This window comes from Triturus cristatus, chromosome 8, assembly GCF_964204655.1.
Source record: "Triturus cristatus chromosome 8, aTriCri1.1, whole genome shotgun sequence".
Classification (NCBI taxonomy): Eukaryota; Metazoa; Chordata; class Amphibia; order Caudata; family Salamandridae; genus Triturus; species Triturus cristatus.
In genome coordinates this window covers 946,116,722-947,270,154 of record NC_140591.1, presented here as the reverse complement: position 1 = coordinate 947,270,154, position 1,153,433 = coordinate 946,116,722, and the positions used below count along the sequence as shown (strand labels likewise).

Below are 1,153,433 nucleotides of genomic sequence, written 5' to 3'. Positions count from 1 at the left end.
TGGAGCCGGCGGGCAATCGTCTGTTCCACAGGAGCCCCTGTGCTGGGCTTTGACCAAGAAGCCAGAAGATCGTCCGTGAGGGCTCTGTTGAAGGGCAAGAGGGGTTCTGAGGAGGTTGCTGCAGGTTGAAGCACCTCTGTCAGGAGATTAGTCCTGACTGCCACTGTAGGGAGCTTCAGTCCCAAGGCCATGGCTGCCCTACGCACCACCACAGCATAGAACACTCTTTCCTCCGTAGCCACGGTAGGGGGAGAAAGCATGCCAAGGTCTGGGGAAGTGTCCAGACTACTGGCGGCACCCAATTCCTCTCTCCAGTCATGTTCTTCCAGCTGGTCTGCCAAAGGGTCCAGCGACGCCTCCCAGTCCTCATCACCACCTTCAGGAGGATAGGGAACACCTGGGATGAACAAGGGAACAAGAGTACCCTCCGGCGTCGGATCTGACGTCAGTCCGGCTCCATCTTGGTGTTGAGGATGGGGACGGCGTTGGCCGAGGGGCACAGCCGATGCCGCGGGCGTCGTCACCAGGATCGGCTCCGGAGAAGGTCGAGTAAGGTCAACCAGCGTCGATCCGGATCCAGGCCTGGATCCACATGGGCCTACCGGGGCTGGAGCTTTCAGGACCGCTTCCTTAAAGACTTCGGATACATGGCCCGGCAGTCAGAGCACAACTTCGGGTCGTGGTCACCCTCCAGACACCAAAGATACACAAGGTGCGGGTCCGTCACAGACATCAATTTGGAAGTATCACCGGTTTCAGGGTGAGCTTGCACGTTAGCGCCTGCCTCTTACATTTAGTTTGTAGTTGGAATATCCATTTGTATTTGTACATAGGCGTTTGGTTGGAATAGACCGCCTTCCTTTCATTTCAGGTCTAAATATCAACTTGCCTTGTTACAGGTAGGCTGTTACACACCTTTACAGTGAAGTGTGGGGTAGAATCCGGATATCACTGCACCTCACTTATGTATGCGTTATACTCAGACTTGGGTGACACGTCACAACCTTGCAATTACTTATGATCTAGCACTCAAAAATTTAGAATTTCCCTTACCCCTGACTAGGTTTTCCTTTATCCACTTGCACTATTAGGACCATTCACGATGTCACCACGAGGGCTTTTGAGTTTCACGTTTGGCGCTTTTCTAAACTCTTTGACAAACTAAACTTTGAACTTTGGTGCTTCTCTCCACCGCCATGAACACCTTTGAATGTAATTACCATTGAAGGGTTTATTGTACTGCTTTCTATCCAAGAAAAATATTTGTGACACAGATTGTTCTCTGTGTTGTTCCCAGCCCTGAAGAAGTCAAGCGTTTAACACCCTATTGATGAAACACGTGTTGGCTGGCTTGCTAAGAAAAGCAACATTAAAAGTGAACATCCCAGAAGGACACCATTGTCTTCATTCTTGACCAACATTAATTGTGTTGTACTGTTGTTTACTCATATGCGTGAGAATAGGACTTGTTGTGTATACTTTGTAGGACCTCCAGGTCCCCATTTTGAGGATTTAGGGGTTTTTCCCTCACCTGTGGCATCGCATTCAGCTGTTTTCTCTTGTGTAAATTCACGCTATTTGATAAAGCGCAGTTTGCAAACCTGTGAGGATTAATACCCCCTTTTGGTTGTAGACATCAATTTGTAACAGACCTCGCAGGGCTTGAAGCCGGTCCGACGATGGGACATCCCTTGCGCACCAGGAGTCGAAGACTCAAAAAAAGAATCAGACAAAAGCCGAAAAAAGCTTAGTCAAAAGTAAATGAAATATGCCAAATAAGCCAACGTCAGTTGTAAGCGAATTGTACCATGTAGTAGGGAGCAAGCGCAATTCAGGAGGGATATAGGAAAACAGTTTCAGGGAAGACCAAACCAAGGATGTAAGGTCTACCAGGGGGTGCAGGAAGAAAGGAGTAGCAGGGCAATTCTAGATTCTTGAGTAGTGGTTTTGAGGGTCTGTCCAGAGGTATTTAATCTACTCAGGTTGGCTATGTAGGTTTTGCACTAGAATGCTCTGGATATGTTTGCACTGCACAGCACACTTTATGTGATATGTACTTTAGAGTCAGGTGCAGTCATAGTACCAACTTGTATGGGATCCAATATAGCACTTCATGCACTTCATAGGTACACAGTGCCCTGTGGGTTTGCATATAGGAGCGCTTAGGATGGGGCTTATTAGTAGCATTCTGCATACAATATCAGGACAACTGTGATGGTGCAGTGCATTATAAGGGCCTTTTGGAGAAGTCTGCACTATTCCTTTATTAATTAAATGAAATGCTGACTATGTTTTCATTAAACATCAATGGTCTAAACAATGGGAAAGAAAATAAGCAATAGAGGCCTGGGTTAAGGGGCACAATTCAACAGTTGTGTTTTTTTTGTACACGAATCACATACTGCCTCTAATAATTTATAAAACTTCACCAAGTTTAAAACATGGGTTGGATTTAAATGTTTTTCCTTGGGAAATACAACACATAGAGGGGTAGCTTCCTCCATTACTGAAAATGTAAAGGCTGAGATCCACTTTTGCCAGACTGATGGGGAAGTGCAGTGGCACTGCGTGTATTGTACGATTAATTATAAACGGCTACCGTTAGTTAATGTTTGTGCTCAATGATCCAGGCCAATTCATTAAATTATTTCAATCACTTGATACGATACCTGGGTAAATCATCATTGGAGATAAAAAAAATGTGCAATATCCAGGTATTGATTGATTCCACAATATGTAATAAGAGGCAGCAGATAACTAAGATTCTGAAGACTCGTAGGGTTGCTTCCTTCATAAGGAGTTCACAGTGGTCAGTTTTGAAACAGCTACATACTTACTACTTTTGGGTCTCATTAAGTTTGAGCGATTGAAAATGTTGCTGAACAAATTTTCCAATCACTCAGCGCTTGAACTTCATATAATAGGAAGGGACAGAGCGCCTACAAACAGGAGATAGGATTTCATTAAAATGTACTTGAAAGGCAAGTATTTGGTTGATGGGTGTAGAGTGAAGATCCACAACTTTTCTGACAGAAAAAAGGGCACAGCATCTGTGATTATGATTTGGGACACAATTAAGGTGTCCCTTTGAGCCCAAATATTCTCCAGAGATATAGCCGTAACCAAGGCCTCAAAGAAAGAGAAGTTTAATTTAGAGAATCAAATTATAAGTGATTCTAATGGATTTTGAGTTTATAACTCAGCTGGGAATAGAAAGGCGATGAAAAGCACAAAAGCTGCTTTAAAGGAGTATGACTATGGTAAAAATAATTTTGAAAAATTCTATTTGCAAAAGATATACGAGGAAAGTGAGGTTCATGGCGGGGAGGTTCATGGTGTGGCAAGTCCGGGAGTGGATTTAAAATAGCACTATCAGCACCTTCAAATGTCCAAGGACAGTGGCTTGCTGCATTTCAGAGGAGGAAATGAATTATTTTATTTAGATCACTTTAATCAAATATATATAACCACTTCCCTAGCATTGATATAAATGAATTCAAGAGTTTGTTTAGCACAAATCACAATCGCAGTAATTTCGGAAGGGGATAGTAAGTTTATGGTCACTACCTTCACTTTACAGAAGCTTGTGGATGTCTTGCACAATTTACTGAGGAATAAAAAGTGTGGACCAGATGGTTTTGGCAGATCTCTTAAATCTTCACATACTGGAGGTAGCCAATTCTACTTAAAAGGAGGTATATCCCCCCGTACTTTGTTACAGAAAATGTGGTACGTTTATTTAAAAAAAGGGCAAGGATCCAGAGGACAAAAATTCCAATAACCATATTACACTTTTAAATTCAGACCATAAAATTATTATGAAGTTATTAGTGAACAGGTTCAATAAAGCGGGCTCGAAAAAAATTCATACAGATCAAAATACTTTAAAGGCAGACTGTCGGTGGTGCAGAAACATAAATTATTCAATAGAGGCCCTAAATGTATTTGCTAGTAATCAACTTCCAGCTGCAATTATTCTACTAGAAGCTGAGAAGGCACTTGACTTTGTGGTCTGGGAAACAATTGTATGTATCTTAGAGAAATCTGGATTTTCCACTCAGATTACGGGGTTTATCAAGAATATGTACTAGAAAGTAGAGGCCAAATTGATATAAAATTCATCAGAAATTGGGGTGCTTAAGGCTCAGCGAGGGACAAGGCAAGGCTGTTCACTTTCCCCTTTGCTCTTTTATTTTTCTACTGAACCATTAGCCCTAGCCATCTGTAATCCAGGTCCCTATCACCCAAATGGCTAGGAATAAGTTATATGCTGACCATAATATGTTGATTCTGAGCCCAAAGAAGAAAGTTAAGGAGAGCATTAGAAATCTTCTCTCTATTCCAGACTCTAAGTGGGTGTCAAACTAATAAAGCCAAGACAGAAATTATTTTAAGTAATTGTCGTTGATAGAGCTTGCTACCAGAAATACTTTGCTGCATGCATAGTCACACTAAAAGGTCCCTGGGGCTTAATACACAGAATATATAGGGGAACTTTATGATTTGACGCATAACCTTCTTCACACTAAAGTTAAGGGGCTACTGACAAAATGCACACCGCTCTCACTTACTCTTTGGGTAGCCTTCCTAAAAATGGCAGTTCACCGTTTAATTTTCTGTGTTCGACCGTACCCTGTATATTGTATTCAATATTTTTTAATCATGTTGAATCAATGATTTTGTGCTTTTTATGGCCTGATTCCAACTTGAGACTAGCACTCAGTACTTTACAGACACGAAAGAGAGAGGTTAGCTCTCCCCAGCTTGAAATAGTATCACACGCATTTTGCGCAAAATGTATTTACGTTTAGGAAAACGTGTATACTGCCCAGCTATCTACAAAACAAGTTGATGGACATGATGTTAATGGACATGATGTTAAGAGAAAATTACATTAGAGATACTTTCGGATTAACCAATTCCCCCAAAAAGTTGCAATATAAAACGCTACGTTTTTTTTTTTTTTTAAAGGTAAAGGAAAGCACAATTTTTAAAATACTATTCCATTCACTATATCAATTCAGAATCTTAATTAGATCAGGTAAAAGGGGAAAATAGAGGTTTAATGGATCCAGCAATAGTAATTAGGTGGAAGGCTAATGGCTTTACGAAGCTAGCAGACTTTTTGTTAAATGATAAATGGAAGACTTGGACCCAAACGGAATCCCTGATGAATGTTGAAAAGATTTGATGACTGTGGCCCTATAAGGCTCTTTATGCGATGTTTGAACATATGAATCCTAAAATCCTATCAGACAGAAATAAACTGGTGTTCAATTTAATTAACACCTCTTATGAGGACTTTGGAACAGATATTTGCTGTCTATGGAAAAACTTGAGATTGTCATAGAATTTCAAATAAATAGGCGAAAGAGGAAAATATTGAATTGACCAGAGATATATAGTGAAAAGTTGACAAGTTCAATTTTACGACTTTGAGAGGGGCTAAATTTTGCAAGATGCTATTTTATTCCAAATCGTTGATATATATGACCCCTCAGCTTTTAAACACAATAAAAGCAGTGTCCTATCCATTGTTTTAGGTGTGATGCTTTAGATAGATGAGATTGGTTTCATATAATTTTAAACAGAGGAAAACTGGCTAAGTTCTGGAAACCTATCTTTAAATATTTAGATGAACAATTGCAGACCTGAATTCCCCAAAGTTCTAATTTCATCCTGTTTGGTATTGTCCTATGCCTGGAACTCCATTGAGATGCCAAAAACTGATATTTGTTTCAGTGTTGGTGGCTTGACAACTCCTTTTGCAGAGATGGAGGTCAAGGCTAATCAATTTTTTAGAATGGCTTAAGAAAATGAAGAGGGTTAAAGAGAAATAATCTTTGAGCTGTTCATTCAATCAACAGGAAAACACTTTATTAATTATGGGCCTCTTTTTTGGTGGACTCAGTATGAACCAGCATTTGTAAATGTGATCTGAGGGCATGTTGGTCATTTTAGGGTTGAAGTGTTGATGCAGTTTGTTTTTTGAACTTGCTGAAGTATTTGAGAAGCATTTTGCATATTTTTTTTGCATCATGTACAGCTGGTGTGTCTTTATTAAGATATATGCATTTGACCATTTTTGATATTGATGAACTCATAATGATGGCAACTGCTCTTAATTTGAACTGTACCTCCAAATAATTATTTTTAAAGAAGTTCCATAAGTTCCAAAACTAATGTACATTTTTGTTTTCTCTTGAGCTTACTTTGTTTTTGTCCCCTTACCTGCCACCTTAATAAAAGCCTGCCTCATTAAATCAGGCCAGGCTACCCAGAGAAGCGGTAATTTAGAGCAACTTGTGAATTTCACTTTATTATTAGCCATGTTTTAACAGCCTGGAATGCAACCTGTTTACGTTCGCACACTAACGGTACTAACTGAAAGATTAATTCATCTTAAACACACAGTAAGAGTAAGGACAACTAATGTGCCCATGATGACATTCTCAAATTTGGCAGCAAGAAAAAAAACATTGAATTTAAGGCATCTAATTCTAGAAATGAGTTAGAAGGCTTGGACATCTGAATATCAAGCTGTGGCCACAAAACAGATTGAACTTTTCCACCTAGAGATCCAGTCAACTGAGTCAGGTGTGTTTTTTAGCAGATATTTTCAAAGTCCAGCAAACATCTTGAAAAAAGATTTACGATAGCCTGACAAATGCAGTAGCATGTAACATCATGAATGTTGAAAAAGGCATTGCAGATGCACGTAGATTGAAATGTCATAAAATACTACTAAAATAATGAAGAAAAATATGCTAACTCAATGCAATATATTTTGACTCTCAACATTCTGAAAGACATTGATGCTACATGTTAGACCTGTTATCCTTTAGGGCGGTCTTCCTTCAAACTTTATGCCTGCTTCCCTCCATTTTTGCTGAAGAGTTTTTTGTTGGCCATAGGACTCTGCACATTACATCTGCTAACCACTGCTAAATTGCTTGTGCTAACTCCCCTATATATGGTAAAATTGGCTTACACCTAATAGGCATGTTTAATTTACTTATACGTTCCTTGTGATGCCATATACCCATTACTTATAAATTAAATGATACTAGTGGGCCTGCAGCACGCATTGTGCCACCCACTTAAATAGCCCCTTAAAACATGTCACAGGTCTGCTACTGCTGCCTAATTGTAGCTTTAAACTGGCCAATTGATTTGTCAAAATAATCCTCTTGCAAAGCCTTGCACTCCCCATTTATTGCATACAGGTCACTCCTAAGGTAGGGCCTAAGTAGCCAATAGAGCTGGGTGCATTGTAACTAAAAGGTTGGACAGGTACTTTCAAGTTTTATGTATCCTGGTAGTGAAAAATTCTTAATTCATTTTTTGCTACAGTGAGCCCTACCTGTCCCATAGGATAACATTGGGCTGCCTTATTACATTTAATACGTGCTAACTTTTGATTGGGGAAGATGGGCATTCCAGGTTTGGTATCTATGGAATTGTAAATAAAAATCCTCTTTAATGGTAAAGTCAATTTTTAAATTACAATTTTGGTAATGTCACTTTTAGAAAGTTGGCCTTTTCCTGCACTTCGACGTTTGGTGCCTGTGTTAGGTCACATGACTGGGTGTAACTGGCAGTTAGACTTAGTGAATTCCTCTCAGGCTGTAACACAATAGAGGGACTAGGTGTGCCTGAATGGGCCATCTCCTGGCAGAATAGGGGGAGGAGAGCTGGGCACAGTCCCACTTGCAACTGAATAGGTTGTGCTCTGCCTTCACACAAAGGGCTTGTCACCCCTGCATTGTTCCTGCAGTCAGCTTAGAACCAGGGCAGGGGAGTCAGGACATTTCAAGCACTTCTAAGAGAATCCTCTAGAGACTTCAAAAACGGCACCAGGTATAAAAGTAGGGCCCCCAGACCCACTCTTAGTTCACTTCCTAGACCTGCGGAAGGGCTCTCAGAGGGCTGCCTGCTGCTGTGGCTTGCTGTGTACTTCACAAGACTTCTTCGCTAAACCTGGACAGAGTTTGCTGCCTGGAACCTGCCTTGAACCCTGAAAGGCCTGCCCTGCTATTTGAGCCCTGCTTTTTCACCTGAACCCATAACTACCAGAGTGACTCCAAGGGTTAGTTTGCAGGCCTTCTCTTTAGAGCCACAGGGACATTACAGGCTGCCAGCATATTGAACCCACATGTGGACCCAGCCTAAGTAAGTCCTAACTGCCCAAGTGGTGCCCCTTTCGTCCTGGACCCTTGGTGGTGGTAAAGGTGCCCAGATAGCTAAAATGCTAAACTTGAAACGTTGAAAATGTTTGGATAAAAATTGCCCTAAGAACTGAGGGAAGACCAGGACCAACCTTTTGTGGATCTGCCCAAAGTGCTTTGCTGGTCGACCTGACTTTGCGGCTGCTCTCACTACATTCTTCTCACCAGCAGCAAATCCTGTTCAGAGGTCCTTCGCCAAAGGGGTATCTGGCCTCCTGGAACTCTTGCAAGCTACAGCCTCCTGCCTTGTCCTGCCAGAGATTTTCAACTTCCAAAAAAGTGACTAAGCCCGCAACTTCGCCCAGCGGTTCTCCAACGAAGATGCTTCTTCCTCGGACACCGCCTGCAGCCTTACCCCATTTTTACCTTCTCAGAACGGTTTCATCCAAATTTCTTTGAAGTCCGAAGGTAAGCACTGGCTGGATTAATCCACTACTTGTATCCGATCCGCGCTCCATCATGGTTGGACTTAATTTTTGACTCATCAGGTCTTGTGTGACTAGATACCTGTGGTTGGCGTTTAGATCTTTTAGGTGCTAGATTTAACTTAAACTTTAAAAATTCGCAATGCCGGTTCTACTGATTGGATTTTCGTTGTTTTGGTGTCAAATTCTTTATCAAAATTTACTCTATTTTTCTAAATTGGTGTGGGAACTCTCTTGTGTTGTGTTTTCACTTTATTACTGTTTGAGCAATGCATAAATAATTTACACATATTCTGCACCTGGCTTGCAAGAATGGGAACTTTTTTATTTGGTGGTGGACTTATAGACTAACACAGTTTATATTTCACTGGAAGTTCAGCAGCTAGGACTTCAGACCCTAATTTGTGCAGTGTTGCACCAAAAGGAAGAGAAAACTGAATCAGATGGCAAGACCCTAAATACCATTTATTGTGTTATTTACAGTGTCATACTGTGTCTGCGATTTTAATCCCTATTTTCACCAAGAGTAAGCCCCAACGGCTTAACTTCAATACCTCAGGAGAGTTGTTCTTAAAGGGGGTAACTTGACTATGAACTTGGAGTACAACCAGATTGGTTGTTCTAGGACACAAGGTAAATGACAGTACCCACAGAGAATACTAGCCAGGATACAAACCTAATTACAATAAGTGAACAGAAAGAAAAGGCCTAACAGCTGTCTCTCTGACATAGGAAAGGAGCCTAGCAGTTGATACAGTTGTGAGTATTCAAAGTAAAAGAAAAAATGAATAGTTGCAAGTCAAGTGGGAAGATTCAAAAAAAGCAAACACATTCACAATAAGAACTGAACCCCAATATATTGGATGTGCCCCATTAGAATCTCACTAAACACACTCAGAAGAGCAAAAAGGCCAACACAGTAGTTTATGACCTAACATTTTATAATGGCAAATTACAATATGTCCAGGGGCAAGCTGAAAATAAATATTTGAAACTAAGACTTAAAAAACATTATTTTGAAATGGGTTAGTTGACATGGAATTACATTAAGGACCTCAATGAGAAGTCTTCTTTATCTTTGCCACTTTGACTGCTCCCTCAATTTTACCAATATTTGGGGTACTGGCACCTTGCGAGAAAGGCGGGACAGTTAATAGGGATTGCAAGCAGGAACTTGTGATTTGCCATTGAAATGAAGAATTACCAGATAAAGCAGTAATTTGTGTCTCAATTTCCTGGCATTTCCTCTCTTTCCTTGGTATTTTACCCAGTAACGCCACCTGTTTTTAGCACGTTGAGTCTCTAAGTGAAACACTACATATCTGCAGAGTTGCAGTGGATTTCGTAATTCATATGGGGCCTGTAAGTATTGTTACCAGCTCACTTTCATTTAAAGGGAACCTCTAAATGAGGCTCTTTGTAGATTAGCTGTTATGTGAATTATTACAATCTTAACTGTGGCATACACTGAGATATTTAACAACACATTTTTTTTTACCTGAGAAGCGAGGAATAATAATGATCCAATTTCAACGGGCCTCTGAAACATTATATCGTCCACAGCTACTACAAAAGGTCTGGAACCTCTGAAATAAGAAGAAGGTTGATTCAATCATGCTCCTTTTAGTATTTATGTAAGGGTCATTCATGGAATAAACAACGCTAATAAGCCAAGGAACTCTCTACAATCATGAGACCTTGAACTGATACAGAGACAAACTGTTATCAATATCCTCCATTTAGTTAGAAAGCATACTGAAGCTTTTTATTATGATCTGTTTATTCAGCAGCTGATATGTTAGTTAATACCCTAACAGTGGTTGCCAAATTCTGGTCCGCGGATCCTCAGGGTTCCTTGAAAAATTCAGAGGTCCGTAGGTAGCAGTTTTAAAAGCACTGCAAAGTTCCGTGCATAATCAGCAGTTTTCAGGCAACAAGAAAAGTGTCAAGATAACTCTGGTGAATAATTAACCTACTGGAGAAAGATGGGAGTTCTGTCCAGTGGCAGCTTTGACTCATCGATGATAGCGCATAGGGTTAATATGCCTACTGCAAAGACTTTGTATCATGCATTTAAAAAACAGTATTTAATGAGCATAGCTTAGTGGGTTACCGCTTTTGTCTCAGAGATGTTTTTGTGACTGCATTTCATGAGTTACAATCGTAATCTAGCACAGTGAGCTATGAACTGCTATCAAAGAGCTACATGCAAACTACATGTTACAAATCAGTAAGTTACATTTTTCCCAGTCTTTCATTATCCTGCTGCTGCTAAAAAAAAGGTTTGTTTGGGTAGAAATAAATTCATACTGTTAAAGTCAAAGCTAACCACAGTGTTATGTTCAGAATCCTGAGTTTGTGTTTTCCAGACAAAGCACTTTTGAAACAATGCCTACCATTATGGATGACATGTGAATCCTACACCTTGTAGTCCCCTTTGCCTGATGTAACATTTTCTATGCACTGATTTACACACGTATGATTCATTATCTCTGTATGTGTGTGTGTTGTAAAGTGCTCTGACACCATACACTGGTATGAGAGGTGATATAAAACAAATTAAATACATGTGACAGAGTGGCTATGGATAGATGAGAGGCACTGTTGGAGAGTGATAGTGAGGGAATCACTGAAGAGCCCCAACAAAGATTGTCGCACCCTGGTACACAGTAAAATCATCATTTACTATGCTTTAAAACCTAATACAATTCAATATATAATGGCAAATGAGTTGTAGAATGCACCATTTTTTCCCCAAAATTTTCTTTGGGGGAGAGCCCCCCAAAGCCCCCTTTGTAGTGGTCAGGCTCACTGGCTACACTTGGTGTGCACCGTACGGGGACTGATCTGAAGAACAAGTTGCTTACCTTCTGTAACGCATTATCTGATAGAGACAATATCTAGCTGCAGATTCCTTACAGACCTACCCACGCCTCCTTGCTCTGGGGACATATTGGTTAAGGCTAGGGCTGTACAGGGCCCTAGGGTTCTGGCGTGAAAAAGTGAAAAGGTGCCGACGGCGTGCCTGGGTAGCATCTATATAGGTGACCGTGACGTTATAACAGATGCCAACTACGCCACGCAAAGGCAAATGTAGCTACCCGTCGGCTCGCTCAAGGGGTATTGCTCACGCAAAAGTTTCCAGACCCAGCCTGACGCCTGAGGAATTCAAAGATAAGGAATCTGCAGCTAGAAGTCTCTATCAGATACACTTGCTAGGGCTGCTTTGGGTTCCCAGTTTGGCCTTGGCAGGAGCCTCGAGCCGCAAAATAAAACCAAACATTGAAATGTTAGTCGCCAAGATGAAGCACAACTTTGAAATTACATTTTTTTTGATTTTTGCAAATTATTTCAATACAAAATAATAAAATCTTTAGTAATTTGAGTATTTGTTTGGTCTGCACTTTTTTGTATTTTTAGAGAATTACTGTTTTAGTGTGTGAAATTTAAATCGTACAAATTGCTTGGTTGTCCACAGCTTCCAGTAGTGACTCAATGGGGGTCCTCAGGAGTCAAAAGGTCAGAAACCACTGTCCTAGATCGCCCCCAGAATCTATTTTTTTAAACTTCAATCCCCCTTCATTTTTTATTTTTTTTTAGGGGTGGGCGAAAAATTCATCTCAACCAGTGGAGTTTGCAAAGGTTTGTCCACGCTGCATTCCGTTTTGAGACAGTAGTTCTGGCAAAACACGACCAACCGCTGCATGATGGAGTTTTTTCCTCACGCTCGGCTGACAAACCGTTCATGTTGAGAAATCTGCTGCTCGAGTAGAAAATCAACTTGAGCGACAGAAATAAACAGCGCCCTCTGGCAGGCTGCATGGTGACGTTCATGCTGATTTCACAGTGCAGAGCAAACTCCTGCTGACATGCTGAATTCCTCCCACTTACTAAATTCCGTGGAGTCAAACTCTGCAATTTCTGCTCACCTGAAATCTTTCCTAATTACATCTATTCACATTCTAGGAAATAAAGATGTTTTGCTTTGTACAAGCCATCTGTTAAATACTTCCAAATCAGCCACACCTAGTATCACAGCCTCAGCCGGTAGAATCTCAAGGGATACTTTGTGATAGTGGTGGTAAACATTTGGACTTCTGGTCAGTGGATCTGAAGGCATTTCTCATGTGCTGTGGACCCTCCTCTTTTCACAAGTGTCTTTCCCTCCTTTCACACAAACCTTCATCTTACCCCCTTCTTCCATGCTTTTAATTTATCTTCTTATTTGTGCATTTATTCGGATGAACAAATAAACTGGCAATAAAAAAGCAAACATCAGGAACAGAAATATCAGTTTGCAAAGAGATAAAATTCCATACTATTTTATGTGACAATAAAGCGGTTGGCACCACTGCATACACTTAATCATATACTTTTTGTATACATTCATAAAAAAAGCCTACTCCATTACAAAAACAACTACTGCCATATACCATAAATAGATTTAATAATTTCAGGTTTCCTGTTCTTTCACAGAGTTCTGAGTTGTAAAAACACTCCCCACAGCACTAAGGAGATACATTTTAACTACAGTATCCATTAAGACCTTGGCCTTTTGGTTTAGGCAGCCATGTCTGATGTCTCAATGTTGTGCTCAAAGGCTCCAAGATATTTGGATATTCCAACGATTACATTATTATCAGATTCCTGATAACATTGTAGCATTCCTATTCTTTCTCGCACATCAGTTGTTTTAACACAGAAGTTCAGGCGGCTGCGCAGAAATCCCATTCCGCCATGATACCTTTTTGCGTTGCATCCACCATTGCTCTAATGCATGAACAATCGAGTTCATGGATTTCAAGATGCTCCATTACCTGCTGGATATTGGGAGCGATTGTTGGGATGTTGGCAAGGCATACATCCATTCACCAGTCGAATGGGCAAGTTTTGCAATAGAAAGATGGTTGCACGCAGATTGCATATGTGTAAATTAATGTCATGTTGTAGCTGGCTCCGATAATAGATAGAGGCAGGCAGCCGAAAAGTTGTTCCATTTTTTCACGGTATTGATGTAGCTTCACGTAGAGGCGTATTCTGTTGGTGATGCATTTTTTACAAGCAAAAATAGAAGTAGGATGGCCGAAAAGAGAGCGAGAATTTTGGGCACTGTTCCTGTTATTCCAGAGATGATCGAATGAATGAAGTGTGGTATTATACCAGAACAGTTTGAGAGGCTGTGAGAAGGCCGGAGGAGACCGTATTAAAAAAGTGTGGCAGACCAGGAGTATGAGATGTGTTGAAAATTGGGTAACAATTCACAAAGTGTAATGGGACGTTCAAATTTAAAAGGGACTGTATTTTACTGGAAGTCGTGCTATCTGCAGGCGATAAATGTCTTTTGCAGAAGTGAGGGACACTTCTGTTGTGAAGAAAAGCGCTTTAGTTTGGTTAGTTTAATGAAATCTGTTTGCAAAGTAGGGATTCAAGGCCAAGTTGAAGTTTGGGAGTTAGTTTGTGTGGGTGGGAATAGACATTGCTACAGGAAGTTACTCGGTTTGAAACAGTAAGGACATACGGTATGCCACCTCATATTCCGTAGGAGTGCATGTTATTGAGAAGCAGATAACTGCAGTTAGAAAGCTGTGTGAATGTTGGTGTGATTGTGGGAGTTGGCATGCTTTCAAGAAAGCAGGCAAGATTGGGGGCTGTAAGCTTAGAAGTGTCGTGCAGTTGGAAATTCTTGCATAATAATAAATGACTGCCATTGTGGTCAAAGTTTGCACCTGTGAGAAAAACCTCTGTATGCTCTTTAAGACAGCGATATGTAAATGGGAAAAATCACTGCACGCTAATAAACGCGCTACCTTATATAATCGCATGCAACATGACAAACAACATGTACACCTATCAGACACGACACTACATACTGTGGGAACCGTGACTAGCCATGTAGACAAAGCAAACATGGCATAGCACCTCTGTTACACAATGCAGAATGTGAGGAGAGTTGGGAGCAAAGTATGTGCGAAGGTGGCAAGTGATTCTCGATTATAAAAGTTTACAATGCAAAGTGTTGAGGGGATGTGCCGGACAGACTTGAGTATGCAGAGCACACACATGTACATGTGAACATACACTGATGGTCTACTGAGTGAAGTAGATAGTGGACAGAACCATAATAGTACTGTCAGTAGGGAAGATTTCGAAAACATAGTGCCCCCCATTCTCCTCCAAATCTTTAGCGTAGTGGGCTGGCTTGGCGTACGCAAGGCTAACGTAGGGGTATGAATAAAAGGCATGTTTCTCTGGGTGTGGTTCTCTTCCGGAATGGCGAACGTGTCGGCCAGGTCTGCGCAGCTTACACCACTACGAGGTTGACCTCGTGAGTGAAGGTGGCTGCATGAATGATACTCTCAGCCTGCTAGTACTCTGAAACCGTCGTGGCCGCTGCGATGCACATATGCCCCACAGTTCACCTTTCGCTACCGCATTATGTGAAAGAGGGCCCACCACGTGCCGGCGGAAGCTCCTGGGGCGAGGTCTGCGAGATCGGAAGGTTCCTCAGATCCACGCTGGCTACCGCGACACAGGCACACAGCGTTCAGTTTGAGGCCCAGCAGCGTGGAGTGCTCTGTATACTACTAACACAGTAGTCGAACAGGTACCAACAGTGGAACGGTGTCTTGATCCTACAATGGACGATGTTAGAACTGCATCTGAGACTGGAGATGAAGGTACTCTCTTGGAGCAGGTGCAACCAACTCTAGGTCACAATAGTGGAACGGTGTATTGATTCCAGAATGGACGATGTCCGATATTACTTGCTAGTGGGTTTTCACAGAACTCCTTCTGTTTACGTGCATCAGACTCTGTGCTTCCGTACGAAATTGCTGCACATGATTATTGGGCTTGGCTGACTGCAGTGGCTGGAGTACACCACGCTATAGCAGGTCCGAACAGTGAAACAGGATCTTGATCCCACAAAGGACGATGTTAGAACTGCGTCTGAGAGTGGAGATAAAGGTACTCCCTTCGAGCAGGTGCTACCAACTCTAGGTCCCAACAGTGGAACAGTATCTTGATCCCACAATGGACTATGTTAGAACTGCATCTGAGAGTGTAGATGAAGGTCCTCCCTTCGACCAGGTGTAACCAACTCTAGGTCCCAACAGTGGAACGGTGTCTTGATCCCACAATGGACGGTGTTAGAACTGGATCTAAGAGTGGAGATGAAGGTACTCCCTTTGACGAGGTGCAAGCAACTCTAGGTCCCAACAGTGGAACGGTGTCTTGATCCCACAATGGACTATGTTAGAACTGCATCTCAGAGTGGAGATGAAGGTCCTCCCTTCGACCAGGTGTAACCAACTCTAGGTCCCAACAGTGGAACGGTGTCTTGATCCCACAATGGACGGTGTTAGAACTGGATCTAAGAGTGGAGATGAAGGTACTCCCTTTGACGAGGTGCAAGCCACTCTAGGTCCCAACAGTGGAACGGTGTCTTGATCCCACAATGGACTATGTTAGAACTGCATCTCAGAGTGGAGATGAGAGTACTCCCTTCCACCAGGTGCAACCAACTCTATGTCCCAACAGTGGAACGGTGTCTTGATCCGCGACCCCATAAGTACATGACGTAATGCGCAGCTTGGTATTGGGTACCCATTGCATACCATAGTAGCAGCTGGCGCGACCTCATACGTCGGATACGAAATGCGCATCATTTCAATATGGCGGATGGGATTCGTGTGCTGATGGAGCTTGGTAGACTACTGGTACGGGACTCTAGTTTTCTCAGAAAAAAAAAATTATACAGATTCTTTTTTTGAAGATATAAAACATTACATAATTTTTAAGTTAAAAAAAGGTTTATAGAGTTCGAAAATATTCGATATTTTTTTTGAAAAAATATAGTTTTTATAAACATTGAAATATGAAATTAACATTTAAAAAACCTTCGAAATTCACTGAAAAAACCATAGGTTTTACAAACGTTATAGTTAGGAATTACCATTTAAAAAACCTTAGAAAGCAGCATCAGCAGTGCATTGCGGAGGCATGAGTTATAGTTAGCTCAACTAACTATAACGGCGGAATTTCTATGGTTGTGTTAGAGTGAAATGTGCAACTAACTATAACGTCCCTGACACCTATGGTTTTTTCAGTGAATTTCAAAGGTTTTTAAATGCTAATTTGTAACTATAACATCCCTGAAACCTGTTTTTTTTCAGTGAATTTCAAAGGTTTTAAAAATGATAATTGGTAACTATAACGTCCTGGAAACCTATGGTTTTTTAGTGAATTGCAAAGGTTTTTTAAATGCTAATTTCTAATTATGATGTTCGTTAAACCTATGTTTTTTTTCAGTGATTTTAAATTATCATTCCATTCTCAAACTGGTGAAAACAGCCGATATCACCAGTTTTCCAGCAATAGCTTCCGCAAAAATAATATCGCCGCAAATGAGAGTAACAACTAACGCTAATAATAATAATAAAACAGGCGATAAGCTGCGTTAGCAGTAGGAATGTAACATCTGCCTTTTACTGGTGTAAAGTAGGACGTCTACCTACAGTGTGAAAGGGAGCCCAGCCCAGAATCACATCTGACGAGCAACTCATGTCATAGAGCTACTGATCATGCACCTCCCACACCCAAAAAGGCCACAAATCCCACTGCCACCACCCTCAGGACCTCCCCTCGGACCCCCCCCACTACCACCGAGGCAGCACACAACAGGACAGCGAACCTTCCAAAAACGGCATGGCCCCTCAGCCACACAATAGCTGAATGTTGCGAGATCTGACAACCAAACATGTGTGAAGGACGCAAGTCACTCACCAATAATAATGCACACAATACCAAGTGTAGCGGTCATGTGCTGGACAGACCTCACTATGCAGAGCACAAACCTCTCCATGTGTACATATACTGCTGGTGCTTGTAGTGTTGTGGACAGTGGACGCAACCATGTTACCTCAGGCAATGGGGAAGATCTCGGTCATGTACCTGTGTCGTCGTCCTCTGTAAGCGGAAGTGCAGTGGGCTGGTCCAATGTATGCCATTCCAGTGTAGGAGTGTGAATAAATAGGCCGAGGCTCTGGGAGTGGTTCACTTGTGTGAAGGCCAACGCGTCTACCAGAGTGGCGGCCCTCACCCTGCCACGTGTCTGCCGCCATGACCGCGGGCCTCCTCGACACAGGCCCCCTGCGAACACAGCGGCACAGCACCGCAGAGTTACGTCTGTACACACTACTGCCTTCGATCTACACTGCGGACAGCAGCGCTCACAATTCAGATGGAGTCGCGATTGCAGATGACGCAGTCCAGTAGGCAAGACACATTGCTCCCAATGCGGCCCGCCTGGACCACGCATCATCGCAGGCTGCGTACACACTGAGCGCCAGAGGAACCACTAACTCAGTGCACCACAAGTCAACGCCACGTGGCCTTATTAAGGCAGAAATCATTAGACGCAAGACATTGCTACCAGTGCAGCCCGCCTGGACCACACATCATCGCAGGGTGCGCACACGCTGAGTGCTTTAGGTGCCACTAACTCAGTGCACCACAAATCATCGCCACGTAGCCTTAAGGCAGAATTCATTAGACAAAAGACATTGCTACCAGTGCGGCCCGCCCGGACCACGCATCATCGCAGGGTGCGCACACGCTGGTTGCTTCAGGTGCCACTAACTCACTGCACCACAAGTCATCGCCATGTAGCCTTTTTAAGGTAGAATTCATTAGACAAAAGACATTGCTACCAGCGCAGCCCGCCCAGACCACGCATCATTGCAGGCTCCGCACACGCTGAATGCTTCTGAAGCCACTAACTGTGCAACTCAACTCAACGCCACGTGGCTGTGGGCCCTTGCTGACTGCTGCCTCTGGCACACTGCGGTCAGCACGGCTCACAATTAAAATTGAGTCTGGATTCATTAATTACAGAGTCCAGTAGGCAACTAACTACAACGTCTTCGAAACCTACACAATATCCTTTTAGTATCCTTGCTTCAAGAACTTTTTTGATATCAATTATAGCTTTCGTACAATGACCAAATTCATCTTGCAAGTCCGAAGGAACACTGAATGGCAGTCTACACAGCGGCCAGCAAAACTCACAGTTCGAATTCAGTCTTGATTATTTCATTTCAGAGTCCAGTAGGCAGCTAACTATAACGTCCCCGAAACCTACACATTTCGACAATGTATTCCATACATCTTTTGTTACCTACACTGCAGTCAGCAGAGCTCACAATTTACATTGAGACATGATTTATCAATTTCAGACAGAATTGTACTCTATGTCCTAGGATTTTGTCAAGAGGAAGTGACCAAAAGCATTCCTCGATGTCTGTGCCGACTACTGCCTTCCATCTACATTGCGGACTGCGGGGCTCACAATTCAGATCGAGTCGCAATTGCAGATGACTCAGTACAGTAGGCAAGAGACATTGCTCCCAGTGCAGCCCGCCCGGACCACGCATCATCGCTGGCTGCGCACACACTGAATGCTTCTAATGCCCCTATCTCAATGCAGCACAACTCATGGACCCTTTATGATACAATATTTTGTGTATAATTTAACATCTGGTGCCCCTACCTCAGTGTACCACAAGTCATGGACCCTTTATGATAGAAATTTTTTGTGTATTATTTCACATCTGGTGCTCCTACCGTAGTGCAGCACGAATCATTGACCCTTTATGATTGAATCTCTGTGTCTGATCCAATGATTACTGTTGTACTTGTTGCTAGCATCAACCATTCCCGGAGGGCTGGCTTACACTCACCCCACACACATCCAGCACAGAAGTCACTGGACATGTGACCCTGGTAATAAAAAGGAGTCGAGCGCACGTGCCCGTACCCAGTTCCACTATCTATCTGTGTCTGTGTGTTCATTATGTATGCAACATGCTGCCCCTGGGCCCTACCACATTACATTGTGCTCTGGACAGCGTATGCAACCAACTTACCTTTGACAGTGGGAGAAAACTTTGGTTATGTAACTTTGTCTCGGTCATTGTACAAGTACGTACGTAGAGACTGGATGATTAGTACTGCAAGGAGAGTGTATAGTGAATTTATAAGTGCGTGGGGATTGGCAGAGTGATTGTATAAGTACATATGTTGGCGCAGCCTAACTCCGACAACGAGCTTGTCTCTAATTGGCTGCCCTCCATGTCCCAAAAACTGAAATTTGGGCTTTGCATGGCCCTGTGTTGCTACAGCTGCAATACTGTACTGAATATGCAATAAACATTCACATCCACACAGATGTGTCATGTCCACCATCTTTCTTGTGTGGAACTATGGATGGATGTAGGATCAGTGATTCCCCGTACCTTCCATGTTGGCCATGTTGTGGGACTTGGCTCACAGAGTGACACACTGACGCTTGCGACCCGGGTAACGTTAGCACTACAACAAGAACACCCGCATGCCAGTGTTGCCAGATTTTTTAAGCATTCTCTAGCCCAAAGCCAACCAATAAGTAGCCCAATATTGCTACTTTAAGGAAGGAGGGGCAGGGACATCGTCAAGCAGGCGGTGAATGCACTGGAATTGATGTTGCAGCAGGCTGCCAAGTAAATATTTGTCTAATAAAGCGCTTTAACATACTACTTTGCTGGAGCGCTGTATATATATTTATAATCTGGCAACTAGCACAAACCAAAATTTTACCGAACAACCGGGAAAAATATAGTCCAATTGTGGGTGATCTAGCCCAATATGGCAACAGTGCCGCATCAGCTGATTCCTCATACAGCTCATGATGGAACCACGCCAATAGCTCCAGAGTCATTCTTCACAGCCTCACGCAGGACTGGCATACGCCAGGCCAGTCCACTCTACTTACACTTACAGGGAAGGACATCAACGCTACATGGCCCAGATTTTCATTGAAGTGATCTGCTGGTCACACCCTAGTTGTCAGTACGCCACAGCCACTTCCTCACGGCTAGTATACACCCACACCACACCCATCCAGCACAGGCGTCACAGGACACGTGACTCTCCCAATAAAAAAGACCGGGCGCACGTGCTCGATGCCATTTCAGAGTTGCTCGCACCGGATTCACTGCGGCCAGCACAGGCACACCGGCACGGGACGGTGACTTTCGGTCCACTGAGGTACGGGTACCGTAACTGCTGAGCGGGTGTGTAGCCTGCGGTGATGGCCTGTCCCAGCGGTCTGGACAGCTCAGGTTTTGTGTGCCCTGCTGGACCGCAGTGCAGGCCTCAGCCATCAGACAGCGCAGGCCTAACGCCACATGGCATCGCCTCGCTGGTCACTGACTTAGTGGCACCGAAAGGGCTAAGCGGGTGTGCAACATGCGATGATGATGGGTGCACTGGTATGTCCTCTGCCATGGCAAAATCAAGACGCAGCACCAAATGTGAGACCTGGTGGCCTGCGGAGTGGGGCTGCATGATATGCAGGGTGCTCTGTCTGCGAAAAGGTGAGCAGTGAGGCCTGGGTGTGCAGGGGCGGGCAGACACCTCTGGGCGGCGGGAGTGGATGATGTCCAGCAGCCTGGATGCACAAATGCAGAAAAGCGATTTAGGCGTGCGCAGTCGTATATACTCTGCCATTACTAATTCTTTACTATGTTTCAGATGTGGGAGCTTGAGGGCTCCACTAGGTCCCGGCACGTGGTTGGAGACACAGCGGTGGCATAAAGGTGAGCTGTGAGGGTTTTGTCCACAGTATGGGCACTCACTGTCCCTCTTCATCTCTTCCTTTCTCTCCTTCACACTCTTTCTCTCTCGCTTCCTCTCGCACTGTTTCTCTCTTTCTCTATCTTCCTCTCTCTCACTGTTTCTCTCTCTCTTCGTCCCTCTCACTCTTTCTGTCTTCCTCTCACTCTTTCTTTCTTTTTCTCTCTTCCTCTCACTGTTTCTCTCTTTTTCTGTCTTCCTCTCACTCTTTCTTTCTTTTTCTCTGTATCTTTCTCTCACTCTTTCTTTCTCTCTCTGTGTCTTCCTCTCACTCTTTCTTTCTCTCTCTATCTCCTTTGATGGACGCATGATGCACAATCTTATCTTGCTTTTTATCTAACAGGCTGTGATTCACGAATCGAGGCCCCCCCAACACGGAACTCCCGCCACTCAGTGCCACCACAGCTGAACTCGTGTGGAACCTGCGATGATGCGAGGCCATCCTGACAATCAACACCCACTTTGAATTGTGCGCTCTGATTTACTGCGAGTACGCAACACCTGAGAAGGTTGCTTCGGCATGTGGTGAACCCTCTTACACACATGCCGGTAGCAGAAGGTGAGCAGAGAGGCTTCTTTCCGCAGCAGCGGGCAGTCACCTCTGGGCGGTGGGAGTGGATAGTATGCAGCAGCCTGGGCGCATAAGAGCGCACAGACACCTCCGACGAGTGGATGGGGTGCAGCAGCCTGAGTGTGCAGCGGCGAAACAGAGATATACGCGTGAGCAGTTGTATGTACTCTGCAATTACTAATTCTATACTATCTTTTAGATGACTAAACTTGAGGGTGCACTATGTCCCGGTATGTGGTTGAAGACACATATGGTGGTTGAAGGTGAGCTGCGAAGATTTTCTCCAGTGTCAACACTCCCTCTCAATCTCTTCCTTTCTCTCTCTCACACTTTCTTTCTTTCTCTGTCTCTTCCTCTCTCTCTCATTCTTTCTTCCTCTCTCTCTTTCTCTCTTCCTTTATTACACGGTTTCTCTCTTTCTCTCTTCCTTGTATCTCACTCCCTTTCTGTCTTCCTCTCTCTCTTTCTCCCTCACTCTTTCTCTCACTCTCTCTTCCTCTCTCTCTTCCTCTCTCACTCTTTCTCTCTCTCTTCCTCTCTCTCTCTTTCCCTCTCTCTTTGCCTCTCTCTTTGTCTCGCTCACTCTTTCTCTGTCTTCCTCTCACTCTTTCTTTTTCTCTCTTCCTCTCACTCTTTCTTTCTTTTCCTCTCTGTCTTCCTCTCACTCTTTCTTTCCCTCTCCTTTGATGGAACGCATGACGCACAATCTTATCTTGCTTTTTATCAAACAGGCTGTGATTCACGAATCGACGCCCCCCCCCCCCCAACACCACCAGAGCTGAACGCGTGTAGAACCTGCGATGATGCGTGACCATCCTGACAATGCCTGAGAAAGTTGCTACGGCACGTGTTGGACCCTCTTACACACACACCAGTGGCGGAAGGTGAGCAGAGAGGCTTCTTCCCGCAGCAGCAGGCAGTCACCTCTGGGTGGTGGGAGTGGATAGTGTGCAGTAGCCTGGGCGCACAAGAGCGCACAGACACCTCCGAGCAGTGGGAGTGGATGGGCTGTAGCAGCCTGAGTGCGCACTGGCGAAACAGAGAATTAGGCGTGTGCAGTTGCATGTACTCTGCCATTACTAATTCTATATTATCTTTCAGATGACTACACTTGAGGGTGCACTATGTTCTGGAACGTGGTTGGAGACACACCGGTGGCACAACGGTGAGCTGCGAAGATTTTCTCCAGTGTCAACACTCCCTCTCCATCTTTCATTCTCTCTCTCACACTTTCTCTCTTTCTCTCCCTCTCTTCCTCTCTCTCACTCTCTCTCTCACTGTTTCTCTCTCTCTCTCTTTTCCTTTTATCTTACTCTCTCTCTTTCTCTCTCTCACTCACTTCCTTTCTCTGTCTTTCTCTCTCTCTCTCTCTCTCACTCACTCTTGCTGTCTTCCTCTCACTCTCTCCTCCTCTCTCTCACTCTTTCTGTCTCTCTTCCTCTCTCTCACACGGTTTCTCTTTCTCTCTTCCTTGCATCTCACTCTTTCTCTCTTTCTCTCTCTCTCTTTCTCTTTCTTTGTCTTCCTCTCTCTCTCTCACTCTTTCTTTGTTTCTCTCTCTCTCCCTCGATCTCACTCTTTCCCGCTTTCTTTTTCCCCTTTGCTGGACGCATGACGCACCATCTTATCTTTCTTTTTGTCTTGCAGGCTGTTATTCAAAAATGGTCCAGCGATGACACGACATGGCTGTACTTAGTTTTATTTGTTGTTGTTTTGTTTTAATAAAATCTTTTATATGTAAATCCATACATGACTAAGATTCTTATTTGTCCAACCTCACAAGCATCTTCTTATTAATAATTAAACAACATTACCCAATTTTTTACGTTCCAGATTTCCTAACGTGACTGTCACATTTGTTTGTGGGGGGTGGGGGTGAGGGGGGATGGCGGACAAGGCGCTCCTGCTGGGGGATGTCGGAGCAGTGTTGGGTGTCCGCCCTGCATGATCGTTGCCTCCATTGCATCTGTTCTCGGAGACTTACGAACCGGCGGGCTGGCTCGTAGATGAAGAGCTGCGAGCCGACTGACAGGCTCATAGAGGGAGAACCGCGGCCCATCAGTTCGCAGAGGGAGAGATGCGGGCCAGCTCGCAGAGGAACACCTGCGGGCCGATTGGTATAGGGAAAGGTGCGGCCATGGTCTTCCAAAGGGATAGCTGTGGAACAGTGACGTGGGGAGAGGGACCGTGAAGAGTATCTCGCAGAGAGACACCTGCGATATGTTTCCAGTCTTGGCTTCACAGATACAACTGCGGCCCCGAGAACTCGTACCCGAAGAGCTGTGAGCCGACAAGTGGTACGCAGAGGGAGACTTGCGGGCCCAAGAATGTTGTTGAAGGTATTCTGTTGATGGGGGAAAAAGGTGCGTTATCTGCTGATGTAGGGAGACGCAGTGTGAAAGGGGTATCTCGCACAGACAGAGCTCCAGTATATTAAATTGCCTCCGGGACCTTTCTTTTATATTTTCACTTGATGCGAGGCACAAGATGGCTGCTAACATTTCCTGGTTTGAAGTGTTAGCAACCAATCAGAGAACACTTCCTGGTTTGAAGCAGTCAGAGGCAAGCTCGTGCATGAGAGTTAGGCACCGTCCAGAGATAGATAGATAGATAGATAGATAGATAGATAGATAGATAGATAGATAGATAGATAGATAGATAGATAGATAGATAGATAGATAGATAGATAGATAGATAGATAGATAGATAGATAGATAGATAGATAGATAGATAGAGATATATATATATATATTCACTGAAAAAACCATGGGTTTCACACACGTTATAGTTAGGAATTAGCATTTAAAAAACCTTAGAAATTCACTGAAAAAACCATAGGTTTCACACACGTTATAGTTAGGAATTAGCATTTAAAAAACCTTAGAAATTTAGTGAAAAAAACATAGGTTTCACACATGTTATAGTTAGCTGGACATTTTACTCGTAAAAAACCAATGAAATTGCCCCGTTATAGTTAGTTCAGCTAACTATAACTCGCGCGCCCGCAATGCACTGCTGATGACGTCACATATTACATCACTCATGACATGGTCAGTGACATCACTCATGACATCACTGATGACATCTCAAATGACATCACTGATGACCTCACTGATGACATCATCCTTGTGATAGAGTGGCAGACCTCCTCTCACCTTAATATAAGCTTTGATACACACATTCAAAAATAGAGACTAAAAATTTCAAAACAATGGACATACCAATACCAGTTACAACAACCTCTTCAGTAATTCTAAGATCCACATACACATCCACTCATTCACCAACAGTCCTATACAGTCACTCATACATGTACTCACTCATCATATGTACTCATACATCTATACATCCTGTTACACAATGCCACTCATCCATAGAGTTACTCACACACATAGTCACTCATGCTAATAAAGAATCAAACATACATTTACTTGCATATACAGTTATACACACACCACCACACTTACTTCTACGGAAACTTACACATACTTAGTCTTTTAAACAATCACTTATAGAAACACATACTTATTCATACAGGAACTCTTTCAATCTCTCACTTTCACATATACTCACATATATACACCAATAGTCACATATACTAGTTTAAAACGTATGTAGTTACTCCTGAAGACACTATTGAGACAGTCATTCACTCACTAACACACCCATACACACACTCATCCACCCATACAGTCCTGCACACATGCTGTGTTCAACACATACAAACAGTGAGTCACTCATTCATGCACCGATGCACTACGTAATACCCCCCACCGAACCATGCAGACACTCAGACTGATACTCAAAAAAACAACTAATAACCTAAATAGGCACCCATGTAGCTACTCACCAACCCATGCAGCCACTTATACACAAAGTGAGAGACTGATACAGATATTTACATATTTAAACATTACTCACTAAGCCATGTATTCACTATGATACACTTAATCAGTCAGTTACACAATCAATTTTTCAAAAACAAATCATCCATTTAGACACTTATATACCCATTTATTCTTCCATCGACCATGAGATATACATATATAAAACATATTTAATTTTCAGAATAACACACATTCACTGGATGATGTCATCAGTGATGTCATCAGTGATGTCATTTGAGATGTCATCAGTGATGTCATGAGTGATGTCACTGACCATGTCATGAGTGATGTAATATGTGACGTCATCAGCAGTGCATTGCGGGCGCGCGAGTTATAGTTAGCTGAACTAACTATAACGGGGCAATTTCATTGGTTTTTTACGAGTAAAATGTCCAGCTAACTATAACATGTGTGAAACCTATGGTTTTTTCACTAAATTTCTAAGGTTTTTTAAATGCTAATTCCTAACTATAACGTGTGTGAAACCTATGGTTTTTTCAGTGAATTTCTAAGGTTTTTTAAATGCTAATTCCTAACTATAACGTGTGTGAAACCCATGGTTTTTTCAGTGAATTTGCAAGGTTTTTTAAATGCTAATTCCTAACTATAACGTGTGTGAAACCCATGGTTTTTTCAGTGAATTTGCAAGGTTTTTTAAATGCTATTTTTTTTTTATATTCTTCATTTTTTTCAAACATATTTTTATTTTAATTTTCTTATCTTTTATAAAGACTATGCTTTAATTTTTAAAATCCTTAAATATTTTTTTTATATATATTTTTTAAAATAAACATGTAAAATTTATTTCCAGATTTTTTTTTTTTTTTTTTTTTTTTTTATAGTACGCGTACCGTAAGCTCACGGTAAGCGTACGGTTTACGCAACGTCCGTAATCTATCTACGCTGCTTGCGTATAGTTACGCACTTTGCGTAGCCGCGCGTACTGCGCGTGGGACGCGTGCGCGCTTACGCAACACGCGCACGTTACGCGGAAGTGCCGGGAAATGACTGTTATGCGCATGTGCGCAAGCGCGTGTCTTTTTTACGCGCACGCGTACTTTTTGCCGTAAGCGCACCGTGCCTTCATGCAAATCCAACACCCTGACCTCATAATAGTGCACTGTGGTGGCAATGACCTAGGCACTTTGACTGGGGTAGGTCTGGAAATGCTTATGAAGGACACCTTTGCACAACTGTTTACACTTTTCCCTAAAACTGCCTTTGTGTTTTCCAACATATGCCAAAGGCAAAAATGGAACTGGTCCAATCATTTCTGTCCACAGATTGACAAAGCAAGAAAGCACGTCAACAAATCTGTTTCTGCTTTCCTCCGTGACTATGGTATGGGTGCCATTTACCACAACAACTTGCGTTACGACATGCAAGACATTTATAGAGGAGATGGTGTGCACTTCAATGATGAAGGGAACAGAGTCTTCCGCTTGAACCTTAGACTCTGCATCGGTACTTACTTGTAGGTACCACTAAAAAAATGACTCCATAAACACAACAGCTCTTTTTAGAGCTCCCTAATTTCTAAACTCTTAAATCTGATTTTCATTTATTTATTTTTATTTTTTTTACCGTACGCTTACCGTGAGCTTACCGTACGCGTACCCCGTGATTTTTTTTAAAATCAATAAATGTTTTTTTTGTACTTTTCTGTCCTTCTTTGACCCCCTTACAATTGTTAGGGGGTCTGTAACTCTCCTCATTGCCCCCTTTCCTTGTTTTCACTCTTTTTTTTCAGAGTGAAATACACAAAATGGCGGCCGCCGCTTCCTGGTTTCGGCCGATTCGAATGTTTACTAAGATCTAAGAGCCAATCAGAATCGCGCTCGCGCACGCCACCGTACGCTTACCGTAAGCGTACGGTAAGCGTACCGTAAGCTGGCTCAGATATATATATTGATTTAAAGGCTATTTTCTCAAAATCAACTGAACTGATTTACACCAAACCTACAAAAGGCACTTCCTTGACCTACGGACTACCTCTCTGCCAAATTTCTAGTAATTCTGTTCAGCCGTTCGGGCTGTAGCTCGTTCTAAAGGTCCTATGGAAAAATGCATGGGAAAAACGCGTTTTGGGACCCCCCTTTTATCTCAGCCCCCGCTTGACGGATCCCCCCGAGACTTTCAGGGTAGGAGCGGAGCGTAGCGCCCCACCTATTTTGAGAAATTCGCGAGGATTCGTCGACCGGCGCCAAAGTTATTCAAAATAGAATGTTGAGGTTTTCCTATGGAAACGTGGTCCTAACTATAACTACCTACTGGCGACCGCCAGTAGGTAATATATATATATATATATATATATATATATATATATTACCTACTGGCGGTCGCCAGTAGGTAGTTATAGTTAGGACCACGTTTCCATAGGAAATCCGCAACATTCTATTTTGAATAACTTTTGCGCCGGTCGACGAATCCTTGCGAATTTTTTAAAATAGGTGGGGCGCTACGCTCCGCTCCTACCCTGAAAGTCTCGGGGGGATTCGTCAAGCGGGGGCTGAGATAAAAGGGGGGTCCCAAAACGCGTTTTTCCCATGCATTTTTCCATAGGACCTTTAGACACAGCTACAGCCCGAACGGCTGAACAGAATTACTTGAAATTTGGCAGAGAGGTAGTCCTCAGGTCAAGGAAGTGCCTTTTGTAGGTTTGGTGTAAATCTGTTCAGTAGATTCTGAGAAAATAGCCTTTAAATCAATATATATATCTGAGCCAGCTTACGGTGCGCTTACGGTGCGCTTACCGTACGCGTACGGTGGCGTGCGCGAGCGTGATTCTGATTGGCCCTTAGATCTTAGTAAACATTCGAATCGGTCGAAACCAGGAAGCGGCGGCCGCCATTTTCTCTCTCGCACTCTGAGGGGGGAGCTGATAAACAAATGCCAAAAACATATAAAGGGGCTGTTTAGACAGCGCCCATGCACATAACCATGTTAGTTGAGTCTTCAAAGATCCCCCAAGGCAAAAAACGGTAATTTTTTATTTTTCGAAAATTTCGCCGATTACGCTTACCGTACGCTTACCGTACGCTTACCGTACGCGTACGGTAAAATTTTTTTTTTTTTAAAAATCCACACTTTCTCCACCCCGTGTGCAAATGGTGGCCGAAGGCCACCATTAGTGCATGGCATATAAGAGCACAGCATTTCCCAAACAAATTTCAAGAGATTACCTATCACATGGAAGCGCATAATATGTCCTCCATGTGCGCACGGTGCGCGAAGCGCATCGTGAGTACATGGCCCATCTAGCATAACGTGGGCATGCCCACCGTGTGTGCACGGCACTAACTGCGTAAAGTGGGCGCGCGGTGCGCGAAGCGCACCGCGTGTTCACTGTCCGCGCACGGTGCGCGAAGCGCACCGTGCGCGCACGGAACGAACTGCGTTAAGTGGGCGCGCACGCCACGAATGGCGTAAAGTAACTTAGCATTTAAAAAAACATACAAATTCACTGAAAAAACCATAGGTTTCACACACGTTATAGTTAGGAATTAGCATTTAAAAAACCTTGCAAATTCACTGAAAAAACCATAGGTTTCACACATGTTATAGTTAGCGGAAATTTTACTGATAAAAAACCAATGAAATTCCCCCGTTATAGTTAGTGCAGGAAACTATAACTCACGCGACCGCAATCTTCTGCTGATGACATATGTGTCTTTATGAAAAAAAAATATTTGTAATATATGTATAGCTAAAAATTTATGGAAGAAGACATGGGCAAATAAGTGTCAAAATACAGTATTAGCATCAGCAGAGGATTGCGGTCGCGTGAGTTATAGTTTCCTGCACTAACTATAACGGGGGAATTTCATTGGTTTTTTATCAGTAAAATTTCCGCTAACTATAACATGTGTGAAACCTATGGTTTTTTCAGTGAATATATATATATATATATATATATATATATTTTTTTTTTTTCCTTTAATATCTCAAAAACTACTGAACGGATTTACACCATTTCAACACAAGCGTGCTTTCTGGACCAATACCTTTCCCCCGTTCAGCAGTTTGACCTATAGCCTTGTCTAAAGTTTCCTATGGAAAATGCATTGAGAAAACACTTTTTCGGACCCCCTTTTTTCTCAGCCCCCCCTTGACCAATCACCCTGTAATAGGTCTTCGCAGCTGGATGGCTTCGGTCATGGGTGCAAATATCTCGCAATAAACTTGCTTTCAATCAACAACCAACCTTGTACGTCCTCAATACACCCCTAAACTTTCAAGATAGGAGCTGTTCAAAAAAGAGAAACTTTTTGGAAAATGTTGTAAAGATTCGTCAAACAACAACGCCAAAGTTATAACGACATGGAGGACTTCAGTAAGGGCGCCGCACAAACCCCCTCCCAACATGAGTGAAGCCCCGGGTCTGCGGGGACCCCGGCGGGCCCCTGCACCCCCAGCGAGGCCCCGCTGTTATTTTTTAAGAAATGCCCCCGGGACCTAGCCCACCCCGGGATCTCATTAAAATAAAACCCGGGAACCCGCGACCCCAGCACGAATTGCGCCGATATATATATATTTTTTAAATAATGCTTTCTTTGCCTCTGGGGGTCCTTCTGGAACCCCCTGAGCAGGCCTAGGGGTCAGGGTGTTTCTACCCTGCCCCCTTCTCTTGTTTTATACCTTTGTTTCTCTGTTTTCTGGTGACTCGCTTCTACCGAGTCACAAGATGGCTGTCAACACTTTCTGGTTTGGAGTGTTGACAGCCAATCACAGTGAAGCTCGTGCACGGGACTTGGGCTCCGCCCAGATATCGGAACTTTTATTTTTCTACTTTCTCAGCAACTAATGAACGGATTTACACCATTTAAAAAAATGGTCGCTTTCTGATCCAAGCACTACCTTTTTGCCAAATTTGGGGTAATTCTGTTCAGCAGTTTCAGCTCTAGCCTTGCACAAAGTTTCCTATGGGAAATTGATTTTTTGACTATTATTCTTTGAATTTCTCAAAAACTACTGATCGGATTTACACCATTTAAAAAAAAGGTTGCTTTCCGAACCAAGCTCTACCTTTCTGCCAAATTTGGGTTAATTCCGTTCTGTAGTTCGGGCTGTAGCTCGTCGCAAAATTTCCTATGGAAATTAACATGGAGAAAACGTGTTTTGGGACCCCCCTTTTTTCTCAGCCCCCGCTTGATAAATCCCCCCCAAACTTACAGGATAGGAGCTGGCCTGGATAGACTTTTCTTTTGGAGAATTTCGTGAAGATTCGTCAAACGACACCAAAGTTATTAGCAAATCAAAGAATGCTTTTCTTATGGAAACTAGGTTGTAACTATAACTACCTACTGGCAACCGCCAATAGGAGATATATATATATATATATATATATATTATATTCAAGCATATGTAAAACATGTGCAAACACTTGGATATACCATGTATACACAATAAACGGAACTGAAAAACCAGCCCCACAACAGCATACGATATATCTTCATAAAGAGTATCGCATCATCAATAAAACACCACAGGTGACTTGCATAAAGATAATGCTGTCTGACAAAAAAATCTTTAAAAGACGATACTTTCTTTGAAGAACACATACAAATTAACCCTTGCTAGCAGTAAGCACTTACGATCACACTTGCTCCTTCAAGAAGCAACAGACCATATGCTTGCAACATGATGTCTTAAGGACTGAAAAGTACAGAGAATAACAGAAGCATACTAGAGAAGTAACAAATATTCTCAAGGAGACAGGCAACATCTAACCTCCAGACAGAATATGCTAAGAACATTGCAGGAAAATAAAGAAGAAGAGCAGCTTTTAAGAAAGCCTAAAATGTTCCTACTATGTAAGACATGGCCGAAAACAGCCTGAAGGTAAAGTCTTTTCAGACGGTGCCTCCTAATTAACTTTAGAGACAGAGTTCCCATAACCACCATGTTTCAAAACTGAACACAGGAATTACATATACCCTCCAATAAAGAAGGAAACCAAGAATGTGAGTATTCAAAAGAATACAAAACATAGACTCTGATCTTACCAGCGCAATGCTTCAAAAAGTGAAGCACCCATAATGAACAAGCAGTCCGCTTAAGTAGCGAAAAAGGTCTGTGCGGATTATCCTGACAAGGAAAATCAGAGTATATGCAAAAATATTGCCTATGTGCAAATTCAGTTTACCGAACTGTTTAAAAGAAACATATAAACAGATAAGCTTCCCAACCGGAAGACACTTCTCTTTCAATAAACCTCTTGAGCGTAAAGCTCATCTCAGAGGTAAAAGAAACAAGCGTTGGCATAGCCAATAGATCTCGCCTTTGGGGCCCTATAAGTGTTTAGCCAGGCAGCACATTTTCAGACTACCCAATGCATCATAAAAACTAAAATAATTAAATGAAAACGGTAAATAGCGTATTTTTGAAATAATGACATGAAAGCTTAACCTTTCCTTGTAAAATGTAATTGCCGTATTTAACTAGTTTATAACTTAGTGTAAGGTGTTATTAATTTCATACTAGTCTAGTCTAATGGAATATTGACAAAAGTATCTTTCTAAGCTGGCGATGTATGGAACCCCAAAAGTGGAGCCGAATTATTATTTGCTGATTCTATTGCTTCGAAACCAGCCGTGTGTTTTTGTCACACTTTGTACGCTCAAGGACCGCCCCAAGCAAAATATTAGCACACTTGTTTATTATTAGGAAATACTTAACATCAAACAAGCAAGGGGAAGCGGGATAGTTAAACTTTTCAATGAATGAAACGGAAATTCAGCAACACTCTAACCTAGAGCACCCCTCGGACATGGAGTCGCAGCTGAAAGAAGCACTGAGCACATCTGCACTGAAAGTAACGTCAGCCGGGGTCAGTGCTACGACAGGTGCACTTCAGCCACAAGCCCGAGGTACAGCGACTGATAACCCTAACTTCAGACAACGTACTTGTGGCGAAACATACTTCTACATCGACTACATTCGGGCAAAAAAGACACAATGGCCAGAAAACCCAGCACTCACGCATTGGCGTGATGGCGTTCACCCTCATTGCATGGCTCCTGTAATGCAGCGGAGGCCGAAGCTGTTCCTGCGCAGTTACCGCCTGTCCATAATTCACGTACAAGCTGAGAGGAAGCTCTTCCAGCTTGCCGGAGTTTGTTTAAGCCTTTCAAAGTGCAGCACTCCAGCCCTTCCACCACCAGCTGATTCCAAGGAAGGAAGATGAGCATGATTAACAAATCAGGGCTCCGAGCCATTGCTGGCATGATAATATCAAGTTTATGACAAGCGCCAGTGAAAGAAACGAGACGGCTTCGTCATGACGCTTATGACGCCATCTTAAATTGGGGCAATATACACCAAAGATGGGACGAGAGGAGAGAGGCCATCACACGCTGCTCTCTGAGTAAAATAGCCGGAAAGAGAGCTAAACACATGAAGGAGGGACCTTTAGAGAAATGCACCAATATGAAACCAGCATTTTTGAATGATGCAGCTAACAGCCAATAGCAATGGGTGGGTTTGCCAAAGTCACACAGAGAGATACAACAGGTCATCGCTGATGCTCGACCTAAAAAGGGGCACAACCACCTGTAATTAATGGTAGGTTCACTGATGCTAGGATTTATGTTGCTGAGAGGGGTGATAATTTGTTGAGCTGGAGTCATCAAGCTCGTTTGGGTGTCATTCTCAATCCTAATGCACATCCATCTGTTCAGGTACAATCTATTGAGGGTGACGAAAACAAGTTTGTGAGAGCGTTTGGTGAATTGTTCAGTGACACCTTGGGGTGTTTAAAGGGGTACAATCACCATATTAAGTTGAAACAGGGTGCAGTACCAGTTGTGGCAAAAGTTAGACGCATTCCCATTTGTATCCAAGATGCTGTACAAAAAGAGATAGATAAATTGTCCACTGGTGTTATATAGCCTGTAGAGGCAACGGAGTGGTTAGCTCCCATTGTTGTGGCACGTAAACCAAATAATGAAATCCGTTTATGTGTGGATCTTCGTGCCTTAAATAAAGAAGTAGTGATTGACAAGTTCCCACTTCCCAATATTGAGGAATTAGTATCATCGTTGGATGGTGCTGGTTATTTTACCACTCTGGATATGGCATCAGCATACCATCAGGTTCCGTTGAGTAAAGAGTGTCAAGAATTAACAGCTTTCATTACGCCAATGGGGGCCTTCAAGTTTTTGCGTATGCCGTTTGGGCTTGTTTCTGCGGCCTCTGTATTCCAGAGGATTATGGAAGATCTTTTTAAAGGCATTTCAGGCGTAAAGTGCTACCAGGATGATGTATTAATATGTGGGAGAGACGTGAGAGAACATGATGAGAGGGTACATGCTGTGCTTAAAAGGATGCTTGATGCTGGGTTATCTCTTAGGCGAAGCAAATGTAAATTTGGAGTCACTGAACTGGACTATTTGGGTCATCATATTTCACGGCAGGGGGTAAGTCCAAAAGATTTGGTGGACACTATTGAAATGTTAAAAGAACCGTGTACAAAAGATGAGATTTCTTCATTCTTAGGTATTGCAGAATTTTATAACAAATTTATACGAAATTTTGCAGATAAGACAGTAAATCTAAGGAAGTTGATGTGTAAGAATGCAGAGTTTGTTAGGACGGAAGAGTGTGGTGCTGAGTTTAAACAAGTAAAAAATGATCTCAGGAATGCACCAAACTTACAAGCTTTTGTACCTGGGAATCCCACTTTCATTGTTACTGATGCGAGTATAAAGGGGCTGGGTGCTCTTCTCTTTCAGATCAGGAAGGGCCAAGAGGTGCTAATAGCTTGTGCTTCAAGATGTTTGCAAGGTGCGGAGATAGGTTATTCTGTTATAGAGAAGGAAGCGTTGGCAATTTTCTGGGCCATAAACAAGTTCAGAAAGTTCGTGTGGGGATCTTCTTTCGTTGTCAGGTCTGATCATAAACCCCTGAAAGAAATTTTTGAGAAGAAGGGTTTGGACTCAATTTCCTCGAGGATCAGGAGATGGGTCATTTCCTTATAGGAGTATAACTTCATGTTTGAATACATTCCAGGAAAGGCAAATGTAACGGCAGACTGTCTGTCGAGATTGGTGGAGGTGGTAGAGAATGATAAATCTCAGGATGAAAATGATCAGTGTGATGCTGTGTGTGGCATAAGAGTTTGTGACGTTACGCTGGGGGCTGTAAAGGAAGATGAATGGAGGGATGAGTTGCAAAAGGATAGTGAATTGTGTTCTGTGATGTCTCTTTTGGAACAGCATAAGTCTCGAAGTCTGGTTAAACCTTGGTCCTTAGTTGCGAATGAGTTAGCTGTTGTTGATGGGGTTCTAATGAGGGGCACAAGAATGATTCCCCCATTGAGTTTGAGAGAAGTCATCGTGAACATGGCTCATGAAGGGCATATGGGCATTTCTAAAACCAAAGAGCGCATCCAACAGGATTTCTGGTGGCCTGGATTAGATTTGATGGTGGAACGTACTGTTAGGGAGTGTACACCTTGTCAAGCTAGTGATAAGGTGCTCAAACCAAGATATTCACCTATGGTTTGTAGAAGTTTACCAAAAAGTCCATGGGATGAATTAGCTATCGATATTGTGGGACCATTGCATGGAGAACATCAGACTCCTTAACTGTTGGTGTTGCTGGATTTGTATTCACGATGGGTGGAGGTGAGTTTGGTGAGAGAGATCACTTCTCTTTCTGTGATCAGTTTTTTAGAATCTGTGTTCAAACGCGAGAGTTTTCCTAACTCTATTCTTTCTGACAATGGTCCGCAGTTCTGTTCTGCTCAGATGGAGGAGTATTTTGTAAAATGTGGAATTGAACATAAAAAAATTGCATTATATCATCCAGAGGCGAATGGTGCTTTGGAGAGATTTAACAGGACTTTAAAGGAGAGTATACAATTAGCAAAGGTAAACTGTTTAGATTGGAGAAAAGAACTGCAGTGTCGTATAACAGCCTACAGGTACACTCCTCATGCATCAACGGGGAAGACTCCTTTTGAACTGCTCAGGGGAAGGTCTCCAAATACTTGTTTGTGTCCTGGCTGGATGGTTGCTGGGAAGGGTTTGAAAATGAATATGCTACTTACCAGTATGCATCTGTTCTTGGCACGTAGGGCTGCTGACATTCATATCTGTGCATAGATCGCCGCCTAGTGTTGGGTCCGGATGTTTGCACGTTGTTGTCCTGGAAGAGTCTTCGAAGTATCCTTGGATAGGTGACTCCTCCCCTGGACTACAGTGCGCATGGGCATCCCCTCCATCCTCAGATTGTTTTTCGCCATTGTGGCAGTGATGGAGTAGATACAGAAAGTGATGACCATGCTTTACAGTAATTCTGAGAGCTGCAGCTGCGACAGGCGCCAGGGAGGAGGGAGGGCGATATGAATGTCAGCAGCCCTACATGCCAAGAACAGATGCATACTGGTAAGTAGCATATTCAGTTCGAGGCATGTGGGCTGCTGAATTCATATCTGTGCATAGAATGTATAGCAGTGCCCTCTATTAGCGGCGGCTACCCGTGCCAGCTGCAGCGGTCTGAAAAAGAGTTTTTAGAACAGCCTGTCCTACAGCTGCCTGCTGTTTTGACTGCACATCTACACAATAGTGTTTAGTAAAAGTGTGTGTAGTGGACCATGTGGCTGCTCTGCATATATCATGCAGGGGAATATTTCCTAGAAAAGCCATGGAAGCCCCTAACTTACGTGTTGAGTGGGCTCGTGGTGGAATAGTTAATGTGCGTTTTGCCTTTTGATAACAGATTTGAATACACTTAACTATCCATCTGGCTATCCCTGCTTTGGAGATGGCGTTACCTTTGTGGTGCGGGGCAAAGGCAACGAACAGTTGTTTTGTCTTCCTGAAGGGTTTAGTCCTGTCGATGTAGTACATGAGGGCCCTTCGTACATCTAGTGTGTGGAGTGCCCTTTCTGCGACAGTTTGCGGGTTTTGGAAGAAAACGGGCAGTTCGATAGTCTGATTCATGTGGAACTGCGATATTACTTTGGGCATGAATTTTGGGTTGGTACGTAGTACGACCCTGTTGGCATGAACCTGTATAAATGGCTCTTGAACGGTTAGTGCCTGGAGTTCACTAACTCTTCTTAAGGAAGTGATCGCTACCAGGAAAGCTACTTTCCAGGTGAGGAACTGAATCTCGCATGAGTGTAGAGGTTCAAAGGGTGGACCCATTAGGCGTGTGAGGACCAGGTTGAGGTTCCACATCGGAGCCGGTGGGTGACTAGGTGGAATGACTCGTTTGAGTCCTTCCAAGAATGCTTTGATGGCAGGCACTCTGAATAGAGAGAGGTGCTGCCTGGTTTGCAGATAGGCTGATATTGCAGTCAAATGGACACGTATAGAGGTGTACGCCAGATTGCATCGGTATAGGTGTAATAGGTAGCAGATGATGTTTTGGATGGATGCGTCCAGCGGGTTAATGTCATTATTACTGCAATAAATGACGAACCTTTTCCATTTGGCTGCATAGCAAGCTCTTGTAGTGGGTCTTCTGGCCTCCTTGATGATGTCCATACAGTCAGGTGGCAGGTTGAGATAGCCAAACTCTAGGACTTCAGGAGCCAGATTGCCAGGTTCAGCTGTTGCGGATCTGGGTGCTGAATCTCTCCATGGTTCTGCGTCAAATGAGCGGGTTTGATCCGCAGCCTTTGATGCGGCACCACGGAAAGTTCGAGGAAGGTGGTGTACCATGGCTGGCGTGCCCATGTAGGAGCAACTAGGACGAGTGTCAGGGAGTGTTGTCTGAGTTTGCGAGCCACCAGCGGTATCAGTGGCGCTGGGGGAAAAGCAAATCTGCCGGACCAGTTCATCCAGATCGCATTGCCCTGCAACTGCGGATGTGGGAACCTGGCGGCAAAGCTTTGGCATTTTGCGTTTTCGCTTGTGGCGAACAGGTCTATCTCCGGATGACCCCACTGCTGGAAGTACGGCTGGAGTACTGATGGGTGTAACTCCCACTCGTGCATCTGGTGGCTGTGTCTGCTGAGCAGATCCGCCATCTGGTTGTCCTTGCCGGGGAGGTGTTCCGCCATGAGGAACATGTTCCTCTGAATGGCCCACTTCCACATGCTCTGAGCCAGATGAGACAACTGTGGAGAGTGCGTTCCTCCCTGCTTCTGTATGTAGTACATTGCGGTCATGTTGTCCGTCCGGATCAACACGACCTTGTTGCACAGATGTACTTTGAATGCCTTCATGGCTAGGAAGATTGCCATCAGTTCCAGAAGGTTGATGTGCATCCTCTTCTGTTGTGTCGTCCATAGTCCCTGCACTGTGTAGTGGAGTACATGAGCTCCCCATCCCTGGAGAGACGCGTCCGCTGTCAGTACTATTTGTGGAACAGGCTCTTGGAACGGTCGGCCCTTGCAAAGGTTTTGTGGAGTCCACCAATGCAGAGAGTTGTATGCCCGACCGCTCACCAACACTAGGTCTTTTAGCTGTCCTTGAGCCTGATTCCACTGACGTGCTAGGCACTCCTGAAGCGGGCGCATATGTAATCTCGCGTGTGGGACTATGAAGATGCAGGAGGCCATCATGCCTATCAACTGCATGAACACTCGCGCTTGAAGTGAGTGTTTGGGTTTGAATTTGGAGATCAGCAGTTGCAGGCTGTTGATCCTCACTAAATTTGGCTGAGCTGTGGCCGCCAGAGTGTCTATAGTCGCACCTAGGTACTGTTGTACGTGTGCGGGCTGGAGATGGGACTTTGGGTAATTTAGTGAGAATCCCAGACTGTGAAGAAGGTGAATGGTGCGGGACATGTGGCTGGCACATTGCTGGGCTGACTTCGCTTGAACGAGCCAGTCGTCCAGGTAGGGGTAGACGTGTATGTGCTGCCTCCGTAGATGTGCTGCCACCGTAGCTAGGCACTTCGTGAAAACCCTGGGCGCTGTTGTCACGCCGAAGGGGAGGACTTTGAACTGGTAATGCTGACCCTGAACAGTAAACCTGAGGTATTTTTTGTGTGAGGGGTGAATGGGGATGTGGAAATACGCATCCTTGAGGTCCAGCGTGGCTAGGAAGTCTCCCTGCTTGAGAAGCGGAAGGACCTGCTGGAGAGTGAGCATGTGAAAGTGCTCTGAAAGAATGTACCGGTTCAGGGGTCTTAGGTCTAATATAGGTCTGAGTGACCCGTCCTTTTTTGGTATCAAGAAGTAGAGGGAGTACACTCCCGTGCCCTGCTCGTGGACGGGTACGACCTCTATAGCGCCTTTTAAAAGCATACTTTGCACCTCCTGCTGTAAGAGCGTTAAGTGCTCTGAGGACATAGGACGGTTTCTTGGCGGTATTATGGGTGGAGTGGAGGTTAACTCTAGACAGTAACCGTATTTGACAATATCTTTGACCCACCTGTCCGTGGTGATGGAGTTCCACGTGGACAGGAACCTTTGTAGCCTTCCCCCGACAGGTGTTATGTGGTCGGGAGGAAGGGAGAGGGCGTCACTGCTTGTTTTTGGGGGAGGACCTGGTGTTGCCGTAGCCGCGTCCTCTGCCCTTTGTACTGGAGCCACGATATCCACCTCGGGTGTTTTTATCGTAGGTGGTCTGTGTATTGCCTTTGTTATACGTTTGTTGTGACCCCTGTCCTCTACCTGCTCCCTTGTTTCCGGGGCGACGAAAGGAGCCGCTCCGAAAGGACTGAGCCTGGAGGGCGCCCATGGACTTTGCAGTGTCCGTGTCCTTTTTGATCTTTTCAAGGGTGGTGTCAACCTCCGGGCCGAATAAATAGTCGGGGTTGACAGGCTGGTTGAGTATATTATTTTGTACCTCAGGCTTGAATCCAGAGATTCGTAACCAGGCATGGCGTCGCAGCATGACGCTTGTGTTTATGGCCCTGGCAGCTGTGTCAGCGGCATCTAGTGCACACTTGATGGAAGCATTTGTGAGTAGCTGTCCCTCTCTGATGAGAATTTCTGCGCCTTCCTTGAACTGGTCAGGGAGATGTTGGAATAGTTGCTCCAGTGTGTCATAGTGCGCTCTATCATAGCGAGCAAGGAGCACTTGAGTGTTGGCTATGCGCCATATGTTGGCAGCTTGGGCGGCAACTCGCTTGCCAGAGGTCTCTAACACCTTGGACTCTTTGTCCGGGGGAGGAGCGTCACCTGTCGTTTGCGAGTGTGCCCTCTTGCGAGCATTCGCTACGACAATGGAGTCTAGTGGTAATTGGCCTCTGATGTAAGTAGGGTCCCCAGGTGCTGATCGGTATTTCTTATCAATCCTGGGGTTTATCACTCGTGCCCTGGTGGGTTCCTTGAAAATGTCCTTGGCTGGTTTGAGGACTCCTTTCAACATGGGCAGAGTCTTTACATGCCGTTCGGAGGATGCGAAAGTGTCCATAAGAAAGTCATCTTCGATGGTGTCAGAGTGAAGCTGCACCCCATGGTTATTGGCAGCACGTTCGATAAGAGCGTTGAAGGCTGCAGTATCCTCTGTGGGAGATGTTTTTGCCCCATAGAGTTGCGGGTCCTGTGCATCGAGAGGTGCACCTGGGTCCACTGGGTCGCCCCAAGTGTGATCAGGGTCCTGCTGGTCATCAGGGTCCATGTCTCCACGGTAGGGGATTTGGTCCTCCATGTAGTCCTCCAACGCATCCGTGTCGGAGTGTGTGGGAGAGAATAACTGTGGTTCCTGGTAGGATGAGTGGAAAGGTTCATAAAGGGCAGGTTCTGATTCTACAGGCAGCTTCCTTTTTAGTGGGATCCTGAAAGGGTCCAACGGTGGTTCCGAAGTTATTCTCCGCTCGTGGAGAATCATTCTGCCAGTGTTGGCGTCGATGACACGTGCCGGAGACGTCTCGGTAGGTGTACTCGTGGACTGGGCGACCCGTGTCCTGAGTTGGAATATTTTCGGGATTGTGGACGGAGGCAAGCCAAAGGTAATGTTGGCTGGCACCGAAGAGGCTGCCGGAGCGTTGATCGGTCCGGAACCCGACGGGTCCTGGAGGGCAGTCTTGGTTTTGCTGCTTTGTGCCGCAAAGGGTCGCGTTTGGAGCGCCTTTGAGGCTTTTGCACCAACCAGGTTCGTAGAGGCAGCCGTGGACTTTTTCGGCGCCGGTGGTTCATCGAGTCGAGGTGAGGAAATGACCGTCGACGTTTTCGATGCGTGAGGCTTTGGTGTTGTCGAGGGAGCGATGCGAGACGTAGCAGGCAGTGCGGTCCTCGGTGTCGGTGGCGTCGGCGCCGGGAGTTGAGCAGGTTTGTTGGCGCCGAAGGCCTTTTTCCGTACGTCGACTCCGACGTCGCCCGCTTCAAGTTCGGCACCGAAGTCTCTCTTGGGGCGCTCGGTGCTGACGCGTTTCACTGGCGTCGAAGGCGTGGGAGGCCTCGATCCGACTAGCGCCACTTTCGGTTTCGGTTTCGTTTGAACCGGTACTGCTTTCGGTTTCGTAGAAGTGAAACCAGCCGGTTTAGGCAGTAATGGCTGCCGCTTAATGTCCGAGGCCGGGCCCGAGGGCGGGGCCGAAGAACTGCGGGATGGGTCTCGGGTAAGGCCCGAATGCGATCCCTCGACCGGAGCCATAGACTGTGGCACTGGGCTTTCTTCGGTCTGAACAGGTAGGCCTTGTTCATCATTGGAGCTACTCTCTTCGGCCCCTAAGGCCTCCTCGTCGTCTCCTACCTCGGTGTCGTCTTCACCTCTGTGGAAGAGTGATTCGTCGACTTCGTCCGATCCGGAGTCGTGCTCGGAAACGGGACTGGAGGGTAGGACTTCCAATTCTTCGACATCTTCGGCCTCGTTGAAGATGTCCGCTGGTGCCGGTGCCGCGTGCTGCGCTTCGAGCCTCGCCGCTCGTCGATTCCGTAGAGTCTTTTTGGAACGGAACCGGGCACAGGCCATGCATGTCGATTCGTCGTGGTCCGGCGAAAGGCATTTGTTGCACACCGGATGGACGTCGATGTGGGGGTACTTCGCATTGCACACCGGACACCTCTTGAATGGCGTCCTCGATTCCATCGTCGAAGTAGTCGATGGGCAGGTAAATGCGAAAAAAGTCGGTCCTGAAAGTTAGTAAACTAACAAGGTGGTATCGAAAACCGATCGATAAACAGTACCGACGCGAACTAAAGGCCTTTTGGCCTCGACAAAATTTTTTCCTAACTTGAGCTAAGATAGCACATCCGAACCCAATGGCGGAAAAAAACAATCTGAGGATGGAGGGGATGCCCATGCGCACTGTAGTCTAGGGGAGGAGTCACCTATCCAAGGATACTTCGAAGACTCTTCCAGGACAACAACGTGCAAACATCCGGACCCAACACTAGGCGGCGATCTATGCACAGATATGAATTCAGCAGCCAACATGCCTCGAACACAATGGTATTGGGGAATGGAGAGACAAAGAAGTGTCTCTGCAAAACAAAAGGAAGATTTATGTTGATAGAAGGAATAATGCGAAAGTTACAAATTTTGAGGTTGGAGATAAAGTAAAGGTCAAAGCTCCTGTTGGGTGTCAAAATTGGTCAAAATTTACCTCTCCAAAAACTATCATTAAGCTGTTTAAAAATGCTGTCAAGACGGATGATGGTCGCATCTGGAATCATAGTCGTGTAGCACATTTTCGGGGGTGTGGTGTGGCCGACAGGAGGGATGATACTTCTTATCGTTTTCCCTCAGGCATTGATGTAAGGTCTGGTAGTACTTGTAGGGGTGTCAGAACACGCAGGTTTCCTTTGCATTTACGTGATTTTGTTTAGTTCTTTCTACCTTCTTTTTCTTGTTGTTCAAATGTGTTTGTTGTTCTCATGTTACTTTTGTTCTAATGTAAAGAGGAAGAAGTGTAATGATGTAACATGGCTCCATGCCAGAACACTAGGCATGGAACCAGCTTGTTCTGAGGTTCTGTCATGTGAGGGTTCTATGATGACAGTTGATATGCTGGCTGTTGGTTGAGGCTGTAATAAATACCTCTTACCACATATCTTCATCTGGTGTGGATTTACTTTATTACACCACCCTTTACTCATCCCCAATAAAGATGGTATTGAAACAAAAACATCTACTTCTCACAGGTACACCATCTGGTGCACCAAAAGCGGACATGACAATGTCCTAACAAATCTTAACCCTTGATAAAGGAAGAGCTTGCGTCCTAGTATAGGCCAAATAGCATATAAACAGAGAATAAGGAATTACGACTCTGTATTCCTTCGCCTATCACACAGGAGTCTTAATGCCGCATCGGCCTGAGCTCCAAAGAGATGGGCACCATCAAATGGCATGTCAATCTAAGTCCACTGTACAGCCTCAGAAAAATCTGAAGCAGCCAAACAAACACAATGACGTAGCGCCACTGCAGATGCCTTGGCTCGACCTACAGAATCCGTAGTGTCCATGCCACCCCTAATTGAAAGCTTAGCTGCCTGATGACCATCTCTTATCAAGCCACCAAACTCAGAACGGAGGTTATCCAAAGGGAATGCAACATATTCTGCAAAGAATCCCACAAAGCATGGGAAAGACGCCCCAGTACACAAGACACACAAGACGTGTTGGTGGATCTCAGGCCAGAGTTGGCAGAAGCAAATATATGTTTGCCACATGCATCTTTACTTCTAGAATCCTTATTTACTGGAGTCTTAGGTGCACAATCCACATCATGGAAGGATGTCTATCGAGGCAAACTGGGTCCCCAGGTGCATGCACATGTCTGCGAGCGATATCCCGATCCACTGAGAGCCCAAATATCAAACAGGGCCTCACTGTACAGAAGAACAGGCTCTTCCCCTGTCTCTCCTTGGCAAAGGACCTCAATCAGAGGGTCGGTAGACCTCTGCACCATAGGTAGCAACAAGTCCAAAACTGTAGCCATTCTCCTTAGCAAATCTGCTTAGGAATAACTCACCTCAGTAGCAAGACTAGGGGGAGGATGTAACCCAGAAGCTGGTAAAGAATTTAGCCCACTAGCCTTTCAAAGAGCAGATATCTAGCTCGCCTCCACTTGAGATGTAAAAGAATCAGAAATGGGCTGAAAAAGCTCTGTCACAGCTGACACAAGGTGACTCTCAGACGTCACCCCTGAAAAAGAACCAACAACAGCACATTAACCTCAGTCTTTACTGTTGACTCTGCATTCGATGCCGTATGACATCGGAAGGAGGAGGAGAGATCATTTCAACCGGCACCGCCGACGTCAGTGTCGGAGTCGGCTTTTCAAAAACAGGTGCCATGGGTGCAGATACTGAAGAACTTTATGCCTGCGCCAAAGCAGCGTCGGCCGACGCAAATCAGCACTGACCCAATAACTCTGGTGGCCTAACTATCACTCAGGTCAAACCCTCAGACAGCAACACACTCACTTCCTTGGGGCCCAAAAGCACTCCAGAAAGAAACGGTTTTCCAAAGATGAGGTGTAAAAAGTTATAATACTCTCTCATCTGAGATAGCGATGCCCCGGCTCCCAGATAGACAGGGAAACGGGGCGTGGAAGCTTATAAGGCCTTCGTGTAGAATGAGCCGTTGGAGATGGAGTCTCCACGCGGTGAACCCGGGGGATGCCCCGACTTCAACTGCTTTCAACCTTTTGACTTCTCTCGAGAACAACATCCTCTGAACCGGCTCCGACTTCTAGACTAACCCCGCGAACAGACTTCTTTCTGGGACGACGAAGACCAGGGCATCTCTGAAGATCGCGAGATACGCACAGCCAGGAACTTCATACGGTGCTCTTTAAGTGCCTCTTCCTTCAGCATTTGGCAGGAGTCGCAATCCTCGGTGTTGTGGTGTTCCCCTAAACACCACATACAAACTTGAAGTGGGTCTGTAACTGACATTTGCTGATTAAATGACTCACAAAGTTTAAAACCTGAAGACATGGAGGACAAAGGGCATACTGTTCCCAACAACAAAAACCTGTCGATATAGGCCAAAAATGGCCTGAGGAACATCTTCTCCGGATCAGAGTTGCAGCGCAGAAAAGAACAAACTGAAGTCTGCACGCCGGAGGAGAATTATATGGTTCCACCGATGTCATGACTGGAGTCAACATCATTGAGGAGCCATACGGTGCCATCCCCGGGCATGCAGAGGTACTGCTGAAACATTTCAGGATCCAGTCTAAACCTGGGGAAAATTCTAAGTTAAGGAATCTGCGTCTAGATGCCCCGATCACATATGAGCATATATGTGGGTTGATAATTTTGTGGTTCATGACTTTATAAAAAAAAATTGCAACTGTGTCACTGGACTGTTGAAAAGGGGAGAAAACGCTTATTACTTTATCATTCAATCAATCAGGATTTATAAAACATAACTATTCACCCGATAGGGTATACAGGCATTTGAAAAGGTGATTGTGTGTGCTGGAGGGGGCGGTGGACAGATGGGGCTATTGCCAACAACTCATAAAGGTAGCCACCTTTATTGGAGCTCCAAGAGGAACTCCAAGATAATCTTGTAAAAGTATTAAAGACGCTTTGAGTGCGGCCAGTACTTGACAGAATCCCCTATGTCTTTATGAATATGTAGGTTTGTTCATCTAGTGGAATGGGGAGATAAGAACAAGGTAATAGTGAGTAGAAAGACAACAAACAGATTGCTTCTGCTGCAGACACAGAACACGCACATGCTGCTACCATAACCAGAGTAGGTATGCACTACTAGTACTGCAGCCAGGGTGTGTGTGCGCACACAAAAAGCCAATACTGCCAATAGGCCTGCAGTTAGTGTGCACACACAGCACTACAGGACACCGCAACACAATATTGCACCCAGATTACATAGACACAGTGTTTGTATAGAAGCCAGAGTAGACATACAATGGAACTGCAACCACAACCGACCCCTACCCTACTGCAGCCATGGTCACTACTATAAGGGCGGCAACCTTCCTGCTGACAACCAAAGGCACCGCTAGCACTAAAGACAGGGTAAACACACAATAACAGGCACATGCTGATAAAATACAGTGCACTCCAGCTGACAGTCATTTGTCAGGCTCTAGAGTGCATTTGCCTTTAGCGCCTGCACCGTCATTCCAAAGCACAGAACTGCCCACGTTCCCTTCTCACTGGCAGCGTGGGGTGCTGGGGAATGAGGGCCACTGCGGGCTGCGGGCTCCTGAACACAACCCTTTGGTAAAAGAACGACTGTACCTGTAGCCTGATCCAACCTTTTTCATATTCCGGGGTTGCAGCGTTGGCAGGAAACACCGGATTGGAACTCCATGAGTGGCGCTCAGGCGATGCGAGGAAAGAGCGGAGAGGGAAGTGGGTGAGAATGGAGGAGGGGTGGTGAGATAGGAGGCTGGGAGAGGAGGGAGAGTCGAGGAGAAGCAACAGTGAACAATGGGAGGAGGGAGATAGAGGGGCGAAGTTGTTGCAGGGACTGAGTCGAGGCTTATACATTCTCTGCACACCTAACCATGTGGATGTCTGTGGCATGAAGAAATAGATGTTTCTTGACACAGGACACCCAGGCAGTCTACCTGTCCATCCAGAGTCAGCCACACTGTCCTGGAGTCCAGTTTAAAGAGTCCCGAACCTCGGGGGAGACTTGAGGGCTGAAGCCGTAGACCACCTGTCCGTTCATTCCTTTATCAGGGTCGGCTGCACTCAGGGCCAGCAGCAGCGACCACACAGGGGCATCTTCCAGCAGCTGCATGGTGACCAGGGGGTGCTCAAAGACCGGGCTGTGGTCTTTGAAGTCCAGCACATGGATGGTGACCAAGGCAGTGCCAGACAGGGCCAGGCTCCTCCCATCCTTTACCACCAACTCAAAAGTGAAGGCGTCCTGACTCTCCCTGTCCAGCTCCTTCACCAGCACCAGGTCTGCATACTTCACCCCATCTGCCCAGGTCTGCACCTCCAGACTAAAGTGTCTGTTCACAGACCTGGTAACTCTGGACTGAGTTTGTCCCCAAATCCTCATCGATGGAGATATCCTGGGAAAAGCGGCTGCCCAGGGCGGCACTTTTTGACACCCCCAGCTGGATCTCGGTTCTGGGTAAGCGTGGGCCGTTGTCATTGATGTCCCGGATCTCCAACTCCATGTGCACGAGCCGGAACTGATCCTTGAAGAAGCTGACCATGTCCAGGGACAGAGTGCAGTATGGGGCCTATCCACAGACCTGCTTCCGGTCTATGTGCTTCGCAACCGAGAGCTGCCCGTTGCTCTCCTGCATGCGTATCAGGGATATGTTGAACTGCTTTATGAGGCAGAAGCTGCTGTCTGGTCTGTCGGCAGAGTGAAAGAGCAGATCCCTGGACCCGGCAGGTCCTCCTCGTAGATGAAATACCTTGAAGTGTCTGCCAGAGACATGGGGGGCAGACAGAGAAAGGATCAGCAGCCTAAAGTGCAGAGCAGCTACCAGAGGGAGCTCTGTGCAAGCACCATGTCTGTCTAACCGAAGCCATCGCCTCTGGCCCTCGGGACAAGCAAAGTGTGACTGGGCCTTGCGAATGTTTGGCTGAAGGTAGAGCTGCGCTTACTGGCTGAACATCCGGCAAAGGCAGCTCAAAGTTCAGTGACTGCAACTTGAGTACGTCATGACCGAGGAACGCCTTGTTATTACCTGCACGGAAGCCACAGTTGTGTGTGAGAGTGTATCGGGTTGAGCCAGCAGGCAGCCATTTGCAAGTCATTTCAGCAAGAGTCGTTGGAAAAGGCGCCGGTCTCTAGGAAACCCCTCAGCACATAGGTTTCCCAACAAAAGAGGCGTGCTGAAGTGGATGCCTGCTTGTGCCCTGAGGAGGGGGGGGACCGTAGAGTGCGAACTAATTTAGGAGCACTCTAGTCGTCCCTGCTTGTTCCCCAGGGGCACTGTAAAGGGCAAGATACATGAAAGAGGAGGAATGCCGAAGAGACACATCACGCTGGAAATTGAAAGGCAGGGGGAACAGACGTGCATAAGGACTGCATGCACGTTGCTGCTTGTTCCTACAGCAATACTCCAGGGGAGTCAACTTTTTAAAATAGGTGGGACTTGCACTAACCATTAGCCATTCGGGGGCTAGGATTTTTAAATGATGTGGAAGGAGTCAGACCCCTCAAAGAACAGACAACAGATTGCCTAACAGCGCAAGCGCTGCATAGGCTTGACCTAAAAAATAAGGGCAATCCCTAGCCTCGGACTAAGTGTATCAACAAATTTCTCTGACCTTGCACAAAATAGATGCTACCTTATTGATAGATGTTTTATCTCATCACCTCTAGAAACGGACTAGATTTTAAGAGGGGTACTCACCAAAGGTAAGTGATATACATTTCTTACAATAAGATTACTTCACAATTAGTAGAGTTTTCCATATTGAAAGAATCTAGCGCTGTTCTTTTTTTCTCTGACCCCATTTAAATTTCAAGTGACAAAATTATGTCTAAGCCCTGTGTGGCTTATCACCAATTTTCATAGTGTTTATAAAGTAAACACCCGTGTATCCTATGCCAGAAGAACTAATATTCTTTTTCCTACAAAAAGTTCTCACTCTTTGCTCCCCATAGCCCCACCATAAAGAACTGAATGTGCCGTTGTGAGCTCACCTAACCTGTCCACCATCCTTCCAGTCTATACTGAGTGTGTGTCAATGTCTCTTTTAACTCCTTAGAATAACTCAGCAATCGCTTCAACCAGACTCAGATTGTGCATCTTGTTCTACACATAATCAGGGCATCTATGGAAATTTTAATTGATGATTGCACCCAGAGATTTTGTTTCTTCTGTCCGTTGGCCCAATTCCAACTACTGGTCCACTGTAAGCTGACTGATCAAATCAGAAATATAAATCTTGTGTCTGAAGAGACTTTACTTTAAGGTCCTTTGTTAAAAACAGTTATTTTGCTGTTGAGGACAAATTGAGTAAACATTTGCTCAGCATTTCCTTGTTTGGATTTAATGTAAAAGAGTCTCTCTGAACCGGATGGATTTCCTTCTCCAGATCCGGACGTTATGTAATATCTTAACAACAAAAACCTATATATTTGCAACTTCTGATAGTTCTCGGCCATTTAAAATTCTTAAATTGATTTTCTGCACTGATTCTTGAGCCTTTCCAAATGACCCATCATGCACCTATCCAGGGTACCAAATTCGTCAAAGACTTTAGTATTTTCCAAAATATTAGACTTGGTCTGCTCCATTGGCTCTTCATGTGTGTTTTTTTCCTTTCTGCTAGGTTGTTTAACTTGATGTCTAGTGAGTAACACGTCCACTGTATTCTTTTTTGATTAAACTCCAAAATCTCACATCAACCTTGCATGTCTCTTCTAAAAACGAATCGCATTTTTCTAAATTAATCAGCAATGAGTCCCCTGCTTAGATGTCACATTCTTGCTTTTAGCTAGACTGACAAATCATTAGTGGGTTCAGCTGCAGTCCAAGTCAAATCACTAGACATTTGAGGGAATACCTCTCCTTTCCTTCAGAATATAGACTCATCTTGCAAATCTTGCACAGATAACTCTGAGAACTTGTTTAAAGTTTAAAGTTGAGACTCCAATATCCACACCATTAGCCCTTGACTGCACAATACCTTTCTGTGGTAGAGACGTTGTCTCGTGTAATTGGGCTACTCTATGATTTAATACCCTTTTTAATAAATATATTAGATAGGTTGTTTTCCATGGGCTTCACATTTGCATTATTTGAACTGACTTTACTCAGTCTGTGGAAATTCCGACGCGAGAGGTGATGCGGTCTGTGACTCGTTGGGCAGTACCTTTATAACAGTGCTAGGTATACAGGGTACTATGGCAGTTTGAAAATCATAGCTTTTTCAGACTCCAAACTATTATCATCATTCTAAGATAAAGTCACCATATTTAACGACAACATTAACTATGATCTAGCTGATGGTACAACTTTAGGAGGCTTTGTAGTGAAAACTTAGGTAAAGTATTACCCCCCCCCCCACCACCACCACCACCACCAGCACGGCTACAAAATAATTGTCCACAACCAGGTTTTGCTTCAGTTTTACTCATACTATCGTTTTTTTTTTTAATTAAATAGGCTATAGTCTGTATTATAAACTGGATTCTTATGCACTATTCCAGACACAATGGGAATTTTTGGGTTCAATTCAGCAAGGACTTTCCTCCTACTTAAACAGCCTGGGCCTTGTCAATGAGCCTTGTCATATGCACTTACTAAAATATGATCTGCTTTAAATATTTTTATTGTCCCCTGCCACTCACAAGAATTGGGGGTTTTATCTACTTCAAGCCTGTCTAGTAAACCTGTCTGGTTTGCATATGGCTGGGTCCGAACTGGGGTGGCATAGTGAGAAAAAGAACTATGGATTTAACCCGGATATCTTGACTGGGGGGTGAGTGTTTGAAAGGTTTCAGCACTCTGTCCATCATCTTGTTGTGTTTACAAAAAAAGGACATAAAATTGTACAGGGCTGATTGAAGCTCGGTGGCCAGATAAAACAAAGATTCATTTTGAGAATTAATGCAGCCTAACTACGACGCTATTAACAGCCCAGCTCAAAGAGAGCTTGTCTAAGCAGCATAACTGATAAATGGAGACTGGCCAGGATGCAACTCTCAACTGGCATGTCAGTTGGCCACCAAGTTCCATCCACTGAGTAAGGCTGATTATGTCTGATTTTTCTACAGAAGATTCCAGATAGTGGATTATAGCTAAATTAAAGTGTACTACTTACATACTATCGCCTCCTGCTGTGGCCCTGATATAGATTAATCTGATTCTCTCTCAAAATGTATTGTTAATTGATTAGACTCTTTGTAATAGGAGAGGATTTTAATGCACTGGTCAACAACTTTTTGGATCGATCTATGTTGTGCCAAACTACTAATACTACTAATAATAAATCAAAGGTAATCCATTTTCTTCTCTGATGAATTACCCAGGTTTAATCTTAGTCAAACCACAAGCCTATAGGGGGGAAGCTTAACAAAGACAGCTAGCTTTACATACAGGGTGAGATCACCGCTAAGTGTGCACAAAGCAGCACATTGATGCAGACACACATTTTGCAGTCTAAATGATCAGGAAGCACTATTGGCTGAACTCTCCTCTCAGTGCCCCTATGGTTTAAATATGGTGCATGCATCATAACATGTAGAGTGGAATAGGTCAATAGGCGCAGTCGCAGACAACGATCCCTAGATTAATTAAATCTTTGGGGATTTGTCCGAATAATTTGTGCACTCTTTGCCAAATTACCTTTTAATCTTGCTGATAATGTTTGACTCCACATAGTTGCCTCCTCTCCTTCCCCTATAGGGCAAATTAAGCTCATTTTGTGAGCAAGACAGGAAGACCTTCCATGGCACTTTATTGTGCAATGTTTTTGGTGCACAGAGTGCGGGTGCAGTGATTTCACCACTGGATGAATGTTTAAATGGATAAATAATGAGAATATAATAATAACGTATTTGGTACCGATTCCTGTTTCAGATACAGCCTTTATCTGTTGATTTCAAGCAGTAACAGTGAGTACTCTACTGTTTACCTGTGTGTTATGCTACACTACCCCCCATGTAACACATTAGGCAGGGAGGGTGGACACTTTGGATGCAAATCTTGAGGAATGCCACAGTCCTGTTAGAGCTTTATGGTTTGCCTGAAACAGCTCAACTTTCAATTAGATACAGGGATAATAATTAGTCCTGGGCATTTCTTATTCTGGATTTGATTTTATCTGGGGCACCATCAAGAGCCCTTAGTTCTGGTGACCCACTAAATAATGTTATACTTCATATTCTGGACCCCACTCCCTCTGTTATATTAGAGTTCCCAAGAGTGCCGAGCCCACTGAAGCAAGAAAATGTCTTGAATACAATACAATACAATACACTTCTAGAGCGCACAGCTACCTCATAAGGGCGTATCGTCATTAACGGAAAAGATCGCCCACAACATCCTAAAGAGAAAACCATGGTTAGGGAATGATTATAGCCGAGTCAAAAATAAGCGTTTTTAATTCTTTTCTAAAGGACATTTCTGATGGGCTGCTACTGAAAGCAAGTGGATGTGCATTCCACAGCCTGGCTGCTAGGTAGGCGAAGGACTGTCTTCTTTTCTGGACTTATATATATGGGAGTTTAGAACAGTTTAAGATTGTTAGAGCGCAATGAGTGGATCTGAGAAGACAAATTGAAGCGGTGCCTGAGATAAAGAGGTCCCTTTTGACTGAATATCCTGAAGGCAAGAGTAAAGACCTTGAACTGGATCCTTCTGATAATCAGAAGCCAATGAAGCCGGAGCAGATGACTTGATATCGAGACACAAGGAGAGATCTTAAAGATCAGTTGAGCAGCAGCGTTCTGAATAATTTGGAGACACTGAATGAGAAGGGCCGGGAGCCCTTGATACAAACTGTTGGAAAAGTCCAGTTTTAAAATGATCTAAGCATGAGCAATTATTATTATTTTCCATTTATGTTAATGAGAACTCGGTGAGGGTCCCAGTAAAAATACTATTTACCATAACAGGGAACAAACAAATCTGTTATTCTCTCTTTTTCATAAGGTTATATCCCTTATGCTGGTGATATATGGATGGTATAGCCCTTCTTCCGCTTCCTCTCCCTAGTTTGGATATACTACAACCAAAAATATCTGGCAGATTGCAAGACAACACTTTGATGGATGGGGACAGGCAGATATTGACTAAATTAGAAGTGGCAAACAGAAGGATATGATGGACGGAACACTAACTTTTCAGACACTCATCCCCAGTCACAGATCTGGGTTGAATTCATCATCGTTCTTTAGCACACATCGCCACCCCAGTTCAGACACAGCCATATGCAAATCAGTCTTGATCCTGTCCCTCATGGGAACAGTCCAGCCCAAACTGCCAAGCCAGGTCTTCCCTGTACCGGAAACAAGCATCCTGGGACCGGTTTCGAGGTAACACCTCTCATCAGCTAAGCTAGCTTGAATCCAGTGGCAAAGTGAGCAAGGGACCTACATCTGGGCACACCCTGCCAACTTAGGGCGAACAAAGAAAACACAAGGAGATGATGGACAGAGCACTGAAACTTTTCAGAGTCTGAATAGTTTCAGTGCTCCATCCATCATCTCTGTGTGTTTGCTTGGCTTGGCAGTTCAGGCTGGACTGTTCCCATGAGGAACTGGGTCAAGACTGATTTGCATATGACGGGGTCTGAACTGGGGTGGCAAAGTAAGCTAAAGAACGATGATGGCTTCAACCTAGATCTGTGACTGGAGGAGAGTGTGAAAAGTTTCAGCAAGCCGTCCATCATCTTCTTGTGTTTGCTAAATTAGAGATGGTGCATTTGGATTATAAATGCAGATTAGTTAGCCAGCATTGAGCACGATGGGAAGTGAGTCGCACCCAATATTTCAAATATGGGCAAGCTCGTGCTACTCTGTTGCATGGAAAGTAAGATCAGACAGAAGAAGGAACTATATTAAGAAATTAATGAATACATCTGGAGACTCCTTAATATCTGACGTCCATGATATTGAGAAGGAAATTTGTGATTTATTTAAACATTTATAAAAAAAATCTATTTCATATACTCTATTGAATAAATGTTTAGCTTAATTACATTTACCAATAATTACACCTGGTATGCAAGCAATATTACCTCACCCTTTTCTTCCAGAAGAGACTAAGGAGGATATTTTGTGTCTTCAATCAGGTAGATCTGCAGGTCATGATCGTATCCACCGTTAACATTTCTAAAAAGTCTGCTGGACATAATCCTCCGCCTAGTCACAGAATTCTTTGATGACATATTAGTAGGGGTGAAAACTGATCTTTCGCTTGGAATAAGGCAGTCATATATTTCACGTAAAAACCGGATGCAGACACAATATGTTATCTCTGATCAACTGTGATTATAAGATCTTTGCCAGTATATTGTCAAAAAGCCCGCCAAAATGAGTAGGAAGTATTATTGCGGAAGATCAGAAAGGCGTCATTCCGGGGAGACACCTGCATGATTTAACAGATTAAATTGTGGTCTTAACTGGAGTTTTAGAGGCTGAGAAATTTGCCTTGGCAATATTCACCTTGGCTGCAGTAAATTTGAAATACTTGTGGTAGCATTTTTATCTCAGAAAGAACTTATGAAGTTAACCCACAGCTAAAACCTTGGTGAATGACAATTAAACATTTATTATATCAACAGCGAGAGGGACGAGGCTAGGATATCCCTCATCTCCCATACTTTTTAAACTGTTTAAAGAACCCCTGGCACAGCTTCTTAAACAAAATTTGAGAATATATCTTTCAATGCAGAGATTATATTTGTAAAATCACTCTCTAGCCAGACTATCTAGTCATATATTCGGCATACTTCAATTTCCAGTAAAAATGAAATAGTTCAGATTTTTGGTTCTCTCTCAGGATACATGGTCAATAGATATAGATCAGAATGATGGTCTGGATTGTTGAATAAAAGTCTGAACTAATTTGCTCATATATCAGGCATGTGGGTATTATTGTAACATGGTTTGAACAGCATTGTTTGTTCTAGGAATATGCAAAAGGTTATGAAGCCACTACAGAAGCTTCTCAGGTCCTGGCAGAACCGCCATCTAATTATTTAAGTGAAAGTTAACCTTTTGAAAATGTAAATTCTGCCAAAATATTTATTTCAATTTGATTCAATTCCTTTATGCTTTGACAGTAAGGAAATAGCTAGTTTGCAGGGTAAGTTGAGCACCTTTGTCTGAGATACTAGGAGAAAAGGCTCTCCTGGAAAAAAGTTGATTTGCTTTACCAGGAAAGGAGTCCCTTTGCTTCCAAATTTTTAATTTTATTGCTGGGCTTTCCACTGAAGAATATTACGTGTTTGATAGATTAGCCATCAGAAACTGGTTTACCTCCTAGGGCAATGTTTAGTCGTTTATGTAAAGGCAACTTTCTATAAGGGCACATTTAATGTCTTAGAATCAGACACTGGAATATTAGACGGGCTCTAGGGATCTCCTAATACACAAGATTAGATTAGCACCGGTATGGGGCCTATTGGAAACTCCTGTCAAGGCTAGCAACTATGGTTCTAATGGCACGGGAGCAGAATGACGCTAGTTTCCAATGCCCCTCTCGGAACCTCCCTACTAGTATCTCAATAAACCATTGCAGGTAAGTACCAAGGGGGGATAGGGAAATGGGACAGAGAAGAGACAGCTTCCAACACTCTGCTTGTTCTGCCAATCCTCTTTTCTTCTTCGTAGTGTTCTTGTAGTGCTCAAACACATATGTAATGTAACTTTACTTTTCCATTTATCTAATTATAACTTACTTTCCTTAACATTTAGTATTGCTTGTCTTACCAGGATAAGATTGGGAGCCTATTTATCTTTTTGTAGGAGAGTAGGATCTGCTTCACATGGGAACCCCCACTTTTTGCTCGTGTTTCACTGTTTTTCGAACTTAGTCTGGCTGTGGCCCGGCTAATCAGGACCACAGCCTAGCTGCTTCCTCTCTAAAATGGTTTCCATGTACATTAGGTACATATCTAATTGGATTCTGGAGTGCCTTATAAGCCCCTAGTATATGGTATACTATGTACCTAGGGCATAGGTACCTCAGAGACCTACCAGGGGCTGCAGCATGTATTATGCCACCCCTAGGAAGCACTCCAAAATGACACCACAGGTGTGCTACTGCAGCCTGGGTAAGGGTGTGCTTGCACCCCTTACTATGGTATAGGCTACCTATATCACTACTTTATACAGACACATATAAACCTATAAGCCACTCCTATGGCAGGCCTTGACAATCCTGAAGGCAGAGTGCTTGGTTTTATGTGAGAGGGTGCCCAAGCATGAGCTGAGCCCCTCGGCAGCATTCGGAAAAACTTCCTCATGGCTGTTCTGTGATACAGCCATACCATATACTCTTAAGTGCATTATAACCTCGCGGTAAATGCTACCTTTAGGATGGATGCATCAAAACATGTCGTGTTTGGTGTCAAACGCTTTGGAATACTACCCCCCCCCCCCCCCGCCAGTTCCGGCAGCGGGAGTGGCATTCTACCCTTCTAGAGGGAGAGATGTTCACACTGGCAAAACCCGGTTAAACCTTTCCAAAGCCCTGGCATCACAAAATGGATTCCACTGCCACAGACACGGGTCTGGCCTCCTGCTGCTGGGGGAAACTCTGTCTGGGGAGGCTTGGACAACAGGTTTCCTGTCACAGGGAGGTGTAACCACCTCCCCAGACAGGCTGATGTGTATTGGAGCAGGGTGGGTTTTGAGTCACTACCTGGGGCACACAAGGTGTCCCTGTGCATAGCCCAGTTCAAACCGGTTGCAGGGGCACTCAGCCCCTGCTCTGGCGTGAAACTGGACAAAGGGGAAGGGGTGTAACCACCCCCACCCCAGGCCCACACATAGGTGGGACCTTATATTTAGTCTGTCCCCTAAACTTGGTATAAGTATAGGAATCAGTCCCTAGGACTTTAGATTACCCTGGATGAACCTCTGAAACATATATCCTGGACCTTCGACTTTCTATCACGACTAGAAGACGGAAAAAATCTCCCTTGGGGTCAAGGAGTGACTCCCCTGCTTGGCAGGCACCAAAGAAGCAACTGACCGGTCTGCATTTCTGAAGCTCCCGCCGGACGCCGAAGTCTTTGCATCACCAGAGGTGGATTTCCAGACTTCCCCGAGGCTACCCTGAGTCCACAGCAAAGCTGAGGTCCGTGGCTGTCGTGGGTAACGCGGAACCGTGACCTCTGGACACCATGAACTTTTGCAGCAACAACACCTTCCTGGTCATCCTCGAAGTTGTGCTTTGGGCTCCGGGTAGCCCCAGCCTTGAGCACCTCCTGCACCGAAGATTGTTGGCCTCCACTCCACGAGTGACCCGTGGGCCAGCTCCAAGTGCGACCGTTCGAGGCTCCTTCTCGATTACTAGCCCGTTGGCTAGCAGGTCCCCATGAAGGCAACTCCACTTCTGTTTGGGCGTTTCTGGTTGCTCCAGTCTTGCTCTTACTTACCCTCGCTGGGAGAGTTCATCAGACCTTGCTGGTCTGCACCGCAGGCCTTTCTCTGATTTCCTGAGATTTGCAGCTGCCAAGGCTTGTTGGGTCCTTTCTGGTCGCCGACACTGCAGCACTCGACAGACTTCGTGGGACAGCTCGAATCCGGCTCGTGGACTTCGTCGACGCCTCCTGGACCTCGTGGCTGAAGAGTCAAGGCACCTGTCAACTCACCTGAAGCACCCGACACCTGTGGGCATTGGTCCCATCCTGCCCTAGGTCACTGGAAAGTGACCCAGACTCTGTCCCCTCTGCTTTCAGGTTCCTTACATCCTAGATCCAGGCTTGGATCTCTCCGGACACTTCTCCTCTTCACGGCAGCAGCAGTTCTTTGCAGGCTTCCACTGGAATCGACAACGCGACCCGACACCAAAAGACACCTATGCATCCTGCTTCCCTGGGTGAGGTAACTCGAGTACTCCAGTACTCTCGTGGGTGCTAACCCTAGAACTGTCTAAGTCCAAAAGGGTTTGGTCCCAGCTTGATTAGAAGTGTCCCTAATCTTTAAAATTCCAACTGCGACATTCCCCATAGAACATAATATGAACCCGCGGTTGTGTTTTCACACTGCATACGGCTCCCGTGGGTTCCCTTTGCCACTACCGTGGCTGCTTCCTTGTGGTCCTAGCGATTCTAGAGGCAATAGGCCTAGTGCCTATTACAGTCGGGGTTCTTATACCACTTTTTTAGTATATGATTTGATACGCCCCTAGGGCCCAAACGTGTATTTGTGCTTTTACTGATGCTTAAACACTTGTTCGAACTTCAGTCTCATAAAGAGACCAGAGGGGTGTGTCTTATCTTAAATACATATATTTTGAATATATACCTGGTGTGGTTGTCTTTTCATTTCATCATTCAAGAGATTATAGACTGGTAAAACAAGATGCTTTACATTCCTTCAAGACTTAGCCTGAAGGCTGCTCTCCATAGCTACCACTAGGATAGCTTTCATATAAGGTTGTCTTTAACCTATTAGAACTAGTGGACAGCATATAGAAGGCCACCTTCTCACATTGGTGTGCAGCGTGTGGGATTCCAGCTTGCTATTGTTTTACCAGATAATCTCAATTGAATTGATCAACTGAAAGCCACTAAAGGTACCTGAGGTACATATAATATCAAGTTTAGCTAAAGTAAGTTCTACTGAACTTAGAGTTGTGTGTTAAGGGATAGCACACCCTTTCTACAACTCAAGAGCGTTTAGTAGGCCACACTAGTGTAGGTAGTGCAATACACCACACCACATTAGTAATGTCTAACCAGCCAGGAATCACTGAGTCCCTACCTGGAACCAGTGAGCTCCTTCCCTACAAGTATGATGATTTCTCCTTTGCTAGACTTAAGGCCTTATGCACCATTAGGAAGCTGAAGACAGGCAAAAGTCCATCCACACAGCATCTTATACAGATACTGAAACTGGATGATATCACAAGTCCTAGTGGGCCTGTGGATGGAGACAGTGTGGGTGGGGCAGCACCTGAGAGACTGGTGACAATTACCACACTCTCGGGTTGACACAGACCATCAGGATGAGGACAACAATGCCACTTCCTACATTCCTCCTGGTAGGCCTGAAAACAGGGCTAGAAGGGATAGATATCTGTCAAGGGGATCTATTCAGTCTAACTCCTCTATTGGAACCTCTGTTTCTTCTCACAGAGGGAGGGAAACCTCCAAGGAGAGGCGAGAGAGGCTGAAGTATGAGCAAGACAAGTTCAACCTCAGAAAACAGCAGATGGCCTTAGATAGGGAAGCCATGGAGCTCTACAGAGCTAGTAAAAAGGAGGGACTAGAGTCCCTTGGTGGCAGCAATTTCCCTAGAGATAGGGAGAGGTCTTGTGACCATAGAAACCTAAGTAAGAGTGTCCCTCCCTACCAGAGTGGGGATGACATCCACACATGGATAACTGCCTTGGAGAGGGCCTGTAAAGTACAGAAGGTCCCTCAAGGTCAGTGGGCAGCAATCTTATGGCTCTCCTTTGCCGACAAAGATAGAGACAAGCTCCTCACTGTAAGAGAAGGGGATGCTGATGATTACAAAGTCTTGAAAAGTGCTCTGATAGATGGGTTTGGCCTAACCACTGAACAATACAGGTTAAAGTTCAGAGATACCCAAAAGGCACAGAATCAGGACTGGGTTGACTTTGTTGACTGTGCTGCTAAGGCTCTGGAAGGTTGGTTGTTAGGCAGTAAAGTGTGTGACTTCAAAGGATTGTACAACCTGATAATGAGGGAGCAGATTATTAACAACTGTCAAAATCAGCTATTGCACCAGTACCTGGTAGACTCTGATCTGACCTCTCCCCAAGAATTGGGAAAGAAGGCAGACAAATGGGTCAGAACCAGGGTGAGGCAGAAAGTACAGAACCAAGGTGGTGACCCCAAGAAGCAAGATTCTAAAAACTCTGATAAGGGTGGGGACAAGGGTAAAGACCAGAAGTCTTCACAAGGGCCCCAAAAATCTTCTTCAGGGGGGGATTCCCAGTCAGGAAAGGGAAAAGGCCAAAAGAAGCCCTGGTGCAAAATCTGTAAGCAGAAAACTCACTGGACTAGTGACTGCACCAAGGCTAAAGAAAATGCTCCAAGCACCACCAATGCCCCTAAGGCACCGTTTCCCCTAGTACAGTTACAATTGGTGGTGGGAATACATAGAATAAGGGTGTAGTAGGGTTGACCCTGGTTTCTGAGATGGACTCTGGCCTAGTCAGAGTACCAACTCAGGCTGTGCTGGTCAGTGGGTGCTAACCCTAGAACTGTCTAAGTCCAAAAGAGTTTGGTCCTAGCTCGATTAGAAGTGTCCCAAATCTTTAAAATTCTAACCGCAACATTCCCCAATGAAGATAATAGGAACCAGCGGTTGTGTTTTCACACTGCATACGGCTCCCGTGGGACCCTGTGTCACTACCGTGGGTTGTTCCTTGGGGTCCCAGCGATTCTAGAGGCAATAGGCCTAGTGCCTATTACAGTCGTGGTTCTTATACCACTTTTTTAGTATATGGTTTGGTACGCCCCTAGGGCCCAAACGTGTATTTGTGCTTTTACTGATGCTTAAACACTTGTAACTAAAGTACTTCGAACTCCAGTCTCATAAAGAGACTAGAGGGGTGTGTGTTATCTTAAATACATATATTTTGAATATATACCTGGTGTGGTTGTCTTTTCATTTCATCATTCAAGAGATTATAGACTGGTAAAACAAGCTGCTTTACATTCCTTCAAGACTTAGCCTGAAGGCTGCTCTCCATAGCTACCACTAGGATAGCTTTCATATAAGGTTGTCTTTAACCTATCACCATAAGGGGTTGTTTGGACTGATACAAGGTGCCCACTAGAACTAGTGGACTGCATATATCAGGCCACCTTCTCACACTTCTTATTCTCTTTTTGTTTTCTTCTTTATTTATAAAGAGAAGTGCAGTTCAGTAATCTTCTTTCTTCTTTTTCAAGGACGACAGCGCCGATCCTGCTTCAGCTTCCTTCACAGGAAATGATACAGGCACGTCTAAGTTTTATTTATTTAATTCAGTAATGGTGTGCCTCTAATTTTTAATAGTGTACTTACAGTGATTTGAACTGAACTGGCTGTATTAAATGGGGTTCTGGGAATTCATTTCTCTGCCTTTCTTTCTTGTAACACAGTTTTAGTAAAGGCTTTTTAGCTTCCTAGTATAAATTTGCAGTAAAGTGTTTTTGTTTTATTTATTTTCCCTAAAGCTCTTACTGTGCTTGGAAAGTGTCTGGAGCTCTAATTATTACACACAAATATCTCTGACTCTGGTAGGGAGTTATTTGTTTAAGGGATATCATTTTTATGTTAGTTTTAATTAGCTCTACATGTCCTTGAAAAGAGCCTTGATTTATGGTGTGCTAATCGTCACACTCGAATAACTCTCGAATAACTCAGGTATTTGGTTTAAAGAATATTCCCTTTTTATTTAGCGGAGAGGAAACTCTGTGTGTTAAAAGAGAAGCCTGGGTTAACGATATTTTGCCTCAGCTGACTGAACACAGCTGAAATTGGATGCTTGCATTTCTCACTGTTAAACACTGTGTGTTGAAAGGTTCACCGAAAGGTTTAGAGGGGAACGGAGGAAGCAGTTTTAAATACTTTTATTAAACCTCTAGCCTCCTGGTGATATTTAGAATCTAGGCTATTAGCTTTTCACAAGCATTTCTTTTTTACATGACAAGAACTAAACAGTTCACTGACCTTGACTCTGGAAATGTTACCAACCGTCGAATCTAACCCCGGTGTGCACACAAACTACCCTGACTGACTTCCACGACGCCCATGTAAATTCGTTGCTCTTCCTTGAGGTACTTAGGTGAAGTGCACACTGGAATCTTGGAGAATGCTTCACCAGAGTGTGATTAATCTAAATGACTAGACTGCTACACAGCGATATGCTGCAGCAGTGTTGGAATGTTGGCGGCCATGTTGGAATTTCTACGATGCCAACTTGCTCTCCAACTCTAGGGATCGAATGCTTTTTGATGGTTTTGTGAGGGGGAAATGGTGGCCAGAGTTAAATAAGGAAGAAACCTACCGTGAGTCCTGACAACTCCAGAATGCTTAAAGGATGTGCTTAGTCTTCCACCTCAGGCTAAGATTAGCCGTTGGGGAGATTTGATGGACTTCGAGAAGTTCAGACCATGAGATTCCATGTGTGACATGCCCGGCGGAACCGTATCTAGGTTTAAGTATTTCCAGCTTCTTTCTTGGATATCAGCAAATTTCGCTATAGGGAAAAGTCCCTAGGGAACACAAAAGAGCAAGTACAAGAAATGCTACAAAGACATAAGTTGTAAGATGGTGTAGAGGACTATCCAAGGAAGCAGAAGAGACGACGTCAACCGGTGAGGAACTGTGGTACGAATATTTGCCAACACTCAAAATCAGAAACTTAGGTCAAGTATTTACAAACACATATGTCACTGTAAAATCTGTTGCCTGGCCTGTAGATTTGATTCACTGGACCCCGAAAGTATGACAAAGTTTGGGCAAAGAGCAGTTCCATCCCCGAAGTATGAACAACTAAACGTAAATGGCTTGCATAAGTCTTTGAATTACCTTAATTTGAGCCCCTACTGGTGTAACATGAAAAACAGAACTGCCAGTTGTACATTATGTGTATTGCCCCATATTCCGTCTGAATGTACTCCCTTTGTTAACATCCTGTAGGATGTTCTTAAGATAGCGCATCCGCAGGAGAGGAACATCTGGCTCTTAAGAAAAAAGTAGTTTACTGGCAAGAAAAAAAAAAGAATTCAGGGTGGCCACAGAATCTCCACGCAAAATTTCTTCAGGTTTAAAAAGGTCCCATGGGATGGCAAGGAAACAAAGGGCTCAAATCGGGATTGTGTGATAATAAATCGCAACGGCCCCCCAAACGACCTGAGCGCTACTGCAGCAGCTCCATTCATTCACTTTTTAACCAGGTGCCATCAAAGCCCAGCCGCTAGAATACTTTTAAAGTCCTATTGGTGCACGTTCCGGTTTTCAGTCTGCCAGTGCTACACTCAGAGACCCCAAATCCACCTCTACTTTTAAAGTAGAAAGGAGGAATCTGTGTGTGCTCTTACTTCAACTGAGCATGTGGAGTGACTGGGAACCAACAATGTCTTAAGCACCAAGTAGACCCACAAATGCAACTGAGTGCAGATATTAACCCACACATTTTAGTTACTAGGCACTGGCCACGTTATCCAACTCTGATTCTGCTCCATATAATGGTACCAGAGTTACTTCGTGTAATGCAGAAGGTTATCATTCTAACTTGTCTAACCCCTGACTTGATGCACTTTGTAAATGACTATGAAGTAACCTGTTGTCAGGAGACATGGGACACAGATCACTCCTGCGCAAATTGTTATTATCCATTTGGCATTCCAGCTATAAAATCACCGCAAAGCAGGGCGGACTGTCAACCCTGGTATCAGGGAAGTTCACCAAGTCAGTTGTTAAGAAACTTCATTGTTCTCATTTTTATCAAACATTATTTAAGAGTTCTGAATAGTTTTTCATATTATTAATCAATTCTTTTCATAATGTTTTTGATGCTTCAAATTCACAAGTAGTGGATGACCTAGATGCACACTGGACAGATTTTCACATTGAGTATAAAAAATAAGTCTTAATTTTGTGGGCAGGTGATTTCAATAAACGTGTGTGCAATATAAGTAATGCAGCAATATCTGGCTATTTGGACCTGGAGGGGAAGGACCTGACAGACTGTAGGCACGCCCCATACGACAATGCACTAAATAGGAAGATACTGTCTAAAAAGCTAGTGTTTGCCCATGAATAAACAAGCATTGGCATAGCCAATAGGTCTCGCTTTTGGGACCTTATAAGTATTTAGTTATGCAACACAATATCCTTGGTGTACAACATCAACTGTTGCATGGCTAAACACTTATAAGATCCCGAAGGCGAGACCTATTGGCTATGCCACGCTTGTTTTTGAATGTCGTGAATCTGTTTTATATCACTCATGAAGCCTATATTTCCTGACGCAGAAACGCTTACCCTCTCAACACACATCACACTTAAGGCTACAACATCCTGCGTGATTATGTCCTCAATATGTAAAAAAAAAAAGCCTAAATAATAAACAAAAAACAATCATTATAAACCAGTCAGTGAGGGGGCCGACCGCAGCCTACCGGCACCTCTGTGCTGGTTATTTACACGGAGTTTAGAGCTTGTGTGTGAATTCCGCATAAGGTTGTGCACACGCACACTTCTTGGAGGCCAGGAACTTTGAATGGCAGTGACTGACCCTGCCTCCAAGCACTGCTGTGCTGTTTATAGGCACGTATACCAACCCCAGGAAAGCACCATCCGAAAACTATTTTAGGGACATAGCTGGAAAAACAGGGCTGGTTAGGTTTCAAGGACAGGTGACAACCCCTATTAGCACATGCACACACGCACCCGTGTTTTTCGAGAGGGCACCTCAAGCCCGATTCCTGTCAGGAGAGGGGGCAGATCACACGTTGCAAGGTCATTTTCTCTGGGGACACAAACTGCCTTTCTGCAACATGAGCTGGGCGGATCTGAACATAGCACATCGTAGGGGCGAGCTATCCACAGGGCACGAGGTCCCTATAGTAAAACGATGTTTGTAAGAGCTTTAAATATCCCCAGCGTGAACATGCTGTTATTTCTGAACTGCAGACAATAACGTTGTAACATACCATAATATTGCTGATATCACAAACACTACAAATGACAGGAGCATTAAACAGGCATTTTGAATTTACTCCAATATTGGGGAGCTAACCGTATCCCCGCTCACAAAAGTTATTGTTTTTTTTCAAGAATGCAGAAAAGCTGTTCTCTGTAAGTACATTTTCAGCTCGTTAAATTGTGATTAAATCAGGTTTTACAATAAATTTGACGCAAAGGTACTGAATAGATGGCCCCGTCCGGCCTCCCTAGGTAATATTAGGTTAAGTTTCACCAAATATGGAGCCGTAATAATAATTATTTTTTTAAACCTCAATGTTCTCCCAAATAGATCCCTTTGGTCTGATCTAGAGACTCCTAAATCCATCCTGTCTTGTTCATATGATGAAATACTGACCTACTGAAATGGACTCGCGAATTTAGAGTGCTCATCCCACTATTTGAGACTTTAAGAAGAGGAAGAAAAAAAAACAATATTCACACAGGAAGCGCTCGATACCGAATGTATCTTGTTTACATGGACATGAAGAAGTTCCAACGTGGTAAACGTCCCAGTTATTCAAACAAAGGAAAACATGGCAAATTGGGCCTTGGATTTGTGAGAATTGTTATACATTTCCACAGGGCAGTGAGGAGCCAAGATAGTTCTATGAAGATACAGGGGAGGTCATACAAAGCGTAAAGGTGGAGGCTTCACAGCCCGTAGTACACCCAGAAGAGCCCGATGACCTGCTGATCACAGCGCAGGAAATAAGCCAGGCTAATAGGGGAATTGTTTTTAATAAAGCCCCCGGGCTACATAAAATCCCTGGCGATTTGTACCTGAGCAAGATAGGTATCTAGAGCTCATATTTTTCTGTAATTTTTACGGCCATAAGAAGTGCCTATCCCACCAACATGGGCAGGGGCCGAATCACCCCATCTTCAACCAGCACAAGCGCACGCCTCGCATGGCAGGAGGGGGCTTACGTGATTGCCTTGCGGGAGCGAGCAGCAAGGCATGATGATTGCGAACATATGGCGCCAACATATGGCGCCGCTCGCTCCCGCAAGGGAATCTCCAGATGTGCATGCGTTGCCTTTGGAAGCAATGTAACACATGCACGTTTTTGCCCTCATAGCTGTGCGGACGGCTAAAGGTCTTTCCTATGCAGCGCATGCGCGCTGCGTAGGTGAGACCTAAAAATGCCACCCTCATTCTTAACCCCTACCTTTGAGGGACCTGGCAAAAGTAGCAACATTAATTTTATGTTATATTCACTGGAATTTACCCCATTTCTGACACAGTTTAAAGTGGTTGTCAACTGCATCAGTTACCACAATCCACTCATTATATACTTAAATCTTGACTTTGTTGAGTCCAAAACTCTAGTTGTAAATGAAGAAATGTAATATACCCAGAACAAAGGGGTCAAATTCAAGTGGGAGAATGTCATCAAAGAACAATTTATGAACGCTGTAGTAGGAGGCAATCAGAATGCAATTGCTGTGGGCCCAGACGCAGAGAAAATCCTCAGGCTATTGATGTCTTTAAGTCTCTGTGTCATTCTGTGTCCTCTGTTAGTCGCCCACAAAGCCTATGTTAGTCGCCCACAAAGCCCCTTAGAGCAAATTGCTGCATGGATGGTTCAACCATGCCTGTATTGCTGCTCATAAACACCTTACATTAGCTTTAAATAAACAAACACAGCCCATGGTAGAAACAGCTACAGCCAGAAGGGCCTATAAGGAAATAAGTTACTAGAAAAGCCAGGATTAGAGCGAAAGCATAGAAGGACCTGGAAGTTGTGAAGCATTTAAAAGACTGTGCAGCCTTTTGGAAAATTGTTAATCTCCCTTTCTTTACAAATTATGAAAGCCCACAGATGGAGTCCCTTATTACAGCACCAACTTGGCTAGAACATTTTACCAAGATCTTTTATCCACTTTGCACTGACCTCGAGCAAGCTGAAACTTAAGAGCTAAAATATGATGTAGACACTGCTCGCTGTTTGAAGGATTCCATTGACTTCAAGGACTTTATTTGCACAATTAACAAGAGTCCTTCTGGAAAAGCATCTGGACCGGACGGAGTCTCTATGGACATATTCAAGGAAAATATAGCACTCTGGGCCCATCTAATTACAAACTTCATTAGAGCTGCAAATAGTAGGCCCATTTCCTTCATAATGGAGGGAGGCTATTGTTGTCCTCAGGGAACAGGAGCCTCCCAAGTTCATATCGCCCAACGTTACACTGGATAGTACCATTAAAATGTTATCATACTGCTAAGGGTTAAGGCAGTGACAAAGTAAAATAAGATTCTATCTGATGTTCAGTTTAGATTTTGCGAGCAATACCTACATTTATTTCTCATCATTGGAAAATATGTTAAGGCCAGGAGACTGGCTGTTCACATGACCATTATGGTCATTTTCACTGCCTTTGACACAGTACATTGCTCCAAACTGTGGGATACAATGGAGGGACTGGGCACTGAAAACACTCTGATTGACCTACTCTGCCGGATGCACTGGCATACTTTGGCCAAGATGTACTATGGTGCAAATTGCAAACTCGTTCTTAAATTGAATCCACTCTAGCAGTTCGCCAGGGCTGCGTCATGGCTCTTTTCCTATTTCTTATTTAAATCAATGGCCTAGCTAATACCTTGTGTGTGCCAGGGAAAGATATGCCTCAGCTGGATTATTGCTCATTGCTTATAAGTGCACAATGCAGTCTTTATTCCAAAAATGGCCAACGGTCTAGAAACCCTTTTAGGTTCCTTTCGCACCGCATGAATGATCTGTCGAAAGAAAAATCGGACGAAATCTTTTGTCATTAAATGCGAGCCTAAGCACACTAAAACGAAGGCATTCCACACTGCAGGGGTAGAGGTGGCCAAACGCAAGCCTTTACATAGATTCGCTTTGCACCCAGACTGGGCCATAAACCAGTGAGGGAGCTGATGCAAACTTATAGGAGCAAATGTGTTGTGATAGGGGCTTATGGGGTTGGGTTTGGGGATATGCAAACATGGAATGGTTGCAAAGTTTGGAAAACAGATTTTTTTTTTTTTTAACAAAGGCTCCTGTCTATTTCACAATCTTCCTCCACCTTTAGATGTAACACAGAGGTAAATCTTGGTATGTAGAGGACCTTACTAAATCAAGTCTCTTGTTTTTATGGTTGAGGGTTTGGAGGAATCCTGAAGCAGAGTTTACAAGATAAATAATTGTCGACTGTGTGGCTTTGGAAAATATGTCTGCAATTTCATGGCTATTTTTCATTAAACAAGCATTCACTATACAAGGGGTCCCTGAATTGTTTGCCAAAGCAGAGTGCATCGGAAATAACTCCCAGGATCTCCAGAAGCCTGTTTGCCTCTCTTCTGCTCCTACGCTGTATTTGTCATCACCAACATCCAGCACAGAATCCTCCCTGCCCGATTACATTTTAACACCATTCATTTTCTGTTGGAATTTCCGACAAAACAATCTTGATTTTTATTACTTCACAGGTGTCACTGTGATATTGTGTCGATACAAAGCACTGCTCATAGTAAAAAATTGCAAGTCCCAAAGCAAACATCAGACAATATAAAGAAGCTTTTGCTCAATGGCAGCAGTTAGACTGCGCTACGGCGTGCTCAGTTATACAAAATACTCAATGAACATGCAAAAGGGATAGGGAGTATCTGTTTGAACGCAAACGTTTTTCGATGCTGCAAGCAGGTTATTTTACTGCTTTTATATAAATGAAAGAGAGATTCTATCCCACTTTTAAAAAACGAGGATACATTTTAATTTTATCAACCTTTGTTTCTAATACTGTATTTATTAGTGAATTTGTACATCTTGACATTGTTGGATGTTGGACTGGATGTTTGGACTGACTGACATGAGTATAATTATGTAACTTTAATATTACGACAAGACGTAGATGTAAGACCCACTTTGGTATCCTTTGAAATTGTGGGTGTGCATGGTACGATTTTGGAAAAGGCACGTCTACTTTTTTTATTTTATGCTGCTAGCAAGGAACCACACTTGTAAAAAGGGGATATCTGTGGACATCAGAGTGGTTACATTCTGTTAAGACAGTTCATATATTGGATTTATCAAGACAAAAAAAAAAGTTTTTTGGTCCATTTTCGAGAGATTATTGGCTAATCCGTGCTGAGAAAGTTCAATGATTATTCCTTCCCTATGATTAGCGATTGAAGAGTATAGATAAACCACTTACGAGAAAGTCAAAGTTAGAGGTTCAATGGTTACACTGGAGGGCCTCGGTGTACGCTTTGAAATAAATAATTGAAGGCGATATGAGGAAAACAAAATATTTCACCTGAGCAAAAATCACCAATGAACTTTAAAAATGCCATTTCCTCTGCTGCAAATATCCACCACTGTCAGCCTTAGTTGATGTCCTAGTCCCATAGCATGGCCAAATATAGGGAGCTGTTCTAGAGCTAGCAGGCAACTTAACCTGGAGCTCAGTTGGCTCGTCCAGTAACGCTATGTAAGTGGAAGAACTAATATTACTCTATGCTTAAAAATAGAGTGGACACACACATAATCCCTTCAGTTTTACTCCTTTCATTGCTGATGTTTGATGTAATCAGATAAAGGTGGAGGATTATTTTATGACTGGTGGTTTAGTTTAATAAAATTAAGCAATCCGTTAAAAAGAAATTAGAAAGAACAAGGGGATTGAGTCACTCATCAAAAAGGTCGGATATGCTAAACAAGACATTGAGGTATACTCAGAAAAACATTAAAAAAATAATTACCACATGATCACAACAATATGGTATTTGTAATTTGCACAGAAAATACACTTACGAATATGTAAAGGCAGTAGTCCATCCAAGTTCAAATGCTTTTCTCATTAGAAATCCACCAAAAATTCTGTTAAATATGTTGCGTTCCTATAATTAAAATAAAAAAGTAGGTTTCTTAATATTAATTTATAATTATTTTTTTATTTGGATATCACAAGAAGCAAATAAGTTACTGAGCGGGTAAGGGCTGTTAAAACGTCATCTCACATCAACTGGTTATTTGCTTCAAGCTGTTTCATAAATATGCAATGGATCCATTCATGAAAATTACCTAATCTTTAACCTAGTTATTTACAAATCGCAGTTATTTTCTTAACCTGTTTGACAATTTCAATATCGACTAGGTTTATTAACCTCTATGCACAAGAGATAGAGTGATTTGGAGAATCATCTCTATCTAAAAACAAGCAGACCTTCAGCACCTCTGTACCCTGATGAATAATGCCCACAATTAACAGAACACAACAACTAGGATAACTCACCAAGTAAAGTTATGGGAGCCATCTTGGACTGAATCCTATATTATAACATAGGAGTGTGAAGTGCAGACAAATGGGTGTATACGATAGCCTCCCATTCAAAAGATCACAATAATACAACCCCTAAAAGTATGTGTCAAAATGAGATCCATTGGAAGCCGCGCCTCCCCTTACCGAGGTATCCAAAGACTAGGGTGGGAGGAGCACAGGCAGCGGGCAGCATATGTGTTTAATAGGGGGAAGGCCTCAACCTCAAAAGGTAAGTAGAACCTTATATCTGAGGCAAAGACAATCTGATGGTGCAGGGTCAGATTGGAATCACCCCTTTCATGGATCACCATCTGTTTAGTCTCGCTGGAATCTTGAAGGTTATTTTTTGTTATAGTTTTGCGTAGTGTGAACTAGGCCCAAAGTCACTGGAGCAATGTAAATGAGCACCAGTTACATTAGACAAGATCAAATTTATTTTTTAATTTGGGTATAGAGATTTAGTGATTTCCCCAGAACCACAGGATGTTGAGTTGACGCTGGGACTCGAACCTAGTTTCAAGGTCTGCAACTCTGACCACAGTGCAATTTTATGCAACCCTCTCCTCTCCCCCCACAAACCCTAATAGACACTGGGGATGAGGTCACAACACCTATGTGCTACGGAGGCCATTTCTCTAATTCAACCCCTCCCCAGCCCATTAGAGACTCAGGGCATTTACCTGGCATGGGAGGTGTCAAAAGCACATTGCTGCTGCTCAAGGGGAGGTGGAGGGGTAGGTGAGAATGTCCAATTAAACCTGCCCCCCTGAGAGACCCTTGCATACAACCCACCCTCCCTGCACCCGCCATGGCCTAAAAGTGATGGCCCGGCGGGGGATAACACTGCTTCTGGAAGGGCATGAGAAGCAGGGCACCAAGGTGAGAATGTCCCAAAAGCTAAAGCAACACCGGGCCCCCAGCCTCGATTTAAAGCACAGCAGGGGAGTGACCAAGATACTGGTACCCAATTAAAGTGGCGGGGACTGGGAAAGAAAGTCCATCTTGTGTGCCGGTTTACAGAGGCCTACAGAAAAAGGCCCACAGGTGACCCTGGGGTAAAGGCCCATCGACCAATGCCCGATTGTCCTCCTTCTCAATCCGAACCTGTGATGGTTACAGTGTGAGGTGGATCTGGTCAGTGAGAACATGCACACAACAAAATTGGTGCCATTTTCCGAGCAGGAGCAAAGGCAAACTAGCATGACAGATATGGAGGATTTCTGGAGCACTTTGAATAACATTTTAATGGAGGTGATAACTGACTTGGTATTGCAGCTCTGGGACAAATTGAACAAAATTTTAACTGACACCAAGGATATACTTAACAAAGTGGAGTGTTTGCTGAAAACTGTCTCCAAAACACCCCCTCCCCCAATCAAAAAACCTCCGGCAGCCTATAATATCTCTGAAAGGACACACAAGAAGTTGCCTGTAGAGAAAGGGTTACAGAATCAAGTGACCATCCCTAGTAAGATACCCCATGGTAACTCTATTCCCCATATGGGTAGCGTAGTTGGGGGAGCTGGAGGAAGGGGGGAGCAACATACCAAAGCAGGTTAGCCAGAGCATGCCGGGGCCAATCTTAACATTACAAACAGTGTAGGTCTGGCGATAATTGATTTACTGCCGGAGTGTTGCCCCTACACTGTGGTCTTGGTGGGGGTTAAAGGTCTGGGTACACACAATACGGAAACTACAGAAAATCTGATTAACAAGGTAGTGCATTGGCTAGGGACACACAGTAGGTTTAATCTTTCACATCACACTAACATTCTGATGGCAAGAAGGGTCGACTGGATCTGCCGTTCGAAAAAAACTTTCAGGGGTGATGCCGTGATTGTCTCTTTCAGATTTCCAGCATTGGTGCATAACATCTTGAGACACTGCTGAATTCCCTTTTTATGCCTCAGAGATCAATCCCCTACCTTTAGTTTTTTTCTATAGACCTACACCAGTCTTCTTAGCAAAGAATCCTGCCTATAGTCGAGAGGTGGGGGGGGGGGATCCTGTATTTGAGGGTCTAGTAACAACACCGAATGTTTATGCCCCTTTGTCAGATTTATACAATTTGGATTGACTTGATGAGGACACAACACAAAGTACAATGCAGATAATCCATATTGAACTGCAAAATCAAGACTTGATATCCAAGGAACACCATATGAATGATATTTTAGCTCAATGTGCGGATAGTATCATCCTTCCCTGCCAGATAGACACCCGGGGAGGAGAGACAGCTTCTGCCACTTTATATAATGATCATTGTGGGGGAAATATTAGCTTGATATCTTGGAATGTAGCAGGCCTAGCTTCCGAATTTGGAGATGAGAGATGGATTCATTTTATAACCTCATATAAGATCATACGCTTGCACAGATTTTAGCAGGTATGCAAAAGAGCCTATTCACTATCAACGCTAAAATTGACTTTTTGGCCTACAGAATGGACAGGATGTCAGAGCGTATTGACAAGCATGAAGAGCGAATATAAATGACAGAGAGGGAGTTGCGGACGTCGAAGAGGGGCAAACGGAAGCTGACACAGCACAGAAACAGATGGGGAAGATATTAACAACGCGCAACACTGCAGGACAAAGCGGTAGATTTAGAAGCTAGATCGAGACGCAGCAATATACGCGTAGTTAGGCTGCCAGAGACCACGTCGATTGGAAACATGGAGGTCTTCATAGAAAAGTTGCTTGTCACTCTGCTTGGCCGGGATACATTTTCGGATATGTTTATTGTAGAACGCGCTCATCGCTCTCTGGGGCCTAGACCACCACGGGGGCTTCACCTCGCCCGGTGATTGCGAAACTATTGAACTAGAGGGATAGAGACGCTGCCCTGAAGAAGGCCAGAGAGATGAAAGATCTGCAGTATGAGGGCTCATCCCCATCACTATTCCCTGATTTTACTATTAAAGTCCAGGAGGCAAGGAAGCAGTTTGTCCCAATTAAGCAGAAATTGAGAAAACTGGCATTAGACTACGCTATGCTCTACCCGGCCAGGCTTAGGATCACAATGAATGGCACCTCAAAAATATTTGTTGACCCGAAGTCACTACAAAAGGCTCCTAACGACTGTACTAAATTGGCATGACAAGATAACTTGAGTCAAGAACAACAGGATGCAGCAAGTGGTGATGTGGAAGAGTGAAGGCGCTGGGTTGGTGAGATTGACAGCGTGTGAATCATAGTAATGAGTATGTTCTTATTCTGTGGGATGGATACCGTGCAGTTACCCTGGTGTAATCCAGCATGCTGGAACTTGAACTATAATGGTGCCTGCACCCTGAGAAATTGAAAGTGACTCTATATATGTTTGGATCTACTGTACAAGGAATGGGAGCTGTGTTTTGATTATGTTACTTCATATGCTACAGTACGGCCTGCCCGGAAGGAATTTATTGCTCTTAATGGGTTGGGGACTGCATAGTAGATGTGGATGGCGAGTTTTCATTTCACAAAAGGTTTTAAGTATATGTTTGTATGATATCGGTAACATCCGCCCCTGAGTGTTATCCACTACCTGTTTTGTTTTTGTACACAATTTCTTATATGCTTTTCTACTTGTTATGGAATCGCTATGCAATATGGTGTGGGGAAGCTGGACTCGATCATGCCCTGTTGGGGTGGGCATGACGTGGGTGGGGGGGTTCTTGTTCGGTGATACAGTGCAGGAGGCAGATTATGTGCAAAATATGCTCTATGGATGAGGAAGCACCAGGGACGAAATTTGTGTTACTCTGGTTATAAGATGGTCCCTGAAGTGATCTTTACGCTAACCGTCAATGGAAAGTAGAAGTGACTACGTTGGACTACTCACCTGGAACATAAATAAGGAGGGTTGAATGACTACAGGAAGCTACGTAGGGTGATGGCGTACCTTACGAGGCATGGGATAGACATTGCACTGTTGCAGGTGGGTTGCAATATGTTAAAGAGTCGGTTTCTAAGTGGTCTCATACACTCGGCGAGCTTCACAACACATGCCAGGGGTGTCAGGGTGAACCCCAAGTTGGGTATCAAAATACAATTCCTTGAAACGGACGAAGCCGGCAGATATACAATTTCCAGGTGTACGGGAAAGGGGATCGACTGGCTGTTAGTTAATATCTATGGGCCTAATTATGACTGCCCACTGTTTTATCAGAACTTGCTGGGGCACATGAAGACTGGGGGGGCTTCGCCCATTCTATGGGGAGGGGATTTCAATTGCGTGATGGATCCTGCTCTGGACCACTCAGGCGGGCCCGCAAGGCACCCTTCTGCTGCAGTGAGGGTGGTTTGCGATATAGCCTTGCAGCTAGACTTATTGGATGTATGGTGGGAGAGATCTCCTAGGGCGGGGGGTTTCACCCGTTATTCCGCACCATACCAATTACACACTAGAATAGATTATTGGTTTGTATCAAGAAACCTAATGCAGCGAGTCCAGGACTGTAAGGTGCTCCCTCGCTCTCTCTAAGATCACTCTCCGATCCTGCTAAACAATTCACGTGGCGCTTCCCGCCGTTCTCACTAATGGATAGTGTTTTCCGTGCTGAGCTCGCTGAGGTAATTGAATCCTTATTTGATACTAACAAAGGATCTGTCCAGAGGTTTGCTACTGTTTGGGAAACATAGCTATGTCAAAGCATTCTGGGGTGTTACGCTATATCCGTCAACGCCTGAAGAATCTAGAGGAAAAGCTGGCTAAGCAGGAAACAGAAATAGTGGTGAATGATTGCCCTTCTGCAGCGGAAAGACTGAAAGATATGCTAATTGAATATCATGAGACTGTAGACAACGAAGTTAAGCATATGTGGAAATATGCAGTTGCATGCATGTATGGTGAACGTGACTGCCCAGGTGCTGTGCTGGCTACCCTGCTGTGAGGTAGAAGTGAGGCAGCAAGTGTGAATGAGATGCGAGCTGCGGACGGGGGCTTGCTGACTGACACCACTGAGGTTGCTAACAGGTTTAGCAAAAAAGTCTCCTCTGATGATGTGGCCATTATTGTCTATCTAGAACAGATTAAGATGGTCTGGCTGTGGAAATATGGATTTTTCTGGTCAGTTATGTCCCCTATCTTGGACCCCAACGGTTCTATGTACATGTTACAAGTACATGTATGTTCCCTCCAGTTCCAGCTATGAAGACGCAAATACATGTGCGTCCACCGTTAACATGTCCTCTTTAAGATCCGCCATGGATGGGCCGGATATTCCATTCCTAAGTACGAAAGGCCACCGCCTTTATATGGTTCACTTATGACATTTTACAGTCCAGGCAAGTAGGCCCTGATTCTGTCATCAAGCTTTTCTTGCTTTCTGTCTCTGAAGCTCCAGTCCGAGCCTGCATCTGTGACCATGAACTTTGTCTCATCCTCTGCGCGGCTCACGATGCCTGACATCAGCTTGCTGTCTGCCAAGAACTGTATTTCACCTTCGGAAATTATCTGCTCCGCTCCCTGCCCAATGCATTCCTGTCTAGTAGCTTAAGTAAACATTCTGCCAGCTACCGAGCAAAGGCCCGGCTTCTCTGTCTTCATGCAAGTAATTCATAGCCCTGTTACTATGGAAGACTCCTGCCCTCGCATCTAGTGTAGACACTTAGACGCTTGTACACGCACTAACATTCAGTATAGTCAGTATAGAATAAGATTCTACTCTGAGAGACCTCTCTTCTGGATAACACAGTTCTTTAAACATAGGATGTTAGATATGATTTGGGATTAGGTTGACTTGACCCTCCAGACTTCTGTCGCCACATGTCGAGCTAAATGTCAAGTCCCCTTCACCCCCTAGTTGCACGTCAATCACACGTCATGCTGCTGCGCGCGCATTTCTGTCAAGTATTTCTGCTGACATTGCGAAATTCTTTCATGTAACCACCCTCTTATGACATCACATCTGATGACGTTCTTTAAACACACCCAGTTACGCCTATCTTTGCCACGTATGAATATATTATCTCCACTATCAATTGTTACGCCTCTTGTATTTGCTTCACTGTAATGCTTATTGTATAAAAGTAATTGATTGTCAATAACGTATGTACTTCACTTCCTGAACCTTCGTGGTGATGGAACTTGGAGCAACCGATTATAATCGACCATTGGAATAAAGCCCATTCCGAACCTCTAATACCACGGATTCTGCCTCTTATTTACTGAGCTATTTTTATTATGTTTCTGTATCAAATTAAGTCCCGGTAATTAAATTATTTACCACATAAATGGCGCCCGAACAGGGACACTTTCTCATCTCACGCGCCGGCGGTGCGTTGCAGGCCCGGTCTCCTGCCACAGCTGGACGGACAACAACGCGTACCAGCAGGATTTCCTGTATCTCCCTCCGGTCAAGCGGGGGCGACTGAGGCTGCGATCAACACCCAGACGAGGCGGTGAGAAGTGCGAAGTATCCCGACCAGAGCCTAGCTGAGAGAGCAAGATCCGAGGTATACAGAGGCCCACCAGTTTCCGAAGTCCCAAGTCGAGTCCGGTTTCCGAAGCGTTCAAGTCGAGTCCAGTCCGGTTCAAGTTCAGTTCAGTTTCCGAGGCCTTCCGTTTCCGAGCTACCCGGTGAGTACCATTACTGGGGAGGCGTTCTGACGAGCACATAGGTTGTGCCGGTCAAGACGGATTTGGGTACACAAATCCGGTCTGCACTGTTTCAGCAGTGTAACTGTACTGTTTAGCAGTATATCTAGTATATCAAGTATATGAATTCAGAATAATTCAGTTAAAGTCGAGTATTATGTTTAGTGATTAAATTTTTCTTAAATCGTCATCATCATTGTTGCCTAGTTAAATGTTAAATGTTAAATGTTTTAAATACGTTCTGTATATTGTGGTATGAATGACTGTTCATTATTGTGATTACTGTATTAAGTTTGTTCAAGATCAAGTATCAGATCAGTTCTCAATATGCCGCTCTTTTCGAAACTAAGACAGATCACAACTAGAAAAGGGGTACTCGAAGAAGCTGTTCCCATTCCTCCTAGGGACACTCCAGGGTACTTTATGTATCATAAGCATGGCCTAGACGCTATATTATTTCTTGATTTATGGGTAGACTACACTAAGGAATTACCAGAAAGTCAGAGGTGGCCCGCAGCTGGGACCTGGGATGCAGAGTGCATCGTGAAAGTAGAGGAAGAATTATGGAAAAGGAAAGCTAGACAATCACAGAAGGACGCCATTGAATTATGGCGTAAAGAATCGTATAGACGTACAGAAAAAGCACGTAGACAGGAAGAGAAGAGTAAAGAGAATTCAAATGAAGTCCGAGAAAATCTATTAATTGAAGAAGGTGCACGAGTGAAATCAGAACAAGTAGACAGACAAAGACATGCCCTTATGAAGGGTATGTATCCCCTTCTGGCCGAGGGATTACCTAAGGCTACTGCGGGGATACCAAAAGACTTGCCACCCCCATTATTTCCAATAAAAGTACATCCTAAGGGGCATCCTAGAACCGCAGAAGATGTTTTTCTTTCCTCATATTTAGATGACGCAGCTCCCGAGTATGCTAATCCCGCCCCACATAGACCGCCTGCCAGGGAGGTTCAACGCCAAGATCCAGTACCCATATCTTTACAGCAACAAGTTCTGACACAAGTTCCGGCAAGCACATCTGTTTCCACATCTGTTCCTACAGCTACTTCTATAGCCGTGTCCACACCTATAGTTGCTGTATCACGTTCTACGAATCCTTTCACGCCCGATACTCCAGACGGGGCTACCGGAGGTGCTACCAATATTTTTTCTACGCCACCCAGAATAAATAAACTTACCTTTCAAGAGTCAGCACATTCACGTACCCCCAAACTCATAAATGCCCGTACGCTTAAGGAACTTCTTGTAGATTGTAGATATGACCCTGTGCCCGGCAAAGAGGACGAAATGATCATGGCATCATTACGTATCAGACGAGCCGCGGTGTATTTAGGGAAGTTACCAGGAATGACTGTGCATCTAGATAATATATACCATTTTGTCCAAACAGGGCGAGATTCTGAATGTATTAACAGAGCTATGGAATACCAGAAAGTGGAGATACAGGGGGAACTGTTACGTTTCCTCATAAATTGCGTAATCAGAAATCAAGACCGACCGGGGGTAGACCCGGAAGCAATGCAGATTCTTACCAGATGGAGCCAGAATATATCAGAAGGGAGACATGATAAGCAAAACTGTATAATAGCCATGTGCCGAAAGATCCGTAAAGAAATAGAACGCCTACACGAAGAGAGATTAGCGGTAGACCAGTTTGAACAAAATGAGGAAGAAGGATCAGGACTGCCCATAGGACAGTCAGACACCATAGCCTATGTAGGTAGAGGAAGATCTTGTAATAGTACCAGATGTTTTACTGACCCGATACGTCCGATATGTCCAGATAATAACAGGAATTTCCAAACACCTATAATAAATATAAGGTCCCCCGAGCATTCGTTCCAAGCCGCTGACAAATTACTCCGAGAACGAAGGGGTTATCATTTTCTCGATTCTATGGATGAACAAGAATTAGCCAGGTCAGCCTTTCATTGGGTTGACAGTCCCGGAAAATATGGTGATGATACAGTAGCACACACATTTTTGAACCTCACCCCAGATGAACAGCGTTTAGCTGGGATTTATATGATTCAACAACTTCTTATACTAGATAAAAGCCAACATTCAGATCCTGGTCCCTTACCAGATATATTGACTGAATTACTCACGAATAGATGGAAAGGTTCAGGTACTAAGTTAATTAAGGAAATACTAGAATCTAGAAGGCAGTACATTCTTTTTGTATGTCCAGAACATGTTTCATTGCCCATCAAGGAAAGACCGATGTATTACATGGACAGACAGAATCCCTTACGAGAAGTACACCCAATAAAAGGCGAGGACAATGAGTTTAAACGTGTATATGTATATACGCCCATATCAAAAATAGAATTGTTAGAAATGAAAAAAGTGGTACCCAGTCATGACAAAGACCCAGCGGGTTTCCACCGAGAAATTAAAGACATGTTACTCATGGGAGAGTATACCTATCCCGACATTATGACAATATTGAAGGTATTAATGCCTGCTGGCATTTATGAAAAACTCAAGGAAAAAGAGTGGGAGGTAGGAGACCAAAAGATAGATTGGACAGCATTAGAAGCAGAAGAAAAGGTCCGAGGTCCAGGTTCGGGGCTTGGGGACAAAACTAAAGCACTGCCAGGTTTATTAGTGCAGGTACTGCCGCGTTTATTAACTACGAAAAAGGAAGACTGGGGTGCAATTTCAGCCTGTAAACAAAAGCAAGATGAAGACACTAGTGATTTCTATGCCCGATTCGAAAAATGTTTTGGTATAAATAGTGGTATAAAAGCAAGTAGCGAGTCATACCCACATCTGTTTGTGACAAAATTAGTTGAAAATTCTTTGCCCCAAGTGAAGAATAGAGTATTAAAATTCAAGAGTACATGGCAAGGTAATACCCCATCACAAATGTTACAAATGTTACAGTATCATTACAATAGAATTAGAGAAGAACAAGAACATGAACAAAGACGCATGAAAGACACGAAAATGAAAATGCTAGTCTCTCAGACAGTTCCAGCTGAAGGACATAAAAAGGGTACGACACATTCCGGTGATTCAACAGGACCTGTAAAAGGGACATGCAATTACTGTAAAAGGCCAGGTCATTACGTATACGATTGTCCAGTTTTAAAACATAATATCGCCATAGGTAATACAAAAGAAAGACCACGGCCACCCAGACAGGATCAGAATGAACAAGGAGCTCCGCAACATGCACAAGCCATGCCAGCGCCACCACAGTCTATACAGTTTGTGCCAGCTGCACCAGCGCTGCCTGTTGCTGCCACACAAACCACGACACGACAACTGTACCAGACCGCACAGTATGATTATCCTGATTATCAACGATACGCATGAACCAGCCTGGAGAGGGAAGTTGACTTACCCCTTATTGAGGTCCCTGTAGATCAAGAAGGACCTTATGTACATAGTGAATTATTAGGCCAAGATAGAAAATTTTTACTCGATACAGGGGCAAGTCTAACAACCATAAAACGTAGTGAAGTTCCAGGGGCACCCCTCTCAGGCTCACAGAATATTTCCCTTGGTTTTTCGGGAAAACCTATTGTTAATGAAGTGTCACAGCCTCTTCCACTTACGATAGGACCTTTGACCCGAACTACAGATTTATTGCTTACTAAATCATGTCCAGAAAACTTGTTAGGAATCAAAACACTGAAAGCTCTAGGAGCTATAATATGTTGTTCTCCGGAAGGAGTAAGATTGTTTTTACGTGATTTTAAAGGTCATTATGTGTCTCGAGACATGGATTCCCGACTGCAGACTTTACCCACACATTTATGGGCACAAGGCCCTACAGATGTTGGTTGCATGAACATTACACCATATCGAGTCACACTAAAGGCAGGAGTGGTACTACCACGAATGCGACAATACAAGTTACCACCAGATGCTGTAGTGGCTTTACTGCAAATCATTGACGAACTTATCGGCCAAGGAGTGGTTGTGGAGACCGACTCCAATGTATGTAATTCACCGATAATTACGATTCTTAAACGAACAGATCCGAAGGCCCCGCCAGTATATCGATTGGTTATTGATCTGCGCGAATTAAATAAATGTATTGTACCACAATACCCCGTAGTTCCAGACATCTCTTCATTACTGACAGCTATTGATTCCGAAGCAACATTCTTTACTGTAATTGATCTCAAAAATGCCTTTTTCAGCGTCCCAATAGATCCGGAAAGCCAATATTTGTTCGGATTTAGTTTAAATGGACGTAGCTTTAAATTCACACGCGCACCCCAAGGATTTACAGAAAGCCCCAGCATCTATAGCCAAGCACTGAAACGAGAACTCGACAGTATCCACATGCCAGTTAACACTGCTTTGCTTCAATATGTCGATGATCTGCTGATCACCGCCCGAAGCGAACCTGAATGTGAAAAAGCGTCACTGACGGTTTTACAATTTCTAGCCGAAAAAGGGCACAAGGTGTCTCCTTCTAAGCTGCAATTCTGTGTCCAGCGAGTAATTTACCTTGGTCACTCGCTGTCCAAGGAGGGAAGGCAGCTTACACCCGACCGCATTCAGTTAATAGCTAACATGCCAATACCCAAGACACAAAAGGAGGTGCGGGCTTTCATAGGCCTCACTTCATATTGTAGACAGTGGATCCCTCAGTATGCATTTCTAGCAAAACCACTCATTCAGTTGACAACACAGGAGGCAGCCACATCGACTGTTCTCCCTTGGACTCAGGAACATACACAAGCTTTTGAAAGCTTAAAGAAGGCTCTATGCCAAGCACCTGTTTTAGCAACACCATGTTACAGAAAACATTTTACACTCTTTGTTACAGAACGAGAAGGTACTGCCTTGTCAGTACTCACACAGGAACAAGCAGGATCACACAAACCGTGTGCTTATTTTTCTAGTACATTAGATCCCGTAGCTCAGGCTCTGCCTGCATGCCTGAAATCAGTGGCAGCGACAGCCTTAGCAATCAGACAAAGCGATGCTATAGTGTTAGGACATCCATTGACAGTACAAGTACCACACGCAGTAGAGGTTCTTGTGAATCGAACGCAAACACAACACTTGACTATAGCGCGACTTACAGGTTACGAACTAACATTGTTTCAGCCACATATAGAAATCAGACGTTGTAACACATTGAATCCTGCCACACTTTTACCTGTAATCGGAACAGACCCACTAGCCCATGACTGTATTGATGTTATTACAATCACGACGAAACCCAGACAAGACTTGACAGATGTCCCATTGTCAGACCCAGATCTGACGTTGTATGTAGATGGTTCATGTATGAGAGCAGGTACAGGAGAGTTAGTGGCCGCTTACGCAGTCACAACAGACACTGAAATTATTGAAACAAATTGCATAAATACCTTGTCCGCTCAAGCAGCAGAGCTCGTCGCTCTGACACAAGCCTGTATTCAAGCCACAAATAAAAAAGTCAACATATACACTGATTCACGTTATGCATTCGGAGTTGTACATGACTTCGGCGTGCTGTGGCGAGAGAGAGGTTATTTAACTTCTCACGGTGCCCACGTTCAGCACGGACCCCTCATTCATGCCTTATTAGATGCAATACATTTGCCCATTGCGATATCGATTATGAAATGTAAAGCTCATACGAAAATTACTGATATCATTTCTCAAGGCAATGATTTAGCTGACAGAACAGCTAAACAGACTGCTCAAACTCAAACATCCGACATGACAAAGACAATAGTCCCGACGCCAACACATTGCATGACGATTAAAGATCCTACTCTTGACGTAATTGATATACAGACACATGCTACACCAGACGAAATAAAGAAATGGACTGAATTAGGAGGGATCCAAACAGATCAAGGATGGATGACGAAGGAAAAATCTGTGTGGTTCCTTCCTGATTCAATGGTCCAAGTCATTATTAACACTGTCCATAGTCCAGCGCATCTAGGAGAGAAAGCTATGCTAGACAGCATTCAACATATTTGGTTCAACAAGCATTTACGAGCAGCAGCGAAACAAAAAGTTCGTACCTGTATGATCTGTTGTCAGTTCAACCCAGGAAAAAGCATTCCCGTAGAGCAGGGTGGATTTCAGCCTCCTGATCACCCTTTTGAAGTCCTCCAGATGGATTATATCCAGATGGAACGATGTCGAGGATTCAAATATGTTCTCGTAGTTGTTTGTGCTCTTTCCCGTTGGACGGAGGCATACCCGGTTTCAGATTACACTGCCCCGACTACTGCCAAACAGTTGGTTCGAGAATTCTTCCCACGATACGGTTTACCACGTGTTGTTCACTCAGATAACGGCCAGCCGTTCTCCTCCGAATTAATGAAACACGTTTCACTTTTGCTAGGATATCAGTGGAAGTTTCATTGTGTCCGACACCCCGAGGCAGCAGGTCTCGTGGAACGACATAATCAAACTTTGAAAATCAGATTGTCCAAAATATGCAGGGAGAAAGGTGTCGACTGGGTAGTAGCATTACCAGTTGCGCTCTTTTACATGAGAATGGTAGCAAACTCTCGAACAGGGCTATCTCCGTATGAGGTGATCTTTGGCAGACCACCAAATATGTGGGGGACGCCTATACCACGTAAAATAACTGATATTGACTGTAATATGCTGACAGATTATTTGGCTTCCTTGATGTCTGCACTACAATCTTGTCGTTCACAGGTAGCTGCAGCTTTTCCTGACAACACTGAAGTGAAACCCCATGACGTAATTCCGGGGGATCTCGTTTTTGTGAGGAATTTTGACCGAAAGACTCAGCTGGACCCTAGGTGGAGGTCGCCTCAGCTCGTGTTATTAATGACGAGGACAGCCGTGAAGATCGAGGGCAGAAAGGGCTGGATTCATTCAAGTCATATCAAGAAATTTCATGGACTACAATCAGATGTGAATACCACACCTCGTGTGTCTTCACCCATTGACTCAAAACTTCCTTTTGTTGAAAAAAGTAATGCCGAACATTATAAACTAAAGCTCAGGTCCAATCAGTCGAGCAATTTGATTGTTTAAGTCCTCTCCAAGGTGAAGCGGTTGAATTGTCTCTGACATGTATCCCTTGGACCTGAATAGAGAAAACACCCGAAAAATGTTGAAACGACAGGCGTACTGTAAATCACTGCGTAGTTATTGCATAGTGACATTAATAATTTTGTTTTTCTTAAATCTTTTTTTAATTACTACAAGTATATTGTTGCACATATATTATCCTATTTCTAGACATGTTTACAATGTTACTGCTGAACATTCTTTTAGTGAATTACCTCCGCATGAATTGTCATACAGATTTGCGCTGCGCAATAACACTTTTATTAGTATGTTACATCATTCCCATCAGGTTAGCAATGCTACAAATTGTTGGATATGTGGCCGACTCCCTCCCTATCAGAACTATAAAGGAATTCTACCTCTTTTTCCTTACCCGTTCACACACAATGGCTCCTGTGGAGCATGGTTTAGTCTAATTAATTCCCTAGATTCGAATTCTGCACTTTATCAAGACAACTGGGTATGGGGAAATTTGAACTTAGTTTTGCTTAAGGTCTGCTATCCTAACAAGGAGGGACTTCCCAAAAGAACAGGAACTGATCTAGAAAATGAAGTATATGGATTAGGTAATTTTACGCTTAATCTTATGATCCTAAATGTCGAATCCGAAGCTACTCCAATTTTGCCCGCTATGTCAATATTTCCAGTAAAAGGTGAATTATGTGTGAGAAAGAATGGTTCCATACATATGGGCCATAGTAGATGCACCACTGTAGTAGAATTTAGTGATCAAGGCAAGTCGACATTTAGAGCTTCCCGCCATTCCTATTTCATATGTGGTCAGACGGCATATGTACGTTTGCCTCTAGATTGGGATGGTACCTGCTACATTGGATTCCTTTTGCCACCTGTTTTCCTAGCTCCTCCTGATTATCACAGAAATACTCATTTAGTACACAATAGAGAAAGGAGAGATCTCCCAATAGTCGACTACACTGAAACGGCATGGGAAAAATACACAGATTTCAATAAAGGTCTCTTTCCCTATATAGGTACCGTTACTAATAGTAAGCTGATACGTAGATTAACCAGAACCCTTGAAGCAGTAGTGAACGAAACTATTTCCGCCTTAGGCAATTTAACAGAAGAGCAGTCTGCTATGCGGATTGTTGTGCTTCAAAATCGTCTTGTCCTTGACGTCATCCTGGCCGATAGGGGCGGAGCTTGTAGGGTCATCGGATCAAGCTGTTGCATTTTCATACCAGAAAATTCACCATCTGTATATAAAGCTATAACACACCTTCATAAGATTGTAAGCCAGATACACCAGAATCCAGGCACCTGGACTTGGTCCGGTTGGTTTTGGAGCGTGTTATCAGCCTGGGGATGGAGAGTTCTATCCTTCCTAGGTATTGGCCTTCTCATACTATTCAGTTGCTGCTTATGCCTGCAATGTGGACCAGCGATTTGTGGTCTGTGTGCCACATCGTGCATTCCACATCAAGATTTTCATTCAAGATCCCGGAAGAAGAAAGAAGAACAAATGATGCTATATGAACAGATCAATGGATTAATGAAGATTGATATCTCTTGACGGGCAAGTAGGGGACAAGGAGGGAATGTGGAAATATGGATTTTTCTGGTCAGTTATGTCCCCTATCTTGGACCCCAACGGTTCTATGTACATGTTACAAGTACATGTATGTTCCCTCCAGTTCCAGCTATGAAGACGCAAATACATGTGCGTCCACCGTTAACATGTCCTCTTTAAGATCCGCCATGGATGGGCCGGATATTCCATTCCTAAGTACGAAAGGCCACCGCCTTTATATGGTTCACTTATGACATTTTACAGTCCAGGCAAGTAGGCCCTGATTCTGTCATCAAGCTTTTCTTGCTTTCTGTCTCTGAAGCTCCAGTCCGAGCCTGCATCTGTGACCATGAACTTTGTCTCATCCTCTGCGCGGCTCACGATGCCTGACATCAGCTTGCTGTCTGCCAAGAACTGTATTTCACCTTCGGAAATTATCTGCTCCGCTCCCTGCCCAATGCATTCCTGTCTAGTAGCTTAAGTAAACATTCTGCCAGCTACCGAGCAAAGGCCCGGCTTCTCTGTCTTCATGCAAGTAATTCATAGCCCTGTTACTATGGAAGACTCCTGCCCTCGCATCTAGTGTAGACACTTAGACGCTTGTACACGCACTAACATTCAGTATAGTCAGTATAGAATAAGATTCTACTCTGAGAGACCTCTCTTCTGGATAACACAGTTCTTTAAACATAGGATGTTAGATATGATTTGGGATTAGGGTGACTTGACCCTCCAGACTTCTGTCGCCACATGTCGAGCTAAATGTCAAGTCCCCTTCACCCCCTAGTTGCACGTCAATCACACGTCATGCTGCTGCGCGCGCATTTCTGTCAAGTATTTCTGCTGACATTGCGAAATTCTTTCATGTAACCACCCTCTTATGACATCACATCTGATGACGTTCTTTAAACACACCCAGTTACGCCTATCTTTGCCACGTATGAATATATTATCTCCACTATCAATTGTTACGCCTCTTGTATTTGCTTCACTGTAATGCTTATTGTATAAAAGTAATTGATTGTCAATAACGTATGTACTTCACTTCCTGAACCTTCGTGGTGATGGAACTTGGAGCAACCGATTATAATCGACCATTGGAATAAAGCCCATTCCGAACCTCTAATACCACGGATTCTGCCTCTTATTTACTGAGCTATTTTTATTATGTTTCTGTATCAAATTAAGTCCCGGTAATTAAATTATTTACCACAGGCTTTCAGATGAGCACAGGGAGTACTTGATGAGACCTTTGGAATCCTATGAGATATCAGTGGCTTGGAGCTCGATGAGATCAGGGGGAGCGCCTGGGGTGGATGGTCTTACCGTGGCATTCTACAAAGAATTTAAAGACTTACTTATCCCACACCTGTGCATTCTTTTTGAAGAGATGGAAGAGGAGGGAATGATGCCTCCTTCCATGAGAGATGTGCTACACAAATAAATGATGGACGGAATGCTGAATAAATCATACATTCATCCCCAGTCAAGAGATCTGGGTTAAATCCATCGTTCTTTTGCTCACCATACCACCCCAGTTTAGACCCAGCCATGTGCATCTCAGTCTTGACCCTGTGCCTCATGGGAACAGTCCAGACCGAACTGCCAAGCCAGGTTCTCCCTGGACTGGAAACAAGCATCCTGGGACCGGTCTCTGGGTATTACCCTTCATCAGCCAGGCTAGCTTGAATCCTGTGGCACAGTGAGCAAGGGACCCATGTCTGGGCATACCCGTCCCACTTAGGGTGAAAAGTGCTACGCAAACAAATGATGGACGGAATGCTGAATAAATCATACATTCACCCCCAGTCAAGAGGTCTGGGTTAAATCCATCGTTCTTTTGCTCACCATTCCACCCCAGTTTAGACCCAGCCATATGCAAATCAGTCTTGACCCTGTGCTTCATGGGAACAGTCCAGACCGAACTGCCAAGCCAGGTGGCTGGGTCTAAACTGGGGTGGCATGGTGAGCAAAAGAACAACGGATTGAACCCAGATCTCTTGACGGGGTGAATGTATGATTTATTCAGCATTCCGTCCATCATTTGTTTGATTAGCACACACTGCTTCCATGAGAGAGTCACTTATAGTAACTATCCTGAAGCCTGGGAAACCGGTGGATGGATGCAAGTCATTTCTTCCAATATCGCTGTTTAATGTCGACACAAAGTTATTTGCGAAAGTCCTAGCCAATCGCATGGTTCCGCTGGTTCCCCTGTAGGTAGGGTCAGAGCAGGCTGTGTTTGTTTCAGAACGTAACCTTTCTTACAATCTTAGAACGGTATTCGGGGCAATGCAGCAAATTAGACCTGAGATTAAGGTGGCCACAGTCTTCGTAGACGCAGAGAAGTCTTTTGACTCTGTGGAATGGCCTTTCATGTACGCAGTCTTGAGTCGAATAGGAGTGGGTGGTATTTCTTGCGTTTGGTCTTAAACAGTTTCCCATCTGCTCGAATTCGTGTAGGAGACATTGTTACATCCTCTATAAAAATATCCAGAGGTACGCGACAGGGATGTCCCCTATCCCCGCTGTTATATGCCCTAGTAGCAGAACCGCTTGCTTGTGCCCTCCGGGAATACCACAGCCATAGGAGTATCAGATTCCCTGGGTATAATCTTATTGTGTCCTCATATGTGGATGATACGTTGCTGTGTGTAAAAGACCCAGAGGTGAATCTCAACCCGATTCTTGATGACGTGGTAAAATATGGTGACAAGTCGGGCTTGAAAATTAATTGGGCAAAGTCAACAATTTTTCCCTCGACTCCTGCCATGAAACCGACATAGTTGGGATATCCGCTACAGTGGTCAGCGGAGGCTATTAGATATCTTGATGTCCGAGTACACACAGACTCGCCTCTGGTGATCAAGGAGAATTATGGTAGACTGATTTCTAGACTAGAGGAGGATATTGAAAAATGGATCCGTCTACCTTTGTCACTCTTGGGAAGTATATCCCTAATAAAGATGGCAGTCCTGCCCAGGTGTCTATTTTTTCCCCTAAACATACCTATGGTTCTGCCCTTGCATATCTTTAAAATTATTCGCTAACTTCTCATAAGACTTGTCTGGGCTGGAAAACAACCAAGAGTAAGCTAGAATATAATAACACTTCCATATTCATTGGGGGGCTTGGGTGCCCCAGACCTCGAGCTCTACTACAGAGCAGCCCAAGGCTCCCACGCTTACCACTGTCTGCGAGAAGACAGGGGCCCTCCACATTTATTTATAGAAAAGTTTGCAGTTGCTCCAGAGCAGCTGCCAATACGACTGTTCTGGGTGACAATAAGAAGAACAGGGGTCTTGGATTCTATTAACTCTGTAGTGCATGCTTGGCATAACCTGCTGAAACGTCAAGCGGGAGCCATTCTTTATTCCCCTTTGTCTCCCAATAAGTGGTGTGATTGGATGCCTTGAAGTCGTGAGAGGGGGGTAATTCAAGCGCTTGATAAAATAGGAGTCTCTAAGATGGAGGATATGTTTGTGGACGGCAGAGGTCGTGGCTGGAACGAGCTGCTGGTAGGGGACGTTCCCCCCCTGCTGGGTCGCTTCCAATTTTATAGAGTTAGACACAAATTAAGTGAGCTGTTGGGCTCGGAGATGCTGGAGCCCCTGGAGTTGAAAGCTCTTTCTCACCTGTTAGGTTGTAAGACCCCTCGTAAATTGGTCTCTATAATATATTCTATAACTCAAGACAATAGACGGCATCGTAACACCAAAGCCAGACTAGAATGGCAAACTGACCTGGGAGCTGCACTGGACGACAAGGTGTGGAGCTACTGTTGCGAAGTCACTAAACATGTGTCGCTAAATGGTAGACAAAGGCTAATTCCTTTTAAATTCCTCCAAAGGGTCCATTACACTCCAGAGCGGCTGTTTAGATATGGTCTACGAAACTGCTACCTGCAAGAAATGTGGGATAAACCTAGCTGGGTTTCTGCATCTTGCCTGGACGTGCCTCAGTATAGCTAACTATTGAGAACAAATCTTCAAATTGCTGAGCAAAATTTGTGGTCTCAAACTCAAATAGAATCTATTGATGGCATTGATGGGGTATGCGCAGCAGTTGCCCAAAGACGTTCGCAAATTATTTGACATGGGATTAATGCTTGCCAAACGTAGGGTCGCTATCAGGTGGGCACGTGGCCCGGTTCCTACAACTTCCGATTGGTCTAGGGACATAATATACTGCAATACCCAATCCGAGCTGTACAGTGAGCTACTTCCACCACTGAATCGCCCTAAGAACTTCTGGGGCCTTTTCAAACAATACCTGGTGGGAAAAGAAACAGGGGAGGCGCAGGGAGAAAAGGCGCAAGATAAGGAGTTAATGACTTGAACATGCTCTCAGAAACGGAGCAGTTATGTTAGATAAGACAATGGGAAATGTGACAATAATCCCTTCACTATAACTGTGAATATTGTTTGCTCTTAGTAGTAATGCATTACTTGTGTAATGACTGTTTATCTGTGAAGAATGCCTTTTATTGCTCTCTTTGTCAAAGATGCACACTGTAACTTGTTGTTTCTCTTCACTGTATGTACCTTTGCATATTGTTGACTAAAACCTATTAATAAAATAAATAAAATAAAAAAGATCGTATGCTTGCAGGAGACTTGGGAAGTAAAAAGTAAATTTTTCTTAGAAGGTTATAAGACATTTTTTCTCCCAGCAGAAGGATCGCCCTCTGGACGTGCAAAAGGGGGTCTAATTATTTTTTATAGCACTTCACATCAGTGCATTTATGGAACAGTTGAAGTGGAACTCTAGAGTGGCACAGGAAGTTAAGATAGTGGTGGGGAGAACACTTTGGTTCATACTGGTAAGTTTGTATAATGCAAAAAATAAGACTCATGGCCCATTAAGTTTGATGGAGTTATCTGGGCTCTTGAAATCGTCACTGGGTGATGATTTCTCACAGGACACTCTTGTGTTGTTTGGTGACTTTAATTGTCATCTGTGCCCTGATATTGGTCAAAGCTCGAGTGATACCCCCATTTGCCAGGCTTCAGCGGAATGGCACATGGAGCATTTCCCAGATGGCCGAGAGTTAAATGCCCTTTTAAACACTTATGATTTAATGTTTACACTGCAAAATGTATTCAGGAACCCTAATAGTATTCAACCATCTTCTTATAAAGGAAGGGGCCATGCCACAATTATTGATTTTATTTTTGTATCATCATCCATGGGTCATATTTAAAGTCCCCCAGGATTTTGGAGAATCCATTTAAAGTGATCATAACCCTGTGATTATGGGGCTAGTTGCCCAGGACTGGAGTGCAGCACAAGTCAATGGGAGGATGGGGCATTAACCTCAACTGATCAGGGGAGGCGATTTTGGCGGTCGCAGGGGGACACCAACGCTCTCATTAACTCCCTATACAAACTAAGGCAAAAAGAGATTATGAAGTGCCTTGAATCAGCCCCCTCAGACGAGGATGTACTTAGTTCCTTTGTCGCTATCGCACAGGCAGTGGATGGCTTGGTAACTGTGCCAGCAGTCCCGCCCTGCTCAGATAACCCAAGATAGTTTGACAGTGGGTGTTCTAAGGAAGTTAAAAGCAGCCCTGAAAGAGATCCTGTGTAATAAAGATAGGATAGCTACTTCCTCTAAAAATTATAAATGAGCGCTAAAAGAGCGGTGGTCATCATTGTAGAACCAGGCCTGGGAAGAGCTGGTTCAAGCTAGCGAATTAAAGGACAGTACTCTTTTTTGGAAGGTCATCAATTGACCTTGTTTGTCTGAACCTGATAAACCGAGTATGGCAGATCATATAACCCAGGATCAATGGAAGGTACATTTCCAAAGGGTCTATAATAATGGTGACGGAGAACAAGATATTGATGACCTGGTGCCACGCCCAGGCGTTGTGGAGATTAACTTCCTCTTGGATGAGGTCAAAAGTGCCATTGAGGTACTGTCACGGAACAAGGCCCCAGGACCTGATGGGATCCCCCCGGACCTGTTTCGGAACAATACAGACGTCTGGGCTCCGATTTTGACCAGGGGACTTAATGCAGCAGCATTCACATCAATGCCTAAGTCATGGTCCTTCGCTATCATTGTCCCCATCTTTAAGAAAGATGACAGGGACTACCCACAGTATTACCGACCCCATATCCCTGATAGTTTGCACTGTTAAGGTTTTTGGTAGGGTTCTATTAAATAGGCTATCAGAATGGGCAGACAGTAACAATATTGTTTCAGATTCTCAATATGGCTTCAGAACAGGCAAATCAACAGTAGGCCAATGCCTGAACCTCTATCTGTTGACATTAAAATAAACAATCGCCAATGCAGGTTCTATTTACTTGGGTGTGAGAAGTTGGCCTGGCATATGCTGTTCCTAGTTATAGGGACACCTTGCACCAGTCCAATTCGACTCCTATTGATGATAGGTTTAAGACAACCTTTAAAGGAAGCTATCCTAGTGGTAGCTGTGGAGAGCAGCCTTCAGGCTAAGTCTTGAAGGAGTGTTAAGCTTATTGTTTTACCATAATAACCTCTTGAATAACCAAATGAAAGAGTAGCCCACACAGGTATATATATAAAATATATGTATTTATTCTAGACAGAATCCCACAGTCACTTTATGTGGCTAGTGGCAAAGTTACACTTCAAACAAGCATTTATAAACACAATAAATAGCACAGAAATCAATGGGCCCCAGGGGGGGACCAAACCATATACTAAAATAGTGGTATAAGAACCACGACAATTCTACAGGCAATGCCTAGGGCATTCAGGATCGCTGGCCCCTTAAGAATCCACCCACAGTTAAGAGGAAGGGGACCCACGGGAGGCGTGTGCAGTGCGAGAAGTTGCTATCGGGATCGCAATGTTAGCCTATGGAGAATGTCGCGGTTGAATAATTAAGGTTTAAGGACACTTCTAACAACAGTACAAAGTTAAGGCTTGAGACTTAAGGCTTTGGAGAGCCCACCACCACGGGAGTACCGAAGTACCACTGTTACCTGCCCCAGGGAAGCCGGGTGCATAGGTCGATTCTGGTGTCGGGTCGCGGGCTGATTTTCTATGGAAAAGGAGTCCAAACTGCTGCTAGCTGGAAGTGTCGTTGAAGTCGTGAAGATTAAAGTTGAAGAAAAGACAAAGATGAACCTGAAAGCAGAGGGGACAGAGTCTGGGTCACAACACAGTGACCAGGGAGCTCACAGGAGGGAGCTCGTGGATGTCGGGTGCTTCAGGTGTGGAAGGTACAGCTGGGCTCTGCAGTCACGGGCTCCGGGAGGCTTCAAGGAAGGCCAGCTTCTGGAGGGCGACTGTCCCACGTCGGCTGAGGGTCGCTGCGGTGTCAGTGTCCCGATTGGATCCACTAAGCATTGGCAACCGCAACCCACGCAAGATGAACAAAGCAGCTGCTGGTGCAGACCCACGAGGTCTGAGGGTGCTCTCCTTTGCAGGGAGCGTAGAGCAGGCCTGGAGCAACCAGGGGAACTCTTAGAAAAGAAGATTGTCCTCCGTCAGGGCCCACAAGTCGAGAGACAAGGGACCGCGGAAGGCAGCAAAATGGAGTGCGTAAAAGGGCTCCCACGGGCCACCGGAGCGGGCCAGGGAGCTGAGGGTCGGCACAATTGCTGCTTGAAGGTTGGCTCAAGAATGGGCCAAAGCACAACTTCCCCACTGGTCGGGGTCCTGGGCTGGACAAGAGGTGGCCGGTGTCTCGGGGTATGCGGGGATCTCGGCACCCACGTGGTCCAGGGTGCTCAGACTTGCTGGGCACACTCACAGGACGCTGGGATGCACTGGAGACCCACCTCGAGGTTGCTGGAAGGCGTCGAAGGTCGTGAGAGCAACGAAGTTCCAACCGGGTATCTTGTAGTCTTTTAGGTGCCTGCCAAGCAGGGGGATAACTCCTTTATCCCAAGGGAGATTTCTTCAGTCAGCTGGGCAGCAGCTCGTCGAAGGTCAGTTCTGTGAAGTCCTGTACGAATCTAAGGCTCTAGGGCAAAGTTATTCCCATATATCCCCAAGATTAGGGGATGGTCCAAAATAGAGCCTACCAATCAGAGTAGAGGCGGGAAAGGGTGGCTACACCCACTCCCCTTTGTGTGTTTCCCGCCTGGGCGAGGGGCAGGACGCCCCTGAACCGGTTCCAGGCGGTGTATGCAGAATTGGGGCTCTGCAGCTGCCTACGTGCAACTCTGAAAGGACATTTGGTACACCCACCCTGTTCCAATCCACATATCCTGTCTGGGGAGGTGCTGGCACCTCCCTGCCACAGGAGCCCTATTGTCCAGATGGCGAGGCTGGGGTTTTCCCCAGCAACAGCCAGCCAGAGTCATGTAGGTGGCGAACAGTAGCCATTTTGTGGTACATGTGCACTTTTAAATTGGTGTCTAAATTCTACCGCTTTTCCCATATCACCCTCCTAGCAAGGGGGAATCGTGCCCCCATGCCCATGGCTGGACTGGGGGTATGATTCCTTCATGTTTGACACCAAACACGATATGGTTCTGTGTAGCCATTCCTAAGTTACAGCGATGACGCAATAACTTATAATGCGGTTAAGAGTATATGGTATGGCTACACTACAAACAACCCAGTAACGATTTTACGAAGGTTGCAGAGAGGTCCTACTCACGTAGGGGTCCCCCCTCACACATACCTCAGCACCCAGCCCTGTAGGATTATCAGGGCCTGCCATAGGGGTGACCTATGAGAGTATATGTGTTGTAAAGGTATGGGACATAGGGTACCTACATCCCTGTAAGGGGTGCTAGCACCACCTTACCCAGGCTACAGTAGTGGCCTGGTGGTGTTAGTTTGGGTGGCTGTCCCAGGGTGGCACAATAAGTGCTGCAGCCCTGGTAGGCCTACTGGGGGACCCATGCCCTGGGTACCTAGGGTACCATCTACAAGGGACTGGTAGGGCACGCCCAGCATCCAATTATGTTTGTACCTAGAGTACTCACAACAGTTTTAGGGAGAAAGCAGATAGGCTGGGGTCCTGGATAGCAGGATCCCAGCCAGACTAGTCAAAAACCACTTAAATACCAGGCAAAAAGTTGGGGGCAACCATTAGTCAGATTCCACTCTCCTACATAACCCCCCCCCCAAACGAAAGGAGATAAGGCAAACCTTGTCCAGATAAGCCTTTATTTCCTGAGTGGCCATATAAGGAAGAACCTGTACTAACATGGTTGCTCCCTAGGTCATGGTCCACTTGGGAAATCCTACCCCAAGGGGTTCTAGAGTTTCTCCAAAGTCTAGGAAAATTACCTGTATTGGTTTTTGGGTCAGAGGTGGGCTGGTGGGGTGTCTGAGTCTGGAAGTGAGACCCTACTCGGGTTGGTCTCAACCTCCTCAGATCACTGGCCACTATGGAAGCCTTTCTGCCCACGGCTGTGTCATATCTGGCCCTAAGGGTCATCCTCTGGCTGCCTACAGCTGGGGGTTGGATCCCTTTGGCTGGAATAGTGGAGGGCACTGGAAGGTTTGGGGCAGCTAGGCCCCAGGTTTCCCTGTGTTCAACAACATCCATTTGAGGGGTGCCTATACCTAGGGGTAAGGGAGATCCCTCAGTTTGTAGAGGAATATTCACCTGGCTGAAACTACTCTGCTGGGTGTCCCTAATCTGTTGATGAGGGGGTTCCTCTGGGCAGGGGCCCAATAAGGGTCCACTGACCTCCCTGACCTCTGCAGCCCTGGGCTGACTGAGGCAGGGTAGAGAGGGGCAGGATACCTGCTCCAGACTGGGTACCACCTTGGAGGGATCCCCTGCCATCAGAGAGGTGGGCAGGTCAGGCCTGTCCACTTCTGGGGCAGTTACTTCCCAAGGGCCAGGATCAGTTCCCTGAGAAACTTGACCCTTACCTGTAGTCTGGTGGGGGGAGGACTGTTCCTCTTCCCCTATGCTCTCTGTTTGGGTAGAGTGATCCATAGTTTCAGGCTTCACTCTTTCTATTTTCTCCTGGGGTGGAGGTGAGGCCCCCAGGGTCTCATCCACTCTCTCAGGGATTCCTACCATTTTCAAATGGGCCTTGTGGTCAACCTCAGCCCAGGCTGAGATTTCTAGATCATTCCCCAGTAGACAATCTACAGGCAAGTTTGGGGACACTGCCACTCTCTTGGGGCCAGTGACCCCTCCCCAGCTGAGATTTATCACTGCCATGGGATGATCTGTCCTGATTCCATCTATGTTGGTCACCTGGTAGCTAAACCCAGGTAAAAGCTGATCTAGGGGCACTAGCCTCTTGGTCACCATGGTGACACTGGCCCCTGTGTCCTTATAGGCCACAGCCTTCTGACCATTGATTATTGGTTCTTGTCTGTACCTGCCCAGAATACTGGGACTCATGGTAAAGTTGGCAAACCCCATGCCACCATCACAGACCATAGTTGCTAATGCAGGGGACCTGCTTAGGCCAGAGTCCACTGGTGTCCCCAAAGAGAACCCAACTAAGTTTTTGGGCGCACTCCCACCACCTGGGGGATTACTACTAGTAGCAACAGGAGGTGTTGGAGCTGGTGTTGGAGGGACATTCTCTTTATTGCCATTCTTTGGACAGCTGGAGTCAGTTTTCCAGTGGCCAGGTTTCTTACACACATGGCAATATGGTTTCTTGTTATTAGAGGAAGTATTTTGGGACCCACCCCCAGCACTGGGTTGTTGGGGCCCTTCAGAGGACTTTTCTTGTTTATCATCCCCACCTTTCTCTTTGGGCTTAGTGGAATCCTTCTTCTGGTCACCAACTTGGTTCTTAGGCCTAATCCTGGTTCTGACCCATTTGTCTGCCTTCTTTCCCAATTCTTGGGGAGAGGTCAGATCAGAGTCCACCAGATGCTGGTGTAAAAGTTGGTTCTGACAATTATTAAGAATCTGCTCCCTCATTATGAGATTATACAATCCTTGATAATCATTAACTTTACTGCCATTTAACCAACCTTCCAGTGCCTTGGTTGCACAATCCACAAAGTCTACCCAATCCTGATTCTGTGCTTTCTGGGTGTCTCTGAACTTAAGTCTGTATTGATCAGTGGTTAAGCCAAACCCATCTATTAAAGCAGCTTTCAGGATATAATAATCATCAGCATCCTCTTCTCTTACAGAGAGGAGCTTGTCTCTACCTTTATCTGAAAAGGAGAGCCACAGGATTGCTGCCCACTGCTCTACAGGGACCCTCTGTACTCTACAGGCCCTTTCAAGAGCAGATATCCATTTGTGGATATCATCCCCATTCTGATAGGGGGGCACAATCTTGTGGAGGTTCCTATTGTCAGGGACTCTCTCTCTAACTCTAGGGGTTTCATCACTGCCACCAGGGATCTCTAGACCCCACTTCTTTGAAGCTTTCTGAAGCTCCAGGGTTTCCCTGTCCAATGCTAACTGTTCTCTTTTAAGCTCAAGCTTAGCCTGCTCAAATTTGATCAGTCTGCATTTCCTCTCATGAGAGGATTCTCTTCTCTGAGAAGAGGCAGAGGACCCTTTGGATCTCCTAGAATGGTTGGATCCCACTGAGGGGGATCTGTTCCTTCTTGGATCCACCACTCTCCTTTTAAGGGTGGAGGGAGTGCCTCTTGAGCCATCACCTCCATGCTGTGAGTGGTCTGTTTCTTCCAGGTCAGGATTTTCATCCTCTTCCTGTTCATCATCAGAGTCCACTCTGGGAGTGTCCTCTTCTGATGGGTGCCCACCCACTCTGTCCGTCTCTCTGTACCCTATGGACTCCATAAAGTCTGCTATGAGCAGGATTTCCCTGAGACGTTTTGTGTTGGCACCTTTGTTTGTCTTCAGTTTTCTAAGGGTGCACATTTCCCTGAGCTCTGCAAAGGTGAAATTATCATACTTATCTATTGGGACCCTCTGGGGTCCTTCCATAGCCTTAGTGCCACCTGAAGACATGTTTAGTGTAGTGATGTATCTACCTACACTAAGTGTGGCCTACTGAACCCTCTCTTGAGTTGTAGTCAAGGTGGGCTAAACCCTCTACACACAACTCCAAGTTCAGTAGAACTTATTGTATTCTAGCTTGAATTTATATGTACCTTTGGTACCTTGTGGCTTTCACTTTAGAAATTCAATTTGTTATCTGGTAAAACAATGGCAAGCTTGAATCCAAACGCTGCACACCAATGTGAGAAGTTGGCCTGGCATATGCTGTTCCTAGTTATAGGGACACCTTGCACCAGTCCAATTCGACTCCTATTGATGATAGGTTTAAGACAACCTTTAAAGGAAGCTATCCTAGTGGTAGCTGTGGAGAGCAGCCTTCAGGCTAAGTCTTGAAGGAGTGTTAAGCTTATTGTTTTACCATAATAACCTCTTGAATAACCAAATGAAAGAGTAGCCCACACAGGTATATATATAAAATATATGTATTTATTCTAGACAGAATCCCACAGTCACTTTATGTGGCTAGTGGCAAAGTTACACTTCAAACAAGCATTTATAAACACAATAAATAGCACAGAAATCAATGGGCCCCAGGGGGGGACCAAACCATATACTAAAATAGTGGTATAAGAACCACGACAATTCTACAGGCAATGCCTAGGGCATTCAGGATCGCTGGCCCCTTAAGAATCCACCCACAGTTAAGAGGAAGGGGACCCACGGGAGGCGTGTGCAGTGCGAGAAGTTGCTATCGGGATCGCAATGTTAGCCTATGGAGAATGTCGCGGTTGAATAATTAAGGTTTAAGGACACTTCTAACAACAGTACAAAGTTAAGGCTTGAGACTTAAGGCTTTGGAGAGCCCACCACCACGGGAGTACCGAAGTACCACTGTTACCTGCCCCAGGGAAGCCGGGTGCACAGGTCGATTCTGGTGTCGGGTCGCGGGCTGATTTTCTATGGAAAAGGAGTCCAAACTGCTGCTAGCTGGAAGTGCCGTTGAAGTCGTGAAGATTAAAGTTGAAGAAAAGACAAAGATGAACCTGAAAGCAGAGGGGACAGAGTCTGGGTCACAGCACAGTGACCAGGGAGCTCACAGGAGGGAGCTCGTGGATGTCGGGTGCTTCAGGTGTGGAAGGTACAGCTGGGCTCTGCAGTCACGGGCTCCGGGAGGCTTCAAGGAAGGCCAGCTTCTGGAGGGCGACTGTCCCACGTCGGCTGAGGGTCGCTGCGGTGTCAGTGTCCCGATTGGATCCACTAAGCATTGGCAACCGCAACCCACGCAAGATGAACAAAGCAGCTGCTGGTGCAGACCCACGAGGTCTGAGGGTGCTCTCCTTTGCAGGGAGCGTAGAGCAGGCCTGGAGCAACCAGGGGAACTCTTAGAAAAGAAGATTGTCCTCCGTCAGGGCCCACAAGTCGAGAGACAAGGGACCGCGGAAGGCAGCAAAATGGAGTGCGTAAAAGGGCTCCCACGGGCCACCGGAGCGGGCCAGGGAGCTGAGGGTCGGCACAATTGCTGCTTGAAGGTTGGCTCAAGAATGGGCCAAAGCACAACTTCCCCACTGGTCGGGGTCCTGGGCTGGACAAGAGGTGGCCGGTGTCTCGGGGTATGCGGGGATCTCGGCACCCACGTGGTCCAGGGTGCTCAGACTTGCTGGGCACACTCACAGGACGCTGGGATGCACTGGAGACCCACCTCGAGGTTGCTGGAAGGCGTCGAAGGTCGTGAGAGCAACGAAGTTCCAACCGGGTATCTTGTAGTCTTTTAGGTGCCTGCCAAGCAGGGGGATAACTCCTTTATCCCAAGGGAGATTTCTTCAGTCAGCTGGGCAGCAGCTCGTCGAAGGTCAGTTCTGTGAAGTCCTGTACGAATCTAAGGCTCTAGGGCAAAGTTATTCCCATATATCCCCAAGATTAGGGGATGGTCCAAAATAGAGCCTACCAATCAGAGTAGAGGCGGGAAAGGGTGGCTACACCCACTCCCCTTTGTGTGTTTCCCGCCTGGGCGAGGGGCAGGACGCCCCTGAACCGGTTCCAGGCGGTGTATGCAGAATTGGGGCTCTGCAGCTGCCTACGTGCAACTCTGAAAGGACATTTGGTGCACCCACCCTGTTCCAATCCACATATCCTGTCTGGGGAGGTGCTGGCACCTCCCTGCCACAGGAGCCCTATTGTCCAGATGGCGAGGCTGGGGTTTTCCCCAGCAACAGCCAGCCAGAGTCATGTAGGTGGCGAACAGTAGCCATTTTGTGGTACATGTGCACTTTTAAATTGGTGTCTAAATTCTACCGCTTTTCCCATATCACCCTCCTAGCAAGGGGGAATCGTGCCCCCATGCCCATGGCTGGACTGGGGGTATGATTCCTTCATGTTTGACACCAAACACGATATGGTTCTGTGTAGCCATTCCTAAGTTACAGCGATGACGCAATAACTTATAATGCGGTTAAGAGTATATGGTATGGCTACACTACAAACAACCCAGTAACGATTTTACGAAGGTTGCAGAGAGGTCCTACTCACGTAGGGGTCCCCCCTCACACATACCTCAGCACCCAGCCCTGTAGGATTATCAGGGCCTGCCATAGGGGTGACCTATGAGAGTATATGTGTTGTAAAGGTATGGGACATAGGGTACCTACATCCCTGTAAGGGGTGCTAGCACCACCTTACCCAGGCTACAGTAGTGGCCTGGTGGTGTCAGTTTGGGTGGCTGTCCCAGGGTGGCACAATAAGTGCTGCAGCCCTGGTAGGCCTACTGGGGGACCCATGCCCTGGGTACCTAGGGTACCATCTACAAGGGACTGGTAGGGCACGCCCAGCATCCAATTATGTTTGTACCTAGAGTACTCACAACAGTTTTAGGGAGAAAGCAGATAGGCTGGGGTCCTGGATAGCAGGATCCCAGCCAGACTAGTCAAAAACCACTTAAATACCAGGCAAAAAGTTGGGGGCAACCATTAGTCAGATTCCACTCTCCTACATAACCCCCCCCCCAAACGAAAGGAGATAAGGCAAACCTTGTCCAGATAAGCCTTTATTTCCTGAGTGGCCATATAAGGAAGAACCTGTACTAACATGGTTGCTCCCTAGGTCATGGTCCACTTGGGAAATCCTACCCCAAGGGGTTCTAGAGTTTCTCCAAAGTCTAGGAAAATTACCTGTATTGGTTTTTGGGTCAGAGGTGGGCTGGTGGGGTGTCTGAGTCTGGAAGTGAGACCCTACTCGGGTTGGTCTCAACCTCCTCAGATCACTGGCCACTATGGAAGCCTTTCTGCCCACGGCTGTGTCATATCTGGCCCTAAGGGTCATCCTCTGGCTGCCTACAGCTGGGGGTTGGATCCCTTTGGCTGGAATAGTGGAGGGCACTGGAAGGTTTGGGGCAGCTAGGCCCCAGGTTTCCCTGTGTTCAACAACATCCATTTGAGGGGTGCCTATACCTAGGGGTAAGGGAGATCCCTCAGTTTGTAGAGGAATATTCACCTGGCTGAAACTACTCTGCTGGGTGTCCCTAATCTGTTGATGAGGGGGTTCCTCTGGGCAGGGGCCCAATAAGGGTCCACTGACCTCCCTGACCTCTGCAGCCCTGGGCTGACTGAGGCAGGGTAGAGAGGGGCAGGATACCTGCTCCAGACTGGGTACCACCTTGGAGGGATCCCCTGCCATCAGAGAGGTGGGCAGGTCAGGCCTGTCCACTTCTGGGGCAGTTACTTCCCAAGGGCCAGGATCAGTTCCCTGAGAAACTTGACCCTTACCTGTAGTCTGGTGGGGGGAGGACTGTTCCTCTTCCCCTATGCTCTCTGTTTGGGTAGAGTGATCCATAGTTTCAGGCTTCACTCTTTCTATTTTCTCCTGGGGTGGAGGTGAGGCCCCCAGGGTCTCATCCACTCTCTCAGGGATTCCTACCATTTTCAAATGGGCCTTGTGGTCAACCTCAGCCCAGGCTGAGATTTCTAGATCATTCCCCAGTAGACAATCTACAGGCAAGTTTGGGGACACTGCCACTCTCTTGGGGCCAGTGACCCCTCCCCAGCTGAGATTTATCACTGCCATGGGATGATCTGTCCTGATTCCATCTATGTTGGTCACCTGGTAGCTAAACCCAGGTAAAAGCTGATCTAGGGGCACTAGCCTCTTGGTCACCATGGTGACACTGGCCCCTGTGTCCTTATAGGCCACAGCCTTCTGACCATTGATTATTGGTTCTTGTCTGTACCTGCCCAGAATACTGGGACTCATGGTAAAGTTGGCAAACCCCATGCCACCATCACAGACCATAGTTGCTAATGCAGGGGACCTGCTTAGGCCAGAGTCCACTGGTGTCCCCAAAGAGAACCCAACTAAGTTTTTGGGCGCACTCCCACCACCTGGGGGATTACTACTAGTAGCAACAGGAGGTGTTGGAGCTGGTGTTGGAGGGACATTCTCTTTATTGCCATTCTTTGGACAGCTGGAGTCAGTTTTCCAGTGGCCAGGTTTCTTACACACATGGCAATATGGTTTCTTGTTATTAGAGGAAGTATTTTGGGACCCACCCCCAGCACTGGGTTGTTGGGGCCCTTCAGAGGACTTTTCTTGTTTATCATCCCCACCTTTCTCTTTGGGCTTAGTGGAATCCTTCTTCTGGTCACCAACTTGGTTCTTAGGCCTAATCCTGGTTCTGACCCATTTGTCTGCCTTCTTTCCCAATTCTTGGGGAGAGGTCAGATCAGAGTCCACCAGATGCTGGTGTAAAAGTTGGTTCTGACAATTATTAAGAATCTGCTCCCTCATTATGAGATTATACAATCCTTGATAATCATTAACTTTACTGCCATTTAACCAACCTTCCAGTGCCTTGGTTGCACAATCCACAAAGTCTACCCAATCCTGATTCTGTGCTTTCTGGGTGTCTCTGAACTTAAGTCTGTATTGATCAGTGGTTAAGCCAAACCCATCTATTAAAGCAGCTTTCAGGATATAATAATCATCAGCATCCTCTTCTCTTACAGAGAGGAGCTTGTCTCTACCTTTATCTGAAAAGGAGAGCCACAGGATTGCTGCCCACTGCTCTACAGGGACCCTCTGTACTCTACAGGCCCTTTCAAGAGCAGATATCCATTTGTGGATATCATCCCCATTCTGATAGGGGGGCACAATCTTGTGGAGGTTCCTATTGTCAGGGACTCTCTCTCTAACTCTAGGGGTTTCATCACTGCCACCAGGGATCTCTAGACCCCACTTCTTTGAAGCTTTCTGAAGCTCCAGGGTTTCCCTGTCCAATGCTAACTGTTCTCTTTTAAGCTCAAGCTTAGCCTGCTCAAATTTGATCAGTCTGCATTTCCTCTCATGAGAGGATTCTCTTCTCTGAGAAGAGGCAGAGGACCCTTTGGATCTCCTAGAATGGTTGGATCCCACTGAGGGGGATCTGTTCCTTCTTGGATCCACCACTCTCCTTTTAAGGGTGGAGGGAGTGCCTCTTGAGCCATCACCTCCATGCTGTGAGTGGTCTGTTTCTTCCAGGTCAGGATTTTCATCCTCTTCCTGTTCATCATCAGAGTCCACTCTGGGAGTGTCCTCTTCTGATGGGTGCCCACCCACTCTGTCCGTCTCTCTGTACCCTATGGACTCCATAAAGTCTGCTATGAGCAGGATTTCCCTGAGACGTTTTGTGTTGGCACCTTTGTTTGTCTTCAGTTTTCTAAGGGTGCACATTTCCCTGAGCTCTGCAAAGGTGAAATTATCATACTTATCTATTGGGACCCTCTGGGGTCCTTCCATAGCCTTAGTGCCACCTGAAGACATGTTTAGTGTAGTGATGTATCTACCTACACTAAGTGTGGCCTACTGAACCCTCTCTTGAGTTGTAGTCAAGGTGGGCTAAACCCTCTACACACAACTCCAAGTTCAGTAGAACTTATTGTATTCTAGCTTGAATTTATATGTACCTTTGGTACCTTGTGGCTTTCACTTTAGAAATTCAATTTGTTATCTGGTAAAACAATGGCAAGCTTGAATCCAAACGCTGCACACCAATGTGAGAAGTTGGCCTGGCATATGCTGTTCCTAGTTATAGGGACACCTTGCACCAGTCCAATTCGACTCCTATTGATGATAGGTTTAAGACAACCTTTAAAGGAAGCTATCCTAGTGGTAGCTGTGGAGAGCAGCCTTCAGGCTAAGTCTTGAAGGAGTGTTAAGCTTATTGTTTTACCATAATAACCTCTTGAATAACCAAATGAAAGAGTAGCCCACACAGGTATATATATAAAATATATGTATTTATTCTAGACAGAATCCCACAGTCACTTTATGTGGCTAGTGGCAAAGTTACACTTCAAACAAGCATTTATAAACACAATAAATAGCACAGAAATCAATGGGCCCCAGGGGGGGACCAAACCATATACTAAAATAGTGGTATAAGAACCACGACAATTCTACAGGCAATGCCTAGGGCATTCAGGATCGCTGGCCCCTTAAGAATCCACCCACAGTTAAGAGGAAGGGGACCCACGGGAGGCGTGTGCAGTGCGAGAAGTTGCTATCGGGATCGCAATGTTAGCCTATGGAGAATGTCGCGGTTGAATAATTAAGGTTTAAGGACACTTCTAACAACAGTACAAAGTTAAGGCTTGAGACTTAAGGCTTTGGAGAGCCCACCACCACGGGAGTACCGAAGTACCACTGTTACCTGCCCCAGGGAAGCCGGGTGCACAGGTCGATTCTGGTGTCGGGTCGCGGGCTGATTTTCTATGGAAAAGGAGTCCAAACTGCTGCTAGCTGGAAGTGCCGTTGAAGTCGTGAAGATTAAAGTTGAAGAAAAGACAAAGATGAACCTGAAAGCAGAGGGGACAGAGTCTGGGTCACAGCACAGTGACCAGGGAGCTCACAGGAGGGAGCTCGTGGATGTCGGGTGCTTCAGGTGTGGAAGGTACAGCTGGGCTCTGCAGTCACGGGCTCCGGGAGGCTTCAAGGAAGGCCAGCTTCTGGAGGGCGACTGTCCCACGTCGGCTGAGGGTCGCTGCGGTGTCAGTGTCCCGATTGGATCCACTAAGCATTGGCAACCGCAACCCACGCAAGATGAACAAAGCAGCTGCTGGTGCAGACCCACGAGGTCTGAGGGTGCTCTCCTTTGCAGGGAGCGTAGAGCAGGCCTGGAGCAACCAGGGGAACTCTTAGAAAAGAAGATTGTCCTCCGTCAGGGCCCACAAGTCGAGAGACAAGGGACCGCGGAAGGCAGCAAAATGGAGTGCGTAAAAGGGCTCCCACGGGCCACCGGAGCGGGCCAGGGAGCTGAGGGTCGGCACAATTGCTGCTTGAAGGTTGGCTCAAGAATGGGCCAAAGCACAACTTCCCCACTGGTCGGGGTCCTGGGCTGGACAAGAGGTGGCCGGTGTCTCGGGGTATGCGGGGATCTCGGCACCCACGTGGTCCAGGGTGCTCAGACTTGCTGGGCACACTCACAGGACGCTGGGATGCACTGGAGACCCACCTCGAGGTTGCTGGAAGGCGTCGAAGGTCGTGAGAGCAACGAAGTTCCAACCGGGTATCTTGTAGTCTTTTAGGTGCCTGCCAAGCAGGGGGATAACTCCTTTATCCCAAGGGAGATTTCTTCAGTCAGCTGGGCAGCAGCTCGTCGAAGGTCAGTTCTGTGAAGTCCTGTACGAATCTAAGGCTCTAGGGCAAAGTTATTCCCATATATCCCCAAGATTAGGGGATGGTCCAAAATAGAGCCTACCAATCAGAGTAGAGGCGGGAAAGGGTGGCTACACCCACTCCCCTTTGTGTGTTTCCCGCCTGGGCGAGGGGCAGGACGCCCCTGAACCGGTTCCAGGCGGTGTATGCAGAATTGGGGCTCTGCAGCTGCCTACGTGCAACTCTGAAAGGACATTTGGTGCACCCACCCTGTTCCAATCCACATATCCTGTCTGGGGAGGTGCTGGCACCTCCCTGCCACAGGAGCCCTATTGTCCAGATGGCGAGGCTGGGGTTTTCCCCAGCAACAGCCAGCCAGAGTCATGTAGGTGGCGAACAGTAGCCATTTTGTGGTACATGTGCACTTTTAAATTGGTGTCTAAATTCTACCGCTTTTCCCATATCACCCTCCTAGCAAGGGGGAATCGTGCCCCCATGCCCATGGCTGGACTGGGGGTATGATTCCTTCATGTTTGACACCAAACACGATATGGTTCTGTGTAGCCATTCCTAAGTTACAGCGATGACGCAATAACTTATAATGCGGTTAAGAGTATATGGTATGGCTACACTACAAACAACCCAGTAACGATTTTACGAAGGTTGCAGAGAGGTCCTACTCACGTAGGGGTCCCCCCTCACACATACCTCAGCACCCAGCCCTGTAGGATTATCAGGGCCTGCCATAGGGGTGACCTATGAGAGTATATGTGTTGTAAAGGTATGGGACATAGGGTACCTACATCCCTGTAAGGGGTGCTAGCACCACCTTACCCAGGCTACAGTAGTGGCCTGGTGGTGTCAGTTTGGGTGGCTGTCCCAGGGTGGCACAATAAGTGCTGCAGCCCTGGTAGGCCTACTGGGGGACCCATGCCCTGGGTACCTAGGGTACCATCTACAAGGGACTGGTAGGGCACGCCCAGCATCCAATTATGTTTGTACCTAGAGTACTCACAACAGTTTTAGGGAGAAAGCAGATAGGCTGGGGTCCTGGATAGCAGGATCCCAGCCAGACTAGTCAAAAACCACTTAAATACCAGGCAAAAAGTTGGGGGCAACCATTAGTCAGATTCCACTCTCCTACATTGGGTTTTTTGGACCTTACTGCGGCGTTCGAAAGAATGAACCGTAGCAAATTGTGGGCTCTGGACACTGAGATAGGTGTTGAGATGGCAATAATACATTTAATGTCTTTATATGGTAACACAACAGCTGTAGTTCATTTTACACAGGAGGGTGGACCCACTGACAATTTTAGATGCTCAAGAGGAGTGCGTCAAGGGTGCATTCTTGCCCCTTTTTTATTTACAATGTATATCAATGGGCTAGAATCCCACCTGATTTCACTGTGCACCGATACCCCGAGAATAAGTACTAGACCAGTTCCAGTACTGTTATATGCGGACAACGCGGTGCTTATGGCATGAGCTCCTAGAGCTTTACAAGTGTTAATTGACGGGTTTGTCAAGTCAAGTCAAACTTTATTCGATTGCTATTTGGGACAATCATAAAAGCACATAAAACACACAGTTCATTACACAACAAAAATTTAAAAATGATCAAATGTGCAATTAATGATACAATTCATTCCATTAAATCAGTATCCCTTAACTCATTGTAAACTACATGATTATATTACAATGCATTTCCTATGTCTAAGTACTTTCTTTAAAAACATGGCTACCCTCCAGACTTTGGTGTTCATTTTCCAAAAACTGTAGTACAGTAAACACAGGGCGACATTGTCTGATCCCCAAAGATTTAAAAATTGTAACAATCCACGTTTTCCTTAATTCAATTATAAAATCTACAAAATAAAACAACGTGTATGGTGGATTGTTCTGAGTGGTTATCACAGGGACACAGTTGCATTTCTCATGCCCAGTCATTCATTTTTGGGAAACTTACAAGTTTATGGAAGATCCCAAGTCTGAATCTGGTCAATAAAAACCTGTCATAGCCACCAGGTACCATTATCAAATAAGGTTGTATACTAAAAGTTGTTAAATTCATTTGATTGTACCGCACTGTGGGCTTTATGATCTCTGCCGATATTCTGAGTGAATCTGGTAGCAAGAGGCACTCTTTCTTTAGCTCTTTTCTCGTGATCATCAACATAGTACTAGGGTCGGTAAAATATTCTAAATGGCCTAGATCACACAAAGTCTTGGACATACCTTAGACAAGGGATAGTTAAAGCCCCTTTCAGTTTTAAACTGTCCTGTAAAATGTCCTGGTTAAGTATAGTTTTTGTCGATGTCCAGATCCTATGCCATAAAAGAATAGGCTCCATTTTTATGAGGTCAGCAATGCATAGTAAACCCAACTCGGAATGGCAGCCATACGATAATGTACTACTTGGTACTACTAAGATATATCGTAAAAACACATTTTCAACTATTTGTAAGGGGTACACATCCACAAAACCCCAGACCCCTGCCCCATACATGGCTGTTGAGGTGCATTTTACCTTATAGATCTGAATGAGCTCTACCGGCGGCCTCCTACCCAACTTTCTTGAGAAATTGCAAGAGCGCCGGTCGTCTTTAAAAACGCCAAATTTGTTGCCAGTACTGCTTGGGCCCATAGGTCATTCTGATCGAAAAGTATACCAAGATATGAAAATCTCTTAGTGAACGCTATCTTCTGCTCATCTATATACATATCCCTGCATTTCTGATGGCCATGACCACACCTCATGATAAAGGTTTTCGAGGTGTTCACCCTAAGGCCAAGATGGCGCATAAAAGCTGAGAAGCTGTTTAAAACATTTTGCAGTCCTACTTGAGTGCATGACTTTGGAACTGCATCATCCGCATATAGAAGAGCAGGTATTGGGCATCCAGCTATTTTAGAGAGGTCTTGGCAGTCTTTAGTCAGTGCATCGCCCAGGCCATTAATGTAAAGGTTAAAAAGAAAGGGGGCAAGCACACAACCTTGTCTAACCCCCCTCCCTATAGGAAACGGGGCAGAGCACTCACAGTTAATACTATACCGCATGCTCGCCTTTGCATCACTGTATATCCGTCTAAGAAAATGGATAATTTGCATTTCTACTCCCATGCCCTCGAGGATCTCCCAGAGCTTGCTGTGCCTGACGCAGTTAAAAGCTGCTGTGAGATCTACGAAAGCTAAAAACAGCTTACCCTTCTTCACCCATGTATACTTCCCTATAATAATAGTTACATTTAAGCTCTGTTTGACAGTCCCTAGGCCCTCACGGAAACCGTATTGGATGTCAGATAAAACCTTGTTGTCCTCCGCCCATTCTTGTAGATGTTCTAGGATAATTCGCCGAACCACTTTTATCAAAAGAGTCTAATAATGAATTGGCCTATAACAGTCTGGGTCCTGGCGATTCCCCCTTTTTAAATATTTGCACTATGGTTGATTCCACCCAAGTTGTTAAGAAAGGTGAAACACAGCTTGCAGTGATTACCTGGGTTATAAGCGGTCGCCATAGTGTCACATTTGACTTGTATCAGTCTACAGGGACCCCATCCGGCCCAGGAGCCTTACCACCTAAGCTTGCGGAGATAGCCCGATTTACTTCATCCAGCGTGAACTGGAGATCGGTGTAGTGGATCATAGGTACCAAAGCAGCATCCCCGTGGTGTTGGGTATCTGGCGCATCATCTCCCCCATTCGCCATTATACACCGTGGAGAAATGCTCGATCCATTGTTCTTCTGTTATTGCTATTTCAATTGGTGGGCCGCCTCCAGGGGTCAAATAGGGGGCTTTCACTGCTTTCCAAAAAGCCGAACTATCTTTCGATAAGGAGGCCTCATGCAGGGATATCCATGCTTCATTTCTCAGGGGTGCTTTTCGTTCCTTAAGTGCTAGCCTATACGCCCCTCTAGCCTGTCTTGACATCGCTGGGGTGTCTTGGGATCTTGTGCAGTTCATACTTTAAGTTGGCATATGCTCGTGTGCACTTCGAATCAAACCACCCGTGTCATTTCCCTTTCTTACGGTTCTTTACGAATAGTGCCTCCCTTACAGCTCCCAATATTTTTTTAAATGCAGATAGAACACTATTGGGTGTAGCTCTTTCACTCAGACAGACATCAATCGCTAATTTACACTTAGTTACCACTTGTCTAGTGATTTCTAGGGGGTCGACCAGCGCAAAGAGTAACCATTTGTCCTATTAATTGTTAAGTTTTATAAGACCTGATCTGTTTCATCCCATTTGCCAGATGGTCTTTTTAGCAGTAGAACAGAAATGCTCAATGGAAAGTGGTCACTCAGGGAGTTGTCGTGTAGGCAAATTGATTGAAGTCTACTTGCATGACTATTTCACAGCAGTATGTAGTCTAAGGTGATATGGGAACCTTTACCATTTAAAGTATGACTCACGGTGCAGGCGTAAAACCTAACTCATTTGCAAACCCCAAGTCAAGGCCAAACAACACTTCGTTATACAATTCCCCTAATTTTGAGTGTCGAAAATTTGTATTACTAGTCCCATCTTCGTTTCTGAATCCACATAGGTTACCATCAGCATTTGGACATAAAGCACAGTTAAAATCCCCTCCCAGAATTAAAAATATATCTATGACAGTGTCGTTGTACAATAACTTCAAATCATTACCCAGTTTTTTCACAACTATCTCAATGTGGTCAGGAGGAATGTTATTGTAAAAATTTGTCAACGCAATACAGTGCTTCCTATCAGCGGCAATAGCGGTGGCCCGGAGGAGGTGGCTTAGTCTCCTAGGAGCCTCCCTGTCCAAGCTATGCACTCAGTCAAGCGTCATTGGTTGGGGTGCCGCAGCACCTCACCTGTGTCTCCCTGGGGCCTGCCGCCTTGTGGTTCCTGAGTCACGCAGGTGGCCAGAGGCAAAGAGTTCGCACCCTCGGATATACAAAGGAGGCTCTGGGCACAGTCAAGGATGCTTGAAGGCGTGGCAGACCAGCATGGAGACCAGTTAACTTCTGAAGCCTCTATGCACCTTTAGGGGGTGTTGGTGCAGGTGGAAGCTTTCTCTGGCGCCGCCAGCAACGATGATTACGGTTGTGCCGGAGCAGGATGGTTTGGAGCTCAGAATGGACCCTCCACCATCTTGGCCCACTGGACCACACTCCCGGTAGATGTATATTGTTGCCAGAATAATTAAAGAATGTCAGAGAAAATAGTCACAAGTCTGTACACCCAGAACAGCTCAAGGACAATTTCTAGTGCAATTTCTACAATCGCTGTAAGAGTTTGCAAAGCGAATATATTTAAAGTGGATTGCCAACTGCAAGGTAATTTCTAAAATGCTAAAATCTTTGTTTACTGGCACGGCACCAACTGAAAATTGGAGGTGTCTACATGAACGAGAATGGTATTTCACTTTCTTTCCTTTCTTTTTTTTACACAAGCTAAACTAGAATAGATTATACCCCTGGCTCTTCCCTCATACAGCAGATAAATCTGGCTAATGTCTGCAGCACTGCAGTATCTGATTGTGTCCCAAACGTTCCAGGGAAAACAATTTTGGCCGCAGCTCAGTTACTTCAAGACACACTACACTAAGTGGACTTGAGGGGACAGATTAGAAAGTTTGCTGAGCACAAGGGTGAAGTATCGTGGCAGCCGAGACATGTTTAAATCAGTGCCAAGAGAGAGATATGTGCCCAAGCACAGACAAAGGTTGGAGGACAAGGAGTTACACAATAAGCTCTTGCAGTTGGAGAGCAACATCAAAAAGAAAGGTCACTTAAAGTACTTCATCTGATTAACATCATAAGAAGGCACATCAATGCAACGTCATAAATACAAATATGGCTGAATAGCAGACCTCAGGCAGTCCCTTTATTAAAGGGAAAATAAAGTCTCTAGAATTGTAAAGTGGCGAGATAATAAATAGGGAACTAGTTCTTAAACAATAAAGCTACAAGTTTTTCAGATACTCTAAGGGTATGTCTACAAGCACTGAAGGAGAATACTGAGGAACAATATTTCTTAGACTAGTGTACAAACAGGAGGATTTCCTAGGTACACCAATAAATAAGGGGGAGGTCCTGCAGGCAATCTAATGATTGAAGTCAAACAAATTACCAGGTCCAAATGGCATGACATCCTGCTTGTAGAAAGCAACAAAGAATTCCATTTGGAAAGAAGACATAATTGTGTACTCAGTGAAAGAGCAGAAATTAATACAAAAAGAGCAGAAAGACTACAAAGATTTAAGTCTTTCAGAGAGATTGTTCTTTTCTATTTAGATGCAAGGATTTTTTTAAATATTGTAAGCTCCGCACAGGCGAACTACTCGCACAGTTCACTGTACGAGACCAGTCAACGTTTCTAAAGAATCAGCAGGCACATGTATCATTAGAAGGATCATTCACCCTATGGAATAAGTAAAATTGAAAAAAGCTGCAGCAATATTTGGTCCATGGACGACTGAAAAATGATCCAACAAGAAGAGCTGGTCCACAATTACCTTTCCATTTGCGAATGCGTAACCACTACATGTTTGTAGTCTGTAAAGTATTAATGTTTTGCAACCACAATTCTGTACCAAAACATTCATACATACCATTCCAATTCGGTATTTGAAAGGGACGCCCTAAACATGCCCCTTACAAAGATCGAATTGGTATTCGGTCGCCAACCTAAATTGAAAATCAGTAAGGTGTTACTGAATTGTAGTTTGGGTTTCATGCAACCCAAAATGCTACTTAGCAGTTGCAAACGGGCCAATTCTGCTGGTTTGTATACCCAAAAAACCTTAGTTCATCTGGCTCCTTGCTTTCTAAATTTCTTTTATTGGTACTTCTAATATCAGACAGGCTTTGAGCCTCATTATTCTTTCTGATCTTGTTGTGTGCAGTTTGTGCTTTAAGTGAGATGGTAAATTGGAGTGCAGAACTTGGTTTTTTGCAAGCCATTTTAAAGAAAATTCTTGCCTGAATGTTTTTGGGGATAACAGTAATACAGACTGACTTTGCAGCATCAATGAGCAGTTGTGATGTGGCATGAAGGACAGATTTGAGAAAAGCAGTTGTAGATTTGGGAAGGCAAGGAAATGTTGCACTTCTTCCTTCGAATTCTGAGAGTATCTAGACCTGTGCTGCTCTTCTGAAATCAGGAGGGAAGCAGGGTTTGAGTTTCCGCGGAAATGGAGAAATTATGAAGAACCAATTTTCATCTAGAGAGAGGGAATCATTGGAGAAAAAGTGTAGCAATTCAGCTTTGGTTAGGTTCAGTTTTAAGGTAGGATGAGTTCTTCCATTTTGTTACCTTTTCAAGTACATTTTCTAGGTTTATGTTAGAAGGGTTAGAGACTCTGAGGCAAAGAGTGTTCTCTCACAATATTGATGTAAGATTATGTCCTTATCGTGACTAATTGCGCCAATAATTCCTATGTTTAAGTTAGAAAGGTGCGAACATTGAGCCTTTTGGAATACTGCAATTTTGGCTGCTTTTTTACCAAGTAAAGCTTTGTCAATCACTTGAACTCCCTTCCTGGAGGAGACAATGTTTTAATAGGTATTTATGGGCAAATGTTTCCAAAGCCACCAAAACATTAAGCAGGATTAGTTACTGGGCTTCTGCCTCATCCAGAATCCTTGGGGTTCCATTTTTTGTTCCACATCTGGAGCAAAACTCAGAATGAATGCCATTCACAACATTATTGTTAGAGATGTGTGCAAGCAGCTGTGATGAGACCTACTTCTCAATGGGTTTTCATAAGAGGGAAAGCTTAAAGATAGACTGAACTCCTGAGGCGGAAAGCCGGGAGCAACGAACGAGCATGCATAACTCTAATATCTGCACCCTGAGCCCCAGACATTAGTTACCTGTACTCATCCACCACTCTGCACACATCCCTGGCACGCTGGCGCAGACTTCTGATCCAGTGAGATGTCCTCTGTTACATGAGTAGATCTCACCTGTTTGTCTATTACTGATCACTACTGTTGTCTTGCCATTGTGAGCGGCATCCTTGAGCGCATCTCAGACCGAACTCCTGAGGCGGAAAGCCGGGAGCAACGAACGAGCACGCAGTAATCTGTATTTTATGGTGTATTATTTGTGTACTTTTAAAAATTAAATCTTTGGCAACACTCTCGCTACTTCCCCTCCCCCGCACAGCCGATCTGAACGCTGTTGCGGGCCGCCATTCACTGCCACGTCATTCTGGGGAAGCCTGGTCAGGCCACGCCCCCTTCATCACGGGCCACGCCCCTTCCTGCTCTTCACTTACATAAACCATGTGCCTCCCACGGCCGCGCAGCGGACGGGCGCAGCGGGCGCGCCGGTGGCGCGCCAGTGGCGCGCCAAAGGAAAGCCCGTCTGCGCCCGTCCGCGCCAGGACGGGCCTGAGGGCATGCCATCCCGCTTTGCCTATTACATATTCCCCCCAAGCACTCAGGGACTTTCAGCACACTGCAATTTCACCACCTCCTATGGTTTTACATCGCATTATGTCGGCGGGCCTCATGCGCCCCAACCAACCCCTCCTCAAAGGCTGCACACCCCGAGCATTGGCACCAGCGAGAACCACATTCCTCAAGGTATCTTACCTTAACACCCGCTCACTGGTGAAGCACTCTGAGGATATTTTTATCCTGTTAACTAGCTCGAAACTCGATATGCTTTTACTCACAGAAACATGGCTCACATCAGAGTCCATGCCGGACATCCTGGCAGCCCTCCCCCCCGACTACTACATTCTCTGCGCAGACCACCCTGGCGACCGGCCTGGTGGTGGGGTGGCGGCCATTATTTCTAAGCGCCTTAAATCCATATCTTCATACTCCCTTCCTCTACCTGAGGTGGAGAACCTAATTATTAACGTGCAGACGGATGTTGATCCCCCCACTCTTCTTTTACTATATCGGCCCCCATATCCCATGCCATCTTTTTCCGCCACTCTTAGTGAACAACTATCCTCCCTTCTTATATCGCATTCCCATCTCGCCATTTTCGGCGACCTGAATTACTGGTTCGGCGACAGCCACGCCGGCTCTCATGCCACTGAGCTTTTTGAGACGCTTAAAAGCCTGAACCTTGTCCAACACGTCTCCCAACCTACTCATATCAAGGGACACGTCTTGGACCAGATCTGGACCTGCAACCTGGAGCTGTCCCCACCAGACATACGTCCGTGTACCTGGTCCGACCATCATTTGGTAGACACTATCATCACGGTTGCTGCTCAGACCCCCGCTCCCTTGATGGCCGGCGGCCATGCCCGTAAATGGAGCTCATATGACTCCCAGGGATTTCTAACTGCCCTGGCTGACTCCTCCCCGGTGATTTCTGACTCCACCGACATGGACATGGACGGGCTGGAACAAAAAGTGGCCACCTGGCTCGAGTCGCCCAGCGATTTGTTTGCCCCTCTGGTCAAATTTCCCTGTACCAAACACAGGAACTCTCACAGGTGGTTCTCCGACGACCTCAAAGCCCGGAAACTTAAAACAAGCCAGCTGGAACGCATCTGGAGACACGATTATTCTGACCTAGCCAAACAATCTTATCTGACCGCTCGCAAAGAATTTAAAATAGCTATTCATTTAGCTAAAACCGAACACTTCGCCAGTAGGATATCTCAGGCAGCTAATAAATCTAAGGAGGTGTTCAGAGTTATGAACAAGTTAACCACAGATGATAGGACCCTACCAGCCCAGACTCCCACGCAGGAGGCCTGTGACACCTTGAACTCGTACTTTCTAGAAAAAATTTCCACATTCAAAAAATCCATTTCCTCACTCCACCAACTGCCACTACTGGATAACTCCCTCAATAATCCCCTGTCCTTCACTTCTTTCCCGGTTCTAGACTCCTCTTCTTTGGCGGAACTGGCCACTCGCGTAAAATCTGGCTCCCCAAATGACTGCTGCCCGCCGTCCGTTCTGCGGAACATATGTCTTAATCTACCTGACAGTATTCTACATCTACTTAATAGCTCCCTCAGCAGCGGCATTTGCCCCACTTCCCTCAAGGAAGCTATCCTTGTACCCTTACTAAAAAAACCTGGCGCCGACATGACGGAGCCATCGAACTACCGCCCCATCTCTCTTCTCCCCTATTTTTCTAAACTCATGGAGGCCCATGTCACTCGCTGCCTGTCCGGGTTTATTGAATCCTCCGGCTATCTTGTACCTACCCAGGCCGGCTTCAGACCCGCCCATTCTACAGAAGCTGTTATTCTGGCAGTCCTTGACACACTCAGAGGCAACGCGGACGCGGGAAACCCCCAAGCCCTCGTCTTACTGGACTTGTTGGCTGCGTTCGACACGGTGGACCATGACATCCTTCTCCACCGTGTCGGACAGGCGGGCATCCAGGGCATTGCCCTCGAGTGGGTCAGGTCTTTCCTCACAGGGAGAACACAGGCGGTTCGCCTTGGTCCTTACAGGTTGCTCCTGTCCTGACCTACGGGGCGCTGCTATTCTCGCCGCTGGCCTTACCTGGTGCACCCTGTGTTTGGTGCGCTTCACCCTGCAGATTTTTCCGTCCCCCGCCGCCGCCCTTTACAACAGCGGCCGCTGTGTGGGGACGCTACCACCTGCACTGCACTACAACTCCCAGCAGCCCGAGAGGGGGAGAGTCCAGCCATCAGCGTTTCCCGCGCCAGGAGGCGCTTAAAGAACCGGCACCTCCTCGACAGAGCGGGTTGCTCCTGTCCTGACCTACGGGGCGCTGCTATTCTCACCGCTGGCCTTACCTGGTGCACCCTGTGTTTGGTGCGCTTCACCCTGCAGATTTTTCCGTCCCCCGCCGCCGCCCTTTACAACAGCGGCCGCTGTGTGGGGACGCTACCACCTGCACTGCACTACAACTCCCAGCAGCCCGAGAGGGGGAGAGTCCAGCCATCAGCGTTTCCCGCGCCAGGAGGCGCTTAAAGAACCGGCACCTCCTCGACAGAGCGGGTTGCTCCTGTCCTGACCTACGGGGCGCAGCTATTCTCGCCGCTGGCCTTACCTGGTGCACCCTGTGTTTGGTGCGCTTCACCCTGCAGATTTTTCCGTCCCCCGCCGCCGCCCTTTACAACAGCGGTCGCTGTGTGGGGACGCTACCACCTGCACTGCACTACAACTCCCAGCAGCCCGAGAGGGGGAGAGTCCAGCCATCAGCGTTTCCCGCGCCAGGAGGCGCTTAAAGAACCGGCACCTCCTCCGCGTCGCGGGACGCACGCGGGCGGCGCCGGGCTAAGCCCGGGCAAAGGGCGGGCCGTCTGTGGCCGTCCGGGGCTGGACAGGGCTGAGCTGGGCCACCCCCCTTAACCAACTCCTATTGCACTCGAGGACTATCTGTTGTTGCCGCCGTACAAAGCCTGTTGTAAGGTTTGGTTAACAATCGTTTGATATGTTGTGTTAGCTGTGGTCACAACCGCCCCAGGAGTTTTGGCTTAGTACTAGCTATGGCAAATAACCGCAGTAAGGGCACAACTGTAGCGGGAGCAGGGACATTAGACGCCTTCTTAAAAAGAGCCGAACATGCGGTCTCTAAAGAAATTGAGATCGTTGAGAAAAGGTTGTCATTAGAGCCTCTTACCCAGCTTCTGATATCTGCGCCCTCCCAGGCACCTCATTCTATCTCTGCCGGGACTGTTTTAGAGTTTGGTCATTCTAGCGATCAACCTTTGTTGAATGTATCTAGTCCGTCAGTGTCCCCTCCTGCCTTGCGTTCGAGGCATTCAAAGCCCCCCTCTGCTGTCCCCGTTAAAATACCCAAGGGCAAGAGAAAAGCTATTCGTCCCCCTACTGGAAACTGCCAAAATGCCAAGCAACCCAGAAATAAAGATCCTGGTGAGGGGTTGACTGATCCGACAGGTAGTTCGACGGTGGAGGCTACTAATCATTTAGGAAACGGGTTTATTGAGCCCATTGCTCAAGGGAGCACTGCCACCATGAAAGACATGTCAGTTGACTTGATTAAACGATTGGATGAGAGTTTGAGTAAGTTCATTTTGCCAGTCTTGGATAGACTTAGCGAGATTGACAATAGACTCACTCTTATTGAACGTCACATTGCTGGTCAACGTGCTCAGGAGTCAAGGCCCATCCCCCCTGATTTATCTCCCCTGGGTGAAGTTACCGCTAGAGTGTCGGATATGGTCAATTGTATGGCAAGTTCTGTGGCAGGCCCTATAATCCCCTCACCACCTGCACGGAGCACTAGCGGTGTTAGACCAGGGCTGAGGGACATTACTGATAGTTGCCCAGCACAGGGACAGTTGACACACAAGGAACGGCCACTAAACTTGCCACCAGAGGCATGCCCATATACGATCATTTTGGCTAATGTCCCGAAGACTTGTGACGGCAAGGAAGAGCACTGGTCCTCCCTGAAAAATAAAACTCTTCACTTTTTGACGGGGAAAACAGTGCTGGGGAGTCATCTCTTTGATAGCTTTAAAATGGTGAGAAGGGTTCCATGGGTGGGGAAAACTAACAAGACTCTGAGGGGTGATTGCGTTGTTGTGAATTTTAGTTCCCCTGACATAGTTGATCACATTTTAAGACAAGCAGGGTCTTTGAGAATTCAACAGAATCACATCAACGTTCTTCCATTGGGCTTTTTTTACCCCCCACCTTTTTTAGGTCAGGTTACACAGAGTGAGCGCCCTTTTCTGCAAGTTCCTGTAAGTAACCCATTGGTCTTAAAAAACAGATTTGAAGCCCTTAGTACCTTAGATACAAATGATTGACTTAGGGTTAACGATGTCTACTCATACAACGAGATTTTAGGTACACCCCCCTTTAACCCTTTTGGGCCTTTATCTGATAGGTTATCTGCAGTGGACTACAACGTTATTTTCACCGCCCCGACAGTTATTAACTTACCTTCACAGACAGAGGTTGCCACTGATGTTATACAAAGAGGTCCCGAGGTAGTCTCCGCAGTAAAGAGAGGCACAATTCCCACTCTTAGTTTTGAAAACTTGGGTGTCGAATTGCCTTCTCACGGAGTAGAGGTTGTGTCATTACCCCCTTCATGTGAATCGGCCAATTGTTTAGTTAGTGAACAAGCGGGTGTAGTGGAATTTCCAGCAACCGATTCATTTTCCGTTTTATCTTGGAATATTGCTGGCCTTCGCTCTAAACGTGGTGATCAAAACTGGAGGGCTTTCCTCTCTACTCATCATGTAATTGCCTTACAAGAAACATGGGAGGCCACTGATCCTTATTACCTGGATGGGTACCATTCCTTCATCAAATACGCCATGCCCTCTGTCATGGGGAGACCACGAGGGGGTCTTTTGTTATTATTTAGCTTAAAGTTGTTATATAGCACTGAGCTGATAGTAACCAATTCTCCTAATATTTTAGCGGTGAAAATGGAATGTGTTAACTTAGCATCATTTTTGGTGGTTAACTTTTATAACTCATTTACAAGGTCGGACGAGTTAGAGCATCTCAAAGCACTGTTCAGTTTTCTGGAGGAGTATGATGCAATTAATGTCAAACCTTATTTTCTTTTACTTTTTGGCGATTTTAACATCCATGTATGTAATCTTAACTGTTTTGTAAATAATTATCATGACCCATGCTTACAAGAGGCTATCCATTTTGAACATTCCAAGGGTGGGAATTTCTTAGAGAACATGGTATCGTCTTTTTACCTTCACATGCCAGTGCAAGATCTGTTGGTCCCGGTTCCCACGTTTTCAGGTCAAGGTCATTGTAGTACAATTGACTATATTTTTGTACCACGTATTATGGTGAACCTATTGGGTACCCTTCGAGTCACGCATAATGTCTTAAGTGACCACAACCCACTCACGCTGGAGATTAAAGTCAAGGCATTGAGGAAAGACATTCTCCTGCCTTCGATTTCGAACACAAATCTTGAGTCTACCAGTCAGGGAAGACGACTGAGATGGGAAGTTATTAACCCAGCCGACTTCCTTGTTAAGTTATATGAACGTAAAAAAGAGCACTTTAGCTTGTGTTTTTCGCCATCGGCTCAAGCGTTGGCTATTCTGGGCGCTTTTGACAGAATTACTAAATATGTCACGGGGAATCTTATAACTCATGGGAAACCCAAGCCTAAGAAATTTAAAAACTGGTTTGACCAGGCCTGTGTTAGTGCTCACTCTGCCCTTTTATCGGCTCTTAAAGAACGCGGTAACATCCCAAGTAAGTTAACTGAGGCCAGAAGAAACTACAAAAAAGCGATTAAGGCCAGGAAAAGTGAGCTAAAAAACAAGGCATGGGACGAGTTATCAGACGCAAGTACTCAGAAAAACAGCAGCCAGTTTTGGAAAGTGATAAATAGCCCCCTTTTTAATGAGCAGGAGAACACTATTAAAGAATGTTTTATTCCGCCTGATAAATGGGTGGCCCACTTTAGCGGTCTATATTCGGAGATACAGGACGACAACCCAATAAATTACGCAGATCATACATTAGCCTCAAGTATCCTTTTTAAGGAGGAGGAAGTCCTAGAGGCCATAGAGGCAATGGCATTAGGCAAAGCCCCCGGTCCGGACGGTGTGCCTGCGGACCTTTATAAGGCTGACCCAGGGTTTTGGCCGAAAGTTTTAACTCGCGTTTTTAACGCTGCCTCAGAGGCCGGAGCTCCAAGATCATGGGGCAAAGCTGTTATTGTCCCTCTTTTTAAAAAGGGTTCAAGAGAAGACCCGGCTTGCTACCGGCCTATTTCTCTCCTGGACTCCGCCGTGAAAGTTATGGGTAAAGTTGTTCTTGCCCGCTTAACATCGTGGTTGGAGGAGCACTCTATAATTTCTGACCTACAATATGGGTTCAGACAAGGGAGGGGAACAGTTGGCCAATGCCTTAACTTGCATTTGATCATAGGAAAGTACACGGTCGCTAAGCAGGGGGACCTGCATCTAGCCTTTATGGATTTGTCCACCGCTTTCGACCTTGTTAATCGACAAAAACTATGGGCCTTACTAGCCACCCTGGGGCTTGACACAGTTCTGATTTCTTTCCTGGCTGTTATCCATGAGGACACCACTGCAGTCGTTCGTTACAGTGAAGACGGAAGTCAGACTGATGCCTGGCAGGTAAAGCGTGGTGTAAGACAGGGGTGTATTCTTGCACCCCTACTCTTCTCGCTTTACATCAATAATTTGGGTCCGGTTTTAATTGCAACTAGTAAAGACATTCCGAAAGCCGGCTCAAAAATGATTCCCGCATTGCTATACGCGGATGACACAGTTTTATTGGCCAGAACCGCGAGAGGACTACAAGCGCTTTTAAATGGTTTTTATGATTTTATGGTCTCTTTAGACTTATTAATTAATTTTAAAAAATCCCACTCTATGTCGATTGGCTCGGGGAGAGCAAAAAGGGTGAAATTCTTCTGCAATGGGCAGGAATTAACCAAAGTTCAGTCCTTCCCTTATTTGGGGATTGCATTCGACGACAGATCATCTTGGGTTATACAACGCGCTCAGAAAAAGAACAATTTAGCCAGAGCTACTGGCGCATTGCTGGGCTTTGCAAAACGCATAGGGTGTAAACCGCTTCCTGCTCTATTAAAAATTTATAGCGCAAAGTGTTTGCCCATGGCACTTTATGGAAGCGAGGTCTGGGGTTACAAGGCTGCTCCTAGCATTCAAGTAGTCGAAAATAATTTCTTTCGGAAATTGTTGTCTCTCCCTCCGTCTGCTCCTATTTTTAACATTCATGAGGACTTGGGGATGGGATATGTTGCCGACCAAATAGCTGTTGCACCGCTATTAGGTTGGTTGAGGGTTTGGGCACAACAGCCACCAAACCTAAACCAACTAATTATCGAAGATTGTCTGTCCTTGGAAAAAGCCCTGTCTATCCCGTGGCTACTTTATATTAAAAACAATTTGAAATCAATCGGCTGTCTGGACTTGTTCACCAGCCCTTGTGTTTTAAGTAAAGAACAAATTAAGGCCATTAAGCACCAATTTTTGTCCAGAGCAATGTTGTCAAGGGAAGGTGAGGAACTGGGGAAACCGTTAGTTAGGAGGTTTGTTATGTTAAGTTCAGGGAGTGGGATTCAGTCCTATTTAACCTTCATTAACAAACCTTTCCACATGTTTTTGTTGATAAGATTTAAGTATGGTTTGCTCCCTTGGCTCTTGGCTTACCCAAAAGGATTTTTTAAGGAGGGAACTTTGGGGCCCTGTCCTTGTGACAACATTTCTGAACAAAACTTGTTGCACATGTTATTTTTTTGTAAATTTTACTATTCTCAGCGCAAAATATTTATTCTGCCGATCTTGAAGAATTGTCAATTTAAGCAAGCAAGGCCTGCACTGATTTATTTACAAATGTTGGACTCTCCTTTGACTTGTTTCGGGGTTGCTTGTTTCATTGTGGGTGCTTTAAGAGCTAGAAACAGGGCCCTGCTTATATAGTTATCTTCTAATGAGCATTGCTCCAAATATGTTGTTATGGACAGAGCCTTCTCAGAAGACATGATTTTTTTTTTAGAATGATTATTATCGAATGAATGAATTAATTGTAAAACATACTTTTATTGTATATTGCGCCAAACAGTATTGTATTTAATTTTTGTGTTAATTATTTTTTGTAATTGCATTTGTCTGTTTCATGAATTTCTGTCCTGTGCTTTGATGGTTTTAATATTTTAACCGAATAAAGCAAATTTTGACTTTGACTTTGACTGCAAAAAAAACTCTCACATCCTGTGGTGTCCCCCAAGGCTCTTCCCTCTCCCCGCTCCTCTTTAATCTTTACCTCCGGCCACTCATTCAATCGCTTCTGAAATGGGACATCGTCACCTATAACTATGCTGACGATCTCCAAATCATTTTCCCCCTTAATTCACCTAATGCCATCACAACTTTTCATGGAGCCATGACCCATATCCAACTCTGGATGAACCAGAACCAATTAAAGTTGAACCCCGGTAAAACTGAGCTCCTACTTCCCGGACTCAGTGCCACCTACTGGGGTCCACAGTTCTGGCCTCCAGAGTTTGGCTCCCCCCCCGTCCCAGCAAAATCAGTAAAAAGTCTGGGTGTCATTATCGACACCGAGCTTTCTCTTAGTGCTCAGGTGGGAGCGGTGGTTTCCTCCTGTATGTTCCAACTTCGGAGGATCCGCAAAATCCGCCACCTTCTCCCCCCGGCAGCACTCACCCAAACTGTCATTTCGCTGGTACTCTCCCGTTTGGATTTTTCCAATGCCATCTACCACGGTTTGCCACAATACCTGACTCAACGCCTTCAAATCGTTCAGAACCAGGCTGCCCGCCTGATCCATGGAACACCCAGCTGGCAATCAGCTAAACCTTTGCTTACGAACCTGCATTGGCTCCCGGTTGAGCGAAGGGCTGCCTTTAAGGTGGCTTGTCTCACCTTTAAGGCACTTCATTGCCCTTCCCCTGCTTTCCTAAAATCTACCATCCGCCCTTACTGCCCCACACGTAATCTTCGATCCGCCCACCGCGACTTGCTGATCACCCCCAGGAGCAAAACTAAGAGATTCGGCGGACGCCGGTTCTCTCACCTAGCCCCCGGGCTCTGGAACCTCCTCCCTTCCTCTATTAAATCTTGCTCCTCTTTTCTCAAATTTAGGAAAATGCTAAAAACTTACTTCTTTCCCACCCCCACGTAGACTCTGTTCCTCTACCTCCCCCTCACTTTGTTCTGTCTACCAGCGCCAGGAAGCTTCGGTGTCAGTGCGCTCTATAAGCAACACTTAACATAACACTTAACATAACATAACATAAAAACTAGCCTGAAGTTTTTGGGTGCACTCTTGAGTCAAGTTTACTTGAAGATGGGGGTGCTGTCTTCATCCAAGGGAAATACATTCCTTTTTATTTTTACTTTCATGCTTCTTGCTTCGGTAACTATTTTCCCATGATTTGGTGCAATAATTTGTTTTGATTTTACATAGCATTGTCATGAAATCAAAAACCACTGTCATATCCATCCATGACAACTGTAGCACAAAGTAACAATTAAAAAGTAGTCTAAAGGAAATTAGCTAAGCTTAATAAAATTGAGTAAGGAGGAGAAGGGTACACAATTTAAAGGGCCAGGTTGTGAGAGTGAAAGGGAAGGCAGAAGTGAGTGATCACAGTTGAGGCACACAATATAGCTAATTAAGTGGGATGAAGAAGTTAAAGAACATTCAATTATACAAATCTTGTAGGAGAAATTTTATAGGTAACTTTTTAAGTATTTACACCAATTTTATGATAACTTAACTGCTCTTTACCAATAAACTTGTAACAAATAATTTCCAGATAAGTGGTCATTCAGCCAGTTATAATTTGATAATTTGTAAATAATTTGCATTGTGATATACAGATTATGTTCGGGGGAATCTTAAAGATCCCTTCTTTCTTTCTCCAGGAAGACATTGGCTATATTGTTGCCAAAAGCAGTAATGTTGAGGATAGTGGTTTATAGTATACAATTATGGGATACGATTTGCACAATGCCTTCTGGTTTGGATGAGAGAGCTCAACGAGTTTGCTGCTTTTTTGAACTCGTAATAAAAAGACTTTGCTTTAGTGAGCACAGCTAAGCCTTTATGATTGTGTTTTTTTTTCAAAGACCAAAAAACCCACACAAAATTGGTCTGCCCCAGGACATCCATTTGAACTCCAAATACACAGGGTATCACTGCAATTAATAACGTAATCAAATATAAAGTTAGCAAGTTCCATTTAAAAGAGCTTAGTTGAATATTTTGTGGAGCAAGTGCAGTATAAACATCTAACAAATGTATGCGTTGTGACACATCTTGCACACTTCAGTAAAACCCACAATATTGTTTCCATAGGTCCCAAACCTTTTTAAGTTTCTTGGGGCACAGTCTCCCAATAGAGATCGCTCTCTCAGATGCCATCCACAAATGTATATCAAAACACCAGGTTTTACTTAGGGGACGTCAAGACACCTCACAATATGGCAATAGCCTTTCTCACCGCTGCCAGGCCAACGTTCAACAGTAGATTATTGTATTTTGGTGGTGCACAAAATGTCCCACACCCGTAACTGCATCACCCTGAGATACAGAGGGGAAGGACTTTGGTGACACTATTTACAATGCCCAGAAAATCTGAAGTGCATATCCATATTGTAGGAAAGTGCCTCTTTTTGCATAGTTCGCCCACACTTTTTGCCAGATGCCGGATGTGATTTTAAACTGTAAGTGCACTGGATCCTTGCTAACCAGGTTCCCAGTGCCAGGTCTTGTTCCCAAAACACTGTAGCACAATTGGCACAACTTCAGCTACCCCTTTAAGTGGTACTCTGGTACCTAGGGCACGGGTACTGAAGAGGTACCTCTGGGATTACAGCACTGGTTGTGCCACCCCAGGGCCACCTCAACAAGGCTATACACTCTGCCATTGTAGTCTGCGTGTCTTGGTGCAAGAAAATTCGAAGAGCCGACATGACACACAGCCCTGTGTGCCATGCCCCCTATGCACTGCATAAAAATAGGCAAGTGACCCCTATTTGGGAGGTCAGACCATTACTACAGCATGGCAGTAAGAGAAGAATAGAGATGTCCATGCTTTTGTATGTATACTAAAGAGAGAACTGCAGCAGCTACATGTACCCAGGGAGGCACATGTGAATCTACAGCTGTACATGCCAAGCACAGATGTTTACTGGGTAAGTAACATTATCCGTTCGAGGCATGTGAGTTGTAGATCACATGTTTTGCATAGACTGTACAGCAGTATTCACCCAAAGCGGTAGCTAACCTTTAGCTAACGACTGTATTGAGGCCAAAGAGGCCCTCAAAACGGCTCAAAAATCCTATTACACTGCTATTGTGCAGGCTAAACGCTTGCAATATACTGAACGTATTGGCAACAATGCGAAGGAGCTTTTTAATGATACAAAGCTATATGACACCTAATGCCATGACCAATGCCCATGTTCCATCACTTTCATGGTGTGAAGAGTTTTCTAATTTTTTTTATTAATAAGGTGAGAGTACTCAATCTCACTTCTGCAATGTGGATACCCAATCCATTCCGACCCCTCCTCCTCTTCAAAACACACCTTCTTCCGAGGCCACTCTATCCACTTTTGATGTAATTCCTCTGGCAGATTTCATGGCCGCTTTGACCACTCTCAAATCAGGCTCCCCCAGTGATCCATGCCCTGTCAAACTTTTGGCGAGCGCTGCCACTGTGATCAACCCTTTCTTGAATCTGTTGATTAACACTTACTTGGTAACAGGCTCTTGTGGTAGGCCTTCTGGCGTCCCTGATGATGTTCATGCAGTCTGGTGGAAGGTTCAAATAACCAAATTTTATGACTTCAGGAGCCAGAGCACAAGGTTCTGTTGTTTGGGATCTGGGTGTCTGATTTCTCCATGGCTCTGTGTGAGGAGACTGGATGTTAGGTGCAGCTTTTGATGCGGGACCATAGACAGGTCCAACAGAGTTGTGATCCATGGTTGACGGGCCAATATGGGAGCAACTAGGATCATTGTGAGGGATATTTGCCTGAGCTGCCGAACCACGAATGGAATGAGTGGGAGAGGCGGAAAAGCATAGGAAAATATCCCTGACCAGTTCAATCATAGTGCATTGCCCTTGGAGAGCGGGTGTGGGTACCTGGAGGCGAAGGTTTGGCAGTTTGCGTTTTGTTGTGAGGGAAACAGATCTATCTGAGGGACTTCCCAACTTTGGAGGTATGGGAGGAGAACGTGAGGGTGAAGTTCCCATTTGTGTATTTGGTGCCTCTGTCTGCTGAGGTCTGCAATCTGGTTGTTCACTCATGTGAGGTGTTCCAATAGGAGATAGATTTTGTGGTGAATGGCCCACCTCCAGATTTCTTGGGCTAAGTGGGACAGTTGGAGAGAGTGGGTCTCCCCCCCACCCCCAGTTTTTGTATGTAATACATGGCTGTCATGTTGCCGGTACGAACTAAAACAGCTTTGCCAACCAGGTGAGTTTGAAATGTCTTGAGAGCTAGAAAGATTGCAGGCATTTCTAGATGGTTGACGTGGAGCAACATTTGCTGGTGGCTCCATAGGCCACGCAATGAGTGGTGCTGAAGATGAGCTCCCTAGCCAGTGAGAGACGCGTCCGCTGTTAGTACTGTCTGCGGAACTGGGTCTATGAAGGGCCGTCGTTTTGATACATTTTGTGTGTTTAACCACTGCAGAGAGCGATGAGCTAGATTGGTTAACAGACGCTGATTTGTTCCACTGACTCGCTAAACATTCCTGAAGGGGACGCATGTGCAGCCTGGCATGGGGAACGATCATGATACAAGATGCCATCATTTCCAGTAGTTGCATATACACCCAAGCTGGAAGCGAGTGATTGGATTGAAACTGGAGAACTACAGCCTGAATGTTGCGAATTCTGGCTGCGTTGGGAAAAGTCAGAGCCTTTTGAGTATTTAAGTTGGCTCCTGGGTAGTTTTGAGTATTGGCAGGCTGGAGATGTGATTTTAGCACATTGACTGTGAACCCCAGTTGATGTAGTAACTGAAATGTTCTGCGAATGTGCTGGAGACATTTTAAATACTTACTGTCTTTGATGAGTCAGTTGTCCGAGTAGAGGAAGACATGGATGTGTTGTCTTCTCAGGTGAGCAGCGACTACCGCCAGACACTTTGTGAAGCCTCTGGGGGAAGTGGTGACTCCGAACGGGAGTACCTTGTACTGGTAATGTTGGCCCGCTATCACAAATCTCAGAAATTTGTGATGAGGGTGATGGATTGGAATATGGAAATAGACATCCTTTAAGTCTAGAGTAGACAGAAAGTGCCCATTTTGCAGAAGTGGTATTACTTGTTGAAGTGGTACCATGTGAAAATGCAAAACCAAACGGGATGATGGACGGAGTGTTGAACATTGCAAGCACTCACCCCCAGTCAACTGATCTGGGTTTAATCCATCATCATTCTTTAGCTCACTCCGCCACCCCAGTTCAGAAATGGCCAAATGCTAATCAGTCTGACCCTGTGCCTCATGGGAACAGTCCAGCCCGAACAGCCAAGCCATGTCTTCCCTGGACCGGAAACAAGCAACCTGGAACCGGTTTCTGGCTAATCAGCGGTCATCAGTCAGGCTAGCTTGAATCCAGTGGCAAAGTGAGCAAGGGACCCATGTCTGGGCATACCTTGCCAACTTAGGGCGAACAAAGCAAAACCAAAGGGGATGATGGACGGAGTGTTGAACATTGCAAGCACTCACCCCCAGTTAACTGATCTGGGTTTAATCCATCATCATTCTTTAGCTCACTCCGCAACCCCAGTTCAGACATGACCATATGCAAATCAGTCTGACCCTGTGCCTCATGGGAACATTCCAGCCCAAACTGCCAAGCCATGTCTTCCCTGGACCGGAAACAAGCATCCTGGGAGCGGTTTCTGGCTAATCAGCCGTCATCAGCCAGGCTAGCTTGAATCCAGTGGCAAAGTGAGCAAGGGACCTAGGATGCTTGTTTACAGTCCAGGGAGGACCTGGCCTGGCAGTTCGGGCTGGACTGTTCCCATTGGGCACAGGGTCAAGACTGCTTTGCATATGGCTGGGTCCAAACTGGAATGGCATGGTGAGCAAACAACGATGGATTTAGGCCCAGATCTCTGTACTGGGGTGAATGTATGACATTGTTCTGCATTCTGTCCATCAATAGTTCTTTTTGCATTTGTCACCCCGAGTGGGACGGGTATGCCCAGAAGTGAGTCCCGTGCTCTCCATGCCACTGGAATCAAGCTATCCTGGCTGAAGAGGGGTGAAACCCCGAAACCAGTCCTAGGATGCTTGTTTCCAGTCCAGGGAGGACCTGGCCTGGCAGTGCGGGCTGGACTGTTCCCATTTTGCACAGGGTCAAGACTGCTTTGCATGTGGCTGGGTCCAAACTGGAAAGGCATGGTGAGCAAAAAAACAATGGATTTAGGCCCAGATCTCTGTACTGGGGTGAATGTATGACATTGTTCTGAATTCCGTCCATCAATAGTTCTTTTTGCATTTGTCACACCATGTGAAAGTGGTCTGACTGTATGTAAAGATTTAGTTCTCTGAGGTCCAAGATTGGTCTGAGAGGACCACCCCATGGTTGTGTAGTGGTACGGGCTCTATAGCCCCTTTTAGAAGTAGAGACTGAATCTTTTGTCTGAGGAGATGTAGGTGATACGGTGAGAGTTTGTGTGACCTTGGGGGAATGTGTGGAGGCTTGTTGGTGAACTCCAGGCAGTAACCAGAATTGATAATTTCCAGTACCCACTTGTCTGTTGTTATGGACTGCCAGACGGGTAGGAAATCTGAAAGTCGCTCCCGACAGGTGTTAAATGGTCGGGGGAGTGTAGGGAAGTCACTGCTCTGTGTTGGAGGGGGTGGTGCATGTATGTGAGCCTCTATCTCTACCTTTGCCATTGTTGCCTTTGTAACCCCCTCTGAAGTAACCCTTGGAGGCAGAGAGTTTGTTGTTGCCCTTGTGCACGGTGGTGGTCTTTGAGGAGGTATTTTAAGACCCTCGGCGGTAGAAGGAGCGTCAAAAGGAAGCATGTGCTTCTGTTAGCTGAAGGGCTCCCATGGATATGGTCACTTCAGTGTCTTTCTTCATTTTTTCCAGTGAGGAATCTACCACCGGGCGAAAGAGGTGTTCTTTGTCAAAGGGTGTGTTTAGTATGAAAGTCTGCACCTTAGGTTTGAAACCTGAGAATCGTTGCCAGGCATGCCTTCTTAAAAGGACACTGGTGTTTACAGATCTAGCAGCAGTGTCTGCAGCATCTAAGGAGCACATGATTGCATTATTTGAGATGAGATGTCCCTCCCTCACTAGGTCTTGTGCTTTAGATTTATGTTAATCAGGCAGAAATTGGAGCAACTGCTCCATCTCGTCCTTATGTGCCCTGTCATACCTTTCGACCAGCGCTTGCGTGTTAGAGATGCACCAGAAGTTTGCTGCCTGAGAGGCTACCCTTTTCATGAAGCATCAAAAAGCTTATATTCTTTATCTGGGGGAGGAGCATATCCTGTAGTTTGGGAGTTGCCCCTTTTAAGTGCATTGGACACCACTTGTGAGTCCAATGGTAATTGTCCTTTTACGTAAGCTGGGTCAGAGGGTGCTGGCTTGTACTTTTCATCTACCCTAGGGATACGGATACGGGCCCTGACAGGATAAAATATGTCATCAACGTGCCTGATCATACCCTTGAGCATGGCGAGTGTGTGCAATGACTTTTGAGTGCTGCTAAGAGTTTCAAAAAGGAAATCCTCTTCAAGGGATTCTTTTTGCAGCTGTTTAACATGGAAGTTGGCGGCTCTACCCAGCAGTTCTATGTAACCTGTTCTGTCGTCCGGTGGGGAGGGCTTGGTATGGTACAGGTCAGGATCATATCCTGTGGGAGAGTTGGTATTATAATCCGCCCATGGTCTGGAAGTAATGGTACATTGTCCCTAGCTCATCCCTATCCAAATCCTCATCATCCTCATCTTGAAGTGTATGTAGTGGCGAGTGCTCAGATGAAATCATTAAAGATTGAGACAGAGAAGAAGAAGGAGAAGGAAGGGGAGGAGGAGAAGAATTAGTCCCGACATTTTTCCTTTTTTGAGGAATGTGGTAGGTCTCCTCTGTCTCTTTCCTTTTAAGGGTCACTTTTTTGGTGATATGTCCAGCAGTCGGATAGATGTACAACTGTCTCTTTTTCGGATGCGGTTTGGTAGGCTGAGCATCGAAATGTTGTTCTTGAGATGGAATCGGCACATCTGGTTGTTTCGGTGCTGAAAGTTTTGGGACCAATGGTTTTGTTGCCGAGGTTTTGGATTCTGATGATTTTGGATTTGAAAGTGTTTTCGGTGTCGAAGGGGGATGGCCGGAGCCTGGCTTCGACTTCGATCCTGAAGGTTTCAGATCGGAGCCTGTTTTCGGGTGGGTCGGCTTGGAGACAGAAGGATTTTGGGTGTGTTTTGGTGCAGAGCCAGATGGCGGGGCGTCGGAAACATGCTCTCGGTGCTGACCGTGGCCCGGAGGCGGGGGTTCGACCGGAGCCTTCTTCTTGGACTCAGGTGAACTTTGGGGCAAGGGAGGATCTGTACTTACGGTACACTGCCCTTGCGGGATTTCGTTGTCCCCCGCAGAGCCGTAGATGGAGATGGGATTCTGTTCTTCTTCGGCTCCCATGGAGTCTCCAGCTTCTTATTCCGAATCCTCTACGAAGAAGTCCGAAATGCAACTTGCTTGTTGGCTCTGCATGTTGCGACGACGAGCCAGACGGTCACAAAGTGTCTTCTTGGAGCGGATAGCCTTGCACTCGCCGCAGTCCTGTTCTCTGGAGACAAGCACAGGTTGCACACTTCGTGTGAGTCGGTGCGTGGAAACTTCGCATGGTACTTAGGGCAGAATTTGAATGGAGTACGGTCCATCAACTGCGAGGCGGACCGACGTGGGTAGGCCCGACGGCCTTCCACGAGTTTCCCGATCAAAAGAGGGTTTTTTTTAGAAGTAAATATGATGCGCGGAGAATGGGATACGTGAAACGAAACAATGCAGTTGAGGGCGAGTATCTTGCGCACCGAGGGAAACCGAAGAAACGGTGTCAAACTGGAGCGCGGCAAATCACGTCCGAACCTGATGGCGGAAAAAAAAATCTAGCAATGGAGTTACCTACCTTGTGACTGGAAAAGACTTCTTCGAAGAACAACCTGCAAACATCCTGACCCAACACTAGATGGCAGGATTATGCAAAGCATGTGATCTACAGCTCACATGTCTCGAACATATTTTATCAGGTGTAGGGGGCTCCCAAAAATTCCTTAAAAAATTATCTGAAATCGATTTACGAAAAACTGGACAACTCATGGTCTTGTCAGCTTAATGAGGTGATTCTGTTGTTCAAGATCGTGGAGTCCGCTCTGGGGGACGGTGCCATCCCATACCGGGCATGGAAGACCGCTATTAACAAGCAAATGAAAGAGTCTTCCTGGGAACACGATTAACGGTCCGTTGAGCGTCGAGGATGGGCTCAGACGCTAACGGATTTCTATCATGTTTGGAAGCCGAAAAATATTTTTCGGATCTTATTAACTCAAATACTCTGGACAAAATACTTTGTATGAGAGTGCTTGCGTTACCAATAAGAGATTTCAAACCGCGTTGGGCTGGCGGAGGGGTTGACTTCAAGTGAAGGCTAAGCAACAATTATCGGGAATCAATGTTTCATCTGCTTTGCTGTTGCCCTGCCCTAGATCAACAAAGGAGACTACTGTTAAAACCTACTTTTTTGGCAGAGGGAATTCGTTCTTGTGCAGAGGCATCAGACTTGTGCTTTAGCAGCAGCTCACCCAGTGGGCTGGGGAAAAGTGCTAAATTTGTGAATATTTTAAATAAATTACTGTTGAACACCTGGGCGATAGCGTTTCCTCCTAAATAATGACAGTAATTAATCTACCTGTTATGTAGGAGTGTAAGTAAGAGTCTAACTAGGGACAGTGGATCACCTAGGACGGATGGGGTCCGGTGGTGAGGTATAATCCTTTTTAGATGGAACTCCTGGGATTTTATGGCTCCTAAAAGAAGAACTGGTAGTGCATCGTGGTGGGTACCTTGTACCCACTGGTGGGGAGCCACCTACAGGGTAAGGCAGAGGTAAAAAGTGGGATATTCTCTGTAGGTTTTAAGCTCAAATCAGTACTCCGGAGGCTCTAAATTAGGCAAGACTAGAATGCAATAAGCACTTTGTCCTTCCAGATTGAATTGCCCCACTGGTCCCCAAGTAAAGGAGGTAGGCATTATTTAATTTGGCTCTTGTTATTATAAATTAGATCTGTGTATATACTCAGTGTTAGAAAAACACACTCCCACACCGGAAGGGTGGTGGTGATGTTCTCCCAGACACACTGTGGTAGCTTGGCTCAATGTCGACTTCGGGCGGCTCCGGTTCGATGACATCGGGCGGCCTTGGCTCGATATCGACTTCCGGCGGCTCCGGAGTGCGATCTCCACTCCCGACCTCCGGTGCTCCTTCCCTCAGGTTCTGGCGACTCCGGAGTGCGACCTCCACTCCCGACCTCCGGCACGATTCTCTTCAGGTTCCGGCGACTCCGGAGTGCGATCTCCACTCCCGACCTCCGGCACGCTTCACCTCGGTCTCCGGCGACTCCGGAGGGCGGACTTCACTCCCCCGTCGACGCCGCTCACTCGACCTCAGGTGTCTTCCTCCACGACCTCTGGTACTCTCCACGACCTCCGTCGGCACCCCCTCTCGACCTCTGGCGGCTCCGGGTACGACGTCTGCTTCCCAGTCAGCGCCGCTTCTCCACCTCGGGCTCCAGGTCTCTAGGCTTCTCGACGTCGGACTTCAGGTAGTTACCAGTAACCAGGTCAGGTACTTGCTGTTCTTTACTTTTAAGGCCTGTTCCTGCTGTCCAGGTCCTTAAGATGGTTTTTCTTGCTTTCTCCCACACAGGGCTCCAGGCTGGGCTCAGTCAGTAGGGACTAGTATCAAGGGTGGGTTTATGGACCCCACTCCAGGCACAAGTTTCCACCCCTGCTGCCTCACTCCTTTCTCCTTCAGGTTTCTGCTGCTCTCTCTTCACCAGTCAGGTGCCAACTGCCAGCTCCAACCGTCAACTCTGGCTTAGCTTCCCAACATTCCAAACCGCCTCCAACTGTCACAGGGTTCCTGAATGTTGCAGAAGGTTCTAGTAGGTTCCAGTGATGTCACAGGTGACAATGGGTGGCCACCATTTTGTGCTCCAGGCCCTCAGACAGAAGTTCCAGGGGTAGATAAAATGGCTCCCTGAATCTGCATCAATACTAAAAAGTCTGGTGGTTCCCAAAAAGGAAAAATACTAACAGGGTTTGAGGCAAAAGTGGGACAAAATAAATAATGATGAGGAGGGACCACCCAAAGGGCTGACAGGTCTAACACTCAGGACTTTGATTTAGGAATATTTAATATTGTATATCAATGAGATGATGTATTACTTTGATGATGGCAATGACCCCTTCGGATTGGGTTGATACGAGGCACTAGGTATTTTAATAAGGGTATTGCATAGGTTATTTGAAGAATGGACTAGTCTCTGAAGATGAAGTGTTTCATGTTGACTGATTTTAATGATCTTATGTCTATATCTTATTGTTTTAATTAACTATACAATAAAAATGCTAACTAACTAACTATTGAAGGTATTAGACGAAAGATGCATGTATGGCCAAATAAGTAAAAATTCAAATGGCTGATTTGCAGAAGAATTCACTTTCCAAGAAAGTTGCATCCAGGTTTAGAAATTGGGGAGTTTTGACAATTCAGCCACTTTTCTTTGGTGTTAATATAAATAAGGTGGTGTGGGTTAAGCCAATGTTACAGAGGGTTGATAAAAACAAAAAATACATTCAGAAAGCCTGTAGCAATGTCCTGTATGTAGGAGACAGGAAGAAGGATAAAGGGATGGGTTGCTTAGTCTTGAAGCAATTGAAGGTCGTGAACACCTTTCGTTAATACAAAGGGGCTTGCACGTCATCCATGAGAACTTGCATTCCACGTCTTGCAGCAAGTTATGTTTGAGACTTATTGCCTTTGATGGAAGGGCGAAAGGCCAATTTAGCATTAGGCTAGGCTGCTCCAAGACTCAGACAATGGGCACTGTAGTGTGAGATTAAGAGAGCAGAGTCATTGGTAGAGGAAAGGGAGGAGGACCACAGTACAGATCACACTTTCTAGAAAAGAAAGGTTGCCGCCAGGGCCAGAAACAGGAAACAGACACCACAGAGGTGGAGCTCTGACAATAAAGGGGCCCATCGCAGATGTGCAAAAGTGGATCGGAAACCCTGCTGAAGGCAGGTGGACCCATACAGACAAGCACCAGGACAAACGACCCCAACAAAAAGAGAGGGATGGCTTGATAAAGCTTCCTCTGAGCTCCTGTTGGATAAGGTCCAACCGATGCAGAGAATCAGCATAGGGCGCCAGACAGATCCAAATGCAGCTCCATCACAAAGCAGCATAGCTATTGCTATTGAAAGAAGTCTCACTGAGGGCAGCATAACTGCCATCCACAGGTCAGGCTGTGACCTCTGTGACGGTTTAGTGGGAATAGCCTAAGTGGTGCAGTGAATAGTCAAGAAGCTCCTACAGATTCAGTCCAAGGAAGGAACTCAGAGCTTTCAAGGTTGTAGACTGATGATAGATGTGATACTAAGCTTCGAAGCTGCCACTTGCTTTCATTAAGAGGTGTTCGTTAGCGAGTTGCACTACATAGCTATTTTTGAAAAAGGTCAGGTTTGAAAAGAAGTGGTGTGTATATTTGGCAGGGTACATGGTATTGACTGAATTAACAGAAAGATGGAATTTAATGTAGGCACATCAGTAGGCAGCTGTGATGAAGGCACGCTTCTGGGAGATGCGGCGGCACACTTCGGCGATGCGATGATTACAGCTGCGGCGGCGACACACTTTTTCTCGTTGTGTCGCGCTTCCAGCTCCCAGCGACATGCAGGCTTCTGCAGATAGAATTCTCAGCAAGGAGATTCTGAGGGGAGCTGGTGGTGAAGTCTGTTGTTCCTGAGACTTCAGCAGGAGGCAAGCACAAGTTCAAGTCCTTGGAGAAATATTCTTCAAGATGATGAAAGTTCTGTAAAAGTTCCTTCTCCTCTCCTTGGCAATGAAGACATCACTGCAGGCCAACCCAACAACACAGCACACTGGCAGGGAGGCAGTCCAACTCCTACAGCTTCCTTTGGTTCTTCTCCTTGGCAGAGGTTTCTTCTTCTTGTTCCAGAAGTGATCTAAAATCTTGGGGTTTGGGTCCCCATATTTATACTACTTTTCTCTTTGTTCTCTGAAGGCAGAGAGGCCTTTGCCTATTCCAAACCAGTTCTGGTCAGTCCTGAAGTACTTTGTTTACCCGACTCCTCCTTTCCTTTTAGAGTGCAGGGCAGAGACATCAGACGCACCACAGGGGGTGGAGCCAGCATTGTGGAGGGAAGGCACAGCCCTATTCAGGTCCCAGGTGCAACTCCTCCCACCCATCTAAAAGCAGATCTTCCTATTCAGCCCTGTGCTGACTCACCCTCTCTCCTGGAATCCCCCAGCCCTTGTCACTCACAAAACCACACACACAATACACAACCTAGCAGAGGCAGACTTGGACAGTTAAGCACGAAAATACCTACTTTCTAAAAGTGGTATTTTCAAACACAGAATGTTAAAACCAACTTTACTAAAAGATGTATTTTATCTTTCTGAGTTCAGGCATACTAAATTCGAATTTCTACCATGTTCCCTGAGTAAGTTAGGATTATAAAATGTAATAATCCTGGCCTATGGAAGCCTTGCAATAGTGAAAAACGAAAATGGCTGTAATTCACTATTGGGATATGCCACAAACACCAGGGCATGTCCTACGTTATACTTACAATGCGCCCTGCCCTTTGGCCTGCCATAGGGGTGTCTGATATGAAGATAAGGGAAGGTTTAGGGACTGGGAAGTGGGTGCACTTGGTCAGTCAACATGGCAGTACCAGACTGCACATAGGCTCTGCAATGGCAGACCTGAGACACACTTTACAAGCTGCTTCTGTGGGTGGCACAACCAGTGCTGCAAGCCCACCAGCAGCGTTTGATTTATTTATAAGCCCTGGGCACACATGGTACACTGTACTAGGGTCTGACAAGTAAATCAAATAACCCAATCATGGAGTCACTAATCAGTACATCAATTTAACATAGGGAGCACTTGCAATGTGGCACTGAATGGCTGTGGCACAGTGCCCAAAGCATCTAAACCAGCAAAACGTATCAAAAACGGAGGAGGCAATAAAAAAAAATGGTAGGGAGACTCACGCCAATGGTACCAGGTCTAACAAGTATGTTACCCAAGCATATGATTTTTGAATTCATGAAAATAAGGAAAAAAAGGTTTCTATAATAAAACAAAATCACTGCAACATTTAAACTGCTTTAGTGTTATGCCCACTTCTCTTGGAGTGGAAAGAAGTTCCCCTTAGATGATTTACATTTCAAAACCCACTTTCACGCCCATGCAACCCAGTGTGATTTGAGGACAAACCTTTAGCATAACTGATAAGGTACTGGAAAATGATCAAAGTCAACAATATAAGATAAGAAGCCAATTTCAACTTTCACTTGAGATTTTATTGATTACCCATTGATTAGGTACTACCAGAGTCAGTTTCTGCATCATACATTGACTAATGCAAACAAATAAATAGTGAGATAAAAACTCCAAGCATTTCCCCACCCAGTCAACACAATTACTTCCCTTCTTTGTAAGGGCTTAGGACAGCCATTGTTACTCAAAGCATTTATTGTGACACATTTCTTTTAGTACTGCACTATACATACTAAATGTAAGTATGTTTCCTAAAGTTCCAAAGATTTTGCACATGACGTGCATCATACTAATTTTGATATATTTTTGAATCTACAAAAACTTGGTGTAATGATGATACGTACTGCAGGTTCCTTTACATACGTTTATTTCAGCAGCAATAACTCCAGTTCTTCCTTCTTTGTCTTTTTACATTGACCAAATTACCAAAAGACAATGTCACTTCTTTTACAGCGTGTTTCTGATCATAGTATTTTTCACATTGTTCCGGGGCTCTGTCTTAGCACATTCCATCGCTTCCCTGAGCATTGGAATGTGATGACAGGGGCACACACACACAATCCAACAATTAGCATCACAAATCTCAAAGATCACTAATGCAAAGCATTTGCAATACGCATTACAATTCTTTATTAACTTAAATTATTTTAGGAAAATTAAATAATACCTGAGGATGGCATATCTGCAAGCCCTTCAGTTTTGCTTCTTCCATCCACACCGAATTGGGTGGCAAAACACGGCTCCGAAAACTTACAGTTCTGTACGAATGAAGTAGTTTAATTAGTATGACTATCAAAATCCTTAATTTGGACTGAATGAAATTATAAATAAGATGTCAATAAAAGTTATTACAAAAAGTTCAAAGTTGCTGTAGAATGTCAGTGAATTATCCTGCTACCAATCATTAACACCCTGACAAGTTAGTTTCATATCAAGACGTATGACATTAACATTATTAAAATGACAATGAAAATGATTAGCTTACCATTCAACTGTAGGTCACATTCACAAGTCCGAAAAAATATATTTTAATAAAGGGCATAATAATTATTCATTATACAAAGTAGTATATGTTGAGCAACATTTTCAACAACCGTCATCTTCGGTGAGCCTTTTCTTTTTGACCTATAAAGAAAACCTATATATATTCTCTCCAGTAGTGTTTGCTGTATCAGTCTCAATTTAAAATGTACATCAACATTTAGTAGTGGAGTACAATGGCCTTTCCTGGATTCAGATTATACTTTTGAACAGCTTTCTGTACCATCTTTCCGTACCATTTAATAATAAATCATTCAAACTGCCTCAGTAATGTTTCTTAGAAGAGTGGTTGTAAATCTACTGAGAAATATGAAGAATTATAGAGGTAGAGCAGCAGCACTGAAACAGAAAGAACAAGGTGAGGGAGTAGTTGATAAGGCCTTTACTTTGAAGAGGAAGCTTTTCATTTTGATTGTAAATAAAATGAAGACTCTTGACAAAATGGTGTTGTACAGGAGGAGACAAATCCATAAGAAAAATGTAGTGAACAGATGTTAACTTTTGTACAGACTTTAGTGGAGAATGGATACATTCTTCAACTATAGAGCCTTCCTTTAATGAAGAAAGCTATCTCCAGGATAACACATTAGTTCACGCTATTGATAAAAGATGATGTTATGAAATAAAAAATGGCACACCTATAGCAAAAGAGGAGATGTATCTAGATATGTAGAACACGTTATTGCAGAAGAGGTACAGGGAAGGCATAGTTAGGGCATGTATACAAATGGAATTATGGCAGTGTTTGTAGTATTCAACAGCAATCCATTGATATACTAACAATATTCCTATATATCTTTCCTAGTCGAAGTTTAAACCACAAAATAAGGACTTCACAAGGATTGGATCCTTCCAAGGTTAGAAAGCATACAAATTTGGAGGAGCACTCACTACCATGTTTATCAAAGAAAGTGTGCCGAAGCACCTTTCATCATTTGAGGATGTAAGCTGTACAGCTCCCAACAATGCAAACTTTAGTTATTAGGCTGTACTATGTGAAAACTCCTGCTTTATGTGTAGGAGAAATGAATTGAGCACTTTTGCATGGTATTGTGTCAGAGGTAGAAAAAGGTTGTGATGATGCAAAGTTTCATTTCTTTGGTCCAGGACAGGACTCTACGGGAAAATGAAGAGTTGATAACAAGAGGAGTTGCAGGACAGGACACAGGTATTATAGGTGACAGCTTTGAAGAAGAGATTACAAAATGTAACACAGTGTGCTCTTAAAAATCCACAGTATGTTTGTATATGTTGTCAACACATTCACTACAAGATTGAAACACGGACTGTTGACTTGTGTTAAAAATAAAATAATGATAACTAAGAAGAGTTTGCAGTGTACTTATCTGTAGAGGAACGCTTTGTCTTGTCCATACAGCAAGTTATATGTAAGCAGTGTTACAATAAATCAGAGGATAATAAAATGCGTACAAGAGCTGTGCATAACAAGTTAGTACTGGTTCCCATTCCAGAACCACTTCAAGGTTTTAATTTTTTTGAGTCAATTCATATCCAAAGTATACTTTGATTTCTGGCCATAGTCCGTATGGAGCCAATGACAGGAAATATACCACCAACAGAGCTGAAGAATTGTCTAAAAGGTAGAGTAGTGTGTACTGGATTACTAGTGTGTTCTCAAAATGTTCTGCAGGATGCTCAAGAGTTTTTAATGGTAATGCTAGAACTATTAGAGGAAGAGGATGTTAATATCAATCAATTTTTTGGTTCAACTTATAAATGGAACCATAACTGTGAACATTGTGAATTCACCTCTAATAATGAAATCAATAAGGAACAATTACTCCACTTGACATTACCAGATTGTAAAGCTGTGGCCTTTGAAAATGTAACTAAAAACGCCCATCAAGATATGACCTGTCCAAACTATAGATCAGAACTTAGGTCTACATTGTTACTACAAAGGTATGGAAATATGTCATAGTAATGCTACAACGATGCAGAGTGGATGGTACTAAATTAGAAACTGAAATTACAAACTTTATAGCTGGAAAAATTTCCATTTCACAACTATAGCAATCATATTTCATGAAGGAGTTAATATAACCTCTACACAATATATTTAGGATGTGAAAGATTATGGACAGAGTGCAATGACATAGTAATGTCATTCAAATTTGGACTGCATAAAAAGTTACCAAACTTATATCTGCTATTTCAGGAACTGACGTTCTAAGGACAAATTAGGATAACAAAATGCGGTATTGTGTTGACATGTATATAAATTATGAGTTTATGAGGCACTATTCGGCATATTAGGGGTATTCTCTAAAGCAAGTTGTTAGAAATGAAAGACAATGTTTAACTGGAGGTAAGGAATTGATAAAACATCACAGTATTACATTTTGTTAAAACAGATAAAAACTAAATGGAGCTACTATAATACCAGCAGCTTTAAGTTGCATCTAAGAAGTCTCTTCTCAACTTCACCATTGTATCTTATTTTGCTTGCGTAATATTCAAAATGAAATCCTATTACATTTTTGTTTGTTTCTATTTTTTCACAGTGCTTGAACTGCTGCAATAAAAAAATGGAAAAAAATAACAAGCACTGTTACAATAGTGTTATTGTCCATACAGAAGGTAGCAAAACGCTTTAGTTTTGGTGACATTTCACTGCATCTTCTCTCCACATAAGCTGGAACTTTGTGGTCAGGAGCAGAGGCTGGAGGTCTGGAAAATGATGATCCCTATCCTTTTTTTTTTCTTTTCTCTGTGCAATTTTAAGTTGCTTCTTCTGGTATGTTTTCAAGTGGTACAAAATGCCTGTTGTACCACGTGATTTTTTTTTCCTGTGATCTGACATAATCTCTTCTCGTATATGCTGCACCTCATCAATTTAGTTGTGGTCTACGATTTACCAGAAATAATAGAGAAAAAATGTAAAGATATGGTTTGTTTTTTCATTGCTGGTTTTTCTTCAGAAGACTGTTCATGTGCAGCTGAGTCCTCCTGGTGTTCAAGAACTTCAACCAGTTGTAGGTCTTCCTCTGGTTCTTGTAATGTGATTTTACTTTTGTAGAAATGGCCTAAAAAAATTTAATAAACAGCACAATTTTCAAAATCAATTTGGGTGGCAATGGGTAGTTTGATGGGTGTTTGGTAGTTATGTTCTATTCGTGAGTTTAGTTGTTGAAAGTTATTTTTTGAAACTGTTGTTTTTAAAACAATGTGCCGTTAAAATAAAGTTAAACCAATGTTACTAAACAGCTAGACTCAAACTTTATGTAAAATATGTCTATATATCTGTTTTACACTTTGTCATTTGTATTCGTGACTAGTGACGTTATTGCGACCTTCGGTGTTGTTGTGAAGAAGAACAATACATTTTTTATGTCATTTTTTGACAAATGAAAACAAAGTGAATACTTTAATTAGTATCTTACTACACAGCTACACTGAAACTTCATCTAAAATATGGATATATACGTGTTTTACACTTTCTCAAAAACACGCTATATTTGGTATGTCCTAGGCAATCCTGACATCACTGTGAAAATCTAAAATATCTTGAAACAAGATGATTAATGTACATTTTAAATAAATGGATGACAAATTCAACAATAGGTGGTGAACCATGCAGATGCAATGTTCAATATCTAATTATAGAAAAAAAATACAGGGATATTATAGTTATGAAATAGAATTTTAAAAAATTGAAGTTCACAGAAAAAAAACAAAGGTTAAAGGGACTTTATAGTTAGGCTAACTTTGCACTCGTACCAAACCAAAGAAATTCAGCAGTTATACTTAGCTGACCTAACAATTACTCGCAGCCCTGCAATGCACTGCTTATGACCTCACATTACATCGTCAGTGACATCACTGATGACATCTCAAATGACATCACTGATGACATCTCAAATGACATCACGGATGACATCATCCAGCGACCTTCATTACATCCCCATAAAACATGCAAATATTGAAGCAGACACCATGCTGGTATTTTGGAGGAGCAAACGTACTCCAAATATTGACACTTGATAAGCAGATGTTTTTTTGGTTTGTTTTTTTATATTTTTTATTGAGAGTTCGTGCAAATTACACAGCTACATGACTGTTGGATACAGATACATGATGGAAAAATTATCAGAATACTCACAGATACATTATTTAATACAGAGATAAATACCTTCAAAAGTTCAAAGTGCTAAGTGCTAAATACTTAAGAATGAACATATCTCATCGGTCTCTCAAAGCACCCAGTTACATAAGAGAAGTACTATCTAAAAGATGCGACATGCTGGACAATTAGGTATAAGCCTATGACAGATAAAGAAAACATGTAAAATAATTTACTACATTCTTTAATACAGAGATAAATACCTTCAATCCTAGGAGATGAGCATGACCCAGCGTTCAGAGACTGACCCTGTCTATACTCTAAGTCCCTAATAGACACCAGCATTTTTCATACTTTTTGATGGAACCTGATCTTATTGCATATTTTTTTTCCAGTTCTCTGATTTTGGTTAACTTCGCTCTCCACACGTGGAAAGAGGGTACCTTATCTGATCACCAACATTGTAATATTAAAGATCTTGCTACCAATGCTGCAATGTACAGGCATTCTTCTTGTGCTGTAATATTAGGCGAGCATCCCAGAACTGCATTATCTACATCTAGGGAGATTGAAGAGTCCAGAATAGTTCTGAGGTAAGTTTCTATTCCTTCCCAAAAACTACAAAGCTTCGGACATTCCCAAACAATATGTAGCCAGGTGCCACCACCCTCTTTCGCACAGCGGAAACACTTGTCCTCAATCTGTGGCTATATCTTATGAAGAAAGGAAGGGGTTCTATAGATAAGCCATTTTGAATAGAACTGCATGTGTTTGAAGTTTGAACCTCTGAGTGTTGATGCATTCAGTTTATTTATTCTATCCCAGGTTAATTTTGAGACTTGCATCCCTTCCCTTCTCCACCATCTATCCCGAATTTTTTCATATATCAAGGGATGGTTATTTTCATCAATAATTTTAACCCAGGCACTGATCTTCCGTTGAATCGGGGAATCGAAAGCTTTACTTAATCTTACACTAACGGATGCATTTTTAGTGTCAAATTTTTGTAGCAAGGGTTTTATTCTGATGAATGACCACTTCAAAATTGTTTTAGAGTGTAAAAGCCCCGTTTCGATCTCTGGCCATGACTTCCAGGAGTTTCCTGTAGTGAAATCCCGAATCTGCAGGTATCTGTTTTCTTCCCACATCTTTAAAATATCAGGCTCTAAGAAATACCTTTCCCCCTTAAATAATAGGACAATCTATTTGAATTGTTAAATATCGGCATATTATAAAATGTTAAAAATTGGGTTTTTTGTTTCAGTGTCCATTGTAGGGTCTTATAGCGTACTTTTTTAGGGTACTTATTTATTATAGTAGGATCATTAATATTATATTCCTTTAAGATATTTTTCTAACAAAAATTGTCTGCCTCCTGGGGGTCCAATGTAGAAAATCTAAAACTGTGATGTGCAAAAGTCGCGTGATAATAATTCCTAATATTTGGAAGGGACAGTCCTCCTTCTGCAACAGGGTACCTTTAAAGTGCTAAGTGCCAATCTCAGTATCTTATTGGACCATAAAAAAGAAGACATCTTTGAACATGTTCATAATTGTATACTTTCCATTTATCATTTGTGAGCAACTTCTAAAATATTTCAATTTTAACTAAAAAGAAACAGTTCATTGTTCCTATTTCTTACATTCATTATTGTAAGGCAAGTGTCTGTTGGTTACTGGCTGCCTCATTTTTTTGCTTTTCTCGAGGAAAGCATTCAGCCTTTGATACAGTGTGCAAAACCTGCTAAAGTGCTTCTGATAATCTAAAGTGATGTGTGCTAATAAAGTGCTTAAGTTTCATTACAGTGCAACCCTGGATTGTCACCTTTACCATTCTTTGCACTGGATCAGGGCCTTGGTAGATGACTATTCTTTTTGGTCCCTCATCATTTCCTGCCCTTTGCTCCATAATTTGTTTCGATTTGTAATCTTTAATTTCCCAATGCTTAGCAGTCTTTAGGTAAAATGTTACGATAACTTGACTAATGCGTGAAATTAAAAAATATAATGTGAAATTACTTGTGCTTTTGCTGTCCTTTCCTTACTTACACTGTTCTGCTCTATGACAAATGCGCTTAAAGAGATGTGGAAGTTCTTAAAGACAGGTAAACAATTCCTCTTCCATGTTAAATCCATTGGGTTCTTTGCTGTCTAACTCGAAAGTATAAAGTATGTTTCTAGTTTTCCAAATTCTGTCTCCACCTCTCCTCTTCATTTGCAACTGCGCTATACAGCTATATCTCATCAGTGTTTGGCCGCTAAGATGATCTTTATCGAAATGTCTAGCCACTGGGTGGCTACGATCTTTGTTAACTATAGGTCTCCTGTGCTGCAGAATCCTCTTATGCACTGGTAGGGTGGTACTCCCAACATAAACCTTATCACATGGAGATCTTAAAATATACACAACATAACTTGATTTGCATGTTAAAAACTCTTTTACCTTCACAGTTTTATTAAAAACTGTTTTCAAAGCTGTAATGTTCTCTCCATGCTTACAAGCCTTGCACTTCAAACATTTCCTAAAGCCTTCTTTTTGTTGAAGCCAAGTATGTTGTCACTTCGCACTAGATAATCCCTTAGTGATTTTGATTTCCTGTATGTGATTTGTGGGGTTTTAGAGGCCTGTTGTCCTATTACCAGATCCTGTTTATTAAAGTGCCAGTGCCTTTGTAAAATTTGTCAGATTTCTGTACATTCCCTGTTATATGTTGTGATGAATCTTTGAGTGTTGTTTGTTCCTTTGTTCAATTTTTTTTTATAACAGTTTGGGACGGTTCAAATAGAACGTTTTCTCTAATCATTTTTCTAGCTTTTTTTTAGGTTGTTTCCAACACTGTAGGCGGGTAACCTCTTTGGATAAAACAAATTTTCATCTCCCTCTCCACCTTATCATATTCCTCTGATGAACTGCAAGCCCTTCTAGACCTATACAATTCTCCTGAGGGGATGCTCCTTATGAGATGGGCCGGGTGTGAACTATTGGCGTTTAGGATTGTATTTCCCGCTGTCGGATTTCTGAATACTGTTGTTTCCAATTTACCATCTTCCACCAACATTCGTATATCTAAACAATCTACAGTTGTTTTACTCTCATGTCCCACAAAATTCAAATTCAAATCATTCACATTCAAATCGTTAATAAACTGATCCACTTCTGCCTCTGTGCCCGGCCACTGCACGAAGACATCATCAATAAATCTTAGCCGTAAAAGGATCTTAACTGCCCATTGTTGAAATCCTGGTCCATCAAGCACCTGCTCCTCCCACCAGCCTAGATGTAAGTTGGCATAACAGGGGGCGAAACAGGTGCCCATGTCAGTCCCTTGCTCCTGTTGGAACAATTCATTTTCAAACAGAAAAATGTTCCCTGGAAGGCACTATTCCATCATGTCTAATAGCATTAAGTTGTGATTGACAAATTTCATTGGTTTCACCCTTAAAAAATGTTCTGCTGCTTTTAGCTCATCACAATGTCTTATGCTTGTGTATAATGTGGAAACATTCAATGTTACAAGGACCATATTCTGTTCCCATTTAACGACGTGGATGTGCTTCAAAAAGTCAGCTGAGTCCCTCAGATATGATGGCAAAGATTTTACTATGGGATTCAAAACGAAATCAATGTACTTAGAGACATTCAAAAAGAAACTATTTTGAGCCGAGATTATTGGTCACCCTGGTGGATTTATTGCATCCTTATGAACTTTAGGGATCATATAAAAGACTGGAAGAATCAGGTGTTCCTGTTTTAAGAAACAATATTTGTCCCAGCTTAAAAGATCTTGCTCTTTCCACATGATCAATTTGTCATAAAATTTCTCTTTTACACTTTCATATTCATTCAATGTATTTTCTCAGTATTATTGAGCTGTTTCAGTGCTTCATTTATGCGAAGATCCTTTCCTTAAAGCACAACATTTCTCCCTTTGTCCGATGGTTAAAATATTATATCAGATCTTTTCTTGATTCTTTTGATAGTTTGAAATACTCTCCATTCTTTTGGGTCATGATACTTATTCTCATCCCCTAGTTTCTGATACAGGTGCCTCAAATCTTTTATGACATTTTCAGAGAATGCATCCAAATGTTCTTGACTTGTTTGGGGTATATACCTGGATCTGGGTCAAAAGGGGGTGTTTTCTCTTGCTCCTGTTGGTAAATGTAAAAGGTTAGTGATAGCCCTACTTGTTAGTCTCATTTACTCTTTTTGATCCTCACTGTCAATCTCATTTTGCAGAGACCACATGTCTTCCAGAATTAATAAATCCGAGACCGTCAGATTTGAGGAATAGCTGACACAGTTGTCTGTTCTTGTCTTTGATTCTCCTTGATGATATTTTCATGTAGCTTCTTCAGTTTCAACTTCCTTACGAATCTAAATATATCCATCCTGCAATTTGCATAATTTAATTCATTGCTGTGGCAGCAAGACAGACCCAGTTCTAAAGTCGCCATATCTTCAGTGGACAGATCCATTTGACTCAAGTTGCTTACTGTATTGCTTTCTTTTGTTACTTGGCCTTCTGCTTCGAATTGGATCTCAAAGATCTCCCTATTCTTCCTTCTTGTATATCTTCTACGTCCTTCACCCCCTCTCCTCTGTTTCCTCTGTCTCTTGGTCTTCCTTGCCCCCTGATGGATCGATTGTCCACTCTTTGTTCTAGTTGTAAAAAAAATGCAACTTGTCAGTTACAGTGAGTCTTGTGGGTGGTGTTCTTCTTCTCATCGATTCTTCCTGTTCCGAATTTTGTTCACTTTGACCGTTTTCGTACTCCAGGCGATCTTGCAGAAATTTGGTTGCCTTCCTATCTTTTATTCTTTTTTCATATTTTTCTAGTCGATTTTTAAGGTCACTCTTAAATTTATTTATTATGCTTTCATCTGCTTCTCTGTCAAGGATCACTGTTATTTCCTTGATCTTTATGATAACTTCATTTCTTTCGATCTCCGCGTATTTTAGTAGAATTCTAATCATATTATCTACTGGCGGTCGCCAGTAGATAGTTATAGTTAGGACCGTGTTTCCATAGGAAATCTCAAAAATCTATTTTGAATAACTTTGGCGCCGGTTAACGAATCCTCGCGAAATTTTCAAAACTAATGGGGCGCTCCGCTCAGCTCCTACCCTGAAAGTCTCGGGGGGATTCGTCAAGCGGGGGCCGAGAAAAAAAGGGGGGGGTCCCAAAACGCGTTTTCCCCATGCATTTTCCCATAGGACCTTTAGTCGAAGGTACAGCCCAAACGGCTTAACAGAATTACTTGAAATTTGGCAAAGAGGTAGTCCTCAGGTCAGGGATGTGCCTTTTGCATATATGGAGTCAATCTGTTCAGTAGTTCCTGAGAAAATTGTAGTTAAAGTACATAAATATCTATAGCCGCGCACCGTGCGCGCACCGTGCGCGCACCCTAACGTGCGCGAGCGTAATTCTGATTGGTGGTTACATGTCAGTCAACGTACGAATCGGTCGAAATCAGGAAGTGTCGGCCGCCATTTTGTTTGTTTTGAGTGCGAAAGTGAAAAAGGAAGGTGGCGAACGTGAAAAGGGGGCATGGTAGAGAGTTCCTGACCCCCTAGCCTTTGTCAGAGGGTCCCTGAAGGACCACGAAGGCAGAAAAAAACCTTTTTTTTTGTATAAATCGCGGGGTGCGCGCACCGTGCGTGCACGGTAAAAAACCATTAAAAAATAAAATAAAAATTAATACGTAGTTTATTGTAAAATAAATATATAAAAAATATAATAATAAATACATAACTTGGCATTTAAAAAAACGTACAAATTCACTGAAAAAAACATAGGTTTCACACACGTTATAGTTAGGAATTAGCATTTAAAAAACCTTGCAAATTCACTTAAAAAACCATAGGTTTCACAAATGTTATAGTTAGGTGGACATTTCACTCGTAAAAAACCAATGAAGAGGGAGGAGCCTAGCGCGCAACCAAGATGGCCGCGTAGGTGCGAGGCTCCCGAGGACCTCCGCAACCTCCTACGTTTATCCTGCCTTCATCCTGAATCGGTTGAGGGGACTGTGTCGGTGAGCCTGAGCCGAGGTGGTACCCGTTTTCCGTTTTTGAATCGGACCCCGGGTGCCGGGGTGAGCACCGACCGAAGTTTGCGGCCTACTTCCCTCCTGACCCCGGATTCGAGTTTGGGGGTAACCCAGTGGCGAAGTGAACAACAACGGCGGGCTGGGCCTGGCGAGTCGCGTACCCCGCACTTTCACTTTCGCTTTTGACTCCCCCTGCCCTCATCGCAAGTGGGATTACGGCGCTTCTTTGTGTTGGGGTGGCCTCGCTGGGAGACCCTGCCTGCCTGCCTGCGGTGGCCCGCTCTGCCGTCCTGGGGTGACCCCCGGGGCTCTCGGCCTTGATTGCTTGCTCTTCACTGCGTAGCTGGTGAGGGCGCGAGCCACACGACGATGGCCACGAAGCAGGATGGGGATCGGTTGAAGGCCAAGTCTACCCGGCGTGGCACCGCGCATCAGGCCAACATTATGGACCGCTACACCCTCCCGAAGGGGTCTCCCGGCGGATCGCACAAGTCCTCCGAGTGCCCCTCGGATGCCCCGGATTTGCCTGCGGATCTGACTTTGCAGGATGTTATGGGCGCCATTGCTGAGATGAAGACCTCAGTGGGCCAGCAATTCGACACCTTGGCACATAAACTCGACGCGGTCCTCATCGATGTCAACCTTGTTAGAGCCAATCTCTCTAAGACCAATAACCGGGTCGACTCTTTGGCCCACACCGCGTCGGGCCTCACGACTGAGGTAGCGGCCCTTCAGACGGAGGTGCATCGGCTCCGTCAGGCAAGTGTGCTCCTGGATCGGCGCCTGGAGGACTCCGAGAGCAGGGCCCGGAGGAATAATATCCGCATTATCGGAGTGCCCGAGGGACGGGAGGAGTCGGCGGCGGATCTCTTTGTGGAGGACCTGGTCTCTACCCATCTCCAGCCTAAGGGGCTGAGCAAATTCTTTGCGGTGGAGAGGGCCCTTAGAGTTCCCGGAGGCAGGCCGAAGGTCGGAGCCCCTCCGCGGCCTCTTATTGCCCGTATTTTTAACTTTCGGGACAGGGATGCGATTCTGCAAGCTTCCAGACTGCAAGGGCCGATTAAGCTGGAAAACATGGAGGTGAACTTTTATCCTGACTTCACGCAGGCGGTCCAGAAGCAGAGACTGAGTTTCCTGGGTGTCAAGCGGCGGCTTCGGGACATGAACCTAAAATATGCCATGCTCTTCCCAGCCAGGCTGCGGGTGGAGGCGGATGGTCGCACTCACTTTTTTGACTGTCCTGACATGGCCGGGGACTGGTTGGACACTTTGACTGGGGGACATGGTCGGGATGGAGGGGGGGCGACGGGAGGTGAGCGCTCACCGGACCGGGTCTGAGGTACTGACACCGTGGCTCACCCCGGATGATGCCACTTTTGGCCATGCTTAGGGTCTTCTGCCTATTGTGCCTTGTTTGCCCTCCATGGGAGGTTGTGCTGGGTCTCGAGGGGGTTCTCGCTCCTCCTCTAGGGGGTCTTAGTAGTTTCATTTACATAGGGGCGACAGGCACACTGCAAGTTGGGGGGGCTGTTTGGGCTCATGCAGGGGTGCAGGGAGGGGGGAGTTTTGTTGGGGCTGTTGGGTTGGGGTTGGGTATTGTTTATTTGTACCACAAGGCAGATGTATTGTTGTGCTACTTCTACAGTGCTCCCTGGGGGGAGATGGCTCGACTTCGGCTATGATGGGGGGTAGGGGACTGAGTCTTTTGTCCTGGAATGTTAATGGACTGGGGGACAGGATAAAACGGGGTGTGGTCCTGCATTTTTTAAAACGTATTTCTCCCAATATAGTATTTCTGCAGGAAACACACCTCATTGGAAACTCCTTTCGTGCTATGAATAGACGGGGCTATCGCCTTGTAGCCCACTCGGGCTTCACCTCTGGTTCGAGGGGCGTGGGAATCATGGTTAAAACTTCGCTCCCGTTGGAAATGGATGAGGTGTTCCACGATGACAGGGGACGATACACGGCTCTGGTGGGTAGATTGGAGGGTAGAGTGATTGTTTTAGTTTCGGTTTATGTCCCGCCAGGGTTGCAAACAACCACTTTCGCTGATCTGGGACGCCTCCTCCTTGGCCTTCCGGAGGGGATTCTAGTGGTTGGAGGAGATTTTAACGCTGTAGTCTCCGGTACTGAGGATCGTCACCCTCCTAGGGATCTCCCCTGTGCCAAAGCGTGGTTGTCCGGCCTCTTGGATACATTGGGGCTGGTGGATTGTTGGCGGCTGAAACACCCTACGCAGATACAGTACACCTTTCATTCCGGGGCTCATGGCAGTCTTTCAAGGCTTGATTATGTTCTGATGCCAGCGGCACAGGCGGGGAGGGTTGGGGAGGTACGACATTTGGCGCGGGGTATTTCGGACCACTCTCCGCTCCTGCTGCACTTCGACATTGTCCCGAGGGGGGAGGGGAGGGTGGTCCCGGTCAATCCCTGGTACCTGCGTGACCCCACAATTCGCGCAGATTTGGTTAAATCTCTTGAGCGGTATTTTGAAGATAATGTGGGATCTGTATCGTCTGCGGTCTCTCTGTGGGAGGCGTTTAAGACGGTAATCCGGGGGGAGGCCCTGTCCCTTATTTCCCATTCCCGGTGGCGCGGGCGGGAGGAGGTGACCCGTATTGAAACTGAGATAACTGAGTTGGAGGGTGATCTGGAATGTGGGGTGACGGACGACAAATTACATGCTCTCCGACTCAAGCAGGCGGACTATAAGGCCCTCGTCACGGAGGCAGCCAGGGGCCTCAGTAGAGAGCAGCATGGGAGACTGTATGATGTGGGTGATAAGGCTGGTAAATTGATTGCGTGGCTGGATAAACAGGAGAGAGCGAGTCGAGTTGTCCCGTCGATTGAGAAATTGGATGGTGTGTGTGTCACTGATCCGGGTGAAATTGTTGATTGCTTCGCAGAATATTTCCGTGGGGTGTATTCCCCGGTATCTTCCCGCTCGGAAGAGGATTCCCATGCTCTGCTCAGGGACATTGCGCTGCCTTCCCTTTCGGAAGAGGATAGGGTGTCGTTGGACGCCGCCCCTACATCTGAGGAGATTGCCCTCGCCATACGTTCGGTCGCTTCCGGCAAGGCCATGGGTCCTAATGGCCTTCCCATCGAATTGTACAAGCTGCGACCGGATACGCTGGCGCCACATCTCCGTGCTATGTTCCTCGCGGCCCGTTCGGCGGGTTCCCTCCCGCTGGAACAGCGTCTGGCCACTATCATGGTTATTCATAAGGAGGGGAGGCCGCGGGATCGGGTCACGTCTTACAGGCCCATTTCTCTGTTGAATGCGGAGCCCAAAATTCTCGCCAAGGTGCTGGCTAATCGGCTGGTTGGCGTGGTGTGCGATCTGATTCACCAGGACCAGTCCGGCTTTATCCCTCATCGCAACACCGCGCTTAATCTGCGGCGTTTGCATGGGGTGCTCGCGCGGGTCCCGTTCATACGAGAGCCGGACATTTTGGCGTCCTTGGACGCCACTATGGCATTCGACACGCTTGAGTGGCCATATATTTGGGCGATGCTGGCGAAGTTTGGTTTTGGCCCGGGATTCATTGGTTGGGTGAAACTGTTATACTCCGGACCTCTGGCGCAGGTGGTGGTGAACGGTAGAGTGTCGGCTCCGTTTGAGCTGGGCAGAGGTACGCGGCAGGGCTGCCCGCTGTCGCCGCTCCTCTTCGCGCTTGCCTTGGAGCCCCTGGCGGAGTGGCTGCGGTGGGATCCTTCCATTCGTGGTCTCCGTTGGACCCCTGAGTATGAGGATCGCGTATCCCTTTACGCAGATGATATCCTTTTATACCTTGCTTCCCCGCGTAAATCGCTGATTGTAGTAGTGGATGTTTTGCATTCCTTTGACCGCAATTCTGGCCTAGTCATCAACTGGGCTAACTCCTGTGTGTATGTCCTCTCCAGGGAGACTCCTATCCTAACGCGGGGCTGCCCTATCCAGGTCGCTCCGCAGGGATTTAAGTACCTGGGTATCTTTATCACCCTGGACGCTGAGGCCCGATATAAACAAAATTTGCTCCCCCCCCTCCAGCGCCTGAAGGAGGACGTTGCGCGTTGGAGGCGCTTGCCGCTCTCATCGCTTGGCCGTGCGGCATTGTTTAAGATGATGTCGCTGCCACGTTTCCTATATGCTTTACAGAACACGATGGACGTTGTCCCGGCGCGCTACTTTCGCGAGGTGGAGAGTCTGCAGCGCCACCTATTCTGGGATGGGAGGCCGCGTATCGCCCTTGCGAAGCTGACACTCCCGTGGTATGACGGGGGGGTCGCCCTCCCAGACATCAAACGGTACTACTGGGCCTCCCAGCTGGCCGCGATAAACCACGGCCTTTACGGGCCCGCTCTAAACCCGGCCTTTGAGATGGATAAACTATTACTGCCGGGTGGTGACTATAATCGGGCGCTTTATTCTCGATCGCTCGACGTGCGTCTGACGGGCCCTACGCGGGTCATGGTACGGGTGTGGCACGCAGCAAACTTGGCGATGGGGTGGAAGGATCGATTGACCCAGCCGAGGCCACTGTATGCCTCTGAGCGGCTGGGCTCCCTGTGGACCTCGAAGGGCTTTGAGAAGTGGGACATGATAGGCATCAGCAGGGTGGGCGATCTCTGGACGAGGGGGGGATTCAAAACGTTCGATGTGCTGCAGGCGGAATTCCAGTTGCAGGACAGGGAGTACTTTCGATATCTACAGGTCCGTCACGCGCTGGTCTCCGTATTCCCGGATGTTGCCTCCATCCCGGAGTACTCCCCTCTGGAAGATAGAGTGCTAGATGGGCATGTGCCGGACCGCACGATTTCCTTGATTTACAAAAAGCTCATCAACGATCGCTCGGGACTGTTGACTAGCCTTCGTGAGGCGTGGGTCGCCGATGGATTGGAGCTGGCCGATGGATTGGAGCTGGACGACGAGGACTGGGTGTCTGCGGTGGCCTCCCCGAAAGAGGTGGCCATACCGGCCCGCCTTCGCTTCGTCCAGCTCAAAATACTCCATAGGGTCTATGTTACGGGGCCGGGTCTGATGCGTATGGGATATTCCGTGGATGGGTTGTGTAAGCGTGGGTGTGGTTCCTTAGGGACCTTCGTCCATATTTTGTGGGAATGTCCGGAGGTGGCGCGATTCTGGCGTGGTGTGCATGCGGTGTTGCAGGCGGTCACACATGTGCCGCTGCTTCCTGAGGCGAGGAGGTGTCTGCTAAATGTGTGGGAGCCGACTGATTACTCAGTGCCGCAGACGTGGTGGGTGACTCTGGGCTATATGGTGGCCAAGCGTGACATAGCGCAATTGTGGGGCTCCCAGAGGTCGCCAACGATCTCGGCATGGAAGGACAACATGGATTGGTGTATGTTTCGGGAAAAAGTGGTGTATGTCGCGAGAGGTAAGCCTGGGAAATGGGTGAAAGTATGGGGCCCCTGGAACTCCTACCGTGGCGAACTTTGTACCCCGAAGAAACGACAAGAAAAGGTACTAAGTCAAAGCTACAGAAGCTAGTCGGAAGCTATAAACAAAGTGAAAGGACCTCTCAAATGAATACATCAATGTGTCAGAGGCAAAGAGTCCATCAGCCCACCCTTATTGGCGGAGCATCGTCATTTGCGACTCTACGGGGTCAAAAGTCTGGGCCTACAATGTCGAACCAGCCGGCTCTACTGAGTGCCCGACCAAATGATCCCCGGTAGTGAAAACTCCTGACACAATGTGTAGACTCAAGAGAAAAGGTGCAGTGCTAAACAAATGATGGTGTACTAAAAATGACTACGTGGGCAAAAATATTCTTTAATAGAGATTGACCAGGTGTCATGTCTAAAAAAGACCAACTAGTCTTGAAAAAATAGACTATAACTCAATTTGGTCTCCAAGGGTCAACATGTTTCAGCCGAGGTGGTCACCTGACCCGGCTTTCTTCAGGACCTATATCAGTGAAACTAAAACTACTGCAAAAAGTGATATGTCAAAATGAGACAATGTGAAAAACAGGAAGACATAAGGTTTGTGGCAACAGCCACCCTACCGGGCAAGTAATTTTATGCTCGGGTATAGGAACTTGGTCCTCTTTCCTGAAACACACAAAAGAAAGGTACAACACACAAGAAAAACAACTCCCATAACCAGCTTCCACAGCGACTATTGGACACTGTCAAACTCTTGAAACCCAAAACATGGTTAATTTTTACAAAAGGGAGAATTGTAAAAAAAAAATTATTTTGCAACTCACCCAACTTTCTGTGGGAGGACAGCCTCACCTCACCCGGCTGACTGCTCGGAGAAGGAGGCACCGCTCTATTGACAGGTAGGAGAAGACACAACAAGTTGCATATAGATACTTGTCTCTCTACTTCCCCTACTCTCCGTTCAACATCACAACCCCATTTAAAATAATAACTCTAAAAGAACCACCCTAAAAAGTCAAAAATAGGCCTGGTGTCTGAGAAACTGGCAATGTGTCGCCTTCTACCCAAACAGCTGTCTTTCTCCCGGTGTGCCTATATATTAAGATGTATGTCATGTAGTTAAAGGGCACCCTTCCTATGCTGCCAGAACCACAGCTTCATTCTGTGAATCCTAAAACACGGGACCCGACAGAGTTCTGGCCTTCCATAGTTAAGTTATTAAACAGAAGTGGTACCATGACATTAACCATTCCCCAAGTCCAAATGTCAAAAACTAGGGTCATGAAACAGAGTCTACTCGTTACGAGGTCAGACAATTCCCTCTCCTTACCTATCCGTCGATTCCTCGAGCCGGACTCCGCGCAGTCTGGGAGGTGACTGCAGGCAAGTGAGGCTTCTATAAATACACCCTCTGATACGGACGATCCTTCACAGGTGTAGGCAATCATCTCGTGTCTATTGACGAGTGTCATAAGAGCGCATGAGCCGAAAGTGAAATGCTAATCTCAGGCGCATGCGCAGTATAATATACGCGCGAGTGTGTACAGCATTTCCCTTGAGCCTGCGCTGTAGAAACTCAAAGAATGCATGACTCTTGCCATGAATGGGACACTAGTCTACCACTCATGCGCGGTCTTCAGCACTGCAGGAAGATGAAAACCATCGCTCGAGGGTAAATTGAACATTACAAAGGTGAATTTCACTCCCTGCGATCAAACAGAGGGGCGCCAGAGTATAGTAAAAGAAAGCATAAAACGATAGTGTTTTCACTCGTACTAACCAGCACCAAATAGTTAAAAAAACTCATAACACTGGATCACCTGGCGATATCCACACTCTCTCGATATCCCGAGGTGGAAACAATAGTATTTTAGGTGGTTCAGCCTCTCAATCAATTAGCCATCATTAAGACGGCAGGGCGAGTAAATATACTTGGACAGCCTATATAGCACAAATAGTGCTTGATCAGTCAACAGAGTCTCCAGAGTCTCAGTCAGCCAAATCAAGTAGCGACTCACACAAAAAGCATGGAACATCTCCTTCATGGGATACACCCCTCAGGTTCCAATGCACGACACCAACACCAGTGAAGTCTACCTGGATATTGTATATGCTCGGTGTCAGGGAAGAAGGGAGGGCCAATTTATATACCCACTTTCTACAGCCACTCGGTGGCAAACTGCTCTGAGAGTTACACGCAGCCTGGGAGTAATGGTATAATCAATCGAGTATCCTTGTAAAAACGTCAGAAAATATTACAAGACATATCTACAACGATCTCTCATTCGTAGGTATATACTAATACAGCCAGTGGAACCATGCATTCTTTGATGATTTCTGATTCAGGACAGTCAACGGCCATCATGCAATCTCCACTGTATTGTATGGGTCTAAAAAGTACCCAAACTCCAGTTGAGCAGACACACGGTTCAAACCAATGTCCATGGAATTTTGTCATTTAAGCCATGTGTGTCGGTGCCCATCCTGAAAATCATCCTCTGCTCTCTCAGAAACAAGAAACGTGTGATGTCAGTAACATGCTGGGGAATCAGAGGTCGTTCCAGCACGACCCACCTCAGCTCATCGGCTCTATGTTGTTTAGCCAGGAAGTGATCCGTGAGGCAGGTGGACTGTTTCTTGCACCGGATCGTGCTTTGTACCCCGCCGCTGACGCCTGATCTGGCACTGGCCCCGTCTCCCTAGTCTCCTTGGTTCTGGGTACTGAGTCCACTTTGTTTCCGCTCCGGCCTGTCCCCCCCCGCTCTTCCTGTGTATCGGTAGGGTCCTCCCCAGGGGAGCTCATACTGCTGCTTCGACTTCTTGCTGCCTTGTGGATTTGTTTGTTATTTCTTACATAAAAATGGAACCGCCATCTGGGGGGTCCGGACGGTGTGGCCGCCAACGTTTTTTCTTTCCAACTCCTGTGATCTCTCTCACGCTGCAGCGTGTGTTTCCCACTTGTATTCTATGCTCTTATTGTTTGCTAGCGGCCGGCCCGAAGGTTGTAGGCCCATTTTTGTATCTCTTTTGACTTCTGCAATAAAGGTTTAAAAAAAAAAAAACAACAATGAAATTCCCCCTTTATAGTTAGTTCAGATAACTATAACTCGCGCGACCGCCATTCTATCAAAAGGATGATGTCATGAGTGATGTCATGAGTGATGCCACTGACCATGTCATGAGTGATGTAATATGTGACGTCATGAGCAGTGGATTGCGGGCGCACGAGTTATAGTTATCTGAACTAACTATAACGGGGGAATTTCATTGTTTTTTTACGAGTGAAATGTCCACCTAACTATAACGTGTGAAACCTATGTTTTTTTAAGTGAATTTGCAAGGTTTTTTTAAATGCTAATTCCTAACTATAACGTGTGTGAAACCTATGGTTTTTTCAGTAAATATATATATATATATATATATATATATAAAACCAAAGACCTCCCTCGAAGAAAGGATCCAAGCACACACAGGCGTGGACAGACTGGCAGCTTTATTGGATAAGCATGACACGTTTCGTCGAAGTGACTTCCTCAGATGCTAATGAACAACCAGGGTTGCCATTGTCCAGTTTTTAAAGGCGCTAGCTTTGCTGCGATTGGCAGAGACCCAAGATTGGGCGTGGCAGAAACCCCGATCCCTGCACTCCGGGTTCGTGGGTGCGAGCGTCTCAGGTAAGTACCTTCTGTCCCATGTGGGTGGCGCTCCTCTTCTCCTCGCATGCACCGTTGGCCCAAGCACCCTGCTGCCAGTCTATGACACCCAACATCCTGCCGCTTTTCAGCCTCGAGGAAATCCCGGACTGGAGTCAGTCCAACAAGTGTTGTCAAAATGCTCTTACACGGGCTGCGGCGGTGCGGCAGTACTCCAAATCATTGAAGAAACACCAGAATGCCACAACTGCCTGCCGCACTACTTATAGGACGGGCGCTCAAGGTGCTCTGTGGCCAAGCACCGAAATACAAAACCAAAGACCTCCCTCGAAGAAAGGATCCAAGCACACACAGGCGTGGACAGACTGGCAGCTTTATTGGATAAGCAAGACGCGTTTCGTCAAAGTGACTTCCTCAGATGCTAATTAACAACCAGTGTTGCCATTGTCCAAGTTTTTAAAGGAGCTAGCTTTGCTGCGATTGGCAGAGACCCAAGGGTGGGCGTGGCAGAAACCCCGATCCCTGCACTCCGGGTTCGTGGGTGCGAGCGTCTCAGGTAAGTACCTTCTGTCCCATGTGGGTGGCGCTCCTCTTCTCCTCGCATGCACCGTTGGCCCAAGCACCCTGCTGCCAGTCTATGACACCCAACATCCTGCCGCTTTTCAGCCTCGAGGAAATCCCGGACTGGAGTCAGTCCAACAAGTGTTGTCAAAATGCTCTTACACGGGCTGCGGCGGTGCGGCAGTACTCCAAATCATTGAAGAAACACCAGAATGCCACAACTGCCTGCCGCACTACTTATAGGATGGGCGCTCACGGTGCTCTGTGGCAGAGCACCGAAATACAAAACCAAAGACCTCCCTCGAAGAAAGGATCCAAGCACACACAGGCGTGGACAGACTGGCAGCTTTATTGGATAAGCAAGACACGTTTCGTCAAAGTGACTTCCTCAGATGCTAATGAACAACCAGTGTTGCCATTGTCCAAGTTTTTAAAGGCGCTAGCTTTGCTGCGATTGGCAGAGACCCAAGGGTGGGCGTGGCAGAAACCCCGATCCCTGCACTCCGGGTTCGTGGGTGCGAGCGTCTCAGGTAAGTACCTTCTGTCCCATGTGGGTGGCGCTCCTCTTCTCCTCGCATGCACCGTTGGCCCAAGCACCCTGCTGCCAGTCTATGACACCCAACATCCTGCCGCTTTTCAGCCTCGAGGAAATCCCGGACTGGAGTCAGTCCAACAAGTGTTGTCAAAAGGCTCTTACACGGGCTGCGGCGGTGCGGCAGTACTCCAAATCATTGAAGAAACACCAGAATGCCACAACTGCCTGCCGCACTACCTATAGGATGGGCGCTCAAGGTGCTCTGTGGCCAAGCACCGAAATACAAAACCAAAGACCTCCCTCGAAGAAAGGATCCAAGCACACACAGGCGTGGACAGACTGGCAGCTTTATTGGAGAAGCATGACGCGTTTCGTCGAAGTGACTTCCTCAGATGCTAATGAACAACCAGTGTGGTAGAGAGTTCCTGACCCCCTAGCCTTTGTCAGAGGGTCCCTGAAGGACGTGCACGGTAAAAAACCATTAAAAAAACAAAATAAAATGAATACGTAGTTTATTGTAAAATAAATATATAAAAAATATAATAATAAATACATAACTTAGCATTTAAAAAAACGTACAAATTCACTGAAAAAAACATAGGTTTCACACACGTTATAGTTAGGAATTAGCATTTAAAAAACCTTGCAAATTCACTTAAAAAACCATAGGTTTCACACATGTTATAGTTAGGTGGACATTTCACTCGTAAAAAACCAATGAAATTCCCCCGTTATAGTTAGTTCAGATAACTATAACTGGCGCGACCGCCACTCTATCAAAAGGATGATGTCATCAGTGATGTCATGAGTGATGTCATGAGTGATGCCACTGACCATGTCATGAGTGATGTAATATGTGACGTCATGAGCAGTGGATTGCGGGCGCGCGAGTTATAGTTATCTGAACTAACTATAACGGGGGAATTTCATTGGTTTTTTACGAGTGAAATGTCCACCTAACTGTAACGTGTGAAACCTATGTTTTTTTAAGTGAATTTGCAAGGTTTTTTTAAATGCTAATTCCTAACTATAACGTGTGTGAAACCTATGGTTTTTTCAGTAAATATATATATATATATAAATTCACTGAAAAAACCATAGGTTTCAGGGGTGTTATAGTTAGCTGGTCTTTTCACTTGTCCAAAACCATTGAAATTCCCCCGTTATAGTTAGTTCAGCTAACTATAACTCGCGCGCCCGCAATGCACTGCTGATGACGTCACATATTACATCACTCATGACATGGTCAGTGACATCACTCATGACATCACTGATGACATCTCAAATGACATCACTGATGACATCATCCAGTGAATGTGTGTTTTTCTGAAAATTAAATATGTTTTATATATGTATATCTCAAGGTCGATGGAAGAATAAATGGGTATATAAGTGTCTAAATGGATTATTTGTTTTTGAAAAATTGGTTGTGTAACTGACTGATTAAATGTATCATAGTGAATACATGGCTTAGTGAGTAATGTTTAAATATGTAAATATCTGTATCAGTCTCTCACTTTGTGTATAAGTGGCTGCATGGGTTGGTGAGTAGCTACATGGGTGTCTATATAGGTTATTAGTTGGTTTTTTGAGTATCAGTCGGAGTGTCTGCATGGTTCGGTGGGGGGTATTACGTAGTGCATGGGTGCATGAATGAGTGACTCACTGTTTGTATGTGTTGAAGACAGCATGTGTGCAGGACTGTATGGGTGGATGAGTGTGTGTATGGGTGTGTTAGTGAGTGAATGGCTGTCTCAATAGTGTCTTTATGAGTAACTACATATGTTTTAAACTAGTATATGTGACTATTGGTGTATATAAGTGAGTATATGTGAGAGTGAGAGATTGAAAGAGTTCCTGTATGAATAAGTATGTGTTTCTATAAGTGATTGTTTAAAAGACTAAGTATGTGTAAGTTTCCGTAGAAGTAAGTGTGGTGGTGTGTGTATAACTGTATATGCAAGTAAATGTATGTTTGATTCTTTATTAGCATGAGTGACTATGTGTGTGAGTAATTCTATGGATGAGTGGCATTGTGTAACAGGATATATAGGTGTATGAGTACATATGATGAGTGAGTACATGTATGAGTGACTGTATAGGACTGTTGGTGAATGAGTGGATGTGTATGTGGATCTTAGAATTACTGAAGAGGTTGTTGTAACTGGTATTGGTATGTCCATTGTTTTGAAAATTTTAATCTCTATTTTTGAATGTGTGTATCAAAGGTTATATTAGGGTGAGAGGAGGTCTGCCACTCTATCACAAGGATGATGTCATCAGTGATGTCATCAGTGATGTCATTTGAGATGTCATCAGTGATGTCATCAGTGATGTCACTGACCATGTCATGAGTGATGTAATATGTGACGTCATCAGCAGTGCATTGCGGGCGCGCGAGTTATAGTTAGCTGAACTAACTATAACGGGGGAATTTCAATGGTTTTGGACAAGTGAAAAGACCAGCTAACTATAACACCCCTGAAACCTATGGTTTTTTCAGTGAATTTCTGAGGTTTTTGAAATGCTAATTCCTAACTATAACGTGCCTGAAACCTATGGTTTTTTCTGTGATTTTCAAAGGTTTTTTAAATGCTAATTTCTAACTATGCCTACAGAGATAGGACATGTGAAGAAAGAAGACAAAATGCACAGAAAGAAAAAAAAGAAGTGCAGAAAGAAGCAACAGAAGTCCTCAAAGACGAAGAAAAGTGCAGGAAGAAGGATAATGTGCAGAAAGAACAAAAAGAAGAGCAGAAAGAAGCCTTGTTGCAAAATCATCCTGTACCCTCAACTTTTTCAGACGGATACTGGTGCTAACTGAGTCTGACTAACCAGTCCTAGAGCCAGTGCTATGTTAAAAGACACTTAGAATACAGTGAAAACACCTACATACACTAGGGAACATTATGCGTTGGGGTCCCCCTGTGATTAGCATGACCTCCTCTGTAAGCCCCTAGTATATAATAGGGCAGGGGGATTAAAACTACCTCTTAAAACAGGCCACAGGGTGTTTTTGCACACGTTAACTCAGGCCCCGTCCCCTCCCTTCACCACTGTGTAAACACGCCCTGTGTCCGTTTTTAGTTGGGAGATTAAGTTAATTTGAATCCTGAGGGTCCCTAGGGTCCAACTAGCCCACCAGGTACCTCTAGTAAGTGCCACAGAGCTGCGTTGCGGAGAGGTGTAAAAAGTGGCACGGCCTGGACCACCTCTCTGCAATGCAGCTCAGTGGCGCTTACTGGAAGCACTTGGTGGGCTAGTTAGCCCCCAGGGGCCCTCAGTATTGAAGGGAAATTATATCCCCAATTTAAAACGTGCCATAGTGCGTGTTTGCAATCATCACCTCAGGCCCCATCCCCTCCCTTCACCACTGTGTAAACGCGCCCTGTGGCTGTTCTAAGTTGAGAGATTAAGTCCCCTTGAATCCTAAGGGTCCCTAGGGTCAAACTAGACCACTAGGTACCTCCAGTAAGCGCCACAGAGCTGCGTTGCAGAGAGGTGTAAAAAGGGGCCTCAGAACACCTGTCTGCAGCGCAGCTCCCTGGCGCATACTGGAGATGCCTGTTGGGCTAGTTGGCCCTCAGGGACCCTCAGTATTGAAGAGGAGTTAATTCCCCAACTTACAACTCGCCAGGGGGCGCGTTTGCAGAGTGCTGCAAGGAGGAGGCGTGGCCTCCAGCACGATGCCAGTCTTTTATTTATTTTAAATTTTTTAAGAAGGGGGGCCGTGTGGTTCCCCTTCTTATTCTAATTTATTGGCCCTGATGACCCCATCCCCCAGGGCCTGTCTCCTAATTATATTTTTTTGACCCCATCCCCAGGGCCGGCCACTGTTTTTTATTATTTTTAAAATATATATATTTATAGACACACCTAGGACATGCTGGACAAACCGTACGTACCTATCACCATGACGATTTGCGTTATATTCATTAAAAGGCGACTATGCATACAATGAATCCACGTGGAATGTATTTACACCACTAGTGAAGCTCTGACATGTCTGATGCCCTACCGTGCCTAATCCCGGTAGACACCCTTGTCGTTTATTTATACAAACATGGGTAGCTATTGACGGGCACATTTAATACACATGCACACCAAGCCATTCAAAGGGGATTTGACAAAAATTCGACCAAAACTATGCAAGAAACCCCCCTCACGGTTAATAAAACACACATCCACTGCCGGATGTGTAATACTTTTTATTTTACTCTCTGGAAAGGGGACCAATATCACTTGAGAGTCACAGCGCGCTCCTGGCAGAGCCCAATGCTGTGTTACACCCACCATTGCCTGCTGAGTGCCACACACCTCTGTGTTGTATTCCACTAGCTAGTGCATATGCTATGACACTCTCTAGCCCATGTGCACTGTAACACCACCCCATGAATATGTCATGCCACACTTGTCTTCGCACGGGTTATATTGCCCCATCTAACGTGCCTTCCTCGATACCTATGTTATAACGCACAGTGCTATGCCATACATATTACAATCTGGGATCCATATCTTTGTCACAGTGCATATGCAATGTTACACTCCCCAGCACATATTTTATATTACAACTTTAGAGACTAGTTAGGTTACACAACACTGCCCTGTGCATATTACACTCCAAGGCGCATATCGCATAGCACGCGCTAGTGCCTGTGCTATCTCGCGCTCTCCAATGAATCTGTCATTGCGCACAATGTATTGCATATTATATTTCACGCCCGGTTCATCTTATATCACACTTTTTGGTGCATAGTTTATACCATACACTATATCTAGTTTTCATTTTCAATCGTGCTCTCAGGACTATGTTCTATATAACACTGTGTTCACCTACCCTTTTCACAGGCATTACATTTTGCGATAGGGGGTGGAGGGTCAGGGGGTGTTTCTGCCAAGTGAGCCCGGAGTCACAGTCACAAACGTCCTCTTCTTCCTGAATAAAAGTGAGATTATGCTGCATACTTGTTCATATTTTAAGTAGTTCGCACAGACACACGTTTTAAAAACAATAAAGTTCCTAATACCCGCCTTCTCTGAACAGTTAGCTTGCTGCCCCATCCCCCTCCTCTCTATCCTCTGTTGTGTGAATCCATGGACTAGCCTCCTCCCTCCTGCCATGCATGGTCTGATGTGCTGCCACTGCCCTCAATTTAGTATGATGTACCAGTCCACTCCTCCTGCTCTCCATTGCACAATTATATGCCCCATCATTGACCTCCTGCTTAAACTCTGTGCATAGCTTGCTGCCCCTATTCTCCTTCCCCCTGCCCTCCGATGTCTTTGTGCATGCCCCTGCTCCATCCTTTTTGCCCACCATGTTCCATTGACCTGCCACTCCTATCTACTCTGAGTGTTCTGTTGAGCTGCCACTCCCCTCCCACCTGCCTAGCATTGTCAGATGACTGTAACCTGTCCCTGCCACCTCCACCCTGCCTATCCACATGCCATGCCCCTATCCTCTTCCTCCTGTCCTACATGGTCCATTGTACTGCCACACCCTTCTGCCCTCCCTGGTCTGTTGTGCTGCAACTGCTTCTCCTGCCTGCCCCGTGCGGTCTGTTGTGAGGTCCCTTCCCCTGAACTTTCTTGTCTGTGCACAGGTCCTGACCCTCCCTTCTATCCTCCATCGTCCTTTGTGCATGCCCCTGCACCCTCCTTCTTGCCCATCATAGCCATTGTGCTGCCACTAACCCTCCCACTTGCCATGCATGGTCTTCTGTGCTGCCATGGCCCCTCCCACCTTCCCTGTGTGGTCAGTTAGCTGCCCCTGACCCCCTCCCACCTTCCCTCCATGGTCTGTGTGTATGCCATCACAGTCTCACTGTTGCTCTTCATGGTGTGTCTTGCTTCTAGTGCCCATCCTGCCTGACCTCCATGGCTATCTTGCTGCTCCTGCCCTGCCCCCTTGCCCCCAGCCCTCTGTTTACATGTGCAGACCCCTACTCCCTCCCTCCTGGCTTGTCTGTTCCATTGTAATGCCCCTGATCCATCCCTCCTGCCCTTTATGGTCTGTTATGCTGCAGCTTTCTCTCCTGTCTGTCCATTATGGTCAGCTAGCTACCATTGCCTCTTGCCCCTCTGTTCTCTGTTGTCCATGTGCATGGTCCTGTCCCCTCCCTCTTGCTTTCTATGGATTGTTGTGCTGCACTCCCGTCCCGCATGCCCTGTGTGGTGTATTGTGCTGCTGCAAACCCTGATGCCTGCCCTGCAGGGTCAGTTTGGTGCACCTCTCCATGTCCCTCCTGTCCTCTGTTATCCAAGTCCATGTCCCTACCCCATTTCCTTCCATTATCCAATGTACCATACTTGCGAACATTTTGAACTTGGTAAGAGGGAGATTTAGAAAAAAAACTGGGGTATTGATTTTCCCCTTTGAGTTACATTGAAAAAGAGGAGATTGTAGACAGGAGACAGATCAAATAAAGCCCATTTGAGCTTAAAAACATTGGACGTTTCCTGGCTGAATCGGGTCTGTTGGCATGTATGGTTGTACTACCATTGCCTCTTCCTTCTGCCCACAATGGTCTATTACATTGCCACAGCCTCTCTTGCAAGTCCTGTATTGTTGGTTTGTTGCCCCTGCCCCCCTTTCCACTGCCCTCTGTTGTGCTGCCACGGCCCTTCCTGCCTGCTCAGTGTGGTTAAATTGTTGCCTTTGCACCCTCCTACCTGCCTTCAATTTTCAGAGTCCGTGCCCCTGGCCTCTGCCTCTCAACAGTATCCTAATGAACAACTAGATTGCTAACATTCTATATTTATTACAAAAGTGTGGAACGCCTGACGTCATCTTGATGTAATCAAAACTGTAATACCTAGAGCATTTCCTTTAGAAATTACATATATGAGAGGTTCTTATTGGCATCAAAATTATGGTTAGTGCTCTAAAAGACTAAAATAAGGACATATTTTCTGAGTTTTCAAATAGCGACAAAGCACTTTTAAATTATTTGTTATCTTTATGTTTTTTTATCTAGTTGACCACTTGATTAAATGTTGCACTTAGGGGAGAGGATGTGGTGTTACTTCCAGAACTGCAGACTTTGCAACTGGGGAACCAGGTTGGAGTTTCTGCTTCAGCTCGACATTCTGTGATTCTGGTCAAATCACTTAGTCTCTCCATGTCTACAACCAAAATGAATTTGTTCTTGTGTGATGTAACCAATGCTCATGTAAAGCACTCCAATACCTGACAAGTCTGCACTATATAACACTGCAAAAACACAAAATAATAAGTGTTTTGCACACTTCTGTCATTGGGCTATATTTGGGCTACATCTGGGTGATATTTGGGCTACATTTGGGCTCTTTTGTCTCTGGTGGCCATCTTGGGAGACTTATTTGTTATGAAGTTTCCTAATTTCCTCATTTACTGCAGTCTCCTCAGTAGGAAATACTTTCAGTTTTTTACTTTGATTCCATCAAGAAGGCATTCGGATGTGTCACACATTTGCCATAAATTCAGAATGTTCGCACTCTTTTTGCTCATTAGATCACTGTAGTAAAGCTACTGCTCACCAGGGAAAACTGCTGCTGGTATTGAAAGTGCATGTTTCAGTCTGCATGTCAGAATGTTTTAATGAAATAGAAGAGGATTTGAGAAGTCACCCAAAACGTGCCCTAATTTTTCTTTCTGCAGCACTAATCATACTTTTTATAGAAAAATGAACCCCCTCATTTTGTTCCTTTTTAAATTAAATGTTTTAAGAGTTACCACTTTAATCCAAGCAAGATGGCATCAGGTGTGCCATACGTTTATCATAAGTAGGACTGTTAGCGCTCTAGTTGTTCTTTGGAATACTCTGGGAAGCTGCAGTAGAACACAAAGGAATCAACTGACAGTCTCTGCCCTTGTTGGATGTACATGTTTTACTGAGAATGTCAGACTTCATTCTCACATGACTGAGAAAGATAATGTGAATTTACAGAAAATAAGCTCTCAGCTTAGCTTATAGATCACCTTCCAAACCTCTGTGGGAAAAGCATGAGAAAATATTTTTCTCTCAATCATGATATCCCAGCAGAAGGCTTTTTCACATGGCGAAATCACCTTAGAACATACCACAATTCCTAAAATGAGTATGGTACCATCAACAAATGATTTATAATGTAACTAAAGTCTTAAAACCTTCTATTAACTGCAATGCTTTTTAATGAAGTGCTATCATGTATATTGGTCCCAAGATGGCTGCCAACACTTCTTGGATGAAGTGCTGACAGCCAATCAGATCTCAGGATGAGATGTGTGGTTAGGCTCCGCCCACATATATATTTGATTTTAGTTTTGATTTTCTCAGGAACTACTGAACAGATTGACACCAGACCTGCAAAAGGCACTTCCCTGACCTGAGGACTACCTCTCTGCCAAATTTCAAGTAATTCTGTTCAGCCGTTCGGGCTGTACCTTTGACTAAAGGTCCTATGGAAAAATGCATGGGGAAAACGCGTTTTGGGACCCCCCTTTTTTCTCAGCCCCCGCTTGACGAATCACCCCAAGACTTTCAGGGTAGGAGCTGAGCGGAGCACCCCATTAGTTTTGAAAATTTCACGCAGATAAGTCAACCGGCGCCAAAGTTATTCAAAATAGAATTTTCAGATTTCCTATGGAAACTCGGTCCTAACTATAACTATCTACTGGCGACCGCCAGTAGATAATATATATATATATATGAATGCAAAACGCCACTGCCAGTGCTTCGCTCGAACACAGAGACGAGAAGCAGACCCAAACGATTAGTGCCAATCAAAAGTGCTTTATTGGTTGCCCAGCCTGTCCGCCATAACGCGTTTCGACCCCCACTCGGGTCTTGATCACATGACACATTGCTGACGGTGCGAGTGGTATTTAAAGTGGTAAACAGGAAATGAGTTTCAGGTGTCATTGCAGCCTGTTTGACATAGAAGAAATACTACAACATGTCGACGTATATACACAGTAAGATCAATCATTGTATAAATACATAGAAATAAATACATACAAAAATATATAAATCTTTAAAACCTGAATATATCTAAAAACAGATTTTCCTATGTTACTGTGTACTTGTTGTTGAGATTATTTACAATTTTCACAAAGTCCTTATTCGCGACATTTATTTAGGGTGTCAGATAGACCTCCCTGAGTTGTTTGTATTACTTTTCTAAAATTCTTGGTCAATATATAGCTGATATTTCCCTCAGTAACCGGCTATCCTTTTATATTCAGTAAAGTGAATGAATAAATTAATACCGCCCAAGTGGGCCGTTGTTATTTAGCCAATAATTCCATTGTTGCAACCACAATTTAGATAACCCACTCAAAAAGTTTGTGCAAAATAGTGCAAAAAATAGTGCAAAAGGATAAAATCCTTCCTCTAAAAAATATATATGCGCAAACCAGTTAGTTTCCTTAATTTAAAAAAACAGTTTAAAGAAGATGTATGGGATCTAAATTCATATATAATATTACCAACTCCTGGTAATAGGTGTTTCATTTTCATTCCCTCAGATTTCAGATATCCCTATCTTTGAACTGTTAGTTACTTGAAGTTGTCACTCCCCACACACAAGTCATAAATATACCCATTAATTGAGTGATTAACTGGTCCTACAAGCAGGTAAAAAAGTCCTCACTAGCATTCAATCCAGCCGGATTTTTTGTGTTGAGCTCTAAGATGTATCGTGTCTCCAAGAGGCGTAGTTTGCCCTCTCGGTTACCCCCTCGCTTCATTGGTGGAACCATGTCAATAACATAGTAATGGAGAAACTTGGGGTTACACTCGTGTAACAGCTCAAAATGTCTAGCGACAGGATATGCCTGATCCTTCCCTGTAATTGCCCTGATGTGCTGGAGTATCCTTTTGTGGACCGGTAACCTAGTGCTACCCACATATTTCAGTCCACAAGGACACTCCAGCACATACACAGCATATTCTGTCTTGCATGTGGTTCTCTTCTTTATAAGGGTGGGTTCAGACTTAAAAGGACTGCTGTAATGGGTTTTATTCTGTCCAAATTTGCAAGCTTTGCAAGTGGAACACTTTTTAAAACCCTTGATTTGTGCCATCCAGGTTGTCGGAGTGCTCAGTTCAGGACAGTTGCTAACCAACTTGTTACTCATCGAAACTGATCTCCTAAAGGTTAGAACTGGTTTTTTGGCTACTAAATCGCCAATGACGGGATCCCCCTGTACCAAGTTCCAATTACGGGAGTAAATTTTCCTTAATTCCTGATGTTGTCGATTAAAAGTTAATATAATCCTGGATTGCACATTTAAAGTATCCTCACTAGCACTAACTTGTTTCTGTTTGGGGACCAAAGTATCACATCTAGATATGTCTCTTGTTTTCTTGATCGCGCTATCAATGATTTTGCCTGAATAACCCCTTTCCAAGAAGCGAAGTTTACTGGCATCTTGGGCACGGATGCAGTCCGTATCAGAGCTGCAAATCCGTCGTATACGCAGCATCTCGCCATACGGGATGCTACGTATTAAATGCTGGGGATGATGGCTAGAGGCATGAAGAATTGTGTTGCCCGCAGTGGGCTTTCTAAAATGCTTGGTGACCAATTTGCTGTCCTGCACATATAGCTCCACATCAAGGAAAAATGCAGAATTCTCACTTATAGCTGATGTGAATTGTAAATTCAGGCAATTCATATTCAATTTATCCACAAATGCCTGTGCACTCTGTTTCGATCCTTTCCAAATAAAAAACAAATCATCAATGAACCTTAGGTACAACACAACATGATTAACCACAACATCCTTGACCTCGCCCATCAGGACCTGCTCCTCCCACAGTCCCATGTGTAAGCATGAGTAACTGGGGGAGAAGCAGGCCCCCATGGCCACGCCCCGGATTTGTTGGTAGACCTGGTTATTGAAAAGGAAAAAATTCTGCTCAAGGCATGCAGTTATCATATGTAGCAACATTTTGTTATGGGACACACAACTTATTGGTCTCAAGTTTAAAAAATGCTCCACCGCCTTCAGGCCATCACAATGTCTTATCGACGTATACAGGGAGGTTACATCAAGAGTCATAAATAACATGTCTGCCTCCCATGGTATATGTTCAACTTTGCGCAAAAAATCAGATGTGTCTTGTACATACGAGTTGAGCCCCCTTACACACTCTTGAAGAAAAAAATCCACATATTTGGAAGTGTTTTCCAAGGCATTATTGATGGCTGAAATTATTGGCCTGCCTGGTGGTTTGGCAATGTTTCTTATGCACCTTGGGAATCAAGTAGAATGTGGGGATAACAGGATGTTCCTTTTTCAGAAAACGATATTCCTCGTTGGTCAACAGGCCCCCACTTCTCCAAGCCATGAGTTTGCGATAGTGGTCTTCCCACGCCGCTTTGACAGAATGGATGTTGCTCTTTTTATAGCATGCTAAGTCAGACAATTGAAGTTCAGCTTCCTCCATGTAAAGCTGCCGTGGCCATAAGACTACGTTGCCGCCTTTGTCCGCCTGCCGCACAATTATGTCGGTGTTTTCCTCGAATTTCTTCATGAGTTGATGGTAACATAAATTCTGTTTATTTATACTGTGGCGGACTTTATTGGTAGCACTATATAGTTTCTTCAAGTCTTGCACAACAAGTTCATGATAGACATCCAAATTGTCACGAAGCATGATTGGTTGAAAGGTGGATTTAGGCTTAAATGGTGTTACAAATGCTCTATTTGTGTTATGCTGTGAAAAGCCCCTGGTACTGGCTGCCCCTCCTTGATCGTTCTGCAGATCCCATGCTGTTTGAAAAAGATCCACATCACCAGCTGTTAGTAATGGTGGACTTTCCAGATTCTCTGATGTTTGCAGACTATTTTTCTTATTAGGATGTAAAATATGAAATTTGCTCAATTTTAGTTTGCGTATAAATCTGAATGTGTCCATTCTTGTGTCAGCATAATTAAAATTACAAGGGGGGCAGTATGATAAGCCTAATCCCAGGACTGTCATTTCCGCTGGTGTTAAGGGCAAAGTAGTGAGGTTAATTACTGATTTGGAACTTATATTGGCTTCTGACCCCTGCTCTGGAATCGATTCCATCTTCCCCTCGTTGTCTTTTTGCCCATATTCTTGTTTCCTTTTGCGGCATTTTCGTCTCTGGTTTCGCTTGCAGTTGAGCTTTTGTTTGTTGCTCCAGGTAACACTCGTGGCCTCAGAGTGTCGCGTCTGTCTTGGCACATATATATATATATATGCACAAAAAATAAAAGAAGAAGCAGAGAACTCTGGGTAGTTTTCAAGTTTAGGTGGATAGCAGCTCCTGTACAGAGCACCCTTAACACCAGAAACATTCTAAATTTGCTCAACTCAAATGTCTGCTTTTCTATCAAAGTCTTTAAGTGTAGGATTAGCACAGTGCCATCCATGCCGAGATGGAAAGGGAGAATGTCTTTTGCCATTTCTACAGCAAAGTTTTTAAGGAAAGGACTAGCACAATGCTATCCATGCCGAGCTGTAAAATGACAAACTGCTCGGCCAGTACCGGGTGTGGTTGGGGGTGTGGTTAACTGGATATAGCCCCGGGGAGGTGTCGGGGGCTGTGTGCAGGCCCTGTGGGTCTGCGCGCATTCATAATAAAAATTTGCTAGGGGAGTCGGAGGTCCCTAGAGCTTTGAATAGTCCGAGGAGGGGGCCCCGTGAGCACCCCTGCTATATTTATTATATGCCCCTGAACCTAGCCCACCCAGGGGCTATTTAAAAGCAAGCGTGGGAACCCACACTTGCTTTGTTTTGCCACAAATTCGTAACTATCACGATTTTGAGGCAACATTTTATTTTTTAAATGCTTTTATGCCGTGGCAGGGTCCTTGAAGACTCCAAGACCATGGCTTTGGGGGTCAGGATATTCCTACTCTGCCCCCTTTTCTTTATTTTCACTGTTTTGGGGGGACTCAGTGAAACTGAGTCCCAAGACGCTTGCCAACATTTCCTGGTTGAAGTGCTGGCAGCCAATCAGGCCAATGCATTTCCCTGCATGAGCTCATCTTTTTTCGCACAGGCTTTGCGACCAGAGTTTTCACTATAATTTTCAACTTAAATTTCTTAACATCTACTGAAGAGACTTACACCATAGAACAAAAAGCACAATCTGCGTAACAACATCTACCTTTCTGCCAAATTTGTTGTATTTCCGTCCAGAGGTTCGAGCTGTAGGTACCACAACGTGTTCCTATGGGAATTAACATTATAAATGCACCCTTTTTTCGCTCCCCCATTTCTTGGTCCCCACTGCACGGATCACCCCCAAAATGTCCATGACAAAACCTACTTTGACACTTTTAGGGGAAAGTTTCATGAAGATTGGTCAAACGACGCCAAATATATATATATATATTGCTGTCCCTGTAGCCATGGGAAGAGTTGCTCAATGTATTGTTGTTACAAAAAAAAAAGTTTAAAAAAGTACGTCATAGATAGTGAGAAATACTGCTGGGATGAGGAGAATACCAAGAGAGAATCACCAGATAAAAGTACATTCATCTGCAGATGGTTAATGGACTCTGATGTAAGAGATACTGTACTATGATGCATTTTTCATAGTCAGTTAATTGGTCAAAATCCGGTAAAGAAATAGTAAAACCAAAAAAACTACGGAACCATTCACCTATGCACACCGTTACAAGCAACTTGCACACAGCCAATGCATCCATCAATCAATTAAAACAGACAGGTAGTTTCATGTTGAAGCAGTGACCTAACACTAGAACTTTACAAGCCTGCAAGGAGAACTTCAGGAGGCTCGTGAAAAGTAAGCTACTGAAATTAATCTGACTGAAGAATGAAGGATGGGGGATCCGGGGGGTGGGGATTACCTCCTGCGTCATGCTGGATTGTAACTTTGGCCAATGATTTTCTCTCCTGAAGGCAATGTGTCACACTGCACAAAAATGTGAAATAAATAAATAACACACAGCACGACTCAAGTATTTACCACTTACTTTTTGTCCAAAGTATCAAGAAACATGTCATGTATAATATTCTTTTCGTCTGCAGCTGGTGCCGTTTTAAGCAGTGAGGCAGTGCTGAAGGCAACTCTTCTCTTTCTGTTCACTAAAAAAGATAGGTTTGCATTAACTTAGCAGATTCACAAAAATAATATATGCATATATTTATTTGTGGACATCAGTTTTAGACAATCCAACAAATGTACTTGACATTTCATAATAATATGATACTTGTCGTATAATTTTACTTAAACTATTTGAATTAGTAGACATCCCTAAAATATTAAAGATGCCTTTTTCATGAATCAGCTAGTTACAAAGACTTTTTCGTCTATGGGAACTAATTGTTGTAATAAAGTACTCAATAAACCTTTATACATGGGAGACAACACAAAGCGTCGCCTCAGCAACTCTACAGTTTTCATTTAAAACAAAGGTGTGTATTTGAAAAACCTATTATTATGAATTTTTGGATTATTTGAAGCAGACCACCTGCAAATTTAGGAAACTATTTATTTCTACTACACGCACTTGCAAATTTTAATTTGAATACCTGAGTTTTGAAGTTAATTTGATTTCAAACTATTATGTGTCCTCCAGAGAAATTCAGATGGTAGTATATTCTTTAAGAATGAAATTGAAAGGTAGTGGGGGGTTTGGAGATGTATTGTCTTGGGCCAGGGCGAAATCTCTGCAGGAATCCTCAGGAGATGCCCTTCAGCATACATTGTAATGAAAAAGGAGATTAGCCATCCTAAAGATCAGTGAGTTATCACATAAAACAAAAAGTTACGTACGTTCTCCTTGCTTGAACAGGTTTTCCTCTTCAGGGCCTTCCGGAACCAGTGGATTAACAAAGGCTGACCTACAGACAGAAATGTGATTATTATTGCTCCGAAGCACAATATTTTTCAAATATTTCATTGTCTTTCAGTGATACATTTAACACATCTAAACCACCCTGCACATAATACGGACTTTCTTATTGTTGCGTAAAATGGTGATAAAAATATTCAACAAATAGATCGTAGTACCAAGAAAGCTATCTTGTTTAATCAAAAGGGGTACAATGTTTTATATGTCCGATTGTAAATATATGCTCTTCTTCAAAATGTGTTTGCTGTCAGTCTATTAAGTATAGCTGACCTAAGGAACATACTTTTAAGCAGCTATTCAAATGGTAAGTTCTAATATCGTTAAATATTTAGTTATTTTTATTAAAGCTTTCACTGCACTGTTGCAGGGATTCTGCACATACACAGAATTATGCGCGGGAAAATGGGACCTCTGTGTATGGGGGCTAAGCCTGCCCACCACCTTAGTGCCCACAAACCCAGGACCGACTAGCTACAGTGTCTCACTCACTCTCCTACACACTCATGAAGAAGCAAATGATTAGACACCCCAGAACACAAAACTACCGGATCTCTTAGGAATCGTGGTAACAAGATACACCTTTTCGCTCCCCTTCTTGTTAATGTCCACAATAAGAACTGACCAAAACACAAATATAGTTTTATATGTTTATTTCAACTATTGTGTTCTAAAACGCAGTATACGAGCCACAACCAGCAGCAAAATGAATAATATCAATACAGTTAGCATTGCAGCAAGGCCATCTATCATAAAGGGAGAGGTCATCATATAAAGATAGTGAAGAAAGGACTATAAGGCCTAACTACCCTCCCCTTGGCAAGAAGTATGATTATTATATTATAGAAGATCTCTGGGTTTTGTCAGCAGACCCCGTACCTTAGTGCCTAGATGGTATATCTACATCATAGGAACCGCATTGCTCTTCTCCTTGGAAAGCTCCCTCTCCAAGTGTGTGTTACCTAAACATGCATCCCCATAATATCAAAGCACGTGTTTCCAGTAGCAACTGTGTTAGCATGTTTTGTCGAGGTGCTAGGGACTGACCAGAACAGAGTACCAAGGGGCATTGTTTATCGACATTGCTCACAGTGTTTAGACTAGACTCCAGGAACAGGCAGAGAATGAACAAAGCAGACGGTTCTCATGTGAAAGGCATAAACAGAGTCTTGCAAAAATGGTTGGGGGGCTCAAGCTAACTTAGCGATGTCGACAATATTCCTATCGCCCACGTGACACCCTCCCTTTGGCCAGATCGTAGCATATAGAAAAAGAGAGTGCAAAGGTTAGCAGAGTCCAAAAAAGTGCTTATAAAAGAGCCAAATTGAGAAAATGTAAAAAATGGAGTTTAAAATGTTCTCAAGGCGAGTCCGGAAAATTCATCAGATTACGTGAACCGAGGAATGCAATTTGTTCCAAAAGGTCATCCCTGTCGTTCATAGCAAAGAGGGACGCCATCCAGTTGAGCAGTTCGAAAGAACACATGTGCTCCTCATAATCAGAGGTTTCTAGGAGCATATCTGGGCAACTTGCCTGATACTCGATGAAACTCAGATGCAAGAGGAGCTGTGCAGCCTCACAAGTATTCCAGTCTGCCAACACTCCAAGTGCAGCCACACGCATTGAATGGCCACCCCCAGAACAGGCCTGGTCATGAGCCAGTAATGGACCCATTAACAGATCATGTGCCGGACGCATCGGAGAGGCATATATCCAAGGCCCAATAAAAAGGGCACCGTTGGCAATAGAACACAGGTTGCACACAAGTGAAGTAGGCAAAGCGAAAAGTTAGTCCATAACTAACACCAAGCGTCGCCAATGGCAAACATGCAAACATATGTTGCATTTGGCCATGGTAGGGTTGAAATTGTCCGCATCTGTGCAGTACCACAAGATAAGCAGCCATTGCGTACCAGCACGCCGCACACCAGCAAGAGGATCCATGGAAATTCTCCGAACTTGCTGGAAAAAATAGAAAGAATAAAGGCTAGTATTATTCCAAAAATTGTCTGAAAAAAGGACAAGGCCAGATTGCACAAGTTAAAAAAAATTTGCAAAGCCTTCAGTATCAGACGCATTAAATATTTGGTGTATTAATTCTCCAACGTGGAGTGGGAGATTAGTGTTTAGTAGTGAGTGTATCTCCTTTGCTGTTCTCGCCACCTGCAATTCAAAGGTCTCTCGAGCTGATGTGAGAGCCACTTCTTGCTGAAACAATAGCGCTTTGAGTCTGCTTAGTTTATTGAAATCTGTTTTCAAAGTTGGAATGGAAGGCCAAAGCATACTATCTACAATCCCATGCGGGAGTGGAAAAAGGACATTGCTGCAAAAAGTAACGAGTTGCGAAACCGTTACTATATACAGGATGCTGGCCCGTAAGCCACAGCAGTCAAGGTTATTTAAAATAAGAGAACTTTCGTTTGAAAGCAAAATGAGCACTGGAATAATAGCTGGGACTGGAGCTCCTTTCAAAAACACAAGCCAGATTAGGTGCCAACATGTTACAAGGGCCGTGCAACTCAATCTGTTTACAAACAAGGGAATGTCCTACAGTGGAATCACAATCCTCCCCACTTAGGAAACCCTCCTTATCCGCGCGCTGACATCTGAATGTGAAAGGAAAGGACCACAATTCATGAATAAAAGCACTGCCCAGGGGTTCAAGGCGGCCAACCGGGAAGTGTTTCACGCAAGAAGTGAACTGAAATAGTGAGAAGGGTAGTGAAACAACACCATTTATTAACCACACTGCCGAATCAGTCTCTGCTACAGAAAAAGAAAACTGTTCTAATCGTTCAATATGTAAAGTTGTAAGTTGCGTCTTTCATGGTCATAAATCTCTGTTTATCAGTTAAATTAAATGGCAAAAACAGTACAGAAGCATTAAAATAATCCCATGAAACTTTTCCCATTTTGAGCGTTTGTAACGTCTATGTAAATCGCATTACAGAGCGCAACTGATTTTGTCCATGATACAACACAGAAACAGCATTTTGTACAATACGAATAACAGAGGAAACAATATTATCCAAGGTGTAAATACAGGAAGATAATGTATTAATACTGTTATCTACAACTGCAATGACTTTTTCCAAATTAGCCTGGTCAATTTGGCTCAGACGTACCGCAGCTTCCATCTGCGATAATTTCCATAATTCATTATATGCCTCATAAATAAATTGCTTTGATCTGGGTGATTTAGGACCTAAAATAAAATCAGCCAAATTAATGTCACTCGACAAAGGGGACAGGTGGTGTTTCACTGACAACAGTGTGGAGTGTCCCAACCATTGCTGACACAATTTACCCACCGAGTACGTGAATACTAAATGAGTGTGTGGGAAACGTGGAACAGGTCTAGCTTGTGTCAAACCGGTCGTTGCATTAAGAAAATGCAGTTGACATGCATTGGAACTTGTTGGCCACAACAACCATCCCAAGGGGTCGATATCAGAAACATTTTATTCATTTTATTTATGTATGATTGGTGTGAGTACGCCACGTATTGTACTCAGCCAATGAAGGAATGGAAGGAACATTAACATTTTTGGCTGTAGACAAACCAAAACAAATAGTATGCCGCACTGTGTCATTTAACCCCTTCTATGCTCCTGCCGGAGCCGTTCCGTTATGAGCCACGGTGGGCGTGTGCTTATGACAGAACAGTTCCGTCATGGCACCCACCCATGGGGGAAGCGCTGGCGCTCCCCCCTATTGGCAGCCCATCTAGCCCCCACAAAGGAGAATGGCAGCGGAAGAGTTTTCGCTGCCATCCCCGTCATCCCCCGGGCAATCCCATGACGTCAGCACACGCCAACGTCATCAGGAGCAGCCGGATGTGCTGGAAGCCATTTGCTTCCAGGCGTCAAGCAGGAAACAGGTAAGTTTCCATGCTCTGGTGGGGCGGTGGGGGCAGATCCTGATGCATTGAGGCATAGGGGGAGAGGAAAGAGTTTTTCCTCTCCCCTGATGTCTCTTTGTAGGGCATTCCTGCTGCACGATTGCGCATGGCATCACGATCATGCAGCAGGAATGCCCCCACTAGGCACGAGGGATTTCTATTTCTGTAAATAGAAGCGACCCCTTGGGCAAGGTTCACTTCGTAAAGGGGCACAATATTTTTTAGACTTTTCTGCCTCCCCCCGGGACCGATCGGCCAGGTTTTTTGGCCCCCTAGAGCAAGATATTTATTAATATTAGGATTGGGGGCAACCCCTTGGGCAAGGATCGCAACCCATTTGTTTTGGGCACTAGTGGCTGTTTTCTGCTTCCCCTGGGTGCAGTTTGGCCCGTATTTTAGGTCAATCTGCCCCCAGGGGAGCAGAAAACAGCAACAATCACTGAATCCAGTAATTGTTATTTTAATGGAAGCGACCCCTTGGGCAAGGGTCGCTTCCAAGGGGGTGTAACATTTGTCAATATAATTTCTGCCCCCCAGGGACAGATCAGCCCTTTTTTTGGCCTTTCTGTCCCTGGGGGGTGAGTGTAGGGCAGAAAATCCCACTAAGGCCAGGAATTTGTTTTTAAAGGGCATGGAGGCGAACCCCTAGGGAAGGACTGCCCCCTAATTTTCTTTTTTACTTGTGGCCACTTTCTGCCTCCCCACCACCACCCGGAGCGGGTCAGCCCTATTCGAAGACCCATTTGCCATGGGGGGGGGGGGGGGGGGGGGGGCGTTGAGAAGAGTAAAATCCCACTTGGACCAGGGATGTGTATATATTTATGTTTTGGCGAGGCCCCTTGGGCAAGAGTTGCGCCAACGGGATGGGGCATTAGTTATTATTTACTTTGGGCTGTTTTTCTATCCCCCTTAGTGGTAGATTGGCCATTTGAGTAGTGACATAGCTTTTTATATTGTTAATTTTTTATTTCTTGTGAATTGAGATTGTAATGTTTTACTTGTCCTTTTTATTTTAGTTCAAGGCTTTTGACTGATGTTCCAGGTTGCGGTTTCGTCACTGGTGTTTCTGCAGTTTGTGTAGTTGCATGTGTTTGGTAAGAAAATGTTTTTTTACTATTTATTCTAAATGAGTTTCATTTCCCTGCATGAATGTCTTTTTGTAAATGGTGTAATAATAACTGAATGTTTTATTGAGAGTGAAAAACGTTTTGCATATGTGCTTGATGTGTAATTTGTTGTCTTGTGAGTAATTGGTTTTGTTTTTTTCTTTCTAGTGGGATATCATTTGTTTTTGCTGTGTCTCTGCAGAGTAGGTGCTGTTGAGTGTAGTTGTCTATTGCAAGTGAATCGTATAGTGTTTGAGTATATAGATCTTTGTGATGAAGGCACACATTTTTTTTACTTACTTATTTTGCACAGTGTTGGTTGTTGTTGACTTGTTTGTGCAGTCCTTAGTAAGGATTATGGTTAGCTGCAGGATTACTGCTCAGCAGGTTGTTGGTATGCTTTTTTAGTCTTCCTCTGACCTTGGTTCAGAGACTGACTCTGCATCTGAGGCAGAGGAGGGACTGGAAGATTCAGGCAGTGAGTTCTAACCGTAAAGGTTTCCCAAAAGAACTTGTTTGTCAAAAGCTTGTACGGTGACAGTGCAGTGTGTTGTGTAGCGAGGAACTTCTAGCTGTGATATTTTCAGACAGGAGAGATGTCTAAATGCTGACTAACATACATGATGAAAGCACTTCACCTGTGAGTGTTTGCGGTCAGGTTGCTGGAGAGCGCAAACCTGTGTGTATTTTAGACTATAATAGGCACATGGGTCGTGTTGACAAAGTAGATCAGCAGTTGGAGCCTTACACTGCTCTTTGTAAGGCTTACATTTGGTAAAAGAAGTTGGCTATCCATCTTTTCCACATGGCAGCCTTTAATGCTTTTGTTGTATTTAAGGATTGTTTTCTTGAGTCAAAGATGACTTTTGCTAAGTTTCAGGAGACTGTAATAGGCAGCCTTGTTGTAGTGGAACAGGCAAGTGTTCCTAGAGTTGGAGTGGTGGAAAATGTGGCTAGATTAAAAGATCGCCTCTGTCCTGATCACATTCCTCCCACGCCCTCAAAAGACATTCCCAGTAGGAGATGAAGAGTCTGTTGGCGAAAAGGTACGCGAAAGAAGACTCATATGTACTACTCCGAATGTCCTTCTAACCGTGCACTGTGTGTGCCTCCTTGTTTTAGAATGTACCACAAGCATAAACAAATTTGTTTGTGTTTTCTTTTTTGTATAATGGGGTAATGGCCTATGACTGGGAAGAGCCAAAAACATAGGGATTAGGCTAGAGCACCGAGAATTTTAAGCACCACATTTAAAAATAAAAATGTTTTTAGCCAATTCTGCATTGGACACCCACTCAAGTAAGGTACTATTTTACTCGGATGACTGCGGGGAACGCTGTGGGTTAGGACATTTGTGCAGACATGGTGATTCCACACAAAAATATATGGAAAATGTGTTTTTTTCAGCTAATTTTGAGGTTTGAAGGGGATTCTGGGTAGGAAAACGTTGGAGGATCCACATAAGCTATACCTCGCTAGACTCCCCCGGGTGTCTAGTTTTGAGAAATGTGTGGGTTTGGTAGTTTCTTAAGATGGCTGCCGAGCCCGGGGCCAATACCCAGGTGACCACCCCTTGCAAAACCAGGTTGTTTTTTGATCGGCAATTATGATGTCTCCTCAATACGTTTTGGGCCCTTGCCTGTCACGGGTACTTAACCCACCCATGCGAGTGAGGTACCCTTTTTATCAGGAGACCTGGGGGAACGCTGGGTGGTAGGAAATGTATGGATCCATGCGGATTCCTGAACTTTCCCACGCAGAAATCTGAGAAAAAAGTGATTTCTTTTAGATAAATTTGAGGTTTGCAGGGGATTCTGGGTAGGAAAACGTTGGGGGTCCACACAAGCCATACCTCACGGGACTCCCCCGGGTGCCTAGTTTTCAGGAATGTGTGGGTTTAGTAGGTTTCCCAAAATGACCGCCGAGCCTGGGGCCAAAAACTCATGGGACCCCCCCTTGCAAAACCAGGTTGTTTTTGTGATCGGTAATTTTGATGTCTCCTCAATACATTTTGGGCCCTTGCCTGTTGCAGGTACTTGACCCACCCACACAAGTGAGGTACCATTTTTCTCAGAAGACTTTGGGGAATGCGGGGGGTGAATTTTGTGGATCCATGCAGATTCCAGAACTTTCCACCACAGAAATGTGAAGAAAATCTTTTTTTGTCCTTTTTTTTTTTTTTAAATACAAAGTTTGAGATTTGCAAGGGATTCTGGGTAACAGAGCCTGGTGAGAGCCAGACAAGTTGCCCCATCCTGGATTCCCCTGGGTGTCTAGTTTTAAAAAATGTATAGGTTTGCTAGTTTTCTATAGGTACCGGCAGAGCTAGGGTTCAAAATCTACAGCTAGGCACTTTGCAAAAAAAAGGGTTAGTTTTCACTGCGAAAATGTGGTGTGTCCACGTTGCGTTTTGGGCCGTTTCCTGTCGCAGGCACTAGGCCTACCCACACAAGTGAGGTACCATTTTTCTTGGGAGACTTTGGGAAATGTGGGGTGGGTGGAATTTTGTGGTCCACGCAGATTCCAGAACTTTCCACCACAGAAATGTGAGAACAATGTGTTTGTTTGGACACATTTGGAGGTTTGCAAGGGATTCTGGGTAACAGAACCTAGAGAGAGCCAGACAAGTCACCCCATCCTGCATTCCCCTGGGGATCTAGTTTTCTAAAATGTATGGGTTTTCTAGGTTTGTCTAGGTGCCGGCAGAGCTAGGGTTCAAAATCTACAGCTAGGCACTTTGCAAAAAAAGGGTTCGTTTTCACTGTAAAAATGTGGTGTGTGTTCACATTGTGTTTTGGGCCGTTTCCTGTTGCGGGCACTAGGCCTACCCACACAAATGAGGTACCAATTTTCCCGGAAGACTTTGGGGAATGCGGGGCGGGTGGAATTTTGTGCACTCACGCAGATTTCAGAACTTTCCACCACAGAAATTTGAGGAAAATGGTTTTTTTTTTTTTTTTACAAATGTTGAGATTTGCAAGGGATTCTGTGTAACATAACCTGGTGAGAGCCAGACAAGTCATCCCATCCCGGATTCCCCTGGGTGTCTAGCTTTCAAAAATTTATGGGTTTGCTAGGTTTCCCTGGGTGTCAGCAGAGCTAGGGTTTTAAATCTAAAGCTAGGCACTTTGCTAAAAAAGGGTAAGTTTTCACTGTGAAAAGGTGGTGTGTCCATGTTGCATTTTGGCCCGTTTCTTGTTGTGGGCACTAGGCCTACCCACACAAGTGAGGTACCATTGTTTTCAGAAGACTTTGGGGAATGCGGGGTGGGTGGAATTTTGTGGATCCACGCAGATTCCAGAACTTTCCACCACAGAAATGTTAGGAAAATGTGTTTTTTGGGCCAAATTTTGAGGTTTGCATGGGATTCTGGGTAACAGAATCTAGTGAGAGTCAGACAAGTCACCCCATCCTGGATTCCCCTGGGTGTCTAGTTTAAAAAATGCATAGGTTTGCTAGGTGTCCCTAGGTGCCGGCAGAGCTAGGGTTCAAAATCTACAGCTAGGCACTTTGCATTAAAAGGGTGTGTTGTCACTGTGAAAATGTGTTGTGTCCACGTTGTGTTTTGGACCGTTTCCTGCCGTGGGAACTAGGCTTACCCACACAAGTGAGGTACCATTTTTATCGGGAGACATAGGGTACCACAGAATTGTAGAGCAACTATTATTACCTATTGACTTTTAATGCATTTCTGCCTTCCAAATGAAAGACAATATGTGCTAAATGTCCTATTATTCTCATGCTAATACCAGTACTCACAATTTCAGAAATGTGCAAATAACTACTGTTTCTAAACTCTATATTTTGTTCCAATTTAAGAAATACATAGGTGTCTTTTATCCCGATTATTCACTGTATATACTTTCCCAAATGAATTGCTATATACCTGGTGCATAATAAAAAAACATTTTAAGATGCTGCTCAGTTATTGGTTCTGGGTTCGTCGGGTTCTTGGTGAACCTACAAGTCCTATATATCCCCACAACCAGAAAGGGCCAGTGGATGTAACGGTATATTGCTTTCAAACATCTGTCATATTTAGAAGTTACAGGTGAAAACATTGGCACAAATGGCTGTTTTTTTAAACTCATTTTCAATTTTTCCTATTTTCAACTGTTAGTTTCTATAAAGAAACCTAGAAGGATGTTAGTTTCTATAAAGACACCTAGAAGGATCTATACAAATGACCCCTTGCTGAATTCAGAATTTGGTCTACTTTTCTAAAATGAATAGCTTTCCAGTATCCATTATTGCTTTCATACCCATGGTGATTTCAGCCCCACAAACCCTTTGTTGATACCATTTGCAGGGAAAGAAACAGACGCTTTCATTTGCAGCAATTTTTTCCCCATTTTTCCAATAAAAAACAACATTTTGCTGTATTTTGGCTAAATTCTCGTTCGCCTCCAGGGGCATCCACAAACCCTGGGCACCTTTAGAATCCCAGTGATGTTGGAAGAAAATGACACAAATTTGGCATGGATACCTTATGTGGTCAAAACGTTACAGGGGCCTAAGCTCGAATTACCCCAAATAGCCCAAAAAGGCTTAGCACTATATGGGAGGGGAGGGGGGAGTTCTAGCAGCGAAGGGGTTAAAAACTAAATTTGAGTTGGAATTAGACACGCATGATGCAGAGCTTCAACACCTTGATCTTTAGTGTCTCAAATGGATTTCAAATCAACGGTCTCTTTTCAATGTTCGTAACCATGTAAGGCCAAATCAGTTCTAAAGTTTGTTCCATCTGCAGGCGTATACCGTCTTAGTGGAGGAACGCATGGCTGCAAGATAACATCACAGACTTCGGGAGGAAGGCTGAAGGCTGTCAACTTCCGCCGCTCAATCTCCACGCAAGGAGGTGGAGGCTGGACAGGTTCGGGTGGAGGACCGTCCCCTGTTGCTGCGACAGAAGATCCTCCCAACGAGGAAGTCTGATCGGAGGATCGATGGCCATGCGTAACAGCTCGGGATACCAGACTCTTTGTGCCCAATCCGGAGCCACAAGAATGACTTGGGCCCGCTGCGCTTGATCTTCTTCAGCACTCTGGGCAGAAGTGGTATAGGCGGAAAGGCATACAGAAGACCACAACTCCACTCGCGACGAAAAGCGTTGCCTAGTGAGTGCCGCCTTGGTAATTCCAATGCGCAGATTTGGTTCTTTTAAAAAAATATATATATTTTTATTGAGATTTTATACCATGTAATACAAACATGTCAAGCGATATCAATATTGTATTATAGAGGATGTAACAACTACGCTTGAGTCAAAAAATATGGAAAGAAAGAAACAAAAACCAAAAAAGAAAAACATGAAAGAACTACTTCAGTGACCTTGACATCGTATCTCGAACACATCGGTAAATTGTACCTACAATAGATCTTATCTATGGCAACATGCATAAGTGGCATCATATAGCAGTGTCTTGTTCATGGGGCGCTGATACAACTTCAGGAAATCCAGTTACAATCTCTATTAGGAGTCACCTAGGGTCGAGTAGTGCAATACAATGGGCTGAAACCGATGTACTCGTATGGGACAAACAATACAGTTGTAAGAGAATCATATATATTTCAATATACAATGGCTTGGTGACCGGCCCACATCTTATTTCTACCATCAAGTTTCTCTGACACAAAGTTCAAGTTTGTACCAATGATCTATTCAGGGGTATTGGATACTTTTCCTGCTAAATAATGTTGATAGAGACCCCAGAAATTTTTGGGGCGACTCTGGGGAGGAAGTATTTCGCTGTATAACTCTGTTTGTGTGTTGCAATAGAGCATGTCTCTGGCCCATTTCGCAAGGGTAGGAGACGGGCCACGCCCCCAACAGATTGCAATTCTAAAATGTGCACTCAACAACCCCATCTCTACCATGCAAAGGATGTCTTTATTTATTTCGAGTAGCCCTGTAGGGCTAGTAGAGGGACCAGTGCTATTGATGTTTCTACAATTCGACTCAATTCTTGGAAAATCAGGCCCCAAAATTCTGCTATCCTCGGGCATAGCCAGGCTGCATGCAAAAAATCTGCCGGGGAGGCTCTACATCTGTCGCACTCCGCCGATTCTCGCAGTCCATATCTATGCAAACGAGCAGGAGTATAGTACACTCTGTGCAAGTATTTAAAGTGGACAAGCCTATGTCTCCCGTTCACAGACATTCCCCTCATTGCCTCACAGCAATAGTTCCACTTATCATCATCAATAGTTATATCTAAGTCCGTCACAGTATACCAGGTCCAGTAATAATTTTCTTTCAAAAGTCCAAGACTTTGGTTGTTTCTTAGAGCTAACTGGTAATTCTATAATTAACGGGTCATGATCAGAAATAACCCTAGGTGCAATCTCTATCTTAGCTTTCTCAGCTTTTTCTACAGAAACAAAAAAAAAATCAAGGCGCACACATAAGATTGTACTCTCTCACAAAAAAGCATGTACCATAATAAGAAAACAACACCTTACTCCACCAGTGCCATCCCCGCTCCACCCCCACCCCACCCCAACTAAACCCTCCCTCCCACATGAGGCATAAGGACCATGGTCCTCTGTGATGGGCAGCGGATAATAGACCATTCCCTCGGACCCTCCCTCCTTTGAAGTAAACAGAACAATAGTGCATTCACCAACAACAACAAAAAAGAGAAAAAATAGCATTTCAAACTAGAAAAAAAACAGCACAGACATCAAGCAAAAATAGATGCAAAGCACCTTATCCATCTCAAATTGTACTCATAAAGTCCTTAGCTAAAGTTTCAGACACAAAAAATTGTGTCTGACCCCGTGTATGATTTTCAATTTGGCTGGATTGTGTAAGAATGCCTGAGCCCCCTTCACCTGAAATAGAGGGATCATTTGACTAAGGTGCCACCTCTTCTGGACTGTGACCTGACAGAAATCATGGCAGACAAAAAATTCACATCCCTTGCCCGCTCTCTTCCTGTCTGGTCGTGCCAAATCAAATATTGCTTCCTGAAGCAAAAAATTGTTGAGACATATCAAAATTGCTCTTGGCCTTTCAGTTGATCCCCCCATTTTCCTTGATTGATTAAATGGGAACCGATGAGCTCTCTGTAACTCAACTTTCCAGTCCCAATGCTGCAGCTCTGTAAGGGCCTCTGTAAAAAGTTCAACTACGAACTTACGGACATCATTTCTCTCCAGTCCTTCGGGTACTCCTAAAATCCGCAAATTGTTCCTTCTAGAATGATTTTCCAATTCGGTCAGCTTCCAAGCTGTGTCATCTTTCTGAGCCTTTATTGATTCAGTAATGACCTTCTGCTGTGCCAGTTCGTCTTCCAATGCTGATAATCTAGTTTCGGCTTCCCCGATTCTAATTGCAAAGTCTGAGCAGGTCTTAGCACCTCTGCACACGGCATTCTGCAATTTGGGCACCTCCCCCTGCGTCCAGAGCCCTTCCACCCTGGTCTCCTCTCGATGGGCCATTAAGCTTTGATAAATGGTATCGAGGGTAATTTCCGATGGCATACCTGACCCGGCAGTATCTTTAGGGGTTTCTCCTTGCCCCACTTCATCAACAATTTGTGTAGAGAACGAGTAGTCCCAGCTTAAAGAGCTTGCCTTTGCCAAAGAGTCACGCACCCCCTTTTGCTTCCAGACAGTCCCATTATTTACAGATACCTCCTCACTCAGCTCCTCTTCCTCCAGCCGTAGGCTGCTTATATCACTTCCATCATCTGCCCAGTCTTTCCCCAGGCTCTCATCCCGGGAAGAGTAAGAGGGGTCTGATATAGAGTAAAATTTGTCACCCGAGGCTACTTCTTTAGTGCCGACTGTGGTCAGTTGGATCGGATTCTGCAAGCCCTGAATACATTCTTCTCCCTTTTTCAGACGACTACCGTTCAAATTATGGCTGCTGGCCTCCTGCACCTGACCGGTCACCAACCAGTTATCACTAGGGTTTGCTGCATAGACAGGAACCTTAAGATCATTTTCAGATGCTGCATTTCTAAAAATCTAATTTTCTGCCGGTCCCAGCTCATCCTTTGATGAGAAAATAACCGCTTGATTGTCTCCTTCCTTTATAACCCCCATACACTGCACAGCACTTCTCGAGCCCTCCAAACATCCCTGGACTGCCCCTTCTGTCACCGTTTACCTAAACCGAAGTCTACCCTGAAATGGATTCAATACCTTGTACTGTATTGAGTGTCAGTCCCGCGGCAACATTGTTTCCAGAACTCTTTGCGTTATTGCTGCCACCATCCACCGGCGAGTCAGCAACTTCCACCGATATCTTACCTTTACCCAACTGTTTTTTAAACAAACTTGGAACCGTTTGCCGGTTCCGACTTGACATACCGTCCTTTGCCGCCTGAAATTGGCGGGGAGCCGTTTACGTGTCGACGTGCACCATCTCCTCTTTTCCCGAGACTGACCTTCATTGGACTCCCTAAGGCTGGAGCTGTGCCTGCCGGAGGCACCCGGGTCTTAGCCCCCTTGACCATACTTTTCAGAGGCATCGTAACAGGTATACCAAATAGCGCTGTGCGCCGTCCAAGCAGAGAGCCGGTAAAAACGTGCTTGAAGCGTTGAAGAAAAGTCAGACGCCAGGACACATACTGCCACAGCATACCAGTTTTTGCACAAATTCACTTTCTCTTTACTTTCTCCAGTATATCCTTTGTTTTGCTAGGATCGAAGAAAACAACAGGGCGAGGGGTTATTCCGGGAGAGTGCTGATATCCAGCTTACTTGGCCGAGCAAGGGGCCACCATCTTGCCTCCAAGCTGCCAGTAGATGCCGCCAATGACAAAGATATGAAGCTCAAAATGTTATCAAAATCAGAAAGTGCAACAGACATAAACATTACAGCGTTCAATAGCTCACTTATCCATATAGTTAAAATTCCACTCTCAGCATTTACATATTTACAATATGCCTATGTGTCTACAGCTTTTTGACCCAGACATTAGGTCATGTTGCATCATCTGTATGAGGACGGGTTATCTGAGCAAAGAAAGCATCTATGACACTTAGAGACTTCAGATAAGGGTAACCAATATGAATAAAAACAAGGTCAATAACTTGGTAAAACTAAAAAAACGGTCCACAACTTTGCGAAGGAATGAAACGTTCAAAGACCCAAACAGTGGATATTGCCACACAAAGGAGAGAGAAGTATACACCAAATATAAAATTCACTTTGCTAAAACAATTCATGAGTAAGGAAATCATGCTGGGCAGCTAGGAGACAGCACACTGAAGAATACACAGAGTGTTCGAAGAGACCGTACCAAAGGATCCAGGAAATCAATTCCAAAACAAGAGAGAATAAACCACCTAAACCGTGCACTGGCACAGGTTCGGTGCCACGCCCAAGTGGATCATACTGGCCAAAAGGTGCAAAGAACTACATTGGATACAAACAAAAGACCCAGTTCTGTTTTTTGAGCTATAGTGCAAAGACCTCCAAGAATGGTCATTGGCCGAGGAGATTCGAATGTCCTTGGTATGTACAGATGCTAAACTGAGGAACTAGAAAGCTGGAGAGTAATGTGTCATGAATTACAGGCTGAAGATGAACATGTGCACTCTGACTAAACATATTATAATTCCTAAATGTTCGGCCATGTGATAACAATATACAGTGATGTGATTCTTCCTCTAATATGCTGGCCTTCCTAGTAATGTATGCACCCCTCCCCTAACAGGCCTTCATTTCTGAAACTTCACTACTATTTTGAGAGGAAATAAACTTGTGAAAAATGATGAGTTATCTGAAAGACTGGAATTCTGGAAGCTTTTTAGTTTTTCTGGACAATTTTAATTTCTTAGTATTAATTCAGAACATGTAAACGTACCTCGTATTTTCTGGGTCCCTGGCCACCATAACAAAAGTTGCATCTAATATAGGACTGTAGACACCGTCAAGGAGCTAAAATACAAATAAGGCATAAAGTTATACTGTTCACTTTAATCTCTTTCTGCTGAGAATGCAGCACTGTTACCCTGCATCGCTGTCTATGGCTCCTATTCATAATTCCGTCATGAGCGACAGATAGTTTGTTCTCTATTTATGAGTTGATGGGAAAAGTAGGACATTGAAATATGTAAAAGACTCCTTATAGTATGCTTTGTCTGTGTAATCTCCATAAAATAAATAAAGTTTCCACAAAAAAAGGCATCTTTATGGTAGCTTCAATGTTGTTTACAAATGGCTTCTTATTACCAACCTGAAGGTACATAGTATTGTGACAAGAAACAAATTCTGAAAGCTGCTTAATTCAGAGCTTTGCGCAGGCGGTACTACATATGTATCATTGCCTTTAATTAGCCACTCCCTTCAACTCAGACCCTCCCCCGCTCCCCCACCCGTTCTATCTTCGGGAATGTTGCCTATTCAAGTGATGGTTAAGGCCAATGGCAGAGTCTTCCACAAAAGGATTTAGTGAACAGGAGTGAACTCAAGCAATAAGGTAAAAGATCTATAATAAAGGTAAGTTTATTTTTTACCCAGATACCCCAGGTTTCTCCTATTCTGAACCTGTGCGTAGCCACAGTAAGATAAAAAATAAACCGAGGTGGAAAAGCACCATCGGGCATCAGTCTATGCAAAACAAATTCCAAAATGAACTTTGGCAAAAATGTGCATAATATCTGCATGCGCATCAAGAGCATAGTGGTGCAGGCCCTGGCAGGATATACCTTATCAACTACTTCCTGTAAAGAAAGGGGATGATCCTCGACCCTGGGGAGGAGAAGTCATTAGCAGGACCAAACAAAGGAACATGTGTATTTAATACCAACTTCCTTAACCTCATACTGTATGTCACAATTACCTTTACTCAGTAAATACGCCAGCTGGTTCTTGAGAAGGCTAGCCATAATAGTTCTGCAGAGTGCTGGTGTATGCCAGATGATTAGTCCGCAGATACAGCACACAGTAACTATGTAAATCGGTCCTAAAGCGTGGAACGACCTTCCGCACTACATTAGAGCCTCCACAGTTCTTCTTGAATTCTGCAAGAATCTGAAGACCTGGCTTTTCAGTAAGTCATCTCAAAGCTATCTTCACTCAACTGCAAGCACTAGAATACTGTCACGGGTTATTAAGATAACATAATATAAAAATAACATCAGTTGCAGCTTTCTGTTTGTTTGTAGCACCTTGTGATTGCCTTGAAATAAAAACATTGCTGTTTAGGGTGGCTGAGATCACATTCAAAGGAAACCAATTCCAGAGGGTGTAGGCCTGCCTGAGGGAAGAGAGTGAGAGCTCATTTACGCCATGACACATGAGCAGCACAAACTGTATAAAGCTCTGACAAACACCCTTATCGTGAGCAGTTTACTGTCTACCACTAAGTAGTAGGGCAGCCACAGATAAAACCCAGGCTGCAAGACCATAAATGTTTATCAATATGTCTCCAAATGTCCTAGCATTCCTTTAGTACTCAAAGCTTAAACACATAATATATCAAGCAAATTATTTCTCCACACATTTGTGAGTCTATCACGTTTTATCCATAGGCTCACACACCAGACTTGTATACACATTCCTGTAATGCATTAACAAAAATAAGTGGTTTGGGGCATGATCAAGCCCAAAGAGGAGTTTGCTAGTATCTAGGTAACCTTTGGGCGGATAGCAGTTAGCTATCTGCCCCAGTATTACTCTGATTGTTGTTCTCATTTGTTCTTTAATGCCCCTGGACTAAGTGTGAGGTCATTCTTCTGAGCCCGGCATTACAACACAAAGATGCAATCACTTTCTATATGGGGGAGAACAGGTGTGTGTGTGGGAGCTGTGATGTCTTGGGGTCATTGATTTATTTCTCATCAGTTACATGACGCATTTATGAGGATCTACCATAATCACATGGAATATTAGGATAACGCACAGCCCAGCAAAGCGGTATAAAGTCCATTCATTCCTTAAATGGAAAAAAGTCTTCAAGAGTCCTACATAAAACTAGCAGAGAGGGAGAAACTCTAAAAGAGCTGGTGTGACCAAATATTTACAACTAATTTCTCTGCTTATTCTGGAGGAGCCTTAATCTGGTTTAAGTCTGGCATTCCATTTACTGCAAATACAGGAATGGCAGAGCGAGAGTGCAGATTTGTCTGAATTGAATGAAAAATGGATTGTGGCCGGATAATCATTGGCAGCATCTCTGCTCTATGTACGGAACTAAAGCCATTTCTGCACTCATTGACTTATCACCTGACAACATGGGCACATATTCCATGGGTGCTGGGAGATTATTTTATTAGTGTTTTAGATGTCCCTCCCCTCACACCCCCAGACGATCACAAATGTCAAGGGCCTATGGCAATTGTTGCCAATAGATGCCTGGCACCTCCATAATCCTATCCTTCAGCTTGATTTGCTTTACTTTCCCATATACAGTTTGTATGTGCGGCTTGACAGAATAGTTTGTTCTGCAACCCTCAGGCCACCAATATCATACCTTGATTATCGGGGTAGACACACATCGTATTCTAATCCTCAGCTGCACCGCTAGGGATGGGCAGGGTCCCGCCTCCTATTCGAACATGGAGGCTCAAAACATCCATGCTGGAGGATCCATCTCCATATGACAGACTTACGGGACAGATTTAAGACTACCTTACCAATAATGATGATAAAGCAACCTCCCTCATATAGGAATGGGAGGCCCTCAAGGTGGTTGTCCAAGGCCAGTGGTGGCCAAGACCAGCGAGTGCACCATTCCACGACCCTGCTTGAGTCTCTCCAGAGCCAAGTCAGACTTTTCACAGAAATGGTGATAGCCAATGAAGGACCTATCCATGAGATTTCCTTAGACGGTCCCAGACAACCCAATGGAGCGTATCCAGGCATGTCTGTCTCTAGCTACCCACTTATCTTTTGTGAGAACTTTCAGACTTTAACACTATGGTTCCTAAACTAGAGTAGTAGCTTTCTCACATTATTTTTCTTTTTCAAACCCTAGTGAGCAACGCTGCTTTGTCGATGAACGATAAAGTACTACACCTGGATATCAGTTAGCCACTCATAAGTAACACTTAGTTGAGGAACTAGAATAACCTGCATAGTAAAATATGCAAACTAATCAGTAGCAGGAATGCAGTTTCAGAAACAGGATTATCACTGCAGTCCCACAACTGGCAAACTCTAGAACACACAGAACAATGTTTGTTTGGCAGTCTTCCATTTAATTTATTTGAACACAAGAGCCTATGCAGGTAGGCTGAATCAGATTACCTGTGCTAATTTATATAACCATCATAAATTCTATTTTTATAAATGGGGTCCACTAGCAGAAGAAAATTGAGAACATGGATACCTGGAGCACGTGCATTTTGACTTCCATGGAGCTCTTCCCAACCCAGGTGACGTTCCCAGTGAATTTTATATCACAGTCAGGATAGATAATCTTTTTACACTTATCTAAGAGAGATTAGAAACAGATTAAATGCAACAAACATATTTAGATTTTTGCACACATAAAATCACCACCCTAAATTTTGAAATATTGTAATAACATCTGAATAAAATACTGTCAATAAAGATTTAACAACGAATTTCCATACTTCATTAAATGTCTTCAAACTAAACTGCAAAGGTATACCATTATTTCTGTAAGTTGCATCTTGTAATGGGCATTGATTTCTTGTGGTTCCTTATGTCTCTGAGTTCCTAACCACCTGTTGAGAGTCACAAACCTCTAGAAACAATCTTTACGTGTAGTGATCTCGAAACTAGAGGGAAAGGGGTGTTAAAAGAATATTTAAGGGTAGTGTTGGGACAGATTTATGTGGAAAATAAAATGGGCAATTGAACGGGAAGGTTAGGGTGATAATAGAACCTAATTCATTCCTAGAAAATGTCTAGAGACCTGTGAAAATCCACTGGTAACCTTGAACAAGGGGTGTTCTAAATTCTTTAGTAAAAGAGAAGCAAGAAATAATAAGCTGTTTAATCTGAATTCCAGCTCATTTTATATCACTTGTGAGGTATTCAAGTGTAGTTATACTTAACGAGTAAGACCTAGTCGCTTAATAGCGAGAGAGAGCTATAGAATGTTCTTGAGCAATGGGCAAATATGGCTGATACTTTAAAAAGTAAAGATGACAAAGCTGTTGTGACAAGAGAGAGATCAGTACCCATCAAGAATCCAGTACTTCCAAGTGACTGGTTAAATCGTTTTGCCAGAGTATTCTTTGATCAGCAAGTAAAATAAGGCCCTGGACACATGAGAGGAAGAAAACCATTAAGAGGACCAGCAGGTCTACAGTTTACAAAGACAATCCAAGAACTAAGTAAAGGCAAAACGTCAGCTTGACTTGACGGGCAAGTGAGGAATATACTATACAGCTGATTAAAGTAGTATGCACATAAGCTAGAGAATTGAATTTACACAGATACCTTGCAAAAGACTGGGCGACATCTTAAAGTATCTCCAAGCTCACCGTTTATGGAGGATTTAAGTATCCCTATGAAAGAGAGCTACAAGTGAAAATGGTGTGCTCAGGAGACCTAAGGAAACAAGTTTGCTGAATATGCTTTAAAATGCTCTACTACTAGCTCTATGTACATGTAAAGGGGATAAATAGAAGGTAATAACAGACACAGGTAACTGCACATTAGGGGTTTTGGGAAATATCAAACATTCCCTCTTGCATGGTATACATTCAGATTTTTTAGGCCCCAAAAATTAAAAAAGAAAAAAGGGTGCTGAGAGCAATATGTGAGACACTGGATTATTTATTTAGAAAATCAAGCCTTGAGATCTGTAAAATATTGGAACATTTGTAATGCACGTGACTACGGTTACAGAATGTAATTTTAAGCCAGGGATCAAAGTACTGAGATGATGGGATTCTCAGCCAGTCAGGGAAGTATGCTTTAGCACAGAGGGGTCGACTTTTATGAAATGTGGAACATATTTTTTTACTGTAATATTTTTGCTTTGTCCTTTTAATAGATTTGTATTTAATGTATTATGGGAATTTATAGGTGATTCAAATGAATGGCATATGAGTTTTGGATCATAAGTGGTAAAGGGCTTCGGTCACATTGCCTGATTTGAAATGACACCATCTTTATGCTCACGTTTCTTAAGTAGCATTCTTTCAGCAACACAGTGACTTTTGACATACATTTGTGTAGCTGTCAGTGCAGGATAGGTTTCCCAGAACCTGCAATTGCTTATATTTCAACTTCGTAGGCACACTATCATGAAACCTTGAACATTTAGCCAGATGCATAGAGTTCACTGCACAAATGCCAGGGCTTATTGTTGCCCAGCAAGCGATGATACTATCTAGCTAATATAAACAATTGTAGCCTGACAAAGACCTCAACATGCCAACATGGGCACTGTTTTATTATATATATGAGTTCACTTCTTGGTTAAAACCAGAGGAGCACTCTGCTGACACTTTGAGGTCACGACCCACTGGAATTACAGCTCAGCTGACTCCTATCCTCTCACGAGGGGTGTCCTGCTCAACACCAAGACAGAGAGCCTGATGACACTTGCCCACAGGTAATGGGGGAGTTAGATCACCAGGCAGGTATTCTTGGAAGATCACCGACTCTAGGCCAAAGTAGTTAGGGAGAGTTACGAAGGAGCACACTACATTATACAAAATTGCACTACATATATGCTAGCATATATTCATTGTTTTAGCACCATGGTGGAATTATTCTTTCTCACCACTGTTCTTGTATTGCTAATTATGGTAATATGTTTCATTCCATTATTAATTGCAGCGCATGTATGTTACTAAAGAATCTCACTGCTTTAATATATATTAAAACTGCAGGTTGTGCATTTCTTCCGTATTTCCTTTGGGTATGCATCAGAGTCTAAACGAAAATGTTCTAGATCTGTTACCATGATTTCCTTAGGGGATCAAAGTTTTCATGTTCTGGAGGTTGCACACACATTAGTTACCCTGTATGGTTAGGGGTTCGGATGGAGCACTGTGAGATAGCAGGACTATAGACAAACATCTCCTGAGGGGGTGCAGGAAATCAGACTCGCACCATCCCAACATTTATGTTGTCTGACAAACGCCCAGTTTTACCGAGGAAGGTACAAGCCGTACGACATGGCGCCGCCAACGTTAGAGTTTGGACTCTTATTTAATGGATCACCTTAGTAGTTTTCTTTTGTATCCCTAAGGAACCCTATTCACCTACCAAATAGAGATGTCAGAGGTGTTAGCAAAAATCCTCCTCAGCTAAGTAGGGATCTCCTATGTATTGGCTTAGGTTGTTCAGCTTGAACTTTTCAAATGATTGTCCTATCTGATTTTCACTCTGATGGCTGGAACAGAATGAGTAAATATAGCTGAAAACTGCAGACATGCAGTTACTCAGATGCTGCAACAGAATTGTGGGGAAGTTACCGTTGTGGCTGAGGCTCATGAAGCATTTAGGACAAAGGTCTTCTATTCATGGGTTAAAATCCCAGCAGCTGATGATCACTTAAGATTGTTTCAGAAATACACTGCGACTGACATTTCACGTAACTACACAGCTTACGAGGATCTAGAAATACCACTAACATGCCAATACCACCAAAATTGGTATAATGGTGACCTACCACACACAATGGAAGAAGTTAGACCTGTTGAAGTCTTAGGCTACACACCACATCCAAATACTGCTAATTTAACAGCAGCACAGGTATGAACACTATAGCACAAGTTACTTACCTTCGGTAACGATATATCTGTAAGAGACATTAGTTAGGGATGGATTCCTTACCTTAGAATTACCCCCAGGCGTCAGACCGGATCCGGAAAGTTTTGTCAGCAGCACCCCTGTGCATCAGAAGGTGGTGTTGTGCGGCTCCGTGTCCGTCGTAGGTGTCATGATCGCTGGGATGACATCGCGGCAGCTACTTAGACGCCACCCTTGCGCGCTAATGTCAGTTCTGTACTCGACTTTCCACGCCAGGAACGCAGTGCCATGCAAGATACTGACCACTGGAGCATTGAAACTAGGGCCCTGAAAGGAATGACCTTAACCCTAGAAATCAGTTCGCAGAACGGGGAGGATGGGTGGGGCGGTAAGGAATCTATCACTAACTAATATCTCTTACAGATATATCGTTACCGAAGGTAAGTAACTTGTGCATCTGAAAGTGACACATTAGTGATAGATTCCTTAACTTAGAATAGATACCCCAGCAATACCAACCCCGGTGGTGGGTCTGCGAACCAAGATCACATCAGAAAGTCACAGAGAACAGAACGGCCAAAGAAGCCATCTCTCCGGACTTGACTGTCAAGGCAATAATGCTTAGTAAAAGTGTGCAGTGAGGCCCACGTGACTGTCTGACAGATGTCTTGCAGGGGGACACCACGTCCCAATGCAGTCGTAGCTGCTGTCGCCCTGGTAGAATGGACGCACAACCCCACCGGAGGTTCCTTTTTAGTTAGAGAATAACAGGCTTTGATACACAAGACGACCCACCTGGAGATAGTCCTCTTGTGTACAGCCCGGCCTTTCTCGGCACCTACGTAGCCAACAAAGAGCTGGTCATCCACTCAAATCTGTTGTGTGCGATTCACCACTGAATAAGTACCACCCTCCTCCAAAGCCACGGTAGAAGGAGACAGTGTGCCAGGTTCTGGAGAAAAATCCAGTCCACCTGCGTCCTCCAAATCCTCTTCCCAGTCTGGGTTTAACTTGCATTGGGCTGTGAGAGGGTCTTCAGACCCCTTCCAGTCCTCCCCATCCTCCGTAACCTGCTGGGCAGGCGGAAAAGAAGGAGGCGGATGGAGAAAGGGCTAGAAATTCCCCATTGGCGTCGGATTCGGCATCGATCAACCGGTCAACCGATCTGGCACCGTCTCCATGTTGGGGTGGAAGCCAGGGACGGCATCGGCCGGGGAGCCGGCAGGCGGCGATGCCGTCGATGTCGGTGGAGGTCGTACGAAGCCAACCGACATCGGCTGGGATCCATGCATGGATCCATGGGGGTCTCGTGGCGCGGAGGCCAGAGCCGTCTATGACGTCGGGGTCGGGGCCGGAGCCGGTGACAAAGAAGGGCAAGGACCCCCAGTCGGACCCGCGGGGCCCTAAGGCGCCCCAGTAGGGCCCGACGGGCCAAAGAGGCATGCCATGGCTGACAGAAATTCCTGCAGCTGGGCCGGAGTCGCCGACGGACCCGGGAAGGGCGGGTAGGCCATCAGCAACTGCATAGGCTCTGCCGGAGCCGCGGGGATGGCACCCTCAGCCGTGTCGCGCGACAGGCTAGGGGATGACGAAGAGCAACGTCGCTTCTTCTACTTCTTGTGCTTCGCCTTACCTGACCCCGAGTGCGAAGACTTTGTCGAACGATGGTGGCGGCTCTGCGACCGGTCCCTCGACCTCCCAACGGACCTGGACCTTGAACGGCGCGGTGCCGACTCCCAGGCCTCAAGCAACTTTCGGGACCACTCCCGCAAAGATTTTGGAGCCATGGCCCGGCAGTCGGGGAACGACGCGGGGTTGTGGTCACGCCCCAGGCAGTAGAGACACTCACGGTGCGGGTCCGTCACCGACATTGTGCAGGGACAGGCCTCGCAAGACTTGAAATCAGGCATCCCTATACACCAGGAGTCAAAGGCTCAAAAGAAAAGAGACAAAAAGTCCCCTAAAAAAAACTTAGTAAAAAATTGACTGGGAGTACCGCTCTCACCGGAACTGCGCTTGCTGGCGCTGAATAAGAAAGAACTGACGTCAGCGCGCGAGGGCGGTGCATAAGTGGCTGCCGCGACGTCATCCCGGTGATCATGACACCTATGACGGACGCGGAGCCACACGACGCCACTTTCCGACGCGCAGGGGTACTGATGATGCCTCGGGGTAATTCTAAGGTAAGGAATCTATCACTAATGTGTCTCTTTTAAATTAATAGTTTAGTCAGACTATATCAGGGATTTCCAACGTTTTCTGTAATAAGAACTACTTACATTTTGTGAGAACCATCAAGGGCTGCTAATATCATTTGTGTTGAAATAGTGATCAAATCAGATAAGATTGCATAAGCATGTTTATTACCAGCAGTGATCACCTCAGTGCATCAGGCATGGTTGCCAGCAGTAATGTGAAATATGCATAAAAAATGTGGAATGCCTCTACCTGGATCATACATAACAGCCATAACTGCAATGCCCGGGTACCAAGTTACTATTAGTAATAATTCTTTACACCATATGATCTTTCACACAAATACCAAATTTGAGAAATTCAACCATTTATCTCCAGACATCAGATTACGAGTTCTGAAAATACACACATTTTTGTCTCAAATACACACTTTTCAATTTTGGTATGCATATAGTCATTCAAACAAGCAAAAACTTCTAATTTAGCAGGCTGGGCTACACAGAGGAGAGCTACTTTCAAACAGGTGGGGAGCTACCAGTAGCTCACGAGCTACTCGTTGGAGAAGCCTGGACTATATAGAGGCCTGACACAGTTTGTTACGTGATCAAAGACTGTAAACTATATGAGGGCTGTTTAAGCTCCACAACCACAATTGGCTACACCGGGTATTAGCCTATAGACAATTAATGCAGTCATGGGTAAAGTTCCCATCAGGCAGGAGGAAATTCTGCTCTGGGCTGCACAGAAAACAAATCACCATGAAGCAGCGTTTCCCCACATACATTGGTAACAATTATGAAATCTTAAACTTTAGTTCATATTTTCTTCACAGAGAAACTACATTTAAAGACGTCTTTATAATAACAATCACCATTAGAATCAATAACACACCACAAATTATTTTTTGAGAGTCTACGTAGTACAAGGACAAGATTTATTTGATCAAATTCACCAAAACAATGCATTCCAATCATATACAATATGTTTGTGTCTGAATAAGCATATATCACTTACCAATTTTGTCCACCAGAGCTGTGACTATTGATAAAGGAGATGTCCCAGTATGTTCTACTTTGGTGTGAGTGTAACAAATAAGTACTGTAAATAAATAAGTACAATTATTAACTGCAGCATACATTTGCTACTTTTTCATTAAAGTAGCGTGAAATTAAAATATAAAAGAGACTGTGCAAGAACTAAATGTACGAGAACACAATGCTCTATCCAGAACTGCATGTGCACTTTTTTAAAGCCAAATATTTACAATATAAATTGTTTCTCCTGACAAATATGTGGGACCTCAAATCTACAAGGCTATTCCCTACCACACAAATTTGTCAATTACCTCATTGACACCCCCCAAAACCACCCTCAAACAAAAAGTGAAACAAGTCTTGCACCTCCTCACATTCATGGACGATTGTGGTATAGGGGCAGGAAATTTGAAATATAATTGCAAAAACATCCAACATAAACTAGGTGCTTACACCATCAAAGAGCTTTCAGCAATGATCTACAGTTACGGACACACTTTTGGAATTGATCAAAATGTCTCATTATCATGTTCACGTTGTCCTTTGTTATTCCTAAATTAGTAAGTAAATTACTGCTGCCATGTTTTCAATACTTGTCAAATATTTAACTTCTTATTGAATGCATGAACAATTTGTATGAATAAAATGCAATTTGGGCTTCAGAGCACGCATTTCAAACACACCTTAACACAGTCCACTGAATTTTGCATATTAACACAGACTATAGAAATAGATTTCACTAGTGACATAATACCAGGGAGCCTGAATTCTTCGTGTAAAAGCCTGTCTCTAATTTAATTATTTCAGTTGAGTTGTCACATCGCTAGTCACCTGTAATAAGGAAATGACGTAGCTGCTTAAGTGGAAAAACATAGTACTGTTGAGTTGTGATGATATAATGCCTGCTGCCAGAGAGAGCAGCCAAGGTAAAAGGTAGGACACGGAGCATAATTACTGCTGCAGTTTAAAAAAGAAAAATGAGAACTGGCTTTTCCTTCTTCTGATCTACCTAACCTGAACAGTAATCAGCAGAAATGATGTATCTGTTCCAAAGCTATTATATTTTCCATGTGATTAATCATTACAGGACAGTCAGAATTTTGCATATTCCTAAACATTCTGAGCTACAGTAAAGAGCAAAATCTCCATATCAACTAACTGGCGCTACTGGTGGGCTCCTTAGTAATAAAGTGATGGACTACGGAGAGGGCTCAGTGCTGCGTCCTCTTGAAGAAGAACAATATCTATGCAGTGAGTGCATACACCACCACAGAGGTACTGTAGGAAGGTGGAATCTGACTATATGGTTGTCCCCAACTTTTTGCCTGGTATTTGGATGGTTTTTGACTAGTCTGGCTGGGATCCTGCTATCCAGGACCCCAGCCTGTCTGCTTCCTCCCTAAAACTGATGTGGGTACCCTAGGTACAACCCAATTGGATACTGAGGATCCCCTGTAGATGGTACCCTAGGTACCCAGGGCATGGGTCCCTCAGAGGCCTACCAGGGCTGCGGCACTTATTGTGCCACCCTGGGACAGCAATACCAAATGACACCACCAGACCACTACTGTAGTCTGGGTAAGGTGGTGCTTGCACCCCCTTACAGGGATACAGGTACCCTGTATCCCACCTATGTACAACACATGTATTCTCATTGGTCACCCCTCAAGCAGGCCTTGCTAATCCTACAAGGCAGGGTGCTGAGATATGTGTGAGGGGGGACCCCTACCTAAGTAGGGCCCCTCTGCAACCCTTGTAAAAATCATTGCTGGGTTGTTTGTAGTGTAGCCATACCATATACTCTTAACCGCATTATAAGTATATTGCGATAGAGTGATAACTTGAGAATGGCTACACAGAACCATATCGTGTTTGGTGTCAAACATGTAGGAATCATACCCCCAGTCCAGCCATGGGCATGATTCCCCCCTGCTAGAGGGGCGATATGGGAAAAGCGGCAGAATTTAGACACCAATTTAAAAGTGCACACGTATCTCAAAATGGATGCTACTCGCCACCCACACGACTCTGGCTGCCTGTTGCTGGGCAAAACCCCAGCCTCGGCAGCTGGACAATAGGGATCCTGTTGCAGGGAGGTGCAAGCACCTTCCCAGACAGGCTATGTGGATTGGAACTGGGTGGGTGCACCATAGGATGCCTTTCAGAGTTGCACGTAGACTGCTACAGCGCCTACATTCTGCATACAACGCCTGGAACCGGTTCAGGGGCATCCTGCCCCTCGCCCAGGCGGGAAACACACAAAGGGGAGAGGGTGTAGCCACCATTTCCCACCTCAACTCTCATTGGTGGACACTGATCTGGACACTCCCCTAATCTTGTGGATAAAGGTGAATAACGTGTCCCCAGAGAATCAGATTAATCTTGGACTTCACAGATTTGACCTTCGACGAGCTGCTGCCCAGCTGACTGAAGAAATCTCCCTTGGGGTAAAGGTGTTACCCCCCTGCTTGGCAGGCACCTGAAACACTGCAAGTGACCCGGTTGGAACGTCACTGCTCCTTCGGACATCGACGACTCCTCTCAACCTTGAGGTGGGTTTCCTAGCATCCCAGAGGCCAGTGAGCGTGCCCAGCAAGTCTGAGCACCGTGGACCGCGTGGGTACCGAGATCCCCAATACCCCAAGACACCGGCCACCTCTTGCGTAGCACACGACCCTGACCAGTGGGGAAGTTGTGCTTTGGCCCAATATTGTGCCAACCTCTCAGCAGCAACTGTGCCAAAGATCAGCGCCCTAGCTCACTCCGGTGGCCCGTGGGCACCCTTTTACGCACTCCAAATTGCTGCCTTCCGCGGTCCCTTGTCTCTCGACTTGTGGGCCCTAGGGGAGGTCAAGCTTTACTTTTAAGAGTTCCCCTGGTTGCTCCAGGCCTGCCCTACAGTCTCCTCGAAGGAGACCTCGCTCAGACCTCGTGGGTCTGCACCAGTAGCTGATTTGTTCATCTTGCGTGGTTGCCAAGGCTTAGTAGAACCAATCCGGACACTAACACCGCAGTGACCCTCATCCTTCATTGGACAGTCGCCATCCAGAAGCTGGCCTTCCTTGAAGCCTCCCGGAGCCCGTGGCTGCAGATCCAAGCTACACCTTTTCCACTTGAAGCACCCGACATTGAAGGGCTCTTTTCCTTGAGCTCCCTGGTCACTGTGCCGTGACCCAGACACTGTCCCCTCTGCTTTCAGGTTCTCCTCTACAAGATCTACAACTTCATTCTTCACGGCATCATTGACGCTTTTGGCTAGCAGCGGTTTTGTACATTTTCCCATTGAAAATCAGCCCGCGGCCCGACATCAAAAACGACCTATGCACCCGGCTTCCCTGGGGCAGGTAACAGTGGTACCTCGGTACTACCGTGGTAGTGGGCTCCTCAAAAGCGTAATTCTACGTTTTTAACTTTGAACTCCTGCTAGAAGTGTTGTTAATCTGTTTAAATCAAACAGCGACATTCTCCATAGGCTTTAATAGAGATCCCGATAGCAGCTATGTCCACTGCACGCGCCTCCCGTGGGTCCCCTTCCTCATCACCTGGGGTGGATTCTCAAGGGGCCAGCGATCCTAAATGCCCTAGGCATTGTCTGTAGAATTGTCGTGGTTCCTATACCACTTTTTTAATATATGGTTTGGTCCCCCCCTGGGGCCCTGTGATTCCAGTGCTATTTATTGTATCTATAAATGCTTGTTTGAATTGTATCTTTACCACTAGCCTCATAGAGACTTGTGGGATTCTGTTTAGAATAAATACATATATTTTATATATATACCTGTGTGGACTACTCTTTCATTTGGTCATTCAAGAGGTTATCTATGGTAAAACAATAAGCTTAACACTCCTTCAAGACTTAGCCTGAAGGCTGCTCTCCACAGCTACCACTAGGATAGCTTTCTTTAAAAGTTGTCTTTTAAAACTATCACCTTAAGACTCGAATTGGACTGGTGCAAGGTGGCCACTATAACTAGTGACCAGCATATGCCAGGCCAACTTCTCACAGGTACACAATCACAGATTCAGACAGAAATCAACAAAGATTTCTTTCAATTCTGTCTCCAGAATCAAAGGACAGTGACAGAAGAATACCTCCCAGGTCGGGCAACATAGTGGCGGATTGGAATTTGAGGTATCTGCAAGACTTAAGCACCTGGCAATTGGACACCACTGTGTTCAATGCACTAATTGAGCAATGGGGTCCCTTCCTGGTAGATCTCTTTGCCTCCTGCCGAGACAGGCAGATTCCCGTGTTCTTCGACAAGAGACCGGACCAGAAGTATCAGCAACAGACGCCTTCCTGCAGGATTGGCAGCGGGAGCAGGGATATGCCTTCCCTCCATTTCTCATGATCAGAAGAACTTCAGGGCAGATAAAGACGACAGGAGGCAGAGGTGGTGATCATCACCCCAATTTGTAAGTCGCAAGTATGGTTTCTAGTTCTTCTGGAACTTTCTTGGGATTCTCTAATCCATCTACCCGATCATCCTCACAATGTCACGAATCTGCAAGATCTCGTCCATAACTTCGTACAAAAGCCAGCCTTCATCTGAACGCATAGAGGATTACATGAGACGCTGGACAATCCCAGGATTAACTGAACACGCTCAAGGAACCATCCAAAAAACCTGGGTTCAGACCACAACTAAGAGATATGGACCTGTTTGGAAGAGATGGATTGGCTGGTGTGTTGAATGAGACTTGGATCCTGTGGTGTCAGACGTAGTTAACATACTGAATTTCTTTGTGGACCTGTCTCTCCGGGGTATGGCTTACAGTCGGTAAACCCCTTTCATGCTATTATTTCAGCATGGCATCTGTCAGTTGTCAGAATACAAATGGGCCAGCATCCATAAGTGTGCAAATTCCTCAGCCGCATGAGGCTATCCCTTTCTCCAGAACCAAGATATTCTGAATTGTGGGATGTCAATAGTGTTTTAAATTTGTTACTTTATTTAACAGAAAAGAGATGTTTGGCAAACTTGCAATTTTGCTGTGCTTGGTTTCTTGCAGGTGAGTGTCAGATGTCAGGGCTCTTGAAATCACAGGAAGGATATATACCCCGGAGAGGGTTACCCTAACAGGTTGTAGGACTACCAGATCTAGGGGTGGATGGAAGACGCAAAATTTCACTCTGCGAAATTCTATGGAGTTCGACCAAAAGGCAGAAAATATGCAGGTCACGCTGCAAGTTAGTGACAGTAGCACAAGCAGCACTGAAAAATCAGCACATACTTGCGTCCGCACTTCCTGGAAATTCAAGCTACGGGATGCCAAATCTCCCTTACAGTTCTGAAGCCTAGTGGGGAAAAACATTATGCCCCGACCTTTTCCCATAATTTGACCTGAACTTTGTATTACCAGCGCAACGCAGAGATGCCACATTCCGCGGGCGGAATGAAACATTCCACTCACCACTAACCAAAATCCACATACAAGTGATTTCCTATCCAGCAGTTAAGTAATCACTTAAGCTGTATATGGTAAATGTTTGAAAGAGTATGAGAGAGCCTCCTTGGAGAGGAGACCACCTGGGAAACGACAGCTCCTCATTTCTCTCAGGAAACCGTTCAAAGGAGTGATGTCCCCAATCATCACTAGATTGCTTCCCTGGAATATGCAAGAGGCAGGTATCAACGTATGTTTTTTTTGGCCCATTCAGCAAGGAAATACTGAAATGAATTGAGCCAAAGTATATTTGAAAGCACGATTTTCATAACAATTTGCTTAAATGCTTAACGTTCTGACAGACAGGCAGGCACAGGTGCTTCTATGCACTGCGTGGGACAGCTGGTAGGTTCCCTGACTCGGACTTCGATAGTTAAGAACTTAGTTGTAATTCCAAATTGGTATAATAATGCCCGTAAAGGTGAGTCGCTACTGTATAAACGTGAAGGTGGAAGCAAAGTGATTCTGATGAGCATTAGAAATTAAGTTAAATGCAATGAAACGAAAGTGCAGTTTCCATTTAATGAAAGACACAGAAACCAGACTACAGGTGGATAAGTAGGCTTGTTGAGGACAGGCAGTGAGAAGGCTGAAAATAACAAATTATTTATCGCTACCTAACTGCAGTTTCCTGATTTTGCAAATTTTCCCTAGGCGTTAGACTGGAATGAAAACCCTTAGAGCACTTCTCTTGTACACATATAGGTGGGTTTGTGAGGCTCTGTGCAGATGTTTTTCAGCTCCAGAAATAATGATTGGAGCCGCATACAAGTTCCTACCATGTTTGCCGATAAACATAGCTTTCTAGGCTGTCTGCACTCTTGGACTAAGAGCCCATCCGCAAACAGGTATTACCAGTGTTAATGTCTAGATTTGTACCCTTTAAAATGGAAAAAAAAAGGAGTCCAGTTCACAGAATTGAGAGGTTGGCTGTTCGGTGGGGAATATGCAGTTAGATAGAATATCCACCAGAAAGTTTGATGCAGATGCAAAGGAACTTATTTTCTGATTAAATCTTCTAACCGCAGATTCCTAACCTTGAGAACAGATAACATAGCAGTAGCTCTCAAGGTGGTGGGTTTGTGAATAGGCTCAGGTCAAATAGTCCTGCAGGACTGAGCAAACAAAATGCCCTTCTCAACAGGCCTGTCTGCCAAGAGAGTACTGCTTCGCGGATGTGTGCCCTAAAACCCACATAGCAGCATGACAGATGTCAAGGACAGGCGCTCTGCCCGATAACGCGGTGTTAGCAGCGTTGGCCCTGCTGGAATGAGGCCATAAACCACCAGGGTGCTGCTCTTTGCCAAGGTTCAGCAGATTTGTATGCAGGCAACAATCAATATAGAGATGGTCAGTGTTTGGGCTACTATACCTTTCACTGCTCTTGACAAACCTACAAAGGGCTGATCATCAACTCGATGTTCCTTGGTACGGAAACTCCATTATCTTTTAAGATCCAAACAATGGAGTCTCTCTTCCTCCTTAGAGGAATTATGTGACGCAAAGAATGCCAGAATGCTGGTAACCTGACTGACATGAAGAGGAGTGATTACCTTAGGTAGAAAAGAAGCCCAGGACCTCAAATTCTGCTCGTAAGGAAAGAAGGTGCAATAAGGTGGATTGACACAGAGTGCCTGAATTTCACTCACACGCCTTGCCGATGTTAAGGAAATTAGAAAGACTATGGTTTAGGTCAGAAGTCTCAAGGAAAGAATAAAGGGACATTTGTGGATCATCTCAAAGGGAACGCACATCATAAATGTGAGGACTAAGTTCAAGTCCCACTGTGGCACCACAAAGTGGGTTTTGATGGAAACACATTTTTCAAACCTGTCCAACATCTCATCGCAATGGGTAATTTGAATAACAAAGGCTGAAATGGCAAGCACAAAAAAATTAAAAGAACCCCAAAGTAGACCTCAAGAGCGTCCAAAGCAAATCCTTGCTGAGCTAGGGACAGAACTAACAATAAAACTTCTTACAACCTCGCCTATAAAGTGTTGATTTGGCAGATGCCGTACCAATCCACAAATCTATCTGAATGGCTGGCATAAAAGGATTTTTGTGGAGGGACTCCTTGCTGCCAAGATGACATAAACAACCTCAAGGTGCACACTGAAGAAAGCTAACTAAAGCCACTCAATCTCCAAGCATGGAGATGCAAAGAGTGCAGGCCTGGGTGACACACCTGCCCTGCTGCTGCAACAGAAGATCCCTGGAACGGCAGGTAGATCAGAAGGTAGGTGCCCATGCCCACGAGTTCCACATACCATACTCCCATTGCCAAATCTGGTGCCACTAGGATGACTTTTGGCCTTTAGTTCCTGATGATCTTCAGCACTAGGAGCTGGAGAGGCAGTGGGGGTAGGCACACAGGAGTTCTGCGTGCAACTCTAGATGAACACTCGGTGAGCTAGGGTTCTCCACACTGCTAGAAGACTTTCTGTGCGACCTCTAGGTGCAACTATCACCATCATTAAGAACTTTATTTTGGATACCATCACCATAATGTACACCATAAAAAAACAAAATATTAGCAGCTCGTAAAGAACAAATAAATACAACTGTATAATTACTAAATCAGTGAAACATTTTTGTTGTGCTAAATTAATCAACATGAGACATAAGAAAAAGTGCTAGACAAATATGCTAAACAAATTTAACTAGTCTGCAGATACCTCAAAAAGGTTGCTTATAAGCCTCAAAAGGGATCTACTATGCTCTCCAATATTTATTGAAAAGCCTGCTGAGCTAGCTATAGAAATACATTCATTTAATATACTTAGCTCATAACAATTAGCTAGTAACTGTTTCAGCCCTAAAAATGTATTCAGATAGTAGTATCTAAAGTGCTCTTCTGCTTTAATAATATGTCTGAGAGTCATTATATAACTTCTTTCTTTAATCTTATGTGCCAAATTGACTGCATATATCTTGAAATCGAAAAGATAATAAAGCTTGTATTATTCGACTAACATATTCTGAGTGCAATGTGTTTGTCTAAGACAGCGACATGGCTTATAATAAACAATAGCCTTATAAGGAGCTTCCGCCTTAAAGCTTCCGAGAAGTGGCACAAACTGTTTTTGATAAAAAAAATTAACTTTTGTTATGTTCTGCAGTAAAACACATGCCAAAGTTAGATCTTGCGGTCAACAGTTCCTCATTAAAGGTGTAAAAAAAGGCTACTTACTGACCCATTCGTTGACCACCTCTTACAGTGTGCTTCACGACTTGAGGTGCTCCTATCTAGCCATTTTATGTAATATTTTCTTTATAAGGTTATACAGCTTCACTGTACTTTGATATTCAATTTCTCTCTCTTTCTTTGAATTGCTGTGATTTTAAACTTGTCAAGATTGCATGTTTTTACTCTTGATCACTGAAGTATCTTTGACATCTAATACCTGCTAGATTGTGTGGTGTTATTATTGATTAACGATGTGCCTTTGACACTTATTGTTCATGTGTTTAAATAAACAGTGTCACTCCTGACTCGATTCCTTCATTTTCAGATGTGTGTCTCGTTATTTCAGATAGCACATTCCCGTGCCAGATTTTGTGGTAAAAACCACCCTTCAACAGACCACAGGCACCACAAACAAAATTAGCAATGGTCTGTCATAGACATCTGTTTCCAACAGCACTGCATGGCTTGAACCCTGTTTTAGGGGGTGAAATTTCCCTTGCACACTGGATACATTTTGACAAAAAGTCTGTTCAAAGACCATAGAAAAGCTCCAGACTTGCAACTGAAGGGTCAGGAAAAAAGAGGTTACATCCTTAGCATTGGTGGCGCTTATATGTGGCTCTGCTGCTCACTTCTGGAGTGGAACGACAGCCTCACCGAGGCATACGACGACACCTAGTGGAACGCAGGAAAACTGCTCTAAGGGTTTATGGATTCAGTCTTATCCCAGGGGATTATTCACAAGGTGAGGAATCTGCAGTTAGAAGTATCGATAGTAACAAATTGTTCCTGTATTGTAGAGAAAAGGGGAAGCTGAGAAAGCAGAATGTGGCTGGAAGGAAGGGAAGGACCAGCAATGAGTTTTTTTAGAATACAGAGAATCAACTTTACATTTTTAACATGGTCCATAGATGTCAGGTGTGAGGTGGCAGTTAGATAGAGAGGTTAAACAGAGTGTAAAATTCTCGCATGCCCCTGCATGCGATAACCACCTAACATACCTAGCTATTTTACTTAGTTGTGCATGTTTAAATGTATGTTCTGATTCCATGTGAGAACTTAGAACGATGTATAAACCCAAGTGATAGTTTACTTAGGACCGCTTGGAGATGAGTCGTGTTGCTGTGCTGCTCAATAAAACTACTTGGAAAACTACCACTGAGAACCGTGAATTTACTTTTAACAATTGGCAACGAGGAGAGGAACACACCTGCCAACCATCTCAGGCAGCACAGGAGCAGAGTGTTCCTGGACCCCAGAAGTGGATATTGTTTATTGTAGAGATGACGGAAAAAGAATCGTGAAGCTACAGTGCGGTAAGCAATGAAGTGAGGCATTCTTGGTACCAGTTTCGGGTACTGTGAAGTATTTTCAACATTTTGGAGGACATTGCTAATGGAGGGAAAGGTAAGCGCAGAGCGAGCGTGCTGACAGTTTCAAAAGTAAATACCTGCGAGCCCAAGCTGCTGTGTGCCAACGTTCTGAGGACAGAGAACACCATATTCACCGGTATTCAAAAGGAAAAATGTGGCTCGCAATGTTTTGATGTGGATGTCACGCAACACAGTGACGTCAGACGTGATGTGGCGGCCATTTTAGTTCCCTCATCATAGTTTATTGTTTCTATAGCAACGTGGTGCACAGAAGACCGTAAAACCTAATAAGGAACATTTACGGAAGGAAACTGTTGAAATAACCGGCACAGTTAGTCTTGCCTCACAAGTAAGTCATACTTATTTGGAATACTGCTATTTGATGACATTTTATGTACTTTCAACCGGTACAATTCAATTTTGGGACTTGTTAGTTAAATTTCAATGGAAAGAGTTATTTGATGACATTTAGTGCACGATTTGCACATGATGTATTAAAGTAGAGATTGTCTGCAAAAGTAAAAATCCAACCTAGAGACTCATTGCTAGTTACTGCAGGGAATTTGTTTTATTAATAAAATGCAATTTGAGCCACCTACAAAATGTTTACACAACAAAAGAGAACCTTCAGTTCCTTGGATATGGTGGAAGGAAGAATTTCTCACTTACATGAGAGCCATTGATGGAGAACACATGGGAGCAGATAGAAAAAAAAGTATATTACTACATTATTTGGGATCAGAAGGACAATTTATTTTTACAGCCCTACCACAAATTACAAATGCGGATGGTGTAGTGGACAATAATGTATACAAAGAAACCCTATTAAGGATGGAGCAAAGATTCAAACGAACCACAAATATTGCTCTCAACAGATTCAAATTTTATGCCAGAGCGCAAAACGAAAATGAATCCTTTGATGATTTTTTAACTGCACTAAGATCTCTAAGCATGCAGTGCAATTTTGGTAACATGTGTGGTCAGATGATAAGGGATCAAATTATTGTTCATGTGAAAAAAAAAAAAAACAGGAAGAGTTATGGGTGATCCTAAACTTCCAGAAGCTATAGCTACTGCAAAGGCTTTGGAACAGTCTGAGAAGTCGATGCACACCGTAAGAAATGTGAACAATAAAACTGAAAAACGGGAAGAAGTGTGCGCAATAAAACGTGTGGAAGAGCAACGCACTGAATATTCCAAATCAGGGCCCAACTTATCTCGTAGGAGTAACAATGGTAGTTTAAGAGAATTTGATAGAGCGGATAAAAGCGGAGCATGTTATAGATGTGGTAGCAGGATGCACATGACATCTTATGGGGGATGTCCAGCGTTAAATAGAGAATGTAGGAAATGTGGCAGAATGGGACATTTTGCAAATGTATGCAAGGATCAAAGAAGAGGTACAATACAAACACGTGAAAAAGTATCATGCATATCAGAAAGATGTGACAATATACATAGGTGTGAATATGATGCTGGGGGTGAGAATAACAAAGGTTTTGCTGTGTCAATTATAGAAAAAGTATCAAATATAAGTGGCACAGAAGAAGAGTTTAGCAAGGGGACGACCATGTGCAGAGTGGAAGTTGCTGGTGTGGAATAGGATCTCATGGCGGATTCAGGGTCTCCTTGGACTATAATTTCTAGTCTATATTATAAAGAAAAAATTAGTGAGACATGCAAACATAGGGATATGTTACCACCCAACATTACAGCTGAAAGTTTTAATGGTTCTATCATTCATATGGAAGGGTTCTTCAAAGTTTCCTTGCAGTTCAAAAGCAGAGTTGCACAAATTAAACTCTATGTTGCTGTGAAACGGGTAAATGTCTTGGGATGGAGAGACCAATGGAATTTGGGAATCATTCTCAATCTCCGTTCCAAAGAACCGGTGTTATTGGATGAGGGGAGGTGGGTCAAAAATGTAGCAGTCACAGGGTCTGGTGACAAGGAGTCATTCATCAAGGAAAAGTTTAAGGAAGTTTTCTCTGAGTAACTAGTCAAATTGAAAAATTACATAAGATCAAACTAAAAAAACATTATTCTGGTCAAGCAGAAATTAAGAGGGCTGCCGAATAAGCCAGTGAGGGCACCATAGAGCCAATCGAGTCAGCTGAATGGATTTCTCCCATTGATTTGGTTTGTAAACCGGACCAAAAATTTAGTGTGTGTGTGGACCTTACAGCCCTTAATGCTGGTATTGTGGTTGATTGTCATCCTTTACCAAACAGAAATGAAGTAGTGTCGATGTTGGAAGAAGCTAAAATATTTTCCACACTTGATTTAAGATCAGCTTATCACCATTTTGTGTTATCTGAAGAGTCTAAAATGTTAAGGGCTTTTATCACATCACAAGGTTTGTAGCAATACACCAGAATGCCGTTTGGATAAGCCTCGGCTGCCTCGGTGTTCAAAAGGGTAATGTTTAATATTTTCAGAGATGTTGACATGTTTGTAAAATGTTTTTAAGACGACATATTAATCTTTTCTCCAAATGAGGAAGAACACATGAAGCACATGGTAGTAGTTTGTGATAGATTAAGGAAAAATAGTTTGACACTTAAGTCTCATAAATGTAAATTGTTCAAAGATACGGTGGAATATTTAGGACAAACCTCGTCAGGTAATGGAGTTGTTCCTAAAAAATCAAATGTAGATGACATTGTCAACGCCCCAGCTCCCATCAACAAAGAACAATTGTTGTCGTTTGCTGGAATGTGCGAATACTACAGTTAAGTTTGTGGAAAATTTTGCAAACAAAATGGAACCGTTGAGGAAGTTGTTGAGACAAAAGGCAGTGTTTGAGTGGAGAGATGAACAGCAAAAAGCTTTTGATTCAAAGATGATATTATCAAGGCACCCACTCTTAAACCTTTTTGCATGAATAAGGAATGTGTGATTACTGTTGATGCCAGTTTGTATGGCATTGGTGGTGTTATTTCACAGAGATGTGGAAGGAGGAGTGGAATGTAGCATTTGCCTCCTGCACTTTAAACAAGTGTGAACGCAGGTATGCAGTGATTGAAAAGGGGTTGTTAGTTTGTATCTGGGCGATAGAACACTATCATAATTATTTGTGGGGAAGCATATTCATTCTTAAAACAGACCACAAACTATTAGTAAATATTCTATCCCCAGGTGGAGGGTGGAAGGCCACAGCGCGCATTGCAAGGTTAATATCCAGATTACAAGAGTACTGCTTTAAAACAGAGTTTGTGCCTGGTAGGAACAATGTTATGGCTGATTTTATGTCATGCCATCCTTGTCAAGATGAGTGTGAAATTTTGGATGAGACTGATGTGGTTACATGTATAAAAGATATTGTTTCTGGTGATTTCGGTGAGATTTCAGAGGCAAATTGAGTTTATGTGACAAAGAGGATTTGTTATGGCCAACAATCAGACAGTACATTATGAATGGGTGGCCCAAGAAAAAGGATTAAAGTGCTGAAGTTATGTCCATGTTTAAAGATGCAGATGAATTGGAAATGGATGGAGAACTTATGTACTAAAGTGGAACATGTGTACCGCCCACTGGAGTGCAATAATTAATCTTGAGGCTTGCACACAAATCTCACCCGAGTATGTCTTCCATGAAACGCTTGGTAAGGAATTTCTTTTGGTGGCCGGGTATTGACCGCATGGTTGATCGCACAGTCAGAGAATGTGATGTTGAAGGTTAATACTCCTCCCTTGAAAAGTACTGAATGGCCCAATGAACCATGGACAAAATTGGCATTTGACATTTCAGATCCATTCATATGTTTGCCTTATGATTCGAGGTATGCTTTGGTTCTTGTGGACTACCACTCTAAGTGGCTGGAGGATAAATTTGTGCCACACACAACAACTAATATAGTGATGGAATTTTTCAAAGAAATCTTTGCTAAAGACGGTTGTCCGTCCACCCTAATTACTGATAATGGTGTGCAGCTTACTTTAACTGAGATGGAAGAGTTTCCTAAACATTATAATATTAAATATGTTACCACGTCATTGTATGAACCGCATGAAAATGGCCAGGTTGAGCGCTTTAATCAGGTGTTAAAGGGATTTGTTTCTGATGTTATCAAGTTGGGAGGTGATTGGAAAAACCTTTCAAGAGAAAGGCTGTTGTTGTACCGCATCACACCACACACTATTACTGAGGTTAGTCCTTTCCAGCTCCTTTAAGGGAGAGACCCTGCATCTGTATTGTGTCCTTGGTGGTTCAAGGAGAAGAGCAGATTGAGTAATGGAAATGAGAGGGTGGTGGATGATGCAGCAGAGAGAGGAAGAACCAAACAGGTCAAGAACAAGGTCTGGTATGACAACAAGTGGAGAACTAAAACACATGATTTTTAAAGTGGGTGACTGGGTAAGAATCAAAAAAACAGGTTTGCTAAATAAGTGTTCTGAAAGATTTAAAGCTATCAAAATTACTAAAGCATTCACCAACAGTGTTATTACACAAGATGGTAGATTGTGTAATGTTAAACGAGTTGCAAGATGTCCTATTAGGAACTGCCCTTCTAATGTGGATGATGAGTCGACAAGAAATGTATTGTTAAGGTTTAGAGATTTTCCTCACAGGTATGATCAGAATGTGGTCATAGGTGCACGTTCAGAAGCTAACAGTTGTAGTGAAGGTACTGTTGCTTCTAGAGTTAGAGATTCATGTTGTACAAGACAGCCTCCCAGAATGTTGTCAGATTTTGTAAGATAGCTTTGTGGTATTTCTTTGTTTATCTCTATTTCATTTCCTCAGTTTTTTTTTATTTATATAAGGGAGGTATGCAAAATGCTCGCATGCCCCTGCATGCGATAACCACCTAACATTCCTTGCACTTTTACTTGGTTGTGCATGTTTCAATTTATGTTCTGATTCCATGTGAGAACTTAGAATGTTGTATAAACCCAAGTGAGAGTTTTCTTAGGACCGCTTGGAGAGGAGTCGTGTTGCTGCGCTGCTCAATAAAATTACTTGGAAAACTACCACTGAGAACCGTGAATTTACTTTTAACACATACCAGTACTTTACCAATGAGATAAAAATATTTCATTTTCTGTGCACTTTATAAATCAAACAATGCACATGATGAATTGATCAATTTTAACCTGACATAAGTATAGTGAAAGAAGTAGTATAGCTGAATGAAATTGGAGTACAGTGGACAGTAACCGGTCAGATGTGGAGCACTAATACCTTACTAAGAAACTCACCACTTCATTAGAGAAGTTTTGGAAAGCACAATGTGGTTAAATAAAGATAATACAATTAAAAGAAAATCTGTGTATTGGCAATAATTGATACTGAAGGATATTTTCTTAGTTCAATGTCTTTTGAACAGTTTTCACAAGTTCTCCTCAGGTGTCATTACTAGCAGCATTGCAAGTGACTGTGGAGGTAACTTTATGCCGTTTTCAGTAGCAAAAAAAAAAAATCTACATTTTGAAATACATGTTTTATTTTGTGAAAATAGCTTACTAATCCCGGCCACCTGATATAACTCCTTTAAAAAAATTGTTGTCCAGAGATTTTTATTTTTGATCTGTGTTTCTGGATTGTTCGAGAAAAAATTTACCTTGGGTAGACATAGCTGATCCAGACAAACAAGTTACTTACCTTCGATATCGATTTTTCTGGTGGATACAATATCTGCAAGTGGATTCCTCACTTTTTGAATTACCCCCATGTGCAGCATGCCAATGAAAGTTTTCTCCTCCTCTCTCGCACATCGATGAGGATGTCACAATATAACAACTCCGCACGCGACTGCATGTCGTCATCAGAGCATAATAAGACCTCGTCGGTGTACTGATGTTAGTTCCACCCATTTTTTTCCGTGCCTTAGATGCGAACGAACACATTTTCACAAGTATACACAGTATACAAACACAGCCAAAGAATTACCCCCATGTGCAGCATGCCAATGAAAGTTTTCTCCTCCTCTCTCGCACATCGATGAGGATGTCACAATATAACAACTACGCACGCGACTCTGCATGTCGTCATCACAGCATAATAAGACCTCGTCGGTGTACTGATGTCACTTCCACCCATTTTTTTCCGTGCCTTCGATGCGAATGAACACATTTTCACAAGTATACACAGTATACAAACACAGCCAAAACTGTACATTTCTCATCACAGACGACATTTCCTAGTACCAAGCATCACAACTTGGGCATCCGTTAGAACCTCCGAAAAATGTGCCTGAGCTTCCTCCGGTAGTTTTGGGAGCACCTCCCTTGCCAAGCCCATATGTGCATCGATGTAGCGACCCAAGAGGAATGTAGCATTTGTCGATTTGAGAGATCTACTGCCTGACGAGAATACCTTATTTGCAGATTGCTCCATGCGTTTCGACTCCCTATCTGCAGGTGTAGATGGGAATAAAAAAAAGAACGATTGATGGACAGAATGCAGAATAATGACATACATTCACTCCAGTACAGACATCTGAGCCTAAATCCATAGTTTTTTTTGCTCACCATGCCATTTCAGTTTGTACCCAGCCATATGCAAATCAGTCTTGACCCTGCACCCAATGGGAACAATCCAGCCTGAACTGCCAGGCCAGTTCCTCCCTGGACTGGAAACAAACATCCTAGGACCGGTTTCGGGGTTTCACCCCTCATCAGCCAGGGTAGCTTGACTTCAGTGGCATGGAGAGCACGGGACCCACGTCTGGGCATACCCGTCCCACTCGGGATGACAAATGCAAAAAGAACGATTGATGGACAGAATGGAGAACAATGTCAAACATTCACCCCAGTACAGAGATCTGGGCCTAAATCCATTGTTTTTTTGCTCACCATGCCATTCCAGTTTGTGCCCAGCCATATGCAAATCAGTATTGACCCTGCACCCAATGGGAACAGTCCAGCCCGAACTGCCAGGCCAGGTCCTCCCTGGACGAGAAACAAGCATCTTAGGACCGGTTTCAGGGTTTCACCCCTCATCAGCAAGGATATCTTGATGAGAATGACCCTGCAGATTGGAGATGGATGAGTGGACAGGATAGAAGGCTCCCCCGGAGCCACTTTATTCCTCCTTGCCAGACTACTGGGCACCGCTGGAGCATTCATCAGCTTCTGCAAAACTTCAAGGAAGGGCTCAGTCAAAGCCTTGTTAAAAGGGTGTAAAGTCTCTGAGATAGAGGAAGGGGAATGGAGCACCCCTGTCAAAATGTTAGATTTTAATTCTGCTGTGGGAAAAGGTAACTCCAGCAGATCTGCTGCCTTTCTGATCACAGCGTGATAAGAATTTACTTCCTGCATTAGAAGACCTTTCGGAGATGTGAGCTCCCATTCAGGAGAGGTATCCAGGCCACTTGCCTCCTGCAGACCTTCAAAATCCTGATCAGGATCCACAACCTCCCCTACCTTAGCCTCTTCATGCTGTTCTTGCTTGGTATTCTTCCTCTTCCATTAATCTCTGTGCCTCTCTCATAGACCTCATCCTTGGAACAGGCGTCCAAGGGAGACCTACTGGAACAGCAGTCAATGCCGGTCGAGTTAGCGCCAGTTCAGAACCAGGCGGGGCATGGGAAGATCCATCCAGTGGCACTCCACTCGCCCCTCCAGAGATTGTATCAGCGTCGAAAATCTCAGCGTCAGAAGGGGCCAACTCCCTGGAGTCATGAGCATTAAATACATAAGAGGTGCCTGAGGGAAATGAGGTGGCAAACCTCCCAGGGAGTATGCCAGTGAACCCATGGGGCCAACATCGTATTTAAAAAATGTGATGGATTCGTACCTGGAGTCGGGAAGGCAGATATACCAGATCCGGCACTGCAGGCTCTGTAGCCGCTTGAGGAGGCAGCACATTTGGCTGCGGCCCAGGAGACCCTGGAGCCAGAGGTAGAGTGGTCGGATTCCACAACAGTGGAGGCGTTGCTTCTCTTGGAGCCGGTGGAGTCACCGCTCTCGCAGAGTATCGGCAGTCTGTGGTGTGACCAGTGATGAGGTCACTGAGTCCACTCGCTATATCAACCCTTCACTGCCTTCTTCTTTGGGAGAAAAGATGTGTGGGCCTCTATCCATGTCTGCTGTAGGTGAGGAGGGTCCGAGCTCCGCTGTGGCCTGATTTGTTCCAGGTCTGGTGAGTCCATGGATTGGGCGTTCCTGTCTTAGTCAGTTCTCCTGCTTTTTCGTTTCGGCCGGCGCCTGTTGGTGCACTGTGTCTTTGGGTGCCTTACAAACTTAACATTCACACTGGGGTGTTTATGGCACTTTTGGTCTGCCAAGCCATGGGCTTCCTCTGCGCCCGTGAAGAAAATTGTGGTTCCTTTGTGCATAATTTTGAGGCAAGCTGGAAACAGCAAGTAGTATTGTATTCCCTCTAGTCGAAGTCAGCGTTTTACTTCGAGAAACAGGGACCATTGGGGTTGCCCTGCTCTGAAGTATTTTTTTTTGTTCTCGACTTTGATGGGGCCATGCTGCCTGAATGAGTTACGGTCCCTGAAGTGTAAAAATGTTGCCAACATCGGGCAAGGTGGGGCTCCCGGTGGGGGTCTTCCAGCCGGTACTCTGTGAGCCCTTTCGATGGAGAAGAATGCTGTGTGCTCTGTGGCCAGGGTGAATGACTTGGTCCATGCCTCCATATACGCAATTGGGTTGGTGCCTCCGGAAGTCCCAAAACTCGAATGTTGCAGAGCCTCGAGCGCCCCACAAGATCGTCAATATGCTCCTCTCGGGTTGTCATTCGGCCTAGCAGGGTCTCGGTGAATTTTGATTGAGGGTTGCATGGTGGCAATGACTTTCTCTCCGTCCGACACCTTGTCCACCAGATAGTCGGCCCTGAGCAGGCTGGTGCAAGCCTCTCATCCAATGATACTCTGGAGTGTTCGATGGCTGCTAGTGCTTTGTTCATCTTTTCTGAGAGGGTCAGCTCTAATAGGACTGTTGCATCATTGTGTGATGGTTTAGCGCCTGTGGAGCTGTCTTGTGTTGTCCCTGATGTCGCCGAGCTTCAATGGACGCATTGATTTCCCATGATGCCGGTCTAGAGTTTGTGTGGTCTTTTGGAAAGGATCGTGCCCTGTCTCAGGATATGAGGTTGCTACCTGGTGCGACTCTGGTCTGGATGGTGTTCCGTCGATTGGCCAGGCAGTTACGTGGGGATTGTGGGTGCCCCCTCTATTGGGATGTGCGTTGGCAGGCGGCTCGTCCTTGGCGCCGTTACATAGCCGCTCCTCGACACCCGTGGGGGTGAGCGCCAGTTCTGAGGGCCATCCGTGTCTGTTGCCCGTTCCCGTACCTTCAGGCGTGGTTGGGTTTCACGCTCGTAATGGCACCCACCTGCACCAGCGTGGTAGGGGAGGCTCCTACTGTTCGCCAGGTAGTGGCACGAGTTTCTCATGCCCTGTGGAGCGTGGTCGTTCACTCGTCCTTGCTCTCCGTCTTCCGGTGCAGGTGGGGGGCCTGCACAGCGGGTCTCCGTGGGGGTCATGTTGGTCTCCCCCTCCGTGTATTTTCGGCCCTCTTTGTTTGACTTGCTGTTGCATGCTCGTGTGGCTGGGGTGTTGCTGCTGGGGTGTTGCTGCTGGGGCACCTCCCACCATTGGTAAGGGTGCGCTCCAACCTCCAGTTTCGTCAGTGCCATTTATCGGCCACCGTCTTGACTCCAGGCATGCCTGACCTCGGTGTTTAAGGTGTTACCCCGGCTGCTCCTTTCTGTCAGGAGTCTCCCGCTGCTCACCAGGGTAACGGTGTGGGCTCCTCATGTCTCGCCACGTTTCCTTGGGTATGCGTGGCCAATCACTCTCCTGAGCCCTCTGATTTCTAATGTGGGGGGAGGGGACAAAGCAAGAAGCATGCTCTGGTGTGTGTCTGTTCCCCAATTCACTGCATTTTCCTGGCTCCCAGCGGTTCCGCCGCTATTTCTCAGTGGTTGTTGCTCGATGCGGTCGTGACTGTGGGGTCCGGTGGCGTAAGTCGAGCGCCAGCTTCAAGATCCAGCGGCTGCCATCTTGTCATCGGGCCGCTGCGGCTCAGGACTCATTTTAACCTTGAGTCACTGTGTTGTCGTGTTGAGGAGCCCAGCGTCGGTCTCCGGTGGCATTCTGGCAGTTGTGGGCTCGTTTTTTAGCCAGCTAGGCATGATGTGGCTGGCGAGATTCGTGCCAGATGTCGGATCCTCAGCTCGGCACATCCACCTTCGTAGCCTGTTTGGCCACGCCCCCGATATTAAACAACGATGTAAAATATGTTAAAATATCTGGATTCTTGTTGAGTCGCATGATTTGCGGAGCGCTGGGGCATCACAAAATTTGTCATTAAGTCCAAACTCTAAATCTTTCAGGACATTTCTTAAAATGGTTACTTCTGATTTTACAGCATCCTGTGATCTCATTTTGGCAGAAACAACTTCAGCAGTCAAATCAGCTGAGAACACCATAAGTGGCTCATTCTTCTTGATAGACTGGCAAAAATGAATTCTGTCATTGTACATTCTCCCCCCAAAAAAATGTATTTCATTATTATGGATCAATACAGTTTTATCAATGTAGACCATTATTTCTCTGATCTCACGGAGTGTGAACCCGTAGCTAGCACTCAAGAGTGGCTTTAAAACTTCATCTCCTTTTTCAAAGAGAGCAAACTTAACTGAAGGCTGGTTAACAACCAGGTGTTGCTGCTTGGAGCTCACTGTACATTCAAATTATCTAATGAATGTACGCATGCAGTTCAGGTTGCCGTACAAATCCACTGTAAACACATTAACCTTGCTGTTTAGATCAGCTATTCGGCTGAAAACTTCATCTTGGAAGAAAGTAGCTGCAGATAAAGACATGTTTGCCATTTGCGGCTCACATACTCTGTCAATCCCTTTGGCCCTTGTTCTGGCTAAACCACAGAAAAACCCCATTGAAGATACTCTGCTTTCTTATCAGTTGTTGGAGGTAGACGAGGGCTAGCCATCAATCTTCTAAATGGATGGGCACTGGGTTTGGTTGTTGTCACTTTCTCAGAAGACTCTGATTCTTATTGTAATTCACTGGTTTCTGCTATTTTTTGCCCATTTTTTCCAGGCTTTTTTCTATTGTATGCAACTTTTAGCACTTGTTACAATGATATAATATTTGACTCTCTTCATCCATCAGTTTCAATCTTTTGGGAACTTCGTCTTGTCGTATTTCTGTCATATATCAAACTCTCTACTGCCCAGCCGCAGTTTATTCGCGCTTTTCTTTCGGATCAGTTTGGCATATGACAGATTTTTCTTTGTTGAAGGGGACCTCATATTTTGTAGCTAGCAACACTCTGTCAGGAGGAAAAGATTTTCTGCTACCACCTGCTTCACTCATGTTCGTGAATTTGAATCAACGGAAAACCTGAAACAAAACCAATATTAAAATAAATTACCAATATGATGGATAAAAACACATCATTAGAGAGCCGCAATTTAGGAAAGTGGCGGAAGGGTTGCTCTGAGGAGTTATTTTCTGTCTCTATAAAACTATTTGACCCCCAAAACCTATGTTTTGACACCAAAATGAAGTATATAGGTCTCATAGTTCCTGAAATATAGCATTACCACAGCCACACATCCACCATTTTAAAAAATGTAATCCTGAAATATTTGGCCCTGAATAGCAATGTCTACCCAAGCTAAATTACTTCTCTACTTATACAATAAACCAAATCAAAAATGAGAATCGCTGGAAAACAATTTTTTTGTGGAGGTATGTGAAGGCACTAGGACTCTATGTTGAACATTTGAGCACATTTACAGTGTACACATGTATCGAATAACTGAACTAAAGAGAGATTTCATAATATTAATTTTACTGGTTACCTAAAGAACAAATTATTTACCTTCGGTAACGATATATCTGTAAGAAACATTAGTTAGTTATAGGTTCCTTACCTTAGAATTACCCCCAAGCGTCAGACTGGCTCCGCAACGTTTTTCGGCAGCAGTACCTCTGCGCATCGGAAGGTGGCGTCGGTCTGCTCCGCGCCCGTCGTTAGCGTCGTGTCGCTGGGATGACGTCACAGTAGCTACTTAGACGCCACCCTCGGGCGCGGACGTCAGTTCTGTACACGACTTTCCACACCAGAAACGCAGAGCCATGCAAGACACAGACCACTGGTGCACAAAACTAAGGCCCTGAAAAGATATCCTTAACCCTAAAAAATCAGTTCACAGAACGGGGAGGATGGGTGGGGCGGTAAGGAATCTATAACTAACTAATGTATCTTACAGATATATCGTTACCGAAGGTAAGTAGCTTGTTCATCTGAAAGAAACAAGTTAGTTATAGATTCCTTACCTTAGAATAGATACCCCAGCAATACCAACCCCGGTGGTGGGTCTGCGAACCAATATTACACCAGAAAGTCATGGAGAACAGAACGGCCAAAGAAGCCATCTCTCCGGACTTGACTGTCCAGGCAGTAGTGTTTCGTAAAGGTGTGCAACAATGCCATCGTAGCTGCCTGAAAGATATCGTTCAAAGGAACTCCTCGCCCTAAAGCAGTAGTGGCTGCCGTCGCCCTGGTGGAATGGGCGCAGAACCCTACTGGAATCTCCTTTTTTGCCAGAGAATAACAGGCCTTGATACACAAAACGACCCACCGAGAAATAGTCTGTTTGTGTACGGCCCGACCTTTTTTGGCGCCCATGTAACCAACAAAGAGCTGATCATCCACCCAGAACTGTTTTGTGCGGTCCAGATAAAAAAGACAGAGACGTTTTGGGTCCAGACGGTGTAGCCTCTCTTCCTCTTTGGAAGGATGCGGAGGCGGAAAGAAGGTGGGCAAAGTGATGGTCTGCCCAATATGAAAGGCAGTGACAACCTTTGGCAGAAACGATGGACGGGTTCCGAGGACAACTTTGTCCGGATGCATAGATAGAAAAGGAGGCTTTGAAGAAAGAGCCTGGCAGAGGTGATGGCCACCAGGAAACCAGTTTTGTGAGTTGAAAGTCGCAAGGGAAAGTTGTGAAGCGGCTCAAAGGGAGTGCACATTAAATAAGTTAAAACCAGATTCAAGTCCCACTGAGTCATAACAAAAGGAATAGGAGGAAATAGATGACTTATGCCTTTCAAGAATCGATTAACAACCGGGGACTTGAAAAGAGAAGGCTGATCTGGAAGCCGAAGGGAGGCAGAAATGGCCCAGAGATGACCCTGAATAGTGCCCAGAGCAGAACCCTGCTGGCACAAATAAAGGAGGAACAAGAGAACATCAGAAAGAGGGGCAAAGAGAGGATCCACAGCCTTTGCTAGGCACCATGCCACAAATTTGTTCCACTGACAGGCTTATACCATCTTAGTGGAGGGACGCCTGGCTGCCAAGATTACATCACAGACTTCAGGAGGCAGGTCGAAAGACATCAACTGCCGCCGCTCAATCTCCACACAAGGCGGTGGAGACTGGACAGGTTCGTGTGGAGGACCGTCCCCTGCTGCTGCGACAGAAGATCATCCCGAAGAGGCAGTCTGATAGGAGGATCGATGGCCATGTTGAGCAGTTCGGGATACCAGACTCTTCGTGCCGAATCCGGAGCCACAAGAATGACTCTGGCCCGGTCATGCCTGATCTTCTTCAGCACTCTGGGCAGAAGTGGAATAGACGGAAATGCGTACAATAGACCGCAACTCCACTCACGAAGAAAAGCGTCGCCTACAGAGTGCCGCCTTGGAAATTCCAACATGCAGAATTGCTGACATTGGGCATTCTTTTTGGTGGCGAGACATTGCACAGAACCCCAGCAAATGCAGGAGGTTGGCCGTAGTCTGGAGGTGGGAGACGACTGCCTGGAACGAACCCGTCTTCAGCAGCCAGTCGTCGAGATAGGGGAAGACTGAAACCCCTGATCTGCGCAGATGAGCTGCGACCACCGCCATCACTTTCGTGAACACACCTGAGGGGCGCTGGTAAAGCCAAAGGGGAGCACGGTAAATTGAAACTGCTCGTGGCCTACCGTGAACCGTAGGTAACGCCGGTGGGCTGGCAGGACGAGGATGTGAATATAAGCGTCCTGCAAGTCCAACGTCCAGGTCGAGGGCAGACAAGACCTGAGCAAGCATCAACATTTTGAACTTCTCCTTCTGGAGGAAGCGGTTGACGTCCCTGAGATCTAAGAAAGGACGCAGGCCCTTGTCCTTCTTGGGGACCAGAAAGTAGTGGGAGTAACAACCACAACCTACTTCTGGGACAGGAACGCGCTCGATGGCTCCCTTGGCCAAGAGAGCCGTAACTTCCTGCTGGAGAAGGGCCAGATGATCCTCCGACATGCAGTGGTATTTTGGTAGCATGGCTGGAGGGGTAGTCTCGAAAGGGCTTCGGACTATTTGCAATACCCACCTGGCCATGGTGATGGTGCGCCAGTGGGGGAGGTGTAGGCGAATCCTGGGCCTGAAAGGTCAGACTACGAGGGTTTGGAGGCTGCTGCAGAGAGGGGGTTGGTGGACTGGCTCGCCCGCTGGACCCCGGAACCACGACGGTTGTTTCCACGTCCCCGGCCGCGCGAAGGTTGGGTAACTTGCTGCGGCCTGTGGCTCTGGGCGGGACGTAGCAAGGCACCCCTTCCGTAGCCATTAAAGGGGTGAAAAGCAGACTGCGCAGGGCGCGTGGGGAGGCCCAAGGACTTGGCCGTAGCCCGTGAGTCCTTGCAACGCTCTAGAGCGTTGTCTGCTTTGACGCCAAAAAGGCGACAGCCATCAAAGGGCATGTCCATCAAGGTGTTCTGGACATCCCCTGAACAGCGCTACCGACGTTGAAATTGTTCTGCCCAGAGAGTCGGCTGTGTCCAGCCCACAACATATCACAAACCTGCGCCACCGTATCCCACACAGAGTGGGAATAACGGCCAAAGAGACATGCAGTGTTTACGGACCGCAGTCCTAAGCTGGCGGAAGAAAAAATGTTCTTTCCAAGGAGGTCCAGCTTCTTGGATTCCCTTTCCGGTGGAGCTTTAGGGAAGGCGCTTTTGGAAGTGGCGGCTTGGACCACCGAGCACTCCGGGGTGAGTTGTTGGGAAAATAAAGTAGGGTCGCCCAGAGCCGGGCGGTGGCGTTGGGCAATCATCCTGTCCACGGGAGCCCCCGTGTTGGGTTTGGACCATGTGCCCAAAAGGATGCCGGTGAGGGCCTCAATAAACATTAGCATGTGCTCCGAAGAGCTCGCAGCCGGTTGAAGCACCTGTCAGAAGGTTAGTCCTGACCGCCACCGTAGGAAGCTCGAGGTTGAAAGCCCTACGCAACACCACTGCGTACGACACTCCCTCCTCCGTAGCCACGGTAGGGGTAGACAACAATCCAAGGTCAGGGGAGGTGTCCAAACCACTGGCATCACCCAGTTCCTCTCTCCAGTCCTGTTCACTGTCAACCTGGTCATTTAAAGGGTCACTTGACCCCTCCCAGTGCTCCTCCTCATTATCTGGGTGCCATTCTGGTAGAAAATGGGCCCCAGTAGTGAACAGGGGCATAAAACCCCCTCTCGCCGATGGATCCGGATCCAGGCATGGTTCCAAGAGGGCCCTGTGGGGCCTGAGCCGCCAGCGGAGAAGGCCGAGACCCCCTAACCGAGTCTGCGGGGCCTGAAGTTCGGCTGGTTCGGGCCGCCCAAAGATGGTGGGCATTGCCTCGTAGAACATACAAAGCTGGGCGGGAGTCGCTTCGGGTCCCGGAAAGGGAGGGAAACACAGAGTCCACTCTTCGGGCTCCGCGTCTGGAGCCCTGGGATGGGCACCACCCGCGTTCCTAGTCGGGTCGGCCGACCGACGAGAAGTCGAAGAGCGACGACGCTTCTTCGACTTCTTCTTATGCTTCGACTTACCCGACCCAGAGTGCGAAGACTTCGAAGAATGGGAACCCAAATGATGGTGGCTCCACGACCGGTCCCTCGACCTCCCTCATGACCGGGATCTCAAACGGCACGGAGCCTACTGCCAGTGCTCAAGCAGCTTTCGAGACCGCTCCTGCAAAGCATTCGGCGCCATCAACCGGCAGTCAGAGCACAACTTGAGGTCGTGGTTATGCTCCAGACAAAAAAGAAACACGGGGTGCGGATCCGTCACCGACATCATCCGATGACAGGAACTGCATGGCTTGAAGCCGGGCATCCCTCGTGCACCTTAGGAGTCGAAGACTCGGAAAAAAAGTCGTCAAAAGTTGAAAAAAGAGTCAGTCAAAAAATGACTGGAGGTACTGTTCTTCCCGGATCTGCGCTGGCTGGCGCGGAAAAAGAAAGAACGGACGTCAGAGCGTGAGGGCGGCATCTAAGTAGCTACTGCAATGTCATCCCAGCGACACGTCGCCAACGAAAGACGCGGAGAAGACCGACGCCATCTTCCGACGCGCAGAGGTACTGCTGAGGAAAAACTTTCCGGATCCAGTCTGGGGGTAATTTTAAGGTAAGGAATCGATAACTAACATTTTTCTTTCAGATAATATGTATACTAGAATCACTTGAGAATACAAAATGACATAAGCATAAACAGGGGTATAAACAAACGACTGCCTGCCATTTGTTCCAATTTTCAAGTTATTAAATTTCAGAATGGTTTTGCAAAAGTCACTATATTTTCTGTAACTTTCTTGAACAAGCTCTGACAATATAATATAATTCCCTCCATCAATATATCTATTTTTGGCCACCAGGTCTCCTTTCCAAAGTTATACGTCCCACACCTGCAAATATTTTGCATCGCTCTGCAAGAGGTTAACTATATTTCGAGCATGGGAAGAGCTGGTTCTTAATGCTCTACAGAATTCAACATTTTTGTGAATTAATCTGATTCTACCAGGGAAGAAGTGTTACTTCTTTGCCATTGTAACTAAAAAGGTATATCCACTTGTGTGGGGTTTTCAGACTGCACGGTGATTGAAGTCAATCTACATAAAAGGCCTCATAATGTAACAACCACAAGTAGCTTTTTTGTGTGTTCTAATTGGAGTGGTACTCTTTTAGCGGACCAACAGATGAAAAAAGCACTGGTGCAACCCAATAGTCTCTGGCTATCTTTGAAATACATTTTCATCTCTAAACGTTTCTGTTGACTTAATGACTTCAGTCACATATGGCCACAAGCTGTTCACAACCAGTCTGTGGACCATACTTTGGTATGTTACCATATCGATGACCGCTTAGTTGTTCTGAATTGCAGCACATGGAAAATATTTGACACTCTTCGACAATTAGAGCTACACTATATGCAACCATTCTACCCACAGGAAATGTATCGCAGTGTGCAATAACAAGACACAAAAAATTGACTAGTGTTAATGATTTAATTTAAAAAATGGGGTGACTCAGAACTACGTTCCTATTTGATTACCATTGTACCACTCAGTTGTGAAGAAATGCTAGAACTTAATTGATACACCTAGCATATCTCCTCTCAGGCAAGAGTCTCCCAAACCTTTTAAGAAATATTGGGTAATTTCTTTCTATAAACTACTTATTCAGATTTCACAATAAACACGACACAAGTACCATTATATCCAAAGTAAGTAGAATGGCAGTAAAGAAGAAAGGGCATAACAGAACCTTTGAATAGCAGCTGGTCTTCCGCCATTCTTTTGTCTAAGCCCATAGTTCCCTCCAATTTTGCAATGACTTAAGATAAGTGAATAAGAGATCAACAATTGGGGCAAGTCACTTATATCAGGATATTAATCTGAGCAAAACGGATTAAGAGATAGTGTTCATAAATGGAAAAATACCCCTTCTATCACCTCCTGGTGCATCATAAAAAATTGACTCTGGCACCTCATGTTTAGGTAGCTAGGAGACAGCGACCACTGCCATTCATTCAGCATCCCTAACATTGGGGGGGAGGGGGAGAGGAGAGAGGAGAGAGAGAGAGAGAGAGAGCGAGAGAGAGCGAGAGAGAGCGAGAGAGAGCGAGAGAGAGCGAGAGAGAGCGAGAGAGAGAGACAGAGAGAGAGAGACAGAGACATTTTCTGGCGTTCTAAGCCATGGAGAAAACTGCTGAAGAATAAAGAAAAGGGCACACTGCTGTAAGTTTCCCAGAACTCCTTATTGTCAAGAGAACAACAGAAGCTTGTAAAACGAAGACAAACACCTCCCCTTACCATGCCAAACCAGCTGCAGACCAGGAGAAGCCCATATGCTGATATGCAGCCTTGGCCATGCCTGTAAAACCATCGTTGGTTGGAAAACCCAAACACGATGGTCTTACCAGTTTGTTTGACACAAAGGTTTGGCAAAGCAGTTCAGATACCCCAAGCCCAAAGAGAAGGGGGAAAAATAATAGAGAGCTTAGTCATACAGTCTAACACAATCAAAACAAATTAAACCAAAGAGGGGAAGGCAAAGTGAGGAAACGGCTAATATCCAATATCAATTAAGAAAGCAGTTGTCATTCTAAGGGAACGTTGAGATCAATCTGGCACGTTGTCTCTCTTCTTTCCCACAGGCAACTGACTGGGAATAGAGTGGCTCTTCTCTAGGAAAGTAGAAACCAGGGGATGAACTGGTGAAAGTAGAGGCCTATGGGATTGTAAAGACCAGATTGAACAACTGCCTAAGTGGAAGACACCCCTAGAATTCCCAGCTTTAGATTATGCCAAAGAATGCGAAAAATATTTTTAATTTACTGGCAAGATGTGTCGCATAACTAGATTTTTATGCGTGCATGATTCAGTCAACCCTGAGGCATAAAGATGTTCAGCATAACTGCATAATTCAAGTGCCAATTTATAATCTGAAACCATTAAATTATCTGTCTTCTATTAGTGCTTCAACATTCTTGCCCAAATGCAAATACTAACTGCTGCCTTTGAACAATGGAGCACCTTTGAACTCTTTATCCAATGTACAGGTACTATGAATTGTCTAAACATAGTTTTAATCCAAAAAATAAGAGGTGATATGAGCACAAATAAAATATTTTAGGAAGTCATAATTGTTGATATATTCTGCAACAACAAGGGAACCCAAGAGAAGTCGACCAGGGACCCTAGGAGACAATTGTTTTCAACAACAGTGGTCCCCAGAAAGTGAAATGGAAACCAAAGGAATGAATATAGACTCAATCGTAGCTATATTTAGTGGACTTGTCCAGCCGGACAGAGGTCTGATATTTACTTGTAGGTTTAGGATATAATCATACAAAACAATACATAAAATGGGACACAATCCTGTGTCCTACTTAGCAAGTAGAGTACATAAACAAGGGAAAAAACGAAGTACAGGGGGCTCAGGCAAAGCTTTTCCGGTTTGTTACACAAGGAGGATATACAGTGTTACAAGAACAAATCATTACAAAACACCTTTACAGCGGAATGAACTAAAGGTTTTTTGCGTATAAGGTGTATTAGGGTGTTGACGGCATTTCGATCCGTTTGAAGGATGAGCGGATCATCATCAGGACTTAAATAACATGCGTGTTAAATAGAGCCTCATTAACCGCAATTCCAGAATGGGGGAACTTGGGCGAGGAGACAAGGGCTGCTATAATGGCGGCTCCAGATATGATGAATTTCAGCTTGGATACAGGGGGAGTCGCCTTCGCGTACTCTAACAGCTCAGTCGCCAGTATGTTGCAGGGAAGTTGCTGAATAGCAGGATTCTTCTGGGTGTGATTCATCGTGCAGTCTGAAAAGCTTTGCCTGAGCCCCCTGTTGTTCGTTTTTTCCCTTGTTTATGTACTCTACTGGCTAAGTAGGACACAGGATTGTGTCCCATTTTATGTATTGTTTTGTATGATTATATCCTAAACCTACAAGTAAATATCAGACCTCTGTCTGGCTGGACAAGTCCACTAAATATAGCTATGATTGAGTCTATATTCATTCCTTTGGTTTCCATTTCACTTTCTGGGGACCACTGTTGTTGAAAACAGTCATAATTGTTGAAACGCAGGCAAGTGGTTACTAAGTCATTGATGAAAGAACTGAAGCAGTAGATAAACAACTTTTCAAAATAAAGACACTCTTAGAACATGATGTATGACACTGTTATTTTGTTTAAGTGGCTAAAACACGATCTCTGGTGTGATGAGAGGGGTTGATGTAAATGCCATACCTCCTAAACTGTCCAGATCTTCAAGAAGCCTCCCAAACCTGTTGAAAGAAAAAAATAGTCTAAAAAGGGTTTTCACCTAAAACATATTGCAAAAGACAATAGTGCCCTGAATGGAATAAAGAAAGCAATGACAAAGAATGATGTGAAAAAACATGAATGACAAAGGAGAAGGCTTTACATAAGTGAGAATTGAGAGGCCTTGCGGTCAAGCACCATGATGCATAAACAATTACTTGAACAGAATAATGTGTTACTTTTTGCTCATATACATTTTCATACCACCAACCTATGAAGACTCATACAAGGGAAGAGAGACGGAGCACTGTGCAATAAATCTTAAAAGGAAGAAGATGCAACACACATTCCTCATGGAACAGGCATCCCATACTACTCCACACCTACAAAAAGTTCCTCCACCCACCATTCCCAAATCTAAGAACTGTGACTCCCCTGCAAACCTGTGCTAACCCTTTCAATCAAATCTGGGAGCAGATGGAGCTGAGTCAGGAGGAAGGGTGGAGAGAGCAATGCTAAACAACGTAATTGCTAGGAATAAAATCATCTTAAAGGTGCCATAAGGGTTAAATAGAAGCTAATGTAACATTGAGTTCCAGAAATCAACCTGGCAAAACCAGGTTTAAATAGAGCATGAGTCAGATTAACTTATTATCCCTGTATCCAAGCCTAATTATTTATTGTCTGTGTTGACCCATACGAAAAGGCTGCCACACACAGCTAAGAATCTGCATGCATACAGTGCAGACCAATCCAGCCCTCACACACTGACACTTCGGTTTGCTGTAATCTAGTTGTGGGCAATTGGGTCATCCATGCGGACCTAGGAAAGGTAAAAAAAAAAGAGGAGTCAACCCAGAATCCCTGTGTTTGCAAACAAGCTCCCCAGGAGCACAGGGAAAACAATTCTCCAACCATTTGATGGGTAGCTCTATGTTAATGGTAATTCCCTTTTGTTCTTATCCAGATTACAATTAGGGAAGTGATTCTTACAAAGGAGACACTACACCTAGGAGGAAGAAAAACCAGGGTGCATACGCAGAGTATGCCAAGAGGTCCCTCATTTCTTTACAGCTTCCTGAGTTATATTCTCTTGCCCATTGGAGGAATTCCCAAGTTCTCCCCTGGAGATCCAACTTCTGGATTTTTGCTCTCTTACAGTAACATTAGTCTAAGGTTGGTGCTGCAGTCTCTGTGGAGATTTAGTAGCGTACCTTTTTAAATACTGAAAGCATTTTCCAGAGCGTAAACCCGGTCACTACTAACTTACGCAGTTAATCCAAAAGCATTGTTCAACTGGGTACAAACCTTCAGCATTGTAATTTTCCTTCATTTCTTCACCTTTTTCTGTAACATAACTGAGTTGCAAGGCACTTTAGGGCCCGCTAGTCTCGACACAAAACCAAAAATATCAACATAAATAAATAATTCTTATATTGAAGTGATAGGCACTGTTAATATGTTTTATTCCTCTGTCTGTCTTCTTTAATTTCTCAATTTGAAGAATAATTGCTAAGAAAAACAAATCTAAAGTTGAGACGGTGGATGACGAGCTCAGACTTCAAGGAAATTAACCATAAAAAGCATCTGTTGTCTTCCAAACAAGGTACTCAAAGTCACCCACCTGGTTGCTTCTCCAGAAGATGCATGGTTTACTCTCATCAATCTGAAGAAATATTTTTTGATCCAAAAAGGTGGGTTCCCACATACCAGTAGCTGCGAGGCAGATTTTGTGGGGAAAAGTTCTTGATAAAAGGGTCTACAAAAGGGGTGTAGCAATATCCAACTGAGAAAAATGATAACCCACTCAAAGGAGGAGGAACTACTGTCTAAATTCAGCAATTTGTGTAAACGTACCTTTTTGCAGAACAGGTTTGTGCATGCTGTAGAAGATGCTCATGATTGTCAAGTGTCAGGGAATGACTTGAATGCCCAACATGAAATTCAAAACCTTTATTTAGGCCACTATTTGTATCATGTTAATTTTGCAAAACACATTTAAACTAATGTCCATGTATTTGAACTGAAATAAGGTCTGTGGCATCATCTACACTTTCATGACTAACCAACTTGGGAGAACATACTAACCTTCCCAAGATCTAAATATTTACCTTACACCATTATGCACATTTAGGTATTTTTCACGTAGCTCAGGCTGGCTTCCTAGAGGCAGTATCACCTCTATGTAGCTGTCCTTCATTCTCCGAGCAGGCAAGTCTTCCTGTCGCTTAGGCAGCAAACTTTGTAATGATTTGCGCGCATTCATGGCTTCTACGTGGTCCCTAGAATTGATATAACAAGGAAAAATAAAAGCAAAATATATGAAATTGAGTTTTTGGATAGCCTGATTTTCCAACCTTTGAAAACCCCTATTAGACAAAAAGAACTCCATTTCAGAAAAGTTCCTGAATGGTAAAGTAAAAGAGAAATTTAGAAAAGTGCTCTATAAAAGAAACCAAATTTGAAGAAACTGCTTTAAACCTAAGCAAATTAAAAAAGGCAAATTTAAACTTCAAAAGAACAAATTGTTGCTTGACTAAATTTGTTATTTCTTTAAAAGCAACCACTAGTAAATGACAGACGATATATGAACCTAATCTTACAGATATCACAAATCAGTACACATTCACCATATACTCAAATAATTGTTTTTACTTCAATCAAAAAAGATTCAAAACATTTTGTTGGGGAAGATTTTGTACACCCTTGTCTCTACCGAGGATGCAAATGGGTGGAGTCAGCTGTTGACACTAAAAAATCAAATCTGAATCCAAGGTTCCCAAGGTAGGACTGGAAAGGATGGATACACACCTGATTTTCAGAGTAACTGCTGATTATGCATCAGAATGTGAACTGGGTGTTTTTGCAGATTGGCTATCACGTCCACCAGGACGCATAAAAAAGCATCCCCTGCCCAAATTCTATAAATCAAGCCCCCTTCCGCTAACACGGATCTATAGCAATAAAAGCCCCTTCTGCCAGTGAGAGACGTGCAATTAGACTAAAACACACAAGCTCAAATATTTTAACACTGATGTACTTTCAAAATAGCGTAATGCAAGTGCTAAAATATGTAAAGCATGGGCGCAGGCATGCACGTGTGAGCCTGCAGATGTGCTCATTCGTAATGAAAACAAGACCCGTGACAAAGTCTAGGGGCTTTCCCCAAAGATCCCCTGACAGTGAAGTTGAATCCAACAAGCAGCAAATATGTCATAAAATGTCATCTGTAGCTTGTGCACACGGTGAGAAACTGCAGAAAAAAATCATAAATGATTCTTAAAAATCAGTGGGAGGAGTGAGAGAGCCAGGGAGTCACGCTCTCAGCACCATTGTCAAAATCACCACACTAGAATATTATAATAAAACCGCTAAACATTATCAATGCAGTGTTAAAGGTCCTTGATGGTTAGAGTGTTTTTAAAACAAAAGGGCATGCACATTTCGTGCAACATGTGACCCTAAAGAGCTCTGTGGAACCACAAGAAGTACTCAAAATACCAAGAGACAGAGCAGGACAGAGGATGTGGCATAATGGCCAGAACTGCTGACCTTGGAGCTGGGGAGCGATGTCGAGTCTCGCAGTCGGCTCAAAATCCTGTGATTTTCTGCCTACAAAAAACTAGGTTAGCTTGTGTTATAACAGGATTAAAGTACGTTCAGCAGCCTTATTGCCCTGTTTAAGCGTACTTGATGTTTCCACTGGCCTTTGATCGCTCTTGCATGTTGCTGCAGAGGAATACTGAGTGTGCCTTACTGGTGAGGCGGGCAGGGAAACGGGAGGTGGCTCAAAATGATCATCACTATTAGAGGAACCATTCTGGGAAAGAAGGAAAAAGTCACAGAGCAGAGAGTGCAAAGAAAGCGGGAGTGCAAATCGAGTGCTTTCTCGTATTTAAAATAACAAAAGAAGTTCAACACGGATGAAAAGTAGTACTTAGGCCATGAGTTACTGATAAGAATAACAAATGGAGGAAAAGTAAGTGGCAAACGCTCGAACGAATGAAAAGAAAGGGCGGGATATAAGCCCCTTTTAAGATTTATATTAAATGCAATAGATTTAACAAGCACAGCACAAGCGCTGTGATGGCGAAACCTAAAAAATGAGTATTAATATACAAACAAAGTGAAATATGGCATATAATACACACATCTCCAGACATCAGTACTCAAGTGTTAGATAAGGAAGTCCTTGAGTTCTACTTACCTTTCTATTCATAGTGGTTATTCCCCATTCATGATAAGCGACATTAACGTTAGGCCACACTCTCAGTCAGAGTCTTAGGAGTCCCACTACGACTCTTCCAAAGTCAAGAAAGTTCCAGAGCCTATAGCGCTAGTAGGCACAACACATTCCCCTGGGCCCTTCAATTGGTCATACCGTCTCCTGCTGGAGTTGCTTTAACGGAGTATCTGGGAGCATTCACACTCGAATGTTACGGAGATCTGCAGAAGCTGCCGGCCATGAGTAGCACTACCGGCTTTTGAGGGACTGCAGGCTGTCTGGAGTGTTCCCTCCATTGTCACAGCAAGTTCCTCTGATCCCTTACGTAAGTAAGGGGAGATCATACGGGTTCCAAAGCATCAGTCGATGCGCTGGCACTCACAGGTCATCACAGCGGCCTTCCATCTCTGCACCAGAGAAACTAGGTCATGATGCTTGCTCTACGCCGTGCCCCCCCTCTGGCTTATGGGATCAAGGACTTAACCACGCAGACAGGCTACAGCTCGACCGATAACACAATAATGCACTCTTCATGGGGGCCCCCTCTGGCAAACAGGGTCTCCGACTTTTACCTGCAAATGGGCGACTGCAGCTCATTAAAGCCATGGCTAACTTCATGGCTGCCCCCTCTGGCATATAGGGTGACCGACTTGAATCTGCACATGGAAGTGGGCCCGATGGGTACAGCAGCCGCATCTTCACACTTTGCTACAGGGATCTACTCGCCAGGATTCCCCCACTGGACCCTTGCTCCTTCCAAGCACTCTCCTCTATTCACAGAGCACACTGGGCTTGGCAAGCATGCAGGCAGGCACTGGTGCCTCAAGGTACCAGGGCCAATGGTGTTTAATTTCCGTGGGTGATGTCCCAACTGGGAGACTGGCAGACCTTAGCCCACAGTCCTTGCCACATGTAGAACTGTTGTTGAGCTTCTCCTTCTTGACATACAGCTCGACTGCCTGCTTGTCCATTGACAATTTTGGGAGCCTCAAGCTCCCCTCCTTAAGTCGGTTATCAGATACCAAATGTGAATTAGGGTCTGAGTCCTTGAGGTGTTTGATGGGGGCGGGGGGGGGGGGGGGGGGGGGGGGGGGATCAGCTTTCTTTTGAAGTGCCAACTTTTCTACTCCAGAAAGCCATCTGTCACTGCAGGAGTGACTCCAAATCTGATAGCCTCACAACACAGGCCATGGGAGTGACTAAAGGTTCACAACTGGATGTCACCCATAAGTATAGCGCATCAAAGGCTTACCCCAGGGCCCGTTACCCTGGTCCCTACTCTTTATGATTCTCTTATCAGCCCAATCTCCTTCTTAAGATGTGCCCAGGACCCTTTCTAGTGGTATCTCTCAAAATCAAAGAGCTTCCTTTTAAGTGTACAGAAGAGCCTGGCTCTTCCTTCCTCCACTGTGTGACCCACCCTGCTCTCAGGAATGCAGCAATCCATAATTCTGTCTTTGGGTGAGGGCCCGGAGGGTTGCAGGGGGAATCCTCTGCATCCGCATGTCCCTCCAAAAATGGAACCCAGAGAATTGTACCACTCACAGGCACACATACACACAGCCAACCACATGTGCCCTGCACAGCACTACATACTACCCTGATGTAGGCAAAGGGTGAGTTAAGCACACAGCAGCTTACCTTTACCTGAGCGGGCCTGTAGGCCTCACCCGAGAGACGGGTAGAAAGGCCTGTATACTCCAACTGATCACTACACAGTATACTGCCACCAGCGCTTTCATGCTACATAACCCCTTAAAGGCAGTTGCCTTTCACCACTATGAGGGTAGCTCAATGGACGCCCCTACTGGTCCAACAAGACCAAAATCAATGAGACTGGCCTATGTCATGGCCAATGTTCCCTCTAATTTCTTTCCTCTGTGTGAGGCAGTGTAGGGTCTCTGTGCGCTGCAGCCATGGCTATGTGCGCCAGGAACCAGACCGCGTGTGTGTGCAGCGCCAAATATCACTCCAAACTTTTGCTAAAAAAAACTGAGAAGACGGTGCATTTCCACACATACAGCGCCACGTTAAGGGTCTTAAGGCAGATTTGCAATCTGGATACACACACCATGACTTGAATTGGTTACAAAGGCAAGTACACTTCAGGTTTACAAAAGCACAAGACTCCAACGGTGGTACCATCATAAGATTGTACTAAGGATTCTTAACTGGAGCACTGTTCATTGGGTGAGGAAATGTTGAGAGCCTATACAATATTACATATACACAATTATTTGTGGATTGGAATCTTCTTGCTGTGGTCTGCAGCATTCATCTTCATTTGGCAATCTCAACTATTGCCAAATACTGCGAGAAACAGTGCTTAATTTGTAAAACAATAAGTGCCAGGGCTCAAAGCTTAACTCAGAAGATGCGCATTGTTTTCTGTCTGTCGCCCTAGATGAAAGTTTGTCGAGGAAAAATATGCAATGGTCCCCAGGGTGCAGTAATAATGGCATCCGCAAAGGTTCAGTGGACTCTGGTGCCCCAAAGTAGTCTCTTAGAAGGTCTGGAAGGAGAGCTATCCCACCTGCTTACGTAGGGGAGTATTTAAGATCGATATACTCTTTACATATTTAGAAACATGCAACATGAAACCTTTTTCACATTTATCTTTTCCCATGTATGTATGTGTATATATATATATATATATATATATATATATATATTCACTGAAAAAACCTTAGGTTTCACACACGGTATAGTTAGGAAGTAGCATTTAAAAAACCTTACAAATTCACTGAAAAAAACATAGGTTTCACACATGTTATAGTTAGCTGGACATTTTACTCGTAAAAAACCAATGAAATTCCCCCGTTATAGTTAGTTCAGCTAACTATAACTCGCGCGCCCGCAATCCACTGCTGATGACGTCACATATTACATCACTCATGACATGCTCAGTGACATCACTCATGACATCACTGATGACATCTCAAATGACATCACTCATGACATCATCCATTGAGTATGTGTTTCTGAACAATTTTAATATGTTTAATATATATAGGGAAAGGCCTGTTGAAGAATGAGTGGGTGTACAAGTGTGTAAATGGATGATTTTCTGTGGTGCGTAACTGACTCTATAAGTGAGTCATTAAATGTATCTTACTGCAGACTAGTGACTAAACTGTGTAAATGTTTGTATGTGTCTGTATGTTGGTGTATAAGTGGCTGCATGGTTTTGTAAATACCTATAGAAGTGTGTATATGAGTTATTGATTGCTTGTCTTAGTATCTGTATGGGTTCCTGAGTGTCTGTGTGTGTGTGGGTAGAGTGTGTGTGACTCTATGCATAAATGTGTGAGTGGGCGAATCTATGGGTGCATGGTTTTAAGAGTGCATCTGTGATGGACTGTATGGTTGAGTGAGTGTATGTATGGGTGTGTTAGGGATTGAATGTATATCTCAGTGGTACATTTGTGACTAACTACATATGTGAAAGGCAGTATATATGCATGTAAGAGTATATAAGTCGGTAGATGTGAGAGTGTGTGATTGTGAGAGTGACTGTATGGATGAGTGTGTGCTTGTATGAATGATTCTATAAGAGCGTAAGAATGTGGTACTATTTTTATGACTAAGTGAACTTGAGTGTGTATAACCGCATAGGTGAGTAAATGGGAGTGTGATTATTTGCATGACTGTCTAGGTGTGAGAGTACCTCTATGGATGATTGGTGGTGTGTGAGTGTCTATATAGGTGTATAAATGCATATGATAGTTTTGTATGGAGTGACTGTAAGTATGAGTGACTGTACAGCTGAATGATTGGAGGTGTATGTAGACCTAAGAGTTAATAAGTGGGTATGTAGTTATTTGTATTGCAGTATGTATAGTTTTGAGAATGGAACTCTTAAATTTTGAGTTGGTGTATCAAAGGTTATATTAGGGTGTGAGAAGATGCGCTAATTTATCACATGGATGACATCATCAGTGATGTCATCAGTGATGTCACTGACCATGTCATGAGTGATGTAATATGTGACGTCATCAGCAGTGGATTGCGGGCGCGCGAGTTATAGTTAGCTGAACTAACTATAACGGGGGAATTTCATTGGTTTTTTACGAATAAAATGTCCAGCTAACTATAACGTGTGAAACCTATGGTATTTTCAGTGAATTTGTAAGGTTTTTTAAATGCTATTTCCTAACTATAACGTGTGTGAAACCTATGGTTTTTTCAGTGAATTTGCAAGGTTTTTTAAATGCTAATTCTTAACTATAACGTGTGTGAATCCTATGGTTTTTTCAGTGAATTCCAAAGGTTTTTTAAATGCTAATTTTAGAATGTTTTAATATATTTTTTATATATTTCTTTTACAAAAATTTCCCTATGTATACATTTATAAATTATCTGTATCCTTTAATTTGGTGTGGCTCATTTTTTTTTTTTACTTTGAATTTGGATAAAGTTGAACAGCATAGTTAATATCTTCTATTAACTTATGTCCACTTTATTTCTTTTTTTTCTATAAATTTTCAGGGTGCGCGCACATAGCGCGCACCTAGTAGGTTTGCGTAAGTTTTTCATGTATGCATGCGTACGTTATCTACGTACGCATACATACGTTTTAGTGCGCGCTCGCAGCGCACACCTAGTACGCATGTGCACGTTTGTATACGCATGCGTACGTTATATACGTACGCATACGTACGTTTTAGTACGCGTTCGCAGCGCGCACCCAGTACACATGCGTACGTACGCTTGCTTGCGTCATACGTGCTCCGCGCGCTACACTCGCGCATACGCGCTGAGTATGCGCGCTGACGTTCGCGTATGCGCGTTACGTACGCGCATAATACTTATGCACATGCGCGCGTACATGTTTGCGCATGCGTAATTGCACCGTGCGCGCTCTGAACTTGCTCCGTGCGCGCACCTCGGGTTATGTGATTAATAAAACAACACTTTTAATTGGTTTTCATTACTTTCAGTTTCAGATTGTTTCAACACCACACCCAATCCCCTCATGGCAAGTCATGTGATCAAGAAACATCACTTTTCATTGGTTCAAATTACTTTCATTTCCAGATTCTTCTAAAACCACACCCACTCCCCTCATTGTTAGTTCTGATTCCCTTGGAGAAGGAGCTACTCTGTTTTTGTGAGACAATGGCAGAGCACCAGCCATCTTCTGAGAGTGAACAGGACACTCTTGAGAGACAGAGGCAGAGGAAGCAGAAAGACTCCTTTATATGGCAGTTTTTCACTTTTCCTGAGGGACAAAAGAAGGTGAATGCACCAAAAGTCACCTGCATACTTTGTCACCGCACCTTATCACGTGGGAATGCTAATAAGAAGTACTCTTTTAGTATTCACACAATGTTGAGGCACGTTGAGAAAATGCATCCTGTGACTTTTCGTCAAGCTTCTGGAGCAAACCCTCCACCTGCTCAGCCGATGACATCTGCAGCAGCTCAGCCGAGCACATCTTTGGCAGCTCAGCCGAGCACTCAGTGAACCTTCAGGGACTCCCTGACAAAGAGGGGGGAGTGGCAAAGTAATTAAAAAAGAGATGGTGTACATTTCACAGATGAAGGGAAGAGAGTCTTCCTATTAAACTTTAAACTCTGCATCAGTACTTACGTATAGGTACCCTAAACCTATCAAAAGAGATAATAGCTTATTTTAGTGCTGCGTTTGAATTGGTTGTATTTAAAAGGAGACAAAAAGACACACAGAGTGGCTTATCCTCTCCTTGTAAATATGGAGGAGCACCCTGCGCCACTAGTACGTCAAGAAAAGTGACGTAGTGGTGGTGTAGGTGGCTTGTAAATCTGCCCCAGAGATGTTAAGGAAGTTAAGGGTAAAACAGACAAACAGAGACTGACAGATACAGAGACAGAAAGCAAACAACTGAGAAGGAGTAAGGCAGTTAAAAAGACTAAGACATATGGATACAGAGAAAGAAACATGGATGAAAAATTAGTGATGGAGGTAGTAAAGGTAGGAGAGTAGTAGAGAAGGAGTGAGGGAGTTACAAAAGAGTAGTAAAGCAGGAAGAGAGAGTGAGAAGAGAAATGAGAAAAGCAGAGTAAGGAGAGGTGAAGAAAAGGAAGCATGAAACGAAAGCAGTGACACATACAGATATTTTAAACTTACCTGACCATCAAAGTAACTTATTTAGAAATAAATGTTTTTATTTAATTGCAAGGAAACTGAATTACATTTTCTAAATTTTCTTTCTAGTTCTAAAAAAAAGAAAAAAAGTATTAATATTCAACAATACATTTTATTAAGCAGTACATGTTTTTTTATATTTAGCAAAGCAATTTTTTGCCCTTTTTTTGCTGTTTTCAGAATGTTTTGGTTTTCACTGAAAATAGTGAAATCGATTGTATTCATCATTTAACAGCGGGCAAAAAAAAAAACTATCAGAAAGATTGTTTAAAAAAGCCCCAAATGTATCCTCACTAAAACATACCTTAATAGAAATGTCAAAAATACCTTTTAAGTACAATAACAATTTTCAAGAAATAACGTCTGTAAACCTTGTTGCAAAAGAACATTTTCCAAAATAATATCTGTCAAAGAAGTCCACAATTGTTTGTTTTACCTTTCCTTGAGGCCAAATGGTAAGTTTAAAATCCTTTTTGAGTGAAATATTCATTTTTAATCCTTTAAAATTTAAATAATGCTTTCTTCAGATGCTGAATTTAGTATTTAAAATTTGGGTTTCAGAAAAATTAAGTAACAATTGGGTAAATCATAAGGCAAACGTTGCTTGAAAATCAATTGAGAATCATTACACAGTGTCCGTCCTTTTTCACATTTAAGATAAACTGTGTAATGACTAGAAGTTATAGAAGGACCGTCGTGAAAAATTATTGCAACTGCTACAAAAGTTTTTCCAGATATAGATAATTGATTACCAACAAACTTCTTTAGTAAAGTTTCCAATTTTATTCCATCAGTTCTACAACGTTGTACCATTAAAATTACATACTGTCCATATTTCTTTAAAAATAACGTTGACAACATTTCAGATTTACATTCAGAACATTCCATGTTGTGATTAGCATCTTTAACTAATTTACTAAAAGTCACTGTTTTACTTTCTGGTAATGGTAAATATATGAACCTTTCAGAATCAACATTAGTACTGCTTGTGTTCATACAGTTATCACAACAATGTTCCCATTTATAAGAGACACCAAATACATTTTCTACTTCTACCCCTTCATCTTCCAGTACCATCAGGATATACATCAAGAATTCCTGTGCATCTTGCTGGACATTTTGTGTAAACTGTGTACATCCAGAACATACATCTAAAAGATTTCTAACATCAGAAGCACTTTCTATTTTATTTTTATCATTACTCAGCTTCTCATGAAGGAGACTCAGCAAAGAACAGAATCTTTTTTCATGATTTAGTATTATCTGCTCTTGCAAACTTTCAAGATAAAATACAACATTCAGCACTACATTTGCGTAGCAGTTGACACCAGAGCTATTTTCAAAATGACAACCAACAACCTCTTCCACACTGTCCTTTTTCTTTTTGCTTGCAGTCACATCACTGTCTTTTTGCTTTCTCTTCTGTACATCCTCATTACAGATATTTTCAAATCTCCTTTTCCGACAAACAACACGTTTTTCAAACACAGGATACTGACCTACATGAGGAGCATAGCTCCTTCTTAATCTAGTATACACCTTTACACAGTTTGCATCAGCACTTACTTTTGAGTCATCAAAGTCTATCATGAATAAACCAGAAAAATTTTCCACGCGTGACAAGGCAACATATGCCATACCTTCTTTAAACACAGTAGATCCAATGTTTACAAAAGCACTATCAACAGTAAATCCTTGAGACTTGTGAATAGTTACAGCATATGCTAGAGAAATCGGAAACTGCTTCCTACGTACATATAAGTCTTTCACTAGCAAAAAACGAACTGAACAACGACTAATGACTTTAACCTCTTCAATCTGATCAAATTTTATTTTTAAGAATTCAATTCCATCTTTTTTCTGGTACTTTACAAAACCCACAACTTTACCCATAGCTCCATTCACTAAACCTTTTTCTACATCCAAATTACGTCTTAAAATTACTCTACAGTTCATACACACATAAAGATTCTTTTCCAAACCAGCTGTTTTTGAAATGTTTTTCTCCAGAGAATCCAATTTAGTAGCCAATTTGCCTGTCAATATAATAGTTATTCATTGAATTTTATCCACAGCTTCCAGTTTTATGATCTCTTCATTTTCCAATTTCAAAAGTTCTTGATTGAATACAGAGCATTCATGTAGTGTTGGCATTAAGCAGATTACAGTATTTTTTTCAGCAATTTTCTTGTATATTTTCTCTGGAACTATTTCTTCTGTTGTAAACAAATTACTCAGCAATCGACTCTGTAATACTTTTCTGCCATGTTCTGTGAGTAGTCCAATTCTTATATCTTTCAGAATACTTGCATAGTCCTCATCATTGGCTTGCCTCATATTGGTAATGAGTTCCTTATACTCAAAATATGTCCAAATATTTACATTGCCTATACTTCCTAACGACTTTTTCGTGTCTTCATGTGTAAGTGTATGGAATACCGGTTGTCCTTTAACTGGAGTAAGTTGCAAAAGATCCCCAAAAACTATGACGTGTTTTCCTCCAAATAACACGTCATAGTCTGTCTTCAGAATTTGCTGCATTCTTAAATGCACAAAGGCAAGCATTAAGTTTGATACCATGCTTACCTCATCAATAAAGAGTACTTTCAATTTCTTCAATACTCTTGAAACTTCCAAGCATGCTTCTCCTGCTAGTTTGTGGTACTGTATTTTGTTCTCATGCTCTACTGGTAACATTAGCAAACGATGTAAGGTAACTCCTTTTATGTTATACGCTGCTAACCCAGTTGGAGCAGTAACAACACAAGACAAAATGGAATCCATTTTCTTCTGTAGGTAGCTTCTAATTACATTAATTAAGAAACTTTTTCCAGTTCCTGCTTGTCCACTTACATACATTCTCATTGGTTCAAAAGATGTGCATGAGCACTCTTTATTTTCATGTAGTAATCCGTGATCAATTTTTTTCCTGACTTCTTCATAAATTTGTTTTTGTTCTTCATTCAGTTGCTGCTCCAAATATGTTAAGTCTACTAAATCTTCCTGAGCTTGACTCATAGCTGTTTCCACTTCATTCATGGCTATTGCTGCTTCATTTTCTACAATTGGTTGTCCTAGAGGATCTTGACTGAATGTCCCAGAACTTTGACTGTCTTGAGAACTGTCTCTAGCTACTTCAGCTGCAATTGTTGCTTCTTGTTCAATTTCTTCATTTAACATTTGAACATAAGTTGTGAAAGTACTGCATTCTATGCTGTCTTTGCTAGCATTGAAGGAATCTTCATAACTCTGGAATTCTCCAAGTAGTTCGTCCTCTGAACGCCATGGTTTAAACTGCTGCAAAAGTGCCAAGTAGTAAAATTCCTTTTTGTCAGGAGTGTCGCAACTCAGCTTCCGGTGATTTATCAAACTTCCTTTTGTTTGCTTCACCAAACATCCTTCCTCACCACTGACTTTTTATTTTCCATTGTTGATATCTTCTGTGGCATTCAGTTTAAAAATGAAGTTCTGCAGCACTTCATAGAGACACATGTTCTCAAGGTGATGACTTCTTTGTGGGTAATATGTGTCCAACATGTTTGTTCTTAAAATGTCTGTACTTTCTGGTTTGAACTCTGCTAAATATTCAATTTCTCGAATAGATTTCAGTACCTGATTTCGCATTCCTGCAAGGCCTAAACTTACCCAAATTATTCTTCTGGATTTCGAGTACAGGCTTGCAGATGATAACCTATCTGAGCATTCGTAGGATCCAATTTCTCGATGCGATAACATCTTTAAACTGAAACTGAATAGCTCCTTACTGACAGTCTTCTCGTAAGAAAACTCTTCCCACATTTCCTTCAATTCCATTTTCTCAGATTTAGTGATGTAAGATGTGACATACCGAGCAACAGCAATAGAATTGTCAGCCACATACTGTATATCCATGTTAGCATTCCACATCGATAAAATGACTGGGTTGTAGTCATTTATATATTTTGACTCTTCTTTTCTTCTTAGGTTGTAGGTATTTTTAGGCGATTTTCTTGTAATAGTATGTGTAGAATTTATCTTGTACTTTCGTCGACAGTATTTTCCACACCGATGACTTTGGAAACGTAAAACTTTCTCTTTTAAGTGTTTCTCTTCTGTGCTTTTAGGTATAGCACACGTTGCATATCCTTCGATGAAACTTAAAACTGCATCATCAGAATCTGTTCCAAATTTTGGGGCATCCTTGATCCACAACAGCATATGAATGTGAGGAGCACCTCTTGCTTGGTACTCTTTTCTCCAAAAGAAATCCACAACTTCTCCAAGAGGTGGATTTTTTTTATTGCAGATGAAGGACATCATAGCCTCAAATCTATGATTAAAGTATCTGCAAACATTAACCGGATCCAATGAGCACAATTCTCCTGCTGTCTTGTATTGTATGTTTTTACTGTTTGAATTTGCCTCTCGAAGAAAATCCAGAAGATCATCCAAAGCGTACTCAGCACAGCTTAGGGTAAGGAACCATGTAGGAGTTCCTAAATTCCGTAACATACATTTCCCAATTCTCCATGGCGTCGGTATCAATATTCATTAGTCCCACGCTGACAAGCCATCAAATTGATCAATTGAGATTCCAAATGATCATCTCGCTGTTGCACTTTGTTGATAAAGTCCTTTGCTGACACATTATGTAGATGTACTCCAGTTTTCAATATGTGATTTACTGCATAAGATAGTGCAGACAAGTCACTTTCAAATGAAGGATGGAACAAATAAGGAATACTTTGACAAAATCTGGGATCTTCTGCATATAATCTTGTAGTCCGATACTTCGAAGCAGGAATCTGTACTGGACGTTCATCATGTCGTCCACCTTCTCCTGTAGGAAACAGTTGGGGAAAACAACGAGCTTCCAAGCTCTCCTCCCATACACTCACAGGAGTTCCTTTTGCTTTCTTCATCTGAAACAGATCAATAGTGTTTCCCATAACTTCTTTAGAATGAAGAGGATGTATGCTGAAATGTTCATAAATTTCTTCTTCTTTTGACTTATCCACTTTTTCAATTTGCCCAGTTGGTATTCCTGTGTCTTCTAGTATTTCTTCTTCATCTTCATCCATATAAATGGCTTCATACCATTTATAATTTTTTTTCAAATACAAATTTGCTCTTTGTACTTTTGCGTACATCCACCAGCTCCTGCCAAATTTTCTTATTCTTTGTAGGTACACCATTAACCAGAATAACTAATGGTTCAGTTTCCAAAGTATCTGCATCAATTTTTCCATATTTGTTTTCAAATCCAATGGCAAATAGACAACTCTTCCTTTTAAACCTCTTTGTAAATCCGAAGGAGGTAATTTACCTGTTTTTGGCTCCATACGCACTATGGTCTGAAACGGATGGACACATTGAATGAGTATAGACTCATACGTATTTAAATTAGAAAGTTCTGGAGGAATATCAACCAATTCTAATTTATTATGTACAGCTCTTGCTGGCATTCTATTTTCTTCAAACTTGTTATAACAGTATTTACAAATACGCTGATCATCACCCAATTCAAAACAATTTTCCAGAAATATATATGTTGCAAAATCTTTCCACTTATAATTATCTTCATTTTCACTTTTTTTATACAGATCAACATTCCTTGTTTGAATTTTATAATGGCTTCTCCGGCAACAAATACAAGTAATAATTGGTCTTTCATTAGAGATGATAGTAAATTTTGTCATTTCATCTTCAAAATTTTTACTAACAGTAAGTTCTCCATTCTCTTCCACATTTTCATCAATAACTGTGTCATTTTCTGCACTTTCTTGTTCTGGACCAAAGCAACAAAACTGAATCTCATCAGTAACCTTCACTACATCTGATACAGATCCACAGAACAGAGCATTATTCAACTCATTTAACTTTAGTGCTGGACTTTTAGCAAAATACAATGTTCTCACAAACTTTCTCATTTCTGTATGATGAACAGCCAGCATCCTAAAATGGTGAAAACCACTTTGACACACTTTCCTAGATAGACAAGCCAGAGAATGTCCTTGCAAACCAGTATTCTCTCTCACTCTGCATGGATCTAGTCTTTGAAGCACCTTAATCTTCTGTTTAACACTCTTTTTACTATATTCTCTTAGAAAGTCACGTAATTTATCAATAGATTCCTGACGCACAGTACAAATACTACAACAATTCCAAGTGTACACTGGGGCTTTAGGACGTCTCCCCATAACCTCATCAGCCATTACTTCTTCCTCTTTTCTTGGAACCATTTTCTCCTTTTCCATTACACAACCATCCTTAACTTCATATGCTCTACCATTGGTGTCAACTGCATGCAACAAACTATTACTTTGAAGATAACTCTTCATTAAAAAATGGTTCAGTACTTGAACTATGCTTCCATTCTCCTAAGAACACTTTACAAAAGGTCTTTTTTTTCACTTCTCTTTTCCTTTTGCTTTGTGACTTCATTGCATTGACTAATTTATCTAATCTACGCATCCTGTTCAAAATTAAAATGAATAGGTTTTTTTTTTATTTCTAAAGCCTTCGTAACAATACTTTCAATAAATGTCTTTTTCTTATAAAATTTGGTTTTCTTCTTATATTTTTTCACATCCTTTAGCAAATTTAACATCACTCTTCTCTGAAACATTTTTCTACGAATGTTTTTAAAATCTATTTTTCGTGTTAAGTCACTCTTTCTTACTTCTGAGTCTACATTAGCATTTTGTTTTTGCTGTCGACTCTGTTGTTGTTTTGTACTTGAAACACTGTTTGAATTTATCTTTCGATCATTTTTTTTTTTGAAGATATTTTTTAAAAATTCTTTAGTCTGCTTACCAGAAGACTTTTTCTGTTTTCCAACACGAGCTTCTCCTCCTATTTTTTATTCACCAGTTGTCTTCAAATATAGTTGTTGTTGCTTTTCTTTTCTCTTTTTTGACTTTATAGGCATCTTTAAATGTTTTCACTGTTGCTCAGCAATACCTGCAAGAAACTAAAAAAAAATACCTTTATGTAATTTTAATTCATTACAATTTTTTTTGGAGCTTTTCAAATCCTATCACATGAGCTGACCCTTTCCTACGAGTCCAAGTCTTACAAAACAAAAGAAACATGAATTAAATCTCTGACAATAATTCCTGTGTGCACACAGACTCATGGTGTGATTCTAGGCAGAAAATGATATTTGATTGGCAATTCGAAAGCACATTTACTACTGTGGAGGAGCAAGTGATAATTACTGTGACAGCCTGACACATTTTTCTTATATTTTAGAGAAGCAGAAAAGAGCACATGTCCTTACAGCTATTTGAGACCATGACCATGTGTTACAGGGTGAGTGATTAGACTACAGCAAAGGAAATGTGCCTTGATGACGTTGAATGTGTTTGCGTTACACACAGCTATCTGAAACACAACACAGAGCTGAGTATTATGCATGGGAGTGTAGGAGAAGCTGCTGCATGTGTGCAAAGAGTGTGTTTCTGGAGACTGTGTATTGTCAGTTGCAAGAGAGATCTGCATGGAGACTTGCACAACTGCATGAACACTGCAGATATGTGTGTAAGAGTACATGTGTGGTAAAGGTTAATTGGAGTTTTCAACATGTAGGAACTACCTCACCCATTAAAAGATTGGAAGGAAAATCTACCTTGTTGATTTGAAATGTGTTAGCATTTGCCTCTCATTTTTGAGATAGTGATTTCTGCTGAGTGCTAACCAACACATTTGAAGAAAACAAGCTGGCCCTTTCCTGAAAGTGCAAGTTTTACAGAACAACAGCAACACAAATTAAATCTCTGACAACAATTCCTGTGTGCACACAGACTCATGGTGTGATTCTAGGCAGAAAGCGATATTTCCTTTGGCAATTTGAAAGCACATTTAGTACTGTGGATGGAGCAAGTGATAATTACTGTTACAGCCTGACACATTTCCCTTATATTTTAGACAAGCCAAAAAGAGCACATGTCCTAACAGCTCCTTGAGACCATGACCATGTGTTACAGGGTGAGTGATTAGACTACAGCAAAGGAAATGTGCCTTGATGACGTTGAATGTGTTTGCATTATACACTGCTATCTGAAACACAACACAGAGCTGAGTATTACGCATGGGAGTGTAGGAGAAGCAGCTGCCTGTGTGCTAAGAGTGTGTTTCTGGAGACTGTGTATTGTCAGTTGCAAGAGAGATCTGCATGGAGACTTTTACAACTGCATGAAGACTGCAGATATGTGTGTAAGAGTACATGTTTGGTAAAGGTTAATTGGAGTTGTGTACATGTAGGAACTACCTCACCCATTACAAGATTGGAAGGAAAATCTTCCCTGTTGATTTCAAATGTGGTAGCATTTGCCTCTCATTTGTGAGATCATGATTTCTGCTGAATGCTAACCATCACAGTTCAAGAAAACAAGCTGCCCTTTTCCTGCTTGTGCAAGTTTTACAGAACAACAGCTTAAATCTCTGACAACAATTCCTGTGTGCACACTGTCTCATGGTGTGATTCTAGGCACAAAACAGTATTCCTGGGTGATACCAGGCCCTTTCCTGAAAGTGCAAGTTTTACAGAACAACAGCAACACTAATTAAATCTCTGACAACAATTCCTGTGTGCACACTGTCTCATGGTGTGATTCTAGGCAGAAAACAGTATTCCTGGGTCATACCAGTACACCTTAACTTATGGTGAAGACATACTCCATAATATCTTTCAAGTTCAAGGCACTTAAATATCTTCCTTAACATAAAATGTAAAACACAACTTTTAAAGTGGTACGAAAATGTACCATGCTATTTTCAAATGTGTTTGCATTTGCCTCTCATTTTTGAGATAGTGATTTCTGCTGAATGCTAACCATCACACTTTAAGAAAACAAACTGCCCCTTTCCTGCGAGTGCAAGGCTAACAGAACAAGAGCAACACAAATTAAATCTCTGACAACAAATCCTGTGTGCAGACAGACTCGTGATGTGATTCTAGGCACAAAACAGTATTCCTCAGTGATACCACTACACCTTAACTTACAGTGAAGACATACTCCATAATATCTTACAAGTTCAAGACAGTTAAATATCTCCTAAAACACAAAATGTAAAACACAACTTTAAAAGAAGAATGACAATTCTAATATTTATATCAAAAATCACCACATACATCCCCTCTCAAACTCATAACTCACCTTTAAAATTAGTTAGTTGAGAAAGAAATGTGGCACTCAAACAGCAGATTATCAGAGTCAGAATCTCAGAGCTGCACACCTCTCTCCACAACCAGTAAATGGCAATGTTTCCCTCTCTTTTTTCACACATATACATGTTAATGTAAAATCACACTCCTTCCCACATTTTTTCAAATGGAATCACACATTTCTATTGGTTGCAACTTTCAACCCCTTTCCAAATCATCCCTTCCCCCAACCTGACTTCTGCCTGCTACCATAGCAACAGGTCATGGAACACTGATGTGAGCAGAGAGGTCAGAAGTTCAGCACACAATGTTTCAAATCCAAAGAGTGCTTGACTTTTCAAACTTAACAGCAAATCAAAAGTAATGTTCAGTGGGAACACATTTTTCTGTACCAATCCAAAACATGCTTTTAAAAATGTAAACATACAGCCTAGTTTTAACTGTAAAATGGTTTGAATCAGCCAATGAGTTCTTTTTATTAAAAAAAAGTATGTATGCCTCCATTTTTCAACTGTCTTTCTTTTCATATTGCCATTCTACTGAAAGACACCTTCTGAGTGCATCCAGATCTCCTTGAAAGATGTTCACAGTGTGGATTGTAGGTCATAGCTATGTCTTCTGGAGTGAAAAATTTGCAGAAAAAAGAGGTATTGTAAAAGACCTTGCTTTGCCAAATGTAGACATTAAATGGATTGGTCAGAGAGGATTAAAGTGGCACCAATTAATGCCTTTGGTGAAAACCTTTCTACATCTCCCACAGCCTAACCTTATTATTGTGCACTTTGGTGGAAATGACCTAGGCACTTTAACTGGGGTAGGTCTGGAAATGCTTATTAAGGACACCTTTGTGCAATTGATGTCACTCTTTCCACAAACTTCCTTTGTATATTCTAATATATGCCAAAGGCAAAAGTGGAACTGGTCCAACCAATTTTGTCTGCAGATTGACAAAGCAAGAAAGCACGTCAATAAGTCTGTTTCTGCTTTCCTCAGAGACTATGGTATGGGTTCTATATACCACAACAACTTGCGTTACAATATGCACGACATTTATAGAGGAGACGGTGTACATTTCAATGATGAAGGGAACAGAGTCTTCCTCATGAACTTTAGACTCTGCATCGGTACTTTCTTGTAGGTACAAAAAACACTCCATGAACACAACGGCTCTTTTTAGAGCCAACCAACATCCAAACATTTCATTTTGATTTTTAATTCAATTTTTTTTTTCCCGCCGTACGCACGCGTACCCCGCGATTTAAAAAAAAAAAAAATGTATTTTTCACACTTCTGAGTCCTTTTTGGTCCCCCTGACAAAGGCTAGGGGGTCTGCAACTCTCTACCTTGCCGTACCGAAAAACACTCAATAAACACAAGGGCTCTTTTTAGAGCCACCTAATATCTAAACACTTAAACTTGATTTTTATTGATTTTTATTTCTTTTTTTTTTATGTTTTTTTTTCGGGTGTGCGCACCGCGCGATGTTTTTTAAAAAAATGTAAATCTTTTTTTTTGCCCTTCGTGGTCCTACTGTGACCCCCTGACAATGCTAGGGGGTCAAGAACTCCCTACTCTGCCCCCTATTCATGTTCTCCACCTTTCCTTTTCAGTGCGACAGACAAAATGGCGGCCAACACTTCCTGATTTCGACCGATTCGAATGTTTACTGACATCTAACAACCAATCACAATTACGCTCACGCACGGTAGGGTGCGCGCACAGGACTTGCACAGTGCACGCACCCTGCGCGCGTATAGATATTGATATGCTTTTAAATGCTATTTTCTCAGGAAATACTGAACAGATTTACACCAGACCTGCGAAAGGCACTTCCTTGACCTTATGGCTACCTCTCTGCCAAATTTCACGTAATTCTGTTCAGCCGTTCGGGCTGTAGCTGCGACTAAAGGTCCTATGGAAAAATGCATGGGGAAAACGCGTTTTGGGACCCCCCCTTTTTCTCGGCCCCCGCTTGACGAATCACCCCGAGACTTTCAGGGTACGAGCTGAGCGGAGCGCCCCATTAGTTTTGAAAATTTCGCGAGGATTCGTCAACCGGCGCCAAAGTTATTCAAAATAGAATTTTGAGATTTCCTATGGAAACTCGGTCCTAACTATAACTATCTACTGGCGACCGCCAGTAGATAATATATATATATATATATATATATTTATTTGTATTATAAGTTGTGTTGTGGTTAAAGTTATCACGGAAGGTGGGTGTGTGGCATTTTAGATGCTTATGTTTGTTTAAATCTGCTTAGTAAAGGTAACCATGGTTTTGGAATGAGGCTATGTCATCTAGAATGCCTAGGGGGTTGTGACTCAACCAAGGGATACTGAACATATTATAACAAGTCTGAACCCATCAGGTTCCACATGCATGTCTTCCTTGCAGAACTGATCAAGAAGAATACTGCCCGAAGATATTACCCATCTGATTAATGTCTTTTTACAATGTGGATCCTATTCTCTGATCTCTTCCCCATACTATTCAATGTGTATAGGGTTCCTCTTGCACCCTGTCACAGTCCATAGCTCTTAGTAGGTCAAGTAAATGTATACGTCTGCAGTAATGCCCTGATACACAGAAAGTAGGCATTGTATAACCATGAACCATCTGTCTTAATACCAGTAAGATCTAAACATTATTTTCACTCTTGAAGCAAAGCAGTGTGAATGTTTGTCCAGTTGAATTCGATGATATACCTCCACCTTATGAAACACTTAAACCGTTGGAAGTTTTAGGTGATGCATCCTTGTTAATTGACAAGAATATCTCCACACTTTTTCAAAAGTCATCTCCTCGGTGAGGACATCTCATTTACTCTTGTTAATATATACAGTATTTTTTCTAGCTTGCTGTATTACTCTGATGGAGCGGGTAGTACAAAATGTTGTATACCTCCCCTATTCTGCATGAAAATACTAATTATATAATCTATTAACTATAATATTAATTAAATGAGTTTGCATGTTTATTAACCAACATTATTAATATTCGAATTACACATTATGACTAAAATCCGTACGCATACTAACAGTAGTATATGTAGTAAATAGAATACTGCATGATATATGTTGCTATTGTAATGTTTTGTAATGTTGCTCGAGAAGAGGACCGAAAGGGTGAATATAATTGCTTAAATTTTGCTATATGCTAGATAAATACAAGCACATAGAGGGATTAGTAAGGGGTTAACATCAGATTTATTATTTCTATGTATTAATTACTCTTTTGTGTTTGTTTCGCTTAAGTTGGCGTTTGGGCCTAAATCAAAGATGGCCGCTGACGCCACACGACAAAGTGGCCACTGTCCCATGAGGCGCGGAGTGAGCTGCGCTTGCGCAAGAAATCTCCTAAACCTTGTCATGACCTAAGTTCACCATGTACCCGAACAAGGACACAGTGGGAAATCAGCCAAGACCAAGAACAATCGACCTCACAATAAACCGGAACGAGCTGACTTCTGAACGAACTTATGACCTCACCCCTCGAACTGAACTGAAAACTTAAAAACTGACATCGAACAATCTCAACCAGCCAATCACGACTGTCCTAAAATATCAAATTGTATCATCTTTGCTTAATTTTATTATGAAAATGCGTAGTAGAATAGAGAGGGCGCGCTTCGTTTTTCCTGAATCTTAGAGGGTCCGGATGCCGCTCGATTATCTGATGACTGCGAACCTTTCTTAAGTCTATGGACAATGATAGATGCTTGCACGTCTTTGGTCCTTTGCCAATCTTTGGGACTGTAGCGTGCTGAGCAAAGAACTTTGAGATTTGGCCTGCTTTTGGACGATTGACTGCAAATTTGATTATGCAGAGCCAATGAATTAGAGGACCCTAAATAGCCAGATTAGGCAAATATGGCGTTCTGTGTTTTACTACAAATTTGATAAACTTTCCGATACTTTGATGAGACAAATGCGAATTCAATCATTATGAAATTTAGATAAACAATTATTGATTAACGAGAATTCATAAGTTGTGAGTTTTCATTTAAGGGACAGATTCTGGAGTCTTAAATGTGTTTTAGCTGGTTCTAAATCACCATCAACCAATCCAACTAATTTGGTCCATTTGACCGAAGTGGGAGGAATGCCTTGATGTTTAGGATTAAGGATCTGTAGGTGAAAGGGCGTTAATGTATATTTTGTAAATGACTTCTCCTTCCCAATAGGTTATAAGGTGTTCCCCTCACATGTCCAGCGCTTGAATCATTCATTCCTGCTGATTGGTGCAGACCGGTGTGGAAGTAACGTGTGAGTGTTGGTGTTATGGGCCCCACCAATGACTGCATGTGTGAATGAATAGTGTGATGTTGGGTCTGTGACGCAGGGAGGATACCGGTACGGGTTGTTTCCCCGTTGCCTGGGTCTTTGAGCTGCATTAACTCCACTGTCTGTTTACATGTCATGAAACTCAGTCTGAATAAGCCGCAAACTATTCAAATCGAGCTCTGAAACGAGTGCGACGTTTTAAGAAATCTGACCATCTATCAGTGTCCCATAGGTCTTTTGAACGGTTTCCTCATTGACAGATTGTTTCCACTATCCAAAACGGAGGACAGAACTTTCTTCCATTTTTTAATTTGAAGTTGGCTCCTATCCCAACTGGTGATAGTATGTTAACTCCAGATGGAGTCGCATTATGCAGTAATTCACCTGAAAAATATCAATGGGTCTAGACTCATTACTGCGGTGATTTTGCAGGTATGCTGCTTGTTCATTTTTTTTTATACTGCAATTTTCTTTATTTGATTCATCTTTTATTGCTTGCCCTTATTGTTCTGTGTGCTCTTAAAAGATTGTTTCTCTGGCAGATGTGTGCTACAAAAATCAAATAAATACAACGATAAAACTTATTAATATTGCTGGTGAATTCCTCCAGTGTTTTTCAGCACTTTTCTAATGTCCGGCAAACTCAGTCCTACATGCCTAATTTCTCAGTATTCTAAAGTAGTGGGTTCCAAGCTCCACCCCAAAACTACACCATTAGGAGCTTCATGATCAAAGAAAAAAACACGCCTGCTGTGCACCCACATGCTACCCCTCCTGTGCAATGAGATGCTTTGCGGTCTATGGGAGCCTCTTCCTAAACAAGGATCCACTTGGGCAGTTCTCATTTGCCACAAGTTGTGAATACAAATTGCTGGATGTATCTTTTTGTGGGCTGGTGTTTGACGCATGCCCCTTTCACTCAGAGCAGATTCCCAAACAGTGGGCAAGGATGACATGTCAGTTTTTATATTCCTGGTGCTTTTATCATTGACCACCTCTCTTGGCTTATATTTTTATGGAGGAAGGGGACTGGCGTTCAGAAAGCAGATAGTTATTGGGAGAGGTCCAGCTCTGTGGACTGTTTACACCCCTTCACACCTTTGACTGCTTGAAGAGGTGTGAGAATAAGTAGTTAAGGCTGAAGCAAAAATATGTTTTACTTTGGTTTCTAAAAAAATGTAAGATTTCAGCTTTTTTTTAAACGTAATTTTAATGACAAACAAAGATCTCTTTGTATATTGATTTATTTTTCACAAGTACTCTTTATGCCATGCAAATGTTTTTTCTACCTCCTTCTAAAACAAAGCTTAAAAAGTAGGCTTTAAACACTGCAGGCTTTACCATAGTGAGCAGCTACTGCAGCCTGAAATAATAACATTACAGCAAACAAATAATCGACGGAATGCTGAACCAATCATATATTCACCCCCTCGGGGGAGGAGCCAAGATGGCGACCGGGACGGCAGCGTAGACTCCCGGCTCCGTGAACCTCCGTATCCCGCACGGATATCCTGCATTAGATCCTCAGCCTGCGCTATGCGCCCGTGTTTGTGAATGAGAGCGGCAACCGATCGAGTGACTCCGAAGTTTCTGGCGGCTGTACCGCCGGAGAAACGGGTATTTGCAATTTGCGGCCTGTGCGGCCCTGGAGCCGGGACCTCGAGTGGACACCTTGGCCGGGTGGCAGTTTAACAACAGCGGCCTTTGGTGGCTGGGTGGAGTCGGACTGCCGGATCGGTGCGACTATCGGCCTACATTTCGCCGTGGTCGCTTCCTACCACTAAGCGGAGCGGAACAAGTGCATGCCCGGGGTGGCAGTTCCTCGACTCTCCGGTGATTGCCTCTGCCTTCGACGGTGAGCTGCCCGAACGCCGCCCGTAACTCGCCCTGATTCCTGCGGGCTGCTCCCGGATTTTCGCGGGCGCTGGTCCGTGGTGGGGACGACGGTTGCCTGTGACTACATAACGGATACATTCTTGGTCTGCCTCCGGAACCCTGTTTGCCAGCGACATGGACCTTGATGTGCTTGCCCCTGGGTCCCGGTCCCAATACGGGTTGGACCTACCCGGCGGCCATCTTGTCACGATGAAGTCTACCATCCTGTCCACCAGGTCACAGCAGGAGCGGGAGTGTGCGACTCTGGGGAGCGTAGCGGAGCGATCGCAGAGAGCTGTGCTGGGGTACTGTGACCTTCTCGAGGCTCTCGGTGCCCTTCATTCCACCTTGCTTCATGGCGTTTGGGTATTGGGGAGTAGGCTTGATGGTGTGGCATCAGCGTTGGGACAGTTGCGGCCTGCCTGTCCTCAGATACACAGGGACTTCCTGCACTGCACTCAGGACGACAATGTCGGGGCCACCCCTGTGACTAGTGACCAGCTGGAAACTCCGGACAGTCTACTATTGTGTGATCGGCTGGCTGTGGGTCTGATCTGTCCCGGAGGTATTGGACCTGAGTGGGGGGGGGTGGCCTTGTCCGGTGCGCGGCCTCCGGCGACCCCGGGAAAACTCAAGCAACGGTCGTCTACTCTGGCTGATTCCGCCTTCCTGGACCTTGTGTGCAGTGCAGATCCTGGGGCAGCACTGGGAAAGACGTTCCTCCACAATGCTGACTGGGTTGGTACTCAGAGACTTCCACCCCACCGGGGTGCATCGCTTCCTGGTCGTTTTTGGACGCTCCTTTACCGTGTAGCATTGGACATGGCGCCGGGTCGAGGGGTATGCATGGGCGGATTTGCCAAGAGTGGCCAAGGATAAGAATGATCTATCAGAGGTGGTCGGCTAATAGGCGGGCGGGCTCGGGGTTGCGTGCTCTCATGGTATAACTGTCGGTATAGTAGGTGCAAAATGCTCCCCATCTTTCTTTGACATGGTCGATTTTGTGTTGCTTACTGTTTGCTTTGGGGGAAACATAATGTGCGGGAGGGAGACGCCGGGGGCATGTTTTGAAGGCCCTCCTCCAGTTTATTAATACTCTCTCTACCCCCCCTTCTGGTGGGGGTCTTTTCTTACTCCTTTTTCCCTGTTTCTTCTATATTTCGGGTCTGGTTCCAGGGCGACAGGCACACTGCTGGGGGGGGGGGGCCGTACTCATCTGCAGAGGTGCAGGGTGGGGGGTTGGTGGGGGGGGATTCTTTAGTCTTTAATCTCTTTTTTCCATGGCCTCCTTTTTCTTCTCTGATTCTTCTTGTTTTCTCTTTTCTGGGATCAGCGTGGCACACCTCCTTTGTTGTGAATCGTTGCCTTTTCATGTGTGCCACAATTTCCGGGGTGTTCTCTGGGCTTTAGGGCAGGGGACTGCAGGCGCAGCTGGGCATGATATTCTTCTTCATTCTGAATTTCCTGTGTCTGCGCCATTGATCCAATAGATTGCTGTTTATTGCTTACGTTTATCATTCTGCCTGCCTCTTGTCGCTGTTGGGAAATTGTTCGGCACCTGATCCTTCTGTCTTTTTACATTATAAAATGAAAACCCTTTTTATCCTGGTGTCCTACCTGCGCTGTTCACTGGCCAGACTATATTAGCATGAAGATTCTGCTCCCCGAGGTGCTACCTGTGTTAACATTTGATCTTTGTTGCTCTGATTGCTTAGCGGCCGGCCCCGGGGGGTTGTAGGCCCATACTAGTTATTGATTGAAATGTCAATAAAGGTTTTTAAAAAAAAAAAAATAAAAATAAAAAAATATTCACCCCCACTCACAGATCTGGGTTAAATTCATCATTTTTTTGCTCGCCATTCCAATTTAGACCCAGCCATATGCAAATCAGTGTTGACCCTTCTCCACATTGGAACAGACCAGTTCGAACTGCCAGGCTAGGTCCTCCTTGGACCAGAAAACAAGCATCCTGGGACTCTTTTCAGAGAATTACCCCTCATAACTTGAATCCAGTGGTATAGTGAGCATGGGACCCACATCTGGGCATACCCTTCCCACTTATGGTAGCAAAGCAAAAAACAAGACTGATTTGCATATGGCTGGGTCCAAACTGGGCTGATGTGGTGAGCAAAATAACGATGGATTAACCCAGATCTGTAAATGGAGGTGATAGTTTGATAAGTTTCAACACTCCGTCCATCATTTTTTTTTGGTGATGTTTCTATAGCGCCCTAAGTGGATAAGGGTATGCCCAGTCATGGGGCCCTTGCTTGCTGCACCACTGAATTCAGTCAAGCCTGGCTGATGAGGGGTGATACCCCAAAACCGGTCCCAGGGTGCTTGTTTCCGATCTAGGGAGGACCTGGCCTGGAAGTCTGCGCTGGACTGTTCCCATGGGGAGCAGGGTCAAGACTGATTTGCATATGGCTGGGTCCAAACTGGGGTGACGTAGCAAGCAAAAAAACGATGGATTAAATCCAGATCTGTGACAGGGGGCGAGTGTTTGAAAAGTTTCAACGCAAAACAAGCTTTGAAAATAAAAGTCTAGCCACAGTTCTACAGTAAAAATAAATGACTTATAAAAAAAAATACTGAATCATGTACAAAGAAATTTAAACAATTCTGCATTTGAAGGCTAGCTGATTAAAGTTTATTAGAATACAACAAAGACCTATTCTGTTATAAAAAAATAAATTTTAACAATTGGATGTATGTAGGAGTTCATTGTGGAGTGGATGGTTGCGAATGAGAGTATGAGGTACGTCATTTTACGCATTTCTAGTATGCTTGCACTAGAACCTATATGAAAAACGTGTATTAAAAGCAATGACAATGTATTGTTCAGTTAAAAAATAACAATTGTTTACCAAAGAAAGATGTTATCTATTCTAAAGGAATAGATTGTGGTACACCCAAATAAAGAATTGAATTAAGTATTAAAATCCTGGTTTTTCAGGGGGGCGTGGCCTGCAGACAAGCAAGATGGCCGCAGCCTAGTTGGGCTCCGGGGGAACGATCGACTCCCCCCCTCATCCGTAACATATCCGGGCAGCGATCCGATCCCTAAGGTCTGGAATCGTGCAGCGGACACACAGCGTTGCACCCCGGTCCAACTCCGGGGTCCCTCGGACGCCCACGACGGAATCGGCGAGACCTGGACCTCTGCGGCCTGCCTCAGCGTGTGCGACCGGGGCCTCGAGTGACGGGGCGGCCCTGGGCGAGGCGTGCCCGAACAGATCTACACTGCGGCGGTGGCGGAGGCTGGACGCCTGCGGCAAACACTGGCGACGGCGACACCTGAGGTGGCTGAGGCGGGAGTGAGGCGAGCGTTGGACGACCCCCATCGGCCCGGGACGAGGGGCCTGCGAGAGGCGCAAGGATCCGCTGTCCATCCGGTGGGCCTGCCCGCGCTCAAGCGAGCTGCTGCCGGCCCCTGGGCCTGCGCTGCACAGGAGACTACGCTCCGGACCTGCATCGGGCCCCGCCGAGACGTGAGGCCCTGCCGATCCGTGCCGACCCCCCCCCTCCCCTCTCGGGGACGACCAGAGACGGGGATCGCTCCCTAAGCTGCCTGAAGGGCCTGGGGGGCCCCTGGTGCATCGCTCCCCCGTTGCTCTGCGGGAGTGACATTTAGGAGGTATCGCTAACGCCATGAGCGGGAAAGGAACCAAGGGGCACCACCAAGGCAAGCTTGCTAAGTTCGCCTACACCAGGGACTCCGAGGTGTCGGACCGCGGCGGCCCCACCGGGAAGATGGCGACGACCACCGACTCGCCGAAGGTGACGCTGGAGGACATCATGATGGCCTTAACGCAGGTACAATCCACAGTGGGGTCAATCTCTACGGACGTATCCCTGCTCCGCGCAGACTTCCAGAAGATGTCCGCCAGGGTAGCAGAGGTGGAGCAGGCAACGGAGACTTTGGCGAAGGACTCCAAAGGCCTCCTACAGAGAGTGTCGCAATTGGAGTCGGAGAACAAACGCATGGCGGCCAGGCTGGACGACCAAGAAGGGCGCTCTCGCCGCAACAACGTGCGCATTATTGGGATTCCCGAAAGTGAGGGGCACCCGGCCATGGACCTCTATGTGGAAGAATTGATTAAGTCCAAGTTGCAACCCCGGGGCCTCTCGACATTCTTTTCAGTGGAGCGCGCACATAGGGTACCGGGAGGGCGCCCGAAGGTTGGGGCGCCTCCGAGGCCTGTCCTGGCCCGCCTGTTTAATTTTAGAGACAGGGATGCCATTCTACAGGCGGCGCGGGTGGCACCGCCGATTCGGCTTCAGAACTCCACAGTGTCCTTCTTTCCGGACTATACGGCTGCAGTGGCGGCGCAGCGGCGGAGCTTTGTGGAGGTCAAGAAGAAACTACGGGCTCGCGAACTTCCATATGCAATGCTCTTCCCGGCGCGTCTCCGGGTGGCGGCGGAGGGCAAAACTTTCTTCTTCGACACACCAGAGGAGGCTCATGACTGGTTGGAGGGGTGGCGCCGTGCTGGTGGCGCAGGGCGTTCGAGCCGAGGGACAAGGCGTCCCGGGAGTGAGATCGATCCTACTGGACATGAACAGCGCCTTGAGGAGGTTGAGGAGGAACCCACGGGTTGATGCGGCGGCTCGCATCCTGACCGAACTGCAGTTCAAGACTACCCGCTGGGAACTGATGCTGATGTAGTGTCCGCATACTGATTTGGGGACATGAACGATGAGACCTGGGGACGGGGGATGTCCGGGTCCCCCTCGGACTCCACGCTCCCTAAAAAGCGCAAGTACTGTTCGGGGTTCAAGGGACTGAGCACTCTTCTAAGTTGGGGTGGCGGGCAGTTCTGAGTCCGTGTGGCAGGGAGGCAGGGAGGGGGGTGGGGGGACGGGGTATGTTTCTTGGTTTTGTTTCTTTGTTTTGGTTTGATAGGACACAGCTCTTTGACTTACATCATACACATGTTCTGCACACAACCTGGGCCACACTATGCTCTACCCGCTTATGGCTTTGTCTCCTCTCCCACCCGCCGTGAAGTCAGACTTGGCTACTCCAATAGCCTCGGACACTGACTTGACCCCGGTGCAGCCCCTCTCCTTACTGACCTGGAATGTACGGGGTTTAGGAGACAAAATCAAACGAGGTCTGGTCCTGCATAGTATTAAACGGTGCGCCCCGGCGCTGGTCTTGCTTCAGGAGACCCATCTCACCGGCACGGCTACTAAAGCGCTGGACAGATGGGGATATAAGATGGTGGTCCACTCTGAGTTTACTTCTGGGTCCCGAGGGGTTGGCATCTGGCTGCGCAAACAGTCCCAATTAATAGTGCTTGATGTACACACGGACGGAGCCGGGCGGTTTGCCGCGGCTCACATACAATGGGAAGGGCATCTTTATAATGTAGTGTCGGTCTATATCCCTCCTGGGTTGCATGCCACGGCGTTCCCGGCACTTAGTGAATTTCTCCTTACCCTACCGGAGGGAGAGGTGCTGCTTGGGGGTGACTTTAATGCGGTGATGAACGATCACATTGACCGGTCTCCGCCTCGGGCACAGGGTAGCGGCGCAACGCGACTAGCAGGCTTTGTGGCGGCGCTAGGGTTCACAGATCTTTGGCGCTGGCACCACCCAGAGACACGCTCCTATACATTCCATTCCGGGGTGCACAACAGTCTAACCCGCATTGATCACTTTCTGGGCTCCCCCGGATGCCTCCATAACGTCGAAAGTATTGACATTAGACCCAGAGGCATCTCTGACCATTCCCCGATCCTTCTGCACTACCACAGTTCCCACCTGATGCGCCGCCGCGTTTACCCGATACGCCCCAGCTATCTGCGTCTCCCGAAGATTAGTAAATCCATCACACAGGGGTCGAAACTCTACTTCCACGAGAACGCCGCTTCGGTTGACTCTCCCACAATTCTTTGGGAAGCGTACAAAACGGTGCTGCGAGGCCAGGCGATGGCGGCCATCACAGGACATAAGCGCATGCAAACGTCTGAGTTGCAGACGCTGGACCTTGAGCTCCGGGCTGCGGAGGCTCGTCAGGCCGAAACCCCCTCCCGTGAAACCTCCCATGACCTACGAGTGGCTCAAGTTAAACACAGGGAGCACCTGGCAGACCGTGTTAAACAGCGACTTGAGGCCTCACGGCATACGGTCTACGATGTCGGCGATAAAACCGGCAGGCTACTGGCGTGGTTGGACAGGCGAGACAGCGGAGCCCGATGGATCGCGCAGTTGGCTACGGCCGAGGGGTCGACAACGTCAGACCCACGAGAAATAGTGCGCACCCTGGCGGGGCATTTTCGTGGTGTGTATTCCTCCAACTCCTCCATGTCGGAGAAGGTGGCGCTGACATACATTAGTGACCTGCAGATGCCTAAGCTCTCCCCTGAAGCCAGGGAGTCCCTGGAGGCCGATCTTACGGTCGAGGAGCTGCAGGTGGCTATTGCGGCATTACAACCTGGCAAGGCACTGGGTCCTAATGGCATCCCGATTGAGCTGTATCAAAGGCTGCCCGAGATGCTGACCCCACACTTGCTGAATATGTACAAACATGGCCTGGAGATGGGGGAGCTCCCCGCGGACCAACGGACGGCCACCATCGTGGTACTGCCAAAGCCGGGTAAGCCGGCGGACCAATGCGCCTCCTATCGCCCCATCTCTCTGCTTAATGCAGAGGCCAAGATCCTTGCGAAACTGTTGGCCCTCCGACTCACGCCACACTTGACTGACATAGTGCACCCGGACCAGTCGGGCTTTATGCCCGGGAGGAGTACCTCCCACAATCTGAGGCGCTTACATAGCGTGCTGGCCCGAGTGGACCGAATTCAAGAACCCGCTGTTATTCTCTCCCTTGATGCCCGTATGGCATTCGATATGGTGGAGTGGCCCTTTCTCTTCGCAGTACTGTCTCATCTGGGGTTTGGGCCGAAATTCTGTGCCTGGATCCGACTCCTGTATACCAAACCACTGGCCCATGTCGCGGCCAACGGGCACATGTCGGAGGATTTCCCCCTGGGGCGAGGTACGCGACAGGGCTGCCCGCTCTCGCCGCTGCTTTTCGCCCTAGTACTCGAGCCCCTCGCGACATGGATACGGTGGGAACCTATGATGAGAGGCCTTCGATGGTCGGCGAACTGGGAAGACCGCGTCTCCCTATACGCGGATGACATACTGCTTTACTTGTCATCTCCGAGGCGATCCATCCTTACATTACTTAATATTTGCGAGGTGTTTGGCCGGGCATCCGGCTATACGATCAATTGGTCAAAGTCGGTCCTCATGGTGCTGAGGGGCCCCCCCCCTCGACTGTCGGAGGGCTGCCAGATACAGGTGGCGAAGGGGTCGTTCAAATACCTGGGGATACATGTTGCCTTGGATCAGATGGAATTTTTCAGGTGTAACTTAAGCCCTCAACTGGACCGCCTCAAGCAGGATGTGCGGCACTGGGGAACGTTGCCCTTGACCCTGGTGGGGAGGGCGGCGCTCTTTAAAATGATGGCCCTGCCGAGGTTTCTCTATGTGTTGGAAAATACTCCTTATCCGGTGCCACCGGCTTATTTCCGAGCGGTTGCAGCGCAAGTCTCTAATTTACTCTGGGGCAACAAACCAGCACGCATTGCACAGGCGAAACTGGTCTGTGGGTGGTACGATGGGGGAATTGCTCTCCCAGATATCCAGTTGTATTATTGGGCGGCGCAGCTCAAGGTGATCAACCAGTGGCTCCATGCGCCGCAGTCAGATCCAGCGTATAAGGCAGATAGGGATATACTGGGCGAAAGGGGTATGCTTGCCCCATTGTATGATGCCCGGCTGGCCCCGCAGCTGATTGGCCCTCTGCGACAGACTGTGTCTCTCTGGCACGTGGCACAGGCCAGGCTGGGGTGGCGCGGAGTCCTGACGCAGCTTACGCCTCTCTGGGACACGAAGCGACTGGGACGGCTCAGGGGCAGCAAGGGCTTTGCCGCTTGGGACGCTATCGGGATCTCGGCGATAGGCGACGTGTGGCACAAAGGGGAGGTTGTTCAATTCGCTCGTTTGCAACAACAGTATGAGCTGGCTCCCTCAGAATGGTTCCGATACCTGCAGATGAAACACGCCCTAACGACACAATTAACCCCAGGTGTGCAGGTTCCAGAGGCATCTCCACTGGAAGACAGGCTGCTGACCGAATACATGCCTAAGCGGGCCACATCTTTCACATACCGCAAACTGATCAACAATTTGCCGGACCCTATGGGGGTCTTGCGGGAGAAATGGGCTGACGAGGTCGGCGATTTCGATGACCCAGATTGGCGGGAGGCGCTGGCGTCACCGCGCGAGGCGGGTATACCCTCACGGCTGCGTCTTGTGCAACTTCGTATTCTACATCGCTCATATTTCACCAGAAGCCTATTGCACAAACTGGGCAGAGCACCACATCCCTTCTGCCTGCGGGGTTGCGGGGAGGAGGGGACCTTCTATCACCTGCTCTGGGACTGTCCGGTTCTTCAACTCTTCTGGAGGCGAGTGCTGCGAACGATGTCGCAGGTGTGCGGGGTATCACTGCTGCCAGAACCCAGACGCTGTCTGTTGAATGTGTGGGAGCCCACAGATCTTAATCGCCAGGCGCAGGGCTGGGTGACGGTAGGGAACATGATGGCTAAACGGATCATAGCCCAAAAATGGGGAGCGATGGAGACACCGCTACTGTCGATGTGGAAAAAGGACATGGATGGGGCTATGTTTGCTGAACGTTTTGTATTTATCAGGCGGGGTTGTCCTCGAAAATGGGTCAGAGTGTGGGGAGCATGGAACAAATATAGGGGCAACATATGTGATCCACCACCTCTTTCTGATGAGGAGTCTTCTGACTCAGATGACTAGAGAAACTGTAGGAAAGAAGGGGAGGGTGGCTGATAATGATGACCTCAGGGGGCCCGATCTAGGTCTACTTGGAGAAATGATGATTATGTATGGTGTTCTGTCTACTTTAATGTGTATACGGTCTGATTTCGTGTCCTTTGTTATAACTTTTGTGAAAACAATAAAAATTTCTTTAAAAAAAAAAAAAAAAAATAAAAAGTATTAAAATCCTCTGAGCCGTACATTTTTTTGTATATTTGTGAGAAGTTTCCAAAAGAATTGAAACTGAAAGGTTGACCGTGTGCGTCTAGTTTCTATTGAGAAAATTTTTTCCTGCTCCAGTAACCTCATTGAAGCGGGGGATCCCTTGTTTTTAAAGATATATTTCTACCCTCCTCAGTAATTGCCTAGCATGTGCCAGAAATGCGCTTGCTACCTAAGAGCAATATATAACCAGTAAAAGTAGTCTCCCAACTCTTACATGTCATGTCAAAAAAACAGAGTTTTCAAACAATTATGTTCCTTAAGACACCCCTTACTTGGGGGAGCCACGTGTTGGGAATCGCCGTTGCTATTTTTCATCCTGTGCCCAAATGCAAAGTGTGTCTTAAAACGCTCAGGTCATGCTATGGTCGATGTGATATCAGAGTCGGAAGTGGAGCGATTAGCTGCCTGACTAGTATAAAACACCTGAATTGTATGGACTTCGTGAAGATGGTTTGCAAGGGAATTTGGGCATCTTAACAGACTCTTGGGAGGCTTTTTGTTATTGTTAATAATTTTGAGTTGCATTTCTTGAAATTGAAATGTATTTTACTTATTTTTGTAAAATAAAATCACATTTCAAATAATTATACATATCTGTTCTGGATCCTTAATCCATATTTGCTCTTCCGATTTCAAGTTGGCTCAATAGCGTTTGAGCACTTTCATGCCTCAAGTTAACTCGCTGTCTCTTTGGGGGTTTGTGTTTTGATACAATTTAATGAAAGCTTGGATTCTCAATTTGGCATGGCATTATTGTAACCGACGAGGCGCCTGTACATAGAATTATTGGTATCATCCTTTTAAGAAAATATGTCTTCAGCAGAAAATGTTAAACATGTTCATAGATCATAACAGTTACTTAATTCTGTGCAGAGCACTTGTTGCTAATATTTGGTGTAAATGTCCTAAACACGTTTGTGTGATATTGAATTCGGTCATTGAAATTGTAAATGTGCCTATGTGATGCTGTAACCTATTGAGTTGATGATTTTGCAGCCTGTGTGCACAGCCATTCACAGGAATACTATCTCAAAGGGTCACAATCAGCCCCGCAGCTCTGCACAATTAAGAAAAGAAAAGCAGTGTGTCAAACATGGCGTGTGCTAAAGCACACGTCGTGTTTGAGACTGTTTTTCTTTCCTTAACAGTGCACAACTGCAGAGCTAATTGTGGTACTTTGAGTTAGTATTCATGTTCATTGCAGCAGCCATGTGCGCTGCAATTAACATGAATACTAACTCAAAGGCCCACAACCAGCCCCGCAGATGTGCACTGTAAGAAAAAGAATACATCAAGTGCAAGGGTCGCTCCCTCGTGTTCTTGTCGTCTACTGCAACGAGGAAATGACCGTTTTTCGAGCCGCTCGCGTTTTAAAAGCGGCGCCGCAAACGGTCTCGCGGGATATGCTGTGTGTGCGCGCTAAATACAGCACACTCTGCACTTGGGGTGACTTTGGTGCGCGCGGGCAGCTTATTAGGAACAGTGGTCATAGCACACATGCATGATCCATGTTCGCCCATGACATTGAAAATCAGTACCAGGGATCCAGATATTATTGCAGCTGGGGGACTCCGAGCAGGAGTGCACGCCCATCAACATGCTAGGGAATTTCAAGTCCCAAGAAAAGGAATTAAAGAGCAAACTATTAGATACATCAAAAACTGTTGGGACAGTTAACTAGACTGATAAAAAGATCCACAATTTTAGGCATGATTTTGGCCTGTGGGTTATGAAGCCAGCCAGATGGAAGGGTGTCTGCAGTAAAATCAGTTTAAAATGGTCACATACTAAGAGGTTATCACACAGTGTTTCTATTTTGATTAAGGGACTGTAGAATTCAGATCTGCACAAGTCTTAGCAATGCATTTAGTCCAAGAGCACACCAGAAGCAAATAATTAAACTTCATTTCAGCCCTCTTTCTTAAAATGATCTAACTTGGATGTCACCGAAAGCTATGTAATATATCAGATTGCGAGGGGAAATGGAGCACCCTTATTGAGAATCAATCCCAAGTACAAAAAATTTCTCTTATAGTTCCATTTAGAAGTACACTGGAAGCTGGACCTGAAATCATTGCTCCATACACCTTCAAAATGTTTGCCTTAGTTTCAAATTCCGTCAGCACTAAATTTAAAGCAAGGTATTAACAATGAAAAAGAAAACCTTGAGGTTCCCTTATTGGATACATAATTACTACCAGCGAGTAACAATATGCACACAGATTTACGCAACTAGAAAAAATATTGTTTGCAACATTCCAATTGCCATTCTTGACAACTTAAAGAAAATGTTCTTTCCAGCATACGCTGAGAATAATTTTTAATAAAAAGCTGGTCCCTATGGGGGAAGTAAAGCCCTTGACTTCCACGGCAGTGTCAAGAAGGGGATACAAACACCTCTAACACAAATAACTTAGCATTATATATTTATCTTTTTATTTGAGCAACTTTTTCTTTGATTGTTGACTGTGAGAAGTAAAACTTATATTTGCTGTATCGAACAAGGTGCTCCAAAAAAAGAAAAAGCGAGGTGACAGCGCAGTGGAAGGGACTATAAGTGCATAAAGTGCATATGTACTGTGTACAGAAATATATACATGTGGCTGATATGGATAATAGAGTGTTAGGGATCAACCCCCGTTAAGCGAGTGTTGATAGCCACCATCAGTGTCTTGAAAAACAGTCCACATATAATGTTTTTGTTGACGTTTCAACCCCTGGACTTAGATTATTTAAAATGGGGTCATCATCAGGACGCAGAAATATATAGGAGACACCAACTGATTGGGGCAATTAGTCCACCAATCAAGAGAATCTTTAAACATAAGTCCTCAAAATTTTCAAAATAGGTACTCATACATGTGTGACTGGAGGTGTTGAACTTTGGAAAGGAGGCCTTTCATCATAAAAATTAAATCTGTTTTCAAGTACGCTTTTATCTTGCACTGCAATTTCTGTTTTTTAACTCTCGAAACTCAGGCATCTCTTCTGGGCCATTTTAAAGGCCTCCTTTCCAAACTTCAGCAACTCTGGGCACACATGTATGAATACCTGTTTTGAAAACTTCGAAGACTGATGTTTAAAGAATCTCCTGATTGGTGGACTAATTGCCACAATCAGTTGTTGTCTCCTATATATTTCTACGTCCTGATGATAACCTTGTTTTAAATAATCTAAGTCCAGGGGTCGAATTTTCAATAAAAACATTATATGTGGACTGTTTTTCAAGAAACTGATGGTGGCTATCAACATTCGCTTAGTGGGGGTTGATCTCTAACACTCTATTATCCATATCAGCCACATGTAAATATTTCTGTATGTAGCACGTATGCACTTTATGCACCTATAGTCACTTTCACTGCTCTGTCACCCCCCCCCCCTTTTTTTTTGAGCACCTTGTGTTAGATAGAGCAAATATCAGTTTTACTTTTCACTGTCAACAATCGAAGAAAAAGTTGCTAAAATAAAATAAAAAGATGAATATTTAATGCTAAGTTATTTGTGTTAAGAGGTGTTTATATCCCCTTCTTGACACTTTGTCGTGGACGTCAAGGGCTACACTTTCCCAATAGGGACTACCTTTTTATTAAAAAAATTCCGTCCCAGGTCCCTGGTTTGCCCCTTTTGTTTCAGAGATACGGCTGAGAATCAGGCAGATCCATGGACTAATAATTAATCACTGATGAATTTATTCATATACATATTAATGCACCTATACCAAGAACGTTGGTTTGTTCGAATTTGGGAATTTTTGGTATCTGAGCTCCCGCTGCCTCAATGAAAATCACGACTTTTCGTACTTACATATTACACTAATACTGATTAGTTGTTAAAAAAATGAAGAAACAGCACCATGGAATGAAATCAGTTACACATTAAACAGGAAAAGGGGTGCTGCTCTTGGTTACGGTCTGTGTTTATTCGCGGATAGGAAGGACATGGCATCTAAAGATTTCCAAACCTTCAACTGATGCACTATTGGCAACATCTTCTTAATAGAATACAGAATCTACTTTGGACTAATTTAATGGTGTTTGGCTAGTGGTGCATTTACTACGCCGGCAAATACATTTTGGTTTACTATTTCAATATTTAAGTTTACTAGGTTTTCAAGAGCACACTCACCTAAAGAAAGGGCATATCAATAGTCCGGAAATACTTAAAATGACAATACATCTACATAAAGAACACAACGTATATGAACATTGATTTAAAAAAAATACATTTATTAAATCGATGAATTCAAAACCAATGTTTATTCCTTTGAATGTGTGCTCCCAAGATAAGGGGAGGACTAGCCAGAGGCAGTTTCAGATAGTCAATGTTCCATGGTGGTTTGGATACTTGGAGGTGCACCATGAAAGTGCAAGCTATGACGTTTGTGCAAGGGTGGTCACACACGCTTCAACAGTTGTGATAATTATCACATCAGAATTATATAGGGATAGATCTCTCAGACTACGTGAAGAGATTCTCCTAGGTTGAAACCACTTCATATCGGATAAACAAAAACACACATTTGTCTCTTTGGCTTAAGGTGCTTCGACTGGATACAATAGGGTTAAACCTACAAAAACAGTACCTCCAGTTTGTAGATGCTCCTACTATAGCCCTCAATCTACTGCGCACTGAAACAAAAGAAGAAATAAGTTAATACTATCTCTGAACAAGATGAGTACAAAACATAGAAATAAATAAAGAACAGGCCCACTCAGTCCTATGCTGAAAAGATGCACTATATGAGCTATCCCAAGATGTCTCAGGCCAGGGTTAAGTACCGTAGATCATTCATTTCTATTTTGTTTAATTTGGTTTTTTTCTTTGCACTTTGGTACGTGCAGGTTTGCACTTTCCATCATAAATGCGGGGTTAAAAGTGTCAGAATGACCAGATAAGAAATGGTACTTCAAGTGCGTTTCATACCTGACATAAAACAACTTGAGAAGTAAGTAACCAGCCTAAGCAAACCCGTTACACAAGGGCTCATGCAAGTTACAATTTTGAAAAATAGCATGCATAAGTTAAGAAGTTAGACAAGGCGGTGGCAAAACTGGGAAAATAAAATGTACATGCATGTAGGAAGAACTGGCTTTTTAAATCTATCAAACTCCCGCACTAAGAAACTTTGGCTAACAGAATAAAATATTATATATAACATTTGCATAGACAACTACAGTTGGGCTATTAATGCTACCTCGAAGAAAACCTTAGAAAGAAAAACTCCACAGGTGTTTTCATGTGATTGACATATGTACAAAAATCCAACCAAGGAACAAAGGAAGAACGTATGTAGTCTTCTCCTTGGTAAATAAGAAAATAAATAAACAATGCAAGTGGCTCCACAAATAAAATCTTATTCTAGCCTGTCACCAGAAAGGATTTTTTACTGCACATCACCTAGAACCTGTAGACTGATTTTTAATGCTGAACCAATGCTATCCGGATTTTGCCACCTCTAACTATATTTAATACTTAAAGGAGTTCTAAACCAACAAACGGCTTTCAACATGAAGTTCAAAACTAGATTAGTCTCAGTTAACATGAATTCTTTTATTTTACCGGTACTTAATAGCATACAGTACTTAACTATCTAGCATACTTGATTATATGGAAAGGCACCTCTGTTATAGATAAATACTCTTTGAAATCTGCCTTACTGGCTGCAAAATAATGTAAAAGCAGTTCTGGGCACCAAGTCTCCCGAATGTCGCCCCTGATATTTTTTTTTATTCACTGAGCTTATTATTGTGCAAACTAATAGAGCAAAGATCATACCTGACAACTTTCAAAAACCAAACTGAAAGTGATATTGTACAACACAGTAAACACCTTCGGCTGGTGGGGTGCAAAAGCAACAATAAAAAGCATTGGCATAGCCAATAGGTCTCGCCTTTGGGACCTTATAAGTGTTTAGCCATGCAACAGTTAATGTTGTTGCAGTAAGGATATTGTGCTGCATAACTAAATACTTATAAGGTCCTAAAGGCGAGACCTATTGGCTATGCCAATGCTTTTTCAAGTACTCAAGGTCTTGCAGATAGTGCTTGCGCGCTGGCTCACACTCGACCTAAAAAAGGCTGTGCGTGGACTACATCAAGTACCATCTGCACCTATCCAGACACCCCAACACCTTACCACCCTCCCCCTGTGAAGCAGAAAAGGAGCAGTACCGGGCCAATAGGACAGCAAGAGCAATGTAGGTTGTTGAAGGAAGGTGTAACACATTTGCCATAAATTTAACTAAGGGCTGTGGATTGCAGGAAGAGTAGAAGTGGTGGGAGAAAAGATGGACGGCAGACTATATGATGGTGCTGGAGAAATGTGGCACATGTATGAAGATGCAGAGAATGGTTGGTTGTAAAGAAGGGGGAATTAAAGGAGGTGTGGCCACAGTTACAAGATGTCCCCTAAACTGAAAATGATATCAGTTAAAACCAACAAATGTAACCTAAATAAAACAGAACAAAATGATGACACGGACTAGATTTTTGAGAGTGATGTTAATACGATCAAATTTAATACTACCGCATAAATCAGCACATAAAATAAGGATAGAACCTTTCTGATCCACCTCGCCTGTACCTTATTGCATGAGAAAAATGGTTTGATCCTTTCATAGTTTGTATATCAAAAACACATGTTTTGCAGCAAACACAAAATTCTGAAAGAAGCTTAAAATTATTGGTAATTCCATTCACAAATTCGAACACTAATTGAAAGCCACTTTTAAATCTGTGTCTCTTTACTAATTAAATCTCACACACAGCAGCGTTCCTATCTGAGATATTTCCAAGACAGGCGCAAGTTTTGGGGGATATTAGAGCTATAAGTTCTTCTTTCTAGAACTTGAATATGGGCTGCTTAGGCACAGTCCAATTCCCGACTCGTGAGAATCTGGAACCGCCTTTGACCTCTTTGGAATCGAATGTCTAAATGTCTCAGACATCAGAATAAAGTAGTACTTTCTATGCCGAGGGGGAAGGAGGGCCTCTCTGAAGAGAAGGACACAACACAGGAAGAAGCATCCGATCGCACAAAGTTTTGAGAAGTCTAATAGACTACAGCGATTTTACACAGATCAATCAATCAGTACTTATAGAGCGCTGCTAACCAACCCGGGGGGTATCCAGGGGCTGGTGGGTGGCGTTTGTCGAAGAGCCAGGCTACAACCACACGCCGGTTTTACACACTGAGTAAAGAGGACAGGATATCAAGGAAGACACAGCCCTTGAAGGATTTTGTGATCACCATGGAGTAATCGGTTAGGCTCTTGGAGGAAGAAGGCACCCTGTACTGAGAGGCAACTGGCCCTGCCAGCTGATGTTTTGTCACCCCCTAGATGCTGGCAGCACTCATGGGAAGTCTGGGGTTCCGGTTCGTATTGCTGGCGCTGGATCCCAGAAGGAAGACTCCTGTACACCAAAATACCCCAGGGACCCCTAAAGTATGTCTGGTACTCAGTCCTTCTGGTCTCTGTTGGCACTATTGCAATTTGGCTCCACTGTGTCCTGTGATAGCAAACCTATATTCCCGATACAACAATTAATGGAAAGGATTTCTCAAGGCATCAGTTCAAACTCAGCTCTTCATTTTACAACTGAGACCTTGGAGCATTAGCTGCGGTAAAGAGGTCATAAAAGAAAACATAAACCTAAATGTGTGCGGCTTAAGGGGCAGAATGGAATACAAATACACTCCAAAGAAAATTTTGGCCCGCCGATCAATCAGGGAACTGAGGTAGTTCGATGTGCTGAACAGGTAGGTATAAGCTAACTCACGCCTGGTAGTATTGCGCGCCCATCCGTTTTTAACATCTTAATAAGCAATTACTATTCTAGCCACACGGTGGCAGCCGGCACCCAGAAATGGGGACAGAGAGACTGTGCTGAAGACATTTCAGCATTAGTGTTGTTACAACTCTTGTCTTAGACTTAAAGCACAAGAGAAAGGATACTTTTTTTTTTAGCTTGCACGAGTTATACAAACTAGACCATCGGGCCACAAAGTCCTTTGTCAGCTGGAATCAACAGATGGCAAACGGTGTAAAAAACATGAGAACGAATGCCATGAGACCGATGCAAGTTTCTGTTTAGCAGTAGTTGAACTGTATAGGGAAGAAAAACAATAATTTCACTACTGTAGGTCTACCGAAGGCTGCGTTATAAAAGAAACAATGTTTTTTCTTGGCTTAGGGGATGTAAAAGCCTTACAACCTCCGTCTGTTTTTAGATCGAGGTTTTTAATGGTGCTCTAAGGAACGAGGAGGAATTCGTACAGGAAGAAGACAACAAGCGCGCGCGCCTCGCGCTGCAAGTTAAACAAAAAAAAAAAAAAAGAAGGCACGTCTGGCGAGTGGTGTTCGATGTGCGCGCACCATGATGAGAGAGGAAAGCCAGATGGCTCCTCTGCTCGTCATTGTGCGCGTAACCGCACGTTCGAAGCCAGCAAAAGCGTCTGGTAGGACTTTTAAAAGCCCAGTTACTAAATGTCTCGCCGGAGCAGCGCATGCGCTGGCTCAGACAAGGCCTAAAAATGGCCCGAACGATGTATGATTTTTAGACACCCTTACTGGGGTGGACAGTGTTGAGTATTAAAGTTCACTTGACCCCTTGTGTTGGCCAAAAAGTAGATGTAGTTCAAATAATGACTTTAAGGGATTGGGGGAGTTTCAGGTTCATTCCCCTGGAAGGATCTGCACCGTATGTGAACACTGAGCCTTCAAGAGCATTCGAGGCAAGTAAGAATAGCCAGAACTCAATATCTAAAGGTTACTTTAAAAAGAGTTCAGAGACTCATTGAGATAAGCGACTTGCAATGAAGGAAGTTTTAGAGAGAATTCTACACGTATCAAGGAAGAAGTCAATTAAAAGTAGGCGACATTGGAAGGAGGGCTGTGGGGAAAAAAGGAATGCTGAATTCCAGTTAGAACCAGAATGACAGGTGAGCAAAACCCCTAAAACGCCAGATTAAACCTTTCCCACCGTTTACATAAGAATAAGCACCACTGCAACAAATACACCAAACAAAGATCTATTGACTAAGGATTCACTCAAATAGGGAACACACTGTCTCTAGCCACCTCCTGTGAGGGTGTAGGAGGGAGTGAGAGATAAGATAATGGCTAAAAGAACCTATTCCAAACCAGGATACTGATTAATCAATATATTTCTCCAGGTAATCTCACAAATCTCAGCAGGGTTGATAGTCAGAAAATCACATGAAATGAAAATGGTAATGTCCAAGCCCATGCCATAAACTTTAAATCACTTGCCTGACTAATGTAAAGGAATGGAAGTAAATAAAACAATACATCAAGTATTAGGAATAAAAGCAGGATATCACCCTACAGATAACATTGTAGTTGACAGTAACAAATAAAAGTATCCAGACTCTTCCAGCTGTTATTGTGGGCAATAATTGCAGGAAATTACTTCAGATTATCTGTAATACAGGGAGCTCATCTTGCAGTTTGTAAGGGAGATTAAGTTCTGAGTAGAGTTTATTAATGAGTGTCCTTAAAGGCCAGATATCCCACCCCTGTCTGTTGGCCCCTAGTAATTATATAAATAAGTGGTAAATACTGTAACACATATAGGCCCATATGTACGAAGGAATTTTGCATTCCTTAATGGTGGGACTCGCTAATTTTAGCCGTTGGAAAATTCAAAATGCCATTTATGCATGTAATGCATTCGCGGTGGTGCAAAATGCAATCTCTACCTTGTAGAAATTGAATTTTGGAAATCACAAAGTAGGATATCACAAATAACGATTTCCTAAATGCGAATCGCTAATCGATAACGGATTTCCTAATTGCAACTAGTCGCAAAATTACCATTTATGAAATTCAATTACCACTGACTTGGATCAGGTTTAACCAGGTGTAAACTATTTAAAATAAGGCACCCAAAATGCATCAGGCTCTTCCAGAATGGCAGCCTTGTTTGTTTTGGCAAGGAGGATGAGGATTTTGGCAGTGAGGCAGAGAAGGAGGAAGAGACAGGAGAGAATATTTAGGGTGAGGGACAGCCTGTTTGGACTGACAGAAGAGGAGATCCATGAGAGCTACAGACTCAGTAGTCGGATGATACTTAATTTAATTGCTGAGCTAACCCTCAGCCACAGGCCTCAACACTCAGAAGCAAAGCAATCCCATCACATGTGCAGGTAATGTGTTGCCTATACCTATTAGCCACTGGCAGTTACCGGGGGGTCATAGCAGTGGCAGGAGGTTGTCACAAAGTCGTTGTTCATGTTCCTACACAGGGTACTGGACATCATAGTGAGCAAAGTCAACCAATATATATATATCATTCCCCAATATCCCCCAATCATTGCAACAATCCAAACTGATCTTCTACAGAGTAGCGCAGCTTCAAAAAGGCACTGGCTGTGTTGATGGCACACATATTGCCATATGTCTCCCCTCCGCAAAAGAGTACATTTATAGTAACAGAAAAAGCTCACACTCACTCAATGTTCAAGTAGTGTGTGAAACCTCCTATTTCATAACATACCTTGTGGCCAGATTCCCAGGCAGCACCCACAACTCATTCATGTTTCACCACAGTGGACTACATACCTGACTGGCATAGGGTGAATTCGGCAGTGGCTTCCTCCTAGGTAAGAGGATCGCAGACTCAATGCAAACAGTGGGCACGACGTGTGTGTAATGTGAACTAATGGTTTACCTTCTTATGCCCTTAAAGCGACAGTGCATATGCCCTACCTCACTGGATCCTCACACCATACTGAAATCCACGAAAAAGAAGTGAAAGACAGAACAACAGGGCACACAGGACAACACGCTTCATCATAGAAAGGACCTTTGGGATCCTGAAGTCCTGCTTTCCGTGCCTCCACAAGACCGGCGGGGAACTACTGTATAGACTGGATACATGCTGCAGGATAATAGCCACATGTGCCATACTGCACAACATCGCAATGAGGAAGGTTCTGCACGACATCCCAATAGAGACTGAGTCTGACTCTGATAATGACGACTTACCGCCACTGCAGGTGCAACAGGAGGATACACGTGCAGCATAGGGACGCGCACAACGCAGAGAGATAACTATTTCTGAGGTAAGAGATTTTAAAATCTGGTAAGAGAGAGACCTCACACATGATGGTAGTGCTTGGTGCACAACTGAATGACCACCTTTTATTCAAGTGGCTACAACATTATTACAAGCAAGGATTAACTGTATCCTGTGGATGATACATTGTTAACATAAGAACAACAAAGCAAATAAGATGAGAAAAATAACAAAGGCAACTCATCCCACTGAGTAGCTAGAGAGTCACTTCTTACGGCCCTTTGGGTTTGGTGCTTTGTCACCTGCACTGGGTCGTGGGACAAACGACAAGTCATTGCCAGACGTATGGCGGCATAAATGTCTGGTACAGCATGGCTCAAGAACGGATATACCACTGAGGCTAGGGCCCTCCTCGCTCTCAGGTGGCGTCAGGATGTTGGTGATGCAGAGGTGTGGGTCTGGATGCCAGTATGGTGCTGACTTGCACTAGCCCATGAATGATGTCCTGGCATCAGTGTGCTATGACCGTCTCGATATTGACAGTGCGCCTTGCCAGCGTTAATATTGCAGCTGCCAGCTGATTGATGGATTGGGTAAATGTGTCAAACCCCTCTGCTGATGACGCTGCACACAGCGATCCCTCTCTATTGGTGCTAGCCACCGTTCCTGCACTTTCTCCATGTTCTGCAGCGACTTGGACATGCATTGCAGTTGCCTACTGATGGTGCTTATTTGCTTTGTCTGCAGGCGCTGTCTTGAGATGATTGACTTCTCCAGGCCACCATACACAGGATGTGCATCGGACATGTCGACTGACACAGGTCTGGACAGACTGCTGAGGTATGGCCTCTGCGCCTTCTCTGTGTCTGGGTCTTGGAGGATCAGGAGTCCCTACTTTGCAACCATCCCTCATCTCTGCCCTCAAACTCTGACAGTGGGGAGATGGTGGTTCTCCTGCCAGTTGGAGCTGTGGTGATGGGCTGAGGCAATGGTGGTGTCAAGACCTCAAGGATCACCTCAATGGCAGTGGACCCTTCGGCTAGCATAGGTCCCGACACATTCAGACTGTGATCTGTAGAAATGCATGTACATAGTTAGTGTAAATAAATGATTGGCCACAATATTGATGTGACTCTGCTGCATGTGTTTGTGTTGTACAGATATACTTGGTGTGATCATCAGCACTCAGTACGCACTGCAATGATGTGTACTACAACTCACATGATGCATTGCCTGGGTTGGCCAAACACTTCAATGGAGTAATTCATGCTGTTACGTATAATATGTTGATTTGTTAACATTATGTAATGTATGGTATATTAAGGGAAGATGACCCTGGCTGGTGCCTGCTGGACTAGAGGTGTCTCCTACTCCTACTACACACTCTGGTTCCAGGGTCCCGTTTAGGAGCCTCTCCATGGGAGTCGGAGGAGGGTGTTGTGAGGGTCCTCCGCCAGTACCACGTCCTTCTGCCATCCTGCTGGCCACATTCTCCTTTGTACAGGACCTCAGATCGTACTACCTCTTACAGATCTCAGGGATCATCCTTTGGGTGACTCCTAGGGAGTTGACCTTCTCCAGGATGGTGGTCCAGATCCATGTTTTTTGTGCCCCATGTACTGCAAGGAGGCCTTTCCGAAAAATTGTCCATGTGGTGGAGACATTCGTCAGTCAGGACCTCAAGCTCAATCTCAGAGAATTTCACCTTCTCTTCCTGCTCCCTGAGTCCTAGTTCTCCTCTTCAGCAGCCAAGGTCTTATCTAGAGATGTGTGAACTGGAAGCAGTGACGCAGGGGCACTCCTTGCTTCCAGTAGCTACCTAAGCCTCTGGCCACACCCTCTAATTATAGACTTCCTGGTCCGACATAATCATTCCGCATCTAGAAATCTCAGATTCTTAGTTTGCCTTTTCCTATTTTGTAATCGCAATTTTACAAATCTCTAATTTGCAATATCCTATTTGTGAATGTGAATCTGTAGGAATCAGGATTTGTGGAATTTGGAAATTGCATATCCCATATTTTGTACATATGGGCCTAGGTTAGTCCACAACGCACATTCCACGCAACGTGCCAGCTAGACTTTGAGCCAGAGCTGTTTTTCTTTGTGTTTGAATTATACCTGTGGGCCATCAAAAGACCCAAGTCGGTCATCAACTGTCATGTCTTACATATTTTATTGATTCTGAATGTCAATGTTAGCCGAGGCCTGCCAAACATGCTTTGAACTCCTATATGTAGGCCAGTGTTGTTTCAGAAGGGTGCACCTAAACGTATCAACCATTGGAGTTCAATTTTCAGTGTCTATAGGTCCAGGCCAATGCCACAGAGTGGAAGACTGGATTCAGCTATACTTGCGAAATATTTTGCATTCTGACAACTTTGTAATATGCTTTGTTCCTATTTAATATACTTTGCTTCAACTGGAGCCAAATCACCTGTGCTTCTATAGATGCTGACCTGTACTTCATTGCAACGTTTGGACACTTTCCTATGTTAAACCGGATGAAAAGGATGTGGTACTTTCTAAGACCTACTCCCAAAACACTATGTTGGACATAGAACTGTCAAGTTAGTCCCAACTACTAATAAGAGGCATGAGTTAAAATACAAACTAACAGAGACACAAATGAGAGTTAAAAGGGTCCAGTTAAGAGATTTGATTTGATTGAGGCTGAGCTTTAACTGTGTTGCAGAGGAAAGTTAAGGACATTGTTTCATCAGCTTTAAGATTAGACTGGGATTGCGGGAAACCATATGAAAGATAAAGAGGATAGCATGGATGCTGTGTTCCCTAGTTGCGTGATTGACTCACTCAAGTGTACAATAGGGCCATTCACATTTTCATTTACCAACCATTCACATTCAATCACAATTTTCCACCCCCCAGGTCTGGTAGTGGGAATGGGCCTGGGTGCCCTCTTCTACCATTCCCTCTCTCCTTAGTTCATCTTTTCACCACTCTCTATTATCCCCGGCCCACCTTATTGTTACAGCCCTATTCCAAGATTGCAGCCTGGTGAGTCCTCTGTATGGAGCATACATGCACCTAACTTATGTGAAGGGGAAGAGGGTCAAATATGGCTAACACCCCTCCTTTGATTCCATCACGGTGGACTGAGGACCAGTGCACTTTACTGTCTTAATCGTAAGGAGTGTTAAAGCTATAGTGTTGAAGCACTTATGTTGAATACACCTGTACTGCACTGCCTACTGTCTAGATGTTCCGTAGGAAAGTGGGGCACAGACTCAGAACTGCCCCTTTCAAATAGGTTTTGTTGTACATTATAACTTGTAAAATAAAGATAAAGTTATAAAAAAGAAGATATATATTGTGGTCTTGTGAAACAAAACCATATATAAGCTTGACATGGTTCTGAAGATCTCTTAATGCTTAGTTTAGATGATTCAGCAGGTGAAGGACTGCAACTTCGGGATCTTCCTCCACATTTTATCTGGATTTGGTTTGGCAGAAGTAGAAAGGATTAGTGAGCATGCAATTTCTCAAGGGTCAGTAGTTTATAGACATATTTTGCCAATAAAGAAGGCTATTTTATTTTGCCAATAAAGAAGGCTATTTTCTTGGATGGCCTTGCCAATCACACACAGTGCTTTTAACAAGATCCATTATTTTAATGGAAGCCAATGATGGAGCTTAAGTGCAGTATCGGCAGGTGGGTGCTTTCTGAGGTTAAGCTACATTCTAACTGATTGACTCTGGCCAATTCCTAATTTTGGATTTGTGGTCTCTGTAGGACAGCATGCACAATACTGCAATAATCCAGTCTCAATAGGACAAACACTTCTGACAGTTCAATGACGGTGGGATGCTGATGGAGTATTGCAGTACTGATTCAGGTATCGAACGGGGGATACCAGTACCAGTATTGCAAGAGCCTGCTAGATTTGGAATAGGACTATAAAATGGCTGATTGATGGGATGCCATATATTTATTTATTTATATAGTGCAACTCATACCCTAAGGCATCTAGGCGCTTGGTATCAAACCACATGATAGCACTGGGATTTCACTGAAAGGCTCGATATCTGGAATAAGAAAAGCTATAAGGTAAATAACCAAGTCATTATACCTTTCCTAAAAGAGAGCACGTCTGGTGAGTTTTTAAGCTTAATAGGCAGACGATGCCACAGTCTGGCCAAGATGTTTACAAAGCTTTTACCGCCCCAGTTTGAGAGTCGGGGTTTGGAAACCTCAACAAGCTTGTGTGATGAGGACTGAAATATAATGGATGGAGTGTCCCAGCAGAATCGGTTAATCAGATAATCTGGGCCATGTTTATGCAGGGCCTTGAAGGCAATGCTTAGGGCCTTGAGATTGATCCGTTTTACCATGGGTAGCCAATGTAGGGCATTAAGGGCCTGCTTGGCTGAGGAGTATGTAGGAATGCCAAAGAGCAGAAGGCGCGCAGAGTTTTGAAGAACCTATAGTTTGACAAGGAGTACCTTATTTATACTGACCAGAAGGGCAGAAGTCCTACTTGGACAAAACAAGTGCCAAGACCACCGTTGTTTGTAGTTCTGGAGGTATAAAAGGAAAACATTTTCTCAAGATGTTCAATGTGGAAAATGTAGATGAAGTAAGTGCCTTCAAGTGATGGAAAAAAGACAGGCTTGTGTCAAAGATGACTCCCAAGTTTTTTGCCTTAGTCGCTGGAGTGGGAGTGGGAAGGGACCCAGTTCCAAAGGCCACCAGTCAGTGTACCAGAAGGACGGAATCTCTGCCAAAAAGTAAAACTTCCATTTTATTAGAGTTTAACTTGAGGCAGTTCTCTGACATTGATCTACTCACATGTTGCATACAGGCTTGAAAGTTCTGGGCTGTGTCCTGAATATTGTTTGAAATGGAGACAATGATCTGAGTATCATCCGCATATGATACCATAGCAAAACTGTAGGATTTAATCAATCTGGCTAGCAGGGTAACATACACGTTAAAAAACGGTTGGGCTCATAGAAGAGCCCTGTGGAATCCCGGATGGGAGCTTGAAGCTATGCGACCTAAAGCCGCTCACTTCCACTACTTGTTCTCGACCCGTCAGAAAAGATTTGAAAAGTGAGAGGGCTGCGCCTGCTATACCTATTTCTTGGAGGCAATTTATCAGGAGGCTTTGATCTACTGTATCGAACGCCAGCGAGGGATCCGGTAGAAACAAAGCGGCCGTGCCTCCATTATCTACTGAATGTCTAATTTCTTCTGACGCAGTGATCAGTGCAAGCTCTGTACCGTGCTCACTCCGGAAGCCGTACTGCGTTGGGTCCAGGATGTGGTTAGTGCTAATGAAAGTAGTTAATTATTGGTTCATATGCTTTTCAAGAAGCTTTGCTGGTAAGGACAGGTGGGAGATTGGACGATAGTTTCTAGGATATATTTTATCTGAGTAGGATTTTTTTAAGAGTGGTAAAATGGAGGTCTTTTTCCAGATTTTTGGGAATATTCCAGTTTTGAGGGCTAGATTGAATATGTCTGTGAGTTGACGTGCAACTGTCTCCGCTACTGTTTGCACTATCTTAGGAGGAGACGGATACATTAGCGATCGGTTTTAGTGGCCGAGAGAAGTTTACCGACCTACTCATTAGAAACAGGTGGAAAGTCTGAAAATTGAGTAAAATCGGCCCAACGATATATGGAAACTATTGATATTAGCTCATGGAACAAGAAAATCAATGCTGAATAAGACATACAACCCCAGATGAAGTTCAATTGATTTTGAACGGAACGCAATTGGCTGTATGCTTTGGTTGATGGACTCCATGTTTCAAAGTGGAATTAAATAAAGGAAGTACTTTTTCTATAAACAGACTTGAAGATATGTCAACCTTTCTGAATTGGGTATTTAACCACAGAATACTTTGTGGTAACGAAAGACATTTATTTATCAAAAGGATTCCAGGATTAGTTTTCTTTTTTAATTTAATTTTGGCTTGTCTTCAAACGGAAAACAATGTGAAAGTTAAGGACGGGTTAGTGTCAGAATCACTTCTAAACACAAGAATCTGTTTTGTCTCATTCAGTGGAAGCTTTCCTTCATTTGACAAAAATTTATATGGCCCAGGCATTTGGTGATGCTGCTTTAGTTTGCCCATCTCTCCAACCAGAGAAGGATCTGGATGTTGTCGGCATACTTCTGCAAATGAACATGACACAAGTCGATGACACAGGCAAGAGGGACTATGTATACATTGAATAGGAGCGAGGCTAGCGATAAACCTTGTGGACTCCACACAGGGCTGTTTCTTGGTTGGATTTAGATCTATTAACACTAATCTTTTGTCTCCAGTACAATAGAAAGAAGCCTACCCAGAACAAGTCTGTGTATGACACTTATATCTACTCCTTCACCCAATGGAATGGAGACAAGTGATGTACCCTATCATATGTAACACATATGATGAATACGATAGAAGGACACACCTAAAGCTTAGATTACATCATAGAAATCAAAATAATATACTAGTTGTTGATTTGTGGAGTCATGGTCAGCTGAAATGGCTTCAAAGCTGATTGAGATCAATTAACGGGGCAATGCTTAACATAAGGGTGTGGCAGTAAAACTGGAGCTTGACATACAATTGGGCAAACTGTGCTAGTAGGTACTTTTATGCAGATTTCAGAAATGCACTGGAAGGAAAAATAACACTAATACTAGGAAGGCAAATGGCTCTTAAGCATTCATAGCTGTAGTGGTACGGCAAATGAATTGACTGAATGAAATTAATGGATGGATGAATTTAAAGCTGGAGTTGCATGGTTTTAAATTAACAGAGAGAGAAAGAAAACCAAGAGAAAACATATTTAAATACTTTGAGCTGAGGCAGGCTCAACAAGCACAAACTGTGTTGAGGTACTTTAATGTACGTATGTATGTGAGTGATGTATAGGGCAAATGCTGCTAAAAAGCAATGGAAGAGGGTGCAGGAGAGGCCTTGACATAGGTTAGAAGTCAAAGCGAGCAGGGGTCGGGAGGAAGAGAAGGGTTAGGAGGAACATAGATCTGGAAAGGTTTGGGGTTTTACAGTAGGGTTGGAACAGATAAGGGAGAGGTGGAAAAAGAAAATATTTAAAAGGGGGCATTAAAGGCTTCTCAAAATACTGCTTGAAGAGAGGACTTAGCTCCATCCGGATTCGGAGAAGGGATGGATCCTGTCTGAGCTTAATTGGGATGCCATTTTAGATTTTCGGTGTATAGCAGGAGAAGGCTTGTTTTTGTGTAAGATCCTTATAGTAGATTTTGTTTTATATTGTGTAGCTGTTCCTGTTGCGGGCATTGCAAAAACTGCGAGAGATGTTTTTGCAGGCTGCTAGAAGCAGTGGGGTGCTACGTTGAGCAGCCTGTACATGATGCAGAGGCTATTTAATTGGGGTGGAGTTCATTACAAGCAAAGTGGTCCACTACACAGAGCACACTCTTCAGAGGGTGAGTGAAATGGGTGCATCACAGGAATTCTGGCCACCAGGTTGTTTCCTCCCAGACACAGAAAATGACCCATTTTTGGGCAAGAATTTTGAAGTCCAGTTCTGGAACCAAATCCTTCATTGTTCTAAGCAGTGACAGTTGGTACCAGGCTCTTTAGTTTTGTGAGATGTTGGTTCTGAAATTGTGGTTGGTGTGTTTTTAGAAACCCAGGCCTTTGGTGATCTTCAAGAGCCACTAAGATATTTCTTACTGACAGCCATCCTTTATTTTGTTGCTATTGTTTGTGATGAGAATACATTTCTTCTTGGTAGGGATATGCTTGAGGTATGCCTTTGAAATTCATGCTTGTATTTTTAAAAGGCACTCCTTCAGGTGATCCTTGTTGTGCACACAAGAGAAGTTAATTCATGTTATCTCCATAACAGTAGGTTAATAGGTCCTTTTTGGTCAGGACTCCATGTAGGGGTTGAAAATTATCAGTTACAGGATGGAGGCCTTGGGATTAGAGGGGAATGCCAAAAAACACAGAAATGGGCATGTAAACGGAAGAATTAATTTGGAAAAACTGAGGCCAGCACCTTCTTATGTAGCTGGATGATCACAGCCTTCTCAATGATCGCCTTCGAGAGTGGAAAGTGGGTGATTTGCACACAATTTGTGAGACATTTAGGGTCTAGGCTGATTATTTTTTTCAGGAAGCAAAAGATCAGTCCAGTTTTCATAGAGGCTAGAAACACTTCTTGGGTGATGAAGCAATGAAAATGTTTAACACTGGTGTAAGAATTCACTAGTGCTATCCTTCAGTATTGATGCTGAAACATGTCATTTTTTAGGAGGCAGCTTTCAGTAAGCAGAAATGATTTATCAGCTGTTTAGTGTTGAAAGTAGTCCATTTAGGTACAATGCCTGGAAGCATAGTCATGTTGATGTGAGGTGGCACTTTGTCATTGTGTAGGTCCTCTGTGAAACTGTCAGATAACACCAACTAGATTCAAGAATAAAAGGATACATTTACTGAAGGACATAATTAGTTTTCCACTGGGGCTATAATAATAAATATTGTGGTTTATTGTTCCTGATAGCAGCCCTCAACCTATTTCTATTTTAGTTCGCTTCATCCATGCAAGTCTCTGCTTTCAATTCATGTTACCTTGGGAAAGGAGCTGGCCAATAGGAAAATCAGGCTTGCCAATGTATTCCCTATGTATTGCAATCGAGAAATGTTGTGTGTTTTCATCAAGTACTTACTCTATGACTTTGTAATTTTTCGTGCTTAGCCATCAGCCGGATTTCTGGCTCTCTGCTCTTTCTTGCCTTTAGGCCGCATTCACCTTTTTTGGAACAGTAGAGGCGACTATTTGACCAGTTTCCAGAAACTGTGTTTCAGCACTTTTTATTTGCTCTATTTATTTGAGTATTTAAGTATTTATAAAGACTTAGCCTTAGTGGCCAAATTAACAATGTACCTGGAAACATAATACATAACGCATATAAAGGACAACATGTAGTCATTCTTACAAAGAATTTCATACCATCATAAATGAAACAAGTGCAACAAAATCTCAGGGGGTCAGCAAAGGGATAATCAAGGAGGGTAGAAAGCTCGTGAAGTGGGGGCACGAGAACCCAGCTCAGGAAGACTACATCTCCCAGCTGGCCCTGCTTTGTTTGACACTGTGGCGGCATCTGGCGCTACAAAGCAAACAGAGGACTCCCGCTGCGCTTGACGTGTGCAGAACGCACCCAGGCAAAGAACTAGTCCATGTGTGCCTGGAAGAACCTGGATTGGGCTACCTCTGATGCGCTTAGTTGGATCCAATCGCTGTCATATGCTTAAAACATGGGTAAGAGGAAAATGATAGGTAATGTCAACGCTCCCCCACAGCCCAAAAGCACCTCTACTGATAGCATCCTAGAATGAGCAGTAGACGTTATCACATAGGAGGCTGCACTAACTGGAAGGAGGCTTTCTTTTAAGAGACTAAGTATAGGTATCCAGCACTTCAGCACAGATGAAAGTTCTCACGGTTCTGGTAAAGTTACATCAAATGCCTAGAATCTGGCACAGATTCTACATTTCTGGGATTCCCCCTACCCCACTGTACCAGTATCTAAATGCATAAAAAGGGCTACATGGGTGGCAGACCCTGTTAACGATATCTAAAGTACACCCAAGTTTTTACAGTCTTGCACCAGCACTGACTTTGCATTACTGGAACAATACTGTGTCAGGTTCAGTGTGCTTTTGAGCACCCAATTGCAACCTATCTGTGTGGATAGTGTACTGAGTTGCAGTTACCTACTGCTGTACTGTGTTCTGGAATATCAACATTCACCTCCCTTAGATGCTCAGATTGTTTTTCCCTCAGGCGCGCTGAATAATGGTGATCTGGCCCAACTAAGCTGTCCTTTATCACCACTTTCTTCTGTTTCACTAGGGACTAAGGCAGTCCCTGCAGGCACACAGCCTAGCAAACACTCTGGTGGCACTGCAGCCTTTTCTGTTCCATAAATATGTCATGAGAATTTTGGAAGGATGAATAGCCAACAACTTGTACCATGGTGCTTTCCTGGAAGAAATGATTGTCGACAAAATAAATATTTCGACTGTACCTCTGTCTGCATGCTCTTATGACTTAGTTCTAGCTGCTGTTCCTAGGCTTAGGCACAATCAGCTGGAATCGGGCTAGCAAATTATTCATAAAATATTGTACTGGCTTACTCAGAACCTGGACTTTAAGGAGCATAATTGCAATCAGATTCTTACAGCAAAATGGGTGGAGTGAGTTGCTCCTTCTAGGACAAATCTGTATGGGGAACAAGTGTATTTTTGTCAACTTTCACAATCCTATTTATAGGCATAAAGTGCTCGTATAATCTGGCCTGTTGGCCATGAAAGAGTAGCATATTCCACTTCCTTTAGTATACTTTTACAAACTGTCTCCTCTAGAAGTACGCACAGTGCACAGCCCAAATCGATCCTCACCGCGTTGCCTAGCTAGCAGCAGCTTGTGGTGTGTAACGAGTTGCTGCTACATAACAAGTATGTGGCCCTCAATTACCTTGTGATCAATGACTAACTCACCCCAGTGTCGGTTAATAGCCCACCAATTGAGGACTCAACATCAGAGACTGTGCGCCTGAACACCGAATCTTGCCCTTGCAATGAATAGTCCTCTTCCCCAATTAACCTCCTGAGCTGAACATTCCTGGGATACATTTCAAATTATCTCTGCCAGACCGGGTCTCTGTTAATCAGTAGGTATGATCTAGTACGCTTTCAAGAAACTGGCCCATTTCATCTTTAATTTGTGATGGATAGGTATGTTATTCTGGGCGGCTAAAGGTGGACACTCAATTTGGGTCACGCTCTCCCTCAAAGTTTCGATAACTGTGGTGGAGTTCAATAGTTCGGTGGGCCAGATAATTCTAATGAAGGTCACGCATTATTTCCAATTCTAGCATCAATTTCTATAACAACGACTTGGTAAATCCTGTTAACCGCAATTTTAATTTGTTATTTTGCTTATAGATCATTTAAAACGTGAGCACAAATCGCCTACACAGGATTTACACAGATACTCTCCTGAGATTTTTATGTAAAATTTCATGCATTATCGGGGGCGGAACTTGAAAAGACCCAAGACGGCCGCGGAGTAAAAGAGCTCCGACGACCGCTCAATTAATTCAAAAGGAATCCGCTTAATTTCCAGTTCAAAACTGTTTAAACCGCAACCTAAGAGATCCCGATGATTGCGTGATTCTAAAAAGGAGTTGCTACCCGAGATCGAGCTAGGGGAAGACCTGTAAACGTCCTGTTGGTGTTTGCGGCCTGGAGTCAGTCCGGGGTGTGGCCTGCAGAAGAGCTGCGCTGTGAGGCCAGGGGATCATGACCACGGCGCCGGAGGTGGCGAAGTAGAGCGACTGTTCCATACGCCTGTCCACATCAGAGTAAGCCCTCCCCGCGGCGGTGGGGGTCACAGCGCGACACAGAAAGCTTTGCGGAGTACAGAAATCCACCTTCCCAAGATCAGGAGGGCATGGGCCGTGTAGCCGATTCATGAGGCACGGGGCAAAGAAGCTGGTGAGAGGTGCTGACTAGCGTGGGCCCCTCCCTGATACTATTTGCCAGAGGGAATCCTCAGTAGAAGTAACGCCGAGTGAGGTCCGCAGAGCGCATGTGGTGGACCGCGCTGAAGCGGTGCGCCATTAGAAACATTGGGCGCTCCTTCACTGGCCTGTTGTAGAAAGCGCGAGAGACCAGATAGCTGCGGTGCAGATCCTGGCGGCACGGAGAGACAAGGCACAGTCCAAAAGCGGTGTAATTAAAGAGTGCTTGGAGTATGGAGTGCGAGAAGCGACCCATCACAGCACTCAGAGGCTAAAGGAGAGACACAACCTGAGGTGCATTGAGGGATCCCAGACAATGTAGGCTCCATGATCTACCAGATCAAGCACTGGGACAGCACGAGGGAAGGAGCCCCAGAACGGAGCACATTGACCCTGAGAGACAAGGTGCTGGCCTGCCTCAATAGAAAAACGCCTAAAACACTTGGGAGAGAACGTACCGGTGCCGTGTTATGGAATGGTAAGTGCTGCACAGATCCTGCTGTGGCAACGGCGTGGCACCCCTCTTTGGCATATAAGGCCTAACATACAAAGGTTGCAGTCAGCGTCGCGAAGTGCGTACGATGCCCTATCACCGAGGAGATGAAGGGCGAGAGGGGTATAGGTAGAGCGCAGCCCAGAAGTTCCACCAGAGAGATAACGGCAGAAAGAACCTAATCTCATAAGATGGGGAAAACGGATAGAGCACAACCCAAATTAAACTTCGAAAAGCGGAAAACAACAGGTATGCGAGAAGATGATACGGACCCTACCGGAGCAGATCAAGAGAACGCAGACACTGAATCAGGTGAGGACCTTCAGAAAATACTGGCAGCTATGCAACAAAGTCTGACCTTCATAGATGGGAAAATAGATGCTCTGGTGTACCGGATGGACCGCATGTCAGAGAGAGTGGATAAGCATGCTGAGAGATTGGATATGGTGGAGCACAGAGTGTCAGAAGCGGAGGACCTGCAAACGAAAGTTGAGATTACACAGACCCAGATGGGGAAGGCGATCACAGCGCTGAGGGATAAGGCCGAAGACTTAGAAGCACGCTCCAGGCGCAATAATGTACGAATTTTGGGCCTGCCTGAAACGACAGTGACCGGGAACATGGAGCTGTTCGTAGAACAGTTGCTAGTGACTATGTTGGGCCGCAAAACATTCTCAACAGTATTTGGGGATGGAGCGCGCGCCTCGTTCCTTGGCTCCCAGCCAGGCCCCTGGAGTCCCACTGAGACCAATAGTGGCAAGGCTGTTGAACTACCGAGACAGAGATGCTGCTCTCCGGGAGGCAAGGGAGCAGCGTGTCCTGATTTATGAAGGCTCTGAACTAGCCTTGTTCCCTGACTTTACGCCACTGGTCGAGAAGGCAGTTCGCGCCCATGAAAATGAAACTCAGAGAACTGAACATAGAATATTCCATGTTATACCCCACCAGGCTGCGAGTCACAGCGGATGGTAAGGCTAAAATATTTAATGACCCGCAGATACTACAGCAGGATATTAAAAAGCGTGGTAAAGAGCAGCTAAAAAAAAAAAGGCGCAGAGGACGGCGGAAAAAAAGCAGGAACGCAAGGGGACTCAGAATAGATGGGCGGTAAGAACGTCAAGCCTCAGGAATAGACTTTGCCGAATTGCAAAAGACTATCCTACAAGTAGGAGGGCAGCTAGAAAATGATACGCTTTACTGAACAGTAATAAATCAAATATGAAATGGGTGGTATGCCACTGTAGAAGGCAGGAGATGATAGATCCAGAAGAAACACATGTAGTGGTGGTTGTTATGCGCCTGTACAAAGTTGTTGAAGTAACTGGAATATGTGTCTAGATGGACGAGATAGGTCATATGGAGACGTCTGGTTGACGGCAACCACTGCCCTTGAGCGTAATTCACAATTGAAGTTACATTTGGAATTCGGAGGTAAAAAGTTTGTCAGAAAACAAAATCTGTAGTGTTTGTGCGTGTGAATGCAGTCCGGAAGGAAAGACACACAAAGCGAACATCAAGCATAGTGGCAGAAAAGTAGATTACGGCAGGCCCTAAAAGTACCTATCCCAATAAACAGATTAAGTTCCTAACATGGAATGTTAGAGGACTTAACGACCACAGAAGAATTTGTAAAATAGTTGCATATTTAGAGCGGCATAGCATAGAAGTGGCTATACTACAGGAGACGCATCTCCCATAGGGCACCAATGTGTTAACCTCTAGAAGGATGAGAGAGACGTGCATAGCATCTGGGTTCACGACGCACGCTAGAGGGGTGTTGGTGTGGGCAGGTAGGAACTCTGGACTGAAGTTGCAAGACATTGAAATCGATAAGGGTGGTAGATTTGTTATAGCTAGATGCTATAAAGAGAATTTCAAAATACTCCTGGTAGGAGTATACGGACCGAATCACGATGACCACAGTTTTACCACACTCTGCACGATAAAATAGCACCATACTCGCAAATGCATCAATTATGGGGGGGGGGGGGGGGGGGGGGGGGAGGAGGGGGGAAGGTTCAATTGCACACAAGATCTAGATTTAGGCAGATCCAAGGGGCCCTTTAGATGGCCATCTAAAGCAGCCAGAACAATAGCGGCAGTAGCGGAAGCAGAATATGTAGTTGATGTCTTGAGAACCAAAGCACCCACGGGCAGGGATTATACTCACTACTCCTCAGTGCACACAAGATACATATTTAGACAGATCCAAGGGGCCCTTTAGACGGCCCTCTAAAGCAGCCAGAACAATAGTGGCAATAGCAGAAGCAGAAAATTGAGTTGATGTCTTGAGAACCAAAGCACCATCGGGCAGGATTATGCTCACTACTCCTCAGTGCACGACACCCACACCAGAATAGATTAATGTTTTGCATCGCGTGTGGTTATTGCTAGCGTTATCAATTGCTCACATTTAGCACGTACTTTCTCAGACCACTCGCCAGTCATGCTTTGCATGGCCATTGACAACTTACAGAGGAGAGAAAGATCCTGGCGATTTCCACAATACTCCCTACTAGACCCAGTGTATCGCAAGAAGTTGGGAGATGCAATAGAGGAATTTTTTGTCACAAATCTGGGAAGTGTTCCCAAGATGTGCACCATCTGGGAGACATTCAAAGTATATATCAGGGGCATGACCATAGCCGAGCACGCCGGAGTCCTTAAGGCAATATGAGCAGAATTGCGTAAGGTAGAAAGGACTTTGCAGGAGCTGGATAAGAAGCTACAAGAGGCAGGCGGCCCCAATATATTGGCGCAAACACGAGAGCAGATCACTGAGCATAATGAGCTAGCGGCTGAGGAGGTCAAGCACCTCGGAAAATACGCCACAGCATGAATATACGCAGAGAGTAAAGGCCCAGTGCGACCCTGGCTAAACTCAAATGACCTCCCAGAGGGGAAAATGAGATTACACATATACGTACAGAGGAAGGTGACCTTGAGGGAGGGACGTCCCAGATAGTGGAGGTGTTTGGGGATTATCACAGAACGCTATACTCCACACAAGAATCTGATGTAGAAGAGCCAGATGAGGAATATCTTGCCCATATCCTGATGAAATGGCTTGAAAATGTAGACAGGAGAGATTAATGGAGCCGCTACGCCCGACTGAAATTATAGCTGCATTAAAAGACATGCCAAATGATAAAGCACCAGGATCAGATGGCCTGACGATGGCCTTTTATAAAGCTTGCCATGACAGACTTATCCCGCATATGATTAACCTGTTTGAGGAAATGGCAAAGGATGGCAGTATGCCACCGACTATGAGAGAACTATATTAATTACAATCCTTAAACCTGGGAAACAGCCAGACCATTGTGCCTCCTACAGGCCTCTGCCACACAGACGCTAAATTGTATGCGAAGATGATAGCGAACAGACTAGCCGCACTGCAACCAAAACTGATTGGACCTGAGCAGATAGGGTTTGTCCCCGGCCGCTCTCTAACATGCAATTTTAGAACCTTCTTCAATTCCATAGCTCATATAGAAAAAAAGATAAAAGCAGCAGCACTATTTATAGACATAGAAAAGGCATTCGACTCGGTGGAGTGGCGTTTTCTCGATGCAGTCCTAAACAGAATAGGGATGGGAGAGTTATTTCTCACACTAATACAGGTATTATATGCTAACCCTATAGCGCAATTTCGGATAAACAGGGTTTTTTCTTCCAAAATAGAAATGACAAGAGGCATTAGGCAGGGCTGCCCGCTTTCACCATTGCTGTACGCCCTTGTGGCGGAACCATTGATGTTTCCCATGAGAGAATACCATGCCCATAGAGGGATTAGATCCCCACAATACAACTTAGTCATTGCCGCTTATGCGGATGACACACTGTTATATAGACAAAACCCAGAACAAAACTTACATCCTCTATTAAAGGAAGTGACGTTATTTGGACAACATTCTGGTCTAAGAATTGGCATAAATCAATCATGTTCCCTCTCACCCCGTCAACAGCACAGGTTTGCACAGACTACCCCTTTGAATGGACTATGGAAGCTGTGAGATATTTGTGGATACAGGTGCATACAGACCCCAACATAATAATTAGAGAAAACTACGGCCGGGTAACTCAGAAACTTAAAGAATCTATTGACAAATGGCTAAGGCTACCATTATCCCTGTTGGGATGCATAGCTATAATGAAAATGATCGTACTTCCTCGCTTTTTATTCCTGTTTGCTAATATTCCCATCATATTATCAAAAACCTTTTTTCAAGATATTAGAACTCAAGTGATACGATTGGCCTGGGCAGGGAAAAACCGGAGTCAAATGGGACACACTCACCAAACCATACGCAGAGGGGGGGCTAAACGCACCAGATCTAGAAAGATATTATAGGGCAGCCCAGGTGTTACACGCCCACTATTGGATACACGGACCCCGGGAACTGCCACAATTAAATAAAGAAACGCTGTCTCACCTAACCCGCTGCCGAAAAAGTTAACGGAGGGGCAAGGGGTACTCCGAACATAATAGACCCGACTGCATGCACAAGGACTCAATTTCAAAATGTGGCCAGGTCCCAGAGAACAGAGCTCATGTACACACCTAAATGGCTTATAGAATGGTGTGGTTGGTTACCCATGGGAGAGGAAAATGCGGTACAGCAATCACTTTGTAACTTAAAAATAGAACAAGCTGGGGATCTATTTCACGAGGGGGTGATGAAGAAGTGGGAACAAGTACGCATTCAGGTTCCGCAGGCCAACATCTTAGATACATATAATTATCATAGATTGCGGCAGGCGATGCGTGGGTTGATTGGAAAACACTCACATATCTTATGCAGGCTGCTTCCCCGCAGCAAGGGGTTACAGCGTTATATGCGCTAAATAAAGTCACACAGGTAGCCCCCTTATCCAAAACGCAGATGGATTGGCACGCAGACTTAACTATGAAACTTACGGAAGCCCAATGGGTAAGGTGTTATTCCAATACTAAAACTATATCATAAAACGGGAGACATAAACTGATACATTATAAGTACCTACAGAGGGTATATTATACACCTGTCAGACTACATAAATATGGCTTACTAGACTATGATAGGTGAAAGAGGTGCAAGATGGCAAATGCAGGATTCATACACCTGGCTTGGGAATGCCCGGGAATACGGGATTTCTGGAAAGAGATATAAATGATGTACTAACGCAGATGCTCGCAATCGCTTTTCCAGAGACACCGCTGGTAGCACTGCCGGGATATGACAAACACATACCAAAAGCGGGATGTAGGTTGGCAACTATCTGCCGACTGTTGGCAAAACTTAGAATTGCTATGCGATGGTTGCGAGGCCCGCTCCCGAAGGTCACTGACTGGCTCTTCGACTTAGCACACTGCTACACACACACACAGATCATTATAATGCCCTCATCCCAGAAAGAAGTAGGCCAAAGGACATATGGGGCCCATGCAGGGAATATAAGATTAAGAAGGCTGCGGAAGAAGAGGATGCAGTAGGAATGGGGGCAGTAAGATTAAACAATGTAGAAGAGACTACGACTAATGTACCTGTGAGTGGAGAAAGAATTTAAATGTATTGTTATAATGTGGGGGGGGTGGGAAGCAACTGGATAAAGGTTATAAGATCGGGACACAGAAGACAGCGTGGTGGGTTGTAATTGGGAACAGATTGAATAACTCTGTCCACAGTGCATGAACTACTACGTGTGTGCTTCTGAACTGTAGTAACATGTTTAACGAATATTGTACTACTTTTCTGACTGTTACATTTTTTTTATTTTTTTTTAAATCATGCATTATCAATAGGGCCATTCATATAATTGCTCCTCTGACCTCGGTCAAGATTGTAGTGCTATATTTCATCATATGACCTAATCAGCATTGTTATGACCAAGCATAAGGTGTGCCTTCAGTGTTCCTTCTTATTATGAGAAAGACTATGCATCAGTCATAAACTTCCCCTGACTCTGAGGGCCAACTGTGATCCGCACCTGTTCAGAAAGTCCCTGAAGACATTGCTGTTTTGATGGATATCTGTGGCCTGGCCGCCTTTTCTGTTGTTAGCGCCGGGACACTTCTGAGTAGCTGTGCGCTTAATAAATTAAAATAACATAACATAACATAAACTACATTTTTTTGCGACAGAGTCTTACTAGGCTTCTTGTTATGGGGCAAAATCTCAACGTTAATTTCAAAGGTCACAATGCTGTGACAGCTCTTTCACTCCTATTGGCGACCACTGCTGAGACCCTAGCATGCCTTGGGGCACAACCAATGGAGTGGCCTTAGTTTGGCTTGGCCTAGTGAGGTTTTAGCCTTCTTAATTTAAAACTGATCTTTATTTATGAATTTTCTATCTGAAGAGGCCTCTGGAAACCAAAATATTTCAGCATTTAAAGACTTACGTCCAAATATCGGAACCGCTTTACTTAAGGCCATGCACAAGTCCACAGACCCTCTGCCTTATTGGTTCAATGCATCTTTTCATCAGCTACTAGACACTTCCGTAATGAGCTCTCTGCTAGACTTAAAGATGCTGTGGAGGTCTCTGCCTCTCGTTCTTTTTTATAAATTAGCATTTAAAAAAGGAAAACAGACTTATTTAAGGATAAATGGGAGTGTCTGGTATCTGCTGAGAAATTCAAGAACCCCAAGTTGTTCTGGATGACAGTAAATTCCATTAGAGCTAATAATAGCCCAGTCGTCGAGCTAAGCAGCCATATTACTGGTGTGGAGTGGGTCACATGTTTTATAGGTATTTAATAACACCCCCCCCCCCCCAAGCTATTCCTACCCATAGATTTCTTTTTCTAGCTCACCTGATGTAAGGGTTAAGCTTACTTTAATCTGGGTGAAGTCACTGAAGCTATATAGCATAGCCAATCTTGTATCGTGCTTCATCTGGACGGGGTGATTGATTTAATTAAATGTTATATGGACCTATGGGCCCTCGTCTGAGCAATAGCTTTAACAACTTCGATAGCGTATTGTCAACTTCTGTCATAGTCCCAATATTTAAAAAGGGCAACAGATCCGAACCGGGATGTTATAGGCCATATTACTGTTCAAATCATAGGTAGAGTAATTTACAGCAGAATTTGTGACTGGATTAATGATAATAATTTACTCTGCTCTTGCCAGTATGGATTTAGAGAGCGGCTGGGTACATTAGAGCAGTGCCTAAATCAACACCTAAATAGAGCCAAAATATACAATTGCCAAACAATTCCCATTATACCTAGTCTTCATGGACCGATCACCCGCCTTTGATAATGTTCTATATTAAACTCAATCCTTATCAAATTAATGCTTGTTTGGATCTATCTATCATAGATGATATCCCTACCCCTGCCCTTTACGCAGATGATGCGGTTTTAATGGGTTGCACTCTGAAGGCCCTAGAAAGTTTAGGTATTGCCTTTACAAAGTTTATGACCAACCTAGACTTAGTTACAAAGGTTGAGTGTGTGAGCCCCCTGACATTAATAATAACCGGCTAGAATGGGTCTACAAATTCCTTTATTTAAGGTTTTTGTTTATTCATCTGGGACATGAGCCAGTAACATATCTGACCCCTGCCTGAAGTTAAGCCAAGTTGCGGGGGCCATTTTTAATCTTTCACATTCACTAGACGTAAAACCTATTATTCCTTTCCTCAATGTCTGTAAAAGCCAGCGTGTAGCCCTGGCAATATCTGGGTCAGGAACTTTCGGGCTATTCGTATTGCTAACCCCTGCTAGTTGAAGAGAACTGCTTCTGCAGGTGCCCCCTTTCTGTGCCCCCTTCACCACCGCACTACATTTGACGTAAGGAGTTAGGTATAACCTTTGTAGAAGATCTTGTCAAGCTTGGACCAATATGTTTATGGCTTTCTATTTTGATTAAGCATCACGTAATTCTTAACCAACGTATTATCAGAGACTGCTTGTTATGCAAGAGAAGGCATAGAATTCTGTGGCTCGTTTATGTCAAACACAGTCTAGCCAGTCACAACAGGTCCTCTCTTTTTGATGATCCTGCTAGTGTTTACTTTGAAGATAAAACTCAAGATTAAACACCTTTTCTTAGACAAAAGGAGTCTATTGAGGGATGTGGATGAATTAGATAAACCCATTGTGAGGTTATATGCAGGACTGAAAATCTGTATTGGCATGGAGCAATATTTGCCTTTTTTTCAGGCCACTGGGAGATGGTCCTATTACTAAAATTTAAGCAGGCACGATCAGGCACCTGCTTTGCTTTGGGGCAGTACAGCAGCAAACGTGTTTGTTTGTGTCCCTGTGATGGTGTCTCGGACCAGTCTCTCCTGCATTTTATTTTCTTTTGTACATTTTATACAGCCCTCATTAAACCAATTTTGTTACCTTTACTGAGAAAATACAAGTTTATTAACTGTAGGGCTGCACTATTTTTATTTTACTTGTTTATAAAGTTTTGTAAAGCACGAACAAGACCCCAAAGGGTATCTGAGCGCTGAACAAAGAACAAAGTAAAGGGGAAATTGCAGCGGGGATAACAGAGAATAACAAAGTGAACTAATAACAATGTACCAGGATGAGAACAAACATTACTTAATAGGGTATGACACACAACCCTGAGCATTACAGTTGTTAGGCCAAAAAAAGAGTGTAATCAGAGGTCATTTAGAAAGCAGACGAACCATGGCCTTTTAAGGCAAGAACTTGTTCATTAGGATTAATTTTTACTTCATGTATGAAGGCAGCAGTGTATGGGATTCTGCAGATTTCCGGTGGAAGAGAGTTCCAGATCTTCGGTGCTGAGCCAGAGAAAGCTCCGAGCTTCGTTTTCTTTTTGCAAAAGATCTGAGGCTTCAATAGGAGAGAATTTGCACTTTTTGATGGTCTACCCCCTCCTGGTAGTTCTATTTTTTGAGCACGGTAACCAGGGGTTTCGAAATGGAGGGCTTTGTGAGAGTCAAACAAGCAATCTTTAGTTGTATTCTTGCTCCAATTTAGAAATCTTAGGGCTGGGGATATGTGTTCATATCTTTTTGTATCAGCGATCGGTCTGGCAGCGGCATTCAAAGAAGCCCTTAGCGAGGCCAAGATATATTTGGGGAGGCCACAGAGCATTGCGCTACCATAGTCTAGCCTCGGCAGGACAAGAGCTTGAACCACCTGTTGAAGTCCTCTTGAGGAAGGAATGGTTTTAGATTTCTAAGACTCCTCATTTGGTGGTTAGCACCCTTACACATCTTACTAATATGATTCTTCATATTCAAGTGCGAGTCTAGGGTGATTCTGGGAGATTTAGCCGAGTCAATGATATGAGGGGAGCAGCAGAAGGCAGTGAAATGTTTCATCCAGAGGTCTATCTTGGGGGTGTGATTAGGAGGAGATATGAGAAGGAATTCTATTCTGGTGGTGTTGAGCAAGAGGTGGTTCTCAGTTAGCCAGTTTTGGGTAATCGTCAGGGTGGAGTTGAATGTAGTGAGGTCTTCAGAGGAGGTTATTTTCAGGTAAAGTTGCGTGTCATCCGCATACATATGAAAATGAATGTTCAGGGATTTTAGAGCATTTGCTAGTGGTTCCAGGAAAATATTAAAGAGTATGGGAGAAAGGGCAGACCCTTGAGGGACCCCCATGGAGGCTGTAGAAGGCTGGGATAGGAATTGATTCACCTTGACGTTTTGGGATCTATTGTGAACGAAGGATGAAAACCATTGCAATACCAGACCAGAAAGGCCCATCCTGTGTTCCAGAATGGCTAAGAGGTTATCGTGATTAACCGTGTCAAATGCTGAGGAAAAGTCAAGGAGGATTAGCAGGCAGGATTCATTATGGTCTAACATTTTTAAGATGTCATCCATAATGTGAGTGAGTGCTGATTTAATGTTATGACCGCTCCGAAAACCAGACTGATTTTGATCCAAGAGATTGAAATTCTCAATGTGCGTGCAGAGTTGCGATTGCATGCATTTTTCTAGGAGCTTAGCCAGAGTGGAGAAGTTGGAATTGGGACAAAAGTTGTTGAGATCAGTTCGGTCTGCTTCACTTTTTTTTTTAGTATGTGTGAAACCTGAGCTGCTTTTAGACATTCGGGGATCTTGCCTTGAGATAAAGAAGCGTTGACAATCTTTGACCAAAGGGGGATGAAGGCAACCTTGATTTCTTTGAAGACAGATTGTGGAAACGTGTCGCTGAAGTGATTAGAAGGGTTGATGCTAAGAAGGGTTTTGTAGATGTCGATTTTACTGAGGGGAGTGAAGGAGCCACAAGTGGCCTTGTTCTTGGTGCTAATACTAAGAGGCTTTAGTCTCTCAGAGGGCAGAAAGAGTTGTACTCTCAAATGATGTAAGAAGGGCCTTCTTAGACTCGAGGTCAATACTGATGAGTTTAGTTTTCTTCATAAAGAAGACAGCCAGATTGTTGCATGAAGGAGAATTGTCTCCTGAGTCAAGGTGGTTGGGTCCTTTCTTTGATTGCTGATTGACAAGTTCAAAAAGTTTCTTAGGGCAATTTCAGGCTTGAATAAGTTGGGCTCTGAAGTAATCAGCCTTAGTAGTCTTGATTTTTTTTATTGTAGGCACTCCTAACTGATCTAAGGACTTTCAGATGATCCACGGAAGGTTTTGATCTCCATAGATGTTCAGCTGCCCTTAGGTTGCGGCGTTCAGAGTTTAGGTTGTCGTTGAACCAGGGTTAGGAGATTTTGGATAAGGCATTTTTTTGTTGTAGAGGTGCTATTGAATACATGATACCAGAGATAGTGGAATTATAGAAGTCAATGAGATCATGTACATCAGTAATGTCATCTAGGGAAGACAATGCATTTTTACATCTGAAAGCATAGACGCTATTATGTCCCTGATGGAAGTACATATAGTTATTTTAGACACCATCTTTAATCATTCCGTGGAGCAACAGTTTCTCACAACCAATAAAGTTCCTCCCAATAATGAGGAAAGAAATGCACATGCAGCCTGCATCTACTCTACTCCAAAGCGAAAATCTCAAACTTATTCCGCTCATGTAATCCTGTAGGCTCTGTTCTAATGGAACTTGAATTTCATACCTTTTAGGCCGGTACTTCGAGAACTCCATTTTTTAAACCCTTATGGCATCCATGTAAAATTTCAGTGTGCAAAACCTACATTCACCTATGACTGTTGCTGATTCACAGAACTGTGTGTGTGCAATCTATCACATAGCAATGTGTTCGGTAGTCAAAAGTGTGGGGGGTATAGGTGTTTATATGCAATGCCCGATTAAAATTGATGAAAAGACAGGGAAATGGTCAATCCTTTTCCCACTTTTGTAAACAACTGCCGACTGTACATAGGTGTAAGGAGTGGAATAAGCCTACGAAAGTGCACCAAACACCCCGAATTCTCAAAGATATTTTATGAGGGGTCTTCCAATATCAGAAAATGTTTTCAATGTGACAAAAAAGGGGTGAAGGAGGGTGAATGCACATTTCCACTATCTTGATGCCTCTGCCTAACACATATCTTTTCTAAGCTATTCTTTCTCGGTGTGGACTTTCTGATAGTTAACTGTTGTTGTTCTATCTGTAACAGGCAAGGAATTTGTTGTGATAGTTGGGTACTCAGATGGGAACGTACAGACTCATAAAATAAACAGACCACTGATGGTTCTGAGGAATTTGGGAGTTATGGATCAAGCTATCGCTATATGTTAACAGTGGTTTTGGGGAAAATTGTGTTCCACACAGATTCTTATATGTCTTCTATAACATCCATGTTTATCGTCTGCCTCGATTTTTTTATATGGACCTATGCATGGCCCTCGAAAGGTTGGTTTGCGGTAATGGAAGAAACATGAAGCACTGGTGAAACTGAAACAACCACACAAGAACATAGGCCTGGGACTTGCAGCTGTGAGACAAGAAACAATGTAACACAGCTGCAGATGAGTGAAGTTGCTTCCAATGGAATGAGAGTAGGCTAGGTGTTGTCAGCAGTTAGACAGGCCTGGATTCAGACAAGCAAGAATCCAGGCACAGGTTGCCCACACAAAAGATACTCTACTTTGGGTTCACAGTCAATTTACAGCAGCAGGAAAGGGAATTATTACAGCACTGTGAAAATGGCAGGTATGTGACAAAATATTAAGAACTCTGAGATTATTAAAGAATATGATGTACCAGGTGCTCAAGCTATGCAATAGATTAGACTGGTGCATGCATTGAGGGGGCAGCTAAAGCTTGTAACTAGTGAAACCCAAGGAAAAACTAAACTTAGAATAATAGAAATGTTGGTAAGCCTATAACTATACAATACAGAGGACTACTAGACATAACATACTAGATGTGCTTAAACTTTAGGAAATCTGGGCATGCAACTTTACAACGGATATCTTGGATCAAGTATAGTGCACAATATATATGAATGTACACAAAGGAGGTATCCAGGAAGCCTTTGTTTAGTGCATTAAACTCATCTAGCAAAAATTTGATATTTCAGATGCAGGTAAGGTTGAACAAAATGAGCTCTGAAATACCAGAGGCATCCGCCTGTGACAGAGTGCCCTACACACAAATGTTATAGGAATGTGAATTAGTGTGATAATGGCAAGGATGATCAGAATAATAGTTGGGAGCTTGGAGGTTGGTAGGCTTGGTTGGAGAAGTCCCTAGGTAAAATAAAATTGATAAAAATTAAGGAAGTTCACAATCCTACCATTTGTTTTTGCCTAGAATAACAGAGATGGCCTCAAAGTCCCTATTCAGTTCACAATCTTCACTGTGGAGGTATGATTTGTTAAACAAGCGACACGGTTGGTGGTTCGGTAGGGTAATGGCGCTCCTAGGTAATACACAAAAAGTATTCAGCTATAACGTAATATGAGTACGGTGCAAAGGGGTAGGGAGAACCACCTCTCTCCCTGAACCGTGGCAAACCACTGACAGAACAACACAACAATCCCCTGCACACGCTTAAAATATTTTAAACAAGTTAAAGACAATGTAAGAAAATTCTTGGTCCGTTGCTTGCTCAGATAACTCAATTTATTGTTTGTCTCGTAGGCAAATGTAATCAAAGACGTAGCCGACACGTATTTCGTCGCTTTCTACTGCTGTAAGTATCGACTTCTTCAGGGCAAAAATCCCTTGGTTAGAAACCTTAGTTTCGGTTGTAATTTCATCCCAAAAGGGATCCAAAATTCACAAGTTCTGGGACACACAAGCCCATTTGTAAGGTTCTTAGTGCCTGGTAAGTATCACTCCTTGGTCAGATATAAATGCACCCTGCAATTTATTGTCATTGATTGGTATCCAGAATACCAGGCGTACCCGCCGAGGGAAATTGGCTGGTGGTATATTGTGATATCTGTAAATACAAACAGAAGGGTTGCTGACTTGCTTCAACCCATTTTATTATTTGGGAATTCCTAAAGACATTGTGAATGTATTAAGAAACTAATCAATGACAATAAATTGAAGGGTGCATTTATATCTGACCAAGGAGTGATACTTACCAGGCACTAAGAACCTTACGAACACGTGTTGGCTAAGACTTTGATTACGTTTGCCCATGAGAGAACAAATAAACTCAGTTATCTGATCAAGCAACGGACCAAGAATTTTCTTACATTGTCTTTAACTTGTTTAAAATACTTTAAGCGTGTGCAGGGGATTGTTGTGTTGAGGTATGATTTTTGGGGAACGGGATGCCAAAGAGTTAACGGTTTTGAATAAAATGAGGAAAACAAGAACATCTGAAATGAAGGTGAGAAAATGTAGGAGGAGATTTAATGCTTCCACCCTAACAAAATGCAAGAAGCATTTCATGCTGTGCAAAAGTCACACTGTTTTATTGCTCTGGGAAATGTCAATTAATAAGACACAAAATGTATGTTTTACAGGATGTAGTCCGATGATTTGCTCTTCAACTGAGTGAGATGAAAGCAATGATCTCTAGTTCATCTATGAATTGTCTCTGATGGGATGTATATTGTGCCATGCTTGATTTGCAATTGCTTCTTAATAAAAATCTGATAAAATAAATATAATTCAGTGTATTTTTATATACTTTATTAAAATCTGGCTGAAGTAAAATGTAATAATCTAATTTATGTTTAGAGAACTCTGGCCCTCCATCAGGGTCAGATTGGGATCACAATTAGGCCATTTGGTTAGTCCTGTTGGACTAATTTTTAATGAAATGTTTTTTTACATTAAACATTGTAAAGCTTACAGAGCCAGCAATATTTGTGAAAACTACAAGCACTACAGTTTAGCCAGGTGAGTGAGGTGAAATAAAGTGACCCAAGGACCACAACAGCTGATCTTGCTAGGTTTGTCACCTGGCTGTTTATTTACCAGATTGACCGGCATTTTAATGTCCTGGCTGGCACGAAAATGTGTACTAAACCGTCCGGAATGAGCAGTTTATTAGACAGACGCAGAAAAGTCAAATTTAAATGAATATATATGGATCCTTATAGGATTGTGCTCTTCAATTATCATGTCTGGGCCTTTGCCGAATCTAGCCGGATATTTTGTGTTTATGTAGTTTTATACAGTGTGATCTTGGCCCAAAGGCATTTGAATGATTTACATGTGGGCCAGTTACATTATACAGGATTTTTTTTTTCGGCCTTAGGAGGTTAAGTGAACTGCCCAGAATCACAGAATGCTGAGCCTACGCTGGAAATCTGTCATTTACGTCCTCTCTATTTTTAGATCTCACCTAGGCAGCACTTGCGCTGTGTCTTCGAGACATGCTGTATTCAATATTTGGCATGAAGCTCCGCCCACTATTCGCCCATCTTTTTAATTGACTCCTGTTACTGTTCTTTGTAAATGGTGGCCTTTCATTGGTCAATAGGCTTAGTAGTCCCTCCTTAGTACTGCCTTTTCTCATGTTGTAACCTCCCATGAGGACTGCCTCTCTTACATGTGTTGTTACACTTTATGTTTTATTTACAATTTGTGAGCACTATTTTCTTATAAGACTTTCTCTGACCTGCTGTTGCAGGCATGAAATGCTCTCCCGCAACTTAACATGCTTTAAGAATAGCATCCGCGTGCCTTGCTTTTGTTTGGGGTAAGCAGGGGGTATGACCGGTCTCTCGCCACAGATTAAGTAGGATTCCTCAAAACACACACTAGGACGCTGACACTGCTTCACAGCCTCGCTAGCGCCGCAACTTTTTGCATTGCGTCATCATACACACTCCCCTGCCATACCCCCAGGTCCAGCGGAATGTTTGTCTTGCCAAAAGCCTGCATCTGGACTGGGTCTGCCTATTCAATTAAAAGATAGGAAAGCGCATCCTCTCCCACCCCCCCCTGTTTTATTACCAATGGTGGCCAAGTGTGATATATACAAAATGAGCGGCTCGCCCGACTTCTTTGACTTCTTTGATTAAACCTACCAGTCTGTTTTGCGCTCCACTTTGAAACAAGCATTTGCAATGCAATTGGTCTCACCTTTGGGATCTTATATGTATTTAGCTATGCAGTACATTAGCCTGGGTGCTGAAACATCTACTGTTCTTTAACATGAAGGGAAAGTAAGCACCAAACTGTGTGACAAACCAGGTATGGGAACACATGGAGAGAAATATTGCCTTTCAGCGGGAAATGATATAGTCCAAAGCTCTGTTTGTATATAAAATCAGGGCCTTCGGTGGTCATATCACTGAAAATACAAGAGTTGAAAAAAATATTATTGTCTTCGGGTGCTCGTGGAAGACAATTTCTATGGACTAGAATCTAGAGAATGCTAAAGTGATTCTGGTATTTTTCTTACCTCTGCAAGTCATTTTCTATCAAGAAAGTTAAACGGAGGCAGTTACCAGAAATTTTTTAAAAAGAAAGTCCATCAGCAGAAAGCAAATCTGGTATTTTACTGACCTCTACTGGTTGTTTTCTATCAAGACAGTTAAATAGAGACAGTAAAACAGAAAAAGAGGAAGCAGACAAGTCATAGGGCTGATCTTCAGAGCCCACAAAGTACATACACATATAAGTATATAATAAAGTATATAAGTATATACTACAGTATATACAATAGGTCTTGAATGCGTGTCCTAAAAAGCCCCTGCAGAGTTAGTTGTTGTGTATGAACGCTACAGAGATGTGCGACAAGTGCTCTGGCATTTTTTCTATGGTCTCCTCTCTCCATTGCACTTTCAGCCTTTCACCTTTTCTCGTACTCAGACACAATTAAAAGTAAAATATCCTGAAACATCTGGAGGCCAAGTTATAAACAGATTGCCCAACTAATGTTTACCTATTTTTTTGGTAGCGCAGCACGCTTTAACAATAGCAGCTGCGCGCCTTTCTTTTCATCAGAGTAAAGCAAGTAGACGCAGGGGCTTGAAATACTAGCTGTGTGATTAAATGTTTGAATTCCAGCAGAGGTGTCTGCCATTTTTTATTATGTAAATAGCGTTTTCATTTTGAGATTATTTGTTCCTCATTCTCCGCGTTTGGAAGCACATTGTGCTACAATTGTGGAATTTAAAAAAAAGTTTTATTTTTGGGCGAGGCACAGCAGCTCCAGACATGCTGCTATTAGCAGCTTGTTTCAGTTCTTTAAAACACTCTTCTTTGTTCCTAGATAGCAGGCAGTAGCTTCTCTTTACATACATGGTGTTATTCCAACTTCCTTATAGCAAGCTAGCAGTAGCTATAGTGCAGCGGATATTCCTTGCCGGAAAATATCTGGGTGGCGGGGCTCTCGGGTGGGGGGAGGGAGTTTAAATCATACCAGAGGAGTTTAAATCACATCAGAGGAGTTTCACATAGGTGACCTATGTTTTTTTTTGTTTTTTTTTTAAAACACCTTTCATTCAACAATCATTTTGTTTCTTGGGAAAACTGCGCTCTGCTTTGGAAAGCACCTTGGAAACAAACACTTCAAAACTATGATGAGAACTCATAGACCCTCATCTCCTCCATGTTTTGTGGATGAACCAAGATCCACTGGTTCCCCTTCCAGTGGTCGTTAATCTGTGGGTGTTGCAGAATCCCATAGCTGCCTTTTAACCAGGGGCTTTAGGTGGCCAATCTGCATAGCTCTGAAATATAAGGGCTGGTACCTGACTGCATCAGAGTCTAAACGTAAAACATTCATATATCTATAAACGTGCAGACCAAACCTGACAGACATGACCCGATCATGAACATTTGCCCACACGCATGGTACAGCTGGGCTTCTATTTTTATGCAATTGCACGTTCCAAAGTGCAGACAGTACTTCTTCCATGTCATAATTATCATAGAACATTTCTGTAGCACTTACGAGATGTGGGCATGCATTCGAACTCTCTGAAGCAGATTCATGTTTCGGTCTGGCTCAGAGATATCTTTAGGTGTCCCAACAGACGTCAGTAATAAAAAGAATTCTAAATAAGCATTTGTAATGCAGTACGACTGCCATTTCAGTTTGAGCTATTGGCGTTGCAAAGAATAATGCAATTTCAATTGCTCAAACTTTCAATTTTGCGAGACCTATCGCATTGCAAATGCTTGTTCTCTCTAGAATAAGTAATGTCACTGCGAGGCCTGAGCAAAGGCACAGCCCCTCCACCAAGGCCTAAAGGACACTGGGGCAGAAATGACAATAACTGGCCCCCAACGAGGCCCATATATACTTCTTTCTCCCCCACTCTATGTGGCCTGAATGTGGTGGCCTGGAAGGAAGGGGTCAGGGGGAAAACACTGCTGTTGGGCCAGTCCAACACATGGGGGGCCGAGGTGTAAATGGCCCAAGGGCCAGAGCAACACCTTGACCCCAGCCTGGATCAGGTGGGGGAGGGTGTGACTGAGGTGAAAATGGCCCAAAGGGCAACTCATCTGAAAACCACCACCCCCGTGCCCCACCCCCCGACGCTGTACCCTCTCCATCCCCATGCCTTAGTTTTACAGCAGGGGAGTAGGACAGCACAGAAGGTTCAGTGAGCCAGTTGATTGAGGCCTTACAAAAACGGCTGCAGAGGTGACCCTGAGGCACCAGCCTATCGCCCAAAGCCCATCTGCCCACCTTCCCAATCCGACCCTGCCTTCCAATCACATGGCAAAGAATGATAGTATTAATGGCCTTGTTCTAAACCAGCTTCTACACCCTTGCAACTCTCTTTGGTTCAGTATGTCAAGTCTTCCCTTTATTAAATGAGCCAATTTCAAGCTTGGAACAAGATATGATTTTCCAAAGTTAAAATCTGTTGAGAACTGCAAGATACTGTTTCCGCATGCATTACTCAAACAAGACACAATGGATTCCTGTCTGAACCAACAAAAACATATGTCCATGCTATTCCTGTCAACACCTCCCAAATGTTTCTATGCTTAGTTATTTGCTTGGAATAACCGGGAACATGAACGAGTCCAATTTAAGAATAAGGAAATTAAACAATACATTTACTTGACTGCTCCTTAAACAGTCTCTTTCCAAATCTATTTAGCGTAACCCCATATAGAATTCCCCCATGAACCTGCATGTGGAAGGGGTAGTATTTAGGGGGCAGAGAGATGAAAGTAGGCTACTTGATTAAGATTTCAAAAACGATACAAACACATCTCTTCTGAACTTTTTATTAAGCTGCACAGGCAAAAGGCAGGTCAGGTCTCCTGGCAAGACATATTTCAATATACCTACCTAAGCCTTTGCACTACAGGCCCATTATAAGAGCCCTGGTTATCCTTCTGATAACCACGCCTCTCTTACTCTTCCCGGAGTTACAGATACCAATACTATCTAAAAACCCTAGGAAGGTATAGTTACAAGGGAAGTTCAAGTTAGAATCCCCCCCAAACAAAGTGGAATTACAGGGAGAATCTGTGATTTGGGGTTGAATTCCCCAAGTAACTCCTTATTTTGCCCCATAATTTCTCCGAGAGATTTTGGCTATTTTAGCTGCTGAAATCTATTTGTAAAGGATATAAATCTTCATTGTTAAAGCAGATATAAATGGCAAAGACCTGCATTCAACACATTCCAACTGGAATGAAACCTAGTAATTCACATTACCAAGATCAAAGCTGACAAAAAGTGTTGAATAAAAAATAAAAGATGATCAAATAAATCAAATAATAGAGCTAAACCATAATCATTACAGCACTTTTTTGTCTGTGCCTTCTACCTATATAGCCAAAATATTTTTATGATTATTAATTTGGCTGTCAAAATCCATCACATGCACCAATTAGAAAAATCTGGGGTCCTGTTATGCTTAAGTTTACAACATATCCTGATAAAATAAATCTGTAGCAATTGCATAGATCTCGAAACTGCTGTTCCTGGCTACACAGTGGATAGAATTTGTATTCTTATGTAAAATAGTGAGGCATGCAGTTCCATTCGCATAGCGATCCGTACTGCAGTAAAAGCAAGGCGAGTGGGCTTTTTTAGACCCTCTACACCACAAAGCACAGAAGCATAAGAAAAGTGAAACATTTAAAGTTAATAGTTAAAAAACATGCATATTACTACCACACACCATCGTTTACATGAATTGGAACATGACCTGTGGAAGGAAGGCAGGGAATGTGGTGAGGGATTAAAGGAAAACACATTTTTCTTAATAGAAAGTAAACAAAAATGCAATGTAAGTACCTTATATGTACACTGTGCAAAACATATGTTTGAAGCAGCAATGGGATAGCAATTCTCAGAGGAAGCATTATAAGACAATCCAGTACCCAACACATATGGAAACACTGTTCCTAGTGATCTACTTCAGCAATCTAGGAGACCCCATATCATGAATACTTTAAAAAATACAATAAGTGTGTTGAGAAGGGCTTTGGGCCAGCTCCCTTTGGTCACATGGTTTTCATTTGTGTTTTTCAAGAGTTGCCATTGCTTGGATGCACTTACAATCAAGCCGAAGACATGTTTTGCAATGTTACACTGTCCTATTAGGTTTTAGTGATGGACTTCAAGTCCAACACACCTAATTGTGCTCACTCTCAGTCTTTGCTCCTCCCCAACCTCCCATCTCCCTTACTCTTCTGTCTTAAAATGTTGACCCCTTCCTTATTTCCTATCTCTGTCATCTCTGCCCCCTTCCTATACTGCCTTACTTCAGACACTACTCCCAGACACTGATCTCACTCTTCCTTACCCCGTGCTCCCTCTGTCCTCACAAGATCACTCCTGTGTCTTTCCTCAACTGCTTCCTTTGATTTCCTGTGTTTATGCGATTTTATCAAATATTCAAGATAAAGCACCTATATGATCGGGGACAATGGTGAACCTCAAGCATGTATGAGGCAATGCGTCCCTAAATCAAAACCACTAAATAGCTACTATAAAAGTAGAATGGAGGTCATTACATACAAGTGACTGGTCGTGCCTACTAGGATTACTTTTTCCTAAAAATACAGAAGTAGAACTCACAGATTTAATAAGGACTATCCTTACCACAACCCAGCACTAGCTCATTGATTTAGGACATAGAAGCCAATCAAAAATAATTAGACTTGCGAAAGTGAACATGCATATTTATATGTTGAAGCCATGCCTTCTCTTTGCTGAAAAAATAGCAGTCTAGTGTCTTTTTTGGTGCTATTGTTCGTTTCCATCTCCAATTAAAGGAGACATTTAAGGGCCTTTACTGTGGTCATAATTCTCATGTTTGAGAAGGCTGTGGTATATGCCTGTGAATTCTCTATTAACACTCTTAGGTACTGCAGACAGCTACAAAATCTAAGTCTCTGACTCAAGGGACCTCCAGTAATGGCCTAATTTACTGCAGCATACATCCATCGGCAAAGTTGTTATTCGAGCTTTCCAAAACTCCAAAGGCATGATAATACATTTGGCAAAAAATTATTTGGTATGTATTTTCTGTTTAACTGAACATTGCGACTATGGCAGAAAAACGGTCATTAGTGGGACTAAGCATTGGCGAAACTGATAGGTCTAGCAAGCATTTGCAGTCAGAAGTCAGACCTGTATAGCTTGCATATTCGGATACAAGCTTCAACAATGCTCGTTTAAAAATGAAAACAATACCGATTGGCCTTGCCAATGTTTATTACAGAAAGGCGATATGTGAACTTAAATTTAAACTAAGAATGTATTAAATGTGCTGCTTTCTTACCACGTATGCTTTCTATTGTCAAGCTAAAACTGCGCACCACACTCTCTGGACTCGTCATAAGAGGAAGTTTTCATTTGACACATGAAACTAAGACACAACAGACTCTTCAAGCGTTATTTTTCTTCGTGGCTTTGCTACGAAGATGAAAAGCTTGATTGAAATGTTAACGAAAACCTTGCTGTGCCAACGCTTAGGTTTAAAATCCTAGAGGGATCTAAAGTCATGTTTATTACAAACATACGGGTGTTTCGTTTCACCCACCATTCTCTTCCTTATCTTTGGTCTTAGCCTAACCAAACTTAGGGTCACCTAGCACTGACACTGCGGCTGTTCCAGAATAAACCCACTGCCAAATATTTGCTTCAAAAAGGAAGAAAGGCGAATAAATGGTAAGGTACATGTATGCTTCACTACAATCTGAATAATTTTGCTACCATTTTGCTAGTCCTTAAAAGAGTTCCATCATCTCTTTCTACCAGAATAAGCTTTCATTGTTACAATGAATTAACCTTAAATTAATTTGCTGATTAATGCAAAACCAGCGGTTATTAAGAAAGTGAACTAACTTACATAGTTGGATAACACACGATTGTTTTTAAACCTTGGCTCGAGGTATTTAACACATTTGATAATCACAAGAGTCTAATTATTGTGTTATGTAAAAATGTGTTTATTGGGTGACCCATACTGGGAAATGGTCTCTTTCGCATGGATTGTGGATTGATTTTTGTTTTTGTTAATAAGAGAAACAGATGCATAGAGTAAGGGAACGGATGTGAGCAGATGCTACAAATTGATTGTATGATAAGTGGTTTTCTGACATGCAAATCTAATAAAATCTACCCACATAGGAATGGAATGTGGACTCTAGAGCAGAGATGCCTTAGAAAGGAGGTGAATACCCACAAAACTGTAAGTTTGTATGAATTCACATTTACACATCACAGTCCCTTTCATGATACAATGCATTTGCAGGTTTACGCCTGTAAATGCAGAAGTAATCTAATGCCGAGGGTGGAGACATGGAGAGATTGTCCTTAAAATATGCGATGGTATAGAGCAGGGTGTTTTTCGATGTGTAAAAATAGGCTCCCGTTAGGTTTATTTTAATGCAAGTGCAGATTTGAAGAATGTATACAAGCATAAATGTGTATTTGTTACATTTACTTGTATGGAAATGATTTAATGCGTGAGAGGCTTGGATTTCACCAATGAAACGTTCTCCTGAGAAAATGCAAATGTTGCAGCTTCCCAGAAGTACTCCTGGAATCCTCTATAAATTCCCCAAACGTCTGAAAGTTACTTTAAACACAAGCCTATGGCTACAGGAGCAAATAGCAGATACTTTTCTGACCTTCAGACCCACAGTGAGTATAGGACAGGGTGTCAAAGCGTTTCTGAACACAACATAATTCTATATGTGCAGAGCTAAATTTATGCAAGGCATTCAATCGTAAATCCCCTATAACTTGTAAAGTATGATCTCACTCCTTATATAGCTGTCAGCCAGTCCTCTTCACCCATTCATAGGTTGTTCTGTCAGTCACATTTTTCTTCATCTCACCACAGCACACTGTATGGTGTACAGGGTCTGCCTACATCAGTCATTGACTTTAATTGCTGTGAGTGATACTAGTCTGCCCTTGCACAAAGTGTGCAGAAAAAAGTAGCACTCTTCGGTCCGGTTTACAACTGGCCTCCATGTTATTTTTATTATTACTTTTAAGTAGTCATTGATATATTCCTGATCTGGAGCTGCAGGCTCCTCAGCCACAGCAGCTGAAGACCCTTCAGCTGATCAAAACATGTCTCCTGCAGCAGCTTCTTTCCCAGCAGACTTAAAGGAAGGCATGGAAATGTAGTGGCCATCTTGAAATGTAAACGTTTACTTCCTCTTAAAATTATGACATTTCAACTTAAATTGAGTACTTTACATTAGTAACAAAAGCAGACCTGAGAGAAAATAGTGAAACTGGCTTTCATCTGAACCAAAACGTTCATATTCAGAAACATTATCTGCCAATTTGTTTTATATGGAAACAATCAATTTTCAAAGTATTAATAATTTCGTCACGGTTAAGAAACATTTCCTCCATTTGTGCAATTCTAACTGGAGCGCATGCAGTGAGCTAACTAAATGGTCTTTCGTCTATGTCTGCAACTGCCTTTTCCGTGTGTACACATGGAATACACGTGATTAAAAACAAATCCTTTTAAGTTTTTTTTTTTGCATCTTTTATATAGCGCGAACTCGACCCGAAGGTATTGGAGCGCTGTACATGAACACCGTATTTACATTACATATTCAGGCATGGGGAGATTAAGTGATTTGCCCAGAATCACAGGATGTGGACGCGACCCCGAGGCTCGAACCCTGGTTTCCAGCACCAAAGTTGGCAGTCTAGCCGACGTACCACATCCTCTATTAGTGATTGCAGCTCAACACAACAGGCACTTGGAAGCAAGAATAAAACAGTAACTGCTTTTATAGTCTCTACTATTGAACAAATAATTTTGAAGTGATTTCAGAAATTATGTTGTAAAGAAGTATGTACCAAAACTTTAAATGAGTTATTAGCTGAAATGGATTACTTGAATGACTAAGTACAAACCAATATTTAAATTATCTCCCAGGCACTATAAATGTATTTTCTTTCAAAAGCTCCACTGTGTTACCTTGCAGAAGTATCACACATTTAAAAGGACAAGGAGTCTTAGTGGGTATATTGTACACTTCTTTGCTCAGCTACGAACCAACCTCAGTTCATTCTACTATCCAAACTGAATGCCCCTATCAATATTCAATTTCCAGCAGACTTTTAAACCTTTTATGACTCATGGAAAAATGTCATCTGCTTCACTACCATTTTAAGTTACAGACTGTAAGACTGCAATCAAGACTAGCGGCCAGCATGTGACCACAGAGAAAGAAACACTAATCAAGTGGACACGCAAACAGTAAAAGAGTTTGTTTTCACAAGACCAATCTGTATGGCAAGAGGGCCATGGACCGTAATGCACATTAGAGGAAAATGCCCCCTTCCTACCTTTTGGTTGGGTAGTACAAGACTGCTATGAAAGAGGTACAGTGATCCTATTAGACCACTGAGCCCTGGAGTCCCTGTACCTGCTACACCATTGCTGGGTACACCTACACGATTGCGGCATCTGCTCGTATCTTACTTTTTGTAAAGTGCATTGTACTAAATAAGTTTTGGATTAGCAAAACCTCTGACATGCATCAAAGGGGCTTTTAAGTATGTTGCTATCTTGGATCCTAAAAGGTAGCAATCCACAAACTTTGTATTGTAGTAACACTTTTTCACTAAAAGCAGTTTTGAAATGCAACAGATTGGCATTCACCATAAATAATACTTAATTGACTGAGCTAGTATTGGGTTTGAGATGTTTGGAAGGCCTTATTGTTTGGTGCTCTTTTGTTAACAATGGAATGCATTGTTCAGCTTCATTAGTGTTGCTTCAGATATACTACGGAATATTTACTAAATACAAGGTTCAACATATAGCACAAAGAGTCAAAACGAACTAAGTATTTACTCCAAAACATAGATATGTTTTACACATTTATGTCTCTAGGGCCTTAGGGCTTCTTTTCCTTCTAATATCATATTTTGTTCTATTCTGTCTGGTATGTTACGTACAATTGTGCTATGTTGTGATAGTATGTTATGTTATGTTTTCTTTAATGTTATTTTATGTAGTTAATTTGTGTTGTAACATATTCTATGGTTTGTTTTATCTTCTATATGGTGATGTTCTGTGGTTTGGGTTGTGGCTTGTTAGGCTGTGGTGTGATTACTGTTATTGTCACAACATGTTGTAGCAGTTGCATGGCCATCCTGATTATACAATGGCACACCTTGTTTGCCGTTATGGAAAGGGAACCACTCCATCTCCTGTTCTAGGCCTTGCAGGTCAACCACGTTTAAGAACTCCCAAGAGTCACTAGCATTAGCCATTTGGCACTTTCTTATTTCCTCTATGCCAACAGTAAGTACAGAGGTAACTGCTGCCTTGTAAGCAGTTTCCAACTTTCCTTTCAAGAAAAATGCTAGATGATCAAACTCTATACCCCTTAACACTTTATCAGTTATGCATAAATTGGGTGACTGTGTTTATGCAGTTGACATTCATGTCATAAGTTCCAAATATGCATTGACTTGTTCACACTGATTTAGTTCTGGTAAATTCAAATATAAACTACATAAGGAATCCTTATGCTACTCCGTATCCCTCTGTACAATATAGACTATCTAAATATGTAAGTATTTAGTTATTGCTGAGTTTGTGCTTATGGGTGGAAGAGTGGAAGATTGAGCGTATGCATTCATGAATGTATGGAGGAGTGAGCTCATGGATGGCTAAATGGATGACTCAATTTATCACCAACACGAATAACATCGCAAAAAATGGCAAATCCGTGCACCACCACTAAATAAAACCTATTTCTTGTTACTAATGTGTATGAAATCAAGATGTGAAGGCACTCCATTAGCACTTGCCTTTTGGATTTTCAATTAGCATGAGATGGTTTCCACTTGTTACCATGCCATGTCAATGTGCCCCTGAATAGTTTGCAACTTTAGCTTGTCGCATGGCTTTAGGCACCATGCAGACTTAAAACTTATTGGCATTTCCAAAGCTTGTTTTATTTATGTTTTTTAAGGGGCTAGTAGCTCCCCAGACACTGCGACTGAGCTATTGCCATAGCATGGTACATCAGCGCATCCTCATGGGTTATAACAAAGTATAACAAAAACAATCGTAAGATGGCCATGTGTCTGTCCAATAACATGCTCATGTGCAGGCGAACACCTTGAATAGTTTTTGCTATACTTTTCCTAAAGGAAGTGAGAATTGACAAGGTCAGTAGCTCGGCAAGTAATGCCAGACCTATAGGCTTTGTCAATGCTCGTTATTTGATGGGATTGATAAAAATCCTCTTCAATTATTAGATGTGGAGCACTGATATACTCAAAGCGCTTCTTGGTGCTAGAGAAACCACTGGTTACAAGCGAAGTAAGACCGACGAACAAGTATGATTAACAAAACAGATTTTTATGGCTCGCTTGAATGATGCAAATGTTCATTAGAAGAGCATTCCAACATAAGGGGCTTAGTGAGTGCCCTAAAGATTAGGACGGTTTGATCAGAGGAAACTGTCGCATAAGGCGAGAGTTAGAAGAAGAATATTTGGAGTCAAGCACCCAACAAATCTATCATTAATGGTCAGTATACCTTGAATAACATGCAAAAACACCTTTAGCCAAATGTTTTTCTTTATGGGTGTTTGTGCAACTATCTCTCAGCAGTGGAGATATAATCAAACTTTCTTTAGGCTAGACATCTCTGGATAGTGACATTTTCTACGGCTACAACGTGAGAAAGCAGCTAAAATTACACAAATAGACTATTCCAACAGTCTCCGCTTGATAGTATATCTGAGCGGGGCTCCGTGAGCGGAGGAGTATGGTAGAAAAATGCTCTTTGCGGTGATTGCAGTGCAAATGCTTGTCCGCACTGTACAATCATTGCGAACAGCACCATGCACAGCACAAGCTTACCTTTTTTGCCGCTCGAGTAGATTTTTACTCGAGCAGCAGCTTTCTCAGCGTGGACGGGCAGTTTCTCAATGCGAGAGGTCGCGAGCATACGCAGGGCTCGAAAAATCCACTCGCCCGCTCGCATTTGTGAGCCAGATTAAATTAAGGCGAGCTATGTTTAGGTCCTACTCGGTCTTTTTGGCGAGTAGGAAAATAAACTGACTTTTGATCTCGGTCTCTGAAAGCAGAGGAAATGTGACAAGAGACCAAGATTGAAAGGCATCTTTATTGCTCACAAAGTAAATGAGCAATAAAATTGCCTTTAAATCTCATTAACTTGTCACATTTGCTTGCTTTCACAGACGGAGGTCAAGTGCATTTCAGTTAGGTTGAGTAGATTTTGTAGGTTACTAGACCTGCAGGTCTAGTAAACATTAAATGATTTTTTGAGCCTTGATACGCGACCACTCGCAATGAGAAACCTGACCCCTTGGGTTGAGAAATCTCGCCTGGAGGTTTATTTCCACACTTGTGCTCGCCAATTTGATGTTGGCGATCATGAACGAGGAACAATCTCGCCGGGAGGTGGATTTTCCTCGCTCGCGCTCACCAACTTGACGTTGATGAACGCGAGCAAGGAAAAAAACTACGCTGCGCGAAGCAGAGTTTTTCGGATCTCCACGAGCTCCGCGTAACTCAGAGTGCGGGAAACTGCGCGAGCGGAGCAGAGTTCACTGCCCAGGCTTATTTGATAGCACAGACTGAAACCACCTTGGCATGACATTCTTTCGGCAGATATGGAATGATCCTCCCATTCGAATGCATCATATGGAAAAAAGATGAAATACATTTGATCAGTGCAGTGAAAGAAAGTTAATTCTCAAATAACAAGCCAAAGGATTTAATCTCTTCTGCTGGAACGGGAGGGGCATCATGTTGTGGTAACCAGAAAGATTCATGTCAACAACTTTTGTTCCTACCACCAGCAATATTTCAGTTTTCGAGCCGTTCACTTTAAGAAAGATCGCACACATCTATTTCTGGAGAACCTAATAATGATGCAATTTATGGCTGGGCAAAAACACTGGGTGAATATAAATACAGTGTGTATTAAAAGTACTATTAAGGACCTATAATGAATCTGGAAATTGAACTTTCTTCAACACACTTTACAGCACTCCTTCATAACTCCTCCAACAGTACCCTACGAATTTGTGGACGAAATAATCAAACTATTATAACATTTAGTTTGTACATACTAAGAAATTAAATGTGCTTTCCATAGGCAAACACCTGACATTACCTTCATTCATGTCTGGAACAGTGTTTTTCGATCGACAGCCACCAGTTTCGGATGTTAGTAATCTCCCCATTATCAATGGGAAGCGATATGTGGCACGCAGTCTGGAAAAAGAAGAAAATTGTCTTTGTACTCAAAATAATAGAACAAAAATACCCAATATTGCACAAAGAAATCTAAGTGTTGTATTTTATTACTACTACATACAATGATCAGACAGGCAAACTAACTGTAATCTTCGCTTTTCTCTTTCACATCACACAAATTGATCACAAGATACGCACCATGTATTGCAGAAGTTTGTTTTGTTAATTTTAGAATTACACAGCTTTTGTTGGCAAATAGAGGTAAGCCTCAACGCATTCACTTTGCAGCGAACCCCCCCCCCTTCACTAATAAAAACACAATAAGTTATCATTGCATTGAAAATGGAGGGTGTGTTTCTGAAGCAAAAAGCTACACAATCTTCTAAAGAATATAGCTTTATCAGTATTTAAGATCTGTTTTGTAGTGAAACCTAACAACCAAAATCTGTTCAGCACTTCTGTTAGGTGAGCATATTTTGGGTTATCAGTTTTGAAAAACACATTATAAACCTTATTTTACAGAAATGTATACCGTGCCCTATTACCATTAGTATGGACTTGCAATGTTGCCATGGTTTGGGTACCTTTACCAAAGACCTTGAACATTCTGTCACATATAAGGGGGTGTTTTCGGATGGTGTTGGATCATGAGTACTGTTAGTATAATTATTAAGCCGTATTCTAAGTGTTTTGTAATGGTTATTGTTGTTTGGTATGGGGAGCTGAAAGTTCAATTTAGGTATCTGCCACCTGGAAGGACTGGTATATGCTCTGCCCGAGTTGAAGTATGTTCCCAAAATAACACAGTATGTGTCTTGTTAGGATCCACAGCATTATTTTATGACAGGCTAGCTGCGGGGTGCTGGATACGATAGTAATGGGTTGTTATGAGCCCTATCTCGGACTAGTCTCGATTCATTTTCACCGCTGGCTGCTGACAAGATTTCGTTTTAATTTAATACATTTTAACTTAGGTAATTTCCAAGGTTGGTGTAAACCAGAAGATGCTGCTTTGTGTAATTGTGATGACAGTTCAATTCAGGATACTACGCACTTTATCCTATTCTGTAACCATTACTCAGTAATTATAACAAAGTACATTTTACCTTTGTTACAAGGGAGAGGCTTTTATCAAGTAAAACCAGCACTGATGTACCTCCAATTACTTGACTCCCCATGGATAATTTTTAATATTGCTAATTTCTTAGTAACTGCGGTAAGGAAAAGGAAAAAACGTGATGCTGAGTCTGTATATTGTTGTTAGGGGCATATTTATTGGCCTGGTCGACCACTATGTGAACTATTTTTTAATCTGTATTTTGTATAGTTTTTTTTATGTGTATGAATTATTGTGATGTACTTTTATGATTTTAATTAATCGATTAAAGTGGTTCTGTCTGTCTGTCTGTCTGGGTTGTTATGGAGTGACACATTGTTTACAAAGAGTGGACTGCTGTTGTGAGCTCTGTCGGGTTTAAATATATGGTGCCTCTCAACTGTGTTGGAAGTATTTGCTCTTTTCTGACTAATGTGTCCTGTTGGGTAATATGACTATATTTATTATGATAGCCAACTACCCTGGTTTCAGGGTAGGCCGCTCCCCACGCCGCACAGCACCACCTGTGTGTTTGTGCCCTTGCTCGCTGCTACGGTGAGCTCGACGCTGCGGTCCACTGGTTCGCCTCTATATTGCTCTCTCCTGTATTCACTGTCTTCTGCTCTTCTCTCATTATCTTTGCCTCGTATTACTTATTTTGCACTGTTGCCCTGTATTGCTCTTCTCTCATTGTCTTTGCCTCTTATTACTGTTTTGCACTGTTTGCCCTGTATTGCTATCTCACTGTAATCGCTGCGATTATTGCCCCGTTGTGAGCATTTTCTCCCATTCGTTTTTCCCGCCGTTAACCCACCGCTGCTACCCCTGCGGTCCCTCCCCCCTGTGTGCCCATTCGCCACCCCGCTCCCACCTCCCAGCGGCTCCTCCCTCCCACCCCCCCCTTATATGGCGGCCACTGCGCGGGCGTGTCAATGGCAAGCCCGTCTGCGCCCGTCCGCGCCTGGTCCGCGCCCAGTGCCAGAACCCCTGGTCCCCGCGATCGCCACGACGCCCGTCTCCGCTACGATGCCAACTTCCTCCTCGCACTCAACACCAGACAAGCGCACACCTGCTTCCGAACAGCCCCAAATCGCACCCAAGGACCCTTCACCTGCCGGACCTGCAGCTTCACCAGCATCCGGCCCGCCAACCCACCGACCAGGAAAGAACCCAACTACCTCAGATGCATCCTTCTCAACACCCGCTCTGCCTGAAAACACGCCGTTGAACTCTGGGACCTACTCGACTCAACCACCCCAGACGTCGCCTTCCTGACGGAGACCTGGCTGAACCCCTCCTCGGTACCCGACATCGCCATAGCCATCCTGGAAGACTACAAGATCAGCCGCAGGGACCGCACCAACGGAGTAGGAATCGCCATCGTCCACAGGAACACTCTCAGAATCTCGACGAACACCGACGACACCCTCAACACCGCTGAACACCTGCACTTCCAGATCCACACCGATCCCAACCCCACCCTCAGAGGAACCCTCATCTACAGACCCCCCGGACCCCGACCACAGTTCAGCGACTCCATCGCCGACTTCGTCAGCACACACGCCCTTGCCTCCACAGACTACATCCTCCTCGGGGACCTGAACTTCCACCTCGAGAACAACAACGACACCAACTCCATCACCCTGATCGACAACCTCGGACTCAGACAACTCGTCACAACACCCACCCACTCTGCCGGCCAAACGCTTGACCCCATCTCCTCCGCAAGCCCCCAAGTCTCCTTCAATCACACCACCGAACTCCACTGGACCGACCATCGCTGCATCTACTTCACCTTCCGGAAACCCACCACGCACCAGCGCACCCAACAGTTTCCTCGCCGCTGCTGGAGCAAAGTCACCGAAGACCAGCTGACCACCACCCTCGTCCAGAGCCCACCCACCGACCCAGACACCGCCCCACTGACCCCGACACTGCCGCCCGCAACCTCAGACAGTGGATCGACAACTGCTCCAACTCCCTCACCCCGTACAAGAAACCCTTCAACAGCCACACCAACAAGAAAGCCAGCTGGTCAACTGAAGACCTCCAGGCCTCCAAGCAAACCTGCCGAAAGCTAGAGAAGAACTGGCTCCGTGAACGAACACCGGACAGCTACGCAGCCCACAAGAACGCCACCCGCAGACACCACCACCTTATCAGATCCGCCAAAAGGGCCTCCTTCAAAGACCGCCTAGACAACAACACACACAACAGTAAAGAGCTCCTCAACATCGTGAAGGAACTCTCCAACCCCAGCTCCAACACCAACGACATCCCACCTTCGCGAGACCTGTGCGACTCGTTGGCCACCTTCTTCCATCGCAAGATCACAGACATCCATGAAAGCTTCAATGCCACGACCACCTCGACAACCACGGAGACCTCCGCCCCCAAGACCACCATCCGCACGCTCTCCTGGACCAACATAAACAACGACGACACCATCAAGATCATGAACACCATCTACTCCGGATCTCCGTCAGACCCATGCCCACACTACATCTTCAACAAAGCCATCAACATTTCCTTCGAGACAGCAACCTTCCCAGAAATCTGGAAGCACGCCGAGATCAACGCCTTACTCAAGACACCCAAGGCGGGTTGCTGCAGAACCCGGACTGGGACGGGTCCAGGATGCTGTTCTCCTCGAGGTAGCGGGTCAGTTGTTTGTTGACGGTCTTCTCGATGACCTTCGCCGGGAACGGGAGTTGTTAGTGCTTGGAAGGGATGCTGTTGGGAGCAGACTGATATCGAACTTTGTGGATTATCTCCACCATAATATACATGTGTGTGATTTTTTGTCTAATGTTTCCTACTGTATTGGGAATCTGAAAGTCACCATTTTCTGACCAACCAAGTTTCTCCAGTTTCAAGACTGTTCCATTAGATAACAAGCACTGCAATGCCAACAGGTAAAGTGTATGAATGTAATGTTAAGCCAGACCCAAAACTCCATGTTTGTGAATGGCTGCTCTCCTCCTGGCTGCACTGCTGCCAGAGAGAAACGCCATAAATTATGTAGCTATCTAACCACTTTAATAGCATTGCAATGGTGTCTGTGCACTAAAAGTTCATACTCAAGTAGCTGGATAAATATTCAAACTGGTCATAGCTGTGTGGACAGCAAGCACTTTTTAGTGGAAAAATACAACTTCTTCCAAATCAAAATATGTACTCCTGGATCCCAACATGAGGGTGTAGTGAAAGCCTCTTTCCTGGTGATAGTCACATAACTGTCTGGCGACAGCTGCCCGGTCAAGCCAGAGCATGAAACAGGCACGACAGACCCAACAGCAGTCACTTAGCCAGACCAAACATAGCAACAAACACAGAGCGACCAAATGTACAACCAGAGGGCTCCTCTCCACCAATAATGGTGCACTTAAGCTAGAAAAAGGAAACCAGCATGCAAGACAAATGTGGCTACTTACTCCACTCATCATCCTCAATGTGCCATTGCCTGTGATGGAGCAAGGTTTCACATAAAAAGAAACTTGCTCGTATGCAATCCTCTCGAATAACCTGTAAAACTATAATCAATTTGTCCGTGAGTACTAACAGTGCACCACATTCCACATATTGTATCTAGGGGACGCTTTTCTATGTGCCTTACTGATGAATAACCAGAGTGTCCTAAAAATGGCCGCCGAAAACGCGGGAACTCTTCTGCGCATGCATCTACTACATTTACGTAGTATGACGTTTTCTGTCGCTTAGGGGAATCTTTGCAGCTGCGCAATAGCTTTTAATATGGCCGCTTTAAAGTAACGCATTAACGCACATGCCATGCTGAAACTAACCTATGCAAGTTCTACTAAGCTATTAATGCAAAAGATTTATTAAGTAAATGGGGTTAGAGTAGAAGTTAGTGGTATACAGTGAATTCATTTAAGTTTGTATTCTAACGTGTTTTTCTTTGACTTTATTAATAGTTCACATTTGGGCCTCAGAGGGTGACCGGGTCTCTGTTTACTTGTGGCTTCTAAACGCTCAAACATCTGCTTATTCTGAACAAGTGAAGTAAATTGACTGGCTGCCAAACCCAAGCCCAGCAAGGACATGGGAATCCAACTTTTGCCCCTACGAGAGGAAAAGAGAAGCAACATTGTAAAATAGACTTATCGATCCACATATGAAATATCTGTGGGAATAAAGCTTGTGAGTATTAAAATTAAGGGGCGGAGATGTCCTCACCCCACTGCTTGGCCCAATCAAAATTGCCGGTGAACATGGAATTGAAACATTTGGGGGTGGATCATACATTTGAATTGGTATAACAGAGGTAAGTTCTAGATAGTTAGACACACTTGATGCTGAGATGCTGATGCTATCCTGAGATGCTGCCCGATTTTGCTGCAATCTGACTGAAGAATCCAAATCTAGGGAAATTTACGGAACAACCGAGGAGGCACATCTAGGAAGGGGTCCGGACGAGCCCAAGCCGGAGAGAGTAGCACCAGAGAGGGGTGTAACGCTGGCGTTACACTAGAAGAGGTCACCTTTTCCCTGTCCTGAATCCTTAACTCTCTGATGTCGGGGTCCTCACACTATTCTAGGTAAATATAACTGTAGGGTTAATGCTCCGTACTTGCTGTCTGTTCTTTCTCTCCTCAGGTACTGTCATTGCAAGAATTTAATTGATAAACTGACTATAGGCTAACTGTACTATTTTTCCTGATGGAGAATTTTGGCATATCCATGTGTATTCTAATTTGACTCACAAAATTATTAATTCAGATAAACTTTTAAAACTTCTTCTGAGTCTGTGGTTCTTTAAAATAAAAGTTAAATGCATTATCGTATTTCCTCCCTATTCTAATCTACTACTAGATCTTATCGAATTGTTCATTTACTCAGGAGACAGGAATGGTAAGAATACTGGTGTAAAGGTTTCCTAGGGTAAAATAAAATTGATGACCAGTGGATATTTGCCATATCATTGCGTGTATGAATGTATATGGGCCCAAATGAGTGTTGTGTGTATGAATGTGTAGAGCTGGTAAACTCCGCTGCATCACCTGCACAGGTGGCCCAGTCAGATTTGCCACTCTTCCTCCTCACAAATGTGCAGTATTGCAGTGCAGTTTTGTCCATGAGTCGTCATTTCCCTTTCCTCACCGAAGGTGTTTAACTGTTTACCTTAAGTGATAATCTATATGCATCGTATGTCAGAGCAACCAAAATCTGGGCTCTCTCCCTCATGCCATCAAACTCTTGAATATGATTAAAGCTTTCCCAGACCTACAGATCTACTTCCCTTATGATCCTAGGGTATTCACCCAACCGAAACACCTCTGTCACAAAGACCAAGATACTACTGGGCATCATGACATCACGTAAATACCAGATCCCTTAATTATCATAACTGGCTGTCTAAGAAAGGGCACCAAACCATTTAAGTCTCCACTGCCCACATTATTCTATTGGTGGCGTCCCGTAAAATATAATAAATCAACACCTTTCCATATTGTACGACCGGTCAAAGAGTCTTAGACCCCCCACCAACTTACCCCACACCACTTCACCCAGGTGCCAGGTAGGTGAGGACTACTAAGAAGTTGGTGAATAGTAAGCAAGAGTGAATATTAATGTCAACTTAATTGAGTGTCCTATTATTAACAGTTTCTCCTGGTGCTACAATAAATCAGAGTTCATGAGCTAAATTATCCCAGGTGTTAAGAGCACAGTCTGATGTTTAGGGATTTTTTATAAATTGCATATAGGGTGAAATAGTTCTTAGATCATTCAACAGTGTGTCAACATAATGAAGGGGCCAATCCAGAGAATGCATGGTCAACAAAGCAAGATTTGCAAAATCTAGGAATGTACAAAAGATTACGGTAAGGCATCTACGCAACCTGCCAAAGGGTGACCACTGAACAAACCAGCACTTTTAAAGCTATTTGAACCTGAAGGGAGAGCTTATGTAGCACTTCAAATGTGGTGTGGCCTGGCTGAACCCCAGTGCTGCCATGAACATCTGTGCCTCTTGCTTTTAACAGACTGTAGATAGCGGATGCCCAAATATAGTCTGTTGAAATAAACGTGTTGAGATCCAGTGGCGGCAGCAACAGTTGCAGGTCTACGTTCCTAAAAGAAAACTGAATGCACAGGTTGGTGTGTACTCAATATAGAAAGAGCATGAGGAAACAGAAGTTATTACCAGGAATTCAATTTGAAGTGTTCAATTAAGTTTTACTCCCACACTTTTCACCATACTTGTAGGTTTGGAGCATGGATCAAAATCCAAGGGCCAGACAACAAGAGAGTAGAGTTCCATAGGCTATGGCTCCCCTCCTGTGATCACGATGTCAGTTGTATCTGTATTAAGTCTGATCCAGTGGATTCCAATTATTTCTTTGAGTAGAATGTATGTTCTCTAATGCCAAATCATTTCAAAAGAGCTGATTGGACTGCCGAAAAGAAGTCAAGGGCCATCTGCATAAGTGGATAGGCTAAGATCATGAGGGGAGGTGACAGTAGCGAGTGGTCTCACATACTGGTTGAATAAATAGGACCAAAGAGTAGATTAGAGGTACCCTATAGGCAGCCCTTAGCTCGAGAAAGTGACTGAGTGATACCTGTTGCTTTGTTCTTGAGAAGATGAAAGAGAACCATTTTAACACAATACCATCAATGGGCACTTCCTTAAATTGTTTCATAAGGATCTTATGGTTGACCTTTGTCAAAAGCAGCAGAGATTTAGTAGGCACAGCACCCTCACACTATCTACATCTACAGCCATGTGGAGATCATCCAACACAGCCAACTTAGGGATTTCACTGCTCCACTTATGTTGAAAGCCTGCTTGGGCATTATGCAGATTTCCAGGAGGGTGTATGAATATTATAGTACAAACGATTAAAGCAGTTTTCCTGCTGATGGAACCAGAGCAATAGGAATCTTTAAGCAATCTTTCACTACAGAGGTTCTAATTTGTTTAATTTTAGAATAGAAAAAATATGCAAGTTCGAAGCTAAACTACTTATAATGAGTTAACCCCTTAGTAATGTCAGCTCACTGGTAATCTTAAAAGTTTTTTGGGGTAAAGATTCTATCGGTAAAGATTCTATCTGAAAATTGAAGCTTGAACTGTTTGATGGTAGATTTAGATTTAGAATCTAGTTTCAAAACATGGCTTTAGGGATACCGCAAATTTTGTTGAGCACAGTTCGATTCCTCTCATGCTGTGTAAGAAATAATTTGCGTTAATAACATTAACAAAGAACCAGCTAACTCAGGCGTGATCTTCCTCCAGTTTTGGAGGTTATCCAGGATGGCCTGTGTTTTTATATAATGGGTAGGATATATTTGTAGTATGATAATTACATTCAGATGGTGTCTAGCCTGAATAGACAGACAGTTGCATAGTAGTAAAACGAGCAGAACTTGGATCAGCAGGATTGTCTACATGCAAATTAAAATCTTCCAAAATGATTGAACAAGATTGGGAGGTACTTAACTTAAAATAAGTCTCTGAAAAACTATTTTAGAAATTGAATGGTTTTCCGATACGTGATACACCAATATGTAAGAAAATGTTAAATAAAGATTAAGGGCCTCATGTAGGTAGCGAAATACCGGTCGGTAACGGCCGATTTTCGGTAAATATGCCGTTACCGACCGGTATTCAGACAAGTGAGATGTAGGAGTCCAAAAACCACTTTTCGGTAAATATGAGGCGGTAAATACCGATTCATATTCACCGAATACATAATTAACGAATCGGTAAACATGAAGTGGTAAATATGAAGTGGTAAAAAGTTAAAATGACATGTAGGAGCACTCGGTAATTAAGAAATCCAAGAAAATCGGTAAATAAGAGTCGGTAATTAACACGGATTGAAAGCAGGTGGTAACCAACAACAGTGCAGCTAAGCAATCCCAAAATGCAACAGCGTGGACACCCTGGCAGCTATGTACGTCATTGCAATGCGCCTACGTCTACAGGCAGCAGGACTGAGGGTTTGGCGACGGAAGGAACGCATCCACAGACAGCGCATCACACTATTCTAGCTGACTGATGCAGAGATACATGAGAGGTACAGGCTACACCCCGAAACCATCATGGACTCAATCAGGGACCCGCACCCACTCCTGGACCAGCCAATGAGAAGGGCGCACGCCATACCCCCACATGTGCAGGTGCTCTGCAGCCCACATCTGCTGGCATCCGGCATTTCTCAGGTGGTGACAGCTGCGGTGGGTGGTGTATCCCAGAGTTGCCTGTCCCGTTCCTTCAGGAATTACTTCCCCCATTATATTGGCTGCATTGATGGGACACACATCCCACTCTGTCCACCAGCTGACACAGAGCACATCTACAGGATCAGGAAGTCCACCCACTCCATCAATGTGCATACCGAATGGAATGATATTGTGAATGGTCCCGTGGATGGCAGAACCAAAAGGTGCGCGTATGCTATTTACAACGAGGTCTGCAAGTTGTCGCACAGTGAGGCGGCTTCCAGACTGAGAGCTATTGACCAAGCAAACATGGAGAAGGCCTAAGCCGATATAGATATTAGCTCTAGCACTCTCACTTCTAGGATTCATACATGAGACAATAGGCACATGCAAGTACACGGCGCATGCAATGTACAAGCCCCGATTTTGGCGTGCGTCCTACGAGGTATCCCAGTGCCTGTGATTACACCTTCTTTCACTGTGCTTGCAAACGGTATTCATTTAATAATGATTGATGAAGTTTGCTGCGGGATGTGAGTGGTAATCCCGTACATAACTGTCTCGCATGAAGTTGTCTGCTGCAATACTGTTCTTTTTCCACCCCCGCATGGGCGGCGGGATGTTTCCATCTGGCCTTCGATTCCAACCTTGAAAGCAGAGTCCAACAAGTTGAGCAGAATAGAGCGCCATTGTCCCACAAAGAGGTGCCTTTGACTTCCTCTCGTTAAAATATTTGTCCTTCACGTTGCTACTACGCGCACTGAGGAACAGGCGCCTCTGAATACTGACCTCCCCCTGCATTTCGGCTCTTTGATCCAAAGTATTATCAATGCCTCGACCACGACCGGCCTGGCTCAATTTTTTCTAACATGTGGGGCTCGGGTCTCGTGACCTCTTTCCACACAATTTGTGGTGTAATTCCGGCATTTGTTCATTCACTGTTCTCGAGCATCTTTGGAGGTGTTCCGCTGCTTCTGGCGCTGGTGGCAGGTGTGCTGCTTTTACTTTTCATACTACGGAATGGCTGCTCCTTCTGTGCCACACGAGCACCTGTCCCGTCTGCATCTTCTTCGTGATAGGATGCTTGACTTCTATGGTACTTTGCCATTGGCGACTTTGAGCCTGGCTTATGGATTATCCTTCAGGTATTCCTACTTCACCTGCGTACAACCTGTATTGCACTGCCTGGATTGTCCCTTTGAATGGCCTGTGGATTTGTGCTTGACCAACATGGTGTCTCCGGTGCCGGATTTCGATCGACTGATGAGGCCCTTAGTGTCTCACGAGTTGTCCTGTTCTGGTGTCCGGATCATGGCGTGTGGAGCGGCGCATGGTATCCTGGGTAATTGGGACATCTCAGCGGCAGCCTACGACTTCTTGTCCATGAGCTATTTGGAGGAACATTCCGGGTGCCCTCTGATTGTGCTAGAGGCTCCGTTGGTTGGAGAACACGTATGTTCCTTTTCTTTACTCAATTGGATGGCTGAGACTTTTAGTGGCCCTGAAAACGATTGCTTGTTGGAAGCCGTGGCCACATATGCTGCCTATACATTCATGGATTAACTGGATTGTCGTCCATTGCGCCTGTGCTACTGGACAGCACCCTGGCGCAACATTTATTTCTTTTAGTTCTCGTTTTTCTCTTCCTGATGGTCTGCTTGAGTTTTTTACTATACTTGCATTGTGTTTTTGGAATTGTATGCTGCAATTAATTGGACTGTAGGACTTTGGCGCTGCATTGGTTACGCCCTGTTCTGCTCTGACGAAACTGAACTCTGCGTTCTCTCTTTTCTTGCCTATTGCATATTGCTTCGCTCAAGGGGGCGTGTAGTGAGTTCTCCCTGAATACGTACATGCATTGTTCAGTTGGCATTACCACGTTGAATGTTGTGTAGCCATGTTTGTGTCTTTGCACACGACACTGCGTTTACATGTTCTTTCTTGAATAAACTGCTGACTCGAGACTTCCTTCAGACGAGTGCATTCTGTTGTTCCCATCCCAAGCTCTGCGCAGCGACCTTGGTCTGTACATGCTGTGACACACAGTCTGGAATTTTACACAATGCATGTTTTCCACTCTAGGTTGTTCGACCCACGATTTAGCCATGGCACACGCGCAGCTGCACATACCTGACAGTTGGTGCTTTTCATATCTCAGACGTCATGTTTATTATTCAGACCGAAGACGAGCCTTCCTGCGAGGAGACTCCTGATGCTCCTGTGATGTGATTTCACTAAGCTGATCTTTGAGGTATGGGGTCCCCTATTCAAGCCTGAGAGACCTTCTATGATGACATGATTGTGATATTGGCTACTTAGTTAAGGGAAGGTGGTAGTGTCCTCGGTATTTTCCGATTCGCTAAATACCACCTCGGTATTTTCCGATTAGCTAAATACCACCTCGGTATTTACCGATTCGGTGGATACCACCTCGGTATTTACCGATTCGGTGACTTCCGATTCGTATTTACCGAATGTTACCGAATCGGTAACTGTTACCGAATTTTTACCTACATATAACTTACCGGTTCTAATTTACCAATTCGGTACGGCTCGGTATTTATGAACCGGTAAAATTTATTTACCTACATGAGGCCCTAAGTGTTATATTTAATGTTAACAACTCCGAATCAAGTAGTAAGTGTTAGGGTAGTTGAAAATAAGATAAAGTTGTGTTACCAAGAACAGTGACTCCGTCACCACCCCACCTGTCTTGTCCGACCGGCAGATCCTATTAGGGGATACAGCGTCTACCAGTTCCAACAAAGATTTAAGCCAAGTTTCTGTCAAAGTCTTTGTCTATTAACATGTCACAAATTTAAATGCCAATGTGGCACCCTAACTAAAAGTCAGGTAATGAGTTACGCCCCCTCCACTAAAATCATAGCTGTGACCAACCTGAAATGTCTGTGGTAAGTAACGCTACAACAACATCGCATACAAACAACACATATACCCTACAAACCCCAGGTACCCATGGTCCATCAGCGAAAATGGGTGGCTACACTAAATATAATAATATGAGGAGTGACATCAATTGCTTTTGAGGTGGTGACCCCAAGAAGGTGGCCATATTAAGATATGTAGTGAATTCAAATGTCTCTCGCATTACAAAACCGTTGTATGTTTTTTGCTGACAAAGAAGAGAATACAAATGGTGTAAATGTTTTATTATCAGCCAGCTGTGCTCTAATATGCATGAATTTTCTCTGCAAAAAAACACATCAATAAATTTGAAGAAAAAAACTGATCATGAATTTCAAACATGTTTAGAGATGAAAAAAGAATTAATTGTTCTTTAGGGAGAAAGTTTCAAGACTCACATAATGTGTTAAAAATGCCCCGATTGCGGATGGAGTTTATGAATGTTTTGTAAAGTTATAAGGACAGCATGTTGATGGGCAATAGTAAAAAAATAACGCCTGAGCAACCAGAGTTCTTTAATCAAACACCTTTAGTGGCGAGCTGGTGCAGTGGCCGAAAGTGCAGCCTTATTGTGGAAAGTATATCAAGCAGCCTCCCTGTCCTCTTGGCAAGGCCGGGTGCGAATGTGCTGGTCTTGGGCATGTCATTTGGCAAGTTTCCTTCTTGGCCATGGATGCATTTGAACACCTAAGGGAGTTTCTGCATATGTTTGGGCAGGTCAGAAAATTAGACATATATTTAAATCAATGTAAAGGGAGATAGAAGAAGCTGTGATCCATTCGGCTTCCAGCTAGTCATTAATAATCCTTTCTCTGATCGCTACTGTAAAATCCAGTGGTTCCCTCCGGGCGGAGGAAGCATGAGAGAAAACCCAATGATGATGCTGTCACGTAGTTAAAATCAAGGCGGAGAATCAAGATATACCACCCCTGAACCGCTTTACGTGAATGAGGGTTTTTTACCAAATATCGGAAACAACCACCCGAACCCTGGTGACAGGTACAAGTGATCCATTCCCCTTGATTATTAACAGAAAATTTGACAGCCAAGGGCAACCCCTGTGCAAGGAACCCCAAGAACTTCCACAGGAGGAGAGGTGGAAGATCGGGGCACCAATGGAAACAAGAACAAGCCAGGTATGAAATAAAATAATGGGGAATAAAAGCAAGACTAATTTTGAGGCCGGCAAGCAAAAAACAAGTATTTTCCATTCTCCACCAGTACTTATCAAGAATTAAGTTAAAAACAATAAGCATTAAAGGGTGCAGTACAGTAAGGTCTAAGAGGAAGACAGGCTGTCAATAAAAACTGTGGATGAGTAACACTTTAATGATTAGTGAAAGAGCATGCATTTTTATATACCTATATCAGACACTGGATATGCTCTGGCAGGTCAGAAAACTAGACTGCCAAGTGCAGCTCCATGCAGATATACCCAATAAGGCAATGCAGAAGGAAAGGCGGAAGAACCGGCTATCAGGACACCAATGCAAGAAAGAACAATCCAGGGTCTTTTGAGCATCAGAATGTGTGTGAGTAAGAGTGACATGTAGCAACAGTTGCCTGCTGGGACATGAGAGTGTGTTGGTAGTGACTGCTCCAACATGGTTTTTTATGAGATAGATTTGGCCATTGGATATAGCAGGTCCACCTCTGGACATTGTGAGGCCTGGGACTGAAGTTTCTGAAGGAAGGGATGCTATAAATATCTGAGGCTTGTCCATAACTATGAGCGGGGCAGGGGCCCTCAGAAAAATAGTGAAACCCATCCACTCCTGGTACTACAATTTGCACCCTGGCCCTGACATTCTCCCTTCCAACATTTTAGATGCAGGGCTAAAAGTCCCAGATCACAAAGAAAACAGGACCAAAAAATGTCCCCATGTGTGATGTGTAATGATTTTGGATCTGCTTCATTTTCTTTGTTCCATTTCTGAATGATATGACAAAGGCAATGTACACAACCTTTGAAAAGCTGGTCTGTTTGTCTTTTAATTATAAGTAAACAAAAGGAGATGCTTGACGGAGCGCTGAAACTTTTCAGACACTCACCCCCAGTCACAACAGATCTGGGTTGAATCCATCAATGTTCTTTTAACTCACTTTGCCACCCCAATTCAGTTCCAGCCATGTGCAAATCAGTTTCGACCCTATGCCCCAAGGGAACAGTCCGGCCTGAACTGTCAAGTCAGGTCTTCAGTGGACCGGAAACAAGCATCCTGGGACTAGTTTTGGGGTAACACCCCATATCACCCAGGCAAGTTTGAATCCAGTGGCAAAGTGAGCAAGGGACCCGTGTCTGGGCATACCCTGCCAACTTAGGGAGAACAAAGAAAACACAAGGAGATGATGGACGGAGCGCTGAAACTTTTTAAACACAGCCAAGTCACAGATCTGGGCTGAATCCATCAATGTTCTTTAGCTCACATCGCCACCCCAGTTCAGAACCAGCCATATGCAAATCAGTCTTGACCCTGTTCCCCATGGAACAGTCCAGCCCGAACTGCTAGGCCAGGTCTTCCTTGGACCAGAAACAAGCATCTTGGGACCAGTTTCCGGGTAACACCGCTCATGAGCCTGGCTATCTTGAATATGGTAGTGTAGTGAGCAAGGGACCCACGTCTAGGCATACCCTTCCCACTTAGGGCAACAAATGCAAAAAAAACAGATGATAGATGGAATGCTGAATTAATCAAACATTCACCACCAGTCACAGATCTGGGTTAAAGCCATTGTTTTTGGCACGCCACGCAATTCAAGTTTAGACCCAGCATATGCAAATCAGTCTTGACCCAGTTCCCCATGAAAACAGTCCACTCCGAACTGCCAGGGAAGGTCTTCTGTGGACCAGAAACAAGCATCCTGGAACAGGTTTCGGGGTAACACCCCTCGTCAGCCAGACTAGCTTGAATCTGGTGGCGTAACGAGCACGGGACCCACGTCTGGGCATACCCTTCCCACTTAGGGCAACAAATGCAAAAAGAACAGATGATAGATGGAATGCTGAATTAATCAAACATTCACCCCCAGTCACAGATCTGGGTTGAATCCATCAGTTTTTTTGCACTCCAAACCATTCCAGTTTAGACACAGCCATATTCAAAGCAGTCTCCACCCTGGGGACAGACCAGCCCAAACTGGCAGACAAGCTCTTCCCTGCACCAGAAACAAGCATCCTGGGACCGGTTTCGGGGTAACATCCCTCATCAGCCAGGCTAGCATAAATCTGGTGTTGTAGCGAACACAGGACCCTCGTCTGGGCATACTCTTCCCAGTTAGGGCGACAAATGCAAAAAAAACAGATGGAGGGAATGCTGAATTATTCAAACATTCACTCCCAATTCGGATTGAAGCCCCATTGGTGTTCGAGATTAGTAGGGTGTCATCCACGAATATCAGGATCGGGATGGGCACTCCTGTATTTTAGGGGCATCATGTCTACTTCAATCAGTATACACATACACATACAGCAAAACGTGATTTGTTGGCAGACAAAACCATTAAATAAGATGCTGAGGTATGCAAAATACTGTAGTGATGATCAAGATGTGAAGTAGAAAAGACTGAAGGAGAAATTTATGCTTGCATAGACAAAGTTGGCACAGAAACGATTTCAGAATCAGTCATCGGAGGAAATGTTAGTGGAATGCAAGGTGTTTGATTTCAAGGTGGAGTTAAGGTTGCCCAAGGATTATTTGACGTTTCACAGGGGAGAGGTGCTCCAATTGATCCAAATTCTGTGACAGACACTGAAACATTGAAGAAGTCAACTTCTTGTCATTATTGCAACACAATTGGGCATTGGGAGAGGGAGTGTAGACAGAATCCTAATAAAGTGAGTGGTGATTGGCAAATGTAGGGAGCAATTCAAGCTCAGATTCAGATGCCTGCACAAAGAATGCCAATGCCAGTACAGTCATATGTTCATATCCTGCCAGTCCGCAAGTCCGAATGGTCCCACAAAACATGGGAAATCCTAGATTTAATGTAAATCAGGTTCCAAGAGCAAATCCAAATCCATTTCAAAACCAGAACCCATTCTCTGTCAGCATTCCATCTATCATCTGTTCTTTTTGCATTTGTCGCCCTAAGTGGGAAGGGTATGCGGTCCATAACGTACTTTCGCTGCTAAGTTACTATACATGTGCGCTAAAGGTATAATTATATCTTTAGGGCCCCCTAAAGTATTTGCTGTATTTCCATAACTTATGGTTTACTGTGTCAAATGCACAACTTAAATCCATAAAACACATGTATAAATTACCTGCTTTGGTTTAAATTGAGACATTAGTCCACAGTCCCCATTCCTCTTCTGAAACCATATTGCGCACCAGGCAGTATGTTATCCTCTGCCCATTGCTCAAGTCTTTCAAGAAAGGCCTTTCCTTATATATTAGCTGAAGAGTCCAGCAGAAAAATAGGTCTATACAATTTTGGGTCACTTTTGGAGCCCTTCTTAAAGATTGAGATTATTAGAGATTCAAACCAAGTGGGTGGAATCTTGTCCACCCGACTGCATTGCAAACCTTAGTGAGCAGAGGTGCCCAAAGGTCAGGAAGATATTTATAGATCTGCACAGGGACACTTTCGGGATTGGGTGCTTTACCCTGTGGGCATCTAGCTAATGCTCTATTAACCTCAGACGGGGGATTGGAGCACACTGCTTTAACCTCCCAGCACAGTTCACCCCTTAGCATTATGATAAATGCAGTTCACTTTAAACGGAGATTCTCTGAAGATGAGGATTGGAAATCACATAGAGAAATAAACGCTGTTAGCATGCTAAAGACTAATGAGGGTTTTTTTTAGATGCGCCACTAAACTTGGAACCAAACCTATTAAAGGAATCCTAACTCTCTATAACGCTGAAAGGAATCAAAACCCTAATTTAGATTTAGGACCTAATTATTCAGTTTTACCCGTCACTTGCCCACAAACTATGAAATATTATGTAAAGGCAGAAAAACGGTATAATGCTGTTTAAACGTGCAGGTTAAAGTTGCACAATTGTATCTGGATATAACCTACAGCCTGCTTTCAAAAAAGGTCTAAATGCGGTCTGGTTTAAGCGTTTTTTTCCTATTCATTGTATTCGGGCTCAGAACGTTCTGCCTAGAATATTTAACAGGAAATTCAGAGCAGCAAGAATGTTTCCACTGTAGTCTGTAAATTTGGCATGAGAAGTCACGAACACAGGAAAGAGCTGTTCTTGAAATAAATGTATGTAATCTGGAAGCAGGAAGCTTTTTCTATTGTCAACAATGTATTAAATATGGATCTAGGCCAAAATTAGTATTATAAGAGTAGACTTAAAGTGTATGTAAGTTGAGACTGACTTGTGCTTCTCTCATAGCACATCACTCTCCCAGCTGAACTAGCCTGGCATGTACAATAAACCTTTTTGTACTCCCTTTTGTTGCAGATGTGGTAATTAAATGATTTGCACTGCTTAAAGGATTTTTTCCCCCGACAACGCCAAAACAATTAGTGCAACAACTTAAGGCGCAGGAGTAGGTGGGTGGGAGACAAAGCTTTACAGAGACAAGAGAATACATTTCTCAGAAGGTTATTGGCAGTTCTCCACTCAAGCCCTGAAACCACTATGCATATGGAGCTGGGTCTCCACCCCATTATGAAGATTATAAAATCCAATCCATCGCTACTATAGTATTCAGTCTGGTCCAAATCTGGGACTCATTTTACCCAAACAATACTCCAAGACTGTCCAGCTATGGACAGACCAAAAAAATACCATGGTTAGCGTTCATTAGGAACAGGGTAAAAGCCTTAAATAATGAGGACAGGAGACTGGGAGACGCCAGAAAACATTGACCTGCTTTAAAAAATGGCTCTAAACCAGCACACCCAGCATAAGAGCGCCCAGAAAAGCGAAATGAGACCAAATGTACCGTGAAGACTTGTACATCACACTTCAGACATTCCGGGATTACAGTATTACATTAGGTTTTTCCCCAGTGTCCAGCATAGATTTCTCCTAACCAGATTTCAATTTTTAACAATCCAAAGATTAGAATGACATTTGGGTTTCAGCTGATGGGAGACCTGTGTCACCAGATAGTTTGTTGTTTCCTATGACACACCATTTTCATGGTCCTGAACACATCGGAAGAGATGCATTGTTTAGATTGTTTAGGCAGAATTGATTTAATCCCCTATTCAGAATTCTAGCAGAAGAGGTGTGCCACAGATGTGCAACATGTCAACAGATGAATGCAGGCAGAACACACATAACCATGAGTCATGTAGGAAGATCAGGTGGACCGTTCAGTAGGATGTAGCTGGACTTAATCAAGATTCCCGTCTGTAACAGGCTGATATACGTGCTGGTTATTGTGTGCATTTTCTCTCAATGGGTGGATGCCTACTCAACAAGGAAAAATGACAGTCTCACTGTACCTAAACTGCTTTTGTGTGAACTGATATCCAGGTATGGATTTCCGGTTTCTCTAGAGTCAGCCCAGGGGCTCATTTTAATAATGAGGTCCTTAGAATGCTGTGTGTGGCTCTTCAAGTGGAACAGAGATTACAAAGTAGCCATCATCCTAAGGCTTCAGGAAGAGTGGGGCAACTAAACGGAACCTTGAAGTCCTGATTGGCTAAAGTTTGTGCCTCCACTTCTTTGAAATGGCCAGATGCATTACCACTGGTTCTCATGAGACTTTCAAAGTACTCCTGACAGGAGAACAGAAGATGCTCAAAACCTGGCTCTTCCGATACTCACCCTAAGGTCCCCTGCCCAGTAGGGAGAGCAGCAGACATGTTTTGAGGTTTTCCAGCACCGGGATACTATTCCTCAGTAGCTGTGTGCTTTATAAATACTCTTTCATTTATTCATTATCGCCTCATGAAATCCTTATGGGGCGTGCAATGAGACTGCCTGCTGTTCCTGCAAATGCACTTGTGAACATCACAGATGACATGATACTCGATCACTGCAAAGAACTGGCTGACATGGTGCATTCTGTTTCTCACCAGGCTGGAGTTGCCACTGCCAAGTCCAGTGACTTTTTTGTGAAGGAGTACATGTGGAAGTCCTGTTTGGAGCCCAGGTGGAAAGAACCCTACCAAGTTATTCTGATCACAAACACTGCTGTCAAATATGATAGGACACCTAACTAGGTGCATGCATTACACACTCCAAGAATAAGTTGTCCACATGAATAAGTAGTGCTCTTTGAACCAGATGCGTGAGCACCAGCGACAGCACATTCAGAAGAACAAGAAAGGAGTGAAGAACAGCAAGATTTCACACCATTGAAAATTCCTGAAATATTGCTAAGTGGTGTGGAAGTACACTATGAAGAAACTGTTGGGAGTTTCACAAAGACAGTTGAATGACCGAGACGAAGGAACAAATGTGAAACAAAAAGGACAGATCTGGAGATTTGAATGGCCAAGTGGTAAGAGACAATTGACATAAGGTGTGTCAATGGAACAAATGCCGTCTAAAATCATCTAGAACCTAGCAGTATAACTGACGGAAAAGGATCAGCATACACTAAGGGGATCCAAAAGAGCAAGACTACCTTGTTAAAGGTATTCAGTACCTGAGTGGACTTACTACTCAAGAAATGTGCAAAGTGGATCAAACAAAGTCCAGATGAACTAAGTTCTTAGTTGTTTAAGCCTTTTTTATATGCACAACTGACAAACAGCAATGATTTAAACAAGTAATTTGCAACAATCATTCCAATTGAGAACGTGACGAACATTATTTGAACTTAAGACTGAAAACAAGTTCAACTAGTGATTAACTGTGTTAAAATCAAGAAGTAAAAGAGACTGAAATAATAAAAAGAACTAAATAAAACAAATTAAAAGCATTAAGAAGAATTCCCAAGGTCCAAAGCTGCAGTAGAAGAGTGGGGATAACACATTTAGAAGACGACAAGTAGGATTAGGGATCACTCACGAAGATTATTGTATATAACTGAATGAAATAACTGCAAGTTAACTGTCGAAAGAAAGAAAAGGTTCTGCCTTTGCACAAGTAGAAGTTAAGGCAGAGAATTTAATCTGCTTGTTGCTATATTCTACTCAAACGTCTGACTGTAGAAAAACAAGTGTTTACTTACCAAAGCTAGATGTAGGAACATTTTAGGTGTCACATTGACACCTGTACTAATAGTAATCATTACACTGTTAGTGGAATTCAATTTTACACCAGCGATAGAGATGTCTGTATCTATACCTGAAACAGAAACATATTCACACACAATAGATTAAACTAAATGGAAAGCTTCATTTATACATTATTTGAAAGAAGATTTTCCGACTGTTTATTCTAGATTAGTTCAAGAATATACACAAGCTTTAGATGCCAAAGACTGCTATGTCTCCACTCATTTGCTGCCTTCAGCCGCAGACGAGGGGACTTATCACATTCCGCTGTCATATGCAATTACATGTAGCATACTGCTTAGCATATCTTATAAACAGGAATCCTCTGAACATTACTTTTCAAACTACAACATGATTCTTTCAAGTGCACAACCTCAGAAAAGCATGAATTTACACTCACAGGCAAAAGGTGTAGCCACTGCATGATATTTCTTTAGATCACCCACCATTATAGACACTGTTAAGGCATATGAAAACAATTTGCTCTGTCTGATGAGACAGAGAAGACAAATGTTGGCATTAGAAAAAAGGAGAGTTCCTATCTTTCATAGTAAAGACAAAGATGACATTTATAAGAATGTTTGGAAGGAAGAAGATGAATATAAAAAGAAAATGGTATATCCAAAATGAAAATTAGACAGACGACAAAAAGGAAAATGACTTGTTTACAAAAAAAGAAATCAATTTAGAAAAAGGCACATTGGAATTAGTACTTGTGAACATACATTTGAAGTTGTTCAAGCAGGGGAAGAAACTGTTATTTCATGGGTTTCTTTCTTTGTGGACAGAAAGCTCATTTCCAGTTACCAATTGACTGGAAGAGTATTTCCTATTTAGCTTCATTGTTTCCTAAAATGTATAGTGTAAACAGTTTTGATGCTTTAACCATGACACCATCTCACAGACATGAACGCAGTGTTTATGATGCGACACAGTTAGTAGGAGACATTTATGGAGCAATCACAACACCTGTAGTAGATTGAAATGACAAAGAAATTAGAAAGAGGTCAACGGTAGTGGGTAAATGAGAAACTAGTGCATCTTGTGCTTTGCTGGCTGTTAAACAACAAATTAGCAGCTATTCGATAACCAGTTTTCCAAGTTTTATGAGCTTCAGACATTTTATTGGCAGAGAAAGGAGGAGTTTGCAAGATGCTCAAGTGCTTGGCAGTGCTGCTGTTCATACATAGCTGGTAAGAGTAAAAAGATCGAATTCTCAAAGAACATTTCTGATTTAAACCCTGAACAAGAACTATTAGAAACTGCTGGTATACTAGAACATTTTGGCAAAGGAGCTTCTGCTATTGGTAATTTTGTTTGCAATAGTAGGAGAAGTTTTTAGAGTAGTTTTTGAACCTTCTCTTATTATAGGTGTTGTCTAATAACTTTTATATGTGGTATATCAAATATATGTCTATACAGAAGAACAAATAGAGAAACAGAATTCAGGAGAGAAAAAGAATAGGGAACACAATAAACAGAGAACTTGGAAAACGAAAAGAAAAAAGAAAACTCACGAGTGTATTTTAACAATTCATTTGTTAAGAAATTGTGACGGTTTGTCAACCTTCAGAAGGGAGAAGATGCGAACACAAATGTAACTATTTCTCAAATGCTTTATTAAAACTACAAATGTGCAGAATTTATGTTTAAAAATGAAGTATGTTTAATGCAAAATTTGTAGTATGTAACCATACTTAAAACCTAGAGGCCCGTAAACTAGTAATGAGGCCTGGTTTTTAACGTGACATGTAATGACACCATGTTTTTAACGTGAAGGCCCAGTAATAGTGAAATAATTGTTCTTTCACTTTAAACGACTGTAGGAGAGTAGGGTCTGCTATCCTATGGTCACCCCAAATTTTTGCTTTTTGCTTCACTGGTTTTTGACATATTGAGGCTGTGGGCCTGCTAATCAGACCCCCAGCCTGCTGTTCTCCCTACTAAATTGACACTATGCACTTTAGGTGCATAACCAATTGGAATTGGATCGCCCTGTGAGCCCCTGTACCAGTGTGCACTAGGTACCCAGGGCATTGGTGTATCTAAGGCCTACCAAGGGCTGAAGCATGTATTGTGCCACCCCTGGCCTGGCCTAACAATTTGACACAACTGGCTGGTCACTCAGCTGGGGTAAGTTGGTGTAACCACCTCTTACTTAGGTGTAGTATACCTATACCTAACCTTAAATGGGACACATACTAACCTATAAGTCACTGCTATGGCAGGCCTTAACAATCCTGAAGGCAGAGTGCTTGGTTTCATGTGAGATGGTGCTCTGGCATGAGCTGAGTCTGTCTGCAGTGGTCGGAACAACTTCCTTCTACCGTTTCCAGATATCGCCATACCATATACTTTTAAGTGCATTATGAACCTCGCGGTTAAATGCTAACTTTGGTTTGGCTTTATCAAAACATGTCGAGTAAGGTGTCATACGAATTGGAATACTAACCCCTCGCCAATTCTGGCGACGGGGTTTGCATTCCACCCTTCTAGAGGGACACGACATGTACAGTACCTGAAACCCGGGTAAAATCAGAAATAGCCTCAGCTCCACAAATTGGACGCTGCCACCACAGACACAAGTCTGCCCTCCTGCTGCTGGGAGTCCTTCCAGCTTGGGAGACGTGGACTAAGGGTTTCCTGCCAGGGGAGGTGCGAGCACCACCCCAGACAGGATTTTGTGTATTGGTCAGGTAGGGCTTGATTAGAATCAGACATGCCTGAGGCTCACAAGGAGCCTCGGTGCATATGCCAGTTCAAACCGGTCCTGGGGCACACCAGCCCGGACCAGGGGCGAGCTGGACAAAGGATTGGGGGTGTAACCACTCCCCTTCCTGGTCCCACCCTTAGGGAGGGACCTAGCAGGTAGTCCGGCCCCTAGAATCCGCTTAAAGGTAGGAACTGTGTCCCAAGACTTCAGACATCCTGGAATCAACTTAACACTAAGAAGAAGACGGGAACTTCGACGCTCTGCTGCACAGAGGACTGAAGGAATTCTCCCCTATGGTCAGGGAGTGACCATCTTGCTAACGCAAGCACCAACCAGCGAATCGACGTCTGCTTTGCCGCCGCCTCCCGCCAGGGCCCGAGCCCAGAGACCGACAAGAACTGGACCTCCAGACCTCTCACAGCCCGATCCACAGTCCCTGCAAAGAAGGAACCCGTGGAGGCACCGAGACACGTGGAGCCAGCCATCTTGGAAGACACTCGACAAGCTGCAAGCGCGACAACAGAGGCTCCCTCCAAGTTGTGCTTTGGGTCCTGAGAAGCCCAACATCCGAGCAGCATCTGCACCAAAGGTGAGCCCTCCAGCATCTCCACGATCTGCGTGGGGCCCTTCTGCACTTTGCAACTCGACGCGCCTAACCGGACCCTGGCCCGTTGGCTAGTGGCTATCTTGGCGACCATCTTTGAAAAATACGACACTGGTCTGGTTGCTCCAGACTGGCCCCTGCTTCCCTCCAAAGGAGCAGCCCCTCTGACCTTGCTGGTCAGAGCTAACAGCTTTCTTCGATTCCTGCGACTTCTGCTTTTGCCAAGGCTTGTTTGCTTCTTCTGAGTCGCCGACACCGCCGACGGCGAGAGCCTGCGTGGGACAGCTCGTGAACCGACTCCTGGACGTCGTCGACCTTCAGGGACCACGTGGCTGCAGAGACAAGCTACACCTCTTCACCTGTTTGCACCCGACATCGCCTGGTACCTACCTGGTGCCACGCTAGTCACTGGCTAGTGACTGTGAACACTGTCCCCTCTGCTTACAGGTCTTCTACAACTCCGATCCACCCTTGGATCCATCGCATCTCTTCTGGACCGGCCGCCTGCAGCATCTTTGTCACCAGGCTCCATTGAACAGATAGACGAAACCCGACGCACTTCGAGACCTATGCACCCGCTTCCTGTGGGTGAGGTAAAGCTGGCACTCCGGTGCACAAGTGTAGAGTGACATCTCTAAAGTTTAGATCTGAAGTCTTGGTTTCGTAGTTCAACCAGAAGACCCTTTTAGCAGTAACTTTTGAACTTTTACGCACCCATTGAAAACCTATGGGAGCCCGCGTGTAACTTTCCTCACTGCACGCGCGACCCGTGGACCTCCTGGTCACTAACTGAAGTTAGCTCCTTGTAGGCCCAGCGATTCTAGAGGCCCTAGGCCTTTTCCCTTTCCTAGTCGTGGTACTTATACCACTATTTTAGTATATGGTTTGAGCGGCCACCAGGGCCTATCCATATAAAGTGCAACTTCTGTATATTGTAATACTTTCTTGTTTAACGATTTGTGATCCTGTGCTCATAAAGAGTCTAGGGGATACTTTGAGTAATAAATACATATATATTTTGAATATATATCTGTGTGGTGTCCTTTCATTGGTATAAAGGGGGTTACCTATGGTAAAACAGCCTGCTTAACACACTTTAACGAGTTTAGCCTCAAAGACTGCTTAGCCTACGGTACCACTAGGGCAGCTAGTCCGAAAAGGTTGACTTACAACCACACCATAAGGGTTGCTTGGCATGGTACAAGGTGGTCACTTTAACTAGTGAACATCATATACCAGGCCAACTTCTCACAACGACAATAATGCAAGATGTTTTGGTCTTTGCTGCAGACGTTGCAATTTCAAAAGCTACTGCTTTTTAGTTAATTAATAGAAATGTGTTGTATTAGACGACTGATAGTAAGGTTCACACCACAGAACGTGTAGACGACAGGGAAGACAATATAGCAAACAAAAAAAATGTGCCCGCAACATTCAAGGGCACATGGTTGAGAGATGACTGTACTATGGTGAGAAGATGGGGAGTAGATCTGTTCCCAGGTGTGTGCTCAAATCGTATTTGTCAACCGAAGAACATTAATGCTGAAGCATAGAAAACCTGTGTTTATATTGATGCGTGTTCCTAGCTTAGTGTCAAGACTTCTTTTCACAGAGCACATTAGATATATCCCCTATCCCGACTCTCTGAGAGGTTACTCTATATTGAATTTCTCTGACATTTCTTTATGTGGTCTTAGGGCCTTATTACGACTATAGTGGCTGTCCGCGGAATACCAGGCTGGCAGTCACCCACCATTTTCTGACTATGGCGGTCAGACTGCCACAGAACCACTGCTGCCACCTGGTTATCTTGCAGTGGTGTGAGGCTGGTAATATGCTGGCGGTGCTGCTGCGACACTACAAAGTACATTACTAGTCTCTTCACTGCCAAAGTATTCATGGCAGAGAGCACACCGCGAAAAGTGTGGCAGTGGGAAAACAAAGGGGCCCCTAAAGGGCCCCCTGTTGCCTCTGAGGCATGGGGTGCTTGCAGGGGGTCACATGAGCCCCCCTGTATGTGTGCCCCTGCGCTCCTGCACAGCATGGAATTAACAGTCCACACCCTGCAGGGACTACCTTTGATGCTCCCATTGCGGTGCCTATTTCAAAGGCACCGCCGTTGAACCACCAAAGATCTACTTGTCAGAGACCTTAAAGGTCGTACTCCAGCGGGGGTTCTGCTTTGGCGGTCTCGGAGAAGGGCGGAAACGTGGCTGCCCTGCTCCGAGATCTCCAAAGTCAAAATAAGGCCCATGGTTATTTTTCATCTGCTGTTACTAAAGCCGAGAATACTTTCCAGCTTATTCTGGAAAAGCTTCATGCTTATTCTTCATTCTCTCATTAGAACTCTTCATAGGTTTCTGAACTGACACCTTTAACCCTTTTTCATACTTGTATTGACCTAGCTCCGACTAGCAATGTTTCTTAATGGAACAGGTTACATTTATTGTATTATGTTACTTCAAATTACTGAATTGATTCATATTACTAAATATTGATTGGGAAACCTTCACTGATTACTTTTGGAGAATACTATAATAAATAAGAATGAATAACAAAAAGGTTTAAATAAAAACCTTAACTCTCTTTATTGGCTGAACTTAAGTAATGATAATTGGTAATGATTTATGTTAACATTTAACTTTGACGTCTCAGCTGACAACAAAGTTCCATCGACCCGAGATGTACATAGGGTTCTTGGTGAGAAGTGACGAGCGGAACCTCATGTTTCAGCACATGCACAAGAAGAGAAGTGCCCTATTGTGGGAGGCTGGCTTAGTATATGGTGCACACTTATTAAAGTGAAGCACCTTGCACTAATCCAGGCAAACCTTACATTGGTTTTAATGGTTTATGATAACCTTTGAAAGCTCTCAAAGTGGTAGCTGTGGAGAGCAGCCGTAAGGCTTATTTTGAAGGAGTGTTATGGTCTAATCATGTAGTGTAGGTTAAATGAAAAACAACCACACAGTGTATATATATAAAAATATGTCTACTTATAAGACAACACTCACTAACACATTGGCATATCTACTACTCGGAGATACAGACACAAATACACAGCAATATTTCAATTGTAAACAGGCAATAAGCACAAAATACAGTGGTTTCCACGGGGAGACCAAATCATATACTAAGAAAGTGAATGCGAACTGCTATTGAAGTTGGGACTTGGACCAGGAGACTCCCAGAAGCTTGAGACCCAAGGAACCACCCAGGTAAGTACCCAGGAACCACACAGAGACTGTGTGCAGTGTGCAAACACAGCCTTGTAGCCAATAGAAGTCACAGGAAAGTCGTGGTTGCAGTTTTGGAGAAGGACCCTTCTCAGACGACCGTGAAGAAACCCTGTGGAAGACAGAAAGTTGGAGAGTCATCCCCCACTCGTGGATACCCCAGGAACTAGGATACTTACACCAGGGAAGCCTGGTGCATAGGTGTAAATTGATGTCGGAAACCGCAGTTGACGGCAATAGAGGACTCCAGTAAAAATGCCACTGGCGAAGTGGGTAAAAGAGTCCGGTGGAATCCAAGGGTTGATTCTGGAAGAGGAGAACCTGTAATCAGACGAGACAATGTCTATGCCACTCGGAGGTGACCAGGAGACATGGAAGAGCAATGCCCAGCGATGACGGATGTTGCAGAAGAGTTGACGGTGACCTTGCTGCTGCAGCTGTGAGGACCAGGCAACGCTGAGGAAGACCAGGAGCCATGCACGAGCTGTCCCACGTCAGAAGTCGCGAACCAGGGGGTCTGAGTCCGGTGGGAGCACCAACAAGCCTTGGCAGCTGCAATAGGCATGGAAAGTGAAGAAAAGCAACGTTGGGCCCAGCAAGGTACAAGGGCCTCACAACAAGCATGGGTGTCAGAGCAGACCCCAAGCAAGCAGCGGAGCCCACAGGGAGCTGAAGAAGGTCCTCAGGAGGACCCACAGGTAGGAGGCACAGGAGCCGCAAGAGGACCTCGAGCAGCTCACCAAAGATGAAGGCCCACGGTGCAGAAGATACAGTGAGGACGCAGATCTTGGCAGTAAGAGATGCTGGAGGATGGAGCTTTTTGTAGCCTGAAGATCTCTGGAGTGCAGAGCCATGGGCTCCCTGAATTGGGTCAAACCAGAGAATGCAAGGAGGGCACCAAATGTGTCCTTCAAAGCGGTCTGGTGGCACTTGCAAGGTCCCCCACCCCAGCCCAATACACTAAGTCCTGTCTGGAAGGTGGTCACACCTTCCTGTGACAGGAAACCTAGTGTCCTACCTTACACTGCTCGAGCTCAGCTCAGCAGCAGGAGGGCAGCATCGTGTCTGGGGTCGGCAGCAACATAGCTTGCTGGCAGACCCTGAATGGATGTTACCGGAAGCTTACCGGAGGAGCCCCCCCAGTGCATGGAATCATACCTCCAACACCAGTAACAGTGTTGGGGTATGATTCCAACATGTTTGATGCCAAAGGTTGGGAACAGCCACGACATAGTTAGCCATTGCGTAATTACAGATGGTCACTATATGTATCAAAATGGCTGGCCGCACTTACAAACCCTGGAGATTCGAACCTGGGTTATGTAGGGGTGTCCCCTCATGCAGGGGCACCCTCACTGATAACCAAGCACCCTGCCTTCAGGACTGAAAGGCCTGCCATAGGGTGACATAGTTTTTAAGTGTAGTGACCTCAGATATAAGAAAAGGGATATCTGTTGTGAGAGGAGCAAGCACCAGGTCACACAAGCTGTAATGGCACGCATGTAGTCACACTTTAAGCGGTCTCTCATGGGCCGCATAATACATGCTGTAGCCCTTGGGAGACCCCTGGTGTACCTATGCCCTGGGTACCATAGTACCATATGCTAGTGACTAACAAAAGTACACCAGTAGCCAATTGTGGATGAACATAAGTACTTACCATAGTCAATTTAGGCAGGAAGTACAGTGACTGGAGTCCTGATCAGCAAAATCCCAGTCAGATTAGTCAAAAAACATACTGACACTAGCTAAAAGTGGGGGTAACCAGGAAAGCAGATGCTACTTCCCACACATTTCCTGTGCAGGTTAGCACTACTGAGACCCACAGACAGAGGCAGGCTGTTGAAGACAGAAAATAGTGGTTGAGTGAGGAAACCTGGACTGACCATTGACATGTTATCACGGACTATCAAAGAGTCAAAAGAACAGATAAATGTGAATAAGTGAAGTAGTTGCTCAGGGCACTATTTTTTGTTCAGATTGTGGGACACCAAAAACAAAAAAAGCAGAGAACCCTTTAAATCACTATAGCAAAATCAAGTGCAATTTTTAACATAATAAAGAATAAACGTATTCATTTCAGTGTACATCCATTCCCCCATGTTCAGAGACAGATGCAACATGAACGTGGTCCGGGTCATCGTAACATGTCCCGACAGTCCTGGGCAACTGCATTGTAGGATATGTAACATTTCTTTCCACATTATATTAGTTAAAAAATCCATGATGTCACATGCTGCAGGAAAAAAAGAAACACAGGACTGGCAGAAGATCTCATATAATATAGGTTCTTTTGCAGTGATGCAAGTATGAGCTGAATCATTTGTGTGCCAGTTAGATGTCCATGTAAATAAGTGCATGTACAAAAAAGTTCCTTAACATAGGATATAATTCAGCATATAGCAAACTGCCCATTTAAGAAGAAAAAACTGCAATAAGAAGAAACGCTGAAACCATCCTCATTGTTCAAAATACCAGGGATCAGTAGCTTACACAATCCATTTGTAGTTTCTTTGTAGTGAGGTACTTGTTAGTCTCCGTTTACAATGAGAAAACACTGTAGGTCCCACAATATAAAGAAAAGTCTGGGATGAATGAGTTACCAAATGAGACCTCCTGGTAATGCGCCCACCATTGCACAGATGTTTTCCCCATAGCACACTACTGCCATTGCATTGTGCAGAAAGCTGTGAAATGAAATGTATATCACCCAATGTTCACTTGATCCACAACAGTCCTCAGCTCATGTACCACACCCATTACTCCCATATAGCATATTCACCGGTGCTCCACGGAGACCATTAGTGATGTATCCCTCATACAGCACTTCATACTGTAATTATGAACTGCGCATGTAGAGCAGGCAGCAAAGAAGGTGCCCTGTACAATGCACTTCCAGGAACAAATTCAAAATTAGAGATGCTCATACCGAGGAATGTCAATACTTGTAGTGAAGCACCCCGAAATAAAAAGCGGAATAGCCCCACCGCCTGTAATGCGATTTGCTGATCCAGTACTAGCCATTTTTAGGTCAAGCCTAGGCAGCGCATGCGCCGTCTCTCTACATGCTGTATTCAGTCAGCACACTTACAGCCCACATCCAGCTTCTGACTGGCATTTTGTTAGTGTCCTTAAACGTCGTTTCTAATTTGTTAATGGTTCCTGCTTGTCCCACCTTTTTTCTCAATTGTTGACTGTTAGACCTGGCACCTTGGCGTGGGTCTCCCTTCCTTTTTTGCTGTTGCCTCATGTGTTTTTGCTGGTGTTAGATGCTTTGGGCACTGTGCCACTGCTGTCCAGTGCCACGGTGCAAGTGCTCCCTATTGTAAATTGATGTATGAATTTGTGATTCCATGATTGGTTGTTTTGGTTTACCTGTCAGACCCTAGTACAGTGCACCGGGAGTGCTCAGGGCTTGTAAATCCAAATGCTGCTGGTGGGCTTGCAGCACTGGTTGTGCCACCCACAGAAGCAGCCTGTAAAAGTGTGTCTAAGACCTGCCATTGCAGAGCCTGCATGCAGTCTGGTACTGTCATGCTGACTGGGCAAGTGCACCCACTTGCCAGTCCCTAAACCTTCCCTTTTCTTCATATCAGACACCCCTATGGTAGGCCCAAATGCAGGGTGCATTGTAAGTACAAGGTAGAACATGCCCTGGTGTGTGTGGCATGTTCTAATAGTGAATTACAACCATTTTAGTTTTTCACTATTGCAAGGCTACCTGTTTCCATAGGCCAGAATGGGCAGTTTGATTATTACATCTTATAATCCTAACTGACTCAGGGAACATGGTAGAAATTCGAATTTAGTATGCCTGAACTCAGAATGATAAAATAGATATTTTAGTAAATTTGGTTTTAACATTCTGTGTTTGAAAATACCACTTTTAGAAAGTAGGTATTTTCTTGGCTAACCATTCAAATCTGCCTCTGCTAGGCTGTGTATTCCTTGTCTGGAGTTTGAGTGACAGGGCTGGGGAATTCCAGGAGACAGGGTGAGGTAGCCCAGTGATGAATAGAGAGATCTGCATCCAGATGGGAGGGAGAAGTTTCACCTGGGACCTGAATAGGGCTGTGCCTTCCCTCCACAATGCTGGCTCCACCTCCTATGGTGCGTCTGATGTCTCTGCCCTGCACTCTGAAAAGAAAGAAGGAGTCATGTAAACAAAGTGCTCCAGGACTGCCCAGAACTGGTTTGGACTAGGCAAAGGCATCTCTGTCTTCAGAGAACAAAGGAAAACTTAGTATAAATATTGGGACCCCAACCAAAGAATTTTAGATCACTTTGAGAAACAAGAAGAAACCTTTGCTGAGGAGTGGAACCAGAAGAAACTGAGGAGAGACTATCCCTAAGCTGAAGTGCTGCTTGGGGGATTGGCCTGCAGTGGTTGCCTGACTGCCAAAAAAAGGAGAAAGTACTTTGTGTGCATTTTCATTCAACTTGTGTAAGGATCTCCAAGGGCTTGGAAAAGAGCTTGCCTCCTGCTGAAGTCTCAGGGACAACAGACTTCAACCACCAGCTCCCCAGAGTTCTTTGGAAGTGCCTGCTGCTGTTTTGGGCCTTCTGAGGGACTGCGTGTCGCAAGGAGCTGGAAACACGACTCACGGAGAAGAAACGTGTTGCCGTCGCAGCCGCTGCCGTCGCATCCCGAAACAAGGGTGACGCCGCTGTAGCTGACGCATTGCACCGCATCACGAGAAGCGTCCCGCAACACCGAAGAAGCGTGTTGCCATCGCAGCCGCTACCGTCGCATCTTGGATGTCGCCGCTGTAACTGTCGCAGTGCACCGCATCAAGAAAAGTGCCTCGCATCCACGGAGAAGCGTGCCGCCGTCGGAGCTGCTGCCGTCCGCTGCAGCTGACACATCGAGTCGAGTCTTCTCGCAACCTCGGAGAAGCGTGCCGCATCAGGAAGATCTTCACATCTTTATTTCTTTGCACCAAACTTTCATCGCATCATCATCATTGCAACACTTTCGTTGCCCTGCGTGTCGCATCCAAAGGTACATTGAACTAAAAGTGTTGCATTTAAGAACTAAAGAGAACTAAGCTAAAACTACCACTTTAAGTAACAGTATTGTGGATTTTTGGCATTTATAGTCTTGTGTTAAATCTATATAAAGAATACTTATTTTTTATATAAAACCTGTGTGGTGTCCATCTGTAGTGTCACTGGATTACTGTATGTGTTCACAAATGCTTTACACACTGCCTCTGAGATAAGCCTGTCTGCTTGTGCCAAGCTACCAAGGGGGTGAGCAGGGGTTATTTTAGGAGTGTACCCCCTTACCCTGACTAGAGGCAAGGGTCCCTATTTGTCACAAGTACCTACCTGTGCCAACTAGAGACCCCCAAATCTAACATTGACCATCAGGGATCGCCCGAAGGACTTGTTCCCTTCCACTTGATGTCCTGTTTTTTTTTTTTTTACATTGACACAGAGCCCTTCCCGGGTGGCACTTGACTCATGGGCGTTGTGCTTCAGTGTAATCAAGCACTGCTCTGTAGTTTGTTGTGGGACACGTAATTCGTGCAATGTTCTTTTAATATGCTTATGCTTTTTTTTGGAGCACTTAGCGAGACACCAGATTTAGTGTTATCAAGCACCTTTTAGCCCCAGCCCCTCCTTTAACCTTGTGCTCATTTTATGTTATGAGCACGACACTCCACATGAAATTAAGATCAGGGAATCGAAAAGAAGATCATGAGTTGATAACTATTTGCCTGATTCTAACATGGCCACTTGTCAGGACATATGCCCTGTGTTGAAAGCCAGGAAAGTGCAACAGACATTACATTATGAGTGTAGATCAGAAACAGCCACCACGCAGCAACGCACTACTTAAATATATGGAAAGGGAACCAGGTTTACTCATAGCTTTCACAAGATTTAAAGACACAATCTGCATGTCTGTGTCTTTAAAAGTGATGTCAAACTAGTTTGAGTCCTTCCTTTATGTCTATAACTTTATCCATGTCCCTTCCTGTAAATTCCTAGCAAGAGAAGGGCTTTAGTAGTACCCTGCATGGCTCCAGTGAAGCGATCCCAGTATCCCAGTCTGACAGGGGGCAGTAGTATGAAGAGGCATCGCAGGGGCAGTTCCGAGAGGAGAGCTGTGCACAGCCCTGTGATTAGTTTGACCAGCATGTGGGTAAGAGCTAACCAGGAGACGAGTAGAGGTGGGCGACGGACTCCACTTTGCCAGCAGAGTACTCTGCTCCACCTGCGGAGTATGCAGTTTTGCCTGCTTCACGTAGAGCGCAGAGTTTTGAAAAAGTCCACCGAGAAACGTGGAGTTTTTCCTCTCATACGGCTCACTAAGGTTAAGTTGGCAAGCAAGGAAAATCATTCTCTAGACCACCTCCTGTTGAGATTTCTCAATGCAGGCATTCACGGCAGGTAACTTCCACTCACATTGCCGAAGCTGCCGCTTGAGCAGAACATTCACTTGAGCGGCAGAAAGAAGCAGCATCCTCTTGTGCGTGGTGCTGTTGGCACTGATTTTACAGCATGGGACAAACTCCTGCGCTACAAAATAGCGCAAGCAGCAAAACTTACCACAGTTAGCTGCTTGCAGAACTCCACGGAGTGTGGTGGAGTATATTGGGCACTTTGCGGAGTTCCACATAACAGAACTCCGCGAACTCCACCCAGGCCTAGAGACAAGATCTCCTAATATTTGGCATGGTAATTACACAAGCACATGATGTGAAAAACATGAAAGACTTATGATTAAAAACATGACGCGCCTTGCTTGGCGCTCGCAGGTATGATTTTGTCCTGTTATTTCTAGCCTCAATGAGACTAACAGGGGGATTGTGATGTGCTGGCATGAGTAAAAGCGGAAGATCCTCCATTCCTCCCAACAAGCATGCATTGAGTCAATAATCTGCGACACCAAAAAAACATGGCATGCTCCGAAACCAATCGTAAACGGTCCTTGTGACAGCAGCCCCTTGTTGGATGTTTGTATTTATTCCAAAGTGGCCCGGAATCTTGGTGTTGGTTTTACTAGCCACAAAACAGCAGCCTCTCTCACGTCTCTTTTGAAGCAGTTCGAAGTACAATTTGTTTAAATTTCACTACAGTGTATGTACACTGGCATATGCAGGCACTTAACAGAGTTGTTAGTTAAACAGATTCCTAAATTACATGCTTACATCTACATCTCTACTGAAGCACCTAGGATTAATACAGTCCTATGACGCTGCACAGAAAATGTGCTTGTGTGAAGTTTGTAGGAGAACATTTTTAAATTCAACTTAGGTTTGTACTTCATAGCAAGTGGACGGTTTAAAGTGTTGTATTTTTCAGACATCAGAGTCCTTGGCGAAGGATGATCGTTGCAGACAAGGAGTGTGTGGTAACAACTAATAGGTAAGCACCTTCAGGAGATCAAGTCTACTGTGTGCTAGATTTCAACAAGCCAACTACTACTGCTTTAATTGTTTTTCTCAGTGCTGTAGGATAACAAAAATTAATATTATAGCACAGGCACTCACAAAATTGTATCGAGACGCTGATAGCAAGTGTTGAAGTTGTTCAGATCAACAGCAGTTATTGCAATCACTGCATTTCCATCCTGTGATCGTCAACACACAGATTTGAATAGGAGTAGCCCAATCCCCTGGTTATCTCATTGTCAGTGAAATTGCTCTCCCACCCTCGCAGTGCCACCATTAAGTTAGGCCTGCCCATGCACTCTCGAGTGTTGTTGGTGTTCGAGGCCCTCCTCCACCTGCAGGCTCACCTGCGCCTCATCCCTGGTGGTCCTGTGGAGCTCTGTCTCCTCCCTCTCGCTCCGCTTTCCTCTCCGTTTTTCACTCGTTTTTCTACCTCTTTTTACTCTGTTTCTGCACGTTCTATGCACTTTTCTGCCTTTTTGCCTCATTCCTCTCTTATTTCCTATAGCTCTCCTTTAATTTTCCTTTCCCCTCTCCGTTTTTCACTTGTTTTCTCCCTCTTTCTTCTCTGTTCTGCACTCTATTTGACCTTTTTTCTGCCTTTTAGCCTTATTCCTCTCTTATTTCCTTTAGCCCACCTTCAATTTTCTTTCCCGCCTGTTTTTCCCTGTCGCTGCTGCCCCCGTGGTCCCTCCCCTCGCGTGACTGGCCCAAGTTAGTTAGTTAGTTAGTTAGTTAGTTAGTTAGTTAGTTAGTTAGTTAGTTAGTTAGTTCCTTCCTCCCTCCCTCCCTCCCTCCCTCCCTCCCTTCCTCCCTCCCTTCCTCCCTTCCTCCCTCCCTTCCTTCCTCCCTCCCTCCCTCCCTCCCTCCCTTCCTTCCTTCCTTCCTTCCTTCCTTCCTCCCTTCCTTCCTCCCTTCCTTCCTTCCTTCCTTCCTCCCTTCCTTCCTTCCTTCCTTCCTCCCTTCCTTCCTTCCTCCCTCCCTTCCTCCCCTCCTTCCCTCCTTCCCTCCTTCCCTCCTTCCCCCCCCTCCCCCCTCCCCCCCTCCCCCCCTCCCCCCCTCCCCCTCCCCCCCTCCCTCCCCCCTCCACACCGCCAACGCTACAACCCAGCGGCACTCCACAAACTAAACCCAGGCCGCAACAACAACTGCAAGCTAGCTTCACCAGCAGACACCCACGGATACTTCAACTGTCACCGCTGCCGACAAACCTAAAGCACCGCCAGGAACACGGACCTAGCACAACCCGACCGCAAGAACACACCCGAACCAAAGACCGTGCAATGCATCCTCCTCCACATCCGATCCCTCCACAAACACGCTACCAAAATCTGGGACCTCGTCAACAGCACCACCCCGGACATAGCGTTGCTCACCGAAACATGGACCAACACCACCTCGGGACCGAACATCGCCATTCCCCAAGGACACAAATCTCCAGGAAGAACCGCCAGACCTGCCTGGGAGGAGGAATCGCCATTGTCCACAAATCCACCCTCCGCCTGAGAACACTCCTTGACGAGCCCACAGATATGATGGAACACCTACACTTCAAGATACTGACTACTGGCTAGCCGTACCACCACCCTCCGAGGAACCCTCATCTACCGACCCCCTGGACCCCATGGACCGTTCACCAACTCCATCACGGACATCATCTCCCAGCATGCCATCGCATCCACCAACTACACCCTGCTGGGAGACCTCAACTTCCATCTCGACCCCAACACCACATCCCTCCTGGACAACCTCCACAACATCGGACTCTGCCAAATCGTGACAAACCCACGCACTCAGCAGGACATACCCTCGACCCCCTCTTCACAACAGGAAACTCCATCACCTTCAGCCACACGACCAAACTCCCATGGACCGACCACCAATGCGTCCACTTCACCTTCAGAACACCCACCATCCACAGCAGACATCAGCACCTGCTCCCACGAAGAAACTGGACCAGAATCACCGATGACCAGATCACCTCCTCACTCAGCAACTCCACCCCAACCATCACGGCAAACGACAACCCCAACACCGCAGCCCGAACCCTGCACTGGTGGATCTCCGACAGCGTCAACACCATAGCACCCCTCAAGAAAAACAACAACACCCACGCCAAGAAAACCAGATGGTTTACCAATGAACTTCGAGAGGCCAGATGCACTTGCCGCCGCCTCGAAAAGGCTTGGGGGAACACCAAACCCACATATGCACGCACACAGCAACTTCGGAGCCGCTACCAACGCCCACCACCAACTCATCAGAAAAACAAGGAAAAAAGCGATTGAAGACAGAATCTCCACGCACGCACACAACAGCAAAGAACTCTTCAACATCATCAAGGAGTTTGCCCAACCCACCAGCGAGTAGACTGACATCCCTCCCTCAGAAGACCTCTGCAACAAACTCAGCACCTTCTTTCACCACAAAAATCAAGAGCATCTACGACAACTTCGACTAAGACAACCAACACACAGAACCCCCACCAACCACCGCCGACAACCGGAAGCCAGCAATTGACAACTGGACAGCCCTCACCACCGAAGACACACTGAAGACGATGATGTCAATCCACTCCAGGCCCCCTACTGACCCCTGCCCCACCACATCTTCAACAGAGCCACCGACGTTATCGCACCCATGCTCTGCCACACCAGCAACTGCTCCCTAGCGACCGCCACGTTCCCCGATGACTGGAAACACGCCGAGGTCAATCCTTGGCGGACCCCACCAACCTCAAAAACTACAGGCCCATCTCCCTGCTCCCGTTCCCCGTGAAAGTCATCGAGAAAGCCATCAACAGCCATATTCTTCGAGGAGCACAACATCCTCAACTCCTCCCAATCCAGCTTCAGAAAAAAACACAGCACGGAAACCGCCCTCCTCTCTGCAACAGACGACATCCGCACCCTACTGGACAAAGGAGAAACAGTAGCCTTCATCCTCCTTGACCTCTCGGTGGCGTTCAACACAGTCTCACACCGCACCCTTATACGCAGACTCCACGACGCAGGGATCCAGGACAAGGCCCTCGACTGGATCCGCCCCTTCCTCTCTGGCAGAACGCAGCGGGTCAGATTCCCCCCTTTCATCTCGGAACCTACACCAACCACCTGCGTACTCCCTCAGGAGTCCTCCCTCAGCCCTACACTCTTCAACATGGCTCCGCTCGCCCCCATCGTCGGAACCTATGGACTCAACAGTGTGTCATACGCACACGACACCCAACTCATCCTCTCCCTATCCAACACCGCCAGACACAACTTTCAAGAAGGCATGGAAGCAGTCAACAAATGGATGAAAACCAGCTGCCTACAACTAAACACCAACAAGACGGAAGTACTCATCATGGGCCCAAACCCCGACACCTGTTGGCCCCCCGCCCTCGGAAACCCGCCCACCCCCATGGACCACGCATGCAACCTTGGAATCATCCTGGACTCCGAGCTCAAAATGGACCGCCATATCAACTCCGTCTCGTCCTCCTGCTTCCACGCCCTCTGTCTCCTACATAAGACCTTCAAATTGATCCCCCTTGAACTCAGAAAGACCGTGACTCACGCCCTGGTCACCAGCAGACTCGACTACGGCAACACACTCTACGCCAGAATAAACAAAAACCTCACACGCAAGCTACAGAACATCCAGAACGCCGCCGCAAGACTGGTCCTCAACCTGCCAAGACACTGCCACATCTCCCAGCACCTGCGCACACTCTACTAGCTCCCCATCGAGGCAAGAGTCATGTTCAAGATGCTCACCCACGCACACAAGGTCCTCCACGACACCGGACCAGCATACCTGAACAGCCGACTCAAATTCCACGCACCCCAAAGGACACTATGTTCAGCCCAGCTCTCCTACGCCATGGTCTCTCACACTAGAAGAACCAGATCGGGAGGCCGCTCCTTTTCCTTCATCGTGGCCAAAGCCTGGAACGCCCTTCCGCTCCACCTCAGGCAGACAACATCGCTTCCCATCTACGCAAGAAACCTCAAAACCTGGCTCATCGAAGAACCCCTCCTTGATGGAATATAACCTGCAGCCCCCCACCCACCACCTTGAGACTCTTACGGGTGAGTAGTCGTGCTTAACAAGCGCCTGATTGATTAGATATTACATTTTCGTTTTTCCGTCAGGTCTTCCCAGAGCTGTGCAACATCAAAGCAGCTGAATATGATGCCGTCAACTACAGATAGCCTGGTGAATCTTGAACTTGGGGCAAATTACGATGGGAGAGGGCTAGTAAAATGTTGCTTCACTTAAGGTGTCAGAAATTTTAGCACAGACTTTTTAGCCATCTGTGTAGCTGGCTGAACAATAATCCCTGCGGACATTGAAACCTCCATCACCGATTCCATATTTAGCTGCAGCAGGTGCTTTAACCTCCTGAACTTTATATACAGGACACAGAGGGACGCAGACATTTTCATATACACACTAAGAGACAGATGGACATATACAGGTACATGGTGCCTTTACACACACAGATATACATAGGCGTGCACAGACCAACAGATATATACAGACACAACCATACAGAGATTTGCAGAAATACACATAAGCACACACAAACATACACAGAGATATGCAGGCAGAGGAATATACAAACACAATCAAAACAACCACATGGTTGCACGCACCTCGCACATGGATAGACACACATACAGATTCAACTCAGAATAGACATACTCGCTCAAAGACACACACACACACACCAACACATACAGATGGATACAGACACAGGCATACAAATATATATACACATGAACACAGATACAGGAACACAATTGAACACCTGTAGGTACACAAAGAGGCAACTGCTATACAAATGCTACAATACAGTTGAACACATCCACACACAGAAATGTACACTCTGATTCATACATAGAGGCCAATGCACAGACTCAAAGACACATACACTTAAACACATGTACAGTCTGGGTATTAATACATTCTATATTTTGGAAGCACCATTTTATCTTAAAAATGATTGTGCTTTTAGCATAAGTCTATATTACATATACAGTTTGTGATGCAAAAATAAATAACTCATTACCACAGGCTCTGAGCTCGTAGCACTAAAACTACACGAGTCACTATTCTCCACTGCACCAAACAGTATTAATTTCTGTTTCCTAAGGCAGACATGCATTCCTGAATCAGACAACATAACCCAGTGTGTAGTAATTGTATAGCTCTTCAATCCCGGAATAAGGTCCAAAAAGTGAGATCTATTGTCTATGCCAATGCTTGTTTAGTTAATGGTGAGGATGCCCCTGATTCATGCACATCAACTGTTGTGTACGCTGTACAGCATCCGGTTTACTGTTAATGCACTGTCCCCTGTACCGGTTGCTGCATAATGCAATGTATGACTTTTGTTGGACTGTGTGCATCAACACCTGTACTGTAACAAACTGCAGCATTTTTACAGTGCAGCCCACCCGGACAGGGCAGTAAAGAGCTCCTATTTCCTTTGCACTGCCGGCCCCCTTTCAGAGTATAAGATTGAACAGTTTGAAAGACGTGCTTAAGACAGATTCTAAGAATTAGGTGTTGCAGAAGAACGGTAACAGAGCAACAGTATGTTTGCTGGTCTGCACGGACGGGTACCTGAATGATCAAACCTGTATCTATTTTTCAAATGGAGGTCTGTAGGTGTGTATGCTCGATGTGCACCTTATGATGTGCGAACCTCCGTCCATGCGCTATTTGAAAGCAATACATAATGGATTTGTTAATTTTTGTTTTTACTAGTGACAACACAAATTACCTATAAATATGCAGAATTATTTGAACTTTGGTCAAACGTTAGTGAAATGTGTGTACCTTTACATATCGGTTATATCTACCTGCATTAGTCCCAAAAACTGAGTTTAGCAAACCGTAACAGAAAACACGCAGAAAATTAGAAGAGTATTAAAATGTGGGTGCGTCCATCTGTATTGGAACAAGTTGTCATCCTAGCGGGTGAGTAGCGCAGCACTCTGTGCCTACCCTTGCACCCCAAATAACAATACATAGAAACCACTTAAATATTATCACGTACCTAGGGTGAAGAAACATGTTTTCTTAAAGACGGGGAGGGGCAGAGAAAGAGTTACATACAGAACTAGTCTAGGTATTCTGGGAAGCTGCAAGGTCCCTCTCTGAGACTCTGACTCAGACTCAACCTCCCACCGATACAGACCACGCCTCACAATTACATAGAAAGAGGACAGGAAGCAGAAGTTGAGTATTTCGGCTCCAGTGAGACTTGGCATAGCGGTCGGCCATCTTGGAGGTCTAGTGTAAGTGAATGGCCTCGTACATATTACATTTAAAAATGCTCTCCTTTTCGACCAAGAGACAGGATTGGGCAGCCACGAAGCTCACAGTTAGTGCCGCTATGTGTCTTCTCACTGTTAATCAGAACATGGATGCATTTAACACGTTATCCCAAAGTCCCCACGAATACCACAATAATTATTTCTGCATGCTATTGATAAAAGGTGAAAATCAAAATCTATTTTCCAATTACTCAAGAAAATGCGTTTGTTAAGTAAGGCACAATCACATAGCCTCACGTCCTTTGTTTTCGACATTTTGCACTGTTCTATGTAACACATGAAGAAAGAACACTCTGCAAGTTGCCCATACATGTAGGTTTTTAGGTCGAGCCTAGCAGTCTCGCTGGCGTGATTTAATGATTTAGGGTCAGTGTCAGTATTGGGCGTTAAGCCCCGCCCCTCTTTCCCATTGGCTGGCGTCACCGTTAATGCTAAACGGCGGTCAGCCATTGGGAAAGAGCATGTGGTGTCGGGCCTTAGGCCCGCATGACAGGAAATGATAGACACCGACACCGGGATATCTAGTGCAGTAACTAGCCACGAGCACATGCGCTCGGGCCCTTTTATTGACGGGGCCACTTAACTCGTGGCACCCGTGATGAATGGGTGTGGGGGTGCAGTGTGTCCAGCCCTCGAGGGAGTGGCTGGTATGACAGCTTCCTGGGGGACACTAGAACGTGTCTCGCAGGACACTACATTCCTCCCCAACTTTATTGAAGGACAAACAAAGTGTCAGTCCAACCTGTGGGGAAGAAACAAACAGTTAACTAAATACCACAGGGTCCATCAGTCTCTCGAGTCAGGTGGCAGGACGACATCCGACATGGGCTGGTGAACTTGGCTAGCAGCAGGACCTTCTCGGCGGACACCTGTAATTTAACCCGAAGGACTCAGGACACGACTGCAGGCTTGGAGACGTCCGCTGCATACCGTCAGTTCGCTGACAATGCCAGGTCTTGCTGTCTTGCATGGCTTCCTCTTGGCTGACGTCGGTGATGGTCTGTGGTGAGTTCTAACAGTTCTTTTTAGCTTGCTGCGTCGTGACCATGGATGGAGTCTCAAGTGAGAATTCACAGAGGTGTTGCTAGACCGACTGTCCCTGTTGAACCGCTTGGCTGCGACCGGTACCATGTCGGTGGGGCAATGTCTCTCCTCGCTCTCCCGCCTGGGGAGGCCCATCGTCGGGGTTGCTGCGGGACTGTAGGAAGGCTGCGCTGGAGCCGCTGCTTGTGTGCCGTCTGGGGGCAGCTGCAGGACCGCCGAGGAGCCGTTGCTTGGTCGCACGCACAACCCTCACGGGTGGATGAGTCTTGGTCAAGACTTGCACTCGCTGCCGCGGTTCCAGTGTAGGCCAGGTTCACAGGTGGTTTCTGGTTCCATTTAGTCAGCTGGTGTGGCAACGGTTTCAGACTCCGGTCCATCGGTACTCGGGGAGTGGTCTTTGACGCATGTGCTGATGGCTGGCGTGGTGATGGTTGCCAGCCATGTGGTGAGTCTGAATGACAGGTGGTGGTGACTTGCTGGGAGAGTTCGGATGTCAGGATAGACCTGGGCAGCCACGTGGCTCCGCCTTGCTGATGTTGAGTGTCTGTGGCGGCTTAACACGTAGAGTGTGTTGATCCTCTCTTGCCTGGCTTGGGGCCACTGCCGACTCTGTCTTGAGGCGGTGTGAGGACGGACACTCAGTGCTAATCTTCACCCGTGGCATCCGTGGCATCTGCAGGAGCAGGGATGCCACTTGACTTAGACTGCCGACGCTTGGGGATGGACGGTCGCCTGGGGAAGCGTAGGGATGAGACGCGGTTTGCGCTTGCTGCGGCTTATGTTCGGTTCACCTGTGGAGCTGTATCTAGGGATGTCGGTCTGCCTTGGTGACTGCCTGGTATGTCAGGGTGTGCTCTTGGCTTGCTGTGAGTCCTCGGTCTTCTCCTTTTTCGGGTCTGTTCAGCCCACCTGTGTTTATCCGGTTTTCAGGGTGACAGGGCTGTCACTCTCCTTTCATCGAGGGCGTTGCTCTGAGACCTCGAGGCGGCGCTGTCATGGCGCCGGCTTCTGCCTTCGCTCCGGCGCGCTCCTTCTTGCTGGGCGACGTGAGGTCCATTCGCGTGTCGCTGGCATTGGAGCGCCTGTTGATGTGGCGGCCTGCCACGTGGTGTGTGCGACTCCTCACTTGCCTGTCGTGGGTCACCGGCGACTCCGTCTTGAGGCAGTGTTGAGGAGGACACTGTGTTGCTTTCGGGCCGCTGCGAGTGCGACTCCTCTCTTGCCTGTCGTGGGTCACCGCCGACTCCATCTTGAGGCAGAGTTGAGGAGGACACTGTTGCTTTCGGCCCACTGCGGGGCTTCGCTGTGGCGGTGGAGATGTGGGTGCTCTCCTACCTGCGTTCAGCAGTGCTTCTTTGCGGAGATGTCTCTATCTCCCGGGTGCCTGCCCGTGCTGTTGGATTCACTGGTGTGGTCTTCTGCGCGCTTCGGACCACGTGCGCTCCGTCTTCGCCTTCGGCGTTCTCTTCTGGCAACTTGCGTGCCTGTGTTGTAGCTTGCGGTTGTGCCTGTTCACCAGTAGGAGTGGGTGATGCAACCTCTTCACTGGTGGTGGCGTTGGGAAGCCACGTGCGGTGCGTGCTCTGCACCAGTCGTTCTTGCGCTATTGCTGGAGGCAGCTCCCTTGAGACGTTGCTGTCTTGGCTGGTCGTCCACTCTTGCTCGTGTGGCTTGTGTCGCAGAGTATTTGGTGTTGCTGCTTGAGCTTGATCGGCGCTTGCCTGGGCTGGAGAAAATTACGGGCTTCCAAGGAGTACTCAGTGTTGTGTAACAGTCTTTTTCTTGTCAAAGTCTAAACAGCCTGTTAGGGTGTCCCGCTACGCACCCCACCGCCGTATGCTTCTCTTGGGGTTTGCTGTCTCACTGGGCTTCGCTGCCCTGTGCGTCTCGGCACGTTCTCGTGCTGTCGTAGTCCTGGGCCTCTGGTTGTATCTCGGTCATGCGGTGACTGCATGTGCTGGCAAATCTTAGCAGATGTCTTGCCACTTCTTCATTGATGTGCAATTGATGGAGCAGGTAGTACAAAATTTTGTATACCCCCCCATTCTGCATGTTTATATTAATCCGAATAAACAATTAATTAATATTATTAATCAGTTTGAAGTGATAACTCACCAACTATATTAACAAGAGAATTACACGTGGGAATTGCACTTTGCATGGCCATATTAATTGTGAATTAACTAGTGTATGCATATTAATAGTAGAAGATTAGAATATTATATGTTATATGTTGCTTTAAGTGATGTATTTGTGATTTGTGCTTTATTCAGTGAGTATAAACCGCTCTGAGTGTTGCTTCTGCTAGATAAATACACACACATATGGGTATTAGCAAGGGTGTGGAAATCAAAACCTTCTCAGGGGTTTCACTGATACACCTGGTCCTTTTAAAACAACAAAGAAGAGATTGGCACAGAAGCTGTAATATAAAAGACATCTTTTTATTTAACCTCAGAAGAGGGAAAAATGCGTCATACAGTATTCTCAAATCACTGTAGGAGACATTTCTAAGGAGTACAGAGAACAGGGGCCTTATATACCCACACAGGGGCTGAAAAGAAGGCGGTACAAGTACACATGAGAAGAATTATACACATAGATGGTCATACAGAAACTTCACAGTCAACAAGTAGGAGGAGTAATAAGTTGCTGACATCAGTTAGAACAGCCTGACAGTTCTATACTAGGAACAGGTGCATTCTACTAGCTAGGCACTTCTGAGCATGTGCAAGACTCTGGGAGAGGGAAACAGCAAATGGCCAGCACATAGCTAACTAAAATGGCTGCCAAGTACAAAATGGCTTTCAGCTCATGCTAAGAGATTAATGCAATCTTTCAGAAGGGGATAACATTTTATTAGCCATTTCTATGTTTTAATTACGTTTTTGTGTTTCTTTTGCTTGAGTTGACCATTTCGGCCTAAACAAGATGGCTGAACGAGACGTTAAACGTGACTGCCCTGACAACACGAGGTTCTGGGTGAAGTGCGCATGCGTCACCGCCAGCAACAGTGGCCTGGACCTGACCCTGGGAGAACATGTACCCTCCAAGGTCGTTCCGGGAACCCATCCAAAAGAAAGGACAATGCTTGATTTTTAAGCCAGAATAAGCAAGTTGGATGACTTCATTGGCCGACACCCTGAGAACTGTACCCCGCAAGTCAAAGTTGACCAATAAGAACTCTCTAAACCCCGATCTTGATACTTTTTGACATTATTTTCATTATAAAAGTAGGTAGGGAATTGAACTGAGAGAGCCCGCTCTTCTTTGACGAACTCGATTTCCTGACTTTATGCTGACGTAGAGGACGGTGACACTGCTGGACAGCTGTTATCCTGAATCTATGAGAGACTGAATTGCGGCCTAAACTTTGCTGAATACATTCTCTTTGACTGACTGACTTAGAGGACGACTTTAGCCAGAATAGGTAAATATGATGCTCTGAAATGCTAATGATGATTTCTAACATTTCTTTCAATATTTCTTAGATAAAGAATAATTGATTAATTGACAAATGTGTTGTGTCGATTATTTGAAGAAAAAGATTAAAGGAAAAGTAATAGAGCAAAGGTAGACGAGTTAATCATCAATTACCAGTTCAACTAAATGGTCTATCTCCGTATGGGAGGGATATCTTAGGCTTAATGTCAATGTGTTTAGGGTAAAAGTAAAGGTATTCCTCTCATGGCAGCGTTGAGAAACGTATTTTCCCTCAGAAAACAGGTCAACCGAGTGTAAGTACATTGGTGTTATGGGCCCCACCAATGAATGTATGTGAGTAAATTGGATGCCGAGGTAGTTGGTCTTTGCCAAAAAGGGGGAATTTGACGTTACGCGCTGCATCAGTTTTCTGGTAGCAGAGGATGGTTTTTATTGTTTTGGTTTGGTGAATATTGCTTGTAAATAGCTTATTGATTATTGGTTATTGATATTGGTTTATGTACTAACACTCTATGGTGAGTCGTGTCGAGTTTTATGTTGTTTGCACGGCTTCTGGGATATAGGAAGTCGGAAGTTTGTAACGGTTCCGTAGTAGAGTAGAGGTAAGCGCTGTTCTCGGGAAAGACGGAATTGTTGTTATCCTGTAGGTACACTGGAGAAAACGTGTGACGATTGAAGTTGCACGACGCATTGTCTGGGTTCGATTCGGTGACATCACCGTGTGTTGCCATTAGAGACATTTTTCTGTGTGAGAGAAGTGTGTATGATAGCGAAGGTTATCTGTGAAATTCTGGTCTTAGGTACCAGGTATCCAAATGGCATTCCGATAACACTTATCACTGGAAAGGTAATAGGTATTCTCTGAGCTTGCTAGAAGGACAAAGGAGAGGGAAGCGCTGCTTTGTTAACTTATATCATAATTCTGTAGTAGGACAGACTGTTCGCTGTTCTCGGGAAAGACAGGATTCTGCGTGAATGTACTACATTTTCTAGTGTGAAAGTGCGTGAACGAAATAGCATTTGGGTTAATTGCGAAACTCTGGGTTTATTTCTCAGGAGCATTGGGTCTCCAACTATGTGTCTTAAATACTAGAGAAACACTTAGCTAATGCTTGTTAGAAGGGTGAAGTAGAGGGATGTGCTACTTTATCAACGGAAGTAACGATTCCGTAGTAGAGCAGAGGTAAGCGCTGCTCTCCGGAAAGATGGAATTCTCGTGAGAAAGGTCTATTGCTTTTCTTTGGTTAGCGAAGCGGACAATGGAGACGTTTTTATGTTGTTACTAACACAAGTGTAGAAATTGAAACAAAACTTACTGAGCAGATTTGTAAAGGAGGGGTAGACAGAAGCAGGAGCTGCCGCAGCGGCTGCTGACGTCAGAACGACCGCGCTGGGATTGGACAGTCGGTCAGAACTGCAAAACGCTCCGGATTGGTGCGTTAGTCTGCCCACGCTAGGAGTGGAGAAATACAGGGTGACGTAAAACGCTCCCTATTGGTGCGTTAGTGTGAGTCGCGCTGGGATTTGAGGATTGCGACAGTGACGTATTAATGATGACAATAACTGATGACATGGTATTGGAATACTGTAAAAGCCTGGCTGACGCACTTCATTCTGTGTTTCATCAGGTTGGAGCGGATGCCACCACTCTTGAAAAGAAGCCAGCTCATGATCTAAGCCCAGGGGACTGGGTAAGGATAAAAGTACACAGAAGAAGAAACTGTTTGGTTCCCAGGTGGGGAAAACCAAGGCAAGTCATCTTGACTACAACAACAGCTGTGAAGTGTGCTGGACTGAAGAACTGGATCCATGCAAGTCATACTTTGAGAATTCCAAATCCAGTGGATTGTAAAGAGAAAGAGTATTTTGATGAATCAGAATCCAGTACTGAGTCAGATGACGGAGAGCCAAAGGATAAAGAAGGAGAAAACTCTGAAAGGGGGAGACAGAGCCAAGGTTAACTTTGGTCCCCAGAAGTAACTCCCTAAGGAAAAGATTGCAGATTTCTGAATCCAGTTCGGACTCAGAGACAGAACAAAGAGCCCATTCATCCAGGAAAGAACAAAGGAAGAACAAAGAAAAGGACAGTGGAGAGACAATAAAGGAAATCTGTGAGAAGGAAGTACCAGATGAAAGATTGAGAGAAATTCCACCTGAAACAACACCTTTAGATGGACAGGTGCCAGATACAGAGAGAGAGGGAAAGATTATTGCGGAAGACCCCCGAGGAGGTGTAGGGAACTCCAACATCCAGTTAGAAGCAGGGACAAGTAGTCAGCAGGAAGATTGCGTGATGGAGATTCGAGGAGGGACAGAAGTAGGGAAAACAAAAGAGGTAGAAAAAGAACTTGTTGAAGGTAAAAAGCAAGTTGAAACAGAATCTGAGGAAAGCGAAGATGAAATACAAGAAGGCCGAGTTCTGAGAAAGAGAGCTTGGAGAACTGAAAAGAATGATAAAGGGAGTAAATTGAAAAGAGCGGCCAAAGACGAGGTGTGGCCAAACAAAATAAAGAGACTGAGATATCGGCTGACTCGTGTAAATTTGCCAAGAGCTGAACAGGTGAATGAAGTAACAAGTCAGGAAAAATCGAAAGAAGAAGAACAGACAGTAGTCAAAGAAAGCAAAAGAACAAGAAAACCTGACCAGAAGTATACATCACCGGAATGGACATATGTGGCCCTGCCTGAAGTGAAGGAAGAGGCGGATAGCCAAGGAAATCCAGCGGTGGGTGTACCGGAAGTGGTTGAGGAAGACGAAGAATCGGAAATCCTGAGAGTTATCTTGTCCGATATTGGAGAAGAAGCAGATGTTCAGGACAATCTGTATGTTGAAAACGAAGGAAAGGTGAAAGATGATGAGATGCCAAACTGAATGAGACAAGAAAATTACTGATGGAAAAACAATAAAATACTGGAAAAGACAAAAATTGGTAGAACCACGTAGGTGCTTAGAAGCCTAGGGTTAGAAACTAGTTGTGAAATAGAAGAGGCTAAGTCAAAAGACACGGCTCATTTTAGAAAGATGGCAAACATAGAGAGTAGCAAAAGTAGATGTACCTTTCTTAGAAGATGGTGCAAAATGTGTTGTTGTACAGGATTATTAATGCTTCTTTGGAGTATTCTTGCTCTATTAATTCATTTAAAGTTACTGTAGATACATTAGAAGGACATAGTGATAACATAACTAATATAGGGAAAGTTAAAAAGGTAGTTCCAACTAGAATAGATAAAAACTATTTTCATAAAGACAGGTCAATAACAGATTTTTCTAACAATGTGTTTTCAAAATTGTTGTATGAATATGTAAAAACTATGGACGTAAGGGATTGCTACGTATGTATGCAATTACCTGCATCTGAAGGAGTGACTTATCATCACCTTCCTGTAACATATGGAATAACATGTAGTGTAATCGCTAGTTTATTTTATCAAACAGGTAAATAAGAGTATTATTTCTCAGATGTAGATACTATATTTTCACAAGTACCGTCAATTAACAAGCTAAACAAAGTAAAACCTGCAAAGGTATTAGGTGAATTTTTCTTAGAGACAAATGAACTAACATTAGAATATATATTTAGAAATAACTTGACTTGTAGTTTAGAGAAAGAGGAGAAGACATTTTTGGATATGGTTGAAGAAAGGAGAGTGAAAATGCAAAGAAAGGTTTCAGAAGGGAAAGTGGAGAAAACGGTTTGGGATGTAGAAACGGAGAAACATTTAAGAGGAGAAACGAGTCCAACTATGTCTTTAGATTGGCCTCAGAAAGGGAAATTGTGTATAAGAAGGAATGAGACGGCGTATGACAATTATTTTCTAGGGAATAGTGAGTGCCGTGATACATACTGAATCATGGGAGGATGGGGATTTAAAGGTGGGAGAGATCCAGTCTTTCCAGGACTGTATTTCATTTGTGGGAACAGGGCATATTATCGTTTGCCAGACCATTGGTATGGCACATGTTATGTTGGCCTGGTTTTTCCAAAGATTTTTCACATGGATAGAGGAGAAGAAGGTGTACATAGTTTAGGTAGTTATTTAGCACGTAGTAAGAGAGAATCTTGGGCTGAAATTGTAGGTGACATTTTTGGAGCACTGATACCTGCAGTGGGAATATCTCTGAATGCGAACATAATTAGAAAACTTTCAACAGTAGTGGATCGCTTGTCAACAAGCACTGCTGGAGGATTCTTATTGGTAAATACTGAAATGGTTGCCATGCGTGCTATGGTAATGCAAAATCAACTTGCCCTTGATATTTTATTGGCAAAAGAGGGTGGAGTCTGTGGAATGCTGATAGTTCAACATTGTTGTACTTACATTCCTGACGAAAGTAAAGATTTGAAAATTTATATTAAGAATATTACAGAATTGCATGATGAAATTGTACCACTGGAGGTTGAAGGTGTTTGGGAGAAGATTGGTAAGAAAATATCAGCTATTAAAGACTTTGTAGTAAAACTAGGTAGTACATTTATAGGTACGATATTATTTCCATTAACTTGTGTGATTTCCTTAGTACTAATAATTAGACTAGTTTGTATTTGTTGTAGAAAGAATAAAAATCAGAAAAGAATAAAAAGAGAAAACTTAAGGAGAAGGGATAAGAAACAAGAAAGAGAATTTGAAGAAATAGAACTGGAAGAGTTAAAGGATAGCATGTATAAAACAGAAAAAGAGAAGAAACGGGGGAAACTGAAATATGAATGAATCAAGAAATCAATTCAAAATTTCCATAAAAGGGTTAAAAAAAATTATATTAGTGTGGTGATATAATCACCAAAGGGGGGATTGATGGAGCAGGTAGTACAAAATTTTGTATAACCCCCCATTCTGCATGTTTATATTAATCCGAATAAACAATTAATTAATATTATTAATCGGTTTGAAGTGATAACTCACCAACTATATTAACAAGAGAATTACACGTGGGAATTGCACTTTGCATGGCCATATTAATTGTGAATTAACTAGTGTACGCATATTAATAGTAGAAAATTAGAATATTATATGTTATATGTTGCTTTAAGTGATGTATTTGTGATTTGTGCTTTATTCAGTGAGTATAAACCGCTCTGAGTGTTGCTTCTGCTAGATAAATACACACACATATGGGTATTAGCAAGGGGATAACATTTTATTAGCCATTTCTATGTTTTAATTACGTTTTTGTGTTTCTTTCGCTTAAGTTGACCATTTCGGCCTAAACAAGATGGCTGAATGAGACGTTAAACGTGACTGCCCTGACAACACGAGGTTCTGGGTGAAGTGCGCATGCGTCACCGCCAGCAACAGTGGCCTGGACCTGACCCTGGGAGAACATGTACCCTCCAAGGTCGTTCCGGGAACCCATCGAAAAGAAAGGACAATGCTTGATTTTTAAGCCAGAATAAGCAAGTTGGATGACTTAATTGGCCGACACCCTGAGAACTGTACCCCGCAAGTCAAAGTTGACCAATAAGAACTCTCTAAACCCCGATCTTGATACTTTTTGACATTATTTTCATTTTAAAAGTAGGTAGGGAATTGAACTGAGAGAGCCCACTCTTCTTTGACGAACTCGATTTTCTGATGTTATGCTGACGGAGAGGACGGTGACACTGCTGGACAGCTGTTATCCTGAATCTATGAGAGACTGAATTGCGGCCTAAACTTTGCTGAATAAATTCTCTTTGACTGACTGACTTAGAGGATGACTTTAGCCAGAATAGGTAAATATGATGCTCTGAAATGCTAATGATGATTTCTAACATTTCTTTCAATATTTCTTAGATAAAGAATAATTGATTAATTGACAAATGTGTTGTGTCTATTATTTGAAGAAAAAGATTAAAGGAAAAGTGATAGAGCAAAGGTAGACGAGTTATGATCAATTACCAATTCAACTAAAAGATCTATCTCCGTATGGGAGGGATATCTTAGGTTTAATGTCAATGTGTTTAGGGTAAAAGTAAGGGTATTCCTCTCATGGTAGTGTTGAGAAACGTATTTTCCCTCAGAAAACAGGTCAACCGATTTTAAGTACATTGGTGTTATGGGCCCCACCAATGAATGTATGTGAGTAAATTGGATGCCGAGGTAAAAGGAGGAATTTGACGTTCCGCGCTGCATCACAGTGAGCGGCTGACGTGTGTTGAGGCTTGGTGCTTCTGTGAAGGGGCAGCACGTCCTTCTTCAGTCCTGTCTGCGGGGAGGCGTGGTCACTGCAGGAGACCCCGGTCAGTCCTTCTTGCGGTTGCGGGCTGAGGTGTGTCTTGGCTTTTGTCTTACTGGAGCGGTGGGAGCTATACGCTTCCTCAACTGGCTTCTCTTCCTTCCTCAGCAACCTCAGCTGTGTCAGCCTGGCGAAGGAAACATGTTGGCGTCCTACAGCCCACTAATTTTCTGTGCGATGTGGCCAGACGATCGCTAGGGCGTGCTGTGGGCACTCCCTGTGAGACAGAGGGAGACAGGGTGTAGGGGTACGGTTCCCTTTCTGCAGTACTGCACACCATCACTAGGGGGTACTGCCCTTGTCTGCAAAGGCTGTGGCAGTCGATGCTTGCTGGCCTGTGTGCTTGGAGAGGCATATGAGGCACCCCTCTTTCGTGGTACTGGCTTCTTGGGACCCAGGGTAACTGTCTCCGGGCAGAGCTCCTCATAGGAGCAGCAGAGGTGCTGGCTTCTGGGCGCTGGGGCTCCTCCCCTATATCCTGCGTCAAATTGCTGCCTTGGTTCCCCGGGTGCGGTGCAGGCATGCGACCGCTAGGTGGCGCTGGCTTCGATGCTGCCGACCGCTGCTGTTTCCTCTGGAGCGCGGGCCTCGCGCTGTGGGCGTCGCGTGTGTTGTCCCTTCCGCAGCCGCATCTACGCAGTGACCCTGATGCAGCGGATCCTCGCGCCTACAAGGGAATCCCTGGAGCAGCTGCAGAAGCGCGCGAGGGCTTGGGGCTTGGCAAAGGCAGCCACCTGCTCCTCACATGCATACGAGTAAGTGTCCGTCTTGCAGCTGTAGAGTCAGGCGTTCAGGGTGGGGGCAGCCTGTTCTCGTCTCCGTACTACTTGTTGCATGGCTCTGGTGAACGCTACCAACACTTAGGTGCTAGACAGGTCTCACCGCCGGGATAGCGGGAGCGCGGCGCTTTTAAGGTCTTATTGCTAGCCCCGAGGGGGTACAAATGCGCTCCGTCGCTTGCCTTTCTTTTCAGGGCAACGAGTAGTCATGCAGGCTAGCGCGTGTTGGTGCAGGTAGCCAGCTCATGCAATCTGGGTGGAGGCGTGCGCCGGGGGCAGCGAGGCAAGGTCGCTCCAGACTCCTGTCACCTGCAGGAGAGCACCAACTTCTCTTTACACGCAGGTGGTGCTGGCGCGGGCAGCGTCTCCTCATAGGGGTGCATCCGAAGCAGGCAAGTTAGGTGCGGGGTGGGCTCCCGAACACCTCCTTAGATTTCCCTGTGACACCGATCCAGGCACACAGTGTTTTCCTCCCTCTGCAGCAAAAGGCTGCTGCCGGTGTGCTGGCAATGGAGCGTGTGTGCGTGTCACTGTGCAGGCGGCGCCGATCCTCTTGGGGCCAGGAGGCCTGCCTGGGTGACACAAGGGGCCCACTCTCCGCTTCCGTCACGGGTGGTGTGAAAGAGCTCGCCAGGGGTGCTGCTTGCCAGGCTTCTCTCCTCCCCTACGCGAAGCGATGAAGGACAGGCCAGCAGCCATGCGGTGTTAGCAACCCGCCTCGTCGCCAGTGTGGTGTCGGGCCTCAGACCCTCATGACGGGAAATGATAGACACCGATACCGGGATATCTAGTGCAGTAACTAGCCACGAGCACGTGTGCTCTGGCCCTTTTATTGACGGGGCCACGTCACTCGTGGCACCCGTGATGGATGGGTGTGGGGGTGCAGTGTGTCCGGCCCTCGAGGGAGTGGCTGGTATGACAGCTTCCTGCGGGACATTAGAACGTGTCTCGCAGGACACTACAGAACACTTGCTGACGTACAGTTTTCTCTATTTGAGCCATCCCAAAAGCTTACTGTCGTCGCAAAAGCTTTGTTATCTTTATGGGGCCATGTGTTTCAAACACATGGCCCCATAAAGATAACAAACCTTTCACATAGGAGGAAAGTGAAAGCGGAACGTGCTTGGATAAGCTCGTGCCGTGGCTGTGAGTGACAAGTCAATCCAATGGCTGCGCTTCGAGTCGCGCTTCTCCGTTGAAATGGATGTGTTGCCTCATAACGTGCGTTTTTGGAAAGAAAACTCTTATCTGCTGACTCCTGCTGTTGCAGTGTCTCGTGTCAGAGGTCTGCCCCCCGCCCTTGCCACTCTGTCTCCGGTGCACAACTCGAGGCCAGCCACACAGCGCCTGCTCATAGACCGTCCGCTTCCAGGTGAGGTTCTCACGCAAATGTGCCGGGAAGCTGTGCGGGGAAAAGAGAGCAGGAAATCAGGGCCTCTGTTTAACCTCAATACACTGGCAGGGCTACTTTTAAATGGCAGTCAGGAGCGGTGTGAGGTCTGGGTGTGAATAATTATGATTATTTCATATGTTTTCTTTCACATGCGTGGGTCTTCGTTTGCATGACTGAAACAGAGGTTCGGCAAAAGTACGGTAAGGTGAACCATAGCTCTTGCACCTAGTACTGACCGCCCCCCCCCCCCCCCTCCGCCGTGCTGGGATCCAAAATAGCCCTAGCTCAAATGCTCAAACCAGCCACACTCTCCTCTCCTCTTCACTCAGTCTCTCTCCATCCACTCAGAATCTGTCTCTCTCTCTCTCCTTCTCTCGCCCCATTCTCCATGTTGGATTGCTTTCTCTCATCTCTCTGTTTTGTTACCTTTGTTCCGTGCATTCTAGCTACATTTTTTCACTCTGTTTTGTGCCATTCCCTCTTTTGAGAACTTTACTATCTGCCCCGTTTTTTGCTGTTTTGCTCCTTTCTGTCCCGATTGTGACCCTTGTTTATTATTATTGTTCTTTAATCGCACGTTAGCACAATTCAGCTTCCTGCTTAAAAATGTTGCTTGGGAGATGAGCATGTGTGAGGCGCACATGGTTAACGTTTCTGCCTCCGCATAATCAAGAGGCATTTAAAGTGAGCTACGGCAGAGCGGAGACTTGCTCGTCTTATAATGTTACCTTGTGCCCAGGGCCACAAGGCTGCAAGATCCCACATAACCACTCGTGCAAATAGCACCATATATAGGGCCATATGTAGGTGGGCTAATACCGGTCGGTAACAGCTGAAAATCGGTAAATTTCCCGTTACCGACTGGTATTTAGCCCTTTGCGATGTAGGAGGCTGGATTTAAGGATTCGGTATTTTACTGATTCGTTATTTTAAGGAATCGGTAAATTACCGAATCCTTAAATCCTATGTAGGGAGCACTCAAGTGAGTGCATTTTTGGTTTAAGGATTTATTTACCACCAACTACAGGTTGGTGGTAAATACCGAATACCTTTTAAAAAGCAATTTTGTACTTTTTAGGTCTCGCCTGGCTATCGCGTAAGCGATCGCTCAGCGAGACTTATGTAGGGGCTTCTGAAAATGCTCCCAAAGGCTTCCCAGGCGGATTGGGTGGCGGTTACGTGCACAACCACACGCATTCCATTTGCCACCAGCTACTTCCTGCGCGTGCGACGCCTCACGCATTCAGAGAGATTTAGTAAGGGGTACAAGACCTTAGGAATGCGGTTTATGGCCAGTGCATGTGAGGCATTCAAGCGCGAAGCTGGCATCTGGCATCTGACATTGGACTGGAAAGCAGCAGACTGCTTTCGCCAGCCCGTGCTCGGCCTCACTTCCTGCATCCCCTCTTACAGCAATTAACTTTCGTTATAACTCACACCCCATATGCTCGTTCCCTCCCACCCTTCCTTTGATATCCGCTTTTCTTGTTGTTTACAAACCACGCCACACACTGCTGCATGCCACACACCACTGCACGCCACACACTGCTGCACGCCGCACACTGCTGCACGCCGCACACTACCGCACGCCACACACTGCTGCGCACACTGCTGCATTACACACTGCTGCATTACACACTGCTGCACGCCGCACACTGCTGCATGCCGCACACTGCTGCACGCCGCACACTGCTACACGAAACACTGCTGCACGCCACACACTGCTGCACGCCACACACTGCTGCACGCCACACACTGCTGCACGCTGCACAATACTTCACAAAACACTGCTGCACGCCACACACTGCTGCACACCACACACTGCTGCACACTGCGGCATTACTCACTGCTGCATGCTGCACGACACTGCTGCATGCAGCACACTGCTGCACGCCACACACTGCTGCATGCCGCACACTGCTGCACACCGCTGCACGCCACACACTGCTGCACGCTGCACACTGCTGCACTCCGCACACTACCGCATGCCACACCATTCCCAGAAACATTCTCACTTCTCTTTGGGTCATTGGTTGACTCATTCTTTTTATGATCCTGATTCTCTCTATGGTTATTTTGCTGTGTCCTTTCTCAATGCTGTGTCCCAAATATTGGACTTCTCTTTTACAAAATTGTAATTTTGATGGTGACACTTTTAGCCCTCCATCTGCCAAATGATTTAACAAAGCTACCGTGTCTACCTCACAAGCTTCACGAGTTTTCGATGCCACAAGTAGGTCATCGATATACTGGACTAGTACTGAATTTTCAGGCATCTCCAGACTCTCCAAAGACTTCTTCAATAGCTGATTGAATATCGAGGGACTTTCTGTATACCCCTGTGGAATTCGGCACCACGCCAAAATACGCTTGCCGAAACGAAATGCTAAATTTGCTGACTGTCATGGTGCAATGGGATGGAAAAGAAAGCATGGCACAAATCAATCACTGTGTACCATTCTGCGTCATGAGGAATCTGATATAAAATCACAGATGGATTCGGTTCAATGGGACAACATGGAACAACAATTTTGTTTATCTTTCTCAGATCTTGCACTATTCTGAACTTCCCACTAGGCTTTTTCAGCCCCATTATTGGTGAATTACATGGGCTACTCATTATTTCTCTCAATCTTCCTTGCCTTATCATTTTCTCAATCACAGGAGTAACTCCTTCAATTATTTCAGGAGTCAATTTATATTGTGGGACATTTGGATAACTTACTCGTTCTTTTACAGTTATCTTTAGTGGATCTATATTCCTCATTAATCCAACATCTTCTCCTGTAAAATCCCAAACTTCTGCTTTTACTGATTGTTTCAATTCTTTTGGTAGTTCGTCAGGGTTGAATACAGCATATGTTATACTTTGGATAATTTCACAAATCTGTCTACCTGTCTATACCACTCGACGGGCTTTTCACGCAGTCGAGGGAAGTCATTCATAAATGACAAAATATCCTGTCTAGTCCATGGGACGTGGACATATCCTCCTCCTGGAATCTCTCTCATAGGGTATTCTGTCACAACCTATTTTAATTCTCTCATCGGATAGGCTGAAAATGTTTTTTCTGAAACTTCGTCTCGCTTACGATACCATCTGCTCTTCCATTTGTCCACGTCTCCCCATTTTCTCAACAAAATAATTATATCCTTAATCTGACCTATTCGTCCTGTAGTATTCATGTTTTCAATGTCTTTTTCAGTGAAATCTACTCGATAGGGTTTCTGTAAGGCTTTTACCTTTTCAATATCAATGCCCATTTCATTTGCAACTTCTTCTAATCTTTCATGAAGATTTTTCGCTCTCCATGTTACGCTTTTACATAGAAATAACAATTCCTCATCTTGGTACGTTTTTAACTTCTCTGTCGGGATAGTACCTACTATTAATTCTTCCAGTACCATTCGTAATTTAGCTACATCTATCGACTGAGATTCCTTGACTTTCTTTTGCAAGCTTCTCAACCATTCACTCAACTCCTCTGTAGATGGTCCTACTGGCTTCTCTTCATTTCCTTGTCCAAAATCTTTTTGTGTTTCTGTCATGGTCTCTATCATTGTCATACGCTTCTCTGCACAGTTCTGACCTACAAACGGGTTGTTTAAAAAATTCGGTTCAATCATACTCATAGTCGGTCTCCATGGATTCTCACTCTGACTCACTCTTGGTTGTTCAACTGGTTTATTGCTCTTATAAGGGACTCTCAAACAATGCCCACTGTCCTTTTGCTTGTCAAAAATAGGCATTACTGGACCTATCGTTACTGGTACGGTTACTGCTTCCAGATTCTTAGTTAATTCTCTTATTTTCTCCGTTAGTTCTAGGGTTGTTTTGGCTAATTCTGCAGAATTTTCTCCATCCAGTTTTCCTCCAGACTTCTTTTCTACCTCTCTATTAGGATTATTTCTTTCCAAATCTTGGAACTCTGGTTCCGATTTTATAATTCGTACTGTTTCTTTCATTGGGGCACTTGGAGTTAATTTTTTTGGTTCTGGTCGGTATGGTGGTGGATTTTTATAGAACATACCATCAAGAACATCATCCTCAGATTCATTCACTCCATACCCTCTTGATTCCACATTATGCCTCTTTTCTACACACTTTCGTCCTTCATGCCCTCCTGCAGTTCTTACGGGAAACAAACCCTCAGTCATACTTGCATTCCGCCACCTTCTCATTCGATCCTCATGTGTCTCATGTCCGTACGATCTGCCAAACAAATACCTATATCCTCTACCGTTTCTCTGTCTTTCTCGGTCATGCATTTCGTCTTCCCATTCTGTCAAAGCTTCAAATTGAGTCGGTCTAGGTCTCGGTTCGAAATTCATCATTTTCTCTCTCAAATTTCTCAAAACGGCCAAATTAAATTAACCATGTTCTGGAAAAGCTAATACTCCGTCCTCTTTTGTATACTTGACCCAGTTGTCTAACCAAATACAGGTGTGATATCCATGTTTCGCAATAATTAAAGATGCAGGGGTTTTCGGCGGAGGAAGTAACTGTCCTTCCCTCATTTTGACCTGCTTGTCTTTCTTAAACCACTTCTTAATTTTCCCGAACCATGACTTTTGCTCTTTTTCTGGTGGACCGTAATACATTTTCCCTTCTTTTCGTATCTCACTAGTTTCTCCTTGCAACTGTACCGCTATTCTATCCAATCACAGCGCGGCTCACACTAACGCACCAATCCGGAACATCTATGTCACTGTCACAATCCTCCAATCCCAGCGCGACTCACACTAACGCACCAATCCGGAGCGTCTACGTCACCCTGTATTTTTTTCCAATCGCAGCACGGTGCACACTTAACGCACCAATCCAGAGCGTTTTATGTTTCTGACCGATTGTCCAATCCCAGCACGGTCATTCTGACGTCAGCAGCCGCTGCGGCAGTATCTGCTCCTGTCTACCCCTCCTTTACAAATCTGCTCAGTAAGTTTTTGTTTAAATTTCTACAATTCTGTTAGTAACAACATGAAAATGTCTCCATTGTCCGCTTTGCTAACCAAAGAATAGAAATAGACCTTTCCCACAAGAATTCCGTCTTTCCCGAAAGCAGAGCTTACCTCTGCCCTACTACAGAATCGTTACTTCCGTTGATAAAGTAGCACATCCTTCTACCTTACCCTTCTAGCAAGCATCAACCAACCGCTTCTCTAGAATTAAGACACCTAATTGGAGACCCAATGCTCCTGAGAAATAAAACTAGAGTTTCGCAATTAATTGAAATGCCTTTTCATACACACACTGTCATACGGAAAAATGTAGTACATTCACACAGAATCCTGTCTTTCCCGAGAACAGCGAACAGTCTGTTCTACTACAGAATTATGACATACGTTAACAAAGCAGCGCTTACCTCTCCTTTGTCCTTCTAACAAGCTCAGAGAGTACCTATTACCTTTCCAGTGATAAGCGTTATCGGAATGCCAGTTGGATCCCTGGTACCTAAGAGCAGAATTTCACAGGTAACCTTCGCTATCATACACACTTCTCTCACACAGAAAATGTCTCTAATGGCAACACACGGCGATGTCACTGAATCGAACCCAGACAATGCATCGTGCAACTTCAATCGTCACACGTTTCATTCTGTGTACCTACAGGATAACAACAATTCCGTCTTTCCCGAGAACAGCGCTTACCTCTGCTCTACTACGGAACCGTTACAAACTTCCGACTTCCTACATCCCAGAAGCCGTGCAAACAACATAAAACTCAACACGACTCACCATAGAGTGTTAGTACATAAACCAATATCAATAACCAATTATCTATAAGCTATTTACAAGCAATAATCACCAAACCAAAACAATAAAAACCATCGTCTTGCTACCAGAAAACTGATGCAGCGCAGAACGTCAAATTCCCCCTTCGGCACAGGCCAACTACCTCGGCATCCAAATCACTCACATATATTCATTGGTGGGGCCCGTACCACAAAATATACTTACACTCGGTTGACCTGTTTTCTGAGGGAAAATACGTTTCACAACGCTGACATGAGAGGAATACCTTCGCCCTACCCTAAATACACTGACATTAAAACCCAAGATATCCCTCCCATAAGGAGATGAATCATTTAGTTGTTTTACTTGGTTTTAATGAATAATGCTCGTCTATCTATTCATTACTTTCTTACCACATTTATTTTATTCAAATAACTGACACAACACATTTGTCAATTAATCAAATACTCTGGGCCCGATTCACAGAACTAACTTAAGAAAAAATCCTAAACTTACTACCATTTTCGTATTCACAGAAGGCACTTACTCATTTTGGTATTCACAGAAGACACTTACTCACTTCGGTATTCACAGAAGTTAGGAGTCCTAACTTTAGGACTCCTAAATGCCTTCTGTGAATACCGTAAGTCTTAAAATTAGGATTTTTCTCAGTTTAGGAGTCCTAAAGTTAGGATTCCTAACTTTACTACTACTAAGCTGAGAAAAATCCTAATTTTAAGGCTTTCGGTTTTCACAGAAGGCATTTAGGAGTCCTAAAGTTAGGAGTCCTAACTTTACTACTACTAAATTGAGAAAAATCCTAATTTTAAGACTTTCGGTATTCACAGAAGGCATTTAGGAGTCCTAAAGTTAGGAGTCCTAACTATATTACTACTAAACTGAGAAAAATCCTAATTTTAAGGCTTTCGGTATTCACAGCAAGCATTTAGGAGTCCTAAAGTTAGGAGTCCTAACTTTACTACTACTAAATTGAGAAAAATCCTAATTTTAAGACTTTCGGTATTCACAGAAGGCATTTAGGAGTCCTAAAGTTAGGAGTCCTAACTATACTACTACTAAACTGAGCAAAATCCTAATTTTAAGACTTTCGGTATTCACAGAAGGCATTTAGGAGTCCTAAAGTTAGGACTCCTAACTTCTGTGAATACCGAAATGAGTAAGTGCTTTCTGTGAATACCAAAATGAGTAAGTGCCTTCTGTGAATACCAAAATGGTAGTAAGTTTAGAATTTTGTCTTAAGTTAGTTCTGTGAATCGGGCCCTCTTTATCTAAATTATTTTGCAAGGAAATTTAGTAATCATCGACATCAACATTTCAGAGAATTATATTTACCTATTCTTGCTAAAGTTGTCCTTTAAGTCAATCAGTCAAAGAAGAATTTGTTCATAGTTTGGCCGCAATTCAGTCTCTCAGAGATTCAGGACAACAGCTGTCCAGCAGTGTCACCGTCCTCTCCGTCAGCATAACGTCAGGAAATCGAGTTCATCAAAGATGAGCGAGCCGGTCGTAGCAAAAAAAAACCCTAATTCCCTACCTACTTTTATAATGAAAATACTAACAAATATGTATCAAGATTGGATTTAGAGAGTTCTCATTGGTCAATTTCAACTGGAGATGAGCGGTTCTCAGGGTGTCGTAGCTGGATTCATCGAACTTGCTTTTAAATTGGGCATTGTCTCTTAGTCTTGGATGAGTTCCCGGAATGACCTTTGAGGGTACATGTTCACCCGGGGTCAGGTCCAGGCCACTGTTGCTGGCGGTGACGCATGCGCACTTCACCCAGAACCTCGTGTTGTCAAGGCAGTCACGTTTACCGTCCTGTTCAGCCATCTTGTATAGGCCGAAATGGTCAACTTAAGCAAAAGAAACACAAAAACGTAATTAAAACAGAAATGACAAATAAAATGTTATCCCCTTGCTAATATCCATATGTGTGTGTATTTATCTAGCAGAAGCAACACTCAGAGCGGTTTATACTCACTGAATAAAGCACAAATCACAAATACATCACTTATAGCAACATATAACATATAATATTCTAATTTTCTACTATTAGCATGCGTACACTAGTTAATTCACAATTAATATAGCCATGCAAAGTGCAATTCCCACGTGTAATTCTCTTGTTAATATAGTTGGTGAATTACCACTTCAAACAAATTAATAATATTACAATTAATAGATTATTCGGATTAATATAAACATGCAGAATGGGGGGGTATACAAAATTTTGTACTACCCGCTCCAGCACCAAGCGTTCTGAAGCTCCTGGCTGGCCTCAAGGTTTTTGCTGGCCTTCTTCATGTACTCAGCCATACGTGAACTCAGGCCAAGGGATAAGGAAGAACAGTGAAAGGTATTGTCCCAACACTTGGTGGCAGTCTCTCTGTTGACCAGGAGTTAGAGTGTTGGAAAGAATTACTCCTGCCATAGGCCCATCCTTCTCTTTGGAGTCCAAGAGGTCAGGGAGAAGTTTACTCTGCTCTTTCTCTTGTTTATCAGTCACCGACAGCAGGATGAGCTTCGACCTCTCAAAGTGTGTTTTGAGGTGATTTACAAGCAGCGCCCTGTATGGTTGCCTAGGGTGTTGAGGTTCAACAGGTAAGTGGCCTCACCCTTTATTTCATTCACCTCGTATGGTCCATTCCAGCAGTCCTGGAGGGCCTTGGGCTCTACCAGCTCCATCACCCCACTTGCTGTCCAGGTTGAAACTCCACAGTGGTAGAATTTGTGTCATACCACTCCTTAATGACTTCCTGGCTGGCTTCAAGGTTACTGGAAGCTTGCTTCAATAAATTCGCCATCAGGCATCTGAAGGCCAGCATGTAACTGACTACAACCTGTGGTACCTTCCTGGGAGCTTGCTCCCACCCTTCTTTCATCAGACTCAGAGGTCCTCTGAGCGGGTATCCATACAACAGTTCAAAGGGGCTTAAACCCATTCCTCTCTTATGGCACCTCTTGGTAAGCAAACAGTAGGCATGGTAAGAGGATATTCCACTTTTACCTCAAGGCCTCAGGCAGGCCTCTGATCATGCCTTTCAGGGTCGTGTTGAACCTTTCAACATGCCCATTGGTTTGTGGATGGTAAGGGGTGGAGAACTTGCATGTTACCCCACACTCCTTCCACACTGACTGCATATACGCCGACATGAAGTTTGTGCTTCTGTCAAACACATCTTCCTTGTGGAAACCCACTCGGGTAAAAATTCCCATCAGGTCCTTTGCCACTGCGTTGCAGTATTAGTCCTCAGAGGAACTACCTCTGGGTACTTAGTGGCATGATCCACCAGAACCAGGATAAACCTGTTGCCTGATGTAGTCTGGGGATCCATATGCCCTATAATGTTGATGCCCACCCTCTAAAAGGGGTGCTAACGACGGCCAGGGGCTTCATGGGGGCTTAAAGCCTCCGCCCTGACTTCCCACAGGCCAGGCAGGTCACACAAGTCCTTCAGAACGCATCTGAGGAATTCTTGATCCTAGGCCAATAGAAATGGGGGACAAGCATGGCAAAGTTTTTGTCTTGGCCTAGGTGTCCTGCCAGTAGAAGTTCATGAGCCAGCTTCTGTAGGAAGCCTCTGTAGCATTTGGGGACCACCAGGGCACTAGATGTCCCATGCCCAGGAGCCTTAGGCTCACTATACAAGAGGTTGTCCTCCCAGTAGTGGTGTCTACCAGAGGCATCACTGCTGCTTGGGCTTTAGCCTGTTTCCTCATGCCCACAAGAGTTGGGCACTCCCATTGTGCCCTACAGAACTCCTCCCTGGTGGGTCCTCCTTCAACATGCCATCCAGCAAGCTCAGGCATGTCACCATGAGAAGCAATGTCCTACTCAGTGGACTCGGGGGTGGCCACCGCATCCATCTTATCTCACTGGAGGTACATTCAGGAACTGGTTTCCCACGCCCTCTAACTCTCCCCTTCTTAACAGTGGGCTGGGCCATTGTTCCAGGCTGGCTCCAGCCTCACCCTAGGTAGCCATGGACTGTGTCGTAGCACAGATCCAGTTGGATGTCCTTAACATCTCCACATGAGCCTTGAACCCCGCTTTCATCCAGGTAGTGTGCTCTAGGTCATTACCTAAAAACATACCACAGGCATGGCAGGGCCCACTGCAACTTTCAGAAGACTTGACCCACGCCCCACACAAATGGAAAAAGGGCCACAGGATAGTGACCCTCTCTGCTGTCAGCCACCACAACCTGTAGCCACCACAACCTGGTGGAATGCATGGGGCATTACCTGGTCTGGGGAAACCATCTGACTCCGTATCATAGTCATACTAGCTTCTGTATCCCTCACAGCCTCAACCCCTCGCCCATTGATGGTGACCCGTTGCCTATACTTTGGAGTATTTGAGGGCACATGGATCTTAGGAACCATCTCACTGTCACCCAGGGACACTAGGGTAACCCCACTACCCCCCAATTTACTGGGACAAACGTCTCCCCAGGACTATATTAGCCACCCCTGGAATCTTTCCGCCAGTGGGAGGTTGTGCTCCTTTTCAACACTTGGGATTTCCCTTATAGTGTCCATACTCACCGCTCTCCTAGCACTTGGGAATTATGGGCTGTTGTCTCCTGTCAGGGTAGTTTTCTTTATTGTGGCTAGATTGTGACTGTGAACCAGACCCTTCCCTCTGTGAGCTGTTTTGGGGGCCTACAGAGAACTCCTTCTTTTTCTCTCCCTTCTCCTTCTTCTGGTGGAAACTCTGACCACCCTTTTGGGAGTCCCCCAGATACCTTTCTGGACACTCTGGTGCTTTTCCAGAGGTCTGCCTCATCAGTAATCTTCCTAGCATCAGTAAGCTTGCTGTCAACCAGGTGTTGGCACAGCTCTGGAAAACAAGTGTCAAGAATGTGCTCCTTCAAAAACAACCCATCATAGTTATTAACTTTGCTGCCCCTCACCCAGCCCTTCAGTGCCTTACCAGCATAGTCAAAGAAATCCACCCATGTTTGTATAGAGTGTTTGTGACTGGCCCTGAACCCCACCTTTATGTACATTGTCTTGTAGATAACCAACACCCCTATGTAATGTACGTAAGTCCTTTGCTTCATAGCTAGGTTTGTACTAAAATGGCATGGTCTCTCTGTGAGCCTCTCGTTCCGAGGTTGCGGAAGAAATATTCACAAATGCTACGGCTTACTGTGCTTGGGCGATGCTGAGGTCAGCAGCTAGTCTGAATGTGAGGGATCAGAGTGCCACTATGATACCCCACTTTGAGGGTTTGTTTCTCCAATAACAAAAAATATTGTGCAGCCACCATGCCACAGGAACCACATGGCATTTTAGATTTGCCAAAGGTTCTTCAGCCAGACAAGTGGATGTACTTTTGGCAAAATAAAAATTCTCACTAATACGGTGTGGGTTTCTTAATTAGGTGGACAGCCTGCTGCTGTGGGGTAACAGAGGCAGGTTTTCGCCTGCTCAGCATACCCTTTGGGCCGCCTGCACCCACAAATCTATATAAGGCCTCATATGTTTTCAAAATTTAAACTTTAGAATACAAGTGAAAAACTAAGTACTTTTCAAGCTAGATTTTTCAAACTATTCCCTAATATCTTCGATAAATATTTCCCCAATATGATTCTGGCAATTTGGCATGTCACCAGAGAACGTTTGACATAACATATGCAAAAATACTGAGAATACTGTACATAAGAATAAGAAGTAGCTCATATAGACAATAATGACATTCTGTTCGGTTTTTCAACATGGACAACAAGCAAACTAATAATCTGAAGTTAAACTTACTTCTGTAAATTGTTCTCATAAATATTAATTGTGAATGTCCTGAAAACTTCACTGTATATGTCCTTACAATGCAACAGTGAGTCTTGCCCCAAGTGAAATTCAGTAATGTAAAGGGGGATCAATAATTTCCACTGAATAATATTTATAAGTGCCTTTAGGAATAGTTTAAATGGAAAATATGTTAAGAGGGAGCACTATGTGATACTACAAGGCAGGGGATTTTTCATCCTTAAATACTGAGATGTCAATATCTTTACCAGCTTCTGAATTACAAAGGTAGCTAAAACACATACAAGAATTCAAAGTCACACAGAATCTCCCTGTGCAGGAAAAAAAGCTTGCTGAGCGGATCTCCATATCTCATCAACAAAAGAGCTAATATCTGAGATTCTAGCAGTGATGTATTAAGGCCAGGTGACCTGCTTGCTGAATTGATTCTAGGCTTCTCAACTTGCAATGAAATTGAAACAGGATATGTCCCCATTAAGCAAATCTTTGCATGGGACACATCTAGGATTTCTATACACCTTGGTCATAAAGGAACGTTTTCTCCTTGCCCTGAGAAATCACTGTGATACAGAGCTATCAAACCAAGACACAACACTTCCCGATCTTATGTGTTCTACTCAGTTTTTTACACTTGCTAAATTGGTATAAAAAGATTCCATGAGCCTTAAGCAGCTCCCAGAACTATTTCCCACCTGAACATAGGTAAATACTGCAATCATCTAGGTTTTTACATCTTACTTCTGTGCCATTATTTTAGAAGTTGTTGGCTTCAGCACATTGAATAGTTTCTTCTTCTATGTGCACAATGAGAGCATACTTCAATACAGTTTATGTGCAGAATCCCATCTATTTAAAACTACCATTATTGCCCTCACACTGAATTTGTTTGGACTCCTTTGACTATTAGAAGGCAGAGATCTCCTGTGGTTCAAGAGGAGGCACATAGTAAGGAGAAACTTTGTGGTCTACATGCTGAACTGATGCACATGTTCCCTAAGGAAGCTGGCTCATCATCAACCTTGGTCCAGTTGAGGATAAACACAACATGGTGCCGAGGATCTATCAGCACTTATTTTGAAGGTGTGTATATGGTCCATCCCAGTCTAGAAGAGGTGTGTGCTGAGGAGGTAAATGGAACTTAAGCCAATAAATGTGATATCAAATGTCAGTGGGTAATAACATCGTCTTACCGTGAAGCCAAACAGCAACTTTAATGACTAATCCACCTGACAATGACTGTATGTGATATCATATTCTTGGATGTATGACGTTACAACGCATGCTTTTACACCGCATGCCGTTACAACGCATTTTTTACACCGCAAGATCTGTTACAACGCCAGCCTTTACAACGCATGCTTTTACAACGACGTACACTAGATGGAGTGCTGACATTAGAAATGTATAATTTACTATTCTAACTCCAGTCCACGTTGCAGTAGGGAAGGTGTTTGGATAGTAAAACTACACTATTTCTAATGTTAGCACGCCATCTAGTGCATTTCGTTGTAATAGCATGCGTTGTAATGGCATGCGTTGTAACAGATTTCGCGTTGTAATAGTTTCGTTGTAATGGTAGTGCGGTGTAAAAGTTGCGTTGTAAAGGTTGTTCACCCATATTCTTTATTCTTAGCTTGACTATCAGTTGTAATCATTCACACTTTGTAAGAATAACGCATGTTATATAAATTAATTTTACTCTACTCCAAAATGTTCTACCTCTACCTTCGGTGACTTTTTAAAATTTTGTTTTTATAAACAACGTTTTATTAATTTTAGAAGGGTCGCAACCGACACAGTACACAGCTTATTTGCCTACAACCATGTAGGCCGGCAGCCAATAGACTCAATCTCGAGTATTAATGTCCGCCACTACTAATTTAAAAAATGGTAAAAGAAAAGCGACCAAGGGTCCAAATGGAACGCGTCAAAAAGTAAAACAATCTAGGACTGTAAAGCCTGTTACTGAGTTAGTTCCACAGGATTCTACATTGGCCCCTTTGGCTCAGGGGAATAAGACGCTTGGGGCAGGTGCGAACGTTGCTCAGGTTTCTGTTGTTTCTGCTGGTTTTAACTTGATTGAAATTTTAAAACTTATGGATGAGCAATTGAAGGTTTCTCTGTCCCCGGTTTTGAATAGACTTGATAAAATTGAGAACAGACTTACTTCGATTGAGCGCCACATAGCTGGTCAGGAAACAATCTTAGCAAATCGTAATTTACTGGAGAGACCCACCTTAGCCGGAGCTATTTCCAGAGTATCCGACCTAGCTGATTCCATGATACTTACCACTGTAGGTGCTAATAACCAATCTGCAGTGGCAGCCGAACCACCTGGGGGTGTTAACTTGAGTTCTCGGGATGTCCCAAGGAGAGTAAGCTTGCCCCCCACACAGGTAATTAAAGAATACCCTTTGCATTTGCCACCGGAGGCTTGTCCGTATACTGTCATTCTGGCAAATGTCCCTCCATCTACTGATGGAAAGGAAGAAAATTGGTCCTCTTTGAGGAACAAAGCTTTACATTTTTTAGCTGAAAAGACAGTTTTGGGGAGCCACCTTTTTGAGTGTTTTAAAATGGTAAGAAGGGTTCCCTGGGTGGGGAAGTTAAATAAGACACTTAAGGGCGACTGTGTAGTCGTGAGTTTTAGCTCCCCGGATTTGGTAGCTAACATTTTTAGGCAGGCAGGAACGTCTAGATTACATGATGAATATGTGAACATCCTTCCATTGGGGTTCTTCTATCCACCTCACTTACAGAGACGGGGCGGGAATAGTGGATACAACGCCCAACCTGTTCCTGCGATCAGAACACTGGCCTTGAGTAACAGATACGAGGTCCTTAGTTCTCTGGACACAAATGACTGACTTCATGTAGCGCATAGCCAGTCTTTGGACATTGAAGCCAGCGGGGGGTGTATGGAAGATGAGGGAAGTGTGATGCCTGTCAATGATAATACCGTTTCTTATGGTTCGGGTGTCAGTCCCGCTACCCGAATGATTTATCGGGTTAATGGTATCAATCGGCCAAAAATTAAGTTCACTCAAGATGACCGGGTTAATGCTCCCGTTGGCACGCTTAATTATGTGCCTGTAAGGGCTTTTGCTAGGGAGGAGGTAGCGGACTCCTCCTCCCAACCTTCGGTTATGGGTAATAGTGTGGCTAACGTATTAGCAAATAGGGTTACTGCCTTGTCATGGAATATAGCTGGGTTGAGAGCAAAAAGAGAGGATACATGTTGGAAGTCATTTCTCTCTTCCTTCCATATAATTGCTTTACAAGAGACGTGGGAGGCCAGAGATTCCTTTTATTTGGATGGGTTCCAGTCTTTTATTAAATATGCTGTGCCTTCATCCTCGGGGAGACCCAGGGGTGGTCTCTTGTTATTATTTAGTCTTAAGCTATTGTATAGCACAGAACTTGTTAAGACTAGTTCACCCAATATATTGGCGGTTAAAGTTGTAGGTGTCAACCTTCCATCAATGTTAGTTGTGAACTTTTATAATTCATTTACGAGGATGGACGAATTGGAGCACTTAAAGGTCTTATTCACCTTTTTAGAGGATTTCGATGCAAATAATGTTACCCCTTATTATTTGTTATTGTTTGGCGATTTTAATATTCATTTAAGACAATCCAATTGTTTTGGAAATTTTAAGCAGGCTTATTGCCCGCAGGAGGAAGCCCACTTTGAACTTTCAAAAGGTGGGATGTTTCTAGACAGTATTGTATCTGCTTTTAATTTATTTGTGCCAATGCAGAACCTAGTATCTCCTGTTCCTACATTCACTGGTCAGGGTCACAACACTATTATTGATCATATACTAATTTCCTGTACTATGAAGGGACTGATAGGACCATTTTGTGTTACTGCAAACGTCCTTAGTGATCACAATCCATTATCCTTGGAATTAAATATTAATGATGTCTTTAGGCCTAATCATATGTCTACAATCTCTAATTCAAACATAGTCCCTATTAAACAGGGAACTCGTTTGAGATGGGAGGTTATTACTCCTAGTGATTTTCTTGAGAAACTGTATCACAGTAAGTTGGAGGATTTTAATATCTGCCTAGCGATAGAATCTAAACCAGGGGATATTCTTGGTGCCTTTGAGCGAATAACCAGTCAGATTATGGATAATCTAACCCTCGTAGGGAAACCAAGACCTAAGAAGCACAAAAACTGGTTTGATCAGGCATGTAGTAGCGCGCACTCTATTCTCTTACTGGCTTTAAAAGATGGCGCTAAAGATAACAGCAGGATTGTGGAGGCAAGAAGATCCTTTAAGAAAACACTTAAGGCAAGGAAAACTTGTCTGAAAAACTTGGCGTGGGAAGAATTGTCAGACGCTAGTGTCTTAAAAAGTAGTTCCCAATTTTGGAAAGTAATTAACAGCCCACTTTTTAATGAAATGGAAAATACTACTAATGATTGTCTTATTGCCCCAGATAAATGGGTGTCTCATTTTAGTGGGCTCTATTCTGAGATTCCCGACCAGAATCCTGTAAATTTTGGGGATACTAATCTGTCATCGAAAATTAATTTTACCGAGGCTGAAGTTCAGGACGCCATTGAATCAATGGCCAAGGGCAAAGCACCCGGCCCCGATGGTGTCCCCGCGGATTTGTACAAGGCAGATTCAAATTACTGGGCGAAACTTCTAACCTTAGTTTTTAATGCGGCAGCAAAGGAGGGTGTTCCCCGTTCTTGGGGTAAGGCCGTGATAGTACCAATATTTAAAAAAGGTGCTAGAGAGGATCCGGCATGCTATCGGCCGATTTCTCTTCTCGATTCTGCGACGAAAATAATGGGTAAAGTTGTCCTAGCACGGTTAACATCATGGCTGGAGGACAACTCCATTATTTCGGACCTTCAGTATGGTTTCAGAAAGGGAAGGAGCACGGTAGGTCAATGCCTTAATCTGCATCTCATCATTGGGAAGTATACGATTGCGAAGCAGGGGGTCCTACACTTAGCATTCATGGACCTATCTACTGCTTTTGATTTGGTTAATCGTCAAAAACTATGGGCATCCCTGGCAACTATGGGTCTTGACCCTGTGCTGATTTCCTTTTTAGCACTTATACATGAAGACACTACTGCGGCGGTCCGTTATAATAAGGACGGGAATCTAACTGATGCCTGGCAGGTGAAGCGTGGGGTAAGACAGGGGTGCATTCTTGCCCCCCTGCTTTTCTCACTTTATATTAATAACCTGGGGGAAGTTTTGTCCCTATCTTGTAAAGACATCCCAAGAGTAGGTACTAAGTTGATTCCCGCTTTATTGTATGCGGATGACACGGTCTTATTGGCTAGAACTGCAAGAGGCCTTCAAGCCCTTTTAAATGGTTTTAACGATTTTATGGTCTCCTTGGACTTAGTAATAAATTTTAAAAAATCCCACTCAATGACAATAGGAGATGGAGCTGCGAAAAAGGTTAAATTCTTCTGCAATAAGCAGGAGCTAACAAAAGTCCAGACCTTTCCATATTTGGGGGTCACCTTTGATGACCGAGGATCATGGGTCGCGCAACGCGCACAGAAACAGAATATTCTCGCTAGGGCAACAGGAGCATTGTTAGGTTTTGCAAAACGGCTGGGATGCAAGCCCTTGCCCGCGATTTTGAAGATATATAACGCTAAGTGCGTGCCTATGGCCCTGTATGGTAGTGAGGTCTGGGGCTATGCGTCGGCAGTGGAGATTCAATTAATTGAGAATGCCTTTTTTCGGAAACTTTTGTCATTGCCTGTTTCTACTTCAATTTTTAATATCCATGAAGATTTGGGGGCTGAGTATTTAGTGGATCAGATTTCAGTTGCCCCATTAATGGGTTGGCTAAGGGTTTGGGTGCAGCAACCACCAACCCTAAACCAGCTCATTATACAAGATTGCCTGGCCCTTGACAAAGCCATGTGTATTCCTTGGCTACGATATATTAAATCTAAGATGGAGACTCTTGGCTGCTTAGAATTATTTGAGAGACCATGTGAGCTGTCTAAATTGGAAATAAAAGACTTAAAGTCTCAGTTCATGTGCAGGGCAAAGTTGCAGAGAGAAGGCGAGGAAGTGTGTAAACCGTCTGTTAGGAGATTTGTCATGTTAAGTATGGGTAATGAGATTCAGCCATACTTGACTTATATAAATAACCCTTTTCATCTGTTTTTATTGATTAGGTTTAAACATGACATGTTACCTTGGCTCCTAGCACACCCGAAGGGCTTTTTTAAAGAGGGGACTTTGGGCCCCTGTCCCTGTGATAACGCCTCCGAACAAAATACGCTGCATATGATTTTTTACTGTAAATTTTACACTCTGTTACGTAAGAAATTTATTTGCCCCATTTTTAAGAACTGTCACTTTGACCAAGTAAGGCCCGCCTTGGTATTTCTGCAAATGCTGGGCTCTCCTTTTGTCTGTTTTGGAGTTGCCAGCTATCTTTCGGGGGCAATTAGAAGTAGAAATCGAATGTAGTTTAATACATTTTAGCTCTATCTTTTAGCATGTTTGACAGTCCGAGACCGGGCCTTTTTATCTTTTTCTTTTGAAATCATGAAATAGTTTTATAAATTTTGGCCTGCCTTACTTTTTAATGTCCACATTCGCCAATTATCTGTTTAAACATATTTTTATGTATATTTGTGCACTGTGTATTGTTTGAAATTCCTTTGTTAATTATTTTTATATGTAACTATTTGCAAATGAAATTTGGTGTATGCTTTGATGGTTTTAATTATTAACCGAATAAAGCTATTGTTGACTGACTGACTGACTGACTCAAATATCAAAGGGCAAAAGCTCAGGGAATCAGAGGTGCATGTCATATCCCAAGTCTTCGGTGACTTTTAACAGGAGACAACAACCTGATATCACTGTAAGAATATTGTCCTGCTTGGCCACTATAAAAGCTAATATACTCTACCTATATTTATCGAAGTGGAGTACATCCCTGACATTACCTCAAAATTGCTTTTAATTTGACCTTAAATGTCCTTAATTTTATATAAAAATGTGCCTAGTCTTCTCCAAAATTATGTTAAAATTCTTTGAAAAATGTCCTTCACTTGCCCACAAACCATCTTTCGTTTGAATCAGAAATAATGTTCTTCATTCATAAAATGTTTGATCACTGAAAAGTATTACTACAAATGGTTTTCTGTCCTAAAATATCAAATGGCTGCTTTCAAAATATCCCTCTTCACTTAGTAAATTCAGATCCCTAACAAACCTACCTAAATATACTACTCCTGTCACCCAAGAGGTGGTCAGAAAAAGCACAATACTGCTCAATTAATTGAATACGGCTTTCCTTTCCCTGACTCTGTTGCTGCATTTAGGCAAGTAGGAGAAAGGTAGTACGTGTTAATGAGATGCTTTGGTTGCACTTGGACATCAGGCTCTCCCGTGCAGATGCAGGAATGCAAAGGGGCGGTAAAAAGTAAATTGTGATTGCAAGCTGGCATAAAAGATGCTTTGGTCTCTGACTGCTTCCAATATTCTTCTTGACTTTCCTCATTTTGGCAAGGAAAAACAAAAATGTGAAAGAAAAGATGAGCTGCCTATCACTTAAGTGTGACAGGAGCCGGAAGACCCCATAATTCAAGGCTAACACATTAGTGTATCCTAATTCCAATTTTCAGTAAATGACAAAGAACAAATAAACTTCATCATTTCTTAAAAGTTATATGAGTGTGGTTGAAGTGGGACAATGTTACTTCTCTCTCTAACTCCACCTACTCCTTTGATGATGGCATCACAATGCGGTAGTTTCAAAAGATTCTCATTTACTGATAATAACAGAGGCAAAGCACAAACTTTACATGAAGATGATCATTTTATAAATGGAAATATAAATACTGACCCTTTATTAACACGTAAACAGTGATATATTACTATCATGTGTACAGTCCCTTTGATAAATCATGATCAAATAAAGAAACACAGTACAGTAAAAGGTCTATTGCACATGTTCAAATAAGACAAAGGCTTCAACATATAGATATAAAAGTATAGAAATTCCATTTTTATAACAGTAATTTTGGCAAAATCACATCGACGAACGTGAGGTACTAATCATCATGACTGAAGAGAAGGCACACTGGTGAAACGATCCAAGCTCCAGGCAATGATGCTACATTTCTTCCTCTGATTCATGATCCTGTTCTGATGTTTTTAACCTCTTAAATTCCATTGGCTGCTCCTCCTTTAATCGGTGTTGCACTACCCTGAAAAATATGAAGACCCAGGTATTTGAAATATAGCAGAAATAGTTTATTTCCTTGTATACCATATATAGATAGCTTTTCGGGTACTGTTTCTAAAACGCATTATGGGTGCATGATTATTCCACTCAGCAGCACCACGCTACCCCATTTGCACATTGGTCTAAAACATTTAAAATGTGCTCAGCAGACAGGGTTTCAAAGAGATGGCATTCTAAGAAGCCATTAACATGTCTCTTCATGAAACACGTTAGTTGTGCCACCAAAATGTGAAATTATTGCAGTAAATTCCCACCTGAAAATCCCCATTTCCGATATAAAAATACTACCTTGCCCTCCGAGAAATGGCCTTCAGTACCAAGCACATGTGCAATTATTGAATCTCCCAGCACACGCTAATGTCAAAACATAATCATATTCATATAAAGCATATAAGTGACATGATCACATCAAATCTTGTTTTTCTTGTATTCTTTAGTTTATTCTTGAAGTTCTGGTCTTTAGCTTCTTTAGCCAACACGTGCTTTGTCGCCAAAGGTAATTAACCGCAACGTCCTCAGGGCTAAAAAAATATTTACATAAGCATCGCTCGGACTAATTCTTTTCTTACATAGCTTATAGAATCAAAATTATGTGACTCTTGTGCCTCTATTAGCCGTATTTTAAGTTTTGGTGAAATCATAATGCCAACCCAAGCCCAGTATTTAGATCATATTGTTAGCATTGGTCATCGCAAAGGATTCAATTCTGAGTTATTAGAATTATTTACATAATATTATTCGGTTAAGGTTTTGATTTTCATAAACATTGAAATATGCGATGTTCCATCGCATGCGCTTCATCACATGCGATTACAACGCAGTCGTTACAACGACCGAATTGTTACAACGCAAACCATTACAACGCAAGTCATCATCATCAACTATCTTTATTTTCAATTGAAAACCATAAAAGACACAACCATACAAGTCATGTTTGTTGCAAGCTGGATAGAGAGACAACATACAAAGGGATATTAAAAACAAGGTACAATTAAAAGATGGCTGGGATTGACATAGTAAAAACAGCGTACAAAACACAGTAAGTAAAACATTTAACAAATATTTCATAATAAAAATGGCTCCAGCAAATATTGACAAGCACTAAAACCCCATAGTTAAAATGCAAAGCCTTCAGAAAATTTTGTGAGAGAGAGCCCCTATAAATGAAACAACTCTTTGTTGGCTCTCGGGGGCTGAGTAATAGCTGCATACAAAGCGAAATATATACAACAATTGACAATGCACGTAATGACTTACAGCAAGTCGTAGAAAAGACCTGCGATGTTATGCTTTGCGTTGTAACAACGTGGTCGTTGTAACGACCACGTTGTAATCGCATGCGATGTAAACGCTGTTTCCAAAACAGTGCAGTGGGCTGTGAAAAACACTAATATACACTTCATAAGTAATAATTTATATTTATTACATTCTAATATTGACTTGCAAACATGCATCCCAGTGTTATAACGTGTTATTCTGACTTTCTTATGTACCCACCCAAAATCGTGATAATACCCTAATATGACTTCTTGTGACCTCCTGAACAATAAGGTACCTGTAGCTTTGAGTAAGTTGTATACATCTGCAAACATACCATAAATAAGGTTTTGTCAGTCAGATGTTCCATTATTACATTTCAAAGTCATTACGTGCAGATAATCAGGTTTTACATGTAAACAAGGTCAGAATGACCCTACCTTAAGGCCAGTTTACTTCCGTACTGGTATCCCGGAGTCTGCAGATGTTATACCTTAATATCCTACAAGCTTAGCACATGCGGGTATATCTTACTGCAGTCAGTTAAGCACATGTGCTTTTTTACGCTAGATAAGGTAAACTTTGTAGAAGGTCTAAGGTGCTCTAATATACGTACATGTAGATATTGTTATTCCCAGTTTTTAACCGGTGATATGAGGTAGGGAGGTCACCCACTCCCCAGTTAGATGACCACAGGTCAAACACATTTTGCAAATATTGAATCCCCAGCACACGCTAATTTCAAAACATATTCAAAGTCATATCAAGCATATAAATGACATGATCACATCAATTCTTGTTTTTCTTGTATTCTTTAGTTTATTCTTGAAGTTCTGGTCTTTAGCCTCTTTAGCCAACACATGTTTTGTCGCCAAAGGTAATTAACCGCAACTTCCTCTGGGCTAAAAAAATATAGACATAAGCGTCGCTCGGATCCATTATTTTCTTACATTGCTTATAGAATCAAAATTGTGTGACTCTTGTGCCTCTATTAGCCGTATTTTAAGTTTTGGTGAAATCATAGTGGCAACCCATGCACAGTATTTGGATCATATTGTTAGCGTTGGTCATCGCAAAGAATTAAATTCTGAGTTAAGCAGAATTATTTACATAATATTGTTCGTTTAAGGTTTTGATTATCATAAACATTTCAGTGGACTGTGAAAAGCACTAATATACACTTCATAAGTAATAATCTATATTTATTACATTCTAATATTCACTTGCAAACATGCATCCCAGTGTTATGATGTGTTATTCTGACTGTCTTATGTATCCACCCAAAATTGTGATAATACCCTAATATGACTTCTTGTGACCTCCCGAACAATAAGGTACCTGTAGCTTTGAGTAAATTGTATCTATCTGCAAATATATCATAAATAAGGTTTTGTCAGTCAGATTTTCTATTATTACATTTCAAAGTCATTACATGCAGATAATCAGGTTTTGCATGTAAACAAGGTCTGAAAGACCCTACCTCAAGGCCGGCTTTACTTCCGTACCAGTATACCATTAATTTCTTATGTCAGAGTATGTTTCCAAAGTTCAGTCAACTCCAAATCTGTTGTCTCTATTCGTCACTATGTCTGTATTCTGGACTCTGAAATACCCAACGTAAACAATTTACCGCGTCTTGTCTCACACGTGGCCACATTTAGTTGCTGATCCTCTTCCTATTGAAAACGTAATTTTAAGAACCGTCATGGTCTCGTACCCCAGTATTGGTTTCATGGCATCAAGGAGTAGCTGTACGCGACGGACAGACATGGACCCGAACCTACGTGTCATCCCGGCCCTCATAGCAGTCGACCTCCTCCACAGGTTACGACGCAGACGCCGCAGAAGGTCAGAACAACAAAGGGAGGGGGGAAGGGGGGGGCAGGACCAGGGGCAGGCCACAAAACCCCCACCAAAGTCACACAGCACACATGCCCTGGACATACCTGACCCCCAGGCCCTGGCCACTACGAGGGGGTGGGGGCGTGTCCAGCAAAGCCAGCGTCCGCCACAACGGAAGTGCTTGACGACGCGAACCGGCAACACACCAATACAGGTACGTCCTGTACCCACGCCTTAAGAGCGTGGGTAGAAGTCGTACCACGCCCACACCTACGTCATCCCAACAATGGCGGGACGGCTGTACCCACGTGGCAAAGCCCTGGGTACGGCCCTCACAAGCATCACATAGCGTGGGGACGCATATGTACAGACCGTACCCCCACCCCCGTATGCATGGAGCGTACCCCCAACCGCAACAGTGTAAGTATGACCCGTACCCCCACCCCAACAGTGTATGTATGACCCGTACCCTCACCTGCGTACGTATGGAGCGTACCCCCACCCCAACAGTGTATGTATGACCCGTACCCTCACCCGCGTACGTATGGAGCGTACCCCCACCCCAACAGTGTAAGTACGACCCGTACCCTCACCCGCGGATGTATGGAGCGTACCCCCACCCCAACAGTGTATGTACGGCCCATACCCCCACCCCAACCATGTATGTACGGCCCGTACCCACACCCGCGTATGTATGGTGCGTACCCCCACCCCAACAGTGTAAGTACGACCCGTACCCTCACCCGCGTACGTATGGAGCGTACCCCAACCCCAACAGTGTAAGTACGACCCGTACCCTCACCCGCGTACGTATGGAGCGTACCCCCACCCCAACAATGTAAGTACGACCCGTACCCTCACCCGCGGACGTATGGAGCGTACCCCCACCCCAACAGTGTAAGTACGGACCCTACCCCCACCCCAACCATGTATATACGGCCCGTACCCACACCCGCGTATGTATGGAGCGTACCCCCACCCCAACAGTGTAAGTACGACCCGTACCCTCACCCGCGTACGTATGGAGCGTACCCCCACCCCAACAGTGTATGTACGACCCGTACCCTCACCTGCGTACGTATGGAGCGTACCCCCACCCCAACAGTGTATGTATGACCCGTACCCTCACCCGCGGACGTATGGAGCATACCCCCACCCCAACAGTGTAAGTACGACCCGTACCCTCACCCGCGGACATATGGAGCGTACCCCCACCCCAACAGTGTAAGTACGACCCGTACCCTCACCCGCGTACGTATGGAGCGTACCCCCACCCCAACAGTGTAAGTACGACCCGTACCCTCACCCGCGGATGTATGGAGCGTACCCCCACCCCAACAGTGTAAGTACGGACCCTACCCCCACCCCAACCGTGTATGTACGGCCCGTACCCACACCCGCATATGTATGGAGCGTACCCCCACCCCAACAGTGTAAGTACGACCTGTACCCTCACCCGCGTACGTATGGAGCGTACCCCCACCCCAACAGTGTAAGTACGACCCTTACCCTCACCCGTGTACGTATGGAGCGTACCCCCACCCCAACAGTGTAAGTACGACCCGTACCCTCACCCGCGGACGTATGGAGCATACCCCCACCCCAACAGTGTATGTACGGACCCTACCCCCACCTCGTATGCATGGAGCAAACCCACACCTGTGTATGTTCTAAGCGTACATATCCTGAAATAGGAGGGGTGGGTGCAGAGTCCTCCCAGCAGTGCCCAGAGACAGGAGGGGTGGGTGCAGAGTCCTCCCAGCAGTGCCCAGACACAGGAGGGGTGTGTGCAGAGTCCTCCCAGCAGTGCCCAGACACAGGAGGGGTGGGTGCAGAGTCCTCCCAGCAGTGCCCAGACACAGGAGGGGTGTGTGCCTATCACTCCCAGCAGTGCCCAGAGACAGGAGGGGTGGGTGCAGAGTCCTCCCAGCAGTGCCCAGACACAGGAGGGGTGTGTGCAGAGTCCTCCCAGCAGTGCCCAGAGACAGGAGGGGTGGGTGCAGAGTCCTCCCAGCAGTGCCCAGACACAGGAGGGGTGTGTGCAGAGTCCTCCCAGCAGTGCCCAGAGACAGGAGGGGTGGGTGCAGAGTCCTCCCAGCAGTGCCCAGACACAGGAGGGGTGTGTGCAGAGTCCTCCCAGCAGTGCCCAGACACAGGAGGGGCGTGTGCAGAGTCCTCCCAGCAGTGCCCAGACACAGGAGGGGTGGGTGCAGAGTCCTCCCAGCAGTGCCCAGACACAGGAGGGGTGTGTACAGAGTCCTCCCAGCAGTGCCCAGACACAGGAGGGGTGGGTGCAGAGCCCTCCCAGCAGTGCCCAGACACAGGAGGGGTGTGTGCCTATCACTCCCAGCAGTGCCCAGACACAGGAGGGGTGTGTGCCTATCACTCCCAGCAGTGCCCAGACACAGGAGGGGTGTGTGCCTATCACTCCCAGCAGTGCCCAGAGACAGGAGGGGTGGGTGCAGAGTCCTCCCAGCAGTGCCCAGACACAGGAGGGGTGTGTGCCTATCACTCCCAGCAGTGCCCAGAGACAGGAGGGGTGGGTGCAGAGTCCTCCCAGCAGTGCCCAGACACAGGAGGGGTGTGTGCAGAATCCTCCCAGCAGTGCCCAGAGACAGTAGGGGTGGGTGCAGAGTCCTCCCAGCAGTGCCCAGACACAGGAGGGGTGTGTGCAGAGTCCTCCCAGCAGTGCCCAGACACAGGAGGGGTGTGTGCAGAGTCCTCCCAGCAGTGCCCAGACACAGGAGGGGTGGGTGCAGAGGCCCCCAGCAGTGCCCATGGAAAAAAAGGGTGGAGTACCCACAGATCCAATTGCCACAATTGTCAGTCAGGTGTATGTACGACCCGTACCCTCACCCGTGGACGTATGGAGCGTACCCCCACCCCAACAGTGTAAGTACGACCCGTACCCTCACCCGCAGATGTATGGAGCGTACCCCCACCCCAACAGTGTATGTACGGCCCATACCCCCACCCCCACAACAACCATGTATGTACGGCCCGTACCCACACCCGCGTATGTATGGAGCGTACCCCCACCCCAACAGTGTAAGTACGACCCGTACCCTCACCCGCGTACGTATGGAGCGTACCCCAACCCCAACAGTGTAAGTACGACCCGTACCCTCACCCGCGTACGTATGGAGCGTACCCCCACCCCAACAGTGTAAGTACGACCCGTACCCTCACCCACGGACGTATGGAGCGTACCCCCACCCCAACAGTGTAAGTACGGACCCTACCCCCACCCCAACCGTGTATGTACGGCCCGTACCCACACCCGCGTATGTATGGAGCGTACCCCCACCCCAACAGTGTAAGTACGACCTGTACCCTCACCCGCGTACGTATGGAGCGTACCCCCACCCTAACAGTGTATGTACGACCCGTACCCTCACCTGTGTACGTATGGAGTGTACCCCCACCCCAACAGTGTATGTACGACCCGTACCCTCACCCGCGGACGTATGGAGCATACCCCCACCCCAACAGTGTAAGTACGACCCGTACCCTCACCCGCGGACATATGGAGCGTACCCCCACCCCAACAGTGTAAGTACGACCTGTACCCTCACCCGCGTACGTATGGAGTGTACCCCCACCCCAACAGTGTAAGTACGGACCCTACCCCCACCCCAACCGTGTATGTACGGCCCGTACCCACACCCGCGTATGTATGGAGCGTACCCCCACCCCAACAGTGTAAGTACGACCTGTACCCTCACCCGCGTACGTATGGAGCGTACCCCCACCCCAACAGTGTAAGTACGACCCGTACCCTCGCCCGCGTACGTATGGAGCGTACCCCCACCCCAACAGTGTAAGTACGACCCGTACCCTCACCCGCGTACGTATGGAGCGTACCCCCAACCCAACAGTGTAAGTACGACCCGTACCCTCACCCGCGGACGTATGGAGCATACCCCCACCCCAACAGTGTATGTACGGACCCTACCCCCACCTCGCATGCATGGAGCGAACCCACACCGTGTATGTTCTAAGCGTACATATCCTGAAATAGGAGGGGTGGGTGCAGAGTCCTCCCAGCAGTGCCCAGAGACAGGAGGGGTGGGTGCAGAGTCCTCCCAGCAGTGCCCAGACACAGGAGGGGTGTGTGCAGAGTCCTCCCAGCAGTGCCCAGACACAGGAGGGGTAGGTGCAGAGTCCTCCCAGCAGTGCCCAGACACAGGAGGGGTGTGTGCCTATCACTCCCAGCAGTGCCCAGAGACAGGAGGGGTGGGTGCAGAGTCCTCCCAGCAGTGCCCAGAGACAGGAGGGGTGGGTGCAGAGTCCTCCCAGCAGTGCCCAGAGACAGGAGGGGTGGGTGCAGAGTCCTCCCAGCAGTGCCGAGACACAGGAGGGGTGTGTGTAGAGTCCTCCCAGCAGTGCCCAGACACAGGAGGGGTGGGTGCAGAGTCCTCCCAGCAGTGCCCAGAGACAGGAGGGGTGGGTGCAGAGTCCTCCCAGCAGTGCCCAGACACAGGAGGGGTGTGTGCAGAGTCCTCCCAGCAGTGCCCAGACACAGGAGGGGCGTGTGCAGAGTCCTCCCAGCAGTGCCCAGACACAGGTGGGGTGTGTGCAGAGTCCTCCCAGCAGTGCCCAGAGACAGGAGGGGTGGGTGCAGAGTCCTCCCAGCAGTGCCCAGACACAGGAGGGGTGTGTGCAGAGTCCTCCCAGCAGTGCCCAGAGACAGGAGGGGTGGGTGCAGAGTCCTCCCAGCAGTGCCCAGACACAGGAGGGGTGTGTGCAGAGTCCTCCCAGCAGTGCCCAGACACAGGAGGGGCATGTGCAGAGTCCTCCCAGCAGTGCCCAGACACAGGAGGGGTGGGTGCAGGATCCTCCCAGCAGTGCCCAGACACAGGAGGGGTGTGTGCAGAGTCCTCCCAGCAGTGCCCAGACACAGGAGGGGTGGGTGCAGAGTCCTCCCAGCAGTGCCCAGACACAGGAGGGGTGTGTGCCTATCACTCCCAGCAGTGCCCAGACACAGGAGGGGTGTGTGCCTATCACTCCCAGCAGTGCCCAGAGACAGGAGGGGTGGGTGCAGAGTCCTCCCAGCAGTGCCCAGAGACAGGAGGGGTGGGTGCAGAGTCCTCCCAGCAGTGCCCAGACACAGGAGGGGTGTGTGCAGAATCCTCCCAGCAGTGCCCAGAGACAGGAGGGGTGGGTGCAGAGTCCTCCCAGCAGTGCCCAGACACAGGAGGGGTGTGTGCAGAGTCCTCCCAGCAGTGCCCACACACAGGAGGGGTGGGTGCAGAGGCCCCCAGCAGTGCCCATGGAAAAAAAGGGTGGAGTACCCACAAATCCAATTGCCACAATTGTCAGTCAGGTGCACAAAGACCCTGCAGTACATGTAACACATGTGTGCGAGGCTGGGAGTACACACATGCCTACAGCCTAAAAGGGAACATGTCCACATGAAGTTATGTCAACAGACTACGTACACAAGTACAGTGATCACCAAGGATGCCACGAATGATGCAGGTGGAGACATCGCTCTGCATGCATGGCCAAAGTTGAAGGGGTCCGTCACACACCCAGCTAATGTAGACACAGCTCAGCGCTAAATATTGGGAACACCCTGCAGGGAAGCTGTCAGGGTACACATCACCATGCAGGAACTGCTTACATGAACAGAGAAACTTAGCTAACACCTTGTGATGGCACACAGATACCAGGGTACCCCCTATGACCAGCACACTACTACATTTCCCACACACCCAACACATGATCACCACCCAAAATCATGTAGCAGCCCCACCAACAGCAATACCACAAAAGCAGTAGTGTTCTAAGGAAAAAAAGGCTTTATTCAGCATTTCCAAATAAAGTGTGTGTGGATAAAGTTCAATATTTACAAAGCCCATAGGGCAGTCCATGAGTCACAGCTGGATGGGGGACACAGTGGGACGCGTGTCCCCTAGCTTGCCTGCACAGTCAGACCCCTTCGTCTTCCACAGCGGGGAGGGCATCATGTGGGGGGGAAGGACCAGGCACCGCAGGGACATGAGGGCGAAGGGTAGGCGTCGTGGGTGCAGGGATGGAGGCCTCCACCACAGGGGGTGGGGCAGGGCCAAAGGCGGAGGCCAGGATGTCGCTGCACACCTTAGCAAGGTCCTCCAGCATCTCCCCTGCACCCGAAGGAACCACAGGCCCCAAGGAGGGGGGGGTCAGAGGGATGGGTCGCAGCGCCACTGGGGGAGGGTGTGGACAGGGGGGGGACTCAACCACCCTGACCGGGAACTCCCTTGACCGCTTGCGGGGTGGTGTCACAGTGGGGCTCAGGGACAGAGCGGCCATGAAGGAGTCCTTGCCGGATATGTGGCCAGGAGAGCTGAGGGGAGGGGATTTGGAGGGAGTGGATTTGGTGGAATGCGGACTCCCACTCTGTCTGCGTGACTTACGTTTGCCCCCCGACCCAGTGGGTGTGCCTACTTCACCCTGTGTGTGCGTGCCAGGAGGTGTGCCTATGACCTTCCCTGCTGGTGTGGTGTCTGTGTCTGTCCCCCGACGATGCTGTGGGCAAGGTGAAGAGACAGCAATTAATCACACACCTGTATACATATGTCACATGAGTCCAATCTACATAGGTTACAGTGCATAGCCTGAAAAGGAAGATCAGTAACATCTACAAAACAAGGTACAGATGTAGGGCATGCAACACACCGTTGGTTGACCCACCATGCCACCATTTGACACAATAGCAAATGACATGAAATGGAGTTTGACATAGGAGCCAGGCCCTGGGAACAATCCAGCACTGCATCTGCACCACACAGCGTTCCCGAAAATAGGGATGAGCAGGGACCATATCCATGAACTTGAGGCACATGCTGCATAGGTAATACTGAAAACATGCCCACCATGACTGGCTCACTGCACCTTGAGTGTATGTCCAGACAAACATCACACACTGGCCAGACCTAGAAAGGAGAATTCTGGTTTTGACATGTAGGCTTTGCCCGCACCAACCACCCCTACATGAGACAATTTGTTGAGACACAGGTGGCACTTACATCTCTTAGTCTGGGTGAAATACACAGGGGCTGCATAAATGCAAGATTGGACGCCAAATACCCAAGGTGCGCCTGTCCAAATAATCATGTACAAATGGCCATCATCAGATGATTATAACAAGACACACAGGCACTGGCCACCGTGAGTATGAACAAGGAAAATCAGGTCAGGCTGTACAGTGGACACTTGTACTACATTTTACGTCAATATACATGGTGCCAGGGGACAATGGCACAGAGCACAACCTATGCTGTAGACACTAAGAGTGTCCACGTTTTGTGATGACACACATGACACCTATGAAAATATGCCCCAGGGGACAGTAGTGGCCACACAACTCCATGGTCCTGAATGGGAATGACTGCAACACACGCCACCATCCCTGCACTATGCGTATCGCACACTCATGCACATCATGTCACAGGCCACAACATAGGACATGCGTGCTGTGAGGCATGACACTTGAGAGACTAACTCCCATGTCTGGACTCAGCATAAGTGCCAACTGACATGGAACCCACATGTACTGAACTGGACAGGGCACAGGCAAGGTCCCAAAACCTGTTACACACCACCCCCACACATGATGCTACAGGCATAGTTCACGTGGAGAAAGCGCCAGCCTACATTACCTTGTGAAGGAGTGACTACACACAGACCAGGGAACACATTGCAAGGAGGGGAAGGGAGGCAGGAGAGCACCGCTATACTGTAGGTAACTGGATCTGCACAGCACCTTTAAACCCTGGCAGTGTATCCATGCAACTGTGCACTTACAAATGCTGGTGACACACAACAAACACACATGTACCTACCCCCTTCCTGCTGCTGCTTCTCCTGTAAGTGCCTGTCCAAGTCTGGAAACACCACCGCCAGCACACGCTTGTGGATGTGGGTCAGACGGCGGCGCCCGCGGTTCTTATGGGTCTCAGGTGAGTCCCCCAGCAGGACCCGTGCAATCCTCCGCGTCCAGCACCGGATATCCTGCCAGCGTTTCCTCACCTGGGCCAGGCGCCGCTTGCGACCATCCGCACTCCTCACGGCACTGACGGCGGTCAACCATATCTGCTTCTTGGCAGAGGCGCCTACCTGTGAGGATGAACAAGTGACACTACATCAATACACCAGGCACATGTCACAGAGAGACATATTAGAACAAATTTGCTGTTTACAACAAGGCATAGAATGCATCCAACGCATTGCACCTTTGTCATAGGGACATGATCCTCTGGGGAAGGGCAAAAGCAGTACGTGCCATCGAAAGTACACAGGTGGAATGAGGGCAACGACACAATCAATGATCCAGGCTCACACTGTGCATCAGAAGGTACACCAGGATAATGTGCAGCACCTCTAAGCAGTCACATGCCACAGGCCACTGACGCTACCGCAGCAGAGTACACAGACACACACAGGCATAGGACATTCACCTGCCATTGCCAAATGCAGCGACAAACCTCACTCTGCACATGTGCCACTAGACGGGGGCTCACAGGTGTGGGGCTGGCCCTGCACATCAGACACACAGCACTGCTCCCTGCTCACATCACATGGGCAGGGTATATCCATCCCTCATGCAGCCCGGGTGCCACACTCCACATATGCACCCACCCACATGACAGGGGACTTACACACACACCGATGTCCAGGGTACGAACACATCATGTGGACACTCTCAGCACAGGTACACAGAACTAACACACATCTGTGGGTACAGTCACCTGTCACACTGGGCTGACCACATAATAAAATGAGGACTGTAGAGGCTACATTCCCAGGAGGACAAGACAGGCAGAATGTGGCATGCACCATGCAGTGATTGTCACAGTAAACACAATGCAAGTGAGGACGGCAGACATGCACCACAGCATGCACTGGCTGGGAGACATCAGGCATTCCGCCCCCGGGACCCCCCCTACAGTACATAGCATGTGTGCCACACCTGGACACAATGCCAGAAGTCACAGTCACAAACAAGGGACACAGTCTGTGCTAGTAGCCTCTGCACTCACCTGATACCCTGGTCGGCCATACAGCAGGGGGTACTGTGGGAGGATCACATCCAGCAAAGCCAGGTTCTCGTCCAGGGTGAAAGGCTGTGACCTCTCCACAGACCTTGACATGGTTCCAGGGAATCAGTAGCAGCAGCTGGGTCGTCGAATACAAAGATGTGCAGGCAAGTGCTCCCTCATGGGACCTGGCTGCCTTATATCTGCCTTGCTGGCCTGTTTCATGCACAAGAGTACAGAGTGATTGGTCACTCACATTTGCATCCTATGTTTCCTCCAATCCCTTCAAACCTAGCACAGTCAGTGGGTTCTTATTGTGTTTTTTTCTTGAGCATGATGTCAACTCCAGAACCACATTGCAACAAAGTAGATTCATTCAAACTGACTACTGCTGTGCACCTGCAGAAAAAAATTCAAACTTTAAACTTGGTCTCCATGACAACCAGCATGCATGTAGGCCTTTATACTTGTCCCTCATGTGTCCCCTATGTAATTTGGAGTTTCACACACAGGTACGGTGCGTACCGGGGCCCTAGGGCACCACAAATGCATAGCAACGGCCCGTACAGGCGTGTGTACGGTCCGTACCACTATGAGTACGCATACGCGAGAACACCCATAGTGATAGTGAGCGTACAGGCGTGTGTACGGTCCGTCTCACTATGGGTGTTCTCGCGTATGCGTACTCATAGTGATAGTGAGCGTACAGGCATGTGTACGGTCCGTCTCACTATGGGTGTTCTCGCGTATGCGTACTCATAGTGATAGTGAGCGTACAGGCGTGTGTACGGTCCGTCTCACTATGGGTGTTCTCGCGTATGCGTACTCATAGTGGTACGGACCGTACACACGCCTGTACGCTCACTATCACTATGAGTAGGCATACGCGAGAACACCCATAGTGATAGTGAGCGTACAGGCGTGTGTACGGTCTGTACCACTATGAGTACGCATACGCGAGAACACCCATAGTGGTACGGACCGTACACACGCCTGTACGCTCACTATCACTATGGGTGTTCTCGCGTATGCGTACTCATAGTGGTACGGACCGTACACACGCCTGTACGCTCACTATCACTATGGGTGTTCTCGCGTATGCGTACTCATAGTGGTACGGACCATACACACGCCTGTACGCTCACCATCACTATGGGTACACATACGGCAGCACTCCCATAGTGATAGGGAACGTACACAGGCCCTCTGAGCGAAAGTACGGTGCCTTTCACACATCACAGTGGTGACAGGCAGCACACAGGAAGGAATAGCGCTGACATACTTGTCCATGGATGGACATCGAGGCATTGTCTGGGCAGTACTACATGTGTGGGGCACAGGTGTGAAAGGCTGTGATGTGGCACATTACTCCTGAGTGGAGAAGGCACCAGATGTATGATGAGATGTGTACAGATGTTATGTGTGACGGTGCAATGTGTGCCAGGCATGCCCTTAACTCCTTTGACATGTGTGCATGTCGTACTGCACACTTGGGATGAGCGTCACTGGCATGGCACAGTCAACAACACACGCAAGTGTCCCCTGATGCCCGCTACTGGGGTTACCACACCAGAAATGTGACTACCCACGGTGCACGATGTGACTATGTCATGTATGTGTGGGGGGTGGCCATTTGCTTGATGTTGGAGCTCCCTCAAAAGCATCAGCTGTTGCAGCAACCAACATGTGTCTGTGTGTAGATGGACATGGCACACTGTTACACACACCAGGCCACATGTGGTATCGGATGTGAGGTGCGTATGTATGCATGGGACACGGAGTAGCGTAACAAGGACATGTCTGCATCCTCTCTATGAATGTGTGGTGAGTCATTACATGTACACCTTATTGGCAAGGTGTGTGGGCTGTCCTAGTGTAATGTCATGTGACCTGTGGCTCCAGTGTTCCGCTACCAGTCTCTGCAATCGACATCCTACTTCTGCTGATGTGTTGATGTATGTCACTCCTGTGTTGCGTCTGGCTGTTCACTTACACTGGGACACAGCTAATCCCAAGCCATGGCATGTGGAGGTTCACAATCTCCGTGTGTAGCTGGGTCTTGGTAGGAGTGTCACCTGGCAGCCATACGTGTCCAGGGCATGTGGCACATACCTCACTTAGTATGTCGCATATGTGTATTGACAGATTAACATGTGCTCAGCACCCAAAGATTGTTGTAGTAGTGCACTCACTCTTCCTTGTCACTTCCAATTTACTGCAGAGCGCCGCCTCTTCCCCGAGCAATTCCGGACTTGGCTGACATGCGGGAGAATGACTGTATCCGGTGCTACCACTTCCCCCAACCGTTGATTCTGGAGTTGACGGCGAGGCTGGCACCACACCTGCAACCGCTGCACAGGTATCCTACGGCACTGACACCCAAGCTGAAGGTAATGGCAGCCCTACATTTTCTTGCCACGGGTACCTTTCAAAATACCATTGCTCATGTTGGTGGCATGTCCCAGAGCATGTTCTGCCGTGTGCTGCATGATTTCTTAGAGGCCATGTTGCTTCACCTGGATGAGTTCATCCATTTCCCAACCCCTGAAATGTTGACTGGTGTCAAGCGTAGATTCTATGCCCTGGGAGGGATGCCCCATGTCATTGGGTCCATAGATGGGACACATGTGGCTTTGGTACCACCACAGGCACAGGAGGTAGCGTACAGGAATCGCAAACACTACCACTCCATCAATGCCCTTGTGGTGTGTCTGTCCAACATGGTGATTTCACATGTCTGTGCTCGTTTTCCAGGATCAGCACACGATGCCTACATCATGAGGCGTAGCAGGGTGCCTGAAATGATGACGCAGCTGCGCAACGAACGAGCATGTGTTGTTGGTGGGTACACTCTGTCTGTCCTGTATTTTGCGTAGACTTCCAGCACGACCGCTTCTCCTGTCCTACTTATGTCCATGTGCTTTCCATGTAGGGGACGCTGGCTATCCCAACATGCCATGGCTGATCACACCTCTCCGCAACCCCATCACGCCGGCCCAGCTCCGCTACAACACCGCCCATGGCCGGACAAGGCGAATGATAGAGAGGACATTTGGCCTCCTGAAGAGCCGATTCTGATGCCTCCACAAGACCGGCGGCGCCCTCCCATATGCCCCGGTGAAGGTCTGCAAAATCTTCATGGTCTGCTTCATGCTGCACAACATGGCAGTTGAGAAAGCTTTGCCACTCATCCTGGATCAAGATGATCAGGACCATCCACCCGTGGAGGACGAAGGTCTTGGCAATGGGGCTAGTGATGTGGAGGATGTGGTTCCGCAAGAGGACATCTGGACTCGGCTCATACGCGACTTCTTTGCTTAGTGGTGAGTACCAGTGTCTGTGTGTGCACCCACTGGTCCCCGTGTGGCATGTGTTGCGATGTGTGTGTCCATCTGCATGTATGGCACGTGAGTCAAAAGTGTGTGTGGATGTGTCACTGGAATGATGGTGCCAGTGTTGTGTATTTCCCCAGTCATAATTGTGACCTAGCATGTTGTCATCCTTACATGTGTCGAGTACATGCACATGCAAGTGGCTGTGCTTTTTGTGGCTGACTTTTTGTGTGTCTCTCTTCCCCAGGTACTTGCGCATGCCGTCTGCTGCTTGCATTGTTGTGGCACTGCTATTCCTCATGGACACGTCATCGTGTGCTGACTCAGCGTTACACGCACGGACAAGTTTGGAAGTCTCCTTAGGGTAAGGGATGCATCATGGGTGTATTGGGTGTGGCAGTTGTTTACGATGTATGCACACTACCCCTGTCGATGTTTGGTTCCTCTGCAGACATGTCGCATCACCATGGTACACATGACATGCAGCTGGGTACACCTGAATAGATGGTCAGACTTGTTGACAGTCATCAGTGATGGGATTGTGGAATGTGATGATGGCATCAATGTGTGTTACACTGCCCTCGGACACATACGGTTTGCATTGGCTTGACATGGTGTGGGACTTCCACATCAGCGGATCAATGGTGTATGGCAGTCTCTCCGTGAGCAGCAGGGGGTGTTTAGCTGTTAGCCGACACTTGTGTGCCAGTTCCATGGCTAACACGCATTTGTGCTGCAGAAGGGGGGTTCCAGTGTTGGACCCACATGTTACTCCACATGACCCGTTCATGTGTACTCCGAGTTGCCTCTGCAATCCCAAATACATGACTAATAAAGGTGTCCCTATGCCTCCAAGGTGCCTCTTCTCAGTCAATGCTGGTGTGTTGCCACGGTGCATCCGGCATGTCTGGCATGGTTTTCCGTGATAGTGGCTATGTGTCAATGTGTAGAGTAGCAAGATGCAAGCTGTTTGTGTGGGATTAGACTGTGTATTGTCCATGATGTCCATGACTGTGTGGTTATTGTGACATGTGCCATCCCCATGCATCCAACGTTGGCTAGGCCACCATTCTCTGCATCCACCTGACTTAAGCTTGCAGGACATGGTTCTGCCACCTGTCCACACATACCTGGGTGCCCCACAGGACACTCCACATGATCCCTGACCTCTGTGCATGGCTGTCGCTGTACTCAAAATGTCTGTCGGCACGGTTGTGCGGCCACCCCCTCAGCTGGTTGGGCCCATCACGGGTGTGTATGGTGCTCCATGTCTGTCTTGCCTAATACAATGTGACCCATGTGTGTCCTGTGCCAGACTCAGGCCCCAGGGTGTGGATGGTTGAAGTCAAATGAGAACTCAGGCATGGTTAGACTTTACAAGACACATGTAAGGTAATAATGCAATAAGGAGGCATCTTCTCTTTATGGTGTGTCTTTTTATTTTGGTTGGGGTAGGGGGGGGGTTTGACATGAGAGCTTTCCGGGTGTGTGGAATCCAAAGTTCACTAGGGGAGTTGGTGTCCTTGCCATTTGAAATCCTCAGAGTCCATGCCACAGTCTTTGTCAACATTGGTCAGACACTGACCAGCAAGTCCATGTGGCAGAGAATGTCTTTTGCTGCTGTGCTGCTGTTGCTCCAGTGGGCCAGGTGCCAGGCCAGGTGTCCTGGGAGATGGTGCTGTTGCGCTGACCCTCACGGTCTTTTCCGTGGACGCCCCGCCCTCCTGCGGGGACCCTCAGAAGCAGGCCGTGACGATGTTTGGGATGCTCCGTCGGATGTCTCCTCCTCCTCCTCCTGATCCCTCCCTGTGGGTGGTGATATTCTACGCCTGATGGCACAGGGAGGGTTGCCCATGTTGTCGGCTATCCGACGGAGTGTACTGTGAATTCCCGTGAACACCGTCACGAGCTCAGCCTGTCTGTCCTCCATTCGCCCTTGGTGTCGCAGTAGACAGGCATGTTGCTCCGCATGTTGCTGGGCCTGCTGGGTCTTTATCTCATCGAGGGTCCCCTTCATCTCGTTGAGGGTGGACACAACCTGGGCCATGCCCGTGGTGTCCTGCCGGTATGTGTCCAGGATGTTTCGGACATGGGAATATACCGGTTCCGCAGCCAACTGGTCAGGCTCGCGCCTCCGCCGTCCTCCACCCCCACCACCCCTGCCCACTTGCACCTGGCCTGCCCTTGTGGGCACATCGGGTCTCCGGGACCCCTGAGGGGTGGCATTGGCGTTGTCGCCTGCCTCCTCCTGGGTGCCCGGTACACCGTGTCCCTCCTGGCCAGCCTGGCTGCATTGTGGTGGTGGGGCAGGGATCCTGGGTGTCTCCTGGGATGTGGCAGGAGTGGGGGTGGTGGTTGGCCCAGTTGTACCTGACGCAGGTGCTGCAGGTCGTTGGACACCAGAGGGGCCAGGTTGGTCAGGGTAGGGTTCGTCCACAGAGTGGTGAGAGTCGTCGCTGCCGGTGGCTCCGTCATCCCGCCGAGCCGGGTCCTGTGAGTCTTCACCCCCAGTGTTGGGGGGTGATCCACGACGTTGACCTGTATGTGAGAGAGACAATGTTAATTTTGTTCCATGCAACATCCATGTTTCATTGGTTTCTAAGTTGGCACATTTCCTCTGGGAATTTGGATATGTCTTGCATTCCACTCACAGTGCACTTGTGCATGGGTATGTCCCTTGGCCACAGCTTTGGCGACTTTACCTATGTGTGGCACAGTCTTATTTGCTGCGTCAATTGTGACTGCAGTCAGCAGTGGAGTGGGCAGGTGTGGCGAGCCATGCATTGGCGCCTTCCGTGTTGCACTGTACGTGGGCACATGGAGTGGTTCCACACACTTAGATAATGCAGGTAGCTGTCGTTGTGCTCGTGCACAGGTTGTGACATGGCCCTGTGTTTTGCCATGTAGAAGAGGGGGGGGTTCTGGCACTGGCCACCCTTGTCTACATTCACGCAGTCCACCTGCTGACGAGCAGACATTCCCACACCCCACAAGGCTGATTTGCTCTCCCTGTGTGTCCCTTTCTCGCTCCCTCTCTGTCCTCCTCTCCCTCCCTCTGTGTGTCAGCCTCCTCCCTCTGTCCGTCTCCCTGTGTCTCCCTCCCTCTCTGTCCCCCTCTCCCTCCCTCTGTGTGTCACCCTCTGTCACCTCATCCCAGCTTCCTGGGCACACACTGTTAGCAGATCTTTGAATGGCCCTTGGATTGTTGATGTGAGTTTGTTTCTGATCTGCAGGCACCCATTGGGTGTAGTGTCTGTGTGTGCGCTGCTGCTGTGGTGGTGTGTGCTGCCACTCTTTCACAGTGTTGGCTGTTCATTAGCTGCTGTCATGTGCAAGAACGTGCCGTCACCCCCATGTGTTAATGCAAGGCGTCCGACATTTGCTGGCAAGTCTTTCCTGTGTGGGGACACACTGTTTGTCTGGCTGTGACCTAGGCCATATGGGCAGGGGGCATTGTTGTCTGCTTCTGAGTTGCACTATGTGATTTTTGGGGCCCACACTCCCGCCATCCGGCTTACCGTGTCTTGTGTTGGTGTTTTCTGTGGACTGTGACTTGGCATTGTCCAGCTGGGTGCATGGGGCATGGTGGCACCAGTGGCATGTGCGTGTTCATGGAGTGTGGTTGAGTCATGCGATAGCTTGGGGTGGTTGCGTGCCTGTTTGTGAGTTTGGTTGTGGATGACGTTCCCCCCATGTGAGGTGAGTTGTTTGTGTACTCACCCGGGTCTCGGAGTCCTTCTAATCCGTCCACTGCCACCACCGGCAGTAAGGCCATCACCCTCTCCTCCCAGGGATGGTATTCTACGCGTCTGCGGGGCGGCCCTCCTCCAGTGACGTTGGCCTGGTTGTGTTCGTCGTTCATTTTGGCTCGGACCCTCCTCCTCAGATCGTACCACCTGGCTTGGCATTCATGCCTGGTCCTTCTGGTGTCCGCAACAGCATTCACAGCATCGACAATCGTCTGCCACATGGCTGTTTTTTCTGAAATGCAGGTCTGTCTGACCAATGTTCCAAAGAGGTGTGGCTCGACTCTGAGGATTTCATTGACAAGGACCTCCAACTCTCGGCTAGTGGACTTTGGATTCTTGTTAGTGGGCATGGTGAGGGGTGTGGGTGTGGATGGTGGGGGGTGTGTGTGTGGATGGTTGTGGGTGTGTGGGTGTGGTTGTGCAGGTGTGTGTGTGAATGTGATGAGGGTGTGTTTGTGAAGGTGTGTGTGTGAAGGTGTGCAAGTGTAAGGTGTAGTAAAGGTTCTATTATGGTGCTGTAGGTTGTCTGTGGGGTCTGGCAGCAGTGAGTCTGTTGCAAAGGCTCATGGTTTGTGTGTGTGGGCCCTTTTTATTGGTCCATTGGTGGGTGTGGCTGTGTTTGAAGTTTGGGTGGGTGTGTTATAAGGAGTGGTTGTGTTTTGGGCCTCTGTTTGGGATTTTGGCAGTTGCAGGTCAGTGAATGTGTTGTTTTTGTGCTTGTTGGACATGTTTAGTGGCTTTGTGCCATTCGAATGGTGTATTCTTGTGTTGTTTTGCTTTGTCCTGGTTGTGTACGTGCGTTTTTAACGTGTGTACGGTGTGCACTTCGGGCATTTTGTTGTACAGTGCTGTCCTTGTGTCTGGCTTGGTACGACTCGTACATGCGCGATGTTGTGTGAAGGTGCTGGTGTTGGGGCCTGGGGTGCGCTCCGTACTTAGAATGTTGGGGTGGGGGTACGCTCCATGCATACGCGGGTGGGGGTACGGGTTGTACATACACGGTTGGGGTGGGGGTGCGCTCCATGCATACGCGGGTGGGGGTACGCGTCATACAGACATGGTTGGGGTGAGGGTACGGGTCGTACATACACGGTTGGGGTGGGGGTACGCTCCATACGTACGCGGGTGAGGGTACGGGTCGTACATACACAGTTGGGGTGGGGGTACGGTCCATACGTACGCGGGTGCGGGTACGGGTCGTACATACACGGTTGGGGTGGGGGTATGGGTCGTACATACACTGTTGGGGTGGGGGTACGCTCCATACGTACGCGGGTGAGGGTACGGATCGTACATACACGGTTGGGGTGGGGGGACCGGTCGTACATACACGGTTGGGGTACGCTCCATGCATACGCGGGTGAGGGTACGGGTCGTACATACACGGTTGGGGTGGGGGTACGCTCCATGCATACGCGGGTGAGGGTACGGGTCGTACATACACGTTTGGGGTGGGGGTACGCTCCATACGTACGCGGGTGCGGGTACGGGTCGTACATACACGGTTGGGGTGGGGGTACGGGTCGTACATACACGTTTGGGGTGGGGGTACGCTCCATACATACGCGGGTGAGGGTACGGATCGTACATACATGGTTGGGGTGGGGGGACCGGTCGTACATACACGGTTGGGGTGGGGGTACGCTCCATGCATACGCGGGTGAGGGTACGGGTCGTACATACACGGTTGGGGTGGGGGTACGCTCCATACATACGCGGGTGCAGGTACGGGTCGTACATACACGGTTGGGGTGGGGGTACGGGTCGTACATACATGGTTGGGGTGGGGGTACGCTCCATGCGTACGCGGGTGAGGGTACGGGTCGTACATACACGGTTGGGGTGGGGGTACGCTCCATACGTACGCGGGTGAGGGTACGGGTCATACATACACAGTTGTGGTGGGGGTACGGGTCGTACATACACAGGTGGGGATTCGACTCGTACATAGGAGGGCTGGGGGGTGTTGGGCGCGTATGCGGGCACATGTCTCCATGGTTGCTATGGGAGTTCGGTGCGGACGGTGTTTTTTCCATACGGTTGTAACATCGGACGCACGGGATGGATCGTGATTCCGCGGTCGGACTTCACTTTTCAAATTTGTACGGTAAATCGTCCGAGGACGTGTCGGACACATTTTCCGACCCGAGGACGTGTGGGGAATAATTCCCAATACGGTTCGTTTGGACTTTTTACCATGCGAATCGTGATTGGCAGTTTGTACGGCACTTGTACGATTCGTACGGTAAAAAGACCGGATACGAGTCGTACGGGGAATTTTTTTCCGGATCGTGATCGGCACCAGAGTCATTTAACTGTAAGAGTATATCCTGTTCATAGTCAATGGTGTTCATTAAAACTATGAACCCCCTTTGCCAGCTTCTCGAATGGTGATACTGTCATCCTCCTTTAGTAGTTTTAATGTATTACGTTCTCATTTCGTAAGGTTGTCCGGACTACAGAGCGTACTCGCTTATATCACTAGATGCCATGAGACCAAAACACTGCTAAGAGATCATGACGGTTCTTAAAATTACGTTTTCAGTAGGAAGAGGGGCAGTAACTAAATGTGGCCACGTGTGAGACAAGACGCAGTAAATTGTTTACGTTGGGTTTTTCAGGGTCCAGAATACGGATGTAGTGACAAATAGAGACAACAGATTTGGAGTTGTCTGAACTTTGGAAAAATCCTCTGACATAGGAAATTAATGGGATACCCGGACAGAGTTAAAACCGGCCTTAAGGTAGGGTGTTTCAGACCTTTTTTACACGTGAAACCTAATTATCTGCACGTTATGACTTTGAAATGCAATAATGGAACATCTGACTGACAAAACCTTATTTATGGTATATTTGCAGATAGATACAACTTACTCAAAGCTACAGGTACTTTATTGTTCAGGAGGTCACAAGGAGTCATATTAGCCTATTATCATGATTTTGGGTGGATACATAAGAAAGTCAGAATAACTCGTTATAACACTGGGATGCATGTTTGCAAGTGAATATTAGAATGTAATAAACATAAATTAGCACTTATGAAGTGTATATTAGTGCTTTTCACAGTCCACTGCAAAGTTTATGCTAATCAAAACCTTAAACGAACAATATTATGTAAATAATTCTGCATAACTCAGAATTTAATCCTTTGCGATGACCAACGCTAACAATATGATCCAAATACTGTGCATGGGTTGTCACTATGATTTCACCAAAACTTAAAATACGGCTAATAGGGCACGAGAGTCACATAATTTTGATTCTATAAGCGATGTAAGAAAAGAATGGATCCGAGCGATATTTATGTGTATATTTTATTAGCCCGGAGGAAGTCGCGGTTAATTACCTTTGGCGACGAAACATGTGTTGGCCAAAGCGGCTAAAGACCAGAACTTCAAGAATAAACCAAATAATACAAGAACAACAAGAATTGATGTGATAATGGCATTTATATGCTTTATATGAATATGAATATGTTTTGAAATTAGCGTGTGCTGGGGGATTCAATAATTGCAAAATTTGTTTGACCTGTGGTCATCTAACTGGGGAGTGGGTGACCTCCCTACCTCATAGCACCGCTTAAAAACAGGTAATAACAATATCTATGTGTACGTTTATTAGAGCGCCCTAGACCTTCTACAGAGTTCACCTTATCTAGCGTAAAAAAGCACATGTGCTTAACTGACTGCAGTAAGATATACCCTCATGTGCTAAGCTTGTAGGGTATTAAAGTATAACAGCTGCAGATTCAATCTTAAAAAGCTAAATGCATGCTCTCATTTCCTTAAACACATAGGGGCCTATTTATGAGGAAGTCATGCAATGTAGCACGTTATCTTGCTGCGGTGAACTGCGTGACAGGGAAAGGACACAAATGCGCTGTGTTTAAAGCAATAAGGCGCATTCCTGCTCTTTCCCCTGCACTGGCGCCCTTTTGGCTGCCTAGCGCCAACACAGGCAGCCTTACACCAAAGTGCCTGCATTGCATACAGGATTGTTTTTGTGCAGGAGTGGACATCTTCCTGCACACAATCAATCATGGGAGGCCTATTCCTCTTTCTATGTGTGCTGCAAATGCAGCACTCATAGAAAGTGGAAGAAATGAGGACAAATAGAGATATTTCTTCTCGTTATGCCTCTCCTGGGAAGGTGTAAGATTTTGGCTCATTCCCAGGTTTACAAGTTCTTGTAGATCTGGGAATGCGTCATGGAAAACCATGGGATTTGCATGGGAACGCCCAGTAAAGCCCATGGAATGCCTTGCAAAGGCAGAGTAACGCTACGCAGCGATTTGCGCTGTGTTGCTTTACTCCAGATTTTTGGAGACACTCAGGGCGACGCAAAGTGACTTTGCGTGGCTTCAAATATATGTCTTACGGTTTGTGTCACTCTTGCACCATGTTGCATCGTGCAAGAGTGAAGCAAACTGCCTCATAAATAGGCCCCATAGCATCAATTAATTAATGAACATAGAACAGGTGCACTACAACAGACATAATTACTGTATAGCTCTCGCCAACATACTTTGAGGACACTGAATGGTTATGAACCATACTTAAAAATGAAAAGCAACGTCATGGTATATACATTTTTAAATGACTATATAATATGTGGATTCCTTTTATGGAATTAGAGATGACAGATCGGGATCATATGCACACATATCACTAGAAGGTGCATTAGCCCTGGAGCCTAATGTGGACAACTGCATTAGTCAAACATGGCTGCATGAGTTAAGAACCGAAATAGATATCCTTATCTGTATGAATTGCCAGACTAATAAGTAAGCATTCATTCTCACAGTCAATGAGAAGTAATATATACACCAGGAAAATGTATATGTGAACTCGAGGAGCTCAAGGTACTATGCTTACGGTGGGAGTACACGATGCCAGGTTCAAATTTGTGTGAATATTCACTAAACATACCCTAATAACCTATGTGTTTGAGATATACACTACCCTTCACTTTACAGAGATGAATGCAAAGGACAGTGTTCCTTATGAAATTCCTCTGGCTGTAAGTAGAGGCATCAACATCTGTAATTATGCAGCAAGACATTCATTCTACCACTGTATTTCCGATTAGGAAATTTTGAAGAGAAGAATTAATGTTACAGATCTTGATTCTGTTTGGCTATCGAAAGTGTGACAGAAAGACATTAACAGTGATAGGGAAAACGTAAATAAGAGATTAGGAACAAGCAAAATCAGAGTAAAGCATGGCTTGCTGACAAAATGAGTTTGCCATATTCGTGGGGAATATAGTTAAACTCAGAAAAACAGGATTGGTCAGAAAAGGTTAGTCTGTTTTTACTAGAGCAGCACAAAAAGATGATGTACAGAAGGCTAAACATTGTTAAATATTCACCCCCAGTCACAGATCTGGGCCAAATACATTGTTTCTTTACTCACCATGCCACCCCAGTTTGGACCCAACCATATGAAAATCAGTCTTGACCCTGCTCCCCATGGGAACAGCCCAGCACGAACTGCCAAGCCTGGTCCTCCCTGGACCGGAAATAAGCATCCATAGAGCGGTTTTGGGGTATCACCCCTCATCAGCCAGGCTAGCTTGAATCCAGTTGCACAGTGAGCACAGTACCCATGTCTGGGCATACCCTTCCCACCCAGGGCAACAATTGCAATACAAAAAGATGATGTACAGAATGCTGAACATTGTCGAACATTCCTCCCCAGTAATAGATCCGGGCCAAATGCATTATTTTTTTGCTCACCATGCCACCCCAATTTGTACCCAGCATATGCAAATCAGTCTTGACCCTGCTCCCCATGGGCACAGTCCAGCCTGAACTGCCAAGGCAGGTCAGGTTGTGGAGTGGCTCTGTTTTTAATAAGCCATTCTGTGTTTGTGCTGCCAGATCCTCATGGAAGCTTGAGACAAGCACTTGATGGAGGTTTGAGATGTGTTGTTAAGAGTGGCGAAGGGTGTGAAATTAATGTTAGAGTACTCCTTCGACAATTATGAAGGCACCAGTGAGCTAAAGGCATCTATGACCATAAGGACCTGAATTCTGCTGCTATATTTTCAGATGTAGTCTCTCTTGGGTATTTGGTATGGTATTAATCCTAAATTGACTTTAGGTGAGGTCTATGTCAGTAACAGGCTAACGTGTATGCCTATCAATGAGTGTCATTTGACAAGACAGGTGTCAGCATTTCTCTAAAGTCTCTGTTTCTTCCCTGAATAGCTCAATAAGTCCATGGATGTTTATTTGCATTTTGGGATTTGTGGTCCTCCTTATCATTTATAATTCATACCTACAAGCCCCAGACAGCAAAGAAAAAAATGGGCCTGGGCGAGCAACTCATGCATGGAACTCAGGCTGAAAATATTTGATGATTTCGCTAATCCCTGCTTTAGGTTCGATGTGTATGGTACTTGCTCAATTCATGGCAAACGTATTCTTTTATATTCTTGCTTTAAGGGGCTTTGGGTCAAGCTGTGGGCCCTAGGGCCACATGCTAAGTAACAGACCATGCAGACACATGCTTATGGTGGGTATAACTGGCACAAGCCACGTGCGCACGGCCCCTTTTATCTGTCGATGGGGCAGTGTCAAGTCCATTTCTCACGCTTGTGGAGGCCCCTTGGTTGGGTTGCCACAGGACTGTTTGAAGGCTGCGCTGGGGCCGCCGAGGAGCAATTGCCTAGTCCCTTGTGCAACTGGGGTACATGGGTCTTGGTCAAGACTTGCTTTTGCCATCGGGATCAGGATGAAGGCAGGGTGAGCAGGTAGTCACTAGTTCTTCATAGCGTCACTGGTGCTTCTTGTCTGTTGGTATAGCAATGGTGTAGGACTCCAGTCTGGTTATTTGATGCACCATGGGTGGTAGTGATGATGCACTAGAAGGTGGCTGGCATGATGGAGTTGCCAGCCGTGTGATGAACCTGGACGACAGGTGGTGATGACTTACCTTGATAGTTGCAGGCCTTGGTTCATCGACAACTGGGAGTGATGGTGGCCAGGTGTTTCCATTCTTCCTTTGTGGAGGCATCTGCATCCTTTTGCCTAGACGTTTTGGGTTGCTCATTCTGGACGGATACGCTGGGAAGCATGGGGCAGAGACTTGGTTTGCGCATGCTTTGCGCCTTACTCTCAGTTCTCCTGCTGTGCTGTCACCAGGCTGTCCCCATTTCACCTCAGTGGCTTGCCGCTTGTAGGTCTAGATACACTATGTCAGCAACCTTAGATGTATCTCTCCTGTGAAGGCCAATAACCTCAGGTGTCTTTCTGATAAACAAGCCCCTGTCCTCTGCTTGCACATCTTACTGTTCATCGAGAGGATGTAGCAATAGCAGGATGCATCTGCCATCTAGAAGAATAAGATGGGCTAAGAGTAGGAGTGGGGCCAACCGGGACTTTCCGCAGCTTCTCACCTGATGTTTTGCTAGCTTTGGAAACTAAGACAGCTAATTGGCTTAAAATAAACAATAAAACTTTGATGAACTATGTACCTTAATAGGAGCTTCCGCTTTAAAGCTTCTCAGAAGTGACACAAATTGTTTTCAATAAAATGTATAGCTTTTATGTTCTGGGGTCAAACACCTGCTAAAGTTAGACTTTGCGGTCAATGGTTCCTCTTTAAAAATGTATAAAAGGACTGCTCACTGACCAGCTAGTTGAGCACCTCATATAGCATAATCACGAAGAGGTGCTTCCAGCTAGTTGTTTAGTTTATTGATTGATTGATTGAACATTTAACAAGGTTGTACTGCCCTATTGTGCTTTAATATTCAATCTCTCTCTCTCTCTCTCTCTCTCTCTCTTTCAATTTCTGTGATTTTAAACTTGCCAAGACTGCATGTTTTTACTCTTGATCATTGATGTGTCTTTGACACTTTTTCCTTGCTAGATTGTATGGTGTTATTCTTGATTAATGATGTGTCTTCGACACTTATTGTTTGTTTTACATAAATAGTGCCACTCCTGACTCGATTCCTGCATTTTCGACGTGTGTCTTGTTATTTCAGATAACACATTTCAGTGTCAGTTTTGTGGTGAAACAGCCACCCTCTAACAGTTGGTGGGGAGTGGCATGGTGTGCACCTTCTGTCCTGGTCTTGCTTTGTTTGGACCTTGGGCTGTATCTATCTGGCAGTCAATGAGATGCCCCAGGGGTTCTCGGTCTCTTTAGTGGGTGGCACTCGGGTGGACTGCATCTCATTCTCTAGATGTCCTCCTGTGATGCCTCCTACCTTTGTCACATGGGGCCAAGGTAGGAGCACTCTCCTCCATTTTGCTGCTCAGCTCATCTACTCCCTTTTGCTTTTGGGAACTTTTCATCCTCTATTGTGCCTCACCTCCAGTATTTTTATGTCTAATGCTGCAGTTCCTGTTTAGCCAGCATTTTATTGTAAGCACGTTGCAATGGTGACCTTGCAAAACGCACCTTTACATCACCGTTGTGTGGATGATCCTGGTGCATTTGCTGGCTTTGCCTCAGTCCCAAGTGCAGTGCCTAGTTGTGTTTCTCTCCCCCTCTGTTTGCCTAGGTATAGACCTGGGTGTCTGTCTTAAGGTTTCCTTTTTCATTTGGCTTGCTGGCCCTTTTCCAGGTGTGTAGTGCAGATAGTGTGCTAGACCATCTTATTGTAATGATAGCTTCTGACAGTCCCAGTATTAGGATGTGGCAGAGCTTGATGTTTATTGTGTGTTTTTCTTTATTTTTATTGTCTATATATCAGCGCCCACTAGTTACGTTTTGCCAGCATTGTTTGTTTTTCTTTTGAAATATCTTTTCCAGCTTGTGGCGGAGCTGCTATTTATTAGGTATCGCCGAGGCAGCTCATGCACTGCTTCTTTGAGACATGCTGTTATCTATTCTCTGGGCTTTTGGCATGCCCAATCATTTCATTTGTTCTTTTGTGTGCTTGTCGACTTTCCTTTGTTTTATTTGGTGAATCCTTCTCAATTGTCTTTCCTTTTGCTGTTTTGTTGACGCCCTGGAGACTGCCCCTGTTACATGTATTATTGCTTCTTTGCCTATTTGGTTTGTTTCGTCTCACTCTTTTTCTTTTTTTTGTCCCTAAACTAACAACAGCCAAATTTCGATAACTTTTCTCCCACCCTGGGGTCTGTTTTTCAAATCACCAGCTCTCCCAGGCTCTTCCTCCTCCACCTCCTCCTCCTCTCCTCACTCCCTTACTCCTAAGCTCCTGCTGCATCCTTTCCGGGCTCATACTCAAGCTCTCTCGCACATAACTTTTCTCCCACCCCAGGTCTGTTTTTTTCAACACCAGCCCTCCCAGTTTCTTCTTCCCCCTACCCCCTACACCCCCTCCTAAGGTCCTAATGCTTCCTTCCCGGGCTCAAACTCAAGGTCTACAGGCGGATTAACGCTTTCAGGTGGACACTTTTTCACCACCAACTCATTCTCTGCTTTATTAGACGCTGTTTCCTCTATGTGCAGTAATCTAATGGAGTACGCTTTGACATTTTCTTAATTAAATCTATGAATTTGTTTTTGCAGTCACTATTGCTTGTACTTTTAGTTTTCTTGATTTTCCCTGCGGCTACAGACGCCAGCCACATCATAGTTCAGAAGTGCACCTTACAGAACATCATAACACCGCGTTGAACACTGTAGCACATCACAATACTTTACAGCACATCATACAACACCACCATACAACTCAGCAACTTACAGTACAGCGTGCACAGAGTATACAATAGGAGCAGAGCCCATTAAATCACACAATATGACACCACACAACAGCATTCCACAAGACGTCACATTATACTGGAGCAAACACCAGAGCAGAACATCACTTCTGAAGATGGCACATCAAATGTAACTAAAATGGGGCTCATGTAAAGCACTCTGATACCTGATATTTTCGGGTCTAGTTTGTGCTATATAAAACTAAAAATGTTGTTTTTTAAATCAGGGTGAGAGGGCACCACGTACAACAGGTCACACCAGAGCATGTCACATCACAACAAAGCAGAGAACCGGACAGCGCATTCCAGTGAACCACAAACACCCTGTGACCTCACAGCATGTCACAGTGCATATCAACAAAGCCTGTCATGGCACAGCACATCTCTGCGCCCCATGTGGGATCAAAGGGCATCATATGACATCGTATCGTCGAAGTCATGCACAACAGACCACATGACAATGCAAGAGCACACCACATGACACAGCACCACAGAGTATAACGTGACAAGGCAACATATAACAGAACATCACAACATGGCACATTACAAAACAGCACAGAACATCACAATACCAAAGCACATCTTATCACAGGGAACAAACTGCTGCAAAAGCCTAATGTGAGGCCTCCAGTAGCCAGGCTACCCTATGTAAACTGTGTCCCGGACTGACCTGCCCAGGGGGGGAGGCGGAGCCCCAGAGCAGGATTAGACAGGGGTGGTTGCACTGGTGAAGGAGTGTGTACACCAAATAGTGCCAGTCATACACACAAAGCTCCTCAGGAGTAGTAAGCGCTATATAAATACAATTACAATACAATTCATATATAACACAGGGGCCCTTGAATAATCACCAATATGCTCTCTCTGGGATTACTTCTACATTTAAAGAGCTTTGGAAAATCTAGAACACTGTAGTGAATTTCTTAACATGTATGTGTGCAGATTTTATTGTAGGTGTAAATTTCCATGGTGCATGTCACAAAAGGATTTAGCAGTAAGGGAATTAGTGCTACCGGAGTTTACGTACTTATAAATCCCTTTTTGTCTTCCCTGGAGGCTGTCGTGGGGCAGCAGTGCAGCCTGTGCTGCACTTGCTCACGCAGGACACTTCACAGAGATAGTGTAAGCAGTCACCTAAATCTTTATTTTTGAGTGTCAAGTTTAAACACATCTAACTCTTGCTGCTTGCATTGTTCTGGAAAGGACACCCACCGCAGGATTTCTAAGGACTATTAATGAAGCCGATTAAATATGAAGGGCATCCCTGCCCTCTCTCCAACTGGGCTGTTTAACCCTTCATTGCCTACAAAAAAAAACCATAAGAAAGCCAGGAACTAACATTTATTTTGCATTTCACAACCCCATTCTTTGGTAGTTGGACAGAGGATACCTTCATCTATTTTAGTTTTCTTCAACCATGCGCTCACTTCATTGTGGGCCTTGTAGTTTGGTTTTAACTGTTTTATCATGGGCTCAAAAATAAATTCGTCTTTCTTGAATTTCTTAGCATCCAGGATAATATGCTGCATAGCTAAAAACGTAATAGGTCCCAAAGGCAAAGCCAATTGCATTGCAAATGCTTGTCTTTTTTATCTTGCATGTAGCTCGGAGGCTAAAATCTCCCAGTTGGGCCCAATGTCTTACTTGACAGCACTGCACTGCATGCACTTGATGCAGTCTTTACAAGTGTCCCAGGGTCGAGTCAAGCTTTTCCGAGCCCAATGGAGAGCAGGTCTTCCTGCTTCTCGCCAGCTGCTAGCACCCTGGTTTCAGACAGTGTGACCTATTTGATTGGTCCTGTCCAATGCTAGCCTTTCATGTTGCACTGATGATGTAGTATTGTGTAGCATTGCGTCTTCTTCTTGCCTGCAGCCGCTATTTCTGGTGTCAATCGGTCCTGCCCTGGAACTCTGGCCAGATATGGGTTCTCCCCTGTGCCTGCGGGGATGTCAGAAGATTTTCAAATTCTCTGTCCCATGGTCCAGTGCCAATCTGCTGGTACTTCACACAGGGCGCCCTCTGGTGGGCAGCTTCGATCTGGGTCATCACTTCATGTAGGCTTGGAAGGGGTAACTCCCCTGTGAGGACTCCCTCTTTTCCTTCTTTTCGGGCAAAGTATTCAGGGTGCAAAGCAGGGTCGCTGTGGGAGGCGAGGTTCTCCTTTTACTGGCGGTAGCAGCAGATTGCCAGTAGGGAACATGCAACTTTTCCCACGCCCATAATGGATCAATGGGCGTGGCCCTGGTCACTGTGAGAGAAGCAGGTGCTGCATCCACTAGATCCTTGGCCTCATTCAAGATCGGATGGGCCAATTTTTTGTTATGGATTACTCCTTGTTGCGATGATCCTCATTCCTATGATGGGCTTTGGCTGTGTTGGAAATTATCAAGGAGGCCCCAGCTGTGGAGAATGGGCTGCAGCAGCTCCACAGCCTTCTCCCAAGCTGGGTGTCCTCTGAGCTGTGGTGGCGCTCCCAGTCTGCGCTGCTGAGGCCGTGGTGGTGACCGTCGGTCTTTGGCACCTCCTCTGTTGGAGGCATTGGTTCTGCTGGGTGTGGATGGGGAGGAGGCGCAGGGGTCCTCTTCTTGCCGGTGACAGTAGGCCGCTGCTCTTTCGCCGCCGAGTGAGCCATTCCTTCCTCACGCCAGTGACTGTCTAGTGTTTAGCGCAGCAGGGAGGCTCATGCAGACAACAGCCTTGTCAAACGGAGCAGCGATGTTCTGACTGGCGGGTGGTTGCAGGGAGCTCCATAGGGTCTTTATGTGTTGAGGCTGTGCAGCAGCAAGCTTCTTACCCCCAGTAGGGGAACAATCTGGAGCTGAATCTGTGCCACTCCTAGGCCCACCTCGACTTAGATCCTACGTACATGGGGCTTTACTTGCTGCAATGCCTCTCCCTCCCATGCAGGAGAAGAGCCTTGCCAGCGTCGCTAATAGGTGGAGCCTGAAGTGGCAGGCAGAGTCTGCCTGCCTCATTGTCATTGTAAAGTTGTGGGCCCTAGGCCCAAATGCTACATAACAGACCACACAGACACATGCCCATTTTATTAGCAGGGTACCTGACTGGTGATGCTTCTGCTGGATCGGCGAGGTGTGGGTATTAGCACAGCCCCTAGGGAGGGGCTGCTGCATGAGGGGCTGCTACACGACATGTCCTGTAGGGCACTACAAGCCAGTGATGGAGGAGCGTTGCCCAACTGCTGATAGTCAGCTGATGAAAAATAAAATAAAACAATTGTATTATCATATTATTTTTCACAGACTGATCTGAGTGTGGGCCAAGTCTATGGCGGGACGGGTCCATCCTCTATGGACAGCAGCATGGAAGAGGAGAGGCTGGCACTGCAAGTGCATAGGTCAGTTTGGCCGGCTGTATTGGGAAGTCTAAACTAAAATGTGCACTTGGATTTCTCCAACCCGAGCTGTGTTGCACAGACGGGTGGAGAAGAGGCACAGGCTCCCTTTCCCTGAACGAGCAGCAAACCTGCCCACTGAGACCAATCCTGGTGCTTCTCTCATGCTGGGTAATAGGTTTACCCGCATGAGAGCAGCGTCTGGATTGGGTGGGGAGTATGGGAGCCTGTGCAGTATGCTCCATGGAGTGCTGGGAGCTGAGGATCACCGAGGTGGTGGCCGCCAAGTACTTTATTCTTATAAATTATTTTCTTTCCCCTACGCTGCCTCACCATTTTTTATTAGTATCAGCTGCCACTGCTACATGCATCCTCCAACAACGCACTTTGTTTGCTCTGAAATGCCTGTCAATTGGCTTCAGGCATTGTCAGTCAAATCTTGACTCACACACAGGAGCAATATAATATCACAGTGTTTCTGTTGGCTGGTTGGAGGTGTCCTACTATATCCAGCAGAACGCATGCAGGACTATTTTACATTTTTACATCTGAACTCAATCGGAGAGCAGTCTGGTAGGATGGGGGAGTGAGCTACGGCAAAAGCATCTGAAAAATAGATGCTACAGAAAAGAAAGCTACCCTATTTCTATAGCATCCACTTTTCAGATATGTTTGTCTGCACTTGCTCCCAAGTGCTGTCAGGCAAACAAGCATTAGAAAAGTCAATAGATTTGATGTGTGCATACGCAATCCACACGCCCCATAAAGGTCAAATACAGGGCACAAGTCGAGGGTACATGCAGGTGGACGGCGTCCACCCTGCCAAGAAGTTGGGCTCCACTGAATAATGTGCTGAACTCATCCCGGTGTAATTTTCAAACACCAGAACACATTCAGAAGAGCCTGCACGTTGGCTGCTTTCGATATGCAACAACGTGCAGGCAGGGACGGGATGGGGCTTTCTTATTTCAGACTCCTACAGGGCCCATAACAAAGGCCGAATTTGAGGGGTCCTCAGGCCTCTTTTTGTTCGTGTCTCCTGGCTGGGAGCAGTCAGGTGCCTCAGATGCAAATGCTAAAGAACGGTGATGGATGAAACCCAGATCTGTTGACTGGGTGTGAGTGTTTGATTGGTTCTGATGCTCCGTTCATCACCACCCCCTTTTGTATCAGATGCAAATGCAGCAGACAGGAATACAGATGCTCACACCTTGTTAGCACTTCACACATACTTAAAAGAGGCAGCTTTTCACTTTATTCAGGCTCTGTTTAGGAGATATGCATGCACTGTAAGAATGTCAGATGTGTTGGTCTTTCCCAGTATTTACACAAAATTAATTTAATTTATATAGCGCTTACTACCCTTGAGGAGGAGTTGAAAAAATGTAAGTACCACAATTGTTTCTTGTATAGCGCTACTTATCTCAATGCAGGGTGTCAGAGTGCTTTACATCACACGTATATATTACATATAGTATAAATCATATGCATTTGTAAATCATTTTACAGGATATGTTACATAAACAGTGGGGGATTACAAGGTGTAGAAGTCACATATCATCTCCCATAGCTCACTGTGCTATATTAGAAGGTTTACAATGCAACTGCAAGTAACATAAGGATCTCTGTGTTCAAAGCAGTAACCCACTTTAATATCTCCATAAAATAAATTCTGTCATTTGCATGTTAAATGATATGATTTGCATTAACCCTCTATGCTGCTTGGAGTCAAAACTGAGGCTAGACAAACCACAGATCTTTCCAGCAAGTGCATTAATCTCCAGAGTTATCTTACAATTATTATTTACTCAGATGTACTGGGAACACACAGATCTCTGCAGCAGGTGCCATAACCCCTTAAGATATTTTAAAATACAGTCTTGCAACCAATTAACCGGAACATATTTACTGTAAGTTTTTTCTTGTTGCCATTTTCTTTGTGGCAGAGTTTAAATAAAAATAAATGTATAAATTGAGGCCCAGATTTTGCGTCAGGGTTAAGTCACTTCTCTGGCACAACCCTGGAGTAAACTCTATTTTTGGATGTACAGTACCACACATTGCCCTGCCTTGCCTTGCATTACCTTACGCCAGGTCGGCATCCCTGTGCATCCATCGATGTATTTTTACGCAAAACCATATTTTCAAAGACTTGTAAACATAGTTTTACACCAGACTGGTGAGTCTACCTGTGGCTGGTGTAGCAAGAAGAAATATATCCATTTCTCCTCGGTATTTCCTCTTTGCATGTATGCTGCATTCTGCAGCACATGTACAAAGAGAAAATAGCCTCATAGGATAGTTTTTGCATGGCTTTGGGAAAAAAAATAAGCAAACTTTTTCTTAGGGTCATTAGGTTCCTATTGCTGAATGCCAAGGTTGCAATAACCTTCTTCTTTCACTACCCTAAAATCGCTTATTCTTGCAGGCTCTTTTTTCAGCCCCTTTTAAGCATTCATTATCGTTTTCTTCTCTCTCTCTTTTATCTTCCCTTTCTGTCTTTCTCTCTTGCTTTAGGTCATGATCTGTTGGTGAAAAATGAGCTCCAATCTCCTAAAATGAGTGCAGGTGGGTAAGGCTGAGTAAGAATACATCACTTAGGAGAGTGATCTCACTTCTGGAGAGCGCAGGCAGCTAAGTTAATCACATCTACATGGATATGTGCTGCATATGGAATATTATACCTGGTTGAGTAGGCTGGCGAAGGTGTTAGTTTGTTCCAATCCTTGGGTAAAGGAAGCTTTACACTAACAAAAGGCAACATTGTTTTATGCGTAGCTTACAAAAGTGTGAATCTTTTGCCTAAATCAGGAGGGTTTGCTTGTATACTCTAATTGCGCTCATGTGTACTCATGATAGACCTGCTAATCATATATGTGAGGTCTTGAGATCTGATTTCACTTCTTGTGATGCCACTCCTGTAAAGTCGTGGCTTGTGATGCCACTTCCTATGATGTTAATTCCTGTGATGCCATTTGTGATGTCATGTTCTGTGATGTCATGCACCGTGATGTCACGCGATGTGATGTCACGCGCCGCAATGTCATGCACTGTGATGTCATGTGCCGTGATGTCATGCACCACAGTGTCACTTGTATACTGCCTAACTAGGTTAGCCACCACACTTTTTTTTTTAGGTCTTGTGCCCTGGTCAAATCTATTGGATCTGCCAATGCTATTTCCTTTTTGTTTTCCATTATAGTGGGAAAAATGTGCAGTAACTTAGGTTATTCTTCTCTACATGTATCTTAGCACTATTTTAGAGTTAATATTCAATTAAATTGCCCCTTCATCGTCACAGTTTTGTCAGCATAAGACACTGTTTCACCTCTGCCTTGTGGTTGCAAACTTGCAGTCGCTTGTAAAATAATTCTCCTTTATTGTCCAGAAGGTGGCAGTCCTCCCACGTTTTAGGAATGGAAGACTCTGGCTATAAGCAAACCCAGTTTTATTTAGTTTTTTCAACCAATGTTTGTGCAGAGATAATTGCCTGTTTGAGATTATATGTATTACGGAGTTTAGCATCTAGAGTGCCTGTAACGGTTGCTTTCCTTCCTGCGTTGACACCTTCCATGGGGGGTGGGATGGTCTTGTGGGACGATGTGCGCTTCTATTTTTCCATGTTTGCAACTTCTGCTTTGTACTTGGTAGGTTTTCCTCTGGTGCTGCCCCATATTTGGGCGATTTTGGGGCTGGCTCGGGTGGCGGTGGCTGGCACTAGCTGCCCTCCCTGTCATGGTAGTCTCCCTCCTCTGCTGGGCTCGGGAGCTGGGTTTCGGCCCTCTGGGCTTCTGTTGTAGGATTTTGCTTCGGGTATCCCCAAAGCGGAGGCTGGTTTCCGCTTGGTTCTTCTTTTCTCTGCTGATCTGGTGGATGACGGTGGGTACCTCCTCTTCTCTGTTTTTGGGCGGGTCTGCCTAGTTTTTTGGTTTCGGGTTAGCCCTTTGCTTTGACCAGCCTGCCCCCTCGGTGTGTCGGGGGTCCTGGCTTTGTGGGGGGCCCTGCATTTTCTGATTTTTCCGCCAGTCATGTTGCAGGCTAGGGTTGCTGCTCTTGCTGTTGGGGTGGGGCTCCAGCCCCCTCTGTTCCACTGGTTTCAGGTTTGGCGGATGCTTTCTTGGCTGGTGTCTATGAGTTCCTCTGGCTCACTTTTTGGTCCATTTTGGTCTTTTTCAGTGTCCTGTACATATGCCCGTACATACAGGGGAGTAGAAGACACCAAATTTCTGGGGGGACAAGGTCAACCTTTTGGACTTTCCAGTGACCCTGTACAAATTGCCCATTGTCTGAGAGCCATACGCTCTGTTAAGAGAATACAATCATATTGTTTTGTAGTGAAACATTGATAAAGGCTGGCATGTAGTCACAGTTTGCAATTATGCATTAATTGTTATTTACATTCACAAAGTAATTAGACCAAATGTGAAAAAACATGTTTTTGAATCTTACATCTTCATGCACCAAGCAAACTAAGGTGGGATGAAAAAAAGGAAGAATCAACTGAATGCTCTTCGTGACATCCCTAAACCTCAAAATGCAATTGGACTAATATTGGAGTGTGTTGGAGACAAACTACAGGCACACAGAGCTGTAAGAGCAGAGAAATGTCCACTTTGTAAAAGTGGCATGTCTAAAATAGTAATATGAAATCCAACCTTACCAGTAAAGAGGATTTATCATTGCCATTCCAAAGATGTAAAACATGGTACAGCTATCCCTTTCTAACCAGGAATTACAGCTTAAAAGAATGTATTGATAAATTCCAAACGTTAAACTATGAGAGGAACTGGCCTCACTGTAGTGAAAATTGAATGTAGGTGTTTTTCACTACAAGGACCTGCAAAACTTAAAAGTACATGTCCTATCTTTTAGTAACATAACACCCTGCCCTATGGGCTACCTGGGGTCTACCTTAGAGGTGACTTATGTTTAATAAAAGAGAAGTTTAAGGGGTTTTTAAAACCAAGTCAACATGGCAGTAAAACTACACACACAGGCTCTGCAGTGGCAGGCATGAGACATGATTAAAGGGCTACTTGTGTGGGTGGCACAATCAGAGCTGCAGGCCCACTAGTAGCATTTAATTTACAGCCCGTGGGTATATGGTATACCACTGTACAAAATACTTCCAAGAAATTAAATATGCCAATTGTGCATACACCAATGCTTTTATCAAACAAATAAGGAGGGAGGGTAGGACAATGGAGCCACACTTAGACCTCCTGGTACATAATAAAAAAACAACAAAAGAGTGGAATCATAAAGAATGAAAAATAGGCAGAGAGAGTCACTCTATAGTGTAAAAAGAGCCCTCACTCACCAACCTAGTTGGTGACATGCTCCATCATTGGGTTTCCACCAGAGAGGCCGAATGCCTTTCTGGTGTGCTGCAACACTTGATTACAGCGGAGCAGGTTTCTTGTGAAAGTGACAGTGCAAGATGTGAACCAAGTGATAAGTAATTAATTAATTTTCTATAATAACCTTTATTGCTTGGTTAAAAAGAAACCTTTGCAATCCACTACATTATGAAATGACATATGTCCAAGTAGATAAGCAGCACATTTTGTGTAAAAGAAAGATTTGATTGAATACATTAAAAATGTTACGATATTACCATAAGACTGCACAGGGTCTAAAATGTGGCATTCAAAGATCAATCAGTAAAGTGCGTTGAGTAACTTAAAAAAGTACAGCCTATCAGGTTTGGAGTCCATTCTCCATTCAATATTACTAAAACAAATGCAAGTATCTATAAAATTGCTTTTGAAAAGTCTTGGTATGGGCTGATTTCGAGTTCAATTAACCTCACCACTCAGGGGCAGCATCCCAACTAGGTCTCTGATCCAGATTACAATTTTTTGTCTCTTTCGTTATTCTTTTCCCGGCCTGATCCATGAACCTTACTAAGGCATAATTTAGATCGGGATTATGTGAGTTGAAACTTGCTAAAACTGCGACTCTGCAGGATCTAATTTCCATTTTGTTCCAAATTTTCCTTAGGAGGGACCTTCTTTCCTGCATCAGGCTTGTACATAGACAGAGAATAGGGATTATGTCTTCCCTGTATTTTCCACAAAGGCGGCATTGTTGCTGAGTTTGGTCTCTTTTCCACTTCGGCAAGTGACAAAGCAGGTTGGACACTCCGAGTCTTAATTTTAAAAAACAGAGTTTGGTATGTGCAGAGAATGGTAAAGTTAGGTACCCCTGGGGAAACAGTTTGGAGTACGTGTTGAGAGTTAGCCAACCGTGTGACCTTTTTGCGAGGCATGATTTGTCCTCTACTACAGAGAGTTTTTTCATACTTATTTTTGCTAGTCTTTTAAATTCGCCTTGGCTAATTTGCAAATCCCATGCTTCTTTTAAGTTCAAAGTTGCCAGGCCTTTAGCCCAGTATGCGTGCCCCGAATGCCATTGGTTTGTAGATATATTAGACCAAAGATATTGTGCCAGGCTTCCAACTTTTGATGACCTTAGTTTGTGGCAGTTTGTTAAAAAACTAATTAATCGCGCCAGGGATTGATTACTAATGCCCAATTCAAGCCTGATCTGTGCTGATGACGTGTTTTTTGGAAGCTTAAACACTGTTCTAAAGATTTTTGCAATAATTGTATTTAAGTTGCCGCTTTCCCGCCCTTTTAGAACCTCGCTTCCGTATGATAGAGTGGGAATAACTTTTGCCTGGGCTGTCTGCAGAATAGGGGTAAACGTTGGTCCGAACAGTTTCTTATAGATGGAGCTGAGAGCAAAAGAGAGTGCTACTCCCTTCTTTTTTTGCTCTTCTAACTGAGTTTTGTAGCCGCCGTTGTTATTAAAAAAGACACCTAAATATTTTTGACAAGGTGCTTCTTCAATTCTCTCCATGTTTAAAAACCAAACCGTCTTCCGGGACCTACCAGGACGCACCGCCAAGATTTTTGTTTTTTTGTTATTTATCTGAAGCTCGTTCCGTATAGAATACTCAGCAGTTGCATCCATTAATCTTTGCAGATCTATTTTTGTGTTGCTTAAAAGGACCACATCGTCTGCATATAAGAGGCTTGACAGCCGGAAACTGGCAAGTTTAGAGCATGGGAATTTATTTTATTAAGGGCCTCAGGAAGATCTGATAGAAAAAGATTAAAAAGGGTTGGGGCCAAGACACATCCTTGTTTTAGACCTCTAGATGTTGTTATTCGACTTGATAGTCTCGAGCCGTCCCCAATTTTAATCCTGACCCAGGTGTCTTGGTGCAACATCTGTATGGCTCTTAATAGGTCGTGTGGTATGCCCACACTGTGGAGTTTCTGCCAGAGCTTTGCCCTGTTGACGTTGTCGAATGCGGCTTTATAGTCAATAAATCCCATATAGAGAGATCCTTTACTTGATTCAGCCTGATCTATCAGACAGGACAGTGACATGAGGTTGACTGATGTACCTGTGTTTCTCATAAAGCCAGTTTGATTTGGCGGAATTACTAGGTTTTCCTCCGCCCAAGCCCGTAGTGAGTTCAGCAATATCCCGGCGAAATACTTAGCTTCATTATCAATGAGTGCAACCAGTCTGTAGTTCTCAGGGGCTTGCTTATTTCCTCCTTTAAAAATTGGCACCAGGATAGATCCATTCCATAAGGGCGGAATAATGTTCTTTTGTAAGATGAAAGAGAACAAGGGAGCTAGCTTTGAGGCCAAAAAACTGAGTCCTCCTTGTACAAAGCCGGGGGAATGCCTCCTGGGCCGGGAGCACCGTCTTGCCTGCCCTTTTTAATCAATTTTTCTATGTCCTCCGCCTGGATTGTTAGTGTATCAGTGCTGGTTAAATGGCTAAGTCTAGATGTTGTCATGTTGGTTGTTTGAGCGGGATATGGATCGGTAAGAGGAGCGACTGTAATGTTGTTATTAGCCCGCCCAAGGGACAAGAGTACTTCCTTTCTAGATGCGCCCACCACATTTCCTCGTCGCTGGTCCATAGGGACTGCTGGTTGGGCACAAAAATGAATATGCAGAAAAGAGCTTGGTATAATTTGGCCCAGAACAAATTCCTGTTGTCCCTTTGAAGTTCTTTTTTGATTTTCTTCAGATGGTTATGTGCTGTTCTCAAATGTATTAATGTTTCTGAGTCCATTGGCCTTTTTTTGAGTTTCCTCCATAATTGGTTCACAGTTTTCTTTACTGATCGAAATGCTGTACTAGAGGATATTAAATTTTCCTTTTCGTGTGATTTTCTTTGCCTGGTTTGTTTAGCATACTTGGCTGTCAGTGCTGTTACAAACGTCGCCCAGTTTGCTATTTGATCCTTTGAGTCCCTGCATACGTGCTCATACGCTTGTTTGGCTTCGGTGGAGACCTCCTGTAGGTTTTGGACCGTGCACTTTATACATTTTAAATTGACTGTATGGCTCTCATTAGCTTGTGCCCTTTCTTCTTCGTGTTGTTGTAAGCTAGTATTAATCAGTATTCCTTGGGGTCTGTGATCGCTCCCCAAGATGTTACTAAATCCAAAGGTTGATATTTGTTGTAAGAGACAGAGGTTAACAAAAGTGTAATCAATCAAAGATGCCCCAGTTTTTTATAAGTATGAAGGACTTGGTGGTTTGTCGGGAAAAAATCGCCCATTTAGAGCCCTTAATCCAAGATTTTCCAAGTTGGTTTGTAAGGTGCGACCCTTTGGATCCTCTTTTTGCCATGTAGGAGGGGCTTGTGATGGAATGAACCACCCGTTTTCTTGAGATAGGGTTACCTCATTGTCCTGTAAATCTGACATGAGCCACATATTAAAGTCACCCGATAAGATAATGTCCGTGTTCACCAGGCTCGATTTTATTCTCGCTAAGGTCTCGATCAGTTCATCTGAAAAGGCTTGTCTAGCAGCCGAGTTCGGTCGAACATAGACATTTATTAGGGTTAGTGCCCTAGACTGCCCTTTGTTTGTTCTATATGTAATTCCTACCAGCTGAAAAGAGTGAGCATCATTTGCAAGGTCCCATGATGTAATTGCATTTTTGATTGATATGAATATTGCTAATCCACCACTGCCTCTTCCAGAGGATTTCGTTTTCTGGGCTGGGATATGATGGATTTTGTAACCTTCTATTTCCTGCGGATCCAATAGCCATGTTTCCTGAAGGAAAATGATTTCAAAAGTTTGTAAGTAAGCAAATATAGCTGAGTCCTCCAGTTTCCTTGCTAGCCCGTTTATGTTCCACGAACAGATCCTCAACGGCCTGGAATCTTTTCCCCACTGGCAATTGTCATGTCAGCGAAGTAGCCTGGTGGAGTTCAAAGCACCCGCAAGCCAAGACCATGAATCAGCATCGCTCGAATCCCATTTAAGTTTGGTTTCTCCCCCTTTGTTCTTTGTATTGTTTGCATCGGGCGGAGGAGTTTGGTTGCGGGCGCCCCTCAGGACAGAGTAGACCGCACTTTTTCCAATGTTTGGGTTCCCAAGGCCGTGTTGTTTCCACAAGGGATGTGGATAGTCTGGATCCCTACCGGGTTGGATAAGAATGCTCCATAATTTGAAGGCATCCGATTGTCGCAGGATTTTGTCCGCTATCTCTTGCGTTCTCCAAGTGACCTTTGTATTTTCATTCAATTGGCCTGAGCTAGGTGCGATAAATTCTATGGAAATTATGTCCTGCGACGTTAATGGATTTAACGGATCTAGACCTTCCAGCAATCGAATAATATTCCCTCGATTTAATATGTCCCAGCTACCCTTTGATTTGTACTCCGGATAGAGGAACGTGACTGTGGTGTCGCTGTAAGCAAAACCTACTTGGCTTTCTGCTTGTCTCCCCTGACCGACAGTCGCGTAGTGCGGGGCAGCTCCTATTGGTTTTTGTAATGGGCAACCCATTATTTCTTTCTGAGCCGGCAAAAGAGGTAGACTAGTTTGTGTGCTGGGGCTTCGTAAGTTCTTTTCACTGGTTTTTGAAAGCTCTTCGTTCTTGCAAGGCCCCTCCAACTGGGAAAGGCCTAGATGGCCTTTACTTGAATTGGTTTGAGGAGCCTGATTATCAAAGGTCTTTATACAAGGCAGGTCTTTAGGGACGCTGAGACTTGGGGCTATTGCCCTTTTTTTTTCCTTTGAATTTAGAGGAAACGAGCCTTTCAAAGTGGTTGAGTCCTTTTGCTTTTTTCCCTCTATTTGGCCTGTGTTGACCTCATCGATCGTGACTAGCTCCTTGCTATCAGCTCCACCCCATGAGTCCGATTTGTTTTGTTGTTGGTCACTTCCTGAGATGAATGATTGGACCTCTTGTTTATCGCCGGGATTAGCGCTTCCCAATCGGTCGTTAAGGTCTGTGATTGCTGGCCGTCTACAGTTGTTAAACAGTGGATAGAGGCTCGGGCCCTTTCTCGCCCTGCTGATCTTGTTTCGGCCCTTCCGCTTCCTTTGTCTTTTCCCTTTACCAGGTTGATCTTCCATGGCCTGTTGTTGATAGGAAGGAGAGGTGTTAGAAACGTTATCCTCCACTAGACATTGGTGTTGTTTATTCTTTGAGCTCGCAATCGCTACGGTAACCTTAGGTGAGAGTGGCCTATTTGTCGCATCCTTACTCCCTCCTTGGCTATCGATTACCATTTCTTTAATTCCTTGAGACAAGTCTTGTCTTTTGCCGCTCGGAGATGGTGCCTTAAGGTATGCGATTCCTTTTAGGTCTGCCAGTAAGTTCCCCATCGTTTCCGGAAGGGATCCCAGTTTCTCTATTATTGGTGAGCAGCCACAGCCTTTTTGTTGGTACTCCCCACCTTCCTGTGCCCGTTTGATCAAGTTGTTCAAATTCTAGATTCTCTCATCAATTTTGACTATATACGTAGCAAGTGTATCCAGAAGGCTGATTTGTATATCCATTTTGTCGGCTTGATAATTCATTGCATCCGCTGATCTTTGCAAGATTTCCAAAGCTGTTGCCCATGCGTTCTCTTGCCCGGGAACCTCTTTTAACTCCTCTCTAGGAGGTGACGGTGGTTGAGAATGAATAGGAAATTCCCTTGTGTATGAAGATAATAGGTTATCCCATTCATTTGTGTTGATAAAAGAAAGATAACGCTCCACCGCACTTGCTCTCTCCATCACTTGGCTGCTATGCAAGGAAGTTTGCCCACTTACGTTTTGAGGAGAGCTTTTGTCTGAAATGATTTTTCCTTCCATCTCCAAAGCAACTAGTGCTTGTGATGCTGGTGATGTTGGAGTAAGGATGTTTGTAAGTTTGCTCCCCTCCAACCTACCACCTGGTGTAGGACTTAAGACTAATTCTGATGCTGGTTCAGAATAGTTGCAGCCTAAAGAAGGCTTGGAGTAGGAAGGGGTTTTATTTAATGAATTAGTTCTTGAGGAGGAGCCTTTTGTACTGCTGACAAGAGCGTCGGTGTACTTCTTCCTAAGCTCTGACTGAGCTGGTTGTGCTGATTGTGCTGCTGATGGAACTGTGGACTTAGGAAAAACTTTTCCCTGGATTGGACCAGCAAGTGCCTCCAAATTTTCCAGTGAGGGATGGATAAAGCCTCCCTCTTCTAATGAGGGCAATGCTAGAGTGTTGGTGAATGATCCTTGAGTTAATTGCATTTTTAAAGTTTCGCCCCCGTCGTTACATCCTCCTGTGGGTCCGTTTATGATAGACACTATCGGGCTTAGCGGAGCAGGGAGCCCTTTAAGTTTCATATTGCTTGAGAAGACAGCTGACCCTGCGTCCTTCAAAAAGGCAAATTTAGACGTTATTTTAGGTTGTGAATTTTTTGGAAAAGCTGCATCTAGTCCTTCGTCGCCCAGGGCCGCCATACCTGGGTTTCTGCAAAGAGCACTTGGCGGTGAAATTAGAGAACTTGTTGATTCCTGACTCGCTGACTCCAAGTTTTCTCTCCGTTTCCTTTTCTTTTGCGGAACTAAAGATCTCTGTCTGCCTGATCTCATCGTTTACTTCTGACCAGCGGTCCTACGGCCAGTTACCACGTTCCTGTTATTTTGTGCTATAGCCTAAAGTCCAGACCGGAGAGGTTGTATAACTGAGAGTCAGTAGCTGTTTTGGTCGTAAGCTGAGGGCTCCGGCCCCCCAACCTTTTCCCCAACCTGTCTCCGTATCCTTGGCTCCCTACCGTTGCACAGAGATCTTTTACTTCTAGTGGACGTGAAGGTGAAGATGATAGAGGTGGCGGTGGCAGCGTAGGGGTTTTATTTTGAGATGGGAAATGAGACAGTCTTTTGAGTGCCCCTCTATTGGGTTCAGTATTGCCCAGCAGCCTGCAGCATGCAATCGGACCAACAACCGGCTTTAACGGAATTGAACCGAGTTCACCGCTTGCCTCTTGCCTCTCTCACCTTCCCCCAGGCTGCTCCTCTACTCTCTGCTCGTCGTCGTTGCCGTCGTACCAGTGCTCGCAGATCCCGCAGCTCCCGGCAGCTCCCGGCACTTGAAAATACTCGCAGCTCCGCTTAATCCGCTTAATCCGCTTAATCCGCTTAATCCCCAAGAAGTTCCGCTGTGATAAGTAAAAATTGTCTTTACCAAACCACAATAATTATTTAATGGTGGAATGGTAAGGCAAGGTTAAAACGTGAATGATGCTAGACTGGATAAATTGGCCAGTCACATCACTTATGTGGAATAAATGTGGTCAACATGTTGCAGCCTCATCGATGCCATTTAGCGAGGCTTTCTTCAGGACCTAATGCCAAGGCGGTATGTACACTCTAAGGTACACCCTAACCTGTGGCGACAAAAAGTGACTGCATAACTTATGGTTTACTGGAACACCTCAGTATTTTTGGAAGTGTTTATACTATATAGCGTGGGAGTACTTCACGCTTTGGACCCAGGGGGGAGCGAGGATTTATAGTCACACATACTCCAAAGTCCAGCACTCGCAAAACACCTATGTTTACCCGGCAGCAGGGGAGAAGTGCATGCACTTTAGCACTGGTCAGCAATGGTAAAGTGCCTAAGTCCTAAGGCCAAGAAAAAGAATCAGCAAAATGAGGAGGTAAGTAGGCAAAAAGTTTGGGGGAAGTCCACCCTAAGGCTGGTATGGTATAGGATTCTGTGTGTCTGTTTGAGTATTGAAGTCAGGATGATCTCTTTTGGAAACCCCTGATTTAGCTGGGCACAAGAAGGAGAGCTAGAATAGTTTCTCAAACATGGTAAGTTTATCGCCTGCATTCCCCTTAATGCATCACAAAATATACAACACAATACAGAAACTTTTGTTGTCCAATCTATGAGAAGCGTTATTGTAGATGGAGGACATGAGTGTAGAGTGCAGTCAATGTGCATTTTCTTGCACAAAAATATATGAAGCCCAATGAGATAAATTAGCAATAAGAATTAGCCTTGTGTGGGATGCTCACTAAAATGAGATGTACAGTTTTTGCATGGAAGAGAGATGCTTACCAATGTATAAGAGCCTGCTGTGAGAGACACATATGAATGATGCTCGCTGGAGACAGGTATAGTGAGATATGCAGAACGAGGTGTGTGGAAAAGCTCAGATATGAGGTGTGAGTGATGAACACCAGAAACATAGTGATTGTGTGTGAAGCTTACAAATTAAAACAGTGGGTGGAAGGTCACAAATGAGTGGTGCGTGGGATGCACTAAAGCACAAAAACGTTTTCATATGGGAGACTCACAAAAACTATCAAATGAAATCTAGCAAATAGGCCTCGGGCTAGGAATATCTGAGCCAAAATATTGAGCATTTAATTGAAACAATAATTGAAGGTATGGAGGCCTTGTTCAAGACTATGATGATTTATTTAAAAGTGACATTTGGAAAGTTGTGTATTTACAATGAAGTAATCTTTGGGGAATAGTTATTGCTACTAAGAACAAGCATTGGCTTAGCCAATAGGTCTTGCCTATGGGACCTTATAAGTGTTTAGCCATGCAACAGTTGATGTTGTTGCACCAAGGATATTGTGCTGCATAACTAAACACTTACAAGGTCCCAAAGGCGAGACCTATTGGCTATGCCAATGCTTGTTTCAGATATACCAGAGATCGTATTTGCCAACGCATGGTCTTTTTTTTTACAAGAAAATGGGCTGTTACTCAAGCATAGGTGGCAAATAGCACTAGACCGTGTGGCACTAGTTCATTATTTTACAAAATGACGTTTTGCATTCTGAAACTTGTATTCTCATTTTAACATTATTAGTACGCGCCAAAAATCACAGCAAGCAAAGTCTTGTAAACCAATTTAAATAGAGCTGATATAAGATATGATTCCTAACATGGAGCCACTTGGCTTGTATGATGAGGAGAATACCATCATTTTACGTGTACTGTTGCACACAAAACAAGCATTGGCAAAGGTCGCTTAAAGTATTGCTTTATTTTCTTTGCCAATGCTTGTTTGCTTCTGTAGTTGAAGCACGCACACACATTACACACTGACGGACATACAGACACATGCTAAGACATGCACAGACAGACAAACAAGCGAGGCACACATGCATTGATTTACACATATAGGTATAGATATACACTCGCAAACATACACTGTCACACAAAGAAACAGGGGCGCGCACACACACGGGGAAGAGTATGTAACATTTACTGCGCCTGACCCCGAGCCCTTCAATTATTAATTATTTGGGGCCTTCATTTCTGGTCTTTAATGTACCCCACTCACCCCTGCCAGACCTGAGCACCCCGCACTAGGAGTGGGGGATAGGGAAGGGATGAAAATAAAAAAGGACCCCCTCCTCCCCCGAGCTAAGACAAAAAATAATAAAAGCTGTAGTCGGTGATGAAACTAAACGCTCCCGGAATAAAACATGTCCTGAAATATATACGATAAAACTGTCTGTTTACCACCGCAGGCAGGCGGGCGTGGAAGGGGGGGTTGCTCAGCTTCATGGGGCCCCCGCCCTCAGGCCCTCCTCTTGCTGGTGGTGCTGGGGGCAGCAGGAGTCATTAATTGAATTTGAATTAAGTCTAAAAAGAGCTCTAACGGGAAGAGACCGTCCTGTTTAATAGACAGGTGGAGAAATGTCGGTCTCGGTGAGACAGAGTTTGTACAGGCCTGGAAGAGAGGGGTGGAGGTAGAGAGAGAAAAGCGGAGGAGGAGGAGGAAGAGACAGACAGACACGGCAAAGAGCAACATTGAACCCACATAGGGGCAGCGGGAGGAAGAGGCTGGCGTCGAAAGATGTTGACTCTAGGACAGGAAATTTGGAAGATAGGACAAAAGTAGAGAGGGAGAGAAAAGGAAAAGACCGAAAAAAGAAGGAAGAAAAAGACATGCAGATGAGACAGAGAAATACACTGTCGCAGATAAACCGAGGAAAGAGACAGCAAAGAGAGATTCTGAAAAAGGGACCAATATAGTGATGAATTCAGTCGATAAGAGGGAGACAAGAGTTGGGGAAGATGAGGGCAGAGAGGCAGAGATAAGGGCCAGAGAGAAACAAGCATTGGCCGCGCGACGCGGGAAGCTTGTAGTAGTGTATAAAAATGTAAAAAAACATGCTAGTGATGCACGCGCGAGCGCGCAGCAGCACGAAAAAGTGAAAGTGATCGCGTTGGCGGCTGTGCGCGTGCATGCTCGCGTGAACGCAAGCGCTAGGCCACTGGCAGCACTTTGAAAACCCCGATACAAAATGTCTCAGAGCAGCGCATGCGCTGGCTCAGTGAGACCTAAAAAAGGTCAGATGGGCAGGTTAACTTGGATATGGGTAGTGATGCTCCAGAAGAAGAGCAAGGGGTGTCCAACACCCATGACTCTGCTTCTTAGCATGCCCAGGAGTCTGAAGACTCCTTACTGGAGAACCATAGTCTCCAATGGAATAGTTCTAGTGACACAGAGGGATGTCCTAGAGTTAGGACCCCATTTATTCCTCCCGGGAGGGTACAAAGGGTTCAGGGGTGGTCTAGTTTCTCCTCAGTTAATTCTACCTTCCCGCCCACTTCAATAGGGACCTCCATCTCTAGCAAGATGGAGGATTCTTTAGAAAGGGAATACCACCTGCTAAAACATGAGAGAGCCAAGCTCAGAATAAAGAAGGAACAGTTGGTCCTAGATAAGGAAACCCTAGAAGTCCAGAGGTCTAGGAAGAATTTGGGATTAAAATCCCATAGTGGTAGCACTAGTGATCCTAAAGTTAGGGAACACTCCTAGGACACTAGGAACAGCAGGATAGTAACTCTCACTAGGAGGGTAATGGCATCCGTAAGTGGATTACTGCTTTAGAGAGGGCCTGTAAAGTTCAGAAGTTCCCTCAAGGGCAGTGGGCACCTATCCTGTAGCTCTCCTTGGCTAACAAAGGTAGAGACAAACTCTTGACTGTAAAGGAAGAAGATGCAGACAATTACAAAGTCTTGAAGAGTGCACTCATAGATGCGTTTGGGTTAACCACTGAGCAATACAGGGTACATTTTGGGGCACAACAGAAGGCACACACTGAAGACTGGGTAGATTTTGTAGATAGTTAAGGCTCTGGAAGGCTGGCTTCATGGAAATAATGTGCTTGATTATGAAGGACTGTACAATTTACTTGTGAGGGAGCACATCCTTAATAACTGTCAAATCAGCAACTGCACCAGTACCTGGTGGATTCGTATCTGACCTCTCCCCAAGAAGGCAGACAAATTGGTCCGCACCAGGGTGAAACAAAAGTCTCATGGTGGTGGTGACCAGAAGAATCAAGATTGTTCTAAAGCCCAAGAGAAAGGTGCGGGAAAATCTAAAGAAAAGAGAAGGTCATCTGAAGGTCCCCAAAAAACTTCCTCTAAGGGTAGGGCCCAATCCTCTTCCTTCTCTAACAAGAAACCTTGGTGCTATTTGTGTAAGAAAAAAGGCCATAGGTCAAAGGATGCCAATTGCTCTAAGTCTAGCAACAATACTGCTACTACTACTCCTAAACCTCCTAATGCCCCTAGCAATAGCGCTGATAGTAGTAGTGCCCCGAGAGTCTTCTTGCGACTCCTGTGCCTTCGGTCTGTGGGTCCTCTCAATGGTCCTCCTTAAGTGGGCTCCCCTGCTTGCTCTGGGCCTGCTCTGACTCTCTGCACTTGGTGAGTCCCTTGGACCGTGTTGGTCCCAATGATTGCATCTTTTCGCTTTCCACGCCAGTTGCAGCTACCAAGGCTTGTTGGTGCTCCCGCCAGACACCAACCACCTGAACACCAACACCTGATATGGGACAGCTCATGCACGGCTCCTGGTCTCTCTCAGGGGAAACAGCATTTACAACACTGTCATCACATCGCAGTGCTATTACAACGCGGTCGTTACAACAACCGTGTTGTTAGTACGCAATACCTTTACATCGCAAGTCATCAGAACGACTTGCTGTAGGGGGCTCTAAGGCATTGGAAATTAATTCCAACACCTTCCCTACTGTTGCGCAAACTTGAGTAGGAATAGTAAATAATACTATTCCTAAGTCCAGCGCGCCCCCTAGAGCAAGTCGTTCTAATGACTTGTGATGTAAAGGTATCGCGTACTAACAATGCGATAGGTGTAACGACCGCATTGTAAAAGCACGCGATGTAATAGCATGCGTTGTGACATGGTATATTCCTTTCTCAGCATTGCCTGGTCCTCACAGCTGCAGCGAAAAGGTCCCCATCTTCACACTTGAACCTCCCGGCATCAGTGGGCATTGTGCTTCTGTGCCTCCAGGTCACTCCCAAGTGGCATAGACTCTGTCCCCTCTGCTTGCAGGTTCTCTTTTACTAGAACACACTCTTGGATTCCACTGGACTCCTTCACAAGCTTCTTCAGAGGCATCTTCTTCGAAGTTCTCCATTGTTGTCTACAGCAAGTTCAGACGTCACTTCACCCCTATGCACCCAGCTTCCCCGGTGAAGGTAACCTGGTACCTGTAGCACCCACGGGTGGTGTGGCTATCCAACGTCCCATCTTCCAAAGGGTTTCTTCAGGGTCTGATGGGAAGGGTCCTTCTTCTTTAAAACTGCAACCACAACTTCTCCATTGACTTCCATTGGGCACAGAGGCTCTTTTTCCACTCTGCACACAGCATCCGTGAGGTTCCTGCGTACTTACCTTGGGTGGTTCCTTGTGTCCCCAGCTTCGCTGAGTCTTCTGGTCCAAGTCCCGTTCTCCTTTGCAGTTCGTATTCCACTTTCTTAGTATATGGTCTGGTCTCCCCCTGGAGACCGGTGCATATTTGTGCTTCTTACCTGAATATTTTGAAGTATTCCTATGTGTAATGTTGATATCTTCGGGTAAGCGATATTTATTATGCAACACAATCACTAACTTTGATGTTAGTGATTGTGTTGCATAATAAATACACTTATTTTTACAAACACTGTGTGGTTCTTTTTCATCTAATCTACACTGTCAATTAAATGTGGTAAAATAAGCTGCTTTACACTCCTTCAAGATAAGCCTGAAGGCTGCTCTCCATGGCTACCACTTTGAGAGCTTTCTATGGTTATCAAACACCACTAAAATCACCATAAGGTTTGTCTGGATTAGTGCAAGGTGCATCACTCCTTAGAGTGTGCACCATATTCTAAGCCAGCCTCCTACAACCACCCACACCAGTTTTCCATTATACTTCTCCCACCAGGGCACAAGTCCTAAAAAAAGAAGTGGAGCACTGACCAAGTTAGTCAGTATGTAAGTGATATCACAGCACGTAACATCGCACGTGACCTCACATGAAGTTATATCACAAAAAATGACATCAGATTCTAAGACCTCACAGATGTTAAGCAGGTCTATCATGAGTACATTTGACCGCATTACAATATTTAACAAATTAGATTTTGTGTCGGAGTTGTGCCAAAAAAGTGATGCATCCTCGGCACAAGATCTAGGCCTCCACTTATATACAGTTATTCATAAAAACTCTGCCAGAAAGTAATTGGCAACTAGGAGAAACGTGGCAGTATATCTTCTGGTTAATTGGTTGCAAAGTCTGCATTTTAAAATATCTTATGGGGTTAAGGAATCTGCTGCATAGATCTTTATGTCCCCAGTAAATCTCAGGAAATAATAATAATGGTAAGATAATTCTGGAGGTTAATTCACTTGCTGGAAAGAGAGGTTTATTGTCTAGTACCAGTTTTGAATCCAAGTAGCATAGAGGGTTAAAATGTCTCCCTCAAAGCACATAATGTGACACCCAGATGCCAGATGTTGATTTTATGTAGCTGGGTAAGTGGGTTATTGCATTTAATACAGAGATCCTTTAGTTACTTGATGTTCATAAATTGTATTCCTTCTAATATAGTACAGTGAACTATGAAGCAAAGGGCATGTGACTCCTACACCTTGAAACCCTCACTATCTTATGTATCACATACTGTAAATTGATCTACACACACAATTTATTGTCAATGTATAATGTGTATGTGTGATGTAAAGCGCTCCGACACCCTGGATTGGATTGAGTAGCGCTATAAAAGAAACAAGACATAATAGTGGTATTTAAATTGTTATTTGTGTAAAGTTTAAGACAGACCAACACATCTCACACAATGTACCATGTAAGATGTGTGCTTAGACTATGTCTGAGCTAATTGTTCTCACTTTCAAGGGTGAAGTTCACCTGCTCACAATTAATAATTTAACAAAATATTAGGCTTTGAGTGGCTGAAATGCACAGTGTGAAACAGTCAAATAAGGTAGGGTCAGGGCTCTTAAATAAAGTAAGAGAAGTATTTAAAAACTGATCAGCGTTGTCTGTGAGAACAAAAACCACCAATATTAAAAAAAATATGTATATTCCCGGCACATTTTTGCATCTAAATTTGGATATAGAGATATAGGAAGGTTGAGTGCTGTGTGGAATGTTGTAAAAATAGTTTTCTACTTAAAAATATATTTTGACAATTATTGAGATTGATTAATCGCTGTGAAATTATTTTATTGTGGAATACTATGGCAAACAAACATGTACCCATTAAGGGCATTGTCACTAAAGCACAGATAAAAGCAGTCAACTAAGTGCAAAGCCTGGTCTGTGTGTACAATGCAAAAAACATGTCTTAACCTTTCTTTCTGAATATATCCGCTAACAGTGCAATATGGTCCAACACTATCACCTATCAATATGAGAAAGAGGAAGACATCAGAATATCGTAAAACAGAGATACTATTGTACTTTCATAATATTATCCACCGGTAGATATGAACCACAATGCTCAGGAAGTGGTATGGGGAACCACTAGATCTCACGCTTGCTGCTGATAACTTTGCAATGTAAGTAACACATGCACACACTTTTCCCATGTGCAGGAGTGTACATCATGTATTCTCCTGATGCAGTATCGGGTGTGTGGGTGTGTGTGCGCGCGCTCTGCTAAGGAATAATAGTGATAAACAATAGGGTGCAATATTCCCTCAGCATATTGATATTAAGGCACAACTCACAGATAAAGCACCCATGACGAATATCTACGTTTCTCTTCATGTAGTGAAAAGGAATGGATGAGTTAATTCTAAGTCTCCCCATGGCATGTTTATTTTTCATGACCATCTGGATACTTGCTTTAAGTCTGAGTCATTCGCTTGTCATAATCAATTTTCTATTGATGTAGTCTTCCTTCTCTTCCCTTTGTATGATCTGGAGTGAAGGATATGGAGACCATTTGGAGCTGGCGGGCATTGCAAGCAGTACATACGCTAGTAAGCACCCAGTTCAGACACGAGGTGGTGTATAGAACATCTAAATAATCCAGATAAGGCCATGTACTAGCTTTGGAAGTGGTGCTCTACAATTTCCAGCACCTTAATTAGAGTTTACATAAAGCACCCAGCCTCAGTCAATGACCAGCACATGGTATTTTTCAATGTCTGATAACCAACCACTTCAGTTGTCCCTGAAATTCTGTCACTGAAAGGAAATACCCTTGTAAGTCATCATGATGGGTTCCATTAGTCATTATGTGACTAGTACATTTTCAAGGTTAAAAACCACAGTGCCTGTTGTCACGGTGTACTCTGTAAACCAGATAACTAACTACAAAGTTCAAAACATAATAGGAAACCATAAAGACAGGGACAGCTGTTAAAGCTAAGAAGCACTCCTGCATCACAATAATGCTGGTTTATTAGAGTGAGCCAAAATGTTATTATCAAGACGGTAGGCCCCTTTTGTGCATTTCTCTTCTTGCTTTCATATGAAAGCAGCCATTATAGCATAAAGGCTACATATCCCATGAAAACAAGGGACACAGAAACTACATATGAAGGTAGGTTCACAGCTGAGGAGGGGCTGGTTGCAGTCAGCAATCAACAAACGACCTCTCTCCCTTTGTCCTGGAAGTGCAGACTGCAGGCAGCGGTGGCGTTGCGGCGAGGAGTTGTCACGAAATTCCTGGAGCTTTGCAGCACAACCAAAGAGGGGAGGTCAAAGGTCAAGTACAGGGCTATTGGAACGTCAAAGAGTGCTTTGACGTGGCAATGGGGAGGGGAAATTCTTTTGTCCCCTCGTCCTTTGGGCTGGCGTCCACGCCCTGGGTGTTTTCTGCTCCTTGGCTTATTTTGGGGGTGTTTTGCTTCTGTGGAGTTCATCTCTCCCTACTCTGGCTGGCTGTTTGCCTCTCGTTTCTTCTTTCTGGGCCCAGTTGCTAGTCCCTTTGCCTGTGCTGTTGCTGGTTTTGGCTTGTTGCTCAGCTAGATGTGGCTCCTTGGTCCTTCTGTGCCTGGTTCCCCTCATCTTCGCGCCCCGATGCAGGTTGTTCTTGGGGTTGGTCTTTGGGTCCAGGGAGCGTTATATTTGTCTCTGTCTCTTTGGTCGTCCCTCCTTCTCCACCCCTTGGCTCCTTCTGGGCCATGGCGCCCCTGTCTGGGGGTGTTGTCCTCTATGATGAGCTTTCTCACTAGAGGGGGGGGGGGCTGCACCTGTCTCCCCTTGTTCACAGTCTCTTTGTTACCATTGTTTCTGAAGTACATGCCTCTTCCCTGGCTGATTCTTATTCCAGATGCTAGTAGCATGGGTTGGGGGCCACTCTGGGGGCAGTGGTGCCAGATGGAGGCGCTTGGTTGTTACTTGCACATGGCGTTGTGTGTCTGCCTGGTGGCATACTTGCCAGTTCCTTCATTGGGGCGGTTGTGCCCCTCTCGGATTCTCTTTCCTGGTGGTTTTGCCTCTGGGCCATTTCCCTTGTCCTCGATCTCTGCCTTCCCAGGCACCCCCTAAGCCACGGGATTAGTGGAACGCTACGCATCTCTCCCGCAATGTATAGCGTCAGACCTTTTCAGGACATATGCCTGATCAGAGCCAATATGACCACTGCCCCCCCCCCCACCCCAACACGTGGTCCACAAAATGAATCTTGCCAGTACCTCAGATGTTCATGGTATCTGGGGAAGCAACAAACATTTGGCAGGAGTTGGACTACGAGGTTACATCTCTATTTTGGAACTTTGTGGAACAGCACAAATCACCCAAACTCTGCCTCTTGAGGCTCCTGCCAACGTAAATAAAATATTTGCTCTCACATTGGATTTTTGGTGGTGGGACTGCATTTGGTCAAATTCTCTATAGCCACAATCTGCAAGGGCACTGTGACTACTCTATGGACCCTTCAATAAAAACATTCTGGTGATGCATTGATATGTTAGATGAGACCAACCTAGTGTGTGATATATCAATATGTGAAAGCAGTGAGTGAAGGCTCATGTGCTCTTTTAGAGTTTGGCGGATGAGGTTGATTGCCCAAAACAGCTGGTGCCTTGATCCTCAAATTTGCCGTTCATCCATTTAATTTCTAGATGGCGGAACTTCAGAGTTTCCCACAGTGTAGCCTCAGCTGGCTCCTTCACCAAAAGCCCTTGACCTGACAGCACATGCACTACACGGCTGCCAAGTCACAGTGACAGGGGCCCAACCTATCTAGTATGTGGCACGTTTGTTGTAGGTGTCTGCCCGGGACACAACATGGCGGCAGGGGTGTGACTTCTAGGGGGATGTTTGGGGTGTTACATCCCCTAATAAATGTATTCTGTAGAAAATAGTAGGGATCCGGTGCCCGAATATGGTCTACAAGCTGTTCTGAATTATCCTCTGCCTTTGTGTTGGTTATCTTCTCTGCTGCTCCAACCATCCTAGCAGTTGCGGCTGGTCTCGCAAATCAGTGGGGGGGGGAGCTGTGAGGGCGGGGGGGCGAGGGGGTAAGATGTGGATACATTTATTTTTTTAATCGCGAGCATGTCGGCTGACTGGCTGGCTAGCCGCCACCTCTCTTCCTGGCTTCTGCTGGAACAGGAAGCAGGATAGGCTCCCCATAGTTAATCACAAAGCTGCAATGCAGCATTGTGATTAGTAAGCACCCAGGCTCGCCTAAACAAATCACAACGCTGCAATGCAGCGTTGTCATTGGTCTGAGCGCCGTGGCCGTAATGCAGCCTGGGTGGAGAACATGCTAAGTGCGCATGAATGTTTGGCCGGCCCCAGAGGGCAGACCAAACATTTATGTGCACTTAGGTGGGTGTCACCACTCCTCCCCCCTGCGCAGCCCAACCCCGCCCCACAAAACTGCCCCAGCACAGAAAAATAAAATATTAACATCGCCGTATTATAATTTTCCTTTTTATCGTCGTGCTGAAAGGCAGTGGGGCGACGCTCGTCCTCCTTAGCAGAGGAGCCGCCCCTGCATCTGAGTCAGAAGACCAGTCGTCTTTGTGTAATACTCTATGCAGTGCAGGGATATACACCCAAGTGTGATCACACCACTTTATTAATGCAAGGCATACGGTAAATGAGATGAGATGGGTGGTGGTAGAACAATTTACTGGCACCATCCTGAAAGAAAAGATCTCAGATAATTTTTGAAATAGAACAGAGATGAGTGTGCAGACAACAGACACACATAAGTGGCTCAAACAATAACATTTTCGGGATAGCATTCGATAAGAGATAAACTGTCATGAACAAGCCTTCATTGTGAATACTTATAGAGACTTCCAGGGTCCCCCTTTTGACCGCCCTACCAGCATTTTATCTCACCAGACCATAAGAATATAAGTGAACCATTTATTTCATGTGCCCCCATGCACCCCTCTTTCTTGCTAATCTATCAACACTGTTCCTCTTGCGGACAAAACTCTATTTAAACCTTTTTAATAAAACAATGTGGATTAAACATATACAGGCATCTTCTTTACTTTATTAAGATTCAATATTGTTCCTCTCTCGAACAATATTTAAATGAAGCCTTTTTTTTTTCACCAAAACGATGTTGATTAAATGAGGATGTTCGTGCACCGTCGAGCACACAGTGTGATTCAACGTAACCGTGATGGGTCATGTGATACACTGAAGCCTTTGAGCATTTTAATAGGGAATCCAGTATACCACATTCAGATACAGGGGCACGGATGATGATATAGGTGAATTCCACTGACTCGAACTCGAAATCTTGACGTCAGTAAGGCACAACCCTTCATCTTTTTTTACTCCATTCTCTGTTGGCTTTTGTCTCACAGGACTGTTGTGTTTCCAGAGCCCATATGCTGCGGGGCGGGGACATGCAGCTGGGCCTTGCGTGGTGTAGCGGTGCACAAAACAGGACATGCACACATAGTTGGACTCTAGCATGGAATTGCCCTAGCGCAGTCCTGCCCATTTATATCGGTGGTCATCTGACAGCTGGCGCAACGTAATGGGCCCTGCCCGGCTGGGGTGTCAACCAGGAACACCACTGCATGTCCGCCCCCATTACATTCCACCTTTATTATTAAAAAATAGACACAAATGGCTAACGGTCTGAATGGTGATGTTCACCTCAGTATTTAGTGCGGACAGGACACCAACAAACAGGGTCGCCCTATACAAGGGCTAAGTATTTAGATACACCGAACATTACAGGCACTGAGTGTAAGTCAAACAGGATACAGAAGGTTCGGTTCTCTGCTCACACTGGCCGACTGCCACCTCTCAATCAGTTCATCATGAATTCCTGGAACCGTTGAGACAGTGCCGGGTATTGCAGGAGGTAGTACCTGGGGAGAATCCGCTCTGGTCCAGGCAACTCAGTCCCGGTGGGGGCTCTCTCTGTGCTGGGGGATGTGGAGCTGACTGGGCACGTTCTTCCTCCATTCGGGAGGACGAGGAAACAGAATGTCTCTCAGGGAGATGTGCAGGAGATGGTAGGTCAGCTCCCTCATGATCAACTTGCGATTCCAACATGTCCTGATCCCCCAGCACAGGTGGGGCTCCTGGGTTTCCTCTGAACAGTTTGAAGTAGGATGCATTTCGTGTGACTGTCTCTCGCCCTTGAGAGGCGGTTATCATGGTCCTGCTGACTTTCGATATCTTCCACAGGTTTAGTTCAAAAGGGAGCCGAAAATTGCTCCCCGGGTGTTGGTCTTTCACAAGCACCCAGTCTCAGAAGGAAAACTTGGAGGTTCTCACTCTTCTGCACTGTGACATTTGGCGGTTTTGTTCCTTGCGGCATTTGGTCATGGTTCTGTGGCTCCAGGGCTTGCTCCCACAGATGTGATGGGGATGATGTCAGTGACCTTCCTTCCAAAGCAGAGAGTGCTTGGGGCTACTCTAGTGGTTGTGTGTGGTGTCAGATGGTAGTCTTTCAAAAAAGGTGTAGATGGCTTTCTAGACGCACTGCTGCTCGGCTTGTGCGATGCGGATAGTCTTCGTGATGGTTTGCATGAACCGTTCCACTTCACCATTGGCTTGTGGCCAACGGGGGGGTAATTGGCAATATTTCGTCACTCTGGATTGAAAGTTGGGCCATTGATGGTGCATAGTTCTCGGATGAGGCCGTGGGTTGGCATCACTTTTTCTAGTTTTGGATGGTTTCCTCGGCTAAGGTGGCCCGGAAAATCTCCATCACTAGGTAACGAGAGTAGCCGTCCATGACAACGAGGAGATGGTTGTCATCAGGCAGGCTGACGAAGTCAGCACTGGTGTGATGCCAGGTGCGTTCGGGAGATGTTTGGTGATGATGGGCGGATGAGGGTCACCTCCCCAGGGGCTTGGCAGAGGCTGCATGTTGGACTGTACTTTCGACCTTCTCATCAAGGCGAGAAAACCACACCTTGTTTCTTAGCCTGCTCTTGATCTTGACGACCCCTTGGTGTGACCCGTGTGCAATGTCTACCATCCATTGGGTCAGTTTGCCCGGCACCACCAAGCAAGGTCCGCGGAGCAGACATCCGTCAGCTGAGATGGTGAGCTCCTCCTTCACTTGACGCCGTGATTTGTGCGTGTTCTGGGCCTCTGCCATCGTCTGGGCCAGTGTCCCAGTGATCATGTCCCACAGACCTGACTAGGGGGTTGTGATAGCTTGTTGGAGGCAGTCATCAGCTTGGGTTGCTTTGATGATCTTGGCCAGCAAGATGACAAGTGGGTGTGATCTCTCCACCACGACCCTCACATACTCCTTGGCTTCTTCGGCCTCTTGCTCGTCTCGTGGGGTAGAGGGCCGGGCATGGCTTGATAGGTAGTCTGCTGGGTTATGAGATCTGGGTCAGTATTGCACAGAGAAGTGAGACTCTTGGAGTTGTAGGATCAACTTCTTGATCCTCAGTGGAGGCTTGGACGCTGACCCTTTGAAGAGTGGTAAAACAGGCTTGTGGTCGGTGTTGACCACGAAGAGGTGCCCGTAGAGGGAGATATGGAAATGTCTTCAGCCCCAAAGGATATTGATCGCCTCTTTCTCAATGTTGGAGTACCTTTGCTCAGTGGAGTCAGGGCACGGCTGAAGTAAGCAATGGGAGCCAACTCCACACGGCTGCTTCTAGGAGATTTTAATCTTCATTATGAAAGACCTACAAATCCAGGTGTTGGACACCTTAATAATTATATGACTATATTGCAATTGTCTCAAATGATTTCTGAACCAACCCATGTGGCCGGCCATACACTTGATCTTTTATTCTCTAACATAGAATCACTAAGTATCCAGGAAATTAAATCCTTAACATGGACGGATCATTCTCTAATCTCTTTCTCTTTTGGCTTATTTAAATATACCTTAAAAGCCGAGATGTCGGGTCAATTAAGATCTAGGGCCTGGAACCAAATTACGGAGGAATCATTTAATGCCTCTCTTTCTAGTTCTCTAAAGCCTCTACAACAAATCTCTACAAATACAATGACTACACAGCTTCAGTTTGCTATTGAAGAAGCACTTGATCGGTGTGCTCCTAGAATGACTCGGACATCAGCCATAAAAAAATCCGAAAAATGGTATACTTCGAACTTAAAACTTATGAAAAGAGACTGTAGATCTAAAGAACATAAATGGAGACTTTCAACATTTAGCACAGATAAACTTATCTATATAGCCAAACAAAAAACTTACTATGGAGCTCTAAAAAAGGCCAAAACTGAGTATTACTCTAAAAGAATTGAAGAAACCGGAGGCTCATCTAAAGAACTTTATAAAATAATTTGAGAACTCCGTAAGCCCTCTCTGCTCTCACAAGCTATGGCACCTTCGCCTGAGAATTGTAAACTCCTTAATAATTATTTCATTAACAAAGTGACAAAAATCTATACTACTTTTGCATCCTCAGATTTGGATGACTACAAGGATTGGGGAAAATTAGCTCCTCATCCTGCAGCCAACAGTCATCTCGATAGGCTGACCCCTTTCTCTGAGGAGCAAGTGGCCAAAGTTATGACTGAAATTAAGGCAGGCTCACCATTGGACCCCTGCCCACATTTTATCTTCTCACGGCTGGTTCTAACACTCTGTCCTTACGTTACTAATGCCCTCAATCAATCATTAGAAGACGCTGCTTTTCCAGATATTTGGAAAAAGACAGTTGTCTTCCCACTCTTAAAAAAGCCCGATCTCGAAATCTATGACCCAGCCCATTACAGACCGGTTTCGCAATTACCATACCTATCAAAGGTTTTGGAGAAACTGGTCAATAGACAACTTAGGGCCTTTATCGAATCCAACATTTTACTTGACCCCTTACAAACTGGATTCAGGGCTAATAACAGTACTGAGACCACTTTGTTAGCCGTATCAGATAATATCAGATCCTTAGTTGATCAGGGAAAAATGGTGGCACTGATCCTTTTGGATCTCACAGCAGCATTTGACACCGTATCTCATAACAAATTATTGCGAATTTTACACGAAAAAAGAATATGTCGAAATGCGTTAGCGTGGTTCGCGTCATTTCTTAAACACAGAACTCAGATAATTCAGATGGGATCTTATTCCTCTACGGCTAAGAACATTGACTATGGAGTTCCACAGGGTGCCACCCTGAGCCCTACCCTTTTTAATTTATACGTATCTTCCATGGAAAATATCAGTAAGAAATGGGGCTTTGATCTATGCTTCTATGCAGACGACACTCAATTGATAGTCCCTCTGTCTGATAGGCTGCATAAAGGGGACTCTAAGGACAACCTTATCAATTGCCTTACTGAAATAGCAAACTGGATGTCAGGACATTGTCTAAAACGTAATGCCGGAAAATCAGAGATTCTACTCTTTGGAGGAGCCCAGACAATTTGGGATAATAGCTGGTGGCCCCAGGCTTTGGGAACTGCTCCAGAACCTAGGCAGGCCGCCAAGAATCTGGGCGTTATTTTTGATAATGCCCTGTCTATGCAGAACCAGGTTCGGTCGCTATGTGGAAAAAGCTTTGCTATATTAAAACTCCTCAGAAGGCTTTTCCCTTGGATTCCCTTGAACTATAGAAAAACTGTGACACAGGCATTACTGATGAGCAACTTGGATTACGGTAATGCATTATATGTTGGTATGGCTCATTTTTTGTTTACTAGACTGCAAGTAGTCCAAAATGCTGCTGCTAAACTAGTATGTAATAAAAGCAGATACAGTTCTGCCTCTCTCTGCATGAGGGAACTACACTGGCTCCCTGTACGTCAAAGAGCCAATTTTAAGCTCTTGTCTTTTGCACATAAAACTTTATACAAAACTGCCCCTCAAATTCTGCATGGAAGATTAAAATTCCATGCACCTTTGTGTAATTTGCGATCACGCCTTCTGGCATTGGCCTCAGTCAAACGCACATCCAAGGCAAAGATGGGTGACAGATCTTTTTCTAAAGTAGCAGCTATAAATTGGAACGTACTTCCTTTGCAACTATGTTTGACTGAAGAATACTCAATGTTCAAGAAAAAATTAAAAACATATCTTTTCCCAATCTATTAATCTGTCTCAGAGCTGCTCTTCCCTCCCCTCTCACTTCTGGTTAGTGTTTTGTTCTCTAGCGCCGTGATGTCCCTTGGGATGAATGCCGCGCTTTATAAATACACAAATACAAATACAGGACCACCCCCAGATATGTGGGGCTTGCTTCTACTCGGGGTCTTTGCAGGGGTCAAAACAAATGAGGGTAGTGGCAGCGCACAGAGCTTGTTTTTTATCCTGGAATTACTTTTCTTGTTCCGGATCCCAATGCCATGGAATCAATGTCTTGGTAAATTCTCGCAGAGGTTTGGTTAGCTGAGTTAGGTTCTGCATAAAAAGGCCACAATATGTGACCATTCCCAAGAAACCTCTTACTCCTGTAATGGTGGAGGGGGCTGGTGCGTTTTGGGTGTTGCGGACTTTGGCTGGGTCTGGCATGATTCCTTTTACGGAGAACTGGTATCCAAAGAAGCATATCTCCTGCTTCAGAAACTCACACTTCTCTTTGTGCAGAGTGAGGCCGCAGCTTTGGAGACAATGGAACACGGACCTCAGTTGCTGGAGATGTTCTTCCAAAGTGGGGGCACGTACCAAGATGTAGTCACTGACATTCAGGACACCAGTCAGGCCCACCAATACCCCTCTGATAATATCCTGGAATACCTCTGCTGCTTTGGAGATGCTGAAATTGAGGCGCTTTTATCGGCGTAGTCCCATATGAGTGGAGAAAATGGTCACGTGTCGTGACTCTGGTGCGAGGAGGATCTGGTGGTATCCTGAATGTAGGTCCATCTTGGAAAACCATCGGGAGCCTGCCAGCTCCCCCATGATGTCATCCACTGTGGCTGTTATGTGGTGTTCTCTCTTGATCACGGTGTTTGGAATTCTCATGTCAACGCATGTTTGCACTTCCCCCGGCTGCTTGGGCTTGCGCGTGATGACGATGGACATCACCCATGGTGTCGGTCCCTCCACCTTCTCAATGATGTCGACCCTCTCCAACTTGAGTAGTTCTGCTTCCACTTTGGGGTTGTAGGTGGAATGCCACTCGCCGGTGGAGCAGCGCAACTGGTTGCCAGGTCTGGTCGAGATAGAGGCGATCCAACCAGTCTTTTAGGCATCCGATGCCTTGGAATAATTGTTTGAACTCACCCAGCAAAGAGTCCAGGGCGCTGATGTGGACCAAAAATGTAAAATGGACTAGCTGTGTAATCTGCGGTATGGCAGCTGAGCAACATGTCCACCCCTCCTTTCGTGACATAGACTTTTGTTTGGGTGGCTTTTCCCTGGTGGGGGATGGTTTCGCTAAAGGCTCCTGCTAGCGGGATGCACTTAGCAGGGCACAGGGCTTTGGTTCCTGTGGCTCCGACGAGGGATACTGGCCTCAAACTCGGTGAGAGGACAAGGCAGGCCTTGAGGGATGTGAAGAACCACCATCTGTGTTGCTGAGCCTTTCAAAGTCCGTGGGAGCCCAGGATCAGCAGACCGGTCAGCTTAGTTGCTGTGCCTGCAGATGCAGGGAAGTGACTCCTTCCCTTCAAGGGAGATTCCTTCAGGTGTCTTAGATGCCCACACGCCTTGGAAGGTTCCTGTATTGAGCACAGGCACTGACTTTGCAGCAGATGAGCAGAGTGATGAGATCAGGAGCAGCAGGAATCTTTCCAGTTGCAGCCTTGATGCCCAGAGCGAAGCCTAGTGAAGTCCAGAGTGCCCAGACGGTTAAAGATAAAGTGGTGTCTTGAAATGAAAAACACAGCATTATATCCTATGGCATTTATATTTCAGCGGACAGGATATCCGTCACTGTTGTGATGGTGTAACCCATCCGCCAAGATTTAACTCAGGCCCTTAATCTTTGGACCTTACCTTGCTTGACTAATAATTGCGACTGGGAGATGGTAAGGCTCCTCAGTACTATCTCCTTTTACCCTCTTTGACTCAAGTGTGTTGCTCAGAGCTGCTAGAGTTGGTTCGAAATGCTCACTAATGAGTTGAGGCCCTTACCTAATTGTTTGTTGTGAGCAACACGTATTGCATATTTGCACATTCTATGCTTGCATCACTAAACTCATTAAAGTAATTGAAAATTTAGCAGTATGTTTTTTGAAAAATAATCCATACTTACCAAGCCACAATGGTATAATTTATCGCAACGATGAAAAGAGCAAAAGCGTAATGCCAGCAATAGCACATTGTAACAAACATCACATTATTGTGGTCCATCGGGTCCCATTCAGGGCCTCCGCCAGGGGGATACAATACAAAGCCAATCTATAAAAAATGAGAAGGACAATTAAAAAATATATATAGGTATAGCAATTTTTTTAAGAAAATTGTAAAACAGTCCATTGGCACATTAGCCTTTCAACACTAATGTCTTGTGAATACACAGTTATAAATGAACTAAAGACAACTAGCAGGTTATGTTTATGACACATTTAGCTGCTACTGATCATCTTGCATGACAGAAAGCTCAGTAAAGTGCATTTATTTCTTAACCTTTTTACAGCTACTTGTTGTAATAAATCTCCCTGAACGTCGATTATCTAAGCGGCTTTATTCACCATCTCATTTCAGTCATAGATAGAATGTTGGTAACTGACAGGTAAGGAGCAGGAATATTCCTTATTCACAGCTGAGGGGGGGAAAGAAAGGGAGATGCCAAATAGGGAGAGGTAAACAGGTTACAACAAACCTCCTTGCTTAGAAAGGAAAAGTAAATGTTATACATCACATGTGTGAAAAGTAAAAACATAGCTTTACTAGAGAGTATGAAACTATTATCATCTTAAATTCTGCAACAATATATGTTATACATAACAAATTTACTACGTGCATTGCAGATTGATGACAAAGAGAGTAAGACAGAACAAATGCTCCTAAGAATTACTTCATAATGAATTCTGTATGCCACTTTGGTTCCAAACGTTTACTCTTGGAATGTTGGTTGTAGTTTTCCTCTACCCTCTCTGGGATAGGTTCTTTTTGTGACTACACATGACAATCTTGTCCATTCCCCACACTTGTCTGTTTTCTAGAGTTACAACGTTTTTACCCTTATGGTCAATTTTCACAGAGGTTGAGAATTTGCTCCCACTCACCCATCTCCCTTTTGGCATGTTAACACAAACCCAATTTCTTTTACGGAAGTTAGGTTCTTACACACTTCATCCTGTCATATCTGTTCTTGTACTTGTTCTGATGAGAAAATATTCTTTCTGCAACATCAGATCTGTTCACACTTACTGACTTGGTTCTGTTTACCAATGAGGCCGTGATATAAGTATGCAGAATCCAACTCTTCAGAGATACAAACGAGAAACTCCTGTTATGCTGTTAGCTGTAGTATAATACATCCAAAGGGTTTCTTGAAAAACTCTATTTGCCAGCACACTCAACATTTCAGCTCTTTGCAAACACTCTTTTACCATATGGTTCATCCTTTCCACTAATCCATTCGCACATGGGCAATAAAGAGCGGTTTTGAAATGTTTGATAGACCACTCCTCCAGAAACTCCTTTGTAGGAAGCTGGCTCTTTATACGATATACCAATAATTGATTATCTTGTGTAAAGAGTCCAGAGATTCGCCTAGAGGTGTACCAGGCTTCTATTCAAACTCCAAGTGCTCTACTTGTGGTAGTGTGGTAGAGCAGCCTTAGGCCTAACACAGAGGAGTGTAAGACATCTGTTATGCACAGCAGTGATTAATAAATGACACACAACTCAAAAAAGGAGATCTACACCAATTCTAGAAAAATACGCTTCTCTCTAGGTATATTGTAAGACCAAGATTTACGTTAAAAGGTAAGCATGTTTTTCAAGTAAAGTGCTTTTCACTTTAGAAAGTGGATACGGGGGAGGGCGTGGCTTGGACAGCCGACATGGCGGACGCAACCTAACGAGGCTCCGCTCATCCACGCCAGTAATTCAGCAAAATCCGCCTCAATCTTTGATTGCACAGAGCACATCGGCCATCCCGGAGGCCGGAAAGAACAGGCGCCTCGTCCAGAGCAAAAAAATGCCAGTGCCCAGCTGGCGGATCGTGGGATGTGGCCGACAGGAGTGCAGCGCGAATCCGGGTCTGCTTGGGGCTGGTGCCCGTCCGGCATCCACATCCCTGATCTGGCAGAAGGCCCAGAGGACAAGGGGGAGGCTAATCGAGCCCCCGAAGGTGAGGTGAGGCCGCGAAAGATTGGCTCTGCAGGGGATGCTCCATAATTCCAAACTTTATTCGACGTATGGCGGGCCCGTAGTCGGAGTGAGCCTGTCCCGTTGAAGGCGTGGTCATACCCGGGAGTCCTAGGGTGCACACTCTCGGCGGTGCGGCTCTCTTGTCTGGACTGAGCCGTCCCACACCATGCAGCGCCCAGGGTGCGGGGGCCCAATTGATGCAACAATCTCTTTGGCAGGGTCGGGGCTAGGGCAGGGAGAGAATCACGGTGTTGCGGCGCCTGGCCCTGCACGGCCCAGCTGTGACTCCCATACACCTGCCAAAATCCGTTTGCCCCAAGGTGCGGGGCCCGTGCCGGGCGAGAGTGTGCCCCGGGCAGCAATATATCCAGGAGAGGGGAAATTGAACGACCTACCTGCAAACCCACAGTCGATTAAGAGTGAGACCAGGCCCCACGGGTTGGACAGGGTGCCTTCCGGACCCACCATCAAGCTGCAACTCTTCATTCAGGGGCCCAGGCAGAGATCCGCAGAAGAGGCGCAGTAGGGCCAATACAGCGACAGACCGGGCGTATCGATCTTTGTGGGAGAGCCCTGCCTCACGCAGCCCTGTGGGGAGGTGATACCCCTGTGGCACCCCAGCAACAACTACATATCTGAGACGCAAGGACCCTCTGGGGCGGGCTGGGGTATGGCGAGTCTGGTCCCATTAGGGGGCCTACTTGGCTGGCCACCTTGGGCTGTGAAGGCGGCCAGGCTAGGCTCTGTGCGTCTTGTGGTCCGGGGCGGGTTGGAATCCGTGAGGCCCGGCCTGGGGTACCGTTCCCCAACGAGAATGAGGGGGGACGCTCATGGTGACATTCTACGGCTCTGACCAGATAAGCCGCAACACCCCCTGGACATGAGATCCCCGCTGCCCAGAGAATGGGAAGCCCTCCTTCCAACCAATATGGGCAAAGACACGCAGGGGGGTGCAGGCTCCACTGGGGGGATACCAATGGCTCGATACCTGACAACGCAGCGCTCCTGGTGGCAATTACGGAGGCAAGGAATGCCCTCGATGCAATGATTGGCGCTGTGGCGACCCAGGTCTCCTTTCTACGACAGGACCGCCAGAAGGCTGTAGACGGCATCACTGAGGCAGAAACATGCATCTCAACGGTTGAAGATCACTTAACGACCCTGCAGAAGAAGGTGAACAAACTCGCGGTGGTGGCGCAGGCGCTGGCTTCTCGGGTGGAAGATGCGGAGGGCCGCTCCAGATGTACAAATCTGCGCTTTGTTGGCTTTCCGGAGGGCTGCAAGGGTTCCTCCATGGACCGCTTCATTACCCAATGGCTGAAAACCCTCCGGCCTGAGGACACATTAGCTACCTGCTTTGTCATGGAAAGGGTGCATCGGGCACTAACAAAGAAGCCCCCCTAGCAAAAACCCAAGACCAGTGATTGCCAGGTTGCTGAATTATGCTGACCGGGATGCCATATTGCAGTTTGCTAGAACGCACAAAGACAAACTACTGTTTGATTTGCGCCCTATTATGATTTTCCCAGATTACACTCGGCTGGTGCAACAGCAATGCTAGTTCTTCATGGCGGCTAAGCGCAGGCTTTGAGACCTCAACATACAATATATGCTACTGTACCCGGCCTGAATGCGCATCACCTACAACTCTAAATCCTACTTCTATGACACACCAGATGCGGTCTTTGCCTGGACAGATGAGAGAACTCGGCTTAGACCACACACTCCGCCACATTTAGAATCTGACTCCTCTCAGAGCTCACAGAGGAATAAGCTGAAGAGGAACAATTCCAAAAGAAGGCACAAATCTGGATCCAACTGGCGCTACTCGCCCCCTGAGGAAGCATCCTAACATGGGCCATGGATACCACCTCTCCGGCTCTGGCCGAAAATAGTTTGTTATCCTGCTAATATATCCTGCTCCATTCGAACACTATGCTGGCGTGGATGCTCAGCCACAGGATCATCACACCCCTAGACATTCATGTTAATGTTCCATGGGAGGTTGGGGTACAATTGGAGGAGGTTCCCCAGGTCCCCCAGTTGGGGCTTGGGGGTTCCTTTACCGCGAAAGATGCTCATCCTTTGTGGCAGTATCGGGGGGGGGGCGGGATATTCCTGAGGTTTCACTTGATCACTGTTATAGTTATTACACGCACACAGATGCTACGCCATGACCTCACAACATCAGCCAATATGATTGCTCACATAGACAGTAGATGACCACACAGACACGCTCTCCCCTACTCGGGGAATTGACTGTAGTATCCTGGAATGTCAGAGGGCTGCTAACAAAATTAAGAGGGGTGTTGTCCTTCCCCAAGCCAAGCGATATGAAGCCGACATCCTTCTCCTTCAGGATACCCACCTGCTGGGTAATAAAGCTCCCTACCTTGCCAGATTCGAATACCGTACAATACACCACTCCGGGTTCACTAGGGGATGCCAGGGCACCACCATCTTTATACACTGCCGCATCCCTTTCATCCACACTAAGCACTGGCTGGATCCCGGGGCCGATACATCATTATATCGGGCACACTGCAAGTGGAACAAGTCAACATAGACAGAATATATCCCCCCCCCCCCACTGGGAAGTACTTTTATCGACAACATCACACAACTGTGATTAGAACTCTCCAAGGGCCTGTCACTGCAGGGTGGGGACTGGAATAATGTAATGACGCTCATGGACAGGCGGTGCAAACCCGGATGGGAGCCCCAGACAGGTAGAACCAAATTACACCTCCTGGACACTACACTGGGATGATCCGACACATGGCGCGAGTATCATCCCTCTGAGCTGGGATACACATATATGTCCGCCGTCCACAGGTCACTGTCCTGACTAGACTACGTATTCACACCATGCAGATTCATCCATCGGATCTCCCATATCTCTCACCTACCCAGGGGGCTATCCGACCATTCTCCGGTCCTATTCAAACTCCGTTTCAGCTCTCAGAAACCCCCGTTCAGGTGGCAGATTTCCCCAAGGCACCTTCACTACCCAGATTATCAGGAGGCTCTGGCCCAGGCGGTGTCGGACTATCTCGCGTCTAACACGGTCTCTGCCCCATCTAAGATTATTCTGTGGGAGGTAAAATATAAGTTTCCGTGCAGGGGAAAAGCGCAAACGCATAGCACAATTGGTCGAGATGGAAAGTCACCAGAAGAACTTAGAAGCTCAGCTCATCACTAACTTTAGCTTATCCCTCCAGCGCAATCTACTCCTGGTGCAACAGAGCATACAGCAATACCTTACCAAGGAAGTGAAGGAAATCTGGCTAGCATCACAACACTGGATCTACCAATTGGGGGACATATCCAATAAAATGCTCCACAGACTGTGCCAGGTTATGGAGTATCCCGCGAATGTGCAAACACTTCAATGGGTAGACGAAACCTTGTGCTCGTCTCCCGAGGCGGTCTCCAGGGAGTTCGCACACTACTTCTCTTTACTCTACACACAACAGGAACAGCTATAGAGGCCCTGATCACTGAATTTTTTAGAGACATTCCCCTGCGTGCGCTCACAGAACATATGCGGATCAGCTTGATGCCCCCATTACAGTAGACGAGCTCAGTGCTGCACTGGCCAATATACGCCCTGGCCGGGCCCGTGGACCTAACAGCTTCCCCACTGAATTCCTCAGGCCACACATGAGCACATTAGGCCCACACTTACTGGCGGTGATACATTACGCCCTCAACCAACACATATTGCCCCAGGACTGGAGACATGCAGAGATTGTTCTGTTTCTGAAGACCCGCCGTCCACCAGAAGAACCATTGTCGTATCGACCCATCTCCCTTATCAACTTTAAGCCTAAACTGCTGGGCAAAGTCCTTGCAGACTGTCTCCATGCCTGCATCCAAGATCTGATCCACCCGGATCAATCTGGCTTCATGCCACACTGCTCCACTCGACACAGCATCCGACGGGTCCACAATGCTATGGCGGAGGCCCCGGAGCTGGGTCACCCCTCGGCTACCTTGTTAGCTGATATAGATAAGGCGTTCGACTACCTCAGTTGGACGTACCTGTTCCAACTCCTTGAAACCAATAACTTTGGCCCGCCCTTCCTAGCCTACGTACATCTACTCTATATGGACCTAACAGCTTCAGTACGGATCACGGGACACAGGTGAGCCCCCTTCCCTATCAGCCCCGGCACGAGACAGGGCTGGCCCCTATCTCCGCTACTGTTTACCCTGGCCGTGAAGCCCTTGGTGGCCTGGGTGCAAGGAGACCCTCTAATCCGAGGCTTCCAGTGGTAACATTCCCAATCCGACAACATTGCGCTTCACGTGGAAGATGTGTTGTTTTTCATGACTGACCTGTGGTTCTCGGGACCCCAAATCCTGCAGATCCTCAGAGTGTTCGGACAGACCTCCAGACTCAATACCAATCCCTCAAAAATGGTACTCTTATCAGTGTGCTGAGATCAGGGGCACAGCGCCTGGGCGGCACAGCTGTTGCACGCGACCGCAGGTTTTAAATACTTGGGCATCTTCATTTTGCTCTGTCCGAAGACCTCGTGGGAACACAACTTTAATACACTCATTACCAGCCTACAAGACGAGACAGCAATATGGTCTCACCTTCCACTCTCGCTATAAGGGCACTCAGTGATTTTTAAAATGGTCTCTCTACCCCGAATTCTGTATTTCTTGCCATACAATATACAATGTATGTGGTTTGCGCAAGTTTATGATATACACAATAAGTTTCTGTGGAACGGAGGGGTGGTCCGGGTGGTGCTGAGTACATGCACGCAGTCTATGTACTGTGGAGGTATTGCAGCAGCGGATGTATATGCCTACTATGTAGCATCCCATCTATTGATCATTAACGAATGGTGACATAACTCGCCCACAGACCCTGCTTTCGCACTCGTTCATATAGCAATGGAGGCTACCACCCTTTTACAGTTCCTATACAATCACAGGAATCTGCATTTCCTACCCCCAGCCAGCAGAACCGTGGTTCGGCTCTGGAGGTATACAGTCAGACATATGGGGTGGCAGGGCCGCCTGACACATGCGATTCCACTGTGGCATGGCACTTATCTACATCCTGTCACGGCTCTATCAGGATTCCGTAAGTGGGATTTGTTGGGTGTTTCTACTCTGGGAGATGTTAAGCAGGGCACTACCTTCAAATCTTTCCAACAACTGCAGACGGATTTCAAGTTGCACAGGATGGAATTTTATAAATACCTCCAGCTGAGGCATGCACTTGCTCCCCTAATTCACTCACTCGACACCCTGCCTGAATATCATCCCCTTGAGGGCTGCCTGCTGATGGGTGACTTAGGAGCACATAAGATCCGTCAGGTCTACCAGACATTGACCACCCAGACCCGTACCACACTACATTAAACTAAAGGAGCCTGGCTAGAGGACCTACCCGTCCTGACCGACGATGACTGGACAGAAGCCCTGGCCAGCCCCCCGGGGCGCAGCGGTGTCTACACTTTACCACCTCATTCAATTTAAATATATGCACCGTATATATTTCACACGATCCCGCCTATGGAAAATGGGTGCCATCCAGTCCCCCATGTGCCTTAGATGCGAGAGGGAGGAGGGGACCTTCCTGCACACAGTCTGGAGCTGTAGTGCATTACAGCCATTCTGGCGTAAGATTACGTTCTGCCTAGTCTGAGTCCTATCGTGGGATCTGCCATTTGACCCGAGGTTGTTCCTACTCCATAGTACTGATGGGATTGGCGGGAATCGGTATAAGAAACACTAGCTCTTCCTATCCCTTACTCTCGGCAAACGAGACATAACCCAATTGTGGAAAGGAACATACCCTCAAACAATAGGCGGGTGGAAGAAGGCCCTAGACAGATGCATGGAAGCAGAGATTGCGGTCTTCCAGGCCCAGGGCTGTCCCCAAAATATCGAAGTATAAAATATAGATGTTTAAAATATTGAGAGAAAAAATTAGAATGCAAAAATATCGACTCCCTATACGAAAAATATCGAAATTAAAAATATAGATGTAAAAAATATTGATTTAAAAAAATATATAAAATAAAATAAAACATATTGAATATATAAAATATTAATATTATCTATAACAAAATAAATTACATTTAATATACATTTTAACTAAATATAAAAATAAACAATTTAAAAAATATAAACACACAAACATTATAATTTATACATATAAATATATTTACTTTAAAATAATTTATTGACTTCATCTTTATTTAATTTTTAAACTTATAAATTATATAAAAATAAAATATATACATATGTCAATAATATAAAATTTTAGAAATAATTCTATCATTAATTAAAACATTAATTTATAAAAAAATATTTTACATACATTTCGCAATACAGTAAATACAACAGTAGGGAAAATGTTGGATAGCGGAATAATTACATTTACTATTCCAACTCCAGTGAATACAAGAGTAGGTAAAGTGTTGGATAGCAGAGGGGTAAAAATAACTATTCCGACTCCAAAGAGTGGAACAGTAGGGAAAGTGTTGGATAGCAGAGGGGTAAAATATACTATTCCCACTCCAGTGAGTGCAAAAGTAGGGTAAATGTTGGATAGCGGAAGAATTAAGTGCACTATTCCAACTCCAATGAGTGCACCAGTAGGTAAAATGTTGGATAGCGGAGGGGTAAAAATTACTATTCCAACTCCAGTGAGTGCAACAGTAGAGAAAGTGTTGGATAGCGGAGGGGCAAAAATTGCTATTCCCACTCCAGTGATTGCAACAGTAGGGAAAGTGCTGGATGGCAAAGGAGTAAAAATTGCTATTCCCACAACAGTGAGTGCAACAGTAGGGAAGGTGCTGGATAGCGGAGGGGTAAATATGACTATTCCCACTCCAAAGTGTGCAACAGTCGGGAAAGTGTTGGATAGCGAAGGGGTGAAAATTACTATTCCCACTCCAGTGAGTGCAACTGTAGGGAAACTTTTGGATAGCGGAGGGGTAAAAATGACTATTCCCACTCCAGTGAGTGCAATAGTAGGGAAAGTATTGGATAGCGGAGGGGAAAAAGGACTATTCCCACTTCAGTGAGTGCAACAGTAGAGAAAGTATTGGATAGCGTAGGGGTAAAAATGACTTCCCACTTCTGTAAGTGCAACAATAGGGAATGTGCTGCATAGCGGATGGGTAAAAATTACTATTCCGACTCCAATGAATGCAACAGTAGGGAAAGTGCTGGATAGCGGAGAAACAAAAATTACTAATAACATTTAAACAATTGAAACAATTTAATAATCCTTTAAATAATTAAACAATATTTTAAAAATATACGATTAAATATATTAAACATATAAAAAGAACACATATTACAATATTTATTACAAATAACAAAAAGGTACAAATATATAAAATAAATTAAGAAATACATTTATAATCAATATTTATTTAAAAGGAGCAAATATTAACAAACAAACAAATTATTTAAAACATAAATGTATCTATGTTATTTCTTACCCTATAACACCACACCAATAATAAAAGACTTCAACATTTTTCTTTAAATTTATTTCCATAAATAACATAATTAATAATGAATTAAAAATTATTATTAATAAAAAAAACATTCATTGAGTACACATTCTTTAACACTACAATATCCACAACACACACATAAAATTAATCACACAATTACCATAATTAATTACTAATTAAAATTAGATAACAACGAATTATTAATTCATCAATTACAAATAAATTATTTCCCACCATTTTCACCTATAAACACCACAACACACACCTAAAATTAATTACACAATTACCATAATCAAGTGCCAATTAATGCATTAAAATCAATTAACAACTAAATATAAAATCATTAATAATAAAGTAAGTTACACATTTAACACTATAACATCTCAATTAAACAAATATTAATAAATACAAATTATTCAATAAATGTAATATAATTAAATTACTTCCCACCCTATTCCCCTATAAACCCGCTACCGAACTAAAAACACAAAATTCACATAAAAAAATAATAACTACTAAAAATAATGAATAAATTGTATATAATTAAATCACTTCCCACCCTATTCCCCTATAAACCCACAACCCACTACAGAACTAAAAACGCAAAATCCAAATTAAAAAAACTTAATAACTGCTAACATTTTAACACATATAATAAACATACAAACAATTCTTATACAAAAAAACATACATCACACACATATAAAATATATACTAAAATGCATAACATTATTACAAAATCGATATTTTTAACAACTATATTTTTGCACACGATATTGAACACTTCGATATTTTTTAAATCGATATTACTTACCTAAAATCGATATTCTTGACCATGAGAATATTTCTGTCGATATTCCTGACCCACGATATTTTTGACACAATATTTGTGCAATTCAATATTTTTTACTCGATATTCTGTCTCTGCACCCCCTCATAAGACTGCTATTTTATTTACGATTGCCCACCGAGCAACCCAGACAATGTAATGCTGCCGTCCGAACTTACAAACATTCAACTTCAGTGATCCTTGAGGGGTAAAGGACTACTTGTGCCATGTTCTTGTTGTTCTGCTTGCGGGTCCTGCAGGTGTCAACGTTTCATGTATTTACCGGTACTCCTGATATATTATGCCGTCAAAATGTATACAGCGGGACAAGGCCCATTATGTACCATGAAACTTCATTAAAATATGTTTTAAAAAAATAGAAGTGGATACAGTGCAATTTTTCAGTTCAGCAATATTAACTTATGGGAGGAAAACAGGAATGCAGTTTTGCAGGTAAGTATATGACTTACAGTCTTAGTTTTCAGGATATAGAATCAACACCAGGGAAATTTCAGGTAGGTAACAACTCCAGCAGCACAGGGGCGGGTCAGTGCAGGTTCAAATTCGGAATCCGGCGCAAACGTTATCCAAAGGAGAAAGGGGGTAATCGAAGAAATGCTGCTTACAGGTAGGTAACACGGTTTAGTAATCCGGTCTCTGAGGGTTAAGATAAGCACAGGGGGAGCCATAAGACAGCACCAAACTTACACCCTCAGAAGCACAGGGGCTGGCAAGCGTGTGCCGAGTGCCAAAACAAAACAGAAATAGACGATAAAACAAACATTGGGAATCACACCTAGAATGAAAATAATGAATAAAGTATATAACAACAGTCTCAGCACAAAACTCAATAGTCGAAGAAAGAATTAAAGGCCCAAACGCATTTCAGACGTTCAATGTCCTTTGCTCCTCTAGTCTTAAAAATAGCTGATTACAGTTCAAAGATCTGACAGAATAAGGCGAACCACTCAGATGATGTGGGAGCTTTGAGTTAATCCAAGATCTTGCAATACATAGTCAGGCAGTAATAATGGTGAATAATAAGACAGCGGTATATCTAGAACCACAGTCCATTTTACAAGCAAACATGATCTCTTTAGTAGACAACACAAGGTCAAACACCATGGGGCCGATTCCGATTTCGGCCGCAAAACAAACCGACCTACACGGACCCGGACCGAATACCGACCGACACGGACCAGCGCCGTACGACCCGTGCAGTACGATGCAACGCGAGTGAATTACAACCGACACGCATGGAATACAAGCCGTTCGACCGAGCCGTAGGGAAAACCGACGTGATTTTCACCTACCGACATGAACCCGGAATGAACCCGACCGACCCGTACCCGCGATGTCCGATCCGCGCAGTACGTTGAAATGCGTGTAAAACCAGACCGACTCGCACGGAGACCAAGCCGCATGACCGACACGCACAGACAACCGGGCACACAAGCAATAGAGACCGCCGCGACCGACGAGTATCAAACACAGAAGATAGGCAGCGTGAACGAGGCGGAGAAGCCCGCACGAGACAACAGCAGCGTCCGTTTCCGTCACATGAACGTCTCCTTCATGCCTACAAATCCCAAAGGAAAAAAGACAAAAAAAACACCAAACAATCAATGACAAAGCCAATAAATAGCAAATAAAAAAATGGGACAAAGACACACCCACAACTCCAACTATATAAAGGACTACAATCACTACCATCATCCCTTGCAAACAGGAGACACAGCCAGTAGCAAACTCCATCACACAGCAACCACAGACACACTCACAACTCACACATCACACAACCCACACACCATCAGCACCTCATCCTAAAGCACACACACATACGCCCAGCAAAACCAACACCAACCCCCCTCACTTGCACCCTCACACACACATCCCTCACCACCACCACCCATCACCATGCCCCCAAAGAAGAATCTAAAGTTCACAGATAGTGAGTTAGAAGTGCTGGTAGACGAGATCATCAGAGTAGAGCCACATTTGTTTGGTATATTGGTCCAAAGGACCCCCATGTCACAGAAAACCAAGATGTGGGTGAGGATTGTGGACAAGGTGAACGCTCAAGCACCAGCAAGGCGCACAAAGGACGAAATCCAGAACAGGTGGTATGACGTGCGCAGGAGGGTCAAGCAACTCATCGAAAAAGATCACGCCCTGAGTCAGTGCACCAGTGGTGGCCTTCCTGCCAAACCAGTCTACTTCAGGACCTGGGAGGAGAAGGTGAGGGACATCCTACCACCAGAGAGCGTCCATGGCCTAACAGACATCCCAGAGCCTGGTGAGTACACAAAAAACATACCCAAGATTGTGCGGCAAGGGGACAGAGAACCATGCACCGCAAGCAAAGCTACAGTAACCAATAGATAATCATCCCAAGATGTGTATGCCAGTCAGACAAACACAATACCTGCCCTCTCATAGTGACTTGGAACTGTGTCATGACATGCACCAACTTACAAACAAATAGAGCAGGCCAGTGACACAAAGCTAAATAGACACTGCCAGACAGTTTGCCACCACTAACACACTTCCTCACAGTGCAGCTGATTGACAGGAAGGAATAGTGGGGATGCAGGTGAAGTGAGTGTATCCAAAAGCATGATGGGCCCTGTAGTCACAGATAATGCTCCCCCTCCTGATTGGCCCATCAAGACCTCTCTGAAACATGCCCACATCACAGGGAGTGGAAAATGACTGACAAGATGGCTGACACTGGGTCCTGCTGTGAGAAGCACAAGGCCCTGCTAGGGGTTGTGTGCAAATCAGAAGCAGGACACCACTGACTGACATCCTGAAAGACAACTTGCACGCCCTACAATGGAAGCACGTTTCATGATGGGAACGAGGACTGACAGCCCTGACCATACTTACCAGCATGTGGAGACACCCCCCCAACACAAACTCCACGCAACTCACCGGGTACAATGCATTGACACACACCTCATTGAAATATCAGCAAAAGATACCCCGTACTGGGTGCTGCTGTGTGAAGCACAGGGGCTCTCTTTGGACTTGTAGCCAAACAAACACCAGGATTTCACAGTCAGCCATCTTGCCATTGCTGTCACACATCCTCACAGGGAAGCAGAGTCAAGAGGAAGGAAGTATGGGCATGCTGGGAAGGGGGGTGTAGCCAAGAGTATGATGGGAGTCGCAGTCACAGACAATCTACACCCACCCACATGGCCCAGCAAGCTCACACTGAACCATACTCGCCTCACAGGGAGTGGGAAGGGACTGACAAGATGTCTGACACTGGGCTCTGTTGTGGGGAGCACAAGGCCATGCTGGGAAATGGGCAACAACAAACACCAGGACTTCACAGTCAGCCATCTTGCCATTGCTGTCACACCCCCTCACAGGGAAGCAGAGTCAAGAGGGAGGAAGTATGGGCATGCTGGGAAGGGGGGTGTAGCCGAAAGTATGATGGGAGTCGCAGTCACAGACAATCTACACCCACCCACATGGCCCAGAAAACTCACACTGAACCATACTCGCCTCACAGGGAGTGGGAGGGGACTGACAAGATGTCTGACACTGGGCTCTGTTGTGGGGAGCACAAGGCTATGCTGGGAAATGGCCAACAACAATATCAAACTCTGTCCGTGACAAGCTGGGAATAAGCAGTGTACAGGCAGGCATTTGTTAGAAAAGTAGAAAATGTCATGTTTGTGAACCATCGTTGCATGTAGAAACATAACTCACATTGTGTGTCTCTTCCAAACACAGGTGGTGCTGGGCACCTAGCACCAAATGATGAGGATTCCCAGTCCCAGACTCTGGAGGACACTGAGCTCTCTGGTCTGACTCTCTCTCTGTCATCTTCGGATGACGACGACCAACCTGGCCCCTCTGGTGTGAGCCATAATGCAGCACTAGCAGCATCAACATCTGCACCCCCTGTACCCACGCCTCCAGCATCTGGACACCGACAGGGCACCCCTGCCTACACAGACAGACCAAGGCCAATCAACACCCACAGCACAGGGACACAGGACCCCCCGGAAGCTACAGCAAACACCACCAGCAACACCACCCAAGGGGTCTCAGTGTTACCTGTGCGTCCCGCCACTGGTCCTGCCCGTGTGGATAGCGGTGCTGGGAGGGGTGGGAGGCAGAGGGCGCACCTTGCAGAGGGGTCTGGACTGCATGATGACCCCCACCTGGCATGCATCATAGATGCGTACCAGGATAGCACCGGAGGATTTGGCCAGGTAGTGGGGATCCTCAAGGACATGCAACACGAGCAGGTCGCCCACCATGCCTGCATGGAGGCCAAGTGGGATGCCATTACTGTGGTGCATCAGGACATACTCCAATGCCTCCGGCAGATCAACACCAACCTGTCCACACCTCCCTGTGTGGCCACAACATCTGTCGCAACACCATCTGCCAGCGCCACAGGGAGGGAGGAGGACTCTGGCGGAGAGTCCCCTGCACCGCAGAGGCCTGCACCTGAGGATCACCCCCCCCCCGGAAGAAGAGGGGTTATCCGAAGAAGCACATGTGAGAGGCAGATGTCCCAGCACATCCCACAGGGCCTTTAAACCTGTTCTGGACAATGTTCTTTGTGCGCAACCCGTTCACCTTGTCCAATCGCACACAACTCGCCCACATGACATGGAGGGTTCATGTTGGGCCAATGTAGCAGATGACTGTGGACTTTACTCTGGACATTTCATCTACCAGCACATCCAACTCTAATGTGAACTTTGGATTCCCAAACCAATGTACAGCACCCACCATCCTGTGAACTTCCCTCACACATGTTCGAAAATAAATTCACCAGTACACCATACTTGCCTCTGTTGTGATTTCAACTTGTCATGTTCAGGGAGATGTCGATCTGCTACACAACACAGTGCTGGCCAAATACTGCAACAATGTGACCAACGTAAGGTGAGTCATGGTGATGTGACACATGTGAGGGAGACACACCACTATGGCACCACAACACATACTCACCATGGCCATGTTACTCCTCCCACACAATGATGTTGACCTGAAACACATTGGCATGCACAGACACAACCCCAACCCCAGTCAGTGGTAACAAGTCCACAGGTGAGGTAAGCAGATGTCACTCAGATGTGGGAGGACAGACAACGCACATAATAAAGCGTAGAACAGGTTTATTACACATCAGCAACATGTTTATTCCACAATAGTTGCACAGTAATTCTACCCTAACAGTGGACACACGCTCACAAAGTGTTTGAGAATTGAAGTCCAGGGATGTGTGGTACATCAGTTGATGGGAATTGACAACTTCCACACTGGTGTTGGCTTCTGGGTGTTGGGGGTCAGTGTTTGACCAAACAACAGGCAAAGTACCCTGGGAAGGACAGACACAAGACACAGTCAAAAGCACAGAAAAACAGGAGAGAAATGCAATACACATGCACAAAACATGTCGCAAGAAACCTACACAAGTACAAGTTAGCAGTACTACCCTATTGTGGAGTACACACCACCTCAATGGACACATCACTGCACGCATCCAGTCAAGTGGCACACAGACACACTCATACAGCAACAGAGCTGCCACAACACTTTGCAGGCTACCTCCTTACATTCACATAACAACCCTTGAAACTCACATTCAGGTGAAGAAGTTGTTGATGAGCTGTGAGCGGACGTCACCCTCATACTCATCATCTCTGGCATCTTGGCCCAGGCCGGGATCCTCCACAGGTGCCGGAGGTTGGTCATCGTCATCCTGGATGAGAGGCATCTCCTTCCGCACTGCCATGTTGTGTAGCATGCAGCATACAAGGATTATTTTTCACACCTTTGCAGGCTCATATGGGAGGGCCCCTCCGGTCTTGTCCAGGCAGCGAAAGCGGCTTTTCAGGACGCCGAATGTCCGGTCAATCACCCTCTGGCTCCGACCATGTGCCTCATTGTAGCGCAGCTCGGCTGGTGTCACAGGGTTCCTGAGCAGCAACCACGGCATGTTGGGGTATCCGGAGTCACCTACACACACAAAAATGAACAAGTAGCTGAGTTTTGTAGGAGTGCGGAATACAACATTGACAAACACACACAATGAGAAACAGTCAGTACACACCGACAAGCCAGGCATGCTGAGCTGGCATCTGTGACATCAGCGTTGCAATGCGACTACTCCTCATAATGTATGCATCGTGCGCAGAACCAGGGAACCGGGCAAACACATGTGTGATAGACATGTCAGCAAGACATACCACCTAAGCATTGATGGAGTGGTAGTGCTTCCTATTCCGGTATGCCTGCTCATGTGCCTGTGGTGGTATCAGGGCCACATGTGTCCCATCAATAGATCGGATGATGTTCGGCATCCTCCCCAGTGTATAAAAGGCATCCTTTATTTCAGGGAGTTCAGCTGGGCTAGGGAACTTGATGTACAGGTCTAGGAAATGCAACATCCCCTCCAAGACATCGCGTAGCACCCGACTAAACATAGTTTGCGACATACCACCAGCAGTAGCCACAGTGTACTGGAAGGTACCAGTAGGAAAGAAGTGCAGAGCTGCCATCACCTTCACCTCTGGGGTCAGTGCTGTAGGGTATGTCCGGCCAGGTAGCAGATGTGGCGCCAACTGCTCCGTCAACTCCTCAATCAGTGGCCTGGTGAAGCGGTACCATCTGATGTAGTCGCGTTCCTGCATGGTTGCAAGGTCTGGGAACGGTCGATGGACAGCTGGTGCCCTGCAGTACAGAGATGCACAAAGGAAGATTGTCAGTTCATCCACCCATGTGGCCATTACCAGGCTCAATATCACATGCTAGATCATGACATTACACAATGTACTGAGGTGTGTGCTGTTGGGCATGGACACATATGTCACCTACATGACCACCACCTCACATCTCAATTCCACATGTCCACATGAGTCCCATGTAGTGCAATGGCCAATCATCTGGCTGTGTCACCCAACCTATGTACTGCTGCAATGTTCAAAACACACACCACAGTGACAAGTGAGGCCTGATGTCTCCCAGGCATCACAGATCTTTGCCATGCAGAAACCCAGGGTCCCTGTATTGCCACATCGACACAGCAATGGACATAGCGTAGCAGGTACACACCACAAGGCAAGTCCCACAGGTAGTGGCCACTGTTGTTCCTGCTGGCCCTACATGTACGTCTCTTAGACACACACCCCCAGGACTCAGGGTGTATGTGACATGTCCTAAACATATCCAACCTGAAACTGTGTCCGTGACTCATGCCCATTACTGTACAATTGCACATCACAGTGGTAATGTGCACAACACACAAAGGATTCTGCCCCCATGAACATGTGCACAGCCTGGGAGTGGCTGCACAAAAGTGCCACCCAATAAACCATGTGTGGCCCCACCAAACACCCAGGGAATGCAGCCTTACATGCCATGGAACTCTGTGTGGCCAATGCTGTAGTGTGGTAGGTGTGCGCAGGTGTCCCTGACCAGTAAATGTGTGTTGCATTCGTAGAATTGTCACACCAATGAGGTCCGACGCGGGTGACAATGCGTACGCATTGCACGGTTCATGACTGAGCCGTGCGTACGCTTTTCAATTGCCTGCAATGAGGTCTGACGCGGGTGACAATGCGTACGCATTGCACGATTCATGACCGAGCCATGCGTACGCTTTGCCATTGCCTGCAATGAGGTCCGACGCGGGTGACAATGCGAACGCATTGCACGGTTTATGACCGAGCCGTGCATATGCTTTACTATTGCCTGCAATGAGGTCCGACGTGGGTGACTATCATGCATACGCGGCGGGCAGGTATGGTCCAAGACAGACGTACGCCTTGGCCATTGAATCGTATGGAGACGGGTGCATTTGTATTTTCAAAATACGCGTTGTACAGTCAGTTGAACGAGCCGGGCGCACCTATTAGCTCTGGACTGTCATGGAGACGGATGCGGATTCAAAACTTGTACGAGTTGTGCACTGGAAATTCAGTTGGATGCCTACAACAATGTTGCAATTTCAAGTGTTCCCTGAAGGTGAAGATTTGAACGATGCGGAAGGCGTGTACGAGTCGTACATTTAAATGGATTAGCCAGATTCATAGAATGCAACCGTGTTGGACCTATCACTTGGGACACATTGCACAGATTCTGCCTCTGCAGTACATATATAAGGCTGGCTGGCCCCCAGAGAGTTCACTTGCCTGCACTACATGCTACTGGACCACATCCCTGCTACCACTGCTGCTGTCTCTGCATTCTCTGGCTCCTGCTATGGCACGTACTCTGGAGAGGGCCCCAGCCTTCACTTAGGAGAAGAACCAGGCCCTGCTGGACGGGGCTCCTTCCACAGTACAGCAAGCTCTATGAGAAACCAGGGGAGCAGGTGAGTGTGCAGTCCACTGCCTTCCTAATTATGCATGTTGTCTGACTAGCAGTACTAGCAGTGTGTACATCAGTGGCAAGCATTCTCACTGACTACTTTCATCCCCCAAAGTGTGTAGGTACATGTAATGAACATGTGTCCTGCTGCTAAAGTGCATTAGTGCAAGCTTAAACTATCCAGGCATTGTTAACATATCCTTCACCATGGTTGCACTACCTGTGTAACTCATTTCCCTTTGTGATGATTACATGTCTATCCAAATGTGTGCAGCACAAATATGGGGCATGTGTGTTAATGTACTTTTCACTTTGTCCTCCTCACAGGTTGATGCCTACCAGAAGCAGGAGATATGGCTGACCATCGCCCGGGCTGTTCGTTCGGTGGGGGTCTACAAGCGCCGGATCCGCAATTGCCTGAAGAGGTGGCAGGACCTTCGGGGCTGGACCCGGAGGATAGCTAGAGTCCAGCTGAAGCTGTCACCTCCATGCAGGGGGGTGGACACCGGACCCTGACTCCCCACATGCTCCGGATACTGGCGGTGGTCTTCCTGGACCTGGATAGGCAGCTGAAGGCCAGACAGCAGCAGGAAGGCGGTAAGTCAATGCCTAATCTGTGTACTATGTCTGACATGCTAATTGCAGTTTTTTGGCCTGGTCACACTTCCACATTACGTAGGTCTTGTAGTCCAATACTCAGGTCCCTCAATTGTGTGATGCACTCTCCTCATCTGTTCCACAGGGGTGGCCCCTACAGTCTGTTGCTTGTGTCACTAGGGCACTGTGTCCCTGCAGTCAGCTATGCTTCAGCTACGGGACAGCATCTGTTCCCCTGACTCTGTTGTGTGTTTCATGGGTGGGTCAATTGTTTACACAATGCCTTAGATCTGACATGTGATCTGTGTGTGCCCTTGAGATGTGTTCCAATTGCTGGTCTGACTCGCCACATGTGGCTGGGGTATTTCAAACAATCCCATGCAGCAGGGGACTCCACTTTTGGGGCCTCAGGAGTATGTATATCAAGTATGTCACACTTGCTTAGCCACCAGACTACTGTCCAGGGCCAAACACTGTTTCATGTAGTCCTGGCCAGTCATGCCTCCTCAAGGGCATTTAGAAACACTCCGTAATCCCACCCCTGTGTATGAAATTACAGGTTGTGCTTAGTGACATGTGTCCTCAGGTGTCTGCCTCTGTGTCATTAGGGTGTGGCTTGTTGTTACGTACAACTGGGGTGTCCATGATTCAGAGGGTCAGCATGACATCTGAGATGTGACTGTGAAAGACAAGACCTGTGTGACATATAGGTGTGCGATCATCTGACAGCGCACAATGGTGAATGCAACTGTGTCCTTCATGCAGCTGGGTTACATTCATGGCAGACTGTGATGTGTTAATGTACAGGGAGTTGTGTTTGCAGAAACTCATATGTCTGATTTGCACGATGTGGGGGTCTTCTGTATATGTTGTTTGTAGGGGATGGGCAAGTGCTCCGGTCATCTGCAGAGTTAGCTTTACCCCTGAGCTAGGATTGGAGTCAGTGCATATTGTTGTTGTCTGGATGCCCTGCCCCTGTGACAGGAGACAGTGTTGACCGACTTTCATGGCATCCCACTGCCATGGCATTTAACTTGCTATGAGTGATCCTGCATTGTGTTCAAGTGTGCACCATGCACCCCATTGTGTCATTGCCCATCAGGACATGAGAACATCATAGTGTGTGTTGCTGGCATGCATCACAAGCATGTGAAATGAGTCTCTGCCCATCCCTTCATCCGGACACCTGTACTGAGTCTGTAGCAAGAGATGTGCTGTGTGTATAGTGACATACTCCTACATGTTCACTTGCATGTCGAACTAATGTGTGGGTGGTGCATGTCGTCACATTGGGGTGTTAGCATCCAACATGCAACAGACATATGTGTGAAAGTCAAGGAGGGATATGTGTGCCATGGTTGATGTTGAGAATGACAATTGGCTTATTCTAAACAGTGTTGGCACTTTGAGCTGTGTTCAGCTGATGATGCCAGGGCTTGCCCTGTGATGTGATGTACTCACTGTGGTGTGTGCAGTCGGTGCAGGTGACTGATGCTGTTCTCTTACTTCCTATTCCTATCCAGATACATCCACGGCCACAGGAGGGGACAGCTCCACGGACCAGGAGGAGCCACAGAGCCTGACAGGGACAGAAGGAGAGGAGTCGGGGGGGACCCAGTGGCACGGAGGGTGAGTGGAGCCACACAGAGGAGTCGTCAGCACCATCCCCCCAGCTGAGGGCCACAGCAGCTCTGAGGATGACTCCCTTGTGGAGACGGGTGTCAGCAGCCACCAAACCCCAGCTAGTGAGGCTGTCACCGCCACTGCCACCACCGCCACCCTCCCATTGGCTCCCATCCCAGAGGTCCCTGTAGGCTCCCGTGTTCGTGAGCATGTCTCCTTTGTGCCAGGCACAGCACCCCCTGCCCCTGTGTCCCCTGTTGCCCTGAGTGAGGAGTCTGTGGACTTACTTAGACAGATCCATGTAGGGCAGACGTCGATGCTGAAGGTCCTCCATGCACACACAAGTCTGTTGACACAACTGGTGTCGTTCATGGAGGGCATGTCCTCGGGCATGTCTGCCCTACAGAGGACCAATCAGTCCATGGCTCCCTCCCTGATGGCAACAGGTCCCTCCTCCAACAGTCCCGCACCCCTCCTACCCCGCACCGCCCACGGTTCCTAGCAGCCTACCTGTCCCAAGCACACAAACACCCAAACCAAGGTCTAGACGTGCACACAAGTAAGCGCAGGGGACTGATACCACACTCACAGGGGCTGGTTTGCAGACACACACATAGTCATCCACAACCACTCCGCAGTCCTCCGAGACCTCTCCCTCCTAGCCCCCTTCCCTTGCATCACCTGCAACCCCATCTCCCCAGAAGCTCTTCCTCTGTGACCTTGGCCTCTTCCCCACTGACCCATCAGATCCTGATTACAAGGGGAAGAGGAAGTCCCCACACACAGAGGGGAGTGCCCCTCACACCCGGACACCCTCCCCCAGGCCCAGTCAGACTGAGACCCCACCCGCAAGTGTCCCCGGAGCCGGAAGAGCAAGACCCCCCCACCACCACGCAGCTCCAAGGCAAAGTCTCCGTCCTCCATCCCCCAGGCCACCACTTCAGAGGTTTCCCAGCCACTCCCTGCCCCCGGTTCCCCCACCCACAGATACACCATCCCCCAAATGCTAAGGCCATCCCCCCCTACCACTTGCTCCTCTACACCTGGTCAGATGGTTATGATGAATACAGGCCCCAGCTAGGCCCGCAGAATACAAGGGTTCACTCTCCTGTAACGGAAACTAGAAGGAAGTTGGCACGGAAACTGCAAGGTACAAAGACAGAGTTTATTAACCCTTAAGGGTGGTCCTACAACCTATACAACACTCTTCAGTATTGCATAGAGTAGCACACAGAACTTGCGTACACGGTCCCCTTTTATACACAACAGAGGGGCTCATAAGTGGGCGGATACAACATGAAGCAAGGAATGTTGCCTTTTATGGACATTTTCGATACAGAATCAATATGTGGGTGGAGTTAACACACTCCTTAAGCCCGCGAAAACATGGTCAAGCAAGGACTAACTGATAACATATGTGGTCAAGTCTGGGCATGCGCCAGATGGACAAAGGAGCTATTTATAGACTGTTACTGAGCAGATTATGAGAGCAACTGATACGGAGATAGGACTCTTCTCGTGCTGAGCACGTGGAGACACGACAATGCAAAATGGAGTCCAAACATTAGTCAACATAAGGGAAGAAACTTGGTCCCTAAGGGGAATTCATGTCTTTAGTGAATGCTTAATCACATCGCTGTTTCAATTTTCAACAGACGACCCTTTCAGCATTTACTGAAGACATTCGGTTTATTAGAATAATCATCATATGTGTCAATTTTCATCATTTCTTCTACTTCTTTAGTTAAATGTTTCTGATAGGTGACATTGGCAATAGCTTTCTTATCAGGAATACAGAATGACATACATAGGGAACAGAGTAAAGGACCACATTGGACACAAATGCAACAAGAAAACACAATTGCTACGATAATACAGAGACCAGTCAAAACCTTCCACCCCCATATGGTGATCAATGCCCAAAACCATCCAGAAAAGGTCCAAGTGCCATTTTCTGTATGGATTTCAGCTGCAATTTTATGCAATTTATTGATAGCATTATAAACTGATGGCGTGTGGTCAGGAATAAACACACAACAACTACTTCCGATAATTTTACATGCTCCACCTCGGTCAGCTATGCGCTGATGGAGCTTGATACACTACCGGTACGGGACTTCAGTTTCCCACCCCCAAAAAAAATATATACATATTTTTTTTTGAAGATATAAAACATTACATCTTTTTTAAAGTTAAAAAAAAGGATAATAGAAAAATATAGGTTTTATAAATATTAAAATATGAAATTAACATTTAAAAAACATTCAAAATTCACTGAAAAAAGCATAGGTTTTACAGATGTTATAGTTAGACATATTATATAGTTAGATATGTTATATATATTAACTGAAAAAAACCATAGGTTTCAGAAACGTTATAGTTAGTTGGACATTTCGCTTGTACAAAACCATAGAAATTCCGACGTTATAGTTAGATCAGCTAACTATAACTCGCGCCCCGCAATGCACTGCTGATGATGTCACATATTACATCACTGATGAAATCTCAAATGACATCACTGATGACATCATCCAGTGACTGAGTGTTTCTGTAAAGTTTCATTTTATTTTATGTATATGCCAAGCTGTTTCGAGGAATGAGTGGGCGTATAAGTGTCTGTATGGAGGATTTAGTAGGTACGTGACCGACTTTATAAGTGAGTGATTAAATGTGTCTTACTGAATGCATGGGTTAGTGACTAAATTGTGTGAAAGTCTGTATCAGTCTGTCTGTTGTTGTGTAAGCTGCTGCATGGGTTGGTGAGTAGCTGCATGAGTGTCTATGTGAGTTATTGATTGCTTGCCTGAGTATTTGTATGGCTGCCTGAGTGTGTGTGGGTGGGTGGGAGGTGTGTGACTCTGTGCATAGATGTGTGAGTGGTTAAATCACTGGGTGTATGGGTTCAAGAGTGCATGTGGATACAGCTGTATGGGTGGGTGAGTGTGTGTATGGGTGTGTTGGTGAGTGAATGGATGTCTCAGTGATACATGTGCAAGTAACTACATATGTAAAAGGCAGTATATATGAGTGATGGTGTATATAAATAACTATATGTGAGAGTCAGTAATTGTGAGATTGGCTGCATGGATGAGTGTGTATTTGTATCAGTGATTCTATAAGAGAGTAATTATGTGTTAGTATCTGCATGAATAAGTGGGGCTGTGTCTGTATACCTGCATAGGTGAGTAAATGGAAGTATGATTGATTCTTTGCATGACTGACTAAGTGTGTGAGTAACTCTGGATATGTGTCAGTGTGTGAGTGTCTGTATAGGTGTATGAGTGCATATGATAGTGTTGTGTTGATGAGTGACTGCATGTAGGAGTGACTGTATGGCTGAATGACTGGGTGTGTGTGTAGACCTAGGAATCAGTCAGTGCGTATTTAGTAACTGGTATTGATGTGTCTATTTTGTCGAAAATGGTAGTCTGTGTTTTAGAGTGGGTGTACCAAAGGTTATATTCAGGTGTGAGGAGGTGCATCAGATTTTCACGTGGATCATGTCATCAGTGATGTCATTTGAGATGTCATCAGTGATGCCACTGACCATGTCATAAATGATGTAATATGTGACGTCATCAGCAGTGCATTACGGGGGCGCAAGTTATAGTTAGCTGAACTAACTATAACGCCGGAATTTCTATGGTTTTGTACGAGTGAAATGTCCAACTAACTATAACGTTCTTGAAACCTATGGTTTTTTCAGTTAATTTCTATGGTTTTTTAAATGCTAATTTCTAACTATAACATACCTGAAACCTATGGTTTTTTCAGTGAATTTCTATGGTTTTTTAAATGCTAATTTCTAACTATAATGTGCCTGAAACCAATGGTTTTTCCAGTGAATTTCAAAGGATTTTTAAATGAAAATTTTTAAGTCTAATGTACCTCAATCCTATGTTTTTTTATTTTCAATATATATATATTAAAAAAATTGTGAATAATTTTTAGTAAGGAAAACTATATTCATTTTTTTTTTTAATATTATACAGAAGTCGCGCACCCTTCACGCACCCTACACGATGGCTGCATGCATTCCGGTAGCCATTTTGAAAAAGTCGCGCTGGGGTCGCGACTTCGGCATAATTTGTAAAGTATGAAATATCTTTACATTAATTATAAACAAAAGTTTTCCTTTAAGTGTTTGTCTAAATTTATTAATAAAAGTATTTTTAAAGTATTATTTTCAATATAAACGGTTGTTTATTATTTTCAATATAATTTCGACTAAAAATTATTTGATTATTATTGGATTCGGAGGTTAGGAGGAATGGCCATTTTGCTCTATCTGTTTTGCAAGATTTTTGTTGTCTAGTCAAGTGGACACCCTCCTCTGGGTGAGGTACGGCTTGAGGATTCTATTCAAAAGGTGAGGAATCAACAGGCAGAAGTATCCATCAGAAGAGCAAGTTACTTACCTTCGGTAACGTTCCTCACTGTCCCACCCGCCTCCCCGTTGGTCACCTGTTTCTACCAAAAAGATGCTTTTACTGTTTGGCATGAATGTTTTTAATATGTCTTAATCATGTTTATGTTTTAATAGTGAGAAATGCTTGAGCTGCTGCTATTTCTTTATGCCTTGATTGGTTATGCATTTGTGTATATATATATATATATATATATATATATATATATATATATATATATATATATATATATATTTTAAAGAAGCCAAAAGCGTTCCCCTGTTACCGGAGCTCCTGGCCCTTCAGGGCGGCCTCACAGATGGGCACGGGGCAGCCCATTACATTCTCTCAACAAGACACACAAGATGAGGCCCAATACAATTGAAAATGATTTATTTCCAAATTTTCAAGCGCCTGCTTCCATTAGTCCAACGTTTCGGCGTGGAATTACTTTGCCAAACAGTCAGGTGAATATATCATTGCCGCTGCTCTCATAATTATTTAAAATTTGAAAAGTCACCTTCAAACTGCACGATCTTGACAGCATGTTGCTCTGCCAGAATCCCTTCCACGCACCAAATTTTAAATAATTATGAGAGCAGCGGCAATGATATATTCACCTGACTGTTTGGCAAAGTAATTCCACTACAATATCGTGCTTGTTCAAAGAGATTATTATCACCACCAAGGATTAGTATTTGCGTGATTTTCACCGTACATGCAACAACACGCACAAAGCACTATGGGATTGGTAGTTTGATGTTTACAGTCACGTGGTGCACTAATTGAAAAGCAGGCTCAAGCGCACCTGGGCGCTTGTAATCCAGTCCGTGAACAAGGCAACACGCCGAAACGTTGGACTAATGGAAGCAGGCGCTTGAAAATTTGGAAATAAATCATTTTCAACTGTATTGGGCCTCACCTTGTGTATCATATATATATATATATATATATATATATATATATATATATATATATATATATATATATATATTATCTACTGGCGGTCGCCAGTAGATAGTTATAGTTAGGACCGTGTTTCCATAGGAAATCTGAAAATTCTATTTTGAATAACTTTGGCGCCGGTTGATGAATCCTCGCGAAATTTTCAAAACTAATGGGACGCTCCGCTCAGCTCCTACCCTGAAAGTCTCGGGGTGATTCGTCAAGCAGGGGCCGAGAAAAAAGGGGGGTCCCAAAACGCGTTTTCCCCATGTTATTTTCCATAGGACCTTTAGTCGAAGGTACAGCCCGAACGGCTGAACAGAGTTACTTTAAATTTGGCAGAGATGTAGTCCTCAGGTCAGGCATGTACCTTTTGCATATATGGAGTCAATCTGTACAGTAGTTCCTGACAAAATTGCAGTTAAAAGTACATATATATCTATATGCGCACACCATGCGCGCACCGTGCGCGCACCGTGCGCGCACGATGCCGTGCGCCAGCGTAATTCTGATTGGTGGTTACATGTCAGTCAACATTCGAATCGGTCGAAATCAGGAAGTGTTGTCCGCCATTTTGTTTGTTTTGGGTGCGACACTGAAAAAGAGAGGTGGCGAACGTGAAAAGGGGGCAGGGTAGAGAGTTTCTGACCCCCTAGCCTTTGTCAGGGGGTCCCTGAAGGACCCCGAAGGGTGAAAAAAAAATTTTTTTTTTTTTTAAATCGCGGGGTGCGCGCACGGTGCGCGTACGGTGCGCGCACGGTGAAAAACCTTAAAAAAATATATATAATAATACATACATAACTTAGCATTTAAAAAACCGTACAAATTCACTTAAAAAACCATAGGTTTCACACACGTTATAGTTAGGAATTAGCATTTAAAAAACCTTGCAAATTCACTTTAAAAACCATAGGTTTCACACATGTTATAGTTAGGTGGACATTTCACTCGTAAAAAACCAATGAAATTCCCCCGTTATAGTTAGTTCAGATAACTATAACTCGCGCGACCGCCACTCTATCACAAGGATGATGTCATCAGTGATGTCATGAGTGATGCCACTGACCATGTCATGAGTGATGTAATATGTGACGTCATGAGCAGTGGATTGCGGGCGCGCGAGTTATAGTTATCTGAACTAACTATAACGGGGGAATTTCATTGGTTTTTTACGAGTGAAATGTCCACCTAACTATAACATGTGTGAAACCTATGGTTTTTAAAGTGAATATATATAAATATATATATATATCCACAAAGATGCTCCTTCCGGATTGCGAGGGACCCATGAAGGTTGGAGTACATCCCGGCGGAGCGCGCCGGGCAATCAATATCCAAAGTCAAGCCAAAGCAAGTATAGCGTACGCTCTCAGTAGATGAAAGACGGATACCAAGCAGAGTGGGTAGTCGAGTGTTTATTTCACACAACGTGTTTCGGCGAAGAGCCTTGATCACGTGTGATTGTAATTCAACAACGGCAGTCATAGATATACATTCGGCCATTTCTACAACAAACGAAATCAACAAAGGGTTCGGTTTAGCTGTATGCAGTGTAAATCAACCAGTGGCGGGCATCTTAGCCTATACAAACGTTAAGTAAAACAATAAGGTCATCATGTTATTTGCAATGATACACATTATCGTAAAGCTCCGGCACAATACAGTTTATAATTCCAAATAGAAAGAAACTTGATTTAAATGATCAATTAAATAAATGTTTGCATGTCCGCCATGTGTAAAGATCGATAAGAGGTGGCCATGTTGGATCGGTAAGACTCTAACGAAATTTTACGAGTAATGCCGAATAATCTAACCTCCCCATAGTAAGTACCATGATCATCACACTGCAGAGGATAGTGTTGTATACTTAGTGCCACCGAATAGGGGGTGAGTTAGAGGTGTGTATTTGTGTATTTGTGTAAGCGAGGAGTCTATGTGTAAGCCACGTGTAGCTAAATAGATGTAACCTCAGTTGTGTAACCAGGGGAGTGGGTCTTATGTAGAAGAAATCAACTCCAGGAAGCACCCATAAGATCAGAGCCAGTGCTCCTACTATTACAGATAAAATGGTGCATCCCTTATTAATGGCGCAAGGCATCAAATTCATGAATTACATCGAGGCAGTGCTCCGAATATTGGCATGAGTGTGGTTCATTATATCCCACATTCCGATGTATCGTAATTGTCAAAGTGACAGCTACATCTCTGAATAATATGTGGTTAATCTATTACAACCCACATCGCATACTGGATATTCCCTTCATTGTGTACCCACGGAGGTGTATCCTAAATACAAGATTACAGAGCCAATGCTCTTCATAACGGTGTTCAACAGGTGCATTCTACTAAGGGAAACAAAGGACGTCAAATGTATATCTTCATCAAATTCATACGTTCATTGTACCGAAGATTAGTATACATTTCTCAGATACAAAAGTAGAGCTAGTGCTCAATATGTTGCTTCTAGTCAGACCATTCTGTGTAGTTAGGTATGCACCAAAAAACACATTCAAATAATCAAGAAAAAATTGATAACAAATACACCTGAGGCTGGTCTATCCTTCATTAACTGCTGATCTGAATTACAAAACTGAAGACTTGTGAGGAAGTGCTGAACAAAACGGAGAGGAACGGAGAAAAGGGGTAGGATGCCCGTGCAGGTGCAGACATGTGAAGGGGCCCCTTCCTTCTCTCCTGTAAAGTAATATAAAACATAAAAATTAGATTAAAACCGTCAAATATTTCATCCAAAATCACAGTACATATTAAAAGTACATATGACAAAAGAGAGGTTCATTTAATCTGAAAACGGCAACAACTTAACCATATAGTACAAAACATCAAAACTGTATACTGCAGCAAACTAAAAGGCAGTATTATATTAAAATCAGGTTTTAAGGTGAATTGACAGTTCTACATCGATATTGAGGCTTCCCGGGAGTTTGGTCTGAAAATCTATGATGTGCTTAGATTCTTTTTGTCTCAAAACTAAAACTCTATCACCTCCCCTCGGATTTTTAGTGATCTGTTCTATAATCAGGTAACTCATGTCAGCGACATTAGAACAGTGACGTTCATGAAAGTGTCGGGCAACAGGGTATTTGGGGTCGTTGTTAATGATAGCTCTGAGGTGTTCTAAGACCCTCTTTTTAGCTGGACATGTGGTGCTCCCTATGTACCAAAGGTTGCAGGTGCATATGATGGCGTATATTACAAAGTTGGTACTACATGTCAAAAATTGTTTAATTCCTCTTGTCACACCATTATATTCAAGAAAACCTTTGTATTTGCTGTACTTGCAGGCTTTACAATGGCCGCATGGAAAAAATCCCATGAGGCCATGATTGGCTGGATTAGGATAGTGGGTGATATCATTTTTTACAACCAAATCTCGAATATTTTTGTCCCTCCTGTATGTTACAGTAGGTCTGTCAGGAATAGAACCTCCCAGTGTGGTATCTGCCTTGAGAATGTTCCAGTGTCTTGACACTATCTGTTGGATTTTTTGTGCATCAGTATTGTATGTGAGAATTAGGCGAGTGCCCGCATCTCCTTGGTCTTCTTGTACCACCATTTTGTCTTTTAAGGTCTCCAAACGTTCTACCCCTTCAGCACGGTCTTTGGCTTTGTTGAGGACCCACTTGGGGTAGCCTCTAGCGAGAAACCTAGCAATGATGTTGTCTCTTTCGTCCCCATAAGACTCAGGACTATTACAGTTCCTTTTTGCCCTCAGCAGCTCCCCATAAGGTATACTCCACTTGAGTACATCTGGGGGGCTGCTGAGGGCATGCAGGACACTGTTGCCTGCAGTTGCTTTACGAAAGAGAGTGGTATGCACTTTACCTTGCCGAACTTGTAAACTCAAATCCAGAAACTCAACCTTATGGGCGTCTATGCTGCTTGACAGAATGATGTTATATCTGTTGATGTTCAATTTGGCAATGAAGTTGTCAGCTTCCTCTTTCTGACCATTCCAGATGATGAATAAGTCGTCTATCTAGCGTCGCCACTTGACAACTTTCTGTAAGTCTTCCTGAAAGGTGTTATTAGTGAAGATCTCCTGCTCCCAGTAGCCCATAAACAGATTAGCAAAACTGGGAGCAAAGCAGGAACCCATAGCAGTACCGTTTACCTGCCTGTAGAGGGCGCCATTGAATGAAAAAATGTTATTTTGTAAACAGTATCTGATCATCTCGATAATCATTTTACTATGATCTCGAAATCTGAGGGGTCTCTGTTTGAGGAAGAATTCACATGCTTCCACTCCCTGGACATGGTCTATTATGGTATAAAGAGACTGTACATCTAAAACCATAAAAAGGTAACTCGGTTGCCATAATAGATCATTGATTTTGCAGAGAAAATCTTTTGTATCTCTAAGATAACTGGGTAGTAATACCACAAATTCTCTTAGAAAATGGTTCACATATTTGGAGATGTGTTCGCTGGCACATCCAATGGATGAAACAATAGGGCGTCCTGGAGGTTTGATGTTATCTTTATGTAGTTTTGGCAAAAGATAAAGGATGGGAAGTCGAGGATGATCGTTTTTTAAATAGCAAAATTCTTCCCACTCTAGTAGCCCCTTATCCCTCCAGGTGATCAGTTTGTCCCAGATCTCCACTATACTTTGATTGTAAATGTCCCAAGTCACATGTGCATAGAAGTTGGTGTCATCAAGTTGGCGTAAAGCCTCATTGATATAGTCCTCTCTATTCAAAATGACAACATTTCCTCCCTTGTCAGCAGGGTGAATAATTATCTCTGTATCTTTAGAGAGGGCCTCTAATGCCTGTCTTTGTGTCCAAGAGAGATTATTACATTTTTTGGTCTGATGTTTTTTGTTCTTATGGAATCTAAGCTCGATGAGTGATTTAACAATACAGTCCTGGAATGTATCTATATTGTCATGGGGTAAAGGAGGTACAAAAGTAGACTTATTTTTTAAATGTGTCTTGGGCACTGCTCCTGTGTTCAATTCCATCTGGTTAAGGACCTGTGTTGTACTGGTCTCCCTTAGTGTATTCTCATCATCCTGTGCTAGTTCAACCAACGTGATTAAGGTGTCAATATCACCTATTGCCAGGTTTTCATTACTTTGATCCCATGAAAGAACGTTTGGGGAGACATGAAGAGGAGATCAAAGCAAGAAAATTAAGAAAGATGAATAGAGACTACGCCGATTACGAGAGTGGAAGAATCCTGACTTTTAGCAAAAAATATGACCATTTGTACAAAGTGCAGGATACCATTTTGGCATCCACCTCATCTGCTAAAACAAACCTAACCAACGACCATACCATCATAAGTGATACCGAATCTGATGTCTCTGGAGGCAATACATCTGGGAAAGAACGTAACCAGAGACAAGTGAATTTTTTAGAGGAGTTTCGGGTCCTACAGAAGGATCGACAAACAACACGGGAGAACCCACCTCCAAGAACACGGGGACGGGGACGAGGAAGAGGCATGGGAAATGCCGGAACAGAAAAAAGAGGCTTGCACAACGGTGGTACAACAGACAGAGGAAGGGGCAACATGGGAAACCGGAGAGCACGCTCCAACAAAAATTATTGATGGATATGAACACGGTAAATCAGACTGTGGTTAATTTATCCAAAAGACCTATGAATGACATTGAAAAAAGAACTCTATGTCTAGGATTTTCGTTTTGTCCCTCTTCGTCTTTTAACTATACTGAAACCAGAATAGACCTGTATAATTATGTGAGAAAACTAAAACTAAAAAAATGGCACATACTTAAAAGACAAAATCGGTACCTTACAAACATATCTAGTCAAGCTCAAAGTAATGAAAACCTGGCAATAAGTGATATTGACACCTTAATCACGTTGGTTGAACTAGCACAGGATGATGAGAATACACTAAGGGAGACCAGTACAACACAGGTCCTTAACCAGATGGAATTGAACACAGGAGCAGTGCCCAAGACACATTTAAAAAATAAGTCTACTTTTGTACCTCCTTTACCCCATGACAATATAGATACATTCCAGGACTGTATTGTTAAATCACTCATCGAGCTTAGATTCAGTAAGAACAAAAACATCAGACCAAAAAATGTAATAATCTCTCTTGGACACAAAGACAGGCATTAGAAGGCCTCTCTAAAGATACAGAGATAATTATTCGCCCTGCTGACAAGGGAGGAAATGTTGTCATTTTGAATAGAGAGGACTATATCAATGAGGCTTTATGCCAACTTGATGACACCAACTTCTATGCACATCTGACTTGGGACATTTACAATCAAAGTATAGTGGAGATCTGGGACAAACTGATCACCTGGAGGGATAAGGGGCTACTAGAGTGGGAAGAATTTTGCTATTTAAAAAACGATCATCCTCGACTTCCCATCCTTTATCTTTTGCCAAAACTACATAAAGATAACATCAAACCTCCAGGACGCCCTATTGTTTCATCCATTGGATGTGCCAGCGAACACATCTCCAAATATGTCAACCATTTTCTAAGAGAATTTGTGGTATTACTACCCAGTTATCTTAGAGATACAAAAGATTTTCTCTGCAAAATCAATGATCTATTATGGCAACCGAGTTACCTCTTTATGGTTTTAGATGTACAGTCTCTTTATACCATAATAGACCATGTCCAGGGAGTGGAAGCATGTGAATTCTTCCTCAAACAGAGACCCCTCAGATATCGAGATCATAGTCAAATGATTATCGAGATGATCAGATACTGTTTACAAAATAACATTTTTTCATTCAATGGCGCCCTCTACAGGCAGGTAAACGGTACTGCTATGGGTTCCTGCTTTGCTCCCAGTTTTGCTAATCTGTTTATGGGCTACTGGGAGCAGGAGATCTTCACTAATAACACCTTTCAGGAAGACTTACAGAAAGTTGTCAAGTGGCGACGCTAGATAGACGACTTATTCATCATCTGGAATGGTCAGAAAGAGGAAGCTGACAACTTCATTGCCAAATTGAACATCAACAGATATAACATCATTCTTTCAGGCAGCATAGACGCCCATAAGGTTGAGTTTCTGGATGTGAGTTTACAGGTTCGACAAGGTAAAGTGCATACCACTCTCTTTCGTAAAGCAACTGCAGGCAACAGTGTCCTGCATGCCCTCAGCAGCCACCCAGATGTACTCAAGTGGAGTATACCTTATGGGGAGCTGCTGAGGGCAAAAAGGAACTGTAATAGTCCTGAGTCTTATGGGGACGAAAGAGACAACATCATTGCTAGGTTTCTCGCTAGAGGCTACCCCAAGTGGGTCCTCAACAAAGCCAAAGACCGTGCTGAAGGGGTAGAACGTTTGGAGACCTTAAAAGACAAAATGGTGGTACAAGAAGACCAAGGAGATGCGGGCACTCGCCTAATTCTCACATACAATACTGATGCACAAAAAATCCAACAGATAGTGTCAAGACACTGGAACATTCTCAAGGCAGATACCACACTGGGAGGTTCTATTCCTGACAGACCTACTGTAACATACAGGAGGGACAAAAATATTCGAGATTTGGTTGTAAAAAATGATATCACCCACTATCCTAGTCCAGCCAATCATTGCCTCATTGGATTTTTTCCATGCGGCCATTGTAAAGCCTGCAAGTACAGCAAATACAAAGGTTTTCTTGAATATAATGGTGTGACAAGAGGAAATAAACAATTTTTGACATGTAGTACCAACTTTGTAATACACGCCATCATATGCACCTGCAACCTTTGGTACATAGGGAGCACCACATGTCCAGCTAAAAAGAGGGTCTTAGAACACCTCAGAGCTATCATTAACAACGACCCCAAATACCCTGTTGCCCGACACTTTTATGAACGTCACTGTTCTAAAGTCGCTGACATGAGTTACCTGATTATAGAACAGATCTCTAAAAATCCGAGGGGAGGTGATAGAGTTTTAGTTTTGAGACAAAAAGAATCTAAGCACATCATAGATTTTCAGACCAAACTCCCGGGAGGCCTCAATATCGATGAAGAACTGTCAATTCACCTTAAAATCTGATTTTAATATAATGCTGCCTTTTAGTTTGCTGCAGTATACAGTTTTGATGTTTTGTACTATATGGTTAAGTTGTTGCCGTTTTCAGACTGCATGAACCTCTCTTTTGTCATATGTACTTTTAATATGTACTGTGATTTTGGATGAAATATTTCACGGTTTTAATCTCATTTTTATGTTTTATATTACTTTACAGGAGAGAAGGAAGGGGCCCCTTCACATGTCTGCACCTGCACGGGCATCCTACCCTTTTTCTCCGTTCCTCTCCGTTTTGTTCAGCACTTCCTCACAAGTCTTCAGTTTTGTAATTCAGATCAGCAGTTAATGAAGGATAGACCAGCCTCAGGTGTATTTGTTATCAATTTTTTCTTGATTATTTGAATGTGTGTTTTGGTGCATACCTAACTACACAGAATGGTCTGACTAGAAGCAACATATTGAGCACTAGCTCTACTTTTGTATCTGAGAAATGTATACTAATCTTCGGTACAATGAACGTATGAATTTGATGAAGATGATGTCATAGACTTTTATGTTACCACTTGGACATCAGTATACATTTGACGTCCTTTGTTTCCCTTAGTAAAATGCACCTGTTGAACACCGTTATGAAGAGCATTGGCTCTGTAATCTTGTATTTAGGATACACCTCCGTGGGTACACAATGAAGGGAATATCCAGTATGCGATGTGGGTTGTAATAGATTAACCACATATTATTCAGAGATGTAGCTGTCACTTTGACAATTACGATACATCGGAATGTGGGATATAATGAACCACACTCATTCCAATATTCGGAGCACTGCCTCGATGTAATTCATGAATTTGATGCCTTGCGCCATTAATAAGGGATGCACCATTTTATCTGTAATAGTAGGAGCACTGGCTCTTATCTAATGGGTGCTTCCTGGGGTTGATTTCTTGTACATAAGACCCACTCCCCTGGTTACACAACTGAGGTTACATCTATTTAGCTACACGTGGCTTACACATAGACTCCTCGCATACACAAATACACACCTCTAACTCACCCCCTATTCGGTGGCAGTAAGTGTACAACACTATCCTCTGCAGTGTGATGATCATGGTACTTACTATGGGGAGCTTAGATTATTCGGCATTACTCGTAAAATTTCGTTAGAGTCTTACCGATCCAACATGGCCACCTCTTATCGATCTTTACACATGGCGGACATGCAAACATTTATTTAATTGATCATTTAAATCAAGTTTCTTTCTATTTGGAATTATAAACTGTATTGTGCCGGAGCTTTACGATAATGTGTATCATTGCAAACAACATGATGACCTTATTGTTTTACTTAACGTTTGCATAGGCTAAGATGGCCGCCACTGGTTGATTTACACTGCATACAGCTAAACCGAACCCTTTGTTGATTTCGTTTGTTGTAGAAATGGCCGAATGTATATCTATGACTGCCGTTGTTGAATTACAATCACACGTGATTAAGGCTCTTCGCCGAAATGCGTTGTGTGAAATAAACACTCGACTACCCACTCTGCTTGGTATCCGTCTTTCATCTACTGAGAGCGTACGCTATACTTGCTTTGGCTTGACTTTGGATATATATAGGGGTATAAGGTGCAACTTGTACTGAAAGGACGCTTTGCAGACACCCACTGGGGTTTTAAACATTTCTTATTTTTTGGCACAACGCAAAGCAGCTCACTGGAGTTTAACTTGAGGCACTACACGGACCATAAGGCTCAGCGCGAGCCGACGCCCACTGTGGCAGGTGATCGAAGAGATAAGTACTGCCTCCTATGCTGTGTGTGCTAATGGAATGCCTCTGAAGAAATGCTCGCAGAGCATGAAACGCGTCAGGCAGTTAAGTTCTTTGTAAAGATTGACCTTCGACATGCTGCAGCCTTTGAAATTAAACGCAATTCTAACCTACCTGTATGTGGCTCTCCTGAATTGGCAAATTTTGGATTTTGATGTTTAAACGGCCGGCCCGGTCGTGGGAGGAGCCCTGCCATGTTGTGATGGACCAGGCTGGAGCTACTTGGCAACCAGTTGTTGGACAGGAGGCCGTTTTTCAAGGGGTATAAGGTGCAACTTGTACTGAAAGGACGCTTTGCAGACACCCACTGGGGTTTTAAAAATTTCTTATTTTTTGGCACAACGCAAAGCAGCTCACTGGAGTTAAACTTGAGGCACTACACGGACCATCAGGCTCAGCGCGAGCCGACGCCCACTGTGGCAGGTGATCGAAGAGATAAGTACTGCCTCCTATGCTGTGTGTGCTAATGGAATACCTCTGAAGAAATGCTCGCAGAGCATGAAACGCGTCAGGCAGTTAAGTTCTTTGTAAAGATTGACCTTCGACATGCTGCAGCCTTTGAAATTAAACGCAATTTTAACCTACCTGTATGTGGCTCTCCTGAATTGGCAAATTTTGGATTTTGATATATATATATATATATATATATATATATATATATATATATATATACTCCACACTGTCCCCTTAAAGCCAAGGAAACACTCGGACACTCCGTAGAAAGCAAATTCTTTAATCCAGCAAGCAGAACGACGCGTTTCACCTTTACGGCTTTGTCACGCTCGTAAAGTCAACATTACACCATGTTTAAATACACCATGAAAGTAAGTTAACCATGAAAATTGAAAACGGACTTCTCGTACACAAGTGGCTAAATCCAAGTGCTAATGCAGCGGCCATTTTACAATGTAGTATAGCCTGAAAATAACAGTACGATAATCCCCAAATCCATTCATAACAAGAAAGTTGATGGTAGTTACTATGAATTCATAAATATAGAATACAAAAAATACAAATAAATCAATATGCCTTCTAAATCAAGCCATATCTTTACATAAACGGAATGATGTAAAAAATCGCGTTACCGAATGTAAGCTGAAAAAGATGGAAAAGGGGAAAACCACCACATAATCTTCGTCCGAGTGGACAGTGAGGTATTGGTACATGTCGCATGTTGAGCGTAGCAAGCAATGGCCACATTAGCTGCATGTAAGGGTTACAAATCAAAATGTGTCAATCCAACTCAAGAAAAACACTTATTCAGCTCAAATAGGAGACAGGAGAACATATTCTCAGATTATTCTGTCAACATTGTACATATGCAAAAGATACAAAAAATACAAAAAATGACACGTGCCTCTAACAGATTACGCCCAAGTGGGCTACTGTGTTGACCAGAACATAATGACAAGAGTCCACATACAAATAGATTTTAGATGTTCTTCAACTAAATAGTCCACATGTGAGAGAAGTATCTGAAAATAAACAAAATAAGGTTAAAAACCTGAAAACCTCTTTACAGCAGACAATACATATTCACTTCAATTGTGCAAATGTACTGCCAGTTCTTCACTTAAATTCAACCCCATAGGGGCCAGACTGCCCAAATCAATGATGTACCGAGATTCCAACTTTCTAAGTGACAATTCTCTATTGCCACCTCTTACACCCAGATCAACAGTGTCAATAACCACCATTCGAACCAGTGTGTTATCTTGCATGTGTTTGTCAAAGAAATGTCGTGCCAAAGAATATTGTTTGTTATTGTTTCGTATAGCACGAAGATGTTCCAAGACTCTTTTTTTCGCCTCATGTTTCGTGCTCCCAATGTACCACATGTTGCAGGGACAGATCAGAACATAGACACAGTACGTGGTGTTACAGGTAAGTTTCTTCTTGATTACAAACTCTCTATTGGAGTTAGGTACCAGTAATGTGTTGCAATCACTGCTATTTTTGCATGCTTTGCATTTACGACAGCACCTAAAACCTGGTGTCCCCTTAGAGGAAATACTCTCACGTTCAGTGATGTGATTGTGACTTAATAAATCTCGCAATGAACGTCCTCTCTTAAAAGTAATTTGGGGGTTACTAGCCAGGTCCTTTTTAAGATGATCGTCAGTGAGCAACACATGCCAATGTTTTTTGAGGATCTGACGTACTTCAGTGGCCTGGCCTGAAAATGTGGTGATAAATCTGAGACTTTCTTCTTGTTCATTCTTGCATTGGGGATACAAAAGATCGTTCCTAGATTTTAGTTCAACTCTAGAAATTGCTTCCTGGATAACTTTATTCGTGTATCCCCGTTCTCTGAATCTCTGGCACATAATTTTCTTTTCGTGCATATATGCCTCACTAGAACTACAGTTTCTTTTAGCTCTTAGTAGCTCTCCGTAAGGGATGCTGTATATCAGATTGCGTGGATGACTGCTGTTAGCACTCAGTATACTGTTCCCCGATGTTTTCTTACGAAAAAGTTTGGTACATAGTTGGTTGTCTACTACCTCCAAAAATACATCCAGAAATTCCAATGATTTTTCACTGACATGTTCAGTGAACTGAAGATTAAGTTCATTATCATTCAGTTTGTCAATAAAATTTCTGACTGATTTTTCATCACCACACCATATAAAAAAATATGTCATCAATGTAGCGCAGCCACAGGGCCACATTGATGAATTCCGCATTGATGAATTTAGCAGTTTGTACACCAGTATCCAACATGACCTGGGTGTGCGGGCTGTGAATCATTTCTTCAAATCAAGATCCATTTCACTGACTCACCATTCACAGATGATTTTGAAGATGATTGAGATCTGTCTCAAAAATAATTTTTTTATTTTTGATGACATCATATACAGGCAGTCACAGGGCACAGCCATGGGAACCTGCTTCGCCCCCAGCTATGCTAATTTGTTCATGGGCTGGTGGGAGGAGCAGGTTGTCATGGAAATGGCGGAATTCATCAATGTGGCCCTGTGGCTGCGCTACATTGATGACATATTTTTTATATGGTGTGGTGATGAAAAATCAGTCAGAAATTTTATTGACAAACTGAATGATAATGAACTTAATCTTCAGTTCACTGAACATGTCAGTGAAAAATCATTGGAATTTCTGGATGTATTTTTGGAGGTAGTAGACAACCAACTATGTACCAAACTTTTTCGTAAGAAAACATCGGGGAACAGTATACTGAGTGCTAACAGCAGTCATCCACGCAATCTGATATACAGCATCCCTTACGGAGAGCTACTAAGAGCTAAAAGAAACTGTAGTTCTAGTGAGGCATATATGCACGAAAAGAAAATTATGTGCCAGAGATTCAGAGAACGGGGATACACGAATAAAGTTATCCAGGAAGCAATTTCTAGAGTTGAACTAAAATCTAGGAACGATCTTTTGTATCCCCAATGCAAGAATGAACAAGAAGAAAGTCTCAGATTTATCACCACATTTTCAGGCCAGGCCACTGAAGTACGTCAGATCCTCAAAAAACATTGGCATGTGTTGCTCACTGACGATCATCTTAAAAAGGACCTGGCTAGTAACCCCCAAATTACTTTTAAGAGAGGACGTTCATTGCGAGATTTATTAAGTCACAATCACATCACTGAACGTGAGAGTATTTCTTCTAAGGGGACACCAGGTTTTAGGTGCTGTCGTAAATGCAAAGCATGCAAAAATAGCAGTGATTGCAACACATTACTGGTACCTAACTCCAATAGAGAGTTTGTAATCAAGAAGAAACTTACCTGTAACACCACGTACTGTGTCTATGTTCTGATCTCTCCCTGCAACATGTGGTACATTGGGAGCACGAAACATGAGGCGAAAAAAAGAGTCTTGGAACATCTTCGTGCTATACGAAACAATAACAAACAATATTCTTTGGCACGACATTTCTTTGACAAACACATGCAAGATAACACACTGGTTCGAATGGTGGTTATTGACACTGTTGATCTGGGTGTAAGAGGTGGCAATAGAGAATTGTCACTTAGAAAGTTGGAATCTCGGTACATCATTGATTTGGGCAGTCTGGCCCCTATGGGGTTGAATTTAAGTGAAGAACTGGCAGTACATTTGCACAATTGAAGTGAATATGTATTGTCTGCTGTAAAGAGGTTTTCAGGTTTTTAACCTTATTTTGTTTATTTTCAGATACTTCTCTCACATGTGGACTATTTAGTTGAAGAACATCTAAAATCTATTTGTATGTGGACTCTTGTCATTATGTTCTGGTCAACACAGTAGCCCACTTGGGCGTAATCTGTTAGAGGCACGTGTCATTTTTTGTATTTTTTGTATCTTTTGCATATGTACAATGTTGACAGAATAATCTGAGAATATGTTCTCCTGTCTTCTATTTGAGCTGAATAAGTGTTTTTCTTGAGTTGGATTGACACATTTTGATTTGTAACCCTTACATGCAGCTAATGTGGCCATTGCTTGCTACGCTCAACATGCGACATGTACCAATACCTCACTGTCCACTCGGACGAAGATTATGTGGTGGTTTTCCCCTTTTCCATCTTTTTCAGCTTACATTCGGTAACGCGATTTTTTACATCATTCCGTTTATGTAAAGATATGGCTTGATTTAGAAGGCATATTGATTTATTTGTATTTTTTGTATTCTATATTTATGAATTCATAGTAACTACCATCAACTTTCTTGTTATGAATGGATTTGGGGATTATCGTACTGTTATTTTCAGGCTATACTACATTGTAAAATGGCCGCTGCATTAGCACTTGGATTTAGCCACTTGTGTACGAGAAGTCCGTTTTCTATTTTCATGGTTAACTTACTTTCATGGTGTATTTAAACATGGTGTAATGTTGACTTTACGAGCGTGACAAAGCCGTAAAGGTGAAACGCGTCGTTCTGCTTGCTGGATTAAAGAATTTGCTTTCTACGGAGTGTCCGAGTGTTTCCTTGGCTTTAAGGGGACAGTGTGGAGTTTATATGAGGAGTTCCGGTATCCTGACTCGGACCGCCCGCGACAGCCCTTGGTTCGTTACCGGAGTTGGTGGAGCATATATATATATATATATATATATATATATATATATATATATATATATATATATATATATATATATATATATATATTATCTACTGGCGGGCGCCAGTAGATAGTTATAGTTACAACCTAGTTTCCATAGGAAATCTCAAAATTCTATTTTGAATAACTTTGGCGCCGGTTGACGAATCCTCGCGAAATTTTCAACACTAATGGGGCGCTCCGCTCAGCTCCTACCCTGAAAGTCTCGGACCGACACATTTTCACATGTATACATAGTATACTAAATATATATCTATATCTATATTCACTGAAAAAACCATAGGTTTCACACACGTTATAGTTACGAATTAGCATTTAAAAAACCTTGCAAATTCACTTAAAAAACCATAGGTTTCACACATGTTATAGTTAGCTGGACATTTCACTCGTAAAAAACCAATGAAATTCCCCCATTATAGTTAGTGCTGGCAACTATAACTCACGCGACCGCAATCCTCTGCTGATGACGTCAGATATTACTTCACTGATGACATATGTGTCTTTATGAAAAATAAATATTTGTAATATATGTATAGCTAAAGATTAATGGAAGAAGACATGGGTAAATAAGTGTCTAAATACAGTGATGTAATATCTGACGTCATCAGCAGAGGATTGCGGTCGCGTGAGTTATAGTTGCCTGCACTAACTATAACGGGGGAAATTCATTGGTTTTTTACGAGTGAAATGTCCAGCTAACTATAACATGTGTGAAATCTATGGTTTTTTAAGTGAATTTGCAAGGTTTTTTAAATGCTAATTCGTAACTATAACGTGTGTGAAACCTATGGTTTTTTCAGTGAATATAGATATAGATATATATTTAGGATACTATGTATACATGTGAAAATGTGTCGGTCCATCTGTTTACCTCGGTGGCACTGAAAAAAGGGGTGGAACTGACGTCAGCACGCCGACGAGGTCCTTTTATGGCTCCTATGACATCATACGGTGTCGCGAGCGGAGCCGTGCTATTATGACATTGTCGTCGACGTGGGAGAGCTAGGAAAGAGTGTCCGCGGAATGCTGGTGCAGGGGATATTCACCTAAGTGTTCAGGCTAGGCCTTTGGGAGCAACTGTTTATGTTACCACTCCAGAAACTGAAACCAGTGATTCGAGGGCAGAGGCCCTGCAGATGGCACACGAGGTGGGGAGCCCAGTCGTGTGCACTGGCGGGGCAGCAGAGTGACAAGCACCACTACCCACAGAAAATTTAACGAGGGCACTGAATAACACAGGATCTTCTCTTTGTATCTGGCATGAACAACAAGGTTAAAATGCCCACGTTCCAAAATGTAGAATTAGTGCTACAACGGTCTTCAAGAGGACCTGCGATGGATGCCGCTTCTACCTTCCGTACACTGGAGGCGGCATATGGGTCACGCGGTACGGTCATACTGCGGTGGGATGCACACTCGTTGACCTCTCATGGCACTGCTCCACACTTCGGGGACAACGCTTTCCATTAGCTGTGTTTTCTGATGACGTGTCGCGCCGGCCCCGTCCAACAGCAGAACCCCTTTAGGTCTAAACAGACTCTTCCACTCTCTCACCGGAAGTGAAACCAGGCCACGTGGACACTTTCACAATACAACAGCCGGGAATGCACTTTTCGGTAAAAAACAACACATTCCTTCCTCCTAATATATCATAAAAACGACTCACTGAAGAACAGGGGCCAGCTTCGATTGGTAAACAGCCGTTACAACAACGTTGTACATCGCAAAGTCTTTACTATGCATTTTTTTAGAATTCTTGGTCATTTACCACACATTAGTTTACAACGAATTTTGTTGTAAAGGTATGTATGGAAAATGACCATGAGTTCTAAAAAAATGTAGACGATCCACGTTGTTGTAAGGAAACAGAGGCTGTTCCCTTTCCTCACAACGACGTGCAACGCCCCTCAGAGACGACATGAAGCAGGAACCATGAGGAGAGAGGAACCACAAGGAGTGAGAGGTAAGGGGGATTGGGCATGGGGTGGTGGTTACTTTTCTAGGGTTTAGGGTAGTGCAGTGGTGTTTCAGTAGTGTAGGGGGTCATGCTGAGGGTAGTGTTTTAGGGTTTAGGGTAGTGCAGTGGTGTCTGTGTAGAGTAGGGGGTCGTGCTGGGGTAGTGTTTTAGGGTTTAGGGTAGTGCAGTGGTATTTGTGTAGTGTAGGGGGTCGTGCTGGTGGTAGTGTTTTAGAGATTAGGGTAGTGCAGTGATGTTTCTGTAGTGTAGGGGGTCATGCTTGGGGTAGATTTAGGGTTTAGGGTTGTGCAGTGGTGTTTGTGTAGTGTAGGGGGTCGTGCTGGAGGTAGTGTTTTAGGGTTTAGGGCAGTGCAGTGGTGTTTGTGTAGTGTAGGGGGTCATGCTGGGGGTAGTGTTTTAGGGTTTAGGGTAGTGCAATGGTGTTTGGGTAGTGTAGGGGGTCGTGCTGGGGTAATGTTTTAGGGTTTAGGATAGTGCAGTGGTGTTTGGGTAGTGTAGGGGGTCATGCTGGGGGTAGATTTAGGGTTTAGGGTAGTGCAGTGGTGTTTGGGTAGTATAGGGGTCATGCTGGGGGTGTGTTTTAGGGTTTAGGGCAGTGCAGTGGTGTTCAGGCAGTGTAGGTGGTCATGCTGGGGTGGTGTTTTAGGGTTTAGGGCAGTGCTGTGGTGTTCGGGAAGTGTAGGGGGTCGTGCAGGGGTGGTGTTTCAGGGTTTAGGGCAGTGCAGTGGTGTTCGGGCAGTGTAGGGGGTCATGCAGGGTTGGTGTTTCAGGGTTTAGGGCAGTGCAGTGTGGTCGGGCAGTGTAGGGGGTCTTGCTGGGGGTGGTGTTTCGAGGTTTAGGGCAGTACAGTGGTGGTCTGGCAATGTAGGAGGTCTTGCTGGGGGTGGTGTTTCAGGGTTTAAGGCAGTGCAGTGGTGTTCGGGCAGTGTAGGGGGTCTTGCTGAGGGGTGGTGTTTCAGGGTTTAGGGCAGTGCAGTGGTGTTCGAGCAGTGTAGGGGGTTGTGCAGGGGGTGGTGTTTCAGGGTTTAGGGCAGTGCAGTGGTGGTCGGGCAGTGTAGTGGGTCATGCTGTGGGTTGATTTAGGGTTTAGGGTAGTGCAGTGGTGTTTGGATAGTGTAGGGGTTGTGCTGGGGGTGGTGTTTTAGGGTTCAGGGCAGTGCAGTGGTGTTCGGGCAGTGTAGGGGGTCGTGCAGGGGGTGGTGTTTCAGGGTTTAGGACAGTGCAGTGGTGTTCGGGCAGTGTAGGGGGTCGTGCAGGGGTGGTGTTTCAGGGTTTAGGGCAGTAGAGTGGTGGTCGGGCAGTGTAGGGGGTCTTACTGGGGGTGGTGTTTCAGGGTTTAGAGCAGTGCAGTGGTGGTCGGGCAGTGTAGGGGATATTGCTGGGGGTGGTGTTTCAGGGTTTAGGGCAGTGCAGTGGCGTTCGGGCAGTGTAGGGGGTCGTGCTGGGGCTGGTGTTTCAGGGTTTAGGGCAGTGCAGTGGTGTTCGGGCAGTGTAAGGGGTTGTGCTGGCTGGTGTTTCAGGGTTCAGGGCAGTGCAGTGGTGTTCGGGCAGTGTAGGGGGTTGTGCTGGGGCTGGTGTTTCAGGGTTTAGTGCAGTGCAGTGCAGTGGTGTTCGGACAGTGTAGGGGGTCGTGCTGGGGCTGGCGTTTCAGGGTTTTGGGCAGAGCAGTGGTGTTCGGGCAGTGTAGGGGGTCATGCTGGATGTGGTGTTTCAGGGTTTAGGGCAGTGCAGTGGTGTTCGGGCAGTGTAGGGGGTCTTTCTGGAGGTGATGTTTCAGGGGTTAGGGCAGTTCAGTAGTGTTCGGACAGTGTAGGGGGTCTTGCTGGGGCTTGTGTTTCAGGGTTTAGGGCAGTGCAGTGGTGTTCAGGCAGTGTAGGGGGTTGTGCTGGGGGTGGTGTTTTAGGGTTTAGGGCAGTGCTGTGGTGTTCGGGCAGTGTAGGGGGTCGTGCAGGGGTGGTGTTTCAGGGTTTAGGGCAGTGCAGTGGTGGTCGGGCAGTGTAGGGGGTCATGCAGGGTTGGTGTTTCAGGGTTTAGGGCAGTGCAGTGTGGTCGGGCAGTGTAGGGGGTCTTGCTGGGGGTGGTGTTTCAGGGTTTAGGGCAGTGCAGTGGTGGTCTGGCAATGTAGGAGGTCTTGCTGGGGGTGGTGTTTCAGGGTTTAGGGCAGTGCAGTGGTGTTCGGGCAGTGTAGGGGGTCTTGCTGAGGGGTGGTGTTTCAGGGTTTAGGGCAGTGCAGTGGTGTTCGGGCAGTGTAGGGGGTTGTGCAGGGGGTGGTGTTTCAGGGTTTAGGGCAGTGCAGTGGTGGTCGGGCAGTGTAGTGGGTCATGCTGGGGGTAGATTTAAGGTTTAGGGTAGTGCAGTGGTGTTTGGATAGTGTAGGGGTTGTGCTGGGGTGGTGTTTTAGGGTTCAGGGCAGTGCAGTGGTGTTCGGGCAGTGTAGGGGGTCGTGCAGGGGGTGGTGTTTCAGGGTTTAGGACAGTGCAGTGGTGTTTGGGCAGTGTAGGGGGTCGTGCAGGGGTGGTGTTTCAGGGTTTAGGGCAGTAGTGTGGTGGTCGGGCAGTGTAGGGGTCTTACTGGGGGTGGTGTTTCAGGGTTTAGGGCAGTGCAGTGGTGGTCGGGCAGTGTAGGGGATATTGCTGGGGTGGTGTTTCAGGGTTTAGGGCAGTGCAGTGGTGTTCAGGCAGTGTAGGGGGTCGTGCTGGGGCTGGTGTTTCAGGGTTTAGGGCAGTGCAGTGGTGTTCGGGCAGTGTAAGGGGTTGTGCTGGCTGGTGTTTCAGGGTTCAGGGCAGTGCAGTGGTGTTCGGGCAGTGTAGGGGGTCGTGCTGGGGCTGGTGTTTCAGGGTTTAGTGCAGTGCAGTGGTGTTTGGACAGTGTAGGGGGTCGTGCTGGGGCTGGTGTTTCAGGGTTTTGGGCAGAGCAGTGGTGTTCGGGCAGTGTAGGGGGTCGTGCTGGATGTGGTGTTTCAGGGTTTAGGGCAGTGCAGTGGTGTTCGGGCAGTGTAGGGGGTCTTTCTGGGGGTATTGTTTCAGGGTTTAGGGCAGTGGTGTTCCGGCAGTGTAGGGGGTCTTGCTGGAGGTGATGTTTCAGGGGTTAGGGAAGTTCAGTAGTGTTCGGACAGTGTAGGGGGTCTTGCTGGGGCTTGTGTTTCAGGGTTTAGGGCAGTGCAGTGGTGTTCAGGCAGTGTAGGGGGTTGTGCTGGGGGTGATGTTTCAGGGTTTAGGGCAGTGCAGTGGTGTTCGGGCAGTGTAGGGAGTCATGCTGGGGGTGGTGTTTCAGGGTTTGGGACAGTGCAATGGTGTTCGGGCAGTGTAGGGGGTCATGCTGGGGGTAGTGTTTCAGGTTTTAGGGCAGTGCAGTGGTGTTCGGGCAGTGTAGGGGGTCGTGCTGGGGTGGTGTTTCAGGGTGTACGGCAGTGCAGTGGTGTTCGGGCAGTGTAGGGGGTCATGCTGGGGGTAGTGTTTCAGGGTTTAGGGCAGTGCAGTGGTGTTCGGGCAGTGTAGGGAGTCGTGCTGGGGTAGTGTTTCAGGGTTTAGGGCAGTGCAGTGGTGTTCGTGCAGTGTAGGGGCCCGTGCTGGGGTAGTGTTTTAGTGTTTAGGGCAGTGCAGTTGTGTTTGTGTAATGAACAGCGCATGCACTGCATCGCTAGGCGAGACCTAAAAATCATTACACCAAGATGGCTGCCAACACTTCCTGGATTGAAGTGTTGGCAGCCAATTGGAGCCAAGCTCGTGCTTTTGTAGTTAGGTCCCGCCCAGATATGTAAAGATTTTTTTCCTTTAATATCTCGAAAACTACTGAACGGATTTACGCCATTTTAAAAAAAAGGTCGCTTTATGAACCAAGCACTAACTTTTTGCCAAATTTGGTGTAATTCCGTTCAGCAGTTTCAGCTGTAACCGTGTCTAAAGTTTCCTATGGGAAATTGATTTATTGAATTTCTCAGGAACTACTGAACGAATTTACACCATTTAAAACAAGCATTGGCATAGCCAATAGGTCTCGCCTTTGGGGCCTTATAAGTGTTTAGGCAGAGCTATAGACTTTGCCAATGTGTTTAAGCTGCGCTGTAAAGAAGTGTGGCTGCCCTGCAGCATGCTGAAAAGTTGTAATAAAAAAGTGCCAGAAGCATTTTTGTTACCTTATATATGACCAAGAAGGCATTATGTCCAACAGAACGACAATATTAAAAAAAATTATGTACAATAAAAAATTTCCTCATTTTTCTTTTGTTCTTGCAATGCTTGTTAACGGGCATAAACAATTGGAGGTTGAGGGTTGTGTCTTGCAAAACAAGGAGAGGGGCTCAATAAAGTCCAAAGGTTGAAGGTTGTGAACTAGTACCTGTATTATAACACTAGCAGCAGCCAGACGCTAGGGTAGCATCAACAGATGGCAGATTCCGAGAGCAGGCTGAGGTGGTGTTGAGTGATGTTGAGGTGGTAGTGGTGGTGACTGGTGCTGAGACGATGCTGAGGTGATGCTGAATGATACCTAGGTCTTACTGGGTGATGATGATGTGGTGGTGTACTATTGAAAAGGCGGTGCTGAGTGATACTGATGTGGTGCCGAGTGATGTTGTGGTGGGGCCGTGAGTGATGTTGTGGTGGGGCCGTCAGTGATGTTGTGGTGGGGCCATGAGTGATGCTGTGATGGGGCCGTGAGTGATGCTGTGGTGGGGCCGTGAGTGATGCTGTGGTGGGACCGTGAGTGATGCTGTGGTGTTGCTCAGTGATGCTGTGGTGTTGCTCAGAGATGCTGTGGTGTTGCTCAGAGATGCTGTGGTGTTGCTCAGTGGTGCTGTGGTGGCGCTGAGTCAGTGCGAGAGACAGTCAGTGAGAGAGAGGGAGTCAGTCAGTTAGAGAGAGGGAGTCAGTCAGTGAGAGAGGGAGTAAGTCAGTGAGAGAGAGGGAGTAAGTCAGTGAGAGAGAGGGAGTCAGTCAGTGAGAGAGAGAGAGTCAGTCAGTGAGAGAGAGGGAGTCAGTCAGTGAGAGAGAGGGGAGAGGGAGTCAGTCAGTGAGAGAGAGAGGGAGTCAGTCAGTGAGAGAGAGAGGGAGTCAGTCAGTGAGAGAGAGGGAGTCAGTCAGAGAGAGAGCGAGGGAGTCAGTCAGAGAGAGAGAGGGAGTCAGTCAGAGAGCGCTGGGTCAGGCGAGACCTGAATAAAAGGTGGATGGGAGATGTTGAGGAAGCAGCAACAAAATGGCAAAAAGAGTGGCCGAATCAGTGGCAGTCCACAGATGCCAGGACCATGCTTAAAAAAACAATAATAATAATAAAATAAAATAAAGGTGGGGAGGACAAGGAAGCATGCAAGGAACATGATGTACACCATAATGTAGGTAAACGCAAGTCGAAATATAGGCCATTCATATTGGCAATGGAAGGATACAATTAGTCCTATCAGAAAAAATGGAAAGCATCAATGCTCTAAAGTGAGAAAAACAAGAAGAAAGCCAGGGAATAAGGAGCAGGGACAGGACAAGAACGACATGTGATCAAGAGCAAGGGGCTGGCTCAAATACCATTCCAGGTATACCATATTATAGAAAAACTGGTCTTCAGCAATATACTATATGTTAATAACTAAAACGTCATAACACTTACTGGTCAGCCACAGCCTGACTGACACTATTCAAAGTCAGACACAATCAGACGCTCTGGTAATCAACAAACGCCAGTCACATCTCCAATACCTTGAAAGAATGGCATTAGCTCCCCAGCAGAATCCACTTTGTTTGCATTATGATCTATAAGGCACTCTATTTGAGTGAACACGACAATCTTGTCTCTAAACAGGGTGGGTGGCACTACTAGGATGCCCCCTGACCACTCTAAATCCAAAGCACTTGAAGTTAACCAAGTAGACTTTGTATGCATATTGACCAAGACTCAGGAACTACATCCCTTTGTACTTTAGACTGGCTCCTTAGATGGTGCATTTCAGGAAGGATCTCCAACCCCACCGCATCACAATGTTTCTACCAATCGGGACAGAACCTTTTACCTATTCCACTTTACCCCACTTTTATGTTGTGCATCTAATACACTGAGTTTTCATTTTAAAGGCACCTGCATGCATCTAACATCATGGAGCAACATGCATGCATCTAACCTCATGGAGCAACATACATTGTTATATGTGTAGCACTTTGTTGCCCACTGGATCATGCTTCATATACGCAAATACAATAAATGCATTAAAGAAAGTACTTCACACGAAAACTCCCTGGAGTGGAGCCTGTGGGTTGTGAAGATTTCTATAGGGAAAAGAAGTAGAGAATCCCATAGGATTCAGTGTGGGAAGAAAGTAGCTAGACCCTACTGAGGGGATAAGGCTAGCACGTGTTCGCTCTGTGAGTCTGTGAATGGGATTTTAACTGGTAAAAAATAACTCTTTGGAGACCGGATTAGTGAGATTTAACAGAGAAAAGAAGCAATATTGTAACTGGGAAAACATTGTGTACTACAAGAACTGTGGAAGTGAAAAGAGGGTTGGGGGCAAAAGAGTTGCTCTAGGCATGATAATAGACAAGAGCATGAATGACTCTGAAAGGGGTGCGGTCACGTCAGGAAATTATCTCTCAAGAGAGACAGGGATGGTAAAAGCCAGTCGAAGGTGGTGAAATGACGAAACATCTAATAAAATGAACTTTTGGGAACCTCAGAGGTGAAAGGTAAAAACATGGCAACTTTATAGACAAGAAAGCGTCGCGTGGGACTCTCGGGCTAAAAAGGCTGGCTACTGGGTTGAAAGGGAGGGCAATGCGTGAGAACCTACGAGATGAGAGGATGATGTAGGACAGATAGCCTTTGGGGGGGAAATACCTGAGATAAGGCAAGCATATCGTTCACAGATGTTCTTAAAGCGGCTACTTTTAATTTCTTATTCGAATGCATTTGGGGCTAGCTTGAAATGCCATAGAGAATGTTAGTTATTTTTTTTGTAAAGAAAACTTAAAAGGAAACAGATAGCAAACAATTTACCTCAGAGTTAGCCACATATATGGCCTCTACAAAAAAAAAAAGAGGTAAGTGAAGTTTCCGGGGTTGCAAGTAAAGCTACTCTGGAGGCACATGTACACTATAATGAGCGTGTGCAAGTGTACAAACATTCCGTGTAACTGACGCCGAGCTACCTTTACCAACTGAGGATTGAAGAAAAGCACTCTCCCCTACCTCGTTGCAGTTCGCTGCTACATTCAGTACACTGTCCACTGCTTGAAAGGTCTGTACTTACAAATCAGTTTTGCCAGATTTCTCCCAGTTCTTAATTCAATTGGCAGGAAGCACCACCACTGCCATCTTCCCATCTCTCTAGCTGTCGCTCCAGCCTATGCAGAGAGCCCGGATGTTTGGTTGCAGGTCACTTAGGGCCAGAGGGGAAAATGTGTCATGCGCAGACTGCCGGGACAGGTAGGTTTCCGTCTCTAGGGCGCACGGCGCATGTCGGGTATAAAACTCTCTCTCAAAAAGACTAGCGAGGCTCAGTTGTGTTTGATCATTCTGCTCTTTTATCCGTAGCTTCCTAAGGCGTTTGACTGCATAATTGTAAAATTGGAGCTGCGTTTTTTTTGTTTGCCTTGTGCAAGTCTTATTAAAGTCATTACGAACGATCTAAATTCTTTACTACTTGAGCCTCATATCTATGGTTACGTGGAGATTACGTCTTTTACCCAGATAAAAATACCATCCATATGTTCACGTTATAACATTCAGCAGAGGATGTGGTTTAACAGTTAGAGCGCCCGACTAGAGGATGTGGCTTAACGGTTAGAGCGCCCAACCAACATTTAAGCTGGGGAACCGGGTTCGAGTCTGTGATCAAATCACTTAATCTCCCGAGTGTTTGTAATGTAACTAGTGTTCATGTAAAGCGCCCGGATACCTTCGGGTCGGGTGCGCTATATAAAACTGCAAAAAATAAAGCGCTAACACGGTTTGACTGCCGATCGGCACCGCCGGAGTGACCAAATTCCAAAGAACTAGCTCACTGAGAACATCAAAGCGGCCGTGTGGCAGCTAAAGTGAAAGTGATCGCAATCGTGATCAAACATCAAAGCGGCCCTGCGACCGCGAAAGTGAGGTGCGCGCGCCTGCGCACATGCACTGTACCTCTAGGCTGGCCATGGTAGCACTTTTTTGAGCCCTCACAAAAAGTCTCGCCTGACCCATGCGCTGGGTCAGGCGAGACCTAAAAAAGCATTCAGCCGGGCTGGCGGGAAAGATGCGGATGGCGCGTGGCGTCCCTCTATTCGTTTCAAAAGCGACCAGCACAGCCTGTTCAATAACTCTAAAACAAGCCAAGCCACCCGTGATGCTGGTCCATGAAGAGCCGAAAAACACCCCCGCTTTATTACAAGCGTGCTGAGCTACAAATCCGAGCCGCCAAGGAAGGGGGTGGCAAATGGTGAGCACTTTTGCGGCCGCTTTGATGTTGTCAGTGGCCGCGCGGGTCACTGAGAACATCAAAGCAGCCGCGAAAGTGATCAGGCAGGCTGACAAATGGTGCGCGCACCCGGTGCACATGCACTGTATTTGGAGGCCTGAAAAGCACTAGTCTGCACTTCCAAATCCCCCGTTTACTAAAGCTCTCGCCAGAGCAGCGCTAAAGTGCTGGCTCAGGCGAGACCTAAAAAGGCCTCTTTCTCAACCAAGGGCTACCTTGGTGCTAAATTTGGTGTAATTCTGTTCAGCAGTTCCGGCTACAGTCGTGTCTAAAGTTTCCTATGGGAAATAACATGGAGAAAACACGTTTTGGGCCCCCGCTTGGCGAGTCACCCCGAAACTTTCAGGATAGGAGCTGACAGGAGCGGGACCAACGTTTTGAAAATTTCGCGAAGATTCGTCAACCGGCGCCAAAGTTATTGGGACAAGAAAAAATGCTTTTTGAATAGAAACAAGGTCCTAACTATAACTACCTACTGGCGACCGACAGTAGGTAATATATATATATATATATACATATTCAACAACCTCGATGACGCTGCACCTCCAACTTGGCGAACAGAGACACCACGAATCCCAGGAATAAGGCAAGATGTTATTTATTAATCGAAAATGCACGAAATATATATATATATACATATATATATATATCTCTTCCAAGTGCTCCGGTATGCCTGCCACCTCCTAAGCAGAGGGCGCGTCGACAGACGGACCGCCAAAGCCCGGCCCGAAAATATCAGAAAACAATTCCTTTTGAAAAAAGGAAAGCCGACGACGACTTGTCTGTTGCGCTCAGTTTTTTATTGTCAGCACAAACGTTAGACGCGTTTCCCCTGTGAAACAGGCTTGTTCACTAACGGTTCACATAAAGTTTTCTGCCATTTTTAAACACAACAGTGATAACGTGACACGTGATAAACTACACCACCATGAATAGTGAAAACAGACTAGTAGTTTTTTACGAAAATTTCTCGCGCGTCAGTTCTCATGAAAATATTACAACAATGAGTATACTATCCAGATTAGTACGTGTCTCAGAACCAATTTTAAATTAAATGAGGTTATAAATAACAATTTTAAAATTAAAACAGACACTTTAAATTTTTAAATAAAATTTGCTAGTATATCCGGATATGAACAATGGTCAAGTATATCAACAATCTTGTTCAGGACAGCCCCTGTGGGCTAACCTATTGCCATAATAGACTAATTGGTATACATAGTTTTTTGATTAAACCATGGTTATAAACAGTCTAGCCCAAGTGGGCAACCCTGACATTGCGCTAAAAACATGAGCAAGTTCATCAAAACCACCTTTAATTCACATTGATCTGTGTAAAGTGCATGTGCTAAATAAATATTAAAGGTTCACCAAATTTAATCTTTAAAAAGTTTCTTTACAGGTAATAGGGCTGGCGAGGAAGCGGAATCGTACTTATAGGTGAGTATGGAAGTCTTCTTCCATATTAAGACCCTCAGGTATCTTAGTATTCAGACGAATAATGTAGCTCGACTCTAGTTTTCTCAGTTTTTTCAATCGATCACCTCCCCTAACGCTCATAGGGACTGCGTCAATCACACAATATTCGAAGCCCACAGTACTTCTATTATGGTATTGGTCAAAATGTCTGGCCACGGGATAGGTCTTGTCTCCGTTCTTAATGGCCCTTAAATGTTGCAGGATACGCTTATGCACAGGCAAGATCGTACTGCCTACGTACTGAAGGCCACATGGGCACCGCAGCACATAGACAGCAAAATCCGTCCCGCACGAATATTGACCTCTAATCTTACTTACATGGGGTAGTAAACCACCCGAGAAAGTAGAAGTATTTCTGCCATGGATACAGGCTTTACATTTTGCGCATTTTACAAAGCCATCTTTTCTTTTGAGCCATGTTGTGGGTGCCTGAACCTGTGTTGTTGGTAGCATGTTAGAGACCAGTGATTGTTTCAGGGATCTTGCCTTTCTAAATGTTATTAGGGGTTTGCGTCCCACTTGCTTCTTGAGTATGGGATCATTTGCAATGATGTGCCAATGTTTTTGCAGGATCTTACACAGACTGCCCTCTTGTGTATTGTAGTTAGTGATTAGTCTACACTGGTCATCCTTAGCAGTTGCTCGACTATCTGACTGTTGCTCCCGGCTAAACAGTATTTGTTCCCTTGATTTATTTTGGCCTTTCTTGATTGCTGTTTCGACCCACGCCCGGGGATAACCCCTCGCTGAGAAGCGTTCCCTCAAACATCCTAGCTCTATGTTCAAGTCATGGGCATTGCTACAGTTCCTCATAGCCCTAAGGCATTCACCATAGGGAATGCTTCTCACCAAGTTCTTCGGGTGGAAGCTAGAGGCATGCAGCAGGGTATTGCCATCTGTGGCTTTGCGATAGAGTTTTGTCTCTAACTTGTTATTTGCAATAAAAACAGTTACGTCCAGAAAATTGACACTAACCTCACTGATATCGTATGTTAATTTTAGATTCAACTCGTTGGCCTGTAGTCCATTAACGAAATTGCTGGCACTGTCTCGGCATCCCTTCCAAATGACAAATAAGTCGTCAATGTAACGACACCAAAAAATCACATTGTCTTGCCATTCCCTGGAGAACCGCGACTGGACCACCTGCTCCTCCCACCAGCCCATATGCAGATTCGCATAGCTGGGGGCGAAGCAGGTGCCCATCGCAGTCCCGCAAGTCTGGTGAAACAGTTCTCCATTAAAAAGAAAATAGTTGTTATTTAGGAAAGTAGAGATCATTGTTAACAACATCTGGGTATGGTGCCATAACTGTAATGGCCCATCCCCCAGATAGTATTTCACGGCATTAAGGCCATCTACATGCCTAATGCTCGTGTACAAGGTTGTAGCATCGATTGTCATCAAAAGGTAGTCTGGTTCCCATGGTATATCGTAGATTTTGCGCAAAAAATCACCTGTATCCTGAATAAAAGACGGGAGCTTCTTTACAATGGGGGCTAAAAAGAAATCAACATACTTAGAGGTGTTTTCAAAGGCACTTGCAATGGCCGAAATAATCGGCCTACCAGGGGGGTTTTTTATGTCCTTGTGCACTTTGGGTATTAGATACATTACCGGTGTTGTTGGGTTATTGATTTTAAGAAATAGCATTTCACCATTGCTAATCAAACCACATTTGAACCAATCCAATAAACGATCATTGTATTTCTCATGACTGGCCTTCATCGTACTGCTACAAACTTTCGCATAGTTGGATTTATTATTTAGTTGTTTATACGCTTCTTTAAGGTATTGATCTTTTCCCCACAGAACCACATTGCCCCCTTTGTCTGCATCCCGGACAATACATGCGTTATTATTAGCTAATTTCTTTACTAAAGCATGATACTCTTTGTCACGTTTATTGAATGCTCGTTTTTTAGCTTTTGCTGTGCAACATAGATTTTTTACATCATTAACCACTAAGTCATTGTACACATCTACTGAATCCCTACCAGTCATTGGGGTAAATTTCGATTTTAATTTGAAGCTAGTCGGTGCCCTTTGCTCAATCTCTAGATTCTCATTATGTGCTAGATTGAGTGCCTGCTGCAATGTACTCGGTGTTTCCCCAGTACTAGGCATATTCTGGCTAGTGTCATTATTCAAACTTGCTATTTCTAACATCAAGTTCATATCATCCACGGCTAATACGACAGGACTATCGTCCGGTAGTCCATCCTTTTGCCCAGCCGGGCGCTTAGATGTTCCAGCAATTTTTTTTTAAAGTTTTAGCGTTCTTGTAAACTTAAAAATGTCCACTCTGGTCTGCACATAATCAATATCAGCTCTAGGACAATAGGATAAACCCAATTTCAGAATCTCTTGTTCCTTACTAGATAGTACAATGTCTGTGAGGTTAACAACTGTTGCGACCTGGTTCAGTTCTATTTGTTGGTTATCGTTGATTTCTTGCTGCCACTGTTTGGATTGTTTTGCGCCTTTGCGCCGTCGCTGCCTCTGCCTCTTCCTCTTCCTCTTCCCCTTCCCCTTGGGGGTCTTGCAGATGGCATTGGCCGCGGGCGTAGATTGAACTGCCTTTCTTCTCTTAAAAAATCAAATTCATCAATGACTGAGGGGATTTGTGCTCCACAGCTCGGCCCTTCTTCCAGGTCAGTGTCCAATTCTGAACTTTGCAAACTGCTCACATCAGATTGTTGGTTCTTATTCCCACTGGCAGCGCTGAATTTTTGTTTGCGCAGATTGTCAAACTTCCTTGCAAAGGTATAGATCTGCCCACGATCATAATCTATTTTGTCATGCCGAAATTTCAGCGCCTTTCGTTCTTTGATAGTATTTTCCAATTTGGACAGGCGATCTTTCATTCCCACCATAAATTTAGTGATCGCATCCTGATCTGATTCCTTGTCCAAAATTGACAAAATCTGGCTGATCTCTTCCAATATTTTTACGCGATCAATCTCTGCGTATTTGACAAGGATGGCTAGCATTCTGCTGGAAGCTTCTTGATTGTTGTTCGCCCACTCCCTTAACATGTCAGGGTTGGGGTCCTCGTAGGTGGGTGCCACCAGAATTCTAAGACCTCTCGGAATCCTCTTCACTTCAAGATACCGCTGTAGTGATTTGGCTTCCCACCACTTAGACAATTCTGTACGTTTCAGCTTCTCCAATCTTCTCAAGCGCACAGTTACATCAGATACTGCAGCATCCCAATTTTATCCCTTGGAAATACAATGTCAGCACTAGAAGTTCAAGAAAGGGAGGAAGCGGCGCTTTCGATATTTGCTGATGCAAGTTCTGTCGCCCATATGAGTTCTGCTCCACTAGGCAATGCTGCAGTATCTGATGTAACTGTGCGCTTGAGAAGATTGGAGAAGCTGAAACGTACAGAATTGTCTAAGTGGTGGGAAGCCAAATCACTACAGCGGTATCTTGAAGTGAAGAGGATTCCGAGAGGTCTTAGAATTCTGGTGGCACCCACCTACGAGGACCCCAACCCTGACATGTTAAGGGAGTGGGCGAACAACAATCAAGAAGCTTCCAGCAGAATGCTAGCCATCCTTGTCAAATACGCAGAGATTGATCGCGTAAAAATGTTGGAAGAGATCAGCCAGATTTTGTCAATTTTGGACAAGGAATCAGATCAGGATGCGATCACTAAATTTATGGTGGGAATGAAAGATCGCCTGTCCAAATTGGAAAATACTATCAAAGAACGAAAGGCGCTGAAATTTCGGCGTGACAAAATAGATTATGATCGTGGGCAGATCTATACCTTTGCAAGGAAGTTTGACAATCTGCGCAAACAAAAATTCAGCGCTGCCAGTGGGAATAAGAACCAACAATCTGATGTGAGCAGTTTGCAAAGTTCAGAATTGGACACTGACCTGGAAGAAGGGCCGAGCTGTGGAGCACAAATCCCCTCAGTCATTGATGAATTTGATTTTTTAAGAGAAGAAAGGCAGTTCAATCTACGCCCGCGGCCAATGCCATCTGCAAGACCCCCAAGGGGAAGGGGAAGAGGAAGAGGCAGAGGCAGCGACGGCGCAAAGGCGCAAAACAATCCAAACAGTGGCAGCAAGACATCAACGATAACCAACAAATAGAACTGAACCAGGTCGCAACAGTTGTTAACCTCACAGACATTGTACTATCTAGTAAGGAACAAGAGATTCTGAAATTGGGTTTATCCTATTGTCCTAGAGCTGATATTGATTATGTGCAGACCAGAGTGGACATTTTTAAGTTTACAAGAACGCTAAAACTTTAAAAAAAAATTGCTGGAACATCTATGCGCCCGGCTGGGCAAAAGGATGGACTACCGGACGATAGTCCTGTCGTATTAGCCGTGGATGATATGAACTTGATGTTAGAAATAGCAAGTTTAAATAATGACACTAGCCAGGATATGCCTAGTACTGGGGAAACACCGAGTACATTGCAGCAGGCACTCAATCTAGCACATAATGAGAATCTAGAGATTGAGCAAAGGGCATCGACTAGCTTCAAATTAAAATCGAAATTTACCCCAATGACTGGTAGGAATTCAGTAGATGTGTACAATGACTTGGTGGTTAATGATGTAAAAAATCTATGTTGCACAGCAAAAGCTAAAAAACGAGCATTCAATAAACGTGACAAAGAGTATCATGCTTTAGTAACGAAATTAGCTAATAATAACGCATGTATTGTCCGGGATGCAGACAAAGGGGGCAATGTGGTTCTGTGGGGAAAAGATCAATACCTTAAAGAAGCGTATAAACAACTAAATAATAAATCCAACTATGCGAAAGTTATCAGTGATGTCATCAGTGATGTCATTTGAGATGTCATCAGTGATGTCACTGACCATGTCATGAATTATGTAATATGTGACATCATCAGCAGTGGATTGCGGGCGCACGAGATGTAGTTAGTACAACTAACTATATCGGAGGAATTTCAATGGTTTTGTTCGAGCGAAATGTCCAGCTAACTATAACACCCCTAAAACCTATGGTTATTCCAGTGAATTTCTAAGGTTTTTTAAATGCTAATTCCTAACTATATCAGGCCTGAAACCTATGGTTTTTTCTGTGAATTTCAAAGGTTTTTTAAATGCTAATTCCTAACTATATCAAGCCTGAAACCTATGGCTTTTTCAGTGAATTTCAAGGGTTTTTTAAATGCTAATTCCTAACTATATCAGGCCTGAAACCTATGTTTTTTTCAGTGAATTTCAAAGGTTTTGTAAATGACAATTTTTAATGTCTCAATTGTTATACTGATTTTTTTATACTGATTTATTACATTTTTTAAACTATTTATTTTTAGATATTTTATTTTTTCCATTACATTATAATTACATTATACATTACAATACAAAATATACTTTCTCAGAATGAATTACTTTAGTTTAAATACTCTGCAAATAGGCAATAGAATTTTAAGTACAGTAGTTACAGTTGTTGCAATGGGCAACACAATTTCAAACACAATGCAACATTAAGCTCAATGTGAATTTCTAGTCAAATGCAATTAGTTACTTTATGGATTACTTTTCTAACCAAAGGACTGGATCCTAGATTCAGTCCTTGGACATCTCCTGTTAACAGTTAAGTAAAAGCGTTTTAGTTACAGTAGTAATTTTTAAGGAATATTATTGTATTTTAAAAGTTGACACAGAAAGTTTTTTACATAGAATCACCAATGTTATCCTATGCCAGAAAATTCACTTAGCAGGTAAGTAGTGTTATCGTTAGTTTTTCTCACTCAGTGGTGGATCCTGGATCCAGCACTGGTGCATCTCCTGTAAACAGTTCAAAGAATGTGTTTAAGTCATACAGACGATTTTTTAAGAATATTTTTAGTTTGTGAAAATAGACACTTGGAAACTTTTCTGCTGAAAACCACACAATGGATTCCTATGGAAGGAAATACAAGTTACTGGTAAGGACGCTTAGAATTACTTTTCATGGTCAGTGCTGGGCTAAAAGATGCAGCACTGGGTTCTCTCCTGATAACAGGTGAGTAAATCGGAATTCGTAGTTTGGCTTATTTTAGAGGAATATTTGTACGTTTCAAAAATCAACACTTAGAAACTTTTCTGCTGAAAACCACACAATGGATTCCTATGGAAGGAAATACAAGTTACTGGTAAGTACGCTTAAAATTACTTTTAAGGGTCACTGCTGGGCTAAAAGATGCAGTACTGGGTTCTCGCCTGATAACAGGTGAGTAAATCGGAATTAGTAGTTCGGCTGATTTTAGATGAATATTTGTACAATGGTGAAGGAAGGGGGCGGCGCCTGAGGTGACATGTGCAAACACGCCCTGTGGCGCGTTTTAAGTTGGGGAATTAATTCCTCTTCAATCCTGAGGTCCCCTGGGGGCCAACTAGCCCACCAGGTACCTCCAGTATGCGCCAGGGAGCTGCGTTGCAGAGAGGTGTTCAGAGGCCACGCCCCTTTTTACAACACTCTGCAATGCAGCTCCGTGGCGCTAACTGGAGGTACCTGGTGGGCTAGTTGGCCCATAGGGGACCTCTGGATTGAAGAGGAATTAATTCCCCAACTTAAAACGTGCCACAGGGCATGTTTGCACACATATCATCTCAGGCCCCTCCCCCTACCTTCTCCACTGTGCAAACGCACCCTGTGGTGTGATTTAAGTTGGGGGATTAAGTCCCCTTGAATCCTGAGGTCACCTGACGGCCAACTAACCCACCAGGTACCTAAAGTATGCACCAGGGAGCTGCGTTGCAGAGAGGTGTTCAGAGGCCACGCCCCTTGTACAACACTCTGCAACGCAGCTCCGTGGCGCTTAGTGGAGGTACCTGGTGGGCTAGTTGGCCCCTAGGGGACCTCTGGATTGAAGAGGAATGAATTCCCCAACTTAAAACACGCCACAGGGCGTGTTTGCACGCATATCACCTCAGGCCCCGCCCCCTACCTTCACCACTGTGCAAACGCGCCCCGTGGTGCATTTTAAGTTGGGGGATTACGTCCCCTTGAATCCTGAGGTCCCCTGGCGGCCAACTAGCCCACCAGGTACCTCCAGTAAGCGTTGCACAGAGGTGTAAAAAGGGGCATGGCCTCATTACACCTCTCTGCAATGCAGCCCCCTGGCGCATACTGGAGGTTCCTGGTGGGCTAGTTGGCCCCCAGGGACCCCCAGTATTCAAGGGGAATTAGTTCCCCCTCTGCAAATGCGCCAGGGGGCGCGTTTGCAGAGTGGTGCAAGTAGGGGGTGTGGCCTCCAGCCCGATCCCGTTTTTTTTTTATTAAGAAGGGGGGCTGTGTAGCCCCCCTTCTTTTTCTAATTTATTGGCCCTGGGGACCCCATCCCCCAGGGCCTGCCCTCAATTTTTTTTAAATATATAAATCGGAAAGGGGGCCGCGTGGCCCCCCTCCCGAGGCCATAATTTGCCCCGGGGACCCCATCCCCCAGGGCATGGCCCTTTTTTTTGTAGGGGGGCTACCTTGTCCCCCTCCTGTGGCCACTTATGGCCCTGGTGACCCCATACCCGGGGCCATTTCTTTTTTTGGGGGGGGGTGTTGAGGAGGGGGGCCATGTGGCCCCCCTCCCGGGCCACTATTAGCCCCGGGGACCCCATCACCCGGGGCTGGCCCTCTTCGTTGGGGGCCGTGGGGGTTCCCCAATCCCCCAACGGTCCCAGCCGGCTCCCCGCGTCCGGCGGGAGCCGGCATTGCTTTTCCACATGGGGAGCAGCTAACATGCTGCTCCCCCTGTGGAAAAGCAATCCGCTATTTGGAAGAGAGAGCAGGTTTCCTGACATCCTGACACCACCTATAAAAGATCAAAATCATTGAAAGATCTAGTTGTAAAGAGTGAATATCAGGAGGTGAAAAGACAAGCTCCTACCTGGCTACACCAAAAAACCGGGTTTTAAAAAATGCCCAAAGTGCAAAGCGTGCCAAAATGGCGTAAATTGCACTGTTCTAAAAACATTTTTTAATAAAACAATCACTATCAAGAGTTTTTTGACCTGTAAGTCTAGCTTTGTTGTTTATTTGTTACGATGCCCTTGCCCAAAAATATATATAGGGAGTACAACTCTCCCTGTATTCAAACGTATTTTACAGCATAGGAGGGCGATCGTAAACCAAGACAGAACATATCCCATAGCACGTCATTTTGAGACCCACCACCAAAGTAACCCGATATTTTTACAATACTCCTGTATAGCTGAAGTCCCGAGGAGAAAGAGGGGAGGAGATAGGGAGAAGGAATTGAGAAGATTGGAAACATACTTTATTCTAGAATTCAATTGTAAAGAGCCACAGGGGTTAAATGTGGATGAGGATCTCTACACCTGTCTGTCTTGAGAAACCTGAAGAAGAATAGGGAACAGAAAACTGCACACATGATTAACCATTAAGGATATGGTTTTTCTTTTTGCCCTTTTTTGTTTTTAATGGTAAAATTTGTCAATATAGCGGTGATTTTGACACAAAACGACTGCTCTGCAAAAGAATGTTTGTTTATTTCTCGCTGGTCCAAATATTCGCAAATATGTATGAATATGTAACAATGTTTTATGTAAGTGTATTGAATTGAAGGGAACAAATATGCACTTTATCCAAATAATTGCCTAAGTTTACATAAGCACTTGCACTTTAATTATGATATAATTTTTATCAGGATAAATTATACCGATTAATCAATTCTTGTATGGAATGTATATAAGAAAATGATGTTGACTTTGCACTAATAGTAGATATCTAATAACTAGTTACATACATTAATTATTTGTTTTTACTACAATATGGACCTATGGCGTAATTTGCACAGTAAGCACTAGCACTTTAAACGATAACGTATTAAGGCACTTGCCAAATACGACTGTTAGTTTGCATTTGCACTTTATTTTCCCCTCATTCCCTGCACAATATTTAGAGAAATAATATTCTCGAATATGACTTCCGAGGGAATAGCAAGGGATAATAAGATAATGGATAAGCTGTGCAACACAAAAACATAGTTAAAGAAATGTACATGTTAAGAAATGGCGGCCGAAGTGTACCGAGCAAAGACTGTGATATAATGTGTCAAGTCCCTCGTTGATGTTGCTTACCAAATGTTGGGTACTTTATTGACAAAAAAATGGCGCACAAACATCGTGAACAAGGCAGCGTGAGTCTGCTGAAACGCGTTGATGTTTTTCCTCGTTCATGGAGAATAAAAGACCGAGTGCCAAAACTTTAACTCTGGAGTGCAGGATGTTTATTTCGAAAACGAAGTATACCTATAATTGGATATATATATATATATATATACCTCCAATCCCGCTTTTGCAGAAAAACCGGGTCTGACACATGCTGGGCTGGTTTAACACAACTTTATTGCCTCCAGGAGGCACAGAAAGAATCAACGCGATATCCACGCCATCAGCTCCTGCCAGACGCGTTTCGGCGGATGCCTTTCTCAATGCCGGGCGTCTGGCTGAAAGTTCAAAAGGTAGGTTTTCGCGGGGCTTTATTAAAGGATCTTTCCGAGTATTCTCATTGGCTGAAGATTGTAGCAATAGAAAGAGGACAGGGAAAGTTCCACCTAGTCAGTACTAGCCTCTTTCCAAACCAAGGATCCTCGTGCATTGTGCATGGCCTCCCACTGAAAGAAAGAAAGACAGTTCATAATTCAAAGCGCGGTACAGTGACCCGCTTTCGTATATGATAATACGTTTGGTGCCGCCAACTTCTTGTAAGATTAAGGGAAACGTCCTGGCAGACTCCATTGTTATTAATCAGCCCACTAGCAGTCCATCTGCTCCCTCTCCCCAATACCTTTACCAAATCCAGGTCGGGGGAGCGCCGCGTTGTGCAGTCCATGCAGGCAAATCCAAAAATTTGCCGGCTTACGCGGAGCTCCAGACCGAGGGGTGTGCCAGATCAGCAGAGCCGACCTCCACTGTACTTATACCTCCAATCCCGCTTTTGCAGAAAAACCGGGTCTGACACATGCTGGGCTGGTTTAACACAACTTTATTGCCTCCAGGATGCACAGAAAGAATCAACGCGATAGCCACGCCATCAGCTCCTGGCAGACGCGTTTCGGCGGATGCCTTTCTCAATGCCGGGCGTCTGGCTGAAAGTTCAAAAGGTAGGTAGTTATAGTTAGGACCTATTTTCCATAGGAAATCTGCAACATTCTATTCCCAATAAGTCTGGCGCCGGTTGACGAATCTTCGCGAAATTTTCCAAACTTTTGGCCAGCTCCGGTCCGCTCCTATCCTGAAAGTTTCGTGGTGATTCGTCAAGCGGGGGCTGAGAAAAAAGGGGGTCCCAAAACGCGTTTTCCCCATGCAGTTTTCCCATAGGACCTGTTGACGCAGCTACAGCCTGAACTGCTGAACGGAATTACACCAAATTTGGCAGAAAGGTAGACCTTGGTTCAGAGTCGTGCCTTTAAATGGTGTAAATCCGTTCAGTAGTTCCTAAGAAAATCAAAAGTAAAATCACATATATATCTGGGCGGAGCCTAACCACACATCTCATTGTGAGATCTGATCGGCTGTCAGCACTTCATCTAAGAAGTGTTGGCAGCCATCTTGGGACCAATATACATGATAGCACCTCATTAAAAAGCATTGCAGTTAATAGAAGGTTTTAAGACTTTAGTTACATTATAAATCATTTGTTGATGGTACCATACTCATTTTAGGAATTGTGGTATGTTCTAAGGTGATTTTACCATGTGAAAAAGCCTTCTGCTGGGATATCATGAATCATGTTTGAGAGAAAACTATTTTCACATGCTTTTCCCACAGAGGTTTGGAAGGTGATCTATAAGCTAAACTGAGAGCATATTTTCTGGAAATTCACATTATCTTTCTTAGTCATGTGAGAATGAAGTCTGACATTCTCAGTAAAACATGTACATCGAGCAAGGGCAGAGACTGACAGTTGATTCCTTTGTGTTCTACTGCAGCTTCCCAGAGTGTTCCAAAGAACAACTAGAGCACTAACACTCCTACTTATGATAAACGTATGGCACACCTGAAGCCATCTTGATTGGAATAAAGAGGTAACTCTTAAAACATTTAATTTAAAAAGGAACAAAATGAGGGGGTTCATTTTGCCATAGAATGTATGATTAGTGCTGCAGAAAGAAACATTAGGGCACATTTTGAGTGACATCTCAAATCCTCTTCTATTTCATTAAAGAATTCTGACATGCAGACTGAAACATGCACTTTCAATACCAGCAGCAGACTTCCCTGGTGAGCAGTAGCTTTACTACAGTGATCTAATGAGCAACTATAGTGCTACCATTCTGAATTTATAGCAAATGTGTGACACATCTGAATGCCTTCTTCATTGAATCAAAGTAAAAAACTGACAGTATGCCTACTGAGGAGACTGTAGTAAATGAGGAAATTAGGAAACTTCATAACAAGTCTCCCAAGATGGCCACCAGAGACAAAGGAGCCCAAATGTAGCACAAATATCACCGAGATGTAGCCCAAGTATAGCCCAATGACAGAAATCCCAGAGTGTTTTAAAGAACAACTAGAGCGCTAACAGTCTTACTTATGACAAAAGTATGGCACACCTGAAGCCATCTTGATTGGAATAAAGTGGTAACACTTAAAACATTTAATTTGCAAAGGAACAAAATGAGGGGGTTCAGTTTGCCATAGAAATTATGATTAGTGCTGCAGAAAGAAAAATTAGGGCACATTTTGACTTCTCAAATCCTCTTCTATTTCATTAAAAAGTTCTGACATGCAGACTGAAACATGCACTTTGAATACCAGCAGCAGACTTCCCTGGTGAGCAGTAGCTTTACTACAGTGATCTAATGAGGAACTAGGGTGCTACCATTCAGAATTTATGGCAAATGTGTCACATCTGAATGCCTTCTTGATGGAACCAAAGTAAACAAGCATTGAAAATGCAATAGGTCTCACCCTCGTTTAAGTTAAAGCAATTCTGTTTGTAATTAGGTGGCTTTTTAGCTTTGCTTTTATTAGTGTTTTTCAAAATTTCATGTACATAACATGCATATATGTATATATATGCATGCATTTATATTTGTATTTATATAGATATGCAGATTATATATATGTTTATATATGTATGTATATATATATATACATACACATACATATATATAAATGCATATGCATATATGTGCATATGTGTGCTTGTAGAGAGAGGTAGAGGTGTAGAGGTGTAGAGGTAGAGACGTAGAGATAGAGAGGTAGAGGTGGAGAGGTAGAGAGTAGTAGAGAGAGAGGTAGAGAGAGGTAGAGAGGTAGAGAGTAGAGGATGAGTAATAGAGAGTAGAGAGTAGTAGAGAGAGTAGCAGAGAGTGAGTAGGAGAGAGTAGTAGAGTGAGTAGTAGAGAGTGAGTTGTAGAGAGTAGTAGAGAGTGAGAAGTAGAGAGTAGTAGAGAGTAGTAAAGAGTGAGTAGTAGAGTGAGTAGTAGAGAGTAGTAGAGAGTGAGTAGTAGAGAGTAGTAGAGAGTGAGTATTGGAGAGTGAGTAGTAGAGAGTGAGTAGTGGAGACTGAGTAGCAGAGAGAGAGTAGTAGAGAATGAGTAGTAGAGAATGAGTAGTAGAGTGAGTAGTAGAGAGTAGTAGAGAGAGAGTAGTAGAGAGTGAGTAGTAGATAGTAGTAGAGAGTGAGTAGTAGAGAGTAGTAGAGAGTCGCAGAGAGAGAGTAATAGAGAGTCAGTAGTAGAGAGTGAGTAGTAGAGAGTAGTAGAGAGTGAGTAGTAGAGAGGGAGTAGTAGAGAGTAGTACAGAGTGAGTAGTAGAGAGTGATTAGTAGAGAGTAGTGGAGTAGTAGAGAGTGAGTAGTAGAGAGTAGTAGAGAGTGAGTAGTAGAGTGAGTAGTAGGCAATAGTAGAGAGTGAGTAGTAGAGTGAGTAGTAGAGAGCAAGTAGTAGAGAGTGTGTAGCAGAGAGAGAGTAGTAGAGAGTAGTAGCGAGTGAGTAGTAGAGAGTGAGTAGTAGAGAGTGAGTAGTAGAGAGAGCAGTAGAGAGTAGTAAAGTAGTAGAGAGTGAGTAGCTGAGAGTGAGTAGTAGAGAGTAGTATAGAGTGAGTAGCAGAGAGAGTAGTAGAGAGTAGTAGAGTAGTAGAGAGTGAGTAGTAGAGTGAGTAGTAGAGGGTAGTAGAGAGCAAGTAGTAGAGAGTGAATAGTGGAGAGTGAGTAGTAGAGTAGTAGAGAGTGAGTAGTAGAGTAGTAGAGAGTGAGTAGTAGAGAGTGAGTAGTAGCGAGAGAGTAGTAGAGAGTGTAAGTAGTAGAGAGTGAGTAGTAGAGAGAGAGTAGTAGAGAGTGAGTAGTAGAGTAGTGGAGAGTGAGTGGTAGAGAGTAGTAGAGAGTAGTAGAGTGAGTAGTAGAAAGGAGTAGAGAGTGATTAGTAGAGAGAGTAGTAGAGAGTGAGTAGTTGAGAGTGAGTAGTAGAGAGTGAGTAGTAGAGAGTAGTAGAGAGTAGTAGAGTAGTAGAGAGTGAGTAGTAGAGAGTGAGTAGTAGAGAGTGAGTAGTAGAGAGCAGTAGAGTGAGTAGTAGAGAGGGAGTAGTAGAGAGAGAGTAGTAGAGAGTAGTAGAGAGTGAGTAGTAGAGTAGTAGAGAGTGAGTGGTAGAGAGTAGTAGAGAGCAGTAGAGTGAGTAGTAGAGAGTAGTAGAGAGTGAGTAGTTGAGAGTGAGTAGTAGAGAGTAGCAGTAGAGAGTAGTAGAGAGTAGTAGAGAGAGAGTAGAAGAGAGTGAGTAGTAGAAAGTAGTAGCGAGTGAGTAGTAGAGAGTGAGTAGTTCAATTTAAAAGGAACACAATGAGGAGGTTCATTTTGCCATAGAAATTATGATTAGTGCAGAAAAAAGAAAATGAGGGCACATTTTGAGTGACTTCTCAAATCCTCTTCTATTTCATTAAAAAATTCTGACATCCAGACTGAAACATTCACTTTCAATACCAGCAGCAGACTTCCCTGGTGAGCAGTAGCTTTACTACAGTGATCTCATAAGCAACTAGAGTGCTAACATTCCGAATTTATGGCAAATGTGCGACACATCTGAATGCCTTCTTGATGGAATGAAAGTAAAAAACCTGAAAGTATTTCCTACTGAGGAGACTGTTGTAAATGAGGAAATTAGGAAACTTCAAAACAAATAAGTCTCCCAAGATGGCCACCAGAGACAAAAGAGCCCAAATGTAGCAAAAATATCACCGAGATGTAGCCCAAGTATAGACCAATGACAGAATGTCCCAGAGTGTTTTAAAGAACAACTAGAGCCTAAAAGTCTTACTTATGACAAAAGTATGGCACACCTGATTCCATCTTGATTGGAATAAAGTGGTAACACTTAATACATTTAATTTGCAAAGGAACAAAATGAGGGGGTTCATTTTGCCATAGAAATTATGATTAGTGCTGCAGAAAGAAAGATTAGGGCACATTTTGACTTCTCAAATCCTCTTCCATTTCAAAATTCTGAATTGCAGACTGAAACATTCACTTTGAATACCAGCAGCAGACTTCCCTGGTGAGCAGTAGCTTTACTACAGTGATCTAATGAGCAACTAGAGTGCTACCATTCAGAATTTATGGAAAATGTGTGACACATCTGAATGCCTTCTTGATGGAATCAAAGTAAACAAGCATTGAAAATGCAATAGGTCTCGCCCTCGTTTAAGTTAAAGCAATTCTGTTTGTAATTAGGTGGCTTTTTAGCTTTGCTTGTATTAGAGTTTTTTAAACTTTCATGTACATACCATGCATATGTATGCATATTTGTATATGTATATGTTTGCATGCATTTATATTTATATAGATATGCAGATTATATTTATATGTTTATATATATATACACATACATATATATAAATGCATATGCATATATATGCATATATATATGTGCATATGTGTGCATGTACAGAGAGGTAGAGAGGTAGAGGTGTAGAGGTAGAGGTAGAGAGGTAGAGAGGTAGAGAGGTAGAGGTAGAGAGGTAGAGAGTAGTAGAGAGAGAGGTAGAGAGAGGTAGAGAGGTAGAGAGTAGAGAGTGAGTAATAGAGAGTAGAGAGTGAGTAGTAGATAGTAGAGAGTAGTAGAGAAAGTATCCGAGAGTGAGTAGTAGAGAGTAGTAGAGTGAGTTGTAGAGAGTGAGTAGTAGAGAGTGAGTATTAGAGAGTGAGTAGTAGAGAGTAGTAGAGAGTGAGTAGCAGAGTGAGTAGTAGAGAGTAGTAGAGAGTAGTAGTGAGTGAGAAGTAGAGAGTGAGTAGTAGAGAGTGAGTAGTAGAGAGTAGTAGAGAGTGAGTAGCAGAGTGAGTAGTAGAGAGTAGTAGAGAGAGAGTAGTAGAGAGTGAGTAGTAGAGAGTAGTAGAGAGTGAGTAGTAGAGAGTAGTAGAGAGAGAGTAGTAGAGAGTGAGTAGTAGAGAGTGAGTAGTAGAGAGTAGTAGAGAGTGAGTAGTAGTGAGTAGTAGAGAGAGAGTATTAGAGATTAGTAGAGTAGTAGAGAGAGAGTAGTAGAGAGTGAGTAGTAGAGAGTAGTGGAGTAGTAGAGAGTGAGTAGTAGAGAGTAGTAGAGAGTGAGTAGTAGAGTGAGTACTAGAGAGTAGTAGAGAGCGAGTAGCAGAGAGCAAGTAGTAGAGAGTGTGTAGTAGAGAGTGAGTAGTAGAGAGTAGTAGAGAGTGAGTAGTAGAGAGAGAGTAGTAGAGAGTGAGAAGTAGAGAGAGTAGTAGAGAGTGAGTAGTAGAGAGTGGTAGAGTGAGCAGTAGAGAGTGAGTAGTAGAGAGAGAGTAGTAGAGAGTGAGTAGTATAGTAGTAGAGAGTGAGTGGTAGAGAGTAGGAGAGAGTAGTAGAGTGAGTAGTAGAGAATAGTAGAGTAGTAGAGAGTGAGTAGTAGAGAGTGAGTAGCAGAGAGAGTAGTAGAGAGTAGTAGAGAGTGAGTAGTAGAGAGTGAGTAGTAGAGAGTAGTAGAGAGCGAGTAGTAGAGAGTGAGTAGTGGAGAGTGAGTAGTAGAGAGTGAGTAGTAGAGAGTGAGTAGAAGAGAGTGAGTAGTAGAGAGTGAGTAGTAGTGAGTAGTAGAGAGCGAGTAGTGGAGAGTGAGTAGTAGAGTGCGAGTAGTAGAGAGTGAGTAGTAGAGAGTGAATAGTAGAGAGTGAGTAGTAGAGAGAGTAGTAGAGAGTGAGTAGTAGAGAGTAGTAGAGTGAGTAGTAGATAGTGAGTAGTAGAGAGTAGTAGAGAGAGAGTAGTAGAGAGTGAGTAGTAGAGAGAGAGTGGTAGAGTAGTAGAGAGTGAGTGGTAGAGAGCAGTAGAGAGTAGTAGAGTGAGTAGTAGAGAGTAGTAGAGAGTGAGTAGTAGAGAGTGAATAGTAGAGAGTAGTAGTAGAGAGTAGTAGAGAGAGAGAGAGTAGTAGTTTGGGGGTGTTTGAATAAGTTCTGGGAATTATCCCTCTGCTATGTGTTTTGTGTATTGTTACATTATGTAGATTTGTATGGTGCAGTTTATCACCCTTGAGGGTGTCCAAGTGCTGGATCAGAAACGTAGGCCCGGCGTTGCTCCAGCAGTGCTCCCAATTGAACAGCGAGCTCTTCAATTTCTTGTGGAAGTTGAGCAGTGAAGTGACAGTTCTGATGTGCAGAGTGAATTCATTCCACTTTTTGGCAGCACTGAAGGAGAAAGAATGCCCTCCTGTCTTCCTCTTGTGGATGCAGGCATTTTGCGCGAGGGAGAGAGAGGTGGAGCTTAGCTTTCTGGAAATGTTTCTGGATGGGTAGCCAGTGTAGTTCATTGAGGTAGGGATTTATGTGGGCGCTTCTTGGGATGTCTAGGATGAGTCCGGAGGCTAGGTTTTGGATGGTCTGGAGCAGCCGCGGTCGGTAGTAGGAGTAGCTGCAGGGCGGTGACGTGGGGAGGGGGAGGGGCAGGGTGGGGGGTAGTAAACTATGGATTACGGAGGTTTACAGGTAAGTTAACATATAAATTAATAAATTTAATTTCGTTGCATGCACTGCATCCCCAAATGCGATGCAGTGCACGCAACAAAATTCGTTTTATTAATGTAGATGTTAACTTACCTGTAAACCTCCGTAATCCATAGTTTACTACCCCCCACCCTGCCCCTCCCCACGTCACCGCCCTGCAGCTACTCCTACTACCGACCGCGGCTGCTCTGGAGGCTTTGTGTTAGTTGTTTCGAGATGATGATTTAGATTTAGAGTGTGTTGCCATAGCTGAGTCTGCTGGTGATGAGGGCCTGGATGACCGTGCGTCTTGTGTGCGCTGGAAGCCATTTGCAGGTTTTCTGAAGCATTCTAAGGATGTGGCAGCAGGATGCGATCACTGTGCTGACCTGTTTGTTCATCATGAGTTTGTCATCATGGATAATGCCAAGGTTTCTGGTGTGGTCTTTGGGGATGGGCATGGGCATGGGATGCAGGTCAGGTGACCACCAGGAGGAGTCCCAAAGGGAGCTCTTACTACAGAAGATCAGGATCTCTGTTTTGTCCTAGTTGACTTTGAGACAGTTCTCTAACATCCAGTTGAAAAAAACAGATGGTGAAGTTGGACTGGTGGTGTTTCTTGGGTCCATAAGGGAGTGGATGAGCAGAGTGTCATCGGCGAATGAGACAATGTTGATGCTGTGGGTTCTAATAATGGTGACGAGAGGTGCCATGTACACATTGAACAGGGTTGGGTTGAGGGAGGAGTCCTAAGGGACTCCGCAGACAAGCTTCTTGTGTTCAGAGGTGAAAGTAAAGAGTTTGGCTTGTTGTGTCCTGTTGGAGAGGAAGAAGGTGATCCAGCTAAGAGCAGGCCCTTGCATACCGGAGTCTGGCCATGAGGGTTCCATGGGAGATCGTGTCAAACGCCACTGAGAGGTCGAGCAGGATGACAGTGTCTATAATGCCGAGAAACTACAGGTCTGTGGTGATCTCTGTCCAGCGGGACAGAAACCCTTGCAGTCTTCCCCCACAGGTGATAAGTAGTTAGGGGGAGGGAGGAGGGGTGTACCCTATGCTCTGGGATTTTGTCCTCTTTCTGGTCATATGAACCATCAAGGAATCAGTTGGCAATTGTCTCCTCCATGATGCAGGGTGGGTCAGAGGGTGAAGCTTTGAACTTTTTGCCCACCCGAGGCATGATGACTCTCCTCTTGACTGACTCTTTGAAGACATCATGTGCTGGTTTAAGCACTCCTCTTAACATTGGTAAATATTGCATGGATCTCTGGGAGGTAAATAGTGTTTCAGTGAGGAAGTCATCCTCCTCTGCCTATTTATGCATGTTCACCTTGTGGACAACAGCTGCTCTCTGCAGTACCTCATGGTAAACATTAGTGTAATCTGATAGGGAGACTTTAGCTGGATAAAGGGTTCGAGTCGGTGTCACCCGAGGCTCCATGTCATAATCGTCCAATGGGTGTTCATGTGGTTGTATGTCATAGGATGTATCAAACCCATAGTGAGACCCTGGACTATTTCCACAAAGTCTAAAGCAGGGGAACTCTGAGGTGACTATGGGGGAGGTTCCACTGGTTGTAGTGGAGAGAGTGGACATGGAGGTGGTGTGGGAGAAAGCAAATATGGAGGAGATGAAGTGCGTGGAGGAGGAAGCTGTGGCAAAGGAGGTGGTGGAGAGGTGACCTTGTCATGGTGCCAAAGTTTTTTGGGTGCAGTCCAGGATGATGGATTTAAGACCTCATCAAAAGTCAATTTGGAGGAATAGGGTCTTGTCTGGTGAGCCAGTTTGGCCAAAACACATCCAGTCCCAGGCTGGATATTATTCCTATGTTGTCTGGCATCAATCTGCTCTTCAAGGCGTCAGAGAATTGGTTGTCCCCGATTCTCTGAAGCAGTCGAGGATATTGCCCTGTATGTCGGTTTACTCTGCACTGAGGATGGGCTTTGTCCTGCCATCGCCGATCTGGTTTTTGGCTTTGATGTCTTCGACTCAGAGCTTAGCTTCGAGGGTGCCTTTGGTGCCGGAGCTGATGAGGCACCCGATGTTGAAGTGTGTGGTTTGGAGGAAGATTTTGCCTCCCGAATCTTATGCATGCATTTGATCCGAAACAAATTCTTGGTGCTGACCATAGCTGGATGGCAATGGGGACCAGAGGCCTCGTGGCTGGCCTGTGAGCTCGATACTCAACCCTCTTGAGGGAGATGCTTGGCTTTCAGATGGTCTCAGCGCTTGGGAGGTGGGATGAGAGTACTCACTGCAACCTTTGTTGTTGATGGACACTGTACAGGTGGAGGCTCATCCGCTTTAATGTTGGAGCGGGACGTCTCCAATTCTTGAGCCTGTGCGCAGAAAGCCTCCATATGTGGTTCCCCCTTGGTCCCCTCTTCAAATAGATAAGGGGTATGTTCTGATTGGTGTTGCTCCATCGAGGATGATGTGATGATCCAGATGGTTTGGAAGAGATTTCCTGGTCCTGAATGCAAGGTATGCAGAATAGGAGGCCTTCTGGTGATCCGGGGACAGACCAAGGTTGTGCACCTAATGGAGGCCTGTCCTGGGGCACTTTGTTTGCCATTTTGGGTAGTATACAAATGGAGTTCTTTCCAAAATGTGTACATTTTCTGGAATTGAGGAATAGAGTGAAACCTGGAGAGGGTAGGCCTGTCCGGGGCGTCAAAGTTGTTTGAATGCAGAACCAAGACAGAGGCAACCGCATGTTTGGAACCAACGCTACCATTCAGTATTTCTTCGTTGTTGAGTAAGCAAGGATCCAACTGGCACAGCAAGAACACCATGTAGCATCAAATTGAAGCTCAAAGGAACATGTCTAAACCAGACGGCAGAGATAAACAATGGAGCCGATGTCCATACGCTTTACCAGTAATGGATGGAGTCTCTATATGTCGTGACTTAAAAGACTTCTTTAAAGAAAAATAACTTAAACACATTCAAACCCAACAGTAGAAGTCAATAGTATATTCAGCATCTGTATCTACAGCTACACATACCATGAACATAATATGCCCTTGGGTATCTTTATATTTCTGAAAGGGGAAAAAGCACCAGAATTCTGACAAACTCGCAATCAAGGCCATACTCTCTCCACCAAAATAAGTACTTCCAAGCTTGTTTTGATTTAATTCATGAAATGTTTCATATAAACACTTAAAGTGAATTCAGTGGATTCTAAATTTTAAATGTCAAGGAAGAAACAAGTGGGTTGGAACTCAAGTTGAGGAAGGATTTATCTTGTTTTATTATATTGTACACTGGCTTTTTACCCTATTTCTTCTGCTTGCAATTGTGTGGGTTGCTGTGTCTCCTTATTTTCCCTGGAGGCATTTCCTAAATATTCTTGCACTTATACCCCAAAAAAGTGTTTTTTAGTTGCTGTGCTTCGTAAAGGAAAGGAGAAGTACCTCTGACATTTAGGGTTGTGAATCTGTCATATATTTCAGAGAGTCAGCCAATCAACCAAATACTTGTCACCGATACAGCATGTCTGATGCTTCCTTTTATTTCCCCTTTCTTAACAACTATGTTTCCCTCATCTGTGCTTTCATGACCTTCCTGCCTTCTAGTTTTGTGATATTTCTTTCCAATCCAGTAGTTTATATCATAAGTCCTTTCTTATCCCCCTTGTTGCTTTGTTGCAAATTCCGTTCCCATATTAGAACATCCTAAATCACTCAGTTATCTTATACTGAGCATTGATTATTGTCAAAGTAAGCCTGTAGAGGAGTGTAGCATAGTCTTCTCCATTACTATATTTACCAATAACTCTGTCTTCAGTCTCCAGAGGGATATTCCTGATCTTGTTTTCGCTAACAGTCATAGGCACGGCAGGGGTGAGTGAACTGTTATTAGACATACCCGATATCCTCATTGGCGAAACATGTTTGTGTTCTTTCCAAGTTGTCTACCAATCAATGGGGGCATGCGTACCATGCACTGGCAAGTACTTTGGTTTTCCCTCATTCTGGGCTATGGACCTCCAAATTTCAAGTTGTTTAAACCTCTTATTTACTTTGCCCAAAGACCATGAAGCTCTGGTTACGGTCAGTAGTGGCACACGATCTGTCAATCTCAGCATTTGCAATGCCATTGAAATCTCCTCTCCAAATATTTGTCTGGCTGTCCTGAATAGCACTATTACTAACCACCATCCCTACCGACTAGCGAAGTGTAGACATCGATCAGGCATATCTTAGAGTTTGCCTCTCATTACTATCTTTCATTTAGGCCCTCTCTCCTATTGTACTAAACTAAAGTGGTACCATTTATTTACCAGATTGCTCCTCCTCTTTTATAAGTGGAGAATGATGCTGCATATAAATGCTCCTTATCGTCTATTTACCAATTTCTTCTACTTCATTCATTCAAAGTGGGTATCTTGGAGCATGGCTATCTGCATGTTGTGATGTCCGACATAGGACTGAATCTGGTGCCACTTGATGAGAGTGATAATAATGACCCTCACATTCCTACTTTTCTACATCCCTCTGGGGCATCCTAATTGTAGCGGGTGCACCATTCTTGGGTAATATGCCCCATCCATGATGGTGGGTTCCCTTCTCTGCAAGGGCCAGTGAGTTTTTACTCATCTTGATCATACCCCAATCCCCAGATCACACACACACCCCCAAAATGTTGCAGACTGGGTCATCCATAAGCTTGCATCCAGAAACCTAACTTCACTTGCTCCACCCCTTATAAATAATGGATCTTACTACTTCACCACTTATCTTACTTTATAACTACAGGATCTTTTCCCCTGAAGTAATGACTGTAACATGTGCATTAAGACTTGTCAGCTTTTCCTGTACAACAATACCATTGCCTGCTAATCATTGTCTCTCTGTCTTGTACTAGCCATCTGATCTTACTAATAGGTCCCTACGTTTGAATCTGTACCTATAATGTAATTAGTCGTTTTTGATGTATGAAACCATTAAGAACAAGAGAACACATCCATAATTCCAACTTCTACACCTGAAGTTATTTCCATTTTAATCAACTTGCATTTTTTCAACATAGCTCATAACTGCAGATATATCATACCAACAGTATTAGTTTCATCTTTCCATGCAATGAGGTTAGTTCAGTCCTCTCGCATTATGAATAGGATCTTCTGCTTTAACATCTGATTCCTGATATGTTGCCATCGCAAGGAAGGCCATTTATTTCTTTCATGGTTCCATCATCTGGTATTATTACTCTGGGGATATCTACTTTCCCTAATTAGCCTTTCATCTACTTGTCAGCTCTGCTAGTGCATCGGTTTTCTCTATTCATCCAGCAATTTACAGACCTAGTAAAAAATCAAGACTTGCTGTTGGCCATTACCTTCCTATGTTCACGGGAGTTCTGCATGTATTTAATGTTAAGTGTATACATCCGTCATTTGATTATTAGGATTTCCTCAACCACTGCACTGTGTGTGCAGTTCTTAAGGTTTAGCAGTCATGCTTCAATGCTTGGCAGATCTCAAAGTTGTGGTATTGAGACTGTCACCCATGGTGCCCTTTCAATGCCCTGAATATGATATACCTTTCTGAGTTACATTTTCCAGCAGCCAATGTTATAGGAACAATTGTACACTGGATCCCTCCACTTTCTCCCTCAATCTCACCACTATGAGGCTATTGTGATTTGACCTTGCCTCCAGATCATCTACTTGATCTTTCAGGGCCTCCGCACTGTCAAAATGTACCTGTACCTACACCTGCAAGCTGGAAACATTAGTCTCCATTGTTTTAAATTTGTTTCAGTTTCTTTTTCCTTTTTGTATTACACTGAACCTGGCTACAGTCATTGTGCCAATCTTAAGCTCCAAAGGAGTGAGAAATGTGCATGGCCTGAAGCCATGCACATTTCACATGGCCCTTTACTCTTGTTGCAAAGTAATGTGTGTTATAAAGAAACATACTAATGTTTCTAAAAACTGAAGTTGAATGGACATGATTGCTATTATCCAAAACCTAGAAACCACTGATATCTGCACGTTATGGTGGGCTCCGCAATCATTATGCCTTGCTAAGCACTGCTTATTACCTGTGCAGATATCAGTTTATGTTTTTTCCACAAGCGGAGTTCTCCATAGAGGGATCATTTCAAGTATGTCTGCAGTGGGTGGGTGGCTTCGGGGGTGTGATTTATCCATATGCGGTATTGTGTAGAGTGAGGGGGTCTTCCGACTGTCCAATCAAAAATGTCTTTATGTAAAGCGTGGAGTAGGTTGAGTCTGTGTGGTTGCTTGAATTAAGGGTAAATCCATGTCAATCATTGTATCCTTGATGCTAAGTTGGTCCTGACGGACCTGTTGCAGGGGGCACAGGTGTTGTCTTCCTCTAGTGACAATGTGTTGGTAGAATGAGAGGCCATGCTAGAGCTGTTTGGTGCGGACTTATAGCCTGGCATGGTGAGTTCCTGACATCGAATAGCACTTGTTACAATGCATGCGTTTACAACGCATGCTATTACACCGCAAGTCGTTGCAACAACGCGTTGTTACATCGCATGCCATTACAACGCAAGTCGTTACAACGACTTGCTGTAGGGGGGGCGCTGGAGTTTGGAATAGTATAATTTACGATTCCAACTCCAGTGTGTGCAACAGTAGGGAAGGTGTGGATTGAAAATCCAACAAATCCAACACCTTCTTCCCCCTACAGCAAGTCGTTGTAATGACTTGCGTTGTAATGGCATGCGTTGTTAACAATGCGTTGTATACGTTGTTTACCATTCAGATTTGGGTCTATGCAAGTCAAATTATCAACAAGAAAAACACTATGACCACTTCGGTGAATCAACCAGTATGTAATTCTCCAATATCATCTGTAAGGTCATTTGGTCAGGAGTAGTCCTGTAGGGAGGCTTTGTGGCTGTGTAGTATGCCATAATTGTGCAATTTGTATTGTTTTTAGGATTTGGGGTATAACCATAATAACCTTTAACTGTAGTTGTTCAGTAAAAATATGAATGGATTCATTATCCGGAAATATCAAACACTGAAGGACATAACAGGAAGACAAGATTACCCTACTAAACAAGTGAGAAGGTTCACATACCTGCCAGAACCAGCTTCCTTGAAGAATACAGAGACTTGACCGGAAGAGCTCGAGTACAATATTACCACGGAAGAATACTTCAAGGAACAGGCAAAGTGCTCCACCAAACACAGCTACGAGTAGCAAAACATGAACATGGACATCCAGCATTGCTCTTCCATGGACATGGTAATAAAAGAGGAAACCTGGTGGAAAAACCGATGATCAGTTTTTAAAAACGCTAAAACAACCCAATTTCTCACTATTAAAGATGGACACTATGGCCTCCATTACGAGTGGCTGGGGTGGTACCCCGGCGAGGATACTAGGCTGGACAGTTCCAAATGTCCTGATGTTACCAGACCCTAAATCTGTACATCTAGAAAGAGACTCAGTTTTCTGTGCATGAGGCACAGTCCTACACTGCCCGCAACCATCAGCACTATGGGGGAGCAGGCAATGCACCCAAAGAGGTCACAGCATCTCCACCCGAACGTATCCAACCCCATGCAACACCCACTTACCCAACAGGGCCCACACATATTTACCATCTGCACAAAGTAGGTGGTAAATATCAGCATTCAAATCCCCAGAATCAAGGAAAACCTGCACAACGGTACCCAGTAAATACAAGTTTGGCAGGGTATTCCCCATTTTGGGAAGTTTAACATGCAATCCCTTTAACATATGCCAGCCAGATTCATGAATTCCAGCCCTAGTTACTCCCTTTGGAGTTAACAGAGAACTCATAACAGGGGCCTGTACCTTTCTGCAGATTCCTCACCTTGTGAATATCCCAGGTGAAAGGCAGGATAAGGAAACTTCCAAAGCACTAACTCTCCAGCATCACCAGATGGTGTCATGCGAAAGATCCTGCTTTCTCAGAGGGTGACCCTATTGAGTATGTATTATTCACCTAATGTGATGTTTCAAGTCAGGTGGTGTTCTGGAGGTCTAAGTACAGACATGTATCAGAGCACTGTGCCAGCAGAAGATAGTTGGTTTCTGAGTCCTCATTCTCTGTAAAGGTACTCACCCTGTAGCATCTCCAGTGCACTAGAGTCACAAATGGAGCCACAAGCAAAGGGAGTTCAGGCAGATTTCGGTCCCTCAGCACGGACTGCAGAGGACGCTGAACAGGTCTGGGTGACACCAGAGCTGTTGTTGCCCGTGAAGCCACAGCCAAAGGTTCCAACAACACCTTAGAGGGTGGAATCATAGCAGAGTTGTCAGAGCGCAATTAAACAATTAAAACATGGCATGTTGGAAAGCGTGCACTTGTGTCTCATCAACTGCCTTGTGAAGAAACGCGGATGGAGTTTGTCAAGCACTGGGCATTAGGGAAATACAATGCCGACTCCTGGAACAGTCCCGGGATCATGAATGTTTCCCACAGGAAGAAGATGTGGTGCTGCTTAGGCTTCCTAGGGACTTCATCTGGAGGGAGAGAGTGAGTAACAGGGGCGCACCACCAGGCCCTGGCCCCTAACAACGTGGCCTCACTCTTTCCCTTGGCTTTGGCGCATGAGTGTGCACTTACAACCCCCGCCAGCCCTAGGTAGTGATTGAATCCCAATCACCACAGTCAGATGCTGTCCAGGTCCAACAACACCATCTCCTTGCAACAACTCAAACAGTGCTTCAAGGCGGACTCCTCAGGAGGCAACATTTAATGTAGGTACACCCCAAGCTGGCAAAATAGCAATGCGGGATCTCTGGATTCATACTACAAGGCAGGAAAATAAAGAATTGGAGCCACTGCACAAAGTTATGCCTTATATAGGATCATGACATCTCTTCTGGAGGTTTGCAGAGCCACAGGCTGAGCCTCATATGGTACTCTGTTGGTGCTGGGGAGCTAATGCTTTGCAAATGTCTGGACCCAGTTTGCCACCCAGGATATTCACAATGTGAGGAATTTATGGGGGAAAAGTATCCATCAGAAACATTATTTTCTTATAATGAGACATATCGTGTTGTAATATACATTTAGCTCTGTCACATGCTGCTCTAAATCTGTACATTTGAGGAAAAATACAATATTCTTGCATGGCTCTGTGTTTGGGGACTAGCAGTTAGGCCAGTGGATGGAGTGTTGATGCCCATTCTGGTACAGCATTCTCCTGAACTGCATGCAATTGTTGTCTTCAATAGCATAGTGTAATCTTTTGTACCGGGACATGTCCCAATTACTGCATTACTAGCGACGATCTTCAATACGTGAGCTGTGTGTGTCTGGGAGTGTGCCTGAAAAACGTACAAGACTGATTTATGATCAGAAATTTCAAGACAGATTAAGCTAAACCGAAACCCTCCCAGTCTCCTTTACACTTGCAGCCTCCAGGTCAACCTAAGGTGTCTTGCGAGAGGAGAAGAGGAGAAGCCTGCTGAATGAGGGCACTGGTCACTGGGCGTGAAGAAGAACTTGCCTGTTGCCAGAAACCCTGCGTGTGCTGATCTATTGCTACCTTTTGAAAAGTTGTAAAGATCTGTAACTTGCAAAGATTTCTCAATGTTCTTTCTGACTTTGTCACCAGTGACATTTATGCACATTGCAAGGTACATATTTAAAATGTAGTTTGCCATTAGAATCAGGGGATTCACGAACTGTCCAGTAACAGTATTTACTGGTCAAAACGGAATTACCAATGGTCTAAAAACCTCAATTCCTTTGGTTATTCCACGTTTCTGAGTTTCAAATTTGCAATAGCATCGTAATAACGCACTTTCAAATGACTGCAATCCATTTGTACTGCATTTAAATGTACAAGTGCAGTTTTACAACATCGGAAGTCTCACACCTCTTGTAATTAGGCCCTAAATCTGTTGCACTGCAAGCTCATAAGTAAAAAGTGCTGTCACTTTGTTAAGGCAGGTCAATGTATATTGTCTGAAACTACTGTCTACCTTTTGTGTTAGGAGATATATCAAATCATTTACTAGAAGTCAGAGAGACTCTTTATTACTTAGATCCTCATACTGAGTTTGGGTATTTCACTCTGAGCACTGGGTGAAATACCACAACTCGTACAAGTCTCTCTACAGCCCGGGGAATTATCAGGTCCCCAAACTCTGGAACAGATTATTCTGGGACCAGAGACACTTGTCACGACTTTGCTGCTGGATGAGCAGGGACCGTGGCCTGCAACACAACCCGACCCATGCCTGACCCCTGCCGAAGCACAAGGGAGCAGACAATGCTCCCTCTGAGCAGACAGTAGCTTGCCCACACCACGAGACCCCACACTCCACACCCATCCATGACCCTCCCGCTGACATCTCGTGTCTTCTCAGATCCGGCAGAATATGTCAGTGTTTTTTTTTTTCCAGAATCAGGATAAACTGCCCGGTCAAGCAGCCTGTTTTGTGTACCCAAACAGTTAGTCCCATTTCTAAGTGAAAAAAAACTTTTATTGCTGGAATCTGTTGCAGGGATACAGGCTAAAACCAAACATTCCACTCCCCCTTATCCCTGAACTAAATTCTGAAGAACTTGTAATAAGGGCCTTAGAGGATAGGAATCTAGCTAATCATGGATTACCGTTGAGCAAGATTTGCTATAATATCACAGATGACATCTCCGCAAAATATTAATCAAAGAATAAAACTGACCTTCAATAAAGCCCGCTATTGAAAGCATCATCCTATCAAATGCGACTGGAACAGCATTAGTTGTATGGACCACAATATCAACCAATCCAGACAGACCATAGAACAGATACATTGTAGTGTGCTGCCAGTTCATGATATGGTCCCACTGATGTTCTTCACGATTGTATAACTTGAGGTGGGGTCCACCGGGAACAAACTGCTCTGCTAACATACCTGCAGAACAAAAATAAAAACAGCTTAATGGTACAAAAAAAAGAAAACAGGATAGTGCTTTACAAATAACCCAACAGTTTTACAACTCATGGTTAGTCATCTAACATTTGCAGAATTTGGGCTTTGCAATTTTGCCAAATGTATCACACTTCTGAGATATCAGTAGTCACCCTCAATTTATACTGAGGTAGACATATATTTCTATTCAATTGCTTAACATTTGTCTACAACAAACACTTTCTTAAAATGTCCTGATGCACAGGACAGCAGTGGCAGGATATAAGGTATGCAATGGAAGTCAGGAGAAAACGTTCTATGTAATCTGTGTTTTTTTGTGGTTTTGTCTTCTGTTCGTTATTTTAGTATTTGTCGAAAGTGCCATTAAATATAGGCTCTGTCGTTCAGGGTAGTGATGGCCCTCTAAGGCTCTCTCCCTATTTTATGGGCAGAAGACTGATTGTTTGAGTCCTCTTTTGAAATGTTTTACTTTCAACCATTCTTGGATTTTGGCTCTTTAGTCGTAAGCTTTGAACAAGCATATTTCTTACCACCGCCCTTGCCTTTGAGTGTAGAATTTACTTGTTATTGTGAAGGAATTCATAATTCTACCTAGGGCAACATGGAGTCAAGGAATATCCACCCTGAATTAACACTTTTGAGTTTAGTTTCTCACATCCTTGTTTATTTAGGTATTTATAAGCTAAAACATGTGAATTGTGTACATGAATATTCTTGAATATGTTATAGATAACTTTAGGGACGCCTTACAGATAGTGTCAAGTTCTCAACTTACAATATTATGTTTACAGGAACATACGGGAAACAGAAATAATGTGGAAGTGTGAAGACAAGAGTATTGTGAGATGATGTGTGGGGCGCAGTATCTCAAAGAAAGAAGATTCAGGGATGGTGCCACAGGTTTTTCAAAGACTTCATGACCTGTTATTGTCTGTTACTATGACCGTGTGTTTTGTAGTTCTTTTACCACGGATTTATGGGTACTGTAGTTTGTTGTCTTCTTAAAGGCTGCTACTGACAACTAGTAACTAAAGTAAAGCATAATCACTTCCAGCACGAGCTTAATAGAATCGTAACTTTCCTTCACAATGGCTTGGAGTATTTCGTTAGGAACAAAATGCAATCCTGTAAACACTCAACAAAACACAAATTATAATATATGATGGTCTTTCGTCAGAACATTTTGTAATCTACTTACGTGAAATATTGTATATGATGTAAGTGTTTTTGAAGAGCAAGTTAAAATTACGAACACTGAGACGATATCTTCCTTTAAGCACACAATTCTTTTACATTATTGAAAAGCTATATTGCTCAGTGGTATGTATGCCTTTGTCTACCCTCCTGACTCCAATATACAATTTACATTACCAGTGTTTTGAATCAGAGCTTTACTTACCAATAAGTGCAAACGTTGCTTTTGTTATCCCCTCTATAACTTCCAGACGCTGAAATCCTGCTTTACTTCCAAGGTAACAGGCTTTCTTGTTCTTTCGACATATATAATTTAATGGGTACTTCACAGACCACCACAGACCAAAAAGAAGGAAGAAGCTTCCAGGAAGGGCATGGCCTATAAAAGTTGCCATGATAGGTTACAAATGAAAACCTAAAAAATAGAAAATAAAAGCATTTTTATTAAAGCTGGATAGTTAAATCCATTTAAGTTTAATGTGAGTATTTGAACAATTGTAAGCATACCATCTATGTGCTAGCCAGGCTATGAAAAAGCAGTATAATTCGTCTTCTTAGTACTATAAATCTAGTTCATTTTTGTGTTCTGTCTGGCTATGTATTGGTGTTACTGGAATGGTTTCCGTGGGCATAAGGGGTCAGAAGGGATCAAGCTTTGTAAATGTCATGCATAAAAAGAAAAAGATTGCTTCAATCTCTTAACGTTTGATGTTTGGGCCTAAACCCTAGACATGACATTTGAAGATACAGTGGGATGCTTGCAACCGGAGAAGAATATGGGGCTATCTCAATTAACGTACGTTTTTTGGTATTGTATCGTGACTCACACTCTTTTGTGACCATGGAGATGTTTATTTCATTATAACACAAAAACACTAACAAAATATAATCCAGGGAAATTATTATTTTTTGCGAAATTAGAAGCTGTTCAAGTACAAATACTGGATCATTTGCCACCTCCATAAGGGCATAATTGTATGAGCCAGGTTTGTTGTCAACATCTTTCGGCTCTTCATAATATCAAGAAGGAAAACCAAAAAAAAAAGGACCTCGTAAATTTCATGTTCCATTACAGCTTTTAGTGCTTATATGTGCTGAAGGTACGAATTTGTATTATTGAAAGAACATTCCTTTAAAAATGTAAGTTGTGTAATGGAACAAGAAACAACAAGGCACAGACTGAGCTAATTCACTCTACAGAAAAAGCAAACAAGCCAAACCAAATACTGCATAGGCAGTGCACACTATTACAGTAATGTTGATTTTTATAGCCTTAGTGAATAAAGAATTGTGTTTTTATTAAAGACAAGGAGTCTATCATTATGCATTCATTTTATTTACTACCTCCAAGCAGCACACACTAAAAAGATCCAAAGTACAATAATACTTGACTCATAATATAACTCTAGAACACGTAGTCCATAAAGCACAGCATAATTCCATCTTTGCCCTCTTTTGGCGCTGCTGTAATCTAAACAATGTCCCTTCGCATCCATAGATACAAAAATTGCTCCTCATGCTTCTGAAACAAAACAAAACAAAACAATAAAGAAACAGTAACTTATCTTACATCTTTTCTACACAAAAATATATCTCCTTAATACAACTCTATTATCAATAATGTTTTGCATATCTTTACATATTTAATCATTCCTTATTTATGCACAAATATATACTTTGTTTGCCTAAACAATCCACTTTCTCCCTTTTCTTTTTTTGAGTAGGGATAATGCTAGCCTCCTTGTCTTTAATAAAATCATGATTCTCTATTCACTAAAGCTATGAGAATGGTGATTCTCCAGTTAACATACAGAGCGAATCTTGATTTCATTAAAGACAACAGAGGATAACAATGTGCATAACCCTTTTATTGCTTTCCCAACAAGCAGCCCTTTAACCCCTTCAGTGCCCGCCCCTTTCCCCGCCCAGTGCCGGCCGTTGCATTAGTGGGCGGGGTCTATGACGAGCTGGACTCGTCATGGGCACAGCGCCACCGCGGCCCATGACGAGTCCAGCTCGTCATGGGCACTGAAGGGGTTAAAGAACATTAAATACATCATAAGCAAACATTCCAAGTTGGAATCTTCAACAGAATATATAAGTCCATGTCATATAGGTACATTCCTCTTTAGGCTGTGACAAAGCATAAGATGCTCCTCAGTCTTGACAGGTAAATAGTCTTACTGCAAAGAATTATTTGAAAGAGAAAAATTAAAGTGAAACATATGTCCTATTAAAAAACTATTTCAATCTGTAAAGTACACACATCAATAATATAGAAAACAAGCCAATCCAATCCAAATAGAAGCATTAACCGTATGCAGTCATATAAAAAATACAAGAATATATATATATATATATATATATATATATATATATATATATATATATATATATATGTACAACAAGATCCTCCTTACGTATCCTCAATCTATTGTGGGGTGGCGCGAGACCGGCGGAGCAAAACCGGCACTTCAATATTTTAACAAAAACGGAATCCCACTCGCGCTCTCGGATGGCAATTGGCAAAAAGACAACGAACTTCAATCCAAACAAAAGGGAGTTTATTTACTTCATAAACTCGCCGTGACGCGTTTCGCCACTGTCGTGGCTTGTTCACACAGCGATACACCGTAAGAAACACCATTACATACTTTTGCCTTTCATAACCAAAGAAAGAGGACTGTAACCTCGCAAACTCGCTGAAAAACTCCTGAACAAAACGGTCGCCATTTTAGCAAGTGTAAAATCTAATGTTACAAATACAGTATAAACGTTATATGGCACCATTGTTAACGTAGCAAGGGGCATTTCCATAAAATATTTGTCATAAATTCTATGGTTATTCTAGAATACAAAATTGATTAGTACATAGAAAATTTATGTCACACAGTTGGTAGTGATTCGTTCGTAAATACGAACAATCTTCACTTAATGAAATTTGCCTAGAATTCTGATCACTTAGGAACGTTCCTATATCGTAATTCTATAGATTAGTCATTAGACCTCATTGACATAGCCCCTTGTGCTACATGAAATTACATAGTTTTTTGCTCACATGGTTTCTCAGTCACATTGCAATTCAACCCTTGTTAGTGGGTGTTTTGATGTATTAAGGCTTTCTATGCATGGTGTCGTCTTCCCTTATATCACCCATATATTAAAATTTAGAACCAATTGGTCTTATCTCACACAAAGAGAACCGTCGGATGATCTGAGGAGAATGAGCAGAGATCTCAAACTGGACCAGCCATATCACCCTTTCTTCCTTCCTGTCAAGAAGATACAGATATGATTAAGTCATAGGAAAAGTTATAATCTCACATTAAAACAATATACACACTCATTCATTTTGAAGATGTATTGCCATTTCTTCATCAAGATTATGGCCATTCGGAAAAAGGGTACACATCCCTATTATATGTTTCGACTCCCGTTGTCTGAGTCTTAGAACCCCATTACCCCCTCTGACTTTGGGTGTGATCTGCTCAATAGCATAGTATGTTAGTTTAGTAGGGTCTGAGAAATGGTGGTTTGCGAAATGTCGGGCAATGGGATATTGTCTATCATGGTTGGTAATCGCACGCATATGTTCAAGCACTCGTTTTTTTGCCATATGCGTGGTACTACCCACATATCGTAGCTTACAGGGGCACTCCAACACATAGATAACAAAAGTGCTGGTGCATGTCAAGAATTGTGAGATATTCATCATTGTTCCCGTGCTAGTGTAAAAATATGTTTTAACCATTTTACTATTGCCACAGGCCTTACAATGGCCACACGGGTAAAAACCTGGTAGGTCAATGCCTCTGTTCTCACAATTAGATTTAAGATCACTGTGGACTAGTGCATCCCTGAAGCTACGTCCTCTTCTGTACGTGATCATTGGATATGTTGGTAAAGTTTTGCCTATGATGGAATCACTTTTTAAAATTTCCCAATGTCGTTGTACAATCTTGCGGACTTGGGTAGAATGTCCATTAAATGTCATGATCAGCCTAGCTGTTCCCTCCTCTTCCTTTTGTGTTGTAATCATTTCTGGAGGTGCTAAGGTACTGGATCTTTCAACAGATTCTACTCTTTCTGTTGCTTTTTTGAGAACCCATGATGGATACCCTCTTGCTTTGAATCTTTCGATCATTATTTTTTCTTCATTTTGGTAGTCTGATGTTAGGCTGCAGTTCCTTTTGGCTCTGAGTAGTTCCCCATAAGGGATACTCCACTTCAAGCTGTCAGGATGACTACTCAAAGCATGTAGCAGGGTATTCCCAGCTGTGCATTTACGATATAAAACCGTATGTACACTGTTGTTCTTCACTTGGACACATGTATCAAGATATTCCACTTTTTCTCTGCTAATCGTGCTGGTAAGGACAATGTTCTTGTTATTGTGGTTTAGTTTATTGACAAAAAGTACAGCTTCTTTCTCCTCTCCTTGCCATACAAAAAATATATCGTCGATATATCTAAGCCACAATACGACCCTGGTGAACTCCTGTTGAAGATCTACCCTGGCCTTGATCTCTTTCTCCCATGCCCCCATGAATAGATTCGCGTAACTAGGCGCGAAACACGTACCCATCGCGGTCCCGTGTTCTTGTTTATAGATCCTGCCATTGAACATAAAAAAATTATTCATAAGACAGAATCTAATCATGTCTAGGATCATGCCCGTGTGTTCCAATAAATCCAGACTCCTACGTTTCAAGAATTCTGCACATGATTGAATCCCTTGTTCATGGTCAATTATCGTGTACAGTGAGTTTACATCCAAAGTTATAAGGATGTAATCTTCCTGCCATACAAGATTTGAGATTCTATTTAAAAAATCTTTTGTGTCTTTGACGTAGGAGGGGAGAGTGAAAACAAATTCTCGTAAGAAGTGGTCTACATATCGTGAGATATTTTCAAGGGCACTCCCTCTTGATGAAATGATTGGTCTGCCTGGTGGATTGTTTCTATTCTTGTGAACCTTCGGGAGTAGGTACATAACCGGTAAAATCGGACAATCTTTTTTCAAGAAACAAAATTCCTCCCACTCTATCAGGCCTTTATCTTTCCAATCATTCAGCAGTTCCCACCCTTTGTTAACACTCTCATTATATTCAGCCCGTGTTACATTTGTATAGGTTTTGTCATCATTCAATTGTCTTAAGGCCTCATTGATGTACATGTCTTTAGGTAAAATCACAATGTTTCCGCCTTTATCGGCAGGTCTGATTATAATATTATCATCAGAGGCTAGATCTTCAATTGCTTTCTTCTGGGTTGCCGTGAGGTTGTGTTTGAAAGTTTTCATTTTTTTCGTCCAATTATTCATTCTGAATTTCAGCATGTCTGCACTCACTAGCTCTTGAAAAGTGTCGATATTATCATGGCCCATTCTGGGGACAAAGGTTGATTGGGGTTTGAAGTTGCTACAGGCTAGTTTATCATGTTGTACTTCCAATTCATTGAGGATAGTTAGAGAATCTGAGCTCATCCCTGTCCCATCTGGATTGTTCTGGAGCTCATGTAAAGTTATCATGGTATCTATGTCACCAATGGTTAACACCTCTTCCTGTGTACTACACAGTGTTGGAACTATCTCTTTACTTTTTGTGGGTTTCAGTTTGTGCCACTTTTTTAATTTCATTTTCCTACAGAATTTAAACACATCAATTTTACTTTCAGTGTAATTCATAGGAGCTGAAGGACAGAAGGATAATCCTAAACACAAGGTTCGTTTAACTTTGTCACTGATGGTTCTAGCACTGAGGTTAACTATAGTCTGATTTACCATTAGATCATCCATCATTAATTCTTCTTGGAGCGAGTTTGTCTTTTTCCCATGTACTCCGTAGTTCTCTCTTCTCTTCCTTCTTTGCCTTGTCCTCTTCCTCCTCTTCCTCTGGTACCCCTTCCTCTTCCTCTGCCCCTTCCTCTCGGTTTCGGTGAATTCTCCATTTGGTTCGTTGCTGATCTTGTTGTATGCCGGTTCTCCTTCATCAACCGGTACTCGTCTAAAAAAGTGGGTTTTGGGTAGGTTGTTCTTTCTGTGTCCGAGGTCGAGCTTTCTGATGTTCTTACAAGTGATTCTTCTGTATTGGTATCGCTGACTTCAGCAGTATCATCTACTTGTACGCTCTGTTGTTGATTGATGTTCACATTGGTTTCAACTGTATTCCTCTTCTCATACAAATAGTCATACTTGCGACTGTATGTAAGAAGTCTACCAGATTCATAGTCCCCACAGTCTCTGTGCAATTTTCGTTGCTTCCGCATCTTGATATCTTCCTCCATTATTTTTAGGCGTTTTTTCATTTCTTCCAGGAATTTGCTAATAGTGTCTTGGTCATCATGGCTGTCTAACTTTTTCTTGATTTCTTCCATTTCTTGTTTGATCTTATCCCTGTCTGACCAGGCATATTTGACCAATATTGTTAGCATATTCCTCGAGCTGCAGGCTGAGTTTGCTGACCACTCTTCCAGCATTTTAGAGTCAGGAGAATCATACGAGGGGGTTATATATATTCGTAATCCCCTGGGTATCATGGATTTGTCAATGTAATCCTGAAGTGATGTCGCCTCCCACCACTTAGAGATTTCCTGTTTGCTAAGTTTTTCAAATCTTTTCAGTATGCTGCTGATCGTGTCCTCATTTGTTGCCTTAGTCTGAACAGTTCTCGCAACACCAGGTGCCCTCGCAAAGAGTGCTTGGGCTGCATCTCTGCGTTCTTTTTCCTCATCCATCCGACCTCTCCAAGGTGAGAATAATGTTCACGAATTCGCGATTTTGGAAAGAACCATTCGCTGTCTATGCCAATGCCGTTCCCTTTGTGATACAAAGTTCCCCAGGTCTAAGGGAATATGTGAGTCTTCAAAATGGTAATACACACTGCCAGAGGATGTCATATATCAGATATCAGATAGATTCCATGATGAAACAGCCAGTATATACCAAAAATATTCGTAAATTACTTTCGCATATAATCACTGCACTTTTTCACGCATCAATGACATGAACGTATACAACTCTTACCTGCACGGTGTATCCCGGTCCTCGTGGGATAGCGTGCGGTCTCTCTCGTTCACAGCAGCGTGATCGTGAAGTCCTTCCTCATGGCAAAATATTCCTCTCAGCCGATCCAAAGGATACTGCATTCAATGTACAACAAGATCCTCCTTACGTATCCTCAATCTATTGTGGGGTGGCGCGAGACCGGCGGAGCAAAACCGGCACTTCAATATTTTAACAAAAACGGAATCCCACTCGCGCTCTCGGATGGCAATTGGCAAAAAGACAACGAACTTCAATCCAAACAAAAGGGAGTTTATTTACTTCATAAACTCGCCGTGACGCGTTTCGCCACTGTCGTGGCTTGTTCACACAGCGATACACCGTAAGAAACACCATTACATACTTTTGCCTTTCATAACCAAAGAAAGAGGACTGTAACCTCGCAAACTCTTTGCGAGGGCACCTGGTGTTGCGAGAACTGTTCAGACTAAGGCAACAAATGAGGACACGATCAGCAGCATACTGAAAAGATTTGAAAAACTTAGCAAACAGGAAATCTCTAAGTGGTGGGAGGCGACATCACTTCAGGATTACATTGACAAATCCATGATACCCAGGGGATTACGAATATATATAACCCCCTCGTATGATTCTCCTGACTCTAAAATGCTGGAAGAGTGGTCAGCAAACTCAGCCTGCAGCTCGAGGAATATGCTAACAATATTGGTCAAATATGCCTGGTCAGACAGGGATAAGATCAAACAAGAAATGGAAGAAATCAAGAAAAAGTTAGACAGCCATGATGACCAAGACACTATTAGCAAATTCCTGGAAGAAATGAAAAAACGCCTAAAAATAATGGAGGAAGATATCAAGATGCGGAAGCAACGAAAATTGCACAGAGACTGTGGGGACTATGAATCTGGTAGACTTCTTACATACAGTCGCAAGTATGACTATTTGTATGAGAAGAGGAATACAGTTGAAACCAATGTGAACATCAATCAACAACAGAGCGTACAAGTAGATGATACTGCTGAAGTCAGCGATACCAATACAGAAGAATCACTTGTAAGAACATCAGAAAGCTCGACCTCGGACACAGAAAGAACAACCTACCCAAAACCCACTTTTTTAGACGAGTACCGGTTGATGAAGGAGAACCGGCATACAACAAGATCAGCAACGAACCAAATGGAGAATTCACCGAAACCGAGAGGAAGGGGCAGAGGAAGAGGAAGGGGTACCAGAGGAAGAGGAGGAAGAGGACAAGGCAAAGAAGGAAGAGAAGAGAGAACTACGGAGTACATGGGAAAAAGACAAACTCGCTCCAAGAAGAATTAATGATGGATGATCTAATGGTAAATCAGACTATAGTTAACCTCAGTGCTAGAACCATCAGTGACAAAGTTAAACGAACCTTGTGTTTAGGATTATCCTTCTGTCCTTCAGCTCCTATGAATTACACTGAAAGTAAAATTGATGTGTTTAAATTCTGTAGGAAAATGAAATTAAAAAAGTGGCACAAACTGAAACCCACAAAAAGTAAAGAGATAGTTCCAACACTGTGTAGTACACAGGAAGAGGTGTTAACCATTGGTGACATAGATACCATGATAACTTTACATGAGCTCCAGAACAATCCAGATGGGACAGGGATGAGCTCAGATTCTCTAACTATCCTCAATGAATTGGAAGTACAACATGATAAACTAGCCTGTAGCAACTTCAAACCCCAATCAACCTTTGTCCCCAGAATGGGCCATGATAATATCGACACTTTTCAAGAGCTAGTGAGTGCAGACATGCTGAAATTCAGAATGAATAATTGGACGAAAAAAATGAAAACTTTCAAACACAACCTCACGGCAACCCAGAAGAAAGCAATTGAAGATCTAGCCTCTGATGATAATATTATAATCAGACCTGCCGATAAAGGCGGAAACATTGTGATTTTACCTAAAGACATGTACATCAATGAGGCCTTAAGACAATTGAATGATGACAAAACCTATACAAATGTAACACGGGCTGAATATAATGAGAGTGTTAACAAAGGGTGGGAACTGCTGAATGATTGGAAAGATAAAGGCCTGATAGAGTGGGAGGAATTTTGTTTCTTGAAAAAAGATTGTCCGATTTTACCGGTTATGTACCTACTCCCGAAGGTTCACAAGAATAGAAACAATCCACCAGGCAGACCAATCATTTCATCAAGAGGGAGTGCCCTTGAAAATATCTCACGATATGTAGACCACTTCTTACGAGAATTTGTTTTCACTCTCCCCTCCTACGTCAAAGACACAAAAGATTTTTTAAATAGAATCTCAAATCTTGTATGGCAGGAAGATTACATCCTTATAACTTTGGATGTAAACTCACTGTACACGATAATTGACCATGAACAAGGGATTCAATCATGTGCAGAATTCTTGAAACGTAGGAGTCTGGATTTATTGGAACACACGGGCATGATCCTAGACATGATTAGATTCTGTCTTATGAATAATTTTTTTATGTTCAATGGCAGGATCTATAAACAAGAACACGGGACCGCGATGGGTACGTGTTTCGCGCCTAGTTACGCGAATCTATTCATGGGGGCATGGGAGAAAGAGATCAAGGCCAGGGTAGATCTTCAACAGGAGTTCACCAGGGTCGTATTGTGGCTTAGATATATCGACGATATATTTTTTGTATGGCAAGGAGAGGAGAAAGAAGCTGTACTTTTTGTCAATAAACTAAACCACAATAACAAGAACATTGTCCTTACCAGCACGATTAGCAGAGAAAAAGTGGAATATCTTGATACATGTGTCCAAGTGAAGAACAACAGTGTACATACGGTTTTATATCGTAAATGCACAGCTGGGAATACCCTGCTACATGCTTTGAGTAGTCATCCTGACAGCTTGAAGTGGAGTATCCCTTATGGGGAACTACTCAGAGCCAAAAGGAACTGCAGCCTAACATCAGACTACCAAAATGAAGAAAAAATAATGATCGAAAGATTCAAAGCAAGAGGGTATCCATCATGGGTTCTCAAAAAAGCAACAGAAAGAGTAGAATCTGTTGAAAGATCCAGTACCTTAGCACCTCCAGAAATGATTACAACACAAAAGGAAGAGGAGGGAACAGCTAGGCTGATCATGACATTTAATGGACATTCTACCCAAGTCCGCAAGATTGTACAACGACATTGGGAAATTTTAAAAAGTGATTCCATCATAGGCAAAACTTTACCAACATATCCAATGATCACGTACAGAAGAGGACGTAGCTTCAGGGATGCACTAGTCCACAGTGATCTTAAATCTAATTGTGAGAACAGAGGCATTGACCTACCAGGTTTTTACCCGTGTGGCCATTGTAAGGCCTGTGGCAATAGTAAAATGGTTAAAACATATTTTTACACTAGCACGGGAACAATGATGAATATCTCACAATTCTTGACATGCACCAGCACTTTTGTTATCTATGTGTTGGAGTGCCCCTGTAAGCTACGATATGTGGGTAGTACCACGCATATGGCAAAAAAACGAGTGCTTGAACATATGCGTGCGATTACCAACCATGATAGACAATATCCCATTGCCCGACATTTCGCAAACCACCATTTCTCAGACCCTACTAAACTAACATACTATGCTATTGAGCAGATCACACCCAAAGTCAGAGGGGGTAATAGGGTTCTAAGACTCAGACAACGGGAGTCGAAACATATAATAGGGATGTGTACCCTTTTTCCGAATGGCCATAATCTTGATGAAGAAATGGCAATACATCTTCAAAATGAATGAGTGTGTATATTGTTTTAATGTGAGATTATAACTTTTCCTATGACTTAATCATATCTGTATCTTCTTGACAGGAAGGAAGAAAGGGTGATATGGCTGATCCAGTTTGAGATCTCTGCTCATTCTCCTCAGATCATCCGACGGTTCTCTTTGTGTGAGATAAGACCAATTGGTTCTAAATTTTAATATATGGGTGATATAAGGGAAGACGACACCATGCATAGAAAGCCTTAATACATCAAAACACCCACTAACAAGGGTTGAATTGCAATGTGACTGAGAAACCATGTGAGCAAAAAACTATGTAATTTCATGTAGCACAAGGGGCTATGTCAATGAGGTCTAATGACTAATCTATAGAATTACGATATAGGAACGTTCCTAAGTGATCAGAATTCTAGGCAAATTTCATTAAGTGAAGATTGTTCGTATTTACGAACGAATCACTACCAACTGTGTGACATATATATATTCACTGAAAAAACCATAGGTTTCACACATGGACATTTTACTGATAAAAAACCAATGAAATTCCCCCGTTATAGTTACTGCAGGCAACTATAACTCACGCGACCGCAATCCTCTGCTGATGCTAATACTGTATTTAGACACTTATTTGCCCATGTCTTCTTCCATTAAATTTTAGCTATACATATATTACAAATATTTTTTTTTCATAAAGACACATATGTCATCAGCAGAGGATTGCGGTCGCGTGAGTTATAGTTGCCTGCAGTAACTATAACGGGGGAATTTCATTGGTTTTTTATCAGTAAAATGTCCAGCTAACTATAACATGTGTGAAACCTATGGTTTTTTCAGTGAATTTGCAAGGTTTTTTAAATGCTAATTCCTAACTATAACGTGTGTGAAACCTATGGTTTTTTCAGTGAATTTGTACGGTTTTTTAAGTTACTTTACGCCATTCGTGGCGTGCGCGCCCACTTAACGCAGTTCGTTCCGTGTGCGCACAGTGCGCTTCGCACACCGTGCGTGCTCCGCGCGCCCACTTTACGCAGTTAGTGCCGTGGATGGGCCATGTACGCTCGATGCGCTTCGCGCCCCGTGCGCACGTGGAGGACATATTATGCGCTTCGTTGTGAAAGATATACATTTATATCCATTTACATTGATTTTCATATATGCCATGAACAAATCGTGCCCTTCGGGCACCATTTGCACAAGGGGTGGGGAGAGTGTGGATATATTTTTTTTTTTTAAACTTTTTTTACCGTACGCGTACGGTGAGCGTAATCGGCGAATTTTTGTAAAAAATTAAAAATGGATTTTGGGCCTTGGGGTGTCTTTGGGGACACATTTAGCAAGCCTAGGTGGTTGGGAGCTGTCTAAACAGTCCCTTTACATGTTTATTCTCTTTGTTTTTCATCCCCCCCTCAGAGTCCGAGAGAGAAAATGGCGGCCGCCGCTTCCTGGTTTCGACCGATTCGAATGTTTACTAAGATCTAACAGCCAATCAGAATCGCGCTCGCGCACGTCACCGTACGCGTACGGTAAGCGCACCGTAAGCGCACCGTAAGCTGGCTCAGATATATATATTGATTTAAAGGCTATTTTCTCAGAATCTATTGAACAGATTTACACCAAACCTACAAAAGGCACTTCCTTGACCTGTAGACTACCTCTCTGCCAAATTTCAAGGAACTCTGTTCAGCCATTCGGGCCGTAGCTGTGTCTAAAGGTCCTATGGAAAAATGCATGGGAAAAACGCGTTTTGGGACCCCCCTTTTATCTCAGCCCCCGCTTGACGAATCCCCCCGAGACTTTCAGGGTAGGAGCGTAGCGTAGCGCCCCACCTATTTTGAAAATTTCGCGAGGATTCGTCGACCGGCGCCAAAGTTATTCAAAATAGAATGTTGCGGTTTTCCTATGGTAAGAGGGTCCTAACTATAACTACCTACTGGCGACCGCCAGTAGGTAATATATATATATATATATATATATATATATATATATATATATATATATATATATATATATATATATATATATATATATATATATTACATCGGTCACCAGTAGGTAGTTATAGTTAGGACCTACTTTCCATAGAAAAAGCATTTTTGGATTTGCCAATATCTTTGGCGCCGTTTGATGAATCTTCGTGAAATTTCTTAAAAACCAGGGTTGGACCGTTCAGTTTGTGTGTTGAAAGTTTCGGGGTGATTCGTCAAGAGGGGGCCGAGAAAAAAGGGGGGTCCTAAAGCAAATTTTCTCCATGTTAATTTCCATAGGAACTATATTACAGGCTACAGCCCGAACTGCTGAACGGAATTACACCAAATTTGGCAAAAAGGTTGGTCTTGGTTTAGACTGTGCCCTTTTTGTCAAATGGTGTAAATCCGTTCAGTAGTTCCTGAGAAATTAAAAAAAAAAATATATCGATATCTGAGCACCGAGGAGGGTTCACGATCCATCCCAGGCACGAGCTTCACTCTGATTGGCTGTCAACACTCCAAACCATGAACTGTTGGCAGCCATCTCGTGACTCGGTAACCGAGTCACAAGAAAAAGGGTGAAACAAAGATAAAAAACATGAAAAGAGGACAGGGTACAAACACCCTGACCCCCTAGGTCTGCTCAGGGGGTCCCACAAGGACCCCCTGGGCCAAAAAATTCATTTTTTTTTTAATGTCATCAGTGATGTCACTGACCATGTCATGAATGATGTAATAGGTGACGTCATCAGCAGTGCATTGCGGGGGTGCGAGTTATAGTTAGCTGAACTAACTATAACAGCCGAATTTCACTGGTTTTGTACGAGTGAAATGTCCAACTAACTATAACGTCCATGAAACCTCTGTTTTTTTCAGTGAATATATATATATATATATATATATATATAGATAGATAGATAGATAGATAGATAGATAGATAGATAGATAGATAGATAGATAGATAGATAGATAGATAGATAGATAGATAGATAGATAGATAGATAGATAGATAGATAGATAGATAGATAGATAGATAGATAGATAGATAGATAGATGGATGGATGGATAGATAGATAGATTCAATGGGTGAGGTGGGTGGAATAATGTTAGTCACCAATGGTGAAGAGCTATGTAGTCAATAAAACATCAAACTGACTACACTGGAGCGAGTGCTGCGTTTTTCTTCAATTGCTTTTGGAATTTTCAACGAGGACGGGTCCTTTCCTCGACGCCGGCACCAGCACAAGTTGTTCCCTTCCTAAGGATAGTATTGTTCGTTATCTTTGGAAAAAATAGGAGGGAGAACCCAGCGCTAATGGAGCCGCAGTGATTAATGGGCGAAATGACAGATTCTCCTCGCATATAAGGTGCCAGTAAAGATCCATTTGAGCACATCCAGGAAAATCGTATGACTTTTCAGTAACGCAGAGAACTGTTAAATTGCATTTTCACACGGCTTGCAGTGATCGGACATCGGAACAACGGGAAGTACCGGGTAGAGCGCCAACGGGAGGCATCGGAGGATACCGCCACGCTTGGGAGTCTCCCCGGTGAGTGATATCATCTACTTCCTTTTTGTTTGAAGGCCTTTCAGTATAGCGCTGCAGCGAGTGTAACCGCCCTGATGAATTACCTAATTTAAGGGCTGTTTGAAAACGAAAATAGTTTCACACTGCTCCAGTAACAGAACAGATTAATTCCACTGACTGTGGAGAACGGGTGTAATCGTTCACAGTCCGACACCATCAGCCTTTCTCCGTATCAGAATTACAAGCATTTACCAAGACGGTTAGTTTTTTCTAACCAGCATTGAACTGATTTGAATTTTTTGCATCATCATTTACTCACCCTGCCTGCCTGAAATATGGAACAGAGAGCAGCTAAACGTGCGCAAAAGGCAGAAAAAATGTTTACTAAAAATGTACCCAATACATCAGATAAGACTGGCAATAATACCACGACCTCAGCAAAGCCAACAACAACTACTGCTAAACAATTATTCTCCCAATTAGAAAGATTACTGTGAAAAGAAATCTCACGCAGCTGGGAGATAATAACTTTAGAGAAGTATGTAGAATTTGAACGAGTCCCACGCGGCCTTCGCATATTCACGTTACCTAATCATCCTGATACCAGTCCAGATATGCTTGAAGAGTGGGGGAGAAACATTATGGAATGCTCCCGCACAATGATGTTAATCATCGTTAAATATGCCAAAAAGAGTGTAGATGATTTACATATTCAAATAGATGGAATTGAACAACTTATCAAAGCATCAGGAGAGGATGAAGAAAATATAAATAAATTCCGTTTGATAATGGAGAAAAATCTGGATAAACATGAAAATGAAGTTCAAGAAAGAAAGCAACGCAAATTCAAACGCGGCGAGTCAGATTATGAAAATGGGACCATCTTGACATTTGCAAAAAGATTTGACAATCTGAAACAACAATTTGAAAAGACAGTAACTTCACAAGAATCGCCAGAAACCATACCAAGTGAAACGGAATCAGATATAAGTGACAATGAATATCAAGGTATGGCCACAAAGAAGTTCTCTTTTTTAGAGGAGATGAAAATCCTCTATCAAGATCAACAAATTCCACAGACAAGAGGAAGAGGACGGGGGAGAGGACGAAGCAGAGGACGAGGTCGAGCCCAATACACCTACCGAGAAACCACCGGAAAACCAGAAGAAGCAGAAAAACAAAGATATCAGCTTCGCAATTGGACAATAACAACAAAAAAATGAAGATCATGACTAACAACATCAAGGCACCAAATCTAATAATTAACTTGTCTCACCATAAATTGTCACCAGCCGAACGCAGTGTACTTAACAAAGGGTTAACCTTCTGTGCAGAAAAACATCAAGACATAGTTGAAACTAAGATAGATGTATACAAATATGTTCGGAAATTAAAACTAAAGAAATTCTTCGAGAAAACAACTTGCAATTCAGGCCAAAGTGCAACAGTTGAAGACATTAATGTGACTCCAAACATGCAAGATTACACCATAGCTGATACTAATGGTCTAATAACGGCTTATGAACTGGCTCATGAAGTTGACCAAGGTGATCTTACAAACATACAAGTATTAGAAGAATTGGGAATCCAAACAGACAATCATCCAAGGACTAACTTCAAGATGAAATCAACATTTTGTCCAATACTCCATCCGGGTAACCGGATAGAGACTTTCCATGACCTGGTTGTGGCAGAACTGGAGATCATGGAAAATACTAAACATGGCAATAGAAAAGAAAACCTATCAATACAAGAACGTCAAGCCTTAATGAAAATAAAAAACAATCATCAAATTGAAATCAAGCCAGCGGACAAAGGGGGCAACATTGTCATCCTCAACAAACAGGATTATATTGATGAAGCCATACGCCAACTTAATGATCAGACCAATTACACCAGATTGAGGTATAACCCTATTCCAAAAATGATCATAGAAATACAAGAACGACTAATGCAATGGCACAAAAAGGGGCTATTAAGTTTTGACGAAATGACCTTCTTAACCACAAACAATCCTGTAACACCAACCATATACTTTTTGCCTAAAGTGCACAAAACACGAAATAAACCTCCAGCACGCCCAATAATATCCAGTTGTGGATCCCTATATGAAAACATGGCATCCTATGTGGACCATTTTTTGGCACCCATAGTTCCAACCTTATGTTCCTACATTAAAGACACAGGGGACTTCTTGAGGATTTTGATGGAAACAGATTGGCACCCCGAATATTTGCTGGTAACTATTGATGTTGTGTCTTTGTACACTTCTATCAATCACAATATTGGGTTAGCTGCCATTGCCTACTTTCTGAAACAGAGACCAATTGGGGACCTTCAGCATTCTACTATGCTGCTAGAAATGATCGAACTATGTATATATATATAGATAGATAAATAGATAGATAGATAGATAGATAGATAGATAGATAGATAGATAGATAGATAGATAGATAGATAGATAGATAGATAGATAGATAGATAGATAGATAGATAGATAGATAGATAGATTCAATGGGTAAGGTGGGTGGAATAATGTTAGTCACCAATGTCTTTAATGAAATAAAGATTCTCTCTGTATGTTAATTGGAGAATCGCTGTTTCATTACAAGACCAGAGGCTTCCATTATGCATGTTTAAAACTCTACGGGGCCAGACTGCTCATATTCTCTACCGGTTTTAGATAAAGTGCTAGCACTTGACCAGTCTGTCGCCTTCAGAATGTCAGCAAGTGTACCACCTGCCCATAACACCTTACTAGCCATCGCACCTCTAGATGAGTGAGCTCCAAATTTGGATAAGTCAATTCCAGCCTCAGTCATCACTGCTCTTACCCACCGTGAAATTGTAGCTGTTGATACTGCCTTACAGGGTTTCACCTAGAAAATGTATAATTGATCTTCTTCCATCTGCTCTGAATTTCAACATTCTTTGCTTATAAGCTCTCATGCAGGTCACAACACACAATTTCTTGCAATAAATTTCATTTGGGGGAGTGAAATCTATTGCAAACCTCTAGAGCCTTAACGTCCGAAACTCTTCCAAAAGATTAGACAGAGCAAGGTTGCTAATTTCAACGATATTTGATTCAATGAAAGATAAAAAGTATCTGGCCAGGAAACCAAAAGATGAAAAACCAAATTAACATTCAATAAAGAATCATAGCAAGCTCTATGTGGTCGTTTAAGCCTTATTCCCATCAGCACAATACAGACCAAAGGATACTACTCATAGCATAATTATTCACTGAGGCTAGTCCAGCTGAGATACCTGATCTGTAACAATTGACTGTTCTATAAGACAGACCTGAATTAAAGAGCTCAGCGAAGTAGTTTGCTGCTTCTACTACAGGAGCCTCCAAGGGATCCAAATTCCTTTCCAAGCACCAACCACACAATGTTCTCCAAACTCCTCTTTGCCTGGTACTTTGTGCCCATGATTCATCCAATAAGTTCTTAGCCTCTCCCGAAAGGCCACAGTATCTGCATGTTTCCCTGAAACTTTCCAAACATGAAGGTTCGTGTTCCCCTCTAGCACTAAAGGGTGTTCCTCTTCTTCTTGTCCTATTAAAAGGCTTAGATTCACTGGTATCCAATGAGGTATGTTCACTGCCTCTTCCATTACCCCAGGGAACCAAACTTGAGAGGTCCAAACTGTATTACTAGAACAATCCTGGATCTTTCTCATCGAACTTCCCAAATTTCAACAAACGAGTACACTGCAAATGTTTTGAGATCCGGGCTTCAGCTGTAATACCTGTTTCCCTGAAAGGTCAATCTGATCACAAAAAGATCTACATAAAAAGGACCCCACAAGTCCTGAATTTACTTGAAAACCACTGGATTCAGCTTCCAATCCCTGGAATCCTTCAAGTTCCTTGAGTTCCAATCTGCACTCAGGTTCCGTTGGCATAGGATAAATTCTGCTTTTAAAAGTTATTTGTCTTTTCAACAAAAATTCCAAATCTCCCAGGCTACATCTGCTAACTGTTTTGATCTTGATACCCCTGGTCGATTGATATATGGTACTGCTGTGAAATTGTCCATTCGAATCAACACCACGCTGTTTGCTAGGATTGTATTGAAACTCATCAAAGCATTCAACCCCGCTAGCATCTCCAAAAAATGTATGTGTAATGTTTGTTCCTTCCTGGACCTTCTCCCTCCAGTTTCTATATCCTTCAAATGTGCCCCCAACCAAGGTTGCTAGGATCTGATTGTACAATAAATTCTGGAATATTTCCGAATATTGTGTTTCAGTTTTACCTCTCTAGATGGTTCAGCCACCACCCTAGATCATCTTGAGCTTCTTGGGACAGGGGTGTCACATCTGCATGCCACAGCATTTTTCTGAGGTCAGCATCCGAGTGACTCAGACGCCGACGCGCACGCCCAACTACAAAGGGGGCTGATGACGTGATCGGCTGAGGAGCTGTTTACTGAACACAGGAGGTGTCCAGTTGAGATTGCTGTTATATCGAACTAGAACTGTTAAACTGTTTGTAAAATTGATTGTATACTTGGGGGGCTTTTAAATTTTGTGATTGCACATTGCACTTTCTTACCTCACAATCGCGGGAGCTGTGGTATAGTTCCGAGGGTCGCCATTTATTTTTAGTAAAAGCATTTTTCTGAGGTCAGCATTCAAGTGACTCACACGCTGACGCCGACACCCACGCCCAACTTCAGAAGGGGCTGATAACGCGACCACGCAGCGGACACGCAGGTTGTGCGCCAAAGGCGCGCCTAAGGCAAGCCCGTCTGCGCCCGTCCGGGCCTGACCGGTCCCAGGTGCCAGAACCCCTGCCGGTTGTGCGAGGGCACCGCCCTTTTATACGGCTGATCAGCTCCGTCAGTATAGAGGGATGGTAAGCTGTACTTGTACCCATCTTATGTGCCCTGATGGTAAGGTATTCCAATGCCCCGCTATTAAAGAGAATATAACCTCTACCCCACCATTGGTTTTTAACATGCTTTTACTTAACTGTCGCTCTATTCCCAGGCATGCTTTTGAAATTAGATTATTGTTAGAGGAAGAGAGTCCAGATGTTCTGTTTTTAACAGAAACATGGTTAACAAGTGAGTCAGACCCGATCCTCACTCAAGCTCTCCCCCCTGCGTATATTATTCAAAGACATGACAGAGAACATAACAGAGGAGGTGGCATAACCATTGTTTATAAAATTGGATTTAACTGCCGCATGTCAGTGAACCCAATACCTGACTGCGAGAGTCTGCTCTTCTCCATTGGTTTTTCTCACACTTGTACCTTTTCTGGGATTTTAATTTATCTTCCCCCGTGGACATTGGGCCAATTTTGCAAGGATCTCCCCGAGATCACAGCCAACTTAGCTAGCCCCCTGCCCAACTTTTCCCTTTTGGGAGACTTTAATATGCACTTCGATGATCACTTTTTACCAGCCACACGTGACCTATTGGATAGTATGGAAGCCCTCCAATTTAACCAAAAAGTGAGAGGCCACACCCACTCCAAGGGTCACCTGCTTGACCCCATTTTTTCTAACGCTACTTATCTTCAGGTTGGAAACCATATTTCATTGCCCTGGACAGATCACTGCCTTATTCCTTTTTCCTGGGCCCATCAAGTCAGTAGCAGGTCATCGGTAACATCTACCAAACTGTCCCGCTTATGGTCACAACTCCCAGTAGAACGCTGGGTATCAATACTCAATGACACCAGACCGGTACCAGAATCCAATCCGGTTATTGCAGGTCACAACTTTGAAAAATGGTTGGTTTCCTCCGTAGACATGGTGCTCCCAAAAAAGTGAATTAAGGATAAAAGTGGAGCAAATAGAACAGCTTGGTACATCCCCAAACTGCGTAAACTTAAGCAGGCTTGTAAACGGTCCGAAAGAAAATGGAGAAAAGACTTCTCCATTACTAATAAAATGATCTATAGGGAGGACATAAAAAGGTATAAGGAAGAAATTAAGTGTACACAGTCCCTTTATTATGAAAGTCCAATTCTTTCAGCTTCCAACTCTTCTCACGAAATATTTCGCATTGTGAAATCTCCTATTAAACCCCCCCTACTTCTTGCGATGATACATCATCTCGTTGTAACCAACTAGCAACTTTCTTCTTCAATAAAATTCAAGATATTTATACCTCTTTTCCTCAGGTTACAGCTCAATTTAATGGCCACTTAACCAACATCAAAGGATGCACTAACAATTGCACTCTAGGAGAAATTCCTCTCTTGGATCAGCCCTCCCTGCAAGGTATCCTTGGCCAGCAGAAGTCAGGTTCCCCCAGCGATACAGTTCCGCCCGCATTTTAAATCAAATCTTTGATACAGTCTCCACTGTTATCCTGGATATGATTAAAATCTACATTCCGGACAGGCCTGGTTCCCCCTTCCTGGAAGCAAGCAATGATTAAAGCTCTGTTAAAAAAGCCGTACCTGGATCCTGAGATGTTAGGGAAAGCAATAACCGTTTTCATTTGTCTCAAACCGGGTTTAGACCCCAACAGGGCACAGAAACTGCCCTTTTAGCAGTGGTTGAGGCAACTAGGAAAATCTTAGACAACGGGGGCTGCGCTGCCATTGTACTTTTGGATCTTAGCGCAGCCTTCGATACAGTCAATCACCAGCTGCTCATCCAGAGACTTAGAGATGTAAGAGTGACTGATCCGGCCCTTAAATGGATCCACTCCTTTCTGGAGGACAGGTCATTTTAGGTGGTCTATGAAGACTGTATTTCTGACCCTCTGCGACTCCGATGTGGGGTTCCTCAGGGATCGTCCTTGTCCCCCACTCTTTTTAATGTCTATATGAGCCCCTTGGCAGGTGTTGTGGAGCCATTCGGCATTCAGATCATCACATGACACGCAGCTGATTGTTTCTTTCAATCAGCACAACAACACTGGCCCTGATTTGCCATGTGTCTTGATAAAGTCTCAGCATGGATGGAGGGCTCATTTTTTAAACTTAACAGATCTAAAATGGAGATGATGTTTCTGGGTAAACCTTCTATACCCAATATAAGTCTATCCTGGCCAAGTTGCTTTGGCTCTCCCCCTTCCCCCAAAGATCATATCAAGAGTTTGGGGGTTTGGTTGGATTGTAACCTTGATTTTGGGGAGCAAGCAAGGAAGGTTGCAGGTAGCTGCTTTGGGCTGATGAGGATGACACGGAAAATTACTCCCCTCCTCCCCTTCTCTGCAAGGAAAGTGGTGGTCCAGGCCCTTATACTTTCCAGGCTCGACTATGCCAATACCCTATACTTAGGAGCACCATGCACCACTGTTAAGAAACTGCAAACTGTACAGAACTGTGCAGCACGACAGCTCTTGAATATTCCCAACCGGCAGTCAACAAGGGCTGCCCTGGCCTCGCTTCATTGGCTGCCCATTCAACAGAGAGTACAGTTTAAGGTACTCTACATCTCACATAAGGTACTGTCAGGTTCTGGCCCATCCATTATGCGCTCCATCATCTCCTTTTACCATCCTAAGAGAGCCCTGCGATGAGGCAATAAACAGATGGCAGCTGTACCAAGAATTAGGAAAGCACGTACAGGGGGTCGCCTTTTTTCATATAACGCAGCAAGGTTGTGGAACTCCCTCCCCCTTGACATTCGATGTGAAACCAATCATTTGGTCTTCCGGAAATGCATAAAAACCTTTCTGTTTCCATAAATTGGTGCTTAGTTCATGAACATTGGCCTCTAGCGCTGGGATGCCTTTGGTAACCATGCGCTTTATAAATGTTTTTACAATTACAATTACAATTACAGACCCGTCCTCGATCTAAGGGCTTTTAGTCCCTGAAGAGCCCCGTAGTGAAGTGGACCCAGGGAAACGGCCTGAATGGAGGATGATAAAAGCCCAACCACCCTTGCCAGATCCCGCAAAGTCACTACTTCTTTTGCTAAAACATGACCTACTTCATTATTTTCTTTTGTCAATTTCTTCTGAGGGAAACATAACTAGGCCAAAATTGTGTTGTCCACTTCATGTGTTTCAACAATTCCTCTTGATCCTGAGACATCACTAGTATATCATCTAGAGAGGTTATTAAATGTGCTCCTCTTTCTCTCAAGAAAGCTACAACAGGGTGCAGTACCTTTGTGAAACACCGAGGAGCTGACGATAGACCAAAGGGAACACAGAAAAACTGGTACACAATACCTCTCCATCTGAACCATAAGTATTTCTGTGAACTTACATCCATAGGGGTCATGAAGTAATCATCTTTCAGGTGTAACTTCACTAGCCAATCCTTCTCCTATAAAACATCTTGTAAAAGATGGATTGCCTCCTCTTGAAATGCCTGCACACTAAAACCTTCTTCAACTCCTTCAGGTTTATTACGGGACCCCAGCTTTCGTCCTTTTTCTTCACCAGAAAAGCAGACTTAACAAAACCCCTTCCTAAGTCTGCAACCTTGGTATTTGCACCTTTGTGTATCATCTGCATAATCTATCAAAACGATCTGATCTTTGTCTAAAGATAACTCCCTGTAAGGTTTTGCAGGAAATAGCACTCACAGACTTGATAGAGTGAGTTTGAGGATGGTTTATTCCGAGTTTGATACAAAAAATGATTCAGGAAAGTCCTTCTTTTATCCTTTTCTGAGGGACTGATATTGGGGTTCACCAAAGAGGCCAGCAGCTCCTCTCCTCAGAATATGTGAAGCAGGGAAAAAAAAAAGGTACAGGTAAGCATTTTTTTCACAAAAGACTGTCAGGGGAGTGTGGGAGGAACACCGCTTCAACTATAAAGCAAAGAAGAAAAAATAGAGGGGATAGTTCCCTCGCCTGGTGTAGGCAAAAGATTCTCTAATGTGGCCTTATAAGGAAGAGAAACAGTGCATTTGTCGGGACGAGTACGCCCTATAGCGAGTACTCATTATTTACGGTGATGAGTGTTTCCCCCCTCTAGGGACGTTCTGTCTCTCCTATCCACCTCCCACCTCCACCCCAGAGCTGGGCACGTACCTGTGCAGGCCACATTCCTCCTGGAACGTGGTTGGGCGACAGGTGAGAACTTTGGCCTCCTGGTTTTTCCTCAGTCCTTGCTGGTCCTTCGTCCTCATCTCCGGAGTCCTGCTTTAATTTCTCCACTACGGTGAATAGTTCCTTTGGGAGTCTCTTCGTCGGGATCAGGCGCTCTTCTTCATAGGCGTCCTTCCTTTTCACTAAGTACTTGGCTTGCTTGGGGTCTGTTGTTCCTTCCAGTATGGGACTCTCAGTTCGAGTCTCTAGTCTCTAGTTCGGTCCCTGTAGGCAGGGGGGCGGGGCTGACGCTTGCATCATAGGTCACATGACCCGGAAACAGTGCAGAGTTAAAGGGGCCATAGCTCTTGTAATCGTCGTATTTCAGGTTACCATAAGATGAATACTGTTCCACCATTTGAGTATTCCTGAAGGTAGGCTGTAAATAAAGAAGAGGTTCATGCAGATAAGGAATAGACCATTCCTCATTCATGTCATCTGGGGCTCTTTCTGTTGGTTGTGACTCATGACACACTCATGGTTGTATCCTTTGATAGAGGGTTTTCTAAGACTCTATTCTGAAACCTCTCACAGTTTGTAAATCCCATGAACTGTTTTATTATGATTCACCAGTTTCTGAGGATAAAGCTTAACCTTCCCCCAACCTTTGTTTGGGAAGAACTAGTCAAAAGACTTATGCTTACCTTGATCTCCTCAGCCTTGTGATCTAACTTTGGAAACGAGGGGTTCCTCCTCTCTGCGGGAAGAAGCCCATGTTGGAACAGAAGTTCCTTCCATAACCCTGCGGTTCTTGATAGTAGAACTGGGACCTTTGCGAGTCCCCTCCTGTCAGTCCTTCCAAAAATTCTTGTGTGAAAAATGCGTCGCATATTTGACTGAGCTCTGCTAAAGTCAGTAAACATGGACATGTACTTGCCCAGGATTTCACAAAACCTATTCCAAAAAGGAACCCATTCAGAACACCTGGGTGTTCTTTGTTGGCTAGATCACCCAATTTATGGATCATCCTCATGAGGATGGCCTTCCTCCTTTCCGCTATAAGCCCAGCATTAGCATTTCCAAGCAAGCAGATACTTCTTTGGCTCCAACCTCTCAAAGGGCCCGATTCACAGAACTAACTTGAGACAAAATCCTAAACTTACTACTTTTGGTATTCACAGAAGGCATTTAGTAGTAGTAAAGTTAGGATTCTGTCTTAAGTCTGTCTTAAGTCTGTCTTAAGTCTGTCCTAAGTCTGTCTTAAGTCTGTCTTAAGTCTGTCTTAAGTCTGTCCTAAGTTTGTCTTAAGTTTGTCTTAAGACTGTCTTAAGTCTGTCTTAAGTCAAACTTAAGACAAAATCCTAACTTTACTACTACTAAATGCCTTCTGTCAATACCAAAAGTAGTAAGTTTAAGATTTTGGCTTAAGTTAGTTCTGTGAATCGGGCCCAAAAGGTCTACGTCTACGGGCAAATCTTTAATTTGCCTCTTCTGCCATATCTAAAATCCTGGCTAAAGTAACCAAAACGTCAAATAACTTGTCCTGGCACTGCTTAAGGAAACGCTCCAGGACTTGGATCCTCTTTTATTAATTCAGGATCCAAGTTGGGAGAAATTCCAAATGTATTATCCAGGAAAGGTCTTGAACATTCAGCCCTCATACAATTGCGAGTCTCCGTAATGAGAGACTTTCACAGACAATATTTAATAAAGGTAGTAACGTGGTGCATTGGCCACCAGTCTGAGCCTAGAGGGTGCGTAAAGAGATTGGGATTGAACATATCCGCGCCCAGTGGGTCTTTAATTACCTTTGAGGTTGAAGACTGTTTTAGGTCATCATCAAGACAGTCAGTCTCTGGGGTCTCTTGTGGATCGAATACATATTCATCCATTTGGTCTAAATCATCCTCAAAAATATTATCTTGTTCGTATTGCGGGAGTTCTTTCCATCTATTGTGCCATTAAGGCTACTCTTTCTATTTGTGCCGTGACAGAGAGCCATCCTAATTGTGCCAACATGGTCGCTCCTGCTTCTTTTGTGCCTCTAAGCTTACCAAGGTCTGTTGTAGCACTAAGGCTACCATGTCTCAAGTTTCTTTCGACTATGGACTCCCCCCTTACACGGTGTTTTGACTTTTTTGACACCTTACCACCCTTTTAAGAAATACAGGGGAATCCTCTTCTGATGCTGAGAAATAGTCCTCCTTTGAAGGAGTATCTCTTATCTGTTTTGCAAAAACGTCTTCTACTGCATCCTTAAGAGAAGATTCAAGTTCCCTGTCAAAAAAACTTTTAAATATGTCCTTACTAAGGCCGGAGAAAGGGGGGGCACTGAGAGAACAAATCATCTGCCATGGGTACAGAAATATCTCCATTTAAAAAATGTTTTTATATCCTGTAAACAAGTGGTTCATGAAGATGCAGTTTCAGCTGGTATCACGTTCAGCATTTATCTGGCAACTGTAAAATGCCCGGTCATCATGGCGATGCTAAGCTTGGGCCAAGTCAGCAGTCAGAAAAAAACCCAGTTAATCAAGCCTGACGAGCCACATGAAGTCCAAGCTCAATTAATTAACATTGCTGTACGCACTTCTCTGAAATCAAGAAAAAAGAAGAAAAACAGGAAACCTGACCATAAATTGAAGGGGCAAGATTAGAATAAACACCTACTAAGTAATTAAATGGTGATAAAAATAGAGAAAAGTAAACATAAATGAAAGAACGTTAGTACATATCTTTGTCAGGAGCAGCCAATAAAAGAGGAATATGCTTATGGGACATGGACATATATATTCTGTTGAAGATTCCAACTTGGAATTTTGGTTTAAGCATTCCACCACACAAAATGTCAGAAGAGTCTCAGATTTTTTATAACATTTTTTATCTGACAGTCTTTGTCCTTCTCCATACTTTAAAAACGACTCCATCTGGTTGGTAAAATCTACTTGTGACTTCCAAAGCTTGAACATCAGACACTGTCCTAAAATAAATTAAACAAACTAAAGCTGATAACTACCATGCTAGTTCCTTTATTTCTAAATATTCATTCAATGCCCAAGGTCAAACATCCTTAAAACTACGTTAACATCCCAAACACTTTTATAACCCCAATAGAGGAACTATGCACCAGCAAATGACCTGATGCAACCGATGACCTGTAACAATTTACAGTCTGTATGAAAAACCTTTAGAAAATGATCCTGTCAAAAAATGAGCTACCTCAACCTCATCAGCCTCCATGAGATCCAAATCCCTTTCCATCCACCAACGTACTCATACACTCCATGCCCTTTCATACTTCCTCTTTGTTCCTGGGGCACATGATTCATTGAGCAATTGCGAAGCTTTGCCAGAAAGACTTTGGAACCTTCCTTTTCCCCTGATATCTTTCAGACTAGAACGTTGAGCAAACCTGGCTCTAACAGAGAATGATCCTCTCCATCGGAACCTATCAACATTCCTTTGTGTGACTGACTCAAGAGAGGTTCTTCTTCAACCAACTCCAAGACTGATGGAAACCAAACTTGCTTTACCAAAAATTAGTTATCAATTCAATCTGACACTTCTGGCTCTAGATTCTCAGTGAATGCATCCACTGCCATTGCCCTGGAGTCTGGGTGCCAGCTGAAATAGTACTCCTTTTGAATTGTCAAACGGCATACAAATAAATCCTCCTCTATTTGTCCTAAATTTGATTCTATCCTTTGAAAAATTTCTCTCTGCAACATCCAAACGCTGGAATCTCTCAAATTGCGAGAATACCAATCCGCCACTGCATTCTCCTACCCTGGCAAAAGTAAGGAAGTGAACGAAGATGCTGGACCCAAGGTATAGTGGAAGAAACATTTATTTAGCGAGGTGCATGTCATTTCATATAAGTCCAGTCTTCTTCTGCCAGGAACTGCCCCCGCCAACCATATAAGTGCAAACGTAGTGGTTCAAAAGATGCCGCAAAACACAAGCAAAACCACTGCCCAAAACCCTACGTGTCCGCATCATATGAAATAGACACAAGCGCAACACAGCATGTCTGCTCATGTCTACTTCTTAAAACAACAGCACACAAGCGCAAAAGCTTGACGTGCTCGTGTATACAACACACCTACCCCTTTACATTTTTTTGTATGTTAAGACAAAATCCTAGAACAATGGAGTTAAACATGACCTAACACTTCTAGAGGCAGTCCTGACTACCTCTGTCCTACTCCAACCAGAGGAAGCACTAATTCCTGTGTTCTTGGCTCATTCCTTTTCAGACACATCCAAAAACACATTGTTCCAGGGGATGTATGACGTTACAACGCATACATTTACATCGCGGTACATTACATCGCGGTTTTTACAACGCAAGTCGTTACAACGACTTGCGTTGGAGGGCGCTGGACTTAGGAGTAGTATAATTTACTATTCCAACTCCAGTCTACGTACAGTAGGGAAGGTGTTGGATAGTAAATTATACTATTCCTTGTCCTAGAGCGCCATCCAGCGCAAGTCGTTGTAACGACTTGCGTAGTAAAAACCGCAATGTAATCGCATTGCGATGTAATCCCCGCGTTGTAAACAATGTTTCCCTGTTCCAGGAGTTGTCATGGTACAAACTGCCACCCTTGAAAAGTGACACCCTGTTCAGTTTCCTGACACCACCACCATCCACACGTAACGCACTCCTGAACACTTCAATGACATAAACAGTATCTGACCAACTGGCAAACCCCTTCCCTACCATGGCCCCCTTCTTAAGACAAACGATGTCGCCAACCAAAACAGCTTGACTGCTGACTGCACCCTTCCTTTTCCTTAGATTCTCTTTCCATTCTAGCTTTGTAGTCCTCCGCCCTACTCCTGATCCCTTTAAGATCCACTTCTGCTGTCTCACCTTCTGACTTTACTTTGTTCCTTAAACACCACAGTTCCAACCTGGTGCTGGGCTTGCGTCCCCTCAACAATTCAAATGGGCTCACAGAAGTCACCAAATTGGGCAAAGTCTGATATGCTAATAGCATGGATTGCAATGCATTTCTCCAAATCAACCCACCTTTGCAGAGAGCTGGATGGCCTCCTTAACCACTTGGTTAAATCTCTCGACCTGACCGTTCGCTTCGGGGTGGAACACTGCAATTCTCCTGTGCTCCACACCACACCACACCACACTTCTCTAAATAACTTTCCATATACCTGCTGAAAATTGGGGCCAGTTGTCAGTTACAATTGCTTGGGGAATGCCCTCCCTGCAAAAAACTTCATCCAGAAATTCCACAACAAACTCTGAAATAACATCTCGCACCATTTTGATTTTGTGCCACTTAGAATAGTAATCAACCAAAACAATACCAAAAGGCTCCTGCCTTGGCAAAACTGCAAAAGGACGAATGATATCGAGACCCAGCTTATGACAAGGTGCTACAGGAAGGTCCACTAATGGTGGGTCAGTAGACAAAGCCTTAGCCAATTTGTCACTAGATGCAAATGTTTTACACATTCTTACCTGGTATCAATTCCCGGCCACCAAAAATTCACTTTAACAGGCCTCCTTGTCCCTGATATACCAAGATGACCACCATGGGCAATGTACACAATAGTTTTCCTTAAATTAAAAGGAGGAATTAACTTGTCTCCACGCACCTAAATGTCATTCTCAACAGCCAGTTCCTCTCGTACCTTGAAATACCCCATCAATTAAACCTGGCACCTTCCTTTCATCAGGCCATCGTCCTAAGAGACACTGTAACATTCTGTTCAGCTCGCCATCTTTCTCCATTTCCTCTTTCCACTTAGCTTTTTGGACAATAGGAAAACTCAGATCTACCAGACTAACATCCTGCATCGTAAAAGCTACCTCACATTCGTCTGTGTCACCTTCGTACAAACACAACCAGGTAAAGGCAACCTAAACATGCAATCAAAATGTACATTAACTTTACTTGGCACATTATCTAACTGGTACCGACAATTCTGCAAATGGGAAGCTAACCTTGCCAATCTCGCAGACATTTTATTCCTCCCACCCGGTGCCATCATGTGCACCAAAGGTCTATGATCAAGTTTGATAATTGATTTAGTCCCCCACAAAAAGATTCTAAAATGTTCCGCTCCCCATACTCAGGCCAAAAGCTCCCTCTCAATAAACAAATAGTTTATCTCAGCATCCCGCAAAACCCTGGTTGCATATGCTACAGTCCATTCTTTACCCGGGTCCTTTTGCATCAGCACACCTCCCAATCCACAATTGCTGGTATCCACCGTTACAACACATTGTTTCCCAACAATGAAGGGTCTGAGATAAGGAGCATTTATAATCAACCCCTTCAACACTTCAAACACCACTGACGTTATCAGTGCATTCAACCTTGGTATTTTTCTTTAATAAACACCTGAATAGATCCACGTTAGATGCATAGTCGGGGATAAACATCGTGTAATGCTCAGACAAACCAAGAAGGGCCACCAATTGCTCCTTATAATTTGGAACTGGTGCTTTGGAAATGTTTTGCACATTGTTGCTCTTGGGCTTAATCCCTGCACTGAAAATGCTAAGCCCTAGGTACTCCACTTTGTTTTTTTAAGCTAGTATTTCTCCGAACGCAGTGTAAGACCTTTTAAAGATAATGCTGCCAACACCTTCTTAACATTACAGTCGTGCTCATCAACATTTTTGCCAAATTCCAATATGTCGTCCTTAAACACAACAGTGCCACTTAAACCATCCAAAGTCTCTTTCATTAGTCTTTGAAAAACAGCAGATGCACAAGCTAAACCAAATGGCATGCAACAAAATCTAAACAATCCTGGAGTAATAAATGCTGTGAGGTTTTAGGATTCCTCAACCAAAGACAGCTGATGGTAGGCACTAGCCAGATCTAAACAAGAGAACACCTGCGTTCCTGCCAAGGTGGTAACCATTTCATGGAGATTAGAAAGAGGAAGACCATCCACTCAGAGGACATTATTCATCCACTCAGAGGGCATTATTAAGAGCGCGTACATTGACACAGTTCCTCAATTCACCAGAAGATTTAACTGCAATCACCACTGGAGAACCCATGGTGAAGATTCTACAGGTTCAATAATTTGTATTTACATAAATCCTGTCTTTAGGTTTGCCTCTGTATGACAATGGTACGTTTCTTACTCTGTGGCGTGAATGCCTTGATACTCCCATAACTTGCTACTGAAAATATCAGGAAATTGTTAGTTCAAACCTTACATGAAATTTGAACATCACTCCTACACGATGAATACCCAGACATGACATTGGTAGTAGGTCAAACAGTGTATACGGGAGGATCAGGTCTTGGGTCTAATCGGATGCCAATTTCCTCTTGATGTGGTCACTCTAACAAGGTCTGGCCTTTTTTTGCCACATAATTTCCCCCAAAGGTACAGCATCCGCCAAATTCAATGTTGGGCCAAAAATAGACAACTAAATCAATTTTATGGCTTGTGTAACCACCTGGAGTAACATCTGGAGGCAAACAAATTTTGTTAGGCCATATCTTCATGACCAAATAATGGGAAATTATGGTATGCCAAGCACCCAAGTCCACTAAAACCAGAATACTCACACCATCTACTGTAATGTCACATGATGGAAATTTAGTGGCACATGTGCCTCCATTATTATTCAGAAGAATGTTGCTATCCTGATCACTATAGTCATAGAGGGAATCATAATCATCATAACTTTGGACAACCTTTACTTTCCTAGGCACAGATCTGCATACTCAACCAAAACGTCCCTTCGTATTGCACCTGGAACATGCCTTATCTATTACAGGACAAAACTTAAAATTGCGTAAAAATGCCTATTACTACCACACCTATAACATCCCTCTTCTCCCTTCTGACCTTTGCCAGTTATTTTTTACCTCAGGTTTATGCAAAAGCTAATTTTTAGGCACAGGAAATTTCTTAGATTTATTCTCATCTTTTGATACTATATGGACTTCACTCTTGTCATTTCCTCTTATTTCCTGTACAAATGTATCTGAATGCTCTATCGCTTTAGCAATTTCTGTGACTGCATTAAGTGACATGTCCGAAGTGGTCCATAACCATTCTTGAATCTTCTTATTGTTAGTTCGCATTACAATTTGATCCCTTAATACCTATTCATATGTAAAATGTTAAAAATCACAAGTCACAGCAAGAGACCTAAGAGTGGAAATGTAATCCTCAACTCATTCCTCAGATTGTTGCTTCCTAGAGTAAAAAAATAATCTTTCCATTACCACGTTGGTCTTTTTTGCATAGCGTAAGGATAATTGCTTTGTTGTATATTGGTACACATTAATATTATCAGGATTGATCACAGTTGGCAGATTCTTAAACTCCTTTAATCCAATCCCTCCGAAACAGTGTTCAAGAAGGGCTAACTTCCTTTCAGCTGCACACTCATCCCCCTCTAATACCTTCACATAGGCTAAAAACACATCCTCCCACGTCTCCCAATCCATGGGAAGCTCACCAGGAGCTGAGAGAAACTAAGGTGGTGGGACAATTCCTGAAATGATAGTATGGGATGCTAATAAAATATACCACTTGCTTTTGCCCTAACTAATATATGAATATTATATTTGAACTCATGCCAATAAGTAGTACATAAACACTCAATTTGCACACAAAAAATGAGTGTTATTAAAAAAATAATAAAAGTAGTAAGCACTGTCAGCCAAGGATGGTGTGTGTATCACCTTGAGCAACACGCAAATAATCTCACCCATATGGTGTGCACATCACCGTTGGTACACACTTGTGGCATAAAACAAGCTTGGACAAGTAATTCCTGCGCAATTACTGGTGTGCGCATCACCGTTAAGACAAGCTGGGGTAAATTGAAGACTTCCTGTACAAACAAATTGGCAGCAGCTCACCGTTAGTATGCTCAAACTACCTTTGGGAACTGCTGGTGTGCGGGTCACCATACAAAGCACGCTGGAATGGGAATGGAAACGGAACACCAGGGTGGCACCAATTAGCCCGCACCACCTTTGATAAGAAAGAACTGCAAGAAGGCGCAACAGGAAACAATATGCCAGCAGCAAAATGTGTGAACCAATCACAGTTCAAAGCAATGACCAATAAGGGCGGAAACTGGTATGATAAAGATGAATCCAGCTGAAGGGAAAAGAACCAAACAGCTGATGCCCTCAGTGCTCACTCAATTGGAGGAATACCAACAAATGGGGTTGCAGTTAAAGTGTGCTTATCCAACCACAAAACCCTCCAAACATGCGGAAAGGGTACAAATCAACACACATAGCTTCTTCCACGATCGATGCCAGTGTAAAGAAGCGAACGAAGATGCTGGATCCAAGGTATAGTGGAAGAAACATTTATTTAGCAAGATACATGTCATCTCATACAAGTACAGTCTTCTTCTGCCAGTAACTGCCCCTGCCCACCATATATAAGTGCAAACCCTGTGGTTCAAAAGATGCCACAATACCCAAGCAAAACCAATGCCCAAAGCCTCATGTGCCCACATCATATGAAATAGACACAAGTGCAACACAGCATGTCTACTTCATAAAACCAAAATGCACGAGCACGACAATCATGACACGCTCATGTATACAACAGCAAGCACTGAGCTAACAAATGTATTTTGTTCTTGAGACAGAATTTCCATAACTCCTTCACAATGTCTGACAATTTCTTTAACCTGCTCCCTCCCAACTTGTTTATATAAGTTGCTGCAGCTACATTGTCCATCTTCAATAAAAAACTGAATTTTCCAGATTTTTTTCCTAGAAACTGCATAGAGCAAACAGACCTGCTGTCAATTTCCTTCCCAATCAACTTCCCTCCAATTTCCTGACCTAGACACAATGCTCCCCATTGAAGTTGCTCGCATCTGATTCCACCACAGAATCGTGACCTGTCCCAATAACTGCTCAACCATTCCAAGCATCTGGGTTTTCAAAACACCAAGACAATTCCAAATTCACTTCCGCCGTCATCCTTATCTTGTCTGCATACCACAAACCTATTGCTAACCCATTAGCTTTTAAGCGCTGCAACACCCTGTAATATAATGGACCTGGAAAAACTGCCTCAATTGACAAAGACAAAAGTCTGAGTACACAAGCACGGTCTTCTAAAGTCACTTCCTCCCTTCTCAATAACTGACATACCTCCTTCTTTATCATACCCATCTTTCTCCCTGGCAACTGTAATTGAACTTTCACTGTATCTATTACAAACTCTAAAAACTCCATAGTTTGAGCTGGTAGAAGAATCGATTTCTCCTGGTTGACCAAAAAACCCAATCTCTCCAGTAAACCTTTCACCATAGACAAATGAACTTGCAACATCTCCAAACTCTGATTCTTGAGAAAAATATCATCCAAGTACATAATCGACCTCAAGCCCTGTTCTTGTAAAAAAATCTACCATAGGTTTCAGAATCTTTGTGAAGCACAATGATGCCGGCAACAGCCCAAACCAAAGACACTGGAACTGGTACAAATGACCTTCTCACCTGAACTGCAGAGAACGTTGAATCTCCTTGCCTATGGGAACCGTAAGTTAAAGATCTAGCTTCCCCATTCAGTCCAGCTCCTGTAGAATGTCTCAGCATGTGTACTCCCTCCATTTTGAAAAGTCTGTACGTTACATAGTAATATAGATCTCTTAAATTTATCACAGTCTCCAGCCCTTGTCTTTCTTCTCTACCAAGAAAAGGGTATTTACAAACCTTTTTTCATTTTCCATTATTTTCACAATAGCTTCTTTGTCTAATAAAATACCTATTTATTTTGCTACAACTTGTTTTTGAGTTTGAATGAACAGCAATTCCCTTGGTTCTCTTCCCTGAAAAGGTCCCTTGTCAAACTCTATCACATATCCTTGTATTGCAGCAATAACCAAAGGATCTTGTGTGAGTAAGTTCCACTCCTATGAGAAGTGTTGTATCCTTCCTCCCACCTTTCGTGGATAAAACCAGTAATGATTCTCACACTCAACTTGCATACTTGTAGATTGTGGACCTCTTCCCCTTGAGGTTTTTGTTCTTTCTCTTCTACGCCTTTGAGGGTAGAAACCTCCTCCTGACTGACTTCCTCTGTACAGACCCCTTCCTTGATTATATTGGGCTTTGTAATTTCTATGGCTATGTGCCCTTTCCTTCCAGCCATACCATATAAATTTCCTCCCCTAAAAACTTTTCTTATTGACATTTGTGCTTTGTCCAACGCTTTAAAAGTGGATACATATTTGGCCAGGGATTTTTACCATGCCTTCACCAAATACCAAACTTTTTGTCTACTGAGAGAACTCCTTTCATGCTAATTCTCCCAACTTTAGGCTGATGTTCATCCAAATCACTTTTCTTCTTTTCAGAATTAAGCCTGATTTTGCATTCCCAACGAAACAGATCATGTTCTTACTCCAACCCTTTAGTAGTTCTCTATTTGTGTCACTTCCGTTGACATACGCGTCCTCTATCAAATCAAATATACGCACCAATGGGCCCAAAATGTCTAATAACTTATCCTCTCATTGTTCCAATGCACATTCTAGACCTTTTCTTGGATCTCTTCCAAGCTTAAACAGATATGTTATTAATTCTGGGTCTAGATGAGGAGTCATGGTTTCCTCTTCTCAAATTACAGGCCTCGAGCATTCCGCTGGCATTACATTTCTCTTTTCTTTTTCAAGTGACCTCCTGATTTTATACTTTATATAGTCTGCCACTTTTCATTGGCCACCAATTCAAACTTCTCGGATGTCTTACCTCTCTAGTGTGAAATAATTTCTGCCCTAAAGGGTCCTTTACTGTTGTTTTTGAGTAACTCTTAACCATCCAAATCTCCAAATGTATTACCCGATCAATTATTGGTCTCAAATCACAAATATACTCATCCCACTCTCTGTTACTTCCATTGTGTTGGTATGTTCCAACACCCCATAATTTGAAAGGAAGTCCTGTCTTCTTGACATGCCGCTAAGGACACCCTTCCTTTGTGAGTCGTGTTGGACTCCTTTCCCTGAACTCTCAGCCTCCATCTTTCACTGCCAAGTGTTATTTCTTTGACACTTATATCCAGGACCCATATTCACAAATTCCTCTGAAAAAAAGAAAAATTCTTCCTCATCATTTCCTATATTTCTCCTTTTTCTACTCCTTAAAATGCATTTGTTTCCTCCATTGAATCTTCTGCTACTCCTAGCTCATATATGGCACACCTTACAACTCTCACCATTTTCTTCTCAAAAACGGGCTTCTGAATTCTTCAAATCTACTGCTTAATGATCACTTGATTGTGTTTCTGAAGCTTAATGGTCTTTCCTCTAACACACAAGTGTTACATGGCCTAATTTCTTTAGAAATAGGACTTAAAGCAGTTTGTGCCCACTTCAATGATGGCCGCCTGCTTTAAATCCCATAGGAAGTAATTTCCTGGCTACTTGACCTCAATTGGCAGATGTGCCTTTCAAATCTAGCCGCATCTGAATTGCGCTAACCTTCCGATAGTCACTATACGACTCAAAACCAAGGTATTCAATTTGAATAATAAATATTACTCTCTGAATATTTTTGAGAAAAAACACTTTTTGGTGATGCCAACATCTACTGTTTTTAATTTAAAAAAAAATATCCTTACTTACCTCAAATCTCTACTTAATCTAAAAAAGTACCCCAAAATTCTTTAACAAAATCCATACATTGGATTTACACCCTTCACAAACTTTAAATAATATCATAATTCCTTAAGACAAGTACAAATGAATATACTTATCTGCTCAGAAGCAGCAAACAAAAAAAGGAGAAGAGATGGAATGTTGCTGTAGTTTATGGACTATGTGTTCTAGAGTTTTATTGTGACTCGAGTATTGTTCTACTTTGCATCTTTGAAGTATTTTCTGCTTGGAGGTAGTAAATAAAAGTTAATGCATAATGCTAGCCTCCTGTCTTGCCATAAAGTCAGCGGTATTGCTGCCCAGGCAGTCAAGAGTAGTGAAATTATAGTTACTCATTAAAATAATCACCTGTAGAAGTTGAAAACATATATGAGGAGAGAGAGAGACCTTGACACAGCAAACAACAACACGGACAAGGGAGTATTTAGAATCACATGTTACAAATGCCCGTAGTAAAGTAACTCAAATCTAATACTTAATCAGTGACACAACATGTTTTTATCTCAAGCATGGCAACATTATAGCTTTATAGCACGCTGTAGCAGGCTATACTGGCTATTAAAGGCCAGCACCAGCATTAAAGGACTGAGCCAATGGCGAGGGCCTTTAACAAGGGAGTGTGACTGACCATCAGTACTATGTCTAAAAAAGGCATTGAGGATGTATTCACAGAAGTGACCTTCAACAAGAAAAAGGTTTCTGTACATTACGTGTTTTGATCCTGTTACCACTTCCCTCAATGCTTAACGCAGAGGTGTTTCTGTACATTACGTGTTTTTGTTTTTTTAAAACAGATTTTATTTGCCAAAGTACATTACGTGTTTTGATCCTGTTACCATCTCTATCAATGCTTAACGTTTCAAGCAAGTTGTGGGAGATATTGCTCACAGTAGTTCTTGTGTTGTCTTGTATGGACACTGGCCAGATTCAGCAAAACATTTTTGTTGATCTAATGTTTGTAGAGTAATTTTCTATTTACTGCTATGCTGTGTGATGTCATCATTTTAGGTTTTTTTCGTACATTTTGTCATTCTCAAAAGTATGCTCAGGTTACAGTGACGTTTTGAGTGCTAATTTCTGGTATATCCTGTCGTTCTTACGGGGGTCCAAGGATTGCACTCTGGGGTATTATTTGTGTATTTCTGCTGCGTGCCTTTATTAACATTTTTGTTGTGCTTGCTGGGGTGACATTTTAGTTCTGGTCTGTCAAATTTCGTGCTGAAGCATGCAGTCCTGAGAGTTGGCACTTGTTGTTATGTTGGTGGTAATTAGGCATTGTTTTTCTCATTCTACACTACTTTGGTATGTTACATGCACGCTACGTCTCTACGTTGAACTTTACATATCCCTTACACGTGGTATTCCATTATGGGCTTTATTTGCCCATTTTCTTGTGTTGCTTTTGTACCCTTACGCTAGGGACATTGAAATGTTTTAGTGTGTGGTTTACACCTATTTCTTGGTTTTATGTTACACACCCTTACATTGGAGGATTGTGAAGGACTGGGTTATTCTAAGACCCAGCGGTGCCAGGGAACAACACCTGAAACCTTCGTGGGTTACCTGTTCTGGCGTACAAAACACAGAGACACGGGACACTTCCAGCAACGTCAGAGATCAGCGTTTATTTACTGCAGGGATACAGAGGTCACAAGAAGTACACAACGTGTAGGTTCTCGGAGACTGCTTCGAATTGAAAAAGTGGATCGCTCTTTTTATACACGTTTTTGCCATAGCACAGTATGGCAAACAAAGGTTACAACCCAGTTCCCACAATAAACATCAAAAGAGTCGTGTTCATGTTTCAGGAGGCCGGAACATAATTACAACAGTATTGCCGGTTCCCAACTGTAAAAACATATCTTCTCTGTAATAAAACACATTCCATCCTGACCGTAAACACATTAGGAGAAGGGACAGAAACAGATGCAAAGAAAGGACAAGGATGTGCAACAGATTAGAAAAGAGTGTTGGGAGTAATAAAGGAAACTTGATAACGGGATCAAAGACCTCGTGTCCAATGTATGCATGACTGAAACAATAGACCGGCACGGCAAGATGAGCCTCGAGCGGGGCCATCTGCCTTCGCCGTGTCATTTCCCTCGTCGTAAAAGTCACCCTCAAAGAAACACGTGTCCCTCGTGTAAGCTTGGGAGTCCCAGGGTCACGAAGCGGACAAGGTCCGTTCGCTGGCTACTTGAGGGCAAGAAACAAAATGGATGCTGTATCTCAAATGGAACCCGAGGGTTCGGATGAACAAACCCAAAAATAAGACGAACCATACGTGGCTGCATAGCGAAACCGCGTACATCCACTATACTCGTCATTTGCGGTTCGTAGACACCAAACTCATCCATATTCGTCACCACTCAAAAGTGTCGTTCCGTCCCACACGGAACCTCAGACGCTCCTTTTGCCCTCATGTAGGCAAGCACTAGTCAAGATCGGAATCTATCTCAATATTCATCAGATCGTTCAGCTGCTGCTGGAACATCATTCTATTCATCAACGTCTCTTTGGTAACAGATGGCCGTCTTATACACGTTGTAGCACAGAAGCCACATAAGGCAGGACCACACTGTACACAAAGACAACACGTGAACAGAAACGTTACAACAACCCCTATGATCATCAGAATCTTCCAACCCCAAGTTGACATCAGGCCCCAAAACCATCCTAGAAGCGTCCAATTACCTTCGTCCACGTGTATGGACTCGGAAATCTTGTGCAACTTCGAGATGGCTTGGTAGACAGTTGGAGCATTGTCAGGAATAAAAATGCAACAACTCGAATGGATAACTTTACACACACCACCTCTATCTGCAAGAACAACATCTAGAACCATACGGTTCTGCAACGTCATGAGTCTATCCGCCTGAAGTTCAGCTGTTAAATTACCAAGGGCACTAGCAGTAATATTAGCAGTCGACTCAACTACACGGGTCAACTGTCTTAGGTTCCTACTATTAACCATAGGTCCCCAAAACGGCAAGAAACCCTTAAAAAAGTCTCCTGCTTCTTGACCGGCAGTATCCTCTTTGCTAACAACGCCTCTGACAACTCTAGTTTTGTGATAATCTGAGGCAACTGTGAAAGTCGGTGGTAAAAGGTTCGCAATATAGCAGGTACCCGAAAAATCACGGGGTAACCAAGTATATGCGCGTTCATAACATACAAAATAAGTGCCCTTAGCGGTCAGAAAAACAGGGGAAGAGAGCATCGGTAGAACATACGTGTCAGTGCAAGCACTGTTCCCAAGTTGTGCTCTCGGATTTCGACCCAAGCCTTTCAAGCAGAAATTACCGAGGTGTGGTACAATCCATATTGGGGACGAGCTCTTAAGCTGTCTATCACCCACTGACGTACTATACTCAGCCTCGCTCAGATCCTTATAGGCCTGCACCTCTTCATCTGGGATGAGCGATGCATCAAAAACATCTCTATCTAAATCCGCTATCGCTATCGCCAAAGGCTTGTGATACGGCCCAGGACCAAAATTGACAGAACGTGGCTCTCGACTGGGGTAGGAATCTAGTGCACTACGGAACATAGTTTGGAATGCTCGAGCTGAACCCTGGGAGCTGTAAGGAAGGACCAAATACGGAATACCCCTATCCATGGTATGTGGCATTAACCCACATACCCAACAATTGGTAGTATTCATCACCAACTGATGCTGATGTAGAAGTTGAACGAAGGAGTTATTCATAAATTCCGCACGTCTAACCTGTTCATGTTGAGGCAAAGGATGAAAAGAATGTGGGGAAACAGTGGTGAGGGAGCTTAGTTTAGGAGAAAAAGTGGGTGGAACAGAAGGTAATAACAACGGTACTCCAAAATACACTCCACGCACCAATAACATAGATACGGTCAGGAACAGTAGGAACACCTGAAACAGGAAACATTTTGTTCGTACAACCCTTCGGAACTCTAATCTCTGCGCCGACATCCTTTCTACTTCCAACCGCTTAGAGAATGCCATCCTCTACAAACCGTCCGTGACGTACTTCGTTCTGAGTAGCGATTATCGATCCCCAGGAGTTCCCAGGAATTGACAAAAGTAACCGACCTAGCGTCAGAAACTTGCTAAACAGAAAGGAGTACCCGCACGGCCCTATGGTAACCCGGATGGAAGGGTTTCCTCAAAACGTTCAGTTTTATTACAAATCTCTTAGCAGTGGAAAAGCACATAAAAACTCAAAAAGAAAGGATATAATTGTCCATAATGTTCATAACATCAAAAGGCAAATATACTACTAATTTTTATTAGTCCTTGAACGAAGAAAGTATCGACTTCTTCCAGGTCGAGTTTGCTCTACGAACAATTGTTCAGCTGGCGCAACAGTGTTCGATGAAGTGGACAACGAGTCAGACCTTGGGTTCTCTGCTACCAATGACTCCACATGTGGGTTTGGCAGTGTCAAATCATTCCCTGCGGGTTGAGCGTCACTAAACGGCACAAAGTGCAAAGGAGTCTCAGTTTCTGTTGCCGAAATCCCAGTTCTCACCCAACCGTCTGTTGGTAAGGGGATCGGTACCTTCTTCGTGTGGCTGGCGTGGACCCAGTTTTTCCGGCCCTCCAGTCGAACCGCAGTCCTCGTTGTCAATAAGACTTGAAAGGGTCCTACGAATCTTGGCTCCAAGTTACGTTTTCGACCAAAATTCCGGGTAACGACCCAGTCACCTGGCCGGAGCTGATGTCCAGGACCCTCTGTCTGCGCCGGTAGAGCTTCAAAGACCTGTTGATGGATTAACCGTAGTTTAGTGGTCAAATCATGAAGGTAATCAATTAGCATTGGATACTCAAGACTATCAAAAGCCCTTGGCCTCGGGACTCCCCAAATATTTGCAGGGCGGCCGAACACAATCTCATATGGGCTAAGCCCTACTCGAGAGTGTACAGTCGCTCTGGTTGATAGGAGAGCCAGAGGCAAGGCATCAGGCCATGATAGACCAGTCGTAGCCTGTATCTTCGCGAGTTTTAGCTTCAGGGTACCATTGTACCCTTCAACCAAACCCGCTGCCTGAGGATGATTAGCACTATGGAATTTTTGACGAATTCCAAGGCCCTTACACACACTCTGCATTACACTTCCCACAAACTCACTTCCATTATCCGACCATACGATCCGTGGCATTCCATACCGAGGAAAGTATTCCTTCAGCAGGATTTTTGCTGTGGACAGAGCAGTATTATCCTTAAGAGGATAGGCCTCAATCCATCTGGAGAACGCACAAACCACAACTAAAACATACTTCAGATTATTGCATCTCTCCATATGAATGAAGTCCAGTTGGATAACCTCAAAGGGACAAGCAGGAGGAGCAAAATGACCAGGTGGAGTGGGGGTGCCCTTGCCAGGATTGTGCATCAAACACACCATACAATTCTTAACCACTCTCTCGGCACACTTAGCAATACCCTCATTCTTCCATACAGGGGACAAGAACTTGCATATCCCTTTCGCACTAATATGTGACAACCCATGAGCCATCGTCACAACAGCTAATACGTACGCATCTGGTAACATCCACCTCTGACATTCCGTCAGGTCAACCCAACACCCATGCATATCCAACTTTCCCGTACTTTCTTTCCACTTGGTCTTTTCAGCTTTAGTAGCTTCGTTCTGAATTGCTTTCACACTCTCAACAGTATTTTCACACATACTAGTCTCCGTCGGCCACCTCACTGAACTCGTGACATACATTCGGGTCGTAAAATCCTTAGCCGTTTCCTTAGCAATCTCATCCGCAAACGCATTACCACGACCAACATCATCCGTCACTTTCCGATGTGCACTACATTTAACGATCGCCACTTGTTTAGGCAATGTAAGTGCATCCAAAAGGTCATTCACGAGCTGCCCATGCTGAATCTTCGTACCATGCGATGTCATAAATCCTCTTTCTCTCCACAGTCTTCCAAAGTTGTGCGCAACGCCGAATGCGTACTGGCTGTCGGTAAACACATTCACTCGCTTTCCTTTAGACAAAACACACGCTCTTGTCAATGCAATCAATTCTGCCGCTTGTGCTGAATTCTGATTCAATCTCGCAGTTTCCACAACCGTGCTCAACGTCACTACAGCATACGCAGTCGTCACATCACCATTCGGCAATTTAAAACACGAGCCATCCACATACAAAGTACCATCGGGATCTGTCAAGGGAGTGTTTTTCAGGTCCACACGACCTTTTGTTTCTTCCTCAGTTCGTAAATAACAATCATGTGGCGGCACCTCATCTGATTCCATATTAATCGGCAACAATGTCGCCGGATTCAGTACATTACAACGTTTGATCTGTATATGACTTGCCAAAAGGGTCAGCTCGTACCCAGACAACCTTGCACTCGTCAGATGTTGAGTTTTTGTCCGATTTAAAAGAGTGTCAACTGCATGCGGAACCATCACTATGAGCATATTATCCATAACCAGACCTGCGGACTGCCGAATAGACGCCGCCGCTGTCGCCCTCAAGCAACTTGGCAACGCTCTAGCTACTGGGTCCAAGGTCGAGGAAAAATATGCACACGGACGCTGCTTGACACCAAATTGTTGCGTTAAAACACTCAATGCACAACCTTCCCTCTCGTGGACATATAATGTGAATGGCTTGCTGTAATCAGGAGTACCTAACACAGGAGCCGAACACAACGCATCACGTAGTTCAGAAAAACTTTTCTGACATTCCTCCGTCCATGGCAAAGGAGTCGAAACATCCTTGCACGTGAGAGCTATCAATGGCTTTGCTAACAGTGAAAAATTTGGGATCCACTGTCTACAGTATGACGTGATACCTAAAAAGGCACGCACATCTCTCTGAGTCGTTGGCACAGTCATTCGAGCAATTGCTGCGATTCTTTATTTATTTATTTATTTGTGTATTTTGTAAAGCGCTGCAGCTGCCCCAACGGGGCGTCCCGGCGCTGATAAATCATGGAACTAGAGGCTAGGCACTAAGGAGCATTATATGGGGAAAAGATGCGTTTTCAGGGATTTTCGGAATACTAATTCGGTTTGGCAGGCTCGTAATGCAACCGGAAGGTTGTTCCAACACCGAGTGGCACAGACCTCGAATGTTTTCCCTCCTGCGCGAGTACGTTTAAATCTGGGGATTACCAGCAGAAGTTGGGAATTTGAGCGTAATGTCCTGGAGTTGACATACGGTTTCAGAGTGCTTCTTAGGTGGGCCGAGCCTTTGCCCTTGAAGGCCCGGAAAGCCAAGGTCATGGCCTTAAAAATACATCTCTTGGAAATGGGGAGCCAGTGGAGTTTACGGAGGTGTGGGGAGATATGATGTCTGGCGGGAATTCTCTCCACCAGCCGAGCAGCAGCATTCTGGACAGTCTGAAGCTTGTGGCATAGGCCTGCTGTGATGCCAAGGTATAATGCGTTGGCATAGTCCAGGTGAGATATTATTAGGGCCTGTACCACAGTCTTACGGCAGTCCATCGGTAGGTAGTTGATGAGCTGTCTAATTGTCTTGATCTTAGCAAAGCAGGATGCTGCTACTGTTTGAACCTGGGCGTTAAAACTGAGATGATTATCCCAACGCACTCCCAGGTTTCTCACCGAGTCTTTAGGCGTGGGGGCATGGCTGAGATCATTCGGCCACCATAAATTAGAATCAAGAGGGGATGATGAATTAAAAAACAGAATCTCTGTCTTTCCGGCGTTAAGTCGGAGGGAATTGGAGTCCATCCAGCTAGAGATGTCTCTTAGACAGTTTTTCAGTGGGTCGAAGGCAGAGGCAGTAGGGGTATCAAAAGTAAAGAGTAACTGAATGTCATCCGCATAGGAGGTGGATTTAATCCCAGTTTGCGCAATCAGTTTAGCCAGGGGGGAAAAGTAAACGTTGAACAGGAGCGGGCTCAGGGAGGAGCCCTGAGGAACTCCCCATTTTAGTGGTCTAGCAGTGGAGGTGTAGGGAGGGGTGAATACCTGCTGAGTACGGTCACCCAGGTAAGAAGAGAGCCATCTCAGCACTGTACCGCCGAAGCCTAGGTCTCTCAGCCTTCTCAGCAAGATCTTATGAGAGACGGTGTCAAATGCTGCTGAGAGATCCAGCAGCACTAACACCGCCCTCGAGCCTCGATCCATCGTCCATCTCATGGAGTCAGCCATTTCGACAAGGGCCGACTCCGTGCTGTGGCCCGACCGAAAGCCATGCTGAGAGTCATGCAGGAGCCCATGGGATTCGATGTAGTTAGCAAGCTGGGCGTGCACCAGTTTTTCCAGAATCTTAGCTGGGGCAGGTAGGAGGGAGATGGGCCTGTAGTTACTAGGGTTATCTGGGTCAAGATCAGGTTTCTTAAGGATGGGGACTAGGGACGCATGTTTCCATTTTGCGGGAAAAACACCCGTTCTTATGGATTGGTTCCAGATATGGTTAAGAAATGGATTGAGCAGGGGTGCCAGTTTTTTATATTGTTTGGCTGGCAGTGGGTCCTTGGGGGAGCCGGATTTACAATTGAGTAATTCTACCAGTGTGTCATCCTCAGAGATTTCTGGAAATTCTAGAAATGAGGGTGACTGTGGCGGATACATGGTAGATTCCTCAACCGACCCTTCACTACTGGTGATGGGAAAGGAGGAGTAAATAGCCTGGATTTTTTCCTCAAAGAATTGTGAAAGTTTGTCACACAGAGATTGGGAGGCTGGATGAGTGCGAGTCAGAATGCTGGGGTCCGTGAAGGATCTGACTATGTTAAAAATCTCCCTGGCGCCGTTACTGGCGTGTTTAATTCTGGAAGCCAGGAAGTCCCTTTTATGATCCTCAATCATTCTGCGGTATTCTTTGAGAGCTGTTTTGTAGGTGTTTTTACTGTCGAGGGAATAGTTCTGCCTCCAGGAGCGTTCGAGGGCTTTGCATGCTGCCTTTTTCTGGCGAAGCAGATCAGAATACCAGGGTGCGGAAGGTGTGGCCCGATAGGTTTTGATGGGTTTGAGAGGGGCCATAGCCTCTAGGGCTTGGCCTATCCAGGCATCAAAATGGTCAATACCACCATCCGGATCAGATAATGGGAAGGGTAGAGAATTATTTTGGTATTTCTGGAACGTTTCAAGGGTGATACGACTCCAGTTTCTGCCTGATACTTTGGGGGCGACGGTGGGTCTGATAGAGCGGGAGATAACGATCTCAAAAGGGATGAGAAAGTGGTCTGACCAAATAACCGGGATGGGAGAGGCTACCAGAATGCTGGGTAGGTTGGAACAAATCAGGTCAAGGGTATGTTCCGCTTTGTGAGTGGGGGAATCTATTTTTTGCTCTAGATTGCATGTCGCCAGTGAAGAGATAAAATTGTTGCTGTGCGAGCATGATTCATCGTTAACGTGGAGGTTAAAATCACCTAGAGCAGTAAAGTTGGTGTAGCGCGTACTAAGCTGAATGATGTAATCCGCCAAGGCCGGCAGGTGGGAGAGGTTGGAATGGGGAGGGCGGTAAATAAGTATTCCAGAGCAGGAGGTGGACGAGGAGAAATGGATAGTAAAAGGTAGACCCTCTATGCAATCAATAGGGTCGTATGTGGGAAAGGAAGCCGTCCATTTAGATTTATGGATTAAGGCAACTCCACCTCCCTGTTTACCGTTAGGTCTATTGGCGCAGGCGAGGCTGTAGCCGTCCGGTATGGCAAGGGTGATAGTGGGGTTAGTGGTCTCATTCAGCCAGGTTTCAGTTAAGAAAAGCAGATCCCAGTTGTTATCCTGGAGGGACTGCCAGATGTCGATAGCGTGTTTGTTCAGAGACCTGCAGTTAATCAGTGCCGCTCTGAGGGCGAGAGAAAGGTCAGTTCCAGATGAAGAAGCAGAACAGCGTGCGGGGGCCAGGCCATGAGTTGAGTCCTGAGAGGGTAGTGAGAACTGGCAGGTATCACATACATAAACGTGGTTCTGGGCGTTCGGGATAGACCAGAGGCAGGTGGGGCAAGGAGAGGGTCTCAGAGACAGCAACATGGTCCGAGAATGGAATATGGGGGTAGTGCTGGTGAATCGGGCAGGGGAACCGGCCCCGGTCGCGTCATGATCGCGGACGAGCGCAGACGAGCTTGCCTTAAGCGCGCCTTCGGCTTCGCCTTCGGGTTGATTCTTTCAGGGGTCAACCTTCTTCCCGCCTTTGACAATAAGTGACCTAAGTAGGTAACTTCTTGACAACAATATTGTAGTTTAGAAGGTGACACCTTGTGGTGTAAGTCACAGAGATGCTGTAACAATGACACAGTAGCGGTCCTGCAAACTTGTTCAGTGTCTGCAGCTACCAACAGATCGTCGACATACTGAATTAAGGCCGCACCAGTCAGCAATACAAACGCATCTAGTTGACCCTTAAGAGCTTGGCTGTAAATCGATGGGCTCTCACAGTAGCCTTGAGGTGCGCGTTTGAACCGGAAACTGCGACCGCCTAATGAAAACCCGAACAAATCACGACTTTCCCCAGCAATTGGAATGCTAAAGAACGCATTCTTCAGATCAATTACCGAGAACCATGATGCAGAGGCTGGAATCAGAGTCAATAAAGCTGTAATGTCGGGCACCACAGGAAACTGTGGGACAACAATTTTATTTACTTCCCGTAAGTCAATAACTAGACGGTACACGGGAGGCTTGGAGGGATCAGTTCGCTTCAGGATAGGCAACACGGGACTATTACACACGTTACCTCGCGTCTCCTCAATAACATCTTTATCGATCAGATCATAAATGATCGCTAATAAGGCCCGTTCACCATCAAGGGAGATACGATACTGTGGTATGCGTGGTAAGCGCGCATCAACTTTTAATTGAACAACATAGGGTGGTATATCCAGTAGGCCCACATCATTGGGACCCGTCGCCCACAAAGAAGCCGGAAGAGAACTCAATTCCGGTGGGAGCTTATCAATCGATAAATACATAGGGGAAATCACACTCTCACCCAATGTAAGCTCCACACCTGTAGGAGAGCAGTACAAAGTCGCATGTAACCTCTTCAACAAATCCAAGCCCAAAAGATTCTCACCACAACCAGTAGTCAAAATCAAAGGAGCTTCTAACTCATGAGACCCAATCGTAAGGGGCAAGGGGCTAGAAACTGGATTGCTAACGGGGGCGCCAGAGAATCCAACGGAAACATTCGTTAAGCCAGACAAAGGCGCGCCAGGGAGTTTCGAATGCATAATGGAACTTTTTGCTGCACCAGTGTCCAACAGAAAAGGCTCAACGACGCCCAATGTGGCTACTGCAACATAAGGCCCTCTCTGATCAACCGGAACTGATACTTCTCCCTTCCTTTGTCTATGGCTGTCCTAGTAGATACCTTCCGTATCAACATCACGCTCGACGTAATAGTCATCCACATGATACTGTGTAGATCTACCGGACGATGATTCGCGTCGATCGAAACAATTCTGCGAGTCATAATTGGCTCCCTCACTGCCGTTTTGGCAGGCCTGGATCTCGGGGGTGGTTCACTGTGGGCGCCATTTTGGGTAGGGCTGTAATTGTAACTTCGGGCGCCATCTTGGAGCGTCCTCGCGCTCGCGCTAGGATTGGTGAGCCTACTTAAGGCGGACTCAGTTTTGAGGCGGCCTTGACAGACGCTTACTTTGCTGCGCACTTGCTGTTGCTGGCGCTGCTGCTGGCGCTTCGCTTTTTAAAAATCCCGTTTTTGTCTATTTGTTTTAATTTACCTTGCTGCACTTCTCCCCTGTTTTTAGCTGGGTCTTGCCCCCTCCTCATTCCGCACATAATTGGCTCCCTCACTGCCGTTTTGGCAGGCCTGGATCTCGGGGGTGGTTCACTGTGGGCGCCATTTTGGGTAGGGCTGTAATTGTAACTTCGGGCGCCATCTTGGAGCGTCCTCGCGCTCGCGCTAGGATTGGTGAGCCTACTTAAGGCGGACTCAGTTTTGAGGCGGCCTTGACAGACGCTTACTTTGCTGCGCACTTGCTGTTGCTGGCGCTGCTGCTGGCGCTTCGCTTTTTAAAAATCCCGTTTTTGTCTATTTGTTTTAATTTACCTTGCTGCACTTCTCCCCTGTTTTTAGCTGGGTCTTGCCCCCTCCTCATTCCGCACATAATTGGCTCCCTCACTGCCGTTTTGGCAGGCCTGGATCTCGGGGGTGGTTCACTGTGGGCGCCATTTTGGGTAGGGCTGTAATTGTAACTTCGGGCGCCATCTTGGAGCGTCCTCGCGCTCGCGCTAGGATTGGTGAGCCTACTTAAGGCGGACTCAGCTTTGAGGCGGCCTTGACAGACGCTTACTTTGCTGCGCACTTGCTGTTGCTGGCGCTGCTGCTGGCGCTTCGCTTTTTAAAAATCCCGTTTTTGTCTATTTGTTTTAATTTACCTTGCTGCACTTCTCCCCTGTTTTTAGCTGGGTCTTGCCCCCTCCTCATTCCGCACATAATTGGCTCCCTCACTGCCGTTTTGGCAGGCCTGGATCTCGGGGGTGGTTCACTGTGGGCGCCATTTTGGGTAGGGCTGTAATTGTAACTTCGGGCGCCATCTTGGAGCGTCCTCGCGCTCGTGCCTGTAAACCTGTGGACCCTTTAGTCGGCCCTTATAGCTGTGCCTGCAAAGGCTGGTCACTTAACAGCCCTACTAAAATCCGTTCCCTGGAAGATGCTATTCCTGTCACGCGAACGTGTGTTGTACCTCGAGATCTTCGTATTTGGTGTTTAAACATTAGATCGCTGGTAAAACATCACCTGTCCATTTATGATTTGCTAGAGAAAGAGGACCCCGATGTCTTTCTAATGACAGAAACCTGGCTTCAGGATTCGGATTCTGCCATATTGAATCTTGCATTCCCTCAGAACTATACCGTCTTCACTTCCAATAGGACCACAAGAGGAGGTGGTATTGCTATGGCAGTCAAATCCTGTTTTCCAGCTGATTGGAAACCGCCGGGACTACCTGCATGTGAAAGTGCTATTTTCAAAGTTGCTTTTTCCCATCAATTCACTTTCAGTGGTATGCTCATTTACCGTCCTCCGGGCAATGATTCTGTCTTCAGGTCCGCACTGGCCGATATGATCGGTCCTATAGCACTCGGTTGTGCCAATTTCAACATCGTGGGGGACCTTAACATCCATTTTGATAATGGGTCATCCACTACGGTGAGCACTCTGCTGGCGAACCTCGAAGCTCTCCAACTCACTCAGCTCGTCACCCTTCCAACCCACTCAGGGGGCCATATTTTGGACCCCTTTTTTTCCACACTTGAGGGGGTAAGGTTGTCAGATCCGAGGCTGATGGGGTGGACTGATCATCTGCTTATAGAAGCCTTTTGTCCGGTCCACGATAAGCCTTTTATAGCTGTTGACAGACCTATTCTAAAAAGGCTTTGGCACAAGCTTAGGCTTGAAGAGTTTTATAGCATACTGGAACAGAAACCTCTGAGCATCTTTATTAACGTGGAACAAGGTTACCAACAGTTCTGCGCCTGGATCACCGATGCCTTGGACTCTCTCATACCTTTACGGTGGTCGAAAGGCCGGACAAAAACACCTAGTCCTTGGTATAATGAGTCACTCGCAGAACTAAAAAAAGCTTGCCGAAAAACAGAGAGGGAATGGAGAAGATCCTACAGCCCTGCTCTGAAAACTCGGTATTTTACTGAGCTGAAGCTCTACCATAGAGCTATTTGCAGAACACGAGCTGCATTTTACGCTCAAGAATTTGCTACCAGCCCTAATCCATCAAAACTGATTTTTAAGATACTGAAGGATCTTATGAAAAACAGATCCACCTCGGAGGTGATTTGCACAGATTCCCACTGCGATAAGTTGGCTTCCTTTTTTGTGGAGAAAGTGGAAACAATCTACTAAAGTTTTGACACACTCCACCAGAACCGAGAGGTTACTGTCCCCAATACGTTGGGATATGAGACCCTGGCAATGCTACCTGAACTGAATATTGAGACCTTTGATAGGCTTAGCCTCAGGGTCAAGTCAGGTTCTCCCTCGGACCCGTTAAAGCCAGCCTTTATCAACACACTTTCCCCACTCTGTCGTGACCCCATATTGAACCTTATCAATATGTCATTGTCCAACGGAACGGTACCCACGGCATGGAAACAGGCAGTGGTTACTCCTATACTAAAAAAAGCCAACTCTGACCCTCGGCTGCCAGAGAATTATCGACCCATATCCCTGCTGCCTTGGATTGCCAAAGTAACAGAAGCCCACGTCAACTCTGTTCTGTCTGAGCATCTGGCTCGCAACCAGATATTGGATTCCAGTCAGAACGGCTTCCGGTCGGGACACAGTACCGAGACGGCATTACTTTACATCACGGAACATCTTCGCCAGGTTCTGGACTCAGGTCGCACTGCAGCGCTTTTACTATTAGATCTAAGCGCTGCCTTCGATACTGTGTCCCACCATATACTGATCCAACGCTTACAGGAGGCGGGAGTGACTGATCTCGCTCTCCAGTGGTTTCGGTCTTTTCTATCAGATCGTTCTTTTAAAGTGGCCATACCACCTGGCCAATCCGCCACTTATCCCCTGGAGCTGGGGGTACCACAGGGATCCTCGTTGAGCCCTACAATGTTCAACCTCTATGTGAAACCGCTGGCTGGTGTCGTTAAACAGTGGGGTCTTACGATGGCCTCATATGCGGACGACACACAGCTAGCGGTGACACTTAGTGGAGACCCTGAGGTGGAGGCCCCCAAATTTCGAGCGGGTTTGTTGGCAGTAGCAAGCTGGCTTCGCACCAACTGCCTTCAGTTAAATGCCACCAAAACAGAGGTGTTGGTATTAGGGAAGCATGCTGAGCTATGGGGTAACCAGTGGTGGCCATCAGAGTTGGGTGTCACTCCCATTCCAGCTTCTGGAGTGAGAAATTTAGGCATCTGGTTGGACTCTGCGCTCACCTTCAAGGACCACACTAAGAAGGTGGCTGCCACGTGCTATGGCATTCTGCGGGGAATAAGGCCGGTTTTAAAGTACTTTGATCCCCCTACCAGACAGCTTGTGGTCCAGGCCTCTATACTATCTCGGCTGGACTACGGCAGTTCACTGCTGTTAGGGGTGAATCAAGAGGAGGCCTCTAGGCTCCAAAGGGTGCAAAATGCCGCGGCTCGGGCCATTGTGGGCCTCCCTAGACATTGCTCAGTGTCTGGTACCATCGCGGCCTTACATTGGCTCCCGGTCAGACAGCGAATTCAGTTCAAAGCGCTGTGCCTGACCTTTAAAATTTTGAAATCTTCTTCGCCGCCGGCACTTGCTAACCTACTCACGCCCTACGTTCCTTTGAGATCCTTGAGATCGGAGGGGCGTCACTTGGCGGTCTGTCCGCGCTTTAAATTGAGCAGAATGGGTGGCCGTTCCTTTAGGGTGCTCGCGGCAGGTTTGTGGAACTCGCTCCCGGTACACATCCGAGCTCTTGAAGACCTGCTCGCCTTTAGGCAGGCGATTAAAACTTTACTGTTTCCCGTGTCTGGTTAATTTCCTTTTCTTTTATTGTGTGTTATGTTGTAGCGTCTGTCATAGCGCCAGGACGCCCCTTTGCTGGGGCAGCTGTGCGCTATAAAAATATAAATAACATAACATAACATAACATAAGTGGCAAGACGCTCAACCTGATTCTGAGTAACTCCACGACCTCTACCACGGGAAGCTTGTTGAGGACCACTACGTCCTCCTCGAGCTGACACACCATTGTTCCTATCACGGAGAACCGGACAATTAAACTTCAAATGGCCCTCCCCTCGACAATACGCACATTGATTATATCCCAACACAAAACGAGGAGCGGGAGAGTCATTTCGCGTCTGCGATCTGGAAAACTGTGATTGCGATCGATTTGGCTGTTGCGAATCACTGAAATTCGAGCACGGAGGATATGCTTGCTGCAATAAGACCTTAGTTTTAAGATCCTTCGTTTTCTTATCTGCACGCTCACTTTCTTCCTTTTCTCTATTTTCGTAATATTGGGCCGTAGCCAATATTTGAGCAGTGGTAGAAACAGCCCACGAACTCTCAGAATTTTTCAACTTGTTGCTAAGTTCGGGCAACAAGTTCGATACAAACTTATCAACAAACAACCGCTGACCACCCTCCAAACTCATGTCCTGGCCACTATGATCAACAAATGCTTCCTCGAATCTCGTAAAGAAATCGGAAACGCTTTCATCCCTCTTTTGCTTGCACGCGGACAACTTGTCCCAATTGACGCGCATCGCTGGCATAAGCGTTTTCATAAGGGTAATTATCCTCTGGGGCAGCTCCACAATGAGCTGTTCAGGCTTAGCCCCACCAACTTGCTGAGTGTCTGCCGCCGTAAGGGCAGCCCAGTCACCGCCTAACTCGGCCGCATGATTCTCGTGACGAATTTTCGCCCAAATCGGCTGAGGCACTACATTGCCAAACAACATGTCAATATCAGCAAGGTTCATAACAGTAGCATCCACCAATTGGGACAGCTCCTTGTAATAACCTGCAGGATTTTTACGGGGGTCAGGCAAAGTTTGCTTCACCTGTAAAACTTCCGATCGTTTCCAAGGGAGGTGTATCCACACTCTCTGAAAACGGCCTGGGACAGCAGGGTTAGCGTTAGGATTACCTGGCATCCACACTGGGGGAACTTCCCGCATAGGATATTGACCAGGTTTTGTCATCCACTCTGCAGTCTCTTCTTTGAACAATGCTCGAGGTTGCACTGTACATCAAAAGGATAACAGGCGTTCTAGAGCATCTCGAACCTTATCACCTATAATCACACCAGTTGCGAACTGATGCTGGAGCTCAGAAACCTCAGACGGTACATTATCGACCACATCATGATCCCACTCCTCCTTCAACGATTTACACAGTTCTTCAAACACGAATCGTTGAGTGGGCGCATTAAACTGAGAAAACGTTTCGAACACTACACGCGAAGTGTATCTAACAGGATTACGAATCCATCTACGTGCCATTTTTACCAGCGATTCACGTTCCCTATCATCAGGAAGCTGGCTGCGCCTCTGAGCAACATCTGAAAGAGCCGAGCCGAGTATTGGCCCAAAAAGCGGAGAATAAAGAGTAGCAACAGCAGTCAGAAGACGGCTACGAACAGAAGGAGAAGAGGAAGAAGATGCAGGCGCAGCGACAGTAGGAGTTGAGGCAGTGGGAGTAGACGCGGTACTAGGAGTAGCGGGAACGACAGACTGAGGAGGGACTTGGAAAGGCGCAGTAGGAGGAGAAACCGGTAAAAGAGGATGAACGATCTGCGGCACAAGGGGATTCAGGAGAGCGGGAGGAACGGCGGGCTGACCAGCAGCCGCCAAAACAGCAGGTTGAGGAAGAGGTAGAAGCACAGGACCCACAGCATCGGGAGCATAAGGAGGTGGTGATTTCAACAGATAAGATAGTAGCGAATCCTCCATCGCCTCGTCTCCCGTCTTCTCGGCATTAGACGGTAACACCGGATAACATTTATCCACCGCCATATGATGAAGTCGAGCACTAACTTCCTTCTCTTTCTCATCTTTGTCTCGCTGATACTGTTCTGCATTTCGCATCACCGTAAGGACACCTTCTCTTTTATTTTTCTTACTCTGTTTGATTTCTTTCTGCTTGGCCTCTTTCCGCCATAACCGGAAGGAATCAAACATGGCCAGCCGAACCTTCTTTTTAAACAGTTTAGCTTCCAAATTATCTAAAACAGCAGTTTTGAAACTACCATGGGATGGCCAACTAAGGACGCCATCATTTTTAGTGTAGCGGATCCAATAGTCGTTATACACGATAGGACCCACGCCATGGCGACTATAGAGCTCATAAATTGGAGTTCCAACCGGAGGTATCGGACACGAGTCCTCCAGCCGGGAATCCATTCTGCAACATTTAAAAAACCCAAACAAAGTACTACGGCCAGGCATCATGCACACTAACCGAGTTTACAAACTTCAAGGGCTATCGAATTATGATATCCTTGCACAAAAAATGCAAAACCCTCGGTTTTTGGCAATTGCAATCGTCAAATAAAACCCAACAACTAAGAACCACGAATGCTATGGAACCATGCAAACAACAAAGGAACACTGGGAGCGACCCACAAATACTTAACTGAGAGAACAATGGCGTCACCAGGAAGGCCCGTCTATCGTCTCGCCGTACAAAGGACTACGCCAGGCGCCAAACAGGTCGACAGTCAGGGCATCAGTCCGTCGCAGCCGTCAGGAGGCGGGGATCTTCGCGGGAAAAGACGTCGGGCCACTTATTTCGACAACTGGATCGATGAAGCGGGGTGCACCTTCCCTCGGAGATTTCACACGAAGTTCCTCACGATCGTCGGGCTTTGGACCGGTACCGTTGATGTCGCCCGACGTTGGGCGCCAACTGAAGGACTGGGTTATTCTAAGACCCAGCGGTGCCAGGGAACAACACCTGAAACCTTCGTGGGTTACCTGTTCTGGCATACAAAACACAGAGACACGGGACACTTCCAGCGACGTCAGAGATCAGCGTTTATTTACTGCAGGGTGCCGCTCGTAGGCTGAGGAACAATCGCAGGTAAAGCGGATGGACACAGCCTTTCACTGCCAATAAGGATATCGCTGAGGACAACACGCCGATTTGCGACAGAACTGGCCCGGGGCTTTTAATTTTTCATTTAATACTCATCTCTCCTCTACGGGACTGCGAGGACCAGGGTGCACTCGAGACTGCTGACGACCTGCACCTGGCTCCTCTTCCCGCTCCTCCCCCGGCCACTACATCAAGCCTCGCGGCCCCCGCTTCGCGGGAGCCGCTCGTAGGCTGAGGAACAATCGCAGGTAAAGCGGATGGACACAGCCTTTCCCTGCCAATAAGGATATCGCTGAGGACAACACGCCGATTTGCGACAGAACTGGCCCGGGGCTTTTAATTTTTCATTTAATACTCATCTCTCCTCTACGGGACTGCGAGGACCAGGGTGCACTCGAGACTGCTGACGACCTGCACCTGGCTCCTCTTCCCGCTCCTCCCCCGGCCACTACATCAAGCTTCGCGGCCCCCGCTTCGCGGGAGCCGCTCGTAGGCTGAGGAACAATCGCAGGTAAAGCGGATGGACACAGCCTTTCACTGCCAATAAGGATATCGCTGAGGACAACACGCCGATTTGCGACAGAACTGGCCCGGGGCTTTTAATTTTTCATTTATTACTCATCTCTCCTCTACGGGACTGCGAGGACCAGGGTGCACTCGAGACTGCTGACGACCTGCACCTGGCTCCTCTTCCCGCTCCTCCCCCGGCCACTACATCAAGCCTCGCGGCCCCCGCTTCGCGGGGGCCGCTCGTAGGCTGAGGAACAATCGCAGGTAAAGCGGATGGACACAGCCTTTCACTGCCAATAAGGATATCGCTGAGGACAACACGCCGATTTGCGACAGAACTGGCCCGGGGCTTTTAATTTTTCATTTAATACTCATCTCTCCTCTACGGGACTGCGAGGACCAGGGTGCACTCGAGACTGCTGACGACCTGCACCTGGCTCCTCTTCCCGCTCCTCCCCCGGCCACTACATCAAGCCTCGCGGCCCCCGCTTCGCGGGAGCCGCTCGTAGGCTGAGGAACAATCGCAGGTAAAGCGGATGGACACAGCCTTTCACTGCCAATAAGGATATCGCTGAGGACAACACGCCGATTTGCGACAGAACTGGCCCGGGGCTTTTAATTTTTCATTTAATACTCATCTCTCCTCTACGGGACTGCGAGGACCAGGGTGCACTCGAGACTGCTGACGACCTGCACCTGGCTCCTCTTCCCGCTCCTCCCCCGGCCACTACATCAAGCCTCGAGGCCCCCGCTTCGCGGGTGCCGCTCGTAGGCTGAGGAACAATCGCAGGTAAAGCGGATGGACACAGCCTTTCACTGCCAATAAGGATATCGCTGAGGACAACACGCCGATTTGCGACAGAACTGGCCCGGGGCTTTTAATTTTTCATTTAATACTCATCTCTCCTCTACGGGACTGCGAGGACCAGGGTGCACTCGAGACTGCTGACGCCCTGCACCTGGCTCCTCTTCCCGCTCCTCCCCCGGCCACTACATCAAGCCTCGCGGCCCCCGCTTCGCGGGAGCCGCTCGTAGGCTGAGGAACAATCGCAGGTAAAGCGGATGGACACAGACTTTCACTGCCAATAAGGATATCGCTGAGGACAACACGCCGATTTGCGACAGAACTGGCCCGGGGCTTTTAATTTTTCTTTTAATACTCATCTCTCCTCTACGGGACTGCGAGGACCAGGGTGCACTCGAGACTGCTGACGACCTGCACCTGGCTCCTCTTCCCGCTCCTCCCCCGGCCACTACTCCCGCCCCCTTCATAGTCCTTATACTTCCCACCTTGTCTCGCGTAAGCGGGACGCGTGCGGGGCGTAGTCCGGGGTGAAGCCCGGGCTAAGGGCGGGCCGTCTAAGGCCGTCCGAGGACGACTGAGGACGGGCCGGGCCCCCACTCTAACATTTTACATCTAATGGTGAGATTACTTATAACGGTTTTGTCTTAAATTCTTTTATGCTGTAGACATAACATTAGCCTATTTCAGGTCATTTGCTGTAATTACATCCCTACTGTTCCCTGTTAGCGCATTACCATGGCATCAAACGCTGATAAATCACGAATTTTAACAGTTAACACCCCCAAAGGACCTGTGTCTGGTACTATCGACCAATTCTTCAAGCGCGTATCGACAGTGATGGAGAAGGAAATAGCGGACACAGAAAAGCGCTTATCCTTAGATCTGTTAGCAGGTAAACGCTCCTCACTGGGCAAAATTGGTAAAGCTGTCTCGCCAGAGGCGCCGATCAAGGGTACTATAATTTCTGGCCCCTGTATGATGCATGGAATGAGTGAAGAAGTGACTTTGGTCAATACTCCTTCTCTGATTTCTATCCCTGAGATCACTAGTAGCCCAACCTTGTCGGGACTATCAGCATCCCCGAATTTAGTTATTTCTTCCCCCCCGGTGGTAAAAAGACGTTTAGTAAGAAAGAGACGAGGGACACTCACTAGGACACTTATAGTCAAAAAGAAGAAGGTTCAACCCTCAACCCAAAATCCGATTCACATAGATTCCCCGGCACCACTCACCCTCCCCTTAAACTCTAATGCTTCAGGTTCACCTCCTAGCCAGGCTATGATATCCGATTTACTAGTAAAAATCGAGACGATGGTTAAATCTCTTTTATTGCCCCTCCTAGAAAGAACTAGATTAATAAGCGTGCACCTAGATGATCTAAGCTCTCAAATGGAAAAGAACAACCTAGCAATATCAGATCTTCTAAATATTAAGGCTAAAAGTAGTGTCAATGATCAAGCCCCCTCTTCCCCCTTAGAGGTGACGCGACCCTCGACTAGTGACAATCCTATGACATCGTGCACCGAGCAAGGGGAAAAGTGTGCGGATTCATTATCTATAAACACCACAGAGGTGGGTAGTATCCACCATGAGATATCCAGCAAAGAAGCAGTAATGGATAAAAAAGTGGCCAACAATCCTAAATCTGATCCCATAGTAATCACAGAAGAACAAAAACGTAAAAATATAACAAATTCTCTGGGTCTAGAGCATATGAGAAAAAAGGTCACCGAGGATCATGAGAAGGGTGAATGGGTACATCAGCCACAACATATTTCAGCAAACAACAGAGTGGATCTACCCCCAGAATCTGCTCCATACACGATTATCATGACAGGGGTTCCCGAACTATCGGAGGGGGTAAGGGAGGATTTCTACGCACTGAAAAACAAGACCATTCATTGGCTGAATCAGAATAGACCCCTCCCAGCCCATATAAACGGAGAAATCCTGATGGTTAGACATACTTGCTGGGTAGGCACGAGACCAAAAGATAAGAAGGGGGACGCTATAATTATAAATTTTAGAGATTACAGAGCGGTCAGGTGTATAGGCGATTGGTTTGAATCCAGGGGGGAGGATACGATTACTACGCATTTTGTTAACTACTTCTATCCTAGAGAATTGATTTCTCGTCCTAAACCTTTTGGTATAAACGATTTTCATCCAAATTGGAGGGAAGTAGATAACCGTCTCTCCTACCCGGCTGTTCGTAACTTTTCCTCACGTTTCCAGCCGCTAAATAGGTTTCCGTTAAGCAGGATACCGATTAACAACCATCAGTCTTTTCAGCCCCCAAATCAGGCATACTGGAATAATCACTCCCACCTAAACCAGAGATTTAACATCCCCACCTCCAATCCTTATGCAGTTCTTTATGGTCTGGAAGACGTAGATTGACTCAGTACAGCAGTAGCTCAACTACAAAACCCCCCAGCACCAAACCATACCCCTAGGAGTAATACTGATCAAGCAAAAAATGTAGCGTCCCACATGACAGAATTTGGTCCTTTTCCCTTAGCAACTAACTCCCCATTGCCTAGAAGCTCTGACACCATCAGAACGAGGAATACTCCTAGTAAACTAATTAAACAACAGGGGGGTATAGCGAACAAAGTCCTAGACAACTCCCTAGCTACGAAAGTAACCCACACGAATGATAGCCCAGATATAAGTAACGCTGACAATATAGTACAGATAATGTCATGGAACATTGCGGGTCTAGGTTCCAAAATAGCAGACGGGACCCTAATAGACTTTGTCCAAGACCTTCAAATAATCTGCTTGCAAGAGACGTGGTCCGTCAATGAACTACATTTGATGGGCTACAAAACATATTTTTCAGCGGCAACTGCAGGTCCGCGTGGAAGGGCAAAGGGGGGTTTGACGGTGTACATAAAAAACACTATTCCTGGACTAAAAGTAGCTAGTCTTAGACTACACACTAACTACCAATTATTGAAACTCTCATTCACGAGGAAGCGGGTAATATATTTGGTAAATTCCTATGACAACCTCTTGGAGTGTGAGAGCCTAGAATTGCTTGGGTCTTTACGTAACAAACTTTCAAACCTAACAAGCAAAGTTCAAGGACCGGACGTTCCGAGCATTGTTTGGGGTGGGGACTTCAACCTCCACCCTTGTGGTGTGAAAAACAGTAGTATATGTGGGGTAGCTGAAGAAACAGACAATCAGGTGATCCATTTTAGCCACACTAAGATAGGAGACCTTTTGAATGAAATATTGTCGGAATTGGGTCTAGTGATTTTAAATAAACTTGATATTTTATCGGATCAGCTCCAGGCCACTTATCTGGGCAGGGGTTGGGCAACAACGATTGATTATTTCCTGATTTCAACACATTTGGTAAGCAGAGCTCAGAACTTCAGATTAATAACTAACACACTAAGTGACCATGCAGCCTTGGCTTTTAATCTGATCACCGAAAAGGGAAAATTCAAACCATATTCTTTGATGACTGCCCTCGCCCAGAATAATATCCATCTTACAAAAATGAATGGTTTCACTATAGGGTGGGGGAAGATAGATCCGGAAGCTATAACCACGAAGGTGATTCGAGCAGCATATCCCGCCATTGTGAAGTGTTTAGATGGTGACACCAGTCAAGAAGAAGTGTTGTACAATTTTGGTATAATCTTGGAGGTAGCAAAAAACCTACTAACACGTACGAATAAAGGGAAAACAAGCCAGAAAAAAGGATGGTTTAATCACGAATGCACGGCAGCCAATAAACTTTTAAAAAGTGCTCTGACAAATCCTGTAAGAGATCAAGACGAGATCCGCAGGCTAAGGAGGTTATACCGTTTAGCCTGCAAAACAAGGAAGCAGAAAATAAAACAATCTTTATGGGACCAGTTACAAGAAAGCTCACTATCTAGAAACGGGGCACTGTTCTGGAGGGTAGTGAAGACTCCTTTCCTGACAGATAGTTATGATCAACCAACAATCGAGGTAGCAATTGATGGCCCAACATGGGCAAATCATTTTTCCAAAGTATTTAGGAAAACGCAAGTCCCTGATACATTAGAGGAAGAAAACGATACCCCTCAAGAAATGTTAATTCCGATTGCCCTAAATTTTGATCTCCAGGAAATCATAAAAGCTGTGCAGGCAAGTAAAAGTGGGAAAGCCCCCGGCCCAGATGGAATACCGATTGATTTTTTCAAATTTAAACTTGATCTCTGGGCCCCAATTCTAAAGGTGGTCTTTGATGCCGCTATGCGATGTGGTCTACTTGAAACGTGGTCTCAATCGATTATGATTCCGGTTTTTAAAAAGGGGAACAGAAATGATGTGTCGTGCTATCGGCCAATATCATTGTTGGACTCTCTCGGCAAAGTATTGGGGAGGGTGGTGTTACAGCGACTGCAAGAGTGGGCGGAAGATCATAATATATTATCTGACTTACAGTTTGGCTTTCGGGAGGGCTTTGGCACAATAGAACAGGCACTTAACTTAAGCTTATTGGTGGGAAAATATGTAACAGCAAAAGAAGGTAAACTTTACATGGCATATGTCGACCTCTCTGCGGCATTTGACTGTGTCTCCCATTCAAAGCTATGGTCTGTTCTTACCGCTATAGGCATTGATTTAGCCCTGGTAAATCTCCTTCGTGCATTATACTCAAGTGCCTCGTCCAGGGTCCGTTTTGGAGCCCAGGGCGAGGTATCTGAGTCCTTTGGGGTGGAACGTGGGGTGAGGCAGGGCTGTGTCCTGGCCCCCTTTCTTTTCTCTCTCTACACCAATGGTCTGGAGGTGGAGATGTTGCAAGGGGCTCAGGACCTCCCTCGAATAAAAGATCGCCTCATCCCAGCGCTTCTCTACGCGGATGACGCAGTAATTATAGCGCGCACTCCGCGAGAGTTGCAAAAATCGCTAGATAGGTACTCTAAGTTCATGGGTAACTTGGACCTCAAAATAAACATTAAAAAAACTTATGTGATGGTGGCAGGGAAAGATAGGAAACGGGGAAAGTCCATCTTCCTAGATAAAGAGAGGCTGGAGTTTACTACTCAATACCCATATCTTGGAGTTATGATCGATGAAAAGCTCAACTGGAAAGCTGCAATTGATGCTAGAAAACATCACCTCCTGCGAGCTATTATGGCCCTTATAAAATTCTCCCAAAAATTGGGGAAAAGACCTCCCGCAGAACTACTTCGTATTTATGTAGCGAAGTGCCATTCGACCGCACTCTATGGGGCTGGTTTGTGGGGCCATAAAAACACACATGCTCTGCAAGTCGCAGAGAATATTTTCATGAGATTTCTTTTGATGACTCCGAAACGTGTGTCCACTTTCTCATGCCATGCTGAATTAGGCATGGCCCACATCGAGGACTTGGCAAAAATCCAACCCCTTTTATTATGGTGCCGTATTTGGTTGTCATCAAGAAATCTAGTCACAAAGGCGATTGTAGCAGACGTAATGTCTTTGGATCATGTGGGTAAAATCGAGTGGCTAACATTCATAAAAAGATTTTTTTCTGATTTAGGTTGTCCCAAATATTATGATAACCCTGAATCTATGTCTGAGATCTCTAAAAAAGAATTAAAAATCAGAGCTCTCTCGCATCTGGAAGAACTGCGGCTAACCAAGGAGATAAGAAAGCCTTCTGTTCAACACTCCTTGATTGTTGCAACCACTCTGTATATCGAGCCATACCTGACATATGTGGATTCCCGATTTGAGCGTCTCCTGTTGACACGCTTCAGACTGAATATTTTCCATAAACTCGTGGCCTTCCCCAAACGTAACTCTTGGAAAGAGGCCTCAGTGGTATGCCCATGTGATGATATTTCAGAACAAACAACAATGCATACCGTCCTGTTTTGTAAGTTTTATGCCGAACACCGCACTTTATGGTCGATTCCTCTGCTAAGATCTCTTGGTTTTAAAAGATGTCGTCCTGCTGTGCTGCACCTACAATTTCTTAATACCACACTGATCACAAAAACTGTGGCCACGTTTTTAAAATGTATTTATAACCATAGAACAAATCTTGGCTGAAATATCCCCTGCTATTTTAAATATTTGTATGTAATTCTATACTATGAATGATATGAATTTTGGTATGTTCTTTTATGGTTATAATTGTTTATGCATAACCGAATAAAGATGATTTATTATTATTATTACTGCAGGATACAGAGGTCACAAGAAGTACACAACGTGTAGGTTCTCGGAGACTGCTTCGAATTGAAAAAGTGGATCGCTCTTTTTATACACGTTTTTGCCATAGCACAGTATGGCAAACAAAGGTTACAACCCAGTTCCCACAATAAACATCAAAAGAGTCGTGTTCATGTTTCAGGAGGCCGGAACATATTTACAACAGTATTGCCGGTTCCCAACTGTAAAAACATATCTTCTCTGTAATAAAACACATTCCATCCTGACCGTAAACACATTAGGAGAAGGGACAGAAACAGATGCAAAGAAAGGACAAGGATGTGCAACAGATTAGAAAAGAGTGTTGGGAGTAATAAAGGAAACTTGATAACGGGATCAAAGACCTCGTGTCCAATGTATGCATGACTGAAACAATAGACCGGCACGGCAAGATGAGCCTCGAGCGGGGCCATCTGCCTTCGCCGTGTCATTTCCCTCGTCGTAAAAGTCACCCTCAAAGAAACACGTGTCCCTCGTGTAAGCTTGGGAGTCCCAGGGTCACGAAGCGGACAAGGTCCGTTCGCTGGCTACTTGAGGGCAAGAAACAAAATGGATGCTGTATCTAAAATGGAACCCGAGGGTTCGGATGAACAAACCCAAAAATAAGACGAACCATACGTGGCTGCATAGCGAAACCGCGTACATCCACTATACTCGTCATTTGCGGTTCGTAGACACCAAACTCATCCATATTCGTCACCACTCAAAAGTGTCGTTCCGTCCCACACGGAACCTCAATTGTTGTATGGGTGTAATTTGCCTGTTTTTGCATTGCACTCCCTTACATGAGGAACAGGAATGGATTTTAGTCCCATTTCAACGACGTACATGACAAACTCTTCCATGACGGATGTCAATATGGGTAATAGTCCCATTTCCATTGTTTTCTGACCCTTACATAAGGGGTAACTTATTGGGTTTCAGTCCCATTTACACAGTTTACATTGCAAACCCTTACACAATGGATGTCTTTATGGGTTACAGTCCCATTTCTTCAAGTTTTTGACTCTTACAAGAGGGGTATCAAGATGGGTTTTAGTCCCATTTTCACAGTTTTCTTTTCTATTCCTAACATGAGGGAGCTCTACATGGGGTGCAGTTCACCCTTGTCAATTCTTTCTCTCTCTCTGGTATCCCTATCTTTAGAGATAGAGTTTGCAGGGTGGGGGGTGTCACCCATGGCTACTCGTTTCATTTCTTTGCCCTGTTTGTGATGTATGGTTGGGTCCCATGGCTTCACACCCATGCCTGCTGTGTTTTCACATTTCTTGGTGTGTATCAGTTCCTCATTTAGTGCCTTTTAGCATTTCCTTGTCAGTGGGTTAGTTTCTTCCGATGTTTTAGTTAACATTGTTTCTTCATTTTATTATGTTTTTATAATGGGGGAGGATGGGTGATATTTCTTGTGTATCTATTTATTCATCCTCCCTGCTTTCTTAAGTGTTTAGTTCCTCTCGAGATGTTGTGTTTTACCTTGCATCCCTGAACTATTTTCCTTCATGTGTACATTTTTGTGTATAGTTCTTCCCACTTAGTATCTTAATTTTAGTTTCTGTTTAAAAGGGGGAGGATATGTTATATCCTGCTTAGATCTTATGCATCTCCCCAGTTACCTTGGCTCCTAGCTGCTCAGCCAGTGTGAGTGTTCTGAGTGGAATGATGGTGTGATGGACATGAGTCGAATGTTTGGGTGCCTGTGTGGTGAGGTGTGACAGTAGGAGTATGGGCTGAGCTGCAGGCAGGCTGCTCCTGGTGGGGCTGCTGTACATTGAGACCATCCTGCAACTAAGACTAATGAAGAAACGTCAAAGATATTCCTTGGCTACTTACCTTACATCACAACAGTGACTTTAATGCCAGTATAGCTCAGCTACGGAGGGCCAGAAAGCTATTAGAACATTCTGCCACTAGAGCGCAGAATGGTCAGCAACAGCTGTGAACAACAACATTGGAATGTTGCTTCTCCAGTCTTCTACCGGCCATTAGAAGCCCGGAGCACACAATGAAGTGCTCAACATTCCAATGTTATAATATACATTAAAGATGTCTGGGAGGCATTGATGGACTAGTTACTGGCATGACTATGGATGACTAGAGGCATACAAGATCTGCAAATCCGAGTGACCATAACTCAATGCAGTCCCAACAATTGTATTATAGGTGGATTTGATAAATTAATTTTGTCGGAAACATTAAGAAACTCAAAAAATAAATCTTGAACCTCGATATTGTCTTGGACTGTTCCACCTGCAATAGTTTGTGCAGACATTGATGTGAGTGTAAGGGTTTTTCCTGAAAAAATGTTACATACAAAAGAGACCTGCTTGTAAGTTAAACATGGGTGCCACATTCGGCCTAGGAAACTAATATTTGGAACTGTGATAATAGCTAACTGAGTGTGTGAAATCAGCATATTATTTCATAAACAGGCTGACAGTTGAACAGATTACAGAAATACAGAAAAGAAAACAACTCCTTTCTGCTGAATGGGAATCCATGTGCAACACTGCAAGATTGTCTGGCCGAGCATAGAGCCAATGAAGAAGGAAGAGTGTTTAAATGGCCTGCCTTACGGATATGTCTATGACAGTGGCATTATTCATTCAGCAATACAGATGTAAGTAGCTGCAGAAGCAACTGCCACCTCCTTGCTCCATAAAGAATCATTGAGGAAGAAGGTGTAAAGAGTAAGCGAGGGGCAGACGTGAAGACTGGTTGCATTGGGGGAATGCAGGAGAGCTGATTTCTAACTGCATAGCTTCTCTGAGGTATGCAGGGTTAATACATAGCTTGGCATAATATAGAAACAGATGGTGTTAACAAATCAGCCAAGGCAACATAATTTAATCTATCGGTAGATCATGACATACTACTAGTGTAATTGAGTCTGGACTTGATTACACTAGTAGGTATATCATGATCTACCACAACGCAGACCCCTAATCTCTGTCACACTGCATAACCAAAGAATCTTAGTCCACCCAAATACAATACCTCTGCACAAACTATATCTGGTGTGGTGCTATTAAAATTCCAAATCAGATACTGTGTAAGTCAGCTACTAGTCCTTCACTCTGCAACAGATCCTTATTTTTTATTGTGGCATCTCACACTATAGTGCAATATTTTTTAAATAATATACTATTATGTATGCAAGTTTGACTTCTAATACATAAGAACAGACTTAGGGTACTGCTTCATCCTCATCCTGCTTTTTAAAACATTGTACACCTAGTTTTGGGCAAGCTCGTTGGGTCGGGGACTGGGTGTTGGCAGGATGGGCCATCCTGACCACCTGATAGGAGGGGCAGAACTGACTGTCACCTACTGTACTTGCACTCCAAAGGTGCTGCCTCAGCTCACGTACAAAGAACTTCACACTAGCCTTTTGTGACTCCAAACATCCTGGCACAAGGACAGGGAGGAAGGGCATTTCAGAACCAGATGTGGGGGGAAATCGAGAAGTTTCTCCCACTTCAAAGCCAGTATCTGGTATACCTATTGCACCGTCAAACCATCTCTTCAGTACACTCCTGGACCTTTGGATACCACAGACGAAAGACTGCCCTGATGCCAGAGGCCTGCCCAGCTGCCTGAGAAAGAAGGCTGGACCTGCTGCCTTCATCCCAGACTACCTGAAGTGACTCCAAGGCAGTGCTTAATTTGTAAAATATTAATTACAGGTGCTCAAATGTTTGTAGGAGGCCCCACCCACTACCCCCGGCTCCACTCACTTCCTCCACTGGCTCCACCTCCTTCTTCTATTGGTTCCACCCACATCCTCAACAGGCACTGGCACTCACAGCCAGATGTAATACCCAATCTGAATTTCAGCAAAACACGTGTTTAATAAAATCAAGGCAAACCCTCAAAAGAAACTGGATGTCATAACTTTTGGAACCAAAGATAATGAACGTTTTCTGACCATGTAAGGCCTGATTGTAAAGTAAGGCTGGAATTACTATGTACCTCTGTTGTGCTTTGTGTCTCACCAGGCTTGATTTTCAAATAACACCCTAAACTGCCCCCAACCAGCCTAATAGTAGAAGAGTGTACCACACTTTACACACTTCTAGTTCTTTTGCTCTGAGAATTTTGGGAATTCGCATTCCACTGATATATGTACATCTTGTTAACAAAGAATATATGATATTATAGAGCTGAGAGGAACAAGCCGACTGTTAAGGCATCTGTCACATGAAGAACATATTGGACTCCGCTATACGCACAGTATGTACCTCTCTGGCATCTTTACTGCCTGTAACTGATTTATACACATCATTCAGTGCTGTAATATGCCCAATATGAGCATTTAAAACCTCTAATTATATGCATATATGCAAAATGTGCATATATTATAGGCTCATGTAAAATGTAATGTCACAGGTATGCCTATCGTATGCAATTCAGACGCTTTGTATATGCACAGCATGTAATGCTGTATTAGAACATTGGAATGTTGGGAGCTCCATTGAAGCCAATGGAGTGCTCCATGCTTTTACGGGTCGGTAAAGGCCCGCAAAGCAACATTCCAATGTTGTTTTCCAAGGCCTTTCGGAGCCTGAGGGAATTTAAACCCCTCGAACTCCGAGAGGCCTTTGTTTTATTTGTTGGAACATTCTGCCCTCTAGTGGCAGAATGCTCTAATAGCTTTATAGCTCTTTGTAGCTGGGCTATACCGGCTATTAAAGTCCCGCTCCCTTGTTAAAGTCCCTCGCCTTTGGCTCGGGCCTTTAAGGTAGGTCCGCAAACCTCACATACCCGTCTGAAATGTCCACCTGTGCAGGCTACATCATATGGGTAGCTGATATTTTCCCACTTCTGCAAGCCTCTAGCATATTCATATTGTATGGCCAGCTGATATTAACCCAGTGCTTCAAACCTTTGGCAAATGCATATTTTGTGGACAGTGAGTGGCCAGTAGTGCATGCTCCAGGCGTATGCTCGTTATGTGATCAAGGAACACTCATGTGTTTACATCTAATATTCAGGGATAATGACTTGTGTTTTCAATATTTAACACAGCAGCAGCACACTAATATTGCTGCAGATAATCTCTGTACGCACTCCCATTTCTCATTTGAGAAGTGCTGTTTTGGTCTAAAAGAAACTTTTTTTATGGAAGTTACATGAAAAATAAATACAGCATGTCTCTGCAAAATGTCCATACTAGACTCTCACATATCAAACACATTAAAAAGGGAAAGAGTATTTAAAACAACTTATTTAAGAATGAGTCAAGGTATTCAGGGCAGAACAGAGCTGGCTTTATAAGGAGGACCCTTGAAAGGCCTGGGGCCCTGGGCCAGAGCCCACTTTGCCCATGCCTTAAAAAGTCCCCACTGCTGGGTAGGCCAAGGGTGTCAGACTCTGTAGGTGTAGTGCTGCTGAAAGATCTTCAACAGCATGTGCACCAGAAAAGGCACCTGAATGAACAACTAATGTACGAGTATACACAGATGTGTACTGCAAAACAAAAAGCAAAACAGGATGCCAAACGTAGGAAGGGGAACTGAATTAAAGGGAGTCAAAAAGGGATGGAATGAAAAACAGGAGACAGGATGAGTGGAGGCGGAAGACAGAGAGAAGACAGACAAACATGAAGAAGAGAAAGTAATCGAGGTAATGAAGACAGAGCGAGTGCTATGAAGCTTGCAAGCAAAAGAGAGAGATAGAGACATATGGGAGAAAGAGGAAGAGGATCTAAAAGGAGGGAATTGGAGTACATCTGTTGAAAAAAACGGAAGTTGGGGAAAGTTGAGCTGGCAAAGAAAGACATATAGACAAGAGTGGATAGACAGGCAAAGTAAATGAGGGGCAGATACACAGGAATGGAGCCGGAAAGTTATTTATTGTTTTGCCAATAACAAATGTCTAAAGAATATCGATGCCCTCTCTGACCCGGTGGAATGCTGGTTAAAAAATACAATGATGCTCATGACGTGGTGCGCTCTGGTTTTGTTTGGAGCAAAAGCTGATGGCCAGATCAATTAATGGTTTGCTTGAATCACAGGAACAAATCACCCCCACGTCACCAATGGAAACCAAGGTAATTTACTGGTGTTGCTAAAACTCCATCTAAAGGGATGGTGTTGTGTATTTACTTGATGACTCTACGTCATTAGGTAGATCATGTGCTTTTGTTTTAGTAAACTGTGTAATCTCATTTTAGTACAAAGGGTATAATAAAGTAAACCAAGATAACAGATCCCAGAATGCAGTGGAATGTTTAAGAAAATCCAAGGTGAGAGTCCTGTCTCACAAGTTACAAGAAGTCATCCAAATACCCTTTATATGGACCACATATTGAAAAGTTTGAACGCCTTAGCCATGCCTCTGTGCACCATAAGTGGTGGGAATCGTGAAAAACGCAGGCTCGTTCAATCAGATGTTCATGATCAACCCAGCTGCCCACCTGTTAGATCTGGGGGTCTCTAGTTGGCAGAGGTAAGTACCTGAGACCAAATAGGGACCCTTGCTTCTAGTCAGGGTACAGGGACACACACTGTGGACAATCCCTGCTCACCCTCTAGGTAGCTTGGCACAAGCAGACAGGCTTATCCCCAAGGCAATGTGCTAGGTATTTGCACTCAATCCCCACAATGACCCCCCCAGTACACCACAAAGGTAGACCACACCGTATGTATATAAAAATATATCTTTATCTAGTGTAGCAGGAGAGAAAGACGATCACTTACAGGATAATTTGCACATGAGCTTAATGGTTGCACTAGGTTACTAGGAAGTTTCTTCTACTTTAAAAACAGTCTCAAGTCTCTACTCGCTATCACGGGGGTATCACAGCAGGGCTGTGTGACCCAGTCAGCTCTCCTCACCGTTGCGCTTTACACTGCAGCCTCAGCGTGGGCAGAATCTTCCAAAACAGCCCCGGCCGATCACGTCCGCTCTTCCGCCCGCTCTCGACAATCCAACGAGCGGCGGGGAGGCAGTGCGGCACTTCTCTTCCTTGGTTCACAGGCCGGGGGCACACTGAATACACTCGCTGCTCCCTCGATGAAGACGGGTCACGCAGATGACTCGGGCACCACTATGCCGGCTTCTCAGGATGTCCTGATGACGCTGGCCAATCCCAGCGCGGCTTCAGCGAGGGGGCTTGATCCTCTCAACCAATGAGAGGGCAGCGGCTTCCCGGGATGTTCCGATGACGCTGGCCAATCCCAGCGCGGCGTTAGTGAGGGGGCTCGATCCTCTCGACCAATGAGAGGACAGCAGGCTCGATCTTCGCCTCGGAAGCGCCGGCAAGGTACGGTAAGATTGCGGGGCGATGCGCGGCCCTCTGGCAGCGAAAAACCCTCACGGCAACAGGGGTTGGAGGGTGTTGGCCACGGCTAGGCCGCCCTCAGGGTCCCCGTTGATGGTCTAAGGCAGAATTCACGAGGGGAGGCCACACAGTCCTCCGACCCTCGCAAAAGCCGTGTGTCGATGAGCACACCGATCGGGATTCTTAGCAGCTGCTGACAAATTCACGCTCCAGGCAGGTACAGCATGGTCTTGATAGCTTAGTTCAGTTTCTTGGGAACCTTTTAACCCTGGGTTCCAGCACAGGAGGCCAGCTCTTCTCAGGCCCTTGGAGATTCAGTCAAAGACACAGCACACAGCAAAGTCTTGGTAGATACAAGTAGGCAGGGGCACAGCACACAGAAAGCCCTTCTTCTCTCCTTCAGTTGAACAGCAGAACAGGTCAGCCTTTGGAGCACACAGCAAGGCAATCTTCCTTCAGTTCTTCCGCGGTACTTCTTCTGGCAGAGGTTCCTCTTGATGGTAGAATCTAAAAATCTGTTGTCAGGGGTCCTGTACTTATACCCCTAAAAGTCTTTGAAGTCTTTGTGCAAGTGGGTCCTGAGCCCGGTCTGATCCCGTTCTGGGTGTTGCTGGAGCACTTTGTTTTCCTGGCTTCTTCTTTCCTTTCAGAGTGAGGGGCAAAGTCGTCAGCCGCCCAGCAGGAGGTGGAGCCAGCAGTGTGGCAGGCAGGCACAGCCCTATTCACTCCCAGGTGCTATCTCCTCCCTCCACTCTACTTGCAAATGCAGTCATTCAGCAAAGGGCTGACTCATCCAACCTCCTGGGGGCTCCCCAGCCCCTGTCACTCTCAAACCAGACAGTCAATCCACAAGCATGCCCAGGCGCACAGAAGGGTCAGACAAGAGAACAGCTACTCTCTAAAAAGTACTGTTCTCCAACTCAGGATTTAAAAACAACCTCTCCTAAAAGATGTGTTATTGAATGCTGAACTCAGGGATATCAAACACTCATGTCTTATCTTGTTCCTATGGGAAGATAGGCTGATGGCCATTGGCACCAGCCTCCCCCATGTTAGCCTATGGAGCAAGATAACCTTGCAGCAGTGAACACGCAAAATGGCTGCTGTTCACTACCAGAGCATGGTACCTGCACTAGTACATGCTCTACCTTTTACATACACTGCACCCTGCCCAGGGGGTACCTTGGGCCTTCCATAGGGATGACTGATGTGTACAAAAAGGGAAGGGTTAGGCCCGGCCAGTGTGGACACTGGCCAGGAGGACATGGCAGTCCAGGGACTGCAGGCAGGCCTGCGCTGGCAGGCCTGAGACACCATTTTAGGGCTACTCACGTGGGTGGCGCAATCAGCGCTGCAGGCCCACTAGTAGCATCTGTCATCACCAGCCCTGGCACACACAGTGCACTTTACTAGGGACTTCATGGTGATACAAATATGCCAATCAGGTATATCCAATCAATATGATATTTTACACAGGGAGCACTTACACTCTGGCACTGATTAGCAGTGGCAGAGTGTCCAAAGCATCTAAACCAGCAAAAACGAAATTCAGCACAGCATCAAAAATCCAGGTAGCAGAGGCAAAAGATAGGGGAAAAAACCCACGCCAAGGATGTCAGGTCTAACACCACCTTTCCAAAATTCAGAACTGGTGAATAAGCCACGAGAATTGTTTATCGAACACTTTTAACATGGTTACCATTGCTGGGGACACCACTTCCTTGGTAAGTATACTACACCTGACACTGTAAAGCCAGAGTTTTTTTATTCTTAGACCTATGTCCAGATCACAAAGTGGACGTTATTGTGCATAGAATTTATTACATTTGCCTTGTACTGAGCTGCGATTTCATTATACCGATTGCAGGATACATTTTTCACATACTCAATTGCACTCACGACTACCAAATGTATGTATTTCACTATTGTTTAATACAATGTAAAATTATTATTTTATGGACATAGTTCAAACCTTAACTGCAATTATGACGGGGTTTATCATAGTAATTTAAATTCTTGTGTCACAAATACTGCAATCTCCAGCATCCATGTTTCAAGCAAAATCTTCCTCCTCTTTCCCTATTACCATTGGTTTCACTTTATCTTCATATGCCCTAGCTCTGGGCTCGGGTGACTTTTTTCACATATCTGCAAAATACATTAATAAAGAACACAACACGGTGCGCATCAAGAAATGAAAGAGGGTATGCAGCTGGAAGCCTGGTTGCTGTAGAAACACCATGCAGACACATTATTTATTTTCACTGGGGTAGCTGGGCAAACAGGATTGTAGGGCAGATCATCTGCAGTGGAATTTTCAAATTAACTTACGCTACTTTTACATAAAAACAAGTGCAAGAAACGAGAGGTTACACTTTTCCGGGCACGTACCGCAGCCATTAAAAAAGACATACTTTTGCATGTTACGAAAATTAAATCATTACTTACTGCTTTTCGGTTTCAAAACTTGTAATCATAGGCCTGCTTCTGCGTGACACGATGCTTACTTCTTGAGTTGACTGACTAGTGCTGCAGGTGCGCAGTGCGCTGGGGCGGGTGAAAAGTGGGGACACTAATCCGCATTGGTCTGACTCAAGAGGAAACACTTGACGATTCTCCAAGGAAGTACGGGGCCGGTCTAATTATCCATTTTCAAGCAGTCATTGGTAGCGCACTAGCACTATGATTGAGGTTAGCTAGGCTGAGGCAGGGACCTTACCCACGAAATTTCTGGGTGTGTGTGTGCCGTCCGTGTGCCTCCTTATAAGGCGGGTGGCCAGGGCATCCAAGTATACATATTTTATGCACAAATCCAGCCCAATAAGGCAACACTGAAACACAGGTATGGATTTACAGTGTGCTATCAGCTCTTCACTGGGGAGACTGTGTGCACGGAGTGAGCTGATATCGCATGTAGACCCGGTCCTAAAAAAAACGTGCTGGTGCTAAGCACAGGAACGCACCGGCACAAATTAAGCACTGTTCCAAGGGTCAGCTGACTGACCTTCTGTTCGGAGCTAAAGGGACACAACCAGCTCTAGAGGAATCCCTGCAACTGCCCAGCTGAGTTGCTGCACTAGACAAACATGGACCTGCCTGAGTCCTGCTTGCCTTTGCTTGGGTGAATTCCTGATCCCCAAGAGGTGCCTTCCAGGTCCTTGGCCCTTGGTTTGGCATCGCTGGAGCTCTTCATGGAAGAAAAGGAGAAATCCTGAGGTTTTGGGCTCTTTGTGACTGCAAAACAGGACCATGCATGCCCAAATTGTGCCACCCGTGCCACCCACCAACACGAAACTCCGGTGAACCTGACTCTTCATGCTAGAGCGACGACCGGCAAGGCAAGATCGCTCTACAGCATTGACAGCCCGTGGTGACCACCAACATGAAGCTCCAGCAATGATTGTCTGCGACACCCGACAGGATCTTCGCACTAAAGCGGTGACTGTCCACGACACCCAAACTGCTCTTCGTGCTATAGCAACGACCATACATGATGCTCTCCCTGCTCCTCCTGGCCTCCTCCATCGCAAAGAGTTTCTTTGTGCCATTCTTTCAGAAGGTAACGTTCTCAGTGGGATAGGCCTAGTCTAGTCCGTGTATCCGGCCTATGTTCTATCACGGTCGGAAGGAACTTGTGACTTCCTCCTTTTAGCACGACCAGATCACCGCGAGTGCAGCTTTGTGCTTTTATGTGTTATGCTTACTTTAAAATCTTCAAAATTGCTTATCTATGGTTTTACAGATTGGATTTTTGTTGTTTTAGTGTCAAATAGTTTATTAAATTTTACTCTATTTTTTTTAATCGGTGTGGGATTTTTCTTGTGTTGTGTTTTCACTTAATTAATGTTTGTGTGCTGCATAAATACTTTACACATTGCCTCTGAGTTAATCATGACTGCTTTCCTGCCAAACTCCCACAGGGTTAAGCATAGCTTAATTTAGAGACTTTCTGAGGTTCCTCCTGACAAGGATAGTAGCCGTAACTGGAGAAGGCCTCATCCAACAATCCAATTTCTCACATTGGTGCTGACTGGTGGTATTCAGTCCTTGTGTTTGTGCAGTGCAATTCAGTGATATAAATAAGTTGTTACCAGATTCAACTTCTTTTTAACTTCTTCTTGATTGACCTCTTTTGCTGTTTCCAAATTCACTTCTATTCCACCTGACTTGGTGCACCTGTGACCTTGTCTAGTGCTAGCATGGAGTTTGAGCTCAACAACCTTGAGAGGTATACTGTGGCTGTGCTCAGGGAATTTGCAGGGAGAGGGGGCTTCTAGCAAGTAGGAGTTCCAGGAAGCAGCAGCTCCAGCAGGCCCTCAGGGTCTGGTGGGAGGCCTGCCAGTTACAGGATCGAGCACAGGAGGAGGATGAGGAGGAGCAACAAGAAGGGATGGAAGGGGAGGATGACAACCCCCTTATTATGGTTCCAGAAGAGACCCGCAGGAGTGAGGATTCCTGAGCCAGCAGCAGCTTCTTTACATGCAATGTGTCCCCAGAGGAGCTGGAGGACAGGAAGCCAGAGAGGCAGAGAGGGAGGTCCGACTGCAGCTGGTCAACCTAAAACTGGAGGCAGAGGAAAGAGGAGAAGGCTGAGGCAGAATAAGCCTTAGCAAAGGAGAAGGCAGTAGCTGACACAGTCCTGGCAGGAAATTAAACTGACCTTGGAAAAGAAGAAAATTCTGCTGGCTCACGAAATTAGTAACCAAGAGCTGGACCCCAAAGCCAAGTAGGCCTCAGTGTCCAGAACAATGGTGGCAGCGATACCTCAGCGCCAAATGGAGACAGGAGGGTCCACATTCTCAAGAACCTTGTGCCTAACTTTATTTTGTGAGATGATGTAGATAAGTGATATAAGGCCAATGAGATCGCCCTAAACATGTAAAGGATCCCTTAGGGGAATTGAGAGCTACTCTCTGGAGGCATATAACCCTAGGGAAAGGGTACAGGATGAAGTATCCACTGTTAAAGGACACTCTTAACAGGAAATATGGTCTCACATGTGAGAAGTACAGGCAGATGTCTATGGACAGACAGATTATGTGGAGTGGATTGCTTGTGTACGGCACTGGATGGTTGGGTGAAGGGCAGTGATGTGAGCAATTGCCAAGGGCTGTACAATTTATTTGCCAGGCAGTACATGTTCAGCAATTGTTTTCCAGAGCTACGTCAACACTTAGTGGATAATATGCTAACTGATCCCAGGGAGCTTGCTAAAAAGGCGGACGGCTGGCTGAGCACCAGGGTCCACAAGAAGGTATCTTGGGGGTGGGGGGCGGAAAGAATCATCCAAAGGGTGGATAGGGTCCCCAACAGAAGAAAGAGGGGGGACAAAACTTACAAATAAGGAGTTCTCTACAGGTCCCCAAAATAGTTCACACGGGAGAGGTAACAAGTCCCAACTTGGTCAGAAGGAGAAGGGGTTCTTCGACAAGAAGACAGGAACATTTGTCCCTCAGTGTACCAAGCACTTTAAGTATTGGCATGTGGAGGGAGATGCCAAATGGCTCAAGACGGCACAGTCCCTCACTGGTGGGCAGACAACGGGGTTACCCTGTGTAGCGCTTGGGGAGCAGTTAGCATGGGGGAGAAATGAGAGGTTACTTTAGCGCCCCTGGGTGATAAGGAGAGGATGCCCCAAGCCCACATACTTTCAAATACTTTTTTTGTAAACATATTTTATTGGATTTTGAGAGTACCACAAGGGCAAGAGCCCAGCAACATCCACATAGAGATACATAAGTAAGGACTTGCCAAACGTGAAGATATCAATTGGTACAATTTGTATATATAACAAAAAATAACAATAACAGTACACTGAAAACTGTGCACAGACATTCCCACCCCACCTATATTGACAAGAAAATGACAATTCCCCCGCACACCTGAATAGACAAGACAATACAATGTACATTATAGTCTGTAAACCTCCCAGGAACCTACTATTATAGGGATTGTGATGGTAAAGGAGAAAGATCTATGCCCCGATATGTGGCCCAACGAGACCAAATTTTCCTATGTTTTTGGGGACAACCCCTCGCCTTTAAGACTGCCATTCCTGCACCCATGCATTTATCGTGTTCTATACGCCACTTCCCCAGTTTCGGCGGAGAAGTGCCTTTCCATAGTTGGTCAATATCACGTTTGGCGATTGTGAGGGCGAGAAAGAGAAGATGCTGTTTATATCGGTTCCCACCTATGTCTCCCGTACTGTGAAGTAAAAACAATCAGGAATACTTTCAAATACTTTTAAGTATAGGCAGTAGATCACCATCAATGGATAGAGGGTGGAGACTCTGATGACACAGGAGCCAGTATGACTACTGTATGGTGTCATCTGGTGTTCTAAGAGCAGCTGATACCCAAAAGGTTGTAGCTGAAGACCACCGTGACCTTCACTACCCTGTGGCACTGGTTCCCGATGAGTGGGGGTAGATTCAGGTTCTTCAAAGGTAGCTGTGAACTCTGCAATGCCTTTGGATTGTCTGTTAGGCAAAGATTTGAGCACACTGCCTGGAAAGAAGTGGGGATGATGTCACAACTGGCGATGTTAGGGTTGCCTGAGTGGATATACATGATCACATGGTCCATGGCTGCCTAAGAGGGGGGTAAAGGCTTTCTGGATCCTGAAAAAATGGCCCAGGGCACTACCAAAAACAGAAAGGGCAACGGGCGTGGGAGGCCAGCTCCTGGAAATCCCATGGTGCAGGAGGAAGCGGAACATGAGGGTGCCACCCTGGAACTTACCTGAGAGGACTTTGCCACCCTTGGAGACCTGTCCGGTCTTGCTGGATAGCACAGTGAGGGTGGGCCCACTAGGAAGAAATGCTGTAAAGCACAGAAAGACAGCCCAACAATAGAGGGCTTGAGGCTGCATTCTGAGGCCCAGCAGCTGGTGACACCTCTGGAGAATGAGTTCCGATATAGTGCTGCTAAGGTTCCTGAGACTGGGATAACCCCGTATTGGTGGTCCCCCAGTGCTATAGAGCCTTCCTAGTGGGTCTGGCTCACCATACACCCCTGGCAGGATATCTGGGGCAGGATAAGACCTTTGCAAGGCTTATCATCCACTTTTCTTGGCTCAGAATGAAGACAGCCTCAGATACATTCTGCAGGTCCTGTCCCACCTGCCAGGCCATTGGGAAAACAGGGAAAGAGGTCATGGCTCCCCTGGTTTCCTTAGCTGTTGGTGGCACCCCCTCTGAAAGGGTGGGCATCAATACTGTTGCGCTGCTGGACCCCAAAACTGACATAAGCAACAGGTTTATCCTGACTTTGGTGGACTATGCTACCAGATACCCAGAGGTCATACCTCTGAGATCTGTAACTGCAGCTGTAGTGGCCAGGGCCCTGATGGGATATTTATCCAAGTGGGGCTCCTCAAAGAGGTAGTATCCGACAGCGGAACTAACTGCATTTCTGCGTATATGAAATCCATTTGGGATAAGTGTGAAGTAACTTACAAGTTCTCAACAGCATATCATGGTCAGCCCAAAGGGCTTTTTGAGATATTCAAAAAGACCTTTAAAGGCAAGATTATGGACCTGCCTGAGCCCATGATGCGGAAGTGGGATGTCCTCTTACCATGCCTCCTTTTTGCCTATAAGGAGGTGCCACAGACGGGAGTTGGGCTCAGCCCCTTTACTCCTCTATGGGCACCCTGTTAGGCAACCTCTCAGCCTGGTGAAGGAGGGGTGGGAGCTAACTCCCCTCCCCCAGGATGTAGCCAGCTTACTTTCCAAAACCAAATGCAAACATTCTGGAAGAAGGCTTCTTAAAACCTTGATGCCAGTCAGGAAGTCATTAAAATTTGGTATGACCAGAAGGCCACTCTGGTGGAGTCTCAGCCTGGCCAGAAAGTGTGAGTAAAGGAGCCAGTAGAGCACAGGGCCCTTCAAGATCATTGGTCAGGGCTTTATGAGGTGAGAGAGGGAAAGGAGGAGGCCCACTATCTGGTCGACCTCATGACCCCCAAGAAACCTTTGAGGGTACTCCATGTAAACCACCTGAAGCAACAACATGAGAGTTCTGAAGTCACCATGCTCCTGGTGACAGATCATGGGGTGGAACAGGAGAGTGACCTCCTACCCTCCAAGGAGCAAGAGAGGTCAGTGGAAGGTATCAATCACTTACCCCTGAATAGCAGGGGGGCTGTCGCCAGTTGATAGGCCAGTTTCCCTTTCTTTTCTCCCTCACCCTTGGGCTTGCATATCTTTGTGCCCATGAGATAGATACTGGAGACAGCATGCCTGTAAAGAACAACATTTATGGACTGTCAGACAAGGTGAGGGTTAGCATCAAGGTGGAGGTATGCAAGATGCTTGACTTGGGATTGATTGAACCAACCAATAGTCCCTGGTCAAGTTCCTGAGTACCTTTGAATTGTGGTTAGGGTACTAGCAGATTGCCCTGACTGAGGTGGCTAAATAGAGTTCCACATCTGCTACCCTAGAGGGCCACTTCCTTTCGGGGTGAAACCCTTTGGGTTGCAGAATTTCCCTGCTGCCTTGCAGATGTTGGTCAACAAGGTACTGGCATTCTATTCAGTCTACCTGGACAAACAACACAGCTGTCTTCAGCTTCAGCTGGGAGGAACACCTGTTTCACTTCCAGGAAGTGTGTCACGCCTTACAGTAGGCAATCCTGACTATCAAGGGCAGGGAACAGTGGTGTGTTTGTACCACACGGGGGCAGGGCAGAGTGCAGGCCCTTCAAACCAAGATAGCGACTATCCTGGCCTGGGAACCCCCAAAAAGTCAAGACAGAGGTGAATGCCTTCCTGGCCCTCAATGGTTACTATATGAGGGTGCCAAGAAGTATGTCACCACTATTGCCCCATTGACTGAGCTGACTTTCAAGAGGCAGCCTAAGAAGGTGATCTGGAGAGAGGACTGACTGACTGCCTTTCACACCCTCAAGGAGGCCATCTGCATGGCCCCTGTGCTCAAGGCCCGTCTTTTCCGAGAAATTCAAAGTGCAGGCATATGCTTCAAAGCATCGCATAGGGGCTGTACTGTCAAAGTTAAATCAAGAAGGCCTAGACCAACCTGTAGCCTTTATAGCACAAGGTTACTTCTCGGGGTACAGAAGTGGAGTGCTATTGAGCGAGAAGATTTTGCTGTGGTCTGGGCACTGAATAAGTTGAGACCATACCTGTTTGGGACTCACTTCCAGGTTCAGACAGACCACAGGCCCCTTACATGGCTCATGCAGATGAGGGGTGAGAATCCCAAATTGTTGAGGTGGTATATCTCCCTACAGGGAATGGATTTTATGGAGGAACACCGCCTGGAACTGACCATGCCGACACAGATGATCTTCACAGGTTTATCCACCTTAGCGATGAGACCTTTCTCAAGGGTGGGTAGTTCTACCCACTTTCAGCTGGAGGGACACATGTTAGACCAGACGTCTTTGCCATGGTTTCCCCCTCATCTTTTTTTCCTTCACTACTCATGTGTTGCTGAATTTGTTTTTGTGCACAATAGAACTCTGTGTACTTTACCACAGCTAACTCGTTCTAAAGTGCTTGTGCATCCTCCTTTAGACATGATAAAATTGCCTTACACCCAATTGGCACATTTAATCTACTTATACGTCACTAGCAAAGTGGTACTACATGTACCCAGGGCCTGTAAATTAAATGCTACTAGTGGACCTGAAGCACTTATTGTGCCACCCACTTAAATAGCCTTTTAAAACATTTCTCAGGCCTGCCATTGCCGCTTGTGAGCAGTTTTAAACCTCCATTTCGACCAGGCAAAATAAACCTTTTGGCCAGCCTAAATCTTCCTTTTTAATACACATTAGTCACTACTAGGGTAGGCGCCAAACAGCTCCAAGAGCAGGGTATATTGTATTTAACGGTTGCGCATGTACTTTTAAGGTTTACATGTCCTGTTAGTGAAAAACTCTCAAATTCGTTTTCTACCACTGTAAGGCCTACCTCTCCCTTGGAATAACATAGGAATACTCTTATTACATTTAATAAGTGATAACTTTTGTTTAAGAATTGGTAGAAATGCCATGTTCGGTCTCTAATACATTTTAATTTCAACCCCTCTTTAATGGTAAGTTGGATTTTAAGTCAGAATGCTGAAAATTCAACTTTTACAAAGTTGGCATTTTCTTGTCCTAACAATTTGGTGCCTGAAGTCAGCATCCTGGGTCAAGTGACAAGGCGTAGTTGGAAGGTGGCCTTGGTGTATTCCCTTCCGACTGTATCAAAATGGGGGAGTGGTTGTTGGCAGGATGGGCCATCCGGAATTGATGGGAGGTGACGGAGCTGTCACCCACAATACTTGCACTTCAAAGAAGCTGCCTCAGCACACACAAAGACCTTCATACTATCTTTCTGTGACTTCAGACATCCTGGGACCAGGGAAGGGATGTTCAAAAACGGAAATACTCATGTGTGGCGATTGGAAACATTACAACCCGCTTGCCGCCTGGCCTGATGAACTGGGATCACCACCTAAATTATCGAAGGAAGTAAGAAATCTCAGAATGACCATGGACTCTAAGCTGCCGATGAATGCCCAAGTGGACAAACTAGCAAGATCAAGCTTTGTCACTATAAAAATGCTGCGGTTAATTTCCCCTCATTTGGGATTTCCACATAAGGTCCAAGCTACCATCTCCCTTGTTCTGTCCAAATTCGATTACACCAATAGCCTCTTCCACGGATCACCTTTAACAACCATGAAAAGACTACAACGGATTCAGAACTCGGCTGCCAGACTACTCTTGCATATCAAACCGCAAGACCACATCTCACCTGTCTTGAAAGCCCTGCATTGGTTACCGGTTGCCAGAAGACCACGTTCAAGCTACTTTGTATCACCCACAAAGCAACACAAGGAATGGGACCGCTCTTCATAAGGAACAAAATCATCAAACACATTCAACAAAGGAACCTATGCTCTAAAGGGGCATCTCGCCTCAAAACCCCAAGATACTAGAAAAAAACCACGGGTGACACATCCTTCTCTGTTCAAGCATCCAAACTATGGAACTCTTTACCCCCCAACATAAGATCCACCGACAACCACCTTATCTTCAGAAAACTACTCAAGAATTGGCTCCTCCCCACATAAGCACCATATGCAAACTGAAATTTACAGCATATTCCTCGGTATATAAGCATTTATTTTCACTATAGATTTGTACCTATCTTTGTGTATAGCTTTGTATGAACATATAGAATAATTATGTTGTAAATAAATAAATAAATAAAAATCATCTTTGGTCTACATGTACTTACTTCCATTGTGCATCTATGTACCTTCTATGTTATGTTATGTTATGTTAAAATGGCATTTATAGAGCGCACGGCTACTCAAAAAGAGTGTCCCGGCGCTTTTATTTAAGGTAGACTACAGTATGGTAACATAACACATTAAAAGAGAAAAAGTGACACAGACAGAAAGAAAAACAACGAACGAGACAGGACCTACTGAGTAAACAACCAGGATTTAAGATCCTTTCTAAAAGCTAGTAAGCTGGTGGCTCCCCGCAGTGTAAGAGGCAGAGAGTGTATGACTTCTATGTACTTGGATCTGTGTCTCTGTTACCTTTCTCCTGAAAAAGCATGTCCAATGCACTACCCTATTTCTCATCCTGTACCTCTATCAATATCTCTAATCTATATATACTTACCTCCTTTATGCATCTATATACTTTCAATGTACTTATGGATCTATATATTTATCACTTTCTTCTAATTTAGCATTTCAAATGCACTACCCTATTTCTCAGAATATACTTCTCTCAATATATCCTCTGGCCCAACCTTCTGACTCATCTCAAACTTCTTTCTACTAATCATTCCAATGCACTACCCTATCTCTCACCCTATAAATCTATCAATATATCCTCTACATCCACTCTCTCATTTATGCCAAACCCCATACCGCTACTATGATCCCCAAAATAATCCTGTCTAGACACTCCTACTCTACCCCGCCTTGCATCATCTAAGATCTCTTTTTTACTGTACTGATCCCCCAAAATAAACCTTTATAAACTCTCCCCTCTGACTCTTCCCCTCTAAAACCCCTTTTTACTCATCCAAAAGCCTCCTCTACTGACCTAAAAAAATCTCACTCTTCTGTCCTTCCACTATCCTTTTCAATCAAAATAACAGACTGACATGTTCACTTCTCAATTTCCATATTCCACTATACTAATTCACCACTAATCCTTTTTGAGGTACAGAGTAGAGTGCTACTCGCCAATAAAGCGCTTCAAAACCCCATCAAGGGGTAGCAAGCGTTATATGAATACAAACCTCTTTCCCTCTTCTATCCCGCAACCTACCCTTCTCTATCCAAATAACTGAATAACATATCCACCACTCAAATTACTTCATACTTCATTATACTAATTTTCAACACTAATCCTTTATGGGTTCCGGAGTAGCGTCCTACTCGCCAGAAAAGCGCTTCAACACCCATCAGGGGTAACAGGTGCTACATGAATGCAAACCTTTCTTCCCTTTTATCCCTCCGCTACCCTTCTCACTCCAAATAACTGACTAATATCCACCACTCAAATTACTTTCATATTTCACCATACTAATTCAGCACTAATCCTTTATGGGTTTCCGGAGTAGCGTGCTTCAACACCCCATCAGGGGTAACAAGCGCTATATAAATACAAACCTCTTTTTTTCCCTCTTCTATCCTTCTGCTATCCTTCTGCTATCTTTCTGTATCCAAATAACTGACTAACCTATCCACCACTTAAAAAATGTACTTGCATGTTTCACTATACTAATTCAACACTAATCCTCTGTGGGTCCCGGAGTAGCGTGCTACTTGCCAAAAAAGTGCTTTGACGCCTCATCATGGGTAGCAAGCGCTATATAAATGCAGTTACAATACAATACAATACAATACAATACATTTCACAGCCAGATATGAAGGGAAATCTAAAAGTTTCTTCCACTGCAAACCCAGCACCATGTATAAATATTAGACTCTCAGATCAACTCTTCAGTACACTCCTGAACCTTTGAATACTACAGAAAGACTGCCTTGCTCCCTGGGGCCTGTCGTGTTGTCTGAGAAGAAGAATGAAACCCCTTCTTTCATCCCAGACTACCTGAAGTGACTCCAAGGGTCAGCTGACTGACCTCCTGTTCAGAGCTACAGGGACATACACAAGCTTCCGAGGCCTCCCTACAACTGCCCAGTGGGCCTGCTGCAGTCCTGCCAAGTATCACGCATCATGTGTGACACGAACGCATTTCAGTGTGGTGTTCCGCATCACCGCACTGAAATGCTTTGTCACGCATTTTTTATGCCACTGAAACTTGCTACTGTGCTGGTGCTAGCACGCCGGCTCTGCTGCTCCAGGCTTGCCGCCAGCAGCTCTGGCAGTGTGGCTCATAAATAGTGAAATTATTGTGCTCCTCAGCTCTGGCTGAGTGAGTCACTGAGAGTGCTGGCTGCAGGGCTACAATGTTACTTTTGTGGCCTCAGCCGCCTGTCAGCCTGGCTGTATTAATTAATTAATTCCCGGGCCGCCCGCGGCGCCGCGCGCCAGGCTGTCTTCTAGTCCACACTCTGCCGATTAAACACCCGGGGCAGGGCTTGCCCATAAATCCAGAAGTGACCTCACACGGTCCTGCTGCAAGTGAGGTCGCCAGAGAAGAAGCGGCGGGGGATTCGTAGTGCAGACATGCCAATAGACCGGATTCCAGGGTGCTGCCTCAGCTGCTGCGGGCTGCGCATTAATGAATAATTATTATACACCACTCAGCCGGCCGCAGCAGCGGCGTTCAGGGCAGCCCGAGGGATTCGTCGCACACTACTGTCAGTGACAGCATGATGGCCCGCCGGGCCGCGGCACTGCATTGGCTGGCATGATCGGCGTGGGGAGCCTGCCAGCAGTGACGCGGACCTCTGGTGCTTGCGCCTTGAAATGACAAAGCATGCAGCCCCCAGACGTGAGGAGTAGAGCACGTTGTAACATGTACGTTTTGTGCCAACAACTCGCCTTAACACTCAAAAGTGCGATGGAGAGTCCTGCTCACGTCGTCAGATATGTCAGGCCTATAGCTCTACAGAGAAACCAAACTGCAGCTAGAAGCCTTATCGAGGAGCAACTCTCCCTTTCTTCTGCTAGGTCTCTGCTGTTAGAGCTCAGGACAGAGCAGTCGAGTCGTCAGCTAGAAAGAGAGCCTTTATACACAGCAGTGACTTGGCATAGCACTGCACAACTCACTGAAAAGCGCGTGGGAGCTTGAATACGCTGTAAGGAAGAGGTCAGAAATTTCTTTTTTTAGTTACAAAAATAGTTTGAAGTTCTCTGGTTACATGTTTTTTTTTTTTTTAGATCTGTTGTGTTCATCATGTATTCGGGTTAGTTGCAAGGGACATAAATAGTGTGGCACACTGCCTACGTGTCGCAATTCGTTCCTGTAAGTGGTTACTTTCTTAACCTGTGCCAGCCAGCCTCCCTGTGGCATACAAACCCCAAAATGCTGTATTACCATCAGTACATTTCACTCATCATCGCGAAAGTGAAATGATGGGCTCCTGCACAAAACTGTTTCTTGGAGCATTTTTATTGCTTTTATTAATGACAAATGATAGAGCGCCACGTTATTCTGAAATTTGTAGGGGTGCATCATATTCACTGTTAGTCCGCACCCACATATTAATCGAAGTAGTATTAAGGTGTGACTTAGAACTGGGACACATGCAAATATGCTAGACGGTAACCTACACAAAGCAATCCGCGGCCTGCGTTCTAGCATCGAGTTCTGGACGGCACTGCCGCTGTCCGTGATGGGAAGGGTGGCCCTTGCAAAAATGGTGGTCTTACCGAGACTTCTATACTATTTTGCCAACTTACCGCTAACGGTACCGCATACCACATTCAAATTGTTGACTACGATGCTCATTGACCTAGTATGGGGTTCTGGCAGACGCCGCATTAGCCTTAAAAAGCTGCAGGTAGGTACACGTAAGGGAGGACTGGGGATCCCTGACCTGCAAGTCTATTACTACAATTGTAATGGCTGTCTTACTGGAGGGCGGGCCGTAACTTACAGGAGATTGGGTACACAGAGGCGGACATAGATAACGGTAAACTACATGCACTGCTGCTGCCAGACAGCAGTCCCCCGAACGACCCCCCCTGCTATTGGCCACGGCACTTCGATGCTGGAAGGCGGCTCTGCAATACACACAACCGACCAAGGCATACGCAGGTAGTATCGCTTTAGTGGGGATCCCCCTGCCGAGCGGTAGACTTACAAAGCGCAAACTGCGGCCGTGGTTAAATGAGGGGATCAGCACGGTGTCGGATTTGTTTGGGGACGGGATCCTATTAGATCACGACACATTTGTCAATGAAACCAGGGCCCGATGCATTGACACAATACGTTAAAAGGCACTGGGCTCCGGGTAGGCAAGAGCCCCCCACTAACGACCTGGTTAAAATGGTACACTACATGGGCAGGGGTCGGCACCTTATTAGATGGCTTTACACAGGCATAAGCACGCACACTGCGACCCCTTCAGCCGCGCTGAAGATTACATGGGAGAGGGATACAGGCAGGAACTTCACAGACAAAGAATGGATGAGGGTATTAGAACACCCAAGGAAGACATCGAGGAATACGAAATTTAAATTTATACAGACCATGATATTGCACAGGGCCTACCTCACTCCACACAGATTAGACAGAATGTTCCCCCAAACACAGCATCACTGTCCGAGATGTTTGTTAGAAAGCGCTGACTTGATACATATGTTGTGGGCCTGCCCAAGACTACGGGCATACTGGGACACCATAAGGCGCAGAATAGGGGAAGCGGAAAACCGTGAGGTGGAGGATACCGTAGAGGAGTGCATATTAGGGCTACATACACGAACGTCCAAATATAAAGTGCAATACCGTTTTATGGATTTAGCACTCATATTAGCTATACGAAATATTACAATGAGATGGAAGTTGCGGAGACCCCCGGATGTGCTGACATGGCACACGGAAATAATACGCTGGGGCACTGCAGAGAGTGCCACATTGTGCAGGGAAGAGCTTAAAGGGTTACGGAAAGTGCCAATAGCTTTAGAATGGGACGCTCTGCTGGAAGCCATAAAATCCATAGCCAACGACGAAGCCCAGCCTTAAATGCCATCAACTAGTACACGAAAGGATAACCATGCCCTGCTGACGAAGCGTACGCAGGAGGTACCGAGACACATACATGCAAATGAACCCAGCCTAGATGGATTCCTACACATACAAGGCTGGAAAGAGCACTACGCGTGAGACCGGGGTGGAAGGGGAGAGGGGAGTTGGGGAAAGTTAGAAATATTATTGTGGAAATGTGAATATCGCAAACGTGCATCCTTATATAGGGCCTCATGTAGGTAGCGAAATACCGGTCGGTAACGGCCGATTTTCGGTAAATATGCCGTTACCGACCGGTATCCAGACAAGTGAGATGTAGGAGTCCAAAAACCACTTTTCGGTAAATATGAGGCGGTAAATACCGATTCATAGTTACCGAATTCTAAAATACCGATTCATATTTACCGAATACATAATTAACGAATCGGTAAATATGAAGTGGTAAATATGAAGTGGTAAAAATTTAAAATGACATGTAGGAGCAGTCGGTAATTAAGAAATCCAGGAAAATCGGTAAATAAGAGTCGGTAATTAACACGGATTGAAAGCAGGTGGTAACCATCAACAATGCACATAAGCAATCCCAAAATGCAACAGCGTGGACAACATGGCCACCATGTACGTCATTGCAAGGCGCCTACGTCTACAGGCAGCAGGACTGAGGGTGTGGCGACGGGAGGAACAAATCTACAGACAGCGCATCACACTATTCCAGCTGACTGATGCAGAGATACATGAGAGGTACAGGCTACACCCCGAAACCATCATGGACCTGATAAGGGACCTGCACCCACTCCTGGACCAGCCAACAAGAAGGGCGCACGCCATACCACCACATGTGCAGGTGCTCTGCAGCCTACATCTACTGGCATCCGGCAGTTATCAGGTGGTGATAGCTGCGGTGGGTGGTGTATCCCAGAGTTGCCTGTCCCGTTTCTTCAGGAAGTTCCTGGATGCCATGATGCAGAGAATGCACCACTACATAAGCTTCCCAAACACACAGGCTGCACTGCAGAAAACAAAAACAGACTTTTATCACATGGCACAGTTCCCCCATGTCATCGGCTGTATTGATGGTACACACATCCCAATCTGTCCACCAGCTGATACAGAGCACATCTACAGGAACAGGAAGTCCACCCACTCCATCAATGTGCAGGTGATCTGTGATGCAGGGAACATCATCACAGATATTGTTGCAAAGTTTCCTGGGAGCACCCACGACTCTTACATCTTCCAGAATAGTGGGATCTACACACGACTGAGTGCCGGAGAATTCGGAGAGGGATACCTGCTGGGTAAGTAACAGTGACGCCCCTTGAAACCTGCAAATCAGAGTGTATAGAGGCATGTAACTGATGGTTCCCTTTTACTCATCCAGGCGACAGTGCATATGCATGCCGTTCATTCATCCTCACTCCCTACCTACACCCAGCAACCCAGAGTGAGAGACGATACAACGTGGCCCACAAAACAACACGCAATGTGGTGGAGCGCACGTTTGGACTACTGAAGAGCAGGTTCCGCTGCCTCCACAAGAGCGGAGGCGCACGCCAGTACAAACCCATCACCTGCTGCAAGATTATTGCCACTTGTGCAATGCTGCACAACCTTGCCACGAAAAAAGGTACAGATGTGGAACTAACATATTTTGAGGACAACGAGGATGAGTCAGGCCAGCCAGAGGGCAGCGCAGCTAGAGTGCCAACTGCAATCGATGGGAGAGAGAGACGGGCAGAGATCACATGCAACTATTTCTGAGTAAGTGAGGGGACACAGCGAGTTGTGAGAAGTCATGACGTAGTTTAATGTGGCACCACGCCATGAACACATGAACAGGCCAATCTGGCAATATACCATCTATACAAGGAGTATGTCCAGGGTTACGTCACCCAATGGGAAGTGGCTAAGCAGGGCCACATCAATGTTTGCGCATACGCGCTGCAGTGGTGGATTGCACGGCCTGTGCATCCTCACTAGAGCCAACCCCAAGCCGCCTGCTGCTCCTGCGTGCTTCGGGGACGGGGGGTGTGATGCTGCTGCTGGTGTCGATGCTCTCCGCAGCATCCCCTGCAGCAGTTGTTGACGCCTGACTAGTCAATAGCACCCCTAGTGCACTTGTCACCTGCACCATCCCCCGAGACAGGTCGCTGCAGCACTGTGTTAGGCCCTCCTGCATCGTCACAGAGCGCCGGCAAAGTAGGGAAGTCGCAGTTGCCAGACGGTTGAGTGCCCTGCTGGTAGTGTCCCTTCTCTGGCGTTCCCGGCGCCGTGCTTCGATGTCAGCATCTAATTTGCTGCACAACTGCTGGATTGACTGGGACATGTCCCGAATGCCCGCAGCCATGCCGCCAATGTTTGTGTCCATGTTGACTAAGCTTGTCTTCATCACCCGCATGTGCCTCTGGACTGACATAACTGCCTTTGATTGCAGGCGCTGTTGCTTCAACATTTGGCCCTCGAGCCCCAAGAAGACACCATGGCCGTCAGTGGGTGCTGGTGGACTCTGGACACGCGACCTGCGGCGCCCTCTTGCTCCCGTCTGTGCTGCCTGTGAGGTGTGGGGCACAGTGGGATGGCTCCCTTCCTGGGGCCCGGTGCGGTCTTCTGGGCCCATGCTGTCGTCTGACGAGGTGTCGAAGGCTCGTAGCCTGGCTGCTGGACGCCTCCTCATTCTCACACCTGCAAGCGGAGATGTGGCCGGTGATTCGAACATGAGTGGCGATGCTGGCTGTGGTTGTGGTGATGCTGGCTCTCGGTGAGGTGATGCTGGCTCTGTGTGCGGCGAGGCTGGCTGTGTTGGTGGTGCGGCTGCAAGTGGGCCTGCTCCCTGGTCTGAACTCGTGCTGGCTAGAGGTGATTTTTGTGGCCGGTGTGCCGTCTCCCCTGCAGCATGCCCTGTACTGCATGATGTCACATCTGTGGACAGAAAAACAACATTGGCTCAGTGTCCCCGAAGGGCTGCATTGCAAGCGTCACAATAAATCATTTCACATTCCAATCTGTCCTCTGTCTCCTTGTGCCTCGAGTGCGTGACATGCCTTGTTGCCCTGTAACATTTACGTCATGGTTAGTGTTGCCCTGACTACATCTCCCGGAATGCATTGCCTGTCTGCACTGACACGTGTGGACTGCAGTGTGATTCTCGTTTCACAATGGGGAATGTGGGATAGGGGTAGGGGAGGCTACATTGCTGTGCTTTCGTCTTACCTTGGTGTGTTGCGGCTCTGGCAGAGCTGTCGGCGTCCCCAAGACCCACGACGCTCTCTTGCTCGATTGTGGCCGCCACCAGCTCCTCCAGTTCGGTGAGGGCAGGTGCCCTGTTGGTTCCACCTCCGGTCTGGCTGGCCTCCTTCTGGATGTCGCCCATCTTCCTCTTGGTCACAATCCTCAGGTCATACCAGCGCTTTTTGAGGACCTCAATGTCCCTGTGGGTCACTCCCACAGCATTGACCTGCGCCTGGATGGCCAGCCATATGTTGCGCTTTTCGGCCTCAGGCACTTGCAGGGATTGCCTCCCAAACAGCTTCTGGTGCTGCTTCACCACCTCCTCCACCAGCACCTGGAGTTCCTTGGGGCTGAATTTGAGCTTCCTCCTCCTTTCCCCTCCGTCTTTCTGTGTTCTCTGGCTGGACATGCTGTTTGTTTCCCGCTCGCACATGCAACTGCTCCCTGCCTCTCCTCTGCACTCCAAGCCTCTCCAGGGTCGGCTAATTATGTACACCTGCCTGGGTGTGGCCACTTCGGCTAATTGTGTACACCTGCCTGGGTGTGGGCAGTTCCTGGTTGGGTGGGCTGTCGTTGCACAGGATTAGCTGTTTCGTCAAGTCATGTGATGTTATTTACCGAATCCGTACATACCGATTCGGTATTTTCCGATTCGGTAGATACCACCTCGGTATTTTCCGATTCGGTAGATACCACCTCGGTATTTTCCGAATCGGTAATTATCACCTCGGTATTTACCGAATCGGTGAATTCCGATTCGTATTTACCGAATGTTACCGAATCGGTAACTGTTACCGAATTTTTACCTACATATAACTTACCGATTCTAATTTACCGATTCGGTACGGCTCGGTATTTAAGAACCGGTAAAATTTATTTACCTACATGAGGCCCTTAGTTCCTTAATAGTCGATTCTACAGCTGCATTATGAGGTCATATGTATTTGGGTTGCAGTAGAGCACTGCAGCGGACTTATGTGTTCATATCTGAGTATAAACAATGGTGCAAGATGTACAGATCATAATGTTGTCAATGGAAAATAAGAAACTCAATAAAATATGTTTAAAAAGAAAAAAAAGGTGTGACTTAGAAATGTATCACTAGAATCTGCTTAACATAAGTGTGATTAGAAATGTAACCATGCTTTTCATTAAGAGTAATGTTGTAGTTCATTACAAATGTATTTTAGTTAATGCAAATTGATTAGGTTTTATGTAATGCGATGTATTAGGTTTAACGTGCATCATATTAAAGTTTGCACGTGTAGTCCGCCTACTCACATATAGAGTGTAATGAAGTTAATGCTTATAATGTGACTTTAGGAGTGTGTATTTAAACTGTGTAAAGGCCAGATCGCATATACGTTTAAAGAGAAAGGCCGGTTCATTTCTTATGTTAGCTAAATATTGTAGGCCGAAAATGATTTCCCTTGGTAAAGGCTTTGGGTTTCAGGATGTTAGAAAATCTTAGAGGAGTGGAAAGTTCTCGTTCACATGTTTCTGTTGCAGGTGCAAGAACACTTAGCTCGTTAGAGAGACTAGGCCTTTGTTTTAGGAGTTAGGATGGTACGAGAAGCCAATATGGGAGTACACTGGAAATTAGGGATGATACTTTCGGCAGAGATGGTGTCTGGGACCCAAGGTCAAGCTAACTGTCGCTGGATGGGATACAAGTTTCACTGGAAAAGTACTGGAAGAAGACCTGGCTGAAGAGGTGTGCCGAAGGGCGTGTTCTATGATTTTGGGATTTTGTATTAGGGACAGCGCTCCGAGGGTTGAGCAGTTGAGGCTTAGATGGGGAGCTAGAAGGAGCATCTTAGAGCGAGCTCTGACTAAGTGAGTGCACTTCTAAGGAAGTCTTCACTTCTGACACCTTTTTACTCTCTTGCTTGGAAGGGAAAATGCTAAGCAGGGATGTCACCTTAGAGATAGAGTAGGGATAGACTAACTGCTTTTCCTTTTAGGCTAATGACTTCTAATGTAGAGACTGGATTAATTATCGCATTTCTGATGTTATTGGAATTGATTATTCTTCTTATTCTGAGTCAAATGAGACTCTTGCGTAGGATCTCTTTTGTATTAGTGCCCATTTATTTTCTTCACCTTGTACTGAGGTGGTTGTATGTGCAGTTTTTCCTGGTTGTAATAAAATCCTAAAAAATGAGATTCGGAGTCAGTGGTCTTTAAGAGCTAAGATTTGATTCTGTTGATTATGTACTAAGAATTGAATTTCCTCCCCTCTACACTATTCAGCAGATAAAAAGATCCTGGCGATCTGAGAGGATTCTTGGCGATGGTAAGATAGATAAGAATCCGGCGTCATCAGTTGGAAGCAGAGGATGGTTATCTCTGATAGTGAGGGGAGATCTAGATCAAGATAAGAGATTCTAGAGGCCCTTAGAATTCGAGTGATGGTGACCCATTGGATGGTGATCGGCAGACGACGGCAGTCGATGGAGATTGATGGAAAGTAGTGGTGTGGCAGAAAGCAGCAGTTCGTAGAGGAGTGAGTATGAATAGGGTGATGTGTTTTGTAGATTGCGGTGTTGATTTGATTGTGTGATGTCTTGCGGAGTTAGTATGAGAGTTGAGTGATTGTGAGACCAGGCTGTGAGCACGCGCAGCTGGGGATTCTTAGACTCGACGAGTAGTCTGAGAAGTTGTGGTGTAGAAGACACCCAAGGTAGATTTTGTTGACCATTGAAAGGGAATCGTAAGACGTCATCGATTACCCAGACCGAGATAGGGGGAGCGAATGTGTGAGTGCGTGAGTAATCAACGCTGGTCGTGGGTTGTTGTATGTGGAACATCGAGCGTTCGAAGCCTATCAGTTGAGCCAGGTTTGAGGTCAACAATTTCGAGAGACTGTCGGAGGCAGTCAGAGAAGTGATGATCCGGTCGTTCGTGGACAGATAATTACTTCAGAGTGTGAATGGGACGAATGCAAGGGTGATACACAAATTGTGAAGGAGGGGAACTGCTGCGAGCGGAGGAAGTGTGAAGTCAGAAGGTGTCGCGCTGCGATAGGTCGGTTGGTGTGAGTCGTCCTGCTATTGGTGGATTGACATCAGGAAGTGAACGAAAACATTGTGCCCGATCAAAATTTTGTTCATTATGAAATGTTTTAAGGTTTTCAGAGAATTATGTAGAGGTGACGATCATGTGGTCACTCGAGGGGGAGAAGAAGCCCCTCCCGAGGATTCTTAAGCGCATTATATGGCAAAGAATGTGGGATTGCATACTATAATTTGGCTTGAAAATTGGCATAAAATGACTTATGGCGAGGGAGAACTGACTTTCCAACGATATGGTACTTTCAGGTTGGAGGTTTTGTATCAGTTGAAATCTGTGATGTCTTCCTTGCGACCTTTGCCCAGACCACCTCAGTTTGAGGCATTGCATGCATGGATCAGAGCAGCGTATGACAGGAAAAGAGACCGAAGTCAAGAAAGGGTGAAGAAGTCAATCAGGGCATTTCAGGATGCAAGGTGGGATGCGCTAGAGCAGAGGTGGAGAGCAGAAACGATTAAGGGAGATAGATTGTACCCACTACTAGAGAAAACAGACAGTGCTAAAGCAAAGAGTGTAGATGAGGATGATAGTGATACGGATGACAGCTTGGTAGAGAGGTTGTTATCCGAAAGCCACCTCAGTTCAATCCAGATTCTTATGAAGGAAAGTCGGCTGCAGCGGAAGGGACTAGTGGGTTACAGACTCAGTCAGAGGTGAGAGTAGTAGGGAAAATCTCGACAGGAACGGAGGACACGAAAAATCAGTCTGTAACAAGCACGGAGGTTGGGAGAGGTGTGAGGTTACCGGATGCTTTAAAAGTTCCGGGTACCATTGGACCCTTTATTTCAGTTTACGATCCAGACCAAGAGAGAGTTGGTAGTCCAGCACAGTCAGCTGCAGGATCAAGGAGTGTGATTGAGGGAAATGGATCAGTGAGTGTGATGGAGCAGACTCCGAGACCTATAGAAAGGAGTACGCCATTGCCAGCCACCGCAGATTCCTCTAAGGAACAGGTGGATGTGAGACCGACAAAATCAAGGTCGTTGGCTGAGTCGAGATCAGATTTGAGGATGTGGGTACCACCTGCTAGGAATCAGTGCGAGAGAACTGCAGAAAGTGAGAAGCAAGGTAGCTCAGGAAACCGAACCGTCTCTAGGAACGTGACAGAAGAGTGTAGATCTCGAGATCAGAGCTACGAGTATGACGAACGGAATGGTGCAGCTTGTCGAAAGGTATTGAAGGGCGCCCTGAAAGGGAGGATGTTAGATGTAGTGAGGTTGAAAGCAGAAGTAGACAAAATAATAAGTGGAAATTTGCCCCTCGAAAGGATATCCATGTACGAACAAGATGAGTTACTTTTTGTAGCGAAGGATGTGACTCGCAAAGCAAGAACTGCACATGAGAAATTGTCAGAGTTGGCCAAGAAGTATGAGGTGGATTTGTCTAAAATGAAGTCATTGCAGGGAAACCATAGATTGCAGTATAGCGACCAAGAATTGGAAGAGAAAAGGGTCATGGGGTTGAGGGCCCATATCAAAGATTTGATTATAGCAATGCGTGCATGGATCATGCTTGATAAATGGGAGGAAAGATGGTCCAAGACAAGAGTTCTAAAAAGATGGTAGGAGAGACGCCACCTCCAGGTGGAGGAACGGCAGATATAGGGAATTTACCTTTACGAGAGGTACAGCATGGAGGGTACGTGCGCCTTGGAGTAGGGGTGATTTGGCTGCATTCATGAATGATTTCCCTCGGTTGAGGGAAAAACCTGTTGAGTGGTACAAGCAGGTTGATCATTTTGTCAAGATCTCAAAAGTGTTGTGGATTGATTTGAACACGTTGTTTGACATTGTGGTTCCAGGAGACTTATGGTCTGCATGTAAAATTGCTGTTGAATGGCCGACTTCAGAGCCCGAAAAATCCTCGAATGGTCCGTCATCCATAGTTATGAAGAAGTTTGAACAGGTGATTATGTGGTTAAAATCGAAAATTTCGCCCCAAGATATTGATTGGGTTAAGATAGATCGGACAGTCCAAGAACCAAAAGAAACGGTACATGAGTACTATGAATGCCTGTTACAAGCCTTCAAACAGTACAGCGGATTAGATGCCTTAGACACAATAGACATGGGACTGTTTGTTTCGAAGTCTGTGTTAGGGTTGAGGCCAGAAGTTAGTCTCATGATACAGCAACATCTGATCTGTTGGCAGAACAAGCCGGTGGATGAGATTTTGCGGTATGCCAGATACTGCAGTGATGAGATAGATTCTAAGCATCAGAAGTTGAAGGACAAATTGATGCTTGTTCAGATGCAAACCGCTCAAGTTTAGCCTAGCGGAGGGACGTTAGGAAGGAGGCAGGGAAATAACCAAGGAGGAAATCAGAATATCCAAGGTCAGGGAAGACCAAAGCCAGTTGACCCTAAGACAGGAATGGATGTGGCGACATTGAAAAAGACCACTGCGTGTCATCTTTGTCACCAGATCGGACACTGGAAACGTGAGTGTCCCTTGAACCCAATCAATCAGGTGCAAGAAGAAGTAGAGGTAACTCAGGTACCTGTACCTGAAGCAGTCCCTACAGTGACTAGACCAAGGTCGATGAAAGGGGGGACTTTTAGTCCGCAGGTACAAGTTCCCCAGCCACCTAGAGTTCAATATGTTCAGCAGGGAGCTCGGACTTATCAATAGATGCCCTTGTTCGAAGGGTATGAGGAGTTCAGTCCAGACCCGTTGGCATGACGGTCCCTGAGAGGGGAGGAGGACTGCACCCTTGGAGCAGTCCTGGAGGTAGACCAGAGGGGACCATTTGTAGAAGCAGATGTTGATGGTCACCCTACCACCTTTTTGGTCGACACTGGTGCTACCTGGTCTACTGTGAGATCAGCAGAAGTCCCTAACCTACCCCTCTCGGGACAATCGATCCAAGTTGTTGGAGTAGCAAACAAGAAAATGACCAGTCCATTGACAGAGCCAATTCCTGTGAGAATAGGAACTTTCCAAGACCGACACCGGTTCGTGGTGTGTGAATCGAGTCCAGTTTGCCTGTTAGGAAGAGATCTGTTGTGAAAACTAAATTGCATCATCTATTGTACACCGAAGGGAATTGAAGTACAGACAAGGGATGATGATGCGACCTTTAAAGTTGCAAATCCACATTTGTGCATAGAAATTTACCCAGCACTGACAGTGGAGGAACTCCCACTTGACTTGAGGGATTCTGTGTCACCCAAGGTGTGGGACTTCACCGGAGAAGAGATTGGGTTGATCAAAGATGTAGAGCCAGTGAAGATTCAGGTCAAACAGAACATAGAATTCCCTAGAACGCCCCAGTACAATTTGTCACCCGAGACTATTGCAGGGAAAAAACCTGTAATTGAGTCTATGATCAAGCAGAGAATTCTGAAGGAGATCATGGGTAGCCCATGTAATTCACCTATCATGGGACTACAGAAACTGAGTGGGAAATTCAGGATCGTGCAGGACCTGTGAAAGGTCAACACGATAGTTGTTCCATGCTGTCCGGTGGTACCGAATCCATCTGTGATACTGTTTCAGATTCAATGTGAAGCTGAATGGTTTACATTGATTGACCTGTGTCAAGCATTCTTCTCGATCCCACTTCATGAGGAAAGTCAATTTATTTTTGCTTTCCGGCTGGAAAACCATGGTGTTGTATCCCTCAGGGGTACACAGAGAGGCCATTGATCTTTAATCAGATCTTGAAGAAGAATCTTGAGAGTCTCGTGTTGCCACAGCACTCCGCTCTGGTGCAATACATCGATGACTTGCTCATTGCCTCAGAAACAGAGGATGCTTGCAGGATAGATACCATTGCTTTACTGAACCATTTCGCAGAGAATAGACACAAAGTGTCCCCAAACAAATTGCAGTACTGTCTGAGTGAAGTGCAGTATCTGGGTCACAGGATTGAGAAGGGCAAGAGGAAAGTGTCACCAGATCACATTGAGACAATCATGAACATACCTGTGCCTACCACGCAGAGAGAAGTCAGAATGTTCTTGGGGATGGTTGGCTACTGTCGCCAATGGATTGCCAACTTTTTCTTTGAAGCAAAGCCTTTACAGAGGCTGACTCACAAGGATGTGAGTGATCTGGTACCATAGGACATCGAATGCTTAATGTTGTTTTTAAGACTGAGAGAGGCTATGTGTCGTGCTCCAGCTTTGGGAATGCCTGATTACAACAAGGCTTTCTCGTTGTTCTCTTGCGAGAGAGAAGTTTGCGCATTGCCAGTTTTGACTCAGAATCATGGAGGTGTCCGTAGACCAGTTGCTTACTTGTCAGCTACTTTAGACCCAGTAGCTTCTGCGTTGCCCGGATGTCTCAAATCCGTTGCTGCAACAGGTGTCAGCATTGAAAGGTGTGAGAGTATTGTCATGGGACATCCACAGTTTATGTGCCGCACTCTGTTGAACTGTTGATGAAGAGGACCAAAACACAGCACCTCACAAACAATCGATTAACACGTTATGAGCAAGTTATACTTGCTGCAGAAAATGTGACTTTGAAGAGGTGTTCTGTTTTGAATCCCACAAAATTGATGCCCGTTCCAAATGCAGATGGTGAAGATTGTGAGGATCACGATTGTCTGAACTATGCACCAAACCGAGACCAGACATTGTTGATGAACCACTCCCTGACCCTGATGAAACTTTCTTTGTGGGAGGTTCATGCTTAAGAGACAATGTTGGTCGATTAAGAGCAGCGTTTGCTTTATGTAACATCACTGGAGTTGTTGAAGCTGCTTCTTTAGAGGGAGTACACTCCGCACAGGTACCTGAAATCATTTCTTTGACCCGTGCCTGTTTGGCTGCTGATCAGATCCGGATAACAATCTACACTGAGTATGGGGTTGGTGTGGTTCATGATTTCGGACAGTTATGGGGAATATGTGAGACAATTGTTGGAAGCATTACAATGTGCCAAGGAAATTGCGGTTGTCAAATGTCCTGCTCACAGTAGAGGGATTGATTTTGTCTCACTGGGAAATAACTATGCAGATGAGGTTGCCTGCTTCTGTGCAGAACAAGGATGCATATTTACAGGAGGTTATACTGGAGAAAGCCAAGACAGAGCCGAGCTCAGCATGATGTTAGCCATTACCGATAATTGAGAGGAACTAAAAGGATTGCAGGATGAGGTTACCGACCAAGAACGAGATGGCTGGATGAGGTCAGGATGTTAGAAGGGAGACGTGGATGTGTGGGTCTCGAGTGATGGGCGATCTGTGCTGCTGGAAAGTCCGTTGAGCCCAATGGCAAGATTGATACATGGTGCAGTACATCTAGGCAGGGATGCAATGGTGCGAGTGTTTAGACAAACGTGGTATAACCCGAAGTTTTGTGCGGTTGCCGAAGCTGTATGTCAGAGGTGCGTCACGTGTCAACAGATGAATGTAGGAAAGAGAACTGCTGTAACTTTGAGTCACATTGGGAGGTCAGGAGGGCCTTTCAATAGAATGCAGCTGGATTTCAATGAGATGCCAAAGTGTAATAGGCTGAGGTACATCTTAGTTGTGGTATGTGTCTTATCGAGGTGGGTGGAGGCTTACCCAACCCGTAGGTGTGACACACTCACTGTAGCTAAGCTGTTGTTGAGGGAACTTATCGCTAGGTTCGGTTTTCCGACCTCTTTGGAGTCAGATAGAGGGACGCACTTCCACAGTGAGATCATGAAATTGCCCTGTGCTGCCTCAAATGTGGATCAGAGATTGCATTGCAGTTACCGACCAGAGGCTTCTGGGATTGTGGAACAGGTTAATGGAATTTTGAAAGCAGGGATTGCAAAAGTGTGTACTTCGACATCTCTGAAATGGCCTAATGCACTGCCCTTGGTCCTCATGAGCCTTTATAGTGTTCCAGATAGGAGAACGGGGTTGTCACCTCACGCGATCCTGATGGGGAGGGCAATGCGATTACCAGTGATACCTGCTACTGCTCTAATTAGCATCACTGCTGACTTAATTCTCGACTACTGTAAGGGACTGGCTGACGTAGTCCGTTCTGTGTCTCAGCAGGTACAAGCAGCAACTGTTCCAGCCGCAAGTGACCTGTGCCACGACCTGTGCCTGAGAGATTGGGTGCTTGTTCGCAAACACCTGAGGAAGAGTTGCCTGGATGTTCGTTGACATGGCCCGTACCAGGTAATACTGGTCACGAACACGGCAGTAAAGTGTGGAGGGTTGCCGAACTGGGTGCATGCCTCCCATACCCGCAGAGTTCCAGCACCCTTGGAAGAAACAGCTCCTCTCGTAAATGAAAATTCAGCTGAGGTGGCAGGGCCATCTGAGAGGGCAAGTCAAGCTGTGAGGGTTGCTGATGCAGTTGGTTGTGCACTGGATCGGGCTGAACGGGGTTGTGTCAATCAGAGCGCCGAATTGTTTCTGTGGGTGGAGTAGAGTCAAATTCAGCTGAAGAAGGAAGAAGTGCACAGGGTACCCAGAGGGAGAGCAGAAGTGCTACAGAAGCAGAAGAGGTTTGGCCCGTGAGCCAGTGGCGGCTGAACCTGAGGTTGGCACCTGAAAGAGATCTTGCCCCAGTCTCTGAAACGTCTGAATCCGAACAGAGTGACGAAGAGCAAGCTCGAGGTGGTCTGAGAAGATTCAGGAGAACAAGAGTGCCGTGTCAAAGATACGCCTCACCAGAGTGGACATACGCTGTGACTGATGCCAGGAGTGGTGAGCTCGGGAAGGCTGAAGTCCTTGACGCTGGTCAACGATTTTCCGAACCTGAAAGTGGATGTGTTGCTGTTGGTTCCGGGAGCGGAGATCGAAGGAATTCTGACTCTCACTATTCCAAATCCTCCACGTCTAAGCAGAATCCGTGAACTAATTCTGGAGACGCTGTTTTTTTCAACTTTTGGCTATGTACCATCGCATCAGGAACTAGTGTTGCTTCGTCTTGAACTTTTGCAGCGTGTTTTAGAGATTCTGGGAGCTGATCTTATTTTGGACTGAAGGTGAACTTTCTTGTACATAAAAGTCTATAAAGAAGATAACCTAGGCCCGAGTGGAAGAAGAAGAAATGTAGGGACTTTCCGCGAAAACGACGAAAGAGGGCTAGGGAAGTCTTGTGTGGACTGTGTAAATAAGGAACTGAAATTGCAGGGGGATTTCCAGCTCTTGAAGTATCGTTTGAACTGGTTAGCAAGTGACATCCGGAGGAGAAAGAGACTCTTAATTGGTTGCTGCTGAATCCAAGAACTTTGAGAACTTTGCCAAATCATGGATGCTGGAAATACTCATCGTAGATCTAAATTAGTAATAGGCACACTTATAGGGTTAGTGATAGTTTCTATAATCGTAATAGTCGTAGCCTCATATATCGTTTCACATGAGCAGGAAGAGAAGGTACAGGGAACTCCTACACCTACCCCTTCTAGCCAAAAGGAGGTCACTATAGGAGCTAGAAGAGCTTTGCTAATCGAAGAGAGTCGTAGATTTCACATAGATTTGTCTAGCAGTGATTTTAAGCTTAATGCATATGCGAACCTGCTATATGAATATGTGGATGCGATGGATGCGAAGGACTGTTACGTGTGCATGCAGTTACCTGCTTCAGTGGACGAGGGTATCAGATACCATCATCTTCCACTGACGTATGGAATTTCTTGTAGTTTGTTGCTTAGTATATTTTACGAAAGAGGTCAGTTTGAGTATTTCTTTTCCAATTATGATGCAGTATTTCCTGAAGTTCCAGCTTACAAGCATTTGAAGAAGTATGATTACTACAAGTCAGAAGACAGACTCCGGAAGTATTTCATACCGTCTTTAGAAATGGACACGGCTTATGCTCATCTGCATAATTTGACCTGTTCATTGTCATATATAGAGAAGAAATTTGTAGATCACGTAGAAGACAGATATAGAAAACTAACACAAACACGAGCTACAGGAGATGGTCCAGTAGATTGGACTGATGAGGAAAGATTACACAGATCCAAGGGGAGTTATGGTCCCATAGCATTGGACAAGGAGCAGAGAGGGAAGCTGTGTGTGAGAAGTTATCAGACCTACTATGAGAAGGTTCTGGTAGGACAGAGTACATGTGATCATGTCTTCACTATGGAAGATACGGCTAAGAACTTTTTGCAAGGCTCAGTGCAAGTGATTACAACTGTTTATTTTATGTGTGGAAGGAATGCTTATGTTAGGTTGCCTGTGAATTGGTATGGTACATGCTATTTGGGAATTATTTTTCCGAAAATATACCATGCAGAAGATTTGGAGCTTTTGGAAACTGGACAGCATTCTAGAGCAAGAAGAGCCACGAGTGCAGGGATGGTGATTGAGGATATCTTTGGAGCAATGATACCGAGTTTGGGTGTGGTTTTGAATGATGTGAAGATCAGAAGGCTGGCGACTGTGGTTGATGAGTTGTCAATGAATACAGCAAAGTCTTTGATATTGGTGGATGGAGAGATGTTATCGATAAGGACGATGGTTTTGCAGAACCGCCTTGCTTTAGCTGTATTATTAGCAAAAGAGGGCGTTGTCTGTAAATTATTTAAAGTTCAGGAATGTTGCATGTATATTCCAGACAATAGCAAGGATCTGGAGAGATATATAGACAACATTACCACGATCCATCAAGAGATAGAGGATTTGACCGAAGAGGGTGTGTGGGAGAAGATCGGTAAAGGATTTGGTCACGTGAGAAGTTGGTTTGGGAATTTGGGGAAAGGGTTCCTTGGCTTTGTGTTAAAACCCCTCATCATTGTTGTGGTTTGTGTAATTTGCTTGTGGGGATTCATCAGAGCTTATAAATGGTACAGAGGAAACAGAGTTGAAAGAGCTCTCAGAGCGAGTGAAATGCGAATGGCCATACTGCAGGGCAGTCAATATCATAACCTTAAGAATAGAGAGAGACTCCAGCGGGGGAGGATGGCGACAAGTACTGTTTAGGTCAGTTCTTTCTCCAAGGTAGTTATGAAATAGTGTGATGACATTTGTCATCAAAGGGGGGAACTGATAGAGCGCCACGTTATTCTGACATTTGTAGGGGTGCATCATATTCACTGTTAGTCCGCACCAACATATTAATCGAAGTAGTATTAAGGTGTGACTTAGAAATGTATCACTAGAATCTGCTTAACATAAGTGTGATTAGAAATGTAACCATGCTTTTCATGAAGAGTAATGTTGCAGTTCATTGCAAATGTATTTTAGTTAATGCAAATTGATTAGGTTTTATGTAATGCGATGTATTAGGTTTAACATGCATCATATTAAAGTTTGCACGTGTAGTCCGCTTACTCAAGTATAGACTGTAAAGAAGTTAATGCTTATAATGTGATTTTAGGAGTGTGTTTTTAAACTGCGTAAAGGCCTGATCGCATATACGTTTAAAGAGAAAGGCCTGTTCATTTCTTATGTTAGCTAAATATTGTAGGCCGAAAATGATTTCCCTTGGTAAAGGCTTTGGGTTTCAGGATGTTAGAAAATCTTAGAGGACTGGAAAGTTCTTGTTCACATCTTACTGTTGCAGGTGCAAGGACACTTAGCTCGTTAGAGAAACTAGGCCTTTGTTTTAGATGTTAGGATGGTACGAGAAGCCAATATGGGAGTACACCAGAATTTAGGGATGATACTTTCGGCAGAGATGGTGTCTGGGACCCAAGGTCAAGCTAACCGTCGCTGGATGGGATACAAGTTTCACTGGAAAAGTACTGGAAGAAGACCTGGTTGAAGAGGTGTGCCGGAGGGCGTTTTCTATGTTTTTGGGATTTTGTATTAGGGACAGCGTCCCGAGGGTTGAGCAGTTGAGGCTTAGATGGGGAGCTAGAAGGAGCATCTTAGAGCGAACTCTGACTAAGTGAGTGCACTTCTAAGGAAGACTTCACTTCTTACACCTTTTTACTCTCTTGCCTGGAAGGGAAAATGCTAAGTAGGGATGTCACCTTAGAGATAGAGTAGGGATAGACTAACTGCTTTTCCTTTTAGGCTAATGACTTCTAATGTAGAGACTGGATTAATTATCGCCTTTCTGAGGTTATTGGAATTGATTATTCTTCTTATTCTGAGTCAAATGAGACTCTTGCGTAGGATCTCTTTTGTATTAGTGCCTATTTATTTTCTTCACCTTGTACTGAGGTGCTTGAATGTGCAGTTATTCCTGGTTGTAATAAAATCCTAAAAATTGAGATTCAGAGTCAGTGGTCTTTAGGAACTAAGATTTGATTCTGTTGATTATGTACTAAGAATTTAATTGCCTCCTCTCTACACTATACAGCAGATAAAAAGATCCTGGCGATCTGAGAGGATTCTTGGAGATGGTAAGATATATAAGAATCCGGCGTCATCACAAACTTTCAGGGCAGTTGTAACTCATGTTGCTGACACCCACGTTTTTCAGCTGGGTGTCTGCAAGATGAGATACAACGGCCCTGTGCTTTGGAGCAGTTTTAATTTTTCGTTAGTCAAATAGGTGTAATTATTGATGTTTATATGTTTTTCTTGTCTTTATTGCTTGATTTTGCTTGCGAGAAAGTGTCACTCATATTTGTTGAATGTCACTCATAATTACACTGAAATTATGAAAATGTCACACATAAGCAATCTGAAACCTTGGCAGCTATACTACTGCCCTGGACCGGCAACTGGACCTGCCTGTGCCCTGCAGGCCTCTGCAAGAGTGGATGCCTGATCCCCAAGTGGCGTCTGCCGGGTCCTGGACGCTTGAGCTCCTCCTCGGAGAAAAGGAGAAATCCTGACGTTTTGGGCTCTTCGTGACCGTCAATGCCTTCAGTAAGTAGCTTATCCCCAACTTTTCAAGCAGGCCCCCAATGTGAGGTTCGATGTGGATTGAAATCTCACACTAGCAACATCCCACCTACATATAATACTATCGAAGCTTAGACCTAAATGCACTCGGACTGGTTGTGTGGAAATGCTTTAACTTTTTACAGATACAAAAGACCACGTAATTTTTCGAGGAGCCCTGAAAACGGTGTTTCCCACAACCCTGTGAGAAGTAGGAAGGCGTGTAGAATATTGAGCAACCAATGGTTATTTTACGTCTAGTCCTTTGCATAATGATGCTCGAGCTGAGTGCATAAATGACGAGGTCAATGTATAACGATGCATTTATTGTACCTGAAGGGTGAATGTGTCTGTCAGCCAAGCGCACACACCTGCCAGTGTGCGCGCCACTGAAATAACAACGTGCACGATTTGGCAGCAAATAAATCACCAATACGAAAAAAGATTAACGTGACCAGGCATATCACTTCGTTTTCAGCAGTTTACTAATATTATCACCCAGTTCATAATTATTATTTGAAAGGGTCGGCATTCTTTCATGGCTGTTCTTCATGAAATCTTTGTTGCAAGCTGGCTGTAAAACGAGCCCATATCTGCGTCTTTCTGTCTTTCCCGCCTTCTTAAGCATAATGAACTCCAGAAACAAGTACTGTTCCTTTCGCATCAATCGAGCGCCCTCGGGGTTTGAGGCCTGTGTCACCTACGTGTACCAGAGCTTCCGTTTGTTCCACACTGAATACAGACGCTTTGGATATACGCACGGGTCTTTCATGCCTTTGTTCTCGGCAGGTGCACCTATGAATGAATACACTGAGGGCGGCCGGAGATAAAAGGCGAGGAGCAGGCCATTCAGTGGCAGCTGGGCGAGCTCTACGGGTGACGTAAACACAGCTAGAGAAGATATAGTCCCCCTATTTCACCAGTTGTTCTGTTCGGATTGCATTGCCCTGGGAAATTATAATTCTGCAGGAAATGTGCCATTTCTGACTACTGTGAACGTGGGCAATTGTGCTTGTTATCACAACCCATTATCACCTCCAAATCACACAGCGTTCAACAATGCATTCAACGTATTTGTAGGACAAAAATAGCCAGGGCCCACACAGAAAAAGGTATATATCTGCCAAGAACGGGCAGGCGATCCTGCTTGATATTCTTTATCTATGCCAGGCACGTCAGAACATTGTAATTATACCTAACTTCAACAAGAGTTGACGATGACAGTAAGTCTGGCTTACAACTGAAAGTGCCTCTACAGGAACTGGTGAGTTCAGGCACTTAATATCTCTTCATACATGAACTTACTCACTGCTCATCTACTCTCGGACTCATTCTTCCATTCATCCATCTACAGTAAAACACACACATACAAACAAGAAGCATTGGCAAATAGTTAAAATCATAAAAGTAGAAAACATGCTCCTGCATGAAAAGTGCCTGCAATGAAAAACATGTAAGATATTTAATATAGCAAAGAGTAGCTATCCTGGAATGGTATTTTGCACAGTATATCATTGGTATACAGATCCTAGATGGCATACGTGTTGTTCTGGAATACGGGATCCATCTTGGACAATAAAACACTGATAGGCTGTGGACAGTGCCATTCATGGATGGTGACCTGGTTTAGAAGCAGTGGCTGAATGGGATGCTAAAAAATATAACTAAAAACCCAAAGAAGTTCCCTTTTGTACACACTGTTTATGTGACTGACAGTGAGACATGCCTATATCAAGTTGTTTTATATATAGTTGCTAATGAAGCCCATTCCATCCTAATGTGTCCACGCCCTGTATGAAACAATAAAAAAACAGGATGACTGCACGCATCACTTATAGTGAACAATGAAAATTGCATAAGTAAAATCACAGAAATCCAATGGGAAAACAGTTGAGTGGGAAATGTACAATGTCCATATCTGGAGTGTACGTTTGTTGACTTATTTTGAAATAATGCTTTAGTAAAATCTCTGAGCAACTTACGTGTTTTCCTCTTCTGCTCATTCCTCATACAAAGTACAGAATTCACATCTTGTTTAACACAAGTATAAGGAAAAGCAAACCGTCTTTTTTTTTTTTTGGTATATGTTTATTGAGAAGTACATGTCAGTTTATAAACAATACGTTTAAAACAAGGAGTATAAACAAATCAAATTATGGCCACATAATAAATTACTATGAAATGTTACCTTCTCAGATTTTTAAATATCAAAAAGATAATACAGATATCAAAAGATACAATAGTTGAGGTACACACAAAACCTGGAAAGGAAGAAATAGGAAAGGTGGACTAGGGAGGAGATGATGAAGATAGTATACAATATGTAGTAAACCATGTATTATAGATAGTTGGAAGATAGTAGCGATAATATCATACAAATATAATATTTTAGGTGAAGATATTCCCACTAACTCAACAATTTCAAATAAGTGAACAGTAAGTCCTAATTCAAATAACAGTGTTACTGGCTAAAGCATCAACAGTCCTAATGATAACATCAACATCATGAATATAAATAATGATGGTAATGAATTAATAAGGAAATGAAAACAGAAATAATTCCCTTATTGTAGTTCCTAATTAGAAGAAAAATGTGAAATATTACCAGAAATAGAACATTTATTAGCTTGAAAGGGGTTCCAAATTTGGATGAAAGTTCCAACATTGTCCTTCAATCTATAAATGAGTTTTTCATATGATGCTATTTTATACATTTCAATAAGCCATTCTCCATATGTAGGGCATTGTTGTGTTCTCCAATGTCTTAATAAACACATTTTTCCTACAGTGAGTGCAATAGCTATCAATCGTCTTGTATGGTTTGTGAGATTTGGGAGATCAGTAACATGATGTAATAGAACTAATTTTTCCGTTAAAGGAATGGACACTTGTATAGCTCTGTGTAGAGAGGCAGTTATGGAAGACCAATATTCCTTCGAAATTGGGCATCGGAATAAAATGTGTAATATATCGCAGTCCTCCTCTGGGCACCTCCAACAGGTAGATCGGTGTAGTAAACCTGCTGACTTACGTTTTTGTGGTGACCAGTACCAGTTATGAAGAATTTTGAAAACAGTACATTTCATTCTGGCCTCTCTGATTCCCTTATCCATGTTCATAATAACATCCTCTCATTCCTCATCGGAATGAGCTACAGTAATTAACCCTTGCCATTTGACATGAAGCTCTGCAAGTAATGGGTATTAGTGTAATTTATGCACTATGAGATTATAAAAAATCTGCGCCTTTGAATCTCCCCCAAATTTGTAAGTATTGTAATACTGGGGAATCCTCAACTATCCAAGGAAATGGTCCTAGTGTAAGAAATAGGGCTTGTTTTAGTTGTAAGTATTTCCCCTCTTGGGAGGCAGGAAGTTGAAATTCGATCTTAAGCATTTCAAAGGTTTTAAGCTCACCTTCTAAAGTGAGTAAGTGATCCAACGTTAGAATACCTGCTCTCTCCCATATATCCCAGGATATAGTCTGTTTACCTATTCTAAAATCAGTGTTATGCCATATGGGGGCCTTTCCATGCAGTCTTGGGTCACTCTTAAGGAGTTTGTGGGCATGTATCCACATCTTAAGCATAGATTGAATAATAGGGTTGAAAGTTTGTAAAGCAGGTGATTTATGAGTGTAAAACATTTGCAAACCTGAAGTTGCCTGTACAGTGTCTTTCAATGAGAACCCATAGTGGGGGATCATCCTGTCTGGGCCAAAGAAAAACCAATTGAGATAAATGGAGGACTGTATAGTAATGCTCAATACACGGTAAACTAAGACCCCTATATCGCCTGTGAGCAATCAATTTTGAGATTTTAAGTCTAGGTCTCAGAGATCCCCAAATAAAGTTTTTAATACCTTTGTCAATATCTCGTAATATTGATATTTTAACTGTCAAAGGCAACATACCTAAAACAAGTGAAACAGGGCACTATAATAATTTTCACTGCCTGTATTCTACCCCAAAAAGACAAGTTAAGATGGGACCATTTTTCAAACTCTGACTTCGTGGATCTAAGTTATCTTGAATCATACGTTCTAAACCTGTGTTGATGTAAATACCTAAATACTTTAGGCGGTCCACTTTCCATTGAAAATTATAGCCCAAAATAGCTGCTTTTGTTCTACTCCTGGACAATGGTAGAGCTTCACTCTTATTCCAATTGACTTTGTAGCCAGAAATGATCGAGAAGCGAGAAATGGTAGACATGAGTCTAGGGAGTGAAGTAGGCAGATCAGTAAGTGTGAGCAATATGTCATCTGCATAAAGAAGTATTTTTGAGACACCTGCTGGTGTAGGAATGCCTGCTATTTGTGAACACTGTCTTATTGCCGCAGAAAGCGGTTCAAGCAAACCGTCTTAAGGAAATTCAAAAACACAGGTCAAACGTTGGTGCTTGAAAGCAGAACCGAGACATATTTTTAGTAAGTGTCCAGTGGTTTAGTGCTGTCATCCTAATGACCTAAGTTATATTTTTGTTGACTTGTTTTTAACAATACTACATTTCTCTGCTCCATCACAGTATCCAACACGAAGAGGACACGTATGCCTTATTCAGCCCATAATAATACTAATAACAACAACTAAAACAATAACTTATTTAATTTTGTGATTAATATTATGGTTTGGCCTTTTCTAATCACTGATTAACAAATGTAACTGAACATTAAAATGATCCTCAAAGTGAAGAGTGACATAGCTGGTATGCCTGGATCAAACTCATGATCTGCAGGACTATGGGGAGCACTTAACTCACTCCTCCATCCTGCCACACATTTTGTAGTTATTACACTTCAGAGGTTGGAACCTTAAAATGTGTTTAAATATTGAAACGAGAAGCAATATAACTCCTGCCCATCACATCTCCAGTACAGGCAACCACATTGTACCATTAAAACAACTTATCTCAGCAGTGGCCCGCATGTGCATAGCTTCAAGATGGCTGAGTTCTGACCCTCCAACCTTTTCTGAATGTTGGACATGGTTTCTAGCAATGTAGAAGTTGGAGAAGAGTATATATGAATGTAAAGGCCAGAAGGTGCAAAAACGTTGAGCTTTGATATGGTCTCCACTGTCTGACTGGATTGAGAGCATTAGTTATGGAAATTAAATGTCACGACCAGAGGCGAGGATTATGCTTTTCTTTCTTCGTTTTAATAATAGAGCAGCCATTACTTAACACATTAACAGACTTAATTTCCCATAAACCTAACGGGAAAAGTCACAATTCAAAAATATAGCAACATCCAATCAGACGATGCCAGGACCCCTCCATAGTCCCACGCTGCTGTTACCGCTGTAGTGATCGTCCGATCACCATTCTAGTGTTGAACCTGTTGGATCACACATTGAACACCCACCCACCACAGGCGTCACCAGTCAGGTGACCCTGACAATAAAAGGGGCCGAGCGCACATGCTCATGACCAGTTACTGCACCAGTATACCATGTGTCTGTGTCCCTCATTTGTCCAGATGTGGGCCTGAGGCCCCCAATTCTACAATGGCGATGAGTGGGTCTTATCCCACGTGTGCGGTGGTGACCGCTTACCAGGTCCTGGTGGGGGACGTATAGCTTGACCTTAGAGAACCGGCGGCGACCATAGCCCCGAGAGGACGAGGGAGTGTTCGGGTGCTCACCCTGCACCTGGTGTGCCTGCATAAATGCATGCCCCCTTGGCGACCCGGCGACGGTCATGCTCAGTGGCCTGCGGGCATGACGAGGGCCCCGAAGAAAGAGGAAGGTGATCGGGAGCCCACCCTGCACCTGGTGTGCCCGCCAGCGAGCCGTGACACACGACAGGAGAGAGCCCACGCGGCGAGTCCTGGAGCCGGGGTCATGTCCATGTCACCTGCTTACTGAAGCCGGACTTAAGACCCAACCGAGCAGAGCCCACTCGCGTCGGTTGCAACACCACGCCGGGCATGAGGTGAGCCCACAGATGTGAAGGGATTGTGGGGACTGCAGTGCGACAGAGAGTGACCGCCAGCGGGGATCCGCGGGAGCCCACCCCGCCTCAGCAGGAGAGGGTTACCAGCCATGGGAGGACGGGTAGTGGAGTAGCTAACCACTCCCCCACCCCGAGAGGAAGAGAGTGCGTGGCACCCAGCCGATCGGAGCGGTGCCAGCAGCCCTGCGCAGCCCGTGGAGAGAAAAGGGGCAGGAAGATTTAAAAGTGAATGGATGGCCGCCCTCCCGCATGGCTCGAGAAAAGAAGACGGCCCAGAATGGAGCAAGCAGGCTCCAGCAGCAGCACTGACCCACCCCCGCGCAGCGTGTGAACTAAGAGGCTGCTGTGGGCGGGGATAGCGCAGAGGAGGCAGTCTGTGGCCGCTCGAGGTGGTAAAAAGTGAAAGTGACTCACCGGGGGAAGCGAAGTCCTCCAGTGGTGTCTGACTACCGGCGTATGCCCTGAGAAGCGGCCGAGGGCATGGCTGCGCCTGGCTGTTGAGAGCATCCAGCTGCAGGCGTGATGAACAGCAGACGGAGGGGTTAGTACCCAGCCTGAGAATAGAATAAAGGCGTGGCCAGCAGCGTGGGTGAAGCTGCTGTGGCCGATTGGAGCGCTGCATTGCTTGTGAACAATTGCAGCGAAGAAGTGCCCCGATCGTGTGGACACAAGCAAATAGTGCTTCCACACAGCACACAGTAAACTGACAAAATGTGAAAAAGAGCCTACCTGGGCTAAGAGTGCCTGTGCCCTGTGGGGGAAGTCACGAGGGGAGCCGAGGACACGAGAAGCCTTGTACCGGCGCACCCAGAGAAGAGCGGAAAAGCGCAAGGCCGTAGTTCCAAGCAAACAGCCTGGGCCCACGTTTCATGTAAGGCAACACTGCTATCAAGTGGCAGAATGCAGGTACTGCCTTAGGAAGGAAAAGACAATGAGCAGGAAAGTGCCAGGAGTGCATAAATGTAGCACAGAGAGAACAGTGAGTGCAACAGCACCGGGACACAAGGAAGGACACTGAGGCATACTGATGATCAGTAGGGAGAGGCAGGTTCAGGCTGCTTAAGTGCAGGAAAAGAAAGAAGGCAAAGGTACCAAATGCAAAGCACAGCAGCTCTGGGCAAACTATGACACGGCAAAGCAGAGTGGAGACATACACAACTGCCTACGCCGAGGTGGCAGACACCCCACAAGGGTCCCCGTAAGGTTTTTTTTCAAATGACAATCTGCATAGACGGGGTTGAAGGTATGCGGTGACGCCCACAAGCGAGAGATGGTCACTGCAGCAGTACGGAGGACAGTGAAGCACTGCACGCGGACACTGGGCAGAAGCCAAGACAACAGCCCAAAGCAGCAAGTCTCTGAAGAGACCGAAGGGCGGAGTCAGAAGCGCACCAAAGAAAGGCGACTGCAGAGAGAGAAGACGGAGAAGTGGTTGCGCAGACCACCAGAAGCACGAATACCCGCAAGGAGGAAGAGGACCTGCAAGATGGTCGCAAGGAGGAAGAAGCCGACCTGTCAGATGGTCGCATGGAGGAAGCCGACCAGCCAGATGGTCGCAAGGAGGAAGAAGCCGACCAGCCAGATGGTCGCAAGGAGGAAGAACCTGACCAGCCAGATTGTCGCAAGGAGGAAGAAGCTGACTTGACAGATAGTCGCAAGGAGGAAGAAGCCGACCTGCCAGATGGTCGCAAGGATGACGCTGACCTACAAGAGGTCAGAGAGCGAAGTGATCTGCGAAGAGGTCAGAAAGAGAGAAGAGATCTGACAAGAGGTCCGACAAGAAGAATGGAGAAGAGGTCCGTGAAGGGAACGACAGAGGAGATGTCCATGAAGAGGACCCTAGGAGAGGTCCGCGAAGAGGACCAGGAAGAGACGGAGGAGAAGTCTAACGACAGTAACTAGAAGTCAGAAGTAATCGAACGAAAGAAGGTCGCGATGACAGATCCAGTCACAGACTGATGTGAAGGAAGTGTCCTAGGGGAAGACAAGACCAGGGAGATACGTGTGGAGTGCACGCTACACGGAGAAGCCTGGTTAGGGCAGACCAGCAAGAGAGAAGAAAGGACGCGTCGTGAAGGAAGGAAAGAAGACAGAACTTGAGTGGCAAGACGCCATGGTGAAGGAAGAAAAGCAGAGGAGAAGAGTAAAGTGGTGCGTGTGACAGGTCAACTCACACACCAGAAGGGAAACACTCGAAGAGAAAAGTGCAAAGGTGCATGAACATCGTAACACAGTGCGTGGAGAACATCAGTATCACTGGGAGTACACATCTACTTGTGAGTCCTTAGATCCCCTGGTGACGACCGAGGCGAGCAGGCCGGTCCATTGGTAACAACTACCTCTGGAATGGAGCGGACACAGGACCGTGGATATCCAAGGGGCAGAGGTCTCTGGGACACCGGTGGCAGCGGGTCCCGACACGAGAGATGGACTGTTGAAGCTCACCCTGGGAGGACAAAGGTAGCATGCAAAGGAGCAAGTGCCGGCGACACCCTTTCAGGTGGAGCTTGAGACACGTAGCAGTGACCCGTAGCGATTCCTCTAACGTGGTTGGAGCAACAAGGCAGAAGTCCACCAGTCTAGTGGAAGCCTGGCAGAAAAGGGCCTCCGGGTCGTCTGGTGAGAGGGGACACCCACGAGAGAGGGGCATCCGTGAGAGGGATGTCCTGCAACTGCAAATCTCGTTGGAGAAAATCACCAGATAGAGAAAATACTTCAACCAGGACTGTACAGTGGAAAAGAAGACATACCTGATCCACCATACACTTTCACTGTATGTGAAACAGGAAGAGAGAGACTGTAAAGCACATTTCCACACTGTGAGTCCAAGAAAAGACTACATCCACAGGGCATCCTGACATCATGCCAAGGAGAACTAGTGGTCCCGGCTGCAAGGATACCATCTTCGGCGGTTGGCCAGCAGCGAAAGAGACTCCGTGGAAGTCATTGTTGTTGTGTTACACTTTGTTTACAAATTATATTACCTCCCACAGGTTCGGACTTCATTGTTTTGACCTTTATTAAAGTTTGGGAGGAATGTAGTGATCGTCCGATCACCATTCTAGGGTTTCGCCTGTTGGATCACACACTGAACACCCACCCACCACAGGCGTCACCAGTCAGGTGACCCTGACAATAAAAGGGGCCGAGCGCACGTGCTCATGGCCAGTTACTGCACCAGTATCCCATGTGTCTGTGTCCCTCATTTGTCCAGATGCGGGCCTGAGGCCCCCAATTCTACAACCGCCTCCTCTTTCTTTGCTGCTCAGAACTGAGTTAAGTGCCTCCGGCCACTTGGCCTCCTTATGTCAGTCATTTTTATAAAGTTTATGGGTGTGTTTGGATATTTTCTTGAGTATTTGCCATTATGTGTGATTCTGTTTACACTGTGAGGCTGTGGGAACACTTGTCGCTCTTTCGCGGCTGCTGTCACCTCACTTGACGTGCTGCAGCATCTGGGGCTATTGCAATGTTCGTCTCCGGCCAATAGAGAGAGCCGCATGCCTGGTACTGAGAATCTGCTTGTGCCCATCACTCCTGGAGCTTCTACAAGACCCACGGGTTCTATATTCTGGGTGCTTAGTGCGTTCTTTTTCATGTGAGCGCAGACACCTGCCCAGGCGAGTCCATCTGCCCACATATTTTAAGTGGGCCATTGGTGTACAGCAGGGTCTAGCCCTATTTTAGCCCCAGGGGCTGCTATAATTGGTTGGGAAGATCCCCACTATATAACCCCTCTGGGAATCAGCTGGGATCCCAGCGTACTTGCTCCTGCCTTGACCTGTGCAGCCCCTTCGCTCTCACTGATAGGTAAGCTATCCTATCTTTGGTCCCACACTAATTGGCTAATATGAGCGACTTTGAGGACTCTTACCTGGAGGAGGATTTCATGACTTCCCTTCCCATGGATGCCTCCATAACGAAATCAGTTGTGCTGGCGGCAGGCCACCGGGAGAAGACACTCTTGCAGCACGCTGAGCGTTGCCTCAAACCCCTCCCTTGGAGGGAAGTCCCTCTTAGCTGCAGGAGGCCCCATCCAGCCCTCACCGCTCTGTAATCCCAAGAGGGATCCTGGATCTTGGGTTGACTTGGATGCCTCTGACAGGCTGAAGCGGGCCGTCATGGACCACAAGCAGCCTTCGCCCCTGGACCCTCAGAGATGGGCCCCTTGGGGTTGCAACACTCGGGTGTTCCCTGCCCCCCCAGCCACCCATGCCTCCATAGGGCCTAGATTCACCCACAGGCTCAGAGGAGGAGCACTCTTGCAGTACGCTGAGCGTTGCCTCAAACCCCTCCCTGGGAGGGAAGTTCCTCTTAGCTGCAGGAGGCCCCATCCAGCCCCCACCGCTCTGTAATCCCAAGAGGGATCCTGGATCTTGGGTTGACTTGGATGCCTCTGACAGGCTGAAGCGGGCCGTCATGGACCACAAGCAGCCTTCGCCCCTGGACCCTCAGAGACAGGCCCCTTGAGGTTGCAACACTTGGCTGCTCCCTGCCCCCCCACCCACCCATGCCTCCATAGGGCCTAGATTCACCCACAGGCTCAGAGGAGGAACAGGAGTTGGACTGCCATCCCTGGCCCCCCTCACCCGCCACATGCACGAATTGACAGCAGGCGATGCCACCCAGGGTACATCCGAGATGCTGAATATGGAGAGCCTTCTGCATCCCTGTTCCTCAGAATGAGCAACTATGGATAAAGTCACGGCCTAAGTTGCATGTGGCTTGGTAAGCCATTGGATAAGGAAGTCTGTAACCACCTGAGGGCGTAGTACCCACGCCCATCTCTGGGAGACAAAGTGCCTCTCACTCTGGACATAGATAAACACATGGCTACCTTACTAGGAAAATATATGTGAGACCCCAAGAAGGGGATTGATTGGTCCTGGCAGGCTTACCAGGACAATCTCTTAGACTTGGCTGGCCTCCTAACCCGTATCTTAGATATGGCTGAGGATCTCAAAGTATCATGGAGTCTGATCTCTCCTGAGGTCTTATCTGGTTAGGCCTAATGGGATGTCATCCTCCTGGGGAACGTGAGTTGCGCCATCTCTACGGAGAGGCACCCTTTGCTCCTCATCAAAATCAACTCCAAAGTGGGGGACCTAGCCATCTCAGAGGCAGGCCCATTGCCCAGAGGGGGTTGTTCGGGACCCATTTATATGGGAACAGGGTACGTTTGTTTAGATCTTTAACTCCCTAGATAAAGTGCAGGCATCAATAAAGCGCATCTTAACGCCTCTGGTTGGCACTGGAGTTGGCCAAGGTAGGGGGTGTTCGGCCAGCCGTGCTCAGCACCCAGCCTCCACCAAAGGACAAGACACCTGATGGTATCCCGCTACCGAGGTGCAAAAGGAGGATGAAGCAGCTGCAATACCCTAATCAGGTGAGTGTACAGACCTTCATTCAGCAGTTCCCAGGGGACAGACTTTGGGGTTTCTTCCACAACTGGGAGGTCCTCATATCCGAAGCCTGGGTCTTTCAAACTCAATGGGGGTTCCACATAGAGTTCTATGTCCAAAACCTTTTGAGCCTGGCTGCATCATTCCTCTCCAAGCTAACACCCTTGTCACAAATCATATTTTCAAGGACCATTTTACATTTCAAATCAAACAAGAGTCAAAGACAATAAATCTAGCTTGCGTTTTCAGATATGACAGGCCCAGCAGCAGTTAACAGACACATTGATGGGCATGCTGAATATCAATGTTAGCAGCAGCCTCTCAGAATCAGCAGGGAAGCTGTCAGACATGGTGAATGCCAGCATCAAATAAACATTGGCAAAGCCAATAGGCTTCGCCTTTGTGAATTGTAGTGGGTTTGCTTAATGTCTGGTTAATATTTAGTTCGACATGTTACACAGGAGCACAAGCTGCGGTAAAACATGGCTTAAAGTTTTTCAAAAAGCACTACGATGCAGCCAGCATTGACGGCGTGTGAGATGCTTTCTTGGTATATGATGTCCACTAATTAAAGTAGTACAAAAGGGGGTGGTAATGGACGGAGCATCAGAACCAATCAAACACTCACACCCAGTCAACAGATCTGGGTTTGATCCATCACCGTTCTTTAGCCCACTCTGCCACCCCAGTTCAGACATGGCCATATGCAAATCAGTCTGACCTTGTGCCTCATGGGAACAGTCCAGCCCGAACTGCCAAGCCATGCCTTCCCTGGACCGGAAACAAGCTTCCTAGGACCGGTTTCTGGCATTTCAGCCGTCTTCAGCCAGGCTTGCTTGAATCCAGTGGCAAAGTGAGCAAGGGACTCACGTCTGAGCATACCCTGCCAACCTATGGCGAACAACCGATAGAAAAGGGGGTGGTGATGGACGAAACCCCGAAACCGGTCCTAGGATGCTTGTTTCCAGTCCAGGGAGGACATGGCTTGGCAGTTCGGGCTGGACTGTTCCCATTAGGCACAGGGTCAAGACTGATTTGCATATGGATGGGTTCAAACTGGAACGGCATGGTGAGCAAAAAAACGATGGATTTAGGCCCAGATCTCTGTACTGGGGTGAATGTATGACATTGTTCTGCATTCTGTCCATCAATTGTTGTTTTTGCATTTGTCACCCCGAGTGGGAAGGGTATGCCCAGACGTGGGTCCCTTGCTCTCCATGCCACTGGAATCAAGCTATCCTGGCTGAAGAGGGGTGAAACCCCGAAACCGGTCCTAGGATGCTTGTTTCCAGTCCAGGGAGGACCTGGCTTGGCAGTTCGGGCTTGACTGTTCCCATGAGGCACAGGGTCAAGACTGATTTGTATATGGCTGGGTTCAAACTGGAGCGGCATGGTGAGCAAAAAAACGATGGATTTAGGCCCAGACCTCTGTACTGGGGTGAATGTATGACATTGTTCTGCATTCTGTCCATCAATTGTTGTTTTTGCACTAATTAAAGTAGGCACCTTGTACCAGTCCAGACAACCCTTATGGTGATTTAAGAGGTCTCAAACAACCTTAAAAAGCTATCCAAGTGGTAGCTGTGGAGAGCAGCTTGTTTTACCAGAAATGCAATCTTATAGTATAGATACATGAAAGAGATTCTCACAAGGTATTTATAATTTTTTTTATTTATTATATAATACTCTCTAGTCCATTCTAGTATCTCCTACATGGAGATATACACAAAGCACACAATACTTAAGCAAAAAAAATGACAGTAAATAGCACTAATACACAGTGGGCCCCAGGGGGGACCAAACCATATACTAAGAAAGTGGTATAAGAACCACGACTCGAGTCAGGACAATGTTGAGAGGACGTAGAATTGCTGGTATCCCAAGGAACCCCCCAAGGTTAGTAGATGGGGACCCCACAGAGTGCATGTGCAGTGTGGGAACACAACCGAGTGCTCCGTACAAGTCTATGTGCAAGTCACATTTGGAGTATTAAAGATTAGAGACCCTTCCCAGTGGACTTCAAAGAAACCTTGTGGAAGACAGAAAGTTGGAGAGTGACCCCACTTGTGGATACCGAAGTACCCAAGTTACCTATTTCAGGGAAGCCGGGTGCATAGGGATGAAGTGGCATCTAAAGCCGCTGTCAAACTCAATGGAGGACTTCAAGGGAGAAGAATGTACAGTGGAAACCAAACATGGATTCTTGTAGAAGAGTACCTGAAATCAGAGGGGACAGTGTTTGGATCACTTGAGAGTGACCAGAGGCTCGGTAGACGAATGCCCACCGATGTTGGGTGCTTCAGGATAGTTGAATGTGCTATTGACTCTGCAGCTGCGGGGACCAGCTGACGTTGAGGACAACCAGGAGCTGGAAGCAATCTGTCCCACGAAGGATGCCGAGTGCTGAGGGGTCGGTGCCTGGCTGGAACACCAACAAGCCTTGGCAACAACAACACATGCAGAAAGTCAAGAAAGTGTACGTTTCGGACCAGCAAGGTCCAGGAGACTCACCACACACAGGGGAGTCAGGGCAAGCCTGAAGCAACCAGGGGAGCCTAAGAAAAGCAAAGTTGACCCTCAAATGGACCCAGAGGCGGGAGGCACAGGAGTCACGAGAGGACCTCGAGCAGCTTCACAAAACAGCAAGCCATGGAGCACTCGGTGCAAGGTGGATGAAGATCTTTGTGGAGAAAGTCACCAGAGGTTGAGGCTACTCGGAGCCCAATGCACTTGTCAAGCAATTGGCAACAAGCACATGTACTTGCAAATACACACGGTGCACAGGGGTTCGGGTATTGCAGCCCCCACGAGGGATACTGGCCTCAAACTTGGTGACAGCTGGTCCCTTCGGAGCCCGGAGGAACTCGGGATCAGCAGACCAGTCAGCAGTGTTGATGTACCTGCGAATGCAGGGGAGTGACTCCTTCACTCCAAGGGAGATTATCTTCAGTTGTCTTTGATGCACCACAGGTCCTGCATGGATCCTGTATGGTGCACAGTGTGGAAACGTGTAATATTTGACGTTAGCATAAGCGACAGTCATTTTTGCTGTGGTGTCCATTTCGTTTCCTTCTTAATTCTTCCGTCATCTGCTGCTTGTCTTTTTCACTCTGCTTGTGTTTTCTATTTTAGTTGACTTACTGACTCAGCTAAAGCAATGTACTTGCTGGGGGTTTTTAGCTGCTAGTGCAGCTGGTCTTATATGTTAACTGTTGGCCATTTACTGCTGCCATAAGCATTCCTGCTCCCCCTTCCACTTTGCTGACCAAGTGGTTATTCATCTGCCCTTGTTTGCTGATAGCTATTTCCAAAACTGTTCTTTCCATTTCTGTTCACATGCTTACACTGCAACAAAATGGTATAAAAGGGACGATGGTTTGTGAATTCAGTGTACTACCTCCTGCACCAATTGAGAGTGTTGTGTGGATGTGGTGCCACTCATGAGTGAATAATAAATGTATTATTTATTCCAACTCCAGTGTCGATCTCTATTTTGTTGGTCTTTGGACCCGTGGATAAGAGCGTGACCCTGCACCAGTGTGCCCACTTTTAGGCACATTTCCACAGAGTTGGCGCCCGACACGTGGGGCCCCATCGGAGACGCGGCCGTCCGAAGGAGTGGTCTCGACGGAAGATCGAAATATTACTGAGGAAGCGCACTGCACAAGGAGACCTTTGTCTTTGCAGACCGACGTAACTTTTCCGGTTTTCCCGATTTGACCCTTCAGGTGGTGGCCCGTCTCGACTGGGGTTTTCTTTGGTGTAATTCTGCAGTGACCATTAGGTCGACCAGAGATCAGCAGATGGGAGTTGGAGACTTCTGTTTGGTAAGGTCGCTGAGGTGGTGGTAAGGTCGCTGAGGTGGCACTCTTGATTTGTTTGGCCTGGGCTTTTTGTTTAGATTTGTTATTCATTCTTTGCAAAGTTTGAAGGCAGGTAATGTGGAGATTTTTCTCCTTTTGGAATATTTGTTTGGAGTAATAATATTTTGCATATATTAGTAAAACATGCCTGTTCTCAGCACACTCCGTAGGTGTTGTTGCTGCTCTGGTGGTACCCAAGTAAGCTTGGAACAAAGTCAGCCGGCTCCCCCAGAAGGGACTCCGAATAGAGACATGTATGTCAAATATGGTATTTCTTCCATAATGTACGGTACACTGTGGAACAAATACACAAAGAAAGATTCTGATCTGCAATGGCCAGTGAATGGGTCATTTGATTCTAAAAAGGTACAATATGTAGAGTGTAGAGCAGTGTTTATTTAAAAGAAAAAGTAGATAGGATATGTTTGATTGTGTGCATATGTGGGAGAAAGAAGTGCGAGAGAGACCGAAGAGAGCAGAAGCCATAGTAGAAAAAGAACAGCAGAAAACGATATATCAAAAAGCGCTAGAATTAAAAAATAAAGAAAAGAAGGAAAAAATAGAAAAAGAAGATAGAGAACGTCGATTAGAGGTAACTGGCCAGTATCCTATTAGGCGCCCTCTCTATTCCCTACTTGATACATCTCGGGATGATTGCATCCTATTAGAACGCCTCTCACCCCCGTATAAATTTCCCACTCCAAGTGTCCCTGATGAGGTTTCTGATGAAGAGCACTTGTCTTCAGACGAAAAAGAGCAAGATCAGCACGGTGGACGGCAGACTCGCTCTACTTTGACTAAGGCAGAAAAAGATAAATTAAAAACCGCTCCCAGAGAGGAGGCTCGTCGGCCTCACGCTGCATTGCTCATTGTAACTATAGTTCAACAGTGGAAAAATACAGAGCAATTTTATTTTGTAGAAAAATTTGCTTGGGAGGTAATATTTGATTATAGACAAATTTCTCAGGAACTAGAGCCAGCTGATATAAATACTGATTATAAACGATTAACAGCGGGGACTTTTCCTTTTTCGGACCTATCTCATATGATTAGACGAGTGGTTAAAATATGAGATGTAACATAGCGTTTACGAAAGGAGCAAGAATTAGCTAGAAAACAGAGAGGTATAGAAGCAGTTCAAACTCAAGCACAGAACTTAGATGTTCCGGTGGATGAAGTTGCACCCAGTAGTAGTATAATTACTGTGAAACCTATGCGTGAAGCTGCACCCCTGTATATTACTCCGAAGGGTGCCGGAACGAATGATGATAAAACTTAGGATGATGCAAAGGGATATTTTATATACAATTGGGTTTATACTCCTTGGAGTAGAGCTGATGTGACGGCTCTTAAAGCCTCTTTGCCCGATCCCCTTGAAAAATCCTGCCGCCTTCTATGAGGAGGTGGAAGGAGCCATTAGCTCCTGCACTATGCCCTTGCCAAATATTGATATATTCTTTGAGCTTATTTTTCCCCCTCATACGTGGAGAACGATACATAAAATAGATGATAATGTAGCCTATGGTGATACCTGGGAACATTTAGAACAAATAGATGCGGAAAGGGAACCTGTGCAGAAACCTCAGGAGATATTAGATCTTCCTAAAGCTATTGTGACTAAGTTAAAGACTCTCATACCTCCTAAGAAAATAGATTGAACTACGTTAGCGTCCTGTAAACAGAAAAAGGATGAGTTCGTTTCTGATTTCTTTTCAAGATTTGAAGAGACATTCCATGATTTTAGTGGTCAGTCATTGGCCGATGATACGGGTAAGCATTTGTAGTTGACAAATGTATCGCTAATATGTTACCAGAAATAGCTAGTCACTTAAAGGCCAGCGAGAGTTCTTGGACCACCTCTTCCCCAGTTTCCATTTTGACTATGGCCCAATATTATAAACGACAGGAACAGGAAGTGAAAGGCAGGGAGGATAAGAAGGTTAAAGAATTAAAGACGAAAGTTATGTTTGCTCAAGTATATGGTCCACCATTTAGGGGAGGTGAAAGAGGCGGAGGTGCAATGTATACACCTGGGGTGCCCCCTCTCCCTCGAGCAAATTTGTCCCCTGATCAGTGTGCTTATTGTAAAGAAACTGGGCATTGGCGTTCTGAGTGCCCTTTTTTGCGAGGTCAGCGGTACCAGCGGGGAAGGGGAAGTATGAGAGGACGCCCAGGGAATTCAGGAAGCAGGGGAGGTACAGGAGCTCGCCCCAGATTTGAAGCAGTTGAACAAGGATCAAATTACTCTAATACTTTTGATAGACGAAATCAATATCAAATGCCTGATTATTCTGCTGATGCCCTTGCAGATTCCAATTATGCATAGGGATGCCTAGGATGGGGTAAGGAACCGATTGAGGTGCCAGTAGATCAAATGGGTCCATATGTTGACGCAAACGTCTTGGGATCTACTGATTGGTTTCTGGTTGATACAGGGACTACCCGTAGTGCTCTGTTAAAAAATTGGTTCCTAGGGCTACCCTGTCTGGCACAATGATAACATCGATAGGATTCGATGGGACACCTACACCTAGCCCACTTTCACAGCCACTTGAATTCAGACTTGATAAATTCACTACAGCATGTCCATTTTTGCTTTCCCCTACCACACCGAACAACATTGTGGGTATCAATATGATTAAATATTTTCATGCCACAATACGTTGTTCTCCGGAAGGTGTGCATGTTATCTTGAACGACAATCATCCAATGGTTTAGAGATCTTGTCTTATCAATGAGGATGTCGCTCTGGCGTCCTTACCTAGTACTTTGTGGGCTAAATCAGATACTGATGTGGGTCAAATGTTTATTACACCTGTACATATTCAAGTAAAGGAGGGTGTTTTGACTGCCCCAATACAAAATATCCAGAGAAGGTGAAGAAGCATTAGCACACATTGTTCAGGATTTGATTAAAGTGGGGGTAGTGGAAGAGGTCCCCTATAACACTTGCAATAGCCTTATCCTTCCTATTTTGAAAAAAGACACCAACACTAAAATCTACAGATTCATTATTGATTTACGAGAAGTTAATAAACTTGTAGTGCCCCAATATCCAGTAGTTTTTGATATCAGTACACTATGGTCCCTCCTACTGCCACTACATTTTCAGTGATCGATTTGAAGAATGCTTTCTTCTCGATACCCATTCATCCTGACAGCCGTTATTTGTTCGGGTTCACTCTGAAAAATAGATCATTTTGGTTCTGTAGAGCTCCACAGGGCTATACAGAGAGTCCTAGCATTTACAGTCAGGCATTAAAAAGACAATTCAGTGTACTACCTCCTGCAGCACTTGAGAGTGTTGTGTGGATGTGGTCCCACTCATGAGTGATTAATAAACTTGTTATTTATTCCAACTCCAGTGTCAATCTCTATTTTGTTGGTCTTCAGACCCGTGGACAAGAGGGTGACCCTGTACCAGTGTGCCCCCTTTTAGGCACATTTCCACAACAGGCACAGACGATGCAGCAGACTGAGAGGGAGACGGAGTAAGGCCCAAACGGAGTCCAGTGCCCCAGGCGGTCGAAGTGCAGTGGTTTCAGGTCAGAATCTTGTCCACGATGAATCTAAGGTCTTAGAACCAGGTAAGCCCATAAGTACTCACGGGAGAGGGTTGGAAAGATTCTGGGGACCCTCCCAGGGGAGGGTCTGGACAGGGGGGAGGTTACTCCCATGTCCTTTGTCCTGTTTTGTGGCAGAGCGGGAGCCAACGGCTCCCAGGACTGGTTTGAACTGGACTATGCACAGGGACATCAAATGCACCCTCATGCAGACTTTTAGTTGCTGGCAAGCCCACCCAACCAGCCCTAATACACTAAATCCTGTATGAGAGGTGGTCACACCTCCCTGTGACAGGTTGCCTATTGTTCTGCCTTGCGCTGCTTGAGCTTGGCTCAGCAGCAGGAGGGCAGAAATGTGTCTCTTTCCGGAGTTCGAAGGCTGGTACCGGGAACACCAGGGACCCCACGAAGGATGCTTCTGAGGGGTGGAATCATACCTCCCACACGGGTTACTGGTTTGGAGGTATGAGTACAACATGTTTGACACCAAACACGATAGGGTTTGTTTTAGCCGTTTTTGAGTTGGTCATCACGCTGTCGCGTAAAGCCCCTCTATAAATAGTATAAGGCTGCTTCACTGACAACCCGGGAGAATGGACTCCATAGGCTGCAGGGGTGTCCTGCTCATGGAGAGGCACCCTCTCACTTAGACCCAAGCACCCTGCCTTCAGGATTGTAAAGGCCTGCTATAGGGGTGACTTACAGGTTTTAAGTGCAGTGACCCTTAGATATAGTAAACCTATATCTTTAGTGAGTGATGCATGCATCAATTCAATTCAATTCAAAATCAGCTTTATTGGGTGCAACAAATCTCACCATAAAAGCATAAAAAACATTCCTACATTTATATTATCATTTCTAATTCATACAAATACAGTGAAAATAATTTTAAAATACATTTATAGAATGTTTAAAAACCATGGAACAGTCATTAGACATGCTTAGAGGGCTAAAGGCAATAGAGCATTATAGGCTAATCAGGGGACGTAACATCCAATCTTGGCAAATCAAGTGCTGGTGCATAAAGGTGCGTAGTAATACCTAAAGTGCAACGTGTCACATCATATCAAGATTACATCAAAATTTGCTTTATCCGATTTCATGACAGAAGAAATCATAAAAGTGTCTAGCAGCAATCATGAATATACACATGGGAAAAAACCTTTAAAATACAATCTAAAAAGTTTATAAAAGGTTTTAAAATGTAATAAAATTACAAAAGTTACATTGTGGCCCGGGACCTAATGATCGCTTTCAAATAGGTTGTAACAGCCAAAATAGTTGCCGGTGTTTCCAACATCTGTAATCTTAAAAATGCTACTCTGCAGTATCTAATATTCCAGCTTTTAAGAATCGGTTTAAGGTACATCTGCCTGGGTATGGAAAAATATTTACAAAATAAAGTGCAGTGCATTGTTGATTGTAATGAAACATCATCACAGGGCCATGCAGATATATCAGATGACCAGACATTTACCACCGGAAATAAAACCATTCTAAAAAAGGACCTAAGTCGAAAACGAGCCAAAAGCATACGGCTAAAACTATCCTGTACTGACAGCAAATATTGTTGAAGACCCAAGCCACTCAGGATGAGATGATGTGCCATTACAGTGTGTTTTACTCTCTCTTTAGATCATCTTTGATCTTCGAGGAATTTCAAGCAGTATGCTTTCAAATCTTTCCTAGAAATATCCTCCAAGCTGCTTGGGTCCGTAAAATATGCAGGGTGCCCAATGGCGTTGGTTATCGTTTTTATATAATTAAACCACACCATATCTTTCGCTCTCTCCAGTTTAAGGCAGTCCAAGATTACCTCTCTATTGAAGCCTGTCTCAACTGTGACCCACACCTTTTGCCACAGTAATAACGGAGCTATCTTAATGGTATCCGATATATTACAGAGTCCCAATTCCTGATGGCAACTATAGGTGGCAGAAGAAATAGGGACTCCCAAAAGATAGCGGATAAAACTTTTTTCACAAGTTTGTATGATATCTGGTTCTTCGATGCCCCATATACCGGCCCCATACAGGCCGGTAGAAACACATTTGGTCTTATAGACTTTTAAGAGTTCTTGTACAGGTCTTCCTCCTATTTTTTTAGCAAAATTTATAACTGCCCCCACTGCTCTGCTAAAAATCAGTTTTCTGGCCTTAATAGCTGATTTCCATGTTCCCTTTTTGTCAAAAGTGATGCCTAAATAACAAAAGGTACCAGTATTTTCTACCTTTCTATTATCAATAAAAATATTACACGTTGTACCTCTGCTTTTACCACAACCCATGGTAAATGTCTTTGTTATGTTTACTCTTAGGCCCCTCTCTTTCATGTAAATGACAAAACTATTAACCGCTCTTTGAAGGCCTAGTTGGGTCCTTGACATAATCACCGCATCATCAGCGTAGAGTAAAACAGGGACGGGGGTGCCCCTAATGGTCGGATAGTCTTTTTGATCTCTAATGAGGTGATGGCCCAAACTATTAATATAAAGTGTGAAAAGAAAAGGAGCCAATATACACCCCTGTCTGACACCCTTTTCAATTGGGAATTTTGTCGAGCATTCCCCCGTATTCCCATAACGCACCCTCGCCCCTGCATTTCTATACATTTCCTTTATAAACAGAATTAAAAGCCGGTCCACCTTAAGATCTTCTAAGGTGTTCCACAACATGCCACGGTCAACTCCATCGAAGGCTGAACTCAAATCTACAAAGGTAAGAAAAAGTTTCCCCCTTTTTGCCCTAGTGTATTTATCTATAATCAGGGCTAGGTTCAATCCCTGCTCCATGGTTCCCATGCCTGGACGAAAACCATATTGTAGGTTTGGTAAAAATCCTGCCTCACTCGCCCAGGTTTGGAGTCTATTAAGGATTATTCTCCCTGCAATTTTCAACAAAGCATCCAGGAGGGATATAGGCCGATAGCAGCTAGGTTCGTTCCTGTTCCCCTTTTTAAAGATCGGTACCACTATCGCATCTGTCCATGTAGGAATAAGTTTAAAAGCGGAAATAAACCTTCTTCCAAATATTCGACCACTGGCGATAAATAGTAAATTATCCACTCTTCAAATATTTTGGGTGGCTTCTAAGGCTCTCTTTCGGGTTAGATGTGTGGACCAAACCTGCGGGGAGCTTGCGCTGCATATCGAAGGGACGCTGTGGGGGCTTTGAACTCCGGGACTGCGAGGACCAGGGTGCTTCCTGCCAGTTTCACTCAGCACACCTGGTCGCTCTTCCTGGCCCCGCCTCCCTCTACTAAGCTGCGCCTCGCGGCCCCCGCTTCGCGGGAGCCGCTCGTGGATGACAACTCTATAAATTGGAGCCGGATTGCTATCTTGATTGTGTGGACCAAACCTGCGGGGAGCTTGCGCTGCATATCGAAGGGACGCTGTGGGGGCTTTGAACTCCGGGACTGCGAGGACCAGGGTGCTTCCTGCCAGTTTCACTCAGCACACCTGGTCGCTATTCCTGGCCCCGCCTCCCTCTACTACGCTGCGCCTCGCGGCCCCCGCTTCGCGGGAGCCGCTCGTGGATGACAACTCTATAAATTGGAGCCGGATTGCTATCTTGATTGTGTGGACCAAACCTGCGGGGAGCTTACGCTGCATATCGAAGGGACGCTGTGGGGGCTTTGAACTCCGGGACTGCGAGGACCAGGGTGCTTCCTGCCAGTTTCACTCAGCACACCTGGTCGCTCTTCCTGGCCCCGCCTCCTTTCGGGTCTTCCACCTACATTAAGACCCATGGCTGCACGCGCTAGCGGGACGCGCACGGGACGCAGCACGGGGCGAAGACCGGGCTAAGAGCGGGCCGTTTGAGGCCGTTCGAGACTGGAGACGCTGGGCTGGGCCACCACCCCTGCCTTTTGTTAGGTATACTTGATAGAGGCAACTATATAGAAAATGGTGGGAGGAATGCCTAGGGTAAAAAGTACCGTAGCTGGTACCACTTTGGTAGGAACCTTGGATAATTTTATTGTAAGAGCTGCTAACCTACTAGAACGAGAAATAGATCTTACTGAGCGTCGCTTATCGTTGGATCCTCTTACAACCAAACGCTCATCCCTAGGGAACATCGCTCTATCCGTTACACCTGGGGTAAACATTACAAAACCTATTCCAACTGATTGCACGATTAGTGAGTCCGAAAGTGTTGATACTTGTACGGATTTAACCTTGGCAAGAAAGAGGGGTAAAGATGTTAGCAGCACAACTAGGCCTGCAACTACCCTGGTTGATGCTGTTATTAACCAATCAGAAGGCGTATCTACCCGTGCACAAGTACACGCAACCTCTGAGGTTATTTCCCTCTCTCCCTCCTCTGCCTTAATCTTAGGAGCTAAACCAAAACATAAGGCTGCCCCGCGAGTGAAAAAGGGGAGTCAATCCAGATCGACAAAATTGAAAAAACGCAAAACCTGTACCTAATAATTCTGTTTTTGTTTTGTTATTATATTGACGGGGGTACCTGGTCTGGAAGGAAAATCCACTGAGTCATACCTTGAGCTGAAAAATAAAACAATGCATTGGCTCAATACCAATCGACCACTCCCTCCTCATACCCATACAAAAATTTTGTTTGTCCGGAGAGTCAGCTGGGTGGGCAGAAGGAGTAAAGATATACCGGGGGATTGCATAGTTGTTAACTTTAAGGATACACAGGCTGTAAAATACATCCAGCAGGCACAACCTTCTTTGCCCGATACAAACATCACTCCACTACCTCTTGCTTATTTTTATCCCTATCAAGCAAACAACAGCATGTGGGAACAGATAGAGAGGAGCACAATGAACATCAACCTCGAAAGAGGCAGACCGGCCCCAGTCGACCAAGGCTGGCTGGAGACCTTTCCAAGATCAAACAGGTACAGCTGCCTAGATATGGTCGACTGACTACCCCTAAATCCCCACGCACCCGAACTTGTACGGGAAGTCGTAGTTGGTGAAGTGTCAATTTCACTGTCCGACCGACGGCTGACACAATCGCCAATTTCTCTGGTGGAGAAATCTGAAGTCATCTCTATTAACATCGCGGGCGAAGAGATAACAGACCACCTTACAGTGTTCAATAGTGGAATTTCTGAAAGTGTGGTTCCTTATGTAACTGCTACTGTGACTTCAACGCCAGAGGGTGAAATGGGTCGTGCTGTTACACTTTTGTCCTGGAATGTTGCAGGGCTGTCATCCAGGCTAGGCGACACAAACTGCACTTCCTTTATAAAACAGTTCTCGATTATCTGCCTTCAGGAATGCTGATCAGTTGATCCCATTCATATAAATGGATACCGTACCTACCATACGCCAGCAATACATACCTTAAGAGGGAGAAATAAAGGGGATCTATGCACTTATGTCTCAAACTGTCTAAAAGAAACTAAGATTTCTTTTTTTTCTAATTCTATTTTTTATCACATCTTACACATAACGTTGGGGGGTAAACAGCATATAAATTTGATAAACTTCTATAACAACATCCCGAAAGAACTATGGGCCTCGACTTTTAAAGAATTATATGAGACCCTAAAAAACATAGATGAAAAAGAACCCTCCGATACCTGTGTGATTTGGACTGGCGATTTTAACTATTTCCTTTGCCCATTTAGTGTCCAAGACTCATGTGGTCTGGGAGAAATGGACGGTGTTCCCTTGACACATTTCTCCCATACACCTCTGGGAAACCATCTAAACAATATACTTTTCTCACTGGACCTGGGCTTTGTAAACGAACTATGCTCTCCATCAGTCCCGTTTACCCCTACATTCATCGGACGGGGATATAAATCAACCATTGACTTTATGTTAATATCTAAACGTTATCTCCATTATATCCTTGCGTTTGAAACATGCGAGGTAGCAATGAGTGATCACTTACCACTTAGTATGTCCCTTGCCATTTCGAGGGGGAAAAACAACACTGCTACCACGGTCCAGAACCTATACGACTTTAGACTGGAACTTGCAAGGAAGAATGGCTATACCCTAAAATGGGACAAAGTGGAACCAGTGGCCTTCCTTGGAAACTTAATTCGTTCCAAAGAAGTGGAATTTAATACCTGTCTCACAGAGAACGTTGAACCTTTTAAAGTCAATGATGCATTCCTTAGAATTTCAGAGGAAATTAGAAAGCAACTCACGAGACCTTTGCATTCTGGGCACAATAGAACTAAGAGATGGTTTGATAGAGAGTGTAGTAAGACCCATGCTTATTTAATGACCCAACTAAAAAGAGACCCTAGGGTAATGGCTGAAGTCAGATCCGCCAGACTTGCTTACCAACAGGCAGTTAAAAAAAGGAAGAAACAAATTAAACAGGAGGCCTGGGATACTCTTCGGGAAGCTTGCCATTCTAAAAATAATATTGCTTTCTGGAAAGCGGTGAATGCTCCTTTTTTCACCAATGATGCAACAGATTCTATTGTAATAGCCATTTCGGAAGAGACATGGCTGACTTATTTCCGGGAGCTTTACACAGATGACCTTCAGGTAGAGACAGAAAGGGGGTTAAATCTAGGAACCCAGGATGTAGCACCCTATCCAATTAATGTTGTTTTTACTATGGAGGAAGTCCTGATAGCTATTGACAAGAGCCCAGCGGGAAAGGCCCCGGGCTCGGATGGAATACCCGTGGATATTTTCAAGGCCAATAATAAGCTATGGGCTCCACTTTTAACTAATGTCCTTAACAGCTTTACTAAAGTGGGTTTTCCACTGACTTGGCAGGAAGCCATCGTGGTACTCATTTTCAAGAAAGGAGATCGCAATATACCGAAATGTTATAGACCGATCTCCTTACTTGATTCACTCATGAAGATCGCGGGTAGAGTTATACTTAATAAATTGCAAACATGGGTTGACGACACAGGTACTCTCTCTCAGTTTCAATATGGTTTTAGGGAAGGCTTGGGAACATTAGAGCAAGGATTGAACCTAGCACTCCTAGTAGCCAAATACGTCGAGGCCAAAAACGAGAACTTATTTCTCACATTTGTGGATTTAAGCTCGGCCTTCGACAGTATTAATCACAATAAACTCTGGCTAATTATGCAGGATATGGGAGTGGACCCTAACCTCCTAATATTTATTAGAGAACTATATCGGGAGGCAGGTGCTAGGGTACGTTTTGGGGACAAGGGGGATTGCACTTCTAAATTTTCTATAGGAAAGGGCGTGAGACAAGGCTGTATTTTAGCTCCTTTTTTGTTTAACTTATATATCAATTCGGTCGCGTCTCACCTCCTGGAAGACAAGCAGGATTATCCTAAAATCGGCAACTCCTATATCCCCATTCTTTTATATGCAGATGACGCTGTAATTATGGCCCGGACCCAAATCGGTCTTCAGAGATCGATTAGTAATTTCTCAGAGTATATGGGTAGCAGAGGCCTAAAGATTAACATAAGCAAAACTTTAAATATGTGCTGCACAAAAAAGAAGAATCTTAACTGCAATTCATTTTTATCTAACACTAAAATCGAGACTGTGAATACTTTTTCGTACTTAGGTATTAATTTTGACAAAAAGGGAACCTGGACAGTAGCTGGTGAATCACGAAAACTAGCATTCTCACGAGCAATAGGGGCTGTCAAACACTTTTCTAATAAGGTAGGAGGGCAGCCAGTATCAGTCTTGCTTGACATTTACAGGTCTAAATGTGTATCCATAGCACTATACGGCGCGGGAATTTGGGGGATAGTAAATACCCCAAGCATTCAGACCTGTCAGAATGTCTTTCTGCGATACTTACTGGCAGTGCCTGGGTCCACTTCTTCTTATGTCTGTCATCGAGAGCTGGGCATACCATACATTGCGGACCTTATTAAATTGGAGCCCATTTTGTTGTGGCATAAAGTTTGGTCTGGAACTGAGACAGGCTTGAACAGGGACATAATTAAGGATTGCCTAAGTCTTGATGGAGCCTCGAAAATGTCATGGTTTAAATACCTAAGAAATTTCTTTGAGGAGATGGGTCATCCGGAATTCTTTGACTCTCCAGATAGCATGGTGAGTTTATCAAGAAAGAAGCTTAAGCAAACTTGCTTGCATTTCCTAACAGAGCAACGTTGGCTGTCAGACTACTGCAAGAGTTCTGTTATGGCCCACCATTTACTTATTAAAAATGAAGGTACCCAACCATATCTGAAATTAGTCCCCAGTTGTTATTCCCGTATGTTATTGTCTCGCTTCAGGGCTGACATCTTTTTTAGATTAGTCACCTTCCCTGAGAAGAATTGCTGGCTCAAGGAACTCATCCCTTGCCCTTGTGACCAGGTCTCTGCTCAATCTTCTCTCCATTGTATCCTTTTTTGCAAATACTACTCAGAACCAAGGAAAAGCATTCTTCGACCCGTCTTAAAAAAGCTAGGGCTCAGACAATGTAGAGTGGCGTTGGTCAGATTGCAAATGTTAGATGATGAATTTCTTATTTCTTCCGTGTCAATGTTCCTTAAAACCATTATTAGATTCAGGATCTCCATGAATTAGATTACTTTTAATTGATGATATTCCGATTTTTAAAGTATGTTTTTTATTGTTATGAATGAAATGTAATGTATGTGTGCTTTTATGGTTTTGCTTTTAAAATCGAATAAAGCTGTTTCTGACTCTGACTCTAAAAGCGGAACTACTGTTTAATACCCACGTTAACAATGGTGCCCAGAGGTCAATATTTGATCTGTAGACATCCACTGGTACCCCGTCCGGGCCATGTGCCTTTCCTGCCGCGCTCTCCCTAATGGCCCTTATCACCTCCTCCAAGGTAAAATTCATATCAAGAGGGAAAACACCCTGATCGTCCACTGCTTCCCTATCCAGAACAGCTCCCATAGATTTCTAGAGATCCCCAAAGAATTCCACCCACCTTTCACCCGTAATAGCCACATCTATGACATCTACTACTTTATCCAGATAGAAAGGAGCGTTTACAGCTTTCCAAAAGCTAGTATCGTCCCTCCTTCCACAGGCCTGATGTAAATTTTCCCAAGCTTCTTTCTTTAACTGGGTTTTACGCTTTTTTTCGGGCTAAGTGGTAGGCAGTCCTTGCCTTTTTAATGTCCTCCTTACATTTTGTTATTACATGCAAGATCCTTTTAAGATGTGTATGGGCTCTAGAACAATCACTATCGAACCAACCCTTTGCTCTCGGTCTCCCACAATTTATTTCCCTTCTCAGGAGTCTATGGGCTTCCTCTGATATCTTTAAGAAGGCAAAGTAGACATCAGGAGCATCACTTCCCTGTGTGAGGCATATTTCCCATTCAGGCTGAGTTTTAGTAATGAGACTATGCAGGAATGCTTCAGGTTCTACACTATCCCATTTTAGGGAATAACCATTTGTGGTCGCCAATCGCACCCTATAGTCATAAGATGCATGGCTCTTACTTTTTATATAATTTCTCCGAGCAGTCAGCTTTAGGCTAATTGGATAATGATCACTCATGGAGATTTCCTCTGTTGTACACCCCTGAACACTGGAAGCATATCGTTTAGAAAGTATAGCAAAATCAATAGTAGAAGTACAACCTCTCCCATTGAAAGTTGGATAAAAAGGTGTGGAGTTCGTACAAAGCTCATTGGCAAAACCTAGGTCAAATTGATATAATATATCATTAAACATCTCCCCGCTTTTGTTATGCATAAAATGCGAGGAATTATCCTCTTCGTCTTCCCCTAGACCGCAAATGCCCTGTTCACTGTTCACACAAAGAGAGCAATTGAAATCCCCTACCCATAATAAAGGCATATCGCCTATCATGGTTTCCTCTGTAGTTTTTAAAATGTTACTTAATTCCCTAAAGACAGTCTCTTTTCGATCTGTTGGGACATTGTTATAAAAGTTCACTATAACTACCTCCTTATTCCACTTTAACTTCGATTTTAAAATCTGAAAAAACTCAGAACAATGCTTAATCCTAACTTTAGATACCCCAACCTCAACTGAAATATAGATACACAACCCCACCCTTATTACGGCCATGATTAGTAATAGCTGCTGGAGTATGGAATGTACTAAAGCCCTGAATATGAATATCCCTCTCCAGCCATGTTTCTTGAAAGCATAGTATATCGTACTTTTCCACAAATAGTATCCATTCAGGGTCATGTACTTTAGCTGCTAAACCTGTGATATTCCAGCTCAAGATATTACAAGAGCATACTTCCTCCATCTCTATCTCTTTTTCCTTATCCATTGCTCTTTGAGATGTCCTTATCTGACCAATGTTAACTATCTTATCGGTAATGCCTAGGTGATGGTCAGTATAGACATCATCACACTGGCTACTATCAATCGCCGGTGGTATCCCTTTAATGTCTAGACTGTTACCAATATTAAGATCCCTGGTACCCCTATCAGCCTTCAACCCTCTTGGCATCACATAGTTCACATGTGTTTTCTTCCTCTCAGGGATATCGAACTGTCAATCCTGCTCATCCAACTGTGACAAAGGTTTGAAACGATTGGGGTGTAGCCAATTTGAGGTTATAGGTTGTATATCACAAGAATCTCTAGTTACTCTCCTCCCAGAGGGGGCATTGGCAGGGAAACCCATTTCACTTTTTGTTCCTATCTTGTCTAATGGATAGAAGGATCCTAGTGGTAGTATAACAATATCAGAATGATCATGGCGGTTATTCCCTGCCCTGTACAGAATCTCCCTTATTATTCTAGGATCACTGAAAGTCAAGACTATGCAATCCCCCTTCAGTTCTTTTCTTCCTTTTCCCACCCATGGTACACTTCTGGCCATTTTAAAGTGCTTGAATAGAGGATCGCACAGGCCAATCCGATTACCCAGCCAATGTAATGATTTATTACGGAGCTCCCTCCATGTTTCCTGGACTGGGTGCATCAATTCTGGGACATTCGCTAGGATGACCACGTAAGGGACAGCTGTCGGAGGTAAATCAAGGCAGAACTGCCCTCTCATAAGATGTTCTGGAGTCGTGCGCATGTCTGGGTTATTATCAGTGGTTTCCCTCTGTCCCCTAACGCTCTTGCCTCGTTCTCCCTCTCCTCCCAAACTTTCGGCTGGGAATATACTATTAAGATCTCTAGACCCACCTACCATGCTGGTTAGATTAGCGGGAGTGTTTATAATGCAATCCTGCAGGCCCCCTATGTTGTTATGTAGCACCTCTGTACACTTTCCTATCGGGCCTCGTGTACTGGATTCAATGGCAGCTACTCTATCAGATAATGCTCCCATAACACCTGAGAAATGTGTTTGGATGGTGGCCATGATATTCTGCAAGCTTTCCATTATCCTTCTCTGACCCTCTAATATCACCGTGATAGAATTGTTGGCCACATTAGGTTGGGTTTTTATTATGTTAGCTTTCAGAGCCGATTTTTTCTTGGTGTTTTTTCTCTTTTTACCACCCTTGTCGATATGCCCAATATCCAGATTTAAATCTGCTACCTCGGTTTGCTGACAACCCTCCAAGCGTGTAGATATCTTGCTACGCTTTGAGGGTGGACATGAATCCTCACCCATCCCGCTATGATCACTAAGGGTTATTTGGTCATCCACGGTCATAATACAGCCATTATGCAAACTCCTACTAATACCCTCCTTTGGTTTAGCTTTGGGACAAATAAAATTCCCTTTCTCCACGGCAACTACATCATCCCCCCCATTAGTTAGTGTTTCTTCCACCATATGAATTTGTTCTTCAATTTCTCCCATGGCCCCTGTGAGATAAGTCAGAAGTGATTGTTGGCCAGCCCTCTTTTGCTTCAATAATGCACTGCTCCCTTTCCGTTTCGACATTGTGGGAGGGTTATGAACACAGTACTCACACTACCAGTCCGGTCTTTCAGCGCTACTCCCAATCGTCACTTCTCAGGGGGGGGGCCCAGCCCAGCCTCTTCCGGCCAATGACGGCCAAGGACGGGCCCGCCCTTGGCCCGGGCAAGCCCGCGCGTGTCCCGTGCCGCGGGATGTCCCTCGTTAATTTATGTGCCGGATGGCGCGCTGATGGTACGTGGTTCCTTGCGCGACCACAAGGGCCCCCTGAGAGGTGTAGTTTTTCTCCTGGCGGCAGGGTCCGCTCGCCCGTGGATGCAGTCACTCCCCGCTCCCCACTGCAGGTTCAGACAGGTCTGAGCAGGACAGCGCCTCTAAAAACAACACGCAGGCAAAAGGAAAGTCCGGGCGTCCAGCGCCGCTGGATGTCCCTCGTTAATTTATGTGCGGGATGGCGCGCTGATGGTACGTGATTCCTTGCGCGACCACAAGGGCCCCCTGGGAGGTGTAGTTTTTCTCCTGGCGGCAGGGTCCACTCGCCCGTGGATTCAGTCACTCCCCGCTCCCCACGGCAGGTTCGGACAGGTCTGGGCAGGACAGCGCCTCTAAAAACAACACGCAGGCAAAAGGAAAGTCCAGGCGTCCCACGCCGCGGGATGTCCCTCGTTAATTTATGCACCGGATGGCGCGCTGATGGTACGTGGTTCCTTGCGCGACCACAAGGGCCCCCTGGGAGGTGTAGTTTTTCTCCTGGCGGCAGGGTCCGCTCGCCCGTGGATGTAGTCACTCCCCGCTCCCCACTGCAGGTTCGGACAGGTCTGGGCAGGACAGCGCCTCTAAAAACAACACGCAGGCAAGAGGAAAGTCCGGGCGTCCCGCGCCGCAGGATGTCCCTCATTAATTTATGCGCCGGATGGCGCGCTGATGGTCCGTGGTTCCTTGCGCGACCACAAGGGCCCCCTGGGAGGTGTAGTTTTTCTCCTGGCGGCAGGGTCCGCTCGCCCGTGGATGCAGTCACTCCCCGCTCCCCACTGCAGGTTCGGACAGGTCTGGGCAAGACAGCTCCTCTAAAAACAACACGCAGGCAAAAGGAAAGTCCGGGCGTCCCCTGTGTGATCCCATTGAAATGTAAACCTGGAAATGCGGTGAAAATGCAATGTCCTTCTGACTAATTGAAAAGCAAATGGCTTGGCTCAAAGGGGGAGGGGTCTTTGGGGCCGGAGTACGTGATAACTTCAGTCCTGATGGCGAGAGGCAGCCCCTGCTGTGTGCAAATGGCAGCTGGGAGCAGCCCTCCCTGGCAGTCAGCAGAGTGTCCCCTAAAAAAAAGCCCACAACAAAAACACGCCACGGGCCGGGAGACCTGCAGAAATCCCCGATTCCAGTGCCGCACCCACCACCCACGGCTCCTACATTAGGAGGGAGGGAGTCTGATTCCGGAAGGCAGGAGCGTGGAGGGGTGGTAGGGAGACTGAACGATCACGTAAGGCAGGGACATAAAAATCACAGTATAGTACAGTTCGATGCAGTGCAGTCGGAAGCAGCATTGAGAGAAGAAGGCAATAAGGTTTTGGGCACGGAAGGTACCAGAGAGGGTGCATGACGAGAAAGGCAGGGCATCGTCGCAACTAGGACAGCAAAGAGGGAGCATAAGAGAAAGGCAGGGTATCAAGAATAACAAAGTGGGTAAAAGGAGAAGCAAGTACCATGGAGGGTGGTAGGAGTAGAGATGAGGGAAGGAGGGGCAGACATGAGAGAAAGGCTGGGGCACCTAGGAAGTAGATAGCGCATGCACGGGAGAGGAAGGCAGGGACGCAGAGAGTTGCTGGTACGGACTTGGGGGAGGAAGGTAGGATTGGAGAGTGGCAAGGAGGAAGTGTAAGAGAAGGCAAGGGAGCAAGAAGTAAAAAAGTGGGAGGGGTGGGGGGAGTGTACGCGCATGCGCTAAGCAGCAAAAGGAATTTTTTAAAAGCACACGAGTGGTGCGCGTGCATTAGTGATCGCGCTGGAAGGGAGGCAGATGGCGGCTGCGCGCAAAAGCATGCGAGTGGTGCGTGCGCATTAGTGATCGCCCTGGAAGGAAGGCAGATGGAGGCTGCACGTGTGCATGCGCGCATAACCGCAAGCTTGAGGCCAGCGAGGTCTGGTAGCACTTTGAAAACCCCAGTACTAAATGCCTTGCAGAGCAACGCATGCACTGGCTCAGGTGAGACCTAAAAACCAGCTTAGTACCAGGCAAAAAGTGGGGGTACACATGTAGAAGGATCCTACCTTCCTACACTGCGTCATAGGGCTTACTTTTAAACTGTAAGCCACAGCAGCCGGCGCTGCTGAGTAACATGTTTTTAAAAATGAAAGTGTTCCTGTGTATTATAAGTGGTGCCCATGTAAAGCACCACAATGCCTTTGAGTTGAGTTTGCACTATATGAAAGTGCCCCAAATAGTAATTCGATAAAAAACATTTTACATAGCAGCACTGTTACATGATTTTTATTAAATACATTTTTGGAACGGGGATTGTGTGACCTAAGATTATGACTTTTTAATGGTCTTCTGAGAAGACGAAAATAACTGTGTTCGTTTAATTATAACTCCTTCTCTTGTGTTAGGCAAAAACAAGCTTATACAAAGTGGCCCAAATGGATGTCTATAAGTTACTGAGCCAAAATCTTTTAATATAACTTATAGAGCTATTGGCTATTAGACCCCGGAATGCTAGATCAAGGTTTTATGAGGACTAATTAATTATGCATGAAGTTTGTAAGCTGTTAGGCATGTCATCTGTGTTTAATGTGTTTTAAAATGTTTTACTTTCTACTATGTATTTTATTTCTGATTGTTTTAAGATATATGTACATTGTAATATGTTTGCAATAATTGCGACGTATGCACGTTTTATGCACTGGAAATGATGCAAAATAAAGTCTGTAATGAATGAACAATTAATGTATTAAGGGGTACCCATCTACAGCGGCAGTGGAGCAGCCGGGCATTGTATCAATGCCATGACCCCTCGTGTAACATGGCCGTTGCTTCCTGAGGTTGATGCATTTGTCATCTTACCAATACCACCTTCCTGGAAGGGAGCAGAGGTGATTCCGGTCTTTAAACAGGGTGACCCCTCAATGCCCTCCAATTATAGGCCTATTAGCCTGATTGGTAGTGCTCAAAGGGTCTTTGCCCGCGTACTTCTTATGAAGATCCCAACTTGGATGGGAGACAATACCATCTTGTCCCCATTCCAAGCAGGGTTTAGGCAGAAAACCAGCACTATAGACCAGGTCTTTCGCTTCCTTTTATTGGCCTGGAAGAGTGTGACTATTGGACAGGAACGTCTGTACATTGCATTCATTGACCTAAAGTCTGCATTTGACTTCATCCCTAGGCACAGACTATGGTGCATCTTAAAGGAGATGGGCCGCCCCTCTGAGATCCTTGCTTTGGTTGTTCGTCTCCATGAGGACAACTACACAAGGGTTCGTTGGGGTAGCCAGGGACAATTGACAGACCCAATTAGAGTTGATAGGGACATCTGACAGGGCTGTGTATTGGCTCCTACACCCTTTTTGTTTTTTATAAATGGAGTGGTCCAATTTCTCATTGATACTCCTTCTGATGCACCCACTTTGGGGGGAGTCAAAGTGACAACTTTATTGTTTCCTGATGATACGTTGATAGTCTCTAAGACCCCTAACGGTCTGCAATTGCTTTTAGATCGCTTTGAGGCCTTTTGTGGAAAGAGAGGCTTGGAGTTTAATACCTCGAAGACCAAACTTCTAATGCTGAATCCCCATTAATCATTTAAAAGCAAGTTGACATTGGGTGGGATTCCCCTGGAGAGAGTGACCACCTTTGATTATTTGAGTGTCACTCTCGCCGAGGAATTGGCCTGGAAGCACCATATCAGGAAGCAGATTCTTCAGCATAGGCAGACTACTGGGTTCCTCATTAGAGAGCATTGGACCTCCCAGAGCAAACCAGTAGCAGCCCCACTCCAGATTTATGATCACAAGGTAGTGGGCTCAGCATGGCATGGGGCCGAACTTTGGTGCTTCGAAATATTAGAGGGTCTTCTTGCGACTGAGAACAAATTCTTGAGAACCTTATGCTCACTCCTCCGGAGCTCCCCCTCCACCCACTAAGATTGGATATGTGTAGACCCCTAATCATGGACAAAGCTAAGCTAGGCCCCCTACTTTTTTGGTTGCGCTTAAAATCCACACCTGAACTCCTCCCATATACTGCTGCCCTCGGGGAGTTAGTGCACTTGACCGTTTTAAGAAAATTGGTTGGCTCGTTAAGGTGAAGTCCCAGCTTTCTACGATAAGGCTGTGGAGATCGTGGGACAAAAAAGACCCAGCACTATAAGAACTGATTAAGAACCAATATTGGAATTGGGTAGCACAGACTTCTGCTTTTTGTTCGTCTTGGGGCCACCTTACATTGGATTTTATGGATTCAAACTGTTAAGTGTCTATGAACAATACCTGGAGGCCATTACATTTATATGCAATTTAGATTTGGCTGCCTTCCTGTGAATTCCTGAACTGCCGCCTGGCAGCAACCTTCCCCTGAAATGCAATTTTGTCCAGGTTTCTCCCTTGCAGTTGAGTTAATTGGCCACATTTTCTTTGTGTGTCCCATGTATCATTCCCCGAGAACTAAATGGCCATCTCCTGTTTGGAAGAGGCTTGGCACTCCATGCCATCAAGAAGCATTGCGCATTTTAAATCCGTCTCTAGTCTCCTAGTTGCTTGTGCAGTTGCCAAGTATTTTGGTAAAATGTGGATCATTAGAAGGTCCGCATTAAAAATGTGATTGCTTGTAATTTTTTAAACAATTTGTTAGTCAAATTTTAATAATTTCTATGTCTTTTAGCTTTAACTATAGAGTTATTTTTAGTACTGTGACTGCATGGCGGGCCGTGCTCACACAGTTATAACCACTTTGTAGGTCCTTTAAATTGGCTATATTAACGTTTGGGATAATTTATTTAGTTGAAACTTGATGTCTTGCAGCTAATTAATATTTGATATACTTTTATCGTGGTTCCTTGTACTGTATGCATTTGCACTTTTTATGGTCGTAATGACCCAAAAAAAGATTTATGATGATGATGATTTCATAGGGTTTTACATCTTGCCAAAATAGTTCTTCCAACATAGTTGAAGAGTCAGAAGGTAAGCTCCAAGCCAAGTTCTAGTACTGGAACATAGAGCATTGTTGGATAGTCAATCAACAAGTACAAGAAATAGTTCAGAGTGTACAGTCCACAGAAATAACTAAAGTCATGTTGATGATTTATTGATGATGTCTGACTATATTAAAAGTAGACAGCTAAATACACAACAAGTTCCGCAGCATTTTACACTGATTCTTCAGAGTGTGTATGTGAAAGTAACCGTTCCTCACTTGTGGCCTGATGTAGAGTTTGTCGGAGGTTTACTCATCACAAACATGACAGACATCCCATCTACCTAATTAGAAATACATTGTGATATAACCAAATGTGATGGGTATCCTGTCTGCCTCATTATGAGTGCATTAGGATATAATACACTTATTGTAAGGTGGATGGGATATCTGTCACATTTGTAACTGAGTAACCCTCCACCAGACTCTACCCAAGCCATTAGCTATCTAATATTGCTTCAGTTTAACCTCATCGCTGCTTATGACGGAGTGGTTCTGTCATGCGCGTCGGTCGTGCTGTCCGCATGACGGAACCACTCCGTCACGGCCCCGCCCGCGCAGCGAACCTTCAGCACGGCGCAGTAATCTGCGCCGCGCTGAAGGGGTTAAGGATCACCACCACAAGTCTCAACACTGCTTGTTGTCAATGCCAATGTCACAGTTGGCATACATAAACACAAGTCTTTCTTATTTGGTATGTGGTGTCTACAACCTTAAGCAATGCTCAATGATTCTTGAGTACTTTCAGATTACCTCGAACCTTCCTAATAGGTATAAGGGTATCTAATGCTAGTCCCTATTTTGCTTCTTGGGGTTTGGGCTACTGAGATTTAACTCTAATGTTTCTTTTCACTGGCTCAAAATACTGCTGTCTCCTCAACTTGCTTTCTGTTTGCTAGATCTCAAAATGGCTCTTTAAAAAGATATTTCAGGGTATTGACTAGTGTTGGGAGGAATTCGCAGAGCTACATAAAAACTCCTCAAGATTCCACGGAGTTCAGCGAGTGGGCACCATTTCTGCAAGTCGTGCTGATTTTTAGCACTTGGAGCTTGTCCTGAATGGTCGTGACCTGCTGAGACCACCCGCATTGACAAATCTCGGGAAGCGTTCTAGTACCCAAAAAGAACGGTAGGGGATGCAAATTCTCTCTCGCCAACTTAATGTTTGCGAGCTGCGTGTGAGAAAAAAACTCCAAACGGAACGCAGAGTGAGCAAACCTAATGAACTCTGCCATTAAAGATGATTTTTGGCCTGCCCATATTATTGACAATACTTCCAAAAAGTCCTTTGTTTTAATTAGTTCAATAACCTCTAAGTGCTAACTAGATGCCTATGGAGTTCAGTCCAAGATTACTCTTCAGTAGATGATGTTTAGGTCAGAATTTACCCAATTCTTGATTTGTGAACAATGCACTGTTCAGTGTTCTAGGACAATTTCCTCCATCATCAGCACTGTTCGGAATATTGAGAGCTTGCAGAAACGAATCACTCAGCAATAAGAACAGTGCCTAGCAGCACAATGCATTCAAAGAGACGGGATTAAATACTTATTTAATCCAGTATGGTAGCTACTGAAAGCATCACGAATAAAGTATTTTCCTGGGTTTACTTCACTAACATCCATTTCGGTGCTGAAATGTCCTCTTCTTTTCCTTGGGGACAGGTGGTTGCCGAATTTTCTCTAAGGCACATCCGTTGCTAAATTAGTGTGTACATGATAAATTCTGAAAACTGCCAACCATTAACCCGATAGCTTGCAAGACCCAAAGTCTATGTATTTCTAATATAAATCACTATTGCTAGAAAGGTTGGGAAACTCTGAAGAGGATGCATTGGTTGGGAATGGAACTCTACACTCAACAAATTAAAGGTTGAATACAAAAAACAAAAATATATTAAATTATACTATATATACACCTGAACTGCCGCTGATTAGTTTTTCTAGGTTGACGAAAGAGTCGCAAGTTATCCAAACTTGGGGACAGTCAGTTATTTATCTGACACCTACGGGGAGAATATCATTTTAAATCTGGCGGCTGTGGCGAGGGACATGTGGGAATTGAATGGCAATAAAATCAATTGGACATTGGTCTAACAGAACACCAGAGCCACCCAATTGGCCCAGTATTAACCAATGGCAGAAGTGGACACAGTATAACTGTTCAATCCTACAGTGTGTACCATGGTCAAGCTTCACAGCATTGAAAAGGTGATGAACGCCAAAACGCGTCTGCTGTTTACAAATTAAGCCTGTAATGATCCCGCGAGTGCTCCAACCATGTCTGAGTTGCTGTGCAGCAAGATTGAGGTCACATCCTCACCATATCGAGACAGCACCCGCCCTGAGTTCGGAGTTTGAAATGGGAGTTCTATTGGTGATATATATGTATATATATATTCACTGAAAAAACCATAGGTTTCAGAGGCGTTATAGTTAGTTGGACATTTCACTCGGACAAAACCATAGAAATTCCCTCATTATAGTTAGTCAAGCTAACTATAACTTGGCTTGAAGGCATTTATTTGAAGAAATTGTATTGGAACAAGAGACAATAATATCTGAGAAGCTCGAATTAAAAGAAGACTACAACACAGAACTGACACTTGGACTTTATTTGATGCTTTACTTTTGAGCTTTTTGCTCGGTTTACCATTTCTGTAATTGTACTAGGTGGGCATTGCCCACTAATTACGACGCGAGGTGGTCGTTGTATGGTCAACCTTGGAGCAGTGGCTTTAAGTGGGATATTTTTTCAACTTTAAATTACCACTTCCCTGTGCAGTATTTCCCTACCACTGTTCAATTTGTTGTTTACATCACTGATGACATGTCCAACTAATTGTAATGTCCCTGAAACCTATGGTTTTTCAGCGAATTTCTAAGGTTTATTAAATGCTAATTTCTAACTATAACGTGCCTGAAACCTATGGTTTTTTCAGTGAATATATATATGTATTATACGATGTATACATGTGAAAATGTCTCGGTCCACCTGTTTGCCTCGGTGGCACAGAAAAAATGGGTGGAACTGACGTCAGCACGCCGACGAGCTCCTCTTATGGCTCCGATGATGTCATACGGTGTCCCGAGTGGAGCCGTGCTATTATGACGTCCTCGTCGACATGGGAGAGCTAGGAAAGAATTTCCGTGGAATGCTGGTGCAGTGGATATTCACCTAAGTGTTCAGGCTAGTCCTTTGGGAGCAACTGTTTATGTTGCCACTCCAGAAACCAAAACCAGTGATCCGAGGGCAGAGGCAGATGGCACACGAGCTGGGGTGCCCAGTTGTGTGCACCAGCGGGGCAGCGAAGTGACAAGCACCACAACCCACAAAAAAGGTAACGAGGGCACTGAATAACACAGGATCTTCTCTTTGTATCTGGCAGGAACAACAAAGTTAAAATGCCCTAGTACCAAAATGTAGAATTAGTGCTACAACAGTCTTCAAGAGGACCTGCGATGCCGCTTCTGCCTCCCGTACCCTAGAGGCGGCACATGGGTCACGCGGTACGGTCATACTGCGGTGATACACACACTCGTTGACCTCTCATGGCACTGCTCCACACTTCAGGGAGGACGCTTTCCATTAGCTATGTTTTTTGATGACGTGTCGCGCCGGCCCCGTCCAACAACAGAACTCCTTTAGATCCAAACAGACTCTTCCACTTTCTCGCCGGAAGTGAAACCAGGCCAGGCCACCTTCCCCTTCAGTGAGCGCCTGGGGCATTCCCCCTCATCCTATTCCTGACCTCCCTTTCAAAGGGTTGATGGATTTTCCCCACCACATACTCTGCCACTTTGGTGTCAGGGGTCCACTCCGCCGACCTAGGATGGTAAATTTGGGTAGGCTCGAACATGTCCGAGTGGACCCCGCCCCCAACCCGGGACTGAGAGGAGTGGGACTCTGGATGCCAGGGATGCCCCGAGTCCTTATCCCCATCAGAGGAGAAATCGTCCTCCGATACACCCTCTCCCTCTAAGGGAAACCTGCCGTCGGGGTCCACAATAGTGGTGACAGTGTAGCAATTTTCTCCAGACTCCTCCTCCTCCTGGCAGGGTGTATATTTTAGCGTTCGCGCATTCTTGAGGAAGGTCTCCGTAAGCTTATCAAATCCTTCCAAGTGCCCCACGTTATGCTTAACGGCCCTTTTATTCCCCATCTGGGAGCTACTGGGACCCGCCACCACCAGATCTGGGTCACTGAACACCCCAGGGATGCTTTTCGCCAGCTTATCAACCTGATCCCTAAGAGGAGCCAGCACCCTTGAAATAGCCAGAGAGAGGGCTTGGTCGACTGCTGGAGGGAGAGGTTGGGGGGCCATTACTCCTCCACTTCCTGGTAGGAGGAGTAAAAATGGTCTTCTGGAGAAGACATGATAGCAGAGGGTGTGAGCACAGAACAAATACCCATAAAATCCTTAAGGCAGCCCCCTCGCCGGTGCTCCAACAGCTTGGCTTTCCCCGAAGCTGTTATAAGAATAGACTGAGGCGCAATACCAATTACCACCACCAGGTGGCACTGGTCAATAACGTGGCCGTGTGGGGAAATCACCGCGTAGCGGTATCAAAATTAGGCGAGGGTTGGTCAGGAATCAAGCGGACACTAAAGGAGTGACCGGATTCCCAAACGCGCGTAAAGACCAGCGGGAGCGCTCGACGGAGCTGCCTCGCTTGGACCAGACGCGCCTGACAGGATCTCACCGTGCGCAGAGCGCACAGGGGGAGAAACTGCGAGGGGGAGAATGCTCTCGGACAAGAGCCTGCTGTGCAGGGAATATGAAACAATACCAAGGCAATAATGCTAATAACGTGCACAAGAAACCGATATACAAACAGCAACAACGTCAGATTAAGCCAAGAATGTAAGGAATGCACTTAACTGACGAAAAGTGAAGAAACAGGAAGCGGAAGGGACGTCACGATATTATATACGATGGACTGTGATATTATTGGCCTATAGTTGCCTTGGAGACTACCCCCTAATGGTTCATGGGTTGTGTAGTCTTTTGTTTAATGATTGTTGTGTTACGTTTTCTTTGAACTGCTATGCAAATAAAGTAAGGAAAGATATGCATAATCCTCGCCTCCGTTCTGCCATAGAATTCATTAAACTTTATTCGATCTGATTTAGAAACATAGACCATAAAAGTGTACATAAAAACAGTAAATCCTCTTTCCTAATACAATACAGTGAGAATTAATTAAACCCAGTAGGTAAAAAAGGGTGTTAAAAAGCCCGGTTCAGAGCAACTTCAGGTTAACAGAATCGTGAAGTTCAATATTTCGCAAGATCAATTTCATGTACTTAGTGCAAAATACGCAATAAGGGGTCCAAGTAAGACATAACGCTCCAATACCTGAACAGTCTGCACTATATAAAACTGCAGAAAAACTAAAAATAAAAAGTGTTTTGCACACTTCTGTCATTGGGCTATATGTGGGCTACATCTGGGTGATATTTGTGCTACATTTGGGCTCTTTTTTCTCTGGTGGCCATCTTGGGAGACTTATTTGTTATGAAGTTTCCTAATTTCCTCATTTACTGCAGTCTCCTCAGTAGGAAATGCTTTCAGTTTTTTACTTTGATTCCATCAAGAAGGCATTCAGATGTGTCACACATTTGCCATAAATTCAGAATATTAGCACTCTAGTTCTTCATTAGATCACTGTAGTAAAGCTACTGCTCACCAGGGAGTTAACTGGAAGTCTATTGCTGGTATTGAAAGTGATTGTTTCAGTCTGCATGTCAGAATTTTCTAATGAAATAGAAGAAGATTTGAGATCTCACTTAAAACATCCCCTAAATTTTCTTTCTGCAGCACTAACCATACTTTCTACTGCAAAATGAGCCCCCTCATTTTGTTCCATTTTAAATTAAATGTTTTAAGTGTTACCAGTCTATTCCAATCAAGATGGCTTCAGGTGTGCCATAATTTTGTCATAAGTAAGACTGCTAGCTCTTTAGTTGTTCTTTAGAACACTCTGGGAAGCTGCAGTAGAACACAAAGGCATCAACTGACAGGCTGCTCCTGTTGAAATATAACAGGAAGATATTTGAGATCTCACTTAAAACATGTCCTAATTTTTCTTTCTACAGCACTAACCATAATTTCTATGGCAAAATGAAACCCCTCATTTTGTTCCTTTTTAAATTAAATGTTTTAAGTGTTACCAGTTTATTCCAATCAAGATGGCTTCAGGTGTGCCATACTTTTGTCATAAGTAAGGCTGTTAGCGCACTAGTTGTTCTTTAGAACACTCTGGGAAGCTGCAGTAGCACACAAAGGCATCAACTGACAGGCTGCTCCTGTTGAAATATAACAGAAAGATATTTGAGATCACACTTGAAACATGTCCTAATTATTCTTTCTACAGCACTAACCATAATTTCTGTGACAAAATGAACCCCATCATTTTGTTCCTTTTTAAATTAAATGTTTTAAGTGTTACCAGTTTATTCCAATCAAGATGGCTTCAGGTGTGCCATATGTTTGTCATAAGCAAGGCTGTTAGCGCTCTAGTTGTTCTTTAGAACACTCTGGGAAGCTGCAGTAGAACACAAAGGAATCAACTGACAGTCTCTGCCCTTGTTGGATGTACATGATTTACTGAGAATGACAGACTTCATTCTCACATGACTGAGAAAGATAATGTGAATTTACAGAAAATATGCTCTCATTTTAGCTTCAGTTTTCTCTCAAATATGATTCATGATATCCCAGAAGAAGGTTTTTCACAGGGTAAAATCACCTTAGAACACACCACAATTCCTGAAATTAGTATGGTACCATCAACATATGAATTCTAATGTAACTAAAGTCTGTTATCACCCTTTATAGTTCTCCTTTTGGTAACCCTCAAAATCTTCGATTCACTACAGTGCATTTCAATGGGGTACTATCATGTATATTGGTCCCAAGATGGCTGCCAGCAATTCCAGGATGAAGTGCAGACAGCCAATCAGCTCTCACGATGAGATGTGTCATTAGGCTCCGTCCAGATATTGAAACTTTTTCTTTTTCTAATTTCTCATGAACTACTGAACGGATTTACACCATTTAACAAAAAGGGATCTTTCTGAACCAAGGGCTACCTTTTCGCCAAATTTGGTGTAATTCTGTTCAGCAGTTCGGGCTGTAGCCATGGATTTTCCTATGGATAATAGGTCCTAACTCTAACTACCTACTTGCGACCACCAGTAGGTAGTTAGAGTTAGGACCTATTATCCATTGGAAAATCCTAACATTCTTTTCCCAATAACTTTGGCGTCGGTTTCCGAATCGTCGCAAAATTTTCAAAACTCGTGGGGCGCTCTGGTCAGCTCCTATCTTGAAAGTTTCGGGGTGATTCGTCAAGCGGGGGCTGAGAAAAAGGGGGGTCCCAAAACGTGTTTTCCCCATGCAATTTCCCATAGGAAACTTTAGACACGTCTACAGCCCGAACTGCTGAACGAAATTACACCAAATTTGGCAAAAAGGTAGCCTTTGGTTCAGAAAGATCCCTTTTTGTTAAATGGTGTAAATCCGTACAGTAGTTGCTGAGGAAATCAAAATTAAAACAGTTTCGATATCTATGGCTGTGCAGGATCCGCGCACCCTCCCGATCACAAGCTGAATGCTAATTGGCTGTCAACACTCCAAAGCAGGAAGTGTTGGCAGCCATCTTGTGCCTCGGTAGAACCTAGGCACAAGAAATAAGTTGAACAAACATGAAAAAAGAGGAAAGGGTGCAGGGTAAAAACACCCTGACCCCCTAGGCCTGCTTAGGGGGTCCCACAAGGACCACCAGGGCCCCCCTAAGATTGGTTTTTTTTTAAATCTGCAAAATGCGTGACGGATCCGCGGATCCGGCCGCGAAAAAAAAAAACGAAGCGCGTCCTCCCGCACTTCGTTACTATTTAGCCCCCTGGTGGGCCAAGTCCCGGGGGCAATATTTTTATTGTAATGGGGGGCCCAGAGGGGCCCCCTGTCCCTGGGACTGCCACCCCTGGGGCTTATAAAAAATATGTGTGGGGGGCTCGCAGCCCCCCAGCCCCGGGGACCGCCAACCCCGGGGCTTATAAAATACATGGGTGGGGGGGCTCAAATGCACTAAGCCCCGGAGACTGCCACCCCCGGGGATTTAAGAAAATATTTGCGGGGGTCTCACGGCCCCCCCCGCAGCCCCAGGGACCGACACCCCCGGGGCTTGTGTTTAAAAAAAAAAAAAGAAAATAACCTGTATGGGGGGCTTGAGCCCCCCAACACCCCGGGAACCGCCACCTCCATGGGGCTCTAAATATTATAATTAGGGGGGGTTCGTGATGGACCCCCCAGCCCAAGGGACCACCACCTCCCCGGGGCTTTTGTAATGCTGGGAGGGGGGCTGCACGGCCCCCCTCCTGGAGCTCTGTCATGGCCCTGGGGACCGCCACCCCCCAGGGCCGGCTCCTGCAGTGTCCCGGCATGCCCACCCCGAGACACTGCAGTTTGCTATGGCAGGGCGGGAGCCTCTCGGCTCCTGCCCTGCCATAGCAAACTCTGTGTGGTGAAGTATAGTGAAGTAAAGAGTAGGAGAGTTGAATACTTCAAGCAAAAGGTTTATTAGCCACAGCTGCTGCAGTCCCAGAGTAACTGTGAAACATAGAATCTTTCCACTGCAGCCTCACACAGTACATTCTACATTCCAATGACATAGCACCATGTCATTGGAATGTATGCCAGATCACCACAATATCTCCCTTCTTTACAATAAATAAACAGAAACATATTACATAGAATAACACAGCGTAAATACATCAATATATACATGAACATCTGATAATTAATCCAAAAGAACATTAATCACGATATCTTAAAGGTTTGATAACATTCCGCCTGCTACTTCTACGCTCAAGTTCAGGATTAGATAAACACTTGGATTCAGAAACAACAATGTCAGTAGAGGAAGATGAAGGAACATGAGAATGCAAAAACGGTTTGGGTGAAAGACAAGAATCATGTGAAAGAGCATCGTGACAATCCACCTTCACCACTCTTCCCTTATTCCACCATTCATTTTTGCTAGTTTTCACTGCATTCCTGGTCACAACCTCAATTCTGACAGCAGGTTTAAATTTAGACATACCCTTGGGAACATGATTGGGGTCCTTGATGCGTACCCAGTCTCCTACACATAGTTTACTTTCAACAGGTCTAACTCTGTGAGTAGTGTCGTAATGATTTTTCCTTTTACTTTGAAAAGCTTCAACTTTTGGTCTCACAATCTTGTCCATATTTAACAAATGATCACTTTGAGACCTTTGTCGCTAGCAGCACAGATAACACATCCCCGCACACTTGCTACGATGGAAGTGTCCATGCCGGGCCACCAATAGCTATCTCTAATTTTCCTTTTGGTTATAGTTTGTCCCAGATGACCCTCATGACCATAGGAAATAATCCTTTCCCTTAATGATACTGGTGGAATGAATTTATCCCCCCGTACAAGCATCCCCTTTTCTTCAATGGATAGTTCATCTGCCACTTTGAAATAAGGTTGTAAATTTTGAGGCAGATTTTTTTCTTTAGGCCACCCACTCATGACATACCCCCTGACACTATCCAGTTCCATATCTTTAGAAGATTCATCCAACCATTCACGTTCATTAAAAGTTGTATCATAACAAATGTCGATACATGCAATTAAACATTCTTCCTCGTTTTCTTCACAATTTTCAGGATAATCAGTGAAACTTAGGGGTGAGCGGGATAAATAGTCTGCCCTTATGTTTTTACCGCCTGGAATGTATTCAATTGAGAAGTTATACTGTAGGAGTTTCGAGCTCAATCTTGCTATTCTAGGGTTGTGATCTTTGATAACTGTCCCACTTAGAATGCTAACCAAAGGTTTGTGGTCAGTTTTAAGTACAAATTTTCTCCCCCAAATAAAACATTTAAATCTTTCAACCGCCCAACAACAACTCAAAAGTTCCTTTTCAATAACAGAGAATATTTTTTCATTAGACCTCAATGACCTTGAAGCAAACCCAATTGTTACTTCAGTTTTCCCTTTCATCTGAGCAATGGTAGCACCAAGACCGTCATTGCTAGCATCCACAGTAATAATGCATTCTTGTGAAGGTTCAAATGGTGCAAGGACTCCGGCAGAAATGATTTCCTTCTTCAAGCCTTCAAACTCAGCTTGACATCTCTCTTCCCAAGAGAATTTTATGTCTTTTTTCAACAATTCCCTCAACTTTACAGTTTTCGCTGAAAAATTCTGAATGAATTTTGAATAAAATTCACAAAGCCCTAAAAAGGAGGCCACATTCTCTTTAGACTTAGGCGTAGGTGCTTTGGTGATAGCATCTACTAAGCCAGGTCTAGGTTCTACCCCTTTTTCCGAAATTACATGACCTAGATATTCTATTGTATTCTTTGAAAATTCACATTTACCTCGATTGGCCACAACACCAAATTTTTTTAATCTCTCTAGTACCTCACTCATACGTTTGTCATGACTACTCTGATCTTTTCCTGCTATTAAAATGTCATCCTGGAAAGTCACTACCCCATCAAAGCCTTGCCGAAAGGCATTCTCTTAAATTGATAAGAACCCATAGGAGAAACAAAAGCTGTTAAATGCCGTGATGATTCCTCAAGTACCACTTGATGATAAGCAGATGCTAGGTCAATTTTCGAAAATAACCTAGCGCCTGAAAATGTACTTATGATGTCGTCAATCCTGGGCAAAGGGTGTGAGTCAACCCAAATTACTTTGTTGAGACTCCTTAAGTCGACACACACTCTCAACTGCCCATTTTTTTTTCTTGCGATAACCAATGGACTTAACCATAAAGATGATTCTATTGGTTCTATTACACCATCATCACACATTTTTTTAAGAATGCTTTCCAAGTCTTCACGTACATTGAAACTTTTTCTTTTTCTAATTTCTCATGAACTACTGAACGGATTTACACCATTTAACAAAAAGGGATCTTTCTGAACCAAGGGCTACCTTTTCGCCAAATTTGGTGTAATTCTGTTCAGCAGTTCGGGCTGTAGCCATGGATTTTCCTATGGATAATAGGTCCTAACTCTAACTACCTACTTGCGACCACCAGTAGGTAGTTAGAGTTAGGACCTATTATCCATTGGAAAATCCTAACATTCTTTTCCCAATAACTTTGGCGTCGGTTGCCGAATCGTCGCAAAATTTTCAAAACGCGTGGGGCGCTCTGGTCAGCTCCTATCTTGAAAGTTTCGGGGTGATTCGTCAAGCGGGGGCTGAGAAAAAGGGGGGTCCCAAAACGTGTTTTCCCCATGCAATTTCCCATAGGAAACTTTAGACACGTCTACAGCCCGAACTGCTGAACGAAATTACACCAAATTTGGCAAAAAGGTAGCCTTTGGTTCAGAAAGATCCCTTTTTGTTAAATGGTGTAAATCCGTACAGTAGTTGCTGAGGAAATCAAAATTAAAACAGTTTCGATATCTATGGCTGTGCAGGATCCGCGAACCCTCCCGATCACAAGCTGAATGCTAATTGGCTGTCAACACTCCAAAGCAGGAAGTGTTGGCAGCCATCTTGTGCCTCGGTAGAACCTAGGCACAAGAAATAAGTTGAACAAACATGAAAAAAGAGGAAAGGGTGCAGGGTAAAAACACCCTGACCCCCTAGGCCTGCTTAGGGGGTCCCACAAGGACCACCAGGGCCCCCCTAAGATTGTTTTTTTTTTAAATCTGCAAAATGCGTGACGGATCCGCGGATCCGGCCGCGAAAAAAAAAAACGAAGCGCGTCCTCCCGCACTTCGTTACTATTTAGCCCCCTGGTGGGCCAAGTCCCGGGGGCAATATTTTTATTGTAATGGGGGGCCCAGAGGGGCCCCCTGTCCTGGGGACTGCCACCCCTGGGGCTTATAAAAAATATGTGTGGGGGGCTCGCAGCCCCCCAGCCCCGGGGACCGCCAACCCCGGGGCTTATAAAATACATGGGTGGGGGGGGCTCAAATGCACTAAGCCCCGGAGACTGCCACCCCCGGGGATTTAAGAAAATATTTGCGGGGGTCTCACAGCCCCCCCCGCAGCCCCGGGGACCGACACCCCCGGGGCTTGTGTTTAAAAAAAAAAAAAGAAAATAACCTGTATGGGGGGCTTGAGCCCCCCAACACCCCGGGAACCGCCACCTCCATGGGGCTCTAAATATTATAATTAGGGGGGGTTCGTGATGGACCCCCCAGCCCAAGGGACCACCACCTCCCCGGGGCTTTTGTAATGCTGGGAGGGGGGCTGCACGGCCCCCCTCCTGGAGCTCTGTCATGGCCCTGGGGACCGCCACCCCCCAGGGCCGGCTCCTGCAGTGTCCCGGCATGCCCACCCCGAGACACTGCAGTTTGCTATGGCAGGGCGGGAGCCTCTCGGCTCCTGCCCTGCCATAGCAAACTCTGTGTGGTGAAGTATAGTGAAGTAAAGAGTAGGAGAGTTGAATACTTCAAGCAAAAGGTTTATTAGCCACAGCTGCTGCAGTCCCAGAGTAACTGTGAAACATAGAATCTTTCCACTGCAGCCTCACACAGTACATTCTACATTCCAATGACATAGCACCATGTCATTGGAATGTATGCCAGATCACCACAATATCTCCCTTCTTTACAATAAATAAACAGAAACATATTACATAGAATAACACAGCGTAAATACATCAATATATACATGAACATCTGATAATTAATCCAAAAGAACATTAATCACGATATCTTAAAGGTTTGATAACATTCCGCCTGCTACTTCTACGCTCAAGTTCAGGATTAGATAAACACTTGGATTCAGAAACAACAATGTCAGTAGAGGAAGATGAAGGAACATGAGAATGCAAAAACGGTTTGGGTGAAAGACAAGAATCATGTGAAAGAGCATCGTGACAATCCACCTTCACCACTCTTCCCTTATTCCACCATTCATTTTTGCTAGTTTTCACTGCATTCCTGGTCACAACCTCAATTCTGACAGCAGGTTTAAATTTAGACATACCCTTGGGAACATGATTGGGGTCCTTGATGCGAACCCAGTCTCCTACACATAGTTTACTTTCAACAGGTCTAACTCTGTGAGTAGTGTCGTAATGATTTTTCCTTTTACTTTGAAAAGCTTCAACTTTTGGTCTCACAATCTTGTCCATATTTAACAAATGATCACTTTTGTGTTGACATTCTCTCAACCAAGCAGGGCACAACCTTGAGGCAGGTGGACGTCCTCGTAACAATTCAAATGGTGTGATACCTGTGACAGCATTTGGACAACATCTATGTGACCACAGCATTTCTTCAATAGAGTTGCAAACATCAACCTTGTTTTGAATTGCCCATTGTATACACTCAACTAATGTGCGATTCATTTTTTCTACCAGACCATTGGCTTGTGGGTGGTATAAAGCAACACATTTGTGTCCGATAGCATTGTTACTAAGGAAACTCTTCATTTCCCTAGAAACAAATTGGACACCGTTGTCCGATACTATTTCTTTAGGAAAATCTTCCCTTAAAAACAGACTTTTCAAAAACTTGACAACACTAACAGTATTAGGTTCCTCTACAAATTTCACTTCCCACCACTTGCTGTAGTAATCTACAACTACAATGGCAAATCTTAATTTCCGTGGAAGCGAGCAAAAAGGACCAATAAAATCTATGGCGATCTTTGACCAAACTGTGTTAGGTAATTCAACAGGTTGTAATGGAACTACCTTTGTTTTAAGACCTTTGTCGCTAGCAGCACAGATAACACATCCCCGCACACTTGCTACGATGGAAGTGTCCATGCCGGGCCACCAATAGCTATCTCTAATTTTCCTTTTGGTTATAGTTTGTCCCAGATGACCCTCATGACCATAGGAAATAATCCTTTCCCTTAATGATACTGGTGGAATGAATTTATCCCCCCGCACAAGCATCCCCTTTTCTTCAATGGATAGTTCATCTGCCACTTTGAAATAAGGTTGTAAATTTTGAGGCAGATTTTTTTCTTTAGGCCACCCACTCATGACATACCCCCTGACACTATCCAGTTCCATATCTTTAGAAGATTCATCCAACCATTCACGTTCATTAAAAGTTGTATCATAACAAATGTCGATACATGCAATTAAACATTCTTCCTCGTTTTCTTCACAATTTTCAGGATAATCAGTGAAACTTAGGGGTGAGCGGGATAAATAGTCTGCCCTTATGTTTTTACCGCCTGGAATGTATTCAATTGAGAAGTTATACTGTAGGAGTTTCGAGCTCAATCTTGCTATTCTAGGGTTGTGATCTTTGATAACTGTCCCACTTAGAATGCTAACCAAAGGTTTGTGGTCAGTTTTAAGTACAAATTTTCTCCCCCAAATAAAACATTTAAATCTTTCAACCGCCCAACAACAACTCAAAAGTTCCTTTTCAATAACAGAGAATATTTTTTCATTAGACCTCAATGACCTTGAAGCAAACCCAATTGTTACTTCAGTTTTCCCTTTCATCTGAGCAATGGTAGCACCAAGACCGTCATTGCTAGCATCCACAGTAATAATGCATTCTTGTGAAGGTTCAAATGGTGCAAGGACTCCGGCAGAAATGATTTCCTTCTTCAAGCCTTCAAACTCAGCTTGACATCTCTCTTCCCAAGAGAATTTTATGTCTTTTTTCAACAATTCCCTCAACTTTACAGTTTTCGCTGAAAAATTCTGAATGAATTTTGAATAAAATTCACAAAGCCCTAAAAAGGAGGCCACATTCTCTTTAGACTTAGGCGTAGGTGCTTTGGTGATAGCATCTACTAAGCCAGGTCTAGGTTCTACCCCTTTTTCCGAAATTACATGACCTAGATATTCTATTGTATTCTTTGAAAATTCACATTTACCTCGATTGGCCACAACACCAAATTTTTTTAATCTCTCTAGTACCTCACTCATACGTTTGTCATGACTACTCTGATCTTTTCCTGCTATTAAAATGTCATCCTGGAAAGTCACTACCCCATCAAAGCCTTGCCGAAAGGCATTCTCTTAAATTGATAAGAACCCATAGGAGAAACAAAAGCTGTTAAATGCCGTGATGATTCCTCAAGTACCACTTGATGATAAGCAGATGCTAGGTCAATTTTCGAAAATAACCTAGCGCCTGAAAATGTACTTATGATGTCGTCAATCCTGGGCAAAGGGTGTGAGTCAACCCAAATTACTTTGTTGAGACTCCTTAAGTCGACACACACTCTCAACTGCCCATTTTTTTTTCTTGCGATAACCAATGGACTTAACCATAAAGATGATTCTATTGGTTCTATTACACCATCATCACACATTTTTTTAAGAATGCTTTCCAAGTCTTCACGTACACTGAAAGGTACATTCCTCAATTTGTGTTTCACAGGGGTAACACCCTCTTGGACCTTAATCTTGTGTTTGAATCCATTAATTTTACCTAACTTGTCACCAAACACTGTAGGGAACTTCTCAACCCATTTGATATTGTTCTCACCTCCTGCAACAACCTCTCTACTTTGCTCACCATCAGTCACTAATGAAACTTGTACATCTCTCCCAGGTCTAAGCGTCATCCCAAAGAGACCTTGGTGATACCATCCCAGAATATTTAAACCTTTCTTAGCCACGTATACCTTTCCAAAAATGCTACGATCCTTGAATTTGAGTTGACACTCAAAATATCCTGATAATTCAATTTTTCTTCCATCATACATGACAGGGTTCCTATCTGGAGGAAACAACATGCGTTTACCCCATACTTCATCATACAAGTCATCAGTAATCATGGTCATTCTAGCACCAGAATCAATGAGAAGTCTAAGCTCTTTACCGTCTACCTCAATGTGTTCATACGGATCTACACAATCAGACTCCTCATCCTGTACTACAACAATCATGTCTCTGACTCCTCTTGTACAATTTTGTTCTTCATCTGAACTGTCAAATACATCTCCATCTTGCATTGCATTAATTCTATCTCTAGGCATCTGACATACCTTTGCAAAATGTCCAATCTTGTTACACACTTTGCACTTCACATTTTTAGCAGGACATGGTCTGCTGTTAGGTCCATGTCTATTATTACCACATCTAAAACAAATATTCTTTTGTTGGAAAAAATTATTCTTAGACTCTTTTTTCTTTGAAAATTTTTTTAAATTACTATTTTGTTTTGAAATTGTACTTTTATTCATATTTTCTTTTGCAAGTGTGCTCTCTTTCACCACAGACACACCGCTAGTTTCTTTGCGAGTGAGTTCTCTAAGTGCTTTCCGTGAAAACTCAATTCCCTTTACTATGTCAACTGTTTCAATCAGATTTGGGTTTCTCATGGTGAGGAGTTTTTCTTGTACCTTTTTATCCCAACAACGTACTACAATTTGATCTCGTATAAGCTGGTCTGTAAAGTTTTCAAATTCACACTCAGCAGCCAACATACGTAACACTGCTACATATGTATCTATAGAGTCATCTTGCAACTGCTCTCTTGTGAAAAACTTAAGTCTGTTAACAATTAAACTGGGTTGAACGTCAAATTGCTTTTCCAATTTCTTAACAGCTAATTCAAATTCATCTAAATCTTCTTGACCAAGGGGAGTGACATACGGTGGAAGATGTTCATAAATAGATTGGCCCTCGAATCCTAAATTGTGTTCCAATAGGAATCTCTTACGTTCTGCTCGATATCTATTACCACCTATAGCTCCTAAATATTTTGTAAATGCCCTATACCAATTTCTCCAAGGCACAGGTGGATCTCCAGGAGTTTGGAGGAAAGGAGGTGGAGCACCCACATTTTGCATAGTTGCCATTGCGTTTGAAAAATTTTTTTTTTACAATACCACTAACCAATTTGTGAATCAGATCTAGAATTTCCCTAAATTACTAGATAAAACAATTTATATTTTTCTTAAAATGAGAAGAAGAATTATACCATTTAAAAATGACAAAAATAAATAAATTAAAAAATATATTGTTAAAAACTTCAACGTGTGCACATCACGGGCGTGCAATATCTTCGCAAAATGTTCTTTAGTTAATTATGCACATTTGTTTTGTTGTGTTGCTTCCAACTTTTCTTGTTTTACCTCCCTTCTTTTTTTTTTTAATAAAAAAAAATATGTGGGTATCCCTTAGTCTTTGAAGAAAAAAAAATGAAAAAAAAATTGTTCTTGTTATTTTTCTCTTTGTTGTTGAATTTATTATGAATTTAATATAACCAGTGTATGTCTTTGAGTCTCATAGAAAGCAACTTCCTTTTTGATTCCCTATTAAAAACCAGCGTTCTAGTTGTTGAAAAGATTCGGTTGGTCCTTCTTCTGTGTTCTCTCTCTGTTTTTTTTTTATTGGGTTTGGACCGGTTGAACAAGATGGACATGCTTTATTATGCCCAGAATGGTGATAAATAAAGTGAGTAATTCTTTCCTTCAATTACTCCCAGAACACCATTTTCCATTTAGAACTCGTGTTGTACTCGCGCGCACTGCAGACAGCTTTAATTAGGCTTCCGTGTTAGCTTTAACGCGCATGAACGGGTACATTTCATTTAGTTAAAAGGCTTTCAGGTTAAATCTTTCGTTCGCACCGAGAGTTGTTTACTTAGCGTTTCCCTTCACGCTTCAGTAACTTCTGACTAGAGGCTTGATTTATTGCCACTTAACCAAGAACAGCTTTGGATTTCCCTTCACACTTCGGTGAATCAGAATAATGGGCTTGAGACAAGCGCGCGGTTAAATTGAAGTGAAACAAAGCTGATCTCGTGCTTGTTTAAAAGTGGTGCCGGTCTCGTGCTTCTCTCGCTACTTAAAACAATGGCAGCCTCGCGCTTGGTTGAAATGCACGGACGAGATGTTTACTTTTGAACCACCAGTTAATGACTGCCTCGTGCTTGTTAATTTTGTCGAATTACTCGTTTTTGCTAATCTCTTCGTTTCTCACAAATAGTTTATTTTCAAATAGATACAACGCGATGATATTTTAAATTGTGTCGCCTTTCCTGAGCGCTGTCATGGATATTACACAGATACTCAAGAATGTCAATCCCATAAAACAAAGAGATAAGGAATAATTACTCTTCAATTCCACAAAAACATGAAAACTTCGACACTGTTTAAATGCGGCGAGTTAATTATCTTGGTATACTTTAAAATAGCTTTAAGTCTTTGAAAGAGAGAGTCTTTAATTTCCAGGTTAGCTACAGTCCTGCGCTAGTTGAAATTCAAAATCTTGCGCTTACTTGTCAAGTATAATTTCAAATATACAAGCCTGACTTTTCTTTTGGGTGCGATTTCTACTTCTCTGGGCTGCTTTCTTTTTTTCAGATTTCTTCTTTAAATAAATGTTGCTTGCTGCGTGGATCCTTTGCTGTGGCTAAATCGTCGCCAAATTGTGGTGAAGTATAGCGAAGTAAAGAGTAGGAGAGTTGAATACTTCAAGCGAAAGGTTTATTAGCCACAGCTGCTGCAGTCACAGAGTAACTGTGAAACATAGACATCGCACCATGTCATTGGAATGTATGCCAGATCACCACACTCTGCTTTGGTATTTGTAAGAGAGAGCAGGAAACCTGCTATCTCTTCCAAATACCAAAGTAGATTGCTTTTCCACACGGGGAGTTGCATCTTAGCAGGATTGGAAAAACAATGCCGGCTCCCGCAGGACGCGGGGAGCCGGCGGGACCGTGGGGACTCTCTGGTGCATATTGGAGGTACCTGGTGGGCTAGTTGGCCCCCAGGGACCCTCAGGATTGAAGAGGAATTAATTCCCCAACTTAAAACGCACCACTGAGTGTGTTTGCAGACATGTCATCTCAGCCCTGCCCCCTTCCTTCACCATTGTGAAAACGCGCCTCCTGGCGAGTTGTAAATTGAGGATTTAATTCCCCTTCAATACTGAGGGTCCCTGAGGGCCAAATAGCCCACCAGGTACGTACAGTATGCGCCAGGGAGCTGCGCTGCAGAGAGGTGTTCAGAGGCCACGCCCCTTTTTACACCTCTCTGCAACGCAGCTCTGTGGCTCTTACTGGGGGTACCTAGTGGGCTACTTTGAGTCTAGGGACCCTCAGGATTCAAGGGGACTTCAACTCCCAACTTAAAACGGCCACAGGGCGCGTTTGTACAGTGGTGATTGGAGGGGGCGGGGCCTGAGGTGACGTGTGCAAACACACCCTGTGGTGCGTTTTAAGTTGGTTAAATAATTCCCCTTCAATCCTGAGGGCCCCTGGGGGCCAACTAGCCCACCAGGTGCTTCCAGTAAGCGCCACTGCGCTGCGTTGCAGAGAGGTGGTCCAGGACGTGTCCCTTTTTACACCTCTCTGCAACGGCGCTTACTGGAGGTACCTAGTTGGCTAGTTTGACACAAGGGACACTCAGGATTCAAGGGGACTTTATCCACCAAATTAAATCGGCCACAGGGCGTGTTTACACACGTCAGCTCACCCCCCCCCTCCCTTCACCAGTGTGCAAACGCACTCTGTGGTGCATTTTAAGAGGACGTTTTAATCCCCCTGCCGTGTTATGTACTAGGGCCTTACAGAGGAGGTCATGCTAATCACAGGGGTACCCCAACGCATAGTGTTCCCTAGTGTATGTAGGTGTTTTAACTGTATTCTAAGTGTCTTTTAGCATAGCACTGGCTCTAGGACTGGTTAGTCAGTTACCACCAGTACCCATTTGAAAAAGTTGAGGGTACAGGATGATTTTGCAACAAGGCCTCTCTCTGCTCCTCTGTTTGTTCTTTCTGCACGGAATAATTACTCTTCAATTCCACAAAAACATGAAAACTTCGACACTGTTTAAATGCGGCGAGTTAATTATCTTGGTATACTTTAAAATAGCTTTAAGTCTTTGAAAGAGAGAGTCTTTAATTTCCAGGTTAGCTACAGTCCTGCGCTAGTTGAAATTCAAAATCTTGCGCTTACTTGTCAAGTATAATTTCAAATATACAAGCCTGACTTTTCTTTTGGGTGCGATTTCTACTTCTCTGGGCTGCTTTCTTTTTTTCAGATTTCTTCTTTAAATAAATGTTGCTTGCTGCGTGGATCCTTTGCTGTGGCTAAATCGTCGCCAAATTGTGGTGAAGTATAGCGAAGTAAAGAGTAGGAGAGTTGAATACTTCAAGCGAAAGGTTTATTAGCCACAGCTGCTGCAGTCACAGAGTAACTGTGAAACATAGACATCGCACCATGTCATTGGAATGTATGCCAGATCACCACACTCTGCTTTGGTATTTGTAAGAGAGAGCAGGAAACCTGCTATCTCTTCCAAATACCAAAGTAGATTGCTTTTCCACACGGGGAGTTGCATCTTAGCAGGATTGGAAAAACAATGCCGGCTCCCGCAGGACGCGGGGAGCCGGCGGGACCGTGGGGACTCTCTGCTGCATATTGGAGGTACCTGGTGGGCTAGTTGGCCCCCAGGGACCCTCAGGATTGAAGAGGAATTAATTCCCCAACTTAAAACGCACCACTGAGTGTGTTTGCAGACATGTCATCTCAGCCCTGCCCCCTTCCTTCACCATTGTGAAAACGCGCCTCCTGGCGAGTTGTAAATTGAGGATTTAATTCCCCTTCAATACTGAGGGTCCCTGAGGGCCAAATAGCCCACCAGGTACGTACAGTATGCGCCAGGGAGCTGCGCTGCAGAGAGGTGTTCAGAGGCCACGCCCCTTTTTACACCTCTCTGCAACGCAGCTCTGTGGCTCTTACTGGGGGTACCTAGTGGGCTACTTTGAGTCTAGGGACCCTCAGGATTCAAGGGGACTTCAACTCCCAACTTAAAACGGCCACAGGGCGCGTTTGTACAGTGGTGATTGGAGGGGGCGGGGCCTGAGGTGACGTGTGCAAACACACCCTGTGGTGCGTTTTAAGTTGGTTAAATAATTCCCCTTCAATCCTGAGGGCCCCTGGGGGCCAACTAGCCCACCAGGTGCTTCCAGTAAGCGCCACTGCGCTGCGTTGCAGAGAGGTGGTCCAGGACGTGTCCCTTTTTACACCTCTCTGCAACGGCGCTTACTGGAGGTACCTAGTTGGCTAGTTTGACACAAGGGACACTCAGGATTCAAGGGGACTTTATCCACCAAATTAAATCGGCCACAGGGCGTGTTTACACACGTCAGCTCACCCCCCCCCTCCCTTCACCAGTGTGCAAACGCACTCTGTGGTGCATTTTAAGAGGACGTTTTAATCCCCCTGCCGTGTTATGTACTAGGGCCTTACAGAGGAGGTCATGCTAATCACAGGGGTACCCCAACGCATAGTGTTCCCTAGTGTATGTAGGTGTTTTAACTGTATTCTAAGTGTCTTTTAGCATAGCACTGGCTCTAGGACTGGTTAGTCAGTTACCACCAGTACCCATTTGAAAAAGTTGAGGGTACAGGATGATTTTGCAACAAGGCCTCTCTCTGCTCCTCTGTTTGTTCTTTCTGCACGTCTTCCTTCTTCCTGCACTTTTCTTCGTCTTTGAGGACTTCTGTTGCTTCTTTCTGCATTTTGTTTCTGCTTTCTGTGTGTTTTTTTCATTTTTCTTCACATGTCCTACCTCTGTAGGCATAGTTAGAAACTATCATTTAAAAAACCTTAGAAATTAACTGAAAAAAACATAGGTTTCAGGCACATTATAGTTACAAATTAGCATTTAAAAAACCTTAGAAATTCACTGAAAAAACCATAGGTTTCAGGGGCATTATAGTTAGTTGGATAGTAATGTCATGAGTGATGTCACTGACCATGTCATGAGTGATGTAATATGTGACGTCATCAGCAGTGCATTGCGGGCGCGCGAGTTATAGTTAGCTGAACTAACTAAAACGGGGGAATTTCAATGGTTTAGTACGAGTGATAGTCCAACTTAACTATAATGCCCTTGAAACCTATGTTTTTTTCAGTGAATATATATACACACACACACACATATATATATATACACACACACATATATATATATATATATTCACTGAAAAAAACATAGGTTTCAGGCACGTTATAGTTAGAAATTAGCATTTACAAAACCTTAGAATTTCACTGAAAAAAAACATGTTTCAGGGATGTTATAGTTAGTTGCACATTTCACTCGTACAAAACCATAGAAATTCCCCCGTTTTAGTTAGTTTAGGCAACTATAACTCGCGCCCCCGCAATGCACTGCTGATGATGTCACACATTACATCATTCATGACATGGTCAGTGACATCACTGATGACATCACTGATGGCAATCCTTTTTTTTTTCTCTGGCAATCCTTTATTTATTTTTCTGTTAAATATTTTTCTTGTACTAATTGTTTATTCTTCTTCTTACGTTGTAGTCTATTGTCATTGGATATAATTTCTCCATGTTAGATTAATGAATTTGTTTTGTTAGATTGACATAACCAATTTACCAACAACTTTTTTACAAATCTGTCGTAAACTGAGAATACGATTAGGATATAAAAAGGATTTTCTTATTTTAGAAATCAATATTAGGATTGTTTGGTTTTTTTAATTTAATATGTGTATTTCAATTGATTATGATGTGAATTGTCTTTATGTGGATTTATGTGATGTTTGTATTGTTAATATGACATATGAAGACTGTTTGTCTTTGTTTTTAATATACATGGTGTTTTTTAAGATATTAATGTTTGTTTATGGTCTTATGTATAGTTGAAGCTTGTTATGTGTCGAGCTTGGTTGTCATATTGTAATGGATTTTTATGTAATTTTTACAGCCCTGAAGAAGATCCTTGACAAAAGGGACGAAACACGTTGGCTGTTTGCCGTTTTCTTTGGAATAAAAATAAGATAAATGGACATTACCCGTGGTCTTGAATGACTCTTGTTGAGTGCACCTTCCTTATTTGTTAAATCTTTGAACTCAGTAGCATCATTCAACGACGGATGCTGGAAGTGGATGCACCGTTCTTTGATAATATGAATTTTGGGAATTTAAGTGCTTAACCCTTGTCTGTCGTTGGTGGCTTTTTCTGTTCATGTACACCTTGGTATATATATTATCTACTGGCGGTTGCCAGTAGATAGTTATAGTTAGGACCTAGTGTCCATAAGAAACACGTTTTTTGTTTTCCCAATAACTTTGGCACTGGTTGACGAATCTTCATGAAATTTTGAAAACTCGTGGGGTGCTCCGGTCAGCTCCCATCTTAAAACTTTCAGGGTGATTCGGTAAGCAGGGGCCGAGAAAACAGGGGGGTCTCAAAACGTGTTTTCTCCATGTTATTTTCCATAGGAAACTTTAGACACAGCTACAGCCCGAACTGCTGAATGGAATTACACCAAATTTGGCAAAAAGGTAACCCTTGTTTCAGAAAGAACTCTTTTTGTTAAATGGTGTAAATCCATTCAGTAGTTCCAGAGAAATTAAAAAAAAAGAGGTCAGAAAATCAATTTCCCATAGGAAACTTTAGACACGGCTACAGCTAGAACTACTAAACGGATTTTCACCAAATTTGGCAAAAAGGTAGCCCTTTTTTGAGAAAGAACTCTTTTTGTTAAATGGTGTAAATACATTCAGTAGTTGCTGCAAACATTCTAAAAATAAAAGTTTCAATATCTATGGCCGTGGTGGATCCGCGGACCCTCCCGACCATGAGCTTTATTCTAATTGGCTGTCAACACTCCAAACCAGGAAGTGTTGGCAGCCATCTTGTGAATAGGTATAGTCACAAGAAATCAGAATAAAAAATGCAAAAAACAAGAAAAGGGGGCAGGGTAGAAACACCCTGACCCCCTAGGCCTGCTCAGGGGGTCCCACAAAAACAAAGTTTTTTTTAAAAACGGCAAAATTCGGGGAGGATCTGCAAATCCCGCCATGAAAATAATTTTTTTTAAAACCGCGGACTCCCGCGCTTCATTATTATTTAGCCCTGGGTGGGCCAAGTCCCGGGGGCATGGAGAAATGTAATATAGGAGGCCCAGGGAGACCCCCGCAGCCCTGGGGACTGCCTCCCCCGGGGCTTTTCTTAAATATTTGCGGGAGCACACTGCCCACCGCAGCTCCAGGGGACAGCCACCCTCCGGGGCTTGTTTTAAAAAAAAAAAAAAAACCTCTGTGGGGACCACCACCTCCCCGGGTCTGCGTTAAATCCATTGTTCTTTTGCCCATTACGCCACCCCAGCTTCGACCCAGCCATATGCAAATCAGTCTTGACCCTGTGCCCCATGGGAACAGTCCAGACCGAACTGCCAGGCCAGGTCCTCCCTGGACCGGAAACAAGCATCCTGGGACCGGTTTCAGGGTATCTCACCCTTCTGCAGCCAGGCTAGCTTGAATCCAGTGGCACAGTGAGCAAGGGACCCACGCTGGGCATACCCATCCCACTTAGGGCGCAAAGTGTTGCAGCAATAAATCGATGGACGGAATGCTGACAATACAGACATTCTAACCAGTCAAAACACCTAGGTTAAATCCATCATTCATTTGCCCATTACGCCACCCCAGCCATATGCAAATCAGTCTTGACCCTGTGCCCCATGGGAACAATCCAGACCGAACTGCCAGGCCAGGTCCTCCCTGGACCGGAAACGAGCATCCTGGGACTGGTTTCAGGATATGTCACCCTTCTTCAGCCAGGCTAGCTTGAATCCAGTGGCACAGTGAGCAAGGGACCCACGTCTGGGCATACCCATCCCACTTAGGGCGCAAAGTGTTACAGCAAACAAATGATGGATACAATGCTGACAATGCAGACATTGTCCCCCAGTCAAAAGATCTGGGTTAAATCCATCGTTCTTTTGCCCACTACGCCACCCACAGCTTGGACCCAGCCATATACAAATCAGTCTTGACCCTGTGCCCCATGGGAACAGTCCAGACCGAACTGCCAGGCCAGGTCCTCCCTGGACCGGAAACAAGCATCCTGGGACCGGTTTCAGGGTATGTCACCCTTCTTCAGCCAGGCTATCTTGAATCCAGTGGCACAATGAGCAAGGGACCCACGTCTGGGCATACCCATCCCCCTTAGGGTGAAAAGTGTTACAGCAAACAAATGATGGACGGAATGCTGACAATGCAGACATTCTCCCCCAGTCAAAAGATCTGGGTTAAAATCCATCGTTCTTTTGCCCACTACGCCACCCCAGCTTGGACCCAGCCACATGCAAATTAGTCTTGACCATGTGCCCCATGGGAACAGTCCAGACCGGACTACCAGGCCAGGTCCTCCATGGACTGGAAACAAGCATCCTGGGGCCGGTTTCAGGATATGTCACCCTTCTTCAGCCAGGCTAGCTTGAATCCAGTGGCACAGTGAGCAAGGGACCCACGTCTGGGCATACCTTTCCCACTTAGGGCGCAAAGTGTTACAGCAAACAAATAATGGATGGAATGCTGACAATGCAGACATTCTCCCCCAGTCAAAAGATCTGGGTTAAATCCATTGTTCTTTTGCCCACTACGCCACCCCAGCTTGGACCCAGCCATATGCAACTCAGTCTTGACCCTTTGCCCCATGGGAACAGTCCAGATCGAACTGCCAGGCCAGGTCCTCCCTGGACTGGAAGCGCCACAGAGCTGCATTGCAGAGAGGTGTAAAAAGGGGCGTGGCCTGGACCACCTCTCTGCAACGTAGCGCAGTGGCGCTTACTGGAGGTACCTAGTGGGCTAGTTGGACCCCAGGGTCCCTCAGGATTCAAGGGGACTTAATCCCCCAACTTAAAACGCACCACGGGGCGTGTTTGCACACTGGTGAAGGGAGGGGGCGGGCCCTGAGGTGACATGTGTGTAAACACACCCTGTGGGCGTTATAAGTTGGGGAATTAATTCCCTTTCAATCCTGAGGGTCCCTGGGGGCCAACTAGCCCACTAGGTACCTCCAGTAAGCGCCACTGCGCTGCATTGCAGAGAGGTGGTCCAGGCCACGCCCCTTTTTACATCTCTCCGCAATGCAGCTCTGTGGCGCTTACTGGAGGTACCTGGTGGGCTAGTTGGACCCCAGGGACCCTCAGGATTCAAGGGGACTTAATCCCCAAACTTAAAAAGTGCCATGGGACGCGTTTGCACAGTGGTGAAGGGAGGGGGCGGGGCCTGAGGTGACATGTGTGCAAACATGCCCTGTGGCGCGTTTTAAGGTGGGGAATTAATTCCTATTCAATACCGAAGGGTCCCTGGGGGCCAACTAGCCCACCATGTACCTCCAGTAAGCGCTACTGCGCTGCGTTGCTGAGAGGTGGTCCAGGCGACGCCCCTTTTTGCACCTCTCTGCAATGCAGCTCTGTGGCGCTTACTGGAGGTACCTGGTGGGCTACTTTGATCCCCGGGTTCCTCAGGATTCAAGGAGACTTAATCCCCCAACTTACAACGCGCCAGGGGGCGCGTTTGCAGAGTGGTGGAGAAAGGGGCATGGCCTTTGTCTACCTCTCACCAATCCCACTGCGTGGGGCTTACTGAAGGTAAAAGGTAGTATAGAACAAAATGGTCCCAGCACAACATGAACAATATAAATCAAACATCAACGAATAAATAGACAGAAAATCTGAAGAAAAAGTTCAAGTGTTATTTAATCACACTGAACTTCAATGTTCATGTATTTAATTCACACTTTAAGTAAATAACATTCCACAAGACATAGTAGATGTGCCCAAAAAAGGGGGGGTTGGGGAGGGAAGGGTCAGTGAATTAGTGTGACAATTGAGGGATAAGTGAAAGGAACAGTATATACACTTATTGACAATCAAATTGATAGGCATGTTTCATTCAATGCCACATATTTTGCATAGATCTAATCTCAAAATGCGATACAGTAAACATAGATGTCACCATGTAGGATGAGAATCACAGTGCAACATGCACGGTTGATATTACTGGCAGTTGTGTTGTGTCGACGTTTCGACCCCTTGATTCGTGTAGGTGTTCGTTGAGACCTTACAAAATGGGGTCTTCCTCAGGACAGGGGTACAAGTGGGAAGGAGGAAGGGCACCTAAAGGGTTAATACAAAGAGTATAATGTGTCAGATCTATAGTTGGGGTCATGACATCTAAGAGAACAAGAATACATCCAAGTTCAGAAAATTACCGTTTCTGCCTTGCTGGCATGTATCTAAGGCGCGGTGTGTCATCAAAGAAAAGGGGGGTCGAAGATCCTCCCAGCGGTACAACGAAGAGAGTGATGGCCACCTAAAAAAATGAGGTGCTTATTAGTAAAGGCCTCTCAAGAAATTGAGGTCCCAAATTTAAAGAGATTGGCATCAAACTTACTCTGCCAAAGGGGGAACCGATCCCCTATTAATTTTCTGGAGGCAGTTCAAAATCTGCCTGTACACAGCCGTGGATAAAATTACGTAGGGTGGCGCGAGACAAGAGGCACAACATCCGCTTGATCACCGTAGAGAAATGAATCTACGAGTTAAAAGAGGAGGAATAAAAACAGTGCTATGGACCTAGTAGCTAACTCTATAGTAGCAAACAGGTGGAACTATTAATTGATGACTGAAGAGGGAAAAACGCCGGACAATTTATGATGATGGAGGGGATTGTGAAGGTTAACTACCCAGACATTTATCGATCTCAGTTTCAGCCCCTTCCCAACAGACCAATCATACAAGAAATGGGGATGCCCTGCTGTATAAACACTAACCGCCTAAACCCTTAGTGACTCAGATGGCGATAGCCAGAGCTCTGAAAGTATTTCATTCGAGCCAAAAAGAAGCACTGAACCTCAAGCGCTGCACTAGGGATCGTGACACTGCGCTAAACGCGAGGCAAATCAGTGTAATGCAACGTTGCCGGCGATATAATCGGTAGATGCCATGGTAGTAAAGTGCGGGGGTTTATTACAATCTAACCGTGAATGAGTATCTCCAAGGGAGACAGGACTCACCCTCTTTGTGTGCTGTCCATCCGTTAGTGTGAAGGAGCGCGAAACCTTCCCATCCAGGGATATTTGACGGGAGACGCGGAGAAACACATGATCTCTGTTACCGTGCCACCGCTAAATGCCGGTCTTAAAGTATGAAAGGGGAAGGGAAGACAGACTTGTAACTAGCGCTTGGTGCGAGTAAACGCTTTAAGTGTTCACATCCCTAATCTTAAAATCAGTAGAGGAATGGAAACAAAAGGCTATGAAGTCTCTCTTAACAATACATATACAGATGAATGTCAGGTAAGTAATAATACATTAATTGTCCACAATGTAACATCTTGAAGAATGCTCATGGTAAACAAATGCAATAAAAGAGAATCCAATTCGAAACCTCAGTTACGCAAAGTTGCTGAATTAAGCGCTGAGAGGTTATATTAACATTGATGATGGTGAAATCAATCTACATTAGATGTCTCGGTGAACAACAAATTCACATTACCTCAATACAGATATTACAAAAATATTTTGGAAATACGTTAGGACAGGTCTTAAGAGGCAGCATTTATACCAACGTTTTCATATCAGAAAAAACACAGACTCTAGAGACTTCAATGGATGCACATGTTGAAAGGCAGGGGGAAGGGGAGGTTCATTGAATTCATCAGAAACTACAATGGTTAGGAACAGCCCTAAAATGCCCCCTGAGGAATCTACCACCCTTATAGATATGTAAATATGAGCATGTGATGGGATTCAGGGACAAATTCAGGTGTACAGACATGCTAGTTGTGCATTACTGCAGTCGAGTTCGTTTAGCCTATTGGCTATTGTGTCCAAACGTATCATCCATTTCGATTCCCTCAGGTTCAAGATCGCAGACAAATTACCACCTCTCGGCCCCAACTTGACCTTTTCAAGTACCAACCGCTGTAGATCTTCTGGGTTATGGTTCTTCAGACCGCAGTGTTCCACTAATGGGGCCCCTACTACGGTGCATCGAATCCTACTGTGGTGCTGAAAAATCCTAGATTTAATCTTCTGTTGCGTTTGACCTATGTAAAGTGACCCACAGGGACAGATTATGCCATAGATCACATTGACCGAATAACAGTTTGTAAATGAATTGAGAATGATTGTATGTTCCTTGTAGACAAAGGTTTTTGTAGCAATGGTGGTGTCACAGGCCTTGCAATGTCCACATTTAAAGTGTCCAATCACTGGTTGAAGGTTCCAGAGGGATTGAATAGTTAGTTTTTTGACGGTCTCTAGAAAAGAGTGGACCACATGATCCTTGACGCTCATAGCCTTCTTAAAAGAGTGCATTGGTGGATTAGGTTGATCAATATCGTCTGCTACCAAACTCCAGTGCTTGTTTATTACTTTTTTGATTGCATTACTTCTTGTGGAAAAAGTGGTAACGCAGATCATTCTCTGTAGTGACATGTCCTTTTTGTCTTGGGGTGTCAGTAGTGTCTCTCGAGGGTTAAACCAGGCTTTTTTCTGTGTCCTCTTTACCAGTCTTCTCGGGTAACCTCTTGTTAGCAATCTGTTTCTTAAGTCCTCGGATTCAACCATGTAGTCCTCCTTCTTGGTGCAATTCCTGCGAATCCTCAGGAATTGGCCCACCGGTAGGTTGTCTCTCAATCCACGTGGGTGATGGCTGTTATATCTGAGAAGAGAGTTACGCTCAGCCGGTTTACGATATAATGTAGTGTGCAATTTATTTTCTTCACAATAGATCTTAATGTCAAGGAAAGCTAGCTCTTTACTGTCCGATTGTACCGTAAATTGGATGTTATGGTTACATTGGTTAAGCCAGCCATGGAAAATGGCCAAATCAGTGGAATCGCCGTTCCAAATGATCAGTATATCATCGATATACCGTTTCCACAGATTGACCCGGTGGGAAAAGGGATTGTTATTAAAAACAAACGATCTCTCGAAATGGTCCATGTAAATGATTGGCAGATCTGGGGCGAAGGCTGCTCCCATCGCGACGCCCTTTGTTTGTATGTAGTATTCTCCTTGAAAATAGAAGAAATTTTTCTTCATAGCAATCGTCAGTAGAGTAATGATAAATTCTGTGGGTACTCTCATAGGGGATGGTCGTGTATTCAGAGCCTCTCTCATTATTGTCAGGGTCGGTTCTTGAGGGATACTTGTATACAGAGATACAATATCACATGTTACAAGTAGTTGACTGCAGGGATTGAAAGGTAGTTGATCTATCAATGTGATGGTTTGCATGGTATCCCTTAAATATGCGTCAGTGTTCTCTGCCAATGGTTTAAGAAAAAAGTCCACATATTTGCATAGGGGCTCAAGCAAAGAGCCACATCCAGAGACAATAGGGCGTCCCGGTGGATTGCGCATGTCCTTGTGGATTTTGGGCAAGGTATATATTGTTGGTAGTCGAGGGTGTTTCTGGTTTAGGTAGTCAAACTCCAACTTGCTCAAAACACCTTGTTCATGTGCTTCAGAAGTGATTCTCAGGATTTCATCCGCCAGCTCGTTTGTGTGGTCCGACCTCAGTTTAGAATAGCTCACCCCATCTTGGAGCTGTCTCATAATCTCCGCTCTGTAAGCTGTTGTGTCCTGGATCCCGATTGCGCCGCCTTTATCTGCAGCTTTTATGACTATGTCCTTGTTGTTCTTAAGATTTGTCAAGGCTGTCTTCTCCAATTTGCTGGTATTCGGAATCGTGTGTTTGTGCGTTGACAACAGTTTCATCACATCCATCAGTACCATACTTTCATATGCTAGAATCCTATTGGTCATAGTGTTTGTCGGGGGGACAAAGGTGGATGGAACTCTTAATCCTGTCACTGAATGCGATGAATTCGTCGTGGAGTGTTTGAAAAAGTATCTAAGACGGATTTTGCGGAAAAAACTGTGTAGCTCTATCCTTGTAGCAAAATTATTCGGGTAAGACGTGGGTACAAAAGATAAACCTTTAGACAGGATTCTTTGTTCATCTTCCTTTAGGGTATAGGATGAAATATTAACCACAGGGTTATCGTTAGCTCCTACCATCTGTATACCTTGCGTCGTGTCGATATTTCCCCGTGGTTCTCCGGTTGGAAGCGAACCTGTTTCGCCGTGGAGGCCCGGCCCCTCTCCCAGTTCGTAGTAGTGGGTTGACGGCCTCTCTGTGCACCCCTCTGCCAGTTGCCTTATCCTCTGGGCGGTCTCCATTGGCCCTCGCCTAAAAAAGAAGGATAGTAGCCTTGTGGGGGATACCAGTTGTCCCGGTAGCTCTGATCAGAACTGGTGCCTGGTTGTTCGTTATCGCTTTCAGAGCTCAATGATGAATCAGAGAAGGTGGTAAAATTCCTTCTGCCTCTATAGGAGCCCCTACCTCTGCCGGTAAATCTTCCCTGGGTGTCTTGCTTGTAGTAATCCTCGTTGAGGTAAGGATAAGTGTTCTTTTTCTCGTAAAAACGGATATCTTTGGATAGTTTGTCAAGCTTCTTATTCTGGGTAGTGGTTTCAAAATCTTTCAATGATTTAGTCAGGTTTTCCAAAGCCTCGTAAGCATTCGTCAATGTTGAGTCCCCTGCAATTACCTGTTTAAGGGATGCAATTTCTCTGGAAAGTGTTTGAACCTGCTCAGCTGCGGTTTCAACCCCCAACACCATCCAATGACGAGAGGCGTTGTTTGCCACAAAACTGAAACCTTCCTTAAATTTGGGTATATCTACGAAGATTGCCGGTTCGTTCTTAATCTGGAGCCCAACAGGTATTACGTTGGCCTGGAGGTATTTCGTAAGCAGATGACCATGAAGGCGAGTACGAATAAGTTTCTTCTCAAGGCGTTCTAGACGTACAAACTTGTCATTCAATGTAAAATCAATATTAGGAGTGTCAGAAGATAGAAATTGGTTCGCAGGGTCCTGTAGCAACTGATTAATATACTCCTCAGTATATGAAAGAGTCTCACTCTCTACCATCTTGGTAGGCAGTGATATATCACTAAGAAAACCTCGCAGGTATGCACCTGCTCTGAAGTAGTTATAGAAAGGGTATACCCAAAATCACTGGGACCTGAGTGTAGGACAGTATAGAACAAAATGGTCCCAGCAAAACATGAACAATATAAATCAAACATCAACGAATAAATAGACAGAAAATCTGAAGAAAAAGTTCAAGTGTTATTTAATCACACTGAACTTCAATTTTCATGTATTCAATTCACACTTTAAGTAAAAAACATTACACAAGACATAGTAGATGTGCCCCAAAAAAGGGGGGGTTGGGGAGGGAAGGGTCAGTGAATTAGTGTGACAATTGAGGGATAAGTGAAAGGAACAGTATATACACTTATTGACAATCAAATTGATAGGCATGTTTCATTCAATGCCACATATTTTGCATAGATCTAATCTCAAAATGCGATACAGTAAACATAGATGTCACCATGTAGGATGAGAATCACAGTGCAACATGCACGGTTGATATTACTGGCAGTTGTGTTGTGTCGACGTTTCGACCCCTTGATTCGTGTAGGTGTTCGTTGAGACCTTACAAAATGGGGTCTTCCTCAGGACAGGGATACAAGTGGGAAGGAGGAAGGGCACCTAAAGGGTTAATACAAAGAGTATAATGTGTCAGATCTATAGTTGGGGTCATGACATCTAAGAGAACAAGAATACATCTAAGTTCAGAAAATTACCGTTTCTGCCTTGCTGGCAGGTATCTAAGGCGCGGTGTGTCGTCAAAGAAAAGGGGGGTCCAGATCCTCCCAGCGGGACAACAAAGAGAGTGATGGCCACTTAAAAAAATGAGGTGCTTATTAGTAAAGGCCTCTCAAGAAATTGAGGTCCCAAATTTAAAGAGATTGGCATCAAACTTACTCTGCCAAAGGGGGAACCGATCCCCTATTAATTTTCTGGAGGCAGTTCAAAATCTGCCTGTACACAGCCGTGGATAAAATTACGTAGGCTGGTGTGAGACAAGAGGCACAAAATCCGCTTGATCACCGTAGAGAAATTAATCTACGAGTTAAAAGAGGAGGAATAAAAACAGTGCTACGGACCTAGTAGCCAACTCTATAGTAGCAAACAGGTGGAACTATTAATTCATGACTGAAGAGGGAAAAACGCCGGACAATTTATGATGATGGAGGGGATTGTGAAGGTTAACTACCCAGACATTTATCGATCTCTGTTTCAGCCCCTTCCCAACAGACCAATCGTACAAGAAATGGGGATGCCCTGCTGTATAAACACTAACCGGCTAAACCCTTTGTGACTCAGATGGCGATAGGTAGGCTAGTTGGCCCCTAAAGGACCCCCAGCAGTGAAGGGGACTTCAATCCCCATCCATGAGCATGCCAGGGAACGCGTTTGTAGAGTGGTGGGCAAAGTACTTACCAGTGCTGCTGTGTGGGACTGACTGGAGGTAATAGTTTAGGTAGTTGGCCCCCAAAGATGTCCTAGGGGGGCAATTACCCCTCTTGTTACCTCCAGTAAGTCCCACACAGTGGGAATCCTAAGACGTCTTCGGAGGCCATGGCCCCCTTACTCTACCACTCTGAAAACGTGCCTCGTGGCAGACTTCGGGATGGGGGATGAAGTCCAATTTAGTCCTGAGGGAGTTTGGGGGCCAAGAATCCCTCCTGGTACCTCCTATAAGTCCTACACAGCGGAATTCCTGAGCGCTGGTTGGACGCCCAGCACCCTTTCTCCAAAACTCTGCAAATGCGACTACTAGTTAAAGTAGCATATTTCTGCACCTCTGACTTAGAGGTAGTTTTAATCCCCCTGCCCTATTATGTACTAGGGCCTTACAGAGGAGGTCATGCTAATCACAGGGGTACCCCAACGCATAGTGTTCCCTAGTGTATGTAGGTGTTTTCGCTGTATTCTAAGTGTCTTTTAGCATAGCACTGGCTCTAGGCCTGGTTAGTCAGAGTCAGTTACCACCAGTACCCGTCTGAAAAAGTTGTGGGCACAGGATGATTTTGCAACAAGGCCTCTTTCTGCTCCTCTGTTGGTTCTTTCTGCACATGTCTTGCTTCTTCCTGCACTTTTCTTCGTCTTTGTGGACTTCAATTGCTTCTTTCTGCATTTCTTTTGCTTCTTCCTGTGCGTTTTTTATTCTTTCTTCACATGTCCTACCTCTGTAGACTTAGTTAGAAACTAGCATTTAAAAAACCTTTGGAATTCACTTAAAAAACCATAGGATTCAGGCACGTTATAGTTAGAAATTAACATTAAAAAACTTTAGAAATTCACTGAAAAAAACATAGGTTTTAGGGAAAGTTATAGTTAGTTGGACATTTCACTTGTACAAAACCAGCGAAATTCCCCTGTAATACTTAGTTCAGCTAACTATAACTCGCGCCCCCGCAATGCACTGCTGATGACGTCACATATTACATCACTCATGACATGGTCAGTGACGTCAATGATGACATCTCAAATGACATTCACACAGTTTAGTCACTAACCCATGCATTCAGTAATATACGTTTAATCACTCACTTATAGAGTCAGTCATGCACCTACTAAATCATCCATTCAGACACTTATACACCCACTCATTCTTCAATACGCCTTTCCCTATATATATTAAACATATTTAAACTTTACAGAAACACACAGTCACTGGATGATGTAATCAGTGATGTCATCAGTTATATCATTTTAGATGTAATCAGTGATGTCATCAGTGATGTCACTGACCATGTCATGAGTGATGTAATATGTGACGTCATCCGCAGTGCATTGCGGGGGCGCGAGTTATATTTAGCTGAACTAACTATAACGGGGGAATTTCTCTGGTTTTGTACGAGTGAAATGTGCAACTAACTATAACTTTCCCTAAAACCTATGTTTTTTTTAGTGAAAATATATATATATATATATATATATATATATATTCCACAGCAGGATCCCAGGGGTACCACCATCCAAAGAAAGGCGCAACACCAGGAAATAGACTACAAAGGCAAAGTTGAGAGTTAAATGATGATTTATTCAAGCATCAAGTGTCCAAAAGACGAGTTTCGGCCGCCAGACATGTGGCCTTGATCACATAGCGCTGTACTGGTGAATGAGTGGTATTTATATATATATATGTGAGTGGCAGTGTTTTTACTATGTTCATTGCAATGACTCAGTAGTTTCGATATCTGGGGCAGCGGTGGGTTTGCGAACCCTCCCAAGCACAAGCTTCACTGTGATTGGCTGCCAACAGTCCAAACGGGCAACTGTTGGCAGCCATTTAGTCACAAGAAAACAGTAAAATAAATGTTTAAAAACAAGAGAAGGGTGCAGGGTAGGGACACTCTGACCCTTTAGGCCTGTTCAGGGGGTCCCACAAGGACCCCCAGGGCCAGAATAAGTATTTTTTTAAATAATTTCGGCGGAAAGCGCGATGGGGTCGCGAATTCTGCCGAAATTATTAAAAAATATAAAGCGCGGGCTTCCGCACTTGATTTAAATGAGGCCTCTGGGTGGGCCAGGTCCTGGGGGCATTGCCCTATTCATAATTGTGGGGGCCTGCTGGGCCTCCGCAGCCCTGGGGCCTGCCACCTCCACGGGGCTATGTAAAGTATATACAGGAGGGCACGTAGCCCTCCCACAGCCCCGGGGATCGCCATCTCCCTGGGGCTTTTTTAATTAATCCGTGGGGGGCCTCCAAGGTCCCCCCAAGCCCTGGGTATCGCCACCCTCGGGGCTTTAAAAAAAGAAAGTAAAATTGTGTGGGGGGCTCGAGCCCCCACACGCCCAGAGGACCACCACCTCCCTGGGGCTATGTAAATAAAGGGAGGGGGGCTGCGTGGCCCCCCTCCAGGAGCCCTCCATGGCCCTGGGGACCGCCACCCTCCAGGGCCAGCTCCTGCAGTGTCCCGGGGTGCCCACGCCAGGACACTGCTGTTTGCTATGACTAGGCGGGAGCAGTGCACTCCTGCCCTGTTATAGCAAACACTGTTTTGGATTTTGGAAGCTAGAGCAGGTTGCCTGCTCACGCTTCCAAAATCCAAAGCAGATTGCTTTTCCACACGGAGAGCTGCATGTTAGCAGTTCCCCGTGTGGAAAAGCAATGCCGGCACCTGCAGGAGACGAGGAGCCGGCGGGACCGTGCGGAAATTGGGGCTCCCCCCACAGTCCCTAACCATGAGGCCAGGTCCCGGGGGATGGGGTCCCCGGGGCCAAAAATGGCCTGGGAGGGGGTGGCAGTCCCCCCTTCTTCGTTATTTAAAAAAAAAGAAAAAAGTATATTTGGATGTGCCCCGGGGGATGGGGTCCCCGGGGCGAATGTAAATGAATGAGAGTGGATTTAAAAGAAACATAATAATTGGAGTCGTAACCCTTGCGCGGGGCTCAGCGCGGCCCCCAGTGTGAATGCAATGGGTGCATGGCGCTCAGCGCGGCCCCCAAGTGTGAACGCGATGGGTGTGTGGCGCTCAATGCGGCCCCCCCAGTGTGAACACGATGGGTCACAGTGCTCAGCGTGGCCCCAAGTGTGAACGCAATGGGTACGCGTCTCTCAGCACGGCCCCCTAGTGTGAACGCGATGGATACGCGGCTGTAGGTCGAGCTGGGTGCGCGACTCCAAGCAAAATTAATTACAATTTTTTTTATTTAAACCTAGGTTATATGTTGGGTTATTGGGTGGCTCTAAAAAGAGCCTTTGTGTTTATTATGAGTTTATTGCAGCTACATGTAAGTGCGGATGCAGAGCTTCGGGTTGTTGAGGAACACTCTGTTCCCTTCATCAGTGAACTGTACTCCGTCACTCCTGTAGATGCCCTCCAAATGGAAACGTAGATTGATGTTATATATTCAGCACATCCTATGGTCTCTGAGGTAAGCAGAAACAGATTTATTGTCAGTTTTTCTAGCTTTCTCAATCTGAGGACAAAATTGATTGGACCACTTCCATTTCTGTCTTTGGCACATGTTATAGTATATAAAGACAGTTAGGGGGAAAAGCAACATCAACTGTGCAAAGGTGTCCTTCATTCACAATTCCAGACCTTCCCCAGTCAATGTGCCTAGGTCATTGCCACCACAGTGCACAATTATGAGGTCAGGGGCTTGGAGATGCAAAAAGGTTTTAACCAAAAGCATCAATTGGTGCCACTTTAATCCTCTCTGTCCAATCCATTTAATGTCTACATTTTGCCAAGCTAGGTCTTTGTCAATACCTCTGTGTTCAGCATACCTTTAGTACCAGAAAACATAGCTGTGCCCAACAATTTACACTGAAAGCATCTTGAAGTGATGACTGTAGGTAATGAAAAGATGTCTGTAGCTGAGGTAGTCAGTTGGCAGAATGAGAGATATCTAAAATGGTGGACAAGATTCTGTTTAAAGAAAGTAGAGATATGATTGGCAGTTTCAGAACATTGTACATTCAAAAATAGGGTGCATTTTACTTTGTTTAAAAATCAAGTTTATTATTGGTTAGTAAAAAATGTTTGAAAGGTACAGCAGAAAGGATAAGGTCATGTTTTGCAACGCCACCCCACCTGCTGTTCTCATTTGCTACATTTTGTGGTGAACGTATGACCTGTGAGTTGAGTTAAATATTGCATGACCTGTTGCTATGGAAACTGACATTAAGCATAAGGGGTGAAGAAGTCAGTTGATCAGGGTTATTATCTGTGACCAATGGAACTGTGTTTTACAATTTGAAAAACTCTGGGAAGCAATGCCATTTGTTGCTTATGTGTATTTGTAAGGAAAAAGAGAGGGAAATCTTGCCATTACTGGTTTTACCTTGCTGAGTCTGGTGATTTATATTGACTGTGTGTGAAAACAAATCCTGTCTGAGTGTGTGAGATGTTTTATTCCACAGATTTTTTTGCGGGGTGAGTTAAATAGTTTTGATGTTTATTTAAAAAAGATTTGACATTATTCTAAAACTGTGTTGTTTGAAATATATTATCAAATGTAGAGATGTATATTGGAATTAGTTTCATTGTACTTGAAGTTTGTTTAAAAAACAGTCTGTACAATAATATATATTTTTTTAAGTCTGTTCAAAAGTATAGCTGAATAATGCTTCATATTTTTAGATAGTTCGTTGAAGATGCAGTACAAATGTGTATTTTGAAAGATTCTCATATAAGGTGTAGTTAATTAGGCATTATTTTGTTTTCTCTCTACAAAGGTATAGTTTAGTCATAGTGCATAATTATAGATACTTTGGTAAAGATGCAACTGTGGTGTTTGAAAGATGATCATATAAGGTGTTATTAATTAGGTTTCTGTTATTAGTTTATACAGAAGGTATAGTTAAATTATGGCATATCATTAGAGATAGAATGATGAAAAAAGGCGCTGTTAATTAGGTTTCTTTTTGTAGTTTAAGCAAACGTATAGTTGAATGATGCCACATAATTTTAAATAGAAAAGTGAAGATATATGTGGTTTTAAAAAAGATCATTAAATGTGTTGTTAATTGCTTTTGTTTCTTAAGTCTGTTGTGAGGTATAGTTTAATGATGTCGCGTATTTGTAGATTGAACGGTCAAGATGTACCTCCTAAATAAACCACCATATATTACCCTTTGTGGCATGGTGGACTTATCTACACAAGTAGATAGTATGTAATGAGTTATCTATGTGTTCAGATACTATTTATACAGTTGCATCAATGCTTAGTGTACTCATGAAATGACCCAGGAATTAACACATGCAATGCTACAATCCTTTGAGGGCTACCTATACAGTTTAGTAATGTCCCTGTTACTACCTATGCACTCCTCCAATTATTCAGCCAGTCCCATGTCCTTATCCAATCACTCTGCCAAAACCCAAGCACTTATAAATTTACCATGCACTCTCCTTGCAGTACTTTAATCATCCAGTCAGTACTCATGTACTCATGCAATTACCCAGGCACTAACTCATGCACGTTTACAATCCTTTGACTGCTACCTATACACTTTAGTAATCTCCCCGTTACTACCTATGCACTCCTCCAATTACCCAGCCTGTACCAAATCCTTATCCAATCACTCTGCCAAAACCCAAGCACTTATATAATCACCATGCACTCTCCTTGCAACACTCTAAGTATCCAGTCACTATCTATGTACTCATACAATGAAACAGGCACAAACACATGCAGTGCTACAATCACATGTGCACTATCCAAGCAGTTCTCTAACCACCTACACACTACTGATTCACTCCTCCAATTACCCAGGTAGTACCGATGCAGTCCAGCAATCACACTGTCACTCCCCGCGCACTCATCTAATCACCCAGCCAATACCATGTACTAATCAAATCACTCCGCCAAAACCCAAGCACTTATAAATTCACCATGCACTCTCCTTGCAGTACTCTAATTATCCTGTCAGTACCCATGTACTCATGCAATTAACCAGACACTAACTCATGCACTTCTAAAATCCTTTGACTGCTACCTATACAGTTTATTAGTCTCCCTGTTACTACCTATGCACTCCTCCAATTGCTCAGCCAGTCCCATGTCCTTATCCAATCACTCTGCCAAAACAAAAGGACTTATAAATTCAACATGCACTCTTCTTGCAGCACTCTAAATATCCAGTCACTATCCATGTACTCATGCAATGTCAATCAGCAAAGCACACAGAGGGTTGAGGCAAAAGTCCTGCACCTATTACTTGTAGTGGCCTAATAGTGTTGCGATGGTGCTTGAAAAACCAGGAAGTGCACCCCTCTCCACTTCCTATTGGGTAAACCCAAATACAATCAAAAACAACAAATGGAATTAGCACCCATCATTTAGAAGATCTCATTAAGGTTCTTTGAAACATGACATGTTCATGACAGATAGTAGAAGAAGCAGGTCCAAAGTTTGCTTGTGGTCGAAATAATTGTTCTTTATACATATAATATATTCAGACGTTTAAAATCCAAAGATCACACAAATGATTCTTTTAGCCAACGCGTTTCGTCCTGCCCATGGATTCACACAGCAGAGGAAAGGGAGGAGGGGGATGGGGCAGCAAGCTAACTGTTCAGAGAAGGCGGTATTAGGAACTTTATTGTTTTTAAAACGTGTGTCTGTGCAAACTACTTAAAATGTGAACAAGTATGTAGCATAATCTCACTTTTATTCAGGAAGAAGAGGACGTTTGTGACTGTGACTCCGGGCTCACTTGGCAGAAACACCCCCTGACCCTCCACCCCCTATCGCAAACTGTAATGCCTGTGAAAAGGGTAGGTGAACACAGTGTTATATAGAACATAGTTCTGAGAATACGATTGAAAATGAAAACTAGATATAGTGTATGGTATAAACTATGCACCAGAAAGTGTGATATAAGATCAACCGGGCGTGAAATATAATATGGAATACATTGTGCGCAATGACAGATTCATTGGAGAGCGCGAGATAGCACAGGCACTAGCGCGTGCTATGCGATATGCGCCTTGGAGTGTAATATGCACAGGGCAGTGTTGTGTAACCTAACTAGTCTCTAAAGTTGTAATATAAAATATGTGCTGGGGAGTGTAACGTTGCATATGCACTGTGACAAAGATATGGATCCCAGATTGTAATATGTATGGCATAGCACTGTGCGCTATAACATAGGCATCGAGGAAGGCACGTTAGATGGGGCAATATAACCCGTGCGAAGACAAGTGTGGCATGACATATTCACGGGGTGGTGTTACAGTGCACATGGGCTAGAGAGTGTCATAGCATATGCACTAACTAGTGGAATACAACACAGAGGTGTGTGGCACTCAGCAGGCAATGGTGGGTGTAACACAGCATTGGGCTCTGCCAGGAGCGCGCTGTGACTCTCAAGTGATGTCCGTCCCCTTTCCAGAGAGTAAAATAAAAAGTATTACACATCCGGCAGTGGATGTGTGTTTTATTAACCGTGAGGGGGGTTTCTTGCATAGTTTTGGTCAAATTTTTGTCGAATCCTCTTTGAATGGCTTGGTGTGCATGTGTATTAAATGTGCCCGTCAATAGCTACCCATGTTTGTATAAATAAACGACAAGGGTGTCTACCGGGATTAGGCACGGTAGGGCATCAGACATGTCAGAGCTTCACTAGTGGTGTAAATACATTCCACGTGGATTCATTGTATGCATAGTCGCCTTTTAATGAATATCACGCAAATCGTCATGGTGATAGGTACGTACGGTTTGTCCAGCATGTCCTAGGTGTGTCTATAAATATATATTTTTTAAAAATAATAAAAAACAGTGGCCGGCCCTGGGGATTGGGGTCAAAAAAATATAATTAGGAGACAGGCCCTGGGGGATGGGGACATCAGGGCCAATAAATTAGAATAAGAAGGGGAACCACACAGCCCCCCTTCTTAAAAAATTTAAATAAATAAAAGACTGGCATCGTGCCGGAGGCCACGACCCCTCCTTGCAGCACTCTGCAAACGCGCCCCCTGGCGAGTTGTAAGTTGGGGAATTAATTCCTCTTCAATACTGAGGGTCCCTGAGGGCCAACTAGCCCAACAGGCATCTCCAGTATGCGCCAGGGAGCTGCGCTGCAGACAGGTGTTCTGAGGCCAAGCCCCTTTTTACACCTCTATGCAACGCAGCTCTGTGGCGCTTAGTGGAGGTATCTAGTGGTCTAGTTTGACCCTAGGGACCCTTAGGATTCAAGGGGACTTAATCTCTCAACTTAGAACAGCCACAGGGCGCGTTTACACAGTGGTGAAGGGAGGGGACGGGGCCTGAGGTGACGTGTGCAAACACGCACTATGGCACGTTTTAAATTGGGGATATAATTTCCCTTCAATACTGAGGGCCCCTGGGGGCTAACTAGCCCACCAAGTGCTTCCAGTAAGCGCCACTGAGCTGCATTGCAGAGAGGTGGTCCAGGCCGTGCCACTTTTTACACCTCTCTGCAACGCAGCTCTGTGGCACTTACTGGAGGTACCTAGTGGGCTAGTTGGACCCTAGGGACCCTCAGGATTCAAATGAACTTAATCTCCCAACTAAAAACGGACACAGGGCGTGTTTACACAGTGGTGAAGGGAGGGGACGGGGCCTGAGTTAACGTGTGCAAAAACGCCCTGTGGCGTGTTTTAAGAGGTAGTTTTAATCCCCCTGCCCTATTATATACTAGGGGCTTACAGAGGAGGTCATGCTAATCACAGGGGGACCCCAACGCATAATGTTCCCTAGTGTATGTAGGTGTTTTCACTGTATTCTAAGTGTCTTTTAACATAGCACTGGCTCTAGGACTGGTTAGTTAGACTCAGTTACCACCAGTATCCGTCTGAAAAAGTTGAGGGTACAGGATGATTTTGCAACAAGGCTTCTTTCTGCTCTTCTTTTTGTTCTTTCTGCACATTATCCTTCTTCCTGCACTTTTCTTCGTCTTTGAGGACTTCTGTTGCTTCTTTCTGCACTTCTTTTTTTTCTTTCTGTGCATTTTTTCTTCTTTCTTCACATGTCCTATCTCTGTAGGCATAGTTAGAAATTAGCATTTAAAACACCTTTGAAATTCACAGAAAAAAACATAGGTTTCAGGCACGTTATAGTTAGGAATTAGCATTTAAAAAACCTCAGAAATTCACTGAAAAAACCATAGGTTTCAGGGGTGTTATAGTTAGCTGGACTTTTCACTTGTACAAAACCATTGAAATTCCCTTGTTATAGTTAGTTCAGCTAACTATAACTCGCGCGCCCGCAATGCACTGCTGATGACGTCGCATATTACATCACTCATGACATGGTCAGTGACATCACTCATGACATCACTGATGACATCTCAAATGACATCACTGATGACATCACTGATGACATCATCCTTGTGATAGAGTGGCAGACCTCCTCTCACCCTAATATAACCTTTGATACACACATTCAAAAATAGAGACTAAAATTTTCACAACAATGGACATACCAATACCAGTTACAACAACCTCTTCAGTAATTCTAAGATCCACATACACATCCACTCATTCACCAACAGTCCTATACAGTCACTCATACATGTACTCACTCATCATATGTACTCATACACCTATACATCCTGTTACACAATGCCACTCATCCATAGAGTTACTCACACACATAGTCACTCATGCTAATAAAGAATCAAACATACATTTACTTGCATATACAGTTATACACACACCACCACACTTACTTCTACGGAAACGTACACATACTTAGTCTTTTAAACAATCACTTATAGAAACACATACTTATTCATACAGGAACTCTTTAAATCTCTCACTCTCACATATACTCACGTATATACACCAATAGTCACATATACTAGTTTAAAACATATGTAGTTACTCATAAAGACACTATTGAGACAGTCATTCACTCACTAACACACCCATACACACACTCATCCACCCATACAGTCCTGCACACATGCTGTCTTCAACACATACAAACAGTGAGTCACTCATTCATGCACCTATGCACTACGTAATACCCCCCACCGAACCATGCAGACACTCAGACTGATACTCAAAAAACCAACTAATAACCTATATAGACACCCATGTAGCTACTCACCAACCCATGCAGCCACTTATACACAAAGTGAGAGACTGATACAGATATTTACATATTTAAACATTACTCACTAAGCCATGTATTCACTATGATACACTTAGTCAGTTACACAATCAATTTTTCAAAAACAAATCATCCATTTAGACAATTATATACCCATTTATTCTTCCATCGACCTTGAGATATACATATATAAAGCATATTTAATTTTCAGAAAAACACACATTCACTGGATGATGTCATCAGTGATGTAATCAGTGATGTCATTTGAGATGTCATCAGTGATGTCATGAGTGATGTCACTGACCATGTCATGAGTGATGTAATATGTGATGTCATCAGCAGTGCATTGCGGGCGCGCGAGTTATAGTTAGCTGAACTAACTATAACGGGGGAATTTCAATGGTTTTGTACAAGTGAAAAGTCCAGCTAACTATAACACCCCTGAAACCTATGGTTTTTTTCAGTGAATTTCTGAGGTTTTTTAAATGCTAATTCCTAACTATAACGTGCCTGAAACCTATGGTTTTTTCAGTGAATATATATATATATATATATATATATATATATATATATATATATATATATATACACACACACAAAGAGACACTATATCAATTATTTTTCCTTAAAAGATGCCTAAAATAATACTGAGTTAGCAGGTCACCGTTTGGCTAATTTGTTTGTATGACATCATGATAATTAAATGATTGCAAATTAAAGAAACTTTAAAATCTTATATGAGTAAAAAATAGACCCTAGAGGAACGCATGAGAAATCCAATTTATGTTATTATAATCATTACATTCATAATTTTCACAGAGAGAGAATTACTTCATTACTTTTATAAATTCTGATTCATTTCTCTCATGATCGCTGTCAATATCATCACATTATTTCTAAGAGGTGATTCCTAGATTTCATTTATATAACATACCTCAAAATTCAATATTTGTGGTTCAATTGTATTCCACTAGCAAAAAAGAAAGTTCGACAATGCAAATAAATATAGTGTCACTATAGTCATCTGCAAAGCAAAGACAGAACACGAAATATACCACTGCATCTTAATCTTACGAACATATGTACAAATGCGGTTAGTGCTCCAAACAGATTTAATGTCAAGCAATTGTGTGCACCAAATAACCATTTTTCAAAATGATGTTTACAGCACACAGCCAAAATGATCAATCCATTGCACCATCTTTTTAAAGACAGAATTAATCTAAGCCAAATTGAAAATGATAGAAAAAGGAATTTGAATTTCCTTAAAGCCTTCCCAATTTATAGTGCTATTCCCGTGAGATTGCGCAAACACACCCATTGTTAGAGTCTGCAAACTGTCCGCTACACATACGAGATCAATATTTGCAAATTTTGAATTTATCTAAACACGTTATGTGTAATATGACACTGTCACAGTTTTAATTGTAAAAAGAACTATTCTCTGCCGAACAACAGATATCAAAAATGCAGACGGAATACATCACGGTGGAATACTCCACTCGAAACTTTGGTACTTCATAATTTTTTAAAGGACAGGATGCCTTTCAAAAAAGTTGTATGGGACGCCACTCAATATAACACGTGCAGACTGACTATATTATAAACATGCCATCTTCTGCTACTTCCGAGGTACTGTATGTGGCAATATTTTTCACCAATATATCATAGCCACTATTATTTTAATTTTGAGCGTGAGGTATTAGAAGACATGAGTCAAATTCGCAAGAACAGATCGAATGTCATATAGGCTATTGACAATTTACATTCAATCGGAAACTTAGGATGTGAAGAAACCCACGCACACTTGTGATTATCTCAAAAAGGTGTACTTTTACGTAATATTATTTCACAATATTATGTCAGAACCCGAGATATGTAACAGCCCACACAGAATTTGAGATATCTCATAAAGATAACCTTTCGCTCATTATTTTTTGATAAAATCTATTTTTAAAGCGATTTTCACTTATATTGACCCATCTATTTGCGGTCAAACATTTTTTACTTAGTTACATGATCACATCCAATTAATGTAACCGTGATGCCATATTTTCATAACTTTTTAAGTGCAGACCTTATAACAAGAAATACCTGAATTAGATGTACGTGGAAGAAATAGCTAAAAAGAGAAAAAGAGAGCAAATATTGTAAATTAGAGGGAAAACAATAGATCCTCCTAAAAAAGGGAAAAAGGCCAAATAGCATTTCAATTCATTCACAACATACCAAGAATAGGCAACGTGGCCAGCAGCAATCAAAGACGTCTGTGTTCGAAAGTTGTAAACCAACTAATAAGATCGCGCCCATTTTTATATGGTTCGGCATGTTTGATTTTCTTCACCTGTGTTATTCAAAACCAAAGGCAGACAATCAATTCATTGATTGTCTGTTAAATAAAATTATGGCGGCCATATTGGTATGGGAAACCCATAAAGAGACCAACTATAAATGTCTCTGGCCATATCTCTACTTCAGGTTGACCGCGATAGCAATGGCGGCCATTTTGGTGAAGTACAAGTACTCCAAACGACTGACAATATCACTGTCGGCCATATTATTAAAGGTTGAGTATATCAAAACGCAGTGTACTTTTTACATTCAATTCAAAGAACTCATAATCGTATGTCGACGCAAAACCAGTAATCATCAAAAAGATTTTTTTAAAGATAATAAACAATGCTAAAATAAAAATAATCTTATCAAACCAAAAAAAAAAAAAATTTTTTTTAAATCAAAATATATTGTAATTGAATTCCAAACATTATTATATTGTTTTGCATATTGCCCGTTATAATATAGTAGGGCATAATTAATTGTTGCACCTACATTTAGTGATTGTATGTTCTGTTATCAAAGGGTTAGTGAAATTAGAGAAAATTGCGGCGGCCATATTGGGTATGCAAGAGATACGATGAAAAGGTAGCCACAAACAGTCTACAAATGTGCTTAGAAAATGACAAGTAATCCATGTGACATGTATGTCAATACAATTCCAAATATGTTAAAAAACGGTCAATAATAAAAATGACCATATTGTCAATGGTTAGATCCAAAACGGGTACAGCTTATTCATTCAGTTACGCTTGACACGGAGAAAGAAAATTATATAAAAATATGTAAGGCAATATTGGTGTATCGACATGCTATTTGCGGATTGCTCACAATGAAGTTTGTTGCTCGAGATATTATCAGAGTATTAGATTGTCCCAAATAGACAAAAGCACAAGATCAATTCCTCGCCTCTAATATACATTTGCACAGAGATACTTGCATTGCATAATTGTTCATGTCTCATTATAATCTAAGTACTGGTAAATGTGATAAAAAACATCACATATAAACATCAAATTTTTACTCCCTAAAAGATACCAGACAACAACGATCTTAAACAGTAGTTGTTACATCTCATATGTTGCAAAGAAAGTCATGGGCACAGTTGTGTGCAAAGCAATAGTGACATGATTGAGACCTTGAAAGTTACAGAAAGTAATGGAATTCATTATTTTGGTTAAGCCCGAGTTTCACACTTCGAAGGCGACAGATCCACTTCACCTCAAGCTGTCTTAAATACAGGTCTCTATTTCCACCTCTTTCATTCACTTTCACATGATCAATAGCATGGAATTCAAAGATCTTATTATTCGGATGTTCATCATGAATATTGTTCGCAACAGGATATTTAAGGTCATCATTCTTTTTAGCTTTAACATGTTCTTGAATACGTATTTCAAACTTCGTATGCTACTGCCAATATATGTTTTGCCACAAAAACATATGATTACATATATGACAAATGTAGTATTACAGTTGATGAAATGGTCAATTGCATATTCTTTGGAGCTATTGTACGAGAATCTGGTGGTTCTATTCTTCCCAAATTTGCATATGCAGTAGCCACCACACGTAAAAAAACATTTGGGTTTGTCTGGCAATCATGTCTTCATGAATAAATTGGATTTGACATAACTGGGACATAGCGTATCTCTAAGAGTTGGTCCTCTTCTATAGACCACGTTGTTTTTTTTTTTAAACAGTACCCTTTGGAATGAAGTCAGAACCCAACAGGTGCCAGTTTTTTCTAAGCACATTGTAAATATGGCTGCTATAGGAGTTATATTCAGTAATGAATATCACTTCTGTAGTGCCTTGTGCAGTGTTTTTTCTATGTTTCAAAGTAGGTCTTATCATCTGTTTCCTGTCCAGGGCAAGTGCCCTGTCTTCAGCTTTGTCAAGACAGTCCTTATCATAGCCCCTTTTTGCAAAGTTGCTTTTGATTTGATTAATGTTCTTAAAAAAATCAATATCACGACTACAGTTCCTCCTGGCTCTCACCGTTTCTCCATAAGGAATTGCTTTGATAGTGGGGCCAGGATGTGAGCTAGACGCGTGCAAAACACTATTGCACGCAGTGATTTTCTTATAAATTTCACTATGTATGTTCCCTTCATACTCATACAGTCTTAGATCCAAAAATTCGATCTCACTAGTAGAATAGTTAATAGTCAGTTTCACGTTAAAAGCATTTGCATTTAGATATGTATGATATGCAATCAGGCCCTCCATCGGACCATTCCAAATCATGATGATGTCATCTATATAGCGGGCATAAAAAATTATGTTGTCATACCAGGTTTTCGCTGCCGGGCCTCAGGCATGCTCCATCTCAAACAAACCCATGAAAATGTTTGCATAGGACGGAGCTTAACTGGAGCCCATCGCAGTGCCCTGTTTCTGAAAAAACCATCCACCGTAATGCCGAAAACCATCTCTGTGCAAATGTACATTAGGGGCTAGGAATTGATCTTGTGCTTTTGTCTATTTGTCTAATCTGATACTCTGATACACCAATATTGCCATACATATTTTTATATAATTTTCTTTCTCCGTGTCAAGCGTAACTGAATGAATAAGCTGTACCCGTTTTTGATCTAACCACTGACAATATTGTTGTTTTTATTATTGTCGGTTTTTTAACATATTTGGAATTGTATTGACATACATGTCACACAGATTACTTGTCATTTTCTAAGCACATTGGTAGACTTTTTGTGGCTACCTTTTCATCATATCTCTTTCATACCCAATATGGCCGCCGCAATTTTCTCTAATTTCTCTAACCCTTTGATTACAGAACATACAATCACTAAATATAAGTGCAACAATTAATTATGCCCTTCTATATTATAACGGGCAATATGCAAAACAATATAATAATGTTTGAAATTCAATTACAATATATTTTGGTTAAAAAAAAAATATTTTTATTTTTTTGGTGTGATAAGATTATTTTTATCTTAGCATTGTTTATTATCTTTCAAAAAAAATCTTTTTGATGATTACTGGTTTTGCGTCGACATACGATTAGGAGTTTTTTTAATTGAATGTAAAAAGTACACTGCGTTTTGATATACTCAACCTTTAATAATATGTCCGATAGTGGTATTGTCAGTCGTTTGGAGTACTTGTACTTCACCAAAATGGCCGCCATTGCTATTGCGGTCAACCTGAAGTAGAGATATGGCCACAGACATTTATAGTTGGTCTCTTTATGGGTTTCCCATACCAATATGGCCACCATAACTTCACTTAACAGACAATCGTTGAATTGATCGTCTGTCTTTGGTTTTGAATAACACAGGTGAAGAAAATCAAACATGCTGAAACATATAAAAATGGGCGAGATCTTATTAGTCGGTTTACAACTTTCGAACACAGACGTCTTTGATTGCAGCTGGTCACCCTGCCTATTCTTGGTATGTTGTAAATGTATTGAAATGCTATTTGGCCCTTTTCTCTTTTTTTAGGAGGATCTTTTGTTTTCCGTCTAATTTACAATATTTGCTCTCTTTTTCTCTTTTTAGCTATTTCTTCCACGTACATTTAATTCAGGTATTTCTTGTTCTAAGGTCTGCACTTAAAAAGTTACGAAAATATGGCATCAGGGTTACATTAATTGGATGTGATCATGTAACGAAGTAAAAAATGTTTGGCTGCAAATAGATGGGTCGATATAAGTGATAATCGGTTTAAAAATAGATTTTAGCAAAAAATAAAGAGCGAAAGGTTATCTTTATGAGATATCTCAAATTCTGTGTGGGCTCTTAAATATCTCGGGTTCTGACATAATATTGTGAAATAATATTACGTAAAAGTATACCCTTTTGAGATAATCACGAGTGTGCGTGGGTTTCTTCACATCCTCAGTTTCCGATTGAATGCAAATTGTCAATAGCCTATGTGACATTCGATCTGTTCAGCCTTATGTTCTTGCGAATTTGACTCATGTCTTCTAATACCTCACGCTCAAAATTATAATAATAGTGGCTATGTTATATTGGTGAAAAATATTGCCACATACAGTACCTCGGAAGTAGCAGAAGATGGCATGTTTATAATATAGTCAGTCTGCACATGTTATATTGAGTGGTGTCCCATACATCTTTTTTGAAAGGCATCCTGTCCTTTTAAAAATTATGAAGTACCAACGTATCGAGTGGAGTATTCCACCGTGATGTATTCCGTCTGCATTTTTGATATCTATTGTTCGGCAGAGAATTGTTCTTTTTACAATTAAAACTGTGAAAGTGTCATATTACACATAACATGTTTAGATAAATTCAACATTTGCACATATTGATCTAGTATGTGTGGCAGACAGTTTGCGGACTCTAACAATGATTTTGTTTGCGCAATATCACGGGAATAGCACTATAAATTGGGAAGGCTTTAATCCTTAAATCCTTTTTCTATCATTTTCAATTTGGCTTAGATTAATTCTGTCTTTAAAAAGATGGTACAATGGATTGATCATTTTGGTTGTGTGCTGATAAACATCATTTTGAAATACGGTTATTTGGTGCACACAATTGCTTGACATTAAATCTGTTTGGAGCACTAACCACATTTGTACATATGTTCATAAGATTAAGATGCAGTGGTATATTTCATGTTCTGTCTTTGCTTTGCAGATGACTATTGTGACACTATATTTATTTGCGTCGTAGAACTTTCTTTTTTGCTAGTGGAATACAAATGAACCACAAATATTGAATTCTGAGGTATGTTATATAAATGAAGTCTAGGAATCACATCTTAGAAATAATGTGATGATATTGATAGCGATCATAAGAGAAATGAATCTGAATTTATAAAAGTAATGAAGTAACTCTCTCTCTGTGAAAATTATGAATGTAATGATTATAATAACATACATTGGATTTCTCATGCTTTCCTCTCGGGTCAATTGTTGACTCATATAAGATTTTAAAGTTTCTTTAATTTTCAATCATTTAATTATCATGATGTCATGCAAACAAATTAGCCAAACAATTAGCCAAACAGTGACCTGCTAACTCAGTATTACTTTAGGCATCTTTTAAGGAAAAAGAATTGATATAGTGTCTCTTTGTATATATATATATATAGATATATATATTCACTGAAAAAAAAACCATAGGTTTCAGAGACGTTATAGTTAGAAATTAGCTTTTAAAAAACCTTAGAAATTCACAGAAAAAACCATAGGTTTCAGGGGTGTTATGGTTAGCTGCCCATTTCACTCATACAAAACCATAGAAATTCCTCCGTTATAGTTAGTTCTGCTAACTATAACTCACGCGCCCGCAATGCACTGCTGATGATGTCACATATTGCATCATTCATGACATGGTCAGTGATATCACTGATGACATCACTGATAACATTTCAAATGACATCACTCATGACATCATCCACTGAATGTGGTTTAGTTTGAAATTTAAATATGTATTTTATATATACTAATCTGTATTGATGATTGAGTGGATATATAACTGTCTGGATGGAGGATTTAGTAGCTGTCTGACTGTCTTTTTAAGTGAGGAATTAAAAGTGTCTCACTTAATACATGGATTAGTAACTAAACTATGTGAATGTGTGCAGCACTGTCTCTGTTGTTGTATAACATGCTGCATCAGTTGGTCACTAGTTATTGATTAGTTGGGTGAGTATTTGTATGGGACACTGAGTTTGTGTGTGGTTGGATGGGGTGTGTGTAACTCTATGCATAGATGTGTGAATGGTTGATTGACTAGGTGTATGGGTATAAGAGTGCATGTGGAAACAGTTGTTTGGGTGACTGAGTGTATTTATTTGTGTGTTGGTGAGCGAATATATGTTTTAGTTGTACATCTTCAACAAAGTAAAAAAATAAATGGCATTGTATGTGAGAGTTGGTGTATATAAATAAGTATGTGTAAGAGTCAGTGATTGTGAGAGTAACTATATGAATGAGTGTATAATTGTAATGGTGCTTTTTTAACATATTAACGATGAGTTACTATGTGTTTGAATAAATGAGGTGTTGTTGGATATTGTGTAAGTGAGTAAATTTAAGTGTGATACATTTTTTCATGAGTGAGTAGGATGACTGCATAACCGACTAAGATGACTGCTGATGTGTCAATGTCTATATATGTGTATAAGTGCATTTGATAGTGTTCTATTAATTAATGACTGCATGTATAGATGATTCTGTTGTTAAATTGGTAGTTGTGTGTGTAGATATAGGAATCAGTGAGTGGGTATGTAATAACTGGTATTGGTGTGTCAATGGTTTCAAATATGGTACTCTGTATTTTACAGTGAGTGATGAAAGGTTATACTAGTGTATGATGAGGTGTATCAGATTGTCAAGTGGATGATGTCATCAGTGATGTCATTTGAGATGTCATCAGTGATGTCATCAGTGATGTCACTGACCTTGTCATGAATGATGCAATATGTGACATCATCAGCAGTGCATTGCGGGCGCGTGAGTTATAGTTAGCAGAACTAACTATAACTGAGGAATTTCTATGGTTTTGTATGAGTGAAATGGGCAGCTAACTATAACCTATCTTTTTTTTCTGTGAATTTCTAAGGTTTTTTAAATGCTAATTTTTAACTATAATGTCTCTGAAACCTATGTTTTGTTTCAGTGAATTTCAAAGGTTTTTTAAATGCTAACTTTTAAGTGTGATAGTAGTTATATCTATTTTTTTGTACTGATTGTCTACAGTTTATTAACTGTTTATTTATAAATATTTTATTTATTAAATAACATTATATATTTTTCTGAAAATTGCACAAATTTTTTTTTTCATTAAAACTGAAATATTGATTAATTTTCTTGTTTTCATTTTTTATTTTAATATCTTTATATTATTTTCTTTAAAAAAAAATTCACATTTTTATTCGAAGTCGCGCACTCAAAGTGTACACATCACGGTGGGTGCGCGCATTCTAGTCGCCATTTTAGAAAAGTAATGAAGGATCCGCGTTTGGTATGCGATGGCTGCGTGTTTTTCAGTTACATCATATACATTCAATATCACGTGATATGCGCGATTGGTATGCGACCAGTCTAAAACTCCTGCTCCTGCGCATTCGCGACACATGTGCTGGAGTGGGGTTTTCTTTAAAAATTGTATACCCTCTCCATTTTGCATGTTTACATTAATAAGAATAATTAATTAATAGTAATTGTACTAATTGTTTGCTATGTGAATTGATCAACACTACTAATATAAGAAATGCACGTGGGAATTGCATTTGTATGGTCTAATTAAAAACTTAAACTAATTTTGTACGCATATTAATAATAGACAATTAGAAATTGCATGATTATATGTTGCTTTCGTGGTGTATTTGTAATTCTTGCTTTAATAATATGAATATAACCCGCCTTAAGTGTTGCTTCTGCTAGATAAATATACACACATATGGGTATTAGTAAAGGGATAACATTTTATTAGTCATTTCCATGTATTAATTACGTTTTGTGTTTCTTTGCTTAAGTTGACCATTTGGTGGCCATAAAATGGCTGACATCCCTATTTGACGAACACGATTCCATTATGAAGGTTTCTGGGTGAAGTGCGCATGTGCCACCATCAGCTGCAGTAGCCTTTGGATGACCCTAACTCAACTGTGCTACCAGCCAGCTGCTCTGAAAGAAACAATGAAAATATATTTTTCTGAGGAGAAAATAAGAACTATATCTAAAGACACATTATCCGTATGGGAAAGGTGTTGAACCATTTTAAACGGACCAATTAGAAATGTTCAAAATATCATTTGTTACTTTGTGGAATGTAATTTTACTATAAAAATTGTAGAATAGAGAGGTTGATATGGCGAGACCCTTCAGAAGATTTTCGATTTCCTGACGTTATGCTGACGGAGAGGACGGTGACACTGCAGACAGCTGTTTTGCTAAGACTCTGATAGTATGAACTGATGACCAAGATTTTGACTTAGAGGACGACTTTTAGCCAGAATAGGTAAATATGATGGTCTATTGCTTGATTAAACCAGAGACTCAAATCTGATTATTTAGATAAAAATGTAAGATTCATTACAAGAAATGTGTTGGGTCGTTATTATTATGAAAAATGTATTTATGTAAATAAGTTATAGATTTCGTTATCATTTCAACCTGCAGCTAGCTGATCCATGGCCTATTCATGGGAGGAGTGCTAAAAGGTGAAGTTTAGGCCGTTATAAATAGGGAAATATGAGTACTTCCTTCCATTACAGCGAGTGAAACAATCGCCTCCTTGGAAACAGGTTATTAGAAAGATGAATGTTGGTGTTATGGGCCCCACCAGCGAATGTAGTGATTGAGTGTGATCTATGATCTGTGATGAAGGGAGGGATTTTGCATTCCACACTGCAACAGTTTTTCATGGTAGCAGAGATATGGTTAGCTACTGTTTTGGTTTTAGTGATCATTGCTTGTAAATAGCTTATTGATTATTGATTGGTATTGATTTATGTACTAACACTATATGTTGAGTTACGTTGAGTTATATGTTGTTAGCACGGCTTCTGGGATGTAGGAAGTCGGAAGTTTGTAACAGTTCCGTAGCAGAGCAGAGGTAAGCGCTGCTCTCGGGAAAGACGGAATTGTTGTTGCCCTGTAGGTACATAGGGGAAACGTGTGACAAGTGAAGTTGCACGGCGCATTGTCTGGGTTCGATTCGGCAGCATCGTCGTGTGTTGCCATTAGAAATATTCTCTGTGTGAGAGAAGTGTGTATGATAGCAAAGGTTACCTGTGAAATTTTGGTCTTTAAGTACTAGGAAACCAAATGGCATACCGATAACGCTTATCACTGAAAAGGAAGCAGGTGTTCTCTGAGCTTGTTAGAAGGACAAAGTAGAGGGAAGCGCTGCTTTGTTAACGTGAGTCATAATTCTGTAGTAGGACAGACTGTTGGCTGTTCTCGGGAAAGACAGGATTCTTTGCGTATGTACTACATTTTCTTGTGTGACAGTGTGAATGTAAAGGCATTCGGGTTGATTGCGAAACTCTAGGTTTATATCTTAAATACTAGAGAAACAATTAGCTAATGCTTGTTAGGAGGCTGAAGTAGAGGGATGTGCTACTTTATCAACGGAAGTAACGATTCCGTAGTAGGGCAGAGGTAAGCGCTGCTCTCGGGAAAGACGGAATTCTCGTGAGAAAGGTCTATTGCTGTTCTTTGGTTAGCGAAGCGGACAATGGAGATGTTTATGTGTTGTTTCTAATGGAATTGTAAAAGTTGCAATAAAAAGTTCACTGAGCGGACTTGTAAAGGAGCAGAGCTGCCGCAGCGGCTGCTGATGTCAAAACGACCGCGCTGGGATTGGACAGTAGGTCAGAAGTGTAAAACGCCCCGGATTGGTGCGTTAGTGTAAAGCCGCGCTAGGATTGGAGAAGTACAGGGTGACGTAAACGCTTCCCATTGGTGCATTAGTGTAAGTCGCGCTGGGATTGGAGGACTGTGACAGTGACGTAGACGCTCTTGATTGGTGCGTTAGCGTAAAGTTGCGCTGTGAGTGGACAGAATAGCGGTATAGTTGTAAAAGACTAGCAATACACAGAAACCAAGAAAATGTATTACCAGCCACCAGATAGGGAAAATAAATCCTGGTTTGGTAAAGTTAAAAAGTGCTTCAAGAAAGATAAACAGGTTAAAACTAGGGAAGGACAGTTAATTCCTCCACCGAAAACTCCCGCCGCTTAAATGATTGAGAAATATGGATATCATACTTGTATTTGGGTAGATAATTGGGTAAAATATACCAAGGACGATGGAGTCCTGGCATTTCCAGAACATGGTTCCTTTAATTTAGCTGTTTTAAGGAATTTGCGCCAGAAGATGATGTACTTAGAACCAAGACCTAGACCGACGCAGTTTGAGGCATTGACAGAGTGGGAAGACGAAGTGCATGAGCGAGAAAAGCAAAGAAATGGTAGAAGTTACAGATATTTGTTTGGCAGGTCATATGGAAATGAAACGCATGATGATTGAATGAAAAGATGGAGGAATGCAAGTATGACTGAGGGTATGTTTCCTGTAAGAGCGGTAGGAGAGAATGAAGGAAGAAAATGTGTAGAAAAATGGAATAATGTGGAATCAAGAGGTTACGGAGCAAATGAATCAGATGATGATGTGTTGGATGATGTGTTTTATAAAAATCCACCACCATACCGACCAGAACCAGAAATGTTGACACCAAATGCCCCAATGAGAGAAACATTACGAATTATCAAGACTGAGACTATGTCACCAGATTTAGATAAGAGATACTCCATCAGAGAGGTAGAAAAGAAATCGGAGAATAGAATAGATAGCGAACATTCAGCGGAATTGGCCAAAACAACTCTAGAATTAACTGAGAAAATAAGAGAATTAACTAAGAATCTAGAAGCTGTAACAGTTCCAGTGACTATAGGTCCAGTAATGCCCATTTTTGAGAAGCAAAAGGATAGTGAACATTGCTTGACGGTACCATACCGGACAAAAATTTGGTTGAGAGTCCAGAATGGAGTCAAATTGAGAATTCATGGGGACCGACAATAAATATGTTTGAACAAAATGTTTCAAATAATCCCTTTATAAATCAGAATTATGCTGAAAGGAGTTGAACGACAGTAGAAACTTTGTTGGAACCCCAGAGAAATCCAGAGCAGAGTAGCGTAGAAAATCCGGTAGGACCTTCTGTGGAAGAACTAAGTGAATGGTTAAGAGGGTTACAGAGACAAGATAAAGAATCCCAGTCAATAGATGTGGCTAAATTACGGATGGTATTGGAAGAATTAATCGTAGGGACTATTCCCGTAGAGAAATTGAAAATTTATCAGGATGAGGAGCTGTTATTCCTATACAAAAGTGTGACATGGAGAGCGAAGAATCTGCATGAAAGACTAGGAGAAGTTGCGAATGAAATGGGAATAGATATTGATAAGGTAAAAGCCTTACAGAAACCCTATTGAGTTGATTTTACTGAAAAAGACATTGAAAATCTGAACACCACAGGACAGATAGGTCAGATTAAGGACATAATCATTTTATTGAGAACATGGGGAGACGTGGATAAATGGAGAAGTAAATGGTATAGAAAATGTAATGATGCCTCAGAAAGGACAGTTTCGGCATTCCCTGTTAGAGAGAAAGAGAAGGTAGTGACTGAATATCCCATGAGGGAGATCCCAGGAGGAGGATATGTACACGTCCCATGGACAAGACAGGACATTTTGTCATTTACAAATGATTTCCCTCGACTACGCGTAAAGCCCGTCGAGTGGTACCGGCAGGTAGACAGATTTGTAAAATTGTCGAAAGTACTATGGATAGATTTGAATAGTCTATTTGATATAATAGTACCGGCAGATTTGTGGACAGAGTGCAAGTTGATGATCAACTGGCCAACTCAAGAGTACCCTAGGGATCCTAAGACAGGAGCTCCAGTCCCTGAGGTAATGAAAAAGTATGAACAGGTTATGGTATTTTTGAAAAACAAAGTGCCCCCTAAAGAGACAGATTGGGTAAAAATTGATCGAACACATCAGGAAGGTAAAGAATCAGTACATGCATACTATGAGAGACTAATACAAGCCTTTAAGCAGTTTAGTGGGGATGAGAACCTGAGTGATAAGGATTTGAGTCATTTTGTATACAGATTTGTATATGGTTTACGCCCAGAAATTGGTGACATGATAAAACAGCATACAGTTGATTGGCAGAATAAGAAAATAGATGAAGTATTGAGACATGCTAAATATTTCAGTGACGAAATTGAGGCCAAACAGCGAAAATTAAAAGAAAAGGCAATGTGGGCACAAGTAAAGGTAGCTGAAAGGCAGGAAGCTCAATTGGTCGAACAAGCAAATAACCCAGGAACTAGACCGAGATTTGGCCCAGGAAAAGGGAAAGGTAATATAGAAGAAGCTAAAAAGAAGTTCCCATGCCATAATTGCGGTAAGTTAGGGCATTGGAAATCCGAGTGTAAATACCCTCCAAGTACTAATAATGAAAATGCATCATTGAATCCGCAGGTGCAGAATGAGGTGAGTGGTCAACTGCAGCAACAGCAGCAGGTGGTTACCTCACAGAATCAGGTGCCAAAACCACCTTTCCGGCAGAGCAGAAACACTCAGAAGTATAGTAATGAATCGGGATTCTACAATGAAGAACAGGTAAATAAACCGCCACGTGCTCGCGCTATTTCACAGTATTGGCTGCAACGCGATGAGAGTGACTCAGAGGAAAGCTATTGATGGTGCCGAAAGGAGGAAGAAGAGTGCGTACTTGGCGCAACTCTAGAAGTAGACCAGACAGGACCATTTGTAGATGGGAAGGTTAATCATGAAAATATTACTTTCCTAGTGGATTCTGGTGCTACTCGATCAACTGTTAGATCAGCTGATGTTAAGAATCTTCCTCTTTCGGATGAAACAATCCAAGTGGTTGGTGTGTCCAACAGACAGATAAAGACATTCCTGACAGAACCAGTGAAAGTTAGTATAGGGAAATTTTCAGAGATGCACCGCTTTGTTGTGTGCGACACCAGTCCAGTGAATTTATTAGGTAGGGACCTGTTGTGCAAAATGAATTGCACTATTTTCTGTACTCCAGATGGAATAGCTTTTGAAACACCAGATGAGGATGTGCTGTATAAAATGACTATAGCTAACAGAGATTATGCAATATTCAATCCTGATGAATTACCTCAAGAACTAAAACAGTCAGTGAAGGCAGAAGTGTGGGATTTTACTGGAGAGGATGTAGGGTTAATGAGAAACGTAGATCCAGTCAAAATAACTGTGAAGGAAGGAATAAGCTATCCAAATGTTCCTCAGTACAGACTGACACCGGAGATAATTGAAGGGGTTACTCCAATAATGGAGAAAATGATCAAGCAAGGAATTTTAAGAGAAATTATGAGTAGTCCATGTAATTCATCGATAATGGGACTGAAAAAGCCTAATGGGAAATGCAGGATAGTGCAGGATTTAAGAAAGGTAAACAAAATTGTGGTATCATGCTGTCCCATTGTGCCAAACCCATCAGTAATTCTGTACCAGATTCCCCATAATGCGGAATGGTATACAGTAATTGATCTATGCCATGCTTTCTTTTCTATCCCATTGCATCATGACAGTCAGCAAATTTTTGCATTTCGTTTTGGAGAGCGGATCTTGGCATGGTGCCGAATCCCACAGGGGTATACAGAGAGCCCCTCAATATTCAATCAATTGTTGAAGAAATCTTTGGAAAGTCTGCAAATGCCTGAAATTTCAGTACTAGTGCAATATATCGACGATCTTTTGGTGGCGTCGAAAACACGTGAAGCTTGTGAAGTAGACACAATAGCACTACTGAATCATTTGGCAGACGGAGGGTTAAAAGTGTCACCAGCAAAATTGCAGTATTGTAAGAAAGAAGTACAGTATTTGGGACATAAAATTGAGAAAGGACTGAGGAAAATAACAATAGACAGAATCAGAATCATAAAAGGAATGAGAGCCCCCATGACTCAAAGAGAAGTGAGAATGTTTCTGGGAATGGTGGGGTACTGCCGTCAGTGGATTAGCAATTTCTCCCTGATTGCAAATCCCTTGGTACGACTGACAAGGAGTGATGTAAAAGATACCCTTGAATTGAACAAGGAAGAATTGGCAGCATTCAAACGATTGAAAGAAGGTTTGTGTGAAGCCCCAGCACTGGGCATGCCTGACTATGAGAAAGAGTGTGAGTTGTATTGCAGTGAGAGAAATGGATGTGCACTCTCTGTGTTAATCCAGATGCATGGAAGGTTGAGGAGACCAATTGCATATTTTTTATCAATGCTTGACCCAGTGGCTGCAGCTTTACCTGAGTGTCTGAAAGCAGTGGCTGCAACATGTCGAAGTTTGGAGCAGAGTGAAGGTATTGTGATGGGATATCCGTTGAAAGTGTTTGTACCTCATGATGTGGCGATTCTTTTGACAAGGAGTCGTACTCAGTATATGACACACAGTCGGCTGACTAAGTATGAGAAGGTCATATTAGGTGCAACAAATGTGAGCCTTGCGAGATGTGTGAATGTGAATCCTACAACTTTGTTACCTGATGCTGAGAATGTGGAAGTGAGAGATGAAGCAGATCATGATTGTTTGGATGTGCTTGAGTAGTGCACAAAGCCACGACCAGATATAAAAGATGTACCTTTGCCAGAAAGTGATTTTGTGTTGTTTGTTGATGGGTCATGTTTGAGAACAGATGAAGGAGTGCTAAGTGCAGCATATGCAGTATGCATGGTTGCAGCAGTGATGGAAGCATCTTATTTGAAAGGAGCGAGGTCAGCCCAAGTAGCTGAGCTTGTTGCTTTGACCAAAGCCTGCAAAATTGGGAAATGTGTGAGAGTGACTGTGATAACTGACAGCCAGTATGGCTTCGGGGTAGTCCATGATTAAGCCCAGCTTTGGCTACAAAGAGGTTTCCTGACCTCAAGTGGAACCCCTATAAAGAATGCTGAAGTGGTTGGAAAGTTGATTGAGGCGATACAGCTGCCTAAACAATTGGCTGTGGTAAAATGTGCTGCCCATAGTCAAGGTAGTGGTTACATCACTACTGGAAACAGGTATGCGAATGATATGGCACAGTATTGTGCACGGAACCAGAATTCGGTCAATCGGGCCAAGGAGAGAGAAATGTCTTCTTGCTCAGTAATGTTTACTAACACAGTCGGAACTTGGGAAGAAGTGAGACAATTGCAGGAAATGAAACAGTGGATAAAAGCAGGGTGTGCACCAAGAGAGAAGGATCGTGTGTGGGTCTATCGAGATGGAAGACCAGTGATGCCTGATAGCATGATGTCTACCATGGCACAGATGTATCATGGCCAGGGACATATAGGGAGAGACGTCATGATAAATTCAGACTTGTAGCAGAAAGCCTAATATGTCAGCAATACAATCCTGGGAGAAAGACAGTGGTGAGTCTAGGAACCATAGGCCGAGAGGGTGGACCTTTTACCAGAATGCAGGTTGACTTCATTGAAATGCCTCCATGTAACAGACCGAGGTATGTCCTGGTTGTAGTTTGCCTATTCTCCAGGTGGGTGGAAGCATTCCCAAGAAGAAGAAATGATGGGATGACAGTGGCAAAGCTACTTTTGAGAGAATTCATCCCCAGGTTTGGGTTCCCAGTGACTCTTGAATCAGACAGAGGAGGACATTTCCATAACGAGATTGTAAAATTGATTTGTGAAGCATTGAATGTACAACAGAAACTACATTGTGCCTACTGACCAGCGGCTTTTGGTGTGGTTGAACAGATGAATGGTACAATCAAAAACAGAATTGGGAAAATGTGTTTAGCCACTGGTATGAAATGGCCTGATGTCTTGCCTCTTCTTTTAATGACAATTAGAGCAACACCAGACAGAACCACAGGGTTAAGTCCTCATGAAATAGTTATGGGACGAGCGATGAGGCATGTGTACATTCCAGTCAACAAGCTGATGACAATAACTGATGACATGGTGTTGGAATACTGTAAAGGCCTGGCTGACGCAGTTCATTCTGTGTTTCATCAGGTTGGAGCGGATGCCACCACCCTTGAAAGGAAGCCAGCCCATGATCTGAGCCCAGGAGACTGGGTAAGGATAAAAGTCCACAGAAGAAGAAATTGTTTGGTTCCAAGGTGGGGAAAACCAAGACAAGTCATTCTGACCACAACAACAGCTGTGAAGTATGCTGGAGTGAAAAACTGGATCCATGCCAGCCATACTTTGAGGATACAAAATCCAGTTGACAGCAAAGGAAGAGAGTACTATCACGAATCAGAGTCAAGTACTGAATCAGATAACGAAGAGCCAAAAACACAAGAAAATCCTGAAAGGGGGGAAAAAGAATCTGATCAAATATTAGTCCCCAGAAGACCCTCTGAGAGAAGACGATTGCAGATTTCTGATATCAGTTCAGATTCTGAAGACGAACAAGGGAGACAAGGTCCCAGAAAAGAACACAGAAAGAAAAAAGGAAAAGACAACGGAGAAGCAGTAAAAGAAATTCGAGAGAAGGAAGTTTCAGATGAAAGACCAAGAGAAATTCCACTTGAAATAATAGATCAAAGTGAAGAAGGGACAGGTACAGAGAGAGAGGGAAAGATTGCGGAAGACCCCCGAGGAGGTGTAGGGAACTGCAACATCCAGCTAGGTGAAGGGACAAGTAGCCAGCAGGAAGATTGCGTGTCGGAGACCCGAGGAGGGACAGAAGTAGGGAAAACAGTGGTGGAAAAAGAAGTTGTCGAAAAGAGAAAGCAAGTTGAGACAGAATCTGAAGAGAGTGAAAATGAGATACCAGAAGGACGAGTTCTAAGAAAAAGAGCTTGGAGAGAGGAAAAGAATAACAAAGAAAGTAAACGGAAAAGAGTCAAAAAGGACGAAGTGTGGCCAAACAAAATAAAGAGATTGAGATATCGGCTGACACGAGTGAAATCACAAAGAGCAGATCAGGTGAATGAAGTGACAAGCCAAGAAAAATCTAAAGAAGAAGAAACTACTCAAGATAAGGAAGAAGGGAAAAGAACAAGGAAACCTAACCAGAAGTATAAGTCACCAGAATGGACGTACGTGGCACTGCCTGAAACGGAAGAAGAGGCAGATAGTCAAGGAAATCCTGAGGAGGCTGTACTGAAAGTGGTTGAAGAAGAGGAAGAAGCAGGAATCCTGAGAGTTATCTTATCCGACATCGGAGAAGAAGAAACGGAAGATCAGGAAATTCTGTATTTGGATGAACAGAAAGAAGTGAAAAACGATGGAATGCCAAACTGAGAAAATATAGAAAACTACTGATGAAGAAATAACAATTGAATCAAACAATAGATACAGGTAGAACTAAGTAGGGCCTTAGAGGCCTAAGATTAGAAAACTGGTTGTGAAATAAAGAGGCTAAGTCAAAAGACACAGTCCAAATTAACAAAGATGGCTAACATAGATACATTCATGAAGAGATGGTGTAAAATGTGTTGTTGTTGTACAGGATTATTAATGCTTCTATGGAGCATACTTGCTCTGTTGATTTCTTTTAAGGTCACTATAGATACACTAGAAGGACACACTGAAAACATTACTAACATAAAGAAGATTCCAAAAGTAGTTCCGACTAGAATAGATAATAATTATTTACATAAAGATAGGTCTATTAATGATTTTTCAAATAATGTGTTTTCAAAGTTATTGTATGAATATGTAAAGACCATGGACGTAAGGGACTGCTACGTATGCATGCAGTTACCTGCCTCTGTGTCAGAGGCAGTGACTTATCATCACCTTCCAGCAACGTATGGAATAGCATGTAGTGTGATAGCAAGCTTATTTTACGAGACAGGTAAATTAGAATATTATTTTTCAGATGTAGATAACATTTTTGCGCAAGTACCTGCTAATAACAAACTAAACAAAGTAAGACCTGCTAAGGTATTAGGTGAATTTTTCTTAGTAACTAAGGAGCTAACATTAGAGTATATATTTAAAAATAATTTGACATGCAGTTTGAAGAATGAAGAAAGGACATTCCTAGACATGGTCGAGGAAAGGAGATTAAAAATGCGAAGAAAAGCATCTGAAGGAAAAGGGGAGAAAACAGTCTGGGATGTAGAAATGGAAAAACATATGAAGAGAGAGTCTAATCCAACTTTGGCTCTAGATTGGCCTCAGAAAGGGAAACTGTGTATAAGAAGAAATCAAACGGCGTACGATAATCATGTTGTAGGGAGTAGTGAGTGCCATGATACATACCGAATCATAGGTGGATGGGGATTTAAAGGTGGAAGAGATCCAGTTTTCCCTGGACTTTATTTTATCTGTGGGAACAGGGCATATTATCGCTTGCCAGACCATTGGTATGGCACATGTTAGGTAGGCCTGGTTTTCCAAAAATCTTTCACATGGATAGAGGTAAAGATGGTGTACATAGGTTAGGTAATCAATTAACACGTAGTAAAAGAGAATCTTGGGCAGAAATTATAGGTGACATTTTTGGAGCATTGATACCAGCAGTGGGAATATCTCTGAATGCGAACAATATTCGAAAATTATCAACAGTAGTGGATCGCTTGTCAACAAGCACCGCTGGAGGATTCTTATTGGTAAATACTGAAATGGTTGCCATGCGTGCTATGGTAATGCAAAATCGACTTGCCCTTGATATCTTATTGGCAAAAGAGGGTGGAGTCTGTGGAATGCTGAAAGTTCAACATTGTTGCACTTACATTCCAGATGAAAGCAAAGATCTGAAAGTTTACATTAAAAATATTTCTGAATTGCATGACGAAATTGTACCACTGGAGGTTGAAGGTGTTTGGGAAAAGATTGGGAAGAACATTGCTGCTATTAAAAATGTCTTAGTGAAAATAGGTAGTACATTTATAGGTAAAATAATATTCCCATTAACATGTGTGATTTTCATGTTATTAATATTAAGATTAGGATGTATGTGTTGTAAAAACAAGAAAACAAAGAATAAAAGAAAAAGAGAAAAAGAAAAAAGAAAAAAAGATCCAGAAGGAGACTTAACAGAGATAACTTTAGAAGAGTGGAAAGAAAGTTTGTATAAAAAGGCAAAAAGAGATGAAGAAGAAACTGAATTATAATTAAGAGCAAGAATACATTTCAATTTTCCATAAAAGGGTGAATAAATTTAGTGATGTGGTGGTGATAAAATCACCAAAGGGGGGATTGCTGGAGTGGGGTTTTCTTTAAAAATTGTATACCCTCTCCATTTTGCATGTTTACATAAATAAGAATAATTAATTAATAGTAATTGTACTAATTGTTTGCTGTGTGAATTGATCAACACTACTAATATAAGAAATACACGTGGGAATTGCATTTGCATGGCCTAATTAATAACGTAAACTAATTTCATATGCATATTAATAATAGACAATTAGAAATTGCATGATTATATGTTGCTTTCGTGATGTATTTGTAATTCGTGCTTTAATAATATGAATATAATCCGCATTAAGTGTTGCTTCTGCTAGATAAATACCTACACATATGGGTATTAGTAAGGGGATAACATTTTATTAGTCATTTCCATGTATTAATTACGTTTTGTGTTTCTTTGCTTAAGTTGACCATTTGGTGGCCATAAAATGGCTGACATCCCTATTTGACGAAGACGATTCCATTATGAAGGTTTCTGGGTGAAGTGCGCATGCGTCACCATCAGCTGCAGTAGCCTTTGGACGACTCTAACTCAACTGTACCACCCAAGGACACACCGGGCTACCAGCCAGCTGCTCTGAAAGAAACAATGAAAAGATACTTTTCTGAGGAGAAAATAAGAACTATATCTAAAGACACATTATCCGTATGGGAAAGCTGTTGAACCATTTTAAACTGACCAATTAGAAACGTTCAAAATATCATTTGTTACTTTGTGGAATGTAATTTTACTATAAAAATGAATAGAGAGGTTGATATGGCGAAACCCTTCAGAAGATTTTCAATTTCCTGACGTTATGCTGACGGAGAGGACGGTGACACTGCAGGACAGCTGTTTTGCTAAGACTCTGATAGTATGAACTGATGACCAAGATTTTGACTTAGAGGATGACTTTTAGCCAAAATAGGTAAATATGATGGTCTATTGCTTGATTAAACCAGAGACTCAAATCTGATTATTTAGATAAAAATTTAAGATTCATTACAAGAACTGTGTTGGGTCGTTATTTTTATGGAAAATGTATTTATGTAAATAAGTTATAGATTTCTGTATCATTTTAACCTGCAGCTAGCTGATCCATGGCCTATTCATGGGAGGTGTGCTAAAAGGTGAAGTTTAGGCCGTTATAAATAGGGATATATGAGTACTTCCTTCCATTACAGCGAGTGGAACAATCGCCTCGTTGGAAACAGGTTATTAGAAAGATGAATGTTGGTGTTATGGGCCCCACCAGCGAATGTAGTGATTGAGTGTGATCTATGATCTGTGACGAAGGGAGGGATTTTGCATTCCACGCTGCAACACATGCGCATTACGGTACGAGATGTTTGCGCGGTTGCGGGTCCCGCGTGACATCATAAACGTGCTAGGGCGCGCTGGGTGCGCGACTCCCGCAAAAAAAAAGTTATGTTCCAAAATGATATGTATGTGTCTTTAATATACATATTAAGGCAAAAGATTATGTAAGATATTCATCAAAATAATATATTTGTACTTATAATAAACTTATATTATTTTTAAATATATTTTCGCGAAGTCGGGTGCGTGCATCGTGAGTGCAGAAAACCAGGTCAGCAGAGCTGCTGTAGAGCCAGAGAACCAGGTCAGCAGAGCTGCTCTAGAGCCTAAGAACGAGGTCAGCAGAGCTGCTCTAGAGCCAGAGAACCAGGTCAGCAGAGCTGCTGTAGAGCCAGAGAAACCAGGTCAGCAGAGCTGCTTTAGAGGGAGAGAACTAGGCCAGCAGAGCTGCTTTAGAGCCAGACAACCAGGTTAGCAGAGCTGCTTTAGAGCCAGAGAGCCAGGTCAGCAGAGCTACTCTAGAGCCAGAGAACCAAATCAGCAGAGCTGCTTTAGAGCCATAGAACCAGGTCAGCAGAGCTGCTTTAGAGCCAGAGAACCAGGTCAGTAGAGCTGCTCTAGAGCCTAAGAACCAGGTCAACAAAGCTGCTCTAGAGCCAGAGAACCAGGTCTGCAGAGTTGCTGCAGAGCCAGAGAAACCAGGTCAGTAGAGCTGCTTTAGAGGGAGAGAACCAGGTCAGCAGAGCTGCTCTAGAGACAGAGAACCATGTCAGCAGAACTGCTTCAGAGCCATGGAACTGGGTCAGTGGAGCTGCTTTAAAGCCAGAGAACCAGGTCAGCAGAGCTGTTGTAGAGCCAGAGAACTAGATCAGGAGAGCTGCTCTGTAGCATAAAAACTAGGTCAGCAGAGCTGCTCTAGAGCCAGAGAACCAGGTCAGCAGACCTGCTGTAGAGCCAGAGAAACCAGGTCAGCAGAGCTGCTTTGGAGAGAGAGAACCAGGTAAGCAGAGCTGCTTTAGAGCCAGAGAACCAGGTCAGCAGAGCTGCTCTAGCTGACACTGACTGGCTGACACTGACTGACTGACACTGACTGATTGACACTGACTGACACAGATTGACTGACACTGACACTGACTGACACTGATTGACTGACACTGATTGACTGACACTGACTGACTGACTGACACTGACTGACACTGATTGACACTGACTGACACTGATTGACTGACACTGACTGACTGACACTGATTGACTGACACTGATTGACTGACACTGAATGACACTGATTGACTGACACTGATTGACTGACACTGACTGACTACTCTCTACTACTCTACTACTGACTGTCTACTACTCTCTACTACTCTCTCTCTACTACTCACTCTCTTCTACTCACTCTCTACTACTCTCTACTACTCACTCTCTACTACTCTACTACTCTCTACTTCTCACTCTCTACTACTCACTCTCAACTACTCACTCTCTACTACTCTACTACTCACTCTCTACTACTCACTCGCTACTACTCTCTACTACTCACTCTCTACTACTCACGCTCTACTACTCTCTACTACTCACTGTCTACTACTACTCTCTCTACTACTCACTCTCTACTACTCTCTACTATTCACTCTCTACTACTCACTCTCTACTACTCACTCTACTACTTTCTACTACTCTCTACCACTCACTCTCTACTACTCTACTACTCACTCTCTACTACTCTCTACTACTCACTCGCTACTACTCTCTACTACTCACTCTCTGCTACTCTCTACTACTCACTCTCTACTACACTCTCTACTACTCTCTCTCTCTACTCCTCTACTACTACTCTCTACCATTCACTCTCTACTACTCACTCTCTACTACTCACTCTACTACTCTCTGCTGCTCTCTACCACTCACTCTCTACTACTCTACTACTCTCTCTCTACTACTCACTCTCTACTACTCTCTCTCTACTACTCTGTACTACTCACTCTACTACTCTCTAATACTCACTCTCTACTATTCTCTCTCTACAACTCACTCTCTACTACTCACTCTCTACTACTCGCTCTCTACTACTCACTCTCCACTACTCACTCTCCACTACTCGCTCTCTACTACTCTCTACTACTCACTCTCTACTACTCACTCTCTACTACTCTCTACTACTCTCTCTCTACTACTCACTCTCTACTACTCTACTACTCTCCACTACTCGCTCTACTACTCACTCTCTACTATTCTCTACTACTCACTCTACTACTCTCTCCTACTCTCTACCACTCACTCTCTACAACTCTACTACTCTCTCTACTACTCTCTCTCTACTACTCACTCTACTACTCTCTACTACTCACTCTCTACTACTCTCTACTACTCACTCTGTACTACTCACTCTGTACTACTCACTCTGTACTACTCACTCTCTACTACTCTCTACTGTTCACTCTCCACTACTCATTCTCTACTACTCGCTCTCAACTACTCTCTACTACTCTCTCTCTACTACTCAACTACTCTCTCTACTTCTCCCTCTCTACCACTCTCTCTCTACTACTCACTCTCTACTCACTCTCTACTACTCACTCTCTACTACTCACTCTCTACTACTCACTCTCTACTACTCACTCTCTACTACTCTCTACGACTCACTCTCTACAACTCTCTCTCTACTACTCTCTACTACTCACTCTGCTACTCACTCTCTACTACTCTCTAGTACTCTCTCTCTGCTACTCACTCTCTACTACACTCTACTACTCACTCTCTACTACTCACTCTCTACTACTCTCTACTACTCTCTACTACTCTCTACTACTCATTCTACTACTCACTCTCTACTACTCACTCTCTACTACTCACTCTACTACTCTCTATTACTCACTCTCTGATACTTTCTCTACTACTCTCTACTACACACTCTCTACTCTCTATTACTCGATCTCCACTCTCTACCTCTCTCTACCTCTCTCTCTACTACTCTCTACCTCTCTACCTCTACCTCTCTACCTCTACACCTCTACCTATACACCTCTACCTCTCTACCGCTCTGTACATGCACACATATGCACATATATATGCACATATATGCATATGCATTCATATATATGTATGTGTATATATATAGACATATATAAACATATAAATATAATCTGCATATCTATATAAATATAAATGCATGCAAACATATACATATACATATATGCATACATATAAGTTTGAAAAACTCTAATACAAGCAAAGCTAAAAAGCCACCTAATTACAAATAGAATTGCTTTAACTTAAACGAGGGCGAGACCTATTGCATTTTCAATGCTTGTTTACTTTGATTCCATCAAGAAGGCATTCAGATGGGTCACACATTTTCCATAAATTCTGAATGGTAGCACTCTAGTTTATTAGTCATTTCCATGTATTAATTACGTTTTGTGTTTCTTTGCTTAAGTTGACCATTTGGTGGCCATAAAATGGCTGACATCCCTATTTGACGAAGACGATTCCATTATGAAGGTTTCTGGGTGAAGTGCGCATGCGTCACCATCAGCTGCAGTAGCCTTTGGACGACTCTAACTCAACTGTACCACCCAAGGACACACCGGGCTACCAGCCAGCTGCTCTGAAAGAAACAATGAAAAGATACTTTTCTGAGGAGAAAATAAGAACTATATCTAAAGACACATTATCCGTATGGGAAAGCTGTTGAACCATTTTAAACTGACCAATTAGAAACGTTCAAAATATCATTTGTTACTTTGTGGAATGTAATTTTACTATAAAAATGAATAGAGAGGTTGATATGGCGAAACCCTTCAGAAGATTTTCAATTTCCTGACGTTATGCTGACGGAGAGGACGGTGACACTGCAGGACAGCTGTTTTGCTAAGACTCTGATAGTATGAACTGATGACCAAGATTTTGACTTAGAGGATGACTTTTAGCCAAAATAGGTAAATATGATGGTCTATTGCTTGATTAAACCAGAGACTCAAATCTGATTATTTAGATAAAAATTTAAGATTCATTACAAGAACTGTGTTGGGTCGTTATTTTTATGGAAAATGTATTTATGTAAATAAGTTATAGATTTCTGTATCATTTTAACCTGCAGCTAGCTGATCCATGGCCTATTCATGGGAGGTGTGCTAAAAGGTGAAGTTTAGACCGTTGTAAATAGGGATATATGAGTACTTCCTTCCATTACAGCGAGTGGAACAATCGCCTCGTTGGAAACAGGTTATTAGAAAGATGAATGTTGGTGTTATGGGCCCCACCAGCGAATGTAGTGATTGAGTGTGATCTATGATCTGTGACGAAGGGAGGGATTTTGCATTCCACGCTGCAACACATGCGCATTACGGTACGAGATGTTTGCGCGGTTGCGGGTCCCGCGTGACATCATAAACGTGCTAGGGCGCGCTGGGTGCGCGACTCCCGCAAAAAAAAAGTTATGTTCCAAAATGATATGTATGTGTCTTTAATATACATATTAAGGCAAAAGATTATGTAAGATATTCATCAAAATAATATATTTGTACTTATAATAAACTTATATTATTTTTAAATATATTTTCGCGAAGTCGGGTGCGTGCATCGTGAGTGCAGAAAACCAGGTCAGCAGAGCTGCTGTAGAGCCAGAGAACCAGGTCAGCAGAGCTGCTCTAGAGCCTAAGAACGAGGTCAGCAGAGCTGCTCTAGAGCCAGAGAACCAGGTCAGCAGAGCTGCTGTAGAGCCAGAGAAACCAGGTCAGCAGAGCTGCTTTAGAGGGAGAGAACTAGGCAGGCAGAGCTGCTTTAGAGCCAGACAACCAGGTTAGCAGAGCTGCTTTAGAGCCAGAGAGCCAGGTCAGCAGAGCTACTCTAGAGCCAGAGAACCAAATCAGCAGAGCTGCTTTAGAGCCATAGAACCAGGTCAGCAGAGCTGCTTTAGAGCCAGAGAACCAGGTCAGTAGAGCTGCTCTAGAGCCTAAGAACCAGGTCAACAAAGCTGCTCTAGAGCCAGAGAACCAGGTCTGCAGAGTTGCTGCAGAGCCAGAGAAACCAGGTCAGTAGAGCTGCTTTAGAGGGAGAGAACCAGGTCAGCAGAGCTGCTCTAGAGACAGAGAACCATGTCAGCAGAACTGCTTCAGAGCCATGGAACTGGGTCAGTGGAGCTGCTTTAAAGCCAGAGAACCAGGTCAGCAGAGCTGTTGTAGAGCCAGAGAACTAGATCAGGAGAGCTGCTCTGTAGCATAAAAACTAGGTCAGCAGAGCTGCTCTAGAGCCAGAGAACCAGGTCAGCAGACCTGCTGTAGAGCCAGAGAAACCAGGTCAGCAGAGCTGCTTTGGAGAGAGAGAACCAGGTAAGCAGAGCTGCTTTAGAGCCAGAGAACCAGGTCAGCAGAGCTGCTCTAGCTGACACTGACTGGCTGACACTGACTGACTGACACTGACTGATTGACACTGACTGACACAGATTGACTGACACTGACACTGACTGACACTGATTGACTGACACTGATTGACTGACACTGACTGACTGACTGACACTGACTGACACTGATTGACACTGACTGACACTGATTGACTGACACTGACTGACTGACACTGATTGACTGACACTGATTGACTGACACTGAATGACACTGATTGACTGACACTGATTGACTGACACTGACTGACTACTCTCTACTACTCTACTACTGACTGTCTACTACTCTCTACTACTCTCTCTCTACTACTCACTCTCTTCTACTCACTCTCTACTACTCTCTACTACTCACTCTCTACTACTCTACTACTCTCTACTTCTCACTCTCTACTACTCACTCTCAACTACTCACTCTCTACTACTCTACTACTCACTCTCTACTACTCACTCGCTACTACTCTCTACTACTCACTCTCTACTACTCACGCTCTACTACTCTCTACTACTCACTGTCTACTACTACTCTCTCTACTACTCACTCTCTACTACTCTCTACTATTCACTCTCTACTACTCACTCTCTACTACTCACTCTACTACTTTCTACTACTCTCTACCACTCACTCTCTACTACTCTACTACTCACTCTCTACTACTCTCTACTACTCACTCGCTACTACTCTCTACTACTCACTCTCTGCTACTCTCTACTACTCACTCTCTACTACACTCTCTACTACTCTCTCTCTCTACTCCTCTACTACTACTCTCTACCATTCACTCTCTACTACTCACTCTCTACTACTCACTCTACTACTCTCTGCTGCTCTCTACCACTCACTCTCTACTACTCTACTACTCTCTCTCTACTACTCACTCTCTACTACTCTCTCTCTACTACTCTGTACTACTCACTCTACTACTCTCTAATACTCACTCTCTACTATTCTCTCTCTACAACTCACTCTCTACTACTCACTCTCTACTACTCGCTCTCTACTACTCACTCTCCACTACTCACTCTCCACTACTCGCTCTCTACTACTCTCTACTACTCACTCTCTACTACTCACTCTCTACTACTCTCTACTACTCTCTCTCTACTACTCACTCTCTACTACTCTACTACTCTCCACTACTCGCTCTACTACTCACTCTCTACTATTCTCTACTACTCACTCTACTACTCTCTCCTACTCTCTACCACTCACTCTCTACAACTCTACTACTCTCTCTACTACTCTCTCTCTACTACTCACTCTACTACTCTCTACTACTCACTCTCTACTACTCTCTACTACTCACTCTGTACTACTCACTCTGTACTACTCACTCTCTACTACTCTCTACTGTTCACTCTCCACTACTCATTCTCTACTACTCGCTCTCAACTACTCTCTACTACTCTCTCTCTACTACTCAACTACTCTCTCTACTTCTCCCTCTCTACCACTCTCTCTCTACTACTCACTCTCTACTCACTCTCTACTACTCACTCTCTACTACTCACTCTCTACTACTCACTCTCTACTACTCACTCTCTACTACTCTCTACTACTCACTCTGCTACTCACTCTCTACTACTCTCTAGTACTCTCTCTCTGCTACTCACTCTCTACTACACTCTACTACTCACTCTCTACTACTCACTCTCTACTACTCTCTACTACTCTCTACTACTCTCTACTACTCATTCTACTACTCACTCTCTACTACTCACTCTCTACTACTCACTCTACTACTCTCTATTACTCACTCTCTGATACTTTCTCTACTACTCTCTACTACACACTCTCTACTCTCTATTACTCGATCTCCACTCTCTACCTCTCTCTACCTCTCTCTCTACTACTCTCTACCTCTCTACCTCTACCTCTCTACCTCTACACCTCTACCTATACACCTCTACCTCTCTACCGCTCTGTACATGCACACATATGCACATATATATGCACATATATGCATATGCATTCATATATATGTATGTGTATATATATAGACATATATAAACATATAAATATAATCTGCATATCTATATAAATATAAATGCATGCAAACATATACATATACATATATGCATACATATAAGTTTGAAAAACTCTAATACAAGCAAAGCTAAAAAGCCACCTAATTACAAATAGAATTGCTTTAACTTAAACGAGGGCGAGACCTATTGCATTTTCAATGCTTGTTTACTTTGATTCCATCAAGAAGGCATTCAGATGGGTCACACATTTTCCATAAATTCTGAATGGTAGCACTCTAGTTTATTAGTCATTTCCATGTATTAATTACGTTTTGTGTTTCTTTGCTTAAGTTGACCATTTGGTGGCCATAAAATGGCTGACATCCCTATTTGACGAAGACGATTCCATTATGAAGGTTTCTGGGTGAAGTGCGCATGCGTCACCATCAGCTGCAGTAGCCTTTGGACGACTCTAACTCAACTGTACCACCCAAGGACACACCGGGCTACCAGCCAGCTGCTCTGAAAGAAACAATGAAAAGATACTTTTCTGAGGAGAAAATAAGAACTATATCTAAAGACACATTATCCGTATGGGAAAGCTGTTGAACCATTTTAAACTGACCAATTAGAAACGTTCAAAATATCATTTGTTACTTTGTGGAATGTAATTTTACTATAAAAATGAATAGAGAGGTTGATATGGCGAAACCCTTCAGAAGATTTTCAATTTCCTGACGTTATGCTGACGGAGAGGACGGTGACACTGCAGGACAGCTGTTTTGCTAAGACTCTGATAGTATGAACTGATGACCAAGATTTTGACTTAGAGGATGACTTTTAGCCAAAATAGGTAAATATGATGGTCTATTGCTTGATTAAACCAGAGACTCAAATCTGATTATTTAGATAAAAATTTAAGATTCATTACAAGAACTGTGTTGGGTCGTTATTTTTATGGAAAATGTATTTATGTAAATAAGTTATAGATTTCTGTATCATTTTAACCTGCAGCTAGCTGATCCATGGCCTATTCATGGGAGGTGTGCTAAAAGGTGAAGTTTAGGCCGTTATAAATAGGGATATATGAGTACTTCCTTCCATTACAGCGAGTGGAACAATCGCCTCGTTGGAAACAGGTTATTAGAAAGATGAATGTTGGTGTTATGGGCCCCACCAGCGAATGTAGTGATTGAGTGTGATCTATGATCTGTGACGAAGGGAGGGATTTTGCATTCCACGCTGCAACACATGCGCATTACGGTACGAGATGTTTGCGCGGTTGCGGGTCCCGCGTGACATCATAAACGTGCTAGGGCGCGCTGGGTGCGCGACTCCCGCAAAAAAAAAGTTATGTTCCAAAATGATATGTATGTGTCTTTAATATACATATTAAGGCAAAAGATTATGTAAGATATTCATCAAAATAATATATTTGTACTTATAATAAACTTATATTATTTTTAAATATATTTTCGCGAAGTCGGGTGCGTGCATCGTGAGTGCAGAAAACCAGGTCAGCAGAGCTGCTGTAGAGCCAGAGAACCAGGTCAGCAGAGCTGCTCTAGAGCCTAAGAACGAGGTCAGCAGAGCTGCTCTAGAGCCAGAGAACCAGGTCAGCAGAGCTGCTGTAGAGCCAGAGAAACCAGGTCAGCAGAGCTGCTTTAGAGGGAGAGAACTAGGCCAGCAGAGCTGCTTTAGAGCCAGACAACCAGGTTAGCAGAGCTGCTTTAGAGCCAGAGAGCCAGGTCAGCAGAGCTACTCTAGAGCCAGAGAACCAAATCAGCAGAGCTGCTTTAGAGCCATAGAACCAGGTCAGCAGAGCTGCTTTAGAGCCAGAGAACCAGGTCAGTAGAGCTGCTCTAGAGCCTAAGAACCAGGTCAACAAAGCTGCTCTAGAGCCAGAGAACCAGGTCTGCAGAGTTGCTGCAGAGCCAGAGAAACCAGGTCAGTAGAGCTGCTTTAGAGGGAGAGAACCAGGTCAGCAGAGCTGCTCTAGAGACAGAGAACCATGTCAGCAGAACTGCTTCAGAGCCATGGAACTGGGTCAGTGGAGCTGCTTTAAAGCCAGAGAACCAGGTCAGCAGAGCTGTTGTAGAGCCAGAGAACTAGATCAGGAGAGCTGCTCTGTAGCATAAGAACTAGGTCAGCAGAGCTGCTCTAGAGCCAGAGAACCAGGTCAGCAGACCTGCTGTAGAGCCAGAGAAACCAGGTCAGCAGAGCTGCTTTGGAGAGAGAGAACCAGGTAAGCAGAGCTGCTTTAGAGCCAGAGAACCAGGTCAGCAGAGCTGCTCTAGCTGACACTGACTGGCTGACACTGACTGACTGACACTGACTGATTGACACTGACTGACACAGATTGACTGACACTGACACTGACTGACACTGATTGACTGACACTGATTGACTGACACTGACTGACACTGACTGACACTGATTGACACTGACTGACACTGATTGACTGACACTGACTGACTGACACTGATTGACTGACACTGATTGACTGACACTGAATGACACTGATTGACTGACACTGATTGACTGACACTGACTGACTACTCTCTACTACTCTACTACTGACTGTCTACTACTCTCTACTACTCTCTCTCTACTACTCACTCTCTTCTACTCACTCTCTACTACTCTCTACTACTCACTCTCTACTACTCTACTACTCTCTACTTCTCACTCTCTACTACTCACTCTCAACTACTCACTCTCTACTACTCTACTACTCACTCTCTACTACTCACTCGCTACTACTCTCTACTACTCACTCTCTACTACTCACGCTCTACTACTCTCTACTACTCACTGTCTACTACTACTCTCTCTACTACTCACTCTCTACTACTCTCTACTATTCACTCTCTACTACTCACTCTCTACTACTCACTCTACTACTTTCTACTACTCTCTACCACTCACTCTCTACAACTCTACTACTCACTCTCTACTACTCTCTACTACTCACTCGCTACTACTCTCTACTACTCACTCTCTGCTACTCTCTACTACTCACTCTCTACTACACTCTCTACTACTCTCTCTCTCTACTCCTCTACTACTACTCTCTACCATTCACTCTCTACTACTCACTCTCTACTACTCACTCTACTACTCTCTGCTGCTCTCTACCACTCACTCTCTACTACTCTACTACTCTCTCTCTACTACTCACTCTCTACTACTCTCTCTCTACTCTCTGTACTACTCACTCTACTACTCTCTAATACTCACTCTCTACTATTCTCTCTCTACAACTCACTCTCTACTACTCACTCTCTACTACTCGCTCTCTACTACTCACTCTCCACTACTCACTCTCCACTACTCGCTCTCTACTACTCTCTACTACTCACTCTCTACTACTCACTCTCTACTACTCTCTACTACTCTCTCTCTACTACTCACTCTCTACTACTCTACTACTCTCCACTACTCGCTCTACTACTCACTCTCTACTATTCTCTACTACTCACTCTACTACTCTCTCCTACTCTCTACCACTCACTCTCTACAACTCTACTACTCTCTCTACTACTCTCTCTCTACTACTCACTCTACTACTCTCTACTACTCACTCTCTACTACTCTCTACTACTCACTCTGTACTACTCACTCTGTACTACTCACTCTCTACTACTCTCTACTGTTCACTCTCCACTACTCATTCTCTACTACTCGCTCTCAACTACTCTCTACTACTCACTCTCTACTACTCAACTACTCTCTCTACTTCTCCCTCTCTACCACTCTCTCTCTACTACTCACTCTCTACTCACTCTCTACTACTCACTCTCTACTACTCACTCTCTACTACTCACTCTCTACTACTCACTCTCTACTACTCTCTACGACTCACTCTCTAGAACTCTCTCTCTACTACTCTCTACTACTCACTCTGCTACTCACTCTCTACTACTCTCTAGTACTCTCTCTCTGCTACTCACTCTCTACTACACTCTACTACTCACTCTCTACTACTCACTCTCTACTACTCTCTACTACTCTCTACTACTCATTCTACTACTCACTCTCTACTACTCACTCTCTACTACTCACTCTACTACTCTCTATTACTCACTCTCTGATACTTTCTCTACTACTCTCTACTACACACTCTCTACTCTCTATTACTCGATCTCCACTCTCTACCTCTCTCTACCTCTCTCTCTACTACTCTCTACCTCTCTACCTCTACCTCTTTACCTCTACACCTCTACCTATACACCTCTACCTCTCTACCGCTCTGTACATGCACACATATGCACATATATATGCACATATATGCATATGCATTCATATATATGTATGTGTATATATATATACATATATAAACATATAAATATAATCTGCATATCTATATAAATATAAATGCATGCAAACATATACATATACATATATGCATACATATGCATGGTATGTACATGAAAGTTTGAAAAACTCTAATACAAGCGAAGCTAAAAAGCCACCTAATTACAAACATAATTGCTTTAACTTAAACGAGGGCGAGACCTATTGCATTTTCAATGCTTGTTTACTTTTATTCCATCAAGAAGGCATTCAGATGGGTCACACATTTTCCATAAATTCTGAATGGTAGCACTCTAGTTGCTCATTAGATCACTGTAGTAAAGCTACTGCTCACCAGGGAAGTCTGCTGCTGGTATTCAAAGTGCATGTTTCAGTCTGCATGTCAGAATTTTTTAATGAAATGGAAGAGGATTTGAGAAGTCAAAATGTGCCCTAATCTTTCTTTCTGCAGCACTAATCATAATTTCTATGGCAAAATGAACCCCCTCATTTTGTTCCTTTGCAAATTAAATGTTTTAAGTGTTACCAATTTATTACAATCAAGATGGCATCAGGTGTGCCATACTTTTGTCATAAGTAGGACTATTAGCGCTCTAGTCGTTCTTTAAAACACTCTGGGACATTCTGTCATTGGGCTATACTTGGGCTACATCTCAGTGATATTTGTGCTACATTTGGGCTCTTTTGTCTCTGGTGGCCATCTTGGGAGACTTATTTGTTTTGAAGTTTCCTAATTTCCTCATTTACAACAGTCTCCTCAGTAGGAAATACTTTCAGTTTTTTTACTTTCATTCCATCAAGAAGGCATTCAGATGTGTCACACATTTGCCATCAATTCGGAATGTTAGCACTCTAGTTGATTATTAGATCACTGTAGTAAAGCTATTGCTCACCAGGGAAGTCTGCTGCTGGTATTGAAAGTGCATGTTTCAGTCTGCATGTCAGAATTTTTTAATGAAATAGAAGAGGATTTTAGAAATCACTCAAAATGTCCCCTAATTTTCTTTTTTCCGCACTAATCATAATTTCTATGGCAAAATGAACCTCCTCATTGTGTTCCTTTTACATTAAACTACTCACTGTCTACTACTCACTCGCTACTACTTTCTACTACTCACTCTCTACTACTCTCTCTCTACTACTCTCTACTACTCTCTAATACTACTCTCTACTACTCTACTACTCACTCTACTGCTCTCTACTACTCTCTACCACTCACTCTCTACTACTCTACTACTCTACTACTCACTCTCTACTACTCTCTACTACTCTCTCTCTACTACACTCTACTACTCACTCTCTACTACTCACTCTCTACTACTCTCTACTACTCATTCTACTACTCATCTCTACTACTCACTCTCTACTACTCACTCTACTACTCTCTATTACTCACTCTCTGATACTTTCTCTACTACTCTCTACTACACACTCTCTACTCTCTATTACTCGATCTCCACTCTCTACCTCTCTCTACCTCTCTCTCTACTACTCTCTACCTCTCTACCTCTACCTCTCTACCTCTACACCTCTACCTATACACCTCTACCTCTCTACCGCTCTGTACATGCACACATATGCACATATATATGCACATATATGCATATGCATTCATATATATGTATGTGTATATATATATATACATATATAAACATATAAATATAATCTGCATATCTATATAAATATAAATGCATGCAAACATATACATATACATATATGCATACATATGCATGGTATGTACATGAAAGTTTGAAAAACTCTAATACAAGCGAAGCTAAAAAGCCACCTAATTACAAACGTAATTGCTTTAACTTAAACGAGGGCGAGAGCTATTGAATTTTCGATGCTTGTTTACTTTGATTCCATCAAGAAGGCATTCAGATGGGTCACACATTTTCCATAAATTCTGAATGGTAGCACTCTAGTTGCTCATTAGATCACTGTAGTAAAGCTACTGCTCACCAGGGAAGTCTGCTGCTGGTATTCAAAGTGCATGTTTCAGTCTGCATGTCAGAATTTTTTAATGAAATGGAAGAGGATTTGAGAAGTCAAAATGTGCCCTAATCTTTCTTTCTGCAGCACTAATCATAATTTCTATGGCAAAATGAACCCCCTCATTTTGTTCCTTTGCAAATTAAATGCTTTAAGTGTTACCAATTTATTACAATCAAGATGGCATCAGGTGTGCCATACTTTTGTCATAAGTAGGACTATTAGCGCTCTAGTCGTTCTTTAAAACACTCTGGGACATTCTGTCATTGGGCTATACTTGGGCTACATCTCAGTGATATTTGTGCTACATTTGGGCTCTTTTGTCTCTGGTGGCCATCTTGGGAGACTTATTTGTTTTGAAGTTTCCTAATTTCCTCATTTACAACAGTCTCCTCAGTAGGAAATACTTTCAGTTTTTTTACTTTCATTCCATCAAGAAGGCATTCAGATGTGTCACACATTTGCCATCAATTCGGAATGTTAGCACTCTAGTTGATTATTAGATCACTGTAGTAAAGCTACTGCTCACCAGGGAAGTCTGCTGCTGGTATTGAAAGTGCATGTTTCAGTCTGCATGTCAGAATTTTTTAATGAAATAGAAGAGGATTTTAGAAATCACTCAAAATGTCCCCTAATTTTCTTTTTTCCGCACTAATCATAATTTCTATGGCAAAATGAACCTCCTCATTGTGTTCCTTTTACATTAAACTACTCACTGTCTACTACTCACTCGCTACTACTTTCTACTACTCACTCTCTACTACTCTCTCTCTACTACTCTCTACTACTCTCTAATACTACTCTCTACTACTCTACTACTCACTCTACTGCTCTCTACTACTCTCTACCACTCACTCTCTACTACTCTACTACTCTACTACTCACTCTCTACTACTCTCTCTCTACTACTCCCTCTCTACTACTCACTCTACTACTCTCTACTACTCACTCTCTACTACTCTACTACTCTCTCTCTACTACTCACTCTCTACTACTCACTCTCAACTACTCACTCTCTACTACTCCCTACTACTTACTCTACTACTCTCTACCACTCACTCTCTACCACTCTACTACTCACTCTCTACTACTCTCTACTACTCTCTCTCTACTACTCACTCTATTCTACTCACTCTACTACTCTCTACTACTCTCTCTCTACTACTCACTCTCTACTACTCTACTACTCACTCTCCACTACTCACTCGCTACTACTTGCTCTCTACTACTCTCTACTACTCACTCTACTACTCACTCTCTACTAATCTCTACTACTCTCTTTGCTACTCACTCTCTACTACTCTCTACTACTCACTCTCTACTACACACTCTCTACTACTCTAATACTCTCTACTACTCTCTCTACTACTCTCTCTACTACTCACACTCTACTACTCTCTCTCTACTACACACTCTCCACTACTTGCTCTCTACTACTCACTCTACTACTCACTCTACTACTCCCTACTACTCACTCTACTACTCACTCTCTACTACTCTTTACTATTCACTCTCTACTACTCCACTTCTCTCTACTAATCACTCTCTACTACTCACTCTGTACTACTCTCTACTACTCACTCTCTACTACTCTCTCTCTACTACCCACTCTCTACTACTCACTCTCTACTACTCACTCTCTACTACTCTCTCTCTACTACTCTCTACTACTCTCTCTCTACTACTCACTCTCTACTACTCACTCTCTACTACTCGCTCTCTACTACTCACTCTCCACTACTCACTCTCCACTACTCGCTCTCTACTACTCTCTACTACTCACTCTCTACTACTCTCTACTACTCTCTCTTTACTACTCACTCTCTACTACTCTACTACTCTCTACTACTTGCTCTACTACTCACTCTCTACTATTCTCTACTACTCACTCTACTACTCTCTCCTACTCTCTACCACTCACTCTCTACAACTCTACTACTCTCTCTACTACTCTCTCTCTACTACTCTCTCTCTACTACTCACTCTCTACTACTCACTCTCTACTACTCTCTCTCTACTACTCTCTACTACTCTCTCTACTACTCACTCTCTACTACTCACTCTCTACTACTCGCTCTCTACTACTCACTCTCCACTACTCACTCTCCACTACTCACTCTCCACTACTCGCTCTCTACTACTCTCTACTACTCACTCTCTACTACTCTCTACTACTCTCTCTCTACTACTCACTCTCTACTACTCTACTACTCTCTACTACTCGCTCTACTACTCACTCTCTACTATTCTCTACTACTCACTCTACTACTCTCTCCTACTCTCTACCACTCACTCTCTACAACTCTACTACTCTCTCTACTACTCTCTCTCTACTACTCACTCTACTACTCTCTACTACTCACTCTCTACTACTCTCTACTACTCACTCTGTACTACTCACTCTGTACTACTCTCTACTGTTCACTCTCCACTACTCATTCTCTACTACTCGCTCTCAACTACTCTCTACTACTCACTCTACTACTCACTCTCTACTACTCAACTACTCTCTCTACTTCTCACTCTCTACCACTCTCTCTCTACTACTCACTCTCTACTCACTCTCTACTACTCACTCTCTACTACTCACTCTCTACTACTCACTCTCTACTACTCTCTACTACTCTCTACTACTCATTCTACTACTCACTCTCTACTACTCACTCTCTACTACTCACTCTCTACTACTCACTCTACTACTCTCTATTACTCACTCTCTGATACTTTCTCTACTACTCTCTACTACTCACTCTCTACTCTCTATTACTCGATCTCTACTCTCTACCTCTCTCTACCTCTCTCTCTACTACTCTCTACCTCTCTACCTCTACCTCTCTACCTCTACACCTCTACACCTCTACCTCTCTACCGCTCTGTGCATGCACACATATGCACATATATATGCACATATATGCATATGCTTTCATATATATGTATGTGTATATATATAGACATATATAAACATATAAATATAATCTGCATATCTATATAAATATAAATGCATGCAAACATATACATATACATATATGCATACATATAGGTTTGAAAAACTCTAATACAAGCAAAGCTAAAAAGCCACCTAATTACAAACAGAATTGCTTTAACTTAAACGGGGGCAAGACCTATTGCATTTTCAATGCTTGTTTACTTTGATTCCATCAAGAAAGCATTCAGATGTGACACATTTGCCATAAATTCTGAATGGTAGCAATCTAGTTCCTCATTAGATCACTGTAGTAAAGCTACTGTTCACCAGGGAAGTCTGCTGCTGGTATTCAAAGTGCATGTTTCAGTCTGCATGTCAGAACTTTTTAATGAAATAGAAGAGGATTTGAGAAGTCAAAATGTGCCCTAATTTTTCTTGCTGCAGCACTAATCATAATTTCTATGGCAAAATGCACCCCCTCATTTTGTTCCTTTGCAAATTAAATGTTTTAAGTGTTACCACTTTATTCCAATCAAGATGGCTTCAGGTGTGCCATACTTTTGTCATAAGTAAGACTGTTAGCGCTCTAGTTGTTCTTTAAAACACTCTGGGATTTCTATCATTGGACTATACTCGGGCTACATCTCGGTGATATTTGTGCTACATTTGGGCTCTTTTGTCTCTGGTGGCCATCTTGGGAGACTTGTTATGAAGTTTCCTAATTTCCTCATTTACTACAGTCTCCTCAGTAGGCATACTGTCAGTTTTTTACTTTGATTCAATGAAGAAGGCATTCAGATGTGTCACACATTTGCCATAAATTCAGAATGTTAGCACTCTAGTTGCTCATCAGATCACTGTAGTAAAGCTACGGCTCACCAGGGAAGTCTGCTTCTGGTATTGAAAGTGCATGTTTCAGTCTGCATGTCAGAATTATTTAATGAAATAGAAGAGGATTTGAGAAGTCACTCAAAATGTGCCCTAATGTTTCTTTCTGCAGCACTAATCATACATTCTATGGAAAAATGAACCCACTCATTTTGTTCCTTTTTAAATTAAATGTTTTAAGAGTTACCACTTTATTCCAATCAAGATGGCTTCAGGTGTGCCATACGTTTATCATAAGTAGGAGTGTTAGCGCTCTAGTTGTTCTTTGGAACACTCTGGGAAGCTGCAGTAGAACAATAAGGAATCAACTGACAGTCTCTGCCCTGGTTGGATGTACATGTTTTACTGAGAATGCCAGACTTCATTCTCACATGACTAAGAAAGATAATGTGAATTTACAGAAAATATGCTCTCAGTTTAGCTTATAGATCACCTTCCAAACCTCTGTGAGAAAAGCATGTGAAAATAGTTTTCTCTCAAACATGATTCATGATATCCCAGCAGAAGGCTTTTTCACATGGTAAAATCACCTTAGAACATACCAGAATTCCTAAAATGAGTATGGTACCATCAACAAATGATTTATAATGTAACTAAAGTTTTAAAACCTTCTATTAACTGCAATGCTTTTTAATGAGGTGCTATCATGCATATTGGTCCCAAGATGGCTGCCAACACTTCTTGGATGAGGTGCTGACAACCAATCAGATCTCACGATGAGATGTGTGTTTAGGCTCCGCCCAGATATATCTATGATTTTACTTTTGATTTTCTCAGCAACTACTGAACGGATTTACACCATTTAAGCAAAAGGCACGACTCTGAACCAAGGTCTACCTTTCTGCCAAATTTGGTGTAATTCCGTTTAGCAGTTCGGGCTGTAGCTGCGTCAACAGGTCCTATGGGAAATTGCATGGGGAAAACGCGTTTTGGGACCCTCCTTTTTTCTCAGCCCCCGCTTGACGAATCACCACGAAACTTTCAGGATAGGAGCGGACCGGAGCTGGCCAAAAGTTTGGAACATTTCGTGAAAATTCGTCAACCGGCGCCAGACTTATTGGGAATAGAATGTTGCGGATTTCCTATAGAAAATAGGTCCTAACTATAACTACCTACTGGCGACCGCCAGTAGGTAATATATATATATATATGTATATATATATATATTTTTTTTTTTTTGACAAAGGACGCTGCACTCTGGAACCAGTAATCTTCAAAATTTATTTAGACAAAGCCCAGTCTGTCTTACCGACGCGTTTCGGCCATGACGGCCTTTCTCACGGTAGGTGACACTACTATCAGCTGATATTTTATGTCATTTCCTGTTAAACCATTGCTCCCATTGAATTCTGGGAGTTGGAGTTCAATTCATTCGTAAATCACCTTATGACAGAAACAATAAATTGTGTACCTTGTAAATGCAATTATCACATATACCAATGCATCCGTGAATTAAAGCTATTCAGTTCTATTGTTATAAGTAAATCATAAAAGGAGAAAGACAATTTTGATGTTAGCAATATACATCATTACGGTTTTTGGCAGGTGATCGCATCAATTGTATAGTACCCATGTTAACTGCGTGCTAGTGTATATTGGTGGATATATAAATCCATCTATGCCTCGTCAGTAGAGGGGCAAAGTATTCGTCTAGTACGATTAATTGTGCATAATACACACAACAGGATATAGTCAATATGGTTAACTCACCTCACAGTTCCATTATGACAATATATGCACAATTAATCGTACTAGACGAATACTTTGCCCCTCTACTGACGAGGCATAGATGCATTTATATATCCACCAATATACACTAGCACGCAGTTAACATGGGTACTATACAATTGATGCGATCACCTGCCAAAAACCGTAATGATGTATATTGCTAACATCAAAATTGTCTTTCTCCTTTTATGATTTACTTATAACAATAGGACTGAATTGCTTTAATACAAATTCACGGATGCATTGGTATATGTGATAATTGCATTTACAAGGTACACAATTTATTGTTTCTGTCATAAGGTGATTTACGAATGAATTGAACTCCAACTCCCAGAATTCAATGGGAGCAATGGTTTAACAGGAAATGACATAAAATATCAGCTGATAGTAGTGTCACCTACCGTGAGAAAGGCCGTCATGGCCGAAACGCGTCGGTAAGACAGACTGGGCTTTGTCTAAATAAATTTTGAAGATTACTGGTTCCAGAGTGCGGCGTCCTTTGTCATAAAATTGAACTTGGCCTGGGTTTGGCCCTACGCCTGCACCCGCTGCTGTGCAATCCGGCATCAAACCACATTGCTACAAAAAAAATAAAAAAAAAAAAATATATATATATATATATATATATATATATATATATATATATATATATATATATTCACTGAAAAAAACCATAGGTTTCACACACGTTATAGTTAGGAATTAGCATTTAGAAAACCTTGCAAATTCACTTAAAAAACTATAGGTTTCACACATGTTATAGTTAGCTGGACATTTCACTCGTGAAAAACCATTGAAATTCCCCCGTTATAGTTAGTGCAGGCAACTATAACTCACGCGACCGCAATCCTCTGCTGATGACGTCAGATATTACATCACTGTATTTAGACACTTATTTACCCATGTCTTCTTCAATTAATTTTTAGCTATACATATAATACAAATATTTTTTTTCAGAAAGACACATATGTCATCGGTGATGTAATATCTGACATCATCAGCAGAGGATTGTGGTCGCGTGAGTTATAGTTGCCTGCACTAACTATAACGGGGGAATTTCAATGGTTTTTCATGAGTGAAATATCCAGCTAACTCTAACATGTGTGAAACCTATGGTTTTTTAAGTGAATTTGCAAGGTTTTCTAAATGCTAATTCCTAACTATAACGTGTGTGAAACCTATGGTTTTTTCAGTGAATTTGTACGGTTTTTTAAATGCTAAGTTATGTATTTTTTATTTTTTTTTAAGGTTTTTCACCGTGCGCGTACCGTACGCGCACCGTGCGCTTCACGTATCGTACGCGCACTGTGCGCTTCGCGCACCGTGCGCCCACGTTACGCAGTTCGCGGAATTTTTCCGTTTCTACCGTACGCGCACGCTACGCGTACTCCGCGATTTTTCGCAAAAAAATTAAAGGAAATTTTGGCCCTTGGGGTTCCTTCTGGGACCCCCTGACAAAGGCTAGGGGGTGAGTAACTGTCCACCCTGCCCCCTTTTCACGTTCTCCACCTTTGTTTTTCACCCCCTCAGACTGCGAGAGACAAAATGGCGGCCGACACTTCCTGGTTTCGACCGATTCGAATGTTTACTAAGATCTAACAACCAATCAGAATCGCGCTCGCGCACGGCAGCGTGCGCGTACGGTAAGTTTTACCGTACGCGCACGGTGCGCGCTTATAGATATATATATGCTTTTAAATGCTATTTTCTCAGGAAATACTCAACAGATTTACACCAGACCTGCAAAAGGCACATCCCTGACCTGAGGACTACCTCTCTGCCAAATTTCAAGTAATTCTGTTCAGCCGTTCGGGCAGCAGCTTGGACTAAAGGTCCTATGGAAAAATGCATGGGGAAAATGTGTTTTGGGACCCCCCCTTTTTCTCAGCCCCCGCTTGACGAATCCCCCCGAGACTTTCAGGGAAGGAGCGGAGCGGAGCGCCCCACCTATTTTGAAAATTTTGCGAGGATTCGTCAATCGGCGCCAAAGTTATTCCAAATAGAATGTTGCGGATTTCCTATGGAAACACGATCCTAACTATAACTATCTACTGGCGACCGCCAGTAGATAATATATATATGTATAAATATAGATGTATACATATATATGTATATATATATATATATATATATATATATATATATATATATGTATGGATGTAGTGTCCTCTTTGTATTTATGTACATATGTATGGATTGTAAGTAATGTATATATGTTCTGTTTTAGCCCTGAAGCAGTCTCAACAGAGACAAAACGCGTTGGCTAAAAGAATCATTTGTGTGATCTTTGGATTTTAAACGTCTGAATATATTATATGAATAAAGAACAATTATTTCGACCACAAGCAAACTTTGGACCTGCTTCTTCTACTATCTGTCATGGACATGTCATGTTTCAATTAACCTTAATGAGATCTTCTAACTGATGGGTGGTAATTCCTTTTGTCATTTTTACTCATGCAATGACCGAGGCACTAAAACATGCAGTGCTACAATCACATGTGCACTATCGATGCAGTCCTCTAACCGCCTACACACTACTAATTCACTCCTCCAATTACCCAGGTAGTACCCATGCAGTCCAGGAATCACACTGTCACTCCCTGTGCACTCCTCCAATCACCCAGACAGTCCCATGTCCATATCTAATTATTCCACCAAAACCCAAGCACTTATAAATTCCCCATGCACTCTCCTTGCGGTACTCTAATTACCCAGTCAGTACCCATGTACTCATGCAATTATTCAGACACTAACTCATGCACTTCTACAATCCTTTGACTGCTACCTATACAGTTTAGTAATCTCCCTGATACTACCTATGCACTCCTCCAATTACTCAGCCAGTCCCATGTCCTTATCCAATCACTCTGCCAAAACCCAAGCACTTATAAATTCAACATGCACTCTTCTTGCAGCACTCTAAATATCCAGTAACTATCCATGTACTCATGCAATGACCCAGGCACTAACACATGCAGTGCTACAATCACATGTGCACTATCCATGCAGTCCTCTAACCACCTACACACTACTGATTCACTCCTCCAATTACCCAGGTAGTACCCATACAGTCCAGCAATCACACTGCCACTCCCCGTGCACTCCTCCAGTCATCTAGCCAGTACCGTGTACTAATCGAATCACTCCGCCAAAACCCAAGCACTTATAAATTCACCATGCACTCACCTTGCAGCACTCTAAAGTATCCAGTCACTATCCATGTGCTCATGTAATGAACCAGACACTAACACATGCAGTGCTACAATCACATGTGCACTATCCATGCAGTCCTCTAACCACCTACACACTACTGACTCCCTCCTCCAATAACCCAGGTAGTACCCATGCAGTCCAGGAATCACAGTTGATGGAGAGAGGTCTGGACTGGTGGGAGAGTTGTGTTCTGGTGGGTGCTTTTCTGGGAGGGTGCTGAACCCCAGAAGTAGAGGTAGGGTGGGGCATTCTTGGCCGTGACCTCTGGTCAGCCTGAGGGTGCGGACCCCAGGTTGGAGGATCAGTGGTAGGTTGAAACTACACTGAGAGGTTGAGTGGAGAATGGTTATTGTATACCAGGGGTTACTGCCCCCCACTCTGTGGTTTGGCAAGGACCATTGGCATCTGGGTGGCCTAGGGCCTGGTCCTGGCCGTGGACAACTAGGGAGTACCAGTGGGGTAGCCTAGTCGGGCCCAAAAATGTTTTTTTTTCAATTTATTTTTTATTTAATTGTTGTTGTGTTTTATTATTTAGAGGAAACAATGTGAGTTCAGAGTGGCATAGAACCGGAGGGTGTCCCTGCAGTACGAGCCCGCGTCCATGTTTCTCGCCTGAAGCAGGGCAACCCATCAAGGGAATGATTGGTCTACCCTGCGTTTTGGCTGGAAGGGGGTCGTGTTGGACCTGGCCCTTTTGGCAGGTTCACCCCTAAACTTTTTGCATTTATCCTGGCCTTTTCCCCTATGTAGTGTTAGTAGTTTTAGGCCTCTAGGCACTTTAGCACTGTGTCCCAGTGCAAAGTGCGTGCGCTCTGTGTTACATTTAGTGAGACTGGCCTGCCCTCCCATAGGAATGCATGGGGGATATGTGTGTCCATGGTAGTTCCTGATGTGAGAAGAGTGCATGGGTGAGTTTGGTATGTGCGAACTCGTGAGAATAAATGCTGCGCAATGGTGTGCGCAGATTTATTGTGACTGGTTGAGAAGTGCCACTTCTAGAAGTTGGCATGTCTGTGTGCTGTGTGATGTGAATTGCCAGTCTGGCTTGTGATTGACAGGAGCTGAGAGGGCTGGGGAATTCCAGGAGCAAGGGTGAGTCTGCCCGGTGGTGAATGGAGAGATCTGCATGTAGATGGGAGGGAGGAGTTGCACCTGGGACCTGAATGGGGCTGGGCCTTCCCTTCACAATGCTGGCTCCACCTCCTGTGGTGCGTCTGATATCCCTGGTCTGTCCTGTAAATAGAGAGGGGAGCTGAGCAAAACAAAGTGCTCCTGTACCAGTTGTATCTGGTTCTCCCCTTGCCCTACAGTTGCAGAACAAAGGAAAATGCTGTATAAAAGAAGAGGCTGTGACCCCATGAAGATGTTCTTGTTCTTGGACTTGAATCTGCCAGGGGCGTGCTGCTGCTGGGGCCCAGGATAAGGCATGCCTCCCTGGGCTCTGCCCTGCCCCTGGATGCCTAGAGGACTGCTTCTTGAGACCCCTCTGCCTTGCTTGGATTCCAGGACCTCTTGTGTTCCCAGCGCCCTGTGAGCGCTTTGCTTTATTTCTTGAAAGGACCTGGACTTTACCTGAATGAGAGGGAGAGCTTGGGGGCTGCGCAGCACCATGCTGCAGCCCTTGCTGGAGGAGTCCCCAGCCCAGGGATTCCCCCGTTGTGCTTTTACTGCGGGTGCCCACCCCTCTTATTTTGTTATTTACCAGGCGGGTGCCCACCCTGCTTATTTGAGCCCTAGCGGGTGCCCACCACGCCTTATGTCATTATTTTAAACTTCTGAGGGAGCCTACCCCTCGTTGTCTGCCAAGTGAGGATCACCGCCAGCCTGGGATCCTCGGGGACACCCCCGCGACATCACAGGCAGCGCCGCGCTGGGATTGGAGCCAGTGTAGGGCGTTTCCTAGCAACCGGAGGGCTCGCGGTCCGAGGGAAGCTTGGTTGCATACTGGGGAGGACGGGAGCCTACCCCGCCTCCCCGAGTGCTGGCGAAGAGTCCCGGGTCCCAGGAGGGGGCCCGGGTGAAGAGTGGGGCTGCCGCAGCCCAAGGCGGGACTCCCGTAGTGAAGAGGGAGTCCCGCCTGCAGCGAAGCACAGATGGAGAGAGAGAGCCCCCGAGAGGAGGTGGGGGCTCCCCTGTTGATCCCGTTGTGTCCGCCGCATGGGAAGAAAGCAGAGTGCCGATCCCAGCTCATCGGCGGGGCTCCCGTGAGTGAGAGAGCCCCGCATGTGAAGAGAGAAGCCCCGGTGAGTAGGGGCTGTCTAGGAGTCTGAGCAGTCCCACCCGGAGAGCAGGCCGCTCCACCATTGCTGACATGATGATTTATCAGGGCACAGAGGGGCCCATGCGTTCATTGTTGCTTAAAGGGCCAGAGGGGCCCTTGGGCATTTTCAGTGCCCCACCATGGTGCCGGGCCCGTATTTTACATTCCAGCTGCCCCGGTGGCTAGAGGGCAACTGCACCGTGGCATAATTATTTTTGAGCCCCATGTGGCTCCAACGTTGGGGGCAAGTTCTCTTTCTGTATTGTTGCACGATTATTTCAGGAGCCAGTGCGCTACATGGGGACATGTTTATTTTTAGAGCCCGTGCGTGGCTCCAACGAAGGGAGCACATTTGTTTAAAGGGCCATTGAGAGCCTATGCCTCCTATTTAACTTTCCCAGCTGCCCAGCAAGTAATGGGCAGCTGCTACGTTTAGGTTTGCGCAGTTGCGCACCTGGATTAAGCTGCTAGGCAGCGCACCCTGACTTTTGGGACACAGGGCATTTGAGCCCTTTTTGAGATTTCCAGTTGGCCTGGGGGGCTGTTGGAATTGAAGGGCGCCAGGCCCAAATGTGATTGTGGTGCTAGGAAATGTAATGTGTGTAGTATGTTTTATGCACCCTGTGTTGATACCTCTAAATGTGTTTTATGATTATGAGGTTGGCAAGCATATTGTGGTTTATGGTAGTGAGATTTATTCCCTAATGTAGTTATACTTAGGAGGTCAGGGTCTAATGCGTTTAGACTTGTGAGAGGATGGCCTCATGTGTTTATGATGGTGAGGTCGGCGCAGAATGTAATGTGCGCCTGGTGTCATGCTGTGCATAATGTAGTTTATGTTACAGGCCGATGCTAAGTACAGTGATTACCAGTAGTCACTGGTGGTGTTCTATGTTTATGATAAATTCTACATTTACTAAGTTCACTTTGTGATGGTACTGACAGTGGTCCAGTGGGCCCTGTCAGGTGTAAATAATCCCTTGTAAATATGACCTAGTGCCAGGTGGCACCCTGTATAATATGTGCTTACTATTCTAATGTGTTATGATAATACAAAGGCTATTTTTATATATAACCTTGTGTGGAGTTTCTTTTGTGGTGGGCCTGGGATGTTGTTGCTGGGTGCGTGCGCAAATGTTTTGCACATTGCCTCCGGGATAAGCCTGACTGCTCGTGCCAAGCTACCAAGGGGGTGAGCAGGGGTTATCTTTGGCGTCTAACTTCCTTGCCCTGACTAGAGTGGTGGTTTCTGCCTGGCTTTGGCGCACTCCTTAGCCAGCCAGAAATCCCAATTCTAACATTGGTGATCAGCGGTGGGATTAGGACTTGCATTTGCGCAGTACCACAGCGCCAGCTGGCTGCACTACAAAACTCTGCATTTTAGATAGTCACATGGAAAATGATGATTGTGTCTAAGTTTGTTTTAAATGTCATTTCTTTGAAAATGTGTTTCTTGTGCACTATGAGTTGGGTGTCCTGCCAAGGACAGAAACCAGAGAATCTGAAGGAGTAATGTACTGCCCTTGTGCAGATTGGTATTTATGGGGTTGGCCTATAGTGGTAACCTAATTGGCATGGAGTAACTAGCTAGGGAGGGTAGAGTATCCCCTAAGTGTAGTCTTTATTTATTTTTTTTGTTTTCTGGTATCCCCAGGAGGGTTGGATCCAGTGGTGGCAGCGATTGGTAGTCCAGTGCAAGAAGTCCCATTCCCGGTTCCCAGAGTATGGTACCTGGTTGCCAGTTTGAGGTGCAGGTTGTGTTTCAGGGGCAGTAAGATGCTGTCTCACAAGTATTGGGGGGAGTGTGGATGAATGTTGTGTTGCACTGGACGATTGAGTGTTAAATGGTGTTAAAAGGTTCTTCAGTCTGTTGTGTCATAGAGAATCTCTCAGTAATTGTTTTCCGAAGTCGTACCAACACCTGGAGTGTGTAAATTCTTTTTGAGTCTTTGGAGCTTGTTTTAGGGAGTGTCTGTAGTCAGGCCTCTATCAGTTTTGGTGTCTAGCAGTGCCACTCCTAGGTGGAGGGTGCAGAGGTTCAGTTTTGAGGGGTGAGAGGGGAGTCCCCCAGTGGGTACCAGTGGGTCAGGGGCCGGCCAGAAGGGCTGAGCCACCAATGAGTGACCATGGTGACACCACCATTTCTGTCCTGGGGCATCTTCATGCACTGTCAGAGGGACAGGAGGTCATGAGCTCTGCGCCAGGCAGACTGTCACAAGACACGCTAGGTATGTGTCACCCTCGGGAGGGTGTATGGACTCCCAGGAAGTCCTGGTTCGCCAGGCATCTGACCAAAGGGTACGTCCCTCGGTTGGGGAGCCAGTAGCCGGTGTTTCCGGATCTGGACGTGAGGGCAGCTGTAGTCCCGAGAGCAGGTGGGGCCAATCTTAAGTGAAGAGACCCTGCTCTACAGTGGAAGGGGGTGCAGAGGGAGGGAGTCCTCGCCTCTGACCTCTGTGCATCCGGTGGATGTGGATCCCAGGTGGTAGACCAGTTGAAGGAGAGAGGTCCTGGACTGGTGGGAGAGCTGTGTTCTGGTGGGTGCTTCCCTGGGAGGGTGCGGAACCCCAGAAGTAGAGGTAGGGTGGGGCCTTCTTGCCCGTGACCTCTGGTCAGCCTGAGGGTGTGGACCCCAGGTTGGAGGATCAGTGGTAGGTTGAAACTACACTGAGAGGGAGAGTGGAGAATGGTTATTGTATACCAGGGGTTACTGCCCCCCACTCTGTGGTTTGGCAAGGACCAGTGGTATCTGGGCATCCTAGGGCCTGGTCCTGGACGTGGACAACTATGGAGTACCAGTGGGGTAGCCTAGTTGGGCCCAAAAATGTTTTTTTATTATTTTACTTTTTTATTTAATTGTTGTTGTGTTTTATTATTTAGAGGAAACAACGTGAGTTCAGAGTGGCATTGAACCGGAGGGTGTCCCTGCAGTGCGGGCCCGCGTCCATGTTTCTCGCCTGAAGCAGGGAAGCCCATCAAGGGAATGATTGGTCTACCCTGCGTTTTGGCTGGAAGGGGGTCGTGTTGGACCTGGCCCTTTTGGCAGGTTCACCCCTAAACTTTTTGCGTTTATCCCGGCCTTTTCCCCTATGCAGTGTTAGTAGTTTTAGGCCTCTAGGCACTTTAGCACTGTGTCCCAGTGTAAAGTGCGTGCGCTCTGTGTTACATTTAGTGAGACTGGCCTGCCCTCCCATAGGAATGCATGGGGGATATGTGTGTCCATGGTAGTTCCTGATGTGAGAGGAGTGCAGGGGCGAGTTTGGCATGTGCGAACTCGTGAGAATAAATGCTGCGCAATGGTGTACGCAGATTTATTGTGACTGGTGGAGAAGTGCCACTTCTAGAAGTTGGCATGTCTGTATGCTGTGTGATGTGAATTGCCTGTCTGGCTTGTGATTGACAGGAGCTGAGAGGGCTGGGAAATTCCAGGAGCCAGGGTGAGTCTGCCCGGTGGTGAATGAAGCGATCTGCATGTAGATGGGAGGGAGGAGTTGCATCTGGGACCTGAATGGGGTTGGGCCTTCCCTTCACAATGCTGCCAGGGGTGTGCTGCTGCTGGGGTCCAGGGGAAGGCTTGCCTCCCTGGGCTCTGCCCTGCCCCTGGATGCCTGGAGGACTGCTTCTTGGGACCCCGCTGCCTTGCTTGGATTCCAGAACCTCTTGTGTTCCCAGCGCCCTGTGAGCGCTTTGCTTTATTTCTTGAAAGGACCTGGACTTTCCATGAATGAGAGGGAGAGCTTTGGGGCTGTGCAGCACCACGCTGCAGCCCTTGCTGGAGGAATCCCCAGCCCAGGGATTCCCCCGTTGTGTTTTTACTCCGGGTGCCCACCCCGCTTATTTTGTTATTTACCAGGCGGGCGCCCACACCGCTTATTTGAGCCCTAGCGGGTGACCACCCTGCCTTATGTGATTATTTTAAACTTCCGAGGGAGCCTACCCCTTGTTGCCTGCCAAGTGAGGATCACCGCCGGCCCGGGAACCTCGGGGACACCCCTGCGACGTCACAGGCAGCGCCGCGCTGGGGTTGGAGCCAGCGCGGGGCGTTGCCTAGCAACCGGAGGGCTCGCGGTCAGAGGGAAGCTTGGTTGCATACTGGGGAGGATGGGAGCCTACCCCGCCTCCCTGAGTGCTGGCGAAGAGTCCCAAGTCCCAGGAGGGGTCCCGGGTGAAGAGCGGGGCTGCCGCAGCCCAAGGCGGGACTCCCGTAGTGAAGAGGGAGTCCCGCCTGCAGCGAAGCACAGATGGAGAGAGAGAGCCCCCGAGAGGAGGTGGGGGCTCCCCTGTTGATCCCGCTGTGTCCGCTGCATGGGAAGAAAGCAGAGTGCCGATCCCAGGTCATTGGCGGGGCTCCCGTGAGTGAGAGAGCCCCACATGTGAAGAGAGAAGCTCTGGTGAATAGGGGCTGTTTAGGAGTCTGAGCGGTCCCGCCCTGAGAGCGGGCCACTCCACCATTGCTGACATGATGATTTATCGGGGCCCAGAGGGGCCCATGCGTTCATTGTTGCTTAAAGGGCCAGAGGGGCCCTTGGGCATTTTCAGTGCCCCACCGTGGTGCCACGCCCGTATTTTACATTCCAGCTGCCCCGGTGGCTAGAGGACAACTGCACCGTGGCATAATTATATTAGAGCCCCATGTGGCTCCAACGTTGGGGGCAAGTTCTCTTTCTGTATTGTTGCACGATTATTTCAGGAGCCAGTGCGCTCCATGGGGACATGTTTATTTCTAGAGCCCGTGCGTGGCTCCAACGAAGGTGGCACATTTGTTTAAAGGGCCATTGAGAGCCCATGCCTCATATTTAACTTTTCCAGCTGCCCAGCAAGTAGTGGGATCAGTGCCCCCAGGCATATACGGAGTAAGTCGAGGCGTGTACCTGCCCCCGCCAACGGTACTACAAGCGCTCCGCCTCCACTGCAGTAACGTGCATCTCCTGGAGCATGGCGATCTGCACTCCCCGCCTTCAAAATGTTGACATTATGGTGTGTGCCAGCTATAAGAGGTAGTAGAATTTGGGACTTCTAGGGTCTCCCCTCCCTTGCGTCCCCCGCCATTGCATTCAGTCCCAAGAGAGCCGACCAAACCATAAATGCCCCAACACCCCAACTCCAGGACAGTCCATCAGCTGGCCGCCCAAAGATTAACAAGTAGTTTGCTGCTCTGCTATTCAAATCCCTAGTGGAAAGTGATGTGGGTAGGCTCAGAATGGGAGCAGTTCGGTAGTCCCTATGCCGCCTCGGACCTAATGAGTCCATCTTGTCCCTAAGTATGTCCAGGAATGGATGGGGTAGCTCCCCACGGATAAGTAGCAGGCCCTGATGGTGCCCCCAGCAGCGGGCCCCAGGTCTGTGGCTACAACAGGTTCCGTCATCCGAGGTAGAGAGTTGCGATCGTGGTCCTCTTAAAATCTCTGGGCTGTGAGAGGATTGCTTGGTTTGCTTATATCAAGGCCATTCTGTATGAGATAGGCCCGCCTTTATTTGTGGGACACCCCAAACATAGCAAAACAATTAAAGAAGCATTTATGGTTGAGGAAATTTAAATACGTTAAAGCGGGAAGTTTAACTTATTACTTTTTAGACATTCAGCCCACTCCTGCCTATGAATTATTCCTTGATATCCTTCCAGGTCCCATTCCATTGCAACTTTTCTTTTAAATGGAGGTATGGAGTGAGTTCTGCCATTAAATTGCTTCTGTATAAAATGGGGTGTGAAATAGTGCCGCTCTAACAAGTGTCCTTCATGTATCTTAGCGGAGCAAACTCCGCATCATTTTGCCTTTTTCTTCCCTGCGTATGATAGACCATGCAAACTGTGGATAAGGCCAGTAAGTAAACTTTTGGGTTTCCATCATTATGAGCATGCACTACGTACTTTACGTTCAGATACGAGAGAGGTAATTGTTGTCGGGATGACAAAACCTTTGCATGCTGCTTGGTTTATTCACATGCGCAATGTTAAAGCGTTGAAGCAATGATGTGTTAAAAGCCCCCTTCTTTTCTGTATCCACGCTGAATGTTGCTACAATTTTGTTGGGGTTTCCCTTCTTTTACTTTTTCATCTATTTTATTGACTGTGGCTCTGTTGCCTGTATGAGATTGTTGGTATTTATTGCTTTTAATCTATTTGTTTTTAATTTTTAAACTTGCTGTATGGTGCTTTATGGATCTCTGTATCCGAAATATTCATTTTTGAATTGATAGAGAACACTTATTACACCAAATATGGGTCAACACAGAAAAGAAGCTGCCACCGCTACATTTGTGTTAAAAAAAGGACCAGAAAAATCAGCAAGATGCTGGATCATAAATTACCAGCAGCAATATAATTTAGAATTGAGCATTTGGGAAATTCAGGGGACAGCTGAAAGATAGTTATTGATGTAGAGCCAGTGAAGCAATTTACATGATAGGGCAGTTGAAGCAAAGTGCCTGGCCTCAGTGGAAGATATACTGCTGTATTCTGCACCATGTTGAGTTGTTGAAGAAGAAACTGAAATAGACCCATGCAATTAATTCTTCACCACTTTTACTGAGATTGGACAAATAATGAGCTCACGGAACCAAAATGGAGCCCCGCAAAACTGTCTATTGACACCCTTTACAAAAATCCCAGTCTTGTCAGCATTGAGTTTGAGCACTTAGATGCCCATCCCGGCCAGCAATTCAATTATATACTTTTTGAATATAGATGCAATGACACTTCGCCATCAAACAAGCGGGAACACGTGTGTCATCCACATATGTGTAAAACCATGGGCAGTGGGACTGGATTAGGAAGACATGTTTTCAGTTGGCTCGGCAACACTAATGAGCCTGGAGGGACACCAAAGATCATTCTCCTATGAGAAGAGGAAAAAGAGGGAAACAGGACTATCTGGCAGCTGTCAGAAAGAAGATACAACAGCCACTGACGATATTGCTGTGATGTCGAATAGCAGTCAACTGTTTCAGCAAAATTAGATGGTTGATGAAAACAAAGACAGATAATAGATCAACAAGAAATGGTGAATTGATTTTGATGCATTCTGCTGTTAATTAAGATTATCTAGGACTGGTGCCAATATGATACCAATGTTAGGACAGAAGCCCAACATTTCAGGCAAGCACAATGGTTTTCAAGAATGTTGGTAGCAATACATAGGGAAAAAAGGGACATACACATCAATATGTCCCTTAGCGAACTGGAAACTCAGCAGAATTGATCTCATATTTTCTTCCTTGGACATGGGCAGCATTCCTATAATTCTGCCACTTGATGTATTATTCAGGTGTTTTACTTGGGACTACAGTTGCCTTATAGCCTGTGATACAGTACACATTTTAAGAAGACTTTATTTAACAGATGTTCAACCTAATGAGCCTAAACTAGGGCGTCCACTTTGACAGCCACTGGATCCAGACATTGGATTTCTTCATCTGTGGTCTCCACTTTAGTCTTTCTCTTCAAGAAGCTTTACATGGAGACGACTCTGCTTTCAATACTTTTTAGTCTCTTTGAGGTCATATATTTAATTCAACAGTACAGATTACCCTTGGATCAGCTGATCCACGCGAGGATTAGGCCCACATGTCTACCTGTGATGGCCCTATTGAACAAATGGGGCTCTTGCACAGAAAACATCTTTTTGTTTCTGGGGAGCTTGAATGTATGCCCACTGGGTGCATAGACTTCCTCCAGTGTAGAGGAACACGCTAGAAACTTCTGTGAATTTCTTCCTAGTCCCTGAAATTACAAATCACAATAGTCTATTTGATGACTATTGCTGATGAGCCACAGGCAAGCTCAGCTACGGGTCTCTTACCACACTGCAGGGAGCTACTTTATGGCACTGCAGTACTTCGGCCGGTCTTGCTCTTACTAGTCAAGTATTTCTTCTTTGCTCTCCTGGTGACAAACTATACAGGGTGTAGTACCTAGCCCGTCACATATTTGATGTTGTTCAGTCTTCAATAAGTGTTCACCAGGACCGTTTCATGTTGGTACTTCTGGCACACTGCCCTTGTCTCAACAGAGGACTGCACTTCAGCGGTGCAGACGTCTGTGCCCGCTTGGAAGTCAGGGATCAGGGGGCATGAATCAAAGTCTCTGTCATGGCCTGAGGGAGATAACCTGGGTCCATGACAAAGTCTGTGTGTGTGATGCTACCCCACTTTCTACAGCCCCAGGGAGGAAGCAGTGCAGAGCTCCAAGGAGTTGTGACTCTATCCCTCGCGAGATCACCTTCAAGGCCCTTTGCCTCCTTCACAAACGCATCCCGGGCCATATCCAAAAAACAGTATTACATACAAACTGGCCCTGTGCTTTATTATCATGCATCAGTGTGCCTGTTCCTGAGATCTTCAAATTATTGGAAAAATGAGGTTAAAAACACAAAGCTGACTGACCATACTCAGGTATGATCCCACCGACCCTGGTACATATCTGGTCAGTGCCTACCACCAGGCTACAGTGCTAATTAAAAAGGCATTGCCAACTGACCTTATGTCTAGATTCAAGGCCGGGCCGGCGGTGGCGATCGTTATGCCATCGTAATGAGAAATACCCACCGCCATATCAGGATGGCGGTGAGTATCACGGCGGACGCAAGGTCCGTTCGCCGCTTTTCTGCCAGTGGCAATCGTAACATCGTTACGATTGCCTGCCGGGCGGAGCTGGGCCAGGATGTGGGTGAGTATAGGCCTTTCCATGGCGGCGATGCCGCCACGGAAAGGCTGGTGTGGATTGGCTTTGGGGGCCCGTTGTAAAAAGATATTACATACTTTGAAACAGAATATAGTTTCCTCTAACACTAGACCAACGATTACCTCTCGGGTCCCCATGGATGCTACTCTATCCATTAGGGATATTGACACTATGGCAGACATGAGGGAAATGCAACTTGGTACTAGAGATTGGGATACAGACCGGGACCTCCTTATCAGTATGGGTATGGAGGTTAGCAAAAGATCTAGAAACGACTTTAAATCCAAATCTAAGTTCAACCCTGTAACACTACATGATGGATTAGACAATTTTCATGAGGCTGTTTTACTTGATTTGCTGTCCTTATGGAAAAATGAGGGCAACCAGTTTGCCAGGAATCTCACTGCTGATCAAAGGGCTGGTATGCAGTCATTAAAAGCAGCAACTGACTTTGTTATCAAACCCTCTGATAAAGGGGGTAATGTGGTCCTCTGGGATATTAATAAGTACCGAACAGAAGCCAAAAGACAACTTGAATTCTCAGGCTGTTATCTGAGATCCAGCCTGGCAAGATACAACAAGACTATTCTACAAAATACTAAACGGTTGGCGTGAGGATGATATGCTGAGCCAGAATGAGTTCTTATTATTACTGGTATTTTATATGTTGCCCAAGGTATACAAACATTCGACTGACCCTCCCGGTAGACCCATCATATCGGCCAAGTAGAGACTTCTTGAAAATACATCTATTTAGCTTGACTATTTTCTCTGCCCTTATGTCCTGAACCTACCCTTGTACTGTAGGGACACCATGGACTTCCTATCCAAAGTACAGGAAATGCCATGGAAAGACACTTACATCCTAGCAACAATTGATGTGGTTGCACTGTATACATGTATTGAACATGACCTAGGCCTACAAGCTTGTAAATACTATTTCAGAGATAGGCCGACCACCATGTATGATCATACTGAAATATTGTTGCGCATGTTACAATTTTGTCTGTATAATAATTGCTTCCTATTTGAGGATGATTGGTATGAACAGTACACTGGTACCGCTATGGGGAGTTGCTGCGCTCCATCGTATGCATGTCTTTTCATGGGGTGGTGGGAGGCGGAGCACCTGTGGCATGACGACAACATACAGTACATGCACAACTTCATGCTGTGGACCCGCTACATAGATGACATTTTTCTAATATGGGATGGTCCACAAAGTGCTCTAAATACTTTCATTCAAGGTCTCTCGGTGAACAAATTAAATCTACAATTCACCAGTAAAACCAATCGGACCAGCATTGAGTTCCTTGATATTTTAGTGGAGGTGGAGCATGGTACACTGAACACTAGCTTGATTAGAAAGCCTACATCTAGCAACAGCATTTTACATGCACACAGCCATCACCCTACAGCACTTAAGTACAGTATCCCCTATGGAGAACTTTTAAGAGCGAAGCGTAATTGCAGTACCCTAAACTCTTTCGAAAAAGAAGCAAAACACAAAAGGGGCCGCTTTAAGAACAGAGGATATTCAGGTAAAACCATCAGAATAGCAACAGAGAAAGCAGAGAAAAGAAGCAGAAACAGTCTACTGATACTCATAGACAAGGATAGTGGTAAACATGAGATAAGACTCATTACCACTTTCAACCATGCTTCACAGGAAATTCACCGGATAGTAAGGAAGAATTGGCACATAGTCAGAAACGATGTTGTGATAGGGAAAAAGGTTAGTCCAACGCCACACATAACATACAAAAAGTGCCAGTCCCTACAAGACATTCTAGTACACAGCCACCTTACAACTAAATCGAGGCCACGTGGAACCTGGTTGAGGGAACTCCCAGGATTCCACAAATGTGGTAGGTGTAAAGCATGCAACAGTAGCACAAATGTCAAGACTTTCATTCTAGCCAATGGGAAAACAGGGAAAATCAACTGCTTCATAAACTGCAACACAAAGTATGTTGTTTATGTTTTGATTTGCATCTGTGGCTTACGCTATGTGCGAAGCACAATCTTCCCGGTGAAGAAGCGTGTTCTAGAACATTGCGCGCAATCAAAAATGGCGATATGTCATATGCCATAGCCAAACATTGCGATTTGATGCATCCAAATGTCAAAGATGTCAGTACTAAAATCTCATTTTTTGGCATCAACAGGGTCGTACTGTCAACAAGAGGAGGAGATCAGGAACGTCACTTGCGATGCCTTGAATCTGAGTATATAGTGAAGCTACAAAGCAAGAGCCCAGGAGGCCTCAACCATGAGGAAGATCTCCATGTCCACTTAGGCTGACCCACTTGTATTATGTACATTTTTACATACATACAACTTGAGGACTCCACTTTGTCCGCTCTCTTCCTCCTATAGATCCCTACTGTAATTTGATCTTGATTTGCCCACACTTTCAGTAAGTGCATTCCAGTACTAGCTTACCCACTACGGACCATGTGAGAACAGTCATTATGTATATCCAGCAGGTCTGCTGGGGTTTGACCTGGCCCAACGGGTCCTCTCTCCCCTCGTTTTATTCCTAATACCCCTAGTCTCTTTTCCAATTTTTCTTATATATATCACATATATAATTGTTTACATTTTCTTTTCTTTTCAACTTTGAAACATATGTTTTTTTTTCTGACCTTTCTATTTATTTCTAATCACTGCGTCAATACTATTCCGATACCTATATATTTTTTCTTTGACCCACATAATGACCACGGGCGGATCTAATTGATTGTCTTTTCCGCTTTTTTTTTTCCCCCCCCAGGACATAAAAACCTGTGCTCTTTATAAAAACACACTTTTCTGGCACTTGCCCGTTCACTGCCTTTTTTCTGGCTCAGCAATTGTAGGGCTATCAAGCGCAGTGATGAGATAAAATCACCTTACATTTATAGTTTCTCTGCCACTGGGAAGTCTCTAAATTTAAATTTTATTTGTGTTATTATATCCACAAGTTAATGTTCAAAATTTCGATTATGGAATGTCAGTTATTTTACTCATGATTTCCATTAATTTAGAAATATCTATATGATTGTTTTTTCAACTTGTGTTGATAAAGTTTTGTACATGACATTTGACAGTGTGTCTTCTAAGAAGAAGTGCACAGGACTCACTAACATGAGTATAACATGTTTTCTATGTCCATTGATGGTAAACAGGAAATGCTTCTTTAAAAGACATGGCCGCCCATGATCAAGTGTATGACTTTTTGACAAAGACTGTGTGATGAAACGCGTCAAGTCAATAAATACTTTTCCTGTTTAAAATAAGATCCTGAGTGCGACCTTTTCCTGCGTTGCCTGCAGCGCGAGATATCTGCATATATATATATTCACTGAAAAAACCATAGGTTTCAGGGGCGTTATAGTTAGCTGGACTTTTCACTCGTACAAAACCATTGAAATTCCCCCGTTATAGTTAGTTCAGCTAACTATAACTCGCGCGCCCGCAATGCATTGCTGATGATGTCACATATTACATCACTCATGACATGGTCAGTGACATCACTGATGACATCACTGATGACATCTCAAATGACATCACTGATGACATCACTGATGACATCATCCGGTGAATGTGTGTTTTTCTGAAAATTAAATATGTTTTATATATGTATATCTCAAGGTCGATGGAAGAATAAATGGGTATATAAGTGTCTAAATGGATGATTTGTTTTTGAAAAATTGATTGTATAACTGACTGATTAAGTGTATCTTAGTGAATACATGGCTTAGTGAGTAATGTTGTTGTTGTAATACTTTATTCGATAACAAGGTATCATAAAAGTAAATGCTTCATAAATCAAATTAAATTTAGTAATACAATTACATCATAAAATTGAATAAAATTTGCTAAAAACAGTATTCAAATGCAAACTAAAAAAACACATTTGAAAATCAGTTTTCTTAAAATTCATGATTAGGAATAAAGAAGACAACAAGCCCGGGCAAATATGATCAAGGCCAAAAGATACTGGTTAATAAAGTGCTAATTCATAAAACGGCACAATTACACATTTTAAAGATCTACCCAGTACTCAATCGAACAAGCTTGGTTCGTTTTTGCCACGCTTTCCCCAGAAATGTTGCAACCCCACAAATTACCATCAGAGATGTAGTGTCCGTTGTCAGGATGCGAAAGGCCACTGAACACTGCCTTGTCCCCAGTTCTCTACAAACTGGGCTTAGCCATCTTTTCCGCGCCCCCCTGTACACCCTACAGGCAAACAGGAAGTGGCCCAGTGATTCAGTTGGATTAAAGCACCCTGGACAAGCTGCTTGATGGTGCTTAAAATTTTTCCAACTACTAGTAAAAACATTCAGGGGTAGCGTGCCATACCTCATTTTAAGAAACAGGAATCTGTCTCTTGGTGTAGTAATAAAATCAAGGAATGGTGCCAGCTTCGGTACTGGCTTATAGATCAAAAATTGGTCGGTTAGTGCACCCCACTTGGGATTTCTCAAGTCCCTTGCTTGTATCCTCTCCCAGTACAATTTTTTGATAGTGTCTTTCGGCGGGGGCAGCTGTGATAACCATTCTTCTTTTAACCCCAGGTTGATCGCCAGGTCCCTTAAATTTTTCAGCCAAGGAATCACCCTAAAGCCATTCAGATCAATGAGTTCGTCAAGGACTACGGCGTAGTTACTAAGCTCCGGCGTCCTTCTAAGGCGAACCCAAAAAAGTAAAGGCCAGAGGCCGACAATATCTTTAATTGAGCGGCGTCCCAGGTCGTGAAGTAATGGTTTAATGGGGGTAGAGACCGGAAGACCCACTAGTTCTCTCATAAATTTATGCTCCGCTATAACTAAATCAGTGACTCTTTCAGATCCCCACAGTTCAGAGCCATAGGTTGCAGCGGACAGTGCCTTGCCCTCATAGACTGCTAGAACAGGGCTGATGGGTTTACTAGAGGTCAAGCGATGGTCTCTGGCAATTGCTCCTGTCACTCTTTTAAAGTTTAACAGCATCTTGGCAATGTGAGAGTCCCACTTCATTTTACGGTTTATCCTGACCCCTAGGTAATCAAATGCATCAACTTCCTACAGTAAAGTGCCATTTAGTGCAATGTGAATTTTCTTAGATTTTTTGTTTCTAGACAAAACCATCAATTTGGTTTTGGTAGTGTTGATTGTAAGGCCACGATCTTTATAAAAGGCACTAAACCTGTCTAGAAGTTTCTGGAGACCAGAGGGGGTTTTGGACATAAGGAGAGTGTCGTCTGCAAAGAGGAGGGTAGGTATTTTTTCCCCTGCCAGTGCGGGGGCATCTGCTGGGTCCTCCTTCAAATGGTCTGCCACCCCATTTATAAAGAGGGAGAACAAAGTGGGAGCCATCACGCATCCCTGGCGGACCCCCCTCTGCACAGGTATTCTCTCTGTCAGCTGACCTTCATTCCCCCATCTGATTCTCGCATACGTACCATCATGCAATCTTTTAATTAGTTCCAGGAGGTATCGCGGAAGACCCATGTCGTGCAATACTTGCCACAATTTGACCCGGGGGACAAGATCGAAAGCGGTTTTAAGGTCAATGGAGGCCAAATACAAGGACCCCTTACCAATTAAAATGGTCTTCCCGTAAGTAGCTGTAAATCTAAATACTTGGTCCATAGTACCTATTTTCTGTCTAAAACCCGCTTGTAAGTGTGTTAAGATGTTCCCCTCTTCTAGCCAGGCCCCCATTCTGGAGATGAGAACCCTGTCAACCACCTTTTGGATGGCATCAATTAAACTTATTGGTCTGTAGTTGGCAGGTTCCACTCTCGTCCCCTTCTTGTGAATTGCGACCACCTCCGCTCCCTTCCAGGAGTCTAGAACTGCATGGCCCTTTAACAATAAATTAATCAAATGGAGGATAAGGTTGGCCCATACTATGGGGTCATGAAGAATGAAATCGCCTGGCAGCCCATCCGGGCCTGCAGCCTTCCCACGAGCTATACTTTTAATAGCTGTCTGAACCTTTAGAAGTGTGAAATAAACAACTGATTCAGGCTGCCTAGGTACTGACTCGGGGTCTGGACGGACAGTCGAGGATTGCTCAGACCCTACCTCACTGCAGTAAAGATTTGAAAAATGCATAAACCATTGCTGTTCGGTTATGTTATTAGGGATAGGATCTGAACCCCTTTTAGTTAATTGGTTTATTAAGGCCCAAAAAATAGTAGAGTCTTTTGAAAACGCCGCCTTCTTTAATTCCTGCCAATGGTCCTCCTCCCAAACCCGTTTGGTAGCTTCTATAGATTTTCTATATTCTTGCCTAGCCAACCTTACGGCTACAGGATCTTTTTTCTGTAGGGCTGAAGAAATTACCTTTCTCCGATCTCTACATTCTGTAGTGAACCATGGTTTACCTCTTTTAACTACTTGTTTTGTCCCACCCTTAGACCCGATTATTTTAAAATAAGAGCCTATATGTTCTATAAGTTCCTCATAGGAATTCCTACGGTCTGCACCATTCATCTCGACGGGCGTGGAATTAAGCAAAGCAAACTCTGCTGCCTTAGAGGCTACTTGGAGACCTATACCAAGTAAAATATCCTCTTGACATGACACTTTATGCCATTTAAGCCTTCGATTGCAATTAGTAGGGATCACTGCTTTTGAAGCTAAATGAGCATTTATAGTATTTTCCCTTGCTTCCCATCTAATGTCTGCACAGAGTGGGTTGTGATCACTATCTGGCATCTGCTTAACCTTCATGTCAACCAGATACCCCCATGAATTTATATCTAAGATAATGTAATCAATGCGTGAAGGCCCATTTAATCTGTTGAAGGTCATAGCCCCATTGGGGTCCGAAGTAGTTCTCCCGTTTAGTGCCCGTAGATTAAATTCCATAGTTAGGGCATTGATCTGCAGTGCCCTCACCGTCCACCTCTTAATGGAACTCAGATTTAGGACAAGGATGGAATATTTTATGTCTTCCTCATGAGCCCCTAAAAGATCTTTGATCACTTGAAGGTTCATATGTACAGTTTAAATCACCTCCCAGAATAATATTAGAATGTGGGGGGATACCTGCTAGGGCCATTTCCAAACAGGAGATTGTAACAGAATTTTGATTAGACAGACCTCCTCTTGCATACACATTGAAAAGGTCAACTCTGGTACCATTCAATGGCCCTTTAAAAGATAAGTGGAGAATATCTTCTGAGTTGGCGTTGTGGACTTTAATATTCAGATTCAGTGCTACCTTCACCCAGATGTGTAGTCCCCCCGAAGGGCGGCCCATACCTTGGGTTACAGCCGGTATATAGAAGGTGGAATAGCCAGACATATACAGGGGTTCCAGGCTCCAAGTCTCCTGGAACATGCAGATCTCATGTTTGTTAATAAATTCATGCCAATCGGGGATGGCCAATTTCTTTTTGAGACCTGCAATGTTCCAGGAGAGAATGTGGATTATAACAGAATTACCCTCCCCTACCCCACCTACCTCACTCGTGGTCTGGTCTAGGGAGTCCATGCTCGGTGCAATTAGGGAAGCATTCAATGCCGTTGGAATATTCGCCACAGAATTCCACTCAGGCCCAAATTCTTGACTGGGGTTGCCACCTATTAGTCAGTCTATTCTATTAAGGCCTGAATCATCGTCTGCCCCTTCAGTGAACCATAAGGGCAGACGCCTAATCTGGATATTAGAGTGATTGGGCTGGGAGGACCGGAACTCCAAATTCACCAAGTTATCCGCCTTAATTTGGTTATTAAGGTGGATTTCAATACAGTCACTGCTGGAGCTGAATAGAGACAATCTCTTAACGCTTATCAAATCCTCTCTGATGATGGATCTGCAGCCCCTAACGTGTCTGAGCCAATGAATGGCTTTATTATGTATGGATTCCCTGGATTCAATGCCCTGCTTATTGTTCATTTTAGGGACACCGGTCATGTATACTATATTATTAGCAGTTCTTTTGATGTTAGACACAGATGTATAGGTTGTGCTCCCCTTAGTGATTCTATCTCTTTCCATCCTCCCATTACTAGATGATGGGGCAGTTGGAGGACCAGGCTTATTTCGCAAATCTGCACCCTGCGATCTTATAATATCAACATATGATTTGGGGCAGGACTTGGTGCTCATCGGCCTCAGATGGAGACCTAAGGACGGGGGACGGTAGTTGAGGTAGTGGCGTTGGTATTAGAGTGGAACTGCCAGGGCGCAGAGTTTTGTTTATCAGAGCTACATTCCCTTTCTGGGATAGTGTCGCCAGCAATCTCTTGATATCCACCATATCCTGTTCGAGTTTCTCTAACTTCAACAGGATAGCCTTGGTGGAACCAGGACAAATTGGGCAGCCTACATATCTTTCTACGCATTTAGCTGTTACATTTTCAACTGAGCCCCTCTTAGACGCCTGCGCGATTACATCTGCCACATCGCCTGTTTCCCCCTCCAAGACGGCATATTTATTACTACATGAAATTGTGATATCCCCTGGGCTTGACGATACAGTCCCCTTATCAATATTAATGTCTGTTGCAATTAATAGGTCATCGTCTATAAAGCCCAATGACCCAGTTGCAGCAGGCACAGGACTAATCTCTGGTTGGGTATGCACTAAGCAAATGGGTAGAGATTGCGGTGTTTTTTTATTTTTTAAAATATCTGGAATCACCTTCCCTCTGCATTGGCCTGCGACTTCTGTATTGGGGGTGGGAATCGCCTCATGTTGTAGTGTATTGTCTGCTAGAATAACCTCAAATTCACTGACAAGATTTTCAATACGGGTCAGAGTACAATTTGAACTGGTGGCGATAGCTTTTTTAATCTTTTTCCCTTTCTTTGTATTCAACTGCTGGGCCCCCTCCTCCATAGATTTCCGTTTGCCCATTCTTCTAAGTGTTATGCAGTCAATTAATCATGCAACACAATATACAGCCTTGCATGATTCCCCCTGCTGTAACCCCACAGCACCTTTTACTCTGGTTCTAATGTCCAGGCAGAGGTGAGGGTGTCTTGTGGCAGGAGTTAGAGAATGGGCCCTGCCCTGTCTTTCCGGTCGTTGACGGGCGCAGGATGGGCCCGCCCTTGGCCCGCGCGCGTCCTGCGCTGCGGGAGGCGCCTCAGTGTTTTGAGCGCCTCCGGGCACTTGCTGGTGACGTGCAACAAGTGCGTCCCCTACCTGCCGGGAATTGAAGTCCTCCGGCGCAGGGACGCAGGTCTGGGTGAAGCGACGGTCCCACGGGGCTTCTAGCTGCCCCCTGCAACGACCCCCAACAGCGTGTGGAAAGGTAAGGAGTCCCGCACTGCGGGAGGTGCCTCGGTGTTTTGAGCGCCTCCGGGCGCTTGCTGGTGATGTGCAACAAGTGCGTCCCCTGCCTGCCGGGAATTGAAGTCCTCCGGCGCAGGGACGCAGGTCTGGGTCAAGCGACGGTCCCACTGGGCTTCTAGCTGCCCCCTGCAACGACCCCCAATAGCGTGTGGAAAGGTAAGGAGTCCCGCGCTGCGGGAGGCGCGTCGGTGTTTTGAGCGCCTCCGGGCGCTTGCTGGTGACGTGCAACAAGTGCGTCCTCTGCCTGCCGGGAATTGAAGTCCTCCGGCGCAGGGACGCAGGTCTGGGTGAAGCGACGGTCCCACGGGGCTTCTAGCTGCCCCCTGCAACGACCCCCAACAGCGTGTGGAAAGTTAAGGAGTAATGCTTAAATATGTAAATATCTGTATCAGTCTCTCACTTGGTGAATTAGTGGCTGCATGGGCTGGTGAGTAGCTACATGAGTGTCTATATAGGTTATCAGTTGTTTTTTGGAGTATCAGTATGAGTGTCTGTATGGTTCGGTGGGGGTATTACGTAGTGCATAAGTGCATGAATGAGTGACTCACTGTTTGTATGTGTTGAAGACAGCATGTGTGCAGGACTGTATGGGTGGATGAGTGTGTGCATGGGTGTGTTAGTGAGTGAATGACTGTCTCAATAGTGTCTTTATGAGTAACTACATATGTTTTAAACTAGTGTATGTGACTATTGGTGTATATAAGTGAGTATATGTGCTAGTGAGAGATTGGAAGAGTTCCTGTATGAATAAGTATGTGTTTCAATAAGTGATTGTTTAAAAGACTAAGTATGTGTACGTTTCTGTAGAAGTAAGTGTGGTGGTGTGTGTATGACTGTAGATGCAAGTAAATGGATGTTTGATTCTTTATTAGCATGAGTGACTATGTGTGGGAGTAACTCTATGGATGAGTGGCGTTGTGTAACAGGATGTATAGGTGTATGAGTACATATGATGAGTGAGTACATGTATGAGTGACTGTATAGGACTGTTGGTGAATGAGTGGATGTGTATGTAGATCTTAGAATTACTGAATAGGTTGTTGTAACTGGTATTGGTATGTCCATTGTTTTGAAAATTTCGCATCTCACTTGAACCTGTCACTTATTCACGCCGTGAGGGGAACGGCTGGTGAACACTCTCGCTGTTGTGGACCACAAGTATTTTTATTGCACACAATCGCCGTGAGGGGAACGGCCGAACTTCGGACTTCACTTCCCAGGGGGCAGTGCAGAACGCTCGGAGTGAGTCACAAGTGGGCGCCTGGGCCCTTAAATACGACGAGCGACTCCCGCTGCACGGGACGCGGGCGGGCCCGTCCTTGCCCGTCCGTGACCAACAGTGGCTGGGCTGGGCCACCCCCCTTTGGTTTTGCTCACATAGTTTATCGTAGCCCTTGTTGGCCCTTGTGGTGCCTCTCCTGGTTGCTTGGGGTGTGCCTGTAGGTGTTGGTTATTGTTTATCATGAATAAGAGGAAGGCTGAGGGTAGGCTGGTGGGAACTCTTGATGATTATCTCACCAGGGCTGAACTAGTAATTAATGAGAAGATTTTAGCTGTGGAACGAAGGCTTTCTCTGGATCCTGCCTCTGTACCTCTCTGTGTTCAGCCCCTAGCCGCCTTTGATACCCCTGTGTGCTCCGGGTCTGGTAATTGTTCTCAAGCAGGGCCTATAAGTTCACTATCAGGGTCCGGGTCTGGCCCTGTCGACCCTCCTATAATTGCAAGCTGTTCCTCTAGTCCAGCCATGGTAACTACACGGGCGAAACAAAAAGTTACTGGTCCCAAAGTTAGCGAACCACCATGCAAGAAAAGGAAGGGCCGGGGTCCTAGCAAGTTAAATGTCCCTAGGGCCGTCTCTAGCTTCACAGTGCCCCACACCCATGTGACTTCCATTGCCCCGGCAAATTCGATTACCATGCAACCTCTGGCCCAGCAGAGTCATGAGCTGTTGCGTTCCCAACTCACTGACCAGTTAGTATCTCTTATACAGCCAGTAATGGAAAAGCTAGAATCTGTGATGGTCAGGCTTAATAGTATTGAATCAATATTGGAACGTTCACAAATGCCAGCTGCCCCAACTTCCATGCAGAAACCTAGGGCTGGGGTTAGCCTTGAAGGGGTTTCCACTCGCCCTTATGACCTAAGAACTCAATCAGACAAATCCCTTGTTTCCACCGTGTCTAGGGGCCCAACATCTCGGGCCCCGTTTTCATCTAACGAAGCTAACTGTCCATCGTATGAACACCAGCCAATGGGACATTTGTTAAGGCCTGATCCTCAGGATACAGAGGCTTCAGATGCGTTAATTAAATTACATCTCCCCCCTGAAGCTACTCCTTATACAGTTATTCTTGCAAATGTACCAACACTTCCTGTTAACTGTAAGGAGCATTGGTCTAACCTCAAAAATAAAGCCCTGTATTTTCTTGGGAAAAAATTAGGGGCTAGTTAATCATTATTTGAGGAATTTAAAATGGTAAGGCGGGTCTCTTGGGTTGGCCACTCTCAAAAGGCAATGGCAGGGGACTGTGTTGTGCTGAGCTTTAGGTCCCCTGCACTGGTAAAATACATACTGGATATGGTCTCCCTCAAAGATCCCACTCCAAAGGAGATCATGATTTTACCTTTGGGGTACTTCTACAGACCAGCAAGGGTTTCATCTCATAAACCGTCTTGTGTCCCACCTAATCCATCTCTGCTGGGCATGCAACCCATTATGTTACGTAATCGCTTTACGGCTCTATCTACCCTAGAGGATAATGACTGACTGACGAATGATATTGATCCTCCTGGGTTTGGGGTGTCCGGGAGTCCCACACCCCCCAGTCTGGAGCCATCTGCTCAATTGAACTCACTGTCCCAGGGTAGGTTATCTGCAGCAACTTTTATCCCTCGGAAAGTTCCCCAAGTATTAGCCCTCCTCACCAACCCTATCTGGCTAACCAGGGCGTGTATAATTTATCCGGGCACCCAAATCTAATGTTTTCCTCCTGGAATATAGCTGGGTTACACTCTAAATTGTGTCTCCCTGACTGGGTGGCCTTCGTTGATCAGGCGGACATATGGTGTTTCCAGGAAACATGGGCGTTAGAACCCATTTTTCGAGTAGGGTATGTGAACTTCTTTAAGCCAGCTATTAAGGGCTCTAGAGGTAGACCGGTGGGAGGCTTGTCAACCTGGGTTCGCCAATGCACTGGCATTACAGTCGTGGAGGTCCCGTTTGATAACCCTGATATATTGGTTATTAGGGTCACTTCTACAAAGGGCATTAATCTCCTCATTATCAATATTTACGTGAGGGGTCTCCCAGGAGGTAAATGTTCCCCGCTAGTTATCCTACTGGAGGAACTGCTTTGTACAGTATCAAGGGATGGCCACAGGGTGGTGGCAGGTGATTTCAATTCCTGTTTTGAACGTCTGGGGGATGATGATGGCAAATTGACCGAGGATGAGGATTCGGTGTGGGGAATTCCACAACTGGAATTAAATCCCATTAGGCAATGGACCCAAGCAGCACTATATATGAAGGTGCCTTGAAAATGGTATGAGGGCTGTTAACGGTAGAACGATCTCGGACAGGACTGGGAAGCTGACCTTTAATAACGGTAGAAGCGGGAGCATAATTGACTACAATTTGGTTAATTGTGAGCTGTGGCCCTCTGTTATTGATATGGCAGTGACAGATAGGTTAGAAAGTGACCACAATCCTTTGATGCTGTCCTTAATGGACAGTAGTTTTTCTGGTCCCCGCTTTGACGATGGTAGTTCTACGCAAGTGCAAGTTATCTTGACCAATGACCTAAGAAGGGTTCGTTGGCCAAAGATTGTTTCTAATGCACCGGTTCGGGCTGCAATTAGAAATGTGATTACCTTATCTTTGGGCAAACTCTCGAGATGTGAATCCGAGGAAGCGATTGACCTTGGTATTTTGAGCATACATAGAGAGTTATTTGAAGGGCTTAAAAGTTTTTTTATTAAAAGTATCCCCTCCAATGGAAAGCCCAAATGTCCTAGGGAAATCTCTTGGTTCGATGCAGACTGTAGAGAGTCTAGAACTGCCCTAATTGCAGCCATCAAATCCAGGTCACCGGATACAATAAGGAGTTGCAGAGCCCTATATAAATCAGCTCAAAGGAAAGCAAAAGTAAACTGGGACGAAAGACGTTGGGCTGCGCTGCATGAGGCGTGCGAGAGTAATAATATGTGTCAATTTTGGCATCTTCTGAAATGGTGTAGGAACCTGCAGGACATGACTCCGGTTAATTTTGTAGAACCTGATCAGTGGGTTAGCTTCTTTGAAAATCAGTTTAAGTCCAGAGAAGGACCAGTGGCTGATTCATGTATTTTTCACGGTATGGAAGTCCTTCAGTTCGCTCCTAGCGAAGTAGCTTTAACCTTGAACTCACTCCCAAGCGGCAAAGCCCCAGGTCCCGACTGCATCTCCGCAGACTTATTCAAACAGGAGCAGGATCTATGGGTCCCATACCTGACCATTTTAGCAAACGCCCTGGCTAGGGGAGTATCGGTTCCGGATACCTGGCTCGGGGCGGAGATACTGCTGATCTATAAGAAAGGTGATCGCTCCGCCCCGGCCAATTATCGGCCGATTAGTCTGATAGATGCTGTTCAAAAAATCACAGCTCGTTTGCTACTGGGTAGGATAACGAGCTGGATATCCGATAATGACATACTATCGCCCTCACAGGCGGGTTTCCGGACGCACGTAGGGACCATTGATCAAGCTTTCAGGTTCATGCTTCTGTATTGGAAAGAAGTATATCTTGGGGGTGGTATGCCTTTTGCGGCCTTTGTGGACCTTAGGTCTGCTTTCGATTCTGTGCCTAGGTCTAAATTGTGGGAAGTTCTTCGGGACATGGCTATGCCATTAGAATTTCTGAAGTTGTTGATTAACCTGCACGCACATACATATGCTCAGGTTCGTTGGGGAAAACCAGGGGAAGTAACACCAAGATTTGAGGTATCCAAGGGCGTTAGACAGGGCTGTGTTCTGGCCCCCACTTTATTCTCCCTGTTTATCAATGGAGTAACTAACTATTTTTTAAATTTTCCAACAGATGCACCCTCTTTGGCTGGCATGAAAGTTCCCCTGCTCATGTTCGCGGACGACACTCTTATATTATCAAAGACACGTCAGGGGCTTCAATTAGCACTGTCTCGGTTCGAGTTGTTTTGCCGCGATCATGAGTTGGAGGTAAACGTGGGAAGACCAAGTTTATGGTTCTTCGTGGTGCCCGACCGGTTAAAGCAAGGGTTGAAATGGGTGGTGCTACTTTAGAACAGACCTTAAGCTTCACTTATCTGGGGGTCACATTTAGTGATAATCTAAGTTGAAAGCCCCAGATTGATATTATTACCCTTAAGCATTCACAACTAGGTGGAGCCCTTCTCAAAGAACACAGGCAATCCAAAACCAAGCCCATGTCCCCTCTAATTAAAATATATGGGTCCAAAATACTTCCCGCAGTGATGTATGGAGCCTAATTATGGGGGTTTAGTAATTTGGACCCTTTGAAGGTGGCCCAAAATAAATTCTTAAGGACTGCAGCTGGGCTCCCCCAATCAGCCCCTCGTATTCCTCTCCTTTATGATCTAGGCTGTCAGCCTGTCGAGGACATGGTTCGGTATAGGCCATTGGCGTTTTGGCTACGCTTATGGACTACTCCCGAACTGTCCTTATATGCCAAGGCTTTGTTGGAAGTTAGAGCCCTTGGAGGCTCCTATAAAATTAGTTGGTTGTCTGAAATTAAATCCATTTTGATTGACTCGGGCATGGGTGATCTTTGGACTAACCCTGAGTCTGCTGTCTTCCCCTCGAAAAAGAGCTTTAGGGACACCTATTGGCACTGGATTAAAGGTAGGCGTTATGCTTCCTTGTCTGGCAGTTCCTTGACTATTAAATACTTGTCTGTTAAGGATGAAAGTGCCTTTGAGGTGTATTGGGATGTAATATCACAGCAGCTGGATCGGAAATTATTCCACCAATTTAGAGTAGGTACTCTTCCCCTACGAAGTTTTACTAAAGGGTGGTCTCTAACTGGTAATGTTACATGTCCTTTATGTGAGGACCAGACTGAATCAGTTGATCATTTTTTGTATGTTTGCCCTGAGTACCAGCAACCGCGACGCCTTTGGCTGCGCCCTGTTTGTCACGAACTGGGCGTTAGATCTGCACAGGAAGCTACAAGAATTTTAAAATCTGATACATCAATATTTGTGGTCACTGGTGTGGCCAAATTTATTAGATGGGCATGGCTCCTACGGAACAGGCGTGTTAGCTACAAACCTCCCGGCCCTATATAGTGTTAGAGTGTTCGGTGCAGTTTTATTCATACTCAAGTCGCTATTCATTTGTAAATTTAATACTCTTTTTACTACTGTTTTTACTGTGTTATTTATTAATTGGCTTATTTTGCCTATTGTATAATTTTTATCTCCTCTTAACTAATTGTAATAATGGATTGCTTTTATGTCTTTTATGATGAAATACTCGAAATAAAGACTTACTTGACTTGACTTGAAAATTTCTGTTTCTATTTTTGAATGTGTATATCAAAGGTTATATTAGGATGAGGAGGTCTGCCACTCTATCACAAGGATGATATCATCAGTGATGTCATTTGAGATGTCATCAGTGATGTCATGAGTGATGTCACTCACCATGTCATGAGTGATGTAATATGTGATGTCATCAGCAATGCATTGTGGGCACACGAGTTATAGTTAGCTGAAATAACTATAACGGGGGAATTTCAATGGTTTTGTACGAGTCAAAAGTCCAGCTAACTATAACACCCCTGAAACCTATGGTTTTTTCAGTGAATTTCTAAGGTTTTTTAAATGCTAATTCCTAACTATGACGTGTCTGAAACCTATGGTTTTTTCAGCGAATTTCAAAGGTTTTTTAAATGCTAATTTCTAACTATGCCTACAGAGATAGGACATGTGAAGAAAGAAGAAAAAACGCACAGAAAGAAAAAAAAAGAAATGCAGAAAGAAGCAACACAAGTCCTCAAAGACGAAGAAAAGTGCAGGAAGAAGGATAACATGCAGAAAGAACAAACAGAGGAGCAGAAAGAAGCCTTGCTGCAAAATCATCCTGTACCCTCAACTTTTTCAGACTGATACTGGTGGTAACTGAGTCTGACTAACCAGTCCTAGAGCCAGTGCTATGTTAAAAGACACTCAGAATACAGTGAAAACACCTACATACACTAGGGAACAATATGCGTTGGGGTCCCCCTGTGATTAGCATGACCTCCTCTGTAAGCCCCTAGTATATAATAGGGCAGGGGGATTAAAACTAGCTCTTAAAATGCGCCACAAGGTGTGTTTGCACACGTCACCTCAGGCCTCGTCCCCTCCCTTCCCCACTGTGTAAACACGCCCTGTGGCCGTTTTAAGTTGGGATATTAAGTCCCTTGAATCCTGAGGGTCCCTAGGCTCTAACTAGACCACTAGGTACCTCCAGTAAGCGCCACAGAGCTGCGTTGCAGAGAGATGTAAAAATGGGCCCGGCTTAGACCACCTCTCTGCAACGCAGCTCAGTGGCGCTTACTGGAAGCACCTGGTGGGCTAGTTGGCCCCCAGGGTCCCTCAGGATTGAAGGTGAATTATTTCCCCAACTTAAAACGCGCCACAGGGCGTGTTTGCACACGTTAACTCAGGCCCCATCCCCTCCCTTCTCCACTGTGTAAACACACCCTGTGGCCGTTTTAAGTTGGGAGATTATGGCCCCTTGAATCCTGAGGGTCCCTAGGGGCAAAATAGCCCACTAGGTACGTCCAGTAAGCGCCATTGCAGAGAGGTGTAAAAAGGGGCACATCCTGCACCACCTCTCTGCAACGCAGCACAGTGGCGCTTACTGGAAGCACCTGGTGGGCTAGTTGGCCCCCAGGGTCCCTCAGCGTTGAAAGGGAATTATTTCCCCACCTCAAAACGCGCCACAGGGAGTGTTTGCACACGTCACCTCAGGCCCCGTCCCCTCCCTTCACCACTGTGTAAACGCGCCCTGTGGCCGTTTTAAGTTGAGAGATTAAGTCCCCTTGAATCCTAAGGGTCCCTAGGGTCAAACTAGCCCACTAGGTACCTCCAGTAAGCGCCACAGAGCTGCGTTGCAGAGAGGTGTAAAAGGGGCGTGGCCTCAGAACACCTGTCTGCAACGCAGCTCCCTGGTGCATACTGGAGATACCTGTTGGGCTAGTTGGCCCTCAGGGACCCTCAGTATTGAAGGGGTATTAATTCCGCAACTTACAACTTGCCAGGGGGTGCATTTGCAGAGTGCTGCAAGGAGGGGGCGTGGCCTCCGGCGCGATGCCGGTCTTTTATTTTTTTAAGAAGGGGGGGCTGTGTGGCCCCCTTCTTTTTCTAATTTATTGGCCCTGGGGACACCATCCCCAAGGCCTGCCCCCTAATTTTTTTTTTTTGAAAAAAAAAAATTGGGAAACCCTCCCAAGGCCTTAATTGGCCCCGGGGACCCCAATACCCGGGGCATGGCCTTTATTTTTTTTTTAATTCTTTAGGAGTGGGGCTGCGTAGCCCCCGTCTTCAGGTCACTTATGGCCCCGGGGACCCCATCCCCCGGGGCCGGCCTTTGTTTTATAATTTTTTTTTTATATATATTTATAGAAACACCTAGGACATGCTGGACAAACCATATGTGCCTATCACCATGACGATTTGCGTGATACTCATTAAAAGGCGACTATGCATACAATGAATCCACGTGGAATGTATTTACACCGCTAGTGAAGCTCTGATGTGTCTGACGCCCTGCTGTGCGTAATCCCGGCGCCCCCGCCGATGGGTATTCTCCAAGTAGACACCCCTGTCGTTTATTTATACAAACATGGGTAGCTATTGACGGGCACATTTAATACACACACACACACCAAGCCATTCAAAGGGGATTCGAAAAAAATTAGACCAAAACTATGCAAGAAACCCCCCTCAAGGTTAACAAAACACACATCCACCACCGGATGTGTAATACTTTTTATTTTACTCTCTGGAAAGGAGACAAACCTCACTTGAGAGTCACAGCACACTCCTGGCTGAGCCCAATGCTGTGTTACATCCACCAGTGCCCGCCGAGTGCCACACACCTCTGAGTTGTATTCCACCATCTAGTGCGTATGCTATGACACTCTCTAGCTCATGTGCACTGTAACCCCACCCCATGAATATGTCATGCCACACTTGCCTTCACACGGATTATATTGCCCCATCTAACGTGCCTTCCTCGATGCCTATGTTATAACGCACAGCGCTATGCCATACATATTACAATCTGGGATCCATATCTTTGCCACAGTGCATATGCAACATTACACTGCCTAGCACATATTTTATATTACAACTTTAGAAACTAGTTAGGATACACAACACTGCCCTGTGCATATTACACTCCAAGGCGCATATCGCATAGCACGCAATAGTGCCTGTGCTATCTCGCGCTCTCCAATGAATCTGTCATTGCGCACAGTGTATTGCATATTATATTTCACGCCCCGGTTCATCTTATATCACACTTTTTGGTGCATAGTTTATACCATACACTATATCTAGTTTTCATTTTCAATCGTGCTCTCAGGACTATGTTCTATATAACACTGCATTCACCTACCCTTTTCACGGGCATTATATTTTGCGATGGGGGGGTGGAGGGTCAGGGGGTGTTTCTGCCAAGTGAGCCCGGAGTCACAGTCACAAACGTCCTCTTCTTCCTGAATAAAAGTGAGACTATGCTGCATACTTGTTCATATTTTAAGTAGTTGGCACAGACACACATTTTTACAATAAAGTTCCTAATACCCACCTTCTCTGAACAGTTAGCTTGCTGCCCCATCCACCTCCTCCCTATCCTCTGTTGTCTGAATCCATGGACTAGCCTCTTCCCTCCTGCCATGCATGGTCTGATGTGCTGGCACTGCCCTCCATTTAGCATGATGTACCAGTCCACTCCTCCTGCCCTCCATTGCCCAATTCTATGCCCCATCATTGACCTCCTGCTTAGCCTCTGTGCTTAGCTTGCTGCCCCTATTCTCCTTCCCCCTGCCCTCCGATGTCTTTGTGCCTTCCCCTGCTCCATCCTTTTTGCCCACCATGTTCCATGGACCTGCCAATCCTATCTACTCTGAGTGTTCTGTTGAGCTGCCACTCCCCTCCCACCTGCCTAGCATTGTCAGATGACTGTAACCTGTCCCTGTCAACTCCACCCTGCCTGTCAACATGCCATGCCTCTATCCCCTTCCTCCTGTGCTCCATTGTCCATTTTACTGCCACACACTTCTGCCCTCCCTGGTCTGTTAGGCTGCAACTGCTCCTCCTGCCTGCCCTGCGCGGTCTGTTGTGAGGCCCCTTCCCCTGAACTCTCTTGTCTGTGCCCAGGTCCTGACCCTCCCTTCTATCCTCCATGGTCCTTTGTGCATGCCCCTGCACCCTCCTTCTTGCCCATCATAGCCATTGTGCTGCCACTAACCCTCCTGCTTGCCATGCATGGTCTTCTGTGCTGCCACGGCCCCTCCCACCTTCCCTGTGTGGTCAGCTAGCTGCCCCTGACCACCTCCCACCTTCCCTCCATGGTCTGTGTGTATGCCATCATAGTCTCACTGTTGCTCTCCATGGTGTGTCTTGTTTCTAGTGCCCATCCTGCCTGACCTCCATGGTCATCTTGCTGCTCCTGCCCTGCCCCCTTGCCCCCAGCCCTCTGTTTCCATGTGCAGACCCCTATTCCCTCCCTCCTGGCTTGTCTGTTCCATTGTTATGCCCCTGATCCCTCCCTCTTCCCCTTTATGGTCTGTTATGCTGCAGCTTTCTCTCCTGTCTGTCAATTATGGTCAGCTAGCTACCATTGCCTCTTTCCCCTCTGTTCTCTGTTGTCCATGTGCATGGTCCTGTCCCCTCCCTATTGCTTTCTATGGATTGTTGTGCTGCACTCCCGTCCCGCATGCCCTGTGTCGTGTATTGTGCTGCTGCAAACCTTGATGCCTGCCCTTGAGGGTCAGTTTGGTGCACCTCTCCATGTCCCTCCTGTCCTCTGTTGTCCGAGTCCATGTCCCTACCCCAATTCCTCCTGCCTTCCATGATCCAATGTACCATACTTGCGAACATTTTAAACTTGCTAAGAGGGAGATTTTGAAAAAAAACTGGGGTATTGATTTTCCCCTTTGAGTTACACTGAAAAACAGGAGATTGTAGACAGGAGACAGATCAAATAAAGCCCATTTGAGCTTAAAAACATTGGACGTTTCCTGGCTGAATCGGGTCTGTTGACATGTATGGTTGTACTACCACTGCCTATTCCTTCTGCCCACAATGGTCTATTATATTGCCATGGCCTCTCTTGCCAGTCCTGTATTGTTGATTTGTTGCCCCTGCCCCCCTTCCCACTGCTCTACATAGTTTGTTGTGCTGCCACTGCCCTTCCTGCCTGCCCAGTGTGGTCAAATTGTTGCCTCTGCACCCTCCTACCTGCCTTCAATTTTCAGAGTCCGTGCCCCTGGCCTCTACCTCTCAACAGTATCCTAATAAACAACTAGATTGCTAACATTGTATATTTATTACAAAAGTGTGGAACGCCTGAAGTCATCTTGATGTAATCAAAACTGTAATACCTAGAGCATTTCCTTTAGAAATTACATATTATATGAAAGGGTCTTATTTGAATCATAATTATGGGTAGTGCTCTAAAAAACTAAAATGAGGACATATTTTCTGAGTTTTCAAATAGCGACAAAGCACTTTTAAATTATTTGTTATCTTTATGTGTTTTTATCCAGTTGACCACTTGATTCAATGGTGCACTTAGGGGAGAGGATGTGGTGTTACTTCCAGAGCTGCAGACTTTGCAACTGCAGAACCAGGTTGGAGTTTCTGCTTCAGCTCAACATTCTGTAATTCTGGTCAAATCACTTAATCTCCCCATGTCTACAACCAAAATGAATTTGATCTTGTATGATGTAACCAATGCTCATGTAAAGCACTCCAATACCTGACAAGTCTGCACTATATAAAACTATATAAAACTGCAAACTTCTGTCATTGGGCTACATGTGGGCTACATCTAGGTGATATTTGTGCTGCATTTGGGCTCTTTTGTCTCTGGTGGCCATCTTGGGAGATTTATTTGTTATGAAGTTTCCTAATTTCCTCATTTACTGCAGTCTCCTCAGTAGGAAATGCTTTCAGTTTTTTACTTTGATTCCATCAAGAAGGTATTCAGATATGTCACACATTTGCCATAAATTCTGAATGTTAGCACTCTAGTTGCTCATTAGATCACTGTAGTAAAGCTACTGCTCACCACGGAAGTCTGCTGCTGGTATTAAACGTGCATGTTTCAGTCTGCATGTCAGAATTTTTTTATGAAATAGAAGAGGATTTGAGAAGTCACTCAAAATGTGCCCTACTTTTTCTTCAGCACTAATCATAATTTCTATGTCAAAATGAACCCCCTCATTGTGTTCCTTTTTAAATTAAATGTTATAAGTGTTACCAGTTTATTCTAATCAAGATGGCTTCAGGTGTGCCATACTTTTGTCATAAGTAAGACAGTAAGCGCTCTAGGTGTTCTTAAGAACACTCTGGGACATTCTGTCATTTCGCTATACTTGGGCTACATCTGGGTGATATTTGGGCTACATATGGGGTCTTTTGTCTCTGATGGCCATCTTGGGAGACTTATTTGTTATGAAGTTTCCTCATTTCCTCATTTACTTCAGTCTCCTCAGTAGGAAATACTTTCAGTTGTTTACTTTGGTTCCATCAAGAAGGCATTCAGATGTGTCACACATTTGCTATAAAGTCTGAATGTTGGCACTCTAGTTGCTCATTAGATCACTGTAGTAAAGTTACTGCTCACCAGGGAAGTCTGCTGCTGGTATTCAAAGTGCATGTTTCAGTCTGCATGTCAGAATTTTTTTATGAAATAGAAGAGGATTTGAGAAGTCAAAATGTGCCCTAATTTTTCTTTCTGCATCACTAATCATAATTTCTATGGTAAAATGAACCCCCTCATTTTTTTCCTTTGCAAATTAAATGTTTTAAGTGTTACCACTTTATTCCAATCAAGATGGCTTCAGGTGTGCCATACTTTTGTCATAAATAAGACTGTTAGCGCTCTAGTTGTTCTTTAGAACACTCTGGGAAGCTGCAGTAGAACACAAAGGAATCAACTGACAGTCTCTGCCCTTGTTGTATGTACATGTTTTACTGAGAATGTCAGACTTCATTCTCACATGACTGAGAAAGATAATGTGAATTTACAGAAAATATGCTCTCAGTTTAGCTTATAGATCACCTTCCAAACCTCGGAAAAGCATGAGAAAATAGTTTTCTCTCAAACATGATTCATGATATCACAGCAGAAGGCTTTATCACATGGTAAAATCACCTTAGAACACACCACAATTCCTAAAATGAGTATGGTACCATCAACAAATGATTTATAATGTAACTAAAGTCTTAAAACCTTCTATTTACTGCAATGCTTTTTAATGAGGTGCTATCATGTATATTGGTCCCAAGATGGCTGCCAACGCTTCTTAGATGAAGTGCTGACAGCCAATCAGATCTCATGATGAGATGTGTGGTTAGGCTCCGCCCAGATATATATGTGATTTTGATTTTCTCAGGAACTACTGAACGGATTTACACCATTTAAGCAAAAGGCACATCTCTGAACTAAGATCTACCTTTCTGCCAAATTTGGCGTAATTCCGTTCAGCAGTTCGGGCTGTAGCTGCGTCAACAGGTCCTATGGGAAAATGCATGGGGAAAATGCGTTTTGGGACCCCCCTTTTTTCTCGGCCCCCGCTTGACGAATCACCGTGAAATTTTCAGGATCGGAGCGGACCGGAGCTGGCCAAAAGTTTTGAAAATTTGCGAAGATTCGTCAATGGGCACCAAAGTTATTCCAAATAGAATGTTTACGGATTTCCTATGGAAAATAGGTCCTAACTATAACTACCTACTGGCCACCGCCAGTAGGTAATGTATATATATATATATATATATATATATATATATATTCACTGAAAAAACCATAGGTTTCACACATGTTATAGTTAGCGGAAATTTTACTGATAAAAAACCAATGAAATTCCCCCGTTATAGTTAGTGCAGGCAACTATAACTCACGCGACCGCAATCCTCTGCTGATGCTAATACTGTATTTAGACACTTATTTGCCCATGTCTTCTTCCATACATTTTTAGCTATACATATATTACAAATATTTTTTTTTCATAAAGACACATATGTCATCAGCAGAAGATTGCGGTCGCGTGAGTTATAGTTGCCTGCACTAACTATAACGGGGGAATTTCATTGGTTTTTTATCAGTAAAATTTCCGCTAACTATAACATGTGTGAAACCTATGGTTTTTTCAGTGAATTTGCAAGGTTTTTTAAATGCTAATTCCTAACTATAACGTGTGTGAAACCTATGGTTTTTTCAGTGAATTTGTACGGTTTTTTAAATGCTAAGTTACTTTACGCCATTCGTGCGTGCTCGCCCACTTAACGCAGTTCGTTCCGTGCGCGCACCGTGCGCGCACAGTGAGCACGCGGTGCGCTTCGCGCACCGCGCGCCCACTTTACGCAGTTAGTGCCGTGCACGCACGGTGGGCACGCGGTGCGCTACGCGCACCGCGTGCCCACGTTACGCTAGATGGGCCATGTACGCACGATGCGCTTCGCGCACCGTGCGCACATGGAGGACATATGATGCACTTCGTTTTGAAATGTAATATTTTAATTTTTCGTATATTTTATAAGCCAGTAGATAGTTATAGTTAGGACCGTGTTTCCATAGGAAATCCGCAACATTCTATTTGGAATAACTTTGGCGCCGGTTGACGAATCCTCGCGAAATTTTCAAAATAGGTGGGGCGCTCGGCTCCGCTCCTACCCTGAAAGTCTCGGGGGGATTAGTCAAGCGGGGGCTGAGAAAAAAGGGGGGGTCCCAAAACGCGTTTTCCCCGTGCAATTTTCCATAGGGACCTTTAGTCCAAGGTACAGCCCGAACGGCTGAACAGAATTACTTGAAATTTGGCAGAGAGGAGATCCTCAGGTCAGGGAAGTGCCTTTTGTAGGTCTGGTGTCAATCTATTCAGTAGTTCCTGAGAAAATCAAAAGTTAAATCATATACATATGTGGGCGGAGCCTAACCACACATCTCATCCTGAGATCTGATTGGCTGTCAGCACTTCATCCAAGAAGTGTTGGCAGCCATCTTGGGACCAATATACATGATAGCACCTCATTAAAAAGCATTGCAGGTAATAGAAGGTTTTAAGACTTTAGTTACATTATACATCATTTGTTGATGGTACCATACTCAATTTAGGAATTGTGGTATGTTCTAAGGTGATTTCACCATGTGAAAAAGCCTTCTGCTGGGATATCATGATTGAGAGAAAAATATTTTCTCATGCTTTTCCCACAGAGGCTTGGAAGGTGATCTATAAGCTAAACTGAGAACTTATTTTCTGTAAATTCACATTATCTTTCTCAGTCATGTGAGAATGAAGTGTGACATTCTCAGTAAAACATGTACATCCAACAAGGGCAGAGACTGTCAGTTGATTCCTTTGTGTTCTACTGCAGCTTCCCAGAGTGTTCCAAAGAACAACTAGAGCGCTAACAGTCCTACTTATGATAAACATATGGCACACCTGAAGCCATATTGCTTGGATTAAAGTGGTAACTCTTAAAACATTTAATTTAAAAAGGAACAAAATGAGGGGGTTCATTTTTCCATAAAAAGTATGATTAGTGCTGCAGAAAGAAAAATTAGGGCACATTTTGAGTGACTTCTCAAATCCTCTTCTATTTCATTAAAAAATTCTGACATGCAGACTGAAACATGCACTTTCAATACCAGCAGCAGTTTTCCCTGGTGAGCAGTAGGTTTACTACAGTGATCTAATGAGCAAAAACAGTGCTAACATTATGAATTTATGGCAAATGTGTGACACATCTGAATGCCTTCTTGATGGAATCAAAGTATTTCCTACTGAGGAGACTGCAGTAAATGAGGAAATTAGGAAACTTCATAACAAATAAGTCTCCCAAGATGGCCACCAGAGACAAAAGAGCCCAAATGTAGCCCAAATATCACCCAGATGTAGCCCAAGTATAGCCCAATGACAGAATGTCGCAGAGTGTTTTTAAAAACAACTAGAGCGCTTACTGTCTTCATTATGACAAAAGTATGGCACACCTGAAGCCATCTTGATTGGAATAAACTGGTAACACTTAAAACATTTAATTTAAAAAGGAACACAATGAGGGTGTTCATTTTGCCATAGAAATTATGATTAATGCTGAAGAAAGAAAATGAGGGCACATTTTCAGTGACTTCTCAAATCCTCTTCTATTTCATAAAAAAATTCTGACATGCAGACTGAAACATGCACTTTTAATACCAGGAGCAGACTTCCAGGGTGAACAGTAGTTTTACTACAGTGATCTAATGAGCAACTAGAGTGCTAACATTCAGAATTTATGTCAAATGTGTGACATATCTGAATACCTTCATGATGGAATCAAAGTAAAAAACTGAAAGCATTTCCTACTGAGGAGACTGCAGTACATGAGGAAATTAGGAAACTTCATAACAAATAAATCTCCCAAGATGGCCACCGGAGACAAAAGAGCCCAAATGTAGCCCAAAATCACCCAGATGTAGCCCAAATATAGCCTAATGACAGAAGTGTGCAAAACACTTATTATTTTGTGTTTTTGCAGTGTTATATAGTGCAGACTTGTCAGGTATTGGAGTGCTTTACATGAGCATTGGTTACATCACACAAGAACAAATTCATTTTGGTTGTAGACATGGGGAGACTAAGTGATTTGACCAGAATCACAGAATGTCGAGCTGAAGCAGAAACTCCAACCTGGTTCCCCAGTTGCAAAGTCTGCAGTTCTGGAAGTAACACCACATCCTCTCCCCTAAGTGCAACATTTAATCAAGTGGTCAACTGGATAAAAAAACATAAAGATAACAAATAATTTAAAAGTGCTTTGTCGCTATTTGAAAACTCAGAAAATATATCCTTATTTTAGTCGTTTAGAGCACTAACCATAATTTTGATGCCAATAAGACCCTCTCATATATGTAATTTCTAAAGGAAATGCTCTAGGTATTACAGTTTTGATTACATCAAGATGACGTCAGGCGTTCCACACTTTTGTAATAAATATGGAATGTTAGCAATCTAGTTGTTCATTAGGATACTGTTGAGAGGCAGAGGCCAGGGGCACGGACTCTGAAAATTGAAGGCAGGTAGGAGGGTGCAAAGGCAACAATTTAACCACACCGAGCAGGCAGGAATTGCCGTAGCAGCACAACAGACTATGGAGGGCAGTGGAAAGGGGGGCAGGGGCAACAAACCAACAATACAGGACTTGCAAGAGAGGCTGTGGCAATGTAATAGACCATTGTGGGCAGAAGGAAGAGGCAATGGTAGTACAACCATACATGCCAACAGACCCGATTGAGCGAGGAAACGTCCAATGATTTTAAGCTCAAATGGGCTTTATTTGATCTGTCTCCTGTCTACAATCTCCTCTTTTTCAATGTAACTCAAAGGGGAAAATCAATACCCCAGTTTTTTTTCAAAGTCTCCCTCTTACCAAGTTCAAAATGTTCGCAAGTATGGTACATTGGAGCATGGAAGGAAATGGGGTAGGGACATGGACTTGGATAACAGAGGACAGGAGGGACATGGAGAGGTGCACCAAACTGACCCTGCAGGGCAGGCATCAGGGTTTGCAGCAGCACAATACACCACACAGGGCATGCGGGACGGGAGTGCAGCACAACAATCCATAGAAAGCAAGAGGGAGGGGACAGGACCATGCACATGGACAACAGAGAACAGAGGGGCAAGAGGCAATGGTAGCTCGCTGACCATAATGGACAGACAGGAGAGAAAGCTGCAGCATAACAGACCATAAAGGGCAGGAGGGACGGATCAGGGGCATTACAATGGAACAGACAAGCCAGGAGGGAGGGAGTAGGGGTCTGCACATGTAAACAGAGGGCTGGGGGCAAGGGGGAAGGGCAGGAGCAGCAAGATAGCCATGGAGGTCAGGCAGGATGGGCACTAGAAGCAAGACACACCATGAAGAGCAACACTGAGACTGTGATGGCATACACACAGACCATGGAGGGAAGGTGGGAGGGGGTCAGGGGCAGCTAACTGACCACACAGAGAAGGTGGGAGGGGCCATGGCAGCACAGAAGACCATGCATGGCAAGTGGGAGGGTTAGTGGCAGCACAATGGCTATGATGGGCAAGAAGGAGGGTGCAGGTGCATGTACAAAGGACGATGGAGGATAGAAGGGAGGGTCAGGACCTGTGCACAGACAAGAAAGTTCAGGGGAAGGGGCCTCACAACAGACCACATGGGGCAGGCAGGAGGAGCAGTTGCAGCACAACTGACCAGGGAGGGCAGAAGGGTGTGGCAGTACAATGGACCATGTAGGACAGGAGGAAGAGGATAGGGGCATGGCATGTGGACAGGCAGGGTGGAGGTGGCAGGGACAGGTTATAGTCATCTGACAATGCTAGCCAGGTGGGAGGGGAGTGGCAGCTCAACAGAACACTCAGAGTAGATAGGAGTGGCAGGACCATGGAACATGGTGGGCAAAAAGGATGGAGCAGGGGCATGCACAAAGACATCGGAGGGCAGGGGGAAGGAGAATAGGGGCAGCAAGCTAAGCACAGAGTTTAAGCAGGAGGTCAATGATGGGGCATAGAATTGGGCAATGGAGGGCAAGAGGAGTGGACTGGTACATCATACTAAATTGAGGGCAGTGGCAGCACATCAGACCATGCATGGCAGGAGGGAGGAGGCTAGTCCATGGATTCACACAACAGAGGATAGGGAGGAGGGGGATGGGGCAGCAAGCTAACTGTTCAGAGAAGGCGGGTATTAGGAACTTTATTGTTTTTAAAACGTGTGTCTGTGCAAACTACTTAAAATATGAACAAGTATGCAGCATAATCTCACTTTTATTCAGGAAGAAGAGGACGTTTGTGACTGTGACTCCGGGCTCACGTGGAAGAAACACCCGCTGACCCTCCACCCCCTATCGCAAAATATAATGCCCGTGAAAAGGGTAGGTGAACACAGTGTTATATAGAACATAGTCCTGAGAGCACGATTATAAATGAAAACTAGATATAGTGTATGGTATAAACTATGCACCAAAAAGTGTGATATAAGATGAACCGGGTGTGAAATATAATATGCAATACATTGTGCGCAATTACAGATTCATTGGAGAGCGCGAGATAGCACAGGCACTAGCGCGTGCTATACGCCTTGGAGTGTAATATGCACAGGGCAGTGTTGTGTAACCTAACTAGTCTCTAAAGTTGTAATATAAAATATGTGCTGGGGAGTGTAACGTTGCATAAGCACTGTGACAAAGATATGGATCCCAGATTGTAATATGTATGGCATAGCACTGTGCGTTATAACATAGGCATCGAGGAATGCACGTTAGATGGGGCAATATAACCCGTGCGAAGACAAGTGTGGCATGACATATTCACGGGGTGGTGTTACAGTGCACATGGGCTAGAGAGTGTCATAGCATATGCACTAGCTAGTGGAATACAACACAGAGGTGTGTGACACTCAGCAGGCAATGGTGGGTGTAACACAGCATTGGGCTCTGCCAGGATCACGCTGTGACTCTCAAGTGATGTTCGTCCACTTTCCAGAGAGTAAAATAAAAAGTATTACACATCCGGCAGTGGATGTGTGTTTTATTAACCGTGAGGGGGGTTTCTTGCATAGTTTTGGTAGAATTTTTGTCGAATCCCCTTTGAATGGCTTGGTGTGCATGTGTATTAAATGTGCCCGTCAATAGCTACCCATGTTTGTTTAAATAAACGACAAGGGTGTCTACCGGGATTAGGCACGGTAGGGCATCAGACATGTCAGAGCTTCACTAGTGGTGTAAATACATTCCACGTGGATTCATTGTATGCATAGTCACCTTTTAATGAATAGCACGCAAATCGTCATGGTGATAGGCACGTACGGTTTGTCCAGCATGTCCTAGGTGTGTCTATAAATATATATTTTTAAAAATAATAAAAAACAGTGGGCGGCCCTGGGGATTGGGGTCAAAAAAATATAATCAGGAGACAGGCCCTGGGGGATGGGGTCATCTGGGCCAATAAATTAGAATAAGAAGGGTGACCACACAGCCCCCCTTCTTAAAATATTACAAATACATAAAAGACTGGCATCGTGCCGGAGGCCACGCCCCCTCCTTGCAACACTCTGCAAACGCGCCCCCTGGCGAATTGTAAGTTGGGGAATTAATTCCTCTTCAATACTGAGGGTCCCTGAGGGCCACCTAGCCCAACAGGCATCTCCAGTATGCGCCAGGGAGCTGCTCTGAGGCCAAGCCCCTTTTTACACCTCTCTGCAACGCAGCTCTGTGGCGCTTACTGGAGGTACCTAGTGGTCTAGTTTGACCCTAGGGACCCTTAGGATTCAAGGGGACTTAATCTCTCAACTTAGAACAGCCACAGGGTGCGTTTACACAGTGGTGAAGGGAGGGGACGGGGCCTGAGGTGACGTGTGCAAACACGCACTATGGCACGTTTTAAATTGGGGATATAATTTCCCTTCAATACTGAGGGCCCCTGGGGGCTAACTAGCCCACCAAGTGCTTCCAGTAAGTGCCACTGAGCTGCATTGCAGAGAGGTGGTCCAGGCCGTGCCACTTTTTACACCTCTCTGCAATGCAGCTCTGTGGCAGGTACCTAGTGGGCTAGTTGGACCCTAGGGACCCTCAGGATTAAAATGAACCTAATCACCCAACTAAAAACGGACACAGGGCGTGTTTACACAGTGGTGAAGGGAGGGGACGGGGCCTGAGTTAACGTGTGCAAAAACGCCCTGTGGCCTGTTTTAAGAGGTAGTTTTAATCCCCCTGCCCTATTATATACTAGGGGCTTACAGGGGAGGTCATGCTAATCACAGGGGGACCCCAATGCATAATGTTCCCTAGTGTATGTAGGTGTTTTCACTGTATTCTAAGTGTCTTTTAACATAGCACTGGCTCTAGGACTGGTTAGTCAGACTCAGTTACCACCAGTATCCGTCTGAAAAAGTTGAGGGTACAGGATGATTTTGCAACAAGGCTTCTTTCTGCTCTTCTTTTTGTTCTTTCTGCACGTTATCTTTCTTCCTGCACTTTTCTTCGTCTTTGAGGACTTCTGTTGCTTCTTTCTGCACTTCTTTTTTTTCTTTCTGTGCATTTTTTCTTCTTTCTTCACATGTCCTATCTCTGTAGGCATAGTTAGAAATTAGCATTTAAAAAACCTTTGAAATTCACAGAAAAAACCATAGGTTTCAGGCACGTTATAGTTAGGAATTAGCATTTAAAAAACCTCAGAAATTCACAGAAAAAACCATAGGTTTCAGGGGTGTTATAGTTAGCTGGACTTTTCACTTGTACAAAACCATTGAAATTCCCCCGTTATAGTTAGTTCAGCTAACTATAACTCGCGCGCTCGCAATGCACTGCTGATGACGTCACATATTACATCACTCATGACATGGTCAGTGACATCACTCATGACATCAGTGATGACATCTCAAATGACATCACTCATGACATCACTGATGACATCATCCTTGTGATAGAGTGGCAGACCTCCTCTCACCCTAATATAACCTTTGATACACACATTCAAAAATAGAGACTAAAATTTTCAAAACAATGGACATACCAATACCAGTTACAGCAACCTCTTCAGTAATTCTAAGATCCACATACACATCCACTCATTCACCAACAGTCCTATACAGTCACTCATACATGTACTCACTCATCATATGTACTCATACACCTATACATCCTGTTACACAATGCCACTCATCCATAGAGTTACTCACACACATAGTCACTCATGCTAATAAAGAATCAAACATACATTTACTTGCATATACAGTTATACACACACCACCACACTTACTTCTACGGAAACTTACACATACTTAGTCTTTTAAACAATCACTTATAGAAACACATACTTATTCATACAGGAACTCTTTCAATCTTTCACTCTCACATATACTCACTTATATACACCAATAGTCACATATACTAGTTTAAAACATATGTAGTTACTCATAAAGACACTATTGAGACAGTCATTCACTCACTAACACACCCATACACACACTCATCCACCCATACAGTCCTGCACACATGCTGTCTTCAACACATACAAACAGTGAGTCACTCATTCATGCACCTATGCACTACGTAATACCCCCCACCGAACCATGCAGACACTCAGACTGATACTCAAAAAACCAACTAATAACCTATATAGACACCCATGTAGCTACTCACCAACCCATGCAGCCACTTATACACAAAGTGAGAGACTGATACAGATATTTACATATTTAAACATTACTCACTAAGCCATGTATTCACTATGATACACTTAATCAGTCAGTTACACAATCAATTTTTCAAAAACAAATCATCCATTTAGACACTTATATACCCATTTATTCTTCCATCGACCTTGAGATATACATATATAAAACATATTTAATTTTCAGAAAAACACACATTCACTGGATGATGTCATCAGTGATGTCATGAGTGATGTCACTGACCATGTCATGAGTGATGTAATATGTGACGTCATCAGCAGTGCATTGCGGGCGCGCGAGTTATAGTTAGCTGAACTAACTATAACGGGGGAATTTCAATGGTTTTGTACAAGTGAAAAGTCCAGCTAACTATAACACCCCTGAAACCTATGGTTTTTTCAGTGAATATATATATATATATATATATATATATATATATATATATATATATATATATATATATATATGTGTATGTGTATATATATATATATATATTACCTACTGGCGGTCGCCAGTAGGTAGTTATAGTTAGGACCACGTTTCCATAGGAAAACCTCAACATTCTATTTTGAATAACTTTGGCGCCGGTCGACGAATCCTCGCGAATTTCTCAAAATAGGTGGGGCGCTACGCTCCGCTCCTACCCTGAAAGTCTCGGGGGGATCCGTCAAGCGGGGGCTGAGATAAAAGGGGGGTCCCAAAACGCGTTTTTCCCATGCATTTTTCCATAGGACCTTTAGAACGAGCTACAGCCCGAACGGCTGAACAGAATTACTCAAAATTTGGCAGAGAGGTAGTCCCTAGGTCAAGGAAGTGCCTTTTGTAGGTTTGGTGTAAATCTGTTCAGTAGATTCTGAGAAAATAGCCTTTAAATCAATATATATATCTGAGCCCGCTTACGGTACGCTTACCGTACGCTTACGGTAAGCGTACGGTGGCGTGCGCGAGCGCGATTCTGATTGGCTCTTAGATCTTAGTAAACATTCGAATCGGCCGAAACCAGGAAGTGGCGGCCGCCATTTTCTGTGTTTCACTCTGAAAAAAAAAGAGTGAAAACAAGAAAAGGGGGCAATGAGGAGAGTTACAGACCCCCTTACATTTGTGAGGGGGTCAAAGAAGGACTGTAAAGTACAAAACAAACATTTATTGATTTTTAAAAAAAATCACGGGGTACGCGTACGGTAAGCTTACGGTAAGCGTACGGAGGAAACATGGCGTGCGCGAGCGCGATTCTGATTGGCTCTTAGATCTTAGTAAACATTCGAATCGGCCGAAACCAGGAAGCGGCGGCCGCCATTTTGTGTGTTTCACTCAGAAAAAAAACAGAGAAAACAAGGAAAGGGGGCAATGAGGAGAGTTACAGACCCCCTAACATTTGTAAGGGGGTCAAAGAAGGACAGAAAAGTACAAAAAAAACATTTATTGATTTTAAAAAAAATCACGGGGTACGCGTACCGTAAGCTTACGGTAAGCGTACGGTAAAAAAAATAAAAAAAAATAAATGAAAAGCAGATTTAAGAGTTTGCTCATCATATGTCCTCCATGTGCGCACGGTGCGCGAAGCGCATCGTGCGTTCATGGCCCATCTAGCGTAATGTGGGCACGCGGTGCGCGAAGCGCACCGCGTGCTCACTTTGTGCGCACGGTGCGCGAAGCGCATCGTGCGTTCATGGCCCATCTAGCGTAATGTGGGCACGCGGTGCGCGAAGCGCACCGCGTGCGCACTGTGCGCGCACGGTGCGCGAAGCGCACCGTGCGCGCATGGAACGAACTGCGTTAAGTGGGCGCGCACGCCACAAATGGCGTAAAGTAACTTAGCATTTAAAAAACCGTACAAATTCACTGAAAAAACCATAGGTTTCACACATGTTATAGTTAGCTGGAAATTTTACTGATAAAAAACCAATGAAATTCCCCCGTTATAGTTACTGTAGGCAACTATAACTCACGCGACCGTAATCCTCTGCTGATGACATATGTATCTTTATGAAAAAAAAATATTTGTAATATATGTATAGCTAAAATTTAATGGAAGAAGACATGGGCAAATAAGTGTCTAAATACAGTATTAGCATCAGCAGAGGATTGCGGTCGCGTGAGTTATAGTTGCCTACAGTAACTATAACGGGGGAATTTCATTGGTTTTTTATCAGTAAAATTTCCAGCTAACTATAACATGTGTGAAACCTATGGTTTTTTCAGTGAATATACATATATATATATATATATATAGTGTTGCGCTCTGCAGGAGTCAAGCCTTTGTGTTCACACTTGTTGTAATTATAGATGCAACTTTTCTCTTCTGCACATTCCAATTTTGTTTTAAGCTTGTCTTTAGCTTTGGGTTTTCTTCATTTTAACCCTGTGTGTCCTTAGAAGTTTAGCTTTGCATTACAAATCAACTTTGCAAACAGCTGTGTTATTTGAAAGCCCTCATATGGTGGCCTGCTGACCCCAACTTGCCACCATCCCTGTGATGGCAATGAGTCGTAGTGGGTTGCAGCTTGAGGCTTTCCACATTAATATTAATGAGGTAGGTTGAATTCTGACCAACTACCATTTTGTAATTTGTGACCCAACCTATTAAAAGTCAGTGAGAAAATTGCAGCCCCTTTTATCAAATGTATTCTAACATCTGGCCCAAATGCTTCACCCTGGTTTCAGCCCAAAAAAGCAATAGTGAACATAATGGGTCTATTCACTAAGGCACTTTGGAGTATGTAAATTAATAAACCTGTAACATAGATTTACGTACCCCTTGTTGGAAAGGATTCACTGAAAAAATATCGCCTATGAAAATATCCCCTACCAAAATATAGTGACCAAGATATCGATGTAAAAAATATCGTCATCCTTTACTTATGATGGTAAGTACAAAAATATAATATCGTTGTCGTTAATATCGTTGTACTAAATATTATTTTTCTAGATATATATTAATTTACATATTAAATAGTAACATTAATTTAATAAAAGTTAAATAGATTTAATATATATTTCATCAAATATAACAAATAAACTTTTTTTTAAAGTTAAAGACACATATATAAATATATATTTACATATATCTAGTTACCAAATATTATAAACCTAATAATTTTAATTTATATTATAATTTCAGAATCATTTATATGATGTAATAATATAACAAATAACTATTTACAAATATATATATGTACATATACAAATAACATTAAATATTAAAAAACAAACCATTTTAAATAAAATAATAAATGTAACCAATATATATTTTTACAATTTTAAAAAATAATTTACACATTAAAACATTAATAATTATAAATAATATAATTGTTCACAAGCAAAAACATAACAATATAAAGTGTAACAATATAAAATAAATAATATAATTTTGCATTTAATACATATACGATTTCCACTACAATTTATTCAAATGTAAGCGAATTCTTCTACTAAAGATGTATAAACTTTACTATTCTCACTTCATGCAATGCAACAGTAGGAAAACTGTTATATTACACAGGGGAAAAATGTACTATTCCCACTCCAGTCAATTTAGCAGTAGGGAAAATGTTGGATTGCATAGAGGTCACATTTACTACTCCCACATCAGTCAGTACAACACTAGGGAAAAGGTTGAATTGAGGAGAGGTAAAATTTACAATTCCCACTCCAGTCAATGCAACAGTAGGGAAAGTGTTGGATTGCGGAGGACTCAAATTTACTATTGCCACTTCAGTCAATGCAAGAGTAGGGAAAGGGTTGTGATGCGGAGGGGTTAAATTTACTATTCCCACTCCAATCAGTGCAACAGTAGGGAAAGTGTTTGATTGCAGAGGGGTCAAATTTACTATTACCACTCTAATGAGTGCAATAGTAGAAAAAAGTGATGGATTGCGGAGGGGTAACATTTACTTTTCCCACTCCAGTCAGTGCAACAGTAGGGAAAGTGTTGGATTGTGGAGCGGTGAATGTATTATTCCCACTCCAGTCAGTGCAACAGTAGGAAAAGTGTTGAATTGCGGAGGGGTAAAACTTACTATTTCACCTCCAATAAGTGCAGCAGTAGGGAAAGTGTTGGATTGCAGAGGTCTAAAATGTACTATTCCCACTCCCCTCTGTGCAACAGTACGTAAAGTGTCGGATTGCGGAGGAGTAAAATTTACAATTCAAACTCCAGTAAGTGCAACAGTAGGGAAAGTGCTGGATTGCGGAGGGGTAAAATTTACTATTACCACTCCAGTCAATGCAACATTAGAAACAAACAAATTCTCTTTAACACAATAGAATAATTGCAAAAACATTGTTAATAAATAATAATATAAATATGTAAAAAACAAATACAAATATATTAAAAATAAAATAGATACATATGACAATGTTAAATACAAATCACAAATAACGTCAAACAAATATTACTATAATTAAAAGAAAAAGAATTCATTAAAATAAATAATTTTCTTCAAAAATTATTTAGTCAAAAAATATTTAAGAAATACCAACTAACAACCTGCACCTAAAATGCAACTTTAAAAAACAAATTATTCACACTATTAACAGAAATATTTATCAATAACTAATTATAATTAACAAAAAAATAATTATGACTTATTATAATCAATTTACTTTCCACAATCTACCCCCACAAAACACACTCCTAACTTTTAACGTAACAAAAAATTACTTACACAATTAACATAATTAATGATTAATTTAATAATTAATATCACTAAAAAATTTATTAGAACGTAACTAAAATTAATTTACTTCCCAACCTATACCCCTACAAAACCCACAATCCCCACCTAAAATGTAAATAAAAAAATCTAATTGCACAATTAACATAATTAATTATCAATTGATTATTATTAGTTAAAAACAAAAATGTATTTACTTATAATTAATTTACTTCCCACCCTGTACCCCTATAAACCCCACAACCTGCACCTAAAAAATGTTTATAAAAAATTATTTACACAATTAACATACTTAATTATCAATTAAATAATTAATAATAATTACCAACTAATTATTAACTATTTTGAATTAATTTTCTTCCCACCCTGTACCCATATAAACTCCACAACCCGCACCTAAAACTTAAATAACATTATTTGCACAGTTAACATAATTAATTCTCAATTAAATGAATAATATTAATTAACAACTTAGGGGCCTAGTACGATATCGGTTGGAGTTTCCTCCGACCGTCATCGTGGCGGTTGGCGATCCCGACAGCCTACTTATGGTGGAGAGGTGTGGCTCACTGGTTAGAGGCGGCAGATCCGCAAGCAGAGAATCGGCCAGGGACCAGGGTTCAATTCCCGACGCGGCAGGGTTGTGGACCAGGGTCAAAACGGACTCGATAATTCTCGCCTCGGTACCTACTCTAACCAGGAACACACTCAGCAACTCTGGGCATTAGCTTGCCTCATCTCCACAACGGCCCCCCACATTCGTCGGGGATGCCTGGTTTCACCTTGGAGATACCCAGGAGGGACCATCTCACAGGGATAGCCAGGACGGGTTCCCCAGCGGTCTACAGCGCCACGACGCCTCAGGGCAGCAGTGCGCTTTACAAGACACATACATTTACATTTACATTTACTTATGATGCGGTCACACATGGTGCGGTTGCATTCTCCCATTTCTCTAAGGGAGATTGTGTTACTACCGTAACCCAGCTGTAACACAAGCTCCCATAGAGAAATGGGAGATTGTGTTAATCCTTGCACCTCGTGGCAGACACCCAACCGGAGGCCGCAAGGGAAAGGGGACCCTGCTTGGGGCCCCCAAACACGCTTTCCATCAGGGTTTCCATGTCGGAAAGGCCGGCATGGAAACCGTGCCGGAAACCGTGCATCGCGGGCCGATTGGAATAGGAAGCCAGCCGGAATGACCGGTCGGTTTCAATTCAGACCAGCTGTAACGTAATTAGCCAGTCAGAATTGAAACTGACGATGTTGGTCATAAAGCCTCCGACCTAAGGTCAAAAGCTTTACGACGGAGATCGTAATCGGGCCCTAATTATTAATTAATTACATTTAATTTACTTCCCACCATGTACCACTATAAACCCCACAACCCGCGCCTAAAATTTAAATTAAAAACAAATTATTGCACAACTAACATAATTGAGTACCAATTAAATAAATAATATGCATTAAAAATGAATTGATAATTCATTTTAAATAAATTACTTCCCACCCTGTACCCCCATAAAACCACATCTGGCTACGGTACAACAAATCACAAGTAGTTATGAAATGTAATAAATTATTATTACCTTTCATAACTTCTACAAATGTAACATCTATATTAAAAAACATAAACAATACTTAAATAAAATTCACATTATATACATTTAAAATATATATTAAAATACATAACAATAATTTAAACCGATATTATACACAAATATAGTTTTGAAAACTATATCAATGACCGATAGTTTAAAAATCATTATTATTACCTTAAAATTGATATTCTTGCAGACGATATTTCCATAACACGATATTTTGGAGACGATATTTTGGTATGACGATATTTTAACTTCAATGTTTTGTCTGAATACCATAGGAAAGTAGGATCTTTCTGGCATAGATACCCCCGCTTTTTGCCTTGTGTCAGTGTGTTTTGACTGTACACTGGGATCGTGTGGCAGGGTGCTCTCCTCTAAATTCAATGTTAAGACATTTGTAGACCCCACAATTGGCATACTGAGGTACAATTGTAGGTCCCAAGTATATGGTACTGAGGTCCTTAGGGCATAAGTGCACCAGGGGGCTCCCATAGGCTGAAGCATGTATTATTCCACCCATTGGAGCCCTTGCTAACTGAATCTATGGGGCTGCATTGCAGTCTGTGTGAAATGGTGATTGTACCTTTTCACTTTGGATATAAGGTTACCATTATATCCCGGCCACTGCGCTTTTAACCCCATAAATCACCCCTCAGGAAGGCCATTCAGTCCAAGGGCAGGGTGCATGGTTCTAAGGATGTGGGTACCCCTGCATGAGCAGAGGTATTCCTACAAACCCCGGACTCCATTCTCTGCGCTTCATAAGTACGGGACAGCCATTATAAGGTATGTAGTGGACACTGGCAAGTCGAGATGTCCAACTACATAAAGGCTTCCCGAACCTTGTTATGTTTGGTATCAAACATGTCTGAATTATGCAACTACACCGATTCCAGTGTTATTTGCATGATGCCATGTACTCAGGGTCTACTTAGAGGACCCGCCAAAACCTACCTGTGTAGCCTTACATGGTCTGCCTGACAGCCTCCGCTACTGCTGACCCTAGACAGTGTTTTACCCCCCTGCTGATGAGCTTAACTTGGGCAGGGGAAGCTAAACAAAGGATTTCCTGCGAAAGAGACTTGTGACCACCTCTTTCTTAGAATTAGGGTGGGTGGGGGTGCTTCTGAGCACCACCAGATGGCAGTGAAGGGCACATTTGGTGCACTCCTTGTGTAAACCAGTTTAGCTCAGTTCAGGAGCCCTTGGCTCCTACTCTGGTGCGAACCTACACAAAGTACCAGAGAATGTCCACCCCTCCTGTCCAGCTCCTCCCTAGGGAGGTTCGCTGAGCTCCTCCAGGTGGCCACTTGATTTTGTCATGTTGAATTTTGGCTCTTGGGAACATCTGACTGGCTAGTCTAGCTAAGTAGCGCCACTGACACTGACCCCCTCTGATAGGCGGGTCACCACTGAAGAGGTCTTTCATCTTTTTAGGGTAACTTAAGGGCTCCCCTGAGGGTAGGTCCTTAGATTCGGCCCGACAATAACTGCAAGATCTGTCTGCCTGTCATCTGAAGACTTTTAAAAGACTCTTCTGCTGGTGGACACTGGAACTCTGCTGTTCTTCGAGCCAGGACCAAAGACAAGACTGCTTTCGGTGTGACGATTCCTGCTGAATCTTCGTCCTTGTGCTTCTTCTCGTTCTGCAACTCTGTGGCTGTGCATCCTCCGAGTCACCAAAGACTCAGCCTGTATCCAAGCCAGTAGGATTCTCCCTTGAAGTGAATGACGAGGACCAATTTGCTGATCCTGTTGTCCCAGACATCGCCTGGCTATGCAACACAAGTGGTGGTTTGTTGGTTCTCCAGAGGCCTGACCAGTCTTCCCTGCAACTTGGGTGACTGTACTTCCTCTCCAGCCAACGGGAACTACCTCCCTGTGCACCGCTTCTGTTAGCCATTACAAAGGCGAGCTGGCTCTCTTTACAAAAGATCTTCACGCTCCAAGAAGCCCCTGCCTCCAGCATCGAACAGCTCCAAGAACGACATCCTGCCTGTATCCTTTGCATCGTGGTCCTGCATCTCCTGTGTGCTGCTGAGGCATCCCTACGACTCCTTGTGTCTGTTACCAGAGGGTCCTTATTGGGGCTTCATCGATTCCTACTGGCACTCCTGCGTGCTGTCGGCTCTGACTTACCCTTCCTGGGTTAGTTCCACAGACCTTGCTGGTCTGCAACACAGCATCTTCTCCTGCAAACCATTGTTGGCATTTGCCAAGGCTTGTTAGTGGTCCTGCTGGCCACTGACCTTCCTGCACTCATCGACCGGCATGGGACAGCTCGTGGACGGCTCTTGTGCTCCTGCATCGTTGCCTGGGCTCCAAAGCTGCTGCTTCAACCTCACTGTGATACAGCAAGAACCTCTGCCAAGGGCTGGTATTGTACTCCTGTGCCTACTGGTCACCTCCGGGTGCTTTGGACTCTGTCCCCTCTGCTTTCAGGTTTTTCTTATCTGGATTCAGCGTCCTGGTTCCACAAGACACTGTAGCTGCTGATCTTCCACAAACCTCCATTGTTGTCTACTGGCGGTTCCAACACCACTTCATCCCTATGCACCTGGGCTCCCTGGTGTAGGTATCCTGGTTCCCGGGGTATCCACGGGAAGGGCAGCCCTCCAACCTTTCTTTATCCAAGTGATTATTTTGGGGTCCTTTTGGAAGGGTCCTAGAACTGTAAAAGTCCAACCTGGACTGACCCGGTGTAACCATTCTGCACCCAGGCGCCTTGGGGTCTCTGGCTACTCACCTTGGGTGGTTCCCTGATTCCCCTGGGGTCCTCCATCCTTGGGTACTAGTCCAATGTTGGTACTTACTTCACATCCCACTATTTTAGTATATGGTTTTTCCCCATGGTTTTCTTATGCTACTTACCTATTTCTGAATTATTTCTTGTGTGTTGTTGATATCTTCGGAAAGGAGCTATACCAAGTTAGTGTCTAATGTGTGTTAATAAATACAAGGTATTTTTATACTCATAAATGCTTTAGTGAATTGGCCCCTTTTGTACATGCTTTATCCTATACAAAATGCAGCTTCAAAATAAGAACACTGTTAGTAGCAGCTGTCAGCGTGTGAGTTCAGGATGCATGTTTTAATTCCATCCACTGAACTTTCTTTTAATATTTATCTAAAGTGCGAGGGAATATTAATGCATTTGAGTACAACGGATTTCCAGCTCTGATTTCAAGAGTGGTGTGCACTACCTCGTTGGTACTGGTGGCCCCCTGCAATCTTACTCAGCACAGGAGAGCTCCAAATGCCTTTTGGGATCAAGATGCTAGCTTAATCAGTTGGCAGTCTCAAGTAGCCTGCACATAAAGAGCAATAGGCTTGATAACCGAGACACTATTCAAGGGAATGTAACACAGTTGTAGAGGAAAGTGAGAACGGAGAGAAAGAGAGGTGTGCAAAAATGAGACACAAGCATTGATGAATACATAATCATTTCTGATGACAACTGTTTAAACTCTGCACTTTGAAAAGTGTTATTGGAGATTGTTATCTGTTGAAATGGAGAAACCTCAGTCTAATAAGAAAGCAGTCTTTATTTGGAATATGAGTCACCAATTCTGAATTTCGAATCAAAATTTTCTATTTGCCCCTTTGAAAAGAATGTCTTTGTGTGTAGGTAATCAAGCGTGTTGTGTGCTGAAGGACACCCCCATTCTTCTTGTTCCGCAGGTTAGCTCTAACTTTGGCACTCACAGTCCTATCGGAAGTATTGGATGGAGCAGGCACTATAGCTTAACCCTCTTGACACTTGCAGTTCTGGAGCCAAACTAAATAAAATGTCCTAGGGGTGCAACATGTGTGACTGAATGTCCACTTCTTGGCATCCTCGCCCTAATACAGAAAGGACCACAGAATGTGCAGGCCCCTTCTGCAGAACAGATCACCTTGGAGCTATATGTGCTCCAGGGTGATCTCGAGGGGGCTTCCTTTATGTGCACAGGGAATGGTAGCATGCAAATTAGATAATTTTGGGAATAAGGAATACTTTGCCTTTAAAACAGTGTGATATTACAAACATAGGCGCAGAGGCCAAGAGGCAGTCAAGTGGTGCACTTACGAAGCAGTCAGCGTGCCCCCCAAGGACCACCAAGCATACCCCTGTAGGCAGGTGCAGTCAAGCGTTGAACCCACCTGCAGGAGGATAGCTGCCCTCTTTCAAACGCAGGCAAGATTGCCGCCTGCACAGTCAAAGGCAGATCAGCAACTTCGAACGGCCAGTCCCTCGTTCACAAATGGGAATGTCCCTAGTATAGGCACGAGTCTGCGGCTGCGCTGGGGACAGCATATTTATTGTACTAGGGTGCACTGTTTCAGCCCAAGTGCACCCGGTTAAAGGTACCCCAAGGCACCCTATATCTAATAGGTTCTCAGTTGTTTTTCCATGAGCGTTTTCCTTCCCTCTCTTCGAGGCAGTACACATGTCATCCTTGTGTCCTATGAAATGCTGGTGACTGAGACTAGTCCTGAAAGATGTTATTTCGTGTACACTTTTCGTGTTTTAATTTCCGGAAATCAAGATAAACACTCGTCTGAGCCTGGAGCTCAGATCCGTCAGTGAACCGAGCTGATCTGTGAATCTAAAAGCTTCCCCACATAAGGTATATTCCTTTACTTATACAACAACGCTACTTTTGCTAAAAATCATTCGGATCAGTCAGGGATCAATGATGACAAAAAAACTTTGAGTTGTAATGTGAACTCTGTAGCCGTGTCTGGTGGATGAGTGGACTCATGCATTCACTCCTGCGATCTGTGTATGTCCACATGTTCACAGGTTTGCGTCTCCGCGCGGCCTTTCCTCCTTCTCAGGTCGATAACATAAACAGATTAGGTTGGAAAGCAATATACATCTGTTATCTATCACTGGCGCTGAAAACCTCCTTAGAGGTTGAACGTTTCCTCTACAAATATGCCTGTCACGTTAATGTGTCATAGTAAAAATGCCTTACATATTTGCTAATTTAGTAACTCATGAAACGTGTGGAACAAAAGAGAATTGGTAAACATGTTGCATTAAAACAAAGCCTTAATTGAGTGGAATACGCAAAACTACATTTCGACAGGCATATGAAATGGAACACAATCAGAGTGTACAGCACATTTGATTTAAGGTAAACACGAAAGGCCTCTATGTACATTTGTAATGAAGCACATCACAAATATGTGTCTGCCTGAAAAGTTTAAGGTTGCGAGGACCCACACCATTTAGTAATGTCCCCTCCTATGAGGGCTAAAAGAGAAGCTGCAGATGTGACTCCTGTTTCTAAGTAATATGAAAATGATAACGTTAGGTCTAGCTGTTTTGCGACTGCCTACATGCATTGAGACACACCCTCCACCACCACACACCAATTCTCTTATCAGTTAACTGAGGCTTCAAAGTCCAAAGTGCTGCATCACCATCCGTACCCGCCCGCCACGTAATGCACGCGCACGACAGTGCAGGTGTGCATTTAAGTCGTGGGCGAGAAGAGCTAAAGCTATTTAAGGTGCTCTTGCTCTTCCCCGGTCCCAAGCCTCTTTGCTGCAGAGAAACACTCTCAAATCTGGCATCTGTTCAAGTTATTTTGCATGTTGCACTGCTGTGCCATTGCAGTGATGACACTGTAGACATATTAAAAGGGAAATAGAGAAGGCATGTCACAGGCAGGGGTATAGGGGATATTACATTTCAGGGAGGTGGGGGCAAGGACAACCTTTTGGACTTTCCAGTGACCCAATGCAAATCGCCTATTCTCTGAGAGATGTACGCTCTGTTAAACGAATACAATCCCATAGTTTTGTAGTGAAACATTGATAAAGGCAGGCATGTAGTCTTTAATTGTTATTTACATTCACAAAGTAATTAGACCAAATGTGAAAAAACATGTTTTTGAATCTTCATGCACCAAGCAAACAAAGGTGGGACGAAAAAAAAGGTACAATAAACTGAATGCTCTTCGCGACATTCCTAAACCTCAAAATGCAATTGGACTAAAATTGGAGTGTATTGGAGACATGCTGCAGGTACACAAAGCTGTAAGAGCAGAGAAATTTCCACTTTCTAAAAGTGGCATATCTAAAATAGTAATGTGAAATCCAACCAAACCAATAGAGAGTATTTATTATTACCATTCCAAAGATATAAAACATGAAACAGCTACTCTTTTCTAACCAAGATTTGCAACTTAAAGGAGTGTATTAAAGAAATCCCAATGTTAATCTATGAGAGAAGTAAGCCTCACTTTAGTGAAAAATTAATATAGGTGTTTTTCACTACGAAGCCATGCAAAGCTTAAAAGTACATGTCCTACCTTTTAGTTACACAGCACCCTGCCCTATGGGATACCTAGAGCCTACCTTAGAGGTGACTTATGTGTAATAAAGGAAAGTTGTAGGCTTGGCAAGGGATTTTTAATGCCATGTCGACATGGCTGTAAAACTGCACACACAGGCTCTGCAGACGCAGGCATGAGACTACTTGTTTGGGTGGCACAATCAGTTCTGCAGGCCCACTAGTAGCATTTAATTTTCAGCCCTGTGTATATGGTATACCACTGTACACAGTGCTTACAGGAAAATTAAATATGCCAATTGTGTACACACCAATGTTACCATGTTTAGGGGAGAAGCACATGCATCTTAGCAGTGGTCAGCAGTGGTAAAGTACTCAGAGTCCTAAGGCCAACAAAAATAATCAGCAAAAGATGAGGTAATCAGGCAAAAGGTTTGGGGGAAGATTACCCTAAGGGTGGATAGTCCATTCGTACGGTATAGGATTCTGTGTCTCTGTTTGAGTATTAAAGTAAGTTGTGTCCCTTTTGGAAGCCCCTGGTTAACAGAGCACAAGAAGGAGAGGGAGAATAATATCTTAAAAATTGGAAGTTTATCACCTGTATTTCTGTGTCTGGATGGTGGAGAAACCCTTAATGCATCGCAAAGTATACAACATATTACATAAACTTTTGTTGCCTAATCTATGATAAGAGTTATTGCAGTGTAGAATGCACTCAAACCGCACTATCTTGCACAAAAAAATAAGAAGCCTTAGGAGATACATTTGCAATAAGAATTTGCCTTGTGTGGAATGCTCCCAAAAATGAGTTTTACAGTGTTTTTGTGGAAGAGAGATGCTTACCAATGTAAAAAAGCCTGCTGTCCGAGATACATATGAGAGGCTAACAGAAGATACGCATAGTGAGATATGCAGCATGAGATCTCAAGTTTAGGTGGAAAGCAGCTCCAGTAAAGAGCACTCTCAACACCAGCGACCCTCTACATTTGATCACCTCAAATGTCTGCTTTTCTTTGAGTCTTTAAGCATAGGATTAGCACAGTATTTTGAGGTGAGCAAATTTAGTGTCACTGGTGTTGAGAATGCTCTATACTGGAGTTGCTTTCCACCTAAACTTGAGAACTACCCACAGTTCTCTGCTTCTTTTTTTGCATACCTCTTTGAAGAGCTCTAATGAGTGTGAAACATGTCAGGGGTTGCATTTATTCATTTCAGGTTTGCTTGGATGGTATTTTACCAATCCAAACCTGTAATTCTGTACCTGGAGTGGTTAATGGCTTCGATTATTTTACAGCTTGGCATGGATAGCACTGTGCTAATTCTATGCTTAAAGACTTTGCTGTGGAAATGGCAAAATACTTTGTCCCTTTCTATCTTGGCGTGAATGGCCCTGTGCTAATCCTATGCTTAAAGACTTTGATAGAAAAGCAGACATTTGAAGTGAGCAAATTTAGAGTGTTGCTGGTGTTGAGAGTGCTCTATACTGGAGCTGCTTTCCACCTAAACTTGAGAACTACCCAGTGTGCTCTGCTTATTTCTTTACACACACACGGCACCATGAAGAATAGATCCAGGCAAGTGCTGCTTTTTTTTTCTTCAATATTTATTTTAAATCACCGTCAGTGCAGAGACATGGACGGTCTACGCATTTCGGCACTACACCTTCGATTGGACCATAGAGTCCAGCTATCTAGATCACCATTTTAAAGTGACAGGTGCTTATTACAGTCCCTTGTTTGTTTTTACCTATGAGCTCATTCTAAACTGCTACCCACTACATTTTCGGGTGGTATTCCGTGTCCACCATTTTTACTTTTTCACTAAATGTGAAGTACATTATTAGTTTTCTACCAAGTTTTCTAAGACATCATACGCCAAATATGTGCAACTCTATCATTTCAATAACAAGGTGCAAGTGTAGAAAAGTGCATTCAATAATGAACCAGTTGATACTATTTTGTTAAGAATGAAATATGTAAACAATAAAATAAAATATGTAAACATTTTCATTACGGGGAAGAGGGGGTATCGGAATAGCAGCATTGGTACAAAAGGAATTTCTAAAATTCATGCAAAAATTATCACATAGTTCCATCCATAAAATCTTCTAACCAAAAAATCAATGAAGGTTCAACTATAAAAAGTACATAATATATATACACACCTTAAAAGTTAATGCCCCAATGATAAAAATATGTATGTAAAGTACAAAAAAGGCCAGTGTGAATAAAACAAATAAAAAAATTAAAACAATCCAGGCATTCCGGAGGTCATAGGGGAGTTCACTTATCATTGGAACTTCTTCTAAAAGGATATATTTCGAGTGTAGTCTATCATCATTTGTGGATAGATAATTAGGAAGAGAGTAACAAACTGTGTTTACTGTTGTTTCATGAAGATAAGGTTCATGAAGTATAATCCTTATTTAAATGCAACTCCTTTTCACAGATCTCTATCTCGAAAAGTTTTTTTAGAAGAGAAAAGAGATATTAAAAGGATAGTTCCAATCCTCTAAGACTATTAAATCTCCATAACAATTGTTAAAGTGATCATATGCATGAATAATCAGATAGACTCCCCCCTATTTCCTCTTTTCATATCTTAACTATTGCAATTGGTTCTCTCTGGTAAGAAAATAGGGTTTCTCATTATGATGTTTCTCAGAATGTCCCTTCATTCTGAAACTATGTGAGTCTAGTTCAATACTTCAGAGCCATCATTGTAACTGTATATGAAGCTCCACATCCCGATTGTGGCCGAAAGCATTCTCTGTTCCTATCGCTAAAATGTACCTGGACTCCATTTTTATTAGCTCCATTCTTCTATCACCACCTCTGTTTTCTGGGAGTACGATCTTAATACCGAAGTACCTCAGCTCACAGTCATTGCTGGAATGATGTTCAAAGAAATGTTTCGATATGGAATAAGAAAAGTCTTTATTCTTGATGGCTCACAAATTTTGAAGTATTCTTAGTTTCAGTTTATTAATCGTACTCCCGACATATTGTTTTTTACGAGGACATTCCAATACGTAGACCACATTTTTATACTCGCAAGTTATGTGGTCCAAAATCTCCCCTACTTTACCAGTCTGCAACATAAATGTTGATGTGTTTCGGCCATATTCACATGCCCTACATTTGGGGCATTTCCAGAATCCTGGAGTGGTTAACCAAGTTGTTTTTTTGGGGGCCTTGATTTCGAAATGACTATGTGTCAATATGTCCCCTAGGGATGCTGTTTTTCTATATATAATGCTGGGACTTGATGATATTTTCATTTTTAATGTTTCATCCAGCATTAATATGTTCTGTTAGACCTGGCACCTTGGCGTGGGTCTCCCTTCCATTTTCTGCTGTTGCCTCATGTGTTTTTGCTGGTTATAGATGCTTTTGGCACTGTGCCACTGCAATCCAGTGCCACAGTGCAAGTGCTCCCTATTGTAAATTGATGTATGGATTAGTGATTCCATGATTGACTGATTTGGTTTACTTGTCAGACCCTAGTACAGTGCACCAGGACTGCCCAGGGCTGGTAAACCAAATGCTGCTAGTGGGCTTGCAGCACTGGTTGTGCCACCCACAGAAGCAGCCTGTTAAAGTGTGTCTAAGGCTTGCCATTGCAGAGCCTGTGTGCAGTCTGGTACTGTCATGCTGACTGGGCAAGTGCACCCACTTGCCAGTCCCTAAAGCTTCCCTTTTCTTCATATCAGACACCCCTATGGTAGGCCCAAGGGCAGGGTGCATTGTAAGTATAAGGTAGGACATGCCATGGTGTGTGTGGCATGTTTTAATAGTGAATTACAGCCATTTTAGTTTTTCACTATTACAAGGCTACCTGTTCCCCATAGGCCAGAATGGGCAGTTTGAATATTACATCTTATAATCCTAACTGACTCAGGGAACATGGTAGAAATTCGAGTTTAGTATGCCTGAACTCAGAATGATAAAATACATCTTTTAAAAGTAGGTATTTTCTTGTCTAACCATCCAAACCTACTAGGTTGTGTATTCCTTGTCTGGAGTTTGAGTGACAGGGGCTGGGGGATTCTAGGAGACAGGGTGAGTCAGCACAGGGCTGAATAGAGAGATCTGCATGCAGATGGGTGGGAGGAGTTGCACCTGGGACCTTAATAGGGCTGTGCCTTCCGTCCACAATGCTGGCTCCACCCCCTGTGGTGCGTCTGATGTCTCTACCCTGCTCTCTGAAAGGAAGGAAGGAGTCTTGTCAACAAAGTGCTCCAGGACTGACCAGAACTGGTTTGGACTAGGCAAAGGCCTCTCTACCATCAGAGAACAAAGAGAAACTGAGTATAAATATTGGGACCCAAACCCAAGAACTTTAGATCACTTTGGGAAACAAGAAGAAACCTTTGTTGAGGAGCGGAACCAAAGAGACTGAGGAGAGACTATCCCTAAGCTTGAGGGATTGGCCTGCAGTGCTTGCCTGACTGCCGAGGAGAAGGAACCTTGTGTATACTTTATTCAACTTGTGAAGGATCTCCAAGGGCTTGAGAAAAGATATTGCCTCCTGCTGAAGTCTCAGGGACAACAGACTTCACCCACCAGCTCCCCAAGAGTTCTTTGGAAGTGCCTGCTGTTTTGCAAGGCTTTCTGAGGGACTGCGTGTCACAAGGAGCTGGAAGCGCGACTCACGAGCAAGAAGCGTGTTGCCGCACTGCCGCTGTCGCTTCACAACGAGAAAGTGCCTTGCATCGCCGGAGAAGAGGATCGACGTCGCAGCAGACGCTGCTGCATCACCGGGAAGCGTGTCGCATGGGCCTGTAGCGATCCGCATCGTGTCGCATCAAGAAAAGACGCCATCTTTGTTTCATTGCACCAGATCTTCATCTCATCCCGGCGTTGCGTGCCACATCGTCACAGAAGCGCAGTAAGTAACCGACGCATCACCCCCCCTTGCAGAGAAGAACCAACGCATCCCCTACGCAGCAGTTGGGACCCGTCGCATCACCGTTCTTGTGTGTAAGGAACCAACGCATCACCTTCCCTGCAACACTTTCGTTGTATTGTGTTACGCATCTTAAGGTACATTGAACTCAAAGTGTCACATTTTAACATCTAAAGAGAACTAAGCTAATTCTACCATTTTAAGTACAGTATTGTGGATTTTTGTTGTTTGTGTTCTTGTGATAAGTCTATATAAAGAATACTTATTTTTGATATAAAACTTGTGTGGTGTCCATCTGTAGTGTTGTCACTTGGTTACTGTATGTGTTCACAAATGCTTTACACATTGCCTCTGAGATGAGCCTGTATGCTTGTGCCAAGCTACCAAGGGGGTGAGCAGGGGTTATTTTAGGAGTGTACCCCCTTACCCTGACTAGACGCAAGGGCCCCTACTTGGACAAAGGTACCTACCTCTGCCAACTAGAGACCCTCAAATCTAACACGTTTGAATTATTTTTAACAATCATTTTCAGTTCCTTGTTCTCTTTATTAAAATCAATAATCAGTTGTGTTATTCCCACCTCTTCATCTTGTACTGCCAGGTCTTCCTGTTGGGACGTGAGCAAGGATTCTCGTGATTTCTGGTTGACCTTTATTCTGGCAGTTCTGATTACATCCAATGGATATCCTCTCTCCAGGAAACGGGCGCTCATCTCATCAAGTTGTTCTTCTACATCATTTGTTTCTGAAAAATTTCTCTTAACCCGCAACATTTGTCCTTATGGTATACTCGACTTCAGATGTTGCGGATGCCCACTATTTGCATGGAGTTTACTGTTGAAGGCAGTGGGTTTTCGGTGTATTTTCCTGCAGATTTTGTTGTTCTTGATGAATACTTCCACATCTAAAAATATCACACTGTTTGTGCTGGTGATGGATGTGAAAGTTAATTTGAAATATTCCTGTTCAGTGATTCAATGAAACTCGCTAATTCTTTCTGTTCACCCTCCCAAATCACAAACAGGTCATCGATGAACCTGGTCCAGATTTTAATATTGGATTTATGCTTGCCAGTTAGTACACCCTTCTCCCATGCTCCCGTGAGTAAATTCACGTACGTGGGAGCAAATGATGTACCCATTGCCGTTCCCTGTTTTTCTGGGAAGAGTTCACCAGTGAAGAGAAAGATGTTATGGGTAAGGCAGTAGGATAACATTTCTAGGAGCATGGCTGAATGCTGCAAGAAGCTCACTGATCTGGTTTTGAGGAACTCTTGTACAGCCGTGTTACCTTCAGAATGTATGATTGATGTATATAGGGCGCACACATCTATTGTGGCCATAATGAGTCCATCACCCCATTGGACACTTTGGATCTTCTTGAGGAAGTCTGTCGTATCTTTTAGATAAGACGGCAATGATGTTACATAGTCCATGAGAAAAGTGTCTATGAAGCGTGATGTTTTCTCTAAGAGTGATCCAATCAAGCTCACAATTAGTCTCCCTGGTGATTTGTTGACCGACTTATGAATTTTGGGTAAGAAGTATATGGTTGCAACAGTAGGATGGTTTAATTTTAAATACATATACTCCTCTAAGTCGATCAACCCCAACTCATTCCATTGTTGTAATTTATTGTGGTATTCTTTTGTCCATGTTTCCATAGGGTTTTTGTCTAGATGCTCATTGTGATCATTATTTGAGATTTGTCTAGTGGCTTCCTCTATATAATCATTGACATCCTGGACGACGATGTCAGAAGCTTTTATTATAATTTGTGGGTCATCTCTCAATTCTTTTAAGGCTTTATATTGCCCTGATGAAAAATCAAAGGTGATGACAATAAACCAAAAATGCAAAAAACAACAACCTCAGTGGTCTCTACGGGACCAGAGGATGGAGGTTGTCAAAGAATATAAATACTTGGGTATAATCTTTCACAGGAAAGGAACGTTTGGGCAACAAAAAACGGTGATCAGAAACAGAGGGATATCTCTGGCCGTTGCATTAAAGAGCATAAAGCACAAAATAACGGGCCCAAACTTACTCCCTTTGTTAGAAGTATTACGAGCAAGATTATTACCATCAATAACTTATGGCAGTGAATGTATGAGAGGGAGAGATGAGACCACCTTAGATAAGGTGGTGTCTAAAGGAATGCAAATATTATTCAACCTCCCACAGTACACTTCGCCAGCGCAACTAAGCTTGAGTTCGGTCTCCACAAACAACAAATAGCACGCAAGGGTGCCTACCCCAAATGTTGGCACAAAATAAAGGAAGCTGAGATAGGTACTTTGAATTCATATCTATGGAAAGAGCTGAAAGGAATAAAGACTGCCCAGCAATGGTCTATCTTCAGGCAGCAATAAGCTCTCTCGTAATACAAGAACTCTGGGAAGCGAGTGGAACTCACAAATGTTTTAAGCAGCTCATAAACAAAAAAGTGAAGACACTTTCCCTGGAAGAAGATAAAACCACACTTACCAGGAGGACCCATGGATGGTTTGTCATCCAGAGCTATACCAGGTCTCGACCACAAGCATACCTGGGAACAGGGTTTTCACGGGCTGTGAAGGAATCTTTTTTGCAGTTGAGGAAGGGAGTTATACCAGCAAAAGAACATCTCCCCCCATGGAAACGCTTGTAAATTACAACGAACTGCAGACTTTGCGGAGACCAAAAAGAAGATGTCTTGCATTTACTGTGCAGCTGCAAAGGACTAGAGAAAGAGCGAAGGCTATTATTTAAACAACTCTGGAACCAAAGACGCCTGCGAACTCGCCGACAAGCATTAAAAGCCTGCTTTGTAGGAGGAGACATTCAATTAGCTTGTAGATTGGTCCGTTTTATGAAAATAGCAAAAACTATGCTAAACCCTCCAGCTAGTACATGATTCAACTAAAAAAACCAAAACTCAAAATTCAATCCTTATCTGTTAAGCAGTCTTCCTGTTAGATTTGTTGTGAACCTTTAGGGTATAGTAAGTTGAAAGAATATAAATTAACGTTTTCTTAAATGGAAACCCCTGGCTTTCAATTTTTAATCTAGGCTAGTTTAAAGAGATTTTACAATTTTCGCTTATAGTAAATAGTACTAACTCAAAAGCATAAACACATTGTTAAATTTTAAATGGTTTTACACTAACCTCATCATAATGAAATGAGTTGTTTTATGGGTTTTGTAAAGGTGCCTTCTTTTGTATTGCTGAATTGCAAAGATTTTTATCAATCACGCAATAAAGAATTTCAATTTCAATTTCAATTCCCCTGATGTTAAGTTCCATTTTCTCTTGTGCCTTTTTGTTGATTTTGATCTAGGAGATAGCAATTTGTTAATATCTTCCACCATAAGTTCTTGAAAGATGTCAATTTTATTACCGGGTGGAAGTTGGGGCAAAATGTGGATTGTGGTTTCAGTCTGCTATTTCCCCCTTTCCCAGTGGGGATGCCCATGTTCTGACAAAATTGTATGTCATTCTCATCCTGATTGTTTATGGAGGAGCTTGATGGTTCCAAGCTTTTTTCCAAGCTATTCACTGTTCTCAATGTTATGAGAACTCTATGGTCAGATTTTACGATTTTTGGTTAGATGTTCTCTCCTCATAATATTTTTGGAGTTTTAGTTTGCAACAAAATTTATATAGGTCAATGCGGATATTAGGTAAGTCCATATCCTGATTGGGACAGTCGGATAGGCCTCTATTTAGCAGGTTGATTTGTTCTGGGCTCAAAGTTCTGTTGGATAGATTTACAACCAGATCCTTTTTGGTTATTGTTTTCATTAATTTTGCTGTTTCTTCCCTCTTCCTTTCTTGCTCTTTGATCCACCTTCTGCTTCTTCTTGTGGTTGAGTTCGTCCCCTTCCCAGCGTTGTTCCTCTTCCTCATCCCCTTTGTCTGCATTAGTCTCATCTACCCGCAAAAATCCAAATTTGAGGTGCTCTGTTCCTCATCAGCCAAGCATATGTCCGAGCTGTCCATTATGCCTGTTGTTTAATATCTAGTGCATTTGTCCATTACAACTCTGTTTCTCAGTGTGTCGAATTTTCTGGCGAATGAATAAATGCGACCACTGGCATAATCAATGCAGTCTCGATTGAATTTGTTCGCTTTTTGTTTCTCTTTATCTGCCTCATGTTTATCTATTTTCTTTTCCATGGACTCCAACATATAATTTTTCTCCTCATTTTCTGGATATTTATCCAATTCTTCCTCTAGTTTCTTTATTTTTTCAATTGTTGCTTCAAGTTTCCTCTTGGCATGAAAAATCAGGGTTCTCATTAATTTAAATGAACATTCGTTGGTATCAGTCTGCCATTGTTTAATTAAGTCCATATCCAGGTCATTAAGTGTTGGCATTATCAAAATTCTGAGGCCTCTTGGCACTCTTTTAAATTCAATGTACTTTTCCAAGGTGGTCTTTTCCCACCATTTATTTATTTCCATAATCTTGCATTGTTGTAGTTCCCTAATGATACCCAGGACTGTTTTCCTCCTTCCTTCCACTTGTGTGTCCCGAGTGTTTGTATTCCACATTGTTACCATATCATCATCGAGCAGTTCGTTGTGCTCTATTTCTGCTTCTTTCAGTCATTTTTAATTGCTTTTTACTTCTTGTGTAGATTTAAAAAAAAGATTTTTTCGTTGGTAAATGTTTTTGCTTCGTAGTGGGTGCTGTATTTCTTTTTCTCTGTACTCGGTGTATTTTGAGGCATATATTTCAAGTCTTTATTCACTTTTTATGTGCGTACAGGATCCCTTCTTCATTTCCGGGTTGTACTTCAAACAATTCCGGGATTCGGAATAATGTCACTCGTATCTATGCTTTACTGGTTTGGAGGCGTATTCACAAATCTGCGGTCGCCAGGGGGCAGTAACAACAAACTCCAATGAGTCTCACTCCCTCTCCAAGCTTAGGATCACAGTGCCTTTTCGTGACAAGGGCTTCGGCAGGGAGGCAGGCACCTTTGCGTCACCACCGTGACCTGGCAGGCTGCCGCACACAAAGCTTCCCTCCACCTCCCGTTCTCACCGCTGTGTCTTTCTCGCCGTGGCCCACGTCTCCACAATTCTCCATAGTCTTCGTGACCCCCACCGGACATCAGCTGCCGAGCAGGCGTTCCTCCCAGTAAAGCATGACAGAGGCTGTGATCGGCAATGACTTTCACTTCAGTCCAGCTAAATGAAGCGAGTCTGTCATTTAACCTCAGCTACCGAGAGCCCATGGTGTGTGTTTCGGCTTATACACGAATATTCTCAAATTCACCAGCGCTTCTTTCCCAAGCAACAGGAATCCACGGCACCATGAAGAATAGATCCAGGCAAGTGCTGCTTTTTTAAAATTTTTATTTTAAATAACCATCAGTGCAGAGACATGGGCGGTCTATGCGTTTCGGCACTACGCCTTCGACTGGACTATAGAGTCCAGCTGTCTAGATTGCCATTTTAAAGTGACAGGTGCTTATTACAGTCCCTTGTATGTTTTTACCTATGTGTTCATTCTAGACTGCTTCCCACTACATTTTCTGGTGGTATTCCGTGTCCACCATTTTTACTTTTTCACTAAATGTAAAGTACATTAGAAGTTTTTTACCAAGTTTTCTAAAACATCATACGCCAAATATGTGCAACTATATCATTTCAATAACAAGGTGCAAATGCAAAAAAGTGCATTCAATAATGAACCAGTTGATACAATTTTCTTAAGAATTAAATATGTAAAGAATAAAATAAAATATGTAAACATTTTCATTATGGGGAAGAGGGGGTATTGGAATAGCAGCATTGGTACAAAAGGAATTTCTAAAATTCATGCAAAAATGATCACATAGTTCCATCAGTAAAATTACACACCTTAAAAGTTAATGCCCCAACTATATATATATATATATATATATATACTGAACAAGCAATGGCAGCAAGGGACAGCACCACTACGTGTGTTTCTTACTTTGGGTCACTACTTTAAACAAAATATTCCCAGAGAGTTGCCCAACTCTAAAGGCTAGCCACCATTATTAGCATTTTACAATTCAATACATATCATGGAAAGACAGGAAACTTTCAAAAGAATTTAATCAAATGACACAGCCAATGCTGTATTTCACAACATAAAGACGATTCAAGAGGTTTTTGTTCTTTTATCTCGTGATTCTTTTATTCACTATCTTCCAAAGTGACATAGACAGTTCTGCACAGGCAACGTATTTCCCCCACACTTTGGGCTTCTTCAGGGCGTAATAAAATTGAAAAGTTCATTCATGAGTCAGACGTATGGTGATCCCGTCTTCTCCTGTTTAATGCTCGGCTTAACCGTGTACTCCTTATTAGAATCTCAATCCATTGTTATACTCATATAGTCTGGCGCCAATCTATAATTCAAACTAGACAAGCAACTGTTTAATGCAACACGTCTAAGACCGTGTATGGCCATCGCGGGACACGTAGAGTCAAAGTTTTCAATACTTTCATTATGTTCCAGGGTGAGGTTCAACTACTCAAAATTAACCTTTCAACAAAACATTAGCCTTTAAGTAGCTGAATTGCGAAGTGTAAAACAGTCAAATATGGCAGGGTCGGGCAGCAGTCAACAAATTACCTCTCTCCCTTTGTCCTGGAAGTGCATAATGCAAGCAACCAGGGTGGCAAAGGCAAGGTGAGAACAAAATCTTTGAGGTTTGCAGCACAACAAAAGGGAAGGCCACAGGTCAAGTGCAGGGCCATTGTAGGTAGTGCCTTGCTGTGCCAATGATCCTGCAACTGATAGAAGAGAGAGGGAAAATTCTTTTGTCCACCCCACCATTGTTCCTCATGACTACGCACTACAAAATCTGGGGGGATATATCCCCTGTGTCCCCCAAACGTCCTATGCCCATGGTCACAGGATCTTTAAGACATGGCCAAAGTCTGCAATGGTCCTTCCTGGCCCCCCTTCCGCCCCACCGAGAAGGTGATCTGTCTATATTTCACCTCTGTCAATTTACCTATTTCAATCCATTTTCCTGGCTATGCCTACCTATACCACCGACATGTTTCTCTCATTTTAAAAAATATACCCATTCATATTTTGAAAATATTTTGAAGCCCCAGAGAAGACATATTTTGGCTGTTTTGTGTGACCCCTTCTCTTAAAATGTAACTTGTAATTCAAAATTGTTTAGCATCATGAGGGCTTGAATTGGCAGAAATTGGTAATAGCACTCAACAGTCAAACAGGGAAGGGCTATAATGATAATAGGAAAATGTCAAAGTGGTATCTTCAACAAATGTGTCTCTGCTTTCAGTTTAGAGACGTACAAATAACATGCAATTAAAAAGCAATGTAGAGGGCTGAGCACCAACAAGCTCAGACAGGAGTCAGTCAAACCATTGTTTTTTCAGGGCATGCACCAGTTGTTCTTTGTTGCATAAACACATATTCAGGTCGTGGTAGGTAGACATTACTCTGTATGTATCACTGAGCACTGCCTTTCATTTATTGTGTTTTAGGTGGCCAAGGTCCGTTGACTTCACTAAAATGATTTGTATAATAAACCTTTCAGCATATCCTCATCAGCCATTGGTTTGTTACTGTGTCAGTCACATTTTCTTCCACCCACCAAAGTATATATCAAGGGGTAGTGGGTTGACCCACTTCAACACAAAAAACAGTTCCCTGAAGTGCTATGGGCCACTATGGCAAATGGTGCTTTTTGAGACAAAATCAATATTTTTGCTTTTAGCCAATGTTTTTTTTTTAGATTGATGAGGGCCTGGCAGTTTCAGAACAAATTGTTTTGCAAAATCCATGGCAAAAAAGATTCAAACACTGCCAAAGCCTAAAGTCTTGAGGTCAATGTCAATACTATTGGCTTTGCCGATGCTTGTTTTGGATTTGCTAGGCATATGCATACGACAAGCATTCCATATATAGGGTAATTGAACTTATGCAAGAACAAATTAATAGGCAGGTACACAAATGGAAGCTAAATAAAGGACACCATGAAAGAAGACAACAGAGTCAGGTGCAACAGTCACATGTACCAATATTAACATAAATACACCTGAACAACAGGCCAGGCACAGTTCTAAAGAATCTTAGGGGCACAAACCAACAGCAAACAGTTACTCAGAAGCATTATATACTAACCAACACTCTCAACATAGCTCTTTATGGCAATCCATCTCATGTACAATGTGACAACATTGCAATTTATTTCATAGCCAAAATAAAATAAATTAGATATAAAAGTTAAAGGTGCTACAAGTGCTGCAACACAAAACAAAAAAAGGCATCCAGTCAATTGATAAACCTGCTAAGTCTCAAAAGGCACCACAAAGTAACCCTGTTGTGGACATAAATCTAGAAGGGATACATGTGAGAAAGTGCCCTCTTTCTGCATGGTTGCCCCCACTTTCTGCTGAATTGCTGATGGACTTTGGCTGAGTGTGCCCTGGGCTCCTGCTAATCAGGTATCCAGGGCCTATGTTCTTTCCCTAAAACTGCATTGAAGCCTAAACCCAATTGGCATCTCTGGCCACAGGTCAGCCCCTGGTAAATGGTACCACAGGTACCCAGGGCACTGTGACCAGAGAAGGCCTCTAAGGGCTGCAGCACTTATTGTGCCACCCTTAGAGGTCCTGTACCACTACACTCACACACTGCCTTTGCAGGCTGCGTGTTTTGGTGCAGAACAAAGTGAAGAGTCGACATGGCACACATCCCTGTGTGCCATGTCTACAACCCACTGCTCTGGCATAAATCAGTCACCTCTCTAGTTGGGTGCACTATACCAGTGGTGAGGGTATAGGTGCATGAGCCCTGTACCCTTACATTGTCTAAGTCCATTCTTAGACATTTTAACTGCAGTGCTGCCATTTTGAGTATATGGTGCTGGGAGTTTGTCATTATGAACTACACAATACCATAATGGTTACACTGAAAACTGAGAAGTTTGGTAACAAACTTCTCAGTACATTAAACCCACAAGGATGCCAGTGTGGGATTTAATGAAAAATGCACACAGAGGGCATCTTAGAGATGCCCCCTGAAAATAACCCACCTCTAGTGTCCAGGCTGAGTGGCTGCTTTCATCTACCACCACCAGACATGTTTCTGGACCCCTGGGTTGAGAGCCTGCTACTCTCTGGGGCCTGAAACAATGCACATCCTGGGACGAGGTGCCAAACCTCCTCCCCCAGGATGGGCAGGGTTCACGAAGGGGACGCGTTAAAGGCTTGCCGCCTTTGTGAGCTTCCCCAGGCCACTTACTGCTTTCAGCAACTGGTCCGCACTGGTTTTGACCCCCACTTTGGGCGAGAGAACGGCGGGAAAAACAAGTGAGGAAGAAAGGTGTGCCCACCTCTATCAACTCCACCCCTCAGGTGGGGGAGGCGAGGGGAAGCACAACTCTCAGGCCACGCCATCTTAAAGATGGGGGAATCAGCCAACCTGAGACAGGCACATGCCTCCCTCCCACTGGAGGGTGGCATCATAGAGGGTGTACCCACCCCAGGGAAGGGACCCATCGGTCCCTGCCTTTTACCTATCTGTAACACCCCTAAATCTAGTATTTAGGGGTACCCCTGAACCTTGCTTCCTCAGATCCAGACAAGAAACAAGAAGAAAAGAAGAAGAAGGACTGGAAAGCTGTGCAACGCCTAACAAGAGGAAGACACCCACTGACTTTGCCCCAGCCCTACTGGCCTGTCTCCCCCTCGAATCTGCTCCTGCGAAATCCCGGTGTGTCTTGCAGCCAGCAACCTCAAAAATCCCGGAGGACTTGCCTGCCTTCACTTCCAAAGACTGCTTCTCCTGTGAACACTGGATTTGTTCAACTGCAACCTCTGGCAGCAGCCGGAGACTGCGAATACGCCCCGCTCTGCACCCGCCGTCCATGGCCCAAGCTCGAGTGGGCAAACACAACGAGGAGGTCACCCTGGCGATCCAGAACCGAGATCCGTTGACCCCTGACCTGCATCAAGCCTCCAGCCAATGCCTGCAGCCTAAATCCAGAAGGCCCCCCTAACCGCGACACGGAGCTGGTAAGCAAATCTGACCCCAAAAGGCACCCCTGCACCTAATGCCCCACGGCCTTGTGTGCCCACAGCGACGGTGCCTAACCAACCCCTAACTTCCCAAGGTACCTCTCAAAGTGGTGGTCGCACCCAGAAGTCCTTCGTCTCCCTGCCTGCAGTGCTTTTGCATACCAGAGGTTCTCCATTGGAAACAACAGGGCATCCGGCCTCGAATCAGCACCCTACACCCGGCCGCCCTAGTGCCGCTGAGGGTGCACCTTTGGTGCTAATTTGTTTTCCCATTTGCCCTGAGCTAAAGTCCAGGAGTGTTGCTCCCACAACCCAGTGGCCTGCTTGCCAGCAGCCACCAACCGGAGGCCCCCATTTCCCCATTGGATAACATTGGGCCTCAACACTTTGCACCCGGCCGCCCTAGTGCCGCTGAGGGTGTAACAAGAGTGCATCACAGACCCTGGGGGACCACTGAGTCTAACCCCAGAACCTCAACTCCAAAGACCGATTACTTACCTAAAAAACGATAACCATATTTTCCTCCGTAGGATAACATTGACACTTTTTCTTGAAAAAGTTTCTAAGTGTGGAGTTTTGAAACCTAAAGAAATTCTTTAAAATTGTACGATTGAACACAAACTCTTTTACTCACCTGTTTACAGGAAATTTCCCAGTGCTGCATACAGCTCTGAGTAAGAAAAGTAATCCAAAAGTAACTTACCTGCTATTTTACTGAAAATCCCATTCAAGTCAATGTACTGTATTTACAAGTGATTGCATTTCTCTGAAACAATACTGTAAGTCAAACCATAGTACATTTACAATTGCAATCGAACTGTTTTACAATCAGCATTTACTACTATAAAGTATTTATTGCTGACCAGTGCCAGGCTTGCTTGGTTCTAGAAATAAAATAACTAAAAGAATATTTTTATACAAAAACAATCGGTCTGAAGTTCAGTCTTTGAGTTTGTGAATTCATTTGCTGACTGAGCGTGTACAACAAATGCTTAACACTGTCCTCTGATACTAACTTACTGCTCGACCACACTACCACAAATAGAGGGTAAGGTTCTATCTAATTTTACCTCAGCCTACCTTTGACCTTTGGGGTTCCACTGGACTCTGTGCACACTATACCTCACTTTGGTATAGTATATACAGAGCCAGCTTCCTACATTGGTGGATCAGCGGTGGGATATACAACTTTGCATTTGTTGGACTACTTGGTTACCACCTGATCACACAACAGAACTCCTAAATTGTCTTTAGAATTCTGATTTTTTCAAATTGGCATTTTTGAAAAATTACAAAAAGTCTTGTTAGGGCCTTGGTTAAGTCCCTTTAGAATTTTACAAAATAAAAAGTCACTTTAGCTAGGGTTAGAGGGGTTAGAAGTTTTTTTAACAATCTCTCAAAATAAGAACCCAGCTATTAGTGAAAATAACCACAATGACATAGAGGACAGGGTTGAGGAGCTTGATCTCACCCCTTACCCCTTACCTTCACTTGTCGTTCAAACAGGTAAGGTCACTATGTAAAATTAAAAACATAACCATGGGTCCCCATCCCACCAAACAAAAGCTCCAGGAGCTTTTGGCTGGGAATTCTAAGGACCACCCATCTGAAAATGGTGAAGACCAATCAGATGAGGAAGTAGAGGAAGGTAATGACCTGGTAGATCAACCCCCTCAACTTCCTAGGGAGAAAAGGGTTCAAGTACCCTTGACTCCAAGAGTAAACCTCTCAGTACCTAGATCTCACACAGGTGGATCAGGTATCAGTTAGGACATTGAGGACAGCCTCAATGAGGAGGACAGCCTTTTAGTAAGGCTGATCAAAAGACTGGATCTTGAAACCAGGTTGCTGGCTCTAGAAAGAGAGAGAGCAGAGATGGAGCTAGCACCCATCAATGGTGGTAGCAATTTACTAAATAAGGATAAAGAGCAACATTGTGATCCTAAAATCCCCAAAGGGATTGTCGCTAAATATGAAGAAAGTGATGATATCACAAAATGGTTCACAGCCTTTGAGAGGGCTTGTGAAATGAGAAAAATGAAGAAGTCACACTGGGGACACTCCTTTGGGAACTGTTCTCTGTTAACTGCAGGAGCAGACTCCTGACCCTTTCTGGGGCAGATGCTGTGTCTTATGACCTCATGAAGAGAACTCTGATTGAGGGATTTGGACTCACAACTGAGGAATATAGAATTAGATTCAGGGGGGCTCACAAGACCCAAAACCAATCCTGGATTGACTTTGTAGACTACTCAGTTAAAACACTAGATGGTTGGTTAACTGGACACAATGTGCATGATTACAATGGACTTTACAATCTGTTTACGAGGGAACATATTTTAAGTAATTGCACTAATGAAAAGTTACATCAGCATTTGGTAGACCTAGGTCTAATTTCTCCACAAGAATTGGGAAAGAAGGCATACCATTGGTTTAAGACAAGGGTGACAAAAACAACCACTGGGGGTGACCAAAAGAAAGGGGTTACAAAACTCTTCCCAGTCCATTAATAGGTACAGGGAAAAGAACCTTGACACTTTAAAGGCCTGGTGTAACAACTGTAAGAAGATAAAAGAGGATAGAAATTCTGAGCATGACGAATGTGCAGAAAAGTCACTAATGGATTATTGAATTCTTTTTCACTTAGATGGTGCAGACTATTTTAAAAAGAGCTCAATGGCACAGCCCTTGTTCATTCGGTAAATCCGGAATGAAGACAGACAATCCTTTTTCTTTTTCCTTGATTCCTTTCTTTTCCCTACAGATTATTACGTTACAAAGGATCAGGTGATATGGAATTATTACACACCTGTGCATGAATGTGCGATTATTGCACGTATTTCCATTATTAGTTGTGTTCAGTTATACAACTTAAGGAGTGGAACTTGTCCTGGTAATAAATTACTTTATAACTAGGTCCTGAAGACTAGCCAATAGGGATAGGCTAGAAACATGTCGACCAATAGGGTGTGCAAACATTAAATTCCCTAAATACTCTAATCTTTTCCTTGTTTTTTATCCTTGATGACTAGGGGTCAGAATAAAGGACTTTTCCCACTAGCCATGTAATTTTAAGTACACTCTCCGCCCCCCCTCTTTAAAAACTTCACTCCACCGCATAACATCTGCCTCTCATAGTCTGTGAAATCAGTGCTCCTGCGTAATCCGTTTGGTCGCAGCACGCCCTGTTCCGTAGCGGAACGGGAAGGACCCTATGATGAAGCATGCCACCAAGGGGTAACCCTAGTGGGTGAGGGTTTTACAAAAAACCTAAGGTTTTTCCCAAGTGAAGGGACAATTCTTTCCCCCTTTTTGCTTGAACAAGACTGGGTCCTTTATTTCTACATATAATTCTAGTTGGAGGGAGGCACCAGCCTATATCCTTTTTCTCCCCCCTTTTTTTGTAGATACTCAATTCATAGCCTTAGACATTTGGTGGGGTTGAGTGTGACTTATGTTTTCAACCTGTTTTGTAGATTCATAGATTTCACAGCAGTCCAATAAGTAGCAGCCAGTTTGATCCAACCCCAGATAACCGCCTGTGCACAAAGCCGATATTTACTTTATGCATCTTGCAAGGAACTGTCCACTTATTACAAAAACGTTTTGGAGGTCTTTATGGAACTTTCAACTATGTTAGGGGAGGCACAGACACATCCCTATTGCTCACTTTACTGGGATATGTACTGGATATTCTGGAGAATTACCACAGATTCACTTATATTTTACTGGATATAGCAAAGTGAACCGTGAACTGTGAAGATGGCCCGGGAAGAGGTCTGCTACTGTCATTATGGGTGTGGATTTAAGACCTGAATTATTGTAATTACATGGCAGATCTTTAACCTTTGCTTCTTCTCTCTGCCTCATGTCCATGAGATATCTGGGGTCTCCTCTGGGCATTTTTGGAAGGCATGGAATGAAGGTCAAACAAATAACAGAGATAATAACCAGGACTCTTGCCCAGACAATGTTTCATTTGTAAGGTTCCATTATGACATGTAATATAGATGGGTCCTATGTGTGAGGAAGTGCTTATGGTGGGAGTGTTGCCTGCTTGTTTGTCAAACCCAGAGATGGAATTCGCTACAACTCTAAAAGGGCACCTCTCATTGCTACACTGTGATTATTATCTAGCTTGATCATGTATAGTGTTCCTCATATCAATCATCATATGACATGCACCATGTTGCTGTGCTAGAAATTTACTTTGACTGAAGTGTCACATTTTTTAATCTCTCTCAAGATATGTACCTAAAACTTAAATAAACTTTTAAATAATACTGTTGTGTGGGTTCTCAGGAAACTGGTAAAACATTGACTAAGGTGTACTGCCTGGCCCCTAAAAAGCCTAGGGCAAAGGCCAGACACTGCATAGCCAACTTGATCCACAGTATCACTTTGACACCTTTGCTCCAAAGATTGACATTTGTAATCACAGCTTTTATTATAGACTTAAGACCATTAGTTCCTGAAGATTGCAGAGGTCACCCCAACCGTAGCCAAAAGGATAACATTGGCTTTATTGCCCAGTTTATGTGAATTGAGACATGTTACTGGATACATTCTATATCTGTATCTGAGGTCTTGGGTTCGCATGAGCTATTGGTGTTCTGTTTGCTCTCTTATTTTAATTCATTGACTACTCCAATGTCTGCAAACTCCTGTGCCATACACCTTTTCCGAAAAGTATAAATATTATAGGGGTACTTCAATTGAAATATGTGACTTATGCACATGATGACTATTGCATATAGATACACATGATAAGGTCCTACTGTGCATACCTATTTAGAATATATATGTATATATATATATATATATATCCACCAAAAAGTTGCTCACACGCTTGAGGCCGCAACCCACTGCAGAGAGAGGAACATCCTTTATTTAGACACAAACGGGCAGCTTTGAATCCAGTATTATTCACCCCAGCCTGACGCGTTTCAGAGATTCTCTCTCTTTCCTCAGAGGCAGTTCGTCACATGGGTGGTCAAAATTCAAATGCTCTGCAAGTTTTTACTTCGTGCTTTTAAAGCGTTCCTGATTGGCATCTGGTGTTTCTCATTAACATATTTTCGCATTGCACGCTGGTCTTTGCAGTCATTTCAGCAAAATTAACACCCTCTAGTGGGCCCACTCATGCCGAAAGTTTTAGGGTACCTTTCAAAGCCCTCCATTGGGCCCCCAGATTCAACTCTGTCCGTTTCATTTAGTGTAACTGCAGCGCCAATTCACAAGCAAGATTCAGCCTGTGTGGTTCCCATTTCCCGGGCGGTGCGATCCCTCTGTGGCTGGAGCCGCCACAATATATCCACCAAAAAGTTGCTCACACGCTTGAGGCCGCAACCCACTGCAGAGAGAGGAACATCCTTTATTTAGACACAAACGGGCAGCTTTGAATCCAGTATTATTCACCCCAGCCTGACGCGTTTCAGAGATTCTCTCTCTTTCCTCAGAGGCAGTTCGTCACATGGGTGGTCAAAATTCAAATGCTCTGCAAGTTTTTACTTCGTGCTTTTAAAGCGTTCCTGATTGGCATCTGGTGTTTCTCATTAACATATTTTCGCATTGCACGCTGGTCTTTGCAGTCATTTCAGCAAAATTAACACCCTCTAGTGGGCCCACTCATGCCGAAAGTTTTAGGGTACCTTTCAAAGCCCTCCATTGGGCCCCCAGATTCAACTCTGTCCGTTTCATTTAGTGTAACTGCAGCGCCAATTCACAAGCAAGATTCAGCCTGTGTGGTTCCCATTTCCCGGGCGGTGCGATCCCTCTGTGGCTGGAGCTGCCACAATATATCCACCAAAAAGTTGCTCACACGCTTGAGGCCGCAACCCACTGCAGAGAGAGGAACATCCTTTATTTAGACACAAACGGGCAGCTTTGAATCCAGTATTATTCACCCCAGCCTGACGCGTTTCAGAGATTCTCTCTCTTTCCTCAGAGGCAGTTCGTCACATGGGTGGTCAAAATTCAAATGCTCTGCAAGTTTTTACTTCGTGCTTTTAAAGCGTTCCTGATTGGCATCTGGTGTTTCTCATTAACATATTTTCGCATTGCACGCTGGTCTTTGCAGTCATTTCAGCAAAATTAACACCCTCTAGTGGGCCCACTCATGCCGAAAGTTTTAGGGTACCTTTCAAAGCCCTCCATTGGGCCCCCAGATTCAACTCTGTCCGTTTCATTTAGTGTAACTGCAGCGCCAATTCACAAGCAAGATTCAGCCTGTGTGGTTCCCATTTCCCGGGCGGTGCGATCCCTCTGTGGCTGGAGCCGCCACAATATATCCACCAAAAAGTTGCTCACACGCTTGAGGCCGCAACCCACTGCAGAGAGAGGAACATCCTTTATTTAGACACAAACGGGCAGCTTTGAATCCAGTATTATTCACCCCAGCCTGACGCGTTTCAGAGATTCTCTCTCTTTCCTCAGAGGCAGTTCGTCACATGGGTGGTCAAAATTCAAATGCTCTGCAAGTTTTTACTTCGTGCTTTTAAAGCGTTCCTGATTGGCATCTGGTGTTTCTCATTAACATATTTTCGCATTGCACGCTGGTCTTTGCAGTCATTTCAGCAAAATTAACACCCTCTAGTGGGCCCACTCATGCCGAAAGTTTTAGGGTACCTTTCAAAGCCCTCCATTGGGCCCCCAGATTCAACTCTGTCCGTTTCATTTAGTGTAACTGCAGCGCCAATTCACAAGCAAGATTCAGCCTGTGTGGTTCCCATTTCCCGGGCGGTGCGATCCCTCTGTGGCTGGAGCCGCCACAATATATCCACCAAAAAGTTGCTCACACGCTTGAGGCCGCAACCCACTGCAGAGAGAGGAACATCCTTTATTTAGACACAAACGGGCAGCTTTGAATCCAGTATTATTCACCCCAGCCTGACGCGTTTCAGAGATTCTCTCTCTTTCCTCAGAGGCAGTTCGTCACATGGGTGGTCAAAATTCAAATGCTCTGCAAGTTTTTACTTCGTGCTTTTAAAGCGTTCCTGATTGGCATCTGGTGTTTCTCATTAACATATTTTCGCATTGCACGCTGGTCTTTGCAGTCATTTCAGCAAAATTAACACCCTCTAGTGGGCCCACTCATGCCGAAAGTTTTAGGGTACCTTTCAAAGCCCTCCATTGGGCCCCCAGATTCAACTCTGTCCGTTTCATTTAGTGTAACTGCAGCGCCAATTCACAAGCAAGATTCAGCCTGTGTGGTTCCCATTTCCCGGGCGGTGCGATCCCTCTGTGGCTGGAGCCGCCACAATATATCCACCAAAAAGTTGCTCACACGCTTGAGGCCGCAACCCACTGCAGAGAGAGGAACATCCTTTATTTAGACACAAACGGGCAGCTTTGAATCCAGTATTATTCACCCCAGCCTGACGCGTTTCAGAGATTCTCTCTCTTTCCTCAGAGGCAGTTCGTCACATGGGTGGTCAAAATTCAAATGCTCTGCAAGTTTTTACTTCGTGCTTTTAAAGCGTTCCTGATTGGCATCTGGTGTTTCTCATTAACATATTTTCGCATTGCACGCTGGTCTTTGCAGTCATTTCAGCAAAATTAACACCCTCTAGTGGGCCCACTCATGCCGAAAGTTTTAGGGTACCTTTCAAAGCCCTCCATTGGGCCCCCAGATTCAACTCTGTCCGTTTCATTTAGTGTAACTGCAGCGCCAATTCACAAGCAAGATTCAGCCTGTGTGGTTCCCATTTCCCGGGCGGTGCGATCCCTCTGTGGCTGGAGCCGCCACAATATATCCACCAAAAAGTTGCTCACACGCTTGAGGCCGCAACCCACTGCAGAGAGAGGAACATCCTTTATTTAGACACAAACGGGCAGCTTTGAATCCAGTATTATTCACCCCAGCCTGACGCGTTTCAGAGATTCTCTCTTTCCTCAGAGGCAGTTCGTCACATGGGTGGTCAAAATTCAAATGCTCTGCAAGTTTTTACTTCGTGCTTTTAAAGCGTTCCTGATTGGCATCTGGTGTTTCTCATTAACATATTTTCGCATTGCACGCTGGTCTTTGCAGTCATTTCAGCAAAATTAACACCCTCTAGTGGGCCCACTCATGCCGAAAGTTTTAGGGTACCTTTCAAAGCCCTCCATTGGGCCCCCAGATTCAACTCTGTCCGTTTCATTTAGTGTAACTGCAGCGCCAATTCACAAGCAAGATTCAGCCTGTGTGGTTCCCATTTCCCGGGCGGTGCGATCCCTCTGTGGCTGGAGCCGCCACAATATATCCACCAAAAAGTTGCTCACACGCTTGAGGCCGCAACCCACTGCAGAGAGAGGAACATCCTTTATTTAGACACAAACGGGCAGCTTTGAATCCAGTATTATTCACCCCAGCCTGACGCGTTTCAGAGATTCTCTCTCTTTCCTCAGAGGCAGTTCGTCACATGGGTGGTCAAAATTCAAATGCTCTGCAAGTTTTTACTTCGTGCTTTTAAAGCGTTCCTGATTGGCATCTGGTGTTTCTCATTAACATATTTTCGCATTGCACGCTGGTCTTTGCAGTCATTTCAGCAAAATTAACACCCTCTAGTGGGCCCACTCATGCCGAAAGTTTTAGGGTACCTTTCAAAGCCCTCCATTGGGCCCCCAGATTCAACTCTGTCCGTTTCATTTAGTGTAACTGCAGCGCCAATTCACAAGCAAGATTCAGCCTGTGTGGTTCCCATTTCCCGGGCGGTGCGATCCCTCTGTGGCTGGAGCCGCCACAATATATCCACCAAAAAGTTGCTCACACGCTTGAGGCCGCAACCCACTGCAGAGAGAGGAACATCCTTTATTTAGACACAAACGGGCAGCTTTGAATCCAGTATTATTCACCCCAGCCTGACGCGTTTCAGAGATTCTCTCTCTTTCCTCAGAGGCAGTTCGTCACATGGGTGGTCAAAATTCAAATGCTCTGCAAGTTTTTACTTCGTGCTTTTAAAGCGTTCCTGATTGGCATCTGGTGTTTCTCATTAACATATTTTCGCATTGCACGCTGGTCTTTGCAGTCATTTCAGCAAAATTAACACCCTCTAGTGGGCCCACTCATGCCGAAAGTTTTAGGGTACCTTTCAAAGCCCTCCATTGGGCCCCCAGATTCAACTCTGTCCGTTTCATTTAGTGTAACTGCAGCGCCAATTCACAAGCAAGATTCAGCCTGTGTGGTTCCCATTTCCCGGGCGGTGCGATCCCTCTGTGGCTGGAGCCGCCACAATATATCCACCAAAAAGTTGCTCACACGCTTGAGGCCGCAACCCACTGCAGAGAGAGGAACATCCTTTATTTAGACACAAACGGGCAGCTTTGAATCCAGTATTATTCACCCCAGCCTGACGCGTTTCAGAGATTCTCTCTCTTTCCTCAGAGGCAGTTCGTCACATGGGTGGTCAGAGTTGAATCTGGGGGCCCAATGGAGGGCTTTGAAAGGTACCCTAAAACTTTCGGCATGAGTGGGCCCACTAGAGGGTGTTAATTTTGCTGAAATGACTGCAAAGACCAGCGTGCAATGCGAAAATATGTTAATGAGAAACACCAGATGCCAATCAGGAACGCTTTAAAAGCACGAAGTAAAAACTTGCAGAGCATTTGAATTTTGACCACCCATGTGACGAACTGCCTCTGAGGAAAGAGAGAGAATCTCTGAAACGCGTCAGGCTGGGGTGAATAATACTGGATTCAAAGCTGCCCGTTTGTGTCTAAATAAAGGATGTTCCTCTCTCTGCAGTGGGTTGCGGCCTCAAGCGTGTGAGCAACTTTTTGGTGGATATATATATATATATATATATATATATATATATATATATATATATTCACTGAAAAAACCATAGGTTTCACACACGTTATAGTTAGGAATTAGCATTTAAAAAACCTTGCAAATTCACTGAAAAAACCATAGGTTTCACACATGTTATAGTTAGGCAACTATAACTCACGCGACCGCAATCCTCTGCTGATGCTAATACTGTATTTAGACACTTATTTGCCCATGTCTTCTTCCATACATTTTTAGCTATACATATATTACAAATATTTTTTTTTCATAAAGACACATATGTCATCAGCAGAAGATTGCGGTCGCGTGAGTTATAGTTGCCTGCACTAACTATAACGGGGGAATTTCATTGGTTTTTTATCAGTAAAATTTCCGCTAACTATAACATGTGTGAAACCTATGTTTTTTTCAGTGAATTTGCAAGGTTTTTTAAATGCTAATTCCTAACTATAACGTGTGTGAAACCTATGGTTTTTTCAGTGAATTTGTACGTTTTTTTAAATGCTAAGTTACTTTACGCCATTCGTGGCGTGCGCGCCCACTTAACGCAGTTCGTTCCGTGCGCGCACGGTGCGCTGCGCGCACCGTGCGCGCACAGTGAGCACGCGGTGCGCTTCGCGCACCGCGCGCCCACTTTACGCAGTTAGTGCCGTGCGCGCACCGCGTGCCCACGTTACGCTAGATGGGCCATGTACGCACGATGCGCTTCACGCACCGTGCGCACATGGAGGACATATGATGCACTTCGTTTTGAAAGGTAATATTTTAATTTTTCGTATATGTTATAAGCCATGCACAAATGGTGCCCTTCGGGCACCATTTGCACACGGGGTCGAGAGAGTGTGGATAATTTTTTTTTTTATTATTTTTTTTTTTAATATTTTAGTTTAACTCATCTTTAATAAGCCATGCACAATTGGTGCCCTACGGGCACCAATTGCACACCGGTTGGGAATATGTGTGGATTATTTTTTTTTTTATATAATTTTTTACCGTACGCGTATGGTAAGCGTAATCGGCGAAATTAGCGAAAAAATAAAAATTCCGTTTTTGGCCTTGGGGGATCTTTGGGGACTCCGTCAACATTGCTATGTGTGTGGGAGCTGTCTAAACAGCCCCTTTACATGTTTTTGTGCTTTATATTTTAAACATCACTCTCAGTGCGAGAGAGAAAATGGCGGCCGCCGCTTCCTGGTTTCGGCCGATTCGAATGTTTACTAAGATCTAAGAGCCAATCAGAATCGCGCTCGCGCACGCCACCGTACGGGTACGGTAAGCGTACCGTAAGCGCACCGTAAGCTGGCTCAGATATATATATTGATTTAAAGGCTATTTTCTCAGAATCTACTGAACAGATGTACACCAAACCTACAAAAGGCACTTCCTTGACCTAAGGACTACCTCTCTGCCAAATTTCTAGTAATTCTGTTCAGCCGTTCGGGCTGTAGCCCTGTCTAAAGGTCCTATGGAAAAATGCATGGGAAAAACGCGTTTTGGGACCCCCCTTTTATCTCAGCCCCCGCTTGACGAATCCCCCCGAGACTTTCAGGGAAGGAGCGGAGCGTACCGCCCCACCTATTTTGAAAAATTCGCGAGGATTCGTCGACCGGCGCCAAAGTTATTCAAAATAGAATGTTGCGGATTTCCTATGGAAACGTGGTCCTAACTATAACTACCTACTGGCGACCGCCAGTAGGTAATATATATATATATATATATATATATATATATTCACTGAAAAAACCATGGGTTTCACACACGTTATAGTTAGGAATTAGCATTTAAAAAACCTTAGAAATTCACTGAAAAAACCATAGGTTTCACACACATTATAGTTAGGAATTAGCATTTAAAAAACCTTAGAAATTCAGTGAAAAAACCATAGGTTTCACACATGTTATAGTTAGCTGGACATTTTACTCGTAAAAAACCAATGAAATTGCCCCGTTATAGTTAGTTCAGCTAACTATAACTCGCGCGCCCGCAATGCACTGCTGATGACGTCACATATTACATCACTCATGACATGGTCAGTGACATCACTCATGACATCACTGATGACATCTCAAATGACATCACTGATGACATCACTGATGACATCATCCAGTGAATGTGTGTTTTTCTGAAAATTAAATATGTTTTATATATGTATATCTCAAGGTTGATAGAAGAATAAATGGGTATATTACTGTCTAAATGGATGATTTCTTTTTGAAAAATTGATTGTGTAACTGACTGATTAAGTGTATCATAGTGAATACATGGCTTAGTGAGTAATATTTAAATATGTAAATATCTGTATCATTTTTTCACTTTGTGTATAAGTGGCTGCATGGGTTGGTGAGTAGCTACATGGGTGTCTATATAGGTTATTAGTTGGTTTTTTTGAGTATTAGTCTGAGTGTCTGCATGGTTCGGTGGGGGGTATGACGTAGTGCATAGGTGCATGAATGAGTGACTCACTGTTTGTATGTGTTGAACAGAGCATGTGTGCAGGACTGCATGGGTGGATGCGTGTGTGTATTGGTGTGTTAGTGAGTGAATGACTGTCTGAATAGTGTCTTTATGAGTAACTACATATGTTTTAAACTAGTATATGTGACTATTGGTGTATATATGTGAGTATATGTGAGAGGGAGAGATTGAAAGAGTTCCTGTATGAATAAGTATGTGTTTCTATAAGTGATTGTTTAAAAGACTAAGTATGTGTAAGTTTCTGTAGAAGTAAGTGTGGTGGTGTGTGTATAACTGTATATGCAGGTGAATGTATGTTTGATTCTTTATTAGCATGAGTGACTATGTGTGTGAGTAACTCTATGGATGAGTGGCATTATGTAACAGGATGTATAGGTGTATGAGTACATATGATGAGTGAGTACATGTATGAGTGACTGTATAGGACTGTTGGTGAATGAGTGGATGTGTATGTTGATCTTAGAATTACTGAAGAGGTTGTTGTAACTGGTATTGGTATGTCCATTGTTTTGAAAATTTTAGTCTCTATTTTTGAATGTGTGTATCAAAGCTTATATTAAGGTGAGAGGAGGTCTGCCACTCTATCACAAGGATGATGTCATCAGTGATGTCATCAGTGATGTCATTTGAGATGTCATCAGTGATGTCATGAGTGATGTCACTGACCATGTCATGAGTGATGTAATATGTGACGTCATCAGCAGTGCATTGCGGGCGCGCGAGTTATAGTTAGCTGAACTAACTATAACGGGGCAATTTCATTGGTTTTTTACGAGTAAAATGTCCAGCTAACTATAACATGTGTGAAACCTATGGTTTTTTCACTGAATTTCTAAGGTTTTTTAAATGCTAATTCCTAACTATAACGTGTGTGAAACCTATGGTTTTTTCAGTGAATTTCTAAGGTTTTTTAAATGCTAATTCCTAACTATAACGTGTGTGAAACCCATGGTTTTTTCAGTGAATTTGCAAGGTTTTTTAAATGCTAATTCCTTACTATAACGTGTGTGTAACCCATGGTTTTTTCAGTGAATTTGCAAGGTTTTTTAAATGCTAATCTTTTTTTTTATTCTTCATTTTTTTCAAACATATTTTTAATTTAATTTTCTTTCATTTTATAAAGACTATGCTTAAATTTTTAAAATCCTTAAATATTTTTTTTTAATATATTTTTTAAAATAAACATGTAAAATTTATTACCAGATTTTTTTTTTTTTTTATTTTTTTTTTTTTAGTACGCGTACCGTAAGCTCACGGTAAGCGTACGGTTTACGCAACGTCCGTAATCTATCTACGCTGCTTGCGTATAGTTACGCAATTTGCGTAGCCGCGCGTACTGCGCGTGGGACGCGTGCGCGCTTACGCCACACGCGCACGTTACGCGGAAGTGCCGGGGAGTGACTGTTATGCGCATGCGCGGAAGCGCGTGTCTTTTTTACGCGCACGCGTACTTTTTGCCGTAAGCGTACCGTAAGCGTACCGTAAGCGTACGGTAGGTCATGTGATCATGAAACACAACTTTTGATTGGTTGAAAGTACTTTCAGTTCTAGAACTCTCCTACACCACACCCATTCCCCTCATTTCTGCTTGTGATCCCTTGGGAGAAGGAGCTGGTTTGTCTTTGGGATACGATGGCAGAACAGCAGAGCTCTTCTGAGAGTGAGGCTAGCACCAGCAGCACTGTCTTGAGGCAGAGAGCGAGGAAAGTAAAGCCTTCTTATGTTTGGGATTATTTTACTTTTCCAGAAGGCCAGCAAAAGGTGAATGCACCCTTAGTTACTTGCAAGCTGTGTAAGCGTGTACTTTCTAGAGGTAATCCTAACAGGAAGTATTCCTTTGGGAATCACACCATGAAGAGACACCTCCAGGATGTACACAGAAGGACACATGGTCATCTTTTTGGAGGTAACTCTTCAGAAAGACGAGCCAGTACATCCACAGCAGCTCAGCCTGGACCATCACCTGCAGGGCTTACTCCTTCTTCTGCAGGTCAGGTGAGCCCTTCATCTGTGGGGGGAGAATCTCCTTTTGCTGGCCCTCTGGAAATGAACCTTCGATTTCGGAAGGTTGATATTCATTGCACATTTTGTAAAGGTCTAATTTGTCATAGGGAGACCAGTGTTTCCCTAGTGAACAACAAAATAGATCAGCACATTTGTAGCTATGAATAATTTTCCCATGCTTCCTTTCCTCTGTCCCTGCATGAACACAACGGTTCTTTTAAGAGCCAACCTTATCTTCCATCTTTTTTTTACTTGTTTTTAAAAACTTTTTTTTTTTTTTTTTTACCGTACGCGTACGGTAAGCGTACCTTTTTTTTATTTTTTAAAAAAAAACACTAAAAATCATTTATCACATTACAAAGTCCTTGAGAGACTACAATTTTTATTATTGACTTACCATACTCACTCAAAAAAATATTTATTCATTTGTTTTTTTAAAAAATAGTTTTTAAAATGGTTGTAGTTTCCGAAAATTTTCTATATCGATCTGAAAATAAAGAAAAAAGTATTAATATTTTTAAACCATTTTATAATACAGTACACATATTTACATTTTTTACCAAAAAATATTTTTGCCTTATTTTTGCTGTTTTCAGAATATATTGCATTTCACTATTAATTGTGAAAGCAATTGCATTCATCATTTTACAGCGGGCAAAAAAAATTAACAATCACAAAGATTGTATTAAAAAAGCCCAGAATCTCTTCTCACTTAAACTTATCATTACAGAAATGCATATTATTCTAAAAAAATATCATCTAAAAACAATACTTTTTTCTTTAAAATACCGTCTGATATGTTTGTTTGAGAAGTATAATCACAATATTATATCTCAAATAACTCCAAAATACATCTGATTTTATTTCCTTTAGGCCAAATAGTATTTTTTTTTTTTTTCCTGGAATAAATTTCCAAGGGAAATCCATTAAAATTCTAAAGTTTAATCTGTCCAGATCTCACCGATTCTCTGTAACATTTTGGTTCACGAAAATTTTTTGAATAATTTATTTAGTCCACAATAGAATTGCTTACTTTTCCACATGGCCAAATAGTAATTTTTTAAATCATTTTTGAAAAAAATTTCCAATGGCAGTTCAATAGCATTCCAAAATTTAAAATGTGCAGAAGTTACCGATTATCTCTAAATTATTGGTTTTTCAAAATTGCATTAAAAATTAAAAAAGTCCACATTACAATTGGTTATCTTTCCTTTAGGCCAAATGATAATTTTAAAAATATTTTTTCTACAAAATTGCAATGGTAATCCAGTAAAATGGTAAAATTATTTTGTCCAGATCTTGCCAAGTCTCTCTAAAATTTAGGTTTCAGGAAGATTAGATAGGAATTTGCTAAATCAAAAGGCAAACGTTGTTTGAAAATCAATTGGGAATCATTACACAGTGTCCAGCCTTTTTCACATTTTAGATAAACTGTGTAATGTCCAGAAGTAACAGTAGGTCCATCATGGAAAATTATTGCAACAGTTACAAAAGTTTTTCCTGAAATTGATAATTGCTGTCCTGTAAACTTCTTTATTAAAGTATCCAATTTTGATCCATCAGCTCTACATCGTTGCATCATTAAAATTACATACTGTCCATATTCCCTTAAAATTAATGTTGATAACATGTCAGAATTACACTCACCACATTTCATGCTATGATTAGCATCTTTAACTAATTTTGCAAAAGTGACTGTTTTACTCTCTGGCAATGTCAAATAAATAAACCTTTCATTATCAACAATAGAGCCACATATATTATAACAATTATCACAACTATGTTCCCATTTATAAGAGAGACCAAAAAAAATGTCAATGGGAACTCCTTCTTCTTCCACTACCTGAAGAAAATACATCAAAAATTCGTGTGCATCTTGCTGTTCATTTTGAGAAAACTGTGTTCGTCCTGAACATACATCTAAAAGTTTTCTAATGTCAGTAGCACTTTCTATTTGAGTTTTATCTTTACTCAGCTTTTAAAAAAGGAGACTCAGCTCTGAACAGAATCTTTTTCCCTGATTTACTATTATCTGCTCTTGCAAACTTTCCAGATAAAATGCAACATTCAGCACTACATTTGCATAGCAGTTGACACCAGAGCTATTTTCAAAATGACATCCTACAACCTGTTCTTCATTTTCCTTTTTCTTTTTGCTTGCAATTACATCACTCCTCTTTTTTTTCCTCTTCTCTATATCTTCATTACAGATATTCTCATTTCTCCTTTTACGAGAAACTACACGTTTCTCCAACACAGGATACTGACCTAAATGAGGAGCATAGCTTCTTCTTAATCTATTATACTCCTTTACACAGTTTGTATCAGCACTAACTTTTGAGTCATCAAAGTCTATCATGAATAAACCTGATAATGTTTTGACTCGTGACAAAGCTACATATGCCATACCTTCTTTGAACACAGTTGAACCAATGTTCACAAATGCACAATCTACAGTCAATCCTTGAGACTTGTGAATAGTTACAGCATATGCTAGAGAAAACGGAAACTGCTTCCTACGTACATATAAGTCTTTCACAAGCATAAAATGAACTGTACAACGACAAATATCTTTAACTTCTTCTATCTGATCAAATTTTATTTTTAAACATTCAATTCCTTCTTTTTTCTGATAATTAATAAAACCCACAACTCTTCCCATTGCTCCATTCACTAAGCCTTTCTCAACATCCAAATTTCTCCTTAAAAACACTCTACAGTTCATGCAAACATATAGATTTTTTTCTAATCCTGCTGTTTTGGAGATGTTCTTCTCTAGTGAGTCCAATTTATTTTTCAGTTTGCCTGTTACTGTGACAGTAATTCTTCCATCCTCAATTTTGTCCACTGCTTCCAATTTCCTGATGTCTTCCTTTTCCAATTTCAAAAGCTCCTCATTAAATATTGAGCATTCACGTAGAGTTGGCATTAAGCAGATGACACTTTTGTTTTCTGCAATATTCTTGTATATTTTCTCTGCAACTATTTCTTCCTTTGGAAATAAATTATGTAGCAGCCGACTCTGTAATGCTTTTTTCCCAACTTCTGTGAGTATTCCAATCCTGATATCTTTCAGAATACTTCCATATTCTTCATCGTTTGCTTGCCTCATATTAGTTGTAAGTTCCTTGTACTCAAAGAAGGACCAAATATTTGTATTTCCAATGCTTCCCAATGACTTCTTCGTGTCTTCATGTGTCACAGTATTAAACACTGGTTGTCCTTTAACTGGAGTAAGTTGCAAAAGATCCCCAAAAACTATGACGTGTTTTCCACCAAATAACACGTCATAGTCTGTCTTCAAAATTTGCTGCATTCTTAAATGCACAAAGGCAAGCATTAAGTTCGATACCATGCTCACCTCATCAATAATGAGAACTTGCATCTTCTTCAATACTCTTGAAACTTCCAAGGATGCTTCTCCAGTTAGCTTGTTGAATTGTATTTTGTTCTCATGCTCCACTGGTAACATTAGCAAACGATGTAAGGTGATTCCTTTTATGTTATATGCTGCTAACCCAGTTGGAGCAGTAACCACACAAGACAAAGTAGAATCCGTTTTTTGCTTTAGGTAGCTTCTGATGACTTTAATTAGGAAACTTTTTCCAGTGCCAGCTTGTCCGCTTACATACATCCTGATTGGATGAAATGATGTGCATGAGCACTCTTTTTTGATATGTAGAAATCCGTGATCAATTTTGTTTTTGATCTCTTCATAAATTTGTTGCTGCTCTTGATTCAGTTGTCTTTCCAAATTTTCTAAGTCTATAAATTCTTCTTGACCTTGATTCATAGCCGTTTCCACTTCATTCATGGCTATTGATGCTTCATTTTCAACGATTGGTTGTCCTAGGGGATCTTGACTGTATGTTCCTGAACTTTGGCTGTCCTGAGAACTGTCTCTAGCTATTTCTGCTGCAATTGTAGTTTCCTGTTCAATTTCTTCATTTAACATTTGCAGATAAGTTGAGAATGTACTGCATTGTATGCTGTCTTTACAAGCATTAAAAGAATCTTCATAGCTCTGGAATTCTCCCAGTAGTTCATCCTCTGTACGCCATGGTTTAAACAACTGTAAAAGAGCCAAGTAGTAAAATTCTTTCTTGTCGGTAGTGTCGCAACTCAGCTTCCGGTGATTTATCAAACTTCCTTTGGTTTGCTTCACCAAACATCCTTCTTCACCAACAACTTTATATTTTCCACTGTTGATGTCTTCTGCAGCTTTCCGTGAATAAATGTAGTTCTGTAACACTTCATAGAGACACATGTTCTCCAGATGATGACTTCTCTTGGGATAATATGTGTCCAACATGTTTGTTTTCAATATATCTGTACTTTCTGGGTCATTCTCAGCCAAATATTCAATTTCTCCAACAGATTTCAGTACCCGATTTCTCATTGCTGCAAGGCCTAAACTTGCCCAAATTATTCTTCTTGACTTCGAGTAGAGACTTGCAGAAGATAACCTATCTGAACATTCGTAGGATCCAATTTCTCGATGCGATAACATCTTCAAACTGAAACTGTACAGCTTCTTACTGACAGTCTTCTCGTGAGAAATCTCTTCCCACATTTCCTTCAATTCTGTTTTTTCTGATTTCGTAATGTAAGACGTTACATATCGAGCAACAGCAATGGAATTGTCAGCAACATACTGTATATCCATGTTAGCGTTCCACATGGATAAAATGACTGGGTTGTAGTCATTTATATTTTAAGTTTCTTCTTTTCTTTTAAGGTTGTAGGTATTCTTAGGTGATTTTCTTGTGATAGTATGTCTCACAGCTGACATAAAACTGTTGACTCTTCCATTTGAAAGAACAGGTCTAGGAAATCCAAATCGACATTTAGTGTAGTATTTTTCTTTGCTCTTGTATTTCCGTCGACAGTATTTTCCACACCGATGACTTTGGAAACGTAGAACTTGCTCCTTTAACTTGTTCTCTTCTGTGCTTTTTGGTATAGCACATGTTGCATATTCTTCAATGTAAGATAACACTGCTTCATCAGTATCTGTTCCAAACTTTGGGGCATCCTTGATCCACAGCAGCATATGAATATGAGGAGCACCTCTTGCCTGGTACTCTTTTCTCCAAAAGAAATCCACTACTTCTCCAAGGGGTGGATTTTTTTTATTGCAGATGAAGGACATCATAGCCTCAAATCTATGATTGAAATATCTGCAAACATTAACCGGATCCAATGAGCACAGTTCTCCTGCTGTCTTGTATTCGATGTTTTTAATGTTTGAATTGGCCTCTCGTAGAAAATCCAGTAAATCATCCCAAGCGTACTCGGCACAGCTTAGGGTAAGGAACCATGTTGGTGTTCCTAAATTGCGTAACATGCATTTTAGTTCACCATGGCGTCGGTACCAATATTCATTTGTCCCACGCTGACAAGCCATCAGATTGATCAGTTGTGTTTCCAAATGATCATCTCGGTGCTGCACTTTCTCCATAAAATCCTTAGCAGACACATTTTGTAAATGTACTCCACTTTTTAAAATGTGATTTACTGCATAAGACAGTGCAGACAAGTCGCTTTCAAATAAAAGATGGAACAAATAAGGAATACTTTGTCGAAATCTGGGATCTTCAGCATATAGTCTTGTAGTTCGATACTCTGAAGCTGGAATCTGTTCTGGACGTTCATCGTATCGTCCTCCTTTTCCTTTAGGAAACAGCTGGGGAAAACATCGAGCTTCCAAGCTCTCCTCCCATACACTCACGGGATTTCCTTTTGCTTTCTTCATCTGAAAGAGATCAATATTGTCTCCCATAACTTCTTTCGAATGGAGAGGATGTATGCTAAAATGTTCATAAATTTCTTCTTCCTTTGACTTGTCCACTTTTTCAATTTGTCAAGTTGGTGTTTCTGTGTCTCCTTGTAAATCTTCTTCTTCTTCTTCTTCTTCTATATAAATTGATTCATACCATTTGTTATTTTTTTTCAAATACAAATTTGCTCTTTGTACTTTCCGCACATCTACCAGCTCCTGCCAAATCTTCTTATTCTTTGTAGGTACACCATTAACCAGAATAATTAATGGTTCAGTTTCCAAAGTATCCGCATCAACAGTTTCCATATTTTTTTTCAAATCCAAGGGCAAATACACCACTCTACCTTTTAAACCTCTCAGTAAATCTGAAGGAGGTAATTTACCAGTTTTGGGCTCCATACGTACTATGGTCTGGAACGGATGAACACATTGAATGAGTATAGACTCATATGTATTTAATTCAGAAAGTTCAGCAGGAATAGCATCCAATTCTAAATTATTATGTACAGCTCTGGTCGGCATTCTATTTTCCTCTAACTTGTTATAACAGTATTTACAAATACGCTGATCTTCACCCAATTCAAAACAATTTTCTAGAAATATATATGTGGCAAAATCCTTCCACTTATAATTATCTTCATTTTCACTCTTTCTGTAGAGATCAACATTCCTAGTTTGTTTTCTATAATGAGTTCTGCGGCAACAAATACAAGTAAAATTTGGTCTTTCATTAGAGACTATTGCAAATTTTGTTATGTGATCATTAAATGTGTTACTTACAGAGGGTTCTACATTCTCTTCCACTTCTTCCTCATTTACTGTGTCCTTCTCTGCACTGTTTTGTTCAGGACCAAAGTAACAAAACTGAATTTCATCAACAACCTTCTCTACATCTGATACCGTTCCTCGGAACAGAGCCCTATTCAATTCATTTAACTTTATTGCTGGACTTTTGGCAAAATACAACCGTCTCACAAACTTTCTCATTTCAGTATGATGAACAGCCAGCATCCTAAAATGATGGAAAACACTATTGCACACTTTTCTAGATAGACAAGCAAGAGAATGACCCTGCAAACCAGTATTCTCTCTCACTCTGCATGGATCCAGACTTTGAAGCACCTTAATCTTTTGTTTTACACTTTTTTTACTATATTCTCTTAGAAACTCTCGAAATCTGTCAATAGATTCCTGACGCACAGTGCAAATACTACTACAATTCCAAGTGTACACTGGGGCTTTAGGACGTCTCCCCATTGCCTCATCTGCCATCACTTGTACCTCATCTCTTGGAACCATTATCTCCTTCTCCATTATGCAACCATTTTTTACTTCGTATGAACGACCTCTGGTGTCAACTGCATGCAGCAAACTATTACTTTGAAAATAGCTCTCTTCATTAAAAAAAGGTTCACTACTTGAACTATGCATCCACTTTCCTAAAAACACTTTACAAAAGTTTGTTCTGTTCACTACTCTTTTGCTTTTGCTTTGTGATTTCAGTACATTAACCATTTTATCTAATGTACGCATCCTATTCAAAATTGATATGAATAGTTTCCTTTTTAATTCTAATGCTTTTGCTGCAATGGCTTCAATTTCTTTTTTTCTCTTGTAATATTTAGCCTTTTGCTTATATTTCTTTATATCCTTTATCAAATTGGACATAACTCTTCTCTGAAACATTTTTCTACGTATCTCTTTAAATGCTGTTTTTCTGTTTATGTTAAACTTTTCAATTGCAGAAGGTATATTTGCATTAACTAAATTCTCAATTTTTTGCTGTTCTCTATGTTTTGTTACATTTTTACGAGAACAGACATTTTGTACATTTTTCTTTGTTTTAAATATTTTGTTTAGGAATTGTTTTTTTTGCTTACCAGAAGATTTTTTCTTTTTCCCAACATCAGCATCTTCTACTAACTTTGGTCCTCCAGTTGTCTTCAAATATTGTTTTTTTTTTAGCGTTTTTTGAACTCGAGATTTTGTAGGCATCTTAAATTTTGTTCACTGTTCTTCAGCAATACCTGAAAAAAACTAAAAAAAAAATCTGTTATTGTATTTAAATATATTACTACATTTCTTTTCACAATAGTCACAAAACGAAATTTCTTTGCCAATTTGAATGCACACAAACTGCTCTTTTTTTTGGGCAAGTGAAAATCTCTTTTACAAACTGTCACATTATGAAACCACTTTTCAGATTTTTTAAAAAGCCCATGTCCACAGTGCTACACTCCACCAAGGGCAACCAGCCTTAGTGATGCTGAATGTATTTGCATTACAGACTTAAACCTGAAAACCCCACTGGCTTGTAAATACTGTGCATGATTATACATGGCAAGCACATGGGTGTGTGCTAAGACTCTGCTTCTTCCCCCAATAATTCGCTCCCCCTTTCCATCTAATGCAACTGTGAAATCACCAGAGCAAGACGCAATAAATCTCTGCCTATAATTCTTCTATGCACACAGAGTCATGTTTTCACATTAGTCCCAAAACGAAATTTCTTTGCCAATTTGAAAGCACACTTACTGCTCTTTTTTTTTCGGGCCAAGTGAAAATCTCTTTTTACAATTTGAAATCACTTTTACAGATTGACACATTATGAAACCACTATTTTTGATTTATTTAATTGCACGTGTCCAAGCTGTTTTTTTTTCAGACCACCACCATGTGCATTCTCTGTGACTGCCTACACTCCAGCAAGGGCAACCAGCCTTAGTGATGCTGAATGTATTTGCATTACAGACTTAAACCTGAAAACCCCACTGGCTTGTAAATACTGTGCATGACTATACACGGCAAGGACATGGGTGTGTGCTAAGCCTCTGCTTCTTCCCCCAAAAATTCGCTCCCCCTTTCCATCTAATGCAACTGTGAAATCACCAGAGCAAGACGCAATAAATCTCTGCCTATAATTCTTCTATGCACACAGAGTCATGTTTTCACATTAGTGCCAAAACGAAATTTCTTTGCCATTTTGAAAGCACACTTACTGCTCTTTTTTTTTCGGGCCAAGTGAAAATCACTTTTTACAATTGGAAATCACTTTTACAGACTGACACATTATAAAACCACTTTTTTTGATTTATTTAAATGCACATGTCCAAGCTGTTTTTTCAGACCACCACCATGTGTATTCTCTGTGACTGCCTACACTCCAGCAAGGGCAACCAGCCTTAGTGATGCTGAATGTATTTGCATTACAGACTTAAACCTGAAAACCCCACTGGCTTGTAAATACTGTGCATGACTATACACGGCAAGGACATGGGTGTGTGCTAAGCCTCTGCTTCTTCCCCCAAAAATTCGCTCCCCCTTTCCATCTAATGCAACTGTGAAATCACCAGAGCAAGACGCAATAAATCTCTGCCTATAATTCTTCTATGCACACAGAGTCATGTTTTCACATTAGTGCCAAAACGAAATTTCTTTGCCAATTTCAAAGCACACTTACTGCTCTTTTTTTTTCGGGCCAAGTGAAAATCTCTTTTTACAATTTGAAATCACTTTTACAGACTGACACATTATGAAACCACTATTTTTGATTTATTTAATTGGACGTGTCCAAGCTGTTTTTTTTTCAGACCAACACCATGTGCATTCTCTGTGACTGCCTACACTCCACCAAGGGCAACCAGCCTTAGTGATGCTGAATGTATTTGCATTACAGACTTAAACCTGAAAACCCCACTGGCTTGTAAATACTGTGCATGACTATACACGGCAAGGACATGGGTGTGTGCTAAGCCTCTGCTTCTTCCCCCAAAAATTCGCTCCCCCTTTCCATCTAATGCAACTGTGAAATCACCAGAGCAAGACGCAATAAATCTCTGCCTATAATTCTTCTATGCACACAGAGTCATGTTTTCACATTAGTGCCAAAACGAAATTTCTTTGCCAATTTGAAAGCACACTTACTGCTCTTTTTTTTTCGGGCCAAGTGAAAATCTCTTTTTACAATTTGAAATCACTTTTACAGACTGACACATTATGAAACCACTATTTTTGATTTATTTAATTGCACGTGTCCAAGCTGTTTTTTTTTCAGACCACCACCATGTGCATTCTCTGTGACTGCCTACACTCCAGCAAGGGCAACCAGCCTTAGTGATGCTGAATGTATTTGCATTACAGACTTAAACCTGAAAACCCCACTGGCTTGTAAATACTGTGCATGACTATACACGGCAAGGACATGGGTGTGTGCTAAGCCTCTGCTTCTTCCCCCAATAATTCGCTCCCCCTTTCCATCTAATGCAACTGTGAAATCACCAGAGCAAGACGCAATAAATCTCTGCCTATAATTCTTCTATGCACACAGAGTCATGTTTTCACATTAGTGCCAAAACGAAATTTCTTTACCAATTTGAAAGCACACTTACTGCTCTTTTTTTTTCGGGCCAAGTGAAAATCTCTTTTTACAATTTGAAATCACTTTTACAGACTGACACATTATGAAACCACTATTTTTGATTTATTTAATTGGACGTGTCCAAGCTGTTTTTTTTTCAGACCAACACCATGTGCATTCTCTGTGACTGCCTACACTCCAGCAAGGGCAACCAGCCTTAGTGATGCTGAATGTATTTGCATTACAGACTTAAACCTGAAAACCCCACTGGCTTGTAAATACTGTGCATGACTATACACGGCAAGGACATGGGTGTGTGCTAAGCCTCTGCTTCTTCCCCCAATAATTCGCTCCCCCTTTCCATCTAATGCAACTGTGAAATCACCAGAGCAAGACGCAATAAATCTCTGCCTATAATTCTTCTATGCACACAGAGTCATGTTTTCACATTAGTCCCACAACGAAATTTCTTTGCCAATTTGAAAGCACACTTACTGCTCTTTTTTTTTTCGGGCCAAGTGAAAATCTCTTTTTACAATTTGAAATCACTTTTACAGACTGACACATTATGAAACCACTATTTTTGATTTATTTAATTGCACGTGTCCAAGCTGTTTTTTTTTCAGACCACCACCATGTGCATTCTCTGTGACTGCCTACACTCCACCAAGGGCAACCAGCCTTAGTGATGCTGAATGTATTTGCATTACAGACTTAAACCTGAAAACCCCACTCGCTTGTAAATACTGTGCATGACTATACACGGCAAGGACATGGGTGTGTGCTAAGCCTCTGCTTCTTCCCCCAAAAATTCGCTCCCCCTTTCCATCTAATGCAACTGTGAAATCACCAGAGCAAGACGCAATAAATCTCTGCCTATAATTCTTCTATGCACACAGAGTCATGTTTTCACATTAGTGCCAAAACGAAATTTCTTTGCCAATTTGAAAGCACACTTACTGCTCTTTTTTTTTTTCGGGGCAAGTGTAAATCACTTTTACACACTGACACATTATGAAACCACCATGTGTAACTACAACAAAAACAATTCCCATTTCTATTATTCATTTCTTAAGTTACCACATACATCCCCTCTCAAACTGTAAACTCACCTTTAAAATTAGTTAGTTGTGAAAGAAATGTGACACTCAAACAGCAGATTATCAGAGCCAGGATCTCTGTTCTGTTCACCTCTCTCCTCTCAGCAGAACCAGATAATGGCAAACTTTCCCTCTATTTTTCCACACATATACATGTAAGTTTCAAATCTCAGTGCTTCCCCCTTTTTTTCACATGTATTCACACATTTCTATTGGTTGAAAACCAACCCTTTTCCAAAAGTACCCTGCCCCCAACTTGACTTCTGCCTAGTACCCTTCCCCCAACTTGACTTCTGCCTGCTACCATAGCAATATCTCATGGAACACTGCTGTGTGCAGTTAGGTCAGAAGTTCGACACACAATGTTTCAATTCCACAGAGCAAGAGTGCTTGACTTTTCAAACCTTACAGCAAATCCATAGTACTGTTCTTTGGTTACACATTTTTTTGTACCAATACAAAACATGCTTCTATTAATTTTCACATACAGCCTAGTTTTTATTCTAGAATGGTATGAAACAGCCAATCAGTTCTTTTTGTTTTAAAAAAATATGTATGCCTCCATTTCCAAACTGTCTTTCTTTTCTTATTGCCATTCTACTGAAAGACACCTCCTGAGTGCATCCAGTTCTCCTTTGAAGATGTTCACAGTGTGGATTGTAGGGCACAGCTATGTCTTCTGGAGTGAAACGTTTGCAGAGAAAACAGATATGGTGAGAGACCTTGCTTTGCCAAATGTAGACATTAAATGGATTGGTCAGAGAGGGTTAAAGTGGCACCAATTGATGCCATTGGTGAAATCCTTCATTCAAATCCAACACCCTGACCTCATAATAGTGCACTGTGGTGGCAATGACCTAGGCACTTTGACTGGGGTAGGTCTGGAAATGCTTATGAAGGACACCTTTGCACAACTGTTTACACTTTTCCCTAAAACTGCCTTTGTGTTTTCCAACATATGCCAAAGGCAAAAATGGAACTAGTCCAATCATTTCTGTCCACAGATTGACAAAGCAAGAAAGCACGTCAACAAATCTGTTTCTGCTTTCCTCCGTGACTATGGTATGGGTGCCATTTACCACAACAACTTGCGTTATGACATGCAAGACATTTATAGAGGAGATGGTGTGCACTTCAATGATGAAGGGAACAGAGTCTTCCTCTTGAACCTTAGACTCTGCATCGGTACTTACTTGTAGGTACCACTAAAAAAATGACTTCATAAACACAACAGCTCTTTTTAGAGCTCCCTAATTTCTAAACTCTTAAATCTGCTTTTCATTTAGCTATTTTTTTTTTTTTTTACCGTACGCTTACCGTAAGCTTACCGTACGCGTACCCCGTGATTTTTTTTTAAATCAATAAATGTTTTTTTTGTACTTTTCTGTCCTTCTTTGACCCCCTTACAAATGTTAGGGGGTCTGTAACTCTCCTCATTGCCCCCTTTCCTTGTTTTCACTCTTTTTTTTCAGAGTGAAATACACAAAATGGCGGCCGCCGCTTCCTGGTTTCGACCGATTCGAATGTTTACTAAGATCTAACAGCCAATCAGAATCGCGCTCGCGCACGCCGCCGTACGCTTACCGTAAGCGTACGGTAAGCGTACCGTAAGCGGGCTCAGATATATATATTGATTTAAAGGCTATTTTCTCAGAATCTACTGAACAGATTTACACCAAACCTACAAAAGGCACTTCCTTGACCTGAGGACTACCTCTCTGCCAAATTTCTAGTAATTCTGTTCAGCCGTTCGGGCTGTAGCCCTGTCTAAAGGTCCTATGGAAAAATGCATGGGAAAAACGCGTTTTGGGACCCCCCTTTTATCTCAGCCCCCGCTTGACGAATCCCCCCGAGACTTTCAGGGTAGGAGCGGAGCGTAGCGCCCCACCTATTTTAAGAAATTCGCGAGGATTCGTCGACCGGCGCCAAAGTTATTCAAAATAGAATGTTGAGGTTTTCCTATGGAAACGTGGTCCTAACTATAACTACCTACTGGCGACCGCCAGTAGGTAATATATATATATATATATATGTAAAATACACAAAATCTACTTTCCTGCAGCTTCTTGCAGTTTATTGTCAACAGTTATTTGTGTCTTATACTTTCTGATGCCCAAATTGTAACCACCTTCAAGCACAAGCCCTGACTGTTTGCTGCGGTTAATCATGGAGAGTCAAGTACACAAAGAGAGAGGCATGGATATCCAATAGGAGTGAAATAGAGCCTGAGACGTTTAGGCACCTCTAGTAAATGACAGTACCCACCACGGATACTGCCGAATTACCATTGACGGCCACTAGAAATAGACCTCACTATTTTTAAGCAAATTAATAAACTGACCTCCTATGGGCGACAAATCATACAAACATTTTTTAAACTATATCTCACACTATGGGAAGGTAATATTTACAGTTTATTACTGACCAGTCTTGCCCATCATATCGATTTGAGGGGATAAAATAATGTATTTGCAGACATTATGCCAGTTATTTGCAACATACATAAGTGAGCCTCAGAGGAATATAATGTTGATATACAACTATTATGGTAAACATTATTTAAAGAGAACAACTTTGGTTTCTCCATTTACCCGATCCTATACACATTTGTACGAGAGGCTAAAAGATACTATAGTATGGACAAAAGCAATTAAATAATCCTATAGACATTCTGTTATCCGAGTCTGTTACACAAATGATCTGCATCTCAATTTGGAGGGGCAGAAATAATCATTTTTGATGGATTCAGTAATGATAAATACCAATAGCTTTAATTTAAAACCGACTGATACACATGTTTAGTGCTCAGGTTTACTTTTTAGATTTGTAATTAAAAGGTAGCTAATTTAATTTACAAAGCTCCATTTGCGGGGAAACCAGCTCCATAAGATTTGCATACTCAAAGCTGAAACCCCACAGATTTAAATCCAATACCTGGTGTGGGAAGTGTATGTGAGGGACTATGGGCCCGATTCACAGAACTAACTTAGGACAAAATCTTAAACTTACTACCATTTTGGTATTCACAGAAGGCACTTACTCATTTTGGTATTCACAGAAGGCACTTACTCATTTCGGTATTCACAGAAGTTAGTAGTCCTAACTTTAGGACTCCTAAATGCCTTCTGTGAATACTGAAAGTCCTAAAGTTAGGATTTTTCTCAGTTTAGTAGTAGTAAAGTTAGGACTCCTAACTTTAGGACTCCTAAATGCCTTCTGTGAATTCCGAAAGTCTTAAAATTAGGATTTTTCTCAGTTTAGGAGTCCTAAAGTTAGGACTCCTAACTTTTTCTACTACTAAACTGAGAAAAATCCTAATTTTAAGACTTTCGGTATTCACAGAAGGCATTTAGGAGTCCTAAAGTTAGGAGTCCTAACTGTACTACTATTAAACTGAGAAAAATCCTAACTTTAAGACTTTCGGTATTCACAGAAGGCATTTAGGAGTCCTAAAGTTAGGAGTCCTAACTTTACTACTCCTAAACTGAGATAAATCCTAACTTTAAGACTTTCGGTATTCCCCGAAGGCATTTAGGAGTCCTAAAGTTAGGAGTCCTAACTTTACTACTCCTAAACTGAGAAAAATCCTAACTTTAAGACTTTCGGTATTCACAGAAGGCATTTAGGATTCCTAAAGTTAGGACTACTAACTTCTGTGAATACCGAAATGAGTAAGTGCCTTCTGTGAATACCAAAATGAGTAAGTGCCTTCTGTGAATACTAAAATGGTAGTAAGTTTAGGATTTTGTCTTAAGTTAGTTCTGTGAATCGGGCCCTATGAAATGTTCCTTGAATTGTGATCATCAAAAATTACATTTTCATAATTACTAATTTATTCATAAAGATAATATATACAAATGAACATCCAATATAGCTAAACAAAGATTAATAATGAAAAAAGCAAAAGTTACAAAACATTAAAAATAATGGATAAGCCGAAATATTACTTTGAGGATTATAACAATTTCCAGATCTTTTGAATTACTAAATTAGGACCATACTGAAGAAATACTGGAATAGCTTACTGACGGAGAAAACATGTTAATACAATTGTATTTATTTTAAATATTATTAATGTGCACATTATCAATTGTCTTTAAGTGGAAGCAATTCGAGAGAAGATTGAATGGATGTACAGAGACTTGAGCAAGGTTAGAAAGACTAAACACAGGTAAGGGTAATGAAAAGAATAATTTTCAGTCATATTCTATAATATTTTGAAAACTGAAAGGGTATACAAAAGAACATTCTCAGCTAACATTCAAGAGAGACCCTTACTCTCAATGATAAATCACCTCTAGTTGCTGCGTGTCAAGTAAGAAAAAAAGATTGGAACAAACGCAATGATTCATGAAAAAGCAAAATGTCTGCTTACATCAGCTTGCAATGGGGCTATAATCTAATAATCTAAAACAGGGCTACTAAATCCTTTGTTATTGAGAAAATGTATTTTAAAAACCTTATGCTTTAAAAGTACGATTAAAAGTGACATTAAACTTTTCCACAACCTTGTACATTACTGCCTGCCATGTTACATTTTTATCATTTTGAGAGTAAGCAAGTACTGTGGACAGATCATGCAATCACCTTTAAATTCAATAAGCTGGTTGTAAGATGAATGAGTGGCTCGATTGAATTTATGAATGTATGTGTGAGTAAGCAGGAGTATGAAAGGATGGATGGAAGTGTGGGTTGGATCACTAGACAGATGGAGGTTTGGTGAGTGGAGGAATACATGAACAAGTTGATGCATGTGTGGTGAACAGGGGGATGAATGTGTGAGTGTGTGGAATTATGGGTAGGGACTGGGTGTATGGGGTGAATAAGTAAATGGACGGTTGGGCGTAAAGCTGAATGGAGTGTTCTATAGTATGCCTTGTATATCTTTTAGGGCCCCCAATATCATGCATTTGCTCAGTTGCATAGGACATATACGTCATTATTCATTTGCAATAACTGGTGCATTTATTTTCATTTTTGTACAACAGTGTACGTTACATTTATTGTGTGTTTGATAGCAGGGGTCTAGGTCATATATTCTTGGATGCATTTCAGCGGATGCCCATTAGGAAAAAGTATAAAAGCTTTAGGCTTTAACATAAGCGTGCAAGGGAATTTGCACATTATTTGCCTCACCTTACATACCAACACAGGTTTCTTTTTCTCAAAACAAATGGTTTGACTGGTATGTAAGACTTGGGAGAAAGTGTGGGACTTTGACACTCCAGGTAGCAGAGCAGCCTGGCTCCAAGGCAAGCCATCGATTGCCATCTGAGGCTATTTGTCTCATAACGTATTTTCCAACAGAAACATAGCTTAATCTTGATTTACAGACAGACCTATTTTAGACAAACATAAATTAACTACAGGAATGGATGTGTGTTGACTCTATTGAAACACTGACTCTCATTAGGAAAATACATAGGATGCTCTAAAGATTGCACATGTAGAGATTCTGAAAATGTACAGTATATATGTAGGCAATTTTCATATTATTTAAATTTTTTGCTTAAACTGTTACTGCAATTTTACTGATTTCTGCAATTAGTTTGTTTCGTGTACTCTGCACTAAACCTGACAACGATAAAGCCTTTAAAGATAACAGTGTGGAATCTGTGGGTTCATGCTTGCGTACACTTGTGGCAGAATACTACCAGAACTCAAAACAGTATATACATACATATACGTGGCAGTCTCTGGCATTGATATGTTCCCATTAAGTCTTAACTCAAGGAAAAGTTGTGAGACATGCCGGGATTGTATCGTGTCTGTTCCTTCAATCTAGAATTGATAAATTGGTCCATAAATGACGCTTGCCAAAGAGCCATGAGGAATCTTCCTGGTTGTGTTTACATGTTTGAAAAAAAGAAACAGGGTGCGCCACTGGGTGAGTGCATGAGCAGATGAGATGGGTGGGTAGATGACTGAGTTGATAAAGAGATGAATGAAAGTATGGGTGGATGAATGTACGGTTGAGTGAATGAATGAAAAGTGAATGAACGTGTGTTTTGACAGGTGAGTGGTTGAATGAAAGGATAGTTGGGCTAGTCGATAAATAAGCAGGGGTTCAACAACAAACACACCCTAACTCTAGCTGTTTAAAAGTACAATTACTTGTGCAACTAAATAAGTTACTGAAAATCATGATATTCCCAGTAAGAAGAGATTGGACTACTTGAACTAGTGACCAGTACAAGTTTCCCACCTAATCACCTATTAATGGATCAGTGAGGGAGTGGATGGATAGATGAATGAAATGATGAAAGTATGGTTGAGTTGACTAACAGATCGATTGGGGGGAAAGGTTAGCACATAAATGTATGAAAGGATGCATGGGTGATTGGGTGATTGGGTGAATGGTGAAGGTATGAGTTGGTGGATGAAAGGGGTGGCAAACATGGGAATGGATGAGGTGAATAGACGGGTGTGTGGGTGAATGGATGAAATAATAAGTGGATGATTGGAAGGAAGTTAAAGGGTGAGCGGGTTGTGCAGGTGGGCATGGGGACGGATGTATGAGCACATGGGTGAGTAGGTGTAAGGATGGATAAGTCAGGGGAGGGATGTGTGGAAAAATAGGTAGGGGACAGATGGATGATAGATGGATAGTTTAATAAATGAATAGGAGATTAATGGTTCAATAGATAAGTGTAGGTGAGTGGACAGATGGATGGGTCAACAGGCGAATGGATGGAATGAGGGAGTGACTGAACTGTTCAGTGGATGCATGCAAGTGGGTAAAAGGACAGTCAGATTCACCTGCGAGTAAGGTTACGAGTGAATGCATTGATATATGAGTCACATGTGAGTAGATGGATGAATGAGTAAATGGAGGAATATATAGTTCAGTGACAGAGTGGAAGGATGGATTAATTGAGTGAGCAACTCTGTGAGCCACAGGATGAATAATGAGAGCTAATGAGGAGATGGAGGAAAGAGGGTGTGGTTGGATGACTTTGAGAGAAAATGTCAGTAAAGGCGCTACTGATTGTACTTGGGATTGGACGTATGTGTATCTTTGAAAGTGTACGTTACGCAACATGAGAGTGTGTGGCGCAGAGCGTCTGTCTTTTGTCCATTATAGGATCCCATTAATTTTAAAGGGGGTCTGAAAAAGTCCCTTTTACTAACGCTATGTTAATGTCTTTTCACTTTCACAAGTGCTCATTCTTTTCTTGTGCTGGCTACCACTCTTTGGAACTCTCTTCATCTCAATCTCACAACTATGCCACTCTATGATTTCTTTATGAAACAATTGAATTCATATCCTTTCAGAAAAAAAAGAGTGCTTTGTTCATTATATTTAATTTCTAGTACTTTTCCTCCTGTTGCCTTATGGATGGATGCGTGATATAAAATGGATTTTACCATAACATATTTTGAAAAAATATCCCGGCAATAAATGTAAATGGCTTTGCTGGGAATGGCATGATGGACCAATGACTTCATAGAGGACTGCATGGTCTTGTGGTTACTCTAAGTGACAAGTGCCAATAGTTGCTCTTGCATGTCACTCAATACATTAGTATTTGTTTTGTGCATCAATGTACATAGCTACTCGTTTATGACTAACCAATAGAAATTGCAAAATATTTTGGGGTCTTTCCTACTAGCAGTTGGCATCAGCTTAGACCAGATATTTTTTCATCAAAAAATTCCACTTGCTGAAAAGGAAGTTACAGGGTTCTGAAGCTGGTTTGTGCACAAACATGGCGTCTAGTGCAGGCACACATACGAGGTACGTTCTAACGTTAGATCTCAATTGGACACTTGTTGGGTAGAAAGTGCTGTTCTTGTCCTTGTATTTATATGATTTTAGTAATACTGTGGTAACCAAGCTGCTAAAGCTCACAACTGCAGGCAAGTAATTGAATCATGTAACGTTTCCTGTTCTATCTGCAAAGGGTTGTTTAATATGGTGAGTAGAGAGTTGTTATATTGTTCCAAGCAGGACTGTCCTATGTTTGGTTCTTTGGGTCCGATTCGGTGCTATCAAAGTTGATGTATAGGAAAGATAGGTTTCAGGGCAAGAAGACATGGGATGAAAGTTCCAGAACAGATTGTCACCTGGTCAGAGGTGGAAAGCTGCAGCGTCCAGAGAGGTGAGTGCATTTTCTCAGTGTGATACCACTGGGCTCTCTCACTCTGAGTGGTAGAAAGGAAACAACAAAGTTAACACCAATCATATGGACTTAGCTTAATTCTCTAGCCTTTAAATTCCCATATACCTGGATAAAGGCAAAACTTCACGTCATAAATAGAGTTACCAGGACAGTTTCAGGGACAGTCTCAGTTTTTTAGAACATGTCCTGGCAAATTTCAATTAATTTACCGCGTGTCCTGATGTTCAGAGAGGGTCTACCGAACACAGAGGGAGGAAGCTTTTTACGTGTTCCAGCGTATGATTAGCTAGCATTCCTGATCAGAAGCAATTTACTTAACACAGTTGGTACTGTGTGTATAAATTGAAATTAATTACCCTCTTGACTTCACGGTCTGTGTTTTCACTGTAGGCGAGCATTGTCAATTAAGCCATTTTGTGCCCTTCAGTCAATTCAAAAGTATATGCCTACTTTTATGTTTGAGAAACATCCTGGCTTTTGGTCATCCTAGTCATGAAGACATTTACAATTAACCCACAGCTGATGAATGCGGTCTGATCGATATGCCAATGACAATATTAACAATCATTAGCTGACTGAGGTGGATGGGGGCTGACCATTCTCCCATTTCTCTATACACCACATTTCTAATTTGAGACAATTTTAGCCAAACATGAAAATGCCACAAAGGGAAAGCTCATGGATAACATAGTCAAGTGCACAATTCAAGATTTCATCAATCAAAACTGTGTGAAAGCAGTGCAGAACTATAAACGTCAGAAGAATTCATGGTCTCTCAAAGGTGCATGTATTCGAGAATTAAAACAATTAGAACAATAGCTAAAATCAGCCTTTGATTCAAACTGAAAGTTAGTGTATCACAGCATCATATCATAGCAAACATCAGTGCGGACCCGAATGCGGCACAAGAGCAATAGCAAAACAGGAGAGGAAAGGTGGGGAGAGAGGAGTGGAGGGCCAGTGAAGAGATAGCGGTACAGCGGAGTGGTCGAGTTACAGATGAGTGGAGCGGGTGCACGGAGTGATGAGTGGGGAAGGTGAGCAGAGGAGGCAAAAGACCCCAGAGAAGGAAGGGAGGCACAGAGGTGCGAGGGGGAGCAGGGTGTCGGAACGGGGGGCGGTGCTACGGTGTACTGCGCAGGCCTGGTTCTAGCGGGTGGGCCAGGCCCACCCAAACATGGCCCTTGGCCCTCCCAGTCATGGCATAAAAGCCAAGGTAAAACAGTCTAATTCCTCTAGCTTTCTCTGTGTTGTCAGCCAAGCAGTGCGGTGTTTTCCCAGTTCCTGTTAACTGGAACCTGAGATGCGTGATTGGGCCAGGGTCTCTGGCTCGAATTACACCCTATCACAGCTCTTTTTAGAGAAGTGGACTTAGTCTCCACCTACTATTGCAGGTACATTAGTAGCGAGGGGAATAAAACCTTTCCTCTTTTCGCACAGTTATTTGGATTTCCAGCTGCTCCTTTTTCTTGCTCCAGAGGAACGTTTACTGCTGTTGGGGGGCTCCGTCCCGCTGCTGCTTCTATCAGGGCAAGACCTTGCTCCAATAGCACCATGGCCCAAAAAACGGTGCCGCCCTCACTACTGCTGGTGAATAAATTGAGGCATAAGGCCTTTTTCGCAGGTCAGTCCTTGGCTGGCTACAGTAAAGCAGCAACATGCCTCAGAAGACACATTTAACTCCTCCCCCAGTTCACCTTTAACACCCACAACTCATCTCTCAGTCGTGATCCAAGTTGTTTGTTGAAAAGGGGAGAGGTGTGTTCATGTGTGAAGGCAGGGGGTGAGAGGCAGTGGCGTAACGAAGCTTGATGGGGTCCCCCTTGCAAAGTACATGGAGGGGGCCCCCCTCCGGACTCACTTAGGAACGCTCAGTCCAGGGTACTGTGCTGAGGGGGCCCCCTGGAGCTCGGGGCCATCCTGCACTGCGGGGGCCTTTGTTACGCCCAGCCGCGATCGGTAGTAGGAGTAACTGCAGGGCGGTGACGTGGGGAGGGGGAGGGGCAGGGTGGGGGGTAGTAAACTATGGATTACGGAGGTTTCAGGTAAATTAACATATAAATTAATAAAACGAATTTCGTTGCGTGCACTGCAACCCCAAATGCGATGCTGTGCACACAATGAAATTCGTTTTATTAATTTATATGTTAACTTACCTGTAAACCTCCGTAATCCATAGTTTACTACCCCCCACCCTGCCCCTCCCCCTCCCCACGTCACCTCCCTGCAGTTACTCCTACTACCGACCGCGGCTGGTTACGCCACTGATGAGAGGTAGATGGGAGTGCAAGGTAGCGGGTTGGTAGGTTGCTCAAAAACATTGATTGCAGCATGTTAAGAATGATTTAAAGCACTTTAAATGGATTACTGGAGCCAAGGTAGGCAGCGTTGATGTTTGCAGGACCTTTATGCAAACAGTTCTTTTCGCCCCGCTGAAAATTGGCGCTCTAGGCCTGGACCCAGCTCCCTCATGCCAAAAGTCAGCCCTGACTGTTGCTCTGTGGGCCCCATCTCTGCTCTCCAGACCCTGCGGACAGAAATTAAGCCTGCTACAGCCTTGCGCCTTTCCTGAGTCCTGCAGTTACTGCTTTATTGGATCGTCCTGTGAGGCAGCGTTTGATAGTATAGTTAGAAGAAGGTAAGAACATGCTAAGGGGACATACCTGCGTGGGTTGTGTGGGGCATGCTGACAATTTTCCCACACAAGAATGCTGACAATTTTCCCACACAAGAATGCTGACAATTTGTTCAAGTTTTTGAGATTCTGCAAAAGCTGGGACATGATCTATAAATAGAACTTAATGTAAAATTGTTTATTTTAATTTGAAACATTCACTTTCTGATTTTGTTCACTTCAATTATCAATCTGGTCATATGTGTAACTGTGAACACATTGTAAATTGCATTTATCTCATAATTGATGTTTTAATTATGAAGGGGACCTTATTGCTGTTTGTTTCTGCTGACCCTGCATTTCAGAGGACATTTGCCGGTTTTCCATTCCACGCCTCGCGGTACCCGCTGCGCGGGTCCCGCTTCGCTGCGAGGCACTTTCCAACACCTGGGAGCAGCTGACTGGGGCGTACCTGGGGCTGAGGGCTGCGAGCACAAGGGATAGGACTCCATCTCCCAGGAGTCTCTGGTCATCCCCCGCCCGCTCCACCTGGGCCGCTCTCCCTCATCGCCCCGCCCCCAACAGATCTGAGCACGGATTTAAGCGAGGAGTGCTTATTGCTACGTGGGACCTTATTGCTGTTTGTTTCTGCTGACCCTGCATTTCAGAGGACATTTGCCGGTTTTCCATTCCACGCCTCGCGGTACCCGCTGCGCGGGTCCCGCTTCGCTGCGAGGCACTTTCCAACACCTGGGAGCAGCTGACTGGGGCGTACCGGGGGCTGAGGGCTGCGAGCACAAGGGATAGGACTCCATCTCCCAGGAGTCTCTGGTCATCCCCCGCCCGCTCCACCTGGGCCGCTCTCCCTCATCGCCCCGCCCCCAACAGATCTGAGCACGGATTTAAGCGAGGAGTGCTTATTGGTACGTGGGACCTTATTGCTGTTTGTTTCTGCTGACCCTGCATTTCAGAGGACATTTGCCGGTTTTCCATTCCATGCCTCGCGGTACCCGCTGCGCGGGTCCCGCTTCGCTGCGGGGCACTTTCCAACACCTGGGAGCAGCTGACTGGGGCGTACCTGGGGCTGAGGGCTGAGGGCTGCGAGCACAAGGGATAGGACTCCATCTCCCAGGAGTCTCTGGTCATCCCCCGCCCGCTCCACCTGGGCCGCTCTCCCTCATCGCCCCGCCCCCAACAATCCTCCCACCTCTGCAACATCCACAAAGGAGTCTGCATCTGCCGCTGCGCGGGAGCGCGCGGGAGCACGCCGGGAGAAGCCCGGGACAAGGGCGGGACCGTCTGTGGCCGTCCGGGGCCGGAGGAGGCCGGGCTGGGCCCTATTATTAACATTTTCTTCCTAATTACGTATTTTTGAACCTTATTAACTGGTATAATTATTATTGTTACTGTTTGTGTCTAAAGTGACGTTAAAGTCCCCATATTTGGAAGGATAAATACTGTGGCCTGAGTGGCATCGCTGATTGAGTATTGAGGTTGGTTATATCCCCGCCCGCTGTATCTTAATAAGAATAACAAAAATGCCCTTAAGGTCTGGTAAGGAGAGGCAAGTTCAGGTCTCAACCTCTAATGGTACTTTCACTGGTACAATTGATCAGTTTTTTAAACGTTCTACTGCTATATTAGAGAAGGAGATCGCCCTGGTTGAAAAACGCCTTTCGCTTGATATTATTACTGGCAAGCGGTCTTCACTAGGTAAAATCAATGAGGCTGTCTCCCCTGTCCCACTTTCCACGTTGAACTCGGACAGTAATGTAGAAGTAATGTTGGTAACTGCTCCTGAGATTCATACTGTGGAGATAGTGGATTCTAACCAGGAAAATGCTTTTAATACTGCGCACGTTAACTTACCAAATAGCGGAACCACTTGCCTAGATCAGTCCAGGGATAATTCTGGTCTTTCAGACTCACCAAATCTCAATATTAGTACTGAACTAATGGATTCCCTTTCCCATCCACAACAAACACCCACTCATAACCCTGGGAAACGCAAGAGGGTAGACTCACCGGATATGGAGGAACAAGCTGAGGGGTTGGGAAATGCCTCACCATCCCCCCCACAGCTACCCAATACTAACGCTACTGCCCAGCATGGGGGAGGTGAGACTATGATTAGCATTACAGAAGAGATATTTTTGGCTAAAATTGAGCTGCTATTCAAATCTCTACTTTTACCTCTTTTTGAAAGGACTAGGTTACTAAATACAAAAATGGATTCCTTAGATCTGCTAGTGAAGGATAATATAGCGACCTCTGACAGAATCCTCGCCAGCTTAGCAATTGCTGGTCTGACCCCCCCTGTCCCGACCATTCCGAAGCCCACCATTATGATGAACAATAAAGCGGGGGGTAATAGTTCACAAGTGGGACCCTCTATACCCAAGGTCCCGCAAAAAACTGTACCCGCTCCTAAGAAAGCAGTTTCTACAGAGAACCCTGCAAGGCCAAAGCCTGTAAAAAACCAGCAGGTTCAGAAAAACTTAACTTCCGTTAGGGGCAAAAATATTAGTCATCAGCCCATCGCCAAACCCATCCCAAAGAAACAGTGTGTGAACCTCCCACCGGAGTCAGTGCCTTATACAATTGTTTTAACTGGCGTGGCTCCGCTTGTAGATGGCAAGAGGGAAACACACAAGGATCTTTACAATAAGGTTACATTCTGGCTTAATAAAAACCGGCCACTCCCTCCTAACCTAAATCCTGAAATACTTAATGTAAGGAGGGTGGATTGGATAGGTTTTGGTAAGAAAGATCTTGAGGGGGATTGTGTGGTGGTTAGCTTTAGAGAGCCTTGGGTTGCCGAATACATTTGCAGGGAACCAAGATTCGGTAGAGTTGGGGATGTACAAACTTTACTATTGCATTATTTTTATCCAGCTTTATATGCAAATAGATCCCACACCCCGTTTCATCACTCAAGAAGGGACAGGTCTAGAGGGAGATTCCATTTTGACACTCCGCTCTATCCAATGTTCTATCCCCACCTTGCGAACCGGTTTGCTCCCCTTTCCGGCCTGGAAGGTGTGGATTGACATGATGTAGAACAATCGATTACTGGGCGTTCTAGTGCTGTAGTAACTTGCTCTTTAAATAATGTGAGTGTCCCTGGGGTAGAGACTGTCCCTGTGTCTAGCGCAAATTCACAGAGGGTGGAAATAAGGGAAACATTCTTGTCAGGTACCCCTAGACAGACGATCACTAAGGCTGTCGCCAACCCAACCGCCAAGATGGCAGAGAAAACAACTTACACCCTCGCAGTCTTGTCTTGGAATATAGCGGGCTTAAGGGGGAAAGCGTCAGAGGCTGATTGGGGCTCCTTTGTGGATTTACATGATGTTATTATCCTGCAGGAAAGTTGGTCAACCGACGCTATTTATCGGGTTGGCTACCTTAATTACTACAAACCAGCTAGTAAAGGACCGAAGGGTCGCCCTTCAGGAGGTCTAGTTATTTGGATTAGACAATCCTTAGCCATTACTATCACGGAACTCCCTACTCTGAGTAATGACATCCTAGCGTTGAAATTAACCGGTAAAAATAACCAGGACCTTTGTTTGTTCAACATATATGCTAGAGGGTTACCAGGTGGGAAGCCTGCGGGAGTGGTAGTTGAACTTGACTCCCTACTGAATAACATTAGTAGTGACAAATGTGTCATGGTGGCAGGTGATTTCAACTGTTGTTTCGAACCGTTTCCTAATCTTGATAGCGGGGGATATGGGGAAATTGATCAGATTTGGAATATTCCCCCTTTGTCTATTCCTCCAATTAAAAAAGTCACGGAGGCAGTTATGCAGTGGTTGGGTCTTTGCCTTGAATGGGATTTGCGTGCAGCGAATGGAAGGACCAAATCAGACCAGATGGGAAAAGTTACATTTGATAACTCCCTAAACTCGAGCCGCATTGATTATTTTTTGTTAAAGATAGAGTTTTGGGAAATATTGGTGGACATGGAAATAGTCACTAGATCCGAGAGTGATCATAACCCCCTGGTAATAAAATTATCAGTGGATGAGGGTCTCCGCATGAACCCTGCAACAAATATTGATACAGCAGACGCTGGTCTCACAAATGATTGCAGAAGGGTAAGATGGGCTGGGCTCCAAGACAATACTGCTACTATTAGCAGGATTGCCATGGAGGTCCTAGCGGCTACAAAACAGATGGTACCCATACTTGAGGCTGGAACCCCACTTGACCAAATCGGGACAATTCATGAGTCTCTTTTTAGTAAAATTAAGTCTTTTTTTATCAAACCCGTAAAAGGAGGAATTAATGTCCCAGCACAATCTAGGTTGAAATGGTATGATAAGACCTGTAGTATTGCCCACAGCTCTCTGTTAAGGGCTATTAAATCCAAATCATGTCTGGATATAAGGATAGCCAGGGTGAATTATAAGAAAGCATTAAAAGAGGCAAAAATCAAATGGGATGATCAGCGTTGGTTAGATTTATACCAGGCAAGTACCTCATCTAACCAACAAAAATTTTGGGAGGTTGTGAAATGGGGAGGGGCGGGGGAATTACATACTCCAGTAAACCACGTCCCTGCAGAGCAATGGGTCAAGCATTACGAGGCACAGTTCAGCCACACGGAACGGATCTCCCGTACTACTATTAGGGAAGATGCCAGTGTGCAGTCTGAGGTGTCCTCACTTGATCACATTGTTTTCACTGAAACTGAAGCTATTTCTGCTCTTAAACAAGCGCAGAATGGCAAAGCCCCCGGCATGGACTGCATCCCTGCGGACCTCTTCAAATACGATCAAACACACTGGGTCCCGTACATATTAATCTTAGCAAATGCTATAGCTAGAGGGACTAGGATCCCAAACTCCTGGAAAGGGGCTGAGATTATGCCAGTGCACAAAAAAGGGGATAGATCTGATGCGGGAAATTATCGCCCCATCAGCCTCATCGATGCCCTACAAAAAGTAATAGCCAGAATGCTGTTAGGGAAAATCCATTCGTGGATGTCAGAAGTAGATATTCTGTCTCCAATGCAGGCGGGTTTTAGAGCACACATTAGCACAGTTGATCAGATATTAAGATTTGTCATGATCTATTGGAAAACTGTGTTATTGAGAGACGGGAAGATCTTCGCTGCATTTGTGGACCTCAAATCAGCGTTTGATCTGGTCCCCAGAGGGAAGATGTGGGCAGCATTGAGAAGGATGGGGGTCCCTAGTGCACTATTAGAACTTACCATCAGGATGCATGAGGGTAACTTTGCAAGAGTCAGATGGGGTCGCCAGGGCCAGGTTACCGATTCCTTCCCCGTAACTCGCGGTGTGAGGCAGGGTTGTGTCCTGGCCCCCACCCTATTTGTGCTCTTCATTAATCAGGTGGTTAAGTTCCTCTCAGATACCCCCACTGATGCTCCTTCACTGGGTGGGACCAAATTCCCTCTTTTAATTTTTGCAGATGACACTCTCATATTGGCCAAAACACAGAAGGGTTTACAGGCAGCAATAAATAAATTTATGGACTTTTGCAATATGAATGATCTTGAGATCAATATTAATAAAACCAAGTTCATGGTCCTGACTAAGAAAAAGCCATTGAGGGGCCATGTTTTAATGAATGGGTCTAGACTGGAGCAGGTTGATGTAATGACTTATCTTGGTGTTACCTTGGATTATAGGCTACAATGGAAAGATCAAGTAGCGGCACTCTGTTTGAAATTTGCCCGCCTGACTGGTTGTCTAGTAAAAGTACAGCGGTGTTCCTTGACTAAAAGAGTACTGCCCGCACTTAAAATTTATAGTGCTAAAATCAGCTCAGCCATATTATATGGGGCCGATATTTGGGGATGTGTGGACCTGGCTGTCCTGGATAGGATACAGAATAAATTCCTTCGAAACTTAGTTAGTCTCCCCCCCTCAACACCAGTCCTTCCACTTTTGATGGACATGGGCATGCATACCATTAAACACCAGGCCCTCTATAGGATGGTGGCGTTATGGAGACGCATATGGTCCACCCCGGAGCTGGCCATGTTTGCCCGTGAATTACAGGATGTGAGAATGCAACAAGGGGCAGGTGACATACCGTGGCTAAAGCTAATTAAGAACACTCTTACCGAAATGGGTCTTCCCTTGCTTTGGTCGGAGCCGGGTTCTCAAACCTTCCCTACCAAGAATGAATTTAATCTTCTCTTTTGGTCTATGGTAAAAACGGAACATGTGGCACTTTCTGAGAAAATGAATTTGACAGGCCAGTTTTTGCTCCACAAAACAGTACCTAACAAAGAAGTATACTGGGATGTTATCCTTAAAACATTAGATAGGAAACTATACCATCAGTTCCGTGTAGGTACACTGCCTCTGAGGGCTTTTACTAGTGGCTGGCAGAGGTTGGAGTCAAGTTTCTGTCCCTGTTGTACCGTTTGTAAAGAAACACTAGGTCATTTTTTATTTGTCTGTACTGCTTATTGTGAACCACGTAATAAGTGGCTGAAACCTATATGTACTAGACTAAACACCCGAGTGAGTAGTGAAGCATTGTACATCTTGAGAACCAACACTTCTGAATGGCTAACCATAGGATTGGCCAAATTCCTTGGGTGGGCTTGGCTGATAAGGATTAAGTCAGTCAGCTCATAGTATCATGACCCAAATAATTTGTATACTGTGTTATCCCACTGATTTTTTGGCCTATGATTTTATTAGTATTGACGATCTGCTATTTTTTATATATGCTCAAATGTTCTTACAATTCCCCTTGACGTCTTTACAAGCATGTTTAATTGAGATTTTTAACTAGATTTGCCTTGCCTTAATTTTTCTTGTCTTGTTTCTTTTTGATTTGTTTAGTATGTGTATTTAAATATTTATGATTTTATGACTTCGGCGCACTAATTGTATTTAATGTAATTTTGTGTATATGTGTGTCTTTTATGATGAAAAATCGAAATAAAGACGTTAAAACTGAACTGAAAGGCAAAACAATACTGGCCTTAGGTGATTTTTCACATTTTTGTACTGGCTGGGACATTAGGATTTCAGTTAGGCCTTTATAAAATCGGCTATATGGCAACACTACGTGTGGGATGTAACACCCCCAAATGTTTGAATATTGACCTGTAGGATATAGACTAAAGAAGTGATCTATTTTAGAGAGATTGGATACTTTGGGTGGCGACTAGGGATTTTAGGATGCGGGTAGGACAGTTACCCTGGTAAGCAGAAGACAAGAGATGTCAGGGTGCAGCAGGCTCAGTGGCACCAGGGCACGGAGGCCGGAGGCGGACACTGAACCCTAACTATTGCGGTATTTCACAGTTCAAATAGGGGACCCATTTCTTTCTTGCACTAGGGCCCTTGCCACACTAGCTACGCCACTAACAGCTGCCAGAAATAAATACTCTCGGAAGAGAGGCTTTTTACATTTTTTGTTTAGTTTAATATTATAGCTGGGCATTGTAACTTCTTCTTCAACTATTGGAGGTTTTGTGACATGAGAACACAGTGTACCTTTCTCAGGACTGCAGTGGAGAGTGAGCTACCATGAATCCAATGCTGTCTGCTATGCTTTCTGCAACTTGTCTCCAGTCTGTCTGGGGTGAAAGTGGTATCTTGTTGAGGTGCCTCATCTTGAAATATTGATTAAATAGCATCCTGAATCTCATGGAATAGGAGCTCCTTGGAGGTAGGACACACACTTTTTTTGGACCCTCAACGTTTGATCTCAAGGATTTTCTTCTGCACATCTTCGCTTTTTGAGTCTCTGCTTTGCTAGCAGTTCTTGTAGATTTCTGTTGTGTTAACCTACTCTTGCTTATCTTACTCCTATTACTCAGTTGTCTGAGATGGTAGAAATGTAGTTTTACACCTCTACGTAATATGGTGTTCCTAAACTCCACTGCAAAGAACAGGGGATTGCAGACTGTAGAGTTGATCATTTCAATCTCAATTCCAGCAGTTCTGTCTAGACCCCATTCCATTTAGAAAGCTTTCTGGACGTACCAAAAGCATTTGCCTGTGTGTAGGACTAAAAATTCCCACCATGTTAACAAGCACATTGCTTCCAGTTGTACACTTTAAACTCACAAATCATTGGTATTCAGGGTTTGTCTAATTAAGTCAGTAGAAACAAACTAAGACAACAACATGCAAAATCCTCACATCCCTGTACCACTATCCACCCCATAACCCTAAATCATGCATATATCTCTTTACCCCTACCCAACCCTAAACCCTAAAATCACCCTTAGCTCAATTTACCACTACCCATCCTTAAACGCTACATTTACCCTTACATCCCTTTGCCACTACTCACTCCTAAACCCTAAAAGTAACATTAGCTCAATTTACTACTACCCTACCCTCTACATGCTCTGTTTACACTAAGAATCTACTGTTTGTATCGTGATGTATGTTTCGAAGTACATATGATGTAATCTAGGGATTGTAAACTACCTCCAGAAGCCACAAAAATTGGGCCTATCGTGGCCCACTTGAATGCACCCTTGGCCCATTCAAATGAAAATTCCTGGAGCCGGGCCTGGTACTGCGGAGCGTGGAGTGCAGCAGCACACATGCCCGGTGCCCTCGTCCTGTCCCTTGCTTGTTGGTTTGCCACTTTCTGCCCTGAAACCCTTGCTCGCCTGCCCTGCTGTCTGTTTGCTCCCGCTTGCCTTACTGACTCGGTTGCAGCATGCAGCACAAGCCCACTGTGTAGAGCCACAGAGGCCGCCCCAGCTGCCTCCTCAACAGTGACAAACCATTGTGTTACCCAGTACAAGGTGCGTGGGGCGATAGCGTAGGTGAGGGGGCTTAGGGCCCGGTTCAGCCTGCACTACCTTCTCTACCCGTCAAGCCAGTCAGGCATCTCCTCGCCACCGCCTTCATACACTGGGGGCGACTTGCTGATGACCTGCGGGGTGCAGGCCCAGCGATAAGAGGAATCAAACACATTCACAAGCTCCATCCACACACGGTCCTCCTGACTCTTACAGTGGTCGTTTAATAACCCCCCCCCCGCCCATAGTGAGTCATGCCAGCAGCAACAGGAGGAGGCACAAGAAGCCATCAAAGGCCCGCCTGTGCTAATTGCCTAACCAGTTTAAATGAGCAAAGGTGTGCCGGACACATAGCACTAGACATTGGGTAGCCCACAGAACCCAATTTGGCATTAACTCCTCAACATTGAAATTAACATAAAAAATCAAGTACAAATACGCTGTGGCAGTGGTCAGTTTTGAGCAAGCTGATACAGATATATAACGGTAATAAGCCAAAACCTAAAAGAATAAAGCGCTGGGACTAAGGAGCCCAAAGAAATCTACATCTTTTGAATCCAACTGAAAACTGTACCATAATGTCTTCCTGATGAGGCGCAAACAAAAAACACAATAAAAAACCCGGAGGGCAAGGCAAACAAATAAGACGTCAGCAACAAGGGAATTATTATCTTGTAACTAACGTAGGCATCACTGCTCGAAATTTACATTCAAGGAACCTCATCCTGGAACAAGGTCCCCGGATGAAGATAAGCAATTGTATGATTCAGGGCCTCCACTAATCCAAACAAGGGCATAGTCCGGTAATGTGCCCTGCGTACCTACAGTAAAGGCAACTGATACATATTACTGGTTAAAGGAGCAGAATGATTTACCAAAAAGGAACTATAACAGTGCGCCCACGGAGGAAGGCAAGGACAAACATAGGGGGCAATACCCTCCACAGGACGATAAATAATAGAAGCACATGTCCACCTCTTAACAAAGAATTATGGAAATTATATGGGATTTATCAGCCATCAAAATATCTTCAGCCTCTGCTCAGGCTGACAAACATATACAAGGAGCCAGAATACTAGCTAGGAGAGCATGCAAAGATTTTTTAAAAATACAAGAAAACGTGATCCATGGATCAGCTGCAAACTAGCCGAGAAAGCCAAGATGGCAACCAGAGGGATGAAAAGATGAAATACTACCCAAGCAAGCAAACATAAACATCAGAGACAATCTAAATAGAGAAACAGACAGTAAAGTAGGCACTATAAAAGGGAAAACTTGACATTAACACTGACCCAGGAGACATAGAAATGGAAAGAGCAAAATATATTAACTCTACTATGAATTTATCAGTAGGACACAATACAAACACAGAGTGAAGCCTGGACCAATTCTCTCACCAAAAATGCAAAGAAGAGATGAAACCAAAAAAGGAGAGCACAGAGAAAGAGTCTTTTCACTGTGAAGTTAATGTACGGACTAAGACCTGCAATGGTGAAAGCAGTGCCCCTCTGTAATACAAAGGACCAAGTAAGGAAGCATGGATCATGACACGCCAGCCCAAAATCAAATAATCAGGGAACAACAAACAGGATCAGTATGAACCAGGCATAGATTTCTGGCCCTCCGAACACCTTCCTACTTGAAACAACCAAGTAACCAATAACCAGAATTTGTTTAAAATAAATATACATCCGATGTTACTAAACATCCAAACAAAATATTAAAATGAGTACACCCAATAACCTGGGAACTAGAACACATTTGCCAACAACACAGGACAGGCCGGGTGGGGTAAGAACAGGGAAGAATCAGACTCCCCACACTCGACCTAATATGTATACCAACATACATTTCACAAGGGTAACAAGATGCACCAAAAGAGGTGAAGTATACTATGGTTAGGTCATCTTATATCTTCACTAGCCCATATAAAATCGGAGTATATTAGCAGAATAAGATTCGATTCATCCAAAAACACACCAGATACAGAAACTACAATAGTATCCTGGAAAACTGAAGAATTAAGAACCCAGGTACTACGGGAAGCGCCTAAGTTTGCCAATAGAGGATTAACATCAAGCCTATGGAGCCAGAGAGGTATCCCTGTGTGTTGTCTGGTCCAGGGTGGCCAACCGGCAAACAGACAGATGGATATAGTATACTTAAAGGTGAAACACCCCCACACGCTCCATTACAATTAGGGAATGCCCAAGTACAAGTAAATATAAATAATGAAAGAACCTACATCCTATATGAGTTGGTTGGCATATACACTCTCCTCAAAGACCAATTCCTACTCCTAAGCTAGACCCTCAAAACCAGAATGAAAACAAATCACTGGGTACGCCAATAACATTAATTTCTTGGAATGTGGCGGGACTCAAACAGATCATATAGCATAAAGACACTCAAGAATTTTACAAATCTGGAGATATAATCTGTATCCAAAAAACGTGGAGTAAATGTTTGTTACCGATAGATGGATACCAGGGAGTGTACTATCCTGCAATAAAAATCAAGTATGCAAGACCATTGGGAGGGCTGGCAATTTATGAAGCCAAAAACGTAAACGCAAGGGTAACACTGGTCAAACAAAACTCAACGTTTCAAACAATAGTTTTTAAACAGCATAACCTTGGCATAACACATTAATGCTCATTTTTAACACATACCTGAGGCCGTTTAAAAAAAATGCTCAAGGAAAATTTAGAGAGATTCTGCAAATCACTGGAAGAAATACTTTGCGCCTTCCCAACATATGAGATCTTACTTCTAGGTGACATCAATATAAAAAAACCTTGCTCATCATATAAATGTGTCTGATGGCTCTTGCAAAAAGTCCAGTAAACTGCATAATATTCTTCCGGTGCATAATCTGCAACCATTGCAGGCTGATGTCCTGGCCAAATCTCTGGAATAAATATTTAAATCACACATAGATGTGGATCAAAACTAGATTACATAATTCCATCTAAAGCCCTCGGGGAGTGTTGCAGAAATCTCCATCCCAAAATGAAAATAAATCGATCACTGTCCCCTGATTGCCAACTTTAGGATAATGCACGGGGATGGAACAACTCTACCAGTTATCGGTACTTCAGATGGTTTGGAAACCTGTTAGCCAATTAAGAGATTAGAATGGGATAGCATATCTACAGCTCAGTTTAAAGAATTGCAATTAGAGTTCAGTCGGGCAAATGTTGAACCTCTCATGGCCCAATGGCCCCACCACATCAAAGGTTGGCCAGTAATGATCACCGCAATACACAACTCCCTAATGGAAAAGAAGACTAGACAACTGAACAACAAAGGCCTGGGGGCAGCCACCCAAGGCAAAATCCATGGTATAAATGCACACTTAAAAAACATATAAAGCATCATTAAGAAAAGCAAATTAAATGCATAAACTTAAACCAGCAAAAGATTAAATGAAACTCAAGCTACCGATGGCAAGGAGATCTTATCGGAAAGCTCTCTGGGAGGCTTAAAAGACATCCCATAAAAACAAATTGTGCAGTGTGCACGCACTACTATAACCCAAAAAACAGTCTGAATTTTGGCAGTTTGTGAAAACACTAAAGAATCCATGTACAAAAGATAAAGTGTATACTGCAAGAAACTTGGATGACACATATAAAAAAACATGTACACCACTGACGAAGCACCAGGGGCGTCATATAGATGCCCAACAAGTGGCTGGAGCCAGTATGCACAGGTCCCAGAATTGTGATGCGGATCCATACTGCACATGATTCATGAGAAGGGGAACACAAAGGACCCCCGCAAACTACCGGTTGATAACCTTACTTGATGTAGAGGCTAAGACATACACAGCCATTCTCTTAAAAGATCTAGAAAGCTGGGCAGAGAAAGAAAATTAGATCCCCTACTACCAAACTGGACTTAGGCATAAAGTCTTATTGTAGACACTATAATTGCCTCATCATACTTGGCTACTTGAATGAAAATCTCTTTCCAGCCACCACACTACATCTGCTATGTAGACCACTCAGCAGCGTTCAAGAGGGTGGATAGTCAAATATTATGGAAGATGCTGGCCTTGTGGGGCATTCCTCAAAATCTGCTTAATGCAATCATGGTACACTACACAGATACCGGGGTGCGAGTAAAACTAATCCAAAGGATAAAGACCAAAAAACAAAATCGGCACAAATAAAGGCATAAAAAGGGCTGCATTCTTGCCCCACTGCTGTTTAATTCATACTGATCTAGGGACTACAATACAGAATGCCAACTCATTCCCCCCTAGAATAGGATGACACAAGATAACGATCCTACAATATGCAGTTGGACTAGCAATCTTGGACCACACAAAACTAGGAGAATAGCACTCCCTTGATGAGCTGTACAAATATAATATGAGCAATAAGTGGGGCAAACACCAGCAAAACAAAAGTAACGATATTCAGGTAGCTTAAGGGGAAAGCCAGGAAAGAGTGGCAACTTGGCCGAGCGAAGATCGATTACACTAATACATATAACTAGCTAGGAATATGGTGAACTGACACAATTAAACCACAATTCCATTTGAGATCAATGGGAGAAAAAAAACCTGCAAGTTAATATTTTCAATTTGTCACCTAAATACAAAGCTATAGCTGAAGCTATTGTGAGGGTAATAAGAGAGAATTTGCTACCAACTATTTCAATCAGTTTTCCCCTGGATAATGGCTGCATTACTAGGCAAGATGCAATGCATTACCTACTGATGAGTATTCCAGCTACCACAGTATATCCAACGAGCACAGAATTTGGTTTATAAAAACAAGGACTAGTTTGTAAATCCCAATTTTTTAAACTATTACTACCAGATTTTACATGTGAAGGAGGCGTGATTAAAAATAGTACTGCAAAGATGTTTTTAACGGCTCAGATAATGACTGGATAAGATAGTAGAAAAAAGCTAGTGGCGAATTAGAGATGAATCTAGATAGTCTCAGATTAAGCAAATTTCATACAAAGCTTTGAAAGAAATAATGAAAAAACAGGTAATTGCAAAATCTAGAACAATAGACAAAGAATCCCTACACACATGCTAACTTTACAACGATTCTACCATCTTTCGAAGTTCTGCGTCCGCAGTATTACCTGAAAGAAGCTCTGAGCCAGGGTTGCAGGAGAAATATATTGCTCGTCAGATTTTTAATTTTGTCAAGTAATAAGCTTTTTCCTTTGGAAATACAACGTGCCTCACCAATTCAGCAGTTGTGCATTCAGACAACCAACATCTCAATCCAATGATCATGCGTCAAACACTCGTCAGCCCAATCCTGAATAGGTAAAATGTTACAAAACACAGTAAATGTTTTTAGCACAGGGCTTTAATCGAAAATCAATCCATATATCGTTACACAATATATTTATAAAAAACCTTTTAGCGCTAAAAAAGCATCACATTGAGAAAATCATAAAAAGCTGTTTATAAAAAGGTGCATGAACTGAACAAATAACACAAAAATCAATGATTTAAAAATAAAGTAAGAGAGGGAACACACACAAGACAGTTACATCTGTCATTGAATAGTGCTAATTTGTAGGAATCAACCCTAGAGGGAGGAAGGCAGGTAGAAGTTACATGAAAGCTCGGCTTGTTATGGGCTCGAGGTTCCAGCAGGACCTCGAGCCAGAGCCAAGCTTCTGACTCGAGCTTTCAGCGGCTCGCTCATCTCTAGTACAGGCAAACAGCATCCAACTACCCCTGCGGCTAGGATGATGCTGTATAGCTGCCTAAAGTCCTTATTACAATTATAATTTGCACATCTATCTCACCCACCAATCACACTGCCGGGCACTGAGTCCCATAAGATGATGACCGCACCTCGGTGTTCATCACAGACGTTTCTCACGTAGGTTCAAAACAAAAACAAAACCCTTACAATGACTTACTATATCTACAGGGTGTCGCTTGCTATTCTTGTAAGCTCTTCAGCGCCCTACACTGGGGTAAAAGCCCTATACAAATACCACGATAAAATACAACTTCATGTAAATGACAGATCGTCTCCCCACCAAATGGCGCTGGCTGTAGCAGCAGCTCCGCTTAAGGCAGCTGTTTACAATTCTGAGAATACAATGTGTCTTTCTCTGAGTATTTTCTTCTTTGCCCATGCACTCCCCTACATCTCCGGCTTAACATCGCTACCACGATACCCATTACAAATAAAGATTACAGGAACCAGTCCTATCGGCGACTTGGAACATTACCTTCTTTCAGTCCCATAAGTGATTATTGCAACTTTTTTATGTTGAGTCCTGCGCCCTGGCATAAAATGGCATGATTCTAACTTGCTTAAGAAACAGAATGAAGGCAGCTTCAAGGCAAAGTTCGCACTTTAAACGAATCAAGGCCGCCCGCTAAGGCTGATGGAAAAAACACATCTGGAGGGAGGGGGTATACTGTACGGTACACAGGGTTCACTGTGTGACCCAGCTGTGTTTGCTCTGCCCAGCACTCACAGCCATCATCTCGCTCGTACGTGACTCGCTCGGAGTCTCCCTAACCCCGGCAGCAGAAGCGCCCCTCAGGGTAGGGACAGAGGAAGGGCGCGGGAGCATCGAAACTGCCCCTCTTTTGCTCCTTGCTGGGGCATGGGGTGGTGAAGGGAACAGAGTTCAGCCAGAAACAAGGGCATCTTCCCCGGACCCCTTATGATTTTCATTGAGAAAGTTTTTTCCTTGTCTCTCGTTACACACACTTTCGCCCCACTACTACTGACTTTCGAGGTTGACAGATTTAAGCACAGCCTGCGCACCGCAGTGCTTTTACAAACATGCACGGAATACACGTAGCTGTACTTACCTAACCAGGACTGCTTCGTGGCTTGCACGTCTTCTAATAGGACAAGTAGCCTAGGATTTACGAACAAAAAAATGTTGTTTCAGCCACGCCTCTTCCTCGGAAAGAACCAATGACAGCGCATCCAGTAATTTAGTTAGACATGCCTGGCAAAGGAGAGTTTGCTGTTGGGCTGGACCCTGTCCCTCTCCGAAGCGTGCCGTGAAATTTTCCCCGGATCTCCTCTGCTTCCCCTGCGGATAGTGGCCCGGACTCCATGCCGCGAGCTCCACGTGTCCCGCTGGCTGCGCGCCCTGCAGGAACCTGAAGAAGACGGGGAGAGCGGGAGAGGCTGGGCAGTGAGGTGGCAGTGCCTGCCTGCTTGTTTCATGTTATCCATCTGCGAGAAGTGGTCTCTCTCAGCCCTCGCAGCCTCGACATCTCTCTCGGCGACGCTCATCTAATGACGGTCTCCCAGGATTCAGGAAACACTTGAGAGTATGTGTACTGCCTGTCAGACTTAAGATTCCAAAACAAATTCAGAAACGGAGATTTGAGTAGGACCTTCCTCCTCCCTTGAAGGATTGCCTCGCGTTTTTTTACACTATAAATAAATACACAATAGAAAATAAAGTCCAGTCAAACTCACTACATAGCTACTAAGTTTCCAGACTGCTTATGTGTGACATTTCCAATGAGGTCCATGTTTTGCATGTTCCATTCAAGCGCCTGTAAATGACACTTTTAGTTTTAGTGATACTTTACCACAAGTAAAGAACAGTAGTTATGCCCATGTAATGAGCTGCCTATTCCAGGGCTTTAAGTGGAATGAAAAAACTAGGGCGGTCTCTCAAAGGGGTGTGGTATATGTAATTAAGGGCGTGGTTTAAAAATACGCAAGCTAAAAATCTGTGCTTAGCATAGTGTGCCTTTTTGCTGTTTCTGTCATTGCATATAGATATATAATATAACAAGTAACATTACACCTACTTTAAGTCAGGGCTATTGGCTTTGCCAATGGTTGTTAGTTGTGTGAGATAAATAAACAACAACTATGGCTTCGTTGTATAGAATATTGAAAATGCTACAGTTCTGAAAATGATGAGACTGGAAGAACTATTACATCAGAAGCAGTGAAGGCTGGTACTGCTGCAGGGTTAAGATTGTTTTTTTCACCCTGAGGGTGAGGGAAAAAATGGAGAGCCCGATAGAGACCCTTCTCAGCACCTGCTTTCTAGATCTGCCGGTGCTGAGCACTGACAGGACCCGGTCCACTTAAAGCCCTGGCCTATTCTATAGTGCAGGGAGGCAAATAATAAGGCTTGCCCTTTTGTTGTTCTGCACCCGCCTGTTCTGGGTACCATATTAATCATACTCAGGCGGCATCCACTCTGGGTGTACCGTAATTGTGTTACGCCGGTAACCCTTTAACACCGCGGGTCTTAACCTTGTGACTGCTGTGGACCCCACAGAATGATTACTGGAATCCGGGGACCCCTACTGAGTCATTATTGGAAGACTGGGACCCTCAACCCAAGCATTTTCCATGATTTGAACCTCAAAGCAATGCACACAAATATAAAAACAAATATACACAAAAGAAATGCCTAAATTATGGAATATGCAGTTTAATTCATGATCAAATTTGGAGAAGTTTTATACTTTTTCAAATTTCTTTCCTTCTTTATTTGTAGATCCTGCATTAATTTTAATTTTGTAAAACAGTTGTGGACCCCCTGAATAGGCCTCATGGTTCCTCAGGGGTCCCTGGGCCACAGGTTAAGAACTACTGCTTTAGCATGGGAGCCCATGGGTGTGTTATGTAGGGTGCCTCGGTATTCTAGCAGGAACCGGTATAAGCTGGTTTCCGGGTTCGCTCCCTCATGCACAGCAGTTCTCAGAGCCTTGCTTCATGTACACATAAATCGCTCGACCTCTCCATTAGCTTGCGGCCACTGCAATGTTGTATACTCAGACAGTGGAGAAAACCCTAGAATTCATGGTCTTGAACTGGTGGGCCATTGTCAGTCCTGATTTCTTCATGGAAGCCGAACAGGGCCATAACCTTATCCAGTGCTGGGGCAACTTTGTAGAACACGGTTGATACTATCAGCATGACAATGGGGTATTTGGAATTGCTGTCCACTAGTACCATGGTGATCCTCTTATCTAGGAAGCTGAAACAATTGAGGCTGAACTTCTTCCATAGAGCCTCACAAGTTTCTTCTGTTATGATCGGTGCTGGGGCTTCCGAGCAACTGGTGACTTGGTATGCTTCACACTGTTGTACAAGGTCATCCATTATGGTCTCCAACCCAGGGAACAACACGTTCTGTTGCAGTCGGGTTTTCATTGTCCCTTGGTGCCCTCCTACATGCGACTTCTGAAACCCGCATTGTCAGACTTTCAGGGATAACTATGCCGTGCCCTTTTCGTATATGACCATCCGGAGTACAGCTGAGTTCATGCCAAAGTCTCCACATTTGCATCAGTCGTTCTGACCCTCATCAGCACTGTATCATCAGCAGTCCCGTGGCAGATTTTATGTGGCCTGGTACTCCCCCAAGTCCCCTCTTTACCTTTGGTACCCACAGCCCTTGTCCAGATGGGGTCTCCCTCCCTCCTACAAGGCAAGTATTGAGTTCACACCAATTTTTGGAATTTTTGTGGATTAGGGGGTGTAACCCCCCGGCCGTATTTATTGCAAAATTAAAAAACAGTATTTATTAACATTATGTAAAATTACGCAGAAAGGCCAAATACATTGTTAGACAGATGATGTCACATGGCTATCCTTAACTTCTAATACACACGACACTCCTACCGTAAATCTAACAATGCATATATTCACTTTCTGCGTGTCCCCTCTAGAGCCTACGGCACGGTCAATGACTGTCAGCCTCCAGATCCCAGCAAACTACGCGAAATTACTTCGCCGGAGTTGGCTTGCGCAGGGGTACAGCTTATCGGACGGATACTTTCCCCCGGGCCCACCCGCGCCTTGTGCCTTAAACTCCATAACGGGGGCTGCAGAAATTCTGCATACTTGCGCCCTGATGCGCATGCGCGTGTGGGGGTGGCCACAGGCCCACTGGAAAGAATGACTCCCCCGGCCCCCACACCCCGACAGCCTACCTACCGGCTGTCACTGCCCCTGGAGTTACATGGTTCTGACCGCTACGGACCGAAGACTATGCTTACCAATCATGACCTTACCGCCTGACCGGAGACACACACAACTAAATACGACATTATTACGTGAAATTAAATAACATGTACCGACATCTATTTAAACGTTATATTTCAATCACATAACTCTGTATTAACCAGTCCTGTACTTGACAAGCTTACTAATAATGACACTTTTATTATAAATTCACCAAAACATCATATTTTCCTTAACTATCTCCTGAGATACCTGTAATAAAAGGAAAAGAGCCAAGCAAATGCATTACTGCCAAACATTTAAAATGTACCTAATCATCACTTTACATAAATTCTATCTCCAGAGATACCTGCAACAAAAGTAAACGAACAAAGCAAATACATTACTGACAAACACATTTACAATGTACCAAATCATCAAATTTTCATTACTCCCATCTCCTGCGATACCTGCAATAAAATCAAAACAACCAAACAAATACATTGCTGATAAACACCATTAAATGTACCCAATCATCAAGTTTGCATTAATGCTATCTCCTGAAATACTTGCAAGGAAAAAATTTTAATAGAACAAAACAAAAATACATTCCTGACCAACATAATTAACTTGCCTGCCTTAGGGGATGGTGGATGGGGAAAGTTACATTACGGGCCGCTGGTGGCCCGGGTGCTGTGCCCATGGGGAGAGCAGAACAAGAGACTGTTCTGCTCCCCACACCCCCTTTTAAAGGGGGGGGCACGGGCCAGGCCGGTCTAAACCGGCCAGGCCCCCACGCTGGATGCCCGCGTGAACCGGAAGCACTAAAGTGCTTCTGGTTCACGCCCTGCTGACACGCCCCTATTGGCCGCATGATGGGGAGGTAGGAGTGCTCCCACCTCCTCCTTTTCCCCCGGGGACCGGTCCGACCGCCATAATGGCAGCGCGTGCTAATTAGCGCTCGGCCTTGTCCAGGAATACTCAAAGCTCTCAGGCATGCCCCCTGGCTCACCAACTGTACGTATTCCTCCATCCGGCTAGCCTCCTGCTCTGGTCTTTTGTCTGCTCTAAGGGAGTGCCTGGATAAGAAGTCAGCCGGATTCCTGGATCCTTTTCAGTAAATCACCTCGAACTGGTAGTGCTGCGACTGTATTGCTCAATGTTCGATCCGGGGTGAAGGATGCGGTGCCATGCCCTTGAAGAGTGGGACCAGCGCCTGATGGTCTGTGATTACACAGAACGATCGTCTGCACAGATACCGGTGGAAATGCCTACAGTCAAACATAATGATGAGGGCTTCCCTCTCAATCTAGGTGTATCTTGCTTACGTTGGATACAGGGCCTGGTTTGCAAAAGCCAGAGGCACCCACCTCCCGGGGTCGACCTCTTGTGTGAGCACCGCCCCAAGTCCCACGGGTCTTACACTCACAATGAGCTCTGTCCTTTTCTTGGAGTCAAAGTAGGCCTTTGCTGAGAAGCACTGACTTGACCCATTGCAACGCGTCCTCCTCTAGGAGCCCCATGTCCACCTGGCATCAGCCTTCATCAGTGCCCTGAGTGGGGCCGCTATGAACCCTGGGTTGGGGATGAATTGGCCACAATAGGTAGCCATCCCCAGAAAACTGCAAACTTCAGTGGCATTGCACGGAGCTGGGTCCTGTCAAATCGCTTGCAACTTCCTTGGGTCGACCTGGATGCTGTCCTGGGTGAAAACAAAGCCAAAGAATGCGACGCTGGTCTGGAAGAAGGAATACTTCTCCCAGTGTAGAGTGATGTCATGAACGCACAGTCTCTTCAAAGTAGCTCTTAGCTGCCTATGATTTTCCTCCGTCATCGCTGAGTATATTAGAATGTCATCGCTGACGTTCATGACCCCTTGCAGTCTGGAGAGCACCTTCCTGATCAGATTTTGGAACACTTCAGCTGCGGATGATATTCCAAAGCTGGGGCACTTGTATGTCCACAGGTCCAGATGTGTGGAGAATGTTGTGATATATCTGCTTCTTTCATCCAATTGTAGCTGGTGGTGTCAGATTCTACTCACGTTTCCGCAGGAACGCCATGCAAATGATGAAAGATCCTCAACTTCTCCTTGTCCTCTATTGTACCCAACTGAGTCAAAGTACTAACAGTAACCCAGGGAAGAAGGGAAAGAAAACAAGGTGGAAAACACAAAGGTCCCACATTGCACCCCAGTCTGAGACAGAAGCAGTCAATCAAAAGAAATCTCTGTTTAAAAGAAAGAACAGGAAAAGAGGTAAGTATACACAGTGCTTCTAATCCTACAATTACTCCTTTTTTTCTAGTCATGCTTGTATCTACCTGAACAATTACCTTCTTCCTTGTGTTCTGGTAGCTGGGGTAAATAAGAGAGTGCAGATGTCTAGATAGAAATACAAAGAGGTGAGTAATTAAAACAGTCTCAGTGAAGAGCACATATAAGACAGATCTAGAGGGAAATCTGTACTGAAACCTACCTAAAGACATGCAAGAACTGACCAGAATAGTGTCAATGCACATAAGTTTCTCTGATACTCCTTAATACCCACAAATATGTTTCACCTTAACTGCAGGCATACTAATCTCATTCCTTTATGTCTTCAGGAATCAACAGAACATTAAATAATAACAATAAGCGCAGACCTCCACAAACTCGGAGCCTCAGTCAGATAAGTAGTGTTTGGGATATATATATGAATGAGTAAAATGTAGCGTATAAGCGCTGAATACCACAAAAGAATAAATGCAGCTTTTCTCCTGTATTGTCTCTTAATAACAGGGGGTCAGGAGCCTACCGCTGTCGAAGTGAGGATCCGGAGAGCAAGCACGAAGCCCGGAACTGGAACATCGGTGCAGCAAACACTGCCTTGTCAGTGAGTCCCAACAAGGAGAAGCGACGGCCCGGAAGTGATGATGAGTGACCCCGGAAGTGGACTAGGCTTTCCCGAAGCAAGAACGCGTAGCGTCTCTGATCGGGATCAGCAAGTTCTTGAGCTCCTTGGCCTATTCCCACGCATGCGTAACAGCGGGAGTTGGCCATAATTGTAGTGTGCCGGTTGCGCGTGACCGGCAAACATGACAGGTGGTACCCAGCACTGAAGTCAAGCTTCGAAAAGCAATGGACCCCGTTAAGGTCTGCGAGGATATAGTCCATTTTGAGAGTGATGTGTCTCTCTCGTTTAATGGCCTTCTTTGGAAGGCGCATGTTGATGCATAGGCAGATTTTGCCTGGCTGTTTTGGGTTTTTGGCAGTGAACCATTGGTTATACCCATAGAGACCTGAGACAATCGCAGTTACTCCCAACTTTTACAACTTGTCCAGCTCCTGTTCAACCAGCGGCTGCAGGTCAAAGGACCCACTCCTAAGCCATAGTGCCACTGGCTTGACTGTTTTTTTTCTTCATGTGGAGCCAGACTGGGGGTGCTGGAAAAGGCTGGGAAACAGGCACAGCAGTTCAATTTGGAATGCCTGTACATACATTTCAAATGATACTAGGCCAAGGTCCCCCACTGTGTGGCATCTGAGTAGGGTCTCGGCGTCTTTTTCTATTTCGTGAAATGTATACAGGACCTCCTGAGTATTGGACTGGATACGTACATTCATTGTCCCTTTTAATGATAGAGGTGTCTGTCCTCCCATATGTATAGCTCCTGGTTGCCTCTGATGATAGAACTGATATGGAGAGGAGGCATCAATACTGCTTGAAACCCATCACATTGATGGCTGCCCCCTTGTCAATGAGTGCCTTGATGGACGTTCCAGCTACTTCAACTGCAAAGGTGGGTTGAGGTCTTCTGTGTCGTTTGAGATGCTCAGTGAACGAAATGAGGAAGACTTCTTTATCCTCAGAGGGTGTATCATCTGAAGTGTCACCCATCTACGTGAAGCGCTGGGTGGGGCTCTGGTGATCTGGGTCAGCCAGCAGGAGCTGATAAATAGCTTACATAGCTGGTATTCTTCTGGGTGCCCCAGGGACCCTTGGTCTTCCCCGGCATACCTTGGCAAAGTGATTGGGCTTGCCACAGTTGGAGCACGTCTTCCCTTGGGCTGGGCAGTGTTCCAGGGAATGTTATTCATGCCCACATTTACTGCACCGTGTGACCAACTGCACGGGTGCGGGTGGCTTGGGTCGGGTAGTCTTTTCTCTGGTGGACACTGCATCCACAGTTTCTTCTTTCACCACTGGTGGCTTGCTGGATCCCTGCGTCAAGGCCATGTCCATCTCTGTGGCCCATGCCACTGATAGGTTGTGTGAACTTGCCATGATGAGGACGACATTGAGAATGATGTTGGGTTGTGTCAGAATCAGACCCCGGAGGGTCTTAGGCCGACACCCCTTAATGTTCTGTGCATAAATTTCATTTAATTGGTCATCAGCAGTACAGGTGCTGGCCAATTCGTGGAGGCAGGCATAAAAGTTATCAATTGACTTTCCTTCATGCGCGTGTGCTTGGCGTAGCTTGAAATGCTAAAAATCGGGATTCAGCTAGGGGTCTTAATTAGCGTTGTGGGTCCTCACATCAGCGTCTTAGTCATCCTCTGCACCTAGTTGGGGAGGTGTTCAAACAGTTTGTAAATCTCCTCCCCTGCATAATGAAGTAGAAGGTAACGCTTGACTGCGCCATAAGTTTCGTGAGTGGCTTTAAAGTAAAGACTGAGCAGGCCCACCCACGTCTTCCATATAGGGGCAGCCGTGGCAGGTTCCGCCAGTTCACTGAATGTTTGAAGGACCCCCGTCAAATTGTGCTGCGGAGGAGCTGTAGAAAATCAGCCATGGTGCAGGGATCGCGTTCTCAGCACAGTGAGAAGGAAATTGTCCCTTCACCTCTTAGAAAGTCACTGGGGTTGCTGGTGGATTCCCCTGGATACTGCGATGTCCACTGCAGACAAGCGCTGACACAGGTGTGACAACCAGGGCTGGTGCGTGTGCGGGTCATGTGTGCAGCAGCAAGCGCCAACACAGGCGCAACATTCAGCGCTGGAGCGCAGGTGGGGCTGTGAAGGTGGAGCCACAGGGAGCTGCAGCTCCCACAGCAGGATTGAGGCAGCTCCTCATCGTCAATGTACACTTGCCTTGCCGGGATACTCATTCTACAGTGCCGGGATGCAAGTAATAGACACAGTACTCTCTGGGGGATTCTTACGGGCAAAGACCTCGAGTTGTCTAACTCCCCTTTATTTATATACTCCTGCCGCACCCGGCCAGAGGTTGAGGTGCACTACATCTGGTTTGGGGTTCAGGGTCTAGTGGCTGGGTGACTCACTATAAGTGACACCTTCGCCCATTTGTTTTTTTCTATCAACAACAAGTTTACATTCTGGGACTTGTAGTTTTGGTCGTGAAGATTGCTGCAGGATAAAACAAGCATTTGCAATGCAAACGGTCTAGCCTTTGGGACCTTATATGTATTTAGTTATGCAGCACTTTAGCCTACTGCTCACTTCTCATAAGTGGAGGAGTTACGGCATGACGTCATGCCAGGTGAGCGTTGTAGGGGCAGGGAAATCCTTGCTTCTTACATCTCCCATGTGTCTGCTTTTTAAAACACAAGACTCAGAGCGCTGTTGCGAGTGACGGGGCCCTATTGAATAGCGCAGACTGCAAATGGCCACTTCTCTTTTTGAAACTCACAAGCAGCAACATTGTCGTGGTGTCACCAGGGCTTGAAGTGGAAGCTTTTTCAATATTATATACTAGCCAAAGTTGCTGCTTAATTATTTAATGCAACTAATAACCATTGACAAAGCCAATATTCCTGACTTCTTGTAGGTGATATTACTTGTTGTATCATATATCTGGATGCAATAACAGAATTAGAAAAATACAAGTCAGGTGGCACACTATGCTAAGCACATATTTTTGGCTGATGTGTTTTAAGCCACGCCCTTAATTACATTGGCCATGCCCCTTTGAGTGATCCCCCAGGTTTTTCATCCCACTTAAAGCCCTGTGCACCTCTATACAGTTCATAGAAAAAAGTGACAGCGACCGCCAGGTCCAGCAGCATGGCCTCCGAGTGACTCTGCTATTTGGGGGCAGGGCTGGGGCAGAGAGCCATGGCTTGCAGCCGGCTCTGAGTCCTGCACGGCCGTGTGGAAGGGCAGCTCAGACTGGGACGGACTGAGCAGGACGTGCGCTGCGCTGGAGCATAGCCCTTGGCCTTGGAGATTGGCCGCAGTCTTTAACTGCTTCCGGTGATGATCTCGCGGAGAGCGCTTCTACCCTTAAATATGTTAAATTTCTCCAGGCACTGCGCGCTCCACCCACCCCCGGCCGCACTGACTATAGTACAGCCGCACCCTTGACTGACTGTGTACAATACTCACACATTCACTGTCACTGCTGGTGCTGTGCTCTGCTTAGCTGTGTGTGTTATTGAGCATACGTCTGGCGATGGGCAGCATAGACGGGCTGCGGTCTATACTCTACCTCAGCTAGGTAACCAAACCGTTTGATTCTGGCCAAGTCACTGTGCCTTCCCATGCACCAGTCGTTTAATCAGGCCCTCAAAAGTGGAAGAGCCTGACGAGAGAAGCCTTGTTTTAAGTAACGCATGTACAAACGCTCTGCACATGCTCTTCGTATGTTGCGAAAACAGACTTTTATTATGAGATAAACTGTACATTTCTCCCTGTGTGTCAACACCAGATGCTCACAGGTTAAGGGCACACAGGTTAAGGCCGGCATTTAAAATGCAAACAATCAGTTTGCATCAAATAGTCAGCATTCCTCTATAAGTCACTCTTTACAGAAACCTGTTTTTAGGTCACGTGATATACCATTTCAGAGAGATGTACGACCGTGGCGAGGACAGATGTGTTGTACCTGTACACACGGTCGAACTCTGTGCATGGAGAGCACCAGGTGCAGAATGACCCTTACCTGATGGCCAGAACCAGCATAAAGAGGTGAGAGACACCATGGTCCGATCCCAGCCTGTAAAATGGCACGGGCAGGCCCGAGGTGCCCGAGGCCTCTCAGCTGCAGTTATCAGGGGCCCACATCTCACCGTGACTGTTCGGGGTGCACGCCCGTTCCCGGTTGGCTTGGAGATGGACTTGCAAACAATGGCTTGGATACAGAGCTGCACAGAAACGGAGCCAGGAACACGAGATAAGGGGCGCTGGGCTCTGATGCTGCCCCGTCCCCATGGCTGCTGCAGGCCCAGAGTCCATGACCCCGGCTCCCTGTGCCTACAGGAAGGACTGGACGGGCGAGAAACAAGGGCATCCCTCCCCCCTCAACTTTACACCCCATGCTCCTCTGACCTAAGCCTGACCTGGATGCACTGGAATATTTCAGCAGTTCCTCTACTGATCCGATGTACATGCTACATGTTTGGACAACTGCGCTCTAAAATGAATCCCCTATGAAGGGATATCCATGGGGTGTCCCCATTTAAACCTCAAACTCACCTCCAAAAACATTGCTAGGGCTGGTGTCATTTTCTGATGTTTTTAACTCTCAGTCCGGCCTGTCACATGTGGCCACACAGCTCAGCAGTTGTTCTGAAGTCAGCCCCCCCAAACTATAAGAAAGTAGAGGTGAGCCATGGCTGGTTAGAGGAGCTCTTGATTGTCCGGCTGCTTAGAAAGTGAAAGCGCGCATGGTGCGCTAAACGTAAGCAAAGCACGTCGTGATGTATACAGAAATAGTGCTTACAAGAATAAAAAACAAACACTGGCAATGCAATAGGACTCGCATTTATGCGAGACCTATTGCATTGAAAACAGAAGTGCTGGCAGGGAGACACGAACTGAAGTGGGGGGGCGAGAAGTCACAGACTGATGGAGGGGGAAGGGGGGAGACAGGGAAGAAAATAGTGTTAGGGGTAAAGGGGCCAATAGGACTAACAAGCCTCAAACCAATCGGAAGGCAGCATTTAAGACAAAAGCCAATGGGCAGAGAGTGGGCGGAGCTTCCATGTAGCTTCCGCGCTACAGTATATACTGCATGTCTCGCAAAGCAATGGCAGCGCATTCGTGCTGCAACGCTAGGCGAGACCTAAAAAAGTAGACAGGTTTGAAATTGGCATTTCTAACACTAGCCTGTATATATTTTTCCCAAACTTTAGTTCCAGGCAGAAATGTAGGGGGAACTGCAGCATTGTGTTTCTTGCTATACAAAGATAATTAGCAGGAATCTGCTGAGTCTTTGTAAAGTCTAGCAATTAACCCATGATGGCTTTGGCTTTAAAGGTGAAGTTGGTTGGTGAGATGTTGTGGAGCAATTGCGTAATGAGAAGGATACATACTATATAACTAGGCTTTCCTGTTTTCAGTTTCTATTTTTGGTAAATTCTGGTGGTGTTTTTTCAGTGTTTTCCAGTGATTTCAATACCTCGAAAAAACAGTGCTTTTCAGTGGTTACTAATTTTCGCGCCATAAAAAACAACTGAAACGGTGTTTTACCGGTGTTTATGGGACGCTTTGCTTTTATTATTGTTTGCTTTCTTAATTGGTGCATGGAATATAGACAGTCTATGTACAGTGTATATGAGGTTAAAATACATTTTTACAAGTCAAATTTATTGTAGTACACCATACAATATTTCATCAGTGAATCTTTGGTCATTCGCGCTCTCTCTTTCATACCCATGTGCACTTTTATTTGGGAAAAGGCCCTCTCGACATTGGCACTTGAGACTGGCAACGCCAAAACAGACAGTACACAATTTGCCAACTCTGGCCACTGACGTAGCTTTCCATGCCAATACTGGTGCACCTCAAGGTTGACATTGTCTGGGCCAGGTTCTGAAACATATGAGTTGAACTGGGTGCATAGGCCCTCAGAGGTGTTTAAGCGGTCAAAAATGAAGCTGTACTTCGCAAAGTCTGGAGAAAATTCCCCTTTACGGAAGGGATCTAACACTTGCGCAGAGTACCAAAGTGAGGCTTCATTGGCTTCAAACGCCATGGCTGGTGAAGAGACATTTCTATGCATCATAGCTAGCCATTTCTCATGCATTCAGGGAGTTGCGACTGGGGGAGACTTGTCTCCATATTTACAATACAAACACTGGAGATTAGTATCTCCACACTAACTTCAGTCTCTTGCATTGTCAATCCCAACACCGGGCACTGCCGCCTTAAAACATTATTTCACAATGTGGTCTCCAAGCAACACTCTCTAATGCTGATGCAACATTGGGGGTATAAGACCACAAACCCATTACAAATTATTTCACAAAAGGAGATGCTGCACTCAGGGCCGGCTTTAGGGCGGTGCCACCGGTGCCACCGCACCGGGTGCTGGCTTCCTGGGGGCGCCGTGTTTGAAAGTTTATTAAGCTTTTGAAGCACCTGCTGCAGCGTTTCTTTACGCCGGCAATTACCAGGCCTCACATAAATGTCAAGAAAACTTGTGTGATTAATTATCTTCCTGGAGAGAGATCAGCATTTTTTATAGTTGAGGTTTTGACTTAGGCGAAGTTAGTGCAGAGGGTTAATATGCCTGCTGAAAAGAACGTGTACCAAGTAGATTACAGAGTGGGTATGATGTAAACAGATCAGCAGGTTACAGCTTTCAAAAGAGACATCCTTTTGTTACTTGCAATTTATAACTTAAAGTCCTAATATAGAATAGTGAGCTATTAACTTTCATCCCAGAACTGCATACACACTGCAAAGTATACATTATTAGAACATTGATTAATGTTGCAAAAAGGGTTAATTTGGCTAGAAATCGATTTTTATTATTAAAGAAAACTCCCAACTATGCTGTTTCTTTTTCGACTGTGCATTGGTGCTTCTCTACACCAAGCACTCTTAAGCTATACTGCCTACCTGTATGGATGACATGTCACTCCTACACTTCCAGTCCGTTGGCTTATGTAACATTTCTTATACACTAATTTACACACGTATGATTGATTGTCTCTGTGTAATGTGTGTGTGATGCAAAGTGCTCGGACACCCTACACTGGTATGAGTGGCGCTATATAACTAATTCAATGCATCTGAGAGAGTGTGGTTATGGTGACTTGGTCACTGCTAAAGGGTGCTAGTGAGAGAATCCGTGGTAGAGGTGGTTATTGGGGGGCGCCGACAAACATTGTCGCACAGGGCGCCACCAGCACTAAAGCCGGCCCTGGCTTCACTCCCAGGGACTTTTGCAAAATCCATTTATTCGATCAACAGTCTTGAAGCTAAAACCCTGCGATGTGTGTCCACCGCTGTCATCTTCAAGTAAGTGGGGTTTATAGTAAGATCAACTTTCATGCTAATAACTTTTAACAGGCATTATTGGAAATGTGTCTTTATAGTTCCAGCGCAGTGCTGAGCTATTTTAAACCTTTTCAGTTGTTTCCTTTATAGTAAAATCCTATGACCATTGCACTTTTCTTTGCTGTTCCAATCTGAAAAGATGAGCTGCTGGTCCCTTGACCCTTTCTCCCAAAGCAATAATAGACCACATCAATATCTTTGGTGCAAGGGACTGGTGCTCTCCATATTGCTCGTCAGATAAGGGTGAAGTTGCACTAGGTATATTTAGGGAATTACGACCGCGGAACACTGACTCATACATGCCAACATTTCAGAAGAGCAAAGAGGAAGATTTTTGAGAAAAAATCGGGAGAATGGGGCCTTGAATCGGGTTACTCTCTTGTATGGGCTTTGGAAGTGTGCTGCTGCAGGATCGGACATTTGAAACGCATATGCACGTTTTTTTCTTCATGGAGCGCAATGGCAGGCAGAGAGAGGGTGATGCAAGTATTGTAAACTGGCCTGGCAGGTTGCTGGCAGTGCAAACACTCCCGGGCACGCACACAGCCGCCCCCGAGTACTTCACAGGTCTTTAAAAGACCATTCGCTTGTTAATGAGGCTTTGTTGGGTTTTCACACCATCTAGAGCCCCTGCAGCGCCACTCTGACTATTGCTGGAAGAATTAGCATGTTACACAATACCAATACCTGCTCCTTAAAAACATACGACTATTTCATGTCTTGTGAAACGAAATTTGAATACGTGCTCTTGATTTACTGTTTCTTTAAAGTCGCATAAAACCTTAAAGTTTCAAGATGCAGGCAGGGACAGACTTTATACCGCCATTTGTTAAATAACTCCGCATTTATGACACCAGTTCCTACTCCAAGCACAACTACATAAAGCCCTTTCCACCGACGAGGTGCACTCATTCGCAGTGCGCCAGACCCAAGCGTGAATGCACTACAGTGTTTATTCAAGCGAGAGTTTTACTGTACACGGCGACGGACATTCGGGGGCCTAGGCAGACGCATTTTCTGTTTTGGTTTAGATAGCCGCGCGGGGACGGGAGGACAGGCATGTTTTTTTTTAACCTGGAGCAGCTAAAAATAACAGACATGATAAAACTGCATTAGGCCTTTAAAAATGCATTTGTTGTAAAAGCCGAGACGTACTGTGGCTTCGGCCAATAGGTCTCGCTGTTGGGACCCCAAGTTCTCTGCTGTTCTTATTAGAATGGATGCGCTGCTATCCCATGGACTATTTCTCCCAAAGCAATAACGGGCTGCATCAATGTCTTCGGTGCAAGGGACTAGTTCTCTCCATACTGCATGAAAAGATCGTCCCTGGAGGATTAAGTCGTATTAGGCGCATTTAGGGAGTTGCAACCGCAGGCCACTTACTTGTCTCCCTGTGTACAGTACACGCTACAGTATCTAACGCTTTGGCTCCATCAAGTGGCAAAGTGGTGCAACAGCAACGAAAATCAGTGACACTCGGTTTAAACCGAGTCTGCTGATTTTCGTCCGGTAGGGTACTGTCGGTCAGATTCGGTTAAAACCGAATTCCGGACACCCTATATATAACATTACTGACATTACTGACAGATGTACTAGACCATGGGTACTCACAAACTTCCTCCCGGGGGCCAAATTTACAGTGTGGTTTGTGGCTGAGGGCCGCACCAGTGGGGGCGGGGGCAGTGGGGAGGGGGCGGGGCTAGAACAAAAAAACAAACTATGACCATGAGGTTGAACACAGGCGCCTGCAGCGGACGCCTTCGTCCACTGAGCCACCAGACCCAGTATTCACACATCTATCTATCTATCTATCTATCTATCTATCTATCTATCTATCTATCTATCTATCTATCTATCTATCTATCTATCTATCTATCTATCTATCTATCTATCTATCTATCTATCTATCTATCTATCTATCTATCTATCTATCTATCTCTTGCGCTCTGTCTCCCTCCCTCCCTCCCTCCCTCCCTCCCTCCCTCTCTCTGTCTCCCTCCCTCCCTCTCTCTCTCTCCCTCTCTCTATCACTCTCCCTCTCTCTCTCCATCTCCCTCCCTCCCTCTCTCTCTCTCTCTCTCTCTCTCTCTCTCTCTCTCTCTCTCTCTCTCCCTCTGTCTCCCTCACTCTGTTTGTCTCCCTTTCTCTCTGTCTCCCTCCCTCTCTCTCTGTCTCCCTCCCTCTCTCTGTCTCTGCCTCCCTCTGTCTCACTCACTCTGTGTCTCCCTCTCTCTCTGTCTCCCTCCCTCCCTCTCTCTGTCTCCCTCCCTCCCTCTCCCTCCCTCTGTCTCCGCCTCCCTCCCTCTGTCTCCCTCTTGTCTGTCTCTGTCTCCCTACGTCTCCCTCTCTCTCTCTCTCCCTCCCTCTCCCTCTCTCTATCTCTCTCTCTCCCTCTGTCTCACTCACTGTGTTTGTCTCCCTTTCTCTCTGTCTCCCTCCCTGTCTCCTCCCTCTCTCTGTCTCCCTCCCTCTCTCTCTGTCTCCCTCCCTCACTCTCTCTCTGTCTCCCTCCCTCTCCCTCTCTCTCCTTCTCTCTCTCTCTCTCTCTCTCTCTCTCTCTCTCTCTCTCTCCGTCTCCCTCCCTCTCTCTCTCATCACTGTTTGTCTCCCTTTCTCTCTGTCTCCCTCTCTGCCTCCCTCTCTCTCTCTGTCTCCCTCTGTCTCACTCCCTCTCCCTCTCTGTCTCCCTGTCTGTCTCCCTCTCTCTCTGTCTCTCCCTCTCTCTGTCTCCCTCTCTCTGTCTTCCCCCTCTCCCTCTCTCTCTCCCTCCCTCTTTCTTCCTCCCTCTGTTGCACTCTGTCTTCCTCCCGCTGTCACCTCACCCGCTGCTCTCACTCCCTGCTGCCCTCCCTCACCTCACCCTGTTACCCTCGTCACCCACTGTCACCTCACACCGCGCTGAGACAGCTTCCCGGGAACACACACAGCCGCCGCACTCAAGTACTTCACAGGTCTTTTAAAGACCATTCACTTGTTAATGAGGCTTTGTTGTATTTCACCTCTTTTTAGCGCCCCTGCATCTCCACTCAATCAGAGTGGAGATGCAGGGGCGCTAAGAAGAGGTGAAATATAACAAAGCCTCATTAACAAGTGAATGGGCTTTAAAAGAATCGCCCGGCCCACATAGCTCCGCGCTGCTGCAACCGGCGATATAAAAAAACCAGGTATGATGTCTGCAAGGTCCGCGGGCCGCCAAGTAAGGCTTGCCGGGCCGCTGGCGGCCCGCAGGCCGTACTATGAGTACCCGTGTACTAGACCTTAGTGGAATAGCAGAGGTAACGGTTATCATTGGAGAGTCAGTAGTTGTTGAGGTTTGGTTAGGTTCACTTTTAAAACCATCAGAGGATATTCCTCACTCAATGGGGCACAAAGTTTGGTGACCCTGAAGATGTATGAGATTGATATGGTGTCATCAATCGACAAAAGCAAGGAAAAGAAAGAAAGGGGTTTCCTGCATAGAGAAGTTACAAGAATATCAATTAAAACACTGAGATATGATGCCTGAAGGTTGCGGAAGACATGGCATTGGCAACTGGGGCAGAGGCACAGGTGCAAGGCCTTCCAGGATAGGCAAAAGGTATGGACCGTTCTATTCAGGACAATTGATAAGGTGCTTCTGGGACAATTTAGGAAGGAAAGGCAGTGTTAACAAGTGACCTTGCAACTGACTGGTTGTTTAGTTCCCTCAGTTGATTACTTTGTTTACTGATTGCTTTCGGTTTCCTACCTTCCATACAACTCAATTTTGATCTTGGCTCCTGTGTTAATGTCGTACCATCTCATCTGGCTTCTATGTGTGGCTGCTGCACTCCAGGAGACAGCACCTTCTGGTGCTCCTGAGCTTGGGGAGGTCTTGGAGTACTTCCTGCGTTTGTCACTGCCATTCTCATTTTGAGAATTGGGAGGGTCCATATTTGTTGACACCTAACAAGGATACCATACTGATTGACTGCACAGGTATCTATATTTACCTTGTGTGTTTTTGTATCATTAGACCAGTATTTAGCCATGGCTATGTGAGTGTTACCTAAGCTGCTACCTGTTCCCATTTCGGTGGTGTGAACCATCCTGAATATCTGAGACAAAGACAAGGCATCTAGTGTCTTTTCACATACTTAAGCCATCTTTTCCCTTGAAGAGATTGGGAATTTCAGGTTTCTATTTTGTTCCTGGCTAATAAATCTTTATTGGTGGATTTTAAATGAGGCCTTTACCGAAACCATGTTTGGTCCTTGCAATTTGAAAGGCCAAAAGACGCGGACATAGCTCATTAATTAGATACCAGAAATCTTGAGGTCACCCAACAGGAGCTAACCTATTAACTAAGATAGCAGAATTGACAAAGGTAAAGAAGAATCAGGTATCACAGTCTTTAGTGCCAGTTCAGTATCAGAAACTTCCATGAAACCCAGTAATACCTTGACCACTGGACTGGCTCCTCATGAGAAATATGCTGAAGACCCACAATAGCTTCAAGCATTTTTGGCTCAATGCCTCATTCCTTTCTGGAACAGTGCTCAAGCTTTTCCTCATGATACTGCAAAGATGTCTTTTATTCTCGCATATTTAATCAAAAAAGCACTTATTTGGGCCACATCTTTGATTAACAAGAATAGTCTCAAACCATATAATCTGCAAACATTTTTGAGCAATTTCACTAAAGTGTCTGTTCGGTGCCAGACCATTCAATCAGCTAATTTGGGACTGCTAGCAATACGCAAGGAAACAGAGAAATAGTCAATTTTCTAAGCTATATCCAAAAGCTCTTAGTGGAAGCCAATTGGACTAATGAGTCAGCAGCTGCAGCATTTTACAATGGTTTGCAAGAGGAGTTGAAAGATGCTCGTAGTTAATGGCCCCACTGACTGTGATGAGTTAATTGACCTAACACTTCAAACTGAAGCACAATAAAAAAGGATGGAAAAGAAATGTGGCATAAGGAAGTTTCCCTTAACCTCTATCTTTGTTACAAAAAAGGTGGACAAAGTTGTGGTCATTTTGTAGAATCTTAACACAAGAAGAAATAATAGGACAGAGAAAGGAATGCTTTTGTCTATATGGGGGCAAAGCAGGCCTCCTCATATCAAACTCCTTTATTACAGGGAAACAAACAGGCTTGTCTCTAAGTGCAAACCCAGGAGAAGGGTCTCTACTCTAATGTGTCTGCTGTTAAAATATCTAATTTTTGCATTCATATTACTATCACCATTAAAGGCTTCTGGGATGGTAGGCTGTGATACGTCTAGTTGTTTCATTGATAAAGGTTTCTGTGAAAAACAAGAATTTGCACTTATAAAGAACGGAAATCTCACTTTATTCGTACGGATGCATAATAATCATGTGTAGAGCGCACCCGCATTATAATCTTGAAACTGTATTAACGTAAAGTGTTAGAATTGTGAAATGTATTAACATACCAACATGACGTATTTTAGGCTATTGACAAGTAGCATAGAAAATTAATAAACTAGCAGAAAACGTTAACATGAAGAACTTGTGTTGAGAACCTGACCAATATTAATGTACTTAAAGTGTTTATTAATGATGACATTTCATACGTAGGTAAATGTATTAGTTGAAAATGTATAAATGATTATGTGAATTCGTAATGCTTACATGATGTTATGTTAGCTGAAATCGTAGGCCTGAAATGAAAATCCCTGACAGCTCTCGCTTTAGAATTAATAGTTGAATTTCATGTGAGCTGTGGAATCTTTTCTTTCTCACGTTTTGTATTGCAGGTGAAGAAGCATTCTTTTAGGCAGAATAATGTCTTTGTTTTAACAGTGAGGCAAGGAGAGAAGAAGTTACAATCGTGTGGGTTGGGTCGATAAAGGAAGGACATTGGGATTCACACCGGAGAAGGCCTGGTGAGCCAAGGACGAATTGTTGCAAAGCTTGCACGTGGACAACACTGTGGAAAAGTATGCTCAGGACTGTACCCAGAGTAGATGGCGTGTGCGAGGTGCACTATGGGAATTCTACCTGTGGGTAACTGATTATTGGAACTAGGTAAAGTGCCTACAGCTTTCTTGCTTTCAGAGAAAGAGCACCCTTGAACAAGCTTTTTCTTTACGATAGAGGCTTATGCTACTTGACCTACATATAGACACCTTCTTTCCTTTCTATTGAAAATGTTTGTGTTGGGATGTCATCTTAGCGCTAGAGTAGGTATAGATGTAATGCCTTTTACTCACCAACCCTTGATGTAGTGAAATTTGGACTCATGCTTCCTAATTTTCTGTATCCTACTTCTTGAATAATAGTTTTGTTCATGCTGCACCATCTAAAATGGATACGCAGATTTGGCTTTGTGCTAATTCCTTTGTGTTAGACCTGGCACCATTGGCGTGGGTCTCCCTTTCATTTTTTGCTGTAGCCTCCTGTATTTTTGATATATGTTATGCTTTAGGTGCTGTGCCCCTGCTATTCAGGGCCACAGTGCAAGTGCTCCTTATTGTAAAGTATTGTGATGGATTAGTGATTCCATGATTGGTTCATTGGATTTACTTGTCAGATTTTTGTCGTTTGATCTTGTGTTAAGTCTAGTAAAGATTACTTATTTTTCTAAACTGGTGTGGTGTCCATTTGTAGTGTTTTTACTGTATTACTGAATGTGTTCACAAATGCTTTACACACTGCCTCAGAGATAAGCCTGTCTGCTCGTGCCAAGCTACCAAGGGGGTGAGCAGGGGTTATTTTAGAAGTGTACCCCCTTACCCTGACTATAAGCAAGGGTCCCTACTTGGTCAAAGGTACCTACCTCTGCCAACTAGAGACCCCCAGTTCTAATACTTTGTATTTCTATACCCTAGTGTTAATGTGTCTCAATGTCCAGTTATTTTTGCCTTTGTAATAAACTAACTAACCTTATGCCGTTGTCAGTGGGTTAATATACATCAAAGAGAAATATAGGCTATTAAAAGTTTATTAACAACTTTTCTCCCCTTTACACTTTTATGCTCTGAAAAAGAACCATCGGAGTGTGTCTCTGGAAAAGGTCTAGAACAAATGTGCACGGCCCTTTCAGTTGGTAGCATAGTAGGATGTTTCGCACATGAAGTAAGGGGAGAATCTAGAAGTGATCTAGCATAGGTGGAACCTAGAACGCCAAAGCCTCGAACTAAAGCCAAATGATCGAGAACGGAAGGCGACTGAATATGGCGAGGACCAACAGATTTTGATGGTGCGGCGAGTTCAGTGGCGGAAGGAGGAATGAGTATTAACAGGGTATATGTAGCATGTTAGATTGCGGAAATGGTTTGATTGTGTAATGTCTTGCAGAGTTGGAGTGGGAGTTGAGTGAATGTAGTTTTGGGTCTGACGTGGCCCAAGGATTGAGATTTGAGTTGCAGGTCCCAAAGTGATAGAAGACACCAAGATTTTGATTGTCTAACCGAAGAATTGAGGATTTGTCGTGAGACGTCATTGGCAGTTCCACTTAAGACAGGGAACTTTGTGTGAATGGGGCGCATGGTAATTGTCTAGTGGACCTTGTGTACAGGGGTTAACTATACTGATTCATGTGATCCACCCTGGTCGAGGGTTATAGTGTGAATGTTCTTGAGTGGTTGAATTCTATTGATCATTTAGAGTGACAGACAGTTACTGATTTAAGACGATTGTGTGAGTGAATGTGTACGGGAAAATTGTGAAGGAGGGTGAGCCGCTGCGAGGAGTGGGAGTGATGTCAAACTGTGCCGTACTGTGATAGGTCAGTTGGTGTAACGTGGTGCTGGTATTGGTTGGCAGTCATTGAGAAGTCTGTGGTTGAAAAAGATTGCTTAGGGTGTTACAGGATCTTTTCAGGAGTGATGAAGGGGTTGTTACTTGAGTGGGTGAAAAGGCACCACCCGAGGATACTTCAGCACACTATATGGCGACAAAAGTTGGGCTCCACACTATAATTTGGCTCACCAACAATGACACTAGACACTGCTTATGCACATAGACATAACTTCACTTGCATACTAACAGATATAGAAAAGAAAAGATCAAGTAGAAGCTAGATGTAGGGGATTAGTTAATAATGTTGACAACAAGGATAAGGATTCTGATTGGACCAAGGAGGAGTTAGCTCATAAGGTTAAGGGAAGTTCTGGCCCTATAGCCTTAGATTGGCAACAACGAGGCAAGCTTTGGATACTTCAAGCTGAGAGTAGGTACGATATACTATTTGTAGGACAGAGTGTATGTGATCATATCTTCATAGTTACTGGTTCTTGGAAGACATTTTTGCAAGAGCCAGTTCGAAGGGTACCAGGAGTATATTTTGTGGATGGAAAGAATGCGTATGTTTGATTAACGAGCAAATGGTATGGTACTTGTTATTTGGCAGTAATAGTTCCGAAAATATACTATGTGGATGACGATAGAAATATGAAGGAAAGTCGAACAACAGGGAAGAACGCGGACTGAATTCTAGAGAGGTTATGGCAGATATATTTGGAGTGATAATACCTAGTTTGGGAGTGGTGTTGAATGACATCAAGATTAGAAGGTTGTCTACCAGAGTGGATAAGTTATCTGTTAACACGGCTCAGTCTTTGCTATTCATAGATGGGGAAATGGTCTCGGTAAGGACGATGGTGATGCAGAATCGCCTTGAATTAGATGTGTTACTTGCAAAAGAAGGCGGAGTCCGTTGGATGCTGAAGGTCCAACAGTGTAGTACTTACATCCCTGATAGAAGTAAAGATCTAAGGGGATATATTAATAACATCACTGATATGCATAATGAAATACAGGACTTGGCAGCTGAAGGAGTTTGGGGTAAGATTGGGAAGGGATTTGGCACAGTTGGAAAATGGTTTGCAAATTTGGGAAGTGTAATATTCTTATACATCTTGAAATGGCATTAGGTGAGACAGTTGGAGAACTCCTTGAGAGATAGAGAAAGAAGGATGAAGAGACCGTAGGACAGTTACTATGGGAATCTAAAGTGAATGGAGGAGTTCAGACAGAGAAGGTTGGATACAACATCTGTTTGAATCGGTCTACTTTGCAGGGATGTTTGAATATTTTTGATGAGTTAACGTCAACAGAGGGGGAACTGATGGAGCAGAAATCCCACTTCATTTGTAGGGGTGCATCATAATCACGTGTAGTGCGCACCCGCATATCATCTTGCAACTGTGTTAACGTGAGGTGTTAGTATTGTGAAATGTATTAACGCAACTACATGACGTATTTTAGGCTATTGACAAGTAGTATGGAGAATTAACGTAGGAAATGAATGTAACTAGCAGAAAACATTAACATGAAGAACTTGTGTTATTCAATCATGTGACTTGGGTCGATAAAGGAAGGACATTGGGATTCACACAGGATAAGGCCTGGGAGCCAAGAACGAATTGTTGCAAAGGTTGCACATGGTTAACACTGTGGAAAAGTAGACTCAGGACTGTACCCACAGTGGATTGCACGTGCAAAGTGCACTATGGGAATTCTACATGTGGAACTAGGGAAATTACCCACTTGTTTCTTGCCTTCAGAGAGAGAGAGCATCCTAGAACGAATTCTTTCTTTGCGATAGTTGTTTTATGCTACTTGACCCACGGATGGTGAGAGGCTTTTTAGGAAGACTCCTCGTACTGACACCTTCTTTCCTTTCTATTGAAAATGCTTATATAGGGTTGTCATCTTAGCGCTAGAATAGGGATAGCTTTAATGCTTTTCACTCACCAACCCTTGATGCAGGAAAATTTGGACTCATGCTTCCTGATTTTCTATATCCTACTTCTTGAATTAATGGTTTTGTTCATGCTGCACAGTCTAAATAGGATGCATAGATTTGGCTTCATGCTAATTCCTTTGTATTTCTATACCCTCGTGTCTCGTGTTGAGGTGTCTCTATGTCCAGTTATTTTTGGCTTTGTAATAAACTAACTAACCTTATGTAGTTGTCAGTGGGTTATTATGTATCAAAGGGAATTACTGGCTAATTAACTGTTTATTAATGACTTTTCTCCCCTTTACACGTTCATGCTGCAAAAAAGAACCATCAGAGTGTGTCTGTGAAAAAGGTCTAGAACTAATGGGCCCGGCCCTTTCAGTATTGAAAGCAATCCCTTTGACTAAGAATACGTACTGTGGGAAACCGAATCATTACTGATTGCCAAGGAAAATGGGATTATTACTATTCAATGTCATAACCTCTCTGATGTTTCCATCAGTTCTTTGAGTCACCAGGCTAAGAACATGCAGTCCTGAGATGAGCTGGTTAGAGGATTACTTGATTATGGGAGCTGTGTATTGTAGAGAGATTTGCTGGTTAAGATCATGAGCACAATTCAAAACCCTATAGCATGCTTTGTCATTGACAATCACCCAGAAAACTTGGATGCTCCCTCCACTTATAGGCACTTCAGGGAAATATTTATTAAGAATGGAACAAATTAATGACCTCCCAATCGAGTATGTGAGTGTGCTACTGATCTTCAACTAGGTGCTCAGATTCCACATGGAAGAATGTACCCTTTAACACCAAAGGAAAACAGTCCTAAAGAAACACATTGAAGACAGCTTGGCTAAAGTTTTTTTTTAATCATTCAATTTCTCCTGCATGGGCTGCTATATTTTTTTACTTGAAATGGATGGTTAATGCAGACCATGCATAAACTACAGAGTGTTAAATATGATTACCATCCACAATCCAAATCCTCTCCTTCTCATCTCTGTGCTTCTAGATGAAGTAAAGACTGCAAATAACGTTTCCAAATTTGATCTTAGAGGAGCCTACACATTTGTCCGTATAAAGGAGGGGGTGAGTGGAAGACATAGTCTAATACCAAATATGGGAATATGAATATCTAGGGTTGCCTTGAGATCGGTGCCCTGCTACCTTCCAGCATTTTGTGAATGATGTATTGCGAGACATTCTAGATATCTTTGTGGTAATTTATCTGGGTGCTTGTTAGAAATTGGGGTCTCTAGTTGGCAATGGTTTGCACCATTGTCCAAGCAGGGACCCTTCCTTCTAGTCAGGATAAGGGGGATACACTACTGAAATAACCCCTGCTCACCCGCTTGGTAACTTGGCACAAGCAGTCAGGCTTATCTCAGAGGCAGCGTGTGAAGCATTTTCACATAAGCAGAAGTAACACAGTGAAAACACTACACAAGGACACCACACCAGTTTTAGAAAAATAACCAATATTTCTCTGTGCAAATAAGACCAAAACAATAAAAGACCAACATACAGTAATCAAAAATAGAAACTTTGCAAGTATGACTTAAAAATGCAATTCCTTGAAGTCGATAGTTCCGTCCGGGGCTACTGCTGTGCTGAAAACAACAGAATCCAACTGTTCCGGCCGACAGCATTGGTGTGGACTGGCGTTAGTGTCAGCAAACTCGTAAACAGTACCTTTGGTTCTGGCTGCCCGCGTGGATGCGGGCCGGCCATGGCAACCGTCACGGTTGTGATGTGAAGCGTAGCTGTGCGGCTTGCGTTGACCTCAAGGCTCAGTGTAGGCAGAGGCTTGGTGAGGGCCGTCCAGCAGCGTTGTTGAGACAAGGGCTGTGGTGCGGAGGAGACGGAGTGAGGGGCAGTGCTGATAGGTCACGGTGCAAGCGACAGTGCCGGTTGATGGGAGCTAGTGTTGTTCGGCCCAGACTGCGGTGTGGGATGGGGCGGTGAGTCATGTAACTTACGAGCGGTGCCCCCAAGCCATGGTGCGGTCACAGCGTCGCAGTCAGTGGGCAGCAAATTGTCGGTGAGACCAGGGCGGTGGAATGAAGTGAGGCGGTGCAGAGTGCGGTGCCCACAGGTAATGGTGCAGGCAGCGGCTCGGTAGCGGTGGCGGTCGCTGTCATCGGTGAATTCAGGGTTGCGGTGTGAAGTGCTGCGGTGCCCTCTGCAGTGCCTTCAGGATACTGAGCATGCAGCGGTGTCAGTGACGGTGTCGGCTGCTTTCCCCATCTGTGGCAACTGAAACCACAGTTCCAGATGTGATACCCAGAGGTAGGTGAAGTCTTCGCTGTACCTAAGAGTTTGTGAAGGAGGCACACCCTATATCAAGCCCTTGGAGATACTCAGTGACAAGGGAAGAACGTTCAGTCCAGTCCTTTAAGTGCCCAAGGCAGAAGCAGCAACTACAGGCCAACCCAACAAGGCAATAACACTGCAACCGGGCAGGACTCCTCCTTGCAATTCTTCCAGCACTTCTTCTTGGCAGGTTCCTTTATCCCAGTGAGTGCTAAAGTTCTGGGGTCTGGGCTCTAATATTAAAACAAACTGCATTTCTCTTTGTTCTCTTTGGCAGAGAGTGTCTGTACTTAGTCCAAACCAGTATGGTCCTCTCTGGTCCAGCTTCTCAGCAGAGGTGGAGACAGCATTGTCCAAGGCAGACCAGGCCCATTCAGGTGCAAGTAAATCTCCTCCCACTACTCGAAATGCAGCCTAGGTCTATTCAGCCCAGCCTGACTCATCCAGGAAAGGCAGGACACACCTCGCCCCCCCAGTGGCTGTCTCAAGGGACTGCACATTCCTAGCCCCTGTCACTCCCAAGCCAGACAGTCAATACACATCCTAGCAGAGGCACACAGGATGGCTAAGCAAGAAAATACCTACTTTCTCAAAGTGGTATTGTCAAACTCGGAACAGAAAAATAATCTATACTAAAAGTTGCATTTCTACTTTCTGAGTTCAGGCATACTAATCTCCATTTCTCTATCTTGTCCCCATGGGAAGATACACTCGTAAAATGTTACAGAGTATTACCCATTCTATCCTATGGGACCAGAAAGCTTTCAACAGTGAAAAAACAAATTACACTGTGGTTCACCAGCAGGACATTTCACACACACCAGGACATGTCCTACCTTTCACATACACTGCACCCTGCCCATAGGGGTACATTGGGCCTACCTTAGGGGTGACTCACATGTAATGAAAGGGAAGGTTAGGGCTTGGCAAGTGGGTGCACTTGCCAAGTTGACATGGCACCTAAACTACGCGCAGACCAGTACTGAAGTGGCAGGTCTGAGAACCCTGTGAAAAGGCTGCTCGTGTGGGTGGCACAATCAGTGCTGCAAGCTCACTAGCAGAATTTGATTTACAGACCCTGGCACTCTCAGTGCATTTTACTAGGGACTTACCAGTAAATCAATTATGCCAATCCTGGAAACACCAATCCATAATCCAATTTACAATAGGAGCACTTGCACTTTAACACTGAACAGCAGTGAGAATGTGCGCAGAGACACTAAACCAGCAAAAACAGAGTCAAACCATGAGGTCAGAAAGAAAAAAGACAGGGGAAACACGCCAAAAGATGTCAGGTCTAACAGTGATATATTGTTTTTTTACAAAATGTACAAGACTATAGAAAATATCTCATGGACATTTTTCTAAAATTACAAAATATACTCTGAAATAGAAAAGTGCATTTCTGAGACCAACAGACTGTTGTTCCTGGGCTTTAGCTTCTCTGAAGAAGAAATTCAGATGGATCCAAGTAAACCAGATACAGAAAATTAGAGGATTTGCAAATTTGTGTTCTCACTTTATTGAAAAGGTCTCTCAAATAATAAGACCAATAATGGAACTGTCTAAGAAGAAACATTGGATTGGGTAAACTAAGGAGAATATCAAGAAAGAGCATTTGGGGACTAGGAAGCAACATCTGTTCAAGTAGGGAGAAGAGAAATAAAGAGCATGGCAGGTACTTTCTTTACAATAGCTCCCATCCTGAGGCATTCACACTATACACAGCCATTTTTGTTGAGGATGATGCTTCTTTATTTGCTGGTGGTGGTATCTTATCCTAGAAAAATCCAGAGGCCGACAAAACACGGACACTACTTTTTTGGAGGTGTCAGACACAATCAGGCTAGCAGTGGATCAGGGGAAGCAGGTTGCAGTGCTTCTATGGGATCTATCAAGACACAAGCAAGGAAATCCACCACCAAGTGTTGCTCTACAATAGAGTCACCAATCTAAACAGGCCACAGAAAAAAACTCCTAAGCATTAGAAACATTCTCAGATATGTTTAATTTATATTTAAAATGTCTTTTCTTTTTGTCTTCTTTTGTTACACCATATGTCACATATATATTAATCAAACCTACATATAATAAATCAAACATTTTCTGAAGCAATCTATGACCTCCTATCCTTCAAAGTATGTATTTCACATCACTCACATATCACACATAGCATCCATATCAAAATATTTCAGTCTCTCATATATATTATAAAAACATATTGTATATAGGGCCATACAAGGCCATCCTTGTAGGAAAGTAAGATCTGCTTCTTATGGTTACCCCCACTTTTTGCTAAATGTGATACTGTTTTTGACTAATCTGACTGAGATCCTGCTAATCAGGACCCCAGGCTATCTGCTTTCTCCTTAAACTGTAATGTTATGTACTTGGGTACACTCCAGATTGGCAACTGAGGTACCTTTGTCAGTCCCTAGTATATGGTACCCATGTACACAGGGCTTAGGTACCCTAGAAGCCTCCCTTGGGCTGAAGCATGTATTATGCCACTCATGAGAGGCCATGCAAAATGTAACCTACAGGCCTGCCATTGCACTTGTGTAAGTTGGTGCATGCACCACTTACTTACGATAAAGGTTTACTATATCTAAGGATCACTGCACTTAAAACCTATAAATCACCCCTCTAGCAGGCCTTTACAATCCTGAGGGCAGGGTGCTGGTTCTAAGTGAAAGGGTGCCACTGCATGAGCAGAACACCCCTACAGCCTATGGAGTCCATTCTCCCGGATTGCCAGTGAACCAGCCATATACGACATATAGAGTGGCATTATGCAACAGCGTCATGACCAACTCTAAAACGGCTGAAACAAACCCTATCGTGTTTGGTGTCAAACATGTTGGAAACATTCCCCCACACCTGTAACCGGTGTGGGAGGAAGGATTCCATCCCTCAGAAGCGAGCTTCGTGGCGTCCCTGGTGTTCTCGGTACCAGCCTTCTACTCCCAGACAGCACACAATGGTTGATGCCCACAAGAGACACATTCCTGCCCTCCTGCTGCTGAGCCAAGCTTGAGCAGGGGAAGGCAGAACAATATGCATACTGTCACAGGGAGGTGTGACCACCTCCCAGATACGATTTAGTGTATTAGGGTTGGGTGGGCGCGCTTGCCAGCGACTGGAAGTCTGAATGAGGGGCACATTTGATGTCCCTGTGCATAGTCCAGTTCAAACCAGTCCTGGGAGCCATTGGCTCCCTCTCTGGCGCGAAACTTGACAGAGTACATGGGAGTAACCCCCCCACTGTCCAGACCCTCCCCTGAGAGGGTTCCCTGGGTGCCAACCCTCTACCGTGGGTACATAAGGGCTTACCTGGCTGTAGGACCTTAGATTCAACGTGGACAAGATTCTGAACCTGAAACCACTAAACTGTGACCGTCTGGACACTCTGGACTTCGATTGGGCCCACTCAGTCTGCTTTATAGTCTGGGCCCGTGCACCATACAGGATCCATGCAGGACCTCTGGAGCATCAAGGACAACCAAAGATTTCTCCCTTGGAGTGAAGGAATCACTCCCCTGCATTCGGAGGCAACTCAACACTGCTGTCCTGTCTGCTGATCCTGAGCTCCTATGGACTCCGAAGGCTCCAGCAACACAGGAGGTGGGTTTCAAAGTTCCTGGAGGTCTGAGCTGTCTTCTCATCAAGTGTGAGGTCAGAATCGCTCGTGGGGGCTGCAATACTCAAACCCCTGTGCACCCCATACATTTGCAAGCGCATATGCTTGTTGGCATTTCCCGAGCAAGTGCAATGGGCTCTTAGTAGCCCCAACCTCTGGCACCGTTTCCTACCAAGAACTTTGGCCGCCTCACACCGAGTGCTCGGTGGGCTGTTGTTTGGTGAAATCTCTTGATGTCCTCTCGTGACTCCTGTGACTCTGGCCTGTGATTATATTTGACGGTCAACTTTTCTATTCTTGGGCTCTCCTGGTTGCTCTAGGCTTGCCCTGACTCCTCTATGTTTGGCGAGTCTCCTGGACCTTGCTCGTCCAAACTATACACATCTTTGACCTTCTGCGTGGGTTGCAGTTGCAAAGGCTTGTTGGTGCTCTGGCTGGACACCGAACCCTCAGCACTCACCATCCTTTGTGGGACAGCTCGTATCCAACGCCTGGTTGTCCTTGACGTCTCCTGGTCCCCGTAGCTGCAGAGTCAAGGACTCCATCAACGTACCTGAAGCACCCGACATCGGTGGGCATTCGTCTACCGAGCCCCTGGTCGCTCCTGAGTGACCCAGACTCTATCCCCTCTGCTTTCAGATACTCTTTGACAAGAATCCACCTTTGGATTCCAACAGGCGCTTTTCTTTCTTCCAGCAGCGGCTCTTCTTTGAAGTCCTCTATTGGGTTTGACTGCGGTTTCCGATGCCTCTTAAGACCTATGCCCCCGGCTTCCCTTGGATTGGTAACCTGGGTACCTCGGTATCTACAGGTGGGGTGGCTCTCCAACCTTTTGTCTTCCACTCGGTTTCTTCGAAGTCTACTGGGAAGGGTCCTTAAACTCTAAAACTTCAACCGAGACTTTCCCATAGAATTGTACGGCGCACGCAATCGTGTTCTCACACTTCACCCGTACTCCGTGGGGTCCCTACTTACTCACCTTGGGTGGTTCCTTGGGGTCCCAGCGATTCTACGTCCTCTCAACACTGTCTTGACTTGAGTCGTGGTTCTTATACCACTTTCTTAGTATATGTTTGGCCCCCCCTGGGGCCCAGGGTATATTAGTGCAATTTAATGTAATTTCTGTGCTTAAGTATTGTGTGCTTTGTGATTATCTCTGTGTAGGAGATACTGTGTCGTACTAAATAGTGTTATATTAATAAATACACATTTTTATAACTACTGTTTGGTTTTCCTTTCATTTAACCAATACTATAAGGTTGCATTCTGGTAAAACAAGCTGCTTAACTTTCCTTCAAGGCTAAGCCTGAAGGCTGCTCTCCACAGGTACCACTTGGATAGCTTTCTAAGGTTATCTTAGACCTCTTAAATCACCATAAGAGTTGTTTTGACTGGTGCAAGGTGCCCACTTTAATTAGTGGACAGCATATACCAGGCTAACTTCTCACAATCCTTTTCAATTTATCCACAGATAATCAAAGCAACTATTTTATAAAAAATAAGCAATTCACAAAAATCTCTCATAAGCCTGTCTAGTCTGGTGTTCTAACACATATGGCATATTTTATCTCTTCCTTTTGTTAAACATGTATATGATATATTTTATACATATTATAATTCATCAATGATGTACAAATGGCTCTAGAGCTGGTGCCAATGCGTTTCAGTGGTCAGCCGACTACCCACCTTCTTCAGGGCACACACTTATGATCTATAAATCAGTAGTCATTAAAGACAAGGAAAGGAGGGGGGACAACATAGTGGCTGGCTATAACATGAATTCAATCTAGTAGGGAAATGTTTTTAATTTAAAAATGACCAAATGCCTCAAAGTGCATTACAATAATCACTTGATCGAACATCCACACATTCATATGCTCATTCACTCACTGGTAGTGCAATATAATCAGTTGTTACAATACAATACTTGTGCAGGCATCTCATGCTGCATAGTGAGAGGTGTTCACTGATCAAGAAGTTATCTTATAACCCCTCTCCTCATTGTGTCATAATGCACAGTCACCTTATAACCCTTCGGTGTTTTATTTTTTGTGTACTTTTCAATTTTTAAAGAACCCTGTGTGAGTGAAGGAGCTATGCAGCCACATGGTGTGTTGTAAAAAATTGTAAATACAGAAAGCATCACCTTGTATGCAAGGGAAAAAATGAACCGATGAGAGCACAAGTAGATAGTTGTCCCCTTCCAGTAGTAGGAATTTAGTTTGCATCCGATGTGCGAGAAGATTGTGCTAGACTGAAATATATTAATACAGCACGGGTTAGGTTCTTAAGAGCCTTTAAAACAGTCAGAGTATAAGGGGAGGCATGATGGGCATACCTATATTATATGTGAACTTCTATCCTTGAATGTTAAGGCTTCATGGGGCAAACAAACGGTAATGAAGACCAAGATTCACTGAACCGCGGGACCTGGCAGGTCTTCTGTAGAATGACACAGATGGCTACCAATGCCTAAAAAAGATAAAGGGGGAGGGTACAGAAAAAAACTGTAAATTGAAAAAATATCATTTAGGGGGGAAAATGAAAGTATTCCTAAATGTTAACTTCCACAATGAAGGTAAAAACGTACACCAAGGCTAGACTAACTCCATCCTTCTTACTTTAAAAAAATTCACGTCTTCTCAATTTGACATCGTCAAACTCCAGTTCTGGCGTTTGCATCCACTACAAGCGACAATGCAAATACCAGTGGATAAACTCATCCAGGCTGATAAGGGTGCTAGGGAGCCAGGTCATTCCCAAAGGAGGAAATGGGACTGATAATGTAAGCCTCATCCGTTGGCCCAACTGCCAATTGGAATAAAGTGGCGGCTTTCTTGAAAGACGATTACAATGCGCCAAGCTTCCATAGGGTGGTAAAAAAACACCATATTGCAGATGACATGCAGGAATCAAAAAAACAAAAAGATAAGAAAATACCAGCATGGAGCTATCGCAATTCAAGAAAAAAGTACGGGCTGCCTCCTAGAGCAAAGCTCTACATGGATTTCTGTGCAACTATCAAAAGCGTTTAAAGTGGGGGGAAATGGCCATATTTAAATGGTCTAGAAAACAAATAAGTTGTGAGAGTTCCGAAAGAATCTCAAACCTCAAACTTGAGGGCGGTTTCATAACTGCAACCTGAAACACATCTATCCACCGACCAACCTGTCATGGATGGGCATACTCTACCAAGCTCTAAATCCTATCTTTCCAGAACTTGAACCTGAACCACATCTAACCACAGACTGATATCTCAAAGTGGGCAGCTGCGATGAAAAATACAATCCCATGGTTTTAAAAGATAAACCCTATCCTGGAAATCACATATGGGATGGTGGGGAGAACCCCTATACTGCAAATATGTACATTTACTGCTAAGCATTTTCCCATGGAATATGGTCATTAAGACCTTGTATTACAGTATCAAAATGGAACATCCAGAATACTTCTCTCTTTTTTCTGTATGTAGTGTTATCATTGTTGGGATTTTCAGTGATTTTTTCCAAGATGGGCCACTTCAGTTGACTTTCAGTCAACTGAAACTTTCCGGCTTGGATACCATACAGCGATCTTCCATAGGTACTTGCTATCTTTCATTACGGAATGTAGATTTATGTTCACTGTATCATGCTCTAATTTCTCTGCTGGATTCCTCAATATATCCCAAATTACAGGGACAAATAATTAAATGGATCATATTTTGAGCTCTGCAGTTGGTAATGTTCCCAAGGCTTACTGTCTTTTTCCCATATGTGATGGTATCTGAAACAATGGCCGTATCGCATGCATGACATTGACCACAACGATGGTTGCCCTTGATAGGATTGGGTCCTGTAATGGATTTCTTAGGTCTTGCTTTGACTAATCTATCTCTCAAGTTTCTGTTGCGTCGAAAAGCAAATAGTGGCTTGGGTAAAATAGGTCCCTCTTCATTTGTATTAAGAATGTGCCATTGTGTTTTAATGACTTGTCTGATTTTATAATTTACATTAGTGTGTTTAATGACACAGACTAAGCTACTATTCTTCTCTTGCTGTCTATTATCAAACATTGAGTCCTGATTATAATATTTTCCTCTCTTGTAGGCTTCTTGAACGAACTCTTCTGGGTAGCCTCTCTCCAGGAGCTTATCTTTTAAGAGTTGAACGTTTTGGTCATATTCACTATTGGTACTGCAATTTCTTCGTATTCTTAGAAATGACCGAAAGGAATACTCTGTTATTGACATCTGGGATGTATCAAAGTGTTACGGGCAGTAGGTTTGGTATACAGTGATACTTGTAGATAGCCATCTACACTGAAAATTCAGATGTCAAGAAACTCAACTTTGACATTGCTGATGTTAGGTGTGAATTTCAAAACCTCATCTCAAATGTTTATCCAGCTAGTTAACTCATGAAGAGTCTCCTCATCGCCCTCCCTAATGAAGAAAATGTCATCTATAAATCTTAGCAAACACAAGGAGATGATGGGCAGAGCACTGAAACTTTTCAGACACTCACCCTCAGTCACAGATATGGGTTGAATCTTTAGCTCACTTCGCCACCCCAGTTCAGACGCAGCTATATGCAAATCAATCTTGACCCTGTACCTTATGGGAACAGTCCAGCCCGAACTGCAAAGCCAGGTCTTCCCTGGATCGGAAACAAGCATACTGGGACCGGTATTGGGGTAACAACCCTCATCAGCCAGGCTAGCTTGCATCCAGTGGCAAAGTGAGCAATGGACCCATGTCTGCGCATACCCTGCCAACAGCGTCAAGACTGATTTGCATAAGGCTGGGTCCAAACTGGGATGGCGTGGTGAGCAAAAGAACAATAGATTAAACCCAGATCTTTGTGACTGGGGGTGAATGTTTGCTTTGTTCATCATTCAGTCCATCTTTTGTTCCTTTTGCTTTTGTCGCCGTCAGTCGGAAGGGTATGCCCAGACATGGGTCCTGTGATCACTGCGCCACTGGATTCAAACTAGCCTGGCTGATGAGGGGTGATGCCTGACACTGGTCCCAGGATGCTTGTTTCCGGTCCATGGAGGACCTGGCTTGGCAGTTCATGCTGGACTGTACACATGAGGCACAGGGTCAAGACTGATTTGCTTATGGCTGGGTCCAAACTGGGATAGCATGGTGAGCACAAGAACAATGGATTAAACCCAGATCTTTGTGACGGGGGGTGAATGATTGTATTGTTCAGTATTCCGTCCATCATTTGATCTATAAATCTTACCCAACTTTTTATATTTTCAAAAAATTATGCAATCTCGTTAGAGATACATTTTCTTTCAAAGGTTGTCTTAGTGCTTTAGGCATCTAGGGCTCAGCCTTGACGTGGTTGGGTTCTTTTCTGACGGATAGATACCAATCAGTTTGGATGGTCCCTTTCGCCTCAGAACTCAAACCTTTGGGGTTTGGAGTTCCTCAGGGGTCCGCATTGAGCCCCACAATTTCGAATGTTTATATGAACCCCCAGACAACTCTAATAAAATTGTTTGGCGTACACATTGTTTCTCACACCGACGATACGCAATTGCTCCTCACTCTAAACCAAAATATTCCCAATGCAAGGAATAATTTCAAAGCATGTATGACCTCAGTGTTCCCATGATTGCATGACAGCAGGCTTGAATGTAATTCCAGCACGACAGAAATCTTGCTCTTTGGGTTCCTGTTAGAAATGGGGGTCTCTAGTTGGCAAGGGTTTGCACCTTTGTCCAAGTAGGGACCCTTCCTTCTAGTCATGATAAGGAAGTTACGCTCCTAAAATAACCCCTGCTCACCCCCTTGGTAGCTTGGCATGAGAAGGTCAGGCTTATCTTAGAGGGAGTGTGTAAAGCATTTGCACATAACCAACAGTAATACAGTGAAAGCACTGCAAAAGGACACCACACCAGTTTAGAAAAATATCCAATATTTTTATATATCCAAAACAAGACAAATAACGATAAAAATCCACTATACAGTTCTCAGAAATCTTCAATAATCAAAGTAGAGTTGAAATACAGTTCCTTGAAGTTGATAGAGCCGTCTGGGGCTATCACGCATCGTGAACAACAAATCCAAACAGTTCTGGCTGACCGCAGCGTCGCGGGCCAGCTACGGTGTCGGGAAGACCCACAAAACAGTACCTTTCGAAATGTAGGGCGTTTGTGACCTCTCGATGAGCCCTGAAGACCCAGCGCCTGCAGGCGCCGGTCCTGGAGGTCGGTGCAGGAGTCGTCGGGCCCTTGAAGTCACACACGTTGCAGGTCAAACTCCTCCCGGTTGAAGTCTGGAGCGCCGGCATTCGGCAGGAGTCGGGACTGGGGTGCGAAGTGCAGCGGTGCTGCGTGCGCTTCCCTCAGGTCGTGGTGCATGCAGCGGTTTGGTGACGGTCGTCCAGCAGCATCGGTGAGACCAGGGCTGTGGTGCAAAGTGATGCGGTGCTCATCGCAGTGCTGGCAGGTCACGGTGCAAGCAGCGGGGTCGTCATTGCTGAAGCACTGTTATCAACTGATGAACTGGAGCCGATGGCGCCACCGTCGGTAGGCCAAGGCTGCGGTGTGGGATGAGGACAGTACGTTCTGTAGCTTATGAGTGGTGCCCATGAACCACGGTGCAAGCAGCAGCGTCGATGTCGGCATGGAGCGTTGTCGGGGATACCAAGGCGGCGCCGTGAAGCAAGGTGGTGTGGTGCCCACAGGTCGCGGTGCAAGCAGTGACTCGGTGGCGGCATTGGGTGGCGGCATCGGTGAGACCAGGGTTGCGGTACAGTGTGCGGCAGTGCCCTCTACTGTCTCTTCAGGACACAGAGTCGGCAGCGGCATCGTAGAAGGCGTTGGGTTGCTTTTTCTTCTGTTGCTGCACAAAACACACAGTCCCCAGTGCTGAGGGCAGAAGAACTTGAAGTCTAAGCTGTTCCTAATACTTCTTGAACATGGGGCAAGCTCTACCTTAAGCCCTTGGAGAAACCCAATAAATAAGTTGTAGAATGTTCAGTCCAATCCTTTTACAGCCAAAGACAGAAGCAGCCACTGCAGGCCAACACAGCAAAGCACTCAGCAAAGTGGTAGTTCCTCCTCACAGCTTTTCCAGCTCTTCTTCTTGGTAGTCTTCTTGGTCAAAAAGAGTTCTAAAGTTCTGGGGTCTGTGCCCCAATGTTTATACTCCAAATTCCTTTGTCCTCTCAGGCAGAGAGTGTCTGTGTTCTTGTCCAAACCAGTTTGGTCCTCTCTGGGGTAGCTTCCCAGCAGGAGGCGGAGACAGCATTGTCTACAGCAGACCAGGCCCATTCAGGTGCAAGGAAATCTCCTCCTACTACTCTAAATGCAGCCCAGGCCTATTCAGCCAAGCCCTGACTCATCCAAACTCTCTGGAGCCACTGCACATCCCCAGCCTCAGTCACTCCAAAGCCAGACAGTCAATACAAATCCTAGCAGAGGCACACAGGATGGCTAAGCGAGAAAATACCTGCTTTCTAAAAGTGGTATTTTCAAACACAGAATGTAAAAATCACCTTTACTAAAAGATGCATCTTTAGATTCTGAGTTCAGGCATACTAAACTGTATTTTCCTATCTGGTTCCAATGGGAAGTTATATTTATACGATGTTATAACTTAACTCCCATGCTTTCCTACAGGCCAGATAGCCTTTCAATAGTGAAAAACAAAATTGGTATTATTTTACTATCAGGACATGCCACACACATCAGGGCATGTCCTACCTTTCACATACACTGCACCCTGCCCACAGGGGTACCTTGGGCCTACCTTAGGGGTGACTTACATGTAAGAAAAGGGAAGGTTAGGGCCTGGCAAGTGGGTGCACTTGCCAAGTCGACATGGCAGTACAGACTGCACACAGACACTGTAGTGGCAAGTCTGAGTTATCCTTGAAGTCGATAGCGCCATCTGGAGCTATCACGGCATCATGAACAACAAATCCAAACAGTTCGGGCTGACCGTGGCATCTCGGGCCAGCTACGGTGTCAGGAAGACCCCAAAACAGTAGGTTTAGAAATGCAGGGCATCGACAACCTCTCGATGAGCCCTGAAGAGTCCGCGATTCAGAAGGAACAAGTGGGGTGACAGATTCCTCTCCTACCTGGCTGGCAGGCAGGCAGTGGAAGGCTCTCCCACTACAGCTCTGTGCCACCAGGGACGTTCTGATCTTCAAGAAACTTCTCATGACATGGCTCTTTGGATCAGCCTTTTAGTATCTCTTATTTGTTGGGTTAAGATCTTACTGTACAGTGCAGAAACACTCTTTGAGTAGCTGTTGTGCTATATAACTCCTCAAATAACAATAATACAAAACAAATTCATCCTGTGGCATGGTATTCTCATACTCTGCTCCTGAAAGAAATTAGACCATACATGATTGAGAACCATTAGTTACCAAAGAGGCATTTGAACATTGGAGGCATTGCTTATGAAGCTCTCAATGCCCAGTCACTCTATGGATTAATTATAAGAACTTGAGGTTCATGAAAAGAATGAAATGAGCAAATGTAAGACCTGCTATAATATCACCTATAGACCAAGTTCTTAATCAAGGTAAAGTAGATGCTCTTTCCCACCAGGGAATGGAAGAACGTGTTTAAACAAGCAACCTCTTACAATTCTAATCATGCAAAAGACACCACAGCGCCCAGAGACAAGGGTACTGCAACAAGTACAGCAAGAAAATGACAAAGTGGATCAAGAGCATTGGTTGCAAGAGGACTATCATTAAAGAAATAAACTTCAGCAACTGTTATTCCACAATAACAAACTTTTCATTCCTGGAAAAATATTGCAGACTGCAATCATTAGGATGTGTCATGACTTTCTTTGTGCAGGTCACTTGAGAAAAATGAAAACCCAGGGAATTCAGAAAATGATTCCACGAACATCTTGGTGGCTAAGTATCACAAAGACAGGTGAATGACATATAATCAATTGTGTGACCCATGCACAAAACAAAGTTGTAACTAAGAGAAAAGTGGGGTTGGTGCAAAATCTTCCAACAACTAGTCAGGTCTTAGATTTTGATGGGCTTCATGGGTTAACTCCCCAATTTCTATGTTTGCACTGCTTAATCCTGCTTTATGGGTCATGGTGGATTATTTTTCAAAAGTGGCCTCCTTGGTACCCTTACCTAAGTTACCTATAGCTTCAAAACTGGCCAGGCATTTTCTAAAGAAAATAGTGAGACTCCATGGCCTCCCAGAGAATAATATTAAGAACAGTGGTACCCAGTTTAAGTCATTATTTTAAAACATCATATGGTACATTTGGGGTTAATTAGCTGTCCACAATACATCTAGTCATTCCTGGGTCACATTCAGTAGTTTTCCCCCTCACTGTGGGTCCCTTTCTCTTTCAAGTGTTGTTTAGTTCTGCAGCTATTAGACTGAAATTACTAGAAGATTGGAAAATCTCTCCAGTGTTTCAGGTATGCACAGTTAAGCCATCCTGTGTTAATCAATGAGTCACTCCTTTGCCTGTAATAACAGCTAAGGGCTATATAGAGTTTGAGGTAGAGGCTACTTTAAACTCCACATTTAGAAAAGGCCTTCTCCAGGCCCCACACCATTGGAACCAGCTCCCCTTCCACATTAGGGCATGCCCCGATTTTTCAAGTTTTTTAGGAAATTTGAAGACCTGGCTCTTTTAATGGCACATAGCTAACCACTCTGTTATCCAAGCGCAGAGATGCCCTTTCGAGGACGAGTTGTTTCGCTATATTAAGGGCTAGATGTACGATCCTATTTTGCACGCACAAACGGGTTTGCGACCTGTTTGCGCATGCAAAATACAAAAAGGCCATGTACAATGCCTATTTTGTGAGTCGGAATTTAAATAGGAATTGCGATTCGCTATTAGGAAGAGGCGTTCCAAGGGCGTCCCTTTCTAACACTGAGTCAGAGGCCTATGTAAGAATGCTTTGTGACCGCAATTGCGGTCGCAAAACACTCACAATTTACTGCCCTCTTCAAGAGGGTGGTAAAGCACTTGCAAATGGGAAGGGGTCCCCATGGGACCCATTTCCCTTTGCGAATGCAGGGGAAAATATTTCTTAGGGGCAGGCAGTGGTCTCAGGGACCACAACCAGCCCTTAAAAAATGAAACGAAAACATTTCATTTTTCTTTTTTCAAATGCATCCCTTTTTCCTTTAAGGAAACGGGCTGCATTTTTAAAAAAAACCTGCTTTATTTAAAAGCAGTCCCAGACATGGAGGTCGGCTGAGCCTAGCAGGCCACCATACCTGGGAGGGCCAGCCATTCCCAATGGGGCTGCTAATTGAGAGTGCCTCATTAATATTCATGAGGCATGCAATTTGCGACCCCATTGGGAATAGAAAACAGTGTCTCAGACACTGTGAAACATAGCATTTTGCGACTCGCAAATTGCGACTCGCAATTGAGCGCAATTTGTGAGTCGCAAAATGCTATGGTCGTACATCTAGCCCTTAGGGCCAGATGTATGACCATTTGCGACTCACAAATTGGGAACAATTGCGAGTCGCAATTTAAAAAAAGTGTCAGAGACACAGGTAGCGGTTCCCAATGGGGTCGCAAAATGCGAGGCTCATGAATATTAATGAGCCACTTGCAATTTACAACCCCATTGGGAATGGCTGGCCCTACCAGGGATGGTGGCCTGCTGGGCTCAGAAGACCTCCATGTCTAGGACTGCTTTTAAATAAAGCAGGCTTTTTTTGTAAATGCAGCCTGTTTTCCTTAAAGGAATATGGGACGCATTTAAAAAAAAAAATGAAACGTTTTCGTTTAATTTTTTAAGGGCAGGCAGTGGTCCCTGCGACCACTGCCTGCCCTTAAAAAATATTTTCCCATTCATACCCAAAGGGTAAGGGGTCCCCTGGGGACCCCTTCCCGTTTGCAAATGCTTTACCACCTACTTGAAGTAGGTGGTAAATTGCGACTAATTTGCGACTGTAATTGCGGTTGCAAAACAGTCATACATAGGGCTCAGACTCGCTATTAGGCAGGGACGCCCTTGAACCGCCCCTTCCTAATAGCGAGTCGCAAATCCTAATTAGCGAGTCGCAAATAAATTGTGACTCGCTAATTAGGGTTTGTACATGGCCCTTAGGTATTTTTGCATGTGCAAACGGGTCGCAAACCCGTTTGCGCATGCAAAAATACTTTGTACATCTAGCCCTAAGTTATTATAGCATAACAGTGACTCTTCTTGTGGAAAGAGTACATTGGATCAGATAGCTTGTGAAGACCTACTTTCTTTAAAATGACCCCAGACAGCGAAGAAACATTCTCGTTTTCCCAACAACCCTTCCCTGAAAGTCAAGAGTAGGGGCAGATGGATTTCTGGGGGCATACTGTCATAACTCGATAAAAACAAGGGAAAGAAATGAAGAATTATTCTGTGCAATTTAGAGGAATTGGAAGAATACAAAGGAAAGGACTGAGATATAGTACCAGGAGGTTGCCAAGGACCAGACAGTGATGCCTGCAGCTAAGCCACAGGCTGGCCCATCAGGTAAAGCAAAAGGTATGGACCAATCAGATGAATGGGAAAGGTGTTTCTAGGACAAATTAAGAAGCAGAGGCAGCGGGAACAAGTGGCCTTGCAACTGCATAGCTGTATGGTCTCTTATTCAGCTAGTTTGTCCAATGTTTTGAATCCTGGACTTTTGTTTTGTTCTGCTTCTTTCTCCTTTTATTTTCGTTCCGTTTGCTATAAATGACCTTTTTAATGTTCGTCCTGTTTCAGGATCGGGCTGTTTAATCTGACATCCGCACATGGCCGCTGCACTTCAGTAGACAGGGTCTCCTGGTGCTCCTGAGCTTGAGTAAGGTTTCTGGTAACTTCCCTTGTTTGTCACCGGCATTCCAAATTTGGAGCATGAGTTGAGTCTATATTCGTTGCCATTTAACTGAGATACCATATTGATTGAACTGAATGATATCCATAGTTGCCTTGTGTGTGTTTGTATCAATAGACCAGTATGTGTCTGTGATTGTGTGAGCATTGCAGCTGCTTCGTTTGTGTGGTGTGAACCTTCCTGAATACCCCAGAGACATACAGTGTTTCTTCACTTCCCAAGCCCCCCCCCCCCTCACCTTCCCCCCCCCCATATTACAGTTTTGTTCCAGGCTGACGGATCACTTTTGGTGGTGAATGGTGGATTTTCATCATAGCCACACTCAAACATACACCACAACTATATCCAGCCGTGCCATATTGGAGTAAGGATGTGTGAACATGAAATGACTGTTGAGGAGGCCAGCACCGGTAGGAGGCTGAATTCAGTTCTGGATGAGAAGCAGTTGATGGTGTGTTTTGGTGTAATTAAAATGCCCTTAAAAGGATTGATGCTAGAGGTAGAAGGAAGAGTTGGGGGGAAAAAGGGACGATTGTGTAAGCGGGGTATGAAATTAACTGAGGTTTAATGCCTTGTAGAGCAAGACTTGTCTTGCCCAAAGTGGTTGAGGAAGATGAGATAGGGGTTTTGATTGAAGGAGGGAAGAGTGAGTAAACTGGCACAGCTAAGGGTGGGAATAGGGAGTTGATTGAGAGACCTTGTGGCAAAAGGGGTATTATGCAGGGTCAATGTGGAGGGGAACATGACGGTTTACATGGATGGAAATGTAGGTCGAAAAGAATAGACAGATGAGAATTTCTATGTTAGAGTGAATTGGTAATTGATGGTAATAGGTTGAGTGTATTTTGGTGTGATTCATGGTTGTGTGAGGAAAGGTGTGAACGGACTTGTGTTGGTCATTTATCTTATTTGCAGTATATTGTTTATAAAATGATTTATTAGGCTTATTATTCATGTTAATAACGTGATGTCAAGATACACAAACAAAAAGTAAAATAGAAATATTGGGGGGAAAACAAATGACTGTCCATCAGTAGCTCTAATTGTGCTTCCATGGTATCATGTTTCGTATCGTGTGAAGAATCTGGGAGTGTTTAGGCATTGAAGCTATATCTGAACATGAGCGGTGGTTTTACAATATTTGGGGTGGGGGAACAGCAGACATGTTTTTCGAAGATGTACTTAGACCAGTGTCAGCCATCACCATTGTTCATATAAGTGCACCAGGAAGTTCTCCATATTATGTATCATTTCTTACAGTCATTGACAGTGGCAATGTTATCATAAGATTTCCATTTCTTACACCTCTTTTCCATTTTGTTATTAATCATTCACACCATAATCATAAGCGTCCACTCCTTAAGGTCTCAACGGTAGCATCCGGAGGGCATAGTGTCTGATTTTTGGGTAAACCTGTCTAGGATCATATATCATGTATTTAGAGCAGGAAATGTATTTGTTTCTTTCACTATTTTGTACAGAAATGTATTTTCGGAAGTTACTCAATGAATTACATCAGGTCCTCAAATCAGCTTCTGCGTTTTTTTTCCCTACTTGTGGGAACCTTCTCAGTATGCACACTACAGGTGAAGCAGGCAGGTGGCCAACTGTAGCTGTGTCGTTGTCAGCCATTTTCTTTTACCTCTATTATCCGTATAGGGCAGTTCCATAACTTGTGTATAGTTAGAACCCCGCCATGACATCTGGGGGAGTGGCGTTTTCTGCTTCAGAATATTCTGTGTAACTTGGAAGGAGTAAAATAAGTTTGGTGTATTAGTTTAAATCTATTATTCCTATAGACTTGTGAAATACATGCCGTCAACATGGTATCATATTTTCCAGTATCCCTAAGGAAGCTGGAATACCAAATAATACATATAAACAACTCAAAGCCCGAGCACAGATATGCCAGTAAACATTAGTGATATACAGTGTTGATGCGCATAACAGTATTAGTTTTTCTTGTGCTTTTATTTTCTTCTTTACTGGTCCAGCCAACACGTGTTTCATCGGTCGGGTTTATGATCTGACACGCAGGTTGATCCACGTCGCTTGGTCAGGATATAAGGTGAAGGAACAGTAAATATGGCCCGAATATGGCCTGTGAAGGACGTCTTATTTGCGTCCCATTACCGACGCGACGTGGATCGGCGTGCATGTCAGATCATACATTTTGTACATCACTCCCCACGTGACTACCTACAAGAAGTCACCTGATCAGAAATTAACTACTACTACCTTCTGGCCGGGACAGAAATACAACCGGCACGGAGGTTACAAAGGGACTCATTGCCTCAAGACAGCCCTGAGTAAGTCGTGGGTGTAGATCACCAGACCGATGAAACACGTGTTCGGTGGACCAGTAAAGAAGAAAGCAAAAGCACATGAAAAACTAATACTGTTATGCCCATCTATACTGTATATCACTAATGTTTACTGGCATATGTGTGCTCGGGCTTTGAGTTGTTTCTAAGGCAGATCCCTAGGGATCACACACTTGGAGGATTGGGGTGGTCCCCCCCCGCCCCCCCAGCAGCATAATAATCATTACTAGAGGTTACACTACCATCAAGAGTGAGCACCAACTCCACTTGGTACCGTAGTTTTCTCCAAATAATACATATACACAATACATCGCTTAAGGATATTGACGCTCACCTGATTGCCTGCTTGTCTTGCAACCCGGACTCCAACCCCCAGGACCCAGTGGGGTACGAACACCTGTGGCAGACACTCCCCCAAGCCAGTGGGTACTACATAAACTGCTCGCGCCTCCCGCTTCACGGGAGACGCATCGCTAAAGCATATTGACGCTCACCTGATTGCCTGCTTGTCTTCCAACCCGGACTCCAACCCCCAGAATCCAGCGGGGTACGAACACCTGTGGCAGACACTCCCCCAAGCCAGTGGGGACTACATAAACTGCTCGCGCCTCCCGCTTCGCGGTAGACGCATCGCTAAAGGATATTGACGCTCACCTGATTGCCTGCTTGTCTTGCAACCCGGACTCCAACCCCCAGGACCCAGCGGGGTACGAACACCTGTGGCAGACACTCCCCCAAGCCAGTGGGGACTACATAAACTGCTCACGCCTCCCGCTTCGCGGGAGACGCATCGCTAAAGGATATTGACGCTCACCTGATTGCCTGCTTGTCTTGCAATCCGGACTCCAACCCCTAGGACCCAGCGGGGTACGAACACCTGTGGCAGACACTCCCCCAAGCCAGTGGGGACTACATAAACTGCTCGCGCCTCCCGCTTCGCGGGAGACGCATCGCTAAAGGATATTGACGCTCACCTGATTGCCTGCTTGTCTTGCAACCCGGACTCCAACCCCCAGGACCCAGCGGGGTACGAACACCTGTGGCAGACACTCCCCCAAGCCAGTGGGGACTACATAAACTGCTCGCGCCTCCCGCTTCGCGGGAGACGCATCGCTAAAGGATATTAACGCTCACCTGATTGCCTGCTTGTCTTGCAACCCGGACTCCAACCCCCAGGACCCAGCGGGGTACGAACACCTGTGGCAGACAATCCCCCAAGCCAGTGGGGACTACATAAACTGCTCGCGCCTCCCGCTTCGCGGGAGACGCATCGCTAAAGGATATTGACGCTCACCTGATTGCCTGCTTGTCTTGCAACCCGGACTCCAACCCCCAGGATCCAGCGGGGTATGAACACCTGTGGCAGACACTCCCCCAAGCCAGTGGGGACTACATAAACTGCTCGCGTCTCCCGCTTCACGGGAGACGCATCGCTAAAGGATATTGATGCTCACCTGATTGCCTGCTTGTGTTGCAACCCGGACTCCAACCCCCAGGACCCAGCGGGGTACGAACACCTGTGGCAGACACTCCCCCTAATAACGAGGAGTATATATCGGACTGGGGACTACCGCATCGCGGGACGCGCGCGGGCGGCGCCGGGCCAAGCCCGGGCAAAGGGCGGGCCGTCTGTGGCCGTCAGAGGCCGAAAGAGGCCGGGCAGGGCCACCCCATTGACTGTTCTCCATTTGGCTTTGTCATTGTCATCGTTGCAAGTTATTTTCTAAAAGGGTAGATCTTTATAGATTTGAAACCATAAGTCCTGGGCTGTAGGATCTATATACCTAATAACCTATTCCCTTTAGTGTTTAGCGCTGCTTACGTCTGTAGGGAGGTAACATCTTAAATAGTGTGAGCTCCCTACCTTGTCTGCGACTATGAAAGGGAATGGCAAAAATTCCAAGGCTACTACTTCCCGCCCTTTGACCAGGCACCAGACTGCAGCGACACAACCCCTTCCAAGTCTTACAGCCATTGACAAAATGCTCCAGAAAACTATCGGGGTAGTGGCAACAGCTATAGAAAACACGGAGAGGCGATTATCAATCACCCCTGCTAATCCACCCCTCCAATTTGTGGAGGATATTTCAATTGCTATTACTAATCCCCCTGATTTTAATTCCTCACTTATGTGTTCATTTGTTGAGCTGCCCTGTGCCCAGCCTGTCCTAAATGAAACCAATGCTTCAGAGGCTGCTAAATCTCCACCACATTCTGTAGGCAAAAAGGTGCCTGTAAGTAGGAAACCAAGGGCTGGGAAAAGAAAAGTAATTTAAAAAACTACGGCTCAAATTGATCCCATATCAGATGATGGTGGCCCTTCCTCTTTGTCCTCTATGGGGGCACCTCTTTGGGCTACCCACCTGCTACTTGATTTCCAGGCTCATATGGAACAGTTATTTGGCTCACATTTTAAATCTTTGTCATCCAGGTTGGACAGACTAGTTTCTATTATTAATAACGTAGGACTAGGGAGAGCCCAACTGACTAGTCCATTAGGGAACCCTAGTACTAGTTCTGTCTGTAATCGTGAAAATTCCCCTGCTAGTAAAAATATTTCATCGGTTCCCCCCCAGCAAATTGCCAAGACTATCCCTGACACAATTAAATCTGCGTATAGGGATATAGGCATCGGTAATTCTATATCGCAGAGGGGAGCCACAGAAGTGGGGGTAAAACGGCTGGATAAGCAACCACAAGTGAGCAGAAATACTGTTAGAGAGGGGCTTCAAACTGCGCTGCCTTGTATAGATCTCCCACCAGAGTCCTTACCATACGCTGTGGTGTTTGCTGGTGTCCCTCCCTTAAATCAAGGAAAAAAGGAGGACTATTCTGAATTAAAAAACAAATGTGTACACTGGCTTAACTCCAATAGGCCTCTTCCCTCTAACATTTCTGTTGAAATATTGCGTGTAAGAAGAGTAGACTGGATTGGGACTGCACCCAAAACTATCGCAGGAAATTGTGTCATTATCAACTTTAGGCACACACTTGCTGTAGATTATATCTGCAGCAGGGCACCAATCAGGTCTATCACCCAAATTATTCCACTACACTTGTCATACTTCTACCCGGTATCTCAATTAAGAACAGGGCAGAACAGAGATGTTTGGTGTGAGGGGGGTAAGAACACTTTGCAGGCAGGGAATGTCAACTCGGGAGGACTGGCGGCAAACTATCCCCCTACTTTCACTATTCCCCCAAAAGAATAGGTTTAGTATGTTGGAAGAGGTTGATTGACCATATGTGAGGCAGAGTTCTGTACCACCTATCGATAACACTTTGAGTACCCAAACAGTGACAGTGGGGGACAATGGTGGGAGCAGTACTTCTGAATATGCACAAATACCCTATTCTCTGAGCATGGACGAGGTAGAGATGTCAGCAAGAGAAACCACTGAACATTTGGGGGCTTCTCTTCTATTTGAGGTGCCGCTAAGTGATGAGGCTAGGGAAAAGATATTAGAATCTAATATTCGAATATGAAGAACTAGCTCCAACCAAAATGAGGGTGATCTATTGGCTAGTAATAGGGTAGAAGATGGGAAAATAAAAATTTTGTCCTGGAATGTGGCTGGGATGAAGAATAAATTATCTATACCTGAGTGGGGCAACTTCATAGGTAGGCACGATATTTGCCTGCTACAGGAGACTTGGGCACTAGAGGAGAATGTAAGGACTGGTTATGCTACTTTTGACATCTTGGCAACCACAAGGGGTAGGGGGAGACCTTCGGGAGGTTTGTCAATATGGGTGGGTACGCATTTGGGCACCCAGGCGGTTCAAATACCAACTAGCTCCTTTGACGTCCAATGTGTACTCCTAACACTTAAAGATATGTCACAGGTTGCCCATATAAACATCTATTCCAGACCAGTTAAGAGCGGCCAAGAATCTGGCACTATTGAAACACTAAAGCACTTTATACGGTCACTTGACCCCTCAGTTGCTTTATTAGTTGGAGGCGATTTCAATTGCCAATTTGAGCCCCTCGAGAGCTCAGATATGGGAGAGTTGGACGATGAGGATCAGTTCTGGCATGTTGTGGACCCTCAAATTCCTCCTATTAGAGCCTGGACTCCCCTGGCCCTCCAAATTAAGTTATTTTCCCTTATAATGTCTTTAAGGGCCTGCAATGGGAGGCTGAATCCAGATCGCCCGGGGTCAGTTACGTTTAATAGACCTGGGCAAACCTCCATCATTGATTATATATTGATGGAAACTAGACATTGGGATAAGTTATTGGAGTTTATGATATATCCTAGACAAGATAGCGATCACAACGCCCTTGTCCTAACTCTTAAACCGGGAAGTTTTGGGCTAACAAACCCTGCCCCTGATCCAAGTGGTCCATTGCTTCCCTTGTTGTTATCTAACAATAGGCGGAGGGTTAAATGGCCACATTTTCAGAATTCCCCCGTTAAACTTGCAAAAATATATCAGATAGTTATACCATTTCTATCTGATATGGGAAATATAAGTGAAGGTACCCCATGTGTAGTCTCACAGGGTGACCCCTTGGAAATTCACAAACAGCTGGTTCTCAGGCTGGTGGACGTGTTTAATCCCATGGGAAAGGAAAATGCCTCCGGGATCGGACACATCCCTGGTATGATGCCTCCTGTAGAAAAGCAAAAAAAGATTTGCTTACTGCAATAAAAGCTGAAGATAGAGTCAACATTAAGAAATCCCGCCTAGAGTATAAAAAGGCCATCCTCAGGGGAAAGAAGGACTGGGAGGAATATAGATGGGAGGAACTTAGATCAGCTCTCTCTTGACGGGATCCTAAGGCGTTCTGGGCCACTGTGAGTCTTGGTGCGAGTAGGGGAGATTTAAGCCCCACTGTAAATATAGCATCGCGAGTGTGGGACGCGCATTTCGGAGCACTATATGATGACTCGGGTGGAGATACTGCACCTCTTTCTAATCCAGACTTACCTCTGGTGCATAGATTGACGAATGGGACAGATTTGGCCTTTGGTGAAATTATGATTCACCCTCTGTTTCCCGTCCCTGAGCTCCAGCAGGAGTATAGATTGCTGGGGTTTTCGGACGGCGGACGGAGTGAGGAATTCCCGGTGGATGGGGTGGGCCTCACTTGGGACAGTCCGAGGTCATTACCCTCAAGGAAGTAGAGTCGGCAATGGCAAGGCTACTACCTAATAAAGCCCCTGGATTGGATAAGATGCCTGGAGATTTGTTTCGTTCCCAACCCAAAATATGGGCACCATATCTGGTGGTTTTATTTAATTCAATACTTATGGGGTCGGATCCACCAGATACTTGGTTAGGAGCGGAGATTGTCCCCATTTTTAAGAAAGGTTGCCCGCTAACCCCAGCAAATTATAGGCCCATTAGCCTTATAGATACCTCCCAGAAACTAATGGGTAGAATTATCCTAGATAGAATCCAGGGATGGATGGAAGAAAATGAAATACTGACCACATTACAGGCTGGGTTTAGGTCAGGCATTTCAACCATAGATCAAATTTTTCGGCTCCAGGTTCTATTCTGGAAAACGGTGAGAGTGGAGGTTGGTAGCCTCTACCTTATCTTTGTTGATCTGCGCGCTGCCTTTGACCTTGTCCCAAGGGAAAAGTTGTGGAAAGTCTTAGCTGATTTGGGTATTCCACCATATCTACTGAATATCTTAATTAGACTCCATAACGGAAATTATGCCCAAGTTAGGTACGGGAGGCATGGTGATCTGTCTGCTCGCTTTCCAGTTAGGAAGGGTGTACGCCAAGGGTGTATTTTGGCCCCGACGTTGTTTAGTCTCTACATCAATGGTCTTGTGGATCATTTAGTTGATGTAATTGACAATGACGCTCCCAGGCTGGCCACTGGCCGAGTGCCCGCTCTGATGTTTGCGGATGACACTTTGTTGTTATCCAAAACATCATCGGGCATCCAGCGTACTTTGGACGGTTTTGCAGCATTCTGCTCTGCTCGTGGATTGGAGATAAACTTGGATAAGACCAAGTTCATGATCTTCAATCCTCCGAAGCAGACCCGCCCAAACCCTATTCTTAATGGTTTTGCGCTTGAGAGAGTCAAAACCTTTGCCTACCTTGGGATCAACTTGACGGAGAATTTTGACTGGGATTCCCAAATTTCGAAATCAACGCTCAGGTTGACCCAGATTATAGGGGGGATTAGTAAAGTCCAGCGAACTTCGGACTTTAAACCGGCAGCCCCGGTTATAGAAATATATCGATTACAAGCTAGAACGGCCTCATTGTATTGAGCTGAACCTTGGGGCCATAAAAATGTATCTAAACTCCTCAGGGCCGAGCAGGGCTTTATGAGAATTTATTTATTTATTTATTTATACTCTTGTATAGCGCTGGAAGTCAACCCCCGAAAGGGTATCTCCGCGCTTACGCTTTACCCAGGAGCCAGGATCTTATACTAAACAAAGAAATGAAGGGGGGAGAAACCTAACAGGCGACAAATAAAAACGTTTTCATGGACTTCTTATAGGATTGAAAATTGATAATATTTTTGAGAGCAGGGGGCAGTGAGTTCCAAAGGATGGGGCCTTTGTAGGACAGGGCTCGCCCTCCCTGCCTAGCTTTTTTTATCCTAGGAACCTGAAGTTGTTGCTGACTGCTGGAGCGCAGGGTACGAGTGGGTTTGTAGGGTTTGAATATTTCTTTTAAATATTTAGGTCCATTGCCAAACAAACATCTGTGAATAGTGCAGCAGATTTTAAATTTTACACGCTGTCTAATTGGCAACCAGTGGAGTTTTGTCAAGAGGGGGAGTGATGCAGACCTTGGCTGGGCGTTGAGAACTAGTCTCTCAGCAGTGTTCTGGACCACCTGTAGTCTCTGTAGTTGTTCCTCAGTGGCCATCCAGTAAGATATTGCCCTCATTCCGTCCGCAAAAGATTTTTGCATTGCGGGCATCAGGGTTTTAAAGGGGAACAAAAGCTGAGTGTCGTCAGCGTACGACACAGGGGTGAACCCATGAGATCTTACAATATCTGCCAGGGGGGCCACATACACGTTGAAGAGTGTGGGGCTTAGGCATGAGCCCTGTGGCACTCCCTTGGTGAGCTCCCTTGAGATAGAATGGTGGGAGCCCAATCTTACCTCTTGTTGGCGATCCGAAAGAAAGCTTTCCAGCCAAGAAAGAGCCACACCTTCTATTCCCCTCTCCCTCAGACGATCGAGAAGTATCTCATGAGACACAGTGTCGAAGGCAGCGGATAAATCTAACAGCACTAGAATCATTGAGTTTCCTCCATCCAGTGACATCTTGATGTTATCAGTCACTGAGAGGAGGGCAGATTCTGTGCTGTGATTGGGCCTAAATCCAGATTGAGAGAAGTCTAGGCCCTCTGCTGCCTCGATGTATTTGGACAAGTGAGTGTTTACGTGTCTCTCGGTCATCTTGCTGAGAAGGGGTAGGAGGGAGATGGGTCGGAGGTTGGAAAGGTCGGTCCATGGAATTGCTGCGTTCTTTCGGATTGGGTTCACCACTGCTTTTTTCCATTCTGTGGGCACAGATCCTTCCCTAAGAGAATGGTTGATTAGTGTTTGAATATGGGGCCTAAGCAGATTTTGCAGGGAGGCAGTTATTTTAGCTGATAAAAAATCATCTGGGGATCCAGATTTTATATGGCTCATAAGGGAGGTGAGATCTGAGTCATTGACTGCTGGGAATATCGTAAGTGTGGTTTTACTCCGTGTGTGCAGGATGGAAGGGGAGAGAGAGTTATTACTATTTTGATTGGAGACCAATAAAATGTTGTCGTAAATCAAATTGATTTTATTTTCAAAGAACAAGGAGATTTCATCGCATAATTGTTGGGAAAAGTCATCAGGGCTTTTGCATGCGGTAGGTTTTACAAACTCCTGAAGAATTTTAAATAATTCCTTGGATCGATTTCCCGCTTCTGCGAGTTGTTGAGAGAGGCTATTCCTCCGAGCAAGTTTGATGTTTTTGTAATATTTCGTCTGGGCCTCATGATGTGCTTTCTTGTTTTCTTCGGTTCGTGTTTTTCTCCACTTCTTTTCCAACCTCCTACATTTTTGTTTTTCTGTTCTAAGCTCCTCAGTATACCATGTTTCCTGTTTGGTGGCAGGGTATTGTTTGTGTAATTTTAGAGGTGCTATTTTATCAATTGCTTCTTTGAGGGAATTGTTGAATTTGGTTAAAACGATCTCTATACTATCTGTCTCTGTGGGAATGGGCTGCTTCCATTCCTTTTGCAATTCCTCTACGGTGACTTTATGCCACTGTCGACGCCAGACAGGTGGTAGGGAGTTTTTATTGGAGTGCTTATCCGCCTTAAATATTGAGAATTCCACGATGAAGTGGTCGGACCAAATTATTTGAACCGGGGAAAGACATTGTACTTTGGGGGAATTGGTGAATACCAGGTCGAGAAGGTGACCACCTATATGGGTGGGCTCGTGGTTTTGCAGAGTCAGACCGAGGGAAGATAATTCAGAAACCAGGGAGATTGTTTCAGGGAGTGCAGAATTATCAGCGTGGATATTAAAATCGCCAAGAAGGAGGAAATCTTCTTTTGCTTTAAAATATGGGGCCAAGAGTTCCAATAATGCAAGGGAGAAGCCTGTAGAGGGCCCCGGAGGACGATAAACTAAGGCTCCTTTCCAGAATCTGTTTGTGGCATATTGCATTTTAAAAATTATTATCTCAAAGAGAGGGCTGTGCTTCTGTTCTAGTGTTGTGATCTTCAGATGTTCTTTGTGCATGATGGCTAAGCCACCACCTATTTTCTCTGGGCGGTCAAAATGGACAAACTTGTAGCCAAGAGGAACCCCCACAGCAATAGCAGGGACCGTATGAGGTTTCAACCAAGTTTCCGTTAGGAAGCAAAGGTCGGGTTGAGTAGTATGTATTAGGTCCCATACCTCTAGTTGATGTCTAGGTAGGGAGCGAACATTTAGGAGAAGGCACTTTGTCCCCTTTGTCCCTTTAGGTGGAGTATGTTCCCTTTTATCTAACATCTCAGTGCTGGGTTTTGTAGGAGAAGCTTGGTATTTGCAATATATGCAAGAGAAAGGGCCCTCAGGGCACGGCCAGGAATCTCTGGAGCATTCTGTGAGAGGGGTTGGTCTGAGGTGTAACAGAGTTTGCGCCGAATACCTGATGTGAGGGGCCCTTGCAGGAATGATAGGCGTGGGTGTCGGGCCCATGGCCCCTGGTCCCGTCCTGTCGCGGACGGGCGCAGACGGGCAGGACTCTGGCACGACTCCGGCGCAGATCCGGCGCGTCCGCAGTACGCGTCCGCTGCGCGGAGTCATAGCCGTTCTTTTTAAAGCGCTGCTAGAGCGCGTCACCTGCCTGGCCCACACCCAATATGGCCGCCAAAAACCGGGAACCCAGCCCTCGGCGTCGATACTCGACCGAGGGCGATCCGGAGGCAGGGGAGGGGGGAAGAAACACAAAGCGCTTAGGAGCGCTAAGGAAGTCTCTAAGTCTCTAACGCTTATTAATCAAGCGATGTAAATCACACGAAGTTAAAATACAGGGAGAATGCTAAAATGCACAAAGTAAAAGAAAGAGACCTCCCGGCTTCCGCCTCAGGAGGGGAAAGGTTGCTTCTGTTGGTAATGAAGCCTTCTGGGTTTGCCGCTAAGTACACCACTCATTCCCTTGCGATTTGATCTGGAGCTGGAATCAATCGAAGACCTAGTAGCTGCACGGCCCATGCTCTATTGGAAGAGACTCTGGTCAGCGCCTGAATTGGCACCATACAGAGAGGAATTTCTAGAGGTTTGGGCTCTTATAAAAAATAAGAATATTGCGTGGTTACACCACATCAAGAACCTTAGCATAAGGATTGGTCGGTTTGAGCTCTGGGAGTCCCCGGAGGTGTCCTGTTTAGGGATACCAAAACTGGAACTCTCAAGCCAATTGAGGCAATTGAAATTACTTGCCCTACACCGATCAAGTTCACTAGGGAGACTTACTAAAGAGTTCCTCTTAGTAAAAGCTGAACCGCGAGCAGAAGTCTTTTTAGACGTAATTTATCCACCCCTCGCGAGGAAGCTTTACATGTAGCTAAGACATGGTAGCTTACCACTTAGGGCATTCACCCATAAATGGATAAAATCTGAAAATACTATCTGTCCGGCTTGTAATTATAACCGAGAAGATGTATGCCACGTTATGTTCTTCTGCCCCGCCTATCAATCAATAAGGAAATATTGGCTGATCCCACTATGTAGGAACCTTGGGTTTAGACATTGCATACAGGCATGTAGGGTCTTAACATATGATACTCATCCCCCCATCGTTTTTGCTGTCTCTCGTTTTTTACTGGGTATGTAGCAAAGGAGGAAAAGTTTTGGGTAAAATCTGCTGCCCTTTTATTGAACTTATCTTTTGATAACCACACAGTTTAATCTTTTTTAACACTATATTAACTTGCTGTTATTTATTGTTTTAATGATTTGCGCATATTGTATGTATTTTATCTGCACTTTTATGGTCTATGACCGAAATAAAGTTATCAATTGAATATACACAATTGTATGCAAATGAATGAGTGCAGTTAATGCAAAAAGTTAAATTGCAGCCTGGACAATTTTATATTGAATAACGTTTCCTTGTTCCCCTTTTTGACATATTTTTGCGTTGTGAATTATAATAAACAAAAGCACATTTTTTTGGTATGTTAAATTGCCCAGGCTATTTAATTTTTTGCATTGAGTGCACTCCCAAACACATTTCTTGGGAAGCAATTGTGTTTACGAGTCATGTTATTCTAGTCATCTTAGCATATTCCAGTCTCTAGTGTCTCTTCACATTTTTTTTTCAGTCAGTGAGCAGTATTACGTTGGATTCTAAGAAAACCTTAAATAAGTTTGAAGCTATTTTCTTCACCCCTCCCGTAGTCAGCACAGCTCGCAGTACTTTATTAGATTGAGGATCCACCGTTTGATTGTTCCTTGTCAACCAAGCTGCATGAGTCATCAGGCAACAGGACAGGAACTTGCCTGGGAGTATCTCATATTCTAGCATCACATCAATGAACATGAGTAAAGAACATGTTACTTACCTTCGGTAAAGCTTTTTCTGGTAGATACTCTATCTAACAGCAGATTCCTTACCTTTAGAACAACCCAGGGTTCAAACTAGATCCTGAAGATTTTTCAGCATAGTGCCTGCATGCCAGTAGGGGATATTGTGTGACTTCCTGTCAACTCCATCCACTCCTCCCTGGAAATGATGTCTGGAGTTGCGTATAGCATCCACCGATGCGCACTGATGTCAGGTTTATTTGTACGCCCTTTGCACCTTTTGACACGAAGCCCAAAAACAAATTGTGTATGCCAGTGTGCAGATCTACAGTTTAGGACCGTTTTAGATGGAAAACAGTCTATGCCACAGAACAGGGAGGTGGTGAAGAATCAGTGGCTAGACCGACTATCCACCAAAAAGAGTGTTAGTGAGAGTAAGTAACTTGTTCTTCTGATGGATACTTCTAACCACAGATTCCTCATCTTTTGAAGAGATACCAAAGCTGCACCTCTTCTGGTGGTGGGTCTGTGGAATGACTCAGAAAAAAAATGGCCAAAATGCCCCTCTCATTGGACCTCGCTGTTAAGGCAATATTTCTTCATGAATGTGTGCACCAATGCCCAGGAGCCACAGAAGTGGGGGTAAAACGGCTGGATAAGCAACCACAAGTGAGCAGAAATACTGTTAGAGAGGGGCTTCAAACTGCGCTGCCTTGTATAGATCTCCCACCAGAGTCCTTACCATACGCTGTGGTGTTTGCTGGTGTCCCTCCCTTAAATCAAGGAAAAAAGGAGGACTATTCTGAATTAAAAAACAAATGTGTACACTGGCTTAACTCCAATAGGCCTCTTCCCTCTAACATTTCTGTTGAAATATTGCGTGTAAGAAGAGTAGACTGGATTGGGACTGCACCCAAAACTATCGCAGGAAATTGTGTCATTATCAACTTTAGGCACACACTTGCTGTAGATTATATCTGCAGCAGGGCACCAATCAGGTCTATCACCCAAATTATTCCACTACACTTGTCATACTCCTACCCGGTATCTCAATTAAGAACAGGGCAGAACAGAGATGTTTGGTGTGAGGGGGGTAAGAACACTTTGCAGGCAGGGAATGTCAACTCGGGAGGACTGGCGGCAAACTATCCCCCTACTTTCACTATTCCCCCAAAAGAATAGGTTTAGTATGTTGGAAGAGGTTGATTGACCATATGTGAGGCAGAGTTCTGTACCACCTATCGATAACACTTTGAGTACCCAAACAGTGACAGTGGGGGACAATGGTGGGAGCAGTACTTCTGAATATGCACAAATACCCTATTCTCTGAGCATGGACGAGGTAGAGATGTCAGCAAGAGAAACCACTGAACATTTGGGGGCTTCTCTTCTATTTGAGGTGCCGCTAAGTGATGAGGCTAGGGAAAAGATATTAGAATCTAATATTCGAATATGAAGAACTAGCTCCAACCAAAATGAGGGTGATCTATTGGCTAGTAATAGGGTAGAAGATGGGAAAATAAAATTTTTGTCCTGGAATGTGGCTGGGATGAAGAATAAATTATCTATACCTGAGTGGGGCAACTTCATAGGTAGGCACGATATTTGCCTGCTACAGGAGACTTGGGCACTAGAGGAGAATGTAAGGACTGGTTATGCTACTTTTGACATCTTGGCAACCACAAGGGGTAGGGGGAGACCTTCGGGAGGTTTGTCAATATGGGTGGGTACGCATTTGGGCACCCAGGCGGTTCAAATACCAACTAGCTCCTTTGACGTCCAATGTGTACTCCTAACACTTAAAGATATGTCACAGGTTGCCCTAATAAACATCTATTCCAGACCAGTTAAGAGCGGCCAAGAATCTGGCACTATTGAAACACTAAAGCACTTTATACGGTCACTTGACCCCTCAGTTGCTTTATTAGTTGGAGGCGATTTCAATTGCCAATTTGAGCCCCTCGAGAGCTCAGATATGGGAGAGTTGGACGATGAGGATCAGTTCTGGCATGTTGTGGACCCTCAAATTCCTCCTATTAGAGCCTGGACTCCCCTGGCCCTCCAAATTAAGTTATTTTCCCTTATAATGTCTTTAAGGGCCTGCAATGGGAGGCTGAATCCAGATCGCCCGGGGTCAGTTACGTTTAATAGACCTAGGCAAACCTCCATCATTGATTATATATTGATGGAAACTAGACATTGGGATAAGTTATTGGAGTTTATGATATATCCTAGACAAGATAGCGATCACAACGCCCTTGTCCTAACTCTTAAACCGGGAAGTTTTGGGCTAACAAACCCTGCCCCTGATCCAAGTGGTCCATTGCTTCCCTTGTTGTTATCTAACAATAGGCGGAGGGTTAAATGGCCACATTTTCAGAATTCCCCCGTTAAACTTGCAAAAATATATCAGATAGTTATACCATTTCTATCTGATATGGGAAATATAAGTGAAGGTACCCCATGTGTAGTCTCACAGGGTGACCCCTTGGAAATTCACAAACAGCTGGTTCTCAGGCTGGTGGACGTGTTTAATCCCATGGGAAAGGAAAATGCCTCCGGGATCGGACACATCCCTGGTATGATGCCTCCTGTAGAAAAGCAAAAAAAGATTTGCTTACTGCAATAAAAGCTGAAGATAGAGTCAACATTAAGAAATCCCGCCTAGAGTATAAAAAGGCCATCCTCAGGGGAAAGAAGGACTGGGAGGAATATAGATGGGAGGAACTTAGATCAGCTCTCTCTTGACGGGATCCTAAGGCGTTCTGGGCCACTGTGAGTCTTGGTGCGAGTAGGGGAGATTTAAGCCCCACTGTAAATATAGCATCGCGAGTGTGGGACGCGCATTTCGGAGCACTATATGATGACTCGGGTGGAGATACTGCACCTCTTTCTAATCCAGACTTACCTCTGGTGCATAGATTGACGAATGGGACAGATTTGGCCTTTGGTGAAATTATGATTCGCCCTCTGTTTCCCGTCCCTGAGCTCCAGCAGGAGTATAGATTGCTGGGGTTTTCGGACGGCGGACGGAGTGAGGAATTCCCGGTGGATGGGGTGGGCCTCACTTGGGACAGTCCGAGGTCATTACCCTCAAGGAAGTAGAGTCGGCAATGGCAAGGCTACTACCTAATAAAGCCCCTGGATTGGATAAGATGCCTGGAGATTTGTTTCGTTCCCAACCCAAAATATGGGCACCATATCTGGTGGTTTTATTTAATTCAATACTTATGGGGTCGGATCCACCAGATACTTGGTTAGGAGCGGAGATTGTCCCCATTTTTAAGAAAGGTTGCCCGCTAACCCCAGCAAATTATAGGCCCATTAGCCTTATAGATACCTCCCAGAAACTAATGGGTAGAATTATCCTAGATAGAATCCAGGGATGGATGGAAGAAAATGAAATACTGACCACATTACAGGCTGGGTTTAGGTCAGGCATTTCAACCATAGATCAAATTTTTCGGCTCCAGGTTCTATTCTGGAAAACGGTGAGAGTGGAGGGTGGTAGCCTCTACCTTATCTTTGTTGATCTGCGCGCTGCCTTTGACCTTGTCCCAAGGGAAAAGTTGTGGAAAGTCTTAGCTGATTTGGGTATTCCACCATATCTACTGAATATCTTAATTAGACTCCATAACGGAAATTATGCCCAAGTTAGGTACGGGAGGCATGGTGATCTGTCTGCTCGCTTTCCAGTTAGGAAGGGTGTACGCCAAGGGTGTATTTTGGCCCCGACGTTGTTTAGTCTCTACATCAATGGTCTTGTGGATCATTTAGTTGATGTAATTGACAATGACGCTCCCAGGCTGGCCACTGGCCGAGTGCCCGCTCTGATGTTTGCGGATGACACTTTGTTGTTATCCAAAACATCATCGGGCATCCAGCGTACTTTGGACGGTTTTGCAGCATTCTGCTCTGCTCGTGGATTGGAGATAAACTTGGATAAGACCAAGTTCATGATCTTCAATCCTCCGAAGCAGACCCGCCCAAACCCTATTCTTAATGGTTTTGCGCTTGAGAGAGTCAAAACCTTTGCCTACCTTGGGATCAACTTGACGGAGAATTTTGACTGGGATTCCCAAATTTCGAAATCAACGCTCAGGTTGACCCAGATTATAGGGGGGATTAGTAAAGTCCAGCGAACTTCGGACTTTAAACCGGCAGCCCCGGTTATAGAAATATATCGATTACAAGCTAGAACGGCCTCATTGTATTGAGCTGAACCTTGGGGCCATAAAAATGTATCTAAACTCCTCAGGGCCGAGCAGGGCTTTATGAGAATTTATTTATTTATTTATTTATACTCTTGTATAGCGCTGGAAGTCAACCCCCGAAAGGGTATCTCCGCGCTTACGCTTTACCCAGGAGCCAGGATCTTATACTAAACAAAGAAATGAAGGGGGGAGAAACCTAACAGGCGACAAATAAAAACGTTTTCATGGACTTCTTATAGGATTGAAAATTGATAATATTTTTGAGAGCAGGGGGCAGTGAGTTCCAAAGGATGGGGCCTTTGTAGGACAGGGCTCGCCCTCCCTGCCTAGCTTTTTTTATCCTAGGAACCTGAAGTTGTTGCTGACTGCTGGAGCGCAGGGTACGAGTGGGTTTGTAGGGTTTGAATATTTCTTTTAAATATTTAGGTCCATTGCCAAACAAACATCTGTGAATAGTGCAGCAGATTTTAAATTTTACACGCTGTCTAATTGGCAACCAGTGGAGTTTTGTCAAGAGGGGGAGTGATGCAGACCTTGGCTGGGCGTTGAGAACTAGTCTCTCAGCAGTGTTCTGGACCACCTGTAGTCTCTGTAGTTGTTCCTCAGTGGCCATCCAGTAAGATATTGCCCTCATTCCGTCCGCAAAAGATTTTTGCATTGCGGGCATCAGGGTTTTAAAGGGGAACAAAAGCTGAGTGTCGTCAGCGTACGACACAGGGGTGAACCCATGAGATCTTACAATATCTGCCAGGGGGGCCACATACACGTTGAAGAGTGTGGGGCTTAGGCATGAGCCCTATGGCACTCCCTTGGTGAGCTCCCTTGAGATAGAATGGTGGGAGCCCAATCTTACCTCTTGTTGGCGATCCGAAAGAAAGCTTTCCAGCCAAGAAAGAGCCACACCTTCTATTCCCCTCTCCCTCAGACGATCGAGAAGTATCTCATGAGACACAGTGTCGAAGGCAGCGGATAAATCTAACAGCACTAGAATCATTGAGTTTCCTCCATCCAGTGACATCTTGATGTTATCAGTCACTGAGAGGAGGGCAGATTCTGTGCTGTGATTGGGCCTAAATCCAGATTGAGAGAAGTCTAGGCCCTCTGCTGCCTCGATGTATTTGGACAAGTGAGTGTTTACGTGTCTCTCGGTCATCTTGCTGAGAAGGGGTAGGAGGGAGATGGGTCGGAGGTTGGAAAGGTCGGTCCATGGAATTGCTGCGTTCTTTCGGATTGGGTTCACCACTGCTTTTTTCCATTCTGTGGGCACAGATCCTTCCCTAAGAGAATGGTTGATTAGTGTTTGAATATGGGGCCTAAGCAGATTTTGCAGGGAGGCAGTTATTTTAGCTGATAAAAAATCATCTGGGGATCCAGATTTTATATGGCTCATAAGGGAGGTGAGATCTGAGTCATTGACTGCTGGGAATATCGTAAGTGTGGTTTTACTCCGTGTGTGCAGGATGGAAGGGGAGAGAGAGTTATTACTATTTTGATTGGAGACCAATAAAATGTTGTCGTAAATCAAATTGATTTTATTTTCAAAGAACAAGGAGATTTCATCGCATAATTGTTGGGAAAAGTCATCAGGGCTTTTGCATGCGGTAGGTTTTACAAACTCCTGAAGAATTTTAAATAATTCCTTGGATCGATTTCCCGCTTCTGCGAGTTGTTGAGAGAGGCTATTCCTCCGAGCAAGTTTGATGTTTTTGTAATATTTCGTCTGGGCCTCATGATGTGCTTTCTTGTTTTCTTCGGTTCGTGTTTTTCTCCACTTCTTTTCCAACCTCCTACATTTTTGTTTTTCTGTTCTAAGCTCCTCAGTATACCATGTTTCCTGTTTGGTGGCAGGGTATTGTTTGTGTAATTTTAGAGGTGCTATTTTATCAATTGCTTCTTTGAGGGAATTGTTGAATTTGGTTAAAACGATCTCTATACTATCTGTCTCTGTGGGAATGGGCTGCTTCCATTCCTTTTGCAATTCCTCTACGGTGACTTTATGCCACTGTCGACGCCAGACAGGTGGTAGGGAGTTTTTATTGGAGTGCTTATCCGCCTTAAATATTGAGAATTCCACGATGAAGTGGTCGGACCAAATTATTTGAACCGGGGAAAGACATTGTACTTTGGGGGAATTGGTGAATACCAGGTCGAGAAGGTGACCACCTATATGGGTGGGCTCGTGGTTTTGCAGAGTCAGACCGAGGGAAGATAATTCAGAAACCAGGGAGATTGTTTCAGGGAGTGCAGAATTATCAGCGTGGATATTAAAATCGCCAAGAAGGAGGAAATCTTCTTTTGCTTTAAAATATGGGGCCAAGAGTTCCAATAAAGCAAGGGAGAAGCCTGTAGAGGGCCCCGGAGGACGATAAACTAAGGCTCCTTTCCAGAATCTGTTTGTGGCATATTGCATTTTAAAAATTATTATCTCAAAGAGAGGGCTGTGCTTCTGTTCTAGTGTTGTGATCTTCAGATGTTCTTTGTGCATGATGGCTAAGCCACCACCTATTTTCTCTGGGCGGTCAAAATGGACAAACTTGTAGCCAAGAGGAACCCCCACAGCAATAGCAGGGACCGTATGAGGTTTCAACCAAGTTTCCGTTAGGAAGCAAAGGTCGGGTTGAGTAGTATGTATTAGGTCCCATACCTCTAGTTGATGTCTAGGTAGGGAGCGAACATTTAGGAGAAGGCACTTTGTCCCCTTTGTCCCTTTAGGTGGAGTATGTTCCCTTTTATCTAACATCTCAGTGCTGGGTTTTGTAGGAGAAGCTTGGTATTTGCAATATATGCAAGAGAAAGGGCCCTCAGGGCACGGCCAGGAATCTCTGGAGCATTCTGTGAGAGGGGTTGGTCTGAGGTGTAACAGAGTTTGCGCCGAATACCTGATGTGAGGGGCCCTTGCAGGAATGATAGGCGTGGGTGTCGGGCCCATGGCCCCTGGTCCCGTCCTGTCGCGGACGGGCGCAGACGGGCAGGACTCTGGCACGACTCCGGCGCAGATCCGGCGCGTCCGCAGTACGCGTCCGCTGCGCGGAGTCATAGCCGTTCTTTTTAAAGCGCTGCTAGAGCGCGTCACCTGCCTGGCCCACACCCAATATGGCCGCCAAAAACCGGGAACCCAGCCCTCGGCGTCGATACTCGACCGAGGGCGATCCGGAGGCAGGGGAGGGGGGAAGAAACACAAAGCGCTTAGGAGCGCTAAGGAAGTCTCTAAGTCTCTAACGCTTATTAATCAAGCGATGTAAATCACACGAAGTTAAAATACAGGGAGAATGCTAAAATGCACAAAGTAAAAGAAAGAGACCTCCCGGCTTCCGCCTCAGGAGGGGAAAGGTTGCTTCTGTTGGTAATGAAGCCTTCTGGGTTTGCCGCTAAGTACACCACTCATTCCCTTGCGATTTGATCTGGAGCTGGAATCAATCGAAGACCTAGTAGCTGCACGGCCCATGCTCTATTGGAAGAGACTCTGGTCAGCGCCTGAATTGGCACCATACAGAGAGGAATTTCTAGAGGTTTGGGCTCTTATAAAAAATAAGAATATTGCGTGGTTACACCACATCAAGAACCTTAGCATAAGGATTGGTCGGTTTGAGCTCTGGGAGTCCCCGGAGGTGTCCTGTTTAGGGATACCAAAACTGGAACTCTCAAGCCAATTGAGGCAATTGAAATTACTTGCCCTACACCGATCAAGTTCACTAGGGAGACTTACTAAAGAGTTCCTCTTAGTAAAAGCTGAACCGCGAGCAGAAGTCTTTTTAGACGTAATTTATCCACCCCTCGCGAGGAAGCTTTACATGTAGCTAAGACATGGTAGCTTACCACTTAGGGCATTCACCCATAAATGGATAAAATCTGAAAATACTATCTGTCCGGCTTGTAATTATAACCGAGAAGATGTATGCCACGTTATGTTCTTCTGCCCCGCCTATCAATCAATAAGGAAATATTGGCTGATCCCACTATGTAGGAACCTTGGGTTTAGACATTGCATACAGGCATGTAGGGTCTTAACATATGATACTCATCCCCCCATCGTTTTTGCTGTCTCTCGTTTTTTACTGGGTATGTAGCAAAGGAGGAAAAGTTTTGGGTAAAATCTGCTGCCCTTTTATTGAACTTATCTTTTGATAACCACACAGTTTAATCTTTTTTAACACTATATTAACTTGCTGTTATTTATTGTTTTAATGATTTGCGCATATTGTATGTATTTTATCTGCACTTTTATGGTCTATGACCGAAATAAAGTTATCAATTGAATATACACAATTGTATGCAAATGAATGAGTGCAGTTAATGCAAAAAGTTAAATTGCAGCCTGGACAATTTTATATTGAATAACGTTTCCTTGTTCCCCTTTTTGACATATTTTTGCGTTGTGAATTATAATAAACAAAAGCACATTTTTTTGGTATGTTAAATTGCCCAGGCTATTTAATTTTTTGCATTGAGTGCACTCCCAAACACATTTCTTGGGAAGCAATTGTGTTTACGAGTCATGTTATTCTAGTCATCTTAGCATATTCCAGTCTCTAGTGTCTCTTCACATTTTTTTTTCAGTCAGTGAGCAGTATTACGTTGGATTCTAAGAAAACCTTAAATAAGTTTGAAGCTAATTTCTTCACCCCTCCCCTAGTCAGCACAGCTCGCAGTACTTTATTAGATTGAGGATCCACCGTTTGATTGTTCCTTGTCAACCAAGCTGCATGAGTCATCAGGCAACAGGACAGGAACTTGCCTGGGAGTATCTCATATTCTAGCATCACATCAATGAACATGAGTAAAGAACATGTTACTTACCTTCGGTAAAGCTTTTTCTGGTAGATACTCTATCTAACAGCAGATTCCTTACCTTTAGAACAACCCAGGGTTCAAACTAGATCCTGAAGATTTTTCAGCATAGTGCCTGCATGCCAGTAGGGGATATTGTGTGACTTCCTGTCAACTCCATCCACTCCTCCCTGGAAATGATGTCTGGAGTTGCGTATAGCATCCACCGATGCGCACTGATGTCAGGTTTATTTGTACGCCCTTTGCACCTTTTGACACGAAGCCCAAAAACAAATTGTGTATGCCAGTGTGCAGATCTACAGTTTAGGACCGTTTTAGATGGAAAACAGTCTATGCCACAGAACAGGGAGGTGGTGAAGAATCAGTGGCTAGACCGACTATCCACCAAAAAGAGTGTTAGTGAGAGTAAGTAACTTGTTCTTCTGATGGATACTTCTAACCACAGATTCCTCATCTTTTGAAGAGATACCAAAGCTGCACCTCTTCTGGTGGTGGGTCTGTGGAATGACTCAGAAAAAAAATGGCCAAAATGCCCCTCTCATTGGACCTCGCTGTTAAGGCAATATTTCTTCATGAATGTGTGCACCAATGCCCAGGTAGCAGCCTGACAAATATCCGGGACAGGCACTTCACATGCCAGTGCAGTGGTAGCAGCCTTAGGCCTGGAAGGGTGGGCCCTCAATTCTTCAGGATACCTTTCTCGGTCAACAAGTTGCTGATCTTGATGCAGAGAACTATCCACTTGGATGAGGTCCTCTTCTGCACTGTGTTGACTTTCTGTTCCCCAGAAAACCTCAGAGAGAGATGATTGTCCAATCGATCGTCTCTGGTACCATTGATGTAAAAGCTGAGTGCTCTTATGGTGTCCAAGCTATGGAGCCTCTCCTAATCTTTTGAGGGGTGAGGCAAAGAACATCAGAAGAGTGATGGACTGTTTGACGTATAAGGGAGTCACAACATTTGGTAGAAAGGCCACCCTAGTACACAGCACCAACTTGTCAGAAAGAAGGTGGTGTCGGGTGGCCGGACTGACAAAGCTTGAAGTTTACTCATGTGACGGGCAGAGGTGATCATGACGAGAAAGACTGTTTATAGGGTGAAGAGATGTTGGGAACAACTGTGCCATGGCTCAATAGGGGTACACATAAGGAAAGTAAGGACCAAATTAAGGCTCCACTGTGGCATTACCAAAGGATTAGGAGGAAAAATCTGAATCAAACCACAAAAGGTGGTTTAAACAATGGCAAATAGTTCGTTGAATGCAAAAAGGGACTACAGATAGCTGTTAGCAGTGCTGTGAAAAACTGAATTATTCATTGGGGTAGATGGTACTCCACTACAGGTAATAATGTCACTATTCTTGTTAGGTTCAGTAAAGGCAATACAGTAATTTAAACCTAAACCTGCACCTTTCAACCCAGAGCCCAAAAAACAATTGTGTTCGCCAGTGAGCAGATCTTTAATTTAGGACTGTTTTAGATGGAAGAGAGTCTATGCCACAGAACAGGGAGGTGGTGAGGACTTTTTGGCTAGGCCGAGTATCCACCAAAAAGAGTGTTTGTGAAGGTAAGTAACTTGTTCTTCTGATGGATACTTTTAACTACAGATTCCTCATCTTTAGAAGAGATACTAAAGCCGCACCTCCTCTGGTGGTGGGTCTGTGGAATGACTCAGAACAAAAAGTCCTGGAAGACCGAATGGCCAAAATGCCCCTCTAATTGGACTTGGCTGTTACGGTAATAATTCTTCATGAACATGTGCACCTACGTCCATGTAGCAGCCTGACAAATATCTAGGACAGGCACTTCCCTTACCAGTGCAGTGGTAGCAGCCTTAGCCCTGGTGGGGTGGGTCCTCAATTCTTCAGGATACCTTTTTTTGGCCAACAAGTTGCAGATCTTTTTTTGAGTTTCAGAAATCTTTATTGAAATATATCAGAAACAACATTACATCTTTCAGGAACGATCTTAAGAAAGCAATATAAAATAGTACAAAAAATATATAACCAAAATAACAATGTAACATAATATTCTAGCATTACTGGTCAAAGAAGGCAGAAAAAAACATAAAGGAAAAGGTACCTTAATGAAACAGCATTTTATATTTTATAGGTAGGGGAGAGGAAGAAAGTAAGAGGAAAAAGCAAGTAGAGAAAGAAAAATCAACAACTGTACCAAAAATAATCCATTGCGAAATCCAATAACTTACGCTGTAAAAAACCTAATTATGAACAATATAGGAAAAAAAAACAACTTGTGGCGGTTGAAAAACAGAGGTCCTATCCTGGATCTGTATTGGATGAGAGGATAAATAATTAGTAGGCGGAGACCAAAAGGTTTCTTTCTGAAGGAGATGGTGAGTGGAAGGGGCAGAAGCTCTATCCAACCTATGATGATGGCAGAGAAGGTTCCACCAACCTGTAAAAGTGACTTTAGTGGCGTCCTTCCAGTTAGAAGTAATAATTTGAAAGCCGATAGCAAGTAATAAAACAACTTACGAGCACCAGACCAAATGGGGAAGAACTTCCCAAAAATATAGATTTGATCTCGAAAGGAAAATTGATAGCACATAAAGAGGAAATAGTTTTACAAACCCATATCCAAAAAGAGGAAATGTTTGGACATAAAAAAAGAGTCTAGATAAGTGCCAGGAGTGCTTGAGCAGGTCCAACAAGCGTGTGAAGATCAGCGGTTGTATTTAGTGATAGACGCTGGGGTTAAAAACAGCCTATGATAAAAGATATATAGAGTCTGATTGGTGCTAGAATTGCAGGATGCATGATATATTCGAGACCAGATGGAGTTCCAAGAGTGTACCGAAAAAGTATGTTGGAGATCCGATTCCCATAAAAGTTCAACCTTGCACAGAAGGCGATTCAGAAGAGAGTAATGAAGGTATTTATAAATATTGGAGGCCTGGTGGAGGAGAGGAAAATCGGGAGAGATGAGAAAACTGTTGAGTGAGGATAATTTTTAGGGATTCATACTTAAGATGGGAGGCAGCGGGTAGGTCGAATTTAGACTGAACTTCATCAGAGGAAAGAGGTGCGTACCTCGAAACAAATGTTTAACTTGAACTATTCCCTTGGTTACCCAATCCTTCCAGAAAGTGGTACGATTTGAAAGTTTAATAGATTTATTATGCCATATAGAGGAATCGAGGAATGCTTGCAGTGGTGAAAAAGATTTGATAAGGACCTTGTAGAATACCGATATGGAAAGTAATGTAGTGGGTGATTTAAAGGAACATGGAGGGCGTGAAAAGTAAGCCAATGATGAAAAAGAAAAAGGCCAAATCAAGGAATCCTCCAATCTATGCCAGACCATTAAAGGAGTATCAGCAGAAGAATTTGTTGTATTAAAAACAAAGAATGATACTGACGGACGTTCAGAAAATGTACTCCACCCCTATTCTTAGGTGCTGATAAAGAAGACAAAGAAATACGTGCTTTTCTGTTACTCCATAAAAACTTTCCTAGTGCATTATTAAGGGATTTGAAAAATGTTAATGGAATCTTAACTGGTAGCATAGACAGATAAAAAATTAATAACGGGGAGCATCATCATCTTGATTGTATCTAACCTGCCCCACCAAGATAGGTATAAGGTAGACCATTTCTCTGACATCTGAAGCACTCTTTGTAGGACATCATCCACATTGAGTTGAATCGTCTTTGCAATTGAGGAAGAGTATTTAATCCCCAGACATGTAATATGATTTGAGTTCTATTTAAAACCCTTATCTGCGAACATATCTTTTAAGCAGTATTTATTTAATGGAAGTACCTCAGATTGTTTTAAATTTAATTTATAGCCTGATAAGGTAACATAAAAGGATAAAAGATCAGTAAAATCAGGTATGGAAATTAAGGGATCCAAAACATATTAAAAAAATGTCATCAGCAAAAACTGGGAATTTGATTTCAGTGTTTTTGTAAAGAAAACCTCGAAATTGGGGAGAGTGTCGTAAAGAATGAAGAAAGGGTTCAAGAGATAGTATAACGAGTAAAGGAGAGAGAGGACAACCTTGACGTGTCCCCCTCTGAAGGGTAAAATAAGGGGATTGGAATCCATTAACTAAAACCAAAGTAGTTGGGGAAGAATAAAGCAAGCTTATAAGAGACAAAATAACAGTGCCAAAACCATGCCATTTAAGGGCCCTCGTCATAAAAAGCCAGTCAAGATGATCAGAAGCTTTTTCAGCATCTAGGGTAATAGCAGCTAGAGGGGAGGAACTCTTGGATGCAATGTGTATAATGTTAAAAAAAGCTCTAGAATTGTCAGTCAAAGTTCTATCCTTAACAAACCCAGTTTGTTCAATCCCTGTCAGGTCGGGAATTACCTGATTAAGATGGAGAGCTAACACTTTAGCAAAAAGTTTGCAATCTAAATTTATAAGAGAAATAGGGCGATAATTAGCACAAGATGAGGGGTCTTTGTCCTTCTTTGGAATCAAACAGATCATTGTTTCCAGAAAAGTGCAGCAAACCTCATTCTGGGAAATGAAGTACTGATATAGGTAGAGGAGATGTGGGAGAAGAATCTGCGAAAACCAAGAATAAAATTCAGCTGTAAAATATCCGGACCGGGAGCTTTATCTTTAGGTAGTTGAGCCAAAGCAGCCTTAATCTCAGATAAAGATAAGTATTGATCAAGTAAAGAGCAGTCCGGTGAGGGAGTAGAATGGGGAGAAAGAGAGAGTCAAAAAATGCATCCAGAGCAGTGTCTGAAGGAGAGGACTCAGGTGTGTGTACATTTTTATAAAACTCTGTAAAACAAAGCAAAATGTCTTCATCTTTAAGGTGGTTAATATCTTTACCATCAATGATGTTGACTATTTTCGATTTTTGGGATTTACCCTTCAAATAATTCTCTAGCACTTTACCTGCTTTACACCCGCCATAAAATTTAGAGTTGATCTTTAATACTACATAGGATGCCTCCTCTGTAGACGTTCTGTTGAAAGTCACTTTAGCCTGTGTTGGAGATGGCCCTTTTTGCAGGGTTATCACTAAACTTTTTGCTGTTGGTGGGCTGCAGCACTGGATTTTGCCACCCACGCAAACAGCCCATAGGGTGTAACTCTGGCCTACCTTTGCAGAGCCTGTGTGCAGTCTGGGACTGCCATGTCGACTTGGCAAGTGCATCCACTTTCCAGTCTCTAAACCTTCCCTTTCCTACATGTTAGTCACCCCTCAGGTAGGCCCAAGGTACCCCTGTGGGCAGGGTGCATTGTATGTGAAAGGTAGGACATGCCCTGGTGTGTGCAGCATGTCCTGATAGTGAATTACAGCCAATTTAGTTTTTTACTATTGTAAGGCTACCTGTTCCCATAGGCCAGAATGGGAAGTTTGATTATAACATCTTATAATCCTAACTGACCCTGGGAACATGGTAGAAATTAGAGTTTAGTATGCCTGAACTCAGAATGATAAAATACATCTTTTAGTGAAGTTGATTTTGACATTCTGTGTTTGAAAATACCACTTTTAGAAAGTAGGTATTTAGGGACTGGCAAGTGGGTGTAATTGCCAAGTCGACATGGCAGTCCCAGACTGCACACAGGCTCTGCAATGGCAGGCCAGAGTTACACTTTATGGGCTGTTTGTGTGGGTGGCACAATCCAGTGCTGCAGTCCACCAACAACATTTGATTTATGGGCCCTGACACTCGCAGTGCACTTTACTAGGGACTGACACATAAATCAAATAGGCCAATCATGGGAACACCAATCCATACATATTTTACATATGCACTTTAGCACTGATTGGCAGTGGTAAAGTGCCCAGAGTCCTAAAACCAACACAAACAGGTCAGGAAAAAATAATAGGAAGAAGAAGCAAAAGGTTTAGGGATAACCCTGCAAAAAGGGCCATCTCCAACACAACCCCCTTCCAGCCTAAAGCCAGGGTAGACCAATCCATACCTCAATGGACTTCCCTGGTTGGGGCGAAAGAACATGGAACCTGGCCCGCAACAGCAGGGTTTTATTCCCGTTCTATGCCTCCCTTAACCCAGTTGGATCCCTCTATCCATGCTCTCAGGGCCCACTAAGCTGACCCAAGGGGAATCCTTCTCTTTACCTGTGAACACCATCTGTGCAGCGCCTAATCTTACTTTGCTCACAGATATGTCCCAACAGGCTGACAGTACCCACATGGCCAAAACAGTGGTGTGGCCCAGCCCACTCCAAGGGGCAATTCTGTCAACCAGGTCAGCAAGCCACAGTGGCTACCGACAGTTGTCATTGGGGAGACCCAGGCCTTATGCCTCTCAGGGCCCTCTAGCCTCTGTGGTGTCAGAGAGTGGGGGGCGGTAGCCCCAGGTGCCTGGCACACTTTGTCCACTCTCCCTCTTGTCAGGTCAGGGATGACATCCTGGCACTGACCCACCAGCCTAGGGTCTGTACCCGGTGGCTGGACAGGAGACTGGGGTAGGCTTTCCCACCCCCGTCCTTCTCCCTGGGGCTCTGTACCCTCCTACCTGGAGAAGCACCCCCTTCCAGAATCGTCAGGGCACCAGTGGCAGGTGTCCTGCACAATTCGCTGACTTGGAAGAAGAGTCCCTATTTGGACAAAGGTGCAAGCCCTTGCCAACTAGAGACCCCCGTTTCTATCAGCCTGAATAAGTTGCTTAAGTGTATCATCATTGTTAGAAGTGTAATAAGCATGTTCGAGTTGCTTAATAGACATTAATAGGGATGAGGATTCCTTGAGAAGTTTCTTCCTCTTAACAGCAATATAATCAATAATATAACCTCTTGCCGTTGCCTTGAAAGCATCCTATACAGTGTGAAATGGTATGTCGGGGGTAGTGTTAGTATGAAAGTAGTCCACTAGAAAACTTTTGAAATGTTCCACAAAAATAGGATCCTTGAGAAGATAGTTATTAAAACACCACCTACAAGGTTTAGAGGGTTCGGATGAGAGATCTATATCAATAGAAACTGATGCGTGATCTGACATAAGCATGGCTCCAATTTCCGCATGAATTAAGTTAGTAAGTAGTTGAGGGGTCACAAAAATTTAGTCAATTCTAGAATTGGAATTATGTGTGAGTTAATAAAAAGTGAATTCCAAATTGTCTGTGTTGTAAATCCTCCGTACATCAACCAAACCTCTAGAATGGATATAGCTTGCAAAGGTTTTTTGCATTTTGTTAGGAACATATCTGGAAACAGATTTCCTATCAATAAAAGGATCCATAATTTGATGACAGTCTCCACCAACGAGAAGATTAGGGCTTGAACAGGAGTGTAGGACATAAGACATGTTTTGCCAAAACTGTGCGTCTAAACAAGTGGGACCATAAATATTAAGGCAGGAAAATGAAATGCCATTAATAACAATGTGAAGGAGAAGCCATCTACCATCAGCACCCTTCTCCGCCTGTTCAATAGTTAGGGAAAGAGTCTTATGAAATAAAGTCACCACACCATTCATTTTTTCCTTAGCAGGTGAACAATAAACATGACCCACTCAATGCTTCTTGAGATAGTCTATATCACTTTCAGTAAGATGCGTCTCTTGTAGCATTGCAATCTTACATTGTAGTCTAGATAAATGCGTAAGAAATCTTTGTTTCTTTGTAGAGTTGCATAGACCCTTCACATTCCAGGACACAATACAAACATTTCCGGTCACTGAAAAAAGGAAAAGGCACGGGAAACAACAGTAGGGATTCTAAAATTGATAACAGTGTGAATACAATGAGTGGAAAATAATGAACTACCATGAAGAGAAACCTTCAATAGGAAAAAGTATAGTGTAAAGATATTTAAAAGAAAAAAAGTGAAATGAACATCAGTGGTAGATGGAAGAGGGAGAGAAAGAAAAGTAGGAGGCAAAAATCCACAAAACGTAAACATAAAAGGAGAGTAGAAAAAGGGAGAAAAATAGAGAGGAGAAGATACAAGGAATAATTAATAAACAAGGAAAGGATGACAAGAAGCCCAACGACTTCAGCCATAGATGTACTTAAAAAAATCTGAAGGGTGCAACAATAATAAGGAGGGGTGGAGAAACTCGCAAAAGAGAGAGATGGATGGCAGAGAGAAGTTGGCCAAAGTTGGAAGACACAACCACAGAGACCGTCAAAGGATACGCTTAGGAAAAGAAAGCGGCTGGAGAGGAACTAGCAAGTGTAACAATAAAAATCGTAGAGAAAATAAAAAACATCAGACAGACACCAACAAATGAAGGACAGACTATATACAAAAGGCCTTGGTTGGGGAACACATGGGATCAACACATCTGGGAAAAGAATCCAGGGAGAGAAGTGACACCTGTAAGGAGAAAAATGCTGTTAGTATTAATATATTCATGCAGCTAAACAGTAATACAAGTAAAAGCAGATAATAACATTAAATATAATAAGGAACAAGAGAACTTGTTTGCAGACAGGAAAAATGTTCAGCATTTTCCCAGCTCCATAGCATCTCCTTGACGCTGAAGAATACATTTCTATAGATCTTCAAGGCAGTCAAAGGAAATCAATCTCTCCTTTAGGTCACTTTAAAGAGACAAGGGTGCACAAGGCCAAATCAAGCATTCATGGACCGCAGAGCAGGACAGAAAGACAGAAATTCCTTGCGAAGAGCTGCAGTGGCACATCTTGAGAGAAAAAGACTTTCTGACCATTCAATAACATTTGTTTCCTTTGGTTAGCTGCAGACAAAACCATTAGTAACTCAGTATATTCAAGAAAAAGAACAATAATTCCTCTGGGGCAACCCGATGATGAAGACCCAGATGACTGAGAGCCAATGCGGTGGGTCCTTTGCAGATTAAGGCTTAGGCCCTCCTTAAGACCAACTATTTTTGGAATATGTATCATAAGAAAAGCAATCATATCTGACCCATCTGCCATTTTAGGAATGTGATAAATTCTAAGATAATTATGTCTATTACTATTCTTCAAATCCTCAGTATGTTGTTTCAAAAGAGAGATTTCTTTAGACATAGACTCTATCTTACTGGCTTCATCTTGAACATCACTCAGTCTTTGCTCCACCTCAGTGTTACATTTTAATACTGATGTATAGACACACTTGATATGCTTTGTTTTTCACTCTAATTCCATTGGAACCTTGCTTTAGAACTTCATGTTTCAGTCAGCCAGTTGCACTGGGTCTCCCTGAAGATCTGGCTGTTCTGGTTGCTGTGCTGCAATGTATTACATTAAATCATTTGAACTTTACTTGGATTATTAAACTCTTTCACTCAGTCACCTGGAGTCCAAATTAAACCACTTTTCTTCTATCCATTGGAGTGTAGCATTGGTCTTCATAATAAAGGGTTTCATAAATTTTATTTCCTCCATGAGGTCCTTAAGGGTAATAGGTAGAGGAGATTTAGAAGGAGAGGCAGGATCCTTCTTCTGCTGTTTAGTTGACAACCCAGAGTCTTTGTGAGAAGAAGACATCGCCCCAGGGGACACACAGACCTTATAAGAAGCTGGTGTAGTATGCTCCATACAAAAAGAGACCAGTCAAAAAAGAAGGTAAACAGTAAGCACTTGTGGTTCAGCAAGGAAAAATTTCCAGAAAAAAACCCAGTAGATCAGGCAAATGGTGACCTAAGCCTGAGTGCAAAGCAAAAAGTCAGGTAATATAGAAACAGCACAGTCATCATCAACAGTATTCCCAATGAGCAATGCTGTCCAACATATGGGAAACCTCCCCTCAGAAGATTAGAGCAAAAGTGCCAAGCATATAGCGAAATAGCCAGGGAGTAGCACCGCTCTGAGGAATTCAAAATGGCAGCCATAACCACCTACTTGAGAGAAAACTAAACGGGGGCAAAAGACAAGAAAAAAGGCTCAGGAAAAATGCGGAGTCTAAATAACTGATCCTCCCGCGTTTGCCTCTCAATGCCAGGCATTTGTGCTGCCGTCAACAGCCAGTTGCTGCTGAAAAAGAAAAGAGACAGCACCGGGGGATTCGGAGACTATAGAGCCTGCAGCCATGTTTTGAGCGGCTCAGCCACGCCCCTCAAGTTGCAGATCTTGATGCAGAGGACTATCGACTTGGATGAGGTCATCTTCTAGACTGCATTGACTTTCTATTCCCCAGAGAAGCTCAGAAAGAGATGATTATCCAATCGAAGGTCTCTGGTACCATTGATGTAAAAGCTGAGTGCTCTTTTGGGGTCCAAGCAGTAGAGCCTCTCCTAATCTTTTGAGGGGTGAGGGAAAGAACATCAGACCGTTTTACGTAAAAAGGGGTCACAACAATTGGTAGAAAGGCTACTCTAGTCCACAGCGCCAACTTGTCAGAAAGAAGGTGGTGTTGAGTAGCCGGACTGACAAACCTTGAAGCTTATTCATGTTGCGGGCTGAGGTGATCGTGACGAGAATTACTGTTTATAGGGTCAAAAGATGTTGGGAACAGCTGTGCATTGGCTCAAAAGGGATACACATCAGGAAAGTAAGGACCAATTTAAGGCCCCACTGTGTCATTACCAAAGGGTTAGGAGGAAACATCTGAATCAAACCGCATCACAACAGGTGGTTTGAACAATGGCAGTTGGTTCGGTAAATGCAAAAAGGTCAAAAGGGCCGACAAGTAACTGTTAGCAGTGCAGTGAAAAACTGAATTATTCATTGGGGTAGATGGTACTCCCCTACAGGTAATGATGTCACTATTCCTGTTAGGTCCAGTAAAGGCAATACAGTAATTTAAACCTAAACCTGCACCTTACAGTATTATAGACCTGAACTCAACCCCTGGTAGCTATGACACAGAGCAGACAGACTGAACTTAAGAAAATGTGTAAAGCATTTTGATGCACCAAAAAGTTGAAAACACAACACATTAACAATCCCACTCCAATTCCTAACAAGCATTTGCAATGCAATAGGTCTCGCCTTACTGACAGTTTCAGCTATTCCCGTTGCAAATGATAATGTTTGTTACATTTTACTTTGTAAAAAAAAGTACCACAGGCTGTTACTAGGTGTCTTTGTGGTGTTGTAAAGGGACCTCTATCAGCCATAAAAGGTACTGCTCCCTTACTTATGCTATTGCTGGGATATATTTTTAACAAAAAAAGCAATCAGTCTTGGATTAGTTTGAGTTAGAGCTATTAGCATTGTAAATGGAAATGTCTTTTACCTATGTGTTATTGAGTATATGTATGCGGTGTGTAGTGGAATCATGTGGGTTGTATTGGATAAATTAGTTGTGTCATTGTGTGGCATGGAATTGTGGGGTGTGGATAGGATTTGTGTAGTGGAATTATGTGGTATGGTGTTCTGTTTAAATGATGTGGATAGTAATTATGTGATATAGTGTACCGGAATCATTTGGAGTGGGATTCTGTGTTATGGAGTGAAATTTTGATGAATGGCATTTTGTGTTGTGGAGTGGTATGCAGTGGAGTTTAATTATGTGGTGCGCTGTTGAATGTTGTGACATGATGTGGAATTGTTTAGTGCGGATTGGATTTGTGGGGTGTAGACTGTATTTATGTGGTGTGTTGTGTAATTGTGTTGCTGAGTTGTAGTGGAATGGTATTGTGGAGTAGAATAATGTGGTTTGGTGGTGTGCATTGGAAATGTGTGGAGTTGAATTGTGTGGCGTGGAACTGTGTGGATAGAGTTACATTTTTGTGACAAAAAAGATCAAATAGTTAGGAGCTAAGCTCCAGGTCTGTGTGTTTGGGTGTTAATAAAAAAGAAAGAAAGTTAGAGGTATTGGCGTTGTAAATGTAAATATATTATGTGTTATGGACTGGAGTAGATGTATGTGGTGTGTAGTGGAATTATGTGGGTTGAATTGGAATTGTTAGTTGTGGCATTGTTATGTGGCGTTGATTTTTGTACTGGAATTTGTGGCATGGTGTGCAGTTGTATCATGTGAATAGTAATTTGATGTTTTTGACTGTATTGGAATTGTGTGGAATGGCATTTTGTGTTGTGGATTGTTATGTAGCGGAGTTTAATTATGTGGTGTGCTGTTGAATTTTGTGGTATGATGTTGAATTCTGTGTTCTAAATGAACTATATGTTGGGTGTAGTGGAATAAAAAAAAAAATTGTGGAGTTTTATATAACGGGAACTAGACCCGGAGGTATCAGAGCGGTTTACACGAGCACCAGTTACGTTACAGACATATACATTCAGTTTTGTTAGGCACAGGGAGGTTAAGTGATTTGCCCAGAATCACAGAATGTTGAGCGTCCCTGCCAAGACTCGAACCCAGTTCCCCAGCTCTGAGGTCAACCGCCCTAGCCATTAGGCCACATTCTCTTTGTGCTGTAGAGTGGAATAATGTGGTTTGGTGTTAATTTATGTAGTGTGGAATGAATTTGAGTGGAGTTGAATAGTGTGGCATGGAACAATGTGGTGTTCATGGAAAATATGTTGAATGGAATTATGTGGCATGGTGTGAAGTGTATTTATGTGGATTGTTATGTGTCATAGAGTAGATTTATGTGGAGTTGAGTAGCATGCAATTAGATGGAGTTGAATTATGTGGTGTCGAGTGATATTATGTGGATTGTAATTCTGTTGTGTTGTGTGGACTTGTGTGGCTCTGAATTGTGTGTTGTGGAATTGTGTGGGATTGTTTTGATTGATGTGGAACTGAATGTTTGTTTTCTATCTACAGCAGTGCTGACTGAGTACATATAAAAAAGCCTTCCCTTTAAAACCGGTGAAAACATCACGCAAAAGGTTCAGAAAAACAATGTTAACATTCACACATTTTCTAGAAAGAAAGCCTTCCTGTTTATAGTTCCTGCGTGAGCAGAATTTTGTTTTTTATTCCAGTAAAGGGGGAGTCCTTTTGTAGAAACCTGTGGGTTATGGTTGCTTGCTTATAACAGATAGCCCAGATGTATTGGTTACATCTGATATTACCTGTTTACAGGTCTTGAGTTCCCTTGGATTCTGAATTATATTGTAGACACTTTAGAAAATAAAGAGATTAAAAAAAGGAAAATTTTTACAAAAGCAGCACACAGGTATTAAGCATAACAAGATTATTTCTAAAGTGCCTTCCCTCCTCCTATGTCCACAGAGACAGCCCGTTTTGGACACAATGTGTATATAATGCATTGCTAAACTCTCTCTGTGGACATAGGAGGAGGGTGGGCACTTCATAAATAATCTTACAATTAACAGGAAAGATTATGCTTATTCACTTTTTAAGAAAAAATTAAAAAGCTTGTCGGTACATGAAATGCATTATTACAAAACCTTTTTCATTTGTACTTAAAAAGCGAACCAGCAATCCTTCCTGTCAGTTTGTTTAGAAAACAAAATACTGTGGGGTGAACATTTGGTCAGAAAGCATGCTGAATGTTGCTTTAACAAGATTACTTATAAAGTGCCCGCCCTCCTCCTATGTCCCCAGATACAGAGCATTTTGGGCATAATGTGTCTTTAATGCATTGCTAAACTGCCTCTGCGGGCATCAGGAGAGAGGGAAGTTGGTGTTAATTAAAGGTGGGTGGTGGTGTAAATGTAAAACTAGCAGCAGACAGAATCAATTAAAGAAGCAGGAGGGAGGACGAGGGAGCCGTGGAGAGGGAGGGAGTGTCTGTCAATAGTAAATTGTAAACTAGCAGTTGCGGATTGCAGGAAAGCATGTTGTGCACGTGATAGGAGAAAGCCATTTTGAGAAAATAGTGCCCACAAACAGTAAATAAAACATACTGCGTAACACCACAGTAAGAGGGCCAGTCCTCATGGGAGGTTACAAAAAGTTACAAGGAGGTACTAAGTAGGGACTACTAAAACTATTGACGAATCAAAAGCCATCATTTACAAAGGACAGGAAGAGAAGCCGATTGTAAAGATGGGCGGGACATGGGCGGAGCTTAATGCACTTATACTGAAAACTGCATGTCTCGAAGAGACAGCGCAAGCACTGCTTTAAGCGAGACCCAAAAAATATAAAGAATATTTTAATGAACAAAATAACACTGAAACAAAAAAAATCCAATAAGGGGAACCAGTGATATTCTTTTTTAAGCTTTAAACAAAAAAGCACAAAAAGCGCAAAACACCAACCCCTGGCAGTGCTGAGAGATGGCCTGTCCCACACCAGGTGTAGTTGCCATTTGTGATTTGCTAGGCGTCACCGACTGAGGTCACCCTCCCTGACATCTAAAGATCCCTCCCGGTGGTGCACGATCTGGTAGACATCCTAACAATTAAATCAGGTCTAGAAATACAGGGCTCTCAACACAGAACCCAGGACCCCAGACTGCCCTGCTTGTTGTAATACAACATTGAGGTGCTGTTGTCTGTGAAGCCTGCCCTTGATCAATGGTAGGAAGGCTTGCAATGTCAAGTGAATGGCCTGCAACTCCAGTGAGTTGATGTGGAGGTTGGTCTCTGCCAGAGATCACAGTCCTCTGCTCTCCACCTCTCCTAGATGACCTCCCCACCAGCAGTCTGTTACTACCATCAGCTCTAGGTCGGGTATGGAGAGGAGCCAACTGCTGGTCCGATTGTGGTTGAGCAGCCACCACTGCTGACCTTTTGCAGTATCCTCCAAAACCTGGATGGAATCTGACATGTACCCTTGGTGCTGGGCCACTGAGACTTCAGATCCCACTGCAGAGTCCACATGTGCCATCTGACATGGCTGACGAGCAGGATGCCGGATGCCATTAGACCAAGAAACCTCAGAGGACCTGTTGGTCTGGAGGAAAGGCCGAAAGTGCACCATATCCAGGATGGCTCCAATGAAAGAAAGCCTCTAACAAAGGAGTCAGGCACAACTTTGGCACATTGATTGTGAACCTCAGAAATAAGAAGGTTTGCCATCATCCAGAGGTGGTCTATGATTGACTGTAACAAGCCCCCCTTCAATAGATATTTGTTACGGTAGCAGAAGGTTGGTATTCCTGACCTCAGAAGGTATTCTGCAACCACCGCAATGACCTTTGTTAACACCTGTGGGCACTGGTGAGGCTTAAAGGAAGCACATCAAACTGAAAATGTTTGTGGCCCACCTTGAACCACAGGTAACACTTGTAGGGCTGGAGGACGGGGATACGGCATTCTGAATGTCCAATACCACCGTCCAGTCTCTAGGATCCAGGGCAGATAGAACATGGGCCATTGTCTACTGAGTACCCAACCCTGAATCCAAAAGGACTGGGGTGTGTGCTGTTGTGGTGGTGGAACTTGACACTGCCTCTAGGTGAAGCCCCCTCAGCAAACCCTTGAGCAGTGGCGTAGCAAGAGGGGCCGTCCGCCCTGGGCAGCACGAGTTTTGAGGGCAGCAGCCTCCCCCTCTCTTACCCCCCATTCTAGGGGCAACATTCCCCCCCGCTCTTCAATCAGCCGCCGCGGTGCGGCAAATGGAAACAAATCCCACCAGCACCCCCTCCCGGGGGGGGGGGGGCAAAATTGATGTGGATGCTGCCTTTTAAACAAAAAAAATGTTGAAGTCCTCATTCACCTTGGAAAGAAAAACAAAAAAAAAGCTTGCTCTGGGGTCCCCCTTAACATAGCACCAGCCAGAGATCTTTTGTTTTGAGCCAGGATGGATCATTTTACACTCAACTTCTCCAACTGTGGTTAGCTCAGTCTAACACAGCCATCTGTGAAGCCACCACCGGATTAGTGAAGTAATATGGTATAAAGGCATAATCATAAGACTGTGTTCAATCAGAGGATTTTTACCAGTTTTCATATGGAGCCCAAAACTCATTCCTCTTACTTTCTGACACCCTATCCAACCAGATTGTATACTTTACAGAAATCCTCCACTCCGCCTTAATCAGGGGGTGATCTTTATCCAGTTTTTAAATATCTCTCTACGAGCAAGCAACATAAAAAAAATAAAAAATAAACTTTCTTGTATTGATTGAAAATAATTCATAAAATTCCGGGACCCCAAAAAAGACAAGAATTTTGCTTACCTGAAGTGTCTCGCCAAGTATCACAGACATATAATTACTCACATCTGTCCAGAAACATTTGATCTCGGTACACTCCAGAAACATGTGGATTTCATCCCCCTTTTCCTAGTCACATTTTCGACATCACGGCGTGGGACCATTCCCCAGTTTAGACAATCTAAATGGAGTCCAATAAACCCTGCGAAGACAGAAAAAGTGGTTCCTCCTTAAATTTGCGGCACACACTGTGGAGTACAGAATGTTACAGGATACTTGCCATAGGTCTTCTAACTGCATCCCCAGCAAGCTCTTCCTCCAGAGGTCTGTTGGTAATCTAACATCGCCATCCGATAGGTCCATCAAAAGCCAGTACCAATTTGCCACTTCATTTTTTCTTATAGCACTGCCAACCATCAAAGACTCTAGTTCATTTGAGGAACCAATGTCCGTCCCAGCAGAGAGACACCAACTTTTTATTTGGTGATATTTGAATCTTGATAGCCTGTTGCTGGTAATCTCCTGCCCCATATTCCAAGGAATCAGACTTCAGTTTTCTACTAATTGGCCCCAGCTCAGTATCCCACCAGCATCCCCGGGGGGGGGGCAAATTTGATGTGGATTCTGTCTTGCAGATGTGTAAGGCCCGAGGGAGTTTGCAGTCTCTCTATACTCTATTTCAAGCGATTGAGGGTGGAGTCAGAAATGAAATTTACTTGTGAGTAATCGGGCATAAATAACTTTTGTTCCATTAAGATCAGATGAACTCTGTTCAGGTGGTGCAGTGGCAGTTTGCACTGCTCTGTGGTAGCGCTCTCAATATGGGCATCTCAATCTTTTATAGTAGTTTGATGTATAAGACTCAATTTTAGCAAAAGATTCCCATTTTTGCTTTTTTAATATATGACATTATTGTGCCTGTATATTTTACCCATACATTTTAATATGTATTATTAGAACACACTTGATAAACATGTTTTAAGTACATAATTTTTTTAAAGTTGTCTTTTTTTAAGTACATGAGCTCAATCGCGCTGCACTATTTTCCCAGCTGTGATACCGCACTCAGAATAATGAAGAAAAAAATAATAAAATGATTTGAATGTTCGTTCACTGAAGCTGTTAAAGGACAGGTCACGAGTTTGAGTCCCAGCATCCTCTCTTCTGACCTCCCTCTCTGGAAGTGTGTCTTCTGAGGGACACACTGGTGCAGGGTCACCCCTTGTCCACGGGTCCGAGCTAGTAAGGAGAATCGACACTGGGGGTAAGTTCTAATCAAAAAATGTATTCACACTCATGAGCGGGGGCTCCGTCCCACAAGCACCAAGAGGTACTCAAGGAGGAATCACGCCAAGCAATGATTACATGGGTTTATATATGGTAAAATCACAAACAGGGTACGCTCATTGGTGTAAATAGAGCATGTTTACTACCGGACCGATAAAGAAAAAGAACCCCAAATTGAAGTCAACACACTGCTGTAATGAAGTGTCAGTTTGATCCACCCCATCAACCTCTATAGTTCTTTTAGATCGAATTAGGGAAGAATCATTGAACAATCGTCGATCTTTGTGATAGGATGCAGGAGCCACAAACACGGGAGGAAGCAGGGAGGAAGCAGACCATCCGCTTGGCATATGAAAATAGCCTTTATTTCCACAAATAAAATATGTTTTATGAGACGCTAGAAAACTGCTATTATTTGTTTCAGTTATGTTTAATATTGTAATGCAATCACTCTTCCCCACAGGGGTACCGCCGACACTGCTTACACAGAGGGGGGCTCGCGCTCTCGCGACAGTGATGACAGGAGGCCCATTCCCCTTGGCTGTTCAGGTGTTGGGAAAGACGTACCCTGTAGTGGAATTTCCTCTACCGTATTCCTCTATTTCCCATATGGTCCCATTAGCTTGTGGGGTGCCGTCATCGTCAGGGTAACATGCTTTATTCAACTGTGCATTAAGTCCCCCTACATCAGCTGTGGAAACATTGTTAACCTCAGAGGCCCACAGGAGTTCAAACCAGGCCCTACAGGAGTCATTATGGGAAAATGGTAGGGGAATGAGGGGCGTTCCCCCCTTCCTCTGGTGGGCCGGCAATATCCCACATACCCAGCAGTTGGTAATATTTGTAGCATTATGAGTGTAATGTAACATCCGTATGAACGTGTTATTTTTGTATGACAATCGATGCTTTCTCTCATGATAAGGAAGTAATAATGTTCCAAGGGGCAGGAGTAGTTGTAGCAGACAGTGAGTTTCGAGCTGGGGCTACCTCCTCCACTATCCATAGTGCTGCCGCCAATATTGCTAACAGAATAATCAGGACCACCATGCACATGGTCTTGTCCTTCGTGCCCCATTTTGACACTAATTTATTCTTTTTTACTGGGAAGGAAGAGTGAACCCGTGGCCACCACGTGAGTGCGGTGGAGACTGACAATTGCAGTCGGAAGGTGGTACGCGACCATTTGGCGCGGTACCTCTTATTGAAAGTGGTTGCAGGTACAAGGGACGACAGCAACCATTCAACTTGGTGTGATAAAGGAACGAGGTGAAGACTGGTTTCCCTGACAGCCCTGACGAAGTTGCATAAAAAAGTCCGGCAATGAAACATGTTGGTCTTCTGTGAGTGAAAGTGGCGAGATACATGCCTTTTTTTAACTTGAGGACACTCACAACACTCAATAAAGGATGTCCTGTATGTGAGTGGTACCCCATTTTATTTGCGAGAATAAGTGTTCTCTTTTCACGGTTGGGGACCAGTGGACACTGAGTGAGTTTTATACTCTCAGGACCCGATTCACAGAACTAACTTAAGACAAAATTCTAAACTTACTACCATTTTGGTATTCACAGAAGGCACTTACTCATTTTGGTATTCACAGAAGGCACTTACTCATTTTGGTATTCACAGAAGTTAGGAGTCCTAACTTTAGGACTCCCAAATGCTTTCTGTGAATACCTAAAGTCTTAAAGTTAGGATTTTTCTCATTTTAGGAGTAGTAAAGTTAGGACTCCTAATTTTAGGACTACTAAATGCCTTCTGTGAATACCGAAAGTCTTAAAGTTAGGATTTTTCTCAGTTTAGGAGTAGTAAAGTTAGGACTCCTAACTTTAGGACTCCTAAATGCCTCCTGTGACTACAGAAAGTCTTAAAGTTAGGATTTTTCTCAGTTTAGGAGTAGTAAAGTTAGGACTCCTAACTTTACTACTCCTAAACTTAGAAAAATCCTAACTTTAAGACTTTTGGTATTCACAGAAGGCATTTAGGAGTCCTAAAGTTAGGACTCCTAACTTCTGTGAATACCGAAATGAGTAAGTGCCTTCTGTGAATACCAACATGAGTAAGTGCCTTCTGTGAATACCAAAATGGTAGAAAGTTTAGGATTTTGTCTTACGTTAGTTCTGTGAATCGGGCCCACAGTGTTGGCTGTCACACACAATTTTTGTGTTTCACTGTTTTGATTTCTCACCTTTGAGGAATTTCAGGCACACACCTTTTTTTGAGGCCACAAAAGCAACCGATGATGATAACGTGGGCATACTGGTGAGTACCATCCAGCAGCTCCTTGGGTTTGCATACGTGAGGTGATTTCTGGCCTTGTTTCACATTTTTTTGTACACATATCTGTGATGGTTTGAAGCCACTGGGCTTTGTGTATATGTTGTGGTTATTGACATTTCCTTTTTAAATTGATCAGTAAGGAATTGCAGTTCATGGATAGTAGTCTTGACTGGCTTGGGAAGTTGAAAGTCTTATTTTGGACTCCCTACAGATCCTAAAAGTATGTAAGTTTCTGTTCAATAGAGGCCAGACCTAATTGTGTTTATAATTGGTGGAGTGGGGGGCGGTCTGACTTCTTAATCCCCCTTCGCTCCCTTTGTGTATATGGTACTAACACAACCACAGGTAGGAGAGAGACCCAGGTAGCACTGAGCACGTATCACAACCTGCACTGAACCTGGTGCAGCCGATTCTGCGATCCCATCGTGCTACAGCCGAACCATCCCACTAATTGGGAGCAGGTCCTCTAGTATCTCTATCTGCTCCTTTCCTTCTAGGTCGCAGATCGTACCTTGTTACCACAGGCGTAGTCTGATCAGGGAACAGAACTTCTTCATGCTTGGGAGCAATGTTCTTCTGGGTTTGTAATATCTTCTTAGTGTCATCTCTTCCTTGTGGTTGGTGGGCAGTTGCTGGTATCCTCTTGCAATGGGAGGCGTGGATCCAGTTCTTCCTATTGGTGACGCGGACAGCGGTCCGAGTTGTAAGCAGAACTTGTTCGGGGCCCTTCCAGCCGGGTTCCAAGTTCTTGGAGCGTTGGACATTTTTTGTTACTACGAAATCGCCAGGCTGGAGACGGTGGGCTAGAGCTTTTGAATTGTCAGGTATGGCTTCATGTACCTGTTGGTGAACTAGAAACAATTTTTCAGTTAAGTTTTTAAAATATTCACTGAGGACAGGGTACTGTATTTCTTTTATTACATTTGGTCTCGGGGGTCCCCACACATTCAAAGGCCTTCTGAACAGTACCTCATAAGGGGAGAGACCAGTCTTACTGTGTGGGATGGAACAAACCAATAACAGGGCTAGGGACAAAGCATCTGGCCATTTAAGGCCAGTTGTTGTCTGTAGTTTAGCAAGTTTAAGCTTCAGTGTGGCATTGGATCGTTCCACTAATTCTGCTGCCTTAGGGTAATTGGCAGCATGAAACTTCTGTTTTAGCCCTAGACCTTTCATTAGGTACTCTATTATCTGGCCAGTGAAGTGAGGGCCATTGTCGCTCCATAGGAACCTACAGATTCCAAATCAAGGGAAGAACTCTTTCAACAAAATTTTGGCCGTTGTCAAAGCAGTATTATCTTTGGTTGGATAAGCTTCTATCCACTTGCTAAATGAGGAAACCACCACTAAAGCATACTTCAAGTTGTTCCAACGTTCCAACTGGATATAATCCATTTGAAGTGCTTCAAAAGGTACCTGGGGCAGAGAAAATCCACCTGAGGGGGTTGATACTCCCTTCCCGGGATTGTGTTGTAAACATATCATACAATGCCTTACTAACTGCTCTAGTTGGGAAATGGTGTTCTTAGCACTAACATGGGCAGGCCCATGAGCCATAGTCAAAAAGGGCAGTAAATAGGCATGGGGCAATATCCATTTCGACGTCTTTGGACCTCCAACATCCCTCATCATCTAACTCTCCTTTCTTTTCCCATTCTGCCTTTTCTTGTTCAGTAGCTGACTGTTGTATCTCCTGAACCTCCGTGTACATGTTTTCCCATCTTTCAGCTTGGAACCGTAGTACATACATTCTGCTTGTTTGAGTACTTGCAGTATTCCGTGCTACCTCATCTGCGAAAGCATTTCCTTGTCCCACCTTATCTGTAACTTTCTTGTGGGCACTACATTTGATGATGGACACACTCTTTGGTAATATCAAGGCAGTGAGGAGGCTATTTACCAGTTCGCCATGTTGTATCTTGGCCCCATGTGAGGTTAGGAACCCTCGTTCTTTCCAAGCCACACCAAATGCGTACTGGCTGTCAGTGTAAATATTTACTGACAATCCCTGACTTAGTTCACAAGCGCTCAAAAGTGCGATGAGTTCAGCAGCTTGGGCTGATATTTGAGGAATGTGAGCTGTTTCTACTACTGTCTGCAACATTGTTATGGCATACGCTGCAGAGGTGGTGCCACCAGGTAACTTTAGACAAGAGCCATCCACCCATAATTCTCCTTCAGAATCTAACAAGGCTGTGTCTCTGAGGTCTACTCTTCCCTTGGTTTGTTCCTCCATCACAAAAATACAATCATTCAAATCATGGTGTTGTTTAGCTGGTAAGGGTAACAATGTGGCAGGATTCAATGTCAAACATCTTTTGAGTGTAACATGGGGTGCCAGAAGCGTGAGTTCATATCCTGTGAGCCTAGCACTAGTCAGGTGCTGTGTCTTGGTTTGGTTAAACAATGCTTCTACAGAGTGTCGTACCATAACCGTAAGTCTGCTGCTTATTACTATCCCTTCAGATTGCCGTAAGAAGATGGCCGTAGCAGCCACCGCCCTAAGACAACCCGGGAGTCCTCTGGCCACTGGGTCCAATACAGCTGAGAAATAAGCACATGGGCGACGTTTGCTGCCGTGTGGCTGTGTCATGATATAATGCACATCCTTCTCTCTCGTGCACATATAGTGTAAAGTGTTTGGTGTAATCAGGGGAGCTCAACACAGAAGCAGAACAAAGGGATGTGCAAAGCTGTTGATATGCATTTTGACATTCAGATGACCATGGTAGAGGAAAGGGAGTGTCTTTGGTAACAAGCGACAAAACGGGTTTTTATGATGAGTGAAAAATGTGGGAGCCATTGTCTACAGTAAGAGGTGATACCAATAAGTGCTCAGACCTCTTTTTGTGTACGGGTAATAGGAGTGTGTATGATAGTTAGGGGTGGGTGGAATTTGCATAGTCGCACAACACAAAGCTCTGCGAAACGGTAACAAATCTCCGCGAACACACGGGAATTCAGCGAACACGCGGAATTGCTTGTTTGCGATGCTTTTTTCCTGTTCGCGATCGCTGTTTGCGTGCTCGGGGGGAAATATCTCGCCAACACGCATTTTGAGAACGCGAACAAGAACAAAATTCCGCGAAGCCTCGGAATGCAGAATTTTGGGCAATTCCGCGTTCTCCACGGAACGCAAAAATACCCAAATTCTGCAAATTCCGCAAGCATAACGGAATTTACCCCCCAGGCCTAATGATAGTTTGAATCCTATCCTTGGTGAGAGTGTGTCCCTCCTTCGACAAGAGATGACCTAGATAGGTGACCTCTGGTCGACAATATTGCAATTTATTCCTAGAGACCTTATGTCCTTTAGCAGTAAGATGGTGCAATAAGGAGAGGGTGGCTTCTTGGCAATGTTCAGTTGTATCGCCCGCGAGCAGGATGGCATCGGCAAATTGGACAAGTGTGACTCCAGTGCGTAAGGGAAGTTCATCCAACTGCTGTTTGATTGCCTGGCTGAAGATGCTAGGACTTTCTGTATAGCCTTGGGGGGGGGGGGTCTACAGAATCTGAATGAACAACCACTAAGTGAAAATCCCAAAAGATATCTACTATCCCGATGTATAGGGATGGAGAAAAAGGCATCCTTAACCCCTTCCGTGCTCCCGTCGGCCAACGGCCGTCACGATCACTACCTGGCTAGTGCTGCGCACGTCCGTTGGCCAACGCGCCCCACCCACTTTCTCAAACCGCCGCACCGTGGCGGAATACACACCATGGTTAAGCAATGACAGAGAACACAATAGCTGTGGGCGGGACCAATGTCAACAAGGTGGTAATATCAGAAACAACAGGATAGTGAGGAATTACTATCTTGTTAATTTCTCTCAAATCAATCACAAATTGATAAACTTTATCCTGTATACATCCCCTCTTTTAAGAACAGGAAGAATGGGGCTATTACACACATTAGAGGAAACTTCCTCAATGACCCCTATAAGTATCATGTCATTAATAATGTGCATTAGTGCATCTTCACCTTCGTTTGATATTTTGTATTGCGAGACACGTGGCAAGAAAGCACCTTCCCGAACCCGTATGTGTACTGGGGGGATGTCCATTCTCCCAACATCTGTGTCTGCAGTAGCCCATACACATAGGCAACGGAATCCAGGTCCAAGCATGGGGAAATATTACATTGTTTGGGCAACGTCTTCCTTCCAAAGATGACACGCACCCCAGATGGGGAGCAATGTATGGAAGCATGAAAATATTTCAAAAGATCAAGTCCCAACAAATTATCAGGGGCATGCGGGGGAAGCAAAAAAGGTGCAGAGGTAATAACATTTGTAACCTGTAAAGGTAATTTTTGGGACACAGGGCTAGGGGTTGGTGTTCCATCGAACCCCACTGATGTTATTATCCGGCCAGACAAGGGTGCCCCAGGGACCAGTTGTTGAGATATTGCACTACGTGTCGCCTCTGTATCTACTAGGAATTTCTTATCCTGCCCAAGTAAGGTAGCTGTTATATAGGGTCCTGACTGATCTACAAGTATCTCGACTGGTCCTCCTTGTCCTATGCTGTCCTAGCCAAAGTGCATTCCTATGGCATCGTCCGGTTCATAGTCATCCAAAGAATATTGATTATCCCTTTGATCAAAATAATTATTCAACCTATTTCTGCCGGAAATTTGTTGTGGCTGTCGGGGGGCTTGAGCTCCCCAGCTACCACTTGCTTGTCCCCTTCCTCTCCCACCAGAAGCTAAGACGGGGCATTCAGAGCGCCAGTGTCCTATTTCTTTGCAATAGGCACACTGATCAGGTCCTAGTGGTGTCTGTCTACGCGGTGGGCCTGGTGGGGGCGTTTATCTGTGATTTTGACAACGGCCTCGACCCTGGGGTCCATTAGCCTGAACCATCATAACCTTAGTCTTCAACTCTTTCATTCTACCATCCTTCTTCTCCTGCTCATCTGTCACTTGGTTCTGATAGTATTGGGCCATATCCAATATAGCCTTCGGAGAGGTTGAGGCCCATGTATTCCCAGACCCCTTCAAACGAGCAGATATTTCGGGGAGCAAATTCCCAACAAATTGGTCTACAAATAAATGGAAGCCTGTAGGCGTAGATGTATCCTGGCCACTAAAGTCATGAAAAACTTCCTCAAAGCGAATAAAGAAACAGGGACAGATTCGTCCTTTCTCTGTTTACAAGCAGTAAGGAATGTCCAATCTATTTTCCGTGGGGGAATTATTGTTTTTATATAAGTGAGTATGTTGCCAGGGAGGTTCAATATGAGTTGATCAGGCCTTTTCCTGGGCTTCCTATCTGCTTCCGCAGCCAGTATTGCGAGCCAATCTGCTCCTAACTCAGCAGCATGATCCTGTTTTCGGGTAAGCCGCCACATATCCGGCAGCTAAATCATAGCGAAAAACATATCAGTGTCTGCCAAAGTCATAACGCAGGAATCGATAGCTGCCTGCACTGTATCATAGTACCCTCTAGGATTCTTTCGAATATCAGGTAGGGAAGCTTTAAGGACAAGGACATCCGTCCTTTTCCGAGGGGTGTATATCCAGTTATACACAAAATGAGCTCTGGCATTAGCACTAGTGGGATCATCATCTGTTTCGTTCCCTCTCCCAGGGACATATTGAGGCGCGGCTTCCCTCATTGGTCTCATGCCGGAAAAAGCAAAGAGTTCATCGCGGTGCCGCATTATAGTGGTGACGGCGGTTTTAGCCAGACCCACAGAGAATGTACCCACTTAACACTGTCGACTAATGTCCCTAACATCTTGCGGTCCATTATTCCCAGTTACCATTTCCCACTGTTTTAGAAACTGATCAGAAAGTTTATTTATAAAACAGGATAATTCCCCTTAATTAAAACCTTTCATACGTTCAAATATTTCTATATCATCCATACCTGGATCATTAAGCCATTCCTCAACTAACGTTGCATCATGTCCTCACATTCTGGTAACACAGCAGATGCAAAACTCGGGGAGCAGAGGTAAGGGCACGATCGATCCGGACATGAGGGGACCGAGGAATGTTTGGATGATTTGGGACAAATGGCAGAGGGGGTGTGGCAAGAGGCATAGGAGGTGCAATATTCGTGGAAGCAGGGGGAAGGGGTGCGGAGGGGGCATATGGGGGTGGGGATCGCTCGATCAATAATTTCTCAGTCTCGCAGTCATCATCCTCCCGGTGCACCTGCACCGAGGCAACCGGTCGGACAGCATATTCTTTAAGTGTTCCTAATCTGTGTTCCCTATCTAAACATTCTATGTTGCTCTGCACTTCTTTCCCTTTTAATTCAGTGTACCTTTGGAATACTGTTCTCCTTTCCTGTTTCTTTCTAAGGTTCTCCTCTTTTAATTGACGTTCTTTCACTTCTTTTCTCCACATACGCATATTTTCAAACATGTCCGGCCTGACCTTCCTGGCAAACAATTCTTTCTCCACATGTTCAAGTTTGTGAGGGTCCAAGGTCCCCTCTAGTGGCCATTGTAACTCGGGCTCCCTTCTCGTATATTTGTTCCATAACGTAGTGTACATGGTGGAACAAAGACCATATTTAACAAACATTTAAAAATTGGGCGTATCTTCTGGGGGCTGCCTTTGTTCAAAAATACGTTGCTTGTCACAGCAGCAGCAGCTATATTTTCATAGTTTACTAAACACAGGCATGTTTATAATACATAAATAATAACTCTTCAGACAGAAATTACGAGAGAAGTCTCTCACATTACCTGTGGTATTAACATTTGCAAACGTTAATCAAGACCCCAGACAAAACAGACAAACCAGTTCAATACCATCCTACCTATCCGTGGTCTTCAACTCCCACCTGTCGATCCTCCGAGATCAAACGATCAGCTCCACATAGCCTGTCCGAGAGCCCCAGTTGAGGTCAGCAGCTGCCGGGAAGATCGGAATCGGCAATCCAAACAATCACCTTGGCCACGAGAACTAGTATCCTCAGGTGGTGCGCTCCTTAGTGAAGTTCTTCTCATCGACACGATCTCCACCCCGGTCCAACTGCAGGCCCTTTGATGGGCCCAACGTTGGGCGCCAATTTGTGGAAGTGTGTCTTCTAAGGGTCACACTGGTGCAGGGTCACCCCTTGTCCACGGGTCCGAGCCAGTAAGGAGAATTGACACTGGAGTTAAGTTCTAATCAAACAATTTATTCACACTCATGAGCGGGGGCTCCGTCCAACAAGCACCAAGAGGTACTCAAGGAGGAAGCGCTCTGAGCAATGATTACATGGGTTTATATATGGGAAAATCACCAACAGAGTACGCCCAATGGTGTAGATAGAGCATGAGAAAAACACACAATTGAAGTAATACAAACACCAACAGCCTTGGTGGTTAAGTAACTTTGAGGCCTGGAGCTGCATAACAAGATAGCTTATCTTTCTACCCCCAATTCATAGATTAACCATTGACAGGAAACCCTGAGCAGACGCCAGCTGTTCTTTTGTGCTGCTCTGTACGTAAACCCCAAGGACCTCAAGAACTTCCGACCCATCTCCCTGCTCCCATTCCCGGCAAAGATAATCAAAAAGGCCATCAACATGCAACTGACCAGCTTCCTCAAGGAGAACAGCATCCTGGACCCGTCCCAGTCCGGGTTCCGCAGCAACCACAGCACCGAAACTGCCCTCATTGCCGCCACCGATGACATCAGGACCCTGCTAGACAACGGAGAAACCGCGGCCCTCATCCTCCTGGACCTGTCAGCCGCCTTCGACACGGTCTGCCACCGCACACTACGAACACGCCTCTACGACGCCGAAATCCAAGAGAAGGCCCTGGACTGGACCTCCTCCTTCCTCTCCGGCAGAACACATAGCATCCGCCTCCCCCCTTCCGCTCCGAAGCCACCGAGATCATCTGCGGCGTACCCCAAGGCTCATCCCTCAGCCCAACGTTGTTCAACGTCTACATGGCACCGCTCGCCCACATCGCATGACGGCACGACCTCAACATCATCTCCTACGCCGACGACACCCAGCTGATCCTCTCCCTCACCAAGGACCCCCACACCGCCAAAACCAACCTCCACGAAGGAATGAAGGCCATTGCCCTGGATGAGGAACAGCCGACTGAAGCTGAACTCGGACAAGACGGAGGTCCTCATCCTCGGATCCACTCCCTCGGCCTGGGATGACTCCTGGTAGCTGACTGAACTAGGAACACCCCCAACACCCACCGACCACGCACGCAACCTAGGGGTCATCCTCGACTCTACCCTCTCCATGACGAAGCAGGTCAACACCGTCTCCTCCTCCTGCTTCAACACCTTCCGTGTGCTTCGCAGAATCTTCAATGGATCCCCACTGAAACAAGAAGGACGGTCACCCAGGCCCTCGTCAGCAGTAGACTGGACTATGGAAATGCACTCTACGCAGGAACCCCGGCCAAACTCCTGAAACGGCTTCAACACATGCAGAATGCCTCCGCACACCTCCTCGACATCCCTCGCCGCAGCCACATCACACCCCACCTGAGAGACCTGCACTGGCTCCCTGTCAACAAGAGGATAACCTTCAAATTCCTCACCCACGCACACAAGGCACTCCACAACACCGGACCAACGTACCTCAACAGCCGACTCAGCCTCTACACCCTCACCCGCCAGCTCACTCCGCAGACCGCCCCCTCGCCACCATCCCCCGCATCCGAAGAGTGACCGCCGGTGGCAGATCATTCTCCCACCTCGCCGCCAAGACATGGAACACCCTCCCCATTCGCCTACGGCAGACCGAAGACATTCTGACATTCAGAAGACTTCTCAAGACCTGGCTCTTCGAACAGTAGCAGCCTCCCCACCCCTGGCGCCTTGAGACCCTCGCAGGTATGTAGTGCACTTTACAAACGCCATGATTGATTGATTGATTGATAAACATGTTTTACAATACCCCAATCTGACTTCTTTGCACACAATGTGCAGGGGGAGTGCCAAGGACAGAATAAAGGCCGACAAAAAGAACCAGACAAAATGGATGCCGCAAAGGCCAATACAACTAGAAAAATCATTTTTCACACCTCCTCCTGAAGGTTGTAAATGTTATGGCATAAATTAGTAAAATGTTATGTTTGTTATATAAAATAACAATTGTTGGAGCCAGATGCACCCAAAAACAAGGTTGGTGAAGAATGAGAGGCTAGCAGGTGTCACCCTCCAAAGGCGGGTTTAGTTATGTATGGCATCTTTGACAAGCACTACACATTGACAGTTTACAACTTTTATGCTTATAGGCTTCATGTTGCAGTGAGGAAATGATTCACTTGGTCATTACCTCCTCGTCTGTCTTTCTGTCCCATTCCTTATCAGTGAGAAGCTTGTCTGCTCTCCAGAATCCTAATACCTAGCAGAGTTTTTAGCACTTCCCCCAATATGGCGCCCCCTATCAGGAGAGAATATAGGGGGAAGCGCGCCATACAACATCCTGAGAATACCAAAGAAACCCAGAAACAAAAACAATCACAAGAAAGAAAACCCCAGTGAGGGAGGGAAGGTCTCAGGAATGAGACGGGAAGACCAGGACTCGGAGTAATGAAGATTACCGGTGAGTAACCGGGTATTACACCCTCGTCCGTCTTCCCGTCCCATTCCTTATCAGTGAGCAGCTTGTCTGCTCTCCAGAAACCTAATACCTAGCAGAGTTTTTAGCACTTATCCCAATATGGCGCCCCCTATCAGGAGAGAATATAGGGGGAAGCGCGTCATACAACATCCTGAGAATACCAAAGAAACCCAGAAACAAAAACAATCACAAGAAAGAAAACCCCAGTGAGGGAGGGAAGGTCTCAGGAATGAGACGGGAAGACCAGGACTCGGAGTAATGAAGATTACCGGTGAGTAACCGGGTATTACACCCTCGTCCGTCTTCCCGTCCCATTCCTTATCAGTGAGCAGCTTGTCTGCTCTCCAGAAACCTAATACCTAGCAGAGTTTTTAGCACTTATCCCAATATGGCGCCCCCTATCAGGAGAGACTATAGGGTGAAGTGCGTCATACAACATCCTCAGGAATGGGACGGGAAACCAGGACTCGGAGTAATGAAGATTACCAGTGTGTAACCGGGCATTACTGTGTACTACATTTGAGTAATGTAATGGGAACTGGAATTATTCACAAGATTACACATATTGTGGCCCAGATATACTGTGAGTTCAGCGGGCTTTCACTCTGCACTTCACAAATGTAGTAAGTACATTTACTTACATATTTTGAGCACTGTGCTCTGCCATTCCCTGGAGAGATAAAGGGAAGAATACGTGCGAAAAACAATAAGCAATAAATTACAATAATTGCTATGAACTGACCCCGATGTGAAAGTAAACTCTATTGTGCACCCAATGTAAGTGAAAACATAATTTACATTATCATTTGTGTACACAGATCAATTTGCATGTATCCTACACAGTAACCAGTGAAAATAGAGGTCAGTTACAAGTGGTTGGTGATAGTGCTCCATAAAAGAATTTAAACTTGTATACCAAAATATGTGCTACAGAGTTAGCTGCTTCGAGAGAAACATGTGGCAGAATACTGATATATGTTTAAATCATGGGAAGCTAAGAGGCGAGCTTTAACCTCCTGCTTTTTGTGGTAGTATGAATGTAGTGTATGATGCTTAGGTGACAAGGGTTGGGGGTCGTGTTTGTGGAGAAGTGTGGCTCACTGGTTAGAGTAGGCAGACCTGGAAGCAGAGGTCAGCCTGGGACCAGGGTTCAATTCCCGGCTCGGCTGGGTCTTGAGTCCATAAATTGTCCATGGACTCGATAATTATCGCTCCAGTGCATACTCGATTCATGGGTTCACACTCTGCGACTCTGGGCAATAGCTTGCTTAATCTCCACAATGGCCCCTTGTGGCGGGATGCCTGGCTTTCACCTTGTGGATCTCACAGGGGAATACCAGGACGGGTTCCCTAAGCAAGCGCTTAGAGACCGCTTGGTGATTTGCGCTATATAAATATCTGTACATTTACATTTCTGCACAAAATCGGGTAAAAGACGAGTGCATATATCTGCGTCGCTACTTGTGTCATGAAGTTTTATATGAGATGCTACTATTTTCCGCCAAAGACTCTCAAAAGGTTGCAAATGAACTAGTATGCCCATGTGCTTCTCTAGCCTGCAGGGAATACAATTATTGTTAAAATAAGGGATGGTGCTGGTTTGGACTAGCCTTGTGAAATGTATAAATCCAGTTCAATTACAATATTGGAGGTATGAGACCGGGGAACGGCCAGGAGATAAAATAAAGTTTATGAAATCAAATGACAACATTGTTGCATAACTAAATGACCATAATGTGGTGAGTTTTGGCCTCATGGTCATTTTGCTGTGAGTGGTGGGATTAAAGTTCTCGCACTGTTTACTATGCACCTCCACAAGCCTGGTAGTAATGTAACTATGACAAGTGGGTTAGGGGGTGCTTGCACTGTTAATTTGATTATTGGGCGTAGTGTTGACTTACTTTTATTTAAGTACATGCCGGATACAAATATGTGCCAAAAAATGGAGCTTTCACTCCTTTACAAATATCACCAAGATGTGTAAACATACCTCAGTAAGGGGCTGGTTTTGTTCCATAGGATGCAAGGATGAGGCGGGTAAGCTAACAATGAGTCACTTAATAAGCAAAGGAGGAAAAATATCAAAGATATCTGTGTTAAGTTGTAATAAAGTAGCAAGCGAAGCACAAGTTGGAGAGCGAACGAGGAAGAAGTTAAAGAGCTGCAACTCTCGTTTGTGTGTACTCACTCGTAGTGTGTCTACCTGTGTTGTTGTGAGTGCATCGAAAAAATGAATTCCAAAAATGTTATACCTAAAAAGGACCGTGGATGATAAATAGAAGCCAAAAATTGTATAAATAATAAAAATGAAAAACAGACTGAGTCATTCGGAAAAATATGAATGATGACCACTGGTATACAATGAGAAAAGGGGGCTCTAAGTTATTTTATGATATATCACCTTCCTTATACCTTCCATGTACTTATGTATCTTAATATTTATTACTTTACTCCTAATTCAGCACCTCCAAAGCACTACCCTATATCTCACCCTATACTTCTCCCAATATAGCCTCTACATATATACCTTCCATGTACTTATGTATCTTTATATTTATTACTTTACTCCTAATTCAGCATCTCCAATGCACTATCCTATATCCGACCCTATACCCCTTTCAATATATCCTCTACATCCACTCTTTGACTCTTCACAAACCTTATTCTACTACTCTCTCCCATGCACTAACCTATTTCTCAACCCATACCTCTCTAAATATGTCCTCTACCTCCACTCTCTGACTCATCCCAAATCCCATTCTACTACTATGATCCCTAAAATAAACCTGTCCACTTCTTCTATTGTTCCTTGCATTATCTCAAACCTCTTTTACTATTTAGATCTCCTGAACAAGCCTTTCTAAACCTTTCCCTCTTGCATCCCTTCTAGACTCATCCAATACCTCATCTTCCCCCAGCCCACTTCTAGAGACTCTTCCCCCTCCATCTTTCATTTACTCATCCCAAACCTCCTCCTCCTGCAATGATCTCCAACTAAGTACTTTCTAGACCCTACCCTCTTCTATCCCTCCACTATCCTTTTCAATCTCACTAACAGACTCACATGTCTAACGCTCAAATTAATTTCATATTTCTCTATACTAATTTATCACTAATCCTTTATGGGTTCCGAGGTAGCGAGCTACTCGTTGAAAAGCACTACGACATATCGTATGGGGTAGTAAGCGATATATAAATGCAATTACAATTACAATATCCAAGAGTGATGCTTTAACATCGCCTGAAAAGTCAGTGGATCTCAGCCATTCTCTGCACTTGAGCACCACGCTAGTGCCAACTGCTCAGCCTAAACAGTCAGTCATGTCCAGGTCTGGCGTTATGATGTACTTGGCTGCACCAAGTTGACACAAATATCTTCTACGAACACTGGCAGGATCTCCGCTACCATGCCCCATAATATATGGGAGTATCTTCCCAACAAAATGCTGGCACTGACTGACATGAGACCGAGGCTAACTGAAGAAAACATCTTCTTGCTAAATGCCTCGATTTTTTGGGACTTTGTCCAGGGGGCAGTAGAAAAAACGAATTGGGTTAACCATGCTATAAGAGGCTCATACTACCAGGCTCTCAGGAATAGGGTGCTGAGTCAAGAAGGCAGGGTAATGTAGTGCAGCTCTGTTCACAGGTGGGAAAGAGCAGGGTTTAGCCAAGTTCCCTCAAGGATGTTGGTTAGGGCTTTGTTGAACAGCAGGACATGTTGAGATACGGTCTGTCCAGTTTGTAACACTTCTATGATTACGTTGGTTTTTATCTCAATGGAATGCAACTGTAAGTCTAAGACTTTAGCCGCTCTTCCAATGACCATGGTGAATTAAGCTGACTCTTCTGTCAAAAGATCAAGTGCCCTGTGTCTAGGGTAGTGTCCAGCCCATGGGCCTCTTGTAGGACCAGATAAATATTTTCATTAACATGTTGTGGATAGAATTCGTCCCCACCATTGCCATCATCACTATCATCACCAAAGGCTGGTTGGCGTTGATCAGACTCCAATCTGAACATTGAAGCTCCAGAGAGTGGCTCCTAGGCAAAGACTCAGTCTTAGAGCCAGAGTGTATTGGGGTTGGGCACGTCAAAATTGTGCCGGAGCACACATTCATCCTGGTGGATATGGATTTTGTTTGGAATCGTGCAGAACAATGTAATTGACATCTTCCTCCAGCGTTGTGGTGCAGAGGCTGACATCGATGTGGCAGCAACCAGCATGGATCATATACAGTGCGTGGAATAGGCTCTGAGTCAGAGCTTACCCCGAAGTGGGTTCAGGAGGCAAAGACCAAGGTACAGACTGGAGGCCTCCGAGCACCACGGAGCCTGAGGACACACCAGAGGAAGTCTATAGGGTGCTGAAGATGCAGAGTATAGACTCAATTTGTTGTAGCATCACCCTTGAACCTGAGAATTTGGGGTGCAGCGGGATCAGCTGCAGAATCAGCGCCATGGACTAGGAGCTAGATCACAGAGCACCTTGTGGTCCTTGAAACTTCTCCGATGGAGAGTGGGGAGGTTGGGACGAGGTCTGCTTATAATTATTGTGCTACTTTTTAGATTTCTACTTATCGGAAGACTTGTACCGCGACAATGAGCTGACTAGAGAGTGGGAAGTCCTCAGTTTCCTCAGCTTTGAGTGGAAGCGGGCCTTACGTCTATTCCTGAAGTGCTTGGTGACGTGTAGCTTTACTTCAGGTCCCGGATCGCCTTTGGGAGCATTAGGGCACACTCTTCAAACCACTTGAAGTCATAGCTCGAACCCAAACATCAGATACACAGACATTTGTTTATGACGGTCCCTGCAAGGCTTAAGCCCTGTAGGTTTAGAAGCGCATATGTTGCCTTGTACACTGAAAAAAAAAGTTGCAGAGGAAAAAAGCTTTGTCGATTTATGAGAAATAGAAGTGACCTAGCTTGACTCTGTGTACCAAGGCGGAAAAAGAAAGGAACTGACATAAGCACGCTTGGTTGGTGCCTATATGTGACTTCACTCATCACTTCCGAAGCGGAATTGATATGGGGCTGTATGATGCCACCTACAGGTACACAGGGACTAGGCTGAAATAACTTCCAGATCCAGTCTGGCAGCCGGAGATATGCTAAAGGTGAGGAATCTGCAGTTAGAATTATCCATCAGAAGCATATGTATAATATAAATCTCCACACTTGTTGACATAAGAGGCTGATTTATATGTTGGCGGTAAGGATACTCAGTTGCAAAGTATCTTTACAGTTAACATAATAGTCCGTTAACCCAATCTAAATGCGGGTGGACCTTTGGTGTAACCAAGGCAGAGACTACTCTGTCTCCACCATGGTTACACCCTGCCAACTACCCGACGGAATAAGGGCTGTTTAAGGTTGATCTCAAATGCTCCCCACCTAATTTAGATGGTCAGTTTTCACTGCCAATCGCCTCCAGGAAAACCCTGGAAGTAAGGGCAGTGAAAACTGTCTAATGCCCCCTCGCCATGGGAGATAACTCCCATGGTAAGAAGGGCATTTTTAACAAAAATACCCCTTTGGGATTTTCTTTTTGAAAATTAAAAAAATCTTTGTAACTTTGCTGTAGGGTTCCATCATGTTTGACGGATCCATACATCAAAGTTACAATTAATTCACAGGAACCACCTTGACGGCTGTTCATGTGAATGCTAGAAATGTCCGCCAACCATAAAATTGGGCCCTAATATTGTTATGTTGAGATTAGAGTATCTTTCGGAGGTATCTCAGGGGGAGTTACAGTGAGTAGACTTTAGCAATTTTATCCCAATCCAAATAGCTTTTTCAGCAATACCGGACAGTCTTAGGGATTGACAGATGGCCAGAGCCACCGCAGAGCTTCACACCCCATGGCGATTCTGGCTGCACCACTGACATTATAGATCCCTCCTCCAGTTGGCATGATGGGGTCCATTTAGTGGCTTATTGGGGCATATTGTAGATGTGTAACTATGTAATACAGTTCATAATCTGGATCACCCAGACTGCCACATGACATGAGGAGATGGATACTGCATAATGCTACCCCGTGCCTACCTTTATTCCAGAGCAACCCCACAAATAGAATATCTAATTTGTTAATTATAGTTCAGGGAAAAGTGACTGGTAGGTTAACAGAAAAATACAGCAATCGAGGGGGCAGCACCTTATTTGATAGAGATACCGTTCCCATCACTAATCGATGCTGGCTGTTACAGAATGATACTGAGTTTCTGATCACTCATATTGCTTTCCCAGTTGCTTTTAATCAAGCCAGAGTCTAAGTACCTAAATATGTGCTCGGTCAAGGATAATGGGGAGAGATTAATTGCTGACAAGGCTTTAACTTCCATATGTCCCAAAGGGAAATTATATGAATTATTCAAGTTAACTTTAAGTCTCAAGACACATTCAAATTTTCTGAGTAGGGACATCACACCTTTTAATTGAGTGGTAGGATCCTGGAGATGTAATAAATTATAAATTGCATGTAATTATTCATTGGATGCCAAAGGTTTAGAGACAATCAATATCATGTGTTTGTTAAGCGTGACTACTCACCCGTAAGGGTCTCAAGGCGCTGGGGAGGAGGGGAGGTGCAGGATTCAGTTCATCAAGGAGGGGGTCTGTTGTAGAGCCAAGATTTGAGGTTTCTCGTGAAGATGGGGAATGATGTCTGTCTGAGTTGGAGCGGCAGGGCGTTCCAGGCTCTGGCCACGAGGAAGGAGAAGGAGTGGTCCCGATCTGGTCTTTCTGGCGTGGTGGGCCACGGCGTAGGTGAGCTGGGCTGATCGTAGGGTCCTTTGGGGCTGTACAGGTATGCTGCTCCGGTGTTGTGGAGGGCTTTGTGTGCATGGGTGAGAATCTTGCAGGTGATTCTAGCCTCTATGGGGAGCCAGTGGAGTGTGCGCAGGTGCTGGGAGATATGGCAGTGTCTTGGCAGGTTGAGGACCAAGCTTGCGGGTGAGGTTTTTGTTTATTCCGGTGTATAGTGGATTGCCATAGTCGAGTCTGCTGGTGACGAGGGCATGAGTGACGGTCTTTCTGTGCTCGAGGGGGATCCATTTGAGGGTCTTATGTAGGAGGCAGAGGGTGTGAAAGCAGGAGGATGCAACAGAGTTTATCTGGCAGTCCATTTTGAGCTCAGAGTCCAGGATGATTCCAAGGTTGCATGCGTGGTCCGGGTTAGTGAGCTTCCGAGGGTGGGGGCCACCAGGTGTCGTCCCAGGTGTCGGGTGTGGGCCCATGATGAGTACTTCTGTTTTGTCAGTGTTGAGTTGTAGGCATCTGCTTTTCATCCATTTGGCGACAGTTTCCATGCCTTTTTGAAAGTTGTGTTTGGCTGCGTTGGGTTCATTGGATTTCACTGGGAACGGGAGCAGGTCTGTAGTTTTTGAAGTCGGTGGGGTTCGCCGAGGGCTTCTACAGGAGGGGGTTGATCTCAGCGTGTTTCCAGTCGTCGGGGAAGGAGACGTTCGCCAGGGAGCTGTTGATGGTGTGGCGAAGTATGTGTGCGATCGTGTCGGTGGCTCTGTTGAAGATGTGGTGGGGGCAGGGGTCCATGGGGGCCCCGGAGTGGATTGTCTTCATCGTCTTCAGTGTGTTTTCGGTGGTGAGGGCTGTCCAGCTGTCAATTGTTAGCTTCAGGGTGTCGGGGTGGCTGGTGAGGGTTCAGTGTGTCTTTGTCAAAGTTGTCGTAAATGTTTTTGATTTTGTGGTGGAAGAAGGTGCTGAGTTTGTTGCAGAGGTCTTGTGAGGGAGGAATGTCAGTAGCCTCGCTGGTGGGTCGGGCGAACACCTTGATGATGCTGAAAAGTTATTTACTGTTGTGCACGTGTGCAGAGATTCTGTCTTCGATTGCTGTTTTTCTCGTATTTCTGATGAGTTGGTGGTGAGCGTTGGTGGTAACTCTGAAGTTGTTGTGGTTTCTGTGGATTTGGAGTTCCTCCAGGCCTTTTCGAGGGGCCAGCATATGCGTCTAGACTCTTGAAGTTTGGTGGTAAACTATCTGGTTTTCTTAGCGTGTGTGTTGTTCTTCTTGAGGGGGGCTGTGCTGTTGGCGCTGTTGGAGATCCAGATGTGCAGAGTTCGGACTGTGGTGTTGGGGTTGTCGTCTTCCGCGGTGGTTGGGGTGGAGTTGCTGAGTGAGGAGGTGTGCTGGTCATCGGTGATTTTGGTCCAGTTTCTTCGTGGGAGCAGGTGCTGGTGTCTTTGGATGGTGGATGTTATGAAGGTGAAGTGGATGCACTGATGGTCTGTCCACGGGAGTTCAGTGGTGTGGCTGAAAGTGATGGAGTTTCCTGTTGTGAAGAGGGGGTCGAGGGTGTGACCTGCTGAGTGCATGGGTTCAGTGATGATCTGGCAGAGTTCAATGTTGTGGAGGTTGTCCAGAAGGGATGTGGTGTTGGGTTCTAGTTGGTTGTCGAGGTGGAAGTTGAGGTTTCCCAGCAGGGAGTAGTTGGTGGATGCGATGGCTTGCGGGGAGATGATGTCCGTGATGGAGTTGGTGAAAGGTCCGTGGGGTCCAGGGGGTCGGTAGATGAGAGTCCCTTGGAGGGTGGTGGTAGGGCTGGACTGTATCTTGAAGTGTAGGTGTTCGATGAGGTCTGTGGGCTCGTCGGGGAGTGTGCTCAGCCGGAGGGTGGATTTGTGGACGATGGCAATTACTCCTCCCGGGTTGGGCGTTCCTTCCGGGGGATCTTGTATCCTTAGGCAATGGCGATGGTGATGTCCGTTCCCGAGGAGGTGTTGGTCCAGGTTTCAGTGAAGAATGCTACGTCTTGGGTGGTGCTGTCGAGGAGGTCCCAGATTTCAGTGGCATATTTGTGGAGTGATCGAACGTTGAGGAGGATGTATTGCAGGGTCTTCAGTTTGGTTGTGTTCTTGCGGGCGGGTTGTGCTAGGTCCATGATCCTGGCGGTGCTGCAGGTGTGCCGGAAGCGGTGAGAGCTGAAGGGTCCGCGGGTCTCAGCTGGTGATGCTAGCTTGCAGTTGTTGTTGCGGCCTGGGTTGAGTGCCGCTGGGTTCTAGCATTGGCAGAGCAGAGGTCCAGGGTTCCTGGTGCTGGTCACGTTCGGGTCGCGGACGGGCACAGATGGGCTTGCCGTCGGCGCGCCAGCAGCGCACCTGCTGCACGGCCGCACAGCGGCCACCATTAACCCCTTCTGTGCCCATGACGAGATAGTCTCGTCATGGAGCGCGGTTGCGCTGTGCCCATGACGAGACTATCTCGTCATGGACCCCGCCCGCTAATACAATGCCCGGCACAGGAGGGGGAAAGGGCGGGGCACTCAAGGGGTTAAATAGGGGTCAGGGAGAACTGGACAGCTGGGAGGCGGGAGCGGGCAGGGGACCTGGCTTGGGCTTGTCACGCTTGGGGGGGGGGGGAAAGGCCGCAGGGGCAGCAACGGCAGGAAGAACAAGCATTGGCATAGCCAATAGGTCTCGCCTTTGGGACCTTATAAGTGTTTAGCCATGCAACAGTTCCATAACTAAATACTTATAAGGTCCCAAAAGCGAGACCTATTGGCTATGCCAATGCTTGTATAGTTATGCATCTGACGTTGTACTGTATACTTTACAGCCTAGAAGAAGTCACCTGTGTGAAGAAAACAAGTCGGCTGTAGCTGTGTATTATAACGCCTCTTACTTTGTGCTGAATACCTCATGTTAACACAATAAAGTGAACTGGACTCAATCTACTGGCATCCTTACATTTATGGTCCTGATACATGTTCTATTTGACTTCTCCATGAGTGCTTTGGTATCTACTTGTATCTGATTTAATGCACTGGATCACTGGATCCTGTGCCTCTGACTCCCCTAGTAGTAGGAGGTCTGGATACCAAGTATAGCACCAAAGATACAACCTCCTTTCTGCATTATACTTAGCCATGAAATTGTATACATTGTGAGGTGTGATTGTTCATATGACTACTATCTTTTTGTAAATCTCAAGGCATGAACATATCGACCCAGGAGGCAGATGGCATTCGCAGTGCAGAGCGCCAGGTTGCCAGAAACAAATATTTGATGGACCAAAGAGTCAAGTTGGCCTAACGGCTAGGGCACTCAACCTCGGACCTGGGGAACTGGGTTCGAGTCTCGGTAATGACGCTGAACATCCTGTGATTCTGGGCAAATCACTTAATCTCCCCGTGCCTAACAAAAAATGAATGTGTGTCCTCATGTAACGTAACTGGTGCTATGTAAAGCGCTCTGATACCCGATTGGATTCGGGTCAAGTTCGAACTATTGTCATGATCCTTGCAAGAGTACAGAGACATGTGGGGAAGAAGGTGGGCACTCCCCGCTTTGGCCCGGTTGCGTGCATTGAAAAGAGCAGCAGGAACCTGACTACGAGTCCCAGGAGGCCATGGGATGCTGATCGCCGGGATGCTGGAAGATCCGCCTATCGCAAGACCACGACTACAAAGCCCCCCCCCTCCTTGGGGCGGGGCTTGACCAACTCACCGGCAGTTCCAGGAAGCGGCGCTTAGCGGATGGTAATCTCCGCTGGAGGACGAGCGCTGGCTAACTCTTCAAAAACCCCTGTGTTCAGCTCAGCGAGGGTATTGAGCCCATGTAATTCAGCGGTATCCAGTGTGGTCCAACGTATTTTGGACCTTCGTCTGAGGTATTGACGCCCCTGTATCAGGTATTTAGGTGCGCATGGTGGGAGGCGCGGACGCGCTGCTCCTACGGACATAGCCGCGACAGGGAAAACAACTGTCTTGGGCGGTTTCCTTGGTTTCTTTTAGCTGTGGTGCCCTGCAGTGATTGCTGGGGTCGTGCTGCAGACGGATCAGGAACCCTGCTGTGTTCAGAACAGCAGTCCGCACTTGGCTCTGCATGAAACAGCACCGTGACGTTTTGAGTTCTGGGGAAGACATCCTATTCCCCTGAGAGAAAAAGCTCCTGTGGTAAATGCTGGACCCTGGGGATATGGGAGGCATAGCGAGTTCAGTTGTTCCGCCTCCCATGTTTGGATAACTGTCTCTCTGTTGTTTCACCCCCTTCTGCAGTGCGCCCACGAGGAGCTAGATCCCCAGTGCAGTTCCCTACCGAGGATAGGAGACACCGCAGATCACGCATGATATCATTTGACTTCTTTATTTTCCCTTTTTTCCCCCGGGGTCCCCCTCAACGCTGTGGTGTTTTGTTGTCCTTAGCGTGGGGTTGTACACGGGAGAAGCAGGGAACTCTCTACGTGCCATTGTTCCTGCTGGCAGACTTCTGAGGTTGGTGGCTTCCAAGTTATTCGGCTACTGACAGCTTGACAGCTATATAAAACGCTGCCAAAAAAAAAAAAAGTTTCTTCAATTCTCTTCCAGGAGGCCCCATAGGGAAGGTATTCAGTTTCTGATTTATGGAAGACGTTCCAACCAGTAGATATCCAGAGATGGGTGAATGACAAGAGACACAGCACCAAAAAATGTAGATCATTCAGAACAGGCCTATGATGTCTGGCAATATGTTGATGTCTGTAGGGCAAGAAAAGTGTTTCTTCCATGTATCCATGACATGATTCAAGAGGGCTTCATTGACTGGAAACAAGGGCCCTGCAGTCATCAACATATTGCGAAAACAAAAATGTCCCTATTAGGAAAGGCCTACTGAATTATCCTATTAGTCAAGTGTCTGATATTCACAGATTCTGTTGGTTATCTCATAAACAAGATTTCAACATAGAGTCTACATACAGTAGCTTGTATATGCACTAAATAAAATATAAAGTACTTATCAGTAAAATCACATTTATTTATTGTTAATGAACAACATAAAAATATCCTTCCCTCCCAGAATGGGTTACAATCTTTTAATAAAATTCAATTCATCACAGTAAAAACAAATCCTTGTGAATACATGTCACAAAAATCATCATAAAAGTCGACGCGGCGTTTCGGTGATTTCACCTTCTTCAGGACTAAAAACAGTTTGATCAAATCTAAAAAGAAGGGAAAGTATTGTCTTAAAATAAATGTTGACTAAACAGTGCAATATACAGTACTACATTTCATGGCTACAGTATGTATCTTAAGTTTAAGATGGCTGATTGCCTGCGTATTATTGCTAATCAGTAAAGCAAACACTTAACAGTATTGTGGTATTTATAAAGGCACGTGTATTATTCAAATCAATTTTATTCTTATTATCAAATAATCTGATAATTGTCCTTTAAGTGTTATATAAATTTATAAAAAGGACCCACTCATACCTCAATTTTCTTGTAATGGAAGGGGTAGATGTTTTAATAGACTGTCCAAATGGAATAACCCTTCACGATAGAGGTATCTAGTGTTGAATAAGCCTATAATGAAGTAGGAGTCATCACTTAACATATACTCTACATTGATGGTTCTAAGACATAACTTGTATTGCATTGGCATACCTTGTTTTCAATTGAATTTAAAAGTTATATTTATGTCCGTAAGAGCCACCGTGGATGTACTCGTATTTTCAAGAGAAGCCCACTTTAACACTTTTGGGGATAATTTCTCTAGGGCAACAAATAAAAGAAAAGAAAAATCTTATTTAATCACTGAGATCTTTTTCTCCTTTTGTTTTGTGTTCTCTTCATGTATAGGATCGAACACAGGAAAGTGATTAATTGAGAAAATCCACTTTCTACGACCCGTCATATGTAATTTCCTTATCTAACGACTAGAGTTGAAGAAACGAAAAGGATTTATACGCCTTTGAACTCTGGGGTGAGCAATAGTGATTAAATGTCACAAATGTCACAAATGCATGAAGTTGAGTGTTTCTTAAAAAGGAGAAAAAGATCTCAGTGATTAAATAAGATTTTTCTTTTCTTTTATTTGTTGCCCTAGAGAAATTATCCCCAAAAGTGTTAAAGTGGGCTTCTCTTGAAAATACGAGTACATCCACGGTGGCTCTTACGGACATAAATATAACTTTTAAATTCAATTGAAAACAAGGTATGCCAATGCAATACAAGTTATGTCTTAGAACCATCAATGTAGAGTATATGTTAAGTGATGACTCCTACTTCTATTATAGGCTTATTCAACACTAGATACCTCTATCGTGAAGGGTTATTCCATTTGGACAGTCTATTAAAACGTCTACCCCTTCCATTATAAGAAAATTGAGGTATGAGTGGGTCCTTTTTATAAATTTATATAACACTTAAAGGACAATTATCGGATTATTTGATAATAAGAATAAAATTAATTTGAATAATACACGTGCCTTTATAAATACCACAATACTGTTAAGTGTTTGCTTTACTTATTAGCAATAATACGCAGGCAATCAGCCATCTTAAACTTAAGATACATACTGTAGCCATGAAATGTAGTACTGTATATTGCACTGTTTAGTCAACATTTATTTTAAGGCAATACTTTCCCTTCTTTTTAGATTTGATCAAACTGTTTTTAGTCTTGAAGAAGGTGAAATCACCGAAACGCCGCGTCGACTTTTATGATGATTTTTGTGACATGTATTCACAAGGATTTGTTTTTACTGTGATGAATTGAATTTTATTAAAAGATTGTAACCCATTCTGGGAGGGAAGGATATTTTTATGTTGTTCATTAACAATAAATAATTGTGATTTTACTGATAAGTACTTTATATTTTATTTAGTGCATATACAAGCTACTGTATGTAGACTCTATGTTGAAATCTTGTTTATGAGATAACCAACAGAATCTGTGAATATCAGACACTTGACTAATAGGATAATTCAGTAGGCCTTTCCTAATAGGGACATTTTTGTTTTCGCTGTAAGTTGATACCCCGTCCCTTTGTGAGTTTCACATTGGGGTAACTCCCTTGTTTTTTGATTATTGTCATCAACATATTGCCAGGCATCATGGGAGGAATCTGGTTTGGAGCAGTCGAAGGCACCAGCCAGCAGGAACGTGCTCCTCTTTTGGGGCTGGGGGTATCTGGGCAAGAGGGTGCCTAGCGCGCCAGAAGGCTTCCACCTGCACAGGGTTGGACAATGGAACCAGACACACCAGTCTCATCTTTTTTATCGTCTGGATCTTCTCCAATAATGAGAAAGAGCTCAGTGTCATTGAATGGATTTGTGAAACCGCGTCAAGACTCCAAACAAAGAAAACCTTTCTGGACAAGGCTGGTGCCTGGAATGATAATTCATAAAGTCATGAACCTGGAGGAAAAATGCATCCATAAGTATTAGATATATGCTTACCGACAGCTTGTAGAGGAGTACGAAAATCCACGGTGGTTAGGAAGTATGTCAGATGCAGAGTGAGGTGAAGGATATGTTGCGATCATGGTTGAAATGAAGGTGGGAGGAAGAGAGGAACAGAAACAAGAGGATGTGATGGTGAAAGAAAATGCAGAGTGAAAACAAGGGGGTTGGTTGAAAACCTAGAATATTTGGCAAACATTTAACCAAGAAGCTCTAGTAATGTTCAAAAACAGCTTTCTGACAGTATATTCTTCATTTACGTAGTGCACCTCCAGGAATCCTTGAACCGGCTTTAGAGTTTGTATGTATTAGGATGAGTTCCTTTAATTACTGGGAAAAGGGAATAGATTGTGTTTCTTTAAATCCTAGCTTGTGTGGTGCTCTGGCATCAGAACATTAGTTAATCTCACCGGATATAGCTGCAATGTTAATGCTGGCATGCTCATTGAACATCAAACCTGGAATAAAAACGAATACACAATCCAAGGACAAAATATTGAATCCAAAATACTGAAAATTAAATATAGATTTTCTATACCTAGTTCCACAGATATGTACCTATATGATACATGTATCTTCAAGGTAAGTAGATGTGGAGTCAGGATTAGTACATATACATTTACCTTTTGATATTTTTGTCTTCGATATTTTTTCCACAAAAGTCCTGTATCTTGATATTCTTAACATCGATATTCGGTAGTACAATCGCAAATGATGATTCGACTGGGTTCAGTTACTACTCTGGTCCCATGGAGTAAACCCCGGTAACTCAGTTACTCATGAATCCAAGCCTCAAACTTCTTCAGAGGACCAAATGAAAGGGCTTACTGTGCCAGGCTGCTGTTGCTGAGGAGTCTCAAAGGGGGAGAGCCCTGGGGTCATAAGGCGCTGTTGGAATGTGGGAACAGTTCCCCACTCAATGAACGAAACATGTTATCTTCACGGGGTTTGGGGTACGGGCAATATGGAATTCATTCTTTCAGTATTGGGGCAGCTTCAGAAGCAGCAGCACAGCCTAAGGAAACTACTGCGAAGCCTGGGGCGGCGGCGATCGAGCAGTTAGAAGAGATGCACAGTCACAGACAGAGGGAGAAGCCAGGAAGCATGAACGTATCCCAAATGTGAGACACAACGCGGTCAAGTGCTTGTACTGGCTCCTAGGCTGGGTGCACACTAAGACTGAAACTGAAAATTGAGCGAGGCCTGCCTATGGTGGGCATAAGTACTTGGCTGGATGGATTATGGAGATCCTGATATACATATGCAATTTACAAGTGGAGTTAAGGATGCCAAGACCTCTACCTTTGTTCGGATATAAGTTTAAATCTGGGTTAGGGACACAAATGTGCAGCAATGGTTGAATAAGCATTCTGAGGATGACACTACACCATTGTTAGCGCACTACTGGAGGGGTCGTCAGTACTTAACAGAAAGGATAGCTAGCGCAGACTCTGCGAGGTCACAACAGGGAGCCCCAGAGAAACAATGACCGGCCCAACGAGCCCCAGAGGAACAATGACCGGCCAAACGAGCCCCAGAGGAATAGTGACCGGCCCAACAAGCCCCAGAGAAACAATGACCGGCCCAACGAGCCCCAGAGGAACAATGACCGGCCAAACGAGCCCCAGAGGAATAGTGACCGGCCCAACAAACCCTAAAGGAACAATGACCGACCCAACGAGCCCCAGAAGAACAATGACTGGCCCAACGAGCCCAATAGGAACAATGACCGGCCCAAAGAGCCCCATAGGAACAATGACTAGCCCAAGGAGCCACAGAGGAACAATGATTGACCCAACGATCCTTGTCCTCCAATGTTTTTGTGTGAGAGGCAATTTCACCCATGCCAGTTGCATCGCCAGCACTGGACAGTGAACTGACTCAATAAAATCCAGACAACACTGACATTTTTCACCTCCAGAAGCAGTTTATTGACGACGGCGAAAATTTGTTCTTGGTCACAGGGACTGTTGCATTTAGCTTTAAGATGTGTGATGTGCACATGCGAGAAATAGAAGCCTTTGGGGTTTTACTGTAAACTGTGCTTGGGGTGCGGTCCCTTGCGGCAGGGAATCCTACATAGGAGGTGGAGACCAACCAATTAACCTAGTAGTGGTCTTTGCAGAGTGGTTGTGGTCTGTTTGTCAACTGGAAACACCAAAGATTATCTCAAAGGCGGTAATGTAAGATTCACCCACAGCTAGCGGGTGTGCACCAGATCCACATAAGGGATGAGTATAGGCTGCAAACCACTATAGGGTAACTCGTGAACAGATTGATAGGGCTGGATTTATTAATAAGTAGATCTAAATAAACATTTTGGCAATCTCTGCACGAGATTGGAGGCACTGTTATGTCTGCTGGGCCCAACCTCTTAACTTAGCCCCACTATGTGAAGCAAGCCACACACCTCCCAGGGACATACGCTTAGTAAATAACTTGGCTTATGCTTTTCAAGCTACTAACCAGACAGAAACGCTAACTTCTGTAGTTCTGTAGTAGGAATAAAGCCGGCTGGAGTTCGCACAGTTTATATTTTACTTCCGCTCGCTGGATTCCGCTGATCAATGCATGCTGTGAATGTATGATGCTCGGTTCCAAGTTCTCTGATGTTGGCGAGCCAAGAAACACCAGTTTTTCATCTCACTGCATACGGATAGCTTTTTGTGACGACGTGTAGCATGCAATACCCAATAATATCTGATAATAATTGAATAAAAAAATTCCACTCCCAATCCACACATACAAACAAAATTGCAGTATAAATATGTGCTCTGCGCTAGCAATGGAGAGACCACAACCCGTTTCTGGAAGCTTCCATAACACAACATTATGAGTAGGAGGTTTGCTCAACTCAGAAAACCTGAATAACCCTTCTGCTACCCTCTGAGAAGCACCACAGATCACTTCGACAAGCGAGGACGTACAAACGTTCGCCCGTAAACGTTATTTACAGGCTGTGGAGGAAGCACGCAGGAGGTTGAGGTGTTAGTTGATGGGTTGCGAGTGTTCATTGTATATTATTCGATATACATAGTACAAAATTTGGAGAAAAACAGAGGTCAGTACATGTTGGATGGTCAGGGTAGTAATTCAGAGCAGTCTTGGAGGAGGTTGGCAGTTTTTTTCAAGGGTCTTTGCTTTTTCAGGTGCTTTGGTGGACATGTTAAGAAAACCTAAACGTGTTTATTTTCACCCGCTGTCTACTTGGGCTCTTAAGAGGGGCTGAGTAGCAGCATAATTACAGCAATAAAAATGAGGATATCTGACAGAGCGTAACAGCAGAGAAAAACACCTGCGACCATTGTTTTACAAAGACGACTTCAGCCCCAGTATACAGAATTACCAAACAACCTCAACGGTGAAATCCGAGTAAAATGAGAGGGACGATACTTTTATTAGCTTAACACTGCTGCCACCTAGCGGGAATGAAAACAAGCATTGGCCACGAAGGTCATCGCGATGAAATCCGAGTAAAATGAGAGGGCCGATACTTCCATTAGCTTGACACTGTTGCCACCTGGCGGGAATGAAAACAAGCATTGGCCACGAAGGTCATCGCGATCACGATCGCTGTGAAAGCGAAAGTGATCGCGATGACGCGCTAGTGCTGCTGGCTGGCCTAGCGCATGGCGGCGACGTAAAGCCATATGGCTGCTTTGCGCGCATGCAGGCCTCGTGCACTGTAGCTCTATGCCAGCGGTAGCACTTTGAAAAGTCCCTTACAAAATGTCTCTCCGAGCCAGCGCATGCGCTGGGCTCAGCGAGACCTAAAAATGGGTGCAAAAGTGATAAAAAGAAAAAGTGAAGCAAAGTGGAGAAAAGAGTGAAGGGGTCAAAATAAAAGAGAGTGAAAGGGTGAAAATACATATGAAGAGTGAAAAAAAAGGAAAAACAGAGCAGAAAGGAGAGGATAGAGTGGAGCGAGAGAAGGAGTCAGAGGTTCGCTGGACCACCAGGGATGAGGCGCAGGTATAACCTGCGGGTGGAGGAGGGCCTCGAACACCAACACAGAGTGCAGGGGCTCAGGAGGGCCCCACTTAATGGTGGAGCTGCAAGGGAGGGAGAGTAATTTCACTGACAAGGCGTCAGTGGTTTTGCTAGAGACCATTGTTGACTCCACACCTTGCCTGTTTGGTACCTCTCTCAATCATTATGATTAAATAAACTGCCTGTTTTGATGCCTACCTTTGGTGATGAGTGCAGTAGTTTTATCCATTGTATTATTTCTAGGCCAAACTTCATCATTTCAGGACTGTGTGGCTATATGCCCATCACAGTGAGTCAAAAGTTCCTATAATGTCCAATGCGACTACGGTTAGCATAGTTTCATCAATGGAATGCTAGACGTAACATTAAATAGATGTGCTAAATTCGGTGATGTGCTACGGCCTTGAATGAACCGGTTCTGATCTAGGTGTAGTAACGAAATTAATACTGTTAATATTCCTTTTTGGATGATAAGTTGCTTCAAGTGAATCCTTTCCTTCTTTGGAGAGCCCAACTATAATGGCCTCCGTGTGGTTTGTAGCAAGGATTTAGTGTTCCTTGAGTCATTGTATATGGCTATTTACCTAGAACTAAATCTGCAAAATGATCATAAAAATCCTGGCATAATCCGACTGATGCCAGCGTTGTATTTCTAACCAATTTCTTTCATAGCTTTTTTACTATCCCAGGCAGTAAATTAGTTTTCCAACTGTTCTTCTGTCAGACTATAGATGTGTACTGTGATTACATAGTTCTCTAACTGTGTAGATGTTGCCTGGGACACCTCAGTGTAGAGTGTTTTATAGTATTCCACAAAGATGTTGTTTATTTCTGTTTAAAAATTAATTATCTCTCCTTTGTTGTTTTTCAGTGTCATTAGTTGAGGTCAATTTTGTTCTGCTGATAATAGGGAGGCTATTCATCTTCCAGCGTTATCCCCAATAGACTATATTTTGTTGGTGTAAATTGTATGATCAATTTTCTTAAGTAATTCTAAAGTCACAAAGTAATCTTACCACTTTCAATGTAGATTGTGTTCAAGATCACTACTATGGGCTCCATCCATCTCTAGGTGACAATCTTGTCTTCCAGCTTCATCAGCTTTCTGAGGAAGGTATCTTTCACACCTTTGCATCTTTTATGTACAGTCCTCCAATGTATTTAACGGTTTCCCATCCAATATTGCTATCTTGCACTAATCCGTCATTTCCAATAAAGTAATATCCATGACTTCCCGGATTACTCCACAGAATGCAGTATCTTCAAGCAAAACTGTGAGGGGGGATTGCCAAAATGGGTATGCCCCAGTAAAGGGTTGCGATCAGATATGTTTAGGCTATCCAGTTTTCGGTTGCCACTGATTATTGCCGGTACAAATCTATCGAACAAAATCATGGCTTTTCATTTAGACCGAGAACCAACTAAGTTGACCACTAGAGGGCAGCACAAAATAAAATACCTTCTCAGGACAAAATTAGAAGCAGAGAGCCAAAGAGTCCAGTGGCACCTCTCTCCCTTTGTATGGTGCCCTGTGTTTTCCCTGGTTAGGCAGAGAAGGCAGTATTGAAGAAAGGCTTTGAACCAACTTGCTGTTTGCTCTTAACATCAGGGCCGTTTCCATGAGAACACAATTTCTGCCTCGCCAAGTGTACCAAGAATGTAAGTATGCATCTCTTCCAATTTACATTGCAATTAACCTGTTCCCTTTGTTTCTTTCTCCCTCATTCTTCTATCACCTGCCAACTGCTCTTTCCACCCTTTGATTCCCATGCTCAACACAGCATGACGGTTGGAGATGGAGTCCTGGTTGACTCATTCTGTTTAATTTGGTAGAAATCCACATAAACCTCAGCACTGTATTTGACTGGTTTCGTTTCCAGGGGCAGGCAGACTTGTGTTAAATGTAACAAGGTCATATGGCTTGTGTCCCCTGGCAGTCTGGCATGCAAATCAAGTACATATAGAGGATGTACTGTACTTTCTTTATTTTGATACTACACTGCTGGGGGAGGGAGGGTTGGGAGTGGGGAATTCGTCTATCATTGAAATTGAGCACAAGGTGCTTTGGAGGCGTGTGGCACACAAGTCTACAGCAGGATAAGAAAGCAGGCCTTACATTAGATGCAACTTTTCAATTAATATGCTGTTCATAAATAGTCACAAGGTTATAAAAAAAGAGTTTGGGATTTGTGATATAGATGACAAAGTCCAACTAATTCTTAACCAATTTTGGCTCATCCGCCATATTTTTCAACAGCATGTGAAAAACCGTTTCCAGCTGTGGATTATAACTTGTTTTGGTGGGAAAAAAATGATGTTAACCTCATTTATTAGAGAGGATGTAAAAGAAAACTGTGTGTATTGTCATGAAGTAAAAACATTTGGGTATGTGGGCAGGGCTGAGCACAGAAGAGGTACTGATTGTGTGAAACATGTCAGAATAGCACTGTATGCACCATAAGTGTCGCGAGTGTTTTCAGAGACTTCCCACACTACATCGCCTGTATATTTTGGTAGTTTATGGAATTTACTGTTCTTTTTAAATACATGATACGGTGCAACCCTGTTAGTAGACTGGAGGACAGCAGCAATATTGGAAGGTAAGGGCTAAAATATTAGAGGGAGGTCAGTCACAGTGTAGTGGGCACACCAGGACTGACCATTAACTAAGGCTGGGGATTGCCCAAGGCTTTCGGTGGCCCCCTTTTAGCTCAGAGCTGTTTCACTGCATGTGGCCATATTCCCCCTTATTCCTAGCACCAGCGTCAAACATCATTCTATATCTGTTTTTAGCAGCCACTCCATCCCAGTAATAGCATGTAAACAAACACTAGTAATTCCCAGATACAGCAGTACAGCTCAGCATATCAGGGACATCCAACTTGGCCCACTTGAAGCTTTTAAGTCAGACCCACATGTCTGGCCACTCAGAGAAGGAGATATGCATCTGCTAGGAATGTGATTCCCAGTTTTTCTATGCTATGGAAGCGTTAATATGCCTACAATAGCGTTCGCTATGGTATGGATACAGAGTGTACTAAGCTCTTCAGTTCTGAACGAGGCATCAGACAGGGGTGCGTCCTCTCACCATCCTGTTTTCTCTCTACACCAATAGAGAGGAGGCAGTCTTAGCAGGGAGCTCCAGAGATATCCCTAACATTGGATTAAGTCCACTCCCTATTCTCCTCTACGCAGATGCAGTGCTCATATCCAGGACTGGTCGAGCTTTGCGGAGACTCATAGGCGTATACCATTTTTATGGCAAAGCTGTAGCTTCATGTAAAGGAAGCAAAGACTTTTGTACTTATTTCTGAGTCACGCCCAAAGAAATGTCCAGTTTTCCATATAGAAAATCGAAAGGTTGAGGTGGCAGAAATGTTTTCTTATTTAGGGATACTCCTTTTTTTTTATTTTAATACTTTTTTATTACGTTTTCAGAAAAAGAGAACATACAGTAATCCAATGAACACATTATGAATAAAATATAACAATTAATATAAAAGAAGATATGAGTACGTAATTCATAAGAGAAAAAGATAACTAAGGGTAAGTAATTCAATAGAGGAAAAGCTAAAAAGAGGTGATGAAAAGGAAAGAGAAAAAAAAAGAATAGAAAAAAAGAAAAGGAAAGAAAGAGATAAAGAGGAGAAGAAGAAAAGAAAGGAAGAGATTGAAAAGAAAGGGAAGAAAAATAGGAGTTAGAAATTAGGAGAAAATAAGAAATTAAGATGCAGGTGCATGCGAAGAAAGATAAGAAGAAAAAGGTTGCCAGAGTAGGTCAGATTAAATTTTCTGAGGCAGAGAGAGAGAAGAAACATTAGCAATTCTGTGTTCATCACAAATATAGTTCCACCAAGTTAATAATGATAATTTAGAATTATCTTTCCAACAGGACAAAATCACTTTAAATGCTATAGCAATAAATAAATCAAACATTTAGGGATACTCTTTGATGCTAAATCCTTCTGGAAAAATATGACCTCTAATATGGCACTGATGTTCGAAAAAAGTATAGCACCAATTTTTAACTTTACAAAGGAATTGGGGTGAAACCCATTCCCGATATTTTAGGCATTTATTATGCAGCCAAAGTTATTTCCATCACTACTTATTGGGCTGCGGTCTGGGGAATGGTGGTTGTCGCACTGACCCAGTGAGTTGAGGATGCATTTGGTAAAAAACCTTTAGCCTTGCCCCACAGTTCCAGCTTTATATGCCATAGCGAGCTTGGGCTGACCATACATTACAGACACTATGAGGCTTGCACCCATTCTACTCCGACACTCGATCTGGAGAAGGGAGACTCTTATCTTGAATCAAAGTGTGTTGGTAGACTTCGTAAACCTTGACTTTTCACTAAAGATCCCCTGGTTACAATATGTAACGCATACCCTGGAGGGGTTGAGCTCCTAGAATTATTTGAGTCCCCTTCTCCACGCTTATCATTAACAAAGGCGAGGCTCAGGGAGATATTTTGAGCAAGGGCTGATGCTAACAGATGGGAGGCAAACAAGAATAGATCTACTGTTACCCTGCATCAAGTGTCTCCACCCAGCCAAGGGGCCCAGTCATATCAAGCTCTCATACAGAACCTGCAGCCCCATTTTAGCTTAACACGATTCTGTTTACATTATTTTCCACTGATGCTTGACTTTTCTGCAAAATGTAATTCATTGTACGAGCGTAGTCTATGTCCCTGTGATGGTTTGTCCATTCAGTCCGATTTAAATTGTTTATTCTTTTGCATATTTTACTGTTCACCAAGGAAAAGATTTATTGTGCCTCTTTTGCGCAGTAATATTTTTAGACAGTGTCGACCAGCACTTTTCTTCATTAAACAGCTAAATGGCCAATTAGTTTGTCGGCGGTTGCAGCGTACCTTTGGAGTCTGAATTCCAGACAGTCCCATCTGTCATGAGGTTAAACCGAAGTAGCTGTAAGGATGGTATACGACAATAATTTATTATGACAAAACGAATGTTTTACAATGACCCCTTTTTAGCTGTTGTACATAATTTGTTATGATATGTGCCGCAAAAGTTTCTGGATGTGATTATTAGTGATTAGGAGCCTAAGGGGCAGTACCCAGGTCAAACAGGATTACTTTAGAAGCAATCCCAGAGTCATTGGATGATCATCCAACTACTCTAGAAGTCATTTTCACACCATCAGACATCATCAAGCTCTTGAAGTCATCAGCAGAGTTTAGAAACTTGAGCTCGATGACTTGTGGATGACTTGAAAATGAGCATCTGATGACTTCACAAGGTGTGACTATTCCTGATGACTTCAGGAGGATTTAAGAATGAGTATGCGATGACTTCACAAGGTGTGACTATTCCTGATGACTTCGGGAAGACTTAAGAATGAGTATGCGATGACTTCACAAGGTGTGACTATTCCTGATGATTTCAGGAGGATTTAAGAATGAGTATGTGATTACTTCATAAGATCCAATTGTGCTTGATGATTTGAAAATAAACATCCAAATCTCCACAAGCATCATTTCTTCTTAACATGATGAAATTGCTTCTCATGTTTTGAGAATGATTATACTTCTAGTGCAAGAGGTAAACACAACTAATCTTTGACCACTACTACCATCACCCCGCATACCATCACAATGCAACTACCATTACTCGGCAATGCCATTACAACGCATGGCATTACAATGCATATGCATTTACCACACATGCTTTTACAACGAAATTTGTTGTAAATGCATGAATGGTAGAAGCATATGTGATTTATAAGTAAGTATAAGGTATGTATAGGGTTTGGGTTTTGGAGTGTAGGGTTATATGTTTTGGGGTTTAGGGGTAATTTTAGGGTGAAGGCGTTTGGGGTGCTGGGGTATTTATAGGGTTCAGGGTGGGTTTAGGTTTTGGGGTGTCTGGGTATTTTTAGGGTTCAGGGTGGGTTTAGATTTTGGGGTGCAGGGGTATTTTTAGGGTTCAGGGTGGGTTTAGGTTTTGGGGTGCAGGTTTATTTTTAGTGGTCAGGAGTAATTTTAGGGTTAAGGGCATGTTTGGGTTTTGGGATGCTGGGGTATTTTTAGGGTTCAGGGTGGGTTTAGGTTTTAGGGTGCAGGGGTATTTTTAGGGTTTAGGTTTTGGGGTGCAGGTTTATTTTTAGTGGTCAGGGTTAGTTTTAGGGTTAAGGGCATGTTTGGGTTTTGGGGTGCCCAGGGTATTTTTGGGGTTCAGGGTGGGTTTAGGTTTTGGGGTGCAGGGGTATTTTTAGGGTTCAGGGTCGTTGTAGGTTTTGGGGTGCAGGTTTATTTTTAGTGGTCATGGCTAATTTTAGGGTTAAGGGTATGTTTGGGTTTTGGGGTGCTGGGGTATTTTTAGGGTTCAGGGTGGGTTTAGTTTTTAGGGTGCAGGGGTATTTTTAAGGTTTAGGTTTTGGGGTGCAGGTTTATTTTTAGTGGTCCGGGGTAGTTTTAGGGTTAAGGACATGTTTGGGTTTTGGGGTGCCCAGGGTATTTTTGGGGTTCAGGGTGGGTTTAGGTTTTGGGGTGCAGGGGTATTTTTAGGGTTCAGGGTCATTTTAGGTTTTGTGGTGCAGGTTTATTTTTAGTGGTTATGGGTAATTTTAGGGTTAAGGGTATGTTTGGGTTTTGGGGTGCTGGGGTATTTTTAGGGTTCAGGGTGGGTTTAGTTTTTGGGGTGCTGGGGTATTTTTAAGTGACATGGTGGGTTAGGGTTTTGGGGTGTAGGGGAATTTTGAGGGTTCAGGGTGTGTTTGGGTTTAGAGGTGCTGGGGGATTTTTAGGGTTCAGGGTGGCTTTAGGTTTGGGGTGTAGTAGAAAATTTAGGGATCAGGGTGTGTTTTGTTTTTGGGGTGCTCAGGGTAATTTTAGTGTACAGGGTTCAGTTTAGGTTTTGGGGTGCTAGGGTAGTTTAAGGGTTCAGGGTGGGATTGGGGGAGTAGGGGTATTGTTAGTGGTCAGGGTGTGTTTTAGGGTTCAGGGTGGATTTGGGGTGCCCAGGGTAATTTAAGATTTTAGTGGGCATGGGTATTGGGGTGGTATGGGTAATTTAACAATGTTAGGGGTGTTTAGTTATTGGGATAAAAAAGGCCTTTTTTTGTTTTTAGTTTTTTTTATAAAATAATTAAAATTAAATAAGCACCCAGAGTGTCATTTAACTGTGTTTTAGGTAAATCACAGATAATATTTTTACAGGTTTTTTTATACTTGTATATATTTATATATCATTAAAATGAATAAAAACAAAGATCAAATCATTAAAATGATCTATAATTGATATTAATGATGCAAATGAAGCATTCAATTCAGGACTACTGGGATTAAGTTGAAATGTAGTACGCAGTAATGCAACAGGGTAGACTGAATTAAACAGCAGGCTGAGGCAAATTCTACAATCAAATAGGGGAAAATGATGAAGAATAAAACTGTTATCTTAACACACAGACATTGATGCTATATTAAATGCTGGCACTGACCCTGGACGCCAGTAAGGCTGAATCACATTACCCATGGCGATGCTTGAGATGCCAATCTGTTCCCTTCAAAAACTGCCCATTAAATACACTCACAGAACTTTAGGGCAAATAGACATAAGAAATTCAAGAAAGACCAGCGCTAATCAGCGTTTCGGTCAAGCAAATGAGAAGGTGAGAATCCTTTACATTGCTTCTTGACAGGAATTATTTGCATTATCCCTATGGGAGAAAACAAAACAAAAAAATCAGGTCCCCTTTAACCTTTTGTGCAACATTAAAATTGGTCAGCTGCTGAAAGCTGGTGGATGAGAACGCTGTAATGTTTTGTTTTCATTAAATAACTTTTCCCCTTTTCACAATGTTGTGAAGATCAGAGGAATGCACGTGATCCTGGTTCCAAGCTTGTCCTCTGGATCCCCAGGCGCTTCGCACCCCTTTAATGCCTGCTGTGCTGCATGAATAAGGAAGGCAGCGTTGCAGGCGACGCCTTAAAACAATTAACTTCTTTTCATGGTGTTCTGCTTCAGGAGAGGGAAACGCGAGCATGCGCAGGCTGTAACTAACGTGGATGATTACTAAAATATCTTTACCAACTTGAGTTTTGGACATGTTTTTTACATTAAGAAAAAGTTCAGACACAGACCAAAAAAAACCAGAACTTTTCCAGCAAATATGTGTTGCTTGGCTTAGCTGCAGCAGCTGACCCACGACATAAGACTTAGTATTGTAACGCATTGTACTTCAACACCTGGCCTACGCACATCCTGTGGCACCGGAAATTACGTCACTGCCTGCGTCCAGCACTTGTGTGAACAATGCAACTTGAAGAGGACTGCTTCGAGGTCTCTTTTATCAAACACTATGGCGATTCCCTGCACTCTCTTCTCCTTCTGCCACCTTCGAGAGTTTCAGCTCTGCATAGGAAGATTTAATCGGCAGCAAAAGATCGGCTTGCTGGCACAAGGTAAGAGGGGCAAAACTATCATATTTCTGTAGCAAAGTAAATTTGGGGCTGAAATGTATCCTTTGGAGTTACGTCTGTCCACTTTATGGGATATTTGCAACACATGAGTTTAGTTTTACAGAGAATTAATTGGAACGCGAAAAAAGTGAGGTCGTCAGACGTGGACACCAGTTTACTAGAAATGGTTAAGCACTCCATTTGAGTGCTTGTCTTTACAGATATTTGCCTCGTGAACTTCTCTCACCTCCGCTTTGTCGCCTTTGTACTTCTCCCTGTCCCCTTCCATGTTGCTCTCTGCCTCGTGTGCTCCCCCTGTTGCATTCTCCCGCCTGCTCCACATTAATTTCTCTTTTTCCGGTTTGCTCTCCTCCATGTGCTCCACTTTGTGCTTTCTCGCTCTGTTGTCTGTTTCCCCCACCTGCGACCCAGTGCTGTTGCCTCCTGCACCAGACTCTGTGTTGCTTCCCCTTCATCAGTTAAAAAAATCCTTTGCGTTTCATTCCCGTTTATACATACTAGCATAGCATTAAAAAAGTGTCTGTGCAGAATAAAAGGATGGTATTGCCTATTATTTCTTTGTTGACAGTGCAATTGCCGGTTTATGCTTATTGAAAGAAACATTCAGCAGTTGTGTTTTTGAAAATCCGCTTTCTTGTTTTTATTTCTTGAAGGTTCCATCGCCTGTTTGAGTTTGTGGAAAGTCACACCGGCTCTCGTGTTTGTTGAAGGCATCATTGCCTGATTACTATTATCGTGTGTGCTTTGGCTCCTTGAGCAGCTCAACCTGTCAGCAGCCTCTGGTCAGATTTCGGCTCCTCTTCGCAGTGGCTGTAATGTAATGAGTGATTTAAGGAGCTTTCTCAGGCTGTGTGATAGGTTATTGATTGTTTTGCATCAATATTTTTTACATAATGATAATGTATTTCTCCTGGAGAACTCGGAACTAACTGAAGTTGAGCTATGGAGGTTACTCATCTCTTGTTTATCTGTCTGATCCTCTTCTAGCTGTATCTTTACTGTTAGAGCATCCCTTTTGTGGCATACTCACACAGTTACCATTGATAAATCGCTGACGTTTACCTAGCTACATTAAGTGAAGCAGGCATAGTATGCTTCGGTCTGTTTTCATTGTCCCTCCAAGCAGCTGCTATTTCTAGAACCTCATAAGTACGAGCCACTTACTGAACCACACTGCATATTTAACCTAAATGCTTCTGACAGTAAAAACATCCATGCGAGCATATACAGATGTCTATGTCATGGCGGCGAAAATAAATGTGGCCCAATAGAATGTCATGCAGAACTACTGTACTTATAAACAAACACTCATTCACACATTTATTAATACAGTGCAAGGTCAGACTCGAGGTTATTACCAGAACATATACGACATAAAAAAACACTGTAAGTGACGCACAGATTGCATATTTCAGTTGCTTTACATGTGGAAACAACTTTCATTATGGCTAAGAGGCCTCATGAGCCACTCAATACCTCTTAATCCCACCCCACTCTGCTGAACTATGCCACTCCACTCTCCACTTCGCCACTCCACTCTATTCTGTCCCGCTCCACTCTGCTGCAATTAATGCCATTCCACTCTACAGTGCTCCAATCCACTCTACGCCACTCCATTCTGTGCCACTCTATTATATGTCACTCCACTTTATTCCACACAGTGCACTCTATGCCTCTCCACTCTACAGCACTGTTTGCCGCTCCACCTTTTGCTATGCCACTCTACTCTCTGCAGCTCCACTGTATTCCACACCTCTCTACTCTCCCCCACTCTATGCCATGCTACTCTGCTCTACACCACCACACATAATTCTACTCTTCTCCACTACTCCTCTTTGCCAATCCACTCTATGCCAGTCCACGCTACTGCACTCACCACTCTTTCCAGCTCCACCAAGCGCCACTCTACAGTACTCCACCCTATTCCACTTTACACCACACCACTAGATTTTAGCCATGCTGAACAGCAGCCATGCTGTGGCCACCTCAATATCTCTTTCAGAAGCAAATATTAACTGTATGCCCTCTGAAAGCTGGGCTCATTTATCTTAAGCCTCTACCGGCACAGAGTTTTCGGCGGCTGCTTCTTAGCAGTGATTTATGGGGGTTCAGAGTTCAAGATTCCCAAATCCATGTAAGAGTACAGCTACCTTTGCAATCTCCATATATATATATATATATATATATATATATATATATATATATATTGTGTGTGTGTGTATGTATATATATAATTTGTAGTTCAGATACTGAAATGGGATGAGGGGACTACAACTGTAGAATGGAAAGCAGAATCTTGGATTGGATGAGCTACTCTAACCTGAACCTGGTAAGTAGGGTCAGTCAGCACAGAGGCCTGCTGGGTTGTTTGGCAGCATGAGTGAGGTACACCACATGGGGGGTTGGTTATAGAGGAAAACGGCGCTCCAAGACACATCAAACTCCAGTGATACATATACTGTTCAGTACCAGAGGAGCATCAAAGGAGGAAGGAAGAAGATTGGCGCTTGCGGCCAGACTTGCAGTAAACTGGACCGAGACTGAGAGCACAAGAAACCTGTATTAGTACAAGTAGAAGTGAGAAGCTTAGAAGGTGAGAATGACTACTTAAAAGGTGAGTGAGATTGATCATTTAAAACCAGGCCACCTACCCTTCTGCACTTCATTCTCTGACGCTTTGTATTCCACCTCTCCCTTGCATAGCTCATAAGCAGGTTTGCGTTAACCAATGTGATGTCTTTAAAACTTTACTGAATGGTAGCACAGTTAAAAGGCATACATGGAAATTAGTTGGCAGTTTATAATTTGTAGTGAGCCCTGGTTTTGATATATTCGAGGAAACCAATGCAGCATTCTCTAAAATATATAGTGGCTCATTTATAGTATATAAGGTGACTTGCTTCATTTTTCACTCTTACCATATTTGTTCTTTTAGACTCTGATAGTATTCCTGTAATACTAATAGTTTATGTTTGAGAAACAGTGATTCCTGAAAAAGGAAACTGGTTAAAGGATAGATTATGACTAATAGATATTTTTGATGCTTATCATCTGATTTTGTTCTCATAATCCATATATATGTAAAATCTCCATCCACAACCACTGCTTTTTATTTTTTTACAGTATATATACATAATGACGTGTAATTCGATGTGTTGTTATGCAGACTGATCTGCAGCACCGGCTGAAGGATTCTAATGGGCCCTCCTGAGTACCAAATCCCCCAGTTCTGAACAGAGCATTGCACAAGGATCAGCTTGCAACAAAAATTCAGGTGAAAGTTATTGTATTGTTTGCATAAAAATAGTAAGCTACATGGTATGTTTGTTTCGAGCCTTAAAACCGCTTGGCATATGTTATCCCCCAAGCAAATCACATTGTAAAAGGATTCCATCCTTGCCATTTTGTTCTCTCTGTCTCTCTCTGTCTCTGTCTCTCTCTGTCTCACGCTGTCTCTCTCTCTCTCTCTCTCTCTCCTCTTCCAATCACTTGTTTCCAAAGGAGCAAGTCTTTCCAAGTCTCATGAAAAGGACTCCAACCATAAATCTGTGTTAGAAGGAACGACAGTGATAGTAAACTATGTTACCAGCTTTATATTAGACTATGCCTGGTAGACCGTGTAATATAAGCTGTATGAAGGCTTCTATTTGCCATATGATACCAGTTGCCAGAGCAGTTTCTTTTTTCTAGGCACGCATGATGCAAGGACAGTCCAATATCAAATCTCACTCGGTGCTCATCTTGCAGAAGTCCTATCTTGAGGCTGGGACTGTTTATCCTCTGTATGCACAGGTGGCAATTGCTGGTACTGGAAAAGCATTTTATTGGGTTTTGCTTTTCTACTTCTGTACCTTAGCCCGTCTTTCTTCTTTCAAGCTATGAGCACGATAGTTCAAAATCCAGCGAAACCGTGTCTAAAAATGCTACCATGTAAAACTATGGCATCATATGGGGCAGAGTAAAGAGTCTCCGCTTTCCTCTTCACTTGAAAACAGAACAAAAACAAGCATTGGCATAACCAATAGGTCTCACCTTTGGGACCTTATAAGTGTTTAGCTATGCAACAGTTGCATAACTAAATACTTATAAGGTCCCAAAAGCGAGACCTATTGGCTATGCAAAGCGGCCGCGAAAGTGAAAGTGATCGCGATCCCGATCAACGCGGCCGCGAAAGTGAAAGTAATCGCGGTAAAGCGCGGCGCGCGCACATGCACTGTAGCTCTAGGCTGGCCTGGTAGCACTTTTTGGAGCCCTCTCTCAATAAGTCTCGCCAGACCAGCGCATGTGGTGGGTCAGGCGAGACCTAATGAAAGAGCACATTACCATATGGACATTATTAAGTCGCAGTCTACCAGACAGCACCTCTGTCTGGTTTGCTAAAAACATCTTGGACATTCAGAAAGTTGACCTCTGAATCCATTCTGCCCTTTGCTAACCATTGGCTTTGTGGTTTGTAACTCACATTTGCTGGCTTTATTTGCTTTAGGCTGTCCAGCTCGAGTTTGTCCCACCCGTTGCCCAAACCTTGTTTACTGTATTCTTCCACAAACTCGCTTTCTGTACACAGGCCCTTAAATCTTGTTCTTATAATGTCACATTTGCTGTGTATTCTACAGAGGTCAAATGCCAGGCTGTGTCTTCCAGGGAGCTAAGTGTTTATTTATTTTTTCCCCGACTTCAAAGTGAGAGGATTTATGTGACAATCATCCTGGCTACTGGGGTTTCTTTGAGGAAGGCTGTATGATGTTTGTTCTTTTTTTTTTTTTTATATACACGAAAATTGAAAGGTCTGTAAATGAACTGTGCTGACAATCAAAACAACACAATGGGTGATGACATTTCCACACATTATTGTTTGTGCTATGTATATGTTTATCAGTGAAACTGTATGCGAGTGCAAATGTAAGGGTAATTTCAATTGAAAATGTGTTGTCTGTAATGGCAGTACTCTAACCTACCATGCATTCTCCACATTACCCCACTCTACTCTGCACCACTCCATGCCACTGTACTCTACTCTGCACTACTTCACACTATGCCAATCCACTCCACACTGCGTCATTGCACTCTTCTCTGCACTTCACCTCTCTATACCACTCCACTCTATGCCAATGCACTCTACTCCATATTACTCTACTATGCACCACTGCACTCTTCGCCACTGCACTACACCCTACTCCGCGCCACTTCACTCTGTCACCCTACTCTACAACACTGCACTCTGTACTACTGCACTCTACGCCAAAGCACTCTACACCACTTTACTTAAAACCAAAGCACTCTACGCCACTATAATATACATCACTGCACTAAACAACAGTATGCGCTGCAACACTGCACACTCTGCTCAACTTCACTCTACTCCAGTCCACTGTAGCCTACACTGCACTCTACGCCACTTCACTCTACTCTGAAAAAGTCTACTCTGCCACTGCTGTCTACGGCACTCTATTCCACTGTTCGCCACTCCACTACACTCTATGCCACTGTACTCTACTCCACTTTACTCAAAACCAATACACTTTATGCCAAGGCACTCTGCGGCACTCAACTCCACTGCACTCAACCCTATGCCACTCTACTGTAAACAAAGACATTCTACGCCAATTCACTCTACACCACTTTACTCAAAACCAGTGCACCCTAAGCCACTACCTTTGCCAACTACGTTGCACCACTGCACTTTACATCACTGCACTCTATGCCACTGTATTCTGCGCCATCCTACTGCAATCTACACCACTGCTGTCTACGCTGTGTCACTTTACTCTAAACCACTGCACTCTACACCACTGCATTCTACATCACTCTACTCAGTCAGTGCTCCCTACACCACTGCATCGACGCCAACTGCTTTTAACTACTGCACTTTACGCCACTATATTCTACAACATTCTACTCTGTCACTGCACTCATACCCCCCTATTCTACTCTTCACTACTGTACTCTACATCACTGCTCTCTGCACCACTCTAAGATCTTGTACTCTACGAACCTGTACTCTGGAACTTGACTCTGCATGACTGCACTCTACTCCACTGCACTCCACTCTATGCCACTTCAATCATCGCCACTCTACTCAACTCTGAATCACTCCACTATGCCATTGCGTTTTACGCCACCGCAATATACTCTACACAGCTCGACTCTATGCCACTGCACTCTACACTACTCTACGGCAATGCACTCTACACAACTTTACTCAAAATCAATGCACTTCATGCCAATCTACTCTGCACCACTGTATTTTACGGCACTCCACTCTGATTTTCTACCCCATTACACTCTGCACCACTTACACTCTACTCTATGCTACTGCACAGCACTCTTCTCAGTGTAATTCTATGACGCTCTAAGCAATTTCCTCTTTGCCACTTTACTCAACTCTTTTCTATGACACTCTACTCCACTCTATACAATACCCTCTACGCCGCTCCTCTCTGCTCTACGTCACTCCACGACACTCTATGTCACTCCACTCTATGAAACTCTACTGAGCTCTGACACTGTGCTCAACTCTATGCCCATCCACTCTACGACACTCCACAACATTGAACTCTACTCCACTTCTCTCCGTTACACTTAACTCTTCTCTACGCCACTCCATAACACTCTACTCCACTGCACTTTACGACACTCCATTCCAACCCCCTCTCCTTTACTCTACTAACCTTTAGCCATGCCGAACAACAGCCACCCTGGTGTACAACATTGCTAAAACATATTGGTAAAATCAATAGCTCTTGCATAGGAGAGACCTATTGGCTTTGCCAATGCTTGTGTAGCAACTGCCACATTATGGCCCATCACTCGTCTAGTTCAGAGGGCGATATTTTCTTTTGTTACCTATAATCCTATAAATGACTTAATTGTGCATGTGCTCCTTTTGCACCTATAGTTCACTCATGAACCCAAAATCCCATACTATCATGCTGGCTGTAAATATATTTGTTGATTTTGTTTTTAAGACAGGCCATCTAATAGAAGCAAGTTACTTATCTATGCTCTTTTAAATCAATTTTCAGAGTTTATGAAACCAGCGTACAAGGCCCATCAGCTGGCAATCTCCAAACAGATCTATGAAGAAAAAGCTTGCCATAAAAATGCTATCAGAGGCGAACTACAGAAAATGCTGAACCTGAAAACTTACAGCAATGTTGCTTGTTTTCACTGACTACTTTTATTTTTGCATATCTTTAATATTGTCTTGCATGGTGTCCTGGGTTCCTGTGGGGTGAAGTATGTGTTTTAACTTAATAAAATTAAGTGTCAATACATCATTCGAGTCCATTTTATTTCAAGCAGCATGTCACTAAGTAAAGAAAACATAGTATATTAAACTGTACCTTAAATTCAAAGACCCTATTGGTATTGATGAAGGCCACAAGATGCAAGGCTGCTTTTAAATACATACTATATGACATTTTGCTGGCATCTACTTTTTACACATGTTCATATCACGGTCCACCTTTTACTGTGAAGATGCACAAAATCATATGCCAAAGAAAAAGCACTGGTTGATCTGATTACTGGTTATTTTTTAAATAGCTGTATTGTACAAACCATGAACATTTGTTACACCCAAACACAATTGCTGGTTTTAAAAGGCGGTGGTGCTTCTCCAAGTTAATACTTACAAGTTTGTTTTTTGAAATTCCTCCTGTTGGACCCTGGATGGGCAATGTGTCAATCGTAGAAAGTACTTCTGTCAGATAACCCTCAAGGTGATCCAACCCTAACTTAATATTCAGTCACTTGAAAATAATCTGCAACTATCCATCCCTTTTCATGGAATCATTGAGATTCATCACACAGTTGTCATAAAATCATTCAAAAGTATTCCATAATATTTTGGAAGATGGTAGAAAATAATAATGGAGTAACCAAGGGCATTCTAAAGTTGAAAAAACATAGACTAGTTCACAATCATTCATAACAAGTTATCTAAATGTAATACTCTCAAGTTGTTCTGAATCATCCTTGTGTAATTAAGACTCATCCTGAAGTTGTCCAGGAATAATTCCAATGTAATTTAGACTCATTCTGACGTTGTCCTGAAATCATCCTGATGTAATTAAGACTCATCCTGAAGTTGTCCTGAAATCATCCGGGAGTATTTCAAACTCATCATGAAGTTGTCAATTAGTATTCCTTGAGAAGTACAAGATCATCACGCATTTTTAATTAAAGTAATCAGGACACCATCCTGGAGTAATTCACACTCATCCTGCAGTTGTCAATTAGTATTCTTGGAGTTGTAAAGGATCATCACGCATTTTTAATTGAAGTAATCAGGACACCATCCTGGAGTAGTTTTTGTGATTACAGTAAGAGTCATCTCATTTAAATATTCTGCCCTGTGGGCAGACTTCAGGATGGCTTGGGATGACTTCCCCAGATAATTACAGGAATAGCCTGGCTGAAGTCATCGGATGACGCTAGAATGAGTCCAGGATGATCTTCCTTTTTGACTTGGGTACTGTTTTATCAACAATGCTACATTTATTTTCTCATAAATTGACGAAGTATTCCTTTTGGAAAACTTTTAAAACTGAAAAAGAAATTAGGCTATTCGTTTCCAGTGAAATTTTTTATGGACTATATGAATTTGTTCTAGTAATGATTATGAACTTATTGTATATTGACCTTGATTGATTTATATGTATGTACTTTTTGGGCTGCGGAAACAAAGCAAAATACATTATTTTGATTAACGGGGCAGAGCTTGCCGGGCTAGAAGATGGCCGCCTTGTAGGTAAGCTCCTCCCGCTGATTATTAATGCAACAGTATCCTGGTGCCTAAACAAGGCAGAGCTCAAATGCAGCTGATCCCACAAACCCGCCCGAACATGGCACACTGATTTCTGGAGCGGGAGCCGGCATTTGCTGCCTTGGTGCTGCTGTGACCCAAACTGAGGCCTGTGCGCAGCCAGGCCCCGGTGAGTGGTGAGCTGCGAGTAGAGGACTGCTGGTATGCCTGCTTCTGTATGGAGGCATCACCAAAGCTGCCCTTGAGCCTCCTGAGATGGTGGTGGCAGTATTGAGGCCATCTTTGCAGAGAGCTGGCAGCTGCAGACGGGCAGGCAGTGATATACAATTAGCCCCGCGAGGCGGCACCGAGGATGGCAGGAATGGGCTGGGGCCTCGATCAATAGCGGCAATGGTGGGACTCTGCACAGCAGACTACAAGAGGCTGGGATTGCTGTATTGCAGCTGCTGTGTTCGTGAGCTGTGCACAGTCGGGTGTGGTAGGCCTTCCTTGTGACTTTGGCGGCGGGACATTGTCTGAATGGGGGAGGTAAATGCTGCCGTGGCTCCAGGCCACATTAAAACAGCTGGTGGGAGACCACCCAGAAATCAGGCCCTGGGTTGCTGCCCTCCCTTACTGCTATACGGGGAGGGTGGCTTCTGGCCCTAGTTGCTCCTGCGATGTGCTCTGGCTGGTAGTAGAAGGCGGGCCTAACACTGTGACCCAAGAGGCAAAATAATTTAGCATCTTGCTCTGGGCCCTCGCACCCTCGGTGAGCTGTGACAGAAGGACTGGTTTCACTTAGGACATCTGCAACTGAGAACTAGGAGTAGCACGAGGAGCAGCGGAGTAGCACTCTGGGCAAGTGGAAATATGGGCACTGTGGCCCTATGAGGGAGTGAGGGTACTGGACAGCGACCAGGATGGGGACTCTGGCCTCAGTCCTCCTGTGCCCCCCTCGGGCCTTAAGGTGTCATTATACAGTTTGCATTCTTTGACATTATAGTGCAGTATTAGAGGGGCACTTGAACACCCCTGGCTCTTGAGACAATTTACTGGCCTGGGGACAAGATTTTTTGGAGCCTGGTAATATACTTGTGACCTGAATAGCCCGAGGCAGGGTGGGGTGGTGAATCTTGCGAGTACCCCATATCATACTGTGCCTGGGTGATTTACTATAGCTGTGGTGCTTGGAGGCGATACGTGGTCGAGACAACTTGGCAAATTGGACAAGCCACAGCCTAAGTAACAATTTGACCTCAGGAAGACCCCAAAGACGCGCAACGGTGAGGTGACTGCGCAGGAATCTACAGCTGGAGATTCTGAGATAGAAGAGAGCACAGATCTGAAGCAGATCCTCCTGACTATGCAACACAGCCGTAAGAAGATAGATGGTGTGATAGATGCACAGATGTTTAGAATGGATCGGATGTAGGAGAGACTAGATAAACATTCTGAACGTCTAGACAAGGTAGAGCGGTGAGTCTCTGAAGCAGAAGAAGAAAAGGCAACAACGTCAGTTACCCAAACTAAAATAGACAAGTTCCTCCTTGTGCTACATTTGAAAACCAAAGACCTAGAAACCCGCTCACTCAGGAACAACTTTAAGAATAGTGAGCATTGCAGAGTCCACTGACATTGTCAACATGGAACGCTATGCCGAACAGCTTCTTATGGACCTGCTGGGATGGGGGACTTTCTCTGAGATCTTTGTTGTAGAGCATGCGCATCGCTCACTTTCCCAATCATAGCGCGGCTACTGCATTACAGAAATAGAGATGCCACACTGCACAAGGCTCATGAATTGAAAGTGCTCTGCCATGAGGGCTCTGAGATATTCTTGTATTTGTGCTTTAAACAGTAAGTTCAGGAGGTGTGGCGATTGTTCATCCTGGCCAAAAAAACGATTGCGGGAACTGCATGTAGATTACAGCATCCTGTACCCTGTGAGGCTATGAGTAATGGTGGATTACAAGGCAATGATTTTCAGTGACCTGAAAAAGCTGTTGCAATTCCTCAAGCGCCGGGAGACCACAGTGTGACGCTGCCGCTCCACTAGGGCAGTCAGTGGATGAGCGTGGTCCACACAGGATACAGAAGACTAGACCTGTTTTTTTTTTACACAGCATGGGCTATTTGGCCGATACTCCTGTGGATGCCTGTGTTGGATGGAGGGAGCACTGCTCCAAATGAGAGAGGTATTGACTGCCGCTCGAGATGTCGCGCCCTCCCCCGTTGTTGGATTCTATATTTTGCGAAGAGTTGGTGCAGATGATCACTGAGTTTTTTTTGTCTCAATATAGGCTCAGTAGACAAATTGGGAACAGTATGGGAAGCGTTCACAGTTTACATATGCAGCTTCATGCCATCTAAATAGGTAGGAGTCCTCAGGTCGCTACAGGGCCGTTTATCCAGACTTAAAACGGAGACATGGGGAAACAGCTAAGCAAAGTCTACTGGGTGATATCAGACATAGGATAGAGTAACTTCATGCCATTGTACAAAGTGAGATGAACCATTTAAGCAAATACACTGTAAGAAACTCATATGGCGAAGAGGAGCAACCCGGCGCAACACTGGAGGCGCTTATGTGCCCCAACTGGGAGAAAAATGTGATTCTTGAGATACAGGATGAGCAGGGGCAGAAACTGTGTGCTGTTGAGCAGATATCGGACCATTTCCGCAGATATTACGCTGAGTTATATAGGTTGCAGCATGTCTTCGATGACAATGCTGTCACGGATTATCTTGCACACATTGCAATGCAGAGGCTTACTGTTGAATATAGAGAATACCTCATGGCCCTGTTGTGCCCTGGGGAGATATGCGCAGCTCTTAAGGATATGCCCACTGGGAAGGCCCCAGGTATGGTCTATCAGGATCAACTTATCCAGCACCTGGTCTCCTTATACGGGGAGATAACTACAGATGGCTGTATGCCTCCCCCACAAAGTGAGAGGCACTATTGGTTACTATATCGAAGCCAGGTAAGCTGTTGGATTGTTCCTCGTCATATCGTCTGCTGTCCCTATTGAATGTTGACACGAAGATATATGCGAAGATATTGGCTAATCATTTGGTCCCATTGTTGCTGGGGGTGGTGTAACCCAAACAAGCCAGTACATAGCTTGACGTTTAAACTCTGCACCTTATTCGGCACTATTCAGTGGCTGGACCCAGAGGTACGTGCAGCAGCAGTCTTCATCGATGCCGAGAAAGCATTCAGTTCGGTAGAGGGGAGCTTCATGTAGTCTGTCCTGCAACGCATAGGGGTTGGAGACGTCTTTTCGCGATTGGTGACTGGTACTTTACACTCAACTGACAGCGCCAATTAAGATTAATGGCACTGTTACTGCTCCTATTGCTATCACAAGAGTCACCGGCCAGGGTAGCCCTGTGTCGCCTCTGTTGTATGCCCTTGGAGCCATTTCCTTACCTTGTGCAATGCTTGAGTATCATGCACATCAGGGCCTGCGATTCCCAGGCTATAAGGTAATTTTCTCTGCCTATACTGATGATACATTACTTTACATACGCAATCCAGAACGTATTCTAACACCGGTGCGGAGAGAGGCGGTGCAGTTTGGGGAGCACTCAGGGTTTTGGGTTGATTAGGATAAGTCCACCATTTTCCCACTTACCCCCGCTATGATGCCGGTGAAGTTAGAATACCCGCTGCAGTGGGTGACAAACTCGGTGTGCTATCTCGAGCTACAGGTTTTAATAAAAAAAAGTAGATTTTTTTTACATTTAAATTAAAAATTAGGGGCTGAATTATACTATTTGAAGACTCATCATTTAATGAATTAATACTCAGCTAATTTAAAAATATTTAATACACAGATAAAAAATGATGTAATATAAAAATAGTATTTATTTATAAAATTAATTGCTCAAATCCAGTGTGATGGGAAGCTAGGAAAATAGGGGTTTTGGGTGGGGTAGTAAATTAATACTCAGGAATTAATTTTAATACTAGAGGTTTTTTTAAATTATATAATAAATTTATTTTTAAAATGTATACAAAATATCAAAATATGTTTTAATTAATTAAAAAATTAAGTACTTATAATAAAAGGAAGTCTTTGGAGAGAGGGGATCAAAGTAAAATGTAATATATTAAAAACTTATTTTAGAAAATGTTAAGATTAAAAAAATGTAATATAAATGTTAATTACAGTTAAATACAATTTAAAAATATACTATACATAGTTGAACTATATAAGCATGGAAAAATACATATACAAAATTTTAACATCTTAATATAAATTATTTAAAAAATACTGTAAAGAAATAAACAATGCACAGATTAATGTTGTAGTCTTATAAAATATTATTTTTATTAACATTTAAACAAATTGATAACATTGTAAATAAATATGCAAAAAAATTCAAAAAATATTTTAATAATAATATTTATTAAATATAATTTTAGAATTTTCAATGAACAGTAACATATATCTTTTAAATTCTTTGTAGGTTTTCCCACGGTTTACCATTTAAGTCAATGGGGAAAAGTGTCCTTTTTTCATTTTTACAGAAAGACATGACTTTGCTGTGTAAACGTAACTTTTGTCATTATGAGGATCGGCGCGCTACGGATCAGATGCAAGGGAGAGCTCACTAATGGTAAGGTGAAATTTAATTATTAAAAATTTAAAAATTGTGGTAAGGGGAGAGGAGGGAGGTAGTTAGAAAAAGTTAATGTGTTTTGTGTTCATTTTGTGTGTATTAATTTAAAAATTCATTCCAAAACAGGTTGCAGTAGTAGACCCACGTCGGGTTTCAGTCTTTCGTAACACTTTTTGTTTAATAATATTTAGTAATTTATAAAGATTATACATTTTATTAAACCAAAGTGTAAAGAAAGTAATCGTATTTGGTTTTTTTTAAGAAGCAACGGGTGTTTTGGGAAAAAAAGTTAATGCGTCATCGCGGTTATAGGGATAGGTCATAGGAACTTTCAAAAAGACTTTGGTGCCGATTACGATCCTGTAAAAAAATTCCCCGTACGACTCGTATCCGGTCTTTTTACCGTACGAATCATACAAGTGTCGTACAAACTGCCAATTACGATTCGCATGGGAAAAAGACCATACGAATCGCATTCGGAATAATTCCCCACACGTCCTCGGGTCGGAAAATGTGTCCGACACGTCCTCGGACGATTTACCGTACAAATGTGAAAAGTGAAGTCTGACCGCGGAATCACGATCCATCCCGTGCGTCCGATGTTACAACCGTATGGAAAAAACCCCGTCCGCACCGAACTCCCATAGCAACCATGGAGACATGTGCCCGCATACGTGCCCAACACCCCCCCCAGCCCCCGTACGTCCGAGACGTACCCCCGTGTATGTACACCCCCACCCGTGTATGTACACCCCTGTCCTACCCCCGTGTATGTACACCCCTGTACGTTGGAGTCGTACCCCCACCCCTGTACGTGTCGTACCCCCGTGTATGTACACCCCTGTACGTTCGAGTCCTACCCCCACCCGTGTACGTGTCCTACCCCTGTGTATGTACACCCCTGTACGTTCGAGTCGTACCCCCACCCCTGTACGTGTCGTACCCCCCTGTATGTACACCCCTGTACGTTCCAGTCGTACCCCCACCCCTGTACGTGTCCTACCCCCGTGTATGTACACCCCTGTACGTTCGAGTCATACCCCCACCCCTGTACGTGTCCTACCCCCGTGTATGTACACCCCTGTACGTTCGAGTCGTACCCCCACCCCTGTACGTGTCCTACCCCCGTGTATGTACACCCCTGTACGTTCGAGTCGTACCCCCACCCCTGTACGTGTCCTACCCCCGTGTATGTACACCCCTGTACGTTCGAGCCGTACCCCCACCCCTGTACGTGTCCTACCCCCGTGTATGTACACCCCTGTACGTTCGAGTCGTACCCCCACCCCTGTACGTGTCCTACCCCCGTGTATGTACACCCCTGTACGTTTGAGTCGTACCCCCACCCCTGTACGTGTCGTACCCCCGTGTATGTACACCCCTGTACGTTCGAGTCCTACCCCCACCCGTGTACGTGTCCTACCCCCGTGTATGTACACCCCTGTACGTTTGAGTCGTACCCCCACCCCTGTACGTGTCGTACCCCCCTGTATGTACACCCGTGTACATCAGAGTCGCACCCCCACCACAACCTCCTAAGTACGGAGCGCACCCCAGGCCCCAACATCACAACCGCATGTACGAGTCGTACCAAGCCACACACAAGGACAGCACCGTACAACCAAATGGCCCATGTACACACCGTACACACGCTAAAAACGCACGTACACAACCAGGACAAACCAAAACAACACAAGAATACACCATTCGAATGGCACAAAGCCACAAAGCATGTCCAACAACCACTAAAAAAACACATTCACTGACCTGCAACTGCCAAAAACAAACAGAGGCCCAAAACACCACCACTCCTTATAACACACCCACCCAAACTTCAAACACAGCCACACCCACCAATGGACCAATAAAAAGGGCCCACACACACAAACCATGAGCATTTGCAACAGACTCACTGCTGCCAGACACCACAGACAACCTACAGCACCATACTACAAGCTTCACCACACCTTACACTTGCACACCTTCGCACAACCACCTTCACAAACACCCCCTCATCACATTCACACACACACCTGCACAACCACACCCACACACCCACAACCATCCACACACACCCCCCACCATCCACACCCACACCCCTCACCATGCCCACTAACAAGAATCCAAAGTTCGGTAACCGAGAGTTGGAGGTCCTTGTCGATGAAATCCTCAGAGTCGAGCCACAGCTCTTTGGAACATTGGTCAGACAGACCAGCATGGCAGCAAAAACAGCCATGTGGCAGACCATCGTCGATGCTGTGAATGCTGTTGCGTCCACCAGAAGGACCAGGCATGAATGCCAAGCCAGGTGGTACGATCTGCGGAGGAGGGTCCGAGCCAAGATGCTGGATGAACACAACCAGGCCAACGCCACTGGAGGAGGGCCACACAGGAAAGACTCGCCAGCAAATGGCGGACGCCTTGCATCAACACATGGGGGTGAAGGCACTGTTTTGCAAATGACAGCAGCTAATGAACAGCCAACATTGTGAAAGAGTGGCAGCACACACCACCACAGCAGCAGCGCCGAGACACACACTACACCCAATGGGTGCCTGGAGATCAGAAACAAACTCACATCAACAAGCCAAGGGCCATTCAAAGATCTGCTAACAGTGTGTGCCCAGGAAGCTGGGCTGAGGTGACAGAGGGTGACACACAGAGGGAGGGAGAGGGGGACAGAGAGGGAGGGAGAGGGGGACAGAGAGGGAGGGAGACACAGGGAGACGGACAGAGGGAGGAGGCTGACACACGGAGGGAGGGAGAGGGGGACAGAGAGGGAGGGAGACACAGGGAGACGGACAGAGGGAGGAGGCTGACACACGGAGGGAGGGAGAGGTGGACAGAGAGGGAGGGAGACACAGGGAGACGGGCAGCGGGAGGAGGCTGACACACAGAGGGAGGGAGAGGGGGACAGAGAGGGAGGGAGACACAGGGACACGGACAGAGGGAGGAGGCTGACACACAGAGGGAGGGAGAGGGGGACAGAGAGGGAGGGAGACACAGGGACACGGACAGAGGGAGGAGGCTGACACACGGAGGTAGGGAGAGGGGGACAGAGAGGGAGGGAGACACAGGGACACGGACAGAGGGAGGAGGCTGACACACGGAGGGAGGGAGAGGGGGACAGAGAGGGAGGGAGACACAGGGACACGGACAGAGGGAGGAGGCTGACACACGGAGGGAGGGAGAGGGGGACAGAGAGGGAGGGAGACATAGGGACACGGACAGAGGGAGGAGGCTGACACACAGAGGGAGGGAGAGGGGGACAGAGAGGGAGGGAGACACAGGGACACGGACAGAGGGAGGAGGCTGACACACGGAGGGAGGGAGAGGGGGACAGAGAGGGAGGGAGACACAGGGACACGGACAGAGGGAGGAGGCTGACACACGGAGGGAGGGAGAGGGGGACAGAGAGGGAGGGAGACACAGGGAGAGCAAATCAGCCGTGTGGTGTGTGGGAATGTCTGCTCGTCAGCAGGTAGACTGCGTGCATGTAGCCAAGGGTGGCCAGTGCCAGATCCCCCCCTCTTCTCCATGGCAAAACACAGGGCCATGTCACAACCTGTTCACGAGCACAACGACAGCTACCTGCATTATATAAGTGTGTGGATCCTCTCCATGTGCACATGTACAGTGCTACACGGAAGGCGCCAATGCATGGCTCGCCACACCTGCCCACTCCACTGCTGACTGCAGTCACACTTGACGCAGCAAGTAAGACTGTGCCACACATAGTTAAAGGGGCCAAAGTGGTGCCCAAGGGACACACCCATGCACAAGTGCACTGTGAGTGGAATGCAAGACAGATCCTAATTCCAAGAGGAAATGTGCCAACTTTGAAACTGATGAAACATGGATGTTGCATGGACCAACATTAACATTGTCTCTCTCACACACAGGTCAACCTCGTGGTTCACCCCCCAACACTGGGGGGGAAGACTCACAGGACCCGGATCTGTGGGAGCCCGATCCCACCGGCAGCGACGACTCTCACCACTCTGTGGACGACCCCGACCAACCTGGCCCCTCTGGTGTCCAACCACCTGCAGCACCTGCGTCAGGTACAACGGGGCCAACCACCACCCCCACTCCTGCCACATCCCAGGAGACACCCAGGATCCCTGCCCCACCACCACAAAGCAGCCAGGCTGGCCAGGAGGGACACGGTGTCCCGGGCACCCAGGAGGAGGCAGGCAACAACGCCAATGCCACCCCTCAGGGGTCCCGGAGACCCGATGTGCCCACAAGGGCAGGCCAGGTGCAAGTGGGCAGGGGTGGTGGGAGAGGAGGACGGCGGAGGCGCCAGCCTGACCAGTTGGCTGGGGAACCGGTATATTCCCATGTCCGTAACATCCTGGACACATACCGGCAGGACACCACGGGCATGGCCCAGGTTGTGTCCACCCTCAATGACATCAAGGGGACCCTCGATGAGATAAAGACCCAGCAGGCCCAGCAACATGCCTGTCTACTGCAACACCAACGGAGGATGGAGGACAGACAGGCTGAGCAAGTGACGGTGTTCCAGGGGATTCACAATACACTCCGTCGGATGGCCGACAACATGGGCAACCCTCCCTGTGCCAGAAGGCGTAGAACATCACCACCCACAGGGAGGGATCAGGAGGAGGAGGAAACATCCGATGGAGCATCCCAAACATCGTCACGGCCTGCTTCTGAGGGTCCCCGCAGGAGGCCGGGTCGTCCACGGAAAGGACCGTGAGGGTCGGCGCTACATCACCATCTCCCAGGACACCTGGCCTGGCACCTGGCCCACTGGAGCAACAGCATCACAGCATCAAGAGACATTCTCTGCCACATGGCCTTGCTGGTCACTGTCTGACCAATGTTGACAAAGACTGTGGCATGGACTCTGAGGATTTCCAATGGCAAGGACACCAACTCCCCTACTGAACTTTGGATTCCAAACTCCCGGAAAGCCCCTCACGTCATACCCTCCCCCCCACCCCCCCACAAAAATAAAAATTCACACCATGAAGAGAAGATGCCTGCTGGTTGCATTATTACCTTACATGTGTCTTGTAAAGTCTAAACATGCCTGAGTTATCTTTTGACTTCAACCATCCTCACCCTGGGGCCTGAGTCTGGCACAGGACACACGGGTCACAGTGTATTAGGCAAGACAGACATGGAGCACCATACACACCCGTGATGGGCCCAACCAGCTGAGGGGGTGGCCGCACAACCGTGCTGACAGACACATTGAGTACAGCAACAGTCATGCGCAGAGGTCAGGGATCCAGTCCAGTGTCCTGGGGGGCACCCAGGTATGTGTAGACAGGTGGCAGAACCATGTCCTGCAAGCTTGAGTCCGGTGGATGCAGAGAATGGGGGCCTGGCCAACGTTGGATGCATGGGGATGGCACATGTCACAATACCCACACAGTCATGGACATCATGCACAATACACAGTCTCAGCCCACACACACAGCTTGCATCTTGCTACTCGACACATAGACACATAGCCACTATCAGGGAAAACCATGCCAGACATGCTGGATGCACCGTGGCAACACACCAGCATTGACTGAGAAGAGGCACCTTGGAGGCATAGGGGCACCTTTATTAGTCATGTTTTCGGGATTGCAGAGGCAACTTGAAGTACACATGAACACTTCATGTGGAGTAACATGTGGGTCCAACACTGGCACCCCCCTTCTGCAGCACAAATGTGTGATAGCCATGGAACTGGCACACAATTGTCGGCCAACAGCTAAACACCCACAGCTGCTCACGGAGAGACTGCCATACACCATTGATCCGCTGATGTAGAAGTCCCACACCATGTCAAGCCAATGCAAACCGTATGTGTCCGAGGGCAGTGTTACACACATTGATGCCATCATCACAATCCACTATCCCATCACTGATGACTGTCAACCAGTCAGACCATCTATTCAGGTGTACACAGCTGCATGTCGTGTCCCATGGTGATGCTACATGGCTGCAGAGGAACCAAACATCGACAGGGGCAGTGTGCATACATCGTGAACAACTGCCACACCCAATACACCCCTGATGCATCCCTTACCCTAAGGAGACTTCCAAACTTGTCCGTGCGTGTAACGCTGAGTCAGCACACAGTGACGTGTCCATGAGGAATAGCAGTGCCACAACAATGCAACCAGCAGACGGCATGCGCAAGTACCTGGGGATGAGAGACACACAAGAAGTCAGCCACAAAAAGCACAGCCACTTGCATGTGCATGTACTCGACACATGTATGGATGACAACATGCTAGTTCACAATTATGACTGGGGAAATACAACCATCACTGCCACCATCACTCCAGTGACACACCCACACACACCTCTGACTCACGTGCCATACATGCAGGTGGAGACACACATCACAACACATGCCACACGTGGAGCAATAATAAATAAAATAATAATACTGATATTTGTAGAGCGCGAACAGCTACCTCACGAGGAGGTGTCCCGGCGCTATAGACCGCTGGGGAACCCGTCCTGGCTATCCCTGTGAGATGGTCCCTTTCTGGGTATCTCCAGGGTGAAACCAGGCATCCCCAGCGTCTGTGGGGGGCCGTTGTAGAGATAAGGCAAGCTTAATGCCCAGAGTTGCCGAGTGTGATCCTGGTTGGAGTAGGTACCGAGGCGAGAATTATCGAGTCCGTTTTGACCCTGGTCCACAACCCTGCCGCGTCGGGAATTGAACCCTGGTCCCTGGCCAATTCTCTGCTTACGGGTCTGCCACCTCTAACCAGTGAGCCACACCTCTCCACAATGTGTGCACAATCAGACACTGGTACTCACCACTAAGCAAAGAAGTCGCGTATGAGCCGAGTCCGGATGTCCTCTTGCGGCTCCACATCCTCCACATCACTAGCCCCATTGCCAAGCCCTTCGTCCTCCACGGGTGGATGGTCCTCGTCATCTTGATCCAGGATGAGTGGCACAGCTTTCTCAACTGCCATGTTGTGCAGCATGCAGCAGACCATGAAGATTTTGCAGACCTTCGCAGGGGCATATGGGAGTGCGCCGCCGGTCTTGTGGAGGCACCTAAATCGGCTCTTCAGCAGGCCAAACGTCCTCTCTATCACTCGCCTTGTCCGGCCATGGGCGGTGTTGTAGCGGAGCTGGGCCGGCGTGATGGGGTTGCGGAGAGGTGTGAGCAGCCATGGCATGTTGGGATAGCCAGCGTCCCCTACATGGGAAGCACATGGACATCGTTAGAACTGGTGAAGCGGTCGTGCTGGTAGGCTATGCAAAATACAGGACAGACAGACTGTACCCACCAACAACACATGCTCATTTGTTGCGCAGCTGCATCATCATTTCAGGCACCCTGCTACGCCTCATGATGTAGGCATCGTGTGCTGATCCTGGAAAACGAGCACAGACATGTGAAATCACCATGTTGGACAGACACACCACAAGGGCATTGATGGAGTGGTAGTGCTTCCGATTGCGGTACGCTACCTCCTGTGCGTGTGGTGGTACCAAAGCAACATGTGTCCCATCTATGGACCCAATGACATGGGGCATCCCTCCCAGGGCATAGAATCCACGCTTGACCCCAGTCAACTGTTCAGGGGTTGGGAACTTGATGAAGTCATCCAGGTGAATCAACATGGCCTCTAAGAAATCATGCAGCACACGACAGAACATGCTCTGGGACATGCCACCAACATGAGCTATGGTATTTTGAAAGGTACCCGTGGCTAGAAAATGTAGGGCTGCCATTACCTTCAGCTTGGGTGTCAGTGCCGTAGGATACCTGTGCAGCGGTTGCAGGTGTGGTGCCAGTCTCGCCGTCAACTCCAGAATCAACCGTTGGGGGAAGCGGTAGCACCGGATACGATCATTCTCCCGCATGGCAGCCAAGTCCGGAATTGCTCGGGGAAGAGGCGGCGCTCTGCAGGAATTTGGAAGTGACAAGGAAGAGTGAGTGCCCCACAACAACAAATCATTTGTACTGAGCACATGTTAATCTGTCTATACACATATGCTACATACGGAGTCAGGTATGTGCCACATGCCCTGGACACGTATGGCTGGCAGCTGACACTCCTACCAAGACCCAGCTACACACGGAGATTGAGAACCTCCACATGCCATGCCATGGGATTAGCTGTGTCCCAGTGCAAGTGAACAGCCAGACGCAACACAGGAGTGACATACACCCACACATCAGCAGAAGTAGGATGCCGATTGCAGAGACTGGTAGCGGAACACTAGAGCCACAGGTCACATGACATTACACTAGGACAGCCCACACACCTTGCCATGAAGGTGCACATGTCATGACTCACCACACATTCATTGAGAGGATGCAGACATGTCCTTGTCACGCTACTCCGTGTCCCATGCATACATACGCACCTCACATCCGATACCACATGTGGCATGGTGTGCGGAACAGTATCCAATGTCAATCTACACACATTCACATGTTGGTTGCTGCAACAGCTGCAGCTTTTGAGGGTGCTCCAACATCAACCTAATGGGAAGCCCCCACACATACATGACATAGTCACATCGTGCACCGTGGGTAGTGACAAGTCAGGTGTGGTAACCCCTGTACCGGGCATCAGGGGACACTTCCGTGTGTTGGTGTCCGTGCCATGCCAGTGACGCTCATCCCAAGTGTGCAGTACGACATGCACACATGTCAAAGGAGTCAAGGGCATGCCTGGCACACATTGCACCGTCACACATTACATCTGTACACATCTCATCATACATCTGGTGCCTTCTCGACTCAGGAGTAATGTTCCACATCACAGCCTGTCACACCTGTGCCCCACACATGTAGTAATGCACAGACAATGCCTTGATGTCCATCCATGGACAAGTATGTCCGCCCTATTCCTTCCTGTGTGCTGCCTGTCACCACTGTGATGTGTGAAAACCGCCGTACTGCTGCTAAGAGGGCCTGTGTACGTTCCAATATCACTATGGGAGTGCTGCCGTATGTGTACCCATCGTGATGGTGAGCGTACAGGCATGTTTACGGTCCGTACCACTACGAGTACGCATACGCAAGAACACCCATAGTGGTAGGGCCATACACGCGCCTGTACGCTCCCTATCAGTATGGGTGTCCTCGCGTATGCGTACACGTAGTGGTACGGGCCGTACACGCGCCTGTACGCTCCATATCACTATGGGTGTCCTCGCGTATGCGCACACGTAGTGGTACGGGCCGTACACGCGCCTGTACGCTCCCTATCACTCTGGGTGTCCTCGCGTATGCGTACACGTAGTGGTACGGGCCGTACACGCGCCTGTACGCTCCCTATCACTCTGGGTGTCCTCGCGTATGCGTACACGTAGTGGTAGGGGCCGTACACGCGCCTGTACGCTCCCTATCACTACGTGTACGCATACGCGAGAACACCCATAGTGATATGGAGCGTACAGGCGTGTGTACGGCCCTACCACTATGGGTGTTCTTGCGTATGCGTACTCGTAGTGGTACGGACCGTACACACGCTTGTACGCTCCATATCACTATGGGTGTTCTCGCGTATGCGTACACGTAGTGATAGGGAGCGTACAGGCGCGTGTACGGCCCGTACCACTACGAGTACGCATACGCGAGGACACCCAGAGTGATAGTGAACGTAGGCACGCGTGTACGGGCCGTTGCTATGCATTTGGGGTGCCCTAGGGCCCCGGAACGCACCGTACCTGTGTGTGAAGCTCCAAATTACATAGGGGACACATGAGGGACAAGTATTAAGGCCTACATGCATGCTGGTTGTCATGGAGACCAAGTTCAAATTTTGAATTTGTTCAGGAAGCTGCACGGCAGAAGTCAGTTGGAATGAATCTACTTTGTTGCAATGTGTTTGTGGGGCTGACATCATGCAGGAGAAAAAAACAGATTGAGAACCCACAGACTGCTAGGTTTGAAGGGATTGGAGGAAACATAGGATGCAAATGTGAGTGACCAATCACTCTGTACTCCTGTGCATGAGATGGGCCAGCAAGGCAGATATAAGGCAGCCAGGTCCCATGAGGGAGCACTTGCCTGCACATCTCTGTATTCCACGACCCAGCTGCTGCTACTGATTCCCTGGAACCATGTCAAGGGCTGTGGAGAGGTCACAGCCATTCACCCTGGAGGAGAACATGGCTTTGGTGGATGTGATCCTCCCACGGTACCCCATGCTGTATGGGCGACCAGGTTATCAGGTGAGTGCAGTATCCACTGGCACAGACTGTGTCCCTTTGTAGTGACTGTGACTTCTGCCATTGTGTCCAGGTGTGACACACATGCTATGTACTGTAGGGGGGGTCCCAGGGGGGGGAATGCCTGATGTCTCCCAGCAGTGCCCTGAGACAGGAGGGGTGGGGGCCTATCACTCCCAGCAGTGCCCTGAGACAGGAGGGGTGGGGGCCTATCACTCCCAGCAGTGCCCTGAGACAGGAGGGGTGTGTGCCTATCACTCCCAGCAGTGCCCTGAGACAGGAGGGGTGGGTGCCTATCACTCCCAGCAGTGCCCTGAGACAGGAGGGGTGAGGGCCTATCACTCCCAGCAGTGCCCTGAGACAGGAGGGGTGGGTGCCTATCACTCCCAGCAGTGCCCTGAGACAGGAGGGGTGTGTGCAGAGTCCTCCCAGCGGTGCCCTGAGACAGGAGGGGTGGGGGCCTATCACTCCCAGCAGTGCCCTGAGACAGGAGGGGTGTGTGCCTATCACTCCCAGCAGTGCCCTGAGACAGGAGGGGTGGGTGCCTATCACTACCAGTAGTGCCCTGAGACAGGAGGGGTGTGTGCAGAGTCCTCCCAACAGTGCCCTGAGACAGGAGGGGTGGGGGCCTATCACTCCCAGCAGTGCCCTGAGACAGGAGGGGTGTGTGCCTATCACTCCCAGCAGTGCCCTGAGACAGGAGGGGTGGGTGCCTATCACTCCCAGCAGTGCCCTGAGACAGGAGGGGTGGGTGCCTATCACTCCCAGCAGTGCCCTGAGACAGGAGGGGTGTGTGCAGAGTCCTCCCAGCAGTGCCCTGAGACAGGAGGGGTGGGGGCCTATCACTCCCAGCAGTGCCCTGAGACAGGAGGGGTGTGTGCCTATCACTCCCAGCAGTGCCCTGAGACAGGAGGGGTGGGTGCCTATCACTCCCAGCAGTGCCCTGAGACAGGAGGGGTGTGTGCAGAGTCCTCCCAGCAGTGCCCTGAGACAGGAGGGGTGGGGGCCTATCACTCCCAGCAGTGCCCTGAGACAGGAGTGGTGTGTGCCTATCACTCCCAGCAGTGCCCTGAGACAGGAGGGGTGGGGGCCCATCACTCCCAGCAGTGCCCTGAGACAGGAGGGGTGGGTGCCTATCACTCCCAGCAGTGCCCTGAGACAGGAGGGGTGTGTGCAGAGTCCTCCCAGCAGTGCCCTGAGACAGGAGGGGTGGGGGCCTATCACTCCCAGCAGTGCCCTGAGACAGGAGGGGTGGGTGTGATGCACAGTGTGAGCCTGGATCATTGATTGTGTAGTTGCCCTCATTCCCCCTGTGTCCTTTCAATGGCACGTACTGCTTTTGGCCTTCCCCCAGAGGATCATGTCCCTATGACAAAGGTGCAATGCGTTGGATGCATACTATGCCTTGTTGTAAACAGCAAATGTGTTCTAATCTGTGTTCCTGTGACATGTGCCAGGTGTATTGATGTAGTGTCACTTGTCCATCCTCACAGGTAGACGCCTCTGCCAAGGAGAAGATATGGCTGGATGCCGTCAGCGCCGTGAGGAGTGCGGATGGTCGGAAGCGGCGCCTGTCCCAGGTGAGGAAACGCTGGCAGGATATCCGGTGCTGGACGCGGAGGATCGCACGGGTCCTGCTGGGGGACTCACCTGAGAGCCATAAGAACCGCGGGCGCCGCCGTCTCTCCCACATCCAGAAACGTGTGCTGGCGGTGGTCTTTCCTGACTTGGACAGGCGCCTACAGGAGATGCAGCAGCCGGAAGGGGGTAGGTACATGTGCGTGTTTGTTGTGTTTCACCAGCATTTGTAAGTGCACTGTTCCATGGATACACTTCCAGGGTTTATGGTGCTGTGCAGATCCTGTTACCCACAGTGTTGCAGGGCTCTCCTGCCTCCCTTCCCCACCTTGCAATGTGTTCCCTGGTCTCTGTGTAGTCACTCCATCACAAAGTTATGTAGCCTGACACCTTATCCAAGTGTACAATGCCTGCAGCATCATGTGTGGGGGTGGTGTGTAACAGGTTTAGTGACCTTGCCTGTGCCCTGTCCAGTTCTGGACTTGTGGGTTCCATGTCAGTTGGCACTAATGCTGATTCCAGACATGGGAGTTAATCTCTCGAGTGCGAGGCCTTCCAGCAGGCATGTCCCATGTGGTGGCCTGTGACATGATGTGCATGATTGTGCGTTACGCATGGTGCAGGGATGTTAGCGTGTGTTGCAGTCATTCCCATTCAGGAGCATGGAGTTGTGTGGCCACTACTGTCCCCAGGGGCATCTTTTCCTAGGTATCATGTGTGTAATCCGAGAATGTCGACAATCTCTGTGTCTACAGCATAGGTTGTGCTCTGTGCCATTGTCCCCTGGCACCGTGTATATTGACGTGAGATGTATTACAAGTGTCCACTGTCCAGCCTGACCTGATTTTCCAATTACATACTCACGGTGGCCATTGCCTTTGTGTCTTGTTGCAATCATCTGATGATGCCCATTTGTACATGATAATTTGGACAGGCGCACCTTGGGTAGTTTGTGTGCAATATTGAAGTTTTGCATCCCATGTGTATTTCACCCTGACTAAGAGATGTAAGTGCTTCCTGTGTCTCCACAGATTTGTCTCATATAGGGGGTGGGTGGTGCGGGCATGGCCTACATGTCAAGACCTGTCATCTCCTTGCTAGGACTGGCCAGTGTGTGATGTTTGTCTGGACATACACTCAAGGTGCATTGTGCCAGTCAGGGTGGGCATGTTATCAGTATTACCTATGCTGCATGTGCCTCTAGTTCCTGGATGTGGTCCCTGCTCATCCCTATTGCCTGCCACGCTGTGTGGTGCAGATGCAGTGCTGGATTGTCCCCAGGGCCTTGCTCCTCAGTCAAAATTCCATGTCATCTCATTTCCTATTGTGTCATGCTCTCCATAGTTTTTCCATGGCATGGTGGGTCACACAACTGTGTCTTGCAGGGCCTACATATGTACCTTGTTTTGTAGTTGTAACTCTTCCTTTGTTTCAGGCTATGCACTGTGACCTAAGTAGATTTGACTCATGTGACATATGTATACAGGTGTATGATTAATTTCTGTCTCTTCACCCTGCCCACAGCATCGTCGGGGGACATGGAGGGAGACATGGACACAGACGGCGCGGAGGGACCGAGCACCAGTGCCAGCGGTGGCATCGTGCCTGGCACTTCGAGTGGGACAGAGGCGGAGGAGAGTGAACCCGGGGACCTGTCGACTGGCACAACAGAGTATGAAGCTGACGGGTCCGAGGATGATCTCTCAGAGTGGGCGGTGGCTGCACCACCATCTGACAGCAGCCCTACATCTCGCACCGCCCCCTCCATTGGCATCAGCCGCCTCCCACTTGCTCGTGTCCCTTCCCAACGTGCCCGGTCACCACATGTCTCCTTCCTGCCAGGCACCGCACCCCCTGCCCCTGTCTCCACTGCTGCCGCCAATGCTGAGTCTGTGGACATCCAGCGGCAGTTGCAGATTGGTCAGACTGTGATCCTTAATGTCCTCCATGCCCACAGCCAGGTCCTCAACAACATGGAGGCATACTTGGAGGGCATTCATTCATCGCAGGCTGACCAACGCAACTTGCTGAGGTCCATAGACTCCACACTGACTGCAGCAGTGGGTCTCCTGCAGCGCTACGTCCCACCCCCTACCCCTGCTCCTTCCACACTTCCCACTCCCATGCCTGTCCCACATACACACAGACGTAAGCATGCACCCACCACAACAGACACAGGCACCACACCAGCAGGGAAGGTCCGCCGCACACCTCCTGACACGCACACACAGCGTGAAGTAGGCACACCCACTGGGTCGGGGGGCAAACGTGTGACACGCAGCCAGAGTGGGAGTCCGCATTCCACCCAATCCACTCCCTCCAAATCCCCTCCCCTCAGCTCTCCTGGCCACATCTCCCCCAAAGACTCCTTCATGGCCGCTCTGTCCCTGAGCCCCACAGTGACACCACCCCGCAAGCGGTCAAGGAAGTCCACGGTCAGGGTGCTTGAGTCCCCCCCTGTCCACACCCTCCCCCAGTGGTGCTGCGACCCATCCCTCTGACCCCCCCCCTCCTTGGGGCCTGTGGTTCCTTCGGGTGCAGGGGAGTCCCTGGAGGACCTTGCTGAGGTGTGCAGCGCGCTCCTAGAATCCACCTTTGGCCCTGCCCCACCCCCTGTGGTGGAGTCCTCCATCCCTGCACCCACGTCGCCTACCCTTCGCCCTCCTGTCCCTGCGGTGCCTGTTCATTCCCCCCCACTTGATGCCCTCACCCCTGTGGAAGACACCGGCTTGTAACTGTGCAGGCAAGCTAGGGGACACGCATCCCACTGTGTCCCCCATCCAGCTGTGACTCCTGGACTGCCCTATGGGCTTTGTAAATATTGAACTTACTACATACCAGTTTTTGGATCATGCTGAATAAAGCTATTTATTTTTTGCCCTTGGAACACTCCTGCTTTGCTGGCATTGCTGTCGGTGGGGCTGCTACATGGTTGTGGGTGGTGTTCATGTGTTGGGTGTGTGGGAAATGTAGTAGTGTGCTGCTCATAGGGGGGACCATGGGATCTGTGTGCCATCACACGGTGTTAGCTAGCTTTCTCAATTCATGTAAGCAGTTGCTGCATGTTGCAATTGTCCCAAGGTGTTTTCCTTCCTCTGTGTACCCTGACTTCTTCCCTGCAGGGTGTTCCCAATATTTAGCGCCGAGCTGTGTGTACATTAGCTGGGTGTGTGACGGACTCCTTCAACTTTGCACAAGCATGCTGAGGCATTCTCCACCTGCATCATTCGTGGCATCCTTGGTAGTCATTGTACTTGTGTATGTGGACTATTGACATGACTTCATGTGTACATGTTTTCTTTTTGGCCCTATGCATGCGTATACTCCCAGCCTCGCCCACATGTGGTACATGTACTGCAGGGTCTTTGTGCACCTGACTGACATTTGTGGGCATGGTATCTGTGGCTACTCCACCCTTTGCGTTCCATGGGCACTGCTGGGAGTGATAGGCACCCACCCCTCCTGTCTCTGGGCACTGCTGGGAGTGATAGGCACACACCCCTCCTGTCTCAGGGCACTGCTGGGAGTGATAAGCACACACCCCTCCTGTCTCAGGGCACTGCTGGGAGTGATAGGCCCCCACCCCTCCCGTCTCAGGGCACTGCTGGGAGGACTCTGCACACATCCCTCCTGTCTCAGGGCACTGCTGGGAGGACTCTGCACACACCCCTCCTGTCTCATGGCACTGCTGGGAGGACTCTGCACACACCCCTCCTGTCTCAGGGCACTGCTGGGAGGACTCTGCACACACCCTCCTGTCTCAGGGCACTGCTGGGAGGACTCTGCACACACCCCTCCTGTCTCAGGGCACTGCTGGGAGGACTCTGCACACACCCCTCCTGTCTCAGGGCACTGCTGGGAGTGTTAGGCACCCACCCCTCCTGTCTCTGGGCACTGCTGGGAGTGTTAGGCACCCACCCCTCCTGTCTCAGGGCACTGCTGGGAGGACTCTGCACACACCCCTCCTGTCTCAGGGCACTGCTGGGAGGACTCTGCACACACCCCTCCTGTCTCAGGGCACTGCTGGGAGGACTCTGCACACACCCTCCTGTCTCAGGGCACTGCTGGGAGTGTTAGGCACCCACCCCTCCTGTCTCAGGGCACTGCTGGGAGGACTCTGCACACACCCCTCCTATTTCACAATATGTACGCTCATGACATACACGGATGTGGGTACGCTCCATGCATTCGAGGTGGGGGTACGTGTCGTACTTACACTGTTGGGGTGGGGGGTACGCTCCATACGTCCGCGGGTGAGGGTACGTGTCGTACGTACAATGTTTGCATGGGGGGGTACGCTCCATGCATTCGAGGTGAGGGTACGGGTCGTACTTACACTGTTGGGGTGGGGGTACGCTCCATGCATTCGAGGTGAGGGTACGGGTCGTACTTACACTGTTGGGGTACGCTCCATACGTATGCGGGTGGGGGTACGGGTCGTACTTACACTGTTGGCATGGGGGGTACGCTCCTTGCATACGCAGGTGAGGGTACGTGTCGTACTTACACTGTTGGGGTGGGGGTACGCTCCATGCATTCGAGGTGAGGGTGCGGGTCGTACTTACACTGTTGGGGTTGGGGGTACGCTCCTTGCATACGCGGGTGGGGGTACGTATCGTACTTACACTGTTGGCATGGGGGGTACGCTCCTTGCATACGCGGGTGGGGGTACGGGTCGTACTTACACTGTTGGCATGGGGGGTACGCTCCTTGCACGCGGGTGGGGGTACGGGTCGTACTTACACTGTTGGGGTGGGGAGTACGCTCCTTGCATACGCGGGTGAGGGTACGGGTCGTACTTACACTGTTGGGGTGGGGGTACGCTCCATGCATACGGGGTGGGGGTACGGCCCGTACATATCCGTCCCCACGCTATGTGATGCTTGTGCGGCCTGTACCCAGGCCTTTGCCACGTGGGTACGAGCCGTCCCGCCATTGTTGGGGTGACGTAGGTGTGGGCGTGGTACGACTCATACCCACGCTCTTAAGGTGTGGGTCTGGGACGTACCTGTCTGGTTGTGTTGCCGGTTCGCGTCGTCAAGAACTTCCGTTGTGGCGGTCGCTGGCTTAGCTGGACACGCCCCCACCCCCTCGTAGTGACTAGGGCCTGGGAGTCAGGTATGTCCAGGGCATGTGTGCTGTGTGACTTTGGTGGGGGGTTTGTGGCCTGCCCTGGTCCTGCCACCCCCCCCCCACTTTCCCCCCTCCCTTAGTTGTTCTGACCTTCTGCGGCATCTGCGTCGTAACCTCTAGAGGAGGTCGACTGCTATGAGGGCCGGGATGACACGTAGGTTCGGGTCCATGTCTGTCCGTCGCGTACGGGTACTCCTTGTTCGTGTCGTCCTGTCTGTCCGTCGCGTACTGGTACTCCTTGTTCGCGTCGTCCTGATTTCCCGGCAGTTTTTGGCTGCCGGAAAATATTCACCGTGCGGGATGACGTCGGTGCGAATCATAATTCCTGGTTCGTGAATGGCAGGCTGCGAGCGTCCCGACGTCAGGTCGGCGCTTTCCCGGATCGCATTTGTATGTTTATTTTGGTCGGTCGGGGTTTTGTACGATTCGTACGGAAATGGTGTTTCCGTGCGATTCGTAATTCCATGTTGGTAGATTTTGACGACCGGGTACGCGTCGGACGGAGAATATGCTCCGTTCGACGGTTCGTACCCGGTTTTTACAGGATCGTGATCGGCGCCAAAGTGTTTTGAAAAAAACATTTTGCCCAATTTTTAAACCATTGCATATTGGATTTAGGGACATTGTATTGTTTTTTTTTTTAGAAGGGGTTGCAACAATGGATTTTTGGATTTGGATTTCGATCAAGATTGGATTGCATCGCTGGATTTATTTTACTTTTTTTGCCCCACTATTTTTCTTTTTCAGGATTTGCTTTTGGGGTGCGATTTTTGTAGATGTGCAAAGAAATGTTTACAGTTTATTTATTAACCGTAAAAATATGTTTTTGGAGAATTGTGCTCTTTTTTTAAAGTTCGATTCATGGATTTCCACAAGTATTATGGAAAATTTGCAATGGTTTAAATGACTACAAAGGACTCTTGGTGAAAAAGTGAATAGAATGCAAGTCCAAGAGTTGAAATAAGAAGACATAAGAAGGTAAAAAAACCTTTTTAATATAATTTTAGTATTTTTAGAAAAATGCCATTGGGGGTATTTTGGGCCAAAACAAGCAAGTAAGAAGTTATAGGAGATAGTGTAGGTTAGAAATGGAGGATGTGTGCAATATTATCTAGGTAGTCTGAAGCCACCATCAACGAAAATTGTTGAATTGCACCGAATAGTCGCTAGGACATTTCTTTAGTTGTTTTTGAAATTCGTGGGTTCAGACTACCGGTTAATAATTGCAACATTCTCACTTCTTGGAAACTTTGCTCCTTCCTCAAAATTTCAAAGAAATGATAGAAGTTAGGATGAGGTTTCCTAATTGATTTATTGAAGCCGTTGTGCCATATCTCTATGGCATTGTTTGTTTTTGCTCCTCCCTTTAAGCAGGTCGAGTAGCAGTTCCACCACTTCACATGGAAACGTGGATTCCTCCTGCAACCTGACCTGCTTAGATGGCCAATCCATGTGTCTTCAAAGTAATTTAGTAGGGGTGCCAATTTATCTTCGTTTGCAGTAAAGTATTCAGATTCTGTAATAGAAGTGTAGTATTCATCTACACTGTCAGGAGGAACAAAATAAAGTGCCGTTATTTTTTTCAATTCAAATTTTAATTTGCTGTCTGATATATAATCCTCAACTAAGGATGTTTTTAGAATTTTTCGCCAACATGCCTGTGAAAAGTGAAAACACATCCTTGAATTTGGGTATATGTGTACATTTTGGTAATTGTGTTAATCATTGGTAATTCAAAGTCAATTAACACTTTTCTAGGACTTTTGTTCATTGTTTTAGCTTTTATCACTGACAAAAATTCAGTGTATGTTGAGTATTGTTTATCAGGGAGTAAACTGTACACTAAGGGAACAACTCTATGGTTGATATAGGCATGAATAGTGTATATTTGGGTTAATGGATGGGGTGTGGATTTAAACGTCCCATCCGTCATCCAAATATTACTACTGTCCAACCTAAAAAGATTATGGGGTGTGCTAAAGATTAGTATTCTTTTATGAGGGTTTTTGGTTGTCATGTGAAAGAAATGGTTCATTAGTAAATGTTATAGAAAGTTCAGGAGGAATGTTAATGTCAAAAAAGTTTTGGGGTGTTACTCTTAGAGGGTTGCTTCCCTGTTTTTTACGCTGAATAATTATGCGTAGGTTGGGTATTGTGGGCATACTACTTGCAACATGAGATGGAATATGTTGGGATACCTCCCTCAAAACTGCGCCACAGGGTTAATTTGAGGTGGATTCAATTGCTTTAATATCATTGATGCTTTCACGAACTTCAATCTCCATCATAGATGCAGAGTGGTTATGCTCTGTGGTTCTTAAAACAGAGTCACCAAGAGGGACCGCTCTGCCCGTGCAATGGGATGAGTAATATTGAACACACCTCCAATGACGCCTCAGCTCAGTTAGTCTCTCCTTACAATAAACATACCCACTGTGATTTAACAGACAGTTTCCTCTGCTGGATTTTATGTATTTTGCCTCATTTTTGGAAGCCATTATCTGTAAAGATTTGAAAAATAGAAAATATATTGTTTCATTCTTTGCAAGTGTTGGGGTTTTTTTTTTTTTTTTTTTAAAAATGTTAGTGAACATTTTATGCACAATTTTTTGCAGCTTAAATATTAGGCACTATGAACTTTTGCAGTTTTATGATCTTAATTATTTACCTAGAAATGAATAATGGTTAGGTTGTTATACAGAACAGTTATTGGTATAGCTTACCTTTTTATTATTCTTTTTTCATGCTTCTGGATTTTTGGTGTTCTGTGGTGAAGGAAGTAACCCGATTAGGGTCACCCGGGAGACTCGCGACCACCTCTCAGCCATCCACACAAATGAAGAGTCGGTCAGACAGTAGAGAATACAAACCAAGTATATTTATTCAGGTACACTCGAGCGGAGTCCAGTCTGACCAGCCTCCTGGGATTGCTGCAGAGGGACTGACTTCAGCAAGCATGTTGATACATTATGTACAATTCAGAACCAATGTAGACACACCCTGGCTGGAAGTTTCCAGTTGGAGGCAGTTGAACAAAGAGGGTACAGATGGATGAGTTTCGATCCTGAGACTGGGCACACGCTATCTTACTGCCAAGGTCGTTCTGCCTGTGCCCGCCGCTCTAGAGGTGGGAGCAGGCCTATCTAGTGGGAAAGGTATGCGCTAATAAGAACAGTGTATTAATTAGTACAGCAAGGCTCAACCTTGGAGAAATGAAAACTATCACAGCTGCTTTCAGCAGGGGCAGAGAAAGAGATTGATCATGACTCAAAAAGGCGGCCAAACTTAAAATGGTGCTGCGAATGCTAACTGAAGATGCACAATACATAAACGGCACATCGAAAGCATTTTCATTCCAACAGACCCTTCTTTTAGCATTTGCTAACCATTACAAGGTACTATCGAGAAACAGATAACATATTGTAAAGATAAGAAACAGGACCATAAGCTGATGCATACACAGTCAATATTCAAAGATGCCCACGTCGATCTGCATAATATCATTTATGTTTCTGCAGCTTGATCGCAGCACGGGTGTCATGAACTGGTATTTTTTGTCTAGGCAGCATAGCACTTATGCAACAGGTACTACACGCTGGATGGCAGTGTATGCATAGACAACATGTCAAATTAATACCAGCATCTGCAACAAAAAAGATAAGGATCTTCTAACCCCATGTTGTCAACATATTCCAGAACCACCCCAATAGTGTCCAAGTACCTGTCTCTTGGTGTATGTCTGAGGACAACCTATGCAATTTTTGTATAGCGGTATACACACTGGAGGCATGGTCTGGTATGTAAACACAACAACTGCAGCCAATGATGAGACAGGCCCCACCCCGATCAGCAAGGATGACATCTAACACCATCCTGTTTTGTAAGGTAACAAGCCTCGTAGCCTGGAGCTCAGCAGTAATGTTTGTCAGTTTCCCAGCTGTTGTATTAATGACCCCTTCCACAACCCTTGTTAGCCGACTATGCTGAAGACTATTAGCCATTGGGCTCCAGAAGGGTAGAAGACCCCTTGCAGCATCATTGAACTGTTGCCAGGTGGTATCTGTCTGATCTATATCCTCAGTGTCCACAAACCTTCTGACTCGGGGCAAATATATACTTTTATGTTGCAGTCGGTGGTCTTTATGGTATTAGATGGGGTAACATATACAGAGAGAAGAAGGAATGAGAGGTAACATCTGCCAGGTCACCCCCTCAGAAGCCAGACATGAGTTTGGGAGCCGCAAACAAAATAAACATTCTGTGGTAGAATCAAGGGAAGACTATTAAGCGTACTCAGTGTGTAGGTGAAGTTGCAATTACTTTTCCCTACTTCTACCTGCCTTGTCCCTTGGAAACAGAAACTAGCTGTGGTGTTAACCACGGACACCGGCATCAGTTTGTCCTTAGTAACATTACGATCTTGGAAAGATTGGAGGTACACAGATGTGTTGAACCTTTAGAAATCAGCCATTTCCATCCTAAGCCATGTTTTGTTTTTCAGTTCAGTCTTTAAATCCTTATGCTTCTTTTCTGACTTCACCTTATCCCTATTTTCCCTAAGCTCATAACATTGTGCCATATTCAGAATAACGGATGGGGAAGAGGTGGACCAGGTGTTTTTGGAAGCCTGCAATCGGGTCGCAATCTCGGGAAGCAAATTGTAGACAAACCTATTAACAAATAGTCGCACACCACCTTTGATCGACAAGTCCTGTCCCCTATAATCCATAAACACACCGTCAAACTGGAGGAAAAATCAGACACACTCTCATCTTTTTTCTGATGACAAGCCAATAATTTGTTCCAATCAACTTTTCTCGGAGGGATAAGAGAATGCATATACGTAATGATACGCCCGGGCAAGGCGAGTATCTCCACTCTAGGCTTATCACCTGGCTTCCATTCCTAATCCCATGCTTTAATTTGATCCCAGGTACCACCCAATTCCGCAACATGATCCTGTGTGTGTACTTGTCTCCAAATATCAACCGGAACTAGTAAACCAAAAAACATTTCAATATCACCAAGTGTCATCACCATCGAAGAGGCAGCCTCAGTCAACTCCTTATAATAAGCGGTAGGATTTTTCCTAGGGCCAGGTAACTGAGTCTTAAGGGACAAAACTTCAGTCCTTTTCCAAAGAGCATAAACCCATTGTTCTTGGAAACAGGCCTCTACCCTTGGTCTAGTAACGTGATCATGCTGATCCCTTAGCTCTGGTATCTCAGGATGGTAGATGGGATGAACCTCCCGCATCAGAAACTGGGTTACTGGGGTGGTGCTCTTCTCTAGGTTTTCCTGATAAGCAATCAACGCTGCGACATTACCATAAAACATGGACAGGCTCCATATCAGTAACATATACATGATTCCTAATATTGTATATAGTCTTAAGTGCTGCACCCACCCATCAGCCATCCACACAAATCAAGAGTCGGTCAGACAGTAGAGAATACAAAGCAAGTATATTTATTCAGGTACACTCGAGCGGAGTCCAGTCTGACAGGCCTCCTGGGATTGCTGCAGAGGGACTGACTTCAGCAAGCATGTTGATACATTATGTACAATTCAGAACCAATGTAGACACGCCCTGGCTGGAAATTTCCAGTTGGAGGCAGTTGAACAAAAAAGGTACAGAAGGATAAGTTTCGATCCTGAGACTGGGCACGCTCTATCTTACTGCCAAGGTCATTCTGCCTGTGCCCGCCACTCTAGAGGTGGGAGCAGGCCTATCTAGTAGGAAAGGTATTCGCTAATAAGAACAGTGTATTCATTAGTACAGCAAGGCTGAACCTTGGAGAAACGAAAACTATTGCAGCTGCTTTCAGCAGGGGCAGAGAGAGAGAGATTAGTTTCAATCATGACTCAAAATGGTGGCCAAACATAAAATGGTGCAGCGAATGCTAACTTAAGATGCACAATACATAAACAGCACAGCTAAAGCATTTTCATTCCGACAGTGGTGGTTGTTTTCTGTTTTTTTTTTCAAAGTTGTTTCTATTGTTGATTTGTTGGGTCTGGAAAAACAACAAAAATGTTTTAGCATTCTTAAATGGTGTTTTTTATATTTTCCATTACCCTGCAATGTAAAAGATTAGTGCTTTGAAATGGTTGTACAATATAAAATGTGTCTTTTATTTCTGATGGAGGGTGTGTCCTCCACTCCTGGTGTTGTTTGGTGTTTTTTCTGGGGAGAAAATTAAATGTTTTAAAAATGTTTTATATTATTTGTTTCAAATATTGCATATATCAATGGTATTTTTACATTTTTAAAACTTACAACTTATTTTTGGGAGATCTACAACTTTGCTTTTATTTGTGACTAGCACTTTCCCTGACACACCATCCAGCAATTTCCTTCAGGCAAACACTATTCGGAATTGGTATTGTAAATTTGCCTCCACCACCATTGAGCACTTTTCCTGAGGCAAACACTGTTCGGAGTTGGAGTAGTAAATTTGCCCCCACCACCATCAAGTACTTTCCCTGAGTCACACACTGCTTGGAGTTTTAGTAGTAAATTTGCCCCCACCACAATCCAGCACTTTCCCTGAGGTAAACACTGGGCAGAGTTGGAATAGTAAATTTGCCCCCACCACCATCCAGAGCTTTCCCTAAGGCAAACACTGATTGGTGTTGCAGTAGTAAATTTGCCTCCACCACCATCCAGTTCTTTTCCTGAGGCAAACACTGTTCAGAGTTGGAATAGTAAATTTACCCCACAACCATCCAGAACTTTCTCTGATGCAAACACTGCTCAGAGTTGGAATTGTAAATTTGCCCCCACCACCATTCATCACTTTCCCTGAGGCAAACACAGGTCGGAGTTGGAATATTAAATTTAGCCCACAACCATCCAACACTTTCTCTGATGCAAACACTGCTCAGAGTTGGAATTGTAAATTTGCCCCCACCACCAGCCAGCACTTTCCCCGAGGCAAATACAGGTCAGAGTTGGAATATTAAATTTGCCCCCTCCACCATCTGCTACTTTCCCTGAGGTGAACACAGGTCAGAGTTGGAATATTACATTTGCCCCCACCACTATCTAGCACTTTTCCTGAGGCAAACACAGCTTGGAGTTGGAATAGTACATTTTTACACACCAACATTCTGTACTTTCTCTGAGGCAAACACAGGTTGGAGTAGAAATAGTAAATGTGCACCCTCCTCCAAACATCCTACACTTTCCCTGAGGACAGCATGGTTCAGAATTTGAATAGTAAATTTGCTTCTCTCACCATCTTATACTTTAAGTGAGTGAAATACAGGTCAGAGTTGGAATCATAAATTAGTTTTTTCAACCATCCTACATTTTGTAAGAGTCAAACAGAGCTCAGTGTATTCTTATTAGATTTTACTTCAGCATATATTTTATTCTTAAACGTAAAATTAGATTTATTTATTTTTAATTAAATATTTATTTATTTAAGAGTTTCATATAGTGCAGGCCAGACCCGAAGGTATCACAGCGCTTTACAACATTTATCGTGATGCAATCAAACACAGAGTATTTCAATACACAACATTGACTTGTGACAAATCCTGTTTAGGGTGAGGGGGACAAGGGAGCGAGTCAAAAGGCAGGTGATGTAAAAGCTTTCTTATCAAAGTGATTATATATTGCGCTGGGCAAGATTCCTGAATAAGCGGCTGCTATCCATTCGGATGAGTTCGGTTGAGGAAGAGATCTTTGAGCTGGCTTTTGAAGTTTATGAAGGAGGGGTTAGTCCTGATATGATATGTTTTACTTACAGAGTTTGTGGATTTATTGGCTGTGTTGTAACTGGATAATGTATATTGCTGTTTTTCAAAATCAGCAAATGCTGTAAAACATTTAAAATATTAAATGTAATTTTTTAGGTTTATGCGATAATATTGTATTTAAAACATAATAATTGTACACTTACTTCAGACTGTAGATGGCACTGTTTGTGTTCTTCAAAGTTCAACTGTTGCCAGCCTTGAAAAATGTGTGTGGTCACTGTGGAAGTCAGTTTATCACTGTTTTCAAAATGGTGGTCGGCTGCTTTTATACATTTTTTAGATGTTCAACAATAATTTTAAAGAAAATATGTTTTGTGCACCATTTTCTTGCTTGATTTAGAAGCTGACATAAACTATAATTATTTTAATAGTTTTATAAATGTTTGTTATATTTTTTTGTTGTAATGTCCGCCATTTTGGCGAGTTGCGGGTTAAGGTGCATTCATGGAAATAGTTGCAGGACTTTCTTTTTGGTATTGATGGAAATGGTAGCTTAAAAATTGTGCTTTAGTTTATTTGTTTTTGTTAAAAATATATTTTTCTTTTTCAAAGGATTCATTTTATATTTTAAAATTAATTTACGGGTATTAATTATTTTTGCGACATATTAAAATACACAGGTATTCATTTCAATAAATTAGTATTTATTTTTAATACCCGTGTATTAATACACTTCCTGAACCAAAACTCCTATTTACCTTGCATCCACTTACAGGGGTTAGTTAACATTTTTTTTAAATAGTCAGAATTTTAAAGTGATTAAAGAGAATATTATGGGAAATGTACCCGAGTATTAATTGTAATACCTGAGTATTACTTTTAATACCCAATCATTCATTTTTCATACCTATGTATTAATACACTTCCCCACCCAAAACCCTTATTTCCCTTGCATCCGTCCCAGGGGTTAGTTATACTTTTAATTAAAAGAATATTTATAAAATAATATTTTATTTTTTAAAAGTAATGGTATGCGTAGTAATAGTATGCATTGTAATTGTTTGCGTTGTAATGGATGTTTTAGTGCATTCAAATGATTTCGCGTTGCAATGGTATGCGTTGTAAAAACATATGGTGTAATGGCAGCTGCTTTGTAAAGTCTGCATTGTAATGGTTTGCGTTGTAACATCATATATTCGTTTTGTGCACCTTGCTTGGTTTTGCCCAGGCATACAGGAACTCTGGTGAGCTGTGTTTGGAGAGCTTGAGTCTATCACTTAGGTGGTACTGGACCCCACTCCACTTTTGGCGCTGTTGGGCTACAACAGGGAAGTGCAGAGAGGTGTCAAGTGACTAATAGCTATGGGCTTGCTCCTGGCACAGTCTCGGTGGCAATGCGCTGGGCCCACGGCCCACTACCGATGATACGAGAATGGCATACAGACATGGTTTATTGTACCGCATAGTCCGACACTTATAGCAAGCTCCTCCTGCCACGCAGCCACCCCAGGAATATTTGGGGTTCTTATCAGGCCTGCAGGACTGGGGTAGAGGGGACTGAGACAGAGAGAGATGTCTCTGATGAGATGGCGGATAAAGACAATTAAGCAAATCTCTATCACCCCTACTTGATATGTACTGAGACGGGGGCTCCCCATATACCTTTACATGGACAAAATACGCATCTGAGATTGATGGAATATTGTTGTTGCTGAATGATGACGTCTCCATGGGTGGCGTGAGGGATGTGGGGTATAGTATTATTTTCACAGGGATTGTATCACTTGATATAAAATGTGTTTGACCTCACTGTAAAATATGCTGTCATAGCTTTGTCCACACACAATGTATTATTGTACTTGTAGCCATGCCTATAGCCATATGTCATACTGTATTGCATGTTTTATTTGACATTTATAAATAAAGTTTAAAAATGTATATATTTTGACTTACTTTGACTGGCCTCTTAAAGGCTTGTGCCAACTTCATCCTAAGAATAGGGATTAAAGTGCCTGAGTAGGAAAATAACTGGCAGTAGTCAGAGGTAGCAGGGCACTGAGTTTCCACCACGCTTCTGTGAATCATCACTGCATTGTGCACCATCCCCTGGACCCGTGCTTGTCTTTGTATGGTCCCGAATTCCGTAAAGATATACTATAATAAAGCTGTAATTTATAACTGCTGTAAGTCACAAGTGTTCACATTATTCATTTTAAATAAATGAGACAACTTTCTGCACAAGAACTTCTGAAGTAAAAACGGCAGGCTTGGCAGTTCGGTTTGGGTTAACTTGTCAGCAAACATTCCTGTTATGATGGAGGGGGGGGGGTGTGCATGCTAGTGCTCTTGTCTTGTACTTCAACCACATGGGCCCGTGCCAGTCTGGTTCGCGCCTCAGCAGGCCTTCTGCTGCATGTGGTATGTAGGCCTGGCAAAAGTAGGTGAAAAGTATTAAGTCGCGGAGCCATCGTAAAAATACTGCAGGCTCATCAAAAAATAAGCAGGTAAAAACTGCTATGTACATCACCTGTTGTTAGAAATGGTCCAACTACTATAAATATATCATACGTGAATGTAACTTTTAAACGCTGGAAGACACTGTCTTTGGCAAACCCTTTTAGCACCAACATGTCTGCAAACTGATGAGATGGATTTTCAGAAGTTACTCTTGAAAATAGCCACTCTAATTCACAAAACATTAACTCTGAAAATGGAACACCCTAGAAATGTTCTGCATAAATACTCTATGCTGTCAGTCTCTGTATTGTCTACCAGACTTGCTTTTACCAGACATTTATCTATACAAAATATGCCATTAATGTACAGGAGAGAAATATGAATATTCAAGAGTATAGACCCATCCACACATCTTTCATTTCCCACTGAGAGATCCATTAATGAATGGCTAATGAGCTTGCAGTTATGAGTAATAGGGCAAATTACCTCTCCATTCGTACATTATTAACATTGTGTGAAACCCTCAACATAGCCTGTTTGATTCCCCCAAGTTTATCCACTTGTTGCATCACTGGTAAAACATTAGGCACATGTGTATTAACCAACATCAGAGGGGTCATACCTAACATCCCATTTACATTGTACATCAATGTCTGTGATTCTCTTTCTCACTTTCATGGAAACTTGTGGTTCGATCCAAATGAGTGCCCCTTAGACTCAAGAGGAGACGTCTATGGTGTAAATTCTCTCGATTTTTTTTCAGTTTGATTGATTCTTTTTTATTATGGTGCTTTTCTTGCAAAACAGTGTGGTGTTTACGTCTCTTCTTTAGATATGAAAATGTTTTTTTAAAGTGTATTTTTTGACAGATCTCATTCCTCTCACGTTATTGACAAGAAAGTTTTTATCTCACAAGCTTCGATTGCTATGGCAATAACCCATTATTGCTGGAGAAATTCCCTCTAGAACTTGCACTTGTGTTGTGAGTGTTGTATCCTACATCTTTATTTCCCACCTATATTTTATTCACACCAATCCGACTCACCTGCGACTCTCTTCCCTGTTATAACTGCCATTACAATTGAGCACAACCAGAACTTCTAACTGTCTCACTAGGACTTCTCATGGATCTGTCTGTGTGGCATATGTTTTTTGTGTGCAAACTTCCCACCCAGGCGGTGCTTAAGAACTGCAAGGCCCACCCCAACGTAACTGTTCAACCAAAATTCAGGTCTAAAGAGGACTCAAGGGACGGGAGTTCCTTACATTAATTGATATAATATCAGTATGCCCTCCAACACACTGCCAGTTAGTGGACAGGTGTGCAGTACAAATATTCTACTCGCAAGGCTTGTCCCAAGTGGCAGACGTGGCTTGTGTACCAAATACTGAACTGGTGAGTCTTTCACCTAGAAGGTTAAAAAAGAAAGAGGGAAAGAGAGATCAGCATATATCTACTGCTCTGTGTCATTTAGGAGGCATCCACCTTATGTTAAGCAGGTTTGCTATGACAAGCATCGGAGTCACAAGCAGAAACAGCTGAGAAAAAGAAAGTCTGCAGCAAACTGGCTTGAGGTGGAACGAGCAAACCCACTGGGGTAATTCAACTTTAATATTTGGCATTTTGTGGAGCAGCGAACCCACTGAAGGGTTTGATTACAGGACTATACTTACCAGGATGCATTTCTACTCACTGGAGGCCCATATAGGCAGACATGTTATTTAAACACATCAATTAGTGCCCGGCATTATCTTCGCTGTTTCCACAAGCTGGCCAGTCAACAAGGGCTGGGAAACCCGAAACGCGTTTGGCCTGATGTTGCTGGTGGCCATGTGCTGTGTTTGCTGTAGTATAAATAAAGAATTGAACTTGCTGTTGGGTGCGATGAAGTTTGTATATATATATATATATTCACTGAAAAAACCATAGGTTTCAGGGGCGTTATAGTTAGCTGGACTTTTCACTCATACAAAACCATTGAAATTCCCCTGTTATAGTTAGTTCAGGTAACTATAACTCGCGCGCCCGCAATGCACTGCTGATGACATCACATATTACATCACTCATGACATGGTCAGTGACATCACTGATGACATCACTGATGACATCTCAAAGGACATCACTGATGACATCACTGATGACATCATCCAGTGAATGTGTGTTTTTCTGAAAATTACATATGTTTTATATATGTATATCTCAAGGTCGATGGAAGAAGAAATGGGTATATAAGTGTCTAAATGGATGATTTGTTTTTGAAAAATTGATTGTATAACTGACTGATTAAGTGTACCTTAGTGAATACATGGCTTAGTGAGTAATGTTTAAATATGTAAATATCTGTATCAGTCTCTCACTTTGTGTATAAGTGGCTGCATGGGTTGGTGAGTAGCTACATGAGTGTCTATAAAGGCTATTAGTTGTTTTTTTGAGTATCAGTATGAGTGTCTGAGTGTCTGTATGGTTCGGTGGGGGGTATTATGTAGTGCATAGGTGCATGAATGAGTGACTCACTGTTTGTATGTGTTGAAGACAGCATGTGTGCAGGACTGTATGGGTGGATGAGTGTGTGCATGGGTGTGTTAGTGAGTGAATGGCTGTCTCAATAGTGTCTTTATGAGTAACTACATATGTTTTAAACTAGTATATGTGACTATTGGTGTATATAAGTGAGTACATGTGAGAGTGAGAGATTGGAAGAGTTCGTGTATGAATAGGTATGTGTTTCTATAAGTGATTGATTAAAAGACTAAGTATGTGTAAGTTTCTGTAGAAGTAAGTGCGGTGGTGTGTGTATAACTGTATATGCATGTAAATGGATGTTTGATTCTTTATTAGCATGAGTGACTATGTGTGTGAGCAACTCTATGGATGAGTGGCGTTGTGTAACAGGATGTATAGGTGTATGAGTACATATGATGAGTGAGTACATGTATGAGTGACTGTATAGGACTGTTGGTGAATGAGTGGATGTGTATGGGGATCTTAGAATTACTGAATAGGTTGTTGTACTGGTATTGGTATGTCCATTGTTTTGAAAATTTTAGTTTCTACTTTTTGAATGTGTGTATCAAAGGTTATATTGGGGGAGAGGAGGTCTGCCACTCTATCACAAGGATGATGTCATCAGTGATGTCATTTGAGATGTCATCAGTGATGTCATGAGTGATGTCACTGACCATGTCATGAGTGATGTAATATGTGACGTCATCAGCAGTGCATTGCGGGCGCGCGAGTTATAGTTAGCTGAACTAACTATAACGGGGGAATTTCAATGGTTTTGTACGAGTGAAAAGTCCAGCTAACTATAACGCCCCTGAAACCTATGGTTTTTTCAGTGAATTTTTAAAGTTTTTCAAATGCTAATTCCTAACTATAACGTGCCTGAAACCTATGGCTTTTTCAGTGAATTTCAAAGGTTTTTTAAATGTTAATTTCTAACTATGCCTACAGAGATAGGACATGTGAAGAAAGAAGAAAAAACGCACAGAAAGAAAAAAAAGAAATGCAGAAAGAAGCAACAGAAGTCCTCAAAGACGAAGAAAAGTGCAGGAAGAAGGATAACGTGCAGAAAGAACAAACAGAAGAAAGAAGCCTTGTTGCAAAATCATCCTGTACCCTCAACTTTTTCAGACAGATACTGGTGGTAACTGAGTCTGATTAACCAGTCCTAGAGCCAGTGCTATGTTAAAAGACACTCAGAATACAGTGAAAACACCTACATACACTAGGGAACACTATGCGTTGGGGTCCCCCTGTAAATTAGGATGACCTCCTCTGTAAGCCCCTAGTATATAATAGGGCAGGGGATTAAAACTACCTCTTAAAACGCGCCACAGGGCGTGTTTGCACACGTCACCTCAGGCCCCGTCCCCTCCTTTCCCCACTGTGTAAACACGCCCTGTGGCCGTTTTAAGTTGGGAGATTAAGTCCCCTTGAATCCTGAGGGTCCCTAGGGTCCAACTAGACCACTAGGTACCTCCATTAAGCGCCACAGAGCTGCGTTGCAGAGATATGTAAAAATGGGCACGGCCTAGACCACCTCTCTGCAACGCAGTGCAGTGGCGCTTACTGGAAGCACCTGGTGGGCTAGTTGGCCCCCAGGGTCCCTCAGGATTGAAGGGGAATTATTTCCCCAACTGAAAACGCTCCACAGGGCGTGTTTGCACACGTTAATTCAGGCCCCGTCCCCTCCCTTCATCACTGTGTAAACACGCCCTGTGGCCGTTTTTAGTTGGGAGATTAAGTTCATTTGAATCCTGAGGGTCCCTAGGGTCCAACTAGCCCACTAGGTACCTCCAGTAAGCGCCACAGAGCTGCGTTGCAGAGAGGTGTAAAAAGTGGCACGGCCTGGACCACCTCTCTGCAACGCAGTGCAGTGGCGCTTACTGGAAGCACCTGGTGGGCTAGTTGGCCCCCAGGGACCCTCAGGATTGAAGGGGAATTATTTCCCCAACTTAAAACGCTCCACAGGGCGTGTTTGCACACATCACCTCAGGCCCCGTCCCCTTCCTTCCCCACTGTGTAAACACGCCCTGTGGCAGTTTTAAGTTGGGAGATTAAGTCCCCTTGAATCCTGAGGGTCCCTAGGGGCAAAATAGCCCACTAGGTACGTCCAGTAAGCGCCATTACAGAGAGGTGTAAAAAGGGGCACAGCCTGCACCACCTCTCTGCAACGCAGAGCAGTGGCGCTTACTGGAAGCACCTGGTGGGCTAGTTGGCCCCCAGGGTCCCTCAGGATTGAAAGGGAATTATTTCCCCAACTTAAAACGCGCCACAGGGCGTGTTTGCACACGTCACCTCAGACCCCGTCCCCTCCCTTCACTACTGTGTAAACACGCCCTGTGGCCGTTCTAAGTTGAGAGATTAAGTGCCCTTGAATCCTAAGGGTCCCTAGGGTCAAACTAGCCCACTAGGTATCTCCAGTAAGCGCCACAGAGCTGTGTTGCATAGATGTTTAAAAAGGGGCGTGGCCTCAGAACACCTGTCTGCAACGCAGCTCCCTGGCGCATACTGGAGATACCTGTTGGGCTAGTTGGCCCTCAGGCACCCTCAGTATTGAAGGGGAATTAATTCCCCAACTTACAACTGGCCAGGGGGCGTGTTTGCAGAGTGCTACAAGGAGGGGCGTGGCCTCCGGCGCGATGCCGGTCTTTTTTTTATTTTATTTTTTTAAGGAGGGCTGTGTGGCCCCCCTTCTTTTTCTAATTTATTGGCCCTGGGGACCCCATCCCCCAGGGCCTGCACGCTAATTTTGTTTTGTTGAAAAAAATAAATTTGGAATGGGGCCGCGTGGCCCCCCTCATAAGGCCTTAATCGGCCCCGGGGACCCCAACTCCCGGGTCATGGCCTTTTTTTTTTTTATTCTTTAGGAGGTGGGCTGCGTTGCCCCCCTCCTCAGGCCACTTATGGCCCCAGGGACCCAATCCCCCGGGGCCGGCCTTTGTTTTTTATTATTTTGTTTTTTAAGTATATTTATAGAAACACCTAGGACATGCTGGACAAACCGTATGTACCTATCACCATAACGATTTGCGTGATATTCATTAAAAGGCGACTATGCATACAATGAATCCACGTGGATTGTATTTACACCGCTAGTGAAGCTCTGACGTGTCTGACGCCCTACCGTGCCTAATCCCGGCGTCCCCACCGGTGGGTACTCTCCAAGTAGACATCCTTGTCGTTTATTTATACAAACATGGGTAGATATTGACAGGCACATTTAATACACACGCACACCAAGCCATTCAAAGGGGATTCGACAAAAATTCGACCAAACTATGCAAGAAACCTCCCTCACGGTTAATAAAACACACATCCACCGCCAGTGTAATACTTTTTATTTTACTCTCTGGAAAGGAGACAAACCTCACTTGAGAGTCACAGCGTGCTCCTGGCTGAGCCCAATGCTGTATTACACCCACCAGTGCCCGCCGAGTGCCACACACTTCTGTGTTGTATTCCACCAGCTAGTGCATATGCTATGACACTCTCTAGCCCATGTGCACTGTAACACCACCCCGTGAATATGTCATGCCACACATGCCTTCGCACAGGTTATATTGCCCCATCTAACGTGCCTTCCTCGATGCCTATGTTATAGCGCACAGCGCTATGCCATACATATTAGAATCTGGGATCCATATCTTTGTCACAGTGCATATGCAACGTTACACTCCCCAGCACATATTTTATATTACAACTTCAGAGACTAGTTAGGTTACACAACAATGCCCTGTGCATATTACACTCCAAGGCGCATATCGCATAGCACGCGCTAGTGCCTGTGCTATCTCGCGCTCTCCAATGAATCTGTCATTGCGCACAATGTATTGCATATTATATTTCACGCCCCGGTTCATCTTATATCACACTTTTTGGTGCATAGTTTATACCATATACTATATCTAGTTTTCATTTTCAATCGTGCTCTCAGGACTATGTTCTATATAACACTGTGTCCACCTACCCTTTTCACGGGCATTACATTTTTTAATGGGGGTGGAGGGTCAGGGGGCGTTTCTGCCAAGTGAGCCCAGAGTCATAGTCACAAACGTCCTCGTCTTCCTGAATAAAAGTGAGATTATGCTGCATACTTGTTCATATTTTAAGTAGTTCGCACAGACACTCATTTTAAAAACAATAAAGTTCCTAATACTCACCTTCTATGAACAGTTAGCTTACTGCCCCATCCACCTCCTCCCTATCCTCTGTTGTCTGAATCCATGGACTAGCCTCCTCCCTCCTGCCATGCATGGTCTGATGTGCTGCCACTGCCCTCCATTTAGCTTAATGTACCAGTCCACTCGTCTTGCCCTCCATTGCCCAATTCTATGGCCCATCATTGACCTCCTGCTTAGCCTCTGTGCTTAGCTTGTCTCCCCTATTCTCCTTCCCCCTGCTCTCCGATGTCTTTGTGCATGCCCCTGCTCCATCCTTTTTGCCCACCATGTTCCATGGACCTGCCACTCCTATCTACTCTGAGTGTTTTGTTGAGCTGCCACTCCCCTCCCACCTACCTAGCATTGTCAGATGACTGTAACCTGTCACTGCCACCTCCGCCGTACCTGTCCACATGCCATGCCCCTATCCCCTTCCTCCTGTCCTCCATGGTCCATTTTACTGCCACACCCTTCTGCCCTCCCTGGTCTGTTGTGCTGCAACTGCTCTTCCTGCCTGCCCCGCGCGGTCTGTTGTGAGGCCCCTTCCCCTGAACTCTCTTGTCTGTGCCCAGGTCCTGACCCTTTCTTCTATCCTCCATGGTCCTTTGTGCATGCCCCTGCACCCTCCTTCTTGCCCATCATAGCCATTGTGCTGCCACTAACCCTCCTGCTTGCCATGCATGGTCTTCTGTGCTGCCATGGCCCCTCCCACCTTCCCTGTGTGGTAAGCTAGCTGCCCCTGACCCCCTCCCACCTTCCCTCCATGGTCTGTGTGTATGCCATCATGGTCTCACTGTTGCTCTCCATGGTGTGTCTTGTTTCTAATGCCCATCCTGCCTGACCTCCATGGTCATCTTGCTGCTCCTGTCCTGCCCCCTTACCCCCAACCCTCTGTTTCCATGTGCAGACCCCTATTCCCTCCCTCCTGGCTTGTCTATTCCATTGTAATGCCCCTGATGGTCTGTTATGCTGCAGCTTTCTCTCCTGTCTGTCCATTATGGTCAGCTAGCTACCATTGCCTCTTTCCCCTCTGTTCTCTGTTGTCCATGTGCATGGTCCTGTCCCCTCCCTATTGCTTTCTATGGATGGTTGTGCTGCACTCCCGTCCCGCATGCCCTGTGTGGTGTATTGTGCTGCTGCAAACCCTGATGCCTGCCCTGTAGGGACAGTTTGGTGCACCTCTCCATGTCCCTCCTGTCCTCTGTTATCCGAGTCCATGCCCCTACCCCAATTCCTCCTGCCTACCATGATCCAATGTACCATACTTGCGAACATTTTGAACTTGGTAAGAGGGAGATTTTGAAAAAAAACTGGGGTATTGATTTTCCCCTTTGAGTTACATTAAAAAAGAGGAGATTGTAGACAGGAGACAGATCAAATAAAGCCCATTTGAGCTTAAAAACATTGGACGTTTCCTGACTGAAACGGGTCTGTTGGCATGTATGGTTGTACTACCACTGCCTCTTCCTTCTGCCCACAATGGTCTATTATATTGCCACAGCCTCTCTTGCCAGTCCTGTATTGTTGGTTTGTTGTCCCTGCCCCCCTTTCCACTGCCCTCCATAGTCTGTTGTTCTGCCACTGCCCTTCCTGCCTGCCCAGTGTGGTCAAATTGTTGCCTCTGCACTCTCCTACCTGCCTTCAATTTTCAGAGTCCGTGCCCCTGCCCTCTGCCTCTCAACAGTATCCCAATGAACAACTAATTTGCTAACATTCTATATTTATTACAAAAGTGTGGAACGCCTGACGCCATCTTGATGTAATCAAAACTGTAATACCTAGAGCATTTCCTTTAGAAATTACATATATGAGAGGGTCTTATTTGCATCAAAATTATGGTTAGTGCTCTAAAAAACTAAAATGAGGACATATTTTCTGAGTTTTCAAATAGCGACAAAGAACTTTTAAATTATTTGTAATCTTTATTTTTTTTATCCAGTTGACCACTTGATTAAATGTTGCACTTAGGGGAGAGAATGTGGTGTTACTTCCAGAGCTGCAGACTTTGCAACTGGGGAACCAGGTTGGAGTTTCTGCTTCAGCTCAACATTCTGTGATTCTGGTCAAATCACTTAATCTCCCCATGTCTACAACCAAAATGAATTTGATCTTGTGTGATGTAACCAATGCTCATGTAAAGCACTCCAATACCTGACAAGTCTGCACTATATAAAACAGCAAATACACAAAAATAAGTGTTTTGCACACTTCTGTCATTGGGCTACATGTGGGCTATATCTGGGTGATATTTATGCTGCATTTGGGCTCTTTTGTCTCTGGTGGCCATCTTGGGAGATTAATTTGTTATGAAGTTTCCTAATTTCCTCATTTACTGCAGTCTCCTCACTAGGAAATGCTTTCAGTTTTTTACTTTGATTCCATCAAGAAGGTATTCGGATATGTCACACATTTGCCATAAATTCTGAATGTTAGCAATCTAGTTGCTCATTAGATCACTGTAGTAAAACTACTGCTCACCGCGGAAGTCTGCTGCTGATATTAAAAGTGCATGTTTCAGTCTGCATATCAGAATTCTTTAATGAAATAGAAGAGTATTTGAGCAGTCACTCAAAATGTGCCCTAATTTTTCTTTCTTCAGCACTAATCATAATTTCTATGGCAAAATGAACCCCCTCGTTGTGTTCCTTTTTAAATTAAATATTTTAAGTGTTACCACTTTATTCCAATCAAGAGGGCTTCAGGTGTGCCATACTTTTGTCATAATTAAGACAGTAAGCACTCTAGTTGTTCTTAAGAACACTCTGGGACATTCTGTCATTGGGCTATACTTGGGCTAAATCTGGGTGATATTTGGGCTACATTTGGGCTCTTTTGTCTCTGGTGGCCATCTTGGCAGATTTATTTGTTATGAAGTTTCTTAATTTCCTCATTTACTGCAGTCTCCTCAGTAGGAAATACTTTCAGTTTTTTACTTTGGTTCCATCAAGAAGGCGTTCAGATGTGTCACACATTTGCCATGAATTCTGAATGTTAGCACTCTAGTTGCTCATTAGATCCCTGTAGTAAAACTACTGCTCACCAGGGAAGTCTGCTGCTGGTATTCAAAGTGCATGTTTCAGTCTGCATGTCAGAATTTTTTAATGAAATAAAAGAGGATTTGAGAAGTCACTCAAAATGTGCCCTAATTTTTCTTTCTTCAGCACTAATCATAATTTCTATGGCAAAATGAACCCCCTCATTGTGTTCCTTTTTAAATTAAATGTTTTAAGTGTTACCAGTTTATTCCAATCAAGATGGCTTCAGGTGTGCCATACTTTTGTCATAAGTAAGACAGTAAGCGCTCTAGTTGTTCTTAAGAACACTCTGGGACATTCTGTCATTGGGCTATACTTGGGCTACATCTGGGTGATATTTGGGCTACATTTGGGCTCTTTTGTCTCTGGTGGCCATCTTGGGAGATTTATTTGTTATGAAGTTTCCTAATTTCCTCATTTACTGCAGTCTCATCAGTAGGAAAAACTCTCAGTTTTTTACTTTGGTTCCATCAAGAAGACATTCAGATGTGTCACACATTTGCCATAAATTCTGAATGTTAGCACTCTAGTTGCTCATTAGATCACTGTAGTAAAGCTACGTCTCACCAGAAAAGTCTGCTGCTGATATTCAAAGTGCATGTTTCAGTCTGCATGTCAGAATTTTGTTATGAAATAGAAGAGGATTTGAGAAGTCGAAATGTGCCCTAATTTTTCATTCTGCAGCACTAATCATAATTTCTATGGCAAAATGAACACCCTCATTTTGTTCCTTTGTAAATTAAATGTTTTAAGTGTTACCACTTTATTCCAATCAAGATAGCTTCAGGTGTGCCATACTTTTGTCATAAGTAAGACTGTTAGCGCTCTAGTTGCTCGTTAGAACACTCTGGGACATTCTGTCATTGGGCTATACTTGGGCTACATCTGAGTGATATTTGTGCTACATTTGGGCTCTTTTGTCTCTGGTGGCCATTTTGGGAGACTTATTTGTTATGAAGTTTCCTAATTTCCTCATTTACTACAGCCTTCTCAGTAGGAAATACTTTCAGTTTTTTACTTTGATTCCATCAAGAAGGCATTCAGATGTGTCACACATTTGCCATAAATTCAGAATGTTAGCACTCTAGTTGCTTATTAGATCACTGAAGTAAAGCTACTGCTCACCAGGGAAGTCTGCTGCTGGTATTGAAAGTGCATGTTTCAGTCTGCATGTCAGAATTTTTTTATGAAATAGAAGAGGATTTGAGAAGTCAAAATGTGCCCTAATTTTTCTTTCTGCAGCACTAATCATAATTTCTATGGCAAAATGAACCCCCTCATTGTGTTCCTTTGTAAATTAAATGTTTTAAGTGTTACCACTTTATTCCAATCAAGAGGGCTTCAGGTGTGCCATACTTTTGTCATAAGTAAGACTGTTAGTGCTCTAGTTGTTCGTTAGAACACTCTGGGACATTCTGTCATTGGGCTATACTTGGGCTATATCTGGGTGATATTTGGGCTACATTTGGGCTCTTTTGTCTCTTGTGGCCATTTTGGGAGACTTATTTGTTATGAAGTTTCCTAATTTCCTCATTTACTACAGTCTTCTCAGTAGGAAATACTTTCAGTTTTTTACTTTGATTCCATCAAGAAGGTATTCAGATATGTCACACATTTGCCATAAATTCTGAATGTTAGCACTCTAGTTGCTCATTAGATCCCTGTAGTAAAGCTACTGCTCACCGGGGAAGTCTGCTGCTGGTATTCAAAGTGCATGTTTCAGTCTGCATGTCAGAAGTTTTTAATGAAATAGAAGAGGATTTGAGAAGTCACTCAAAATGTGCCCTAATTTTTCTTTCTTCAGCACTAATCATAATTTCTATGGCAAAATGAACCCCCTCATTGTGTTCCTTTTTAAATTAAATGTTTTAAGTGTTACCAGTTTATTCCAATCAAGATGGCTTCAGGTGTGCCATACTTTTGTCATAAGTAAGACAGTAAGCGCTCTAGTTGTTCTTAAGAACACTCTGGGACATTCTGTCATTGGGCTATACTTGGGCTACATCTGGGTGATATTTGGGCTACATTTGGGCTCTTTTGTCTCTGGTGGCCATCTTTGGAGATTTATTTGTTATGAAGTTTCCTAATTTCCTCATTTACTGCAGTCTCATCAGTAGGAAATACTTTCAGTTTTTTACTTTGGTTCCAACAAGAAGACATTCAGATGTGTCACACATATGCCATAAATTCTGAATGTTAGCACTCTAGTTGCTCATTAGATCACTGTAGTAAAGCTACGTCTCACCAGAGAAGTCTGCTGCTGATATTCAAAGTGCATGTTTCAGTCTGCATGTCAGAATTTTGTTATGAAATAGAAGAGGATTTGAGAAGTCGAAATGTGCCCTAATTTTTCATTCTGCAGCACTAATCATAATTTCTATGGCAAAATGAACACCCTCATTTTGTTCCTTTGTAAATTAAATGTTTTAAGTGTTACCACTTTATTCCAATCAAGATAGCTTCAGGTGTGCCATACTTTTGTCATAAGTAAGACTGTTAGTGCTCTAGTTGTTCGTTAAAACACTCTGGGACATTCTGTCATTGGGCTATACTTGGGCTACATCTGGGTGATATTTGGGCTACATTTGGGCTCTTTTGTCTCTGGTGGCCATTTTGGGAGACTTATTTGTTATGAAGTTTCCTAATTTCCTCATTTACTACAGTCTTCTCAGTAGGAAATACTTTCAGTTTTTTACTTTGATTCCATCAAGAAGGTATTCAGATATGTCACACATTTGCCATAAATTCTGAATGTTAGCACTCTAGTTGCTCATTAGATCACTGTAGTAAAGCTACTGCTCACCACGGAAGTCTGCTGCTGGTATTAAAAGTGCAGGTTTCAGTCTGCATATCAGAATGTTTTAATGAAATAGAAGAGGATTTGAGAAGTCACTCAAAATGTGCCCTAATTTTTCTTTCTGCAGCACTAATCATACTTTCTAAGGCAAAATGAACCCCCTAATTTTGTTCCTTTTTAAATTAAATGTTTTAAGAGTTACCACTTTATTCCAATCAAGATGGCTTCAGGTGTGCAATACGTTTGTCATAAGTAGAACTGTTAGTGCTCTAGTTGTTCTTTAGAATACTCTGGGAAGCTGCAGTAGAACACAAAGGAATCAACTGACAGTCTCTGCCCTTGTTGGATGTACATGTTTTACTGAGAATGTCAGACTTCATTCTCACATGACTGAGAAAGATAATGTGAATTTACAGAACATATGCTCTCAGTTTAGCTTATAGATCACCTTCCAAACCTCTGTGGGAAAAGCATGAGAAAATAGTTTTCTCTCAAACATGATTCATGATATCACAGCAGAAGGCTTTTTCACATGGTAAAATCACCTTAGAACACAACACAATTCCTAAAATGAGTATGGTACCATCAACAAATGATTTATATTGTAACTAAAGTCTTAAAACCTTCTATTAACTGCAATGCTTTTTAATGAGGTGCTATCATGTATATTGGTCCCAAGATGGCTGCCAACACTTCTTGGATGAAGTACTGACAGCCAATCAGATCTCACGATGAGATGTGTGGTTAGGCCCCGCCCAGATATATCTATCTTTTTAACTCTAATTTTCTCAGGAACTACTGAATGGATTTACACCATTTAAGCAAAAGGCATGAGTCTGACATGAGGACTACCTCTTTGCCAAATTTGGTGTAATTCCGTTGAGCAGTTCAGGCTGTAGCTGCGTCAACAGGTCCTATGGGAAAATGAATGGGGAAAACGCGTTTTGGGTCCTGCCTTTTTTCTCAGCCCCCGCTTGACGAATCACCGTGAAATTTTCAGGATAGGAGCGGACCTGAGGTGGCCAAAAGTTTGTAAAATTTCACGAAGATTCGTCAATCGGCGCCAACGTCATTCCAAATAGAATGTTGCGGATTTCCTATGGAGAATAGGTCCTAACTATAACTACCTACTGGCGACTGCCAGCAGGTAATATATATATATAAATATATATATATTCACTGAAAAAACCATAGGTTTCACACACGTTATAGTTAGGAATTAGCATTTAAAAAACCTTGCAAACTCACTGAAAAAACCATAGGTTTCACACATGTTATAGTTAGCTGGACATTTCACTCGTACAATACCATTGAAATTCCCCCATTATAGTTAGTTCAGCTAACTATATCTCGCGCGCCCGCAATCCACTGCTGATGACGTCACATATTACATCACTCATGACATGGTCAGTGACATCACTCATGACATCACTGATGACATCTCAAATGACATCACTGATGATATCACTGATGACATCATCCATGTGTAAGAGTGGCAGACCTCCTCTTATCCTAATATAAACTTTGATACACACATTGGAAAATACAAACTAAAGTTTTGAAAACTATAGAGATACCAATACCAGTTAGAACAACCTATTCAGTAATTCCAAAATCTACATACGCATCCCCTCATTCATCAACACTTTTATATAGTCACTCATACGTGTACTCAGTCATCATATGTACTCATACACCTATACATCCTGTTACACACCTACACTCATACATAGAGTTACTCACACACATACTGACACATGCAAATAAACATCCATTTACTTGCATGTACAGCTATACACACACCAGTTCACTTACTTCTACAGAAACGTACACATACTTACTCTCTAAAACAATCACTTATAGAAACACATACTTATTTATACAGGATCTCTTCCAATCTCTCACTCTCATATATCCTCAATTATATACATCAATACTCACATATACTAGTTCAAAACATATGGACTTACTCATAAAGACACTATTGAGACAGTCATTCACTCTCTTACTCACCCATACACACACTCATCAACCCATACTGGCCTGCTCACATACTGTCTTCAAAATACATAGAAACAGTGAGTCACTCATTCATGCGTCCATACGCTAAGTAACATCCCCCACTGAACCATGCAGACACTCATACTGATACTCTGAAAACGAACTAATAACCCATATACACACTCATGTAGCTACTCTCCAACCCATGCAGCCACCTATCCACAAAGTGAGACACTGATACAGATATTTAAATATTTAAACATTACTCACTAATACTTGTATTCACTAAGATACTGTTAATAAGTCAGTTATACAATTAATTTTTAAAAAACCCATCCATTTAGACACTTATTTACCCATTTTTTCTTCCATTAACCTTTAGATATACATATATAAAAAATATTTATTTTTCAGAAAGACACATATTCACTGGATGATGTCATCAGTGATGTCATCAGTGATGTCATTTGAGATGTCATGAGTGATGTCATGAGTGATGTAATATGTGACGTCATCAGCAGTGGATTGCGGGCGTGCGAGTTATAGTTAGCTGAACTAACTATAACGGGGGAATTTCAATGGTTTTGTACGAGTGAAATGTCCAGCTAACTATAACATGTGTGAAACCTATGGTTTTTTCAGTGAATTTGCAAGGTTTTTTAAATGCTAATTCCTAACTATAACGTGTGTGAAACCTATGGTTTTTTCAGTGAATTTGCACGTTTTTTTAACTGCTAATTTCTAACTATAACGTGTGTGAAACCTATGGTTTTTTAAGTGAATTTGCAAAGTTTTTTAAATGCTAATTTCTAACTATAACGTGTGTGAAACCTATGGTTTTTTCAGTGAATTTGTAAGGTTTCATAAATGCTAATTTATGTATGTATTATTATATTTTTTATATATTTATTTTACAATAAACTACCTATGTCTATAGTTATAGATTGACTGTATCCTGTAATATGGAATGGCTCAGCTCTTTTTTTTTTTGAATTTGGATAAAGTTGAACAGCATAGTTAATATCTTCTATAAACTTATGAACAGTTAAATTTTTTTTTTTTTTTAGAGTTTTTGGCGGTGCGCGCACCAGTAAAATCAAAAGCATTTTTTTTCCTCTTGCGGGTCCTTTTGAGACCCTGTGACAAGGCCTAGGGCGTTAGGAAGTGTCTTCCGTTACTTGTTTTCACATTCTTAACTTTTCTCTTTGGCTATCTTCTGCCGCGGGGTGCGCGCACCGTGCGCGTACCGTGCGCGCACTGTGCGCACACCGTCTTCGTGTGCGCATGCATGCTTTATGTGCGCATGCGTGCGTGCTCCGTGCGTGCTCCGAGTGTGCATGCGTGCTCCGTGTGCGCACGCGTCCCTGCTCCGTGTGCGCATGCGTGCGTGCTCTGTGTGCGCATGCGTGCGTGCTCCGTGCACACACGGCAAGTCATGTGATTACGAAACAACACTTTTCATTGGTTCATAGTAGTTTCAGTTCCAGAATCTTCAAACACCACACCCACTCCCCTCATTTTTTCTTCTTATTTTCTGGGAGAAGGAGCTGAGCAGCAATGGCAGAACAGCAGACTTCTTCAGAGAGTGAGGAGGAGACCTTTGTGGCAGCAAAGCAGAGGAAACAGAAGGACTCCTTCATCTGGAAGTACTTTACTTTTCCGGAGGGTCAGAAGAAGGTGAATGCCCCAAAAGTCACCTGCACTGTTTGTGGAGTTGTTTTGTCTCAAGGAGATCCTAAAAAAAATACTCCTTTAGTATTTATACTATGTTGAGGCACTTTCAATCAGTGCATCCTGTGGCTTATGCACAGCCACAAGAGCCAACCCTCCGGATCCTCAGCCGAGCACATCATCTGCGGCCGCAGAATCACCAGGTTCCAGACCTCTGGATATCCACCCTCTGTTCCAGAGGGTTCATATCCGGTGCAATGTGTGCAATGTTGTTCTCTGTTATGGTGAGAGCAGCATTAACCTGACAGAGAACAAAATCCAACAGCACAAATGCACCACCCCATAATTTTTTATATTTTTTTCGTTCCTTGTGAACAGTTTTTCATTTTTTTTTTTTTTTTGCTGTTCCACCCCATAATTTTTTTTGTTTGTTTTTGGTTCCTGGTGATCAGTTTTTCATATTTTTTTTATTTTTTTGCTGCTCGACAAAAAAAAAAGTTCTTTTCAGAACTCACTTCACTTCTCCAAGAAGAGCTATATTCTTAATATACTGTGTTGTAATTGTATTGAATGAATGTGTAGTGTATACATGAATGATTAAAATGATTGATATGACTGAGTGAAGAGGAGGAAACGACTGACAGAATGAGTGAGAAAAGGAAAGTATGATCAGTCATGAAAGGGAAGTGAAAGACTGACTGCAACAAAAGGACTAAAGGTAGAGGGCACAGGTAAGAAGAGTGAATGAGTAAGGGAATGGCAGTGAGTAATGGAGATTGATGGAGGGGTGAGAGAGAAAAGGGGAGGAAGGGACGGAGATAGGAAAAGGGAGTAACAGATGAAGCGGATGAAGTACAGCAGGGTAAAGGGATTGAAAGTAAGAGAAGTGGAGTGATGGTGAGATAACAGGTATGAGGATTAGAAAAGGGGGTAAGGGAAAGTGAGAGATGGGGATGAGGGGATGGAGGGATTTAGGAAACTGGAGTGAGAGAAAGGGAGACAGGATTTCAATGAGCAAAGCAGAGTGAGGGAGAGTGAAGGAAAGAATGCGAAAAGGTGAAGGGGTGTGAGATACAGACAGGAGGAAGTGAAGTAGGAGAATAGGAGTGACTATGAGAAAAGGATAGTGACAGTTAGGGAAGGTGAGGGAAGGAGAATGACAGAGAAGGTTAAAAAATTAACATAGATGGAAAATGAGTGATGGAAAGAGGAGGAGTGGTAGAAACAGAGGGGCAGATTTATAACAAACTAACGCAGCACGGTGCAGCAAGTAATTTTGCTGCACCGTGCTGCGTTAGTTTCGAAGCACAGAGATGCGACATATTTACAAGAATATGTCGCATCTCTATGCTTCCCCTGCGCTGGCGCACAAACTGCAGCCATGCGACGGCACAGGCTCCCTTGCACCATGCTGCAAGGATGCCTGCGTGGTGGGGAGATTGTTCTTGTGCAGGAAGGGACACCTTCCTGCACAAAAACAATCACAAGAGGCTTTTTCCTCTTTCAATGCGTGCTGTAGCATGCAGCACGCACTGAAAGAGGAAAAAACGAGGAGAAATTAAAACGTTTCTCCTCATTGCGCCTCTCTACGCCACCTCTAGGGTGGCGTAGAATTCACACGTATCTCCAGAGTTACGATTTCTCGTAAATCTGGAGATTTGTCTAGTTCTATGGGTGTTGCGTGGGAACACCCACAACAACACCCATGGACCCCCCTTCAACACACAGTGCTGCGTGTGAAGTGGCTGTATTTCCGAGGAGAGGAAAAGTCACGTACGGTGGCTTTTCCTCTCCTTGTAAATATGGAGGAGCCCCCTGCGCCACCAGTACGTCATGAAAAGTGACGTAGTGGTGGCGCAGGGGGCTTGTAAATCTGCCCCAGAGATGTTAAGCAAATTAAGGGTAAGTCAGACAAAGGGAGGGAGACAGAACCAGAGACAGAGAGCAAGGAACTGAGAAGGAGTAAGGCAGTTAGAATGACTGAGACATATGGAGACAGGGAGAGAAACATGGTTGAAAAAATAGTAATGGAGGCAGTAAACCTAGGGGAGTAGTAGAGAAGGAGTGAGGGAGTTACGAAAGAGCAGTAAATGAAGAAGAGAGAGGGAAGGGCAATGAGAAAAGCAGAGTGAGGAGAAGTGAAGAAAAGGGAGCATGAAAGTGAAGGGCTGAGAAATACAGATATTTTAAACTTACCTGACCAACAAAATAACTTAATTAGAAATAAATGTTTTTTTTTAATTACAAGAAAAATGGATTCAATTTCCTAAATTTTCTTTCTCGATCTGAAAAAAAAGAAAAAAAGTAGTAATATTTAACAATACATTTTAGAATACAGTTCACATATTTTCATATTTAACAAAGTAATTTTTTGCCCTTTTTTTGCTGTTTTCAGAATATATTGAATTTCACTGAAAATAGTGATATCAATTGCATTCATCACTTAACAGCGGGCAAAAAAATTAACAATCTGAAAGATTGTTTAAAAAAGCCCTGAATCTATCCTCAGTAAAACATACCTTGATAGAAATGTAACATATATATTAAAAATATCTTCTAAGAACAATAACTATTTGCAATAAATAACGTCTGTAAATCTTGTTGCTTAAGCACATACACCAAAATAATATCAGTCAAAGAAGTCCACAATAGAAATATTTACCTTTCCATGAGGCCAAATGGTAATTTTTAAACCCTTTTTAGGTGAAATATCCAATGGTAATCTTATAAAATCGAAATATTGGTTTCTTCAGATGGTGCAATGTGTATCTAAAATTTTGGTTTTAGAAAAATTAAGTAGGAATTTGGTAATTCTGCAGGCAAACGTTGCTTGAAAATCAATTGAGAATCATTACACAGTGTCCAGCCTTTTTCACATTTTAGATAAACTGTGTAATAACCAGAACTTATAGAAGGTCCATCATGGAAAATTATTGCAACTGCAACAAAAGTCTTTCCTGATATTGATAATTGATTTCCTGTAAACTTCTTTATTAAAGTGTCCAATTTTGTTCCATCAGCTCTACAACGTTGCATCATTAAAATTATATACTGTCCATATTTCTTTAAAAATAACGTTGATAACATTTCTGATTTACATTGAGAACATTCCATGTTGTGATTTGCATCTTTAACTAATTTACTAAAAGTCACTGCTTTACTCTCTGGTAATGTTAAATGTATGAACCTTTCAGAATCAACATTAGTGCTGCATGTGTTCATGCAGTTTTCACAACAATGTTCCCATTTATAAGAGAGACCAAACATATTTTCTATTTTTGCCCCTTCGTCTTCCAGTACCATAAGCATATACATTATGAATTCCTGTGCATCTTGCTGGACATTTTCAGTAAACTATGTACATCCAGAACATACATCTAAAAGATTTCTAACATCAGAAGCACTTTCTATTTTAGTTTTATCATTACTCAGCTTCTCATAAAGGAAACTCAGCAGAGAACAAAATCTTTTTTCATGATTTAGTATTATCTGCTCTTGCAAACTTTCAAGATAAAATACAACATTCAGCACTACATTAGCGTAGCAGTTGACACCAGAGCTATTTTCAAAATGACAACCAACAACCTCTTCAACATTGGCCTTTTTCTTTTTGTTTGCAATCACATCACTCTCCTTTTGTATTCTCTTCTGTACATCCTCATTACAGATATTCTCAATTCTCCTTTTCCGACAAACAACACGTTTTTCAAACACAGGATACTGACCTAAATGAGGAGCATAGCTTCTTCTTAATCTATTATACTCCTTTACACAATTTGCATCAGCACTCACTTTTGAGTCATCAAAGTCTATCATGAATAAACCAGATAATTTTTTCACTCGTGACAAAGCAACATATGCCATACCTTCTTTAAACACACTAGATCCAATGTTTACAAAAGCACTATCTACAGTTAATGCTTGAGATTTGTGAATAGTTACAGCATATGCTAGAGAAAACGGAAACTGCTTCATACGTACATATAAGTCTTTCAAAAGCAAAAAACGAACTGAACAACGACTAATGTCTTTAACCTCTTCAATCTGATCAAATTTTATTTTAAAAAATTCAATTCCATCTTTTTTCTGGTAATTAACAAAACCCACAACTTTACCCATAGCTCCATTCACTAAACCTTTTTCTACATTCAAATTACGTCTTAAAATTACTCGACAGTTCATACATACATAAAGATTCTTTTCTAAACCAGCTGTTTTCGATATGTTTTTCTCTAGAGAATCCAATTTAGTTTTCAATTTACCTGTCAATGTAATAGTTATTCCTTCATGCTGTATTTTATCCACGGCTTCCATTTTCATAATCTCTTCATTTTCCAATTTCAAAAGTTCTTCATTGAATATAGAGCATTCATGTAGTGTTGGCATTAAGCAGATTACAGTATTTTTTCTGCAATTTTCTTGTATATTTTCTCTGGAACTATTTGTTCTGTTGGAAAAAAATTACATAGCAATCGACTCTGTAAAGCTTTTCTGCCATGTTCTGTGAGTAGTCCAATTCTGATATCTTTGAGAATACTTGCATAATCATCATCATATGCTTTCCGCATATTGGTAATGAGTTCTTTGTACTCAAAGTATGACCAAATATTCACATTACCTATACTTCCTAACAACTTTTTCGTGTCTTCATGTGTAACAGTATTAAATACTGGTTGTCCTTTAACTGGAGTGAGCTGCAGTAGATCCCCAAAAACTATAACATGTTTTCCTCCAAATAACACGTCATAGTCTGTCTTTAGAATTTGCTGCATTCTTGAATGCACAAAGGCAAGCATTAAGTTTGATACCATGCTTACCTCATCAATAATGAGAACTTTCATTTTCTTCAACAGACTTGAAACTTCAAAACATGCTTCTCCTGTTAGCTTGTGGTATTCTATTTTGTTCTCATGCTCTACTTGTAACATTAGCAAACGATGTAAGGTAATTCCTGTTATGTTATATGCTGCTAACCCAGTTGGAGCAGTAACAACACAAGACAAAGGTGAATCAGTTTTTTTCTGTAGGTAGCTTCTAATTACTTTAATTAAGAAACTTTTTCCAGTTCCAACTTGTCCACTCACATACATTCTGATTGGTTCAAATGCTGTGCATGAGCACTCTTTATTTTCATGTAGTAATCCATGATCAATTTGTTTTGTGACTTCTTCATAAATTTGTTGTTGTTCATCATTCAGTTGTTGTTCCAAATTTGGTAAGTCTATTAAATCTTCCTGAGCTTGATTCATAGCTGTTTCCACTTCAGTCATGGCTATTGCAGCTTCATTTTCTACGATTGGTTGTCCTAGGGGATCTTGACTGAGCGTACCAGAACTTTGGTTGTCTTGTGAACTGTCTCTAGCTACTTCAGCTGCAATTGTAGCTTCCTGTTCAATTTCTTCATTTAACATTTGTACATAATTTGAGAAAGTACTGCATTCTATGTTATCTTTGCATGCATTAAAGGAATCTTCATAGCTCTGAAAATCTCCAAGTAATTCATCCTCTGAATGCCATAGTTTAAACAGCTGTAAAAGTGCTAAGTAGTAAAATTCCTTTTTGTCAGTAGTGTCGCAACTCAGCTTCCTGTGATTAATCAAACTTCCTTTTGTTTGTTTCACCAAACATCCTTCCTCACCAATGACTTTATATTTTCCATTGTTGATGTCTTCTGTGGCATTCCGTTTATAAATGTAGTTCTGCAGCACTTCATAGAGGTACATGTTCTCAAGATGATGACTTCTGTTTGGGTAATATGTGTCCAAAATATTTCTTTTCATAATGTCTGTATTTTCTGGTTCGTTCTCTGCTAAATATTCAATTTCTCGAATAGATTTCAGTACCCGATTTCACATTCCTACAAGGCCTAAACTTACCCAAATTATTCTTCTGGATTTGGAGTAGAGACTTGCAGATGATAACCTATCTGAGCATTCGTATGAGCCAATTTCTCGATGTGATAACATCTTTAAACTGAAACTGTATAGCTTTTTACTGACAGTCTTCTCGTGAGAAATCTCTTCCCACATTTCTTTCAATTCCGTTTTCTCAGATTTAGTGATGTAAGATGTGACATACCGAGCAACAGCAATAGAATTGTCAGCTACATACTGAATATCCATGTTAGCATTCCACATGGATAAAATTACTGGGTTGTAGTTATTTATATATTTTGACTCTTCTTTTCTTCTTAGGTTGTAGGTATTTTTCGGAGATTTTCTTGTAATGGTATGTCGCACAGCTGACATAAAACTGTTTACTCTTCCTTTTGAAAGAACAGGTCGTGGAAATCCAAATCGACATTTTGTGTAGAATTTATCTTTACTCTTGTACTTTCGTCGACAGTATTTTCCACACCGATGACTTTGGAAACGTAAAACTTGCTCTTTTAAGTTTTTTTCTTCTGTGCTTTTAGGTATAGCACATGTTGCATATTCTTCAATGAAAGATAAAACTGCATCATCAGAATCTGTTCCAAATTTTGGGGCATCCTTGATCCACAACAGCATATGAATATGAGGAACACCTCTTGCTTGGTACTCTTTTCTCCAAAAGAAATCCACAACTTCTCCAAGAGGTGGATTTTTTTTATTGCAGATGAAGGACATCATAGCCTCAAATCTATGATTGAAATATCTGCAAACTTTAACCGGAACCAATGAGCACAATTCTCCTGCTGTCTTGTATTGGATATTTTCAATATTTGAATTTGCCTCTCGAAGAAAATCCAGTAAATCATCCCAAGTGTACTCAGCACAGCTTAGGGTAAGGAACCATGTAGGAGTTCCTAAATTCCGTAACATACATTTCAATTCTCCATGGCGTCTGTACCAATATTCATTAGTTCCACGCTGACAAGCCATCAGATTAATCAATTGAGATTCCAAATGATCATCTCGCTGTTGCACTTTGTTCATAAAATCCTTTGCAGACACATTATGTAGATGTACTCCAGTTTTTAAAATGTGATTTACTGCATAAGATAGTGCAGACAAGTCACTTTCAAATAAAAGATGGAACAAATAAGGAATACTTTGATGAAATCTTGGATCTTCTGCATATAATCTTGTAGTCCGATACTCAGAAGCAGGAATCTGTACTGGACGTTCATCATATCGTCCACCTTTTCCTGTAGGAAACAGCTGGGGAAAACAACGAGCTTCCAAGCTCTCCTCCCATACACTCACGGGAGTTCCTTTTGCTTTTTTCATCTGAAACAGATCAATAGTGTTTCCCATAACTTCTTTAGAATGAAGAGGATGTATGCTGAAATGTTCATAAATTTCTTCTTCTTTTGACTTATCCACTTTTTCAATTTGCCCAGTTGGTATTCCTGTGTCTGCTAGTAAAACTTCTTCATCTTCATCCATATAAATTGATTCATAGTACTTATTATTTCTTTTCAAATATAAATTTGCTCTTTGTACTTTTCGTACATCTACTAGCTCCTGCCAAATTTTCATATTCTTTGTAGGTACACCATTAACCAGAATAACTAATTGTTCAGTTTCCAAACTATCTGCATCAATTGTTTCAATATTTTTTTTCAAATCTAATGGCAAATAGACAACTCTTCCTTTTAAACCTCTTTGTAAATCTGAAGGAGGTAATTTACCTGTTTTGGGCTCCATACGAACTATAGTCTGAAACGGACGGACACAATGAATGAGTATAGACTGATACGTATTTAAATCACTAAGTTCTGCAGGAATATCAACCAATTCTAAATTATTATGTACAGCTCTAGCTGGCATTTTATTTTCTTCTAACTTGTTATAACAGTATTTACAAATACGCTGATCTTCACCCAAATCAAAACAATTTTCCAGAAACAAATATGTAGCAAAATCCTTCCACTCATAAATAATTTCTTTTTCACTTTTTTTATAGAGATCAACATTCCTTGTTTGAGTTTTATAATGGCTTCTCCGGCAACAAATACAAGTAATATTTGGTCTTTCATTAGAGATGATAGTAAATCTTGTCATTTGATCTTCAAATTTTTTACTAACAGTGGGTTCTACATTCTCTTCCACATTTTCTTCAATAACTGTGTCATTTCCTGCACTTTCTTGCTCTGGACCAAAGTAACAAAACTCAATATCCTCACAAACCTTCTTCACATCTGATACAGATCCACGGAACAGAGCACTATTCAACTCATTTAACTTTAGTGCTGGACTTTTAGCAAAATTCAATCTTCTCACAAACTTTCTCAGTTCAGTATGATGAACTGCCAGCATCCTAAAATGGTGAAAAACACTTTGACAAACTTTCCTAGAAAGACAAGCCAGAGAATGTCCTTTCAAACCCGTATTTTTTCTCACTCTGCATGGATCTAGTCTTTGAAGCACCTTAATCTTCTGTTTAACACTTTTTTTACTATATTCTCTTAGAAAGTCACGTAATTTATCAATAGATTCTTGTCGTACAGTACAAATACTACTACAATTCCAAGTGTACACTGGGGCTTTAGGACGTTTCCCCATAACCTCATCAGCTAACACTTCTTCCTCATTTCTTGGAACCATTTTCTCCTTTTCCATTACACAACCATCCTTAACTTCATAAGCTCGACCACTTTTGTCAACTGCATGCAGCAAACTATTACTTTGAAGATAACTCTCTTCATTAAAAAATGGTTCAGTACTTGAACTATGCTTCCATTCTCCTAAGAACACTTTACAAAAGTTATTTTTTTTCATTACTCTTTTCATTTTGCTTTTTGACTTCATTACATTGACTATTTTACCTAATGTACGGATCCTGTTCAAAATTAAAATAAAAAGTTTTCTTTTTAATTCCAAAGCCTTTGCAACAATTGATTCAATGTTTCTTTTTTTTATAAAATTTAGCTTTCTTCCTATATTTTTTCACATCCTTTAGCAAATTGAACATCACTCTTCTCTAAAACATTTTTCAACGAATGTTTTGAAATTCTGTTTTTCTTTTTAAGTCATTCTTTCCTGCTTCTGATTGTACATTAGCATTTAGTATTTTATTTCTATTGTCTTGTTGTTTTCTACTTGAAACACTATTTGCAGTGGATATATTTTTTAAATGTTTTCTATGTTTGACAATATTTTTTAAAAAACTCCTTAGTCTGCTTACCACAAGATGTTTTCTTTTTTCCAACATGAGGTTCTTCAACTAATTTGTGTTGTCCAATTGTCTTCAAATATAGATGTTTTTGCTGTTCTTTTCTCTTTCTTGATTTTATAGGCATGTTTAATTTATTTCAATGTTGTTCACCAATACCTAAAAGAAACTAAAAAAAATACCTTTATGTAATTTAAATATATTACTATATTTTTTTTGAGCTTTTCAAAAATGATTAGACTAGAGCTAAGGAAATGAGCCTTGGTGATGTTGAATGTGTTAGCGTTACACACTGCTATCTGAAATACCACACAGTGCTGAATAGTAAGCATGGGAGTGCAGGAGAAGCACCTGGCTGTGTGCTAAGAGTGTGTTTCTGGAGACTGTGTATTGTCAGGTGCAAGAGAGATCTGCATGGACGCTTGCACAACTGCATGAAGACTGCATAGATGTATGTAAGAGCACATGTGGAAAGGGGTAATTGGGCTTTTGAACATGTAGGATCTACCTCGCCCATTGCAGGAGTGGAAGGAAAATCTACCCTGTTGTTTTCAAATGAGTTAGCATTAGCCTCGCATCTGTGAGATAGTGATTTCTGCTGAATGCTAACCATCACAGTTCAAGAAAACAAGCTGCCCCTTTCCTACGAGTGCAAGTCTTACAGAACAAGAGCAACACAAATTAAATCTCTGACAACAATTCCTGTGTGCACACAGACTCATGGTGTGATTCTAGGCAGAAAACGATATTTGATTGGCAACTTCAAAGCACATTTACTACTGTGGTAGAGCAAGTGATAATTACTGTAACAGCCTGACACATTTTCCTTATAGTTTAGAGAGGCAGAAAAGAGCACATGTCCTAACAGCTACTTGAGACCATGAGCATGTGGAACCTGGGTGAGTGATTAGACTAGAGCAAAGGAAATGAGCCTTGGTGATGTTGAATGTGTTAGCGTTACACACTGCTATCTGAAATACCACACAGTGCTGAATAGTAAGCATGGGAGTGCAGGAGAAGCACCTGGCTGTGTGCTAAGAGTGTGTTTCTGGAGACTGTGTATTGTCAGGTGCAAGAGAGATCTGCATGGACAATTGCACAACTGCATGAAGACTGCATAGATGTATGTAAGAGCACATGTGGTAAGGGTTAATTGGGCTTTTCAACATGTAGGAACTACCTCACCCATTGCAGGAGTGGAATGAAAATCTACCCTGTTGTTTTCAAATGTGTTAGCATTTGCCTCGCATCTGTGAGATAGTGATTTCTGCTGAATGCTAACCATCACAGTTCAAGAAAACAAGCTGCCCCTTTCCTACGAGTGCAAGTCTTACAGAACAAAAGCAACATAAATTAAATCTCTGACAACAATTCCTGTGTGCACACAGACTCATGGTGTGATTCTAGGCAGAAAACGATATTTGATTGGCAATTTCAAAGCACATTTACTACTGTGGTAGAGCAAGTGATAATTACTGTAACAGCCTGACACATTTTCCTTATAGTTTAGAGAGGCAGAAAAGAGCACATGTCCTAACAGCTACTTGAGACCAAGAGCATGTGGAACCTGGGTGAGTGATTAGACTAGATCAAAGGAAATGAGCCTTGGTGATGTTGAATGTGTTAGCGTTACACACTGCTATCTGAAATACCACACAGTGCTGAATAGTAAGCATGGGAGTGCAGGAGAAGCACCTGGCTGTGTGTCAAGAGTGTGTTTCTGGAGACTGTGTATTGTCAGGTGCAAGAGAGATCTGCATGGACGCTTGCACAACTGCATGAAGACTGCATAGATGTATGTAAGAGCACATGTGGAAAGGGGTAATTGGGCTTTTGAACATGTAGGATCTACCTCACCCATTGCAGGAGTGGAAGGAAAATCTACCCTGTTGTTTTCAAATGTGTTAGCATTTGCCTCGCATCTGTGAGATAGTGATTTCTGCTGAATGCTGACCATCACAGTTCAAGAAAACAAGCTACCCCTTTCCTACGAGTGCAAGTCTTACAGAACAAGAGCAACACAAATTAAATCTCTGACAACAATTCCTGTGTGTACACAGACTCATGGTGTGATTCTAGGCAGAAAACGATATTTGATTGGCAATTTCAAAGCACATTTACTACTGTGGTAGAGCAAGTGATAATTACTGTAACAGCCTTACACATTTTCCTTATAGTTTAGAGAGGCAGAAAAGAGCACATGTCCTAACAGCTACTTGAGACCATGAGCATGTGGAACCTGGGTGAGTGTTTAGACTAGAGCAAAGGAAATGAGCCTTGGTGATGTTGAATGTGTTAGCGTTACACACTGCTATCTGAAATACCACACAGTGCTGAATAGTAAGCATGGGAGTGCAGGAGAAGTACCTGGCTGTGTGCTAAGAGTGTGTTTCTGGAGACTGTGTATTGTCAGGTGCAAGAGAGATATGCATGGACGCTTGCACAACTGCATGAAGACTGCATAGATGTATGTAAGAGCACATGTGGAAAGGGTTAATTGGGCTTTTGAACATGTAGGATCTACCTCACCCATTGCAGGAGTGGAAGGAAAATCTACCCTGTTGTTTTCAAATGAGTTAGCATTAGCCTCGCATCTGTGAGATAGTGATTTCTGCTGAATGCTAACCATCACAGTTCAAGAAAACAAGCTGCCCCTTTCCTACGAGTGCAAGTCTTACAGAACAAGAGCAACACAAATTAAATCTCTGACAACAATTCCTGTGTGCACACAGACTCATGGTGTGATTCTAGGCAGAAAACGATATTTGATTGGCAACTTCAAAGCACATTTACTACTGTGGTAGAGCAAGTGATAATTACTGTAACAGCCTGACACATTTTCCTTATAGTTTAGAGAGGCAGAAAAGAGCACATGTCCTAACAGCTACTTGAGACCATGAGCATGTGGAACCTGGGTGAGTGATTAGACTAGAGCAAAGGAAATGAGCCTTGGTGATGTTGAATGTGTTAGCGTTACACACTGCTATCTGAAATACCACACAGTGCTGAATAGTAAGCATGGGAGTGCAGGAGAAGCACCTGGCTGTGTGCTAAGAGTGTGTTTCTGGAGACTGTGTATTGTCAGGTGCAAGAGAGATCTGCATGGACAATTGCACAACTGCATGAAGACTGCAGAGATGTATGTAAGAGTACATGTGTGGTAAGGGTTAATTGGGCTTTTGAACATGTAGGATCTACCTCACCCATTGCAGGAGTGGAAGGAAAATCTACCCTGTTGTTTTCAAATGTATTAGCATTTGCATCGCATCTGTGAGATAGTGATTTCTGCTGAATGCTGACCATCACAGTTCAAGAAAACAAGCTACCCCTTTCCTACGAGTGCAAGTCTTACAGAACAAGAGCAACACGAATTAAATCTCTGACAACAATTCCTGTGTGTACACAGACTCATGGTGTGATTCTAGGCAGAAAACGATATTTGATTGGCAATTTCAAAGCACATTTACTACTGTGGTAGAGCAAGTGATAATTACTGTAACAGCCTTACACATTTTCCTTATAGTTTAGAGAGGCAGAAAAGAGCACATGTCCTAACAGCTACTTGAGACCATGAGCATGTGGAACCTGTGTGAGTGATCAGACTAGAGCAAAGGAAATGAGCCTTGGTGATGTTGAATGTGTTAGCGTTACACACTGCTATCTGAAATACCACACAGTGCTGAATAGTAAGCATGGGAGTGCAGGAGAAGCACCTGGCTGTGTGCTAAGAGTGTGTTTCCGGAGACTGTGTATTGTCAGGTGCAAGAGAGATCTCCATGGACACTTGCAGAACTGCATGAAGACTGCATAGATGTATGTAAGAGCACATGTGGTAAGGGTTAATTGGGCTTTTGAACATGTAGGAACTACCTCACCCATTGCAGGAGTGGAAGGAAATCATTCCTACCCCCAACATGACTTCTGCCTGCTACCATAGCAACAGGTCATGGAACACTGGTGTGAGCAGAGAGGTCAGAAGATCAGCACACAATGTTTCTCATCCAAACAGCAAGAGTGCTTGACTTTTCAAACCTAACAGCAAATCCAAATTAATGTTCTGTGGGAACACATTTTTCTGAACCAATACAAAACATGCTTTTAAAAATGTAAGCATACATCCTAGTTTTTAGTGTAGAATGGTGTGAAACAGCCAATGAGTTCTTTTTATTAAAAAAAAAAGTATGTAAGCCTCCATTTTACAACTATCTTTCTTTTCATATTGCCATTCTACTGAAAGACACCTTCTGAGTGCATCCAGATCTCCTTGAAAGATGTTCACAGTGTGGATTGTAGGTCATAGCTATGTCTTCTGGAGTGAAAAGTATGCAGAAAAAAGAGGTATTGTGAAAGACCTTGCTTTGACAAATGTAGACATTAAATGGATTGGTCAGAGAGGGTTAAAGTGGCACCAATTAATGCCTTTGGTGAAATCCTTTCTACATCTCCCACAGCCTAACCTTATAATTGTGCACTGTGGTGGAAATGACCTAGGCACTTTAACTGGGGTAGGTCTGCAAATGCTTGTTAAGGACACCTTTGTGCAATTGATGTCACTTTTTCCACAATCTACCTTTGTATATTCTAATATATGCCAAAGGCAAAAGTGGAACTGGTCCAACCAATATTGTCCGCAGATTGAGAAAGCAAGAAATCCCGTCAATAAGTCTGTTTCTGCTTTCCTCAGAGACTATGGTATGGGTTCTATATACCACAACAACTTGCGTTACAACATGCAAGGCATTTATAGAGGAGACGGTATACATTTCACAGATGAAGGGAACAGAGTCTTCCTCTTGAACTTTAGACTGTGCATCGGTACTTACTTGTAGGTACCAAAAAAACACTCAATGAACACAACGGCTCTTTTTAGAGCCAACCAACATCTAAACACTTAAACATGATTTTTAATTCTATTTTTTTTCGAATTTTTTTCCGCCGTGCGCGCACCGTGCACGCACCGTGCGCGCAACCCGTGATTTTTTGAAAAAAGATAAAATGTTTTTTTCACTTTTCAGGATCCTTCAGAGACCCCCTGACAAAGGCTAGGGGGTCAGGAACTCTCTACCCTGCCCCCTTTTCACGTTCTCCACCTTTCTTTTAAATGGAAACACACATTTCTATTGGTTGAAAATTTCAACCCTTTCCAAATGATTCCTACCCCCAACATCACTTCTGCCTGCAAGCATAGCAACAGATCATGGAACACTGGTGTGAGCAGAGAGGTCAGAAGTTCAGCACACAATGTTTCTAATCCAAACAGCAAGATTGCTTGACTTTTCAAACCTAACAGCAAATCCAAAGTAATGTTCTGTGGGAACACATTTTTCTGAACCAATACAAAACATGCTTTTAAAAATGTAAACATACAGCCTAGTTTTTAGTGTTGAATGGTCTGAAATAGCCAATGAGTTCTTTTTATTAAAAAAAGTATGTACGCCTCCATTTTACAACTACCTTTCTTTTCATATTGTCATTCTACTGAAAGACACCTTCAGAGTGCATCCAGGTCTCCTCCTCACTCCCTGAAGAAGACTGCTGTTCTGCCATTTTCAAGTAAAATTGACAGCTGTTCACCTCCTTGTCCCAGGAAATAAGAAGAAATAGTGAGGGGAGTGGGTGTGGTGTTTGAAGATTCTGGAACAGAAACTACTATGAACCACTGCTTCTGAGTGGCATTTATAGAGGAGATGGTGTACATTTCACAGACTTGTGAGTGCATCCAGGTCTCCTCCTCACTCCCTGAAGTAGACTGCTGTTCTGCCATTTTCAAGTACTGCAAAACCTGTTCAGCTCCTTGTCCCAGCAAATAAGAAGAAATAGTGAGGGGAGTGGGTGTGGTGTTTGAAGATTCTGGAACAGAAACTACTATGAACCAATGCTTCTGAGTGGCATTTATAGAGGAGATGGTGTACATTTCACAGATGAAGGGAACAGAGTCTTCCTCTTGAACTTTAGACTGTGCATTGGTACTTACTTGTAGGTACCAAAAAACACTCAATGAACACAACGGCTCTTTTTAGAGCCAACCAACATCTAAACACTTAAACTTGATTTTTAATTCTATTTTTTTAATGAATTTTTTGCCGCCGTGCGTGCACCGTGCGAGCACCGTGCGAGCACCCCGCGATTTTTTGAAAAAAAAAATGTTTTTTTCACCCTTCGGGGTCCTTCAGGGACCCCCTGACAAAGACTAGGGGGTCAGGAACTCTCTACCCTGCCCCCTTTTCACGTTCTCCACCTTTCTTTTTCACTGTCACACACAAAACACACAAAATGGCAGCCGACACTTCCTGATTTTGACCGATTCGAATGTTGACTGACATGAATCCACCAATCAGAATTACGCTCGCGCACGACACGGTGCGCGCACGGTGCGCGCTTATAGATATTTATGTGCTTTTAACTGCAATTTTCTCAGGAACTACTGAACAGATTGACACCATATATGCAAAAGGCACATGCCTGACCTGAGGACTACCTCTTTGCCAAATTTCAAGTAATTCTGTTCAGCCATTCGGGCTGTACCTTCGACTACAGAATCCTATGGAAAAATGCATGGGGAAAACACGTTTTGGGACCCCCCTTTTTTCTCAGCCCCCGCTTGACGAATCACCCCGAGACTTTCAGGGTAGGAGCTGAGCGGAGTGCCCCATTAGTTTTGAAAATGTTGCGAGGATTCGTCAACCGGCGTCAAAGTTATTCAAAATAGAATTTTCAGATTTCCTATGGAAACTCGGTCCTAACTATAACTATCTACTGGCGACCGCCAGTAGATAATATATATGCTCACTGAAAGAAAACATAGTTTTCAGGGATGCTATAGTTAGTTGGACATTTCACTCATACAAAACCAGAGAAATTTGTCCGTTATAGGTATTTAAATTTGGCAAAGAGGTAGTCCTCAGTTCAGACTCGTGCCTTTTGAATAAATGGTGTGAATCCGTTCAGTAGTTCCTGAGAAAATTAGAGTTAAAAGTACATAAATATCTATGGCCGGGGAGGATCCGCAGACCCTACATGCACCGTAAGCGCACCCCCCCGAACCGAGCGCGCACCCTCCCGATCGCACGCTGAAAGCTAATTGGCTGTCGAGTGTCTGTCTACATTCGAAACCAGGAACTGTTGGCGGCCATTTTCTGACTCGGTAGAAGTGAGGCTGAAGAAGCAAGGGGAATAAGTGTGTAAAACATATAAAGGGGGCAGAGTTGAAGTACTCTGACCCTCTAGAGGTGCTTAGGGGTCCCAGAAGGACCCCCTGGGGACCCCTTTCTTTTTTTTTTTTTTAAACGGCAAAATACGCGCACGGTGCGCGCATCCACGGAATTTTTTTTTTTAAAAAGACAAGAAATCATTGGTTGTATGACTACTTTGTACACTGAAAGGTAGGGTGTATATTTCTGTTTTTTTAAAGGTATGATTCTTATTGGTTAACAAAAACAGATTGTAAGGAACATTATATATGATAAGCTGATATGTTGAAAAGTGAAGCACACTTCCTCTCTTGTTTAGCAACATTGTGTGCTGAACTTATGACCTGTGTGCTCAGTGCAGTGTTCCATGACCTGTTTCTATGGTAACAGGCAGAAGGCAGATTGGGGGAAGGGTTGAAATGTATTTCAGTTGGAAAGGGTTGAAATGTTTAACCAATAGAAATGTGTGTTTTCTTTTGAGTTTATGTGTGAAGGATTGTGATTTGATGTTTACATGTATATGTGTGGAAAATGAAAGGGAAACATTTCCATTCTTTGTTTTTGCTGAGAGGTGCACAGGGCAGAGATTCTGTAAAAGAAAATATGGTGAGTGACTGATATACTTCTTAATCTACAAAACAACTTGAAAGATGAGTTATTTAATTGTGAGGGGATGTATGTAGACTATTTTGATTTTAATCAGACTAATGTTTTTCTCCTGCTAAAGTGTAGGGAGTACTTTTTTTTCTCTACAATCTTATTGACAGTGTGTGTGCATGTAGAAGCCATTCTGTGATAAGCATTTGTGTTTTTCATGTGTTTGCAGACAGATAACTGTGCAGTTTTTATATTTTGGTAGAATTAGAAACCAGTCATTGTTTATGAATTTGTGAAATGAGTTATGTTATGTTTCTATACTAAAATGTAGTACTTCTTCTAGATGAAGAAATGTGTTTTGGTATAGTGCAAGGGATAGTGTTGTTTGTCTAGAATCACACAGTGAGTATGTGTGCATTTGGGAACCACTGTGAGAGAAGCATTTGGTAACATTGTGTATTTGCTGACAGATAAATGTTTTAAAACCTGTCATGTTGTGAAGTTTTAGTAGCATTAGAAGACAGTTATGGCTTATGCTTTGATTAATTGAGTCAGGCTTTGACAGAAATGTGCAGTCCTGAAATATGTAGATTGTGTGCAGTTCCCGTACCACTTGCACTGTAGTGAATGAGTTTTGGTAAACTCCTAGGGATAGTGGTGCTTGTCTAGAATCACACTGTGAGTTAGTGTGTATTTGGGAACCACTGTGAGAGAAGCATTTGGTAACATTGTGTATTTGCTGACAGATAACTGTTTTAACCTGTCATGTTGTGAAGTTTTAGAAGCATTAGAAGACAGTTATGGCTTATGCTTTGATTAAATGAGTCAGGCTTTGACAGAAAAGTGCAGTCCTGAAATATGTAGACTGTGTGCAGTTCCCTTACCACTTGCACTGTAGTGAATGAGTTTTGGTAACCTCCTAGGGATAGTGGTGCTTCTCTAGAATCACACTGTGAGTTATTGTGTATTTGGGATCACTGTGAGAGAAGCATTTGGTAACATCATGTATTTGCTGACAGATAACTGTTTTAAAACCTGTCATGTTGTCAAGTTTTAGTAGGATTAGAAGCCAGTCTTTGCTTATGCGCTGATTAAATGAGTCATGCTTTGACACTAATGTGCTGTACTTAAATATGTAGATTGTGTGCAGTACCATTAACTCTTCTAGACTAGTGAATGAGTTTTGGTAAACTGCTAGGGATAGTGTTGCTTGTCTAAAATCACACTGTGAGTCTGTGTACATTTGGGTAAGGATTGTGAGAGAAGCATTTGGTAACATAGTGTATTTGATGACAGATAACTGTTTTAAAATCGGTCATGTTGTCAAGTTTTATTAGCTTTTGAAGCTATTCTTTGCTTATGCATTGATAACATGATTCAGGGTTTGACACTAAAGTGCAGTACCATGTACTATTCTATTCACTGTGCCAGAACTGAAAATGTAAACGTTTTACCCAGGCACTATCCTAGTATTAGTCTGATGATTTAGTCAGTTTCCAAGTCCTCATGTTGTGAACCGTACATTATCACATAGATTGTTTCAAATGTCTATGCAGTATGCATGCAGTCTTCTAACATATCTACACTTGTCTTTCACATTTTCAATTCGCTAGTCAGTATCCATACACTTCCAGGAAACACCCTGTACCTCCCTTTGCAGTCCTCTAGTGACCCATTCAGCATCATGTACTAATCCATTCACTGTGCGAAAACTCAAACACTTATAAATTCACCAAGATACTATCTTTGCAGTACTCTAATCATTCAGTCAGTGCCTAAGTATTCATGCACTGAGCCAGGCCTTAGCACATGGACTGCTTCAAACCCCTATCCACTATGTATGCAGTCTTCTAACCACCTAGACACTTGTCTTTCACACTTTCAATTCCCTAGTCAGTATCCATACAGTCCAGCAAACATCCTGTCACTGACTTTGCACTCCTCTAGTGACCCATTGAGTACCAAGTACTAATCCATTCCCTGTGTGAAAAGCCTACCACTTATAAATTCACCTAGGCACTCTCCTTGCTGTACTCTAATCATTCAGTCAGTACCCAAGTAGTCATGTAGTGAGCCAGGCCTTACCACATTGTCTGCTTTAAATGCCTATGCAGTATGGATGCAGTCCTCTAATCACCTACACAGTTGTGTTTCACACCTTCAATTCCCTAGTTAGTATTCATACACTTCTAGCGAACACCCTGCCACTCACCCAGTGTGTCTCCTTATAGTACTGTAATCATTTAGTTAGTCAGCATGTAGTGTTTTAGTGAGGTAGGCTTTAGGGCATGAACTGTTTCAAAGTAGTGTACACTATGCATGCAGTGTTTTAACCATCGTCACACTTGTGGTTCAGGGCTATAGTTTCTTAGTCAATATTTATATAAAATGCGTTTGTACAGTAATGGAATAGTATAAATTTGAAAGTTATTAATAAACATGTGTTTTTGATTCTTTTTTTACAGATACAGAACAGGAGTGTTTCTCATCTGTATGTACTCTTCTCATGCAAGATTGTTTGGATGAAGGGTCCTTAGGTGTTTCATCATACTTGCTGTGCCGCACGAGTATTTTTTGATAGGATCCCCTCGTAACAGAACTCTTTTGAAAATCCTGCTCGTGACAAAGGTGGCATTGGTCTTTGTTTGCCCCTCGAGAAAAGTGGAAAATTTTCACATCACTGAAGGAAAACGTTGTGGGCGTGGTGCATCCTCCAAAAATTCATCTTTAGATTCGGTGAATATTTTAAAGCGACATCATTAACAGTTTTTGTAAGTTAAAGTTAAAAAATGTTGTTAGCTGTGTGCATTTTATATATCTGTGATTTGTATCTTGTTTTTTTTTTGAGAATAGCATGTTGGTTTTTTATTTAACAATGTTTGAGATTGTGGTTTTTTTGCCCGCTGTTAAGTGATGAGTACAATTGAAATCACTATTTTTAGTGAAATTTAATATATTCTGATAACAGCAAAAAAGGCAAAAGAATTACTTTGTGGAAATTATGCTGTGTTGTAAAAAATGTATTATTACATTACAGATCCAAATTTTAAAATAAGCAATTTTTAAGAATTTAGATTGGAATGAAAATGTGAAAAAAATGTGTACCATTTTTTATTCCTATTACTGTGAAGGTAAGTTTAACTAAGTCTCAATATGCTGAATGAGGAGGTCTGCAAGAAGCTACAAAGTGGAAACATGTTTCTAAAAACACTCTGTTTATACCTATGTAGTTCTGAAATCTGACCATAATCAGATATCATGTGACCTGCAAAAAAAGAGATTTGAGAGGTTCATAATATTTCCTATTTTAGCTATTGAAGGACCGCAATTATTTCAATCATTCTTCTTTGAACATCTTTGCAGACAAAACTCTGTGCTTACTTTTTATAATTCGCAAGGAATTTAAAAAAACGAAATATGTGACTTTTTGTAACATAGTTATTGTGTAAGATACTCTTTCATATTTAGAAAGAGAGGAAAAGGCACTCTGTGCACTTTTTATACTCCATGTAAATACAACCTCATCATGCAGACCACTTTGTTTTGAAAGGGTGTTCTATAAGTGTTGTTGTACATGACACATGTCTAGATTTATCAGAAATCATAAATCTCGATATGTGTGTGAATGGTGCACCATTCTAAAATTGGTGTAGAAAAGCACAACAAGGAGAATTGTTTTCATTTCTCCACATTTTTATATCTTAAATGCATGCTGAAATGTTCAGCATACATTGAAGGAGAAAAATGCATTTTCTCAATGTTTTTGTGCAGGAAGGTGTGTCTTCCTACAGAAAAACAAACAGCACATGACACAGATATCCTTGCACTATGGTGCAAGGGTGCCTGTGTCACCACATGGCTGCAGTTTAAGCAGCCGTGCAGACAGAAGCATAGATTTGCAACATATTTATGTACATATGTTGCATCCCTGTGCTTCGGAAGTACTACAGCACACTGCAGTTAAAGAGGTTACTGTGTGATGCTGCAGCACTTCCTCATACTTCTGCACTTATACATTCACCATACGTTACTAATGCATTCATTCAGTCAATTACGTACTACACATACATTCATCTAAACTAACACTAACAAAGAAATTTAGCTCTTTTTTTAAACCAGGAAAGTTAGTTCTTACAAGAACTTTTTTTTTTCTTCTTTCTTCTTTTATAATTTTTTGGGGGGTTTCTGAACAATTTTTAATTTTGGGGGTTTTTCTGCAAAAAACAAAAAAAAAACTAAATAGGAGAAACCAAACAATGAACTTCAGGGACCAAAAAAAGAACAAAAAAAACCTAGCAAATGTGACTTTCTTGGCAGCGGCAGATCAGATCGATCTACTGCTCACCATAGCACAAAGTCGCATTGCACTTAGTGCAGAGCACTTTTAAAAATTGAAATTGAGGACGGATGTCCAAGGTTTGGGCTGATGGATGCACTCTTGATGTGCTCGGCTGCGATGAGGTGGATGGCGCAGGAGCAGGAGTGTTTCTCATCCGTCGGCACTCGTCTCGTACAAGATTGTTTGGATGAAGGGTCCTCATGTGCTTCATCATATTTGCCGTGCCGCAAGAGTATTTCTTCTTAGGATCCCCTCACGACAGGACACTTTTGCAAATCTTGCACGTGACCAAGGTGGCATTGGTCTTATTCTGCCCCTCGGGAAAAGTAAAAAATGTCCACACCACTGAAGAAAAACGTTCTTTGGGTGGTGCCTCCGCCAAAAATTCATCCTCAGAAGTATGAGGTGATGCAGGTGATGCCTGCTGCCCTGAAGCCATTTTTGGTTGAAAAAAAGTTAGAGCTAAGTGTAAACTTAGTCTAAAAAATCTTCTTCTCTCCAAAGAGATGGTGCTCTAAAGAAGGTCAAAGAAGAATGATTGAAATGGGTGGGGTCTTTCAATAGTTAAAAGAGGAAGTGTAATGAACCAATCAAATCTCTTTTTTTGCAGGTCACATGGGATCCGCGCACCCTGCGCTTACGCAGCACGCACCCAGCACGCATCCGTGAAATTGAATTAAAAAAATTTATAGGATTAGATGTAAAAAATATATTAGTTTTAAGACTAGTTTAGAGTTTGTCTTCAATTAATATTCACATGAAATACATATATATATGTGTTTTTAAATGTTAAATATTTCGTGGGATCCGCGCACCTACCGTGTCATAAACATAGATGACGCATCGCGGAAGCGCGTAAACGTCGCGTTACGTACATCGAACGTGTCGCGTATACGCTGGGAGTCGCGTACTGGTCGCATTGCGATCGCGCACTAAACACGCACCCAATGCATACCATACGTGGATGCTATCGCATAGGGATAGGGTGCACGGATCCAAAAACATTGAAAAAATTATATAAAATAAAGTTTTGCACATATAGTTTAAAAATATTTTGGAAAATATAAAAAAATATGTTTGAAAAACCCATTAAGTTCAAATAATATTTTTTAATTTTTAGAAGAATTAATTGAAAAAATAAGTTTAAGAAATGGTGATAAAAAAGTATTTTAAAAAAAATGTAATTAATGAAATTGACACACTGAATTTGAAAAACATACAAATCCAATCAAAATCATTAAACATGATATCTTCAGAGATAAGTTATAGATAGGAATTAGCATTTAAAAAACCTTTGGAATTCACTGAAAAAACCATAGGTTTCATGCACGTTATTGTTTGGAATTGGCATTTAAAAAACCTTTGAAATTCACTGAAAAAACCAAAGGTTTCAGGGGCGTTATAGTTAGGAATTGGCATTTAAAAAACCTTAGAAATTCACTGAAAAAACCATAGGTTTCAAGGGTGTTATAGTTAGCTGGACATTTCCCTCGTACAAAACCCTAGAAATTCCCCTGTTATAGTTAGTTCAGCTAACTATAACTCACGCCCCCGCAATGCACTGCTGATGACGTCACATACTACATCGCTCATGACATGGTCAGTGACATCACTGATGACATCACTGATGACATCGCTGATGACGTCATCCAGTGAGTATGTGTTTCTGTAAAGTTTTAATATGTTTACTATATATAGGGAAAGGTCTGTTGAAGAATGAGTGGGTGTACAAGTGTGTGAATGGATGATTTTGTAGGTGTGTAACTGACTCTATAAGTGAGTCATTAAATGTATCTTACTACAGACTAGTGACTAAACTGTGTGAATGTCTGTATGTGTCTGTGTGTTGGTGTATAAGTGGCTGCATGGTTTTGTGAATAGCTATATGGGTGTCAATATGGGTTATTGATTGGTTGTCTGAGTATCTGTATGGGTGCCTGAGTGTTTGTGTGCGTAGGCTGCGTGTGACTCTGTGCATAGATGTGTGAGTGGGTGATTCTATGGGTGCATGGTTTTAAGAGTGCATCTGTGATGAACTGTATGGTTGAGTGAGTGTATGTATGGGTGTGTTAGGGATTGAATGTATATCTTAGTGGTACATTTGTGACTAACTACATATGTGAAAGGCAGTATATATGCGTGTAAGAGTATATAAGTGGGTATATGTGAGAGTGTGTGATTGTGAGAGTGGCTGTATGGATGAGTGTGTGCTTGTATGAATGATTGTATAATAGCGTAAAAATGTGGTATTATTTTTATGAGTAAGTGAACTTGAGTGTGTATAACTGCATAGGTGAGTAAATGGGAGTGTAATTAATTATTTGCATGACTGACTAGGTGTGAGAGTACCTCTATAGATGATTGGTGGTGTGTGAGTTTCTATGTAGGTGTATAAATGCATATGATAGTCTTGTACGGAGTGACTGTAAGTATGAGTGACTGTACAGGTGAATGAGTGGAGGTGTATGTAGACCTAAGAGTTAATAAGTGGGTATGTAGTTATTGGTATTGGAGTATCTATGGTTTTGAGAATGGACGTCTGAAATTTTGAGTTGGTGTATCAACGGTTAAATTAGGGTGTGAGAAGATGCAGTAATTTATCACATGGATGATGTCATCAGTGATGTCATCAGTGATGTCATTTGAGATGTCATCAGTGATGTCATCAGTGATGTCACTGACCATGTCATGAGTGATGTAATATGTGACGTCATCAGCAGTGCATTGCGGGGGCGCGAGTTATAGTTAGCTGAACTAACTATAACAGGGAATTTCTAGGGTTTTGTACGAGGAAAATGTCCAGCTAACTATAACACCCCTGAAACCTATGGTTTTTTCAGTGAATTTCTAAGGTTTTTTAAATGCCAATTCCTAACTATAACGCCCCTGAAACCTTTGTTTTTTTCAGTGAATATATAAATATATATATATATATAATATATATATATGTATATATATGCAAAAAACTCCTCCAATGCTGAAAGGAAAGAGGCCACACGGGGAAATATCACGCAGTTGTCAGGCACGATGCATTTCGGCTTTATCAGACTTCCTCAGGTGCTGCAGTCTTGCCAGGATGCTGCCCCACCCATGTTTAAATCAGTCCTGCATCCCTCCCATTGGTGGGAGCACTCAGAGCTCCTGGTTATGTGATCACCCCTCATGATGTAATGTTGTGAACACTACATCTCCCAGAGCTCTTCTTGCCTGGGTGGAAGTTGCGCGGAGCTGGATTAGATGAAAACATCCACATAAACTGGTGCTGTGCAGGACAAACACGGGTGACTGAATGGAATTGTCCTGGTTGCCGTGTATGTCCAAAGCGCTTCCTTGGGTCCCCTTACGTTCCAGCCTCATCAAATAAGTGTCCACCGGGCTGCGAGTTTTAATTACAATGAAGAAAACCGCTTGTGAAGTCACAAGCTGCATCTGGCAGCAGCCCTTGCTTCTCCTACTCGTTGAGGTGGGCTTGAGCAGATCTGATACCTCGGAGAGAAAGAAGCGCTACAAACGCAGAAGCCAGCAACGCTCCAGCCAACTTACAGAACGGGGCCTCTTGACACGCCTCTGGCTAGCATGGAAATATGCAAAAAACTCCTCCAATGCTGAAAGGAAAGAGGCCACATGGGGAAATATCTTCGGAAGCTCTTTATTCACGCAGCTGTCAGGCACGATGCATTTCGGCTTTATCAGCCTTCCTCAGGTGCCGCAGTCTTGCCAGGATGGTGCCCCACCCATGTTTAAATCAGTCCTGCATCCCTCCCATTGGTGGGAGCACTCAGAGCTCCTGGTCATGTGATCGCCCCTCAAGATGTAATGTTGTGAACACTGCATCTCCCAGAGTTCTTCTTGCCTGCGTGGCAGTTGCGCGGAGCTGGATTAGATGAAAACCATCCACATAAGCTGGTGCTGTGCAGGACAAACACGGGTGACTGAATGGAATTGTCCTGGTTGCCGTGTATGTCCAAAGCGCTTCCTTGGGTCCCCTTACGTTCCAGCCTCATCAAATAAGTGTCCACCGGGCTGCGGGTTTTAATTACAATGAAGAAAACCCCTTGTGAAGTCACAAGCTGCCCTTGCTTCTCCTACTCGTTGAGGCGGGCTTGAGCAGATCCGATACCTCGGAGAGAAAGAAGCGCTACAAACGCAGAAGCCAGCAATGCTCCAGGCAACTTACAGAACAGATACATATATATACACACACACCAAGGTGTATTGAAGAATGAGTGTGTGTATAAGAGTCTGAAGGGATGATTTAGTAGGTATGTGAATGACTGTATATATATATATATATATATATATATATATATATATATATATATATATATATATATATATATATATATATATATATATATATACCAAGGTGTATTGAAGAATGAGTGTGTGTATAAGAGTCTGAATGGATGATTTAGTAGGTGTGTGACTGACTGTATAAGTGAGTGATTAAATGTGTCTTACTGAATGCATGGGTTAGTGACTAAACTGTGTGAATGTCTATATCTGTTTGTCAGTTGGTGTGTAAGCGGCTGCAGGGGTTGGTGAGTAGCAACATGAGTGTCTATATGGGTTATTGATTGGTTGTCTGAATATCTGTATGGGTGCCTGAGTGTCTGTGTGGGTGGGTGGGGGGTGGGTGACTCTGTGCATAGATGTGTGAGTGGGTGATTTACTGGGTTTATGGGTTCAAGAGTGCATCTGTGAAGGCTTGTATGGGAGAGTGAGTGTGTGTATGGGTGTGTTGGTAAGTGAATGGATGTCTCAGTGGTACATGTGTGAGTAACTACATATGTGAAAGGCAGTATATGTGAGTGTTGGAGTATATAAATGACTATATGTGAGAGTGACTGATTGTGAGAGTGGCTGTATGGATGAGTGTGTGTGCTTGTATCAGTGATTGTAAAAGAGAGTGAGTATGTGTTACTATCTGTATGAATAAGTGAAGTGGTGTGTGTATAACTGTATAGGTGAGTAAAAGGAGTGTGATTGATTCTTTGCATGACTGACTAGGTGTGTGAGTAACTATGGATGAGTGGTTGTGTGTGAGTGTCTGTATAGGTGTATGAATGCATATGATAGTGCTGTATTGATGAGTGAGTTAGTATGTAGTAACTGGTATTGGTGTGTCTATAGTTTCAAAAATGGTAGTCTGTATTTTTGAGTGGGTGTATCAAAGGTTATATTAGGGTATGAGAAGGTGCATCAGATATTCATGTGGATGATGTCATCAGTGATGTCATTTGAGATGTCATCAGTGATTGTCACTGACCATGTCATGAATGATGTAATATATGACATCATCAGCAGTGCATGGTAGAGGAGCAAGTTATAGTTAGCTCAACTAACTATAATGGCCAGATTTCTCTGGTTTTGTACGAGTGAAATGTCCAATTAACTATAACGTCCCCGAAACCTAGGTTTTTTTCAGTGAATTTCAAAGGTTTTTTAAATGTTAATTGCTAACTATAACGTCCCTGAAACCTATGGTCTTTTCAGTGAATTGCTAAGGTTTTTTAAATGCTAATTCCTAACATAACGTCCCTGAAACCTATGGTTTTTTCCAGTGAATTTCAATGGTTTTTTAAATACTAGTTTCTAACTATGCCTACAGAGGTAGGACATGTGCAGCAAGAGGAAGAAAAGTGCAGAAAGAAGCAAGAGAAATTCAGAAAGAACCAACAGAGGGGCAAAAAGGGGCCTTGTTGCAAAGTCATCCTGTGTCCCCAACTTTTTGCTGACTGGTACTGGTGGTAACTGACTAACCAGGCCTGGAGCCAGTGCTATGCTGAAAGACACTTAGAATACAGTGAAAACACCTTCATACACTAGGGTACACTATGGGTTGGGGGTTCCCCTGTGATTGACATGACCTCCCCTGTAAGGCCCTAGTACATAATAGGGCAGGGGTGTGAGACGTTGGCCTGATATTTGCTGTCCACTAGTTATAGTGGGCACCCTGTATCAGTCCAAACAACCCCTTATGGTGAATAAGTTAAAGACAACCGTTATTGAAAGCTATCCTAGTGGTAGCTATGTAGAGCAACCTTCAGGCTAAGTCTTGAAGGAATGTAAAGCAGCTTGTTTTACCAGTCTATAATCTCTTGAATGACCAAATGAAAGGACAACCACACTAGATATATATTTAAAATATATGTATTTAAGATAAAACACACCCCTCTAGTCTATTTATGAGACTGGAGTTCGAAGTATTTAGGTTACAAGTCAGCAATCAACAGTAATAGCACAAATACACGTTGGGCCCTAGGGGAGTACCAAACCATATACCAATAAAGTGGTATAAGAACAACGACTGAGATAGACACAAGGCCTAGAGCCTGTAGAAGTGCTTGGACCACAAGGAACCACCCAAGGTAGTGACACAGGGGACCCACGGAGGACGCGTGCAGTGTGAGAACACAGCCGCAAATCGCAGTTTACTTCTATGGGGAATGTCGCGGTTGGAAATTTAGAGTTTAAGGACACTTAGAAGATATCTATGAGCAAACCCTTTTGGACTTAGAGGTGTCTTGGGCCAACACCCATGGGAGCACCAGAGTACTCGAGTTACCTCACCCAGGGAAGCCGGGTGCATAGGTGTCAAATGGTGTTGGGTCGCGTCACTGTTTTCAACAGAAGCTGCTCAGGAAGTGCTGCTGCCGTGAAGAGGAGAAGTGTCTGGAGAGATCCAAGCCTGGATCTAGGATGGAAGGAACCTGAAAGCAGAGGGGACAGAGTCTGGGTCACTTACCAGTGACCAAGGGCAGGATAGACCAATGCTCACAGATGTCAGGTGCTTCAGGTGAGTTGACGGGTGTCTTGACTCTTCAGCCACGAGGTCCAGGAGGTGCCGATGACAACCAGGACCTGTATTTGAGCTGTGCCACAAAGTCTGTCGAGTGCTGCGGTGTCAACGACCAGATTGGACCCAACAAGCATTGGCAACGGCAAGTCACTTGGAATCAGAGAAAGGATGTCGGTGCATACCAGCAAGGTCTGGGGGACTCACCCAGTGAGGGTAAGTTGGGGCACATCTGGAGCAACCAGGAAAGTCCAATCATAAGAGGAGTTGCCTTCGTGGGGACCCACTAGCCAACGTGCTAGCGATTGTGAAGGAGCCTTGAGCAGTCGCACTGGAAACTAGCCCACGGGTCACTCGTGGAGTGGAGGCCAGAAATCTTCGGTGCAGGAGGTGCTCAAGGCTGGGGCTACTCGGAGCCCTAAGCACAACTTCCAGGAAGACCAGGAAGATGCTGGATCAGCAAAAGATCACGTGTCCAGGGGTCACAGTCCCACGTCACCCACAATAGCCACGGGCCTCAGCTTTGCTGTGCACTCAGGATAGCCTCGGGGAAGTGTGAAAATCCACCTCTGGTGATGCAAAGACTTCGACGTCCGGCGGGAGCTTCAGGATGCAGACTGGTCAGTTGCTTCTTTGGTGCCTGCCAAGCCGGGGAGTCACTCCTTGACCCCAAGAGAGATTTTTTCAGTCTTCTAGGCAAAGTAGAATGTGGAAGGTCCAGGATATATGTTGCAGAGTTTCGTCCAGGGCAATCTAAAGTCACAAGGACTGGGCTCCCATACTTATACAAAGTTTGGGGGTTGGACATTCTCTAGGGACCCACCTATGGGAGGGTTTGGAAATAGGGGTGGTTACACCCATTTCCTTTGTCCAGTTTCGCACCAGAGCAGGGGCAGGTAGCCCCTGCAACCGGTTTGAACTGGACTATGCACAGGGACACCAAGTGTGCCCCCAGTGCAGGACTTTAAAGCACCAGAGAGTGCTCCCGCCCAGCCCCAATACACATCTGCCTGTCTGGAGAGGTGGTTACACCTTCCTGGGACAGGAAACCTATTGTCCAGGCCTCTCCTGCCAGAGTTTCGGTCAGCAGCAGGAGGCCAGACCCATGTCTGTGGCAGTGGCATCCATTTTGTGATGCCAGGGCTGTAGAAAGTCTTTACCGGGTTAGACCAGTGTGAACATGTCTCTCGCTCTAGTAGGGTGGAATGCTACCTCCGCCGCCAGAATTGCTGGGGGGGGGGTAGTATTCCAAAGTATTTTATACCAAACACAACATGTTTCCATGCAGCCATCCCAAAGTTAGCATTTATCTCAAGGTTATACTGTACTTAAGAGGAAATGGTCAGGCTGCACCACAAACAGCATCAGAGGAGGTACTCCGAATGCTACAGAGGGGTTCTGCTCATGCAGGGGCACCCTCTCACATAAAAACCAAGCACTCTGCCTTCAGGATTGTTAAGGCCTGCCATAGGAGTGACTTATAGGTTTTATATGTCTGTGCAATGGTAGTGATATAGGTAGCCTATACCACAGTAAGGGGTGCAAGCACCACCTTACCCAGGCTGCAGTAGCAGACCTGTGGTGTCATTTTGGAGTGCTTCCCACGGGTGGCATAATACATGCTTCAGCCCCTGGTAGGCCTCTGAGGTATCTATGCCCTAGGTACATAGTATACCATATACTAGGGGCTTATAAGGCACTACAGAATATAATTGGAAATGTACCTAATGTACATGGAAACCATTTTAGAGAGGAAGCAGCTATGCTGGGGTCCTGATTAGCAGGGCCACAGCCAGACTAAGGTCGAAAAACTGTGAAACACCAGCAAAAAGTGGGGGTACCCATGTGAAGCAGATCCTACTCTCCTACAAGGGGGATTAAAACTACCTCTTAGTCAGAGGTACAGAAAGAGACAAGAGCAGTGCAGAAAGAAGCAACAGAGGTGCAAAAAAAGATAAGAGAGGTGCAGAAAGAAGCAAGTGAAACGCAGAAAGAGCAAGAGAGATGCAGAAAGAGGCAGGAGGGTGCAGAAAGAAGGAAGAGAAATACAGAAAGAAGCAACAGAAGTGCTGAAAGAGGCATGAAGGGTACAGAAAGAGGAAGAGAAGTGCAGAAAGAACCAACAGAGGTACAGAATGAGGCAAAAGAGGTGCAGAAACAGGCAGGAAAGGTGTAGAAAGACGAATCAGGGGTGCAGAAAGAGGCAAGAGGGGTGCAGAAAGAAGAAAGTTTGTGTAGAAAGAGGCAACAGAGGTGCATAAAGACGCAAAAGAGGTGCAGAAACAAGCAAAAGATGTGCAGAAAGAGGCAAGAGAATTGCTGAAAGAAGCAACAGAGGTGCGGAAAAAAGGAAGAGAAGTACAGAAAGAGGTAAGTGAGGTACAGAAAGAGGCAAGAGAGGTGCAGAAAATGGCAAGAGAACAGAAGAAAGAGGCAAGAAAGGTTAAAAAAGAAGCAAGGGAAGTGCAGGAACAGGCAAGATAAATGCACAAAGAGGCAAGAGAGGAGCAGAAAGAGGCAAGAGGGGTGGAGAAAGAAGCAAGTGAGGTGCCGAAAGAGGAAAGAGAATTGCTGAAAGAAGCAACAGAGGTGTAGAAAGAACCAAGAGAAGTGCAGAAAGAGGCAAGTGAGGTGCAGAAAGAAGCAAGAGCAGTGCAGAAAGAACCAACAGAGGTGCATACAGAGGCAAGAGGGGTACAGAAAGAGGCAGGAGAGGTACAGAAATAAGGAAGAGAAGTGCAGAAAGAGTCAAGAGAATTGATGAAAGAAGCAACAGAGGTGTACAAAGAAGCAATAGAAGTACAGAAAGAGGCAAGTGAGGTGCAGAGAGTATCAAGAGCAGTGCAGAAAGAACCAACAGAGGTGTAAAAAGAGGCAAGAGGGGTCCAGAAAAAGGCAGGAGAGGTGCACAAAAAGGCAAGAGAGGTACAGAAAGAGGAAGGGGGTGCAGAAAGAAAGAAAAAAAAATTCCAGAAAGATGCAACAGAGGTGCTGAAAGAGGCGCAAAAGGTGCAGAAAGAGCATGAGAAGTGCAGAAAAAGCAACAGAGGTACAGAAAGTGTTAGACGTCAAGCTTCCTGTAACCTGTCATTGTCTCAGAATAGAAATACTACCACTCCCATAATGCAATAGAATGACTGCTGGCTTGTGTGCCTTCCCATACTGCACTGGTATAATGTCAGTTGACTGTGATAGCTTATAAGTTGTCAGCGCCCAGTCCCAGGTGCTTGGCTTTACTTCCTGTCAGGGCCACGCCCTTTCCCTGTTGGAAATTCCTCCTCAGATCACCTCTACATCGCTGCTTAGCATTCTAATGTTTTCCTGGGGAGATTACCCTTCGAGTTATCTCCTGTACATCCTGCCTTCTGGATATTAAGCGCGAGGACGCGCTGGACTCCCTTCCCCGTTACCCTCCTGAAGGCATGAGGAAGCGCTGCTGGTTGTTTCCCCTTCTTGCCTGTTCAAGCTTTTATTTTTGCATCTCTCTTCGAGAGCGAGGTCACGCTGTGTTTGCTTTTGTTCCGCCACCCGGGAAGCCTTGGGAAGCGCTGCTGGAGATTTCAGTTTCAGACGGCTGTGAGCGCAAGGACAGAACCTTGCTACAGCTGATTTTCATTTCCACACCTTTGAGCGCGAGGATCAGAACGCGCCGTTTTTTGCTTTGCCTGCTTCAGCGTCCTGATTGACAGGGCTCTCTGATTAACGCTTAACATCACGGACGTTCGAAACCCCATATATTCTAGTGCTAGGTGGCGCTGTTTAATTTTGGATTATACTGACTCTGATGCTATTACACCGCGTGTTCAGCGGTTACTTTGTGGGTATTGGAAATCTTTTTTCCTCATCTTGTTTTAACAAACACTCTATGCTGCAATAGAGCTTTGGAACTTTCTTACACTTGCTGGAGGAACAGGCTATTCAATGGAGTGGTTCTGAAGTCTGCCACGTGACTTCTGAGTTCTCATTTGGATACTTGCAACCTGGTAGACGTATGCCTTTGTACAGCCGGATTTAAGCCACTCACTTACTGGCGAAAGTATCCACCCTTCATTCATTTTTTTTTTTTTGCTATTTGGAGTAACGCTTTTACATAGAGGACTGTCAGTGATCACCATAGTGAGTATGTGAGGATGCACAGCCCATGTTCTTGTCAGCATTGGTCTATACCTCTTGCATATAACCTTGTTTCATTTTTGTTAACCTGTCCCTCTATTTCTTATCTATTGCTACAGGCTCGTAGAACCCACAGAGTCGTTCCTACTTCCCTTTGGTTGGCCTGGACATTTCTTGGTGGTCCTGGCTCGTCTCTTTGCTATAACAAAGATAGTATGCAGTTCCTAATATGCAAGCAGGCTATGTATATGCAGAGTGAGCTCTAGGGAATACTACAGTGTAAGAGGGGAGAAGGAACTTCTCCTTGTTGGAAAAAGACCCTCACACACCCAGCCAGCTAGGTGTCATGCTTCATAATCGGGTCTGCTCCTTATCGGGGCGGCGCTGCAATCCCCGATCGGCACCCGATATGGGGCCTTCCTGGCGGAGATCTTTTTCCAGAAGCCGATTGGTGAAGTGCAAGTGAGGGCCCTAAATTGGTGTAGGTGATAATGGTGTGTGCGTGAAAAATCTAAAATAAGGGAGGTGGTCCACTCAAAAAAATTTTTAATGAACGTGGCCCCAACCCTAATTAAAAATAATAAGACAAACCAACGCTATAACCAACTACAAGGATGCTGGTTAGTTGCGTCTGTCAAATGGTCAACATGTTTCTTGCCCTTGAGTCAATTTAGACGGCAATTCATCAGGACCAGAATAAACTACCTACACTTAAGTGGTGGTGGTCTAAGGTAAAATATACAAATGACCACCCTTACAGCACCCAAAGAAAGTGTGGTACCTGTAACTCAAAAAACATAACCTGCAAAGTAAAAACAGATTGACAATATTATCAATACAAGTCAATATATTATTCAATAGTTCATGACAGGACATGCAACGTGAATTTGATGCAAAACTCATGCTGCTAGAGGTTCATAACATGCATGATGACGTGTCTGTCATACAGTGAATTGAGAACAAATAAAATGAATGCAGCAAGAGAAGCACACAAGGAAGTTCACTCACCCATTAGGGTCATGGCATTGGTGTTTCAGATCCGGCTAGTGGAGACACTAAGATGTAGTGTCCTAATAATATTGGGAAATGAAATGAAGAGAGACATGATTGATACATGTGGATTGTGCGAAGAGTCCGGCGCAAATCGCCCGGGGTCACAAAAGACACACAGCGACCCAGAGTGTCACATCAGAAAACTGAAAGTTCAAAGTAAACCATGATTGTGCCACGCCTCCAATGTAAGGCGCAGAGTATAAGGTAACAATGTTCAGGAACACAGAGAGACGTCGCATGGTGCCTCAGCAAGCATGAATTCCGCCCACAGCCCCACAGCGGTGAGGTCAGGAGTGTAAACATAGCCTGCCATTGCCTCGCACGAGGATGTCAAACCGCGTCTCCAACTTAAAAAACACCGTATATTTACGATGAAAGCAACCAACCAATGTGAGCAGAGACTAGCGCAGTTACCAATGCAGTGGGGGTCATAATTTCTGGGCATTGTTGTTGTTAACCGTCGCAGAGTCAGTGCCGCAAAGTCGTGCAACCAGCGATCCTCTACAGTGTGGTACCAAGTATGTGGGGGGTCGCGGCACATCTAATCATCGAAAAAAGGAAAAGGACAAAGAATGGTAGTACTCACGGGTTCCAAAAACGGAGGTGGCGGTAGACCTACCCCACGTCGCCGGTCCGGGAATCACAAGTGTGTGCTATCATTGAGCATGTAATATACCGGTGCAGGCGTACAATGGTAGAAGGACTTCCGGGTAACTCACTGGAAAAGAGACTAGAATGCCGTATTAGAGAAGGCGCCATATTGGAAAGGGAAACCACTGTGTTTCCTCCACAACCGAACGAGCCCAAGCCCCGGACTCGCCGCACACCCCCAAGGATCCAGCCAAGTCGCTACAACATATGCTCGGGTAGGTGGGGTTGAGTCAAAGATGCGGATTTAAATGTTATGAATTTTGTAACATTAGACTCGTGATGCCTATGGTGTGCTGCTCGTGTGCACCCTGTAGTGTGAGTGAATTATCAACACCGTGGATGTTGCTAGAGTAGTGTGATAAAATTACAGAAACCATGACAAGGTGTCAGAATGTATTGTACCCCCTCTCTGTTATTATTGAGGGTAAATGCGTAGTAGGTTAAAAATCAACATAGAGCAGGGCGACGCATGAAATAATTACAACGTCAGCCTCAACATGGACTAGAATCCCGGTAGTCATAGCAAGCAACTGTGGTGATACATAAGTAATTGTTCTTATGTACTATAGGTATCAAAAAGATGACAAAAGACACGGGTTAGGCCGTATGGTAGTCTTCAATGTCAAATAGTCATTATTTGTTAGCAAGAGAGGTTCATGTCAGATCAAAGCAACTTATGATAAGTTATCTAAATGGTCACGTCAAGGGTGATTTAGGTCAGAAGGCTCCAAGGTATATTCTCATTTAACCCAGTTTTATCAGTGGCTAATCGTAGGACCCATCGTTGTTCAATGTGGAATAAAGCATGTTTTGTTATTCCAGGATGAGTTTCTAATACACCCCATTCAAAAGAGTCTGGTGAATGTTGTGTGTCTTTGAAATGTGTGGTCATCTTGGTGTTGCTCTTCAAGCATCTGAAATTACTCCTATGCTCCATTATGCGTGTTTTTACCTGTCTTGTGGTCATGCCGATGTAGAGTAAATCACATTTACATCGCAGCAAATAGATGCAGTTGGAGGAATAACAGTTGGTATGTGCATTTATGGTCCATGAGACCCCATTGGGAAAATCCAGTTTTTTTGTCGCCTTGGTGAGGTGGCAGACGGAACATGAACCACAGGGATAGTGACCTGTGACCGGGGGAAGGCCCCATAAAGTGCCTCGTCTCTTTGCTCCCTGAGGATATTTCCCTATCTTTCTGCTTATAGTAATTAGCGGGAGGAGACTGTATCTCAAGGGAGAGGAAAGGCTCAAGCTTCGCTCCCGTGGATATTGGTTCTTCTGCTCAGAAATCTGATCCTCTGACAGAAAGAGGCAAGAGAGTTGAAGAAACAGGCAGGAAAGGTGCAGAAAGAGGTAACAGGGGGCAAAAAGAGGCAAGACAGGTGCAGAAAGAGGGGAGAGGGGTGCAGAAAGTGGCAAGAGGGGTACAGAAAGAAGCAAGTGAGGTACGGAAAGATTGAGGAGGGGTACAGAAAGAAGGAAACGAAGTACAGAAAGAAGCAACAGAGGTGCTGAAAGAGGCAAGAGGAGTGCAGAAAGAGGTAGGAGAGGTGCACAAAGAGGCAAGTGAGGTATAGAAAGAGGTAGGAGGAGTGCAGAAGGAAGAGAAGCACAGAAAGAGGTAAAATAATTGCTGAAAGAAGCAACAGGGGTGTAGAAAGAAGCAAGAGAAGTGCAGAAATAGGCAAGTGAGGTACAGAAAGAAGCAAAAGCAGTGCAGAAAGAACCAACAGAGGTGCAAAAAGAAGCAAGAGCAGTCCAGAAAAAGGTAGAAAAGGTGCAGAAAGAGGCAAGAGAGGTACAGAAACAGGCAGGAAAGGTGCAGAAGGAGGGAACAGGGTGCAGAGAGTCAAGAGAGGTGCAGAAAGAGGGGAGAGAGGGTACAGAAAGAAGGAAGATAGGTGCAGAAACAAGCAACAGAAGTACAGAAAGAGGCAAGACAATTGCTTAAAGAAGCAACAGAGATGTAGAAAGAAGCAAGAGAAGTGCAGAAAGAGGCAAGTGAGGTACAGAAAGAAGCAAAAGCTGTGAGGAAAGAACCAACAGAGGTACAGAAAAAGGTAGAAGAGATGCACAAAGAGGCAAGAGAGGTACAGAAAGAGGCAGGAGGGGTGCAGAAAGAAGGAAAAATGTGCAGAAGGAAGCAACAGAGGTGCTGAAAGCGGTGCGAAGGGTGAAGAAAGAGCAAGAGAAGTACAGAAAGAACCAACAGAGGTATAGAAGTATGCAACAGAGGTGCAGAAAGACGCAAGAGAGGTGCAAAACCAAGTAAGAGAAGTGCATAAAGAAACAGAGATGTAGTAAGGGGGAAGTGTGGTAGAAAAGGAGGCAAGAGGGTTAAAGAAAGAAACGAGAGAGGTGCAGAAAGAGGGAATAGGGGTGCAGGCAGAGGGAAGAGAAGTGCAGAAATGGAAAGAGAAGTACAGAAAGAAGCAACAGAGGTGCTGAAAGAGGCATGAAAAGTGCAGAAGGAAGGAAGAGAAGTGCGAAGGAACCAACAGAGATAGAGAAAGAGACAAGAGAAGTTCAGAAGGAGGCAGCAGAGGTGCAGAAACAGGCAGAAGATGTGCAGAAAGAGGGAACAGGGGTACAGAAAGAGAGAAGAGGGGTGCCGAAAGAGGCAAGAGGGGTGCAGAAATTTGCAAGAAAGGTGCAGAAAGAGTAGTGCAGTAAAAAACAACAGAAGGGCAGAAGGAGGCAAGAGGGGTACAGAAAGAGGTAAAAGAAGAGCAGAAACAAGCAAAAGAGATGAGAAGGAGGCTAGAGGGGTGCAGAAAGAGGCAAGCGAGCTGCAGAAAGAGGCAAGAGAGGTGCACAAAGAGGGAAGAAGGGTACAGAAAGAGGCAGGTGGGGGCAGAAAGAAGCAAGAGAGGTATAGGAAGTAGCAAGAGAAGTGCAGGAAAAAACAACAGAGGTGCAGAAAAAATCAAGAGCAGTGCAGAAAGAACCGACAGAGGTGGAGGAAGAGTCAAGAGGGGCGCAGAAAGAAGCAAGATAAGTACAGAAAGAAGCAAAAGATGTGCAGAAAGATGCAAGAGAAGTTCAGAAAGAGGCAGCAGAGATGCAGAACAAAACCAAGGGATGCAGTTCCTCTAGGGTAGCAAGGAGAGGGGAGGGGGGAGAGCGATTAGTCTCTATAGAATGCCCTCACACACCTAGCAAGGTGTCATGCTTCATCATAGGGCTGTGCTCCTCGTCGGGCCGGCGCTGCAATGCCCGACGGGCTCCCGCGAAGGGGCTCTTTTTCGGAGATCTTTTTTAGAGACAGCCGTATGGGTGCGTGGGGGTCAGTGCAACAAGTGTAGTGGGTAGTGGTGTAGTGAGTTAAAATAGGTATGGTATTGCCAGACAATGAACCATTTTATTCTGATGGTATACCAGCCTAAGTAAAAATAGGTGATCCCAAGGGATTATAATGATCCCTAGGGAGATCAGACGGTCGACATGTTTCTTGCTCTATGCCCAAGCGGGTCGGTGGCAATTCATCAGGACCACGTGAGAGAGTGCTCAAAAAATGTGTGTCAACTCTACTACATAATTTTAGTGATGCAGAAATTATCAATACATCACCATGCAATCCAATTGGGTCCCTAAGGGAAGTGGACCCGTTGTTGCGGTACCTGGAAGAGAAAGGGGACAAGGGAGGACAACACAGACACATAAAACAAAATTAGAGAATGCTATTGGGCTCCTAAAGGGAACCGTGCGTATGGTGTGGCTGCCTTATGAAAGTGCTCACACAGTGACCCAAAACAGAGTCATATCTAATCCATATAGGTGTTTACCAAATAAGTGATAGGTACAGGCGCTTGGCGGATGCTAAGATATGGAACACATTGTGAACAGCTGGCACAGAGAAATGACCGGCGTGGGGCATGCCTTAACGTAACTTGATACGTGCGACTAGGTGCACACCATAATGAAAATATGCCACAATTTTATCCTGTGCGCTAGACATGCTCTGAGGTGGATGAATAAAGGGTGAGACTACGTTCTGGTGGACAGCCCTTCGAAATAGTGACTCGCGCTAATGTGGAGGTGGTTGGAGTTTAAAATAACGATAACAGTGAAGACGCTGTTTCAATGGATACTACTGAGCCCAGCTCGGAGGCCGCGATCGTAATGTAAGTTGTAGGTCCCGTGCGGAGCAAACTCACCCCCATTTGGGACAGAACTAGAAGTACGGGTTCGCCTGGCGGCCAGGGAGCGCCTGTCCTAAAACAATACGAACAAGGATAGTTTTTAATGCCTGGCGGGTAAAAGTAACTGTGACGGAACCCAGGGGAGGAGGATTACTTACAGAGTGTCGGCGCGTTCACGGCCGGAGACCTACTGCGGCTCAGGCTTCCGTAACACACCGCTGGGAGTGTGTTGCTGATAAGGGAAGTGAGCGGGCGTGGCACAGGCGAGAGACTAGACCGCAAGTCACGGCCCCCATGATGGAAGTGTCAAACAACTTTATTGTTCAACGAGAAAGGGGATGAACAGTCGGCCCGGTTTTAAGTGCAAAACACGAGCGTGATAGGGAAACAATGTGTGTGAGAGATATGTAGGTGATTGTTATGTAGGTGATTGGAAGGGATAACATGTGGTTTAATATCCCCTAGACAGACATCGGTATAGATTCTGTCGCGAAGATAAAAATAATAACAAAATATTAAAAGGAGATTTTATGTATTGACTGAATGTCCGGCTGACAAGCCAAAAAAAGGGATTTTATGTTTAGACTGAATGTCGGACTGACTAGCCCATGGGTCATGCCCTGGGTTATCCCTAATAATCGCTGTCGCTTTTCGCAAATGTTTGCAAAACCCAAGTCAGGGACCTGAGTGGGTATGCCCATCATAGATATGTAACGGCCATCTCATATCGCCAGACGTTCATGTATTATTGAGAGTGGCCCAAGGTATATCATCGTTGAGGCCGTTGGTATGGCTCGAAATTCTAAAGATCCACTGTTGTTCCTTGCGGAAGAGGGCTTCCTTACTGATTATTGGGAAGGCTTGAAGGACTGTCCATGAGAGGTCGTTGGCAGTGTGATTAGCTTCCAAGAAATGTGTGCACATTTTCGTGCTGATCTTTTTGCATCTAATGTTACTCCGATGCTCGGAGATCCTGATCTATACTGGACGTGTCGTCATGCCAATGTACATTAGCTCACATGGGCACTGGATTAAGTAAATGCAATTGCGGGTATTGCAATTGGTATGGGATCTTTGTTGCCAATTCAGAGTTTCCGAGAAGGTTATAGATTTACTCGTTTTAGTGAGGTTACAAGCTGTGCATTGTCCGCATGGATGGTGGCCTGTCACAGGAGGGAGTCCCCACAGTCTTTGCTCAGCTCGTGGAGCTGGTTTGGGTCTGGTGCTGATAAGCATAGTTTTCAAATTGTCGGTTCTTTGGGGTTGAACACTAAAACTTACAAAAAACCGACTGACAGCCATAGCCCACTACTCTTTAGTAGTTTTCACCCCAAGGCTTTACGTAACAACCTGCCATACAGGCAATATCTCAGACTACGTCGAAATTGCAGCGCACTGGAGGATTTCAAATCACAGGCACACGAGCTCACTGACCACCTAGCCCGCAGGGAATATCTGGGCACCATTACACAAACGGCCTACAAAAGGGCTCGCAATACCAACAGAGATGTCTTGCTGGCCTCTACAGAAAAAATGAAAACCGACCTAATTACTTGTGTAAGCACCTTCACCCCTGAATCAAACACCTTCCAAAAAATAATCAAAAGGCATTGGAAACTTTTATCGGTAGGAGGCTGGGAAGCTCCAAAACCACGTTTCGCATTCAAAAGAACCGACAATTTGAAAACTATGCTTATCAGCACCAGACCCAAACCAGCTCCACGAGCTGAGCAAAGACTGTGGGGACTCCCTCCTGTGACAGGCCACCATCCATGCGGACAATGCACAGCTTGTAACCTCACTAAAACGAGTAAATCTATAACCTTCTCGGAAACTCTGAATTGGCAACAAAGATCCCATACCAATTGCAATACCCGCAATTGCATTTACTTAATCCAGTGCCCATGTGAGCTAATGTACATTGGCATGACGACACGTCCAGTAAAGATCAGGATCTCCGAGCATCGGAGTAACATTAGATGCAAAAAGATCAGCACGAAAATGTGCACACATTTCTTGGAAGCTAATCACACTGCCAACGACCTCTCATGGACAGTCCTTCAAGCCTTCCCAATAATCAGTAAGGAAGCCCTCTTCCGCAAGGAACAACAGTGGATCTTTAGAATTTCGAGCCATACCAACGGCCTCAACGATGATATACCTTGGGCCACTCTCAATAATACATGAACGTCTGGCGATATGAGATGGCCGTTACATATCTATGATGGGCATACCCACTCAGGTCCCTGACTTGGGTTTTGCAAACATTTGCGAAAAGCGACAGCGATTATTAGGGATAACCCAGGGCATGACCCATGGGCTAGTCAGTCCGACATTCAGTCTAAACATAAAATCCCTTTTTTTGGCTTGTCAGCCGGACATTCAGTCAATACATAAAATCTCCTTTTAATATTTTGTTATTATTTTTATCTTCGCGACAGAATCTATACCGATGTCTGTCTAGGGGATATTAAACCACATGTTATCCCTTCCAATCACCTACATAACAATCACCTACATATCTCTCACACACATTGTTTCCCTATCACGCTCGTGTTTTGCACTTAAAACCGGGCCGACTGTTCATCCCCTTTCTCGTTGAACAATAAAGTTGTTTGACACTTCCATCATGGCGGCCGTGACTTGCGGTCTAGTCTCTCGCCTGTGCCACGCCCGCTCACTTCCCTTATCAGCAACACACTCCCAGCGGTGTGTTACGGAAGCCTGAGCCGCAGTAGGTCTCCGGCCGTGAACGTGCCGACACTCTGTAAGTAATCCTCCTCCCCTGGGTTCCGTCACAGTTACTTTTACCCGCCAGGCATTAAAAACTATCCTTGTTCGTATTGTTTTAGGACAGGCGCTCCCTGGCCGCCAGGCGAACCCGTACTTCTAGTTCTGTCCCAAATGGGGGTGAGTTTGCTCCGCACGGGACCTACAACTTACATTACGATCGCGGCCTCCGAGCTGGGCTCAGTAGTATCCATTGAAACAGCGTCTTCACTGTTATCGTTATTTTAAACTCCAACCACCTCCACATTAGCGCGAGTCACTATTTCGAAGGGCTGTCCACCAGAACGTAGTCTCACCCTTTATTCATCCACCTCAGAGCATGTCTAGCGCACAGGATAAAATTGTGGCATATTTTCATTATGGTGTGCACCTAGTCGCACGTATCAAGTTACGTTAAGGCATGCCCCACGCCGGTCAATTCTCTGTGCCAGCTGTTCACAATGTGTTCCATATCTTAGCATCCGCCAAGCGCCTGTACCTATCACTTATTTGGTAAACACCTATATGGATTAGATATGACTCTGTTTTGGGTCACTGTGTGAGCACTTTCATAAGGCAGCCACACCATACGCACGGTTCCCTTTAGGAGCCCAATAGCATTCTCTAATTTTGTTTTATGTGTCTGTGTTGTCCTCCCTTGTCCCCTTTCTCTTCCAGGTACCGCAACAACGGGTCCACTTCCCTTAGGGACCCAATTGGATTGCATGGTGATGTATTGATAATTTCTGCATCACTAAAATTATGTAGTAGAGTTGACACACATTTTTTGAGCACTCTCTCACGTGGTCCTGATGAATTGCCACCGACCCGCTTGGGCATAGAGCAAGAAACATGTCGACCGTCTGATCTCCCTAGGGATCATTATAATCCCTTGGGATCACCTATTTTTACTTAGGCTGGTATACCATCAGAATAAAATGGTTCATTGTCTGGCAATACCATACCTATTTTAACTCACTACACCACTACCCACTACACTTGTTGCACTGACCCCCACGCACCCATACGGCTGTCTCTAAAAAAGATCTCCGAAAAAGAGCCCCTTCGCGGGAGCCCGTCGGGCATTGCAGCGCCGGCCCGACGAGGAGCACAGCCCTATGATGAAGCATGACACCTTGCTAGGTGTGTGAGGGCATTCTATAGAGACTAATCGCTCTCCCCCCTCCCCTCTCCTTGCTACCCTAGAGGAACTGCATCCCTTGGTTTTGTTCTCTATTCCTCGGAGCACGGTGCAGGACCTCATTAAAAAGCTCTTGGTTCCTCCTCCTTTTTGAAGCAGAGATGCAGAAACAGGCAGAAGAGGTGCAGAAAGAGGGAACAGGGGTGCAAAAAGAGAGAAGAGGGGTGCCAAAAGAGACAAGAGAGTTGCAGAAAGAAGCAAGAGTAGTGCAGTAAGAAACAACGGAGATACAGAAGGTGGCAAGAAGGGTGCAGAAAGAGGCAAGAGAAGTGAAAAAAGAACCAAGATACATGCAGGAAAAGGGAATAAGGGTGCATAAAGAGGCACTAAGGGTGCATAAAGAGGCAAGAGAAGAGCAGAGAGAAGCAACAGAGATACAGAAAGAGGCAAGAGAAGTGCAGAAAGAGGCAAGAGAGGTACTGAAAGAGGCAAGAAAGTTGCTGAAAGAAGTAACAGAGGTGTAGAAAGAAGCAAGAGAAGTGCAAAAAGAAGCAGGAGCAGTACAGAAAAAAGAAGAAGAGGTGCACAAAGAGGCAAGAGAGGTACAGAAAGAGGCAAGAGTGGTGCAGAAACAGGCAGGAAAGGTGCAGAAAGAGGCAAGAGAAGAGCAGAGAGAAGCAACAGAGATACAGAAAGAGCCACGAGTGTTGCAGAAAGAGGGAAGAGAGGTGTAGAAAGAGGCAAGAGAGTTGCACAAAGAGGGAAGAGGGGTGTAGAAAGAGGCAACAGGGGTGCGGACAGAAGTGAGTGAGGTGCAGAAAGAGGCAAGAGAGGTCCAGAAAGAGGCAAGAGAGGTACTGAAAGAGACAAGAAAGTTGCTGAAAGAAGTAACAGAGGTGTAGAAAGAAGCAAGAGAAGTGCAAAAAGAAGCAGGAGCAGTACAGAAAAAAGAAGAAGAGGTGCACAAAGAGGCAAGAGAGGTACAGAAAGAGGCAGGTAAGGTGCAGAAAGAGGGACCAGGCGAGCAGAAAGAATCAAGAGAGGTGCAGAAAGAGGGGAGAGGGGTGCAGAAAGATGCAAGAGGGGTACAGAAAGAAGCAAGAGAACTGCTTAAAGAAGCAACAGAGGTGTAGAAAGAAGCAAGAGAAGTGCAAAAAGAGGCAAGTGAGGTGCAGAAAGAAGCAAGAGCAGTGCGGAAAGAACCAACAGAGGTACAAAAAGAAGCAAGAGTGATACGGAAAAAGGTAGAAGAGATGCAAAAAGAACCAACAGAGGTACAGAAATACGCAACAGAGGTGCAGAAAGATGCAAGAGAGGTGCAAAAACAAGTAAGAGAAGTGCATAAAGAAGAAACAAAGATGTAGTAAGGGGGAAGTGGGGTGGAGATGGAGGCATGAGGGATACAGAAAGAAACAAGAGAGGTGCAGAAAGTGGGAAGAGGGGTGCAGAAAGAGGGAAGAGAAGTGCAGAAAGAGGCAAGAGAGGTGCTGGAAGAGGCAATAAAATTGCTGAAAGAAGCAACAGAGGTATAGAACGAAGCAAGAGAAGTACAGAAAGAGGCAAGTGAGATGCAGAAAGAGGCAAAAGAGGTGCAGAAAGAGGGAAGACCAGTGCAGAAAGAGACAACAGAGGTGTAGAAAGAAGCAAGACAGGTGCAGAAAGGAGCATGGGAAGTGCAGAATGAAGCAACAGGGGTGCAGAAAGAGGCAAGAAAAGTGCAGAAAGAAGCAACAGAGTTGCAGAAACAGACAAAAGGGATACAGAAAGAGGGAACAGGTGGGCAGAATGAGGCAAGAAAGGTACAGAAAGAGAGAAAAGGGGTGCAGAAAAAGGCAAGAGGGATGCAGAAATTTGGAACAGAGGTGCAGAAAGAAACAAGAGCAGTGCAGAAAGAACCAACAGGTGCAGAAAGAGGCAAGAGGGGTCCTCAAAGAGGCAATGAAGTTCAGAAAGAAGCAAAAGAGGTGCAGAAAGAAGCAACAGAGTTGCAAAAAGCAGCAAGAGGGGTGCAGAAAGGGTTAGGAGAGGTGCACAAAGAGACAAGAGGGATACAGAAAGAGGCAGGAGGAGTGCAAAAAGAAGAAAGAGACATGCAGAAAGAAGCAAGAGAAGTGCAGAAAGAAACAACAGAGGTGCAGATAGAAGCAAGAGCAGTGCAGAAAGAACCAACAGATGTGCTGAAAGAGGCATGAAGGGTACAGAATGAGACAAGAGAGGTGCAGAAAGAGGGAAGAGAGGTGTCGAAAGTGGCAAGAGAGTTGCACAAAGAGGAAAGAGGGGTGCAGAAAGAGGTAAAAGGGGTGCAGAAAGAAGTAAGTGAGGTGCCGAAAGGGGCAAGAGAGGTGTAGAAAGAGGCAAGAGAGGTGCAGACACAGGCAACAGAAGTGTTGAAAGAGGCAAGAGAGGTGCAGAAAAAGGCAAGAGAACTGCAGAAAGAGGCAAGAGGGTTGCAGAAAGAGGCAAGTGAGGTGCAGAAAGATGCAAGAGAGGTGCAAAAACAAGTAAGAGATGTGCATAAAGAAACAGAGATGTAGTAAGGGGGAAGTGGGGTAGAAAAGGAGGCAAGAGGGTTAAAGAAAGAAACGAGAGAGGTGCAGAAAGAGGGAAGAGGGGTGCAGAAAAAGGGAAGAGAAGTGCAGAAAGAGGAAAGAGAAGTACAGAAAGAAGCAACAGAGGTGCTGAAAGAGGCATGAAAAGTGCAGAAGGAAGAGAAGTGCGAAGGAACCAACAGAGATAGAGAAAGAGACAAGAGAAGTTCAGAAGGAGGCAGCAGAGGTGCAGAAACAGGCAGAAGATGTGCAGAAAGAGGGAACAGGGGTACAGAAAGAGAGAAGAGGGGTGCCGAAAGAGGCAAGAGGGGTGCAGAAATTTGCAAGAAAGGTGCAGAAAGAAGCAAGAGTAGTGCAGAAAAAAACAACAGAAGGGCAGAAGGAGGCAAGAGGGGTACAGAAAGAGGTAAAAGAAGAGCAGAAACAAGCAAAAGAGATGAGAAAGAGGCTAGAGGGGTGCAGAAAGAGGCAAGAGAGCTGCAGAAAGAGGCAAGAGAGGTGCACAAAGAGGGAAGAAGGGTACAGAAAGAGGCAGGTGGGGGCAAAAAGAAGCAAGAGATGTGTAGTAAGTAGCAAGAGAAGTGCAGGAAAAAACAACAGAGGTGCAGAAAGAATCAAGAGTAGTGCAGAAAGAACCGACAGAGGTGCAGAAAGAGTAAAGAGGGGTGCAGAAAGAAGCAAGAGAAGTACAGAAAGAAGCAAAAGATGTGCAGAAAGATGCAAGAGAAGTTCAGAAAGAGGCAGCAGAGATGCAGAAACAGGCAGAAGAGGTGCAGAAAGAGGGAACAGGGGTACAAAAAGAGAGAAGAGGGGTGCCAAAAGAGACAAGAGAGTTGCAGAAAGAAGCAAGAGTAGTGCAGTAAGAAACAACGGAGATACAGAAGGTGGCAAGAAGAGTGCAGAAAGAGGCAAGAGAAGTGAAAAAAGAACCAAGATACATGCAGGAAAAGGGAATAAGGGTGCATAAAGAGGCACGAAGGGTGCATAAAGAGGCAAGAGAAGAGCAGAGAGAAGCAACAGAGATACAGAAAGAGGCAAGAGTGTTGCAGAAAGAGGGAAGAGAGGTGTAGAAAGAGGCAAGAGAGTTGCACAAAGAGGGAAGAGGGGTGCAGAAAGAGGCAACAGGAGTGCGGACAGAAGTGAGTGAGGTGCAGAAAGGGGCAAGAGAGGTACAGAAAGAGGCAAGAGAGGTACAGAAACAGGCAGGAAAGGTGCAGAAAGAGGCAAGAGAAGAGCAGAGAGAAGCAACAGAGATACAGAAAGAGGCAAGAGTGTTGCAGAAAGAGAGAAGAGAGGTGTAGAAAGAGGCAAGAGAGTTGCACAAAGAGGGAAGAGGGGTGCAGAAAGAAGTGAGTGAGGTGCAGAAAGAGACAAGAGAGGTCCAGAAAGAGGCAAGAGAGGTACTGAAAGAGGCAAGAAAGTTGCTGAAAGAAGTAACAGAGGTGTAGAAAGAAAGAATAGAAGTGCAAAAAGAAGCAGGAGCAGTACAGAAAAAAGAAGAAGAGGTGTGCAAAGAGGCAAGAGAGGTACAGAAAGAGGCAAGAGAGGTACAGAAATACACAGGAAAGGTGCAGAATGAGGGACCAGGCGAGCAGAAAGAGTCAAGAGAGGTCCAGAAAGAGGGGAGAGGGGTGCAGAAAGATGCAAGAGGGGTACAGAAAGAAGCAAGTGAGGTGCAGAAAGATGGAAGATAGGTGCAGAAACAAGCAAGACAAGTACAGAAAGAGGCAAGAGAATTACTTAAAGAAGCAACAGAGGTGTAGAAAGAAGCAAGAGAAGTGCAAAAAGAGGCAAGTGAGGTGCAGAAAGAAGCAAGAGCAGTGCGGAAAGACCCAACAGAGGTACAAAAAGAAGCAAGAGTGATACGGAAAAAGGTAGAAAAGATGCAAAAAGAACCAACAGAGGTACAGAAATACGCAACAGAGGTGCAGAAAGACGCAAGAGAGGTGCAAAAACAAGTAAGAGAAGTGCATAAAGAAGAAATAAAGATGTAGTAAGGGGGAAGTGGGGTTGAGATGGAGGCATGAGGGATACAGAAAGAAACAAGAGAGTTGCAGAAAGAGGGAAGAGGGGTACAGAAAGAGGGAAGAGAAGTGCAGAAAGAGGCAAGAGAGTTGCTGGAAGAGGCAATAAAATTGCTGAAAGGAGCAACAGAGGTATATAAAGAAGCAAGAGAAGTACAGAAAGAGGCAAGTGAGATGCAGAAAGAGGCAAATGAGTTGCAGAAAGAGGGAAGACCAGTGCAGAAAGAGACAACAGAGGTGTAGAAAGAAGCCAGACAGGTGCAGAAAGGAGCATGGGAAGTGCAGAATGAAGCAACAGGGGTTCAGAAATATGCAAGAAAAGTGCAGAAAGAAGCAACAGAGTTGCAGAAATAGGCAAAAGGGATACAGAAAGAGGGAACAGGTGGGCAGACTGAGGCAAGAAAGGTACAGAAAGAGAGAAAAGGGGTGCAGAAAAAGGCAAGGGGGATGCAGAGATTTGGAACAGAGGTGCAGAAAGAAACAAGAGCAGTGCATAAAGAACCGACAGGTGCAGAAAGAGGCAAGAGGGGTCCTCAAAGAGGCAATGAAGTTCAGAACGAAGCAAAAGAGGTGCAGAAAGAAGCAACAGAGTTGCAAAAAGCAGCAAGAGGGGTGCAGAAAGGGTTAGGAGAGGTGCACAAAGAGACAAGAGGGATACAGAAAGAGGCAAGAGAGGTGCAGAAACAGGTAGGAAAGGTGCAGAAAGAGGCAAGAGAAGAGCAGAGAGGAGCAACAGAGATACAGAAAGAGGCAAGAGTGTTGCAGAAAGAGGGAAGAGGGGTGCAGAAAGAGGCAACAGGGGTGTGGACAGAAGTGAGTGAGGTGCAGAAAGAGGCAAGAGAGGTACTGAAAGAGGCAAGAAAGTTGCTGAAAGAAGTCAAAGAGGTGTAGAAAGAAGCAAGAGAAGTGCAAAAAGAAGCAGATGCAGTACAGAAAAAGAAGAAGAGGTGCACAAAGAGGCAAGAGAGGTACAGAAAGAGGCAAGAGAGGTACAGAAATAGGCAGGAAAGGTGCAGAAAGAGGGACCAGGCAAGCAGAAAGAGTCAAGAGAGGTGCAGAAAGAGGGGAGAGGGGTGCAGAAAGATGCAAGAGGGGTACAGAAAGAAGCAAGTGAGGTGCAGAAAGATGGAAGATAGGTGCAGAAACAAGTAAGAGAAGTGCATAAAGAAGAAATAAAGATGTAGTAAGGGGGAAGTGGGGTGGAGATGGAGGCATGAGGGATACAGAAAGAAACAAGAGAGGTGCAGAAAGAGGGAAGAGGGGTACAGAAAGAGGGAAGAGAAGTGCAGAAAGAGGCAAGAGAGTTGCTGGAAGAGGCAATAAAATTGCTGAAAGGAGCAACAGAGGTATAGAAAGAAGCAAGAGAAGTACAGAAAGAGGCAAGTGAGATGCAGAAAGAGGCAAATGAGTTGCAGAAAGAGGGAAGACCAGTGCAGAAAGAGACAACAGAGGTGTAGAAAGAAGCAAGACAGGTGCAGAAAGGAGCATGGGAAGTGCAGAATGAAGCAACAGGGGTTCAGAAATAGGCAAGAAAAGTGCAGAAAGAAGCAACAGAGTTGCAGAAACAGGCAAAAGGGATACAGAAAGAGGGAACAGGTGGGCAGAATGAGGCAAGAAAGGTACAGAAAGAGAGAAAAGGGGTGCAGAAAAAGGCAAGGGGGATGCAGAGATTTGGAACAGAGGTGCAGAAAGAAACAAGAGCAGTGCAGAAAGAACCGACAGGTGCAGAAAGAGGCAAGAGGGGTCCTCAAAGAGGCAATGAAGTTCAGAACGAAGCAAAAGAGGTGCAGAAAGAAGCAACAGAGTTGCAAAAAGCAGCAAGAGGGGTGCAGAAAGGGTTAGGAGAGGTGCACAAAGAGACAAGAGGGATACAGAAAGAGGCAAGAGAGGTGCAGAAACAGGCAGGAAAGGTGCAGAAAGAGGCAAGAGAAGAGCAGAGAGAAGCAACAGAGATACAGAAAGAGGCAAGAGTGTTGCAGAAAGAGGGAAGAGAGGTGTAGAAAGAGGCAAGAGAGTTGCACAAAGAGGGAAGAGGGGTGCAGAAAGAGGCAACAGGGGTGTGGACAGAAATGAGTGAGGTGCAGAAAGAGGCAAGAGAGGTCCAGAAAGAGGCAAGAGATGTACTGAAAGAGGCAAGAAAGTTGCTGAAAGAAGTCAAAGAGGTGTAGAAAGAAGCAAGAGAAGTGCAAAAAGAAGCAGAAGCAGTACAGAAAAAGAAGAAGAGGTGCACAAAGAGGCAAGAGAGGTACAGAAAGAGGCAAGAGAGGTACAGAAATAGGCAGGAAAGGTGCAGAAAGAGGGACCAGGCGAGCAGAAAGAGTCAAGAGAGGTGCAGAAAGAGGGGAGAGGGGTGCAGAAAGATGCAAGAGGGGTGCAGAAAGAAGCAAGTGAGGTGCAGAAAGATGGAAGATAGGTGCAGAAACAAGCAAGACACGTACAGAAAGAGGCAAGAGAATTGCTTAAAGAAGCAACAGAAGTGTAGAAAGAAGCAAGAGAAGTGCAAAAAGAGGCAAGTGAGGTGCAGAAAGAAGCAAGAGCAGTGCGGAAGGAACCAACAGAGGTACAAAAAGAAGCAAGAGTGATACGGAAAAAGGTAGAAGAGATGCAAAAAGAACCAACAGAGGTACAGAAATACGCAACAGAGGTGCAGAAAGACGCAAGAGAGGTGCAAAAACAAGTAAGAGAAGTGCATAAAGAAGAAACAAAGATGTAGTAAGGGGGAAGTGGGGTGGAGATGGAGGCATGAGGGATACAGAAAGAAACAAGAGAGGTGCAGAAAGAGTGAAGAGGGGTGCAGAAAGAGGGAAGAGAAGTGCAGAAAGAGGCAAGAGAGGTGCTGGAAGAGCCAATAAAATTGCTGAAAGAAGCAACAGAGGTATAGAAAGAAGCAAGAGAAGTACAGAAAGAGGCAAGTGAGATGCAGAAAGAGGCAAAAGAGGTGCAGAAAGAGGGAAGACCAGTGCAGAAAGAGACAACAGAGGTGTACAAAGAAGCAAGACAGGTGCAGAAAGGAGCATGGGAAGTGCAGAATGAAGCAACAGAGTTGCAGAAACAGGCAAAATGGATACAGAAAGAGGGAACAGGTGGGCAGACTGAGGCAAGAAAGGTACAGAAAGAGAGAAAAGGGGTGCAGAAAAAGGCAAGAGGGATGCAGAAATTTGGAACATAGGTGCAGAAAGAAACAAGAGCAGTGCAGAAAGAACCAACAGGTGCAGAAAGAGGCAAGAGGGATCCTCAGAGGCAATGAAGTTCAGAACGAAGCAAAAGAGGTGCAGAAAGAAGCAACAGAGTTGCAAAAAGCAGCAAGAGGGGTGCAGAAAGTGTTAGGAGAGGTGCACAAAGAGACAAGAGGGATACAGAAAGAGGCAGGGGGAGTGCAGAAAGAAGAAAGAGACATGCAGAAAGAAGCAAGAGAAGTGCAGAAAGAAACAACAGATGTGCTGAAAGAGGCACGAAGGGTACAGAATGAGACAAGAGAGGTGCAGAAAGAGGGAAGAGAGGTGTTGAAAGTGGCAAGAGAGTTGCACAAAGAGGAAAGAGGGGTGCAGAAAGAGGTAAAAGGGGTGCAGAAAGAAGTAAGTGAGGTGCCGAAAGGGGCAAGAGAGGTGTAGAAAGAGGCAAGAGAGGTGCAGAAACAGGCAACAGAAGTGTTGAAAGAGGCAAGAGAGGTGCAGAAAAAGGCAAGAGAACTGCAGAAAGAGGCAAGAGGCTTGCGGAAAGAGGCAAGTGAGGTGCAGAAGGAGGCAAGAGAACTGCAGAAAGAGGCAAGAGAGTTGCAGAAACAGGTAAAAGGGGTGCAGAAACAGGGAACAGGTGGGCAGACTAAGGCAAGAGAGGTGCAGAAAGAGTGAAGAGGGTTGCAGAAATACAGAAGAGGGGTGCGGAAGAAACAACAGAGGTACAGAAAGAAGCAAGAGAAGTGCGGAAGGAAGCAACAGAGGTGCAGAAAGAGGCAACAGGGTTACAGGAAGAAGCAAGTGAGGTGCAGAAAGAGGCAACAGAGGTGCAGAAAGAGGCAAGAGAGGTTGAGAAAGAGGCAAGAGAGGTACATAAAGTGGAAGAGATGAGCAGAGAGAGGCAAAAGAATGTGCAGAAAAAAAGAATGTTGCAGAAAGAAGCAACAGAAATGCAGAAAGTGGCAAGAAGGCACAGAAAGAAGCAAGAGTGGTTTGCACACCATTAGTACCAATTTAACACCCACATTTAGCAATAAGTAACAGGTGGCCATTCTAGGTTTGCAAAAGGCCTTCCACCACACTGTAACACTTGTTGCTGCATTTTTGGTAATGTTTGAGCCATTTGAGCTAGAAACAAGGCTTCTTTTGTTCAAATCTGCAGATTAGGCAGCAGATGATGGATTATGTGGCTAATGCAGAAAATGTGTAATTGTGCAAAAGTTGATGCAGCCAAACCGTCGCATAATTCCAGTGGCCCAAGCTGAGTGACGCTTACTGGAGGTACCTGGTGGGCTTGTTGGCAGCCTGGGACCCTCAGTATTCAAGGGGACTTAATCCCCTAACTTGGAATGCGCCATGAAGCGCATTTGCAGAGTGGTGCAGGGAGGGGACGGGACCTCTGGCGAGATGCCAGCTTTAAAAAAAAACATATTATTACAAGGGGGCTTTGTGGCCCCCCCTTCTTTCAATCTTTTTTGGACCCTGAGGACCCCATCTCCCAGGGCCTGCCACATTAAAGAAAAACAGGAAGGGGGCCCTGCGGCCCTCCTCCCGAGACCAATTTCAGCCCTGGGGACCCCATCCCCCGGGGCATGACCACATATACATATTTTTGAATGTTTTTTATTTTTTTATTAGGGAGGGGGCCGCGTGGCCCCCCTTCCGTGGACAAATTATGGCCCCGGGGACACCATCCCCAGGGGCCTGGCCTCTTTGATGGGGACTGTGGGGGGAGCCCCAATGCCGCCAAGGCCCCTGCCGGCTCTCTGCCTCCTGCGGGAGCCGGCATTGCTTTTGGGCAAGGGAAGTTGAAAACATGCAGCTCCCCTTGCCCAAAAGTAATTCTGCTTTGCTTTGTTGAAGTGAGAGCATGTTTCCTGCTCTCACTTTAACAAAGCAAATCAGTGTTTGCTATGGGAGGGCGGGAGCCATGCTATCGCCCTGCCATTGCAAACAGCAATGTCTCGGGGCTGGGCACCCCGGAACATTGCAGGAGCCGGCCCTGGGAAGTGGCAATCCCCAGGGCCATCGAGGGCTCCAAGAGGGGAGGCGCGTGGCCCTCCTCCCAGCATTTTTAAAGCCCCGGGGAGGTGGTGGTCCCTGGGGATTGGGGGGCCCATGAGGCCCCCCGCACATAATTAGGAATGCCCCGGGAGGTGGCAGTCCCCAGGGCAGTATGGGGGCAGGAGCCCCCAAACCATTTTTTATCACAAAGCCCCGGGGAGGGGCGGTCCCCGGGGCTGTGGGGGCCGCGTGCTCCCTCATATGATAAACAAAGCCCCGGGGATGTGGTGTCCCCGGGGCTGTGAGGGCCCCCACCATAATTAAGAATTGCTGCTGGGACCTGGCCCACCTGGGGGCTTGAAAAAAATGAAGCGTGGGAGACAGCGCTTTGTTTTTTTTATAATTTCAGCCGGAATCGTGCACCCAGCGTGAATTCGGCTAAAATTATTTTTTTAAAAAATAGTTTTGGGGGGGCTGGGGATCCCTGTGGGTCCCCCTGAGCAGCCCTAGGGGGTCAGAGTGTTTCTACCATGCCCCCTTTTCATAATTTTTTACTTTTTGTTCGCTTTTTCTTGTGACTCAGTTACAGAGTCACAAGATGGCTGCCAATACATTCTGGTTTGGAGTGTTGGCAGTCAATCAGAATTAAGCTCGTGCTCTGGAGGATTTGCGAATCCTCCTCGGTGTTCGGATATCGATATATATTTTTTTTAATTTCTCAGGAACTACTGAATGGATTTACACCATTTAAAAAAAGGTCGCTTTCTGAACCTAGATCTACCTTTTTCCCAAATTTGGTGTAATTCCGTTCAGTAGTTCGGGCTGTACCCTGTTTCAAAATTCCTATGGAAATGAACATGGGGAAAATGTGTTTTGGGACCCCCATTTTTTCTCAGCAGCCGCTTAACGAATCACCCCGAAACTTTCAGTACAGGAGCTGACCTAAGTGAACCATTAGTTTTGAAAAGTTTGCGAAAATTCGTCGAACGGGACCAAAGATTTTGGCAAAAGAAAAAACGCTTTTTGAATAGAAACGAGAATCTAACTATACCTACCTACTGGAAACTGCCAGTAGGTAATAAATATCGTTTCAACAAAGGTGTCCCCCTGCAAGGACGCAGTCAGAAACAGTCGAATCCCGCAATTTCCAGCAGCATTCTTTATTCAGAAAAACCGTCAAACCTTGTCCAATTATAATATTTTCCCTAGGCGTTTCTGAGCCCCTGCTCCTTGTTCACGGGCTTTTTCACATATGATTAGACAGGAAAAGAGTGAGAGTACAGGTCACTAGAATCATTACTTTTATCGCTCTCTGGTGGGCCTATCAGAAGAATTTAATAGTCACAACAGCTTTCTGGGACTCGTAGTACTCCCACTCACTGACAGACTGACTTGTACTCTCACTCTTTTCCTGCCTAATCATATGTGAAAAAACCCGTGAACAAGGAGCAGGGGCTCCGAAATGCATAGGGCAATTATTATAATTGGACAAGGTTTGCCGGTTTTTCTGAAAAAAGAATGCTGCTGGATATTGCGGGATTCAGCTGTTTCTGAGTGCGTCCTTGTAGAGGGACACCTTTGTTGAAACTATGTATATATACACTGAAAAACCATAGGTTTCAGGGGCGTTATAGTTAGCTGGACTTTTCACTCATACAAAACCATTGAAATTCCCCCGTTATAGTTAGTTCAGCTAACTATAACTCGCGCGCCTGCAATGCACTGCTGATGACGTCACATATTACATCACTCATGACATGGTCAGTGACATCACTGATGACATCACTGATGACATCTCAAATGACATCACTGATGACATCACTGATGACATTATCCAGTGAATGTGTGTTTTTCTGAAAATTACATATGTTTTATATATGTATATCTCAAGGTCGATGGAAGAATAAATGGGTATATAAGTGTCTAAATGGATGATTTTTTTTGAAAAATTGATTGTATAACCGACTGATTAAGTGTATCTTAGTGAAAACATGGCTTAGTGAGTAATGTTTAAATATGTAAACATCTGTATCAGTCTCTCACTTTGTGTATAAATGGCTGCATGGGTTGGTGAGTAGCTACATGAGTGCCTATATAGGTTATTAGTTGATTTTTTGAGTATCAGTATGAGTGTCTGAGTGTCTGTATGGTTCGGTGGGGGGTATTACGTAGTGCATAGGTGCATGAATGTGTGACTCACTGTTTGTATGAGTTGAAGACAGCATGTGTGCAGGACTGTATGGGTGGATGAGTGTGTGCATGGGTGTGTTAGTGAGTGAATGACTGTCTCAATAGTGTCTTTATGAGTAACTACATATGTTTTAAACTAGTATATGTGACTATTGGTGTATATAAGTGAGTATATGTGAGAGTGAGAGATTGAAAGAGTTCCTGTATGAATAAGTATGTGTTTCTATAAGTGAGTGTTTAAAAGACTAAGTATGTGTAAGTTTCTGTAGAAGTAAGTGTGGTGGTGTGTGTATAACTGTATATGCAAGTAAATGGATGTTTGATTCTTTATTAGCATGAGTGACTATGTGTGTGAGTAACTCTATGGATGAGTGGCGTTGTGTAACAGGATGTATAGGTGTATGAGTACATATGATGAGTGAGTACATGCATGAGTGACTGTATAGGACTGTTGGTGAATGAGTGGATGTGTATGTGGATCTTAGAATTACTGAATAGGTTGTTGTAACTGATATTGGTATGTCCATTGTTTTGAAAATTTTAGTTTCTATTTTTGAATGTGTGTATCAAAGGTCATATTAGGGGGAGAGGAGGTCTGCCACTCTATCACAAGGATGATGTCATCAGTGATGTCATTTGAGATGTCATCAGTGATGTCATCAGTGATGTCACTGACCATGTCATGAGTGATGTAATATGTGACATCATCAGCAGTGCATTGCGGGCACGCGAGTTATAGTTAGCTGAACTAACTATAACGGTGGAATTTCAATGGTTTTGTACGAGTGAAAAATCCAGCTAAGTATAACGCCCCTGAAACCTTTGGTTTTTTCAGTGAATTTCTAAGGTTTTTTAAATGCTAATTTCTAACTATGCCTACAGAGATAGGACATGTGAAGAAAGAAGAAAAAACGCACAGAAAGAAAAAAAAGAAATGCAGAAAGAAGCAACAGAAGTCCTCAAAGACGAAGAAAAGTGCAAGAAGGATAACGTGCAGAAAGAACAAACAGAAGAGCAGAAAGAAGCCTTGTTGCAAAATCATCCTGTACCCTCAACTTTTTCAGACGGATACTGGTGGTAACTGAGTCTGACTAACCAGTCCTAGAGCCAGTGCTATGTTAAAAGACACTCAGAATACAGTGAAAACACCTACATACACTAGGGAACACTATGCGATGGGGTCCCCCTGTGATCAGCATGACCTCCTCTGTAAGCCCCTAGTATATAATAGGGCAGGGGATTAAAACTGCCTCTTAAAACGCGCCACAGGGCATGTTTGCACATGTCACCTCAGGCCCCGTTCCCTCACTTCCCCACTGTGGCCGTTTTAAGTTGGGAGATTAAGTCCCCTTGAATCCTGAGGGTCCCTAGGGTCCAACTTGACCACTAGGTACCTCCAGTAAGCGCCACAGAGCTGCGTTGCAGAGAGATGTAAAAAGGGGCACGGCCTAGACCACCTCTCTGCAATGCAGCGCAGTGGCGCTTACTGGAAGTACCAGGTGGGCTAGTTGGCCCCCAGGGTCCCTCAGGATTGAAGGGGAATTATTTCCCCAACTTAAAATGCGCCACAGGGCTTGTTTGCACAAGTTAACTCAGGCCCCGTCCCCTCCTTTCACCACTGTATAAACACGCCCTGTGGCCGTTTTTAGTCGGGAGATTGAATTCATTTGAATCCTGAGGGTCCCTAGGGTCCAACTAGCCCACTAGGTACCTCCAGTAAGCGCCACAGAGCTGCGTTGCAGAGAGGTGTAAAAAGTGGCACGGCCTGGACCACCTCTCTGCAACGCAGCTCAGTGGCGCTTACTGGAAGCACCTGGTGGGCCAGTTAGCCCCCAGGGGCACTCAGGATTGAAGGGGATTTATTTCCCCAACTTAAAACGTGCCATAGGGCGTGTTGGCACACGTCACCTCAGGCCCCGTCCCCTCCCTTCCCCACTGAGTAAACACGCCCTGTGGCGGTTTTTTAAGTTGGGAGATTAAGTCCCCTTGAATCCTGAGGATCCCTAGGGGCAAAATAGCCCACTAGGTACGTCCAATAAGTGCCATTGCAGAGAGGTGTTAAAAGGGGCACGGCCTGCACCACCGCTCTGCAACGCAGAGCAGTGGCGCTTACTGGAAGCATCTGGTGGGCTAGTTGGCCCCAAGGGTCCCTCAGGATTGAAAGGGAATTATTTCCCCAACTTAAAACGCGCCACAGGGCGTGTTTGCACATGTCACCTCAGGCCCCGTCCCCTCCCTTCACCACTGTGTAAACGCGCCCTGTGGCCGTTCTAAGTTGAGAGATTAAGTCCCCTTCAATCCTAAGGGTCCCTAGGGTCAAACTAGCTCACTAGGTACCTCCAGTAAGCGCCACTGAGCTGCGTTGCATAGAGGTGTAAAAAGGGGCATGGCCTCAGAACACCTGTCTGCAACGCAGCTCCCTGGAGCATACTGGAGATACCTGTTGGGCTGGTTGGCCCTCAGGGACCCTCAGTATTGAAGGGGAATTAATTCCCCAACTTACAACAGGCCAGGGGGCGCGTTTGCAGAGTGCTGCAAGGAGGGGGCGTGGCTTCCGGCGCGATGCCGGGCTTTTATTTATTTTAAGAAGGAGGGCTGTGTGGCCCCCCCTTCTTTTTCTAATTTACTGGCCCTGGGGACCCCATCCCCCAGGGCCTGCACCCTAATTTTTTTTGTTAAAAAAAATACATTTGGCCCTCCCAAGGCCTTAATCAGCCCCGGGGACCCCAACCCCCGGGTCATGGCCTTTTTTTTTTATTTCTTTAGGAGGGGGCTGCGTTGCCCCCCTCCTCAGGCCACTTATGGCCACGGGGACCCCATCCCCCGGGGCCGGCCTTTGTTTTTTATTACTTTTAAAAAATATATATTTAGAGAAACACCTAGCACATGCTGGACAAACCGTATGTACCTATCACCATGATGATTTGCGTGATATTCATTAAAAGGCGACTATGCATAGAATGAATCCACATGGAATGTATTTACACCGCTAGTGAAGCTCTGACGTGTCTGACGCCCTACCGTGCCTAATGCCGGCGCCCCCGCCGGTGTGTAATCTTCAAGTAGACACCCTTGTTGTTTATTTATACAAACGTGGGTAGCCACTGACGGGCACATTTAATATACACGCACACCAAGCCATTCAAAGGGGATTCAACAAAAATTCGACCAAACTATGCAAGAAACCCCCCTCATGGTTAATAAAACACACATCCACCAGCCGGATGTGTAATACTTTTTATTTTACTCTCTGGAAAGGAGACGAACCTCACTTGAGAGTCACAGCGTGCTCCTGGCTGAGCCCAATGCTGTGTTACACCACCAGTGCCCGCCGAGTGCCTCACACATCTGTGTTGTATTCCACCAGCTAGTGCGTATGCTATGACACTCTCTAGCCCATGTGCACTGTAACACCACCCCTTGAATGTGTCATGCCACACTTGCCTTCGCACGGGTTATATTGCCCCATCTGACGTGCCTTCCTCGATGCCTATGTTATAACGCACAGCGCTATGCCATACATATTACAATCTGCGATCCATATCTTTGTCACAGTGCATATGCAACGTTACATTCCCCAGCACATATTTTATATTACAACTTTAGAGACGTGTTAGGTTACACAACACTGCCCTGTGCATATTACACTCCAAGGCGCATATCGCATAGCACGCGCTAGTGCCTGTGTTCTCTCGCGCTCTCCATTGAATCTGTCACTGCGCACAATGTATTGCATATTATATTTCACGCCCCGATTCATCTTATATCACACTTTTTGGTGCATAGTTTATACCATATACTATATCTAGTTTTCATTTTCAATCGTGCTCTCAGGACTATGTTCTGTATAACACTGAGTCCACCTACCCTTTTCACGGGCATTACATTTTGCGATGGGGGTGGAACGTCAGGGGGTGTTTCTGCCAAGTGAGCCCGGAGTCACAGTCACAAACGTCCTCTTCTTCCTGAATAAAAGTGAGATTATGCTGCATACTTGTTCATATTTTAAGTAGTTCGCACAGACACACATTTTAAAAGCAATAAAGTTCCGAATACCCACGTTCTCTGAACAGTTAGCTTGCTGCCCCATCCACCTCCTCCCTATCCTCTGTTGTCTGAATCCATGGACTAGCCTCCTCCCTCCTGCCATGCATGGTCTGATGTGCTGCCACTGCCCTCCATTTAGCATGATGTACCAGTCCACTCCTCCTGCCCTCCATTGCCCAATTCTATGGCCCATCATTGACCTCCTGCTTAGCCTCTGTGCTTAGCTTGCTGCCCCTATTCTCCTCCCCCCTGCCCTCCGATGTCTTTGTGCATGCCCCTGCTCCATCCTTTTTGCCCACCATGTTCCATGGACCTGCCACTCCTATCTACTCTGAGTGTTCTGTTGAGCTGCCACTCCCCTCCCACCTGCCTAGAATTGTCAGATGACTGTAACCTGTCCCTGCCACCTCCACCCTGCCTGTCCACATGCCATGCCCCTATCCCCTTCCTCCTGTCCTCCATGGTCCATTTTACTGCCACACCCTTCTGCCCTCCCTGGTCTGTTGTGCTGCAACTGCTCCTCCTGCCTGCCCCGCGCGGTCTGTTGTGAGGCCCCTTCCCCTGAACTCTCTTGTCTGTGCCCAGGTCCTGACCCTCCCTTCTATCCTCCATGGTCCTTTGTGCATGCCCCTGCATCCTCCTTCTTGCCCATCATATCCATTGTGCTGCCACTAACCCTCCCGCTTGCCATGCATGGTCTTTTGTGCTGCCAGGGCCCCTTCCACCTTCCCTGTGTGGTGAGCTAGCTGCCCCTGACCCCCTCCCACCTTCCCTCCATGGTCTGTGTGTATGCCATCATAGTCTCATTGTTGCTCTCCATTGTGTGTCTTGTTTCTAGTGCCCATCCTGCCTGACCTCCATGGTCATCTTGCTGCTCCTGCCCTGCCCCCTTGCCCCCAGCCCTCTGTTTCCATATGCAGACCCCTGTTCCATTGCAATGCCCCTGATCCGTCCCTCCTGCCCTTTATGGTCTGTTATGCTGCAGCTTTCTCTCCTGTCTGTCCATTATGGTCAGCTAGCTACCATTGCCTCTTTCCCCTCTGTTCTCTGTTGTCCATGTGCATGGTCCTGTCCCCTCCCTATTGCTTCCTATGGATTGTTGTGCTGCACTCCCATCCCGCATGCGCTGTGTGGTGTATTGTGTTGCTGCAAACCCTGATGCCTGCCCTGTAGGGTCAGTTTGGTGCACCTCTCCATGTCCCTCCTGTCCTCTGTTATCCGAGTCCCTCCTGCCTACCATGATCCAATGTACCATACTTGCAAACATTTTGAACTTGGTAAGAGGGAGATTTTGAAAAAAAACTGGGGTATTGATTTTCCCCTTTGAGTTACATTGAAAAAGAGGAGATTGTAGACAGGAGACAGATCAAATAAAGCCCATTTGAGCTTAAAAACATTGGACGTTTCCTGGCTGAAACGGGTCTGTTGGCATGTATGGTTATACTACCACTGCCTCTTCCTTCTGCCCACAATGGTCTATTATATTGCCACAGCCTCTCTTGCCAGTCCTGTATTGTTGGTTTGTTGCCCCTGCCCCCCTTTCCACTGCCCTCCATAGTCTGTTGTGCTGCCACTGCCCTTCCTGCCTGCCCAGTGTGGCCAAATTGTTGCATCTGCACTCTCCTACCTGCCTTCAATTTTCAGAGTCCGTGCCCCTGGCCTCTGCCTCTCAACAGTATCCCAATGAACAACTAGATTGCTAACATTCTATATTTATTACAAAAGTGTGGAACGCCTGACGTCATCTTGATATAATCAAAATTATGGTTAGTGCTCTAAAAAACTAAAATGAGGACTAATTTTCTGAGTTTTCAAATAGTGACAAAGAACTTTTAAATTATTTGCAATCTTTATGTTTTTTTATCCAGTTGACCACTTGATTAAATGTTGCACCTAGGGGAGATGATGTGATGTTACTTCCAGAGCTGCAGACTTTGCAACTGGGGAACCAGGTCGGAGTTTCTGCTTCAGCTCAACATTCTGTGATTCTGGTCAAATCACTTAATCTCCCCATGTCTACAACCAAAATGAATTTGATCTTTTTTTTTTTTTTTTCTTTTTTTATCCTCATATCGCCATCTTTCTTGCTAGGGTTCCCTCTGATCTCTCAAGGTCACGCGTAAGGGTGCCGACTAGTTAACCAAGAGAAAAAGATACAGAGTTATATCCCTCTAGCATACCGCTATGTCGGGCACACTCCTCCTCTGCTCGATATTCCCACCGCTGCGAGGAGAGGTGTTACCTTCAGCAGGTACTGGCATAATCATAGGATTCACACTTCTTTATTTCTCCATCTTATTAAAGGTGACCATATTCTTGACTCGCTCATAGGGTCACATGCCAGATCGAACTCGCTTGTATAAATTATATTCCTCAAACAATCACTAAACAGAGGTGCATTTCCAGATTTCCATAGCTTACATATCTCCCGTCTGGCCAACAGGATCACATAAAACAAAAATTTTGCATTACACATAGGGATCTGCACATTCCCTTCCAGATATAGACCAAAAAAAACTAGCAAAGGAGAAATTGTAATCTGGATCTCAATCGTTTCCCTAATAAAGTCACACACTGAATTCCAGTATAGAGATATATTGGGACAGGTCAAAAACATGTGAATGTCATCTGCTGACGGTAGCATACATCTAGCACAGTTATACACATTACTAGTAATCTTAGTTAGTTTTGCAGGTGACCAGTACACTCTATAAGTAGTAAATAGATGGTTTCTCTTGAGCGATGCTGGTTTAACTACTGTTCGCAGATAGTCATAAGATGTACGCCACAGTTGGGTTACATCTTCTTCGCCAAATTCCAGGCCCCAAAGCTTCACGATTTCGATCTCTAATTCCATCTCCAGAAAAGCCCAATACCAAAAAGACACCTCTTTTTCCCACTGGCCAGATCTCGTCACCTGACTGAATTTTGTATCGTCATCCTCTTCCTCCCAAACCTGTGCAGCCCACCAAGAGTTCAGTTGATAATACTTAAATCTTGTTAGCTGTCCTTTACAAAGACAATTCAGGTCACCCCAGCTCATTAAATCAGAGCCCTTCTTAAAATCAGCCCAATAATATAAGCTGCCTATTTTCAAAGGCTGACTTAGTTGATCTCTTAAACATTCGGGTGTGCCGGGGGAGTCCCATATTGGAGCATTACTAGAAAAATAGGGGACTTTAAAAACCTTCCTAACATACATCCATATATTCAGGGCAGCCTTCAGTACCTTTAACCTTATCTTCTTAAAAAACTTGGAATCTCCAAATTTGAAAAGAAAATGCCTTTGGCCCTGTGGAATATCTACTAACATAGCGGAGAAGAGTAAGCCGATAGATGACTTATCTATCTTATTGGCCATCATCCGAACATTTTTGAACTGAAAAGCATAACAATAAGCAAACAGATCAGGGAGTGCTAGCCCACCGACCTCCAGCATTCCTCCTCAACTTCTTCCAGGAAATCCTGGGGCCTTTGGATCGCCAAATAAAACTGCCTATTTTACCCTGAAGTTTTGCAATGACTTCTTTCCTAAAGATCAGAGGGATAGAGTTAAAAAGAAAAGTAATCTTTGGTAAAATGATCATTTTTATTAAATTCACACGGCCATATATATTTAAGGGTAAATTTTCCCATTTTAACAAGAGTGGTTTTCCTCCAATTGATTTTTGTTATATCCTCAATTTGTTGTGGAATTAAAATCCCAAGATATCGCATTTGGGTTTTCACCCCATAGCTTTGGGAAACCTGATTCCACTCCATGATCTCCGTTTTATCAGTATTTACTCTATAGCCTGAGACCTGCCCGAATGACTCAGCCTTCCTCATTAAATTCGGAATAGCATCCTGCGGATTTCTTGTGTAGAGCAATAGGTCGTCGGCATATAAAGCTAATTTAACCTCATAACTTTTAGATTTAAACGGAAGGATAGAGGTATCTGCTCTAATCAGGTTTGCAAAGGGCTCAATATATAAATTGAAGAGGAGCGGGGACAAGGGACAACCTTGCCTTGTCCCCCTAGAGATAGTAAACCAATCAGAAAGTACCCCATTTACCAAAACCCTGGCCTTTGGACCCTCATATAATTTTTTCACAGCCATGACCAGGTTGCGCGGAAATCCAAAACTATGTAGAGACTCCCACATATAAGGCCAGTGTACTTGATCGAAGGCCTTAGCTGCTGCATCAACCGCTACTATCGTAAGTGCCTCCCTCCTAGTCTCAGCTATATCAATAACCCCTACCAGCTGGAACGTTAATTCATTTAGTTGTCTTCCGGGAATAAAACCTCTTTGATTAGAGTGGACGACCTGTTTTATAACCCTAGCTACCCGAGCCGCTATAACTCCAGAGAAGATCTTATAATCCGAATTCAGCAAAGAAATCGGTTGATATGAGTCAGCAGTTCTCGGGTCTTTATTGGGCTTTAAAATCAAGGTCACTATTGCCTCTGACCATGAAGCAGGAGCGTTTTCCCCACTAATATAAATTAAATCAAAGAGGACTTTTAAGACTGGAATTATTATGTCTATGATAGATAGATATACCTCTACAGGAAGGCCATCTGGCCCTGCAGCTTTCCCTTTGACCATTCTCTTACACTGAACTCGGATCTCACCTTCCGTAATCTCTCCTTCCAGTGCTTCCTGCTGCTCATTAGTAAGCCGAGGGAGAGCCGTCTGTTCTAACCACTTTATGATATCCTCTTGGTCAGGATGAATGTCCTCCCTATATAAGTCCTTCATAGAACTACAAGCCTCCTTACAAATATCCTCATTAGTATGAAGTATTACGCCGGAATCCCTGCTAATTAATACTTGGATATTATTTCTTGCTCTATCCGCCTTAGTTTTCCAGGCTAGTAGGGAGCTACATTTTTCACCATAAGCAAAATGACTAAGTTTACTCGCCTTCCATCTATCAGATATTCTTTTATCAATATATGCTTGGAACGTTGCCTGTAGCCCTTCTAACTCTTTACTTAGAGCGGGAAGATTCTCTGAGTCATCCATTGACGCCTTCTGTAATTTTCTTTCTTTAATCTTGATCTCCTCCAGTTTATATTCCTCAACTCGTTTCTCCGTCCTTCTCTTCCCTATCATTATAGATCTTACAACCCCCCTTAGGTAAGCCTTATAAGTATCCCAGACTGTTTGATAACCTACTGATCCTATGTTCACACAAAAGAAAAACTCAGACTTTTCTCTTAAATCTCTAACTATCCCTTCATCTAAGAAAAGAGTTCTATCTACAATCCATCTTCTCTGCCCTTCCTTTTGCTGGATTTTCAAAGCGAGAGCTACAGCTGAGTGGTCCGACACTATCGCGGGGATATGTACAATTTCTAATACCTCCCCTAACAGCTCTTGACCTACCAGAAAAAAATCAATTCGAGAATGGTGTCTATACTTTTTGCTATAAAAAGTTAACTCTCGTGTGTCTCCCCTCTTAATACGCCAAATATCGACTAAATTGAAATCTTTCATCATGTTCTTTAGCCTGGAGAAGGATCTAGGTGGGTTCATATAGTTTACCTTGGAAGTCCTATCCAATCTCTTATCCATAACTAAATTGAAGTCTCCTCCAAATATAATAGGTACTGTTGTCTCTAGTAGACAAGACTCCATCTTAATTAAAGCCTCCGGATCGTCAATATTCGGACCATAATAAACTGCACATACCAGGGGCCTATTTTGTATTACCAGGGTCGCCACCAACCATCTACCTGAGGAATCCGTTTCATATTTAAGTAATCTGATGCCGTTATTACTTTTAATAATAATGGCAACTCCTCGAGTACTCCCCCTCTGAGCCGAACATATTACCTCCTGGACCCATCTACACTTTTGGAAACATTGTCTACACTCTAAATTTTCCATATGAGTTTCCTGTAGTAGTATGACTTGGGCAGTGCTTCCCTTAAGAACTTCCAGAACTCTAAATAGTTTCCTCCTAGATCTTAATCCATTCACATTCCAAGTTAGAAAATTAGCTGTTTTGAAACTACCCATTCTCTAAACCCCAAGTTTCAATTCTTACCGAATTTTCCTGATTCAAATCGACAGACATATATACACTCAACACACCCCCTAAACAAGAAACGCGAATCAGGATATATTTTTTTTTTATTTTGCTCCCACTGCTCCCACCACCCAGTGCCCCCCCCCTTCTCCCCACCCTTGAGAAACCCCCCCTTCATCCTAAGGCGATGCTATCCGCCCTCCCGATCCCTCTAGGAAGAGAGAGATAAAGAAAAAAAGAAAAATATAGCATATGAAACAGCCAAACTGAAAGAAAGTAAAACATTCTATCCCCAAGTTACTTCGTAATCAAAATACTATTTTCATAATCTCAACCATACCCACAATATCGAGCATTGAGATATTAACATATACATATACTTGATCCAATATCATATCATACCATCTGTGATATGAAAGTATCAACCTCCTCTGGGTTACTAATATTAAACATTTTGTTCTGCCACATAATCTTTAACATTGTAGGAAATTTCAGCTGAACCTGTGCTCCCTTACTCCGTAGCTCAGTAATTCTGGTGCCCAACTCCCACTGCCTCTGAGCGGTCCTTTTACCCAGATCTGACCTTATTTGATAAGAGAACTCATCATGACTTAAAGGGCCTCCTTTTAAAGCTCGTTGCAACACCAACTCTTTAACCGCAAAAGTTAAAAAGTTTACTAAGACCTTCCTGGGGGTCTTCCGGTCTGCACTTAGCCTAAAGGAGTCTCTGTGAGCCCTCTGGATCTCCTTTTCCCAATCAATCTCGGGCCTATCACTCAAAACTTCTCTCATAAGGCCACAAATGAGGGCCTTAACATCTCCTTTCTCGGCCCCCTCAGGAATTTTAAAAAATCTTAAGTTATTACGACGAGATTGGGTTTCAAGCCGCTCCAAATCATCTTCCAATATTTTATTCTGCTTTTTTAAGGACTCGATGTCTTTAGAGTTATCCGTAACCGTTGCAGAGAGGACTTTGACTTCTTCTTCCAATAGCCCAGTACGTAGTGCAAGATCATCTAATTTCTCCTCAAGAACTTCGCATTTCTCGCGAATCACTTTCTGATTAGATTCCGATATCTCAAATTTTGAGAAAATGTCTTGACGCAAAGCAAAAAACATCTTCTCCATAAGAGATGGATCACTGTCGATACTTGGACTGTGACTGGGACTCTCTGTCTGTCCTCTAATAGTTATTCCCTCAGATATCTCAGATGACTCAACAATAGTGTTGAGGTTAGTGCCGCGACTAAGCTCGGAAATCCTCTCAGGGCTTAAACTATCTCCTGGTGACTCTGCGTCTTGCGGTAATGCTTCCAGCGAGGTAAATCGATTCTCCAAAATGAGTGGAGCTTTTAATGGTAAGTCCCTACTTATCTGTGAGGATTCAACCTGCTCCATTATTTTAAAGTAGGACCTCAAGGAGGGTGCGGGTTTTACAGACTCACTCCCCCTCGGACCACAGCGTTTAAGTTTTCCACCGTTCTTTGGTAACTTCTTTTTTGGAGAAACTGCTGAGGGCTCAATACCAGTCGACAACTCCCCACTGCTTCCAACCTTACCTCCCTTACCTTTCCCTTTTACCCCTGGGAGCGACCGAAGCTGGTAGCGATTTTTTACTGAACCCCCTAAGCTATATTTCACTATGTTCTCAGTACCCGCCTTATCATGGGAGTCTGCATCTGAACCTCTTACTTCTTTGCGCGATTCCTGCAGCAATATAGATGCTCGAGGATCACTTTCCATCGATCGTTGAGCTCCTCGCCTGGTGCTTTGAACTGCAGGTTTTATCCCTTTAACTCCCCCAATTCATGTCGCAGCGCACCGGACCAATTTTGCTTGTGATTCATGGAGCATAGGTCCTTTTCCAAAACCGCCACTACACACTCTGTTCTCCAGTCCTCTCTCTGCCGACACAGCAGGGTCCGTAGTAGAGGGAGTATGCCTTGTGCTCACTCTGCCATTCAAGCCCCGGAAACCAACGAGCACGAAGACTGCTCGAGCCCTGCAGATCGAACGCACAGCGTAGCACCAGAGACCCTGTAACTCCAAGTCTCGAGCCATAAACAAAGAAGAAAACGACTCCCAGGAAGGTGCAGGTAAGCTGAATTCTTAGTAAGAACTTTTTACATTTCTTATGAGGACGCCCATAATCCGTGCCCCGAGGCTGTTTCCTCTAGTCAAACGCTCTCTCCACCTTCTGAGATCGGGAGCTCACGCGACTGCCTGTCAGCCAGCCGCCATGTTCCCCCCGGAAACTTGTTGACAAATACCAAAATGAATTTGATCTTGTGTGATGTAACCAATGCTCATGTAAAGCACTCCAATACCTGACAAGTCTGCACTATATAAAACTGCAAATACACAAAAAATAAGTGTTTTGCACACTTCTGTCATTGGGCTACATGTGGGCTACATCTGGGTGATATTTGTGCTGCATGTGGGCTCTTTTGTCTCTGGTGGCCATCTTGGGAGATTTATTTGTTATGAAGTTTCCTAATTTCCTCATTTACTGCAGTCTCCTCAGTAGGAAATACTTTCAGTGTGTTCCATCAAGAAGACATTCAGATGTGTCACACATTTGCCATACATTCTGAATGTTAGCACTCTAGTTGCTCATTAGATCACTGTAGTAAAGCTACTGCTCACCAGGGAAGTCTGCTGCTGGTATTCAAAGTGCATGTTTGAGTCTGCATGTCAGAATTTTTTTATGAAATAGAAGAGGATTTGAGAAGTCAAAATGTGTCCTAATTTTTCTTTCTGCAGCACTAATCATAATTTCTATGGCAAAATTAACCCCCTCATTTTGTTCCTTTGTAAATTAAATGTTTTAAGTGTTACCACTTTATTCCAATCAAGATGGCTTCAGGTGTGCCATACTTTTGTCATAAATAAGACTGTTAGCGCTCTAGTTGTTCATTAGAACACTCTTGGACATTCTGTCATTGGGCTATACTTGGGCTACATCTGGGTGATATTTGGGCTACATTTGGGCTCTTTTGTCTCTGTGGCCATTTTGGGAGACTTATTTGTTATGATGTTTCCTAATTTCCTCATTTACTACAGTCTCCTCAGTAGGAAATACTTTCAGTTTTTTACTTTGATTCCATCAAGAAGGCATTCAGATGTGTCACACATTTGCCATAAATTCAGAATGTTAGCACTCTAGTTGCTTATTAGATCACTGTATAAAGCTACTGCTCACCAGGGAAGTTTGCTGCTAGTATTGAAAGTGCATGTTTCAGTCTGCATGTCAGACTTTTTTAATGAAATAGGAGAGGATTTGAGAAGTCACTCAAAATGTGCCCTAATTTTTCTTTCTGCAGCACTAATCATACTTTCTATGGCAAAATGAACCTCCTCATTTTGTTCCTTTTTAAATTAAATGTTTTAAGAGTTACCACTTTATTCCAACCAAGATGACTTCAGGTGTGCCATACGTTTGTCATAAGTAGGACTGTTAGCGCTCTAGTTGTTCTTTAGAACACTCTGGGAAGCTGCAGTAGAACACAAAGGAATCAACTGACAGTCTCTGCCCTTGTTTGATGTACATGTTTTACTGAGAATGTCAGACTTCATTCTCACATGACTGAGACAGATAATGTGAATTTACAGAAAATATGCTCTCAGTTTAGCTTATGGATCACCTTCCAAACCTCTGTGGGAAAAGCATGAGAAAATAGTTTTCTCTCAAACATGTTTCATGATATCACAGCAGAAGGCTTTTCCACATGGTAAAATCACCTTAGAACACACCACAATTCCTAAATTAGTATGGTACCATCAACAAATGATTTATAATGTAACTAAAGTCTTAAAACCTTCTATTAACTGCAATGCTTTTTAATGAGGTGCTATCATGTATATTGGTCCCAAGATGGCTGCCAACACTTCTTGGATGGAGTGCTGACAGCCAATCAGATCTCACGCTGAGATGTGTGGTTAGGCTCCGCCCAGATATATATGTGATTTTACTTTTTATTTTCTCAGGAACTACTGAATGGATTTACACCATTTAGGCAAAAGGCACGAGTCTGAACTGAGGACTACCTCTTTGCCAAATTTGGTGTAATTCCGTTCAGCACTTCGGGCTGTAGCTGCGTCAACAGGTCCTATGGGAAAATGCATGGGGAAAATGCATTTTGGGACCCCCCTTTTTTCTCGGCCCCCGCTTGACGAATCACCGTGAAATTTTCAGGATAGGAGCAGACCGGAGCTGGCCAAAAGTTTCGAAAATTTCGCGAATATTCATCAATCGACGCCAACGTTATTCCAAATAGAATGTTGCGGATTTCCTATGGAAAATAGGTCCTAACTATAACTACCTACTGGCGACTGCCAGTAGGTAATATATATATATATATATATATATATATATTACCTACTGGCGGTCGCCAGTAGGTAGTTATAGTTAGGACCCTGTTTCCATAGGAAATCCGCAACATTCTATTTGGAATAACTTTGGCGCCGGTCGACGAATCCTCGCGAAATTTTCAAAATAGGTGGGGCGCTACGCTCCGCTCCTACCCTGAAAGTCTCGGGGGGATTCGTCAAGCGGGGGCTGAGATAAAAGGGGGGTCCCAAAACGTGTTTTTCCCATGCATTTTTCCATAGGACCTTTAGACACAGCTACAGCCCGAACGGCTGAACAGAGTTACTTGAAATTTGGCAGAGAGGTAGTCCTCAGGTCAAGGAAGTGCCTTTTGTAGGTCTGGTGTAAATCTGTTCAGTAGTTCCTGAGAAAATAGCATTTAAATCAATATATATATCTGAGCCAGCTTACGGTGCGCTTACGGTGCGCTTACGGTAAGCTTACCGTACGCGTACGGTGCCGTGCGCGAGCACGATTCTGATTGGCTGTTAGATCTTAGTAAACATTCGAATCGTTCGCAACCAGGAAGCGGCGGCCGCCATTTTCTCTCTCGCACTCTGAGGGGGGGAGGAAAAACAAAGTGAAAAAACATGGAAAGGGACTGTTTATACAGGTCCTATCCATCTAGCCTTGTAGCATTAGTCCCCAAAGTCCCCCCAAGGCGAAAATTTTTTTAAAATTTTTTTATGAAAATTCGCCGATTACGCTTACCGTACGCGTACGGCAAAAAAATTTATTAAAAAAAAAATATCCATACTCTCCTCACCCCGTGTGCAAATGGTGGCCGTAGGGCACCTTTTTTGCATGGCATTGCACATCTTAGAAAATCTAAAAGCTTACCTTTCACAACGAAGCGCATAATATGTCCTCCATGTGCGCACGGTGCGCGAAGCGCATTGTGCGTACATGGCCCATCCACGGCACCAACTGCGTAAAGTGGGCGCGCGCACGGAACGAACTGCGTTAAGTGGGCGCGCACGCCACGAATGGCGTAAAGTAACTTAGCATTTAAAAAACCGTACAAATTCACTGAAAAAACCATAGGTTTTACACACGTTATAGTTAGGAATTAGCATTTAAAAAACCTTGCAAATTCAGTGAAAAAACCATAGGTTTCACACATGTTATAGTTAGCTGGACATTTTACTGATAAAAAACCAATGAAATTCCCCCGTTATAGTTAGTGCAGGCAACTATAACTCACGCGACCGCAATCCTCTGCTGATGACATATGTGTCTTTATGAAAAAAAAATATTTGTAATATATGTATAGCTAAAATTTAATGGAAGAAGACATGGGCAAATAATTGTCTAAATACAGTATTAGCATCAGCAGAGGATTGCGGTCGCGTGAGTTATAGTTGCCTGCACGGGGGAATTTCATTGGTTTTTTATCAGTAAAATGTCCAGCTAACTATAACATGTGTGAAACCTATGGTTTTTTTCACTGAATATATATATATATATATATATATATATATATATATATATATATATATATATATATATATATATATATATATATATATATCAGTGATGTCATGAGTGATGTCACTGACCATGTCATGAGTGATGTAATATGTGACGTCATCAGCAGTGGATTGCGGGCGCGCGAGTTATAGTTAGCTGAACTAACTATAACGGGGGAATTTCAATGGTTTTGTACGAGTGAAATGTCCAGCTAACTATAACATGTGTGAAACCTATGGTTTTTTCATTGAATATATATATATATATATATATTCACTTAAAAAACCATAGGTTTCACACATGTTATAGTTAGCTGGACATTTCACTCGTGAAAAACCATTGAAATTCCCCCGTTATAGTTAGTGCAGGCAACTATAACTCACGCGACCACAATCCTCTGCTGATGACGTCAAATATTACATCACTGTATTTAGACACTTATTTACCCATGTCTTCTTCCATTAATTTTTAGCTATACATATATTAAAAATATTTTTTTCAGAAAAACACATATGTCATCAGTGATGTAATATCTGACGTCATCAGCAGAGGATTGTGGTCGCGTGAGTTATAGTTGCCTGCACTAACTATAACGGGGGAATTTCAATAGTTTTTCACGAGTGAAATGTCCAGCTAACTATAACATGTGTGAAACCTACGGTTTTTTAAGTGAATTTGCAAGGTTTTTTAAATGCTAATTCCTAACTACAACGTGTGTGAAACCTATGGTTTTTTCAGTGAATTTGTACGGTTTTTTAAATGCTAAGTTATGTATTTTTTTTTAAGGTTTTTCACCGTGCGCGTACCGTACGCGCACGGTGCGCTTCGCGCACCGTGCACGCGCTGTGGGCGCACGGTGCGGTTCGCGCACCGCGCGCCCACGTTACGCAGTTCGCGGAATTTTTCCGTTTCTACCGTACGCGCACACTACGCGTACTCCGCCATTTTTCGCAAAAAAAATTAAGGAAATTTTGGCCCTTGGGGGTCCTTCTGGGGCCCCCTGACAAAGGCTAGGGGGTCAGGAACTGTCCACCCAGCCCCCTTTTCACGTTCTCCACCTTTGTTTTTCACCCCCTCAGACTGCGAGAGACAAAATGGCGGCCGACACTTCCTGTTTTTGACCGATTCGAATGTTTACTAAGATCTAACAACCAATCAGAATCGCGCTCGCGCACGGCAGCGTGCGCGTACGGTAAGTTTTACCGTGCGCGCACGGTGCGCGCTTATAGATATATATATGCTTTTAAATGCTATTTTCTCAGGAAATACTGAACAGATTTACACCAGACCTGCAAAAGGCACATCCCTGACCTGAGGACTACCTCTCTGCCAAATTTCAAGTAATTCTGTTCAGCCGTTCGGGCTGTAGCTTGGACTAAAGGTCCTATCGAAAAATGCATGGGGAAAATGCGTTTTGGGACCCCCCTTTTTCTCAGCCCCCGCTTGACGAATCCCCCCGAGACTTTCAGAGAAGGAACGGAGCAGAGCGCCCCACTTATTTTGAAAATTTCGTGAGGATTCGTCAATCGGCGCCAAAGTTATTCCAAATAAAATGTTGCGGATTTCCTATGGAAACACAATCCTAACTATAACTATCTACTGGCGACCGCCAGTAGATAATATATATATATATATATATATATATATATATAAAACTCTCCCAAGGAGAAAATCAGGGTCGCACTCCGCAAGCTGACTTGAATTCTTTTATTTCAATTTAGCCCATTAGTGATCGTAGAGAAGATCCAAAGTAAATCAACGCGTTTCGGTCTTGCCTCAAGACCTTGATCACGATACTGTTCACCCACTGAAGCTCACACATATACCGGTGTTCCTAGAATCTCTGGCACTTCCTGTCATGTGCTGATAAGAGCATTGTGGGAGTTGTAGTTTGCAAACAACCAAATAAAATAAATTGAAATCAAAACAATATATATATATCCACACGAAAAATTAAGCTTAAGATGCCCTTCCAAGTGGACTGGGGCTTTTTTTGCAGGCGTCACCACATCTATATTCCACAAGATAGCAGCCCCTCATACAGGAGCCACAACAAGCCCAGCAGAGCCTCAGCAGAGAGTTACAGCATAACTCATTTCAACATTCTTGGCATCTTAATCATATGCAGCATGTGCTGTAGTTAGCTGTTCTCCTTTTAAAACCACAATGAACACTGAAGATGGACAACAAATGCTTACTGTCAAATAGTTTGTTTTTAAACTGAAGTAGTTCATTATTTCAAGTACCATGGTCACTAGTATAATCATTCAACAGCTTTGAATTAATAGGGTGTTCCTAAAGTTGGTTCTCACTTAGGATTAATTTTACATTTTTAATATCGGACCACAGTACCCATAATGCATTACAACTGTCTAGTGCATTCATGGAATGTGCATCTTGGATTTTATCATCGGTGTTTCACTCCTTGCACGATCTTGCCTGTTGTAACTTTCACAAACAGTCTTATTCTGATTGCCTCAGAGACATCCATGTCACATAGAGCCAGATAAACTGTAATCCACGAAATACAGCAAGCATTACCTATAAGTCCATATGACCAATGGCAAACATTCTAAATATCAAATTTAAAATATCAAGGTGACAAAATATCGAGAGGACAGAATATTGACTGTCAAAAATATAGTAGTACAGATTATCCATAAGCAGGTAGGAAATATCGTTTTTCATAATATCAAAGTCAGTATATGTGCTAAAAGTATATATTATTTTTGTAATAAATGTCTGAATTTTTTAAAAGTCATGAATTTTATGTTAAATTATTTTTGCGTATTTTAGTTCTGTAGCGGGTTGTGGGTTTATTGGGGAATAGGGTGGGAAGTAATTTAATTATAATATATCAATTAATAATTTTTTTAAATTAATTAATTATATGTTAATTAATTTTTGCGTAATGTTGTTCCGTAGCGGGCTGTTTATAGGGGAATAGGGTGGGAAGTACTTTCATTTAAATTAAATAATTAAAAAAATAATTGATTAATAGTTTTGTATTTAATCATTTATATTAATTGTGTTAATTAATTAATTATTAATTAATTATAAATTGAGTAATAAGAATTAATAATGTATTGGTAAATATGTTAATTGTGTTAAAAAAGTTATTAAGTAGTTATTAATTTGATATTAATTATTAATAATTAATTTTTTAATATGTTAATTGTGTAATTTTTTGGGGAGGGGGTTGAGGGTTGATAGTGGAGTAGGGTAATTTAATTTTTATTAAAACTTTTAATATTTTTTATATACATTTTTTTAAAAGTTATTTTATAGTGTTAATTGTGTGAATTCATTTCTATTTGATGGTTATTAATGTTATCGTTAATTGTTATTAGTTAATTAATTCATTGATAATTAATTATGTTAATTGATTAATATTTTACAATATTGGGGGTGACGTTTATAGGGGAATATGGTGGGAGGTAAATTTTTTTTTTATTAATTGGTTAATTAATGTTAAGTATATTGCAGGAGTGGGAATACTAAATTAATCCCCTACGCTATCCAACACTTTCCCTACTGTTGCACTCGGTGGAGTGAGGTTCTGGACTTTTAAGAGTCCAGAGGTGTCAGGGAAACAACACCCAAAGACCCCTGAGTTCCTCCTGTCTCGGTGCACAAATAAACAGAGACACGGGCTTCTCGATGGTGGCGTCAAAGACCAAGGTTTATTTACTGCAGGGATACAGAAATCATAGGAACCACACAGAGGCAGAATCTACGAGACTGTTCGACTTGTATTAAGTGGGTTGTTCTTTAAATACATGCAAAATGTCTTTAGGCAACATTACACGAATATTTCTCATGCCCAACCCGGTATCCCAAACAAACAGTAAAATAGACAACAAACAATAATTAGTCGTAGGTTTTCGGTATTCGATCAGGTCCCCTTGTCAGTTTTCCATTCTTTGCCCGATCCTCCCAATCATAAAAATCGTAACCTCCCCATTGTAAAAGCCCAGAAGAAGAGGAGCAGAGCCAGGTGCAAAGGATTGAAAAGTAGGATAAGAGGTGTTTATGGATCATAAACGGGTATGGCTACCGTCTTCGGCCTTTCAGTCAGGACAACGGACACGAGAACCAGTATAGCAGGACTGGCCTCAGGCAAGGGAGGCAGCTTGATTCTGCCTAGTCATGTAGCGTCAGCCTTTCTCGGGGCTCGAGCTTACGTGTCCTTAACAAGGTGACCCTGTCGGGGTCATCGCCCGTTCATTGACTATGTGAGGGCAAGAAACAAAATGGATGCCGTAACTAAAATGGATGCCATGACTTTACAACAGAATGCCCTATTTCTCAGTGAATTCATGCTAGTTGCGTAGCGAAAACACTGTCATGCATGTAATGGATCATTTGCGGTTCATTGGTACCGAAATCGTGTCAGTACTACGATACCGAACTCACGGGTTCGGATCGCTACAGAACCTCAGACCGTCCGTCCTTTTGCCCTTACATAGGCAATAACTTACTCTATGTCAGAGTCCATTTCTATGTTCATCAGGTCACTGATATGTTGTTGAAGCATTACTCTATCCCGTGGCGTATCTCTAAAAACAGGTGGTCTTCTTATGCATGTAGAAACACAAAGGCTACATAAGGCAGGACCACACTGAACAATGAGACAGCACGAAAATAAAAATACCAGCGCAACACCAGTGACTATCAGAACCTTCCATCCCAACGCAGACAACAGGCTCCAGAACCATCCCATTAATGGCCAGTCACCTTCCTCTACATGAATAGAGTCAGAGATTTTGTGTAACTTAGAGATGGCCTTGTATACCGTTGGCGCATTATCTGGGATAAAAACACAGCAACTCGATTGGATCATCTTACATACTCCACCTCGATCTGCAAGTAACACATCAAGAACCATACGGTTCTGTAACGTCATGAGGCGATCCGCTTGAAGCTCAGCTGTCAGGTTACTAAGGGCACCCGCAGTTTCGGTGATGGTGGATTCAACTACCCGTGTTAGTTTTTTTTTTTTTTTTTATTGGTGTAAGAATTTTATTGCACTTTTTTTATCACATACAAAACATACCGAAAATCACCTATAGTGCGCTCGCCTACAACCGCAATGGGCCGGCGTCATGCAATCACAGTTTTCTGCAACAGTGCTAGTTGTACACAGCCCATCAGCCGACATCCAGCGGACCGGCGGCGTGTTATCAGATAGTATCCAGTTGTGTGTCAGTGCTATGCTCACTGCCTGATACATCAATAATCTTACGTTTTTACAGTTTTTTTTTTTTTTAACTGAAACTTAACGTAACAGTGCATTCCCCAACTTGTAGTTCTCCCCCTGCATCCTTCCCTCTGCATCACAGCATCCTCCCTCCTAAGTGTCAGTACTGTACAATTGTTCGCCCTGTGCTGTCACTTTCAGACGTTCATTTTACTCAACTTCCGTTTCTGAGTCTGACGTGCCATGTTCAAGTAAATAGGCTCGTAAGTACCCCCAATAGTCTTTGGGCCTAGAGCCGACTGGCAGTTCCTCTTCGTATGTGATGAGCGTGTCTCGACAATACACCATATCTTCAATCCAGCGTTTTACCTCTGGCGCTCTTTTGCTATTCCAGTGAATCGACACCCTTCTTTTAGCTAGCAGTAGCGCAACAGCACAGAATTTACGCTTCAAGGCTCTCAGGTGTGGAGTAATACCCAACAGACAGATCTTCGCTTCACACAGCACGACAACCCCTAGCATTTCGTTCAAAACCTGTATGACTTGTTCCCAATATCCCGCCACTTTACGACAGTGCCATGCTAGATGCATGAAGTCCGCATCCTCTTGATTACACCTGCCACATTTTGAATCTTCCCTTAAGCCATGTTTGTACAGCCTCTGAGGTGTGTGGTAAGCCTGATGCAAATACTTGTAATGTATAATTTTCAAATTCCCGTTAGGTGTCAGCATGCCCGTAAGCATGCAAGAGGAATCCCATTCTACATCCGTCAGGGGTACTGCTAGTCCAGCGCTCCACCTGTCCCTGGCCTTGTGTGTGTTGTTCCCTACCGCCCCCTGTATACTCGCATACAGTTTGGAAACCAGGTGAGATGCTTTGGGTGTAGTCAAGAGTAGTCGCAGGGGTTCAAGGGTAGGCGGCTCTTCCGGATGTGTCGGGTAGTGTTCCCGTAGTGCTCTCTGCAGCCTATAGAAGTTGAAACTGAACAGTGGAGATGGGTTGCTGATGTATTGTAGCTTATCAAGTGTCTGGAATTCGCCATCTTTGTGCAGGTCCCCCAATGTGTCTATTCCGGCCCGCCGGAACAGATCCATGCCAACCTTCTCGTGCGTTACCGAGAGGGCTGGGTGATGCGCTAGTGGGAGTGTGGGTGCGTATAGTGGTAGGCAGCCTGCTTCTTTGCCCAATAGTCTCCATGCCTCTGTGGTCGTGTTAACTGTGTTAATATCACGGTCATGTAGCCTGGTGCGTTTATGCGTGAGTATATTGGCCAAAGGGATCGGGTCAGTGTCGCCTGCCTCCACCGCCACATGTGTCAGGAATGGCACTTCGTGGTACCAGAAGTGTGCGTACTGCGCCTGAGCGCATAAGTAATATAAGTAGAAGTCTGGTACTTTGAACCCCCCCCTAGCATATGGCAATGTCATGGTGCGCAGTTCCATCCTCGCCTGTTTGCCCGCCCACAGTAAACTAAGGACTAGCGTCTTGATATTGCGGAAGACAGCAGCGGGAGGTTTTATTGGGATATTGTTAAATAAATATAGGAATTTCGGTAGAAGTACCATTTTTACTATCGCAGCCCTGTCCGCCAATGAAAGTGGAAGTCTGTTCCATTTTTTAACTTTGTCTTCCAGGGCTGCTATCGTCCGCCCGTAGTTCGTCCTAATGACCAATTCAGGGTCTCTGTGGAACCATATTCCCAGATATTTTGTGGGTTCCTCTTGCCACTCTAATGGATAGTCCAATTTGGTCGGTTGTGTGCTGTCTGTTAGCGCCAGTACAAGGGATTTATCCCAGTTTATCTGTAATCCTGCTTGGTGACCGAATTTTATATACTCTCTCAGGAGCGGATTTAGGTGTTGTTCAGGGTGTTTAACGTATAACACCATGTCATCCGCGTATAGTGAGATATGTATAGGTCGGGAGGGCATTTGAATCGCTGAGTGATGGTAATGTTGCCGGATTTTGCAGGCTAGTGGCTCCAGCACTAAAGCGAAAAGCATCGGCGAGAGTGGGCACCCTTGCCGAGTGCCTCTGCATATTTGTATGGGTTCTGATGTGTATCTGTTTACTCTGATGCGTGCCGTCAAGTTTGTGTAGAGCATTGCTATCCATCTCTGAAATATCCACGGGAATCCCATGCGCACCAGTACTGCGTGGATAAAGGGCCAGCCAATAGTGTCGAACGCTTTAGCAGCGTCTAGTAGCACTGCCACAGCTTTCGTTTCCGGAGCCAGATAATGCGCTAATGCGAACAGTGTGCGGGTGTTGTGTGTGGTGGCCCTGTCTGGGATAAATCCCGACTGATCAGGCCTGATCAACATCGGCATAAGCGGCTTTAGCCTGTCTGCCAGCAGACTAGCTATGATTTTGGTGTCTACATTTAACAAAGATAGGGGACGGTATGAGTCACATTTATCTACTTCTTTGCCCGGTTTCAGCAATGCAATGAGCAAGGCTTCCCTCAGAGACGCCGGCAGTGTCTGGGCCTCATGTGCCGCCCCGTACAAGTGTACAAAGTGCGGGGCGAGTAAGTCAGCGTACGCCTTATAAAATTCCGCTACAAAGCCATCCGGCCCCGGCGCTTTGTTGTTAGGTAAGCGTCTAATGGTGTCTGTGACTTCTTCTACAGTTATGGGGCATTCTAAGTATTTCCTATGTCCATCAGCTAGCCACGCCATCTCTATATCCTCCATGTACTTCAATAATTCAGCCTGTGACGGTGAGGGGTGTGCCTTGTATAGTGTGCCATATGTGTTCATAAATTCTCGCAGTATACCCTTGGTGTCCGTGACCACCTCCCCGGTGCTGGTAGTTATGGACGTGATATTGTGTGGTGATTTGCCTGAGCATATCTTTGCGGCCAGTTTCCTGCCGGGTCTACCTCCTTCCCCATACCGTCTCGCAGTAGCTCGTTTAGTTACATATTGCAGCTCGTCAGTTGCAAATTTAGCATGCTCCGTCAATAGCACCTGGATATCCCCCAAAATTTTGGTGTCTCCCGTCTGGGTGTATGACTGTTCCAGTGTTTGAATGGCCTGTTCACGTGTGTGCAGTTGCCGTCTGATATCTCTGAGGATGCCTGAGGTTGTACTGAGACAGACTCCCCGGATTGTAGCCTTAAAGGCCTCCCATAACAAACCCGGGTCTTCCGTTGTTGGGCCGTTAAGATCAAAGTAATCCCCTATTGCCTCATGTATTGTAGTAACGTATACTGGGTCTCTCAGTGCCACTGCGTTAAATCGCCAGGTGAAGGGTGGTGGGTCGTAGTGTGGGATATCTACTTCCAAAAGTACCGGACTGTGGTCCGATATTGTTCGGGGTAAGTGTACAACATCTAACACCCATGAGAGTACATCTTGTGTGCCCAGCCAGTAATCTATCCTGGACCAACTGTTGTTCGCCGCGTTTATATGTGTCGCTGTCGTCACCCCTGGGTTACGTGCCCTCCACAAATCTACCATATGTAGGTCTTCCATGGCGTCCCGCAACAGTGTCCTGGCATTCCCATGTTGTTCCGCAGTGTGTGCTGTTCTATCAAGAGCGTCTTGCATCGTGACATTGAAGTCCCCTCCCCATATTACGTGAGGCGCCTGCATGTCCGTGATGGTGTGCCATACCTTGCTAAAAAACCCCGGGTCATCCACATTAGGGCCATATGTGTTCACTAATAGAATCTGTTGCCTTCTAATCTTGCCAGCTATTACCACGCTCCGCCCAGCTGTATCTCTGTGAATGTCGGTAATTTCAAAGCCCGTACCCTTCCTAATCAATATGCTCACTCCCCTGGAGTAAGATGAGTAGCTAGAGTGACTTACCGATTCAGCCCATTTAGCCCCCAGTTTGGAAGTGCCGTCTCGTTCTAAATGCGTTTCCTGCAAGAAAACGATGTTAATTCGCAATCTATCAAAATAAGCAAACAGTCGCCTAATTTTCTTTGGGTTGCCCAGACCTCTCACATTCCAAGTGAGTAATTTCAGCGAGTCACTACGCGACATGGGTATGTATTGGGTGATGGATTATCCACTTCAGACGTTTAATCAGCGTTCCATACCGTGTGTGCACAGTTTTATACCTTACAGTATTGGAACGTGACAACGGCATTCGTTGATTGCAAATATTATATACATGATAGTACATGACTAAGGAGTTCGCCATGCTTCTCAGACACAGAGGCTGCAGTCGGTTAGAGTCTAAGTTACCCGCCCTCCCCCCACCCACTTTAGCGCCCAAACTTTGCCAAAGCCCTCCCTGAATTAACTTTAACAGTAACTTTAGTATAGTTAGACTTGAAGTGGGGCGCACCCTCCTGGGGGTGTCGCCAGGTTCACACATCTCCATCCACGTGGTGGATGTGGACAGAAGCTTAGTGCATTAATATTGAATATCTTGCATGTTCCCTTCCATCCCCTCCCTTACCCCATGCAAGTCCGCAACCGCACCCTTCGACCTAGCTGCCGATTCGCAAGTTTGCCGTGTCCCGAGTGTTCAGCACCTCGCGTTACACTGGCAAGCTTCAGTTTCTGCTGTCTCTCTCAGCTGGATTTCACTGTACTCACTGCGAGAGGTGACACCTCCGGTGCAACCGAGCAGCCGCTCCAGGCACGGGGTTTGTCATAGGCCCTCATTCCCGCATGCAGTGGGAGAACAGGGCCACCCGTCGTCTTACTGGGCGCTCAATGGCGTACTGATCGCAGTCCGCCTTTTGGCATTCAGCCGCCGATATACATCCACAGCTGGGTGTACAGTAGTTTTTACCATTGTCTTCGCTTGTGGTCCAGTGTGCCTAAGAGTTATTCTACGTCGCTGGTTCGATCGACCCTTTCCTGTGATTCCCTCCGCTTTCCCAGTTTCTTGACGTATTCCTGCTCCGCCTGCACTGTTGGGAGTATTACCGGCTTACCCGCTGACATGACCTTGAGTTTTGCTGGGTAGAGCATTGCATACTCTAGCCCCATATCTCGTAATTTTTTCTTCATCGGGGCAAACTCCTTGCGTGCCATCTGTACCGCCATAGTGTGGTCTGGGTAAAATTCCAGGTTATTTCCTTGATGCGTGATTTTGCCCATTTCCCTGGCCAACCTGAGTACTGTATCCCTGTCTCTGTAGTTCAACAACCTTGCTATTATCATGCGTGGGGCTGCTCCCGGTTTAGGTGTCGGCGCCAGTGATCTATGAGCCCGCTCAACAAGGAAGACAGGTGAGAGTTTGTCAGCTCCGAAGACCTCTTTTAGCAGTGTTTCCACATAGGTCTCCATCTTACCAGTGTTTGTGGACTCTGGCAGGCCAGAAATGCGTACGTTATTCCTCCTGGACCTAGCTTCCTGGTCCTCCACCTTCGCTCGCAGAGTCTCTAGCGCTTTATCCTGACCACTGCACGTTTTCAACGCAGCCCTGGAGTCGTCTTCTGCTTTTGAGATCCTTTGCTCCGCTTCCGTCAGCCGTCCATCGTGCTTCTCAATCTTTGCCGCCATGTTGTCGACCCTCAGCATCACGTTATCCAGTTTGTTGTTCATTTCTTGTAGGCTCTGCTGGATCGCCTTCAGGACAGCCTCCATTCCCGTGCCTTCAGTCGTCTCTCGGTCACCCTCAGTGTCTGGGGTGGTCGCGTTATTCTTTCCTTGCTTTCTGGTCTCGAACTGTAGCTTGGACTGTTGCTTGTCCGGTTTACCCATGTCGGCCACTTGTGTCCGGGGGCTCTGGGTGTGCGGGCTAGCGTGTTTCTGGGCTATCGTCACGGCTGTGGTACAGCGGGCAGGTGTTCGGGGTCTCAGCAAGGTAGTGGGTTTACTCATCAGCCATCTGTCGGTTGTTGGCAGTTGTAGCGCTACACTTATCCCTGTCAGCACTGGCTTAAGCAGCCTTCCCAGGTTCCATGCGCCTTTACACCCTTGCGCTTACCGATCTGAATATGGAGGCTCCTAGGGCCGCTGCTGTGCCGTTTCTCCTGTGATGCAAGTAAGTGCCTCCCTCAGTGCCACGAGGTGATGGTCGCGCTCCAGTCCGGGGCCGTTGTTTTAGCTTCTAGCTAATCTGCGCTATTGGTTAAGGCTTCAGCCGGGACGGGACGTGCACTACCCGCTTGCCTGGACTGCCCTCTCAGCAACACTGTTTTCGCGCCTTTTACTCCCTCGCAGCCGAAGCCTCCACCCAGTCGTTTTTAGTAGGCGCACTCTCGTTTGCTGCCCATGTCATATCCCGCCATCAGCCACTTGCCGTGTGTCTCCCGATCCTGAGACTGCGGTGGTCATCTCGCCTCACTCGCTCGTGCCGCCCTTCCTCTCGGGACCTCGGGTTTGCGATCCAGCTCCTCCGCCATCTTGCGGTCGCTGGGACGCACGTTGTTTTCAAGCACTTTTCTCGTGCACTAGGGCTCACCTCCAGACTACACCGGTGCGTCGATGTCGGCGCTCCGCTTCTGGTACCACAGCGGGTCCGGGTATCAGTGGGCCGGTTGTTAGACTTTCAGAGGCGGCGGCAGTCCTGAGCGGCGAGCGCGGCCATTTTGTAGTGGCTCTCGGGTCCTCGTCCGCTTTTGGCCGACAATGTCCTTTTACGCCGCTGTTTCTGCCTCGCAGCTGCAATCACTTAAGCGCTGAGGTTTCCGATTGCCATATTCGTTGTTTTCGCCGCCGTTGGGGTGTTTTAAGGGGGCGAAAGTCCGCTAATTAGCTTCCGCCCGGCGGAGCTGCCTTTCTCAGCCAGCCATCCCGCAGTGCGCCCTCTAGCGCCCCCAACTACCCGTGTTAGTTGACGTAAGTTTCTACTGTTGGCCATAGGCCCCCAGAATGGAAGGAAACCTTTGAAGAAGTCTCCTGCTTCTTGGCCAGCAGTATCTTCTTTACTGAAAAACACCTCTCACAACTCTAGTTTTGTGATAGTCCGGTGCAGCAGTGTATGTCGGAGGTAACAGTTGAGCGATATAACATGAGCCTGAGAAGTCAGCAGGCAGCCATGTGTATGCTCTGTCTTGGCAAACAAAATAGGTACCCTTAGCAGCTAAGAATGCAGGGGAAGACTGTGACGGGAAAACATATGTTTCGATACAGTCACTCTTCCCTAGTCGAGCTTTCGGATTCCTCCCATTTCCTTGCAAACAGACCTGACCTTGGTGGGGTACGACCCAGATCGGAGTCAAGCTTTTACGTTTGTTCTCACCCAGAGTAATGCCATATTCCGTAACATTCCAACCCATGTAAACTCGCAATTCATCCTTGGGAATGAACGGAGTGTTATTGACATCTCTGACCATGTCAGTGATTCCTTTTACCAAGGCTCTATTAGCAGAGTTATACCGAGTGGAACGCGGAGGTCGTGGAGGATAGGTCTCTAGGGCATAAGCGAACATGGTCTGAAATGCCCAGAATGATCCATTATAACTAAAGGGCAGAACCAGATAAGGGATGCCCTTGTCCATGGTATGTGGTATCAAGCCACACACCCAGCAGTTTGTTGTGTTAACCACTAGTTGATGTTGGTGCAAGAGCTGAATGAAAGTGTTATTTATAAACTCAGAGCGTCGAGCTTGCTCGTGGGCAGGAAAAGGATGGAAAGAATGAAGAGAAACAACAGTCGGAGAAACAGGAACATGGGGAGATACTGTAGATGTAATAGGTGTAAAGATCAACTGAATACCAAAAATAATTCCGCCTATCAAAGTTATTAAAACAATTAGAAGTGTCAGAGTACATTGCATTAGAAAACATTTGCTATATAGTATGTCATATAGTTTTGTCTTGTGCACATTTATGACATTAACCCGTCGCAGTTCAGGAAGCTCCATCTTCTACAACCGTTCGCAACGGATGGTTTGTACCTGTTAAAAACTTGCCTCTGTTTACCCTGGGAGTTCCCAAGATAGACAGAAGAAACCGACCTTGTGTCTGATTCCCTGCAAATTAAAACAAGGCACACGTTACGACCCTACGGTAACCCAGATGGTAAGGTGAGAGAAACAACAAAAACAAAAAGATAAAAATTTAGAGCAGACTTCCTGACTGAATGGAATGCAATAAGATCAAAACAGTTTTCAAACAGAAAGATAATTATGCAATGTCATCAGTTCATAACATGAGAACGTAGATTATATCTGTACTTTCCGGGTCTTGTCTGATCTTGAAATAGCTGGTCTACAGGTGCGGAAATGTTCGACTCCACAGGTGACAAATGTTCACTTTGTACAATACTCGGTCCAAGATTCAAAGGAGCGGTTCCTGCTGAGGTGTCAAAGTTCTGTGTTTCAGTTCGTGGGTGGTCCGTTATATACTCCGCATCACTGAAAGGGATGTGCCTAGGAACAGGTTCTGTCTCGGATACACCAAATCCCTGTCTAACCCAGTTGTCATAGGGGAGTGGGAGAGGGACACACTTCGTATGGCTAGCGTGCACCCAATTCTTCCTTCCAGCTAGGCGTACAGCAGTTCTTGTTGTGAGGAGTACCTGGAACGGACCCACGAATCTTGGCTGGAGGTTCCGAGTTCGTTCAAAATTCCGTACTACAACTTGGTCGCCTTTCAGCGTGTGGCCTGGACTCTCTGGCAGTTTAGGCAAGGATTCGAATACCTGTTGATGAATAAGGCTTAATTTAGCAGTCAGATCATAAAGATAATCAATCAACATTGGGTATTCAATCTGTTTGAATTCCTTTGGCCTAGGGACTCCCCAAACATTAGCAGGGCGGCCGAACACAATCTCATATGGGCTAAGCCCTACTCAAGAGTGTACAGTCGCTCTGGTAGACAGTAGAGCTAAAGGCAATGCGTCTGGCCAAGAGAGACCAGTGGAAGCTTGAATTTTAGCAAGTTTCAGCTTTAGGGTGCCATTGTATCCTTCAACCAAACCCGCTGACTGTGGGTGATTCGCACTGTGGAATTTTTGGTTAATACCCAAGCCCGTACACACACTCTTCATAACTTTCCCTACAAACTCACTTCCATTGTCCGACCAAACAATCCGTGGCATACCATACCTGGGGAAATACTCTTTGAGGAGGATTTTGGCAGTAGACATGGCAGTGTTATCCTTTAACGGATATGCCTCAATCCATCTTGAAAAGGCACAGACTACCACTAGGACGTATTTAAGATTGTTACACCTGTCCATGTGGATAAAATCCAACTGAATCACTTCAAAGGGACAAGAAGGGGGAGCAAAATGACCAGTTGGGGTTGGGGTTCCCTTGCCAGGATTATGCATCAGGCATATCATGCAGTTTTTCACTACTCTTTCCGCACACTTAGTAATTCCATCGTTCTTCCATACTGGAGCTAACATTTTACAGATCCCTTTCGAACTGATGTGCGCCGTTCCATGCGCCATCGTGACTACTGCGAGCACATACGCATCAGGTAACATCCAACGCTGCTGTTCAGACAAATCAACCCAACATCCACTCGAATCCATTTTACCCGTTTTCTCCTTCCATTCATTCTTCTCGTTTTCAGTTGCTTCATTCTGGATTGCCTTCACACTTTCAATCGTATTCTCACACATCCCTGATTCAGCAATCCATCTTGCAGACGTTGCAACGTACATTCGGCTCGTCATGTTCTTGGCCGTCTCTTTGGCGACCTCATCAGCAAACGCATTCCCACGGCCAACATCATCCGTAATCTTTCGATGTGCACTGCACTTCACAATCGCAACTTCATTCGGTAGGATCAGAGATTCCAATAGATCACTGACTAACTGTCCATGTTGGATCTTAGTCCCATGGGACGTGAGAAAACCTCTTTCTTTCCAGAGACGTCCAAAGCTATGCGCTACGCCGAAGGCGTATTGGCTATCAGTAAACACATTCACTCTCTTTCCCTCAGCTAAAACACACGCTCTTGTTAATGCAATTAGTTCTGCAGCTTGGGCAGAATTCTGACTTACTCTTGCAGTCTCAACAATCGTACTCAAAGTCGTAACTGCATACGCGGCCGTCACATCACCATTCTGTAGTTTAAAACACGACCCATCGACATATAAAGTGCCGTCTGGATCTAGTAACGGAGTATCTTTCAAATCAATCCTACCTTTTGTCTCTTCCTCAGTTCTGAAACAACAATCATGGGGCTCTGAATCACTCGACTCTAGAGTAGTCGGTAACAGCGTTGCTGGATTCAATATGTTGCATCGCTTAATCTGAATGTGACTTGCCAAAAGCGTCAGCTCATAGCCTGATAGTCTAGCACTGGTGAGGTGCTGAGTTTTCGTTCGATTCATGAGGGTATCCACAGCATGTGGAACCATGACTACTAGCATGTTGTTCATGACTAGTCCAGCAGACTGTCGGATAGACACTGCAGCTGCTGCTGTAGCTCTCAAACAACTTGGCAATGCTCTAGCTACCGGATCTAATGTGGATGAAAAATATGCACAAGGCCGCTGTTTGTCACCAAATTGTTGCGTTACTACACTCAACGCACAACCTTCTCTTTCATGGACATATAAAGTAAATGGCTTACTGTAGTCAGGAGTACCTAACACAGGAGCTGAACACAGCGCATCACGTAAGTCGGAGAAACTCTGTTGACATTCGTCAGACCATGGCAAAGGGCTCGGAACACCTTTTCCAGTCAGGGCTACCAATGGTTTTGCCATGAGAGAAAAATTTGGGATCCATTGCCTGCAGTATGACGTAATACCCAAAAACGCACGCACTTCTCTCTGTGTGCTTGGTACAGTCATCTGCGAAATTGCTTTGATTCTCTCTGGGGTCAACCTTCTTCCCTCCTTTGACAAAAGATGACCTAAGTAGGTCACTTCTTGGCAACAATATTGCAGTTTAGAAGGTGACACCTTGTGATGTAAGTCTGACAAATGACGTAATAAAGAAATTGTAGCTGCTTTGCAAGTTTCCTTGTCATCAGCGGCCAGTAAAAGATCGTCTACGTATTGGATCAGAGCAACACCAGGAGGAAGTACAAGAGCATCTAATTGACTCTTCAATGCTTGGCTGTAAATTGAAGGGCTCTCACAATAACCTTGTGGAGTGCGCTTGAATCTGAAACTGCGACCTCCTAAGGAGAAACCAAAAATGTCTCTACTTTCCTCGGCTATCGGTATGCTGAAGAAGGCATTCTTCAAGTCGATCACTGTAAACCATGAGGCTGAGGCAGGAATCAACGTCAATAATGCAGTGATATCTGGTACAACAGGAAACTGCGGAATCACTATTTTGTTAACTTCTCTGAGGTCAATCACAAATCTGTAGATTGGAGGTTTGGAAGGGTCAGTACGTTTCAAAATCGGCAGAACAGGACTATTGCAGACATTTCCTCTAGTTTCCTCAATCACATCTTTCTGTATTAAGTCTTTCACAATCAGCAAGAGTGCACGTTCACCTTCATTCGAAATCCAATACTGTGGGATTCGTGGGAATTTAACATTCGCCTTCAGACTTACCACATAAGGGGAAATTTCCAAGAGGCCTACATCGTTAGGACCAGTTGCCCAAAGAGTATCAGGGAGAGAACGCAGCTCCGGTGGGAGCTTATCCATCGACATATACATTGGAGAGATGACTCTTTTGCCTAATGTGAGCTGTACTCCCGAAGGAGAACAGTACAGTGTCGCATGCAGGCGTTTCAACAGATCTAAACCAAGCAGATTCTCATTACAACCGGTTGTTAGGATAAGGGGTGCTTCTAGCTCGCATGGCCCAACAGATATTGGCAAAGGATTAGAAACAGGATTGTGAACAGGGGCGCCTGAGAAACCTACTGAAGTGTTCGTTAAGCCAGACAAAGGTGCGCCAGGGAGTTTCGCATGCATAATTGAACTTTTTGCCGCACCAGTATCCAACAGAAACGGTTCGACCACGCCTGAGGTAACTACTGCGACATAAGGTCCACTCTGATCAACTGGAACTGATACTACTCCCTCTCTTTGCCTGTGGCTGTCCTAGTACTCGCTTCTCTGAATCTCTTCATTATGTTCATAATAATCTTCAACATGATACTGTGGAGATCTACCTGGTTGCGCAGATTGTGCATTTCGCTGATCAAAATAATTCGATTGGCGATCAGCCTGTGGTGTCGTTGTACCACGTCCTCTACCTGCATAAACCCAACAGTACCTCTCTGAGCTGGGACACCACTAGTCTGTGCGTATAGTACTGGACACTCATTCTTATAATGACCCTCCTTTTTACAATAGGCACACTGATTCCATGCTAACTGTTGTCGGGAAAAACCATAATTAAATCTTTGGGACGTCCCTTGCTGGAATTGTGGCTGTTGCTGAAACTGGGGTCGCTGCTGTGAATCTGACTGATTCGAGCGAGGCGGATACGCCTGTTGCAATAGAACTTTAGTCTTTAAATCTTTTGTTTTCTTTTCTGATTTTTCCTTCTCTTCTTTCTCTCTATTCTCGTAATACTGAGCAGTTGCAAGTATCTGTGCTGTCGTCGACACTGCCCATGCACTTTCAGAATCCTTTAACTTGTTACTAAGCTCAGGTAATAAATTAAACACTAACTTGTCGACAAACAATCTCTGGCCTCCCTCAGTACTCATATCTTGCCCACTGTGGTCTACGAAGGTCTCTTCAAATCTAGTGAAAAAGTCAGAGACGCTTTCGTCCTTCTTTTGCTTGCATGCCGATAGTTTATCCCAATTAACTCGTAACGCTGGCATCAGCGTTTTCATCAGATTAATTATTCTGCCAGGTAAGGCAGCAATCAGAGGTTCAGGTTTAGCACCGATAACTTGTTGTGCATCTGCTGCTTTAATAGCTGGCCAATCACCTCCTAAGGTGACTGGGTGGTTCTCTTGTCGAATCTTGGCCCATATAGGCTGTGGCACTACATTACCAAATAACATTTCAATGTCTGCCAAATTCATGACGCACGCTTGAACTGTCTGCGTTAACTCTTTGTAATAACCAGCAGGATTTTTACGTGGGTCTGGTAACGCTTGTTTTACTGCTAATACTTCGGCCCGCTTCCAAGGGATGTGTATCCACACTCTCTGGAATTGTGCTGGAGCAGCTAAAATACCCAAGTTCGCATCAGCTTGAACTGCATCACGCCATATCGGTGGAACTTCCCTCATCGGATATTGAGCTCGTTTTTTCCTAGTAGTAATCGGTGAACCATCAGGGTCCCTTGTCGCTCGAAGAGGGAAATCATCCCTATAAGCTAAAATCAGTTCTATTGCTCCCCTTACTTCTGAACCTATCACCATTCCTGCGGCAAATTTCTGTTGAATATATATCAGATCAGAGGGGACGGAATCTAAGTCATCATCTTCCCATTCTTCACGCACAAGAGAACACATCACGTCAAAAACATAACGTTGAGTAGGTTCATTCCATTGCATAAAAGTATCTAACACTCTTCGTGCATCATACTTCGCAGCTTTCGACATCCACCTAAGAGCTGTCGAATCTAACATGTCTCGTTCCTGAGGACCAGGAAGCTGGCTACGTCTCTGTATAGAGTCAGAAACGGGGGTCCCAATTAAAGACCTGTAGAGAGGAGTTAAGATATTAGTTACAGAGTCGGTTATTTTCCGACGAACGGAAAGCGTGTTAGAATGTTCACAGGGTTCGGGGACAGGGCAGCTGAAGCAGATGAAATAGTAAGGGTGGGAGTAGTAGGTAAAGCAGTTTGCGAAACGACAGGCAAAGGCGGAACAGGCGACCCAGGAAGAGGGGGTGCCGAAGGAACATTAACCACGGGAAGGACAGGAGCTGGAATCAAAGGAAGTGGAGCAACTATTCCAGGCTGACCAGCAGCTGGCTGTACAACAGGTGGTAACTGTGGTACTGTAATACCCTGTGCATACGGAGGAGGTGAATTCAACAGGTAAGACAACAGAGGATCCTTTTCATGATCCTCCATCGGCTTAGTAGGACAAGATGGCAATACAGGGTAACATTTATCAATTGCCAAATTATATTTTCTATTCGCCATCTCCATTGCTTTCTCAGTCTCGTTGACATGCAGCTGCCTAGCAGACTCCATTAAAGTCAACCCTTTCTCTTTCTGTTCTTTCTTCGTCTTCCTAATTTCTCTCTGTTTGGCTTCTTTGCGCCATACGCAAAAAGAATCAAACATTGCCGGCCGGGCTTTTCTCTTAAACAACTTCATTTCTAGATTGTCTAGTATTTCCGTTTCGAAGCTACCATGCGGTGGCCAACTAAGGACACCATCTTTTCTGGTGTAACGGACCCATACTTCATTATACGTAATAGGACCCACACCATGTTTACAATAGAGCTCGTATGTAGGAGTTCCAATCGGAGGAACCGAACACGAATCCTCCAACCGGGAATCCCCGTTGCAACGTAACCAGGACAAGAAACAATTACTACTGGTAGTCATGACAAACAAAGACAAATTCCAACCAAAATGCGCAAAGAACTTAGGCCTACCAAAATGAACTAATACCAAAACAAAGATTATCTAAACAAGAGCAACCAATGATAATCTACGAATCAAACCAGAGCAACAAGGAACAACCAAACTGAGCGTAACCCACTTAATACTTAACAGAAATGTGGAAGACGTCCCCAAGGAGAACCCGTCTACGTCTCGCCGTACTAAGGTCTGCACCTCGGGTCCAAGACAGGGCGACAGTCAGGGCAGCGGTCCTCTGTAGCCGTCTGGGAGCGGGAACCCTCGTGGAAGAGATCGTCGGGCCACTTTTACGACATGCAGGGATCGATGAAGCGGGGTACCTCCCTCCGGAATCTTCACACGAAACTTCTCGAACTTTTCAGGCTTTGGACCGGTACCGGATGACGTCGCCCCACGTGGGCGCCAATTTGAGGTTCTGGACTTTTAAGAGTCCAGAGGTGTCAGGGAAACAACACCCAAAGACCCCTGAGTTCCTCCTGTCTCGGTGCACAAATAAACAGAGACATGGGCTTCTCGATGGTGGCGTCAAAGACCAAGGTTTATTTACTGCAGGGATACAGAAATCATAGGAACCACACAGAGGCAGAATCTACGAGACTGTTCGACTTGTATTAAGTGGGTTGTTCTTTAAATACATGCAAAATGTCTTTAGGCAACATTACACGAATATTTCTCATGCCCAACCCGGTATCCCAAACAAACAGTAAAATAGACATCAAACAATAATTAGTCATAGATTTTCACTATTCGATCAGGTCCCCTTGTCAGTTTTCCATTCTTTGCCCGATCCTCCCCATCATAAAAATCGTAACCTCCCCATTGTAAAAGCCCAGAAGGAGAGGAGCAGAGCCAGGTGCAAAGGATTGAAAAGTAGGATAAGAGGTGTTTATGGATCATAAACGGGTATGGCTACCGTCTTCGGCCTTTCAGTCAGGACAACGGACACGAGAACCAGTATAGCAGGACTGGCCTCAGGCAAGGGAGGCAGCTTGATTCTGCCTAGTCATGTAGCGTCAGCCTTTCTCGGGGCTCGAGCTTACGTGTCCTTAACAAGGTGACCCTGTCGGGGTCATCGCCCGTTCATTGACTATGTGAGGGCAAGAAACAAAATGGATGCCGTAACTAAAATGGATGCCATGACTTTACAACAGAATGCCCTATTTCTCAGTGAATTCATGCTAGTTGCGTAGCGAAAACACTGTCATGCATGTAATGGATCATTTGCGGTTCATTGGTACCGAAATCGTGTCAGTACTACGATACCGAACTCACGGGTTCGGATCGCTACAGAACCTCAGGAGTGGCAATAGTAGTTTTTACCCACCCGTTATCCAACACTTTCCCTACTGTTACACTCTTTGGAGTGTGAATAGGAATTTTTACCCTCCCACTATCCAACACTTTCCCTACTGTTGCACTCACTGAAGTGGGACTAGTAGTCAAAATTAGCTTCATTCGATTGCTATTACATACAATCATAAAAGAACATACAAATCTCAAACGATTATAAAATACATTGTGGAATTCAAGATAAAAAGAGTATAAAATGAAAATAACGATTCAATACCACATAGAACATTCTTTACTTAGATTACCATAGATTTCCTGTGCCAGAGAACCTTCTTTAGATACAGTGAAATCCTCCATACATTATGTACATTATCCAGGAATTGCAACTTGATGAACGCCGGACAGCACTGCCGAATCCCCATGGGTTTGAAAATTGAAATTATCTAAATTTTCCTTAATTCCAAGTAAAATTTACAAAATAATACTACGTGTATCGTTGATTGTTCAGAGAGATTATAGGCTCTATTTTAATAAGATCGGCAATAAATGGTAACCCCAACTCCTCATGACAAACATAGGAGCAGGTGCTAATCGGTACACTAAAAATGCATCTTAAAAAGGAATTTTCTGCCACCTGCAATGGAAGTGTGTTTGTGAAGCCCCACAACCCTGCCCCATACATGGCAGTGGTGATACATTTTGCCTTGTAGATCTGAATAAGCTCTACTGGTGGTCTCCTACTCAGCATTTTAGCAAAGCTAGCAAGGGCGGAAGTTGTTCTTAAAAAAGCGAATTTTTTTGTTAAAACAATTTGGACCCATAGGCCATTGTGATTAAAAAGTGTACCAAGATAGGAAAAACTGTTGGCAACCCCTAGCTTCTGGCCTTCCACAAACATGTCCCTGCACCTCTAATTACCACGACCACACCTCATAATGTGGGTCTTTGAGATATTAACTCTGAGACCTAGATTGCTCATGAACATGGAGAAGCTGTCTAGCACCTTCTGCAATCCTAATTGTGTACGTGACATCAATACCGCATCATCGGCGTACAAGAGGGACGGGTATAGGGCGACCTGCTATCTGGGGGAAATCTTGATTGCCTTTAAGCAGTGCCTCTCCCAGGCCATTAATATACTAGAGTGGGGATAATAATGTTGACCCTCCTGCTATCCAGCACTTTCCCTACTGTTACACTTGGTGGAGTGGGAATAGTAAATTATTCCCACACGCTAGCCAACACTTTCCCTACTGTTGCACTTGCTGGAGTGGGAATAGTAATTTTTACCCACCCGCGATCCAACACTTTCCCTACAGTTGCACTCACTGGAGTGGGAATAGTAATTTTTACCCTCCCGCTATGCAACACTTTCCCTACTTTTACACTTGTTGGAGTGGGAATAGTAATTGTATCCCCTATGCTATGTAATGTTTTCCCTACTGTTATAATTAATGTAGTGTGAAATATTATTTAAAAAAAAATATATATATAATTTAATTTATTATATATAACATTTATTTTTATATTTATATTACAGTTTTATTTAGATATATATGTAATTATAATTTAAATTATGTTTTTTACATTTTGGGGCCGATTCCGATCCTGTAAAACCCGGGTACGAACCGTTGTACGGAGCGTTTTCTCCGTCCGACTCGTACCCGGGAAAACAACCTTACAAACCCGCAAGTACGATTCGTACAGAAATACCATTTCTGTACGATTCGTACAAAACACCGACCGGCTAAAATATACCCACAATTCCGATCCGGGACACCTCGTACGTGACGTCCGGACGGAGTCAGGCAGCGTTTTACGAACCAGCAAGTACGATTCGTGCCTACGTCACTCTGCACGTAGCATTTTTTACGGGAGCCAAAAACTACCGGGAAATTGAGGACAACGCGAGGAAGGAGCACCTGAACGCGACGGACAGCCATGGACCCCATCCTACGTGTCATCCCGGCCCTCATAGCCTACGACCTGGTGCACAGGAACCGACGCAGATGCCGCACAAGGTCAGAACAACAACCAGGGACAAAGGTGGGGGGCAGGGGCAGGAAACATAACCCCCACCCAAGGCAAAATGTATACATGCCCTGTACATACCGTACCTCCAGGGACTGGTCACTCGGGGGGAGGGTGTGTCCACCAAGGCCTGCGTCCCGCCACAACGGAAGTGGACGTGGACGCGTCCCGTCACCACAACAATTGTGGTACGCACCGTACCCATGCCTTAAGAGCGTGGGTACGGGTCGTACCACGCCTACCCCTATGTCACCCCAACATTTGGGGTACGGCCCGTACCCAGGCCTGAACAGCGTGGGTACGGGTCGTACCACGCCTACCCCTACATCACCCCAACAATGGTGGTACGGCTCGTACCCAGGCCTGAAGAGTGTGGGTACGGGTCGCACCATGCGTACCCCTATGTCACCCCAACAATGGTGGTACGGCCCGTACCCAGGCCTGAAGAGCGTGGGTACGGGTTGCTCCACGCGTACCCCTACGTCACCCCAACAATGGTGGTACGGCCCGTACCCAGGCCTGAACAGCGTGGGTACGGGTCGTACCACGCCTACCAGTACGTCACCCCAACAATGGTGGTACGGCTCGTACCGAGGCCGGAAGAGTGTGGGTACGGGTCGTTCCACGCCTACCGCTACGTCACCCCAACAATGGTGGTACGGCTCGTACCCAGGCCTGAAAAGTGTGGATACGGGTCGCACCACGCGTACCCCTACGTCACCCCAACAATGGTGGTACGGCCCGTACCCAGGCCTGAAGAGCGTGGGTAGGGGTCGCTCCACGCCTACCCCTATGTCACCCCAACATTTAGGGTACGGCCCGTACCCAGGCCTGAACAGCGTGGGTACGGGTCGTACCACGCCTACCCCTACGTCACCCCAACAATGGTGGTACGGCTCGTACCCAGGCCTGAAGAGTGTGGGTACGGGTCGCACCACGTGTACCCCTACGTCATCCCAACAATGGTGGTACGGCCCGTACCCAGGCCTGAAGAGCGTGGGTACGGGTCGCTCCACGCGTACCCCTACGTCACCCCAACAATGGTGGTACGGCCCGTACCCAGGCCTGAAGAGCGTGGGTACGGGTCTCACCACGCATACCCCTACGTCACACCAACAATGGTGGTACGGCCCGTACCCACGCTCTTCAGGCCTGGGTACGGGCCGTACCACCATTGTTGGGGTGACGTAGGGGTAGGCGTGGTGCGACCCATACCCACGCTCTGTAGGCCTGGGTACGGGCCGTACCCCTACGGCACCCCAACAATGGTGGTACGGCCCGTACCCAGGGCTTCAGAGCGTGTGGGCGGGTGGGTGGGTGTCTTGCTACGATCCACATCAGTGGACAGAGCCATAGGGGTGTGTGCTTATCACTCCCAGCAGTGCCCAGACATATGAGGGGTGGGTGCAGAGGACTCCCAGCAGTGCCCAGACATATGAGGGGTGGGTGCAGAGGACCCCCAGCAGTGCCCAGACATATGAGGGGTGGGTGCAGAAGAACCCCAGCAGTGCCCAGACATATGAGGGGTGGGTGCCTATCACTCCCAGCAGTGCCCAGACATATGAGGGGTGGGTGCAGAGGACTCCCAGCAGTGCCCAGACATATGAGGGGTGGGTGCAGAGGACCCCCAGCAGTGCCCAGACATATGAGGGGTGGGTGCAGAGGAACCCCAGCAGTGCCCAGACATATGAGGGGTGGGTGCCTATCACTCCCAGCAGTGCCCAGACATATGAGGGGTGGGTGCCTATCACTCCCAGCAGTGCCCAGACATATGAGGGGTGGGTGCAGAGGACTCCCAGCAGTGCCCAGACAAATGAGGGATGGGTGCAGAGGACCCCCAGCAGTGCCCAGACATATGAGGGGTGGGTGCCTATCACTCCCAGCAGTGCCCAGACATATGAGGGGTGGGTGCAGAGGAACCCCAGCAGTGCCCAGACATATGAGGGGTGGGTGCCTATCACTCCCAGCAGTGCCCAGACATATGAGGGGTGGGTGCAGAGGACTCCCAGCAGTGCCCAGACATATGAGGGATGGGTGCAGAGGACCCCCAGCAGTGCCCAGACATATGAGGGGTGGGTGCCTATCACTCCCAGCAGTGCCCAGACATATGAGGGGTGGGTGCAGAGGAATCCCAGCAGTGCCCAGACATATGAGGGGTGGGTGCCTATCACTCCCAGCAGTGCCCAGACATATGAGGGGTGGGTGCCTATCACTCCCAGCAGTGCCCAGACATATGAGGGGTGGGTGCAGATGCCTCCCAGCAGTGGACAGAGACATGGGGGTGTGTACATCATCCTCCCATTAGCAAAACTCCATGGGAGCATGAAGGCATCCACAATGTGCGACTATGTTGATAGTGCCTTGACAACACATCACTGACAGCAGTGTCCCACTCCCATGAGGATGGATGTCCTTCCCCCACTGCATGACACACCACATGTAGGTGTGATGACAAATTACACATGCATACCCACCCCTGGCGGTGGCATCACAATACACACACTGAGATCATGCAACAAGACTGTATCCTCATGTGAAACCCCACTAAACTAAGAGAGCCTAAGGGAACACACACTGTCACCCACATTCCAGGACTGATAGGAATGTACAGGTGCTGGGGCAGCCAACAAGTTGTTGCCTCCCATGGAAGGAAAAGGGAGGAGTATCCACAGATACAATGCCCACAATTGTCAGTCAGGTGCCCAAATACCCTGCAGAACAAGTAACACATGTGTGCTAGGCTGGGAGTACACACATGCATAGTGCGGAAAAGGGACCATGTCCACATTAAGCCATGGCAACATACTCCATACACAAGTACAGTGACTACCAAAGATGGCACAGACGATGCAGGCGTAGACATTGCTGAGCAGGCATGGGCAAAGTTGAAGGGATACCTCACACAGCAAGGAACTGTAGACACAGGTCAGCACAACAATTGGGAAACACCCTGCAGGGAAGAAGTCAGGTGCCACAGAGGAAGGAACACTCCTTGGGACAATGTCACCATACAGTAATGACCAAAGATTATTTGCAGCGACCTTGTGATGGCACGCAGATACCAGGGTCCTCCCCATGAGCAGCACACTACAACATTTCCCAGACACCTAACACATTATCACCACCCCAACTCAGGGAGCAGCAGCACCAACAGCAATACCAGAAAAGCATTTGTGTGCAAATGAAAAACAAAATGCTTTATTCAGTATAAAAAAAAATTGGATTTCAAATGTACACTATATACAAGGCCCATAGGCCAGTCCATATGCGAATTCCAGGGGGGGGGGCACATTGGGACGTGTCTCCCCTAGCTTGCCTGCACAGTTCACAGTTCCTTTCCATCCACAGGGGAGGGGCATCATGTGGGGGGGAAGGACCAGGCACCGCAGGGACAGGAGGGGCAAGGGTAGGTGTTGTGGGTGCAGGGACGGACGACTCCACCACAGGGGGTGGGGCGGCGCCAAAGGTGGTGGTTAGGATGGCGCTGCATACGGTCGCAAGGTCTGCCAGCGTCTCCCCTGCACCCGAAGGAACCACAGGCCCCAAGGAGGGGGGGTCGGAGGGATGGGTTGCAGCACTACTGGGGGAGGGTGTGGACAGGGGGGGACTCAACTCCCCTGCCTGGGGACTTCCTCGACCGCTTGCGGGGTGGTGTCACACTGGGGCTGAGGGACAGACTGGCCATGAAGGACTCTTTGTGGGTGTGCCTACTTCCCCCTGTGTGTGCGTGACTGGAGGAGTGCCCTAGGCCTTTCCTGTTGGTGTGCTGCCTGTGTCTGGTGGGGTGCGTGCATGGGGATGTCTGGGTGTGCTTGGGACAGGCATGGGAGTGGGAAGTGTGGATGGGGCAGGGGTGGGGGGGACGGAGCGCTGCAGGAGACCCACTGCTGCCATCAGTGACGAGTTCATGGACCTCAGCAACATCCGTTGGTCAGACATCGCTGATGACATGCCCTCCATGTACGACACCATCTGTGTCAACAGTCTGGTGTGGCCATGGAGGACATTAAGCAGCGATGTCTGACCAACCTGCAACTGCCGCAGGATGTCCACAGACTCGGCATTGACGGCAGCAGGGGAGACAGGGGCAGGGGGTCAGGTGCCTGTCACGAAGGAGACATGTGGTCGCCTAGCATGGACAGAAAGGACCCGAGCAAGTGGGAGGGCGGTGATGGGAATGGAGGGGGCGGCGAGAGATGTACTGCTGCTTTCAGCTGTGGTAGCAGCCTCCGCCCCCTCTGGGAGCTCAGCCTCGGACCCGTCAGCGTCATAGTCGGTGTGGGGACTGGACAGGTCCTCCGCCTGACTCCCCTCGCCCTCCGTGCCACTTGCTGCGCCAGACTCCCCAGCACTGGTGGTACCGGTGCTGGATCCCTCCTCCACGTCCGTGCCGGTGTCTCCCTCGGTGTCCCCCAACGATGCTGTGGGCAAGGTGAAGAGACAGGAAATAATCAGACACCTGTATACATATGACACATGAGTCCAAACTACATAGGTCACAGTGCATAGCATGAAAAGCATCATGAGTAACATCTACAATACTACGCACATATGTAGGCCATGCACTACACAGTTGGTTGAGCCACCATGCCACTTTGAAACAATGGAGAGCATGACACAACAGCAAAGAACTTGATATCGAATTATACAGAGAAGCTAGTGTCTGTGGACAGTCGAGCACAGCATCTGGACCACACACCGTTGGCAAAAATGGATGAGCAGGAACCATGTCTTTTAACTTTTGACACATGCTGCAAAGCACAAACATTAAACCCTGCACAACATGACTGGGTCAATACTTGTTGAGTGTCTGTTCCGACTATCATCACACACGGGCCAGACCTGGCAAGGAGACATATGCTTTGGACATGTAGGCGTTGCCTGCACAAACCCCTCTCCCCCCCACCTGAGACAATGTGATTGAGACAGAGGAAGGACTTACTCCTTTTAATCAGGGATCACATTAGTGGGCTCCATTAAAGCCTAATTGCATTCTAACTACCCCTCGTGGGGCTGACCACACATATTATTGACAAACAACCATCATCAGATAGTTGTACACAGACACACAGGCTCTGGCCAGTGTGAGGATGCACAAGTCACATTGGGTCACCCTGTACAATGTACACATGTAGCACACTTTACGTGAATACAAATGAGGCCAGGGTACAATGCCACAGAGGCCAACCTATGCTGAAGACACTGAGAATGTCCACAGTGTTGGATGACACACATGATTCCTAGGAAAAGGTGTCTCAGGGGACTGTAGTGGCCACACTGCTCCATGGTCCTGGATAGATCTGACTGCAACAGGAGCAACCGTCCCCGCACTATGCATATCTCCTCCCCATGCACATCATGTCTGAGGCCACCACATCGGTCATGCATGCTGCAAGGCAGTTCATTTTAAGCCTCACACTCCTATGTTGAGACTCTGCATCAGTGCCAACAATCATGGACCCCCAAATGACTGAACTGGACAGGGCACTGGCAAGGTCCCAACACATGTCACAGACCACCCCCACACATGATGCTGCAAGCATTGGGCACTTGGATTAACTGCCAGCCTAGATTACCTTGTGCAAGAGTGACTACACACAGACCAGGGAACACATGTCAAGGAGGGGAAGGGAGGAAGAACAGGACCGGTTGACTTTGGGGAACAGGATATGCACTGCACATATAAACCCTGGCAGTGTATCCAGGCGACTGAGCACTTCCAAAAGCTGGTGAGACACAACAAACACACATGTACCTACCCCCTTCCTGCTGCTGCTTCTCCTGTAGCCGCCTATCCATGTCAGGGAAGACCACCACCAGGACACGCTTCATTTGGTGGGTCAGGCGCCGGCGCCCGTGGTTCTTGCCCTCTGGTGAGTCCCCCAGCAGGACCCGGGCGATCCTCCTGGTTCAGCACCGGATATCCTGCCAGCGTTTCCTCACCTGGGCCAGGTGCCGACTGCGACCCTCCACCGACCTCATGGCCCTGACGGCCCGCTTCCAAATCTCCCCCTTGGCGTAGGTGGCTACCTGTGAGGATGACAAAGTGAGACAACATCAATACACCTGCTCCATGTCACAGAGACACACATTAGAACAATTGGGCTTGTTTGAACAGGGCATAGTATGCAGCAAACTCATTGCACCTTTGTCATAGGGACATTATCCTGTGGGGAAGGCCAAATGCACTACGTGGCATTTAAAGTACACAGGTGGCATGAGGGGTGCGAGAGAATCAATGATCATGGCTCACACTGTGCATCACAAGCAACACCAGGAGAATGGACAGCACCTCAAAGCAGTCACATGCCCCAGGCCACTGACGCAACCTCAGACACACACAGGCACAGGACAATCGCCTGCCATTGGCAACTGCGGGTACAAACATCACTCTGCACATGTGCCACTTGACTGGGGGGAGTCACAGGTGAGGGCCTAGCTCAGCACGTCAGACACACAGCATGGCTCCCTGCTCACATCAGATGGGTAGGGCATATGCATCCTCCATGCAGCTGGGGTGCAACACTCCACATAGACACTCACCCACATGACAGGGGACTTACACACGCACACCAATGTCCAGGGGCCGTACACATCATTTGGACACTATCACCACAGGTACACTCAACTCACACACATCTGTGGGTACAGTCACCTGTCACACTGGGGGACCACAGAATCATATCAGGACTATGGAAACAACATTCCCAAGGGGATTAGCCAGGCTGAATGTGGCATGCACCATGCAGTGATAGTCACAGTAAGCACAATGCAAGTGAGGAGTGCAGATATGAACCACATCAGGCTCTGCATGGGAGACATAAGGCATTCCCCCCCCTGGGACCCACCATGAACAACATTGCATGTCTGTCACACCTGGA

The 1,153,433-nt window shown here is 44.2% G+C and overlaps 2 protein-coding genes across 6 annotated transcripts in view; both read right to left on the bottom strand.

The window, feature by feature from the left end:
- The window catches only part of ACOT9 (acyl-CoA thioesterase 9), a 445,455-nt gene extending 93,219 nt beyond the window's left edge, over positions 1-352,236 (bottom strand). The window contains exons 1-14 of one of the 2 annotated variants that reach the window (XM_085622470.1): positions 352,095-352,236; positions 311,651-311,751; positions 303,176-303,202; positions 265,267-265,312; positions 228,041-228,211; positions 225,915-225,952; positions 195,896-195,979; positions 189,336-189,439; positions 185,868-185,941; positions 170,964-171,031; positions 170,161-170,272; positions 135,564-135,654; positions 68,712-68,797; positions 10,152-10,239 (exon numbers count right to left, since the gene is read on the bottom strand). In XM_085622470.1, coding sequence (XP_085478596.1) covers positions 10,152-10,239; positions 68,712-68,797; positions 135,564-135,654; positions 170,161-170,272; positions 170,964-171,031; positions 185,868-185,941; positions 189,336-189,439; positions 195,896-195,979; positions 225,915-225,952; positions 228,041-228,211; positions 265,267-265,312; positions 303,176-303,202; positions 311,651-311,751; positions 352,095-352,111 — 1,107 coding nt within the window. In that variant the 5' untranslated portion in view covers positions 352,112-352,236. The remainder of the gene's footprint in view (positions 1-10,151; positions 10,240-68,711; positions 68,798-135,563; positions 135,655-170,160; positions 170,273-170,963; positions 171,032-185,867; positions 185,942-189,335; positions 189,440-195,895; positions 195,980-225,914; positions 225,953-228,040; positions 228,212-265,266; positions 265,313-303,175; positions 303,203-311,650; positions 311,752-352,094) is intronic. The other variant, XM_085622471.1, reaches the window with a different exon arrangement.
- A 32,355-nt stretch (positions 352,237-384,591) lies between these two features.
- TMEM45A (transmembrane protein 45A) lies at positions 384,592-879,055 on the bottom strand. 4 transcript variants are annotated; one of them, XM_085620485.1, is made up of 7 exons: positions 878,594-879,055; positions 876,989-877,064; positions 530,761-530,970; positions 529,131-529,343; positions 525,540-525,724; positions 448,452-448,597; positions 384,592-385,001 (listed from the first exon to the last, which is right to left on the bottom strand). In XM_085620485.1, the coding sequence occupies exons 3-7, from the start codon at positions 530,948-530,950 to the stop codon at positions 384,908-384,910; spliced, it is 828 nt and encodes a 275-aa protein (XP_085476611.1). In that variant the 5' UTR covers positions 530,951-530,970; positions 876,989-877,064; positions 878,594-879,055; the 3' UTR covers positions 384,592-384,907. The 4 variants fall into 4 exon arrangements, with proteins under 4 accessions (XP_085476611.1, XP_085476609.1, XP_085476610.1 ...); XM_085620483.1 differs by having other exon boundaries at positions 876,883-877,064; positions 878,594-879,054; XM_085620484.1 differs by lacking the exon at positions 876,989-877,064.
- Positions 879,056-1,153,433: the final 274,378 nt, after the last annotated feature.

Excerpts from the sequence above, each read along its gene's own strand:
- TMEM45A (XM_085620485.1), bottom strand. The coding sequence starts at position 530,950 with ATGGCAACTTTTATAGGCCATGCCCTTCCTGGAAGCTTCTTCCTTCTT. Across the intron at positions 529,344-530,760 it reads AGCAACGTTTGCACTTATTG|GTATGTTAGCAGAGCAGTTT; the intron begins GTAAGTAAAGCT and ends TTTGTTCTGCAG. Across the intron at positions 525,725-529,130 it reads AATAGCGGGCTTTATTGAAG|GTTTCCTCTTTTATTACCAT; the intron begins GTCAGTTTTATT and ends TTTTTCCACCAG.